The sequence below is a fragment of the Ambystoma mexicanum genome, chromosome 12 (assembly GCF_040938575.1).
Source record: "Ambystoma mexicanum isolate Mex_15411 chromosome 12, UKY_AmexF1_1, whole genome shotgun sequence".
Classification (NCBI taxonomy): Eukaryota; Metazoa; Chordata; class Amphibia; order Caudata; family Ambystomatidae; genus Ambystoma; species Ambystoma mexicanum.
Window position 1 is genome coordinate 664,632,999 of NC_090936.1, and position 1,153,433 is coordinate 665,786,431.

Sequence of the window (1,153,433 nt, forward strand, 5' to 3'; positions counted from 1 at the left end):
CCTCAAATGGGATGACCATCTACTGGAAAAAGTTCAAGGTTCATTCCAAAGTAGAGGGACCAGACAAAACTGGAAATGGCATAGCTGATCAGCTGGCCAAAACCGGGGCCATCCAAGGGGATCTAATTGAGATTGAGTCCCTGTTGGGGGAAATCCAGGTCACTGCTATCACTAGGTCCCAGGCAAATGCTCTCAATGATCTCTCAACTGCACAATTGAGTAAGGAGACCCCAGATGCTGATTTGATTACGGCTCAAAAAGGGGATCCAATAATTGGTAAATTTTATCAACACATTAAGGACCCTGAGAACTTTCCCCTGACGGATACCGATTACATAGGGAACGAGGACCACAGAGTGTTGGTGAAACGAATCCAAGACGGTTTGTTGGTAAGGAGATCGCTAGCTGGCCATGATCAGTGGGTGGTCCCTACCTCACTCCGAAGCCTGATGTTAAGTCACGCCCATGATGCGGCCACACATAGGGGGTTTCATACAACATTTGAAATCTTAAGAGAGGTTGCATACTGGCCACAAATGGGGCAGGACCTCGACCAATACTTGAAGGGGTGTCTTGTGTGTGCACAATTTCAGCCAACATCCCTCACACACCGTGCGCCTCTCCAAAAGAGGGGGATGACACTGCCATGGTCAGATTTACAAGTCGATTTTATTGGGCCCGTGATTCGCTCCTCTAGGGGGAACAAGTACATGTTGACCGTGACATGCTTGTTTACTAAATGGGTGGAATGTCTCCCGGCCCCAAACTGCAAGGCAGAAACAGCAGCTGCCCTGATGATCAACCACATCTTTTCGCGTTTTGGACTACCCCAAAGGATCGAGTCAGACAGAGGTAGCCATTTCACCTGCGAAGTAATGACAAAGATGTGGGAGATACTTGGGGTTAAAAGGAAGCTACATATTGTTTACCGGCTAGCCTCTAGCAGTGCAGTGGAGCGATATAATCGAACAATTGTGAGCATATTAAAAATGTTTGTGGCAGATTCTGGGCCAAGATGGGATATCCGATTACCTCTTGTCCTAATGGCCATCAGATATACCCCTTCATCTGCAACTAAAATGTCACCGTTTGAGCTGATGACTGGACGCAAGATGGTGCTTCCCCAGCATCTGCTCTACAGAACCCAAGAACAGACATTGATCAATGCCTCCACAACTCATGAGTATGTTGAAAATCTAAGAAAACACCTTCAACATGCTTTTGCCTATGCTCAGCGAAATCTAGAGAGATCAGCCGACAGCATGAAGACCCACTGTGACTTGAAGACTACCAGAAAAGAATACAATGTAGGAGACCGGGTCTACCTACACAATTTCCAAAGGAACAGGCCAAACAACGCAAATTTTTGCCTACCTGGAGGGGACCTTTTGAAATTGTTGATCAAATCTCACCAGTCGTCTACAAGATCCGCATCCCCAAAGGCAGTTTGGCAGAAGGGGAAGATAAATGGGTCCACATTAATCAACTAAAGTGTTGCCATCCTAGGAACACTCTGCAGCAACTGGAGGAGTCTTCTGGAACCCCAGAGGGGGCCACTCTAGATCCATACAATTCCAACTCTAAAATATTCCACATATAGCCTATAAAATACAATAATAAAAATGTCTCCTGACTTATCAAAATGTATGTGTCCGCCCCACTACATTAATAGTGGTGGGGAAATGTCTACCAATATGTTTTTGCTTTGTCATCCTAGGAGAGAGATAAACCATGGAGGCAGAATCCAAGGAGGATTACCCGGGGAACGGAAGCAAAGATCAGAGGGGCCCGGAGTATCGCTCAAAACTCACATCAGGACTGGCGAGGAGAACCGAGTGATCCACCCCTGATGGAGGAAAAGATGCTGAACTTTGCCATTGGTGGAATCAGAAGAGATGAGGCTAACATCCCAGTCTTGCGAATTTCCATTGATGGTCGATCAACGCCAATCGCAAGAGGGGGGGTTGTGGGATGTTTCAACCCACTAGTCCGGCCCTGCAACATTACTGTGCATTGCTGGCAGCAGAAGCATCAGAAATGGCCACTGGAAAGCATGCTGCTCGCTAAAATCACCTAGAAGTGCGCAGTGTAAATCTGAAAAATAGGCCGCCATCCACTTTTGCCTATCTTAGTGAACACAGGAGACCACTGCCAAAACCCACCATTGGGCTACCCACAAAGTAGCCTGAAACCACTTGAAAAAGCAATGCTGATTGCCAAAAGAAACACAGAGCTGTTTGGAAATCAGTTTTCTTGATTGTAAAATTTGCAGAAATCATGGCTCACAAACCACCTAAAAAGATCCAACCTCCTTGTTGGGTGTTCAACATCCTTCTACTGCAAGAATCCACATAAATACAATGTCAGCAAGAATCATATGTTATCAGAACAAAATCCACTTTTAAAGATACTTGATGGAAAGAAACCTGTCAAAAATGGGTGCAGTACCGTTACTCGCCTCCGACAGACGCTGGCGATCTCTAAATCTGACAGGAGAAACTTGTGTTTTCAAAGTTAAATGTGTCAAAGAAGGGATTTCCATCAAATGCCTATAGAGCGCCACACATTGATTTCATGTTGAAAAAGACTGGAATTAAAGATATGTTTGCTTATTTTAAATTTATAAATGTAATTTTTTCACAAGGAACTATGTTACAATTGACCATAAGGCACCCTAATTCAGCTAAAACTTCCAAAAGGCTTTCTTTCTCTGAGAACCTCCCACCTTGTTCATTCCCACCAAAAGGAGAGGATTTTGCATTGGCATGTTAATCAGAAGGGGAGGAGATTCCTTCTGCTGCCCTGAGCAAGAAACAATGGGTTCCTTGAACTGAATGGAAAATGCTAATTCGGGTGTGACTGACAGCAACTGCTCTGGCAGGGAGGCAAGCCATGTGACTCTCTGACTCAGCCCAGCTTTGGAGGCGGGCCAGACTGGAAATGTGGATTGAAGTTGAAGTAACTGTATGTTTTAGAAAAATTCTTATAGCAAATTGTACTGAATTGACAAAAATATGAAACTTAGAGATTGTTAAAATGAAAAATTCGCTCACAGTTGAAGACTAATCTGGAATCTGTGCGATGTTCTGAGACTGAACCCCAGGAATGATTCATATTCCAGCCATTGTGTTTATGTTAGGAACATGAAAAATTACAGGAATATGCCCAGATGGGATGTGCATGCATGTATAAAAATTGGTGCAGAACGAACATTGAGAAACCCACCAAAAGCGTGACAAAGTTGTCATTTATGAACCAGAGCTCGTAGGAAGATGAGAGTTGAACAGAAATGTACCTTAGGCAATCTGTCATGTAATTATGTATTATTAACAAGTTGTGCATCTTGGAAATATGTTTTTTGGCAAAAATAGATTTCCTAAGTAAAAGCAAAGGGGAGGGATTTCCTTTGGACCATAAACACAGTGTCACTCTGGCACATATGACACACTGCTCCTTTCTCAAATCAGGAGAAGGGAAATCTAGATCCCTAGAGGGTTGGGCATAGATAATCAGCCTCCCCACCCACTTTGGAAAAGGATAAATAGGGACTGTTGAGGACCCAGAAGGACACACACTTTCCACTCATCAACTGATTCCTTGGCGAAGCACCCTACAGGAAGATCCAGACTCCACACTCTAGAACCAGACTCTAGAACTTTGAAGCAGAGAGGCCTAACCTAAAAAGCTGAACTCTTCTCAGCTGGCCTTCAGAATCTTTTGCAACCTGATTCTAACCCCTGAATTTCCACGGGGCACCACAAAATCCAACAGCCTGGCTGAGCTGTTTTGCTGTTCTAGCTAAGAACCCTGTGCTAGAACCAAGATCCAGACCCGTAGAGCAGAGCTGTAACCCAGAACCCGTCAGATCCAGTCCAAGAGGCCGCGCAGACCAGAGTGCCTTGCTGAGAGCAGAGTCCAGGTGCCCTGAATCCTGTCCGGTGGCGAGTGAAGCCAAACCCTTGACCAGATCTGTGACGGGCCCATTCCATTCCAAAGCCATAGGAGTGAGTATTTAGTCTAGAACTGTCCATAGTCATCTCTTAGTTTAAAGTAATCCTATTCAATCCATTTCAACCTATCCAGAACTGCATTATAGAATCTTGTGTCCATCCTGAATTCTTCTCATTATATAGTCTGTGATAATTGTAGCGATAATCATCAGTACGTTGATATTTTCTGAAGAAAGTCAAGTGTCCTGGCGCACAGCAATCAGAGCGGAAGGCGCCCTGTTCTGGTGGTTGTTCCATTGGGTATCTTGTACTTTCATAGCCCCTTAGTATAAGTCCATATTGGTTCCTAATCTTTAAAGCACATCTTTCATTTGAAATTTTGACTCTGTTTCTGAGAAATCTACCTTCACAAAAACCTCTGTAACTTTACATCCTAGAAATGAAATTTAAATGTCATTTTGAAGCTAACATCCTCAGCTTTCAAACGCACCCAAAACGACATTCCAATTCCTTATAGTTTTTCCGCAATCGTGTTTCCTGCACGCATAAAAATTGCCGCAAATTTGCAATATGGCTCAATTTCACTTCATGTCAAAATAGCTATTTCTTGTTTTCAACTTCTGAATTTCGTTTTCAATCTGCTAATCATTCATAAACCATTGCTAGTGCTCACCTGATCCAATGCAAAGCAACTCTCACTAGGTCTGAATCTCTTTTAGCGAATTGAAATCATTTTTAGCATTTTCCCATCCAATTCAAACCATATTTAAAAGCAATTGACCTGTTTTAAAATCATACCTGTTCTGTCTAGGCTTGCTGGGGTAATCGGGATTGAACTGCATTATTGATTGTATTCCTGAAACCTGTGTGCTCTCTTCCACCTCTTCATATTGCATACTGGGGGGAGTGATAGTAACAGAGGGAAAGAGGGATCATATTGTCTTTTGATTGAAATCATATCAAGTCTTATTTCTGTGTTGCATTCTTTCCTATCATTGCATTTCCTTGAACCATACAAAGTATTCTCTGTTAGATTATTCTTCCTATTCCTACTCCTAAATGATTAAAGAGATTGTTGATATTGTAATATTACCCATTGCTGATCATTGTTTATATTCATAAGTGTGGTATTCAGATATTCATATTCATAAAGGTGTAATCTATATATTGTTCAATTCTTCAAATAAATCTTTTAATTTGCAAAACAAACCTATTTCTTGGTTCAGTGAGACCGGGGGAATTCAAAGAGAGAGGCGTTATATAAGGGTACATTATCCAGAATTAAACGAACTTTTGACATAAAAATATATAAATAAGGGTTTCCATTGGGCATCCCATACTAGGCATTGACTTAGTTGGAGTGCTGGATTGAAATCACTTACAGATACTCATAGCCGCACCTGTAGCAAGATTTCGACGACTGGCTGGCTTTGTCGGGTGGCGTTAGCGCCAGCTTCTTGATGAGTTCCAGATCTCTGGGGTCCGATGAGATCTTCACCCGTCTCAGGCCGACCACCTGTTGTGCGACTGCTGAGTCGGTGCGGGCCATCGCCAAGATTTCATTGAGAGTCTGCTGTTTCTGGAGTAGTTTCCTTTGAATTCTGCAGACTCACACCCCACTATGACTTGGGAGCGTAGTGCTTCATCATTGGAGTAGCGATGGAATGTGCAATGTTTCATGCAGATGCGTAGTCGCATAACATAGTTGTCCATGGTCTCTCCCCGCTCCTGCATGGTTGTATGAAAAATATGTCTCTCGCAATACACGTTGGTGTGTGGTGCAAAATAGGTGTTCAGTGCTTCACGAATATCCTGGTATGTCACCTTCTCCTTGTCAACTAGTATGTAGAGGATGTCCCTCACAGTAGTTCTAACTGCTAGGTTTAGTATGTTTTTCTTTCTTTCTTCATCCATGGGGCCCATTGCCCTAACATACACCCTTTAGTCCTTCATCCATCGGACCCACCGGGGCCCCAAGTTACTTGTGTCTCTGAGGTCAAATGCTTGGGGCAGCTGCCATGGTGTGACTTCTCCTTGACCTTGGGGAAAGGCTTCCGAAAGCCTGCCAGGGACTGTGCCTGGGATGTCATCTTCCGACATTGCTGGCCTCTATGTGTTTCCAGCCTTATACTTTGAGCCTTGCTCCTTGTCTATGGCACGTGTGTGACTGGGCTAGCACCCCCTCCTTCTGGAGGGACAAAATTCCTCCCTCGAGTTTGCTCTGGGCTGTATCCCTTTCCTGCAGGAGACGTGTGGCCACCAAGGGGACTCACGCGCCGAAATGTGCTTTTGAATTCACTGCCGCAGCCCGGGCTGGGAGTTTGCCGTGTGAGCCGCTTATCACTGCAGTCACGTTGTGGAGAGAATTCACCGCAGCTTCCCCAGGTATAATCACCCTGGCAGCCCGGGTCGGGGAGAGCGGCAGAGGCGGACCACGCATCTCGCTCTTTATTAGAATGAAACGCCAAGTCTGGCAGGACCACACTGGATCTGAATCTCCCTCGTCCCCAATGTTGAGGGGATGCACAGGCTCTTACTGCTTTGCGGAGGCGGCACCATAGCACAAGACACACTTTACAAATAAGGAGGCCCACACGGTCAATGCTGGTCTCAACTCAGTGTGGTACTTGCCCCTTTAAGGGCGTATGCACGCGGCGGAGTGACATGCACGCTGTTGCATGCGGTATAAATAAAGGGGGCGTTCCCGGCTGCCTCAGAGCGACTGGGGAGCCCGAACCATATGCGCGTGTGCTGTGAGAGTCTGTGTGTGGAGAGGGGCTCACGGGGGTGCCGGAGAGCAATCGACACCTGTAACAGTGGCGACGAGGCGGGACACTGACCCGGGCACAGGCGGTGAGGGGCAGTGAATTTTTATTTTTTATTAGTCTCTGATCCTGAATGCCGCGGAGATGGCAGTGTCCATGCAGCTTTGCCACCATCTTGCCCACGTGTTCAGAAGGGTTGCGGCTCTGATACAGAGTGTCTGTGCGCCCATCCACATGTCATTTTTGGATTCCCTGGAAAGGGGACAGCTGATGCTGTATATTTGGTGTTTTGAAGTGTCTGCACAATTTTCTTACGTCGAGTTTGAGGTGAGGAGCTGGGGAGGCCTACCATGCTTTGTTCTGATCCCCTGGGCCCACCCACCTCAGTTTCTGGAGCCACCAAGGTGGCATGGAGTTCCTTCTTTGTTACTCCTGACTATTGTGGACAGTGGTGAACAAGGATTGCTGTGGTGAAGACCAAGTGGCACTGTCCTATCATTTTTGGACTATTGAAGAAGGTGCCTGGAAGGGCATTTTTGGCTGGTTGTGTGGTGGTGGAGGACGTCATCAGAAGCATTGGGAGGTGGTACCTGAACAACATCATCACACTGTTCATCTGTGGTGCCTGAAGAAGCCATCAGTTGAGTTGCGGACCCATTTTCTTGTGTGTGGAGTGCCTGTGTGCTCGCTGCAATGAATGCTGATGGCCAGGTTCCTGCAGTGCCTGCTGCGCCCCAAGCCCCACCACAGGTGCCAAGGCAGCAGGGGGCACTCACGCCAATGCCTGAGTTCGACATCTCAGGGGTCCCATCCAGCCTGGGACCGAGACGGAGGATGGGGATCGATATGCTGGACATGTACTTCAGGGCCACTGGAGAGGAGGACAAGGACAGTAAGGTGGCGACACTCCTGTACTCAGCAGGACCAGCTATGCATGAGGTCTTCCAGTCCCTGCAGCCCGTGGATGCTACCTATGCTGCTGCCAAAGATGCGCTGAAGGAGTACTTCATGCCACTGGCCAATGCTGATTATGTATGCTTTGTCATGTGTAGTGCCTGCCAAAAGGATGACGAGGCCATCGACAACTTCTACGGCAGACTGCGCCGCACGCCCCTTCCGTGTGCCTGGGACAATGCGGACATGATGATCCGAAATCAGCTGATAAAGGAGTGTTCGTCAGGCAAGCTGCGCAGGCAGGTTCTGTGTGAGCCCGGGATCACGTTGCCTCGTATCCTAGAACTGGGACGCTGTCAGGAGGTGTCTGAGGTGCGGCAGTCCAGGATGGAGGCAGCTGTGCGCCCGGTTAAGCTGGAAGTCGTGTGTGCGGTGGGCACAGTGGCAGAGGAGCCAGGCGTCCTGTTGCCAATCAGAGGGACCGGAGTTTGAGAGCCATGGAGTTGTGTGCGAAATGTGGCTATGATCTCCCATACCCTGCTGAATGACTAGCACAAGGGAAGTTGTGTGGACGCTGTGGGGCGTTGGACCAATACGCCCGAATGTGCAGAGCTCCGATGCCGGTGAGCCAGTGAGGGTAGTATTTTTCAGGCAACAGCGTCTGCCAAACGTTGTCCAGGTCAATCAAGGCAATGACAGTGCCCCTCAGGAGGAAGACGATGAAGAAGAGGAAGAGAACATTTTCTTCATTTCAAGCGTCAGTGCTCTGCGGTCCACCAACAGAAGGCAACCACGATGCCTCGTCAAGGCAAATGAGTCCACATCGCTGGTGCTTGCAAACAGAGGGGCGTCGGTTAATGTCATGGCAAGGGTGCATTATGATGCCATGGTGGTGCCGCCCAAGCTGCAGAAACCGAAAGCACGCATCTTCACGTTTGGTGGTGAACAACCTATCCTGCTGGCTGAGGCATTTGTAGCCAAGGTGCAACACGGGGTGTCGTCCATCAAGGCCCGGTTCTATGTTATGACAGTCAGCAGCAACACCCTGTTGAGTTGCGCAGCAGCGGAGGCACTAGGCATTGTCAGTTTTGCATATGCAGTGTACGTGGAAGATGTGCCGGGGCTCCTGATGAAGTACAGCCAGTTGTTTGAGGGCATTGGCCGCATGGCTGGTGATCCCGTGAGGCTCCACATTCAACCTATCGCCCTGAAACACTGCCGGGTTCCATTTCATCTACGGGACCTAGTGGATAAAGAGCTGGACAGCCTAGTTGACCTGTAAATCTTCGAGAAAGTTAATGGCCCGGCCCCTGGGTGTCTCCTATCATTATCACCAGAAAACCCAAGCAACCGGATTCTGTGCGCATCTGTGTCAATATGCAGCTCCCAAATAAGGCAATCAAACGTGAGCATCATATTACCCCCACGATTGACGACATCATCACTGAACTGCAGGGGGGCGCATTTCTTTTCCAAGCTGGATCTTCGGGCCAGATACCATCAGGTGGTGCTTCACCTGGACTCAAGATACATCACAACCTTCACCACCCACCGTGACCTCTACCGGTACAAGCGCCTGAGCTTTGGCGTGTCCTCAGCGGCAGAGGTGTTTCAAAACATCATCAGTGGGGCCCTCGCTGATCTGGATGGCATGTTAAACATCAGTGATGACATCCTGCTGCTTGCGAGGATGGAGGCTGAACACCTGCACAGGCTGGCCAAAACGTTGGAACGGCTCCAGACTCTTGGGTTGACACTGCACAGGGACAAGTGCGAATTTCTCAAGAAGACAATTGAGTTATTTGGATTTGTGCTCAAGGAAGGGGGCGTGTCACCTGATCCTAGGAAGGTAAAGGACATTGTGGAGGCACAGGCCCCAGAGAACGTATCAGAAATCCGAAGCTTCTTGGGGATGGTTACATATTGTGGCCGGTTCGGTTGTATACTAATTGACCTTTTCACAATTGACCTCGGGAGAAGTGACCTAATTTAGAAGGTCAATTAGGACATATATGCAACGGGAAACCCCCTGCAGACCCTCCCACCCAATCCAAACCCCCCCGCAACCCCCACCCAATCCCCTTATATTATTTATAATCCAAAACCAACCCAAAACATATATAAAATAACTAAAATAATATAAAAGTCAATTGTGCAGAAGGTCAATTAGGACCACTGTAATTAAGTCAATTGAGCAAAAGGTCAATTATAAAAGGTCAATTTGGGTAATACCGCTGGTTCATCAGGAACCTCACGTCCCGCTCAGAACCATTGCGGGCATTGACAAAGAAGTACGTTGCGTGGCAGTGGGGACCTCTGGAACAGGCGTCATTTGAGGATGTAAAGGGGGTGCTGACAGTGGAGGATGCCATGGCCTTCTTTGATCCGGCCTTATCATCGGAAATTTTGGTCGATACCAGCCCGTTTGGTCTGGGGGCGGTCCTCACATAGACGGATGTCAGCGGGGAAGTCCAGCCTGTCGCCTATGCCAGTAAAGCGCTCTCAGAGACGGAGCAGCGGTACTACCGGATCAAGAGGGAGGCCCTAGCGGACCTGTGGGGATGCCGCCACTTCCGTCTATATGTGCTAGGATGGCCAGTGACCGTTGTCACGGGCCATAAGCCCCTTCTGCCCATCTTGGCTGGGTCTTCGTCTAAGCCTCCGGCCTGCATTGAAAGGTGAATGTTGGCACTGCTGGAGTATGGTGTCTCCCTGGTATACCGGCCTGGTAGCAACAACGCCGCTGACTACCTGTCAAGACACCTGCGGTGAGATGCAAGGGGATAGGGCAGCATAAGTGCAGAGGCGGCCGATGAGCATGTCAGACTGGTGTTGGAGGCGGTGACTTTGAACTCAGTGCCGATTCACGAAATAGAACAGGTGGTGGCCGATGATGAATGTTTTAACATCTTGAAGGCAGCCCTTCAAAAGGGCTCATGGAATCTGGTGGTAGGCACACTGGCTCTGAGGACCCAGGAAGTGAGATTGGAGCTGCAACAGCTGTGGAGGGTGAAGGGCGAGCTGGAATTCGTGCAGTGACTCAGGGCTGCTACTCAGAGGGGACCGGATTGTCATCCTGCAGGTTAAAGGGATCATGAAACGCATCAAACCATCGCTATGTAAAGGTGACACGTGCCCAGCCAACTTAGTCAAAGACTGTGCGACAGCCTTGGCCCCATTTGTCACCACCTTCATCAATGCCTCCTTCACTACCAGCAACGTTCCACTTGCCTTTAAGGAAGCCTGGGTTCATCCACTTCTAAAAAAAAACACTCTTGACCCTGACTCCCCTAACAACTACCATCCAATTAACACTGTGCCATTCCTGCTGAAAATTCTGGACAAGGCTGGATATCTACAGATTCAGTGCTATCTGGAAACACACAACATCCTTGGTAAAAGACAGTCTGGCTTCCGCCCTCGTCACAGCACGGAATCAGCCCTACTCGACCTTAAGAATCAACTACTAGAAGCCATGGACAAAGGCAAATCCTCACTCCTCCTACTTCTAGATCTCTCGGCGGTCTTCGACTTGGTTGACCACAAGATCCTGTGCAAACACCTCATTGTCACTGCTCACTTCTCCAAAGAAGCCACAGAATGGATCACCTCCTTCCTGGAGGGCCGAGCTATGAGAGTCTTCTCTGACCAGGCCTCAGCCTCTCCATCCCCCATTGGGTGTGGAGTCCCTCAAGGATCCTGCACATCCCCCACCCTCTACAATCTATTCACTCTTCCCCTTTTCAGCGACCTTGAGGAATTCAGCATAGCCTTTAGCAACTATGCCGACGATACACAAATCCTACTCCCCATAACAGGTGACTATGAACAAGACCTAAAAACCCTCCAGAAGACATGTGCTCACATACAGGCCTGGATAGCAGCCAATGGCCTATGTCTAAGTCAGGGAAAAAACAGAAATCCTACTGGTAGGCCCCAAAGAGTCCCTAAAAAAACTAGATAATAAATACAGCTACTTCAGTATTGAGAACACTGTTATCACAGCATCTGCTGCAGTGAAAACAATAGGAGTTCACTTGGACTCCACCCTTTCAATGAAAAGGCAAGTCAGCGCCATCTCGTCATCGGCTGCACTCACTACTAAAATCATAAATGCAGTGAAACCACACCTATCGCCAAATAACTGCCTCAACATTGCCAGAGGCACCATTGGTGCAAAGTTAGACCATTGCAACATTCTACTTCTAGGCACTTGCGCAAATAACATCAACAGACTTCAAACCGCACAAAACAACGCCCTCAGAGCTGCCCTCAGTATCCCAAAGAGAGATCACATCTCCCAGGCGAGGGGCGAGGAAAGATGCTCACTGGCTCCCCATCAAAGAACGCATAACATTCAAGGCCCTCACGATCACTCACAGGTGCCTCTCTCAGACTGCCCCAGCCTACTTAGCAGAAATAATACACCAGGCTCCAGCCCACAGACCAAAACGAGACCAATACTCTCACCTACTCTCAGTTCCAGCTTTTAACAGAGCCAAAGCTGGCAGCACTAGCTTCGAAGTTCTAGCCCCAAAAGCCTGGAACACCCTCCCGTGTGTTACATATGGCCCTGCGGCCCTCACATGCATACGCACACGCACTCATGTAAGGAGGGCACGGGACGCGATGTTGCTTGCTACGCGTCCCGGCGGCAACTGCCGCACGGACGCAGTTTATTCCTACTGCGCATGCGCGGGTCCACAACGAGGCCCGCGCATGCGCGCTACCATAAACTGGGACGTCACATCCCTTTTCAACTTTAACCAAAACAGTATAAACCTTCGGGGTGTGCACACCCCTGCACAACTGGTGACCATGTGGGCGGTCGCATTAACAACTTGAAGTCTCACCTCACTTTCTCAGTTCAGTCACCTGAGTCCAGGACGTAGTCCTTGAGATGCCCTGGTAGCCTCCGCTCCCGGCGGACCGTGTACCTTGGCGAGGTGGTGGGTGGAGTGGCACACTCCAGTTCAGAGCCAGTGGAGTCCCTGTTCTGCTCACCCTCCTGATCTCCAGGTGGCTCCTCCCGACCCACGGATTCCTCCGGAGCCCCGTTCTCAGCAGGCATTTCGAGTCTTTTGAAGAACGATCGGTTGCGCGTGACTGTTCATCGGTCGCAGGCTGCCGTCACCATCGTGCCTTTCACGTGCGTTACCTTCCACGGGCGCGGCTCAAATGGCAGGGACAGCTTCCCTTCGGGGTGCCGGTTTCTGACCAGCACTGTGTCCCCTACTCGCACCTCCTTTTCCTGCAGACCCCTCCGTTCACTTTCTTTGTCGTTACGCCTGGCCCGTTCTTCCTGGACTCCCTCATTGTTGATTATCCCTGGCAGACGGCCCTCCTCTTCCGGTAGCATTCCCCTCGGGCATCGTCCAAACAGTGCTTCGGCGGGAGCCACTCTCGTGGACTGGTGGGGCGTCGTGCGATATTCTCTTAGAAACTCCACTAGTTTTCTCTCCAGGTCTTCACCGCCACTGGCGGAAATTCTTAGGACCTTGTTAAGAGTCTGCATCATTCTCTCGGCCTCCCCGTTGGCTCGCGGCCAGAGTGGGGACACCCTGCGATGCCGGATCCCCCTTTCCCGGAGGTAAGTTGCGAACTGGCTGCCTGTGAACGGCGGCCCCTTGTCTGAGCACAGGAGGTCCGGGAATCCATGTGTGGCGAACATTTTGTCCAACGCCTTCGTCGCGAACTCCGTCGTCGTCGACTCTACCACTTCCACCTTGGGGTACCTGGACCATTGGTCAACTGCTACCAGAAAGTACATGCCACGACCAGTCGAACCAAAGTCCACGTAGACAGTCCCCCATGGTTTGCTACTGCGCTCCATTGACCTTATCAGCGGGGCTCTGTCTCCTGGGCCCGCCGCCTGGCATGCCACACATCTCCTCACGAAGCTCTCCACTCTCCCCTCCAAGTCCGGGAACCATACTTTGGGTCTCAGCCGAGCCTTCGTTTTGACAACCCCCTGATGACCAATGTGGGCCAGTTCGAGCACCCTTGTCCTCAGTGCCCGTGGGATGACGATTTGTCTCCCTCGAAGTATTAGCCCATCGTCTGAGACGGAGAGTTCATCTCTCACTTTCCAGAGTGCTTGGAGGTCTCTCTGGGCCTCTACTTGTCGGCGCGAGTTGTTGCGCAGCACCTCCCTCCAATCACCGCTCCTCACGGCGGTTTTGATGATGCTAAAGACCTCGTCATTGGAGCATTCCGTCGCTATTGCAATTCTTGAGAGTGCCATTGGAAGGGACCCTTCCACCACCTGACACAGCAGCCCGTGGCATTCGTTCGCCCCAATGTCGGTGACAGAGTTTTCCTTGCTGGGGTGGCGCGACAGGTAGTCGGCCGGGTTGTTCGTTCCTGGTCGATAAATTAGTTTCACCCCATACTCCATGAGGGCCAGCATCCACCTTTCGATCCTGGGGGGCGGCTTGGATGACACGCCTGCCAGTATGGGCAGTAGCGGCTTGTGGTCAGTCACCACCACAACAGGTTTGCCCAGGATGTATAAACGGAAATGGCGACAGCCCCACAGGATGGCCAACGCCTCCCGTTCGATCTGCGAGTATCTCATTTCCGTGTTTGAAAAGGCCTTACTTGCATAGGCGATGGGACGCATGTCCCCGCGTTCATCGGGTTGCAGCAGCACAGCTCCTACTCCCACTGGACTCGCATCGACCACCACCTCCGATTCCACCTTGGGGTTGAAGTATGCCATGGTGTCCCCATCGGATAGGGCGTTTTTCAGGGTCTGGAATGCCTCTTGTTCACTGGCACCCCATTTCCATGCGGCGTTGTTCCTTGTTAGCACTCTGAGCGGTTCTGCCAGCGACGCCAACCCTTTGATGAAACGCCCGCAGTAAGTTACCATCCCCAGGAAGCTCCTTACTTCCGTGGGGGATTGTGGGGGGGCGGCTTCCCTAATGTCCTTGACTTTGGCCGGGTCAAGTGATACACCGGCCGCATGGAAGATGAATCCGAAGAAACCAATGCGGTCCTTGAAGAACTCGCACTTTTGTCGATGTAGGGTGAGCCCTAAGTTCTTCAGTCTCTGGAGCGTGTTCTCCAGCCTCTTCATGTGCTCCCTTTCCGAGTCCGCGAAAACTAAGATGTCGTCGCTCATGTTCAATACACCTTTAAGGCCAGCCAACGCCCCCCTGATGGTGTTCTGAAATACTTCGGCAGCTGACGAAACACCGAAGCTCAGGCGTTTAAATTGGTATAGGCCGTCATGCGTCGTGAATGTTGTTATGAATCTGGAGTCCGGGTGCAGTTCAAGCTGATGGTAGCCCGCTCGTAGGTCCAGCTTTGAAAATACTCTTGCGCCCTGAAGCTCTCCGATAATGTCATCTAGAGTTGGAGTAATGTGCCTCTCCCTCTTGATTGCGGCGTTTGGGAGGCGCATGTCCATGCAAATTCTCACCGCCCCGGGCTGTTTCGGCTTGGGAGCCACCACAATCGGTGACACCCAGGGTGTCGGCCCCTCCACTCTCTCAATAATGTCCATGTTCACGAGTGATCGGAGTTCCTCCTCCACCTTCTCCCTTAGGTGGAACGGAATCCTACGGTGCTTGAGGGCTGTCGGTCTGATGGACTCATCGATATGTAGGCGTACTGGGGGTGCTTTCAGCTTCCCTATTCCCTCGAAGATGCCCGACAACTTGTCCAGCAGCGTTTCGATGTCAATCTGGTATACTCCATATGCAAAGTGAACCAAATTGAGGGCCTCCGATGCAGCGCAGCTGAGTAGCAAGTGAGGGCTAAGGTTCGTGACAAAGAATTTTGCCTTGATGGTGTTTTCCCCTCTCGATACCGGTGACACGAACACACCCTTGAGTGGCAACGGGGTGTCTCCTCCAAAAGTGAATATCTTCGCCATGGACTTGTCCAGTGCCGGCGGGCTTGGGAGTCTTAGATAATGTTCCTCCGCCAGCACGCATACAGATGCTCCGGTGTCGATGAGGATCTACTTCGGCACGCCCAGTATGTTCACCACACACCTGGATTGTCTCTGCCGTTTGCTTTTTGAGGCAATGTTTGAAATGAAAAACACTTCTTCTTCGTCCTCCTCCTCCTCTTCCTCTTCCTCTGCATGTTGCAACCTCCGTACCTCCTGTTGGGCCTCTCTGTGTAGGCACAGGAGCAGGGGCGCGGCACATGCGGACTTAGTGCCCCGGTCCATTGCACCGTCCACAGGATCTTGTTTTAGCAGGACACTCCTCTACATGTGGCAGGTCATATCTGCAGTCTTGGCAGAGTGATCCGGGTGCTGTAGGATATCTGTCCTCCGTTGTCTTCGGGACCCACTTATCATTCAGCTTTGTCCTTTTGTTTATGGCAAAAGCTTCTTCCCGCGCGCTTGGCCTAACCGCTGCGTCCATACTCGCTCCTCTGGATTCTGCCAGCTCGTACGTCCGGCCACTATCTAGTATCTGCTGTAGTGCCCACCCCGGCTCTCTCAGCACTTGTCGCCGCAATTTACCTGAGCTGCAGCCCTGGAGGAACTGGTTTCTTATCATCAACTCGTCGTTGTCCCAGCGACATGTGCTGGCCATCACTCTCAGTCTGGCGCAGAATTGATCGAGAGATTCTTCCTCCCTTTGCTTCTCTCTGCAGAACAAAAATCTTTCATAGTCGACATTCGACTGTGGAATGAAGTGGTTTTCTAGCGCAGTCTTGACAGTGTTGTAAGTAACTACTGGCAGGGTGAGTGATTCGTAGATGCGCATTATGTCCAGCCCGGCCGAATACAGAAGGGTCGCCCTTTTTGCATCATCGTTGGTGGTTCTGGTCGCTGTAAAGTACATCTCGAGCTTCTTAACCCATAGTAGCCACCTGGGTCCTAGTTTGGACAGGGGCCCCGACGTGTCAAACTCCTGTATTGGCAACAGCGACCCCTGTTGTGTCCTCACCGCTCTTGTCGCAACTTCTGTATCTTCGTCGCTACTGGCCATCTTCACAGGTCGCACAGGCACCTCTGGGTGTGTTAGAGGCCGCAAACCTGGCTGGTGTAAGGCTCAACGTACCTCCTGCTGTTGTCTGTCGCCTTTTCCCCTTGTGTCTGGCTTTTTTTTTTTTTCTGGATTGTCCCCAGGTTGTTGGGGACAGTCAAATGTTCCATAAATTCACCCTCTCTTCTCTGGGTAGCAGCGCACGAGCACCTTTTCAGGCCGCTACTGCTCTGAGGAGAAAAGGATGTTCACGCTCGGTCCGCGTCGTGTCCTCGCGTAATGATGCGGATTGTGCGCCCACGTACGTTGGGCGAACGCTGTGGCGGCAATCCCGCCTCGTCGCCAGTTGTTACATATGGCCCCGCGGCCCTCACATGCATACGCACACGCACTCATGTAAGGAGGACACGGGACGCGATGTTGCTTGCTACGCGTCCCGTCGGCAACTGCCGCACGGACTCAGTTTAATCCTACTGCGCATGCGCGGGTCCACAACGAGGCCCGCGCATGCGCGCTACCATAAACTGGGACGTCACACCGTGCAGCTTATGAAACGTAGAATCTCTCACAGTGTTCAGAAAAATGCTAAAGACTGAACTTTTCAACTAGAACGCCGAACATATTGTCTCAAACTTTGTTCCTCTGTAACCTTTAACAATGTTCATTACTTCTGTGTTCTCTGTTTTTTGTACTATTGCTTTCTAATGTTTTGCCCTAAAACCTGCTAAGTGAACCTTCTGTAAGAGCGCCATGATGCCTCCGGGCCGCTGGGCGCTTTATAAATCCAAATAAATAAAATAAATAAATAAAAGTCAGCCAGGTTATTGAGCTGGCACACCAGGGGCACCAGGGGGCTGCCAAGACCAATGTTTGCCTGCGACAGAAGGTGTGGTATCCGGACCTTGAGAGGCAGGTCGAGGAGTTTGTGGCGGCCTGTGTATGGTGCCAGGCGGCGTCACCGTGCAGAGGGAGTCTGTGATCGAGGTCATGCCAAGAGGGTCCAAACCCTGGGAGATCGTCCACGCCATCTTCGGGTCCACAGGCAGGGACACACACTTCTTGGTGGTCGTGGACGAGTGGTCCAGGTTTCCGAAGGTGGATTTCATCGAGTCTGTGTCATCCGACAAGGTGGCCGTGGCAAAGGAGAAGATTTTTGTGACCCACGGCCTGCTTCAGACATTGTGTTCGGGCAATGGGCCACCGTTCCAGGGGAAAAGCTTCGCCCAGCTTATGGAGGAGTATGGGATCCACCACCGAAAGATCACTCCTCTTTGGCCTTGAGCGAATGGAGAGGCTGAGCACTTTATGAGAACGCTGAACAAGGTCTTACACATTGCTCATGGCCAAGGACATGGTTTGCAGAGAGCGTTATACCAATTCCTAAGGGAATACCGGGCCACCCTGTATGCATCTACCGGAGTGGCCCCGGCTGAAGCCCTGTTCAGGCGGTGTCCCAGGGGCCTTATCCCGGAGAGGGGAGAGAGAGAGCTGGCTGTCATCGACAATGCGCAGGTGGAACAAGAGAGGAGCCTCAGGATTGAGCAAGAAAACAATCAGGAGAGGACTCCGGCCCCAGCAGCTGGCCCCGGGGGGTGGGGGGGGGTGAGGTACTGGTGAAGAACCAGCACCCTGAAGGTAAGAAGTTGCTGACCTATGAACCTAGTCCGATGGATGTGGTGGCGGTGCAGGGGTCTATGGTGACTGCTTCCGAAGGGAATGCCTCTGTCACCCGCAATGCCAACTTTTTTAAGAAAGTTGGAGAAGCCAAGCCGGCAGTGTTGCATAGAAGGGACTTCAACAATGTACCGGACGAGGGAGGTGGCCTTGCCCACTCGCCGATTTACCCAGGTCGGGGGAACACAGGTGAGGAGGGCCCGATCTGGGAGGCGGGCTGGAGGTATCCCCAAAGGGTTGGCAGGGGGAAGGCTGCCCACCTGAGTGACTATGTTTTGGACCCCTGAACTGGCGGGACCAGCCCATGGACTGGCAAGTGACTCATGTGGTTAGGGGTGGCTGTGATTAAAGGGGTCGTTTATTTTGTGTGCTGTTATACCTTGTGTGTACTTTACCTCTTTGCTGGTTTTGTGTTATGAAAAAGGAGGAGTATGGTGCTTGCCCCTTTAAGGGCGTACGCACGCGATGGAGTGATGCGCACTCTGCCACGTGCAGTATAAATAAAGGGAGCGTTCACGGCCGCCGCAAAGCGACCGGGAAGCCCGAACCATACGCATGTGTGCTGTGAGAGTCTGTGTGTGGGAAGGCGCTCACGGGGTGCCGGAGAGCAACCGACACCTGTAAAACTGGATATCTTTATTATCTCCCTCCCAACTCCTTCAGCCAACATTCCCCGTCCCATCTGTGATGCCTGACCTCAGGCTGAGGGAACAGGCCTCCGCGGCTCCGGAGCGCAGCATGGGCTGGATGTGCAATGAGACACGGGATATCTGTGCTCTGGGGACAGAGTGGGAACTGCCCTTCGCAGGCTTTCCCCGCACCTTTATTTCCTTGCCCACGTGACCTCTGTCACATGGACATCACATCACTTTTCAACTTTGGATAAACAGAACAAACAAACAAATAAACAGTGGTTGCTTCTCTCGCTCTCTCTCTTCTGGTGTTCTTTCTATGCTGCTTCTCTGCCACCCTTCTTGGGCGCTCAACTTTCTACGCGGTTGTAGATGCCGTTCAAGACGTACAGAGGCAAGTGGATGCCAATAGCTGCTTCCAGGGCCAATATCGTTCCCCTCGCTCTAGGTGCGGGTGTGTGTTCTGGGCGGGTCCTTGTCCCTCTCCATTGGTTTGTTCTTCCCCCCATATTTTTTCCGGTGCTGTGCTCTCCTCACCTGCGGGCCCAGTGTCCGCTGGGCTTTGGTTTTCTCAGGAATCCTCTCATAGGGCCAGAGGGGTCCGTTGGAATGTCACATGTTGCATGTCACAGTTTCCCGCCCTCGGGTGGCGGTTGCTAGGCCATGTTCTCTGTGAGTGATGGTCCAGGGGAGCGATTCGCAGGGGAGCGTAATTTTCCCTTTCTGCTCTCTGTTCCTCACGAGTGCTGTGTCCCCTACTTGCAGGTTGTTTGGCCGTGCATTTCTAGCTCTTTTCTCTCTGGGGTTATGCTCTTGTCATCTGTGTTCTATCAGTTCTAGGTCCACTGGAGGGGGTCTCCATGAGTGGTGTAGAGGCAGGCCAGACTGAATTGGCACACCGAACATTAGGGCTCCTGGGCTGACTTGAGTTGCTGAGTGGGGTGTTAACCTGTATGTCCGGAGGAATCTGTAGAGTTCGGGTAGCCATGGTCATCCTTTGTCTTTTGCAATTCTCATGGATTTGTTTATGGAGGCCACAAACCGTTCAGCATCCTCGTTGGCTTGTGGCCAGTATGGGGTAATGTGGTGGTGCCGTATCACTAGGCCGTCCAAAAACCATCGGAAGTCTTTGCTCGTGAGGGGTGGGCCATTGCCACTTTTTATGGAAGAGGGGATATGTGCACTGGGAAAAAAAGGTTCTAGCGCAGTGGTCACGGACGTTGGGTCTGTCGAGTTGACTTGCTCCACTTCAGGATACCAGGTGTACTCGTCGATGGCCGAGAGGAGGTATGCTTTGTTTGCAATGGTGCAGAAGTCAATGTTTATGGCTTCCCAGCAGCGTTCGCTCCTTGGGGGGCATTCCATGGGCTCAGGGTGTCCTGGTCGGCGTGTTGCTAAGCATGCGGTGCATGATTCTACGAGTGCCATCATCTTGCGCTGGATTTGTGGCATCCATACGCAGGATTTCAGGAATGTCTGTGTTTTGACAATCCCTTGGTGGCCCTCGTGTGCCAGTTTGAGTGCTCTCTCTTGAAGGGCGGCAGGCAGTACTATGCGATGGCCTTTGCGGATGAGGCCCTCAAGTGACGCTGAGAGTTTGTGACATATTCCAAACAGTGCTTGGAGCATTTCTTGCGCTTGTGGCATTTTGTGGGAGACTGCTGTGAGGAAAGTCTTCCACTCTCCTGACAAACTGGCCTGTCGCCTGTTACAAAGGTAATACCGACTCTCTGTCCTCACCAAGAAGAGAGTCCACATTCAAGCTCGTGTCTCTGCGGCATCTAACAACTCGGCTGAACTCTTTAAAATCTGCAAGGAGGTGGCCAACCCTGCTGCAGTCTCTACCCCTCTGTTGCCTCTCAAGCTCTTTGCAATGCCCTTGCCTCTCACTTCATTTAAAAAACCCAGGACATCCTCTTCCCTCTCCATCTGTGCTTGCTGACCCTCCTTTAGCTACCCTCCCACCATCCTTCTCGTCCTTTCCTCTTTTCACCCCTGACGAGGTTGCTAGACAAGTCCGATCTATGAAAGCCTCTTCAAAACAGGTTCATCCCTGTTCCTCTAAAACCATCAAGTACCACATTGACACCCTCGCTCCAGCCCTTGCTGATTTTTGCAACCACTCCTTTGCCTCTGGATCCTTCCTCTCCCCTCTGAAGCACCCCTTTGTGCATCCTCTTCTCAAGAAACCCACAGCTGATCCTTCTTGTCCAGCTAACTATCGCCCAATTTCCATTACTCCCTTTCTTGGCAAACTCCTGAAAAAGTTGGCCATCTCTCAGCTTAGTAAGCACAAATGTGATGGGTGGAAGGTTTTGAATTAATCTGAACCACTGGCATTGCTCTGGGCAACCTTCCACACCACCGTTTTTTAGCCCGTCTGCGCCACTGCAAAAGAGGACCAGCCATATGCAAATCAGTCAGGTACTGCCACCAATGGTAGCAGCCCAGCCCGAACTGCTAGGCCAGGTCCCCTCTGCACGGAAACACAAGCAACCCCAGACATGTTTCGGCCTTGTTGGGCCTCCTCAGTGAGGTGCAGCTTGGTTCCCTATGGCGCAGCGAGCAAGGGACCCACGTCTGGGCATACCCTCTCTCACATAGTGAGACAAACAGTAAGCACAAAAGTGATGGGTGGAAGGTTTTGAATGAATCTGAACCACTGGCATTGCTCTGGGCAACCTTCCACACCACCGTTTTTTAGCCCGTCTGCGCCATTGCAAAAGAGGACCAGCCATCTCTCAGCTTAACCTTCATTCCAATTCTGTTGGCTGTCTCCATGACCACCAGCCTGGCTTCAGAGCTGCCAGAAGCACGGAAAAAGCTCTCCTGAACATCTGTGAAGATCTGCTCTCCAACCTTGACTCTAACATTCCCTCTGTCCTCATCCTCCTCGATCTCTTTTCTGCCTTCGACACGGTCAACCATACCATCCTGCTCAACCGTCTCTGTGAAAACCTGGGTATCACTGATCAGTCTGTGGCCTGGCTGACCTCTTTCCTCTCAAATCGACCCTCCCAGGTCCAACTTGGGTCCTTCCTTTCATCTATCTTCCTCTCTACCTGTGGAGTTCCCCAGGGGTCTAACCTCTCACCCTGGCTTTTCAACCAATATCTGGCAACTCTCGCCCACTGCATTGCCATTTTCTGCTCAAATTTCCAGTGCTACGCTGACGACACTCAACTCATTTTCAGGCTGCCCTCTGCCACCTCCTCTCCCTCTCTCATCTCTGATTGCCTAACTGCCATTCAAGATTGGTGTGCCGCCAATGATCTTTAGCTGAATGCCAGCAAGGCGGAGATCCTCCTCATCGGCACACCTTCACCATCCTTTCCCCTCACTCTCTGGCCGGCCTCCCTTGGCCCTCCTCCTACCCCCACCTGCGAGTCTAAGAACCTCGGGATGATCTCTGACTCCACCCTTTCCTTCTCCGCCCACATCTCTGAGGTCTCTAAAAATTCAGATTTCCGACTGCACCTCCTCAGAGGTACTCTGCCTTTTCTCTCCTTCCCCCAGAAGCTCATGTTATCCCAAGCTCTGGTTCTCTCTAGCTTGGACTATTGTAACAGCATCTTTCTAAATCTACCTGCCTCTACTCTCTGCCCTCTGCAACTAATCCAGAACAGGACTGCGAGACTTGTCCTTGGCCTCAAGCCCTGGGATCGTATCTCTCCAGCTCTGAAATCTCTCCACTGGCTCCCAGTGGATGCAAGCATTAAATTCAAAACCCTCTGCATTGTCCAAAAGGCTTTCTGGGGCCTGGGTCCAAAATACCTTCAGCTATCCCTCTGCAAATATCTCCCCTCTCGAGCTCTTCGCTCCTCTACCTCCAACTCCCTCAGGGTCAGTCGTTTTTCTAAGAAACAAGCTGGGGGTAGATCTCTGTCTTCGGCTGGGGCCTCCCTCTGGAACAGCCTCCCTGCCACTCTAAAACTTGAGGAGAACCATCTCCAGTTCCGGAAGCACCTCAAGACCTTCCTCTTTTCTTCTGCCTTCGCTCCCCCTCTCCCCTGCTGATCTGTTCTCTCTTGGCACCGTGCACCTGGCTACCCTCTGTCCTTTGGGCCCAGGTACCTGCTCATCCTGCCACCCTCCCGCACCGCCTCTGGGCCACCCCTTGCACTGGGGTCTGTATCTGTACCCATACAGCCCCCCCTTTTTCTTCCTGCACTTATCAGACCTACCCTGTCTGCTGCCTTAAACCTAGCACTTGAAAATTGCTGGCTGCATTACCACTGTTTGTTGCCTTTATTATTTATTTATTGTTATTCATCTGTTTCTCCTCTGCTTCGCACTTTCCACCTCTCCCCCCTTCCATGCACTTTTCCCCTCCCCCCTCTCCCATGCACTTGCGCGTTCTCAATGTCACTGGGCCTAGTAAGATCGCTGTTTTGTTCTCCCCTGTTCCCCTCCCTTGCCTTGTCGCACTCTGAAACACTTGTGTACGAGCGCGATAGAAATAAAATATCAATCAATCAAGATCGCCTTCTTGGTGAGCTGTAAGCAGGGGTCTCTGTCCGTTTCTTTGTCGATTTTGTCGATTTTCATGGCTTTAGGCTTGGTGCAGGCAATGACCTGGCACACGTGCTCCTCTGTCTCCTTTGGCGTTTCACGTTCCGTGGCGCTGGCCGGTCAGGGGTGCCGTGACAGAACGTCTGCAGGATTGTCAGCCACCGCCCGGTATTGTACCTCAAGATCGAATTGTTGCAACTGGAGCATCCAGCGTTCGATCCTGGCTGGGGGATGTGGCGCTGAAACTTTGAAGATGGGGACCAATGGCTTGTGGTCTGTCAGAACCTTCACTGGGTGTCCCAGGATGTAGAAGTGGAAGTGTTTGCATCCCCATATGGTGGCCAGTGCCTCTTTTTCGATATGGGCATAGTTCCGCTCACTCTGTGTGAGTACTCTGCTGGCGAATGCGATGGGGATGATGGTGCCATCTTTGCCGGTCTCGTTGAGCACTGCTCCCAGTCCCACCGGCTGGCATCAACTTGCAGTTCTGTTGTGCGTGAGGTATCGAAGAATGCCATGGTGGCGTCACTGGAGAGGGTGTCCTTGATTTTTCGAAAGACACTTTCTTGTGTTTCTCCCCACTCCCAGGGTGTTTTTGTTTTCGTGAGTTCCCGTAGGGGGGTGGCGATGGTTGCTAAATCAGGGATACATCACACACAGTATGTTGCCATCCCTACGAAGCTCTGTACTTCTGTTGCTGTGGTTGGGGCGTGTGCATTCTTGATGAACTCAACTTTTCCTGGGTCGGCAGACACACCCTTTTTTCATTGAAGATGTAGCCGAAGAAGCTCAGGGTGGACTTCCCGTACTTGCACTTTTCCTTATGTAGCATTAAACCTGAGTCTTCCAAACATTGCAGGGTTGCTGCCAGCCTGATATTGTGCTCTTGCTCAGTCTTTCTATACACTAAGATGTCGTTGCTGACGTTCGTTACACCTGGGAGGTCTTGAAGGATTTTGCGTATCTCGTGCTGAAAGACTTCGGCCGCTGATGATATGCCGAAGTTGAGACGGCGGTACCTTCTCAGCCCGAGGTGCGATGAGAACCTTGTGATGTAGCGTGACTCTTTTGATAGGCAGATTTGATGGTAGCCTGATTGTAGATCCAGCTTGCTAAAGACTGTGGCGCCGGTCAGGACCACGATCAGCTCGTCTATCGCGGGCGTTATGTGCCTTTCCCTTCCGATTGCCACGTTTGGGAAGTGCATGTCGATGCATATGCGCAGTGCTTGCGGTTGTTTTGGCTTTGCTGTGACTACCATTGGCGAGACCCAGAGTGTGGAGCCAGTGGTCTTCTCAATGATCCAGAGGTCTTCCAGCTTGTTTAGTTCTGCTTCTACCGCTGCTCTCATATGGAACTGGACCCTCCGGCGTCGTACTGCTTGTGGTTCTATTGTGGGGTCAATGTGGAGTTTCACTGACCTTCCTTTGAGGCATCCGATGCCCTTGAATAGTTTTTTGTGCTTTGTTAGCAGGTGGTCAATGTCCTTGGACTGGATGGCGAAGTTGAACTGGATCAGCTCTAGTCAGTCTGCCATCGGGCAGCTGAGTAGGGTTTCAATCCCAGCATCTACGAGGTGGATCCGAGTCTTGCAGCTCATGCCATGATGTGTGATGATAGTTTTGAAGTATCGCAATACCAGGAGGGGCTTTTTGCAGCCGTAGGCCTATAGCAGTATGGATTCTTGCTGCAACCGGTGTTTGGGGTCAAGTTTGTCAAACCTGGTGGTCGGCATGACGTTTACTGTTGCCCCTGTGTCGATCATCATGGTGACAGGGATATCGTCTACTTTTACGGTGCAGCAGCGTGATTTGTTTTCGTCGGTTTGCCTGCCGTGCCTGGGCTTGACTGGCGATATAATGTGTACCTTTTCCCGCCATGGGTTTCTGTGTCTGTTTGCGTAGGCCAGGGACTGCTCTCTGCTTGACTGTCTGTCATCACTGCTGTCGTAGTGTCTTCACCGTCTATTGCTCGGCCCCGTCCTTTCCTGCTTTCACGTGCTTTGCCAGGCTGTCTCTTCTGCCACCAGTTGTGCTGTCTCGGGTGGTCTGGTTGTGTGTTGCGGCACCTTGTGTCTTTACCCCCGCCTGGGGTGTATCTCCAGGCCGAGTTCTCTCTGGGCTTACGGGAGCTCCGACACACCGCTGCATAATGGCTCACCTTCCTGCATTTGAGGCACGTGGTACCGTATGCCGGGCATGATTCGCCTCTGTGTTGCTGAACTCCATACCACGTGCAGTTTTTCTGCCTGGTGGCTGGCTGCCCTTTTTGGGGTCTGTGCTGCCGCAGGGCGTTGACCGTGGAGATGCTGTTGTGTGGCATTTCGGTGTCCAGCGGCAGTCAGCTGATTATTTGCTCCATCTCCGATGTGTGAACGTTGATTCTTTCACGCAGCTGCCACATGGATAAGATGGTGTGCAGTGGTAGATCTGTCTCTGATAGGATGGACCGCCGGAGCTTGTGTGAGTATAGCCCATGAATTACCTGTTGCGCACCAAAAACTCTTCGTCCGGGAAGGCACATCCGAGGGCCATCTCCCGCAATCGGCTGTGGAAGTCGTCGATATTCTTTTGCGGGCACGGTCTGGCCTGGCTCATTTTAAATCTTTCAAAGTCGGAGCTGACTTTGGGCTTGAACTTTTTAGTCAGGACGTCCTTTGCTGTCTCGTAGTCATCCACTGTCCCTAGTTTGGGAGTGTATTGAACAATCGAAGGGCCACTGTGCCCAAGTGGAGCATGAGGAAGGCTCTTTTCTTCTCCTCGCTGGTGATGTCGAGTGTCAGGATGCACAACTCAAACTGCTGGATCCAGAGCTCCCAGCAGAGTCCTGTGTGGGCCCAAAGGGCTGCATGAATGTCCCTTGCGTGGTATCCAGCCATGTGCTGGTGTCCCTAGCTGTGCTTGTCGTATGATTGCCCCTGGTGTAGGGGCTGGCTGGGGCGCGTGCTTCCACTTGTGCATTGTCTGCCTGTTGTGGGACTTCCCCAGTGTGTTCCTGGCTTTAGAGTGCCCTCTGTGGTTCTTTTGACTTCCCCTGTGGATTGATCCCTGTGTCTGGTCGTTTTCCTGCACCTGGGCCTTCTGGGTTCACCCCTGTATGTGTGGTGCTGCTGACAGGGCTAACGTGTTCTCCACGTGCTTGCTGGGCACTGTGCCGTGTTTGAGGGCCACTGGATGTGCACGTGGTCCAGGTTGTTCCCTCCTGCGCCTGCGGTTCTCTGGGGTTTCACCCCATGTGTATGGCGCTGCTGGCGGGACCCACGTGTGTTCCCTGTGGTTGCCGGGGCTTGTGTTGGGCTTGTGGTCTTGGGGATGGCACCAGAATTATGTTGTGGAAGTGCCGTTAAGGTTCACTTTTTTTTTCTTGTTGCACGCGCGGGCATTGGCGCACTTATTTCTCGTCTTCTTTCCTCTGTGGTCACAATAGAATTTTTTTTTTCTCTCGCGCCTAGGCACCCGGCAGTGAAGGCGCGATAGTGATCAACAGGCACGGGGGGTGCCTGGGGTGTGGATGCGGTGGGAGGCTGCTCTCTCCTTTGACGGCTGCGTGTCAGGGCAGGCAGTCGTGTGGCCACTGCCCAGGCCTCTGTGGGGGAAGGGCGCGACATGGGTCTGCGGGCCCTAGTGTGCCTGGGGAGCGGGGTAAGTCGGGCGTGACTCGCTGTTGTTGGGTCGGGTGGTAGTTGGCCTCCACCTCGTCGCCAGTATGATGCCTGACCCCAGGCTGAGGGACCAGGCCTCCGGGGCTCCGGAGTGCAGCACAGGCTGGACGTGCAATGAGACACAGGACACCTGTGCTCTGTGGCCAGAGCAGGAACTACCCTTCGCAGGCTTTCCCGCACCTTTATTTCCTTGCCCATGTGACCCCCATACTTGCCAACCCTACAGATTTAGGCAGTAGGCTACTGCTTTTTAAGCAGTCCTACCGCCTACAGATTTCAGTGACAGATCCTACTGCTTTTTATAGTGGCAAGTAATTGATGTGACTATAAGGCAAGCTCCAGGACAAAGCATGCAATACATTAATTAGTCTGTCTGTACTGTGGACTGGTAGGTGATCACTTTGATTGGGCTCTGACCAATCCACTGACCTGACAGCTATGTGACTGTCCTGCACTCTGGCCGGGACAACCCTTAGATGAACCACCAGCGAAGGCAAGTGGCAGAGTGTAACACCTTCACACAACATCTGCCTATCAGACTAAGGGGGGTATCAGTCACCATGTCATTCAGTGTTCAACTTGCATTAAATATGTACTGCCTGGGCTGCTGCTACAGAGCAGTGGCAAATGTTGCCCACCAGCTCTGTGTAATTACCTTCTGTGAAGTTAGGTAATTGTATTTGGTGTTAAAATACCATTCAGAATTATACATTTTTAACATGTGAACATCTTTCCATATTGTGCTGTTTGATGGGTTGTGTATTTTAGAATATTTCAATGGTGCCAACAATGTATGCTATGTATTTTCTCGTGATGTCATTGTTATGGGAATTATTAATTTTTGAAACTTCAAAAATCCTACATCTTTTTGGTCACAGAATGTTGGCAAGTATGGACCCCTGTCACGTGGACATCACACCATCCTTCTCTTCCATCCCGCCTCCACCTTAACCCCACCTTCCACATTACGAGGCTGAACATAATGAACATGGACATGGCAATGTTTGATTCCTTGGTGTTAATTCATGAGTATTTTAATATATTGCTTCTTTTTAGACATTGTGAAAAGTTAATGTGATGAACCAATACACAATTTATTTAAAATAACTTACAAAAGTGTGCAATTTTTTATATACGTTTGTAAACAATGAATGGTTCTGAATAAAGCCAGAAATAAATTAACTCAAAATAGAAAAGATGTTTCCGCCCGGTCTCGAACCGGGGACCTTTCGCGTGTTAGGCGAACGTGATAACCACTACACTACGGAAACTGTCATGCACTGGTCGTTCACAGACATGTATTCATATAGGACATTCTCAATATCCCTATATGCTCCGATGAGAGTGTCATGTATGAAACAGTACCTGTATTTCCAAATGGGCGGCTCTGATAATTACCTTAATTGCTGTATTCTCTAGAGATCTCGAAGAAATATCTGCCAGCCAGCTGTTGAAAGTATTAGCTTCTTTAAATATATGTCATCTAAGTTTAGCTGGGCCGCACATGGACAATAGGGATGTAAACCAGGGAAACGTTTAGCTCCGGGTGTTCACTGTTCTAGCCATTGCACCATATATTTGCCGAGAGTAGAGTGTTTCTGGTGGGTGGATATTTGGAGTGGGATAATGAGCACCAACGCAAGAAGGAAAGACTCCGAGTCGGTGGCGGCCATTTTAGAACGTCAATTGCAAATAATTCAGAGAGGAACTGGATAGGTGGATGGAATTGCACATTCTTTATGAAAATTCATTTAAGCGGTTATTCTGTAGTAAATATTTCTATTACCACCACCCAAAATCATGCATTGAAAACTATTTATTATAATTCGTCAATGCACTAATATATTTTATGGTACATGTTGCACCAAACACTTAACAACAATGTTATTTATGACCATATCGGTCTAAATTGTAGTGCTAGCAAGCTCAGCGCGGGCTCTTACAAGGCGACTTCCATCGATCGCCCAGGTCTATCCATCTCACTCCCCTGTCTGGGGAGTATGTGCAACCAACGGCTCGTTATCCTGGGACACCGTGGTGTAAGACTTCATTTCCCATCATGCCAAGGCGTGCATGCGCAGCGCTGGTAGTCCTTGGCGGTGCTGGTTGTGGCTCTGTTCGGACAGGAGGTGAAAGTGTTCGTAATCAAGATGCAGTGCTGGAGCCGCGTGTATGGTGCCATAAGTCCGGTAAGTGTGAGACGGCTGTAGGAATGGGTTCTTGGTTTGCGCGGGTTGGTGGGAACGGGGCAGTGACAGCTGCAGGTACTGCAAACGTACGTAACTTCTACTGTGGGCCCTTGGAATTGACATCTATGTGGGAGGGTCAAATGCAGGTAGGGTTCCAAATGCCATTTGCCTCAAGCAGCCCCGCCAAGCTTATGTGCAGAACGGGCTTTCTTTCTGTCACATTAAGGGAGCGATTCGCCCTTTAAAGTCAGCACAGGGGTCAGCAACGATCCCGAAGTCAATTAGAGAATGTTTCCACCTGTTGACATCCACACGTAGGTGTCAAGTGTCAACCGTTTAGTGTTTTAATGAGGGCTCTCACGTGCTTGAAATGGGACCAGAAGTGCAGGTACTCACTATCCCTGAGTACCGGCTTACTGCATTGGCTTCCTGCTGAGAAGTGCCGGTACCAGGGGAGCCGATTTATGAATTTCCCGGGGGTGCCCAAATACAGGAACTGGCATCACCAGCAGTTATATGACCGCATTTGCACGTAGTGCCCAACTTGGTGCGAGGGGGGATTGAGGGGAGATGGTGGGGGGTGCAGAACAGTGGAAACATTGGCTAGTATGTACTGCATATACTAAAGTCAAGCAAGAAGGAGGTTTAAGCCTTCCAGTAGGCCAACACTACCCCTACTCCACCCCTCTATAATCATCCTAGTTGTAGTAGCCCTCAAAAGGCAGAGCAACACAACTAGGATGGGAGCACGAAATGCCATCCCATCATGTGAGTGTGTCAAACCTCAGAGCAAAGACTGTGCGTGTGCCTCCTACCTTGAAGCACTATCTCACTAATTTGGTGCAAATCTCGCAAGTGGGTGCATGGGAATCCCATGCGTGTGTGTGGGCTGCAGACCCGGAACACACTACTTCAGTGTGAAATTCTGGCCAAGGCTCTTTGGGCAAGCATTCAGGATGGGTCTCGCGCCTTTAAACAGTGTGATATATTGAGTGGGTACCTCACTCCTTGGAGCATAGTATACCCGTTGCTGGTAATCTCACAACTGAATGTACAGTTTCACTCTTGGTAATCTCAGTGACCCTATCAGTCTCCCATCTGGGAAGACAATTATATTTCTGTTAAAACACTCTGAATTCTCATTCCAGTTTCCTCGATCTATAGATCCATACCATATTCATTAATTGTGTGTGCAGGGGTGATAACTTGTGTCTGAGAGAGCTCATTCTTTCATTCAGGAGAGATAAAGGGGTAAAAAAACCCTGTATGTGGGATCAGGCTCAGTTTGCCCCATGGCCCCTCACTCCAGAATGAGTGAGCAGGCTTTAAAACTCTGCTGATTCTGCTATCCTACAGGCTCGAGCCTTCTATCCCCTGCCCCATCACGGCTTCCAATATTCTGAGTGGCAGTTTATGTACAGCAGGCCGCTCGGGACATGCCTGTTGCCAATTGAATGTAGCCAGATTACTATTTAGACACTGGGAAAGTGCCATGGACCCACATTGGTGGTGAAGAAGCACTCAACATACAGAACACAATGGTATATAACACAATGGTATAGTGTTAGTCCTGCTGAGAAATGACAATTCTGTCTGTTTAAATGTAAAGCAGAGTGACTGAGAAAGTACACGCACTGTGCCATTTAAAAATAAAGCAACTGTGGTGGGTGGAAGTGCTGCTTCGTTGGCATCAAGAGTATGCAATTCCCTGCGGGGTAGTGTTGGTCATTTCCTATTGAAGTATAGCAGTCCTATTGAGAATTGCCATTACAAGTGAAGCTGTCCAGTAGTCTGGATCAATGCTGCCCCATAAAAGGTGTAGAAGCCTCTGTGAGAAGTGGCAGTACTGTGCCAACGGTGAGAAGTGTAGTATTTTCACATTAACTATGCTTAAGCACTTTGGGTTATTGAATAGTGCTGCTACATGCTGAGTAATTCCATCCCGGGAGGATAGCTCAGCGGCAACGTGCTCGCCTTGGAAGCAAGACGACATGGAGCAACACACGCGCTTAGAAACCTCTGGGTATTAAGCGCGTTATAAATAACCTATCATATCCCTTTAAATATATTTAGCTCTTGTATAACCACAACAGTATTGAGTTATGATGATGATGTCAGACTTGCTCAATAGTTCTGGTTCTGTGTCATTAAATGTACTTCAGATCTTCAGAGTCTCGGGAGGATAGCTCAGGGACAACGTGCTCGCCTTGGAAGCAAGACGACATGGAGCAACACAGGTTTGATCCCTCGGTCCGCACAAAATAGGTTTGATCCCTCGGTCCGTGCTTAGAAACCTCTGGGTATTATTACGCGCATTATAAATAACCAATAAAAATGAATAAATCTCGTGAGAAGTGCTGGGGCCTTGTCAATAAGAGTGTAGCAGCTCAGCTGAAAAGTGCTAATGTTGTGCCATCAAAAGTATAGCAGCCCCACTAAAATGAACTAGCATTGCCTCATCAAAAGTATAGCAGCCCCACTAAGATGAACTAGCATTGCCTCATCAAAAGTATAGCAGCCCCACTAGGATGAACTAGCATTGCCTCATCAAAAAGTATAGCAGCCCCACTAAGATGAACTAGCATTGCCTCATCAAAAGTATAGCAGCCCCACTAGGATGAACTAGCATTGCCTCATCAAAAAGTATAGCAGCCCCACTAAGATGAACTAGCATTGCCTCAACAAAAGCATAGTATTACAATTATAGAAGCCCTGTTTAGCGAGCTAACTAAGGAGTGCCAGCATTGCCCCATTTTAAATATGGCAGCTCTAGTAGAAAATAGATTACACAGCCCCGCTGAGAAGTGCTGTTACTGTCTCTTTAAAAATATAGAAGCCCATTAGCTCTGCACCATTAGGCCCTGCAAGTACCGTCCCATTGAATGCTATTACACTGAACAAGGTCAACAGTATGGCATAGAACCCTATGTGATAATTCTGCATTTTGAAGAACAAATACAAAAAAGACTGATTTATTTCGGCCGATTTGTGTGAGGCCGAATTATCACATTCTACTGCCCCCCACCCCACTAAACCCCCGCCTTAGAAGGTGATCCCACACTCCCACCCTCTCCCACGTTGTTACTTTCCTTAGAATTCAGGGGAGTTACCTCCTTCAGCGCCTCCGTTCCCCGCCCATAGCATAGCATTCACCCTCACCACGTACACACTCAGAGACATGCAAACAGTCTCATTTGCCCTCTCCCTGCCACCTCCCTCCGCAGATGCAATGCAAGAGGGCTGCACAGATGTACAAATACACCCAACCCAAAACGATTTTTAGAAATTGAGGAACAGACTTTCTTTGCATCTGTGCCTACATTTCTAAAAATCGTTTTGGGTTGGGTGTACCTCTACATCCGTGCACCCGGGTGCACAGATGTAGAAGTATACCCAAACCAAAACGATTTTTAGCAATTGAGGGACAGATGCAAAACAAGAGCCTCTTGCTTTGCATCCGTCCCTCAATTTTTAAACATCGTTTTTTATCGGCTTTCACCCGGGCCGCCAGAGAGAGTCGCAGTATGGATGGAACAAAGGGCCATCCATACTGTGTCTCTTCTCTCCGGCCCTGGTGGGAGGGGGGGGGGCTGAGCTCTGACTTTATTCTGCCGGCAGGTGCCCGGGCCCCGGAGCACCTGCGTACTCAGCGCCCCTGGCCGGTACTAAGTCTGTCAAAAAAAAAAGAAGTGCAGGTAATATGGACCGGCAAGTACCTGCCCGTTTAAAATACTGAGCCTCGCTTTTGTTCTGCTGTTGTAATGATGCATGCAGATCAGAAGCACCCGTGCTCTGTGTGCAGGCATATTTGATTTTATGGGTTTGAATAAGTGGTCAAAGTGTATGAAAAGTAGTGGAACTAAGTTCCCTGTTGGCCAGCCTCCCACCCACAAAACAAACCCCAAACAAATGCGCCTGCTGTTAAAGGGAATAACCTGGGCACATCTACACAGAATATACCAACATACTTTTTTCCATCTGATACCTTTACTTTCGCAGATGGAGACAATTGTTTCTTTGTTGCCATAAAAGTCTGCAGGTTTATTATCACACAAATCACTAATCACTACATGTTTATCATCACAGTAAAACACTCTTTGTGAAATTGTTCTCCACGTGCAGTGACCAGCCGACTGCCTCATCTCTGCTTTGCTTCCCCCATTTTTCAACCGAGTCCACTCTAGGCCAAAGCTCCCCCAACCGTCATTGTCTGCGCTCCACCTGCACTTGCAGGTGATCCTGGGCTGGAGGAGTGCCGTTCTTGCCGGGGAAGCTGAGCCCTCTTAGATACCTCCAGCGCCCTAGCCGCTAGACCTCGGAGGAGCGCTGATCGCAAGAGAAGCGAAAACGCCTCCTGCTTTCCCAAGCTCATTTGTAGTTCCTACAGTGCCACTGGTTGCCAACACACTGCCACGCCATTGATGGGTCCACGCCCATCCGTGGCTCCCCTCAGCCCAGACCTCATTGCTCCAGCAGCTTTGTGAACAGATTCCAGAAAAAACAACTCCAGGCCAGCCATTGACGGATGCACCCCATCCTCCTCGTAATTCTCTGGTGACTTTAGGTTGATCAGGCCGTGCCTGACCTGAGTGAAGCCTCTGCCTTTGCAGAACCTGGCCATTGCCGTGTTCAACTTCCTTCTTGATTTTTCCACTGCTGAATGACACCCGCTCCTCTCCATGCTTGCCTTGTTACGATCTCTGATTTCCGTCTCCCCTAACTTGGTGGCCAATTTCTGATGGGTGTCCATCATTTCTCTAATAAGCACCCCTCTGCCCCAGTTTGTGAGGTTGTTTCCTCTCAGATGGATCATTAGCACGTCGGGTCTGGGGTGTTGTCTTAGAAGCTTTTGCACATGTCCTTCCAGCTGGCCCAATTTCGTTCCCAGAACCCCATGCCACCAGATCTTAAATTCTCTTGCTGTCATCCGCTCCCTTTCTGGGGTCCATTTAGCCTTCACTCCTTATCACGAAGGAGTGACCCACCACCCAAACTGACCTTTTCCTCCTTTTGGCTGTTGTTTTTTTGAGGAGAGATGGGGAACAGGACTGAGTTAACATCACGTTTTGCCTAGTCTTATATAGTTTCTAAAACAGTTAGACTTCAACCCCCCTATCTCCTTGCATGCTTCTGGCATCGTGCCCAGCCCTGCTGCTGAGAGGGCTGCCCCAATTCTGAACGAGTGGGTTCCAAAAACCCTTCCAATGCTCCTATGCCTCTTAATGCCATACCCATTATGCTTTTGAACTAGTATCTGCTCAGTGCAGCCCCGTCCATGTACAAAAAGAGGGTTGTACCCGCTCCTGCCAGGGTCTTATGTTCAGGTTTGTAGCTTGACCTATTAGGAGACAGCATGGGCTCCCCTTAATGCAGTAGAGGGTAATTATTCACCCCTTCCTTTTCTGATCTTTTTTAGACCTTCTCAGATGTACATGTGCCCACTGCTTTGCTACCATGACGTCTTCCAACCTCAATAAACCTTTACCCCGCCTTCCTGGTTGTCTGGAACCAGCTCACTGACCCTGAAAGCCCCAAAGAACGCCAAGGAGAATGTCGCCCTGAACATGGCAACCTTGAAGTCCTCCCTGCATGTCTTTGGCAGGATTCCTATCAAGCTGTGGCGTTTCAACATGTCTATGGGGCTCCTGGGATCCTCTTTCTTCTCTGTGCGTTTAGCCCAGTCCTTCCTCGCCATCATGACATAGTGCTCCTTAGTGGGGTCTGGCTTCCCTGCCAACTTGTGGTGTTGAGCTATTGCTATCAATACACTTGAAGTCATGCAGGTATTCGGATTCTGACTCCTTCCCTGTATGTTTTATCACATCCTGAGCAGAACCAATTATGTCACTTTTTTATAAAATTAAACCTTGCGCTTTTGTCCCTGTAAATACCTAAATGTCCCTATCCAGAAAAAAGCTTCCCTATCCAGAAAAAAGCTCACTGTCCCTTGGAGTGTAGTGTCCCTAGTTAGGCGCTGGTGTGTTGCCTCTATTTGGGAAGGGAAGGGAAAAAGAGGGCATAGAACGCTCTCCCTATCCTGACTCACTACTTTCTTATGCTAAAAATGCACACTGAGGTCAGTCAACAATTCTTTTAATGGTGTTGCTGACCCTTCATGTGTCTTATCATAAAAAGGTGGTATGACCACCGTCTCATAGAAGTATTTCCAATCTATTGATTTAAAACAATTATTCTCTGTCCTATCACCCAGAACACTATTGAATTATGGTGAGTCTGGTGGGTTGTGTCGACCGGTTTCAGCGGGGTAACTCGTTTGCCGCTTTCTTCAGGACCTATTTTAGTGCCCTATGTGAGCACTTAGTTTAAAAAGAACAGTTCTGGTTGTGGCTGTCTGTTAATTTCTTTAACTGGTACGGATCTCTTCCACAGAAATGGAACATTTCTTCATTGCGTCCATTCCCGGGGCTTGTGTGATATCTCTGTGATTCCGGTTACTGTGATTTGTCTGGTGTTTTGTCTGATGGCATCCCTGTCTAGGTGCAAATTGTGCGTTCTATATTTCGAGGGTATCAATGACCTTTCAAAGTACTTTCTTATTTTGCATGTAGGTCATCTCATGGGGCGCTTGCTCCTGTGGATCTCATCACTTAACGTCTGTTTCCTCCCAGCTTCTGCGTACTGTTGAGCTATTGCTGCCAGATGGGAAGCTACCCAGGATCTGTTTTTCTGAGTTTGCCAACCGCACCCGATGAAGGCGCGCACTGAAGATCCTCCCTGGTGCTCTGACAGAAAATCTTCCTTGAATCTCACCCAACACGCATTCTATCGCCTCCCTGTGCCTGGCGCCAAGTCTTACTGATCAGTGTGCTCAAATTTTCCCAATCATGCCCCACCACTGGCTCTTGAATGGTGTCATCCTCTTGTTAGCATCTGGTCTTTCTTCCCAAAATCTTGTGAACTGTAAACGAGAGCGAGTCAGCCGTTAAGTTCTTTACACCCAGTATGTGTCTTGCTCTTACTTCCGTGAGTATGCTTGTTGCCAGCTCCCTGAGCAGCTGCAACACCCTCAAGTTGCTAGATGGCCCTTGATTTATGATCTGTACTACTGCCAGGTTGTCTGACCACAGAATCATCCTTTTGTTGGCAAGTGATGCCTCTCATAGCCAAAATGCCACTACGATGGGAAATAACTACAGCAGTGTGATGTCTCCTCTCACGCCCTCCTCATGCCATAGCGCTGGCCATGCCTGTGCAAACCAATCCTCACCCAGGACCGCCTCAAACCCGTGTGAGCCTGATGCTTCTGTATAGTCTCTCATACTGTCGCTACTTGCCCACTGTTCCCTCCAGACAAGTATCCATTAAATCTGTCCAAGAACATATCCTATTTTACCTCTGTGTCCAGACAAACATGTTGAGATGCATTTTGCAGCCTTACTGTCTTCAGTTCAGTACTCCTGGCAAATACCCTGCCCGCTGGAATAACCCTACCAGCGAATTTCAGTTTCCCGGCTAAGACTGTAGCTCTCTCAATGTCACCTTGTTCCTGCCCCTCAATCCCTTGATAGTGTTCTTTAGGTTCTCCACCTTGTCTTTTGGTAGCCTGGTCATCCCCTCTTCAGAATCAATCTCAAGCCCTAAGAATGTTAGCCGGGAGAGAGGGGCCCCCTGTCTTCCCTTTCTCCAGAGGGACCCCCAGCTCCTGTGTTGATCCCAGAAACTGCCCCATTAAAGCACCACATTCCTCTGTACCTTTCCTACTGATGAACAGAAAGTCATCTAAGTAAGGCATCACTTTCCTGTTTCTCTTTCAGTGCGTATTCCAGAAACATGTTAGATTTCTTGAAGTATGCACAAGAAATTGAGCTGCCCATTAAAATAGTACTCCTTATCGACCTTGAAGCCCAGCAAGTTATAGCTTTCTTTGTCAATTGGCAAGAGCCTGAAGGCGGATTCTATGTCTGCCTTATCCATGAATGACCTTCCCTATGTGCTTCACCAGTTCCACAGCGTCCTCAAATGAGGTGTAGTTCACCCTACAACTTTCCTCTGTGATGCATCATTCACTGATTTTCCTTCTGTGAATGATAGGTGTTGCATGAGCTGAAATTGCCCCTCCTCATTCTTGGGCACCAAGCCCAGGGGTAATGCCTTGAAGTTCTCAAATGGGGGCGTGGCGAACGGGCCTGCTACTCATCCTAAACTGAACTCTTTGGCGATCTTCGGTTTCACTACTTCTGGAAGTTTTAGTGCGGATTTCAGGTTCTCTGCCTTTCTGTTGCCCACAGGACCAGACTAGGGGATCACAAACACCCCCCACCACCCTGAAATCCCTCCCAAATTAATTTAGCATCTGCACTGTTATGGTAAGAGTTTAAAAACGGCAGCATTTTATTCAGAATGGACAATAACCATGCTCGAATTTCTAGCTTATAACTTGCTCTCCCTGATGGTAGCTGGACCTATTACTCCAGGAAGTGCGCCCGTGAAACGACTCCCTCTTCCTGAGCCCATATGACATTTTTCCTTTCTATAGCAAGCCTTCTCACCCCGCGCCCTGTCCCCCACTTCTTTGGATACTACCATCTTCTCAATAAAACCAGTAACATCCACCTCGTCCCATGACATTGCCGGCCAAATCTGCATTTTTAAACGGAAACCCCTGTCATATTTTAACATTGCGGCCCCCTCCACCCCCATAAGTAAAATAAGCATTTTGGATGTATTGCTCATAGACCCATAAAGCCCCTGTATCCTCTCGAAGTTTTTCTACCATGATGGATGCCAGCATTCGGAAACCAGCTAACCAATTATGACTGGTCTCTTTTTTTTCACCCTCTCTCTCTTTTTTCTCCCTTTCCTTTTCTGAAATTTGGCGCATGTCGAGACCTCTTTGTTCTAGATTGAGCAAGGTGAAATATCTATGAACTCCTTTTGCCATACCCTTTCTTCGATCAGCGCTGGGATATGCTACACTAACGCGTTCTCCTTAGCCAGCAGTGGTACTAACTCTGGCATCCCTCTCCCATAACTGGTACAATTCAATGGCATCTCCCCTCGCCCTTGACCGTTGGTCGACAATGTGATCACCTGTTGTTGCTGTGGAACTTCCCCTTGCAGCAGTAGCCTAGCCCTGCTTTCCACTTGCCCCGGCATGCTAGCCCCCAATCCCCTATCAGACCTATTGTTAACCACTCTGAGCATTACCCTGCTGATGAACAGATTCCGCATTCCTTCCCACTTGGTTAAATGCATTCCCATTCCCACACATTTGCCCATTAACCCCATTGCCCCATGCCTGCAAGCACTGCATCACCATACCTTTCACTTGCTCCAAGGATGCCGGTCCCTCTGGTGCCGCCGCAATGGCCACATGCATGCCGGGTCCACTGCTGCTTCACCTTGGTGGCGGAGTGACAATAGGCCTCTGCATCTCTCTCCCTCTGTTGTTTTGCCTGCTTCTCTTCTCTTCATGGCAGCTTCCGTTTGGCCCCACCACACTACCTTCCAGTGCTGCTGCAACCTTCTGTAGCCCAGCCCTCGTTGTAAGTCTTATGGCGTGGGCTGGCATCCCTCCTGGCAGCGGCCTCTCCGGCACACGCACTGCCCGATACGCACCCGCCTGCCCCTCACTCATCCAACAAGTATTTGCGGGACGGCGCTCCTCCTGGCAGTGCCTCACAAGCACACACACTGCTGGATTTGCAACTGCCTTCCCCCACCCAACAAATGTTTGTGGGACTACAGTCCTCCTGGCAGCGGCCTCTCTGGCACACGCACTGCCCGACTATCTTCGCTGAGCTTCTCCGATGGTCGTCGCAGCCCCGCAACGGCACACGCACTGCTCTGTTCAAAGTAGCTGCAGCAACCTGCTTCCTGGCTTCTCAGTTCAGGTCACCGCCGGCCGTTTACCGAACTTCCTCCCGGATACCTCAGGCAATGTAACCAAACAGTTCAGGGACTCCTTTCCTTCGGCTCTGTCGCAGCAAAAGATGGTGCTGCTTGACGGGTGTGGTGCCTTATACCTCCTTGCACTTCCTGTGGCTCCCCCGCCCTTACCCTTTGTTCTCCTTTTGCAGGCTTGCTGCCCTTTTTTATGGGCATCCCATCCCTTCCTTTTTGCAGGCTGGTGGCCTGATTTCTCGGGCTTTCACCCACCCGCCCCCCCTATCACTGGGGGAGGAAGGACATGGCCATGTTATCTGGGTGCTTCCTTGAGGTCCCCCCGTCATCACTTCCACTGTCAGTGCAGTGCACTGAAGTGCAAGTCCAACTGATTCCTACACTTTTATTTGACCACAAAACCATTTCAGAATGGTTTCTTTTAAAGATCAAAGTATAGGAACAGTAAAACTTAATTTAAAAAAAAGTGGTGGAGCACTGCTCCCGTCCACTTCAACCACTGGTTTGAATGGAGGGTTCTTGAGGTATATGTAGCCCGAAGGGAACTCATCTGCCCTAGTTCAGGATCATGGATGAGTTGGGACTGTGGATCTCGCTGGTGGGCGAGATGTAGAGTTCTCATACTTTTACTATTTATTGGGAGGAAGTGTTCAATCGCCTTAACCTCGTGAGAGTAGCTCCGTTAATGTGCGCAGTGTATGAGGGAAAGCAGGAATGCAAACAGTCAAGACACCAATGGGCACTCCTCATAGCCTCGTAGTTAGCTTCCCTCTTCAAATGTCCTATCACCTAGGAGAGAATGCCTATTTGATGAAATGATTACTGCTTTGCAGTAGTAGTGACTAAACCGCCTGCTCAGCCCCACACTACTACGAAATCAGTCATCCCAATTCTAAAGGTGAAACTGTATGAGCCCAAACAGTATACCTCCTCCACCTCTCTTGGTATCGTGGGCCGAGGGCCGAGGGAAGGTTCTATTCTTTAGGAGGGTTGTGAGCCGACACAGCTGTAACACAAACAGTGTACAGTGATACGAAAATAAAAGAATGAACTAATAGGAACTTTAATATTTTAATTTGTTGTATGCATTGATAGGTTTTATTAAAGACTCACCCCTTTATAGGAAACTCAGGGAATACCGACTTTGATGATTACAGGAGCACTCTGAATGAAGACGGGCTGAGGGAAATTATTCGGCCAGCAAATGTCAATGTTCAAGGCTATGTCTTTTAAAAGGCAAAGAAGAGGGGGACTTAAGTCACTTAGTCCTTTTAAGGGGGACAGGGTATCTTCAAATAACTTTCTCTTGTCTTCGGGGCTCGACAGGTTCGAGATCGACTTCTTGGCGATTTCACTGGGTTGAGTCAGTGCCGCAGCTTAATCTGTGGTCCCAGTAGATTGGGTGCGTTGTGGCAGGTCGAGTTGGCTCGAAGCAGTCCAATGGTGTGGTGTGGTCAACTCAATTGGTTGAAGTACAGGCAAGCAATGCTTCAAGTTGGTGGCTCGAGGAGGTAATCTATAATGGACCAAAAGTCATAGTTTTCATTTCATATGAAAGTTATAATGCAGCTGGCCACAAATCTCTCATTCCACAAAGGTAGCTACTAGTTCACTGGTTGATACCTTATGACTTTTTGAGCTCCTGTCCTTCAAAATCGTCTTTCCTTACAAAGGCATGCCTCACAGAACCCCTAAAGTGGAGGAAAAGGCTAAAGAAAGAGCTTTTCTCACATAAAACATGAGCACAATAACCGCAATGTGCCATTCTCATCCATAGTAGTGCAAACAAGGGAAAGTGTTTTGAGTTTACATCGGTTATTATTTAACCACCACCAAATATCGTGCATTCAAGAGTATGAAGGTCCTGGACAGTTAGTTTAAGAAAATTTTATGATTGACACACTGAGTACAATAGAACATCACATAACCAGACCTCAACATTTGCACTTGCCAATAGCTTTCAATTTGAAATGTTAACTTGTCCTCACAATGAAAAACATTACAAGTAGGCCCCAAAGGTAAAACTGTTTAATTGCAAGACCATCTCTTTGCATTTCCACCAGCAGATTTGGTCACATTCAAATTACTTGGCATCGAGTTCAGTATCGTTGTAGTCAGTTTCACCAGACAGTCTGTCAAAAGACCAGCGGTCGCGTAAATACATAATTGTTCACATAGGTCCATCTCAGCTCCGGGTGGTTACTATAAGTGGTCTCAGAGAGATTGCTCCCGCCAAAATGTCTGACGCATTTTGTACATATTCCAAGAGTGTGGTTGTCTGTGGTTTGCCGTGGGAAGACGGAGAAGCCAACCCCGTGGACGTGACTTGTCGGTGGCTCAGCTGTTTGAAACATCTCCAGCTTCTACTTGGGTAAGCTACTTTTTGACACAGTCTTGTCCGCACTGCCTCCCAGCTGACGCATACAGCACTCCCTCCCAACTTTCACATAAAGCAACAACACTTGCTGCGATGAGAACTCCTTCAGGACGTTTTTAATTCAAACCTGTGCTTGCTGTTGGGATGATCATCATCTTTTCAGCCCTGACAAGTCTGATTAGCTACAAAGCATAGCAAAACTCGCACACTGAGCTGGGAAGCCCTGATTGAATGGTGTGGACTATGCAGATTAACAAGCAGTGACTGCGGCTCCGGGTGGCTTTGAACTGCTTGGTCTGTCCAGTTAATAGGTCAAGAAACATGCTCTGGTTTTAAACCTATTTACAAAATGTCACCAAATCGTAAATCCACATTACGCAGCGCTACTGCTACAAAATCACAAATGGGTAAAAAACGCAGCACGACTGCAAGGCAAAGGAACAAAGCAATCAAACCTGAAGTTCTGATTTCACCAAGACATTTGCAACCAGAAATTAGTTTTTCTTTAAGCTAAATCTTGTAACAAGAACAATTAATCCTCGGTATCCACAATTGAATCACTAGACTAGACATTCTCGCATACAATCAACAACAATTCTCTACTGAACACGGTGGTTAATTTGCAACGTGCCTCACTTGGTGGTGAAAAAGAGGCACTCAGCCAATTTTGTGAGGACATTCTAGATATTTATCAAATTCACCTGACCTAGCTGTTTTGCATTATCCTCTGGCTCCTCTGATCTCTTTGAAACTAGTTGTGAGAGTGAGGCCCCAAATCCAAATGCAAAAGAAGCAAACGGGTCAAATCTGAGATATGGCATAAATGCAATCATTTTCAAAGTAACATCATTCTTAGCAACCATAGCGAAAAATCATCAAGCGGCCAAATGAACACTGATAAAATGACTGAAAAAATATTGGTGCTGGAGAGAAAAATATAGCCAAACACCGACTGGCAAAAAGGAGAAAATAAGTATAACAAACACCCCGCCGGCACCTGCAAAGGCTGGCAGACCCACAGCCACACCAGTGCCATGCCCTTTGTGCCCTCCGTAGAGGCCCCATATAATAACTGGGACTATGAGGAAATTCACATACCGCCTCCAACCTTGTTGAAACATGCTATGACTTTTGAAAACCCTGAGATGAAGGTGACATTACCAAAAGCACCAGAAAGGATGGCAAATGAGAAACTCTCGGGCCCGAGTTCTCAAACTAACTAGCGCAAAGCAAATCTCAGTGATAAATTATCAGATGGGTCAGTACGGCAAGTAAAATGACATGGTCCTTACAAAGACACAAGAAAGGGCCTGGCAGACTTCAAACTACTAGGCCAGGGCAGGAAAATCGCAACATCGTCGCAACACGATTGAGTCCCGACATGTCTACCCAACGCCAAAATAAACCTACTGGGATAAGTGACACCAGTCTTACCATCAATTCATCCTGGCTGGTAGCCAAACCCCACGTCGACACTTGCACAGGATTCAAACCACCATACAAACCCATAATCACTGCAAATGCCCTCAAAGATCTGGGTAAGTGGATTATATTAGAGGAAACAAAACGGATCCCATCTCTTGACTATCTTCAAACAATTGCCATACTTTGATTTAATTACAACTGACATAAAAAAAAATTGAACTCCTACTGATTGGCAGCCACACAAATTGGGCACTTGTGGAATTTGCCTCACCTTTTGAAGGTGGCATTATTGAAGACGCATGCAGACCCATTTACTCAGCTGGGTCTGTCCCTGATAATGTGCAGGAAAGCAAAGAAATTAAGAAGCGGGGGATCATTGCTAAAGAAACAGAAGTAAACTCAGACACTGAAGTTCAAATATCTGAGAGAGAGGCACTGCGAGCCTTACAAATGCAAACTGATGGCGCAAGGCCTACCTTATCAAAAATGGGGTACTGGGAGCCTGAACACACCACAAATGGGGCAAATTGACTCTTTCCAACTATAAGGCAATAAGAATGGATGTCCTGGAACCGGCTGGGCTACCGGTCATTTCTTGCCGACCCTGTGGGTTCAAAGATTTTGGAGTCCTGCAATGTTTTTATTCTGCAGGAAACCTGGTGTACAAAGAAATTCGCCATAGGCTGCTTTCAGACCATCTCCAACAATGCAGTCCCCTCGAAGAGAGGGCTTGCTAGCGGTAGCCTAGCGATTGGAGCAAAATCTAATTACATCCTGACTCAGTCCTCTAAGGTTTCATATTCCCCACCCCCATGTACTAGCAGGAAAGCTGCAACCATCAAAAAAACAAATCGGACAAGATATTGGTTATTAATGTATATGATTCTCCGGGGGGAATCCATATAAATCACATTCACGGAATCATGGACATCTGCAAATGACTTGACAATGTCCCCGCAGGGTTTATTATAGTCGCAGGTGATTTCAACAAAAGAAATGTATGCTTGCTGACTCCCACAAAGACAATCGTAGACTATTCTTGGCATAGATTTACTTGTTGTTATGATTTGATGTTTCTAGACTTTATGCCCATTGATTAGTTATCAGAGAATTACACTGGGTCATATGGAATTGTAAGATCACACATTGACTATGTACTTGCTGATTCAGCATTAAAAGATAGATGCAGCTCTATTGAAATCTGACATAATGTTCTAAGTGACCATGCGATTTTGAGCTGGTCAATCGACATGGTCAGTAACTCTGAATATGTGTAGAAAGTAAAATATTGCCTCAAATATACAGGGAACTCGACTACATTGTTAAGCAAAAAATATAAAAGTTGTGAATAATGTATTGGGGCATGACCAAAAAAGCGTGGAAAATGTCCGGAGTATGGTCGAATGGGACTTGGGACAAATGATCTCTATAAAAATACAGGCCAGTGGGAAGGAGAATCGTAGGAGCAGAAAAAATGACATCATCGGAGAAAATGCCCCTTTTGACATCCTCGTAGATGAAAAGAAAAGGCTGCTCCGTAAAGATCTAGCAGCAGTAAGGGCACATCCTGTATTAGATAATCATGAGAAACAAATTATGATCATTAATTTGCAAATAATATACAGAAACTGGCTAAGACAGCACAAACTTTCTACCAGAAACTCAAATTGGCTCTAATTAATTTGATGGTTAAAAGATCATGACGCGCATGTTATAATGAATTTTGGACATCTAGGTCTCCATCTGAACTTAATCCTGTATCTCAAGAATTATGGTCTAAGCATATTCAGGAATTATATAATACTCTGGATACTCCTGAGACTGGTTTTGATGTAAATAGCATGGATAAGTGTATAGATAAAATAAAATGTCAGTCCCTAGTTTTCGACATATAAGAGGAACATCTGAAAAGAATTTTTACAAAAATCAAAGCCTTGCACGCACCCGACCCAGATGGAATTCCAAACATAGTGTTAAAGGATCAACCTGAACTGTGGGCAAAAATACTGAAAACACTATATTTGCATGTTGTGAAAACAGGGTCTATTCCAGAAAGCTGGTGTAGATCTGTTTTTGTTCCAGTATTAAAAAACGGTGATAGGTTGGTTCCCTCCAACTATCGCCTTTTGGCATTGATGGATACAGGCCAAAAGATTTTTACCAGCATTATACTAAACAAACTTGCAACTTGTTTGGAAAAAAAGCCAACTACATAGACCCTTCCAAACGGGCTGTAGAAAAACGTATAGCACTTTAACCAATATTTGTACATTACAATTCTTGATTTGCGGAATACGAAAATAGGATGGGTACTAGTTTATATTGCTGCTATGTCGATTTCACAAAGGCTTTCGACCTTATTTCAAGACCAAGATTGTGGGAAAAACTTAAGAGATTGGGTAGTGACCCAACATTACTATTCTACATAAACTGTATACGCATACCTCTATCACAATATGCCTAAATTCAGAAGGTGCACATACAAACTACTGTCAAACAAATTGGGGGTTAAAACAAGGTTGTGTTTTGGGTCCAGTATTGTACAACCTCTATACTGCTGATGAAGAACGTGAGCTGCAGTATGTCCACAATTTCCCTCCGAAGATTAATGGTACCCAAATGCTTATCATATGCTGACGACCTACTATTGTTCGACCAAACTCTGAGTGGCCTGCAGCGCATGATAGATGCGTTGGTATCCTACGCAAATGAGAACAATATGATAATAAACAGAGAAAATGGCTCACCTTAAAAAATTACAGTGTCGAGGAGGGTACAATATAGAGGGTTTTCTTGAAGTTTATCGATTACGTATGGTTCCTACTATACTGTATTCACTTGGCACACTCCTTAGTACACATGTGCAATGGTTAGATAAAATTGAAGGCAAGCTGCTACGTGCAATCATCAATTTGCCGAAATCAGTACCGATTGAGGCATTAAGGTTAGAGTATGACCTGTGCTCAATAAAGTCTGTGTGGTGCGTACAACATACTTTGCTATAGGCCAAACTGTTGAGAGCAGACTGAAATTCAAACGCTCTGTTGCAACTGCTGGGAGATGGTATGGACGAAGACCGAAAAAAATGCCTTCATTGAGGACCTGAATATAACTGCAAAATCCATCTTGCAGCTTTAGATATTGAGTCAGACATTTTCATAACTTTGCCGAATTTTGAAGTGATAAAAATAAACCTGTGGGTTTGGGTTCTGAACATAGACAAACTGTATAAGAGCAAAATATATAAGGAATTCTCTTACAAGAGTTCCCTGCAGCTAAGGTTTTCTCCATTGAGCTGAAACGGTTTATATTGTACTTAAGATTAAATCTTCTCCCCACGAAAGAATATGTGGGAACATGGTAGGTCGCATCACAAACTATTATTGCAGGCTCTGTCATAAAGAAATTGAGACATGTCGTCACATTCTAACAGCTCGTCCGGTCCTGGCTGATTGTTATGTGAAAGGCTACTTTGAATATGTAACAAAATATGGACCATATTCTTTACGATTAGTTTTGGTCAACGGTTTGTGGAGCCCAATCTATAGTCATAACCGCTGCTGCCCTTGGAGTATGGAAAGAAATGGTAAAGAAAGCAGAGATGATGGGAAGATGATTTGATAGAAAAAGGAAATTTTTAAATAAAATGAGAATTTCAATTGAATATTTTACATATGATTTTCAATGGAAAAGTTCTCTCTATACGTTTTTTTTAAATATATGTGAGGATAATAAAAAAAAATTTGTAAAAAAATTCCAACCCACTGGCATCCACATAGCCTCAAATCTCAGCCCTATAACAGCCAGCTCTAAATTGTAAGCATATGTTCAACTGAAAAAATATTGATGCCTCTTGCAATCCTAATGAATTCCAGCATTCGCCTGACCCATGCTCACCCTCTGTTTAGCTATGTGCTCTTTCTAGGTAAGAGTCCTATTAAAGCGGATCCCTAAACAATCACAACTATTATAAGCAGACATTTTGACAGTTTGACACAGTTGGACAGAAGAGGTCAATATTTCTGATTAGTTGCACAGATGCAAATGGCGTTAGAATTCTGTGCGTTAACCTTAAGAACACGTTCTTTCTTACTGGACATGTATCCATTCATAAGATTTGTAACGCTTTCTGTATCCTGGTCAGTAGAATCGCGTTATCTGCACAGCCGAGGACAGGAATTCCACTGTCCCTAATTTGCAGGCCATCAGTACTAATCATGGCTTCAAGAATAACCATCGAAAAATAAAAGGTGTGCCAGATCTCACCCCTGGTGCACTGCCTTTTTGGTAGAATTTGCATCAGTCATCTCTCCCTCCTTCCCATACCCCAATCTACCACTGATCCCTCATCAAGTTTAATTAGTATAGCTAGTAAGGGAATTAGTATACCCATCTCTAACATAGTGTGGCACAGTCTGTCTGTCTGTCTGAGAGAATATTTGTTTGTATATGTATTTGTTACTGGCCCTGCTGGGAGCGGTCCAAATAGACGGGCTTCTTGCATCTGTCTCTTCGGGCTGTCCTTATGGGGGTCAAGAGGGGCATTCCAGGGACCCTCTCTTCAGTCCCCCCTTTGGTCGACTTGTTGACAAAACCAACAAACCTAGTCACCGTCGTCTTTGGTAGCCATATCTTCGTTATTCCTCCAAAATGTCCATAGTAACTTGCATGTGCATCGAAACTCCATGTTAGGTAAATGCAGTCTCCTTTTGGGTTGCACCATACCCAATTTGCCCACTAGTTTGTGCTGTTGAAAGGATCATCGAATGTTATCATCTCAGATGGGAACAATGGGCACTCTATTATCTTTGTGCTCAGGTTATTTCTTTCCTCTACTATCTTGTCTTATTCACCATTTGTACTTGTTTACTATCACTTTCATCCCTATTGTTTTGTCTGTTGTTTTGCAGCATTGTGTGATGCAAATCTTTATCACACATAGTCCTACTAGTATGATGGCTCCCAGTAATACTTTTAGTCCGTCTGCCATCCATGTTGGCATCCATGAGACTATATACGATAGCCAGCTTTGGTCTTTTCCTATTCCGCTGGCTTCTTTCTCCATCTTGGCGTGCATTTTCAACAATCTTGTCACTGCTTCTGTTAGTGTGCCTTCTGCTTAATTGTTTGTGGGCGCGAACGTGCAACAGGAATGCCTGATCGTGGCGCAAACTCCTCCTTTCATTGCTGTGAGAAGGTCTAGAACATATCTGTTCTGGAGTGCCATCAACCTCGGAGCTCTTCTTTTATCGCGTTTAAGCCATTTACTGTTGAATTTATTGTCTGCATTAGCTCCCACCTTATAATCTGGAGTCATTTTTCATTTGTGTATGTCTGTACAGCTGGAACTACTGACGCAAAGAACATCTCCGTCCTACAGAAAAATCTATGTTCCGGTGGTACGCCATCAAGTGATGCGTCTGATCCTGATGAGAAGCAGTTATCTCTTTTCACCCTACTCACTTCTACTGACCTTCTTTCACTTTGTATCGCCCATCTTGTGGAATTCTTCTTCTTGATGTCCTTCTGTGGTACTACTAGTGCCTGTGTATTGATGTGTACCAACAACCATACCCCTCCCCAGTTGGGTGGCACCTTTTCGTACACCTTAGATCCGCATGCCCAATAATGATCCATTAGCACTGCTGTCCCAACTTTAATTGCTGGATGCTTCTCTGTGTACTTGCACTCCTTGTTTTCTCCAACCTTTAGTCCACCATCGTTCTGGAAACATAATGCTGGTTTCTTCAGTGGTATTATGGGCATTGGTCCAGCTTCATTGTCCACCCAGGTCAGTAACTTTGTTCTCGCATCCCATTCTTTCAGGCACTTGTCATTTTCTCCCTGTACTGTGTTCACTGGAGCTTGCAGGAGTGTTCTGTGCTTTGCGACCTACTGCTCCTTCCTGACATCCTTCTGCTCTGTACACTTGGTCATACATAAGCATCAGCGGTCTTTCCCAACATCCTGGTTTGCCTATTTCCTTGGGTCCCTTCTGAGGCCTTGGTCATTCTTTTTGTGTTATTGTTTTTCTGTCTCCTTTCTATGGGCCGTCAGTTGTGTATTGCATAGCCTGGTCTAGTTGCCAGTAATTCTTCATCATGTCAATTGTCTTTATAGAACTCTCTTCGTAGGGAAAAGTTGCCTCGGACATCCATCTCAATGTTGCTGTTCTCCCTTGGAATCTTCCTCTAGTTGTAACCATGGACAGGTACATAAGGCATTGTGCTCTTGCTGCTGGTATTTCGGTTGCTACAAATGTTCCGGAGGCACTTATGGCATAGGGTATTAGTGAGCAGACATAGCAGCTCTCCTTTGTTTACCTACTTTAATCATGCGCTTATACCACATGTTATTAGATACTCGAGCAGTATCTGTGAGATAGTTCAACCCCCCCACTCCCCATGTCTGCATCTGCACTGCGTCTACCTCTTTAGTGTATTTACAGTGCTTACCTGTCCACCTGACATGGTCGTTCCACCTGCTGGAGTTGGGTTGTGTTACTAGAGGATACAGCAGTACCGCTAGCAACATAGGATACTCGCCAAAAAATGAGGGTGAAAATATTACATGAGAATAAGAAACATGACACAGTAATCAGTCTTTTAATAATTACTTCCATCACTTGCACCTCTTGGATCCTTGTGTAGGTTGAAGATATCAGTCGCCCGTCTGAAATGCACAAAAACAAGTGTCTTTGTTAGTATTTTATTAGTTTAAGCTCTGCAAACAAAATAATCTGCCATAGCAAGAAGGAATAGCTGTTCCCACACAGCCTTTATTCTGGGGTTACATAGTACTGCAAGTATGGATGCATTTCCCCTTTCCACGTGTGGCTATACTTGGGATAAATAGGCTATGAAGACTGAGAAGTACACGTTAGGGTGGGGTCTTCTTGTGCTATTGCATCTCCTAACAAATTGGCCTTGAAAGTTGCTGGGATGGGGATCACAGGGAATCATGAAACAATGCAATCCTAACTGCAATAATAACAGTTGCACTTTCAGAATGAATCCTGTCAGTGTGCGGAAAGAAAAAATAACAAACCAACAGTGTTCCCTCACTCTGGATTTAATCGGAAGTTCTTGCCCTATCTCTCCTGCGCGTAAGCGAGTAACCATTGGATGTCCTCTGCCAAGCTGTGCTAATTCCCAGTTATTGTTTTGCTCTTCTATTTGTGGACCTTTGGCCCTTTCGTTATGAATGCTAGGAAAGGCCACCGCGTTTAGGGCTTGATGTCCCTGTGGTGATTCCAAGTTGTTATTCCTGCTAGTTGTTACAGCTCGCTCAGTCACTAACTCCACAATGTGCGGTCCAGTAAAACGCGGTTTGTCCCACTTCCTGTTGAAATTTTGTAACAGGACGGTGTCCCCCGGATACACCAATGGCTGCTTTAAAGTTCCTCAGCTGCTTCAGTGTTGTTGTTCTCTTCTCTTCTCCTCGTTCAGGCCACTCCTGTTGTACCGGCAGTTGACGAAAAATGAAATGGGCACTCCATCAAGGAAGCGGTGTATTCGTACATTTCCTGACCCAATACATCAGATACTTTTTCAGCGTCTTTTATTGCCCTAGTGGGAGGAGCCAGGTGAAGTTGCATGCACCGTCCTGTCAACACCTCATGTGGGGTTAAATGGTGGCCAGACCCTGGTGTATTGTGCAATGCGAATAACGCTAATGGCATACAATGACGCCAACTCTTGGAGTCTTTTTTAATGTTGGCTTTGCCTTCCTTGAGCAGACCGTTGAGGCACTCAAACCTTTCGTTTGCTCGCGGGTGATAAGCGCAATAGAATTTGTGTTGTATTCCTAACAAGGCTGTGCTGTGTTGAAACATCTTATTGGTGAAGTAAGGGCCATTGTCAGACCGCAGGACCTCACACACACCCCATCGTGGGAATATCTCCTGAAGCAGGAATTTCACCGCTCTTAGGGCATTGGGATGGGAACAAGGACTGGCTTTGATCCAATGGGAAAATGGACATACAACCACTATCATGTACCAGTATCCTTGGCATACTTGGATCATGTTGACGTGCCGATGTTGGAATGGACCCACTGGGCAAGGAATGGCTCCTCTCACTACCCACAATGTTTGACCTGCTGTAAATTGTTTACACACTAGACAATTAGTCATGAATTCAGCCACATGTTCAGCCAAGTTGGGACAGAACCAATCTTCTCCAAATGAGCAGCAAGCACCTCCTTCCCTATATGGGTAGGATGGTGTAATTGTGTCAGTGCAGTGTACAATAATGTGAATGGCATTACCACTTTTCCTGTGTTTGCCGCCATAAGGCGCCTGTCGTAGACACTGTATATCCCTTTTTTATCCATAACTCTTTTTCTTCCCTGGGTGCAGCTCCATAATCTGTGGCACTAGTAATGTAATATATCCTTCCTTTAGTATCATTGTTCACGCATAATTACGCGCTGGGGACAAAGCATCCATTTCTACAATGTCTCCAAAATAGGCGGTGTGTTTTACTTCCGCATCTGCTGCCTCGTTGCCCATAGAGACCGGATCCTTCCCTCTTGCGCGTGCCTGGCCTTCGCCACTGTCATGCGCAGTGGGAGATCTATCGCCTCGATCAATCTACCCAATAGGAGTGCCTGCTGCACCAGTGACCCTTTGGCACGTCTGAAGCCCCTCCTCGGCCAATGCGACAGCCCAGAACGCACTGTTAATGTCACGCATGCTGAATCAGAGTACACTGTCACTTCATTTAATCTGCTGCGCTCTAATGCCAATATTACACCTACTAATTCTGCTGCTTGTGCTGAAAAATGAGATGGTAGATGTGCACTTGTCACCACCTCGCTCGCCTCGTCCTCTCTCAATTTCACTACTGTGGTCCCAGTATGTCTTTCCCCTGTTGTTTGATCAATTGTTGGTAATCCATTAATACAAAGGACATCTACCCCCCTCAAGTGCGTTCTCCTGTACTTTTCTAGTGTGTCTGAATTGTTCTTTATTGGCTGTGCAGTCGTGTGCAGTCGCCATCCCTTAAGGGGTCGGCAATAAAAGTGGCCTGGTTGACAAGTCTGCATCTTACCATCTTGAGAGCCGGGTTTGACAGTAACACCTCGTACCCTGATGCTCTCTGTGTTGTCAATGTACTTTTCGCTCTTTCAATATTGCAAAGAGAGCATGCTCCACATAAAGAGTGGTGCTGCATCCCATGGTAATACTCGCTGATTTGTGCACTGCAAATGCGACGGCAGCCGATGCCTGTTCGCAAACATATTGTCCTCTCATTTCTGGGTCTAATTTACACTGTAATATGCTAGGTTTTGTGCCCCATGCTTGTCTTTTGTGTAGGTACTGCAGTCATAACCACTCCACCTGAGTGCGAGAATAAGAAAAAATCACTTTGATAGTCTGATATCCCTAATACTGGAGCTGTGCATATTGCTGCTTTCAGCTTGTGAAATGCCTCACTCATTTCTGTTGTCCATTGTAATGCTCCACTCCCCTTTTTGTGCTTCCTTCAGTGCACTCAGTAACGGCCTAATGTATGTACTGCAGTAATTACATAATCCTAGAAACTGCTGCATTTGTCTTATTGTTGTGGGTTTTGCTGTCTTGCACCTGGTCTTTTCGGTGTCACCCTTCAGCCGTCTTGTGATATCAGCTGTCCGATATACATCACCTTTTTCTGGCAATATTGTAGTTTTGCTTTGTCTACTTTGTACCATTTTTCTGCTAGTACTGTCAACATGTTCACTGAGTCGTTTCTATACTGGTCCCCCGTCTTGCTGCAAATCAATGTTGTCTGCGTACTGTATAACGGTGCTTTCCATCTGTACATTGCTTAAGTCCATTTGGAGTACTCTGTTGAATATGGAAGGTGATTCACAGCCCTTGATGTTTTGTATGTTTCCACTTCTTGTTTCTATATAGAAATGAAGATAAGTCCTGTCAGTCTGGGTGTAATGGTATAGAGAAGAACGCATTCTTCAAATCTATGACCGTGAAGTAGGCAGCTTCCGTGGAAATGCTACACAAAATTGTCACTGGAGTTGGAACTAAAGGAAACTCTGCTTCTACAATATGGTTCAAGGGCACAAGTCCTGTATAAAAAGCCATGAACCCCCCCGGTCGCCTTTTTGACAGGGTACACAGCCGTGTTGCATGGTAATTCTGATGGCACTAGGGTGCCCTGCTTCAGTAATGCTGCAATGGTCTCATCTATTCCCTTGTCTGCATATTGCTTAGCTCTTGGTTAAATGGCTCCTGGCTTGTATTTGATTTTCACGGATCCTATTTCATCCAGGAGCCTCACATCATGGGGGCTTGTGGTCCATAGGAGGCTGGGTACCTTGACCAAGTCTTCCTCAAGAAATGTTGTTGGTGCTTTTAGCATCATCGCCATTCTCTGTGGGGCCTCTCTGTAATTAATTCTCACCCAATATGTGATGCTCATTTCGAACCCATTTTGTGGTCTGATCTGTTGACTTTGAATAGTTCTTAGTCTGTAATCATAGTCAATCTGTATCCTTCTGCCACAGCGATCACTGCTCGCCATGGTCGCCCTGTGTCATCTGTCCCATGTACTGCTATCCAGTCGTCCCCCACTATTATTGCCTCTAATTCTAGTGGCACCACTGTTACTTCCCTCTCGTCTAGTGGTAATTCTGGCCTGAACAAGTACTCTTATTTGCCTCCGATACCATCCAGAGAACCCATCTGGACCCTGCTTCATTTGTTGCCGATATCCTCGATTACCCCCCCAGAAATCTGCTTTGGTCCTATTGCATTTGATGCCTGCGTCCCCTTGGTTGTCCCCTCGTCCTCAAGACCCATGCTCTGCATCCCTCACCACAAGAACCCTTCTCCCGCGGGTGGTGGTGTGTTCTGTGTGGTTCCCCTTTTCCTCCTGTGCTTGTTAATACAGCCCCTTCCATGGTGTATTTAGACTGTTTCTTCTGCACTAACTTTGCTGCCTCCTGTTTTCTTTCCTCACGCTTTTTCCTTGTGTTCTCTTGCATTAGCCTGCAATAATGTACTACTTTAAGTTGTATTTTTGACCATGGCTTTGCTTCCATCCCTACCAGCTTCTTTAGTTCCCTTTGCACCTGTTCTGGTAACCCTTGGCACAGTATATGATAGAATAATACTACTGTTTTATCCCAGGGTTCTCGTGTTTCAAGTCGCCATAACTCTTGAATAGCCTGAATATAATGTAAGGGGTCTTCGTCTTCCCCCATTGTGCGTGCCATGATTGCACGGATATCTGACGTGTCTGGGTATTGTCCGTAGAGCTTGCCATATGGCCGCTCAGCAGTTGGCAAACGGCGAAGCATTGTGGGACGTATTCTGTGGTGTTACTCCTGGGTACGCCGCCCTTTTCCATAAGTCATCAGCAGCCTCTCCGAGGATCGCCACTAGTAAACCTTTTACATCCCCTACTGCTAATTTTTGGCCCATCATCCATTTCATATATCCATTTTCCCGCACCCCCAGTCAACAAGGGTAACCTACACCTCAAATTCTCCTTGTCGATATGTTTCCAGGGTATTTACTGAGGTCGCCCCCACCTACCTTTTTCAGTAAGGGGAAACTGTGACAGTCCTGCCCCCATGCAGTCTTCCGGCATCTTGGGTGGATGTGAGTGCCCTTGCTGCTTCCCCTCTCCTTTGTGCTGGAAGGTCTCCCAGCCTTTTCACATCTGGGGTTAAGTCATCCAGGCTGTGCAATGTAGCCCTGGACTGTCATAGTCTCTTGTCCTTGTCACCCTGCACTCCCTCTGTATTTGTGTCTGCTCCCCTCATGGAGCTCCGAACAGTGCTTTTCTCGATGATGAAGTTGCCCTGCTCCCTTGTCCTCACTCCCTACCAAGTCGTCATCTGACTCGGTGTCTCCCAAGTCATTGCTGAAATCATCATGGAAGCTCAGTCTCTTCAGTACCTTTTGCTCCATTTGGTTCCCCTTCTAGGTCAATCAAGTTCCCGCAGTCACCCTTTACGGAGGACCCTGTCTTAGTTTTGTCTGGCAGCATAGCCGCCCAGTCACGATTCTTGCTGTGCTCTTGCTCCGCGTACCTATCCCTTCGTTGTTTTCAAAGGAGGTCAATCCCACACTTAATCTTATGTCTTTCACTGCACGCTCCTCCTCATTGCGTTTGCGCTCTCTTGCGAGCCGCTCTAATTGCCACTTCCTCTGTTCCCTCTTTGCTAAAACGTGCCTTTCCCTCTCGTCAAAAACAATTGTTTTTGTCCTGTCACAAGCCTCTCTGGCTCTCAATCAACTTTCCAGGCATGCTCCCCTCACCGCTCTTCTGCAACTCTCTTCCCCTCAGGAACACCCGCCACTCTCGCACATGCGTCTTCCGCGCACCGCCACAGAACAGCTTCCTCCGTCATTTTTTTCAATGACCAAAACTGAATTCTGCCCCTCCTCGCGCGCTCTTCGTCCTATACACCGACCTCCCTGGTGACGTCACCTTTGTACTAAATAAGGGACTGGTAGGAATCACCAACAAGAGCTCCCAACAATATTTTCTCAATACAAAGATATTTTCAAACCCTGACATATGCCTGACTCTTAACAGGGAATACCAATATTTCACATGCTCAATCTGTACCTACAGCATCGCCTTTTAGATAAAATGCCTCCATGAGACTTAACCAGTAGCACACCTTCTGCAATGTAAGCTAGCTTTGTTTGCTAAGCCCTATATACAGGGATACCATCATCCATGACCCGAATGAAAGCACCCAATCCACAGGAAATCCAATATTTACATAACTTCTGTCATACGTACCCTTAAATCAATAGTGTAGGCTATTCGCCCAAAGCTTTTACCTCAAGACGGAATGTTCCTCAACCACAAAAATGACAACTACCTCCGCTCCTTTCCCTACTATGCTTCACAATACTACACTGATACTCAACAATACTCATCACCACCCCAACCCAGCATTTCTTCACCAGCCCGCTCAATTGCTGTGTGGCTGAGTCAATACTTGCACTCCGTGATGCACTAAAGCTGCTCGGCTACCGGCTCTCCCGAAGACTGCCACACCATCCTTCTGGTCTGCTGTGCTCATCACAGACCGCGGGGCAGGATATTTCCAAGACGGCCCCTGACTGACTTTCCATGGGGTGCACATCTGTGTACACTCGTGCCCCGCGAGGAGACTGTCTTCCAGGCACTGCGACCGAAGAGGCGGCTCTATGCCCAACGGACGTAGTGAACCATCTCTACTTTGTGTATGCCAGATAGTACCGAGGTTCACACTACAAGCTCACTGTTCAAGGCACCCAGGGCCCAAGTAACCCTTCTGTGGCATGCAAATGGAGGACTCGGCCAAGGGCAAGTTAGAACTCTCTTTTATTTTCCATAACGGACAGGGATCCTACAGGAAAGAATTATCTGCCAATCACAGATCCTGAGCCTCTGTCAGGAGTTTTTGTGCCATTCTGACATGACCAATCGGGGTTCTTCCCCCCAAAAGCCTAGGAGCACTCCTGATTGGGTGATTGGGGTGGTATCACATATGGCGGGCACATATAGATGTTGTTGAGAAATAGTGATGGGCCACGCACTCTGTTGCCAGTCAAGGTTTCCTGCATTGACTTCTCCTCCAAACGCACGTTTTCATGACTCTATCAATCTTCAGGGGGGCTGTGTTTCTTTTCCTTTTCAGGCGTGTCTTCATTTCCTTTTCAGGTGTAGCAAGTTAATTGACTTTAGTGTCTTTAAGGATTCTGGTAATTGTATTTTTTGCATTTAATTTCACTTGCAGGCGACTGGAAACAACTCCCTCCATAGCACACATTTTACTCCCAATAGGGGGGTGGGGGGAGCCATGATGGTGGCTCTCCATTGTAAGGCATGGTCGCCCTGGTGCTGCAGCCTTTTGAGCCCGGGACTCCTGGAAGTCATGAAAACGTGCGTTAGGAGGAGAAGCTAAAGACTGGTAACAGAGCGCCTGCCTTCACATCTTTAAACATATAGATGTTGTTCCACTGGCCCTTGGATGACTGGTGGCTTGCCTGACCCTTCCCCAAACACGATCTATTACATTGTTTCAGGGTTGCAGGATCACTGTTGGCCCTTGCCCTCTGCCGTCCACCTCTCGGTTTGTGTTCCCTGATTTGGCTGGAGCTGATCTCCCCAGGCCTGGGACCCTGCTCTGTTCTCAGTGCACCTTGTTAAGGTGATTTGAAAGACTCTGTTCTCAATATTGCAGTCAGTATTACCACTTTGCCTTTGAGAGTGTCTTCAGGGTTGCAATGTTGTAAAACACTGTATCATTTCGTGTCTGCTTCACTGGGAACTGCTCTTCTTCTTACCATGGATAAATAACCATTGTTCGGCTTGGCTGTACCATGTGGGTAAAGACCGCAAAATTAAGCTTTCTGCTCTGTAATTAGTGAGGAGGTATTCTGTTTTTCTGCAGATGGATCCTTGTCTCTGAGCTTAGGAATGTGCTGCTCGCCTCTGACCTTGGCTGTGAGCCCTGGCTTGGTGCTTCGTGCAGCCTGATTCTGCTTTTTTTCTTTCTCGTTCTGAAGGCCTGTGGCTTCATGTAACTCTACTATGATTGCTAAATGTCTATATTGTACTATTCTTCTTATAGGTTAGTAGTATCGTGGTGCTTAAGGTTCCCTGTACAATCCTGCAGTGCCATATGGTTAGTTGCAATAAGCTGCTGCAAGCTTGCTCTGCATCTCTTCCTTGCCTTGTGTTCTGCGTTTCTGCATTTAGCTAATGAGGAAAATAATAAAAGCTTCCGACAGTATGTATCTGTCTCTTTTCGACAGAACTGTGTAAGCATGTTCTTCACAGTTTAACTTAGTGTGCCTACTAGCGTCACTGTGCTAATGTTGACTTTAGAGGGTATTCCCAACATCATTGAATGTGCCCTAATAGCGTCACTGTGTTAAAGTTGAATCTAGAAAGTACTCCCTAATAGCGTCATTGTTAAAGCTGAATCTAGAAAGGTGTGCCCTAATGGAGTCACTGTGTTAAAGTTGAACTTAGAAAGTGTGCCCTAATAACGTCACTGTGTTAAAGTTGAACTTAGAAAGTGTGCCCTAATAACGTCACTGTGTTAAAGTTGAACTTAGAAAACGTGCCCTAATAGCATCACTGTGCTAATGTTGAATCTAGACGCTATTCCCAACATCATTGAGTGTGCCCTAATAGCACCACTGTGTTAAAAGCTGAATTTAGAAGGTATTCCCAACTTCATTGTCTGCATGGTCGCATACACTTTACTGACTACCACAATATCACACTACTATGCTTACTCTCTGCTATACACCACCATTCAACTAGAACACAGCAGTACTATGACACATTCGGTAAAGCTGTTCTCATACTAACATCACTCATCAAACTACCCATCATCCTAATAAAACACATCTAGCTAGCACATACCGGCTAGTTTAGGCGTCTCCTCGGGTCTAACGCAGCCAGAACTCAGTCTCGGTGTCCACCCTCCAGACTGAACACATTCAACTGATCTCCTCAGCACCACACCTACCGCTAAGAAGCAGCTATCATGCAACAACCACACCAGCTGCACACATACCTGGTGCGCCCACAGACTTTACGACTCTCTCTCTCTCAACTGACTTGAACTGCGGTTCCCGAGGGCGTTCAACCTACCAGCGCTTTGAGATCATACCAATGATACATAAGGCGCTATACAAATGCAAAATAACATAACATGTGTGCATGGATGTCCTTGTAACTTCATGTGTGGATGCGAATGTGCTTCATGGCTAATGTTACTATGTCATGGTGTCCCTAAAGACGTTGGTGCCAGAGAATATTTGTCATTAGTCGATCATTTCCATCGGTGCGGTTGGATCCACGATCAGTGTTGGCTGTCCTGTATCCATGATGACGTTACCAGGATAGGGTTTGAATGGTTGTCTGAGAGAATATCTGTTTGCATTTGTATTTGTCTCTGGCCTGCCTGGGGGCTGTCCAAACAGGGATTGGCTTCTTGCATCTCTGACTCTTCGGCTGTCATGCTTATGGGAGACAAGAGGGGCATTCCCGGGACCCTCTCTTCAAAGGGACAATAGTCCCTGCGCCGGTACAGGTTGAGATTGGAAAGGTCCTGGTATATCTGTACTGTGCCCCTCAGAATATTGCGCATCTGTTAGCCTTTTCCAGCAATTCTACCTTATCACCATAGCGGAGGAACTTTACCACCACCAACCTTCGGGCCTGTACCTCTCAACATACCAGCCCAGAATCTTGACCTCCTTTCCCCCGACATCCACAAACAAGGAATTCACAATTCCTTCCACTCCTCCAGACATCATTGGGTTATTCTCCCTTCTGCACTTTGAGGCCAAACGCCCTCAAATTGTTACTCTGGTCTCTTTTTTTCGAGGTCATCCAGTTTTAAACTGAAATCTGCCTCCCGTAGCTCCATGCGGTCATCCGGGTCTCGTACTTCAACTCAAATAGGTCAGCCTTGAGGGGATTGTTCACCATCACTTTAAATGTTTCCTCCAACACTTCCACCCTACCTTTCAAAACCAAGATGGAGGCATGAATGTCCCCCCCCCCCCGTGCCTTTTATCTCCTGTAAAAAGCCTGTAACATCATCTTTAGTAGAGGGGACTACAGGGCCCTCTGACCGGCTCGACTGTGGGGTGGGGCACCCTCCACCCCCGGAACACCCCTCTTTGGCAGCCATGTGTGCACTCCTCCTATATTGTAGTAAGGCCAAGAGACCAGGCAGCGGCCCCCTCTCTAGCTTACTCTCCTCTCCAGCTTACTCCCCTCGCAGCCCCATGCAGGCCTTGGGCAACTGCATCTGGCGCCATCCCAAAGCACGTCAGGCCCACTTGGTCCTGCGGGACCTGTGCCAGTACCTTCCAGGTTGCATGTGGAGGAACAGCAACCACTCCAGGTCCCGGTGCAGTTAAATTGTGGCTCCCAATCCGGGTTACAGAGCCCTGCTCCCTCGGGCCCCTCGATGGCAGAACCACAACCTTACAACAGCAGGGACACCTCCAACTTGGGAGCCGGCTCAAGGATCCCCCTCCTAGTAGTCCATACAGCCCAGGTGCCACCTTGCGCCGTTGAATCCGGCAACACTTTGCCCTTCATACAAAACGGAGGGCCCTCCACCTGTCTGCAACAATGCAAACATGGGACCACAGCAAACCTGCCCGCCCGCTGGACCCGCACACCACCGAATGAGTCCAGCTACTATGGTGTCAGTAAATCTGGCACTCACACACGGGCCGTGGTGACCCTACGGCCACATACACATACACAGGCCCAGTGTCGTGCAGATTTGAGGGCTCCTCTGGGACTTCAAGCCCTTATCCAGGACCAGTATTCACACCGGGATGTCCATTGAACAAGCAGGCTCCTCACGCAGCCAGCCAGGCAGCTCTCTGGCAGCAGGCCACTCCTCCCAAACTCCAGCTCTGACTGGAGCAAAGCAGGCAAGCACTACCAACCGTCTGCCCGCTGCCTCCGTCAGGGCCCCAGGGGCACTCCTGCAGCAATCCGCTCCTTCCGCCGTGACAACTCTGGGGGGCGCATGGGAGCGCACACTGTTGTGGCATGGGTCGAGGGTCCACTCCAACAACCCTGACATCTTGGAAAGCCCGGGCAAAGGCAATACGCACACCACACTATACTACAGTGAGTCCTGACATAGAAACACTGTAGAGTCTCGGCAGTGCACCATACAGCTCAATCAGCAGACAAGGGTGAACGGAGAAAACTGTTCACGCGGCCATCTTGGTAGGCACCCCCTGGTGGTCTTTTATTTTTTTTTTATTTTATTCGTTTAGATAAGTCTCGACGGAGCATGTTGTTTGTCTTCTGTTTCTTGCTATCTTTGAAGTCATCGTCTATATTTTGCTTGTTTGTCCATTGTCCTGTAAACCTAGCAGGATCTAAAACCTTGAAAGACGTGTCTGTTAAGGTTGAGGGATACCTGACCGCCCGATGAGCAGTCGGTCACTCCCTCCTACCGCCACCGAGACACAAGAACATGCCCGCCACCAACACACAAGAACATGTGCTGCGCAGGCCAGCAGACCGTGCTAGAAACCCTCCTCTATCTGAACACTAAAAATGGGCCAGATGAAGAGGGATGTGAAAAGGCACGAACACCATAGGTCCAAAGTAAAAGTGTTAAAAGTACAAGTTCCACTAGGTGGTCTGGTCATAAAAGTCAATGGTAATACGGATGCCCTTCTGGTTTGGCCGTAAATGTTTGCAACCTCCTCTTTAGACTCGTACATTATCACAGGTGACATAAGTTCTGCATAGAGGATAAAATAAGTTACCAAGGGTGGGCAAATGAGTGGACACGCTCCCCAATATAATCTGTTTAATGAGGGCAGGCAGCACATTGAGACAACCTATTAACAGCTCAAGCAAATTAGGTCAGTACGAGGCCAGGCAGAAAAAAGCAGCATGCTGCGATGGATTGCTCTCTTCTCGTTATGCCTCTATGCACCCTCTTTCCTCACAAAAGTAACGGCTAGGAACTGCTATTTATTCCTACCTGCTGATGCATGAAAGGGAGGTAGTAACTTGGACAGAGGTACATAATCACAGAACCCGGCATCCTCTTGTTAAGAGTGAATGCGGCTCCAGCAGGAATGGGTTGGTGTCAACCTTAGCATATTTGCTTTTCATTTTTGTGTATCTTTTTTTTTCTAGGGAGGGCAGAATTGGTACTTAATCCCGATAAATCTCTGTGGGCCAATGTAGAGGCTCCACAGTCCAGCCTACCGCATATGTTCACGCACTGCAATACACAGAGATCTATCCTGGAGCACAGTGGACAGAAAATGCCTTGCCTCAGTATTTAGCTGCAGTGAAATGAAAAGGCAAAATCCAAACTACAGGTGGAATAGCACAGAAGTCTCCTGTCATGAATGTGGGGAGTAGCGATCAGATAAGAGCATAGGCCCCTGTCTTCTGTTTCTGGTGAGATCACAGGCATCATAAAACATGGTGGGTGGGAAAGCTGATTGGGAAAGGGTGTTTTCTGCAAAGATGCAGCCAGTTCCGCTTCATGTGGAAAGAGCCTGAGAAAATGCTAGGCCACATGTCAAAATGGGCAGAGTCCCCTAATGCTCTGAGGAGAAAAGGAGTGAGCAGTGGAAAGGAATGCCGTGGAGAGGTGCCATTTTGGTTTGCGCATAAAAGGAATGTTTGGGTGAATAATACAAATTGAATAGGTGTCGCGGAGGGAAAGGATTGTATAAAAACATGAGGGAAAATAAGAAGTTTTAGGAAAAAATGGAGGCTGGCAAAACAGTAAAACGTGAGGGCTAAATAAAAGATTGGATCAGACAAGGATTGTGGGCAAAAGGTGTGCTCCAGGGAGGTGACTGGCCGTAGCTGGTGTTATCAGTGTGCAGCGACAGCTGAGGTTGGGAGTAGGCTTGCACTACGAGATTGGTTAATGGTCCTTTGATGGATTGTCAGAGTTAAAGCAAATCAGTGTTGCGCTTACCCTCTCGCGGTCCCACAAATATGCAATCTCCATGTGATATAGCTCTGCTGTGAGCTTTTAGTAGTTTAGCGTCACTATGTAAAAAGAGTGGTATAAGACCCCAATTTTGCAGATTAACTTTCACCAGGAGGACTGGTCTTATTTTGTCATCTATTTGCACATTGCTCCTCAGTCTCACTTTCACAGAATAAAAACTGTTGTGCAATACCAAACTCATGCATACAAAAATCTAGGGCAGAATCGGTACTTTGGTCATCCATAATAGCACTGTTTATTTTTAATGGGTGTAAGCAGTGCGCAAATATATGCGGATGGCTGGACTGTGGAGATGGGCGGAGCTTCTACGTTGGCCCATAGATGTCTTTATCCTGATACAGTACCAATTTTGCCCTAGATTTTTGTATTCATGTAGGAGTTTCAAATTCCACAACTGTTCATATATTGTCCCATATGGAGTATTTAGTGTGATTTCAATGTGAGAGAAGATGCAGCTGCGAGCCCCGTTTATGTGAACAAAGGATGCCATGAATGGGAATCCGAGTTGAGATGCCAAAGGGAAACAATTCAGAGGAAGCGTTGCAGGAGGCAAGGTAAGCGAGGGCTTATTGCAGCATTTCTGGGAAAAAATACATTAACGGGCGGACACAGTATTATAATACCTGTTGGACATTAACACGGCAGGAACATTACTTGAGACTGGGGGTCTGAGTTAAACGAGAGAAATAGATCAATTGCTGTGTTATAGCCATACAAAGGGGCGAGCAAGCTGCATTTTACAAACAAAAGAACCCACTTTGTTTGAATCGTGAACTTATTGTTTGAAATTGAATAAGAACGTATAAACATGGCAGATAAGGAAACACAAAGGGCTCTAGATGCAATAGCCCTTTTTGATGGTGGTTGACAAAAGGCTAAAAATAAGTAATCTCAATATTGAAAATGCAACAACGCAGCAAAAGATGTTTAGATAGCTGCACAAACAAGAAACAGGCAAATGGTGGGAGGCGACCTCACTTCAAAACTACATAGATACGAGAGGATTGTGCATAATCATTCATAACAACATATGTGAACCCTGATCCAGAAATATTGACCTGTGGGGAGAAGCAACTGATATCTCTGCTCTTTCAAATTATTTTAAATGCTGCTGAGGTATGCCAAAAAGGACAGAGAAATTGCTGAAGGAGATTCAAGAAATAGAGGAAGTTTTGTACTCTGGAACAGACTGTGAGCGAGCACAGGACATACAAAAACAGATGGATAAAAATTTGAAAAAACATGAAGAGGAAATCAAAGAACAAAAACAATGCAAACTCCTTGGGGACAAGCAGAACTATGAAATGGGACAGATATACACGTTTGCAAAAATATTTGAAGCACGTCAAATGAGTGGCACAACAAGAAATGCACAGGAGATGGAGGGGGGGGGGGAACGTTGGCAGAGTCAGCAAGCTCATCGGTAGAGACCTCAGAAAGTGAAACAGCAGAAACTCCCATAAGACTCAATTCTTTAGTAGAGATGTGACTTCTGCACATGGAAGGAAAAACAAAAAAACATGAGCAGAGGGTGGAACAAAAGAAAGAACACAACAAGAACCAGGACGGAATCGAACAAGACATGGAGAGGAAGGTGGGGCAAGAAGCCAGTCCAGAGACTCGACACCGCAGACATGACAAGCACACTTTGGCAGAGGCAGGAACAAGAGAACCAAATGAATATTCGACAACTAGTCAATTTGTTGGATAGAACACTGAACAAATGGGAGACCAAGGTGCCAGCGAAGGGATTAAACATTTATTCGGATGGCAGATTTGACTATGCCCAAATGTGCATTGATTTACATCACTGCATGAGAAAATTAAGACTTATTCATTTTCATTAGAATCAAAATAAGAAGGAATATAGTCAAAGTGAAGCAAAACCCTAAAAACTATTGATCTGAGATAATCCTGCAGTACTAGTGCTGAATGAGTTGGCCAGGTCCTCAAATGAGGAGCCCAAGGAGGGTGGTGATCCTATGTGATCTGGTATCATTGGGTATCAACACCATGCTAATGGAGGAGTGCAGACTAAAAACCAAAACAAAGTTTAACCCTAATATTCCCAACTGTGCACATCTCGATGTTTTCACTGACTAAGTAGTGGATGATCGAAGAAAACTAGGTGAGAAGAAAGATAGGCAGAATAAGTCAAATTTGAATACAGATCAATGGAGGGCAATTAACAGACTGAGAAATTTGACACCATAAAATCCTTGGCTAAAGGAGGTAATGTGGTCGTGATGAACACAATGGACTACTTGGCAGAAGTCATGCGACAACTGAAGAACATCAAGAATTATAAAATCCTGGATCACAACCATATCCCAGAATATCAGGATGAGCTTAACATATTGTGTGGATGGTTTGAAAATGGATTCTGAGAATGGGGGGAGAAGGAATATTTTATGGTGATATCCGGTAACGCCAACAATCTACTTGTACCGAAGATGCACAAGAGGCTCCACAGACCACCGGGGGAGGCCAATTGTGTCGGCAATAGGCTCCATGTTGGGAAAGAACTCAACATACATTAATACATATCTCTTTCCGTTTGTAACAAGCCTCCCATCCTATATCGGAGATGCAATGGATTTTCTCAGAAAGATTCAAGACATCCCATGGCAGACTACATATGTGTTGGCAACCCTAGATGTTGTGTCATTTATACACGAGTATCAAACATAACACAAGAAATGCTGTACCATCTTTTATTCCTATCAACTAAGTCGGACTGCTATAGAGATCATTCCCTCATGGTACTGGAAATGCTCAGATGTTTCTTAGAGCATAATGCATTTGCGCCGCCGTTGCCAACCTATAAATTGGATTATGGGAAAAATATATTTTGCACTCGGAGGAACTCGCCAGATTTGCACAGAAAATAATACTATGTTGATACATCGACTATCTATTTGTGATCTGGGGAGGTAGTACCAAAGAATGGCTAGAGTTTCTTGCAATAATCAATGATCACACACAACATAAAATTCATGGAACATGACCCCAAAAGCATTATTTACTTGGATGTGAAAATTGAGATTGTGGGCGAAAGGCAGGGATCGAAATTGGGATTTGTTGACCAGGAGCAAATGGCAGCTCCTTGGTATCCAGCAGAACCAGTTAGGCAGGAGCTACCATTGGGGAACCAGGAGCTGGTACAGACTGTGCAGCAAATCTAACTTTGCGCAAGATGCCAACTCTAACTTTGTATCCATTTCATGTTATGCTCTAATGTCCCTTAAGTGTATTCTTTATCGTCCTTTATATACATCCCCATGCATACATAGTTAATATCACATAGCTAGGTTTGTTTGGCATCACTTGCCCCAGGAGTCAAAAGTAGCTGCTAGTTGGTTCAAGCTAACCAGGTTCCCCTTGACTATGATCGGGAGCTAAATGGTTCCCAGTTCCTGGCAATTTCGCACCCTGGAAGTATACAGAGTACAATGCACCGGAAAGTAACCAGCACAAACTCCATATTCGATGCAAAAAGTGGTAATCGGAAAAATCTGAAATGGAGTATCACACATGGGGAATTTTTAAGGATCAAGAGAGACTGTACAGAGGAAACTGACTGCCTAAAACAGTCATAGGAGGCAGCCAATAGATTTAAGGAAAGAAAATGTCTCGTACATGTCATCAACCGAGCGTATCAAAAAACAAAGGAGGTAAAAAAGGATCTGCTGCGAGTTAAGAGAAAGACTGAGAATGGAAGGCCGAAGCCCCCTTTATCACAACATATAATTATCAAGCTGGACTTTTTCGACAAATCTTTGATAACCACTGGAAGATTTTAACAAAAGATAAAGAAATCAATGCCCACATAAGGGAAAGAGGAACAGTTATATTTGAAAACCCCATCGACTAGAAATCTACAGGTAGCAAGTGTTTTCTCACCTAAAGTAACTCAAGCTAACTGGCCATCACAAGTGAGGAATGGTTTCATGACGTGTATGAAATGCAAGGCATGCAAGTATGGTACTAGCAAGATGGATTATGTACACCAGCAAACAAAATATCACAGCACCCATGTTATATATGAAGTTGAATGTGGGTGGGAAGTACCAAACTAATGGCAAAAATAAGGATCTTGCAACACTTGCATGCAATAAAAAAACAAAGCCTATGCATATCCCCTAGTGAAATATTTTGAGGAAACGCATGGAGGGATCCTTGAGACATTTCAATACTTCATTATAGACCAAGTTGAGCAGCACCCCAGGGGAAGAGGACCGAGAATAAAAATGATGCCGGAAAGAGTCCAGATATATTGTGGACCTCGACACAAAAAATGGGCAGGGGTCAGAATATGGACAAGGAACTTTATTTTTTTTAGGCTTGGACTAACCACTAGTGGGTATATTAGTATAGTACAGATATAGGCCAGTTTGTTTCCAGATAACCTATTGTGTTTTAACAAATTGTTAGTGTGGAAAAAGTAATCAATCTATACAGCCTTTGTTAAAGAAGTGGTTCCTTGGCGACTGCTTATTATCTTTGTAAAGAAATGAGTATAGAAAGTTTTAAAGGGTTATCTGCATGAGAACTTCCCAACTCTGCGTGGCTGCTACACAGATATTACATTGAAGAAGGAAAAAAAGAAATTTTGGGAAGATGAACTCAAATGCGCTAACCCCTTTGAATGAATATATAAAGGCGAGTCTTTTTAACAGTCTTGTAAATTTTATTAGTGTTTTTTCACACTAATAATTTTTATTTTCCTTTTAGGATTTCAAAAAAAAAAAAAAAAAAAAAGAGAACATTTATATTCCAAATGAAGCTGCACACCAGTATAAAGTAGTTCATAAAGTACAGTGAATCAGATATTTCTCTTTTTCTTTCAATAAATCAAATATTTTCATAAATTGCTTTCAAATAATTCTCTCTCTCAATAAATCAAATATTTTCATAAATTGCTTTCAAATAATTCTGACACGTGTTTCCCCATTGTTACTCTCAATGGTTCTTCAGGAGAGGAAATTTTAGTAGAATGTTTCGGTACTAAAAAGAAAAGAAAAAAAGGGTTGGCCAAATTCTTTTTTAGTAATGTATTGGAGTTTTTTTGCCCAAATAGTAATTATATTAATTTTTTCAAAAGACTCACCGTTCTGATTTTCTGATTATTCACATATATCATGTATTATTTTTCCAAAATAAAGGTTTTTTTTTTTTATATAATGTTCATCAGGATATTTGACTTAGTTTAGTCTGTAGAATATGGATCCAGGTTTAAGCTGTAAAAGGGAGAATGGGGGAAGAAGATAAAGTAATTGCTTCTTGTTTTCAATCTATAGGGAGTGAGAAATTTGGTCTTAAAGAAAGGTTCTAATCAGTTTCAAGGCAGAGAGGGTACAGGCTTCTCATTTTCTTACCTTATGTTGATGATATTTTGTGGTCCTGTGCCATGATAAGCACCCAAGTGCTAGGATATCTAACTGAAGCTTATTTTGGCTTTTTATTGCCGCGATCGTGACGTGATGACCTCATCACGCCACACCCACGTGATACCGTGTGGCGCGATGACGTCACCACGCACTTATTCGCGGCCCAGCGGCCATTTTGAAAATAAGTTGAGGTGCATTCAAATGTTGTTTCTCAGCAATACGCCAATTATATTTAGCGCTTGCTGAGAAAAGTCCAGAACGATCATTTTAAGGAGCCATTTTAGAATTAAATGATTATGAAAAAAATCTTGCTGCGCCCTCATTATTAAATGTGACACAATTGCGTGGATACGCACAAGTTTTACAAATGGCAGTAATTTAAGGATAAGGTAAAATGATACAATTTCATTATAACTGAGTAATACGAATTCTAGATCGTATAAAGCAAAGACAAATTAATTAGAGAATAAAAATTATAGAATAAGCAATATGGTAGTTTAAAGCCAGTTATACATTTCTGTGTCACAATTTAGACCAGTAATACATGTGTCCATTCTACAAATCCATCTGCATTCCCTTTTTCTTAGTTGGTCTTCCTTATTTCCTCCTCTTGGTGAAAGGTTAACTTTCTCCAGACCAAAGATTTTTAGTTTAGAGATATCGAAGTCAGGATGATTCATGATAACATGAACTGAGATAGGGGATCTCAAATCTTTACTTCTGATGGCTCTTATATGTTCAAATATTCTTGTTTTCAATTTTCTGATAGTACTCCCAATGTATAACTTCTTGCAAATACATTCTATTCCATAAATGACAAAAGTTGAGTTGCAGTTTATCATTTGATTTATATGATTAGTTTCACCATTTGGTAATGTGATTTCTTTCATCCCTGGTTTTATGTACGGACATAGTTTACAATGACCACATTTGTAGGTGCCTTTGTTTTCCGTACAAAAGAAGGATTTTGTTTCATTGGGTAATGGACCCATAAAGCTTGGACTGATCTTATTTTTGATTGTTGGTGCTTTTCTAAAGCAAATGTTAGGGTGGTCATCCAGATGTTTTTGTAGACTAAAGTCTGTCATAAGGATGTTCCAATGCTTTCTGAGTATCTTTTTGATCCGGTAAGATTTTGTGCTGAAAGTGGTTATAAATGGAGTTCTAGGGGATGTCTTTGTTGATTTTGGTTTGTTTTCCAATAGAGAATCTCTAGAAACCAATTCCGCTTTGGTAATTGCTTTTTTGATAGTTTTCATTCCATACCCTCTCTGTAAAAATTTTTGATGAATATGACAAAGATTCTCTTGAAAGGTAAAAGTAGTGCTGCAATTTCTTTTAATTCTCAGTATTTCTCCATATGGAATATTGTAAATGGTATGTTTTGGATGATGGGATGTTGCATGAAGGAGACTGTTCCCAGCTGTAGGTTTTGTGAATAGTTTAGTTTGTATTTGTGAATTTTCGACAAAAAGTTCAAGGTCCAAATATTCAATTTTAGCGGCACTGGCTGATTTGGTAAATGACAAGTTGAAGGAATTTTTGTTAAGATAATTGACATATATGTCTAGATCTTGAAGGTTTCCTTCCCAGATTAATAGGATGTCGTCTATGAATCGTCCCCAGAATCTTATATTTCGTTCAAAATATTGATGTTTCCAAGCATGTTGTAGTTCAAAGAGGCCCATGAAAAGATTTGCATAAGAAGGGGCAAATTTTGACCCCATAGCTGTTCCTTGAAGTTGTTTATAGATGTTACTGTTAAAGATGAAAATGTTATTGTGTAAACAGAAATGTAGCATTTCAATTATCATTTTGTTTTGTTCAAGAAATGAAACAGATCGAGTTTTGAGAAAAAACATTGTACTTTCCAAACCTTTTTGATGCTGGATACTTGTATATAATTGAACTACATCTAATGTAACAAAGTAGTAGTTAGATTCCCATGGTATTTGGTTGAGTTGTTGAATGATATGTTTTGAGTCTTTGACATATGAAGCTAGATTTGCTGCCAATGGTTGTAGATGTGAGTCAATATATTGTGAAATACTTTCTGTCATTGAGCCAATGCCATTTATGATTGGTCGAAGTGGTGGAAAGTCTTTGTAGCTTTTATGGATTTTTGGTAAAAAATATATTGTAGCCATAATTGAGTTTTTGCTGATTAGACTTTGAAATTCCTTGTCACCTAGAAGGCCAAGTTCATGCCAGTTTTTTGTTTTTTCATTCCACAAAGTTTCTAGAGTAGGAATTGGGTTGTTATTTAACTTCTCATAGCATTGTTTCACATTTAGTTGTTTAAGTCCTTCTCTTATATAGTCAATTCTATTAAAGAGGACAATTTTGCCCCCTTTGTCTGCAGCTTTAATTATGATGGATTTGTCCTTAGATAAGTTTGTAATTGCCAGTTTTTCTTCTTTTGTTAAGTTGTAACTTGTCTTGATATGTTTATTGTTTAAATAGTCTTTCCGTAGATCGTTACTGACTGTTTTGTGGAATACATCTATGACATTTTCTGAAGATAGAATTGGTATAAATGTTGATTTTGGTTTTATACTCGTTTCTTCCATTAAGTCTGTTTGTATGTCCTGTTCCTCTAAGAAAATTTCTTGGGTATAATTTTCTCCTTCTTCAATGTTTAGTAAGTCCACTGTATCTTCGACCATTTTAACAGTGAGTTCAGACGGTGTGCTCATTTGATGAATAGGTTTTTTAAAGGTTTTTTCTCCAAAGAATTTTTTTAATTTTAATTTCCTACAAAATTTGTACAAGTCAAGTTGTTGCTGGAAATAATCTCCTTTATATGTTGGACTGAACGAAAGCCCTTTACTTAGAGCTGTGGTGAGTGCTGGTGTAATTTCATATTTTGATAAATTTATGATTAGATTCATCTTCTCCTCCCTTGTCTTTGTGCTCTTGTTTCTACACCTTGATTTCTTTCTTCTATTTTTTCTTCTTCCTCCTCGACTGCCTCTATGATGTTTGAATGGGAGATATTTAGAGATCCTAGTTGTTTTGGTGCTCCACGAAATAGGGGTTTGTTTGTCCGTGAATTGGTCCTGTGTCTTTTCAATTCCTCCAAAAAAGGACATGTTTTGTTAGAGTTTTGCTGTTTCTCGTTGGGGGTAGTTGATATGGGGATAGGTGCTGACACTGATGTGTCTTTTTCACTCGATGTTTCTACATCTGAGGTTGAAGGAGTGGAGAGGTTGTCTTTAGGCGATGTTTTCCTTCTATAAGGTTGTTTTCGTATTTCACTGTCATATTTTCTTTGAAAAGTAAAGATTCTATTCTTAATGTAATCATTTTCGTCTCTGATGAAGGTTCTTTGTTTCTTGAGCTTTAATTCTTTCTCATAATCTCCCAAAAAATCGTCTAAGATCTGATAGTTTTTAAATGTGATCTCTGGACATTGAGCTTGTTTAATTGTTTCTTTTATTTCTTCTATGTTCTTCATTATTCTTTCATGAATCAATGCTGCTTGGTTTATAAGCCGTATCATCATTTCCTTTGAGGTATTGTGTAATAGGTCTACCCAATCATTGAGTGCTGATATGTCTTCATCTTCAAAAGACGGAAAGATACAAATCCTGAGTCCTCTAGGAATCCTGTTGACCTCCAAATACATTTTTAAGGTTTTGATTTCCCACCATTTATTAAGTTCTTGCTTGCTTAGATTTTCTAAGTGTTCAAAGAGATTCTTGAGTGAGTTTTTGTTTGATTGTTTAGAGGCAGAAGAGCTGGTTTGTCCATGTCTTAAAAAAAGTTCATTTGCTTGTGTTTCTCTTAGATTAAATGCTTCTTCCATTTTGGAGATTAGTGATTAGAGCGTCTGCCAGGAGCCTTCTTATATAATTTGTAGAAAAAGTAATCAATCTATACAGCCTTTGTTAAAGAAGTGGTTCCTTGGCGACTGCTTATTATCTTTGTAAAGAAATGAGTATAGAAAGTTTTAAAGGGTTATCTGCATGAGAACTTCCCAACTCTGCGTGGCTGCTACACAGATATTACATTGAAGAAGGAAAAAAAAGAAATTTTGGGAAGATGAACTCAAATGCGCTAACCCCTTTGAATGAATATATAAAGGCGAGTCTTTTTAACAGTCTTGTAAATTTTATTAGTGTTTTTTCACACTAATAATTTTTATTTTCCTTTTAGGATTTCAAAAAAAAAAAAAAAAAAAAAAAAAGAGAACATTTATATTCCAAATGAAGCTGCACACCAGTATAAAGTAGTTCATAAAGTACAGTGAATCAGATATTTCTCTTTTTCTTTCAATAAATCAAATATTTTCATAAATTGCTTTCAAATAATTCTCTCTCTCAATAAATTCAGAATTATTTGAAAGCAATTTATGAAAATATTTGATTTATTGAGAGAGAGAATTATTTGAAAGCAATTTATGAAAATATTTGATTTATTGAAAGAAAAAGAGAAATATCTGATTCACTGTACTTTATGAACTACTTTATACTGGTGTGCAGCTTCATTTGGAATATAAATGTTCTCTTTTTTTTTTTTTTTTTTTTGAAATCCTAAAAGGAAAATAAAAATTATTAGTGTGAAAAAACACTAATAAAATTTACAAGACTGTTAAAAAGACTCGCCTTTATATATTCATTCAAAGGGGTTAGCGAAATTGTTAGTGTGCTTTGCATTGGTGTTTGAAATCACTTTTTAAGGTAGCAGAGTGGGAACATTAATTTGAAATCAAGCAGGGATAAAACATGTTGCGTATTGATGATCATGGCTAACTACAATCGTAATAAGATCGCTTAGTGGATATCAAACTAAATAATTTAAAGGTACATAGCACTTTTTTCAAAACCTTGCACTTTAGCAATATTGGTGTGGTATAGATGCTAGCAAATTGTGCCATGGATCACACAAGCCACGTGTAGTTATGTACCTTGGGTATTACATCCAGTGCACTTTGAGAGCATGCAGCACTTTATGGCGAAATATTGCAATGTGGATAGCACAGTGGCTGGCACACCATGTGAGGTGTTCCATGTTAGAACATGTACCAGAAATTCACTTAATTGTGAAATGTTGCACTATAGATGGCACACCCTGTGAGGTGTGCCATATTCAATGTTGTTCCATAAATGCCATGTGCACAATATAATGTTCAAAGAGAATCAGTGTTATGTACCATGTGTAATGGAAAAAGTACAGACTATTTTAATCCGTATGTAGGGAAGACACAACATGCACATTATATTGTTACATTTGATTTTATCCCTAATATGCAATACAAGTGTACTTTTTAGGAGCCAGTTGTTTAATTGAAGCAGCATTGGCATTATATCTCGCATTACAGACATGTACGCCAGAATACCAGGGGGGCTTGAGCACTATTCACTTTATATCTTTACTGTGAAGGGAAGATGCAATACGGCACAACACATTTTGAGTTGAGAGCATACGCTTGAACGCCCATTGAGGCAGGCATTATATATACTTTTACCAATGTGGTTGATAATATATTTTCTGATGCTTGTGGATCTGCTTAGAATCACATGCTGTGCATAGTCCGACATCTAGTGGAAATCAGAGTATTGATCCTTTCTTTCGAAGCTCGAAAGGGACGTCGACATGGGAGTTAATGTAACACTATTCCTAACATGATATGTAGCATACCCAAAATCCCTCACGCGTCTAGGTCCCACAGATTTATTTTTTCCGCCAACCTAGTTGGTCGCTTTTGCGGAGCTCGTAAGAGTTTTGTATTGCTAAATTTGTTTCCACAGCCTACGGTTGTCTAGTCGGCTTCGACATCCTTCTTGACGACTGCTTTTTTGCATTCTGCTGCCGATGACGTCTGCAACTACTTGGCGACTGTGACCTGCTCGACGACTGGCAACCGTGTGGCCTCGGCCCTCTGGCCTGGCCCTTAAAGTAGCGAGAGTGGGGCCCTGGGTTTTTATACCTCTCTGAGACTTTTCCTCACCCCTCTGTTTCTTATCGGTCTGGCTGCCGCTAACCTCTGCTATGGAGAGGACTCCATTTAAATTCTGCCCATTGTGTAGTGGCAAATTTCCTTGGAAAGGCACCCATCGTCCATGCAATCTGTGTCTTCCTCGCGACCATGACGAGCGCTCGTGCAAGGCCTGTAAACTTACGGCCGAAGACGTTGAAAGACGGGCGGACTAAATGGTGAGCGGCCTACACTATGCACGCTGAAAACCTTTTCCCCGTTGGCGCCGTGGCTTCGGACGACGAGGAATCCGTCGGCAGCCATGGCACTGAATTGGAAGCCATTGACCTCCTCAGCAAGGCCTGCGTGTTCCCAGATGCCACGCCCCGGCACTGTTATAGGGGAGATAACACCCAGGTGACAAGGGCACCCATACACCACGTGTACTCAAGCACACAACCCCTAAGACCTCTTAGAGTCATCCAAGAAGCGATTGATGCCCACAGGGCTGCCAAAAATGTCGGCTGCACCTTCCAAACCTCACGGTTCGATGCACTCCACACAACCACGTTCATGGCATACGACTGGGCATCCTTCTGGTACGGGCATTCCCGCCTCCCCCTAAAAAAATCCATTCTCGTCGACCAGCCATGCAGGGCGCACAAGCGTCGAAGGACCCAGTGGAGTCACCGAACACGACTGCGCCTCCAGGCTCGTCGAGACCCTCAATACAGCCGCCGAAGCTTTGTAAAAGCCTTTCGGAAATTATTTCATCGGCCAAGGAGTACAAGGGCACCTGTTCTCTTCGAGAGGACTATTCTGAAGTCCACCAGCCTCTCTCTAAGGCCTTATTAGGAACATCTTCCCCCTTCTGGGTAGCCCTTCCCTCCTTCTGACCATTCATCTTTCTTTCTATTGACTAGGGAAAGGTTTGAGCAATACATGGACAAAATGTTCCAGTTCATTGACTTTTCAGACCGATATATTATACCACAGAGACCTAGTGAAGTGGACTCTAGCCCCATCCCCTCCAAATTGTAGAAACTCCCCACCTCTGTACAGGGACACCAAGAAGACATCTTGCATGTCTCAGATGACCCAATCCAGGAGGATTCTTAAGAGCTTAACCCCTTTGATCAAGACCCAGCTGATAAGGGCCCAGACTGGGATCAGGCGGAGGACCAGGGTCCTTGGCTTACACCGATGCATACTGCTGATCCGGACGTCATCTTTCTGGATCCCACTTCTACTCCTCCACAAAGAGAGTCATCACCTGTTGACGATGAGATGTTGTTCAACTCAATTTTAAAAAGAGCAACAGACCATTTTAAAATTGCAACGCACCAAGGCGCTCCAGACTCAGACTTTGTGGAGGATATCCTCTAGGTAAAGGCTTCATCTAGCCAAGCCATCCCTTTACTAAATTCTATAAAGAAGCGCCTGACCTCTTCTTTGCTGTCCCCGTCTCTCTTTGCTGTCCCCGTCTCTCACGTGGGCAGTTAACCCCTGGGTTGAGAAATTATTTCAGCCATCACCCTCTTACCCCCCCCTCTACATCAGGAGCCGTGCCACACCAGACTCCTTTGTTGTAACAACCACTCGGAAGAGGGCGGGGGGGTACCTCTGTCCTCAGCAGAATCCACTCAAGAGAAACACTGCAAGAAGCTTTACACCCTGGGTAAGCGGATCACCACCTCGGCGGCCTACTCCACAAGGATCGCAAATAACACGCTCCTGGCAAGTTAGTGATGTCCAGTGGGGCCTAGTGCAGGATGGTCTTCAGGATGTTCCAGAGCCCACCCGATCACGCCTGCTGGCGGCCGTGGCTGAAGGCAGACAAGTTACCCAAATCATACTGAAGAACACACTGGACTCCGCTGAAACTGCTGGATGCACCCTCGCTCAGGGTCCCCTGCTTTAAAGACCTGCCTGGTTAAAAAAAACTCTGGGTTCAAACCCGAAACTCAGGCCTCTAAACAGTGGAAGATTACAATCTTTTTGGGAAAGCGGTTGATGACACCCTAGAAACGACTCACTTGGCCAGATCACGGCTAAACCCTTTCAACAGCGCACGCTGGTCCTTTTGTGGCCAATCCTTCTCCTGCTCACCCTAGGGGCAATACGGTTCAGGAAATAACTCCTGGTCCTCCGGTCAAGACTCTTCTGGTAACTTCCAATACCAGCAAAGAGGCTCTCGTTAGAGGCAAGGGTAGAGGCTGAAAATCTACTCCCAGAGGCTCCCCGGCCTGCACCTCAAAGTGCCTTGCCAGTTCAGGACCCTCCCACACTTCCCCGGTTGGTGGTTGCCTGTCTTCATTCAACCACGCATGGGAGGGGATCACCTCAGATCAGTGGGTACTAAAGACCGTTACCCACGGGTATTGCATCAAGTTTCTCTTACAACCTCGCTACCACCCACCGAGAAGCAGACGCCCGTCACCAGAACACTGTGCATCTTGCTGGAAGAAGTTCAGGTCCTGCTGGAAAAGGGCGACATCAAAGTCGTCCCCCTTCTCCAGGTAAACAAGGGTATTTATTCACTGTACTTCCTTGTAACCAAAAAGGATCTCACCATGCGCCCTGTTTTAGACCCACGCCCTGCTTAAGAATCCAACTGTTTTATTAAAAATATAATTTTTTGTACTTTCTTTATTGGTTTACGTAACAGTTAAACATTCGTCACAGTACCCATATCAACAGTAACTCCCCCCCTCACCGGCCCCAGTGCAGCGCATAGGATATTACACATACTAGTTTATTCACTCTTTTCTGTCTAACCTCATTAGGCTCGCTTACATGTTGTGAATGTCAGTCTGCCATGTTCCAGGTTCACCTGTGTTCATAGCTCAGTGGGAGGTGTTAATCAACGGGCATGCTCCACCTTGTTATGTACCCCATTGCACATATTTAACATTCTCATTACTGGTGAAGTATCTTTTCAATAATGGATTGAATAACTTTATTACATTGTCTCGCCACTTGTCAGCATGTTTTGCATCCGCTCTGACTAATATTGTCGGAAAAGGGGCAGTAATCAATCGGCCTTCTACTGATGGCAGCGTTGATGCATATCGAGTTTCTCTTTGCTCGCATACATTCATGAATTACAGCCATCTCCGAAAACAAGGTGCATTACGTTTCCCCCATGTTCTAGCTATCATATATATGGCTGTCACTGTGGCCACCCCAACATACTCCTCCCCGATCAATGCCCGTAGCCATCGCTCCGCTGTGTAGTTCCATGCAGTTGTAAACATTTCAGACATTGCCTCCTTGATCTTCCCCCAGAAGGGTCTGATACGTGGATAAGACCAAGCCACGTGGTGAGTGCCCATTACATCTTCTACAGGAGGGGATCTCTTGGGGAAGAATTTGCTCAGACGGGCCGGGGAATAATAGACTTGGTGTAGGAATTTATAGTGTATTAGTCTAAACCGGTTGTTTAGGGACAGTTTGCGTGTCTGCATGCATATGTGTTTTCCAATGCTCTTCACTTACCACAGTCCCCAATGACTTCTCCCAGGTATTCCTAAATGTCTACCTGCTCACCAACCTCGCCTTCCTGACCATCTTGTAAATGGTTGATACCAGTTTCTTGATGGACTGTGGATTGAGCACATATTGAAGAATTGGGTGGGGGGTTGAGGGCATGAGGGAACTTGGGCCATTTGGGTCTCAATACCGCTTAGTCTAAAATACTGGAGCATGTTCACGGCAGTCAATTCTCCTTTGGTTTTCAGGACATCCCATCATGAATCAGATCTCCTAATGTCTGTACTCCCAATTTCTGGAAGTGTATCTGGAAAACTCTCTCGTCTGTGAGCAGGATCCGCATATTTTGTATATAGGGAAATCCGGGGAGTGGCAGGCCACAGCGCCGGTCTCCCAGACAATCTGTCCCCAGGCTTTACATGTCACGTCTATAGGTTGGACCTCAGTCCGCAGTGTCTTTTCCCGGGTACCCCAGAGCATCCCAAGTCGGTCATTCGGGCACACAACAGCCTTCGCTGTGAGGGAGGTCAGCGGTGGGAGCCCCCACCCCACTATGTATTGGACCTGCGCCACCAGGAAATATAAGTATAAATCAGAATATTCTAGCCCGCCCCACTCGTAAGGTAGCATGAGGGTGTCGTAAGATACCTTGGCCTGCCTACCAGCCCAGACATATCGTTTAATCTTTTCACTCAAGACCAAAAGTGTGTTGGTTGCCAAATGGGTACATTATTGAATATATAGAGCAGTTTGGGCAAGACAACCATTTTAGCTAGCGCGATGCAGGCCGCCTGGAAAATAGCGAAGAGGATCCATGAGTGCACTCTGGGTTCCAGCAGTTACAGAACCCTCACATAGTTTTCTCTGTAGAGATCTCCCACTGACAGGGTCACAAGGATACCCAGATACTTTATGCCCTGGGGGCACCAGTGGAAGACCTCTCCTACATCTGTTTGTTGAACGCATGAGGTCAAGGGCAACACTTCCTATTTGTTCCAATTTATTCTTAATCCCAAGAGGTCTCCAAATCTACTTATCTCTTGTATCAGTGGGGGTAAGTTTAGCCTAGGATGTTTGAGGTACAGTAATATATCATCTGCATATAGGGAAATGACAGTAAGATTCGTATGCCTCGATGTGCGTGAAAATTCTCGTGTATGACAAGCCAGCGGCTCCACTGTGAGGGCCAACGGGATCGTTGAAAGGGGGTACCCCTGACGTGTGCCCCTCATTGGATTGATGTATTCTGATGTCATACCATTTGTATACACTGCTGCCCTGGCGCAGTGTACAGCAAGCAAATTCAGCGTATGAATGTCAGTCCGAATCCGGAGACTTCTAGGTCGACATTATGCATGAGTGTAAGTAGTCGCCTCAGGTTATTTTGAGTCAAACGACCGGGGATAAAGCCTGCCTGATCCGGGAGGACTAGTGCAGGCATGTGTGTCCGCTAGTATTTTGGCTAGTATTTTGTTGATGGTATTAATTGGAGACAATGGTCTGTATGATGTGCACCTTTGGGGATCTTTTTCTGGCTTGACCAGGGCAGTTCTTGTGGAGTCTGGCTGGGTACCTGTGGACAGGGCGCTTTCATACATTTCGTACAGATATGGCAGCAGGTAGTCTAAGTAAGTTTTATAGAATTCGGCCGCTATTCCATCAAGACCCGCGGGCCTTTCCTTTAGGGAGAGAGAGTGAGTATTGCTTTACAAATCTTTGTCCGTCATAGGTGCATTTAAAGTCTCCCCTTGGTCTTGGCTCAGCCATCCTAGGACTATCTCATCTAGGTATTGCATTATAACGTCATGTCCTGCGTTGGCGTGGGATGTATATAGCCAGTCATAATACTCATGGAAATTGCTGTTGATCCCTACAAGGTCTTTAATGAGACACCTGTTCTGGTCCTGGACCTCCATAATGAGCGTCACTTGATGCTCTTGTTTAGTAGCCCATGCTAGCATCTTGCTGGGGCGGTCACCCTCCCCATACCTTAGCAGCAATCGGGTCTCTGAGAAATCTCTCCTCCCTGACTGCCAATTGGTGCATTTCCTCTCTTTGCGCTCTCAATGTGCAGCGCACCTCGCCCGTATCCTGGGTCCCTAATTCCTTGATGGTCGCTTCCAACTCCCGCAAGGACCTACACATGGCTTTAAACCCCCCTTTTGATATACAACATCCTCATACGTATACTTTAAAGGCCTCCCAGATCATCCCCCGGATCGGGTACTGAGCCCTCATTGGCTTGAAAGTAGGTCTGTATGTCCTGACCAATTTCCCCACGGAACGCAACATCATCCAGAGCCGTGGCCCTGAACCACCACGTAGCTGTTTCGGGGGCCCTGTCAGAGCAGCAATGCGGATCAAGACTGGGGAGTGTTCGGAAATGGTTCGGGGAAGTATATTAGCCTCCACCCCACTTTTAGCCAGAGGTGGGGGTTTTCACAATGTAATACATTCTTGAGGAACTACCATGAACATTTTAGAAAAAGGAGTATTCCTCATCCTTGGGGTGCTTTTCTCACCATTTATCATGCAACTCGTGATCATTTGCGATAGTGGTCCACGCCTGGGCTGCTCATGGTACAGTTTGCTGTGCTGTAGAGGACCAGTCCCGTTCTGACGTGATGGCCATATTAAAATCGCCTACCCAGATGTCATAGTCTGGGAACTTGTTGTAACGCTCACCTGATTCTCGCAGAGGCGCCGGTCTTGACTGGGCGACTACCGTATCTTCAAAGGTGATGTGTAGCACCCGGTTGGCTCTTTGGGCTGGACCTCTGTGCACTGTATGCCTGACGTGTAGAGTAAGATGTCTTAGGTAAGTGAATGCCGAGCTCTCCATCTGCCTCGGGGCAGGGTGCTGTAACCAGTTTCTTCACTGGATAGGTAGCGCAGGCCTCTTGACTTCAGAGGACTGCTGTCCGTCGTTTACTGCACGAACGGTAAGTTTCGAGTCATTCAAATGTCTTTAAAGTCTTTAGTAATGATGTCTCTTGTTTTGCAGGGTTCCGGCGATGGCGGATGACAGGCTGAAGTGAGTTGAAGATGGAGCCCGTGTGATGAATAGAAGCGCCTGGAAGCACGTAAGTAAGCGCTTGTTGCCTGCTTCACGATGCGCTCTAACTGTCTTTTTATTTTGCAGGTACGAGTTCGGAGCGGCTGCAGGGTGCCGGAATACCCACTGGATTAGATGTGGAAAGGAGTAATGGCATGTGAGTATTAAAGTTCCCCAATGTCTTTAAACGCACCTTGTTTTGTCTTTCAGATGCGGGATGCAGCGCCGAAGGCCTCCGGAGCGTGCAAAGAGTTGGTAAGATTTTGCCTTTCAGATGCCGGAATGCTAACCTGTTCTTTCTTGTCTTTATAGGTGTTGCTGAAGACTGGATTCAGGATGGTAAGCCTTTGCCTTTCAGATGCCGGAATGCTAACCTGTTCTTTCTTGTCTTTATAGGTGTTGCTGAAGACTGGATTCAGGATGGTAAGCCTTTGCCTTTCAGATGCCGGAATGCTAACCTGTTCTTTCTTGTCTTTATAGGTGTTGCTGAAGACTGGATTCAGGATGGTAAGCCTTTTTCCTTAGGCCCAGGACCGGATGCAGAAGACACGATGAGCGTTCTGCTGCAGAGGTTGCAGAATAACGCAAAGCAAGATTCATCCACCGGGTGTGGTTTAAATAGCCTCCTGTAGTGCTTAGGTGTCTCCTTCCACAGCCACGCCTAAGTAAGAAAAGAGTTCCTGGTAAGAAAAGAGTTCCTGCCTTCCAGAAGAGTTCCAGTGTTCTGAATCTAGGGAGTGGCTCCAGCCCCACCCAACAGGAAAAGTAGTTCCAAACAGAAGAGGATCAGAGGCTCAACTGGCAGGCAAGTAAGCAGCATGGTCTGCTGAAGGTAAGTCCACCCAAGCATTATGAGCCCGGCGCTTCCAGCGCTGGGACTGGGCATATTTATGAGCCTGGTGCCACTGGCGCCAGGACTGGGTCCAAAAGGTCCCAATTGGGACTGGTTGGCACTCGGAACCTGGGTTATGGATCTGCTTCCAAGGGAGTTGGGAAAACCCTGACCTTTTGGAAGCAGAGATCATGACACTTGTGGATATGGTTGGCACACTGGTGAAAGAAATCGGGGGAGTCTGTGTTTGGTGCATATATGTTTATCAACCGGAGCTTTAATCCAGAGACTTCCCCGACTAGTAGAATACATCACTCCTCCTCATCCCCAAACTGTTAGTGCAACTGAACGCCAAGGAGCAGTGTATATGTATGTATGTATACATTCAACATTCATAAAGCAGCACAAAGTTCATTTTGTTCTGCTGAGGCACAAAACACAAATTCTGAACATGGGACAGAAAGCAGGAGTTGATCAAAATGGCGGATAACTCAAAATGGCGACGTAGTCAGCCTGTTTCAGGTTCATTCAATGTGATATTACAGTGCGATGCAAATGTGCTTAGGCCAACATTTACTATCAGGCAGTATTATGTAAAACATAAATTCACAATATTCAGGCACCAGGGCCTTGTGGACAATGCAGAGGGGTTTGAACGTAATCCTCACAGCCACTGGGAGCCAGTGCAGAGATTTCAGTCCTTGAGAGATACGATCCCTGGGCTTGAGGCCAAGGACAAGTGTCACAGTCCTGTTCTGGATGAGTTGCAGAGGGCGGAGAGTAGAAGCAGGCAGATTTAGATGAAGGCTGTTGAAATAGTCCAGCCTGGAGAGAACCAGAGCTCTGGAGACGGTGAGCTTCTGGGGGGAAGGAGAGGAAAGGAAGAATACCTCTGAGGAGGTGCAGTTGGTAGTGTGACTTCTTAGCTACGTGAGAGATGTGAAGAGAGAAGGACAGTGTGGAGTCGAAGATAACCACAAGGTTTTTGGCCTCTCCGGTGGGAGCAGGAGGAGGGCCAAGAGAGGCCGGCCAGAGAGTGACGGTAAAGGAGGGAGTAGGTGTGCTGATGAGGAGAATCTCAGTCTTACTGGCATTAAGGCAGAGATCATTGGCGGCACACCACTCCTGGATAGCAGACAGTCTGAGATGAGTGAAGGAGAAGAGGTGGATGAAGGTAGCCTGAAAAGGACCGAGTGTCATCCGCATAGCACTGGAAGTTGGGGCCGAAAGCGGCAGTGCAGTGGGCAAGAAGTGCCAGGTATTGGTTGAACAGCCAGGGAGAGCGGTTAGACCACTGGGGAACACCAGAGGTAGAGATAGAGGGGAAGGACCCAAGTTGGACCTGGGAGGGGTCGATCAGAGAGGAAAGAGGTCGGTAATGCCAGGGCCTGACCGGTGATGGCCAGGTTATCATGGAGACGGTTGAGCAGGATGGTGTGGTTGACTGTGTCAAAGGCAGAAGAGAACTCAAGTAAGATGAGGACACGGGGTGTTGGAATCAAGGTTGGAGAGCAGGTCTTCATGGATGTTGAGGAGAGCAGTTTCCATGCTTCTGGCAGCTCAGAAGCCAGACTGATGGTCATGAAGACAACCAACAGATTCAGTGTGGAGATTAAGCTGGGAGATGGCCAGCTTTTCCAGGGGTTTGCCCGGGAAGGGAGTGATGGAGATTGGGCGATATTTAGCCGGGCCTGGTCGGCAGAGTGTTTCTTAAGCAGAGGGTTCACAAGGGAGTGCTTAAGGGGGGGGGTGGGAAGACTCCAGTGGCGAAGGAATTATTGCAGAAGTCAGCCAGAGCAGGAGCCAGGGAGTCAATGTGGTCCTTGATGGTTTTGGAGGAGCAGGGATGAACCTGTTTTGATGAGACTTTCATAGATCCAACTTGTTTAGAAACCTCGTCTGGGGAGGACACAGGAAAGGCAGAGAAGGAGGGAGGAGAAGTGGCCCAAGACGGGCCAGAGGAAGAGCAGGGAGTAGAGGGGGCGGGGGAGAGGAGGAGAGAGTAGTTTTAGAGATGAAATGAGAAGCCAGAGAATATGTCAAAACAGTGATAGAATATACGTTCATATCTTTAGTACCATAATGTTGCATGCTCCTTAATGATCATGCAAGTTCCCGAAAACAAAGATCCTGCTTTTTTTGACAGTTACTTTTCAGCACAGCTACTCAACAAATTTGTGTTCAACCTAGAAATATGCAAAATGTCAAGTTCACTCACTGCTCAAAGGCTTTCAATTCAGTTCCGAGACCAAAACAGCCATGGAGTTGAAATCATTAAATTCATATGTGGGGCCACAGTTTTTCTACTTAAGACCAAACATCAGTGAGTAATTGACCTGGATAAATGGACAGTCTCCCTGCTGGTGCATACAATGCAATGGCACGCAGAAATAACTAATCGTACTGCAGAAGGATTGTTAATTTCTTTTGGTGCTTTAGCCTATGCCTATTTAAACTTTTAGTGACATGATTTGCTTGTACGTTTTTGTTGTAATTGTAAAGTTCTCTCCAGCACTGCTTGAGGCCCAAACACATCAGTAAAATTGTTTTATTTGCTAATTTTCTCCTAGAAAAGCTACATTGGACGTGTGCCACATGGGCTTCCAAGAACTTCTGTCTCCTTGCTGAGAACATACTCTGAGCAACCATGTAAGTATTAGGCTTACTGTTTTATTATTTTGAATGAGCCTATTCTTGCCAACCCACCACAATCTAAAGTGAGGTCTTCAGCAGGGTTCGAAATTGAGCAGAGCTGAGAGCTATTTAGCTCCTGCTTTTAGCCTAGGAGAGCATTGTTAGATTGGAACCAACAGCTACTTTTGCCTCCCATGACAGCTGGTGCCTTATGTCAATGAAGATATACTTGGGACACATCCAGTACACATTTAACCATAAAGGATCATACATAATGTGCAAAAAGTAAAAGTTTGCCTTTCCTGTAGAAATTGTTGTGGTCCTCTCTGTACTCGCTCCTGGTTCCCCATCGGTTGCATCTGCCTACTTGGTGATGCCTGACACCCAGGAGCTAGTTTAAGCTCCTGCTCATGGAATCTTAATTTCGAACCTTGTTTAGAGATGCCTGCAATGAGTTAATGTCAGAATATGCTACATACAAATACTTGAATTGTGTATTACTTGTTTATTTATTTGCTCATCCTGAAAATCCACTGGGTTTCACGGTTTGTGAGATCAGCAGGCCCATTGCTCATTTTAATTTGTCTCAAACTGATCACATGTGTTTTTGAGTTCATACATGGATTGAATGTAGAACAAAGGGAATATTACACAAATGCTATGCCTTATCAATCCCTGACCTCGTAGTAATCTGTCTGTTGCCTTGCTCAGGGTTGCGGAGTGGTGTGTGCCAGATTAAGAAGTTTAATGCTGCATTTCTGGGTTTGTGACTGGTCAGAATATTTTTTAAGGTGATGTGCCATTTGTTGGGGCTAAAATGTGCTGTATACCCAGCAGCTCGGACTCGGGTGAGGCCTACTTGTTTCGTTACCAGTCCTTGCAATGCTCCCTTGATTTTAAAATGTCAAGCAGCCTATACCCCAAATCAGCTCTCACCAATACAAATGGGAAACAGCAAAGTAGAAAGATTTTCGTTTTTTTAAAAATTGCTCCTAGGTTTTTGCGTCCATCCAAAAGATGTACTGTGTCCAGTGCGCTCAATTTGACCGACACCCACTCCTTTCTCCTTCAAGTGGAAAAATGTATCTACTTTGTGGTGGATATGGAGCCTGCTTGGTACCACATTTAGCAGTGTGCTGTGAGTCAGTGGACGATTAGTAACTGAGGCACCTTCTAATTGACATGTGGATCCTGCCGTAGTGTTCACATAATACTCAATTATGCGGACATTTTAAACAACTGGTTGTAGCCTAATAGTGCCTGACAAGTGTGACACAAACCACCAGGCTCTACTTTGATTCTAAGGCCATTTAGTGCCATACTAGCATACCCAAGAGCCATTAACTCTTTGTTTGGGAAGTTGTATGAAGTACATCAGGAAACCTCTAGAACATGAATCTGCCACTTGCGGCTCTCAAGATTTATTTGGACAGCAGTCCCCATACTAGCCGTTTTGTACTACAACTTGCATCAAGCCAAATGTTGCAGCCCCCAGCTATAGAAGTCATTTAAATCATAATGACAGTTATATTTTTCATCTTGTGAGATACATTTGTGTCACACTATGAATGAGCTCCTTGCTGTCCTGCTCATAGTTTGATACCAGAAACACAGGAGCTGTTTTTTTATCATGCTCATATAATCCTTGTTGAGTCAGATGCAATTAGAGCTTTGGACAAAATAGCAAATCCCTTGTAGAAGAACTGATTGAAGATCTGAAGACTCCTCCTGAAGAGCCCCAGAATCTCGTTCTGCATCATGCCCGGTGAAGCCCTTTTGGACTGCTTGATCTGTGAAGGCCCTGTGCAGTGCCTTAACCCCTGGACACGTGGGACCAAACGGTCTTGATGTGTTCTTAAGGAGCCAGCCGTCCTGAGGCTTCAGAAGTGTCCCCATATCACCTGGTGGACTGTCCATCTCTCCAGTCGGCTACCTTCGATGGAACTGTCACCATTCCTTGTTTGCAGCCAGAACCTTAGTGGTAGACTACTGGCTGTATAAGTCGCCCTCCTGATGAATTTCAGCCTCCTAACCTCAAGGGATCCTGTCCTGGAAAGACTCCTTCAACCGCGACTGGATGGGCGCCTGCCATCGTCTATGTGTGATATGATATGGCATTTATAACGTGCCTATACACAAGTGTGGTAGGTGTGGCTGGAACTTTCGTTTCACCATCCTGTGAATTGTCCTGAAGAGGGCTGCATTTGTGCATCATCTATTTCTCCATTGCCAACGTTTGCACTCTGCTCCTGGACCCGACCAGAAGAAATCTTGCACCCGCAGCTCCTGGGCACCTCTCACCGGAATCAACTGTGGGAAATCCAACCTCTAGTTTACCCATCCTGTCATCTTTGAAAAGTGGTTAAGTAAACGCAAAGTGTTTGTCTCCCGTGCCTTCCAACGATGGCATTGATACCAGGTCTTGATAACAAGTCTCTTTGTATCTTTCCATTCCACTGCTTTTTGGTCATTGAACCGGCATAGTGGAACCTGAAGGATAAGAACACTTTTACTTAACCAAAAACTTAATTGCATCTCTGCTTTTGAACAATCACCAACACAAGTAACACACCTGCTACAAATACTGAAGCATTGCGACTTTTGGGCACAGGGTCCCCTTCTTAGGGATTGGACTGCTAAAGCTAGAGAATATCCCTTTGGGCTTGGTTCCATCTTAATGCATCACTTTACTTACCTCTTCTGTTGATTGAAGTCATTGAATGCATTTTAAGAACCTATGGTGACTGTGTATATTATTGAGTGTTGTGCGATATTATCATCTGCCCGTTTCATTTTCTTTTGTGTGTGTTTAAGGCCTAGAATAAATAATGTATTTGTATACATCCCTGTCTAAATTGAATTGTGTGCTTTACTGTGCTGACCCCACTCCAATTCTCCTGAAAATAGCCTTGACTGCTCTCCATTGTTGCCACGATTGGGTGTTGGCTAACCTCTCAGATTTCCCTGTTAATTATAACTAGGGTGGCCTCCTAAATTCAGTCCACCTGGCCAGATCATAGAAATTCCATGACGAATATTACAAGATTTTGGGCGTTTGGGGGGAATCCTCGGTTTCGGTTACAGTTTCGGGATGTTGGAGTAATTCAAAATCAGTGAAAAGGGGTCCCACGTTTAAAGGATTAGTAATGTGCAAAATCTCCATTTTATTCCACTCCGTTATTCTGAGTTGTCAACACCTAGGAAAGTGTTTGTCAGTACGCACAGTCTAGGGGTGGGTTTAAGGGCAGAGGCACATTTTACTTGACCTTACTAGATGATCCCAACGATGTGCAGTCTTCTGGGTCTCAGTAGCCTTGTAACGCACTCCTAAATGGGCCTTCCTTCTGGTTGACCTCAATCCCCTTTGACCTAGCGGTTTCTTGAGACGTTGGAGACAAGCCCATGTAGTATTTTCCCTCTCTTGCCAGTTTAACTTTTTTTCTGGGCAGGATTTTTGTGCAGCTCTCCAATCTACCCACCAACTGGGTCCTTTACAGATGAGTAAATGTAGCCCCACCGAGCCAAGAGCCACCTTCTGGGTTTGAATCTGCTACAAGCTATGCTTGGCGCTCTAGCTAAAAGTGAATGGCAAAGTAGAAAGTACACTTTGTTTCTGTGCCTTTGCTACCGTCCACGTTTTTCTTTAGTTCTGTGGCTTTGCTGCAGCTGCCAGGATATTGGATACTGCCCCAGAAGGAGATTCTTTTCAGTGCCCTCTGTCTCCTGGCCCAGAGCAGGCTCATTGCTCTATTATTCCCTCTGCAGTCTAAAGCTTTGTGTGATCCATGAGCGTTACCACCGCCCATTCCTCAAACCTCTTCTATCATAGCTTATTTGGCTTTACCACCTGTCCTGCTCGTCTCACTGCCATAACACCAACAATTTGGAACACCATCCCAAATCCATTAGAGGATTCTTTTTTTCCCCCTTCTTTTACTGGATGTGCTTTGCCAGTAATTGTTTTAATGAGAGTGTGGATTTCTGGGTCTACTTCACCATTCTCTTGGGCTGTGTGAGAGCGAAGAGGTCCACAATGAGTTCCCCAAAAAGGGGGGAAGATCTTTTCCAGAACTTCCTGACAGAGCTCACATTCGTAGGAGGCCGAAGTCTGTCTGCTAAAGACCTCTGATGTGACATTTACTCTTCATGCCAGATGGGCTGCCATCAGACACAGTTTTCCAGAGCCCAGGACACCAGTCGCATTGCTTCTGTGCACAGAAGCAAGGACGCCTCAACACCTAATGTGTGCATGAATGCCTATCAGTCAGGATTAGCAGTCTTGTATTTCACAGATGATAGGAAGAATACCAGGGCCAGCCCGATCACCCTCAGCTCCAGCAAGTTTTGATGTGTTCCAGATACTCTCCAGGAGACTACAGTATGCTCACTGTTAGATTCGAACTGTGAGCGCCCCTTCGTCCGTGACCTGGGGCCAGTGTTGACTAAACCACACGCCTCTCCGCAAGTTGTCTCATACAACGCGCCACACAAGATCCTGATCCATGTGGTCCCAGACCTGTAAAAGGTTTGACATGTGGCCTTGAGACTGCGACCATTGGCAATGTAGAAGCCACTGAAGCAATTTCATGTGTTGTCTTGCCACTAGGATGCATGAGGCCTGGAAGGCCCAGAAAGGCAGAGACTGGGACTTGTTCCTGGGATTGGAGGACATTGACCAACCGAAAGAGGTTAACCACCTGGGCCTCGAGCAGGAATGCCCTGCCTAGGCGAGTGTCCAAGCTGTGCAGTAGAGTGCAGAGGAGATACTCCTACACTAGATCTTGGGATCGAGCCAGTCGTTCAGATCTGGAAAGATATGAATTTCATTTTCATTTTATTTCGTCTTCGTCATTTGTATAGTGCCTTTCACCATGAGTATGATCCCAAAGTGTTGTAACTTGAACGCCCTCAGAGGGTTCGAAGTATGGGAAAGTGGGGAGGTGCTAGTATGCGTGTGTGCATACAGGGCATTAAGGGTTGTGGGGGTTTGGCCAAGTCCCTATTAGCCACCCATGGCTAATTGGCATGTGTATGGGTGGAAAGAGATAAACTAAGGAAATAAACGGGGGGTGTAAGAGGATAGTCCATTCTGTGTATAGCTACAGTTTGAATTTTTGTACTGAAAGGTAGCTGCATTTTTATGGCAGCAGTGTTGTCCAAAGTCATTCGAGAAGTATGTGAAAGCAGATGCGTGCTGGAGTGGGAAGTCTGTCCGCTCAAGTGCGCCGGGAGTGAGGCAGCGCCTTTGGCTAATTAAAAAGGTGCATAGTGGGGAAGAATGCATTGGTTATAATTCAATGTAAGCTTAGAATTGGTGCATTCGTCAAAATTCTACTACATCTGGGTTGATAAAATATGCTGGCTGCATTCTGCTTGCATCCAGCTATCATTGGGTGCCTACATTCAGGACCCCACCTAACAGTTAAAGCAATCTTCTTCCAACACCTGTCACATGTAGTAGAACACATTTTACAATTGCCTAGAACTAGAACTTGGTCGCCCTCATGAACGCGAATAAGTGCAGCACTCTGGACAAACTGCACAACCCTTCCCAGTGCTATGGCAAGGCTATCGTGAAAGATCGTCTGGTGTAAGTATACAGTCTGTGCAATATAATGGCTACCCTCTCAAAATTCTCCCACAGAAACACCCAGGTCGCCCGCCTCAATTATTCCAAGTGCAGCACAATGTCCAATCGCACTAGACTTCTACATGTAACATGTTGGCTACCCTAATGAATATTCACGGGGCAAACACCTTGGCTACACTTATAAATCATCCAAGTGCAGAGGCAAGGGCCACCTTTCTAATGATATGGTTTGATAAAGTGGTCATCCTCAGAATTGCCTCCAGTGCGATACGTTGCCCATCCCCAAAATTCATTGAAGTGTAACACATCTCCTGTCGCCCAAATAAATAAGTGCAATCCACTGCCTGCCCCCCAAAATGCCACAACTGCAACATCTGCCTTCCGAAATACATCTAGCAGGCTATTTAAGGAGTGCAGCAGGTAATCTACACAGTGTTCTGACTTGAAGGTAGTGATGAAAAAGTGGCATGGTTTTAATTGAGCACGATAATGGCTATGCTCACCGCCCGTGCCAAATTACATTAGTTGTTGCAGTAGGGTGTTATGTCAAGTACCTTGGGGCGAACGGGGGCAAACCGGGATGGTGCTGCCCAGAGCTTCCCTTGGCCTCTGCCCTTAGGCAGCAGCCCTGAGGCGCTCAGTGAAGCGGGCTACATCCTGGTGGAGCCACCAATCACAGGCCGGGGGGCGGGAGCAGGAGAGGGAGTATGGAGGGAGGCAAACAGAGCAGCGAGAAGGGCAAAGAAAAGGTGAATGTAGTGTGGAATATGGTGTGGGGGCAGGAGAGGAGCAAAACATAAATTATCAAGAAAGGTCGGACAGCGGGTGGGGGTAAATAATATAGGATGGTGGGTGGGAACAGGGAATGGATGGGAGGGCAAAAGGGCTACTCGCCCCAGGAACGGGTGCCCCTGAGCAAAAACAAGAGTGCAGGATCATGGTCCGCTCTCGCCCATGCTCTTGCAACCGTTTAACAGACATGAATGCCCTCCCCCCTGAGGCATGCCGCCACCTCTGCTAGTAGTTTGGTAAAAACCCAGGGAGCCCAAGAACGGCCGAACTGCAGTACTCTACAGTAGTGCTGTTGGCCCACCACGAACCTCCGGTACTGCCTATGTTTCCGATGAAACTTCATGAGGGAAGTAGGCATCCTGAAGGTCCAGTGATACCAACCAATCTTGCAGTTTGGGAACTTGCAGGATCTGGGCTAGTGTAACCATCTTGAATTTGTCCTTGTGCAGGAACAAATTCAACTGCCTCAGATCCAGAATGAGATGCAAACCCCATTTCATCGGCACCAGACAATAGGTGGAGTATTAACCCTTGCCAAGTTCTGAGTGTGGTACGGTATGCAGTATTTATAACAAAAATGTTATAAAAAAATAAACATATTGAATCTTTTATAACGAATCATTTTATGACAAATGCATTTAGGGGTTGGGTAAAGGGTTACAGTTGTGGTGGGGAGGGAAACTGGGGTTTGGGGGAACCCTCAACCCCCAAAAAAGTGTTATTTTTTGTTATAAATGTTTCGTTATAAGTGCATTCTTCATAAAATGTTTCGATAGAAACACTTAACCATGTGGTACCAGTTCTATTGCGCTCTTTGAGAGAAACTGACTGACCCCTAAGAGGATTGTGTAGCCTCTCAGAGTCTGAAAATCCATTTTAACAGGCTTCTTCCCCTTAACATTGTTTCCCTTAAAAGAAAAAAAGGCATCACTGCACACTTTTCCTCATTTCTTATTGAACACATGTCCATCGATGGATCTTATTTTGATGGGGTTAGTGCAGAGAACTTGATGAGGGGATAGCCACTGGGCAACTTGGGGAGCTGCATGGGATCCACCATGGGTTTGCTTAGTTGGTGCCATCCCCTGACTCAGAAGTGCCCAGTCCCCTTCTATAGCTCAGTTAGGAGACTCGATCACAACATTTCTCAGGGAAAAAACAGGCATTATAGTTTAAATCAACAAAGCATTCAACCGTGTCCTGGTGTGTACATTTTTGTTTTTAGATCAGCTTGGAGGTCACTTGGATCGCTGACCAGGTCATAGTGCATTTCTCCCCAGTCAGGTGTCGCACCAACCCCAGGCTTGGAGTGGATTTTGAGTTTCACCATCTTGTTTCAACAGCTAGTTTATTCCAACCTATTGGCAGATATTATATTTGGCTCCTGTTGAGATGGAGGCCGTCTGACCTATCCCAGCCCAGGAGGCCAGTCTGTTTTCTACACACCTTTGGCCAAGAAAATGGGAGTATCAGGATTGAGATTCAATTTGTGAAGGATTATAGAGTGTCTGGGCAAAATGGCGCCTTCTGGCTGCTCTGTAACCCAGATCCTGACCTGCCTCCAGCAGGGGGTGGGGGGGTGGGGTGGGAGAAGAGTGAGCGGTGAATTTCCGCTATCAAACAATAGGATGCTCTCTTCCCATCCTAGATCCCACACAAATCTTCTGTGGTTCCTGGCCAACAGCTGACACTTTGAAACTAGGATAATTGAGTTTCTTTGCATTGCAACCAGGGTAGTTGCAGTCATTCTAGTGCGTCTTTGCCGGCAGTGTTTACACATCTATCCATACTTGATCGACTGGCTAATTAAATGAGTGCTTAGTCTCATAAAGCAACAGAGGTGTATGTAAGCTTGATCACAGATCTCTTCACTTTGGGGAAGTCATCAACATTCCCAAGTCCACTCCGGTTCCTATATATAGGATCCTGTTTGGAAGGTCTTTCTTGGGCCTATTTCTAGGGCCTAGATCTGTCGACCTATCTTGGTTGAGAGGGTGTTTCCTGTGCAATCCCAATTTTCCAATAGGAACCTTGGTGGAGAAGTCAAGGCAACTCTTCATAAAGAGTGCAATAGTTGTAGGTGCAGTAAACGCTTTTAATAAACAGTACGGTAAGGACCATGCATCATGTAAGAATGTTCCAGGTCTTGCATTTGGCGCACTGCAATAGCCATGCACGTCTTTTTCGTGTGTCTCTGAGCTGTGCTGTACCCCCTCCCACTATCCTCCTCTCTGGAATCCTCTTTTGAAGGGAGTGCCTCCCCCTCGCCCCTCGGCCAGGTTCCTTGCTTCCCCACTCAACTGATTAATGTTCTGCTCTGGGTTGCCTTCCTCTCTTTAAGCTGATCGCCTCTGCGCCCCTTCTCTGCTACATTCCCGCACCATCCCTGCCCTTTCCAGCCCCGCCTTCCCTCTTATTTGCATGCCCATGCTGGAATTGTGGTGCAGTAGCAACCCTGCTTGGCAAAGCCGCTGAGGTAAGTGCCTGCTTTGTCAATGGCAAGATAATGTAGATTATTATTAAATGATGTATATTCTTTTTTTCTTTTTAAATACAAGCATTGTTTTGAACAATAGAAAAAATGTAACAACCCATAGAAGGGGAAATCCCATCTGAAGAGACACAAGACTTGCATCCTCTTTATTATCCTCTTCATGTGGAACCTGTAATGCTCCTGAACGAGCCCCCTTATCAGTGGGGTGATTCTGCAAAGGTAGGGTGCATGGGAGATCATGCCTCACCCAAGGATTGGGGAAACTCTAGCATCCCCTGGTCCTGCTTACCTTTCCACAGCCATTCGTCCAACGAGCACTCCGGGCACTCAGTGTTCGGGTTACTAGGTGCAGAGTTGGTCGTTTCTATTAACTCGTATCCCTCTTCAGTGCTAACGCACACCACGCCATTTGGGTTCATGCATGTCAGGGCCCCAGCATTCTTTTTAATGTGTAGGGGGGGGGCATCGTCATTGTGACCTTCTTTCTCATTTTTTTTATTGTTGCATTTCCTCCTCATTTTGTTTTGCTTGCCATACAACATGTCTTCCTGTTCCTCTACATTATTCTAGGTGTTATTAATAATTATGTCCTCGGCAGCAGTTGCCGGCGTGTTGTCAGGGCTCCCATGCTGGTCCACGCCAGACCTATTCATTATGGGACGCAGTGCATGTACAATAGTGCAAAGAGAATCACCCCATTCTCTTTTGCTCGAGTGCTTCTCGTTTTCCGCTAATGTGCTATTTGCCATAATTATATGAACAACTTTACCAAGCGTTTGGCTGAGTTTGTACTGTTCTTCACCAGGGTTGAACAGATTCCAAAAATGGCCCCCAGAGTCACATCAATTGTATTAAGACAAGGTGATAAGTCTTCTGTGTTAGAATTATATTTTCAGGTGTCAATTGTTTCAAAATAACTCTTGTGTTTTCAATCTCAGTCTCTGTGTTCCAGGTCGGGAGAGGCATACACAACATATTGTCACAAGAGTTTATATCCTGGTTAAGAGTACTGGCCTGTCGAAAACCCAGTGACTCGCGCTGTAGGTTTAGGCATATGTTAGAGATGGAGACGCCCACTTCCCCCTGCAATGCTTCATTCCCCTGTGGTGCCACCTGACTCGCGCTGTAGGTTTAGGCATATGTTAGAGATGGAGACGCCCACTTCCCCCTGCAATGCTTCATTCCCCTGTGGTGCCACCAATTGCCGGGGACGAAAAAATCCAGTGATTTTTGGCTGCTCAATGATAACACAATCCAATGTATCTTTTTCTGTGGAGTTAACTTTTGCCTCATTCAGTGATTCATCCTAAATCTAGCTTCTATTACTTTTAGCTGTATGATACGAAGTTGAAAGTTTAGCGGGCATGGTTCCTCAGCAAGACAGCGTGTAGTAGTAGCAGACTCTTCGATGGAGACCGTGTAAAGAGGATTAACTCGCCACTTGGGCAGCATCCCACAGACCTGCTGGTCCACTTGACTGCTAGACTGCACTGTACTGCTCCGAGGCGATTGCGGACGCATGCGCTGGCATGGTAGGAAGGATGGAATGAACACACACCGGCAAGGAAGTGAGGACATAGAAAGTGAAGTGGAGGAAGAGCCCATTACATGTGTGCACAAACCGAGGTCTCTTCAGGGTGAGTAGGGATAGTAACTCAAGAGGGAGGGGGCAGGGGGTCCACGTGTGAAGCATTGGGGCGAAGACGGAGACAAGAGGCCGGGCCAGCATCTACTCAAGGAGATGATGTTCAGACACTGGAGAAGCACACAAGTAAGTAACCGTAATGGAGGCAGTACAAACCTGTTCCCCCCCCCAAAGGGAAAACGTAGTAAAAATAAAACCCAAATAAATGCAGCACAACTAGAAATGAGTACATCCTAAGTATACTAAATGTGATCTTGTCCACTGTGCGTAGCAAACCTGTCAACAAATTATGATTGGAGAAGTACGGATGACAAAGCTAGACTGAACAGTAATTGGATACAGGGTTTGAAATTGCTTGGAGCAATTTAGTCTCTGGTTCTAACTTGGGAGAGCCTGGTTTGCTTGAACAGGACAACTGGCGCCTTCAAACATGTATATGCCACTTCATTTTAACTTTGTGTCGAATGTTAATAAAGAAGAATTGGGACACGTCTAGTACACATTTAAACATAATTGATTGATTATATACAATGGGCAAGTTTGCATCTCATGAGAAGTTGGATTTGTGGTGCGGTGTGTACTTGCTCCTAGTTCCCAAGCCGTAGCTCATACCTACTGGGTAATGCCCCCGCTCATTGAATCATAATTTAACTCCCTGAGCTAACCTATTGACATTAGAACTGCTGATAATTGGATGACCTGTTAATACAATCCAATAGAGTTGGGAGGAGGTGAGAACCAGGCTCCCATGGAAACTCTAGTAGGGACTGGGTTCTGCATTGGGAAAACCTGCTGCGAGGGTGTGCGTGCATCCTACTGCTGGGCTTGTCAAGCCTAAGAGAGAGTTAGGCAGCAAGACCTGAAATGGGGAACGTCCCGCGTTAGTGTAGGAATGCAATGGGACATAAATGCTGGTGGTACCCAGCCCAAATGTACGTGTGTTGGAGGCGTGGTCAACGGCACCCAACATGGCTGCTTGATACAACCACTTCATCAGCCTAGGGGAGCTGCTGTGAGGCAGAGGCGGTTCTGTTGCTTCTGTAGTGGGGAGGAGGGGGTAGCATAAGAAGCTGAAGTTTTTGAGGCACCGCAAGACCCGCTCCTAGACTCTGGGATCCCCTTTTCTGGATCATGGCCTTTGCATCACCTTGGCTAGTGCACAGGGTCGGTGTGGGGAGGCGGCAGCCCGGAGCTGCCAGAGAGATTCCAGTTGCCGGAGAGTGTTTGGACTCTGTGTTGGGAGAGGTGAGCCCTGACAGATGACGCAGACCGCAAGCCTGACTGAATGGGCCGAGTTGGGCTGAACCTGCAGCAAAGCTGGAGGGTGCACAGAGAATGGGTGTTCGGGTGTCGGTCTCCCTGGTGGAATGCTCTAGCTAAAATGGAGCGTGGCTGGGATCTGCAGGCATCTGCAAGGCTTGGAGGAGCCTGGGAAGATCTATAGGTCGTGAAAAGGAGGAGTCAAAAGGTAGGAGAGCAAGCTTGAATTCCAGAGGCCATAGATTAAGAAAGAGCCTGTGGAAGGGCAAGGATTTGGGGGAGGCATCTTTGGAGGCATTTGGGGGTGTCTGAAGCAGCAATAACCATTGTTAGGTATGTGGTTATCAGCTCACTGTTGAATATCATCACATGAGAGGTGGGCGCACACCAGAGCAGTATGTAAGTCACGTAAGGAGAAAGGTGCCGCACGGTAGTGAATCAAAGATACAGTGGTGTAGAGGGAGAAGGCCCTGCTTTGAGCCTAATTGGGGCAGATGCCACTGCACAGGCTGATCCGACTAGGCAGCAAACTGATTTCTTTTTGGTCTGCAAGCCAGCAGCAAACTAGGGGAAGAGAGCGTTGGTCCCTGTGTGTGTTAGGACAGTTTTTCTGAAGTCCAACTAAGGGCTTAGTAAAACCATTCACCTGAGGCAGTAGAAGACTTCACTCTTAGTATAAGGCTGTACCACCTGAGAATATGGTAGCGTAGACAGAGCAGCCAGGCTTTGCCTTAGGGGGAGAGAGGGCTGTAGAATCAGTACAAGTGAAATTGTCATACAAATGATCCAAAGAAACGCTGAAACACTATGTATTGTAAAAATAAAGGATTTATTTAAATACAGGTAGGCCCAGATAAATCTAGGGAGTAAGTAAGTACGAACACATTTTATGAAATCACAATATAAAACCACAACACTATACTTGAAAGTACAGACCCAAGTATAGACTTTATTTGAAGTACCTAACAGTAATTCTAGGGAAGTCAAAACCTTTTCATACATTCAGTATAGGTCAAGCCTATTATTTGGGAGTAAAAACCAATGGTTAATTTTTACAATTACATTCAGTAATGCAATGGCAGTATACCCTTCCAGTTGTATGATTATTCTCGGCACAAATCACTTAATCAGTCAACTGGACAAAATACTTTTGATGACTAGTGAAACACGTATTCTAGGTGCAGTAAAAACCCATAACTACTTTTGTCATAACGCACAGTTATACTAGGTGAGTAAAACCTAAGGATGTAATATACAATTACAGGTGCTTTTGAAATCAGGGAACCCCAGATTGAGGTAAGCAGTAACTCTTAACTTATTTTGGATGGCACACAGCTAACACAAGGTAAGTAAATCCCACATAATTTGTTTAACCTCACAATGGCGGGGGAAAGTAAAACCCAATGTTAAACTTTACTGAATAGTTGTTCTAGGTAAGCAGCAACCTAATGCAGACTTAAGGTCTGGCTAGCAGCAAGTCAGAGGAAGCAAGACCCAGTTGGGGGACACTCATACAATTATCCTCAAGGGACTTATCTGGTGATATCAACACTTTACTTTTGGGAAGAGGCACAACCCAATCACAGGAGAGTAAAATACCTTCACATATACTTTCTATTAGGCTGGCAAAACAGTGACTAAGGAAGAAAATATGTTAACCATACTTTTAAGAATAGTGCATCACACATTCAAGATCAGTAAGAACTTGTGTAACTGTTCACTCTTAGAATTACAGTTACCAACCAACTCTTTACAAGTAAGTAACTTTGAAACAGTTATTTTCTTTTCTAGGCAGCAGTCCCAATCCCTTGACAGTCTTTCCCTTATTCTTGTAGCACAAGTGTTCTCAGTGGCAGAAGGGGGGTCACTAGGACTAGTGACCAACAGGCAGTGTCCGAATAGGTTCTTTAGTAGCAAAAGTCAGAGTTCCTTAGGAAAACTGGGCAAACGGGTAAGTACTTTACTTCTGAGTTAGAAGAGGGTCCAGAGGCTTCACAGAAGACACCCTAGCAGGATTCTAGCAGTGAGACTGGGTGCACTGGATGAGGCCTCCCCATCACAGAAAACAACCCACAGATGCACAGAAATCCTAACAGGCTTAAGGTAAGTACATACCCAAGCCAACACATTACCTCTGCATTGAAGAAGATTTTGCATCAGAAGAACTTCAGGGTCTGCAGCCAAATACCTGGTCAATGGATTCCTTGTTGTGGAGACTGAAAACAAGACCTCAGAAGGGACTTTGCAGCAGGGATCGATGAAGAAGGCTCTAGGCAATGTTTCCCTCACGGCTGAATGCGGTTTGGCGCCTTTTCAAGGAGCACAGAAGAAGACAGAAAATCACGGTTGAATTCTCGTCATTTTAAAGGTCCAGCACTCTGGTGAGGGGACATTTCGGACTCGATTCGTATCTTTGGAGATCCACTAGGATTCCCACGAAATTTCAGCGAGATTTGGAATTCGGAAGACTGTGCACCGCACGATGGCTTGAGGTCCCAGGGTATTGGGGTATTACAACAACGCAATGTCGCAGCCACACGTGGGATGTCTCAAAATGCAGGTCTCCTTGAGTCTAGTGGGTCTCACCAGGCTCTGGGTCATCGTTTTTGGAGTTTCCAGGTCGATTGAAAGGAAGGGCTACAGCAGGCTCCGGTTACAGACCAGGCTCTCTGGTCGCTGGAAATCGTTTCTGCCGCTTTTCCTGCGTCATCCTCTTCAGTTTAAGTTCCAGTGGTTGATATATCAGCTTCCAGGTCTGCAGTATTTATGAGGAATTACAGTACAACCTCTGCATTCTCTCCCTGCATTTTACAAGAAGGGGCGGTCTGGTTGTCCAATCGGGACAGCCAGCCCCCCAGTGGGATTTGTCCCCATTCAAGCAAGGCGTAAGACAAAGGGCTTGGGAGTTTTGGACTCCTCTCTTTCTGCTCTCACAGACAGACTGGAGCCTGAGCGGGGAGTCCAGGGGACTCCCGCCGAAGACAAAAATCACGAAGGAATTTCCCGCCCTGGATGTCTGGGGAAGGAACAAGAAACAATAAACACTAAAATGGCAAAAAAAGAACAAAGCCATTTTGGTAAAAATGGACACCCTTAGGTCCCTTTACTGCAGCTGTGAACACAGCCCGCGATAAAGATGCACCAAATTATTACAAGGTTTCACTGCCACCATCCATTGAAGGTAAGCTTGTCACTGTAACAGAATTGTTAGTTTTAGTGTGAAAAGGGATACATTGTATCTCCCCAGCACTCCACATAAGGTGGGGTGTGCTGGTTTGACTAAATAAAATGTAAAAGGGATCCAAAGATCCTTTCTACCCTTGGGAACTGTCGTTCACTCAAGGTTAGCACAAGAAAGTTAAAAGGGGAGCCCCTAGGGCAACCCAGCAACAACAGGTACTTATTGCCAATTAGTTGTTAAATATGATAACTTTAAGGACACTATGGAGAGTCTTAAAAATGACACCCGTAAAAAGAGTTGAAGATTATGTGAGTGTGGAAAAAGGTTCACTGAGGTATTGATAAAAAATATCCCACTAATAAAGCAAAAAGTTCTGGGGTTGAACCAGGAAAGGAAGATTTACTAATTATGTGCAAATCTTACCCAACAGTGTGTAGCAGAGCCTCTGGATGTGGGGGTCTCCCGGTAGAGGAACTATGGGGTCATCGCAGGGGCTGTCCAAAGCCGGGTATCTGCAGATGCTAAAGGAGGACCTGACGCAATCGGTAAGAGCAGAAATGCAGAGTGTGACGGAGAAGATGCGAAAATCAATATTGTATCTGACCAGAGAAATGCCACAACTGAACAGTAGGGTGGCAGACACAGAAATGTCAGTTCAGTCCCTTCACACAGACATGCTGCACCTCCAGGAAGAGCTGGCCAGCACCAAGCAGGACATGGCGTTCCTGTTGAGCACAATTGAGGACTTGGAGAAAAGGCAACGTTGGGATAACCTCCAGACAAGGGGGTCAGCAGAGGGTGTGGAGGGCGCCGACCTCAGGAAATCGGTCCAACAGGCCTTTCTCATGACATTTCCAGAGTGTCGACATTGTCCTGGATCGGGTTCATATAGTTGGGCCGATCAGAAGAGGGCCAAGATCCCAGCCAAGTGATATCAGTATGAAATTAGCATTCATACATAGCGAAGGAAGAGATCCTGCGAGCCTCAAGGAGTGTGGGTTCCATCACTTTTCAGGGGCAATCTCCCCTAATATTCCAGGACACAGCAGATTTGATTTTGAAAAAACCATTGGGCGTTTCGACAGATCAGAGAAACGGCACAAGGATCACATGCGTAAAAAATGGAAATTTCCTTTTGGTCTGGAATAGTTGAGAAACGAGATGCACTACTCTGGAAGATGCGGCACAGATGTGGGGTCTTCAGTTGTCTAGTGATCACGGCAAACAGGGTTGCAAGAGTTGGTCAAAGTTGCCAGGATGCAGAAAACCTTGAGGCCCGAATAGTACCGAGATTGGACTGGAAGTCGGCAACAAGCAGTTTAAAAGATGGGGTCTTTCTAGATACGTACAAAAGGAAATAGCATGGTGGCTCCCTATGGCGGCACCTGGGAGGGTGTTCATCGTCTCTGGACGAAGTGGGTTTCTGGGCTGAATGGGTCGGATGAGGCTTCTATTCTACGCCTCAGGATGGGGGTTGAGATGTTTGGGTGTTCTGCAGGGGGGGGTTTGGTTGTTACGGTTGATAGGCAAATATTTCACATCCACATTATTTCACCAATGGTATGCTGTGGTGGGTTTTGGTACACCAGGAAGATATTCAGAATGTTTTTGTTCCCTGAACATGTGGGTTGTTGTTGTTCTATCACTTTGGACTTTTTGCCCTATCGATGATTGAACATTCAGTGTACTTTCATACAGTGTTAGGGGGCTTAACCTGCAAAAAAGAGGTGAATTGTTATGTGAACTGAGGCGATTACAGGTGGATGTAGCATGCCTCCAGGAGGCGCACCTAATGAGGCAAGACACAACAAGGCTGAGATGTATTTCCTGCAGCAGTTTTTTGCAGCAACCGGGAAAAAGAGCCATGGTGTGGGCATTATGATTGGCAGGTTAATCCCGTTTAGTGTGGTTAAAACCAAAGCCAACAAAGAGGGGCAATATATTTCCTTAGAGGGGTGGTTTAGTGTTGGCTTGTTGTCGATGGCCTCTATATATGGCCCCAACAGTGGCCAGAATTGGTACTGCTGTGCGGTCCTGAGAGAGTTCATTGGTTTCACAGGAAGGGACATAGTATTAGCAGGAGGTGATAATATGACGTTTGACCCCAACTGGGATGTGTCAAGGGGGTCTTGCATGGGTACAATGCAGCCTTCAGGACATCTACAGAAAGATTAGAGGAATCAGGACTTCCTGGCGGCATGCAAATCCAGGCATGAAAGATTTCTCATATGTTCACAAGATTTATTATATTATATTATGGTGTGACATGGATTCGGCTTCTATAGTAACATTTTCACATTCTCTGACCATGCTTGTTCCTTGCGCCCCGGGAGGCTAGGCCCAGATATTGGAAATTCTTCTCTTGCAAAACCCGGTTTGTCGAAGGCAGATTGAGGAGGACATTGAGCAGCGTTTTAAGGAGATTAGCGAGGGGGGGGCAGGTGGGAAGCTTTGAAAGTGTAAAATTGGGGTGCATTGATATCAAAGGGAGTGGGGTTGAATCAAATTAGGAGAGAAGAACTAGACCGCTTATTAGCTCAATTGAAGGACTTGGATGAGCAGTATCAAGTTAAGGGTTCTCGTAAATCTTATAGAGCACTTCAGGCAATTCGTAACCAGATTAACACCATGGAGGGGAATAGTCGAATACGCACTAATTAAAGTTAAACAGCTGCTGTACGAATATGGGAATAATGCGGGTAAACTGTTGGGGTGGAATCTCAAGGCAAGGATAACAGAGGCATTATTGGGGAGACTAGGAGTCCAGGGTAAGGTAGTTGACGCTGAATCAGAGAAACAAGAAGCCTTTGGTGTGAGAAAGGTGGTGTAGGAGCGGGTGCTGACAGACGTACCAGAGGCACATCAGTTATGGAATGCCAGCATGACGCTTGTAAAGGGCGAACGGCTCTCGGTGCCTGTGAGGTGCTGACAGCGTGAGGGATGGGACCCCGCGTGGGAGAGGTGGCTAGCACAGCGGCTGACTCTGCTCTCCTGCTCCGGTAAGGAACAGAGGTAATCGGGACAAGCCTCCATCCAAGCCAACACAGCTGGGGGAGGCAGGCCAAGGTGTGTGTGTATGTGTGTGTGTATGTATGTATGTTTCTGATGTTTGTTAATTGTATATATATCTCTCTTCTCCCCCCCCCCCCCCGGGGGAACACGCTTCCATCCCACAAGCCCGACTCGGCCGGGGAAAGCCCACGGCATACACACCCATACACTCCCTTACCTGGAAAGGAAACCCGTACAGCGTTCCCCGACACACAGGGGTTGGCTGATAGTCCTGATAAGGCACATGCTCACGCCGGCAGAAGGGGAGGAGCCAGCCCTTTCGAAGCACGCCAGAGGCAAGTTCTCCTCAGAAAGGAGGAGGGGGGCAGGCATGGCACCAACACAAACTCTGCTGATGTCGGGAGCTGGTTCGGGGGGGGGGGGGGCTTTCCAAGGCTCGGGGCGGCAGAAGAGGGAGAGGGAACAGCAGCTCTTATAGGGGGAAGGCTCTCACATCTATCCAATCAGGGAGCAGATGGCATGGGTCATCCTGATTGGTTACAAGCCTCTCTCAGAGGATAAAAGAATAGCTGCTTACCCAGCTTTTGTTGCTTGTTTCAGGGAGCTGAACCCGGAGAAGAGAGTGGAAGCAACTGGTGGTCCTACTCGGGCTCGAGAATTTAGGCGAAGGCTGAAAAGGAGCTGTTTAACTCCTAGCCTTTACACAGTGTGTCAGTCTAGAAAAATGGATACCTCTCATGATTGACGGCAAATGTATTTTGGTATCCGTGGGCCAACCGTCTCATGCACGATACGATAGAAATACAGGTTTCCGAGTTTACCAATGAACGGCCATTTTGATGTAACAAGGATCGCCATTTTGTTTTCTAACAATTGCTCATTGCTTTCTGTCCTTATTGCTTCGCAGCACATTTTATGCTTACACTGCTCGACTGTTAATATTGTCTGAACGTGAAAGGACAAGGCCACAGGACCGCAAGGCTAATAAGAGTTTGTTGAAACACAACGTAGGCAGCGCCGGGAAGGAATGCCCGGCTCCCTCCCGAATGTAGCCTTGAAGCAGAGCCGCAGGGCATTTAATCATTTCACAGCTGCCAGCCAGTCTCGTTACATGGTAGAATATGTTAGAATAAAGCAGCTAAAGGCTTGAATTATGCTCTTCTTACGGCCCCCCTTTACCGAGCCCTGTAGAGCGTGTCGGCTCCCAGGACACGAATAGCACCTCATAGATAGCAAGGTCTGGAATGTGACTCTTCCCCCGTATGTAGCTCGCTTCCAAGAACAGAAGCACTGTGTTCTGTTCAACAACTAAAAGATGCCTCTGCACTTGCAAAATTGCATATTGTTACTAGAATAGATATTTGAAGGTGTCATAATTGTCGAAAGTGTCCATCACACCGAGTTAAAAAAAAAACCAATAAAGGGGGGGTGTTAAACATGTCACAGCTGATTGTATGATATGCATTTTGTATATATGTAACTGATGTACGTAATTCACTCTTGTGTCCCTCGAGGTCTAGAGATACACGTCGCGGGGCGTGAGAACGAGTTGGCCAACTGAGACTATTTGTTTTGCAATAAACCCTAGCTTTGGGAATACAACCTCGTGTCTGGTGTATCTATCGTGTGTGGTGACTTGCCTTGTTTACATAGACGTAAGGGACCCCTAGGGGCCCCTTTCAAGATGGCGCCTGAATAGGGACCCTCCCCCACTTGTTCCATCGTATACGTTGTAATTGAGTAAAGGCGGAGAACGGCGAGGACGGGACGATCGAGCCGGGATCAAGAGGTGTTCGGGGCGCCCTGTAGAAGAGATGAGAGATTCCTTTGCAGATCTGCACACATCTGATCCCTGATCGACATACCCGGCTAGAGAACAAGGAGGCGAGTGTCCCGAAACGAGGCGGAAGCCAAGAAACGCAGACACGTCATCATTGGTTGCGTCAGTATACAGACGACTTGTGTCCTGAAGGACAAATTGATTTATCAGGTGAGTCATTCCCCGATTCAAAGTAATCCTGATATTGGTTGAGAGTTGACTTTGCAAAATCAAACGCCCTAGGTAAGGTTGATTAACCAGGGGGAAGGTTGAAACATGCCTGGGGTATTGTCCACCCTACCGGGGTTTTTCCGCTGTGGTAGACAATCTTTGGAAGATGGCCAAATTGCACCACCTGGGGGGAACGCCGGCATATGAGATGTATGGGAAGTATGGAATGGGTGTAATAATATTCTGTGAGACTTGGCATAGGCAAACCAGAAAGCAACAAGACCATCAGTGACCTATGAATGGTAGTTTTGAGATAGCGAGAATAGATAACCTGGAAAGGGTGTTGATAAGAAAGAAAGCACGTCCTGCAGTATTTGATATTGTTAAGGACTGGAGAAGGGAAGCAATGCTCCGACTTAGAAGTAGAGCGAAGCATGCGCGCAGGCATAAATCGAAAGGTGAAGTAGCGGTGGAAAAAGAGGAGTGGACTGAGGGTCTAAGGAGGTCAGGTAGACGTGACCAGTTGAATATAGAAAAAATATACCCACAACGAGAATTGCACATAGCAGATGAATTGATAGAAAACATATTGATCCATACAAAACAAGACCCAAGATCAGAAGCGAGGCCAAACGCGTCAGTAACTATTGCCCAAACCCTGCCCGTAGCGCAAGCCCTCCCACAGCCACAGACCGCGCACGTAACACTTCCTATTAGCCAACCTGGCCCACAGCAGACACTCCCCGCTTCTGTTGTCCCATCCGCACCTCCCGCCTTAGATACAGAGACTGTTCCGTCCCTCCCGGGGGTGAAATGGAAACCACGGGGGCGAGAGGCGGGACAGAACAAAGTAGATGCACGAGGGTAACTCGCAGTGCGATCAGCAAAGTAAGGAAGGTGGAATTACAGCAACAGGCAGAAATGTATATAGACGGGAATGATGGGACGGCACCACTGGCTTCGATGTATGACTTCCGAAGAAGCAACGAAAGACGGGTAGTGTTGGAATGCATTGGTGAATATTTGGTGGAGAGATGCAAACAGTTAATTACCACCGCAGCGATTGTTAGATTTGAATGAGTGAGAGTGAGAGTGAGAGTGAGAGTGAGAGTGAGAGTGAGAGTGAGTGAGAGAAAATAATGATTATGCGGAAATGTTTACTGCACCTGGGTACAGGGGTAAGGATATTGGGAGAGATGGGAAGGGAATGCAGGGGTCACATAAAGGGGTCACATAATGGACTGCAGCAGTTACCATCGCCGGGGCAGAAGGCGATGGTGGACGAATTATTGTTGTTAAAACAGGTGGGGGAAGACTTGAAAGCATGCATAATGAAGACACGGGTGCTACTGCAGCAAGTAGCAGGACATAATGGAGGGAAAGGGAATGCACAAGGAAGGAGTAATTCGAATATGCATGGGGGGCCATTGGGACCAAATCAGTGTGCGTATTGTAAGGAGGAAGGACACTGGCGAGCGCAATGTCCACATCTGCAGAATAGAAATGGGTCTGGTCAGAGAAGACCGCACAGAGGGCACCAAGGAGCGAATGGACCAAATAGGAATAGTATGCAGCAGCACCACAATAATGGAGGCAATCAAAACCAAGCCCAAAACCAAAGTGCTCCTAACCAGAGTCAGTGTCAACAAAACCAACAGTATTGAAACCAGAGTGGGGGAGATGGAGGGAAGAGTGGGAACGTTTTCGATACACAGCCAAATACGTATTACAGTAATAGTAATGACTACACATCGGACAATGTGTTGTTTCCCCGATAGGACAGCCCAGGGCAGGGGTCAGAACCAGTGTCTATTCCCGTGAATCAGAGAGGACCCTATGTAGAAATGAGAGTTGGGAATGAGGAGCACTGCTTCCTTATAGATACAGGAGCGCAAAAGTGTTCAATAGACCATCACTTGGTTCCGGATTTACGACTGTCGGGGCAAAAGAATGTTTCCGTAGGGTTCGCAGGTACACCAGTCATAAACCCAGTGTCCCAACCAGTCCCAGTTACCATAGGACCATTCACTGAACATTGTCCTTTCCTTTTAACAGAAAATTGTGGGAAGAACCTGTTGGGATTAAATTTGTTGAAAAAGTTAGGTGCCGTTACACATTGCACGGCAGATGGGGGTGTTCCTGACGATTTGGCCACAAAATGCCCCAGTGTCAGAATTCATGTCTGAAACTTTACCAGGAGAGCTAAGTAAAGTGCCAACCTGTATATGGGCATTGCATGACAACGATGTAGGATGCTTGAAAATAGAGCCAGTAAAGATCCTTTTGAAAGAGGGTGTTACACTACCGTGAATTCCCCAATACAGAATTTTGGCTGAAGGTGAGAAAGGATTGAAGAGTATTGTTACAGATTTGGTGAAATTAGGGGTGATTGAAGAAATTGCAGGCAGTACATGCAACAGCCCGATTCTTCTAGTTTATAAAAAAGGAGGCAATGAAGTACCATATCGTTTCATAATTGATTTGCGCGCGCTAAACAAAGTAGTAGATCCACAATTTCCTTTAGTCCCAGATGTCACTTCAATATTGACAATGATACCTGTCTCAGCAGCATACTTTAGTGTAGTTGATCTGAAAAATGTGTTCTTTAGCATTCCGGTGGATAAGGACAGCAGATATTTGTTCGCATTCACATTAGGACAATTATTTACATTTACGCGGATTCCGCAAGGATACACGGAAAGTGAGTATTTACAGTAGAGCATTGAAAGAGCAGCTAGACATGCTAGAATTACCAGTGGGTTGCATACTCTTGCAATACATAGATGATCTGTTGTTAGCTGCTGACACAGAAGAGATTTGTAAAGAAAGCACTGTATTACTACTGTCGCACCTAGCGGCACATGGCCATAAAGCTAGTTTGAAGAAGTTTCAATATAATCGAAAGGAGGTAGCTTATTTGGGCTACCTACTTTTGAAAGATGGGAGAAGGATAACGCCAGAACGCATAGAAAGTATTTCTTGTACGCCTATTGAATTTGACTAGAAAGGATGCGGGTATGCCTTTACAGTGGGATGAGGAATGTCAGAGAGCGTTTGATCAATTGAAAACTGCATTATGTTCTGCTCCAGTTGTGGGCACACCAAATTATGAAAAGGTTTTTAGACTGTGTGTGAAAGTGAAGGATGTGCATTGGCGGTTTTGACACAGGAACAAGTTGGAAGAAATAGGCCATGCGGCTATTTCTCTTCCGCGCTGGACCCTGTAGCGCGCGCACTACCACAATGTGATCTGTCGCGGCGGCGGCTGCTGCGTCGGTGAAACAAACGGAAGGGATGGTATTGGGGCATACTTTAATTCTGATGGTGCCACTTGCCATAGACGTTCTATTAAATAGGACACAGACGCAACACCTCACCTAGATTGACAAGATATGAGATTATCTTGTTCGCGCCCCATCTCCAAATTATGAGGTGTAGCGCTTTGAATCCTGCAGAATTAATGCCACTACCCATAAAAGAAATTGGTGACAACGAATCACCCCCCCATGATTGCTTAATGGCCACTGAGGAAGAAACAAAGGGGAGCGTTGATTTAAGTGACACCCCACAGAAAGAGCCAGATGGAGAGTTATTTTGTGACGGCTCTTGTTTTAAATTACCTGATGGCACGACAACTGCCGCCTATGCTATCACTACCCTAGAGAGCGTTGTAGAAAGCAAAAGAATCCCCTACAATTCGGCACAAACCGCAGAGATAATAGCATTGACCAGAGCCTGTGAGATTTCTGAAAATTTGAATGTGAATATATACATATATACTGATAGTCAGTATGCTTTTGGGGTGGTTCATAACTTTAGTCGACTTTGGGCTGAGAGAGGTTTCTTGACATCACATGGTGCCAGAATTCAACATGGCCCTTTTATTGTACGATTACTATCTGCACTCACGTTTCCAAAGCGCCTAGCAATACTGAAATGCGAGGCACATAAAAAAGGTAACCTGCAAAGTAGGAGAGGGAAACGCGTTTGCAGACAGAATTGCAAAACAAACTGCCACTGATATATTTTATCAGCGGAACCCCTTTCAGCCCTGTACCTGCCCCGCAGCCAAAAGAGCTCGTTCCTGTGCCCACATTAGCATTCGAGGCACCCTACACGAGGCGCCCTCTCAAAGATGGCCGCCGCTTTCATGCCTGTTTCATGGTGTGCACCATCAGGCACCCAGCAGTAGCCCGACCCTGCGGATTGGCCACTGCAACTACGACTGCAGCCATTGGCTGCCGGCTGGCGAAGCCGGCCCTCTCACACCAAGGCCCTCGGGAACAAGGCTGGAGCCTGTTCTCTGCCCGTTACCTGCCGATCCTGCCACCTGCCAGTCCTCTTGGCCTCCCGACACCAGTCTCCTAAGGTAACATCCATCCGCGACACCCTATGCCCGTCAGGGTGTCTTGAGCGCTCTGTGCCTAAATGCGACACAAAATCCATTCAAAAGTCACTCGCGTGTGCCTATTTAAACCTTCCTTCATCGTGCCTGGCCGCATTCTACCTTGACTGGTTCACAGCCCAACTATAACATTTCGAATCTAGATGCTATGACAATGCTCTGTGCCTAACTACTCTGTGACTCGCTGATTTATAGCCCACACGCAATATGTTGGTCTTTGATGCTTCTATAAACACATTGTGTCCAATTGCCGATAGAATTACTTAGATGCAGCCCAATGCAACATCTCGAATTTAGATATCGCTATAACTACACTGTGCCTAACGGCCCCTTGTTCTGCTGCTATGTTCTCCAATGGCCTTTACAACTGCTGACTTGTAGCCCAATCGCTTTTCTGAATTTAGTGGTTAATATAACTGCACTGTGCCTCATTGCTGCTTTGTTACCCTAATGCAACTCTAGTTGCCATTTTTAACTGTACTGTGACCATCTGCCTTTGTTCGGCTGATCTGCTCACCAATTGCTGTTAAACTCAATGTTGTGATTAAGCTGCAAACTCATGTCACGTTCAATCTAAGTGTTATTCTGAATCCAGGTGTTAGGTTGAATCTAGGTGTTAATTTGAACTAAGTGCTACTCTGAATCTAGGTGTTATCTTGAATCTAGGTGTTGTTCTGAACCAAGCGTTTCTCTGAACCTAGGTGTTACTCTATGTGCCGCTCTGAACTCATGCGCTACTCCGATCCAAGATGTTAATTGGCACACTGGTGCCATTCTAAACCTAATGTTGTGCTAATTTACAAACGCTTGCTATTTTTGATTCAAATTGCTAATCTGCACATCTGCGCTATTCTAAATCTAAGGGCCACTTTGCATGCCTATATCTGAACCAGATGCCAATCTGCAACTATGCGCTACTTGGATTAAGTGCTATTCCAGGCAAGCTGCACTGACTACACCTACGTGCCTACTGCTAGATTTTGACCCTAGACAGGACACACATTGCATCTTACCTACCTCACACAATGTTCCTCCCGGGCCTTTACTCTATACTACTGAGAATCATTCTCCACATCATCAATTCCGCATGCCTGCCCAGCTCACCCCTTTACTTGATCAGCCTAGCCACCACATCACCCACCCTCACAGAGCCTAGCACCACAATCATGCTTACCCCACTCTCTCCCCCATGCCTTTCGGACAGGCCGACCAGATTACGATCCAGACTTCCCAAAATACATGAGCCTAGAGCCAGGGACTCCACACATTCCAAACTCACAAACCGAACATCCATTAGCACCTGCGCTAACCTCACGCTAAAAAAAACCAAACCTAAACCCGTCAACTCCACTACAACTAATAACAGAGCAATCATCACAGCAACCACCCCCACCCCTGCCAAAACCAATACCCTACCTATAAAAGGTGCCCTCATCAACGCACGCTCCATGATTGCCCATGCCACGGACATCGCTGATCTCATCTTAGCTGAAGATCTAGACTTCTTAGCCATAACAGAGTCCTGGCTTCATGCAGCCGCAGGCCCAGCCCTTTCGCTAGCCATCCCCACTGACTACACCATCATTCGAGCGGACAGAACTGAAGCTAAAGGCGGAGGTTTGGCCATCATTGCCAAGAACCACCTTAACATCAGACTTAACTCCACTACACACCTCCCATCATGCGAATCACTTACAGCCAAGCTACCCTCTGCCAACTCCCAAACAATATCCATTCACTTACTATACAGACCGCCTGGACCCCTGGGATCTTTCGAGGAAGACCTCAATGCCATCCTTACTGACAACCTAAAAAACTCCTCACAATGCCTCCTTTTAGGAGACTTCAATTTAGGCTACAAAGACCCCAAAGACAATCAAGCCACTCTCATCAGTAACACCTTGTCTGAACTAGGCTTCACACAAAAAGTAACCAGCCCCACCCATTACAAAGGGAGAACCCTTGACTGGATAGCAGACTACAACTGTGCCGTATCGATCACTAATAACACTCCCCAATCCTGGACTGACCACCATCTCCTCTCCTTCTCACTTGAGGCCTCAAGCCCTACAACCGACATGGCACTAGCCGCAGCCATCCCCACGAGAAGCAAAAAAAATATCACAGCGGAAAAATTGATCCCGCTCATTCTTCCTACGCTTAGTCAACTCCAAGACTCCAATCCTTATGACCTCGTAGAAGGTTACAACAACACCATGCGCATAGCCTTAGACGCCATTGCACCATTGAAACTTAGAAAATCCAAACCAAAAAAGCACCTCAACCAATGGTTCTCCAGCCATCTTAAAACCCTTAGATTGGAAAAGCGTAAACTGGAACAAGTCTGGAGACAGTCTCAGACAGACCATAACAAACTACTGCTTAACAAAATAACGGCCAACTATAAAAAAGAAATCATAGCGGCCAAACAAGAATCCTATAACCAGAGAATCTCACAATCCAAGTCCAGCACCAGAGAATTATTTACTATCCTGAAAGAATTGGAAACACCGGTAACATTCCCAGATACCTGCGTTAAAAACAAACTATGGTGCACCAGTGTCCAAAATGCACTAAATAACAAAGTCACTGGCCTTCAAACAAAAATTAAAAACAAGAAAGACTCCCTCACCAAACTCACCAACCCCATCAACGCCCACTCGAGCCCTCCACCCTCACACCACACACCCAACACTGCTCGCTTCAGCTTTTCCAAAGTCTCTACTCTCGAAGTAGAAAAAAATCATTCTTGGCCTTAAACCCTCCAATTGCAAAGGCGACCTCTGCCCCCCACAAATCATTAAAGACGCGGCAAGAGACCTCTCGCCATTCATCACCAGACTCATCAATGCCTCTTTCACCTCAGGAACAGTCCCCAGTAACCTCAAAGAGTCTTGGGTCCTCCCTCTCCTCAAAAAACCCTCCCTCGACCCGTCCATCCCGACCAACTACAGACCAATTACCACCGTCCCATTTCTGCTCAAGATACTAGACAAGACAGCATACCAACAAATCCAAAAATATCTTGAAACAAACCACCTTCTAGGAATAAGACAATCCGGCTTCAGACCCCAACATGGAACTGAAACCGCCCTGATAGATCTGAAAGCCCAAATAGACGTCCTTGGAGATAACGGGAAAACTGCATTACTACTCTTGCTAGACCTCTCCGCGGCGTTTGACCTAGTTGACCATAAAATCCTATGTAATCACTTAGACTCAGATGCCCACTTTTCACAAGATGCCATCAGTTGGATTGAGTCATTCCTCAACAACAGATCCATGCGTGTCTTCTCCTCCTCTGCCGCCGCCGAGCCCATCCCCATCACATGTGGAGTCCCACAGGGCTCATGCGTCTCCCCCACTCTGTACAACGTGTTCACGAAACCCCTGTTTGATGATCTAGATGGCCTGGGTATCACCTACACTAACTATGCCGATGATACACAGATCCTCATCCCGTTGACGGGAGATTACAACCAGGATTTGGCCTTGGTGAACAGGGTGTATCTCATCATCCAGGCATGGATGGCTTCGCACAGTCTATGCCTGAATGATGACAAAACTGAACTCATCATCCTTGGTTCCACTTCCAACCTAACCAAACTCGACCTCAATTACGCCAACTTCATCATAGACGGGAACCTAATCAAGGTTTCTAAAGAAGTAAAAACTCTAGGAATATACCTCGACTCCTCCCTAACCTTCCACAAACAGGTTAGCTCGATGGCATCCTCCACGGCCTACACATGTAAGCTTATAGGAGCAGCCAAACCCTTCCTCTCCACCTAGAGTTGCACTACACTAGCCAGAGCATTGGTATTATCCAAATTGGACTATTGTAACGCCCTCTACATAGGAGCCACCAAGCAAATCACCAACAAAATTCAGACGTTACAAAACAACGCTCTTAGGGCAGCGCTCAACATTCCCAGGAGGGAACACATTTCCAATATCAGGAAATCCCATAACTGGCTCAGCACAACAGACAAAATCCTGCTTAAAGTAGCATCGCTTACCCACAAATGCCTGAATAACGCTGCCCCACGCTATCTGGCAGACAGAATATGCAACCACACCTCCATCAGACCCACCAGAACCTCCAATGCTAATCTGCTCACTGTCCCCAGGTTTAAACGCACCAAAATGGGTGGCAACAGCTTCCAGGTGAAAGCACCTCAACACTGGAACTCCTTACCTCCATCGCTCAGAACTCCCCAATCTTACTCACTTTTTAGATGCAACTACATCCACTGGTTAAAGAACACGAACCATTAACACCTCTTAACACCACACGGCTGCTCTCCGCATTGCATGCTTTAAGTAAATCTGTAAATCTGTAATATTCTGTAAATATTTGTAATTCTTTAAATATATTTACTGCATTATCTCCTGCCAAACTGTACACATGTTCCTTCATTGTCACACCGTAATTATGTAATGTAAAGTATAAGCAACCTGTAACCAAGCTTTGAATAACCTTGCTGCTCATGCGCCCTCATACCCTCGGGTCCGGTGCGCAATACAAATGAATAAACTAAACTAATAAATACTAAGATGATGACAGTCCAGACCGAGGAAGTACCCTGTATGATAGAAAATGGAATTTCCACTGTCAAAAGAAATGCAGGCGGCAGCCACGGCTGATCAAATACAAGGGTGGGCAGAGGGCTCTGCTGAGTTAGATCTGGAGGGTGGTTGGGTGGACAAGGGAACTAGAAACTGGATGTTACCAAATTCTTATGTGACTGCAATGGTCACAATGGCCCACAGCCCTACTCACATCTGTGCGAAAAAGATAATACAGCACCTATCTACAGTGTGGCAGAATGTAAACATAAAGAAGAATGCAGAGAGGTTGGTGCGGAACTGTATCCCGTGTTTACAACACAATGTAGGTAAGGGAACAGTGACTCCAGTAGGCAGTTTTGGCCCGCCCTCTATGCCTTTTGAGGTAATTCATTTTGATTTCATAGAGATGGAGAGATGCCAAAACTTGAAATGTCTTAGTGGTGATCTGTGCATTCAGCAAGTGGGTGGAGGCATATCCCTTAAAAACATTGCACAGCAATAAGCACGGTAAAAGTAATGCTTAAAGAATATTTTTCCCGCTTTGGCTTGCCCCGTGTCCTATGGTCAGATAATGGTCCATATTTTGTGGGCGCAGTGGTGTTACAGATATGTGCAGGTCTTCAGATTGATAAGAGATTTCATAGTTCAAGGCACCCGAGTTCGGCCGGTCTTGTGGAGAGGCACAACTGGATCCTCAAGTCAAAAATAAGCAAGATATGTGCAGGAAGCAAGTTTAGTTGGGTGGATGCATTACCAATGGCGCTATTATGCATGCGTACGTCTGTACAGGCTAGAACTGGGCTCTCCCCGTACGAAATCGTAATGGGGAGACAGGCAAATGTTTGGTGCGCACCTCAGCCAAAACGACTTAGCGAGGTAGAACATCCTGTGCTTAGTACTTATTGTGGCCTTTTAATGCAGAAATTGTGTTTGATTCATCAGCAGGTGCAGGAGGCTCTACCAGTGAGATACACCGGTCGGGGGCACGTGCTGGTGGCGCGGCCCCTATCAAGTACTCCTGGCAACGCAGACGGCGATAGGGGTGGATGGACGGAAGTAGTGTATCCATGCCAGCCATGCAAAAAAGATCGCTACTTCGCTGAAAGACTTGCCTGACCCAGACGACCGGAAAGAGACAGCGGTCCCAGAAACGAAAGAAACTGTTGCCAGTAAGCTGCCACCAAATATGCCCGAGCGAGAAGTGAAACTCGAAACAAAGCCTGAAACGATTGCCAAAAAGGGGAAGGGCAAAGAGTGCCCCAACGTTGCCCAACAGAATCTACATCACTGTTGGCTGACAGAAAATCTTCATTGCAAATACCGGCAGACACTAAACGTGTACCCCTTTGGCGCCCACCAGCACTTTCCAGCACACCAAAGACCGAATCTGCATCACTGGCGCGGCGCACACCAGCACCTACAGTAGCGCCACAGGCTGACTTTGAGCCTGGATCTGGAAGTGCACCGGCACTGTTCACGGATCACACAAGGAGTGAGGCGATATGATTTACGGCCTCGAAAGACAAAGTGATCGACAGTTCTTTGGTGCCTATGTTAACCTCTGGTTCCGCACATGGTCGGAGAAAGAACTAGAGGTGTAGAGGAGAGAAGCGTGAGAATTGTGCAGGTCGGACAATTCAAGACTCGCGGCTCCTCGGTGCGATCATAAAAAGTACATGTGTCTGGAACCAGAGCGGACAAGCTGGGCACACATGGTACTAAGGCAATAGATAACTGATCAAAAGTCCTCTGAACAGTATGAGAAAGGACAAGTGATCTTACCTAAAAACAAATAAGTAAATCCAGGCTATAAAGGACTGGCAGAACTGAACTGTGACAATTCCGTTGAACTCATTTACAACAGAACAAGTGCAACAAAGAGAGATATCCACGACAAACTCTAAAAAGGAAGGACGACAATGAGAAACATGTCGGGACCGGTTTCAGCCTCCTCCTGCACCGCTGCTGAGAATAAGTTGATTGTAAAGACTGTAAGCTTAAGGAAAACACATGGTAAAAAATTGTATGCTGGCACTGACAATAATCATGTGCTTCATGAGTGTGGTAGCGCCAATAACAACAACCTTAGTATTATGGTATGTGGAATCTATACACCCATTGGGGATGTTTTTACCAATAGTTAATATATCCACTACCGAAAGCCCGGTTCAGGTGATTACCTATACCTTGTCCCCAATGGAAGAAAGACATAGGGAAGGGTATGGGAACAATACGCTGTTACTGATCATGAATATGACGCATGCAATTCTAAAGAAAACAAATTGCTGGGTATGTGCCCATTTACGGCAGCATGCTGGGAAAGGAATAGGTTGGTATGTACAACCATTACCATTAGGTTCTGCATGTAGTGCATCTTTAGGTGCAATGTTCTATGGGAAATGGAATAAGAGTTTTACGGGTCAATTAGCCAGAACAAACATGAATGAGTTTGAGGAAATAATTATGAGGCCTGTGGGTTGTTCCATATTCCATAAAGCACAAGTGATGACCCCAGAACCTACGAGGAAAAGTATGCAAAAAATAACACGACAAAATAGACAAGATAGATTGTCCCCACCAGTTAAAACATCTGTGACGTTTCGTGTAAGAACAGACGAGAACAAAGATGCAATTCCCCCTTCTTACACGGTGAATTATAACCCGAGAACTGTCCCTTTTTGTCTAAAAAACCCCCCAAAAAAACAAAAAAAAAGGCTCCTATTCAGTCGGAACATTTACTGGATGCATGAATACAGTGGTATTAAAATGGGAAATAGAACCAGTATATGTGGGAGATCCAGTTTATTTTATATGTGGAGAGAAGGCATATTCTTGGTTGCCCAGAAACTGGGGAGGTACATGTTACCTAGGTCTACTGTTCCCAGGAGTGTTCCTCTTAGAAACAGCAGACATGGCCAGACTATCCAGATCTAGAACCAAAAGGAGTAGCAAAGGTGTTTTGATAGCGACTGACGTAGCAAAATCATTCATTCCATTCTTGTCCCAGATAGTGAACTCCTATAATATAAGGCGGCTTTCCAGAATACTAAAAGATACCATAAACACCACGACAGATATACTATTTAACATGACGTTGGAAGAAAAAGGAATTAGGTTAATGACACTGCAAAATAGAATGGCTCTCGATGGGATCCTGGTTGATCGTGGGGGAATTTGCAAGATTGTGGGATCAGCGTGCTGTGTATTTGTAGATGACTATTCCCCTACGATTTTTGAAGCAATAAAGAAAATGCATGTCCTAAACTCCGAACTCCCTACTGGAGAAGGGGGCTGGGGAATATTGCGTTCTTGGGGATGGAAGTTGATCTCGATATTAGTAGTGGTGTTTGGGATATTCATAACGTGCTGTTGTTGCATACACTGCCTACCATTAGTTTGCACTGAGGTAACTGAGGGATGTACGAAGGGATGTATGCATATGATAACAAGAAGAAAACCAATTTATGGCCGGGATGACAGAGACACAAATGAAATAAAAACAGTGAAAGAATTAATGGCTATAGATATTAATGAAGATGATGATGCTTATAGTATTATGCAAAACTCATACACAAGTTCTTTAGACTTATCGTAATCGGAGGAGGATACAATAAATGAATGAGACGTTTGGCATACAGCTAAAGGAGGGTTTGTCAGTCTAGAAAAATGGATACCTCTCATGATTGACGGCAAACGTATTTTGGTATCCGTGGGCCAACCGTCTCATGCACGATACGATAGAAATACAGGTTTCCGAGTTTACCAATGAACGGCCATTTTGATGTAACAAGGATCGCCATTTTGTTTTCTAACAATTGCTCATTGCTTTCTGTCCTTATTGCTTCGCAGCACATTTTATGCTTACACTGCTCGACTGTTAATATTGTCTGAACGTGAAAGGACAAGGCCGCCGGGCCGCGAGGCTAATAAGAGTTTGTTGAAACACAACGTAGGCAGCGCCGGGAAGGAATGCCCGGCTCCCTCCCGAATGTAGCCTTGAAGCAGAGCAGCAGGGCATTTAATCAATTCACAGCTGCCAGCCAGTCTCGTGATATGGTAGAATATGTTAGAATAAAGCAGCTAAAGGCTTGAATTATGCTCTTCTTACAGCCCCCCTTTACCGAGCCCTGTAGAGCGTGTCGGCTCCCTGTAGAGCGTGTCGGCTCCCAGGACACGAATAGCACCTCATAGATAGCAAGGTCTGGAATGTGACTATTCCCCCGTTTGTAGCTCGCTTCCAAGAACAGAAGCACTGTGTTCTGTTCAACAAATAAAAGATGCCTCCGCACTTGCAAAATTGCATATTGTTACTAGAATAGATATTTGAAGGTGTCATAATTGTCGAAAGTGTCCATCATCACACCGAGTTCAAAGAAACCCAATAAAGGGGGGTGTTATGTCACATCTGATTGTATGATATGCATTTTGTATATATGATATGCATTTTGTATATATGTAACTGATGTACGTAATTCACTCTCTTGCGTCCCTCGAGGTCTAGAGATACACGTCGTGGGGCATGAGACCTAGTTGGCCAACTGAGACTATTTGCTTTGCAATAAACCCTAGCTTTGGGAATACAACCTCGTGTCTGGCGTATCTATCGTGTGTGGTGACTTGCCTTGTTTCCATAGACAAAAGGGACCCCTAGGGGCCCCTTTCAAGTGAAGTAATGTTATGATGCCTACCCCTGGGCATCCGGATCGAGTCCATCAGCCCCGGGAGCAGGCATCCAGATACTCAATAAAACCCCAACAGCCCCGGCTGGGGGCTGTTTGGATTCAGTCGTGGCGCCATAGGCGCCAGCCTCATAGACTTTACTTACCTTATGCAGACCATGCTGCAAATGAGTCCAAGCCAACGTGAGGCCTGGATGGGCCTATTTTATTACAGGGACTATTTTTTACTCGGGTGTGGTTCTGGGGAACTTCTTACCTGGGACTACTTTGCAGGCTATTTAAACCACGCCCGAACAGCAGCTCATGCTTCGCGTTATTCTGCATCCAGCAGCGTAACGCTCACCGTGTCTGCAAGTCAGCATCCAGTCTTCTGCCACGCCCGCCTCGAATCCGGAGCTCCTAGACAAAAGGAAAAGAAAGGAGAAGAGGTTAGATCACAGACATTATTTGATTCCTTACCGTATCCGGACCCAGCACATCTCCAAGCCTGGAAAGGACATTATTTCAGCACGCGTCGCTTCGCCAGCAGCAGCGCCACGTTATACTCACCAGTCCACCGCATCTTTCAACTCAGCGCTGCCTCCATCATTGTCTTGGTCGAAACCCAGCACCTGGGGGGAAAACAAAAGGAATAACAAGGTGAGCCGAGAAAAGCGACAGACAATCTCTTTGCCACCATAGGCTTATCTGCTTTACCACCGGAGGTATTATCCTTTAATTCGCTGCATCTTTCTATGATGCACCTATAAAGTGAGAGAAAACAGCAAGTTAAACTCATGCAACTTTTATCGGACAGTGTTTGGTAATACAGACTCTTACCTGAACGCCATCAGCTGCCTCCAGGCAATAGTCTTTTGGACCCAGCTGCAACCTAACGAGGGAATGGAACAAGAGTGAACATCGGACATATTGAACTCTTAGAACTTTATAGACACTGGAGTCAGTATTCCTCCGGAATTCCTCCAGTACCTTCAAACCAGTGAAGTAACTGGTATCTACGTGCCCCTCCATGCCATGCAGGATGGAGAGCTCATCATTTAAAAACATAAGGTGAGGTTACCAAGAGGGGATATCGGAGGTGATTAGTGGGGAGAACGAGAACAGTTGGGGGTGGAGGGGGCCTCACTAAAGTCCACGGGTGGCTAAATCCCTTTCTCCACTTGCAGGAGAATACTTCTACGAGTCCAGCAGACAAGATTAGGCGGGCCAGTCCAGACTGTCATCTCTTCACTACGCATCACGTTGGTGGAGACCGCAGTTGTCTGGGTCCGATCGACGCCCCTGTGGGAACCAGGTGAGCGTAACAAGTAACTGTTCTCAAGTCCCTACCGATTTTTACGGATCTCTTTATGAAAAATAATCACTTGGTATCAAACTTACCGTCTCCTGTCCTCAATACCACGGATGGGTATTACAAAAGCCTATATGCCTCAGACTTCCTCGGTCAGGTGGAGATTTGATTCTTAATTTGGCGGGTTGTAAATTACTGATGGCCACGGATGCTAAGAGGCTAACTCTAAACTGAGATATTACAAAGAAGGAAGTGCTTCGGGCTATTGCTTTGCTGAAAGTTAGCAAATCCCTGGGGTTGGATGGTTTCATCCCTGCGTTATATAAGACCCTTGTCAGAAAATGGTGGGTCTGCTTAATTCTCTCCTCAATGCAATATGGAGAGGGGAATAGTCCCCCCCCCCCCCCCCCCCCCAAGTGCCTGGAGGAGGCGAGGGTTTCACTGATGCACAGGAAAAGGACCCTGGTGTCTGTAAAAGGCTTCGTTTATTACGTTTATTTGAAACAAATGAATACATTTTTTTTTTTTTTAAAAAGAGGGGTATTTGCGTTCTATAAAGAACCAGTCAGGCGGGTCTCAGTAAAGAGACAGCTGTCACGGTGGTTTACATTTTACCGGGGAACAAGTCCGGGATGTCCGCTGTCCCCTCTGCTTTTCACGCTTTCAGTGGAACCCTTGGCAGCTAGAATTAAGGTTGAACCAGACATTCCAGACTTCTGCTATGTAGGGGTTTCACATACGGTTCCTTTATACGCAGATGATATTCTCTTGGTCAATTCTGAACCAGAAGTGTCTCTCCCATGTTTATTGGAACTGCTCAGGAGGTATCAAGCAGTATCTGGTTTCAAGCTACATTTGGATAAATGTGAGGCCTTGAAGTTGACCCTATCCCCAAAGCGAGCGGTTGGGCTGGATAATATTTGTTTCACTGGGCATCTCGTAGTATTGGTTACCTTGGAATCCAGGTAATGGCAACATTTAAAGGGCTATATGAGGTGAATTACCCGGGAGTGTTGTGTGCAATTCGGGCAGATCTGTGTGAGTTTGAAGGCCCTCTCCTTGATGGGAAGAATATCAGCAATACAATTTGAGTGTGCTTCGCAGGTTATCATCTCTTCCAAGTTCTACCAGTAGAGGTTCCTAGACGAACAATAGAGCAGATTCAGCAGGATTTCAGCACCTTTGCATGGCAGAATCGTCCGGCTAGGGTGGCGTTGGCAACCTTATTTAGGTCAAGGAGACAAAGTGTGTTGGCCATGCCCAATATTTGGAGGCGTTATCAGGCTTCACAGGTGCATATAATTCGGGACTGGGTAGACCAGAGATTGCGGCGGAGGTGGTGGCGCCACCTGGAGGAACTGGTGATTGGTAGGCCTCTCATATATATATATATATATATATATATATATATATATATATATTTCATGGATCCCGCGGGCCATGAGACCCTTGGGTATGTATGAGGTGGCGCCAACTAAGACTATGCTCGGTGTATGGTACAGGATTGTGAGGATGCTAGAACCCCTTCACAGGTTCCAGTGACACCAACGCCCCTATCCACTATAATCGGGAGTTCACTCCAGCTTACAGAGACAATGCTTTTCTGGCTTGGAAGGAGGGGGATGTGAATGTATCTCTCATATGTTCGTAGGTGGGAGTATCAGATACTTGGAGCCTGCAAGGCTACTTTTGGGTTTGTAGAAGTGGGGCATTTTAGATAATTGCAGCTCAGACACTGGGTCCTTCAGCGTGACAACAGGGAAGCAGCTGTTAGGCAATTAATGTTTGAGAAGTTGATACTCTCTTGGGGGGGGGGGGGGCGGGGGTCCGTCAGCTGGACCCATTTCTCAGCTGTATAATTGCCTAAGCGATAACTTTAATGAAGGTTTCTCTTCATGCACAAGGGCCTGGCACAGGGATTTGGGGAAAGAATTAGAAGAAGAGCAGTGGTCTGGAATTTGGAAAGGGGTGACGAGAGCACTTAATATGTGGGGCGAAACTGTTACTGGCAAGGTGGTACATTACCCCAGAGAGAGAAACACGCCTGGGGAGGGAGGAAACTCTATTGTGGGGGGTGCAGGTACTTAACTACATATATGGTGGAGCTGCACCAAGCTGCTGCCTTACTGGAGGGATTTGGCACTTATTCCACAAAGAGTAATTGGGAAGGCATTTCAGTGCTCTCCAGAGGTTTGTTTGCTGGGTATGATGGACAGGAGTGAGGTTCGAACTGGGGGCAGAACACCATCGTAGCAGCATGGAGATCTACTAGGGTTCCATCCACGGAAGAATCAGGAGGCTTCCCGTTTGTGAGAAGGTGACATACTCCAGGAAATGGGGGGTGGGGGTGTTCCTGGAGTTTAAGAATATGAACATGGACTTTACTTGCGCTAGGTTTACTTGACCTGTGTTAAGGTAATCGTTGGAAGAGTGTGGGGGGTATAAAGGACATGGTTGGTTGATAGTGGTGTACAGATGTGGTTGTTGGGTTGGGGTAGGAGTGGGGGGCCTTTTTTCGTTTTTTCTCAGGTTAGGGTGGTTTATCACTTGGTTTATAGTAAATAATTATCGCTTTCAAAGCTATTATGCAGAGTGGATTATATGCTTTTGCTATATACTACAAATGTCCGCAAAATGAAATGTCTTGTAGAGATGTTTTTTGATATTTGTATATTTTTCTTTTTTTGTTTTTTTTTTTTAAAAAAAACGTATTTATTTAGCTTGGCATAACACAGGCGAACACATAGGACAAGTGCAGTATAATTACATTTGAGAATAACAGAGGCATACAATAACTGTTTCCAACATGGATTCGTTCTTCAGATACCAATGCAGAGTAAGCAGATCACAAGTGGACTGTGATGTCTGATGGGGACCCCAAGTGGGTAGGGGTATTAACTTGGGAGGATGCATCCGGCGTCGCACGCAAATCGGACATATAGCACCGAAATTTAAGCCAGATATCCCTGGGTCTAGAGTGAGTAGGCTGTAGGTAAGCCCAGGCTTCCGCAGTGTCTGAGGCCCATGTGACCGCTCCGAGCCATTGAGCATGAGTTGGGGGTGCGGGCGTAGCCAGCAGAGTAGTATGGATCGTACTGTAAGGAGCATGCAAAGGCCAGCCAGCTTTTTGGAGTCACGAGGAAGTCCGGAGAAGTCGTGAAAGAGGCATAGTGTTGGAGAGGGGTCAAAATGGTGGTCAAGCATTGCAGATATAGTTGAAAAGACCATATCCCTGAATTGATGAAGGCGGGGGCAGGACCAAATCATGTGAATATAATCGGCTGTATCCTGACCACATCTGGGGCAACCTGGGGAGTGGTCACTAAACATGTGATGTAATCTGTTCAGGGTATAATGAAACCTATGCAATACCTTAAACTGTATCAACTGAAAGCGGGAGTTAAAGGATACCCGGTGTGTGCGAGCACACATATTGGACCACCGTTCATCTGTCCTCTCCACCCCAAGGTCGACCTCCCATGCTCGCCTCAGTTTAGTGAATTTCGGAGTAGATCTGGATTGCATCATGGTGTACAGCCTAGATATTTTACCTCTGGTGGGTGCAGGGGATGTCAGTTCTTCAATGGCGGGGTCATCTGGCGGTAGAGCTGGGAACATATGGTAGTGCCGTTTAAGAGTTTTACGAAGGGAAGAATACTGAAGCCATGCACACTGGCCTCGTCTCAAGGGCAATGGGAGGTCCGGCCATTCTACAAAGCTGCCCTGCACAAAGACGACTCGAAGCAGCTCATATCCCGCCTCAGCCCAGCGTTGCACCATTGGTGGCGGTACTTGTGGGACCCCCGGGAGAAAATTCCAAAGTGGGAGGTTGCCATGGAACGGGTGAGCGGTATCGAATAGCTTCCATGTTTTCGTTAATGCCAGGGATGTACAGGCAACCGGTTCCAGTGAGCCCAGTGCCGATGGGGTGGGTTGTATCACCAGGGAACGGATATCCCGGTCACTGACCGCTAGTTTTTCAAGTCTGACATGCGGGGGGGGTGGGGGGGTCCGCCGTGTTAAACCAGTACAATGTGTATTGAATTTGGGAAACCAGCCAGTATTTAAGAAAATCAGGAGCTCCATAGGAGCGGACAGGGTATCAAGTTTAAGACGGACCACGCCCGAGTGCCATAAGAAGCAATTAATGGTGTGGGTCCGGGCTCGGAAGAAGCTCTCGCCTGGCCATAAGGGGATGTTGGTGAACCTATAGAGTAATTGGGGTAACACTATCATTTTCAATAGCCCTATCCTGCCTGCAAGGGAGATTGGTAGATTACTCCAGGCTAGTGTCTTAGTCGCCAGATGCGTAAGATACTTTTGATAGTTCTCCTCGAAGGTCGTCTCAAATTCATATGTGATTTCTATACCCAAATAGGTGATTTTTGATTGAGCCCACGTAAAGCTCAGAGTATCCGGATAAAAGATAAAAGAGGCAGTAGCAATCAAGGAACTAATGTATTCATACATCTCTTGTCCTAACACATCTGCACTACTCTCACAGTGCTCTTGTGGGAGTTGCATGCGCCCTCCTGTCGCCACCTCATGGTGCGTTAAATGTTGGTCGAACCCAGACTTATTGTGCAATGCAAACAAAGCAAGAGGTAAGCAGTGCAGTCAACCTTTCTTCATGCTCTCCTGTGTTTTTGTCGGCAGGTCGTTCAGGCTTTCACACACTCCATTTGCTTGTGGGTGGTAAGCACAGGTGAATTTGTGTTGAATGCCAAGCAATGTGGTGATGTGCTTAAACATTTCATTGGCAAAGTGAGGGCCATTGTAAGACTGCAGGACCTCATACATGCCCTATCTTGGGAATACCTCTCTAATCAAAAATGTAGCCGCTCAGAGAGCCTCAGGATGTGAACAGGGACATGCGTCAATCCACCTGGAGAATGGGCACAAAGGCACTATCATGCAGCGGTATACTTGACACACTTGGATCATGTCAACATAGTCAACATATAAATGCTGGAATGTCCCTACTGGTCGAGGTATGGCTCCTCTCACTACTCTCAATGTATGTCTCATGATTCAAGGATGATCCCCCCGGACTACCAGAAGGGACCCCTAACTCAATGCACGGAAAACCCTCCTCCTCCTCCTCCTCCTCCTCACCTGTATGAGAGTCCTCTGATGAGTCCTCCGAAGATATGGCTCTTCGTTCCCTCCAAGCGGTTTCTAGCTTTTTTGTGCAGCTCTTAGGGCGAGCTTGTCTGGAGGCCACCTTGCCAATAGATCAACTGCTTGGCAGAGGGACCCCCAGGGAGCAAACCCAATTACCAGGGAAAAGCCAGGCTAAAAAACCTTGGTGCAGCTTGAGTGCGGTGGTGATAGCTGCTTCGTAATGGTAAGGACCGTCAAAGGATAATCAGTTGCCGGATGAAAGGTTGAGGGGGAAGAGTGGAACCTGTGAGTGGGAAGAGAGTGGATTTCGAGCAGTTCACCTTGAGGTCCGAGATATGGCCGAAGTGGACAACGTCCTTCAATATCGGGGCTAAATTGACGGAGGGGGAACGTATGAAGAGCAGTGCGTCATCAGCGTACAAGGACACCATGTCCGCCTGACCCGCGGTGCGGAGCCCTCTATGCGCGTGGGATTGGCGTAGCATGTCAGCAAAAGGTTCTATTGCAATAGCGAAGATCAGGGGAGAGAATGGACAGTGTTGTCTCATCCCCCTAGCGATCTTAAAGAGAGGGGAGGACCGGTCCTCAGTGCGGACCCTAGCCACAGGATTTGAATAAAGTACTTTGACCCAGGAGAGGAAGGTGGGTCCAAATCTGCACTGTTCGAGGACCCGCCAAAGATATTTCCAAGAGACCCAAACAAATGCTTTTTGCATATTGAGAGTGCCAGCCACCGCGTGCACATTGGGGCTTATTCTACTGATTATATTAAAGAGACACCGTAGATTTAAAGAGGTTGAGCGACCTGGGATGAAGACAGCTTGATCTGGGTGGATAATAGATGGCATACAGGGTGCGAGCCGCATCGCCAGCAATTTGGCGTATATTTTGACATCACAATTTATGAGCGAGAGCGGGCGGTACAAACCGCACTGCGTGGGAGGTTTACCAGGCTTGAGTAATACCGTTATTGTGGCTTCTCGGAGTGATGGGGGGGGGGAATATGCCCGCCTCTACCGATTCCTCCCAGACAGCTAGTAAGTGGGGGAGCAGGAGAGCCTTGTAGCGTTTGTAAAATTCGATCGGGGATGCCATCAGAGCCTGGGGCCTTCCCTGAGGAAAGGGAGTCTATGGCATCTGAGAACTACTCTAGGGTGAGCGGGGAATCGAGGGACCCTGCGGTCTCAAGAGAGAGGGCCGATAGGGGGAGGGCATCGAGGTAGGAATCGACTTCCGCCATTGAGGCATCAGAGTTGGAGTATAGGGCCTCATAAAACGTGAAAAACTCTGAGTTGATGTCCTGAGAAGTGACAGCCAGGGAGCCGTCAGGTCTCCCGATCCCAAGGATATGCGGAGCACCCATTTCACGGCGGACGAGTCTAGCAAGGAAGCGGCCAGGACGCTCCCGCATCTCTGTATTTCATTGCCAGGCCAGGGTTGTCTAAGAAATTTTGCTCACGGTCCGCCAGGGCCCGGAATGTGTCAGACTCCTCCCCTATAGACACCAGTGTCTCAGGGGTTGAGAGTATTAAGCATTGAGTCTCCAGGATCGATAGTTTGGATTCACTCTCTGCGATGCCCCTCCGGATTGTTCTGAGAATGCCACTTTCTTTGGACAGTGCTATACCCCTAATGTAAGCCTTAAAGGACTCCCAGAGCATGGCCTGCGAAGACACTGAACCAGTGTTTATTTCAAAGAACTCTTCAATAGCTACCTCGAGTTCGGAGCTGAACGGGTCAAGGAGAGAGTGGGGTTTCATTCTCCAGTGTCTAGTTTGGTCGCAGTCCGGACCCAACCCATGGTAATGGTAACTGGCGAGTGGTCAGATAGGGTTCTAGGGAGGATCAAAAGTTGACTAACATTTTTTATCAATACATCAGAGATCACCCATCTATCAATTCGGGAATAGGAGTCATGCACCGAGGAGTAGGAGGAGTAGGTGCGAGAATCAGGGTGGATGAGTATCCATGCATCTACCATAGCGAGGCGGGGCAGGGATGACAGTGCAGTATAGGCTGCCTTGGTGAGTTGACGGGGTCTGGACCCAGACCTGTCGAGGTCTACGTCAAAAATTGTGTTGAAGTCGCCCCCCCAAAGTGTGGGGACCAGAGGGAAACCATCGAGAAGGGATGTGAGTGGGCATAAAATTCTGGGTCGTCTGTGTTAGGGCCATATATGTTCAGTAGGACCACTTCCCTGTTCTGAAGTGTGGCATGGAATAGCACATATCTGCCCTAAGGGTCGACTTGTGAGGAAATGAGAGTAAACTTAACACTTTTGTGGATAAGAATCATGAACCCACGGCTTTGGGTGGAGAAGTTGGTCAAGTATCTTTGGGGGCCCCATGTTTTAGCAAACCTCATACATTGTTCGGTACAGGCATATGTCTCTTGCAAGAAAAGGATCTTGGTCCCCTGACGTTCGGCCTGTAGCTGGAGTTGTCTCTTCTTAAAATTGCCCAAACCCCGCACATTCCAGCTCCTGAAAGTCCGGTCATTTTCAGTCACCAATGCGCGGGAACAATATTCAGAAAATATTAGTATCCGATGGACTGATTTAGCAGCACTGTAGCCCCCGTCGTTCCGCACTGCCCTGTGATCCGCCTCCGCTGCCAACGCCAAGCTTTTTATAACATAACACCTAACGTATCCCACCCCCACCCACATCCCTCCCCCAACTAGAGGTATGAAAATCCCATAACCCTTTAACCAAATCCAAACCAGTGGCATCAACGCCTGGGGGCCTGTGGGCCGAACTGGTGGCGCTGCTCCAGGCCAATGGCAAAACCGAATAAAACATATTGCCTACAATGAAGCTTTGCACGAAACTTGAGAGGAATTTTTCCACATATTAGTGTGGCACAACTTATAATAATGAACCAAGCTGATTCAATTAAGGAATATGAGACTGATAAAATTCTGACGTCGGGGGGGTTTGGCCAGTGACCATGGCTCTCCTCAGGGCCGCTGTGGAATTGTAGGAACATAGCTGGAGTGGAGGATCAGCCTGGGAAATGCTCATCAGTGAACCTGGAGGCTTCCTCAGGAATCGTGAAAAAGAATACCTGGTTGGCGTGCTCTACACACACTTTGGCAGGATATAGCATGGAGTATTTGATTCCGTGGTCCCTGAGCCTTCTCTTCACCGCTAGGAAAGTCTTGCGCTCTCGCTGGACAGCCACAGAGAAGTCAGGGTAGAGGTGTATCCTTGCGCCATCCAGCAGAAGCTCTCCCTTAAGTCTCGCGGCCTTGAGGAGGGCATCCCGGTCTCGGAAGTTTAGCACACGAGATATAATGGGTCATGGAGGGGCGCCCGGCTTAGGTTTAGCCGTCAAGGCCCAGTGCGCCAGCTCTATGGAAAACTGTGGGGAGAGCCGCGGTGAGTCCAGGAGGGACAGGAGTGTATGTTAAACAAAGTCCTCCATTAGCTCAGTCATACCATTCTCAGGGACACCATTCTCAGGGATACCTATAATGCGGAGGTTGTTACGCCTCGACCGAGATTCCAAGTCCTCATTTTTTTTCTCCACCTCAAGAACTCGGTTGGAAAGGGTGGTGACCTCCGCACGCAAAGTGCTCAGCCCATCCTCGGCCGAGCTTACCCTGGTCTCGACCTCCGACACTCGACTGTCTGTCTTTTCAATATGAGCCTTGATAGAGGATATGGTACCATCATATCGTCTAATTTCAGGTGGAGCGTGGTGAAGCCCTTGCGGATGAATTCCATCATGTTCTGGGATTCCGGGGTGACAAGGGATGAGTTAGTGGGGGCCTGCTCAGGGATCTCCTCCGACGGCCTCACCGGAGTCTTTGCAAACCTATTGATGGAGCTCTGCTTCTTCCTGGCCCCTTTAGTCATAGTGGCGATGATGAGGGCCGAATGGAGTGGGGCAGAGCTGGTGGAGTCTTAGTCAATGCGAGGGGGGGGGACCGGCGGGATACAGCCCCCTGGGAAATCAGGGTCCCCACTCACGCCACGGGTGGCCGCCTGGGGTGACTGTAGTATATTGTATTTGACCCAGTCAGGTGCAGCGGTCCCCCAGATTGTGCGTGGCGGCAGGCAGGCCTGTCCGCCCAACGTACCCCCGTGGGGGGCCCTAGAAGATCACGCTGACAGTCAGGGGCTCCGGAGACCGTGCTCACGATCATGTAGTGGATGCGGCCGCCAATACGTCCTATAGGATTTCAGCCTGTGAAGGGCGAAATGCGGATGAGGACCCGCATCCGTCTGCATGTAGAGGAGGCACCTGTTGGAGGCCTCAGGAGGGTTAGGCACTGAGACACCTCCCAATTCCCCCAGAGGATAGGAGCTCAGGCGTGAATGTCGAGCTACATATGTCGGGGGAACGAAGGTGAATGACTCTCAGCCTTGTAGTGCAGGACGTGGACACCGGAGCAGACCATGCGGCTCACATGAGGCTCCAATTAATATATGCGGCGTACATACATAGCAGTGGGAAGCCGCAATGATGTAGGCAGGGGCTAAGGCCCTTTCAGGTGCAATACAAGGGGCACATGCGGCCCAGGCCGCGTGCAGGTGGAGCGGGAGGATTCAGGTGAGCCCGCGTTGCATGACGCCACAGGGAACAGTGGAATGGAGCTGAAGGGGGTCCAGGCCACAGCGCGTCCGCAGGAGCGGACCACCCTGCCTTAGTGTGCTCCGTATCAAATGTCTACTGGTGGAGACCATCCAGGGCGGCGCAGGCAGTGTGAATGTTGCGCTTCGAGTACTGGTGCTGCCGGCGGGATTTTGCAGAGAGGGGAAAGTGTTATGCCTCTTCACGGGGGTATCATGGGGACCTTCCCCTTCATGTACCTTGTGGCCACTAGGGATTGGTGGCCTAGTGTGTGTCGTCGGGGGGGGGGGGGCGAGTGCAGCAACTGAAGTTCGCTGGTGCGCCGCTGCTCCACCCCGAGCGATGAATCCGCGCTGATGGTGGAGGGGGCGCCTCTCCGTTGCAGCGCGGCGCAGTGAGCAGAAAGGAGGGCCGGTCAGGTCTGATGAAGTGGCGGCTGCCTCCTCGAAGTGGCGTCGCTCAGCCGCAACGGCCACGTCACCCCACGTCGGTGATGCGCTGTCCCAGGGCACGAACAGGCTGCATCCGATCCCTCAATCAAGAGTCGTGGGGGTGTGCCTTCCCCCCCCGGTGGGTCCCCGCAAGAGTGATGAGGCGTCGCGGGAACGTCGGGCCGAGCAGTCCGTCTCTCCGCCGGCGCTGAAGTTTGGCACGTAGGAGCACTGCTGGTGGGAGATGGTCGTAGCGGTGCCCGAGAATCAGTGTCACCGGCACTGATTTTTATCAGGATTCGGACTGTGGAGTCCCCAGAACAGCAGACAATAAATCGTTGCAGCCTGAGTCAAGTCTTTGGGTGCAACTGTGCCAAATCAGGATCGTGTGGTCTGCCAGCCGCGGAGCTCAAACTTCAGGCGGCCATCTTGTTCGGCGCTCAACAGCGCCCCCCTATTTGTATATTTTTCTAATAAAAAGATTTGACTAAAACAAAAAAAACAAATGTGCATGTGTGACATACAAGTGTGAATTTAAGCGAATGATGGCATGCAAAAACGTGTGTGCGTGCATGCAGAAAGGTGTGTGACGCTTGCATGAGAATAGGGTATGTGTCCATGCCATGTGAATGAGGTTAGAACGCTGTAATAAATATAATAAATATGCTTAGTGTCAGTCATACGCAGAGATCTTGGAAGTAAAACATGGTTGGCGTGGCAGACGGATGTATCAATACAACCCGGCTTCTATCTGTGAAGCAAATACCCTGGAATCGGAATGGCAGCAAAGGGCCCCTCTTAGAGGAATACTTTACTTTAAACACTTGTATAGCGCGGCCATGGACCTTTGGGCATTACAGTGCTAACAAAAGCAAGGCAAAGATCCTAGGGTAGGACCAAAGAGAAATTCAAAAAGTCAAACTTAGAGACGATTACCTAAATAACCAGGTTTTCAGGTTTATTTTGAAAAACTCGAGATTAGGCTGAGCTCTCGGATCCAGGGGGAGATTATTCCATGGCATAGGGCAGCAAGATGAAAGGCTCCTTTCTCAGCAGTTCTGGTCCTGCTTCTGGGGGTTCTCGGGAGTCTCGAAGTACTGGATCTCAAGGCGCGACCTTGAATTTTGTCCGTGCTGAGTTGCCTCAAGTATCCAAGCATAGTGCCTTGGATACACTTAAAAATAATAACCAATTGCCTATATTGCACTGTGGCCTCCACTGGGAGCCAGTGCGGAGCCCTTCTAGCAATAGAGACATGGTTGCAACGTTTAAGCCCCGTCACAATACGTACCGCACCCTTCTGTACAACCTGAAATCTGTTCATGTCTGACTTGTTTATGCCCACCAGGGGACTGCAGCAATAGTCAATTTTGGCTCCGATAATCGCTCGAGCGAAGGTTTTGCCGTTGGTTTGGTTAATGAAAGGCCTGAGATGAGCGAGCAATTTTACGTGAAAAGATGCAGCGGAGACCAGGCTTCCTACATGAGCTTTCATTGATAGCTGTTGATCTAGCACGACCCCTAAGCTTTTGACCTTTTTCAAAGGAGCTATTGAAACTTCGCCAAGACGAAAACTGAGATAGGACAAACCCAGTTTGGATAACGAGGAAGGCGACCCACGATAAGGAGCACCGTCTTGTTCTTATTGAGAGCAAGGTTGTTCATCAACATCCAGTCCTCTATGTGAGTACACGCGGTTTAATTCAGCCTTGTCCACTGAGTGAGTGCCCACCAAGGGAACTGCGCACTGGCAATCGTCCACGTAGTTGGTGAACATGATCCCCTCCTGATCCAACGAGGCAAAGAAGGTAACCATGGAGATATTGTAGAGGCAAGGGGATAAGCAAGCGCCCTGTGGGATGCCAAAGTTAACTGGAATCTGGGAGCTTCGGCTTCCCCGGAGAACACTCTGCTTTCGCGGTTATTAAAAAATGAGGCAATCCATTTTGCTGCCATCGGCGAGAGATTAGCTACTGCCTCCAACCTGTTGACCATAATTGAATGATCGACCAGCTCGAAGGCAGTAGAGCATCAACATAGACGCAGAACCCCTATCCATGCGCTCCATGAGACTGGATTTGAGTTCTAATAGGGCGGTTTCAGTGCCGCAGCAGACTCTAGCTGCACTGACCGGGGTTGAGCACAGGATAGTTATTGAGGTGCAGTGCAAGCTGTTCATATTCAACTCTGTCCAAGATTTTCAAAAGAAACGTCGATGTTGGTAATTGGTCGGTAATTGAGAGGATCTTTAGGACAGAGGCTGGGTTTTTTAGTGATAGAGAAGTGACCCAGGCCTGTTTGAGATTCTTGGGCACAGGACCTTTCTGAGAGAGAGGCATTTACAAATTTACAGATGGCGGTCAAAAGAACTGGGGGACAGGTCTGCAGAGTACTCTAGTACAATGCGGGTGCCTGAAACAATGAAGGCCGAGTACCTGCGACATGCAATCAACAAAACAGATGGAGGTGGCTATGGGAAGCTGCTGGTCAAAAATTGTTTTGGGCAAAGGGAAATCGGCACCTGTGGTGAAGGATGATAGCAGGGAACTGGTACAGAGGAATGGCCTCCAAACCAAGCAGGCAGAGAACAGGAAGGCAGAAGCTCAAAGTGCTCAGTTCATTTTTAGTTGGGGCTCCTAGGTGTCGCTTGTGACGCCAATGTCCTGCCGCAACTATTGTGTTATAGTACTGATAGGGGGATGGGGCATATGAGGAGGGACACACAGCATGTAGGTGTGGTTTTGTCATTTGCCCACCCACTGACCATTGTCTGCCCATGGCCATGCTAATCCCTATGAGCTCGCTTTAATCAAGCCTTACCATCAGACTTTTCACTTGAGGTGCCTGCCAGTGTTTTTTCAAAGCAATCTTTTGAGAGTCAATGACATAATTGGAGTTGTAAACCTGCTACTGGTGTAATAAACCTTTCTTAACCACATGTGCCTTCAGCCACTCTATAAGCACAATGCGTGTCCATCACTGAAGTTCTGTTTCTAACGAGCATTAGCAAAGCCAACAGTTTTAGATTGTGTAAATGTCTTAAGCATTTGCCAGGCACTGCTATTAGATGCCCAAGTACTCGCACCATGTTCTCACCAGCTACCATCAGTGGGCAGGTAATACCACTGCGGGTGTGCCTGTCAAGTGTCTTTCCCATGCCTACTCAAAAGCCCAAACTGTAGGCATTGCCAATGCTTGTTCCCTTTTGCCATCAGAGAGACCAAGTTAAGGGTGATGTCCAGTATGGTCACAGCCCCCTAGTGTGTGAACACTGTGGTAGATCTTAGGGTTACAGTGAACAGAGAGTTCGAACATCGCAAGGGAATCCCTGACGAACAGGCCGTTCCATGCCGTGTCTGTTCAAGGAAATAGCCTTACGGTCATGACTTGTGACCTGGATCAGCTTGGAGTGATTGGCAGTACTCGCAGGTCAGAGAAAATAACTTTTAAAATTCATTATGCCATGATGATCACTAAGATCTTATCTGGGCAAGGAGAGGCCATGCTGTGCAGTACCTGGCTTTTGGGGTGGTGCATGGAGTCGCTCATATAGGGCATGTGAAGATAAGTGCCCTGTGCGATCAGTAGAAGCGTCACACAGCTGGGTTGCTAGGCTTCAGTGTAGAAGTACGCCCTGCACGCCATTTAGCAGATAAGGCGCTATGCTTGGCGTTGGTGCCATCCAACGCTGGAGAGAGGACTGTGTAAGAAACGAGGGGTCCCCAAATGCAGTCTGGCAGGAAAGTGATATGATAGGTTATTTATAACGCGCTTAATACCCAGAGGTTTCTAAGCGCGGACCCGGGGATCGAACCTGTGTTGCTCTGTGTCGTCTTGCTTCCAAGGCGAGCATGTTGCCCCTTCGATATCCTCCCGAGAGGAGCGCAGACTCACTGTAGCTCACAGCAGCTCACAGCAGCAAACAGTCGATGTAGAAGCAATCCGGCAGGCAGGCGGGGTGCTGTTTTTCTGCTGTTCACAGTAGTCGGAATGTGCTGCAGTGTAGCCAGTAGGTCTGCGGGCGAGTACAGGCTGGTGTGGGTATGGGTCAGGCAAAAGATAATAGCCACTAGGAGCTGCCCAGACTTGAAAGAAGAAACAATGTGGTGATTTTCAGAATCAACATTAGGGGTGGATTCTGAGAGGCCAGGCTATTTTGGGGAACAGGAGAGATACTGGTGTGTTGTCAAACTCAGTCAAGTTAGTGTAGTAGAACAGTAAGACCTAGACTCGGGAGGGTGCGAGGGTGGTCTAGGGCTACAATGAAACACACACAGCACGCCAATAATTCAAATTAGACAAGAGATGCAAAAGTTATACAATTATTTATTAGGCCTTTTGAATACCTTCTAAGCAATGCAAACCTCAGGTAAGTATTCACACACAACTATGATATACATGTATACATTCACTGTTTGGGGTTCTGCTAACAAAACACCATCACGTTACCTTTAAGACTGTTATGCAATAGTTGGCAATGTTAAGAACAACACTTTAAGTAACAGTGCTTGGTAAAGCAAGTGATAAAACCGAGCAAAGAGCAACGTAGAACCAGTTGGAAACAGGTAAGTAAATTGATGGAAAACGGGTAGAAAACCCACAAGTAAACCTAATACAATGTCCCTAGTTCTTAAGCCCAACTCTGCTACAAATTGGGCCCTAGTGCCCAAATGTCACCAGTTTCACAATATTTACTTTGCAGTCTGTAAACAAGAGTTGCCATACCAACGGTTGTGAGTAAATGTCCCAGAAGTTGAATAAAAAGGTAAGTACATTTCTTACAAGGGATCTGATAAAACTCGTAGGGGGTCAACTTTCCATGCCACTTTCCCTGTATAGTTCTCTGCATTTTTCTGGGAGAGGAACCCACCATACCTCCCCTCTGACTTCATCCTTCCCTTACCCCACTCCCCCAACTGCCTTTAGATGTAAAAAAAAAAACGAATCCCAGACTTCCCCTATAAATGGTGTGAATAAATGTGGCACACCGTCCAGTTGTTTGGCCCCCTACAGGTTTCTCTCCCAATCCCACCACTTTATGGGAAGCCAAGGGCGGGATCCTTGACCTGACATCACCCATTTTGGCCAAGCAAGGAAGAGCTGGGGTTGGGACTTTATGCCCTTCCAACCCTATGGCAGGAGGGAGGGTTGGAGTAGGTGTGCAAACTCACCCCTCTCCTCGCCCCTTACTCAGATTTCTTTAGAAACCACTCCAGGGGTTCCGGAATCTGCTGGGCCCACTTACTTCTAGGCTTTTTCCGTTCGCAGGAAGTCCAGGGCCCACAGGTGCAGCGGGCACTCTTTAAGGGTGTGGATTGGGTCCAGTTAGTCGGCTGATCTGTACTCTTGCTAGAAAGTTCTGAAGATTGGACAGCTGGACACTCTTGGCTTGACGAGATGAAAAGCTCCACAGAAGAAGCAATCTCCGGGCACCTCAAGGACACATGTCTAGTTTCAGCTGGAGTCTCCACAGTCAGGTGGTGAGACGATCCTCACAGAGCGACCAAATGAGCAGGCACTACACTGCTTCTCTTCATTCAGGAAGGCTGAAACTGTCTTCATTCAGGAAGGCTGAAACTGCTGGAGCAGGTGCCTCTTTACACATGTTGAAGATCTGCAAAGTCCCAAGGATGAACTCAGAATGACAATTGTTTCAGTGAGGTAGCCCAGGAGAGTGCTGGTCCATCCACAGTTGGTCCAGGGACACTTCCAAAGGCTTAACAGGCACAGATTCTCAAGCAAATGTCTGGACCAGTTGTTCCCACCAGCCCAGAGGTCGAAGCACTGGCAAGGGCCTTCTGAGGATCAAGTGAGTGTAGCAGGGCTTCAAAGGGACTTGGCTGGAGGCAGTGGTAGTCGGCTGCAATAGTCACCCTCTTGTTGTCAGCAGGCTGCACTTCTTTGCTCCAAGAATGGTCTACCATAAGGCTGCAGGAGTCCTCCTTTTTATCCAGGATTTGGACTGGGGTTGCCCCAAAGCCCATCAAGGATGGTTAGGACCTGCACCATCCAAATTGGCAGGGCCTGTCAAATAATGTACAGCCTCTGGCCGCCACCACATCTGCCCAGCAACATACACACTATGGCTTGGCTGTTGACTGGGGACAGACAGACAGACAGACAGACAGACAGACAGACAGACAGACAGACACACTTTGCCTGGGAAAGGGCTTTCCTTGAATGGCAATTCCAGACCCGAGAGAGGGCAGGAAGAAGCTCAAGGTACAAAATGGCCAATGGACAGGCAAAATTATTCTGGCATGGCTATTTGAGAGTATATGGTACTTTAAATGACATGATGCGGTAGAATGAAAAAGTGCACAAGTAGAATTTAAACATGATAGAAACATTTCTACTGCTACCAACCCATGCTGGATACGCTGTGGCTGCAGCATCAACAATGTTGCAAAATAAAAAGTTATAAGGATACAAGTTATCCTAACTGCACTTTACTTTAAGGTGGGGTGTGTAGTTTTAAAAATCCAACAATTCCACTAAGGGAGACAGGGTCTCCCAGTACTGATGCTTTTAGGGCGTGATCAGTTTTCCCATAAAAATGGACACAAACCAGGATTTACTTGCCTCCAAAATTCAGGTCAGCAGTCGAAACAAAGCATTGAAGCCTTTCGAAGCACCAATGAGAAAATATTTTCTAACGGTAATCAACGCAAGACTTACAATAGGCAGGACATCTTATTTCCCCAACCACCCGATTGTGTTGACTCCCTTTGCAACCTATCTTCCTTCCCTAGATGTCCCCTGTGGTCTCCTTCTCTGCAAAGTCTTGGGGCCTCATCACGAGTTTGGCAGTAACCCTTAAATGCGGCGGTATCGCTATTACCGCCGCATTTAAGGGTCTGCCAAATCATGGGAATAGCAGATTTTCTCCCAGCTCTGAGCTGGGGGCGAATCTGCTGCGATTTTGGGCCCAATGGGGAATGGGAAATTCCTGAATGGGTCCAATGGGGAATGGGGACTTACCGTTCCGCCAAACCCATGATCCGGCGCTAATAGCGCTGTGGTTTGGCGGTAGGGCTAACAGCCGCAGCGATAATACCGCTGGGGTTAGTGCCCAACTCGTGATGAGGCGCTTAGTCCTTTCATTGCAAGGGTTTTCTGCTGGAGAGTGCCTCGAACCTTAATGCAGGTACTGTGACTAAGTTCTGTGTCCACAAACGGCATCTGGACCATGGCCCCTGGACTCCCTCAGTGGGACCAAGCACAGGAGGGTGTTTCCCCAACGCAATCCGAAACCTCTGAAGTGGTCGGGGTAAGTTAACATGCCTGCACATCCATCCCTCACTACCCCCCATTCTCCACAGGGTTACAAGGGCATGGTGTCCTGGCCCTAGCTCTCTCTTGTCTGACTTAGATCAGTGGTGGCCTAGTCTAGGGTACCCTCTTAAGCCTTCCTTAGTGTAGTGGGACTGAGAGAGCTACTTAACTAAATTTTTCTTAACTTTTAAAACTCTGAATCACAATCTATAAAACAATAAATACAAATACAAACACTGGCATTGTCCAAATCCTATATAAACCTCCCTGAAAAGTATATCTTTTAGAACTGTTGGCCTTGGAACACTAGGCTCCAATCCTGTTCAGGTATGGGCTTACTAAGTATTAGGTAACTATTCTAGTGTTGCTTTTAAGTATTTCTCCTGTGTGTTTTTTTTTTTCTTTTTTTACATCTGATTACTTACCGTATTGCACTTGTTTTGAATCAAATGCTTTTTTCGATCTTCTCACAAGAGTGAGTGAATGTTGTATATACATGTTTTAGTAGTTTTCAGACCAAAATGTTTAATTTCTTAGTGTGTATTTTAAAGGGTTATAAATGTTTATTTTTTTACATTACCTCTCTAACGCGAATTATTGACATTGCCTGTCTAACTCGAATTATTGGCGTATTCTATGTGTGTTTCATTGTAGCCCCCACACTTCTCCCACACCCCTCCTGCCTCTAGGCCTTACCGCTCTGCTATCTAGGTTCTTTCGGGTTGGCTAAATTTCAGTGCCTTTCCTGTTCACCATAATAGATTGGCCTCCTAAAATCCACCGCAGGGTAGATTTTGGTCATCCATTTTACCTACCTACTAATTTCTGCAAAGGCAACTGGAAAAAGAGGGTGTCTGCCTTGATTGAAAACAAAAACTAACATTGTGTTAAACCATTCCTGCAGGAATGTTTGTAGAATTCCTGAAAGTAGTTGTATTTCCGAAAGCCTATTTGAAAAACTATTGTGACTAATTGAAAATTATAAGGAAAACCAACTTGGCAACATGTTTTGTTAAGTGACTTAGTAGTTAGGAGAATGTTTATGCATTGTTTGGTCATTTGGAGGTGGCAGAGGATTGATTTATTAATAGTAATCTGATGGTTACAAATCTAAACACCTATAGCCTCGACTAATGCTCTAAAATAATTTGGTGGTATGTGGTCTTCTGTGACTTACTGTTTGCTTTTTTTTCCATTTAAAGTGGATGCTGATGTAACAGTAATTGGGTCTGGGCCAGGAGGATATGTTGCCGCCATCAAAGCAGCACAGCTGGGCTTTCAGGTAAGATGTGATAGTTTTCTGTTCCGATAATGAGCGCATGAGTAAGTGATGCAGGGTACATTTCAAAACCACCTTTTCTAGCTCATCGTCATAAGAGTAATCCGTTGTCTACGCCTGCCACATAGCACAACTACTAGACTGATTTTCTAGCACCAGCAAGACCATATCCTTTCACTTACTCGTTATCCAGCCCACTTCATCACAAATAAAGTTCGAACCCATGCCTGTATGTCTTTTTTTAAATTTTTTTAAGGCTTGACAGGCAGGCTGTTAAAGCCACAGGACAGGGACACGATAGAAGGCAGTTTTGAGGCTAGCTTAAAGAGCACCTCACAGGACTGCCCCATTCTACCTATGATTGCAAATTAATCTGCAACCTCCAAATAGGCTCTTTGACAGGCTATTTGAAAGCAACAGTAAAACACTTCAGAGCCTTGCTGACACGCTCCTGGGCCCGCTCCGTCCAGCAGTCTATTGTTGTCCTATGGGCTCCTGATCTCCAAGAACATAATGGCATTACTTTTCATGCATGTCCTCTCTTGGATGGATACCACTCTTCTTTGGATGCTGATGTAATTAGATGTTCAGCTGATTTGAAGCCCTTGTCTTCGTTCTTGATTTTGTTTGATTTGTCACTTGCCTTGCCTCAATTTCAAGTGCATGTCAGTCTCCCTTTTCCCAATTGCAACAGAATATTTCTATTAAAATATAATGATCTTGATAAATTAGATGTTCGCAGAGTCAGGACAATGTACTACTACACATTCATCGAATGTTTCCTTTTGTTTTTTGGTACTTTTAAAAGTATTGCATGCCTCATCACATTAGCCTTAGTGCAGTCGTTCTCAGAAGTTACAGACCGAGGAGGTCCTTCTACACCTATTGTGACAGGGTAAATCTTTCTGGATATCTTGGTCGCTCTTGTTTGTTTGTGCTTACTATCCTTCCCAGATTGTATTAGTCTCCATCCCTGAACAGCCAGAGTAATGTTTTTCAAAAGAAACATTATTAGCATTTCAGTGGTTTCAACATTAGTCAAACAACCCCCCCCCCACCTCCCAACTCTCACCTGCCTGTAGCCCATTCACGACATTGTAAGGGTGCAGATGTACGAAACTGACGCGCAGGTGGCTTGCTTGTTGGCATAAACCTTTATTAAGATGAAAATAAGAGAGCACCTATATCTCCCTATTCTAAGAGGTGTTTCCTTACCTCAACAAAAAATACTAAGGAGTCGAACAGGATGTATGTCCCTGAAATCAAAGAGTCCACCGTCCCTGAAATCAAAGAGTCCACCGTCCTGTGTCAAAAACCCTACTTCTATCCCTTAAACTTGTAACTAAACTAAAGAGGTATTCCTTCTTCTTGGTCCAGAAAAATGGCTCCTTTCTTTTGGATGACGGCTCCCAGTTTGCCCAGGTATTTACCTCTCACTGGTTTCACAATGCCAGGGGAATGACTCCCTTCCCCTGGCTTGCTCGTAGGCGTTCTTTGCAGGTCACAATATGAAATGATTTATTTATAAAGTGCCTATACACAATGTGTTTCAAAGCGCTTCAAGGCAAGGGAGTGAACAGGAAAATACAATGACATTTTTACAGTCCATGAACAGTAAGGATGTGAAATTAATTATTGTACTCGGCCTGACGACATTCCAGTGCAAGTGCTAAGACATAGATAAGAAGGGGAGGGGGAGAGTGGGAAGGAAATGGAAACAGACAGGTGCCTATTGTACTAGGACTGACGACATTTCTGGGAGAGCTGGAGAAAAGCAAAAGGCGAGGGAGTGGAGTGCAAAAAGGTAGGGGAGGAACAAAACAAGTGACTATCGTACTAGGCCTGACGACATTTCAGATAGTGCTGGGGGAGACAAGTAAGGGGAGAGGGGAGTAGACGGATGAGGTTGCTATCATACTAACTCCAGGGACAACTCTGATAGAGTAAGTGCATAGAAGAAAGGAAGGGGAGGAGATAGGAAAAGAGAGAGGAGGAGAGAACAGAGTAAGCAGTCAAAAAGAGTGGAGAAGCAAGAGGGGAGAGCGAATACAATAGCAGAAGTCAGTAGTAACACATAATGTTGCAAGCCAGGATCGAAGATGAAGATGGGGAACAGCATGATTCAGGGACACCATGAGTACAAGATGCAAAGGAATCCAGTATAAGAGTTGAGAAAGGGTGACGCACCGTGAAACGATGAAGTACATAAAAAAAGTCCAGCATTGGCCACTAGACTGTGATGGTCAAACCAGAATGTATCAGGACAGAATCCTGCAGAAGTAGGCTTGAGGGGGAGCAGGGTAGAAGAATCAAGCAGAACAGGCAACACCTGTGTGCGAGAAGGGTGGTGGGGTACAAGAGAACATCACGGGGTGGACCAGAGGGGGTGGGGATGGCCTTTGGGGACAGAGGGAGTAAAAAACATGTTGGTGCATGCTTACCTGCTGTCTGAGCAGGGGTTCAGGCCCTGGGTACTCCTGCTCAAACAGGTCCAAACAGGAATTGCCCTTTCCTTCTGATGCCCGGGTGAGAGACGCCCTTGATCTAAGAGTTAAGAGCAGGAAGGAAAAGGCATGGCTAAGAAGGTGGCTGGTACTTAGGCCAGGTTTCCTAGATACACTTTCACCTGCTCCCCATCTGCAAAGGAAAAGAGGCTGAAAGGCTCCTTAAGTAGGGAAAAGAGCAGCAACCTGGAAGGCGCAAGGTGAGCGGGGCTTAGGCCAGGGGACCTAGATACCAGAGGGAATAACTCCCTTCCCCTGGCCTGAGCCAACTTGGTTCACTAACCTGCTAAGTACGGTTGGCTTTCGTGAGCTTTAATCTTCTCTTCAGTCTCTTCCCATGAGACTGACACAGAAGATTTCCTTCATCTTCCCCTTGATTTTCTCTCAATTATTTCCATGGGCTGCCAACACCTGGAGGAATGACACCCTTCCCGTGGCTTCTCTCTAAGGTTCACACAGTTCTGTGAGAGTCCCAGACCCAGATGTTTCTCTTCTCCTGCTCAGGCAGACCTGGTTCACTTGCCTCCCAGGTACTCTGACAAAAGAAGATGGCTTAATGTACTTTTCTCCTGTGGGTGTGGGTCCCAGACCTGAAGTTTGTTACTTCGACTTGTGTTCTGTTCAGGGTTTTCCTCTTTACCCCTGTTGCTGGTGCAGATATACTCTTGGCCCCTTCATCCATCTCAGCAACCCAGGTACCTCTAAGGGTTGGGCCGGTGGTTCTTGCACTCTCAAGAACCCTCTTCTGGGTTCTGCTTGGTCTCTTCTGTCTCTCTGGGTTCTGCGGCGGCTCCGCAGCTCCTCTTTCAGGCTTTTTCTGTTTTCTCGTACCTCTGCGAGTGCTGCGGCAATTCCACACCACGTGCTGTTTTTAGTGTGTTCTGCACAGTCCTTCCACCGTGGACCGACTGGGGACGTTTCCGACTCCTGGGCAGCATCCAGTGAAGATTCTACGTTTTTTTCTTCCTTCTTGCCGACTTTGAATCTCACGGTTCCTCCAGAGGAGGGCTCAACAAGTAGGTAAATCCTTCTTTGTTTTTTATGGAAGAAGTCCACAAAAAGCGACACTGCTCCATCATGTTCTTGTTGGTTATTGTCATTTTTCTGCGCTTCCTCCCTGACCCAGTCCTTGTCTATGAGAGTAGTTCTAATTCTCTCTAGTCTCAGTACCAATGAGAGGGGCAGACAGACATACATACAGGGAAACTGGGTCTAAGGAAGGATTATTAGGGTTTGGTTGAGAGTCAAAATACAGCGTTCTCCCGCTATGTCCTCCCTGTATCCCAGAGTGGAATTGCTCCCCATGAGATCCCTCCTAAACCCCCCCCTGCTGAATTCCACGCCCAGGGGGAATATCGAGTAGCAGCCTCACCTCCATGGCCTCATGAGAAGAGTCTCCCCCTCGGGGATAAGGGACGACACAGCAGGATTTGTCACAACATTTCTGATGCTTGTTAATCTGCTTAGAATCACATGCATTTTTTCCGACATCCAGTGGTAACTGTGGAATATTGCATCTTGTTTTTCAGGGACCGAAACGGGACGTCGGCATAGGCGTGTCTGTAACACTAACCCTATCGTGACGTGTGTAGTACCCAAAATCCCTCACGCGCCAAGGTCCCTCAGATTGTTTTCTTCCACCCAGATAATTGGTTGCCCTATAGCGGAGCTCTTACTAGAGACATTGTTTATCTTTACCGAATTGTCGGTTTATTCCCCGTTAAGTCACTTCACCAATAAGAACATCTTCGACGAAGACTACAGGGGAATCGCCTACGGATATGGATTTCGGCGCCCAAGATCCAGCGGCCGGATTGTCCACCTGGTCGGGCCCTCTGGCCGACCTATACAGTAGGGAGAGTGGGGTCAGTGTGGCCATATTGTATTAGTATGTCTTTCCTCTTTCCCCTCCTTTCCCTTTTGGTCTGGTCATCCTTCCCTTTTGCTATGGAAAGGACTCCCTTTAGATTGTGCCCTAAGTGTAGGGTCAGATATCCTTGGAAGTACGAGCACAGGACGTGTAGCACCTGTCTCCCCCTAGAGCACGATGAGAAGTGGTGTGCGGCGTGCAAACTCCTTCGGCCCAAGACCCTTAAGGAGCACTGTGTAAAGCAGTGGGCCGGGTATGGCATGTCACAAGTGGAGCCCCTCCTCCCCCACCGCCACACCAGCCGAAAGTGACGGGGGTACTTCGGATGACCAAACGTCCAACGTGGATGTTAGACCTTGAGGCGGACACTTCTAGGTCCACCACGCCCATCCCTGACCCTTCAAGGCTCGACTCTGGTCTTGCTACAGGGACCACACCCGGCGACAGGGGTGTACAATCGCACCGTAACACTAAGCACACAACCCCTGTGCCAATTTCGACGGTTGCATCGAAAAAGGCAAAGGCGCCAACGTGGCCGCCAAAATCTTCGTTGGTTCGCCCGGATCGCTCTGATCCACGGCCTTCCCCGCATTCGCAGCAGCGCATGGTGACTGGGCAAACAGAAAAGACCAAGGGCGCTACTCCTAATCCTACACATGTCGAAAGTCGGGAGCCCGACGTTTCGAGTTCCAAGCCCTCTATAGGCCCTAAAGTTACAACTAGGCCTCTACCCGGAAACCCGTCCGCTAAACCTCCTGGTGGCACGGACGGTCTTTCTTTGTCTCTCGACAATTCGGCGACTATCCAAAGTAGCATGGGAAGGATTGCAGCGGAGGTGGGTTTTATCCCGGTTCCGCCAAAGATTATGGGTCAATCCGCGGGAAAGTTTTCGGCGGATTATGTTCCCGATTCCGATGGGACTTACATAGATAGTCAAGAGACTCTCTCCGACACCCTTAAAGGTTCCCGTCGATGCCAAAGTGCAGAGAATGTCCCTTCTCCTCGCGCTGGCCCGTTCAGGTCCTCTAAATGGACTACTGAAAAAAAGTTCGAAGGTTGTATGGATTGACTGGAGCGGATCATCGCCTCTTCAGATCATCCGCCCCCGAAAAAAGCACGGGTAGACCCTAACCCTCAAGTTCAAGTAGATCAGTCTCAGGTTTTCCAACAAGAAGACTTGATCCATATGGATATTATAGAGACATCTATAATGAGGACGAAGAAGCGTCCTTTCTCAAACTATGAGGAGGATCAACAGGACACGACAAACGACTGGGAGGAGACCCAGCAAGAAGGTGAAAACCCAAGATCAGGAGTCTGATATTTTGATGCTGGATTCTCCTCCGTCCACTCCGGCTCGCCAGGCCTCCCCTGTAGATGACCAAATGGCTTTCAACTCCATGTTGAAAAAAGCGGCAGAATTCTTCAAAATTGACACTCAAATGGCGGTACCGGAGCAGGATTTCGTGGAGTATATTATCCATCCCCCTCCTTAACTCTTTCTGGAGACGGGTAGCTCCATCTTTGGTCACACCTGCTCAGACACGGGCGGTGAACCTGAGAGTCCAAAAACTATTTCGGCCTTCCCCTACCGACCCTATGTATATAGAGGGACACGCCATCCCAGACTCACTGGTAGTGACTACCACTCGAAAGAGGGCAGGGGTACCCCTTGCCACGGGAGAATCACCACCAGACAAGGAGTCTAAAAAGGTTGTATGCCCTGGGCAAACATGTCACGTCAGCAGCTGCATACACCATTCGGGTTGCTAATAATACTACGCTATTAGTAAGCTACGCTGATGCCCAATGGAACTTGCTCCAAGAAAGCCTCCAGGAGGTTCCTGACACAGTCAGAACAAAGCTTCTCGCCATTGTTTCGGAGGGAAAACTGGTTAATCAGAATGTGGTGAAGAACACCCTGGACACTGCAGAAACAGCAGGCAGGTCTCTTGCACAAGGTACTGTTCTAAAAAGACACGCATGGCTGCGCACGTCGGGCTTCAGACCTGAGACCCAGGCCTCTCTCATTAACAAACCCATTGAGGAGCCTAACCACTTCGGGAAAGCAGTGGATGAAGCGTTGGAGACGGCCAAGAAGGAGCACAAGACTATAAGGTCTTTGCACCATATTACACAAAAACCCTTCTCCCAGAGGGGTAATAATTCTCGGCGGTCCTTTCGAGGACAAGCCCGTGCCGGTCAGAACACCTACGGCACGGGTAACTTCAACACGAATCAAGTATCCGGAAGCCCTACCTACTACCCCACAAGGGGTCAAACGCGGCAAAGGCAGAGGCCCCAATCCCAGAGGAGCCCATGTCTCCTCGGTCGAGGGGCGATTAACATCTTTCCTCAAGGCATTGGAGGAGATAACTTCAGACCAGTCGGTCTTAAAGACGGTCGCCCACGGTTATTGCGTGGAATTCGCCCGACCTCCACAGTTCAGACCACCGCGATCAAGACACCTTTCACCGGACCATCTGCAGATCCTGATCCAAGAGGTGGAAGCTCTGCTGGGAAAGGACGCCATAGAAGCCGTCCCGATTCTTCAGGTAAAAGAGGGTATCTATTCAGTGTACTTCCTTGTACCCAAAAAGGATCTCACCATGCGTCCTGTTCTAGACCTGCACCCAGCGAACAAGTTCATAAAGCCCCAGAAGTTTCGCATGGTAACACTACAGGAGGTGGTCCCATTGCTGAAACGGGGACTTCATGGCAACATTGGATATGAAAGATGCATACTTTCATTTTTCAATGTTGCCAGCGCACAGAAAATACCTAAGGTTCATGATTCAGGACAAACACTACCAGTTCAAAGTACTCCCCTTCTGCATCGCCTCAGCGCCAAGGGTGTTTACCAAGTCCTGGCAGTGGCAGCAGCACACCTGCACTATCAGTCCCAGTTTACCCTTGCCTCGACGACTGGCTCGTCACGGGAGACTCGTTCGACGCTTGTTTTTTGAACACCCAAAAAACAGTAGATCTCCTCTTCAGCCTGGGTTTTTCAATCAACGAAAAGAAATCCAGCTCTAATTTGGACGGAAGACGGCCTTGTCTTCCCTTCCAGCGAGAGGGTTCAGAACATGCTCTCAGGTTCCTCAATATGTAGCCATTCAGGAGGTGACGGTACGCAAAGCCATGCGGTTGCTAGGGATGATGGTGTCATGCATATACTTGGTTCCCCACGCGCGGCTGCACATGTGCCCCACTCAACAGCCAATGGTGTCAGGCCAGCGGACAATGGGAAGATCTGTTAGTTGTCTCGCCAGCCCTCGTTCTCTCTCTGCAGGTGTGGTCAAGAGAAAACCTCTTGAAGGGGAAGATCTTCACCACCCCTGCAGTGGAGGCCACTCTTACGACAGATGCATCTCTCACGGGGTGGGGGCGGCTCACCTGCTACATCAGACAGCACACGGAGTGTGATCCCCTCAGGTAGCGTCCAATCATATAAACCTACTGGATCTACTAGCGGTGTTCAAAGCAGTGAAAGTCTTTCAGAAGCAACTGCAAGGGAAGACGGTGCTGATCCTAACCGACAGCACTACAGCAATGTATTACCTGAACAAACAGGGGGGGCACTCACTCTCCAGGGCTATCCAAGTTGACCCAGAACATTTGGATATGGGGGCTCTCAAACACAAGATGTTTTTGTTGTCCCAACATGTTCCAGGGGAACTCCATCTTCTGGCAGACGTGCTCAGCAGAGATTTTCCTCTGCCAGAAGAATACGAATGGCAGCTGCACGAAGACATTGTGTCCAATGTCTTCGCAGAAGGGGGTTTCCCAGAGATCGATCTATTCGCTACTCAGGAGAATGCCCAATGCCAAGACTACGCCCCAGGTACCCCCCAGAACCGATCAAGGGGAACGGTCTCTGGATAACTTGGTGGGGGAAATTTGTCTATGCTCCCCTCCCCCAAACCACCCCCCCCCTGATTCCCCTTCTCAACAAGATAGTGCACAAGATGCACCAGGAACCAGTTACCATGATACTGGTGGCCCCCATGTGGGCCCACCAACCCTGGTTCGCTCACCTGATGGAGATGTCCAGTCAAACTGCCCTGCCCGTACAACATGTTGTCTCAGGACAGAGGGGAGACCCTCCACCCATGCCCACAAACTCTGAACTTAGCAGCCTGGCTCCTGAGATCATGGAGTTTGGACACCTGCAACTCCCTCAGAGATGCATGGACATACTCGGGGAAGCGAGAAAGCCTAATACACGTGTTAAGATGGATTTCTGAACTCTGACCTGTAGGGGCAGAGGTTCAGAAGGCCAGCCTAGTTTCTTGGAACAGGGTAACCTCTGGACAAGCCAGACCAATCAGGGTAGCGATGGCGGCCGTCAAGACTAAGTCTCAAGAGGGGTGAGGTTGACTGAAAGACCTCAATGAGCACACAAAGCAAGGACACTTACAAATTACTCCCGACAGGTGTTATATTAAAATTATAGACACATTTATTACAAGGCCTTTGTAACATTGACCGTAGCAAAGAATTACAATAATACTAAAGTAAACCAACACATCACAATCAATACAATATATATACAAGACCGAAGGACCTAAGGAGTTATGAGCACATAATATGTAGACCACCTAGATGGGGAGGAAAACAGGCAGTGCAAATAATCATTAGTCCCAGTTCAACAGGAGGAAGTCCGAGCCCTAGGAAGAGAGGAGCCTTATGCTCATTAGTACATGCACGCGCTTGTGCCAATGGACAAAAATAGGGTTTCTGCAAGGGTTTCGGACTGTTCAGGAAGGTGGATGAAGCGATGAAGAACAGGTCCCCACTACTCGAGCAAGATCTTCACTTGAGGGCGGAGTCGGGGTGAGAGTGTGGGACAGATACGCTATTTCGCAACAACGGTGGAAGAGAAGTGGGTTCCTGCGCTAGGGGCCACCGGTTGGGGTATGGACTACTCACCGGTCCCTGACGCAGGCAGACCCAGACTTGTTCACGTTGCTGGCAGGTTCAGATGCGATGATCAGGACGTCTCGACACCATGTAGATTCCACGGTAGCAGGATGCAGGGGCGATGGTGTCCCAAATGCAGCGAACGTGCACAGGTTGTTACCACAGCAGGGCAACATGGCAACCGCATTTACTCTGGTCCGGGTGCACTCGTCTCACTTCAGACTTGGGAATGCCAAGTGTACGATATTCGGTGTGAGTGCCGTGGACACAGAGCTCGCAGTAGGCCAAGTTTCGAGGGCTTCCCTGAAACTGCGGTGGTGACAGAGCAAACGTCCTGTGTAAGCTGGTCAGCCCACTGGTTGGCCCAGGGACACTTCCGAAGAGGCTTACTTGCAGGGTTTGTTGAAGGTGCCGGGAATAGTTGATCCCACTATTCTAATGGGTAGAAGCGCCTTGGCAGACCTTCTAGGATGATCAGATGCAGAGGGGTCTCGCAGGACGACAGCGGTTCATGGTGCCAAACCTTCAGCGGGTCACCAGCGGTTCCTCGACTCAGTTTCTTGTTGCAGGATATTTGGCTCCTTATCCCTCGTTCGGTGTGCACTCAGGAGATCGACATGGTAGTGGTGTTTTCAGCCTCCTCTTATCCAAAGTTCCCTTCGCGCCAAAACGGAGAGGACCCAATGGGAGATCTGCTCACAAACACTCACACCATACGCGGACCTATCAAGGACCACGGTGGTCCCAGGCATTCAGGACACTCCAGACTCTCTGGCACCCAGGATGTGTATTGGGAACAGACATCCCAGCCCACATCCTGGAGGCATACACACAAGGCATGCAGAAGCCCGCGAAAGCTTCGGGTTTTGCGGGAATGTGCATGACCAAATAAGGACTGACCCGGGTCGGCTCGACCTGGTGAAGGGGCAAGAAGGCCAAGGACAGGACAAATAACCTCTTGGCATGGCCATTTTGGAGCCAGACCACTTATTTGTACTAAGCGCGGATAACATGGCGAAAAAGGGTTCAAAACACAAGAGAAACGATAGCTGCCACCAGTCCTGTCCATGACACACTTGCACAGTTCATAATAAGTCCAGCGAGAGTTTCTAGGGCTTTTGGAATGACTAGAGACCCAAGAGCGTGGTAAAGTAAGTTACATTGCACTCTTGTTTCATGTTGCACAAAAGCTGCAACATGAGGAAAGGACTACGGGAAACAAGTCTCCCAGTACTGACTGTCTTAAGGGCATGTCATTTACCCCATAAGAATTGAGCGAAAGCCCAGAGGAGTGCGGCTGAAGGCTGCACTTCTCTGGCAAAGTCTAGATCAGGGTGTAAAACGGCAGCAAAACGTTTGGGGGTTGTCACATGGAGGGAAAATTGCATACAATCATGAAATCTTTCCTAACACGTTATTGCCATGCCAGCAAATGGAAACTGTTTCATCTGGCGCAATTCCAAGGGCGTCAATCCCATCGATTGCTCACCCGTCCACATTGTGTTGTATCCAACCCATCTGTTGGACTCTGGGTTAGTCTTCAATTCCCTAAAGGTTCATCTGGCTGCGCTGTCAGCCTACACCACATCGCAGCAAAAGGTATCGTGGTGGAAGATACCAGTAAATAAAGCCTTTATGGAAGGGGTTAAGAGGATTTATCCTCCCATCACTCACCCAGCCCCTGGGTGGGATCTGAATGTGGTTTTGACCAGGCTCATGGGAGCTCCCTTTGAGCCTATGCATAAAGCCAGTCTGAAAGATCTGACTTATAAGACAGCCTTCCTAGTGGCTATCATTTCTGTCAGAAGGGTTAGCGAACTACAGGCTCTTTCTGTTTTAGACCCCTTTGTTACAGTCAACAAAGATAAGGTAGTTCTGCGCACACATCCCAGGTTTGCGCTGAAATTTATTTCAAAGTTCCATGTGAACCGGTCAATCGAACTACCCACGTTCTTCCAGAAACCTACTAACATGGCCGAAAGAAGCCTTCACACACTAGACGTGCGCAGGGCAGTCATGTTTTACGTGGAAAGAACTAAACCACTGAGGAAGACTAAACAATTCTTTGTTTCAGTGGCAGCTGGTAGAGAAGGGGATCCTGTCTCTAAATCAGCAATCTCAAGGTGTATTGTCAAATGCATCACACTATGTTTCTCTCTTGCAAAGAGAGAACTGCCCTTCAAGCCTAGAGCACATTCTACTCGAGGCACTGGTGCATCCATAGCATTCATTGCAAATGTTCCCCTAGAGTCCATTTGCAAAGCGGCAACCTGGAGTTTTGTACACGCCTTTACAAAACACTATTGCCTAGACACTCAGTACTGCTTGCCCCACCTGCGAATCAGACCTAGAATAAGACATCTTTTCTCTACTGTTCCTTCTCACAACCCACCTCCAACTCCGGGTACTGCTCGCTAGTCTATGCACAGCATGTGATTCTAAGCAGATTAACAAGCATCAGAAGACATGCATTACTTACCGTAAAAGCATTTCTGATGTTTGTATCTGCTTAGATTCACACCCAGCTCGTGGTGGAAGGAACATAGACCTCTTACTACTTCTCTCTTATGTACTACTCACTATAGCCTGGGGCTCCCTCATGGCAGAAAAAATACAATCGGAGGGACCTCGACTCGTGAGGGATTTTGGGTACTACACACGTCACGATAGGGATAGTGTTACAGACACGCATATGCCGACTTCCCCTTTCGGTCCCTGAAGGACAAGATGCAATACTCTGCGGTTACCTCAAACCTAGAGATAATGTTCCCCAATGATGAAGAAACTAAACAAAAATCCAGGTCCAGGTGTACCATTACTCCAGCTATACGCACCGGGGCAGCCATTCAACAGTCCCAACTCTCGGCTATTCACTGCTTCCATCCATCTACTAGCCAAACCTTCAAGATTCTCACAGTGCAGGGGCAAACACTCCCTGGACAAGAGGCGAAAGTTCAAATCTCCACCGATTATTTCAAACTTTCCCCCCTCTATGAGAGATTGGTCGACTTTCTCCATAATCACTCCCAACCACTTTTCCATTAAGGAGGCCTTCATACCTCTATAAACATTTATTAATGGCAGTTTGGAGATCCCATTCCAATCTCCAATATCTGTGTATATGGGTTGGGCCTATGGTGCTGGAGAACCTTAAATCCACAGTCTACTTTGATTAGGGTCAATAAACCGGAATAAGGTCTACCTCGCTTCCCTTTTAGAGCAGGGTTTAAATAGACTTCGTATCCATCATTTGCCTGCTTATTTCGTAACCATTTCTCTTGGAGGCATATGATATCATAGCCCCCAAGAATAAGCCCTTTATCTGTGAACAGGAATTCAAAGCCATGTGTGTTCCAAAAACCCACTCTTAATTGTTCACTTGCTGCTTTACTAACGGTCTATTCATCCCTTTTTACTCAGACTTCCAGCAATCCAGCTCCAATCCGTATGGCCAGGAACTTCTTTATGTACTGGAGCTGGTTTTTGTTTTCCGTGGCTGCTACAGTCTTCATTCCTAATCTTGAAACTGCACATTTCATTTTTTGATATAGTTTTTGTCACTTTTTTTAATTCTACCTCTACTTTCCTTATTGATTTTTTCAATCTTTAGGTAGAAATTATTTAGCAGGCTGATTCCTAGTTTGTTTCCTTTGAGGGGAATCCCTTCTTCACTCTGTTATCCTGTTGGGATAGCCGCAAATAATCACGGAGGTCATATCCCAGGAAGAGTACTCTTTCACTTTGTTCCAGCAATGCTTCCTTTGTGTGTGGAATCTAGATGTAAAATTATACAATCTCCCCGATCTTATGATGGAAATTCCATTACATTTATATCTTCAGTGGATATAAATCGCAGTGCTGGAACACATCTGGTATTATCTTCGTCAGCAGTAGCTTCGGGATCTCCTTAGGTTTGTTATGGAGGTTAGAATGTTTTTTCTCGGAATTCCAAGGTGGCGGCCGAGCCGGTTAGACGTGCGTGAGCGTAGCTCTGTCTCCCAGCTCCAGGCCGCGACATAAAAGCTCATTATTAATGCGGATCATCGGAACACATGATGGCCTAGAACCCTCGGAGAGCAAAATCAGATGAGGAGAGGGGCGGTTCAGCAACTTGCACGGGTGTGACAGAAGAGGAACACAGCAGTGGGCCGGATAGCGCAGAGTCGCACACTGCAGAACCAGAGCCAGGAGAGAGCGTGCGGCCAAACCAGGAACCTGCCAGCCCCCAGGCAGCGGAGACGCAGTATAGGGCCAGAAGGGGAGAACCCACAGAGAGGAGAATCGGAAGAGCAGAGGGACTTACCAGTGGGACGGCAGGAGAGGCCACACCGCCAACCAACGGTGGGGTGCCCGGTAGACACATCAATTCCCTCCAGCCCAACTCCTACGTCCCCAAACCTCAACACAGGAGGGGCTAGCGGGGGCGCACAGATAATCCAGTGCACCCAGACGGAGGGGCCTAGAGGCGTCGATGGGGACACGAAAAACTGCACTGCACCAGACCCCCACGGCGGGAAGCGAGGACCTCGGCAGCACACACCGCAAGATTCCGGCCCCGCCCCAAGACCCCTATCAACACAGGCACCCCGCTCGGGGCGGACACAGAGGGGGTGCGGAGACCAGGGTCTGCCTGATCTGGCCACGGGAGAAGCTGACTCCCACACGACGGCCACCGAGGCGTGCCCTTCCGTTGGGACGTGCCTGAAATCTCCGGGCCGAGTCAGCAACGCCTGATCAGCCAGCGCATGTACCGAAGCTGGACACCTTCAAGGTAAGAAGACCCCAGACGGATCAAAGGGTACAAGCCACAAAGCTCATCAGGATACAACCAACCGGGGAAGGCCCACATACTACATACTACATGGGCCAGATAAGCATACAGGGACACCTCAAGGGTCGGCAGTCAGCAGGGAGAACAGCTGTGGGGAACCCCAACAGAAGTCAGCACTTGGTACAGCTATCCCTACAGCTCCCTCACCCACGCAGATCACTATAAAGAAAAGAGATCACAATAAAGAAAAGGGGTCTCCCGAATGCAGCAAAGGGGAAGGAAGCACTGAGCATAAAGGGCTTCCAACAAACTTCCTGGGGAGCACAGCAACAAAAAGGCAATACAGGGACATAGGAGATCACAAGAAGTCCACGGACATAGAGGTCCAATTGCAGATCTGGGAGTAGGGGAAGCTGGAAAGGGTTGATGAAACCAGGAGAAACTACCCTCCACGTGCTGGACACAAATACATCGACCAGTCGCTGGCAGACCAGAACAACCCGCCCCCACCACAACTAGCATAATACATGGCCCAGCTAAGAGAGGCACACATGTCAAAATCCAGGGGTCGTCCAACACAGAAAGCGATACAGGCATCAAACTCAAAAATAAAACCAGATCAGAACCCCGTGCAATTGTGGGGAACAGACAGCAACACCTACAAAAGCTAAAACGCTAAATGGGATAGACGAAGAGACAAGTTCAGGTATAGAGAGGGTGGAGATGGCCACTAAAGAGGACATGAAAACCTGGTTCCGTGAATTCCAGGAACAGTTTATGGCATCTATGCATACACAATTTGAAACAATGAAGGGAGAGATGAAACAGGTGGTACAAGAACTGAAGTTGGAAATAGGGAACATAGGAGAAAGAACCGACACGCTAGAGAAAACCGTCCAAAATCTTGATGAGGAAATGCAGCAATACGCAAAGGCACAGGAACGAATAGCCCGCCTGACCCACAACGTAGAGATCCAACGTGAGGACTTGGAAAACCACTCTAGGAGATCAAACATAAGGATAAAGGATATGGTAGAATCCGTCAAAGAAAAACATCTCAAATCAGCAGTACATCTGGTTTTCAAGGACATCCTCGCAGACGACAGACACTGAGTTCCAAATAAACAGAATCCACAGGGTAGGTCCTTGCAGATCCGGGGAGCCGGGGGCTCGGCCTAGAGACGTCCTGGTGGCGATGGCATCGTATACTCAGAAGGAGCAGATTCTCTGCAAAGCCAGAACGATGGACCACATTAGGATAAATTGAATGGACATACACCTCTACCAAGACCTGGCACAATCAACACTCCAGAAACGCTGGGAAATGGCCCCAGTTGTAAAAGAACTGGCCTCGAAACAAATTAGATACAAATGGACGTTCCCATTTGGTCTGCTCTTCACGTGGGAAGGCAAGCAACAGAGAATTGCCACATGTGAGGAGGGCCGGCAGATAATGAATCAACATGAGCAGGAAGGGGAGCAAGACACAGGCAGAGAGCACCCCCACAGGTGGGGAAATCCCTGGGAATAGAAAGCCATAAACAAGTAGTATAGGCACCCCTCAAAAAGGTCTCAGATGACCGCAACCAGCCCTGAACCCTCGTATAAGAACAGCAGTGAATCCACCAGGGAAGGTAGCAGGAAACCAGGAGGTAATGGACAAGGACCAATGATCCGACACTTAGACACGGCCGGTGCTGGGGTTCGGACGGGGAATCTACAGCAGAACTAAAGTGGGGTTTAGGATCCCCCACAAAGTTGTAATCCCTGAGTATATTGAGGGCATGGCGCAGAAGGCTACCCGCCCGAGCGATCATGGGGCCCAGAGCCCTCCAAAGGGTAAGTTGGGGGTTGCCAAAAGGATAACGGGAGGGAGGGAAAGGAGGGTCGGGGGTGCATGGGACCGGAAGCAAATGGTTACAACATACGTGGGCCCAAGAATAGACACTTTGAGTACGAACCCTCAGTGACAGAACGGGGCTGAAAGTTCTAACGTATAACGTCAGGGGACTAAACTCCCCGGTAAAAAGAAAGAAGGTGGAACACTTTCTCCACACAGGGAAATATGACATAATAATTCTCCAGGAAATGCACATTAAAAAGCAAGATAGCGGCAGGCTGCCTTTGAAAGGCTACAATCAAATCCTCCAAGCAAACGACCGGGAGAAGAAAGGGGTAGTTCTAATAGCATTCCACAAATCTCTCAACCCGCAAGTTCAAGGGGTCCTAGTGGACAAACGAGGGAGATTCACATTTGTGAACACTCAGATCGACGGGTACCCACTGACTCTGGCAACGATCTACGCCCCGAACACTGGGCAGGATGGCTTCATAAAGGACGGCCTTAACAAGATAGAAACCTTCACGGAGGTGGTGTTGGGCGGAGATTTCAATATGGCATGGGACCCCAAAACAGACCGATCCAACGCCAAACTAACGGGACAGGGAATGCCATTGAGGGCCCTGAAGAGGACCATGGAGAGGATGGCAATGGAAGATACCTGGCGTAGGATCAGGGGATCGACCCCGGGGAATACACATTTCTCACATGTCCAAACTCCAGATCCAGAATCGATTTACATCTGGGCTTCCTCAGGTCTGCTAGGGAAAATCCAACAAGCGGGGACAGGCCCTATCTCGCTCTCCGACCACGCTCTGCTGTGGGGGGGATCAGTCCTCCCGTCTTGCCGACAGTCTGGATTATGGAGGTGGAGACTGCCGGCGGAAATTATACAAGACCCAGCCATGCAAGTAACGATCAGAGTACACTTAGCAGACTACTTTGCGAACAACAACTCACTGGGAATCTCAAAGACCACCATCTGGGAGGTCTTCAATGCAGTGACACGCGGGACACCTAATAGCACTCGAAGCATGGAGGGACAAACTAAATCGCCAATCGGAAGCCAAGCTGGAAGAGATACAAGAGGAAATGACCCAAAATCATTCAGTGAAATTGAAGAGAGCCCTGCGGCATGTACAGGGGCAATTGGATTCCATCCACACCAAGTGGGCGGAGGGGAACCTGCTCCATCTGAAACATTGGTACTTTATGAAAGCGAATAAGGCAAGCAAACTCTTGGCCAGACAGATAAAAGGGAAACAACTGAAAGAAACAGTCAAAGCACTGAAAGATGAACATGGAAAAACAAGGACGTTAACAATGGAAATGTGGGATATATTTAAAGACTTTTACCAAAAGCTATATACGTCGGACAACCCCATGGAGGAGGAACAATCTCGCTTCTTGGATGGAGTCATGCTCCCAACAATCACAGAGGAAGAAAAACAGCAGCTGGACTGCCCTATCACAGTCGAGGAGGTTGTCGGAGTAATCCAGGAACTCCCCGTGAACAAAGCTCTGGGCCCAGACGGCGATAAGGCGAATTTCTATAAAATTTATAAAGGTTGCTTAGCCCCAATCCTAGCAGATCGCTATAACACGTTCAAAGATGAAGCCAATATAACTTGGTCCATGAACGAGGCGAAGATTTTAGTTTTCCACAAGCAAGGGAAAAACCCAGAGCTCCCGAGCTCCTACCGTCCCATCGCATTAATAAACTTCGACAACAAACTGTGCACCAAATTTCTAGCCAACACGCAATCAAGGGTCCTCCTGGAGCTGATACATCAAGACCAGTCAGGGTTTATCCCCACCAGACAGACCCATGACAACATTAGGATATCCCACCTGATCGAGAAAATTGGGATCACACGCACACCGGCCATATTATTGGCGTTGGACGCGGAAAAAGTGTTTGACCGTGTAGAGTGGTCCATGCTATTTTGCACCTTAGGGAAGATGGGCATGGGTGAGGAATTTATCAAGATGATACGGGCCAACTACAATTCACCAAATGCACGAATAGTGGTGAACGGCGATCTATCGGGCACATTAAAGATTGGAAGGGGGACAAAGCGGGGTTCCCCCCCCCCCTCTCGCCTCTTCTATATGCAATATTTTCAGAGCCCCTCCTGGCGCGAATCGGACACCCCAGACATCAAGGGCATAGACATGGGAGGGATAGCCCACAAAACTGCAGCTTACGCAGACAACATGCTGGTGGCGCTCAGTGACCCACTGAGCTCGTTGCCGCCTCTCCTACAGGAAATGGAGAACTATGGCGATATTTCGGGATTGAAAATCAACAGACAAAAGTCTGAAATATTGATACTAGCGGGAAACGGAGGAGATCAAAAGTAGGCAGCGGAGCTACAACTGAGAGTGGCAGCAATCTGGGTCAAGTGCCTCAGAGTTACGTTGACTAGCAGTATAAAGGAGCTCTATGCAGAAAGGACCAAAAGAGACCTGGAAATGTGGAACCTGTTGTCTATTGCATGGTGGGGTCGGATAACGGTGATCAAAGTGACAGTATTACCCAGAATTATGTACATCTTTCAGCCGCTCCCCATCAGACTCCCAGCCTCCTTGAAAGCTCTAACCAAAACAGTATCAGTATATGTCTGGTGGAAAAAGCCTCCTAGACTCTCCAACAAAGTAATTACAGCACAGAGAGCTAATGGAGGCCTGGCTCTCCCACACTTCCGGAAATACTATGAAGCTGGTCAAATATGGGTCCTGAAGGAGTGGATCCCAGACATCTCCCAGAAGCTTTGGGCAGCTCAGGATAAGGCAGTGGCCACGACCCGACTCCGACACAACTTATGGATAAAAGGTGAACACAGACACTGAATGTTCAAATTAGTGAAGTCATGAAAGCGCTGCTGGAGAAATGGAACAGAGCAGCCAGGAAGGAAACATTGACAATAGACCTGGCCCCCTTCATGCCATTGTTTAGAAACCCCAAATGTCAGCCGGGCATGGAGAAAAGGGCATTTCAAAAAATGTTAAGAGGCGGACTGTACAAAGATTGGAGACATGTGCCAGGACCAACAGATCAGAACTTTTGCAGTGTGTCGAGCACTACTTGGCCTCACAGCCAAAGATAGATTCAAATACGAACAACTATACCATTGGCTGTCCTCCCCACGGATCACTTCGGCTGCGACCAGATCACTAAGCCCTTTTGAAACCTATATCATGACACAACTAGGGACGAAGAAGTTCGTCTCAGACATGTACAAATTCCTCAATGCCCAAACTTAAGAGACCACTTAGCAATATATGAAGAGATGGGACGTTACACTTAAAGGGTTAGTCGCAAAAGAACACTGGGAATATGCATGGTGGGCCATCCCCAAATTAACAAGGGCAGTCCAGACAAGGGAAATGTGGACAAATGTCTTAATTCAATGGCATTATACCCCAGAAAGGTTACATACAATGTACGATTCCGTCCAGAACAAGTGCTCGAGGGGATGCGGGGCAGAGGGCAATTGGAGACACATCTGGTGGGACTGTCCGAAACTCCACCAATTCTGGAATGAAGTGAAATCCCAAATGTGGGCGATGTTCAGGGGAGCGGGGGATTTAGGAGAGGAAGTATGGATGTGTGTCCAGTGGAACCCCCGAGATAACACTGTCAACGACACAGAAAAGGAACTTCCTGGGGCTTCTAATAGCTGCCTGGCTAGCCATCGCCCAGAAATGGAAGCAAGAAACCCCACCTTCCAACTTTGAATGGCTTCAAAGGGTATGGTTGCACCTGGTGATGGAGCGCATCACCTACAACATTCAAGGAGATCACCAGAAATGTAAAATTGACTGGGGGCGACTCTGGAATATCTTCAGAGTGATTTTATGGAACAATGGTGCCCACACAAGATGCGCATCTTGGACATGTTTACATAGAACATTTGGTCCATACATGTAGCTACGGAAATAAGAAATGTGACCTTCCGGTGGGGGAACGAATTGGAAAGGGGTAGGGACCGGGGGTCCCCATGTTATTGTTTAATAAAATGCTATAAAAATAAGTTTTAAAAAAAAGAATGTTGTTTCTCGGTGGAGTTGGGCAGGGATTTTTAGCCGCCTTACTCGGTTGCTTAATTTCCCTTCTTACATGGTTACTTTCCTTTATTTTGACACTAGATCTTTCCAAATCAGCCACCGGGGTCCGTACATCCTCCTTGTTTTTATCTTTCGTAACATCGAACCACTTTTTAGATCCACAATTTCGAGGGTCCAACGATGCGCCCTCCCTTGTTTGTCTTGTTTTTCCAAGGATATCAGTGCTTCTTGCTTTTCAATTTCTTTCCATCCTGAGGCACTTGGATTGTTCCATTGTTCATCTTCTTCACCCTTCGTGATCTCCAGGAGGTCACTGAGGCATACATCTAATTGGAATGACAATTCTTCCATGTTACTACAGGAATTTTGATTTTGATCAGCCTCTATTACAACCTCTTTGGATTGTGCTAGATTTAAACTCATCGCTTTTTCGTGGTCTTTTCGTACTCTCAGATGAGTCCAATCGAGTTGGGATTTGTAAATTCATTAGGAATGCTCTTGATCCATTCATCTTTTATTTTTTTAGATGTTGACTTCAGATTTTTACATTTCTTTTCCTGTAGGACATCACTTTCTTTTCTGTCCCCCAAGTCCTTCTTTATTGGGTAGCAGAGAGGAAGATGATTTAAAAATAGAAAAAGGCATTTTTCTTAGGGGGCTCTACAGTTGTTTTTCTTTTGTCGAATCAATCATATTTTGTTTGTCCAACAGCAATAGAAGCACCAACTTCAGTTTCTGCTTCGTGGTTGGTCCGGGGGATATGTGTATCCTTAGGAATTTCTAGTTCTTTTGCCTTCCAATGCTCCTCATCCACTTAGCATCTTCTAGGATAGTGTCCATTAAGAGTTTTATCCGCATTCTCACTCCTGGCCAGATCACACATCCTTCTCTGCCATTGATTGGAGGTTTCAGCTTCCACATCAAGCCATTCTTCCCATTTCCTTGTGAAAGTGTCCAGATTAGCCAGTTTCAGCTGCCAGGAATGCATTAAATGTACTTGTGGATAGATTCCTACAGTTTGCAGAAGGGGATAAGATGGTCAGAGAGGCTATTATCGTATTTTGTAAACTGGCCAACTCCTCCGTAGAGATGCCTCCCCCCAGGTGTCTTCCCTCTCGTATGTTACTGTAATTTCTAACCATGCTCCAATCTACTGAAGAGTCATTAGGAGACCCATCAGTGCTATTGAAGCAATCCTCCTCTTCTTTATCAGCTTCCGCCAAGGAGATGCCCTTTAGCACTTTGTCACCTTCCAAAAGCCTGGTTGGATTTACTGGCATTTGCCCTGGCATTTGCAGGGATCTTTCAACTGCACTTGTTATGTCCAAACCAATTTGTGACTCCTCACCTTCCAGCATTTGTTTTGAATCATTTGGAATAGCCCTTTTATTCAGTACAGAGTCTTCAACTAGGGCCTCCAATTTGTCTTTTATAAATGATCGGCTCTGGCGTCTTTGGGTAGAGATTTTCTCAGAGTTGATATGTCCGCAGACAATTTTGCTGCAAGATCAAAATTAGAGGTCCCCAGCACTTGATTTGGATCAATAATGGCCTCAGTATCCTTCGGAATATCTGGGCTACCATGGCCATCCATTTCAGGTTCGCCTGTTTCATTATTTGGGGTGCCATTCATTAGATCACAAGCTTGCGGTCAGCTATGTGTGTAGGTGAGTCAGCGATCCTTACTGAGGGTCCATTTTCATACACACTTTTAGCCGGCCTTAATGGAGAGTTGGTGCTCAGGTTAAGATTTTTTGTCGTCTGATCAATACCAGCTGTGCCCAATTTGACCTGGTCCTTGCTTCTGCTTGATTTAGCTGCTCCATACTTCTTTTTCCTCGTTACATACAAGTGCCCACCCTGCTGGGTACTGCCTGTCAATTATTAGGAGGGCTAAGCAGTGAAGCTTTCACTGTCCGCTCTCAACTCGTGGCTGCGTTAACAAAAGGCAGATGTCTCAGAAAAACGGGCGGGAGCTGAGTCATCCACTCGTCACCAATGACCAATTGTTTTAAGAATAATTATTGTTAATCTTGCACACAGCAAGAAAAATGAATGCCGGCAGTCAGTGGAATAGGCTTACCTTCCACTAGTCAAAAGTCCGCTCCAGCCTCCAAAGCAGACTTCATACAGGGCAGTTCCGTGAGGGCTAAAACGCCATCAAAAGCTCCACTTGCCACATTTGCCGTTGACGACTTCGCGCTTGCTGAAGCTTACGATGGCTGGTGATTATTAAATGTATATAGCAGTGGAAGCTGAGTATACCTCTGTCGGCGCTCCCACTGCGTGAACATTCGCCAACATTCCCCGCACCCGCTCGGCATACGCTGGAGCAGGGGATTTTAACGATGAGGCTCCTCCAAAGTCTGGTCCGGAAACGGCCACTGTAAGCAGACTGAAAGCAAACTTCAATGTGGGAAAATGCAAATATTCGCCACACTCGCCAACACTCCATGCACACCATTGGTAAGTTTAAGGATGTAAAGAGCAACAATCACAGGTAGACAATACTAGCAACTCTTATAAGGTTTGGGCAGTCTTTTCCCTAACAAGCAAGGAGTTCTTCAGTTCAGGTTTAGATGGAAACGAGCAATGCCAAAGCCAAGAGAGTCAGAAGGTTTACTGTAAGGGAACCATAGTTCTGATGCAAATCTTCTTAGAATCAGACTTGTAACAAGTTAGTTTATCTTGGTAACCAGAACAGGAGCTTAGGGGTAAGCCTTCTTGTAGGGCACAAGCTATTAGACCTGGGCAACTGCAACTGGATCAGCACAGAAACAGTAGTAACCATGCTCCCAAAGCAAAGGAGTGACACAAATGGCTTGAGGTAAGATTACCAACAAACCCACAGTACCTTGAGCGCGAGGAAGATGCAGCTGGATGCACGCTTGCAAACTGGTCTCTGTTCCTTGGTCATGGTGATGAAAGTGGACACCCTGAATGGACTCTTGCAGCAGTAGTTGAGACAGGAACTCGCCAGCAAATAATTCTTCTTACTCCGACGTTGGTCTGTGGTTTTGGTGCCTTTTCCTCAGCACCAGTAGCGAATGATTGTCGCTGGTTGGAATCTTTTTCTTTTCTCGGTCCTGCACTCTGGTGAGGAGACTCTGAGGAGAGGATGTGCGCTTCTGGTGGTCTACACGGATGCCACCGAGGTTCCACCGATATTCGTCAATAGCAATACCATGCACTCCAAGGTGGTTGAGGTACCCCGGGTATTGGGGTCCTGCAGCCTGGGAAGGTCAGAGGATGTTGGGGGACGACTCAAATTGAAGAGTGTCGTTAGGCTTGTTATGCCCACCAGCCCAGAGGAGGAAGTAGTCCTTGGTGGAGCTTCCCTGTCAATTTATAAAATGTCAGCACAACAGCAGTGCTTCTGAGGTTACTGGAGGTGCTGCAGGCGTCTCTGGCTGTCTTCTTCATAGCTTCAGTTCCAGTGGTCGACATAGCCTTCTGTCCCAAAAGCCTTGCCTTTTATACAGGAACCCATTCATTCAGTCTTACGGACCTGCCAATCACCTGGGTGTGGTTGTCCTTGCAGGACAGCCAGCTGCCCTGTTCAAAATGGTTCCAGCCAGGCATACTTTCAGACAAAGGCCAGAGAAGTTTCAGGCTCCTCCCTCACTTCCTGCCTCAGCAGACACACTGGACCCTTGGCGGGCCTCCCAAAGGGATCCCGTCAAAGGTAAAACTCAAGGAAATGGCGATAAATGAAGATTGGGGCCATTTTGGGAAAATGGTCACCAACGGGTGCTGTACTGAGGCTGTGAAAACAGCCTGTGAGTAACTAACACAAAACATGGTAAAAAGCTATCCACTGCCACCAGACATTTAGGTTTGTCTGTTACTGTAACTATAAAAGTTAAAGGAGCAGTGGGAAAGGAATTCCAATATAGCCACTCAGCACTCCACATAAGGTGGGTTGTGCCGATCCCACAAAAAGAAAGGTAAGTAAGCTGAAGTATCCTACCATCCTTGAGTACACTAGTTCTCAGGAAAAAGTAATAGACATAGGAAGGGAAGCCCAAGGGACTCAGTAGCAACACTGCACATTGGGTGCTGGGGCTGCAACAATTTATTACAGATGCCTGTGGTGAAGTACATGGAGGAAAGAAAAACTCAATTAATAGTTGTTGTTTAATACCTTTATTCGGCATAAACCATATCGGTAAAGACACAATAAAAGATTTACAATCACCAATGGCCAATAACACTTGAGGCAATGAATCTCATAAAAACAATCACAATTATTAAAATCCACACAAAAAAATAAAAAATGATCATAAAAACAATAAACATTATATGAAAATACCACTTGCAACTCATCAATTACATAATATTTCCCACCTCACAATCTAGGGCCTTGATCCTCCTTAGCCATGCTCTGTGGCTATATTTTGCAACAAAGTGAGCTGCTGATAAATCCATGGAGTTCTTACATAAATGTATAGCTCCCCTGACCATTGAGACAGCATGCAATCTGATTATGGATTTCAGGTAGATAATTCTAAAATCTTTCAGATTGTCACAAAACAATAAAAAAAATGCCCCACCGTCTCTTCCTCATTTTCACACAGCGGACATACGGTGTTAGAAGAGCTGGCCCAATTTTTTTAATGTCTCAAGGGCAGAGATCCCAGGCGCAGCCTCATATACAATGCCCTTGCTGGTTTGATGCTGTTCAAATAATTTTCAAACCCCTGAGACTCTTTGATGGCTAAGTAAGCCGAGCCAGTGGCCAAAGCAAGTGTCTGCACCCTAGCTCTTATGTCTTTGTGCCTAGCAAAGGCCTTCTTCACTGTAATGTTTGCATTACGGTCCATCTGTAGGGGATTTAGCCAGTAGGCAGAAAGGCCCAACAAGGCCAGCCAGGTTTTAACATGAGGTAGCCAGGGAATCGTCTGGCATCCGCTCAAAGATAGTGTGCTCAAGTGTCAGTCGGTATAGCTCTAAGTCCCAACTTCCCCAGATCCTTACCCAGTAAAAAAATAGTCTAATATGTATTGGGGGAAGGTTATACTCCATGCGGGAAGAACTGGAAGGGGTACTCTGGGCAGGATTGCCTTTAAACATTTTTTTTCTATTGTTCTCATGGAAGATGCATCTGCATGCCCCTATATCTCCGCCCCCATAAATGGCTGACATCTTAGCTTGCGCCCGATATAGGCCCAGTGCGGGTTCTAAGGCGCACCACTGGTTTTCTCCAATACAATATTGGCCTTGATTACTTGGTTTGCCCAGCCGCCTCCCCTGAAAAACCGAAACCCCAAGTAATCGTACCAATCCACCTGTTCCAAGGTGGTACTATTTGCTTGCAGGTTCAAGTTTGCTGACCTGCCCACCTTCGGTGAAGAGATCATGGCCTTAGTCTTTGCAGCATTCATTTCCAGACACTCGGATTCAAGAGCATGAATTCCAGAGCATGCTGCAGGCCCATCGGGGATGTGGACAGGAGGACTGAGTCATCCGCAAAGAGGAGGACCGGTACACGCTCACTCCCCATTTCGGGGGGGTCCGCATTCTTCTGCTGTAGTCTCTCTATTGAGTTAATTAATAAACAGAATAGGATAGGTGCAAGAGTATATCCTTGACACACCCATCTAGCCACCCGGAAATAATCTGCCTCTTCGCTGCCCAATCCCCACCTCACAGCTGCTCTGTTGTTCTCATGCAGGAGTTGGATTGGGCGGAGTAACTCTTCAGGGATTTCTTTCCTTCTCAGAATGCCCATAGTCTCTCTGGGCACACTGTCGAAGGCCGCTTTCAAATCTACAAAGACCCCATATAGGTTGGTCTTAGAAATCTTAAGATGTTTTTGGATAATTAAATAAAATTTGAAGCACTGGTCGACTGTACTTTCCCTGCTTGGAAACCCGCCTGAAGGTGGCTTAGTTGTCTTGTTTCCTCTGCCCAGGCTACCAGATGCTCCTGGATCACCTTCGCAAAGGTTTTACCCATAGCGTCCAGCATGGAATGTGTCGGTAATTGTTGGGATCTCCCTTGTCCCCCTTCTTAAATATGGGGACCATCACCGCCGTCCAAGTCTCGGGTACCCAGTCTTGGGAAATAATTGCATTAAATAGCCTTGTGAGCACCAGGGCTCAGACAGTAGTTTGACTCTCATAGAGGTCAACAAGGAGCCTATCCCCCCCCCTTCTGTTCCCCAATAGCCTGGGCCACTTTCAACTGTGGAGGTTAACTTCTTGGAGATGTCTATTTGCGTGATGAAGCCATGGGAGGAGCCCTCAGGGGGGGATATCTGAACAGCCCAGGCTTGATCACTGTACAACTTCTCAAAATGGCTACGCCACCTAGTCGGGCTTATACTTTCCGGAATGGTTGCATCTTCCCTTAAGTCAGTGATCAGCCTCCAGAAGCCCACACCATCTTTCGCCTCTGCGCACTCCTGTATCGCTAGACACTGGTCCTGCATATACCAGATCTTTTTGGCACCCGGAAGCAATTTATAGGCTTCTCTCATTAATTGGAAGATGGCCCTGTCCGGTATATTCACCTCTCTCAGGTGTGCGATTAGGGCCCTCTTGGCTGATAAACAGTCGTGGTCAAACCAGGCAGTCCTTTTCTTAACCCCTTGCCTAATACGATTTACTGGAGCAGATAGCAGGTGCCCCACTGATTCCTGGATAGCTACAAAGCTCCGGCACATTTCTTTAGAGGTGGCATTAACATTGCAAATTAATTCAATTTGGCTAAGGATATTGCCATACAGTGTTGGATCCATTAAAAGTAAAAAGAATCATAGTAGCAGAAAAATAGGGTTCCCACCTCAGAGCAAAAAGAATGAGTGAGTGGTAAGCCCCACTCACTCAGGAGAGTAACGCAAAAAATTCCATATAGCAAAAGTGCTGGGGGTCTGTCAGGTTGAGGGGAATTAGCACAAGAAATTAAAATAATTCTCCCTAACAGCAATACTATCATCTTAAGTAGTGACAGTCTGCCATTCAACGATATCGGCAGTCTGGACCAGTATTCCAGCTTGCCATTTAGGCAATAGAACCCGAAGAGGTGGGGATTACCTGTCTGGTAATGCCCTGGGGCGTCAGTTACAAGCTCAAGTTAAGCAAGGGCTTTAACTTAAGCCCTGGGGCATTACTAGACTAGTAATGCCCCCCTCCTCTGGTTCTGTTTCTATCGGTTCCACCGCACGTCGTACCAGGGTACTAATAGCATTTTTTTCTCAAGGGGAGAAACTGCATCGAAACCGTTTCTCTACTCCAGAAAAAAAATGCCCACCAGGGATCGGGCTGAAGGGACTACTTTCCATGGTGGTCATTGAAATTAATAGGAAAAATAAGCAAAGAAAATGGCTGTCATGGAAAGAGAGAAGGGACTACATATAGTCACTTCTCCCATTCCATGGCGACTAATCGTGCACCAGGAACAGTCCTGTTCCCGGCGTCAGCAAGGGAAAACCCTACCGAAGGTAAGGGGAGAGGGGGCCCTAAATGTGTGGAAAGGTGGGGTGGTTAAGGGGGTGCGGGGAGCGCCATTAACTGATTCAAGACGAGGGAAGATGGCGGCCTCCCGCTCTGAGGTGGCTTGGAGCGGGTTCTTACCCTGTGTGGTTCGGACCTTGTTTCAAGCCTCCTCATTGGCTGGGAGGCCACCACACCCCCCCCTCACCAGGTACTAATGAGAGTAGGGAGTTACAGGGTTCGAAATTAAGATTCGATGAGCAGGACCTAAAACCAGTTCCTGGATATCGGGTCTCATGCAGGAAGCCGGAGCTACTGCAGAGGAACCGGGAGCGAGTATCCAGCGCAACGCAAATCTAACTTCCGCATGAGATGCACACATTAACTCTGTCCATTTTGTATGATTCATTATGTGTAAATATGTACTAGGTGTGACCAAATTCTTCTTTTTAAGAATTTTCAAATATTGAAGGTTAATGTCACATATGCATGTTTGTAAGGCACTAATTGTCCTGGGGAGCCAAAAGTAGCTCCTGGTAGCTGTTGACTTTAAGCTAACTAGGGTCTCCTAGGCTAGAAGCAGGAGCTAAATAGCTCCCCTCAATTTCGACCCCTGGTTTTAGGGAGATTTATCATGTGCATGCGTCATCCCCTCTCCTAGTGAGGACCCCCTCCCCCCAGCACTTTTTGCTGGACTTCTGGAGCTTTTTCTTTAAATCCTGAATGAGTGGAGTATTTTCCACTCATCCATTCGTATGGGCTCTGTCTTTTGGAACTTAGTTCTGTGTTTTTCTGTCCTATGGTGTCTACTTTCTTCCTGATCTCTTAAGGCATCTGTATTTTACTTTTGCAGCACACAGCTCCTTATGGGCAGTGTTGCTTGGAACCCCTTGGGTTCTCCTTTGAGATTATTTTCTATATCCTAGAGTCACTACAGTTCATAAGGATGGAGAGCTACTTAGTAGCCTTCCTAAAATGTTGTAGTCTTGAGAGATTGACACACACCACCTTGTGTGGAGTGCCAAGGGGATACCGAGTACCCCCCTTCTCTCTGCTCCTGTGACTTTCATGTCACATGGGCAATCTCCTAGTTATGGCTGGTGGGAGTGGACCTGTTCTTCCAACTATTGTGTGATTTTCTACCGCAGGCTATGTCCATAGCCCCGGTAGTTCACAATAGGTTCACCATAGTACTAACTTGGTGGCTTCTTTCTTTTTTCGCCATTACTAGCGTGGTTGTTCTTAGTCAGCCCTTCCTCTACCGTCCTGGGAGGGGGAGGCCTGTGTGAATGTTTTGCCTTTGACGTGAGCCAGTGGTTATCCCCGCCTAGGCTCCAGAGTATCTGGGCAGGCAGGAAGTGGGGGAGGATTTATCCACCCCCCTGTTCTTTGTCTGCCAGAGTGAATGAATATGTCCAGCTCCCACAGGGGGCGTGGCTGTTCCGATTGTACAGCCAAACGCCCCTTTCTGAGCGATATTGCAGAGGAGTGTGTGCTGGAACTGTATTGAAGGTGAGGCTTCTGGAGTGTAAACCAAGTCGACCACAGGAAATGAAAGTAACCGAAGAAGTCGACCAGGGACGCCTGCAGACCCTTTGCAAGACCATGAAGCGACCACTGCTGTCCCAACCCTGTTTTCTATGCGACAGAGGAGCTGGTGGAACAACCAGTCCCAAGATGACCTTTGAAACCAGCCATCTCCCGAGGTCCTAGGAGCTTCCAGAGCTGCAGAACCCCAATACCAGGAGACCTGCTTCCCATTTCGAGTGCATCATCGCAGAAAGGCCAAATCCGTCCAAATCTTTGCTGAACCCATAAGGGCGCTCTAGAGATCCGATCCACCTCGCGCATTCCCCCTCACCAGTGTGTGGGACTGCAGGAAGAGAAGAAGATTGACTGGGCGATCTGTCCTTTGTTGGTGCTGCTGAAAAGGTGCCAAAACGTAAGCGTGAACCAGGAAGTTGAAGTCGTGCTACAAGTCCTCCCTTGAGTCTGTTGCTGAGACACCATCCGTTGTCCTGCCTTTCGTCATCAGACCAAGGAATCCGGAGGTCTGGTCTAGAGCTGCTACATCGCGTAGAAGCCAACATACCTATAGTAGAAGATTGGCTACAAAGTCTGGTGATCTTCTCAACAAGAGAGAATGTCTTTTTCAAAGGAAAGAGGAGAGAATGATTAAATGTGGGGTTCATTTAACGAATTATGATTAACTATCACAAATCATTTTTTTTACCCCTGTCTGTAAAATTACAGATGCCTTATAAAATATGGAGGAAAACATGACTCCATAAAAGTATACAAAATTAATGAACAAAGGCTCCCATAAACCGATTAAGACTGAGTGAGTGGGGAACAAGGCTCCCACTCACTCAGGAGACAGACCAAACGATCCATAAATCCAGCTAAACGTGCTGGGGGTCTCCCGTGAGGGAGATTTGCATAGAAATGAAAACTCCACCTAAGACGCCCAACTTTGGTGGAAAATTGGAGGATTCACCGCCAGCTAGGAGCAGGAGGTAAATCCAACAGCTTTTTGCAAAACTCTGCCAGAGCTACCATGGCAGAATTACTGTAGCGGTAATTACAGCAAAAATGTCCCATTGAGTCCTAAGAACTAAAAACAAATGGGAATTTACACTGCCACTGCCACTTGTAATATGACGGTAATACCGCTGGACAAAGTGGCAGTAACGGTAATAGTTTGGTGGCCCCCAAACTAGTAATGATCCCCATAATCTCCTCCCAGTACTGATGGTCTTTGGGACTGATTATTTTCTCCATTTGAGTGAGCAAAAATCAAGAGAAGTAAAGTAAGTAGGCCCCTCCCCCAGAAAACCATGTCTACGGTATAGGGTGTACCTTGAAGTCGTGCTTTCAAAGTTGATGTTGCATTCTTGTGTGTGTTGATGTTTAGGCGTATGGTTGCTGCCTCATTCTGTACTCTGAAGCTTTTGCATTTTGTTCTTTGAGATCCTGGTGGATGTAATGTTGGCATCTGGAGCCGTCGGATAGCCATAGCAGTCTCTGCAGTCAACGCTACCAGTCACCAGTTTCCAGAGCCTAAACTGATTGAAGTCTTTCTACCATCCTAATTGAAGGGGGAAGGTTCTTAACCTCTACCCAGGCCGTGGAGCGGCTGCGGAGCCGTCGCAGAGCCATAGCAGTCTCTGCAGTCTATGGCAGCGACAGCCAGATGCAGAGCCCTGGAGGGTGAAGGTAAAGGAATGAGTATGAGAAGCAAGAGGGCCCGCCTTCCAGGCCTCGCCGGTGAGAGTGTGGATGAGAGCATGAAGTCCCCTGTGCCACCTGGATCAGACCCCTGACGGGATACGCTCCTACAACAAGACCTACAGTCCGCCAGCAGGAAAAATGGAAAAGACAACTCCGGCAGGCAGTCTCATCTTCCCCCTCCCCCTGAAGCTACAGCGGAATCTCGAGTGAAATCTCCAGGGAGAGACCAACTACCAACGCCAATATTAACATTAACCTCAGTCTCAGATTTAACTGCGGACCCTACGACAGAAGACGACCACGAACAGATTCAAAATATGGACACTTCCTCCAACACTCCTTCCATCCAGGTGGCAGACACTCAGTCTTTGTGGAAACCACAAGACATCCCCCCTATAACTATGGCGGACGTGCAACGACCACACAACACGCAAAATGGGGCAATTACCTGTGGAGACAGCGTAGAGGAGCAGGCGGCATCACCCGAGCGATTGCCTGTGGCTCCAGCCCTTCAGGCTGTCGGCATCGCGGGCCGGGTGCAGAGCGTGGCGGTGACAGTTCACCCCTCTCCGGAGGGAAGGGATCGGGTGTCGCCGCCCTGTGAGATCACGCCCCCGCCACCAACAGTCGAAGACTCGCCGCAGAGAAAGCAGGCACCGCCCCAAGCAACGCCCCTCCTCTGAATGACCTTGATCTATACCGTCTGCCTAATGCAACGAAAGAAGGGCCCCTCCCCCAAAACACCCAGCTACCTCCCCAAGCGGGGCAATTAGCATCTCAAGAAGGGAGAGAGCCCCCAACTCAAGAGGAAGGACAATCACTCGGACAGCAGACAGTCATAAAACCATTGGGAAATAATCAGAAAATTTCAACACGCAAAATACCACGTCCCAAAGTACCGTACAAAAGAGCAACCAAAAATTCAAGGAAGCTGGCTGCTTCCAACACAGCCGCATCAATAATTACGCTTAAAGAGTATTTTGGCAGAAAAGTGCAGCGAGAACCTCATCCGTACATCACAGACGCAGAGCTGTTGCCGATAGTTGAAGACTCTGCATTACATCTTGTGAGCTTAACTATCCCCACTACAAACTCCCTAAACAAGGGAGGATCCCTTAAAAACACGCAAACCCTAGCCCCGAAGACAAACATCTCAAAGGGTCTCTTTGACGAGTCAGCAACAGGAAGGGGCCAAAGCAGTCCAACTATTCGAAAAACTGGAGTTAACCAAACCCTCAACAACAGAACTAGAGCTAGCTGATCTAGACTGGAAAGCGGAGATATTACACAAATGGATCGCAGATACAATTGGCAAGATAGCCCCGGAAAAACCATTTACACCATCAAAAAAGAGAGCAATGGCTAAATGGTATACCCCACTATTAAGCACCATGAAAAAGGAAAACAGAAAGCTGGAACTTGAATGGAGAAGATTACAACCAAGACAAAAAAACACTGTTCCGGAAGCAAATCCGTGCATACAAGAAGGAAATTCTAAAGGCACAGAGAAGGCACTATGATAGAATCACAAAGGCCACCAACACACAAAAAGAAATGTTTCACATCATTAAAGAAATTAGAAACCCAGCAGGCTGTGACAACACCCCAACCCCCTCGGAGAAACTCTGCAATGACCTTGCAGACCACTTAAAAAAAAAAAAATCATGACATCCGACAAACCATCCAACAGAGGCCAGCCAACAGCAACATACAACAAAACAAACCTACCTCAGAACCGCAGCACAAACTCAGCACAGGCATTCGCAATGCTGGTAAAACACAGCAAGAAAGCCGGTTCACTGATGGATCCCTGTCCCCCGGACATCTACAAATCTATCCTTGTACAAGGAACGCCAGCAGAATACTACAGAAACCTCCTAAATCTATCACTAGCAACAGGAACCGTACCAAGGATCTTCAAATCAGCTTACATCAAACCACTACTTAAAAACACAAGCGGCAACGTAGATGACCTCCAACTACAGACCAATCTCTAACATCCCCTACCCTGCAAAACTCCCTGAAACCTACATATACAAACTAACCCAAGAATACGTTGAAAAACACCATCTGCTAGACCAAGCTCAAGTCGGCTGCAGACCCACAAGAGGTACAGAAACAGCACTACTATCCATCTGGGACGACCTAAAAACAAACGCAGACTCCAACACAACATCAGCCCTTATTCTGCTCGACCTCTCCGCAGCCTTCGACACAGTTAGCCATGACACCCTAACCAAAAGACTAGAAGACATGGGCATAACCGATACAGCGCTACGCTGGACTAAATCATTCCTAGCAGACGGAACAGAAACCATTTGGATTAAACCCTTCAAATCCACCCCACAAGTTAACGACTGTGGAGTGCCACAAGGATCCTCGCTATCACCGCTGTACTCGAACATCTACAAAACCCCAGTTATCAGAATCTTCAAGAAACACATCATCACATGCTACAACTATGCAGACGATACTCAAATCTACAAAATCAAAGACACCAAAGCCAATCATTCAAACCTAACCGACTGTCGCACCATCACCATCTAAGGTAGTAAAAATTCTGGGAGTTCTGATGGACAACACCCTTACCTTAGAACCGCAAATAAACGCAACAGTCAAGAAATGCTTCTTCCTCCTCCACACGGCAAGAAAAATACTACCTTTCCTCTCCTTCACACACAAAACACTATTGTCGGCCTCATCATGTCAAGTATTGACTATGCAAACAGCCTCTACCTAGGAATACCTACTGAAGAAGCTACAACGGATCCAAAACGCAGCAGTCAGACTACTCCTCAAACTATCCAGAACAGACCACATCACCCCTGCCCTAATAAACACTACACTGGCTCCCAGTAAAACACTGTATCACCTTCAAAACAATGTGCATAACACACAGGGCAATCTGCCGACAAGGAGCAGAATTCCTACAAAAGAAAATAACAATCTACAAGCCAACGAGACCCCTCGGGTCAACCAACGAAATCTGCCTGGAACTTAAACCTTACATCAAGAAAAAACTCAGAGGCACCGCCTTCTACCACTTAGCCGCAAAAACCTGGAAGAGCATCCCAAAAGGAATAAGGAACACCAAAGATCACCTTAAATTCAGAAAATTACTAAAAACCTTGCTCTTCAACACCAGAGACTAAAATCGAAACAACAGTAAAACAAACTACTAAACGGGAAAGGACATTGACAAGCCCCCAGAACCGACTGAGAAGCACTCAGGTCACAGGGAGGGGTAACGCCAGACAGAGTGGTGCACATGCAAGACCCATGGAGACAGAGGCAGCAACCCCAGCCAATCCTTACCATCCCCTACCGCCCGTATAGCTACAACTAGGTACCACTGGGTTGTGGAACTGGCGAGATACCACCAATCACCACACTGAGATATGAACACCGTCAGGTGCACTAGCCATGTGGGTTGGGGTGAGGAACATGCAAGGTTGTTGACGGAACGGGCGGAAGAGGCAGCGAGATGTTCAAGGGGCCTTGAATACAAAATGGGCACGAACCTCCAGAGGCACATATGGTGCCCAAGCACCCCATCGAGCGAGATTATGCGAGCCCAACTGGTCACTTCAGGATACAGATGCCAATTAACCGATACCACTAACAATTTCCTCCTCTGCATACACCTCTCAAAGTCCAACACAACCACAAACCTCCAGCACACCAAACCACACAAACTTCACCACACTGCAACAACAAACACACATAGACTCGCACATCAGTACACGACGACTACCGGCAGCATACACCCCAGGCCCAGCCGACGGACCCACCGGGCTGAGGCTCCCAACAGCACATCACTGCTCTCTTGCACCTTTCCAGCCTCCACCCACTAACTCACCTGCCCTCCCTCTTTCAGAGTCGACAGAGCGCCAGCGGACCACTCCGGTGGTGATAGTGTGCAGTACAAATGTCCTTTAGAATTAACATGCCCGCCCATATCGAGAAATCTACAAACTCCGACTCCCCGGCATTCCTCCACCCTCCCTGTTGATGCGGGAGACACAGAAGTAGCTGAATTGAAGGTAGAGACAACTAAACAAACGGGCCTCCTAAAGGAGACAAGAGACAAAGCTCGCTGCGACACCGCAGACCAGACGCACCCAGATAAACAGAAAATACCTGCATCTCCTCTGAGATGGCATCCGGTCGCAGGGGCCAAACTCACCCCCCCCCCCCCCCCTGCACAGGCCATTAGCTACTGATACGAGTGATAAGAGAAAAAAGCCTGGACCCTGAGATGCCAATAAAAAACATTGATAAAAGATTGAACACACCCATGGCAAATAGACGCCTAAGTGAAATCTCAACCAATTCTAACCAGGTCTCTCCTCAAAAGAAATTAGACCAGATGACAATCCTCAACAGTGACGAATGATCTGGCTCGTTTTGGGAAACTTTACGAATCGCTCAACGATACATTGAAAGACCAAACTACGTTAATAGCTTACATGCACACCAAGCTTAACTACTTCTCCAGCATGGGGTCTGGCATGGACTCACATGCTCATGAATATTCCCCGTCGTCAGGCTGGGAATCCTCGGTAAAGAAAAATCAGTATCAGTTTCGTTTCTGGTCTGTCTTTCGTAGTAGTAACCAATCACTGATCTCTGCGTCATACTGACCACAGCCAATGACTGCCATCTTCCTAAGCCCCGCCTCTGGCAGCCATCTTCAGATTTTTACCGCACGTTCAAGTGTTGGGATCCTCGTGCTATTGCTCTCGAGCTTTAGTGCGTTTTTGCGCTTTTCATAGGAAAATTCTCTTTTTTCGGTCAAAAGAGCCTCATGCTCCACCGTTTTTTTTTATCCGATCAACGGGGACCCGTGTCGGATTCTTCTACGCCCCTCAAGGGTGAAGATTTCGTCGAGCCACGCTTTTGGAGGACTCCAGAAGTTTCTCAGGCCCATCTCGGACATGGCCCAGGAGAAGGGAAGCTCGACGCCCGGAAAGCTGTTCAGGGTCTGCCCTGGATGCCAGCTTCAGAATGTCTTCAAGGAGGACGAACACTCCCTTTGCCTCTACTGCCTGCATGAGGACAAGACGCACGTGGAGAAGGACTGTGCGTTTTGCGGCAACATGTCGGAGCGGACCATGAAGGACCGCCATCTGCGTCTCGCCAACCAGCTGGAAGGGACGAGCCCGTCAGGCGAGAAAAAGAAGTCCGAGCGGTCTTCTAAGACCTTTGAGGGCGCCCCGGCGACAGGGGCCCAACAGAAGGCCAAGCACCGCGAATCCGCTGGCACCGGGAGCGCCGAACGGTCGGGCTCTTCGGTTGCCTGGCAGGGTGCAACCTCCCCGGCGCCATCAATCAGGAGCCAACGCTCTGGCTCGGGTAAAGTAAGTCCGAGCACCCGGCGAAGCTTCTGGAGAGGCCCCGGTCGAGCTCGAAGGCCCCAAGGAGAAGGCGGTGAGCGCACATAAGGTGGTGAAAGCCTTGATCCACCCTGCCAAGGCCTCTATCGAGACAGTCGCGACGGCCCTGGCTCAGCCTGTGGAGGCTACACCAGTGGAGGTGACCTCGGGGGCCCAGAGTCTCCCTGCCACCGCGGAGGGAGTCCTCTTTCAAGCCCATCGACAGGACCCCTGTGAAACCTCCGGAGAAGAAAAAGGGGGGGCAGGAGGCCATCGTGGATTCGGCCTCAACCTCTGAAGAGGAGCTGATCGAAGTCTTAAGCCACGGCATTGGCGTGGAAGAAGACCAGCCCGTCGGGAGGGACCCCGACGAAGGAGACGACGAGAACGTCGAGGGTGCCGACGAGGTTCCTGACCGCCCGTCCGAATCCCCTCAACCAGTTCCGCAAGACAACTCGGCGGCCATTTTGTTGGCTATACAGTCCTTATGCTCGGAGATAAGGACGAGATTGCCGTTACCACCAACGGAGGAACCGCTCCCGATAGGGGACCCGGAGCCAGGCCCTTCTGGGAGCCCTCCTCCTAAGAGAAGGATTCATCCTCCACCTCCTTTTCAACCATCGCGCCCTGCTCAGCCCTCGTCCACGACCCATGGGGATGATACGGGGACAGACACGGCCGCGACGGGTACAGACGACGAAGTTTACGACAAGGATCTTCCGTCGTCACCTCCTCCCTGGGCTTCCCCGCCCGACGAGATTGGATCGTTTCATGCCATGATCGCCAGGGCATCCGAGCTTTTCCAGCTCTGCCCAGAAGAGAAGAAGGAAGGTTTCCTTTATCAACGGCGCGAGACCAAGAGGAAGACTGTCCTCGCTGTACCTCTACTGGACGATATCTGGGATGAGGGTCTCGCCCTCCTCAAGAACCCATCCACAACGCCTGCGAGAAGGGATCGGTATGAGAAGTACCGGGTCCCGGACGCGGCCCCCTTGTGCCTTCGGGCACAGCCGACCCCGGACTCGGTCGTCCCCGCGGCGGCCAGGAAGAAAGTGGGGGGAGCTTCGGCCTCTGTCAACCTCCCCCCCGCCCGGACGGCGAGGGAAAGAAATTGGACACGATGGGACGCAGAGTCATCTCATCGGCAGCGACGACGATTAAGGCTGCCAACGCCTTGGCTATCGTAGCCCGCTACGACAGGGAGTTGTGGTACAAGATCGCCCCCCTGCTGGACTTCCTACCAGACGACAAGAGGGCGGAGGCCCTAGAGATGTTGCAGGAAGGAGAAGTGGTGTCGGACCACGCCATTACGATAGCGACGGACATCGCTGACACTGGGTTTCGCCAGTTGGGCAACGGCGTGTGCCTTAGACGGCGTGGATGGCTCAAGGCAACAGACTTCCGGCAGGACGTGCAGACCAGAGTTTTGGACATGCAGTTCGACGGGAGCAACCTGTTTGGGAAAACAGTGGACGATTCCCTACAAGCCATCAAGATGGAGACGGCCCGAGCTCTTGGTGTTCTCCAGCAACGACGGCCGCCCTTTCAGAGCACCGGAGGCAAGCAGGGTGCCTCCAAAGGTTCCGGCGGCGGATATTCCACCTACCGTCAAGCGGCCCGTTCGTCGTCACAGGAAGCCTACAGGGGATGAGGCAAGTCGGGCGGACCCTGCCGTCGTCGCCAGGGAGGACAAGGCGGCAAAGCCTTGTCAAAGCAGGACTGAACCGGCCGTGGGGTCGGGCCCCCACCGAAGCATCCCGGTGGGAGGCCAGCTGGCGAACTTCGTCAGCGTGTGTGGGAGTCCATCTCCACCGACAATTGGGTGCTGGATGCCCTGGCCCAGGGTCACGCGCTCGAGTTTCTAAAGAAGTGCCCACGCGTCCCCCCCGTGGCCAGGAAGGAACATGACGTCCCTCAACTTCTCTTGGAGGTAAAGGCGATGCTCAAGAAAGGCGCCATCGAGCTTGTCCCAAAGAGGCTTCGGGGCTCCGGAGTTTACTCAAGATACTTCCTCGTGAAGAAGACAGGAGGATGGCGTCCCATCCTGGACCTACGACGACTGAACAAATTCATCAAGGCACAGAAGTTCCGGATGGTCACCCTCCAGCACGTCCTGGGTCAGCTGGAGGAGGGCGATTTCCTGTCGTTGTTGGATTTGGAGGATGCTTACTTCCATATCCCCATCCTAAGGGGACACTGACTCAGATTCGTGGTCCAAGGGTGTCACTACCAGTTCAGAGCCCTTCCCTTCGGATTGAGGTCGGCACCCAGGGTGTTCACCAAGTGCCTCGCACCAGTGGCGGCGTGGCTGCGCCTGGAGGGGATCCACGTCTACCCCTACCTGGACGACTGGCTCATCCGAGCAAAGACAAGGGAGCTTGCCGCGGAGCACAAGGCGAGGACCGTCCAACTACTCACGGACCTGGGATTCTCCATAAACTACGCCAAGTCCCACCTGGTGCCCGCGCAAGACGCACTGTTTCTGGAAGCGAAACTCGACACAGTGGCGCTTCTGGCCTCTCCGTCGGAGGAAAGGACGAGGGCCATCTTGGGCAAGGTGCAGCGGATGCTGTTTGCAGACGCGGCCAGGGTGAGGTCCATCAAATCCCTCCTCGGAATGATGTCTTCTTGCATTTATCTCATCCGCCTGTGCAGGCTTCGGATGCGCCTGTTACAGGAGTTCCTGGACGCTCGCTGGATCAAGACGGGCAGCTTCGAGGACAGGATCACACTCGACGAGAGCTTCCGACGAGCGATCCGGTGGTGCCCACGCGCATCTGACGGCGGGCATGGACATCCAGACCCCGGGCCACCAGAAGACAGTGACCACAGATGCCTCCCTGGAAGGGTGGGGAGCACACACCGAAAATCTGCACGCGAGAGGCCTTTGGCTTCCGACAGAGAAGTCCCTCCATATCAACGTCCTGGAGCTCCGTGCAGTGTTTTGGGCCCTCAGGCCCTTTCTTCCGTCCCTCAAGGGCAAGGTGGTGAGGATCTTCACCGACAACACCACCACCATGTTCTACATCAGGAAGCAGGGCGGTACCAGATCCCCAGCCCTGTCCAAGGAGGCGCAGGATCTGTGGCATTGGGCCGTCGCCCAAGGGATGTTTCTGGTGCCGTTTCATCTGGCAGGAATAAAAAACACCATTGCCGACTCGCTCAGCAGAGAGCTGCGCTCGTGCCACGAGTGGGAACTACGACAGGATCTAGTGGACTGCCTCTTCCGACGGTGGGGCACACCCCAGATCGATCTGTTCGCGACGGCGACGAACTCCAAGTGCCGGAGGTTCGCCAGCAGGTTTCCCCAGCCGAGGAGCATGGGCGATGCTTTCTCGTTCCCCTGGGAGGGCCTGTTCCTATACGCGTTCCCTCCATTGCCACTGCTGATCCGGCTCATCAACCAGCTCAAGAGGTCACGGTGCAGGATGATCCTCGTCGCACCCGCGTGGCCGAGGCAGATATGGTTCCCGGACCTTCTGGACTTGTCAGCGTCCCCGTCAATCAAGCTGCCAGTGGATGCGGATCTTCTCTCCAGGGAAGGAGGCGCCATCCTCCATCACGACCCGAAGTCGCTGAACTTGCAGGCCTGGCTCCTGCAGCGTTAGAGTTTGGAGGTTACGACATACCGGCCGACTGCAGAGAGGTTCTTGCAAAGGCCAGGGCGTCCTCAACTCTTAAATGCTACGGACACAAATGGAAGAGGTTCTCTGTCTGGTGCCACGCACAGAAGATTAACCCTCTACGGATTACGGCTCCTCAAGTACTGCCGTACCTACTGACGCTGGCCAAGGCTGGACTGGCGCACGCTTCCATCAAGATTCATCTTGCTGCGATCTCCCGATACACCAGAACCACGGGACGGACGTCTTTGTGGTCTCATCGTCTGGTGAAAGAATTCATGAAGGGACTGTTCAGATCGTTCCCGCCGGTGAAGGCTCCGGCCCTGGCGTGGGAGCTCAACGTGGTGCTGACCAAGCTCATGGGACCTCCGTTCGAGCCTCTGCACTCAGCTCCTTTGAAGTTCTTGTCGTGGAAAACAGCGTTTCTTGTGGCCATCACCTCCGCACGATGGGTTGGAGAGATCCAGGCCCTTTCCTGCAAGCCCCCGTACTTGACTTTTCACGACACGAGGGTAGTGCTCAGGACGCACCCCTCCTTCATGCCAAAGGTGCCGTCGGACTTCCACCTCAACGAACCCTTGGTGTTGCCTGTTTTCTTCCCGTCGCCTTCGTCGCCGGCTGAAAGGACTTTGCACTCGCTGGATGTGGCTAGAGCGCTGAAGTTCTACGTGGACCGCACTAAGAGTTTTCGGTAGACGTCCCAACTTTTTGTGAACTTTGGACCTGTCAATCAGGGGAAGGCTCTCTCGAAGGCTTCCATTTCCAGATGGCTCTCCGGCTGTATCATGTACTGTCATCGTTTGGCAAACCGACCACTGCCCGGCCGTCCGAGAGCCCATTCCACCAGAGAGATCGCAGCTACCACAGCATTCCTATCTGGTGTGCCCCTGCTAGATATCTGCAGGGCTGCTACGTGGAGGTCGACGCACACCTTCACGAAATTCTACTGCGTCGACTGGGATTCCAGGCAGGAGTCCAGGGTCGGCCAAGCAGTGCTGCGCAACCTGTTCACCTAAGGTGAGCCTGGTGAGAAGGTAAGAGATGCTTAATGTTGAGTTGTTGTACTGCTTAATGTTGAGCCTGTTGCCACCTCCCGTGGTTGTGCATGTGTGTACTGCTATGTATTCTTTTATTCATGAGCATGTGAATCCATGCCAGACCCCATGCTGGAGAAGGAACAAGTTACTTACCTGTAACTGTTGTTCTCCAGCATGGGTCTGGCATGGATTCACATGCAAACCCTCCCGCCTACCCCTCTGCGGCTCTTCACTTGGTCATACTGCCACTTTACGTGCTACCAAATCTGAAGATGGCTGCCAGAGGCGGGGTTTAGGGAGATGGCAGTCATTGGCTGTGGTCAGTATGACGCAGAGATCAGAGATTGGTTACTACTACGAAAGACAGATCAGAAACGAAACTGATACTGATTTTTCTTTACCGAGGATTCCCAGCCTGACGGGGAATATTCATGAGCATGTGAATCCATGCCAGACACACGCTGGAGAACAACAGTTACAGGTAAGTAACTTGTTCCTTAAAGGGATTTGTGACGGCCAAGTCCAGAAATTCACAGGGGAGTTATTACCACAACGGGGAAGAAAGACAAAGTCTCTCTAGTTCCAACACTGGGATAAACAAAAGTGCTTCAGAGCAAAAATCAACAAGCACCCAGAGCAAACAGAAGAAAAAATCATTCTGGACCTGACTTTGGCCCCGAAAGTGGTGAGCAAAGACAGACAAATGGGGGAGAAACTGACAACCGTGGGCCACAAACAGACAAAGGTGAGCAGAGACAACCTCGCAACGAAAGCCCCAAGCCGACGCCTTCTCCAATCTTCACCTTTACGGCAGACCACATCTTCCCCGCGTTTGACATTTTCACGCAAAAGGGATCGACTCAGAAAGATCCCAAGAAGCAGACCACACTGAGACCACAGAAATTAACGGCAGACCGCAGGGAGAGCTTCCCAGCGGGGAGAGGCACTAATAAACCAGGAAAGAACCCAAACCTCAAGGTAACTGTACATTGCCATACCAGAATCACCCAGGAGACGATGTCAAATTCTCAAAACATAGAAGTCCTGAACAACGCAGAGACCTCTGAAGTAGCTTCTTCAGAAGGTTCAATCGATCTAATGAAAATTAGTTTATACACAGTTGAAGATTCCGAATCTGAGCTTGTAGAAATCCAAGATCGGATAAGGAAAAAAGTAGTCCCAACCGGTCGAAGATTCCAAGAAGGTGGTGTCATTCAAAGTTACCTCACCTACGGCACCAACCTAGCGATCTCTGAAGGAGGCATTCAGGAATACTCGCAGCTCGACAGGCGATAAACTGTTCATCCAGCAAGGCCACAAGTGCAGACATTCTGCATCCCCGGGAGTTCATTCACCTACGAAGAAACAGAAAAACTAACCACAACGTGCCTCGAAAAGAAACGCACGCAAGAGGGCAAGAAGACTCGCCTTACTTCAGAGGCTAGAAGGACACATGCTGCCCCTCAGTAAAACTAAAATTCACTACAAGTCAAGGGTTCATGACCCAAAAGAAAACGTAAGCGTACATCTCCCACGGGAGACCAAATGACCCCTTGACCCAATCCCTAAACCAAAAGAGAGATCCACACGCACATTCAATCTCCAAAGACGTTGGGAAGAACACGATAACTGGACCTTGAATAATGGGGCAATTGCAAACATCTTTAAGCACGTTAAACTCCTCCAAGCCTGTCCACCAACCATTGACAGACTGTAACCGAATCCCAATGGAAGAAAGGATAGCTCTTACCTGCACGTTGACACAATCAAAACCCAAAAATTGCTCTGGAGTGCCAAAGATGATCTAAAAAACTTGGGCCTTGACTTAACTTTGGCGATGGAGGATAAGCACGACATCCTGCATGCAGGAAAGCAACCGGCTACTCCACTGTGCCAACATTCCCCACCGCGAGGCAGAAACCCAAGTAGATCCTTCGAATTCCCCCCACGAAGAATAAGATCATCTTGCCAGAGAGCTACACCGGGAGCACCCGCAAGGGAGACTGGGACTCAAAATAATGCATATCAAACTGAAGCCCCCGGAACTCGGAACATGAAAATGCCCTGGCCTTTGTGGGAACAGGTAAAGGGCTTGAAACGACATGCATGGGACAGACAACAGCCAGACGAGAGAACCTCAGAGGACCCTGGCCACAAACAGCTAAGAAGCGCAAAGGAAGACGCAAGGGCCCCCAAAAGCGAAATAAGGCGCAACATCACTGAGTCCAGGCACACAACCTTCAAAGAAGACAAAAGTGATTGGTTCAAATGCCAAGTGAACAAGCTAAGAAGCAAATAGCCATCATTAAACGAAAGTCACGAGGCTCGGACAACGTTCAGTACCCAGCGATCAACTAATGACACAACATTGCTATTAGTCTAGGGGTTTCTCCCATCTGACTACAAAAACGGATGTAAATCTATCCAACTACGACATACTCTGTCTCCGAGAGACATGGCTCACCGTAAAACCTGTATTGGACGGATTTGAGTTAGCCCAATATCCGGCCCCAAGGGAAGACCGCGGTCAGGCCTATTAACAGCCATAAAATCAGGCTGTGGCCTGACTTTAATAAATGTTACCAAGGCAACGAAATTTATACTAGCCTCCATCAATTGGCCCACAACAATACCAACTTGTAGAATAAAGAAGCAGGAAACTATTCTACTCCTGAACATTTACTGGAACCCTCTCCGAACATCTAATGAGAGCTTCCAGACTGAGCTGGAAGCGATAATCGATTCTGCCCTGACCGAAGATGAAGTTAATCACATAATCAAAGCAGGCGATCTCAATGTCGACTTAATCTCTCGCCAAGCAAGTCCCCTAGGCCGAGCAGGCCTCTGGTCAACACTAATAGAGTCAAGGGACCTGCACAACCTCCACTTCGCATAAGACACCAAACCCCAACACACCCCTACGTGGGAGAGTAAGGGATATGTGGCAGTGATAGACTACATCTACGTGTCACGAAGCCTGCTGAAGTATACTGAGTCGTTCAAAGTGACAAAGACTAAATACAGCGACCACAATATACTATCCTATGCGTGGTTTACAAGTAAACTGGAAAAAAGCTTCATGAACCCAAACTTGGAGGTCAATAATTACGGCACATGCCTGCGCCTCACGAATAAGGCAATCATTGCTTTGACACAGAACTACATTGGCGCAATGACCAAGGAAAATGCAAACAGCCGGAATACAGCAGACTATTCGGCAGTGCTTTCAACCTTCAAACTGAACACGAGAAAACCTTCCGTGCATCCAACCTCTACTGCCCACGTCTTTAATAGACAACTGGTAGAGAGAAGGAAATTAATTAGCAGATTGAAACGCGAAGCCAACAAATCCTGCTCAAAAATAAAGGAAGCGGTCGCAGTGAAAGCTATCAAGCAGTACCAATCTTGGCTGAGAGCCACCAGAAGACAAATCAAGACGACGAAGAAACGATGCTGAGGACCATCTGCAGCAAGAAGACAAGGGGCTTCTGGTCGCTAGTTAACGCAAAGGCTAAGGGCGATAACCAACTACTTACGAATGCAGTGGGAGAATACAGGTGGATAAAACACTTAAGTGTCCTTTACAGTGCCCCCGAGCACTCTACCGCCTACACTTCAATAACATCGAAAGCAACGTGGCAGCTCCCAAAGGATCAGGAAACCATCACTGACAAAATTATGAAACTCAATGGTTCCCGCGCGGCTGGTCCTGATGGAATCACCAACTTCGATCTAGAACAAAGCGCAGAGACTTGGGCAACGTTTATTGGAGAAGTCTTCAAAAACTGCATTCGATCAGCTGCAATTCCACCATCCTGGAAAAAGGCAATAGTAGTGCCAATCTTCAAAAAGGGTACAATAGATAATCCCAGCCACTACCGACAAATAGCTTTATTGGATTCTATTGGGAAGCTTTTTGCATCATTCATTCTGGAAGGTTTCCAAGACTGGACGAAGTCAGCCAAAGTGTACGATCCTCTACAAGCAGGTTTTGTAAAAAACCTAGGGACGATGGCCAACATCCTAGCCTTGAGCGTCCTGAAGGCAAAAGTACATGAGAGCAGCCCGAAAATGTACTTGGCCTTCATAGACCTGACTCGGGCCTTTGACTGTGTTGATAGGGCACTCCTATGGGAAAAACTTAACCTACAACATTGCCCGCCTGCGATCTTGAACCCTATCCAGGAACTGTACAGTGGAACATCGATGAGTGTACGCATCAACCACCAAGGCCTTTTATCATCTTGGATTGAAACGACTCGTGGCGTCAAGCAAGGATGCCCACTTTCCCCGGCACTATATAATGCGTATATTGCCGACTACAAGGAACACAAGTTCAAGGTGAGAAGTTTCCCTCCAAAGCTAGGTGAAGAGAAAATATCAAGACTGTTGTACGCAGACGATATAATCTTGATGGACCAAACGCCAATAGGACTGCAAAGACAACGTACAAATCTAGATTCTTACCTGAAAGCTAACAACTTACAGATGACTCGGGGGAGGGGGGGGGGATTTGGGGTTGAAACGAGAAAAGGGGAGACCTTCGCTTGGACAATTGAAGACCAGGCCCTAGAATTTGCTAACAAATTCAGATACCTAGGGGTTACACTGAACAAAGAGAGAAAAGAAGACTCGATGTGCTAAAACTTTTGGAAAAAACGACGATGCTTAATCACACAGACGAGAATCCTATTAAACAAATATGGTCGCTTTTCTCTGGTACCAGCTCTGACATTTTACAGGATGAAGGTAACCCCTGCCTTAACCTACGGCGCTGAAGCGATGCCATATATTCCCGCAAACTTCTGTTAGGCAGAAACCTGTGCAGTTCCCTTAGGGACAACTGCAAAAAGTTTAAGACTACAGGTGTTAGCAGTAAACCCAATTGGTAGCAGTCTGTACCACCCAGATTTACCTGGTAGCTGTGGCTGAGCAGTCAGACTTCTCTCAAGAAGAGTTAGGCAGTATGTAGAGTATACACAATAGGGCTCAAAATACATTAGTACAAGCAAACACCGACCAGAGCTTTTGTATAAAAGTATATAATTTATTTAAAAAAACGCTTGTAAATTTACACTGGCACTAATATGTCAAGCAAGTTCAAACACAGTCACTAGTAATATATACACCTCCCTAATTAATTATTTGACAAGTCTAAGTTAATACCCCACTTATTTAGCAAAACAGAGGTGAGCGCGTAACCATAGATGGCACTCCAATAATTATTTAAAAAGGGAGAGAAAAGGCAGAAATAGGAAAACACACAATACCAACACTTTTAAAGAACCACAGCAAGTCAAGAAAGGCAGGATCTACTGTAGCGCAAAAAGTTCATAGGCCAGGCCCACTCTTGGAGAGAGCAAGGCGGAATGTACCCAAGATCACACAGTGGAAATGCACTAAAAGTCTTTGCAGGAAAGTCAAAAAGAGGTTGGTTCAAGTTAGAAAGGTGATGTTAACAGGTCCGAGGTCACCCCAGGATAGAGAGTCCAGGATTTACGGGACACCTTGAACAGTCTGTTGCAAGGGAGACCAGGCGGGACACAGTACCTGAAATGGTGAGAAAGCTCCAGCGCGGGCAGTTCTTCCTGGCAGCGGGTGCAAGTCGGTGCTTCGTCCAGGGGAAGAGAAGATCTCGACGTGGAGGAAAGCTGGAGATCGTTGCACTGCCAGGGAAGAAACCAGCCGTGGAGTTTCCCGGTTAAAAGGTACTACCCTTTTATTTGCAGTAGTGGTGAAGCGTGGCTATCCGGCCGCCGGAATGCTTGGCACGGGCGATTCGACCACAAGACGATCCAGGAAGGCAAAAAAGGCGAACTGGTTGGTCCCACCAGCTCAAAGGGAAGAAGACTCTCCTGGAAGAAGATCTTCTGTCGTCGGGAAAGTGGTGAGTTTCTTACAGCAGGGTTCCACCGGTGGTGGTGTTGTAGATGGCTCAGCTTCTCCCCTCTTCGGATTCTTTAGGTCCTGTGGCGACTTCTGAAGTTCCAGTCCCCAAAGCCCTGCTTTTATGCAGCAAAACCCCCATTCACCAGCCTAGCTGTCAATCAAACATGCTAAGTGGTGAGCCGTGAGGCTCACCGCTGGGCCAATCACGCAAGAGTGCGACTTGAGTTGCCAAGGCAACTCAGTCCAGGGTGCCTATTCCCCTCTCCCACACATCCTGTAGACCCAGACAGAGTGGCACCACTTTTGGAGGCTTCTGTGCAGAAGCCCGCCAAAAGTGGAACAAAGGGCTCGACTTGGGTTGGAGTTACAGAGGCGAACACAAACGCCAATTTAAAACCGAGTCCTGGCAAAAAGACCCAACCGGGGAATAAATATTAAAAAATAACCCAGCGGTATCTTTAACATTGCACCAAAAAAAGTGGTGCGTTTAAAATGAATGGGAAAATCCCATAGGAAATACTCCGGTGGAATATTTCGCGTGGTAACCACTGCCACCAGCCAGAAACTTGACATGGGGGGACTGGACAGTGCCCCCTTAAAAAACAGACCCAGGGGCAATCGAATTACCCCTATCAGTACGTCCACAATATGATGGTTTGTAATGGTTCTGTTCACAATTTAAGACTAGTAAAGTCAATGGTGACTTTACATGCCCTGGGAGACAGTAGTCAGTCCCAGGGTATGGAGTCTGTTTGGGGGTCACTGACACCCCTGTATTACTGCACTGAGGGTGCTGTGTAACACACATACCAAAAACACATGAAGCCCTATGGAGTAAAAGACCCCATAGCCCATAGAACACATTACAAAGTCAAAGGACATTCTCAAATCCTGCCTAAGAGTGGGAGAAAAAGAGTCACTCTTGGCAAGAGAAAAAAATAAACCCCAAAAATCCAGCAAAGCTGCTGGGGGACTCACTAGTTTTGGGAAATTAGCCTTTACAGAGAATTCTCCCTAACAACTTCTGGCAGATATTAGAAGGTTCATACTGGAAAAAAGTACTAAACCTACCACAGTCTACACCAGTGGTCCTAATCAGGAGGGAACTAACCCTTCAATCGTTGAGCTCAATTGTAGCTCGGAACAAACTCTTACTTTACAGAAAAACTCTCCTGCCATCTCCACCGCTTATCCTGAAGGCCATAAAGCAGGAAATTCAGGCTGGTTCGTGTAAGATGCTACAATCCTGGGTGACGAAGAACAAAAACTGCCTTGCCTGGGTGGGCAGCTCCCAAGAGGAACTCCTTTCCAACTCAGAAAAAGTAAAAAGGCATCTCATGGAGAGAGACTGGATTCAAACACTAGACGATGTGCACACCTCCAAGCTAACCCTGAATTGGCCATTCAATCCTGCCAAAGTTAACGGAACAAGATCCTACCTGCAAAAATGTCCGGGCAGGAAGCTTCGTGAAAACTTCATGCGCATTCGACTGAACCTGGTATACACTAAGGAAGTGCTAGCTAGATGGAAACAATCGAACTCCAGTTCATGTTGATTCTGTGAACTTCCAGACACAGTTGAAACTGTAAAACACCTCCTATTAAGATGCAAGGAGTGGGTAACCAGCGTGATCTTCACCTGGGTCATCTCTTTACCAACTCGCACTGCTTTGACTAGGAGGAATGTTGGACCAACTTGATGAGTGGTGAAAAACCCAGATAGATTATCGCCGTAGTGGGCTTCTTTGAAGGACTTGGCATTTTAAACCGCCCTGATCCCTTGAAGACGAAAAAGGGAAAGGAAAAAAGACGACCTGGGGAGGAGGATTTGAGTAGTCCATTAACAAAGATAACAGACTTGGAAACAGTCTCTTTCAGCCTTTGTTAATCTTTCGTCTCTGACCTCCCTCTTCTCTTTTTTGTTTTTCCTATTCCCTTCTTTTTCCTTTCGTCCCGCTGGACCTTCATCTAGAAATCTTGTAAAAATTGTCTCAGAACAATTAAATCAAGTAATAAAAAATAAAAAAAATTTAAAAATGTTGGCATAGTCCAGGCTCAGTAGGATTAGTGATCCTGCAAGTTCCACTAAGTGGTCCAAGTTAAGTGGCAGCAATGACCTAATCATTCTTGGCAGGTCGTTTGTGCTTTCGAGCCCTTGTTTAATTCTGGGTTATTTAGAAGCCTCAAAAAAGCAGAATTCCAAGATTCCCAACTTTAAGCAATGGCTAGGAAGCAGTTCTGGTCACGTGACGGATGGGGGACACCATTCCATTTTTGGCACCTCTGTGCCCAATTAAGAAAAAGGAAACACTCCACTTTTTCAGCTTGTTCTATTTTAACGCTGGCCAGGGTCTTGTCTGCACAGTTGTGGACTTGTACATGGTGAGTCTCAATACACTGGTTGGTTTAAAAGTTGAAAAGAATTACACTTCCATAAGAAAGTCTGTGTGGGTTCAGTCCATTCTGTTGGATATGCTACAGTTCGAGAGCAAGTAATTGAGCTGTAAAATGCTTTCCCCTCTATCTCTGTTCAGTCTCCCAGACGTTTCAGGAGAATCTTGTGCTCACCATGTTGCTTATGATATCTGCACCAAGAACAGTTAGTTCTGTCTTGGCCCAATGCTGTGAAGACTTTTTTTGGGATCGCCATATGTTAAGATGGATTTCCAAAACTATTCCTGGTGGGAGAGTTCTGGGAGGCCACCCGGTCTATAGTAAACAGGAAAGACCCTGGTATGGGGCCTTGTGCCCAAAAGCCATAAGTTACAAAGTATTGCTTCTTCAGGTAAATCTATTTAGAAAGGATGCGGTGAGCTGTGTTTTTTTTATTTTTATTTTTTAGAAAGTTTCCAAATTTGGATAAGAATTCAGTAAAGTTCAGATGAGTACTCGGCTCAATCGGACACAATAGGACAGACCTATGGAAGGATCCTTAACCCCGGTTCCACCATCAAAGTTTAGGTCTGAATGAGTTTGGGTCCGTACTGGCCATTGTTACCCGATGGAAGATGGGGGACAGAAACAGGTATGTTCCCTTTAACTTACTCCCTGACTCCTATTCTTTGAGATACTACTGCAGGTCTTCCGGAATATGTTGGGGACACAATCTTCTGTGCTTGATTTGGGAGAGGAAGGCCCCAGAGATATCACGGATGCAGAGATCACTTTCTGGGTCAGGAGTCTGTCACGTTGCACAGTAAACTGTTTCAGTTAGCTTCCTGAAGGAGACCCAAAACGAAAGATGAAGCCTTCAGCGGTGCAAACGCCCCAGGACACCTCACAGGATTGAAGGAGTGTGCCAACGAAGGTCACCATGGTAAGGCGATGATAGGTGATCGTACAGTGGTGAACACAGAAGCGCAACCCCAGCAAATATTTCTTGAAGTGAGACGGCTGAAAATGTAGGAGCAGGTGACTTGCAACATAAGCTAAAGAACTTCCAAGGCTCTACTCGGAATGATGATGGCTGCAGGGAGGTAGTCCAGAAGCTAGCTGGTTGGTCCAGGGACACTTCTGAATGCTCAGAAGGCACACATCCTTGTGCAGGGGTCGAGATTGGTTGTTCCCAAAAGTCCCAGGATTGAAGCACCAACAAGGGTCTTTTTTTAGTTCAAGCAGAAGAGCAGGGCTTCACTGGGCCAATAACTGGAGTCGATGATGGTCAGCTGCAGGGGTGATCCTTGGGTGGTCAGGGGGCTGCTGGGCTGTGTTGATGGCCATCTTCGGGTGCTAGCCATCTTTAGTAGCCATTCCTGGTAAATGTAAAAGTGCACGAGTAAAAGAACATTAAAACAGTAAAAATCACACAGCTGCCATCAGCTTGTCTTAGGCACATTGTTAAAGTAACCAAAACACCATTATATAAAAAGATCTGAGGATACATAGTATCCTGCACTTCACAGTAAGGTGATGTGTGCAATTGTAAAAATACAAGAATTCATCAGTTGTATTTGTCTTTTATATTTTATTTAGCTGCTTAAGCCAAAGCGCTTTACATAGGATACAAATGGTTACAAAATAAATGTATAAACAATAAAATCCAGAGAACAATCACTGACCTGTTTTGAAGCAGATGGGATTTCAGAGGAACACGAAACAAAGAATAGGTAGAAATGGAGCAAAGATAAAGTGGGAGAATGTTCCAATGGATAGGAGCAAGAAGCTCAAAGGAACAAAAGCAGGACTGAGCACATGGGGACGAGGAGCCAAGAGCAAAAAGTGAGTAGAACGAAAAAGCGAGCGTGCAGGGACTTGGATATTAGTGCAGCAAGATAGCCGCGAGCAAGACCATGAAGAGATTTAAATACAAGACAATGAAAGTTAAATTTAATTTGAGAGTGAAAAGATAACCAACCAAGTGTTTTAAGAGGTGCAGTAATAGAGTCCTGGGGTGAGATAAGACACAAAAGATGAATGGAAGAGTCGAACACTGATTTTAGTGGGGCAAGATGAGAGTTTCGGGAGGCCAAATCGGACAGACGAGCAATAGAAAAGTCAAGAAAAAAATGAGGAAGAGATCAGAAGTTTGAATGCCTGAAAAGTAAGTAATGGACGGGCCTTACAAATGTTGTAGAGGTGAAAGAGACCAGAACGAGCAGTTAGTGAGATGTGTTGAGAAAAGGAAAGATTAGTATCAAAGTAGAGACCAAGATTACGAGCTGTAGATAAAATTGGAAGCTTAGACGTTGGAAAAGATATAAAAGATGATGTAAAATAAGGAGATAGATTGTTGGCAGGGAAAAACAGTACCTCAGTCTTTGCAGCATTAAAGGTGAGACAATGGGAGGACATCCAAGATTTTATTGCAACCAGACAAGCAGATTAAGGTGTATTTCAGGAGAGAAAGAGTAGAAGGAAAGAAATGGTTGTCATCTGAATAGAAATGGTGGGACAACCCAAAGGAGGAAATAACAGCCGCAAGATGTGATGTGTAGAGCAAGAATAGAAAAGGGCCCAGAACTGATCCTTGAGGCACACCGTGGTCAAGGGAGAGTGATTCAGAAGACTTGCCCGCCCAAGAGACTGAAAATGTTCTGTTAGAGAGGCAAGACTGAAACCAATGCAGAACCGACCTGAGAGGCCAAAAGAGGAAAGTGAAGTTGGGAGTAGGGAGTGATAGACTGTCTCGAAACCCGCCAATAGATATAGAAGAATAAGAAAAGATGAGTGTTTAGAATAGCGTGCCAAAAGGAGAGAGTTCAACACCGAAAGGAGAGCAGTTTCTGCCAGCATTATGGACTAGTCGTTTTACACATAAAAATGAGCAAAACCAGCAAGGGAAGTCCTTCTTAAAAGTCAACACCAGGTTAAAAAAACAAGCAAAAAGAATGGGGTCCCATGGCAATCTGTGGTGGTAAAAATGCAAAAAGAAAATCTTTCCTAACACCATATGTACAGACCTATTTTTCTTTTTATTATGATATGAAATTTGAATGATGGATATGTGGAATGTTCTGGCTCTTTGCATGCTCTGGAAGCTGTTTGGCCATCTCTCGTTTTAAGGATCTTGTTATTTACGGATACGCTCTTCATAGTTATCAGGGCCTTCTTAATCAGCAGAAGGGTTTTTTCAAGAGTGTGGTGTTAACCATCTTAGAGTGCCTAGGATCCAGACCTTACTTAGGGATGCATGCAACTTTGGGGAGTTGTCTGATGTGATAGCAGCAATGTATTACTGATTCCTGTGAATGGCTTTAAAGAAACTAGGAAAGGTGTCCTATTTTACAGAATGGCGTCCAGCACTCCCAACACCCAGCAATAATGTTGACTTGGCTGGAGACATGATCTCATGCACCCTCACAATTAGATTTTGAAGCATTTTCAGACAAAATTGTAAGCAAAGTGTACTAAAACATTTTGGGTTGTATAAATGTTTCTGATGCTTGTTAATCTGCTTAGAATCACATGCTGTGCATATGGTCCGACATCCAGTGGTAACCGCGGAGTATTGCATCTTGTCTTTCGGGGGACCGAAAGGGGACGTCGGCACAGGTGTGTCTGAAACACTATCCCTATCGTGATGTGTGTAGTACCCAAAATCCCTCGCGCGCCGAGGTCCCTCAGATTGTTTTTTCCGCCCAGATAACTAGTCGCCCTATAGCGGAGCTCTTCATAAGACATTGTTACTTACCGAATTGTCGGTTATTTCCCGTTAAGTCACTTCGCCCTTCAAGAACATCTTCGACGAAGACTACGGGGGAATAGTCTACGGCTGTGGGTTCCGGCGCCTAAGATCCGGCGTTCGGACTTCCACGTGGTCGGGCCTTCTGGCTGGCCTACACAGTAGGGAGAGTGGGCTCGGGGTTTGCCATACTGTTATTATGTCTTTCCTCTTTTCCACTGCTTTCCTTTTTGGTCTGGTCACCTTTCCCTTCTGCTATGGAAAGGACTCCATTTAGATTCTGCCCTGTGTGTAGGGTCAGATATCCGTGGAAAGACGAGCACACGTCGTGTAACGCTTGTCTCCCTCTAGAGCACGACGAGAAGCGGTGTTCGGCGTGTAAACTCCTTAAACCTAAATCCCTTAAGGAGCGCTGGTTGAAGCGGTGGGCCGCGTACGGAATGTCACACGTGGAGCCTCCCTCCCCTGCCGCGACACCAGCCGAAAGTGACGGGGGTACATCGGATGACCAAACGTCCAACGCGAACGTTATAGACCTTGAGGCAGAATATTCTATGGCCGCCACGCCCGTCCGACCCTTCCAGGCTTGAGTCCGGTATTGCTACAGGGACCACACCCGGTGACAGGTGCGTACAATCGCACCGCACAAAGCACACAACCCAAGCCCCCTCCTCGACGACTTCGTCGAAGAAGGCGAAAGCGCCAACGGGTCCGCCGGAAACTTCGGCGGCGCCCACGGATCGGTCTGATTCGAAGCCTTCCACGCATCCGCAGCAGAGCATGATGACTGGGCATAAGAAACAGAACAAGGGTGCTACTCCCCAAACTACACGCGCCAAAGTTTCAGAACAAGAAACTTCGACGGATTCCAAGGTTTCCCAGGCCCGTACAGGCCCGAAAACTACGAATAGGCCTCTACCCGAGAAGCCATCCGCTGGCCCTTCTGGAGCCGCGGAAGACATTTTCACTGCCGACACATCATCGGAGGCGTTGTCTCCCGAAGATTCGGTGACTATCCGTAAGAGCATCAATAGGATTGCTACGGCGGTGGGCCTAGTACCGGTTCCGCCCACAGTTATGGGCCAATCCACCAAAAAGTTTTCCACTGATTGGGAAGACAATCCCGAAGAGTCTTACGAAGAAAGCCAGGTACCCCTCTCAAGCACCCTGAGGAGATCCTCTCAACGCCTTAGGACAGAGAACACGGTTCCTACTCAGCTAGGTCCATTTGGGTCATCGAAGTGGACCACGGAGCAATTCGAGGGGTGTATGGATCGGCTGGAGCAGTTTTTCAGGGCTTCTGATCAACCTCTGCCGAAAAAAGCTTGGGTAGACCCTAAGCCTCAAACACTAGATGTCCAACACCTAGATGTCCTACACCAAGTTGACCATCAAGAAGATGTCCAGATGGACACGTATAGAGACATCTATACAGAAGAAGAGTCGTCTTCTTTTCTGGACAACTATGGGGAAGATCAAGGGGAAACGGACAACTGGGACTCCCCCCCCAGCAGAACGATCACATCTCTGATAGTTTGCCTCGACTCTCCCCCATCCACCCCGATTTGACAAGCTTCCCCGGTGGATGATCAAATGGCTTTCAACAACATGTTGTAAAAAACAGCGGGATTCTTTAAAATTGCCACGCTAGATGCCTTGCCCGAACAAGATTTTGCGGAGGACATTATTAATGAAAAGCCTCCGGCAAGCCAGTCTATCCCTCTCTTGAGCTCTGTAAAGACGGCTGGCCCCTTCCTTACTCGCACCCGCTCAGACTAGAGCTGCGAACCCAAGGGTCGAAAAACCTTTCCTACCCTCCCCCCACCGACCCGCTTTATATCAAAGGACACACAATCCCAGACTCGCTGGTGGTGACCAACACTCGCAAGAGAGCAGGGGTTCCCCTTGCCACGGGAGAGTCACCCCCGGACAAGGAGTCCAAGAGGTTGTAACGGGGACAAGGAGTACAAGAGGGCAAACGGGTTACGTCAGCGGCAGCCTATACCGTCCGGATTGCCAATAACACGACGTTACTGGCAAGCTATGTCGACGCCCAATGGAACCTACTCCAGGAAGGCCTTCAAGAGGTTCCGGAACCAACCAGAGCCAAGCTTCTCGCCATTGTCTCGGTGGGCAAACTTGCCAATCAAAATGTTGTAAAAAAATACCCTGGACACTGCAGAGACAACAGGCAGGTCTCTCGCACAGGATACTCTCCTAAAGAGGCACGCGTGGCTGCGCACGTCGGGCTTCAGGCCTGAGACCCAGGCATCCATTATCAACAAACCCATCGAAGAGGCCAACCTCTTCGGGAAGGCGGTGGACGATGCGTTGGAGACAGCAAAGAAGGAGCACGAGACTATTAAGTCGCTGCACCAAATTTCACAGAAACCCTCTTCACAGAGGGGCAGTAATTCTCGGCGGTCCTTTCGAGGACAAGCCCGCGCCGCTCAAAACAATTTCGGCACGGGCAACTTCAACTCAAGCCCCACTTACTACCCCCAGAGGGGTCAGAAGCGCAGTAAGAATAGAGGCAGAGGCTCCAATTCCAGAGGAGCGTCAACTTCGGGTCGGAAATGACCACCAAGTCCAGGTCTCCTCCCATGTCTCCCCGGTCGGGGGGCGATTAACATCTTTCCTCAAGGCATGGGAGGGGATAACTTCAGACCAGTGGGTCTTAAAGACGGTCGCCCACGGTTACTGCATGGAATTAGCCTGACCTCCACAGTTCAGACCGCCGAAACATCGACGCCTTTCACCGGAACATCTGCAGATCCTAATCCAAGAGGTGGAAGTGCTGCTGGGAAAGGACGCCATAGAAGCCGTCTCGATTCTTCAGGTAAACGAGGGTATCTATTCAGTGTACTTCCTTGTACCCAAAAAGGATCTCACCATGCGTCCTGTTCTAGAGCTGCACCCAGCGAACAAGTTCATAAAGCCCCACAAATTTCACATGGTAACACTGCAAGAGGTGATCCCATTGCTATAACAGGGGGACTTCATGACAACATTGGATATGAAAGATGCATACTTTCATATTTCAATGCTGCCAGCGCACAGAAAATTCCTAAGGTGATTCAGGACAAACACTACCAGTTCAAGGTACTCCCCTTCGGCATAGCCTCGGTGCCAAGGGTGTTTACCAGGGTCCTGGCAGTGGCAGCGGCACACCTGCGCAGACTTTCAGTTCCAGTTTACCCTTACCTCGATGATTGGCTCATCACGGGGGACTCGTTCGACGTTTGTTTTTCGAACACCCAAAAAACAGTAGACCTACTGTTCAGCCTGGGATTTTCTATCAACGAAAAGAAATCTAGCTTAGTCCCCAGCCAAGTAAAACAGTTCCTGGGGGCTCTAATTCGTACGGAAGACGGTTTATTCTTCCCTTCCAGCGAGAGGGTTCAGAACATGCTCTCTCAGGTTCCTCAGTATGTAGCCAGTCGAGAGGTGACGGTGCGCAAAGCTATGCGTTTGCTAGGGATGATGGCGTCATGCATATACTTGGTTCCCCACGCGCGGCTGCGCATGCGTCCCATGCAAGAGTGGCTCAACAGCCAGTGGTGTCAGGCCAGCGGACAATGGGAAGATCTGTTAGTTGTCTCGCCAGCCCTCGTTCTCCCTCATGGCAGAAAAAATACAATCGGAGGGACCTCGGCGCGTGAGAGATTTTGGGTACTACACAAGTCACGATAGGGATAGTGCTTGAGACATGCCTAAGCCGACGTCCCCTTTCGGTCCCCCGAAAGACGAGATGCAATACTCCGCGGTTACCACTGGATGTCGGACCATATGCACAGCATGTGAATCTTAGCAGATGCAATCATCAGAAATGCTTTTACGGTAAGTAATGCATGTCATAGTCATTTGGTATGGCTATCATTTTAAAAAATGCATGATGCTAATGTTTCTACTCTGAAATAATGTCATGTGGCTGTATTCTTCTCTTTCCTTGTTTTAGACTGTCTGTGTGGAGAAGAATGAAACTCTCGGAGGAACATGTCTTAATGTTGGGTGCATTCCATCCAAGGTGAGCGCGTGTACAGATGCTGCGTTCTTTCTTATTTTGTGTACAGTTAAAGCCCTTAGTGGCTTTTAACCTCACAGGTTACTGATAATTTGCCATACGCAAAAAAGCACACAGCAACACATTTGTACTGCATTATAATATCCTCTTTACTGTCTTCCACCCCTGCCATCAAATATTGTTGGATTCATTGTTACTTTCAGTTATGATTGGATAATTACAAAAATAGACATTTTGTCCCAATTTTGAAGAGTACTTCAACTTGTTGCCTTTTTAGGAAAGAGTTTTTTGCTGCTTTTAAACCTCACTTTGTTGGATGCCCCAGTTTTTTGCTGGATTGTTTTTTCCTTTGAACGAATGAGGATTATTTTTCCAACCATTTTTATTGCGTACCATAGTGCCAATAACCATGAATCAATATTTCACATGCCAACAGAAACAAAGTGACACTTGAACACCATCATCATTTGCTTTTCATCTTTTCTTCCATATCCCTACCCCCACAGTTGATTCTCTGAACATTTGTCATTTTACATACATTTGTAGAGTTCTTAAACAGCAAATCATCCCAGAGATTGCACTCCTGTTGGGCACTGTAAGCTAAAGGAGTCTTTGGTCACAAGGTTTAAAAAGGCAGACCACGTCAAATAATTCTGAGATGCTTTTTATTGAATGCTTTTTTTCCCCATCAAACCATATTTCAGACCTTAGTGTGCCACATCGTCTTTGTGGGGTGGGAGGGGATCATACTCCATTTGGCTGCCTAAAAGAGTCTAAAAACCAGCCTGTAATCTTTAATTCCTCCTTACTGAGAACACTGAGGAGATTCTAGAGACTGAGAAATAAGACATTGGCTTGAATTGCTGTTACTACACACAGTGCCCAAAGTGAGATGCTAGGTCTTGCCAGAAAGTAGTGACCCAGCCTATCCAATAATTGCAGCCCACCTGGAGAAGGGGAAATCGTTTTATGTGTATGCTGCAGTCAAGAGATGAGCCACAGTACATTCAGTCGGGTTCGAAAGGCCCCTTGCCTGTTCATCCAGTTGTGATCAACCAGGTGTTCTGGCAGTAAAATGGAATGGATTTTACCCAGGTGCTACGAACCAGCCGTGTGTATATAATGTATCCCACCTATTATTTGGTCAGTTGCGTGAGATTAGTTACACCGGGCAAAACATTGTACTTGGTTTACGCTGACTCAGATGGGGTTATCTCTTGGAGGCACACTGGTCACATTAGCATCCCTGATGATGCCTGATGTTAGTGCTCGTTGTGGAACAGGCCCATACTACTTTGGGGGGGAAAATGCAAAAATCACAATAGCCTCATCAAAAACACAGTTTTGGACTTGAAGATAATGATGATTGACATGGAAACTTTCTAGAGGCTGTTCCACTGTCGATACAAATAATGGCCCGGCAACATCAAAAATGCATCCCTCAGTGAAGCAATTCGTATTTCTTGAGCATATGACTAGGCCAGCACAGGTCTGATCCCATCTAATGGACCATTTTAGTTCTTCAGGCACAGAGATTGAAAGGGGCAGGAATAATATACCAATAACATTGATGGGGAAAAACAGCAGCTGGGAGACCAGTCAGTTCCTCCTTTAAATCAGTTGAGCGACTGTCAAAAGCAGGACTACAGAAGAGGTTAACACCTTCCTCTCACCCTTCCCTTCACCCTTCCTTGCTATAAGTGCGAGGAATTGGACCTCTGTTACAAAACTGACTGCTTAAACAGCCGACAGAACCAAAGTACTTGCTACCTGGAGGGTTGGAATTCCTCTAGATGGGACTCTCCGTCGTAATGTTCTCTTTCTGCTTTGTGGGAACCAGAGTCTACCTAGTTAGTAAGTAATCAGGTGGGGTCAAAGGATGGGGTTGAAATGCTCTTGGGCGAATCAACAATATACAAGATCTCATATTAAAGTGTCTACTTGCACAATTAGTAGTCATCCCAGTTGTTGTTCAGCAGCAGCTAGAAAGAGGCAATAGATCATGTTGGACACAAGAGCTCCTCTAAATCAGATGTAACTTTTTAAGTGGACGAACGGACCATTCTTCGAAGAGTAGCTGTTATGATAATGATTTGTTATTTATATTGCGCCTGCACCCAAGCGCTGTACATAGAACATATTTACATACATTAACCATCCTAACCATAGTTGGTAATCATTTATCGATCTCAGAAGGATGAAAGGCTGCGCTGGCGTTGCTGGGATTCAAACCTGCAGATTACAAACCGATCGCAGCAGCGAGCGTCCAACCCTGCTGATCTATCTCACCGGCTCGTGGACCTGTTTTTTGCCAATGTTATTTTAAGAACAGACTTTATCCTTTTTGAAAACCCTGTCTAGAACCAGCAAAATGTTTCACAAAATGTTTCAACACCATAAGATCTAGGAATGGCAAAAAAAGTTGAAAAACCTACCTATAATGAACCAAGACAACAAGCTGTGGTAAAGAATAAACAAGTCTCAGACAGAGAGCAAAGTAAGCTAATCCTAGCAAAGATCGAGAAAGTTATAGAGATCTGCGGATGACAAATATTGGATTGCAGATTTTTCTTTTTGCAACTTTACTTCCAATGACATCAGTGGAACCCCCAGGCTTGCATCCTTTACTGACTTTTGGAGGGCAGTAAAGTATTTTTTCTTTATTTTCCTTGCTCAACACCACTATTTTGGGGGCAATGGGCAGCCCCATATAGTTACTAATGCAAGGGGGGGGGGGGTGAGGGGGAATCTCCTCTTTGTGAGATTCCTGTATTGTTTTATTGTAGCATACAATCCCTTATAGTGAAATGCTGTAGAGGAACTATGTATACCTTTTTCATTTTCTGTAGTAACATTTTTGCTGGGGCGGTTGGCAGTGCCTGAAGTTCTATGATTTTTTTTTTTGTTCTACTTACATTCAATTTTCTCTTTCTACCGCATAATGCCGATTTAAGTGCCATATTCGCAAATTGGCTGTGCCATGCGGTTTCACCCTGTCCTTTGGCTATCTTGTTCTTTGCCCTTCTTCCTGCCTTCTCAAGTCAGGAAATGCCATATGAAGATGTGCACTTTGGGTGGGCTCGAGCTTGGATTCCTGGTAAAAATTGTGTTTTGCATAGCCTGGCCGGATATTGGAATCAGACTGAATTGTACCAATCTAATTTCCAGGTAGGGGCTGACAGTTGCAAGGCTTATGGTGTGGCCAGAGGCTGCCCAGGATTGGACAGCCCTGGCCAGTTTTAATTGTGCAGATCCTTGCCGTTGGAAGGCTGGGGCATCCTTGAGCATTACAATAGGAGTTGTCCTGCAGCTGTCTGCCGGATCATTGTTTGGTGCCAAGACCCTGAAGAAGAGAAGCATTGTGCTGAAGACCCGGAAGACTGCAGCGGAGGATGACTTTAACTTCACCGTTCACAATTTCATTTAATTTGAACTGCTTTTGTTGTTTCTATTGTACAATTTAGATGATCTCACTTTCGCATTACCCAATGTGTGTATATATGTCAGGGGTTGAAATAAGGATTTGTAGGGCATGCGTTAAAAGCTGCTCCTGGGCATCTAGCAATACCTGATAAGCAGGAGCTACCCATGGGAATCAAGGAGCTAGTATCTAGGGATCAATGTGAAATAAACTATTTCTTTACTGTGAAGCCCATAATGTCACCCCCCGCCCTTAACTCCATTTCACTGCATTTATGTGCGGGAGAGACCCCCCCCCCCCTCCACCCTCACACATATATATGTGGCGAAATGTGGCTTTAGAAATTTGATATTTTGGCCTTTGCAGTGATTGTCTGCGCAGTAATGGGACGATACCCTCCCCCAATTCGCCTCCCCTTATATCTCCCGAACAGTCTGGCCCCTTACAGTACATGTCACTTTTTCTTGACCGCTTCCCCGCCACCCCGAAACAGAACAATAGTGCTCCTTGTATATTTTCATAGTCTGTCTTCCGTTTACATCCCGTCTCTCGTCATCACGTGATCCTCTGCTTTTGGGTCTGTTGCTCTGGTCTGATGCTATCCAGCATCCACTTCAGGTGAGGGGAGTAGAGCCACTGCCTCCTGACGCACTTCCGCCCAAAAAATAGGATCCAGGTGACATTCACCCAGTCTCCCTGAGAGCTCCTTGAAGTGCTGTCTTAGCAGTCCTATGGCGCATTTCCTTTTAGCGAGCCCCCTGGGCAAGTATTACCTCAAGCCAATAAAGGGTGATTTTCCTATCCAATGTCCGCTAGGATTTAAACGAAAAATTATAAACACTCTGCATATATTAAAGGAGTGACACTTCAGGCATTCAAATACATTCCCAAACTTCCTCCTCCCATATCGTTGTTTACTCAAATATATGATCACTCTTTACCCCGGGGGCATAAACCTTCACAGACCCCCCCCCCCGACCTCCTTTGCGCTTACTGGTAAACTAATCAAACTATATTTCTCATACCCCTGCCCTAATTCCCAATTCACCTGTTTTTTCTTTGCATAGGTAATTCTATTCTATTCCTCCCCCAACTATGGTCCACTCCTGACTTTCATTTGTGCAGGTAAACCATCTGCAAATATTACCACTTTCAATGCATACAATTATCCTCATGGGTGGGCAAAAATGTTCCGAATTACTTTTGTAACATCAGTGTTCTGCTGTACTTCTAGCATGGCGAAGGAGGGGCTACGGTCAGGAGGCGAGTTGGAGGGTCCATTTTGTATTACCATGGCTCCTAAATGGCGACAGCGCCTTGTACAACACCAGATTACTGCAGCCAATATAAGAGAACGTGCTGTGAGACACTGTGGTGGTAATGTAAGGCTGTTCAGACACTTCTGATTTACTACACACAATACATCTCCTGCAGTACATATCGTAGCTGTACGATGGGCCTCTACAAATGCCTGTTTCTCTTTATTGTACACTGTTTCCAACACCTGCAGTCTCTGTTACTTATCTTACTGCTTCTTCTACTTCCTCTAAATCCTGAAATCTATGTGGCACTATCTTGGGACCCTTCTTCAAAAACTCAATGTACACTTTTACTGTCCTTCTCTCTGTAGCTGGCCAGAAAACAGTAAACTGCTTAGTACCTGTACGAACAGTGATATACACATCACACTCCGGCAGTGCTACTAATTCTATACAAGATTCCTCCCCTCAAAACAACCTGTCCCCTACCAATCTGTATCTATCTCTCCCCCCCCCCATCTTCCCAGCAGACTCTGTTTCCAACCAACACTATCTGTCCCTGACTTAGTTTACTCAAATATTGCAATGATGGGGACTTCACCGACCATAACTCCCAATTTGAACCAAGATTACACCACAAATCGGGAGTCATCCCCAGGGCAGAGATCGGGTATCGGAAGGCGTTGTAGGATGATTTGATTTCCCATTCTTCGTGATGAGTCACCCACTCCCAGTTACCTACTGCCCACGGTCCAGGCCTTGTTCTCCTGGTCAGTGCCTGTAGTCCTTTGATTCTCCATGCGCTGTGAACAAACACTCTTTATCCTCACAGTACCAGCCACTGTACTTAATGAAGTTTCTCCTTTGCCATAGATGTTCAGGTATCCCAGAGTCATTCTTCAACAATCTTGGCCAACTATTATGTCGCACATTGTCTCTGATCGATATCAATTGGGTGTTCAGATAATCTTGCACCTCTTCACGCACCATGCCCCACTCCTGGTTCCTTCCTGCTTCAAGAACCCATTCAGTCTCTGAAGAGCACCTTTGGTAAACTGGCTAAGGGTGCCGATTACATGGAGCGTGCCAATATGTGCCTCACTACCTGTAAACTCTGCCCCAAATAGGAGCCTGGGGGCCTTCTCACATCTGTGAACTCGACCCTCTAAGCTTGTACCTTTTTATATATACCCCAGATTGCCAGTGCAGCGTTAGCCACTCTTCCCATTTCATCCAGTACTTTCCTTTTCTGTCAACCTACACGCTGTTGTGCTAACAGGATTCCAGCCCCCTTTGTGCAATTATGATAATGGGTAGTACCCTGGAAAGCAGACAAAAGAACAGTTAACAAAACTTTAGCTACAGACTAAATTTACACCATATATCTGTAGCCAGATCTATCCGGATTTGACAGTGTTATACCACAAGCGTTGATTATACACTTGAGTATACTTAATACACTCCCCTATGCCCATTTAAGGGGAGTGTAAATGCTGAACTATAGTACACGTTTCATTGCCTAAACTGTCTGAATACTGGCATTGGGCATCCATAGAATTCGAACACACCTTCACTGACCTTGTACTATTTTTCCCATTCACTATTGTTAGCAAATCCAAATGTATTGGGTGTTCCTTCCCTTTACCTACTACAGCACTGATGTCCTCCAATTCACAATACCCTGGTAACAACACTCGGTGCATGGCCATGGGCAGGTGTAGCAAATCTGGAGCAACATTTCCATTACCACCAAGTTCTCTTTGAACTGTCACCACTGGGGTTCCTATCCATTGTTTAAACCTAAAGAACTTGGATAGCAGGCTTGAAGGAAAAGATGCGTCCATTAATGTCACAGATGAGAATTATCCACAAGAAGTATTGCAAATTTTCCTTACTACCGATTCTAGATTTTTACATACTTAAAGTCAAGCCCACCTTACTTTATGGTTTGGACTTATGTCTTCTGAATATGGACGATACCTTAGACAGGCTTCAATGGCAGATTTGGAAAAAGACCTTGGGTCTTGCTTTAGCTGTTCCAAATTCTATAGTTCATCACAAACCTAGACTAATTTCCTTATCGGCAAGCTATACCTGGCGCAAACTATCTATATATGTTAAAATGTTAGCCCCAGTAAGGAATTCATTATACCAAGAACTCGATGTCCTTTTAATTAAGCAAAATGTTTAATCGCTTACTTCATTTTCTAATCAAATGCAGCAGGTTCTTGCTTCGATAAATTCTGGTTCTGACGACCTAATGTTAGGTCTTCCAAATGTGAAGCGCAAGCTCTATGAAATGGACTGGATTCGGGCTATTGATACAAACTCTACTTACAAGACTACAGAGATTACGCATCCTTTGAAGCAAAAAAAGCTATTTGACCTGGCTACATTTTGAAATGTCCCTGTCCTAAGATTTGACATATTTATGAGATTCAAACTAAATCAGCTACCAACTCTGGAGCGTGTGCACTATAAATTTCTTAACACTGATTACATATGTCACTACTGTCGCTTTTGTCTTATACATGCCCAAGAAGAAACGATAAAACCCTTGGTTGTGTATTGCTCTCACTTTGAAAAACTAAGGGAACAGCTAATGGGTGAAATCTGCCCAGAACTCTCCCTATTGCACATCAATCATTTTGGGAAAGAGCTATGCGAGGAGACAGTATCCGACTTATTCTCGCACTGGCCAGATACTTGTTCAAACTTGAAGAAACTCTTGTAAATTTGAATCCATCCTAGAGCTACTATTCCTATATATAAGCTTTTATACTTCTTTTTTAACCGTATTATTTGTACTTGGTGTTTTTATGTTGTTACACTAACAATTTAAAATTGTACATTTATATGTATAATATTTTTATCTTTAGTTTAATGACTCTAGTTTATGTGCTGTCATGTCATCTTTAAACATGAGTAAGTTGACATGATTCTTTTTTTGTATATGTATATATTGGCATATTTTGTCTTTGTAAAGGTTCTTTAATGAACCATATACAATTTTATAATAATATTTTAAAATAATATATAGATGAGTTAAGAAATCATTTTGTTTCTCCTTCTAGTAAAAAGATCAGAGCAGCTATAGGTATACTGGATCAGAAACATGTGAAGGCTTTGGATACAGTACAATTGGCTTTTCGGTTAATGGTAGTTGCACTCAATCTCTAAGGTTAGGCTCGGGCTTCACTGTGGGCTCTTCCAATAAAGGGTTGAAAACAATTAAAGTAATCTTTTTCAATCAGTCATTTCATTTCGGTAGAGCCTCATAGAGTGATGGTACTACCTCTGCAGGACATTCGGCGGCTGTGGTATAAATCCCAACCAAAGATCCACCACAAATTCCCAGGCTCCATTTAGATCACAGGTTTCCCCTTGCCAATGCACTAGCCCTTGTTTCCTATACCACGGCCAGTCCGTGACATCCGCCTATGTCACAACGTTGGTCAGGTTTTTCATAGCTAATATAGTTTGCACAATAGAGTAATGTTCTCCTATAACTACATTAGTGCAAGCCAGCACAGATGGACAGATCAGGAAAGCAACAGGAACTACGCCCGTTTGCAGTGACTCCCATGCACCCATGTTGGGTGCTCCTGAACCTTTACAGCGGAGTTTGAGGTTAGTATTACGAGATACAGCCCCTTCCACCTGGGGGCTAGAGCTGTCTTTCTTAGGTGAGCCTTTATCAGGACACTGTCGCCGGACTGTAAGGAATTGTTAGGGGAGTTTTCCTAAAGTCCACCTGAGGTAAAACAACAAAAAACTATCCCTTGACATACATGTCCCCAACTCTTAGTATAAGTCTGTACTACTCAAGGAAACTTTGTAAAGTGGCAGAGCAGTCGGGCTTATCATAGGAGGAAGCTGTGAGCTGTAGGTAAGTACACTGAACCCAGTTGGTACAGTAGTCCAAAGAAACACTTCTACCAATAATGTTATTTCTGAGGTTTGTTAATCTGCTTAGAATCACATGCTGTGCATAGGTCCGACATCCAGTGGTCACTGCGGAGTATTGCATTTTGTTTTTCGTAGTCGAAAAGGGGACGTCGACAAGGCGTGTCTGAAACACTATCCCTATAGTGACGTGCGTTGTACCCACAATCCCTCACGCGTCGAGGTCCCTCAGATTGTTTTTTTCCGCCCAGCTTCTGGTCGCCTTCACGCGGAGCTCCTCGAGAGACATTGCAACTCCTCGACCTTTGGTCGTTTTTTCTCTAATATTTATAATCCCTCCCTCGACGCAGTTGTAAGCTGTTCTCCGCCGAAAAGAATCTTCGACGGAGGGTCGAGCGGAAGAAATCCTTCAGCGCTGCCGAACACGTGGCTTGGCCTCGCAGGCCATATACAGTAGGGAGAGTGGGGTCGTGGGACATCTCTGGGTCTTTTCTGAGAATGCCTTTCCCTTTCCCCTTCCTTTCCCTTGGGGTGTTTATCGCGATTTATTGCCTCGGCTATGGAGAGGACACCGTTTAGGTTTTGCCCACTTTGTAAAGGCAAATTCACTTGGAAGGACAAGCACTCACGGTGTAACCGCTGCTTGCCCCTCGATCACAAGGAGGAAAGGTGCGCGGCTTGTCGGCTTCTTAAGCCTAAAACTCTAAAAGACCGAAGGGTTAAAAGGTGGGCGGCCTACGCGATGTCGAAGGCCGAAGGTTCACCCGCCGCTGCTACCACCGACAGTGACGAGGAACGCGATAACACGACCTCCGCTACGGAAGTCGAAACCCCCTCTAAGGAGCGCTTACGCGCTTCGTCGTCTGTCCCCGGCCCCGACGGGCTCGGCTCACGCCCTGCTTATGGGGATGAACACCCCGGCGACACAGACGCACACAAAGATCCACATAAACACACAACCCACGGCTCTTCTTCGACGAAGTCGAAAAGACCTTCGGCGCCCAAGGAGACGCAGGTTCCACCGGCGGCCTCCTCGGACCGTTCGGGTTCGAAGCCCCTCTCGCAACCGCAGCCGCGACCTGCGACTGGGCTTTCGGCAAACAAGGGCGCTGCCACCAAACCATCGGCCGGTGCGCATCAACAGAAAGCGCAGACCGCCGTAGAGCGTTCGATACCCATAGCGTCGAAAACTCAAGCTTCCGCCGACAAACGAGTCGCCGACAAGCGAGTCGCCGATAGCTTAGCAAGGATCGCTGTAGCCGACGCCCAAAAGCGTACGCCGAAGATTTCGTCGAGCGTTACGCATAAGTTAAAGGATACGCCGAAAAAGCCCGAAGGGAAGCAGGGACTACCCCCTTCAGGCAGGGAGTCTCCCGACACACCAGAAGGTTTTTCGGAGGGCGACGGGACACTTTCCTCGACGCTTTGGGAGAGGTCGAGCCATTTCGAGTTAGATAACCCTATGTTTCCCCCGCCAGACCGCTCTGGGGTACCCCATGAAACTATGGAAAGACTCCACCTCTGTATGGAGAGGATGGAAAAGTTCATGAGCACCCAGGCCTCTCAAACACACAAGAGGACCAGAGAAGGGCCTCAGGAGGACCCCAGGGCCAAAAATCCGAGGCTAGTCGATACCCAGCAGGACACAGCCTCAGACTTCCAAGATGTATATGACCTCACTGGGGAGGAGCAAGACTTCGAGGAAGAAGATGATTTCATGGACAATGAAGAACAGAACCAGGAGGAATGTCTGGAAGACAGAACAGACATTATAGAAGAAGGCTTCGGGGTTAACCCAGAAGAGGGACCTTCACACCCCTGGCAATCACCATCAGTGTATTCCGACACTGATGTCCTAAACCTAACTCCTCCGGACAATTCTCCAGTTAGGAACACGTCTCCAATTGACGATCAGCCGACGTTCAATGCACTGTTGCGCAGAGCAGCAGCGCATTTCGAACTCGACACCGGGGAACTCTCTCCAGAATTGGACTTTGTAGAAAGAGTGATTAAGGAAAAACCCCCGGTCAGCCAGACCATTCCACTCCTCGCTTCAGTGAAGAGAAGGATCATACCTTCGCTGTCCACTCCCGCTATGATCAGAGGGGTCAATCCACGGATTGAAAAACTTTTCACTCCTTCACCCTCAGACCCCCTCTACATTAGGGGACATTCCATTCCTGATTCCCTAGTGGTTTCTAATACTAGAAAGAGGGCAGGGGTACCACTTTCCACCAGTGAGGCACCCCCTGACAAGGAGGGCAAGAGGCTATATGCCCTTGCAAAAAGAGTTACTTCCTCGGCTGCCTTCTCAGCAAGAATTGCCAACAACAATTCCTTGCTTGCAAGCTACGCAGACGCGCAGTGGGCCAAACTGCGAAAAGACGCCGAGGAAGCACCGGAGCCTTTACGTACGCGCCTACTGTCAACTATTGGCGAAGGAACCCAAGTGAACCAGAGCATTGTTAAAAACTCTCTGGACGCGGCAGAAACAGCAGGACGTTCCTTGGTACAAGGAATACTCCTAAAGCGCCATGTATGGCTGCGCAACTCAGGCTTTAAACCAGAGACACAGGCGTCTTTGATAAATAAACCTGTCGAGGACGCTAACCTCTTCGGAAAAGCGGTAGATGAAGCCCTAGAGATGGCTAAAAAAGAGTTCGACACTATCAAGACTCTCGACCAGATCTCTAAGCCCACTACCAGGCGCGGCTATGGCAACAAACGCTTTTTTCGTGGCCAACGCCAACACCAACAACAAAATCAACATCAGCAATACCCTGCCACCAATTACCAAACCAATAGTGGGCAGTACAGCCAAAGAGGCCAACGCCGGGGCAAAGGGAGGGGTCGGGGATCCACCCCCAGAGGCTCCCAAGCCCCCAACAACTCCAAGTGACGCGAAGATTCGCGTCCCCTCCCATGCAACACCGGTCGGGGGCCGGATAACATCCTTTCTTCCTGCATGGGAGGAGATAACGTCAGACCGTTGGGTACTGTCCACCGTAGCCCACGGATACTGTATCGAATTCAACAGTTCCCCATCCTACAGACCCCCGAGGGGACGTCGCATGACACCGGAACATCTTGCCATCCTTCTCCAAGAAGTACAACAACTACTGGAAAAAGGAGCCATAGAGGTCGTGCCTCTATCTCAGGTAACGGAAGGTATTTATTCAGTGTACTTCCTTGTACCCAAAAAGGATCTAACCATGCGCCCTGTATTAGATCTGCGCCCAGCGAACAACTTTATCAAACCCCAAAAGTTTCGTATGGTAACCTTACAGGAAGTAATCCCACTGCTTTCTCAGGGAGATTACATGACAACATTGGACATGAAAGATGCATACTTTCATATTTTAATGTTGCCAGCGCACAGAAAATACCTCAGGTTCATGATAGAGGGCAAACACTACCAGTTCAAAGTGCTACCCTTCGGCATAGCATCAGCACCAAGGGTATTCACGAAGGTGCTGGCAGTGGCAGCGGCCCACCTGCGCAGGTTGTCCATCCCAGTTTACCCTTACCTCGACGACTGGCTCATAACAGGGGATTCTTACGAAACATGCTTCTCCAATACCCAAAAGACAGTAGACCTTTTGTTCCAGTTGGGCTTCTCCATCAACGAAAAGAAGTCCAGTTTAGACCCCAGTCAAATCAAACAATTCCTAGGGGCTCTAATTCAAACAAAGGACGGCCTCGTCTTCCCCTCCAAAGAGAGGGTCCAAAACATGCTGTTTCAAATCCCTCAATATGTAACCGGTCGAGAGGTGACGGTACGCAAAGCAATGCGCTTGCTAGGAATGATGGCGTCGTGTATTTATTTGGTACCTCACGCGCGCCTGCGCATGCGCCCAATGCAAGAGTGGCTCAACAGCCAGTGGTGTCAGGCCAGCGGACTATGGGAGGATCTAGTTGTGGTCTCGCAGGCCTTAGTTCTCTCGCTACGGTGGTGGACAAAGGAAAACATGGAAAAAGGGAAACCCTTTGCCACACCCGCGGCGGAAGCCACTCTAACCACAGACGCATCCCTCACAGGATGGGGGGCGCACCTATCCCATCAGACTGCTCACGGAGTGTGGACTCCGAACGTAGCATCCAAACACATAAATCTACTGGAGCTACTAGCTGTGTTCAAGGCGCTAAGAGCCTTCCAGGAACACCTACAAGGCAAAACAGTAATGGTCCTTACAGACAGCACCACAGCCATGTACTACATCAACAAGCAAGGGGGCACCCACTCTCCAGGCCTGTCCAAGCTGGCCCAGAATATATGGAAGTGGGCTCTCAAACAGGACATGTTCCTACTATCACTACATGTACCCGGGGAACTCAATCTGCTAGCAGACAGTCTCAGCAGAGATTTCCCCCTGCCCAAAGAGTACGAATGGCGCCTGCACGAAGACATCGTCTTCGACGTCTTCACACAATGGGGATTCCCAGAAATAGACCTGTTCGCAACCCTGGAAAACTCACAATGCCTAAGTTACGCCTCCAGGTACCCCCAGAACCAATCCAAGGGGAACGGTCTGTCGATGCAATGGTCAGGGAAATTTGTTTACGCTTTTCCCCCGACTCCCCTTCTCAACAAAGTGGTACACAAGATGCACCAGGAACAAGTGACCATGATACTAGTGGCCCCAATGTGGGCACGACAACCATGGTTCGCTCACTTGATGGAGATGTCTCTATTCCCCCCCAGTAAAACTCCCCTGCCCGTACAACATGCTGTCTCAGGACAAAGGCAGGACTCTGCATCCATGCCCCCAGAACATGAACTTAGCAGCTTGGCTCCTGAGATCATAGAGTTCGGACATCTACAACTCCCGCAAAGATGCATGGACATCCTCAGGGAAGCCCGAAAACCGAACACTCGCCACTGCTATTCTAGCAAGTGGAAAAGATTTGTCATCTGGTGCAGGAGTAAAAGCATCAACCCTATTGACTGCTCTCCCACACATGTGGTCCTATACCTGACCCACCTATTGGATTCAGGTCTAGTGTTTAACTCCATTAAAGTCCACCTAGCTGCACTTTCTGCATACACCACTTCCCAACTCAAAGTGTCGTGGTGGAGGATCCCTGTTATAAAGGCCTTCATGGAGGGAGTAAAGAGAATACACCCCCCGATAGCTGACCCAGCTCCCGGATGGGACCTTAATGTGGTACTTACCAGACTCATGGGCTCTCCATTCGAACCCATGCACAAAGCATCTCTTAAACACCTCACGCTTAAGACTGCTTTTTTAATAGCTATCACCTCCATCAGGAGAGTAAGTGAACTTCAGGCTCTTTCTATTCTAGACCCCTTCGTTACAGTTCACAAAGATAAAGTGGTTCTACGCACTCACCCTAGGTTTGCTCCGAAATTTATTTCTAAATTCCACGTAAACCAATCTATAGAACTACCAACGTTCTTTCAAAATCCTTCCAATTTGGGAGAAAGGACTCTGCACACACTAGATGTACGCAGAGCGGTCATGTTCTACATGGAAAGAACCAGACCACTGAGGAAGACTAATCAGTTCTTCGTCTCGGTGGCAGCAGGAAGAGAAGGAGATGCAGTTTCAAAATCCACTATTTCTAGATGGATTGTTCAATGCATCACTCTCTGCTATACTCTTGCTAAGAGAGAACTGCCCTTTAGGCCAAGAGCACACTCTACTCGAGGCACGGGGGCATCCATAGCATTCATTGCAAATGTTCCCCTTGAGTCCATCTGCAAAGCGGCTACCTGGAGTTCTGTGCACACCTTTACAAAACACTACTGTCTAGATACACACTCTAGATCTGACTCCCAGGTGGGACAGGCAGTATTACGACACCTTTTCTCTACTGTTCCTTCTCATAACCCACCGCCAACTCCGGGTACTGCTCGCTAGTCTATGCACAGCATGTGATTCTAAGCAGATTAACAAACATCAGAAGAGAATGCATTACTTACCGTAAAAGCATTTCTGATGATTGTATCTGCTTAGATTCACATGCGCCCGCCCTTCCTCCCCGCTCGGATGGAAGGAACATAGACTTCCTTTATATATCTCTCTCTTTTCTGTACTCACTCACGTCTAGAAGGCTCCCTCAGGGCAGAAAAATACAAACAGAGGGACCTCGACGAGTGAGGGATTGTGGGTACAACGCACGTCACTATAGGGATAGTGTTTCAGACACGCCTTGTCGACGTCCCCTTTTCGACTACGAAAAACAAAATGCAATACTCCGCAGTGACCACTGGATGTCGGACCTATGCACAGCATGTGAATCTAAGCAGATACAATCATCAGAAATGCTTTTACGGTAAGTAATGCATTCTCATTAAAATATATCATTTATTATATTTACACAAGTAAGTCAGGAAATATACTTAGTTCAATTAACCAACACACTTAGAAATACATAAATACTTTTCAAAGGCCACTGCTTCAGTGGTAGTTGTTGGCGGTACAATTTGACACTAATGACCGTTCTACTGTATTATTGGTACTACCGTGCACTCGCGTTGAGACAAAGATATATGGTAATTGTATTTAGTTAGCAAAACCTCATAATATAGTCTTTTAGGAAGGAAAAGGGTTGGTTAGTCATACAGTAGCTGAGCTTAATGTTCTAGAGGCACTTTCTTGGCAAACAAACGCTTTTAAGGTCCAATCCCTAACTATATGAAAAAGTCAGTGCAGAGTGGATTTAAAGTCTTAAAAAGCAGCAGAACAGCTAAAGTTCCTTAGGGTACTTTTAGCCTCTAGGAAAAGATCCTTGAATTAACACAATGATGGAGACCGTGCAAAAGGACACACTAATGGGACACAAGCTGGCAGTTTGGGTCAGAGTTAGAGTGGACACACCCTGGACACCTCTTCCTGCACTCCAACACTCTGGAGCGACTTCTGCGTTCAAGGTAAACAATACCTTTCAACCCACAGTACCATGGTTTATAGGAAATGCTTGTAGCTGGTTTCTCCTCTGTACTGCAGACGGATCTGGTCTCCTGATTCCCTGGCATGGTGGTGAAAGGAAGGACTCTGAATGGGATGTCTCAGCAGCAGTCTTGAGAGAGGACTCTTAGCCGTTTGGGTGCCTTTTTCCGCACCAACAAAGGATTTTATTTGTATGGTCGATCTTCGATTCCTGCACTCTGGTGAGGGGACTTGGATGAGTTGGATCATGTCTCTGGAGGTTCACCTGGAGCTCAGCAAAGACGTGGACGGATTCGGCCTCTCAAAGACGGATGCACTGCAGATGTGTGGGAAGTATCCTGGTATTCGCGGTCTGCAGCTCTAGAAAGGCACAGCACCTCAAGAGATGGCTCAAATTGCAGTTAGTCTCAGGGCTGGCTGGTCCCACCAACCAAAGGGAAGGAGTCATCCTCTTCGGAGCTCCTCTGTCGAGTGGAAAATGGGGTCAGGACAGCGTTGGTTGCTTCATGGTGATGCAAAGGGTCTGCAGGCGTCTCTGGTTGTCTTCTTCGGTTACTTCAGTTTCCAGTGATCGACTTGCCTTTCACCCCAGGAACCTCACCTTTTATTCAGTTCCAGCACACATTCCTCTGCAATCTCTCTCAGCAGTGTACAGAAAGGGGTGGGTGGCTGTCCAGTCAGGATAGCCAGCCCCCACTGGGTGCTAGTTTCCTACAGGCACTCGGGCAGACCAAGGACAGGGGAGTGAAAAACTCCTCCCCCACTTTGTCTGCCCTGACACACTGGAGCCCTGACAGGGACACCCAAGGGTTCCTGCCAAAGGCAATACACACACACAGACCTCCCCCTCCCAGAATGATAAAAGGGCTAACAAAAAACCGCCATGATAGAAATGGTGAAAAAAGAAAGGAAGCACCATGTTGGAACATAGGTGACCCTATTGTGCATAACCGAGACTGTGAATACTTATGGCCAAATTAAACAGTGAAAAATGACTACTAACGGGTAATATCACACAACACAAAAAATATGATGCCTATACACGATCACTAGAGTAGGGCAAAATGCATATCGAACCCCTGAAAAGGAAGGTACGGATTAGTATTGGCACTACAGGTCCACTGAGATTCAATCCTAGCTTCAGAAGTCCATCCCGAAGATGTATGATGGGGCCTTGTGCCCAAAAGTTCATCAACGTTCCATACAGTTTTGTGAATCTGGAAAAAAATGAAGGTAGGATCTCTGGGGTTCAGTGAACAGTTCCAAGTGTTTGGGGGACAAGTTCATCTGACTAACAAACGTGTTCCCAACTTTTGGAGTGCTTGTGTGAACAAGCAATAGCAAAGCCAATATGATAGAAAGTTTCTAAAAGTTACCAAACCTTTTCAGAGGAAGTTAGGGGTGCAGGCAAGTATCGCTACAACTCACCTCCATACTCCGATTCTTCATGGGACTTGGCAGATCTGTTGAAGAGGGTCCAGGGTTGCTTTTCCTGCAGTCAGACTCAGCCCTTGAACCCCAGGGGCTGCAAGTTCAAGCACTTCTCTGGTCATTGACTAATTCTGGTGCAGGGTCTTCCAGTGAAGAAATGCAAAAGAACTTGATGCACGGTCTCTCCCAGGACAGGACTGGACGCAGGTAAGCAATTCCGGATGACGACCACTGATGCACGACGACACAGAGATTCACATGCCGCCGTCAGACTCTGCCTCCTATCTCGGGTCCCCTTGATGCTAGGACCAGGACATTTCTGAGATGTATTTCCTGTTGCATAAGCTGAAGTTCCAGGCCTCAACTCGGACCGGCAACGTCTGAAGCATGGTAGCCCAAACTCTGAGCTGGGCGGTCCAGGCGTACTTCCGAAGGCTCTTATTCGTAGAACTCGGAGCTGACGTCGAGAATAAATGTTCCCTCCACTCTAAGGGTCGCAGCTCCCTCGCAGGACTGCTGAACATCCCCTACAACACAGGGCACTCCCAGGACAGCAGCAGAAGTTGTTGCCAGGCCTTCTTCCAACGGGTTTCTGGGCTCCTTGCTGGTCTTGCAGCTGGATAATAGTCTTGGCTCCTTCAATTTCTTCCAGGATCTCTCTAGAGTGGGTGCAGGGGTCCTCTTCTTATCCCAAAAGCCAGGTAAGCACTGAAACTCCCTCTAGCCAATGACCGATCTGGCCCCCATACACACCCCAACAGTGGTCCAATCAGGACCACTCGCAGCAAAACCCATGTATAGCACTCAGACACACTGGCACAAGTTTGTCGATTGGGACCAGACACAACCCAGCCGACTTCCTGGCAGCAAACAAACCTAGCCCTCAAGGAGCTCAACAAAAGCCTCTGCTTTCCCAGGCCCTGAAAGTCCATATAAGGAATTTTCTGGCCTCACAGGCCAGGAAGAAGGCTAAAAGACCAGATAGCCAAAGGACAAGCAAAAAACTGTGTGGCATGGCAATGTTTGACCGCTCTTGACGTTCTATTGTAGGTGGACAGATGGACAAGTATATGTAAGAGTATTAGAATAAAAGACAACTCAAAGCCCTGATGATGGATATTACATATCTGACATTTTGTTGTGCATTTTATACGCTGATTCAAATATACTATCGGAATATTGTAAAAGTACTTTGGCCCATGAAGAGTGCAATTGGGTTACCTGTTGGCAACAACAGGCTGTCTTAAACAATTGTTATTTCAGTCGCCATAGGCCTGGGGGCTATACCCAAATGCACCTGAAGGGTTAATTAACAGAAATGGATATACTATGTGGTAAGCAGTAGATTTAACATATCGGTAAAAATACAGAAGATTGTGCCCCTCTCGTATTTTTTGTACAGGTTTGATCACTACAGGTTGTACAGGTTTGATCACTAGCCACAGTTAGTAGCCAAACGAGCCACAAGTAATAGCCAATCGCAGTAAATGCTAAAACAAAATGCACCAAAAAAGTGTATCAAGTCACTGCTGCCACTAGTTTGTCCATTCAGCACACCTAGTGTAACCAAAAATCCTCTGAGTGTTAGGGCTAGGCTAGGGCAAAACAAAACGTATAACCCATTGTACTGCATTGTAAGATGATTCTACAATGATAAGTTACCATAAGTACTCAGTTACTAAAATGAGTACCAAAGTAACTAGACTAAGGGAAACCATGTTTCCCAGTATCAACAGCCTGAAGGACAGGTCAGTTTCCCCTTGACAGATGAGCAAAAAGGCAGTGTAGTGAAGCTTAAGGCTCCACTGCACTGTAAAAAGAACAGGTCCGGTTCACAATAAAAGCAAAATGTTTGGAGGTCCATAGAATGGAAGGAAAGGTGCAGTAAAGAGAAATCTTTCCTAACACTGCCATCACTATCCTTTTCCTTGCCTGCACCAGGGCATCCCCTATGCCTGGATCGGAGGCTGGCCAAGCCGCCCACTCCACCATCTCTCACCTCCTGTGGCATCACTAGCCTCATATGTTGATTCATATTGGCCCACTACGGGTTATAACACTACATTACTGTCTGCAGTTCCTACACAAATCATTGGGCCCTTCCCTTATATTGGGGGAACTCCTTTGCCAATGTCCTAAGGTGTCCAGGGTACATGGACAGTAACCAAACCCTGATGTTGCACTTCGTCCTCATGACCAGATGGTACTTGCTTGAGGGGAGCTTGAAAAGGGTGTGAATCCCTTCCACATTTCATAGCTCCCCTCTTCATAGAGGGGGGACATATGAGGGAGACTGCTTCACTGGATGCCTCTGCCCCAGCGGAACCCAACCTGCTCTGCCCTGGCATCCTGGGGTTAGAGGGCACCAAAGGAGACATTTCCACCAAAGGTGCGTCCTGCTGTGCCTCCTCTGGTCTTGGCCCTGTAAGTGGTCTCATACTAGTGAAAAATTCAAGTATATCTTCTGGTGTCTCACTATCCTGATCTTCTATTAATTTATCCAAGTTAAATGTTCCCTCAATCGGAAATTGAGGGGTCGTTTAACTTGACGAAATTGAGTCTATTATGTAGAGTAAAATAGTGCCATGAGTCCAAATAATCACAAGACTAACTGCTAAACTGCCTTTGAGGGTTCCTCTGCCTGTTCCAATTGCTGTTTGCCTATTTTCCTTTCCCCATCTAAAGCTGCATTCACTCGTCACTTGCCCCATTACTCTGGTGCCGCTGCTCCATGTGTTATTTGACTCTACTCCTTCGCGATCCTGTGAAGGAAGGGGCTTAGGTTTAACAACCAGACACACTGCAGCGTGGTCCTGACTGGGTTAAGGACTCTCGCCATGCAATCATCTGCCCGTCCCAATTTAATTCTGGGCCTTACCCTCTCCCCAAACTGTTACCCTAACCAGTACCCGTGTGTTGTACGCTAGGTGAGGTCTCATACCATGTTAAGTACCCCCCTTTTACTGGGCTCAGTCACTACAGTTGGCGTTTCACTAAGTTAATCTGTAGATAAAAGAGAGACGCAGATCACAGTTATGAGACCAGAAAAAGCTGCTACCAATACTATATACCCAGCCCAAAATGTCCATCCCATTTCAGCATATGCCCTGGAAATCTCTCATCCCGCATTGCCCATTCCCTGGTCCCGAACAAAACCCTTGGTTCCCTGTGCGTCCCTGTATGCACTCTCACTAGCCCCGATATTCTGCTGTGGAACGCCCGATGGAGATTTGATGGGTATCGGGTAATATTATCCCCATATATATGGTCGCCGGAAAATAATATCGCCGGGAAAATGTTGCGGCGATATTATATGGGTGACCATATATATATGGGGACGGGGGCAAAAAATTTTTTTCAAAAAAATATATATTTTGGGGTTTGCGGGGGTGTTCCCCGCATGTTCCATGGACTAATGTCTTTTTCGGCGATATTTTTGCAAGGCGAGATTTTTGTCCCGGCATTATTACATGGAACCATTTGATAGTAGTTCTCCTACCTTTATCGTCTTGAGTGCTTGTGGGGCTGTCCGGATGGAGGACCTTGGCGCAACAGATCCGAGTCACGGCACTGTTAGGTAGATGTTCATATTATGCACAATCTGCCTTACATGTGAGCATCACTTTTTGCTGGTTTTTCAGTCTGTTCCCGAGTGGGTGGGAACCTTTTTCCACACTGTGAAGGCATCAAGAAGTAAGACGGACAAAAGATTCACTTAAAGAAAAAAAAAATGGCTCATTTCTTAAAGGTCAGGATGGAATAATGCCTAACTTTCCCTATACTAAGGTGGGATTTCCCTACCTAAAGAAACTAAGGATAGCCTGTGTCATTAAGTTCAACTCAAAAGTCTGTGTCCAAAACCTATACTTGCCCTCGCAACTAAAGATATACAATGTGTAGGGATGTCATCGGCCAAAGAAACAGTGTTAAAAATAAAGTTGTGCGCTTCTTCCAGCTCTTGGCTTGCTTTTCAGCTTCCCCTTCCCCAAGTTCAAAACAGTTCCACAAAAAGGCCTTGGGGTTCCCTTCCCCAAAAAGCAGCCCTCCCAGTGTCCAAAATCAGTCAATTCAACTCCCTCTGCTTTCAACCAGGATTCCAAATCCGCTTTGTACCCTTTCAGGCTTTTCAACAATTCACATAGCTTACTCCTTTGTTTAATCACTTTAACGTTTGTCAGTCAAAACAGCTACAGTATGTTGACTTTTCTTGGTTCTGCCCAAGTAGATGTTACTCGGTCTAGGCGCAGCTGTCGGACCACACGGTCCACCCATTACAGGTCACGCAATCGATAAATCTTGGCACTTTATGTACACTTGTGTTCCATCTCTTATGAACCTGTATCATTTCTCACCATTCAATTCTGCTTCTCTTTTACAGTCTCTAGGCTTTGCCATAGCATGTATTCCATGCCTTAGGTCTCTCTGAACTTACATTTATTTCAGATTCCCCCTTTTCCAACTTTTATTTCACACAATCCTTCAGTTCTTTTCTTTAAACCACTGTTTTCAATTTATAGTCCATTCTGTTTCTTCTTTGCAGCCTCTTTACTCTGCCGCAGCGTGACCTTCGCACAACTCACTTTGTGGTGTGTATTCCTTGTCACCACCTTACTTTGACACTATCCAATAGTGATTATTTACTTTTCACCTGATTCACAGGCTCTCATTATTGGCTTTCACTTGGCTCATACTTTCATATTGTCCATCAATGCTTTTTACTGTGTTCATAAATGTACTTTGCTTTCTTTTCACTCATGCAGTATTTGCATGTACTTTGCATATCTTTTCCTTAGTTCAGTATTTAATATTTCATAAAGTACGTTGCAGCTTGTTTGGTATTCAGTATTCTCCCCTTCGGTCTCCAGACACATTCATTACAAGTTTTCATTCCATCAGCATCTTCCTCTACGCAAATCCTGCCCTGGCATGAGCGTTCCTGTAACTCAACGGTACTTGGCTGCACCTCCAGGTGCTTTTGGTTTCTTCTCTGCTTCCTCTCGCTCCCCCCTTTCACTTATCTAGATCACTGGCGAGCACCACTCGTATTTTCTGAAACTAGTTGCTGCTGTCTGCCCGTATCGGAGACTTGTGTCCCACAGCTCTGGCCCGTTTGGGCCTCAGTATCTTTTTTGCTTCCCTGCAGCGCTCGGCGTCCTTTTCACTGGCCCCTCTTCGGCCTGCTGGATGTCGGTTTCCATGCGTCCTTCTCCCCAGGCACATTTCTCCATTCCTCTTGCTTGTTTCTCCTTCTATGCACCTGTGGCCTCTCAATTGGGTGCAGCTGCAAGTCCTTTACCTGACTGTAGTTAAGTTTAATAGAGGGACATGCCTCACCATTGTAGTGGTGCTCCACAGTCCTTGTCTCAGTACCATAGTGCTGTGCACAAGTGGTAGTGTGCATTACTCCCAGTTGCCTCTTCCTCGTCCCAGTCTTAAAAGAATATGAATGTGGGACAGTTTGTGTGTGTGACAGTGGGGCAGATTGAAAGCCTACATCGATAGGGGAAGGGTAGGGTGTCTTTTTTTACAATTTCTTGATTCAACAAGAGGAGGTGGATGTGGGTTTAACCTGTCATATAAGGTGTTTTCGTCCTTGTCCCTCTATACTGATGGGCTACCCGAAGGTCATTTTGAAAGGTAGGAAAGGAGGGGGTTTGATTGTACCCTATAAAGGCTTCTAAGACTGAAGGTTCATCGTGAAATGGGAATGGGGAATAGCGCGTCTCACCTAAAGACATCCTCCCTCACACATCCACCCCCAGGGTCAGGATCCAAAAGCGATGGCCTTTTCCTGGCCACCTGAGCAAAGAATATTGGGAAGAAGGCAGTGAGGACACCTTTTAAGTTTCTCACAACACTCACTCATTCTTTTACCCTATCTGTTTATACATTTTTCTTGGAGTTATACTTCCCTCCATGTTTTGTGGCATCTTTTGACTTTTGCATCACACAGCACCCTCTGTGCACTGTTGCTGGGAGCCCTTTGGGCTTCCCTTTTTATATTCTGTTATAGGGGGATATGTTTATCCTTCCTATCTTTTACTTCTGCAAGATCAGCACAACCCACATTATGTGGAGTGCAGAGGGGCTATATAGTATCCCCTTTCCAATGGATTGTGTCCTCCAACGTATTCCACATCCTTGACATGTAATGTCCACAGCTGTGCTGATTCAGAAATTTTTCGGCAAAGGGCGTCCTGTGTCGATGGCATCGGGTCGATAACCTTCGAAGGCCTCCGTCGAGGCTGATGGCATCGGATGTTATAAGTAGGACGCATGGCACCCGTAGCCTCAGTTCCGTTTTTTCCACAAACGTGTTTGCTTCGAGAACTCGGCACGCCTCATGTTATCTACTTCGATAATGTTGTCTTCTTCTACCCCGCCGACCACGCAATTGGGCTTTAAAAAGTGCAGGGACTGTAAGTCCAAGATGTCCATCACGGACCTGCACTGTATCTGCTTGTGGTGTCTGGGCGAGAAGTGCCAGTCGTTGACTGCCAAGGCCTTGTTGGAGAATAAGGGGAAGTTACAGGTAGGTCGGGTGTCCAAACCCCGTAAATCCAAAAAGACTACTGGTGTTTCCACCGACGACTCAAGGGGTGACTCTCCCCGTCGGAGGGAGTCCAGGGGATCTCGGTCCCGCAGTGGTTCACTCCACTCGTCCTCGTCAAGGCACTCCCGGAAGCGGCGTCACCGGTCACTTTCCTCGTCGGATGATGGCTCTGCGAGGAAAGTGGCTTGCCCCACTAAATCCTCTACTCCGGAGTAGTGGGAGGCATTCAGGGAGAAAATGCTGGAGGGCACTGTTCCGTCCGCGCCTCCGGTTGAAGCCGGCAGGAAACTGTCTCGGACTGACGCTCGCGCGCCTTCAGACCCAGTCAGTCGGTTCGATAGACATTGGGAACCGGCATGGTCCGTTCGGACAAGGCTCCGGTAGATCGCCAGAGACGTGCCAGATCGAGGTTGCGTTCTTCGTCCCCGACGAAACCGTCTGGGAAGGTGCCGAGCAAGGTGTCGACAGCGTTGGTGCTGTGTCCATCAAGTGCGGCTGTCGGGGCCTTGCCCTCGGTCAGGCCGTCGGCACCCTTGTCGACGCTGAAGCAATCGGCACCCTTGTCGAAGCCGTTGGCGCCCTCGACACCATCGGCGCCTACAGGCCTGAATTTGCCGGTGGAGGCCCCTAGGGGTGGGGAACCTCTCAGAAAGGCTCTAAGACTGTGAGGCCTAGTCTTGACTCTAGGTCTGCTCCTGTACCTAGGAAGGAGTTCTTTCATTCGCTCCAGAATAGCTGAGGATGAGGAGAGGTCTGATGTGGAGTTGGAGCCTTTTGATGCTCCTGGTGACACTCCTGAAGCTCCTGACATGGTCTTTTCTGAGGACAGTCAGTTGGAGGATCTGCGTCAATCTCTACATAATGCCAGTGGCCTGGGCACGTCTCCTGAGATGGAGTTTGGCAGGCCAGAGCCTGGGGCTCATGCTGAATCCTCCTATAGGAGATTGATGTTGAGAGTTACGGAGTACCTGGAGTGGTCCGGCCCTCCAGTTGAATTTGATCTGGATGACCCCTCTGCCATTTTAGATCAGGGTCCGTCCACTGACCCAGTGTTGCCTTTTCACTTGACATTACAGAAAAGGGTGGCTGCTTGGAACACCCTGGAGTCTCTTCCGGCGGTCAACAAGTCGTTGACCAAGAAATACCGCCCATCCAGTACCGACCCCAGCTACCTATCCACACACCCCAATCTTGAGAGTTTGGTGGTTCAGGCGGCCACGGCCACCTCGAGGCAGGCAGTTTACCCTACCATCCCTCCAGATGGGGACGACAAGCGTTTCGATGGATGGGCACGCAAGGTATTTTCGGCTGGGAGTTTGGCCAACTCAACCTATATGTTAGCCAAATTTTCGCACACTCTGTGGAATTGTCTCTCGGACAGCTGAGCATATTCCCGAAGAGGAAGAGAGGGATGGGTTCCTTGCTATTGTGCAGGATGGCAAGGATGCCATATGTGAATCCCTTCAGTCTGGGTTGGACACAGCAGATAGCATCAGCCGTTCCATGGCTAAGAGCACGGTGATATGCAGGTTTGCGTGGTTGCCAAAGTCGGGTTTGCACCGGATGTGCAGGCCCGTCTTCTCAACATGCCCTTTGACGGGTCTCATTTGTTTTGCAGCAAGGCTGAAAGAACCAAAGGAAGGGAGTCATATGGATAAGCACTGAAATGTTTAAGTACTCATATCAAAGAATAGAGGTGGGAAGAGAAAAGGTTCAGTCAGGGAAACAGTTATAACTTCATTTTTTAATATTAATCAAAAACATTATAAAAATACATAATACATTTGGAAAAAAATCAACATTAAAAATCATTTAGTTTAATAATAGTGCAAAATACTTGTATCAAAAGCATTTGTAAAAAGGATTTTTTGGTAATAAATTTCCTAACCAATGCTAATAGAAGTCATGCATGTCCATCTCAATATTAATAAATTTCATTAGGTGATGGAGATGCTATTGCAAACAGTACTACAGGCAAATAGTGTCAAGTGCTAAATGCCAACTGTAGGTACAAGCTGTAGATACAGAATGTTATGTATCATACACTTTACAGTTTCGGCAACAATATTCTATCTAGTTCATTCAAATGAACTGGTAGTCACCTTCATCAGGGCGCAGTGTAGAGTACAAGTCACATTGGAGGCATACTGGTACAAAAATGTATACATGGTTGATAAGTAACCCAGTAACTCTCATAGATGAAACGTTGAGTTGTTCCAAACTTGACTGTAGGTCTCAAATCTAATAGAAGCATCACCCCATGGTAAAAACATATTAAAACAGCAAATGGAATAAGGAAGAAAGGGAGAAGGAAAAATGACAAAGATTGGAATAAAAACACTGACTGTGAACCTCTTACAAATCAACACATCTAGGCAATGAAAAACGGACTATCAATATAGAGCAATAGCATGTTCACCTAGATAAGTCCGCATGTGGCGCAGAAAGTCTTTATTTTGTAGACTCAGCCGAACAAGAAGAAAGGATGAAAACCAATTTACATCTGAGGAGACAAGAGTGGAGTTGGAGATATTGTTAAATTATCCCAAACTTCTCACTAGAGCCTTGAGAGGTTGCAGACCTCCAAAGCAGCCGCTAAATCTTTGGGCGCAGCTGTGCGTCAACATCCACCTTTTCGTCCTAGGGGACAGCAGTGGAGGGGTTCCTTTCATTACTACTCCTCTTTTGGTAGAACGAGAGGAGCAGCCAGTCAAAGGGGCCACCGTAAAGGTCCTCGCAGTGGTTGGGGACGAGGTGCCAAAGCCACTCAAGCAGCCTCTTTGCCTTCAGGCGCTGCTGCAACCGCTCCGAAACAGCTTTGAGGCCAGGTCTCATTGTTCGCCGGTTGGGGGCAGACTCAGTATCTCGAAGAGTGGCGAGCCATTACTTCAGATTACATTGTGCATCCAGATTTGTGGAGGTGCAGGATCCTCCTGCCACTGCTGGAGCAGTGGACCCCCCACTTCAGGTGATGTAAGGGATGCTCTCCCCCTTCTACCGGGCCGTCGCTTCCACCTACGAAGTTTTCCGACACGGGCTGCATTAATCACTGCTAAGCGCCCGATATTCTACAAGCTGACACTATAATTCAGCCGTTTATGCTGTGAAACCGGCGCTTTCTTTTTCGACTCCATTGGGCTCCACGAGGCCGACGCAACTTCATCATGGCCGCCCATATCTCTTGATCACAGCCTCTGCCCCATCTGACTCTGTCCGTTATGATTGGAGGTTGGCATCCTCTTTATCCAATCCTATCGCCGGTAGGCGAACGCCGGCACACCCACTAAGGCTCCCCAACAAGGCAGCCTCCTGTCTGGAGCCTGTCCGGAGTCGTCAGGGTCTAGGGTGAGGAACTTTGCCCTACTGATGCAAGCATCATGCGTGGATTCATCGCCCTGCCCACTTATCCTTGGTAAGCCATCATTACACTACCTCCCCCAATGACTCTCGTTATATTGAATACGCAACGTGCTAATAGTCTTGTGTGCGATTTACACTGTCTTGGCAACTATCTGAATATGCCTCGTGCTAACGCATATCTGTATCTTTACTCTATTTGACTTGACTTTGCTACCCTGTAACACACTATATCAATTCGTACGCAGGCTTTCCGGCTGCACAGTTCACGCTTCTGTAGTTACTCTCGCTCGCACCAGTGAAACCTCGAGCACTACCAGTCGAATTTTCATATCTGCTTAATTGTTTGCCTTCCCTTGCTGTCTGTAGACGTGCACCTGCAATTGCACGTAACTGACTGTGACCGCTCTCTACATTAGCCTGAGTGCCTCTGACCTCTGCAGACTTAGCTCTTAGCTACTGCCTATGCCGCTGCCGCTAATCACTGTTCAATATGTTTTGCTAGCCCTGCATATCCCGCCCCTTTTCGACATGCCACAAGATGAACTTCACCTTATCGGTGCAAACGTCGTTACACCACTGGCTACTGTCTGTATCCAGCACAAGCCTTTACGTTAATATGTGTTTGTGCCCACTCGTTGTATATCTACCTACCATACCTTATCACGAGACTGTGCTAAATGTGGCTTCTGATTATTGCATCTAGCCTATATGTTTCCACCATTCGATTGCTTCCATTTGATTAGTGTACTTAGCCTATGTGTATATTGCATATCCCATTTGATTGCATACACTGGACTTATGCACTTAGCCCATGTGCATACTGCATATCCCATTTGATTGCCTCCACTTGATTACTGTATTTAGCCCATGTGCATGTTGCATATCCCATTTGATTGCTTCGACTTGATTACTGTATTTAGCGTACGTGCATACTGCATATCCCATTTGATTGCTTCCACTTGATTACTGTATTTAGCCTATGTGCATACTGCATATCCCATTTGATTGCTTCCACTTGATTACCGTATTTAGTCCATGTGCACACTGCATATCCCATTTGATTGTTTCCAATTGATTATTGCATTGGCGACCGACTCATACCAGTCACACTCTAGTTGCCTTCACCAATCTGGGTCATCTAGTTGTAACTGAGTCACCTATGTGATATACTCCCTTTGATACTCGAAGTGGAAGGATGTTAAACGTAGCAATTCTTTGCACTATGGCTGTTGCCATGTATGTGAATGCTACATGCCGACAACACAATGCCCAGTCACTAGCACCATTCCTAGACCCTAGCCTGCCAACCCCTACAAATATTGTGCCCATGAAACCAGCCATATATGACAGAGCCCTAGAAACAGTATCTTATGCCTCCCTACCTTGTGCCACGTCCAATAGAAATGTCAGACTCCGGGCCAGATTAACCAAACTATACGAACCTTTGAGAAGATCCCTATCGGCCACTAACCTTAAAACTAACTGCATGCCCAGCCTGAGACCTAGCCACTTAATACTAACTTCTCCACCAGCCATCTCGAATTTGAATACCCATCAGCTTAATAACAACAGGTTTAAGTCTTGCAATAATAATTCCGACAAACCTATCCTAGTCAAAGTAACTGAGTCTCTTCCCCCTTAAAGGAGCGCTTCTCAATGCCAGATCACTTGTCTCCCATGCTACCGATATCGCCGCCCTAATCTCTGAAGGCAACTTTGACTTCGTCGCAATTATGGAGACATGGCTCCATGATGCAGCAGGACCTGCACTCATGCTAGCCATCCCTGATGGCTATACCATAGTTAGACAAGACCGAGACAACGCCCGAGGTGGCGGCATTGCCCTCATTGCTATCAATCTTGTGAAGCCCTTACGGCCACTTTTCAGATAAATAACGTACAATCACTCACGATTCACCTACTATATAGACCGCCCGGCCCTCTTGGATCTTTTGAGGAAGATCTGCTTAATATCATCTCAAACAATCTCAAACCTACCTCGCAGCTACTCCTATTAGGAGACTTTAACCTAGGTTTAAATGACCAAACGGATAAAAATGCAACAGATATAGTCAACATAATCAACTCGCTAGGCCTTTCCCAAAAAGTCAATGATCCTACCCACCTAAAAGGTAGAATTCTGGACTGGATAGTGGACTTGAACTGTTCAGTCACTATCTCTTCCATCTTGCCATTATCTTGGACAGACCACTTTCTGGTGTCGTTCCACCTATCCACTACAAGACCCACTCCATTGGCTCAGCCACTAGTGCCACCATGTTCAACTAGAAATAAAAAAAAGTATCACTGCAGAGAAAGTCATCCCTGCCATCCTGCCTACCCTCAATGCACTGCCAGAAAATCTTGATCCAAGTAGCCTAGTTCAGGAATTTAACAATATCATGCTCACCACATTGGACAAAATTGCTCCTGTCAAACTCAGACCTTGCAAAACCATAGCCCACCTAAACAAATGGTTCACACCTCAACTTAAAGACCTCTGTATCCTAAAGAATAAAAGTGAAACTAACTGGAGACTATGCCCTTCCACTGAGAACAAAGCTAAATTAACCTCACTTTCCTTCCATTATAAAAAGGAAATTTGCCGGGCAAAACGTAACTCCTACGATGAGCGTATCGCAATCTCGAATTCCAGTATGAAAAGAATCTTTTCCATACTTAAGGAACTACAGTCCCCAATTGCCATACCTGATGTCTGCACCAAGGACAAATCCTGGTGTACAGACATCCAACATGCTCTAGCCAACAAAATTAACACACTCCAAAATAAAATTCAACAAAAAAAGAAGTACTGAACATACAGCACCCACCTAATACCCCTTTGCCTAATGTCTCACCTCCGGCACACAATACCACCTTCTACTTTTCCAAAATGTCCACCTTGGAGGTAGAAAAAATGATCCCGTCATTGAAGCCTTCAAATTGCAAAGGCGACATCTGCCCAGCACAACTAATAAAAGATGCTGCCAGAGAACTATCCCCATTCATTACGAAACTGATAAATGCCTCTTTTGCCACAGGTACCATCCCTGTTAATCTCAAACAATCTTGGGTGCTCCCCCTCCTCAAGAAACAGTCATTAGATCCTCTCATTCCCACCAATTACCGTCCCATCACTATGGTCCCATTTCTACTTAAAGTATTGGACAAAGCTTCATATACCCAAATTCAAAAACACCTGGAACTGCATAAACTCCTAGGCAACAGACAATCTCGTTTCCGGCCACTACACGGAACAGACAGCTTCAATGGACCTAAAGTCCCAAATAGATGAGCAGAGAGATAAAGGGAGGACAGTTCCTCTGCTCCTTCTTGATCTCTCTGCTGCATTTGATCTGGTCAATCACAAGGTCCTATGCCGACACCTTGACTCTGCTGCCCATTTCTGCACCGGAACCATCAAATGGATTTGAGTCCTTCTTGAGCGAGAGAACTATGAGAGTCTTCTCCCCTTCGGCAGCTGCTGACCCAACACCCATCCTATGCGGTGTTCCCCCGAGGTTCCTGCGTCTCGCCAACCCTTTATAACATTTTCACTAAGCCATTGTTTGACGATCTGGACCATCTGGGTATCACCTATATCAATTACGGAGATGATGCTCAGATTCTCCTCCCGCTTTCTGGGGATCACAGTACAGACACGGGATTAGTGAACAAAGTTTACCTTATCATCCAAGCATGGATGGCTACTCATGGCCTGTGCTTGAACGATAAGACCAAGCTAATCATTCTGGGTTCACAGGCCAACATTAAAAAACTTGGCCATGAATTTTCCTCTTTTTAATATCGACGGGAACACCATTAAAGTCTCTCAGGAGGTAAAAACCCTTGGATTCTATTTGGACTCCACACTGTCTTTCGATAAACAGATCAAATCCCTTACCTCTTCCACAGCTTACACTTGTAAATTAATCAGAGCTGGTAAGCCTTTCCTTTCTGACAACAGTTGCCTGATCCTGGCTAGAGCCCCAATACTCTCCAGAATTGACTACTGTAATACCCTCTACAGTGGTGCCAACAAATCTACCATCCAAAAACTCCAAACACTACAGAATAATGCCCTTAGAGCATCCCTAGGCATAAATTAAAAAAAACACATTTCCTCTTTTGAGACGTCAGCATAAATGGTCATCTACAGCCAACAAAATAAAGACCCTCTCCCTAACCCACAAAGCCCTCAATAACGCAGCCCCCAGCTACCTTTCAGATAAATTTCAGAGAAGAACTTCTTAGACCCATCAGATCTGGGAATATCAATTGTCTGACCATACCTAAATACAAGCTCAATACTATGGGTGGTAACAGTTTTACAGTAAAGGCTGCTAAACTCTGGAACCCACTACCTCAAGATCTGAGAGCTGACCAACCCTACCTACATTTCAGAAAAAATGTAATAAACCAAATCATCGCAACGGACCCTTAGTCCCCTCAGCGCTGTGGACTTGCCCTCACCTGAAAGACCCTCCTACCTTGCGTTAACTGTGTATTACGGCGCTACACTCAAAGACTATGTGCAACCTAATCCTCCTGCGTACTAGTTAGCTTACTTGTGATCCTAAAGGATATACAATGGGTTTTACTCTTATTATATATATTTTTGCACCTGGCCTATTGTCCTATATCTGTCTGTAATTACACAGGCCACTCTTATTTTTGTCTCTACTTTGTACATTGTGCATTTCTTGCAAGCATGTAAATATTATATATTGTGCTCATTTCGCAACTTTGTAAGCTTTGCATTTCCATACCAATGCGCCCTTTTACTTAAGAGTCTGGTGCGCTTAACAAATGAATAAACAAACAGATGCGTGGGTTCTGGAAACAATAACCCACGGCTACTGCCTACCCTTCCTAAATCGGCCTCACGACAATCCACCGGGGAAACTCTCTTTGAAGAATCCGGATCCGCTCCTTGTGCAGGAAATCTTAACCCTGCTGGAGAAAGGCGCTATAGAACTAGTGCATTTGGCGGAGAGGAACAAGGGGTGGTATTCCCCTTATTCTTTGATTCCCAAGAAAGACTGAGAACTGAGACCCATCTTGGGATTGCGTCACTTGAACAAGTTCCTCAGAAAGGACAAGTTCAAGATGGTCACTCTCTCGGGTCCTTCAGGCCCTTCGACTTCAGGATTGGTTGGTGTCATTGGACCTTCAGGATGCTTATTTTCATGTTCCGATCCATCTGAAGCACAGAAAATACCTGAGGTTCGCGGTTGGTAGCTCGCACTTTCAGTTTCGGGCCCTGCCATTCGGGTTGACCTCTGCCAGAGGGTCTTCACCAAGCTCATGGTGGTGGTGGCAGCGTATCTTCGGAGGGGGGGGGGGTTCACGTCTACCCCTACCTGGACAACTGGCTGATCCGAGCGCGTTCTCCCGAACAGGCCTTGGATCATCTCAGCCTCATCTGCCACTCCCTTCACATGCTGGGCTTCTCCCTCAGTTTTAAGAAGTCGCATGTGACACCTTCCCGACTGCTCCAGTACATCGGGGCTGTGTTGGACACGTCCTTGGGAGAAGTGCTTGCCACCCAATGTGAGGGTTCATCACATTGTCCAGATGGTCAACAAATTTCAACATGCCCAGAGTCTCCTGGCTTTCGAATTCTTAAGGTTGCTCGGCCTCATGGCATCCTGCTTCTTCTGGTGCCGGAGGCCAGACTGTGGATGCAATCCCTTCAATGGGCTCTCAGGACGCAGTGGTCACAATTCTCAGGCAAGATGTCTCATCTCCTTCAGATTCCGCTCACGGTCTCACAGGATCTTCTGGGATGGGCCAGCGAAGGTAATCTGATGAAGGGAGAGCCTTTTTGGCAACCGTGGCCAGAGGTGATGGTAGTGACGGATGCTTCCCTCACAAGATGGGGAGCTCACACCAATGAGCTGACCACCAGCGGCCGTTAGTCTCCTTCGGAGTCCAAACTTCACATAAATCTTTTGGGTCTCCTTCGGAGTCCAAACTTCACATAAACCTTTTGGGGCTGAGAGCCATCAGGCTAGCCCTGAAGGCTTTTCTGCCGTTTGTGCGTGGGAAGAGTGTCCTGATCATGACGGACAACAGTGGCCATGCACTACCTCAACAAAAAGGGAGGTGTAGGGTCGCTCCCACTGTGCAGAGAGGCAATGCTGCTCTGTTTCTGGGCGCTACAGCAAGGAATCTCGCTCTCGGCAGTTAATCTGGCTAGAGAGGAGAATGCAGCTGCAGATGCTTTGAGCAGGCAGAGCGCGGTCTCCTACGAGTCAGGAAGTCCTTCAGGAGATCTCTGCCCTTTGGGGAACCCCTCAAGTGGATCTGTTCGCGACCGGTGTCAACCGGAAGTGCGAGACATATTGCTCAAGGGAATTTCCTCCGAGGACCTTTAGGGGACGCGTTCGTCATGGATTGGTCATTCCCACTTCTGTACGTGTTTCCTTCGGTCCCCGTCATGCCTCGGGTTCTAAGGAGGTTGCATAGGTTTGGGTCCCACATGATCCTAATTGCTCTGTATTGGGCCGGGAGATTGTGGTACCCAGACCTTCTAGAAATGTCCATCTGTCCTCCATGCCATTTTCCCCACAGAGATAGGATCTTTGCTCACCCAAGGGGGGCGGAAGAATGGGGTTTTAAGGGGGAACGGGGGTGGTCGGAATTCAGTCGGGTTCTCCATCCAGAGGTCAAGACACTCAACCGTCATGCATGGTTTCCTGAAAAGTTGAGATATAAGGATTGGGACCTCCCGGATGACGTGATGGAGGTGTTGCTTTCGGCCAGGCGCCCGGCAACCAAATCCCTGTACCGTTGGCGTAAGTTTTGCAACTGGTGCAGAGGACACAATGTTGATCCTTTTCAGTGTTTCATTCCAATGATTCTTTCTTGCTTTCTGTGGCCCACAAGGGTCTTAAGGTTACCTGGCAGCGCTGTCTTTTTTCAAGCACTCGTCTGAAGAATGTTCTTATTTTAAGATTCCTTTGATTACCCAGTTTCTAAAAGGGCTCACAAATGTGTTCCCGCCGTCCCCTTTTCAGGTCCCGGTTTGGGATCTGAATCTAGTCTTCAAGTTCTTGATGGGTGCTCCATTTGAACCTTTGCACGCTTGTGCTTTGAGACTGTTGACCTTCAACGGTTTTCTTGATTGCAGTTACATCTGCTCGCAGAGTGAGCGAGTTGCAGGCACTTTCGTCTAAGCCACCATTTGCTGTGTTCCACAAGGATAGGGTTGTACTAAGGGTACGTCCTTCCTTCCTACGTAAGGTAGTGTCCAAGTTTCATTTGAGCCAGAAGATGGTACTTCCTGCTCTCTATCCTCCTCCTGGTAAGGAAGTGGAGAGACTCCATAGGTTGGACCCAAGGAGAGCTTTGAGCTTTTATATTTCTAGGATGTCCAGGGTCAGAGTGGACAACCAACTTATAGTGGGATACACTGGACACTGATTGGGTCAAGCTGTTAGCAAACAGATCATGTCAAGGTGGATTATCCTTACCATTGCTGAATGTTACAGATTGGCTGGCAAGGACATTCCTGAGGGTTTGCGAGCTCACTCCATTAGTGGCGTGGCTACATCCACAGCCCTGCAACCGGGAGTTCCTGTTAAGAACATTTGTGATGCTGCCAATTGGTCTTCCATCCACACCTTTGTCGAGCATTACTCCCTGGATACTTTCCATGGTCAAGATATATGGTCTTTAGTAAAGCAGTGCTTTATTCTGCCATCTGATTGGGTATATCTAAATTCTTCTACCTCCTCCACTCACTGATACTGCTTTGGGAGTCTGTCAAAGATGTGGAATACGTTGGAGGACACAATCCATTCGAAGAACAAGTTACTTACTAACTGGTAACATTCTTTCGACTGGATGTTCCTCCAACATATTCTTCATCGCCCTCCCAGCCTACCCCTCTGAAGAATATCCTTAGCTATTGCAGCTTGCGTTCCCACAAGGCTATGTGGAGTCAAGGAGGCTTGGTGTGCGGTTATGGCACACGTTGTGGAGGGAAAAGACATGAACTCAGGCTACGGGTGCCTTGCGTCCTACTTATAACATCTGATGACGTCACCCTCGACGGATGCCTTTGAGGGACATCGACCCGACGCCATCGACGCAGGACGCCTTCTGCCGAAATATTCCCATCGCAGCACAGCTGTGGACATTGCATGTCTAAAATGTGGAATACGTTGGAGGAACATCCAGTTGAAAGAAAGCTACCAGTTGTTAAGTAACTTGTTCTCACTGCTCCTGTAACTTTTTGGTTACAGAGATAAGCTAATCTGAATGGCGGGTGGTTTTATCCTACCTACTTTTGGTCAATTTTTACTTCCAGGCTGTATTCACAGCCACGGTAGTGCACAGAAGGGTCACCATTGGCCCAAAATTATGACTGTATTTTTTTTTTCCGCCATTTCTTTGCTTGTCCCTTCTTGGTCCTTCTTCTGCCGTGCTGGGTGGGAGAGGTCCTGATTTGACATTTGTCTTCGGCGGGAATCCTTTGTGAAACCTGCCAAGGCTCCAGTGTCTGTGAGGACAGGAAACGGGGGAGGATTCCGAAACGCTGCGGTCCTTCTTTTCTTCTGGTGTGGATGCCTGGAATCCATTCCAAATGGAGGTGGGGAGGTCTGGTTGTCCTGAAAGGACAGTCCCCACCCAGTGTTTAAATGGTGCATGGGTGCCGATTGGCTGGGTTCCTGCATAAAAGGCATGGATCCTGAGGCTGAAGACAAGTTGAAGAATCAACGAAGAAGAGGAGAGATGTCTGTAGCTGCTTCCAGACGATCAAAGATGCCTTCTGTGTATTCGCTGCTGCTCGAGTCCTTCTTCCAAGCGTCAGGAGAACTTCGAAGAGAACTCTCCCCTGAACACTGGGGTGACCTATCAGTCTTGAGACGACCTGCATTTCGAGCCATCCCACGATGAGCTGTGAACTTTACAGCTGCAAACTGCAAATACCCTGTGACCTCTGGCCACTGTGCAGGGCATCATCTTCCATAGATCGAATACTCCTGAAACGTTGGTGGACTCCTTCTAGACACCCAGAGGCAAGATCCCCTCACTAGAGTGCTGGACTGGGAAAGTGAGATGAATCAACTGGGCGGTACTCGTTTTTCACTGGTACTTCCCAAAAGGTGGCAAAATCAATCCTTTGCTGGAAGCCTATTCACTCGACTGCTGCTGCGAGATCCACTCCAGTGTCCCTCCTTTCCTCACTCTGACCAAGAATCCAGTGACCGGGTCTGCTGTATCGACCATTGTGTGATTGGCTGCCGTTGTGTGTGTGTCTATCTTCTTCCACGTAGTCCTTGGCAGTGATAAGTTCACAACCTAGTAATTCAATTGGTTCATTAGATGAATAGACCTTTCTTTATACATTTCGGCCTCGTGATGTGCACCTGCTAGTTTAGACATGAGCGCAGGATACTCTCGAAGTCAAGATAGCCCTTAGAAATGTGAGAAGCTTAGCTGGATCCCAGATGCTCTGGCGCCCCTGCCATGCCTCCCATCGTGAGCCTAAATGTGTTATTCTCACCCGCGCACCTTGTGGCACAAATCACAGGACATGGTCTTTGGATTCCTCCCTTGGCATCTGCCCCCTCCCAGGGGTTGCATAGTGCGGGCACACTAATGCATTGTCAGTTGAGAGATTTAGGGCTCTGGATGGTGGGCCTCTGGTAATTCAGAGTGGCTGGGGTGTTGGGGATGTGGGTGCTATAAATCTCTGATCCATGGTTTGGCAGCTTCAGACCTCTGCCCTGATTCTTGAGGGATTGTCCTTGGCCAGGCACATCCCTACCAGAGCTTAGTTATCCACATTCCTTTTTACTGACAAGGGTATATGGTGTGCACAATGGACGGTTGTATCTTGTGAGCGAAATTCCCTTCCTCCTCCCAGCCTGGAAGGGGAATGGGGATAAAAATAAGTGCTGTAGCTAAACACCTCTGTCCGTTTTCTGATAGTACTGGGTCCTTTACATGTTAGGCCTCCCCAAAATGGCAGCGGTTCAGCATATTCCCCTCTGAGGGTACCCCCACCCTCTTTCTGGACCCCTACATCTATCATGATTTCCTTAACATACACCTCCCCCTTCGTCCTGCTACCTTGTGTTATCCTTTGCAGCTCTCTTTACCATATAGTTCTCAGTGGGAATTGCTGGGGCGGGAGAAAGAGTTGGACCTGCATCATAGCAGTAGAGAGATTTTTGGTAGAACTAAGTAAGAGTAGCTTTGCTGCTCCTGTGTTGCTGTAGTGCTGATTTGTGTGTTTGGGTTGCCTATAAATATTCCCCCAGACCTAATGCCTGTGTGCGTACAGACTTGTCTAATGTCCCTGACCCTTTTTCCCAACAAAGAGTTTACTTAATTGCTACTGAAGTCTTCCTCTGGAACTTTTGAACTTTGTACAGCTATGTAATACCTGTTTTGCCCTCCAGTCTGACTCCATTCATAACTAGATAGGGATGCACATCTAAAGTGTTGGGCCTCTGTGAAAGTATTGCAAAGCATTTACTTAGCTTATGTTTTTGTTCCATTCATCTTACCTGAAACCGTTATTACAAAAGTATTTTACTTACCATTGAATTGCATACTGCCATTCGAAAAGTATTAGAAAGTGGTTTACTTGCTGTAATGCATTGTTTGATAGTACTTGCCTTTTAACTTTGCCTTTAGTGTTTTTATAAAATAAACCTTTTTATATAACTTTAGTGTGTCCGTGTTTCTTTGGGCCTATCCGTATATTCTAAGATCTTTGCACTTCCTACAGCCCTTTCGCCCTCCTAAGGCAAGCCTGGCTGCTCAGCCATTGCTACAAATAAAACCTGTGTAGTTCAGGCTTATATTAAGAGTTGGAGCCCTGTGTCCCAAGTGCGTGTCTTCTAGAGGCTTACCTGTTGGTCGACTTTTGTAAAACTCCCCAACAGGCACCATCGATCAATGTAAATCAAAACAAAAGGACTAAGGAGTTATATTGGAAATGAACAAGGCAAGACACCATGTATTGCTGGTTTGGAAACCAATAAACCGACAGCACCTCACTAGCCCACCACCCAAGCTTAACCCTACCTGTCTCCAATTTGCTTTACAGTATACCCCCCGCCACTCCCCATGGTCTGGCCCCTTACAATACATGCCACTTCTGTTTGACCTTTCCCACCCCCCAAACATAACAATAGTACTCCTTGAATATTTTCATAGTCTGTCTTCAGATCCTCTGATTTCGGGTTGGTCGCTCTGGTCTGACGAGATCTGGCGCTCACCCCAGGTGAGGCGTGTAGGGCTACCACCGTCTGACGCACTTACGGCAGTGAATAAGGCTCAATTTTCTGAACTGGTATGAGCTGGTGAAATCAAAACATGGCAGCCAGGTGACATTCAGCCAGTGCCCCTCCGAGAGCCCCTGAAAGCGCTTTCTCAGCAGTCCGATAGCGCATGTCCTTTTTAGAGAGCCCTCGGGGCAAGTATTACCTCAAACCAATAAATGTTGATTTCCCTATCCAATGTCTGCTAGGATTTTAAAGAAAAATAATAAACACTTGGGGATATATAAAAGGAGTGACACTTCAGGTATTCAAATACATTCTCAACTCCTCCTCCCATATCGTGGTTTACTCGCATGTGTGATCACTCATTATTGCATGCCTTTATGGTGTCGTCCTAACATAATCCTGGTTCCCCCATCCCCTTCGGGGGCCATCAATGTTCACAATGGAGATATGTAATAAATCGCCCCTAACAACAAAAGATAAACCTGTGAGTTAGAGATGTCAGCCTTTCATCCACCTTTTGGCTCCAAGATGTATCTGCTAGCCTCTATGTACTTGCTTCCAGAAACAAACAGCAACTGGCATAATCCACGATGGATAGCTGCCTGGTTTTATGCCTCCTGTCACGAGACAAGAGCTAGAAAGCAGAGCATGATGGAGAAAGATGCAGGTTTTAAACCCTAGGACCATTAGAATTCAAAAGAAAAGGAAGGTAAGCTCCTTACTTACCAATCCGGATTTAAGTGCAAGGGCATAAAAAAGAAAGATTGCTGCAAAGCGGCATCTGGAGCCGAAGGAAACATTGAGCTGATGTGCCGAGACTCCCGATGCCTGACTGCCTAACCGGAAAGTGCCTAGGACCTGATAACTGCTAAAATCCGGAACAACCACCATATTCGGAGGTGCTGTGACTTGTGTAGTTGAGAATCCAGAGGCAACAATGAATCTGTCTGGGTTGGGAAAGACTGAAAATCATGAGACAAATGCGCTGAAGACGAGCCTCTGAATCACCCCAACAAAGGTATTGTATGATGGGAAAAATTTAAGTTAAATGGACTTTGATTTGAATTCATATGGTCAGTACTTCATGGACACCACGCCGGCAAAGATTGGACTCACAAATGCAATGTGTTTCCTTTGAATTGGTTATCCTTTTTCATAACTACCGTCTGAAAAAAGACCTTTGTGAATGCTTCTCGATGCACCATTGACTCTTGCGCGATTCATGTTCTGTTGTTCAGGTGGCGGCTGGTGCCAATCATGGTTGCTGAATTCTGAATTATAAGACTGTGTATAGACCATTAGTCAGTTGGAACTGTCATTGTTGCTAAATTCTGCATTTGAGGGTGTGATTAATAATAATTTGTTTTTAGTAGTGCTTGATTCCAAAATACCTACCCCTCTAAGCACTTAAACAGGTGTTATTATCCACTGTTTTGGCAGTCGTCGTATCAACCTCGGAAGGACGAGTGGCCACGTTTGCTCTGCCGCAGACTGCCAATGTGCACTCTAGCCCTTTGTCAGAAGTGAGCACTCAACCCAGCAGCTATCCACCTCGGTAGATCGGAGTGATTTGTGTGCGGGCCATCAGTCAGTCGCAGCCAATATTGTTGCTAAATATAGAGCTACGATCAGGCAAGTGTTTGTTGCCACATTAACAAACAACTCCTCTGATGCAGAAAATATTAATGTTTGCTGTTTGTATTAGAAAGAAACAACAGGGTAAATTAAGGCTCAAAGAGCCAGAGTGGCAACTGCCTTCCCAAACCGTAGGGAATTACTGGTACACAGGGAACGGTTTGCTGGGGAAAAGGTTCATCAACTTGCCGGTAAGGGCAAGACCAAAACAACTGATGATATTTATATTGACCGTGGTCCTGTTCTTTTAGACACCGGGTAAAAAGCTGGTCTGATACGGGGTGGAGGTGAGGGCAACCAGCACAAATCTATAAGAGTGCGAGAGGGGAATTCAATCTCGTATTCTTAAATCTAGGCAGCTGGCAATCAAAACTGCAAAGATTGAGGCATTGGAATAGTCATGTACCTATTATGAACAAATCATCGCATCAATTGACTCAACCAGAGGAAGAGATCCTGCAAAAGGGCCTCTCATTTATACCCACAGCAAGATACGATCCTTTTCAAACCCGGATCGAATGCCATCAACTTCTACGGAAAATACATCTGCAGCAATTTTTTGAAGACAAATCTAATCCACAAACGGATGTCACTGGTCTTAGACCCACCTCACAGTTTTGTGTACCATCAAGCGCGTACACGGCCGAACCGTGAGCCTGCAGGAGCTGCCAGGAACGTCTGCCTCAGCTACAGCTCCCTCTCTTTTTTAAGTTACTGTGCAAATCCGGTTGTTCATTTCGTTCAGCTGCAGTGAAAGTGTTTGAAATCTTTCTCCAATCCGAGGGCTTATCCTTCTCTTTTCTTTGAACTAACATTTCTACCAACCAACCTAGTCCGGAATCCGTGCAACGAACTTTACCGCAAACTACCCTGAACTGTGTGATCTTGAGCAAAACACTTTTTTGTCCCATTGACTTTGGCTTTACGCCTTTTTAACCTGATTCTATCATTGAAGTTCAATTGCCCTGAGTACTTACCTGTTGGTGTGGTTCCTTTTCTGCTAACTTTGTTTTTCCCTCCCTTTTAAATTGCTGGAGTGCCATTTTGCTCCCACTTCATTTTGTGAGCTTAACTTGTCTGGAATTTAAGGGAAGGGAAGTGGTGTGGTGTATAAAGAGTGTGATTTTTAAACTGCTTAGAATAGTGAAATGTTATACAACTGAAGAGTGAAATAAATATATATTATTTTACTTGAAAACCTCGAGTCAGTGTTTGCCTGAATCATAGTAATTGCTGTCCTTTGTGTAACTATTTGATACTGCTCATTTACTCTTGAGATAAGTCTGTCTGCTCAGCTACTGCTACCACTTTAACTGTGTAGTACGAGCTTGCACCAAAGGTGAATTTGTACTGTTGTAGTCTTAATTGTGTGTGATGTTCCCAAAGGGTACTGCATATAATTCTGCCTAACACTCAGTTTTGTTGCCTTTGTGCTCTAGGACACAATTTGTATTTTCAATGATGTCTGTTCTGTTTAAAGTCACACCTGTCTGACGCACATGAATGCCTAAACAAGGGAATTTTTCTTTGCAGGCGTTGCTGAATAACTCCCATCTTTACCACTTAGCTCATGGGAAGGACTTTTCCAGCCGGGGAATTGAAAGTAAGAATAGAACCTAATACATGTGATTGAGTGATTTATTTGGACATGCGTGCACACAAGCATGGCACATGAGGATTGGTGCATTGCCTTTTTTCATGGGGTACCACCAATATGAAGTCTTACAACAGTATTGTTTATTTGCTGTGTGAATCTAAATGGATGTGGTTTTCTAAGACAACATGTAATACATGTGTAAAATGTTGACATTGGCGACGTTTTATTTGACGGTGCTGAGGGCAGAGTGCCATCTTTAGGGGACAGATTTAGGGTGACTTGGATATCGCCAGAGGGTTTCCATATTTCATTTCTTTATTGCATTATGTTTTTAACAACCCTTTGAAGCTTACAAAACTATAATGCAATAAAGAAATGGAAAAAGGGTTTCCAGACGTGTCCAGTTTTCAACATCAAGGTTTACAGCTTGCTGCTGACAGAATTATCAGTGATGGAGATCAGTAAGGCAAACTGCTTTTCTGAAGCTACCAGCACCCCTCAGCCTAACATAGTAGGTTACTTATGCACAATGTAACAAAGGATTGTAGCGCTGCAATACATTCAGTAGTCCCATCGTGGCGTGTCTGACCATTCTAGGTTGCACCTTTCAGTCCGAATATCAATGTCTGCCTTCTGATATTGACACCACACTTTGATCCCTATTCAGCATCTCTCTCACTGTGCGAGACTGAGGAATTAAAATGAGAAATTGAACTTTTAACGTGTAATACTGCAAACCTGCAAAACAAACCTGTTTTATCTAAAAACATTGTTTTTGATTTAGCCACGAGATTTTTCCCTGACTTTTAATACGGTCTGAACTTTACTACAATAAGATGCTGGTGAAACCTGTTTTGCATTCCTCAACTGCTCGTATTTAGGCATGGGGGGCTTATAAATCTTCACGTCTCATAGCAGTGTCACCCCTTTCGGGTGTTCCCTGGCTCATGTCCTGCGGACCTGTAAACCCCTACGGTCCGAAATGCTTGTGGAATCTGCTTAGATCACATGCTATGCATAGATTAACGAGCAGTGTTATGAGAAGGTGGTGAGTCATGAGAAGGAGTAGCGGCAAAGAGATGTTTTAGAACCGCCTGTCCCACCTGTGTATCTGACTTGGAATGTGTGTCAATGCAGTAGTGCTGAGTAAATGTGTGTACTGAGCTCCATGTAAATGCTTCGCAAATGCTGCTTAAGGGGACATTTGCGATAAAGGCCAGAATAGCTCCAGTGCTTCTTGTGGAGTGAGCTCTTGATGTAAAAAGCAGTGTTTTGTTGGATAATGCATGGCACAATTGAATACATCTTACTATCCATCTGGTGATGGCATTTTTAGAAATACGGTCTCCTTCTCTACCTGGTGCTATAGAGATGAACAGTTGATCTGTTTTCCTAAGCGGTCTGGTCTTGATTACGTAGTAAAGGACTGCCCTCATCACATCCAGTGTGTGGAATTTTACCTCAGCTGAGCTAGTTGGCCTCTGAAAGAAAGCCGAAAGCTCAATAGATTGGTTCATGTGGAATTTAGAAATGAATTTAGGGGAGAACCTAGGATGAGTACTTAAGACCAATTTCTCCAGCATGGGGTCTGGCATGGATTCACATGCTCATGAATATTCCCCGTCGTCAGGCTGGGAATCCTCGGTAAAGAAAAAATCAGTATCAGTTTCGTTTCTGATCTGTCTTTCGTAGTAGTAACCAATCACTGATCTCTGCGTCATACTGACCACAGCCAATGACTGCCCTCTACCTAAGCCCCACCTCTGGCAGCCACCTTCAGATTTTTACCGCACGTTCAAGTGTTGGGATCCTCGTGCTATTGCTCTCGAGCGTTAGTGCTTTTTTCACGTTTTTTTCTCAGAAACTTTTCTCTTTTTCGGCCAAAAGAGCCTCAAGCTCCACCGTCTCTTCATCCGATTAACGGGGACCCGTGTCGGATTAGTCTACGCACCTCAAGGGTGAAGATTTTGTCGAGCCACGCTTTTGGAGGACTCCAGAAGTTTCTCAGGCCCATCCCGGACATGGCCCAGGAGAAGGGAAGCTCGACGCCCGGAAAGCTGTTCAGGGTCTGCCCTGGATGCCAGCTTCAGAATGTCTTTAAGGAGGACGAACACTCCCTTTGCCTTTACTGCCTACATGAGGACAAGACGCACGTGGAGAAGGACTGTGCGTTTTGCGGCAGTATGACGGAGCGGACCATGAACGACCGCCATCAACGTCTCGCCAACTGGTTGGAAGGAAAGAGCCCATCAGGCGAGAAGAAGAAGTCCGAGCAGTCTTCTAAGACCTTTGAGGGCGCCCCAGCGACGGGGGTCCAACAGAAGGCCAAGCACCGCGAGTCCGCTGGCACCGGGAGCGCCGAACGGTCGGGCTCTACGGGCACCAGGCAGGGCGCATCCTCCCCGGCGCCATCAACCACGAGCCAACGCTCTGGCTCGGGTAAGAGGAAGGCCGAGCACCCGGCGAAGCTCCTGGAGATACCCCGGTCGAGCTCGAAGGCCCCATCGGAGGGGGAGCGAGGCGGTGACCCTCCCCCCAAGGAGAAGGCAGTGAGCGCACCTAAGGTGGTGAAAGCCTTAATCCACCCGGCGAAGGCCTCTATCGAAACAGTCGCGGCGGCCCTGGCTCAGCCTGTGGAGGCTACACCAGTGGTGGCGACCTTGGGGCCCAGAGTCTCCCTGCCACCGCGGAGGAGTCCTCTTTCATGCCCATCCACAGGACCCCCGTGAAACCTCCGACGGAGAAGAAAAAAGGGGGGCAGGAGGTCGTTGTGGATTTGGCCTCAACCTCTGAGGAGGAGCTGATCGAAGTCTTAAGCCACGGCGTTGGCGTGGAAGAAGACCAGCCCGTCGGGAGGGACCCCGACGTAGGAGACGACGAGAACGTCTAGGGTGCCGACGGGGCTCCTGACCGCCCGTCGGACTCCCCTCAACCAGTGCCGAAAGACAACTCGGCGGCCATTTTGTTGGCTATTCAGTCCTTATGCTCGGAGATAAGGACGAGACTGCCATTACCACCAACGGAGGAACCGCTCCCGACGGGGGACCCGGAGCCAGGCCCTTCAGGGAGCCCTCCCCCTAAGAGAAGGATTCATCCTCCACCTCCTTCAGCCATCGCGCCCTGTTCAGCCCTCCTCCCCGTCCACGACACGTGGGGATGATACGGGGACTGACAAGGCCGCAACGGGTACAGACGACGAGGTTTACGAGGATCTCCCGTCGTCACCTCCCACCCGGGCTTCCCCGCCCAACGAGATTGGGTCGTTTCACTCCATGATCGCCAGGGCATCCGAGCTTTTCCAGCTCTGCCCGGAAGAGAAGAAGGAAGGTTTCCTTTATCAACGGCGCGAGGCCAAGAGGAAGACGGTCCTCACTGTACCTCTACTGGACGATATTTGGGATGAGGGCCTCGCCCTCCTCAAGAACCCATCCACGACGCCGGCTAGAAGGGATCGGTACGAGAAGAAGTACCGGGTCCCGGACGTGGCCCCCTTGTGCCTTCGGGCACAGCCGACCCCGGACTCGGTCGTCTCCGCGGCGGCCAGGAAGAAAGCGGGGGGGCGCGGCCTCTACGTCGACCTCCCCGCCGGACGGCAAGGGAAAGAAATTAGACACGATGGGACGCAGAGTCATCTCGTCGGCAGCAACGACGATTAAGGCGGCCAACGCCTTGGCTATCGTAGACGACAAGAGGGCGGAAGCCCTAGAGATCTTGCAGGAAGGAGAGGTGGCGTCGGACCACGCCATTACGATTGCGACGGACATCGCTGACACTGGATTTGGCCAGTTGGGCAACGGCGTGTGCCTTAGGCGGCGTGGATGGCTCAATGCTACTGACTTCCGTCAGGAAGTGCAGACCAGAGTCTTGGACATGCCGTTCGACGGAAACAACCTGTTTGGGAAAACAGTGGACGATTCCCTTCAAGCCATCAAGGCGGACACGGAGACGGCCCGGGCTCTTGGGGTTCTCCAGCAACGGCGGCCAACCTTTCGGAGTGGCGGAGGCAAACAGGGTGCCTCCAAAGGTTCCAGCGGCGGATTTTCCACCTACCGTCAAGCGGCCTGTTCGTCGTCACAGGAAGCTTACAGGGGACGAGGCAAGTCAGGCAGACCCTGCCGTCGTCGCCAAGGAGGACAAGGCGGCAAAGCCTCGTCGAAGCAGGACTGAACCGGTCGTGGGGTCGGGCCCCCACCGAAGCACCCTAGTGGGAGGCCAGCTGGCGAGCTTCGTCAGCGTGTGGGAGTCCATCTCCACCGACCGTTGGGTGCTGGACGCCCTAGCTCGGGGTCACGCGCTCGAGTTTCTAAAGAGGTGCCCGCGCGTCCCCCCTGTGGCCAGGAAAGAACATCACGTCCCTCAACTTCTCTTGGAGGTAAAGGCGATGCTCAAGAAGGGCGCCATCGAGCTCGTCCCAAAGAGGCTTCGGGGCTCCGGAGTTTACTCAAGATACTTCCTCGTGAAGAAGAAGACGGAAGGATGGGATCCCACCCTGGAACTACGACGACTGAACAAATTCATCAAGGCACAGAAGTTCCGGAGGTCACCCTCCAACACGTCCTGGGTCAACTGGAGGAGGGCGATTTCCTGTCGTCGTCGGATTTGGAGGATGCCTACTTCCATATTCCCATCCTAAAGGGACACCGAAAGTTTCTCAGGTTCGTGGTCCAAGGGCGTCCCTACCAGTTCAAAGCCCTTCCCTTCGGTTTGAGGTCGGCACCCAGGGTGTTCACCAAGTGCCTCGCACCGGTGGCGGCGCAGCTGCACCGAGAGGGGATCCACGTCTACCCCTACCTGGACGACTGGCTCATCCGTGCAAAGACGAAGGAGCTCACCGTGGAGCACACGGCAAGGACGTCCAACTACTCACGGACCTGGGATTCTCCATAAACTACGCCAAGTCCCACGTGGTGCCCGTGCAAGACGCACTGTTTCTGGGAGCGAAGCTCGACGCAGTGTCGCTTCTGGCCTCTCCGTCGGAGGAAAGGACGAGGGCCATCTCGGGCAAGGTGCAGCGGATGCTGGTTGCGGACGCGGCCAGGGTGAGGTCCATCAAATCCCTCCTCGGAATGATGTCTTCTTGCATTTATCTCATCCGCCTGTGCAGGCTTCGGATGCGCCCATTACAGGAGTTCCTGGACGCGCGTTGGATCCAGACGACGGGCAGCTTCGAGGAGAGGATCACACTCGACGAGAGTTTCTGACGAGCGATCCGGTGGTGGGGCACCCGCGTGCATCTGACGGCGGGCATGGACTTCCAGACCCCCGGCCACCAGAAGACAGTGACCACGGATGCCTCCCTGGAAGGGTGGGGAGCGCACACTGAAAATCTGCACGCGAGAGGCCTTTGGCTTCCGACGGAGAAGTCCCTCCATATCAATGTCCTGGAGCTCCGTGCAGTATTTTGGGCCCTCAGGTCCTTCCTTCCGTCCCTCAAGGGCAAGGTGGTGAGGATCTTCACCGACAACACTACCACCATGTTCTACATCAGGAAGCAGGGCGGTACCAAATCCCCAGCCCTGTCCAAGGAGGCGCAGGATCTGTGGCATTGGGCCGTCGCCCAAGGGATGTTTCTGGTGCCGTTTCATCTGGCAGGGATAAAAAACACCATCGCCGACTCGCTCAGCAGAGCTGCGCTCGTGCCACGAGTGGGAACTACGACAGGATCTAGTGGACCGCCTCTTTTGACGGTGGGGCACTCCCCAGATCGATCTGTTCGCTACGGCGACGAACTCCAAGTGCCGGAGGTTCGCCAGCAGGTTCCCCCAGCCGAGGAGCATGGGCGATGCTTTCTCGTTCCCCTGGGAGGGCCTGTTTCTATACGCGTTCCCTCCATTGCTGATCCGGCTCATCAACCAGCTCAAAAGGTCACGGTGCAGGATGATCCTCGTCGCACCTGCGTGGCCGAGGCAGATATGGTTCCCGGACCTTCTGGACTTGTCAGCGTCCCCGTCAATCAAGCTGCTAGTGGACGCGGATCTTCTCTCCAGGGAAGGAGGCGCCATCCTCCATCACGACCCGAAGTCTCTGAACTTGCAGGCCTGGCTCCTGCAGCTTTAGAGTTTGGATGATACGACATACCGGCCGACTGCAGAGAGGTACTTGCAAAGGCCAAGGCGTCCTCAACTCTTAAATGCTATGGACACAAATGGAAGATGTTCTCTGTCTGGTGCCACGCACAGAAGATTAACCCTCTACGGATTACGGCTCCCCAGGTACTGCCGTACCTTCTGACGCTGGCCAAGGCTGGACTGGCGCACGTGTCCATCAAGATTCATCTTGCTGCGATCTCCCGATACACCAGTACCACGGGGCGGACGTCTTTGTGGTCTCATCGTCTGGTGAAAGAATTCATGAAGGGACTGTTCAGATCGTTCCCGCCGGTGACGGCTCCGGCCCCGGCGTGGGAGCTCAACGTGGTGCTGACCAAGCTCATGGGACCTCCTTTCGAGCCTCTGCACTCGGCTCCGTTGAAGTTCTTGTCGTGGAAAACAGCGTTTCTTGTGGCCATCACCTCCGCACGACGAGTGGGCGAGATCCAGGCCCTTTCTTGCAAGCCCCCGTACTTGACTTTTCACGACACGAGGGTAGTGCTCAGGACGCACCCCTCCTTCATGCCCAAGGTGCCGTCGGACTTCCACCTCAACAAACCCTTGGTGTTGTCTGTTTTCTTCCCGTCGCCTTCGTCGCCGACCGAAAGGACTTTGCACTCGCTGGATGTGGCTAGAGCGCTGAAGTTCTACGTGGACCGCACGAAGTGTTTTCCGAAGACGTCACAACTTTTTGTGAACTTTGGACCTGTCAATCAGGGGAAGGCTCTCTCAAAGGCCTCCATTTCCAGATGGCTCTCCGACTGTATCATGTATTGTCATCGGTTGGCAAACCGACCGCTGCCTGGCCGTCCGAGAGCCCATTCCACCAGAGCGATCGCAGCTACCACGGCGTTCCTATCTGGTGTGCCCTTGCTGGACATCTGCAGGGCTGCTACGTGGAGGTCGACGCACACCTTCACGAAATTCTTCTGCGTCGACCGGGATTCCAGGGAGGAGTCCAGGGTCGGCCAAGCAGTGCTGCGCAACCTGTTCCCCTAAGGTGAGCCTGGTGAGGAGGTAAGAATTGCTTAATGTTGAGTTTGATGTAATGCTTAATGTTGAGCCTGTTGCCACCTCCCGTGGTTGTGCATGTGTGTACTGCTATGTATTCTTTATTCATGAGCATGTGAATCCATGCCAGACCCCATGCTGGAGAAGGAACAAGTTACTTACCTGTAACTGTTGTTCTCCAGCATGGGTCTGGCATTTATTCACATGCGAACCCTCCCGCCTACCCCTCTGCGGCTCTTCACTTGGTCATACTGCCACTTCACGTGCTACCAAATCTGAAGATGGCTGCCAGAGGCGGGGCTTAGGTAGAGGGCAGTCATTGGCTGTGGTCAGTATGACGCAGAGATCAGTGATTGGTTACTACTACGAAAGACAGATCAGAAACGAAACTGATACTGTTTTTTTTCTTTACCGAGGATTCCCAGCCTGACGACGGGGAATATTCATGAGCATGTGAATCCATGCCAGACCCATGCTGGAGAACAACAGTTACAGGTAAGTAACTTGTTCCTTATCTTTATGTATGATAAATAAAGGGTGCTGCACTGACAATGCTTGCAATTCACTAACTCTTCTTATGCAAGTAATAGCCACCAAGTAAATGCAAGTAAAGCGCGCACCAAGCTGAGTGCCTGCTGAGTGCCTCTTTGCCTCCCTGGCTACCTGTGTGTGCTCCTTTGGACTTGCTCCTGCTTTGTGCTTCAGTGGACTATTACAGCACGGTAGATATCCCTCACTCTCTACGTATGGTAACATATGGACTTATTATAAATATATGTTACAACTTTCTTTTCTTTTATAGCCGTGAAAACAAGCTGTGTTTGCGTGCTGCTGTTAAGCCTCGCGCCTTTTCCAAAGAGAACGTAAATACTGGCACCTGCGCGCACCAAGCGGAGTGCCTGTTGAGTGTCTCTTCGCCGAACACGTGAGCCCGATCTGTCACGTCACCCGGCCCCTCGCTGGTGCGCGAGTCCTAGTTGGTACCCAAAATATTCTTGCCTTTTGACGGTTGTGTGCACAATTAGGTGCCCTCACGTGGCCCATTACAGCAATGCAGTGTGTTCTTCCCACCCTAAAAACAGGTATCCCTTATGCAATAAAAGTGAAGAGCAACCTTATTAATTCATGCTCTCCAGTGCGTACTGGACAAAAATGCATTCTAAATGTAACAAGCTCTACGCCCATCAGCTGCCCGCCTCCTAAAATGAAAGTCTATTTCGAAAATGGAGGTTGAACAATGTACCTGTGCTAGTTGTTGATCTAGCAACAGCTCCGATGGTGCCGCAGGTGGAGGATGAACCGGTCATTATTGATATAGACGCACCTACTTCAAGCTATGGTGATGACACGACACATCACAATTTATCTAAGTCTCGTGTTCTGTTTTTAGATGCTAGTCACTCTTCCATCAGTTCGATAGCCTCTTATACATCCCCCACTCCAAGGATTGGAGGTCACATTTATTACTATGAACCTGGCCCTACAAACCATGACAAAACTGTTTGAATCATTAGAGGGTAAAATGACCACACAGCACTTCCAAATAGAACAAATTCTTCAGTGGCAATCTGAGACGTCTGCTCTTTTACAAAAAGGAATTTGCTAGTTTCCCAAAAAGGTAGATTGTAATCCAAGGTTTGTGTCCCAGTGTTCTCAAACAACTCCTGACCCTATATCAAATGTGCCAAACCCATGCCTGGTCCGCTTATTAATGGTCCAATTTATGAAGTGTGCCCCAAAACAAAGCGCATTGATGTACAAACAGAGCCGGTAGACCTTCACGGAGTGGGCCCCCGCACTCCCCAATCGGAGTCAATTTGTGTGGTACCTCACTCTCAACAAGTCCCGATAAAACTAGCTAACATAAAAAAATCTGCTTACACTATACTTTACGAAAACCAAAGCCGCAACAACAGATCTGTCAAACGCCACTGAGCTTTCTAAAAATCAGAAGTGTCTACCCAAAATTAGTGGTTCGAAATCTAAACAATTCTTCAAAGCACTGCCAAAGCCGAATGCAGCAAAGAACTCCATTCTACTCTCTAAAGCTATTTCTAAAAAGTATCAAAAGCTTGATAAGGCTAAAAAGCCAGTTAATTCTCACAGCCCGATGGTGGATAGTGATTATTCCCTATGCCCCTTTAGATAGTCTAGTGGAAGCCGCCAAGAAACAACATTTGGCCACACAAGAAAGCATTATGTCTCAATATCCCGACTATCAAGCTCTACAACGAAGAGAAATTCGAGAAGCGGTAGATTACATGTTTGACCGCTTGCCTGTCAAAAACTCCTCTAGTGACTTGCCATATGGCACTTCTCAGACATTAAAAACTCAAACTTGCTGCAACTTTGCTGGTTCTTCTGTTCAACAGCAGTATAGGCATGAGCCTCCTTCAGCAAACTCCATTTCTCAAAAGAATGATCTCCAACTGACATTGCCCTTGTGCAAATTACCCAAGCAAGTCGATCCTGAGTCTCGCGTGACAGACTCTCCTTGCCAGCAAGAGCCTAGAGACTCCTGCCTCTTCGTTGAGTTCAATGCAAGCAATTCAGTTGTTTCAAACAGTACTTGCAGGTCTTTTGAACCCTCAAGACCGAAAGGCACCAACAAATTCTAACACCAGAAGGCAAATGCACCTCAAGGCAAATTATTTTCTACATTCCTAAAGCATCCAGCCCCTTACTCTTTGATACTGTCTTGTCGTTCTGCTCCATTGCCACAGCATGTGATCAATAGACCCACTGTCCTCGCTATCTTCTCCGATGTTCCTCAACTAGAGGATATAATGTCTGCTGACATTGCCCTCGTTGATTTTCCTAAAAACACCCTTGCTACAACGGTAAAACTCTGGATAAACTCCAGAGTGGTGCAGAATACAATATGGTTAGCAAAAGAGTCACTCTACAATCTCGGCTTTGTCATTACCACAGAGGATGCTCAAGACCCGCAACTAAGATCCAAACAAACCTCTGCTAGTACTAAAGCTCCTGAAGCCTTTGCTGCAGACAAAACAAGCTTACATTTGAAATCAACCAACTGCCTTTGCACAAGCGCTTATCCACAGAAGTAGCTAGGACACCTTTCATTACCCAATACTCTTGCTATAATTAGTTGGAATACGAGACGTTTCAAGCATTTGATTCAAGGTTTTGGAGTATGATCTAATAATGCTCCAAGAAACGTGGTTGCAAGTTTCCCCAATTTTAGATGGTTATGAGGTGTGTTTGAATGCTGCCTCTAAATCTGTTAATGGACGTCCAACTTCAGGTCTTCTCACTGCCATCAAAATCACCCCAGGTACTGTCACGGAACAGTGGCCCAATCCAAATGGTTTCATGCAAATGGTCAAAGTTACAACTCCATTGTTTGCATATGCACTCATCAATTTGTATTGGAATCCGGTGGGCATTGCAGAGACACGATTCATTGAGGATCTCAATGACTTAATGTTAATGATCTCCCAAGACAAATCCATTAGACACATCATGGGAGGCGATCTCAATTTGAATTGTATGGGTGTTATAACCTCAAAGAGCACACTGAGATTGAGAGTTTGGAATCAATGTGTTAAACTTCATAATATGCAGATGCTCAATGGCTCTGGTGCCTCTGACATGCCCGCCCAACCGACGTGGCGGCGCGGTGACTCCACGGTGTTGATTGATTACATCTATGCGAGTGCTTCTCTTTCCGTACATTGTTGACTTCTGTATTGTTCAATCTTGTTTCAGTGACCATGAACAACTGACTGTTAAATGGCTGTCCAATATTCCTGCCAGGCAGTTTGACAGGGCAAACTTTCTTACGAATCTAACTACGAATCCCAGAAGCACTAGGCTGTGATGTTCGGATAAACATCTGCACGAATTTCATGATTATCTACTGAATTGTTTATGTTCAATGAAACAGGGTGAGCCTTCAGACCCTTCATACTACGCAATGATGCCATATTTCCTAGTCAACAACAGGAGAGATCCTTCACACTCGAAACCTTCATTACACTCTTAAAATAGCGAAGTGAAAATCAGAAAAACAACTTTTAGAACAGAGAAAAGAGATGCTTTGAAATTGCCATTGAAATAAGATGACCTACCCTGATCAAGACCCGATACAAAAATTGGTTGAGAGCCAGACGTGCAAGTTTTATATCATAAAGACGGTCAGGATATGCTGAGGTCAATACAATCCAAAAACTCAGCAAGAACCTGTGTCATCATTAACAGCTCCGCCCAAGGTCCGCAAGGACTCATCCAGGCAAACGTTGTTATGGAAACTTATTGGATATCTCATTTTTCTAACCTCTATGCGCATCCATTAAATAATGTGAGCCTGGACACGATCAGCCTACCTACTAAATTTAATTTGGAATTTGACCTTCTTGACATACAATTATGTATTAAATCTATAAGTCGGTCGAGAGCATATGGTCCGGATGGTTTGTCTAATCAGATGTTCAAACAGAACCCTAGTGTATGGGCTCAGATTCTCTTTAATATTTTCTCCTTAGTGAATGAATCGCAATCCATTCCCCATTCTTGGAGACACTCCATGACAGTTCTGATATATAAAAAGGGGTATCGACAAGATCCTAATAGTTATCGTCCTATAGCGCTATTAGATGCACCAGGGAAAATCTTCTTGCGCCTCCTCTTAAAAAAGCTTAATCGTTGGGCTTTGAATACGCGTCTGTTGGACCCCCTTCATGCGGGCTTTGTAACGGGAGTGGGTACAATTCCCAACATTATGATTCTCAATTTAATCAAAGCGAAATATGCTAAACTTGGTCAACCCCTTTATTCTGCTTTTGTCGACTTTAGAGTCACGTCTGACTCTATTGATAGTCTATTGCTCTATCAAAACCTAAAGAACTATAACTGTCCTCCCACACTCCTAGCATTGATCGGTTTGTTACATGCTAACACTTACATGCAAGTGAGATTAACCTTGAATGGAATACTATCCTCTTACATTCGTACTCAGAGGCTTAAAGCAGGGGTGCATTCTGGCGTCCACTCTATTCAACTTGTTTATTTTGGACATTAGTCTTGCAGTTCTACAAACGATCTGTGATGCCCCCAAACTAGGTTCTCATCCAATTCTGTATGCAGATGACTTAATTCTTCTTTCTCAAACATCTAGTGGTCTACAGAATATGTTGAATACACTAAATGCTTATGCATTTAAGAATAACCTGGTCATTAACACATCTAAAACACAAGTCCTGGTTTGCAAGCATAAATCAAAGTCAAATGCCCATTCCTTTCAATGGCATTTAGGAATTGAAAAGCTTGAAAAGGTTAGAACGTATCGATTACCAAGTCATTAAGAAATATCGATAATGAGATTGAAATTCAACAGAAACTCCAACCACTAATTGCCCAGGCGAAGTTATTAATGCATAAATTCGCAAAATGTTCCTACTCGCACATTCTTCTATTTTACAAGCAGAAAGTGATCCCCATTCTCACATATGGTGTAGAAACTTCACTACCCAAACAACACAAATTTTCGGATGCATTCGAATCCAAATTTTGGAGAAACAAATGTGGTGTCTCCCCATGTGCACGTCGCAAGCTATGCTTCGGTTTGAACTGGGCTTAACATCCTTGCACTCACAAGATCAATGGAAAAGTTGTGCGTTACTTAGGAAATGTTTGTTAAATCTTACATCTTACTTCAACAAATGTAGTGGGAATGTTAGCTCGTCATTTGGCTAAAACAAATGACTCCTTTTCCATCATATGGATTCAGAATACATTAAACACTCTTGCAGATTCTGACATTCCGCTAGATATGTTATTACACAATCCCGTCAGAGCGAAGATAGTTATTTCAAATGGACTGGATCGCCACAATTGATGAATGTTCTCGAGTGAAACATTTTGACATTATTCTATTTGGCCACAAAAAATATGGAACTATGGCAGTTTATTTGCAGAAATACCCTTGCCCGCATATGCAAAGTCAATATTTACACTTCAGGCTTAACCTATTGCACACTAGGGAAGTATGGGCTAGAAGGAAACTTATACCAGAGGACCAAAGCTTTTGTAGATGGTGTAGAACACACCTCCAGAAAGAAACCTTGCAATATTGTTTAATATAATGTCCAAATTTAGCTGACATGCGGAAAAAATACTTTGGTAGAGTTACAGCTTCATTACTCCCCATGAATCAGTCTCAAGCTTGGCATTGGTTATTCTCCAATTCCAACTTATCTGTACAAATTGCCACCACCCAATTTCTCAATGAGTTATTTAAAATTGAAAGCAACTAACCAAGCAACCCAACCAAGAAATATTCAGTAATTGTTTCTTTTTTAAAAAGTGAGTGAAATTGTAGTGCACATGTTGTTGTAATTGTATACAGTTGTCCTTTTTTTCATGATGATCTTTTATTTCTCTAATTTGTAAAGAATTACTTGATTTGATGTACGTTGTTTTGTGATATAGGTTTTAATGTAAAGTTGAAAGGTTCAAGAATTTGAACTAACCAAATATAAAATAAAAAAAATTAAAGTAACAGCCACTAAGAAGGCAGTCTTGTATATCAGGTGTTTAAAACTTGACTTGTGCATAGGCTCTAACGGGGCCCCATTAACTTTGCTAGCACTACATTGAGATCCCATCCTGGTGGTGGCTTTGAAATAGGAGGGTGGAGTCTCTTGACTCCCATCTCCATGAATGCCTTAATGACTGGAATCTTCCACCACGATACCTTGCTCTGAGAGGTGGTATAAACTGCTAGGTGGACCTTTGTATAGTTGAATACTAACCCCGAGTCTAACACGTGGAGCATGTAGTTCAGAATGTGTGAAAGAGTACATTCGATGGGGTTTATTTGTTTGGACTGGCACCAAATACCGAATCTCCTTCACTTGTCGAAATAACAGTGTCTAGTGTTAGGTTTTCTTGCTTCCTTGAGGATATCCATACACTGCTGTGGTAAATTAAGGTGTCTGAACTCTGACTTCAGGAGCCATGCTGCCAAGTTCATTGAGTGTGGTAAAGGGGTGTACTGTTGTTCCTCCATGTTGAGTTAACAGGTTGGTTATGTATGGAAGTTTAATGGGATCGGCTGTTTGCGCAGATGTGGATAGCAAGGCTGTCTCGGCCACATAGGAGCAACTAGGATAAGCGTCATCTGTTCTCTGTGCATCTTGTTCACTATTCTGCTCATTAATGGAGTGGGGGGGGAAGCGTAAGCAAATTTCTCTGACCAGTTCATCCATAGGGCGTTCACCTTGGAGTCTGGCTGGGGAAACCTGGACGCAAAGTCTGGCCATTGCTTGTTTTCTCCTTTAGCAAACAAGTCTATTATGTGATAACCCCATTGAGAGATGATGAGGTCTATGATGCCTGAGTCTTTTTGCCATTTGTGTTCCTCTGGTAGGGGAAGAGTGTTGAGTACCCCTGGAACGTGTTCGGAGGTTAGGGATATTCCTCGTCTGAGTGACCATTTGCACATTTTCTGTGCCAACTTGGACAGTCTTAGAGAGTGTGTTGCCCCCCTGTTTGTTGATGTAGAACTTCACAGTTGATCTGTCCGCCAGAATTTAAACCGACTGGTTCGTCAGTTGCACTTTGAATGCTTGGAGTGCTTTGAGTACTGCTAGTAGTTCCAACAGGTTTATATGGTTCTGTGCAGTGATCTGGGTCCACGGACCATGTACTGTGTGGTGAAGATAATGAGCCCCCCACCCGGAGAGTGATGCGTCTGTTGTGACAATTGCTTGCGCTTCCGGATCGTGGAAGGGTTTTCCCTTTAACAGATTCTCTCTTGACCACCAGCTTAAGCTCTGTACTAGTGTTGGCGAAACGACCACTAGATCGTCCACTGACCCTTGCCTGAGGCCATTGTTTCACTAACCACTCCTGCATTGGTCGCATGCGCAGACGTGCATGTGGGACTAGGTATAATCACGATGCCATCATGCCTAGCAAACGCATAGCTTTGCGTACGTTTAACCAGAGACTGGCTTGATACTGGGGTATTTGCCGAAGTATGTTCTGCACTCTTTCCATGGAAGGGAAGGCCAAGCCTGTTCTTGTGTCTAATACAGCTCCAAGAACTGTTTTGATGTGTTTGGTACAAGACTTAATTTTTTCTCGTTTATTGAGAACCCCAATTGGAAGAGAAGATCTATGGTTCTTTGCGTGTTTAGTTTGCAAAGATGGGGAGTCTCTCCTGTGATCAGCCAGTCGTCCAGATAGGGGTACACTGGGATTGCTTCCCTGCGCAAGTGTGTCGCCACCACCTCCAGTACCTTGGCGAGTACCCTTGGAACTGATGCTATTCCAGAGGGCATCACCTTGAATTGGCAGTGCTGGTTTGCTACTTTGAACTGCAAGAGTTTTCTGTATGCTGGGAGCATTGAAATATGAAAATGGGCATCTTTCATATCCAATGTTGCCATGTAATCACCCCCCCTCCCTTTTAGCAGGGGGATTACTTCTTGTAGCATTGACATGCAGAACTTTTGTGGCTTTACATAAGTGTTCGCAAGTCTAATACTGGGCGCATTGTCGGATCTTTCTTTGGTACAAGAAAGTATGTTGAATAAATACCCTTGTTTACCTTGTTGTATGGCACAATCTTGATGGCATCCTTGATGAGCAGCGTGTTGATCTCGTTCTTCTTTTGATGTTTTCCTTTGGTGTGGAGGGAAGTTTGATGGTGTTCCTATGCGCTCCACGCAATAACCTCCCGCTACTGTCGATAACACCCACTTGTCCGTGGTTATTCCCTCCCATGCGTGGGTGAAGTTTGATATTCGTCCCCTACTGGGGAGGTATGGGAGGGGACCAGTAGCGGGTTGTCATTGTTTTGGAAGCGTTCCTCCACCTCTGGAAGTGGAGGATCTCCCCCTGCCGCGGCCCCTGTGCTGGCCTATAGGGTTGCCCTGGGACGCTTGACCCCATTGCTGTTCCATGAATTCTGGTTTTGTCCATAGCCTGAGCCCCTTTGGGAGTTTTGTCCCGCGAAAATGACAAATTGTTTCCGCCCCTTTGCCCAGTTTGTTTGTTGGTAAGTTGGCCAAGAGATTTGAGAGTTTCATACTCCTCTTTGGCCGACTTTAGAACATCCTCCACTGCTTTGCCGAATAGTACATTTGGTTCCACTGGCATGTTGAGCAACGTTGCCTGTGTCTTCAGCTTAAAGTCGGATTGGCGAAGCCAAGCAGGGCGCTTGAGAATGGTTCCTTCAGAAATTGTGTCCGGCATTGTCTGCAGCATCGAGGTTGCTGGCAGTAGTTTTGCCTTCAGCTGCTACAAGGGCAAGTTTACTTCATAGAGGCTCTGGAGCAGATTCACCAAGGGCCGTAATTTCGTCCCATTTATTTTAGTCTTAGCTCGCCAACAGTGTGGAATTGTGGGCGATTCGAGCTCGGTACGCTGCCACCTTCCTACCCAACGTGTAGAGCTTCTTGCTCTCCTTGTCTGCGGGAGCTTCTGAAGAGGCTAGAGGTGTACCTGCCCTCTTCAGGTTAGTTGTAACTACTAGTAAATCTGGTTTAAGCTGTCCCTTGATATATAATCGATCAGATGGTGCTGGCCGGAATAGTTTTTCTATTCGTGGATTGGCTGCCCTGGTGTGATTGGGTTTTTCAAGAGGGGGTTGGATCCTCCTTTTGTACTGACTTTAATATGGATATAAACTGGGTGGCTGTCTTTTTGTCCCCCAGGATATCCTCTGCAAAATCCTTGCCTGCTGAGTTTCTTGGGTTTCAATTCTGAAGTGATCAGCTGCTTTGATTAATAGATCATTAAAGACTGGCTGATTATCCACTGCAGAATCAGGTAAGGGGGAGTCTTGTGGAATAGTAGTCTAAAGTGTAAACCTCTGACTCATCGTCATTATTATCATCAACATCACCATCATAGTATTCACCCTCCTCCTGATCTCCCTCTGTGTCTGCATGCATGTCATAAAGGTCTGCAGTGCAAGACCTTTTAGTTGGAGGTTGGGATGAAACCAGGGGTTGAATAGTGGAAGACCTGGGCTGAGAGCTTGAGGCCTGATCCGTTGGAGGTGTATTTTGAAAACTTTCTAAAGCATTAGGATTTTTTTCAAAGAAATCTACAAAGAAAGACATTCTAGACCGAACTCTCTCTCTCTGTTTTCTGATGACAACTTAGCTGAGCTGGGGAAGACCCCAGAGTAAGGTACATTAGGTGTTTGGGTTAAATCTTTATTATGTAGGGGCTCACTTAATGGACCTTCCCCCTCATCTTGTGGGACATACTCTTCCTCCTCTTGTGGGGCAGTTAGTGTCATCCACCCTCTGAGACTTTTCTTTATGGATCTTGGTCTTCTGCGAGTTATCCTTATGATTTGTGCTTTTAGAGGGAGATTATTTGGAATTAGAACCTCTAATAAGGGTTTCTAGGACATGTTTTTGAATCGGGTGTGATAACCCTGAATCTTTAGGCTTACCTATTGGTTTCGACGAAACGCGTCGAGTTTCAGTATTGAGAAGGACCTTCGCAGTGTCAGCCGACATTCGGCGTTCGGTTGTAGAAGTTTTGTGGGCGGCGTCTTTTGTCTTATGGGGCCTGTCATGACGTGACGTGACTTGGATTGCCCAGAGGACAGGGAATCCACCGATCTGACCCTAGACGCCGAATCTCGGCGTTTGTCTGGTGGAGCCGACACATCGCTGCTACGGGTTGTGTTTTTAGTTTGATGGGAAGATGTAGTGCTCTTGCCGCCGGGTGTAGTCCCCACAACAGAACCGCCAGCCTGTCTCCCAGGGTCGGGGGCTAGCACTTGGGAACGTGACTGTTCCTCGTCACCCTCACCGTCCGAAAAGGCGGCGTTGCTGCCGTCAATGGAGGCTCCCTCCACGTCCATGGCGGTCTCGGCCTGCATGGCGTAATGGGCCCAGCGCTTCGTTCTACGATCCTTAAGGGTCTTGGGTCGAAAGAGCTTACAAGCTCGACAGTGCCCTTCGCTGTGGTCGCGGTTTAAACAGAGGTTACAGACCCTTAATTTTTTATTACAATTTGAGCAGGATTTCAAGGGCATCTTATCCATGTCTGGGGAAGGCAGCTGGGCGAGAAGTGGAGGAAAAATACATTGTATATTGACTGCCCCCCACTCTCCCTACTGTAAGAGCCTTGGCCCGTTGGGCCTTGCAAGGCCGAAAGGGGTCTGTCGAAAGTTGACTTCGTCTGACGGAGGCTTGTCCTTTTTCTTGATCTTCACTGCGTCGAGAGCACAGTCTTTGGTGTAAAGGGACAGAAAGAGAAACTATCTTTAAACTTAGCAAAGTATATACACAATATTGCCTAATCCTGTATAACTTCTGAAAATATGATATATTGCGCAGCCCTAAATTCTGACTAAATTCTTAAATTGACAACCTAGCTTAATGATCCCCAACGTGTAGCTCGGGAGCAACATGTTGCTTGCGGCACCCTAAAATGTTGCTCGCCAGTTGCTCTGGCCCATGGTGTGGAGGCCAAGAAGGAGGTGCAGAGGAGAGTTCAATAGCAGTATAGCTCAGACTGAGAGTCCTGGACTGTGCAAGAATGTTGGCCAATGAGCCTGCTTTGGTTCCAGTTGCTTACATTTGTAGATGCAAGATTTGAGTGTGCCACCATGCAAATTATTTTTCTGAAAATATTCTTACCTATTAGTGTCATTATTTAAAACTCTCATCATCATATACTTTGACCAGTTTTCAAATGCAATAATGAGCAAAATAATTGAACCATGTTTCTGTGTTTGTTCTAGCGAAAATTATCATCTTTTGTTCCGTTGTACAGCTAGTAAGTGCATAACGGACAAATAAATGATAAACATAAGCAATGGTTCTTTATTAAAAAAAATGTGCATATGCTAATGTTTGTACAGGTGAGGTATGCTGGATGTCACCATGCATTCTATTTATCAGAAATATTACGTTTAGTGTTACATCGTGTCACATTTACATAAACGTTGCCAGCATTTGAAATACTGTCTGTTTGGCACATGAATAACTGACAGACAATATTAAAATCCAATTACGTTACTAAGTTTTAAATAACAAGCCAATTGGATAATCCAAATACCTTGCTGCCACCACCACATCCCTGTATGAAGTGGTCTTTAAATACTCAAAGTTTTGACCAATGTTTGCCACTAAAGGTCCAGGCAAATCCCTTTTGGGGGAGGAGAGGCCTCTAATCTACAGAAAAATGTTATCATTTTCCCAGCCACATTTTCAGCAATGTAACAGTACCCATGTCCTTTTAATTGACCTATTTTCCAGTACATGTCACAAGAATTATTAGAGGGTAAACCCCAAACCCAAGTGAAGTGATCTGTAAATCATACAATGTTCTGATCAGTATTACCGGTCTTGTGTGGCTAGCAATGCATCATTTGCCACCAAGGATCCTGGAAGTTCAGTGGGCAGACCCCAAAGTGCAGCTAAACAGTACTTCATTTGTCACCAATTTTTCTAAAGATGTGCACTACCTCTTGAAAATATTTTGAGTGAGAACTCAAAGCCCCTGGTAATGTTTATTTAGCTGTACCATATTTTTGAAAAACTTGACATGCCCCATCTGTCTACAAATGTCCAACCTGTCACTTATTATTCCTGAACATTTCCTGTAAACAGCCACTTAATGTAAAATGAAGTTAAATGCCATTGTACATTTCCTTTACTAGATTTGCACATGGTCTAGATAACTGTTAAGAACTGCGCATTAATGTTTTATTAGCAATATTAAGTTTCTTATATTTATAAATTGGGTTCCAATTCTTTTCCCACCAAATGAGTGACAATATGTTCTGTCAAAGAATGGATATTGCTCACCAATTCATTTGATGTGCTCATTTTGCTCATTCTGCGCAAAAGGTTGGGGAACCTTGATCAAGCCATTATAATAAGATAATAGAATATGTGGACTAATCTTTTAAAATACATATCTATTGAGAAATATATAGATACATAAAAACAAAGCATGGTAATCGACAACACACATACAGAAAGAAGTCAATACATACTGGGGAATATAGTATACCTCTGAACAACATACAGATATTCATCATGTTAGTTTAAACAAACGCATGTGCAGTCACATTGTGTAAAATGAAGAAAATGTGAAACAAACGCAACATCCTAGTTATTCGTTAAAACATTTATTTTTTTAAAAACATCTTTATATAGTTTAATGCAACCGCATACAAGACAGCATCAAGAAATCACAGGACAGTGACTTGCAACAAACTGCATTACTGGTTTTCATAGACCATCTGCAGCAGGTTAAATGTCTTGACATCTCTAGTGAGCTCCCCTGCCTCGCTATCCGATATTGTTTATACAGACTCCAGATGTCAGCAGGCTGTGCACTTGCATGAGAAATGCACCTATATTCAGATTCCATATCAGAATAATTACTATCTTTCAGCCATAAGTGCTTTGTGGGCACCATCCTCCTTCACCATACCAAAGGCACCCCCCTTTTTGCTAATATCAACATCTGTCTGGCGAGTCTCCTCTCCTACAGAGAGAATGCCCTGGTGTACCCTAGTAGTGCTACCAGAGGACTAGGTACCATGCGCTCCCCCAAAAACATCCCCAAGGACCAGGAATTCTTCCGCCCAATAGGCTATAATAGATGGGCAAGGTCATGCCAGGTGTAACAAGTGGGCTGGGGATTGAGAACACCTTATGCATCGATCAGACCCATCTGGAAAGAACCTGCTCAAGACTGCCAGTGCGTAATAAACTTGGGGTAAGTATTTAAAATGCTGCAGTTTATACCGACTGTTTAGGGCAGTAGCGCCAGGTTTCCTCTGATATCTGGTATCCCAGTGTCTCCTCCCATTGCAGGTGTGCTTCATTTCGGGCACATGCTTGAACATGTCCCCCATTTTCTGACGCAGCTTGAGCCATGCTTTGCAGGTGCAATGGACTATGCTGCCCGATCCTGCTGTGCTGGGAGATGTCTGTGCTGGGAGATGCCTTAAGGGCAACAGCGCCACTAATGCTCTCTATTTGAATCTGTTGTATGTCCGGGGTAGAATCGTACCAATAGGACAAGTATTGGGCATGGGCGGCCAAGTAATATGTTTCAAAGTCGAGTAGATTAAATCCCCCCTTGTTCCACTGGTGTGATCATTTCCCCCAGCTCACTTGTGTTTGCTTACAAGCTCATATGAACGTGGACACTGTAGTTTCAAGCGCTTTAAGAAAAAGGACCCCGGGGCCACCAAGAACACACTTAGGAAGATGCAGAGGAAGCGCAGAACCAGTTCCATTTTAACCAGGGCGATCCTACCATATAAAGAAAGGGAAAGCTTCATCCATCGATCCACCGCCAACCAGGCTTGCTCCCAGTGCTTTACCATAGTTCTTTTCACAAACGATTGCAGGTGACCTGAACAATCTATTCAGAATGGGGGTTGGTGGGTACCGCTTTATTTTTATTTTTTTCTTCTCAATTGGTTCATCAAAATTAGTATTTAGATGAATCAGTTGTTTGGTCCTGTTGCGAGATTCCTCCCCATTTGCACTGTGGGGTGGTACAGAATAATGACAAACATATGACTGGGTTGGTTATCCTGGTCGACTGGAAGGACCTGTGTGGTATTCCACTATTAATATTTTTTTTATTCCCCAATTTAGATTTCATGTTCATTGTTCAAAGATGCTCCAACTTTGTATGAATTTATTATTATTTTTTTATTGGTTTGTTACAAACCTTTAAAAAAGGATAAAGAATTAAGCAGAGAGATGAAGGACAAAAAGGCAGAAACGAACATTAAGGCATCTTTTAACATACAAATGTCTAACATATAGGCCTTCCCCCAAGGACTTCAGGATGGGTGCATAATGGATTTTTCCCAACCGGCAGAGGTGGCAAATTGTTTCTGCAAATGTTACTTTATTCAGCCACCTTTAGTAGTTTTAGATGTTTGGGTTGTAAGTTTGCTTCTGCCTTTATTAATTTTTCCACCATTTAGTTCTAAAAAGGTTAGTTCAATTGTTAGACTACGATCCGAGTCTTGAGAGAGTTGTCTCCACCAATCTTCAACTGTCAGACGGTTTTGCTAAAATAAACCTTCCGAAGTACTTTGTACGTTCATGGGCCAAATCGGAGCAAGATAACGTTAGATGTTTTAAAGTTTCATTGTCTTCTCCACAAAGTCGACACGTTAAGGAGCTTTGGCCACCAGCATCCCGTATGATCAACTTTTCTCGGGTGGGAAATTGATTGAGACGATATTTCATAAAGATCGCTGTACGGTTTTGTCTTGGAATTCGAGTAGATGAGGCTGAGTCTCGTTCAATTTTCTCTCTCCATTTGGCATCAGCTTCATTATACTATGTTTTCTGCACGTGTCTCCAGTGTCGATCCAATCTTGGATCCAGAGCAATGATTTGACCTTACTTGGGTTTTCTAGTAGTAGACCTTTGTCCGCTCCTATGTCACTGAGTTTTTTCGCAACGCTGGACCCACAATGAGAGTACATTGTCTCCATGTTATTTGGTTAGGTCTTTTAAGATGTTACATAGTGGGATCGGCTTTTCTGTGGATGCTTTACAAAACTAATTTATCGTGTTCCACGTGATCCTTCCATTGATAGATAGGAGACTAAGCTCAGATCTTATGCAGGCAGTTGGTACACCAGGAGGTAAGCGCAAAACCTTGGACCAAAAGGAATGTGCCAGGGAGGCCCACACTTCCGCAGGACATCCAAAGGCACAGTCAGCTCCATAGATTAATGTCGGGATGACTTTCATCTTGTAGAAGGTTAAGACAGGTTTTAAGAAGTGTTTTCCATATTTCGTGTTCAGGGTGCATGCTTGCGCTGTCAGTTGTTTGCATTTGGCCTTGACTTTTTCCACCCATGGGGCGTCATTGATGTTAGAACTCAGCAGCATGCCTAGGTACATTGATTGATTGTTTTTTTTAGTTCTATTGTGCCTTCACCCAATTTCCACGTGAATCTTTTTTTTCCAGCAGGTTCTTTGTTCTTTTGTAGATCTTGCAGGATTAGGATTTCTGATTTTTGCGTTTTTACGTTTAGGCCATTTAGTTGGATATATTGGGCAAGAATCCCAAGTTTTCGTTGTAGGCCTATTGGAGTCAGGTCCAGAAGAACAAGGTCGTCAGCATACAATAACCAATGTATCTCTTGTCCATTAACTTTTGGAGAGAAAATGTTTGTATTTTTGTTTGCATCACCCAGGTCTGAGATTAATAGATTTAAGATAATCGAGGCTAGTGGGTACCCTTGTTTTACTCCTCGATGTGTTTTTATTGGAGCTGAAAGAGTGCCTCTTTTGTCCAGCCTTATTTTGATCTCTGTGTTGGTTTGCAATGCTTTTATTGCTAGGAATAAGCTGTTTGGGCATTTGCAATCATACATTTTCTTCCAAAGTAGTTCTCTGTCAATACTGTCAAATGCTTGTAACAGGTCCACAAATGCAAGATGGATCTTTTTGTTTCTTTTTATTGCATCCATCTTGAGAATGTTCAACAGGAGATTCAGGCCACAGCCTACACCCTTGACAAAGCCTGCTTGTCGGCAGTCCAAGTGGTTTGAGTCTTGAATCCATTTGAAGAGTTGTTTTTGTAGTTGGTTTGCAAATATTTTTCCCAACACATCCAATAAGGCAATTGGTCTGTAGCTTTTTTGGTTCGGCTCTGTTGCCTTTTTTAAAGATTGGGATGACAATCGCAGTTTTCCAGCTGGTTGGTAATTTTCCTTTGTTTGCTATTACAGCAAACAATTTTGATAGAAAACTGGCCCACTCTTCAGGGTTTTGTTTAAGTATAAAGTTTGTTAGACCGTCCGGTCCTGGTGCCCTTGAAGAGGAGCTTTGTTGGATGCTCAGTAGGATGTCTTCTCTATCAAAGTGAAGGTCCCATTTTGTAAGCTGAGGCAGCGGCGGGTCAATGGTGTTGCTTTTTTTCTCATACACTATATTATTATGCTTGATCCAGTCTTTTTCACACACCATGCTTAGTTGACTTGCATCTTGCTTACAATCAATGCTGTTTATTAATTTCCAGAACTCGGAAGAGTTTTTATTATTGAGACTAGCCAGCATTGATTCGCTGTCATTTTGGAGCATAATTGCTTTGTGTGAGATTTGCCAGTTTTTATATTTTTGTTTGCTGATTTTGTTCGCCTGCTTTTGTTGTTCAGCTTTGAGGTTTCTATGTTGCCTCAGTTCTTTTGGAAGTTGTTGTTTTCTTTCGAGTACTTGTTTGTCAAAGTGATGTTTCGGATGAAAGGATGGTCTTCTCATTCCGTTATCCAGTCATAAATTGCTCTAGAAGGCAGTTGTATTCAACTCTCATTTCTATAGCGTTAAGCACATGCTTCTTATAAGAGTCTGTGAGGATCTTGACTTCTTGGGATTTTATTCTTAGTCGAGATCTGTTAGGTTCAACGGTAACTTGGTTGAGCCACTGTTGAGGTTTCTTAGTGTTTGCTGTCTTTAGCAATAATTTTAGTTGGCTGTGGTCACTGTTCGGGTCAGCTGTAATTTTCAGTGACATCACTCGTTGTTGTAGACTGTCCGATATGAAGAAGTAATCTATGGTGGAAGTCTGATTCATACTTCTCCAAGTTTTCAACACATACCTCCTAGGTTTTATGTATTTCTCAGTTCGCAGACTATTTTTTTGGCTAGTGTTCCTCAGCGGTCTATCATTTCTGTTGATAGTTGTTTTTATTTGGAGATCCCTCGGGCAAAATTTGCCTGTGGATTCACAAGGTGGAATATGGATCCCGTGAGTTCTAGCAAGTTCTCTTTCCCCTTGGAGTCAACCACTGAATGCCTTGGTGATTTATTATCGTATGGGGATTTATCCACTGCACTTAGCGCTGCTTGCCGCTTTCTTTTCGCATCCATGGTCTCGAACTTAACCGCTTGTTGTACTATTTTTGAGGATTTAGTGTTATCCATGGGGAGTATTAGTTGGCAGATTCTTCCACATTTTGACGATTCTTGTATTGGTTTTGTCGTTGGGTTGTTGACAGGATGTGTTCCAGATGGTTTTGCACAGTTCTCAACTGCTTGTTCGTCAATTTCTTCGTAACAATATTCCTCTTCATGTGTGGATAAGTTGAGAAGCTCATTTTGTGAACTTTGCTCAGTTTCATCCACAATGATTGTTTCTTCGCTAATTGTCTTTTCATTTGCTTTGGGATTTGATAGACCCTTTTTATGATTTTCACTCGTCTGTTCTGTATTTACGAATACATTCACTGCTTTCAGGTTTCTAAGGAATTTCCTTGAACCCATGTTTCGTTTACATTTATTTATTTTTTTTATTTTTTTCTCTTCCGCAGCTTGATTTGGAATGACTGGGTTCGGCTTTTGGAAAATGTCATATGTTTTGACCTTACTTGAAGTTTGGTCAGGTAAATTTCCACAGCTTGAGCCTAGACAGCTAACTCCATTTACCAAGGGTGGAGGATGTGTGTCAATCCCAGTTGTGACTTTGGGTGCGCTCTCAATCTTTTCCTTATCGTATTGATCAGGAGGATTTCGGGTGGCCTGTTGGCCCTGCAAAACGGCATCACCGGACCCTATAATGCCATCAGCATTGGCAGATGTTGATGGGAGCGCCCGACTTGGAAGGGTATTGCATAAGTCAGCTGCAGTCTTCTTACTTTCCGGCTGATTAGAATTATTTGTTTGCAATTTGACCGGATGACCTGTGTGGCGGTCATTCACAGAGGTGGAAGGTAAGCTGGAGGGCGGTGGACAATGAGTCAGAGTGGGACATGGATCTCTTCCATTGGGCAGGTCATTTAGTGCCTTTTCCTCATGCTGGACTCGCGCCACTTTCTTGCCAGTTTGTCTTGGTGATGATGCTGTTGGGCTAGCAGCAAATCTCTCAGATTGTTGTCAGTCCATCAAAGTCTGGCTTTTGGTTTCGTATTGATTTTGATGTCGGATGCGAGGTTGATATTACGGCTGCTTCTGCTTCGTCTCTTCTTGTTTTTTTGACTTTGTTTCAGTAGTCCCAATGCTTCTCTTGTCACCTCAGCTAGCACTCTTGTCCTCGGTATTGCTTTTCTTCTGGTCTGCTAAGTCTTTCAAAGACTGGTCTATTCTTTGGATGTTTCCCCATAATTTGGTGGTTGCCGAGGCTCCTTATGACTCAATGAACAGCATTTTTGAATTCATCAAGGCAGACAAGATTGACAGATCTTTTATATTCTCATTGATTTTCTCATACATCTTGAGCATGGGTGCCATTGCTATTGTCAATGAAGACATAACAAAGGGTCTTAATTCATTTAACGCATCCTTGATTAATTTCTGCACATGAGCGTCTCTTGTAGTTTGGTTTGAACAGGCTCTATTTACTATGCGTTTCATTTTTGCATTGTTCCGTGGTTTCTCTGGCGAATATGAGATGGATTCGTCATTGCTGGATGACTCTGACCTCTCCTCTATACTCGAGTTGAGAGTGTCCTTAGATGGAATGTTTCTCCCCTGGTTGTTGAGATTTGGTTTTGGGGGAGATTTCTTGTTACTTGGTCTGGGTCTGTTCTGTGAACATTCGAAGGGGGGTGACAAGCTTGATGCCACATGTCTTCTTTTTCTGGCGCCCTTGGCCGCTAATTCCACGGAGTGGATTCTTTAACCGGAAACAGTGGTGATGGTTGTGGTTGTGATCTCCAGGTTTCACTTATGGGCATCTCAAGGTTAGATTTCAAATCACTGGAGGCAGGTGGTTTGGAGATTAAGGATCCATTCATTTCTGTCAAGTCTAACAACAATTTATTCACAATGGCTAGTGAGTTTCGCCTTTTGGCGGGAGATTGTGAAATTTCTCTTGGTGTGTTGGACTTTATGGAGGGTGATGGATCTACATGCTCTTGTGTGGTATAACTCTGCGCCTTGTCGTGAGGCGTCATTATGGTTTACCGGTTTGTCCATTAATGCTTTACTGAATTCAAAGTTTACGTCTGCTCCTTCCAGTATTATTTGATCTTCAATGGGCTCCTTGATGTTTTCGAATGTCAGGCATATCCTTGTTGTTTTCTTCTGTTTCTGAATTATGCATGGGAGAGAGGTGGTGTCTATCCCGTAACCATTGTGAGCCTTCGTGAGGCATCTTGGATAGGCCATTGCGCATTCTAGCCAGGCGCATGTGCTTTCCGACGTCAGGCTCCTCTTTCTTGGTAGTGACGTGTCGGACAACGACCCCACAAGCTGCCTTCCAGCCTGTGCAGCGTGTACGGCCAGCACTCGCAGCTGCGGCAGAGCAATCGCGGCGGCGTGTCCCTCAACAACAGTGGGGGAATCGTCAGCCCTCCCCCGCTCGGTCAGCTCGCCTCGATCGCCCGAGTCACGGCCAGCTGAGACAACAAAGCCAGCCTCCTCCACGACCCCAACCGCCAGTCGCGGTAGCAATACACCCTCCTGCAGCACTCATCGTCCCTGTCCCCACAGGTAAGAGCTTGCTAGAAAGCATAGGGAGACAGTTTTTTTTTGCATCGGGTGAGTTTGAGGTAAGGCAGCGATTGAGTGAGACATGTGGACAGTCATATGGGCAGTCTCACTCACATTTACATTTGCAAACCTGTTTAAACCATTTGCATTAGGGTTAATTGTTAACTCCTGTGGTAACGAAATTGTGCGAGGGGCAGTGGAGGAGAGTCCGCCTGCTTTTCTTACTTGTGGAGCCGCAGAGGTCGCTTCTGGCTGGCTCATGGTGCTTATGGTGACGGGCATCATCATGGTCTCTCCCCTCGCCGTACGTCGCAGCTGTAATCGTGTTAGTGGGTGGTAAATTGTACGTTGAGGATACTTCTCACGGTTGTCACGGTTCATGCTGAGTGCACGCTGAGTATACCAAGAGGTGCATCCCAAGCCTTGTGAGCCTCCAGAGACTCACGAGACTCTGCACCGACTCCGCGGAAAGCTGGGGGTTTTATGGTCCACACCCTTTGGCAAATAGTGGAGATAAAAAAGGGACAAAGACTCCACCAGCAGGAACTCCAGATAAGCAGTGTGTCAGAGACTCACGAGACTCTGCACCGACTCTGTATGAATTTAGTAATAGTTGTCTTTAATGGTAGACTATCTTGTGATAGGCCTGTTGCAATAATTTTTTGTCAAATGCATTTCGGTCTATATTCGACCTTCTTCGGGGACTGTTACAGGACAATAAAATAAACTGTTTCAAATCATCTATTTCAATCTTAACAAAATACAATGCTTCCACATAAATCACAATTTCAAGTAGACAATGTCCAACAATATTTAGAACCTTGTATACCTTTTGACACAGGTTATTCGGAATAACAAAACCAAAGAAGAGTGTATCCAACACAAGAGAAAAAGGTATCATTATTTGTCAACCAATCTTTGAACACAGAGATGAAATATGAGTAATGCTCGTAAAACCAGCACTACAACTAGAATGTGTTTAACCTTCACACAGATCCAAGGGCTAGCTAACTCAGTGTATAAACAAATTGAATTATTTTCCAATACAAAGAATACAAGAAAAAGGCCATGAAGCTAAGGTAAATTGTAAATACGGGTACTACTTGAAATTTTGATTTATTTGAAAGCATTGTATTTTGTTAAGATTGAAATAGATGATTTGAAAAATAGTTTATTTATTTTATTTTCCTGTAACGGTCCCTGAAGGTCGATTATAGACCGAAATGCATTGGACAAAAAACAATTATTGCAACAGGCCTATCACAAGATAGTCTTTACCAAAAAAGACAACTATTACTAAATCCATACAAAGTTTGGAGTATCTTTGAACAATGAACATGAATATGAAATCTAAATTGGATAATAACAAATAATTAATAGTGGAATACCACACAGGTCCTGCCAGTTGACCGGGATAACCAACCCAGTCATATGTTTGTCGGAACAAATCTATTCCCATATACCTACTAGAAGTGAGTTGCCACTGAAACCCCAACACATCTGGGTTCCTCGCCACATCAGTTAACAGGAACAGCACCAATTTCCCAGGATTTATCTTTAGGCCAGACACATTCCCAAACATCTGTATGTCTGCCATAACGGGCTGGAAATTCTGTACTGGATATCTGATATTTACAAAACCGTATTATCTGCATACAGAGATATTACTAGTTTGTGTAAGAACTGTACACCCTTTTCCATATGTTTCTGCCTTAGCTCAGCCAGAGGCCTAATAGCAAGCGTGAAAGCAATGGGGGATAGCGGGCACTCGTACCTCTGCCCATAACAATCGGGGTGGACATATGACTATAGATTCGGATCTTAGCCACCGGCACTGTATAAAGCAGAGATACCATGTCAATAAACCCTTTCCCCACCCCATCCTCTGTAGTACAGTAAATGAAAAAGGCCACTCTAAAGAGTCACAAGCCTTTTGCGCGTCAAGTCGAACTGCCACCACTGGAATAGATTTCGGCAGCGGATCAATCAGGCCGAAAATTCACCTGAGTCCATATGACGTTGATTGTCCTGGCACACACCCTGCTTGACCAGCTCTAACACATTTAGTCATTAACAGCACTAGCCTGGTGGTCGGAATCTTTGCCAATATTTTGTTGTCCACATTGAGTGATATTGGTCGGTAGGAACCACACTCTGTGAGATCTTTTACACTCTTCAGCAACACTGTCACTGCTGCGTCTCTCATATATTCCAGACTTTTCCCCTCTTTTAAGGCTTCGCACTGTACTTTCATAAGCTGTGGTGACCAAACAGCAGAATGGGCTTTGTAAAATTCTACTGTAAGGCCTTCTGGGCCCGGGGTCTTCCACGAGGAAAGCTCCTTAATTGTCTTATGTATCTCCGACAAAGTGATGGGATTGCTAAGCCATTCCCTTTCTTCTTGACTGGACCAATATAAAGCCATCTGATCTAAATAGGTCCCAAGAACCGACTGTGGAGCCTGTAGCTGTGAGGAGTATAAGTGAGAGTAAAAGTCCCTTATAACCTGAGTAATTTCATCGTCGGTACCCTTCAACACCCCAGCTGAGTCCATAAGAGCTGCTATGTGCCTGCAGGCTTTCCACCCTTGCCACCCGTGCCAGTATCTTTCCAGGTCTCTGCCCCTCCCCATATTGTCGTACCAGTGCTAGTCTATTGAGAAATGTGACCTCCCTAAGCGCAGTTTCATTAAACCTCTGCATCTCCTGCATTATTCGGCCCTGCATAACTGGGTCAGTCTTGATGCTTGCATCCCATTCAAGAACCCCAACTTTCCCCTTGCATTCCATTAATTCTGCTCTAATTGTTTTTAGTATACCACACTCATTGGCTATACACTCCCCAGATGACGCGTAAAGGCCTCGCACAGCATCACTGCAGACTCCATCGACCTTTGATTCTCCTTAAAGTAATTGGTCATACTATCCAAGAGGCATGCCCAGAAAATGGAATCCCATAGACCCCTTTTTTTTAAAACACATTCCCTTTGCAGCTTCCTCTTTTCAGGGATTGGTACCTGACTGAGCATGAGTGCATGACCTGAAAGGATGCAAGCTAGGATATCACAGCTCTCAGACCAGTTCACAGCCCTCTGCGTCACCAACCTATAGTCCATCCGAGACGCTGAGCCGTGGACTGTTGACCAATACTTGAATCCCTTTACGCGCTCGTGTTTCACCCTCCAAATGTCATCTAGCTTATAATTGCCCTAATTTCTTTGTGGATTTGGACATGCCCTTGTGCATCTGTCAGAATCCAGGGCCAATACTGCATTAAAGTCCCCGGCCCATTTCATTATATTATCATTGTGCTTGAATAGCCGGTGCTCTGTCCACTCTAGCCTGTCAATTACATCTAGGTTTGCACCATAATGGTTGATTAGCATCGCATCATAGTACAGTTCTGGACCAACCCAGTCACAATCAACGCCCAACATGTACACTTTCTCCACCTCCAATAGGCATAATCCCAGAGATTTATGAATCATAGTGCATACCCCATGTTCAGGATTAGTATGAATCAAAATAGGAATGGCAGCCCCAAGTTTGCAAATGTGTACTTGTCGGTGGGCCTTAAGTGGGTTTTCTGGAGAAAAACGATTCCTATGCGATGCCTGGTCAAGGACTGTGAAACCCACCTGGCCTTGGATGGAGAATCAAGACCCCTAATGTTCCAGGTCATAAACCGCCCCCACTTATCCATGTTGGTGTCTACCTATCTGTGACTCCATATCTGGCCTTACTGTTCCTGCCCGCCAGATTGTCCCTGTTTGTAAACCCTGTACAACAGGGCAATGTAGTATATCCATGTCCGTTTTATATGAACTAAACCCCTAGTTGCCTCTATCTCTCCCACCCCAAATCCCTCCCACACCAGCAACCCCTACATTTCAGGAAGTACCCCAAGCCCTCTCCACCTAGTGTAACAAATGCATACGCCTCGTCAGGTGCTTGGGCCCAAACCAAACCACTTAAGAACAAGACTTATTGCCTGACTACCCAACATATGACGTGCCTTGATATGCAATCGACTACCTTGAAGCTTCATCCACTGTACTGTGTGAGCAAATTGGTGTATGCTCTCCCTGCATCTCGGCCCGGAGAACTCTGCTGCAACAAATCCCTTAGGTTCCACCCTCAGCTTTTCCGGAAGAAGCATAGCGTACTTCATCCCCATGTTTCACAGGTGCCTTTTCACTACAAGGTAGGATCTTCTGGAGGGTTGAACCTTATTGGAAAAGTATGGGAATGTCTTGATCTGGGCACCTCTATATGTCAACTGGCCTTCCCCACTGAAGTGTTGGAGCACAGTCCCATTCTCACTAGTTCAGCAGACACACAATTATTGGCCTGGCCTGAGATGCTGGAGCCAGTCTTTTTCCCGGAATGTGTACACGTTCTATGACAATGACAGATTGATACTTTAGTAGTTGCATCTTCCACTCCAGATATCCTTGTTTCTACCTCATGTGGGCTATCCCCATGCTTATCTAATCTTACTTTCATGTGATCCACCTTGCATATTGAAGTGTCCAGCTTGTTATCCAATGCTTGTATGCTCGCCTGAAGCTGTGCAAACATTCCTTTAATTTCAGTTAGCACCCCGGGGGGCATATCGGGTGCCTCATCTTGCTGCCCTGGAAGGGGCATTTCGAGGGGATTGGGTCCTCGACGTATTCCATATCTATGACAGGTAATCACCACAGCTGTGCTGCTTCGGAAGATTCTCTGCGTCGATGACATCGATATGCTGTCCTCGAGGGCCTTCGTCGAGCCGACGTCACCGGATGTTGTAAGTAGAAAGCACGACGCACGTAGCCTTAGTTCCGTTTTTTCTGCGAACGTGTTTCCTTCGGAGATCTCGGCGTGCCTCGGTTCTTCGGAGTTCTGTTCTTACGGTTCTTCGAACCTGTTCGTTGTGAAGATTTCCATGATGTCTTCGTCTTCTTCTACCCCGCGGCCGGGTTTTAAGAAGTGTCGGGACTGCAGGTCCAAGATGTTGTTGACGGACTCGCACGACGCCTGCCTCTGGTGCCTCGGTGAGGGCCACGACACGGATGATTGTGTAGACTGCCAGTCGCTTATGTCAAAGGCCTTGCGTGAGCGGAAGAAGAAGCTTTCTGTTGGTAAGGTGACCAAGCCTCGCTAGTCGAGATCCTCTGGGCTTTCGACTGACGATTCGAGGGGCGACTCCCTGCATCAACATCATCATCATCATCGTCGTCGGTCTGGGGGGGGTCTCGTTCCCGGAGTAGGTCCCGCCATTCCTCTGCCTCTTCGAGGCACTCACGGAAGCGCTGTCATCGTCGCCTTCCCCATTCTCGTCCATGGGCTCTGACCATCGGGTGGTTGCTTATCCCAACAAGCATTCTACTCCTACGTAATGGGATTCATTTCGGCAGGAGATGATGGCGATTTTTCAGTCGCAGGGCTCCGTTCCGTCTGTGCCGTCGAAAGACGCCGACCGTGCTAGAGCCACCACTCGCATGCCTTCGGGCTCGGGTGGTCGGCGTAATCATAGAGCACCTTCGAGGTCTCGATCGGACAAGGTGGATTGCTCTAGACATGCCCGCTCCGGGTCCCGGTCCTCTACGCCCTTGAGACCGTCGGAGCCCGACTCTCGAGTCTCCGCCTCCAAGGAAGCCGTCGACGCCATCGGCACCCAGGCTGTCGAAGGACACGCTTGGGGCTCTGCCCTCGAGGACTCTGTCGAAGCTGTCGGCGCCACGCTCGATGTCGACGCAGATTCCCTTAACGCCTTTCGAGGCTGCTTTGTCGGAGGTACCCCGTGGCACGGTGGAACCCCCTAGAAAGGCACTGGACAAGCCAAAAAATGTCTTTGTCCCTTTTTCTGTGCCCCCATTCCAGCCTCTGGATTATATTTCTAAGGTGGAGGAACGGTCTGAGGAAGGTTTGGTTCCTGCTGAGGTACCTGACGAGATTTTGTCTGGTCATAGCCAGCTTGAAGACCTGCGTCAGTCATTGCACGACGCCAGAGGAGGTGGAATTCGGTTGGCCTGAGTCTGGCACCCATGCCGAGTCCTCGTACCGGCGCCTTATGTTGAGAGTAACTGAATACTTGGGGTGGTCTGCGCCACCAGTGGATTTTCTGCAGGATGACCTGACGGATATCCTTGACCAAGGTCCACCAACTGACCCGGTACTACCATTCCATATGGCTCTTCAGAGAAGGATGGCAGTGGCTTGGACTGCTCCGGAGAGTCTCCCAGGAGTGAGCAAGTCTTTGCTGAAGAAATATCGTCCAGCCAGTAGCGACCCCAGCTACTTGACTACGCACCCCACTCCGGAGAGTTTGGTGGTGCAGGCAGCTACGGCCCCGGCAAAACAGGTGTCGTACCCTACCATCCCTCCTGATAAAGACGACAAACGTTTTGATGGCTGGGCGAAGAAAGTGTTTTCTTCAGGGGGTATGGCTTTACAGGCTGCCAACTCCGTGTGTGCCTTAGCACGTTTCACTCATACTTTGTGGAATTGTCTCTTTGGCGGCTGAACACATTCCCGAAGGGGAGGATCGGGATGGTTTTCTTGCTCTTGTTCAGGATGGCAAGGATGCCATGCGTAAATCCGTTCGGTCAGGTCTGGACATGGCAGATTGCGTCAGCCGGTCCATGGCGGCGAGCACCGTAATGCGCAGATTTGTGTGGTTGCGGAAGTTGGGTTTGCTCCTGATGTACAAGCCCGGCTCCTCAACATGCCCTTTGATGGTGAACATCTTTTTGGCAGCAAGGCTGACGAGAGCCTTGAGAGGTTGCAGACCTCCAATGCTGCAGCAAAGTTGTTGAGCGCTGCGGTTTGCCAACCTCCACCTTTTCGTCCTAGGGGACAACTATGGAGTCGAGGTTCCTTTCGATATTACTCATCTTTTGGTAGATTGAGGGGAGCTGCAAGTCAAAGGGGCAACTGTCGGAGTACCAGAGGTGGAAAACAAGGTACTCGAGGTGCCAAGGCCGCTCGGGCAGTTGCCTCTTTACCCTCAGGCAAATCTGCAGCCGCTTCAGCTCAGTCATGAGGCCATGTCCCATGGTTCGCCGGTTGGAGGAAGGCTGGCGCAGCATCTTGTTGAATGGCGTGCCATTACTTCAGATGTGTGGGTTCTGGAAATCATAGCCCACGGCTACTGTCTTCCTTTCCGGCAGAGGTCTTGCGACAATCCACATGGGAATCTCTCTTTGAAGAGTCCGGATCCACTCCTAGAATCTACCTGCTGGACAAGCAACTATCCCTCTCTGGGGCGGATTTATTGGCCGTCTACTCTCCCTGGGTTAGCCAGCGTCTCACCCGCCTGCAGCCACACTTGCAGTTTGTCTCTCCACAGTGCCCTTCCACCTTCTCCCCTAAATTCTAGAGCACAGATCCATCCCCAACATTAAGGAGCTGCTCCTGCACGTGCTAGGAGCCAGATAAACCTGAACAGAGATATAGCAAGGCCACAAGAGAGCTAGTTGACATTCGGAGAGCCCTAAGAAACTACGAGATTTGAATATCCGAGGCTGGGAAAGCCGCAAGCATTACTCAGAGCCATATACAGCTGAACACAGATAAAGTAAGCCTAACCGACGGCTTTGGAGAGACATAAGAAATTGAGAAACTTTGATATGCAAGGCTGGAAAAGCCACATGTGTTGCAGGACCGAGTTAATATCCGAGGCTGGGAAAGCCACAAGGGTTTTTGAGAGCCATGAGAAACAGAAAGACTTTAATATCAAAGATTGGAGAAGCCAAGAGAGTTACAGGAACTCGAGAAACCTGAACGTTTGAGCCCTGAGAAACAGAAAGACTTTAATATCAAAGATTGGAGAAGCCAAGAGAGTTACAGGAACTCGAGAAACCTGAACGTTTATGTAGGCAGGGACCAAAGCGAGACCTTGCCAGATAATATATACAAAAGGTGAAGAGGATTTTGGGAAAGCCCTAGAATGATAAAAACCGTCTACTATATTTGTTAAAACCCTCATCTGGAAAGAAATCCAGAATTTGACAAACTTTTGTTAAAAAGCTTCTTATGGAAAGCGATCCAGAGTTTGCCGAACTTTTGTTTAAAGCCTATTTCCTGTGGAAAAGGAAACTGTATGAAGTATATTTATAAAAAACTGAGAGCTGGGACATAACTGAACCTGCAGAGAGGCTTAAGACTGTACTGCAAGGAATTAATTAACTTGAAACATTTAAAACCTGCTTCTTGGAGAAGAGATCCAGGTGTTGGGCCAGGCAGAAGCCAAGCTCAGAGGCTATTGCTCCAGCCTCCTTCTTTCTGTTAAGTTTTCTTAAGTGGTAGGGCCAGTTAGTGGAATAGGATTTGGACTAAGGACCGTTTTTCTTTTGACGAGCACCATTTGTTTTAGTTTCTTGCATTGGCATAGCAGGCCCCCAACGATGCCAGGGTCCCCGCCACCACATGTCCTGGGGCTTGGAGGGGGCACCACAGACGTTAAAAAGAAATAATTTCTTTTTGATGTCGCTTTGATTTCAGAAAGACATTATTTCTGTTATGGTTCTTTTCCGTAACACAATTCCTTTCTGAAGTAGTCAGTTTCCCCTCCTTCCCCACGCCCCTCCCCCACATGACATGGAGCCCTGCGGTTCCTCTACACAGGATAGGAACAAGCGTTCCTGCTGCATGGAGCAGGAAGCTGGAGGTCTCCTTCCTCAGAGCAACGGATTTGCAAAAGCAAAGATGCATTTTCTGAAATTGTGTGTGCGTGCGTGCGTGTGTGTGTGTGTGTGTATATGTAATGTGTGTGAGTGCGTGATGTATGGGTGACTGTGTGTGGTGTGAATGGATGCACATCTGAATTTGTGTGCTTGTGTTTAATTGCCTCGTTTAGTTACCTGTAATAATCATTACTTCTATCCCACTCTTCCTCATCCCAGTAAGGCAAGGTGCCTCATATGCAAGTACTGCAATGAGGAAAAGTGGCATGTAGATCAATGATTCTGGGCTGAGGAGCTGATTTGGTGGATGGGTAAGAGAGAGGGAGGAAGAGGGGGTGTGCCTGAAGTGTGGGGCGGGAGCTGATACCCTTAATCATAATGGACATCCATGATAAAGCATGCATGATGTATCTTATTAGTGGCTAGACTGGCATTTTGGTGCAGCCAGTTTAGTCATTTCTTACAGTGGCATTGACTTTTTTTTTTACTGGGTTTCTATACTAAACTAAACATAAGTGCTCTAAACTGGCATTTGGGTGCAGCCAGTCTAGCCATTTCATACTGTGGAATGGCCTATTTTTTGGCGCATTTATAACCAAGTAAGCATCATAAGTGTTGTGTCTAGACTAGAATGTTGGTGCAGTTAGCCATTTCTTGCTGTCGCTTGACTTTTTTACTGGGAATCTCTGATAAAGCAATCTTGATAAGTGTAATTACCTGGTGTGATGCTGGAAATGCATTGGAGGGACAGGAACTCCTTGTCCTGTAGTCCTTATCTGTTATTTTCTGCACAGGAGTCCATGTGGGACTCCTGACAGTGCAGCTCTTCCTCTTTTTGATTTGGTGTACAGACCCTTGGGATACCCTTATGGCACCCATGGGTGGGGGTATAACCCTGTACGCTTAGTGTGTTTTTCGGCACCTGTGTGTGGCCCACAGAGCAGGGTATGGGCTGGTGGCAACGCCATGCTGAATATTACAGGTGCTCTGAGTATCCTCCATTTTGGGATTCCCAGACCCTGCCATTGGAATCAGTTGATTCCTGAAGGGAGACAAGATGACCCCTTTGGCCTCTTGTTTTCTATCGCCTGTTACCTTGTTTTCCCAAAGTTCTGGGAAGTCCTAACTGTCCCCTGCCCTGACTGGCTGTTGGGTGGAAGTTCCATATATGGTATTGTGGGGGAAGTCCAGGCCAGACTGGCTGGAGCCTTCCTAATGACTGTTGGTTGTGGGTACGCCCTTGGGGTAGGACCTGGGTGAATGGAGTGTATGACCAATATACATTTCATGTTTTGGGTGTCTGGTGTGTGACACAATGAATGAGACAGCCCTGCCCGAAACTGGTATTAATGCAGTGTGGAGTGCTGAATGCTTATCCCAATCCACATTCCTTGTTGTGAGTGTCTGGATGGAGAAGAATGGCCTGAATGCTCTGTGAGCCTGATTGGCTGCCTGCCTGCCGAATGCCCTTCTGAATGATTGGCTGCCTGGGCCTGGCTCAGTAGTGTGGATGAGAGACCAAACAGTATATCTCGGGACCTCTCACTTACTGGAATTGTTCAGAAGCTGATGCTTAACCTTGAAGCCCAGCTGGAAGAAGGCTGCTTTGCTGCTGATTCCTTCGATGCAATCTGAAAGCTTTCATGTCTCCAAGAACTGATCCAAGAGAGGACCTGGCTAGGAGACCTCTTCCCGAGCTACTAGCGAACATCGTAGAACAGCTTCCTTCACCAAGGTTCCCTGGAAGTCAGTCCTCGAAAGCTTCAGATTGGAGATGTGGACCGCCGAGGAATCTGAAATGAAGCGCCAGGACGTCAGCGACCATCACCATCGACCGAGGATCGGAGCACCGATGTAACCTCATCGACCGGAACCGCCTAAGACACTTTGATATCAAGGACTCCCTTGCTCATAACCGTCGACCGCTTTGTCCAGCCGGAGAAAGTCATGGTCGCTGACGAACCGAGGAGAATTCGCCGGTGGGTTTCTCGCCACCCTAAATCCCCAAAGATGCTGACGAAGATCCGAAAGCCAGCCGTCGTAGAGTCCCGATGGTCCACGCTGACGGCTTGACGCCTTTGCAGAGGCCTATGTACTTAATTGATTCTGCTTTGCGACTGATCGTCGATGAGCACCGCCAAGGCCGAAGCTGCCGTCTCAATGACATTGTTCACCTATTCTTCGATTCTTCGAGGAAACTTGACGACCCGTGGCTCCTGCCTTAAAGGGAGTTCACTCAAGAGGGATCTGTCGACAACCCGTCGAAGAACTCTGCTAAACCAGGTACACTGGGGTAGTAGAACCTTTTTAGAAAGAATCAAGACTTAAACAATATATGGACTGGACTTTTTGATGGACTTGATTTACAGGTTGCCCAGGTGGGGGGGGGTCCTCACACATAACTGTGTCTAGTGGTAGGGACCCAGTATTCTACCAGATGTTTAACCCAACTTGTCTTCCCTCGCAAGTCTATTGTTGATTCACTTTACTATTTGATTTGTATGCCATTGAGACTGTCCGCTGTTGCTGCATTTTAATTGTACATATTTATCATCATAGTATTGCCTGAGCACAAAGTGTGTTATTGTATGTGTATATAACTTGTATATAAAGAACTGTGTTATCACTAACATAGTGTGTGGACATTCCTTTCTGGGGGGATTTGGGGACAACACTGTACTTAAGAACCAGCCCGCATCACCTCCTGAGAGCTTAAGCCTTGATTGCTTGTCCAACGTTACCATATAGAGAATCTTGGCTGGGGTGCTCTGTGCTTCTACTCTGCCATATAGAGGGCAGGAGTACAGATACCCCCCGTCTTTACACCTGGCTATATTGGCATTTGGGGGAAGACAGTCTGGCCGTTTCTTACTGTGGTATTGTGTATTTATTTGGGCATCTCTGATAAAATAAGCATGATAAGCGTGCTTAGACTGTAATTTTGTTGAAACCAGTCTAGGTATGTCTTACTGTGGCATGGCATGTTTTACTGTAATATGTTTATTGGTGCATGTCTAGACTGGCCTACATTGTGACACCAGTTTGGACAGGTTTTCTTACCGTGGCATGGTATTTTTAATAGCGAAGCATTTACATTCATTAAAGCATTGGCGATTTGCATGCATTGGATTTGTTACAAAAACAGTTGCAAATGCTCTGGCTTTTTAGCCAATTTTTCTCAAACTGTGCTGTATAATGCACCCTGTTAACCCATTATTCAAACCTTTATTTTTGGATTGTGGGGTTGGGTGGGGGGGGGGTGGAGTGCACGGAGGGATGGGCGGCAACACACCCTCAAATTCGCTTTGGTCCCTCTGGTATATTTGTTGGTCACTCTCGTAGATTTGTTGGAAATGTTTATGCCCCTCCAGTTAAAAGAATTCACCAGCCGCCACTCATTGACTGATGGGTGGATCGGTATGAATGTGCGTGTGCAAGTTTGGGGCCCCGGCAAGGGGCATTGGAACATGTATTCATTTCAATTTTTGTTTAATTTTTTTTAAATGTTTTACAGTCATTTTTAGGCAAAGCCAACTTGATGTAATTTAGGAGTGTTTGGGGTCGGGGTTTATAGTGCAAAGGGGCAGGCAGACTATACATTTTCTGTGGCATATTTTACTCACATATGGGGTAAGACCACTATGATGTGTGTTCTTACATGGAGGTAGAAGAGTAGTAGGCTCTAGATTTGGAAACAACCGTGCTAGGCTCTGTATTCTTGGTGCCTTGGGGTGAAAAAGCAGGTTGCAAGATCAGAGGTAACTTGTTTGAGGTTTAGCCAAACACCTCATTTGTTGAGTAGGGTAACGGGGGGGTTCGTTCCTGGCTATCTTGGTTAATGGGTTTGAAAGAATAGTTCTTATACGTTTTTAACTTCAATATATTTTGCTTTTATTTGTGCAAGTGGTTGGTTTATGTTGTCATATGCATATAGTACATTGGGGGTTCTTGAGTCCCCAATAAGCAAGATGGCCAGGAACGAACCCCCCTTTCTCCTTCCTACATGGAGGCATTTGTGCAACCAAACATGGAAATGTTTCCTTACTGTGTTATTGAATGTTTTACTAGCGCGGAGGGCAAAGTCCACTTGAATAGTATCCTGGCATGTTGACGCAGGAGTTGAGCAGGCATTTGTGTGGCCAGCAATAACATGCTTTCTTCCTGTGGCAGGAGATTTTTACTGGCATTAAGGGTAAAGCCAACCGGAGAATGCTGCAGATCCAGCATGAACATGTTTTCTTATTCAATCATTTATTTTGCGTAATATTATTGGCCATGCACAGAGTTGGCTGGTACATTTGGGTGCCCGGAGCCAGGCACAGCCCCCTTGTTTCTACACTAGGGGAAAGATTTAAGGTTTGATTAAAATGCACATCTTTTTCTCCTAGTCCAGTGTGCCCCTGAAATAGCAGGATCAGCGTTTATTGCGCATGCATGGTGGCCATGGCCAGCCTTCAGTGTGGTGCTATCCGTGCTTTGTTGCTGAGCTTGGAGAGGTGTTGGGGAGCCTTCACCATGCCTCTCAGTCCCCGCCACTCCCCACCTTGTGTGCGACGCCACTGGTTTCTACGTAGGAATTTTCCCTCATAGCGATAGGGCTAGATAGGCGCTTTCTTTTAATTAAAAAAAAAACACCCTTGAACATGTCAGTAATTACTCCTACTCCTTCCGGTTCATCCTGAGTGTTTTTATAGTGTGATTTCACTTCAGGGGATTAGCTTGTCTGTACTGTGGAAATGAGACCAAGGCATGTGATTGAAATGTGTGGCTCTTGGTGGATAAGCAAAAACCATATTGGGTTCTAAATGTTTGAGCGGCTGTGTCTTACCTTGTTTAAAAATGTCTCTAGTTAAAGAACGTAAACTGCAACCCCATCTCAAGTTCCTCCATGGCTCATAGAATATGTACTGGATTTTAGTAGGGAAGGAGACAATAACGTAGCACTGTAAAGTACAGTGACACCTCTGAGGCACCAGAACACTTGACCTTTGCTGTGTGGATGGATGTCATCCTCAGGCATTTTCCATTTCAAGTTTCAAATTAAGGACACAACGCCCTATTATCTGCTGACTTCAACGGTTTGCCTTGCCTGTTCCACATAGTGCACACTTTCTTTGCCTTCATTTAGAGCTCTTTGGCATCATCAGAATTGGGTTTTCACAAATACTTTTTCCCAGTTATTCTCATAGTAGTGACTAACTTAGACCCTGGTGAATGTCATCCGTAATGCGACACGTACACTCAGGTAGGAGCAATGATGACGAATGTAGCATCAGTCCTGATATCCAGTCGGCTTACCAAGCTATGTGCAAAGAAAGAGGACTGAAGTACAGGGAACTAGTCGGATGCATATTGCAAACAGAGCACCATCTTTGTTATGGCGACCTGGAAAGGGCTTTATCTGCTTGGAAACACTGAAAGCAGTTTGTCAATATGAGACCACAAAGGCAGGGAAGGCGTACCTGCAGTGCAATATGAAAAGAGGTACATATGAAGGTGACCTTAAGGTAACAGACGTAATCCAAACAATATTTATTTAAGGGCAAAGAAAATGTAATGAAAGAATAAAAAAGAACACATTGAATACACAAATTGAATAAAAAAGGTGGGTGGTGCAGATCAGAGCTTGTGCCTACTGCTCCTAACTATGAGAGAAGTTCAAATAGCATTGAGATAAAAAAAACACCTGAGGTCCAAGATTCTGAGGTAAATTGAAATAGAAACATTAAGAAATAGAATGGAGGTGGGTACTGCAGAAAAAAGGCCTTGTGCCTACTACTCCCCCATGGCCATGGCACCATTAATTCCATTCTCTTTCATGTTCAGCTGGAAGATCCAGTAGACCTCTTTGTTGGTAAGTAGAGTGTGAGGGTTAGGAGTATGTTTAACAGTATCTACTACCCACCAGAGAATATCCTCTTTGGAGTGGCCATGTTCCATATAATGGCTCACTAATGGAGCTGTTACGTTTTTACGTCTAATGCGCGATCGATGTTCGATGATCCTGGTGTGGATCGGACAGGATGTCTTGCCTATGTATTTGAGACCACATGGGCACTGGATGCAGTAAATTGCCCATGGTGTTTTGCAGTTGGTATGGTGTCTTAGATGCCAGTTTTTGCCGGCCCCATCAAATGATTTAATTTTGTTCACAAATTTGCAAATAGAGCAGTATCCACAGGGAAAATGGCCTGTGAGCGGTCTAAAGTCCCAACTACTGGTCGTGGATCTAGCTGTCCTTGAAGTAGCATGGACTAACTGATCTCGTAAGTTCTGCTGCCGGTTGAACGCAAAGATAGGGGAGGTGTTCCAAGTGGGAAACATTTTTGAATAATTTTTTTCACTCAGAAACTATCAGGACTGTAGGTCAGGACAAATCATTTTGTCCGGTGTTTTAGGTTTAGTTTCAAAGAGAGACTCAAGTGGAGTGCACCTGGCACGTTTCAAAGAATGAGAAGTTTTTTTGGCAATCTCACTCCTGGAGCTGCGATGTTAATTTTGTGGCGTGATAATCAAAATCTGGAAGAAGGGAACAATTACGTCTGAGTTGAAGAAATTGGGCATATGAAAGACTCTCCTTCTGACTATGCATGTGAAAGCTTGAAAAATGTAGCAAAGTGTTGCGGTCAGTGGGTTTCTTGAATAGTGAGTAAATGAGTTTGCTGCCATGGTGTTTAATGATCAAATCGAGAAAGGAATCTGTTCATTACTAGACATCTTAGTAAACTGGCATTGGTTGAGTCATACGAGAAACCCATTGAGAAGCACGAGACATCCATGCCAAATGAAGATAATATCAATGTACCAACGCCAACTGTCGATAATTTGACAAAACAAATTAGTGTCTGCGAAAATAAATGTATCTTCGAACGAGGCCTGATGGCGAGACTGGGTGCGAAGGCTGCACCCATCGCAGTACCTTGTGTCTGCTGGCAAAATTTCTCCTGATATTTGAAGTAGTTTTCCTTTAGAGCTAGTGAAATGATGAATTCGACCGACGGGCTGTGCACCTTTGTGGAGACTGAACCAGAGTTGCCCAGTCTCTCGAACTTAGCAGGGGCCTTGTGTTTGAATGGCACTGTGTGATGTTTAGATTGCACTGATAGGACTCTCACCAAATTTACAGATCTCTCAAATAATCTAACTGCGCTTAGTTCAACACTCTACCAATCCCGGAAACCCACCACTATCTAACCCAACTAAATCCCATACCAGCAGACAGCTAACACCCTAACCCCCCCACCGACAGTGCACCCTTAGGAAACATACCCTACCCACCGACAGAAAACAACACTGAGCCAGAGAACACCCCAGCGTATCCAGAGAAGGAAAAACGAGGTCACTGCGACCGCACAGCATAAAGGACCAACTACCATACCTGCACCTAGAGTGTAAAATGGCCCGTACCAGAAAAGGACGGCGAGAAAGAGAACAAGATCATGCAAGAAGAGACGCGAACACACAACACAGACAGATCCCACAAGAAACAGCCCCATTGGAAGAAAACACACTTAAAACTTCCACAACAGGAATAAAATCAACAAGAGAAAAATCCTTATACCTCACACCTTACCTCGCAACAACCACGTTATACCGACACCCCAACACGGAAACCCCGAAACATGCAAAGAAGTTCCTGATACACGCGGAAAATAGACGGAGGCACTCAACAAGAGAGTGGGAGGACTCCAACCCCTTACATTACAAGAACAGAGGGGCAACATCGATTTTCACTACATCCCGCACAATACGGCGAAGTACCAACAACCAGCAACGCCACCCCCCACCCAACAACCGGACCCAATGAAGAAACCACTGCTGATCTTCATCCGAGTAGCATCACAGCAGAAACACCAAGACTAATCAGCCCTGTTATCAACTTACTAGACCACTTCAATGAAGAAGCAGCTGTCGCCGTTCATCCTACCGACATCAATGCGGAAACTCAACGAACAGACAATTATAAACTCGAACAACAAATAACCTCAAAACAAAATCTCACCCAGAAAATCCACTGTTATCTAATAAACGCAAGGTCAATGTCCAAACACTCAACGGAAATATACGACCTCCTGTCAGAAGGAGGCATAGACATCCTATTTGTAACCGAAACATGGCTAGACGACAACTACAAGATCACCCTCAACAACTGCCTGCCTGAAGACTTCAAATGTGTCCAAACAAACAGAAAATCCACAAGCGATCATCCACCAGGAACAACTGGCCATCAAAATGGAAGATCCACTAAACATCGACAAATGCGAATCCTTAATACTACTACTTTCAGTAAACCCCAAAACCAACCTGAAATTCATACTGATAACAGACCACCAACCTACGATGCGACTTTCGTAGACGCTTTCACGGAAGCAATCACTACCCTAGCCATCAAGTAAAATCATCTGATCATCCTTGGAGATTTCAACATCTGCTTCAACGAAGAAACCACAACCACACAAAAATCCTTAACCGCCCAACTAGCAGCCATGAACCTACAACAACTAGTCAAAGGAGCAACCCACTCAGCAGGGCACACACTTGACGCAATCTTCGCCAACAAGGATCTCATCACCACGGCACCCCCAATTCAAATACTCTGGAGCGACCACCTCATTATTCCGTTCATAATCACAACGGCCGCTCTGACAAAAAAGCAACAAGAAAAATAACCCATCAGGATGAAAAGAAATTGGAGAACCATAAAAAACTCCAATCTAACCGAGCTCCTAGAACTCAGCAAACCACAAGCATCCACCATGGAAGAAGCAGACCTAGACAAAAAAGTGGCCCTACTTCATACCTGGATCTCAACAACCCTTGACGACATTGCCAAAGAAAAGCCCTTCACCCCATCACGCAAAATGGTTCACCCCACTACTCAACGCCATGAAAAGGAAAAACCAAAAACTAGAATCTCAATGGAGGAACAACAACACTGCAAACAAACTGAAATACCTACAACAGATCCGCGCATATAAAAAGGAAATACAAAAAGCGAAGAGGAAACATTACAACAACCGAATCTTCAGTGCACCAAACGCTCAAAAAGAATTATTCAAAATCATAAACGAAATAAAAAACCCACCGGCCTGCAACAACACGCCAATCCCATCGAAAAACTCTGCGAGGACCTCGGAGACCACTTCAAAAACAAAATAACCTCCATCCAACACACCATACAAAACAGACCAAACGTTCACAGCTTTAACCCCACCAACACAGACGAGGAACACGCAAACAAGCTACGAAACTTCCCAGAAATATCAGTTGAGGCTTTCATCAAACTGGTAAACCAAAGCAACAAATCGGGCTCTCCTGAAGACCCTTGCCCCCCGGACATATACAAACAATTCTCAAACAAGGAGCCCCCATGGAATACCACAGGAACCTCCTCAACCTCTCAATCTCAACAGGTAAAGTACCGCAGGCCTTCAAATCGGCTTACATCAAGCCACTACTCAAATACACAACAGGAAACGTAGAGGACTTACCTAACTACAGACCCATCTCCAACATACCCTACATAGCCAAACTGCTAGAAACGTACATCTACCAAATAACCCAAGAATTCGTAGTAGAGCTTTGCCTACTAGACCAGGCACAAGTTGGCTTCAGACCTATGAGAGGAACAGAATCGGCTCTCCTCTCAATATGGGACGAGCTAAAAACAAATGCAGACTCGGACAACAGCACCGTCCTGATCCTCCTTGATCTGTCTGCAGCCTTCGACACTGTCAACCATGCCATCCTCATAAAGAGATTAGAAGGACTAGGGATAACAGACACTGCCCTACTATGGATCAAATCCTTCCTAACAAACCGAACAGAAACAATGTGGATGAAACCTTGTAAATCCAAACCCAGAGTCTCCACATGCGGAGTACCACAAGGATCATCCTTCTCCCCGCTTCTATTCAACATCTACATGTACCTATTAATCAAACTCATCAAAAAACGCGGCCTCACATGCTACAACTACGCCGACGATACTCGAATAATCTTCAACATACAAGACACCACACTAGAGAATTGCCTCTGTGAAATATTCAACTGGATGAACCTCAACCATCTCAAAATCAACCCAGGCAAAACAGAGATAATGATTGTTTCAAAAAAGGGAGGAGACATCAACTACATCCCCTGGCCAAGAGAGCTCGGCACCACACCAGAACAATCAACTGTAAAAAACCTAGGGGTCCTAATGGATAACATCACTCTGGAGCCGCAAGTAAACTCAGTAATCGAGAAATGTTTCTTCCTCCTGCGAGCAGCAAAAAGGATCCTACCGTTCCTGTCATTCGCCAACAAAACACTCACCATCATCGCTCTGATCATGTCCAGAGTGGACTATGCCAATAGCCTATACCTGGGCATGCCCGAACGACTTCTAAAAAAAAACTGCAACGGATACAAAATGCAGCAGCCAGACTCCTTCTCAAGCTACCCAGAAGAGAACACATCACACCCGCGCTAAATATACTACACTGGCTACCACTGAAACAGCGAATAAAGTTCAAGGCCATGTGCATCACGCACAGAGCAATACACAAACAAGGCGCAGAATTCCTAAGCGACAAACTACGCCTACACCAACCGACAAGAACACTAAGATCAAGCACCGACATATGCCTAGAACCAAAACCCTACAACAGAAAAATACTCTGAGGATCGTCTCTCTCACCAGGCACCTAAAACCTGGAATGACCTACCTAAGAATATACGGAATACAACAAACCACCTAGCATTCAGGAAAATCCTCAAATCATGGCTCTTCAAAGCATAACCACAACGGAGACGCACTAGAATGCCCAGACATTAAAACAATGACAAAAATAACTCCAACCCGACCACTCTCAAATTGGACAAACCCTCAAACCAAAGAACCAACCACTTGACCGAGCATAAGACATCATGGTAAATAGCCACAAAGGAAGGCTGCAGAGACTGACCACACACCTAGACCCACACGAAAGCCCAATCGACTCTCTGACTTGCACGTACCGGACGAACATATCCAGACTGGCAGACGCTTCTAAATAGACGCTGGCCTGCGTCACACTCGGATAGGATCGATTGAAGAATAACATGCCCGCACCTAGAAAAACGTGAATGCTAACCTGGGCCACAGCCAGAGTTGTGAACACCAGCCTGCGTGGCGCTCAGATGGAGTTGCGAATGTTAGCATGCCCACACCTGGACGGGTCTCCAGATACTAGCTTGCGCCGCATCTGGGTGGGAGTATGAGTGTTGGCATGACCACACCTGGATGGAGTCCTGAGCTCTGGTCTGCGCCGCGTCTGGATGGGAATGTGAGGGCCGGCAAGTGCCACACTCAGACAGACCTGTGAATGTTAGCATGGTAAAGGTCAGGTAACCCACTAACCAATATAAGCTCAACCTCTGCATACTTATCCCACTCAAACTCACACAACCATCTCTCGCACAACAAGCCGCACGCACTTCACAACACTGCAACAACACATAATCCTGAACAACAGCACAGGCGGACTGACTCCGATCCAATACCCGCACCAAAGCTCAGCACCCGGTGTATACCGAGTTGAAGCTGCCAACAGAACACCACTCCTCTCACTATCCTACTCCCTCCTTCACCTTACTAACCCATCCCACCTTTATCATTTACAGATCCGCCTGGGGACCAATTCCGTTGGTGAGGGTGCGCAATACAAATACCTTTAACATGTAACATATGCATTCAATCGCTTCGTCCTGAGGAATGCTTGTATACAATGCTACAATATCCATGGTGACCAACAAACTGGTCGAAGGGTCAAAAGTCTTTCCTTCGAAAAGTTCAATGACAGATGTACGGTCTATAAGAAATGTGGCAGTGTTTTGGCTTATGGGTTGCAATAACTTGTGAATTTATTGACAAATGGCATCCAAGATAGTACCGCATCCTGCCACGATAGGTCTCCCCAGAGGATTTTGTGCATCCTTGTGAATTTTTGGGATGGCATAAAAGGCTGGGGTAGAACCTTGGTTAGTATTTAGAAACTGCTTCCTTGTCTGAGAGCCAGTTGCATTCAAGTCCATAGTTGATTTCTTGGATGGTATTTTTTAATGCACTCTTAGGGTCTCTACAAAGGCAAAGATAGCTGCTATGTACAATTAAGAGGTCCATGACCATACAGTGATATTGATCTGGACCCATGACGACAATCCCACCTCCCTTGTCCGCTGGTTTAATGATCTGTTTGTTGTTGGCTGGAAAGCGAAGTGCGCTCCTTTCTTCATTAGATAGGTTAAATATCATGGACCACCGTGTGTTTTGGAGTTTCCTAAATTCTCTAAGAATGCATTTCTCAAAAGTAAGCACATCCCTGGACACAATGTTGTCTAGAGGTGTGAAGGTTGAGGGTGGACGAAGTCCTGTGTCACTATAGAGTACACAGGTGTTATGATCCTGAAATACATATTTGACCTAACAATGCAAAATCATTTTTTGCCATCGGTTTCTTTGCGAAACCAGTATGTCGGACGGCTAGGGATGAAGGGCAAACCCTTAGCAAGGACTTTGTTTTCTGCTGATGTGAGCAGGGAGTTAGAAAGATTAAAGATGTGGAGGCCTATTGGTTTCGCGGTTGTCTGTAGGCCGATCTCCTGCATGATCTGGGACGGCGTTGGTATCGACCCAATGTAGGGAATGGGGGTGGCAGATTCAAACTGGGACCGGGGCCTCGTGATGGGCCTGCTCCTCAAAAAGGTGGATACCCACGGTGTGGCAGAAAATAAGGTGGATCAAAGTAAATATTATCTGATCCTGAAGAATCGCTGCTGCTATTATGGAATTTTCCTGCATGGCTCACAACACATTAGCTGACCTTTGCAAGTAACATTAAAAGTAGTAAGAGGAGATTGTTTAACAACATGCAATCCAATGTATGTGCAGGAGTGCGTGTTTATATCAACAACCAGTGATGCTGTACAAGAAGAGCGCTGATCTAGTGGGGGATGGGAGTCGGCCTACTTGATAAGCGCAAGGACTATTGTGTATTCTTCCAAGAAATGGCATTTCTTTACATGGATGAACTTTACTTTATGGTGTTGAACAATAGGTGTTTATCCTTTTTACCAGTGAGAAATGTCACTTATTTTGCCATATTTATTTCACTTAATGCTCCTGTCTATATCTGTGCTTGCGCAACCAACTGCTTACAGATATTAATCTGGAAGCCTATCTTTATTTTGCACGCCAGAGCTACTGAAAGGAATAAAGGCAATATCCTTGTGTCAGGAAGATCATTCTATGCTGGCAGGTTAGAACACTGGCTTGCTCACCCCTTGTTGAGATCTGGTAACCAGTTTTATTTATGAAAGGGGACATTGATTGCAGCTATTATTTTCAGTTGTGTTGTGTGAGTTACAAGCATCTTTGGTATGTGACCACCTGTGTTGTTTCCCAGGCCTCAGTGACTGGTGGACAACATTGTGTACACTTTGGATAACACAAGGGCTTTCAAAATGTTGTATAAATAGGTCCTAAAGCTTAGTGCGTTAAGGGCTTGCTGTTGATATTTATTTTGCGTGTCCCAGTTGGAATGTGTCAGCCTTTCATCCTATCCAGCTCGATGAGTATGATTGAATCGGCCAATCCTTGCTATTTACAGTGCTACGAAATGGCAGATAACATTGGTAGTAAGCACTGTAGCAATCTTCATGTGGAAAGGCACACTATTTAATGATACAATTGCAGACCATCGAGAACCACATCAGCTCTCGGTGGCTTTCAGCAAATCACTTTACAAGCCGAGATGTGGATCCTCACATGCATTGACTACGACTTTGCTGGTGCACAGTTGTCAAGTACTGTACAAGCACGTTTCATGCGTAATAAAGCTGCAACTGCATTGAGCATTAATACTGAGTTTTGTTGAGCACTGGTATGGCCCTCCTTGCTAGGAACATTTCTCTTTTTACAACTTTCCCTCCATATTTTCTATGGATCCCAAATCTTTTTGCTTTGCTTTTTAACCTATTTGGACTTTTTGATGAGGAATGAAGCCTTCAACTTCACTTCCCCTGCCTGTTGGTCATGTGTTATGGGGGAAACTGATCCCCAGACTATCGGTACTGAAATCCTTTTTCTTTTTTTACATTTTGTGTAACTTTTTAACCTTGCACACTGCATTTTATAAAGCAGTACAATGGGCATACCTTTGTATCACCCTAGACTTTTACAATTGAAGTATTGTTATATGTGCCTAAAGACAAGCTGCGACACTAGATGCATTTTAAAATGTTTGCATTCTTTTTAGTGTACACATTCACGTGACACAAGATTTTCGCTTGTTCTTTGGCCTTATTATTCTTTGGCCTTATTGTAGTTTGGCCTTCTTCCATCCTTGCCAGGTTACAAAATACCATACAAGGTCATGCATTTGCCTGGAAAAGCTGCTGATTTCACATGCTAGTGCTGCGTTTGTGTGAGGCCTAGGAAGGGGGTTAGGTTGTCTAGTCCCATTCCGCGTCGGTGGTGTCGGAGAGTGTAGGTGTGGGGCATGAGTGAAACCAATAGTTGTTGCTGATTGGACAACTACTGGCTGGCTGTTTGATGCATATCCTTACCATTGGGGGACTGGGACTTGCTTCTGTGCTGGATTTTGAATAAAAGTACTGCTCGTGCATCCATTTCTTCATATTGACGTTGGAGCCAAGCATCCCTCATAGACGAACAGCCGACCGAAGATCAGAAGAAGACTCCTGAAGTGGCCTGACATCCCTTCCTGTGTCTCACCCGGTGAAGCCCTGTTGGACTACCTGGTCTCTGAAGACCCTGAGTGGTGCTTCATCCCTTGGACTAGTGTGATCAACGCCTTCTTGAGGATCCCGCTGTCATGAGCCTTCGGAAGTGTCACTGGACCACCTGGTGGACTGACCAGCTCTCTAGTGTGCTTCCTCGCCAGAAGTGTTGCCGTTCCGCAGTTGCACCCAGAACTTCCATGGGCCACCTGCTTGTGGTGGTAGTCCCCTTCCATGCACATTTCAGCGTCTGAGCATCAAGGGATCCTGTCCTAGACAAGCATCTTAAACCACGACTGAAAGGACGCCTGCCGTCATGTGTGTCCAGTGGCTGTCGCTGGAACTCCGATTTCCCCTGTCCTGTGAAGTGTCCTGAAGAGGCCTGCATTGGTGAATCTTGCATTTCTTCATCGCGAGGGGTTGCATCTTGCGTCTGGACCTGACTGGAAGAATTCTTGCACCCTCAGTTCCTGGATACCACTCACTGGAACCAACGGTGGGAAATTGAACCTCCAGCAGCACCCAGTCGGTCCCATCAAGTCACCTGGGAAAATCTGAGTCAGGGAGGTAAGTAGGCGCAAAGCATTTTTTCCCACTGTCTCCCATAGGATAACATTGGGAACCAGTCCCTTTTTTTCCTAACATTCAATTCCACTGCCTTTTGGTCGTCAAATTTGGGGGTAGTATTCTCTGAAGGATGAGAACACAATTTACTTACCTAGTCACCTTGTTGAATATCTTCTTTTGAACAATCGCCAACACAAGTACATTTAGAACGTATCTACGTTCTGGGCAGAAGCATTGTGGCTTCTATGACTTATGGGCACAAGGACCCTTTTTCTTGGGGATTGGACTGTGTGTAAAGGCCTAGAATAAAGATTTTTATAAATTCCTGTCTAAATTGATTTGTGTTCTTCACCATGTGGACTCAGTGTTGCCCCCTGACCCGCCACTCACTCTTGACTGCTCTCCACGTTTACCTTGATTGGGTTTTGGCTAACCTCTGAGTCTCTGTTCACCAGAACTAGGGTGGCCTCCAAAAATCTGTCCAGGATGCCAGAGTCTAGAAATCCATTTTAGAAGTCCTTTCTCCAGCATGGGGTCTGGCATGTATTGACTTGCCCATGTATATTCCCCGTAGTCCGGCTTTGAATCCTCGGAAAAAGAAAACCGTTTCAGTTTCACTTTAAAACAGTATTTCTCCTCTAAACCAATCATTGTCCTCTGCCAGCGTCCTATTACAGTCCTCTTCCTAAGCTCCACCCCTGGTGGCCATCTTCAGAATTGTATTGCACGCTTCAGTGTTGGAGTCCTTCTGTTTCTCCCTAAGCTAATGTTGTATTTTTTCATACATTTTTGCAGAATAGCGAGAATTTGACTGATTTATTGTTTCATCATATTCGACGAAGGATAGAAACCGCTACTGGCGAAGGTCTTTATCCACCGTCGGATCATCAAAGTTTTGAGAAGGCCCGGCATTGGTACCTACTTCGTGCCCTTTTTGCATGGCTGAGGAGAAGAAGGCAGGCCGCAGCTTCTTCAAACTCTCGTGAAATGTGGTTTAAGAAATGTCTTCTTAGAAGATCGACACCATACTGCCTGCATCCGAACCACGATGAGGAGAAATGCGCGAAGTGTGCCATGGTTTCTCGAAGAAAACCAAGAAAGACAGATACAGCAGAATGTCGGTGTGACACCATTCGAGCAAGGCCTATGACCCAGATTCTGGGCAGGGTCAAGCCTCATCCAGGACCGTCCGCTCCAAGTAGCATTCTCCCTCCGGCAGGAGGTCGAAGTCCTTGGAGGATGCCCCACGTGCAGGGGTTTAAGAAAAGGTCAAGCTCTGCGATGCTAGCTCCTCTGGGTTCGCCGCAATGCGGGTCCCAAGTCAGGCAAAAGGCATTCGCTATCCCCATCATCCACGGTGAGCCTGCCAACGAAAGGAGCGTCTTCAAAGAGAAAATTGCTAACCCCGAAAGTTGCTTACCCTGTTCAAAACCCTGGTGTCCGCGGATAATCCGATGAGGGAAAAGTCCGGGGAGGACCTGTCGAAGCCAGCCAAGCCTTCAAACAAGGCCAACTCAACGGAGTCAAGGACTGCACAAAGGCTGCCACAAGCACTTTGTCGTCTAAGTCAACTATGTCCACTGTGGCTCTGAAAGAGAGGGGGTCCAGGAAAGAAGTGGTGGCTGCCCAGCGGGTGTCTTTGCCCCCAAGGAGAGATACGGTTGCGGAAGCTGCGGCAAAGGAACCAGCACCAGGGAGAGACCAGGCAGCTGCTGCAGCCTAAAAGCCTCCTGAGGGAGAGGGTAGCGGTCCCACATGTGGAGCCTCCCGGGTATGTGGACCGACAGGCTGCTGAGGATAGACCAGAGCAGGAGAAAGACCATCTTGTCTGTTCCTTTTCTGGACAACATCTGGGAAGAGGGCATAGGCCTTATGAAGAATCCAAGTACAACCTGATGAAACGGGACAGATTGGAAAAGAAGTACAGGCTACCCGGTTCAGGCTGGTTAGAAGCTGGATGCGATGGGCAAGAGGATAATTTACACGGCATCCTCTACCATGAAGGCAGAAAACGCCCTAGCCATTTTGTTCCGTTATGACCTGGAACTCTGGTACAAGCTGGGCCCTGTCCTGGACTTCCTACGCAAAGATGAAAAGGTTGAAGCACAGGAAGTCTTTCCTTTCAGGAAGGTGAAGTGGCCTCGGATTACGCCATCACAGTGGCAGTATACATCGCAGATGCAGGTTTTCGCCAGACTGATTAATGGGGTGTCTCTGCACCATCAAGGTTGGTTAAAGGCTACAAATTTCCACCAAGACGTTCTGGCAAAGTTGCTAGATATGCCTTTCGACTGGGAAAACCTCTTTGTAAGGGCGGTCGACAAGTCTTTGCAGGCGATAAAGACTGACACAGAGACGGGACGTTCGCTGGGAACTTAGCAGCAGCGACGATCCTAGTCCTTTCGCTCCTCCAGAGGAAATCCAAGAAGATCTTCAAAGGGTTATAGTACCCCTTACAGGTGGCCCTTGCGCTTTTCCACTCTAGAAGCGTACCTGTGCACCCTCAAGCAGCAGAGATCCGCAGCGGCGCCGTCCGCAAGGCAGAACACTTTCCCCCAAGCAGGTCTGAACCAGCCGTTGTTCTGGGCCCCCACTTATGCACCGCAGTCGGAGGCCGGCTTGACTTGTGAAAAGATCACCATGGACAGATGGGTGCTTGATGCTCTTGGACAGGGGCACACCTTGGAGTTCCAATGCAGGTGTCCTTGTGTCTCTCTGATTCAACTACACGAATTACACGGGCCGCAGCTTCTGCACGGGGTGTGGTCCATGTTCAGAAAAGGGGCAATAGAGGCGCTCTCTGGATTATATTCCAGATAAATTCTAGTTCAAAAGAAAAGGGGGAGTTGGATGCCGATTCTGGATCTACGTCGTCTCAACAAGTACTTCTAAAAAAAAAATTCTGGATGGTCACGTTGCACTACATGCTCGGCCAGCTGGAGCAGAGAGATTTTCTGACATCGTTCGACCTACTTCCACATCCTGATTCACAAAAAACACTGCAAGTTCCTGCGATTCGCAGTTCAGGATCAGTACTACTAGCTCAAGGCTCTGCCTTTCGGCCTGAAGTCGGCCCAAGGGTGTTTACGAAGTGCCTGGCCCTGGTGGCGGCAGATCTTCGTCTGCAGGCCATCCATGTATACCCCCATCTGGACGACTGCTGCTTCGTGCCCGCTTGCATTCCCTGTTAAGCAAGCACAGCGAGGATCGTACATCTGCTGATGTAGCTGGGGTTCTCCATAAACTATCCAGTCTTGCTTGAAACCATCTCGGCACACTCTATTCCTAGGTGCCGGTCTAAGCACAGGGATGTGCTTGGCGTCTCCCTCAGAGGAGAGGGTGAAAATTGTATAAGGCAAGGTGCAGCGTTTGTCGTCAGCACAGGCATGTTGTCCTCCTGCATAAACCTTGTTCACCTCTGCTGACTGCACATTAGACCTCTCCAATAGTTCCTGGATGCGTGGTGGGTGCAGGTATCTGGGAACTTTATAGAAAAGATCTCAGCGAGGAGTTCAGTCGGGTGATAATGTTGGGGTGTTCGGCAGCATCTCGTCCAGGGAGCTCCGTTTCAGGTTCCACCTTACCAGTAGATGGTCACCACGGACACCACTCTAGAGGGATGGCGAGCCCACACCGAACAGTTGCACACCACAGGCCTCTGGCAAACGGAGGAAAAGGACCAGCACATTAACATCCTGAAACTATTCTTGGCCCTCAAGTCTTTTCTGCCGTCATTGAAAGACAAGGTGGTGAGGATCTTCATACAACACCACGACCATGTTCTAAATCTGGAAACAGGGTGGACCCTGTCTCTGGCACTCTCCAAAGAAGCCCCAGACTTGTGGCAGTGTGCCATTCGTCAAGGCATGTTCCTTGTTCCGTTTCACCTGGCAGGAGTCAAGAACACACCATTGCTGTCTCGTTCAGCAGGGATCTGCGTTCTTGCCACGAGTGGGAGCTTCACCAGAACTAGCTGTATCTACTGTTCGACAAATGGGATTACCCCAGATCGATCTCTTCGCGACTGTGGCGAACACCAAGTGCCAGTGATTTGTCAGCAGGTACCCTCAGCCGAGGAGCTTGGGGGACGCAGTCTCGTTCCCGTGGGTGGGACAGTTCATATATGCTTTCTCCCCGTTTCCACTCCTACGTGTGATCAACACACCCACAGTGCCACTGCAGGATAATACTCATTGCCCCGGCATGGCCGAGGCAGATCTGGTATCCAGAAATAATACGCCTGTCAGTGGCCCCGTCCATCAGGCTACCGCTGTCCCCTGCCTCCTCGCCGGAGAAAGGGGGGGCGATTCTGCCTCGCGACCCAGCGTCTCTGAACCTGAGGGCATGGCTCCCGCAGCCCTACAGTTTGGAGGGCTACGCTTTAGCTGCAGAATGTAAGGACATCCTGGCCAGAGCCTCGTCATTGTTGAAGTGCTACAGACATAAATGGAAACGCTTCTCTGTGTGGTGCCGGACTCAGAAGATTACCCCTCTGCGTGTCACGGCTCCGCAACTCCTGCCATACTTGCTTTCCTTGGCCAAAGCGGGACGAGCTCAAGCCTCTATCAAGGTGCATCTTGCCGCCATATCCAGCTACACTGTGTCTCCGGGCAGACCTTTGCGGTGGTCTCACAGGCTCCTCAAAGAGTTCCTTAAGGAGCTCTTCAGGACTTTCACGCCTGTCAAGGCTCCTCTCCCAGCTTGGGAGCTCAATGTTTTGCTAACTAAGCTCATGGGAGTGCCTTTTGAACCCATGCATCAGACTCCGCTCAAGTTTCTTTCTTCCTTTCCTCGTGGCTATCCACCTCGGCCCGGTGGGTTGGGAGATTCAGGTCTGGTCTTGCAAGCAGCCTTATTTGTCTTTCCACGCTTCAAGGTTGGTACTTCGAGCACATCCCTCCTTTATGCCAAAGGTACTGTCTGAATTCCACCTCAACAAACCTTTAGTGTTGCCTTTCTACTTTCTGAATACGTCGGTCGCTGGCGGAGAGGGCCTTGGATGCGTTGGACCTTGCTCGTGCCTTGAAATTCTACATGGCATGTACAACTGATTTTCGGAAGACTTATCAGCTATTCGTCAATTTTGGACCAGTAAATCATGGAAAGGCCTTGTTGAAAGCTTCCATCTCCAGGTGGCTCATGTTGCATCATGCACTGTCATTGACTGGCTACTAGGCCGCTGCCAGGCCGTCTTGAGAGCCCACTCCACCAGAGACATTACAGCTACGACTGTGTTTCTCTGGTGTGCCCCTGCTCAACATCTGTAGGGCTGCTACGTGGAGGTCCACGCACACCTTCACGAGGTTCTACTGCGTTTACAGGGATTCCAGGGAGAAGCCCTAAATCGGCCAAGCGGTGGTACGCAACCTGTTTGTTTGAGGTGAGTCTGTTCCAGCGGTGATTGTTTCTGTTGAGCTTTGCCACCTTCGGTGGTTGTTTATTTACTGCTGTGTAATCTTTATTCATGAGCATGTGAATCCATGACAGACACCATGCTGGAGAATGTTTAAGGTTTTCATCTGTAACTATTGTTCTCCAGCATGGGTCTGGCATGGATTCACATGCAAAACCTACCGCCCTCCCCTCTGTGATTCTTCTTAGTTCATACTGCCACTGTACGTGTTTACCAAATCCGAAGATGCCCACCAGGGTGGAGCTTAAGGAGAGGACTGCCATTGGATGGGGGCAGTATGACCGAGAGGACATTGATTGGTTTAGAGGAGAAATACAATTTTAAAGTGAAAGTTAAACTGTTTTTTCTTTTACTGAGGATTCCCAGCCTGACGGTAGGGAATATTCATGAGCATGTGAATGCCACACCCATGCTGGCGAACAATAGTTACAGGTAAGTAACTTAAACCATCTTTGCAAAGCCCTCATCTCTGGTTATGAACATGTAGCAAAATGAGGCAAGTGCCATTAATAACCTTTTCTGTGAAGCTGTTTTACCTCGGACTCTTGGACCGTGAATCTTCACTTGCTGCCAGTTTGTGTTTAATGTCCATAATGAATTCAAATGCGACTTGCTCAATCTCCCCAAGATTACAAGGGTACTAAAAATTAAGTCATTTGAAGCAACTGCACTCTTGGATTGTATGTTTGTTGTTGAGACATTACAGGATTTAGGGGTTCCAGTTGACCACACAATGCTTCTGCTTGAATACAAATCACCTGTTCTCAATGTAGCCTCTAAATGACAGCAGAATGCATAGCATGTATTTTCAATGGACAACCTGCAATGCTGGTATTGCCCGTGGTTATTTTTGCATGTGCTTTAATTATTCAATATGTGTGATTCTGTGTTCTATTTTGTCAGTCACTGGCCTTAATTTGAATCTTGAGAAGATGATGGAGCAGAAGAGTGGTGCAGTGAAGTCCCTAACAACTGGAATTGCGCACTTATTCAAACAAAACAAGGTAAGTGTTGTGTGAATTTCTTAACTGTATTACAGTACTTCATTTAGTAAAATGTTTCCTCTTGCAATCTTTACAGAGGACAATGTGCTTTCCATGTAGTGAGTTGCAATTGTTTGTGTTGTGTGAATGCATCATGAATGAGACAGATAATGCAGAGCTTTCATTAACTTTCTTACAAGTATTACATTCTCGCCTGGCATCCCGGTGTGTGCAAAACCTATACTTTTGCTGACTCACCGGTCTGTGCTTACAGTGTTCTGCAAGGCTCCCGGCTGTGTGCCCCTCTCTCTCTCCTAGCCCCTCTCCCTCCCCCCCACCTCTCTACCCTCAGCTCCACGCGTAGTCTCCATGTGGCTTCACTCTACCAGTGATGCCTATCTAGCGGAGCGTACTCGCTCAGCAGTTTCCCCTGCTCACGCCAGTTACTCTTATGTACTCTGCCACCGACATCCAGCTTCCTTTCGCTGAGTTTCCCGCTGCATCTTCTCTGGTTCATCGAGCACTCTGTTTGCCATGCCATGTCCCACAAAGGTCTGCTCTTGCACAGCAGTCCTGCTGCCTGCTTCCGCAGCTGTACATTTTCTTCAATCTTCATATTTTAAACCTCCCGCCAGGTTGATTGGTCTGAAAAAGACTAAACCGTGCATTGCTGTTTTGGGAGTTCTGTATTACTGTTAGTTGCCTCCTCCTCTTCCCAGTACCTAACTGGTGTTGATATGTGTATGGGACAATAGAGTCTGAGTATCTCTAGTGGTATTACCCAAATTGGTCGTTTACAATTGTTCGAATGAACAATTGACCGAATTTAAAGGGTCACAATTGACCCTTTCACAATTGACCGAAAAAAAAAATATATATATGTCATGTCACAGCATTTGGGCGCCCGCGAGGGTAACACACTGCCCATTAATATCAACATTTTTGATACTTATGATATACAGAGATTTGAGTGGGATAGAATACATATTAGAGGCACCCGCAAGGGTTAAGTACCGCCTCTAGATTTAATTCCCAATCACTTGCGATTTTGCAATATGCACTTTGTACTATGCACTTTATTGATAGCACTCAGCACTTTATCAAACAACCGTTTTTCAATGTTTACAAAGCATGCAGCACTTTATTACCTATAAAACACCCGCATATCTCAATTTTGATGTCTGCAACATATATGTTGTAAAACAATTTTTTGAGATGTACGATCGTCTTACCTAATTTTATTGACATTGGCAAATACCAAGATGAAACCACATGATTTAATATCAGTGATTCAATATCAGTAATCTCAGGCTTTCTGTCCACCCCTTACCCACTTGGGACATTTGGTTTGATCAAACAAACATGTTTCGAACCGCTACACTGTTTATGAAAATGCCGTGTCTCTTATAAATGCACTGAGATGTGTTGTTATGTAGGTACCAACATGGCTGCATTTTTGTCTACCACTTGTTACCTTATTTTAGTGCAAAACATTGAAAAAGGACTCATACACTTGTCTATATAATACCACAGTCCTCTCTCTATGTCACTTACCTGACGAAGCCCGAGTAGGGTGAAACGCGTCGTTCCTTTCTTGCACCTAAGACCGTTGCTGCCTCCTTTGTCCATGTATCTTAAACAATAAAGGACACTTTGACTGCACGGAACACAAGTCTGTGTGTGGATTTATTGAAGACAGCCAGCCTTTCGCTTTGATCACAGCCGGAGTACCGATGTAACCCGGATTGGTTTCCAGTCCCTTTTTCTACATATATATATGGGTTTGGCGTTGGGTGGGGGGTTTCCCCCCACATATATGGTACAATTGACCTTCACAATTCGGTCAATTGTGAAAAGGTCAATTGTCATTCGAGCTGTTGTAAAACGATCAATTCGTATACAACCTCTCTAGTTGGTCTCTTCCTCGTCCCAGTATATAACTGGTGTGTTTTTGGGGATGATTTACAAGAAAAGTTGGGAAGGGGGGTTGACAGCCTATAAAGGCTTGGGGAACATTGGACTCATGGTGAAAGGGAAATGGAGGATACTGTGACTTGCCTCAGGGTGCCTCATCACTACATCCCAAGGCTAGAAGAATCCACACTTAGGCCGAAGAACGCACCCCAACTAACTGTCACCCACCGCAAACATCAATTGTCCTCCCTATAAGAACCCCATGAGCAACAAGCCCTCGGGGCTAGTTCAATCTAGAGACAGCAGTCACACTCTTGGAAACAGAAGGCAGCCCACTATTGCCCCCAAACAGTCCCCACAGCATCAAACACCAACCGCCCTTATATCCAGGCCACACTGCTTAATGCTAAAACCACCTTACTTAGCAGTACCACATCACGCATTCATAATTGCCAAGCCCCGACTCGATACCATCTGCACCCCAAGCTTAAGCACCCTGTACTCTTGTCAAAGGAGCCCTCATCAATGCTACGTCGCTCCCTGCCCACGCCCTTAACATAAACAATTTAATCACATCACAAAAATTAGACCTAGTAGCCATTACGCAAATCTGGTTACCAAGCCTCAGACCCTGCCCTAGTCCGAGCTCTTCCTCAAGGCTTTACTATACTTGGATGCTCTAGATTGTATATGAGGGGTGGATGCGTAGCACTCGTATTTAGAGACACCCTCCAAATCGGACCCCTTGACTGGCCTATGGAGAGAAATTGGAAGCTCCTCTCTGTGAAGCTCACATCCTCCCATTCTGACTGCACCACCATTCACATTATCTACCGACCCCCAGGCGCAACCACAGCTTGTGTAGCGGACCTCATGCATATGGTAGGTGATAACATCAAGCCTATGTCGAGAATCGTACTCCGGGGGGACGTGTACTTAGGCCTCAATGACCCTGCAGACACAACTGCTACTGCAGTTGCCAACACACTATCAGACCTAGGTTTTAAACACTTTGTCTCGGCCCCCACACACGCTAAAGGTAGAACATTAGTCTGGATAGCCAACCTGAACAGCCAGATCACCATCACAGCCAGTGCCCAATGCCCATGGTCAGACCACCACACCATAAGCTTCACCATCCCCCAGCGAAAACCGACACTAAGCACAGCCTTGCCCCAGTCCATGTCCCGCAGCTCCAGGAAGATAGCCAAAGAAACAGTCTCCCCCCCCACTCTGCCCAAATCACCTTAAGGCCACAGTCCCAAATGTACTGGTAGATATCTACACCAGCCCTCTAACCAAAGCAGTAACCCTGGTAGCACGATTACTCCCTTGAAATCCAAACCAGCAAGTCACTTTAACACCTGGTTCACCTCAGACCTATAAGCGCTGCGTGCAAAAAAAGACAGGCGGAAGCCATCTGTAAAAAAGTGCATTCTATCACTGCAAAACCGCATTCAACCTGATGGCCATCGGATACAAACAGGCCATTGGCACAGCGAAAGTGAACACTTCTAACAGAAGAATAGCTGATGCTAACTCCAACTGACAGAAAATCTTAAAAATCTCTGTTAGTCGCCTTCCTCACCCCCCGCCCCTCCACTATCTGCAAAGATGAGAACTGGTGCCTCAAGGTCCAGGATTCCATGCGCTTGAAAACTGGCACCCTTTAACAGAACATTGAAAAGAAACTAGCCCTAACCTAAGCAATCCCCTGCCACACTACTCCGACCAAACTGCCCAAGCCACCCCAATTCCATTTCATAGAAATCTCAGAAATAGAAATAGCCAACATTCTCAAAAACCTAAAACCCATCAGATGTAAAGGGGACATGTGTCCAGCTAACATCAAAGATTGCTCAGAAGCCATTGTTCCATTCATAACCAAATGCATTAACTCCTCATTCACATCTAGACTAGACCCGGCCAGCCTCAAAGAATCTTCGGTCCTCCCATTATATATAAAAAAAAAAAAACTCCAACCGTCGGTCCCGAACAATAACCGTCTCATCACAACAGTACCATTCTTGCTAAAAATCCTAGACAGGGCATCATACAATCAAATGCAATCCTACCTAGAAACCAACCACATCCTAGGGATGCACCAATCTGGACGCTGGCTGGGTCACGGCACGGAATCAGCACTCCTTGATCTAAAGAATCAGTTGGATGCTTTTAGAGATGAGGGAAAACCAGCGTTCTTCCTCCTACTCAACCTCTCGGCCGCCTTTCACCTGGTGGACCACAATACTCTGCCACCACCTAACAGAAGCAGGTAATTTCTTGCATGAAGCGACCACCTGTGCAGCCTCTTTCCTGAAAGGAAGATCCACAGGAGTGTTCTCAGACCTCGCCAGTGCCTCACCAATGCCCACTCACTGCGGCGTCCTGAAAGGCTCATGCATCTCCCCCCTCCCTCTACAGCATTTTCACTGCCCCTTTTCGACCTCCTGGATGACATCGGCATATCCTGCACAAACTATGCCGATGACACCCAAATCCTCCTCCAACTGTCAGGTATTTGAAGACTCCCTTACCGTTAACAACACCTACTCGACCAGCCAAGCTTGGATGGCAGAGAACTACCTGTGCTTAAATGACGACAAGGCAGAGATAATACTGGTGGAATCTCCAGCCTTGTTGAAAAAATGTTAACCTGTACTCGCCTCCTTCACCATAGACTGAATACAGATCCCAGTATCCACATCAGTAAAAACATTGGGGCGTCCACCTAGATGCATCCCTCTCCCTTACTAAACAAGTGAACGCGATCGCCTCACCAGCTGCATATACAGCCAAGCTCATCAATGCAGCCAGACATTTCCTGACACGGACCATCTGCCTAACTATCGCCCGAGCAATCACCGGGGACAGACTAGATTATTGTAAGGCCCTCTTTGCAGGAACGTCCAAACAGAACTTAAACTACAGATAATCCAAAACAACGCCCTACAGGCTGCGTTCAACTTCCCGAAAAGGGACCACATCTCTGCCATGAGAAAAAAGTGCACTGGCTCCCTATTCGCAAAAGGATTATTTTAAAAATTCAGTCAATCACACACAAATGTTTATGTAATGCTGCACCCCAAAACCTGTCGCAAAAAATCGTGAAAACCAAATCTAACAGACCGGTACGGGCCATCCACGCTCACTGTCTGACCATACCAAAAGTGTTTTAAAAGCCAGAGGAGGAGACTCCAGAATCGACTGGAACGCCCTGCCACTGGCCCTAAGAGCAGAAGCCGCTTACTGGACGTTCCACAAGGCCTTAAAAACATGGCTGCCTAAAGATTAAGCCTGGCGCTCAGAACCTGGTCAAAGAGAGTTGAATTCAAGCTGACTAATTACCATCTCTCGATGGGAGGATGGGGACATGGTATTACTTTGCTCAAGTTTGCTTGTTTTTATGCTTGTATGTAACTGGTTTCGCAACAGCGCCCTGATGCTGAGGTGCTTTACAAATGAAAAAGTTAATAAACTAAGACTACATCTGTGTAACTTAGTTCTGGAATATGTACGCCACCAATCATGGGGCTGTTGGTGAGCATAGCCTTCAACTAACTCTAAAACACTAGTGTAGAGTGTCTGTCTTGCACCCCTTACCTATGTTGAAATACTCCCTAAACTCACTGATTGGTCCAAAATGGATAATTGCTTGAGTATCAAAGTGTAAAAGCTTTATTACTGCTTTAAAGTGTGGAGGTATTTTTAATCCTTCGAAGCCCGCTCAGTGTGGCCCTGTTAACCATCTCAAATGCAGTAGAGCGGTCCATAAAAGCCAAGTACATTGGTGCTTTGTATAAGTAATAGTATTTTGCCACTAAGAGATAGAGATTGAGTTTGCTCTCTCGTGCCTAATCCGGAGCAGAACCCTCCCTGTGACTCCGCTAAAATCCCTTCTGCCAATACCCACTCATTTAGCTTGGTGCAAACCAGTTCGACAAAGAGCTTGCAAGCTGTGTCCAGTAGCGAGATTGGGCGGTATGATTGAGAGCCACCTGATCACCCTTCTTATAGATCAGCACAAGGGCCTTTCTCCAGCTCCTGGGGATTTGACTGGTGTCCCAAATGGCATTAAAAGCATTCTTTAAAAACGGAGCCCAGAGGTCTAGGTTAGGCTTAAGAGGTCCACTAGAATCACATCAGGGCCAGGGCTTTTGAGGGCTGCTTGTGTAGTAATACGTTCACTAACTTCTAATGAGAACTCGGCTTGAGGACCATGTATAGAGGAACGTACATCAGTTGGCTGGTTGGAACTAAATTCATGGTCTATACCTTTTTTGTTAGGCAAAGTTTCTATGCAGTACCCTTTGGGAACACTACAACAACTCTGACTACAGGTATAGGAAACCCAACCTTTGGTATAGGCTTGTGCTACAGTTTTGGTAGCGTGTTGACCAGCCAGGCTTATCAAGAGGGGTCAATGTGAGCTGTCTGGGAGTTGCACAGAGATTCACAGTGACAAGTATTCAAATAAACTATTGCACTCAAGGTTTCTTGATTAAACAATTAATTTATTTAACAGTCAGTTTGAGTAAGCCTTCAGAAGGGGGCAATATAATAGTAACACACGATTCTGATGTTTGTTCTGCTTAGAGTCACATGTTGTGCATATGGTCCGACATCCAGTGGTAACCGCAGAGTATTGCATCTTGTCTTTCGGGGACCGAAAGGGGACGTCGGCATAGGCGTGTCTGTAACACTATCCCTATCGTGACGTGTAGTGTACCCAAAATCCCTCACGCGCCGAGGTCCCTCAGATTGTTTTTTTCCACCCAAATAACTGGTGGCCCTATAGCGAAGCTCTTACATAGACATTGTTTATCTTTAACCAACTTGTCGGTTTCCCTGTTAAGTCACTTCGACAAAAACAACTTCGAGGAAGACGGCAGGGGAATTGTCTACAGCGGTATATTTCGGCGCCTAAAATCCGGCGGCCGCAACTTCCACGTGGTCGGGCCCTCCGGCCGACCTTTACAGTAGGGAGAGTGGGGTCGGGGTGGCCATATTTTCAGTATGCATTTCCTCTTTCCCCCTCTTTACCCTTTAGGTCGGGTCATCTTCCCCTTTTTCTATGGAAAAGACTCCTTTTAGGTTCTGCCCTAATTGTAGGGTCAGATATCCTTGGAAAGACGAGCACAGTAGTGCAACGCCTGTCTCCCCTTAGATCACGACGAGAACCGGTGTGCGGCATGGAAACTCCTTCGACATAAGGCCCTTGTGGAGCACAGAGTAAAGCGGTGGGCCGCGTACGGCATGTCTCAAGAGGAGCCCTCTTACCCCACCGCCACACCTGCCGAAAGTGACGGGGGAACTTCTGATGACCAAGCATCCGTTGCGGATGTGATAGACCTTGAGGTGGATACTTCTAGGTCCGCCACTCCCGTCCCCGACCCTTCAAGGCCTGCCTCTCGTCTCCCTTCAGGGACAACACCCGGCGACAGGGGCGTACAATCGCATCTCACTAAGCACACAACCCCTACACCTATTTCGACAGGTACGTCGGAAAAGGTGAACGCGCTAACAGGACCGTCGAAAATTTTGGTGGTTTCCTCGGATCATACAGATCCAAAGCCTTCCCCGCATCCGCAGCAGCATCTTGCGACTGGGCATCTTAAATCAAACAAGGGCGCTACCCCTAAATCAGGTGCACACGCCGAAGCGCGGAAATCCGACGGTCCCGAAGGCCGAGGTAGGCCCAAAAATCACGACTAGGTCTCAAGTCGAAAAACTGACAGGCCCTCGAACACTGCGGAAGGTAATAAATCTACCGCTAGTCCTTCAGAACCTTTGTCTCACGCGGATTCAGCGATTATCAAAGAAAGCATTGAGAGAATTACTTTGGTGGTTGGGCTTATTCCCGTTCCGCCGAAAAGCATGGGACAGGCCGTGTATACGCCATAGCATCCCGATTACTATGACAGTCAAGAGCCTCTTTCTAACGCCATACGAGGCAATCTTCGACGCCATAGGGCGGAAGACGACGTTTTTCCACCCATAGGCCCTTCTGGATCCTCTAAATGGACAAGGGAGAAATTTGAAGGGTGTATGGACCGCCCAGTTTTTCTGAGCATCCTTCCCCGAAAAGATCTTGTGGAGAGCCTAATCTTCAATCAACACATCTACAAGAAGATCAGCCTTCTGTACCTGTCCAGCATGAAGACATTGTCCAAATGGACACTTATAGAGACATTTATAATGAAGAGTAAGAAACTTCCTTTCTACAGAATTATGAGTAGGATCAGGCGGATGCCACAGACAATTGGGAAGAAACCCAGCAGGTGGAGAGGGACCCATGGACGCTCCCCCATCAAGATCAGGACACTGATGTTTTGTGCCTAGATTCCCCTCCATCCACCCTGGCTCGCCAGGCCTCACCTGTAGATGACCAGATGGCCTTCAATACCATGTTAAAGAAGGCAGCTGAGCGTTTTCAGATCCCTACACAAGAGGCTGTGCCTGAACAGGACTTTGTAGAGGATATTCTTAAGGAGAAACCTCCCTCTAGCCAGGCCATTCCCCTCCTTAATTCTATTAAGAGAAGGTTGGCTCCCTCTCTTGTATCACCAGCGCAAACTCATGAAGTGAAGCAAAGAGTTGAAAAGTTATTTCGGCCAGCTCCTTCAGACCCACTATACATTAAAGGGCATGCTACCCCTGATTCTCTGGTAGTGACTACCACCCGGAAACTGGCAGGAGTACCCCTTGCCACGGAGGGAAGCACCTCCGGATAGGGAATCCAAGAGGCTGTATGCATTGGGCAAGCGAGTCACCTCGGCTGTTGCATATACCACGCCTATAGCAAATAATACTACACTGTTGGCGAGTTATGTGGACGCTCAGTGGAACCTACTCCAGGAAGGCCTCCAGGAGGTCCCAGACCCCGCCAAGTCTTAACTTCTCTCTATAGTGGCCGAAGGAATGCAGGTGAACCAGAATGTGATTAAACATTCTGGGCACGGCCGAAACAGCAGGCAGGTCCTTATCCCAAGGAACCTTACTCAAAAGACACGCTTGGCTGTGTACCTCAGGATTTAAGCCCGAAACACAGGCTTTGCTCATCAATAAGCCGATTGAAGAAGCAAACCTCTTTGGAAAGGCGGTCGATGAAGCCCTAGAAACAGCCAAAAAAGAGCATGAAACTCTTAAGTCCCTGCAACAGATCACTCAGAGACCGTCCCCCCAGAGAGGAAGTAACTCTTGGCGGTCCTTCGAGGGCATTCCCGTGCAAACCAGAACAATTATGGCACAGGAAATTTCAATACCAGACAAGCATCGGGGAGCCCCGCTTACTACCCTCCAAGGGGTCAGCGATGCGGCAAAGCCAGAGGTAGAGGCCCCAATCCTAGAGGAGCTGCAGCCTTGGTCAGAAATGACCTTCAGATCAGTGTCCCCTCCCATGTCACCCCGGTCGGGGGGCTCTTAACATCTTTCGTCACGGCATGGGAGGGGATAACTTCAGACCAGTGGGGTCATAAAGATGGTCGCCCACGGGTACTGCGTGGAATTTGCCCAACCACCACAATTCACCGGACAATCTGGAGATCCTGAACCAAGAGGTGGAAGCGCTGTTGGGAAAGGACGCCATAGAAGCCATCCCTGTTCTTCAGGTAAACAAGGGTATTTATTGAGTGTACTTCCTTGTACCCAAAAAGGACCTCACCATGCGCCGTGTTCTAGACCTGCGCCCAGCGAAAAAGTTCATAAAACCTCAAATGTTTTGCATGGTAACGCTACAGGAGGTGGTCCCACTGTTGAAACAGGGGGGGTGCTACATGGCAACATTGGACATGAAAGATGCATACTTTCATATTCCAATGTTGCCAGCGCACAGAAAATATCCAAGGTTCATGATAGAGGACAGGCATTACCAATTCAACATACTCCCCTTCGGCATCGCCTCGGCGCCATGGGTGTTTATGAAGATCCTGGCAGTAGCTGCAGCACACCTGCGCAGGTTATCCGTCCCGGTTTACCCTTTCCTCGATGACTGGCTCATAACAGGGGACTCGTACAACACATGTTTTCTGAATACCCAAAATACGTGGACCTTCCTTTTAGTCTTGGGTTCTCTATCAACGAGAAGAAGTCCAGTTTAGTCCCCAGTCAAACAAAACAATTTCTGGGGGTCTCTAATCCGGACGAAAGACGGCCTTGTTTTCCCCTCCGAGAGGGTTCAGAAAATGCTTTTCTAGATCCCTCAATATGTAGCCAGTCGGGAGGTGACGGTGCGCAAAGCTATGCGCTTGCTAGGAATGATGGCGTCTTGAATATACTTGGTTTCCCATGTGCAGCTGCGCATGCATCCCATGCAAGAGTGGCTCAAAAGCCACTGGTGTCAGGCCAGCTGACACTGGGAAGATCTGGTAGTTGTCTCGCCAGCCCTCGTTCTCTCTCTGCAGTGGTGGTCAAGAGAAAACCTGTTGAAGGGGAAGACCTTCACCACCCCTGCAGTGGAAGCCACTCTCACGACAGACTCATCGCTCACGGGGTGGGGAGCTCACCTGCTTCAGCAGACAGCACATGGAGTGTGGTCCCCTCGAGTAGCGTCCAACCACATAAATTTACTGGAACTATTAGCCGTGTTCAAGGCATTGAAGGCCTTTCAGATACAACTACAGACAGCACTACAGCCATGTACTACTGAACAAACGGGGGCACACACTCTCCAGGGCTATCCAAGCTGTCCCAAAACATTTGGATATGGGCTCTCAAACACAAGATGTTTCTGTTGTCCCAACATGTTCCAGGGGAACTCAATCTTCTGGCAGACGTGCTCAGCAGAGATTTTCCTCTGCCCGAAGACGGTGTCCAACATCTTCGCAGAATGAGGCTTCCCAGAGATCGACTCAGGAGAACGCCCAATGCCAAGACTACGCCTCCAGGACACCCCAGAACTGCTCCAAGGGGAACGGTCTCTGTATAACCTGGTCAGGGGAATTTGTCTACGCTCCACCCCCCTCCCCACCCATATCCCCCCAGCCCCCTGACTCCCCTTCTCAACAGGATAGCGCACAAGATGCACCAGGAACCAGTTACCATGATGCTGGTGGCCCCGCCAACCCTGGTTCGCTCATCTGATGGAAATGTCCCTCTCCCCACCAGTAAAACTATCCTGCCCGTACAACATGTTGTCTCAGGACAGGGGGGAGACCCTACGCCCATGCCCACAAACTCTGAATTTAGCAGCCTGGCTCCTGAAGTCATAGAGTTTGGACACCTACAGCTCCCTCAGAGGTGCATGGACCTACTCGGAGAAGCTAGAAAACCGAACACGCGTTATTGCTATTAATGTTAAGATGTCATCTGGTGTTATTCCAAGGGCGTCAATCCCATCGATGCTCACCTACACACATTGTGTTGTACCTTACCCATCTGTTAGATACTTGGTTGGTCTTCAATTCCCCAAAGGTTCATCTGGCTGCACTATCATCCTACACCACATCACAACAAAAGGTGTCGTAGTGACCGGTGATCAAGGCCTTTATGGAAGGGGTTAAGAGGATTTATCCTCACATTTCTCACCCAGCTTCTTGGTGGGACCTACATGTAGTTTTGACCAGGCTCATGGGAGCTCCGCTTGAGCCAATGCATAAATCAAGTCTAAAAGACCTCTTATAAAACGGCTTTCCTAGTGGCTAGAAGGGTTTGCGAACTATAGGCTCTTTCTTTTCTAGACCCCTTTTTTTACAGTCCAGAGGGATAAGGTAGTTCGGCGCACTCATCCCAGGTTTGTGCCTAAATTCATCTCGAAGTTCCATGTGAACCAATCGATTGAACTACCTACCTTTTTCCAGAATCCAACTAGCATGGCCGAAAGAAGCCTACACACACTAGATGTGTGCAGGGCAGTCATGTTCTATCTGGAAAGAACTAATCCACTGAGGAAGACAAACCAGTTTTTCGTCTCAGTGGCAGCTGGTAGAGAAGGGGACCCTGTCTCTAAATCAGCTATCTCAAGGTGGATTGTCAAATGCATCACACTATTGCCAAGAGAGAACTGCCCTTCAAGCCTAGAGGACATTCTACTCGAGGAACATTTGCAAAGCGGCAACCTGGAGTTCTGTACACACCTTTACAAAACACTATTGTCTAGACACTCATTCTAGGTCTGATTCTCAAGCAGTACTAAGAAATCTTTTTTCTACTGTTCCTTCTCACAACCCACCTCCAACTCCGGCTACTGCTCGCTAGTCTATGCACAGCATGTGATTCTAAGCAGATTAACAAGCATCAGAAGACATGCATTACTTACCGTAATAGCATTTCTGATGATTGTATCTGCTTAGATTCACATGCGCCCTCCCTACCTCCCCGCTCAGGGTGGAAGGAACATAGACATCTTACTACTTCTCTCTTCTTCATGTACTCACTCACAATAGCCTTGGGCTCCATCATGGCAGAAAAAATGCAATGGGAGGGACCTCGGTGCGTAAGGGATTTTGGATACACTACAAGTCACGATGGGAATAGTGTTAGACACGCCTATGCCGACGTCCCCTTTCGGTCCCCGAAAGACAAGACGCAATACTCTGCGGTAACCACTGGATGTCGGACCATATGCATAGCATGTGAATCTAAGCAGAAATGCTATTACGGTAAGTAATGCATGTCGTACACTCCAAAATACACACTCTTAATATTTCTAAATTAGTAAATACCCTTCTGGGATGGCACACAGACACTTCCTACACCCTCAGGTGACTTTAGTAACTAGGACACTGTGCGCATTAATATACCACTGTTTGCATTTAGAACCAGACTTAGAGTATGCCAAAGAAAAAGTTTATTAGACCAAACAAGAGATCTCACAAATATTCTGAAGCAGGTAAGTACTTTTGGTAACCCCCAATGCAAAGTAAGTTAACCCCTTCCTGGAAGGAAGACTAAACACAATGTCAGAGTCTAGGTGAGCTGAAGCACTACTTGCAGGTAGGTAAAAGACTTGCACAATATATTAGAAGACTTTGTAGAAAAGAAGAAATCAAAGCAGGGCCACGAGCTGATTAGGTTTGTGAGGTAAAGAAGTTGTTAGCAACTCTATAAAAGCAACTAAGACCAGTCTCAACTGAGATCAAATGAGGTTACACAACAAGAGGTAAGTTCTCTTAGACTTTACAGTACCTATGGTTTTAAGAAAAGGGCTTTGGCTGGCTTCTGTTAATGTGCAGCTCTGCAGATCATTTGTTCCTAGGCCTCAGTCGTGGGGTCTGGACGACTCCTGCACTGCAATGGGACGGTCGGCGACAGAAAAGGACCAACTTCTATTCAGTGGCAAGTAATTGTATTGCCCTCAATATTGCATTGCGCCACAGCCAATAATAAAAAACAGTTTTATGATTGTCAATCATGTATTTTATATCCATCAAACAATGTGCCTTTCTGATAACGTGTTTCGGCAACACTAGTGCCTTTTTCAAATCTGGGCATTTCTTGTGTAACAAAAATTAGATTCCATTTTGGTTTGGCAGTCATTCCTATGTAGTTAGTTGTATGAATAATAACAGGGTTAAATTCCATTGGCCTATTGCAAATGCATGCGCGGCGTTGGCGCTCCGTGTGTATTTGCGAAAGAAGTTGATGTAATTACCCCTCTCAATCCCAAATTCTATTCAGTGGTACTTAGCGGTTTCAGCTCCTCGCGTCTAAGCAAATAGCAGCACTGCAGACTCTTGGCTGTCGAGATGGCCTTTCCTTGCATCTGGGGTCCAGCACTCTGAGGTGGCTCAGGCTTGGTCAGTCCTGCTTCCTGGGAGTCCAGAGGATCTTCCTGGAGCTCTTGGCCAACTTAAAAGCAACGCACATGATCTGGTGTTCCTCTCCCTGCTATTCGGAATTTCAACCAGCTCCGAAAGGATGTCTAGGTGGCTTACTTTTTATCCCACCAACTCAAGGGGAGAAGTTGTCCTTGCAGGGCTTCTCTAATTGAGGTCGAATTCGAGCTTCAGCACAGCAGCTGGGCTTCACCCGTCAAACCAATGGTCCAGGAGTTCCAGCAGGCGTCTCTTCCAAGTTCTTCTTCGGATTCCTTCGTCCAGTGGTCGACTCTGCCTTCCAAGCCAAAAAGCCTCACCTTTTTATGCAGGTTTCTCCCATTCATTCCAGTGTAGCTGTCAGTCACCCAACAGGGTGGCTGTCCTTGCCGGACAGCCAGCTGGCCAATCGCCTAGGAGTGCATTCCTGTTTCCTAGGAGACTAGGCACAGGGAGTTTCAGGCACCTCCCTCGCTTCCTGCTCCGGCCAGACACCCTGGAGCCAGAGGCGGGCTTCACTCGTGAATCCCGCTAAAGGCAAAACGAACAAAGGGACCGAACCTGGTTTGGCGCGCAGAGTAGATGTCAAGAAGGACTTTTCCACAATGAAATGGCGAAAAAAGAAGACTGGGCCATTTTGACAGAAATAGCACCTTTGGGTGTTTTACTGCAGCTGCGGTAAAAGCACACCACCGTAGTTAAAAAGTAAATCACTGCCACCAGCCATTCGAGGAAAGGGGAACATAAAATTGTTACATGAGAAGCTAGACAAAGGGGATACTAAGTAACCCCTCCAGCACCCTATTGTAAGATGGTGTGTGCTGGGTCTAGAAAGTTAAAAGTGTAAGTAAATCTTGGAAACATTAGTTTATCCAAGAGAAGGTATTTAAACCACGGGGAAATTTGAAAGACTTCCCTGTGCGACTGCACTGAATGTGCTGCGTGACACAATGTAAAAGATGATGCCTATGGAGTTTGTCAGACTCCACAACCAAAAGAAAGTGTTCAAATCGCATCAAAAATACACAAGTGGAAAAAAGGATCTCACTCTCTCCAGGTTAAAAAAATCAAGTTCTCAAAATCCAGCAAAGTTGCTGGTGGTCTATAAGGTAGAGAGGAATTAGCACATTTCTGAGAATTCTCCCTAACACCACTCCAGCCTCCTGTTTTGATCAACAGGGAAGATCCAGACCAACCTACTTCCTACCCTCGACTGGTGGGACTGGTGGGACCAACAAGGCTCGACCATCTGCATTTTGAGCCATCCATCGAAGGTCTGCGACTGTCCTCGGCTGCAATACCCCGTGATCTGAACTAATTTGCTGCGCATAGTCTTCTGATGTGCATTTTCGTCTGGATCTTCTTGGGCATCAGACTGGACCTCCAGTGGCTCTTTCTCGCTCTGATACGTTTGCCCTTTCAAGTCGGGGACCGAGAAATGGAGAGAGGTCTGCTGTGTGACAAGTCGCCAGACCTAAGCCTGTGTCGAGTCCCAACAAGCCAGTATCGTGAAGACCATCTGCTGGGCATCCCATCCAAAGAAGCTGACCATCTGCTCACGGCAAAGTTTCCTTCTTCAGACTCAAGGCCAAGAATCCGAACAGGAGCAGCTGTCTCCTCACCTGGGGACCCGCCGGTGGCACCATTTTCTTTCTTCAAGAAAAAGTACTGTCCTGCTCCTGGGTTCCCACCTGGGTGCTTGCTGTGTGAAATTGGACGACTCCTGAGCTTACACATTGGGGTGGACAACCCAACCGTGTTCTCACAGGCCTAAGGATACTGGTCCTTTAGTCTACAATCCTTTAGGGAGTGTACCTGTCCTCCCTGAGCCACCTTTTACCTAAACATTGTATGTACCTGCAACATAGAAGAAACCTGCTATTTTTGAGAACTTTGACAGCATCTTCCTTCCTTTGTTTTGCTGTCCAGGGGCCCTGGTTCCCCAGGGCCTCCTCTGACTCAGACTCTTATCCCCAGATAGGGTTGGACTTCGTGAAGTAAAGGCTGCTTAAAAGTACTTGCCAGTATCTGTGTTGGGTTACTTAATGTTGGTTACAAGAATTGATGTACTACTTTGACTACTCACTTCTGTTCATCTAAAGTCTACTATTACCTTGAGTAATGCTTAAATGTCTTACTGTATGAATGTGAATGTTTACTTATCTTTGATTCTAATATTGTGTTAGTTGCCTTAGTATTTATAATAACCATATTTTGTGTATAATTGTATTCTTGACTATCGGTGTACCCAGAGTTCTTTTTACGTGCCTACAGACCTTCTTCCCTCCTAGACTAATCCTGGCAGCTCTGTCATTGCTACCTAACCTTTTGGGTCATTGAGGCCAAATATAAGAATTGGAACCATGTACAGTAAAAGGAGTCTACTGCAGTTCTACCATAGGTGGACTTAAGTAAAACTCCCTAACATCTACCAACAAGCCCCACCAATTTGGCAACAGCAAAACAAGTGTTATAATCCACAAGCAAGGTGGACCGGACAAAAATCAACTAAGAATATGTTTGCTGGGCACCTCAAGCCCATGTTTCTATCTCCCATTGAGACTGTTCCTGTCAATGCTTGTGACATGAATAATGCAACTGTAACAGCTTGGTTGAATCCGAGGCAGCGCTCGTGAACTGTGCTCACGCAGAGGACCACAGTCCAGCACAGCAAGAATTTGTGACTAGTAGGCTGGAGTCTGAAACTGAGCACTCACAAATGAGGAACAAATGTGTGGTTCCTCGTGGAGCAGCCTTTCCACCAGAAACCGTGCAATGATTACAAGATGATAATGCGCGGAGTTGAAACCTTGGGCCACAGACATGTGCTTGTGTTCATAACACAAATTAAAGTAACTGAGGGGATTGGTAGTTGTAGAGCAAGCAAGCCATTCATACAGTTCAGAAGAGGTAACAGAAGATCAAATGAGGGGAGGTAGCAAGAACATCAGCGTAAAAGAGGGAGAGGAGTTCTCAGTGGAGCAAAGGAGTGGAGAGGAGATGATGAAAACATCAGTGTTGTAAGGATAGGAGGAGGCAATAAGTGAGCTGCAGTCTAACTTTGAGGAGGTTGAAAGTAGAAAAGCGGAGATGATGAAATGGTGCAGTGGTTAAGAGAGGAAAGAGGAGAAAGGGTGTGGTGAAGGGAGAGGAACACTCAGTAGTAATAAGGAGGTATGGAAGAGAAGAGGACTCTGCTGGAGCAGAGTATCTGAGATTCACGAGTTGGTGGAGGAGGCTAAGCCCAGTATCTGGGTGGCCAGGGGATCGTGAAGCCCAATGTCCATGAAGCCCAATACCATCCTGAGAAGAATCTTGAAGAATCAGACAACTGTCCCTATCCTGACGAATCTAGGCCCTGAGGCCTAAGCGTTGTTCCAAATCAAATGGCATGTTTTTATATGATTCTTATCTTTGCTAAGGTTTAAATTATCTCAGACTATTTCTCTTTGATTTCTACTTGTTATTGGAGGAAATTATTAGGGATGACCTCAGGTGGTCAAAGTCTGCATGCTCATTGCCAATGAAATGTCTGCAAATCTATAGTATAACCTAGATGATATGTTGAAAATCGGGGCCCTCTACCATGGTAAGATATAGAGTAAAAATTGCATTTAATTTGAAAGGATTGTCATATTTTTCTCTATATGTAAGGTGGTGCATGTCCAAGGTTATGGAAAGATAACCGGCAAGAACCAAGTTACAGCAACAAAGGCAGATGGCAGCTCACAGGTTGTCAACACGAAGAACATCTTGATAGCTACAGGTTCAGAGGTTACACCTTTTCCTGGAATAGAGGTATGTATAGTCATTGTTTGATAATGAGCTATACATTTACTTAATCATGGTTGTGTGCATGTCCTGTAACCTTGCTGAATGTTGGGCAGTTCTTCTGTATTATCTTGTGACTACACTTATGAAGCATCATGTCACTGCATGTAAAATGTGCTCTGCTGAATGGTAGCCAAATTTCCCTGTCTTCCGAGTATTGGTCTTCAACTTCACACCCGGCGATCAAGTCAAAATTGAGAATTTACAAAATGGTTATTCCTCATTTTGGTTAGTTGGGGAGAGCATTTCTGTTCATGGGTCTTCATGTTTTCAGCCAGAATCTTGTTCATTCTTGTTATATTTTGTAATGTTTCTAGGTTGATGAAGAAACTATCGTATCATCCACTGGTGCCTTATCATTGAAGAAGGTACCTGAAACAATGATTGTCATTGGAGCAGGTGTTATTGGTGTGGAATTGGTAAGTTTTGTATTTGAATTGCCAAATCCTTTATGATCTCGCTTCCGTTACCTTCTTCGATTTGTGTGTTGACTTTGTATCTAGATGTGATAAAATCTCATTCATTAACCTAATTGGGGGAGCAGAGTATCTGGGAATTAGAGGGAGTCATCTACTTAGTAATGCAACCCCTGGTGGTGGCGTGTGTAGGATCTCTGAGTCTGCCTTACTTCACCTCCCTCTTCTGTAAAGGATTTTCTGTGCTGTCTGTAGTACTGAGAATGGGGCAGTGTAATGATGTTAAAGGGATAGTCCAGTAAAAAATGTTATTTTAAAAATAGATAGGCAACATTAAAAAAATACTAGCACTTTTTTAAAAAAACTTCCTATGTAAAATTTTGAGCTATTCAAGCTCAAAATTCGCAAAAGCAAGCACATGGGCGCATCCATTTTGTGAAATGGATGCCCGCCTGTGCTGGCTTTTGCTTTTGCAGCACTAATGAAGGAAAAGCCAGCCAGCTGTAGTAAACAAAAGCTACCACTGGGTGGCTTTTCCTTAATTGGTGCCGTGACTCGGAGGACGCGGACCGGAGACCAGAGCAGGAAAGCTGCAGCTGAATCTCGGTAAGTGCTATTTATTTAAAAAAAAAAAAATAAGCACTAGCTGTGTTTTTTTTTTCTAAGTTTTCTGGGCTGGAGGAGCCCGGAAAACTTGGAAATAAAACCGCAGCTTTAAAAACGTTGTATTTATGTTTGCGGTCGCTTTTGAAGCGACCACAAACATAAATACGACGTTGTGTTTGAAAACGCTGCGCTTTTTCTTTACAAGTTTCTCAGGCTCCTCCGGCTCGGAGGAGCCTGAGAAACTCGGAAAGAAAAACCGCAGCGTTTTCAAACACAACCGCGTTGTGTTTCTGCCTAAGTCTGCTTTCCCATTTGGGGCTCTCGGGCTTCCCACGGGGGGCCCGAGAGCCCCAAATGGGAAGGCAGATTTAGGCAGAAACACTGCAGCATTTAGCATTTCCCATTTGGGGCTCTCGGGCCCCCCGTGGGGAGCCCGAGAGCCCCAAATGGGAAATCCACTGTAGGCAGAAACACTGCGGCATGTAAACACAAACGCGTTGTGTTTCTGCCTGCCTTGGCTTTCACTTTGGGTCTCCGGTGCTCCCCCAAGGGAGCACCGGAGACCCAAAGTGATAACCACAGCAGGCAGAAACACAACGCGTTTGTGTTTGAAAACGCTGCGGTTTTTCTTTCCGAGTTTCTCAGGCTCCTCCGAGCCGGAGGAGCCTGAAAAACTTGGAAAGAAAAACCGCAGCATTTTCAAACACAACGTTGTATTTATGTTTGCGCAAACATAAATACAACGTTTTTAAAGCTGCGGTTTTATTTCTAAGTTTTCCGGGCTCCTCCAGCCCGGAAAACTTAGGAAAAAAAAACGCAGCTAGTGCTTATTTTTTTTTTTTTTTTAAATAAATAGCACTTACCAAGATTCAGCTGCAGCTTTCCTGCTCTGGTCTCCGGTCCGTGTCCTCCGAGTCCCGGCACCAATGAAGGAAAAGCCACCCAGCGGTAGCTTTTGTTTACTACAGCTGGCTGCCTTTTCCTTCATTAGTGCCGCAAAAGCCAGCACAGGCGGGCATCCATTTCACAAAATGGATGCGCCCATGTGCTTGCTTTTGCGAATTTTGAGCTTGAATAGCTCAAAATTTTACATAGGAAGTTTTTTTAAAAAAAAGTGCTAGTATTATTTTTTTAATGTTGCCTATCTATTTTTAAAATAAACATTTTTACTGGACTATCCCTTTAAGGGTACATGCTGGCAGTTCACATATGGAAGTAACAGGAACGCTGACATGGCGCGCAAGCCTGCTGAAGGATAAGAAGAAACACTTGCCATGAATAGCGGACATGCACTAGACTGGAGGGGAGTGGGGGACCTCATGAACCAGCTGTATAAACGCAGTTAAGCGAGAACAGTTCAATGCCTGCACAGGTGGATGTTAGAGTAGATTTCCTTTTTGGGTGAAATTCTCTCCACCTGTGATTTCCCCAACACTTTTTGCTGGACTCTTGGTTTTTATCTGACTCTTCTGAGTGAGGGTTACCATTTTCCACACTCACCTAGTCTTTTACTCTGTACTTGGGAACCCCTTCTCTCTTTTTGATACCCTTTTATGGATTTATGCTTTCCTCCATGTTTTCGGGCTTTTACCTTTTACTATTGCAGCATACAGCACTTTCTGTGCAGTGTTGCTGGAAGCTCCTGGAGCTTCCTTTTAACAGAGTTAAATACTGTTACCATGGCAGGGGGGCACCCTTTTTGTCCCTTCCTATTTTATGTTGAGATCGTCACACCCCACCTTATGTGGAGTGCTGAGGGGAAACGTGGTCTCCCCTTTCTCACTGGTTGAGTAACTTTTAGTTACTGTTACAAGTTCAGCTGACAGGCTGGTGGCAGTGTACCTATTTGCATAACTTTGAGGCCTTATACCGCAGGCTGTCTTCTCAGCAACTGTTGGGACACAGGGGTCACCATTTGTCTAAAATGGTTGCTGGACCTTTTCAAGCCCTATTGATGATGACTTGCTGTTATGTGAGCTGTCTTCTACCTTACCGGGTGGGAGAGGTTCTGATGGGTCTTTTGTCTTTGCCAGGCTTTACTTGGAAAGCCTGCCAAGGCTCTCTGAGTGCCTGAAAGGACAGGAAGTGGGGGAGGTAACCAAAACTCTCCTGCTCTTTGTCCTGCAGTGTGCCTCCCTGGAATCAGTTTGAATTGGGAGGCTGGTTGTGCCCCTGGACAGCTGCTCCCCAGCTTTGCATGAGAGGCTTGAATGGCGATTGGTGGGCTCAGCCTGTTTTCTTGCATAAAAGGAGAGGGTTCTGGAGCTGAACCTCAGTCGACCACTAGACTGAAGATCCAAAGAGGAATTGGAAGAAGTACATCCCAGCAACTTCCAAGGGACTGCCAGAGCCGTTGAGTGACCACTGAACACCCCCCCCCCCCAAAATTCTGAATGACAGGGTAGATCTCTTTTAGATGACTGAAGGCCGCCTGCATTTTGCGCCATCCCACAAACAGCTGTGACCTTCCCGGGCTGAAAACTCCCAATACCTTGGGACCTATGCTATTTTGCGGTGCAATGTCATGTGAAGCGCTGCACCAGCTGATCCCTCATGGGCATCCTTCTGGGCCTTTCCACTCCCTGAAGTCCCCTCACCTGAGTCGAGGACTGAGAACCGAAGAAATGTCTCCCGGACCATAACCGCTGCTGAACCGAAGCTTGTGTAGGGATCCAACGCACAGGTGCCGCAAAAACCCACTGCTGGGCATCCCACTGCCCAAGTGCATTTGCCTGTCCCCTCAAATTCCTTCGTCAGCCATTCAAGCCAAGAAGACCGAATTGGGGGCAACTGTCGCCTCACCTTGGGGACCAACCTGCTGCACCAAGTTCTTCATTGATGAGGTACGGTTCCAAGCCCATCTACTTACCTTGGTCTTGTTGCGTGGCTCAGGTGTTCTTGGAGGACTGCAGTTAAGCTGTTAATTGCCCCTGCCCTTCCAAGGTACTCCGAGTCCTATAATGTTAATGTTAAAGGACATTTGTACCGCGCACTATCACCACCGGAGTGGTCCCCTGGCACTCTGGCGGCTCTGAAAGAGAGATGTTAGGTGAGTTAGTGGGTAGAGGCTGGAAAAGTGCAAGAGTGTAGTGATGTGCTGTTGGCAGGCTCAGTCTGGTGGGTCCATCGGCTGGGCCTGTGGTGTATGCGGCCAGTAGTCGTTGTGTACTGATGTGCGAGTCTGTGTGTTTGTTTTGTTGTTGCAGTGTAGTGAAGTTTGTGCGGTTTGTTGTGCTGGAGGTTTGTTGTTGTGTTTGGTCTGGAGTTTGAGAGGTGTATGCAGAGGAGGAAATTGTTAGTGGTATTGGTTAGTTGGCATCTCTATCCTGAATTGACCATTTGGGCTCGCGAAATTTCACCCGATGGGGTGCTTAGGCACCCTGTGCCTCTGAAGGTTCCTGCCCATTTTGCATTCGAGGCCCCTTGAACATCTCGCTGCCTCCTCCGCCCGCTCTGTCAACAACCTTGCATGTTCCTCATCCCCACCCACATGGCTAGTGTGCCTGCCATTCTCCATACCTCAGTTAGTGTGGTGATTGGTGGTATCTCGCCAGTTCCACAACCCAGTGGTACCTAGTTGTATCTAAACCGGCGGTTGGGGATGGTAAGGATTGGCTGGGGTTGTTGCCTCCGTCTCCATGGGTCTTGTATGTGAACCACTCTGTCCGGCGTCATCCCTCCCGCTGCCCTGGATGCTTCTCAGTCGGTTCTGGGAGCTTGTCAATGTCCTTTCCCGTTTAGTCATTTTGTCCTACTGTTTCGGTTTAATCGGTGGTATTCAAGAACCAAGTTTTCAGTAATTTTCTGAATTTAAGGTGATCTTTGGTGTTCCTTATTTGTTTTGGGAGGTTGTTCCAGGTTTTTGCGGCTAAGTGGTAGAAGGCGGTTCCGCCGAGTTTTTTCTTGATGTAAGGTTTTAGTTCCAGGCGTATTTCGTTGGTTGACCTGAGGGGTCTCGTTGGCTTGTAGATTTTCCTTGTCCGCAGATTGCCCTGTGCGTTATGCACATTGTTTTGAAGGTGGTACGATGTTTTACTGGGAGCCAGTGTAGTGTTTTTAGGGCAGGGGTGATGTGGTCTCTTCTGGAGAGTTTGAGGAGTAGTATGGCTGCTGTGTTTTGGATCCGTTGTAGCTTCTTCAGTAGGTATTCCGAGGTAGAGGCTGTTTGCATAGTCGATATTTGACATGAGGGTGACGATAGTGAGAGTTTTGTGTGTGAAGGAGAGGAAAGTTATTTTCTTGCCGTGTGGAGGAGGAAGAAGCATTTCTTGACTGTTGCGTTTATTTGCGGTTCTAAGGTTAAGGTGTTATCCATCAGGACTCCCAGATGTTTTACTACCTTAGACGGTGATGGTGCGGTTCCCATTTCTGTTGGCCACAGGATGGCGGTTTCCTTCTCTTCGTCTTTTGATATGATCATGATTTCTGTTTTTCCTGGGTTGATTTTCAGGTTGTTGGCATTCATTCAGTTGAAGACTTCTTTCAGACAGTTGGTTAGGTCTGAATGATCGGCTTGGGTGTCTTTGATTTTGTAGATGATTCGAGTATCGTCTGCGTAGTTGTAGCATGTGATGTTTTTTTTCGTGAAGATTCTCATAACTGGGGTTTGGTAGATGTTAAAGTACAGTGGTGATAGTGAGGATCCTTGTGGCACTCCACAGTCGTTAACTTGTGGGGTGGATTTGAAGGGTTTAATCAAAACGGTTTCTGTTCTGTCTGCTAGGAATGATTTAGTCCAGCGTAGCACTGTCTGTTATGCCTATGTCTTCTAGTCTTTTGGTTAGGGTGTTAAGGCTGCGGAGAGGTCGAGCAGAATAAGGGCTGATGTTGTGTTGGAGTCTGCGTTTGTTTTTAGGTCGTCCCAGATGGATAGTAGTGCTGTTTCTGTACCTCTTGTGGGTCTGAAGCCGACTTGAGCTTGGTCTAGCAGGTGGCATTTTTCGACGTATTCTTGGGTGGGTTTGTATACGTAGGTTTCAAGGAGTTTTGCTGTGTAGGGGATGTTAGAGATTGGTCTGTAGTTGGAGAGGTCATCTACGTCGCTGCTTGTGTTTTTCAGAGGTAGTTTGATGTAAGCTGATTTGAAGGTCCTTGGTACGGTTCCTGTTGCTAGTGATAGATTTAGAAGGTTTCTGTAGAAGTCCGCTGGAGTTCCTTGTGCAAGGATTGATTTGTAGATGTCCGGGGGACAGGGATCCATCGGTGAACCCGCTTTCTTGCTGTGTTTTACCAGCATTGCGAATCCCTCTGCTGATATTTCTGGAAAGTTATCGAGTTTGTGTTGCGGTTCTGAGATAGGTTTGTTTGGTTGTATGTTGCTGTCGGTTGGCCTCTGTTGGATGGTTTGTCGGATGTCATTGATTTCTTTTTTTGTTGAAGGGGTCTGCATGGTCATTGCAGAGTTTCCACAAGGGGGTTAGGGTTTTGTCACAGCCTGTTGGGTTTCTCATTTATTTAATGATGTAACACATTTCTTTTTGTGTGTTGGTGGCCTTTGTGATTCTGCCATCGTAGTGCCTTCTCTTTGCCTTTTAGTATTTCCTTCTTGTATGCACGGATTTGCTTCCGGAACAATGTTTTTTTGTCTTGGTTGAAATGTTTTCTCCATTCAAGTTCCATCTTTTTTGTTTTTCTTTTTCATGGTGTTTAATAGTGGGGTAAACCATTAAGCCATTGCTCTTTTTTGGATGGTGTAAATGGTTTTTCCGGGGCTATCTTGCCAATTGTATCTGCGATCCATTTGTGTAATATCTCTGCTTTCCCATCTAGATCATCTAGCTCTAATTATGTTGTTGAGGGTTTGGTTAACTCCAGTTGTTCGAATAGGTTGCTTTCTTTGACGTCTTTCCAGTTTCTTTTTGTGGTGTTTGAGAGTTTAGGGGGTTGGCTGCAAAGTTGCGTAGGCAGAGTGATTACGAATGGGATGATGAGATGGTCGCTCCACAGTATTTGTATTGGTGGTGCCGTGGTGATGAGTTTTTCCTCGGCGAAAACTACGTCCAGAGTGTGTCCTGCCGAGTGTGTTGCCCCTTTTACTAGTTGTCGTAGTTTCATGGAGGTGAGTTGTTCAGTCAGTGAATTTTGGGAGTTGGCTTGAACCAGATGTTGGAAGTCCCCCAGGATGATTAGGTGTTCGTGGTTGATGGCTTTGTTGGTGATGGCTTCTATGAAGTGGTCAACGAAGGATGGATCGTAAGTTGGAGGTCTGTACAACAGGATGAATGTGATGTTGGTTTTTGGGCTCGCTGTTAGGTGTATGATCATGGGTTTGCAGTTGAGGATGTGGAGTGGTTCGTCTGTTCTTATTTTTAGGTGTTCTTTGAATGCTATTGCGATGCCGCCTCCTCGTTTTTCCTGTTTATTTGAAGGCATTGTAAGTGAGACGTGGTATCACAAGTATGACACTGACACAAAAGGTACGATTTGTAAAACCTTTATTCAATTCTCAGGGTTTGTAAAACCTCCTCCTTTGCCCCATAGCTAAGATGGGAGTAGTCTATACTATCAAATAATAAAGAAAGCGCAGTCTTAGTCAGTATCTGTCAAATCAAAATGGCCTATGCTAACAAAACCTAATGCCTGCCTAAAGTGTGCAAAGGGGAATATGTATGCGAAGGAAAATCAGTGTTAGAATATAAAGAATCAAAGTTGCTGAGTCAGCTCTCCTCCCCACATTGGACAGCACATAGTAATGCGGTCCCCATAGATAGGATGAAACACTCTGGCTCAGGTTCTCAAAACAAAGCAGTTCAAAACGTGGATCGAGGCCCGCTTGGCCTTCCACGTTAAAGTCACTTTTCCAGCGTTCCAAAAGTTATTTCACAGTTCAACAAAATGTTCACGCAGACCTCCCTTGATTGGGCTCAGACCTCTCAATCACAGCACTTTTAGGGGTTCCCTTCCCCTAACTTATCACACTTCCGGTCTCCCTCAGTCGGGCTCGGACATTTTCCTGATGTCAAAGACTTTCGAATGTGCAAGGCTTTTACTATAGACCTCTGCAGGACCACTTCGACTTTCCCTTTAGCTGGCACTCTTGTGTTATTTGCCCCAGTGTTTCTTGGTGTGTGTAGTTCAATATCATAAGCACAATAGTTCAATATTCACTTTCTACTTCCCCTTTTTCCTGGGTCAATCTTGATCATCATGTTTTTAAAGTTCATTCACTTCGTTGCTTTATGACCAAAACATTTCACCTTTCGCAGAGACTTTTGAGTGGGCTGCTTCCTTTCAGCGGACCACTACGCTACTCTGGATCACTGGCTTCACAGTTATCAGTAATTTAAAGTTCACACTGGGTCTGCCTTTCTTCACTTCTCATCCACTTGCGTGCAGTCTTCACTTGTAAGATATATTGTTGCCACTTCAATCTTTCCGTAACTCATACCAGTCTTTCATCTCGCTTGCCAACACATCAGCTGTGTGCATTCCTTTATTGTCTTTGCCCTTTTAATTCACAAGTCCAGGTTAATGCCACAGGCTTGGTCTTGCCTCACCAACTCTGTCGTTCACCTGGGAGGGTTGCGGGTGCCTTTGAAACACAATGCAGTCTTGTCTGGGATTCGAACTTCTCCACGTATCTTACGGTTCTTTGGAGGTAACACCCTCCTGCAGGGAACTCCTGGGTTTCTTTACCCTTGATTCTCGTCCCTATATCTGTCTCTCTGTTCCAGTAGGTTCGCCTTCGCCCCAGAAGTTCTGCTGCTGCTCGGGTTCCACCTTGCTCAGGGTGTGTGTGTCTATGCTCCGCCTTTTATCCCCGTGAGGAGAGCTAATGGGTATCGGATGTATGTGATTAAAGTCCAGTGCCTGACTTTGCCTAATCCGATTAGGACATGTCCAATGAGAAGGGTTATCCTTGTTACTCTGTTGCCCTCTTCTTCGGCCCAGTGTTTGTTTTGGAAAAGGGGGGATGGGTTGGGACATCGGAGAATCCTATGAAATAGGCTGGGTCATAGGTACGGGAAAGTGAGAATACCGGATCTCACCATCAGTCGCCTCATCCCCACTCCCCAAAGGCCCCTCACCCAGGGGACCCTCCTGCACTGGTCCACCCCCAGGGTCTGGATCCAAAGGCGATGGCCGTGCCCTGGCCATCTGATAGAGAGATCCCTGGGACTAGTAGGTGACACACCCTTTGGTTGCTCGCTGTCCCCTTGGTTGCTCACTGTCCTCTTGGGGCGAATAACAGATTAGGCTCTAAATTGTGAAAACTAGCTACTACCTACCTGCAACCCTGAAGACACCCTCATAGACCTTTTTCTGTTTGCTGCTTGCCTACCGCTTTCCTCTTCAGCCCTAGGTCACTGTATATCCAGTGCCCGCTTTGACTCTTTTTGGCTCCTTTACTATAGGGTTGAAAGAGTTAACTAACGTTGCAAGAGCTAATTTAAGATTCCTCATTAGTATTAGTAATTTTCACTAACACTTGCGTTGCTTTAAGTGTATTCTACTAGGATTTTACTGTGTGGATAGTACTTGAATGACTTTTTCTAAAGCTTTAGTGTATATAAAATAAATATTTGTATATAACTGGTAGTGTGTCAGTGTTTCCTTGAAACCATTGTACGCTCTGGTTGCTGGGTGCCTCACTACATAACTTATCAACCCCTAGACTAAACCTAGCTGCTCAGCCATTGCTACCAAACCTCTGGGTAGTACAGGCTAAACCTAGGGGGTTACAACCTTGACATCTAGTGGTGTTGCAGCGGTTGGATTGTGTAGTTTTGGACACACAAACTTGGAGATACAAGTGTTCAGGCAAGCAAGCCTCTAAGGCTGGGCAGCAGAAAGGTTTTGTGTAAGAGTAAAATTGCAAATTCTGTAATATGGAGAATTGTAAGCATGATTCTCTTGTACTTGTTAAAGTTGAACAACTTAAAGAATGGTGAAAGAAAAAATGCCTCTGTCCAAAAGGCAACACAAGTGCTTTCATCTTTAGAAGTCCCAGAGTAGGCCAGTATCACCCAGATTAAAGATTGATTTAGTTTAAGGTTTTGAAGTTGATATTGATTTGAGTTAATTGGGTGAGGAGGAAGAAATTGAATTGGAGGAAGACTTGGCACCAGCTAGAAGTACTTCACCAGCCCTACCTGCCATGCCCTCATCCCCACATACCATGTCTTTGTGAGTTAGATAAACTAAAAGCAAGGATTGTGGAAATAAAGTTACAACTGGAGCACAGAAAGCTGGAATTGAGAGAGAAAACTAAATCATGAACTAGAAATGAGGAAGAGGTGTTTTTCTAACTGTCCTTCACTTTCAGGGTCCTCTGGTGGTGATGCTTCCAGGACTAGGAAGCCCAAGCTCCCTAAGGAGGAACTGGTGAGTCAATATAATGTGTGATGAATCCTATGGAGTCCTCAAGGTCTCCTCTCAAGTAGCCAGGGAAAGGCAGATGCTTCCTGGCCTGGGGGCAGTGTTAGCCGGGAGGATCACCTGGGAGGAGAAGGGCCCCAGAGAAACGGGAGGACTTCATTGGATGAGACTCAGTACTTGCCTACCTACAGGAAGGGAATATCATTAGTGCCAGTACATGTACTGGTATGTTGTCAAAGAGAACGGGTACTCCCTAAAGTTAATTGTAACAATGTGAATGGAGTCAATTATAACTGCTCATGTATTAAGTGTGAGAAAAGCCTGTATAAAATTTGTATCACTCCCAGAAATAGGAAACCCTATGAGTCCGAGGAAAAGCATGCAGAGAGGTCTTGTAAAACTATGCTTCAGGAGAAAAAAGGACTTGGGGGAATTATTATTGAGAAAACTGACTTGTGTTATGAACTTCAAGTCCCAGAATTCCTAGAGTACTGGGACGAAGAAGAGGGCTGCAGAGGAACAAGGTTGCAGAGTGCAGCCCATTAAGGTTTATGACCCACACCTGTGGATGGCAGAGAGATATAAAAGGCCCCGTCAGGTGCAGTCCATGAGACCAAGGTCGAAGACAGCGAGGCAGTAGCAGGAGAGCAGCAGTAATAGTAGTAGTAGTAGTAGTAGTAGCAGTTTGTGGAGGAGTTGTGGAATCGACATGAAGCAGCAGAGGAAGAAATCATGGCACAGCCAGGATGCCGGAACCAGTGGCGAGCGTAATTGATGCCGATTCTGAGAGGGTGAAAGCACACCTTTTTATAACTTTACCCATTGTGAAATGTTCAGCAGTGGCAGGCCTGCGTCAGGTCGCCAAGGAGATCTCCGCTGCAGAGGTTGCACACCGGAAAGTGTACGTTTCTGTGACTTTCCCTGTGGTGAAGTGTTCAGCGGTGGCAGACGAGCACCGGATCGCTGTGGGATCCGCAAGGGCTCTGGAAGTCAGACATGGGAAAGTTGCCGGGCCATGCACCAGATATGAAGCAAGACGAGCTTGGAACAATTGGGGCGGGGCAGTGTTTGAGGTTCATGGATGAGCACAACAAACCCGTTGAGTTCACTATTTTGTGACCCTGGAGCACTTCATGATTACCTGTTGCCTGAAGCCAGACTCCCGTTTCAATATCGAACTGATGTAAAACAAATTACTGATCATGATGCATGCAACTGATATAACGCAGGGCAGATGGCATAAAGAGACTTTAAAGGGCCCACCAGAAGGAGGTGATTGGTTATCACCCACTATATCACAATCTCACAAAGGGGCAGTTTTTTCAAAAGGGGAACATAAACTACTATCGGCAAAGCCAAAATGGATGCACATTAAGGCAATGTCATGATGCATACCCCCGGGCATCCAGACCATGTCCATCAGCCCCGGGAGCAGGCATCATGTCGCCTTGAGAAAACCCAGCAACCCCTGCTAGGGGCTGTCTGGTTCAGTCCTGGCGCCAATGGCGCCAGGCTCATATGAAACATCAGTCCTGGCGCCATAGGCGCCAGGCTCATAGGTGCACACTTACCTGATGCAGACCATGCTGCAAGAAGATCCAAACCCATGTGAGGCCTGGAAGGGACTACTTTACCTTGGGGACTATTTTGTTACTCAGGTGTGGTCGGGGAGGAATACCTATCTGGGACTACTTTGGAGGCTATTTAAACCACGCCCAAAGTGCAGCACACGCTTCGCATTATTCTGCATCCAGCAGTGTAACGCTCACCGTGCCAGCAGCAGCATCCAGCCTTCTGCCATGCCCACCTCGAACCTGGAGCACCTAGAAAGAAGGAAAGAAGCAAAGATTAGAACAAGAGTATTACCTGATTTCTTACCTGATTCCGGATTCATCGCATCTTCAAACCAGAGGAAAGACTTTGTTTTAAACGCGTCGCAACGCCAGCAACAGCGCCGCGCCATACTCACTGTTCCACGCAGCATCTCTTCAATCCGGCGCTGTCTCCATCTTTACATCGCCGAATCCCGGCACCTAAGGGGGACAAGAAACAACAAGGTGAGCAGAGAGAACAGACAGAGACAATCGCTTTAGCCACTATATGCTTACCTAATTTTACCGCCAGAGGTATAATTCATCAGCACGCCACCTCTTCTAATGCCGCACCTGTAAGATAAGGAGAAAGCAGCAAGTTTAACCCTTGGCATTATTTACCGGACAGTTTTGGGTAACACAGACTTTTACCGAAGCGCTTTCAGGTGTCAATCTTCTTATTGGGTCAAAGCTGCAAAATAAAAGAGGAATTGGACAGGAGTGAATTCCAGACATTTTGAACTCTTATAAACTATATATTTACGGCTCTTCGCCAGGACCTTTTGGAGTCAGGATTCGTCTACAACTCTTCCAATATCTTCAGGCCAGTGAAGTAACTGGTCATCAATGCGCCCCTGCATGCTTCGCAGGATGGTGGGCTCATCCTTCAAGAATATATGGTGAGATTGCTGAAGGCGCTTCAGAGGTGATTAGTGGGAAGGACATTGGGTGTGCTATCACTTGAATCCACAAGTGGCTAAATCTATCTCTCCACTTGTAGGAGAATATTTCTACGGGCAGAGCAGACAAGATTAGGAGGGCAGATCCAGTCAGTCATCACTGCACTACGCATCACATGGGTGGAGGCCGCAGCAGTCCGGGTCCGACCGACGCCCCTGTGGGAGCCAGGTGAGCGTAACAGGCAATTGAGAAACAACAAGGGTTGCCTAAGCCAAGATACGTTAACTTCAACTAGCAGTCTGTGTGAAGAATATTGTCCAGGTGTAGAGAAGTTTTAAGCCCACATTGCCAAAGAACTGTGAAGATGAGTTATTATCAGCATTTGGTTAATAGAAAGGTGGAACAAGATTGACAGGTGGGCTGCCCTTCTGATGCAAGAGGTTTAGGAGGAAGGACCCATTGCTTGTCTTTCGTGTGGAAAACACTTCAGTGTAATTAATAGCACCAGTATGATTCTTGCATCACTTGAAAAAAGTCGTAAACCTAAGTGTGTGAAGCAGAAGACATTGTTAAAACATTTTCAGTTGACCCTTTCCACAGAAGTACTAAGAGGTAGTAGTTGGGCCTGGCAAGAAGTATACCAGATTTTAGAACTTTGTGCCAATTATTTCTGTTCAGGCAGGAGACTATACCCGCACAGAGAGCTGCAGTAGTTTATCTTGGCTGGGAGGAGAGTATACCAGACCAAGAGCATTTGTAACCATTGGTCCGGTTCTGGCAGGAATTCACCGGGCAGTGTGCTGTAGAAGTGGTAAAGCTGGCAGGAGAGTAAACCAGGTGGAAGCTCAAAGTTCTGTGGTGGGGTAAAGCTTATGACCAGGTGGTGCCAAAATATCTTGACAAAGAACTTCGTTTCAAAGCTAATGAAGTTTTCTAGCGGATGTCTGTTTTGATAGAGTAGAACTGAAGCTGAAGTGTTGCCAAAATTGTTTTGAACTTAATGAAGTTCTGAACTATTAATTGTTGATGACAAAAAGCTGTCTCAAGCCCTTGACTACAAGTGGGAAGAGGAAAGGTTTTTTAAACAATTGTGAACCATCATTGGAATCCAAGTTGGAACTTTGTGTTAAACTGGATTAGAAAGAGAACTGAGTGGAACTTTTGGTTAGGGCAGAGGATTTCCTTATCTTTTTGAACATTTAAAGAAAGACCTGCTTAAATCTGGGGAAAGTGAGTTTGCCCAGGTTATCGGAAGAAGCAACTATTGTGGTGTCACTTACACTGTTATATTTGTTGTTGTTAAACTGCCATATATTTCCTTGTCAATTTATTTTGTATGTAAGTGTGAAGGACAGAAACCTTTTTGTTTTGCTTTAGTTTATTTTAAGCAGGGAAGAGGGCGCTAGAGAGCCATCCAAGATGGTGTTTCACTAGCGAGCTCCGTACAGTCCCAGAGAAAGATCTTGAAAATATAGCTCTGTAAACTTCCAAACTCCCCTTAATCATTGAATGGTGCCACATGAACCCCCCCTGCCCTCCGAGAAGCCCTGTGAACAGTCAGCTGGGCACTGTGTGCAGCTACATCCTCTAACAACTCGATCTTGCAGTGGGGGAAGGGCCGCGACCCTACCGCAGCACGGAGCAGCTACGACATCGAGGCTGAGCACCAGACGAGCCCCAGCAGGAAGGTCCCCCTCCACGGCCCTCGCCGTGACCCCAAAAACCGCTGTGCAGTGCCTCGATCGCGCCTAAACGACCTGCAGGGCGGAAAGGTGGGTCGCTGGCAGATCGGCACCCAGGAAAGAAGACTGCAGCAGACCGCGGGCCTGCAGCATCAGGCGCGGTGGAGGCAGTCGGGAACCCGAACAAACAGCCCGGACCCCCGGGCTGAAAGCAGCGCAGAACACTGCTGGGCACCGCCGGCCTGTGGACACTGCGCAACATCGAGGAGGCGACAGAGAGGCGGAGGCCACCGCGGTCCGGAGACATGCGACCAGGAACCAGGTAGGAGCGATGCTGGGTGCAATCCTTCCTTCACCATCTTGAGACGCTCCCACAGCCGCGGATCCCCGCGCCCTCATCCGGCCCCCCCAACCCCCCCCCCCCAAAAACACTATAACCGGCCGTGGGCCTCCGGTTCCTCGAGGACAGGCGACTTGGGCTCCCCCCTCCAGATACACTGCGTAGGCCAGAATAGCCAGCTGATCCCACAAAGCGGCAGCTTGTGACCCCGCCTATAATAAAAAGCACCCACAAAAGTCGAGATAGCACCCCGTTTCTTCACTAGCAGAAGAACTGCATAAGGAAGGTCAATCTCACTAGCAGGCCGGGACAACAACAGAAATTAGAAAGGCCCTTTGCGCCCACAAACCAGAGACCGCCTGAAAACCTCAACAAAACCCAACCCAATCGGGCAGCAGGCAGAACATCAGCGACTCCACGCGATCTCCCACCAAGCTTGCCCGCGCAGCGTCCATCAACGCACTGGCCAGACTTGAAAAGCACCAGCCACAGAAACTCGCCAACCAGCCATAGAAACTCGCCAATCCTGGCACACAAGATCTTAGCTATCCCTAAAGAATATAACGCCTAAGCCGGGAGACCTAGTCATCACCCCCAGCAACCCAAAGTGCACCCGATCCATCATTCAGGAAATCCCTCCACCTCCCTAACTGCCTTGACTCATCACTGTGAAGACACTATCACCAATATGGGCAAGACTGATCAATTGCAACGTAGATTGACATTTGAGACCGGGGCCATAGCCAAAACTCCTAAGCAACCAAACCACAAGTCTGCCCTAACACCAGATATGGAACAAGATAATGAGCTGCCGCCCCCCCAACCCCTGCAGCCCTCGACATAGAGAAATAATTCTCGTACTCAAGTCATGCATAGGCAGTCTCGATTCTAAAATTGACACCCTCTCATCCAAAGTGGACCAAATATAACACCACCTAGATAAGCACGGTGAAAGACTGAACACCATTGAACAGAGGGTCTCAGACCTGGAAGACTATGTCATCCCTGTCAACCAAAATAACATCACTAGAGCGCCAGGTGAAGGAAATTGTTGCTAAAAACAAAGATTTGGAGGGGCGCAGCTGCCGCAATAACATCAGATTGGTGGTGGTAAGAGAACAAGCCCCATCAAAGATGGAAGACTTTGTGGAACGGATGTGCAAGGATATTTTCGGAGCGGCTGCTTTCTCTCAGCTGTTCGTTGTGGAAAGGGCAAATAGAATCCCAACCAATTGCCCGATCCCAGGAGCAGCACCCCTCCCAATCATTGTCAAATTGCTGAACTTCAGAGACTGCAACCTAATACTCAGATTAGCCAGAGATCAAGGCGACATCCTGTACGGCGGAGACAAAATCCAGTTATTTCCGGATTTTTCACCAGCAGTGCAAGGGTCGTGCAGAGCCTTCGGAGGGGTAAAACGCCGCCTTGAGTGCATCATGTCCCGAAGCAGTACCACTAGATCTCAATGGAGATTCAAACACTGGTCCCTCCAAGACCAGGTCTTTGCCGACGAACTACGAACTGAACTAACATCCTTTGTCGAAACGAACCAAGGCACTGTGGCATCTGCCGGAACACTCTGAGAAACATTAAAGTGCTTCACCAGAGGGGTGTGCCTAGCAAAAGAAAACTGGATCCTGAAAGTGATAAGGAGAGAACTAAATACTAGCGAAGACTGACTACAAATGCTCGAACGAACACTATCGCCTGCAAACAACCCCAACACGCTGGCAGCACTCAAAGTGGAACTAGAATCCTTTAGGAGGATCGTAGAGAGAGAAATTAAGTTCCTAGCGAGCCACCACAAGATTTGATAATACAGTGAGAGACAGAGGCCCGGAGCACTCCTGGCAAGATTGGTCATAACAGAACAGAAACCCACATCAGTTGAATCGGTCTTTAACCAAGCTGGCAATATCTTGTATTCCTAGGAAGATGTAGTAGAAACATTCCGCAAGTTCTATCAAAATCTATACGATTCACACTACACCGTAATTCCCGAGGAATTGGCGCAGTACCTAAATACAACAGAACTCTACTGGACAAGCACCGAACTCGAACTCTGAGAACCCCTGAACGCACCCATCACCAAAGATGACATCCTAGAGGCAATTAAAGAATTACCAAACACAAAAGCCCCTGGCCCAGACGGCTTAACAGGCGAGTTCTACAAGTTCTTTGCAGACCTCCTAGCCCCGCTCCTGCTGCAAGTGTATGAGGAAGCTATAGAGAAAGACCAACTCCCACCAACACTCTACATGGCAAACATTATTCTCCTGCATAAACCAGGCAAACCAAAATAGGATTGTGCCTCCCACAGACCCATATCATTAATAAACCTAGATAATAAAATCCTTGTTAAAATCCTAACCAAGAGACTGATGCCACTAATGCCTGCTATGGTACTGGCGGACCAAGCAGGGTTTGTCCTGGGCAGAAATACGTCATTCGGTCTGAGAAGAATGTTTGGAGTGATGGGAGCCCTCAACACAGATCAGGCAGTAGCGGTGTTACTGGACGCTGAAAAAGCATTCAACTCTGTTGAATGGCCCTTCCTTTTTGCCATACTGGAACGGATGGGCCTCGGCAAACGGTTCATGCAAATGATCGGCCTCCTGTACAAACGACCAACGTCCAAGATAACACTAGGGAATAAAAGTTCCACTGAAATACACCTACGGAGAGGGACAAGGTTGCCCACTGTCTGCACCTACGGAGAGGGACAAGACAAGGTTGCCCACTGTCTGCATTGCTATTCGCCCTGGTTATGGAACCCTTAGCATCAGTACTCAGATTATACTACTTACAGAGGCATCGCACTCGGACCACACAAATTAGTGGTATCACTATACGCGGACGATATCGCACTTTTTCTCTGTGACCCTCAAGACAACCTAAACCCAGTAATGCGAGCAGTGCTCAAATTCGGCAACTTCTTAGGTCTAAAAATTAACAACTCAAAATCGATAATCTTCCTTCTCGCCGAATCAACTAAGGAATTCAATGACTATTGATTTAATTGGCAGCATTCAAAAGTCAGGTACCTAGGCATCTTGATGTCCAGATCCAGCACCGACATTATGCAAGATAACTATGAAAACACGCTAGATATGATCCAAAATAAAGTGAACAGGTGGAAAGCGCTCCCACTCACGCTCTGGGGAAGAGTATCCCTAACTAAAATGGTAATTCTACCCAAACTACTTAACCTATTTACAAACATCCCCCTAATACTGCCACAGCGGTTCCTACATCGAATTGGAACCATAGTTCTCGACCTAGTCTGGGCAGGCAAAGTTGCCAGAGTGGCCCACAGCACCATGATCCTTGACTGGCCCTTCCGGACATAGAAAGCTACTACTGGCCAGCACAGGCACAATACCGCACCCACTGGTACGCTGTACATTTCATTCGACCCCATGTACAGATTGAGAGAGCCCTGGCAACCCCTCATCTCCTGCGGGCGATTATATTTGGCCAACAATCACCCTCAACACCAATGAACACAGTGTTTATGACTTACATAATCTGGAACAGAATAGCTAAAAGAAGTGGAATCCAGACTAGATACTCCCCTCTCCTCCCAGTGAGAAGCGTCCCAGGAATCCCAGTCGCATCAGAAAAAGTATTCCAACAATGGACCAAAAAACTGCAGATGAACACATTAGGTGATATCTTTCCAGATGGAACATTCTTGTCCATGCAACAAGCCCGTGATAAGGGAAGCAACAACGCTCTGGATACTTTCATCTACTACAAGATTCGGCACACCATGCCGACTATTATCTCCACAGTCTCACTCCAACCCCCAACCTTACCACTGCTACATGGAGTAATTCAAGCCCAAGGTGAAGGCCGATTGGTCTCGCACATTTACAAAACCCTACTAACCGAAAAAGTCACAAGCAGATCAAATTCCAGAAGAAGATGGGAAAGGTCCTTAAACATCACGATTCCTGAAGAAGACTGTATATATATTAAGACTCACTAAAAATGTTGCAATAAACACGAGGTATAAAAAGATACACTTTAACTACGTCCATTAAGTGTACCATAACCCAGCAAAACTTCATGCCCAAAGAGCAACACTATCCGCTGCATGCTCCCGATGCAGCTACCCAGAAGCAGACTTTGTTCATCTCGCGTGGTCCTGCCCCAAAATAGCAACGTTCTGGAACTCCGGACTAGAGAAAATATCAGCGATAATCGGAATACAACTGAACTCTGACCCAATGTAGACTCTGCTGAGCCTGACCAACCAATTACCCGAACCCGCCCGGAAATTAGCGAACCTGGTTCTAGCACGCAGATGAATAGCATGCAACTGGAGGAGAGGGCCACCACTGAAGCTACAACAATGGCTACGAGACGTCACATACTGCCAAGATCTCGAGACAGCTACATTAAGTCGCTACCTCTCCACGCCCGCACCCCGGATATCTGGGGTCTGTTCCTAGCATACCTAATATCGACCAACGAAGAACTGTTTCTACAAACTCTATCCCCAGTGCAAAGCCAGCGCGAATTACCAGAAACTGTAATGACATCTCCAAATCTAATACAACAATAAAACCTGAATCCTCAAACTACACAACTGACCAAGGCGGGAGACGTGGAAGAGGGCAGCGGGAAAACATGGAAAATATGAAGACTGGGGAGATTGGTTCATGTTGGCCGGTGCATGGTCTTGAAGTTTACCTTTTTTCCTTTTCTTTTTTCTGGTTTAATTGTGTTTGAAAACCCAATAAATAAATGTTTTAAAAAAAAACATTTAAGCAGGGAAATCCTCATCAGGGTAGGGATAGTGAAGCGTTTATCCAACCTTTTGAGTTGATAAAAATGACATCTTGTGAAAAACCTTCACAAAGTTGTCCACCTCACATTTCTGACACCTCCCAGATGGCAAATGCGATGTGATTGATTGGCTGAAAGCTTTTCAGTTAGCATGTGAGATGCAAGATGTGAGTGAGAAAGATGAAGTTACTTGGGTATTTCTAAACTCCCCCAGAATGGCTTTGATGTGATGCTGGAGATGGATGCAGGTGTTGTATCTTGTCTCCCTCCCTGCTTGTAGGGTGCGAGGTCATGAGAGAATGTTCTGTGAGCACGTGGAATGTTTGTGCTTGAGTGAGTGTTCCACTCGAGGCAGTTGGAGTTCTGTAATTGTAATGGGTTGTTTATAATGCGCTTAATACCTGTGTAACTCCGCCTCGTCTTGCATTCAAGACGAGCACATTGCCCCTCAGCTATCTTCCCAAGATGTAGCCTGGGTGGTGCAAGCCACTGGGCTTCCGTGAACATCTGTTCTCCTGCTCCTCTTGACCTAATGTCCTAATGATAACTGATTGGCCTGTAACTTAATAATGAAGCCTATGAACCTACCTGCTGTCTCCGAAAACCTGCTTTATTTCACTGGCAACCAGCTTGCTTTGATCTGGATCCTGCTGGACAGGAAGGACAGCTAACAGCACCTGCAGGGGGAGAGATGGTCATGTTGGCTGCTGCAGGGTGTGCAGTAAGAAGGAGCAAGGAAAAGGAGAGCTGCGCCCCATGGAATTATCCCACCACCGTGGGCTGGAAAGGTGGTATAGAACTGTGCCCTACTGCACCCAGTGCAGTAAAGAGGAGAAAGAGAGAGGCTAGTGCACTCGAGGGAGGGGACAAGAGATGAGCCTGAGATCATCCAGCGGAAGACTAGAGCAGAAGGTGTGCACCCAGGGACAGAGCCTTGGCTGGTGGTAGAAGGTGTGCCTGAGGAGAAGAAGCCAGCCTGTGTGGACTCTGGGCTGTAGAAGTGCGGCAGAAGTGAGAGTAAGGAGGACCCTATGCTGCCAGCTTCTGCCCGCTGTGCAACAGGACTACTATTTATTTAATTTATTTTACATTTTTGACCCCGTCCACACCCAAGGGTATCACATCGTTAGTTCAGCATAATGGTGAGAGAATAGGTGTACAGTAGGCAGGAGATACAAGGGTAAAATCATACTCTTAATGGTCGAACAAGGTCTTGGCTATTTATTTTTTTTAAAGCGGGGAAGGATTACTTCTCCAGCATGCGCTCTGGCATGGATTCACATGCTCATGAATATTCCCCGTCGTCAGGCTGGGAATCCTCGGTAAAGAAAAAACCAGTATCAGTTTTGTTTCTGATCTGTCTTTCGTAGTAGTAACCAATCACTGATCTCTGCGTCATACTGACCACAGCCAATGACTGCCCTCTAACTAAGCCCCGCCTCTGACAGCCATCTTCAGATTTTTACCGCACGTTCATGTGTTGGGATCCTCGTGCTATTGCTCTCGAGCGTTAGTGCTATTTTTTCACGTTTTTTTTCGGTCAAAAGAGCCTCAAGCTCCACCGACTCTCCATCCGATCAACGGGGACACGTGTCGGATTCGTCTACGCCCCTCAAGGGTGACGATTCGTCGAGCTACGCTTTTGGAGGACTCCAGAAGTTTCTCAGGCCCATCTCGGTCATGGCCCAGGAGAAGGGAAGCTCGACGCCCGGAAAGCTGTTCAGGGTCTGCCCTGGATGCCAGCTGCAGAATGTCTTTAAGGAAGACGAACACTCCTTTTGTCTTTACTGCCTACATGAGGACAAGACGCACGTGGAGAAGGACTGTGCGTTTTGCGGCAACATGTCGGAGCGGACCATGAAGGACCGCCATCAACGTCTCGCCAACTGGCTGGAAGGGAAGAGCCCGTCCGGCGAGAAGAAGAGGAAGAAATCCGAGCGGTCTTCTAAGACCTTTGAGGACGCCCTGGCGACGGGGGTCCAACATAAGGCCAAGCACTGCGAGTCCGCTGGCACCGGGAGCGCCGAACGGTCGGGCTCTACGGGCGCCAGGCAGGGCGCACCCTCCCCGGCACCATCAACCACGAGCCAACGCTCTGGGTCGGGTAAGAGGAAGGCCGAGCACCCAGCGAAGCTCCTGGAGAGGCCCCGGTCGAGCTCGAAGGCGGAGGTGGAGCGAGGCAGTGTCCCTCCCCTCAAGGAGAAGGCGGTGAGCGCGCCAAGGGTGGTAAAAGCCTTAATCCATCCGGCCAAGGCCTCTATCGAGACAGTCGCGGCGGCCCTGGCTCAGTCTGTGGAGGCTACACCAGTGGCGGTGACCTCGGGGCTCAGAGTCTCCCTGCCACCGCGGAGGGAGTCCTCTTTTATGCCCACCGACAGGACCCCTGTGACACCTCCGACGGAGAAGAAAAAGGGGGGGCAGGAGGTCGTCGTGGATTCGGCCTCAACCTCTGAGGAAGAACTGATCGAGGTCTTAAGCCACGGCGTTGGCGTGGAAGAAGACCAGCCCGTCGGGAGGGATCCCGACGCAGGAGACGACGACATCGTCGAGGGTACCGACGGGGCCCCTGACCGCCCGTCGGACTCCCCTCTGCCACTGCCGCAAGACAACTCGGCGGCCATTTTGTTGGCTATTCAGTCCTTATGCTCAGAGATAAGGACGAGACTGCCGTTACCAGTGGAGGAACCACTCCCGTCGGGGGACCCGGAACCAGGCCCTTCGGGAAGCCCCCCTCCTAAGAAAAGGAGGATTCACCCTCCACCTCCTTTTCAGCCGTCGCGCCCCGTTCAGCCCTCCTCCCCGTCCACTCGAGGGGATGATACGGGGACTGACACGGCCGCGACGGGTACGGACGACGAGGATCTGCCGTCGTCTCCTCCCACCCGGGCTTCCCCGCCCGACGAGATTGGATCTTTACACTCCATGATCACCAGGGCTTCCGAGCTCTTCCAGCTCTGCCCTGAGGAGAAGAAGAAGGAAGGTTTCCTTGATCACCGGCGCGAGGCCAAGAGGAAGACGGTCCTCGCGGTACCTCTACTGGACGATATTTGGGATGAGGGCCTCACCCTCCTCAAGAACCCATCCACGACGCCAGCTAGAAGAGACCGGTACAAGAAGTAGTACCGGGTCCCAGACGCGGCCCCCTTGTGCCTCCGGGCACAGCCTACCCCGGACTCCGTCGTCTGCGCGGCGGCCAGGAAGAAAGCGGGGGGGGTGCGGCCTCCACGTCGACTTCCCCGCCAGACGGCGAGGGAAAGAAATTGGACAGGTTGGGGCGCAGGGTCATCTCGTCTGCAGCGACGACGATTAAGGCGGCTAACGCCTTGGCTATCGTAGCCCGGTACGACAGGGAGCTGTGGCTCCCCTTCTGGACTTCCTACCGGACGACAAGAGGGCGGATGCCCTGGAGATCTTGCAGGAAGGTGAGGTGGCGTCGACCACGCCATTATGATTGCGACGGACATCGCCGACACTGGATTTCGCCAGTTGGGCAACGGCGTGTGCCTCAGGCGGCGTGGATGGCTCAAGGCTACTGACTTCCGTCAAGACGTACAGACCAGAGTCCTGGACATGCCGTTCGATGGGAACATCCTGTTTGGGAAAACAGTGGACGATTCCCTTCAAGCCATTAAAGCGGACACGGAGACGGCCCGGGCTCTCGGGGTTCTCCAGCAACGGCGGCCGCCCTTTCGGCTCGGCAGAGGCAAGGGCACCTCCAAAGGTTCCGGCGGCGGATTTTCCACCTACCGTCAAGCGGCCCGTTCGTCGTCTCAGGAAGCTTACAGGGGACGAGGCAAGTCAGGCGGACCCCGCCGTCGTCACCAAGGAGGTCAAGGCGGCAAAGCCTCGTCTAAGCAGGATTGAACCGGCCGTGGGGTCGGGCCCCCACCGAAGCACCCCGGTGGGAGGCCGGCTGGCGAGCTTCGTCAGCGTGTGGGAGTCCATCTCCACCGACCGTTGGGTGCTGGACGCCCTAGCCCAGGGCCACGTGCTCGAGTTTCAAAGAAGGTGCCCGCGCGTCCCCCCTGTGGCCAGGAAGGAGCTTCACGTCCCTCAGCTTCTTCGGGAGGTAAAGGCGATGCTCAGGAAGGGCGCCATCGAACTCGTCTCAAAGAGGCTTCGGGGCTCCGGAGTTTACTCAAGATACTTCCTCGTGACGAAGAAGACGGGAGGATGGCGCCCCATCCTAGACCTACGACGGCTGAACAAGTTCATCAAGGCGCAGAAGTTCCGGATGGTCACCCTCCAGCACGTCCTGGGTCAGCTGGAGGAGGGCGACTTCCTGTCGTCGTTGGATTTGGAGGATGCCTACTTCCATATTCCCATCCTAAAGGGGCACCGAAAATTTCTCAGGTTCGTGGTCCAAGGGCGTCACTATCAGTTCAGAGCCCTTCCCTGCGGTCTACGGTCGGCACCCAGGGTATTCACCTAGTGCCTTGCACCAGTGGCAGCGCAGCTGCGCCGGGAGGGGATCCATGTCTACCCCTACCTGGACGACTGGCTCATCCGAGCCAAGACGAGGGAGCTCGCCGTGGAGCACACGGCAAGGACCGTCCAACTTCTCACGGACCTGGGATTCTCCGTGAACTACGCCAAGTCCCACCTGGTACCCGCGCAAGACGCACTGTTTCTGGGAGTGAAGCTCGACACAGTGTCCCTTCTGGCCTCCCCGTCGGAGGAAAGGACCAGGGCCATCCTGGGCAAGGTACAGCGGATGTTGGTTGCCGACGCGGCCAAGGTGAGGTCCATCAAGTCCCTCCTCGGAATGATGTCTTCTTGCATCTACCTCATTCCCATGTGCAGGCTCCGGATGCGCCCGTTGCAGGAGTTCCTGGACGCGCGCTGGATCCAAGCGACGGGCAGCTTCGAGGAGAGGATCACACTCGACGAGAGTTTCCGACGAGCGATCCGGTGGTGGGGCACCCGCGCGCACCTGACGGCGGGCATGGACTTCCAGACCCCAGGCCACCAAGAGACCGTGACCACGGATGCCTTCCTGGAAGGGTGGGGAGCGCACAACGAAAATCTGCACGCGAGAGGGCTTTGGCTCCCGACGGAGAAGTCCCTCCATATCAACGCCCTGGAGCTCCGTGCAGTGTTTTGGGCCCTCAGGTCCTTCCTTCCGTCCCTCAAGGGCAAGGTGGTGAGGATCTTCATCGACAACACCACCACCATGTTTTACATCAGGAAACAGGGCGGAACCAGGTCCCCAGCACTGTCCAAGGAGGCGCAGGACCTGTGGCATTGGGCCGTCGCCCAAAGGATGTTTCTGGTGCCGTTTCATCTGGCAGGGATAAAAAACACCATCGCCGACTCACTCAGCAGGGAGCTGCGCTCGTGCCACGAGTGGGAATTACGGCAGGATCTAGTGGATCGCCTCTTCCGACGGTGGTGCACACCCCAGATTGACCTGTTTGCGACGGCGACGAACTCCAAGTGCCGGAGGTTCGCCAGCAGGTTTCCCCAGCCGAGGAGCATGGGCGATGCTTTCTCGTTCCCCTGGGAGGGCCTGTTCCTATACGCGTTCCCTCCATTGCCACTGCTGATCCGGCTCATCAACCAGCTCAAGAGGTCACGGTGCAGGATGATCCTCGTCGCACCCGCGTGGCCGAGGCAGATATGGTTCCCGGACCTTCTGGACTTGTCAGCGTCCCCGTCAATCAAGCTGCCAGTGGACGCGGATCTGCTCTCGAGGGAAGGAGGCGCCATCCTCCACCACGACCCGAAGTCGCTGAACTTGCAGGCCTGGCTCCTGCAGCGCTAGAGTTTGGAGGATACGACATACCGACCGACTGCAGAGAGGTTCTTGCAAAGGCCAGGGCGTCCTCGACTCTTAAATGCTACGGACACAAATGGAAGAGGTTCTCTGTCTGGTGCCACGCACAGAAGATTAACCCTCTAAGGATTACGGCTCCCCAAGTACTGCCGTACCTGTTGACGCTGGCCAAAGCTGGATTGGCACACGCGTCCATCAAGCTTCATCTTGCTGCGATCTCCCAATACACCAGAACCACGGGGCGGACGTCCTTGTGGTCTCATCGTCTGGTGAAAGAGTTCATGAAGGGACTGTTCAGATTGTTCCCGCCGGTGAAGGCTCCGGCCCCGGCGTGGGAGCTCAACGTGGTGCTGACCAAGCTCATGGGACCTCCGTTCGAGCCTCTGCACTCGGCCCCGTTGAAGTTCCTGTCGTGGAGAACAGCGTTTCTTGTGGCCATCACCTCCGCACGACGGGTGGGAGAGATCCAGGCCCTTTCCTGCAAGGCCCCGTACTTGACTTTTCACGACACGAGGGTGGTGCTCAGGACGCACCCCTCCTTCATGCCCAAGGTGCCGTCGGACTTCCACCTCAACGAACCCTTGGTGTTGCCTGTGTTTTTCCCGTCGCCTTCGTCGCCGGCTGAGAGGACTTTGCACTCGCTGGATGTGGCTAGAGCGCTGAAGTTCTACGTGGACCGCACAAAGTGTTTTCGGAAGACGTCACAACTCTTTGTGAACTTTGGACCTGTCAATCAGGGGAATGCTCTCTTGAAGGCTTCCATTTCCAGATGGCTCTCCGGCTGTATCATGTACTGTCACCGGTTGGCAAATGGACCGCTGCCTGGCCGTCCGAGAGCACATTCCACCAGAGCGATCGCAGCTACCACGGCGTTCCTATCTGGTGTGCCCCTGCTGGACATTTGCAGGGCTACTACGTGGAGGTCGACGCACACCTTCACGAAATTCTACTGCGTCGATCGGGATTCCAGGGAGGAGTCCAGGGTCGGCCAAGCAGTGCTGCGCAACCTGTTCGCCTGAGGTGAGCCTGGTGAGGAGGTAAGATTGCTTAATGTTGAGTTTGATGTGATGCTTAATGTTGAGCCTTTGCCACCTCCCGTGGTTGTGCATGTGGGTACTGCTATGTGTTCTTTATTCATGAGCATGTGAATCCATGCCAGACCCCATGCTGGAGAAGGAACAAGTTACTTACCTGTAACTGTTGTTCTCCAGCATGGGTCTGGCATGGATTCACATGCGAACCCTCCCGCCTACCCCTCTGCGGCTCTTCACTTTGTCATACTGCCACTTCACGTGCTTCCAAATCTGAAGATGGCTGCCAGACGCGGGGCTTAGGTAGAGGGCAGTCATTGGCTGTGGTCAGTATGACGCAGAGATCAGTGATTGGTTACTACTACGAAAGACAGATCAGAAACGAAACTGATACTGTTTTTTTCTTTACCGAGGATTCCCAGCCTGACGACGGGGAATATCCATGAGCATGTGAATCCATGCCAGACCCATGCTGGAGAACAACAGTTACAGGTAAGTAACTTGTTCCTTATTGCAGATGTGAGCAGGTAGTGCATTCCAGGCTGTAGGAGCTGTGACACAGAAGCTGATTCCATCAGCTCTTTTTCTATTGAAGCGTGGGGTAAACCGTGAAATGCTAGCGTTTGATCCGAGCGTGCGGGTAGGGGCAATTTGGGTGATGCAGTTGTTGAGGGACTGGGGGACATCTTTGCGCACACAATGATTGGGGATGGAGAGTGTTTTAAATTCTACCCAAGCTTTGACGGGCAGCCAATTGGTTTACCATCTGGCAGCAGAGATATGATCTGAGTGTTTGAGGCCGAGGGCAGATCCAAAGTGCTTTGATTTGGAGTAGTTGGAGTTTTAGCGTATTGGCATTTGAGGTGCCCATAAGGACGTTGCAGTAATTGAATTTTGACAGTATTAACGCTTGCGCTAGTTCCTCGAGGAGAGGAACTGCCTACTTCGGGACATGTCTGGCTGTGTAGGCTATGGAAGAAGCAAGGGCATAAATCTGTTCATATTTAGGTCTTCTTCGAAGTAGACACCTAGGATTTTTATTTGCTTCGAGACCAGGATGGGTGTGCTGTAATGCAGAATGATGGGAAAGCAGACTAGAGTTGTCTGATCCTGTGTGGGGATCCGATGACGAGAAGCTCAGTTTTTTTCATCATTCATGCGTAGGTTGAGTGGCCATCCAATGTTGGATAGTGCTGTAGACTGCATTGATTTTAATAATGTCAGTGTCATAGTCACCAGAGAGGGCGACCAGGATTGGAGTGTCATCCACGAAGTTGGTATAAATGATTTCTCTGGAGTCAAGGAGGTCAAAGAGGGCTTTTGTGTAGGTGTTAGAAGATGGCCGAGAGGCAGAAGCTTTGTGGTACTCCAAGTGAGGCTGGGATGCCATCAGCAGCTGATTCCCCTATGAACACCTGTGTGATCCGACCGCTGAGAAAGGATTTGATCCACAAGGTGGCTTCCAGGAAGAAGTGGAAGTGTAGATTAAGGTGTTGGCAGAGGATGCTATGATCAACCAAGTCAAAGGCTGCGGAGAGATGGAGTAAAAGAAGGATCGCTAGGTTACCTGTGCCTCGGATGGAGTCCATTTGTATTTATAAGTCGTGGATGGCAGTTTCTATGCTGTGCCTAGGGCGGAAGCCTGATTGCCTTTTTCTGAGGAAGTGGTTGCTTTCCTAGAATTTCTGGACTTGAGCATAGGTGAGGCGGTCCCGAATTCTTTTGTAAAAAAAAAAAAAAAGAAAAAGGATAGTGGTAATGGAACGGTAGTTTGTTGTGATGGAGGGGAACAGGGTTTTTTTTTAATGTACATTTTATTGACATTTGTCAAACATCAATCTTTCCTTTCTGATAAACAATGTTTAACTCCTAAGAATCCCTCCCATTCCGCCAACCCCTTTGCATGTACTGTCAACATTTCACATTACTCCTTGGTCACAACTAATAGCTTCTAATCCCCTCCCACCACAACCCCTTATTTTCCCAGGCTAGGTTATCAGCCATATTTGCTTAAGAAAGGCAACCACATTGCTTCAATGTCTGTCCATGTTTCGTCCAGGAGGTGTGTCAAATACTCCATATCATAAATGACCTTTGCTTCCTGCACCCACTCCCTCTCTTCGGGCATTGTCCTTCTTTTCCAGTGTTGTGCTACACACTCCTCGCCCTCTTCCCGCCTATCTTCCTCCCTCTCCGCCAAACTACAGACATGGGTTCATAGGCCTATTTACCCCATTCAGGTCCTTCAGCCATCTCAACACATCTTCCCAATACACCTGAATACGGGGGCAGCCCCACCACAAGTGGTAATAGTCACTGTTTGCCCGTCTACATCACCAAAGGTGCGTATTCACACTGCGTACATTTTGCCAGCGCTGGCGGTGTGTAATGCCACCTGTGTATTAATTTGAATGCCTGCATCCGATATTGTAGGGACCGTGTGGATGCCTTTACCCCCCTGAACACTAAAGGAGTTGGGGTGCCCTTTTGGGAAGCAGCTGGGCACTACAAATACTAAATAACACAAAAAACCACAATAAACGCTGCATAGGAACTGGTATTCTTCACCTTCAATATTTGCTAACTTAGTGAGATACCTTTTTAGTCGGGGCAAATGTACCTACTCCTTCCCCGAGCCGCATCATATTTGTGCATGAATCAAGAAAATAAATGGCATAACATTTTGGTAAATGATTATTAATGTGATATTGGCACACTGCAATTTGCATAAAAAAGAACAATTATATATACACATGGAAGTTATGATATACAAGACATGAAATGTAAGTACACTAAATGAGGTAAAGAACCTCGTTGCACATTCCTGTTTAGGAGGAATAGTAAAGAGCCAGACTTAGAAAGGGCAATGATGCCGGTGAACAGAAACCCAGTGCTGGAGGGAAAAAGGAGTAGGAGTGAAAGAGTATCAAAAGGCAAGCATCCCTGAGTTAAGTCAGGTCAAAAGGAAAAGATTAATGCAAAAATGTTTTTGATTAAAATTGGAAGACTTGGTCTCAAAAATAAAATCTACGCCAAGTTTTCTTCCACCAAAGAATTGAGTGAGAAACTAAAAATAAAAGAATTATTTATCAGAGAAATTTTAGCAATAACTGTAACAACTCTGGGTATTAGGTTCATACGCCAGAGGTTTCTCTGTGTATACTACAACTCTAAAGTGTATACATCTAGGCCCTGCTTTATGAAATACAGGGTGATTCAATTTTCACAAGTATAAATACTAAATTGAAGTTAATGAACAGTTGAACAAATCCATTGTTCTTGCAACTGTTATTGGTTTGATATGTTCTGCTCATGCGTGAATGTCCATCATTTTAAAGAGATTGGCTCCATGAATTCTATCAGGAAACCCCCATTGGGTCTGCCCTTACCCCCAAACATATTACGCAACATAGTTGGTCCGAGTTTTTTTTTTTTTAATATAAGGGTGACCCTAGCAGATTTGATTGTGGAGGGCACTGTACTTTTTGTGAAGGACGTACTGGCAGTCGGTGATGATGGACGGAAGGGTGGTAGCACAGAAATCCACAATATATGCTGGGAAAGAGTCTCCTTTACAATTAGATGGTTTGAGTGTTCTAATGGTGGCTGCTACTTGCTCAGGTGTAGCTTTGCTGAATGCAAAAAGGGGGGTGTTCGTAGTGCATGCCGCAGTAGGGGTGATACCGGGTCGAGCACCTGTGGCTTGCCTGAGAGCAAGGCCTTGACATTGATCTTGGATAGTAGTGACTCAATTGTGTGGATGAGGATCTTGTATTTTAGTACACCAGTCTTTGTCGGTCTGTGTACTGACAAAAGAAGGGATCAGTGTTTCCAACTCCCAGAGGATTGCAAAAAGAGCTAGCATTGGCAATGCTGTTATTATAGCTGTTGGATTTACAGGACAAAAACTGCTTTCTTATAGTTGAGAGCCATGGTGGCGAGGGCCTAACACTTTGTGGGACCGTTTTTCTTTGTATGCAAATGTGTTTGAAGGATCTTTTTTCTCTGCATAGGTGGACCAGTTCCTCAGAGAACCAGGAGCAGTTGGTTTTATGAGGTTTTGGAATTTTAGATTTCAGTGGCGAGTGAATGTCCAGGGCCTATAGCAGACAGGTATGGTATTGGGTGGCCTAATCATGGGTGAACAAGCTGTGAACTGGTGCGCAAGTGCTAAAAGCTATAACAAGGGAAAGTTTAAGGTCTTCATACTCCAACTAACGTGTGTTGCGGACTAGAATGCTGCTCAGAGGCGCAAGGAAGGATTTTGTAGAGCTTTGTGAGGGAGATGGTAAAGTGTATGGCAAAGTGGCCGGACCAGGGAACCTGTTCGATGGCAGAGAAATTAGTATGGAAAATTTGCCATGAGAATCCAATCCAAGATGCGTCCTTTGGAATGTGTCAGTGTGGACATAAGATGGGTGAAGCACATGACACTGAGCGCCAGGGTCAGAGGCGTCATTAAAACAAAGGTTGATATCTCCCAAAATGATACATTTGGTCACAGGTTTTATGAGGGGTGTGATCATAAGCGAGATGTCAAGATTAGGGGTGCTGGGGTCTGTTGGGTTGTCTATATATTAAAAGCATGTTGTATGGGGTTTGAGAGTCTGTAGTCCATTTCCGCAGTAGCATTTCGTACCCTGGGGCAGGGAGCAGATCCTGAATTGTAGCGAGGTTTTAGATATGAGACCAACTCCTCCTCCTGGCTCATCAGTTAGGACCGATCTGTAGATGGCATAGTTGGGTGGAATGGCCAGGGAGAGAAATTGTCCAGAGGCATTGTGGATCCAGGACTCTGTAATGGCTAGGAAGTCTAGCTGCAACTCCAGGATGAGGTCATGTATTTCCACTGCATGAGCGCCTAAAGACCTTGCATTTATGAGGACACATTTAAGCAAATCTATAGGTTGCAGGGTGGTAGGACTCCTGGGAGTGTTGTTTAGTGTGTGCTGTGACTTAGATGTGGGTGTTATAATGGGTGTTAGGAGCCTAGATGTAGATCTAGGACCTATTGGTGAGGATAAGAGAGAAGCACGGTTATCGCTGCATGTTCTAGAACAAAGTCTGTGTCTGTGTAGTTTGCCTAGAGAGGGGGCTGAATGCCCCGAGACCAGGACACTGGTAGAGTGCGACGGGTGTTGAATACACATGTACTTGGGTGATCAGCGTTCGCAACGTCTCGGGGTGGGCCGAGCAGGTTAGTTTGGCTTCTGGAGTATAGGATTGAGAGGTTGCCAGACTGGGGGTAGGTGCGATCTGGGTAGGTATAGATCCCCTAGCATGTCCCAAAGGGGCTGTCAGATGCAAGAAGCCCCAATCCATTTAAGGGTGGGCAGGAATGCAGAGGGAGGGTGGGACGAAGTTGATAGAGCGGGCGGAGGCATGGTTGTTTGTCAGGGCCCCAACAGGTTGTGCATCGCTGCCGGCGTGGCTGGTTTTGCCCCTTGAGCACATAATCTGAGGGTTCAGATGGAAGGTTACAAGATGTGAACTTGCTGAGAGTTATCCTATTGAACTCGAGGCTTCGTTTGATGGCGAGAGCGTGATTCGAGTGCTGGGAAAGGAGGCAACTACTGACATAGTTGAGTGGGGTATTGCAGTGCTGTGATGCCGCAGGACATTTGGTAGACCAGCGTAGTGGGTGAGCAGGCGATCTGGATGGTATGTGGAGGTCACTTTTTGCGCTGCAATGGTGGCAGCACCAGTATTACAGAAGCAGGAGGCAGCAACACAATCAGTGCTGCATTTTGGATGGGTAGGATGGTTACACGGCGTGCAAGGGCCAATTTGCACTGGTCTAACAACTAACGCACTAGCGTGACAAAGTGCTGCATAACATTCAGAGTTTCAATTAGGTAATGCAGTAGGTGTTAAAGGTGTTTGGGGGCCAATATGCAAAGCAGGGAATGCTGCTGGCGTAATAGCTCGACAATAGAAGGCGTAACTGTCAATAATGCAGTTGTGAGGTACAGTGTGCATGCAAGGGCCAGTTTGCATTGCGAGTGAATCCGCAGTTGAAAGGAAGGACCCAGTATTAGGGAGAATTCTCAGAAATGTGTTAATTCCCTTCTACCTTGGAGACCCCCAGCTCTTTTTGCTGGACTTTAGGACTTTTTATCTTGTGTAATTTTAATGTGATTTATTCTGTTTCTTTTCACTTTGGAGTCTGACAAACTCCATAAGCATCAACTTTACATTGTCACACAGCACCTTCAGTGCAGTGGCAGAGGGAAGTCTCTTAGATTTCCCAAAGGTTTACAGACCTTCTCTTGGTGAAACTACTGTTTCCAAGAGCAGTGCAGTGAAATTGACATAACTTGCATTTTTTAACTTTCTAGACCCAGCACACACACTCTTACCATAGAGTGCTGGAGGGGTTACTTAGTATGCCCTTTGTCTACTTTCTCATGTTACCCTTCCTACAGTCAATGGCTGGTGGCAGTGGTTTACTTTTTACTACCATTGTGTGTTTTTACCGCGGACTGCGTTCACAGCCACGGTAAGGCACCCATGGGTGCACTTTTAGTCAAAATGGCCCGGTCTTCTTTTTTCACCATTCCTTGTCAGGAAGGTCCTTCTTCGGATTGACTCTGCGCGCCAAACCAGATTTGGTCCCTTCGTTCGTTTTTGTCTTTGGCGGGATTCACACGTGAAACCTGCCTCTGGCTCCAGTATGTCTGGCAGGGGCAGGAAGTGAGGGAGGTGCATGAAACTCCCTGTGCTTAATCCCCTTGTTACAGGAATGCACCTAAAGGTGATTGGCCGACTGGCTGTCCGGCAAGGACAGCCACCCTGCTGGGTGATTGGCAGCTAGGCTAGAATGAATGGGAGAAACCTGCATAAAAGGCAAGGATGTTTGGCTTGGAAGGCACAGTCGACCACTGGGCGAAGGAATCTAAAGAAGAACTTGGAAGAGATGCCTGCTGCAACTCCTGGACCGTTGGTTTGCCCGGTGAAGCCCTGCTGCTGTGCTGAAGCTCAGAATTTGCCTCGACTAGAGAAGGCCTGCAAGGACGATTTCTCCCTTTGAGTTGGTGGGACCAATCAACTCCAAAGTAAGCCCGACTGGACATTCCCTTGACGCTGGTTGCATTGCCACTGCTGCTGCAGCTGGAGCCGAAGAGCCAGGGAGAGGAACACCAGATTGTGTGTGCATTGCTTTTAAGTTGGATCCCAGCGATAGGAAGATCCTCCGGACTTCCCTGTTGCAGGACTGACCAAGCCTGAGCCACCTAAACACAGTGCTGGACCCCAGAAGCAAGGAAAGTATGACGTGGTATCCGAGAACCGCTGTGTTGCTATTTGCTGTCAGACGGGAGGAGCTGAAACACGGAAGAACCGCTGAATTTTGCTCATTGCTGCTGCTGACCTTCCTATTGCAGAGCAGAAGTCCCCAGACGTCCTTCCTCTTGTCCCCACGACTGAGGATCCGGAACAACAGCCTCTGCAGAGCTATACAGGGACAGAAGCCAGCTGCAATAATTTCTTCTGACCAGAGGTACTGTAAAGTCTAAGAGAACTTAACCTCTTGTTGTGTAGCCTTACTTGCTTTCAGTTGAGACGGGTCTTGGTTACCTTGTAGAGTTGCTAAAGCTTTACCCCCTCGCAAGTCTCTCTCAGCTTGTGGCCCTTCAAGTGTTCTATCTTTTACAAACATGTCTACAAACATTGTGCAATACTTTCTACCTACCTGCAAAGAAGATCTTCAGCTCCCCTTGACATTGTGCAATTAAGATTGGCTGTCCTGGCTTCCTGAGAGACTCCTCTATACCTCTGACTTTGTGCTTTGGCCTTTCCCCCAGGAAAGGGTTAATTTACTCTGCTATGGAAGGTGTTTAAAAGTATTTACCTGTTCATGAATTATTTGTTAACCTTTGTTTTATTCCTCTATTCTATCTTTCACCAAATTCAGTATTGCTCTAAATGTACCAGTGATAAATCAATTCCCACAGTGTCCTAGCTATTTAAATCACCTGAGGGTGTAGGAAGTGTCTGTGTGCCATCCCCAATGGGTGTTGTCTGATTTAGAGAAACTAAGAGTGTGTTTTAGAAGTGTATTTAAGTGCTACATGTTTTGCTTCCTTTCTGAAGAAGGCTTATATAACTGACTGAAATAAATTAATAATTGTTTTTATCAAGAAACCTTGAGTTTAAGTGTTTATTTGGATAACTGTATTGTGAAACTGTGTCGCAACATTACTGCTCACATTGACTTCTCTTGAGATAAGCCTGGCTGCTCAGCCACACTACCAACCTATGTGGTTCAGACTTACACCAAAGGTTGGGTCCCTATTGCCAGGAGATCAGGGTTATCATAGTGCACCCAAAGGGTACTGCATAACAATCTTGCCTAACACCCATAATGGCTCATCACACATGTATTGACTCCTGACAGAGGAGTCAGCATAGAGGTTAGTCCAAATAAGTGAACTGCAGTTTTAGACACGTGGTCCAGGGCAATGCTTTCCTGGCGGCGTAGATCAGACTGTGTAGGAGGCCGCAGGAGATGCTTGGCATCTGATGATGCAAGTAAGGGTGTGGCTATGGTGGGAGGGAGTGGGGATACAACTAAGGTTAACATCCCATAACCAGGCCAGTAGAAATCTTGAGGGGGTGGGAGAGAAAACTTGTATAGCATCTGGTCTTGCAGGTTAGTTTCGGATAGCTCCGTGTTCGCTGGCGTGTCGCAGGGGCGAGGATTCAGTGTGATGTGATGGTCGCGACAATCAGAAGGAGCATGGGGTGGCCTATGAGAGATTCATTGGGTGTGCAGAAGGGGCCCCTGCACCTCTTACTTGCCGTGAAACCGTAGATGTCTGGATCGCTGCAATAGCCAGAGGCGACCAGACCAAGGAGTATCCAGCGCAGCATTTCCTTCGGCCAGGACGGGAGAAGACGGGAGTGAGGGGCCTTATAGCCGGGCCTTATAGCCGGGCCTAATAGCCGGGCCTTATCACTAACTTTTGTGTTGCTTTACATTTGTGATTTAAAGTGTGCTACCTTTTATTCTACTGTGATTTTATTGTGTGGATAGTACTTACATGACATATTTTCTAAAACCTTAGTGTATATTAAATACATGATTATTTTTATATAACTGCTAGTGCGTCAGTGCTTCCTTGAACCAATTGTATGCGACAAGTATGTGTGCCATTCCTCCTAGACTAAGCCTAGCCGCTCTGCCAATGCTAGCAAACCTTTGGGTAGTTCAGGCTAAACCGAAGGGGTTACAACCCTGTCAATTAGGGTGGGCTTTTCCAAGTTCTGTCACATATAGTAACTTGTGTAAAACTCCCTAACAATGGGGAGGGGGTTTCTTATGCACTGCTCCTGCGCACAGATCACCAATCGAGCTTGTACAGCTAATGAAGCTGAGAGGAAGCCAAGAGGTAAAAAGATAAAACCTATTGGTGGGGGACGTGTGGGGGGAGAGGAGGCTTGCAGAAAAGGGAGCTCATGAGAAAACCTGTGTTAGTTATTGAAGAAATGGCTTATCAAATCAAGGGCTTCCCCTGTTTCTGGCAGTATTTAAGGGGAAACACTATTCTTAAGCTAATTTTGGACTGACATTTTTGGTAGCAGGTTGCTTACCTGGTCGTGGAGTTCTGCCGTTTCTGCACTTTAAGGACAAGACCTGGCCATACTGGCTGGATTCTTGGTCCTTTGTTGATCTCTGATTTGGGTTATCTTCATCGGCTTCCTCTGTCCCCCTGCTGGGTCTGCTTGTGTCCTGGATCAGTCTTTCTGTGCTGAGAATATCTCCAAGCAGTTTACCTGCCGCTTCCTGACATTTACTACTAAAAGTGTTCACCTTGGTGCTGATCCCTGCCATCACCTGTATGCGAGTTGAGACTCCAACACCCTATCTCATCTACTCTTGGGGGCCATCTTGGGTCGCTCCCACCGTAGCGGTTTTAGCAGGACGGTCTTTTGCTAGTGAGCAATTTCTTTTTAGCTGCTCAAATCTGCTCTGCAGGTTTCACCTGCCTTTCTGGAGTCTTCCTCTACATTGCTTGTGCTTCTGGCTTGGCATGCTGTCTTCTAGAAAGACGTTTTTTTTTTTTTTCCTGTCATTGGCATGGCATTCAAGTCCCTGCAAACTGCAACTAGAAAAGAAGCCTTGCATTTAACAGGTTCTTTAGACTTCCTGGAACAGCCTTTCAAGAAGCAAACACCTGAGTGCCTACTTCTGGATCCTGGGGTGGTGGATTATTCAAGATACCCTCAGGGTTCCATGTGGTCTGGAATCAAGACAATTGAACGGGTCTCAGGTGCATTTTACCCATTGGTGTCATTTGAGACCATCTTCTTCCGGTGATTCTGGTTCTCAACTGACCCGATGGAGTCATTGGGGTCTCCTCTGGCCTTCCCTGGGGATTGTGTGTCACCAAATTGCACATGTTTTGGGGGGAACTGAGTTTCACCTACCTTTTCTCCATGTGGATTGTCTGCAGACTTTGTCCTGTTGATTTCTCGGGGCACATTCCACTCACCTGAAACTCTTCTATAGTGACGTAGGTAGTGTTTGCATGCCCCTGGACATTGTACCAGCTTCCATTTTGGTTCCAGTGAGTTTTAGGCCCGCCTGAAGGGTTGCAAGCTCATTCCACTAGGGGCGTGGCTACTTCCACCGCCCTCCAGCGGGGTGTTCCTATTAGGAATATTTATGATGCTGCTACATGGGCTTCCCTCCACACCTTTGTTAAACATTACTCCCTGGATACGATACATGGTCAGGATATGGCCTTTGGTAAGGCGGTTCTTTAATCCGCAATCTTATTGGGTACCCTAAATTCTTTTCCCTCCTCCATTTTCTGGTACTGCTTTGGGAGTCTGTCAAAGTTGTGGAATACGTTGGAGGACACAATCCATTCTAAGAACAAGTTACTTACCAACTGGTAACGTTCTTTCGACTGGATGTTCCTTCAACAAATTCCACATCGCCCACCCAGCCTGCCCCTCTGAAGAATTTCCTATGCGATTGCAGCTTATGTTTCCGCAAGGCTATGTGCAGTCAAGCAGGCATGAGATTGGTGCTACACGTTCTGGGGGAAAAAATTAAAGTGAGGCTACGGGCACCTTGCATCCTATTTATAACATCCGGTATCGTTGCCCTTGACGGAGGCCTTAGAGAGACATTGAGCTTTGGACATTATATGTCAAAGATGTGGAATACGTTGGAGGAACATCCAGTCGAAAGAACGTTACCAGTTGGTAAGTAACTTGTTCTTTTCACTAACTTTTGTGTTTTTTTTACATTTGTGATTTAAAGTGTGCTTTCTTTGTATTCTACTGTGATTTTATTGTGTGGATAGTACTTGCATGACTTTTTCTAAAACCTTAGTGTATATTAAATACATGATTATTTTTATATAACTGCTAGTGCGTCAGTGCTTCCTTGAACCAATTGTATGCAGCAAGTATGTGTGCCATCCTTCCTAGACTAAGCCTAGCCGCTCAGCCAATGTTACCAAACTTTTGAGTAGTTCAGGCTAAACTGAAGGGGTTACAATCCTGTCACATAAGGTGGGCTTTTCTAAGTTCTGTCACATATAGTAACTTGTGTAAAACTCCCTAACAATGGAGAGGGGTTTTCTTATGCACTGCTCCTGTGCACAGATCACCAATCGAGCCAGTACAGCTAATGAAGCTGAGAGAAAGCCAAAAGGTAAAACCTATTGGTGGGGGCAGAGAGGGGGGGCTTGCAGAAAAGGGAGCTCATGAGAAAACCTGTGTTAGTTATTGAAGAAATGGCTTATCAAATGAAGGGCTGCCCCTGTTTCTGGCAGTATTTAAGGGGAAACCCTATTCTTAAACTGATTTCTGTACTGACACTTTTTGTATAAGTAGGTTGCTTACCTGGTCGTGGAGTTCTGCCGTTTCTACACTTTAAGGACAAGACCTGGCCATACTGGCTAGATTTTTGGTCCTTTGTTGATCTCTGATTTGGGTTGCTTATCTTCATGGGCTTCCTCTGTCCCCCTGCTGGCTCTGCTTGTGTCCTGGATCAGTCTTTCTGTGCTGAGAATGTCTCCAGGCAGTTTAACTGCCGCTTCCTGCCATTTACTGCTAAGTGTTCATCTTGGTGCTGGTCACTGCCATCACCTTGTATGCATGTTGAGACTCCAACACCCTATCTCATCTACTCTCGGGGGGGGCCATCTTGGGTCGCTCCCACTGTAGCCGTTTTAGCGGGAAGATCTTTTGCTAGTGAGCACATTTCTTTTTAGCTGCTCAAATCTGCTATGCAGGTTTCACTTGCCTTTCTGGAGTCTTCCTCTACACTACTTTTGCTTCTGGCTTGACATGCTGTCTTCTAGAAAGACGGTTTATTATATATACAATATATATATTTCCTGTCATTGGTATGGCATTCAAGTCCCTGTAAACTGCATCTAGAAAAGAAGCCTTGCATTTAACAGGTTCTTTAGGCTTCCTGGAACAGTCTTTCAGGAAGCAAACACGCTGAGTGCCTACTTCTGGATCCTGGGGTGGTGGATTATTCAAGATACCCTCAGGGTTCCATGTGGTCTGGAGTCAAGACAATTGAGACTGGTCTCAACTGCATTCTACCCATTGGTGTCATTTGAGACCATCATCTTCTGGTGGTCCTGGTTCTCGACTGACCCGATGGAACTCTTCATTGGGTTCTCCTCTGGCCTTTCCTGAGATTGTTTGTCACCAAATCGCACATGTGTTGGGTGTAACTGAGTCTACCTACCTTTTCTCCATGTGGATTGCCTGCAGACTTTGTCCTGTTGATTTCTCGGGGAACATTCGACTCAGCTGAAACTCTTCTAAAGTGACATAGGCAGTGCTTGCATGCCCCTGGACATTGTACCAGCATCCATTTTGTTTCCAGTGAGTTTGCTCTTAACTGTGATGTTTTTTAAAATTATTTTTAAAGTCACATTTTCCACTCATGCCAATGTGAATGCATCTTAAAACTGCAACTATTTTTTAGTGAGACTGAAAATGTTTTCCTTGAATTGTATTGTCTTGGTGGGTTTTAGCTGAGTTTTTTTAACCATTGTCTGTGGAGTTTTTTTTCGTATTTTCTTAAATACTGTGGCGTAGAGCTCTAGACTTTTTACAAAATGGTTTGTTGTTGGCATTGAGATCCTGCATGACAATTTTAACCGTTTTTATTTTTTTAAATGATTGTGCATTAGTTTATTGAAGACCAACTTTAAGCACATTACAAAAAAAATTAAAAGGAAAATTACATTTATCCTTCATATTTTAAATCACCTAAAATTACACAAGAAAGTTGAACAATTAGAAACAGTCACTAAAATCATCACAATTAGAATGAAATGCGGTATCAGATGGTCACACCTGATTTACTTTCAATTCTCTTTCACTTCTCACCGATATTTAGAAACAAGTTCCAAATATCAAAAATGGCAGCACTGACCACAATAGATTGAGCGCCCATGATTGTTGACCAAAATTGATCCTCTTATATTAGACAGGGCACTTACGAACTGCCAGCAGCCCTTGTATAGATCCACTAAAGCAGGACATGTTAACTCGTGTCTAGCAGTCTCCATCTCTGACTTATAACTTCTGCACAAAACGTCACAAGGAACGGTGGCATACCAACAACTAATGAATACTCGGGTGGGGAGTATATTAAAACAGAGGTGTAGGATGAAACACTTTAACTCATAACTACTACTTTTGATTAGATAGCTTTGTGTGGGTAATTACCTTTGAAACTTTGATAAGAGAATTCTCTATCTTTTGCAGTGATGAAGTTTCTCAATATTGGTAATCATGTCCCATTGTTGAGTTTTTAGTTTGATTATTTTTTCGTAATCAGGACGAGTTTCTAACCAATCCTGATCAAGTCCCAAAATTGACAGATGTTTGGCAGTAAATCCTTCAGATCTGCGATAAATGGTTAAAAAAAGGGACTTCCCTTTACTCAACAGCTATAGAAGTGTGTTGGAGCTGACTCTCCCAGCCTAGCACATATTACTCTCCTAACGCACCAGGAGAATATAATGATGGAAGATCTTACTCTAGCCTTTGGGCTTCGACCAGAACTGTTTACGGAAGACTTATGATGGTTCGCAATATCTTTGCTTCTAGTTTTCCCAGCCATTTGATGTGTTCCAGGGATAGTACCTCAGGTGCATTTAATATTGCTGGAATCATGCTTACTTTATAGATTTCTGTGAATCCAGCAATGTTAGCCCCCCCACCCTCTGTTCTCTATATAGTTCTTGATGACCAACCATCTTTTCCACACCTTTTCATACACAAAGTCTGCATAGTATAGACAGGTTGGCTTGGTTATTACTGGAAAGCCCAAATAAATGAATTCTTGTACATTCTTCAAAACGGTATTGTCCTGTTGCCATTTATGCTTTTAAATAACTGTACGTCTGCAACCCAACAACATTGTACTTGTTTATATGTTACCATTTCATTTTCCCTAGCATAGTCTACTAATGCTGTTATTGATCGCTGCTGGCCAATGCGTGTCTGGTCGAAAATAATATCATCCGTAAAGAACATCCTAGTGATCGTGACTCCATTTATTTTCGGGGGGAAATTTCGTATGGTCTGCAAAAAGGCTTCCATATCAGCAATGAAGGCGTTGTATAGTATTGGGCCCAAAAGACAACCCCGTTTTAAATCTCGAATCACTAAAGTGTATTCTGATTGTTGCCCATCAGAACCGAGACGTATTGTCACTGGGGTATTAGTTTACAAAGACTGAATGAAGTACAGCAATTGCGGATCAATGCCCATCGTCTTCAGTTTATCCCAGAGTTTAACTCTGGGTATCAGGTCAAAAGCCTTGGAAAAATTGATTTAACAGCAAAACAAACCCACGCCTCCCCTTTTGTACATGAGGATATCAGAAATGGCAAGGTAGCAATATTTGTAATGGTATTATATGATTTCTTAAAACCTGTTTGAAAAGTGCCTAGGATTTTATTTTCTTCCAACCAGCTAGACATTTGCGCAAGGAGTATATTGGTAAACACTTTTTGACTGGAGTCCATCATTGCCAATAGGCGGTAATTAGATGACTCCAGTCTATCACCCCTTTTTGAAAATAGGCACTAATGTGGATTTTCGGCAGCTAGCAGGGATGTTGCCAGTCTGAATATGTGCTGTAAAAGAACATTCAGGACCCTTGCCCACACAATGCGATTTTCTTTTAATACAATGGTAGGAATGCGGTCGGTGCCGGGGGCCCTTGGTGAGTTTGCTTTCATAATCAATCTAGCAAAATTTACCTCAGAAATATTAGCTTTGATATTATTTTGAGAGCAAGAGCTGACAACCCAGCGGCCATGTAACTCCTCATGTTTATATTGTGGGGAAGAAGAAGATGGTATATAATAAAGGTCCTGGATGTAATGCTTCCAGACCCGTTGCGAGAGAGGATTCAACTCTTGCGCCACGAAGGACTTACAGAAGTTATCATTCTGCCAAAATGTAGTCCCGTTATGAGTCTTTAACCAGAAAAACTATTTTTGCCAATTTACATTTCTTATGGTTAGTTTGATTCTTTTGTCAATTCCTATATTTAGTGGACAGATTTTTTTTAATGCTATATTTTTGGCCTGTGAATTTAATTCACAGTTTACTCTGACCTTCTTACGCTCCTTCCGGTGCAACCTTTTCCGCTCTGCGATCACATGATTGTATGGGGCCAAAATGCTGGTGGTGTTACTTTTTAAAGACACGGTTTCCTTTTTTGCAGTGTGTGTGTATCTTAGTTGTCAACATTGCCCATATCTTTTTTGGGCATTGGGGATGGATAATTGGATTATTAGACAGATGAGCAGATGACATGTCCCTCCCCCATCCCCCCAATTGCTTTGGCTGATCACCCTGCAGCACATTTGTAGCTTTCCAAGTGACGTTAAAGTTTGATCAATGTGCCAGTGATCAAGTCTTTACTTAGCGTCTCTTTTTTGCGCAGAGGCCACTGTTGACTGGTACACAGGTGTTTCACTACCCCCTATTGTCAATGGCCCATTCAGATGGGCTAATCGGATTTGTCCGTCAGGTGCACGGTTTTATACCAAGAAACACTTTACACTATGGTCAGCATTTGTTAACTGCGATTCAATAGACTTTGACTTTGCTATTGTGGGTATGGTTTTAGTCAAATCTATATACGGCGGTTTTGTTGGGGGCTGTCATTTTTTCTTTAGAGCATTTTTTTAGTTTCTTTGGCGGGGGAATATGTATCTCCTCATAGTCCCAGCCCAAGACAGTTACTTTTGTGTTCTTTTCTACACACACCGGCACTTTACTTATCTTTTGATCTGTTTTTTACTGCTCAGTTGGTTTCTTGACAGCTGGTTTTTACTAGTTGCTTCCTTGGGTGATTTTGGGCGCTCCCTTATTGTTTGCTGCAACTCCCATGTCTGTTACCTTTTTTGCAAGCAAAGCGATTAAATTTACCATTTTTAACAATAAGGCCTTGCCTGCATATTGCTCATACATGAGTGATGACAAAATCTAAAATTGATCTTGTATCTTTGTAGCCAGAGTGCTGAAGTTGCTATTGTGCCCTTCTTTGCCGCCTGTAGAAATTTCACTCGAACGCGATTAGTCTCCCTCAATACTAGACTCTTCAAAAATGGACGAGTCAGAGCGGGAAGCAAAGGCTGCGCTGTCAGGTGTATTTGATAAATAGATGTCAATAGCATCATCCAGATTTTTTCCCATCGATTGTTTCTCGCCACCTAATGAAGCTCTCTTAAGGTTAACTACAAGTTTTAGCAATGAGTTATCAATGACCTCTGACGGTGATAAATCAGCTTCTTCATTCATGTGTGCGCTCGAGGACAAAACCAGTCCGGTGGGAGCTTGGATTCGAAGAAGGCTGTCATGGCTGCTTGTTTAGGTGAATTGAGAAGCTTAACAGGGGGTATAACCCTGTTTAGTACTTTTAGTTTTAAGGAAGCGTTTATGTGCTGTGGTGCTGCGCAGTGTTGCTTCATGAGGCATAACTTTATTGAGGGTTTATAATTCAGACTTAATCTGTTCCCTGAAGAATGTCCCCCTCGGCAGAGTTTAGAGGGAAATGAACAATCTTGATGGGAGAAATAACCACATTCTCTGTTCAGTCTCCCAACCACAGGTCAGAAGTATGCCCGGCCTTGCTTATTCAGAGATAACTGTTTTTTGTGATGGGCTTGTTGAAGGGCCGGTTAGCCACTAAACCTCGCAAAACTGAAGACAACCACACCTCTACTGTGGCTCCGCCCAACAATAGAGTAGTTAGGCACACGTTTGTCAACATCTCCACCGCCGAGCAGCAACGAATACGTTAATTGATTAATCAAAAAATTATCTTCACAAAAAATGGCAAATGTTTGGGGTTCAACGACAAGAATTGCCCAGTCACTCCAACATTTGATCGTAATCACTGCTCCAAAAGGCCTATATAGAGGAGGGTGGCTCCTTATGACAGACCGCAACCAGAAGCAAAATGTGAACGTTGAAGCTCAAAGGCAATGAGCCCGCAGTGCCCCGTAAAAACGTCAAATTGTCAAATATTTTTTCATATGGGTATGTGCCCGTGGTCCAGCAGGACAAAAGTCACGAAGACCAGAATGCGGTATATACGAGGCAGCTAACTAAAGGAGCCGGCAACACTCTGCTCACTGTGTTGTAGTTCCTCCTTGGTTGAGGAAAACAGTAAAACCTGAATGTTTTACTGGCCAGTTGGAGCAAACAGTAAAACCCGATTGCTGTTGGCGTTCTTTTATAATTCCCAGGATCACAGAGGTCACAAGCCTCTACATTACCCCCGGGAGCAGCAAATTAGCAGAGTGCACTCACTGCAAGACTACTGATTTGGGGGGAGGGGGGTGGGAGGACAATGCAACCACAGTGCTTACCTCCGCACAATCCCCTTACTCTTATGGGGTTCTGTTGAAGTCGGCGTTTAGACACGGGGTTCCTGCAAGTTACTGCAGCCACACTCACAAATGTTCTGCCCACGTTCTGTCCATGCTCGTGGCACTGCTGCAGCACCACAACTGCAGCAGCAACGGCATTCCCCTGAGGTTTCTCAGAAGTCTAGAGAAGTGACCCTTGAGCAGTCAGGCCACACTGCATTGCACACAACGTAACACTGGAAACTCGAAATGTTACTGCAGTCGCCTCCAACAGCTAGTGTAATCGTTTGTAACCGATATTGTTTTTTTTTGTTGTTTATTTGTTATTCTCTTCGCACTCCTTGTCTGTATATGTAGCATGCCTACTTCCAGGTAGTGAACCAACACTATAATATATAATATAATATAGTGGTGTTCTGTGCGTTTGTCATTTACTGTTTTTGAAATAGACTTTGTATGTCTACACTGTGTTATGTTTCGAAAGTACTTATTTAAGATGGGTCTATACATGTGTAAAATAATGTGTATATGTTTCAGTATACCAGTGTGGTGTATTTTCTATGAATAAGCGTGAGGCTAATTGTATCTTTTGTGTTAGCCTACTCCTAGAGTTAAGCCGAACTGCCCTCTCACGTTACCAATTTAAGAGTGGGATTTGCTTCCCTTTTGGGATGGGTGCTCTGCCCCCTCAAGTTTAGTGATTGTACTGCACTTCCTAGAGGCCTGTCCAAAACAGCATAACATCTAATTTAGTGAAGGTGTCCTGAAGTTGTGGGAAGTCCATGGGCCATTTGTTTTTTGAGATTTTCTTGAAAATGACAGGTTTGTGAATGTCGTATAGCAGCTTAAATTGTCAACAGTATCTTAAAGGTAACTAATTTAATGACTTGAGATCAGTTTTGATGCAGGTCCGTTTAGGACATCCGAGGACTGGCATGGCCCAGTGACTTTGGCGCACTTTCAATTTATGTATAAGGGGCAGACCAAGAAGAGAGCATTGCAGAAGTGCAGACTTGTCAAGTCAGGATATAGGCTGATGGTAACTTTGTGTAATGGAGAGGATGGTAGTATTTTCTGATTGTATCTAGAAGATGGTGATGACTGAACTTCTGGAGGAGCTGGGAAGAGGTTATTGTCCAATATAAAATCTAGGTAACGGCAAAACTGCAAAGTCTTCTGCCAAACAAAAAATTTCCCACCCACCATCACTGTGAATAAGTGTGGACTCCCTGACAAGCACGCATAACCATTTTAGGCGGTCACACAGGGGTGTCTACCACTTCATGATTTTCTCAGGTTCACTGGCCAATTAGAGGGCATCTAGTAAATTGATCTAAACCCATTCCATCTAATACCATTCATCTAAATCTTTCCATCTAAAAAATGTCCATCAAAATGCATGTTTTTGGGGGGTAAATGGTTAATTTTGGTTCAGGTGCATTTAAGATGGACCTTTTTTAGATGGAAAAATTTAGATGGAATGGCATTAGATGCAATGGTTTTAGATGAAATGACCATAAACCAATCTATATTACTTGTCCTCAAAGGGCAAAAGCGACATCTGTCGAAGTTGGTAAAAATGGCCATTAGACATGATTAGGAAAAAGGCCATTAAAAAAAATGTGCATTATTGACCAGCAAACAAGACACCAGAAATGAGTGTCAAGTGTTTAGCAGTCCCAAACATCAGGCAGAGAAGGCAATATTGATGAGCAGGTAGAGGATTTGCTAGAATGGTAATCTGACCAGAGATGATCAATAATAAGCAAGCAGCTGGTTAGCAATATTGATCTTTTGAAATATTATTAATGAAGCCTGCCAGGCTTGCCCCAAATTCCTCCATGAACAATTATCAAAAGTTACAGATTAGAGGTCAGACATGAAAATGGGGGCTGAAGTGGGGGGGGGGCTAAGGGGCTTCATGAAGACTTCCAGGGCAACTCCTGGCCCCCAAGAAAAGGTTCACATAGAGATTGGCCAAAGGCAGCATCTAACTCCGGGAACCAATGGGAGAAGAGGGGAGCTCCTACGCAAGAAGGTGAGGACTTTAAAAAGCCATCAAATTCAGTTTGTATGGGTGAAGCCGGAAGATAGGAGGAGGTGGACCTAGAGACCAGTGTAGCAGTTGGAGGAGACTGGTTGAGTGCTTTCTGATAGTGAAGGTAAGGTCTTGGGACTGAGAGGGTGATACCAGTTAGGTTGTATGTGAGTGATTGATAGACTGACAGAAGGGAGTTTTGGAGGAGGAGTGATGCTGAGAGTAGGTAGGTGTGTGTCGGAGTGTGTGGGCGCGTGTATCAGTGCATGTCAGACACAGAAATTGGTGGGGTGGAGACAGGAGATATGAGAGTGATAAAGAAGAAATTGGGGAGAGAGAGCGAGAGAGAGAGAGAGAGACAGACTGAGACAACCGTAGGAAGTCCCTGAGTGAGATCAGGCTATGGCCTTTAGGCCTCCATAGGGCAAGGGAGAGAATTGGACAGTAGAGGTGTACCCTGGGAATAAGCAGTGATGAAATAGGTATTCCTTACTGATTCGCCTCCTAGGAAGAGAAGAGGAAAGCTTTGTCCTTCCATCTATGAAACAGAAGGGGACTACAGGACCTGCCATAGAGGGAACCCAAGATAAACAAATTTGTTGACAGACTGATAAATGGATCATTAAAGGAAAAAGCCCACCCCCGCCCCAATATCGTAAAGGAGAGAACCCCTATTCACCAATGCGACCGTATTGGCCTTATCCTGGATCAATACGGGAAGAGACGGACTTGATGGAACCGAAGATGGCAACAGTAAGCAAACCTGCTGTTAGACTGACATATGTGCATGCAATAGACCCAAAGCAAATAATCACTCACCATGAAGAAATGCAGACTTTTGGTCAAACGCACAATTAGACATGAAGAATATCGCTTGTGCCATAAAGACATGAAGAATATAATGCAAGCAATGCATAAACTGAAACGCAACACGAACACTATATGTAGATGGTGTAAAAACATAGAAACGCAACAGTGAAAGGCTGCCATACATGTTATAATGGAAGTCGTAACATGCATTGAAATGAATAGGTGTCAAAGCTCTATGAAAACCTCACACTGCTGAATCCGCTGAAGTACAGATTAGTGCAAGGCACAGGCAGTAGCTCTGCGGCCCATCTTCAAGTTTGAAAGAAATAAGGGAGTGCTTGAACAGTTGAGGAGAACATGCAATAAGTATTCCCAAGGCACAAGACCTATTTCAAATGGATTGTGTCCTCCAACGTATTCCACATCTTTGACATGTAATGTGCACAGCTGTGCACTTCAGAAACTTTTCCAGCAGAGGGCCTCGTGCGTCGATGACGTCGGGTCAATGTCCATCGAAAGCCTCCATCGAGGGCGACGTCACCGGATGTTATAAATAGGACGCACAGCGGCCCGTAACCTCAGTTCAGTTTTTTCCGCAAATGTTTTGCTTTGTGAAACTTGGTGCGCCTCTTGTGTTATCGTTGAGATGTCTTTTTCTTCGACCCCTCCAACTCTGCAATCTGACTTCAAGACCTGCCGGGACTGCAAGTCGAAAATGTCGATCACCGACCCGCATCACATTTGTTTGTGGTGCCTGGGCGAGTCGCACAACACCAACGAATGTTCGAAATGCCAGTTGCTGACTGCCAAGGCCTTGCAGGAGCGTAAGGGGAAGCTCCAGGTAAGTAGGGGCTCTAAGCCTAGTAAGTCCTGAAAATCTAAATCATCCAAGGTTTCCACCGACAACTCGAGGGGCGACTCTGTGTCAGATGGTGTCTCGGGGATCTCGGTCCCGGAGTGGTTCCCACCATTCTTCTTCCTCGTCCCGGCACTCTATGAAGCGCCGTCACCGGTCACCTTCACTGTCCTCCTCGGAGAATGGTGCCTCGAGGAAAGTGGCATTCCCGATTAAGTCCTCGACTCCGGAGGAATGGGCTGCCTTTAAGGAGCAGATGTTGGTGATATTTCAATCGCAGGGCACGGTTCTGGTTGCGCCTTCTAATGAAGCCGGCAAGGAATGGTCTCGTACCGTGGCTCGCACGCCTTCGGGCTCGGGTATACACTGCGACTCGCACTGGGAACTTTCACCGTCCCGTCAAGGCTCAGGACAGTCACAAGAGACGTGCCTCCAGGTCTCGGTCCTCGTCTCCACAGAGACCACTGCAACCTGCTATTGGCTCGAATCCGGCGTCGACTAGGTCAGCGCCGTGTCCGTCCGATTCGGATGTCGACGCTTTGTCGTCGTATCAGCCCATGGTGCCGTCGGTAACAGTAATGCCGAGGTTGTCGACGCACTCGACGTTGAAGCATCCGACACCCTCGACGCCTTCGGGTATTTTTGCCCGCAATTTGCCATTGGAGTACCCCGATATCGTGTATCCTCCTAGGAAGGCTACTATAAAGTCTGTGAGGCCAGTATTAGACTCTAGGCCCTCTTCTGTCCCCAGGCCAGGGTTTCAACTCCCTCTGGACGACATTTATGAAGAGGAAGAAAGGTCTGATTTTGAGGACCCTGGTGAACTTGATGTGGCTCCAGTTTTTTCTGGTAAGTCAGTTGGAGGAGTTGAGTCAAACCCTTGATGATGCCAGTGGGTTGGACACTTCTCCGGAAGTGGAATTTGGTAGGCCTGAAATTGGGGTTCATGCTGAGTCTTCATACAGATAGCTCATGGCTAGGTTCTCGGAGTATCTGAGCTGGTCCAGTCCTCCTGAGGACTTTGTACAGGATGATCTAACGGACATCTTAGATCAAGGTCCGTCCTCTGACCCGGTGTTACCGTTTCATTTCACCTTACAGAAAAGGGTGGCAGCTGCTTAGCAGTCCCCGGATTCTCTTCCGGCTGTAAGTCTTTGACAAAAAAGTACTGCCCTTCCGATAGCGACCCCAGCTATTTATCCACTCACCCCACTCCTGAGAGTTTGGTGGTTCAGGCAGCTACGGCCACCTCGAGGCAGGCATACCCTACCATCCCTCCTGATAGGGACGATGAGCGCTTCGCCGGTTGGGCTCGGAAGGTATTTTCTGCAGGGAGCATGGCATTGAAATCGGCCAACTCCACTTGTGCCTTGGCAAGGTTCTCACACACTCTGTGGAACGGTTTTTGTAGCAGCTGAGCATATTCCCGAGGGGGAAGAAAGGTATGGGTTCCTTGCTCTCGTGCAAGACGGCAAGGATGACATGTGCAAAACCCTTTAGTCGCATTTGGATACGGCCGACAGTGTTAGCCGATCCATGGCTGCGAGCACCGTTATACGCAGATTTGCGTGGTTGCGGAAGTCAGATTTTGCCCCGGATGTGCAGGCCCATCTTCTGAACATGCCCTTTGATGGCGTACATTTGTCTGGCAGCAAGGCTGACGAGAGCCTTGAGAGGTTGCAGACCTTGAAAGCTGCGGCTAAATCTTTAAGCGCAGCTGTGCGTCAACCTCTGCCTTTTCGTCCTAGGGGACAGCAGTGGAGGGGAGTTTATTTTTTTTACTACTCCTCCTTTGGTAGAACAAGAGGGGCTGCCAATCAAAGGGGCCAACGAAAATGTACCCGTGGTGGTCAGGGAAATCGAGGTGCCAAAGCCGCTCAGGCAGCTGCCTCTTTGGAAGCGGCTGTGGCAGTGCCTGAAGGCAAACAGTCATGAGGCCATGCCCCATGGTTCGAGGGTTGGGGGCAAACTGTCTCAGCATCTGAAACCCATTACTTCAGATGTGTGGGTTCTGGATACCTTAGCCCACGGCTACTGCCTTACCTTCCTTCAGCGGCCTCACGACAATCCACCGGGGAAACTCTTTGAAGCTTCTTGATCCGCTCCTTGTGCAGGAAATCTTGACCCTGCTGGAGAAAGGGGCTATAGAACTGGTGCCTGTAGCGGAGAGGAACAAGGGATGGTATTCCCCTTATTTTTTGATCCCGAAGAAAGATGGGGGGTTGAGACTCATCATGGACTTGCGTTGGTTGAACAAACTTCTCAGGAAGGACAAGTTCAAGATGGTTACACTTCCTCAAGTTCTCCAGACCCTTCAACTTCAGGATTGGTTGGTGTCGCTGGACCTACAGGATGCTTACTTTCATGTGCCGATTCATCCCAAGCACAGAAAGTACCTGAGGTTTGCGGCTGCCGACTCGCACTTTGTTTCGGGTCCTGCTGTTCGGATTGACCTCTGCCTCAAGGGTCTTCACCAAGCTAATGGTGGTGGTGGCAGTGTACCTCAGGCGAGCGGGGATTCACGTCTACCCCTACCTGGACGACTGGCTGATCCTGAGCAAGCATTGGATCACCTCAGTCTCACCTGCCGCACCCTCCACAGGCTGGGCTTCTCCCTGAATTTCAAGAAGTAGCATTTGACACCTTCCCAACAGCTCCAGTACATCGGACTGTGTTAGACACGTCCTTGGGGAAGTGCTCGCCTCCCAAGGTGAGGGCTCATCACATTGTGCAGATGGTGGACAAGTTTCAACATGTCCTGTCCCCCAGCTTTCGAATTCTTAAGGTTGCTCGGCCTTATGGCATCCTGCATTTTTTTGGTGCCAGAGGCCAGGCTGCGGATGAGATCCCTGCAATGGGTCCTCAAGATGCAGTGGTCACAGTTCTCGGGCTAGATGTCGGATCCCGTTCAGATTCCACTCTTGGTCCCCCAGGTTCTTCTGTGGTGGGCCTGCGAAGAGAACCTGATGAGGGGGGGGGGCTGTAGTGACGGATGCTTCCCTCACAGGATGGGGCGCTCATGCCAACGACTTGAGAGCCTGCGGTTGTTTGTTTCTGTCAAACTCCACATCAATCTGTTAGAGCTGAAGGCCATCAGGCTAGCCCTGAAGGCTTTTCTTCCATCTGTACAGGGGAAGAGTGTCCTGATCATGACGGACAACACAGTGGCCATGCATTACCTCAACAAAAAAGGGGGGAGGGGTATGGTCACTCCCGTTGTGCAGAGAGGCAATGCAGCTCTTGATGCATCTGGTTCTGGGCCATCCAGCAGGTAATTTCGATCTCTGCAGTTCATCTGGCTGGAGATGATAATGCGGCGGCAGACGCTCTGAGCGGGCAGAGCACAATCTCTCACGAGTGGGAGTTGGCTCGGGAAGTCCTTCAGGAGATCTTCGCCCTTTGGGGAACCCTGCAAGTGGATCTCTTCGCTACCAGTGTCAACCGGAAGTGCGAGAGATTTTGCTCAAGGGAATTTCCTCCAAGAGGAGCCTTAGGAGACACGTTCGTAGTGGATTGGCCATTCCCACCGCTGTATGTGTTTCCTCCAGTCCCAGTCATTCCTCAAGTGTTACGGAGGTTCGGTTCCCACATGATCCTCATTGCTCTGGATTGGGCCAGGAGAGTGTGGTACCCGGACCGTCTAGAAATGTCCATCTGCCCTCTACGCCGGGAGGGAGGAAGGGTCAGGTTCTCCATCCAGAGGTCAAGACTCACAACCTTCACGCTTGGTATCTGAAAGGTTGAAGTATAAGGATTGGGACCTCCCGGATGATGTGATGGAGGTGTTGCTTTCGGCCATGGTTTTGTCTTTTTTGCTTTCTTTGGCCCACAGGGGCCTTCAATTTGGTACCATTAAGGGTTACCTGGCGGCGCTGTCTATATTTAAGCGCGTGTCTGAAGAATGTCTTAAACGACTGGCTAATGTGTTCCCACCATCCCCTTTCCAGGTGCCGGTTTGGGATTTAAATTTGGTTTTGAAATTTCTCATGGGTGCTCCGTTTGCATTCTTGTCCTTTGAGACTGTTGTCTTTCAAGACTGTGTTCTTGGTTGCGGGTACTTCTGCTCGCAGAGTGAGTGAATTGCAGGCACTTTCCTCTAAGCCACCGTTTACTGTGTTGCACAAGGACAGGGTAGTACTTACGGTACGTCCGTCCTTTCTACCTAAGGTAGTTTCTGAATTTCATTTGCGTCAGAAAGTGGTTCTCCCTTCTTTCTATCCTCCTCCTCATCCTGGTACGGAAGAGGATTGACTACATTGGTTGGATCCTAGGATAGCTCTGAGCTTTTGCATTGCTAGGATGTCCAGGGTCAGAGTGGACGATCAACTCTTTGTAGGATATGCTGGACACCGATTGGGCCAGGCTGTTACCAAATGGACCTTGTCCAGTTGGATTATCCTCACTATTAGAGTGTTACCGATTGGCGGGTAAGGACCCTCCCGAAGGGTTGCGAGCTCATTCCACTAGGGGTGTGGCTGCTTCCACCGCCCTCCAGCGGGGTGTTCCTATTAGGAATATTTGTGATGCCGCTACATGGGCTTTGCTTCACACCTTTGTTGAGCATTATTCCCTGGATACAATCCATGGTCAGGATATGGCCTTGGTAAGGCGGTTCTATTATTCCGCAATCTGATTGGGTACTCTAAATTCTTTTCCCTCCTCCATTTACTGATACTGCTTTGGGAGTCTGTCAAAGATGTGGAATACGTTGGAGGAAACAATCCATTCGAAGAACAAGTTACTTACCAACTGGTAACAATCTTTCGACTGGATGTTCCTCCCAACGTATTCCATATCGCCCACCCAGCCTGCCCCTCAGGCGAATTTCCCATGCGATTGCAGCTTACGTTTCCGCAAGTTTATGTGCAGGCAAGCAGGCATGAGATTGCTGGCACACGTTCTGAGAGAAAAAACTTTAACTAAGACCGCGGGCGCCGTGCGTCCTATTTATAACATCCGGTGACGTCGCCCTCGACGGAGGCCTTTTGAGGGACATCGACCTGATGTCATCGACGTCCTCTGCTGAGAAAGCTTCCGAAGTGCACAGCTGTGGACATTACATGTCAAAGATTTGGAATACGCTGGATGAACATTCAGTCGAAAGAGCGTTACCAGTTGGTAAGTAACGTGTTCTTCTCCATGATTAATTGAGGAACAAACAGCCTTTGAATGCCAGGTGCTGACTAATTATAAATTAAATCCTCATAAGGAATGAATCAACCAATTTCCTAGTGGTTGGAAAAGTAATAACATTTCTGTTCATATTAGTTAAAATCTCAAATACCGGACAGATTAATTCCGAACATGGCCTCCTCACACGTGACCCATAATTCAAGAACAGTGCCTGTTCATTAGGGCCAGACATGACCCAGCACCAGGCTCGACTCCCCACATGTTCTCAGAATCAAGGCGCCTTGCAAGGTCAAATGCAAAGGAATATTTTGGCTCATGGCCTAGGGATAAGGGATAGCGTCTTATTTAATTGGAAGAACGCAGGCCTTGGACTTCTCACCGCGTACTCCCATTTTCAGTACATGTGCCGATGACCTGTCATTTCCAAGGTTGGTGAGCAATGTACCGACCAATGAAAACTCTTAAAGCTGCCCTGCCTAGTACATTTTGTAGCAACCGATAGTCAACTTCAAAGATGACATATACCCTTTGCTATTAATTTAGAGGTGGTCCCAGATGCAGTTATCAGATGGCAGTATAACCAATGGAAGGACTACCCATATATTTTCTATATTTAAACAATTCCTTAACCAATCCCATACCCATGGATTTTTGTAACCTATTCCATTTCAGAGATAATCGGTTACAGCACTAACACAAAGCAAGTATATTTTCTAGATAGAGGTCTTATACATTTAGAGGTCCTTCCCTATTCTAGGGCATTAGTGTTCTTGGAGGCAGAAGTGGAACAGTGGTGGCCCAGTGGCCAACAGTAGGCGGGTCAGGACCACCCTCTCCCAGGACGGCAGAAGAGCAAAGAAAGGACAAGCACAATAACAATGGCAGAAAATAAAGAATCCACCATTCTAGATGAATGGTGTCCCTTCTGTGCATTACTGCGTCTGGTTTGACAGCCTGTGGGTTAAAATCACGAATCGATAGAAACACTTCCACTACCACCAGCCATTATTGTATGCTTGTCACTGTAACACAAATGTTACAGGAGCAGTGAGAAAGGGAATACAGAGTAACCCCCAGCTCTCCACATAAGGTGGGGTGTGCTGGTCTCAGTCTAAAATATAGAGAGGTTAAAAATAAATCTCTACCCTTGCGAGCATGTGTTCTGGAAGGTAAGTAAGTAACTGTAATAGAAAAGTTACAACAGTGAGATTGGGATTGTAGACAGGATAAAAAGTATCCTTCTATTCTTGGGAACAGTAGTTCATACAAGGAACCCAAGAGAAAAGAAAAAGGCGAGACCAAGGAGCACCCCAGAATCACTGCACAGAAAGTGCTGTGTGCTGCAATAGGAAAGTGCAGATGCCCAAAAAGTTTTATATGAAAGTAGAATTGCAGAAATAAAGTACAAAGAGTCATAAAAAGGACACCCATAGTAAGAGTAAAACAAAAGGCGAGTGGTGAAGAAGATTCCCACTCACTCAGGAACATAAAAAAAAATCCACAAGTTTAGCAAAAAGTGCTTTCTCTCACAGGTGAGGGAGATTTAGCATAAAAATTGAAATCTAACCGAACAGTGAGGACACATCCCTGTCTCAAAACTTTATAGGTAGAGACAATTACCCTTGTCCATTAATGCATATCTGTAGGGTGATGCCTGTATGGAAGTCAATCAAGGGAGCCAGAAGAGAGTTCGGAATTCCCCACTTAAACAACTTCCACCATAACCTGATTCTATCTATCTTGTCAAATTCAGCAGTCCGGTCTATGGAAGGCTGCATAAATTGGCTTACACCTGGACCACGCCACCTTTTGGAAGAATTCTAAAACTGGGCCATTTCAAAGAGGTACTCACATTTTTCCTGAAACCAGGCCGCATTTGTCCATTCTGCAGGAGGTTATAGCCCAGGTTTCAAAGTGTCTTAAAATAAATGATGAAAATAGCTTTCCAAGGACGCCCAATGGGCAATAGGCCTATAATTGCTACTGTCCTCTGTTACCTTTTTTAAATATAGGAATCGGGTAGCTTTTTATCTAAAATCACTCCTCTGAACAACCTTTCAATTATATTTGTCTAGGGTGATGGGTCAGATTTGATGACCAGGTTAGATAACCTATCGGGATCTGATGCCCTAGTGGAGTTGAACCCTTTTATATGATTGAAAATCTAATCCTGACCAAAATCAATAGATCACTCTACATTCAATAATGTAAAAGAATCGTCCTCCATACCAATCGACTTACTCGATATATAGATCTGCATAAAATGTGCATCCAATGCAATTCAGCTTTGGGCTTTGAATGACTAAGAACTGGTAATGTCCAATTTTCTTTTCTTGACCAAAACAGTTGGCATTGTGACACTGTCTTTATGAACCTTAACAGCCCTGTATCTCTTACACTTTTAAGACTTTTCTACTGGTACCACCTCTCTTCATTCATGTTTTTACTTAAGACTTGCAGGGATTTCCTCAGCTCCTGCTTTTTCAATTGGACTACATTATCAAGCGTGTGAGCTGAAGGATAAAGTACGTAGTTATGAATCTTTTTTGGACAGACCAACTCCTTTTTTTGTGTTCCGATACATAAAGTTGAAAGAAATGCTGGGAGATTGGCCTCCTGCTCTTCAGACAATAATTCATTAGTTCCATGCAATCCTCCGAGTCCACTTTACCCGATTCCATGCGTTATTAACTATGAGATTCTGAGAGCATCTATCGGAGTGCCAAAGCTCCACATCAGTAATGAATGATCAGTTAGGTCAGTATTTGTAACAGTTAAATTGTTACACATGCTGCATAAGGATGGATTAGCAAAAATGAAGTCCATCATAGAGGATGAGTCAGCTCTGTGCCATGTATGCTGAGCAGGTATGTATCCCACCGGGCACCATTCAACATCTGCTGCCCCATCCAATTAAGTTAGACATCATAGCTTGACCTCTATTCCCAGAGCTGCAACCTTTGTTCATGGAGTGGCTGGCTCTAAAGGAAGCCACCGGTATTGAGTTCACACAATCACACTTCAAGTCTCCTGCTTATATTATGTTGTCATAGTTTTTTGTATCAAACCAGGTCACCAATATATCAAAGTGGTTAAAAACCTTGCTGCGTTAGGATTATTTAATGCAACATGTTGCCAGGCTTCACCGCGAGGAGCACCGCCCCTCCACCCCACTATTTACTTGTATATACTTTATCTAACTTTCACTTGTTTATATTCCCTATGCCAGTAAGCGGTCCGCCTGCTCCAGTAGTCCATCTCGACATATAGTCTACCTGTATTTGTATTTATGTATATAACCACGCTGTACCTGTATGTATATTTCTGATGTTTGTTAATCTGCTTAGAATCACATGCTGTGCATAGGTCCGACATCCAGTGGTCACTGCGGAGTATTGCATTTTGTTTTTCGTAGTCGAAAAGGGGACGTCGACAAAGCGTGTCTGTAACACTGTCCCTATAGTGACGTGCGTTGTACCCACAATCCCTCACGCGTCGAGGTCCCTCAGATTGTTTTTTTCCGCCCAGCTACTGGTCGCCTTTATGCGGAGCTCCTCATTGCCAAATAGTTTCTTCGACCTTTGGTCGTTTGTTATTAATATCAATAACGTAGATCCCTCCCTCGACGCAGAGCTGTTTCTCCGCCGAGCAAGATCTTTGACAGAAGAACGAGCAGAGGGGATCCTTCGGCGCTGCCGAACACGTGACCTGGCCTCGCCGGCCATACACAGTAGGGAGAGTGGGGTTTTGTGGTCTTTCTTTCTTCTCTTTAAGAATGCCTTTCTCTTTCCCCTCCCTCTCTTTCGAGGTCGTAGTCACACTTCTTACCCTCAGCTATGGAGAGGACGCCATTTAGGTTTTGCCCGCTTTGCAAGGGTAAATATACCTGGAAGGATAAGCACAAACTGCATCTGTTGCTTACCCCTCGATCACCAGGACGACGGCTGTGCGGCCTGTAAATTACTAAAGCCCAAAACTCTAAAAGACCGCAGGGTCAAAAGGTGGGCGGCCTACGCCATGTCTAGGCCTGACTCCTCGCCCGCTGCCGCCACCACCGAGTGTGACGAGGACAGTGACTACACGGCCCCCGTAACGGAGGCTGTAGACCTCTCAAAGGAGTGTTCACGCTCCTCGTCGTCCGTCCCCGGCCCCGACAAGCCCGGCTCACGCCCATCTTATGGGGATGAACACCCCGGCGACAAGGACGCACACGGAAAAACACCAAAGCACATACCCCCTGGCACGCATTCGTCGAAGACTAAGGCAGCCATAGAGCCAATGGGGACGCCGGGCCCACCGGCGTCTTCCACCGACCGTAAGGGTAGTCAGCCCTCCCCGCCACCGCTTCCGCGACAGGCGACTGGGCATTCTAAAAATAAGGGCGCTAACACCAAAACCTCCGGCGACGCGCATCGCAAGAGCGCTCACGTTGGCAACAAGGACTCGACGAGCAAAGGCTCGACGTTACATAGCGCGACGGCGACCGATCCCTCTGAAGAGAGAATGATCGCCGAAAGCCTTGCGCGCATAGCATCTAAGGACGGCCAAAGATATACGGCGAGTGAGACGCCGAAAACCGCGCACAAGGCCAAATATACGCCAAAAGCGCCGGAAAACAGATCAGGCCAGTTCCCGACGCCGACAGAAGGCCCTAGCCAGCAAGAAGGCTACTCAGAAGGGGAAGGCTCACTTTCTTCAACGTTATGGGACAGAACCAGACAATTACAGGAGGAAGAAACTCCTTTTTCTTTCCAAGACCGTCCTGGCCAACCTCAGTGGACCTTTGAAAGGTTCCAAACCTGTATGGACAAACTAGACAGGTTCATGTCCATCCCAGAAGACAGGGCACCCAAGAGACCAAGGGAGGCACCCCTGGAGAGTCCAAGGGCTAAATACCAGAAGTTTTATAACCCCATACAGGAGGACATATACTCTTACAATCCCACTGAGGAAGACACCTTCTTCCAGGAGGAAGATGAGTTCACCTATGTTGAAGACCAACAAGAAGAGGAAGGTTTTCACGAGGAAACTAACCTATGTGAGGAGGGATTCCAGGAAGACACAGGCGAGGGCGACCCAAATCCCTGGCAGTCACCGGCTAGGTCGACTGACACAGGTAGTAGCAGTATAGTCATCAGGTCTACTGAAACTACACCAGTCAGGAACCCTTCGCCTGTCGATGATCAACCCACCTTCAATGCACTGCTGAAGAAGGCAGCAGCACATTTCGAAATCGAAACTGGGGAGGTCACCCCAGACACCGATTTTGTGGAGAGGATTATCAAAGGAAAACCCCCCCACTAGCCAAATTATACCCATCCTCGCCTCAGTTAAGAGATGTTTTACACCTTCTCTTTCCACTCCTGCATTGGTGAGAGGGGTCAATCTGAGGATTGAGAAACTATTCTCTCCCTCTCAATCAGACCCATTATATATTAAGGGTCACTCAATCCCGGACTCCCTGTTCGTGACCAACACCAGGAAAAGGGCAGGAGTCCCACTACCTACCAGCGAGGCACCCCCAGATAAAGAGGGGAAGAAGCTGAATGCCCTAGCCAAGAGAATCACCACCTCTGCAGCATTCTCTACCAGAATCGACAATAATAATACCCTATTGGCAAGCTACGCCAATGCTCAATGGGCTAAGCTCAAACAGGACATTGAAGTTCCCGAACCCCTAAGGACTCGTTTACTGGCTACAGTTAACGAGGGCTCTCTGGTCAATCAAAGCATCGTCAAGAATACCCTCGATGCAGCAGAGACGGCTGGCCGCACTTTGGTACAAGGAATTTTACTGAAGCGTCACGTCTGGCTTCGCAATTCCGGATTTAAGGCGGAAACACAAGCGTCCCTTATTAATAAACCCATAGAGGAGTCCAACCTCTTTGGGAGAGCAGTGGATGATCCGCTGGAGAACGCGAAGAAAGAATTTGATACAATAAAGACCTTAGACCAAATTTCAAAACCCCCTAACAGACGGGGATTTGGTAATAAGCGCTTTTTTCGTGGACAACGCCAGCAACAAAACCAACAACAGTATTCTGCCAGCAACTACCAGGGTAATAGCGGCCAGTACAATCAGAGGGGGTCAACGCCGTGGCAAGGGAAGAGGCCGGGGTTCCACCCCCAGAGGCTCCCTAGCCAACAACACCACCAAGTGACGTGAAGATTTGCGTCCCCTCCCATGCTACGCCGGTCGGGGGCCGGTTAACATCCTTTCCTCCAGCATGGGAGGGAATAACATCAGACCGCTGGGTACTTTCCACCGTAGCCCGCGGCTACTGTATAGAGTTCAACAGTTCCCCAACATACAGACCCCGGAGGGGACACCGCATGACACCAGAACACCTCGCCATCCTTCTCCAAGAAGTGGACCAACTGCTGGAAAAAGGAGCCATAGAGGTCGTGCCTCTATCTCAGGTAATGGAAGGTATTTATCCAGTGTACTTTCTTGTACCCAAAAAGGATCTAACCATGCGCCCTGTATTAGATCTGCGCCCAGCGAACAAGTTTGTCAAACCCCAAAAGTTTCGTATGGTGACCTTACAGGAAGTGATCCCACTGCTATCACAGGGAGATTATATGACAACACTGGACATGAAAGATGCATACTTTCATATTTTAATGTTGCAAGCGCACAGAAAATACCTCCGGTTCATGATAGAGGGCAAACACTACCAGTTCAGAGTGCTACCCTTCGGCATAGCATCAGCACCAAGGGTATTCAGGAAAGTACTGGCAGTGGCAGCGGCCCACCTGTGCAGGTTATCCATCCCAGTATACCCTTACCTCGACGACTGGCTCATAACAGGGGAGGATTCTTACGAGACATGCTTCTCAAACACCCAAAAGACTGTAGACCTTTTGTTCCAACTCGGCTTCTCCATCATCATCAGAAGTCCAGCTTAGACCCCAGCCAAGTCAAACAATTCCTATGGGCTCTAATTCAAACAAAGGACGGCCTCGTCTTCCCCTCCAACGAGAGGGTCCAAAACATGCTGTTTCAGATCCCCCAATATGTGTCAGGTCGAGAGGTGATGGTGCGCAAAGCGATGCGCTTCTAGGAATGATGGCGTTGTGTATTTATTTGGTACCTCACGCGCGCCTGCGCATGCGCCCAATGCAAGAGTGGCTCAATAGCCAGTGGTGTCAGGCCAGCGGATAATGGGACGATCTAGTGGTGGTCTCGCAGGCCTTGGTTCTCTCGCTACAGTGGTGGACAAAGGAAAACCTGATAATAGGAAAACCCTTTGCCACACCCGCGGTGGAGGCCACTCTAACCACGGATGCATCCCTCACAGGATGGGGGGCTCACCTATCCCATCAGACTGCTCACGGAGTGTGGACTCCGAGCGTAGCATCCAAGCACATAAACCTACTGGAGCTACTGGCGGTGTTCAAAGCACTAAAAGCCTTCCAGGAACACCTACAAGGGAAGACAGTGATGGTCCTTACAGACAGCACCACAGCCATGTACTACATCAACAAGCAGGGGGGCACCCACTCTCCAGGACTGTCCAAGCTGTCCCAGAATATATGGAAGTGGGCTCTCAAACACAACATGTTCCTACTGTCACCACACGTACCAGGGGAACTCAATCTGCTAGCAGACAAACTCAGCAGAGACTTCCCCCTGCCCGAAGAGTACGAATGGCGATTGCACGAAGACATCGTCTTAGACGTCTTCACGCAATGGGGATTCCCGGAAATAGACCTGTTCGCAACTCTGGAGAACTCGCAATGCCAAAGTTACGCCTCCAGGTACCCCCAGAACCAGTCCAAGGGGAACGGTCTGTCGATTCAATGGTCAGGGAAATTTGTTTATGCCTTTCCCCCGACTCCCCTTCTCAACAAAGTTGTGCACAAGATGCACCAGGAACAAGTTACCTTGATACTAGTGGCCCCAATGTGGGCCCGGCAGCCATGGTTCGCTCACTTGATGGAGATGTCCCCATCTCCCCCAGTGAAACTTCCCTGCCCGTACAACATGCTGTCACAGGACAAGGGCAGGACACTGCATCCATGCCCTCAGACCATGAACTTAGCAGCCTGGCTCCTGAGATCATAGAATTTGGACATCTACAACTTCCGCAGAGATGTATGGACATCCTCAGGGAAGCCAGAAAACCTAATACTCGCCACTGCTATTCTAGCAAGTGGAGAAGATTTGTCATCTGGTGTAGAGGTAAGAGCATCAACCCGGTTGACTGCTCTCCCACACACATTGTTCTGTACTTGACCCATTTACTGGATTCAGGTCTAGTGTTCAATTCCATTAAAGTCCACCTGGCGGCACTTTCTGCATACACCACTTCCCAACTTAAAGTGTTGTGGTGGAAGATACCAGTTATCAAGGCCTTCATGGAGGGGGTAAAGAGAATACACCCTCCGATAGCTAACCCAGCTCCCGGATGGGACTTAAATGTGGTACTTTCCAGACTCATGGGCTCGCCATTTGAACCCATGCACAAGGCAACTCTTAAAGACCTCACTCTTAAGACTGCTTTCCTAATAGCTATCACCTCCATTAGGAGAGTAAGTGAACTACAGGCTCTTTCTGTTCTAGACCCCTTTGTAACAGTTCACAAGGATAAGGTGGTTCTACGCACACACCCAAGGTTTGCACCGAAATTCCATGTAAACCAGTCAATAGAACTACCAACGTTCTTTCAAAACCCTTCCAACTTGGGAGAAAAAAGTCTGCATACACTGGATGTACGCAGAGCTGTCATGTTCTACATGGAAAGAGCCAGGCCACTGAGAAAGACTAATCAGTTCTTTGTCTCGGTGGCAGCAGGAAGAGAAGGAGATGCAGTCTCAAAGTCCACTATATCTAGATGGATTGTTCAATGCATCACTCTCTGTTACACTCTTGCTAAGAGAGAACTACCCTTCAAGCCAAGAGCACATTCTACTTGAGGCACTGGGGCTTCCATACCGTTCATTGCAAATGTTCCGCTTGAGTCCATCTGCAAAGCGGCAACCTGGAGTTCTGTGCACACCTTTACAAAACACTGCTGTCTAGATGCACACTCTAGATCTGACTCCCAGGTGGGACAGGCAGTATTAAGACATCTTTTCTCTACTGTTCCTTCTCATAACCCACCGCCAACTCCGGGTACTGCTCGCTAGTCTATGCACAGCATGTGATTCTAAGCAGATTAACAAACATCAGAAGACAATGCATTACTTACCGTAAAAGCATTTCTGATGGTTGTATCTGCTTAGATTCACATGCGCCCGCCCTTCCTCCCCGCTCGGATGGAAGGAACATAGAACCCTTTCTACATCTCTCTCTCTTTTCTGTACTCACTCACGTATAGAAGGCTCCCTCAGGGCACAAAAAATACCATCTGAGGGACCTCGACGCGTGAGGGATTGTGGGTACAACGCACGTCACTATAGGGATAGTGTTACAGACACGCCTTGTCGACGTCCCCTTTTCGACTACGAAAAACAAAATACAATACTCCGCAGTGACCACTGGATGTCGGACCTATGCACAGCATGTGAATCTAAGCAGATACAACCATCAGAAATGCTTTTACGGTAAGTAATGCATTGTCATTCTCGCTGTTGAAACTAAGTTTCGCATATACATGTAATTGCTGCGCCCTGTTACCTGAGGGTATGATCGCGCATTATAAATAATAAAACAAAACAGCTCCCGGGTTCCAGTAAACATTCTGCAGTAACAGATCACCGGAAACCCCCTACCTAATTTTGTGAATCCAGATATTGTAATCCCTAAGATCCCCATAGAATTATCATAGCAGAGTGAGAGTTTTTAGCCCTAAATAATTTTTTAATGGTGGTGAGGAGTCTGCCAAATGCCAGTCCTCTAGTACTATCTGCGCATGCTGTAAGAATACAGTATAACCATATATTACAGGGGTCTCCCTTAACCAAACTTCCCGGAGCATAATTATGTGAGGAGGTGCGAATTTCAGGCCCCTAAACTGGGAACCAGGTAAATGGGAGTGCCCCCTAATATTCCATGGCAAAAGGTCAAGCCCGCCCCACCAAAGATAACTCTTCGTAATCATATTCTTGGAACCATCCTCATTCAGAATTGAGGGCAACCATGACCAGTTAAAGGAACCTTTTAGGTTATGCTGCTAATTTTCCTGAAAGTGAGCTGATCTTCCTTCCACTCCTACGCCCCCCCTCCCAAGCCCATAAAATACGATATTGTTAACTTACCTTTCCGATTAGTTGTTTTTGACATGACTGAATTGGCAATCCCCGCTATTCACACAAATATTCTGGGGTCTTGATTGTGCACACCTCTTGTATGAAGACAATTCATAACCCAAATAAAGTGATACATTAGAATTTCCAAGTATTAAATCATAAATTATCGTGTAATAGTCCTGCAGAACTACAAAGTCCACCCTTGCATCCTTAACTCCACCAAATCAATGTCATTTGAGGCAAGATACATTATAAAATAGGGCCATGACATTAGATCTTTTCTAAATAATTGGTGGATATGTTTGACCCAGGATGAATTCCAACCCCATAAGTCTGCTTCTGTGTCCACGTTTTGTATTCTCCAACAAGGCAGATGACCTAGTTATGTGAGATGAATCTATTAGGGGGCCCTTCAAGCTGCCCGAGGCTCTTGGATAGGTTTCAGCTCATGTGTTGATTGCCTACTATGGTATACACTTTCTGTATTAAGCGTGTGGGAAGAGTTTTATTTTTTTTAACAGAAGTAGTAGGCGCCAAGGAGTCATTGTTGACAGTCTGCTCCAAATCCATGTTCATAGTTTCCATAAGCAAAGAAAAGAATGGTAAGATGGGAATCCTCCTTGTTTTTTTGAAGAAGGTTGTTCCTTTGTTTTCCTCTTCAGTTTCCCTAGTACATGTTCAGCTGATGGAGGATCCACTAAATGCAGAGAAGTGAAAGGGTAACTGTAGTTCCGCTTGACTCCAGTTGTTCCATCTAGGACGGAGAAGTGAACTTAAACCTTAACTTGCTGTAACAATTTTCTGATTTTCATTTTTTGTCTTGTTTTTGCCTGCCCATTCACAAGAACACCTTTTTTTCCTCCTTTTAAGGACTGGTGTAAAATACTTATTGAGGATTGATTGAGGGCAGCCTTCATATCCATATTCCTCAAAACCTCAATTTATAGAGAAATCCTGGACCTCCTTAGATTGCAATAAAGTTGTTAGTTAGCTTACATTCATTCCATCAGTGCCAACACAATTTACAGCTTGGTCTATTACCACTCCAGCATGCTCCTAAGACCCTGCACCCCGTCTTTCCAACAACTTCCTTTTAAGGAATGGCATCTTATGTATCCTACATTGAAAGAGGTCTTTGCTGGCAATCACGCCGGCTATTATGTTCTCATATAAGCGGACAAGAGAATTCAATATTTAATTAAGTGCGGCAAGAGATGAGACCACTAAGCATGAGGAGTCGCCATCTGAATTCAGAAACTGCGTAGAAGCCAGCTGTGAAGGATTTCTCAATTGTGTCTGCTATGCAAATTGGGCTCTGGAAAGCTGGTGGAGGAACAAAGAGTGAGAATTCGGCAAAGAGCAGTAAAATCCCTTTTGGTGTTTGTTAGAAAAGATTTTCTTTTTAAAACATTCCCTCCATAGTTTCCTATGGATCCCCATTATTTTTACTCTGTTCTAAAGTGAAGTAAAGCCTGCAGCTTCACTTCCCTTACCTTTTGCTAATTATTATGGGAGAACTGATCAGTCCTTCAGGCCAACATTACTGTGAAACGGTTTCCCTTTTGCATTCTTGTACTTAATTGCACACTGCACCTTACAGTGCAGTGCAATGGGGATACTTATGTATCACCCTAGCTTTTTACACATGGGATTTGTGTTTACTTTTATATGCTTAAAGACAAGCTGGTGGCAGCAGATATATTTTTTTCTTTTTTTCCATTATTTTTGCTGTGCACATTCACGTTTACAGCCTGTGGCTACTGCCACAAGGTTTTCGCTTGTTTTTTGGCCATATTTTTGTTTGGCCTTCTTCCTTCCTCGCCATTTCAGGAAATTCCCTGCAATGTCATGCACTTGCCCGGGAATTCTGATGCTTTCGTGGGCTAGTGAGCCTCTGTGTCTGTCTGATGAAGGGCGCTTGAACTGTCTAGTTCCACTTCACATCCCTTTTTAAAACCCTCTCAATTACACACTCCTGCTTATCAAAAGAGCACCCCCCCTACCTCTCAAACCGTTCACCGTGCCACATCTGAAAGACCCAAGCGTGCCCAGCACTGCAACCAACTAGCAGTCCTTACTTTCAAAAGATCTAGAGCAGGAGGCTCAAGCTTTGCAGTTCTCGCCCCTAAAAACTGGAACTCACTACCTCCTGCACTCAGGAAAGAAACCTCCCTCACAGCCTTCCGCAAGTCACTGAAGATGCAACTTTTCCAATAACCACTGACTTTTAGGTGCACCCCGTCTCCAAGGTTACAACTAAAGGTTCTTGCCATTGCCAAATGCATCTCACCGTTGTGAATCTACATGCAAACTGTTTGTTCGCGTAAGCAAGTATACTCTAACAGCGCCCCGATGCGCAAGGGCTGATGTGCGCTTTATAACTGTAAATAAATGAATAAATCCCTGGTGCCAGAAAGTCTAAGTGGGTGGGGCAAATGTGAAACCAGTAGTTGTCCCTGATTCAACACATTCTGGCTGTTTGAATGGTGCAGATCCTTACCATTGGTGGGCTTGGGCTTGCTTCCAGCTCATATTTTGGAAATGGAGAGGATTTCTTCAGATCCTCTTTCAGGGATTCTTGGCTCGAACGATTAACAGCCTGCTAAAGATTCAAAGACAGCTCCTGAAGTGTTCCAGCATCCCTTTCTGAGGCCGGCCCTGTGAAGCCCTGTTCCTCTGTCTGATCTCCGAAGATCCTGAGCGGTCCTTCAGCCCTGGGACTAGTGGGACCAACCAGTCTTGATGGCTTCTCGAGGACCCAGTCATTCAGAGCCTTCAGAAGTGTCTCTGGAATGCACGGGGGACTGACCAGCTCGCTTGTGGGTAGCCTTGCCAGAAGCGTCACCAGTCTGTTCCATTCTGGAACTTTAATGGTCGCCAGCTTGTGCCACAAGTCGCCTTCTCCACGTATTTCATCTTTCCACCTTCAAGGGAACCTATCCTGAAGCCGCTGCTGTGACTGCAACTGGGCGGATGCCTGTTGTCGCCTGCAAATGGTGGCCTTCGCTAAAACTCATCTCCCACCATCTCGTGAATTGTGCTGCATTGCTTCTCTGAAAAGGGTTGCATCTTACATTTCCAGTCAACCTGAAGAATCCTCGAGCCGGTTACTCTGGGACCTCTACTGCAACAAACAGTGGAAGAGCAAGCCCACAGCGACCCCCTCCAACCCCCCAGACAATCCACAAAGACATCAGGGAAAATCATAGTCAGTGTGGGGGTAAGTAAGCATCAGTGTGCCTGTCCTCCCTCCCCGTCCCCCCAAACCTCCCCTGCCTCAACAGGATAACATTGGAAACCAGCTCCTATATTTCCTATCTCCATTACACTCACCTTTTGTCGGTGATCCTGGGTCTGGTATCCTGCTCTGAGGTTAGCCTTGGGCCTGGAAGAAAAGAGCACGCTTATTTACCTCTGGTAAAATTGTTGTATAACATTGAAATATTTTGAAACTATCACCACCACAAGCCCATTGAATACTTCCTACAGAGAACTTGTGAGAAACATTGTGTGGCTCCTGTGACTTTTGGACACAAGGCCCCTTTCATCTTAGGGTTTGAACTTCTCAAGTTAGGATATTGTCTTGTGATTTGGTTACCATAATTTACTGCATCTAAATGATTTACCTGCTTTACTAAATAAGTTATCTAATGTTTATTTGAACCTATGGTGATTGTATACATTTGTGTTTTAGGGTTTGTGTGATAGTACTACCTGCTCGATTCATTTTGCAATGTTCATAATGCCTAGAATAAAAGACTGTATTTTTATAACTGACTGTCTAAATTGAATTATTGTGTGCCATCCCATGTAGACTCATTGAGGACCTCACTCACACTCGCCTGAAAATAACATCTGACTGCTCTCCATTACTACCTTGACTGGGTTTTGGCTAACCTCTGAGTCCCCTGTGCACTATAACTTGGGTGGCCACCTAAAATTTGGTCACCAGGCAGATTCTAGAAATCCATCTTAATAGTGTTGTATTGCCGCCCCATGTGAGTGGCAACCCAAATTGGATTGCAATAGCTTCTGAATGGTGTCAGTGACTTGAAACAGTCTCTTTAGAGAATGATGCAACAGAGGGCTGATAAACTATTTATTAAAGCGGCATGTCAACGGCGAAGAAAGCAGACAAAAGCCCGAAAAAAGAGCTGACTAATCGGTGGTACTAGCCAAGATTTTTCAATCTTTTCTCAGAGGCTGAAGAGGAAAGACCAGGCAACGGCGCCGACATCGGAGTGGGTCAAACCTCTAAGTGCCCCTCTCAACTCAAACACCGAAGATAACCAACCCAAACTAGCTTTGATTGCAGCCCCTAAAACCTGCTCCACGAAAAGGGCCAAAGATCAAAGCCACGCAAGCCCCTATACCACTATTATTGACCTTGGGCTCTGGAGACACAGAGACCATAGAAACATCAGTAAACTACAGAGGAAACTCAAATGCTACCAGAACGGATGAACTTATCCCTTTTCTCAATTGAAGACTCAGTCAGAATTGGTTGCGGGGGACATCAAACCCCAGTGTGTAAAGCGCCTGCACAAAAATGGATCCAATACACCTATGCTAACCTGTGTTCTTGCTGAGCCTGGCTCCCCTGTTTTCCTGAAACTATCTGAAAAGAGTGCTGGGGAAATTAAACCAGGCAGATTTTCTGGAGACTAAGACATAACAACCTGGCAAAACCACGACTACGCAACACGCTGAATATATCCAGCTACAAAAAAGGTGGAAAAGGGTCCCGGCCCCGCCTCTTTAGGTCTTGGCCCCGGACGGAAAATTCTACAAAAGTAAGAGAACATTAGTATTACGGCCTGACCCTGCTTCAACTTGTCTGAGAAATTCTGGCACGAAAAGATCACTAGACCAGAGATCAACCGGGGAGTAACTTCCCGGCTCCCAAATCCCCAGAACCAGACTAGTGAGTTTAAAAGGTAAAAGTCTACGCTCACTAAAACGAGAGAGAATTTTGGACAAGGAGGACGATCTAATATTAAACAGAAAAATTGGCATGGAATTGTTCGATTGTATTCCTAACCTACGACAAGTGATGTCCAGAGATTTGAAGATTATTGAATTTGGGGACGAGCAACGCATGGGCATCCTATATCTCCATATAACCTCGCCAGTGGTAAAGGGGATGCTGTTAAACGCAACAGAAAGCCTGCTAATGCTAGGTTTCGACCTAACACCAGTGAAAGCTCTTGCAGAGGAACCAGCCCAACCACTGGAACTAGAGATGGCAACCCTCCCCTTGTGCCTCTTCTCGTTTCTGAGCCTTTCAACTCCTTGCCTCCCTACACTGGAACTCTCTACCCCTCTCTACCTGCTCCATTACCTCCTACTCCTCCTTCCGTGCCTCCTTAAATTATCTTCTCCTTTCCCTGACCTGATTTTCTTCTTCACTTCCCTTTCACTTCTCCCTCACCCCCCTCTCACACTTCCCTTCCTCACTTGAAATTCCATCTGTCCATCTCCTCCCCCTCTCTCCTCCACCTTCCTTCAATCGTTCTTTATCCTAGGAAAATTGTTCTTACGGTTTTTTTAAAGGCTTGTCTAATTTTTGCAAATATGCTTCTGGTTTATATATGCTATGTATTCTTGTTGTTCTATAGTAAAGCACTTTGGCGTAATGCGCTATATAAATTTAATAAATACAAATCCAAACCAGGGGAGACGAAGGAAGAGATGCAAGGCTCAGTAAACCAGACATCCCATGGAGTGTGGGCCAAAGGAGTCCAAAAGAAACACAAACCTTCCAAGATCCCTTGGGGACGGGTCGCGTCCCGGAGGGCCCGGAATTCAACCTTAATGTTACAATTGTACCAGACCGGCCTTTGGGACAAAGTAGAGAGGTTAGAATAGCCTCAAAGGGTCCTAAACAGGTCACGGAACCATCAAACTGGTCGTGGCTCCCTGGTGCCGTGTCACATCTTGAACATGCGTAGGCACTCAAGATACCCTTTCCCCCTTTGCCAAAGGCAGACCGACGGAACTCCAAAGCAACCCCACTCAAATGCCTAAAGATGGCCTCATGGAACACTAGGAGTTTTAAACACTTGACAGCAAAGAGCGATGTAAACCTGGGGTGCGGGGGGGGGGGATTTGGGGGTGGGAGTATGACTTGTTATGCTTCCAGGAGACCTGGTTGAGTGAAAAACCTACACTGGACGGTTACAACATTGTCCTTAGAGCAGCTAAAGGGCAAACGAGACCTACCTCTGGCTTATTAACAGTGTTAAAGTCCGGCTGTGACCTTAACCTCACAAAAAAAATGTTCTCTAACTTGTTCGCCCAAGAACTTTTAATGGGCTAGCAGCAACCAGTGAATTTGCAAGGCCAAGACAAGTCATCTACCATGGTAATAATACATTTATATTGGAATCCACAAGCCATTTCTAACGAGGCCTTCCTGGACCGGACAGCCTTCTAGATGACCCATGTATTAACCAGCAAACCCTGAATATAATTTTATGCGGCAATCTAAATGCCAGATGTTTAAAGGACGAACAAGCAAAAGGTGGGAGCCAGGGGGGATCCTCATCAGCTGCTAGAGGAACCTCATGGATGGCACTTATCGCATCAAGAAATATGCATATGCTAAATGGACAAATTAAAGAGGATGTACCACCGTAGGCAACCAGGGGGGAGAAGAACTAGCAGTAATTGATTACTACATCTTTGTATCCAGGAGCCTCCTGCCCTTCGTTACTTCGTTGAAGGTAGTGAAGACGGTTAACATAACCTGTTGTGCATGGGCTGGTTTGCTGCGGTGGAAAGGGTCAGTCAAAGAATGGTGTCATCAGTGACACCAGATTGAAAATGGCTATGTCAGCAATTAACCTCACAACAGAATTTGTAAATACCCTAGGAACTGAAGGGACCACGACTGAAGGCTCCAAGGTGGAATATACCTTTTTGCTAGAATGCTATCGTACAGGAAAACGTGGACCACAAACTGAACCAACCACCAGATCTCATGCATATGCTTCCCTTCTTGTAGAAAAAAGAAGAGTCTTGAGAAAAGCCAGACGCGTAGTGTAGCGGCGAAAACAAATCAATGAGATCGAGAAAAAGCAATCACGGCAGGCAAGCTTTATAAAACTGGCTTTATACACATAGATCAAAAATGTAACATGATTCCGAAACAATGCTGAACATGATCTGTGGAAGGAAAGTCAAAGACTTCTGGACCATGGTTAAGTCTGCCACAGGTAACTCTTATCGATGTGCAACTGAACAGTGTCCGATGACACGACTTAGTATCCTGTTTTTCTAACCTATACAGCGAGAAGAAGAACCTTGATACTTTAGTCTCATCGAACATGATTGAACCATAGGACATCTCCCATGGTGTAGTGGATATAGTGGGGAAAATCCAGAAACGAAATGGCCTGCGGGCCCCCGGCCCGATGGATTAACCAGCCCAATGTTGAAAGAACATCCAGAGGCATGGGCAATTTTCATTCAGAAACTCTTTGAGCAAATCACCCAAACTCTTCTGATCCCAATTTCCTGGAAGAAGGTGATAGTGGTTGTTGGGCAAGATTGTATGCAGCACCCTTTGGGTGCACTACAACAACCCTGCCCTCCTGGCAATAATAACCCAACCTTTGGTGCAAGTCTGTACTACACAGGTTGGTAGTGTGTTGAGCAGCCAGGCTTATCGCAAGAGGGGTCAATGTGAGAGCGGTAAGGAAGTTACAGAGATTCACAGTGACAAGTGTTCAAATAAACTCTTATACACAAGGTTTCTTGAGTAAACCATTATTAATGTATTTAGCAGTCAGTTATTGAAAGCCTTCTTCAGAAAGGAGCAATATAAAACAAACAAATACACTCCAAAAATACACACTTTTAGTTATCTAAATCAGCAAATACCCACTTAGGATGACACACAGGCACTACCTACACCCTCAGGTGACTTCAATAGCTAGGGTGCTGTTGGCATTAATATATCACTGTTGCATTTAGAATATTCTTGGGAGTAATGTTAAATAGAAGAGCTCAGAATAAAACAAGTATTCAGTTATTCTTAAGTAGGTAAGTACTTTCAAAACAACCCCCAATGCAAAGTTAGTTAACCCTTTCCTGGAAGGAAAGCAAAACACATGCAGAAAAGGAGTCATTAAGGGAGCCAGGCCATCCAATGTTAAGTTAGTAAAGGTGAACTGAAGCTCTTCTTGCAGGTAAGTAGAACGTCTTTTCCAATGTTCAAAAAGTCTTGGTAGAATAGAAGCAATCAAAGTAGGGCCACAAGCTGATTAGGCTTGTGAAGTAAATAAGCTACAAGCAACTCTACACATGTAACCAAGCAAGTCTCCAACGAGGACAAGTGGTTACACAACAAGAGGTAAGTTCTCTTAGACTTTACAGTACCTTCGGTTTGAAGAAAAAGTGCAGCAGATGACTTCTGTGCCTGTGCAGTTCTGCAGATCTCACTGTTCCTGGGCCTCAGTTGTGGGGAGAAGAGGGAGGACTTCTGGGAGGACTTCTGGGAACTCTTGCACTGCAATGGGACGGCCACCGCTCGCAATTGGCAAACTTCAAACAAGTGGCTGTTCAGTGATTGAGCTCCTCGCGTCTACCACAAATAACACCACGGTTCCTGGCTGTCGAGATGGGCTTTCCTTCCATTGGTGTCCCACACTCTGTTGAGGGGGCTCGTGCTCGGTCAGTCCTGCTTCCTGGGAGTCCAGAGGATCTTCCTGGAGCTCTTGGCCAGCTTAAAAGCAACACACAAAAACTGGTGTTCCTCTCCCTGGCTATCCGGTTCCAGCAGCGACTGCAGTGGATACTCGACCAGCTTTGAGAGGATGTCCAGGTGACTGACTTTGGAGTTGATTGGTCCCACCAACTCCAAGGGAGAAGTCGTCCTTGCAGGAGCTTCTCGGTCAATACAAATTTGGAGTTTCAGCACAGCAGCAGGGGATCACCGGGCAAACCAATGGTCCAGGAGTTGCAGAAGGCGTCCTCTTCAAGTTCATCTTCAGATTCCTTCGCCCAGTGGTCGAGCGCCTTCCAAGCCAAAAAGCATTGCCTTTTATGCAGGTTTCTCCCATTAATTCGAGCCACCCAGCAGGGTGGTTGTCCTTGCTTGACAGCCAGCCTGCCAATCATATAAGAGTGCATTCCTGTCTCCTAGGAGACTAAGCACAGGAAGTTTCAAGCACCTCCCTTGCTTCCTGCTCCCGCCAGACAGCCAGGAGCCAGAGGCGGGCTGTACTCGTGAATCCCGCCAAAGGCAAAATGAACAAAGGGACCAAACCTGGTTGGCGCGCAGAGTAAATCTCAAGAAGGACCTTTCCACAAAGAAATGGCGAAAAAAGAAGACCTGGCCATTTTGACAAAAATGGCACCCATGGGTGCTTTACCGTGGCTGCGAACGAATCCCGCTGTAAAATCTCATGATGGTAGTAAAAAGTAAACCACTTCCACCAGCCATTCAGTGAGGAAAGTGTACCATAAAAATGTTACATGAGAAGCTAGACAAAGGGGATACTAAGTAGCCCCTCCAGCACCCTATTGTAAGATAGTGTGTGCAGGGTCTAGAAAGTTACAAATGTAAGTTAAGTAAATTTCATTTTACTGCTCTGGGAAACAGTAGTTTATCCCAGAGAAGGTATTTAAACCTTTGGGAAATCTGAAAGACTTCCTTTTGTCACTGCACTGAAGATGCTGTGTGACACAATGTAAAAGATGATGCCTATGGAGTTTGTCAGACTCCACAATCAAAAAGAAACGCACAGATCAAAATCACCTTAAAATACATGAGAGAGTGGGGGAAAAAGGGTGTCACTTTCTCCAGGTTAAAAACAAAAAAATCAAGTCCTCAAAATCCAGCAAAGTTGCTGGGGGCCTCTAAGGTAGAGCGTGAATTAGCACATTTCTGAGAATTCTCCCTAATGGGGTACTAATTTTCAAGATGGTGGAGCGAGAAAATCTAAAGAACTATCGCCCCATTGCCCTTTCAGACCATTGCCCTTTCAGATGTAATTGGAAAGGTCTTGGGCTCCTTGCTCCTACAGCGGTTACAAGAATGGACCAAGGCCGTGGGGTGTAATGATCCATTCCAAACTGGGTTCGTCAAGGTCATTGGTACAGCCGTAAACACCCTTCCCTTCAGTAATCTGAAGGTGGATGGTGTGAGAAGGCAAACCAAGGATTTTTCTGGACCTAGTCCAAGCATTCAACCAAGTAAAACAACAATGCCTGTGGGAAAAACTAGCTGCCCAAAATCCATTTTGGAACCCTTGATATCACTGCACTAACAAACCAGCAGGAGTATGGCTGAACCGGTCTGGCCTCTTAACAGAAAGTCCCACGGCTAGAGGCGAAACAACAATCTGTCCATTCACCTTATTCAACTTCTTTCTAGCTGATATCAAGCAGCCCCAGGCCTCGGTCAGATCCCTTCCACCAACCATAGGAGGCGTCCATCTAAATTGACTACTGTATGCTGACGATTTGGTCATAATAGACCAAACGCCAGTGGGTCTCCAGCGACAGTCTCCAAAATTACATTAAGAATGATCTGGAGATAGGAAAAATGAAAATAATGTGCTTTGAAAGAACAAAAAAGCACAAGGATAAACTGAAATGGTTCCTTCGCCGTACACTAATCAAACAAGTCAAGTCTTTCAAGTACTTGCGAGTTTGGTTTAATAACTGTGCAGTTGAAACCCCAATGGTGGACCACCTCTGAGAGAGAACTAAGACTCTGGCCAGCCAAGCAGTGGCCGTGAACAAGAGGTATGGCTGATTTTCAATTCTGCCTGTGCTGAACTACTATAAAGTGTTTCCTTCATTGACCTACGGTGCAGAGGCGCTGGAGGGACTTTCTTGGAAGAGAGTCCTGCGAGTTCCGATGTGAACACTGATCCAGATTAAACGTAGAGAACTCGGCCACCTCTCCTTAAAAGCTGTGGTGGAATGGAACAGTCTGTCCCTTTTCAGAATGTGCCTTTTACCCTCTAGGCCCTTAATCCTTGATATCAACAAATAATTAATGAGAGTACAATGTAATCTTAAAAACCATGGCAAAAAATAACAAACTGAGTGCAATTGAATGCACTGAAGACGATTTGAAAACCCAATTAGAATTTTTTTTTAAAAAAAGCTAGGCAGAACGATTGGATAATTACCCTTGCCAGTGCCTCTTGCTATCAGTGAAGGGCAGTAGACACACGAAAACTAAATGTACTTCCAGGCTATCTGGTAAAGTTTCTGAATAGTCTCTACCGTGATCAATTTCTTCGAACACGCCTGAACCTGCTACCGACGAACGAAATAATCGCAATACGAGCTAAATCTAAATCAGTGGAACTAAATGTGTGTCGTTTTTGTAGAGGAGAAGACTGTGTTGAAACCTTGAAACACCTTGTGTTACATTTTCCAGGCCTAGCTGGGGAGAGAACGAAATCCTTCGGCCAGCTGCTGTCGCATTTTCCTTCACTAGACAGAGGACTGGTGGGCTGTTCTAATGAGGACAGAAAAGACCTTAGTTGTGATAGCAATTGTCTCGTTCATGGTCAAAATACTCCGAGAGAAACTAGGGGGGGATAGATGACGGACCCTATGGTACAATTCATTGTGACCTTATGAATTTTGTATCTTTTGTATCTTATTTAAAATTGGAAGGAATTCTTCTTTTTGCAAACATTTTAATCAATTAAAGCAAATTATGAAATAATTTATAAGTAATAGCAGGGTTGTAGTCGGTGTCAAATGTGCATATGGTATATTTAAATTTTTTTAAAACAATCAGTGATTTTATCCCTCGATTTTATTGTTTTTTTTGGATCTTTCCTCACTGGGGAATGACTCAGAAGATTGGCCCTTTGCCTGTGTTAAGGCAGAGGTGCTTTTATGTCATAGCTCATACATAACACAACATAGTAAATCGACCAGCCTCCGCATTATTGAGGCACTTTTCTCTTTAGAGGCAGGGGGGTGGATCGTATTTTCCAGACTCCCCTTTAGCAGCTCTGGCATCACAGCTCATCCAGCTCATCCAGCTCAAACTGCTACAACTGCACTTCACATTCGCTTACATGCCCGCCATGCAGGGGCTGGTTTCAATACTCCTCTGTCATCAGGTCTGGGTCACACCAAAGGGAAAAGGCTGGCTTCCTGCTGCATAGTGTATATTTGTTTTTCGTCTTGTGATCCATTGAGCACCTTGTAACAGTACCCAACTGAGCCCTATCCTCTGAAATAGCCCTTACCCGACGGGCACATCACAAGTCTTCATCAGCAGTCCCAAATGCACAGCACTGCAAAATATACAACCACCTGCTCTCAGACACGTTGCAACACTCCACCTACTCCTCCACAGGCACTTCACCACTTTCCACCCACCTCATTCTCAAACAGACATACACACCACCCTCTGACCACATCTTTGCTGACACATTCCTACCAAACCACATACGTGCAAAAACCATATGGACTCTTTACACACATATCCATGCTCCCAAATCTGCACAGAACATACATGTGCATCTTCTCTCTAGACACCCAACCAACCACAGGTACATCTGAGAAGTGTAAATGGAGGGGACCAGAGAGGAAAGAACTGAGTGGGGTAAGGAAGAAAAGGGGACTGGGAGGACAAAATGAGAAATAAAGGTAAAGGAAATGGGGTCTAGTTCTGTTTCAGAAAAGGAAGATCTGTTCTTTTGCACCTTCTCCACTTGACCAAATGTGATTATTTTCTCCACCCACCCCCCCTTTCTAGGGGTTACTTGTCAAATGTGGGGGAGCGTAGAAATAAAATGAATACCATATAAAGCACTTTATTAAAAGACTTGCTTTGAGAGAAAGCACTTGTTCTAATGGACAAACTGCAGATTTTGGGAGAGATGCATAGCCTACTTGACCAACATTGTATGATCTTGAGCACTTCCCCCCTCAGTGCTCGATCTTCCAACTTCCTTATCTACTAAATGTGGGAGTGCTTAGAAATAAACTGAACTCCAAAATAATAGGCCACCTTAAATCTAAAAGCTTTGAGAGAAGCACTATGAGGGAAATGGGGGTTGATGCTGCTTAGCACTAAAGTTACCAACTGCAACAGGAAGATTGTAAAATCTACCTAATACCCATGAATTAGAATATCAATGTTATGCCAAATCTTCACCTGTGAGTAGGGATGTAAAGGTATAATGGTTTCTGATGTTTGTTAATCTGCTTAGAATCACATGCTGTGCATAGGCCCGACATCCAGTGGTCACTGCGGAGTATTGCATTTTGTTTTTCGTAGTCGAAAAGGGTACGTCGACAAGGCGTGTCTGTAACACTATCCCTATAGTGACGTGAGTTGTACCCACAATCCCTCACGCGTCGAGGTCCCTCAGATTGTTTTTTTCCGCCCAGATACTGGTCGCCTTTACGCGGAGCTCCTCGAGAGACATTGCAGATTTCATCTCCTCGACCTTTGGTCGTTTTCCTATATTAATATAGAACATATCGATCCTCCCCTCGACGCTGTTGTGAAGCTTCTCCGCCGAGCAAGATCTTCGACGGAGGGGACGAGCGGAGGAGATCCTTCGGCGTTGCCGAACACGTGGCCTGGCCTCGCAGGCCAAATACAGTAGGGAGAGTGGGGGTCGTGGGACATCTCTAATTCTTTTCTGAGAATGCCTTTCCTTTTCCCCTTCCTTTCCCTTCCTTTCCCTTGGGGTGGTTATCACGTTTTATTGCCTCAGCTATGGAGAGGACACCCTTTAGGTTTTGCCCGCTTTGCAAGGGCAAGTTTACTTGGAAGGACAAGCATTCACGGTGTAACCGCTGCTTGCCCCTCGATCACAAGGAGGAAGGTTGCACGGCTTGTCGGCTTCTTAAGCCGAAGACTCTAAAAGACCGTAGGGCCAAAAGGTGGGCGGCCTACGCTATGTCGAAGGCCGACGCTCCACCCACCGTCGCTACCTCCGACAGTGACGAGGAACGTGATACCACGACCTCCGCTACGGAAGTCGTAAACCCCCCTAGAGAGCGCACACGCGCTTCGTCGTCTGTCCCCGGCCCCGACGGGCTCGGCTCACACCCTGCTTATGGGGATGAACACCCCGGCGACACTGACGCACACAAGACCACACATAAGCACACAACCCATGGCTCTTCTTTGCCGAAGGCAAAGAGAGCATCAGCGCCCAAGGAGACGCAGGTTTCACCAGCGGCCTCCTCGGACCGTTCGGGTTCGAAGCCCCTCTCGCAACTGCAGCCGCGACCAGCGACTGGGCTTTCGGCAAATAAGGGCGCCGCCCCCAAATCATCGGCCGGAGCGCATCAGCAGAAAGCGCATGCTGCCGTAGAGCGTTCGACACCCATAACGTCGAAACCACAGCTCTCCGCTGACAAACGAGTCGCTGAGAGCTTGGCGAGGATCGTGGTAGCCGACGCCCACAAGCGTACGCCGAAAGACGTCGAGCGCTACGCAAAGGTCGAAAGACACGCCGAAAACACAGGGACGATCTCCTTCAGTCGAAGGGATTCCCAGCACACCTGAAGGCTTTTCGGAAGGCGACGGGACACTTTCCTCGACGTTATGGGAGAGGTCGAGCCGTTTTCAGCTACAAGACACCAATTTTCCCCCGCTAGACCGCTCAGGGGTACCCCATGAAACCATGGAAAGGCTCCATCTCTGCATGGAAAGAATGGAGAGGTTTATGAATGCCCAAAACCCTCCCACTCCAAAGAGAATAAGAGAAGGGCCTCAGGAGGACCCCAGGGCCAAAATTCCAAGATTAGTCAATCCCCACCAGGACACAGCCTCAGACTTCCACAGTGTGTATGACCTCACTGGGGAAGAACATTATTTTGAGGAAGAGGATGATTTTATGGATGAGGAAGACGGACGGAACCAGGAGGAAGGTCTGGAAGACAGCCCAGACTTGGTAGGAGAAGGCTTCGGAGAAAATCCAGAAGAAGGACCTTCTCACCCCTGGCAATCACCATCAATATATTCCGACACTGATGTCCTGAACCTAAATCCTCCTGACATTTCACCTGTTAGAAACACGTCTCCCATTGACGATCAACCCACATTTAATGCCCTGTTGCGCAGAGCAGCAGCACACTTCGAACTGGACACTGGGGAGCTCTCCCCTGAATTAGACTTCGTAGAAAGGGTAATTAAGGAGAAACCCCCGGTCAGTCAGACAATTCCCCTCCTCGCTTCGGTGAAGAGAAGAATCATCCCTTCGCTGTCCACACCCGCACTAATCAGAGGGGTCAATCCTAGAATTGAACATTTTTTCACTCCTTCACCCTCAGACCCGCTGTACATCAGGGGACATTCCATTCCGGATTCCCTGGTAGTAACCAACACAAGAAAGAGGGCAGGGGTACCACTTTCCACCAGTGAGGCACCACCTGACAAGGAGGGCAAGCGGTTATATGCCCTTGCTAAAAGAATTACATCCTCGGCCGCCTTTTCGGCAAGAATTGCCAACAACAATTCTTTGCTCGCTAGCTATGCGGACGCGCAGTGGGCCAAACTGCGCAAAGACGCAGAAGAAGCGCCGGAACCATTACGTACACGCCTGCTTTCAACTATTGGCGAAGGAACCCAGGTCAACCAGAGTATTGTGAAGAGCTCTCTGGATGCGGCAGAAACTGCGGGACATTCCCTAGTTCAAGGAATAGTCCTAAAACGAAACGTATGGCTGCGCAACTCAGGGTTCAAACCGGAGACACAGGCGTCTTTAATAAATAAACCTGTTGAAGACTCTAACCTCTTCGGGAAAGCGGTGGATGAGGCTCTGGAGATGGCTAAAAAAGAGTTCGATGCAATCAAAACTCTTGACCAAATCTCTAAGCCCGCTACCAGGCGCGGATATGGCAATAAACGCTTTTTTCGTGGCCAACGCCAACAACAAAACCAGCAGCAACAGTACCCTGCCACCAATTTCCAGACCAATAGTGGCCAGTACAGCCAAAGAGGACAGCGCCGGGGCAAAGGAAGAGGGCGAGGGTCCACCCCCAGAGGTTCCCAAGCCCCTAACAACACCAAGTGACGCGAAGATTAGCGTCCCCTCCCATGCAACACCGGTCGGGGGCCGGATAACATCCTTTCTTCCAGCATGGGAGGGTATAACGTCAGACCGCTGGGTACTTTCCACCGTAGCCCACGGATACTGCATCGAATTCAACAGTTCCCCAACATACAAACCCCCGAGGGGACGACGCATGTCACCGGAACATCTTGCCATCCTTCTACAAGAAGTACAGCAACTGCTGGAAAAAGGAGCCATAGAGGTCGGCCTCTATCTCAGGTAACGGAAGGTATTTATTCAGTGTACTTCCTTGTACCCAAAAAGGATCTAACCATGCGCCCTGTATTAGATCTGCGCCCAGCGAACAAGTTTATCAAACCCCAAAAGTTTCGTATGGTGACCCTACAGGAAGTGATCCCACTGCTATCACAGGGAGATTACATGACAACATTGGACATGAAAGATGCATACTTTCATATTTTAATGTTGCCAGTGCACAGAAAATACCTCTGGTTCATGATAGAGGGCAAACACTACCAGTTCAGAGTGCTACCCTTCGGCATAGCATCAGCATCGAGGGTATTCACGAAGGTACTGGCAGTGGCAGCGGCCCACCTGCGCAGGTTGTCCATCCCAGTTTACCCTTACCTCGACGACTGGCTCATAACAGGGGATTCTTACGAAACATGCTTCTCCAATACCCAAAAGACTGTAGACCTTTTGTTCCAGTTGGGCTTCTCCATCAACGAAAAGAAGTCCAGCCTAGACCCCAGCCAAATCAAACAATTCCTAGGGGCTCTAATTCAAACAAAGGACGGCCTCGTCTTCCCCTCCAAAGAGAGGGTTCAAAACATGTTGTTTCAGATCCCTCAATATGTGTCCGGTCGAGAGGTGACGGTACGCAAAGCAATGCGCTTGCTAGGCATGATGGCGTCGTGTATTTATTTGGTACCTCACGTGCGCCTGCGCATGCGCCCAATGCAAGAGTGGCTCAACAGCCAGTGGTGTCAGGCCAGCGGACTATGGGACGATCTAGTGGTGGTCTCGCAGGCCTTAGTTCTCTCGCTACGGTGGTGGACAAAAGAAAACCTAGAAAAAGGGAAACCCTTTGCCACACCCGCGGCGGAAGCCACTCTAACCACAGACGCATCCCTCACAGGATGGGGGGCTCACCTATCCCATCAAACTGCTCACAGAGAGTGGACTCCGAACGTAGCATCCAAACACATCAATCTTCTGGAGCTGCTAGCGGTGTTCAAGGCGCTAAAAGCCTTCAAGGAACACCTACAAGGCAGGACAGTGATGGTCCTTACAGACAGCACCACAGCCATGTATTACATCAACAAACAGGGGGGAACCCACTCTCCAGGACTGTCCAAACTGGCCCAAAACATGGAAGTGGGCTCTCAAACAGAATATGTTCCTTCTGTCACAACATGTACCAGGGGAACTCAATCTGCTGGCAGACAAACTCAGCAGAGATTTCCCCCCTGCCCGAAGAATACGAATGGCGGCTGCACGAAGACATAGTCTTCGACGTCTTCACGCAACGGGGGTTCCCAGAAATAGACCTGTTCGCAACCCTGGAGAACTCACAATGCCAAAGTTACGCCTCCAGGTACCCCCAGAACCAATCCAAGGGGAACGGTCTGTCGATTCAATGGTCAGGGAGATTTGTTTACGCTTTTCCCCCCGACTCCCCTTCTCAACAAGGTAGTGCACAAGATGCACCAGGAACAAGTAACCATGATACTGGTGGCTCCAATGTGGGCCCGACAGCCATGGTTCGCTCACTTGATGGAGATGTCTCTATCCCCCCCAGTGAAACTCCCCTGCCCGTACAACATGCTGTCACAAGACAAGGGCAGGACTCTGCATCCATGCCCCCAGAACATGAACTTAGCAGCCTGGCTCCTGAGATCATAGAATTTGGACATCTACATCTCCCAGAGAGATGCATGGACATCCTCAGGGAAGCCAGAAAACCTAACACTCGCCACTGCTATTCTAGCAAATGGAAGAGATTTGTCATTTGGTGCAGAGGAAAGAGCATCAACCCAATTGACTGCTCTCCCACACATATTATTCTATACCTAACCCATTTATTGGATTCAGGTCTAGTGTTCAATTCCATTAAAGTCCACCTAGCGGCACTTTCTGCATACACCACTTCCCAACTCAAAGTGTCGTGGTGGAAGATCCCTGTTATAAAGGCCTTCATGGAGGGAGTAAAGAGAATACACCCCCCGATAGCTGACCCAGCTCCCGGATGGGACCTTAACGTGGTACTTACCAAACTCATGGGCTCACCATTTGAACCCATGCACAAAGCAACTCTTAAAGACCTCACTCTTAAGACTGCTTTTCTAATAGCTATCACCTCCATCAGGAGAGTAAGTGAACTACAGGCTCTTTCTGTTCTAGACCCCTTTGTTACAGTTCACAAAGATAAAGTGGTTCTACGCACTCACCCAAGGTTTGCTCCAAAATTCATCTCAAAATTCCATGTAAACCAGTCTATAGAACTACCAGCGTTCTTTCAAAATCCTTCCAACTTGGGAGAAAGGACTCTGCACACACTAGATGTGCGCAGAGCGGTCATGTCCTACATGGAAAGAACCAGACCACTGAGGAAGACTAATCAGTTCTTCGTCTCGGTGGCAGCAGGAAGAGAAGGGGATGCAGTTTCAAAGTCCACTATTTCTAGATGGATTGTCCATTGCATCACTCTCTGCTATACTCTTGCTAAGAGAGAACTGCCCTTTAGGCCAAGAGCACATTCTACTCGAGGCACGGGGCGTCCATAGCATTCATTGCAAATGTTCCCCTTGAGTCCATCTGCAAAGCGGCTACCTGGAGTTCTGTGCACACCTTTACAAAACACTACTGTCTAGATGCACACTCTAGATCTGACTCCCAGGTGGGACAGGCAGTATTAAGACATCTTTTCTCTACTGTTCCTTCTCATAACCCACCGCCAACTCCGGGTACTGCTCGCTAGTCTATGCACAGCATGTGATTCTAAGCAGATTAACAAACATCAGAAGACAATGCATTACTTACCGTAAAGGCATTTCTGATGGTTGTATCTGCTTAGATTCACATGCGCCCACCCTTCCTCCCCGCTTGGATGGAAGGAACATAGACATCTTTCTATATTTCTCTCTTTTCTGTACTCACTCACGTCTAGAAGGCTCCCTCAGGGCAGAAAAATACAAACAGAGGGACCTCGACGCGTGAGGGATTGTGGGTACAACACACGTCACTATAGGGATAGTGTTACAGACACGCCTTGTCGACGTCCCCTTTTCGACTACGAAAAACAAAATGCAATACTCCGCAGTGACCACTGGATGTCGGACCTATGCACAGCATGTGAATCTAAGCAGATACAACCATCAGAAATGCCTTTACGGTAAGTAATGCATTGTCATACCGTTAAAGATACCGTGAAACACTTAATTGAACAATAATAACGTCACATTTTTTATACCGGTATACCGTTTATACCGTTAAGTGTGCTTTTCAATCTAATTTGTAAAGGCTGCAGTAAGCAAGTGCTGCGCAGTCTTGGTCTTGCACTGTTGGATGTGCCGTCTGCCAAGTAGTTTCAGTTGGAGCAGTTTTTAATCCCATTCCATAAACCACACGTGCCTGACACAAAATCAACGTTAGCAATAGGAAAAATAAATACAGTGCCAAGAAGGAAAAGGGTCTACTTTGGGTTGGCGGCTTTGGGGTTTATATATTTATAATAGATAATGTTTGGTAAACATATGACCAAATATGTATATAAAAATTGCATTTAGATAGAAATATGATTGTTAGCATATACCACACTTAGATGGAATTTCAGAAATGTGATTCTTAGCATGCACTACACTTAGAATTCTGAACCCAGCTTGCGTCACATCTTGTCAGAAATGTGACTGTTAGCATGTGCCACACTAGTATGGAATTCTGAACTTTAGCTTGTGCGGCATCTAGATAGAATTGTGACTGTTAGCATGTACAGGACCTAGATGGAATCCCACAATTGCAAGGACAGCAATGCCAACCAACCAACTAACAATTCCATCCATCTGCATACACCTCTCAACTTATAACCAAACACAACCACAAGCCTTAAATGCAGGAATCCGCACAAACTTCACAACAATGCAACAACAAAACAAACCACACATAGACTTGCACAACAGCACACGACGACTACGGACCATAAAACACCCCAAGCCCAGCAAACGGACCCACCGGGCTGAGGCTGCCAACAGCACATCACTGCTCTCTTGCACTTTTCCAGCTTATTCCCACTAACACACCCCCTCTCCTCCCCTTTTCCAGAGCCGCCAGAGCGCCAGGGGACCACTTCGGTGGTGATAGTGCACGGTACAAATGTTGTTTAACATTAACATATGACAATGGGGGATTTCCCTGGTTCTATCATCGAATTTACAAATAAGTCACAATGCCAAATTCACTCATCTCTGTGGGTATTTCCTGCTGCCATACCAAAGGTTAACATGTCCATGATTACGAAACACCTTTTGGCCCGCAAGTAAACTAAAGGCTGTAACGTAAAGAGAGTGCGTGTGCACCTTTTAGAAAATATTTGTTAAGATTACTTAGTTCCACCTGCTATACCGCGATAACCATGATATACCGTCATTTGGCAAGAAGGTTATCGTACCGTCATGAAACTAATACCGTGACACCCCTACCTGTGAGACCCCCAGAACTTTTTGCAGGACTTTTTTGTTTGTTCCTGGGTGAGTGGAAACCTTTTCCCCACTCCCTCATTCTTTTCTTCTGGCTATGGGAGTCATTGTTGTCTCTCCATACTTTATTTTTGGAGTCATGCTTCCTTTCAACTTTATAGGTATCTGTAATTGACTTTTGCAGCACACCGCTCTTTCTGTGTCGTGTTGCTGAGGAGACCCTTGGGCTTCCCTTTTTATTTTATTTTCCTTATGAGAACACATTTTCCTAATGGTAGGGGGATACTTTTTGTCCTTTCTACATTGTGAGATCAGCACACACCACCTTATTTGGAGTGCTGAGGGCTTTCACTGTATCCCCTTTCTCACTGCTCTTGTAACATATCTGTTAGTGACAAGCATACCTGAATGGCTGGTGGCAGTGGACGTGTACTACCAACCTTTGTGTAATTTTTACCACAGCTGTGGTAATGTTTCCAGTGATAATGTTGCTTTGAAAATGGCCGACAGGTGGCACCATTTCCTTAAAAATGCATCCTCCAGACAATCAAACATTTTCCCAAATATTCTAGGTTTGGGGGTAATGATATAGAATTATACCCCCATTGGAAAGCCTCCCAAGGCTCCAGTGTGTCTGAGAGAACAGGCTGTCCTGAAAGTCCTTGACCCCTAAATCTTCAATTTGATTTTGTTCCCAATGTGGTTGTGGAGTTCAAGCATTTCTGTGGTTTTTCATTCTTCTGTCATTTCCTCTATTTCTGTAAAAAGAAATATCCACTGTTGACTATTTTAAAGCCTTGTAAAGTAGCAAAAGCTGTACTAACCTGTACCATATTTTTCTTGCTGGTTTTAATTCGTTATTTTATTTCTTGACCAATGGCTGTTTTTATAATTGTTCTCCGTTTTTTTTATTTTTTAATTTATGTAGATATTTCTCAACACAACATATAATAAAATGTATATTTGTCAGTAAATATACTGTATGGACTGCATTTGTTAGTGCAAAACCAGACTGCTCTGCCACTATTACCATTGTCAGTTTGGAATAACTTGGCAGAAACCCTGTACACCCTCCTAAGGTTCGTTTTCTCGAACACCTCACCAGAGTACTTAAAAGTAAGATGGTAACCCAGAGTATGTAAGAAAATCTGTACAAATATTGTATGGCAGTAGGATTTGCAAATCATCTTGCAAATAATAATTCATTCTTGTTTTAAGTTGCATTTTGTTCCTAGCTTTGGTGTGGACTGACATAGCAGGTGCAAATTAAGGATGTCCCGATACTTTGGATTGGTTTGAAGAACTTACATTGTATTCTCTAATGTTATGACACCTCACACTATTGGCACTTCTGAAATGTTAACATATATCAGACAGGATATTTTAGGTCTTCAGTATGAAGTTCTAGTTTTGTTGAACTTTAAGTTTTATATTCAAATAAGATGCTCTATCCCGTAAATGCTTAATGCATGCATCGCTATAGTTCAGGGGTGGACACCAGCATATGGTAAAGCTCTTCACTCTTATTGTCTGTGCTTGCAGGGTTCTGTGTGGCAGCGACTTGGTACTGAGGTGACTGCAGTGGAGTTTTTGGGACATGTTGGTGGAATGGGAATCGATATGGAGATTTCAAAGAACTTTCAGCGTATCCTACAGAAACAAGGCCTTAAATTTAAGCTAACTACTAAGGTGACTTCTGCAACAAAGAGGCCAGATGGAAAGATTGATGTTTCGTGAGTTCATTCTTATTTTTTTCATGCAAAATATTTATTGATCTTGGTAAGAGTTGAAGATGTGGTTATTAAGTCTTTTTAGTATTTACTTATTTGGATGTTGTGTTATAGGTCAGTCTAACTCACTAAGCAGAGTCCATTATAATTAGAAACTGAAAATGAATCCGCAATACTGTAGACTAAAAGTTGTTACCTAAAATCTAGACTCAAATTGCGAGTATCCACACTGAAAAAAATGCATTGAAAACATCGAGTGTGTTTGTAAAATGCATGTCCAGGAACAGCTGGCAGACTGAGTCATTGTAATAACTGACTTTTGTTTACTAGAACACTCTCCTCCCTATGTGCTTATGAAGTCCAAACCTCATCCATCATACTTCTAGCATGTCCTTTTCATCAAGCCAGCACCATCAGAAGTGGCCGCACACCTCATAAAGGGTCTACACAGACACGCCCACATCATCCCAGCCCTCTTCGACCTTCACTGGCTCCCACTGCATGCACAAAACACCTTCAAGCCTTTCTGTATCAACTATCAGGCAGTCAGCCTCAAGTCACCCAGCTACCTTGTGGAGAAACTGAGCTTCTCCTGCAGGCACCCCACCAGAACCAGGACACATGCAGACCAGAAAACAAGCCTCTTCAAGGAGTCTCTCCTCCAATTCCTAGGCCATTCTGTTGCCCCATGCTACCTGACTCACTAGACGCAATCCACTCCTCTCCTCCCTGCCACCCTGTACAGCTGTACCCCTCTGTTCACCTCTGTATCCTACCCCCCGCTGTATATCTGTACTGTTGTTAAGTCTGAAAAGCTCTCTGCTATGCATCTGTATTGGTGTATACCCCTGTAAAAAGCTCTGTTGCTTCTCGAACTAGGTCTGCACTTGATTTTCATAATGGTAATAACAATAGCATGTGCCTTGGCACGAAAGATTCTCAAGTAAGTGGCTGTCCCTACTTCCCCCATATACCTACGATCCCTACTCTTTCAGTCTGTTTTTCTCCACCTATGTGGACAGACACATAGACTTAAGACTCCCCACTGCAAACAGGCTTACAGTCACCTGATGGAGACCACCCCTACATCAACGATGGGGACTGAGGTATGCCTCTGCCTCTCCTGCTTGCCTTTTTAAATGAGGTACTCTGTGCTGCTCTGTCTCCACTTAAACCCTATGATGTTGCTTTAGGGCACTTTATGGCTTTCTTCGGCCTAGAAAGGCGAATCTTTACTAAAACTGACAGTGGTTGTTAGACCAATAGTCTGCGCCTATGTGAGAGAATTAGAATTGGAACTGGAGCTAAATACCAGAGGAGTAGCGTGCTACAAAAACCTAAGCAAAATTGTGAAGGGATTCACCCATACGCAGACACTTCAGGCTCAATGAGTGATTGCACTGAGTTACATTTAAAGGGATGGTTCGCCCAACATTTTTTATTTCTAAAATATGTAGGCAATATTTAAAAAAAAAAAACGATTGGCATTTTTTTTCCAACTCCCTATGTAAAGTTTTGAGCAATTCAAGCTCAAAATTTGCAAAAGCAAGCCCATGGGCGCATCCATTTTGTGAAATGGATGCCCGCCTGTGCTGGCTTTTGCTTTTGCGGCACTAATGAAGGAAAAGCCAGCCAGCTGTAGTAAACAAAAGCTACCACTGGGTGTCTTTTCCTTCATTGGTGCCGGGACTCGGAGGACGCGGACCGGAGACTACAGGCAGAAAAGCTGCAGCTGCATCTCGGTAAGTGCTATTTATTTATTTTTTTTAAGTTTTCCTGGCTGGAGGAGTACGGAAAACATGGAAATAAAACCGCAGCTTTAAAAACGTTGCATTTATGTTTGCGGTCGCTTTTGAAGCGACCGCAAACATAAATACAACGTTATTGTGTTTGAAAATGCTGCAGTTTTTCTTTCTAAGTTTCTCAGGCTCCTCTGTGCCTGAGAAACTTAGAAGGGAAAAACCGCAGCGTTTTCAAATCTGCTTTCCCATTTGGGGCTTTAGGGCTCCCCGTACGGGAAAGCAGATTTAGGCAGAAACACTGCAGCATTTAGCATTGCAGAAAACAACCGCGTAGTGTTTCTGCCTAAATCTGCTTTCCCATTTGGGGCTTCAGGGCTCCCCGTAAGGAGCCCAAGAGCCCCAAATGGGAAAGCAGATTTAGGCAGAAACACTGCAGCATTTAGCATTTCCCATTTGGGGCTCTCGGGTGCCCCGTGGGGAGCCCAAGAGCCCCAAATGGGAAATCAGCTATAGGCAGAAACACCGCGGCATGTAAACACAACCATGTTGTGTTTCTGCCTGCCTTGGCTTTCACTTTGGGTCTCCGGTGCTCTCCTGGGGGAGCACCGGAGACCCAAAGTGATAGCCACGGCAGGCAGAAACACAACACGGTTGTGTTTGAAAACGCTGCAGTTTTTCTTTCTGAGTTTCTCAGGCTCCTCCGAGCCGGAGGAGCCTGAGAAACTTAGAAAGAAAAACCGCAGCGTTTTCAAACACAATAACGTTGTATTTATGTTTGCGGTCGCTTCAAAACCTACCGCAAACATAAATACAATGTTTTTAAAGCTGCGGTTTTGCGGGCTCCTCCGGCCTGGAAAACTTACAAAAAAAACGCAGCTAGTGTTTATTTTTATTTAAAAAATAGCACTTACCGAGATGCAGCTGCAGCTTTTCTGCCTGTAGTCTCTGGTCCCCGTCCTCCGCGTACAGCACCAATGAAGGAAAAGCCACCCAGTGGTAGCTTTTGTTTACTACAGCTGGCTGGCTTTTCCTTCATTAGTGCCGCAAAAGCCAAAGCGAGCACAGCGGTGGGCATCCATTTCACAAAATGGATGCCCCCCATGTGCTTTCTTTGAGCTTGATTTGCTCAAAATTTTACATAGGGACTTTGAAACAAATTGCCAATCGATATTTTTTTATTTTTTTTTTATTTTGCCCATCTATTTTTGAAATAAAAAATGTTGGGCGAACCATCCCTTTAAGTTTATTGCAACCACAAACTAACACAAAAAATATCTATAGCATGATATCCAGAATTCATTGGCGAAAATGTTAGTAGGTGGCTTCCCGATATAGAAACATAAACTTCTATCATATATACTTGGAATTAAAAGTTGCTAAGAATAACACAAAGGAAACCTTCCAAAAAAGCTGACAATACACTCTATCAAAGACCCCTCACTCATATGCACCTGAACTTTGATTATATTGATGCAGGTTATGTTTTTTCTGTTTTAATGCGTTATTTTCACTTTAATTGCAACAGTGTCATTGCTTACATTACTGAACTACTTTTACTGTGTTTTAGTGTAATGTGTAGATAATTTCACTTTGAGATTGCCAACTGTGTGTATAAATGTGCATTTTGCGATATATGCTTTTTTTTGCATTTTATCTGCTTATTGTATTACGGTCTAATTAGTAAATGTGTGTACTTCTGTGTAATCTCTTAAATATGACTGTGTGGCTAACTGCACTTAGATACCACCCCATAGCTCCTGAAGTCTGCCTTACTGCTCAGCTCACATTTCCTTGAATGAGTTTGTCTCGACTGTCAATGTGTTTATCTACTAGGTTGGCCTTTCAGAACCCTGCCAGAGGTCTGGTTCTGAAAATGTCTCTCATCAGAGACCAACACCTCATAATGGTTTTAACCCAAGGAAACCGTCAAACTAAGAATACATGACAATAATGCAGAACATTCCTTGGCTGTGCCATGATTTGAGAGCTAGGGTCTTTATTGGGTTCAGATATGCCAGAATCTCTGGACATAAATCCAACTGAAATGTGGGCGCACATCAAGGAATACATGATAAAGCCCCCTGCCAACCTTGTTGATGGATGGTGGGGTCACAAGTTGTTGGTCCCTGGGAGTGGCAGAACCCTACCAGTGTCCATAGTAAAGCACTGTCATTCTAGATCCTTATTCGGAGACACTGACCTGAGAGTTTGCTTGTAGAACAAGGGGCTTACCAAGACTGATGCGCACACTTTTTACTGCGAGCTGATGAGCTTGTGAGCGAGTTGGAGGAAGCTCATTTTCTCTATTTTGAACTTGAATTGTTGGCAGATTGTCCTAAATGAACATGCAAAGGAGAAGACTGCATTCCCTACATCTGGGGGCTTGTGCCATTTGAAGGCAATTCAATTCAAAGGAAATTAACAATGTATGTGCCCCTTTTCTGAGGCTAGTGTAAAATGCCCCTGAGGGCTGGAGTGCAGCGTACTTGGAACACTTGGGTGTCCTCAGCAATAGTTGGGAAGATCATTTTTAACACCTCCAGATGGCATTGCAAATGTTTCAGATCAGATAGATTTCACCATTAAGACATCTGTCACATGTGGCAAAGCATTGTGATTTACATTGGGCACACGGTTGATTGGGGATGGGGGGGTACTGCTTCCACAAAGCATGGTCAAAGCATTCCTGTGCTGCCAGCCACCATCTATCAATCAGACCTAGGTGATAGCCTTCCTAACTGGATATTACAGGATCTTTATGGCAGATCAGTGAATTATTGCAGCATCGCTAACTATACTGAATTCAAACATGCTTATTAGAAAGTCATTTGACCAAAGGCAGGTAATCGTGCCTAGCAAAGGCTGAAAGAAGTGAACTACAGCCCATGTTAGGGGAGTTTTCCTACAGTACTACTGGCAGTAAGACTTTAGTAACCTACCCCAGTGCTTTGTAGATCCCCAACTCTTAGTGTCAGTCTGTACTAGCTCAGGACCTTGGTAGTGTGGCAGAGCAGTCAGGCTTATCTTAAGAGGAAGATGTGAGCTGTAGGTAAGTACTCTGAACCTTAGCTAGACAGGCACATCAAAGAAGCCCTTACATTTCTTTCTATATAAAAGATATATATTTATTATATTTGCACCAGAATCAGTTTAAATACTTCAGACGTTTATGGTAGAACACTTAGGAATACTAGATAATACACTACGAAGGGCACTGTATGTTCAGTTACATTTGTAGCAACGTTAGAAAGGGAAAAGACAAGATTATCGTATTATCGGTAATTGCGCACTTGTGCGGTTTTCAACCGGTCATACAGTATTGCATTTACTCTGCAAACACATATAGAAAAGTCACTTACTAGGGAGGAAAATAAATGGTTAGTGCAACATGAGCTTTGTTCAAGGTTCTAGAGGCGGTTGCTTCGCCTGGCAATTCCTTTAAGTCCAAAAACGCAACCCTAGCTTAAGGCAGTTCGCAGAGGGCTTGAAGTCTTGACAAACAGCGAATAATGATGAGTTCCTGCAGATTTCTTCCAGTGTCTAAATTTATTGAAGCAGCAAGTTGGCAACTAACAAAGGAGACCTAAAAACGGACTTGAGAAGAGGACACCAGCAGCAGCTTGAGTCAGAGGTAAGGGGGTTGCCCTGGACACCTCTACGTGCACTCCAACACTCTGGAGCGACTTCTTGGAGTCAGGTAAGCAATACCTTTTTCATTACAGTACCTTTGGTTTGAAGAAAGTGTTTGTGTTGGCTCCTCCACGATGTGGCCGCTCTGGACCCGACCTCCCGATTCCTTGGTCTGGTGATGAAAGGCAGGACAATGGACAGTGTCTCTCAGCAGCAGTCTTGAGGGAGGACCTGTAACGTGAAGTTCAGCAACTTCTTGGTTCACTCTACGGTTTTGGTGCCTTTTCAGAAGTACCAACAAAGGATACGGATCGCCTGGCTAATCTTCTTCACTTCCTGTGCAATCTCTTTCAGCATTTTACCGAATGGGGTGTTTGGCTGTCCAATCGGGACATCCAGACCCTCTGTGGGAGCTGGACCTATTCTGCCACTCTGGCAGACAAAGGACAGGGGGGTGAAAGACTCCTCCCTCATTTCCTGCCTGCCCAGACACTCTGGAGCTAAGACAGGGATACCTACTGGTTCCTGCCAAAGGCAAAACACACACAGACCTCCCCCTCCCAGAATGGTAGAAGGGCTACCCAAGAACAACCACGCTAGTAATGGTGGAAAAAGAAGGTAGGCCACAAGTTGGTACTTGGGTGCACCTATTGTGTACTACCGGGGCTATGGACATAGCCTGCGGTATAAAAAATACACAATAGTTGGTAGACAACGTCCACTGCCACCAGCCATAACTAGGTGATTGTCTATGTGACTAAGAGGTCACCGGAGCAGAGAGAAGGGGGATACGAAGTACCCCTTTGGCACTCCATTGAAGGTGGTGTGTGTGCGCGCCAATCTCTGACTATAGAGTTTTGGGAGAGATACTAAGTATCTCTCTATCCTTAAGAACTGTATTTTACTTGAGGATATAGAAAAAGAATCTTAAAGGACGACCCTAAGGGTCCCCAGCAACACTGCCCCTAAGGAGCCAGATTAAAAAGAAAACGAACAGCAAAGGTCGGGCACATGATGCATAATTGTTGGTTCCGGAAGGCTTGACAGCTGACGGAATATATCAAGTTTCGAGGTCTTCAAAATCCAGCTAATAAGCCCTTGGAGCAGGATTCTCATATTGCACATTTGATTCATTACTCTGCAAGGCATTACATGTTCTAAGAAATGTTGCTGATTGCAACCTGGGAATTATCAAGTAAAGCAGAAAGTCCACATTTTGGATACTTTGTGTTAAAATAGTTGCTGCATGAGATTTAGCCATTTCAGCACACAGGAAGCTTTTTTCTTCCTCGGACTTCCCAAAATAGAGGCTGTGTGTGTTTGGCATTCTAGTAGCTAGGCAACAAAACCTGGGTGTATGGTCACTAGCTGTTTGGTCATTCCCTCATTGTAACTATGGGCAGGAGCTCACAAAGGACTGAGATGGATTTCTAGAATCTGGCCTGGTGGACAGATTTCAGGAGGCTGCCTTAGTTATATTGAACCGGTGAACTCTGAGTGGTTAGCCAAAACCCAATCAAGGTAAACACGGAGAGCAGTCAAGGCTATTCTCGGCAGAGGCGAGTGGGGTCAGGTGTCCACAATGAGTCCAAACAGTTAAGCACAGGAATGTATAAAGAATACAGTATTTATTCTAGGTCTTAAACACACACTAAAAAATGAAACCAAGAGATATTATCGCACAATTCTTAATAATAAACAGACATACAGTCACCAAAGACTTAAATCAGCAAAGGAGGTAAGTAAAGTGATGCATTAAAGATGTAACCAAGTCACAAGTGATATTCCCGAACCTCAGCAGTCCAATCTATAAGAAGAATGGGGCCATGTGCCCCAAAGTCCCAGGAGACCCAATGCTCACCTCCAACCCCTCGGAATGTATCTGTAGCAGATAAGTTACTTGTGTTGGTGATTGTTCAAATGAAGAGATGCAACTAAGTTACTGGTTAAAATGTGTTCTTATCTTTCAGATTGTACTACCCAGGTTCAATGACCAAAAGGCAGTGGAATGAAAGGATACAAAGAGACGTGTTCTCTGTTATCCTATGGAAGACAAGGCAAGACAAATCCTTTTTTGTTTACTTACCCCCATGAATTTGATTTTTCCAGACATTATGAGGGGGGTAGGGGGGGCCTGCTTGAGGTTGGATTTCCCACCGTTGGTTCCCTTGAGGGGTGCCAAGGAGCAGCGGCTGCAATGATTCTTCTGGTCTGGTCCAGGAGCAGAGCGCAACCCTTGGCGTCGGAGAAATGCAAGATTCACAGATGCAGGACACTTCACAGGACCGGAGAAGACAAGTTCTATTGACTACCACCGCATACACGTGAGGGCAGGCTTCCTTTCAGTTGTAGGATCCCTTGAGGCTGGTAGGCTGTACTTTGTCAGGAAGGCGATGGATACCACAAGCGGGCGACCACCAAAGTTCCAGTTGCAAACATCGAATAGCTATGGTTCTAGTGAGGTAGCCCGCTGGACAGCCCAAAGGGTGGTTCAGGAACACTTCCAAAGGCTCAGGACGGTTTGATCCACGGAACATGTTGAGACTGTTTGTCCCCACCAGTACAGGGGTTTAAGGACTGCGCAGGGCCCTTGCAGATCAGGTAGTCCAACAAGGCTTCACCGGGCCAGACGCAGGATAGGATGCCTGGCCTCTTCAGGCATCTTCTTCGGATCTTCAGTTGGCTGTTCTACGAGTGATTCTTGGCTCCAATGCTGACCTGCAGAAATGGCTGCAGAAGTTCACTTCTTATTCAAAATCCAGGCTGGAAGCAAGTCCAAACCCACCAATGGTAAGGATCTTCACCATTCAAAAAGACAGTAGTTTTCCAATCAGGGACATCTATTGGTTTCACTTAAGTGTTGTGTAAGATTTTCATTTCAGTGCTAAATCTTCCTGACCTGTAAACCTCAGTACTTTTTGCTTGGACTTGATAATGATTTTACCTTGTCCCTAGGTGAAAGGGAATCTTTTTTTCCCCCCTCTCACCTTGTCTCTTACTCTTTTTATTGGTGACCTTTTTATGTCTCTCCATAGTGTGACATTGGTGTTATAGTTTCCCATAACTTTGGACTGACTAACATACCATGGCAGGACACAGCATTTTAAAAGTGGCTTCCTTTTCATTCTCATTATTTCTTGGGTGAACTACTGGTCCCACAAAGTAAAGTGGGATTCAAATCCCCTTTACATTGATTTAAGTGAGCCAGCACACCACAACTTATGTGGAGTGCTGGGGTGATACAATGTATCCCCTTACCTACTTACCTGGTAACATATTGGTTAAAATTGCAAGTTTACTTGAATGGCTGGTGGCAGTGTTTTTTTTTTTACCTTAGTGACCTTTTAGTCTTATTACTCGCAGGCTGTTAAATCGGCTTCAGTAATGCACAGAAGGGCCACTATTCTGCTAGAATGGTGGGTTCCTTCTTCTCAATTTCTACGTATCCTTGATGTTTGCGTTCCTCCCATGCCATTCTAGGTGGGAGCGACCTTTGTGGAAGTTTTGTCTTCGGCAGGAATACTTTGTATTCTATGCATAGACTCCAGTGTGTCTGAGAAGGCAGGAAGTGAGGGAGGAGTCTGAAACTCTGCAGCCCTTTGTCTTCCACCTTTCCTGAAAGGAACCAAGTCCCAGAGGGGATCTGGCTGTCCTAGCTAGCCTTACTCAAGAAACTTAGCAGCAAATTTACCTAATTCACCATAGACGGTTTTAAGATTCCAGTCTTCTCGACAGCAAAAACCTTAGGGGACCACCTGGATACCACTCTTTCCTTCACTAAAGAAGTAAACGCAATCACCTGTTAAGCAGCGTGCACAATGAAACTCATCATCGCTGCCAGACACTTCCTCTCCCCTTCAAGTTGCCTGACCATGGCCAGAGCAATCATCTGATCAAGACTTTGTAATGTCCTCCTCGCTGGAACATCAAAACAAAACTTGGACAGATACAAGTAATCAAACAAAATAAATTCTCTTCATGCAGCATTAAACATCGACCAAAGTGACCATATTTCAGCTATGAGAGAAAAAAAGTTCACTGGCTACCCATTCGCCAAAGAATCGGCTTTAAAACATTATCCATCACTCACAAATGCCTCTCCAACACTGCCCCCCAATAACTACCCCGGGAAATTGAAAAATGTATGTCCACCAGACCAGTAAGATCAACCCATGGAAACAATACCAAAGGTGGAAAAGTTAAGAGGAGGAGGGTCGAATTTCCTGACGCTCACAGCCAAACATTGGGAATCTTCCCTCTAGATCTCAGAGCAGAAACCACCTATTGGCCCTTCTAGAAAGCCCAAAAACCGTGGCTTTTCACTGAATGTGACCGGATCTTTCACAAGACTTAAACCACAGACAATCATAAACGTTGTGCCCTAGCATCGTTGAAAGACTGCATGATGTTGGCTGCATATCACTTTGTTTCAGTTTCTGCTAAGTAAGTGTAATTGGATGCAACAGTGCCCTGATACCCCTGGACTTGGGCGCTTTACAAATGTAAAGAAATAAAATAAATACTGTGGCTAGTGTCCAAACATGGCTGTGCCACAAGTGTTTTTCATTTGTCCCTTGGCCATCTTGTCACTAACCCTTCTTCATGACCTTTGAGGACAGGAAAATCCTTATATGGACTTCCAGTGCCTGGAAAACGGAGGCTTTCGCAAGCTACTGCAGGGCCAAGTGGGTTTGATGACAGGAAGTGGACTGGGACTGTCTGAACCCAATCCAAAAACTGGTTTCAATGTGTCTGAGTGGTATGCATGAGCTGTGCCACTAATGGTCCGGGTTGAGGCTTGGGATGGTGGGAATAGTGTTGGTAGATTACTGCGTGTCCAAATTGGCCGCTGGAGAACTGGTCTAAATTCTTAGTGTGCATTTTGCTGCATGTATGTATGTATGTATGTATGTATGTATGTATATATATATGCAGCACAAGATACCTGTCAAAACAAAAGAATTCAACCAAATTCTCCAACAACCGATTTGATTCGCTGTAATCAACCCAAAACATGGGAACACCCTCAACTTCAGCTCAGAGTCCAGTGAAGAAGAGCCATCGGAAGTGCCCCTGGATCACCTAGTGGCTGGCCAGCTCTGAGTTTTGGCTACCGAGCTGCGCCCTTCGCTGTTCCACGTTGATGCCTGGAACTTTTGGATCCACTGCTTGTGTAACTGGTGTCGTCCCTGTCAGAGATTTCATGGTTACAGCTCCAGCATCAAGGGGACCATAGATAGGAGAGGGAAGTCTGACCGCGACAGTTGTGTCCCCCTAAATCTCTGTGCATTGGTGGCAGTCATCCAAAACCACTTTCCTGCTTCCGTTCCTGTGCTAAGAAGGGCCCTGCATAGAGTTCTTCTGCGTTCCCCATCCTGAACACCTTGCCACCAGCATTTTGTCACTGACCAGAGAAATATTTGAACCTGCGACCCCTGGGCACAGAGAAACAGAGCGGACAGTGAGAAAAGTGAACTTGGGCCCTCTACTGAAGACCTGTCAAGTCCTAAGAAGAATCTGATTACGAGGGGTGACTTTTAACAGTACTTACCTGAACCCCATATCTCCCTTCTAAAACGTTTGGTAACTCTTGAATTTAACAGTTTGGCTCTGCCATTGCTTACTCGTGCAAGCATTCCAAACGTAGGGGACTCTTTTTATTCACTGGAACAACTTGTTCTCTACACCTTGGAGCGTTTCATTGGACACCAGAAGCTCTCCACTAACTTTTTCCCATTTCACAAAATTGTGTGAAACATTGGTGAACTTTTGGGTACAAGGCCCTATACTTCTTAGGGATGGACTTTTAAAGTTAGTGTTGTATCTCTGTGGATCTGTAGTGTTGCATACTAATACTTTCCTTTGCAGGGGTTTATGTATTTTGCCCTACTACAGAGATAGATATATATTATATGCTTGTGGAATCTGCTTAATGCTATGCATAGGACGGCATCTAGTGGAATCTGCAGAGTATTACAGTTGTTGTTTTCGAAACTTGAAAAGGGACGTCGACGGAGAGTGCCAGTAATACTATCCCTAGTGTGACGTCTACTGTACCCATGTTTTTTTCTGCCATCATTGTCGGACGCTGAAAGCGGAGTTCCTTCTGGTAACGGCATTTTATTATAAAATAAATTAGAACTAGTTACTCTTTCTGTCCTTTCTTAGCCGTTCCCCTACAATACATTCAGCAACAGTTTCGAGGACTACCTTTGTCGGCTGCAGAACTTGCCTTGACAAATTCCACACTGCCGCGGAAGGCCGCCCCGGGCCTGGGCCCTCACAGTAGGGAGAATGGGGGGGGGTACATATCTTAGTTAAACTAAGAGAATGCATATCTCCCCTTCTTCCCACTTGATTCGCCAAGCTGCCTTTCCCATACCAAATGGAAAATATACCTTTTAAAATGTTGTCCTACGTGAAATCGAATATTTCCCTGGAAGGACTCGCACCGGGTGTGCAACCTTTTGTCTTTCAAGGGACTATAACGAGTGCCACTGCAAAGCTTGCAAGCTTTTTAAGCCTAAGACTTTGAAGAACCCCAAAACAAAGTGCTGGGCCCACCACGCCATGCAGGCCGAGGCTTCCATGGATGTAGAGTGTGCCTCCAGTGACGGCAGCTTCGGAAACTTCAGTGACGACAGCCAATGGGATCTATCAGATTCCCAATTGCAAACCCCCGACCCCACCAGACAGGCCAGCAGCTTTGTTACGGGGACGACACCCGGCAGCTCCAGCACACACAAGCTTACCGACACTCCTGAGCACACAATCCAAGGCCATAAATCAACACGGACTATGAGGCCACACACAGCGTCAAGGGGAAGGTCCACCAGTTCTCTGTCCTCTGGGCAATCGCATTCGCCTCACAACAGGCCCCCGAAGTCGAGAGGTCCGATTTGACCCTGTGTCCAAAAACGAATGCCGAAAACCGAATGTCGAAAGACACAGCAACGTCCCGTTCACACGCCGATAAGCGATGGTCACGTCGAAAGCTGCAAAATCCCCTCAGACCTCGAAGTTGTCTCATCTCATTATAAAACATGTCCCAGGCAAGCTTCTGAAGGGGCTGACTTCGAAACACCACAAATCGAAGGCACAATATCGGAGGCTATGAGACACAAGATTCACCCTACACCTAAACTACCTCCCGCACCTTCCACTGTCCCAAGTTCTTCGCAGTAGTCTATAGAGGAAATAGAAAGGGTCTGTCATGATCTCTGCTTCCAAAAGGTCAGGGTTTTCCCAACTCCCTTGGAAGCAGATCCATAACCCAGGTTCCGAGTGCCAACCAGTCCCAATTGGGACCTTTTGGACCCAGTCCTGGCGCCAGTAGCACCAGGCTCATAAATATGCCCAGTCCCAGCGCTGGAAGCGCCGGGCTCATAATGCTTGGGTGGACTTACCTGCAGCAGACCATGCTGCTTACCTGCCTGCCAGTTGAGCCTCTGATCCTCTTCTGTTTGGAACTACTTTTCCTGTTGGGTGGGGCAGGAGCCACTCCCTAGATTCAGAACACTGGAACTCTTCTGGAAAGCAGGAACTCTTTTCTTATCTAGGCGTGGCTGTGGAAGGAGACACCTAAGCACTACAGGAGGCTATTTAAACCACACCCGATGGATGAATCTTGCTTTGCGTTATTCTGCATCCTCTGCAGCAGAACGCTCATCGTGTCTTCTGCATCTGATCCTGGGCCTAAGGAAAAAGGCTTACCATCCTGAATCCAGTCTTCAGCAACACCTATAAAGACAAGAAAGAACAGGTTAGCATGGGCTGTCACCAACGCCTCGCGCTGCATTCCGGCATCTGAAAGACAAAGGCTTACCAACTCTTCGTGCGCTCCGGAGGTCTTCACACTGCATTCCGGCATCTGAAAGACAAAAGCTTACCAACTCTTTGCACGCTCCGGAGGCCTTCGGCGCTGCATCCCGCATCTGAAAGACAAAACAAGGTGCGTTTAAAGACATTGGGGAACTTTAATACTCACGTGCCATTACTCCTTTCCACATCTAACCCAGTGGGTATTCCGGCACCCTGCAGCCGCTCCGAACTTGTACCTGCAAAATAAAAAGACAGTTAGAGCGCATCGTGAAGCAGGCAACAAGCGCTTACTTACGTGCTTCCAGGCGCTTCTATTCATCACACGGGCTCCATCTTCAACTCACTTCAGCCCGTCATCCGCCATCGCCGGAACCCTGCAAAACAAGAAACATCATTACTAAAGACTTTAATGACATTAGAATTACTCGAAACTTACCGTTCGTGCAGTAAACGACGGACAGCAGTCCTCTGAAGTCAAGAGGCCTGCTCCCCTTATCCAGTGAAGAAACTGGTTACAGCACCCTGCCCCGAGGCAGATGGAGAGCACGGCGTTCACTTACCTAAGGTGAGAGCGTTAACCTTTGGGGTTCTACAGGAGAAGAGAAAGGGAAGAAGAGAGAGACATTCAATAACCCAGTTCCTTAATCCCATATTTTCTATCTGCAGACATCTTACCCTTCGAGTCAGACATACAGTGCACAGAGGTCCAGCCCAAAGAGCCAGCCGTGTGTTACACATCACCTTTGAAGATACGGTATATGCCCAGTCAAGACCGGCGCCTCTACGGGAATCAGGTGAGCGTTACAGGGTCATGAGGCGCATGTCCTCTCTGGCCAACTTCGACAGCCACCCTCGGGTTCTAGAAAATCTTCAGAGAATGCCACCAGCTAGTGGGGATGCACTTTCACAACCCCCCGCCAAAATAGCCTGTGCAGACACCCTACAAACAGCACACCCCTCAGCAGAACCCAGGGCAGCTTTCACACTATGACCCCAACCAAAGCTTCCATGAGACTGGAGCATATACGGATTCCGAGGATCAGGGGGACATAGGGGAGGTGGACCAGTATTATGACGAGGGAGATGTTTACGTCATACCGTCGCCAGACCATGCCGACCCACCAGTGGCAGACTTACTGGTAGATAACCAAATCCAGTTCAATGACCTGCTCCTAAAGGCAGCTGAACACTTCCAAATCGAGACGCAGGAAACCCAGGTAGACAAAGAACATCTTGGGAGACAAGAAATCGGCAACCCAATTCATCCCCTTACTACAATCTGTACAGAGGCGAATACTGCCCTTTTTGGTAACCCCTAATTTATCACTGGCAGTAAACCCCTGCATTGAAAGAAATCTTCCGCCCAGCGACTCATTGGCCGTTACCACCACAAGAAAAAGAGCAGAAACACCTCTCGCTTCGTCAGAGGCACCCCCTGACAAAGAAAGCAAAAAGATCTACACTTTCGGTAGGAAAGTCGCTACCTCGGCAGCTTACCAGGCAAGGATTGCCAACACCACCTTGCTGGCCAGCTACAACTGCCACAAGTGGGACGGAGTAGCCGAAATAATGGCCTTAGCCCCAGAGCCCTTTAAATCTCAACTCTCCCCCCACCATGGCAGAAGGGTAAGCTGTTTATAACTGTTTCGAACTGCATTCTGAAAAATAATTTAGATGCAGCTGATAATGCAGAGAGAATTATTGCTGAGGGCACACTTATCAAGCTCCACGCATGGCTATGCCAGTCTGCTTTAAGCTAGAGACACAAGCGACTCTTCTCAACATGCCGAGAGCCAAATGTTCTGTTCGGCAAGGCAGTGGAGGATGAACTCAAAAGTGCTAAAGAAGAGTACGACACCCTAAAGAAACTGGGCCAGCTTACCAACAAACCCTCAGGTCAGAGGGGAGGCTATAATTGTCCTCGCTTTAGGGGACAAAATTCACAAAGGGGGTCTGGATACAACCAAACCAGGGTCAGAGTTTGTCCTGGGGTTCAACAGAAGGCCAATCCTTAAAAGGTTTTCAGAGAGGCCAGAGAAGATCTTGCAGCAGGGGCAGATTCTCCTCTTCCAGAGGCAGAACCACCCACTTCAGGTAGGAGGTTACCTAACACACTTTGCCCACGTATGGGAGGGAATCCCCTCCGACAAGTGGGTGCTTTCAACCATGGCGGGCGGTTATTGTATAGAGCTGCTAAATGACCATCCTCCAAAACAAAGAACCACCACAAAGGAAGAACAGCGCATACTACTGAAAGAGGTGAAAGCGCTTCCATTAAAGGACACCATCGAAATCAGCCCAGCGAACCAGGTAAACCAGGGTATCTATTCAACTTACTTCATTGTGCCCAGAAAAGATCTAACAATGTGCCCTGTATTAGATCTGCACCCTGGAAACACCTATGTCAAGCCTCAAAAATTTTGCATGACCCTACAAGATGTAATCCCACTGCTAAAGGGAGGCACCTACATGGCAACCTTGGATATGAAAGATGCCTATTTTCATATTTCAATGTTCCCAGCGCACAGAAAGTTCTTGCGTTTCGAGATAGCAAACCAGCACTGCCAATTCAAGGTGCTACCTTTCGGCATAGCATCCGCTCCAAGAGTATTCACCAAGGTACTGGCAGTGGTGGCAGTGCACCTGCGCAGGGAGTCCATCCAAGTGTACCCTCACCTGGACGACTGGCTGATCACGGGGGAGACACCCCAAATTTGCAAGCAAAATACCCAAAGAACGATCCCCCTACTTTTCCAATTGTGTTTCTCGATCAATGTGAGAAAGTCAAGCCTTGTACCAAACAAGACCTAACAGTTCTTAGGAGCTGTCATAAAAACAGAGGAAGTTCTAGTCTTTCCATCAAAGGAAAGAATACAAAACATACTCCTGCAAATACCCGATTATCAAGCCGGTCACCAGATAACCATACGCAAAACTATGCATTTGCTCGGCATGATGGCATCTTGCATTTACCTGGTCCCACATGCACGATTGTGCATGCGCCCGGTGCAGGAGTGGTCGGCAAAACGGTGGTTTCAGCCAAGCGGTCAGTGGGACGATCTAGTGGTCATTTCGCCAACACTAGTGCAAGCTCTACGCTGGTGGACAAAAGAAAACCTATTGAAGGGAAAACCCTTCCACAACTCGGCGGTGCAAGCGGTAGTTACAACAAATGCATCACTCACCTTAATCTCACAGCACATGGTCTGTGAACTCAAATCACAGCAGAGAACCATATCAACTTGCTGGACCTTCTAGCAATATCCAAAGCGCTCCAAGCCTGTGAAGCGCACCTGACAAATCAGTCAGTACAAATTCTCGCACACAACACCACTGCAATGTTTATCAACAAGCAGGGGGCACACCTTCTCCACATTTGTCCAGGCTAGCACAGAAAACATGGAAATGCGCTCTCAAACAGTGACTGTTCCTGACCGCCCAACATGTTCCAGGGGAACTAAACACCATAGCGGACTCGCTAAGCAGAGATCCTCTACCAGAAGACCACGAGTGGCGACTCAACAGAAATGCCGTAGATCACATTTTCACATAGTGGGGCGACCCCACACTAGACTTGTTTGCTACAAGAGAAAACAAGCAATGCCCAGACTTCGCGTCCAGGTTTCCCAACCAGACTCCAAGGGGAATTCCCTATGGATGAGTTGGTCAGGGAAACTTGCCTACGCTTTTCCCCCACACCTCAACTAATGAGCAGGGTGGTGAACAAGATTCACAGGGAACAGATGGCGTTAATCCTAGTTGCTCCCACGTGGGCAAGACAACCTTGGTAACCACATCTGTGCAAACTGTTGATGTGTGATCTGATCAAGCTCCAGTGCCAACTGTAATACAATGCAGCTTACACTAGATGTCGACCTATGCATAGCATGTGAATCTAAGCATCATAAATACGATTACGGTGAGTAATGTATCCCATATGTATGTATGTATGTATGTATGTATGTGTGTGTGTATATGTACATTTCAGTTTGTGTGGTAGCCTTACATGCTAGTAGTAATTTTTCATAGTGTTCTATGGCCATAAATAAGTATTTTTATAACCGTTCTGTGTGTTCATTGACTGTTCACTGTGTGTACTCATTGAGGGCCCCTTACCAGGCTCACCCTTCCTGAGACTTAGCCTTGACCACTTGCCTTGCTACTTGGAACTGGTTTGACTATAGCTCCCAGAGTTGTCCCTGTCACTAAACTAGGTTGGCCTCCTGTACATCTGTCCACCAGTATAGAAATCCAGTCCAAAGAACCTACAGTAGGTATGCATAGTGTGACAAATCTTCGGAATTTGTCGCTTCTCCCCCCCCCCCCCCACCTGTCCCCCATGGTGGGAGGCCTCGTGAGAAACTCCCGAAAGAACACACCAATTTGACCTCTTCAGGCATTTTCTATCAACATTTCTGTGAAGAAAAGCTAGTATGTGCTATTGTAAAACAGAAACTGTGAATGTTACTTCTACAAAGAAAACCCCAGTAACTGAGATGAGGAGGATCACCTGTGGAGGAGAAGTGAAGTCATGGGAGAAGGAATACAAAGCTACGCCGGGGAAAATCCCACGGCTGCGTAGTTTATGCAAGGGGAGGAGTGTGGAGACAAAGGCAGGAAACCTGCAAATTACGAGGGAGCTTGCACATCAACTCTGAGTGGAGGCTGGATGCTCTGTGTCCTGAACTAGAGAGAAACCATGAAACCGAGATGTGCAGCGTCTCACAACAACAGGAAAGAGAGAAGTGAAGTTGGACGTACAGCGTGCTAGAAACTGGGAAGAGAGTAAGAGGAAGAGTTTTGGCTATCACTCGCACAGCAGGGTGTCCTGGACAGCCAGCCAGACAATCAGCACTGGGTACATTCAGGTAACCAAGGAGACTAAGGATAGGGAGTTTCGGGCACCTCTCTCGCTTCCTGCCCTGCCAGACACACTAGAGCCAGAGGCGGGTTTCAGCACTGATGCCCACCAAATGCAAAGTTTGGCTCGCAGAGTAAAACCCAAGAAAGACCACCTAAGCAAGAAATGGTTAAAAAAGAAGACCGGGCCATTTTGATAAAATGCCACCCACAGGTGCATTACTGCTGCTGAGGATTCAGCCTGTTGTAAAAACGCACAATGGTAGGAAAATTAAACCACTGCAATACAGAGGTAAGTAGGAAAATGGGCTACTAAATATCCCCCAGCACTACACATAAGATGGTTTGTGCTGGACCTACATAGGAAAAATGTAAGTAAATTCAATTTCACTTTACTACTCTTGGGAACAGTAGTTCACCCTAGAGGGGTAATTAAACCTTATGAGAAATCTGAAGGACTTCTCTGTGATACTTCACTGAGGGTGCTGTGTGTCACAATACAAAAAGCATATGCCTATTGAGTTTGTGAGACTCCAAAAACAGAGAAACAGAGTCCAAATCACATTAAAATACATGAGAGTAAGAAAAAGGTCTGCTCACTCCAGGATAAAAATCAAACATTCCTAAAGTCCAGCAAAAGAGCTGTGGTTCTCTAAGGTTGAAGAAAATTAGCACACAAATGGGAATTCTCCCTAATACCTATGGTAGCGGAGGTCGCCGTCACCCACAGGGCGCTGGCGCCCAAGCAAGCTTGATATGGCCAAGATGTCGGGCCCCCACTCGTGCACCCCGGTGGGAGGCCAGCTGACTAGGTTTGTCAGCAAGTAGAAGATTACCACCGACAGATGGGTGCTGGACGCTTTTTCGCAAGGACACACCTTGGAGTTCCAACGCAGGTGCCCTCGTATTCTACCAGTTCCCTGTCAGGAGCAGCCCATCCCTCAGCTCCTAGAAGTGCAAACCATGTTACGGATGGGGGGCGTTGGAGCTTGTTCCCCCAAGGCTTCCAGATACTTTCTGGTCAGAAAGATGACAGGGGATGGGGAGGTTGGAGACCCATTCTAGACCTACGCTATCTGAACAAGTACCTGAAGTCCCAAAAATTCAGGATGGTCATTTTGCAACACGTGCTTGACCAATTGGAGGAAGGGGATTTCTTGCTGTCATTGGACCTAGAGGATGCGTACTTCCATGTCCTCATCCACAGGAAACATCGGAGGTGGTGCAAGGTCAACACTACCAGTTCAAGGCCCTACCGTTCGGCTTAGTCGGCCCCAAGGGTGTTCACAAAATGCCTGGCCCCAGTAGCAGCCCACCTGCATCTGCAGGGCATACACGTACTTGGACGATTGGCTGATGCATGCCCATTCCCGGGAACTGGCCAACGAGCACACTGCGACCATCCGGCTACTGACAGAGCTGGAGTTCTCTGTAAACTATGCAAAGTGCTGCTTAACGCCATCGCAGAACGTGCTGTTCCTCGGTGCAAGACTCAACACAGTGGCTTGCCTGGCCTCCCCCTCAGAGGAGAGGCTAGCGGCCATTCAAGGGAAGGTGCAGCAACTGTCAGCAAAGATAGGCAGGGTTCGGGCCATCAAGTTGTTGCTGGGCATGTAGTAGTCCTGCATCTACCTCGTCCGTCTCTGCAGGTTTCAGATGCGACCCCTACAGGAATTCTGTACAGACAGCATCCCCCTCAACAAGGAGTTCCGGTGGGCGATAGTGGTGGGGGGGGACACTCCTACATCGTCCTGAGACGGGATTTCAAACCCTGCTATACAAGGAGACAGTCACCACGGACGCCTTGCTAGAAGGTTGGGGAGCTCACACCGTTTTTGTACACTTCAGAGGTCTGGCTTCCTGAGAAGGACCTGCACACCAACATCCTGGAGCTAGGGGCCGTGTTTTGGGCCTTCCAGTCTTTCCTACCGTCTCGTAGTGGCAAGGTGGTGAGGATCTTCGCGGACAACACCACCACCATGTTCTAAATCGGGAAGCAAGGGGGCACGATTCCCAGCGCTCTCAAAGGAAGCTCAGAACTTGTGGCATTGGGCCAGTGGACAGGGGATATTCCTTGTCCCGTTACACCTGGCAGGTGTCAAGAACACCATCACTGACTCCCTCAGCAGGTAACTGCACTCCTGCCATGAGTGGGAACTTCGTCAGGATCAGGTGGACCGTCTGTACGTCAAATGGGGCAAACCTCTGATCGATCTTTTTGTCACAACAGCAAACTCAAAATGCCAGATGTTTGCCAGCACATTCCACCAACCGAGGAGCATGGGAACGCTTTCTCTTTCCTGTGGGTAGGTCTGCTTCTGTATGCTTTCACTCCTGTTTCCTCTCCTAATACGTGTGATCAATGTACTCAGACAGTGTCGGTGCAAGATGATACTCCTCGCCCCGGGGTGGCCGAGGCAGATTTTGTATCTACTCAGCTTTTCGATGTCGCCTCTAGTCAAGTTGCTGGTAGTTCCGGACCTGCTCACCAGAGATAGAGGCGCAATCCTTCATCACGACCCAGGATCTCTGAACCTGAAGGCATGACTCCTGCAGCCTTAGAGTTTGGAGGTTATGAGATGCCAGCAGACTGCACAGAGGTCCTCGTCAAAGCCAGGGCGTTGTCGCTACTAAAGTGCTCCGGCCATAAGTGGAAGCGTTTTTCTACATGTTGCCAGTCGCAGAAGATTACCCTACTGCGGGTCACGGCCCCACAGATTCTTTCATGCTTGCTTTCCGTGGCAAAAGCTGGTCTGGCTCACGCGTCCATAAAGGTACACCTGGTGGACATCTCACTCTACATCAGATCCCGGGAAGATCCTCGTTGTGGTCCCACAGACTCGTCAAGGAGTTCCTCAAGGGGCTTTTTCGATCTTTCCCGCCAGTGAAGGCACCTGCCCCAGCATGGGAACTCCGTAGTCCTGACCAGACTCATGGGGGGGGGGGGCCCTTTCAAACCTATGCATCAAACCCACTCAAGTTTCTGTCGTGGAAGACGGCATTCTTTTTGGCCATCACCTCAGCCAGAGGGAGTGGGTGATATCCAGGCCCTGTCCTGCAAGCTGCCGTATCTGACTTTCCACGAATCGGCGGTGATGCTGCGGACGCACCCCACTTTCACGCCGAAGGTCCTGTCGAAATTCCACCTCAACGAACCTTTGGCGTTGCCTGTTTTTCTTCCTGAACCCTTTGTCGCCACCGGAAAGGACCTTGCATTCGCTGGATGTTGCTCATGCCTTTCAAGTTCTATGTGGCACGCACAAAGAGTTTTTGGAAGACTTCTCAATTGTTTGTGAACTTGTCCAAGGCTTGCATCTCAAGGTGGCTCTCCAGCTGCATCATGCACTGTCATCGGCTGGCAAACTGGCCTCTGCCGGGCCATCCGAGCGTCCACTCCTCCAGAGCGATCGCTGCAATGATGGAGTTACTTTCTGGTGTGCCCCTGCTCGACATCTGCAGGGCTGCAACGTGGAGATCCACACATACCTTCAAGAGGTTCTAATGCATCGACCGGGATTGCAGGAAGGTGTCCAGACTCGGCTGGGCAGTATTACGCAACCTGTTTGCTTGTGGTGAGTCTGTTCCACGGGTAAGTGTTAATGGCTTCTGTTGAGCCTTGCCACCTCCCTTTGTTGTGTAAGGTGTACTGCTGTGTATTCGTTATTGAGGAAGCATGTGAATCCATGCCAGACGCCATGCTGGAGAAGATCTGTTAATTACCTGTAACTATTGTTCTCCAGCATTGGTCTGGCATGGGTTCACATGCGAACCCTCTCTCCGGCCCATCTGCTGCTCTTCTGAGTCATACAGCCACTTTACGCGGTTACCAAATCTGAAGATGGCTTTCAGAGGTACAGTTTTCAGGCTGAAGTGAAACAGGATTCTCAGCCTGACGATGGAATATTCATGAGCATGCAAATCCATGCCAGACCCATGCTGGAGAACAGGGGAACATACGGGCAAAACTTCCCCTGAGGATATTCTGCCTCTGTTTTGTGAAAGGCTCTGTGCACCAGGCACAGAGAATTAAACCTCACACACTGCTCTACTGGAGGCCAGTGGAGCTGCCGGAGGAGCAGCGTCATATGGACACCGTACGAGGGCTGAAGCACTGTCCTCCCTGCCATATTTTGCAGCAGCTGAATACCGTGAAGCAGATATTGCGGGTGGCCCAGATAAAGCGCATTACAGTAATCAATTCCACTAATTACCAAGGAAGACACCACAGGGGCATGACCTTTAGAAGGGATGTAGGGAAGGACCTTCCATAGGGTCTGTTCAGTAAGAATTGGTGCAGTCACACTGTGTGGGACTACACAAAACTTAACTGCTTATTAGGTAACCCACCTTTTGGTATAGGTCTGTACTACACAAGGTGGTAGTGTGACTGAGCAGCCAGGCCTATCTCAAGAGGGGTAAATGTGATCTGTAGAGCTGTACAAATGAAATTGTAAATACAAGTAGCCGAGTAACACTTACACTCAAGGTTTCAGTTATAAATAATTATTTAACATCAGTTTTAAATGCGCAGAAAAGGCAATTGATAGTAACAATTCGAGTAAACTTTGAAATTACTTTTCAGTATGTCAATCTAGTGGATATTCGTTGCATATGCGTCCTACACCCTGAGGTGACTTCAATCACAAGGATAGTATTTGCATTTGTATATCACACCAATACTGTTGTAAATTCTGAGTTGCAGAAAGGAAAGGTTAAGCAAAGTAAAAAGGTTAGAACAGTTTCTCAGAAATAATGGGAGGACATCTGAATCCTCCATTGAAGTCTAGATAAGCCTTTCCCAGCAGTAACAGTATAAAACAAGCTACATCCCTGAGGGACAAGCAATATCAAAGTCAATGGGTTTAGAAGAGTGCCTTTAGGGAGCCAGGATAGCCAGTCATTTGGACAAAGTCTATGATTCTGATGCACTTCTTGGATAAAAGTCTTGCCAAAGAGTTAAGAAAAATCACTTGTGGGGACACAAGCTGTTAAGCCTGTGCAAAGGGAGTTGAAATCAGCTCAGTTAAGGAGGTGAAAGTCTCAAGTGAGACCACATGACTTAAGGCGGGAAGGTAAGTACCCCCCAAGCCTAAATAAGTACATTTGGTTGGTAGACAGGAGTCGGCTGGATTTCGTCTTGCTACAGCCAAGCAAGCCCTGGTTCCTGATCCTCAGTCGTGGGTACAAGAGGGACCGCGTCTGGAGGGCTCCTGTGGCAGTTCTCTTGTTCATCGTCGGCAGCTATGGGTTTGTTAGGCAAGATTGTATACAGTACCCTTTGGGTGCACTGCAACAACCATGACCTCCTGGCAATAGGGACCCAACCTTTGGTAGAAGTCTGAACTACACAGGTTGGTAGTGTGGCTGAGCAGCCAGGTTTATCTCAAGAGGGGTCAGTTTGAGCAGTAGGGCGGTTACACAGAGATTCACAGTGACAAGTATCCAAATAAACACATGCACTCAAGGTTTCTTGATAAAACAATTATTAATTTATTTCACAGTTAGATGTATAAGCCTTCTTCGGAAGGGAGCAATATATATGACAATTAAAATACACTTCAAAACACCCTTGGTTTCTCTAAATCAGATCATACCCATTGGGGATGGCACACAGACACTTCCTACATCCTCAGATGACTTAAATAGCTAGGACACTGTGGCCATTGATTTATCACTGGTACATTTAGAGCAATACTGAGTTTGGTGTGAAAGATAGAACAGTGTAATAAAACAAAGATTAACAAATAATTCACAAACAGGTAAGTCCTTTTTAAAAACATTCCAATGCCAAATAAGTTGAATCCTTTCCTGGGGGAAAAGATAAGGCACAGAGTCAAAGGTAAGAAGAATCTCTCAGGGATCCAGGAAAGCCAATGTTAATTTCACAATGTCTAGGGGAGCTGAAGATCTTCTTTGCAGGTAGGTAAAAAGTCTTGCACAGTGTTTTTAGAAATGTTTGTAGAAAATAGAACACTTGAAGGGCCATAAGCTGGGAGGCTTGTGAGGGGCAAAGCTTTAGCAACTCTGCAAGGTAACCAAGACAGGTCTCAACTGAGAGCAAGTAAGTTCTTAGACTTTACAGTACCTCTGGTTAGAAGAAATGGTTCCAGCTGGCTTTTGTTCCCATACAACTCTGCAGATCCTGTTGCTCCTGAGTCTCAGTCATAGTCAAGAGGGAAGACGTCTGGGGACTCCTGCTCTGCAATGGGAAGGTCAGTGGCAGCAATGGGCAAACATCAATTCAGCGGTCCTTCAGTGTTTCAGCCCCTCGCGTCTGACAGCAAATAGCAACATCGCGGTTCTCGGATACCACTTCAGACTTTCCTTGCTTCTGAGGTCCATCACTCTGCTGAGGTGGCTCAGGCTTGGTCAGTCCTGCATCAGGGAAGATAGCGCTCGGATCCGACTTAACAGCAACGCACACAATCTGGTGTTCCTCACCCTGCCACTTCGATTCCAGCAGCAGTGGAAATACAACCAGCTTCGAGAGGATGTCCAGACGGGCTTACTTTGGGGTTGATTGGTCCCACCAACTCAAAGGGAGAAGTCGTCCTTGCAGGGCTTCTCTGGTCAAGGCGAATTCAGAGCTTCAGCACAGCAGCAGGGCTTCACCGAGCAAGCCAATGGTCCAGGAGTTGCAGCAGGTGCCTCTCCCAAGTTCTTCTTCGGATTCCTTCATCCAGTGGTCGACTCTGCCTTCCAAGCCAAAAAGCCTTGCCTTTTATGCATGTTTCTCCATTCATTCCAGCCTAGCTGTCAATCACACAGCAGGGTGGCTGTCCTTGCCGGACAGCCAGCCGACCAATCACCTTTGGGTGCATTCCTGTAACCAAGGGGAGTAAGCACCGGGAGTTTCGGGCACCTCCCTCACTTCCTGCCCCTGCCAGACATACTGGAGCCAGAGGCGTGCGTCACTTGTGAATCCCGCCAAAAACAAAACGAACAAAGGGACCAAACCTGGTTTGGCGCGCAGTGTAAATCTCAAGAAGGACCTTTCCAACAAGTAATGGCGAAAAAAGACGACCGGGCCATTTTGACAAAATGGGCACCCGTTGGTGCTTTACTGTGAACGCAGCCTGTGGTAAAAACACACATTGCTAGTAAAAAGTAAACCACTGCCACCAGCCATTAATTGTAGAAAGGGTAACATAAAAATGTTACATGTGAAACTAGACAAAGGGGATACTAAGTAACCCCTCCAGCACCCTATGGTAAGATAGTGTGTGCTGGATCTAGAAAGTTACAAAAGGTAAGTAAAGTCAATATCACTTTACTGCTCTTGGAAACAGTAGTTTCACCAAGAGAAGGCATTTAAACTTTTGGGACATCTAAGATACTTCCTTGTGCCACTGCACTGAAGGTGCTGTTGTTAGGCAGAAACCTGTGCAGTTCCCTTAGGGACCACTGCAAAAGATTTAAGACTACAGGTGTTTGGCAGTAAACCCACTTGGTAGCTGTCTGTACCATACAGATTCACTTGGTAGCTGTGGCTGAGCAGTCAGACTTCCCTCAATAAGAGTTGGGCAGTATGCAGAGTATTCACAATAGGTACAAAGACACAGTAGCACAAACAAACACTGACCAGAGCTTTGGTGTAAAAGTATATAGTTATTTATTTAAAAACACTTGTGATTTATTCTAGCAAAAAAGTAAATTCAGCACACAGTCACTATCATATATATATACTACCCTATTCACTCATTAGACAAGTCTTAGTGAGAAACACCACTTATTTTCAGACAGAGTTGAGCGCTTAACATAAGATGACACTCTAATAAGTTATAAAGAAAGGGAGGGAAAGGCAGAGTTAAGGAAGCACACAAGTTTCAATACTTTTACAAAGAACCACAGTAAGACAGGATAGGCAGAGTTCTACTGGAGAGCAAGGAAGTCAATTGCCAGGCCCACTCTTGGAGAGAGCAAGCTGAAGGGATCCAGGTTCACACAGTGGGGTTATGCCCAAAGAGTCTTGTAGATGGTTCACACAAAAAGGATGAAATTAAAGTCAGGAAAAGTTAGCTAGGTTGTCCCAGGCTAGCCCAGGTTAGAATGTCAAGGCTTTACTGTCACCCCGAACAATCTGTCGCAAGGGAAGCCAGGCGGGGTACAGTACCTTCAGTGTGAAGGAAGCTCCAGCGGGGGCAGTTGTTCCTGGCAGCAGGTGCAAGTCGGGTGTTACGTCCAGAGGAAGAAGAGGTCTCGCCGTGGAGGAAAGATGAAGGTCACTGCACTGCCAGGGAAGAAACCAGCCGCAGAGTTCTTTGGTTAAAAGGTACTACCCTTCTCTTCGCGGTACTGGTTAACCATGGTATTCCGGTTGCCGGGGTGCTTGGCACGGGCAAAGCGGCCACGAGATGCTCCAGGAAGGTGAAAAGAAGGCAAAACTGGTTATCCCCACCAGTCAAAGGAAGAAGACTCTCCGGACTGGAGATCTCCTCTGTCGTCGGGAAAAGTGGCGAGATGGTTCAGCAGGGCTCCACCGGTGGTGTCGTCGTTGCAGGTCGGCTCAGCTTCTCCCTCCTCGGATTCTCTGGTCCTGTGGCGACTTCTGAAGTTCCAGTCCCCAAAGCCCTGCTTTTATGCAGCAAACCCCCATTCATTCAGCCTAGCTGTCAATCAAACATGCTAAGTGGTGAGCCGGCCGGCTCACCACTTGGGCTAATCACACAAGAGTGCGACTTGAGTTACCAAGGTAACTCAGTCCAGAGTGCCTAAACCCCCTCCTACACCCCTGTGGTACCCAGACAGAGTGGCACCACTTTTGGAGGCTTCTGTGGAGAAGCCCGCCAAAAAGTGGAACAAAGGGCTCGACTTGGGTTGGAGTCACAGAAGAGAACACAAACGCCATTTTTAGAATCGAGTTCTGGCAAAAAATATCAACCGGTGAATTAATAATTAAATCAACCGGCGGTATGTTCGAGGCTATAAGAATTAAATAATTAAAGTTGGTACCCTCGAACAATGGGAAAATCCCATGGAGATATATATTCGCGGTCGAATATAAAAAGTAGTATCCACTGCCACCAACCAAAACTCAGGGGGGACGGAGACGTGCCCCCTCGAACAACAGACCCCGGGGCAATCGAATTGCCCCGACCAGTACGTCCACAATATGGTTTGTACTGGTTTCTGTTCATAATTTGGGACTAGTAAAGCCAATCGTGACTTCACATGCCCTGGGAGACAGTAGTCAGTTCCAGGGTATGGAGTCTATGTTGGGGGGTCGCTACGACACCCCTGGGTTACGGCACAGAGGGTGCTGTGTAACCCACATCAGAAACACATGAGACCCTATGGAGTAAAAGCCCCCATAGCCCATAAAACACATTGAAAGATATGTCTAATAGTGGGAGTAAAAGAGTCTCACTCTTAGAAGGAGAAAAAAATAAACCCCAAAAATCCAGCAAAGCTTCTGGGGGACTCGCTAGGTTTGGGAAATTAGCCTTTACAGAGAATTCTCCATAACATCTGTGTGCCACAATGTAAAATATGATGCCTATTGAGTTTGTCAGACTCCAAAGTTAAAAGAAACAGTCTCTAAATCACAATACAAATACATGAGGGAGTGAGAAAAATGGCTTACTCTCTCCAGGTTAGAAATTTAAAGTCCTGAAGTCCAGCAAAAGAGCTGGGGGTCTCTAAGGTAGAAAGTAATTAACACCTTTCTGAGAATTCTCCCCAAAAGGGTTCTCTTCGTGTCAGCAGCATTTAGCGGTTACAGCACTGATGCGGAACAATGGACACCTGTTGGACTTTCTGTGCTCCCTCGGTCCTGCACTCTGGTGAAGGGATTCTGGATCTGGAGGTCTTGCTTCTGGAGGGTGCTTAGGAGGCTCCTGGAGCTTTTAGCCGGATTCGTTCCTTGGCAGACGTTGCACTCCACTATGGACACTGAACCCGGGGCATTGGGCTTCTACACCAACGGAGAGGCACACCAAGGCAGCGATGGTGCACAAGAGGAGTTTGTCTCTGGGTTAGTTGGTCCCACTAATCCAAGGGGAGAAGTCGTTCCGCCTGGAGCTTCTGTCGAGGTGAAAAAGGTGGTCGGCACAGCAGCAGGGCTTCACCAGGCAATTCAAAGTCCAGGTTGCAGCAGGCTTCTGTCACGGTTTCTTCGTCAGGTGTTTCTGCAAGTGGTCGATTCTGCCTGTAATCCCCAAATCCTCGCCTTTTTAAGCAGGTTTTTCCTGTTCATACACAGCCTAGGCTGCCAATCACAGTCGGGTGGCTGTCCTTTCAGCACAGCCAGCCAGCCAGCCAATCGGGGCTAGTTTCATTCTAGAGACAAAGGACAGGGGAGTTTCACGACCCTCCCTCACATCCTGTCCTTGCAGACACACTGGAGCCAGAGGCGACTTCAGGACTGAACCCCGCCAAAGGCAGAACAAAGGGCTCAAACCTGTATCAACGCACAGAGTAAAACCCAAGAAAGACCTCACAAACAGAAAATAGCAAAAAAAGAAGACTGGGGCCATTTTGACAAAATGGTCATCCATGGGTGCTGTGTTGCAGCTGAGGGTTCAGCCTGTGGTAGAGTAGCACAATGGTAGGAAAAAGTAAACCACTGCCACCAGCCATTTAAAGTAGTTTGGGTAACAAAAATGTTACATGAGATAGTAGGATAAAGGGGCTACTAAGTAACTCCCCAGTACTCCACAGATGGTGTGTGCTGAACCTACAAACAGAAAAGGTAAGTCAAGTCAATTTCATACTATTCTTGGGAACTGTAGTTCACCGAAGAAAAGGGTTTGAAACCTTAAGAGAAACCCAAAGGATTTTCAGTGGCTCTCAAGTTTGAGCGCTTCCATCCAAAACAAATAGGGATGTATGTAGGGAACAGATGGGGAACACAGATTGTATATGAGGGTGTAGAAGGAGCAGTAGCCCCTGATGAAGTTCTATGGAGGTTCAATCTTGTCACTGAAAAAAATGGTGTTTAGCCGCTGTGATAGCTCTTTGGTATTTAATAGTGGCAAGGCGATAAAGAGCTTTATAAGCTAAATAATAGCCAATTTTCTCTGTCTGTCTACAAAGAAGTTTGAGATCTTGAAGTTGAGCATTAAATCAGGGTTCCGATCATCGATTTTTCACAAGACAGCGATTAAAAGGGCCAAGGGTATCGGCCACCGAATTAAATGTCTGGGTCAAAGTCGTCAACGTGCATCCAGTGGTGTTAGCAGAACCATTAGCAAATAGGTGGTCGAGGTCCTGCGAAGAAACAGTGCCAACAGCGTTTCATAATGAACTGTCGGGGATGAAGAGGAGAGACCACAAGCCTTATTGAAAAGAGCATCACGATATGATTTGACCAGGTAGTAGGAAGCACAGGGAAACAGATAAAGACGCTAAAGGGGCAAAGATAAAATCAAGAATATTGCCCAATTGATGAGTAGGATAAGTGACCTGTTGAGTGAACCACAAATCCAGCATCATTGCCAAGAAATGAGTGGCCAGATGGCAATAGGGTTTATTCAATGAAAGATTAAAATCCCCAACAACAATCAGGTTGGGATATTTCTGCCGCAGCACGGCCACGAACATTGGAAACTCATCACAGAAGTTGCATTCATAGCCGGGGGAGGGTACACTAGGAGAGCAAATAGAGTGCTTCTGGCAGAAAGTGGAATACGAGTAAGAATGACTTCCATTTTCAAAGAGTGACTGATTTGTATTGAGGAAACTTTAAAATTACTTTTAAAAATCGCAGCAACCCCTCTGCCAGGGTGCAGCGAGACGCGGTCACAACACAAAATCTCATAGTTTGGTGGCAAAATTTGAATTACTGACTGATCGGAATGATCATGAAACCAAGTCTCAGAGACAAATGTGAGGTCAGGATGATAATCCTCAAGGAGGTTTTTGCAATCTTGAGCAGGCGTGACCAAAGAACGTGCATTCACAACAAAACAGTTCACAGAGCTGCCAGTGCTGCTAGTCAAAGCATTATATGGAACTGGGATATTAAAATCTGGTGGAAAATGGTTGCGGTTGGTGCCAGGCTAACTAAATCTACCCGGGAAGTACAGTACACCAGAGCAGAAGATATAACGTCAGGGGTATGGTCCCACGGCCCAGGCCTGTGCACAGACGAGCACAGACTGGCTAGACTTGGGTGCAACTTTGGCGTGCAAGGCCCTCTCCCGCTGCATCCGTCCGCTGCGCCTCCGGTGCATGTCGCCCTCATGTATGCACATTCTATTGCAGTAGCCAAAGCCCTCCCCCTCCTGTGAAAGAAAGGGAGAACAGACTGCGAAGGTGTGTCTGCACCCGGAAGCCAGGCAACTTCCAGCCGAAAAGTGGCAGTACAAGGAAATGACACACTCGACTAAAATGAGAGCTTTCAACAAAAACAGCATCCAGTCACCTGCCATGCACCTGAGTGTGCTGAAAGGAAATTCAATGTTATAAAACAAATAATAAGCTTCAACCAGCTTGGCCGAACCTGAGAGTAGTCTTCAATGAGGCAGAGGCAGTCGGTTAAGTGCAGACAATGCGAAAGCCCTCCACCTCTTGTGAAAGAAAGGGAGAGCAGACCGCAAAAGCTCTTCTGCACACGGAAGCCAGGCAACTTCCAGCCGACAAGCGGAAGTACAAGGAAATAAAACACATTTGACTAAAATAATGATAGCTTACATTAGCTCACCTACAACTCTCATCTCCCTCCTAGAATAAGCCTTGCTGCTCTGCCATACAACCCATACCTTGAGTAGTACATGCCTATATTAGAAGTTGGGGCTCTGTATACCAAGGGGACAGGTTTATAAAGTCCTGCAACAGGTGGACTTTAGAAAAATAAAAGCTGTGGGAAAAATAGTTCAAAATGTTGATTGAAATTCTAATTAAAACAATAAATATAAAATTGGTCTAGTCTGTCTAGTTAAGTTGTTGAGATTAAATCCAATATATTTAATTAAAAGTTTAAAGCGGTTGAATCGAATTGTGGTACAGTATGCTATAAAGACCTATATGAATGTGTGCAACTAATACTGATGTGATCTTTGTTTGTTCTAGTATTGAAGCTGCTGCTGGTGGCAAGTCAGAAGTAATCACTTGTGATGTGCTGCTTGTTTGTGTTGGCCGTCGTCCTTTCACTCAGAATCTTGGTCTTGAAGAGCTTGGCATAGAACTAGACAATCGGGGGAGAATTCCAATCAACAACAGATTTCAAACCAAAATTCCAAAGTAAGTTTGCAAAATGTATTCTAAACAAATGTTTGAAACCTCAAATGGGCAATTTGAATAGTCTTCTCTGTTGCTAATTAAAAATACAACTGACAAAAAGATGGATTGTTCGTTGGAGGGCACAGTTTTGCTATTCGAATACAGGCACCATTGTTATCAACAAATGTCTTCTCACCAGGTGTGTGTATTTTTTTACTCTGTATTATGATGGGTCCACTGCTCTTTCTCCAAACACTTTGATGTGCTGGTGGCAGGACTATGGACCATAACATTCTTTGATTGGCTAAGAGAATGTTGAGTTCTCCGGCATGTATACTAGATAGCAGACCCAGCCTTGTGTGTACCTGCTGGCTCTCTATACCGCAGACCTTGTCTTCTAATGCTTATGGGTGGGGATTGTTGATTCTGCATCTAGTTTCTAGCGTTGGTTAATAGTTGGTGCTAATGAGACACAATTGGTTGCATGTCATTTCCCCAACTGAAAACACTTCAAAGTAATTTCCCCCATATCCCCTTGCCCTCCACTCCAAACACCTCCCCACTCCTTCTACCCCTGGCCCAAAAATACATATATAATGTTGAAGTATTTCGCAGTAATGACATCGACGTAAATTTCTTCATAGTGTTTTGCCCAACTAATTAGTGTATAGTAGGGTAGGACTTTTTGATCATCTTTTAAGGATGAATTTAGTTTCCTTCCAAGGTGTCGCTGTAGCAACACCTCTCTAGGACAAAACTAGGGGTGTCCCGGGAGGATAGCTCAGCGGCAGCGTGCGCGTCTTGGAAGCAAGACGACACGAAGCAGCAACAGGTTCGATCCCCGGGTCCGCGCTTAGAAACCTCCGGGTGTTTAAGCGCGTTATAAATACGTAACTAAGACAAAAAAACACAATTACGCAACTAAGAAAAACAAACTTCCTGTAACAGCGCCTCGATGCCTGCGGGCTGTGTGAGCGCTTTATAAATGTAAATAAATAAAATAAATAAAAATAAATAAAGTAGAAAATGGAGTAGAAGGGTGCCACTATTTGATGACATTTGAGGAGTGATTCAGTGCGTTCGTTGTTGGTTGTAGTTTCTCAGTCATTTGCTACATGATCTTGGTTTATTGTAATTGGGGACTTCCAAACAACCCATGTTATTACTGTCAAGTCACATTACATTTGTTTGCTACACTATTCCATTTCCAAGCAGGCTCTGTAAATGAAGAGAAAGGTGTATTGCTTTCTGTTTTTATTGATCTTTAAAGCACAGGTACAACTTTCAAGTTGCATGCTGTTAGCCAAGCATAAAAAGTCACTGCACCCCTCAATACTCCACATGCACACAGCAAAGCATTTCTTACTTGTCAATTATCACTTACAAAGGGCTAGTCGCAAATGCACATTTTGAGGCTGTTTATACCACTTTGGAAAATGTATTTCGAGGGGATTGGGTCCTCTGACGTAATCCATATCTGACATGTAATCACCACAGCTGTGTTGCTTCGGAAACTTTTTTCTGCGTCCTATGTCGATGCGCCGTCGTCGAGGACCTCCTCCGACGTCATCCGATGTGATAAGTAGGACGCACGACGCCCGTAGCCTCAGTTCCGTTTTTTCCGCGAACGTGTTGCTTCGTGAATCTCGGTTAACGCCTCGACTCTTTGGAGTTCTGTTCTTCTCTGTTCTTCAAACCTGTTAGTTTTTGTGAAAATCCTTCGTGTGAAGATGTCTTCTACTTTGTCTTCGACCCCGCGTCCGGGCTTCAAGAAGTGCGGGGAGTGTGGGTCCAAGATGTCGGTGACGGACTCGCACAACGTCTGCCTCTGGTGCCTCGGGGAGGCCCACGGCACGGATGACTGTATCGACTGCCAGTCGCTCACGTCCAAAGCCTTATGCGAACGTAAGAAGAAGTTGTCGGTAGGTCGGGTGTCCAGGCCCCGGAAGTCGAAGTCTGCGGGTCTTTCGACGGATGATTCGAGAGGTGACTCTCCGCGTCATCGTCGGAAGTCTTGTGGGTCTCCTTCTAGGAGTCGGTCTCGCCACTCCTCAGCCTCTTCTTCTCGGAAGCGCCAACACCGGTCGTCTTCCAGGTCCTCTTCGGAGGACTCTGCCCGGCACGTCGCTTACCCCACCAGCCATGCGACGCCGGAGGAATGGGCTTCCTTTGGGAAGAAAATGCTGGCGATTCTCGAGTCGCAGGGTACTAAGCCGTCTGCGCCCCCGAGTGGGGTCGGTCGCGAGACACCGCTCGCAAGAGTGGTCGTCACGAGTCACGGGAGAGGTCCCGTTCGGACAAGGAGACTCGTTCTCGACGTACCCGTTCCTGGTCCCGGTCCTCGACGCGTTCGAGACCGTATGCACCTGTGAGGTCTTCGAGGAAGACATCGACGTCTGAGGCGTTGAGGGCGTCGACAGGCTTTCTCGACTCTCAGGTCGTTGAAGGACACGCTCGGGGCTCCGGCTTCGAGGGCTGTGTCGACGCCGCCGATGCTGGCGGCGCTGCATCTGACGTCGACGCCGATCCTCTCGGCGTCTATGCCTGTTGTCTCGACTCCGGCGCCGATTCGCTCGACGCCTTTCGTGTCGGAGGTACCCCGTGGCACGGGGGAACCCCCTAGGAAGGCTCTGGTTAAGAGCAAGCACTCTCGGGTGCCTCCTTTTCGCCACCTGGAATATATTTTGGAGGCGGATGAGGATTCTGATGGCCTGGTTCCTAGTCAGGTTCCAGATGAAATTGTCTCGGGCCATAGTCAGTTTGACGATTTGAGGCAGTCACTGCATGATGCCAGTGGACTGGACACCTCTACGGAGGTGGAGTTTTGTAGGCCTGAGCCTGGCTCTCATGCCGATTCCTCGTACCGGCGCCTTATGGCTAGGGTTTCTGAGTACTTGGGATGGTCTGCTCCCCCAGGGGAGTTTGTGCAGGATGATCTAACGGATATCCTTGATGTTGGTCCCCCAACTGACCCGGTAATGCCGTTCCATATGGCTTTACAGAGAAGGGTGGCGGCGGCGGCTTGGACTTAAACCTTGTTGGGATTTAAATCTTGTTCTTAAGTTTCTTATGGATGCTCCGTTTGAGCCTTTACATTCTTGCCCTTTGAGGCTGTTAACTCTGAAAACTGTGTTTTTAGTTGCGGTTACTTCCGCTCGCAGAGTGAGTGAGTTACAGGCACTTTCAGTTAAGCCACCCTTCACTGTATTTCACAAGGACAGGGTTGTCCTTAGAGTTCGTCCTTCTTTTCTTCCGAAGGTAGTGACGGAATTTCATTTGGCCCAGAAGGTTGTTCTTCTGGCATTCTATCCTCCTCCGCATCCTAGTAAGGAAGAGGAGAGGCTCTATAGGCTTGATCCTAGGAGAGCTTTAAGATTTTATGTTTCACGCATGTCCCGGGTCAGAGTGGACGATCAACTCTTTATTGGTTACGTTGGAAAGCGTTTGGGGCAAGCTGTGACGAAACAGACTTTGTCTCGCTGGATTATTTTGGCCATCTCGGAGTGTTACCGCTTGGCGGGTAAGGACCCACCGGCTGGCTTGCGGGCCCATTCTACCAGGGGTATGGCTGCATCTACTGCCCTGCAGGGGGGTGTTCCTATTCGCAACATCTGTGATGCAGCCACCTGGGCTTCAGTACATACATTTGTACGTCACTATTCCCTCGATTCCATCCGAGGACAGGATCTGGCCTTTGGCAAGGCGGTCCTTTGCTCTGCTATTTGATGAGCTATTCTAAATTTTGATTCTAAATTCTTTCCCTCCTCCTTGCTCTGGTACTGCTTTGGGAGTCTGTCATAGATATGGAATACGGCGGAGGACCCAATCCCCTCGAAGAACAAGTTACTTTCTTACCTGGTAACGTTCTTTCGATGGGATGGTCCAACAACGTATTCCATATCGCTCCCGCCCTGCCTTCCCCGCTGCAGAATTTCTTTTGCGATTGCAGCTTACGTTCCGCAAGGCTTTGTGTCTGACTGGCAGTTGACTAATGTCACACTTTCTGGGGGAAAAAACTACAACTGAGGCTACGGGCGTCGTGCGTCCTACTAATCACATCGGATGACGTCAGAGGAGGTCCTCGACGACGGCGCATCGTCGTCATCGACGCAGGACGCAGACACCGAAAAAAGTTTCCGAAGCAGCACAGCTGTGGTGATTACATGTCATAGATATGGAATACGTCGTCGGACGATCCCATCGAAAGAACGTTACCAGGTAAGAAAGTAACTTGTTCTTCTTATTTGAGCTACTTTCTATTTAAACCAGTCTGTTTGTAAATGAAAGAAATCATGCTGTATAACATGTTCTTTTGATAATGTTAGGAAAGATTTTCATTGGGACACCCTTTCTTTTTACTTTGCTTTGACTCCTTGTTAGGCAAGATTGTATGTAGTAACCCTGTGGAAGACTACACCAGCATTGTCCTCTTGGTAATAGGTAACGCACCTATTGCTATAGGTCTGTACTACACAAGTTGGTAGACTGACTGACCAGTCAGACTTATCTCAAGAGGTAAAATTTGAGCTGTAGAGCTGTAACATAGAAATCCACACATTATACTCAAGGTTTTCTAGTAAAATAATGATTAATTTAATGGTCAGTTTTAATAAGCCTTCTTTAAAAAGGGCAATATGGGACAACCACAATACGCTTCATACTACTTTCTCAGATTTAGAATAAGCAAGTAGGTACTTGTTAGAGATGCTGTAAATACATTCCCTACACCACGGGGTGACTTCAATTACTAGGCAGTATTGGCATTTATATATCACGTTTTGGTACCTAATACAATCTGAGGTTGTGAACAAGTTTTCAATCTCCCAATGAAGTCTAGATTAGATCTTTCCCAGCAATACACGATAAACTTCTGCAGGGCGCCAAGAACACCCGAAATCAATTGATCAATGTCAGGGAGCTGAGGCACTTCTTCAGATAGCATGAAAGTCTTGCACAATGTTATAAGAGAGTTTGTAGAAAAAGAATCACTGTAGGGCCACAAGCTGTTAGCCTTGTGAAGGGCAAAGCCGCAAGCAACTCTGCAGAAAAAGCAGCTACTGTAAGTCTCCAGTGAGAACAAACAAGCTACAGACCAAAAAGGTAAGTACCCCTTTAGTCAAGACGTTAGGTTGGAAGAAGAGGATCCAGCTGGCTTCTGTTCAGGTTGCAGTCCTGCAGGTCCTAGGTTCATGGGCCTCAGTCGTGAGGACAAGAGGGAGGACGTCTGGAGGACTCCTGCACTGCAGTTCGAAGGTTGGCGGCGGCTATGGGCTCTTTCCAATTCAGCTGCATTTTGCGGTTTCAGCTACCGGTCACGTGGTTCTTGGACACTTAAGGGGCTCCCCTTGCTTCTGGGGTCCAGCACTCTGTTGAGGTGGCTCAGGCTTAGGTTGTTCTGCTTCGGGAATGTCCTCAGGATCTTCGTGGAGCTTGTGTCCGGCTTCAAGACAATGCACTCGTTTCTGGTGTTCCTGACCCCTGGCACTCAGTCCCAGCAGTAGCAAGGAAGTACATTATATAGAACAGAACAGACTGCTCAATTACCCCTCTCCTAGTCTACCCTTTGGAGTGGTCAGAGGGAAGCAAGTTTAGGATAAATTATATATTTCATCTAACCAAGTTACATGTGAACCACAAAACTTATGGCTATCAAGTCAACAAAATAAAAAAAAACATTTTAATCAAATAATTCAATACATATTCATGTAGTGTGTGCTTTCCGCAAGACACCACATACATTCAGGTTAATATTTAAAAGTAGGAAAAAGAAACCAGTCCAGAGTTTTCACATTTTTGTACCAGTAGTGACTATGGTTAGTAAGTGACATTCATGATTTATCACAATGATGACATATTTTAGAGTGTTTATCCGATTGCGTTTTAGGGGGGGGGGGCACACTGTGGATGTACAACACAAAGAAAAAATGATTTTGCAAAAAAGACAGTTATTGAAATGTCTGTGAGATGTCTACATATGTTTTGGCTAAACCGGTTATATCAACACTGTCGCTGGTGTTCTGCTGTTTGTAGTATAGCCCTCTTCAGGACAGTACATTGCTTTAGCAAGTTGACAGATAGTTCATACAAATCCCCGATATGTCATAGTTTAATTGGAAACTGTAAAATAAAAACACAAATGAGAACTGTTTTAGTGAGTAGTCTGGAAAAGGATCAGTTTTTTATATCATAGGTTAACACATTGCAGTGTTAAAAACTTTTTGGCAGAGTTCATATGTAGTAGGGCTATTTTTATGTCCTACAGAGAAACTATCCACTGACCTTTTTAGTCTTGTTGTGGTTAGACTAGAGTGTTGTGATTTTGAGGACAGGAGTGTCAAGTGACTCCAATCAAGCACTCCCACTAAGTCAGTGCCTTGTCTAGGATTGCTCAAGGGAAGCCCTTATTTATATATGTTTATGACAAGTTATACTCTGGACGATAAACCCTTATATAACGCCCCTCTCTTTGAATCCCCCTGACCTCACTGAGCCAAGAAGTAGGTTTGTTTTGCAATTTAAAAGATTTATTGGAAAAATTAAACAATATATATATCACACTTTTATAATAAATTAATATTTGTTATCACACTTAGGCATATGAATATAATGTTGATCGACAATAGATAATCTGACACTAGCACACTTCTTTACAATCAATGAGGAGTAAGTATAGGAAGGATAAGGTAGCAGAAAATATGTTTATGGTTTCAAGGAAAGCAATGAGGGAAAAATGCAGCACAGAAATAAACTTGATATGATTTCAACAAAAGATAATATGATCACTTTTTCTTTGACAATTCCCTCCCCCCTATGCAGGATACGGAGATTCTCAGGAATGCAAAAATCAATACAAATTTCCAGTTCCCCCCAGTGAGCTTAGAGGAAAACAGGTATGATTTTAAAGTAGGCAGTAGGCAAGATCCTTTTAAATGTGGTGGCAATGAAGTGAAAGATATGCTGAAAATGCTTTTAATTCCCTCTAGAGGTTCAGGGTGAGTGAGAGATACTTTAAATCAGTTCAGGTCAGCCCTACCAACGATACAGGGATGGTTATCAGGTTGAAAACGGGATTCGGTAATGGAAGCAAAAGACAAATATTTTTACACATGGTTGAAATGAAGCAAACTGTCAATTCGCAGCACTTTTTTCCGAGTGCGTCGATCGCGATTACGGAGGAACTATAAGGAGTAGCAAGTCGGTTTTAGGCTTGTTGGAAAGCTTAGAATCTTAGCTTTAAGATGAAAGTTAGCACCTACGATTCCAAAGATACGGACGATTTTATGAAGGTAGTTTTCAGAAATGAAATTACAGTTTCAGAATGTCAGATGCGCCTGGAAGGTTTGAATCAACAGGATGGACACACGGTTTCTTATGATGCAGTTCTAATAGGTTAAACTAGTTTGAATTAGATTATTTTAAACTAAGAGATTGGTTTTGCACAGTTCTGGCTGAGTACTCACACTATGAATTTGAAATAGGCCGTCAGGGTCCGGTCAGCAGGTTTGAACTGGGCTCCGGGCGGTTTCTGGTACTGGTTCTCTGGTTCTGGTCTGTGGTTCTGCTGGTCTGGATCAAGTGAATTCTGGATACAGCACTGCTTTCTGGGTCTCCTACCGGTTCTGGCAATAATTATTGGTAAAGAATCCAACAGCTCGCCTGGCTGTAGAATAGTTTGGTTGGATTGCTGGATTCTGAAGACCTGCTGAGAAGAGTTCTCAGCTTGTGGGTTAGGCCTTTGCTTTAAGTTCTGTAGTCTATCTGGAGTCTAAGTTCTGGATGTTCCTTCTAGATGTTGTGTGGTCCGGCAAAATGCTCCGCAAGAAAATGAAAAGTGAATCCTTTGCCTGTCCTATGTGTTCTGCACGTGGGTGTGTCGGCTCATTCTGCATGCCCAACCCTCTCATGATTTGATAGGTCAAGAATTCTCTGTGACCTGATTTGAGAAGGGATAGTGTGTCAGAGTCTTACAGTCTATTGAGGAAACGCCCCTTTGCTTTTACTTAGAAAATTAATTTTCCATAACTAACAGGTTTCCCAGATACACACGTCGTTGAAATTACATACACATTTCACAGATTAATTTAAGATACACTCTCGCCCAACTCTGATTCCCCCCTCAGAGCCTGGGTTCACAAATGGCAACATTTTGTGTTTTTTAGTGACTTTCGCCATATTGGTTTTTCCTCAAAATTTACACAGACCTGCACCCCTTCCCTGAGCATATTACTGGAATTTACTATGTCTCTATCCTAAACACACTGTCTGCAATATTAATAAATAGCGGGGTTCGGTCCCAGAACACCGTACAAAGTGGAATTTGAGCTCAAATCGTGAGGGCATTTTTCATTTTCAGGATCCCCAAATTGTACATTTCTGTGAGCTTAATACAAGATTTTAGAAGCATTTAACTTAAACATATATTTGCTGCGATATGAATCCACAGTCCTGTCTGGCCCGCCCCTAGGAACTGGGGGAGTCGGGGATCACATGTCTCTCCTTTCAGGCAAAGCTCTGTTTACAGTCCACACCCAAAATCAGCATACTTCATTCAGTTGAAAGGGTCTGTTGTGTTGGGTCCAGCAGGCTGCAAGGAAATCCCCTCCCTCTCAATCAACAGGGCCATGTGATATATTGCCTCCTGGTGTGGGTCTCTGGGGTGTTCTCAGGAAAGGCATGTCTTTTGAACTTTTAATTACATAAGACCCCCTTCTGTTCACTGCACAGTTCTGCAAGACAGCTCTCCTGTCAGGATTCAGAGAGCGCCAGCGCCGGTCAGTGTCCAATGCTGGTACTGCACCTATTTTTGACAGCTATCTTGAATTAATACATTTTAAAAGGAAAGGATTTTACTTGATAGTATATGATCCTTGCTTGACATGGCATTGATGTGGATCTGTAGTAGAGTAAAGTAAAACACTCAACCATAGGATTTTTGTTTGGTGGTTCCGGGCCTCGGGACCTTAGCAATTTTTTACATCAATAAAAAATAGTTTTGAACAGAACCATCTTTCTTTGCACTGGTGGGTGGCAGGTCAGGGGACCATTTTGATGTGCGCAAAACTGCACGGTTCTCCTGGATTATGGCGCAAATGTGGGCTTTTCCACCATCTTGGATTTCCTAAGCCCACAGCACTAAATGTTGCAGCATAATAGTCCAAACGTGGGTCAGGACACCCAACAAGCCCCCCCGCCCGTCTGCACTTTGATTTCGAGTCGAGGGGGAGTCGGGTGCAAAGGATGTTTTGATCAATGCGCTGGGATGTGCCCATCATCTTCCTATTCCGCAGATGACAAAGTTCAGCATCTTTTCCTCCATCAGGGTGGATCGATCAGTTCTCCTCGCCAGTCCTGATGGGAGTTTTGGGCGGTATCCCGGGCCCCTCGGATCTTTGCTCCCGGTCCCCGGGTCGTCTTCCGTGGTCTGTCTCCAGGTTTTCTTTCTCCTAGGATGACAAAGCAAAGCGGCAATACCTATTCGTAGACATTTCTCCCCCACTATTGATATAGTGGGGCGGCATACACATTTTATAAATCGATAGACATTTACATTCTTATTTTACAAAAAAAAGATATAATTAGAAGACATTTTCATTCAAGAATCATAATATTTTAGAAACTATATGTGGGATATTTTAGGGTTGGAACTGAATTACTCTGGAGCAGCCCCCTCTGGTATTGTAGAGGACTCCTCCAGTTGCTGCAGTGTGTGCCTGGGATGGCAACACTTTAACTGATTTATATAGACCCACTTGTCTTCCCCTTCTGCCAAACTACCTTTGGGGATGCAGATCTTGTAGGCAACTGGGGAGATATTGTCTATAATTTCAAAAGGTCCCTTCCATGTAGGCAAAAATGTTTGCTGTTTGGCCTGGTTTCTTTGAAAATTGTATAGATAGACCCGGTCTCCCACATTATATACTTTACTGGAAGTTTTCAAATCGTAATGGGTCTTCATGCTATCAGCTGATCTTTCTAGATTTCGCTGAGCATAGGCAAAAGCATGTTGGAGGTGTTTCCTTAAATTCTCCACATACTCATGAGTTGTGGAGGCCTTTATCAACGTTTGCTCTTGGGTTCTGTAGAGCAAATGCTGGGGAAGCACCATCTTGGGTCCAGTCATCAACTCAAATGGTGACATTTTAGTTGCAGATGAAGGGGTAGATCTGATGGCCATAAGGACCAGAGGTAATCGGATATCCCAACTTGGCCCAGAATCTGCCACAAACTTTTTTAATATGCTCACAATGGTCCGGTGTAGCGTTCTACTGCCCCAGAAGAAGCTGGCCGGTAAGCAATATGTAGCTTCCTTTTGACCCCCAGTATCTCCCACATCTTTGTCATTACCTCGCTGGTGAAATGGCTACCTCTGTCTGACTCAATCCTTTGAGGTAGCCCAAAACGGGAAAAGATGTGGTTAATCATCAGGGCAGCTGCTGTTTCTGCCTTGCAGTTTGGGGCCGGGAGACATTCCACCCACTTGGTAAACAAGCATGTCACCACATGTACTTATTCCCACTAGCGGAGCGAATCACGGGGCCTATGAAGTCGATTTGCAAATCTGACCATGGCAGTGTCATCCCCCTCTTTTGGAGAGGTGCCCGGTGTGTACGGGATGTTGGCTGAAATTGTGCACACACAAGACACCCCTTCAAGTATTGGTCGAGGTCCTGCCCCATGTGTGGCCAGTATGCAACCTCTCTTAAGATCTCAAGTGTTGTATGAAACCCCCTATGATCGGCTGTGGCCGCATCATGGGCGTGACTTATCAGGCTTCGGAATGAGGTAGGGACCACCCACTGATCATGGCCAGCTTGAGATTTCCTTACCAACAAACAATCTTGGATTCGGAACATTTTTGGACATATCATCAACACTCTAAGGTCCTCTTTTCCAATGTAGTCGGTATCCGTCAGGGGAAAGTTTCCAGGGTCCTCAATGTGTTGGTAAAACTTAACGATTATTGGATCCCCTTTTTGAGCCGTAATCAAATCAGCATCTGGGGTCTCCTTACTCCATTGTGCAGTTGAAAGATCATTGTGAGCATTTGTCTGGGACCTAGTGATAGCAGTGACCTGGATTTCCCCCAACAGGAACTCAATCTCTATTAGATTCCCTTGGATGGCCCCGGTTTTGGCCAGCTGATCAGCGAAGTCATTTCCAGTTTTGTCTGGTCCCTCTACTTTGGAATGACCCTTGATCTTTTTCAAGTAGATGGTCATCCCGTTCGAGGTGACCAGATCATCAATGTTTTGAATTAACTTCCCAGTTTCAAGGGTTTTTTGTTAGCACATATCATGCCTCTGGTTTTCCAGTTAGCCAGGTGCTCCACAAACCCGTTCCGTACATAATCTGAATCTGTGATTATGACCAGTTCGTGGAGTTGATGTTGGACAGCAGTGAGGATGGCCTGATGCACAGCCATCAATTCTGCCACCTGACTACTTCGGGGAACAATTTTGTACCCAGTGGAGGGTTCTGGGGACTCATTCACCTATGCATTCCCTACGCCGCCCACCAATTCTTTCTCCCCATTGTTGTCAACATGGTAAGAGCATCCATCCACATAGACAGTGGGCATTCCCTCACACTTGTCTTCTTCAAATACTTTGTGTGGGGAATTAAGGTATGCCTCCATGTTGTCCTTGATTTTCAGACTTTCGTCCTCGAGACAGTTTTCTCTGGACCAATCATGCAAGTCAGCCAGACCTTGCGCGAGGGGACTTTTTGTTTTGGCCATATCTGACCTCCACAGGAAAGCCTTGCATTGACAGAATCCAGGAAGTAATTCGGGAATTAATCACATTTCCGGCAAGGATTCTGTCACTTTGGAGATATTGCAGAGGCTGGTGTGGAGTCTCCACTATGATGTGTTCCCCCTGGATGAACGGGCGGTAATTCTTCAATGCCCACACCGTTGCCAGGAGTGCCTTCTCACAATCGTTGAATTTTTCCTCCACAGAGGATACAGTTTTGCTTGCATAGGAGATTACTTTATTGACCTTGTCATGCTTTTGGTATAATACTGCCGTCAAGCACGTATTAGAGAACCCTGTCTCCAGGAAAAACTCCTTGTTTCTGACAGGGTAAGCTAGGCAGGGCGCTTGTGAGAGGCTTCTTTTGAGCTGTTCTACTGCCTCTGATTGTTCTGGACCCCATTCCCACTTTACCCCCCCCCCTCAAGAGATCAATCGGGGGTCTGGTGATCTCTGCGTAGCCCTCAATGAACTTTCTGCTGTAATTAGTCAGTCCAAGGAGACTCCTTAGTTCCCGCAGAGTTGTGGGGTCTTTCAGTTTCTGAAGTGCGTCCACTTTCTTTTTTTGGGGACAGAGGCCCTGAGGAGTAATCTCATGCCCCAAGAAATTAACATGGGTTCTACACCACTGTGCTTTCTGAAAGGAACGTTTTGCTCAGACGGCCCTCAACTGGGTCAGAACATAACGGATCTCCGCTATATGTTCCTCCACAGATGAACTTTTGATGAGGACATCATCTACATAAGCCAGGTTACCCCTCGCACCCAGGTCGGGCATGGCCTTATGTGGGAAAATTTTGAATGAATTGCCGGAGTTGAGGTATCCGAAGGGAGTCCGGCTCCATGTGTACCGCTGGCCCCCAAAGGTAAAAGCCAGTTTGTGTTGGTCCTCCCTACTGACAGGCACGGTCCAGTATCCATTGGTCAAATCTATTGCAGTGAATACCTGTGACCCCTGAATCTGGGCCAGCCCTTGGTCAATGTAGGGCAGAGGCCATCGGGAAGTATGGACCCGTTTGTTGAGCTCCCTAAGGTCGGCGCAGAGTCTCCACTGGCCGTTTGGCTTCAATATTGCCAGCACCGGATTATTGAAGGTGCTGTGTACTGGACGGATTATCCCCCGGGACTCAAGGTTCTAATTATTTCAGTAAGGGACTCCATGGATGCGAGAGGCAAACGATATTGCTTCACAAACACTGGAGTCATGCCAAGGTCCGTGGGAAATGTTGTTGTGTGGATGTCAGTGCAACCACAGTCATGAGTCTACCGCAAAGAGATCTTGGAAATCCAAGAAAACTTGTTTCAACTTTTGCTTCTGTTCCAGAGTCACGCAGGCATCAGCTAGGTTGACTCTCTCTTCCACCATCTGCCTGAAGCCTGGAAAGACTTCTGGTTTTGCTATCTCAGCGGCCTCTTCCAGCTGGGTGGAGAGGTCCCTGGTCAGAGTGCTGATTTGGACTGGAGGCTTCAGGTGGGAAAGGCAGCCCTCATGGACCTGGAAAATCACCTCATCCCTTCTGAAGTCGCAAGTCGCATCTTCCTTACCAAAAAGGCAGGAAGTGTACACCAGGAAGTCCCCCCACCCCCCCATGCCGGGTAAAGATCCTGTCTGGTGTTGTATTGTCATCCTTGTCACTGTCAAAACAATCCTTGGGGATTGGTCCTAACGGTTCATTTCCTAAATCAATGGAGAAATGTCGGTCATCAACCGCCATTCCAATAATGGTGCCCGCGGCTAGAGTAATACTCTCTAAGTCGCTGTTATCCACCTCTATTGGAATGGTGTCATGTTCTATGTTGACTAATGGTGTTGGGTTTACCCCCAACCCTTGCTGTTGAAGAGAAGCATTTAGATGAATATAAGCATCAGGGTTTTTCAATTTTTGTCCTCTTAACTTTCACTTCCAGGGAGAATTGTCGGGTCCTTTCTGGGATGGTGACTTCCTCTTTAACCTGAATTTCAACTGCATGAGGTAGCAATTGAGCTGACCTAAATGCTTTTTCTGGATCATCAAAGCCCATGGGATTATCCGCTAATCGGGACCAAGCTTTGAAGTTTATTAGGTCCAAACTAATGGCAAAGCGATTGAGAATGTCACTGCCTAAGTAAAAGGCGGCAGTGACATCTCGCACGACCCAACAATTATGGACTATGCTCTTGTTGCCAATGGAGATTTTGAGCATACACCTGCTTGGCAGGAGATGTTTGGAATTGGATATTTCCGGATCCGTTTCCCATTTGTCTATCAGTTTGAATGTGGTAATGGCTGGATCTTTTGGGAGTTGGCGGAACATGGCTTCACTGATGAAGCTCTTAACGTTGTTCACACACACTCGGGCGAGAACAGGGTCCTTCCCATCATTTAACTGAACAGGGATGAACAACTGCTCTCCAATTTGCTGAGCATCAGCCAGGCTCTGAGCTGATTTCACATCTTTCTGGACTATCGGAGTGGGAATGTCTGATTGTGGATTAGTAAAGAATGTCAGAGTGTTGCCTTCCAGTGTGGAATACCACCTTAAACTGGAAGGAAGGTTGATTTTCAGAAATAGAGAGGACCCCCCACCACCAGTCTGTTGTCCTACTGCTATTACTGTCACATCTGGAATTTGGTTGTTCTGGAAGTGAAATTCTATTTGGTCAGATTTTTGTTCAACCATGTTGCACGTGCCGTTTAAACTAACATGGTTGACACTTTTTATTGGTCGGCTAGTCTGGGTCCAGAGGACCTTGTTTACGCAATCTATTAGGGGTGACAACCTTCTCAGGAGGTCATTCCCCAATAAACAAGGGGTGCCCTCAGGAGTCACTACTATGACCGGGTGTTTCACCTTGTGTCGCCCAATTTTGATGTCCAAATCTGTAGTCCCCTCAACGGGAATTTCCTTCCCGTCAAAGTTCTGAAGTTGTCCAGGAAGAGAGGTGAGACGAATACGTTAATTCTCCCCCCTTCCTGTATTTAGCTCATCAAAGGCCCTTTTGGACAGAAGAGTAGCTTGGGATCCAGTGTCCACCAGTGCCAAAATTGTACCCTGCCCCTGTACTTGTACCGGGGCATAGTATCTTCCCTCCTTCTCCTCAAGGGGGCACAGATAATGCACATTTTTGGACAACTGGTGGGCTAATTTTCTGGTTTTGGACATAGAGAGAGAAGAGATCTGGGCAAAATTCTGTGGAGAGTCTCGGGCCTCTGAAAGAAAAAGTTGGCAATCGGATAAGGATGTGGTTCGGGGTTCCCCTGGTTCCGGTTCTGGGCTGCCCCCCCCCCTTTTTTGGAGGCAGTCACCAGGATGGGTTTGAACCAGGGGTTTTCGGTATTGTTGGTTCTGGGATAGAATGATGGGCGGCGACAGCTCTATCCCCACATCTACCCAGTCTGGGTTGGAATCCCTTGGGACCCATTTTTCCTTGGGAGGAGTTCCCCCATCTCTGAAGGAGAAGATCCTTTTCCCAGGATCCCCTGAGGATCCCTCTCCCTCAAATTTGAAGACCTGTACCTCCTCCACAAAATGGGTCTGTTTGGGTCCTTTGTTTCTCCTACCTCCTCTCTGCTCCTTGGGTGGCAGACTTTCAGGGGTAGGAGATTTTGTTTCCGGTTCCTGGGTTTCTAGGGGCTGTTTACAAGTGGGGAAGGAAGCTTCCTCCAAGGCTTTATACCCCCCTTCCCCTTGTGCCTCCTCCCTGGGAACCGGTGGGTTGTTGGGGTGCTGCCCCCGTCATTGTTCTGGAGCACCAGGCCCAGAGTTTAGGGCATTCTGCGGTGGCATGCTCATCTAAGGTTTCTGTTGAGCCCTCAGTATGTGACCCAGATCCCGTGCCATATTTTGGACCTGGTGCTCAAGTTGGGAAACCCGCTCAGGCTGATACAGGGTTCTGTTTTCTCCCCTGGGCTAATCCCGGGAAGGGTAGCTATCCCTTCTCTGGTAGTACCCTGGGTTGGGAAGATTTGGTTACCCCTCCACCCTTGGCCTTCCCTCTCCCGGAATCGGTTGTCTGGGCTCAGGGAATTGGGGAAAAAAGGATGGATGATTTTGGGGCTGGAAATTGGGTGGATACCTGGGGAACAAGTTCTGCCCAGGATTTGGTGAATTTCTGCCCTCCTGGGGGAAGTGCAGAGGGAAGTTCCCTGGGTTGGGCGCTTGGTTGGACCCCCCCCCCCTTGGGCGGAGGAGTCCACACATAACCCAAGATTGGACTGTTTCCTTTATAGCGGGGACTTGCATAGTCAGGGGAGCGAGGGACCCCATTTGTGGGACTACCTCCTTGACTCCCTGTCTGTGACTGGCACGAGGGCCTTCTGGGCTTAGAATTATTCGGTGCAGGCAGGTTTTTAGGTCCCCCCATCTCCAAACCTAAAACGGGGGCAACCTTTACCTCTGCCACCTTGGCAGCAGCAGGGATACTGTTGGTTTTGGGGTTTTTGGGCTGATTCTTATTTTCCACTGGTTTCTGCACCTCATAGATGCGGGTGGCTTCCTCAATGACCCAGTCTAAAGATCTTTTCTCGTGAAAGTCTCTCACGAGCTGGGTCATTATGTATTTGGGTAAGGCATGGAAAAACGTATTAACAAATTCTTTACTGTCCGTGCGTATCCTTTTTGTAGTCTGCGCAAAGGCACGCTTTAACTCCTGCAAAAATTCTTGTGGGGCCTGATCCTCCCCACATTGCAAATTGTAGGCTGCCTTGCGAGCCTCTTGGGGATTTCTGTGAACAGAAAAATGTTTCAAGATGGCCGCCCTGTAGGTGGACCATCTTTAATGATTTTGGTCTTCCAGCCCCGCAAAGAAACTGGAGTATTCAGGGGAGAATGTCCATTTGACATACTGAATGCAGCTACTGCTGTCCTTCAAATGGAAAGTCCATCATTTGCTCATCAAGCTCCAAGTGTTCCCAAACAGAATACTTGGCATTCTTGTGGTAAGGGGTGATGACACTCCTTATTGCCTTGATCTGCTTTAGGGGGTCCTTAAACCAGGCCCTTTTTGCCTTATTGGCCCTTTTGGTTCGGGTAACCCTGGTCCACTCATCATCTGACTCAGAGGCACTGCTCCCAGAGGTGCCCGTTTGATCTCCCAGGTTTTCCCGGATTCTGCGAGCCTGGGAATGGCTGTGTGTGGACCTAGTCTCCTGTGTCCTGGGCCGCTCAGAGGAGTCTTCAGATCCCTCCTTGCTGTCAGGATTTGATCGGTACCCCCCCACACTGACCTAACTGGGCAGAGCTTTTTAGGATGCCCTTAGTGGGCCTACTTTCCTGGGGTTCCCCACTAAATTGCACTGTGCTCGGGTGCCCATACCCGGATGCCCGCCCATCCATTCCTGGGAGGTACTGGCCTATGAATCCCATACTTTTGGCTGGATAGTAATCTGCCCTCCCTGTGGCCCTGTGCTCATGTGCGCTAGGGGACATGGGGGTGGCAGTGTCCAGGGACTGGGAGAGATGAAGGCCTCTGGTACTAGGGCTCCTGAGGTTATGCTCAGGTGTTTCCCTTTCCCAGCGAACCTCATCTCTGTCAGCCCCTGCTCCCTGTTGCAATGCAAGAGCCTGCGCTTTCAGTTTCTCAGTTAATGCCTTACTAGACTCTACAGTCTCTCCTGCATGGCTACCTGTTGCTGGAGCCTATCATTGTGCTGACAGAGCCTCATTCTCTCTCTGTGCCTCCTGATTGGTCCTAGAATACTGGGCCAGTCTTTGCTGCAGGAGGGTTACCTCCTGAGTCCCATCCCTACTGGCCTGTTCCCTTTTTGCCAGAGCATCTTCCACCCTCCTGGTGTGCTTTAACAAGTTCTGATGCTCTTTTTGGAGGTCACCCAGTCCCTGCAGGGCCAGGTGATTCTCTTCATTTTTTTCTTTTAATTGGCAGACTTCCTGGCCTAAGGTGTCCCTTTCCTGACTAAGAGCCTGCATCTGTGCCGCCAGGTCGTCCCTCTGCCTTTGAAAGGCACCAGCTTTCTGGCGTTCTTGATCAAACTCTGCCTGGGTATCCAGGTCTTTCAAAATCAATTTATTGCTTTCCTCTTTCTCTCTGCTAGTCGGATTTGCAGGGTGGCTACCTGCTCTGTGCATGCCCTGTTAAAGTCTAGTTGTTGCTCCAGCTTTTTCTGGCTCTGCAGTAGGGAGTCCAAACCTTGTTGGTACTCCTTCTGCAAGGAACACACAGTTTCTTTGTTGAAATGTAGTTTACAGACGAGCAACCTGTCTCTTGGTGAACTACCAAGTTTGGCGGAATGCACTGTGCCGTGCTAAAAAGCACTCATAGATCCTCTTTGATCGAGCTTTTACCGCTTGCTAGATGAATAAGAACATAATTTTTATTAGTTTTCTCTATTAAGCGGGTTCTCAGAGTTAAAAACAGGAAGATTATGAAGGATGTTGAAATATTCTTCACTCAATTTCTTGATCTTCCAATTCTTCTCTCTCAGTATTTTTTGTTAAAAACAAAGAATCCACAAGATTATTTATGTTGGGGATTCGAAGAAAACAAATGCGCTGCCACCAGGTAATGTTATACTCTTGGGTCAGGTCATTGTATAGCCGACCGGTTTCTGTGGTAAGAGATGGTTGGACCACATTCATCAGGGCTTGTACAGGGGCCGGTTAGTGGATGCCCTTCTCCATTACTATTGCAGCAATTGTCTGCATTAATAATCCTCTACCCTATCCCAGACCCAGACTGGAGCAGCAGGTCTCAGGCCGCCTTCTACCTCTCTGTGCACAACTAGCAACATGGATAGGGTAGAGGATTATTAATGCAGACAATTGCTGCAATAGTAATGGAGAAGGGCATCCACCAACTGGCCCCTGTACAAGCCCTGATGAATGTGGTCCAACCAAAGATTCCAAAGATACAGGACGATTTTATGAAGGTAGTTTTCAGAAATGAAATTACAGTTTCAGAATGACAGATGTGCTTGGAAGGTTTGAATCAACAGGATGGACACACGATTCCTTATGATGCAGTTCTAATGGTTAAAATAGTTTGAATTAGATTATTTTAAACTAAGAGATTGGTTTTGCACAGTTCTGGCTGACTACTCACACTATGAATTTGAAATAGGCCGTCAGGGTCCGGTCAGCAGGTTTGGACTGGGCTCTGGGCGGTTTCTGGTACTGGTTCTCTGGTTCTGGTCTGGTCTGTGGTTCTGCTGGTCTGGATCAAGTGGATTCTGGATAAAGCACTGCTTTCTGGGTCTGCTACCGGTTCTGGCAAAAGTTCTTGGCAACGAATCCAACAGCTCGCCCGGCTGTAGAATAGTTTGGTTGGATTGCTGGATTCTGAAGGCCTGCTGAGAAGAGTTCTCACCTTGTGGGTTAAGCCTTTGCTTTAAGTTCTGTAGTCTTTCTGGAGTCTAAGTTCTGGATGTTCCTTCTAGATGTTGTGTGGTCTGGCAAAATGCTCCGCAAGAAAATGAAAAGTGAATCCTTTGCCTGTCCAAGCAGTCTCTTTTTATGTGCTCTGCACGTGGGTGTGTCGGCTTATTCTGCATGCCCAATCCACTCATGATTTGATAGGTCAAGGATTCTCTGTGACCTGATTTGAGAAGGGATAGTGTGTCAGAGTCTTACAGTCTATTGAGGAAACGCCCCATTGCTTTTACTTAGAAAATTAATTTTCCATAACTAACAGGTTTCCCAGATACACACGTCGTTGAAATTACATACACATTTCACAGATTAATTTAAGATACACTCTCGCCCAACTCTGATCCCCCTCAGAGCCTGGGTTCACAAATGGCAACATTTTGTGCTTTTTAGTGCCTTACGCCATATTGGTTTTTCCTCAAAATTTACACAGACCTGCACCCCTTCCCTCAGCATATTACTGGAAATAACTATATCTCTATCCTAAACGCAGTGTCTGCAATATAAATAAATAGCGGGGTTCGGTCCCAGAACACTGTACAAAGTGGAATTTGGGCTCAAATCATGAGGGCATTTTTCATTTTCAGGATCCCCAAATTGTACATTTCTGTGAGCTTAATACAAGATTTTAGAAGCATTTAACTTAAACATATATTTGCTGCGATATGAATCCACAGTCCTGTCTGGCCCGCCCCTAGGAACTAGGGGAGTCGGGGATCACATGTCTCTCCTTTCAGGCAGAGCTCTGTTTACAGTCCACACCCAAAATCAGCATACTCCATTCAATTGAAAGGGTCTATTGTGTTGGGTCCAGCAGGCTGCAGGGAAGTCCCCTCCTTCTCAATCAACAGGACCATGTGATATCCTGCCTCCAGGTGTGGGTCTCTGGGGTGTTCTCAGGAAAGGCATGTCTAAAACCCCCTTCTGTTCACTGCACAGTTCTGCAAGACAGCTCTCCTGTCAGGATTTAGAGAGCACCAGCGCTGGTCAGTGTCCAATGCCGGTACTGCACCTATTTTGGACAGCTGTCTTGAATTAATACATTTCAAAAGGAAAGGATTTTTCTTGATAGTATATGATCCTTGCTTGACATGGCATTGATGTGTAGAGTAAAGTAAAACACTCAACCATAGTTGGATTTTTGTTTGGTGGTTCCGGGCCCATGATCTTAGCAATTTTTGACATCAATAAAAACAGGTTTTGAACAGAACCATCTTTCTTTGCACTGGTGGGTGGCAGGTCGGGGGACCATTTTGGTGTGCGCAAAACTGCACGGTTCTCCTGGATTCTGGCGCAAATGTGGGCTTTTCCACCATCTTGGATTTCCTAAACCCACAGCACCAAATGTTGTAGCATAATAGTCCAAACGTGGGTCAGGACACCCAACAGGAGATTCCTTCATTGTTGTATTTTGCGTTATGCAATAAACTTTTTATTTTCTGTTTCCCATTTTATTGGAGATGATTAGTTTTCAGAGTGTCTTTCTTTTTCTTTTTTTCGTGTGCCATGATTCAGTTATTGTACCTTCCTCATATCTTGGTTCTTTACTTGCTAGTTTTTTGTAGCGCGGGACCGGTTTTAAAAACCCGCATCAAATGTTAAGATTGATTTCTTTCCATATATCATGTTTTTCAAAGAACAATTAGGATGTTAGTATACTGACCTTGGTGAGTCCTGATGACTTCGAAGGTACTATTGTGCCGTTATTTGACTGTGGGACGCGTATAAGGTGCTTTAATTTGCTCAAGGGTTTTCCCTGATCATGTTGATCAGATTTTCCTTAGTAGCGATCATGTCGTCCAATTTCTACCTGTGCTGCAAGGCAGAGGGGCAACACTCAAACAATTTCATTGTATCGCAGTGAAATATCACATAGTTAAAACACGAAACACTTGCAGCGTTTTTTTCAATGTCTGTATGTGAGACGCCTAGCAAATATCTGTGACGGCGCAAGATTTAGAACATGAGATGTCTTTACCTTCTTATCTCGTAGTATTGGTGTACGGCGTCCTCATGGAATCGTCATTCGCAGGTCTCTGATGTACTGTGTTTTCGAGGCAGTCATTGTTTTTGTTCTTTGGCCTTCAGGGTGTAATGTCACATACTCGTGTAGACAAACGCTGGAACTTTCTTACGTGATGGTTATCGTTGCGTTCGGTCCACCATATTGGGTGGGTGGGAAAACTGGATATTACCTATCACTGTGCCGTGAAATCGTTGCACTTTCAATTTGTGGTTGAATATTGTTGCATCAGCCCTCGCTCTCGGGCCAGATGTATCAATATTCATTGTTGGATATTTGCAAAAAAACGAGATACGATTTCACTAATCGTGTTACTCAGTTTCAATATTGGTATTCTTTCTGTTTTTGATGGCATATTTTGAACTCCTTTCTTATAGAGCAAGTTGTGTCAGGTCTTCATCGTTAATTTAGTAGGATGCCTATTTCATGTGCAACCATCTTCTAGCGTGTGCTGTTAATTTATGGTTTATCTTGAAAATATGTAAGGGGTTGCCCCTCTGGTTGGACAGCCCCTTACTGGCAATGGTGGTTCTTATTGAAAAGAACATTCCCCAATCAACTGCTGAATTGAGGCCATTTTTTTACAGCATCTAAATCAAAAATACATTTCTGTTCACATTTGCGGAGAGCTAGGTCTCTGTCCCTCCTCTTTTTGAGATTTGAACCGTTTGGATTATAAACCAGAACATTTCACACGGTTTGTTTTAAACGTGTACGGTGGGCCACCAATGGCTTATTGTGAGTCTGGTTTCTGAAGTTGGATCTATGCTCCCCTATACGGGTTTTGATATGTCTTTTGGTTTTTCCAATATACAAAAGTTGGGTGGGGCACATTGTGTGCCACACCCAGGATTCTTAACTTTAGCTTGCACCGCATCTAGATAGCAACGTGAATGTCAGCATGTACCGCACCTAGGTGGAATCCCATAATTGCAAGGACAGCAATGCCAACTAACCAACTAACAATTTCATCCCTCTGCATACACCTCTCAAACTCTAACCAAACACAAACCTAAAACGCAGCAATCCGCACAAACCTCACAACACTGCAACAACAAAACAAACCACACATAGACTTGCACAACAGCACACGATGACTACCGACCGTAAAACACCCCAAGCCCAGCCAATGGACCCACCAACAGCACATCACTGCTCTCTTGCACTTTTCCAGTTTATTCCCACTAATCCACCCCCCCCTCCTCCCCTTTTTCAGAGCCGCCGGAGCGCTAGGGGACCACTCCGGTGGTGATAGTGCGCGGTACAAATATCCTTTAACATTAACAATTGGTGAATGTTTTTAATTGCCAATTTTTCCCTTTTAGCATGATGCTTTTCAAGTTTTTGTTAAAGGACAGAGCAGTTGCCGCATTTAAAATGTCCGATGACAGGTGGCAATTCCCAAAGTGTTCTCTGTGTATCGATCTTTTTGGTTTCTTTTGGATGTGTGTACTAGGTTGTCTCTCAGATTGTTTTGTCTTTTGAAGGCGAACCTTGGTGGTGCAGGGTCAAAGTCTTCCGTTTTTATAATATGGCAATTTTTCAAGACCAATTTTCGTAAATTGTGACTGATGGGGCTAAAAGTGGTCGCACATGTAATTTTTTCAACAGCTGTTCTCTTCATCGGATTTAGGCATGTTTCTCGGTTTCTGTTTTTGGCCCTTTTGAATGCCATATTTATTTGTTTTTTGGGGTATCCTCTTTGTTTCAAGCGTTGTTTGAGTTGTTTCCCATGTATCTTGTAGTCCTCTAGGAGGGTGAAATTTCTACGGACTCTTAAGAATTGGACTATCGGGAGGTTAGCTTTTAGGCTGGCTGGATGATAACTTTGGAACTCCAGCAGAGTGGTTTATCTGTGTTTTTCCTGAAGAGATTGGTTATTAAGTTCCCATCGCCCTGTCTTAATTTCCAAATCCAAGAAAGGGATAGTATTGGTATCATGAGACATCGTGATGTTGATGTTGCATTCATTTAGCCACTGATGGAATTCTTCGAGGTGGGTGACTGTGCCTCTCCAAACCAAAAACAGCCATCAATATACCTATGCCAGGCTCTAATTTGTTTTGTAGGGGTTATTGGTGTGGTAGATGGAATTATCACAATCTCTTGAACATTTGTTCCCAACGCCGCTGAATTTTTCTTTAAATTTTGCGTTGTCTATGAATACGCGGGATGTTTTTAATCTGCAGGCCTTCGGGGATAATTTCGGCTTTTAGATATGCCAACATTAGCTGACGATGAGATTCCGTCCTTATTAACTTTTTTCTTCTGAGTCAATATCTCAAAATCATTTCCCGCAATGTTAGTTGTCGGGGTGGTTTCTTCAGGAGTCATAATTGAAGGCTGATTTATTAGTTTTTGGCAATATTCGTCTGTGAATGATACCAAATTTACAGCTTCCATGTTTGTTTTGTTGTTGTTTTGCAAAAAAGACAGTTATTCAAATGTCTGTGGGATGTCTACATATGTTTCGGCTAAACAGGTTATATCAACACCGTCCCTGGTGTTCTGCTGTTTGTAGTATAGCCCTCTTCAGGACAGTACATTGCTTTACCAAGTTGACAGTTCATAGTCGTGCTGCTGTGCACAGCCATGCACTGTGAGCACGAGACATTGCCCAAAGCCTATAGAACATGTTTTGTTCCTGGGGAATGGCCGCAGATTGCAAACACTGCATATGAAAAGTGCTAGCACCCAATAGAAATTGGTACTCATTTAATCCACCAAGAAAGGATGAAAGGCTGAGTCAGCTTGCTGATATTTGAAACCGTTCCCGATAAGCACTCACTCATACATACAGTGTTTAACTGGCCTGTGGAGTAATGGGACACTGGCCAACGTGCTGGTAAACATTTTTGGGGCTATTGTAAGACAATGGTATGTGTCAAAGAACTGTGCCAGCTGGTAGTTTCAAAAATATACATTATGCCTCAGGGCAGGTCCAGGCCACACATTTGTCACCAGGCTGGCTCCTCCGTTTCCCACTGCATACTTTGTATGTGTTTTGTCATCCGGTGCCATTCAAAAAAGAGCAAAGAACAGTTGAAAAATGAAAAGACCCTAGAGAATATCTTAGAAATCTTTAATAGTAATGCATTACATGATGCGAATTGTGACTTTGCCGTTGACTAATTCATGTTTTTTAAAAATACTATTATATTGTCCACCTACAAAGTGCAGAATACTTGTGAATTATTTTTGGGTGGAATGTATGGCGCATGGAAGGATCCCTAAAAGCTCTTTGGTTCCAATTCTGCCATTAATCCACCAGGTCTATGCATGGTCTGCCACAAGACTGTTCCTGTCTTTTGAGAGGATATAACATGTTGTTTTATTTGATAAAAAAATATATACAGTGGATTAACCTACTAGCTAATTTTAGTAAGTAATAGCTCAGAGACTTAGTTATTAGCCATTGCAGACATCACTACCTAGGCACCACAGGCATTTCAGGCAATAAGAAATTGAACAAAGTGCAGGCTCCACGTGAGAGTCTGGGTCTGACTTTTATTTCTTTTGGTCAGTGTGCCGTTTTAACAAGTTACTTCACTGTGTAGCCACAGCTTTTGACCATTTTAAATGAACTCATTTTAACATACATGAACAATCAGGAAGTCTTTACCCCCACTCCCGCCCCCTCCCCCCACCCCAAAAATACCATTTGGGCACTAAAGCAACAGTCTGTATTAAAAGACATTATTGAACATTTGCAAGCGTGAGCTACCATTTCATTGTAGATTAATCAGCTTTTGACTCTCACTGGCAAAACCTCAGTGATACTCCCAAAATACTTTGAAACTAATAAACATTGACAAGCAGATACACTATATATTCACATTACATGTGTACCTTTTCAAATGGATGTCAAATGCGACCCAGGTAGGAGGATAAGGATTAGTAATGTAAGACAAAGGCCCATCAAACAGAATATGGTGAGTCTGGCTGGTTATAGCACAGTATGTTTGAATAACATTTTTATTAATGTTATGCCATACTCATGAGTGGGAACCCATTCACGAGGATTGCTGTGTAGGTAATGGATCAGTCTTAACATACAGAGAACCAAGCGGATAAGGAATGATGTCTGGAATCCTCCTGTAAAGTAATGCATTGTTGTAGGAGATCTTCTAAGAATAAACAGGCCTTATTAGTTGATGCCCCCTAGAAAAGGCATTTTCTGGAAATGTTGAAATAAGTTCACAGGTATGTCATTGGCAGCAAGACATAGATTGTACATGCCACTTGATTGCGGTCCAGGAAACTAGTGGCACTTCAGGTTTCACTGTAGTGTCATTTGGTGTCACTTTCTTGATCGGTATATTCGGGTTCAAACATAAAGGCGTGCATACAACTTATTGAACATTTTAAATATACTGGGCCAAAAGACATTTGCTACTGTTAACGGCCTGTAAGAAAAAGTACAAATATCTTCTGCACAGTGCCATCATAAGAGATGACCAGACTGGCTTTTTCATGGAGTGTTTTACTGGCATCAAGGTTAAGGCCACCCTAAGTGCTCTTATGTGACTGTACCAGCCTACGTTGGTGCAGCCAGTCTGAAATGTTTTCTTTACTGTGACATCACATTTTTGTAGGCATCTAGGGCAAAGCCAAAATGAGTGTTCTTACGTGGTCACACAATCCTACATTCTTGCATCTAGTCTGGACATATTTTCTTACCGTGGCATAGCTTTGTTTCCTGGCAAAACCAACAGGATTATGCTCTTACTTGGTGATACTGGTATTAGCAGAACCAGCATGGACATGTTTTCATATAGTACTTTTAAATATCATTATTTTCTTATATAGAAATGCTGTCATATGAAAGTGCAAGCAACATGGATGTGTATGGGCTCAGCCAGCATGAAAAAATTTTTCTGGCATGTATTGCAGGCAAGGCATCATGAAAATGCATTAGAAAAATCTCCTGTGCACAATTGACTGGGTATCTATGGGATTTATTTCATGAAATGCACCATGGATCAGTTGGTCAAGGACATTTGCATATGCTTTACCACCAACAGCAGCCATGCGCATAGGTGCAGAAGATTTGAAATTCTAAGATAACAGGATTTGAAATTTCTGGCCGTTTTTTGGCTCCTGGTTCTATCCTAGGACAGCCTGGTTGGATTGACGCCAACAGCTACCCAGAGCTCGCTTTTGCTCCCCAGGATAGCTGGTGCCATACACAAACATACCTATTTTACATAAATGGATTGGGCTTGGGAATGTGTCTAAAGTAGCATTGGAACACAGAAGACATTAAATGTATAATGAGTCCAATGTAAATGCAAACATTTACAGTTTTCATCTCCTGTGGAAGGTACCTTTGCAGTTTGTTTTTCCCCAAAGGTAACTCTTGGATACTACCTTATACCCAGAAGCTGCCTTTAGCTCCTGTTCACCAAATCCTTATTTGAATTCCTGTGACAGTAAGTATTACTTGACAAATATTATATCTGCATCTGCTCATAACAGCAACAGAATATCCTATGAGGTTATTTATTAATTAAATTATTTATAATGTGCTGGGACAGGACCCAAAGGCATAGAAGCGCAGGACTAGAAAGACGGCACGTAACATAAACCCTAAGAATCTGGGCATATACTTGAGGGAAAAACAGACATGAAGGGGATTCCATACATGTGCAGGATGTGAAGCCGCCAATCCTCATTCAAACAAAGGTATTCAACAGGCGTTTGAAAGATGCCAAAGAGGTACATCACCTTGGGTCTGGAGGTAGTGTATTCCAAAGACTAGGGACTGCTACAGGGAAGCAGCAGTCCAACACCAGGGTCAGCTTGGCTTTTGGGGTCAGCAGGAGGCCCACATTGTTAGATCTGAGTGTACACTTTGCGGGAAGTCGTGTTAATAAGGATGACTGGCATGATGGACTTTTTCCAGAGACCGGCATGCACAATACACATAGAGCGAAAACAATGCGCTTCCTCACAGGGAACCAATGAAGTGTTTTTCTTGCCTCAGATACATGGTCATGCTTGCGTAGGACGGCATTATTCTGGACCAACTAATTGACTTTGTCCTATGCCCTGCACTAAACTTGAGCAATAGTCAATGCTGGAACCAATAATGGGGTGTCCTGGAGTGGCACAGCAGTTAAAATCAAGAAATGGGTGAATTTGTGCCAAGAGTTGATACAATAAGGACCACCGGATAAAGGTAGCTGACATGGTCTTTCATGCTCATTTCTTCATCAAAAATGACTCCAAGAGTCTTAACCTTCAGGAGCATTTTGAGGGAGCAATCGGCCAATTTAATGTTTTGAAAAGCTGGGTCCAGGTTACGCAGTTTGTAAGCAGTGCCCACAATCATGATTTCGGTCGTTGAATTATTTAATGCCAGACCATTTAACGGCATCCACCTATGAATGAAATTCTAGGTGATGTTGATAGTCAATGTATCTGCCCTATGGTAACCAGTAAAGGGGATGAGACTTTGAGTGTCATCTGCATAGTTTGCATGAGTAACCAGTTTAGATTAAAGTATATTGAAAAGGGGTAACGTAAAAAGATTGAAGAGCGTAGGAGATGAACACGAACCCAGAGGGACTCCACAAGGCAATGTGAAACCCTCTTCATAGACATTCTCATAGTAGACTCTTGCTGAGAATTCAGCCAACAGCTTCAGGAGAAAAGGCAGCTGAGACATGGAGTCGAGAGACTAGAAGGGCATGATCCACCAGCTCAAACGCAGCAGTCCGGTCTAGAAGCATCAGCAGGGCTAAATGTCCCTTATCCATATGTTGCAAGATAGGTTTTCAAATCCAGCAGTGTGGACAGAGTACTATGATGGCTTCTAAAACCTGATTGTTTGGGCCCCAAGATATTATATAGGGCAAGAAACTCTTGTATTTGCTGATATGCGATCTTGTCCAGCAGTTTCAACAGAAAGGTTGTATTAGTTATAGGGCGATAGTTGGATGCCACCGAGGGATCCAAGGAGGGTTTCTTCATTAATGGGGAGATCATGCCCATTTAATGGAAGAAGGGACTGTGTTTTCCAAAAAAGATAGATTCATAAATTTAATGATCAAATGAGTAAGAAGATGGGCACAGGCTTTTATAATGGCCGCTGGACAAATGTCCCCTTTACAATGAGTTGGTTTGTTTCTCTAACACATTCAAGACTGTCACCTCTGTCACATTGGCGAAAACAGAGCACGGAATATGGTCCACTCTCCCTCACCTTTTCGTTTTTCTCCGTCTCTACCAGAAATGTCGTCGGGCCTAGTACGGTAGTCGCCTGTCTGTTTCCATTTCCTTCCCACTCTCCCCCTCCCTTCCTTATCTATGTTTTAGCTCTTGCACTATCTGAAATGTCAGGCCGAGTACGAGAGTTAATTTCACATCCTTACTGTTCATGGCCTGTAAGAATGTGGTTGTATTTTCCCTTGTTCCCTCCCTTGCCTTGAAGCGCTTTGAAACACGTGTATAGGCGCTATATAAATAAACAGTCATATATTATATCATAGCTCTGCCAGAACCTGAGGATAATTCCCTTACCAATAGATTGTTTTTGCTCTCCATAATTGAGGTATTGATATTCTCAATCTTAGTTTGCATGGAGTTTTGGATGTCTAGGCACCACTTCAAAGCCTTGATTACTGGGGAGGAGGTTGGGCATGGGGCCTAAAGTTCTTTAAGTATCTTAAACAGTTCCCTTGAGTTGGACGAAGCCTCCTTTATTCTAGTCTCAAACAGTTTCTCGACTTTGAAATTTTAATTTTGTGAGCTTTAACTGCCAAGGTGTAATGATCCTAATCTTCCAGAGAAAGGGATTTCTGCCATCTCTTAAAGGCCCTGTCTTTCAACGGTTTGTTTAACTTTCCAGACGTCAGACGAGTAAACATTTTTTTTTATGGTTGTGCTTTTACTGATCTTTAAGATGCGCACGACTATTCACTGTTGCAGACATCCTTTTTTGTCATAGGCTGCAACAATGTTGGCAGCTGAGTCAAGATGGTCAAGATTCTCAAGTGTGGGGGCAAAGGAAGGTTGCATTGAGAGGAGTCAGTTTATGAAGATTACAACATACTACCCTCACTGGGGGGGGGGCTTCTTTTTCCCAGAGGGCATGCACTGTAATTGTTGACGAGGGATCAAATAATGGTTGGACCACAGGCATGGATCGATTTTGAAGTTTTCAAGCATTCACCCATGAGAAGCAACCAAATCAAGGATCCTACCCCCATTATTTGAGGGTTCATGGATGTGCTGAGTAAAACATAAGCTCTCTAGTGTGTCCTGGGTAAACTTCGCCATGGAATCCCCAGGATCATTGAAACCAAGGTTCAAATCTCCCAGTAATAGTGCCTTTGAGAGAGGCTTTAGTGATGAGAAAATCCAGCTACTAAATTGAGTAAAAAAGTCTGGCATGCTCTGCGGCAGATGATAAATCATAAGATTCAGCGTGGTGTTGTGATCAAGTTGCAATTTAGCATGCAGATGATCAGTCTGTAATGCTCATGGAATTAATAAAATGGATGGTTAGCACTATTGCCGATCAGATCTTATGATCTATAATCCTGGGGCACAGCGAGTGACAGGCAGGGTCAAGTGGCTTAATGAAGCCAAGACTCAGTTATGGTACAAATATCAATTCCAAATTCAGTAATGAAGTTGGCCACTTCCGTAGAGTTTTAACAAAGAGCGAGTATTTAAGAGTAAGTACTTCAAAGCCTTTCCAGCTTCCGGCTCGTTGACACAATTCACGAGGGGATAAAGAGGGCAGAAAAAAAACCTTTCGATGCAAGTTTTGAGAGACTGGAGATGGGGAGACCGGGCTATCTGACGCATGCTGTTTCACAAGTTATGAACTGGACCCGGATGAATCGCGGGATCATTAGCCAATGCCCTTCTCATCCTTAAGGGAGTCTAACTCCAAATATAGCCCCTTCAGTTTTGGGATGGCTAACAGGCATGCAAGGGGAGCCACTCGGAGTGTGCAAGTCTGTAACGATGTATCAGCTTTGTTGAATAGGCAGACTATAAACGCAACCCCACTGGAAATATCAGGAGGTCCAACAGACCCTAATACGGATATCTGGGGCACACAAGAAGAGTTAATTAAGTCGCTAACACTCTGCTACCAATGAGTCTTCTGGACATATGCTTCCATTAGGCTCGAGAGCAAGTTCAGTATATTTAACTATGCACGCACAGTTCTACGTGCCTGAATCCCTAGCCTGCATTAATATAGATGACCTAGCGGCAAAAGTGTTCTTACCTTGCGGCGGCCTGGAGCAGAACTAAGCAACCCGGACGCAAACTGGTGATAACCGACCTAGTAAAATTCGCAGGAGCAAACGTGCCGCCGACTTCGTTGAAAGGGCTGGTTATGCTGGGAGTTGTAGTTCAATGGAACTACCACTCGCACCCGATGCACTCTCATAGAAGAGCACCGTTCAAAGCATGCAAGCATTAGGATGCTACAGTACCCAGATAGTCAAATCAAACCGTTGATTCACATGAGCCCAAGTAACAACATGCACGGCAAGCCTGTTGCATAAGTCTGGAAGAGGTTTAGTGCGCGGGGAGGGCGGCATGCATGTGACACAAGTGACAGTGATGACAGTTGACAGGATTGACAGTAATGGCAATGTCTGAAATGAGGAGGTCAAACGAGCTGTGAGGTGGAAAAATGTTGGCCGCAAGCTTTGTCATACAAGCCATGGTGCAAAAGAAAGCCAACCATAAACATCATAATATATATTTTGGGGAACTGAGAGATCAGGTGAGCGAGGGCCCTACTTCCACGTAGGGCCAACTCGAGGCTGATCCCTGTCGCCCTTCAAGTGAAAAGCTTGTGACGTTGGGTGGACCCAGCATGTGAGCTGTGTCTGGATTTTCTTCGGATAGTTTATACTTTACTTCCATACTGTATCCTTTCTGCAAGGTTGGAGAGGTATATGCCTTTCATCCATTGTTGTGCGCTTTACCACGCTTTGCAGCATTTGCATACCTTCGTATCACTCTGGTGACCCACTTGTGATGTTGCCTCCCTTGTATCATTGGTGGTGAGGCGTGTGAGCCTGTTCCACTGTTTCTAGGCATCCTTTTAGCTCACTGATCCACTTGTGATATGGCCTCTTGTGGGGCGCTATTATTTTTCATCCTCGGAGGTGGGTTCTTGAGCTTCCACTTGCATCAGACCTTAATTGGTTTTGGGAATTTTGCCCTTCCATGTCCTCAGGGTGAAGGAGGGGGCCTCCTGCCTTTCCCCCAGCTGCCGAGAGCCCTCCTTTCACTTTCTGGGCATCTTTGGTCCTTCTGTTCGCTCATGATCTACTTGTGTTTGGGCCCTTTGAGGCGTTTATTGATTTGTTTCTCCCCAGATGTGGGTTCTTTGAGCTTGGGTTTTTATACCTGAATTCCGGTTCCCTGAACGTTTTGAGGTCTGTTTTGAGGTCCTTTTTGTCCTTTTGAGTTTGGTTGCTATTATTATTTGTCCCTTTTTCTCGGGCGTTTTAGCCTGTAAGTAATTTATTAGATTCTTTACATTTTCCCCTACACTACTTGTAAAACTTTATATATTATAGTGTATCTACCTGGCCCCATTATGGGTAGTTCATCCTAGGTTTTATTGGGTGGGAGGGTGGTTTTTTAGAGAAAAGTGGCTGGATCAGGGGTGCAGCGCTGGAGGAGCATGGCAAAGGCAAGGCACTGAATATGAGGGGCTATCTTGCCCTCCCTGGTTATAGGCCAAAATTAGCCTGAGTAGCCCTTCTTTGAACATCAAAGGCCCCCCGGCTCCACGTCCATCCGGATGGGAGGGGGGGGGCCTTTGATGTTAGGTGTCAGGGGCAGGGACTACCTGATGTCACCTGCCCCTGCCACCTCCCTTCCGCAGTGGGCGCCCAGGACAATGGGGACCCAGATTCCTGCCCAGTCACCGGCATGCTAAGTGGGGCAAGCACCTAAAAAGGTGCTGCCCTGGCCGGACCCACAAGCCCACCTCCCTGCTTATGCCCCTGGCCTGGGCCTCCCATACTGGAGGGCCAATGTTTATAAACCTGGAAGTGGTTTAGTGCGGAGGGAGGGAGGAAGGCAGGCTTGCATAAAACACAAGTGACAGTGATGACAGTTGACAGGATGACAGTAATGACAATGTCTGAAAGGAGGCCAAACGAGCTGTGACACAAGCTTTGTCATACAAGCCATGGTGCAAAAGAAAACCAACCATAAATAACATCATAATAAACAGGGCCTGATTGTGCACTGTGATCCCGTGCTTTATGAATTTCAGACCTGAAAATAGGCAAAAGTTGGCCACTGCTTTGTTTAGTTTGCGCCTTGATATTTCCATCGATTTATTGGACTCAGCACCTTGCCAATGTTGGCGCAGGATGATTTCGGACATCATGACTTCTGTTCTTAGTCTTAACATGTGTGCAGTGGATCTGAGGGAGGTGCAGATTTCCGCCATAGGGGGCTTCCTGCCCAGGTGGGGCAAATCATTTCCCCCAAAGTGGATGGTGAGGAAATCGGGGGGAGAGGAGCCGGACCCCAGCAGGCTAGCCAGCTTGAAATGGAGGTCGCCCGAGCGCATGCCTGGTTTGCCCCACCAATAAGTAATGGTGTCCTGTAAATGCATGCCTTCCTGGGTTTCCTCCAGCCATCTGCTGGCCCTGGTGATGTGTCCCACAATCCATGCAATTATAGAGGGAGGGTTCCCTGTGGGCAAGAAGCGGGAACAAACAACAGGGGGTGGGGGAGACACTGTTAGATCAGGTGTTTTCTAATATATCTTTTAAATGCTCCAAATTCTGTTGGGTTCCATTCTATTGCCATGATGGTCTTTTTGAGCACAGACCTCAATTGAAATCTGCTGAGGGCAAACCCATTTTTGTGTGTGAACAGTTGGCCCCCCAGGCCGGGCATTTGCTAAGTAAAGGCCTTGTGTTGCAGATGGGGCAGTACTCTTGTCTCTTCTATACAGTATAGATTGATAATCCTACCTTTGCCCATTTGGTCAGTTTTGGATCTGTTGAGTTTAACTGCCATTGACTCCTTACCCAGGTTGATGTCGGCTACAGCCAGCCCTTCCTCAGAACCTGTGTTCTTGGATGCGATCTTGCTAATCCTAAAAGCCCCAAAGTAATTGAGTGTAAATGCTGCTTTAAATAAGGTCATTTTGTATGAATTATTGCATACTTTATGCAGGGTGTCTAACAGGATTTTCAATTTAGCTAAATTAAGAGGGCGCCTAGTGTCTCTTTTTACCCCCTCCAGTTTGGACCAGCCTTTCAGCGCATACCTTGTCAATGCTCTGTGTGTGGGATCCGTGGCCCCCGCCAATCTAGTGTAGTAGGATACAGCTGCCAAGTGGGAGGAAGCCCATGCTTTCTTTCTGTTCTGCTTGAAGGCCCATTCCATGAAGTCATTGACATGGCTCTCCTGGATGTCTCTGATGTTGGTGACTTTTGTAATGTTTCCAAAATCTGTCGGGTACTTATTGTACAATTTAGCCGTTTTTTGGGCCAGTGCCTTTTTGGCCAAGTCCCCTTAGATCCCCCTGGGCTCACCTGTTGTGTGGTGCCGGGATTTGTTTCCCCTTTTACTTTTGCCTTGGGGGCGATGTGAGCGTGGGTTTTCAATGGGGAGACTTGTTTGGGGGAGTGGTGAGGTGTGCCTTGTTGTGTTCCAAGATGGCCCAAACCTCCTCTTGAACAGCTGTCGTCTTTGCTTCTGCCTGTGGGTTTAGAGCCCTGAAAGTGAAGAACTGAAAACAGGACAGTGCGTCAGGTCAGCGGCCTTGTTTGCCTTGCCTCCGATGTGCCGTCCAATTATTACAATGTTGTGCTTCAGACTAACTTTTGTAATTTCTCTTAACACTATCAATACCAGAGAGCAAGATGCGCAGCACCTTTGTTCAGCACGTGTGCCACTGCCATATTGTCTGACCATGTGACTAGCTCTGTATTACTCAGCATGTCCCCCCACAAGTAGAGTGCCATCCATATGGGGATTATCTCTAGAAAGGTAATGTTTCTGGTCCACCCCCACTCATGCGAACGGTGGGGACAGTGGCCAGTGCACCACTTGTTTACAAAACATATTCCAAAGCCTATGCTACCTGCCGCGTCAGTAAACTGGGCCCTTTTTCCTGCATCATTTATGGGCTTTCACCATATAACTTTCCCATTAAAGTTGCTAAGGAATGACTCCCATATTGCTAGGTCTTGTGCTATCTCTTTGCTCAATCTAATGTGGTGGTGTGGCTTGGTTTCCCCCCCCCCCTCCTCCTCCTCTTAGCTCTAGGCTTCTGTGAAAGACCTGGCCCTGTGGCATACTTCTAGTTGCAAAATTGACCTTTCCGGCAAGGACTGCATTTCCTTCAGGGTCCTTGCCTGTCATTATCTTTATTGCTTTTAGCAGCTCCTCTATTTTATCTTTGGGTATGCAGCATTCTCCGTTGGAAGAGTCAATCTCAATCCCAAGGAATTTAAGGGTGGTGGACCCCACTGAATTCTCTGGTGCCAATAGGACCCCTAAAGCCTTCATGATTTTGCAAAATCTTTGGATAGAGGAGCAGTACAATGGGGACCCTTATGGGCCAGTACAGAAGAAATCATCCAAATAATGCACTATACTTGCCCCGGCATGGCTTACTGCAGTGTACATTGTAAAAATGAACTGAATTGTTCAAAGTATGCGCAAGCAATGGCGCAGCCCATGGGGAGGCATTTATCAAAATAGAATTTGTTCTCAAAGTGGAAGCAAATCCTCTGGTATGCACTCTCATGGACAGGTAACAACCTAAATGCTGACTTGATGTCTGCTTTTGCCATGAGAGCGTGCCTCCCTGACAATCTCACTAAATCCACAGCATCTTGGAAGCTGCTGTAGGACACAGCTGCCTCTCTGGCTGGGATGCCATCGTTGAAAGTGCTCCCTGGCGGGTCGGAAAGGTGGTGGATCATCCTGAACTCCCCCTGTTCTTTCTTGGGCACTAGGCCCAGGGGGGAAGCGTACAGATTCTGTGAAAGGGGGGCTGGAAAAAGGTCCCTTTAATCCTGCCCAGATATAATTGTTTTCCCCTTGATTATTGGGTCACGTGAGGAGGCAGATTGTAGGTTGTTGGGGATGAGGTGGGATCCATGTCCCGGAATGGGATTTGAAATCCTTCTCTAAAACCCTGCCCCAAAGCATTTCTAGCTGTTAAGTCAGGATAGTCTTGCAGCATTTGCAAGAGTTTGTCTACTTTAAGTGGGGAGGCCCCTATTTTAAATGTAGTGGCTGTTTTTTGCTTCAGCGACTTTGGGGCCTGGCAGGGGAGGGTTTGGTGCATTTCCCACTGCTGTGTCCCCCACCACGTGTACTGCATTGGTGTTTGTATCTACACTCATCTCCCCATTTGCATGACCCTTTGTCAAAATACCAACAGTTTGCTGTAGTGTGTCCCCTCTGGGCCCGCCTGCGTTGCGGGTGTTTTGTTGACCCTGGGTTTGCCGTCTGGATTTCTGCCCCCCTGGTACAGTGCTCCGAAAGAGGAGCTTAGATTTATTGCCAGGGGAGCTATCCCTCAGGTACCCGCGCTGGTTGCGCTACCTGTTGTCCCCCCTCCTATTATTCTGATACTCATGATCCTTATTGTTTTGTGTATTGCGAGCTGAATTTTCTTTTAAAACATGAAACTTATACAATTTGGAATCTTCTTCCTCCCACCCCAAGTCAGGGAATCTTTGCATTTCCTTCCTGAATTCCCTGTCATAATTCAGCCTGGATTCTCCCCCAATTATATTATGGATTTCTAAGATCCTGTGATGGTAGGCAATCAATGCTGTGCCTTCTTCAGGAAATTTCTCTAAGATAATTGTGGACAGGATTTGAAACGATGCTTCCCAATTCTGTATATTCCTTTCCAAACTAGGCTTCTTTGCTCTTTTTCTTCTTCTTCTCGTCTTTTTTAGGAATGCCAAAGCCTAATTCCTCATATTCCAAAAGGGAGAACATTTCTAAAAAACACTTTGCCAAATCTTTTTCTTAATTTTGCGCTTAATGTGCCATGCAATAGTCTTTTTTTACGCTTTTATTCACGTTTTTTCCCAGCTGTGCGCCTCCCATATTTAGTCATCTGCGGGCGTGAAGATTCAGTACTGTTATTAGGATCGACCCAAGCCTTAAGGTGGCCTTGGTCATCCTCACTCCCTGAATCCGACTGTGTCAGAGTTGTCACTCTCGCTGCTGGAGCTGCTAGAGTCCTTTGGGTCTCTTCTTCTTTTTCCCAGCGCCCCCGTCCCTGTGCCATTTTAAAAAATTGTTCTAACATTGGCCCCAAATCATTTTTCGCTGTACCTGATTTGTGTTTTCTCTTGCTGCCGGCGTGGGCATCTGCTGAGGCTGGCATGCGGCAGACGTCAATGCGCTGTTTCTTCTTGGCCGGCTGCTCCTGCTCTGCTGGTTCATCTTCAATGTCCTCCCCTTCTTCGGATGCTTCATCTGCTTCTGCATCGATGCTGGCGGCTGCTAGTTCCGCCATCTTCTTTTGGACCAAATCCATGCCGTAGACTGCTTCAGCTTCCTTGGCCCATTCCAAAGCAGCTTCTCCTCGAGTGTGAGGGATTCAGCCATCTTTGTTTTTGCTGGTTGGTGATGCTTTTATATGGAATTTCCCCTGTGGCCTGTGGTCCTTGTGCCCTTGTGCTGCTTATTATCAATTTGTTGCTGGTGGCAGCTAGCTGGCTGAGGGTGGCAGTTTTTTTAAGCAGCTGTGGATGTGATTTCCCCGCCAACTCTGGGGCCAGTGTCCTTCCCACTGGTGCTGACAGCCTTCCTTGGTAATAAGGTCCCTCTGCCTTGCCCAGCATTCATTAGTTACTGTGCGCTGTCCACCATCTGCAGCTCTGCCGCAATAAGGAAAGACTCACAACATTCGCTTTTGCAATTTTAAACAGATGTTGCAGCTCAGTTTTGTCGTGGTCGGCTGCTGTGCGTTGTCCTGCTTCCAATAAGTTCCTCTCGGTTTGTCCTGCGCTTTTTGGCGGTACTTTGTGCTGCCTTCCTTGCTCCGTCTCTTCTCGGGTGCTCTGTGAGCGAGCAAATGTGCTGGAAAGGCGTGGGCACTGACGGTCGCTTGGCCAGTGTCGCTCGCGGTGTTCAATTTCACCCAAGCACGTTAAAGGCAAGTTTCCCGTGCTCTATTTTTGCAATTTTATCCAAATATTGCTGTCCTGTTGCATCGGCTGCTGTGTCAGGCCAGCAGACGTGCTGGAAGGGCTGGGGCTCTGACGGTCGCTTGGGCAGTGTTGTTCAGTGTTAAATTTCACCCGAGCACGCTGCCGGAAAAACTACCAAGTTTTCTGCGTTCTGTTTCAGCAATTCAAATATTGCCGCCTGGTTTTGTGCCAGCTCAGCTGCTCTGTCGTCGTGCTTCCTTTCGGGATAACCTTTCTTTTTCCCAGAGCTTGTTTGTGGTTACTTTGTAACCCCCTCCATGCTCCTTTTTGTTTCCGGGAGCTCTGCAGGCTTGTTGCCGGACCGGGAGGGCTGGGGCCAGTGGCGGCTGGTGAGTTTGAAAGCTGGTGGGGCGTACATTTTTCAGGGCGAATTTAGTAGCGCGCGAGCCCACCCCCCCCCCCCTCCTCCCTGCAAAATCTTTGGAAAAATGGCCTACAAAATATGCAATTTACTGTCCAAAAAACCCACCGAAATATGAAAAAAGCATTCGGTTTTACATATTAATGGTGGTACACTATTCTTACGTGTGCAAGTGTGATGGTGTATTTTACAGCAGCTTGTATTGAGAATAGCTGGTACTATCTCTGGGAAATCCAGTTGGAAATCATGGCCATGGTACTTAGGACCGCGCCCAGCTTGAGAAGGGCACTCATCGCTGTGGAGTTGAATCTGAGGCGAGCACCTTTTCACTTTACATCATGGAAAGGACAAGGTCGGACTAGGGCAAAAAATGGGCTCCGGCCCCACAAAAACCCTGGCCCTCATTTGCGATCACAGTTGGCTACTTTGCTGGACAAACTGTTGGAGAAATACCCGCGGTGTGTTTTTTGATACAATTTGTGGCAAGGGCATTTTACAGCGTACTGGGCCAGAGGAATCGGCTAGATGGGAGGGGACATTTGGAGGAAGGCACTAGAAGGGCACCAGACTGGGCCAGGGATGGTGTGCAGAGGTCAGCTGTGCGCATAACTGTGGGGTGTTGGGCAAGGTGTAGGAATAAGTAAATAAAGCATCATCAGAATGAGATCAGCGTTACGCAGAGCTCTGCACGCTTGCTCCACCCCCTGCGCCATGCCTGCAGACCTGTTCTGCAACATCGGAACCTTCGGAGGGGTGGAGGCAGCAAAACAGGAGTGCTGCACCTTTTAAGATTGCCCTATTCTATCCCCTTCCTCACTACTCCCGCGCCTCCACTCTCTTCTCGCTCCTTTTGATACATCTTCATTCCATTCTTCATAATCAGTTCCCCTTACTCACTTTATCATTCTTTCTATCGCCCTCTTCCTATCTCCCCTCCCAACTCTACGTGTCCTTTCTTCCAACCTGCCTCTCTCCTTCTCTTACTGGTCCTCTTCTTTTTCCTCATCTCTTCTCCTTATTTCTCCATCTTACTCCTTCCTCTACACTCACCCATCTCTTGCTCTCCCTCTTCCCCTGCCCCTCGACTCCTTCCTTTCCTCCCCTCACTCTATCCATCTCTCCCTCTTCCCGCCCATCTCTCGTCTTCCACCCAAACTATCCTACTCCATCACCTTCCTTTTCCTCTCCTTCCTTCTTCCTAGCCACCTACTTGCCACTCTTTCCCAGTACTCCCTCTCCTTGCTTCTCCCACCTCATTATCTCCCTCCTTCCTCACCCCCTCCCCCTCGCCTCACACCACACCCACCCCAACCCAACCTCTGGCACATACCGTTACAGTCCCATGAGGAGATGGAGGTTCTACAAGCATTCCCGTCGTTTGTCTGTCAGTCCCCACAAAGACAGGACATCACCCCATAAAGCCAAACTGGTAGAAGACTGGGAGGATATACAGACCTCAGACGTCCTGCCAGGGCCGCCCCCAACCAAACATGCAATGGACAGTGACATGGAGGGCCATTTGGTGCCCAACCCACTCTTATAGCCTTCACCCACCTCCCCCTCAGATATACTCAATGACGAGCATCCCTGCTAGCACACCTCCATTCAATGGCCTAACACACTTATCCCAAAATATGCCAGCCGGAGTTGGGGAGCAACACTTTACATTCCCCACAGCCCACCCAGTTCAAAATATTCTCTGTCCTCACTGTCAAGCACCAAGAATACCACTGTCCCCCCCCCCCCCCCCGAGGCATACGCATTCACCTTCCGACAACAGATTGGGGGGATTGGGGGTGCTAAAGGCACACCTGGCCCACATCTGGCACCCCCAGTCAGGGGTCACACTAACTCAGACACATCACCTCAACAAACTCAGAATGGAAGCTGATGGGAAGTGGGGTTGGGTGTCGGATCCCTGCTAGAACCACGCCCACATGAACTAGCACTGGAAGGTGATGGGGAGTGGGGTTAGTTGTCTGCCCCGTGCTAGGACCCCTTCACATGAACCAGCACTGGTAGGTGATGGGGAGCACCCTTTTCGTTTCTGACCCCCAACATGACTTTTCCTCTCTCTTCACGTTAGATATACATCATTACTTCCCTCCAGAGTGCAGGAAGTCAGAAATCACACAAGAAGATCATGTCACAAGGTAATGTAAATGACTGAGCGCACTAGACATATATGCATACAATACCATAACATGTAGCACTGCATCTGCATAATTTTCACAATAAGGCACAACTGCTTGCAAACCCCTCCACCATGTCAGGGCCATCAGCATTGCATGGAACAGGACTATGAAATGCTGTCACTAGACCTACTCGCCTCAGTCACATGCACCAGCATTACAAGACCTATATTCCATACACAACTACTGTCATTGTTGACATTTCACATGGAGAATAACAGGCCGTTGCCTGGACTAGTATCCCTAGTTCATCCATGCAGGCCCCTGCGGATATCTGTTGCAGATGTGGGCTTTAGCCGAGTTCCCCCATGCAAACACAGTGCAAGTAATCCAATAGGACAGAGCCCACATAGCACTGCTGAGCAAGCCATTGAGGTTACACTGTTAACACAAAACTGGAAAAGTAGTTGAGTAAACCCCAGACAAGGTATCTTGTATTACTCTCTGATGCTCAGATGTGGGCGAGCCAAGCAGGGCCCGGGACCATTCTGGAATTCAATGCTGGCAGAAAAACTGCTGGCAACAGAATTCAAGTGTATACCCCTCAAGCAAAGAGGTAAAGTGTTTAGATGATGGGGGAAGGGAGAGGTTGATGGGGGGGGTACCCCTGTAAAAAATAAAACGGGAGTGCTGTTGAGGGTGTTCTCCCACCGGCATTCTATTTCTGGCATAAGAACATAGAACCCTCTGCCTTGCTCAGGCCAAATGAGTGGCTCAAGCTGAACTAAAACTGCCAGCTGCAAAAATCAGAGCAGAGCCTGGCCAGCTCAGGACTAAAACATAAAATAAAAAAATAAGTCAATAGCAGTCACAAGGCCTGACCTATTTTCCTCCCATTCAATATCAGAAGAAACCTTTCACAGAGCAGTTTCATTGCTGCTTCAGCTTTGGTGGGAATACAAAAGGCATGAAGCCAGCCTCCCACTTGTATCATAGCCAGCCGCGGCCCGCGACCCCTCCCGCATCATGCTGCTAGGCCTGGCCACCAGGCACTGCACCAGCCGTGGTGGTGGTGCCACTGTGCCAGGCGGCCAGGCCTCTTCCTCACGCTGCCAGGGCTCTCCCTGGTGACTTACTTGTGCCGTTTTATATTTTTGGCATTTTTTGTCGAAAAATGCCGAAAATATAAAACGGCACATTTTGGATGGAGATTCTACGTGGCACGCACTGGGCAGCAGCAGTACGCCTGCCTGGGTCTTGCTGTCCGCATGGGCCAAGGCCCTTGGGCCTTGGCGCACGGACCGGGGGTAAAGGCCCAGGCCAGGCAGCCCCCGCCTTGGTGGTAGGCGGGCCGGGGCCCGCTACCACCAAGGCCCGCCAGAGACTTACTCGACTCGAGTGAGATACAAGGCCCCATTAAGTTGACGGCAGTCTAGTCAGCAACACTGAAAGACGTAGGCCTTGGCCTACACGTCTTTCAGTGTTGCTGACTGGGGCTCGTGGACCACGTTCCCTCCCCGGGCCCAAAACACAAACAAGAAACAACATCTGCTGGGACCACCTACTTACCCGCCGGCAACTCATGTTGTGGACTCGTGGACCAGGGTCCAGGCCGTCTCTGCTGGGCTGGTGGTGATCTTCAGGGCCGGGCAGCTGGGCTCGCGTCGACTTGTGACTCCTGCCGTCAACTAAAGAATCAAGGCCAGGGAAGAGTGTGAAGGTGGCGCAGGCGCACCCACACACCCTGCACCAGAGATCTGCATAGCTACAGTAATGTCATTGGCTGTTTGCCAGCCAATGCAAGGGTTGTCATTGGCCGGCAAACAGCCAATGACATTACTGTCTCCATGCAGGGGAGGGACTGGAGGGAATTTCAGTGACCACTGATGACCCAGACCTAGTGCGCTGTTTACGCATATTTTAGACTGGTGGGGCCACCCCTGAAGCGCCCCGCCAGCCTTCTAATTGATGGGGCTTACGTAGAGTGCGTGGAGCTACGAGCTCCCCGCACTCTACTATTGAAGAAGGAAGACGTAAAACGGGACGGGCCCCGCTGTGAAAGCAGCCGGGCCCGGCCCTTTGTTATTGTTGCCTTGCCACAGCCCCCGCGCTGTTGTCAAAGGAAATGCAAGCTAAAAGAGATTCAATCAGAGAAGTTCTCAGATTTAATCTCTTTTAGCTTCCTCTTTCTTTTCTCCTTTTCTGGGGGGGCGGCGCCCGGCCGCCCTATGATAGCAGCCGCCACTGGCTGGGGCAGCGTCGGTCGTTAGGCCGGAGAGGAGCGCGGTGCTTTGTAGCCCCTGTAGCACTCCGCGATCCTTTGGATTTTCCCGCCTGCTCCAAAACAAGTAATGCCTCTGCTCCTGCCGATGCCTGTTGCTCTTGGGTGCGTTGCGATGCCTCATTGATGCAACGAAATGCCAGGAATATGCTTCGTTCTTTCCACGATTGCCCGTTCAATTTAGTAAAGGACAGCTGGAGAGAAATGTTGCTGGATCAGGGGTCCAGCGCTGGAGGAGTCTGGCAACGGCGAGGCACTGAATGAGAGGGGCTACCTTGCCCTCCCTGGTTATAAGCCAAAATTAGCCTGGGGGCAAGGTAGCCCCTCGAATATCAAAGCCCCCCGGCTCCACGTCCGTCTGGATGGGAGGGGGGCCTTTGATGTGAGGTGTCAGGGGCAGGGACTACCTGATGTCACCTGCCCCTGCCACCTCCCTTCCGCAGTGGCCGCCCAGCAGTCTGGGTCCCCATTGTCTTGGGGACCCAGATGCCCGCCCAGTCACCGGCATGCTAAGGGGGGCGAGCACCTGAAAGGTGCTGCCCCAGCCGGACCCACAACACTCCCACCTCTCTGCTTATGCCCCTGGGCCTCCCATACTGGAGAGCCCATGTTTATTCACGTCAACATCCTTCACTCAGGCAAAACAGAAGGGCACTCACCCCAAACCACACTACAATCTGAATTTAGTTGTTTGGCATAGACGTATTAAATGGAACATTTAAATATGCCACAAAGATGAAAGGGCACACTACAAGAAACCTCTAATAAAACCAAACCCATGTTTCTGTTAATTTAACAAGTGGCAGAGATGTTTTTTCATACATGTACACCACCTTAAAAATGTAGAAAAGTTTGTATTGTCAAACATCTATTATGGCTTTTAGAACGTGGGCTGGCATATCTGACCATCATATAGTGTGTGTCCATGTAGGAATAAAAGGGGGTTTGGGGGCTGGTGATGCTCATGCTCTATTTGAAGAGCTAAAGTTGGGAGTAAAATGATTTTTTGTGAGGTAAAAATGTAAATCCAGTTCCCATGGGAGTATTTTATAAATGAGTAAAATCAGTTTTAACTGGGAAACGAAAACGTTTTTGTAATAACTATTTCTTTGCAGCTAGTTATTCATGCACATTAAAAGATACAGGTTTACTTCTTCTGATAAGGCATTAATAGTAGTAGTTCTTCCTGCGTGCGCTATTGTTCCAAACATATCCATGGAGCTGCATGAGTGAAACCAGGGCACAGATCCTACGTGTCAGTTTCCTATTTTTTTGTTGGGAGTATTTTTACTCCCCGTTTTTATTTTTGGGAGTATTTGCCTATTTTTAGGGAGTAAAAGTGGCTGGTGTACCCCTTATCTGTAGGACTGCATGGAATTCCCTCGGCCTTTCGGTTGCCTTCTATTAAGTAGAATTTCCATCTTGAGTGGAGTGATATTCTCCTCACCCGGTGAGTGCCCCAGCACTTTTTGCTGGACTATTGGTTTTTTCTGACCCTCACGAGTGAGTGGGAATCTGTTTCCTCACTGGCCCATTCTTATTGTTGTGCTCTCGTCACCACTTTTTGGGTTTATATTTCGATGGAGTCACTTTCCTCCATCTTTTTCTATGCATCTGTAATTTCCCATTGTAGCACACAGCACATTATGTGCAGTGTTACTGGAAGATCTACTTTTCCCAAGGATAGGAGGGTACTTTTTATCCTACTTAGAATTTTCTTGATAGCCCAGCAACCCCACACCCCATCTTGAGTGCTGAGGGGACACTTTGTGTCCCTTTTTCCCTTCTCCTGTACCTTTTTGGTTACAGTAACATACCCATCTGAGTGGCTGGTGGCAGTGGATACTTTTTCTATCAATTTTGTGATATTTGCGACGCAGGCTGCATTCACAGCAGCCGTATAGCTCACAAGGGACACCATTGATACAAAATGATTCCTATTTTGCCACCTCACATGGTTTGTTCTTGGTCCTTCTTCTGCTCTGCTGGGTGGGGGAGGTCCTTGTGTCTTTTGTCTTTGCTGGGATCCCTTTTTGAAGCCCACCCGAAGACGCCAGTGTGTCGGAGGACAGGAAGCTGGTAGGACTCCAAAACTCCACAGGTATTTGTCCTCCAGTGTGCCTTCTTAGATCCAGTTCTAACTAGGGAGCTGGCTGTCCTGAAAGAACACCCTCAACCCCATGTTTGAATTAAAGCGTGCATGGTGAATGGCTGGGTTCCTACATAAAAGGGGAGAGTATTAATGCTGAAGCCAGGGTCGGCCACTAGAAGATTCATTCAGAAGAGGTGAAGGACATCTGCAGCTACCTCCTGGAAGGCCCCCTCATCTAAATGCTGGGTCGAGAGAGCCAACTGATTCGACTGGGCTGTAAGCGTTTTTCACTGGTGAAATGAAAAGGGTGCCAAAAACGAACCATGAAGAATCTTTTTTTCTGAAGCCTCTCCAATCGACTGCTGTAAAATCCATCCAGAGTCCCGTTTTCAGTCTGCCTGACCAAGAATCTGGTGACCGGGTCTACTGCTGTTGCATTGTGGAAGCTTTGTGCTGCAACTTTTTCTTCATGCTTAAGGTACTGCAACACTCGTGGTAGAACATACCTAGAATTGCTTTGTTGCTCCTGTGTTGCTGGAGTACTGATTTGTGCATTTGGGAGTTTGCCCATACCCGCTAGCCTAGACCTAATGCCTATGCACCTACAGGGAGCCTTCTGTTAAGTCGCTGAACCCCTTTTCCCAACAAAACCTGTACTTACTTGCTACAAGTCTTCTTCCGGAGTTCTTAACATTCTACAGCTTGTGCCTAATCTATGTTGCCCTCCAATCTGACCCTGAGTCTCCCATACTTGATTAGGGAAGGACTTCTAAAGCCTAAGGCGTCTGTGAATCTAAATGCAAGTCTTGCCTTCTTTGTGTTGGCCGTAATCAATTTCATTCTTCCTTTAACCAGGGATTCTAAATTATTTGCCAAGGGGTTTACTTTTGCTTCCAGCTATTTTAGAATTGTGTACCAAGTTATTTTACTTACCAGTATTATCATTCGATGATTGTTGGCTGATAAATACTTTTGCTAACATAAAGAAACTCTTTCCCTTACCTGCATTCAAACTTGAGGTTTACCATTGAATTGAGTTACCCTGCAACAGTTCTACTGTATATATGTATGAAGGTTTCTCTTACCTACCTAAATTGAAAAGTGAACTTCACATTGACTAGTTTTTTTAAATAAATAATAATGTATATATAGTGTGTAATTGTCTTCTTGACTGTGTGTTCAAAGGCCTTTGTACTCTACTACAGCTCTTCTCTCTCCTAAGATGAGCCTGGCTGCTCAGCCATAGCCATCAAACCTTTTGGGTAGTTCAGGCCTATATTAAGAGTTGGAGCACTGTACACTAAAAGAGTCGTCGTCTATAGCCCTATCTTAAGTGGACTTTAGTGAAACTCCCCAACACCTTCGATATGGTCGACCATCGCACACTACTGGCCCTCAATGCACCCAGGGCGGCCTTCTGTGGCACTGTCCTGAAATGGTTTCCATCCCATCTATCTGCTTTACATCCTACCTGTCTGGTAGACGCCATGATGTCCAGATAGGTCCCGTCATCAGTGGTGTCCAGATGGGTTTCATTCTTCCGCCGGTCACTTTAACCTTTGTGGAACCCTTGAGCTCACTCCTAGATGACCCCAACATTGCAGTAACCCAATACGCACATGATACACTGTTGTTCCTAAAGGTCAAGGGTACACAAGATGTTGCTCACCTTCTCTCATGCCTTGCAACCATTCAAACAAGGATGACACAACTACCTATCTTGATTGCTTTCCCTTGCTACACAGAACCTAGGTAGCATACATCCAACTCACCACTTCCAGCACAGTCCCAACTGTACCCCTCCCACCCCCCGGACAGCATCCACTGAACACAGCCGATCCATCACCTGCATCCTCCTGTAACAGGACATCAATACAGCCTACCCATGCAGCCCACTACCATCATTATGGCATCCCCGAGGATCCCTGCACAGTGCCCCCCTCTCTCACTGCGCTGTGCACCTGTCATGATTCCTGCCCCTCATGTCCCCAGCCCTCCAAGATGTCAGGCTGGAGCCAGACCACGATCACCTACATGGCCCTCAAGAGCCTCTCCATCCCTCCAAAAACCCACTTGGATTCAGACTTGGCGCTTGTGGCACCAGACTCACTCACTCCCATAGGATAACATTGGGGATTGGACTTGTAGTGCTTTGATGGGGACAAGATGGATGCCCCCACATATTTCGGTTCCCAGAACTGCATATGCAGTCTAGTCTTTTGGGTGTGGTTCAGCCCAGAGACTATTTAAGCCACGCCCAGGCTGAGAAACATGCTTTGTGTTTTCTGCACCTGCAGCGTGACACTCGCTGTGTTCGGATCGGTCTCCAGTAGGCCTGCATCTATCTTCTGCGCTCAGCTCCTGCAAGAACAAGAACACTGCTAGGAACAGTCTTACTTTGCGGCGTTTCTGCCCATCATTCACCGCTGCTTCTGTTCTGCCGGCATCTTCGGCGGTGTCATTCCCATCCTGGCACACCGCTTCCTAAGGAAAAGGGTAAAGAACAGAAAAAAGGCATTAGTAAGCATTCAGCAAATCTTCGCTTATTTTTAAAGACTGTACGAGCTTCAAATGCTTACCTGAATCCCAGCCGCTCTGGGGGAACTCTGTCTCCGGTGTTAGGCAGAAGCCTGTGCAGTTCCCTTAGGGACCACTGCAAAAAGTTTAAGACTACAGGTGTTAGTAGTAAACCCAATTGGTAGCAGCCTGTACCGCCCAGATTTACTTGGTAGCTGTGGCTGAGCACTCAGACTTCTCTCAAGAAGAGTTAGGCAGTATATAGACTATACACATTAGGTACAAAAATACAGTAGCACAAGCAAACACTGACCAGAGCTTTGGTATAAAAGTATATAATTATTTATTTAAAAACACTTTTAAAAATACACTGGTACTAATATGTCAAGCAAGTTCAAACAGTCACTAGAAATATATACACCTCCCTGATTAATTATTCGACAAGTCTTAGGAAAAGAACACCACTTATTATCAACACAGAGGTGAGCGCTTAACCAAGATGGCACTCCAATAATTATTTAAAAAGGGAGAGAAAAGGCAGAAATGGGAAAACACACAAAACCAACAATTTTAAAGAACCACAGCAAGTCAAGAAAGGCAGGGTCTACTGTAGAGCAAAAAGTTCATAGGCCAGGCCCACTCTTGGAGAGCGCAAGGCGGAATGTGCCAAAGATCAGACAGTTGAAGTACACTTTAAAAGTCTCTGTAGATAGTTCAAAAAGGAGTTAGATCAGTTCAGAAAAGTTAGTTAACAGGTCTGAGGTCACCCCACGATAGAGAGTCAAGGATTTACGGGACAGCTTGGACAGTCTGTTGCAAGGGAGACCAGGCGGGACACAGTACCTGAAATGGCGAGAAAGCTCCAGCGTGGGGAGTTGTTCCTGGCAGCGGGTGCAAGTCGGTGCTTCGTCCAGGGGAAGAGAAGATCTCGACGTGGAGGAAAGCTGGAGGTCGTTGCACTGCCAGGGAAGAAACCAGCTGCGGAGTTTCCCGGTTAAAAGGTACTACCCTTTTATTCGCGGTAGTGGTGAAGCGCTTGGCACGGGCGATTCGACCACGAGATGATCCAAGAAGGCAAAAAAAGGGCGAACTGGTTAACCCCACCAGCTCAAAGGAAGAAGACTCTCCTGGAAGAAGATCTTCTCCGTCGTTGGGAAGTGGTGAGTCGGTTCAGGAGGGCTCCACCGATGGTGTCGTCGTTGCAGGTCGGCTCTGCTTCTCCCTCTTCGGATTCTTTCGGTCCTGTGGCGACTTCTGAGGTTCCTGCCCCCAAAGCCCTGCTTTTATGCAGAAAACCCTCATTCATCAGTCCTAGCTGTCACTCAAACATGCTAAATGGTGAGCTGGGCGGCTCACCACTGGGCCAATCAAACAAGAGTGCGACTTGACTAGAGGCAACTCAGTCCAGGGTGCCTATTTCCCCCCTCCCACACATCCTGTAGACCCAGACAGAGTGGCACCACTTTTGGAGGCTTCTGTGCAGAAGCCTGCCAAAAGTGGAACAAAGGACTCGACTTGGGTTGGAGTTAGAGGCGAACAAAAACGCCATTTTAAAACCGAATCCTGGCAAAAAAACCCAACCTGGGAATAAATATTAAATAAATAACCCGGCAGTATCTTTAACATTGCACCAAAAAAGTGGTGCGTTTAAAATGAATGGGAAAAGCCACCAGCCAGAAACTCGACAAGGGGGGGACTGGACAGTGCCCCCTTGAAAAACAGACCCAGGGGCAATCGAATTACCCCTACCAGTACTTCCACAATATGATGGTTTGTACTGGTTCTGTTCATAATTTAAGACTAGTAAAGTCAATGGTGACTTTACATGCCCTCGGAGACAGTAGTCAGTCCCAGGGTATGGAGTCTATGTTTGGGGGTCACTATGACACCCCTGTGTTACTGCACTGAGGGTGCTGTGTAACACACTTACCAAAAACACATGAAGCCCTATGGAGTAAAAGACCCCATAGCCCATGAAACACATTATAAAGTCAAAGGACATTCTCAATCATTCCTAAGAGTGGGAGAAAGAGTCTTAATATTAGCAGGAGAAAAAAATAAACCCCAAAAATCCAGCAAAGCTGCAAGGGGACTCGCTAGGTTTGGGAAATTAGCCTATACAGAGAATTCTCCTTAACATCCGGAACTTCTCATCCATCTGCAAGAGGGAAAAGACACTCCAGGTTAGCGTGGAAACATCTAGAGGCGCTGCATACCGCGCTTGCTCACCACATTTCTTCTTCATATCGGGCATCCACGCTGAAAACGTTGCGGCACCTAAAAGACACAGAAAAAGAACTCGGTTCAATTCAAATACGAAAGGGTCACATCGCGCTCTCACTCACCTTCAGTGCTACTCACCTCAGCAGTACGGCGCCATCCCCGGACGCCGGCTATCATCTAAGGAAGGAAAGGAACGAAGTTAGAGAACTGTTCAAAAGACTCATTATACTTACCTGTCGGACTTTTGCCAGTGAAGTAACTAGGCACCAACTAGCCCGCATCAATCAACGCGCCCCTGCGCTGAAAGCAGGACGGAGAGCACACTTTCCAAGAAAACAAGGTGAGCTGTGGATCAAAGGGAAGGGTTGGACCCTGGGGAAGAAGGGGTTCAAGCACATAGAGACAATAGGGAGTTAAACTATACCAATCCTGTGTTTCAGGCCCAGTCTCCAGTAGAGTAGACTCCAGGGAAGGGTTCGAGGTCATAAGGGGTCAGAACAGGCTGAGTGACTTTCCCGTTCAGGTGAGCGTTACAGCACCTCAGAGCGCGCACCTTCGCACATACCACACAACCATTGAGCACCTCCAGCCGTAACCGCAGGCTTTCTTCGAGGGCTATTGACTACAATGCTGTGGTCTTTCACACACCCAAATGGACCACCCAGGGCCCCCTATGGCCACAGGTTTTGCAGACCGCCCGCCCATCCAGAACTTCTAACCCCAAAGATGCCCACTATACACAGTACCTACTTGCAGGAAACACATACCACAAGCCCACAATACCCCCCCCCCCCACCTTGTTCCCCAGTCATGCTGCCACTAGAACACTGGATACACGCCTTTACAACAAACTTGATGAGGCCTCTCCCACACTAGCCACCGCCAAGTAAGCTCTGTCTACCACCCCATGCACCAATGCTGATGCTATTGCTAATGCATCAATGCCTCCAGCATCCGTGCCGCACATTACTGCAGCCATACCCACCCACAATGCCACTGCCACAGACACTACCTCGCCTATTATGCCCAATATACTGCCATCATGCCGCAGTGCAGTCCTTATCTGCATCCAACCTAAGCCCTCACCTCCTCCTCCCCATCTCCCCGCCCTGAATTGTGCCCTCATCAATACCCCCTCCCTCCCAGTCGATGCAGCAGACGTGCACAACGTGATTATCGCACATAACCTGGACATATGTGCTGTTACAGAAACTTGGTTGCATGAGGCATCCGGCCCTACCCTTGCTCTCCCCATGGGGTACACCATCTACTGTCAAGACCGCCCTCTCTTTAAAGGAGGTGGGGTAGCCGTCATAGCGAAAGACTCCAATGACATTAGAAAGACTGACCACTCTATCACAAGCAACTGCAATTTCCTGTCCATCAAGATCACGTCGTCACACAACTGTACGATCACACTGCATATTGTCTACCGCCCCCTGGTCTTCTAGTTGACTTCCACTCCACCATCACACACTTCCTATCAGACATCCTCAAGAGAAACACTGGAAGTGTTCACCATTTGAGCACGATGTGGGACGCCCTAAATGTAGTGACCAGAGAGGAAATCATAGCGAAGGCAGGGGGCATTAGGAAACAACTGAGGGGTGAACTGGACCAGTGGGAGCAACAGATAGAGCAACTTGAGGCAGCCCCGGTAGATATGAATCAAAGGGAGGACAACCTCAAAGAACTTAGAATTAAATGTGCTTCAGCATGGGATAGGGTTGCCAAATTTGACTACGCCACCAAGACTAATGGAATACACACAGAAGCAGACAAGTCAAGCAGAATGCTGGCCTGGCTCTGCAAGAACGAACACCTCAGACACACAATCACCGGGATACAGACCAAAGATGGAGAAGTAGTGCAAACAGAACAAGACATAAACAACACCTTCAAGGGTTTTTACGAACACCTTTACTCCCATAGTGACCAGGTTCCCTTAGAGCAAATCCTTGACACCCTGGAAGAAATAGGGCTCCCCAAGATGACCCCCGAACAATCTGAGGCCCTGGACGCAGATATCACAACTGAAGATATTACAGAGGCAATTAAGTCACTGGCCACCGGTAGGACCCCAGGGAGTGATGGGCTACCCACTGAGTTTTACAAAGCATACAAGTCCACCTTAACACCCCTATCACACGAGGTCTTTCAAGAAGCACATGAGAGAGGGAGATTACCTGACACTATGAGGGAGACCCTCTTGATCCCGATCATTAAGCCCAATAAACCCCCTGACAAATGCGACTCTTACCGACCAATAGCTATGCTCAATTATGATGTGAAAATATTGACAACGGTTTTAGCAAACAGATTGGCCAGAATCATAGGGGATGTAGTACACGAAGATCAGTGTGGCTTCATACCGTGTCGGAACACGACCATGAATTTACGCAGAGTGCAACATGTTATTGCACAAACTGAAACTAGCACGGAGGCATACGCACTGCTCTCTCTTGATGCCATTAAGCCGTTTGATTCGATATTTTGCGAGTGGTTAGTGGCGGTCCTAGAGGGTTTCGGCTTCGGCCCGGGGTTCATTAGGTGGATCAAGATCCTATACACTAAACCTAGGGCCAGAGTAAAAACTGGAAAACACATATCCAAAGCCTGGAACATATGCAGGGGCACCAGACAGGGATGCCCCCTCTCCCCCATGCTCTACGTACTAGGTCTAGAACCCATTGCTATCTATTTTCGAAAACAGTTATTTGACGCTGGGATCCGGCTGGGAGGAATAGACCACATTATCTCTCTCTATGCAGATGATGTACTATTGTACGTCCGAGATCCACACAACAACGAGCCCACGATGCTCGACGTCCTAGACAATTTCGCAAGGGTTTCAGGCATACAATTCAGCAGGGCGAAATCCTGCCTATTCCCTCTGGCAGGCCTTAAGGAGATAGATATAACAGAACTTCCCTTGGTGGGAATACAGTGGGAGAGGACCTTGTTTAAATACTTGGGGATACACATAATGCACTCCCCTGAACTAATGCATGAGCACAACACCAAAGCTGCACTTCCCGCCTTGAGAAAATCCATGAACTTCTTGGTAAAACTTCCCCTGTCCATGATGGGCAGGGCCTCAATAATTAAAATGATAGTCCTTCCCAGATTCTTGTATGGGTTCCAAAATGTACACTTCCACATCAAAGTGCCTTTCTTCCACCTGTTAGAAAAGATGCTTAGGGACTTCCTGAGGGGGAAAGGAAGACGCAAAATAGCACTCGCCACCTTGGCACTATCGTACACCCAGGGGGGAATCCAACTCCCAAACTTTGAAAAATACTATTTGGCAGCACAGCTTAGCTTCATTACCAAGTGGCTAGCAGACGATGCCACATCTGAAACGCCACTCTTGCAGCCCCTGATTTCCCCGTTATATATGAGAGCACTTACCTGGGCCCCACCCATCTGATATGAGATGTCCCCCTCATGGCCACCCTAGGACGGAAAATTTGGCACAGGACTGAAACCCTCGCCCATGCAAAGCACCAATACTCCCAGAACATACCATTGATCTCGGACCTATACAGATCCCCTGATGACCTACAACACCTCAGATACTGGGAAAAGAAAGGGATATACTCATGGGGGGACCTATATACAGAGGGGGCGTTTAAAGAATTTGAAATGCTTCAGGAGGAAAACTGTGTCGATACAGGCCAGGTTGAACCCCCTGATCACATTACTGTATGCCTTGGGAGAGGGCTGGAGGCCGGTGTCTCAAATCTACAGCCACTTAAATGACATCCCCAACCCACGAAGTGCAGATTTGAAAGCCAGATGGGAGGCAGATATAGACCTGGAATTGACAGATGAAGAATGGGAAAGGGCTCTGACATACCCCAAAACAGTCTCCAGATACCACAGATACAGACAAATACAACTGAACCTACTACATCGGACATATGTAACTCCATCCAGGCTGGCAAAACTCAATAAAGCACAGCACTCCAACTGCACATGGTGCGGAATGGACAATGCAGGCTTGATCCACGTGTTCTGGTTGTGTGCCAAGACGCAGTCCATGTGGACTGCCGTACAACAGACAAGCGACAACCTGGGGTTGACCAGATACAAATGGACTCCTGCGGAATGCTTACTGGGTACATACCCCAGACCGGCCAAACTTAAACACCTTGCCAGACTAATGGACATTATGTGCATACTGGCAAAGAGGACTATCGCAATGTCCTGGAAAAAACCAGCTGGACCTCAACAGAAAATTTGGCACAGAGAACTGAAACGCTGGGTACAAGCGGAAACGAAGGCCTGGGAAGAGAGTGTGGCCAGATCTACGGACGCCTCGAGTATGACCCTAGTGGCCTGGAAAGAATTTACAGATCCCTTGTTCTACCCCTCCGATGACAAGCCCCCATGAACTAGACCAGATCCACTGAAGGCGGTCCTAGGAACCAAACAGGAAGTTCCTGAGACCAACTGGCCACAACCTAATTTGGCCCTTGTTGACACGAGGCCCCTTTCCCCCTCCCCCTGACCGACCTGGCCCCTCCTGAACCGCTAAACAACACTGGCCTATCAGGAAAACACTTGGAGACAGTTAATGTTGTAATGTTGAATTGTTATTGTTTTTAAGTTGCAACGTGCTTTATCCTCTAATTACAGACGGATTTATTGCCTTGTGATTGTAACAAATAATAAATGCCAATAAACCAATTTAAAAATAAAATCGGACATCCTCAAAACCTCTTCCAGGGTCATTCGAGCAGGTGATCTTAACCTAGGATTACATGATCCCAATGATGCCTCAGCTAAAGCCCTAGCAAAGGCACTGGATACACTAGGTTAATCACAATCCATAACAAACCCTACGAATTGCAAAGGCTGCACCATTGACTGGATTGCCCACCATAACTGCCCACCGGTCATCACTGCAAACTCTCCCCACCCATAGACGGACCACCACCTTATCCTCTTCACCATTTCTCCACCTAAGTTCCAAAAACCAATCACCAGTCCTCTCGCCTCAGCCTCCACTAGAAGCGCACGCCTCCTCACTAAAGAAGGGTTAGCCCCGTACCTCAGGGTCCCAGCCCTGTCAGCACCTTTTTCCATGTACCCTAATGTTCTCGCCCTTTCCCTTAACACCATTCTCTCTGAGGAAATGAATGCTATTGCACCCCTAACAATCCACAAATAAAACGGACCAAACAAAACATGATATGGTTCATGCTGGAACCATCGGCCCTGCGAGCCAAAAAGCATACAGCCTTATTGAAGTGGCAAGCCAACCAACTTTGTTCATACAAACTAGAATTTAACAAACTATCCGATGAATACAAAAGAACGATCATCCTCGCCAAGGCCAACTCATTCAATACCAGTATCGCTGATGCCAAATCCAACTGTAAGGAAATATTTACCATCTTCAGAGAGCTAGAAACCTCAGCACCCCCCACCCATCCAAAAAATCGAAGCCTGGTGCACTGACATCCAAGCAGCCATGCTTCACAAGCCTGACACCCTTCAGAACAAAATCCAAGCTAATCAACTGCTGCCACACCCCTCTAATCTAGCACAGCTACCCACCCTCAATCAGCAGGCTCCCAACACAACACTCTTCTCGTTCAGAGATGTCAAGGATTCAGAAGTCACTGCAATAATGAAGAACATTAAACATTCCATGTGCAAAGGTGATATCTTCCCAGCCTCCCTTATCAAGGAGTGTGCAGACCTGCTTCTACCCTTCATCACAGCATTCATCAATGCTTTCTTTGCTTCAGGGTCGGTTCCCCTAGCGTAAAAGAAGCATGGGTTCACCCCTTCTAAAAAAGCCTTCACTCGTCCCCTGCAATTCCAATAACTACAGGCCCATAACCATTGTGCCCTTCCTACTTAAGATTTTGGACAAGGCAGTCTACCTGCAAGTCCATCAATTTTTAGAGTCAAACAATTTCCTAGGTGCACGACAATCGGGATTCCCTCCTGGTCATTGAACTGTCGGCCTTACTGGACCTAAAAAAAACAAATTGACGACTTCAGAGACATAGGCAAACCTGCCCTACTCCTCCTCCTTGACCTTTCAGCAGCTTTTGACTTGGTGGATCATAAACTACTCTCAACACCTCTCTACTTCAGCCTTCTTCTCACCTAATCCAATCACATGGATCGCCTCCTTCCTTCAAGGAAGAGCTATGCAGTTCTTCTCATACCAAGCAGCAGCATCCCCTAGTACCATCCTATTTGGAGTCCCACAGGGCTCCTGCCTATCCCCCACCCTATACAGTATTTTCACCATTGCTCTATTCAACATACTTGACTCACTCGGCATCATGTACGCTAACTATGCTGATGATACTCAAGTCCTCATTCCTCTGTCCGGTAACTACGAGGCTGACTTCAAAACCCATAACCCTATTTACGCCACCATTCACACATGGATGGCTGAAAACTGGCTTTGCCTGAACGGGGATAAGACTGTACTACTACTACTACTACTACTACTATTAGCCCCCACTGACTCATCCATCAAAATAGAGGACCAGTATCTATCCTTCATTATAGACCACACCACCATCCCTGTATCCAAATCAGTCAAAACATTGGGAGTCTACTTTGATGCCAACCTAAATATGTCTAGACAAGTTAGCGCAATCTCTGCCTCTGCAGCCTACTACTCTAAACTCCTCCACGCCACCAGACCGCTCCTCTCCACCTCAAACAGCCTGACAATTGCTAGAGCCTTAATAGGCTCAAGGCTGAACTATTGCAATGTCCTCTTCACAGAAACCGCAGCAAAACATTTTGACAAACTCCTAACTATTCAAAACAACGCCCTTCCCGCTGAGTTAGGCATTCCCAAAAGAGAACACATCTCAGTAGCCAGACAGCAAGCGCATTGGCTGCCTGTCCGCCAGCGCATCCTATTCAAAACATTAGACCTTATGCACAAATGCATCCACCACACAGCACCTTCCTACCTCTCACAGAGTCATCACTCCACACTCCTCCAGACCCACAAGAACACCCTACGCCACCCTAAAGTCTGTTCCCAGAGTTAAGCGCGCCAGAGGAGGGGGTGCAAGCTTCCCCTTCATTGCCGCCAGGCATTGGAACTCCCTACCACGTGCCATCCGAGCAGAACCTTCTCATCTCGCCTTCTGTAAAGCAATCAAAACTAGACCGTTTGCTTAAAACTTCTCACATATTGACTCTAAAGCCCTGCCCAGCCACCGCCACATGTCTAATAAATGTCAAACTGTATACTATTGACATCGAACCCTGTATGTCCTGAAGCAACTGTACCCATTCTCTCATTGTTTTCTTGACATGCAGCTTGTTAGGGAGAATGCTCAGAAATGTGCTAATTCCTTCTACCTTAGAGACCACCAGCAACTTTGCTGGATTTTGAGGACTTGATTTTGTTAACCTGGAGAGAGTGAGGCCCTTTTTCCAACTCTCTCATGTGTTTTTGTGATTTTTGTACTCTTTCTTTTGGTTGTGGAGTCTGACAAACTCCATAGGCGGCATTGTGTCACACAGCACCTTCAGTGCAATGGCACAGGGAAGTCTTTCAGATTTCCCAAAGGTTTGAATACCTTCTCTGGGATGAACTACTGTTTCCCAGAACAGTAAAGTGAAATTGACTTTACTTATATTTGACCCAGCACACCCTTTTTTACAATAGGGTGCTGGAGGGGTTACTTATTATCGCCTTTGTCTAGCTTCTCATGTAACATTTCTATGTTACCCTTTCCTCACCGAATGGCTGATGGCAGTGGTTTTCTTTTTACTACTGTTAGGGAGAATTCTCTGTAAAGGCTAATTTCCCAAACCTAGTGAGTCCCCCAGCAGCTTTTCTGGATTTTTGGGGTTTATTGCTTTCTCCTGCTAAGAGTGAGACTCTTTTTCTCCCATTCTTAGGCATGATTTGAGAATGTCCTTTGACTGTAATATGTTTTATGGGCTATGGGGTCTTTTACTCCATAGGGCTTCATGTGTTTTTGGTATGTGTGTTACACAGCACCCTCAGTGCAGTAACACAGGGGTGTCATAGTGACCCCCAAACATAGACTCCATACCCTGGGACTGACTAATGTCTCCCAGGGCATGTAAAGTCACCATTGGCTTTACTAGTCTTAAATTGTGAACAGAACCAGTACAAACCATCATATTGTGGAAGTACTGGTAGGGGTAATTCGATTGCCCCTGGGTCTGTTTTCCAAGGGGGCACTGTCCAGTCCCCCTTTGTCGAGTTTCTGGCTGGTGGCAGTGGATACCACGCAAAATATTCCACCAGAATATTTCCTATGGGATTTTCCCATTCATTTTAAACGCACCACTTTTTGGTGCAATGTTAAAGATACCGCCGGGTTATTTATTTAATATTCCCTGGTTGGGTCTTTTTGCCAGAACTTGGTTTTAAAATGGCGTTTGTGTTCGCCTCTGAAACCCTAACCCAATTTTGGCGGGCTTCTGCACAGAAGCCTCCAAAAGTGGTGCCACTCTGTCTTGGTCTACAGGATGTGTGTGGGGGGGAGGGGGGGGGGAGGCACCCTGGACTGAGTTGCCTTGGCAACGCAAGTCACACTCTTGTGTGATTGGCCCAGTGGTGAGCCGCCCGGCCCACCACTTAGCATGTTTGATTGACAGCTAGGCTGATGAATAGGGGGTTTTCTGCCTAAAAGCAGGGCTTTGGGGACTGGAACTTCAGAAGTCGCCTCAGGACCTGAAGAATCCGAAGAGGGGAGAAGCTGAGCCATCTACGACGACACCACCGGTAGAGCCCTGCTGTACAAAACTCACCACTTTCCCGACGACAGAGAAGATCTTCTTCCAGGAGAGTCTTCTTCCCTTTGAGCTGGTGGGACCAACCAGTTCGTCTTTTTCATCTTCCTGGAACGTCTCGTGGTCGAATCGCCCGTGCCAAGAACCCCAGTGGCCGGATAGCCACGCTTCACCACTACCGCAAATAAAAGGGTAGTACCTTTTAACCGGGAAACTCTGCGGCTGGTTTCTTCCCTGCCAGTGTAACGACCTCCAGCTTTCCTCCGTGTCGAGATCTTCTCTTCCCCTGGACGAAGCCCCGACTTGCACCCGCTGCCAGGAACTGCCCCCACTGGACTCTATCCTGGGGTGACCTCAGACCTGTTAACATTACCTTTCTAACTTGATCCAACCTCTTTTTGACTTTCCTGCAAAGATTTTGAGTGCATTTCCACTGTGTGATCTTGGGCACATTCCGCCTTGCTCTCTCCAAGAGTGGGCCTGGCCTATGAACTTTTTGCTCTACAGTAGACCATGCCTTTCTTGACTTGCTGTGGTTTCTTAAGTGTTGGTACTATGTGATTTTCCTATTCTGCCTTTTCTCTCCCTTTTTAAACAAATTATCGGAGTGCCAGCTATGGTTACGCGCTCGCCTCTGTTTTGCTAAATAAGTGGTGTCTTAACCTAGATTTGTCAAATAATTAATTGGGGAGGTGTATATATTTCTAGTGACTGTGTTTGAACTTGCTTGACGTATTAGTGCTATTGTATTGTTACAAGTGTGTTTTTAAATAAATAATTATATACTTTTATACCAAAGCTCTGGTCAGTGTTTGCTTGTACTACTGTATTTTTAGCCCTGTTGTGTATACTCTATATATTGCCTAACTCTTCTTGAGAGAAGTCTGAGTGCTCAGCCACAGCTACCAGGTAAATCTGGGTGGTACAGACTGCTACCAATTGGGTTTACTGCTAACACCTGTAGTCTTAAACTTTTTGCAGTGGTCCCTAAGGAAACTGCACAGGTTTCTGCCTAACTACCCTTATGGGATTTGACCGCAGGCTCCGTTTGCAGCCACAGTAAAGCACCCATGGGTGCCATTTTTGTCAAAATGGGCCCTGTCTTCTTTTTTCGCCATTTCTTTGTGAACAAGTCCTTCTTGAGATTTACTCTACGCGCCAAACCAGGTTTGGTCCCTTTGTTCATTTTGTCTTTGGCAGGCTTCGTGAGTGAAACCCACCTCTGGCTCCAGGGTGTCTGCCGGGGGAAGGAAGCGAGGGAGGTGCCTGAAACTCCCTGTGTTTAGTCTCCTAGGAGACAGGAATGCACTCTTAAGTGACTGGCCAGTTGGCTATCCGGCAAGGACAGCCACCTTGCTGGGTGACTGACAGATAGGCTGGAATGAATGGGAGCAATCTGCATAAAAGGCAAGGCTTTTTGGCTTGGAAGGCAGAGTCGACCACTGGACGAAGGAATCCGAAGAGAACTTGAAGAAGACGCCTGCTGCAACTCCTGGACCGTTGGTTTGCCCGGTGAAGCCCTGCTGCTGTGCTGAAACTCCAAATTCGTATCGACAGAGAAGCTCCCGCAAGGACGACTTCTCCCATTTTGAGTTGGCGGGACCAATCAAATCCAAAGTAAGCCACCTGGACATTCTCTTAAAGCTGGTCGAGTATCCACTGCAGTTGCTGCTGGAACCGGATAGTCAGGGAGAGGAACACCAGTTTGTGTGCGTTGCTTTTAAGCTGGCCAAGTGCTCCAGGAAGATCCTCTGGACTCCCAGGAAGCAGGACTGACCGAGCCTGAGCCCCCTGAACTGAGTGCGGGACCCCAGAAGCAAGGAAAGCCCATCTCGACAGCCAGGAACCGCAGTGGTGCTATTTGCGGTAGACGCGAGGAGCTGAAACAGCAAACAGCCACTTGTTTGAAGTTTGCTGGTTGCCAGCGGTGACCGTCCCATTGCAGTGCAGGAGTCCCGAGAAATCCTCCCTCTTGCCCCCACGACTGAGGCCCAGGAACAAAGAGATCTGCAAGGCTGCACAGGAACAGAAGTCATCTGCCGCACTTTTTCTTCAACCAAAAGGTACTGTAAAGTGTAAGGGAACTTACCTCTTGTTGTGTAGCCATTTGTCCTCGTTGGAGACTTGCTTGGTTGCATGTGTAGATTTTCTGACCGCTTCTTTACTTCACACGCCTAATCAGCTTGTGGCCCTACTTTGATTTCTTCTATTCTACAAAGACTTTTTAAACATTGGAAAAGACTTTCTACGTACCTGCAAGAAGTGCTTCAGTTCACCTTGACTTTTGCTAACTTAACATTGGCTGGCCTAGGCTCCCTGAATGACTCTTCTCTCTCTGATTGTGTTTTGCCTTCCTTCCAGGAAAGGCTTAAACGACTTTGCATTGCGGGGTTGTATTGAAAGTACTTACCTACTTAAGAATAACTGTGTGAATACTTGTTTTATTCTAAGCTCTCTTCTATTTAACACTACTCCTAAGAATATTCTAAATGCAACAGTGATATATTAATGCCAACAGCACCCTAGCTATTGAAGTCACCTGAGGGCGTGGTTAGTGCTTGTGACATCCCAAATGGGTATTTGCTGATTTAGATAAATAAGAGTGTGTATTTTTGAAGTATATTTGTGTGGTGTTTTATATTGCTCCCTTCTGAAGAAGGCTTATTCTAACTGACTGGTAAATAAATTAATAATAGTTTACTGAAGAAACCTTGTGTGTAAGAGTTTATTTGAATACTTGTCACTGTGAATCTGTGTAACTCCCCTACAGCTCACATTGACCCCTCTTGAGATAAGCCTTGCTGTTCCACATGCTACCAACCTGTGTAGTGCAGACTTATACCAAAGGTTGGGTTTCTATTGCCAAGAGGTCAGGGTTGTTGTAGTGCACCCAAAGGGTGCTGCATACAATCTTGCCTAACACAGCTTAACATGTAACCCTGTGCTGCCCAATCACACCTGGAACTAATCCTGCAATTCCAATCGCATGTATGGGCTAATGTAACCAAGCTAGTCTTCCTAGTAATTGTAACTTTACATGCCATCAAGTGGGCTAATGTAACCTAACCGCATTGCTCTATGTTGTAACTAAGTAATCTCCCTGTAACAGCGCCTCGATGCCCCTGAGCTGTGTGCATGCTTTATAAATGCAAATAAAATAAATACTTAGAGCTTATCCTCACCAAGACCAAATTCGTACTCCCGGGCCACCCCTTCAAGCTGGAACCCAGTCAAGTGTCTGGACGGAATGTTTGGACAAGTTCAACCCACACTGCAACTACTCATTAAGCTCTCTAGGCTCAATTGTCGATGGGAATCTATCCATCCAACAGCACATTGCTCATATGATTAGTTATCAGATCCCTCTACTTTGCAAAAGCAAAACCTTTCTCCCGCCCCAAACTTCCCCCATGGTGGTGCAGGTCCTAGTGATCTCGCATAACCAGTGAGGTAATGATCTCCTCACAGGACTCAGGGCTGCTCATCTGTCTCCCCTCAATGCGTTCCACCAATGCCACAGCACTGATTGCTACCGGCTCTAGGAAATGTGACCACATCACTCCACCAGCATGAATTGCACTGGCTCCCCATCCTAAATCGGATATTATTGAAAGCCGAATGCCTCACTGACAAGGCTACCACCACTGTATGTGGGCTTTCCTGACCATTAAACTGGAAACATTGGGTCGCATACAGTAATCTCGCAATAAGACCAACACCAAACCGGAAACTAGAATGACTCGCAAGGAGAAATCTAGGAATTCTCGTATATTACACTATGTTCTTCTGGAACTCAATCTCTGTGGCAATCGGGATGTCTCCAAATCCCCTTCAGTTTAGTAAAGAACTGAAGACCGGACTCTTCCAGAAACACCTCTGTGTAACCTAGATTGCAGTTATCTTGAGTACACCCGTCTATATTTTGTACTGTGATAATTACTAATGTGTACTTGACGACTTGTTAAATTCTCACTACCAATGTTTGCTCTGTGACCTGTGTAGCGCCCGTTGTTCTGAGCTATGAAAATATATAATAAAAATAATTCCCCAGACCCTTTTTACATTCTACAGACCATTATGTGATCTAATCACAGGAGTTCATGAAACCCAGGCTGCCCACAGTTTAGGGAAGAATGTTGCATCAAAGATATATTTACAGATAACATTGGGACTTCCCTTGGCCAACCTTCCATTCTGTGAAGCACCATTCAGACCCAGTGACACCTCTTAGGCATACAGCCATAGAAACCTTCCTCCCAAACAGCTGGGCGAGCGCTGATGTCTCCATACTCATGTATATCTTCCCCTGAGCACTCTGTGACAGACATACAAGCTGACGGTGCTCCTGAGAGAAATTACTGTTTCTCTTTCTAGGACCAAACAATGTCGGAGGCTTGCTCGTGGGTAAGCATAGGAAACCCTCAACTGATTGAAAGCGATTTGCATGGCGAGCAGTGTGCGCATAGCTATGCGGCTGACTAGGTACTTCTAGTTGATCCTAAAATGTAGGCTAGCAGTTTACAACTGTTTGTGGCTCCAAAAAGCCTAAATAGTTTCAATCAACACATGGGAAGGATAAGGTACATCCTCCTGGGAAAACCGAGGGACGGGGCTATGCCCCTGAGCAAACGTACTTAGAAGAGAGGCAGGCCCAATCACAAGGAAGAGGGGAATTGAACACCAATCAGAATGATTAGATCACCAAACCAATCAGGTTTGCAATAGACCCCCCGACTGCTGCAGGGAGTGTCAGTCCTTGTTACTAGCTAGGAGTCCACAGTAGGTCATGAGGTGCTAGTAAGAAAAGTTAGGGCTACTCAAAACTGGAAGCCTGCTTAGGGCTATTTCTCAAACAAGTGCAGAGTCGGGATCAAAAGGAGCAAAGACAGCTGTAAGACTGGATACCGTGGTTGTGGTCCAAGCCAGTGTGACATATAGCCATCAACAGTCATTGCATCGACAACCAAACCATCAAATTTTTTTACATCGAAATACCATACCATTCCATAGAATGGCCATTTCGTTGAATAAAATTTGATGGATCCATCGAAATGTAATGTTAAGATTAGGGGTTGGGTTAGGGCTGGGGCTAGGGTTAGATTAAGGGTTACATTAGGGTTGGGGGTTAGGGTTAGCTTAAGGGGTTATGTTAGGGTTAGCTTAAGGGTTACGTTGGGGTTGTGGGTTGGGGCTAGGGATAGTGTTGGGGCTAGGGATAGGGTTGGGGCTAGGGATAGGGGTGGGGCTAGGGATAAGTTTGGGGCTAGGGATAGATAAAGGGTTACATTAGGGTTGGGGCTAGGGTTAGATTAAGGGTTACTTTAGGGTTGGGGCTACGGTTAGATTAAGGGTTACGTTGGGGTTAGGTTTGGGGGGGTGTTCTTGGGGGCTGCGGGGGTACCCCCTTCACAAACCCCCCAATATACAAAAAAATCAAAACGTTACAAGGAGCTGGCCAGTACCGAAATTTCAGCACTGGACACTGAACATTTTAATGTTACAAAAAAAGGCATCGAAATGCTATCTTTTACATGTAAGTGCATTTCCATTGAAACCAGTCCGTTTATATTTTCGATGGACTGGTTTAGATGGAAAGGCCCTTTTCCATGTTAAAGATAGACTGTTGATGCTTTGGCATTAGATGCTTTGGTATGTCGACCCTTTTTTTTCTCGATGCAATCACTATAAACCCACTCACTGAGACAATGAAGAGCTTGTTTGGGGCCAATCCCTGCGACCCAGATGGCTCCCTTGACTGGTCAGTGACAATATCACAGCCCAACGAAAACCCTGTGCAAGGGGAAAGAAATACTTGCTGCTAGGAGTGTTATAAAGGTCCATTAGCCCAAGGGGGAAACCTTGGCTAAACACATCTACACTACTAAGTAAGGAATGGGAGAAGTAATTGTTGCTTGGAGTCTACCTTAAGATATTACCATGTTACGCAAAGAGTGACCCACGGCTAAAGGGTGGGGATACTTATGCGAAGGTAGCACTCTAAGCTTAGAGCATTTGCACTGATTTGAAAGCATAAAGCAAACCTTATACTTCAATGCTTGTAACTGCCTAGCCAGTACAAAATCATTGAGCCTTCTGTTGAACATGTCTCCAACAAATGAGCACTGGAATGAACTTTGCCATGAAAGATCAGGAAGAACAGTCAACGAGACACTGCCAGTTTGATAAGAGGGCCATCCGTTATGCTCCACCCTACAGCAGCACCATCACCAGCCAAAAACGTTTTGTTCATTCAAATGGCTTCATAATCTGTCACTATTGTGGTGATATGATGCTGTGGCACCCTCTTCTGAAAAAGCCTGAGTCAAGCTCAGTCAACTAAACAAACCTATCCTTTTCTTTGATCTAAATGTATCTTTTCTCTGTGTGCCCAATCTTCTACCACCCGCTATCCTGATGCAGCCATTACCCCATCTGGGGTTCAGTTTAGGCCAGCTAAAAAGACACATAGGTTTGCTTGATAAGATTTCTTTATAAGGAAATATGTTTATACATATTTTCTATTCCCTGTAGTTGAACATTTGCTACTTAACTTTGTAGTGGTAGAATTTACATTTTTGGATATTTGATATGTACCTTATTCTGCCCTTGGTTTCTTAATCTCTTAAGTGTTTTGATTTATGTCTGTTTTCTGCACACTTCACTTGACTGGTCTACTGACGCTTTTGCCCGGAGTCCTAATCCAAGGACTCATCAGTGACATGAATGACACAACTTCTGGGAGTCCTGTGCGCAAGTAAAGTAGCACATTTAAGTATGTTCCACTTTGTTGATGGCAGCTTACTTGTGTGCTGTTCAAGAGTTGGAAAACCGTTTGCTTCTTTCTTGAGAGATGCCTTAAAGGTTGCCCTTGTGTTAGAAATCTGATTCGAGTTTCACAGCAAAGCAATTTTCTTTTTGTGTGATTCTTTTAAATGTATGTGCTCATAATTGGTCATAACTTCTGCCTGCACTAGTGTTCGGGGGAGCAGCATTGAATGGGGACCAGATCTGGCGGCTGAATGAATCTGGTGTTTGGAAATCCTAGCTGAAATCCACATTCTGGGACTTGGCAGTCTCCCAAGTGATTGGGTGGCCACCAAATGTTGGAAAGTAAACACTTTTTTCATTTGAATTAGATTTTCCACTCACCCTCCTAGTTTTTCTATTTAACCTGCATCCTTACTGTTGGGAAAGATTTTCCTTTTGCAGTGCCCCCACCCCCAATTAACATCAATTGAACCCCCTCAACCTTTTGCTATGACTTGAACTCTGCCCTGATGGATGGAGGTAAGTAAAGCCAATTTTTGCTCTACTTTCCTTGCTCCACTCAACACCTTTGGGGGCACTGGTCGGCCTGTATAGCTACCTGTGCAGGGGGGCGGGGGGGGGCATGTGCCCTCTGTGAGATTACTTTTATTTTCTCTTCACTACAGCACACTTCACCTTCCAGTCTGTTTTCTTTTTCTTTGAAGCGCTTTGTTCAAAGGTTCCAAACAGGGCTGGTGGCAACTTGTATTTTTTACTGTTTGTACTTTTATATTTTACTCCAAAGTGCCATTTTGAGTACCATAAAGTCTGAATGGCCGTGCCATGTGTTTGGCAGTCTGTCCTTTAGTCATCCTGCCCTTGTGGCATTCTTCCTGCCTTTTCCGGGCAGAAAATGCTATATATGGTAAGCCCTTTCCTGGGCAAATCTTTGTTTCCCAGGCAAGGCGGCTGTGTATGTATCCTGGCCGAATGGGAGTGTGAGTTGGGACAGTCTTCTCCCAATCCACATTCCAGCCAGGTGATGTCTATTGCTGGGCAGAGGTGGGGCAAGAGATTGTACATGATTGGGCAGTCCATTCAAGTTGGTTCAGATCCTCGCCATTGGTGAAGTTCCGCAGCATCAAGCTCAAATTTGTGAAAATAGGAGTCATGCAGCCATTTTTTAGATCTTCATTTGGAGCCAACTCCCCTAAGAAGAGGAGCAGCCTGCTGAAGACTGATGTCGAAGACAACCAGTATTTGCTTCAGCAAGTCCTGGTGAAGCCCTGCCTCTCCATCGATCTCCTGGAGATTCTTGCCAATACTGCAACACTTGGTCTGGTGGGACCAATGCGTCTGGTCCCCTTCCCAAAGATCCTGCTGTAGAAGCCTTCAGAAGTGTCCTTGTATCCTGTGGGCTGGTGCATTGGTCCTTGTTCCTAGTTGTAAGTTGGAACTCTGCAGGTAGTCGTCTTGATGCCCAAAACCCACCCTCCTGCAGCTGCTGCTCGGCAACACAAAGAGGGGCCTTCCTGGAGCGGTCTCGTCATCCCCAAGAGTGTCGCCTACAGCCCTCTAATTTGGTTGTTAATCACTGCTGCCCAATTCAGTTGTGGCCTGGGGTGGTCTCCTGTCATCCCTGTGGTGGTAGTCGTCCTGTGGTGCCTGGGCCATACTGCTTCAAGACATCAGATACTATCTCACCAAGCACAAAACCGCTTTCTAGTCTGATTGAATCCTGATGCCAAACTACCACTGCACTTTTGACTCTTGGATTGTCTGCAATGGACCAGAGACTCAAGTGGGCCAGCCATTAACCACCCCTTCTACCGCCATAGGGATTGTATGAATGAAAAGTCTATTCCAAACACTCCTTTGACTGGTCGTTGTTAGATGGATTTCTAAAATCTACCCTTGGGGTGGATTTTGGGAGGCCAACCTATTATTGGTAATGTGAAAGACACGAGTGTCTAGCCAAACCAAATCAAGGTAGGTAGAAGAGTGGCAAAGCTTAGGGGTGTATACAAAGCATCAGAGCACTCCAGTAATTCCAGTTAGACAGAGAAGTACACCATCCTGCAATGATTTCTTAAGGCTTTAAAATGCACACTAAGCAATGAAACCTTCAGTGGGGGGGGGGGGGGGGGGTGTGAGGGTGAGTGGGGGTGGGGGGGCGAGGGTGAGGGAGGGTGGGAGGGGTGTGTGTGTGCGTGCGTGCGTGCGCTTGCTTGCGCTTGCTTGCTTCTGAGGCTTTTGGATCTGCTTAGATCACATGCTATGCAACCGGCTGACATCTAGTGGTAGTTGTGGAGTATTGCATGATTTGTTTTCAAAACTCAAAAACGGATGTTGACTGGGCGTGTTAGTAATACTAATCCATAGTGTGATGTCTACTGAACCCATGGTGCTTCACAAGTCAAGGTTCCTTGGATTGTTTTTTCCACCATGGGAACCAAGCCCAGGGATCGTATCTCTCCAGGACTGAAATCTCTGCATTGGCTCCTAGTGGCTGCAAGGATTAAGTTCAAGACCCTGTGCATTGTCCACAAGGCATACTGGGGCCTGGGGCTCAATATCTTCAACTCTCTCTTACTAATATCTTCCTTCGCGAGCTCTTCGCTTATCCACCTTCAACTCCCTCAGGGTCAGTCGCTTCTCCAAGCAACGAGTTGGTGGTATATCTGTCTTCGACCGGGGCCTCCCTCTGGAACAGCCTCCCTGCCCTCCTGAAATTTGAGGAGAACCATCTCCGGTTCCGGAAGCACCTCAAAACCTTCCTCTTTGCTTCTGCTTTCTCTCCTCCTCTCCCCTGCTGAACTTCTGGCTGAAACTTAAACTGCACTGGTCGCCTGGCTACCCTCTTATCTCAAGCCCAGGTCCCCTCCCCCACCAGTTGCACACCTGCTCTGCCCCCTGGCAACCCCCACACTTGTGGACTGTATCCCTACAGTCCACTACCTGGACTTGACACCTGATGTCTGCACTTACCCTTGCACTTGCCGCCAGCTGGCCGCACCTTTTACTTATGGCTTTCTATTTATTCAATATTTTCTATTGTTGATCTCATGTACTGCACTGACCCCTCACCCTTCCGCCAGCTGTTTCCCACCTTCCCCTGCACTTGCGCGAGCTCAGTGTCACTTGGCCTAGTAAGATCGTTGTCTGTCTTCCCTCTGTTCCCCCTCCCTTGCCTTGTTGCACCTTGAAACATGCGTTATAAATGCCATATATCATTCCATACCATCATAGTCTGTCGCAAGTTGCTGAGTGCTCTTGGCTAGACGCCTTTATTATCAAAGTTTAATATTATATTTCTATTTTCCTCGGCCTTAGTCTGCCGCCTCCAAGAATTATTATGCGCTCAATGGACAGGCGGCCTCTGCATCGAAGAGAATCCCTCGTTCGATGGACATTGACCGCGGCCTACACCAATCTCACTGGGCTTCGGCCTTTTACAGCAGGGAGAGCAGAGGGAGGTCATACACTCTTTATTTACAGAATGCTTATTTCGAGGGATTGGGTCCTCCGACGTATTCCATATCTGACAGGTAATGTCCACAGCTGTGCTGCTTCGGAAAATCTTCGGCGTCTGCGTCGATGATGTCGATGTGCCGTCCCCGGGGACTTTCTCCGACGTCCGACGTGATAAGTAGGACGCACGACGCCCATAGCCTCAGTTCAGTTTTTTCCGCGAACGTGTTCGCTTCGTGAACCTCGGTACGCATCGACTCTTTGGAGTTTGCTGTTTTCAATTCTCGGTTCGTTGAACCTGTTCAGTTTTTTGTGAAGACCTGTTTGTGGCGATGTCTACTTCGTCTTCAACCCCGCGTCCAGGCTTCAAGAAATGCGGGGACTGTGGGTCCAAGATGTCGGTCACGTACTCGCACGACGCCTGCCTCTGGTGCCTCGGGGAGGCCCACGATACGGACGACTGTGTCGACTGCCAGTCGCTCACGGCAAAGGCCTTGCGGGAATGCAAGAAGAAGCTGTCGGTAGGTCGGGTGTCTAAGCCCCGGAAGTCGAGGTCTGCAGGGCTTTCGATGGATGACTCGAGGGGGCGACTCTCCTCGTCAGAAGTCCAGCGGGTCTCCTTCCAGGAGTCGGTCTCGCCACTCCTCCGCCTCTTCGAGGCATTCCCGGAAGCACCGGCATCGGTCACCTTCCCCGTCCTCTTCCGAGAACTCCGCCCGTCTGCAGGTCGCTTATCCCTCCATGCAAGCGACACCGGAGGAATGGGCTTCCTTCGGAAGCAGATGCTAGCGATTCTTGAATCGCAGGGCACCGGTCCGTCCGCGCCTCCAAGTGGGGTCGGTTGGCACCGGTCGAGAGACACTGCTGGCGGGAGAGGTCCCTCTCGGACAAGGGTAGCCGTTCTCGCCATGCCCGTTCCAGGTCCCTGTCATCGACGCGCTCAAGACCGCGTGATCCTGTGCCATCTTCGAAGAAGACGACGCATGTGGCGCCGAGGTCGTCGACTATTTCTCTCGAGGCTCCGCCTCCGAGGGGGTCGTCGACGCTGTCGGCACCTAGGTCGTTGAGAGACACGCTCGGAGCTCCGGCTTCGAGGCCTGTGTCGACGCCGTCGATGCTGGCGGTGCTGCAGCTGACGTCGACGCCTTTTCTGTCGGCGCCGGCTCGTTGGGCGCCCTCGCCGCCTTTTGAGGCGGTGGTGTCGGAGGGGCCCCGTGGCACGGGGTTAGCCCCTAGAAAGGCTCTGGCTAAGGTCAGGCACTGCTTTGGTCCCCAGATGTCTTCCTCTCCCCGCCTGGAGTACATTTCAGAGGGTGATGAAGGCTCTGATGACGGCTTGGTTCCGGTGACGGTTCCAGATGAGCTTATCTCGGGCCATAGCCAGTTTGATGACCTGAGGCAGTCACTGCATGATGCCAGTGGACTGGACACCTCTCCGGAGGTGGAGTTTTGTAGGCCGGAGCCTGGCGCTCATGCCGATTCTTCATATCGACGCCTTATGTCTTGGGTCACCGAGTACTTGGGTTGGTCAGCTCCCCCATGGGAGTTCGTTCAAGATGATCTCACGGACATCCTTGATCTTGGTCCCCCCACTGACCCGGTTTTGCCGTTTCATATGGCTCTGCAGAGAAGGGTGGCGGCGGCTTGGACTGCTCCAGAGAGTCTCCCGGCAGTGGGCAAGTCTTGGTCGCAAAAATACTGTCCAGCCAGTAGCTACCCCTGCTACTTGTCCAGGCACCCCACTCAGGAGAGTTTGGTGGTGCAGGCGGCTACGGCCCCGGCAAAGCAGGCGTTGTATCCTACCATCCCTCCGGATAGGGACGACAAACGTTTTGACGGCTGGGCAAAGAAAGTGTTTTCTTCAGGGGGGGTATGGCGCTTCAGACGGCCAACTCCATATGTGCCTTGTCTCGTTTCACACACACTCTGTGGAACTGTTGCTTTAGCGGCTGAACGTATTCCCAAAGGGGACGAACGGGATGGTTTCCTTGCTATGGTTCAGGATGGCAAGGATGCCATGTGTGAGGCCGTTCAGTCGGGTTTGGACATGGCAGATTGTGTCAGCCGGTCCATGGTGGCGAGCACCGTAATACGCAGGTTTGCGTGGTTGAGGAAGTCTGGGTTCGCTCCTGATGTGCAGTCCCGGCTCCTCAACATGCCCTTTGACGGTGAACACCTTTTTGGCAGCAAGGCTGACGAGAGCCTTGAGAGGTTGCAGACGTCCAAAGCTGCAGCGACGTCGTTGGGCGCTGCAGTTCGCCAACCTCCGCCTTTTCGTCCTAGGGGACAGCAAGGGAGGGGAGGTTCCTTTCGCTATTACTCGTCCTTCAGTAAAGCGAGAGGAGGTAGCAGTCAAAGAGGCCACCGTAAGAGTGCCAGAGGTGGAAACAAGGGTACTCGAGGTGCCAACGCTGCTCGGGCAGTTGCCTCTTTGCCCTCAGGCAGCGCCGCAGCCGCTACCACTCAGTCATGAGGCCAGGTCCCATGGTTCGCCGGTTGGGGTAAGGCTGGCGCAGCATCTTGTAGAGTGGCAAGCCATTACTTCAGATGTGTGGGTTCTGGAGATCATAACCCACGGCTACTGTCTTCCTTTTCGGCAGAGGCCTCACAAAAATCCACCTGGGAACCTCTCTTTGAAGAGTCCGGATCCACTCCTTGCGCAGGAAATTCAAGCCCTGCTGTAGAAAGGCGCCATAGAACTGGTGCCTGTAGCAGAGAGGAACAAGGGATGGTATTCCCCTTATTTTTTTATTTCGAAGAAAGACGGGGGATTGAGACCTATCATGGACTTGCGCGGTTTGAACAAACTCCTCAGGAAGGACAAGTTCAAGATGGTTACTCTCTCTCAAGTCCTCCAGGCCCTTCAACTTCAGGACTGGTTGGTGTCTCTCGACCTTAAGGATGCTTACTTCCATGTGCCGATCCATCCCAAGCACAAGAAGTACCTGAGGTTCACGGTTGGCGACTCGCACTTTCAGTTTCGGGTCCTGCCGTTCGGATTGACCTCCGCCCCGAGGGTTTTCACCAGGCTCATGGGGGTGGTGGCAGCGCATCTCAGGAAAGGGGGGATTCACGTCTACCCCTACCTGGACGATTGGTTGATCAGGGGGAGCTCTCCCGAGCAAATCCTGGATCATCTGTCCGTCACCTGCCACTCCCTTCACAAGCTGGGCTTCTCCCTCAATTTAACTAAGTCCCATTTGACACCAACGCAGCGGCTCCAGTACATCGGAGCAGTGCTCAACACATCCCTGGGGCAGTGTTTTCCTCCCAGGTGAGGGCTCTTCACGTTCAACAGATGGTGCACAAGTTTCAACTTGCCCAGAAATCTCCCAGCGTCCGAGTTCTTGAAATTGATCGGCCTCAGGGCATCCTGCATTCTTCTGGTGCCAGAGGCTCGTCTGCGGATGAGATCTTTGCAGTGGGCACTCAAGCTCCAGTGGTCTCAGTCCTCCGGCAGGCTGTCGGACCCTGTTCAGGTGCCGCCCTCGGTCGCCCAGGACCTTCTGTGGTGGGCCGTCGAAGGCAATCTGATGAAGGGGGGGGGCCCCATTTTGGCTGCCCTGGCCGGAGGTGACTATCGTGACAGACGCATCCCTCACAGGATGGGGAGCTCATGCCAACGAGTTGACAGTCAGTGGTCGTTGGTCTCCGTCGGAGTCCAGACTCCATATCAATCTGTTGGAGCTGAGGGCCGTCAGGCTAGCCCTGAAGGCTTTTCTGCTGACTGCGAGGAAAGAGTGTCTTGATTCTAACGGACAACACAGTGGCCATGCACTACCTCAACAAAAAGGGGGGGCAGGGTCACTTCCTCTGTGCAGGGAGGCGATGCAGCTCGAGTTCTGGGCCATCCAGCAGGAAGTTTCGATCTCGGCTGTTCATCTGGCCGGAGACGACAACGAGACGGCGGACGCTCTGAGCAGGCAGAGCACAGTCTCTCACGAGTGGGAGCTGGCTCAGGAGATTCTCCTGGAGATCTTCGCCCTTTTGGGGGACCCCTCAAGTGGATCTTTTCGCCTCCAGTGTCAACCGGAAGTGCGAAAGGTTTTGCTCGCAGGAATTTCCTCCAAAAGGAGCCTTAGGAGACGCGTTCGTGGTGGAGTGGTCATTCCCACTGCTGTACACGTTTCCTCCAGTCCCCGTCATCCCGCAAGTACTGCGGAGGTTACAGAGGTTTGGTTCCGGGATGATCCTCATTTTTCTGGCGTGGGCCCAGAGGACATGGTACCCGGACCTTCTCGACTTGTCCATCTGCCCTCCACGGCGTCTTCCCTACGAGACAATCTGCTCTCACGGGAGGGGGGGGGTCAGGTTCTCCATCCAGAAGTCGGATCCCTCAACCTTCACGCTTGGCTTCTGAAAGGTTGAGGTATAAGGATTGGGACCTCCCTGAAGACGTGATGGAGGTGTTGCTCTCGGCCAGGCGGCCGGCAACAAAGTCTCTGTACCGTTGCAGTTGGAGAAAGTTCTGCGACTGGTGCAGAGTTAAGAATGTGGATCCTTTTGAATATGACATTCCCATGGTTCTCTTTTTTGCTTTCTTTGGCCTACAGGGGCTTGCAAGTGGGGACCATTAAAGGTTACCTGGCGGCGCTGTCCATATTTAAGTGCTCGTCTGAAGAGTGTTCCTATTTTAAGATTCCTTTAATTTCTCAGTTTTTGAAAGGGCTCACTAATATGTTCCCTCCGTCACCTTTTCTGGTGCCCGGTTGGGATTTGAACCTTGTTCTTAAGTTTCTTATGGGTGCTCCGTTTGTCTTTACATTCTTGCCCTTTGAGACTGTTAACTCTTAAAACTGTGTTTTTGGTTGCGGTTACTTCTGCTCGCAGAGTGAGTGAGTTACAGGCACTTTCAGTTAAGCCACCCTTCACTGTGTTTCATAAGGACAGGGTTGTCCTTAGAGTTCGTCCTTCTTTTCTTCCGAAGGTGTTTTCGGAATTTCATTTGAGCCAGAAGGTTGTTCTTCAGGCCTTCTATCCTCCTCCACATCCTGGTAAGGAAGAGGAGAGGCTCCATAGGCTTGATCCTAGGAGAGCGTTGAGCTTTTATATTTTGCGCATGTCCCGGGTCAGAGTGGACGATCAACTTTTCATTGGTTACGCTGGAAAGCGTTTGGGACAAGCTGTGACAAAACAGGCTGTGTCTTGTTGGATTATTTTAGCTATCTCCGAGTGTTACCGCTTGGCGGGTAAGGACCCTCCGGCTGGCTTGCGGGCCCATTCTACCAGGGGAGTGGCTGCGTCTACTACCCTGCAGAGGGGTGTTCCTATTCGTCACATCTGTGATGCAGCCACCTGGGCTTCAGTACATACTTTCGTATGTCACTACTCCCTTGATTCCATCAGAGGGAAGGATCTGGCCTTTGGCAAGGCAGTCCTATATTCCGCAATTTGATTGGGCATGATAATTTGTGTTCTATATTCTTTTCCCACCTCCTTGCTTGGTACTGCTTTGGGAGTCTGTCATAGATATGGAATACGTCGGAGGACCCAATCCCCTCGAAGAACAAGTTACTTTCTTACCTGGTAACATTCTTTCGATGGGATGGTCCGACGATGTATTCCATATCGCTCCTCTTTACCTTCCCCGCTGCAGAATTTCTTTTGCGATTGCAGCTTGCGTTCCGCAAGGCCTTGTGTGTCTGTCTGGCAAAATACTGGTGGCACACGTTCTGGGAAAAAACTATAACTGAGGCTATGGGCGTCGTGCATCCTACTTATCACATCGGGTGAGGTCGGCCGTCGGAGGAGGTCCTCTGGGACGGCGCATCAACGTCATCGACGCAGGACGCAGACGGCGAAGATTTTCCGAAGCAGCACACCTGTGGACATTACCTGTCATAGATATGAAATACGTCGTCGGACCATCCCATCGAAAGAACGTTACCAGGTAAGAAAGTAACTTGTTCTTCTCCACCTTTTCTTCCCACTTGTTGTCGTGTTGCCTTTTTCCTCCACTATGGAAAATACACCTTTTAAATTCTGCTCTTCTTACGGTCGAAAATATCCCTGGAAGGACACTCACCGGGTGTGCATCCATTGTATCCCACGGAATCGCATTTAGGAGCATTGCAAGTCCTGCAAGCTTTTCCGCCCCAAAACCCTAAAAGATTGGCAGACAAAACATTGGGCCTACCCACACAATGCAGACGAGGCCTCCATAGATGTGGTGGGGGAATCTGACAGCAGCGTCGGCGCATTTAGTGACACCGAAGACCATCAAGGTTTGACAGAACCCTAAGTGTGAGCACGGGATGGAGGGGGAATTAGTGGGGAACCACCTTCAAAAGTGTTAAGACTGGACAGCTATCAACCCGGCACTTCCACTCAAACATTATTCACTACAGACAGTCAAGGCCCTTCTCAGGACCTATTTACTGTTGACCCTTCCAACTCACAGGATCCAAAAATGACCAGATCAAGCAAAGTCCAGATCAATATTATGATGACGACCCTGACATTTACATTATGCCATCCCGAAACTACCAAGATCAGCCTGTGGCTGACTCCCCCATAGGTTACCAACTCCAATACAATGAGCTGCTTCTAAAAGCTGCACAACATTTGAAAATAGACACACAAGTGATCCAACGTGACAAGAACTTTGTGGACGGCATTCTGGGGGACAAAAGAGCAGTAACCCAATTTATCCCCATTTTACAGTCGGTGCAGAGACCCATCCAGCCGTCCATACTGATGCCTAACCTTACGAGAACGGTTTATCCCTGCATTGAAAAATATTCAAGCCAGCACCAACTGTCCCCCTTTACATTAAAGTTCAACTAAAACCTGAATCTCTAGTTACAACAACAAGATAGAAGGCAGGCACACCCCCAGCGTCCGTGGAGGCACCTCAAGACAATGAGCACAACGATCTATACTCTCGGCAGAAAATTTTCCTCCTCCGCTGCATATCTAACAAGAACTGCAAATAGCACCACCTTACTGGGCACTTATAACTGCCATGTGTGGGATTCACTCCAACAGCAAATCAATGTCGTCCCTGAGCCCTTAAAGTCTCAACTCTCTAAAACCATCATCGAAGAGAAACAGGTTGCAAACTGCATCCTAAAAAGGAATCTGGACGCAGCTGATGATGCTGGACGCATTGTAGCAGAGGACACCTTATTCAAACGGCATGCTTGGTTAAGACAGTCTGGCTTCAAACTTGAGACGCAAGCAACTGTTCTAAATATGCCAATAAAACCAAACTTATTATTTGGCAAATCAGTAGAGGATACATTAAAAAGTGCAAAAGAAGAGCACGACACACCAAATTCACCTGGCCAAATAACTAACAAGACTTTTTGTCCAGCGAGGGGCGTTTAACACCCAGGGCTTTTTTGGTGGGCCAGGTCCACAGCGCTTCACAGGGTTTAGCCAAGGAAGCCAGCCCCCATCCTGGGGTAACGCACAGCGACAGTCAACTGGAAAATTGCAAAGAGGCTATGAAAGATCTAGAAGTAGAGGTAGAGCCTCTGCCACAAGAGGCTCCCAGGCCTCTTAAGCAATGATGCACTGATTATGGTTCCCTCCCATGCAACTCCAGTTGGAGGTTGCATTTCTCAATTCAACCACACATGGGGGGGGGATCACATCCGACAAGTGGGTGTTGTCCATTGTGGCAGGGAATACTGCATCAAGCTTCTGAAGTGAACCCTAAACCATCTGCGAAAATATCGAAAAATTACGCCACAAGAAAGACTAATTCTACTACAAGAAGTTAAGCCCCTACTGGAAAAAGGCGCAATAGAAATGGTCCAAGTAAACCAGGTAAACAAGGGTATTTATTCAATGTACTTCCTTGTACCAAAGAAAGACTTGGCTATGTGACCTGTACTAGACTTGCGCCCAGCAAACACATGTGTCAAACCTCAAAAGTTTTGCATGACAGCAGTGGTCGAAGTGAGCGGGAGCGGTGCTCCTCTACTTTTTTAATTGACCTTTTACAGCTCCTATACTTTTATTTTAAAAAGAAACCGTTCCGGAATGGTTTTGTTTTAAAATAGAAGTGTAGGAAGAAGTTGAAACTTGCACTTTCAGTGCACTGAACTGAACATTCCCTTAAGCAGCAGGTGCAAGTGTTTGGGAGTGTGTATTGTGTGTGGAGGGGACAAGGTGATGGGGTTTGTGGGGAGTGGGTGCAGACCGGCACGGAACATAATTCCACTACTTCTTTTCGAACACTGCGTGACAGTGCTACAGGAAGTAATTCCTCTATTGAAACAAGGGGATTTCCTGGCAACATTGGATATGAAAGATGCATACTTTCATATTTTAATATTCCTAGTGCACAGAAAATATCTACGCTTCAAAATATCGGGCAAACATTACCAGTTCAATGTCTAGCCCTTTGGCATTTCATCAGCCCCAAGCGTGTTCACAAAGGTACTAGCGGTAGTGGCAGCACCTACCCAGAGAATCAATCCCAGTGTACTCTTATCTGGGTGACTAGATAATAACAGGGGAAACGCCACAAATATGCAAATTCAACACCCAAAGAACAATCAAGCTGTTGTTCCAACTGGGATTCTTCATCAACGAGAAAAAATCAAGTTGTGTCCCCAGTCAAGTAAAACAATTCCTGGGAGCAATTATAAAGACTCAAGAAGAGCTAGTCTTCCCCTCAAACGAAAGAGTATAAAACATGTTTCAAGTACCTCAATACATAGCCGGTTGACAGATAAGCGTGCGTAAGGCTATGCGCCTGCTTGGAATGATGGCCTCATGCATTTATCTGGTCCCACACGCATGGCTTTGAAAGCGCCCTTTGCAAGAGTGGTTAGTGAAACAATGGTCTCAGGCAAATAGTCAGCGGGACGATCTAATGGTTGTTTCACTAACCTTGGTACAAGCTCTACACTGGTGGACAATAGACAATATGTAAAAAGGGAAGCCTTTTCGCAATCCCAGTACAAGCCAATTTCACAACAGAAGCCTCACTCAGGATGGAGTGCCCATTACCTTCATCATACAGCACACTGGGTATGGACATATACAGCCAAAAACCACATAAACCTACTAGAATTGCTGGCAATCCTCAAGTGCTACAAGCCTTTCAGCAACACTGTGTGGGACAAACAGCGCAAGTCCTCACAGTCAGCACCCCTGCCATGTTTTATCTAGACAAACCGGGAGGGACACATTCTCTAAGTGTATCCCAAGTTAGCCCAAAAGAGTGGGCGCTTAAACCGAACATGTTCATAATTTTGCAACACGTTCCAGGGAAACCCAATGCTCTAGCAGGCATTCAAGTTTCAACTTCATCTTCTGAACAAGGTCCCCACATATATACATCTGTCCCTCATTCACACTGCTGGACCAAGCTCAGTCAATCAGACAGAAGAGCATTCATGCAGGCAGGCAGCCAATCGGGCTCACCGTGCATTCTAACCATTCACTTCCACCCAGACACCCGTAACAAGGAATGAAGATTGGGGCAAGCACCCAGCCTTTCAGCACACCACACTGCATTCATGTCAGTTTCAGGCAGGGCTGTCTCATTCTTTGTGTCTCACACACACAGATACCAGACACCCATAACATAGAATGCATATTGGTCACACACTCTGTTCACGCCGGTCCCACCCTAAGGGTGTACCCACAACATACAGTCATTGGGAAGGCTCGAGCCAGTCTGGCCTGGACTTGTCCACAATACCATATATGGTTCTTCCACCCAACAGCCAGTCAGGGGAATAGACAAAGTCTGGGCTCCCCAGGACTTTGGGAAAACAGGGTAACGGGTAATGCAAACCAAGAGGCCACAGGGGCCATCTTGCCTCCTAGCAGTAATCCACAGATTTCTATGGCAGGGCCTGGGTATCCCAAAATGGAGGATACTCGGAGCACCTGTAAAATTCAGCATGGAGCTGCCACCTGCCTATACCCTGCTCTGTGGGCCACACATGGGTACCCAAAAACATACACTAGGGGTACTGGGTTGTACCCCACCCATCGGTGCCATAAGGGTATCCCAACAGTATCTGTTCATAACTAAAAGGAGGAAGAGCTGCACTGCCAGGAGTCCCACGTGGACTCCTGTGCAGAAAACAGCACATAACACACAACACACATAAGGGAGCACATGACAAGGACATGGAGGTCCTGTCCCTCCAATGCATTTCCAGCATCACATGGATAATACCACTGAGTATTTAGAAGCAGGAAAAATCTGGCATGAAGCACCTATAGAAGAATATACATTTTGAAAAAGAAAAAATAAATACGTACAGACTGGCCACTGGATTGAGCCTCATTTTTGCCCTTGGCCTTTTCGCTATAATTTGGGGGACTGCAACATCGGCACCTGTTCACCCAGTCAGAAGCAAATTCATTCATTCCACACTAACTCCCAGTTGCGCATATACTGCTCCTAGTTGTTCCTAAAGAACAAATATTAACTGGGCCGATGAGGGTCCCGGTTGACCTTTGACACTGTATGGGACCCGTGATTCTGGACATTAATAACACTGAACAGTTTATCTGTAACTTGTAGAATATTAAATACTTTTAAAATACTTTTAGTGTGTGCATTACCTTCTTGAATGTTAGATGTGTTGTAGTGTACCAGACACCGCCCTGCTCACCTTTTTAAGTGTTGCTCTACTACTTTGAATATTAGGAGAACCCAGAGGACTTGAAGAGATCCTTGTTGCTTAGCATGTGGTCAGTTACCCCCACACTGAGAACACAAGCCTAAACGAATTTGTTCTAACATGAAGGGTTACCCTAGGGAGGAGTCCCTCTGTGAATACCTTTAATTGAGTATTGTGGAGACGAGATGATCCACATTAAGCCTCTAAGATCTGACTCCTCTCAGTAACTTCCTCACTTCTACCTGAAGTATTCATTCAAGCTTGCATGTCTGTGGCCAATTCAATGCTGAACTCGGATTACGGGTCAGTAGCCTTTTCTTGCAGCATGGTATGAAGTAGCTTTTGTATACAAAGTGACTAACAGCCGCTTCTCTTTTTCTTTCTACAGTATATATGCTATTGGTGATGCTGTTGCTGGACCAATGCTGGCTCATAAAGCTGAAGATGAAGGTATTATAAGTGTAGAAGGGATGGCTGGAGGTGCTGTGCATATGGACTACAATTGTGTGCCATCCGTGATTTACACTCACCCTGAAGTAGCCTGGGTTGGCAAAACAGAAGAACAGTTGAAAGAAGAGGTATTACTTGGTTTAAGAAATTCTTGTTTTCATTCAGATATTTTGCATTCTATTTGCTAAATCTACATCTGAGCAATATACTCAGCTAAGAGTGGTGTATGTTATCACAACTATTCTTTTGTGCTGTGAAACGGCCTCTTGTCATGCTGGGCGCGCAGCTTGAGCCACAAGAGAATGAATGCTGCACAGAATGCACCAGCCAAAGTACTGAGGGCACCACATGCGAGCTGCGAGAAATAGCAGTGAGTTTTGCAGGCAAAAGGGAGGGGAACAAGGAAGAACAAAAAAAACAGCAATCTTATTAGACCCAGTGAAATTAAGAAAGTGCATGGAAAAGGGGGAATGTGCATTGAAGGGGGGAGATTTGGAAATTGCGGAACAGAGGAAAGAACAAAATAAATACTAAATAAAATGAATAAAGGCGATAAACCATGGTAGTGCGACCAGCAACTGGCAGGTGATGGTTTAGTCAAATAGGGTATATCTGATAAGTGCAGAAGAAAAGTGGGAGGAGGACTGTATGGGTACAGGTACAGAACCCTGGTGCAAGGGGTGGCTCGGAAGCAGTGCAGGAGGCTGGCAGGGTCAGCAGGTACCTGGGCCCGAATGACAGAGGGTGGCCAGGTGCACAATGCCAAAAGAGAAAATAGATCAACAGGGGAGAAGGGAGGCAAAGGCAGAGGCAAAGAGGAAGGTCTTGAAGTGCTTCGGGAGATTTAGATTAATTGTATAATTGGCTACATAAATCATGGGCCTCCAACGGGAGGAGGAAAATGCGGAAAAAAAGCCTTCACATTTGATTTATGGATAAAGATAATTGCAGAGTGCAGCCATGCCATTGTCAGCTGTATTTAAGGGGAATAAGTGCCCAAGTACACCAGAGGCTCAAACTACCTAGGTTAATCACATTGCAAAATAAGCTCTCTGGTAACGTGACTGTGGAGGCCCCTTCATGCTCGGTAATTGATTATTTAGGCGAAGAAAAACCTGCAATAACCAAAAGGGGAGAGATGAAAGAAATGAGCACAGGTTCTTAAAGAGATTTCAATACCATATAATGTATTTGCCTCTCCCATGGAGCTTCCCAGACTCTCCTATCAAGAGACTGGGAGGAATTGGTTGGTAACTGCAAAAATATGTCTGCAACCCCGCCTTTTAGAGTAGATTTCCTTTCTTGAGTGAAATTCCCTCAGCAATTTTTGCTGCACTCTTGGTTTTTATCGGACTCTCCTGATTGAGTTGGGAATTTTTTTCCACACTCGCTCATTGTTTTACTCTGTACTTGAGAACCCATTTTATATCTTTTCTGATACTTTTCGATGGAGTTATACTTTCCTCCATGTTTTCTGGCATCTACCCTTTTACTATTGCAGTACACAGCCCTTCCTGTGCAGTGCAATATTGCTGGAAGCTCTGTAAGCTTTCCCTTTTACTTTACCTGGGTTAAATACTGTTAACAGGGCGGGAGAACACTGTTGTATCCCTCCTGTATTTTATTTTGTGAGATCAGCGCTCCCCACCTCATGTTGACGGCTGAGGGGAGAAATTGCCTCCCTTTTTTCACTGTTCCAGTAACTTTTAGTTACTATTACACATTTTCCGACAGCCTGATGGCAATATACCTTTTTGCATGACTTTTTGTTGACTTCTACCGCAGCCTGTCTTTACAGCTGCAGTAGGGACACGGGGGTTAGCATTTGTCTGAAATATTGGCTGTACTTTTTTAAGCCCTGTTCATGATGACTTGTTCTTACTTGAGCCTTCTTCCTTCATAGGTGGTGGAGGTCTTGATGGGTCTTTTATCTTTGGCGGACTTCCCATGGAAAGACCTCCAAGGCTCTGAGTGCCTGAAAGGACAGGAAATGGGAGAGGTAACTGAAACTGTGCCTGCCTGGAACCAGTTTGTACTGGGGGGGCTGGCTGTCCCGCTGGACAGCGGCCCCCTTATTTGCATGAAAGGCTTGAATGGAGATTGGTGGGCTCTGCCAGTTTTCTTGCATTAAAAGGTGGGGGTCCTTGAGCTGAACCTCAAGAGTCGACCACTGGACTGAAGATCTGAAGAGGAATTCATTGAAGGATGTCCCAGCAACTTCCAAGTGACCGCCAGAAGCATTGAGTGACTGTTGAAGACCTAACCTTGAATTCTGAGCAACAGGGAAGATCTTTTGAAGACTACTTCCTCCCCTGAACTGATGAGCCTAACCAGTCTCAAGACCACCTGCATTGTGGCTATCCCATGAAGAGTTGTGACTTTCCTGAGCTGGAAACTCCCAACACCCTGGGACCTGTGCCATTTTGCCGTACAAAGTCTTGGGAAGCGCAGGTCCGGCTGAAACCATGTGGGCATACTTTTGGGCCTGTAGTGACACGTTTCCACTCCAAGACATCCTCTCAGCTGAGTTGTATACCTACTGTAAGGTAGGTTTTTCTAAAGTCCAACTGGTGTTTAACTTTATAAGACTTATCTCTTGGTATTAGGGACCCAACTCATAGGCCTGTACTACACAAGTCTGACTTTAGACAAACGTACCTAACACGGCTGGCAGCAGTGGGATTCGTTTCTTCTTAGCGCTAAGAAAAAGGTGCCAAAACCACAAAGAGCTACTGGAGTGAGCTGAATACTTTGCTGCTGACCCCATCTCTCAAATGCTGCAGCAGATGCCCTCTAAAGGTCCTCCCTTTCATCACCATGACCAAGGAGCAGGAATCGGGGTCTTCATCAGTGCATCCAGAAGATGACCAGCTGCATTTTCTACTTCACGCGTCAGGTAAATATATTTTAATATAACAATAAGTGAGTTTTTGTTTTCTTGGGTCTGTGTATGTACTGATTTTCTTTGTACTGCTCTAAAGCTCACATAACTCCCTCCTAAAATAAGCCTGTCTGCTCAGCCACTCTACCGACTTGTGTAGTAAAGGCCTATATTAAGAGTTGGTTCCCTAATACCAAGAGATAAGCCTTATAAAGTGTAACACAAGTTGAACTTTAGAAAAACGTACCTAACACTGGTGACAGGGGATTAGTGTAGATTGGATTACAATGACTATTGTTTGTACTTGTGTCCAAGAAATCCATCCACAATGCTAGCTCTAGTAAAGAAAAGTAACTTGCAACTGATGGAAATGGATAATTCTAATGAACAGGCTCTTACATCACTGACAGTAGAACAAACTTTGCCTAACACTGGTGGCAGCAGTGGGATCACTAAAATGCTGCAGAGTGTTGGGAAAAGTTTGTATGCAGTACCCTCTGGGAACACTACAAAAAACTCTGACTACAGGTATAGGAAACCCGACCTTTGGTATAAGCTTGTACTACACAGTTTTGTAGTGTGTTGAGCAGCCAGGCTTTTCTCAAGAGGGTTCAATGTGAGCTGTAGTGGAGTTACACAAAGATTTACTGTTACAAGTATTCAAATAAACTTACACTCAAGGTTTCTTGAATAAACAATTATTAAATTAGTTATGAGTCATTTAGAATAAGCCTTCTTCAGAAGGGAGCAATATAATAGTAACACTCAAATACACTTCATGAAATACACACTCTTAAAATCTCTAAATCAGTAGATACCCTTTTGGGATGGCCCACACACACACTCTAACTACACCCTCAGGTGACTTCAATTGCTAGGGTGCTGGGGACATTAATATATCACTGTTGCATTTAGCATCATATGGTAATAAGTCAAAAGGAAAAGATTATTTAGAACATACAAGAAACCACAAATATTCTTAAGTAGGCAAATACTTTTGGATCCCCCCAGAAAGAGTAATTCAGTACAATAGGCTAAGCCAAAGTCAATGGGCAAAAGTCTTATATAGGATGAAGCACCTCTCGTAGGTAAATGGAAAAGTCTTTGCACAATGTTTGAGAAGTCTTTGAAGAAAAGAAGAATCAAATGTAGGGCCATAAGCAGATTAGACTTGTGAGTGGTAGAAAATGCAAGCAACTCTACAGCAACAGGTAAGTTCTCCCAGACTTTGTACAGTACCTTTCAAATGAAGAAAAGATGCAGCAGATGACTCCTGTTCCTGTGCAGCTCTGCAGGGCTCCCTGTTCCTGAGCCTCAGTCGTGGGGACAAGAGGGAGGACGTTGGGAGGCTCCTGCAAAGCACTGGGACGGTCAAAACTCGCAACCGGCAAACTTCATTTTCAGTGGCTGTTCAGTGTTTCAGCTCCTCGCGTCTACCGCAAATAGCAACACAGCGGTTCCTGGCTGTCGAGATGGACTTTCCTTGCTTCTGGGATCCTGCACTCTGTTGAGGGGAATCGGGCTGGGTCAGTCCTGCTTCCTGGGAGTGCAGAGGATCTTCCTGGAGCTGTTGGCCAGCTTAAAAGCAACGCACACAATCTGGTGTTTCTCTCCCTGGCTATATGGTTTCCAGCAGCAACTCTGGAAATTCAAACCACTGCGAGATGAATGTCTAGGTGGCTTGCTTTGGAGTTGGTTGGTCCGACCAACTCAAGGGGAGAAGTCATCCTTGCAGGGGCTTCTCTGTCGATGCGATCTTGGCATTTCGGCACTGAGCAGGGCTTCACCGGACAAACCAATAGTCCAGGAGTGGCAGCAGGTGTCCTCTTCAAGTTCTTATTTGGTTCCTTCCTCCAGTGTTCGACTCTGCCTTCCAAGCCAAAAGCCTTGCCTTTTATTCAGTTTTCGCCCATTCATTCCAGCTCAGCTGTCATTCACCCAGCAGGGTGGCTGTCCTTGCCGGTCAATCAGCCGGCCAATCGCCACAGAGTGCATTTGGGTCTCCTAGGAGACTAAGGACAGGGAGTTTGGGACACCTCCCTCACTTCCTGCCTACCCCAGACACCCTGGAGCCAGAGGCGGGCTTCACTTGTGAATCCCGCCAAAGGCAAAGCGAACAATTGGACCAAACCTGGTTTGGCGCACAGAGTAAATCTTAAGAAGGACCTTTCCACATAGAAATGGAGGAAAAAAGAAGACCGGTGCCATTTTGCCAAAAATGCCACCCTTGGGTGCTTCAATGCAGCTGCGAACGCAGCCCGCGGTAAATGCGCACCCCGGTAGTTAAAACGAAACCACTCCCACCAGCCATTCAGTAAGGAGAGGGTAACATAAAATTGTTACGTGAGAAGCTAGACAAAGGGGATACTAGGTAACCCCTCCAACATCCTATTGTAAGATTGTGTGTGCTGGGTCTAGAAAGTTACAAATGTAAGTAAAGTCACTTTCACTTTACTGCTCTTGGAAACAGTAGTTTATCCAAGAGAAGGTATTTAAACCTTTTGGAAATCTGAAAGACTTCCCTGGGCCACTGCACTGAAGGTGCTGTGTGACCCAATGTAAAAGATGATGCCTATGGATGTTTGTCAGACTCCATAACCAAAAGAAACCGTGTACAAAATCACATTAAAATACATGAGAGGGGGGGGAGGGGGGGAGAGGGTCTCGCTCTCTCCAGGTTAAAAAAAATCAAGTCCTCAAAATCCAGCAAAGTTACTGGGGGTCTCTAAGGTGGAGGGAATTGGCACATTTCTGAGAATTCTCCCTAACCGACACCCTCTAAAGAATTTTCGTTTTTTGTAAAATGTGCTTCGGAGCAGAGTTGTGGCAGCAGTAGCTTTTTTTGTATTGTATTAAGTTTTACTGAGCCTTACCACATTTACCGCGTGTGGCTCCAGACTGGCTACTGTCTTACATGGCCATGCCACAGTCTTTTCGTTAGTTCCTTTGGCTATTTCGTCCCATTCCAGGACCTGGATTTCCCTTTTTGGGCATACATTTGCCTGCAAAAGCTGCTTAGTTCACTGGCCTCTGCGGGTCACGAGTTTACGCGCCCAGGAAGTGGTCTGGCACTGTCTGGTCCCAATCCACACTACTTGTGCCACAGTGTCTGTTATGCAGATGAGCATGAGGGTCCCAGTGGTCCCCGATTGTACCACTGCTGGTGTGCAGGCATGGAGCAGATCTTGCCATTGACAGTCTGGGTGTGTGCACTCGCCAGTCTGTGGTTAAAAGGAGGGGTCCTGCATTCATTCACCAGATCTGAAGAAGGAGCCAAGTATCCTGCAGAGCCTAGCAGAACAAAGGATGACCCTGTGACACACTTCAGGAGGCCTGGCACCCGAATCCTGCTGCTGTTCCGGTGAAGCCCTGCTTTGTGCCTTATCTCAGAAGACCTGCAAACGTGCTTTGAACCCTTGGAGTGGTGGGACCAATCACTCTAGGTGCCGTCTGGTAACCCTGCAAGTGCGCCTGTTCGGAAGTGTGCCAGGGCCATCCAGTGGGCTGTCCAGCTCGAACCTAGGTTACCGTGCAGGAGCATCGCTGTTTCAACCCCAGACTTTGGGGAATTCTAGCTTGTCCAACAAGGCGTCCTTCTGCCAAATTTCATTTTGGGCTGCAAGATAGAAGGCTGTGTCATACTGTGCTGCAGTGACATTTGCTGAAGACTGGTTTCCTGCATTCATTCCAGTGCCCTGGGACTTGCTGCATCAGTGTTTTCTTCTTTCCTTGTCAGAATAGAGTTTAGCAGCTCCTGTGCCATACTGTACCTGCACCCACTGTGCATCTGGAAGCGAATGGAGGGTGGGAAATCGTACCTCTGGTGACCACCTCTAGACCTTCCAAATCTGGTCCAAAACCAAACTAAGGGTGGTGACTAGAGAAGTCACTTACCAGTGACCATTTGTTCATCCAAACGCATTCATTCATTGGGGGCTGTTTTTGTTGGCCTTCCTGTTGGTTTGGGTAGTGTTTGCCGCCTTCAGCCCTCCGAACTTCGGGAACAGCTTTGTTGACAGTAACAGATCCTCACCTAGCTTGTGGAACCCGTTTCAACCCTTCAGAATTTTTCGAACCTTTTCCTGCTTCCTAAAAAGTGCTTGTGAACTTTGCGCACAACCGTGTGCATTACGCATGCATTGAACATTGAGCACAAGGCTCCACTCAGCTTGGGGCTGGACTCCTAAAGTTATGTATGTGTATATATATATGTGTATATATATGTGTGTATATATATATATATATATATATTACATAGTGTGTTTGTGTGTTCTTTTGCTAGGGCATTTCATTGTGTTTTTGGGCCTCCAATAAATGGCATATTTTTGTATACTACTATATTACTATATTATTGTAATTGTGGTGTGTCACTGTGTGTGCTCATTGGAGATCCCTGATCACCCTCACTCCTCCTGAGACGACGTCGTCTTGACTGATCTCCAAGCTACCTTGGATTGGTCTGGCTATCTTCCCGGAGGTTTCCCCTGTTCATCTTACAAGGGTGGCCTCCTAAACTTCTGTCCACCAGGCCATAGTTTAGCTATCCATTCTGACCCCCCCCCCCCGCGCACTGTCTCAATAGGGTTCTATAGGCGTAAAGCCCTATCCCTCTATGTGTTCTGGCCTGGTTTCTCCCCAATTGGGAAATTGTATTTTAAAGGATTTCCTCTCGTTTTTACTGAACTTTGAAACTCTTACAACTACCTGTTGGGTCAAGCTAACACTTGTGACACTCCCTAAACGGCTTATAGCCTCCTGGAAAGACTATTCTTTGGCCCTGTGACTCTAAGGGCACTAATCTCCTTCTTTTCCAGCTAGGGAAGGACTTTTTAAGGTTAAAGCCTTCGTTTTGTATGGTGTTTGGTAACGTTTTTCTTAACATATTAGTTCTCGAAGTCTTGATTACTTACCTGTTTCTATATCTTCACTTGCTTCACTGAAGTTCATTGAACGTTTTTCCAACTGTGTTTAAAAGTGAAGTTTTAGTACTACTAGCAGAGTACACCAAGGCAAATGTGAATATAATAGTAGTGAATGTTTTAGTGAGCTGCTTACCTCTGGTTTTAAATTGATCCGAGTTGTCTAAGGCCTAATTAAACCGCATTTTTGTACATTCTGCCTAACGTGTATTAAGAGTGCTGTATGTATGCTTAACTGAACCTTTCAACCACTCACACCCTCATAAGTCTAAGCATTGCTGTTCAGTTGCACTCCCCACAGAGTTTGGCTAGTCATTAGTGTTTTTCCCTGTTCATCCGAATAGGGTGGCCTCTCAAAATCTGTTCACATGGCTGATTCTAAAAATCCATCTGAACAACATGGCTGAGAGAAACTTTCCTAACCAGTGGTTGAAGTGTACGAAAAGAAGTAGTGGGACTATGTTGCCTGCTGGCCTGTCCCCACTCCAAACAAACCCCATTGCCACGCCCCTTCCAGGTGCCATACAGACCCCTAAACAAATGCGCCTGCTGTTTAAGGGAACGTTCAGTGCAAACTTCTTCCTACACTTCTATTTTCAAAAACTACTAATCCGGAATGTTTTGTGGGGTGGGGGGGGGGAAAGAGTATAGGAACAGTAAAACCTAATTTTAAAAAAAGTAGAGGATCACTGTTCCCAACTGCTCCCACTCACTTTGACCACTGTTCCTAACTGTCTTACTGAAACCCTGAGTCACATGTTTCCAGACAGCACAGAGTGGTTGCAGGCTATACCAGTGCCAGTGTAGTGCTAATTGTCACTTAACAAATAACATTTTATGTTTCTCTTAAGAATTGTGATTTTACTGTAACTTTAATGCTGCAAGTGTTTAGCTAAGTGTTCGGCTCGAGGCGTTTGGCGAAGAGTGGTTTGTTGGAAGCATTTGCTGCCGCTGCTGCCGTTTAGCGTGACCTGCAGCAACATATTCAACATCAGCGGCAGACAGAAGAAACCAACTGACGACGAGACACAGTTTGGAAATCTTTGGAGTGTGAAAGTCTGTCCAGCACGAGGGACATCGGTGAGAGACCCATCGAAACAGTAACGCCATGGAAGCGGCGGATGGGGTGAGTGAAATGAGTGAATCCTTACTACGCTCATGCCCGATAAATACTGTGAACGTGGTAATCGTAGAAAGTATGGCTTGCCATATGGCAGAAGGTATGAGAATTGCACCAGCCAGGGAGCAGGTCCTTGTTGAAAATGAAATGACTGAACTGGTCCAACTAAAATCTGCGAATCAAAAGACTTCCATTAATGAGGGAACAGAAGATAGCGTGAAGGAAATGGGAACGCTTCCTCAGGAGCCATCATCAGACGCCCCAGGGCCCACTGCATCGACCGCAACTAACTCATTTGAAACACCACTGATTGAAACAGGTAATCCAACTCCTTCACCAGTCAGCGAGGGTGAAGGGTGCTACTGGCATGGCAATCCCTCAGAAGGAAATACCAAGCCCCAATGACTTACATCCCAGAGGGGAAAACCAGACGGCAGGGGCTGGGGTTGGCCAGTGTGTGCCATCTGTGACTAACATGGGGGTTTTGGCAACTGACCCTGGTTGTCAATCTGCACCCATAGGAGATGGGTAGGGGAAACGCTCAGCAATCTAAACACTGGTCCATGAATGTCCAGAAAACAAAAATCCGACCTGTGCCTACTAGGAATCATGCAGCTTTGCCCTACCAACATCCGGAAAGAAATTTCTGATGTTGAAACCAAGAGGCCTGTCTAAATCTGATCTAACTACTAGGAAAGACTTCTAGTATCCGCTGTTGATGTCCACTAGACAGGGGGTGGTGCAATTTGGAGGGGAATCTGGGATTGGAGATTCAGATCAACTTTTGCTGGAATCTGCATCAACACTGGAGAGCGGCACGTCAAGTATGTCCCATCCCAAGCAGCTTTCAATCCAACACCTGTCGAGACCAGCTGCAGGGGATGTGGACACTGCGGGCACGAACATTTTACCCCCAAGAATCCAACAAGTGTTTGTTTCTGAGTAAGGGGGGCACCAAGGAGAATTGTCTTGGGTGGGGGGCGGGGGGGAGTGGGAATTGGGACCCGCCAAATCGCACAAATCACATAAAGTGGGAGTCGAAGTAGGATGTCAAATAATTCAAGATAAGATTGATGATAACGAGAAGAGGGAAAATCTCGAAAAACAGAAAAAGACACTGAGGCTTCAACAATAGGAACATTAACAGCTATTATGGCACCCTTCATGAAGCTGTATGATCAGTTAGGGGATCAATTGAAGGATCAAACGACAATGCTGGCCATGTTGGCATTGAAAATGACTTTCATGGAAGACTTTATAACTGCAATACAAAAAGACATGGACTCAAGTATGGCAAATGTCACCGGCTTACTCCACACAATTTTAGATCCCTTAATTATGGAGAAGAAAATGTGCCGGATGTCAAGAACTTTTGACGCCTTGGAAACAAATATCCGCAATGAAAAAATAACTGAGGGACCTAATGACCAATTTGAAGAAAAAGAAATCGGTCCTCTTCTCCCCCCCACCCCCCATGAGAGAGGGGGCCTGAGGAACAGAAGCTTGTAGCTTCAACCAACCCACCATGATATCACCAAGAGAGGAGGTGAGATTGGAGTCGAATGACCCAAATCAAGAGCAGACCGCAAAACGATTCTGGAAAAAAATATCAATGCATCAAATGCACCAGATGTCATTGTAGCGGATGGGAAGCAGTAAAATCAAGGGGAGGAATTTAGTTCCCTTACACACCTCGTCAAAACAAGTATTCCCAATCTTTAGGGGAGCCAATGTGCAACCTCACCAGAAAGACAGGGGGCTACTTAAATCTGCCCTAAGGGCAAAGGGGCTCCTGCCCCAGGGGGAAAATAAGAAATTGCAGGCAATTCAAAAATAAAAAAAAATTTAAAAAATCAGAAGATCCCGGTTAAGCAGAGTGATGCTGGTCAAAAAATATATCAACATAACAGTACCAACCAACAAAACTATATTCTTTCCGGAGAAGATCACCAAACTCCCACAGTTGGAAATTCAAGCTCCAAACCAACTTCAAGATGGAGCGCAAGACAGTAAGGAAAACAGGAGCAAAATTACATAGGAAGATAGAAGTCCAGAAATAGATCTAATGAACATGTCAACCTATTCAATTTCAGACTATGCCACGGATGATGAGTCAGAGAAGGAAGAGGAAAGTATAGAGGATGAAACTAAAAATAAATCAACCATGATGATCCGTCAGTCGTCTGAGGTCCCCAAAGTCCCAATATGTCTGCAAATAGAGAAACCTACTAAAAGCCAATGGTTAGTGGGGAAAGCTTAGCAAGACGCCACAGTAAAAAAGGGAAGAACAATAATTTCACCAGAATCAACAAAGGATAAGGATCCTTTAGATATTCGCATTACAGCCCTGGCAAATTCGAATGAGCGTCCTGCTGCAAAAGATAGCAGCGTAAAGGATTGGATCAAAGATGTAAGACCCTCTGAAATGCCTGCATCCTTTGGCAGAAAGAGAGGGAAGATCTAACTCCCAGGACCGAGAATCAGGAAAAAATCGAGGAGGATCAGAGGCAAATAAAACATGGGGCTACCAAGATTGTCTCCTCTTAGAAAGAATGACCAGGGAATCCGATGGATTAATTCTCAACAGAGCGAATGTCTTAAGATTATTACATCACGTTCCGTTGTTAAGACCATTGACATCTGATGACCTGACAATAGTGGAGTTTGTGGATGAGCAGACGGACCGAGTAATCGTATACCCCACCACTCCACTCATAACGCAACTTTTGAAACATGAAGCACCCTCGCTAAGACTGTTGGGGTTTGATCTGACGGAGCAAAAAATTATACTTAAACCAGCGAAAGTGTTGCATTTACAACAAAAAGATGATTGGAGATCTGAGAGAACAAGAAGGGGGGTTTGAAAACGACGGAGGACCCCGGAAAGGCGCAGACATGAAAGATCGACTAGCAGATGGAGAGAGCAAAAACCACGAATCATACGGAAAGAGGATAATAGGGATTGCAGGTATAGCAAAAGACTGAGTCCTTACAGTAGGAGAAATGACCGAGAAAGAACGACCCTAAGAAAAGAAGAGGGGGGGAGAGCACATGGATCCAAAGAAAATTGGATATGGCTGATGAATACGGTTGCAGAAGAGATTAAAAAGCCATAGACTCAACCGGGTGGCAAGTTGAAATACAAGGGGATTCAAGCACCTGCTGACCAATGGGGGTGATATTATTGAACACAATATATTCTGACTGCAGGAAACGTGGTTAAGAACACTGCCACTGATAGGCTATTTGACACATCTTAATCCAGCGACTAAAGGAGAAAAAGGCCGGCCTATGCCTGGTCTACTTATATCGATTAAAAACAAACTTCAATTTACGGTACTCGAAGAGTTGTTACCGACCCCGCTAATACAAATAGTGGTGGGAAAAATAAACTGGCAAAATCGTAAAGAAGGGAAAATTCTGATTCTGCTTAACTTGTATTGGAATCCGGCAAGTGTAGCAAGTATGAATTTCCCAACTCAAGTGGCAAACTGGATTGAAAAATGTAGGTTAAAATGGAAAGACCCCTGGTATGTGATCTGTGGGGACCTGAATGCAGTTTGTTTGGACAATTTTGGATCCCCAATCTTTCATCAGCCGATAAGAGGCACAGCAGCGGAAAAAAGAGGGATCTTGTGGAAAGAAACCATTGAACCCCTAGACGTTGCAGTGTTGAATGGCAATACCATTTGGGACTTCCCGGCAAAGATCACAAGAAAGGGAAGAAGCGGGGTCAGGTACTTGATTATATATGCATCTCTGGAGAGATGGTGGACGCCGCAAACAGATTGACGATGGTACACATGGACGAATGTGACCACAGCCTACTGTCTGCAAAGCTGATTCTTGTTTATTATAATCGGGGGACCTCATACCATGTGAATGGAACAGTAACCAGCAGGAGAAATGGAGTTAAAATCGCTCCGTAAAAAAATCCAGTGCTAACTGACCAACTGAGATATGCAATCGACTGTGCCCAAATTAATGAATTACTAAAACCCATAAATTATTTGGCTTTATTTAATCTGTTTGAGTCTAAATCCGGGAGATGCATGAAAGAAGGGATTAAACACCAGCATGCCTATGATGCAATGGTTGCAAAAGAGAAAAAGAACATGAAAAAGATTGCCTCTCTAAAAAAGGACAATTTGCTGACAGACATTCAGCGGAAAAAGATAAGACAACATTATCACAATTGGCTAAGTCGTCACAAAAAAGTAATCATGAGGAATGATGCAGAGAAAATGTTAACCTTACTCAGTACAAAGAATACGGCTGAGATGTGGAGAGTAATAAATCAACAGGATTCCCCACAGGAAGCGGTAATTCTAAACCCAATTCCAGCAGCAACCTGGGTAAATTACTTCGGATCATTTTTTGAGATCTATCTGGACAGGATGCAGTGGCGTGTACCAACAAATGAAAAATGGGATATGATTGAAGCTGATCCAGATGTAATTGCGGAAATCATCTTCAAATCCTCAAACTCAAGAGCTCCTTTCCCTGATGGTTTAAGCAACATAATCCTAAAACAAGACATGGACCAATGGGTGATTTTCTTGTCAATACTGTTTAAATACATAATCAAATCTAGGAAAATCCCAATCTCTTGGAGGGAGTCGATCATCATCCCAATCCATAAGAAGGAAGCAAGGTCAGACCCCGTTAACTACCGCCCGATTGCCTTATTAGATGTCCCGGGAACTTTTTTTGCCTCCCTAATATTGATGTCTTTAAGGAGATGGGCCATCGCTTCGGGACACATTGACATCTAGCAGTGCGGCTTTGAAAAAAGGCATGGACACGAGCATCAACATATTTTTAATAAATCTGTTAAAAACCTGTATTGGGAACAGCAGAGACAAATTGTATATCGTATTTATAGATCTAACGCAAGCATTTGATCTAGTGAGTCGCCCGTTACTTTGGTCTAAGTTACATCAGTGGAGCTGCCCGCACTCGCTGTTGGCCCCAATTAAAGATCTGCACGTCAAGACATCGATCAAAGTAAGATTGAATGCAGCGGGGTTACTAACTAATGCAGTTGCAACAAATAAGGGACTAAAGCAGGGGTGCACCTTGGCCCCGGATCTGTTTAAACTCTTCATCTCGGATGTTGAACTCTGCATTGAAGGAAATTATCTGTTTTCCTCCAAAAATTGCCAACATGGAAGTAGGGAGACTGTTATATGCTGATGTGGTTCTCATTGACCAAACCCCGGTTGGGTTAGAGATAATTGGTTGCCCTACAGTCCTATATTGAAAAAAATGGACTAGTCATCAACCTAAAAAAATCATTTGTCCTCCCATTAGGATGCCAACAAGGGAAATGAAAATACTATGCTTGGAGCCTGAATGAACTAAAGATCCCAGTGGTGGCCTCTCTTACCTATTTGGGAGTTTGCTTAAATACCAGCACCATCGAAGCACCGAGACAGGAGAGCCTCGTAAGGAAAGCACGGACTCTGGCAGGCCAAGCAAAGATTTTACTCAAAAAATATGGCAGTTATTCAATAATTCCACAAGTGTCAGCCATTCTAACCTATGGAGCGGAAGGCTACCTTAATTTCAACCCAGGGAATTGGGCGAAAATAGAAGGCGCCTTTTGGAAAAGGGCGTTGAACATTCCCGCAAGCACCCCAATACAGGCGGTGAGGATGGAACTCGGTCTCACCTCGCTAAGGGCAATAGCTGAATGGAAAACATTGTCATACTTCGGGAAATGTATTCAAGAGGAGGTGAAATGGGGGTTTTCATGCCTAAAAAAAAAAAAAAAAAAAAAAAAAATACAAAAAAAAGCCGTAGCAGAACAAAGGGAGCCTGTGTTGCAAAAAAATGGGAGGTGGAATGCAAGATAATCTTGGCCAGCATTGAGGAATCGGTGCAATCCCTTATCGATAATCCAGAAAAAAACAAGAAGAAACTGTTTATCCAGGATTGGATTCAGACATAGGCCGAAAGACAGCAATACAAAACCTATGGGAGACCATTATATGAGTGCAGGAAATTAAACACCTAACCAAAGTACCTGCAAGTTTTCCCAAAATGGTTTTTCAGAGATCAGTTCTTTCGATTTTCTTTGAACTTGTTTCAGAACAAGGTGACAAAAAACTGGGGCAAATTAGATGGCAATTCACTAATCTGTAGATTGTGCAAGACTGAAGATTCACAAGAATCTACAGAACATCTGGTGATTGATTGCAAAGCGCTGGATCAACAAAGAAGAAAATTAATGTTGGAGGTGGTCACCAAATATGGCCAGAGAACTAGAGACGTCTGGTGGAAAATTTTGCTTGCAGGAGAGAAGACATCGATAATTTTGACTTTGGTTAAATTTTTAATAGTGATCCAGAAAAAAATTGAAGATTAAAGGAAGAACTAGGAAAGCGGCTTTTCTCTATAGCATCAGGCTGTACATGGTGTATGAAGTTATATGATTCTATTTTCCTTTGACATACTTTTTTATTTCTTGATCTGATATGTTTTTATTTTTTTATTTTATCTCGGGGACCATGGTGGTCCAAGGTTGTCAAAAATGTGTAACCAATATGAACCACTTTAAATTTTAAAAACATGTTTTAAATGCTGCAAGGATTGCTCTACAAGAAAGAAAAGTGTGTGTGGGTGTCTTTGTCTGTCTGGCATTCCAGGCTGGCTTAATGATCATGTGCCAATACAAAAATGGAATTGTATGTAGAGGTGAACATGGGTTTTATCTATAAAGGTTGTGGGAGGGGGCCATGCAAATGTCTTTTTCAGCATACCAATAAGTTAGTCAATGTAAAGCTTGCTTGATAAGAGTGTCTGTAGTGCAAGGATTTGGTCCCTTGTAATAGAAAGGTATGCTATGCAAACAAAGATTTTAATTCTATTTACTTATTTAATTTTTTAGGGCACAGAGTACAAAGTTGGAAAGTTCCCCTTTGCTGCAAACAGTAGAGCCAAAACCAATGCGGACACTGATGGTTTAGTCAAGATTTTGAGTCATAAAACAACAGATAGGTTGCTCGGAGCCCACATCCTTGGATCGGTGAGTATTGGTACTTACTTGCAACTACAAAAATTGTTTGGGTGAAAAATTATTCATTTTTAAAACAGAATCATTTGTAATGGTTTTGTTCAGTATGTCATGATGGACACCCCACACTTCCCAACTTAATTCTGCCTGATTGATCAATGTCTGAAGGATGACAAGCTCAGTGGTTCCTGGCCAGATTCAAATATGGGGATGTGGTTGCACATTGATCTTTGAAGCAAGTGCTGAACATGCTGAGATAGCTTACTAGCTCAGTGGTTTCGGTCAAAGATGATTCTATATATTGTGATGGTAGATATGTATGGTTTAACATCAGTAGACATGGTAAACTACAAGTGTCATCCTTGAAATGCACCTTTTTTTTTTTTTTTTTTATTGATATGTGGGATGCTTTCATTTCCTCACAGATAAGGGTGATTCTCTCTATATTTCAGCAAATTAAACCTCCACATACAGTGTGCCATATATTAAATGTTGTCTTTTGTTTAACAATCACACTTAATTCCAAGCCCTTTATACTTTGATCTGGAGAGATCACATGAGTATTCTTTTTAATTGGGCAGTTCCTAAGCATTGCAATAAAATCCATTCTTTGGTCCCTAAGAATCACAGTTCGACGTGGACGAATCTCAATGTAAAAACATTGCTGATGCAGAATGATTCAAACATTGCATGTATGTCCTTCATCTCGGGAAGCTGTAATCAACAGTATAACATACTTGTTGCTACATTGTCAACAGGACTAGGCCTGCAAATCCTAGAAAAAAACTCTGCTCACGATAGGAAGAAAAACATACAAGAACTCCTTTGTACAAGAGAGAAAAAGAAAGCTTAACACACGTGGAGACGACTTGGATAGTAGGAAAAACACTTCTGCTCTTACATAGAAATGATAAAGAAGGTAGTACTAGCTAAGACACTGCACCATAACATAATTACAGCAGGTAGGTCCCAAGGACTTGAGACTACAAAATAAGGAGACTCGCATGCAAGAATTTTTTGTCTGGATAGCAATTTTCTCGAAGAGCCAAATGTAATTAATACTTTAAGACATAAAAGATAATGGTTACACATCATATATACACTATGGCAAACTAGGTCTTCGTACTTTCACATTTCTAGCATCCCTCTTTATAGTTGGAATTCAAACATGAGTAGTGAAAAGTAAATTTGCATGGCAGGCTCCACAGCGGAACCTTTTACCTAGGATATTTTTTAAACTTTTGCAATGTCTAATACATTTGTGGCGGCAATCAGAAATCTTATCAACCTCTCATTGGTGGGAGGGATTATTCCAGAAAAATTAAAACAGAGGTTTCCCACTTATTTAAAAATATATTTTTTACAAATCTGCATACCCCACTCATCTCACAAATTCCCCACCTGATTTCCACTATTCCATATGTTGCAAAGCTTTTCGTAAAAGTGGCGGTTCATCTATTACAGTCCTTGCAACAAATTAATGGTTCCCATGCAGTCTTGCTTTAGACCACAACGTAGGACAGAATCGGTCATAGTGAGTAGTCTTGATGAGGTCAGTCTCCTGGTACTGGAGCTCCTAGATCGGGTGGCAGCATTTGATGAAGTACCTCAGGATATACTGTTGAATAGATTAAGTGAAATAGGCTGCAGCGGTAAAGATTTGTATTGGATACTCTTCTTTCTAACCAATCTTAAACAAAAGGTGTTACTCCCTTCCTTCCACTCGAGATTAATTCCTCTTGCCAAGAGTAGCACAGGGAATCTGCTTTATCACTACCACTTTTGAACAATATCTTTGACAACTATTGAGTCTCATTAAAGATTTCAGTGCATATAATTCTGCGAATGACACAACAGATTTTAAAATTGAAAAATAGTTGCAAACTGCCACTAGCTTTTTTAATTTATCATTAATTATTCATAATTCGATGGAGGCCAACCATCTAAAAATGAATCTGATAAAAACTGGGATCATGGTACTTGGCAGCTGACCAAACAATTTCTGGCTGCTGTAATTGGGATATCTCTCCCCTCTCAATCATAGTGAGTAATCTGGGAATCTGCATGGATAATAATTTCACCAGAAACATAAAGGTCACCTATTTTGAATGGATACTTTCCTGCCACAGATTTCTCATCTGATATCCCTATGCCAGCGCTGCTTTTCTCTGGAAAATGTTCTGCTGCAAGGAGGCACAGCTCTGCATCAGTCTGCATCAGTCTGTCCAATGCCTCTACGTGCCTGCGCCGGCTTGGGGCCTATATATATATATATATATATATATATATCTTTTTCTGCACTCTGTTCACTAATTGGGAACATGCTTGGCTAGTTTCCTTTTTTAAAAATGGCATCCCGACTCAGATGAAGGCCTCCTGGTTCAAGCCGTATGCAGATTGCGGCGGGCATATGTCGGTCTCTGATCTGTACCGAATATGCTTGTACTCCTTGGGCAAGGACCACGACACCAAAGATTGCGTGTCATGTCAGTCTTTGCACCCGAAGGCCTTCCGGGAATGGGTGGTAAAGCTCTTCACTTCTCTCCACAAGGCAAAGGGTGAAGTTCTGTGGTCTCAGGCAAGATGGCACAGCGCAACACGCCAAAGATCGGAGAAGCATCGGAAGAGGTCAAGCTCCCTGAGTCCTCTCCGCCACTCTTCTTCCTATGGAAAGAAAGCGAGCCACCGCTCTAAGGGTAACTTTTCCAACCCGGTCCTCCACCGCGGAGGAATGGGAGAGCTTCCACCTGAAGACGCTTGACATCTTCACCAAGTCTCCGGCAGCTACAGCCCGGGCGCTTGTGGTGCAGACAGTGGCGCCATTAGCTTCGGCGGTGGTACCAGTGGGTCCCACTGCATCTTCTGCGACTGGCAGCGTGCCCTCAGAAGACCACTCCCACACACCTAAGGTCTTGGGCCTGGTCCAGAAGGAGAGTGAGGTCTCTCGGTGCCACCAGGCCCTGTTCTCGGGTGGCGCGGCACGGGCGTCGTGGGCTCTGCAGAAATACATCCCACTTCCCAGGGACGTCTTTATGCCTAAGATGTTTGATGTCTACGACGCGAACAGTGACCTGGTCCCTTTTTGGGTGTAACCCATAGGGTCTAGGGAGGCGAGAGACTTACCAAAAGAATTCTATGGGGGATGTGAGGACATGCTGGACCTGGCAGAGGACCTGCAAAGATCCTGCAGCCTAGACACTTACCTGAGTTTGACATTTTACCAGCTCCCAACCCAGGTAAGCATTGCATGCCTTCCAATGCCTGATGGCTAAGGTGACCGATACTCTGGGACGCTCTGCTCTGTCCAGGTCCAGAGTTCAAAATGAACTCTGACATTCTGGACAATGCCGCAAAGAAGGAAACGCTCTTGCCCTTTAATGTGGCAGTGGACAGGGACCTGGCGAGGAACTGGTTACCAGACATTTGGTCGAAAAAAATTGGTCGACTGGATAAATGGTCGAACCAATTTGGTCGAAAACCAAATGGTCGAATTTTTTATTTTTTTATTTTCACCCCTTTTTTGGGGGGGGGGGTCCCACCAACCCCCTTTTTTTCTAAAAAAAAAAAACACTTTTTTTCCCCTAAACGAAAACCAACAAAATACATATATAAATAAAAAATAAAATATTTGACCATTTGGTTTTCGACCAAATTACGTCGACCATTTGTCTTTCGACCAATTTAGTCGACCACTTGTCTGGACACCGAGGAACTACTGTCTTACTTTGTTGAACCCAGCTTTCCCTTCCGCCCACGCTTCACCTGAAAGACTGGTGGTTCAGGCCGCAACACCTCTACTTTTCCGTCCCTTACACCAGATAGGGACAGTAGGAGGTTTGACACTTAGGGCAAGAAGTTGTTTGCATCAGACCGTTTTAACACTGCAGGCAATGAACTCCTCTTGTGCCATGGAGAAATTCTCCTTCGGCCTCTGGTCGTCAGTAGCTAATGCGTCAGAGTACGTCCCAGAGGGAGAGATGAGGGGTGGGTTTCTGCCCTTGGTCTTGGACAGCAAAGAGGCAGCATGTCATGCTGCTATCTGAACTGGAAATTGCGAACTGCGTGGGCAGGTCCATGGCCACCAGCACGGAGGTCAGACACCCTTCTTGGCTACAGACATCCGGTTTTGCGGCCTATGTTCAGACGAGGCTGTTAGACATCCCATTCGATGGACAGAACCTTGCTGACGCCCTCCAGAAGAACCAGTCATCTAAGGAGACTGCTAAGTCTTTAGGGCTTGCAGTCCTTCTCGGAGCAGGTTTTTTTGCCCTTTTCCCGCCTTTGCCCAGAGGGGCCGTGGGCAACCTGCCACGTGAAGGGGCCAGGGCAGGCGCTTCCTGAGAGGTAGAGGAAGGGTACCCAACCGGGGAGCTGTTGCAGCGACCACTGTTCCTTCCGATCGCCAGGGCGCCAAACCTTGTGACGGGCTTAATCACTTGTCGCCGGTGGGGGGGAGGCTTTACTTTTTCAGAGGTAATGGTCAGAGACCATGACAGACACTTGTGCATTAAAGGTCATTTGTCAGGGTTACTGCCTCCTGTATCACCAGCGCCCACCAGACCTCATCCTCTGGCCACCCCCTTGTCTCCGGATCCCATCCTCCTATTGGAGAGCCATCACACTTCTCGTGAAAAGTATGATTGAACTGATTCCACACTCAGAACGAGGAAGGGGGTGTTACTTCACCTATTCTCTGGTGCCAAAGATGGACAGAGGCTTGCGCACCATTCTAGATCTGCGGCTACTGAAATTCTTACCCAAGGTTAAGTTCAAGATGGTTAAGATGGTTTCTCTAGCACAGGTCCTGCAAGTCCTTGATCTGCAGGACAAGTTGGTTTCCTGAGTTTTGTAGTGAGCCAACAGCATTACCAAGTTTGATCTTTGTTGGCACCCAGGGTTTTTGCCAAACTGCTGTAAGAAGTAGCAGCTCGCCTGAGGAGGGAAGGCGTCCATGTCTTTCCCTACCTGGACGACTGGCTCATCCGAGCTCGCTCATCTGAGCTAGTGTCGGAGCATCTGCTCCACACCTGCACACGTTTGGGCTTTTTACTGAACTTCAAAAACTCTCAGGTTTCTGCTGTCTTAGTCTCGCAGATTTATTGGGGCAGTCTTGGATACCCGCCTGGGCAGGACTTTCCCACCTGCAGATGGAGTGGCTATCCTCTTTTGGATGGTCGGTGTCCTCCATTCACAGCAACAAGTCTGTGCCTCTGCTTTCCTGCACCTTCTGGGCCTCATGGCCTTTTGCATCCAAGTGGTGCCAGAGGCAAGGGTGTGCTTGAGATTGCTTCAGTGGCTTCTCTGTTGCCAATGGTTGCAGTTCCAAGTCCACATGTTGGACATGCTACAGGTCTCGAGCCAGGTGTCCCAAGATCTGTGGTGGACCGTAAGGGACCACTTGCTGAGAGGCGCATTGTTTGGTCAACCTTGGCCCCAGGTGACAGTACGCATCTCTGACTGCCTGGGGTGCTCACCTGTCGGACCTTACAGTGAGCGGACTGTGGTCTCCCATGGAGTTTCAGGAACTCTTTTTGGAGTCAAGAGTGATCAGGCTGGCCCTGGTTGATTTCCTCCCCTCTGTGAAACACAGGTCTGCTGATTCTGATGGTCAACCCAGAGGCCATGCACTACCTCAACAAGCGACGTGGCGTGAGGTTCTTGCCTCTGTGCAGAGAAGCAATGAGACAGTGGTTCTGGGATCTGGAGAACAGTGTCACTTTGACAGCGACTCATCTGGCCAGGCGAAAGAATGTTGCAGCGGATGCCTTGAGCAGACAAAATTCGTAGGACTTCAGAAGACTCGCACTTGGGGCCCAGGGCTCCAACTCTTATTATATGCATGAAGCACACAAGAATGCTGGTAGCAATGGCTGAGCAGCCAGGTTTATCTTAGAAGGGAAAAGGGGCTGTAGGGAGGTACACATCTTTATTTTATATGTAAACTACGGTAAAGGTGATTCTTCAGAAAGATGAGCTCTATAACACACAGTAAGTAACTTGGAACAACTAATGCAATCTTTACAGTAAGTAAATCCCTTTGCTATTACTTGTAGAATGGCAGTAAGCGATTCAAAGGTAAGTAAGGTTGTAAAAACGGTAAGGATGAATGAAACAAAAGCAACATAAGCCTGTAAATACTTTGCAATATTTTCACAGAGGCCATAGGTGTCCTCCTCTATCTAGTTATGAGTGGCTCAGGGTCAGATTGGAGGGTCAAACGAGCAAGGCACAAGTCGTAGAAAGTCAATAGTTTCAGAGGAAGTCTTCAGTAGCAGGTAAGTAACACTCTTTGGTGGGGAGAATGTTCAGGGACCTCGGGGGAAGGCTCCCTGAAGGCATGCAGGTATTCGGCCTGGGTGAACTCCCAAACACCTGAATCACTACTCCAGCAACACAAGAGCAGCTGAACAACACTAGGTAAATTCTACCAAGAGTCTCACAGTACCCTGCAAGTGAAGGAGAAGATGCAACAAAGTGCCCCCCGCGATGCAGCAGCACACCCGGTTGTTGGGGAGATTTATAATTTTTATGCTTCATCCGCTCTCCTAGTGAGACCCCCAGGTCTTTTTGTTGGGCTTCTGGACCATTTTCATTAAATCTGGAATGAGTGGAGCCATTTTTATTTTCTGTCTTTTGGAACTCTGTTATGTGGGTTTTACCTGTCCTATGGAGTCTACTTTGCTCATATTTCTTTTAAGGCATCTGTATTTTACTTTTGCAGCATGTGGCTTCTTTTGGGCAGTGTTGCTGGGAGCCCTTTGGGTTCTCCTTTGTGATTCCTTTTTTTATCATTACTTTCTACTGATTTTAGGTATAGAGAGATACTTTTTATCTCTCCTAAAACTTTATATTCTGAGAGATTGGCACACAGCACCTTATGTGCCAAGGGGATACCTAGTATCCCTCTTCTCTCGGCTCCTGTGACTTTTTAGTAACATAGAGCACCTTCTAGTTATGGCTGGTGGCAGTGGGCATGCTCTATCAACTATTGTGTTAATATTTACTGCAGACTGTGTTTACAGTCTCGGTTAGGCACTGGGAGTCTGGCTGTCCTGATTGGATAGCCACCTGCCCCTCTCAGTAAACTGCTATGACAGATTTCAGAGGAGTGTGTGCTGAAACTGAATAAAAGGAGAGGTTAATAAGGTGAAGGGCAAGCCAACCACTGGAAACTGAATTAACCGAAGACGACGACCAAGGACGCCTGCAGACCCTTTGCAACACTGTGAAGTGACCACTGCGATCTTGACTCTGTTTTCTGTGCGATAGAGGAACTCTGAAGAGGACTGCTCCTTCCCTTTGACTAATGGGAACAACCAGTCCCTAGACAAACTGCAATCTGAGCCATCCCCCGAGGTGCTGTGCCTCTCCAGAGCTGTAGACCACAAATACCAGGAGACCTCTGACCCAATTGAAGTGTTTTGTCTTTGAAAGGCCAAATCCGTCCAAGTCTTTGAGCTTCAGGTGAACCACCAGAGACATGATCTGACTCCTCCAAGTCCCCTCACCAGAGTGCATAACTCCAGGAATCGAAGAAGATTGACCAGGCAAATCGCATCCTTTGTTGGGGCTGCAGAAAAAGCGCCAAAACCGCAATCTGACCAGAAGAGCTGAGGAAATCTGTGCCAGAGGTTCTCCATCAAGACTGCTGCTGAGAGATCCCATCCATTGTCCTGCCTTTTGTCATCAGACCAAGGAATCGGGAGGTTGGGTTCAGCTGTGCCACATCCAGGAGAATCCAGCCACAAACAGGTTTTCAAACCTAAGGTACCGTGGGAAAAAAGTTATTGCTTACCTTAATCCGAAAAGTTGCTCCAGAGCTTTGGAGTGCACATAGAGGTGTCGTACCCCCTCTTACCTCTGATTCAAGATGCTGCTTGTGTCCCTTTAGAAAGGTCTCCAACTTTGGTTTGATCTTCTTGCATCTTTAAGACTAGAGACTAGAAAATATTCACTGTAGTTTCGTTCTGCTGCTTCACCAGACTTTGACCCTTTCCGAGCTGCCTTTTAGCTAGGGTTGCGTTTTTGACTTTAAAAGCGTTGCTGGGTGAAGAAACTGCCTCTAGAACCTTAAGCTCTGCTAGTATTTACTGAATCAACTATTTTCCTTCCAAAAAGACTATGGGCCTCATTCTAAGGTGTGCCGGTCCGGCGGCACACTACAACTCTGCGGGCAGGTCAGACTTGCCGGGCGGAACAGCAACCCGCCTGCGGAATTCCACGGAAGCACAGTTAACTGTGGCTGTGCTTCCGTGGTCCCCACTCCCACAGAATGGGCACTTACAATTTACCGGTGCCTGGCTTTCTGGGACACTGGGGTTGTAATCCCCTGGTGTTACCAGGAAGTCAGGCGCCAGTAAATCATTTTGGGTCCGCCGGTATCACCGGAACAGTTACCGCCAGACCCATAATGAGGCCCTATTTCTTACGTGGTTTTGCTAACTAAATGTAATTACTGTATTTCTTCAGTCTTACACGAGTGCGCGGTAGAACCGATAATACGGTCGAACTGTCATTGGTGTCAAATGCTGTAACAGTTGTAACTACTGGCAACTACAAACTAAGCAGTGGCCTTTGAAAAGTATCTAGAAGTATTTCTATGTTTTGGTAATTGTACTAAGTATTTTAAAGCATACCTTGTGTAAATATAATATATATTTTAATATACATTTATGTGTAAGGGTTTCTTTAACTTGCATTACTAACTAGGTTCAGTGTACTAACCTACAGCTCACATCTGCCTCTTATTATAAGCCTGACTGCTCTGCCACTCTACCAAGGTTCCACGAGTAGTACAGACTGATACTAAGAGTTGGGGGATATATAAACAATTGGGATAGTTTAAAAAAGTCTTACCTCACAGTGGACTTTAGGAAAACTCCCCTAACACCGGTCACAGGAATCTTGGTAAGGCAGATGAAAGAGGGGACACCGGAATGGATCTCGCAGCAGCAGTTGAGTGAAGAGGCTCCAGGTAAAGGATTCTTTGTGGTTCTGTGATTTTGGAACCCTTTTCAAAGCACCAGTGAAGAACGGTCACCGCCCGGTCCATTTGTCTCGCTTTCTCGGTACAGCACTCTGGTGAGGGGACTTTAAGGAGTGAAATCTAGTCTCTCGAGGTCTGGAAGAGGTGACTTGCTCTCCCAATCAGACGGACAGTTCCTCCATTTGAACTTCAGCAGCCTGAACCTTCATGCTTTGCTACTGAGAGGCTGAGATACAAGAAGTGGGACTTGTTAGACAACTTGCTCCTTTCAGCTTGGATGCCCGCTACAAAATCCATTTATGCTTGCAGGTGGCATACATTTTCCATTTGGTGCTGTGAGAGGGCTCTGGATTCTTTATCCGGGCCTATGTGCTGAATTTTCTACTTTCATTGGCCCAAGTGGGCCTGCAGATTGGGACTGTTAAGGGTTACCTTGCCACTGTTTGTGTTCAAGAGGTCCCCAGAACATGGCCCGTTTTTTTGCAATCCCTACTGTTATGCAGTCTTGGAGTGGAAGGGGGTTGTGTAAACAGTTTCCTCCCTGCCAGTTTGTGGTTCCAGCGTGGGATTTGAATTTAGTTTTAACATTTCTGATGGGTGCTCTGTTGGAGCCCCTTCATTCATTTTCCATTCGTTTAGATTGCTCACCCTTAAGGTGATTTTCCTGGTTACTGCCTTTCTGCTGAAGGTGGTCTCAGATTTTCTTTTCCCCCAGAAAATCATCTTCCTGTATTTTCTTTTACTCCGCCTCCCCCTTCCGAGGAAGAGGAACGATTCCATTGGTTGGACCCGGCCCTGAAGGTCTACGGCACTGAAGTTCTAATTCTCTTGTACTAGAGGCTAGGAAAGCTTTTCATTGGTTACGCTGGTTCTCGTGCTAGCAGGGCTATCACCAAGCAGACCCTGTCCAGGGGGATCTTTCATTACATCTCAGAATGCTGCGATCTGGCTGGGAAGGATGTGCCTGATGGTCTCAGAGCTCATTCCATCAGGGCATGGCTGCCACCTCTGCCCTGCAGAGGGGAGTCCCGGTACTGGACATTTGCCAGGATGCCTGTTTTGGTAGGTCAGTCCTCCATAGTGTTCTCATTTAGGTGGTGTCCTTCCTTCCCCCTCCTCTAGTTGTACGTCCTGCTTTGGTGGTTGTTAGGGGGATTTATTAGTTTTATGCGTAATCCCCTCTCTATGGAGACCCTCAGCCCTTTTTGCTAGACTTCTGGACCTTGTTCTTTCTCTACTGAGTGAGGGTAGCCTTTTTCCCCCTCATTCATTCTTATTTGCTCTTACCTTTGGGAACTCTGTTCTTTTTGTTTTACCTTATTCTATAGTCTTGCTTTCCTCCATTTCTCATAAAGGCATCTGTGTTACACTTTTGCAGCACACAGCACCCCATGTGCAGTGCTGCTTGGAACCCTTTGGGTTCTCCTTTTACATTTTTCATTTTTCCTAAGAACTACTGTTCTTAAGGATAGAGGGATGCTTTGTATCCTTCCTAAAACAACCTAAAACTTAGAGATTAGCACACACCACCTTATGTGGAGTGCTAAGGCGATACCTAGAATCCCCCTTCTCTCTGCTCCTATGACGTTTTGGTCACAGAGACAACGCTCAAGTAATGGCTGGTGGCAGTGGACGTGTTTTACTAACTAACATGTGTGCCATTTTCTATCGCAGACTGTATTCACAGCCTCGGTTATGCACCAAAGGGTCACACCTGTGTCAACTTTCTTTTTTTTGGCAATTTTTTGTGGTGTTGTCCTTTGTTAGCCCTTCTACCATTCTGAGAGGGGGGAAGGGCAGACTGTGAGTTTTACCTTTGCCTGGAACCCTTGGGTGTCCCCACCTAGGATCCAGTGTGCCTGTGATGACAGGGGAGCACTTTCCACTTCTATCCCCCCGTCCCATGCACTTTCCCTCTTCCCTGCACTTGCACGTTCTCAATGTCAATGGGGCCTAGTAAGATCGTCATTTTGTTCTCCCTTGTTCCCCTCCCTTGCCTCATCGTGCTCGGAAACACTTGTGTACGAGCGCAATACAAATAAAATATCAATATCCATACATGCAGAGTCCTTTCAGGAATGTGCTGCACAGCTTTACACCTTTTGTCAAAAGGACAAGTGGTCTCCCTCGTAGTTGCCAAGTTTGGAACAGATCAAAGCGGAAGACTGTCCGCAGACAGAGGGAGAAGTAGTAGCAGCAACTCCTTGGTTCTCTAGCAGTTCTTCAAAACACTGTCTTCTTTGAGGAAGACAAACCACTGATCCACAGACGACTCTTGAGAATTTTGCCAAACAGGTAACATTTCCCAACCAATCCTCCAGTCCAGAGGAATGGGAGACCTTTAGGCTAAAGATGCTAGACATCTTTGCCAAGGTGCAGATTGGCTCGGTTACGACTCAAAAAGATTCCGATCCGAAACAGCACCATGAGACTCTGCCTTTGGTTCCTTTCTCCACAGCACTGTGGGCGTCAGTGCTCTTCTGGTCTTACCCCGCTTCCGTTGGGCAAGTTCATATCAAGGAGGACTGAAGTATTTCACAAGGGGGGTGACTCTGTTCCATTTGATTTGAGTTGGAGCCACTTGGCTCCTGGGAGACGCGTGATATCCCAGAGAAATTCTAAGCGCAAGGAGAGGATAGCTTGGAGCTAACCTTTAATTTGTAAAATGCCAGCAGCCTCGATAATGCCCCAGTTTGGACATCATCACGGTCTCAACTCCTGGAAAGCCTTATGCCTCCCTCCAAACGATAATTTGGAAGGTTGTGGACACACTGGGCCTCTAAGCCATCACCCAATCAAGGCTTAACTCAAGCTCATGGACATCCTTTCAACCCAGCAGTGGAGTCACTTGTGAATGATGACCTTAGGGTTTGCTCCAGAAGTCTTGTTGAAAGGCCGTGGGCTTAGCTGTTTCAACAGTGCTCAACTCTCGCTGCTAAGGTAAGGGAGGTTGTCCCTTTTTCTACTCCTACCGTGGCAGAGGACAGGCCCCTCCAGTAAGAAACGGCTGTGCCATTCTCCCTACCAGAGTAGAGGTTGTGAAGCCCAGAGAAGGGGCATTGCATCAGTTCCCACTGCCCTACCCAGGCACAAAGCCCCTGCATAGAGGACTTAATACACTATATTCCAGTGCAGGGTGTGGGGATATTCCTTTTCAGCAAGGAGTGAAATGCGTTGCTCTATCCTGGACCTATCCTAGGTCTGAGGCTATCCCTGCACAAGGACAAGTTGAAGGTCAGTCTATCACAGATCCTTCAGGCCCGTGATATGCTGGACTGACTGGTGTCTCTGGATCTTCAGATCGCCTTCTTCCATGAGTCTATACATCTCAAGCACAGACAATACCTGTGATTCGCATTGGAGTCTTCCCACTATCAGTTCAAGGTTCTGCCATTCAGCCTTTATTCGGCACCCAGGGTTTTCAGCAAACTGCTGGCAGTGGTTGCCGCTCGCCTCATGAGCGAATGTACCCATGTCTTTTCCTACCCAGACAGGTGGCTAGGTATAGCTCACTCCCCCGACCATGCATCAACACACCTGTGCAGCATATGCAGCCTTTGCACAGTTTGGGCTTCTCCCTGAACTTCAAGAAGTCTCAAGTTTCACTGTCCCAGTCACTCCGATTTATGAGTACCTCCTGGACAGGGCCTTCCCGCCAGAGGACCAAATGAGAAATGTTTTCATGGTTCATGTCTTTCAATGCTAAGAACAGGCGCCAGCCTTGGCCTTCCTGAATTTAGTGGGCACCATGGCCCCCTGCATTCTGGTGGTGCTGGAGGCTTGGGTGCCAAGAGGTTGCTTCAGTGGTTACTCCTTGGTTTGTGGTCTCAACTTCCCGGAAATGTATCAGACATTTTGGTGGTCTCAAGAAATTTGTTTTGTGACCTCGTATGGGGGTCTGAGAGACAGCTTACTGAAAGGGTTGTTGCTTCGGCACCCCTGGACAAACTGATTGTAGTTACTGATGTGTCTTTGAAATACTGGGACGCTCATCTTCAAGATCTGATGTGGAGCGAACTTTGAGGGTGATGAGGCTAGCCTCGGTTGCCTTCCTCCCATCTATAAAAGCCAAATGTGTGCTAGCCCTGATGACAACATGGTGGCTATGCGTTACCTCAACCAGCGAGGTGGTGCAGAGAAGTAATGCCACTGTGGTTCTTGGGAGAAAAAAAGGTGTCTGATAGCGGCCTAACTGGCAGGGTTAGAGAATGTCTAGGCAGATTTCTTCAGCAGGCAGACTTCAGACTCCTACAAGTGGTAGCTTTGCTGGGAAGGCATGAAGGATATCTTCTCATTTTGTGAAACTCAAGTGGCTGCATTCAGTGTGAACAGGACATGTCTTTGCTCCAGGCCATTTCCTCTGGAGGGCACTTTGGGGATGCACTGATGGAGTGGGACTTCTGTCTGCTTTATGCATTCCCGCCAATCGCAGTCATTCTGCTTGTTCTCAGGAGACTCCACCTGTTTGGGTCCACATTAGTTCTGATTGCCCCAGACTGGGCCTGAATGATGTGGTACCTGGAAGTTATGGACATGTCCATTTGCAATCCTTGGTACCTCTCATAGAGGGTGGACCTACCTTCCCAGTCCAAGAGACGGTTGCTCCATCCAAACTTCAGCAGCCTGAACCTTCATACTTGGCTACTGAGATTCTGAGATGCAAAGAGTGATGTTTGTCGGCCGACATCCTGGATGTACTCTGTTCAGATAAAGTGGGTGGCCACAAACACATGTATGCCTGCAAGTGGCGTAATTCTCGACTTGGGAGAGGGATCTGGACCCTTTTACCTGTCGTACCTCTTCTGTTTTGTATTATCTGCTTGTTCTGGCTCAGACATGCCTCCATATTGGCACTCTGAAGGGATGCTTGGCCGCTATGTTGGTATCCCTACCATTATAAACCTCTAACGGGTTATTCAACTGGTTTCGTAGTTAGTGAAGGTGACCTCGAGGTTGCAACCCACCTTTCTTCCTATAGTAGTCTCGGATTTCCATCACTTTATCAAAATTTCCTGTGTTTTTCTTTTCTCAGACTCATCCTTCTAAGGCAGAGGAGCAATTCCATTTACTGAACACAGTGCAACCCCTCAGATACTATGTCTCGGAAGAGGGAAGTCGGGAACGATGACCAGCTTTTTGTGGGTTATGCTGGTGCCTATGCGGGCAGAGCTTTAACAAAACGGACTCTTTAGACCTGGATCCTTCTCTCCATCTCAGAATGCTGCTATCTGGCAGGAAAGATGTACCTGGGGTCTTGGGGCTCATTCAACCACAAGTCTGGCTGCCACCTCTGCCCTGCAGAGGAGGCTTCCTGTCTTGGCCATAAGCAAAGCAGCTACATCCTTCTTGCTGCACACGTTTAACAAACATTACTGCTTGGATTCCCTGTCTGGGCAGGATGCTCACCTAGGTAGAGCTGGCCTGCAGAGTTTTCTAGTAATCCATTAAAGGATCAAATGAATTACCTCTTGGTAATATTTTTTCTAACAAGTGTTTCTCCCAAAGATTACTCATCGCTCTCCCACCTGCCCCTATTGGGGCATAGCTTATACACCCTTTTGGTTCTGTGATCCCTCAGCTGCTGAATGCTAGGTAAAAAGGTATGACTAAGGCCATGGGGCTCAGAGCCTCAACATATATATTTAGTGTCCCCAACATCTTGTTTGGCGTGGGGCCCATAGAGGCATCTAGCTAATCGAAACCGGAGCAGCACTTCGCTGCCTAGTGGCTGTTAAGAAGGATTTCTAGTAGTTGACATGGACAGATTTTAGGAGGCCGTCTGTTAAGAAAGGTTTCTCTTTACTGCACATTTCCTTCTGTTTTTATGAACGCCCAAACATTTTGCTTTGATTTTTGATCCTGACGTGTACATTTTACAGTGCAGCGAAGCCTTAAGCTTCACTACACTGTCCTTTCCATATCCGTTGATGGGGAAACTGACGTCCTTCAGGCTGTCAGTACTGGGAAACATTGTTTCCCTTAGTCTTGTGACTTTTACTACTTTTATCATTGTACAATGCATCTTACCATGCGGTACAATGGGGCACACTTTTTGTTTTGCCCTAGACTAACACTCCAAGGATTGTTTGTTACTCTAGGTGTGCTAAATGGACAAGCTGGTGGGAGCAGTGACTTTTTACCATTTTTTTGGTGCTTTCCATTTTAGTTTTACCGCGTTTGCCACTGTGCTATCCTCCGCTCACTAGCCACAGTTAGTAGCCAATGTGCTGGTCTTGGAAGCAAGACCACGCAGAGCAACAGCGGTTCAAATCCCCGATCCGCTCTTAGAAACCTAACTCTGGTGTTAAGAGTGTTTTAATAAAAACATTTTTTTTTAAAGTGTCCAAACATGGCAGGGCCACATAGATTTTTGCTTGTCCTTTTGCCATCTTGTACTTTAGCCTTCTTCCTGGCTTGTGAGGCCGGGACAATCTTTATATGGACTTCCAGTGCCGGGAAAGCAGAAACTTTTGGCGGGCTACTGGAGGGCTGTGTGTTTGCTGGCAGGATGTGGGCTGGGACTGTCTGATCTCAATTCACAAACTGGTTTCAATGTGTGAGTGTTATGCATGAGTGTTCCCGCCAGTGGTCCTGCTTGGACCACTGCTGGGGTGTGTGCCTTGGCTAGTTCTGCTATTAGCTAGTGGAGTTCTGGCTCTTACCTGGCTTTTAGGATAAGAGGACCCCTGCACCCACTCTAGAGAGATCCTGGAGTAACCTGAAGGAGCCAAGACTCCTGTCCATCTGTGAGACCCGTTAAGAGACCGGAGACTCATCTGAAGGAGGCCTGGCGACCAACTTCTGCTGCTATCCTGGTGGAGCCCTGATATGATATGGCATTTATAACACATCTATACGCAAGTGTTTCAAGGCACAACGAGGCAATGGAGGGGAATAGAGGAAAGACGGAGACAACAATCTTACTAGGTCAGGTGACATTGAGATTGCGCAAGTGTAGGGGAGGGGAAAAGTGTGGGGAAAGGGAGGAAGGGAAGTGCAATAAATAGGATAGCAGTAAATAAATAGAAACAATAAGAAAATAATCAATGCGGCCAGCTGGTGGCAGGTGCAAGGGTAAGTGCAGACAACAGGTGTCAAGTGATGGTAGGGGGCTGTGGGGATACAGCAACAGCCCCTAGTGCAAGAGTTGCCATGGGGGCAGTGCAGGTGTGCAACTAGCAGGGAGGGGACCTGGGCCCAAGAACAGAGGGTAGCCAAGTGACCAGTGCAGTTTCAGCCATGAGTTCAGCAGGGGAGAGGAGGAGAGAAAGCAGAAGCAACAAGGAAGGTCTTGAGGTGCTTCTGAACCAGAGATGGTTCTCAAGTTTGAGAGGCAGGGAGGCTGTTCCAGAGGGAGACCCCAGCAGAAGATAGATCTACCACCAACTCGTTGCTTGGAGAAGCGACTGACCCTGACTGAGTTGGAGGCGGATGAGCGAAGGGCTCGGGAAGGAAGATATTTAGGAAGAGAGAGTTGAAGGCCTGGTCTTGCTATTGATCTTCAACAGTCCTGCGAGGAAGCTGTGACCCATGGAGTGGAGGGAAGATCCATTGCTGATGTCTGCTTGATACCCTGTGACGAACAGCTGTCGGAAGTGTCCTTGGACCGTCCTGTGGCTGACCAGCTCCGAGTTTGGGCTTCCGTGCTGCCGACATCGCCGTTCCGAATTTAGGCCTGGAACTTGGGGAGGACTGGGGGGGTTGTTGCAGGGGGTGGGGGGGTGGCGGCTCAGCTTATCCTACAAGACTTACCTCAGCAAAATTTCGGAGTCCTAGCATCAAGGGGACCCGAGATAGGAGGGAAAGTCTGACCGTGGCAAGTAAGGCCCTTTGTGTCACCATGCTGCGGTGACTATTGTGCGAAATAGCTTACCTGCATCGAGTCCAGTCCTGAGAGGGGTCCTGCAGTGCTTTTCTGCATTCTTCATCCGAGAGTCCTTTTACCATCGAAAGACACCAACCAGAGATCAGCTCGAACCTGCAAATCAAGGACTGAGGCTGATGGCGGGAAAATCAACCTTGGACCTTCCATTGACCTGACAAGTCCTGTGAAGAATCGGAGTACGGGGGAGCGGTTCTTACCTGCTCCTAAACTCCTTTTTTAAAGTTTTCACAACTTTTACAAAACATTTGCTATACTTTGGCTTTGCCATTGCTTGCTCGTGCAAGCCTTCTGACAGTTGGGGACACTTCTATTAGTTAGCATACTCTGTCCTCTAACCCTTGGAACTGTTCACTGGACCCCAGAGACCCTACCTTCATTTTTTTTCTGCATCACAAACTGTGTGTCGGACCTTTCCTGAAATTTTGGGCATAAAGCCCCAGACAATTCAGGGAAGGACTTTTGAAGTTGCGGTTAATTCTATGTGGACCTGTAGTACATAAAACGAATCTGCACTTTCCTTTACAGGAGTTTGATTTGTTATGCCCTACTCTAGTGGCTGTATATATGTAATCTATTTTCTGATGCTTGTGAATCTGCTTAGAATCACATGCTGTGCATATAGTCCGACATCTAGTGGTAACCGTGGAGTTTTGCATCTTGTCTTTCGAGGATCGAAAGGGAACGTCTACATGGGCGTGCCTGTAACACTATCCCTAACGTGACATGTAGTGTACCCAAAATCCCTCACGTGTCGAGGTGCCTCAGATTGTTTTTTTCTGCCCAGCTAGCTAGTCGCCTTATGTGGAGCTCTTACAAATTGCAAAATTATATTCTTTCCTGACCTCAGGTCGTTTATATATTATCCATCCCCTCTTCGACAAATCACTTCATGGACGGGACGCCATTTAAATTTTGCCCTACCTGTGAGGGCAAGTAGCCCTGGAAGGACACGCTCCAGAGGTGCAATAAGTGTCTCCCTTGCAATCACCACATGGCGTCCGGTCGATCTTGTCAGCTCTTGCGTCCTAAAATAATCAAGGAGTGTAGAGTTAAGCAGTGGGCAGCCTATGCCATGATGCAGGCTGAGGGTAGACCCCCCCCCACCCCCCCCATCGTTGCAGGCACCGACTGTGATGAGGAGGTAAACGACGGCCGTGCCTCTGATATGGATGCCATTGACCTCTCATCGGAGCAATTGCGCTCCAAACCTTTCATCCCCAGTCCCACCAGGCAGGACAATAGTTATTCTATGGGGAATGTACACCCCGGCGACAGGGATGCACCCGCTACTCATAGAAGCAAGCACACAACTCCCAGTACCGCTTCGATGGATTCGTCGAAGTGGTCTAAGACGCCAACGGGTACGTAGAGTTCCTCGGCGGCACCCGCCGATCCACGTGGTCGGCAGTCCTCCCTGCAACCGCATAAGCGGCATGCGTCCGGACATACTGCAGATAAGGGTGCCAGCGACAAAAGTCACAAGGCCGTCGAGACACCTCCTAATAGCGCGCCGACGCATAAGGTTCAGGCTCCGTCGAAATCTACAGCGAGGCCAATTGAAAAGCCTAAACCCCTCCTGGAAGCGCCAAACATCCACGAAAGTCTTGCAAAGATCGTTTCGCTGGCCAGTAAATGCAAGGACAAGTCGAAAGACATGTCCACACACCGGGAAACACAGGATGAATATTATGAGTCCACAGCCCTTATGCAGTACTCTCTCAGAAATATCTCAGCGTTCTAGGCAGGTAGATCCCCCTGATGAGCCCTTTCCCCCCTCTGGACCCCTCTGGTTACTCTTTATGGACCAGGGGAAAATTTGAATACTGTATGATATGATATATTTTTGTATCCCACTCGTACACAAGTGTTTCAGAGCGTGACAAGGCAAGGGAGGGGAACAGGGGAGAACACAACAACACTCTTACTCAGCCCAGTGACATTGAGAACGCGCAAGTGCATGGGAAAGGGAAAGGGGAAAAGTGCATGGAAGGGGGAGAGTGAAAAGTACGGAGCAGAGGAGAACAGATAAATAATAATAAAATTAAATAGATAATGGCGGCAATAAACAGTCGTAGTGCAGCCAGCAAGTGGCAAGTGCTGTGTTTACTGCAGCAGGACTGGGTAAGTCTGATAAGATAAGTGCAGAAAAAGAAGAAAATGGTGGGGTGGGGTCTGTATGGGTGCAGATACAGTCCCCAGTGCAGGGTGTGACCAGGAGGCAGTGCAGGAGGGTGGCAGGGTATAGCAGGTACCTGGGCCCAGGGGACAGAGGGTGGTCAGGTGCACAGTGCCAAGAGAGCAGATCAGCAGGGGAGAGGGGGAGCGAAGGCAGAAGCAAAGAGGTAGGTCTTGAGGTGCTTCCGGAACCAGAGATGGTTATCCTCAAGTTTTAGAGTTGCAGGGAGGCTGTTCCAGAGGGAGGCCCCATCTGAAGACGGAGATCTACTCCCAGCTCGTTTTTTGAAAAATGACTGACCCTGAAGGAGTTAGAGGAGCAAAGAGCTCGAGAGGGGGGGTATTTGCGGAGGGATAGCTGAAGGTATTTTGGACCCAGGCCCAGAAAGCCTTGTGGACAATGCAGAGGGTTTTGAATTTAATCCTTGCATCCACTGGGAGCCAATGGAGAGCTGGAGAGATACGATCCCTGGGCTTGAGGCCAAGGACAAGTCTTGCAGTCCTGTTCTGGATTAGTTGCAGAGGGCGGAGAGTAGAGGCATGGTGATTTAGAAAGAGGCTGTTACAATAGGCCAACCTAGAGAGAACCAGAGCTTGGGAGACAGTGAGTTTCTGGGGGAAGGAGAGGAAAGGCAGAGTACCTCTGAGGAGGTGCAGTAAGAAGTTTGAGTTTTTAGAGACCTCAAAGATGTGGGCGGAGAAGGAAAGCGTGGAGTCAAAGATGACCCCATGGTTCTTAGCCTCGCAAGTGGGGGTAGGAGGGAAGGCCAAGGGAGGCTGGCCAGAGAGTGAGGGGAAAGGATGGTGAAGGTGTGCCGATGAGGAGGATCTCTGTCTTGCTGGCATTCAGACAAAGATCATTGGCGGCACACCAATCTTGAATGGCAGTTAAGCAATCGGAGATGAGAGAAATTAGTTGTCGTTAGCGTAGCACTGGAAATTTGAACAGAAAATGGCCATGCAGTGGGCGAGAGTTGCCAGGTATTGGTTGAAAAGTCAGGGCGAGAGGTTAGACCCCTGGGGGACACCACAGGTAGAGAGGAAGATGGATGATAAGAAGGATCCCAGTTGGATCTGGGAGGGTCGATTGGAGAGGAACGAGTTCAGCCAGGCCAGAGCCTGATCAGTGATACCCAGGTTTTCACGGAGACGGTTGAGCAGGATGGTATGGTTGACCCTGTCGAAGGCAGAACAGAGATTGAGTAGGATGAGGACAGAGGGAATGTTAGTCAGGTTGGAGAGCAGATCTAAATGGATGTTCAGGAGAGCAGTTTCCGTGCTTCTGAAGCCAGACTGGTGGTCATGGAGACAGCCAACAGAATCGGAGTTCAGGTTAAGCTGAGAGATGGCCAGCTTTTCCAGGAGTTTGCCCAGAAAGGGAGTAATGGGTATTGGGCGATAGTTAGCCAGACAGGAAGGATCAGTTGTGGGTTTCTTGAGAAGAGGATGCACAAAGGAGTGCTTCAGAGGGGAAAGATCCTGAGGCAAAGGAATGGTTGCAAAGATTTGCAAAGGCCAGAGTGAGGATGTCAATGTGGTCCTTGATGGTTTTAGAGGAACAGGGATGAACCTGTTTTGACAAGGATTTCATAGATCGGACTTGTCTAGCGACCTCATCAGTGGAGAAATGAGGAAAGGAAGAGAATGAGGGTGGGGGGGTGTTTAAATGGGGGTTCAGCAAGCACAGACTGAGAGGGAATAGGAGGGCGATGGGAGGGTGGACAGGATGTCCTGGGTTTTTGAGATAAAGTGAGAGGCAAAGGCATTGCAGAGAGCCTGGAAGGCAAGAGGAGGGGTAGAGACTGCAACAGGGTTGGCCAGCTCCTTGCAGATTTTAAAGAGTTCGGCCAAGTTCTTATATGCCGCAGAGACACAGGCTTGAATGTGGACTCTTCTTGGTGCGGACAGAGAGTCGGTATTGCCTTTGGAGCAGGCGATAGGCCAGTTTGTCAGAGGATGAACAAGAAGCCCTCCATTTCCTCTCAGCCGCTCTACACTTACGTTTTAGTGTGGCTAGGTAGGAGTCATACCAAGAATTACACTTGGCTTTGGACTTCAAGCGGATCCTCATGACCTGGGCAAGAGCATCAAGGGTATCAGAAATAGAAGGGACAAGGTTGTGTCCAGGTGTGAGTCGGCCAGAGAAGGGGGGGGAGAGAAGGTGGCAGCGAAAGCCTCAACTGTCACACGCTTCATAGGTTGGATGTCCGAGAAGGTAGGTGGCAGTGTTGGGGTGAGCTTGGCTTGGGGGGGGGGGGGAGAGTGAGATGAGAGGAGACAAGGCTGTGGTCACTCCAGGAGAGAGGAGTGGTCAGATGGATAGAGAGGGGGAGGCCAGAGGAGATCAAGACAACAAGTGTGTGTCCTGCAGAGTGCGTCGGGCCAGAGGGGAGGATAGAGAGGGATAGGGCATAGCAGAGATTGCGAAAGAGCAGGGATGAGGGCCAGGGAGAATCGAGGTGGATGTTGAGGTCATCAAGGAGGAGGAGTTGAGTGGTTGAGGCCAGGAGGGAGGAGGAGAGGTCAGCCCACTCGGAGAAAAAAGGTGATTTGCCCAGGGCCCCCCCACTCAGAGAAAAAAGGTGATTTGCCCAGGGCCCCGGTAAAGAGTAGCAACAGTAAGAGAGTGGCTAGGAGAGATTGGGAGCCTGCAGACAAGGCATTCAAAACAGGAGTAAATCTGAGTGGGAATGATACTGGCAGGATTCCACTCAGGAAAGATTAGGGCTATGCCCCCTCCAGGCCGAGTGGATCTGGGTGCGGAGAGGATTTTGTAGCCATCAGGGAGGAGAGTGTCAAAGCTTGTGACAGAGCTGGCCATGAACCATGTCGCTGTAAAACCAAGGACATCAAGGTCCAGTTCTTCAAGGAGGTGGCAGATGTCAGAGGAGTGTTTGACAGCAGAGCGAGAGTTGAGAGTGGCAAGATGAAGGTTGCCGGCCTTAAAGACCTTCGGGGGAGGGGTACAAATCGGAGGTACGCCCTGCAGAGTTGTGGAGGTAGCCTGAGGAGGGGCAGAGGAGGAGGACAGAGTGGGCAAGGTAGCCAAGGAATGAGAGGAGGGGACAGCCGGAGATGAAAGGAAGTTTATAAGGTGGGGGAACCACCTATCGAAGAGGAGGAGATTGGCCTGAGGACTTTGGACCATGACAGTGCCATTTAGGGAGACATTAAGGATGACTCTGGAAGAGTCGAAAGACAGGACAGAGCACAGAGATCATATGTGGGGTCCATAGATCTGGCGAAGGAACAAAAAGGATGTAGGTGAGGGTCTGGCTGGAAGAGGCGCTGGTATAGGTATCATCGATGGGGAGACCCGGGTTGGAGGCCAAGATATCCTTTTTAAACGTCTTTCTAGACTTAGTGAGAAGGGAAGGATAGTTTATACAGAAATGGTTAGAATAGATGGGAGAAACAGAAAGCGCCATAAGTGGAAAGAGAGGAGGCAGAGGGAGGAGTAAGCAATTACAGCGGTATAGAACAGTCACTGGGCTAGCAGGTTACAATCAATGGCCAAAGTTAAATGCAAAATACACCCAAGTTTGACTTCCAAGTTAAATAAGGGCCCAGTAGTTAAGGAATTTAAAGTGGGAGTGAGATGGTAAAGGTGGTATAAAAACAGCATCAAATGAGTACATAACCGGGAGATCTGAGAGTACCCACCGATAAAGGACGTACAGGGAAAAGGAGGGAAGTAATCCATGCAGAATAAGGTAAAAGGGCCATGGTAGTTCAATAGTCAAGGGGTAGCAGCCTCAGGGAGGGGGTGGGCTGTGGCAGAAGCAGAAGTCACATTTAGCGGCCTGTAAGCGGACAGGGGCATTAGAAGTGGGCCTTTGTTTCTGATGCCGGCTCACGCCTCCCGATGGCCCTGATTGGGCAATGAAGGTAGACTGCGCCAGTCAGAGGGGGCCAGGGTGCAGGCACAAGAAGGAGCCAACACAGTGAATGGCGAGCAGCCATCTTTGAAGAATTTAAATTAAAGGCTTTTTACACAGCAAACAGCACTTTGTTTCTTTTTTAAAATCAGGGATGCAGATGAAAGTGCACCACAGCCACGTGATATGTGATTAATAGGCTTGCAAAATGTGTAGACTTCTCAGAAAGCTTTGCGCCCAAAAAGCCTAGTGAAGAAGACCTTTACCCCTCAGTGGCCAAATTCCATAGAACCTCTGGCCCTCTTCATAAGGAGGGCTTTGACCTGACAGATGCAGAGGAAGTTCCTCTTGACCCCTTTTTGCAAGGAGATGATCCTTTTGAGGATCCCATTGACCAGGCCCCAGATTGGGTCGGAGGAGGCACCGGTGGACAACCCACCATGGATGTCACCTACTCGGACCCCGAATCCTAACACGATATGCATAGATCCTCCATCCTCCCCACCCTTGTGTCAGGCATCTCCTATAGATGATCAGATGGCATTTAACGCCATTCTGAAAAAGCAGCCGAACACTTCCAGATAGCCATGCAGAAGGTGGTGCAAGACTCAGATTTTGTGGAGGATATTCTAAAGGAGAAGCTTCCTGCTAGCCAGGCTATCCATTTACTTACCTCAATTAAAAGGTGCATTGCCCCTTCCTTACTAACACCTTCCCAGACCAGGGCTGTGAATCTGCGGGTGGAGAAACCTTTTTCGCCCCCTCCCCTTCTGACCCTCCCTATATTCGGGGACATGCCAACCCAGATTCTCTTGTGGTCACTACAACAAGAAAAGAGGGCAGGGGTGCCCTTGTCCACAGGTGAGGCACCGCCGGACAAGGAATGTAACAAACTGTGTGCCCTGGGGAAGCGAATGACTACTGCAGCAGCATACGCCACCTGGTTTGCCAACAATACCACGCTGTTGGCCAGCTATTCGGGTATTCAGTGGAACCTGCTACAGGAGGACCTGTAGGAGGTCCCCGAACCAGTGCTTTCTCATCTGCTTACAATTGTATCGGAGGGTAAGCAAGTAAACCATAACATCCTTAAAAACACCTTAGATGCTGCAGAGACAGCGGGGTGAACCCTGGCACAGGGTACCCTTTTGAAACATCACGCCTGATTCAATAACTCAGGGTTCAAGCCGGAGACGCAAGCGTCTCATCAACAAACCGGTGGAGGATTCTAACCTGGTGGAGGATTCTAACCTGTTTGGCAAGGCTGTCGATGAGGCACTAGAAACTGACAAAAAAGAACACAAATCTTTGAATCAAATCACTCAAAGGCCCTTTCAACAGAGGAGGAAGTTTGCGCCGCTCCTTTCGAGGACAGTCGTATTTTCGTTCCCCGCATAACCAATACAATACACATGGTCCTCAGGACAAGGGACTGCTGTCTCAAATCAGTGTCCCCCTAGAGGGCAAAGCAGTGGGAAAGGGAGGGGTGGCAATGCCACCCCTAGAGGCTCCCCGGCCTCCAGTCAGAAATTATTCTTAGATCCGGGTCCCCTCCCATGCTTCCCCGGTCGGGGGACGTATATCATATTTGTTACATGCATGGGAGGGGATTACCACAGGCCAGTGGGTGCTCAAGACCGTCACCCATGGTTATTGCATCGAGTTCAGCCGCCACCTCGATTCAGACCACCGAAGTCCAGGCGTCTAACACCGGAACACCTCAGTATCCTGCTGCAAGAGGTCAAGATCCTGCAGGAAAAGGGCGCAATTGAAGTCGTCCCCGTTCTACAGGTAAACAAGGGTATTTATTCAGTGTACTTCCTTGTACGCAAAAAGGATCTCACCATGTGCCCTGTGATAGACTTGTGCCCAGCGAACAAATATGTCAAACCACAAAAGATTTGGATGGTAACACTGTAAGAGGTGTGATCCCTCTGCTAACGCAGGGGGATTACATGGCAACATTGGATATGAAAGATGCATACTTTCATATTTCAATGTTGCCAGCACACAGGAAATACCTACGATTCATGATAGAGGACAGACACTATCAATTCAAGGTCCTCCCCTTTAGCATTGCCTCAGCGCCAAGATTATTTACAAAGATACTGGGAGTTGCAGAAGCTCACCAGCGCAGACAATCCATCCCAGTATATCCTTACCTCGACGACTGGCTCATAACAGGGGATTCATACGGAACATGCCTGTCAAACACCCAAAAGACGATAGACATACTCTTCAGCCTGGGATTCTGCATAAACGAGAAACAATCCAGCCTAGACCCCAGCCAAGTCGAGCAGTTTCTGGGGGCCTTAATTCAGACAGAAGGCAGCCTCGTCTTCCCCTCCAACAAGAGTGTTCAAAACATGATGTTTCAGATCCCTCAGTATGTAGCCGTTCGAAAGGTGACGGTAGGCAAGGCCATGCGACTGTTGGGAATGATGGCGTCCTGCATAAACTTGGTCCCTCACGCATGTTTGCGCATGCGCCCCATGCAAAAGTGGCCCAACATCCAGTGGTGTCAGGCCAGCGGACAATGGGACGATATAGTGGTTGTCTCGGCAGCCCTTGTTGTTTCTCTGCAGTGGTGGTAGAGGGCAAACCTCTTGAAGGGGAAGACCTTCATCACACCCGCAGTAGAAGCCACTCTCACGACGGATGCATCTCTCACGGGTTGGGGGCTCCCCTCGTTCAGCAGACAGCGCACAGCTTTTGGTGCCCGGCAGTAGCATCCAACCACATAAACCTGTTGGAGCTGTTAGGAGTGTTTAACGCTCTGAAGGCTTTTCAGACAGTTGCAGGGAAAGACAGTACTGGTCCTCACGGACAGCACCAAGGCCATGTACTACCTGAACAAGCAAGGGGGAACTCGCTCTCCAGGGCTATCCAAACTGTCCCAGAACATTTGGAAGTGGGCTCTCAAACACAGGATGTTCCTACTATCTCAACATGTTCCAGGGTAACTCAATCTTCTGGCAGGCATGCTCAGCAGAGACTTCCCACTGCCCGTCGAGTACGAATGGCGACTACACAAAGACATTGTCTCCAACGTTTTCTCAGAACGGGACTACGAAGAGATCAACTTGTTCGCAACGCTGGAGAACTCGCAATGCCCAGATTACGCATTCAGGTGCCCTCAGAACCGATCCAAGTGGAACTGTCTCTGGATAACATGGTCAGGGAAATTGGTTTAGGCTTTCCCGCAACCCACCCTCCAACACCCACCCCCCCCCCCCCCAGACTCCCATACTCAACAAGATTGTGCACAAGATGCACCAGGAAGTAGTCACCATGATATTGGTGGCCCCGATGTGGGCCCGCCAACCCTGGTTCTCCCATCTGATGGAGATGTCGCTCTCTCCTCCGATGAAACTACCTTGCCCATGCAACATGCTATCTCAGGACAAGGGGAAAACACTTCATCCATGCTCTCAGACTTTCAACTTAACGGCCTGTCTCCTGACGTAATAGTTTGTTATCTCCAACTTCCTCAGAGATGCATGGATATACTTGGAGAAGCAAGAAAGCCTAACACCAGACATTGCTACTCCAATAAATGGAAACGCTTCGTCATCTGGTGCAATTCCAAGAGCATCAATACAATTGACTGCTCTCCTACTCATATTGTACTAAACATGACTCGCCTACTAGAGTCTAGTTTTTAATTCCCTGAATGTTCACTTAGCTACACTTTCATCCTATACCACGTCCCAGCGAAAGGTGTCCTGGTGGAAAATTCCTGTAATCAAAGCTTTCATGGAAGGGGTTAAAAGAATTCATTTCTAACCCGGCTCCCGGATGGGACCTAAATGTGGTATTAACCAGACTTATGGTGTCTCCCTTTGAACCTATGCACAAGGCAAGCCTCAAATCACTCACTCACAAGACCGCCTTTCTAGTGGCAGTCACTTGAACTACAGGCACTTTCAATTGTAGACCCCTTTGTCACAATTCAGAGATAAGGTGGTTCTGCGCACTCACCCACGTTTTGCGCCCAAATTCATTTCAAAGTTCTGTGTGAACCAGTCTATAGAACTAGTCACATTCTTCCAGAACCCCACTAACGTGGCAGAAAGAAGCCTACACACACTAGATGTGCGCAGGGCAGTCATGTACTATCTGGAAAGAACTAAACCACTAAGGAAAACAAACCAGTTTTCGTTTCAGTGGTGGCTGGAAGATAAGGGGACCTGGTCTCTAAATCAGCTATCTCAAGGTGGATTGTCAATTGCATCACATTCTGCTACACTCTTGCCAAGAGAGAACTGCCCTTCAAGCCTAGAGCACACTCTACTTGCGGCACTGGGGCTTCCATAGCATTCATTGCAAACGCTCCCCTAGAGTCCATTTGCAAAGAGGTGACCTGGAGTTCTGTACACACCTTTACAAAACACTATTGCCTAGACACTCATTCTAGGTCTGATTCTCAGGTGGGACAAGCAGTACTAAGACATCTTCTCACTACTGTTCCTTCTCACATCCCACCACCAACTCCGGGTACTGCTCGCTAGTCTGTGCAAAGCATGTGATTCTAAGCAGATTCACAAGCATCAGAAGACATGCACTACTTCCCGTAATAGCATTTCTGATGATTGCATCTGATTAGATTCGCATGCGCCCACCCTACCTCCCTGCTCGGATGAAAGGAACATAGACATCTTACTACTTCTCTCTTTCTGTAATCACTCACGATAGTCATAAGGCTCCCTCAAGGCAGAGAAAATACAATCAGAGGGACCTCCACGTGTGAGGGTTTTTCGGTGCACTACACGTCGCATTGGGGATAGTGTTACAGGCACGCCCATGTCGACATCCCCTTTCGATCCTCGAAAGACAAGACGCAATACTCTGTGGTTACCACTAGATGTCGGACTATATGGACAGCATGTGAATCTAAGCAGATACAATCATCAGAAATGCAACTACGGTAAGTAATGCATGTCGTTAGTGTTGTGTGATATTTCTACCCGTTAGTCATTTTTCAGTGATATTTGGCCATAAATAACTGTATTTCTATACATACTGCAAGTGTAATCTGTGATTCCCATTGTGTGTACTCATTGTGGACCCTTTACAAGCTCACCTCCTCTTGAGACTTAGCCTAGACCTCTCGTCACTGCTACCTTGAACTAGTTTGGCTACAGCTCCCAGAGTTGTCCCCTTCACAATATAGGTTGTCCTTCTATACATCTGTCCACCAGGCCAGAGTATAGAAAATCAGTTTTAACACTACCCTAGTTGTAATGAACAGGGAACTCTGAGAGGTTAGCCAAAACCCAATCAAGGTAAATGTGGAGAGTAGTCACCGCTATTCTGAGGGGACTGCGAGTGGTGTGAGAGGCCCTCAATGAGTCCATACAATATAATACTCAATAATTCAGTTTAGGTAGGAATGTATAAAAACACAAATATTTATTCTGGGCCTTCAACACACTGAAATATGAAACTGGCAGCTTATGTTATCGCACAGTGCTCAATAATGAGGTATCCGGTCATATTTTCAAATGCATTTTTTCTAAATGCAATTATCTCAAACATTTCGTCCAAAAAAAAATGTTTCTGGATGTATTCTTTTTTGTTTTAGATTTTTTTGGGGGGTTTCGTAAATAAGAAAAAGTGTTTTAAAAAAAACAGGGGCTTGGGGGGAGGGGGGAGCCCCCTTTTTAAACACAAAAAGAAAAATAAAACATTCCCAAAAAAAAATTTCTGAAAAATTGCTTCGAGAAAATGGCATTTGAAACAATTACATTCGAAATACTCACTATAAACCCAATAATAAACATATTTATGTTCACCATAGGTTCAGAAAATGCATTGAAATTACTTAATCAACACAGGCTTTAAGTAAATGATAGAATCAATTCACAAGTGATCTCAATAACTTAATCAGTCCAATCCCTACGAAGAATGGGGCCTTGTGCCCAAAATGTCACAAGAGCGACAATGCTTCTAACCAGAATTAGTCTTTGCAGGTAAGTTGGAATTTACTTGTGTTGGTGATAGTTCAAAAAAGGTATTCAACAATGTTACTAAGGTAAGTGACTGTGTTCTTATCTTTCAGAAAATACTTCCCAGGTTTGACCAAAAGGCAGTGGAATGGCAGGTTAGGAGACCAAAGGACATGTTCCCAATGTTCTACTATGGAGGCCGGGGGAAGGGGTGGGGGAACAGATGCACTGCGTTTACTTATACCTTCGACTCTGGTTTTCCCAGATGACTTGATTGGTCTGCTGGGGGTTAGATTTCCCATCATCGGTTATAGCGAGAGGTGCCCAGGAGCTGCCGTTTCAAGGATTCTTCTGGTCCGGTCAAGATGCAACTCCCGATGATGAAGATGGACATTATTCACTGATGCAGGCTTCTTGAGGACACATCAAAGAGGCAGGGGAAGGTGAGTTCCAGCGATTGTCACCGCACGCAGACGGAGACAGGTGTATTTCAAGTCGCGGTTGCAGAAGCACCCCTAGGACAGGATCCCTTGATGCTGGGATGCTGAAATTCTGAGGCAAGGTGACTTGTACCACAAGATGCGGACTACCAAAGCTTTGGGTGCAGCCGCAGAACGGCAGCGGTTCTGAAGACGTAGCCCAGGAGAGAGCTGGTCAGTCCACCAGGTGGTACAGGGACACTTCTGAAGATTCAGGGCGGTTGGCCCCTCGAAGGTGTCGAGACTAGTTCGACCCACTAGTACAAGGTCTGAAGGACTGCTCAGAGTCTTCGGCGATCGGGTAGTCCAACAAGGCTTCACCGGGCCAGACACAGGTAGGGATGCCAGGCCTCTTCAAGGGGCTTCTTCGGATCTTCAATCTGCTGATCGTCTACGAGGGATGCTTGGCTCCTATGCTGATCTGAATAAATGGCTGCAGGTGTCCACCTCTTATCTAAAGTGTAGCCTGGAGGCAATTTCAAGCCCACCAATGGTAAGGATCTGAAACATTCAAAGAGCCAGTAGTTGTCCAATCAGGCACAACTACTGGTTTCACTCATGTTCCACAGCTAGACTCTCTGGCTCCGCGTACGGGGAATGGGTCTAAACAGTCCCACCTCCCTTCCTGGGCCACACACACACAAAAGGAATCACTAGCCCGCGAATGTAGCAGCGTTCGTGCATAGCCTTATATGGGATTTATTAGCCTGCACATGCTCACCATTCACAGGCTAGAGCACTATGCAGCAGCAATGTTGACTGGGTACCAACATTATTTGTCTTTCCAGATCTCCCAAGATTATGCTACAAGAGAATGCGTTTAGGCCGTTGTGTGTCTGTGTGGCCTTTTTCTGTTGTGGCTTCTTTATTCTTTATTCTTATTTTTTACATTGCTATTTTGGCTGCTTCTGCTTCAGAAGTGGGAGGAAGCCTTCCACCTCAGAATTTGAAGAACTTTATTGCTTCGAAAAAGGAGTAGATTTGACCGGATGACGTATCCCAAGCATTGCGACGGGATCTTCGGATGCCTTCTTGCAGCGCAAGGACGTTTGCGCCAGGGTCTAACCCGAGGAGCCCTGGGTCGTAAGACAGTACACCTGTGGAGAGGACTTTCATTCTCGTGGACAATCCATGACCAATGCATGCCATCTAACTCTAAGCAATGGCTGAAGGTACTATCTATCTAGTCATAGAAAAAAGGGCATTTAACTGCTCCAGGGGTCTTGCAAAAACCTGTTGGTTCTTTGACTGGCTCAAAATTCTCCCATGCTCAAGCTTCCCTTCAGGAGTTAGTGATGAGCATGAATACCTCCATGTGAGATTCCAGTGAATGCAGGGTTCTTGGCATTATATAATAGTTGATTCAACTACAGTGTGGAGAACTAGTTATATAGTGCTATGAACCCTCAGGCATCTGGTGGTGCTCATTTATCGACCTTTGAAGGATGAAAGGCTGAGTTTGGCCTTTCCGGGACTCGAACTTGCGTCGACAGGCTCTGCATGGATGTCAAAGCGAGCGCTGTACTCGCTGTGCTATCTGACCGGCAACTGTCCTCCCTTATAGGGAGGACGGTTGGGAATGGAAGAGAGAGCAGGAGGGAAGGTAGTGCTCTATTGTATTTTGTTAGAGTAGATTTCTTTTTTTAGTTAAATTCTCTCCACCTTTTGAGTCCCCCGGTCTTTTTTGATTGACTCTTGGTTTTTATCCGAATCTCATGAGTGAGTGGGAACATTTTTGCACACTCATTCATTCTTTTACTCTGTACTTGGCAACCCTTTTAATCTCTTTTGGATATGCTTTAAAGGAGTTATGCTTTCTTTCATGTTTTCTGGCATTTGCCTTTTACTATTGCAGCACTCGGCACTTTCTGTGCAGTGTTGCTGGAAGATCCTTGAGCGTTCCTTTTTATGTTACCTGTTACCAGGGCAAGGTGGCACACTCTTTTGTCTCTCCAGTGTTTTATTTTGTGAGATCAGCACACCCGAGCTTAGGTGGAGTGCTGTGGGGAAATATTGTCTCCCTTATCTCACTGTTCCAGTAACTTTTAGTTACTGTTACAAGTTCATCTGACAGCCTGGTGGCAGTATACCTTTGTGCATGACTTTTTGTGGACTTCTACCGCAGGCTGTCTTCGGCAGCTGCAATAGCGACAGAGGGGGTCCCCATTTACCAGAAATGGTGGCTGTACTTTTTTAAGTCCTGTTCATGATGACTTGTTCTTACTTGAGCCTGCTTCTACCTTCCTGGGTGAGGGGATCTTGGTGTCTTTTGTCTTTGGTGGGCTGAACTTGAAAAGCCCGCCAAGGCGCTCTGAGTGCCTGAAAGGACAGGAAGTGGGGGAGGTAAGTGAAACTCCCCTGGTCTTCGTCCTGCAGTGCCTGCCTAGAACCAGTTTGAACTGGGAGGCTGGCTGTCCCCCTAGACAGCCCCCACCCTCCCCACCCCCCCAGATTTGCATGAAAGGCTTGAATGGTGCTTTGTGGGCTTATCCAGTTTTCTTGCATAAAAGGCGAGGTTCCAGGAGCAGAACTTCAGAGTCCGCCACTGGATTGAAGATCCGAAGAGGAATTCGTAGGATGACATCCTAGCAACTACCAAGCGACCGCCAGAGCTGTTGAGTGACTGCTGAAGACCCAACCCTGAATTCCGAGCGACGGGGAAGATGTTTTGAAGAAGACTTCCTCCCCTGGACTGGTGGGTCTAGCCAACCTCAAGACCACCCACATTTTGCACCACCCCTCAAAGAGCCGTGACCTTCCCAGGCTGCAAACTCCCAATACCCTGCGAGCTGTGCCATTTTGCAGTTAAATGTCTTGTGAAGTGCAGAACTAACTGAAACCTTGTGGGCATCCTTCTGGGCCTGCATTGACACCTTTTCACGCAGATGTCCCCTCAACTGAGTAGTGGTCCGAGAACTGAAGTGCCTACCGGACGACAACCGTCACTGTCCCGAAGCCTGTGAAGGGCTCCAAAGCACCAGTGCCACGAAAATCCACTGCTGGGCATCCCACTGCTAGAGTGCACCTGTCTATTCTCTCCAAAGTTCCTTCCTCGGCTATTCCGGCCAAGAAACTCAAACCAGGGAAAGCGGTCACCTCACCTTGGAGACCAACCTGCTGCACCAAGTTCTTCATTGATGAGATAATCTCTCGAGCCTAGGTACGTACCTTTTAATCTTGCTGTGTTGTTTTTGGAGGGCTGCAGTTAAGCTGTTATTTGCAAACCCGCCAGACCACCCGGAGCCCCTTTTTGGGTGAAAAACCTATTGGGCTCTAAATTGCTAAAACGAACTATGACTTAACTGCATATCTGAAGAAATATTCATTTACTCTGCTCTGCCTGATGCTTACCTGCCTCTTTCCTCCTCAGCCCTTGGTCACTCGACACCCTTGACTATGTGAGACTAATTTAGTATAGGGTTAGACTTTTGAAGATTAGTTAGCCAGTGGTTAACTAAAGTTGCAAGAGCTGATCTAAGTTTGCTTACTAGTATCCGTAGTTTTCTCATTTTTGTGTTGCTTTATATTTGAATTAAAGTGCTCTACCTTTTATTCTATTGTGGTATTGCTGTGTGACCAGGGGACAGCAGCCGCTGCCTGAATCTGACCTTTGTGGGGGGGGGGGTGGAGGGGTGTTATGAGGGAGGATAATGTGGGAAGACAGTTGTCTGGAATGGCTTGTCACTATGCCAGACCTTCCAGTTGTAAACCCCAGAAACCTCTTCTTTAGGCCAAACATCATTCATACCTCTTACACACAATACTCTTTTAGCTTCTCTTGTCTCTAGTGATTCTCTGAACAGAAGTTCTGAACAACATCACATTGGAAGTCACAAGCTCTATGAACTCCTATTCCCAGAAAGTCTCGGGTACTGAGACGAGTGTAGAGGAGCAGGTAGACATGTCATACCTAGCTCCCGCCCCATCACATTCATCATACTGGAACAGTAAGAGAAAAGCCCTATGTTGGACACTAGGTGTCATCCCAATACCGCATTGAGTGTATGAGAGACGATATGCACTCAGACAACCGTATTGAATCCACCCTCGCTTTGAGAGGGTGGAAGGATGTCTGCACTCTCAATTGGTCATCATTGCTATAAGTGAAATCTCACAAGATCAGATTGACGTCATAGCGGAAAGATACTGATACTCACTGAAATGATATGCAAATACTCAAAGAATAAAGATGTAATTGAAGTGACAAGAGAAACATGTATTTGAATATGAAGAAATCGTATATGCAACGAAGATATAAGTAACATGCTGACTAGGTGTGTATACACAAACGAAAGGTATATCGGACTTCTAGAAGCTTGCTGCCGAGGAAAACATGGCTAGAGCGGCCATGATGAAAAGATGGATGTTGGACTTGTATTAAAACCAAGCTACCTCAGAGAGCGGCCAGGGCTACAGAGTCGGGAGATGCTGGAAAAATAGCTTTGTGTGAGGATTAAAAAGGAGTCTATTGGCCTGGCATCAAGTATGCTACTTCAAGGAATAATTGCAAGGCACAAGGGCAGTGAAAAGGATAAGCCATGTACGTTAAGACCTATTTCTCTTAGATTACGCAAAGGAGAGAACATCTGAAAGAGCCAAGTATTGGACAATTTAAGATGCAGAAAACCTATGTAAGATGGATTGAGCAAGTCTTGAGAGGACAAGAAGGGTAATGACACTGAGCTAGCTCAATTGAATCAAATAACAGTAAATAGAAGGTCGAGATGGACAAATTATTGGTCTCCTCACATGTGATTCAGAAGTTGAAAACGAGGGCTATTCATTAAGCCCAAACAAAGATAATTGTGTGCCTACACTCCCTTGAATATCAAAGAACCGTCTTTGAGGTCAACTACAAAGGAGAAGCCTTGGCTTGGGGCCTCACCGATGAGACTATGGACTAATTGGGAAAGTGGGGAGTAGTCTGATGTTACTTGCAGCACCAGAGTTTCGTTTTGCTTACATGCTGCTAATGAGCTGAAAGTCCAGGGTTGGGAAAGCATTGCAACCAATCAGAGGGTCAATGTAGTAACATGCCATACAATGTTGCAAAGACCAGCCCGCTGCCATTTTTCCCACTATAATCAGTATTGTATGTATTTAGAGGTGGTTCAAGGCGTGCCCACCAGATATGAGGCAGCTAATTAATTTATTAACCCTTATACATACTATAGCTACATATGTTCCCTTAACCAATCCCTCCCTTCAGTAGGTTTTAGTTTGCCACATAGGATGACTTCATAGATGACGCATATCGAAGTAGAAAACCTTTGTATAATCACACTTGGGTGTGAATTACTGCCTGTTATTTGCCAGATTGCCCGACTTTATAATTATGCTAATAATAAAGTAGTACTTTGCCATATTCTTGGTCTGTCTGGTTATTTGGGTCCAAGATCATTTTTGGTCATTCCATCTAGCACATGAGACGCTTCAATGTGCTAGAGCACACGAGGAAGAGGAAAAAAGGGTTAATGTGGATCAAGATGAAACACCAAGTTAAACATGCAGTCTAGTTGTTTTGAAGAGGTTCAAGTGAGCGGAACATTTAAAAAATGGTGTCCGCTTTGATATCCAGATCCCCGAAGGAGAAGGAAGCGAAGCAAGGGACAAGAGAAGCAATGCTGATGCAGACCGCATATGGCGAAGGGCCATGCTGGCAGGAGCAGACATTTCCATTCCGCTGCTCACTAGCATTCCAAACCTGTGTGGCATGGGGCCAGAAGGGACAATACAAGCACAGAGAGAACACCCCAGAAGAGGCGGCAGCCACAGCGGGGCTACCAGGAGCGCGGTTGTGCAGAGGAGCAGCGGTCGTGCTGGCTTGTACTTGAGCAGGAGCTTCACCGCAGCAGTGTGCCACAGGTACGACACTCTTTATTACATCAGTGACTACCCAGTTGCCATTGGGGTCGCCGGGGCGTACCGACGGGCACATGAACAGACAAAGCTATTTGAGTACCGAACCAATGAAATACAAAGACAGCACTTGAACAAATCCCCATACATGAGATGTCAGTGTCGGGGAGTTTGAAACCAGTAGAACCGCAAGCCAATGAAGTAGAAAGCCCAGTGAAGTAAACACAACTCTGTTGTCCTAAAACAGTGAATTCAAGTCCCGATGAAAGGAATACACCAGACAGTGGACATTGGGAGGCAAGATACCTAGCAGGAGAGTGCACCAGGGGATCTGTAAAACCCAGAAAAGGGTTTCCTGGCCGGAGAATATACCAGGCGGTCCAATTGAGTTGTACAGAAAGTGGAAAGCTCCTTAGCAGGAGACTACACCAGGGGGATCAAAGATTCCTGGCAGAGGAGTATACCAGGAGGTCTATTAAAGTTTTACAGATAGACTTATTTGTTTTGCAAAGTATATGGCAAATAAGTACACCAGATATACTTTTGCTATGTTTAAGGAATTATTATTTGAATTAGACCTTTTTGCAATCCTTAAACTGTTATTTGAAAGATACTTTTGCCATTCTTCTGTTATGAGTGAGACACGTATGCCATCCTTTCGCCATTCTTAAACTATTGTTTGAAAGAGCCACTTTTTGTCAGCATATTTAAATAATCCATGGGAAGGGAAATCACCCTCTGAATCCGCTGGCTACGCCTTGGAAAGACTGTTTCTGTTTTTCTTTACTTGCCTTGGTTATGAACATTGTTTTTTCACTATTCTTAGAGAGGCACAGCTCCACCCTACTGATGAGGTCCAACCAGACCGAAAATAGTTTCTGGGGTTGCTGTTGGTACTCTTATTCAGAGGAGAATTGCCTAGCATTTCGTTGCTGGACTGCCGCAGGGCAGGACAAAGACTGATATGTTTGGGATATTTCTTCTCTGTGAAAGCTAAAGACTCTGGTTAAGTCTCCCGTAACCAGGACTAATGTCTGGCAGAGGGATTCCCAGGACCCCCCTTGTCAATTTGCAAATATGTCAGATACATTTCCTTGCACCCTTAGTTTGTTTAAGTGTGAGGGTCACAGTGGTATGTTTTGGACACAAGGACAGGTTTTATGTTTGACGAGAGACGCAGACTGATATTTAGTTTTAGTTTTCTAGGTAAGTAAACTCTCTTTAGGATTGGAACAGAAAGGCCTTCATACAACCCCTTTTGTTTAATAAAGATGTCTGATGTTGAAAACCTTACAACTTTGTGTCTGCCTCTCGTTTCTGACCCCCTCATAAGCCGGTACCGGTCTCCGACCAGGCCAAGGGGTTCTATTCCATAGTTTGTGCGGTCCCCAAAAAGAACCAGGTTGGCCTAAGAGTTGTGCTGGACCTCGCTTCCTCAATCTCTTTCTCCCCCTAGAACTTTTCAAGATGGTGAGTCCAGCCCAGATTGCAGATGCACCCTGCGAGCGAGATTGGGTGTGCTCCCTGGACCTCAATGATGCCTACCTAGACATCCCTATTTTTCACCCACACAGGACGTTCCTGCAGTTTACAGTAATGGGGAACAACTTTCAGTACAGGGCTCTTCCTTTTGGATTGAACCCAGCCCCCTGAGTATTTACAAAGTTCATGAATGTTGTAGCAGCTCTCCTCAGGCTAGAGGGCAACCAGCTTTACCCGTACCTGGACGATTGGCTGGTGAGAACTGATGAATCTGGACAAATTCCTCTCTTCTCACTAGATGGGACCCATCCCCTTTGAAGCTAGGGGGGTGAGCTGGGACCTCACTGGGAATGACTCCCCTCTTGGAGACCAGGACTCCCATTCCTCCCTGGAACTCCCAGTCCAAACCAACTTCTCTGCTTTTATGGATGTTGGAAAGACTTTATCATCTCCTGTAAAGCCTATATTCAACAAAGCTCCTTATTTGTCTCTGTTGGCTTCAGGTAATGCTGAACGTCACCTGAATATCATGGTCAAGTAAGACCGCCAAAATTCTTGTGCTTAGAATGACGTGTATAAACAAAAAGTGAATTGTGAATGGAGGAGAACAACCACTGCACAGAGGCGAGCCTCTGTATCAACGACATCCGGGAGGGCCGGAGCCACGTCCAGCTGTGGGTGATGTGAGTGGAGAAAGACCCGCTAGCTGTAGGCTGGGCGGCCGGTGCCTTGACCGAGCAAGAGAATCCGGTCAGGGAAAGATTCTTAACGGGATGACAACAGTCTAGCGGCGTGACCACTGATGAACAGTTATGGACCTGGGGCCCAGCAAGAGACGCCAAGACTGGAGAAGAGCCTGGATTGCCTAGCTCCACGGGAAAAGTCTGTTCCACTGTCATGGCTGGAAGAGCCGCCAAGAGTATGAGAACTTAAGAGACGGCCCCACAAGAGCAGAGGGAAAAAGTTAAAAATACTGTATTTCACGGCTGGAACAGCCACCGAAAGTGCGAGAACAAAAGAGCTACTCACCGGCACACATCTCCACTAAAGCAAAATAAAAGCAATATGAGCATTGTATACCAAGGCTGGAAAAGGGTAGTGAATGTTGCCATTGTGAAATAAATACTTCTACAAGAGAACCAGAGGACTTTGGGGAATCTGAATAACCGAAGGTGGGAGACTGAGAGGTGTCTTGTCAAGTAATCCTGAAGGGATTTGAAAATAAAACCTGAGAAAAGTACCAGAAGAAACAGTTTTCTTTATCAAAGGGGGAGAGAGAAACCCATACAGAAGATAATTATAATTTCTATGAAGAAAATTTAAATATTATGAAAACTACAACATTGCACACTAAGGATCTTTGAGACTGTGCGGAAGTCTACTACAAGTTGGGCCAGACAAAAGCCCACACCGAGGTTGTTCTTTAAGCCTCCACTTTTCCTTTAGATGTTTGTTTTTCCAAACGTGGTAGGGCCAGTTGGTGATTAGGTTTCGAACAGAAGATTTTACTTTGGACTTGACGTGCACCCTTAGTTTTACTTTTGACAGATGGGGAACTTCCCTCATAGCAATAGGGCTAGTTAGGCATTTTTCTTTTAATTTATATAAAATCTTTAAGCATGTCAGTAACTTGTCTGACTCCTACTTAAGGTTTGCCACAGTGTTTGGGGCACAGTGATCGATTCCTTAGGATAGCGAGCGTCTGCCAAAGGAATTTAGCCAAAATAATAAGTTGTGCAGATCTTCAAAATTGTTCATGTGTTAAAGATTAGTGAGGAATCGGCCAAGTTCTTGGGATTGGTAGAATGCTATCAAACTTGTATGCTGAACTTTGCCAATAAAGGGCAGCTGTTAAGGTCACTGTTTTGAGAGAAGCCCGAGTATGACTGGGATGAGGAATGTGAAAAGAGTTCAAACTAATGTGAGGGGTCAGAAATGTGAGGCGGACATCTTCGTAAAGAGTTTTCAAAATGTGCCATCTTATTAAATAAAAAAGCTTGGATAAGCACCTCACTATCCCTAACCTAATGAGGATTTTCCTGCCTAAAGTAAATAACGGAAACACCCTAGCAAAGGATATCTGTCCCTCACACCGATGTATTCAATAAATCAATTAGTAAACACATGGCCGTTCAATAAGGAAATACATGGCAGTTAAAAAAAAAAAATATATATATATATATATATAATATAAATAAAGTTGTAATATGACCACAGTTCCTTCTTATGATCTCGGTGAATTCCCCTTCCCCAGATTCTAGCATGTCTCTGTTCCACAGTTCAAAAGGAAATAAGGAAATCTGAGTTTGTAATAAAGTTTTAACACCGTTCTTGGTGATTTCAATTTTGACAACAGAAAGTTCTGCCACTTCAATGGCATACGAAAGAAAAAAGAATGTTCTGTCTCTTCTTTGATGAAGACTGAGCCTCCGAAATTCTCATCTTCACATATGCAACATTAGCGCCCTGCAGGGGAGTGCCAGCCAATCTGGAGGCTCAGAACTGTACAGTATGGTTCAAGCCTGTGTTCTGAGCTGCAGGTGCCCCCTTCCCCGCTCCCCCTCCCACTTCATCTCTTAGCACCCGCGTAGTTTCCTAGACGGGTGCTAAGACTGTTTTAAACAAAAAAAAGAAAACTTACCTTAGAAGACAGCCTGATGCCGTGCAGTCCTGTTTGCAGAAATCCTTTTTTCAAGGTTGATGACGTCATCAACATAGAAAACAGACTTCCTGTCAAACAGGACTGCACGATCTCAGGCTGCCCATCTAAGGTAAGTTATTTTTTATTTTACATATACACCATTAGTACCGGTTTAGCAATGGCGATATGCCCTGAGTTGGGGAAAGGCCTGCCACCCTCGTTTAGGGACCCTTTCTGCACTCAGGCCCTTAACTTGGACAGTGGTCCGTTACCTACAGGGTGGGCCCGCCACCTCGGGGCATATCGCCTCAATATTTCTTTGTCAGGATGATTTGCCACATTTGAATACTTCCGAAGAATTGTAATCCTGCACCAGAGATTTATACAGGTCTACCTTCAGCAATATAAATGATATAACGATAATTGTCTTTTTTATGACCACAATTCAGAACTTCATCAACTGCTACCTGCTTTACTCCCATGCTAGGCCTAATACTTCAAAGGTTTGCCATCCAGGTATACTTCCCTGCCCGAACACCTCTTCACAAACAGAATTTTTTTTTAGTGGTAACCTTTAACTTAGAACAACTTCACAATAACTTCAGTGTTCATTCTATGACCGCTTCCACATTTTAGCAACCTTTCAGGGAAACAAGATTGACATTGGTTCTCTTTCATACTCCTGTGCAGTTTATGCTCCTCTTTTTCAAAATTACCTTTTTCAGAAGGGCAGCCTTTTTGCCGCTTTTATTTCCTCCCTGCACAAGTAACTGTAGTGAGGCAGTTATAGACTAAAGAGCATGATAAAGCTCTGCCCCCTGCCTTCCTCAGAAGAAACAAAGTTATAAGATAAGAAAAGACACATCTGAAACTGCACTTTGAATTCTCCAGGAAATGCAGCTGTCATAAAGAAGTTATTTTGCGCCACATTACTAGGGTTCAGATAAGGCATTAGCTTGCACAATTAGTGTGTTTTAAAATAGAATAAATTTGGTGACAGGAAGGTGTGTACACAAGATAGGGGTTCACTACACAAGTACGGCAGAAAATTGTAGGTAGATAAGGTTGCTGAATGCACATAGGGAGGGAAATAATGTGACGGGCATGCACGTGGAATCGGTAGATAACAAAGCAAATGTGTCCTGCAGAGAATACAACATGACAGCAGTTTCCATTTTAAAACTGCACAAGCACAGCAGAGAATACATTTCGTGGGGGATTGGGTCCTCCGACGTTTTCCATATCTATGACAGTAATCACCACAGCTGTGCTGCTTGGGAACATTTTCGGCGTCTGCGTCGATGCGCCGTCCTTAAAGACCTCCGCCGACAGCCGACGTCACCCGATGTGATAAGTAGGACGCACGACGCCCGTAGCCTCAGTTCCGTTTAAGTATGCCTCGACTCTTTGGAGTTTCTGTTGTTCATCTCGGTTCTTCGAACCTGTTTGTGTACGTTTTCTTTGTGAAGATGTCTACCTCGTCTTCCACACCGCGTCCGGGCTTTAAGAAGTGCAGGGTCTGTGGGTCCAAGATGTCGGTCACAGACTTGCACGACGCCTGCCTCTGGTGCCTCAGGGAGGCCCATGACACGGATGACTGTGTCGGCTGCCAGTCGCTCACGTCGAAAGCCTTGCGGGAGCGCAAGAAGAAGTTATCAGTAGGTAAGGTGTCCAAGCCCCGGAAGTCGAGGTCTGCGGGGACGACTCGAGGGGCGACTCTCTGCATAGTCGTCGGAAGTCCAGTGGGTCTCGGTCCCAGAGTCGGTCTCGCCACTCCTCTGCCTCTTCGAGGCACTCCTGGAAGCGCCGTCATCAGTCGCCTTCCCCGTCCTCATCCGAGGACTCCGCCCGTCGCCGGGTCGCTTACCCCACCAAGCATGCGACACCGGAGGAATGGCCTTCCTTCGGGAAGAAAATGTTGGTGATTCTCGAATCGCCAGGCACTGGTCCGTCCGCGCCTCCGAGTGGGGTAGGTCGTGATCAGCCGAGAGACTCCGCTCGCACGCCTTCAGGCTCGGGTGGTCATCGCAATTCGCGGGAAAGGTCCCGCTCGGACAAGGGGAATCGTTCTCGGCATGCCCGGTCCAGGTCCCGGTCCTCGACGCGCTCGAGACCGCGTGAGCCTGTGAAGTCTTCGAGGAAGACGTCGACGCCTGTGGCGCCGAGGACGTCGATGGACTCTCTCGAGGCTCCGCCTCCTAGGAAGTCGTCGGCGCCCAGGATGTTGAGGGACACGCTCGGGGCTCCGCCTCCGAGGCCTGTGTCGACTCTGTCGACGCCGCGTCTGTCGTCGACGCCGATTCTCTCGGCGCCGATTCGCTCGATGCCCTCGACGCCTTTCTGGGCTGTGTCGACGGGGGTACCCCGTGGCTCGGTGGAACAACCTAGGAAGGCTCTGGCCAAGGTCAATCATGGCTTTGGTTCCAGTTCTGTGCCTTCTTACCGCCATCTGAATTCATTTCAGAGGTGGATGAGGGCTCTGATGATGGCATGGTGCCCGACACGGTGCCTGACTATATTCTCTCGGGCCATAGCCAGTTTGAGGACCTTGGTCAGTCCCTACTTGATGCTAGTGGGCTGTCACCTCTCCGGAGGTGGAGTTTTGTAGGTCTGAGCCTGGCACTCGTGCCGATTCTTCGTACCGGCGACTTATGTCACGGGTCTCTGAGTACTTAGGATGGTCTGCTCCCCCAGGGGAGTTTGTTCAGGATTACTTTACGGATATCCTCGACATTGGTCCACCAACTGACCCGGTACTGCCATTCCATATGGCTCTGCAAAGAAGGGTGGCAGCGGCTTGGACTGCTCCGGAGAGTCTCCCGGCAATGAGCAAGTCTTTGCCGCGAAATACCGCCCAGCCAGTAGTGACCCCTGCTACTTGTCCAAGCACCCTACTCCGGAGAGTTTGGTGGTGCAGGCGGCTACGGCCCCGGCAAAGCAGGTGTTGTTCCCTACTATCCCTCCTGATAGGGACGACAAGCCTTTTGACTGCTGGGCGAAGAAAGTGTTTTCTGCATGGGGGGAATGGCGCTTCAGGCGGCCAACTCCATTTGTGCCTTGTCTCGTTTCACGCACACTCTGTGGAATTGTTTCCTTGGCGGCTGAACATATTCCCGAATGGGATGAACGGGATGGTTTCCTTGCTATGGTTCAGGATGGCAAGGATGCTATGTGTGCGGCCGTTCAGTTGGGTTTGGACATGGCAGATTGCGTCAGCCGGTCCATGGCGGCGAGCACCGTGATACGCAGGTTTGCGTGGTTGAGGAAGTCTGGGTTTGCTCCTGATGTGCAGGCCTGGCTCCTCAACATGCCCTTTGACGGGGAACATCTTTTTGGCAGCAAGGCTGACAAGAGCCTTGAGAGGTTGCAGACCTCCAAAGCTGCAGCAAAGTCGTTGGGCGCTGCAGTTCGACAACCTCTGCTTTTTCGTCCTACGGGACAGCAATGGAGGGGAGGTTCCATTCGTTATTACTCCTACTTTGGTAAAGCGAGAGGAGCTGCCAGTCAAAGGGGCCACCGTAGGAGTGCCAGAGGTGAAAAACAAGGTACTCGAGGTGCCAAGGCCGCTCAGGCTGTTGCCTCTTTGCCCTCAGGCACCGCCGCAGCCGCTTCAGCTCAGTCATGAGGCCATGTCCCATGGTTCGCCGGTTGGGGGAAGACTGGCGCAGCATCTTGCAAAGTGGCGCGCCATTACTTCAGATGTGTGGGTTCTGGAGATCATAACCCACGGCTACTGTCTTCCTCTCCGGCAGAGGCCTCAAGACAATCCACCGGGGAATCTCTCTTTGAAGAGTCCGGATCCGCTCCTTGCGCAGGAAATTCAAGCCCTGCTGGAGAAAGGCACCATAGAACTGGTGCCTGTAGCGGGGAGGCACAAGGGATGGTATACCCCTTATTTTTTGATTTCCAAGAAAGACGGGGGGATTGAGACCAACATGGACTTGCGCTGTTTGAACAAACTCCTCAGGAAGGACAAGTTCAAGATGGTTACTCTTTCTCAAGTCCTCCAGGCCCTTCAACTTCAGGACTGATTGGTGTCTCTCGACCTCAAGGATGCTTATTTTCATGTGCCTATCCATCCAAAGCACAAGAAGTACCTGAGGTTTGTGGTTGGCGACTCGCACTTTCAGTTTCGGGCCCTGCCGTTCGGATTGACCTCCGCTCCGAGGGTTTTCACCAGGCTCATGGTGGTGGTGGTGGTGGCAGCGCATCTGAGGAAAGGAGGGATTCACGTCTACCCCTACCTGGACGATTGGTTGATCAGGGGAAGCTCTCCCGAGCAAGTCCTAGATCATCTGTCTGTCACCTGCCACTCCCTTCACAAGCTGGGCTTCTCCCTCAATTTAAAGAAGTCCCATTTGACACCAACGCAGCGGCTCCAGTACATCGGAGCGGTGCTCGACACATCCCTGGGGCAGTGTTTTCCTCCCCAGGTGAGGGCTCTTCATGTTCAACAGATGGTGCACAAGATTCAACTTGCCCAGAATCTCCCAGCGTCCGAGTTCTTGAGATTGCTCGGCCTCAGGGCATCCTGCATTCTGCTGGTGCCAGAGGCTCGTCTGCAGATGAGATCTTTGCAGTGGGCACTCAAGCTCCAGTGGTCTCAGTTCTCCGGCAGGATGTCGGACCCTGTTCAGGTGCAGTCTTCGGTCGCCCGGGACCTTCTGTGGTGGCTTGACAAAGGCAATCTGATGAGGGGGGGCTCCATTTTGGCCGCCCTGGCCGGAGGTGACGATCGTGACGGACGCATCCCTCACGGGATGGGGAGCTCATGCCAACGAGTTGACAGTCAGCGGTCGTTGGTCTCTGTCGGAGTCCAGACTCCATATAAATCTGTTGGAGCTGAGGGCCGTCAGGCTAGCCTTGAAGGCTTTTCTGCTGACTGTGCGAGGAAAGAATGTCCTGATCCTGACGGACATCACAGTGGCCGTGCACTACCTCAACAAAAAGGGGGGGCGGCAAGGTCACTTCCTCTGTGCAGGGAGGCGATGCAGCTCTGGTTCTGGGCAATCCAGCAGGAAGTTTCGATCTCTGCAGTTCATCTGGCAGGAGACAAAAACCAGACGGCAGATGCTCTGAGCACGCAGAGCGCGATCTCTCACGAGTGGGAGTTGGCTCAGGAGATTCTCCTGGAGATCTTCGCCCTTTGGGGGACCCCTCAAGTGGATCTCTTCGATTCCAGTGTCAGCCGGAAGTGCGAGAGGTTCTGCTCACGGGAATTTCCTCCAAACGGAGCCTTAGGAGACACGTTTGTGGTGGAGTGGTCATTCCCACTGCTGTACGTGTTTCCTCCAGTCCCCGTCATCCCGCAAGCACTGCGGAGGTTACGGAGTTTCTGTTCCCGGATGATCCTCATTGCTCCAGTGTGGGCCCGGAGGACGTGGTACCTGGACCTTCTCGACTTGTCCATCTGTCCTCCAGGTCGTCTTCCCTACGAGACGATCTGCTCTCACGGGAGGGGGGTCAGGTTCTCCATCCAGAGGTCAGGTCCCTCAACCTTCACGCTTGGTTTCTGAAAGGTTGAGGTTATAAGGATTGGGACCTCCCTGAAGACGTGATGGAGGTGTTGCTTTCGGCCAGAAGCCCCGCAACATAGTCCCTGTTTCGTTGCCGTTGGAGTAAGTTCTGCGACTGGTGCAGGGTTAAGAATGTGGATCCTTTTGCATGTGGAATTCCCATGGTTCTGTCTTTTTTGCTTTCTTTGGCCCACAGGGGCCTTCAGGTGGGTACCAATAAAGGTTACCTGGCGGCGCTGTCCATATTTAAGCGCTCGTCTGAAGAGTGTTCCTATTTTAAAATTCCTTTAATTTCTCAGTTTCTGAAAGGGCTCACTAATGTGTTCCCTCCGTCACCTTTCAAGGTGCCCGGTTGGGATTTGAACCTTGTTCTCAAGTTTCCTATGGGTGCTCCGTTTGAGCCTTTGCATTCATGCCATTTGAGACTGTTAACTCTGAAAACTGTATTTTTAGTTGCGGTCACTTCCGCTCGCAGAGTGTGAGTTACAGGCACTTTCAGTTAAACTACCCTTCACTGTGTTTCATAAGGACATGGTTGTCGAGTTTGTCCGTCTTTTCTTCCGAAGGTGGTGTCGGAATTTCATTTAGGCCAGAAGGTTGTTCTTCCGGCATTTTATCCTGCTCGACAATCTGGTAAGGAAGAGGAGAGGTTCCATAGGCTTGATCCTAGGAGAGCGTTAAGCTTTTATATTTCACGCATGTCCCGGGTCAGAGTGGACGATCAGCTCTTTATTGGTTACGCTGGAAAGCGTTTGGGACGGGCTGTGACGAAACAGACTTTGTCTCGCTGGATTATTTTGGCTATCTGAGTGTTACCGCTTGGTGGGTAAGGACCCCCCGGTCGGCTTGCGGGCCCATTCTACCAGGGGTATAGCTGCCTCTACTGCCCTGCAGAGGGGTGTTCCTATTCACAACATCTGTGATGCAGTCACCTGGGCTTCGGTACATACTTTTTTACGTCACTATTCCCTCGATTCCATCTGGGGGCAGGATCTGGCCTTTGGCAAGGTGGTCCTTTACTCCGCAATTTGATTGGGCATGCTAAATTTCTGTTTTCTAAATTCTTTTCCCACCTCCTTGTATTGGTACTGCTTTGGGAGTCTGTCATAGATATGGAATACGTCGGAGGACCCAATCCCCTTGAAGAACAAGTTACTCTCTTACCTGGTAACGTTCTTTCGATGGGATGGTCCGACGACGTATTCCATATCGCTCCCTCCCTACCTTCCCCGCTACAGAATTTCTTATGCGATTGCAACTTACGTTTTCGCAAGGCTTTGTGTGTCAAACTGGCAGAAGACTGGTGGCACACGTTCTGGGAAAAACTACAACTGAGGCTACGGGCGTCATGCGTCCTACTTATCACATTGGGTGACGTCGGCCGTCAGAGGAGGTCCTCGAGGAGGGCGCATCGACGCAGACGCCGAAAACTTTCCAAAGCAGCACAGCTGTGGTGATTACTGTCATAGATATGAAATACGTCGTCGGACCATCCCATCGAAAGAACGTTACCAGGTAAGAGTAACTTGTTCTTCTGTAACTTTAAAAGGCCTTGCAACTAAGCAAGCTATTTGAAACAAATACATTTAATTCAGAAAATCTACAGTGGGCATAGCTGCCTGAAAGGAATGTCCAAAGCCGAGGACACTGGAGGAAAGATTTACATAACGGAACAAGATATCGGTGTCTAAGCAGCGAGCATTGAACCATTAAGGTAAATCAGTTATGACAACACAGCAGACTATTTGAAGTCCATGGGACGAACAGAGCATCTCAGGAAATCTCCTGGTAGCTGACGTATTAATGTCTCGCCAATCGGCTAAGCATGACAGAAGCGCAAATACGGCCAAAAAGACACAATTGCTGCAATAAAAATATTAAACCTGGTGAAAGCAGCATGACTCATAACAATAGTTATTCATAATGTGTTGAGGCTAGATGGGGGCGTTCATTGAGGCGAGGACAAACTCTTTGAAACTCAGAGACATCATAGCAGAGATAACATGGGTTGTTTTATCCAATTAAGAACTGAAAGCGACATGCTTGGTCTTCTCTCCCCACAACCGCATCCATAATTCTTTATACCCCCGCAGTTCAAGGACAGTGTCACTGCATGTTAACTGATAAGCATATGTCCTTTTCACCGCAGAAGTAATTCAGAGCTTACCAGTAATATTCAAGCATGAGAAGGTCGTACATTTTATGGGATGTTTTATGGGTGGGCCCGTAGATTGGAGTTACCCAATCAGTATGGTGGGACCTATAGATACTATATGTATCTTAGCAATTGGGACCAATGAGCAGTTGAGAGAGGTTTTCATAACTCATTGATCATGATGACATCAGAATGACTCATTTGTGTTATATAAACTGTTGTTTTCTGTTCAAACGTTGGAGAATTTGAGAGAGAGAGCTTGGCTGTTAATTTCTATTCCCACAGCTTTGCATATTTTCAGTAAAGCTGGGTTACCTTGCATTTGCATACTAAATCCCCTGTGTGTTGTCTCTTTATTGGCAAATACCAGTTAGAGTGCTTTGCTGTTTCAGGTCTGTTTCCTAACAAAGTATTGAAAAGGACATAGTTTTATTCTGCTTCTTTCTTGGCTTTGGCAATGTGTTTTTATATTAGCTGTTACACATGTTTGATGAACTATATAACAAACTTCACAACCCTTGAGTCTTCATTACTCCCCTTTTTCCTTTGGCAAGATCTGTTGGACTTGTATTGCTTAGGTTTTACTTTCTCTTGGCTTGGGTAGTGGTGGTATGCATTAGCTTTCAACAATGTTGCCTCACCAGGATGTTGGATCTTCCATAAACTCACATGCTTACATTTGCAGTCACTTGGTTTCTTATAATACCACTTCCGCTGCTTTCTGATAGTTCTGTATTCAAAAGTACTACCAACACTTCTTTCACTCACACACAAGTGAAACTGCCTGCTTGGAACATGTAGCAGTCTCGGAGAGCCCTGGAGTCACTTTCATGCTGTAAACTCACTGGATAAGTTGCTCTCTCCCAATCCTCTCCGCGTTTACAGGCCTTCTGCTGTAGTGGCTCCCTTCAACCCGGCAAACAGTCTCTCCTAGTCAGCCTTCACCCACGCCACTCGTTGCTGAAGCCTCCTTTTCTCCTGAGAGTTTCTGGTGCACGGCAGCCACCGGAGACTTCTCGAGAGGAAAACCTTCTCTCGCTGCTTTTGCTTCCCGCTACATTGGCTCTGCAAAATGAACCTTCAAAGGGCAAGCACTCGCCCGACACGCTTTCCGCTGCACGACCTCTGCACCTGGGACATCTGGAGGCATAGACCCTCTCTGGACTAGCCACTGTCTTTGGCTTCTCAATGATCCTGGTGTCTCCTCTTTCGAGTCCCAACCTCAGTTGCATACATGTTCTGCATGGTTCCTTGTGCTCACAATGCTTTCCTCCTTCTAATGCCTGCAGGTGAGTGGGCAGCCTTAAGCCTCCCAGTCTCCCCCAGGTGTGGGTCATTTACATTAATTAGTTGATCACTCCTGAATTGTTCCTCTTCAGACAGCTTCCTCTTTCTCGTCCTTTGCCCTCTCCAACTAATCCAGAATAAGACTCTGAGACGTATACTTAGCCTGAAGCTAGGGGCTGCATCTCTCCAGCCCTAATATCTCTCCACTGCCTCCCGGTGAATGCAAGGATCACATTCAAGACCATTTGCATCAATGGTCTTGAATGTGAGCTCAGAAGGCTTTCTGGGGCCTGGGAGCTCTATACATCCACCTTTCTCTCCCCAAACACCTCCCGACCAGAGTCGTTCAGCCTTCTGGTTCCAACTCTCTGCAGGTGAAACGTTTCTCTAAGCAGAGAGTGGGAGGCAGATCCCTTTCTTTGGCTGGTGGCTCCCTCTGGAACAGCCCTCCTCCTCAGACTTGAGCCAATCTTCTTAAGTTCCAGAAACTTCTCAAGACCTTCCTTTTATCCTCTTCCTTCCCTCTCCCGTGCTAAACTCCATCTGCCGCTGTGACTAGGGCCTGGTCCCTTCAGAGTCATACATGGCCAGGCCACTCCCTTCCAGTCGCCCCAGCATCCTTTGCTAGAACTTGCCCTCGGGCTCCCTTTCCCGGATCATCCCAACGTATTCCTCCCTGTCCATTGCACTGTCCCCCCCGCCCTCCCTTGTCCTGGCACTTGCTGCGTTGGCTTACCAGCACTTGCCCGCCCCCACCCACGGGAGTACCCTACTCCGGAACTTCTCCCTCTACCCTTTAGCACTTATAACCTTGTCATGCACTTGCACGGTTGGATTGTCACATGGCCAATATAACCATTCTTTGTTGTATTTTTATGATTTCCCATGTGCCCCCCCCCCTATCTTGTGGCACCCTAAAACACCTGTGTAAAGGCACAATACAAATGTCCAATAAAATCAAATAAATATGCTGCCATCAGTGTTTGCAGTGGGCTTCTCAGTCAACTTCAAGAAGTCTCATTGTCTGCTGAATTTGCACCTTTTCTGCAGTGGCCTGATATGGAAACATAGTCTGGACAGAGCCTTTTGTCCACAGGATATAATTCATGATATAAGTGAAACATTTTTACACATGTTAGTTCTTAGAACCCATTGCACATTTCTCAGGCTCTAGGGTTGATGGATACCACTGTTTACAGGGATGTATAGCATTCCCATTGTGATTATAGGGCACATTCAGTGTTTTTAGATTTATGCTTGTTTTTTATTGCCTTTTGTCAAGCTGAATTTTATGTACACAATGTTTTTGTAAATCAATATATTTTTAAGCATAAAATCCTTGAATATTCTTTTACTTGGTGTGTCTTTCTGTACATTATGCCCACTACTGTTGCTACCTGGAGTGAAGCCAGACTACTCGATCACGTTCATCATTGAGAGTTTGGACTAAATTGGTGGAAACTCCAGGACACACTATAGGTTGGGCTCTCTGAAGCCCTCCCCAGAGGTATTCAGAAAAAAAAACTCAAAGCTGACCATTGCATAACAAGAATCTGTATTAATGCTGCTAAATATCCACATTTGTGTCACTGATTCATTGGTGACCATGACCATCCTTCTGGTAATGCTACTGTACATGTTTGTACTTAAGAAATTATTTTAAATGTGTGCCTACAGCATTGACATTCTCATTTCCTATTTTTTAACCTTTTAGGGAGCTGGGGAGATGATAAATGAAGCCGCTCTCGCTATGGAATATGGAGCATCTTGTGAAGATATAGCTAGAGTGTGCCATGCACATCCTGTAAGTAGTGAAACTTGTGCTACACAATGTGTGATTGTTTACTTCTACCATTTAATTTCCTGTTTTTAGCTCCTCCCTCTCCCTCCATTAACTATAATTGTAATCCCTGCCACTTCCTTTTGGCAGTGATTCTTCCTTAACAAGAATCTTTGTAGAGATAAACCGTATCTTTAGTGCATCTCAAGGAGCAGAATACAAGCCCAGACATTGTGTCTCGAAGTGACTTCCTTTCACTGACAGAAGATGGTCTCTGACCAGAACACATGTTTGACAATAGCTTATTTTAATTAAAAGAACGCCTCACTGTCCCTACTACTAAAAGGGAGTTCCATTCCTAACTAAACTAAGATGTTAGTCTATAGTCCAAAACAATATAGTACTTGGTCCAAACCTAGCCACTAATCTGGCCCAACCACTTAGCAAAAACATAAATGAAATAGGTTGAGTATCTTGGCTGTCCCAAGAATCCCTCCTGGGTCGGGTCCAATGGTTAGAATTAAATAAAACCATTCTACTCAAAGAAAATAGTACTAGTCAGTCTATCAAAAGCTCTTCAAAGTTCGAACCAAAACGCCTCAAGTTCCTGAAAAAACAAAATTTCCAAACTTCTTTAGGTGGAGGGATTTTCACATAGTCCCTTTTCAACAACTTGGTCTATCGCTACCCATTTCAACCTGGTTTCAGGGGCTGTAGTATTCACTTGATAGCTGCTTTCCACTCCGCCTGTTTTGTCCTTGTGGCTCCTTTTGGGGTCCACTGACACAATGTCTCTTTTAGTTGTTATGGGTTTCTATGACTGTGAAGAAGACCGGTGGGGGGTGTCTGTACTTCTGCTCTCTATATGGTAGAAGAGAGGCACAGAGGACCCCAGCCAAGATTCTCTATTATGGTAGCAATGGACGAGCAATCAAGGCCTAGCTTCTCAGGAGGTGATGCAGGCTGGTTCTTAAGTACAGTGTAGTCCCCAAGCCCCCACAAGGAATGTCCACACACTGTATTGTTTAGAACACAGTCTTTATATAATCAATATTCAAGGTTATGTACACTTATCATGATAACTCACTTTGTACTCAGGAAAATCAACAATGGCAAATATATACAATTCTAAAGTGGTACCACCCTTTGTATTAGATCTCATTAAAGTGCATTAACAATACTGTAACAATGTCACACAGATCAATAGAGTGAAACCAGCAATAGAGAGAGGAGAGAAAATAAGATGGTTGAGCAATAGGCAGAATACTGGCCCCTACCACTAGGTACAGTTCTGTGTGGAGATCCCCCCCCACCTGGGCAACCTGTAAAATAAAGGTATAGCACAAGCCCAGTCCATATATTGTTCTGCAAGTCTTATTCCCTCCTATAATGTTTTTACCCCCCCAATGTACCTGGTGGAGTCGAGTTCTTCGAAGAGGCGTCGACAGATCCTTCTTGAGCGACCCCCTTTCAAGCGGGAGTCACGGATCGTCGAGAGGCATCGAGAAACGTCGAGGAACTCGGCGTTCGGTGACGGGGCATCGACGGCCCTTCTTGAATGGCTTCCCTTTCAAGCGGGAGACACGGGGCGTCGAACGTCCGTCGACAAACAGGGTAGAACGGCGTCGCTGAGGCGGCAGCTTCGTCCGAGCGGTGCTCGTCGGCGTCGGAGCGTCGGCGTCCTGCAGGGCAGAGGCGTGCGGGGCACCTCGGTGACAATAGTTCTGGACCGCAAAGATTGTGGAGACGGAGGCCCAGCAAGGGCGTCGAGTTGTTCGAGTCTTTGTGGTCGTCGGGTGGCGGGAAACCCACCGGCAGGTTTCTCCTCGGCGCGTTGGTCGTCCTCGACTTTCTCCGGCAGTATAAGGCGGTCGACGGTGCGGACGAGGTAGTCCTTCGATTCGAATGTTCTTAGGCAAGGAGCGGACGGCTCTGGTCGTTGGCGGCACGGCGTCAAGTGGTTCCCACGGCTGGGCAACACAACTTCGACGGGCCTCCAGCGGTTACACAAACCTGCGAACCCTGGTCGACGGCGGTGGACTTCGACGGCGGCGATGTCCGGTGCTTCACTTCGATCTCCTCGGCGGTCCCGTCTCGGGTCGGCAGCCTTTCGAGGGTCTGTTTTCCAGGGCGCTTCGGCGAAGATGGAGCGGTGCTCGATGGTCCCTCGGAGCACGGGAAGAGGGCGCCTTACCAGGTCCTCTCTCGGGTCAGTCTTCGACGATTTCGGCAGCCTTCGGATCGGTCGAAGCAAATGCAACAGCAAGTCGTCTTCTTCCAGCTGGACGTCGAGGATCAGCAGTTCCAGTTACTCTTAGAGTGGAGACTCAGCTCCAGGACGCTTCTGAATGTTTCTGAACGTTCCTGAACCTCTGGCTGCTTCTGAACCAACTACCAGTGGTGAGAGGTCCCCAGATATACTATTCTGTCTCTCATCCACACTGCTGACACACACTCAGCAGCCAATCGTACAGAAGGGCATTCATGCAGTCAGTCAGCCAATCAGGCACACAGTGCATTCAGGCCACACTCCTCCCTTTCAGACACTCACAACAAGGAATGTGGATTGGGACAAGTACCCAGCCATTCAACACTACACACTGCATTCAGGCCAGTTTCGGGCAGGGCTGTCTCAGTCTTTGTCTCTCATGCCAGAAACCAGACAACCACAACAAGGAGTGTGTATTGGTCACACACTCTATTCACCCAGGTCCCACCCACAGGAGGTACCCACAACATACAGTCACTGGGAAGGCTCCAGTCAGTCTAGCTGGGCCTTCACAACAACACCATATATGGAACTTCCACCCAACAGCCAGTCAGGGGGAAGGGACAGAGTCAGGGCTTCCCAGGACTTTGGGAAAACAAGATAACAGGCAATAGAAAGCAAGAGGCCACAGGGGCCATCTCGTTTTCTATCAGGAATCAACTGATCCCAATGGCAGGGCCTGGGTATCCCAAAATGGAGGACACCCAGAGCACCTGTCAAATTCAGCATGGAGCTGCCACCAGCCCATACCCTGCTCTGTGGGCCACCCACAGGTGCCCAAAAACATACACTAGGGGTACAGGGTTGTACCCCTACCCATGGGTGCCATAAGGGTATCCCATGGGTCTGTTCACCAAACCAAAAGAGAGAGCTGCACTGCCAGGAGTCCCACATGGACTCCTGGGCAGAAAACATGACAGAACACACGATACAAAGCAGTAAAGGACAAGGATTCAGAGGCCCTGTCCCTCTGATGCATTTCCAGCATCACAGTCGCCCCCCAGACTGAGGTGGAGGGTGTCTAATCTCCCACGGGATAGACACCCTCATCCAGACGGTCAACATACCTTCTGGAAAGGCCATCTGCATTATCGTGACTCTTCCCTGGTCTGTGCTCTATGGTGAAGTCTAGCCCTTGCAGGCTAATGGACCACCTGAGCAATTTCGGATTCTCACCCTTCATCTGCATAAGCCACTTCAGGGGCTTATGATCTGTTTGGACCTTGAAGGTAGACCCCGTAAGGTAGGGCCTAAAACGCCTAAGGCTCCAAACTATGCTAAAACACTCCTTTTCAACAGTAGCCCACCTATGTTCTCTACCCTTGAGTTGTCTACTGATGAATATGATAGGATGTTCTCTCCCTTTGTCATCTAACTGGGACAAGACGGCTCCAATTCCGGTGTCGCAGGCATCCGTCTGGACGACAAAGGTTCGGCTGTAGTCAGGTGCACAGAACACAGGTGCCCTACACAGACTTTCTTTCAAGCCATCAAAGGCCCTCTGACAGTCTTCGGTCCAATTAACCTTCCTAGGCTGCTTGGGTGATGTTAGAGCTGTCAGGGGTGCAGCTATGGTTCCATAGTCTGCCATGAAATTGCGATAGTACCCAGTGAGGCCCAAAAAGGCCCTCACCTGGGTTTGAGTAGTGGGAGTCTCCCAGTTCTGTACATCCTGTACTTTACTGGAGAGAGGTTGGATTTGACCCCCTCCTACCTCATGACCAAGATAGGTAACTTTCCCCTGAGCTATCTGGCACTTGGTGGCCTTGATAGTGAGGTTAGCCCTTTTCAAGGCCTGCAACACCTTATCCAGATGTGTAAAATGCTCTTCCCAGGTGGAACTGTAGACGGCAATGTCGTCTAAGTAAACCACACAAAAGGCTTCCAGCCCACTGAGCGCATGGTTGACCAATCTCTGGAAGGTGGCAGGGGCATTCTTCAACCCAAAAGGCATGACCCTAAACTGGTAGAGTCCCTCAGGTGTTGAGAAGGCCGTCTTTTCCTTGGCATGGTCCGTCAGAGCTATTTGCCAATAGCCTGAGGTAAGGTCAAAGGTGCTCACAAATTTGGCAGCACCTATGGTGTCCACAAGCTCATCAGCCCTGGGCAATGGGTGCGCGTCAGTTTTGGTGACAGCATTGATTCCTCGGTAGTCCACACAGAACCTCCAATCCTTGGTACCCGCCTGGGAACTTGCCTTGGGGACAAGGACCACTGGACTGGACCAGGGGCTGGTTGAGGGCTCAATAACACCCAGATACAACATCTTGGCGACCTCAGCCTGGATGTGGTTCTTGACGGTATCTGATATACGGTAGCACCTGCTTTTGACAGGCACACTGTCACCAGTGTCAATTTCATGCCTACACCACGGTGTAAGGCCTGGTGTCAGTGAAAACAGAGAGGCATACTGTTGGAGCAAAGCCCTGCAGGCCCTCTGTTGCTCTGTTGTCAAATCTGGAGAGAGAGGTACGCCCTCCACTGAGCCATCCTGAGGGTTGCTATGCAGCAAATCAGGAAGGGGCTCACTCTCATCCTCTTCTTGCCCTGAAGCTAGCAAGAGACCTGAGACTTCTGCTCGCCGGTGGAAAGGCTTGAGCCTGTTGACATGGAATATCTGAGGGGCTACCCCAGAGGCTCCCATGTCAACCAGATAATTGACTTCGCCCATCTTGGAGATGATCCTGAAGGGTCCAGTCCACTTGTCTGCCAAAGCTCTAAGCTTGGTAGGCTCCATCACAAGGATTTCCTGTCCCGGAGTCCAATCCACTTGCAAGGCTTTAAGGTCATGCCAGTACTTATTCAATTCCTGGCTGGCCTTGAGATTTGCTGTTGCCTGGCCCATCATCTGTGTCATCCTCCGTCTGAGGCCTAACACATAGTCCCCCACTTGCTTGGCGGGCCCTGGAGGGGTGGCTTCCAAGCCTTCTCGGATCAAGGCGAGTGGCCCCCTCACGGGATGTCCAAAGAGTAACTCAAAGGGGCTGAAACCAACACCCTCTTGAGGTACCTCTCTGTAAGCAAACAGCAGGCATGGCAGGAGGAGATCCCATTTCCTCCTTAGGGGTTCTTCCAAAGCCCCTAGCATGCCCTTGAGAGTTTTATTAAATCTCTCAACCAGACCATTGGTCTGGGGGTGGTAAGAGGTGGAGAACTTGTAGGTTACCCCGCACTCTTTCCGCATGGTTTTCATGTAACTAGACATGAAGTTGGATCCTCTGTCAGAGACAACCTCCTTGGGGAATCCAACATGGGTGAAAATGCCCAGGAGAGCCCTGGCAACCACCTTGGCAGTAACAGTCCGAAGGGGTATTGCCTCAGGGTACCTGGTGGCATGATCTACCAAGACCAGGATGAACCGATGTCCACCTGAAGTGGGAGGGTCAAGGGGACCGACGATGTCGATGCCCACCCTCTCAAATGGTGTGCCAACCACTGGCAATGGCTGCAGTGGGGCAATGACACTGCCTCCAGTCTTGCCAGACAACTGACAAGTTGGGCAGGTCCTGCAGTGGGACTCCACCTCTACTCCCATCCGTGGCCAGTAGAAATGGGCAGAGAGCCTCTGCTTAGTCTTCTTGGTCCCAAGATGACCAGCCAAGGGCACCTCATGCGCCAACTGCAGTAGGAAGGGCCTGTAAACCTGGGGTACCACCAACCTCTTGAGGGCACCAGGTTCAGGCTTAGTGGGCTCACTAACAAGGAGCTCACCCTCCCAATAAATCCGGAATGTCCTAGGCACTTCTCCTTGTGCCTGGGACAGTGCCTGTTTCCTCAGTCCCTCGAGAGAGTGGCACTCTCTCTGTCCCTTACAGAAGTCTGCCCGGGAGGGTCCCCCTTCAGCTAACAAGCATTGAAGGTCGGGGTGATCCTCCGGGTTGAGAACCTCTCCCACAGGAGAGTCTTCTGTCTCTTCTCCCACAGGAGTTGAGTTTGGGTTTTCCACTGGACCCAACCCGTCCGGAGCATGGATCCCAATGGGTGCTGTCAGAACAGCAGGAAGAGAAGGTGTTCCCTCCACAGTGGTGGCCTTCTTGGTCTTCCTTCTTCTTGCCTTAGGCCTCGCCTTTGGCTCGGGTACCTGACCCACAGCCAGACCCGGTGTCACCTGTGACCTAGTGACTGCAGCAGCAGTCATGGGAAGACCATCCGAGATCAACCCCAACTCTACTAGATCATTTCCTAACAGAATGTTAGCAGGGACATTGTCCTGAACCAGGACAGGAAGCTTTGCTGTCTTGTCTCCAATCATGAGTGTGACTAGGGCTACAGGTCATAATTTGGGAGGCCCACCAGCTAACCTGGTGGTTTGCAGAGGAGCACCTTCATAGTCCTCTGGCTTGAGCAGGGTCCTGTCCACCACTGTCATGCTTGCCCCAGTGTCTCTCAAACCAGTAGAAGGCTGGCCATTCAAGAGGACACTTCTCAAAAACCTACGGGTGTTCTGTGGGATAGTCGCCAGTACTTCCGCATACTGGTCCCAGGCCCCAAGGGACACTAAGGAAATCTCTACCGGGGCACCAAATGTGATCCCGGTAGAGGAGGGGAGGACAGTGGCCTCCACCTCAGACACGGGGTAAGGGTAGGTCAGGCTGACAGCCTGTACTCCAAGTGCCTTACCTTTACACTTGGGGTCACCCCTTTTGTGATCCAGAGCCCCACAGTCCCAACAAGCGCCAGGAGTGCGGGGTACGGTACTGGAACCACTGGGAGCCTGCTTTGCAGCAGGTGGACCACTACTCTTATTCCCACCCCCAGATGACTTATCCCCACTAGATTTTTGGGTCTTAGGAGAGGAAGGTTTTGGTTTACCCGACTGTGACTGCTTGTGGGACTCCTCAGCTTTCTGAGAGGCCCCCTTTTCTTTGTCCTTGTCCTTCCCACTGGAGTCCTTAGGGGACACCCGGTGGGAGACCCACTTGTCAGCCAACCTAGCCAGCTTAAAGGGGTCCAAAATGTTCTGGTCAGCCACATACTGACGCAGCTCTGGTGAACAGGCTTCAGAAAAATGCTCAAAGAACAAGAGGTGGGATAATTCAACAAAGACACATTCTCTCTTTTCTTAAAATCCCTGAACCTTCTAAGGTATTGGGTAGGTGTCTTGCCAAACTTGGCAATCAAAGCAGACTTCATACACTCATACTGACCCCTTTCTTCCACACTCAGCTTCAGAATACAGCATATCCAGTTTGAGGCACTCTGCTTAACAAACACTTAGCCCAATCTCTTTTATCAACATCATGAATCGCACAAGCCATTTCAAACGCTTCAATCCATTGGAGGATATCTGAACCCTCCACAAATACACCAACCAAATCTTTCATAAACTTGGTGGCTGGGGACCTGACACTCTCACTGGTTTTAGCTGAAGTCTCCACTCTAGCTTTCTCTAGCTGGATTCTCTGACATTCAGTGTCCTGGCTCTTGAGTTCAAGGTCCTTATTTCTGAGTTCAAGATCCCTATTCTTGAGCTCCACTTGTTGAGCCAACTCCTCTTTCTTAAGTTCAGCATCTATTTCCAACTTGCGGTATTCAAAGGCCAATTTCATCCTTAATAACTCAAGTTCCAAGGAATTGCTGGGGTTTGGAACAGAGGCAGCAGGAAGGGCGGCATTCCCAGAAACAGATTCAGCAGAAACCCCAAGGGCAGAGTCCTCATTGGTTGCATCCCCCCCCCCCCTCATCAAGAGTTTCACCATCAGTCTGGTAGTCCACCAGGGCAGCTATCAGCTCAGCCCTAGACTTATCCACAAAGTCTAACTCCCTGGCTTCACAAGCACTCTGGAGAGCCTCCAAGCTCATCCGAGTCAATTTGCCATTTGCAATAGACTCCATTGTTTGAAATGCAGTTATCTTGTACACAACTAAACCTTAATTTAATAAAGTGCAGATATCCTTTGTAAGTGGCACGGTTATACACTGATTCTTAAAACCATAAGCATCCCACCGCTGCCACCAGTGTGAAGAAGACCGGTGGGGGGTGTCTGTACTTCTGCTCTCTATATGGTAGAAGAGAGGCAGAGAGGACCCCAGCCAAGATTCTCTATTACGGTAGCAATGGACGAGCAATCAAGGCCTAGCTTCTCAGGAGGTGATGCAGGCTGGTTCTTAAGTACAGTGTAGTCCCCAAGCCCCCACAAGGAATTTCCACACACTGTATTGTTTGGAACACAGTCTTTATATAATCAATATTCAAGGTTATGTACACTTATCATGATAACTCACTTTGTACTCAGGAAAATCAACAATGGCAAATATATACAATTCTAAAGTGGTACCACCCTTTGTATTAGATCTCATTAAAGTGCATTAACAATACTGTAACAATGTCACACAGATCAATAGAGTGAAACCAGCAATAGAGAGAGGAGAGAAAATAAGATGGTTGAGCAATAGGCAGAATACTGGCCCCTACCACTAGGTACAGTTCTGTGTGGAGATCCCCCCCACCTGGGCAACCTGTAAAATAAAGGTATAGCACAAGCCCAGTCCATATATTGTTCTGCAAGTCTTATTCCCTCCTATAATGTTTTTATCCCCCCAATGTGCCGGGTGGAGTCGAGTTCTTTGAAGAGGCATCGACAGATCCTTCTTGAGCGACCCCCTTTCAAGCGGGAGTCACGGATAGTCGAGAGGCGTCGAGAAACGTCGAGGAACTCGGCGTTCGGCGACGGGGAATCGACGGCCCTTCTTGAATGCCTTCCTTTTCAAGCGGGAGACACAGGGCGTCGAACGTCCGTCGACAAACAGGGTAGAACGGCGTCGATGAGGCGGCAGCTTCGTCCGAGCGGTGCTCGTCGGCGTTGGAGCGTCGGCGTCCTGCAGGGCAGAGGCATGCGGGGCACCTCGGTGACAATAGTTCTGGACCGCAAAGATTGTGGAGACGGAGGCCCAGCAAGGGCGTCGAGTCGTTCGAGTCTTTGTGGTCGTCGGGTGGCAGGAAACCCACCGGCAGGTTTCTCCTCGGCGCGTTGGTCGTCCTCGACTTTCTCCGGCAGGATAAAGCGGTCGACGGTGCGGACGAGGTAGTCCTTCGATTCGAATGTTCTTAGGCAAGGAGCGGACGGCTCCGGTCGTCGGCGGCACGGCGTCAAGTGGTTCCCATGGCTGGGCAACACAACTTCGACGGGCCTCCAGCGGTTACACAAACCTGCGAACCCTGGTCAACGGCGGTGGACTTCGACGGCGGCGATGTCCGGGTGCTTCACTTCGATCTCCTCGGCGGTCCCGTCTCGGGTCGGCAGCCTTTCGAGGGTCTGTCTTCCAGGGTGCTTCGGCGAAGATGGAGCGGTTCTCGATGGTCCCTCGGAGCACGGGAAGAGGGCGCCTTACCAGGTCCTCTCTCGGGTCAGTCTTCGACGATTTCGGCAGCCTTCGGATCGGTCGAAGCAAATGCAACAGCAAGTCTTCTTCTTCCAGCTGGACGTCGAGGATCAGCAGTTCCAGTTACTCTTAGAGTGGAGACTCAGCTCCACGACGCTTCTGAACGTTTCTGAACCTCTGGCTGCTTCTGAACCAACTACCAGTGGTGAGAGGTCCCCAGATATACTATTCTGTCTCTCATCCACACTGCTGGCACACACTCAGCAGCCAATCATACAGAAGGGCATTCATGCAGTCAGTCAGCCAATCAGGCACACAGTGCATTCAGGCCACACTCCTCCCTTTCAGACACTCACAACAAGGAATGTGGATTGGGACAAGTACCCAGCCATTCAACACTACACACTGCATTCAGGCCAGTTTCGGGCAGGGCTGTCTCAGTCTTTGTCTCTCATGTCATGCCAGAAACCAGACAACCACAACAAGGAGTGTGTATTGGTCACACACTCTATTCACCCAGGTCCCACCCACAGGAGGTACCCACAACATACAGTCACTGGGAAGGCTCCAGTCAGTCTAGCTGGGCCTTCACAACAACACCATATATGGAACTTCCACCCAACAGCCAGTCAGGGGGAAGGGACAGAGTCAGGGCTTCCCAGGACTTTGGGAAAACAAGATAACAGGCAATAGAAAGCAAGAGGCCACAGGGGCCATCTTGTTTTCTATCAGGAATCAACTGATCCCAATGGCAGGGCCTGGGTATCCCAAAATGGAGGACACCCAGAGCACCTGTCAAATTCAGCATGGAGCTGCCACCAGCCCATACCCTGCTCTGTGGGCCACCCACAGGTGCCCAAAAACATACACTAGGGGTACAGGGTTGTACCCCTACCCATGGGTGCCATAAGGGTATCCCTTGGGTCTGTTCACCAAACCAAAAGAGAGAGCTGCACTGCCAGGAGTCCCACATGGACTCCTGGGCAGAAAACATGACAGAACACATGATACAAAGCAGTAAAGGACAAGAATTCAGAGGCCCTGTCCCTCTGGTGCATTTCCAGCATCACAATGACCCCTTTCTCCTTCTGGATCTCTTAACTTTGTTGGGTCCGTGTGGCCCTTCTGGAGGTTTGTGCTGCTCTGGTTTCTTGGGCTCCTGTAACCCTTTGCCTTGTCTCGTTCTTTCTCATCACTTTGCTTATTATGTCCCAGTGGCTCCTTTTGGGTTCCCCTGACACAATATGTCACTGAATTATTTGGGTTTCCTATGAACCCTCTGCTTCTGGCTCTTAGTTTACTTCTGTCCCCATGACCATTCTCAAGGTTATTGCTGCTCTGGTTTCTCTGGCTCCGGTAACTCTTTTCCTTGTCTCGTACATTCTCTGCTCTTAGGTCTCTGTGACCCCTGGATGGGGTTAGGGTAGTTCTTCCTTCTTCCCCTTCGCTCTGTCCTTTCTTCTCCTCCCTCTGACCTTGGGAATCTCTATACCTGTTGTGATGCAGTGCTTGCCCAGTGAGGGTTTGTCTCATCAGCGACTACTGTGTTTTCCACGCCTTGCCACTCTTCCACACTGGATGCTAGCGGTTGCAGCGTAAAGCTCGTCTCTGCTCTTTTTCACGGGTTGGCTCTCAGTCTGAGAGCGGAAGACCCAGTCCTCTTTTTGTTCCTGGACTTGGCATCGGTTTACAGGCTGCAAACCCACCACATCCTGGTTGTGGTTGCGCCTCCAGGTCCAATTTGCTTTGTGCAGCCTCTGCCTCTCAAGCCTTGCATACTTTCTCATCTGCAGCCGGCGTCTCCCTCTGGTGTCTGCAATCTTCCGTGCTGCAGCTGCCTCTGCTGGTCTGCGTGGCTCCGCCCCTTGCCGGCATTCTCACGTCCAAGTCTCGCCTCAGGGCGTCTTGTTCACCACCACTTGTCAATCATGTGGAAAGTTCAGCATTACCTTGAGCCAAACACAGCAAACAAAGCAGCTACATGGAGCTCAGAACACACCTTCACTCCCTTCACTCAGCACTGCTGCATTGACGCACACTCTAAAGCAGATACTCAGGTGGGACAAGCGGTTCTAAAACATCTATTTGCCGCTGGACCCTCTCACAACCCACCACCTTCTCCTAACACTGCACGCTAATCTATGCATAACATGTGATCTAAGCAGATTCCACAAGCCTCAGAAGGGATACATTACTCACCGTAATCGTATTTCTGATGCTTGCATCTGCTTAGATTCACTTGCGCCCACCCTTCTTCCCCTGTAGAGTAGAAGGTGCATAGATGTTTTCCTGAGCTTCATTGGGCTTTATCTGATACATATCTGCTTTAATACACCTGTACTCACGCTACAATTCATGCAACCTCATGTCAGAAACAAAACATTTGAATGGATTGTGTCCTCCCACGTATTCCTCATCTTATCATATTCGTATCCTGCCAGCTTCGCTGCTTCGGCAAAAAGAATTCTCGGCAGAGGGCGTTGTGCACGAGGTCGTGGTGTCTATGTCCCTCGACGGGCTCCGTACCGTGTCGACGTCACCATCAGTATAAATAGCTTGTGCCGCCCCCGTTGGCTTCAGTTCCGTTTTTCCGATTGCTTCGCTCTTGAACGTCGCGCTTCGAAATTTTCAACTGAAAATGTCGTCTTCCACCCCCAAGACGGGGTTAAAAAAATGTATCTACTGTGGATCGAAGATGTCGATTACAGATCCTCACTGCGTTTGTCTTTGGTGCCTAGGTTCAGACCATCGAACCGGCAACTGTGGCTCCTGTCAGTCGATGACTGAGAAGGCCCTTTGTGAGAGGAGGGGATGGAAGCTTCCAGGGCCTCTTCGAAGGCCTCGTCAAAAAGACATAGGAAGTCAAGCGATTCGAAAGAATCGGATCTTCGTAAACACTCCAAGAGATCTTGATCTTGTAGTAGATTGTGATGCTCTTAATCTTCCTCTTCAAAAAAGGTTAAAAAGAGAGATAGATCTCCCTCTTCATCCTCCAATATATCTACCGAATTGGTATGATGCCCGACTAAGTCGGATTCCCCAAGAAAATTGGAAGAATTTAGAAGGAAGATGATGGAGGTCTTTGATAATGCGGCCTCGACCCCCTCAAAGAAGCATCAAAAGAGCCAGACCCGGGTCACTCCGTCAGACGACACAGGGAAGTCAGGAACTACTGTGTTAAAACCCAGTAGTATGGGTGACTCGTAAGACTCGAGTCAACGTCAAATCGTCGAAGATTCCTCAAGATTCAAGTGTTTCCCCGACACCGTATAAAAAACAAGTCGTTGAAACCCTCGACGACTTTGTCGACGCCATCAGCGCAGACGGGTTCGGCATCGAAGCCAAAAGCGTTTTTGCCGCCTTTGTTGAAGACATCATCGGTGTCCTTGAACACTCCTTCGATACCATCGAAGGTTCCTTCGATTCCTTCGAAACAAACTCATGAATAGGAAGCGAGATTTACTCCTTTACCTAAGTCAGACTTCTTTAAGTCTATGGGCCTCATTCCGACTTTGGAGGTAACCACGCCGCTATTTGCTGCATGGCTGCCTCCAAAATCGTTCCAACTCCGCCCTGGTGAATGGAGTAATTACCGGTCCATTCCAAGGTTGGAGGGACCGGTAATTCCCCATTCACCAGGGCCCTTCCCCATTCCCATTGAGCCCCAATAGGGCTCAATGGGAATGGGGAAGGCGCTAATAATGGTACCGTAAATTACGGTACCGTTATTAGCACTAAAGTCCCTTTGCGGGTCCAGTCCTTACGCCTGTTAAAAGCAGGCGTTAAAGAACGACCCGCAAAGGTAACTCGTAGTAGGGCGGTAAGGGTTTAACGGCACCGGTCTAGTTACCTGTGACCGTTAACCCTTACCGCCCTACTCGGAATGAGGCCCTATGTCTTCAGTTTTTGAAGAAAGTGGCTCTGAAGAAGAAGAGTTTTCTCCTTTTGGAGTACAATATGGTACTAGAGAGGTCCCAGAAGAATTAATCGATCCAGAATCGAAAATGAGACCTGTGCGATAACCTTCACTGTGATAGTGGCATTGATACGTCACCTGAGCTGGAGTTTGCAAAACTTGACCCTACAGAACATGCAGATTCAGGGTACAGGAGTTTAATGAATAGTGGTGGAATACATGGGCTGTGGTAGAGCCTCACCCACTTTTGATCAGGATGATATGACTGACATACTTGATCAGGGCCCCCAGAAGGATCCAGTTCTCCCCTTCCATAGGGCACTACAAAGAACGGTAGAAAAAAAACTGTGAAGTTCCTGATACAATTGCTGCAGTCAACAGTAATTTTCCAAAGAAGTATAGAACTTCTAGTTCTGATCCTGATTATTTAAGCAGACACCCCACTCCAGAAAGTCTGGTTATTCAGGCTGCAACTTCCTTAAAGCAGACAGCATATCCATCTATCCCCCTGGATAGAGAGGATAAGAAGGTGGATGCTTGGGCCCGTAAGGTCTTTACTTCGGGTAGCATGGCTCTCAAGTCAACTAATGTCACCTGTACCCTGGCCAGATTTACCCATACCTGCATTTCGGCGGTGGCTGAACATATTCCAGAAGGCGAGGAAAGGGAAGGCTTCCTGAATATTGTCAATGACGGAAAGGAGGCAATGGGGGAATGTCTCCAGTCTGGATTGGATACTGCCGATAGTATCAGCAGATCCATGGCTTCAAGCTAAGTGCTACGCAGGTTTGCGTGGTTGAGGAAGTCTGGGTTTGCAGCAGATGTGCAGGCCAGACTTCTCAACATGCCTTTTGATGGCTTTAGGCTGTTTGGTAGTAAAGCTGATGAAAGCTTAGAAAAACTACAGACCTCAAAAGTGGGAGATAAATCTCTTGGCACCTCCATGCGACAGCCTCAGAAACCTTATTCGGCTCATCTTCTTGGAGAGAGAGTTCTTTTCGGTACTACTCCTCTTTTGATAGAGGAAGAGGACAGGCCATTCAAAGAGGCAAGAGAAATGTCACTCGTGGTGGATGAGGAAAAAGTGTAAAACCAGCCTCAGGAACGACACCTTTGCCCTCAGCCGCTCCTGCAGTCGCCTCCAAATCACTCTGAGGCCTTCTCACACAAAAAACGGTGGGAGGCAGAATCTCATAGCATCTGAAAGAATGGCAGGGCATTACTTCAGATGCTTGGGCATGAGACGGTTACTGCCTTCCCTTCCCAAAAAGGCCTCAGGACCATCCAGCGGGAACCAACTGTCAAAATTCGACATCCGCTCCTGGTGCAGGAAATTTTAACCCTGCTAGAGAAAGGTGCAATGGAACAGGTACCTGTAGTGGAGAGCAACAAGGGTGGGTATTCCCCATACTTTCTCATCCCAAAGAAGGACGGAGGACTGAGACCCCTCTGGACTTGAGAAGCTTGAACAAGTTCCTCAGGAAGGACAAGTTCATGATGGTCACACTTTCTCATATCCTTCAGACTCCAATACTGGTTGGTATCATTGGACCTTCAGGATGCTTATTTTCTTGTGCCAATCCAACTGAAGCACAGAAAGTACCTGAGGTTCACGGTATGCGGTTCTCACTTTCAGTTTCAGGTTCTGCCATTCGGGCTGACCTCCGCCCAAGTGTTTTCACCAAACTGATGGCGGTTGTGGCAGCGAGTCTCAGGGGAGGGATTCAAGTCTACCCGTACCTGGACGATTGGTTGATCAGAGCGAGTTCTCCCGAACAAGCTCAGGAACATCTGTCGATCACCTGTCACTTCCTTCACAAACTGGGCTTCTCCCTCATTTTCAAGAAGTCTCACATAATACCATCCCAAAAGCTCCAGTTTATCGGAGCAGTTTTGGATACTTCCTCGGGCAAAGCCTCGCCTACCCAGGTGAGAGCTTTCCACATTCTGCAGATGGTAACAAAGTTCCAGAATGCCCAGCATCTGCCGGCCTTCAATTTTCTGAGGTTGCTCGGCCTCATGGCATCCTGCATTTTGAGAATGAAATCCCTTCAATGGGCCCTCAGAACTCTGTGGTCCCAGTTCTCGGGGAGTATTTCGGATTTCTGCAAGTCCCGAGCGCAATTGCTCAGAATCTACAACATCCTCCTCAAGGGAGAATCATTTTGGCAACCATGGCCGGGGATAACAGTAGTAACGGACACCTCACTCACAGGGTGGGGGAGCCCACACCAACGATCTGACAATCAGCAGTCGTTGGTCTCCATCGGAGTCCAAACTGCACATCAACCTATTGGAGCTGAGGGCAATCAGATTAGCGCTGAAGGCCTTCCTGCCCTCTGTACAGGGAAAGAATGTCCTGATAATGACGGACAACACGCTGGCCATGTACTACCTCAACAAGAGAGGGGGCGTAGGGTCACTACCACTGTGCAGAGTGGCAATGCAGCTCTGGTTCTGGGCAATACGAGAAGGAATATCTCTATCGGCAGTTCACCTAGCCGGAGACCAGAACACGGCGGCAGACGCTCTGAGCAAGGAGAGCAGTCTCCCACGAGTGGGAGCTAGCTCAGGAGATCTTTCTGGAGACCTTTGTCCTTTGGGGAACCCTTCAAGTGGATCTGTTTGCGACCATGGTAAACCGGAAGTGCGAACAGTACTGCTCAACGGAATTTCCTCCGAGAGGAGCTCTAGGAGACGCGTTCGTGGTGGTTGGAAGTTTCCACTTCTGTATGAGTTTCCTCCAGTCCCCGTGATTCCTCAAGTAATCAGGAGGTTGAGAAAGTTCAGGAAAACCATGATCCTAATTGCCCCGGATTGTGCCAGGAGGACGTGGTACCTGAACCTTCTGGACATGTCCATCTTCCCTCCAATACGTCTTTCGCAAAGAGAGAATCTTCTCTCGCAAGAGGAAGGTTGGGTTCTCCATCCAGAGGTCAAGACACTCAACCTTCATGCATGATTTCTGAGAGGTTGAGATACAAGGATTGGGTTCTTCCGGATGATGTAATGGAGAATTTGCTTTCAGCCAGAAGGCCAGCAACAAAATCCTTGTACCAGTGCCGTTGGAACAAATTCAGTAACTGCTGCAAAGATAAGAATGTGGACCCTTTTCAATGTGGCACCCCAATGGTGCTCGCTTTCCTATTGCATCTAGCCAATCTGGGGCTCCAGATTGGAACAATTAAAGGATATCTAGCTGCGCTGTCCATTTTCAGGCGCTCCTCAAAAGAGGTTTCTTACTTCAAAATTCCATTGATAATTCAATTCCTGAAAGGGCTTACTAATGTATACCCTCCAGTCCCCTTTCATGTCCCAACTTGGGATTTCAATTTTGTACTTAAGTTTCTAACTTGTATACCTTTTGAGCCTTTGCACTCCTGTCCCTTGAGGCGTCTAACATTGAAGACTGTCCTTCTTGTGGCCTTAACATCAGCCCGCAGGGTTAGTGAACTACATGCTCTCTCATGTAAACCTCCATATACTACTTTTTACAAGAACAAAACCATCTTTCTTACCAAAAGTAGTTTGACTTCCACTTGTCACAAAAAAATTATATTACCAACATTCTATCCTCATTTGAGCAAAGAAGAGAGACTGCATAGACTAGACCCCAAAAGGGCTCTCAGTTTTTACATTTCAAGAATGTCAAAATTACATCAAGATGACCAACATTTTGTGGGTTATACAGGTCATAATTTAGGATTAGCGGTGACAAAACAAACTATATCCTGCTAGATCATTTTTGCTATAATTGAGTGCTACAGATTGGTGGGAAAAGAATCACTGGATGGGCTGCGAGCCCATTCCACTAGGGGGATGTCTACTTCTGCGGCTCTGAAGAGGGGAGTCCCTGCAGCAGATTTGTTCAGCTGCAACATAGGCATCAATGCATACCTTCATCAAGCATTATTGCTTAGATGCCTCTTCCTCCAATGAGGGTTTAGTTGCCAAGGCGGTACTTCATTCCGTCCATGAGAACAATAACTAGTACTCCCACCTCCATAATTACCACTGCTATGGGAGTCTATCATAAGATGAGGAATACGTGGGAGGACACAATCCATTCGAAGAAAGTTACTTACCAACTGTAACTGTCTTTCGACTGGATGTTCCTCCCACGTATTCCTCATCGTCCCTCCCATCCTACCCCGCAGTACAGTTTACGTTACTTACACTTTACTCTCACGAAGAGTATCAGTCATGAGGCACGCCTGGGTGTTCCTCGAATATTTCCTCAAAAAAACAGAACTGAAGCCAACGGGTGCGGCACAAGCTATTTATACTGATGGTGACGTCTGTCCGGAGCCCGTCGAGGGACATCGATGCCACAACCCCATGCACAGCGCCCTCTGCCGAGAATTCCTAATTCCGAAGCAGCAAAGCTGGCAGGATACGAATATCATAAAATGAGTAATGTGTGGGAGGAACATCCAGTCGAAAGAACGTTACAGTTGGTAAGTAACTTATGCATCTGAGGGACCTCGACGCGTGAAGGACCATGGGTACAGTGGACGTCACACTAGTGATAGTATTACTGGCACGCCCTGTCATCGTCCCTTTTCGAGTTTCGAAAATAACCGTAATACTCTGCAGCTTCCACTAGATGTCGGCCTATGCATAGCATTTGAATCTAAGCAGATACAAGCATTATACGGTGAGTAATCGTTATATATATATATATATATATATATGCTACTAACGGATCATGTCCTATTTCTAATCGTAAAGCGGGGAGACTTTGCGGAATTTCCATACCTGAAAAGGGATAAATGGTTAAAATACTGTCAGGTAGGTAGTATATCAAGACCTGCCCAAACATACTACTTTACAAATAAGTGTATGCAAGAGTGAAGCAGTTGAGCCAGTGTCCCCTACTGCCTCCTGTGACAGGACTTGGGAAAGCCCACCAAGCGTGAACCGGGCTACACCTCTCAGGAACAGCCCGAACTACCCAAGGGATTGGTTGAGTGGCAAGCACCCAGGCTTAGTCTAAGGAGGGAGGAAGGCTGTAGTTGGTGTGAAGGGTCAGAAAGGTGAGGCGGACAACTTTGTGAAGGTTTTTCAAAAGATGCCATTTTATATAAACACCTCACTATCCCTACTCTGACAAGGATTTCCCTGCCTAAAATAAACTAAAGGAAACACCCTAACGAAGGGTCTCTATTCCTTATACTTACAATAACCCAACAAGGTAATGCATGGCAGTTCCAGGGCAACAAATATAACAGTTAAGTTCACAATATAAGTCACTCTTTTTAATCTGGGTGAATTTCCCTCCCCTGGTTCCAGTGGGATTCTGTTCCAGAGTTCCAAAAGAAATGAGGAAATCTTGTTTTGTAACAAAGTTCTAACACAGTTCTGTGTGACTCCAACTTGACAACAAAAGTTTCAACACTTAAGAATTGTTCAACAAAGGTTCTTACTCTTCCACTTGTAATAGTAAGCACTCAAACAATCTTGTTTGAATAAACCAAGAATATTTCCTTAGTTCCTCAGTATTAAAATACATTTTCTTTGTCAGGATTCTTCTGCAACCCATGTCAGTTTGAAGATGTTAAACACTGCTGCAGAAGTTTTATATAGTTCTTGCTTCAGCAATGAAAGGTAGTCGGGATAATTTGCTAATATTTCAAAATAAATCAATAGCTCTACTACTGCTAATTCAACAACCACGTGTATCCACAATGAAGGTTTGTCAAGATGATTTGTCAACAGCACTTAATCAACTTCCACCTTGTTTAATCCCATGCCAGGCCTACTACTTCAAAGTTCTCTGTTCGGGTATACTCCCTTGCCCAAATATTATAATGTGTTATCACAACTTCTGCCCTTGTATACTCCCCTGTCAGGTCAACAATATACAAACAAGTGCCACTGTAGTTAAGTATCAGCTTACAACAACATTTCAATGCTTCTTGCTTCACAATATCCGGTTTTAAGCAATTGTTTTGGGCGGGCAATATACACATTGGTGCTCTTTAGATCACTTTTGTGATTTCCAAAACCACCTGGTTATGCTCCTCTCCTTCTGAATAACCTTTATCAGAAGGGCAGCCTTCTTGAAACTTTTCTTTCACCACGTCTTCATTAACCAAATACTGACAAAGATGTTGTTCTATTCTGATTCTTCTTCGGCAATGTGAGTTCATACCAGCTTCTGTTATCTACTTCTTCAAACATGGTGTTGGGGAGATTTATCTTTTTTATGCTTCATCCCCACTCCTAGTGAGACCCCCAGCACGTGTTGCTGGACTTCAGTTCTTTTCTTTCAATCCTGAATGAGTGGAGCCTGTTTCCCCTCATTCATTCTTATGGGCTATCTCTTTTGGACCTTTATTCTTTGTATTGTACCTGTACCATGGAGTCTGTCTGCTACATAACTCTTAAAGGCATCTGTATTTTTACTACCTTAGCACTCCGCCCCTTATGGGCAGTGTTGCTGGGGACCATTAGGGTCCTCCTTTTAAGTCTCTTACCATATCCTCAAGTAACTAAAGTTGTTATACTTAGTAGCTCTCCCAAAACTCTATAGTCTGAGAGACTGGCACACGCTACTGTAACTGATTTCAATCCAGCACTCCAACTAAGTCAATGCCTAGTATGGGATGCCCAATGGAAACCCTTATTTATATATTTTTATGTCAAAGTTCTTTTAATTCTGGATGATGTACCCTTATATAACGCCCCTCTCTTTTGAATTCCCCCGGTCTCACTGAACCAAGAAATAGGTTTTTTTGCAAATTAAAAAATGTATTTGAAGGATTGAACAATAGATTAAACTTTTATGAATAATATCTGAATGTCACACTTATGAATATGAACAATGATCAGCAATGGGTAATATTACTATCAACAATCTCTTTAAGCAGTTAGGAGTAGGAAAAATAATATATCGGAGAATACTTTGTATGGGTTCAAGAAATGTCAATGATAGGAAGGAATGCAACACAGAAATAAAACTTGATATGACTTCAATCAAAGACGATGAGATCACTCTTTCCCCCTGTTATTACTCACCCCCCCACCCCACTATGCAATATGGAGAGATGAAATGGGGGCACAAAGGTATCGGGAATAACAATCCACAATTGCAGTTTCAATCCCACTCACCACTCCCCCCCCCCCCCCACCAGAAAGCTTAGAGAGAACAGAAATGCTTTAAAAAAAGGTCAAAATGCTTTTGAATGCGATTTGCAATAAATGGGAAAATGCTAAAATGATTTTAATTCGCTAAAGGTCATTCAGCACTAGTGAGAGTGGCTTTGGATTGGTTCAGGTCAACACTAGCAATGATTGTAGAATGATTAGCAAATGGAAAACGAAATTCAGAAGTTGAAATCAAGAAACAGCTGTTTTTCTATGAAGTGAAATTGGGCCAAATGGCAAATTTGCGGCAACTTTTCCATGTGCGGGAAACGCAATTACAGCAAAACTATAAGGAATTGGAATGTTCTGGGTGCCTTTGAGGGCTGAGGATGTTAGCTTCAGAATGACATTTAAATTTCGTCTCTAGGACGTATGGTTCAAAAGTTAGAGGTTTTTGTGAAGGTAGATTTTTCTCAGAAAGAATAGAGATCTCAAAAATGAAAGATTGCGCTTTAAATATTCGGAACCAATATGGACTTATACTAAGGGGCTATGAAAGTTCAAGATACCCAACGGGACAACCACCAGAACAGGGCGCATTCCACTCTGGTTGTTGTGCGCCAGGACACTTGACTTTCTTCAAAAATATCAGCGCACAGATGATTATCATTACAATTATCACAGGCTATATAATGAGAAGAATTTAGGATGGACACAAGATTCTATAATGCAGTTCTCGATAGGTTGAAATGGATTGAACAGAAATACTTTAAACTAAGAGGTTGGTTACGGACGGTTCTACACTAAATACTTACAACTATGGCTTTGAAATGGAATGGGCCCGTCAAAGATCCGGTCAAAGATTTGGACTTCACTCGCCACCGGACAGGTCTCAGGCACTGGGTTCTGCTCTCAGCAAGGCCCCCTGGTCTGCAGGGCCTCTTGGACTGGATCTGACAGGTTGGGTCTGGGTACAGCTCTGCTCTATGGGTCTGGATCTTGGTTCTAGCACAAGATTCTTAGCTAGAACAGCAAAACAGCTCAGCCAGGCTGTTGGATTTTGTGGTGCCCCTTGGAAGTTAAGGGGTTACAATCAGGTTGCTTAAGATTTTGAAGGCCAGCTGAGAAGAGTTCATCTTTTGGGTTGGGCCTTTTTTGCTTCAAAGTTCTAGAGTCTGGTTTCTGGATCTATGTCTGGAGCCTGGATCTTCCTGCAGGGTGCTTCGCCAAGAAATCAGTTGATGAGTGGAAAGTGTGTGTGTGTGTGTGTGTGTGTGTGTGTCCTGTCTGTCCTCAGCAGTCCCTATTTATCACTTTCCAAAGTGGGTGGGGAGGCTGATTATTTATGCCCAACACTCTAAGTATCTGATAGGTCAGAGAATTTCCCCTCTCCTGATTTGAGACAGGAGCAGTGTGTCATATGTGTCAGTGACGCTGTGTTTATGGCCCAAAGGAAATCCCTCCCCTCTGCCTTTACTTAGGAAATCTATTTTACCCACAAAACACATTTCCAAGATGCACAACTTGTTGATATTACATATACACATCACAGATTAATTAAGGCACGTCTCTGTTCAAGTCCCATGTTCCTACGAGCGTTGGTTCAGACATGACAACATTTTCGCGCTTTTGGTGGGTTTCTCAATGTTAGTTCTGTACCAATTTTTATACATGCATGCACATCCCATCTGGGCACATTTCTGTAATTTTTCATGTTCCTAACATAAACACAAAGGCTACAATATGAATAATTTCCAGGGTTTAGTCTCAGAACATCGCACAGATTCCAGCTTAGTCTTAAACTGTGAGCGAATTATTCATTTTAACAATCTCTAAGTTTCATATTTTTGTCAGTTCGGTACACTTTGCTATAAGCATTTTTCTAAAACATACATTTACTCCAACTTCAATCCACATTTTCAGTCTGGCCTGCCCCCAAAGCTGGGCTGAGTGAGAGGGTCACATGGCTTGCCTTCCTGCCAGAGCAGTTTTGTCAGTTACACCCAAATTAGCATTTTCTATTCAGCCCAAGGAGCCCATTGTTTCTTTCTCCGGGCAGCAGAGAAAATTTCCTCCTCTCCTGATTAACATGCCAATGCGATATCCTCCTTTTGGTGGGAATGAACAAGGTGTGAGTTTCTCAGGGGAAGGCGGCCTCTTGGAAGTTTAACTGAATCAGGTTACCGTCTGGTCAATTGTAACATAGTTCCTTGTGAATTTTTTTTTTATAAATTTAATATAAGCAAACATATCTTTACTTCCAGTCTTTTTCAACATGAAAATCAATGATTGGCACTCTTATATGGCATTTTGATGGAATTCTCTTCTGTGGCATATTTAACTTCTGAAACACCACTTCTCCTGTCAGATTTAGAGATCGCCAGCACCTGTCGGAGGCGAGTAACGGTACTGCACCCATTTTTGACAGCTTCCTTTCCATCAAGTATCTTTAAAAGTGGGTTTTGTTCTGATAACATATGATTCTTTCTGACATTGTATTTATGTGGATTCTTGCAGTAGAATAATGTGGAACACCCAACAAGGAGGTTGGATCGTTTAGGTGGTTTGTGAGCCATGATTTTTGCACATTTTTGACCATCAAGAAAACGGATTTCCAAACAGCTGTTTCTTTTTGGCAATCAGCATTGCTTTTTCAAGTGATTTCAGGCTACTTTGTGGGTAGCCCAATGGTGGGTTTTGGCAGTGGTCTCCTGTATTACCACTGACATACGCAAAAGTGGATGGCGGCCTATTTTTCAGATTTTTACTGCGCACTTTCTGGTGATTTTTAGCGAGCAGCATGCTTTCCGGCGGCCATTTCTGATGCTTCTGCTGCTAGCAATACACAGTAATGTTGCAGGGCCTGGCCTAGTGGGTTGAGACATCCCACACTACCTTCAGTGGAGTGCCAAAGGGATACCTATTATACCCCTTCTCTCTGCTCCTGCGACTCTTTAGTCACATAGACAATCACTTAGTTATGGCTGGTGGCAGTGGATGTGTTCTACCAACTATTGTGTATTTTTTATACTGCAGGCTGTGTCCATAGCCCTCGGTAGTGCACAATAGAGGCACCCAAGTACCAACTTGGGGCTGCCCTTCTTTTTTCATCATTACTAGCATGGTTGTGCTTTGTTAGCCCTTCTACCATTTTGCGAGGGGGAGCTTGTGTGTTTTTCCTTTGACAGGAACCCGTAGGTATCCCCGCCTAGGCTCCAGAGTGTCTGGGAAGGCAGGAAGTGGGAGAGGAGTTTTTCACTCCCCTGTGCTTTATCTGCAAGAGTGCCTGAATAGAGTCAGGTGCCACAGAGGGTCTGGATGTCCTAATTGGACAGCCTAGCGCCCCCTTCTGTAAAATGCTGAGATTGCAGAGGAGTGTGTGCTGGAACTGTATAAAAGGTGGTGAGGCTTCTGGAGTGAAATGCAAGTCGACCAATGGACGCTGAAGTAACTGAAAAACGAGATGACCAGAAACACCTGCAGACCCTTTGCAACACCGTGAAGCGACCACTACTGTCCTGACCCTTTTTTCTGTGTGACAGAGGACTCCTTTCCTTTGGCTGGTGGGAACAACCAGTCCCAAGATTAACTTTGAAACATGCAATCTCCTGAGGTTCTAGGAGTTTCCAGAGCTGCGGAACAACAATAGCAGGAGACCTGCTGTCCATGTCGAGTGCATCCTTGTGGAAAGGCCGAATTCGTCCAAATCTTTGCTGAACACATACAGACACTCCAGAGATCCGATCCAACTCGCCCAGACCCCCTCACCAGAGTGTGGGACTGCAGGAAGTGAAAAAGATTGACTGGGTGATCTGTGGCCTTTGTTGGTGCTTCACAAAAGGTGCCAAAACCACATAATGGACCAGGAAGTTGCTGAAAGTCATGCAACAGGTCCTTCCTCGAGACTGCTGCTGAGATCCCCTCCATTGTCCTTTCTTCGGTCACCAGACCAAGGAATCGGGAGGTTGGGTCCAGAGCTGCAACATCGTGGAGCATCCAGCACAAACGTTTTCTTCTAACCTGAGGTACTGTGCGGAAAAGGTTATTGTTTACCTGATTCCAATAAGTCTCTCCAGAGCTTTGGAGTGCACGTAAAGGTTTCAGGGCAACCCCCTTCTTACCTCTCACCCAAGCCGCTGCTAGTGTTCCCTTTTCAAGTCTGTTTTAAGGTCTCATTTGTTAGTTAACTTGCTGCTTCAATAACTCTAGACACTGGAAGAAATCCACAGGAACTCTTTGTAATTCGCCTTTTGACAAGACTTCAAGCCCTCTCTGAACTGCCTTTAGCTAGGGTTGCATTTTTGGACTTAAAAGACGTACTAGTCGAAGAAACCCTCTCTAGAACCTTGAGTTCTACACTAAACATTTTCCTCCCTTTAAGTGACTTTAATATGTGTTTGCAGAGTAAATGTATTACTGTAAAACGCGTTGATAACCACGAGTGCTCAATAATACGATAAAATTGTCTTTTCCCATTCAAACGTTTGTACAAATGTAACCGCAAACAAACACAAAAGTGAAAGTGCCCTTTGATTATCAAGTATTCCTAAGGGGTCTAACGTAAAAGTCTGAAGTATTTAAAGTGATTCTAGTGTAAATATAATAAATATATATTTTATATGATTAGAAGTGGAAGTGCTTCGTTGTTGTGCTTGTCTAATATTCAGTGTACTTGACAGCTCACATCTTCCTCTTAAGATAAGCCTGACTGCTCTGCCACTCTACCAAGGTCCTGAGCTAGTACAAACTGGGGAGGGGAGGGGGATCTACAAACCACTGGGATAGCTTACTAAAGTCTTACTGCCAATAGGGCTTTAGGAAAACACCCCCCAACACATGGGCAATAAGCTTTACAAACTCTGGGACTTTCACTTGCCCCCTCCTGACTTTGGCCATGTTTGGTGGTTTTAAATTGCCTTGTTTTTACTTTCTTTTGGTTTGAGTAATGTTAAAGTTCTAAAAGTATTGCCCCATCTTGTTGCTGGGTTGTAAATAAAGTCAGTCATTTGGTTTTAAATAATCATTTATCTGCTTTCTGCCAGTTCTGTATTCAAAATGTCCTTCATTCTTATTTTTCTCACTACTCGATTGATTTTTCACATCAAATTACATGCCTTGGGCATGCGAGCGATCACGGAGCGCTCCGATGACACAATCACTTGGTGAACTCACTAGTAGTGTTCTCTGCATCCTTTCTCTTGCTGCTCACATGTCCTTCGCTCCAGCTTCCCCTCGCAGTCCGGCAAACTGCTGTTTTCAGTCTGCCACTGCCCGGGCCACTTGTACACAGTTTCCTCTGCTCCAAAGGCTCTCCAGTGCTCGCCTACCACTAGAGACACCCTTGTGGGGGGTGGGGTGGAAGCTTTCCAAACATTTGCTTCTCGCTGCACAGCCGCTGCATTTCAGGTCTCCAGGGGGAAAACTTCCCTCTCCAATGCTTCCGGCTGCAAGGCCTTTTAAGCCTCCTAGTCTCCCTCAGGTGTGTGTCATTCCCGTTACCAAACTGCAACTGCAGTTTTGCTCCTCTTCGGCCTTCTTCGCCCCAGTATTTTGGGGATTATGGGACTGGAGGTCCATATTGCAAAAATCAGTTGTTCTAACTTCTATTTTGCAATGGGCCTCGGGGGAAGTTGAAAAAAGGGGTTTTCCCATTCCTCCTGAACTGTTCCCCTTCTCATGTGATGCTCCTGCAGAACACCACCCCCATGGTCTGGATCAGAACACGTTTGCCTTTTCCTGGCCACATGAGAATGAACCCAGGCCTGGCCAGGTTTTCTGGGAAAAAAATCTTCATCACATTGGGTACAAAGACCTCAAAGTATTCCTTAGTTCATGAAAACGCTTTAACACTAAGAGTTATATAAACATAGACAATTATTATATACTCTTAGACCCACTCCAGAAATTCTAAGTTCAGGTAAGTACTATATATATATATATTGCACAGCTTCCAAACTCTTAATAACTTTTTCAAACTTCAACCCAATCCTGTCTTAATAGTCCAACCCTATCTAGTATTGAGTTCAGATAGGCCACCAGTGGCTGAAGGTGGGCCAGTAAAGGGTAGGAAGAAGAAATTTTTTTTCAAAGTACTAGGGCCCAGGAGGGATCCCCTAGAGTTGCAGGTAAGTACATTGGTGGTTACAAATAGGCTCAAGGAGGTTAGGATGACCCCCTGAATGGATGCCCCACGGCCCGGTGTCCAACGGCAGGTGGTTTTACCACTGAGTACAAAGGGCAGGCCCCAGGTAGGTTATACAAGGGGTGAACAGTACCTTTGGATGAAGAAGCAGTTGGTGTAGGATGGTTCCAGTGTAGAGGCTAACGGCAGACCTGGTCTCCTATTGTTCGGCCCTGGTGCTGCGGGGTTGGGGGGGGAGACTCTTTGGTTGTTCTGGCAACAGCACTCGTGCAGGGGAAAATCCAGCTTTGAAGCTTCAAGGTTGTGGGGGCCCTTTGCAGGCTCGGTGTACAGACGGTTGTCGTGGCGGTCAAGTCTACTCCATTTCTTGGTCCTTGCCTCTGGTGAGGGGATTCTCTGGAGCTTGATCTATTTGTTGCAGGCTTGGAGAGATGCCCTCGAAGTTGCTGGGGAAACAGCGCTTCCAGAGATGTTGCACAGGTATGCAGCACATGACCCCAGGTATTGGAGGTTTGCAGGCCCTTGGGGCTGCGGATCTTCTTGAGGGTTCACATTGTAGGTAGTCTCAAGATTGATTAGGCCCGCCAGTCTGTGGGCAGAAGTCTGTCAAATCTTTCCTGTCGATTGGAGTGATGAGATCCAGATAGCATCTGCAACTCAACTGGCTCTGGCAGCCACTGGAAATGCTGACAAAGTCCTTCTCTGTCCTCCCTTTCAGAAACTTCTTGTTCCAGTGGTCGACTCTGGGTTTCTGCTCCCAGACCTCAAAATGTATCCAGAACTCCAGCTGAGTCCACCAATTATGTCCCATGCACCATTCAAACTTGTAGGTGGCTGTCCAATGAGGACAGCCAGCTTCCCAGTCTGAACTGGTTTTAGCGAGTCACACTGCAGGTGAGAGGCAGGGGAGTTTCAGTAGACCTCCCCCACTTCCTGTCCTACCAGGCACTTGGGGAACCTTTGTGGGCTTTCTAGCAGAAGCCCGGTGAAGACAAATGGACCCTCCCCCAACTAGCATGGTGGAAGAAGGGATCAGAAAGGACAAGCAACTTGTTTGGGGCTTAGAAAAAACAAGGCCACCATTGTTTAGGTAAGGGGGTGCCTTACCTTTTCACAGCTGCAAAGACTGCCTGCGATGGGCCTGCCACCAGCCTGAACAGATGGGATCGCCACAGTAACAAAAAGTTACTGGAGAGGCGAGAAAAGGGACAATCAGCACTGCACATAAAATGGCGTGTGCTGATCGCCCAAAAGAAAACACAGGGAGGATAAAGTATCTCCCTGCCCTGGTAACTGCAAGAGTTAGTCAGGGAAAGAAAAGAAATAATGAAGGAGAAGCTTTAGGAGCTTCTGACAACACTGCACAGAAGGTGCTGTGTAGTTCCATTAAAAAGTAGATGCCTACAAATTGGAGGAAAGCATAACTATGAAAAGAAAACCCAAAAAGGGGCCAAATGGGTTCCCCAGATCAGAGTAAAAGGAGATGCGAGTGTGGAAAATGGTTCCTACTCATTGAGGAGAATTAGACCAAAAATCCAGGTGTCCAGCAAAAAGTGCTTGGGGCACTCACATGGAGAGGGGATTTCACACAAATGGAGAAATCTACTGTGAGGAGTCAGGAATGAGACACAGACACAGAGGACTTACGTTTGTTGCCAAACATTTATTCAAATAAAAAGGGGTTGGAAAAGGCCTTACTGACTCTGCTCTAGGTGTTATTTTCTCTTACTCGACCGAAACTAAAAGCTTGCCAAATTTCCATAGCAAACTGTCCTGTGTCTTAAATCCTATCCTCGCCCTCACATTCTAAAAGTAACTCTAAGGTGCTATGGTTAATGTCTCTGGTCTTGAAAGGTGCACAACTGTTCACGTTCAAAAGAAATATATATGTACTCCAACACAAAATTTCTAACTGGATAAGGTTCACAATTCCAGGAGATGGCTCCCTTCCCCAGGTTTCTCTTCAAGAGACTTCACGATTCCTAAGGGGAGAAATACTCCTTGGAGTTCTTTGGTCAACACACAAAATAAAACACCTTGTATTATACAGATCTTAGATGTGACTCCTACTCCCCTGCCATGTTCTTTTCTGCTTCAATTTAACTTTTTCTTACAGTATTGACTTTTGCATGTTGTATTCCTTTGCCAGGAAGTCGTTACGTGATGTCTTATACACTTGCCAACTTAAGTTTTGGCTTGGTACATTCTTCTGCTAGGGCTTTTAATTTGATTTCCTTTAGACGCTTCTAAACTTAATACTGCCTGGTGTACTCTCCTGCCAGGGCTTTCGTGTGATTCACGTTGCACACTTGCAAACTTGCAAACTTGACTTGGTTACATTTGGCTCTATTGGTTCTCTTTTGATAATAATGAATCTCATATTCTCTTTCATTCACTTTACTGTCCTTTAAATTTCTTTTGTAGCGTTGTCAGAGCCCTGGTGTCCCAATCTCCCTCTTTCAGACTCGCCAGCTTTCTGTGGTGCTCTTTGGTTTTCTCTTGATAAACAGGAAGCAGCAGTTTGGTGTCTCGCCTCCACCTCACAGGCTGTCTGACTTCACACGCTGGTTTCCATGTCCTACGCGGCCCCGTCTGGTTCCCGAATTCATCTCGAATTGCAAGCAGCATAGGTGCTGCTCTTCAGTTCCCACGGCCGCCCATAGGACCTGCCTTCTTCTGGTATGGTCCCAACACGGCAAGCAGTCTCCTGCAGCCTTCCACTTAAGCCGTCTGACTACTGTGAGAAACCTGAAGGTGTCCCACTTTCTAGTCCCCTGGGATTTGTCATCCAAATGGCCAGGACAGGGGCATCGCTATTGGATACAGTTCCTGGGGGTGGACCGGAGCGGGAAGATCACCTGGGGGAGGTGGGTCCTTGGGGAGTGGAAGTGGGGCACCAACGGGTGAGACGCAGTACCTCCTTCCTTCAACACCTTTTCCCCATGCTACACTGTAGGACATTTTGAAGCTCTACCCTCCCTCCTTTTTCTGACGCAAACACTTTCTTGCACCGTAACAGACAACAGACTAACACCAGAGCCGTTTACCTGACATGTCCTGACACAAGGGTCAGGCTATAAGAATGTCACATCTGACGGCCCTTTACTTTCCCCACAGGGATAAAAGGCGGAGCATGAGAGCACACTACGAGCAAGGCCAAACACACAAGGAAACAGCATCACCAAACCGACAGTTCAAACGGAGGAGCAAAGTGGCAAGACCTCGGAAGGACGACGAAGGGGGCACTGCCCTTATCCTTTTCAACTCAGACCCGCAAAGTCTCCAAAAAGGGAATTACAAGACCGTGAAGTACAGATGACGTGTGGAGTGACCGATGTCAACGGTGTACAGGGGCCTCTCCCATTGATAACACAGGTGGGGAGGCATGCTGGCTACTGTGGTACCATCCTTGACTCCAGAAGCAAGCCAAGCCAGCGGACCCGACACAATTGGTGAGTCAGAGGAAGCTGGTAACGAACCAAATAGCATTGAACCCAAGGTTGCAAGCAACATTAGAGCAATACAACAACTTCAGAACAAAGAACTTGTGTGAGTGTTTGAACTTTTGGAGGAAGCCAGAGAAGGGCCAGCTGCAGAGTGGTCATGCCCCGCAGTGGTGCTCATTCAAAGGACTCTCGCTGGCCCCTTTTGTGTTTAAACTACAAGTACCAGAAAGCCCTAGGAAAGGGTGGCGTGAGGTTATCGGAGTGGTCCTACAAGGGTCACGTCAAATCCCTTGTACACTCGAAAGTCTCTGACCTATTGCCAAGAGAAAACTAAGGGAAGCAAAACCCGCATTGTGAGAAAAATGTGAACTATATATTTGGCAAGTGTGAACCCGACCGAGGGATGCCGAAAGAAAGCTAGGAAAAGGGAATCCACGCTTTCTGTTGAGACAAAGCAAATCACAAACTGTACTAGGAAATCATGAACTGTGTTAAAGGTTCTTGAATAGTTCAAGCTTTATTTGAGAGGCCGTAGTGAACCCGACCGAGTAAGGGCCATTTTGCAAGAAGGATCCGAGCCCGTCGGAGATCCAAGGGGCGAAGTGCAATCGCCCAAGGTACAAGACTACCGAAAGAACTTCTGTTTGTTTGCTGTTTACGAGTATGGGTAAAGAATAATACACCCGGGAACAGTGCGTCGATGAGAGTGAACCCTGTTGAGGGTTGTTCTCCGTGTTTGTTTAAAAAGACATTAAAACTTCTGAAGGTTACGAGCAATATTTGAGAGGCTGTATGAAGCCAACGGAGGGAGGCCAGTTTCGCAAAGAGGAGCGAAGCCCGGTAGAGGGAGGTCCGAGAAGCAGTCGCTCAATGGTGAAGAAATACAGAAGGAACTTTTTCTTTGTTGTTTTGATCCATTGGGCCTTCTAAGGCAAGATACTTTTCAGAGAAGAATATTGGCCCCTGAAGGTTTTGGTATTGTTGAACTGGAATTGTGAACCTTGTGTTGGAGAGATCCAGGAGTGTGCTGTGCTCAGAAGTCCCAAAACCTGAAAGGAGCAGGAAAACTCCGACCTCTGAACCAGAGTATTATTAGGACATGGAAAGCGGAAACATTTGTCCAGAGCACAGCATCATTTACATCAATGTATCAACATTTATTTCAGGTGATACATAAATAGAAAAGCAATTAAATTACTATTTAATAAACACTAATAAATTTGACATCGCAATACAGCAGCAAAATGTGCCTAAATTAGGCTAAAACATCATTCATACTTGCCATTCATAGTGCAACTTTCACTCGGGACTCAATGCTCAGTGACAGACATCCAAGATGCTAAACAACCACAAGACTAATGCTAAAAACAGATGAGGAGAGGAAATCTATTGCTGCTCCTCACAGAGGCATTCTTTAGTATTATAATTGCCAAAACACATAATAGAGCTTATTAGAAACACATCTATTATAAGGGTGGATCTGAAAAGGGGATACAAGGATCACATCCCTTAAAGTTTTTCTCAACCGGTTTCAACGTGGAATGTAAGTTTGTACAACGTCTTCATCAGGAGCCGGATGTACCTGGGCTGGAGAGCGACCAGCTGATGGCAACGACAGAAGATGAAAATGAATCTACTGGACCTCAAGGGTTGAGCCCTAATGAGGTCTGTGTTTCCCTGATGACTTTCCAGGCCAGCGCATGCTAGCTGTAGATGGGCAGAGTAGCGGCTGTTAAACTAGCTGGAACAGCGAACTGCAACGTTACACGGTAGATGGGAGCGACCTCACTCGCTCTCTGACTCGCGATTCATTTTCATCTTCTGTCGTTGCCTTCAGCTGGTCGCTCTCCAGCATGGGTACATCCGCCTCCTGATAAAGACGTTGTACAAACTTACATTCCACGTCCACATTTTTCCGTGCTCAGAAGTCCCACCTTGTCCTGTGCTAAAAACGTGGGGAAGGGAGACCCAGCCATATCATCCCGATTTATCATTTTGTGAAAACTTCTTTCCTTTCTGGTGAAAATTATCCCACACTCTATTTTGTAACTTAGTAGTAAGGATTGACAACAGGTTTTTTTAGTATAGGCCCTTTTTATTTGACAAGACACCACTAGGACTGCCTTATTAATATTTGATGGTCGTAGCTTGTTCCCATCTTAGATTTAGATTAGGCGTTTATCTCACCCATTATAAAGTTCATTAAACACCCTTGAACAGTGATCACTTGTGTCTGTCTTTACTGTTGCCACCACGAGTTCCTTACACTACACAGACCTGTCTTCAGCGGTTTCGGTAGTCCGTCAGTCGATGCCCCTGGGACATTGCTTCCCCAGATAGCGCTCTCTTCCTCCTTTCAAGTTCTGCCTTTTAGCAGTGGATTGGCCTCTCGGGCATTCGGCTGCCGGACAAATGTAATTTACTTTGAGGTGAGCCGATCTTAGAAGCTATAAAGGAAAAGCCCTAGCAGGACAAGGCTGTGGTGTTGTGCGACAAAGGTGCGCCGTAGGCACTGCCCTTAAACACGTAATATGTTGCACATATGTCCATGCATCAAAATCTTTATAAACCGAGGATCAGACCCTCTGCGGCAATGCTCTCTCAGGACAAGGCTGCGGTGTTGTGCAACGCAGGTGTGTTGTGGCGTAGGGGTAGCAGTGCAGACTGCGAGCGTGTGACAAAATCTCCATTCATCTGCGTCCATAAGGTAAGAAGGTGCAGGGAGGGAGAGTTCCCACTGCTGCACTCCACACAACTCTATGGCCTTGCACATCTTTCACCATCTGCCCGTCGCCACGTGCGCTCCTCCACCCCGCAACTTAGGCTTTACTTCTCCCAGTCTTGCGCATCCTTCTCCTTTCTGCCCATCTCCACGTGTGCTTTACCTACACTACTTGGATTCTTTCTCCCCTCCCTCCGGGTATCCCCTAGCTGTGACTATTGTATTTTATATTTGGTGCATTGTTTGCATTTCTCATCTTACTCCTCTAGGTCCCCCAGGGATTATTATTGTTTTGTGTATTTTGTACTGTATTGTTGCATATCTCCCCTCACTTCTCTTGTTCTCCCGCCCCAAGTGGTTTCAGTTGTATTGCACATTATTGCACTGTCTCCTTCTCTTTAGGTCCTCCCCCCGTAACTGTGATTATTGTTGTTACTGTACTCTGTGCTGACTGTACCCGTCCTCCTAATGTGCTTTCCCCCTTTGTGCCCAACCCCCTCCTGCTTGGGTTGCCTCCTCTTTTGCTCTCCTCCTTGCACCTCTCCATTGTGCTCTGTCTCCCCTATCTTCTCTAACTGCTATTCTATCTCCTGTCCTATCCCTCTCAATAAGTCTGGTAGGAAGAAGCTCAAAAGGGACATCCTGGTCTCCAGGCCAGACCTCCCTATCTGATACCTACACCAGTGCTTTCTCCAGAAAGACCCTCACCGACATCCTCTTTGTCATTCCCACTCCAGGCCTATGGACCCACCTCATATGGTCTCTGCTCTCCCTCCTTTTTCCTCCTCTCCCATGGAGGTAGTCGGTGGGAGGTCTTCCTGGGCCCCTTCCACTTCTCCAAGACCGTCATTAATGTCTATCTGAGTGGCACCGTTTTGGTCCAGGGCCCTCAGCACCAATCTCCTCCTTTTCGATAGATGCTTCCTGCGTCTTATCAATTTCCTTCCTTCTCCTGCTACTCCTACCTACAACTTTCTGGCTCCTCCGCCACCAACTCTCTGGCACTCTCCTAGTCTTCTCTGGCTGCTCTGCCTTCTCCTTCCTCTGCCACCTCCCTGGCACCCTCTTCTTCCTCTGTGACTACTCTGCCATCTCCTTCTTCCTCCTCAGCCCACTCTCGGGCACCTCTAACACCTCCGCAGGTCATACCTCATGCCTGTACCCCTCAACGGAAGTCTTTCACATGTGGCAATCTGCTCCACGTCGCTACTCTTAACTGTCGCTCTGCAGTCACACTCCTCTGACATCTGCCGACTCCTCAAAGAACTTGATCTGGATATCCTGGTCTCACCGAGACATGGTTCACGTCCATCTTCGTCATGAGTTTTGACACTCTCCTCTCTGATGGCTACAAGATCCTCTCCGAACCTTGAACCAATCGCCCAGGAGGGAAAGTAGCCTTGATCTTCCCTGGAGTGGATCCCTGCTTCTATCATTCTTACGCATGCCTACTCCTCCTTTGAATGCCTGGTCTGCAGTCTCCTCATCTTTCCTGGCCTCTCTCATACTGTGGCCACCATCTACAGGCCACCTGCCCAGGTCGCCCCCTTCCTCTCCAAGTGGGCCTACCTCTCCTCCTCTCTCCTTGCCTCTACATCTCAACTTCTCCTCCTCGGAGACCTCAACATCCCCCTTGATGCTTCTAACCCCTCCTCTGGGCTCTTTTGCAATCCCTGCGACTCTTTCTATTCTTTCCTTTGGCCCGACACACTGTGCCGGGTACGCCCTGGATGTTCTTATCTAGTCAGACTTCCTCCTTTCTAACCATCTCACCACTCCTCTCTCTTGGACTGACCACTTTCTTCTTTCCTCACCTATCGCTCTCTGTCCCCCAGCTAAAGCCGACCCCAGCACTGCCACCCACCTTCTCGGTCATCCGGCCCATGAAGCATGTGTCAGTGGAGGCATTCACCGCTACTTTCTCTCCTCCTCCTGCGGCTGACTCACACTCTGACACAGGCCTCTTCAACCTGCATCTCTCTATCTCTAACATACTTGATGTCCTTGCCCCTATCATGAGGATCCATTTGAAGCCCACATCCAAGTGCAACTCTTGGTATGATTCCGACCTTGCCACCCTTAAACGCAAGTGTATGGTGGCTGAGAGGAAGAGGAGGGAATCAGGCTCATCCTCTGACAAACTGGCATGCTGCCTGCTCCAAAGGCAATACAGACTCTGTCCTGTCCAAAAAGAGAGCTTACATCCAAGCCTGCGTCCCTGCGGACTCTAACAACACGACCAAACCTTTCAAAATCTGCAAGGAGCTGGCCAATCCTGCTGCATCCTCGACCTCTTCTGTTCCCTCCCATGCCCTTTGCAGGCCACTGGTTTCTCACTTCACCACAAAAACTCAGGACATCCAGTCCTTTCTCTCCTCTTCCTCTTCCTCTCCCTCTAACGGCCCCCCTCTGGCCATCCCTCCTACTCTTTTCTCTTCCTTCCCGGTGTTTACTCCTGACGATGTTTCTAAACCAGTCTGATCTATGCAAGTCTCATCCAAGCAGGCGCTCCCCTGCTCCTTCAGAACCATCAAGGACCATATTGACACCCTCGTACCAGCCTTGGCCGATTTCAAACCTTCCCTTCGCCCTAAAGCACTCCCTTGTGCACCCCCTCCTTAAGAATCCCTCTGCTGATCCTTCCTTTCCGGCACACTACTGCCCTGATCTCTCTCACTCCTTTCCTTGGCAAAATCCTGGAAAAGCTGGCCATCTCCCAGCTTAATCTACATACTGAATTTTTTGGTTGTCTCCATGACCACCAGTCTGGCTTTAGAGCAGCCAGAAGCACGGAAACGTCTCTCCTGAACACCTGTGAAGTCTTGCTCTCTAACCTTCCTTCGGTCCTAATTCTCCTTGATCTATCCTCTACTTTTGATACTGTCAACCACGCCATCCTGATCAGTCATCTCCGTGACAACCTGGGCATCACGAGTCAGGCCCTAGCCTGGTTGACCTTCTTTCTCTCCGATCGACCCTCCCAGGTCCAACTTGGGTCCTTTCTCTGCACCACCTCTCATCCTCTACTTCTGGTGTTCCCCAGGTTTCTAACCTCACATCCTGGCAGGTCAGCCATTACTTAACACCTCTAGCCCCCTCATCTCTACCTTCTCTTCTAACTTTCAGTGTTATGCGGATGACACTCCGCTCTCCTTCAGGCTCCCCTCACCATCCTCTGCTATCTCGCTTGTTCCTGACAGTCTATCCGCGATCCAGGAATGGTGTGCCTCCAACAATCTCTGCCTTAATGCCAGTAAGACTGAGATCCTTCTCATTGGGATCCCTGCTCCCGCTTTCCCTCTTTCACTCTGGCCGGCCTCCCTGGGCCCTCTACCCGCATCTTCCTGTGTGGCAAAAACCTTGATGTCATCTTCGGCTCCACCCCCTCCTTCTCTCCTCACATCTCTGACATCTCTAAGTCCCATTACCAGCTGCACCACCTCAGAGGTATTCTTCCTTTTCCCACTTCCCCCACAAGCTCACTATCCAGAGTCCTGTTTCCCTCTAGGCTTGACTACTACAACAGCCTCTTTCTAAATCTGCCTGCCTCTACTCTTCGCCCTTTGCAACTAATCCAGAACAGGACTGCAAGACTTGTCCTTGGCTTCAAGCCCAGGGATTGTATCTCTCCAGCCCTGTAATCTCTCCACTGGCTCCCAGTGGCTGCAAGGATCAAGTTTAAGACTCTCTCCATTGTCCCAAGGCGTTCTGGAGCCGCTGACCACACTACATCCAACTTTCTCTTCCTAAGCATCTTCCTTCTCGAACCCTTCGCTCATCCACCTCTCACTCTCTTCGGGTCAGCCCCTTCTCAAGGCAGAGAGTGGAGGTAGATCTGTCCTCGGCAGGGGCCTCCCTCTGGAACAGACTCCCTGCTTCTCTGACTTGAGCAGGACCACCTAAGGTTCCGAAAGCAACTCAAGTGCTTCCTTTTTGCTTCTGCTTGCTCCCTCTCTTCCCCCCTGCTGATGCTCCTGCGCTAACTGGTTATCTGCCCCCCCTCTGAACCTCACGGGTACCAGTCTCCTGCACGACCAGTAGCCCCTTGCACTGCATCCAGGCCTCCCGTGCACTTGGACTGTTTCTGCAACCAACACTCCCCTGCCTCCCTGCTCTTAGTTGAGCCACCACCCCGGCAGCTCTTACTGTGTTTTCTGCCACTGCACTCTACCCCCACACCCCCCCCAATCCCTTCCCCTGGCACTTCTCTTCTTCCTTCCTTCTGCCTGCACTTGCACAATCTGAATGAGACCAGGCCTATGTGTGTAACTCCTTTTACTCTAGTGGTGTTTGGCCTGTGGGGGCTAGACTGCTCTCGACTTGCAGGCGCATGGTCACAGCCCAAATTGATACATTTAACTACTTCATTTGAGTAATTTAGGAGCTTAGAATAGCAACATTAGCCAGGACCTGCCCTGTGCACTCTGCTGCGGTCACTCTGGCGCCATCATCATCATCAGCAGCAGTCCAGCCAATTGAAACTCCTCTGCATGAGGCACTCACAACATGACATTCATACATTTTTTATAATGCGGTTACGGAGCGTGGGACCACAGGATTTCAACCTGGGTTACTCTGCACCATCTTGCTTCCAAGATGAACTCATTGCCCCCGAGCTATCCTTCTGACCCCAAGCTGGGCCTCTCACTGGAAGCTGGACTAGCACAACGACGAGCGAGGATAGGTGTGAAGCGGCACATAACTTGAACACATACTTTCGAGAGAGGGCATCACTTTTCTTTTGTACGCTGAACTGTAGGCAGCAGTGGCCACTTCGCCGCCGTAGGGGGACGAGCAGCAACAGTTACCTGTGGACCCTTGAAGCTCCCTGCCTGTGCACCAGGTAATTGAACACTTTACATGTTGCACTGTTAACCTTTAATACACTTTCTGAAGGCATTCATAAATTTGAACCTGGCTCAGCCTTTCACCCTTCAAAGATCTGTGAAATGGGAGTGACTGAGCTTGGGCAGTTCTTCTTAGCTGATCCTTAACTTATGCAGTCCAGCCCTACGAAGTGGGGAGTCTTGTGCTCAAAGGTACAGCAGTGCGTTAACAACCGCGGTTGTGCGTAAAGTGAAGGCGCATCCTCTTCAGGGAGCTGTAGCAGTTCAAGAAGGGGCTTGAGGTGATGAAGAACAGTGTCCTATTATTTGAGGAGGGTCTACCCTTGCAGCTAGAGTGACATTCAAGTTCCGGGAATAGCTAGGGAGCGCAGGCTAGCCCAGCTGAGGTGAGTATCTTTTCAGGGATTCTCGTGCATAAAGACAAATGGCTGTGCCAGAGGGCCACCGGTAAGTCATACAAGCACTCAACGACCCTCGACACAGTCCGGCCCAAACTTGTGCAAAGACGTTTCCATTTACTTACCTGAAGTGCTGCATCCTATACGGAGACTTTTGCCCATTGACTTTGGCTTAGCCTATTAAATTGAATGACTCTTCTCTTGCTATCTGAAAGTATTTGCCCTGCTTAAGAATATTTGTAATTTCTTGTGTTCTAATAACCTTTGCCTTTTACAAACTATTGAGAGTATTCTGTATGCCAACAGTAAGGTATTAATGTCCCCAGCACCCTTGTTACTGAAGTCACCTGTGGGTGTAGGTCGTGTCTGTGGGCCATCCCAAAAGGGCCTTGTCTCATTCAGAAACTCAGTGTACAGTATTGAAGTATATTTGTGTGTTACTATTCTATTGCACCCTTCTGAATAAGGCTTTATAACTGATAAATTATTAATTGTTTATGCAAGAAACCTTGAGTGTAAGAGTTTATTTGAATACCTGTAACTGTGAATCTTTGTGTAACTCTACTACAGCTCACATTTCCCCTCTTGAGATGAGCCTGGCTGCTCAACACGCTACCAGAACTGTGTAGTACAAACTTATACCAAAGGTTGAGTTGCCTATACATGTAGTCATAGTTGTTTGTAGTGTTCCCAGAAGGTACTGCATAGAAACTTTGCCTAACAGCAGCCACCGCCGAAAAAAATGGAAGAGGCACTCTACGCCTCTGCTCCAGCCGCCAGTACCCTCCCCCTAGCAATACGCGGACGAACACAGCAACGACGACTACAGCATCTCTCCGCCTCAATGGCTTCTCCCCCGGACAAAGTGGGTTCGTTCCAATACATGATTGCCCATGCGTCCGATCTCTTCCAGCTCACACCAGAGGAGACGAAGAAGGGGGGCTTCCTTTATCAACGCCGGGAGGCGAAAAGGAAGACCATTCTAGCTGTACCCCTCCTGGACGATGTCCTGGAGGAGGGTCTTGCACTGCTGAAAAACCCTACCTCAGCCCCGGCAAAAAGAGACCGGCTAGAAAAGAAATACCAGGTTCCGGAGTCTGCATCCAAGTGTCTGCGGTCACAGCTATCACCGCACTCAGTGGTCTCGGCGGCTTACACGGAAGAAGTCATCCAACCTGTCTTCCTCGGCCTCCGTTCCCCCAGAAAGCGAGGGCAAGAAGTTGGATGCCGTGGGTAGAAAGGTCATCTACTCAGCAGTGATGATGGTCAAGGCGGCAACCACTTAAGCTATCCTGGTCAGGTACGATCAGGTGTTATGGCACAAGATGGCCCTGATACTGGATTTCTTCCCCGAGCACAAACTGGTCGAGGCTAAGGAGATCCTTCAGGAGGGCGAGGTGGCATTGGACCACGCCATCACCGTGGCTGTGGACATTGTGGACATGGGGTTCCGACAGATGGGAAACAGGGTCTGCCTCCGTCGTCGTGGCTGGCTGCTAGGCCACCAACTTTAGGCAAGAGGTTCAGACGAGGGTCCTGAACATACCGTTAGACGGAGACAATCTCTTTGGGAAGGCTGTCAGACAGCCATGCCCTGGGCACGCTGCAACAGCACCGTCCGTCCTTTTGTTCCTCAGGAGGGAAGTCGGGCAGATCTTCAAAATGTTTCCGCAGAGGATCGTCCTCTTAGCGCCAGCCCTCCCGTTCCATGACCCAGGAAACCTACACGGGTTTCTCCAACTCCTTGGGAGGTTGCTGCATCGTTGCCAAGGCTTCCAAGACGGCACCATGGCCTCCAAGCAGGACTGAACCGGCCAAGACGTCGGGCCCCACCCCTGCACCCTGGTGGGAGGCCGGCTGGCAAACTTCATCAGCGTGTGGGGAAACCTCTCCACCGATTGATGGGGGATGGACGCTCTTGCCCACGGACACACTTTAGCGTTTCAGCGAAGTGTCAGTGGATACCAGCAGAGGCCCGGCAGGAACAACACATCCCTCATCTGCTGCTGGCGGTTTGGGCAATGTTAAAAAGAAAAAAGGGGCGATAGAGCTGGCTCTGAAGCGACTACGGAATTCACTCCAGATACTTCTTAGTAAGAAAGAAGACCAGGGGCTGTAGGCCCATTCTCAATCTATGAGGACTCAACAAGTACATAAAGTCCCAAAAATTCAGGATGGTCACGTTGCAGCACATGCTCGGCCAACTGGAGGAGGGAGACTTCCTGTCATCGATGGATCTAGAGGATGCTTATTTCCATGTCCCCATTCACCAAAAACATTGCAAGTTCCTGCGCTTCGTAGTATAGGGGAAACATTACCAGTTCAAGGCTCGCCCCTTCGGACTGAAGCCAACGCTATACCTGGGGGCCAGGCTCAACACGGTGTCCTGCCTGGCGGCCCCATCGGAAGAGAGGATAGCAGCCGTTTTGAGCAAGGTGCAACGGTTGTTGGCATTGAAGATCGGCATGGTGAGGACCATCAAATCGCTGCTCGGCATGATCTTGTCATTTATCTACCTGATCAGGCTCTGTAGGCTGCGGATGCAACCACTCCAGGAATTCCTGGATGTCCAATGGATCCAGGTGTCCGGAAGCTTCAAAGACAGGATTGTGCTCAACAAGGAGTTCCATCGAGCGATAAGGTGGTGAGGTGTATTCTCCATCATTGCATGGGACACGGCCTTCCAGTGCCACCCTACCAGGAGACAGTCATGACGGATGCTTCCCTGGAGGGCTGGGGAGCCAACACCGGATGTCTCCACGCCAGAGGCCTGTGGCTGCAAGAAAAAGAGCTCGACGTTAACATGCTGGGGCTGCGGGCAGTGTTTTGGGCCCTCGAGTCATTTCTTCCATCTCTCAAGGGCAAGGTGGTGAGGGTCTTCACGGACAATACCACAACAATGTTTTACATCAGGAAACAGTGGGGGACACCAGGTCCCCAGCACTCTCTCTCGAGAGAGGGCCAGGAACTGTGGCAATGGGCCATCGCCCAGGGGATGTTTCTCATTCCTTTTCACCTCGTGTGAGTAAAAAACACTGTCGCTGACTCTCTCAGCAGGGACCTGTGCTCTTGCCACAAGTGGGAGCTTTGGCAGGATCAAGTGGACAGCCTCTTCCTCAGGTCTGGCAGACCCCAGATCGATCTGTTTGTGACGTCGATGAACACAATTTGCCAGAGGTTCGCCAGCAGGTTCCCCCAGCCGGGGAGCGTGGGGGATGCATTCTCCTTCCCGTGGGAAGGCCTGTTCCTGTACGCGTTCCCTCTGTTGCCTCTATGAGTAGTATCAGTATCAGACAACTCAGATGGTGTCAGTGCAGGATGATCCTCGTCGCACCAGCGTGGCTGAGGCAGCTCTGGTACTCGGACCTTCTCAGCATGTCGACGACACCTCCAGTCAAGTTAACAGTGATCATGGTTCTGCTTGCCAGGGAAGGAGTTGCAATCCTGCACCACAACCCAGGATAGCTGAACCTGAAGGCCTGGCTCCTGCAGCATTAGAGTTTGGTGTGTACAAGCTGCCGGCGGACTGCAGGCAGGGCCTTGCCAGGGCATTGTCGACTCTTAAGTGCTATGGGCACAAAAGAAAGCGTTTTTTTGACTGACTTGGTGCCGGTCACAGAAGATTAACCCTTTGAGAGTCACGCCCCTCTCCCCCCCCCCACCCAAGTCCTCCCATACCTTTTGTCGTTGGCTAAATCGGGGCTGGCGCACGCCTCCCTCAAAGTGCCTCTGGCGGCTATCTCAAGCTACACCAGTTCTCTGGGACAGTCTTCTCTTTGGTCACACCTCTAGTGCAGGAGTTCATTAAAGTACTGTTCTGATCGTTCCCGCTGGTGAAGGCTCCTTCCCCGGTATGTGAACTCCACATGGTGCTGACGAGGCTCATGGGGGCCCCCTTCGAGCCTATGCATCAAGCTCCTCTCAAGTTCCGTTCTTGGAATACCGCTTTCCTCGTGGCCCTCACCTCTGCCAGGAGAGTGGGTGAGATCCAGACTCTGTCCTGTAAGTAGCCCTATTTGATTTTCCATGGGACGAAGGTCATGCTGCGGACGCACCCTTCTGTCATGCCCAAGGTTCCTTCGGAATTTCATCTCAACAAACCCTCCTGTTGCCTATGTTTTTTTCTGATGCCTTTGTCGCAGTCTGAAAGGACTTTGCACTTGCTGGATGTGGCTCGAGCGCTGAAGTTTTATGTGACCCGCACGAAGAGTTTCCGGAAGACTTGTCAGCTTTTTGTGAACTTTGGTCCTGTGAACCATGAAGGCCTTGTCCAAGACTTCCATCTCCAGGTGGCTCTCCAGCTGCATCACTCGTCACTGGTTGGCAAACCGACTGCTGCCTGGCTGTCCGAGAGCCCACTCTACCAGAGCGATCGCTGCTAGGGCGTTCCTGTCTGATGTGCCCCTGGTAGACATCTGCAGGGCTGCTACGTGGAGGTCTACGCACACCTTCAAGAAATTCTACTGTGTCGACGGGGATTCCAGGGAGGAGTTTAGGGTCGGCCAAGCAGTGCTACACAACCGGTTTGCTTGAAGGTGAGCCTGGTGAAGAGGTAAGAGTAATTGCTTCTGTTGAGCCTTGCCGCCTCCTGTGGTTGTGTATGTATGTACTGCTATGTGTTTACTTACCTGTAACTGTTGTTCTCCAGCATGGGTCTGGCATGGATTCACATGCAAACCCTCCATCCTGCCCCCCTGCAGCTCTTCTTGGTCATACTGCCACTTTACGTGCTACCAAATCTGAAGATGGCTGCCAGAGGAGGGGCTTAGGGAGAGGGCAGCATTGGCTGGGGGCAGTATGACCCAGAGCTTGGTGATTGATTTATAGGAGAAAGACAGTTTGTAAACGAAATTGAAACAGTTTTTTCTTTTACCGAGGATTCCCGGCCTGATGACTGGGAATATTCATAAGCATGTGAATCCATGCCAGACCCATGCTGCAGAACAACAGTTACAGGTACGTAACTTGTTCCATCTTTAATAATAATAATTTGCATTTATTTAGCGCTACAAACCCTCAGGCTTTTGAGAGCTGCTTATTACCCACGATTCATGGTGCTCATTTATCGACTTCAGAAGGATGAAAGGCTGAGTTTGGCTCTGCTGGGATTCAAACCTGCGTCAGCGTGCTCTGCACGGATGTCAAAGCCAACGCTCTACTCGCTGTGCTATCTGACTGGCTATCTTTAAAAAGGGGTAGGGGTCTTCCCTTTTTGTATTTGTTCTCACTGTACACATTTACTTCTCTTCTTACTCCTAGTTTACTCGCCTGCCAGGATATCACAATTTTGTTTCTTGCGTGCGGGTACCAGACTCCCACATTGCTTGGGTTACTCTCATGCAACTGCTTTATGTCCTTTCATGGGTGAGAGTCCCAGACTCACTGTTTGCTTGGTTCACTATGCTGTTATGGCTTTCCTGTTCTCTACTCACTCTTTCTTTCACCCAAGAAATAATGCTTTTCCAGTATTGGGTCACCAACCTTTTCTCAGCAAAGTTCTTATTATCAACTCCTCTTTTCAAATATTGTGTCACCGACCGTTTTTTTGCACTGTCGTATTTGTATCAGTTCCTCCAGTTACTTTAATTGGGCTTTTCACACTGTTAATGATATGGAAAACTCGTGCTCAACGCTCCGGTAACCCACTTGTTCTCTCTGGTCTTAACGGGCAGTTTGGTGTTTCTTGCGTCCTTCTGTCATCTCCTTCAGTCCGTTGACTGGGGCTGCGTCCCCTTAACCGTTTGGCTCCCGCTTTATCATCCTTGGCTTCTGGCGGCTCCAGCTGCCTATAGCAATTAAGCGGTGAACTTCTCTTTGCCCCATCTCTCTGCATGCTGTTCTCATCAGCCTCCGTGCTGTCCTTCCACAGTGTGCTCACCGCCAACGTTCCTTCCAGCGTCTGCACAAGCTGCGTTCTACTGCAGTCTGTCTCTCACTCTTACTTTGTTCAGCTTTGTGTGTTTTAATTTTCCCGGCATTAGTTAACACTTTACAAAGAGTAGAATGTGGTGTTTGCTTACTGCTTCTGGACATCCTCTTTATTCCATCACTCTTCCTTGTCTCAGAACAAAAAAGAAGGGGTGGGCAGCGTAAATACGCTTGTTGATCAAGAAAACGTGGGAATTCTTTATCTGCGTCACAATAAGCCATACAACCATGTTGCAAAGGCACATGAGTGTCATTAATAATTACATCTGAAGGTTTCTTTTAATCTGTTTTCCTGCCTCTCTGGAGTTTGTCCTCCCCTACGTGGTTGTTTGGAAAGAATTGATGTAGTAATACTATGTGAGACTACACTACACAACACTTATCTGCTTTGTATTAGGTAACCCATGTTTTGGTATAGGTCTGTACTACACAAGTTGGTAGTGTGACTGAGCAGCCAGGCCTATCTCAAGAGGGGTAAATGTGAGCTGTAGCAATGAAATTCGCAAATACAAGTAGCCAAGTAACACTTACACTCAAGGTTTTGTTAAATAATTATTTATAAATATCAATTTTTATATAAGCGTTCTTTATAAAGGGCAAGATATGTAACAATCAAATATACTTTTTCCAGAATCAACATTTGGATATGCTTTTTACATACTTCCTACACCCGGAGGTGACTTTGTTCACAAGGGCAGTAATGGCTTTTATATATCACTGGTTATACTTTGCAGATTTTGAGGTTGCAGAAAGGAAAGGAAAGGAAAGGAAAGGAAAGGAAAGGTAAGAGGAAGGACAAGGTTAAACAGGTTCTCAGGGCATGCGAGTATACTTAAATCTTCCAATGAAGTCTAGACAAACCTTTCCCAGCAATACCAGTCTAAAACAAGTTAGCACCTTTGATGGACAGAAATATCAAAGTCAATGGACTAGAGTCTGCAGGGAGCCAGGACAGCCAAGTCAATTGGAGTTTGTAGAAATCACTTGTAGGGTCACAAGCTGTTAAGCCCGTGAAAAGCAAATTGGAATCAACTCTAAGGTAAGCCAATGCAAGGCTCAACTAAGAACATCACAGCTCAAAAAGAGAGGTAATGAGAATTCTGCTTAACAGTGGTCCTACCGCAGATAGCCTCCCTCAGGGTCAGCCAGGTAGCTTCTGCCTTTCTCTTGCCATGTAAGAGAAGCTTCCCTCTAGAGAATCGGTGACGAGAACGCTAGATTTGTCACACATTGAAAGTTACTGGTCACCACATCTGCCCAGCAGCAGACATTGTGGCACCAAAGATGTGGATTGGAACTAGACTGTCCCAGCCCTTATCTCTGGCACTCACCCAACGCCCCTCAAAGCCACAGCTTTCTCCGGGAAAGGCATTTCCATATGAGGCATTTCCCTCTCCTGTGAATATAGGGAGACGAACAAAGAACAATATGGTCAAAGAACAAGTAAAAAACATTGAGGCTCGGCCACCTTATAGCGCTAGACAGTTTTAGTAGCCATGTGTGTTAAATGCAAAAGTGTGCACGTAAAATAAAACAAAAATTGTAAAAATATCACAGCTGCCATCAGCTTGCCTTGGGCACATTGGAAATGTAACCAAACCCCATCATATAAAGTGAGATTAGTATACAACATATCCTATATGTACTTCAATGTAAGGTGATGTGTGCAAATATAACAATACAAGAATTCATAAAAAGAAACCTAGTCGCTCAGTACTGAAGGTCTTAGAGGGTAGTCAGTTTCAGAATGATAATGAGCAAAACATGCAAGGGGAAATAAAACAGAAGGCTTTTATTGTCCTCCAAAAGGTCAGGGCAGGTTTCAAAACCAGCAAAACAAAAAGGGTGTCATGTAGAAATCTATGGAGGGAAAATTGCAAAATGAAATGTTTCCTAACAATGCATAACATAATGTATATTTCTGATGCTTGTTAATCTGCTTAGAATCGCATGCTGTGCATATGGTCCGACATCCAGTGGTAACGGCAGAGTATTGCATCTTGTCTTTCGAGGATCAAAAGGGGACGTCGGCATAGGCGTGTCTGTAACACTATCCCTAACGTGACGTATAGTGTACCCAAAATCCCTCATGCGCCGAGGTCCCTCAGATTGTTTTTTTCTTCCCTAAAGCAGAGCTCTTACATAGAGATAGCATATTGTCATATTTATCGTCTTTGTCATTATTCCCGTTAAGTCACTTCAACAGTTGAATCCTGTGAAACAACGCCGAAGACTGCTGCAGACTTTCAATGCCTGTTGATCCTAATGCCGCTGCCGTCCACATTGCCGGGCCTTCTGTCCGGCCTATACAGTAGGGAGAGTGGGGACGGGGTGGCCATATTCTTTACAAGTATGCCTTTCCTCTTTCACCCTCTCTGCTTCCTGGGTTTTGTCATTGCTGTACCCGTCTTTCGCTATGGAAAATGAGAGGAACAGAATCAGCTCTCCTCTCAATATGGGACGACCTAAAAACGAACGAAGACTCGGACAACAGCACCACCCTGATTCTCCTTGATATGTCTGCAGCTTTCGACATAACAGACACCACCGTACTATGGATCAAATCCTTCCTAACAAACAAAACCAAAATCGTACGGATGAAACCTTTTAAATACAAACCTAGGGACTCCACGTGTGGAGTACCACAAGGATCATCCTTCTCGCCGCTTCTGTTCAACATCTACATGTACCTATTAAACTCCTCAAACACGGCCTCACATGCTACAACTACGCCTACAATACTCGAATAATCTTCAACATACAAGACACCCGAGAAGAAAACACTACACTAGAGAATTGCTTCGTGCGATATTCAACTGGATGAACCTCAACCACCTCAAAATCAACCCAGGCAAAACAGAGATAATGATTGTTTCAAAAAAGGCATCAGCTACATCCCCTGGCCAAGAGAGCTCGGCACCACACCAGAACCATCAATTGTAAAAAACCTAGGGGTCCTGATGGATAACAACCTCACTCTAGAGCCACAAGTTAACTCTACTCAAGAAATGTTTCTTCATCCTGCGAGCAGCAAAAAGGATCCTACCGTTCCTGTCGTTCGCCAACAAAACACTTACCATCATCGCTCTGATCATGTCCAGAGTAGACTACGCCAATAGCCTATACCTGGGCATGCCGGAACAACTTCTAAAAAACCTACAACGCATACAAAATGCAGCAGCCAGACTCCTCCTAAAGGTACCAAGAAGAGAACACATCACACCTGCGCTAAAAAATACTACACTGGCTATCATTAAAACAGCGAATAAAGTTCAAGTCCATGTGCATCACGCACAGAGCAATACACAAACAAGGCGCAGAATTCCTAAGCAATAAACTACGCCTACATCAACCGACAAGAACACTGAAATCATGCACCGACATCTGCCAGGAACCAAAACCCTATAACAGAAGAAAGCTCAGAGGATCCTCTTTCTCTCACCAGGCACCGAAAACCTGGAATGACCTACCTAAAAATATACGGAAGACAACAAACCACCTAGCATTCAGGAAACTCCTCAAATCATGGCTCTTCACAGCATAACCACAACCGTGACGCACTAGAATGCCCACCCCATTAAAACAATGAAAATTACACCAACCTCGGCCACTCTCAAATGGACAAACACTGAACCCAAAGAACTGATCACACGACAGACCATAAGATATCATGGGAAATAGCCGCAAAAGGAGGCCTCCAGAGACTAATCACATACTCCGACCCAGACGAAAGCCCTAAATGACTCACCCACTCCCCCCGGACGTACCATATCTAAACCGGTAGACACATTTAGATAGAAAGTTTGAGAGGAGTCCGCCACACCAGCCCAGCACCCAAGGAGGAGAATAGCCACCCAACCCACATTAATCAATCCATTGGCATTAGAACACCTACAGAGCTGGCTAGAATAGAACGGCGAGGAGCAATCATAACACTTACAAAGCGCGTTAGAACAGCACAGGGAGCGCCCCAAACAAACCAAAACCCAGCCAGGTGTAGCCCATTTGCCCACCCGGATGAAATTGGGAGGATTGGCGAGTGCCACACTCGGACAGATTTCGGAACTTCTGTTAACCTTCATACAACAGACTAACAAAATACTCACATTTCTGCGGCATTATCTCACACAACCATCTCTTGCACAACAACCCGCACGCACTTCACAACACCGCAACAACACATAAGTAACACCAACAGCACATGAGGACTGACATCGATCCAATACTCGCACCGAAGCTCAGCACCCTGTGTATACCGAGTTGAAGCTGCCAACAGAACACCATCCTCCCACTATCCTACTCCCGCTTCACCTACTAACCCATCCCACCTTCTCATTTGCAGATCCGCCAGAGCGCCTGGGGACCAACTCCGTTGGTGACTTTGCACGGTACAAATAAATTTAACATTTAGATTTTGTCCCTCGGGTAGGGCTAACTATCCTTGGAAATACGAGCACTCTTGGTGCAACAATTGTCTTCCCCTCGACCACAAAGAAGCGGGTTGTGCGGCATGTAGACTCCAGCGCCCTAAGACGCTTAAGGAGTGCCGCTTGAAGCGGTGGGCGGCCTACGGCATGTCGCAGGCTAAATGTTCATCCCCCACCGTCAAAACCGCCGAAAGTGATTGGGGGAGGGGGGAGTGTTGGGGAGGGACTAGCGATGACCAGGCCTCCGTGTCGGATGCCACTGACCTAAAAGCAGACTGCTCTCGGTCCGTGACGCCGGTCCCCGACCCCACCCGGCCTGACATGAGTCAACCCATGGGGAAAACACCCAGCGACAGGGGCGTACATGATCAAAACACCAAACACACAACCCGAGGTTCTGCTTCGGCGGCGCTGTCGAAGCGTACCAAAGCACCTATGGAACCGTCAAACTTTAACGGAGTCCTCCGATCGGCATGATTGGCAGCCTTCCCCGCAGCCGTGGCCTGCGACTGGGCAATCCAAATTAAAGAGCGCGAACACTAAAAAACATGTGGCAGTCGAAGCGTTCCAGGAGGACGCGCAGACGCCGCTTAAGGACCGAGTGGCGCCGAAATCCACTGCTCAGTCTTCGGTTAAGCTGGTAGATTGACCAGATTCCCAGAGCATTGGTAAGAGCATCGCAAGGATTGCCTCGCCAGTTAGTAAAGGAACGGTTGAAGGAGGTGGCGAAGCACAAAGAACGGCCTAGAGACGTGCAGAAAGACACACCACAGCGCCCTGAACCCCGCAAGGAATATGCTGAGAAACCTGTGCCTTTGTCTAGTACATTAGGGGACAAATCCCGACATCACAGGGAAGATTAACCCTTTCCTCCCCTGGACCCCTCTGGTTCATCCTAATGGACCAGCTAGAAACTTGAGGGATGTATGGACAGATTAGAAAAATGTGTTCTTATTCTGAGAAGCTTGCTCCCAAGAGACCTCGAGAAGACCTTCCTTTTACACCTGTATCCAAGTTCCAAAGGACCTTGGAAGATCCACATGAGGAGTATACTTGTGTCCTCACAGATGATGATGTTATGGACACATATGATCAGGATGAGGATGCCACCTTTCTGGAAAACTACAATGTGGTTGACCAGATGGACAATTGAGAAGACAGCCGTCAGGTTGATGTTCAACCTTGGACGTCCCCTTCTCCCACCCAGGACGCCGATGCCCTGTGCATAGATCCCTCCACCCTGGCCCACCAAGCCCTCCCAGTGAATGATCAAATGGCGTTTAACTCCATCTTGAAAAAGGCAGTTGACCATTTTCAGATCGCCAGTCAACTCAAGAAGCTTTACCATATTCAGATTTTGTGGAGGATATACTCCAAGAAAAACCTCCAGCCAGCCAGGCCATCCCGTTGTTGAACTCTTATTAAGAGGAGATTGGCTCCTTCCTTGTTGACGCCAGCCCAAAAATCAAGGCAGTGAACCCTAGGGTGGAAAAGTTGTTTCGTCCTTCTCTGACCGACCCTGCCTACATCAAGGGACATACCACTCCAGATTCTTTAGTGGTTACCACTACTAGAAAATGGGCTGGTGTTCCCCTGTCTACAGGAGAGGCCCCACCCGATAAGGCATCCAAGAGACTATATGCACTGGGAAAGAGGGTTACAATGGCTGCTGCGTTTTTCACACTAATATCACCACGCTATTGGCCAGCTATGCAGACGTCCAGTGGAACCTTCTGCAAGAATGACTTCAGGACGTGCCAGAATCTACACAGACCAAGTTGCTCGCCATCGTTTCCAAAGGCAAGCAAGTCAACCAGAATGTGCTCAAGGACACTATGGACGATGCAGAGACAGCGGGAAGAACCCTGGCTTAAGGTACCTTGCTCAAGCGACATGCATGGCTGAGAAACTCTGGTTTCAAGCCAAAGATCCAAGCAGCCCTCATAAACAAACCCGTTGAGGAGACCAACCTGTTTGGCAAGGCAGTGGACGATGCACTAGAAACAGCCAGGAAAGAACATGAAACACTCCAGTCCCTTCAACAGATTACCCAGAAACACTCTCTCCTTAGAGAGGAAGCGGCTCCTGCCGGTCCTTTCGTGGGCAATCTCGTTTTCCCCAGAACCAATATAATACAGTTAACTGGAATTCGGGACAAGGGTCTAATACCTCCACCACTTATCCACCCAGAGGACAGCTGCATGAGAAAGGTAGATAATGTGGTTCCAACCCCAGAGGCGCCCCGGCCTCTGGTCAGAAATATCCTTCGGATCCAAGTCCCCTCCCATGCCACCTAGGTGGGGGGCATATAACATCTTTCCTTACTGCATGGGAGGGGATAACAGACCGGTGGGTACTCAAGGCGGTCGCCCACGGATGCAGCATAGAATTTGCAGATCCTGCTGGAAGAGGTGGAGACCCTTCTAGGAAAGGACACCATAGAAGTAGTCCCTATTCTACAGGTAAACAAAGGTATTTATTATGGGCACTTCCTTGTTCCCAAAAGATCGCCATGTGCCAAATTTGCACACAGCAAACAAGTTTGTCAAACCCCAAAGGTTTCGTATGGTCACTTTACAGGAAGTAATCCCGCTGTTGAAACGGGGATTACGTGGCTACACTGGACATGAAAGATGCATACTTTCATATTTCAATGTTGCCAGCACATAGAAAATACCGAAGGTTCATGATAGAGGACAAGCACTATCAGTTCAAAGTACTCCCCTTTGGCATAGCCTTGGCACCGACGGTGTTTATAAAGGAACTGGCAATAGCGGCGGCACACTTGCGCAGACTATATGTCCCGATTTACCCTTACCTCGACGACTAGCTATAACAGGGGAGCCCCACGAAACATGCTTATTGAACACACAGAAGACAATAGACCTCTTGTTGATGTAGAATTCAAAACTGAATAAGAAGCAATCCAGCCTAGACCCCAGTCATGTCAAACAGTTTCTAGGAGCTCTAATTCGGACGAAACATGGCCACGTCTTCCGCTCCAACAAGAGGGTTCAAAACATGCTGTTTCAGATACCTCAGTATGTAGCCAGTCGGGAAGTGACGGTACGCAAAGCTATGCGACTGTTAGTAATGATGGCATTCTGCATTTATTTTGTGCCTCACGCGCGTCTGCGGTCGAGGGAAAACCTCTGGGTGGGGGGGGGGGGGGGGGAACATTCATCACCCCCGCAGTAGAAGCCACTTTCACGACGGACGCGTCTCTCACGGGCTGAGGGGGCTCACCTGCTTCAGCAGACACGCACGGCGTGTGGTCCCCACAGGTAGCGTCCAGCCCCATAAATCTGTTGGAGCTATTAGCAGTATTCAAAGCACTGAAAGCCTTTCAGACAGTTACAGGGGAAGACAGTCCTGATATTAACAGACAATACCACAGCCATGTACTACCTGAACAAACAAGGAGGCACACACTCTCCAGGGCTATCCAAGCTTTTCCTTTAACATTTGGATATGGGCTCTCAAACACAGGATGTTCCTGTTGACCCAACACGTTCCAAGGGAACTCAATCTTCTGACAGACTTGCTCAGCATAGATTTCCCACTGCCCGTAGAGTATGAATGGCGACTTCACAAAGACATTGTCTCCAACGTTTTCACAGAATGGGGCTTCCCAGAGACCGACTTGTTCGCAACTCTGGAGAATGCTCAATGCCAATATTACGCCTCCAGGTACCCACAGAACCGCTCCAAGGGGAACGGGCATTGGATAACATGTCAGGAAGATTTGTTTATGCTACCCCCCGCTACACCCCCCCCCACCCTTACTCAACAACATTGTGCACAAGATGCACCAGGAACCAGTCACAATGATATTGGTGGCCCCCATGTGGGCCCGCCAACCGTGGTTCTCATATCTGATGGAGATGTCCCTCTCCCCTCCTATGAAGCTGCAACATGTTATCTCAGGACAGGGAGGGGGGGCACTGCACCCATGCCCACAAACTCTGAATTTAGCGGCCTGGCTCCTGAGGTCATAGAGTTCGGACACCTTCAACTCCCTCAGAGATGTATGGACATACTCTGGGAACCGAGGAAACCCAACACCCGATATTGCTATTCCAGTAAAGGGAAGTGCTTCGTTATCTGGTGTAATGCCAAGAGCGTCAATCCCATTGACTGCTCTCCTACTCACATTGTATTGTACCTGACTCACTTACTAGATTCAGGCCTGGTTTTTAATTCCCTGAAGGTGCACTTAGCTGCTCTCTCAGCCTACACTACGTCACAACAAAAGGTGTTGTGGTGGAAAATACCAGTTATCAAGGGGTTAAGAGGATTCATCCCCCTATTTCAAACCCAACTCCCAGATGGGACTTAAATGTGGTTTTGACTAGACTCATGGGGTCCCCCTTTGAGCCTATGCACAAGGCAAGTCTTAAACACCTTACATATAAGACAGCCTTCCTAGTGGCTATCACTTCTATAAGAAGGGTTGGTGAACTACAGGCCCTTTCAGTACGAGACCCATTCGTTACTGTTCAGAGATAAGGTGGTTCTGCGCACTCACCCTCTATTTGCGACTACATTTATTTCCAAGTTCCACGTGAACCAGTCAATGGAACTGCCCACTTTCTAACATGGCCGAAAGAAGCCTACACACGTTAGATGTGCGCAGGGCAGTCATGTTTTACCTGGAAAGAACTAGACCACTGAGAAAGACAAACCAATTGTTTGTTTCAGTGGTGGCTGGCAGAGAAAGAGAGACGGCTGGCAGAGAAGGGGATCCTGTCTCCAAGTCAGCAATTTCAAGGTGGATAGTCAAGTGCATCACACTTGTTACACTCTTGCTAAGAGAGAACTGCCCTTCAAGCCTAGAGCACATTCTACTCTGGGCACTGTTGCTTCCATAGCATTCATTGCAAGTCCATTTGCAAAGCAGCAACCTGGAGTTCTGTACACACCTTTACAAAACACTATTGCCTGACACTCATTCTAGGTCTGATTCTCAGTTGGGCACACTTTTACAAAACACTATTGCCTAGACACTCATTCTAGGTCTGATTCTCAGTTGGGACAAGCAGTACTAAGACATCTTTAAACGACTGTTCCTTCTCACAACCCACCTCCAACTCCGGGTACAGCTCGCTAGTCTATTCACAGCATATGATTCTAAGCAGATTAACAAGCATCAGAAGACATGCTTTACTTACCGTAATAGCAATTCTGATGATTGTACTTGCTTAGATTCACATGCGCCCACCCTTCCTCCCCGCTCGGGTGGAAGGAACATAGACGTCTTACTACTTTCTCTCTTTTATGTACTCACTCACGATAGTCCTTGGGCTCCCTCATGGTAGAAAAAAATACAATCGGAGTGACCTCGGCGCGTGAGGGATTTTGGGTACAATACATGTCACGTTGGGGATAGTGTTACAGACACGCCTATGCCGACGTCCCCTTCCGATCCTCGGAAGACCAGATGCAATACTATGCAGTTACCACTGGATGTCGGACCATATGCACAGCATGTGAATCTAAGCAGATACAATCATCAGAAATGCTATTACGGTGAGTAATGCATGTCATATTTCAGTATGTCTGTGTGGTGTACGTTTCTGTGGAGAAATGTGTGGACTAATTGTACCTATGTGTCGGCCTACGAGCCCTTCCTGGGAGTTAGGTCTTTTCTCTCTGCCATGCTACTTCCCTTAAGGAGAGGCTTGACTTTCCTTTTTGGTTGGGTATGTTAGCCCCGCTTTGAGGGTTAACCCTAGCAACATACAACCCCAGTGGGTTGTACATAAACTGCCTTAACAATGCTATTCTAAAAGCTGCTACCGTACATTGTCCCACTCAAAGAAAGTGTCCAACGTAAGGTTTGTTAGTCACTTGTGGAAATGTCACAAATCAATTGATTGCATAATCTCTGCAGTATATTTAACAATATGTGCACAGTTAAACCCCTGCTCTTATATACATTTGTATTTTGTTTTCGCATAATAAACTAAGAATCCATACGTCTTAATTTGACGTATACTTTCTACATGTGAGTGATGCACACAAAACTATCTAATGTGATAGAAATGGGAGAAAATATGCATCTCATTTGAAATGAGAACCTTTGCTAGGATAAAAGTCCTAAACTGTGAGTCCCTTGTCGTTTTTTGGGTTTCTTCTGGTTCACGGCCATCTTCTCAAGAACCTCACTGGTGATTTAACTTAGCTTGTCTCTGTTGGGACAGTTTTTCTGAAGTGAAATGAGGGCTTAGTAAAACCATTCAACTGAGACAGTACAAGACTCTGCTCTTAGTATAAGGCTGTACTACCTAAGTATATGGTAGCGTAGGCCGAGCAGCCAGGCTTAATTTAGGAGGGAGAGAGGGCTGTAGAATCAGTTCAAAGTAATTGTAGTACACATATGGTCCAAAGAAACCCAAACACTATGTATTGTACAAATAAAGGGTTTATTGAAATACAAGTAGACCAAGGTAAATCTTGGGTAAATAAGTACTATCACAGATCATATAAACACATTATAAAAAACACAAAACTATGCTTTAAAGTTCGCAGTCCAAAGCATAGACCTTATTTAGAAAACTAAAATGATGTCTAGGTAAGTCAGACCTTATCAAACACATTTAGTATAGGGCACACCTATTCTTGGGGAGTAAAGCCATTAGTTACTTTTAGATTACTTAATTGCAAATATGCTTTTCTGAATAGTGGAACACAGATGCAAGGAACAGTATATACCCCTACTACTTTTGTGATAAGTTATACTAGGTGAGTAAGACCTTTTGGTGTAATATTCAATTACAGTTGCTTTTCAGCTCAGTGGAACACAGTCTAAGATAAGCAAGAACTCTTTACTCTAATTTTGGATGCGCCAGACAGGCCAATGTCGGCTACACCTAAAGGAACACTTTTCAAGAATGGCACAACACTATTCTAGACAGGTAAAACCTAATGTTTTAATATACTATTACAGTTGCTTTTCAGATCAGTGCAACACAGATTGAGTTAAGCAGTAACTCTTTAACTTCTTTTAGGATGGCACCACAGCTAACCCAAGGTAAGTAAAACCTAAATACGTTTTAAAGGAGCTATCCGCAACTTAAGAAGTAAGCATGAATTTAGGCAGACTTATTCTGGACAGGCTAACAGCAAGTCAGGGGAAGCAAGACCCAATTGGGGACACACTTACAATTATCCTAATAGGAATAGGAACAGTAAAGTGGAACCAACAGCATTACGTTTGGGGAAGAGGCACAACCAATTAACAGGTGAGTTAATTAACCTTATATATACTTTACATAATAGTGCAACACACATTCAAGGTAAGAAAGAACGTTTGCAACTGTGCACTCTGAGTTAGTTACCAACCAACTTATATTACAATTAAGTAACCTTTGAACATTTGTTATTCTTTTTATGGCAGAACCCTTTTCTTATACAGTCCTTCCCTTATTCTATAGCATGAGTTCACCCAGAGGCAGTAGAGGGACCCCAGTGGTCCAGGTGCCAGCTGTGGGCAGGGTGAGATAGGGTTCAGTTGCAGGCAAAGTCGGAGTTCCAGAGGAACACTGTTCAAACAAGTAAGTAGTTCACTTTACTTTAAGTCCAGACACTTCAGAGAAGACCCCCTAAGAGGATTCCGCTGTGGGCCTGGGTGATCTGGATGAGTGGCCTCCCAATCACAGAAAACACCCCAAAGCAATAGATATCACAAATGCTTGAGGTAGGTAAAATACCCTAACTAACACGTAATCTCACCACAGAAGAAGAGTTGCACCAGGAAGACTTCAGGATGTGCAGCCAAAAACCCAGCTGATGGATTCCTTTATCATGAAGACGGAAGACAGGACTTTGGAAGGACTTTTGCAGCAGGGATCACGGGAGAAGTCTCCAGGCAAGAGTTTACTTGCAGATGGACACCAGATGAAGGCTAAATATTGCCAGTCGGATTTCTCGTGTTTGCAAGGTCCAGCACTCTCGGGGGACTTTTTAGATTCGATTCACGCCTCTGGAGGTCCAGCAGGATGCCCACAAAGTTTCTGCAAGATTCAGAAGACTGGGCACCGCACAATGGCTTGAGGTCCCAGGGTATTGAGGTATAGTGGCTCTGCAAGGTCACAGCACGACGTGGTATGGCTCAAAATGCAAGTCGTCTTGGGATTAGTGGATCTCACCAGCCTTTGGGTAGGAGTCGTGTTGTGGACTCCCAGGTCGATTGGAAGGAAGGATTACAGCAGGCTCAGGTTACACAGCACTCTCTCTCCCAGGTCGCTGGAAATCGTCTCAGCTGCGGTTTCTTCATCGTCCTCTTTGTATTTGGTTCTAGTGGTTGACTATCTCTTTAGCTTTCAGGATCAGACTTATATGAAGGGGCCCAGCCAATCGAACAGCCATGCCACATTCAAACTTGATGGGGGTTGGCAGTCCTTTCAGGACAGCTAGCCTTGCAGTTTGAACTGCATTCCTGCAGTCAGGCTGGACGACAAAGGGCTGCAGAGTTTTGGACTCCTCCCTCGCTCCCTGCATTCAGACACTCTGGGGCCTGGGCGGGCTTGACCGAGGTCTCCTGCCAAAGATAAAATTAACACAAAGGATTTCCCGCCCTGGAGGTCAAGGGAAGGGACAGGAAAGGACAAGGAACACTGATATGGAGAAAAAAGAAAATGTGGACATTTTGGTAAAAGGAGCACCCATAGGTGCCTTTTTCTTTTCCCCCGGGGCTGTGGAAACAGCCTGTGGTAAAGGTGCACCGAATTAGTAAAAAGGTTCACTGCCACCAGCGATTAAAGTTAAGCTTGTCCCTGTAACAGAAATGTTAGTTCAAATGCGAAAGGGGATACATGTTATCTCCCCAGCACTCCACATAAGATGGTGGATGCTGGTCTCCCCCTAATAAAATGGAAAAAAGGGTTCCAAAGAGCCTTTCTACCCTTGGTAACTGTAGTTCTCACAAGGTTAGCCAGAGAAAGTTAAAAGGGGAGCCTCAAGGGCAACCTAGCAACAATAGGCACTATGTTTCAAAAGTTGTCAAAGAGGATACAATTAAAAAGGCACTATGGAGAGTCTTAAAAATTACTTCCATAAAAAGAGTAAAAGACTGTGTGGAAAAAGGTTTCCACTCACTGAGGTATAGAGAAAAATAATCTACCAGTCCAGGGGAAGGTTCTGGGGTTGACACAGGTCAGGAAGATTTATCATTGCTATGAAAATCCTAACAGTCTCTCGATAGGTTCCCAGGTGAGGCTTCCCAAAGGTCCCCAGTAGTCTGTTCCCCTTGGCATGTCACCCTGCATGCCTCCTTTTCTATACTCACTGTCTGGTGGCAGCTGTTTTAACTGTTCTAACTATATTGTGATAATGGAAAAAAAGCGTGTTCCCTGTAGGTCCTAATTAAAATGGCGACTTGGATTTAGAAGTCTATTGATGCTTCCCAACAAGGCTCTGTTTACCTGGGCACCATGAAAACTTGTCTGTGCTATAAAAGGTCATAGCCTTCCTGAAACTCCAGGTTGGGAGCTCAGGCTAGCCAGTACTATATCTGGCCTAATGCATGAATGTGTGTCTGGGATTCCCATTCTGAATTATTTTTCTGCGAAGTAACCTAGTGAGATGCCAATGTGTCGGCCATTACTGATTGGGTGCCGTGGCTGTCGTCAAATGTATAAATGATGCAGTGTGTTTGATTGGAGGCTGAACGTGCATCTGGCCCCATCAAGATGGATTAGAATCTGGCCTGGTCGACAGATTTTAGGAGGCCACCCTAGTTATAGTAAACTGGAACTATGAGAGGTTAGCCAAAACCCAATCAAGGTAAATGTGGAGAGTAGTCACCGCTATTCTGAGGGGAGTGCGAGTGCGGTCAGGGGTGCTCAATGAGCCCACACAGTGAACACACGATAATTCAATATAGGCAGAAATGTATACAAATATTTATTCTAGGTCTTTACACACATTAAAAAATGAAACTAGCAGGTGATATTATCACACAATACTCAATAATAAACATATATACATTCACCATAGGTTCTTAAAATACATTCAAATGACTTAATCAACCCTTGAGTTAAGTAAATTAATGCAGTAAAAATGGAACCAAGTCACAAGTGAATTCTCCCAACCTCAGCAGGCCAATCCCTAAGAATAATGGATTGGCCCTTGTGTCCAAAAGTCACAAAAACCACAATGTATTCCCCCAGGATGTATTCTCTGTAGGTAAATTATAATTGTTTTTGTGTTGGTTGTTCAAAAGAATACATTCAACAAGGTAACTAGGTGAGTAAATTGTATCCTTATCTTCCAGAAAATACTACAAAGGTTTGACAACCAAAAGGCAGTGGAATGGAATGATAGGATACAAATGGACTGGTTTCAAATGTTACTATGGTGGATAGGGGGGCGGAGGGGTGAGAGAAATGCTCCGAGTTTACTTACCCCTTGACTCCGATTTCCTTGATGGGGAGACTGCGGGTCGCTGGATTTACCGCTGTTGGTTCCATTGAGAGGTGCCCAGGGGCTGCGGTTGCAAGGATTCTTCCAGTCAGGTCCAGAAGCAACCCCTGGCGATAAAGGAATGCAAGCTTCACTGATACAGGGCACTTCACAGCACAGGGGAAGATGTGTTCCAGAGATGGGCACTGCACACAGATGACTGCAGGCATACTTCCAGTCACGGTTGAAGAAGCTTCACTAGGGCAGGATTCCTTGATTCTGGGATGCTGAAATTCACTGGGAAGGTAACTGGTACCAGAAGCTGGCAACCACCAAAGTTCTGGGTGACTTCACAGAACAGTAATGCTTCTGGCGGGGTAGCCCACAAGAAATCTGGTCAGCCCACTGGGTGGTCCAGGGACACTTCTGAATGCTTAGGACGGCTGAATTGTCAAGACTAGTTGGTCCCACTCTTCCAAGGGTGGAAGCGTCGCTACAGGCTTTCGAGGTCAGGTAGTCCAACAGGGCTTCACTGGGCCAGACTCAGGAAGAGATGCCAGGCCTCTTCGGGAGTCTTCATCGGTTCTTCAGTCGGCTGTTCATCTACGAGGGATTCTTGGCACCAACTCCGATCTGAAGAAAGGGCTGCAGGAGTCCTCTTTTTATACAAAATCCAGCCTGGAAGCAAGTCCAAACCCACCAGTGGTAAGGCTCTGCGCCATTCAAACAGCCACTAGTTGTCCAGTCAGGTAAATCTATTGATTTCATTCGTGCCCCACACCTAGACTCCCTGGTTCCACTGATGTTGAATCCGACTAGACAGTCCCGCACATTTCCTGGCCCACACACACATACAGAGACACAAAGGCAGCACTAGCCTGAGAAAGAAGCAGCTTATTCGGGCAAGTGGATGACCTTATATGGGATTTCCTGACCTGGCGAAGAAGGCAACACTACAATATGGCTAAATAACAAGCGACTATCTCCTGGCACAGGCATTTTAGTACACACTAGAAATAAGGCAAACATTGTAAAAATACATCTGCTGCCAACAGCTTGTCTTTAAACACATACACGTAACCAAAAATCCCAAGTGCAAAAAGCTAGGGTGATCCAGAAATATGCCCATAGCACTGCATTGTAAGATGCTGTGTGGAAGGTTAAAAAGAAAAAATGTAAAGGTAAAAAGGGAAACATCGTTCTCCAGCATTGGATCTTTCATGGATTCACATGCTTAGAATATTCCCCGTCGTCAGACTGGGAACCCTCGGTACACTTATAAAGCCGTTTTCCGTAGGAAAACTTTGACACTTTTGTGTCCTAGCCACGTCGTTTTTGGGCTGCCCACGCATGCCCCAATAGGACGTGGTGGTATAAATGCCCCGCGGCTCCCTTCAGATTTCAACCGTCTTCCAAAGTAGTGGGATCACCTCGCGTCATCTACTATTTTGTCAAGGTTGTTTTTTTTTTTCTGATGTCTGTAAAAGCTCTGTTCTGCCCGTGCGCTACGTGCGGGCTGAAGAAAGTGTATGAGGGGGGGATGGACATATGGACTGCATATATTGTCTACACCCTCACCACTCGGCAGACAAGTGCGACATATGTAAGGGCTTCTCCCAAAAGACTCTTAAAGACCGGAGTTGGCGGTTAGTGGCCTGGTTGAGCGATGGAGCGGGTGCGTACCCGCCTTCAGAGGTAGGCTCCACGCGCAGCGTGGCCTCGGCATCAAAATCCTCAGGGGCCCCTGCCGTTGGGCATCAGCTGAACCCCCGGTGAAAAAACCACGCCCGGTGGAGAAGCAGTCGTCGGGAAGCCATTCCGCAAGGGAATCTTCACTGAAGAAAACCTCCTCATCAAAACCATCGTCGAAGGAGAGAAAGGAAAAGTCGAAATCCTCCTCAGGTGATCACCATAGATCATCCTCGAGTCGAGAGTCTGAGAAACACAGGTCAAGTTCAAAAAAGACAGGAACGCCTCAGGGAACTGCGCGCAGGCACCACCACCGTCATCGACGGCGGGGAGATCGTCGACCCACTACCAATGACTCAGTTGGTTTCGTCTATTGTTATGCCTCAGGTGGTGGCTACGACGACGGCTGGCCCAACTCTAGCCTCGTCGACGGAGATCCCGCAGGAGGCCTGGCGACCGGAGGTATTCAACCCGGTTTTACCAGAATCCTTGCTGCAGCAAGAGGCGGCCTTGTCGGTGTCCTCTGTGGAAGAGGAGTGTGAGAGGATAGCTGGGCCTGCAGAGCTTGGGTTACAAGGGGTTAGCAAGCTGACTCTTTCCAGTGGAACTAATATCCCAGTTACAACCCCTCTTCTTAACCCCCAGTCTGTTTATCACTGGAAGTTCTATCCAAATTGCAGACCTTGTTAAAGAAATTGGACGAGATATTACCTCAAGTGGCAACTCCGGCCAAATCGACCGTCAACGAACCTGGCCCTTCCCGTCATCCAACTCCGACAATGTCGACGGCTGTACCGACGCGTGAGGACCTCACCGGTGCACGCCAGGAGGAAGGAGAGCTGTCAGTCAGATAGAGGGTCCTTATCGGATGTTTCGTTATCCCCCTCTAGGGATCCAACCTGGGAGTCAGAGGCAGAATCTGAAGCCCCAAGGAGCCCAGCTCAGCCGTCTCCCCCGGACGACATTGGGTCGTTCCATGCCATGATGAGCAAAGCGTGTACCGAATTCGGATTGGCTCAGGAGGAAGAGAAAAAAGACTGTTTTCTATTCGACCACATGGGAAAGAGAAGCAGGTTGGTGTTCTCAGTACCCATCCTGGATCACGTGTGGCAGGAGGGTTTACAGACGATGCGTCATCCTTTCTCGGAGCCCGCAATAAAAGGTAGGCTGGAGAAGAAATGTAAGGCTCCAGAATCCATTACAGTTGCTTTTCAGCTCAGTGGAACACTGTCCTCCCAACCAGCCCCAGACTCGGTGGTGTCAGCGGCGAGAAAATCAAGGTCCCAGCACAAATGCATGACACCCCCCCTCCTGGAGTACGAGGCCAGGAGACAGGATGCCTTTGGCAAGAAGGTGTTGTCGATGGGGGCAACGACAGTGAAGGCGGCCAACTCTCTGGCTATAATGGCCAGATATGATAAGGAGATGTGGCACCGGTTGGCACCCATACTAGAGCATCTCCCAGAAGAACATAGAAAAGCGGCTATGTTACTCGTCCGAGAGGGTGAAGAGGCCTCGAATCATTCTATAAACATCGCTGTGGACCTAGCAGAATCCGGATTTAAGCAAGTCAACAATGGGGTGGTTCTACGGAGACAAGCGTGGCTAAAATGCACCAACTTTAGACCTGAGGTGCAATACAAGGTGCTGGATATGCCCTTTGAGGGAGACCTTCTGTTCGGCGAAAAGGTGGATATGGCCTTAAAGGGCATGAAGGAGGACTCTGACACGGCGCCTTCTTTGGATGCCCTCCAGAGTGGAAGGAATTTTCGTTCCTTTTGCCCCTTTTATGGGAGCATCAGGGAACTCCCAATTCTCAGCAGCAAGAGACAAGTATTTCAATAGGCCGTCATACTCCTCGCAGGGCTACAGACGGGCCTCTCAAGCGGCGAAGCGACGCCGAGACTACCAGACCTCCAGGAAGAGGACGGGCTGCTCGTCGTCATCGAGGGATAAGCAGGCCAAAGACCAACAATGACGGACGTCAGAATGTCCTGGGAGGCAGGGTATTGTATTGTGTCGACGAATGGGAGCAAATAACTATGGATCAGTGGGTGCTGGACACTGTAAGGTTTGGACACTCCCTGCAATTCAAGAGCAACCCTCTGCATGTTCCACCAGCGTTTTTGGCTCAACCCCACCTGAGCGTGTTGCAACAGGAAGTAGTGTTTATGCTACAAAAAGGGGCTATAGAATTGGTCCCTGCATCACAGGGGGGTCAGGGGGTTTATTCCCGATACTTTGTAGTGAAAAAGCCAAACGGAAAATGGCGTCCCATTCTCGACCTTCGCGACCTCAACAAAACGTTGAAAAGCCTAAAATTCAAGATGCTCACACTCCAGGAAGTGATCCGGTCTGTCCAAGAAGGGGACTTTCTGGCGTCTCTGGACCTTCAAGACGCGTACTTCCACATACCAATGTGTCGACGACACAAAGTTCCTAAGGTTTGTGGTAGGACGGACTCACTACCAGTTTACAGTGCTTCCTTTTGGACTAAAATCCTCTCCCAGGACGTTCACGAAATGTTTAGCTCCAGTTGCAGCTTGGTTGAGAAAGCAAGGCCATCACGTGTAACCGTATCTCGACGACTGGTTGGTGAGGGGATCCTCCCCTATGGCAATTCAAACAAGTTTGCATGCCACCATGCAACTTCTGCGACGGCTGGGATTTGCAGTAAACTTCGAGAAGTCTTTGTTGACTGTCGAGAAACTTGGTGTTCTTTGGTGCGCAGTTCGAAACCCAGTCAGGGTTGGTGAAGCCATCCGTCGACCAAATCCACAGACTCAGATAGCAGGTCAGTGGAGGATCAATACCAAAGTATCGGTGAGGAAATATATGTCGATTCTGGGCGCTATGGCTTCTTGCATTCCTCTGGTGAACAACTCCGCCTGTTCATGAGGCCAATTCAAGAGTTCCTGGCGGACCCAGATCCAAGGTCTGTGGTCGGACAAATTGGTCGTCAACGACGACAAGCTCCTACGAGCTCTTCAATGGTGGCAGAGCTTTCAGAACCTATCCAGGGGGGCACCCCTGCAGGAACTGGAATTTCGCGTGACCATAGTGACGGACGCCTTCCTGGCGGGCTGGGGAGCACATATGGACACTCTCCAAACACAAGGTCGGTGGTCTGAGGGAATCGCTCCTGCACATCAACGTTCTGGAGTTGAGGGCAGTACGCTGGGCCCTAAAATCTTTCCTACCACACATAAAAGGCTCAGTAGTGAGAATATTGACGGACAACACGACAGCAATGTTTTACTTGAGAAAACAAGGAGGCACACAGTCCGGAACCCTTTCCACCGAGGCTCAGAAAGTATGGCATTGGGCTCTGAAGCACGATATAACCATCGTAGCTCACAATCTCCCTAGAGTAAGGAACGAGCAAGCGGACTCCCTTAGCAGGAAAATGGACCAAATACACGAATGGGAGATAAAGTCTTCAGTTATCGAGGATCTTCAAGAAGTGGGGGCAACCTCCTCTGGATCTCTTTGCAACGAAGGAGAACAAGAAGTGTGAACTGTACGCCAGCAGGTGGCCGCAGAAGGGCTCTCTGGGGGAAGCGTTCTCCTTCCTGTGGACAGACCAATTTCTCTACGCCTTTCCCCTGTTTCCACTCATACGGAGAACCCTGCAATGGATTCGCAGATACAGATGTCGAGTCATCCTAGTGGCTCCGTATTGGCTGAGACCAGCGTAGTTTTCCGACCTGCTTAAACTGTCAATGGAGCAGCCGATAACATTTCAGAAAGCCCTGGACCTCCTGTCCCGGGACAAAGGGACAGTGTGGCATCAGAACCCGGACAGTCTAAATCTCACAGCTTGGCTCCTGACTTTTTGGAGTTTGGTGCCCTAAGTATTTCGTCGGATTGTCGGAGAATCCTGCAGGCCGCACGGGCCCCTTCCACGAACACGTCGTATGCATGCAAGTGGAGAAGATTCTGTGGGTGGTGTCAAAGTCAGCCAGGATTGCACCCGTTGAATGTAACTCCGGAGCAGCTTCTCCCATATCTGCTGCATTTGGCGAAGAGCGGATTGTCTTTTTCGTCGATAAAGGTGCACCTAGCGGCCATCTCAAGGTTCACGAGGAAGAGGCAGTCGTCTCCCTTATTTAGTGATGGGCTGATAAAACACTTCATGAGGGGTCTATTCCGTACGTTCCCACCGATTAAGCGTTTTCCACCGACATGGAGTCTTAACTTGGTGTTAGCGGGGCTAATGAAAGCTCCCTTTGAACCGATGGCTTCCTCATCTATGAAGTTCTTATCGTGGAAGTTGGCTTTTCTGATAGCTATTACATCAGCTAGGTGGCTCTCGGACATACAAGCATTGGTCATAGATCTGCCGTACTTGAGGTTCTTTAAGGACAAAGTGGTGCTTTCGACTAATCCTCATTTTATTCCAAAAGTGCCTACTGTTTATCATAAACATTTGTCAATTGTTCTGCCTACCTTCTTCGCAACTCCATCGGCTGCAGAAAAGGCCCTCCATACTTTGGACATGAAGAGAGCTCTGAAATTCTACCTTCATAGGTCTCGGCAATTCAGAACTATGCAGCAACTGTTTGTGGCTTATGGCCCGTCGACGAGAGGAAAGGCAATCTCGAAACAAGGACTAGCTAGATGGGTCTCGTTGACGATTGCTTTTTGTCACTCCACGGTGGGAAAACCGCTACAAGGATGTCTGAGGGCTCATTCCACGAGATCAACTTCGTTCTCGGCGGCGCTGTGGGCCGGGATTCCGCTGACAGACATTTGCCAAGCGGCATCCTGGTCGGTGCCACACACGTTTACCCGCCATTACTGCCTTGAAAGGCAACATGCGGACGATGTACACTCTGATCTGGTGGTGTGAATGCAATTCACATGATTATGAGCACATACTTTATATACCAATATGTATGTGTATAAATATATGTGTATGTATATATATATATATATATAAAGTGTGTGCTCATAATGTTAATTGCATTCACACTGCCAGATCAGAGTTACTGCTGCGCAATCTATTCTAAGCATGTGAAACCATGAAAGATACAATGCTGGAGAAGGGAATAGTTTATTACCTGTAACTCCATTTCTCCAGCATTGGTATCTTTTTTATGGATTCTCATGCGCCCGCCGGCCTCCCCTGAATGCAATGTACGTGCGGTATTCCTCCATGCTACTTTGGAGGGGTTAAAATCTGAAGGGAGCCGCTGGGGCGGGGCATTTATACCGCCACGTCCTATTGGGGCATGTGTGGGCAGCCCAAAAATGACGTGGATAGGACACAAGTGTCGAAGTTTTCCTTGGGGAAAAATGGCTTTATAAGTGTACCGAGGGTTTGCAGTCTGACGGGGAATATTCTAAGCATGTGAATCCATGAAAGATACCAATGCTGGAGAAATGGAGGTACAGGTAAGAAACTATTCCCATTCACAGTACTGATAGTCTGAAGAACTGATCAGTTTCCCCATAACAAATGAGCAAACGGCAGGGAAGTGAAGTTGAAGGCTTTACTTATCCCTCAAAAAGTCAGAACAAGTTCAAAAACAAGGCAAAAAGATTGGAGGTCCATAGAAACTATGCAGGGAAAGTTGCCAAAAGAGAAATATTTCCTAACAGCCCCCAAGATCTGTATAAGAATAGGGGTATTCACATTGTGCCTTTGTCATATGCCAACACCAGCAGCTGGCAGTCACCTTGCCTAAGGATTGCTTCTGCAACCTACAAACCCATGGTGAAGGATATTGCTGGAACCAGACTCTAGCTCCCTTCCCCGACTTAACAGGCAAAGTCAAATTACTCCACTCCGGCCTCTCAGGTCTCATAAGGATTGCACTTCTAGCCACTTAACTGGATTATCTTTTCTGGGACCCTAACTGTCCTGCAACAGACCAGCACTAGGCTGTTTCTATGACCACTAAAGTATCATTTTAGTTGCGGTAAAATCGCTGGCCCTTCAACTACAATGCTGCGTTCATTGATGTTGCTATCTTAACTATAGGAGTTGCTGCCCAGATTCTCAAGCACCTGTTTTATCCCTCTTGGATCCAGTCCCATCAAGGGTCCTTGTGACATCCTTCAGACTGTGGCCGCTTGCTTACCATGCCTCTTCTTCACTGGACTATGACTGTTTCTTTTCTTACCAACCAAAGCATTTGCAGCATTGGATAACATTGCACACATACAAATCCATTGGGTGCAAGCTGATCACTTCCACAACTCTGCCTACAGTTTGACAGTAGGTTATAAGCCGTTAAGCTTTTCTAATTGGCACAAGGTTTCTCTGAGTGTACCTGGTTAGTTAACATTGGGGATGTTTCCATTCTACAAACTCTTCGAAAACTCTGTAACCTGAACTCCAAAGTACTTTTCCAGAACATTGACTTCTGAGAAAGTCACTACCAAAAGTATCCTAAATAGCTGCTCATCTGTAACATACTGCATTACCAGTTTTTCTAAACCTATATGTAGTCAATTTTAGACATGCATGCTGCATGTACATTCCTTTAATGTGCGTTTATTCTACTGTGTTTTTGTGCCACCCTACTGCCTTTTTGAGAGTATAGCCTTCACTGCTTAGTCACATTTACCCCGTAAAGAGTCGGGCAATATACTGAAAAGCCTTGCAACCAAGTTATGGATTGCTTTTCCTGAACCCTAAGCTTAGTGTCTGTGAAATCAGTCTAACAAGGAGTACGGAAAAGTGGCGATCTTGCTCCAGCACTTAATCCTAAAATTGCAATTCTTCCTCCTCCAGGAAATTTGGATAAGGGTTCTGCTAAGACATCATTTCATTTTGGGGAATCATCTAGGTCCATCTTGGGGTTCCGTCAACATTTTGATTTGTCCTCTTCCTCTTTATTTTGGATCACTGACCTATTTTGTCATTTTGGCAGTTACCCTGCCACTGCAACCCTTTTTGAATCACTCAGTTATAGGGTCACATGGTTGTGCAGAAGGCTCCTTGGGCAGAGGTGCTTTCTAAACACCTGGTTTTGGCCTTAGGTGGATTGTCTCCCTAAGTTGATTTGGTGATAGTAATTTAGTTTTTTCTTCCCATGAGGGGGAAGCAGATTTACTGCATTGATAACCCAATGTACCTTTTTGGTGGGAACGATTTTCTTTTTACAACTTACCCGCCATAATTTTCGCTTTGCTTTTAATTCTGTCCTGACTTCTTGAAGCGAAGTAAAGCCTTCCGCTTGAGTACTGGGAATCCCTTTTTAATTCTTGTATTTTTGCATTGCACACAGTGCCTTAAAGTGCAGTGCAATGGAGGATACTTTTGTATCACCCTAGCCTTTTACAGATGGGATTTATGGTTACTTTTATATATGCCCAAAGACAAGCTGCGCCATCAGTTCCATGTGTACATTTCTTTCATTATTTTGGTGTGAACATTCAAGTTTATCACGTCTGACTAATAAACGTGGCTAGTACCCTAAAATGGACATGCCACGTGACCTCTGCTTGTTCTTTGGCCATATTGTCATTTGGTCTTGTTTCTGCATTCTCATGTCAGGAAAGGCCTTATTTATGGTCATGTGCTTTCCCGGGAAAACTGATGCATTTGCTGGCTAGTGAGCCTTTGCATGTGTGTGGCGCCCAGGAAGGGGGCTGAGCCTGTCTAGCTCCAGTCCACATCAATGGTTCCAGAAAGTCTGCTACTGGGGCTGATGTGAAATCAGTTGCTGTCCCTGATTGGACAACTACTGAAGGTTTGAATGGTGCAGATCTTTACCATTGGTGAGCTTGAACTTGCTTCCAGCTAAGAATTTGGGTAAGAGGAGGTCTCATGCAGCCAATCTGGGGATCAACATTGCAGCCAAGAATCCTTTGAAGAAGAGCAGCCCATTGATGACAAGAGGACGACTTTTGCAGTGGCCCAGCAACCTCTCCAGTGGCTGGCCTGGTGAAGCCCTGATCATCTGCCTGACCCCTGAAGACCCTTGTCAGTGCTTCAGTCCTTGGACTGGTGGGACCAACTAGTCTCAAAGCCCTCGAGGTTCCAGCCCATCTGAGCCTTCAGAAGTGTCCTTGGACCGCCTGGTGGACTGGCCAGCTCCCTTGTGGGCTACATCACGAGAACCATCACCGTTCTGCGTTCAAGCCCAGACCTTTGATGGTCGCCAGCTTGTGTCACTAGTCGCCATCTCCCTGAATTTCAGCTTCCCATCTTCAAGCAAACCTTCTTGGAACATATTCTCTGACTCTGACTGGAAGGCACTGCAAACAGTGATAGTCGCTGGAACTAGTCTTTCTCCATCCTGGTGTCCGGAAGAGGTCTGCGTTGTTGGAATCCGCATTTCTTCATCGACAGGGATTGTATCTTGCAATTGCACCTGACCAGAAGAATCCTCAAACCTAGACTGCCCTGCCAGCGACCCCCAGTTGACCCATTGTGATCCCTGGGAAAGCTAGAGTTGTTAGTTGTCTCCCATCTCCGTCTTACCTTTGGTCGTTGAATCTGGGTCAAGTATCCTGCCCCTGTGTTAGCCCTGGGGTCTGGAAGAGCAAGAAGACTTTACCTGTCTTCTGGTAAATTGTTGCTGAACTTTTATACAGTTTGAAACTATTCTGAATCACCACCACAGGTCCACTGCATCCTTCTGGGGAGTGCATACCTGTGAAAAAAACTTGTTGGAACCTGTGACCTTTGGTCACTAGACCCCATACATTTTAGGGTTTAGACTTCTAAAGTTAGGGAATTGAACTTGCGGCTGGTTCTCATCTTTTTTTTACAGCATCAGCATTACTTGTTTTACATCGAAATCATTGAAGGTGTGGTAAGTGTGAGGGGTCCTAAATGAAAATCGGACACAAGGTTGTCATTATTAAAGAAAAGTGGGTTGGAAAAATGTCTCTTTGACCCTATTATAAAGAGCAATTTCCCTACCTAAAAGCAAAACTAAGGCTCTGTCTGTGTCAGGATGTCAATAACTGAAAAGCCGTCCTTGTGTCCAAAACGTCCTATCCTGATCCTCGTACTACAAAACAATATTAATGTCTTACACTTGATATTGGCAGAAAGTGTTCACAATTGAAAATAAGAATAGTTCCAACAAAATGTTCTGCAAGGTAATAAGTCCTTGGATCCAGAGGTTGGATCTTAAGGAGGATGGCAAATGTCTCTTTTACTAACTGTTCCATTGTGGCTCTCCTCCTCCTACACGATTCCTGTTTAGAAAACAAGTTCTATACCAGTCTTTCTTTCACACCAATGACTCCCTTGGTTTAGAAAAAAGTCTTTTTTTAGTATTTCTACAAGCTTTGCAAATAGCCTGGTATACTAATGTAGAGGAGTAGATCGACGTGTTTTCCCTAGTTCCCACCCCTTCACTGCCGTCCTATTGTAATAGAAGAGCTGTAAATGGGACCCCATGCATTGTTCCCATACTGCATCGAGTATACGAGAGACGATATGCACTCAGACAACCATACCGAATGTACCCACGCACAGAGAGTGGAAGGATGTCGTATAGAAGGATGTCAGTACGCACCATTGGACATTATGGAGTGTTAAGCAAAATCTGAAGAAGACTGAGGGATGTCATGAAGATATATGAATACATACTGAAATGATATGAAAATCCTTAAGAGTGATGATGTAACTGAAGCAACAAGAGAAACATGTACTTGAGAATGAAGTAATCGTATATACGAAGAAGATACAGTAACTTGCTGACAACTAAATGTAGATATGCAGTAACACACGGTAGAAAAGACATATAGAAGCTTGCTATGGAGGAAAATAGAGTGACAAGGACGGCCATGAAAGGAAAATGGATGTCTGCTCATGTCAACTTTAACCCAGCTACCTCCGAGACAGACCAAGGCTGCAGAATCAGGAAACGCTGGAAAATATCTGCAAAACAAAGAGGAGTCTTTGTTGGCCTGGGATCAATGAGACTATTTCGAGGAATAATTGCAAGGCACAAGGGGAGGCAGATGGATAAGCTATGAAAGGGAGACATATTTCCCTTAGATTAGAGAAGAAAACATCTCCAAGAGCCAGGTCTTGAACTATAAAAGTGTATGAAGTGTATACAAGATGGAGTGAGCAAGTCTCTAGAGGCCAAGAGGAGCAAAAACACCCAGTATAATTAAATCAAATAGCAGTAAATGGAAGGTCGAAATTGACACATTTGTGGTCTCCTCGCACGTGATTCAGAAGTCGAAAACCAGGGCTATTCATTAAGCTTTGGATAAAGATTGTGATCTGCCATACTCCCTTAAATGATCCAGAACCGTGACCATGCTACAAGGTCAACTGCAGACAAGAAGACTTTGGCTCATAGCCGGACTGAGAGATGGATTAATTTGGAAAGCAAGGAGTAATCTAATGTAACTCGAGCACCTGGATTTCATTTCTCTTGCATGCTGCTAACGAGCCGAAAAGTCCAAGGTTGGCTGAGAATGGCAACTAATCAAAGGGTCTATGGGCAACCTACTATACAATGTGGTAAAGACCAATCTGCTGCCATTTCCTCTGCTATAAATCAGTATTATACGTATTTAGAGGTAGTTCGAGGCGTGCCTTACAGATAAGAGGCAGCCAATGATGTACTAACCCTTATATATTCTTTAGGTGCATATTCTACCCTAACCAATCCCTCCTCTCAATAGGTTTTATACATTTCTATGTAGGATGGCATCACAGATGACGCATATTAGGGTATAAAACACCTGCATAACCAAGTTTGTGTGTGTGTGCGCGCAAGCATCAGTCCGATGTCTGCCAGTTTGCCCTGCTCTTTATGCAATTCCAACTGCCTGGTGGACACTCCTGCCTGGACTGTTTGCCCAGCTGCCTTGTATACTCTCCTGCCAGGACTTGTTATATAACTCAATTGCCTGGTTTATTTCCCTTGCCAGGACTTCTCATGCTTTCAATTACCTGGAGTCTTGTCTTGCCAGGAATTCTCATGCGGTTCAAATGCCTGGTGTTTTGCCTTGCCAGGACTACTTATGTATTTCGCAGTTTCTCTGTAGCACCAATATCGTATTTATTGCACTTGGCTTGGTATATGTTTGCGCTAAGGTTTGTTCAAGTTTTGCCCCACACTTTCATTTCATGAATTCATAACTCATGGGGGATTGTACTTTGCCTTTTCTGTAGTCAAACAATTTTCTTGTCGTTTTAACAATGGCATTGCATGCAAATTGTTGTTGGCGCGGTTGCCGGCAAGCCATTCCCCACTAGCTCTGTGGTAGACTCACCGGTTCTCTCTAGCGTCTCTGGTTCAATTCTCTCTTCTGCGGGTGATGTTTTCACCCGGTTTCCACACTGGGGTGTGCAGACGTCCTTGCGGCTTCCTTCGTGGCTCTGCATGCATATGCCTGCTCCCTTCAGGTCCCAGAATGGAGAACACTGCCTCTGCGATCTGCCAAGCGCCCAGGACCTCTCCCGCGGCTCATAGCAGCTTCATGGCACTTCTGTCTCTCGCACAACGTTTCCCCTTCTGACTTGGCGGCCTTCTCTGCTCAGCCACACCGGTATGTGAGCTTCACGTTCCTGAGCCTCCACACCGGAGCCAGCAGCTTCTCCTCCACTGCTTCTCTGAGTAATGCGCTTGCCATATTTAAATGTCCCGTGCACAGGTGATTTGGAAAAACATCTAAACTGCATGTTATGCTTCAAATGCTTGTTACCTTGTTCACTCTTTCATCTTCCTCGTCTAAGTACTTGAGGGATTCTGGGAGTTGAAGTCCATAGGTGTCATTGGACACAGGGTGTTCAAATAGTTATTTTCAATGTTTTTACATAAAGGTACCTTAGAAGCAAAAGGTGTTGTGTTTGGAGCTTTGTGTGTTTGTCATAGGTGAGTGTTTGACCAGAAAAATATGCAGAATAGGTTTCCTAACTTCTATGGGGGGGCGAGGGACAAGCAGCTGACATTAAGCCATTAGGGTCTTGGGTATTGGAGGGTCTTCCTCATGGGAAAGGGGGAGATGCCACGTCTCGTCCAATCAAGTCGTTACATCTCCCCGGTAGTTGTCTCCTCCCATGTGATGCTCCCTCATAAATCTGCCCTCGGGATCAGGTCCCACATGGGAGGTCACCCCCCCCGCCCCCGGGAATCCGTGTTGACTCCATTGGATTCATCACATAAGTCAGACATAGGACAAGAAGACAGGGCCATTTTAAGCACTTTCGGTGCCCTGGGAACGGACATTTTTTGGGCCCCCTCCACCAAACCAAGGAAATGAAGTGATGATTCAAAATAAGCATGTTCACTCCCTTTAAGTCCCCTTACCACCTTTATTCTTGCTCTAATCAGAATGATAGAAAAAAGTAGCATTTGAAGGCCAACATAAACTGTCCACGAAGAGGTTACGTCTGTTCTAGTATAGATAAAGGAGACTTTTTTTATCAAGAACATCCAGGAAGGTATGCAACTTGTAGTATTAATGCAGGCCTGTATGTAAAAAGTATGTGTAACTCAGAATAGAGAACTCGCATCATCTTCCTTACAGAGTGCTTAAGCATTGATGGAGGAGACCAATTGGAAGGAAGGAGAAAGCTACACATACCATAACCTGGATCGTGGATGCAGATTAGAAGCTACCAGTATGGTGTCTGTATCCCGACAGACTGAGAGTAGAAGTGGGACATTGTTTTCAAATAGTATAGTGTTGTCATTAGAGATCAAAGGAACATATGCCTGCAGTATGCAATTTCTCAATGCTCACTATTATAGTGTAAGCAACACTGTTGCCAGTGAAACCACGAGTTAGGCTTTTTTGAATATCATACACTGAAAAGGAAATCAATCTGCAGAGCTCACAATTTTGAAAGGTTTAGGGACTGGAAATTTTGAGAGGTTAGGCAATCCCAAGATTAAAGGAGATGGTTAAGGGGTGAAGCTGTGAAGTGTGCCAACTCTGCAATTTCTGCATTTAAACACTTTCTTTTCCAGTTCTTACCATGAACTAAAATTATCAAATTTTATCAAACTGGCTTGGAAAGCACACAAATCACATTACCAAACATGACAATTTTTAAAAACGAAATATTATAGAAGGGTGTTGAGCAAAATGGGAATGATTCTAGCTTCATTCTTTCTATCATCAAGGGAAGTTTACAAGTACCAGCATACCAAGTTATGTGTTTTAACAGATTTAATCTAGGGTTGTCTTTTGTATTTTAAAGCATTAAGGACTCCCAAAACACTGATTTGTGTGAAATTGTAATTTATAAATGTGCAGAAAAATCTTTCACTTTCACAAAAAAGCAAACCGTTGTTTGTGTCAAACAAGCAGACCTTAAAATATGCTTCTCCGAGGCCTGTAACATCTGGTCTGCTCTCTTATGTCTATCACCCCTTCCCCTCAAATGGTCTACATAAGAAAAAAGATCAACTAATGGCCAGTTGACGAATTGGGCAGGAGCTAGGGAGTGCTGTTCTCTACTTTTTTTTTTAAATTAAGCTTTACTGTTCCTATACTTTAATTTTAAAAAGAAACCATTCTGGAATGGAAGTGTAGGAAAAAGTTGAAGCTTGCACTGCAGTGCACTGAACTTTCCCATAAACAGCAGGCACATTTGTTTGGGTGGTTTATATTGCGCGAGGGACAGAGCATGACAATGGGGTTTGTGGTGTATGGGGGCAGGCCTGCAGGGAACATAGTTCCTCTTTTTCTTTTCATGCACTTCGACCAATGGTAATGTGCTAAACGATGCCACCAGCATGCGAGAAGGCAAACGTCGAAGAAGACAGCACAGTAATGTAAGATATTACATGAGTTGACCAGGATCACCGTATCGTCTGCTGGAAAAGCCAGGATACAAACATGAATGCTTTGGTTCCACCGTCTTCAATTTGGATACTTATTTACCACTTGGTCTAAAGGTTTATGCTCATAATTAGAGGTGATTGCATAGGTTTTACAACACCCCATCTAAACAAACCAATTTCTAGACCTTCATCATATAGATGATGTTCGTTTTATAGCAACTCCTATCTGGTGCCGGTACATTGCTGATAATAGCACCTGTTGTGTTGCAAAACCAAGTACATATGCAAGCAGGTTTATAAAATTCAAACATAGGAAAGGCTCAGCCAGCCATGTTAGAATATGCTATTCTAATCTTGCATATGAACACATATCTCAGCAATGAGTGCTTAACACATTGAACTAATTTCTGAACTATTGTAGCACTCAATATATCAATATGCATTGCAACTTTGGCTATTGCACAGGATCAGCATAATTTCATCAGGAAGGAAAAAAATGCTACAGGAGTTGTGCCATAAGGAACACGCATACTATGTATACCCCAGTGAACACAGAAAGCATTATGTAATGAATTGATCAAAGCAGAATGTACTTGCCAAAACAGAGGGGCAATAGGTAAAAGCCTCTGCAGCATGCCATCAAATTATCCTGACGTGTGCTATTTAAGTGAACCATGGACTCTTACTGCTTTAGATCAGGCAGCCTTGTGAGCCCCCCAAACCATTCCAAGGTGCGACCCTGGGCAAGTGCCCCTTTTGCCCTCCCATAAAAACATCTCTGCATGAAGACCTGATGTAACTGAAATGTTTTTTTAAAGAAAATAATGTCGCTGCTATCCCTAAAACTACGATGGTGGTTTTCCATAAGCTAAAAAGAAAATAATAAACTAGTGCTTGTCGGGATATCTTACAAAAGATTCCGTACTCCTGTACAAACCTATTCTAACTTATCTGTCCCTACCACTAATAAACTAAACTACAAACTTCTCCTAAGCAAGATTGTTACCCCTCTGTGTTGGGGAGAATTCTCATAAATATGCTAATTCCCTTCACCTTAGAGACCCCCAGCAACTTTGCTGGATTTTGAGGAATTGTTTTTTTTTTTACCTGGAAAGTGTGTGAGCCTTTTTTCCCACTCTTCCATGTATTTTGATGTGTGTTCTACTCTTGTGTTCTTTGATTATTGAGTTTTAGACAACTCCATAGGCATCATCTTTTCTCCAGCATTGGATCTTTCATGGATTCACATGCTTAGAATATTCCCCGTCGACAGACTGGGAACCCTCTGTAAGCTTATAAAGCCGTTTCCCATAGGAAAACGTTCAACACTTTTGTGTCCTATCTACGTTGTTTTGGGCCGCGCACGAACGCCCCACTAGGATGCAGCGGTATAAATGCCCCGCCCCCGCGGCTCCCTTCAGATTTCAACCGTCTCCAAAGTAGTGGGAGCACGTTGTGTAGTCTATTTGGTTAGGTAGTGCTATTGCAGTTTTTCTCCTGATGCCGGGAAAAGCACTATTCCGCCCGTGTGCTACGTCTGGGTTGAAGGTGTACGAGGGGTATGGACATATGTAAGGGCTTCTCCCAGAAGACTCTTAAAGATCCGAGTCGCAGACTTGTGGCATGGTTGAACGACAGAGTGGGGGCATACCCGCCTTCGGAGGTGGGCTCCACGCGCAGCACGGCCTCAGTGTCAAAATCTTCAGGGGCCCTGTGCCGCTCAACATCGTCGGAACCCCTGGTGAAGAAATCGCGACCGGTGTAGAGAGAATCATCGGAAGGCCATTCCAAGGACTCTTCTTCGAAGAAGGCCTCTTCAGCCTCATCTTCAGCGAGGAATGACAAAAAAGAAAAGTCGAGATGCAGAGAAACGCGGGTCGAGTTCGGAAAAGGTGGGAACGCTGCATAAGCCTGCATGACCACCACCGTCGTCGACGGTAGGTCAGTCGTCGACTACTTCTCTGCCTCTGACGCAGTTGACCTCAACCGTTCCTAGACCACAGACGACGTCGATGACGGAGCCGACTATCGCTTCGTCGACTGAGATCCCACAAGAGGCCTGGCGGCCAGAGTTATACGACCCAATTTTGCTGGAGACACTTCTACAGCAAGAGGCCTTGTCAGTGTCCTCCGGAGACGAGGATGTGAGAATAGCTGGCCCTGCAGACCTGGAGTTACAAGTTACCAGGCCTCTCTCCGGGAGCATTCCAGATTCTACATCTCTGCTCAATCCACAGTCACTTTTTGTCATTGGAAGTCTTGTCCAAGGTTGCAAACATTGCTAAAGACACTGGATGACAGACTACCTCGAACAACTCCGGACAGGTCGGTCATCGACGACCCGGGCCCGTCTCGTCGACCACTGCCTTCAACCCCTGCGGCAGTGCCGCCGGATGCAAACCTCTGGGCCCCACGCCACGAGGAAGGGGAACTGATGGATTCGGACTCGGACAGCAGAGCCTCGCCAGTTGTCTCCCTTTCCCCCTCCAGGGATCCAACCTGGGAGTCCGAAGCAGAATTGGAAACCCCGAGGAGCCCAGCTCAGCCGTCTCCCCAGACGATATTGGGTCATTTCACACCATGATGGCCAGGGCTTGTACAGAATTCGGGCTAGCCCAGGAAGAAGAGAAAAAGGACTTTTCTTTTCGACCACATGGGGAAAAGGAGAAGGTCGGTATTTTCAGTGCCCATCCTGGATCATGTGTGGAAGGAAGGACTGCAGACCATGCGCCACCCTTTCTCGGAACCAGCGATAAAGGGTTGTCTTGAGAAAATATTTAAGGCCCCGGACTCTACTCCCAAGTGCCTTTCCTCCCAACCAACTCCTGACTCAGCGGTATCGGCGGCGGCGAGGAAGGCGAGGGCCCAGCACAAGTGCCCGACACCCCCCCGGAAAGTGATGCCAGACGACAGGATGCTTTCGGCAAAAAAGTGCTGTCGGTAGGTGCTACCACAGTGAAAGCGACCAATTCTCTATCCATAGTTGCCAGATACGACAGGGAGATGTGGCACCGGCTGGCTCCTATACTGGAACACCTTCCGGATAAATATCGCAAAGCGGCTATGTTGCTGGTCAGGGAAGGTGAAGAGGCTTCCAGTCATGCCATAAACATCGCAGTGGACCTCGCGGAGTCTGGGTTTAAGCAGGTGAATAACGGTGTGGTTCTCCGACGGCAGGCATGGCTAAAATGCACCAACTTCCGACCGGAGGTGCAGTACCAAGTTACTGGATATGCCTTTTGAAGGAGACCTTCTCTTCGAATAGAAGGTGGACGAAGCCCTGAAGGGCATGAAAGAGGACTCGGACACGGCGTGTTCTTTGGGGGCCCTCCAGAGTGGTCAGTTTTTCCGATCTTTTTGTCCCTTCAGGGGAGCATCGGGAAACTCCAGATTCTCAGCATCGAGGGATAGATCCGTCAGTAGGCCAGCATACCCCTCCCAGGGATACAGACAAGCTTCGCAAGTGGCTAAACATCGCCAGGACTACCAGGCCCCCAAGAAGAGAGCAGGTTACTCGTCGACGAGGGATAAACAGACCAAGGACCAGCAATGACGGGCATCGGAACGTTCTGGGGGGCAGAGTATCATGTTACATCAACGAATGGGAGCAAATAACGGATCAATGGGTGTTGGGCACTGTAAAATACAGACATTCCCTGCAATTCAAAAGCAACCCTCCGCACATTCCACCGGCGTTTCTAGCTCAATCCCATCTGAGCGTGTTGTAGCAGGAAGTAGCACTTATGCTACAAAAAGGTGCTATAGAATTGGTTCCGTCGTCACAAAGGGGTCAAGGGGTTTATTCCCGATACTTTGTGGTGAAAAAGCCAAACGGAAAGTGGCGTCCCATCCTAGACCTACGCAAGCTAAACAAATCGTTGAAAAGCATAAAGTTCAAGATGCTCACGCTCCAAGAAGTGATCCGGTCAGTTCAAGAATTGGATTTTCTGGCATCTCTGGACCTGCAGGACGTGTACTTCCACATACTGATGTGTCGGCGACACAAGAAGTTCCTACGGTTTGTGGTAGGGCGGACTCACTACCAGTTCACAGTACTTATTTTGGACTGAAATCTTCTCCCAGAACGTTCACGAAATGCTTGGCCCCGGTGGCAGCCTGGCTGAGAAGGCAAGGCCATCATGTATACCCGTATCTCGACGACTGGTTGGTGATGGGGTCCTCCCCTATGTCGACGCACAGGAGTCTGCAGGCCACCATGAGCCTCTTACAACGGCTGGGGTTTGCGATAAACTTCGAGAAATCCTCGTTAACACCGTCAAGAAGCTTGGTGTTCCTGGGCGCACAGTTCGAGATCCACTCAGGGTTAGTGAGACCATCCCTCGACAGGATCACCAAACTCAGTCAATTGGCAGGTCAGTTGAAAATCAATACCAGACTGTCAGTGAGAAAATATACATCAATCCTGGGCGCTATGGCATCCTGCATTCCTTTGGTGGGCAACTGCCGCCTGTTCAAGAGGCCAGTGCAACAGTTTCTGGCGGACCGATGGACGCAGGCTCAAGGCCTCTGGTCAGACAAGCTGACCGTCGACGACGACGAGCTCCTGTTAGCTCTTCGGTGGTGGAAAAGCATCCAGAATCTATCCAAAGGAGTACCCCTACAAGAACCGGCGTTTCGGTTAACCGTAGTGATGGACGCGTCCCTAACTGGCTGGGGGCACACATGGGCACTCTGCAAACACAAGGCCGTTTGTCTCAGAGGGAATCTCTCCTGCACGTCAACGTTCTGGAACTGAGAGCAGTGTGCTGGGCCCTGAGGCGTTCCTGCCTCACATCAGAGGGTCCACAGTGAGAGTTTTGACGGACAACACCACAGCGATGTTTTACTTGAGGAAGCAAGGTGGCACACGATCCAGAACCCTTTCCATCGGGGCTCTGAAGGTGTGACACTGAGCTCTGAAACACGATATATCCATCGTAGCTCATCACCTTCCAGGAGTAAGGAACGAACAGGCAGACTCGCTCAGCAGAAATATGGACCAGATTCAAGAGTGGGAAATGGTCACCGGTCAATTGTTGAAGGTCTTCGAGAAATGGGGGCGGCCTCTGCTGGATCTCTTCGCCACGAAGAGGAACAAGAAGTGCGAGATGTATGCCAGCAGGTGGCCACAGGAAGATTCGATGGGAGAAGCATTCTCCTTCCCGTGGACGGACAAGTTCCTCTACGCCTTCCCTCTGTTTCCTCTGATACGGAGAACTCTGCAGTGGATAGGCAGGTACAGGTGCCGAGTCATCCTGGTGGCACCGTGCTGGCCGAGGCAGCTGTGGTTTTCCGACCTGCTTCACCTGTCAGCGGATCATCCGATAACATTCCCGAAGGTTCCAAGCCTCCTGTCACGGGACGAAGGAACAGTGTGGCATCACAATCCAGGCAGTCTCAATCTCACAGCTTGGCTCCTGACTTTTCAGAATTTGGTGCCTTGAACATTCCCTCGGACTGTCGGAAGGTCTTACAAGCTGCTCGGGCCCCTTCCACCAACAAGTCCTACAGGTGTAAGTGGAGAAGATTCTGTGCGTGGTGTCAAGGACAGACTGGAGTGCAACCTCTGAGGGTTACTCCGGAAGAGGTTCCTCCTTATCTACTACACCTAGCAAAAAGCGGATTCTTTTTCATCACTAAAGGTTCACCTGGCGGCCATCTCTAGGTTCACAAGAAGAAGGAAGTAATTTCCCTTGTTTAGCGACAGGTTAGTGAAACACTTCATGAGAGGTTTGTTCCGGACATTCCCACCGGTTAAACGTTTTCCACCAACGTGGAGCCTGAATATAGTGCTAGCGGGGTTAATGAAACCACCCTTTGAGCCAACGGCCACATCGTCGATGAATTTTTTGTCATGGAAAGTGGCTTTTCTAATCGCTATAACATCAGCTAGACGGATCTCGGATTTCCAAGCGTTGGTCATAGACCCTCCGTACCTCAGATTTTTCAAGGACAAAGTGATTCTGTCAAGTCCTTGTTTCATCCCAAAAGTTCCTACAACTTATCATAAGCACTCATCCATTGTCCTGCCCACCTTCTTCACGACCCCTTCATCGGCTACGGAAAAGTTCCTACATACCTTGGACGTCAAAAGAGCGCTAAAATTTTACCTTCATCGAACTCAACAACTTCGATCTACGCAGCAACTCTTCGTTATATATGGCCCTTCGGCAAAAGGGAAGGCAATTTCAAAACAGGGACTGGCCCGATAGGTCTTGTCGACGATTGCCTTCTGTCATTCAAAAGCAGGAAAACCGCTACAAGGATGTCCGAGAGCTCACTCAACCAGGGCGACTTCGTCGTCGACGGCATTGTGGGCGGGGGTACCACTGACAGACATTTGCCAGGCGGCAGCATGGTCAGTCCCTCACACCACACATTCACCTGCTACTACTGCCTCGAACGACACTGTCCCCACTATCCTTGCACCCAACTCAGTCCCCTCTGGTCCCCAACACCTCTATGTATTTCCGTAGAGTATAGGACTTTATTAATTCTGCTGAGATGATGAAGAGTGAGGCTTTCCCAGGTAGAATACAAAGCATCACTGAAACAAAGAAGATGCGGCAAGGTGGCAAAAGCCCGCTGTGGAACCAACTTCCACTGTACAACTTACTATAGGCAGCCTTGATGATTAAAGGCAAGGACAGACTGCACTTTGTCAAGCCAGCCCTGGAGGAGCAAAGAAGCAGATACTGGTTCTGTGGCGAGGGACCCGAAGGAAAGAGGCAAAGACTGTTGAGGAGGGACGAGTCTCTCCAAGAGGTACATGCAACATGAACCTGGCGGGTGGCGCGGAAAGAGAAAACCTGACCGGTGAAGCTAAAGCGAGAAGGAGAAGGTAAGCAGCCGAGGACGCGAGACAGAGCCTTGCGCTGCAGAGTGACCGAAGACTGGGCACCAAACGCAGTAGCAGCACAGAAGCCTCGCTCTGCTCCCAAGATACACCGAAGGTAGGGAAAGGGTCAGGCCGGCTATTGGGACATGGAGGGAGCTAAACCGATTAATAAGACACACATTAACGTCCCAATAAGTGAAAAGGGATAACAGAAGAATTGTACAGTTTGAAACAAACTTTGTGAAATATCCTATGTGGAACAGTACCTGGTAGGAGAGTACACCAGGTCTGTTCATTTGGACATAGAGTGAAGCAGGGGTCCCACAAAAACAGTATACCATGGTCTGGGGTACACATGAAGATGGGGAAGACCCGCCAGCACAACACACCAGCCTGCAAAGGTCGTTCACAGGGGTCAAGGACCCACACAAGCACGATAATCAAAGGGCTGGGGCCCAAAATAAGTCCGGGAGAATATAGAGGGGTCTGGGACCCACATAAAGGAGAAATCAATGGCAAACCAAATTGGGGAGATCCCAAAACCGCCCAGAGGGATTTGGGACCCAAGTAGAAGAGAAAGAAAGGAGCAAGAGACCAGAACAAAGGGTCAGGGACGCTTTGCCAAAGAGAGACAATTTTTGGAACTCTTTGATTTACAAATCAGTCTGGCAGGATAGTGAACCAGACTTGATGCCATGTTTATAAGCTAAAGAAAGGACAGGGGAAGAGGCTTCCCGCAGTCCCCTGATATTTGGGAAATGTGTTTTGTAAAAGTTTGGAAGGACATTTAAGATACTGTGTTTATGAGCTAAAGAAAGGACAGGGGAAGAGGCTCTCCCCTCTGATACTTGGGCACTTTGCTTTGTAATAAAAAGTCTGCTTTGAAGTCTGGCAGGATAGTGTACCAGGCTCGACACTTCATGTGTGAGCTGGCGACAGAGTCGGGGATGAAGCTCCCCCTGAGACTCAGAACATGTGTTTTGTGGTCCACAGTGCAAATCTGGCAAAATAATACTGGGCACTACATTGGTGAACTGGAAGAGGAATAGGGGAAGACACTCGCATCCCCCCACCACCCCCTCTTTTTTAATGTTTTGAAACTGTTTTATTGTAAGAAGAGCCTACAGTCAAGTCTGGCAGAACAGTTAACCAGACTTAATATTGAATTGGTGAAAGAAGAGGGGAGATGATTCCCCATTGAATCCTGTTTGTTTTTTGTTATTGTATGTGGAGGAGCCTCCAAGATCAAGAACTTTTAAGTTAAGGATTCATTCATAATGCTTTCTCATCAAGAATTGTACATTTGGGTCTGTATCCAAACGAGAGGGACAACCTTCTGGACCAAGAAGATGCCCAGTTTTTTCTGAGCGTGTAATGGACAGAAATGGTTTGGACCCAGGACGGTGGACATTTTACATTAAGGACATCCAGACAGAGTGCTTAGTATTTTTGTTGAGGTAGGGCAACCTCTCATAGTAATACGGCAAGATATGTTTTTCCTTTTTTTTTTTTTAACTTGTATACAAATAAGTCTTTATCCACAAACATACTACCACTGTGACAGACTCGTACTTCTGCACCCTTACAGAGTTCAAAGAGTTATTTTCTCAACTGGAGAAACTGGTCCTGCAAACCTGCTCTTTGTTTATAACATCAATCTTTGTGATTCTTTTTTGGCCTCCTTTGGTTCACTTGACAATGTCTTTTTCCTAAAATCGGGCCTCTGATGTTTGGTAAGGTTTTGTATCTCTCTATATTGTCCACACCTCCTGAGTCTCTCCAGCCCTTTAGGGTTGTTTTTCGTAGCTCTGTGTGTCTATAGGCGTTTCTGCCCGTCTGGATTTGTCACTGTTCTTATCCCTCCATGGGGATACCTGGTTTCCCCGACTTGCGTAGGGTAAGCAGGTTCTCAGACCTTTGTGGATTTACCTTGCTTTCATCCCCACGTGGGATATTTTGAGCTCCCTGGCCTCTCGGGCTGCCTGGTTTCAACATGGTTTTTACCCACTTGTGGGTTATTTTGTACATCAGCCCAACATGGATTGTCTTGATGCTTTGAACCTGGCCCCCAACCAAATGGTTTTATCTTCTTCCAGACAGTGTACCAGGTTGTACAGTTCCCAATTCGGGTATTCCCAATGCCTCTGTATCCTTTCTCTCCACCTGTAGTAACAATCTCTATTCCTTTGGGTCAGCCTTTAATTACTCAGTCCCTAGGGTTTCAATTTTAATGATAAATCATAAAGCATATACATCTTGCACTATATTCCTTTTATGAGTGATGACGTTTAAACCGGGTCCTAAAATATGCTATCTGGGATGTATTTAATTCTCAGGAAAAATGTGGGGCAACGGGTACTAGCTTTCTGTCCATCTTTCAATGTTCCAGGATGGGTAAGGATGCAGACTGGCCTCAGGAAGCTCTGTCAGGTCATCTCTCCTTTATGTCTGTGTACCTGCTCAAAAAATCCCTCTCGAGTTATCTCTTTCTGCTTTGTGAATGGCCTCTGCATTCATTCCAATCTGGGTCAGGCCCTTTAAAGAGATTTCCCCATCAGCTACATCAAGTTGTAATCCACTCTGCTTCCATCCTTGCTGAACTTTTTCAATTAGTTCTCCCCCTTCTGTTTTCCCAAACCTCTTCCTCCTTCCAATGTGCTTAAGTTTGAATACCAAGCAGACTCAACTTATATGGGGAAGATGAGTACATGTGGTTCCTATTGGTCAGTGCATTTGATTGGTCTCTACACCCATGGGAAAATGATACATTTCACATCCACTTCTTTTCTATTTACCTTTACATAAAATTCTGGATACAGGAGTGTCTTAATTTCGAGGGGATTGGGTCCTCCGACGTATTCCATATCTATGACAGTAATCACCACAGCTGTGCTGCTTCGGAAACTTTTTCGGCGTCTGCGTCCTGCGTCGATGACGTCGATGCGCCGCCGTCGAGGACCTCCTCCGACGTCCGACGTCATCCGATGTGATAAGTAGGACGCACGACGCCAGTAGCCTCAGTTCCGTTTTTTCCGCGAACGTGTTGCTTTGTGTTTCTCGGTTCTAGCCTCGACTCTTTGGAGTTCTGTTCTTTCTGGTTCTTCGAGCCTGTTCGTTTGTGAATATTCCTTCGCAGCGATGTCTTCCACTTCGTCTTCAACCCCGCGTCCGGGCTTCAAGAAGTGCGGGGTGTGTGGGTCCAAGATGTCGGTGACTGACTCGCACGACGCCTGCCTCTGGTGCCTCGGGGAGGCCCACGACACGGATGACTGTGTCGACTGCCTGTCGCTCACTTCCAAGGCCTTACGCGAACGTAAGAAGAAATTGTCGGTAGGTCGGGTGTCCAAGCCCCGGAAGTCGAAGTCGGCGGGGCTTTCGACGGATGATTCGAGGGGTGACTCTCCGCGTCATCGTCGGAGGTCTCGTCGGTCTTCTTCTAGGAGTCGGTCTCGCCACTCCTCTGCCTCTTCGAGGCGTTCTCGGAAGCGCCGTCACCGGTCGCCTTCCAGGTCCTCTTCCGAGGACTCTGCCCGGCACGTCGGTTATCCCACCAGCCGTGCGACGCCGGAGGAATGGGCTTCCTTCGGGAAGAAAATGTTGGCGATTCTTGAGTCGCAGGGTACTCAACCGTCCGCGCCCCCGAGTGGGGTCGGCCGTGTGAGGTCGAGAGACGCCGCTCGCAAGAGTGGTCGGCACGAGTCACGGGAGAGGTCCCGTTCGGACAAGGAGGCTCGTTCTCGCCGTACCCGTTCCAGGTCCCGGTCCTCGACGCGATCGAGACCGTGTGCACCTGTGATGTCTTCGAGGAAGACATCGACGTCTGAGGCGTCGAGGGCGTCGACAGGCTTTCTCGAGGCTCCGGCTCCGAGGAAGTCGTCGAAGCCGTCGACGTTCAGGTCGTCGAGGGACACGCTCGGGGCTCCGGCTTCGAGGGCTGTGTCGACGCCGCCGATATTGGAGGCGCTGCATCTGACGTCGACGCCGATTTCCTCGACGTCGACGCTGATCCTCTCGGCGCCGTTGCCGGTTTTCTCGACGGCGGCGCCGATTCGCTCGACGCCATCGACGCCTTTCGTGTCGGAGGTGCCCCGTGTCTCGGGTGTACCCCCTAGGAAGGCTCTGGCTAAGAGCAGGCACTCTCAGGTGCCTTTCCACCACTTGGATTATATTTCGGAGGCGGATGAGGATTCGGTTGGCCTGGTTCCTGGTCAGGTGCCGGATGACATTGTCTCGGGCCATAGTCAATTTGACGAATTGAGGCAGTCGCTGCATGATGCTAGTGGTCTGGACACCTCTCCGGAGGTGGAATTTGGTCGGCCTGAGCCTGGCTCCCATGCCGATTCCTCATACCGGCGCCTTATGGCTAGGGTGTCTGAGTATCTGGGATGGTCTGCTCCCCCAGGGGAGTTTGTGCAGGATGATCTGACGGACATCCTTGATGTTGGTCCCCCATCTGACCCGGTTCTGCCATTCCATATGGCTTTACAGCGTAGGGTGGCGGCGGCTTGGACTGCTCCGGAGAGTCTCCCGGCAGTGGGCAGATCCTTGTCGCGGAAATACCGTCCAGCCAGTGGCGACCCCTGCTACTTGACCAGGCACCCCACTCCGGAAAGTTTGGTGGTGCAGGCGGCCACGGCCCCGGCAAAGCAGGCGTCGTACCCTACCATCCCTCCTGATAGGGACGACATACGTTTTGATGGCTGGGCGAAGAAGGTGTTTTCTTCTGGTGGTATGGCGCTTCAGGCGGCCAACTCCATTTGTGCCTTGTCACGTTTCACGCACACTCTGTGGAACTGTGTTGCGTTAGCGGCTGAACATATTCCCGAAGGGGACGAACGGGATGGTTTCCTTGCTTTGGTCCAGGATGGTAAGGATGCCATGTGTGAGTCCGTTCAGTCGGGTTTGGACTTAGCTGAATGCGTCAGTAGGTCCATGGCGGCGAGCACCGTGATACGCAGGTTTGCGTGGTTGCGGAAGTCGGGGTTTGCTCCTGATGTGCAGTCCCGGCTCCTCAACATGCCCTTTGATGGTGAACATCTTTTTGGCAGCAAGGCTGACGAGAGCCTTGAGAGGTTGCAGACCTCAAAAGCTGCAGCGAAGTCGTTGGGCGCTGCAGTTCGCCAACCTCCGCCTTTTCGTCCTAGGGGACAGCAGTGGAGGGGTGGCTCCTTTCGCTATTACTCGTCCTTTGGTAGAGCGAGAGGAGCTGGCAGTCAAAGGGGCCAACGCAGGGGTACCAGAGGTGGACGACAGGGTACCCGTGGTGCCAAGGCCGCTCGGACAGTTGCCTCTTTGCCCTCAGGTAACGCCGCAGCCGCTCCTACTCAGTCATGAGGCCTTGTCCCATTGGGAATGGCATTCCATAGCTTAATTGATGGACTTGCAACAAACTCCCCATTGCTCTTTCCCTATTGAGATGTACGCTGATTAAACACTGGCAATAGATAGATCTGAGATTATGAAGTGGGCAATAGTACTGACATTTGGGCTGTAGGTATCTTGGACCCACTCCATGAACAGTTTGACATACAAGCGTGTTTAAAACTGAATGTGTGCATTTAGAGGAAGCCTGTGCCGCCTTTTAAGGACTGGTGAGATGTACGTTAAATACTTGGTACCAGTCACAATTCTGGCTGTCCTGTTATGGACTATCTGAATGCGATCTAGCACATATTTAGGTGCTCCAGTATCCCAATAATGTTATGTCGCCATAATCCCTGAGCTTATAGCAGCCTTTGCTATGGTTGCGATGTGACGTCCCCAAATAAAAGGTCTGCTTTGTATCCTCCAATGATTGATGAGTTAACTGTTTTATAAACATGTTGCATCATTGGAAGATGTGCATCAAAATGAGCTCCCAAATGACGCACAGATGTCTGAACTTTAATATGTACTTCATCAAGGGATATTTCTTTCTGACAATTTGGAGATAGTAGGTTTTTAAGATATGATTAAACACTCAATTTCTGAATAATTCAGGCTCCTTTCTCTAGAATGTTCCATTGCAAAGTTATGATTGCAATATTGTTGCAAAACTTCACTTATTGCCAGTAATTATCATATCTACCAATGCAGCATAGTGTCGCACTAATTTGCAGACCTTTATTTTTGTATTAGGACATTGGTAGAACGAGGTGGCATTTTTGGTGGTTCTACATTTTAAGCAGATTTTAAAACCGACTTAAAGCAACACAACACAATAAGCTAAAGTTCAGTTTCCTTTTTTCGCAGCTGATTCTCCATTTCCTGTTTCTCATGTGACTTGTGATCCACAGAGATCTGTTCCATTAAGGCTCATCATTTGCACTTTGGAAAGCTACTAGCTTTGGAGCTTACTGCTCTTAGGCTTAGGCTAACTGAATAAAATAGATTGTGTCCCGCTTTGCCTCTCGTAGGTGATGCATGTTTTTTTTTTATTGTTAGGTTGAGTACTTCAACCTTTCGATATTATTTGTTCCTTTACATAAATTATTACATTAGGATAGAACAGAAATCAAGAAGAAACATTAAATTCAGCACTTCTTAAAAAAAACAATATATTAAAATGAAAATAAGATAAACAAAACCATGTCATATTATACAATTATTAACTATAAGTTAAAATAAGGGACAACTTGATGTAGTACAACAATTTTATAACATTTTCAAAAAGCTTAGATCTAACAATCAATTACGTTTAAAATTGTTTGGCTTAGACAAAACAGAAGATTCTCTTCGCTATTCAACTTTTAGAAGGAAGATGAATTTTGTAATTTGCACCATTGTTTAGTATGAAATAATTTTAACCACAAGTCTTCAACTGTCATAATCCTAAATTCTTTAAAGTAGGCACTAAAATATGTATTCTGCTGGTTTGTTACGCAGGACATTCAGTTAACAAGTGTAAGTTTTCGCATTGTCGTTGGTTGCAGCTGAATCTACAGATATTCTCGCTTTTGAAAAATTAGCGTCTGACTTGAATCTCTTTGGTTTTGCAGAGATTCAGTCGAAAGCAAATAAAAAATGTTCTGCACTTTGGAGTAGGAGATTTCAATAAGTATGATTCAGTGGTTCAAATTTATTTTTCCACAAATGGATTATCTTTGAATGATTTATACTTTTTGCACGTTTCAATGGTGCATATCCAATCGTAATGCCATAATTCATATTTAGCTTGAGTGGAATTAGACATCCGCAAATCCTCAGAGATCGGCTGCAGCCAATACAACATGCACTCTCCATTCTCTGGCAAAATCGTGATCAGAGTTAAGCATATATATTGACAACTTGCCCAGGTGCGTGTTCAGTTTATCCGCTAGAAGACCTTTCCTATATAGCGAGCATGCTTTCCAATTACACATAGCAAACAAGGATGGGAAGATCAAGTTCGAATGTTAGTATACACATAGGCTGGCTTTTAGGTAGCACAACTTTCCAATAGAACCTTTCAAGGATTTCGACTCTGCTCCATATTAAATCGTTGCAGCCAATTTTTGCATATAGAAAGCTATTATTGATGAGCATAAACATTTCCCATACTTGGCTTGAAATATTCTAGCTTGTGAGGTGGCTGTTTTAATTTTAGATTGCATTTCAAGTAGGTAGGGCAGGTCCGATGTATGGTTGTTAATGTTTATGGCCAAGTATTTATATTCATCTGCAATTTCAAGCCTCTCGCCATTTAGCAGCCATTTTAATGAATGTATCTTACTATTGCATCCTGATTTGCCATATAAGACCTTTGTTTTGGCTACATTGATTTGGAGGAGATTTTGATTTGCATATTCTCCTAGAGCAGATAGTAAGTTTTGTAAACCTCTTGGAGTCTTAGATAATAAAATGAGGTCATCTGCATAAAGTAACCATGCTACAGGTGCTGTACCTAATTGCGGAGGGTCCGAAATTATAGAGGCAAAGATGTTATTCATATCACCAATAAAAAAGTGGAAAAGTGTTGATGCCAACACACATCCTTTCTTCAGACATTGATACGGGCGTGTAGTTTCCCCACTAGTGTAAGCCTGACTTGAATAGATTTGTGACTGACCGAAGAGAGGGTGGGCAGGCCTTTTTTTCATCAATTTTGTCATCAGCATATGTCTAGATATGGAATCAAAAGCTGACTTAAAGTCTATATATGCCATATAGATTGGCTGTTTGGTTCACTTGATTTGCTTTTTAATAGCAGTTATTATGGTCAAATTAATAGCCATTCCAAGGCCCAGTATAAACCTAGTGTGATGGGGATTGTGTAGATTACTTCCAATAATCCATTGGTTAAGGTCACTGAGGATGAGCCTGAAAAATAGTTTACCCAGCACACCCAGTAGAGCGATGGGGCGGTAATTGCTTGGTGATTGCTGATTGCCCTTTTTAAATATTGGTACATTTGTAGATTTCCACCAAGATGAAGGGATGGTTTGAGATTTTATAACCTCCACAAAAATAAGATTTTGGCCCAAAGTTCAGGATTGGATTTCAGGGTGTAATTAGTTAAGCTATCAGGCCCTGGTGCTTTTGAGGTAACCAGTTTGGATATATAAAAAATTATATCCTCAGGATTGAAATCTAGCAGTGTCCTAGCTTCTGGCAAAGTAATAGTTTGAGCTAAATCTCGATCGTGACAAGCATAAAGGTCTGAAAAATATTCTACCCAGGCCTGTTTAGAGTCGGCATTTATTTGCAAGGACGCTTGTGAGTTGTGTGGCGCGATTGAGTAATAGCCCGATGGCTCCTGATTTTTTGGATGCAATATTTCGGAGCATTTCTTCACCATCTTGCTGGGCCTTCCTTGCCTTCTGCCAATTTTTGGATTTTGTTTATAATTGTCCATCTCTTATTGGTAGATTTTTAGTTAATCTAATAGCTCTGCGAAGAGCAGCTTTTTCCTGTTGGACTATTGGATCAAACGTATTTTTGTCTGAACTTCGGTTTTCTATTTTTGTTAAGTTCTGTTGCAAGAGTTAAAGAGCAGCAACGTAGAGCCCATCTACATGAGCTACAACTGATGTCTTAAATGCCTTGGATCTCAATCATGAGGCTAGGGGACCATCGCAATCGATTACGGCCACCTGTAACAATTAGTTTGGTGTCAAGCTTACAATCTATGGGGAAGAGAAGAGACATTCCATTCATGGTCACTGGTAGTTGGTCTTTTAACAGTAAAGTTCTCTATTATTGCAAACATGGATCTGTCAGTATAGAGGTAATTATTATTGCATGCTGATTCTGTCTACGCCACGTTGGTTCGGGGTATATCTCCCTCAACTGCTCCGTTAATCATTACGAGTTGTCTGTTCACCATCAATGATGTCCATCTGCAAGATGAAATGATGTTGCTTTTGCCCTTATGAGTCATGCAATGTAAGTTTAGATCACCTACTAAGAAGGTTGCTGTTAGCGTTGGGTCTGCAGTGATCAAATCAAGCAGAGATTCCATGTCACTAAAAAAGTTTTCCGCTACAGTGATTCCAATAGATTTACTAATGTGATTACCTCGGAACTGATGGAGATTCTAGCCAATTGCATGTATTTATTCAGCTCCGCCCATCTCCCTAATTTGCATCCTGTTGAGAGTTTTGTGGCTGCCATAGGTATTCCCTTTTCTTGGAGTTAGGCAGGTATGACTAGGATGGTGAAATAGTCCCATACGGGAGTCTAAACCAACCAAGTTTCCTGTAGCGCAATTATATCATATTGCTCAAGGGCGTGAAGATGTGTATTTAATAAATGGCTATAACCTCTATTATTCCAGCTGACTAATTTGAAGCACTGGGATGATTTAAATCTGGACACTAGCAATTTGAGATTCAGTCACATTTGATCGTGGTGAAGCATTGCAGTAAGATGAGTTTGAGATCGCCCGTATGCATGTTTTTGCATACATGTTATTTTGATATGTGAAGATTTCAATGTTATCTATGCTTGATGGATATTCATTATGCATTTTGGTCTCTAGTTCTGTCAGTTTAATAGGCTCATAGGAGAGAGAGAGAACCCAAGATCAAAAAGCGACTGTATGACCTGCCATATTGTTTTGAGCTCTATGCCCGACTGAATCCACAGTCTAGCTGCAGTGTGGTTAGGAACATAGAGAAACTCCACCTGGTTTATATCGAACAATGAGAGATCTTCTAAACTTGGGACATCACTGAAAATGTTCAGTATACATGTACTCTTAAGGTCGTAGGTAGGAAATGGTTTAGGTCTGCATTGAATAACTAGAGTGTGGAAGTGTAAATTAGGTTTATATTCATTGTTTGTTTTTATGTTTCCAGTTATTGTATTTGTCATTGGACTATCTTTGTTTGACTGTTCAGTTATTCGAGATTCTGACAAAGAATGGATAATTGATGGAGTTGCCAGAGATTGTTGTGTATGCTGGTTGTTTTTCTAACTGTGACAGGGTTTTGGAAAAATTGGTGAACAGATTTCTCAATTTCAATTCTCCTCTGCTCTAAGGTGAGGAACTTGTCATCAGGAGATTTATCCTCTGAGATCTTACATTTCTCATTACTTTTACTGAGTTTTTTGTGGAAACTGCATTTTTAGTTTTCTCATTTTCTATTTCATCCAATAGCTCATCCAAAGGTTCCTTTGGTTGTTTCCATCCCACATATTTTCTTTGGTTTCATTGAACCTGGCAACGTTTGTGTACTTTTTTGTGATCGCTATGCTGGCATTTGCAAGGCGATTTGTTTTTTGGCTTCAATATATTTTTTATAAACTGTTTTAGAGGCAGCTTGGTTATGTAAAGGGACTGACTTGATATTTTTTTCTCCTTTTTCTGATCTTGCTGAGCTGACTTTAGTCGTGATTTTTGAATTGGTTTAGTCCCCTTTTTTTACTGTTTTTTGTTACTCTTCTTTTGATTCCTTATTAGATGATTATTCAGTGGTTTTGATGGAGGTTACAGCTTTGGCGACATTAATTTCTACGCTGTTGGATGAAGTTAATTGTATCTCATCCTTATCAAAGTTCAGTACTTGAGCCACTATTGGATTAGTACGGTTCAGTGGAGATTTAGAACTCAACATTTGCTGGTTCATTTGGTAGCCAGACTATGGAATTGTTGTTGGTAGTCACTACAATGCAATCTTTAGGCTCAGTTCCTTGTGTTAACACTGGTTTCTCTGAATTAAAGGTATTTGAGGTTTAGTTGATTTGACATTGCGCTATGTTTTGTAAAAGAATCGTTTGTGTATTTATGTTTGCATCCATTATTTCATAGTTTGGTGAGAGATGACCGAGCTAGATTAATGGCCGTTAAGGTGGATTGTAACAGAAAATCTGAGCAAGGTGGAGGAGCTGACAGGTTATGAGAATTTTGAGGTATCGACTTTTTCTCAAGGAAGGTCGAGAGAACGAAATGGATAGAGCAGATGAATTGTGAGTTGCTGTTTCAAACATAATAGGAGACTGGAACAGTAACGAGTGTTGCTTTGAGATTTGCTGATCTGGGTGACGGGAGGATTACCACTAGGAGATCAAGTGGGAGTAGTACAGTGATCTGTGTTTGCCACCCGCTGAGGATTTCCTGTAGTAGAACCAGAACTATTCTGATCTCATTCTTTTACCAGTGAATTTATATTAATGAGATCATTTGTGGAGGTGGAGTTAGATATGCCGCTGTGTATTTGCGCTGTGACTGTAGTGCTTTGGGTTTGATTAAATTCACTGGCGCTCAGAGTATGGTTCACTAAAGCCTCAAAAGGTTGTTGCAAGGTTCGTTTCAACGATATTTGTTCCATGGTGGTGTCGCTAAGGTCTTGAACTGTGGGTATGGAAATTATCATCGGCAGATCACTAATCAGACGACGTGGCAGAGTTATTTGTGGGCAAGTCTCACACATGTCGCTTGTTTGAACGGCGGTATAGAGATTGCACTGGATAATCGTGGTTTGGTTACATCAGCTGAATAAAACAAGCGAATGTCAGAAGACATTGATTGCGCTCAAGAGTGAGTAGTAGTTTGGTCACCTTTTAGCCGCGTGCGTTTCAAACATTCCACTAGTTTGAGTATAGATTTTGGACGGTATAATCTGTTTTTAAAGTGTACAGAGTTTGCCGCCAGCACGCTGGCATACACTTAAGCGGGAAAGCGCAATTCAAGACGCAGATAAGAAGTAACATTATTATAGTTATTCTTGCGTTTAACTACAATCCGAACAAATGTTTTATAATGGCAAAAGGAGTTGCAACTTAATTAGAAGCAAGGGCATTAGTACGAATCGTACATGTGATTATGAAATGTTATGTACCCAACCACCCAGCCCAAACAGCCAAAGTCCTTTCCAAAGCCCTTCGCAAAGGCGTGCGTGCCTCCTCTGTTTTGTAGGGCCTGTGGGTACGTAGGAGGAGTCACTATTCATGTCTAAAACAGGAAATACAAAAGATATGTATTCAAATAGTGTTGCGTTCTTGTTCCCATATGTATATGCTTCCTTAAAAGTCCTTCTGTGTCCACAAGAGGATATGCATACCAAATGAAGTCTTTGGGGAGATGCTGGATCAATGAGCAGAGTGCACAGCCAAAACGGCCCTTTCCAAAGCCCTTTGCTAATGCGCGTGCACCCTCTGTTTTGTAGGGCCTGTTGGGTAAGTGGGAGGAGTCACTACATATTCACGTCAGATGCACCGACCGTATTTGCTATTGAGCTCCTCCTGACTTAACTGAAATCTGCCAACTGCTTTTATATTTCCAAGTTGAACGTGATTGTTCCCCAGCCACTACTATATTGTAACCCATATGAACTTTGCTTGTGTGGTAGACCTATTGGTTAACTAACCTATGCGTACTCTGTACACCATTTGGATACAAATTATCCCGACTCCTATGTATCTTTGCACCTCTAGTAATTTGAGTTTATGCTGTTTGTTTTGGCGCTTCCCATCCGACATATGCTGAATTGCCCACTTGCCGAGAGCTTATTCCATTATGTACTTGCCTCATCGAATATGTTGTACACTCCTGCTACTCTACACGTCATTTTGCCCTTGTCTGGTACAGTGCTTTATTAACTAAGCCCACTACCATTGCAACATTTAGATACACTATGTTGAGCCTAGCACGCACCAATAGCTCTAATCTGCCACCAACTGAGAGCACTCCCCCTTCCGCCCTCCTGCCCCCTTGCACTCAGCACATTATCAGTGGCATGCCCACTTCCACTGCGTTACCCCCTAACCCATATCTGAACTCACCTGCATTATGGTTGGAACATTTTGCAACCAAACCTACCCCTAACCAACTATGCCCTCTGCACCGCAGGAACTTCAGACTAGGTACCAGATTCTTTCGCGCAGCTCACGCTTACTGTCAATCGCACCTTACTACCACTACTGCGAAATCTCCCAATACTCCTGCCAACTTCACTCAGACACCGAAGTTACCAGTTATGAAGAACATCCCATCCAAAATTCCATCTATAAATAACATTAACAACTCTCCCACTGCCAAAGGTACATTGATCAAGGGTGCCCTTGTTAATCCCAGGTCCCTCCTTGCGCATGCGCTGGATATTGCAGACCTAATCGTAGCCCAAGACCTAGATTTTCTAGCCATTGCGGAGACCCGGTTACACACAGCAGCTGGCCCATTACAATCCCCTCGCCATCCCCAATGGCTATTCCATCAGTAGATGCGATCGAAATACTAACCAATCTAAAGGCGTAGGCTTCACCTTCATACAGAGACGTTCCCTTGGTCTCAGACTCATCCCCAATCAGCATATTCATTCAGCAGAGTTACTTTCTGTCAAACTACCTATCTCACCCAACCAAACCGCCATGCTGCACCTTATATACAGGCCTCCTGGACCTGTCTCTTCCTTTGCAGATGACATCACCTCCCTCCTAGCATCTAACACTAAACCTAATTCACAAATGATCCTACTAGGAGATTTTAATCTTTGTTTCCAAGATGCCAATGACCTTAAAGCCTTGGACATCGATAGCACATTATCTGATCTTCGCATTCAGGAACCTACTCAAAACAAGGGGAGAACCCTTGATTTGCTGGTCGATCTGAGCTGTAGCATCAACATAGTGTCTAAAATACCTTGCGCCTGGTCAGATCATCACACAAAAAACTTCAACATCAAAGCTAATAACCAATGCTCTTAACAGAACATTGCACCTTCCATCAGCTCGAGAAACAAAAGGGACATTATACAATGCCTCAATGTCGTTCACGGACCCCACAGTCCTAGTCGATACGTTCAATCAAACCATACTTACAGCCATGAATACCATTGCCCCAATTAAATTGCCGAAACCTAAACCCCGCGCACATCTCAACTCATGGTTCACGCCACACCTGAGAGCACTTCGCAAGGAAAAGAGAAACGGTGAAGCCTGCTGGAAAAGCCATCCTTCTGCTGCAAATAAGGACAGCCTTATCATAGCCTCCCCAAACTACAAAGAGGCAATTTTCCAAGCAGAAAGGCACATATAACCAGCGTATTCTGCAAGTGGAATCGAATACCAAAGAGATCTTTAAAATACTTAAAGAATTAGAATCACCATCAGCCCCACCTGACACCTGTATTAAAGACAGTACATGGTGCTCCAATATTCAAAAAGCACTCCTAGAGAAAATCTCCACTTTACAAACCAAAATGAATGCCAAAAAATGCAGTTTAGTGACTGACTCACAGCACAGCTTTCCCATCGGAAAAAACTGTACCTCATCCTCACATCCACAAACCTGTCAGCTTCTCGCCACTCTATTAAAGAGGTAGAAAACATCATCAATAAACTCAAACCATCCAATTGCCTGGGTGACACGTGCCCAGCCCCCATCATCAAGGAGGCTACCCACGAATTAGCACCTTTTATCACCACCCTCATTAACGCCTCATTCAACACAGGCACTGTCTTGGACAACCTGAAGGACGCCTGGGTCATCCCCCTCCTCAAAAAACCTTCCTTAGACCAGAGCACCCCTACTAATTACAGGCCCATCACCACCGTCCCCTTTTTACTTAAAATTCTGGATCGAGCTGCCTATCTGCAGATTCAGGAGTACCTTGAATTCACTAAACTCCTCGGCCTCAGACAATCTGGTTTCCGACCAAGGCACGAAACAGAAACTGCCCTTATCGATTTTGAAAACTCAAATTGAGGACCTCAAAAATGACGGCAAGCTGGCCCTCTTAGTATTACTAGATTTATCGGCAGCATTTGATCTGGTTGACCATGAAATCCTCTGCCATCATCTCAAGTCTGCAGTCCATTTTTCCGACAAAGCCACTACATGGATTAGATCCTTCTTGGCAAATAGATCTATGAGGGTCTTCTCCCCATCAGCTTCCGCTGAACCCTCGCCAGTCCTATGCGGGGTCCCTCAAGGATTGTTTGTTTCTCCTGCACTCTAACGTGTTCACGAAACCCACCTCGATATTCTTGATTATTTGGGCGTCAGCTATACTAATTACGTAGATGACGCCCAAATACTCATTCCTATCACAGGGGACCACATAGTTGACTCCAAAGCCCTAAATGATGTCCATCAGGTCATCCAGGCATGGATGGCTCAACACAAGCTCTGTTTTAACGACGATAAGACAGAGCTACTCATCCTGAGTTCCCACCACAGACTCAACAGATTAGATCCAGCTTTTAAATCCTTCATCATTGATAGCAACACCATCAAGGTATCCAATGACACTAAAACTTTAGGCATTTATCTCGACTCAACCTCATCTCTCACGAGACAAACTAATGCTGTAATTTCAGCATCAGCTTACACTTGCAAACTTATCACAGCATGTCGACCATTCCTTAACACAACCAACCGCACCATTATTGCTAGAACTCTCATCATGTCAAAACTTGACTATTGCAATGCGCTTTATCTAGGGACTAGTCAACAGAATCTAAGCAAGTTACAGGTAGCCCAAAACAACGCTATCAGGGCAGCACTAAATATTCCTAGGAACCAGCATATCTCTGACAGCAGACTCAGCTTTCACTGGCTCTCGGTCTAACAAAGAATCTCCCTCAAAACTCTTGCACTGACGCATAAATGCTTGGCCAACCAGGCTCCAAACTACCTAGCTAACCGGTTCATACCCCACACTTCCAGCCGCCTTCTTAGAGCAGCCCAAGCTCACTGTCTTTCTTTACCAAGGTTCAAGCTGCAGAAAGCTGGGGGGCCAGTTTCACGGTCCTTGCCACTAAATTGTGGAACTCGCTAATCCACTCAGATCTGAATCGTCCTTCCACGCGTTCAAGAACAAAGCTAAAATGTGGCTAATAGTGCAGGACACTCAAATCCGCCATCTGTCTCAATGACCTTAACAACCTACACTAATATTCTTTGATGCTTTCTGCTATTCTACATTGTTAGAATCACCTTGTAATTACCTGTAAATATCGTGTAAGTTTTCATGAAATTATTCTGTTCTCATTTGATGCATACTATGTAACTGTAACCTCAAGTAATGCGCCAGATGCCTTTGGGCCAGGCACACTATATAAATAAATAAAATACAAATCAAGTCTTTGTGGTGATGCTGGATCGAGTAGCAGAGTGCACAGCCAAAACAGCCCTTCGCAAATGCACGCGATTAGGTCATTAATTAACCTGCTAAGCAAATGAAAGACAATGTAGGCAAAGTGTATGTATTTAAATTCAGCTGGTTATTGTTTAAGCCATGGAACCTCAACTCATGTTATTTAGGAAGGCATAGATCTTCTCTTAGACGACAAGCTTTCCAATTCCACGTTGACCTATGTCCCCTACATCTCTCTAGCGCAAATGAGTTATGACTGATCAGTTTGCTTTCAAAATAAAGATGTTCTTGCTGTTTTCTGAACACAAGGGTCTGTCTTCGAAAAAGGGGTTATTTTCAGAAAACTGGTTTTCTTTCAAATTAAGCACCCATTTGGTTTTGCTGTGCATATTATATCTTTTACTTGAAGCTACATAACATTTTGAACTTTCAACATGCATACCCCTTTATACACTAATGTAAATGAAATTATTTTTGAGGCCCCATCTTCCCATTTATTTAATACTTTTCATATCTTGTAATGGGTTATATTTTCTGTGCAGAGGGCATTTTAGAGATACGTGCTAAGGGTTATAGCAGTCTGTAAACTTTGGTTCAGAGAAAGCTACTTGATTGAGACTTCCCTAGTATGTTAATTATCAAGCTGATAGCCATCTCCAACATCTCTTTTCAGGCAATTGCAGCAGGGGCCAAAGTTCCTGGTCCTTTCTTTCAGAAGTCTACCCCAGTGCCACCCATAACCCTCCTCTCACTCTGCACACACAATTCACCTTCGTCCAACCCTCACCTGGTGTTGAGTCAACTGCATAACTTCCATTTCAGAACAATGCTGAAACTCTAAATGGTTTTTCACATTGATATGAGGAACAGGAAAGCTAAAAGCTAGGGTGTAGGTTCCTCAACGGCCAACAAAGCTGCATGCACCATCCCTTTTGGCTTAGCGAAGCATGCTGACCATGAAAGAAAGGGGGTTGAGTGGCTGTAGGATGGGCCATCAAGTAACATTGCAATGTCATATTTTCAGCATCTCCAGCCCCTTACATCGTACTGGTCTCTGCCTGAGCTCCTTGAGTGCTTTGTGCAAAAGCTAAATCATGAAACCCGGGTAAAAGCAGGTTTGCAATATTGAATACATGTTAGGGTCTCTCATGGATTATATTGTATGCAGAAGGTGTGAACTTCTCGAGCCAGGAGGTAACGGCCTCACTCCTCCATGGCTATTTTCACTACAAGCGGGGGAGGTGGTACCTTTTTGGTCCATGGTGATATTTACTGATTCTTACCCTAATGTTCTACTTTTATACAATTTGGTATGATTTCCGGGAATTGTCAAATTGTTTTTGCGTCATTTTGAAGCTAGTTCCAACATCTATGAAGACACATGTGTTGGCCATGCCGACTTTCAGTTTTCTGGTAATTTTCTGCTGCCATGTGGGCCCTACATGCTGCCAGTTTGTTTTCCTAGAAGTTACGTGATATATCATATCCTAAATCATGATGCATTTCATCCTCGCACAGATTTAACATCTTCATAGATATTCTTCAGCGCAAACTATATTCAACTTTCAGCAGGGGACGTAGTGTAGGTTCTATTGCCCAAATTGTTTAAAACTTTAGTTCTTTGCTTTGTTTGCTTGCCGGCATTATTTTCCCAATGCCTCACAACCAGCAAATAAGTCTTTTCATGCTTCTCTAAGCAAGTGCATTATACTACTAAATGAATGTGACCGTTTTTTGTGGCATGAGCTCTAGGTCTGCAGTCGCATGCATTAAATAATGATGCCAACTACCGCCTCCTGGCTTGTAGTAGGACTCCCAATACAAAAGGCTGCTACAACATCACCTTTTGGAAATATTGCACTGTATTTCCTTTTAATACCTAACTTGTGTTGAGTTTTCTGGATTTCAATGTAAGCAAATGTCCAGTGTGTCAGCACACTCCCTTAGACATTTTTAGATCATAGTTTATCTTGCTGCCATTCCCCTTACTCAGTATTAGCTACTGAGTGACCAGCCCTCTAAACCCTCTTTTGTATCACACGTTTACGATTATTTGTATTCTGCCACTTTACAAAAGGAATTGAAGTGTTTGGAACCTCTCAACGTCTGTTGGCATCAAAATGTGTGCCCTTCTGGCAAATACATGTTCGTGTGCTCTGATATCCCCTTGAACTGGCAGGAGATTCTAATTAGTCACTGTGGAGGTGCATCCCTTGCAGGAGAACTGTTGTTACATCCAAGTACTTTTTTAAAACTTTTCTTGGCTTAATCAAATACACTTTAATTGTTGATCCAGAACATATGCACTAACCTATTTTTCCCTTAACCCATAGGGTTTCATGACTTATTCACTCATTCAACTTTTTCGAGTAAAATGGCTTGCTTTTTTTTGTCGATAGGCTGTTTTTTTCTATAGTGCTGTGATGTTTCCTAGCCCCTGTTATGATCTTCGCATGTCATCGAGAGCACTGCGTCCTCGTCTGTGATCCAGTTTATGCTATACATGGAAAATGATTACTCCTCCAGCAACCTTTAATTTAATTTGGTGGCTGGGATTGCACAAACACATTGCAATATTCTACTGAAGAAAACTGCTTTGGTAATAAGGTTTACTTCGATTTTTTTTTCTCCAATGTATTTGGGTTTCTTTTTCCTTTTATTAAAGGTGTTTGCCCTACATATACCCTTCCTCCCTTTTACAGACTCTGTGATGTGTTTTTAAAAAAATGTATTTTCGTTATAGATCATTTTCCTCAATGCTACTGGGATCAACCGTATTGCCAAAATCTTTTTCAGGCAAGGTTTCCCAATATTACTGGCTGAAAAAAATCTTCCCGGATTAAATAGTAATAACTTTTTTTGTTTTGTTTTTATTTTCAGACTGTATCGGAAGCCTTCAGAGAAGCAAATCTGGCTGCATCCTTTGGCAAAGCCATCAACTTTTAGAAGATAATCATTTGTACATAGATATCCAATGAAACAGTTAGTTACATTGTGGGATGAGCGATTGTAAGGGATGGGAATGTACGGGATTTAACATTTTTTTTGTCTTAAACTATTTAATAAACAACATTTTAAAAAGCGGTTTTGAAATGGAACTGATCTGCAAAACAAGTCTGCACTAAGTGCATGTAGATGTCTTCTCGCAGGGGTAAAATCTCGAAATTGTTTCTGCATGCATCGAATGTTTCTTTATACCATACATGGCTTCATTGTAAGCTGAAACCGAACATACATTCAAAGTTGTGCAATGCTGGAAAACAACCTCCAATGCTAGGGCATTCTCTCCGATGCATTTAGTCACAAAGGAGTCAACCGGTTCAAAACTATATTCATTGATTTAACCTTATTGTGCCAATCTAAAAAAGAAATCCAAAGTGCTTTTTGAAATAAAAAAAAAGGGCCTCTTTGAACATTTGTGTTTTTACACCTAATAACGAAGTTGTTGCTTCTGTGTGACAGGAACGCAAACAATGTGCGATCAGGTGCAAACTTAAAATTGTCACCTCTATGTTGCGCAACAAAAACGTAATTAAGCTGAAACACAGATGAACTAGAACAATGTAAAACTAACAATGTGACAAGTTATGTAATTCAAAAAATATGAAACCGAGCTGCCGACACGTGTTTCGACCCTAAACAACAGGTCGTTTTCAAGGCAAAACTGTTATAAATGCAAAATAAAAATCATAGTATCATTTACACATCATACATATGGTTGAAAGAAAATAGGTCAAATTGCAACAATAGTTGGATCAAAATATAAAAGGAAGGGATGGGCCAGAGGCCATCAGGAGAAAACAATTGCGAAGAAAAATACATTTGAAAAAAAACCATACAATAGAAATGAAAATACCATGTTGGCAATATATGATAAAAAAAAAGGTGTTTCCATTGGATATCGAACATTCAACAGCCAGAATCCAAAGATGAGATATCCCAAAATTGAAACCATACAGGGGGAACAAAACATATAGAACAAACAATGAGCTAAATATCGTATTACTCATAATGCACTCTTTGCACATATGGTGCCATACATGAGACAAGTTGTATCTCTTAGAAGAAAAAGAAAAGGAAAGGAGTGTGTTGCCAGAATCCAAAAAGTCCATCCCTTAGACACCTGAGAAACTTTCTCATGCAGTGATCACGAGTTTCCTGGGTACCAGATTCACCAAACAGTTGTATGAGTGGTTCAAAAAGTTGAAAAAGGCAAGTAGATTACTGTGTGATAAGGACAGGGTATATCGTCAAAACTTGACAATGCGCAGCCCGTCGTGGCCAAACAAATTAAAGTAAATACGAGGATTGCCTGTCCAACAGTAGTATGGCATCTATATGCTGCGTGGCAAGGAAACGCTAGATTAGAAAGTATTCTGTAGAAAGAACCAAAACGTGTCACAATACGGAGGGTATTATAGCTAAAATTAAGTACATTGGCTATAGCGAGGGATTTACCTTGATCATCAGTCGTGGGGGTTAGAATACACTGGGTCAATCCCAACTACGAAATTTTCAAGCGATTGCTGCAATAGGTAAACAGAAATGCTGTGACGAGATCTAGATAAACAGAATGGTCTGACACGAACGGGCTGACTGACGCGCCGTGTTCACACAGGAGAAAATTAATGTCTGCAAATATACACGAGAGGGTTTGTACCTGCAAATACTAGGGTTGGATCCCATGGAAAGCTGTGTTGCAGGGTATGCGTGGTATTAGATGTACGCGGTTCATTACTTCTGCTTAATAAAGAAAAGGACCTAAAAGCGCCTCATGTGACAAAATGACGCGCGCGTAGTAAGTCCAATTACGATGCAGAAGCGGGTGGACATAAAATTTGTCAACGAAACAGATGGCACGCTTACATGAGCTCAATCTAGATGGGTTGTAACTATGTGTTATATTTCAAACCCAAAGGTGAAGGCAAAGCTTTCTCTAGTATTGCATTGTGTTAATAAAGGGTGCTGGGTTGAGAAAAGCATTAATATGCACCATCAGTTAAAGGGTGCACGCAGAACAATTAGAGTGTTGAAACAAATGTATATATAGGTGGTGATGAAACTCTAAGCTATAATTGCGGGAACAATCGCGGTGCAGATTGGACAGCTGGGATGTGACAACCACTCCAAAGAAGGTGTGACCGCAAAGTTTATATATATGAAAAGCTATGTGCAGAAATATTCACACAAAAAAAGCAGAAAGGAATATTTGGTCATAAAAGGCCACACACCAGTTGGATATAAACATGGGTAATGAAAAATACAGCACATGGGGGGGAGTTATGAACCAACATTGGCAAAATCTACTAAAGAAATACACTAAGTTCTGTATCAGTGTTAAGTTCCAGGCTGGTGCAACGACGTTTAGCAATGGTCCGTGCCTCAAGCTGTCGTAGTAGCAGTTGGCGATCACCGCCTCTCGGATGAGAATGCGCTTGTAGTAGTCCAATGAACTTGAGGTCATTTACTGAATCCAATCGGTGATGTCGTTGCCAATGCACAGCAAGTGGCAGTTTGGGATCTTGGCTCTTCAGATGAGAAAAATGCTCACGGATGCCGACTTGCAACTCTCTAATGGTAGAGCCTACATATACCTTCTGGCATATGCATAGTATAGCGTATACTATATATTTGGATTTGCAGTTGATGAAGTCGGAAATCTGGATTGTGAGACCTTGGTGACATCTAAAGACATTTTGATTTAAAGAGAATCTGCAAGAATTGCAAGAACCACACTTAAAAAAGCCCAAAGGTTTAGGCGGAAGCCATGTCAAGGACTGTTTATGAGCAGGCTTTGGTTGGAGGAACGAGGGACAAAGTTGGTTGCGCAAAGTTTTATTGCGCGTAAAAATGAGTTTGGGTGTTTTGGAAATGTAAGGCTGCAAATCAGAATCAAGACCCAGCAAATGCCAATACTTGTTCAATAGTTGGTAAAGCATGTTGTTATCTTGTGAATATTTTGTAATGAACCGAATATTGTCAGATTGATAGCGGTTTGGTTTCTTATGAGTAACCAAGATTGAGTCTCGGGTCATTCGGTTGATAGTCTAGCCCTTTATGAATGGATTGTTTCGTGTAACCTCGTCCCAAGAACCTCTGCTTGATCATGACACATTCTTGTTCAAACGCCACATCTGTACTGCAATTACGTTGTGCACGGTTGAATTCCCCAAATGGGATGTTAGAAATGACAGATCCCCTATGGCAGCTAGAGGCATGAAGCATGGCATTGACTGCAGTAGATTTACGAAAGGTTTGTGTCTGCAACATGCTATTCACAATGTTAATCCGAAGGTCAAGAAATTCTAATGATTTAGAGCTGACATGTCCAGAAAACTCAATACCAAAATCGTTGATTGAGATAATTAGAAAATTCTTCGAATTTGGATGGCATTCCATTCCAAATAACAAGGACGTCATCAATATAACGTTTCCATACTACAAGATTCTGCTTGAATTGGTGGTCAATGTAGATGTGTTTTTCTTCAAAGAAGCCCATAAAAAGGTTGGCCAGGAATGGAGCATATTTCACACCCATGGCCACTCCTTTTGTTTGCAAATAGTATTGCTAATTAAAAAGAAACTGATTGTGAGCTAAAGTAAATTGCAAAAAGTCTTTAATCATATGGACATGTTGACTGTGTGAAGCTGAATGTTGGCGGAGGGTGAAATCAATGGTTTGAAGAGCTAAGTGATGTTGAATTGAAGTATACAATGCTTTAACATGAAAACTGGTCAAAAGGAAATTAGGAGACCATTCTAAATTGTGGCGAATCTGCAGTGTTTGGGTAGAGTCGCGCAAGTAAGCAGGTAATGTTGGTACAGTGTTCTTTATTGCAGTATCAATGTGTTGGCAAAGTCCCTCAGTGGCCCACCCTAAGCCACTCATGATTGACCGAACCTGGGGTAGCGTGATATAGTCCTTATGTATCTTGGGAAGAAAATACGTTGTGGGGATAACTGGATTTTGTCGGAAAATAATTTTTTTTTTTATCTGTGAGAGTCCCACATGACTGCCAGTCCTGTATCAGAATTTTAAGTTGTGTGACAGTGTCTTTGGTGGGATTGCCTGGTAACAATTGATAGCAGCCTGGAGTACTCCATGTTCATTGGCCATGGTGATATAGTCTGTAGTATTAAGAATCACAATATTTCCACCTTCATCGGCCTCTTTGATAACAATACTCACATCTTGGGCAAGGTTTTTAAGAGCGATTTCTTTTTTTTTTTTTTTTTTTCTGACTGAGAAAGATTGGATTTAAAGGACAAGGATTTGGAATGGTCTATTTGTCGATATCTTGTAGTACTGCCTGGTAAAAAGTGTCAATAACACTTTCATCTGAACTAGCTGGTACAAATGTGGATCTAAGTTTATGTTCTACCAATTTCACATTCTGTTGGTGAATACCCAGTTCCTGTTGTAAAGTGATCGAAGTAAGTGGAGTATCCTCATTAAGTGACATGAGTAATCATGTGTCTTCTATATCTGATATAGTTAGACTACTAAGTGATCGTGGTGCCACTTTAGGCGTGTGGGTTGACACTTGATTATGAAAGATCTAGGTTCGGAGAATAGATTTGGTTGCCAAATTCTTGAGACTGGAGCGGGTTTGCCGCTTGTTTACGTTTCTCCCTTTGTCTGGCCCTTGATCCTCTTCCTCCTCGGAAGATGTGGGGGGAGTTGTAGTAGGTCGCCTAAAGGGACATTGAACCGTACTGTTTTGTTAGTTTGAGCAGTTTGATTGGGGATGTTACCCTTTTTATAGCGCTTAATTTCAGCCAGGAAGCCTCTCTGTTGATGGGTAAGTAAAAGAGTGAGACTGCCCTCCTCTGCCTCGGTAGTAATCAGTTGTTCTTCTTCAGATTCTATTTCAGATGAAACTGGAGTAGTTGTTGGGGTAGCAATTGCAGGTTTAATATTGTCATGATCAAATTTAGCCTGAAAGTTATACACTCTATCATTGTTATAATCCCTTTCATCACGAAAAAATTTGCGAAATTTGCGTATTTTGACTTCGTCTTGATAATCCTTATGGAGAGCGTGCATTTTTGTCTTTGACGGTACTGGGATTAGCCATATCTTCTATTTCCTTTTGTAGTGCGTCAATTTGTGTTGAGACTCATGCATGTTCACGTTCTGCATGTGTGACTAGAAGTTTGAGCATTTTTTCAGAACTAAGGGTAAGATTCTCTTCCCATTCTTGGGCAAGATCCTGATCGTCGTCGTGAATAGAATCTGGAAAAATAAGGATACGTAGACCCCTGGGGATCCTATTGTGTTCAATATAATTGACAAGTGATACCTTTTCCCAATACTTATTTATTTCTCGTCTGGAGAGTCTTTCTAGTCGCACAAATTTATTGGAAAGTGTTTTGGTTGCTTTTCCATAACTGGAAAACGCATTGCCCATACTACCTTTGGGGGAGAATAGTGCTACTCTATCCCTTTCACGATTAGCAATATATTCGGCCATTATAACCCCTGGGTGGGGTTTGGAGAAAACAGATGGAGTGCAGTATAATACTGAGGTGCCCCTGCATGTGCGATCAGTACCACACATTTGTTTTCAACAGAATTTGTGATACCATGCTCTTCATCGCATCGAGCCTTTCTGTTTGCTACCCACTTCATGTTTTTTCTGATGCTTTTTGTTTGCGTTTCCTGTCTGCACTTTTGTATAAAAGCGTAGTCTAAGCTTCAGGCAGGTGTATGCAGTTGCCCCTCTGAACCATTCTCTACTATCACAGAATGGCCATTTACTAAGTGCATGCCCGTTTTACTGGCATCAAGATGAGTCACAATTAGTACCACCATGTGCAGAAACTAAACACTCATTGACTTTTGGCTAGTATATATGCATTTTATAGGCATTTCACTGCAGTTGTAGGTGGGTAGAGAAGTATTGCATGCAAGAAGAAGGTAGGGTAAGGGACCCTGTACCTCTCGTGCTGCTCACATTGGGGGGGCACGGCATCCATGTGGCTTCCCTGCCTCACTATTTGTACCCTGATGGGTTTGTTGCAGGAAGATGGGCTGTGGTACTATACTTACTTCCTCAGCAGAAAGCAATGCATTTACACAAATCACCGAATTCCAAAACACTAATAGTTTTCCAAAATGTTGACTCTGCTAGCAGAGCTAAAGCTACGAGCATGAATAGCTTATACTGGCAATGCAGTGCATACAACCAGGGGCGGGTTTCTGTAGACTCCAGTGCTGAAAACAACAGTGTTCTCTAGCATTGGATCTTTCATAGATAAATGTGTTCTTGAATAGTACCCGTTGACTGCTTGAGGATCCTCACCACATTTACAAACCAGTTTTATTATATAAATATCAAACACTGCATTCAACTCTGTAATTAGTCCATCTCCTTTCAGGCGTTCTACTCTTAGGAAATAAATTGGGTAGACATAGGCCATCTTCAGATTGTTCGCTGCATACCATGTGAGTCCTGCTGAATCTTCATTTTAGGTTTTTGTGAATGCATTTTCATCCTTGAAATTCAGGACCTACAGATTATTCATTTGAGAGATCAGGCCTTCCATATTTAGGCAGTTGGGCAATAGAGAGGTCTTTCAGGCTGCTCTCCAGGGGTTAGGGTGGGGTGTAGGTCCATCATATCTTGGCAAACGTCTTTTTTGCCGACTGGGTGTTAAGGTATATTTCCAAAATCCACCCTTGGTGGGAAGATTTTGGGAGAACACCCTATTTATGGTAAACTTGGGGAGACACTGCGAGGTTAGCCAAAACCCAATCAAGTCACAGCTTCGTCTCAGGCAAATGTGAGAGTGGTCTAGGGCTACAATTAGTCCATACATACTAACACCAGTAATTCAAGTTAGACAGGCAAGTATACGAAAATACTGTTATTTGTTAGGTATTTAGTTAGTTACCAGTGATTTTTATATTCTTAGTCTCTATCTCCACACAACCTTATAAACAGATTTCTGAAGCTTGTGGAATCTGCTTAGATCACATACTATGCATAGGCTGACATCTAGTGGTAGCTGTGGAGAATTAGTTATTGTTTTCGAAACTCGAAAAGGGGCATTGACAGGGCGTGCCAGTAATACTCTCCCTAGTGTTAGGTCTACTGTACCCATGGTCCTTGACGCATGAATGACCCTCAGATAGTTTTTTTGCACCATCATAGTCTGATGCATATCGCAGAGTTCCTTCTTGGCTGACACCATTATTTAGAAAAGTTTAATTCAAGTATCTTTTTCTGTCCTTTTGATATCCGTTTACCGCAAGACCTTCGGCGATAGCTTCAAGGACAAGTTTCGATCGTCGACTACCGCAACAGCAGTCTCGACGATCCTTTGTCTACGGCCTCTTAAGGCCCCATCGGGCCTCGGTCCTGCACAGTAGGGAGAGCAGGGGGAGGTTCATATTCTAGTCTCGTTAAGAGAATGTATATTCCCCTTTCCCATATATTTCGCCAGGCTGCCATCCCCATACATCATGGAAAATACCCCTTTTAAATTTTGCCCTTCCTGTAATAAGAGGTTTTTCTGGAAACCTTTGTCTCCCCAGGGACCACACCAAGGGACAGTGCAAGTCTTGCAAACTGTTCAGACCTCAAACCCTAAAGACCGCAAGACTAAATTCTGGGCCCACCACGCCATGCTTGTCGGAGCCGCCATAGACGTCGAGGGAGCATCCAGCGATGGCAGCATCGACGTCTTAAATGACGCCGAGGGTGATCCGGATCTATCGGATTCCCGCATGTGAGACCCCAACAGGCAGGGCGGCGGTTCTGCTAAAGGGACGACACCCCTCGGCTCAAGCATTACCAAGATACATCACACCAAGCACACCCCCCACGGCCGACGGTTGACCACGCCGCCGACCGATAAGCCACACGTGGCATCGAGGGGGGGAGGTTCAAACTTTCCCTGTCGTCTTGGCCATCGCGTTCACGATCCCCACATCACAGGCCCCCGAAACAGACGGTAATGTCCGTTTCCGACACTGCGTCTAAACCTGTAAAGTCCTCTGGCGCCGACGACGCGTTGACTGCCTCGAGAAAAATCAAAGTGATAAAAAATGAGCAAGCTAATTAAAAACCACATTCCCGATACCCTTTTAAAGGCCAGAACGTCAAAAAATTATAAGTCTTAGACGCCACAGACGGAAAAAGTCCAAACTTCTAAAAGCAGGGATTTCGCTACCCCAGAGGGCACTCTTTCAGGGGCTGTGCACCATGAGAAAACCCCTGTCCTAGAGCTCCCACCTACACCTGCTACTCCAACTCCCTCTGTACTGCCAAGCTCCTCACAGTGAACCTCAGAACAATTTGATAAAGTTATGAGGAGAATGTCTTGTTTTATTAATTCTTTTAACGACCACCCAGAGGTCCTCCAAAATCTTTAGGGAACCCCACAAAGCAGTGCAGCAGCCACTCCGAGCAGGGCAGCAGTCACCCAGCCAGCTACCAAAAAAGCCCACATAGACTCCACGCAGGCTTGCACCTCGCATCAGGACTTAGGGCAAGACACTTATTACCATACCTTGCAAGGCTCCCAGGACCCTGGCACATACACAGACCCAGAGGAGAAAGGGGACACTGTGGACTTGGATCAATATTATGACGATGCTGACATATACGTCACCCAGTCCCCATATCTCACAGACCCACTGGTGGCTGACTCCACGGTAGACAACCAGTTAGAATATAATGACCTGCTCCTATAGGCTGCAGAGCACTTCAAAATAAACGAACAAGAAACCCAACTCGACAAAGACTTCATCGAGGACATTGTTTGGTATAAAAATCAGCAAACCAATTTATTCCCGTTAGAATCTTTAAAGAGACGCATCCAACCCTCTCTGTTTATACCCAACTTAACACAGGTAGTCAACCCGCGCATCGAGAAAATGTTCAGACCTGCCCTCTCAGACCCCTTATACATTAGGGGCAGTTAAAGCCTGGCTCTTTAGTAGTTGCTGCTACAAGAAAGAGGGTGTGGGAACCCCCTCTGTCCTCTGCCGAATCCCCTCCTGACAGGCAGAGTAAGAAAATCTACACCCTGGGCAGGAAGGTAGCTTCCCTGGCAGCCTACCAAACAAGGATTGCTAATAACCTGACGCTATTAGCCAGTTATAATTGTCATAAGTGGGATGAAATCACTCAACAGATAACTCAGTCCCTGAGCCCCTCCAAACTCAGCTCTCACTCACCATCGCAGAGGGGGAAACAAGTTGCCAACTGAATCCTCAAAAACAACTTGGACGCAGCAGACAAAGCGTGGAGAATCGTGTCAGAAGGCACACTGATTAAACGCAATACATGGCTACGGCAATCGGGCTGTAAACTAGAAACCCAGGCAACCCTCTTAAACATGCCCATTGAACCCAATGCTTTGTTTGGCAAAGCAGTGGAAGATGCTCTCAAGAGCGCAAAAGAGAAATATGACACCCTCAAATCCCTAGGGCAGTTCACCAACAAACCCTTTGGGCAAAGAGGGGGCTGTAACTCTTTCCGTTTCAGTGGACAAAACTCCCAACGGGCCTCAAATTGCAATCAAGGTGGCCAGGGTTCGTCACAGGGGCAGTCCTCACAGCAGGGTTTTCAAAGAAGGTCTAGAAGTAGGGGCAGATCCTCTTCCTCAAGAGGGGGCTCAGCCCCCCTCCCCCTAAGCAATGACTACACGCTACAGGTTCCCTCCCATGCCACTCGAGTAGGAGATCGTATTTCACACTTGACCCACGCATGGGAGGGGGATCACTTTGGACAAGTGGATATTTTTCACCGTCGCAGGGTTCAATTGCATAGAGCTGATCCAGACACCAGCCAACCACCCACAAAGACAGACCTCACTGGAAGCACAGCGTATCCTGTTGGAAAAGGTGAAGGCACTGCTTCTAAAGGACACCATAGAAATCGTCCAGGTAAACAAGGGTATTTATTCAATGTACATCCTTGTGCCGAAAAAAGACTTAACAATGCTCCCTGTCCTAGATCTGCGTCCTACAAACACCTACGTCAAGCCACAAAAATTCTGCATGACAACGCTACAGGAGGTAATCCCACTGCTAAAGCAGGCAGACTACATGGCAACCTTGCATATGAAAGATGCATACTTTAATATGTTGATGTTCCCAGCGCACAGAAGGTTCTTACATTTCAAAATAGCAAACCAACACTACCAATTCAAGGTACTACCCTTCGGCATAGCCTCTGCTCCAAGGGTATTTACCAAGGTATTAGGGTAGTGGCAGCGCATCTGCGCAGAGAATCAATCCCAGTGTACCCTTATCTATACGACTGGCTGATAGGGGAATACCCCCATATTTGCAAGAACAAAACCCTGAGAACAATCAATCTCCTGTTGCAATTGGGATTCTCAATCAACGAGATAAAATCAAGTCTTGTTGCAAGCAAGACCAAACAGTTTTTAGGAGCTGTCATAAAGCCAGAAGAAGGTCTAGTCTTTCCGTCAAACAAAAGTGCACACCTACTGCTGCAAATACCTCATTATCTAGCCGGTCGCCAAATAACCGTACGCAAACCAATGCGCTTGCTCGGGATGAGGGCAGCGTGCATTTACCTATTTCCACACGCACGGCTGTGCATGCACCTAATGCAAGAGTGGTTTGCGAAACAGTGGTCTCAGGCAAGCAGTCAATGGGACAATCTAGTGGTTATTTTGCTAGCCCTAGTTTAAGCACTATGCTGGTGGACAAAGAAAAACCTGTTAAAGGAAAAATCTTTTTACAACCCTACAGTTCAAGCAGTTGTCACAACAGACGCATCACTCACCGGGTGGGGAGCCCATTACCTTCACCACACAGCGCATGACCTTTGGACCAGGATCACAGCCCAAAATCCCACAAACCTTCTGGAACTGCTAGCAGTGCTCAAAGCACTGCAAGCTTTCCAAGTGCACCCGTCAGGTCAGACAGTACAAATCCTCATGGACAGCACAACTATAATGTTTTACATAAACAAGCAGGGGGTCACACACGCTCTAAGGCTGTCCAGGCTAGCACAAACAATTTTGAAGTGGGCACTGAAGCTGGGCATTTGCCTAACATCGCAACATGTTCCAGCGGAACTTAATTTTCTGGCAGACTCATTAAGCAGAGATCCTCTAGCCGAATAGCATGAGTGGCAGCTAGACCAAAATATCCTAAACCCTATCTTCACCCTATGGGGTTCACCCCCCATTAGACTTGTTCGCCACTTACTCCTATGCTGGTGAGACAACCTTGGTTTCCACATCTGTGTAAACTGTAGATGTGTGATCCACTCAAACTCCCGTGCCCTGACAACATGCTTACACAGCACAGGGGCACAACATTCCACCCACAACCTCAGTCTATGAACTTGGCAGCTTGGGTCCTGAAGGCATAGAATTTGGCCATTTAAAACTACCTCAAAGGTGTATGGACATCATCAAGGAGGCACACAGACCAAACACCAGACAGTTATTTTAACAAATGGAATAGATTTGTAATATGGTGCCTGTCAAAAGAAATAAACCTGATAGAATGTACTCCATTAGACATTCTCCAATAGATGCTCCACTTACTAGACTCAGGGCTAGTATTCAACTCCATCAAGGTTCACCTTGCGGATCTATCCGCATACACCACTTCTCAAAGCAAGCTGTCCTGGTTGAAAATCCCCGTCATTAAGGCATTCATGGAGGGAGTAAAAAGACTCCACTCTCCCATTTCAAACCTGCCTCCAGGGTGGGACCTAAATGTGGTAGCTCATGGGACCCCCCCTTTTGAGTCCATGCACAAGTCAAGCCTTAAATACCTTACATATTAAACAGCTTTTCTGGTGGCTATCGTCTCCATAAGAAGAGTTGGTGAACTACAAATTTTGTCAGTGCAAAACCCTTTCTTTGTTATCCACAAAGACAAATTGCTACATAGAACACCCCCTAGGTTTTCACCTAAGTTCATATCTAAGTTCCATGTCAATCAGTCCATAGAGCTACCAGCTTTCCTTCAAAACCCTTACAGCTCAACTGAGAAAAAACTCCATAAACTAGATGTAAGGAGGGCTGTCCTTTACTATGTTAACAAGACAATTCCACTAAGAAAGACAGACCAATTGTTTGTCTCCATAGCACCTACCAGGGAAGGTGACTGTTTCAAAATATTCCATCTCCAGATGGATTGTGGATGCATACAGCTCTGCTATTCTATGTCAAATAAAACTCTGCCTTTCACACAGTCTACCAGGGATACAGAAGCTACCTTGGCCTTTATTGCAAACGTCCCACTGGACACCATTTGCAAAGCCGCTACATGGAGCTCTCTCCATACATTTACTCAGCACTACTGCATTGACACACGTTCTAAAGCAGATTCACAGGTGGGACAAGCAGTGCTAAAACATCTATTTGCTGCTGTACCTTCTCACAACCCACCACCTTCTCCAGACACTGCTCGCCAATCTATGCATAACATGTGATCAAAGCAGATGCTACAAGCCTCGGAAGGGATACATTACTCACTGTAATCGTATTTCTGATGCTTGTATCTGTTTCGATTCCCATGCACCCACCCTTCCTCCCCTGTTGAGTAGAAGGTGCATAAATGTTTCTCTGGCTTAATCTGCAATCATCTGCTTTATTACACCTGTACTCACGCTACACTTCATGCTACCTCATGTTAGAAACAAAACAATCTGAGGGACCTTGAAGAGTGAAGAACCATGGGTAAAGTAGACGTCGCACTAGGGATAGTATTACTGGCACGTCCTTACTCTGCAGCTACCACTAGATGTCGGCCTATGCATTGCATGTGAATCTAAGCAGATTCAAGCATCAGAAATAAGATTACGGTGAGTAATGTATCCCATACACATTCACCTTTCGTAGCATAAAATTACATATTCAATTAGCAGTGAAATATAAGTGAGTAGTCTGATGCAAGGAAAAACAAGCAGACCTCTTAATATCACTACAGCGTCCTTCAATCTTAAATTCAACCCTAAAATGGTTTGAGACCTTGTGCCCAAAAGTTACCAAAGTATAACTTCTTCAGGTAAGTTTATATAGGAAAGAAGGCTGTGATGATGTTTGTAGAACGTGTCCAAGGTTTAGCAAAGTTCAGGGAAGTATTCGACTCAATTCTAATAACTAGGGTAGGCCTAGGGAAGGATCCTTAACCCAGGTTCCACCACCAAAGGGCAGGTCAGAGTGAGTTAGGGTCAGGCCTGTACATCCAATAATACCCTATAGAGAAGAGGGGGGGGACAGAAACGGGTATGTTCACTTAACCCCCCCCCCTGACTCCGATTCTTCCAGCTACCAATGCAGGTCTTCCTTTTGGGACACAATCTCTTCTGCCTTTGATTCAGTGGAAGTTTGCCCAGGGGTTGCAGGTGCAGAGGTCACTTCTCCAGCAGTCTGCCACGGTGCACAGTAATCTGTTCCAGACAGCTTCCAGAAGGAGTCCCAAAGATGTAGACATCTGCAGTGTAGACTCCACCGCAGGACCAATCGCAGGATTGAAGGAATAGTGTTTCATTGGAAATCCACACGGCCAGGCAGTGACAGGTGATCGTACAGCTGAGAAGATAATCAGCCCTAGCACAGTTGCCCATGGAAAGATTGGACTAACAATGCAGGAGCAGGCAACTTGTGGCATAAGGTGAAGATCTGCAAGTTCCAAGGCTGTACTTGGAATGGCGGCAGCTGCAGCAAAGTAGCCCAGAAGCGTGCTGGTCAGTCCACTGGTTGGTCCAGGGACACTTCCTATGGGTCAGAAGGCACAGATCCACGAACAGGGGTGTTGGTGCAATTTATCTTAAGTCCAGCCAAAGGGATTTTATGAAACTATACCAGGGGCAATACAGAAACTTCAACTCTTAGTATAAGGTTGTACTACTCAAGGTAGAGGTAGCTATTACAGTGTAGCGAGGCTTAGGCGGGAGAGAGGGGCTGTAGGAAGGTACAAAGAACTTGTAGCAAACGATAGCACAGCGAGTAGAGCGCTCGCTTTGACATCCATGCAGAGCCTGCTGACGCAGGTTCGAATTCCAGGAGGGCCAAACTCAGCCTTTCATTCTTCCGAGGTCTATAAATGAGCGCCACACAACGTGGGTAATAATAAGCAGCGCTCGGATACCTGAGGGTTCGTAGCGCTATATAAATGCTAAATTATTATTATTAATTATGGTAAAAAGAAACACTTATACACTGATATATACGCAGGCAAAGCAAATTCTTTAGAAGGGCAAGTGCTATTATAAGTCATAAACACTGTATAAAAACGAACACTATACTTATGGTACATAAACCAAATTATTAACCACATTTAGAATAGCAGTATGCAATTCAAGGTGAGTAAAACCATATAATTAGACATTTAGAATGACTGTTATTCAAGGTAAGCAGACGCCATTGATAGTAAGATGTTACTCATTCTGTTTCGAGCAATAATACTGTTCTACTAACATTACTTTCTAGAATAGTAGAACACAATACTTTTCAGAATGGCATCAAGCAATTAATAGGTAAGTAATAATTTGTAACACTTGTGACTTAATCTATTTTAGGAATATACAGTTACAGCACCAACACATAGCAAGTAAGTACTTTGCAACACTAGTTATGTTTTCTCTGCAGAAGCCTTATTGTTTAGCAGTCCTTCAATAATCTAGGACATGAGTGTTCTCAGAGGCAGAAGGGGACACTGTTGGTCCAATGGCCAACAGTAAGGCAGGTCAAGATGAGGAATGAACTGTAAGAAAGTCAAAGTTCCAGAAGATTTCTCAGCTAACCAGTAACCAACTTTAGAGTTGGTAGAAGTGTTAAGGGATTTCGTAGAAGACTCCCTAAATGCGTTCCAGAGTTAGGCCTGGGCTAAAGATATGGGCAAACTCCCTACTACATGGATCACCACCCTAGCCACACAGGATCAACACAAAGACTTTAGGTACGTATTACCTCAAGCCACACAGTGAGAGCCTCAGCAGTGAAGAAGAGCTTTCAGACCGATACCTTCACGATGCAGCAGCACAGGACCTGGTCTCTGGATTCTTGGTCGTGGTGATGAAAGAAAGGACACTGGAATGGAAATTGCAGCAGCAGTCGAGAGGAAAGGCTCCCAGCTGAGGATTCTTTTATGCATCTCGCAGCTGTGGATTTGGCACCCTTTTAAAGGTACCAGATGTTAATGTTAAAGGACATTTGTACCGCACACGATCACCACCGAAGTGATCCCCTGGCGGCTCTGGGAAGGGAAGGGAGGGTTAGTGAGAAGGAGCTGGAAAAGTGCAAGAGAGCAGTGATGTGCTGTTGGCGGCCCCAGCCCGGTGGGTCTGTTGGCTGGGCCTGGGATGTTTTGCGACCGGTAGTCGTCGTGTGCTGTTGTGCGAGTCTGTGTGTTTTTGTTTTGTGAGTCTGTGTGTTTTTGTTTTGCTGTTGCTATGTAGTGAAGTGTGTGCTGTTTGCTGTGCTGTAGGTTTCTGGTTTTTTGGTTTGGAGTTTGAGAGATGTATGCAGAGGGGGAAATTGTTAGTGCAGTTGATTAGTTGGCATCTCTATCCCGACTTCAGGCGGTGGGTTTCTGTATTCTCCCCAGATGGGTTTCGGTAGCACCCCTACGCATCTGTCATGATCTGAGTCCATCCAGCCTTCAAAGTCCCTTTTACATCTAGCCCCCTCCTCCTGCCTGCCTTGCAGCGCTACCTATCTTCCCTTCCCACTCATACAGCCTTTGCACCTGCCTATGACTACGTATCCTGACAATTCCAACCACTGTGGTACCCAGTGGGAACTAAGGGTTTGTTGATTCAGTCTCCGTGGGGGTCGCCTGTGTTGCACTCTACTGGTGAGACTCGTCCAGGTGCCGTGGGAGCTTTCCAGTGGGTTCTGGGAGCTGTCCGTGTATGGTTTAGTCTATTCGCCCTTTTTTTTTTTTCTTCCTGTTTCTGTTTTCAGTTTGAGTCTGTGTTGTTGAATAGCCAGGTTTTTAGTAGTTTCCTAAATTTTGGGTGATCTTTGGTATTTCTTCTTTCTTTTGGGATGTTGTTCCAGGTTTTTGCAGCTAGGTGGTAGAAGGAAGTGCCTCCAAATTTTTTCTTAAGGTATGGTTTTGGTTCCAGGTGGATTTCGTTGCATGATCTGAGGGATCTAGTAGGCTTGTAGATTATTTTCTTTTGTAGGAATTCTGCTCCTTGTCCGCTGATTGCCCTGTGCGTTATGCACATTGTTTTGAAGGTGATGCAATGTTTTATTGGTAGCCAGAGTAGAGTTTTTAGGGCAGGAGTGATGTGTTCTCTTCTTGATAGTTTGAGTAGTAGTTTTGCAGCTGTATTTTGGATGCATTGTAGTTTCTTCAGGAGGTATTCTGGTATTCTAAGGTAGAGGCCGTTTGCATAGTCGACTTTTGACATGATGAGGGCGACGATAGTGAGCGTTTTGTGCGTGGAGGAGAGGAAAGGTAGGATGACTTTTGCCGTGTGGAGGAGGAAAAAACATTTCTTGACAGTTGCATTTATTTGTGGTTCTAAGGTTAGGGAGTTGTCCATGAGGACCCCCAGATTTTTTACTACCTTAGATGGTGATGGTGCGGTTCCCATTTCAGTTGGCCACGGGATGGCGGTTTCGTTTTCTTGGTCTTTGGATATGATCATGATTTCTGTCTTTCCTGGGTTGATTTTCAGGTTGTTGGCAGTCATCCAGTTGAAGACTTCCTTTAGACATTCGATTAGGGTTGCGTCATCGGCTTGGGTGTCTTTGATTTTGTAGATGGTTTGAGTATTTGTAGCAGGTGATGTTGTATTTTTTTGAAGATTCTGATAACCGGTGTCTGGTAGATGTTGAAGTACAGTGGTGATAGTGAGGATCCTTGCAGCACTCCGCAGTCGTTACCTCTTGGAGTGGATTTGAAGGGTCTGATCCAAACGGTTTCTGTTCTGTCCGCTAGGATTGATTTTAGTCCCGAGTAATGCTGTGTCAGTTATGCCTATGTCTTCTAGTCTTTTGGTTAGGGTGTCATGACTAACTGTGTCGAAGGCTGCGGAGAGGTAGAGTATGATAAGGGCTGAGGTTATGTTTGAGTCTGCGTTCGTTTTTAGGTCGTCCCAGATGGATAGTAGTGCTGTTTCTGTTCCTCTTGCAGGTCTGAAACCTACTTGAGCTTGGTCTAGCAGGTGATGTTTTCTACGTGTTCTTGGGTTCATTTATACACATAGGTTTCCAGGAGTTTTGCCGGATAGGGTATGTTGGAGATCGGCCTGTAGTTGGAGAGGTCTTTTACGTCACCACTTGTTTTTAGAAGTGGTTTGATATATGCTAATTTGAAGAGCCTTGGTACATTTCCTGTTGCTAGTGATTGGTTCAAAAGGTTTCTATAGTATTCTGCTGGCGTTCCTTGAGCAAGGATTGATTTGTAGATGTCCGGGGGATAAGGATCCATGGGTGATCCAGCTTTCTTGCTGTGTTTTAACAGCATTGCGAATGCCTTTGCTGATATTTCAGGAATGTTTTTGAACTTGTGTTGAGGTTCTAAGATAAGATCGCTTGGTAGTGTGTTGTGGTCGATAGGTATGTTCTGTATGGTTTGTCAAATGTCATTGATTTTTTATTTTTATTTTTTTGGTCTGTCAGGTCGTTGCATAGTTTCTCAGAGGGGGTTGGGGTGTTGTCACAGCCTGGTGGGTTTCTCATCTCTTTGATTATGTTAAACATTTCTTTTTGAGTGTTGGTGGCATTGGTGATTCTGTCATCATAATGCCTTCTCTTTGCCTTTTGTATTTCCTTCTTGTATTCGCGGATTTGTCTCTGGTACATTGTTTTTTTTTTGTCTGGGTTGTATCCTTTCCTCCATTCCAGTACCATTTTTTTGTTTTCCTTTTTCATGGTGCTTAATAGTGGAGTGAACCATTTTGCCATTGATCTTTTTTTTGATGGGGTGAATGGTTTTTCTAGGACGATCTTCTCGATTGTGTCTGTAATCCATTTGTGTAGCAGTTCCGCTTTTTCGTCTAGGTTCACCAGCTCTAGCTCTGTAGTAAGGGTTTGTTTTATCTCCAGTTGTTCGAATAGGTTGCTTCCTTTGACGCGTTTTCAGTTTCTTTTTGTGGTGGTTGTGAGTTTGGGAGGTTGGATGTGGACTTGAGTAGGCAGAGTGATCACGAATGGGATAATGAGATGGTCACTCCACAGTATTTGCATCAGGGGTGCACTGGTGATGAGTTTATTTTTGGCGAAAATTGCATCAAGGGTGTGTCCTGCCGAGTGTGTTGCCCCTTTGACTAGTTGTCGTAATTTCATGATATTGAGTTGTTCGATCAGTGAGTTTTGGGAGGTGGCGTGACTGTCTTCAAACCAGATGTTGAAGTCCCCCAGGATGATTAGGTGTTTGTGGTTTATGGCTATGTTGGTGATGGCTTCAACAAAGTTGTCGATGAAGGTTGCATCATATGTCGGTGGTCTGTAAACCAGGATGAATGTGATGATGGTTTTGCGCTTGCTGTTAGGTGTATTATCATGGTTTTGCAGTTGAGGATGTTGAGCGGTTCGTCGGTTCTTATTTTCAGGTGTCCTTTGAACGCTATTGTGATTCCTCCTCTTTTGTTTTTTCTGTTTATTTGGAGGCATTTGAAGTTGTTTGGAAGGCAGCCCTGGAGTGTGATTTTGTAGTTGTCGTCCAGCCATGCTTCTGTGATGAAGGATGTCAATGCCGCCGTCATCGAGTAGGCCGAAGATCTCTGTTGAGTGTTTTGACATGGATCTTGCGTTTATAAGATTGCAATGGAGTTTGGGGGTATTTGGTTTGGACTTTCTTGTTGAGGTCGTCTTTTGATCGGTGTTGGGGTTTCCTTCCTGGTCGATTTCTTGTTGAGGTGTAGGTTTTGGGGTATCAGCGTCTTCAGAGTTCTTCTAGGTTTTGTCTTGGGTTCTTGTTTTCATCGGGTTCGTCTTCCATGAGTTGTGGTTGTCAATTGGAAGTTCTTCTTGCTTTGGAGATGTAAGGTATTATCACATCTGTCGTGTTTGTTGTTTCTTGCTTTGTTCTTTCTTCTACGTGTTTGTACTGGGTAGTTTGATGTTGCTGCTTCCAGTGTTGGGCTGGTTTGTACTGGTGACCACTTGTCAGCGAGGGAAGGAGTTAAGTAGAGGGATTTTTCTCTTCTCTGTGATGTCTCGATTCTTGTTCTTGACTGCAGAGTTGTGTTCTGTAGTTGTAGTTCTTTGTTGCTGTTTCGGAGTGTGTGTTTGTTCTCTTTTTCTTTCCCTTGGAATGGGTCATTTGCGGGACATTATAGATGGAGAGTTGTTTAGTCTTTGTTTGTTGATGTCCGGTTGGTTCTGCTTTGGTCCGGTTGTCTTGTGGTGTAGTAGGGGAGTGGAAGCCATCCGCTAACAATTGGGTCCTGGCTGTGGGTGGTATTTCTGGCTGATGTAGCCGACTCGTTCAGTCGCCGCCTTGAAGGGGTAGGAGAGGTAGTTGGGAGTTATACAGTTTTTTTGTTTTTTTTTTGTGGCTCTCAATGGTGTGTTACCCTGTACACGATTCACTGCAATGGACAGGCAGTGTCTGTTTAAGAAAGATTTCTAATAGTTGAGACTGATTTTTGGGTGAGCAGCTAGAGCTTAATCCTGAAGAGGCGAGCGTTCCTAATTGGGGTGTTGCTCCCCAGCGATTCGCTGGTTGGTTCTGTCTCCCTTCAGGGGTGAATTGGTTAGTAGGGTTGGGAGACTTGTCTAGAGGTCTATGAGATTTGAATATCGTACTATGCGGCCTGGAAGTACAACCCTTACTAATAAGTGAGAGACCTGTATTGTGGTACAGGGCCTATCAATGCAATCTAAATATCACACGATGCAGTGTGGGGACAGAATCCCCATTAAAGTTGGAGGCCTGCACAGTGGGAGAGGAGCCTACTGATGCAATCTGAGTCTCGCTATGCAGCTTGGAGACAGAACCCCTACCAACCTGAGACCTGTATAGTGGGATAGAGGCCCTCCAATGCAATCCCAGTATCGCAAAAGGCAGTGTGGACTCAGAACCCCTATAGAATTAGAGAGACCTGTATTGTGGGGGAGGGGGGGCACCAGAGCAATCTCAATATCACACAATGCAATATGAACCCAGAACCCTTATAGAGTTAGAGAGAACTGTATAGTTGGAGGGAGGCCTATCAGTGTAATGTAAATATCACACAATGCAGAATGAACCCAGGACCCTACCTAGATTTGGGAGAATGCATTATTAGACCCCTTTCCCACTATACATCTCTAACTGTCACACAGTGCAGTCTGGGGACAGTACCCTTATTGAATTTAAGGACCTGCAAAGTGGGAGAAAGGCCCCTTAATGCAGTATGGACCCAGAACCCCTATAGGATTTGAGGGACCTGTATGGTGGGAGAGAGGCCTATCAATGCAGTCTAAATATCACACGATGCAGCCAGGAAACAGAACCCTTACCAGATTTGAGAGAGCTGTGTATTCGATCTGAACAATACTCAGTGCATCCTGGTGCTAGAATCCCTAATAAATTTGAGAGACCTGTATAGTGGGAGAGAGGCCTATCAGTACACTCACAACATCACACAATGCCACGTGGACCCAGAACCCCTGTCCAATTGGAGAGACCTGTATAGTGGGAGAGAGGCCTATCAATGTAATCTACAATGCAGTGTGGAAACAGAGCCCATATTCACTTTGAGAGACCTGTATAGTGGGAGAGAGGCCCATCAATGTAATCTACAATGCAGTCTGGAAACGGAGCCCATATTCAATTTGAGAGACCTGTATAGTGGGAGAGAGGCCTATCAATGTAGTCTGAGTATCATACAATGCAGCCTGGGGACAAAGCCCCTATCAAATCTGAGAGACCTATACAGTGGGAGAGAGGCCTGTCCATGCAAACACCACAATGCAGCCTGGAAATAGAACCCCTATTCAATTTGAGAGACCTGTATAGTGGGAGAGAGGCCTATCACTGTAATCTGAATATCATACAATGCAGCATAGAAACGGCGCCCCGATCAAATCTGAGAGGCCCGTATAGTGGCGGAGAGGCCCATCAATGCAATCACAACATCACAAATTGCAATGTGGCCCCAGAACTTCTATGAACTTGGAGAGACATGTATAGTGGGATAGAGGTCTATCTATGTAATCTGAATATCACATAATGCCATATGGACCCAGAACCCATACAGAATTCGAGAGACCTGTATAGTGGGAGAGAGGCCTATCAATGCAATTTAAATATCACTGCAATTATGACACCAAACCCGTGCTGAGCTTGCGAGACCTGTATAGAGGTAGAAGGCATAATCCCCCTGTGTAATGTTGGTTTACTAAGTGGATAGGATTCTGGGTAGAGTTGTAGCTCTCCCCTAAACCAGGCCACTCCTACCTTACTCGTCCTTGTAGTTGATGGTTGACGGCTGGTCACTGGAGGACACCGCTGTCCTTCCTGGAGAGCCTCTGGTGGAGCAGCCCTTGTCTCTGGCTGCGTGGGCAGGTAATCACTGGAGGGGGTGGGTTAGGGAGGCGGGAGTGGTGAAGTTCGCGAGGGGGAGGTGAGCGGGTACACTGGGCAGGTGGAGGGGCACACAGGCAGAAATTAAAGTGAAAGGCCAGGAAGGGAGATACTACCGTTGGCCTACGGGGCTCAGTGATACAGGGGTCAGTCACCAGGGGGGAGTGGTAACGGGCAAGGACTCGAGGGGTTAGGGGGCTCACCCACTCACCTGCACGGCCCGGATAATAGTGGTGTGTAGGTCGAGGTGGGAATTATACATGGGGGGGGGGTAGCCTATCGGGGCTGGTGGGAGGGAGCGAGGGCAGGCACTAGGGGAGGCAGGGAAGGACGCGGCCTGTTCTGGGGACACGCGGGTGGCTGGGGGGGGCTCTAAGTGGAAACGGGCAAGGACTCTAGGCCTAAGGGGGCAGGGGGCTCACCTGCACGGCCCGGATGGTAGATGAAGAATGGTTGCCGTGTGATCGATTAGCCTCGCTATCTCGGTCCAGCACTCTAGTGAGGAGACTTTAAGGAGTGGAATCCCGCTTCTTGAGACCACCAAAGTTTGTGTGATTCATTCACTGGTAGATGTTGCACAGCACTCAATTTTGAGGTGTCAGGGTATTGGCGGTTTGCAGCCCAGGAAAGTCACAGCTCGTCGTGGGATGGCTTGAAATTAAGGTGGTTTTGAGACTGATTGGTCTAAGGGTCGGAGTTGTCGTCTTCGGGACTCCAGTTGCATGGAAAAAGCATTCAGCCCATGCACCAGTTAAACAGCAGGCATCACTGGTCGGTGGAATCAGCTTCTTCGCTTGTCAGATTTAGCTCAAGTGGTTGACTTATCTTCAGCTTCCGGATCCAGGCCATTCATCCCAGAACCCTGCCAATCGGCACACATGCTACATTCAAACTTTGGGAGGTGGATGTCCTTTTAGGACAGCCATCCTCCCAGTTAGGGCTGGTCACAATCAGGCATGATGGAAGATAAAGTACTGAGAGGTTTCTGACTCCTCCCTCGTTTCCTGTCTTCACAGACACTCCTGGGCCTCAGTGGGCTTCACAAAGGATTCCCTCTGAAGACAGAAATCAAACCAGGACCTCCCCCCTTCCAGATCAGCAGAAGGACCAGGAACCGACAAACACATGAAAAAGGGTGACAAAAGAATACAGCCACCATTCTATATGAATAGTGAGTCTTCTGTGCATTACAGTGGTTGGTTTGATGCCCAAGAAAGTCAGTAGAAGCCGTCCACTGCCACCAGCCATAAAGGTATGCTTGTCACTGTAACACAAATGTTACAGGAGCAGTGAAAAGGGGGATACACTGGATCTCCTCAGCACTCCACATAAGGTGGGGTGTGCTAATTTCACAATATAACATGTAGAGAGGATACAAATCTCTCTCTACCCTTGAGAACCTGTGTTCTGCAAGGTGACTGTAACAGAAATGTTACAGAATTCATGAGAAAGGGGATGCTATGTAACCCCTCAGCACTCCACATAAGGTGGAGTTGTGCTGATCTCACAATCGGAATTTTAGAAGGGATAAAAAGTATAACTCTGCCATTGGGAACCTTAGTTCACACAAGGAACCCAAGAGGAAATAGAAAGGGAAGCCCAAGGGGCTCCCCAGCAACACTGCACAGAAAGTGCTATGTGCTGCAATAAGTTATATGAAAATATTATTCCAAAAATAAAGTAAAGAGTAAAAGAAAGGGTGAATGGGGAAAAAGGATCCCACTCACTTAGAAACATTGAAAAAGAATCCACAAGTGAAGCAAAAAGTGCTGGGAGTCTCACAGGCAAGGGAGATTTAGCATAAATATGAAAATCTAACCTAACAAGGGGTTGAGACTGATTGTACACCAATGCGGGTCTTCTGAAGATCAGGCAGAGGAGCATGGTTTCATCAGGCCAATCACTGGAGTCGGTGCTGATCGGCTGCAGGTGCCTTCAGCGGGCTGCTCTTCTTCATAGAAATCTTGGGCCAACAGTGATCTGTCGAATAGTTGCAGGAGGAGTCCTTTTATCCAGGTTTCTGGCTGGGAGCAAGCCCACCAATGGTAAGGATCTGCACCATTCAAACCGCAGTGGTTGTCCAATACTGGAGTTTGTCACATCTGCACAGCAAACAGACTTACTGGCATCAGAGTTTGTGTATTGGGACTAGACAGTCTCAACCATTTTCTTTGGCATACACACGGCACACAAAGCCCCTTTGCCCGAGAACGCCATAGCTTTCCCTGGAAAAGGGATTTCCATCTTAGGGATTTCCTGACCTGAGAAGGCAGGAATAAGGACAAAGAAAAATATGGCCAAAGAACAAGTGTACAATCTCATGGCATGACAATCTTAGGGTGCTAGCCCCCTTTTAGTAGCAATTTGCGGTACATAAGTGCACGAGTAAAAACACCAAAATTGTAAAAACAATATCAGAGGTCACCAGCTTGTGTTAGGGACGTATGAAAAGTACCGTTATATAAAAGTTATAAGGAAGCAAAGTATCCTAACTGCACTCACTGCAATGTGATGTGTGCGATTGTAAAACTACAAGAATTCATAAAGAGAGACAAAGTCTCTCAGCAATGACAGTCTTGGGGACTAGTCAGTCTCCATATGAGACTGAGCTAAGCATACAAGGGAAGTAAAGCATAATGCTTTACTAGCCTCAAAGTCAGGGCAGGGTTCCAGCAAGCAAAATGAATGGCGGTACCTTAGGAATCAAAGGAGGGAAAGATGCAAAAAAAAATCTTTCCTAACACTGGGCCTTACAGTTTTTCAGTGCCATGACTGAAGGTGAAAATGGTAAGTCTCTGTGCAAGAACTGCACTTCATGTCACTTAAAATATTTTATGTGGAGCATAGGCATTTTAAACGTGTCTACTGCCTTGATTCCGTTCACTCTATGAATGGCTGCCATATTTGTCAGGCCTTTTTTTCTGTGCAAACCATGAGGGACAGTCACAGGAGATTGGTGACCAAGTTGTCAAACAGGATGGCAACTACCTCAAAGCAAAGGAAGGTTCTATGAAAAGTGCCGCCTCTAACAGACATGTTAAAACAAAACCAGTGAAAGGTTAACCCCTGACACCTCCCTGCCATCCATAGCAGCCAAACAATCCATTCTACCCGCTGTTACTGAACACATCAGCAGTCCCTTCCTTGATGGTACAGAGTGACTTCTCGTCCACAAAGGGCTTGGCTTCGAAGCAGTTAAATTCAACTTACTTGTTGATGACTGTCACCCTAGACTACCATCAACACCTTTCTCGTTAATAGACGAGCTATCTACAGTGCACTTTTCCAGGAAGCAGTGAACAGCCCAGTATAATGTGATCAAACATTATACAGGGGAAAGCACTGTCTATGGCAGTCATCGAGAAAACCATCACAGACAATTCCTTCCACATACACGGAAGCCATGTCTCACAGCTGTCCTGCCAACAGTGAGCCCATTGTGTACAGTGTCCAGGGGTGACATGCAAGTGCTTTCACACTTGCCAAGGTATCCGAAGCATTACTTCTTTATGCTGTGTCTGTACCAGCTGCCTCATCTTCTGACAAATCGATGCATGCTGCCAGAGATGTTAAAGCACCATGTATATTCTGATTTTGGGTGCCCAGAAAGGAATGTTGAGGACACGTATGTGGCTTTCTCAAGCCCTTACTTGATGACCAGCACCACATCAACCTGAACTAAAGGCATGTTACCACTCTGTACATTCTGTGCATGCAGACTATAGTGGTACCTAAATTAAAGGACTGGTTGTCTGTTGTGCCTTTTAGATCCAGGCACACTGTATTGATCCCAATCATAATTTTCCCTTCCAGAACAATCGCTTCCTAGAGGTGACCATAAGGTACCCTAGATCTTCTAGATAATCCACAAAGTGCCTGAGATTAGTTTCTTTCACCTCATATTCAAGGCCTGGATAAAGACATTTCTGATTTAAAGGACCTACATGAAAATCCTACATGTACTTTAAGCACCCATTTATCCTTGGATGATTTTTGAAGGTTAGGAATGATTTTCAGAACCAGCCCTTGGGGAGGGTTCCGAGGCGCAAACCTAGTTGATAAGCAAGGGCTTTTCACGCATGGTGTAACCAAATAGCGCAAGGTAACATAGGTGAGCAGTAAGAGGTCAGGGGCTGGTGTTGAAGTACAAGTAACAACACTTTGACTGCCAAGTAATAGAGTTCATCGCGGATGTATAAAAATGTTATTTATGAGGCCTAACGCACTAAGCAGGTATAACTCAAGAATACTAAGAAAACACTTCAGTACATTACAGAGTCTGCGGTAGTGACCCTGTAGTTATGGTTAGTTGCACTTCCCATAAGAGCAGTTTTTGGGCAGCTTATAACTCGCACCGTTTGACGAATTCTCACAAAACCTTGCAGGAAAAGTATAAAGCCGACTCTGAATGATTTTGCAAAGTTAAATTTTTTCGTCAAGGGGCGGCGGGAGAGCAAAGTTATAGGGGGGTCCCAAAACATTTGAAATCTGGATACACGTGAATGGAAAATGTTTTGCTTGTGGCTACAGCCCAAACCACTGAGTGGATTTACACCAAACGTGTGCGAGGACCAGCAGGAAGGTCCCAAATTTGTTTTTGTAAATTTGATGTAAATCCGTTGAGATTTTTTTTAAATGCACAAATTGTAGTGCCCAAAAAATGTGTAATGTCTCTATCCAGTCCAAGGACCCATTTCTTGATTCAGTGTCATCAGACGCCACTAGACCAATCGGAGAGCTGTGTAATGTTCGTGCACATGGTACATGGCCAATAATTGGTCAATTCAACAACGGAAGGAGCGTTTTGACAGCGATGCCATGTTGGATTTGCGCACTGTGCCCCTTAGTGCATGGACATTGCGGTAGAAAAAGCTGTTAAATTTGTGGTTATTTTGAGGATGAGAGAATATCTGGAGAGGTGGGTGAGGGGAAAGATGAAAAGGCAAATTGCTTGAGTTATTGTGTGCAGAAATACCTGTGGGGTTCTTGCAGAGTTTGTCATTTTCTATGTCTGCGGCCATTAGTAACATCACTATATGTTTGCGGACATCTATTGAGAATGGTGGTGTTATGATATATGCTACAAAAAAATGTATTTGGGTTTTATATCTATGTAAGGAAACTAGTGAGTGTGACTAATCATTTCTGGTTATTTAAGACTGTGGAGGGTGAGGGAAAGAAGAAAGAAAAAATGTATGCATTGTGTGTAAAATTGGTTGCGGGCTTGTCGCCGAGTATGGATATACTGGTAGTAAATACAATACATATTGTTGCCATGGTGTGAGAAACCTGGTGGTATTCTCTCAAGCGGATCTTGAGACTCCCTTATTCAGGTGGCCAAGAAAGTGGTGACATGCTCTGAACCCAAGCCTGGGGGCGAAAGGGCGAGAAGGGATCACCTAGATCGGGGAACCTGAGGTTGTGCTTGTGGAAATGCCCCAGGCGAGACACAGTATTATCCCGAAGAGGAAAGTGAGGAGGACTGAGTCCCTGAGGCTTTTGTAGGCTGTGCCACATCTTCCTCCCTTCCTCTCATTGCATCTCTTGCCCAAATCCAACAATCCCTCCATATTTAACAAATCCCCTAGGAACCCACAACCACTGCACTCGAGAACCACAACTCCTAGAATCCCTGTTTTTCAGTTTCTTACCCGAATATTCCCAATCATTATTCTCCACATCCCTCTGCTTATTCTTTCGTGAACTCCCACTCTGCATTAACAAAACACAATCGTTCTCACAATCGCCCCTGTTGATTTCACGTTAATAGTCCTGATCAGTCCCATTTGTTTCACAAACCCTACTGATCTCACCCTTCTGAGTCTACTAAACCCCTTAGTACGAGGGCTATAATTCCTTACACCTTTTCCCCATTCTACCCCGTAGGATACTTGGAAACTCTACCCCCACACCCCCCTTTCTGACACAAACACTTTCGCACACCACGAAAGACGGCGGACAAACACCAGCACTGTTTACCTGACATGTCCCAACACAAGGGTCAAGCAATTGGTGAGAATCACAGAAACCTGATGGCCCTTTCCCTCCCCCACAGGGATAAAAGATGGAGCACGAGACCACAAGATGAGCAAGGCAGACTGCACTATGAGAGAGCTTATTCAGCACGGCATTTCAAGAGGAGAAAGACGGCACGAACCGAGAGGGTGACAAGGAGAGTAGCAACCTTGCCCTTTCCGACCAAGGCCAGCAGAAGGGATTTTAAGGCCGCTAACAATAGCCAGCGTGTGTTGTAGATGTCACCGGTACACGGGGCGCTCCTCTGTTGATAACCAAGCCAAGGAGAGCCTCTTGCCACTGTGGAACTGACCTTGACTCCAGAGACGAGCAAAGCCAAGTGGTTCATCACAGCCGGTGAGTCGAGGGGAGAGCCGATAAGAAACCGAATTGAACAAAAGTATCAAGCGCTAATTGAAGAAAGTACAAATAACTGTTAATACGATAGGGGAAAACCAGCAACAGAGGAGTCTGGCACCGCTTGGGTGCTCACTTGGGAAACTCTCAGCAACTACCCTATTGTTAAAACTACCATTACCAGAAGGCCTTGGGTAATGGGAGAAAGGGGTCAAAGTGGTCATACAGGGGTCTAGTAAAATCCTCTGTACAGTCGAAAGTCTTTGACTGGCAGATAATTGAAGCTAAGGGAAGTGAATCCTGCCTCGTAGGAATTGTTCATGGAATTGTGTTGGCAAGAGTGAACCCGACGGAGGGATGCCGATGAAGAGCAGGTGAAGCCAAAGGTCCCGATAAATAGTGTGTAGACCAGAATGAACCCGGCAGGGGGATGTCCAAAGGGAACTGTTTAAAAAGACATTAAGATTCATAAATGTCAGAGATTAGATTGCTAAAAGCTGTGGTGAACCCAACGGAGAGAGGCAAACAGCTGAGAAGGATCTGAGGCCTGAAGTGGGGGATTCATGGGTGAAGAATCATCATCCCACTGACATATGAATGCAACAGAGAAATCTTGTGAATACGAGCCAGAGTGAACCCGACAGAGGGAGGCTGAGATTCGAGAGGGGTCTGAGCCCAGAAGAGGGGAACCCAGCGATCAGAAAGCATCATCCAAGCGCAAGCACAACCAGAACTTTTGTTTGTGTTTTTGTAAAAAAAAAAGGGTCTGAGCCCAGAAGAAGGGATACACGGGGTGAAAAGGCATCACGCCACGTGCAAGCAGAAAAAAACTTTTGTTTATTATTTTGGAACACATCAGGTCCTCTGAGGCAAGAGACTTTTTGTAGAAGAGAGACTTGGCACCAAAGGCCTTGATAGCTGAGAGCAGAACTGTAGTCGTGTGCTGTACTCTGGAGTCCTGCCTTGACCCGTGCTCAAAACGTTGGGAAAGGAGACCCAGACTACTGCATCCTGACTTATTTGTGAACCCTATCCCATTGTATTTAGTGAAAGGATTGGCAGTAGGTTTTTCTTAGCATAGGCCCTTTTTATTTGACAAAGATACCACTAGGACTGCCTTATTATTATTTGATGGTTGTAGCTTGCTCCCATCTTAGATTTAGATTAGGTGTTTTCCAACCCGCATACACAGTTTAATAAACACCCTTGAACTGTAATCACTTGTGTCTGTCTTTGAAGCATTAACAATATGTGTACTTCAAATGAAACGGCCACTGGCCACAACAATATATTTACTTTGGGTTTAATGTGTGCAACAATGTGGCTACTGGTCATGGTCACAGTAGTAGGTTTACTTCGAGGGGATTGGGTCCTCTGACGTATTCCATATCTATGACAGGTAATGTCCACAGCTGTGCTGCTTCAGAAAATCTTTGGCGTCTGCGTCCTGTGTCGATGACATAGATGCGCCGTCCCCGAGGACCTCCTCCGACGGCCGACATCACCCGATGTGATAAGTAGGACGCACGACGCCCATAGCCTCAGTTCCGTTTTTTCCGCGAACGTGTTCACTTTGTGAATCTCGGTACGCCTCGACTCGTTGGAGTTACTGTTTTCTTTCTCGGTTCGTTGAACCTGTTCAGTTTGTTTGTGGCGATGTCTTTTTCATCTTCGACCCCGCGTCCGGGCTTCAAGAACTGCGGGGACTGTGGGTCCAAGATGTCGGTCACGGACTCGCACGACGCCTGCCTCTGGTGCCTCGGGGAGGCCCACGATACGGACGACTGTGTCGACTGCCAGTCGCTCACTGCGAAGGCCTTGCGAGAACGCAAGAAGAAACTGTCGGTAGGTCGGGTGTCTAAGCCCAGGAAGTCGAGGTCTGCGGGGGTGACTCTCCGCGTCATCGTCGGAAGTCTGGTGGGTCTCCTTCCAGGAGTCGGTCTCGCCACTCCTCCGCCTCTTCTAGGCATTCCAGGAAGCGCCGGCATAGGTCGACTTCCCCGTCCTCTTCCGAGGACTCGGCGGGTCGCTTATCCCTCCATACAAGCGACACCGGAGGAATGGGCTTCCTTCGGGAAGCAGATGCTAGCGATTCTGGAAATCGCAGGGCACCGGTCCGTCTGCGCCTCCGAGTGGGGGTCGGTCGGCACCGGTCAAGAGACACCGCCCGTACGCCTTCAGGCTCGGGTGGTCGGCACGGCTCGCGGGAGAGGTCCCGCTCAGACAAGGGGAGCCGTTCTCACCATGCCCGTTCCAGGTCCCAGTCCTCGACACGCTCCAGACCGCGTGATCCTGTGACTTCTTCGATGAAGATGTCGATGCCTGTGGCGCCGAGGTCGTTGACGATTACTCTCGAGGTTCCGTCTTCGAGGGGGTCGTCGACGCCAGGCTGTCGAGAAACACGCTCTGAGCTACGGCTTCGAGGACTGTCGACGCCGCCGATGCTGGAGGCGTTGCAGCTGACGTCGATTCGCTCGGCATCGATGCCTTTTCTGTCGGCGCCGACTCGGTGGGCGCCCTCAACGCCTTTTCTGTCGATGCCGACTCGCTCGACGCCATTCGAGGTGGTGGTGTCGGAGGGGTCCTGTGGGGGTTTGCCCCTAGAAAGGCTATGGCTAAGGTCCGGCACTGCTTTGGTCCGCAGAGGTCTTCCTCTCCCCGCCTGGAGTACATTTCAGAGGGTGATGAAGGCTCTGATGGCGGTCTGGTTCCGGTTACGGTTCCGGATGAACTTATCTCAGGCCATAGTCAGTTTGATGACCTGAGGCAGTCACTGCATGATGCCAGTGGATTGGACACACCTCCGGAGGTGGTTTTGTCGGCCGGAGCCTGGCACTCATGCCGATTTGTCATATCGGCGCCTTATGTCTCGGGTTACCGAGTACTTGGGTTGGTCGGCTCCCCCAGGGGAGTTCGTTCAGGATGATCTCACGGGCATCCTTGATCTCGGTCCACCCACTGACCCGGTTTTGCCTTTTCATATGGCTTTGCAGAGAAGGGTGGCGGCGGCTTGGACTGCTCTGGAGAGTCTCCCGGCAGTGGGCAAGTCTTTGTTGCGAAAATACCGTCCAGCCATTAGCGACCCCTGCTGCTTCTCTAGGCACCCCACCCCAGAGAGTTTGGGGGTGCAGGCGGCTACGGCCCCGGCAAAGCAGGCGTCGTATCCTACCATCCCTCTGGATAGGGACGACAAACGTTTTGACGGCTGGGCGAAGAAAGTGTTTTCTTCTGCGGGTATGGCACTTCAGGCGGCCAACTCCATATGTGCCTTGTCTCGTTTCACGCACACTCTGTGGAACTGTGTTGCATTAGCGGCTGATCATATTCCTGAAGGGGACGAACGGGATTGTTTCCTTGCTATGGTTCAGGATGGCAAGGATGCCATGTGTGAGGCCGTTCAGTCGGGTTTGGACTTGGCGGATTGTGTCAGCCGGTCCATGGCGGCGAGCACCGTAATGCGCAGGTTTGCGTGGTTGAGGAAGTCTGGGTTCGCTCCTGATGTGCAGTCCCGGCTCCTCAACATGCCCTTTGACGGTGAACACCTTTTTGGCAGCAAGGCTGATGAGAGCCTTGAGAGGTTGCAGTCCTCCAAAGCTGCAGCGAAGTCGTTGGGTGCTGCAGTTCGACAACCTCCGCCTTTTCGTCCTAGGGGACAGCAATGGAGGGGAGGTTCCTTTCGCTATTACTCGTCCTTCAGTAAAGCGAGAGGAGCTAGCAGTCAAAGAGGCCATCGTAAGAGTGCCAGAGGTGGAAACAAAGGTACTCGAGGTGCCAAGGCCGCTCGTGCAGTTGCCTCTTTGCCCTCAGGCAACGCCGCAGCCGCTACCACTCAGTCATGAGGCCAGGTCCCATGGTTCACCGGTTGGGGGAAGGCTGGCGCAGCATCTTGTAGAGTGGCAAGCCATTACTTCAGATGTGTGGGTTCTGGAGATCATAACCCACGGCTACTGTCTTCCTTTTCGGCAGAGGCCTCACGACAATCCACCAGGGAACCTCTTTGAAGAGTCCGGATCCTCTCCTTGCGCAGGAAATTCAAGCCCTGCTGGAGAAAGGCGCCATAGAACTAGTACCTGTAGCGGAGAGGAACAAGGGATGGTATTCCCCTTATTTTTTTATTTCAAAGCAAGACGGGGGATTGAGACCCATCATGGACTTGCGCGGTTTGAACAAACTCCTCAGGAAGGACAAGTTCAAGATGGTGACTCTTTCTCAAGTCCTCCAGGCCCTTCAACTTCAGGACTGGTTGGTGTCTCTCGACCTCAAGGATGCTTACTTCCATGTGCCGATCCATCCCAAGCACAAGAAGTACCTGAGGTTCGCGGTTGGCGACTCGCACTTTCAGTTTCGGGGCCTGCCGTTCGGATTGACCTCCGCTCCGAGTGTTTTCACCAAGCTCATGGTGGTGGTGGCAGCGCATCTCAGGAAATGGGGTATTCATGTCTACCCCTACCTGGACGATTGGTTGATCAGGGGGAGCTCTCCCGAGCAAGTCCTGGATCATCTGTCCGTCACCTGCCACTCCCTTCACAGGCTGGACTTCTCCCTCAATTTAAAGAAGTCCCATTTGACACCAACGCAGCGGCTCCAGTACATCGGAGCAGTGCTCGACACGTCCCTGGGGCAGTGTTTTCTTCCTCAGGTGAGGGCTCTTCACATTCAGCAGATGGTGCACAAGTTCCAGTTTGCCCAGACTCTCCCAGCGTCCGAGTTCTTGAGTCTGCTCGGCCTCATGGCATCCTGCATTCTTCTGGTGCCAGAGGCTCGTCTGTGGATGAGATCTTTGCAGTGGGTGCTCAAGCTCCAGTGGTCTCAGTCCTCCGGCAGGCTGTCGGACCCTGTTCAGGTGCCGCCCTCGGTAGCCCGGGACCTTCTGTGGTGGGCCATCGAGGGCAATCTGATGAAGGGTGCCCCATTTTGGCTGCCCTGGCCGGAGGTGACGATCGTGACGGACGCATCCCTCACGGGATGGGGAGCTCATGGCAACGAGCTGACACTCAGCGGTCGTTGGTCTCTGTCGGAGTCCAGACTCCATATCAATCTGTTGGAGCTGAGGGCCGTCAGGCTAGCCCTGCAGGCTTTTCTGCCGACTGTGCGCGGAAAGTGTGTCCTGATTCTGACGGACAACACGGTGGCCATGCACTACCTCAACAAAAAGGGGGGGGGGGGGGGCAGGGTCACTTCCGCTGTGCAGGGAGGCGATGCAGCTCGAGTTCTGGGCCATCCAGCAGGAAGTTTCGATCTCGGCAGTTCATCTGGCCGGAGACGACAACGAGACGGCGGACGCTCTGAGCAGGCAGAGCACGATCTCTCATGAGTGGGAGCTGGCTCAGGAGATTCTCCTGGAGATCTTTGCCCTTTGGGGGACCCCTCAAGTGGATCTCTTCGCCTCCAATGTCAACCGGAAGTGCGAAAGGTTTTGCTTGCGGGAATTTCCTCCAAAAGGAGCCTTAGGAGACGCGTTTGTGGTGGAGTGGTCATTCCCACTGCTGTACGCGTTTCCTCCAGTCCCCGTCATCTCGCAAGTGTTGCAGAGGTTACGGAGGTTCAGTTCCCGGATGATCCTCATTGCTCCGGCGTGGGCCCGGAGGACGTGGTACCCGGACCTTCTAGACTTGTCCATCTGCCCTCCACGTCGTCTTCCCTACCGAGACGATCTGCTCTCACGGGAGGGGGGTCAGGTTCTCCATCCAGAGGTCAGATCCCTCAATCTTCACGCTTGGCTTCTGAAAGGTTGAGGTATAAGGATTGGGACCTCCCTGAAGACATGATGGAGGTGTTGCTCTCAGCCAGGCGGCCGGCAACTAAGTCTCTGTACCGTTGCCATTGGAGAAAGTTCTGCGACTGGTGCAGAGTTCAGAATATGGATCCTTTTGAATGCGACATTCCCATGGTTTTGTCTTTTTTGCTTTCTTTGGCCCACAGGGGCTTGCAAGTGGGGACCATAAAGGTTACCTGGCGGCGCTGTCCATATTTAAGGGCTCGTCTGAAGAGTGTTCCTATTTTAAGATTCCTTTAATTTCGCAGTTTTTGAAAGGGCTCACTAATGTGTTCCCTCAGTCACCTTTTTTGGTGCCAGGTTGGGATTTGAACCTTGTTCTTAAGTTTCTTATGGGTGCTCCGTTTGAGCCTTTACATTCTTGCCCTTTGAGGCTGCTAACTCTGAAAACTGTGTTTTTACACAGTGCCTCTGATTTACAGGCACTTTCAGTTAAGCCACCCTTCACTGTATTTCACAAGGAAAGGGTTGTCCTTAGAGTTCGTCCTTCTTTTCTTCCGAAGGTGGTTTCGGAATTTCATTTGAGCCAGAAGGTTGTTCTTCCGGCGTTCTATCCTCCTCCACATACTGGTGAGGAAGAGGAGAGGCTCCATAGGCTTGATCCTAGGAGAGTGTTGAGCTTTTATATCTCACGCATGTCCCGGGTCAGAGTGGACGATCAACTTTTCATTGGTTATGCTGGAAAGCGTTTGGGACAAGCTGTGACGAAACAGACTTTGTCTCGTTGGATTATTTTAGCTATCTCCGAGTGTTACCGCTTGGCGGGTAAGGACCCTCCGGCTGGCTTGCGGGCCCATTCTACCAGAGGAGTGGCTGCGTCTACTGCCCTGCAGAGGGGAGTTCCTATTCGTCACATCTGTGATGCAGCCACCTGGGCTTCAGTACATACTTTTGTACGCCACTATTCCCTCGATTCCATCAGGGGGCAAGATCTGGCTTTTGGCAAGGCAGTTCTCTATTCCGCAATTTGATTGGGCATGCTAAATTTGTATTCTAAATTCTTTCCCACCTCCTTGCTTGGGTACTGCTTTGGGAGTCTGTCATAGATATGGAATATGTCGGAGGACCCAATCCCCTCGAAGAACAAGTTACTTTCTTACCTGGTAACGTTCTTTCGATGGGATGGTCCGACGACGTATTCCATATCGCTCCCTCCCTGCCTTCCCCGCTGCAGAATTTCTTTTGCGATTGCAGCTTGCGTTCCGCAAGGCCTCGTGTGTCTGACTGGCAGAAAACTGGTGGCACACGTTCTGGGGAAAAAACTATAACTGAGGCTATGGGCGTCATGCGTCCTACTTATCACATCGGGTGATGTCGGCCGTCGGAGGAGGTCCTCGGGGACGGCGCATCGACATCATCGACGCAGGACGCACACGCCAAAGATTTTCCTAAGCAGCACAGCTGTGGACATTACCTGTCATAGATATGGAATACGTCATCGGACCATCCCATCGAAAGGACGTTACCAGGTAAGAAAGTAACTTGTTCTTTGCTTTCAATGCTTAAAACAATGGGTTAAATGCCTGCAACAATGTGTCGTGGCATTGGGTACAATCTGGCCACTGGCTATGGGCACAATAGTAGGTTTACTTTGGTTCAACTTCAGATCATCCCCTAAGTGTGCTCAATTAGTTTCTTGTATACTTCTCAAATTCCCCCCATTTCCTAGGGAATTTTTGCCTGAAGATTCGAAAGGGAACACACAGTGTTCAACTCAGGCGAGCTGTGATGCAGAAAGTGTTGATGGCTCAACAGAAGAAGAGCATAGAAAATCCACAGATTCTGACTGTAACAAAACCCAAATGACATTATTTAGCAGAGCTTAAACGCTACAGGAGAGGCAACAGGACACAATATATTGCAACTAAAAGAGTATGTTTTTTAGAAGACAGAGGGAAAAATACAGATTTACAGGGAGTAAACAGGCAAGAGAGGAAAAGGATAACACTGATCTAAGTGAACATCAAAGGGGTCTAGACAAGATCATAATTCCGAAGAACACTGAACAAATGATTTCAGAAAATGATTAATTTGTCAAAAAGAATCTTAAGTGAGTCCGAAATATTGATCCTAAAACAAAATTAATCTTTGCTCCAAACTCGAATCTTAAACCAGTAAATTTTATGCAGACACGTATATATTTTGCAGAAAATTAAAACAAGACAAATTTATGAATTTGGAACAGAAAATGGAGGTAAAAAGTATTATTGCTAAAGAAATATCACTACACTCTTAATGGTGTAGATCCTATTGTTATTAATGTCACTAGAAGAGGAGAATTAAACAATGTTAACATTAATGAACTAGATGTAGAGCATGGGGCAAGTAGAGAGAATTGCTTAAAGAAAATGTAATAGGTATATTTTTTATTAAGTATCTAAAGACATTATTCAGTTGGATCAAAAAAGAAAGAAAACCAAACCAGCCCATTCACAAAATTTAATTTGACCAGGGAACAAAATAGGAGTTTAAAAACCACTAGACGCAGAGACTAATATAGTCATAAAACAAGTTTACAATGGTGGCAACATCGTTATTATGAATAACTGAAATTATATTCAAATGGGGGACAGTCCTTTACATATGGAGGGCGATTACAAAACTGTTTAGGGTAATCCATGGATGTTGTTAAAACAAGAAACTAATAAAAAAAAAATGTGGCATGAAGAGGGAATTATTAACACTTAAGATTTTAATCACTTACAAGTGAATTGTCCAGCCAAGCCATTTATATATTTTTACTTAAGGTTCACAAGGAATTTGTAAATCTGCCAGTAGGGAGACCAATAGTGAACATCACAAGGTCAACTCTGGAACCCCTTTCAGAGTTTGTGGATAGTTTTCTGAATATAATGATATCAAATTTAGATGCTTATACAAGAGACAGAATCTTTCCATTCCATTTCTTGTAATTGCAAGATATGCATACTAACTGGTTGGCCACATTAGGCGTGGTAGCATTATATGCTTCAATAGAACATGAATCAGCGTTACAAGCAATTGTTATTGTAACATAACAATTGAATACTTTTATAACAAAAACTGCAACTTATATTTGGGAAAAATATATGCTGTTAGACCTAACAAACCTAATACTGAAAAACAAGTTTTTTATGTTTAATGATAACCTATATCTACAAAAAGAAAGGGCTAGCCATGGGTTCGAAATGACCCCCTCAGTGGAGAATATCTTTTTATGGGTTTCCTGGAATAGACCTATATCTATAACAAACTGCATTGTGTCATCGAATGTTGTCACTATATTGAGGACATTCTTCTGATTCGGGCAGGGGTGGAAATGGTACTTCAACATTTTAAGTCATTCTTAAATGAGAATGGATGTGGAATACTATTTACCTCAAAGAAGGGTTTGGGAGAGCCCAAATAACCACTTTTTACAAAAATGGTCCTATAACCTAATTTTGGGAAGGTGAGACTAATCAGTAAGAAAAAGGTAGAGAAAGAGTTTCTTCAACAGTCACTTACTCTAGAACATTGCTACAAATCACATTTATAAATGAGTGATAAATAATCAATACAAAATAATGTTATTAAGAGTCAATACAAGGTAAAAATCTCATGAGGTAGAAACTACAATACAGTAAATTACATTAAAAAAAACCTAAAACAAGCATATTTGAATATGCTAATGACCAAACATAAAAAGTAAACGAGCATCAATTGTTTATGACAAAAATCATGAGAAGATAGACCTGTCTTTTCATTTTTATCAATGAAATATCAATTTTCAATTTAAATAGTACACTTGCTTGTTTTAGGGTTGTTTTATGTAATTTACTGTATTTACATTTATTTGTAAATGTGATTTGTAGCGATGTTCTAGAGTAAGTGACTGTTGAAGAAACTCGTTCTCTACCTTTTTCTTATTGATTATACTATTTACCTCAACATTTAACAAAGATAAAATATAATTCCTAGCTTTAGAAGTAGGTATTATTGCCAAAATGAAACAATGACATTTCGAAAACCCACAGACGGTAACATAACACTTTCTGCAGACAGTTGTCAGAAGAAAAGTATTATTAAAAACGTACCACTTGGTGATTTTTTCTGAACCCGTCGAAATAGTAGGAATACATTTTTCCTTGATTGTGAAAAGCAGAAAAATGATTCGTAGAACAATGTTATAGTAATATAGATATTCAACATGCTGACTCTATAGCGCACAAGCATAAGAGATTTATTAATACCAAAAATAAAAAAGCTATTGGAGAAAAAATGGGTATTACTCAATTTGATCTATTTTAATTGATTGAATGGTACATCTGGCCGAATTCGACTAGTACCATTCGATCAAGTAAAATAGATCAAATTAGGTAATTAATAGCGATCATGGGAAGCGGGGGTGTTCCCCACGCCCCATTTTCGGTATTGATTGCCTTGGAGGGTTGCTGGGGTGACCCCCACTTCCTGGGGATTGGAGTCAGGGGACGGAAAAAACAGAAAAGGGGACCCTGCGGTGTCGGATCCAACCTGCATAAGAGGGATGGAACGGACACCGCAGGAGAAGGTGGAGTGTATTGGGGCATGGAGGGGCATAGATTTGAGGAGTTTGACCCGGCAACATTGGTTTTGCAGCAAAATTAACTGCGGTCCATTCCGCAGCAAACAATTCTGCAAACAATTCTGCCACGGCCAAATCGCACAGATCCCGAAAAATGTCCAACACAATATTGTAACAAGTAATCAGTTATACAACATTTTAAATAAACACTGGCAAACGTTGATGCTTGACAAAGAATTGGTTATTTTTAAGTGAATGGCTTAATATTCAGAAAAAAGGTTTCTTTAATTGTGCAACTTGTAATTACTGCAAATGTACAGATAACCAAAGATTTTTTTAAAGACATTAACGAGAGCTTATTTGAAATCAAAGAATGTATTAACTGTAAGAAATGTGTAATCTATTGCATAATGTGTATTTGCGGAAATGTATACATTGGCAGTGCGATAAGAACTGAGAATGTATGATCACTTAAAAGCAATTGGAATACGAGAAATTAGATATCCATTAGCCTTACATTGGAACCAGGAACATAAAGACTGCAACATGGGGAAAATCTGTTTCTGTGGTATAACAAATATGAGATTGAAACGTGGAGGTGATGAAGAAAAACATTTGAGACAAGAAGAAGCAAAACTTATCTTTCTTTTGTGGATTTAAATATGGACCACGAGTTACATTAATTTTTAGGAAGATAAAAGATACAGTAATTGGGAGGTTATGTATGAATAGGACTGGCAATCTACAAGTCATTGATTTGTAAAAGATTTCCTTGTTCTGCTTTTATATTTTCAGAAATATGTATGTATGATAGAGTTCAGAAGGTGTTTTGTAATGGAAATGGAATCCAAATTCGTGAACTGGCAGACAAAGTAGTGACAAATTGCTTTACGATAACTCGGTGAAACATACATTAACATTCATGATGAAGTAGGATTTTTTTTATAATGTATAACATTCTGTGTAGTCTAGTAAGACTATTTGGGAAACACAGTATAATCTTAAAATAACAATTTTTCCAATGGTGACCTCATTTTTATTTTTTTGGATGGATCTAATTTACAAACTAAAGTAAGCATGTATATACATACGTAAATATTGTCATACTGCAATAATTACAAGTAATATGGCTTGTACAAATAAAACAATTCCAAGATGGCACCACCTTTTTGGAAATGTGTTTTGACAATTTGAAGTATGCAAATTAGATTCAATTGTTAGGGAAGTATGAAACCTAAGTCCGCTTTGAAGAAGCTTGCAAGGGGGCCATGTGAATTGATGCGACACCTTAGCGAAACACGTGTTGGCAGTGACCTATGCATGATATGAGGCAGGGATTTAGGGCGGATATATATTGACTAGCGGAGTGTGGCAAGAGTGTTGTGCTGTGGTGGACCCTTTCTCTTTGGATCGTGTTGTGCTGAGCGGAGCAAGCAGAGACTTTTCACACTTTCTACTATTTCAGAGCCGGGAGGAATCCTCCATCTCCTCAAACCTCTGAAGTCCAAATCATCAATAATGACCCACGAAATGCCAGCGACTCAGAGGTGAGTTCTCCGATACATTATCCTTCAAGGAAACAACTTTGCCAAAAGACTTCAGGCTCAGGTTATTAAACAAATGAAGACCCAACCCCCGCCCCTGGCTACTTTTCGGTGGGACCTCTTACAGTCTGTGAAATCTTCGTTCTACAGAAGACATGGTTAACATTCAATATTGAAGTTGATGGTTACTTAACATTCCAAACATCGGCCATAAGGGGGAACTGTGGCTGGCCAGCTGGTGGGCTGCTGATCCACTTGGGTCCCCCGGGTGGCAACATCTTGGCAGTAGAAGTATCGGTTAATGACGAGGGTGGGAGAGTATGCTAGTTGTGAATATTTACGATCCCCCTGGCCTCAATACCTCTGAGATCGTGTGTTTGATGATCTAGATAAGATCCTTATGTCTTGGTGTAACACACTTGCCAATAACCCGGTGATCCTTTGTGGTGATTGGAATGCCAGATGTGTGGATAGGGATGGGAGCCGGAAGTATAAAAATGTCTCAATATTGTAATATGTTGCAACAAACTTCAACACTAGGGGTATGCAGTGGTTAGATTATCTAAAGGAATGCATTATGACCATATTAAACAGATGAATAATGGGGGACCAACCTGGTAGTTTTACCTAGTCTGTAGGTACAAAAAAGGACACTTTGGACTACATATCTGGCAATGATTGTTTGCTGTAACGGGTAGTAGTATTAAAAATGGTCTTTAATGAGTATAGTGATCATGCTACACTTACTTTGGTCATTAAGACAGATGGTGGTCCCATAGAGACTCGTATGTGTGGGGACCTGATGTCTAATCATTCCTGAAACAGTAACAGGTGGAACCAGAGCAACATCGCCAAATGTGTGCCTCAGTTCCCCCCCCCTCCCCCAGGTTTTTTTTGATTGGAGCAGTCTTCAAGGCACAAATGCTGAAGCTATCAAAGACTGGCTCCATAAACTAGCTCATTCCATTGGTGCCTGCCATAGAAATCCAACATTGGTTTCTAAAGCCAGAGTGGGCAAACCACCGGACATAAAGATCGGAGATAATAAACGCAAGATACGCAGGGCAATTAGAGCTCTTTCAGGGCATAGGCAACATTATGGCGCCTCATTCCTGGTGCATCGTGCAATTAAAACCATAAAAGGGAAATTCCGTACCTGGCTAAAACATCAGTCAATCCAGAGGTCCGAATGGCAGAACTTTGTCCAAGTACTGACTACTCAAGACAGTCGTAAAATATGGAAGATCTTGGCAACTGCTAGAGGGGAAAGGTTAAACAAGATCTTAAACCCGATATCTGGAGCCGGATGGAACAGATAAATCACTGCTAAGTTTTACAAGCCTGAAATTCCTGCCTGGTCTGTTTGTTCAGAGGGGCCTTGGCCATTACTGATGAGCCGGAAGATACTGTCGGAGGCCATTTTAAAGCTCAAGACCTCTAATGGCCCAGGCCCGAATAGATGAGCAAATATTGTATTAAAAGAGGAACTTGCCAATTGGTATTGTTTACCTTATTCTCACAGGTCTGCAGAGAACGCAAGATACGAGCCTCATGGCAGCAGTCCGTACTTATACCTGTCCACAAAAAAGGGGACCATACTAACCTCAACAACTACTGTCTGCTGCCCATGTTGGACATCACTAATAAAAATCTTTGCATCTCTGGTATTAAGAGTTACATAATTGGGCATCTATTAATAATATACTTAATTCCGCTCAGACTGGCTTCCGGCCTGGCTTTGCCACCTCTCACAACATACCTGATACAGAACCCTCGAAGTAGGAGGGATGTCACATTGTATATTGCTTTCGTGGATTTCTGAAGTGCTTTTGATCAGGTGACCAGGAACACACTCTGGACCAAGCTTAGGAATTTAAAATGCCCTGAATGGCTTGTTAATATCCTGACTCTTTTGCACAGTGACAACAGCACTAGAGTGAGGTTGGACAATGGGGGGTCGCCACATCCATTCCCATAAACATGGGAGTCAAACAAGGGTGCGTAGTGGAACTGCACATGGTGGGTATGCTGTATGCCGATGACTTGAACCTGTGCGATCAGACCTATACTGGCATGAAGAACATGCTAAATAAATTATCAGCATACGCCTAGCAACATGGCCGGATTATAAATCTAGAGATGACCGGCATAATGCTGGTCACCAGGAAAAAGGTGATTAGGACAAGGATGGACACTTTGTTTGGCGTCATCGACTATGTACAGTCCTACCCCTATTTGGGCCTAGAGACAAATTATATAGCTGAATATAGTCATATAATAAATAACAAAAGCAAACTCGAGGGATCCTTCTGGCGATCTTCTTTGGGCTTAGGCCCATCGTGTTCTATGAAATATCTACGCCTAGAATTGGGTCTAACCTCACTGAGGGGCGTGGTCATTCGGGCTAGAGGCTGCCTATACTTAAATTCCCGATCTGGTGATTTCTGCAAACTAATGGCCGCACTGGAGCAGAGCTACGATGCAGATGATGTACCTCGGGGGTTGGGGGGGGGGGTCCAATTACAAGGCATTAAATGAAGCACTCTGAGATAAATTGGATCCCATATTTCAGCAAAAATACCCCCTACATCCACATGAAAGTCTTTTGAGAGGAAATTCAATAAGTGGGATTGGTGTAACAATTCTGCCCACCTCTCAAAGCTAAAGGGATACGAAGCAGTTTCTCACATGGTACACTGTTCGAGGAGGACTCAGCCTTACCTGATGATATGCCCAGACCCTGCGGTAAGACAATTTCTGCTGAGGCTCCGTACAAATCAACTGCCTTTATTGTCTGTCTTGATCTCAGCTGGGCCTAGCTGCCGAGGACAGGCACTGTCTTATTTGGGGGCTCAAAGATAAAACTGAAACTGCCAGGCATGTGCTTACACAGTGCCTTTAACTGGGCCTTCTATAAGTGTGTAACCTTGGCAGTCTTTTGCACAGGTACGAGGCAATTTTATCAGATTCCTTTTGGGATTGTTTAAACGTGAATACCATCTCTACACAAATTTCATTGTACCGGGTCTGGCTGCAGGTTAAGACTTTACTGTTTGTCTGACAAGGTGATTGAATTTTGCCAAACGCCAGTAAGGCGTGTCAAGCATTTATTGAAAATACTGATCGTAATAGTAGGGTTACATGATTTGGCGGCATTGCTGTATGACGGCTTGCTGACAAGAGTAAACACAAGCGGATGCCTTATTAATTTACCTGTTGCCCTGAAGCACTTGGGCATCTGTGTTGGACAGGTGAGATAGCTGGGACGGCAGATGGAGATGCTTTCCTGACTCACTTCGGTTTGAAACATACCCATATCTTCTGAACGGTAATATTGGGTTGGAACAGGTCTCGAACTAATGAGTTACAGGAATGTTATGACATTACGAAAGAAAATCCATGACATCTTATCTGTGTCTCATTTTATAGATTTTATGGACCTTGTGGACTAATTTGAACACTGAATTAACTATGTAATTGTTACTTATGTCATCGCTATTTTTATGTATTGCTGTATTTAATTTGGTTTAATGGTTTATGCTAGTCTAGAACTATGTAATTCTGTCGATCTAATTTGATCTGATTAATGTTGCTGTCTGTTATTATGTATTGTTTGTTTAGCTGTTGATTTCTTATATCATTGACTATTCTTATCTCCATTTGTGTAAGGTTCTGAATGTACTAAATTGCAATAAAGAAATTATAATATTGACTAAACAAATGCATTGTACATGAATGCCTTGTTTAAGTATGTATTGTTAGGCAGGAACCGAGGTACAACATAGATTTGCTAAATCAGTGGATGTATTTGTTGTATTGCAAAAGAAAATAAGATGATTAAACAATGCATCTAAACATCGGGACCTGACCAACATGGTAACCGGAAACAAAGCTCTAAGTGATACTCATACGTCACACCCCCTTTACTCCATCCTTGTGGGCGTCCCCCAACATGGGAACAGTACTGGAAACTTTGGCAGCAAAAATTGAGCTTCCCCTTTAAATTAAGTAGAGCTGCCCCCAAGACCCCGCACCTCTCCTCAGGTCCTTTTTCTGCACTGACGGTGTCTGATCTGGCAGCTAGGTGCAGACAATTGTTCAGCTTTCTGCGTACTCCCCATTCTTTGTTTCTTTTAATCTTCACCTCTCTTCAGTGCCTTGCCTCCCCCAGCGCATGTCTGCTGCAGGAGGCTTCACAAGATGTGCATCCTGGATCGTTAGTTTCTGGGCTCGGACCCCCATGCACTCTGTCTTGAGTGCCTGTGGCTTGACCACCGCTGTGACGTTTGAAAAGCCTGCAGCGTTCTTGTTCACCTAGCCTTGAAGAATCATCTTTCCCACTGGTGGGAGATCTTCCATTCTTCTCCTCTGGGTCATCTGAGAGAGTATATGTTGTCAATACAAGGTAGGTCCTTTATTTAGCAAGGCACCTCAGCACGGAGACTCCTTCCCAGGGATTTCCACTGGGAAGGGGGCCTTGGATTCTGGTTCTGGCAGACCGGAGGCAGTTAAGGCTACTGGCTCCCAAGCCGAGGGGACCAGGGGCTCTTCCGGCCGGTCCACGGAGGGGTGATCCAGTTAGTTATCCTCTTCTGGCCCAGCGGACAAAAGATAGTCGTGTTCTACCTCCAAGAGTCAGTTCAAAGCACAATCCAAAACAAAGGTAGGAAAAGGTGGGTGAGGCGCGCACTCCAATTCCTGGCCAATATACTACCTGAAGAAAGAAAAAATATATAACTGGGTTAAATCCCAAAAGTGTCCAATTCACTGGGTTAGATCCCAATTGCTGCCAAAATATTCACAGGGTTGGATCCCTTCTGCTGCATTTCTGCTGCTGTTCTCCTCCTAGCGCTTTCGTGTCCCAACACTCTTCAGGGAGGCTGTATTGCCTTGCTTTTCAGGTGAATCCAATTAAATTGCTAATTTAGTCTCCAAGTATTATGGGAGCTGTAGTGAAAACATGTTTGTTCAGTTCTGGTGACCAAGGAAAGACTCCCCTACAGGAGCACACATCTTACCCTTAGCAGGGGGAGGGGGGAAAACCATAACTATGGTTCTCCATTGTAGGGCAAAATATCCCCGGTGCTGCAGCCTCTGGAGTCCAGATCTCCAAAAATTACATGTAAAAAAGAGGGGGTGAGGCACGCACTCCAATTCCTGGCCAATATACTACCTCAAGAAAGAAAAAATATATAACTGGGTTAAATCCCAAAAGTGTCCAATTCACTGGGTTGGATCCCAGTTGTTGCCAAAATGTTCAGAGGGTTGGATCCCTTCTGCTGCATTTGTGCTGCTGTTCTCCTCCTCCTAGCGCTTTCGTGTCCCAACACTCTTCAGGGAGGCTGTGTTGCCTTGCTTTTCAGGTGAATCCAATTAAATTGCTTATATATTTTTTCTTTCTTCAGGTAGTATATTGGCCAGGAATTTGAGTGCGCGCCTCACCCCCTCTTTTTTTACATGCAATCCAAAACAAATACCAGATCCATAGCAGATGGCGCCCAGGTTACCAGAGCCACCTCCCATTTCCAAGGTCGACGCGCTTGCCTCAGCGTCTGGGGGCCCATCTATGTCTGAGCCAGCACATGGCGTGGGGCCTGCGCACCCCACCCCCCCCCATGCAGCAGAACCAACAAGGCCGCCAGCTATCTTGGATTCGGATTCAGGGGCTCTCCCGGGTCCTTCACACACAGAGTGGGCCATGCATGAAGGTTTCAGTCCCCTTCCCTCCTGAAGCGGTGGCAGACCCCATGGTACAGGCAGATGGTCTATGCAGGGTTACATCCACCCCTCGCAGCCTCACAGCTACATGCTCAGGCTCCTAGACGCTTCGATCAGGAAAGGAGGGCTAGCGCTTCCTTCTCATGCGTGTCCTGCAAATGTCGGGGCTCCTCAAAGGCATCATCAAGGAGGTGATCCCACAGGTCCTGCTTCCTAGGCCTCTGCCTCTGGGGCCCCTCTGGTTCCTCCGGTGTTTCCAGTGCTGCTGTCCGTTCCTCCTCCATCCAGGCCCTGCCAGTACTTCTGAGCCCTCCTTCTCTGGTACCATTAACACCTCCACTGCAGCCGCCTATGGTTCCACAGCTACCTTTGAGTTCAAAGGGGGGGGGCCCTCCGACCCGTCTCCCAGCACCTGGTCTCCCCTCAGTCTGGAAAAAGGGGGTGGGGGAGATGACAGCGATGACGATGCCCCCAACAAAGAGTCTTCGGTGTCAGTGAAGGCGTTTCATGACAGTCTTTAGGTCCTTGCAGAGTTCTTGGGTGTCCCCCAGCCAGAACAAGCACCCCAGTAGTCTGGGGTGTTGGTGGAGGTTCAAGTTGTTCATTCCTCTTAAGAAAGATGTCCTGCAGATGGTGAGGAAGGTCTGGGAGAAACCCAGGGCCAACGCCCAGATGATCAAGTAATTGATTGGTTGGTTCAGGCTTTTGAATGGGGAACCAGTCTTCCTCGCCCCCCACCCTCACTCTTCAGTGGTGGCAGCAGCGGCATTCTTGTATTCCAAGACTTTGTCTTCTTCAGCAGGGGCCATCTCCAGTTGTCTTTCCAAGGATGACAAAGCCCTTGAGTCTTTTGGCAAGTGTTGCTACCGCAACTCTGGGCTGCACTTGCGGCAGTCCAATGCCCTCCTAGCTGCGGCGAACCAGAAGCTGTGGTGAGAAGTCAGGGCGTTCCTGCCAGATCTCCCCTTGAAGGGGCAGGCCACTCTCAAAGCCAGCCTGGTATATGCCCAGAAAGTTGCGCAGAATCTCATGTAGTCTTTGGTCTCCCATGTTGGCACTGTCAGCAGAGGGTTGTGCCTGGGGGTTGTGATGAGACAGATGGCGTGGATGCATGGCACCAAATTCTCCGGCGATGGGCAGGAGAGGATCCTGGTTCTTCCTTTTGAGGGGTCATCTTTTTCATTCATCTACAGATGACAAGCTGACAAAAAAGACCTCTATGCAGACCGCCAGGTCCTTGGCCATCCTGACTAAACCTGCGCAGAGGTCCTTCCCTCGGTCCCAGGGCAGGACTGACTTCAAACACCATGCTTTCAGCGGCTTCAAGGGGTTTCGAGACGTTGGGGCGCGGAAACCAGATAGGTCCCCCAGCGACCACAGGCGGAAACAGCAGAGGACACCCCACTTTTTTCCGCTCCCCCTCCTCTGCTCCTGCCTCAGATGCCAGAAATCAATGACAGAACGGTCAGGGAACACAACTTGCCTGTAGGGGGGTGCTCTTCAAGGACAGCTGGAAGTGTTTTCAAGAGTCCTTGGATCCTTTCTGTAGTCTCCACCGGCTTCAGTCTTTCTCTTCCTTTTCCTCTACCTTCTTCTCCTCCCCTGCTTCAGATAGGTTTTCCAGCCCTTTTATGGGAGATTCTCTTTTGGGTATGCAGGCAGTGGAGCCTGTTCCTCAGTCAGACATGGGCTCTGGTTTCTTCTCCAGGATTTTTGCAGCACCCAAGAACAACCAGGCTGGCCTGAGTGTAGTCCTGGACCTGTCATTCCTCAACCTATCTTTACCGCTCGATTTGCTTACTTCAGCACAAATAGCAGAGTCTCTCTGCGTGGGGACTGGATGTGTTCCCAAGAACTCAAGGATGCATACTTTCATGTCCCCATCTACCAGCCGCATCGGGTATTTCTGTGGTTCACGATTATGTTGTACCACTTCCAGTACAAAGTAATGCCTTTTGGCCTCAATTCGGACCTTTGTGTGTTCATGAAGCAAATGAATGCAGTGGCTGGTCTCCGCCTGGAGGGCCATCACTTGTACCCCTATCTGGACAACTGGCTGGTGAGGGCTAGCTCGCCCAAGGGGGTGGTGCACTCCTGGTAACGGCTGGTGGATGTTCACCAACTGGAGTTCTCCCTCAACCAGCGGAAGTCTCATTCTTGGATCTTCTGCAGTTGTGCCCCCTAGGGCCCTGTCCATCTTTTTTCGTTCCCCAGCATGGGCTTTCTGACTCTGGAGGGTGGGGATTCCTGACCAACTGAGACTGTACCATGCGCAGTTGTCTCAGCACAACTGGGACATCGTACAGGAGGCCATCTATGCAGTCTCATTACAAGAGCAAGTGGGCTAGATTTTGCCACTGGACTCGCGACAAGGGGCTAGACCCCCTCACCTGCTCCATTGACGACATACTGGCTTTTTCCGCACATCTGTCTTGCTCGTGTCGATACCTGCCACACCTATCTGGCGACCATTGGGCCTACAAGAATTCCCCAGAGCACATCTTTCACCAGCCAACCCGGTGGTTAAGGCCCACCTCAAAGGGTTGTCCAGGCTCTTTCCTCTGGTACATAGGCTGCTTCTGGTCTGGGACGTTAATGTGGTCTCGCTGCACATGCCCTTCGAGCCGAGGGCTTCGGTGAACATCCGGCTGCTAACACTGAAGGCAGTACTATTGATGGCGCTCAACTCGGCGCACATGGTCAGCAAGCTGTAGGCTCGTGCAAGCTCTTCAACGCGTTTCATAACAACAAGGTCTTCTTGTGCACTCATCAAAACATCTTGCCAAAGCTGGTCTCTCCATTCCATTCGAATCAGGAAATCTGCCTTCCGGTTTTTCGTTCCAAACCTGCAGTGGGAGGCAGAAAGGGCTTTGCATTCCTTGGACCTCAAGAGTACTCAAGTTCTATCTCTCTCTGACGAAATCCTTCAGGAAGTATGACCCATTGTTCATCACCTTTGGGGGCACATCTCCCAGAACCCAGGCTTCCAAAGCTTCTATTGCCCGATTGATAGTCCACGCCATCTCTGAGGCATATATGGCCATGGGCAAGCTGGTTCCTGTGGGGATTCATGGCCTTGCAGTCAGAGCTAAAGCCACAGAGGTTGCCTTTCAAAGACATGCTTCTTGGGATGTCCTCAGCAGGGTGGCTACTTGGGCTACGCCTTCTGCATTCTGTAAGCACTATTCCCTGCATACCAGCTCCAGGCGGTCATGCAGTTCTGAAGAACCTGTTTGCTTCTTACTTATGAGGCAGTTTGTCCCAGCTCCACCCTATGGTCTTGTTTGGCGGAATCACCCACATGGATGGAGGAAAGGGGACGGGATGTAATTAAAGTTACTCGCTGTAGTGACTTTAGTACTCCTAGTCCTTAGTCCCCTTTCCTCCATATGTCCCACCCCACCATGCCAGGGGCTTAAATATTAAGCATAGCCAGTTATTAAAGTGTCTGATGTGTTAAAAAGGGACGGAGGTGAGTCACCAGAGGGCGGCTCCTGGGGGGAGTGCTCATGCCCGGGGCCGTGGTCCCACACGCTGTAATAAATTTAAAGGGGAAGATCACATTTTCACTGCCAATGTTCTGGTACTGCTCCCATGTTGGGGTAAGCCCACAAGGATGGAGGAAAGGGGACTAAGGACTATCAGTACTCTAGTCACTACAGTCAGTAATTTTAATTTTGTGTTGTATTAAAGAAAATACCTGGACACAGTTTTATTTTTAAAAATGTTTGCTAAACCGGAGATTGACATTGCAATATTGTTTACTAATGTAAATTATACCCAATTAATTCAACCTCTGTGGTCACAGGAGGATATTCGCTTAGTTATTTTAAAGTGAAGCCTTCTAGGGCCATTGACCGAGACAGTTTGCCTCCTTTGATTATAAAAAATGGCCCGGTGGTATGGTCCATAATTTTGTTTCTGCCATTTATGGACATTATGTAAAAATGCCAACTTCCTCCATCCTGGAATCTGTCATTACTTTTTTTTTTTTTTTTAAGCGACCAATCTATTCCAGCCAATTATAGGCGAGTTGCCATTTTAGATGCCATTGGCAAGATATTTGCATCTATGATTCTGAATTACCTGAAAAAATGGGTGGACAATTTAAGTATATTGTCTAGATTGCAGGTTGGTTTTAGACAATAACTTGGTACGATTTTAAATGGCTTCATGGGGACCAACCGGATCAATGGAAAAGTCCAACGCTTTCGAAATTGGGTTGACCGAAATAAATTGTGGAAAAAACGATTGAACTGGAATATCCCAGCTCCTTTGGTAAAGATATTATCTTTACTATATTGGAATACGTCGGTTAAAATAAGGCTTACTAAGCATGGCCCATTGAAACACACATTGCGCTGGTGCAGGGCTGTGTTTTTGTGTCGCTACTTTTTAAACTTTACCGGACATTAAAAAGTTATGGAGGTTGGCCAAAAAAAATCATATAAAGTTGGCGTCAACTAAAATTAAATTGGCTGGTGTTTGCAGAGAACCTACTCATCTGTGATCAGACCCCAATTGGCCTTCAATGAAAATTGACACTGTTCTCTGCTTATGCCATTGACCATAATCTCTTAGTCAATACAGCGAAGTCAAAAATGATAATTTACTTGAACAAGAGAAATCCTAACATTATGTATTGGTCTGTTGGGGATGCTAGGTTAGACTGAGTGCTCTTTAAGATATCTGGGTTAAACTATTTCTAAGAGTGATTCCATAATTGATGATAAAGAGTGAGATCAAGTACTAAGCCACTGCTAGTCCAATTGAAAAGAGTATTTGTGAGGATGTGTATTATGATATGATATGGTATTTGTAACGCGCCTATACACAAGTTCTTCTCAGCAAAAATGTTCACTACAATAATCAATGGGTTGGACATTACTCTGCTAGACTTGGGGCCTTTTTAAAGTTCAGTTCAAGGTATTATTTAGAAAATATGTCTGGGTTTAGCACTTTCAATACCTAATTGTCCAATTGAGTTTGTATCTTATGTATAAGGAATATGCTGGTTTTATCAGGAATAGAGCATAATGATCTAGATATATTTATTTCCTTGTAGCCAGGCTTGATCTATTTATCCGAGATTTAAATTGAACTAATTGCCCATTTTGGAATGTATGGGGCCTAGAATCGGCCTTGAAAGTTCTGGAAGATATTGCAGATTATGTACTGCAGATATTTTGAAACATTTACTAGTGTATTGAGATTTAACTGGACCTTTGAGGAAATTGCACTTTGGCACCTTTGTATATAGTCAAGCTAGGGACTTACTTTGGAGCCGACTAATCGAACGTAATATCATCTCTATTTATTGTTGGCACTTCACAGATTCCTAGTCAAGCTTTTTGATATGTTGCATATGCAAATTGAAATGCTCACTGGTATTTTAAATGGTATATTCATTTTTGTACTTTACAATAGAGTTTTATGTTTGGAAGCAGAGGATACGATTTTGATCAGTGAAAATCCCTTTATTATGGATTAGTGGAAAAGCATGTGCACACGGGCTAATGTGCGTGAACGAAGACCTTTTCAGAGTGCAAATATATTTTGTGGTGTATTGTTATGTAATTTAGTCTAATAGAAAAAAAAAGTGTAATGGATTTTGTTCCTTTCACGTGAATGAGTAGTAACTTCAAAATCTCTCTGAATCCGTTGAAAGTTCAACATTGTACATACAGCCAATTGTTGTATCTGCTCCTCATTGTCTTGGATTCCCCTTAGGGGTTTGGACCCAAATACATAATGTTGAGGGATGTCCGAGTAATACAATTTACCTGCCGCATGATTCTCTTCATGCAATGTGTATGCTGTTAAAGTGGTATCCCTGTCCTGGGCTTTTTTTTTTCCAGCTACTTGTATGTTATCATTGTTGAACTAGACATTTTTTTGGTTGAAATAACACATTTTTGTTTAATTGGAAGATGAACCGGAAGTCTCCTTATTGTATGCATAAGGCAACAGCTCCCTTTAGGGGTGGCAACAATTATATAGTATGATTGTCTATATAGAATGCGCAGTTATTGATTGCATGTTTTAACTATGTTTTGTATTAATTTATATATAAATGTAGTCTCTTGTGTATGGTTTTAATGTGAAAATGAAATCACAAACAAATTTGAAGTTGTTTAAATACATTTGAAAATTGAATGGAATTTTTGTAGCTGTGTCATAAATTGGGGGAACAATTCCATAGGAAATGGGAAATTGAAAAGTATATAATAAACGCATTGAGCACACTTGGGGGATGATCTGAAGTTGAATTTAAGTTGATATTTTGGTCACTTTCCGGTGGATGACAAGACCATCCTGGTGCTGCCGTGTGTATAGTTGATCATTGATAAGTGTGAAGAATTAGAACTTAACTATAGGAGTTGCAGGAGGATCAATTGTTGTACCTGATATTGGAAGTAGGGTTACTTTGGGTTGAATGCCTGCATCAGTGTGGCTACTACTCTTTAGTACAATGGTATGCTTAGTTGGACATGGTAACAAGGTAATAGTGTTCGGGGCATGGGTGCATGGAATATGGATTTATTTTATTTTAATGGGCATTGTAAGGCACTTGTACATCAAGATAATTGTGTTGCAAAGCGCCAATATAGTAGTAGTAATAACACATTTTTTTGGCAGTGGCTAGATTGTTTGGGGTATGGCTTGAACAATGTAGCCACTGCCTATGGCCGAAAAAAGTTTAATTTGGGTTGAATGTTTGAAACAATGGGTTGAATGCCTGCAATAATGTGGCTATTGGCCTTGGGTTCAATAATGGGCTTAGTTGGACATGGTAACAATGTAATGTTGTTTGGAGCATGACTGCATGGAGTATGGATATAGTAGTAGTAAAAATGCTTATTGTTGTGGCCATGGCCAGTGGCTGGATTGCTTGAGGCATGGCCTGAACAATGTAGCAACTGGCCATGGCCCAAATAGTATGTTTACTTAGGTTGAATAGGTTCAACAATGTGACTATTGACTATGGCTATAATAGTGTGCTCAGTTGGACATGGTAAAAAGGAAACATCTGTGTTTCTTTGTAAAGGAAATATAGTTAGTTGTAGAACAATGGTATGGGAGATATATGTGCAAAACCTTAAGTTTGTATATTTACCTTCTTTACCCTCATAGGTAGTACGTTGTATGTACTATGTTTTCTACATTTGTGTGTGATATACTGTTGTTGTATTAGCATACTGTAATCATTGGGTCATGTGGAAAAATCCAAAGTGGATTGAAAAGAAACATTTTGTACATTTTATGTTAATAAAATGTACACTTTGTTGAACTTCAATTTCAAAGTTACATTTGTGAAAGGGGGGCACGCTTTGTATGTGTAGAAAGTAGTACAGTGATAGTATGGATGTATTACATAGGTGATGGTGTATTTTAAGAGTATTGTAATATATTTATTAATGTGATATAGTTTAGTACAAACGTACAAACTTTACACATATTACATCATAAAAAAGAAAATAGAAAAAGTAGAAAAGAGAAAGAAAAAATAACTAATTAACCATCATAAAAAACCATCATAAAATATATATACAAATATGCAGAACAAATTTACAACTATATAAAACCATTCTGTATACAAATAAACACCTTCCTTCAGCTCGGATCCTTAACTGCAAATTAGAAGAATGGTTATACATATTGCATATTACATACTATATGACTCCAAGGGCCACATACAAACGAGAGCTTCACACCACACCTGAAAAAGTGCTATGTGTAATTTAGAGTTAAGAGTGTTAACACACTGTACCCAAAAATCTATCTGCTCAATTAATTCAGGATTATGAACAAATCCCCCTAGGTGTTTAATGCGATTTGTTCTCATCCTAGAGCAGAGTGTTAAGACATGTCGAGCAGTTTCAATCTCATTGGGAAGTTCACATATAGAAGAGTGCCCAATAGCGTCTGTGAAAAGTAGAATTAGAAGTGTGCCCAATTGCCAAGTTGCCCAGTAGCCCCTGTGAAAGTTGAACTTAGAAATGTGCCCAATAGCCTCTGTGAAAAGTTGAACCTAGAAGTGTCCCCAATAGCCTTTTGTGAAAACTGACTTTAGAAGTGTGCCCAATAGCCTCTGTGAAAAGTTGAATTTAGAAGTGTGCCCAATAGCCTCTCTGAGAAAGTTGAATTTAGATGTGTGTCCAATACCCCCTGTGAAAGTCGCATTTAGAAGTGTCCCCGATAGCCTCTGTGGAAAGTTGTATTTGGATGTGTGCCCAATAGCCTCTGTGAAAGTTGAACTTAGAAGTGTCCTCAATAACCTCTTTGTTAAAGTTGAATTTAGAAGTGTCCCCAATAGCCTCTATGAAAAGTTGAATTTAGAAATGTGCCCAATAGCCTCTGTGGAAAGCTGAATTAGAAGTTTGCCCAACAGCCAAGTTGCCCAGTAGCCCCTGCGAAAGTTGAACTTAGAAATGTGCCCAATAGCCTCTGTGGAAAGTTGAACCTAGAAGAGTGCCCAATAGCGTCTGTGAAAAGTAGAATTAGAAGTGTGCCCAATTGCCAAGTTGCCCAGTAGCCCCTGTGAAAGTTGAACTTAGAAATGTGCCCAATAGCCTCTGTGAAAAGTTGAACTTAGAAGTGTCCTCAATAACCTCTTTCTTAAAGTTGAATCTAGAAGTGTCCCCAATAGCCTCTATGAAAAGTTGAATTTAGAAATGTGCCCAATAGCCTCTGTGGAAAGCTGAATTAGAAGTTTGCCCAACAGCCAAGTTGCCCAGTAGCCCCTGCGAAAGTTGAACTTAGAAATGTGCCCAATAGCCTCTGTGGAAAGTTGAACCTAGAAGAGTGCCCAATAGCGTCTGTGAAAAGTAGAATTAGAAGTGTGCCCAATTGCCAAGTTGCCCAGTAGCCCCTGTGAAAGTTGAACTTAGAAATGTGCCCAATAGCCTCTGTGAAAAGTTGAACCTAGAAGTGTCCCCAATAGCCTTTTGTGAAAACTGACTTTAGAAGTGTGCCCAATAGCCTCTTTGTGAAAGTTGAATTTAGAAATGTTCCCAATAGCCTCGTTTGAAGATTCTAGAAAACACTGGAATGACCATATAACCCACCTTATGCTTACTCTATCCTTACACCACCACTCAACTAGAACACAGAGATACTATGACACCATTCGGTATAACTGTTCTCATACCAACATCCGTCACATACTCCACATCACTCTATGTAAACACTGCTGGTTACACACCCCCAGCCAGGCGTTCTCCTCAGGCCTAACGCAGCCACATCCGGTCTGGATAAATCCTGCCAGAACGAACACATACTCCTGACCCCTCAACCACCACACCTACCGCTAAGAAGCAGCTATTACACGAATACCACACAAGCTGCACACATACATGGTGCCCACACGCATCTTTGACTCTCTCTACTCCCTCTACTGATCTGAACTTCGGTTCCCAAGGGCGTTCAACCTACCAGCGCCTTCAGACCATACCAATGGTATATAAGGCGCTATATAAATGCAAAATAACAATAACAATAACATATTCTACAATACCTCTCAGTTTTGGCTAAGCCCAACTCCTGACCCCTGGCCGCCAAAGTTGGCAAGTGGTTGATGCGTAAGAGTAAAATAAAACGCCTCAATTGGTCCGACGGACAGAGGTTTAAGTAGGGTTGCGCCTTCATAAAAGTATAAAGAACATGCGTAACAAAGCTATAGGTTTTCAGGCCTTCAAGGTGCGTATAATTACATTGCCAATCCCACAAATTTAGGCGGTTACACAACTTGTTAAACAAGCGTTCATTTTCTCGGCCCCATTCGGGTACCAAACTGATTTCTTCACACAAGTTATTCAGCTGAGTTGCAAATCTTTTCAGTCGGCCTGCCTCCATATCCCTACTAATACACATGAGAAGGCTGTTAGTAGGATTATTCTTAAGCCGGATGTAAAATTCCATCTGCTTTTTCAGGACCATAGCCCTGAGAGATCTAATTCCTAGTTCCAGTCTGATCATGGCCACAGGGATGCATTGTGGGAGGCCGAGGATTTTCCTCCAAAATCTACCTTCTACAAGCTGTAACCATCCCAGATTCATATCAAAGAGAGGGTCAAGGCCATAGGGGCCAAACACTGAATATACAACTGGCGTGCCGCCCATATTGAGAAGCCACTCTGTTCACGTGTAAATTTGTGTATAAGCGCAGTGAGTTGCGCCGCTTTTGCACTGCGCGCCTGAATGCATGTGAGATAGTTCCCCTTATGATCGAATTCTACGCCAAGATATTTATACGTAAGGGTGTATTTGATTTCAGTCGCTCCAATCATCATGCGAGGCCTAGCTACTCTTCCTGCCGAGAACAGTAGCAGATTTGTTTTACTGGTGTTTATCACAAGTTCATTGGCCTCAGCATACCGCCATAGCTGATCTTAGGATCCCACTAAAGGTGTGATCTAGGATCACTAAGTCATCCGCGTAAGCCAGTATGGGGCAGTGACTAGAGCCAATCTTTGGTGAACAATATTTATCCCCTGTAAACATTCAGGCACATCAGAGACGAACAAGTTGTACAGGGTAGGTGCTGTTACAGACCCCTGTTTTACCCCTCTAGTCTGGAGAACGGGTTTAGTCACTGCACCTAAATTATCCAACCGCACTTGTATCGTGTTGTTCGTGTGCAGGAGTTCTAAATAGTAGAGTAAAGATTCCGGACATCCCAGTTGCCTTAATTTCTTCCATAATAAAGATCGATTTACTGAATCAAAGGCTGCCCTGAATTCTATAAAGAGTGTATATAACGGAGGATTGGCACGAATCAGGGCTTTACTTCTCAGTGCATTCATCACAAACAAATTGTGGGTTGTTGAATAGCCTGCTCTGAAACCACTTTGGAAGTTATCCAAAATGCCCTCACTCTCCACCCATTTTTGTAGCTCATTGAGTAAAAACGCTGCGAACAGCTTACCAGTACAATCCAATATAGACAATAGTCGATAGTTCTCAGGTTCAGTTCTATTGCCCTTCTTGAACACTGGTATGAGGATTGCTGCCTGCCAAGATGATGGTATTTGGCCTACATCCAAGATCTTCCTAAATAGTATTTTGAGGAGACAAGCCCAGAAAAGGGAGTTATTCTTCAACACCACATTAGAAAGGCAGTTTGGCCCCGGGGCTCGGGAGGAATTTAGCTTTTCAATTCTACATTGTAGTTCTTCAATTGAGACCACGAAAGGCGGGAGTTTGGGTTTCGTAGAGACAGGATTATCGATATTATTGCTAATCCCACCATTACGCTTTTCCAAATAGGTAGTCCATTCGATATTACCTATAGGGTTTACCATGTATGAGGACTTCTTCCCTTTCACCTCCCCTAAAATTGACCAGATTTTCCGAGTATTTCTGCTACAAAGAGTACCGACCGTATGTTGCCAATTGGCAAGTTTCCTCAACCTTTTATGTGTTTTTAGCCAAATTCGTATTGTATTGTAATTAAAGACTACCTGTTTTTTTTTTTTTAAAGTAGATACCCATGGGCATATTCTAAGTGTGTAGTATTGTAAATGTGAATTTAATTTCTACATTTGGGTTTAAGGAATATGAAGTAGGCATTAGTTAAATTTGCTGGTAACCTTTTTTTGAGTAACGGAAGTGTTGTTAAAGTCAAACCATTTAGGTCATCATTTTTTTTAAATGTCAATTTTTTGTACTGGCGGTTGATCATTGTTCCCTGGTGTAAGTAGTAGTATATATATAGCAGTTACTATGCAAGCAGGTGTAGTATTAACAGCACTAATGAAGCATTGGGATAGGTGTTGCAGTGAAGCATGTTTTGTAGTACAGAAAACCAGTTAAGAATTAGAAGTTCAAGGCACGGTTGCATAATACAGTGTAATATGAAGGTCTACTATAGTTTTGAGAGAATGCAGGTCATTTTTTTAAACAAGATGCCATTATTTGGGTTCCATGTGATATAATCGCGGCAAAAATTGCTGTGGTAACAAAATATCGTGGCAAAAATGCTGCCGTTTTTGCACCACGGTCCATGTAAAACATGCGGGGGACACCCCTGCAACCCCTGGACCCATTATACCATTTAAGGGGAGCGGGGGACACCCCCCGCAACCCCTGCTCCCCTTAAATGGTATAATGGGGGACACTTTTACTGGGTCAAACGGCGGCATTTTTGCTGCGATATTTTTTTACTGCAACATTTTTGCTGTGATTATATTACCTGATACCATTATTTGTTGTGCTGTAGCTTGATAATTGAGGTACTTTTAATTATGGAATTGTGCAATGCTGTAAGTTGTAGCACATGCAGGTCACTATGTAAGCAGAAATACGTTTAAAAGCACTAATGAGCTGCTGCAGTGATGCATGTTTTGCAGCACAGAACATCAGTTATTCTTGAAGTTATATTATTCAAAAAGTGGTATACAATTTTACTTTTGAAAATCAAAACATACCTGTAGTATGTATTCTTAGATGTAGATTGTGGAATGTAGATCCAGTTGATTCTGGAAAAAGAATCTGTAAATGTTTGTACAGTAGGTTGTGATAGAGCAGGCTCTGAATCACAGCACAAATACACAAATCAGGGCTGAACAATACATCTGAACTGTTCAACTAAGGTGAGAGTGTTAGATGTACGGTTTTTGGATGTGATTGGTGGAGGGTGTGTGACTGTTTGAATATAGCCAATACGGGAGAGTTACAGAGATAAGGGTGAAAATGCCCTGACATCCACAGACATACGCCACTGTTCGAGGACGGATCACACATGCCATCTGGGGTCTTTTACCATGCTTTGCACGGAAAGAGGACTGTTTGCATACGTCAGGAGGCTGAACCAATCAGGCCTCCTCTCTGTGGAGGAGTAGTTGAACTACAGAGCAGGACAAGACAGCAAATGCTTCATTTATTGTTTGAATTGCTGAAAGCATGGAGCTCAACAAGAAGACTGTTTGGATTAAAGGGGATTTGTGGGTTTATTGGCTGCAGATCTATGCAGAGTAGCTTGGTATCTCACACAATCGTGGCTTTGAAAAATTGGAAGTGGTATGGTATGGAGTTTGTGGCATGATATTGAGTCAACTATTACCCATGTGTGATGATATGGTGCATTTTAAACTTCCAGAAAGTATTGTAGTGCATTGTGGAGGTAATAGCTTAGGGTATGTAACTGGTGTAGCTTTACAGCTTGCCATGAAAGATACTTTCACAAGGAGGATGAAACCTTTTCCACAATGTTTATTTTTTCATGACTTGCACAGAAGAAAGTGTGAAAAAGATCCAAGCTGTTTTGTCCACAAATAGAAAAAGGGAATAAAGCTGTATGTGCGTTTCTGTCAGATTTTGGAATGTCATATTTTGAAAATGATAATGGACTGAACATTTTTACAAAAGATGGAGTACATCTTACAAGAGTTGTAAATTACCATTTTCTTTGCAATATTCAGAATGCAGTGAAAACGTTTTTGTGAAAGACATTAAATTAGAAGAAGTGCATGTGTACAAGAAGAAAAGGGCTATTTTAAGAGCCAACATCAAAGGGTACTGAAAAAAGTACTCATGTTTTTTTACTTTATAATCTGCAGACATATTGCCCTGTCGGCAGATATCAAGGGTGAAAAAATACAGAAAGGAAGCTCATGGTCTTTGGTGGTGTAATGTGAATGGAAGGTGTAAAAGCCTTGAGTATGACTAACGCCTTCTATTCATGTCACACTACATTTTTAATTGTTTGTATGGCAGAGAAGGGGGGTGGAACAGAACTTCATTTCTGCCACCTTTTTTTTTCTGTGCTAGACAAACGCTCAAGTATTTGCACCGGCATGGATTTGAATGCTGATAGAAATGATGGAGATTCTTATTGAGTCTGTCTGCTTTATGCATTAGCATAAAGCAGATGGAGTCCATTAGAATAGATTGTACCCTTGTTAATTCTATTTTTAGACTTTGAAAGGTGGTTCCTCATGAAACTTACTTTCAATGGATTGCCTTACTCCTGCAGATTCCTCATCTGATGGATATCCTCATCTAACACTCCTGCTCAGAAAATTCTTCGACAGGGGGTGTAGTGGACCTCGACTCGGCAGTAGATCGTCTTGCTCTGTCATTGGCTGTGGACGCGATGTTGGGTATATATATATGTTACACAGCCACGGTAGTGGCTCTGTAGTTGTGGTTAAATTGCTGTTTCCATAGGAAGAACACTTTTTGGGCGGCTTATAACTCTGCTCCCCCTGGACGAATCCTCACCAAACTTTGCAAAAAAGGTATATGAACCACTCTGAATTGCAAAGTTTGGTGATGTTTGGTCCAGGGGGGGGAGTTATAGAGGGGGTCCCAAAATGTCTTTTTTTCCCATAGACTGAATGGGGAAAAACTTTGCACACGCCTACAGGCCAAACCGCTGGACGGATTTTCACCAAATTTGCAGCAGGAGCTTGGTCCTGAAAGCGTGCTTTTGTAAATCTGGCAACAATCCGTCCAGTAGTTTTCTTTAAAACAGCCAAAAAGTATGTCTCAGAAAATTAGTGATATCTATGTCCGCTCCGCGGTCACACTTCCCTGTTCACTCCGCGGACAAGATAACGATTGGCTAATCGGCAGCGCCATGTCTGCGGACATGTGAAGCATTCACTAATTGGACGGTGAAGAGCGTGAAGTGCGTCAGATTGTTCCGATGCGCCTGCCATCTTTCATCCGGGATTTGGTGTCTGCGGACATTGCCACTAAAACATATAAAAAAAACTGAACATTGCACTCGTTAAACTTATCAAATACTGTCTCGGAAGGTGAGGGTTGATGAGGCTGGGATGGGATGTGGCAGGAGGAAGAAAAAAAATGGTGGTTTTTTGTCACGAAAGTCATACGGTACATTTGAAGTTGTTGCTCAATATAATGTCCGTAAAGTACAGGCGAAGAATTAGTGTGTCTGTGTTACAATGTATTTAAAATGATATTGCAGTCAGACTGGCGCCCTAGAGTTTGAAATCTGAGGCAGCCACCTGCAGTGTTTGATGGAAACAGCGAGTCTGCAAGTGTATGGGAGTACCAGTTCTCATGAATGCGTTGGGCCGTGTTGTTGCAAAGTGAGAATGTATTTGGATTCTGAGTGAAGGTCACTAGCTTTGCTTTTTTGGTTGCGAGCTCAGGAGGCCCACACATGGGGCTGAACCCATAACGGTCAATTGTTTTTTGACCTTGAGCGAAAGGGAATATTCAGTAAGAATGCAGGGAGTGGAAGTTTGCAATAAGGAAAATTTGATTAGGTTATGCATACCAAAGGTTTGTAAGACACATGTAATATCAGTTCATGAAGATTCTTTGGTTCAAGCACATTGCTGTCTGAGTTTCACGAACAGAATGGAGACGGTCAATATTTTGTAAGTTTGTTTTTGACGACTGTACACCAGAACAAGATTTAATTCTTTATTACCTGAACATAAATTTTAGCAATGTAACTGAAGTACTATCTTTCTGTGTAATTGTCATTTTTTTGTAGTTATGGGAAGTGCAGAATCTCGCTGTTTCTAGACTATCACTAGATTCACCCATGTTCAACACTAATATGTCTTTAAAATGTCATGTATGACCACATCGCTTTGTATCAGTCTTCATGTCCTTTTTGTCTTTTTTTAAATTGTTTGCTGTGTGTAGTAATTGTTAGTTTAAACTGTATGCCGATTTAAGATATGTACATGTATTGTAATAAAGGGTGGGTATTGATACGTATTTTCTGTTATGTTTTCCAAATAGTTACATGCTGCCTTACTGCGATTGCCATGGATTCCAGATGCCAAGTGATGGATATTTTGTAAGGCAGGTGCACGTACTCGTGAACGGCTGCATCACCGTGACTATTTTGTGGGACGATCGCGCAGGGCCCATGTGTCCATGCGCTGCACTGGCGCTTAGGAGTAACATAACATCTTTTATGGTGGTCTAGGCCCAATTTCATGCCGACGCCCTGGAATTCACTGTGCGACCCAAACGGTTCCTTTACCGAAAACGAACATTTTGTGTATGGAAAAAGAACGTGTGCCTCACGATTAACATTTTCGATCACAAGCGAAGAAACAAGTTTGCAATTTGCTTGAATATGGGAATAGTCTGATGTTCTCGGAGAGTTTATTGTGAAATAAAAGTAGTTTACAAATTGTACAGTGTTACTGTTTTCTTTAAAAGACTGGTTTATTATTTCAAATTGTGATGTGCTATGTTGTATGTCAATGTGTGTTCATTTTCGGGTTCTGCGTCACAGCAGGTAGGTGCTTATGGGCACATGTGGCTACGCTGGAGAGGAACGTCATCGAGAAAAGTGTTGAATATCACTAGGGTTGGTTATGTGGGGGTCAGGGGCGGGCCATATGATTTAGTGACATTAGGGCGATTTATCTTAGCCAGATGCAGCAATGGGCAAGATTAGCACAAGATGGACACGCTCTGCTGTCAGATTTCGTATGTTTCTAAAAGAGGAAAAATGAGGTAAGGTACACTGAAAATGTTTGCGATAGATCAACGTTTGTAAAAGAAAATACATGGTCGAACCTTCGGGATAATATTTTCTGACCGTTGCACTTGTGAAACTTATGAAATCATGTGTGGGGAGGTGAAGGTTAATGCTGATGATTGGAATACTTCTGACGTGATTGCGAATGAATTCACAAAGTGTGTTGGGATTTTGTGCACACCTAATATGACGAATCATTTGTGTATTCTTTTGACAGTTTTGAAAAAATAAAGCTGGGTGATTTACAGTAAATTTTCGTAAGGCTGATTGGCAACGACCGAAAAGCATGGTGTTGGAGATGTGGCAGTGTTTTCGTATTTGACAAGTGTAAAAAAAAATAGTGGTACAGCTTCAGTGACTGAGGGGTAGGCTGTAGCCATGGGCAGTGGGCAGAATGTCAGGGTTATGGTGTACGGTCATCATCCAGACAATGTGGCTACTGGTCATTACCAGAAGGAACAAAACATAGCATTAAAGTGGCCATGTCCACCTGGGACTGGCTTTGTGGTAAAGTTGTTGCACATTAGGATGCATTTGAAAGGGAAGAAAAATGTGCACATGGCAATATGGTCACAGGGTTCCCTTTTTGCTTTTTGCAGGCTGCAATGGAAAGCGAAGAAGGCCCTGTATGGAACATCCGCTTTCCCTTTCTATGGTGGCCTTCTTGGAAAAGGATTTTCTTTCCTAAACCGGGACCCCAGAGGCGTCCCGGATTAGGACATAAAATCATCTTTTTTAGTAGCACGGTTCACCGCTTTGGAAATCTAGATTGTTAATGGCATTCATCCCCCATTTTAGGGGTGGAGGGGGGGGGGGGTAAGATCCAGAGACCTCGTTATGCACTCTTGCTTCGATTGGGCTGATAACTTGGCCTGCTGGCCCTTTATCCACCGTTCCAGTCCCTGGAACGGAGGATGAATTCTACAATATTCCCATTAGCATAACACAAACTGCAAATTGAAATGTTGGAAAATCTTATTGCGTCCATGTACTTTACTGCAAAATATAAAGTGGATGGAGTCTATGCGTTTTTTTTTTGTTCCATTTTTTTAACTGCGAAATGTGGATCATAAAGGAACATTTATTTTGTTTATGGATGGCTTTTTTTTGGGAGGATAGCTAAGAACAAACGTTGCGGACGCAACTGAGGAAGGAGGCACCAAACAGTAATATGGAGGAGTAGGTGGACAGGGGAAAATGTTGCGCGTGTGTCATTTGTAAGCTAGGGGCAGTGTTTCTCATGCTCTCATTACAGCAGTGGTGCTGTTTCTTGGGGAGGAAGGATGGCCTTAGCTGATGTCGTTTTAAGATAAATAGCAGTTTTGCTAAAAGTATGTACTGTGTACTAAATTGTTAATGGCTGCGTACGAATAGGTGTTGGATTTGTGCAAGTGAAATGTTGAAGTTGCAAGTTCCTGCAGCAGTACAAAATGTACTTTCACACTGTTCACGAGGCACAGATCTTATTGTGAAGTGTGTATGAGTTTTCGGAAACACGTCACCCTGCTATGCGCCAGCATTTGGTCATGTGGCATTTTTCGGAAGGTGTGCAATGAAGTGAAATGTTTGTTTACATTATGGTTACTTGCCACTACTAGAAACCTATGAAATTCAGTAAAATATTTTTGTTAAAGGGAGGTTATGGTTAAGTTGCACTACTAAAAACCTATGAAATTCACTAAAAAAAAAACTTAACGGGACGTTATGGTTCCAAGTAAAACTGAAAAACTCAGAAATTCGCCAGTTATGGTAAGGTAAGCTAAGCAACCATAACTAGCGCCACCATTGTGCACTGCTAAGACTAACACCCAGGACATGAAAGAGGACATCACAGGTATTCCTTTACCTGGTCGACTGGCTGATCCGAGGGAAGTCAATGGAGCGGGTTTTGTCCCACCTGGAGGACACCTGCTCTCTACTCCAAAGGCTGGGCTTCTCCCTGAACTTGGAGAAGTCCCATGTGACGCCAGTCCAGAGGCTCCAGTTCATCATGGCAGTCCTAGACACCCCAGTAGGCAGGGCCTTCCCTCCCTAGGAGAGAGTCAACAGTATTGTGCAGATGGGGAATCTGTTCCCGAACCACACCGCTTTACCAGTAGCTTCCTTCGTCCGCCTCTTAGGCCTCGTTGCATCCTGTATTTTTGTAGTGCGAGAGGCCAGGCTGTGAATGAGATCTCTACAATAGCACCTAAGGGGACAGTCGTCCAAGTACCTTGGAGCCCTCATGGAATTACTCAGGGTGTTCAGGTCAGCGGTTGACAACCTCGGTTCGTGGGCCGACAGCACCAATCTCATGGTGGGGGAAATGCTTCTAGTCTCTGTGGCCTCAGGCTGAGTGGTCACAGATGCATCTCTGAAGGGTTGGGGCCACTCACTGCGAGGACTTGCAAGTGTTCAGACTTTGGTTCTCAAAGGAAGCCAGGTGGCCCATCAACAGGCTGGAGTTGCGAGCCATTGGGTTATCCCTGAGGGCTTTTGCCCCGTCTTTGAAGGGGAAGCATGTCCTGATTCTGACAGACAATAGGATGGCTATGCACTACCTGAACAAGTAAGGTAGCGTGCGCTCCCTCCCCCTCTGCAGAGAGGGAGTTGCAGCTGTGGTTCTGGTTGCTGGGGAACCAAATATCGGTCTCGGCAGTTCATCTGGTGGGGACAGAGACAGTTTGGCAGATTCTCTGAGCAGGCAAAGCACGGTTTCACATAAGTGGGAAGTGTGCCAGGATGTCCTGGACGTCTTTTCTCTCTGGACTATCCCAGCATCCAACAGGAAGTGCGGACAGTTTTGCTTGAGGGAATTCCCAGCAAACGGTACGCTAGAGGATGCGCTTCTAGTGCTTTGGATCTTTCCTCTCCACTGCGCTTTCACTCTGATCCCCTTCCTCCCTTGGGTTCTCAGGAAGTTGAAGAGGTTTTGAGCAACCATGATCTTGATCACCCCAGACTGGGCGGGGAGTACATGGTACCTTCTGGATCTGACCATCTGCCCACCTCTCTGGTTACCTCATCGCCTGGATCTCCTAACCCAGTCAGAAGGTTGGGTGCTTCATCTGAACCCTGAATACCTCAACCTACATGTGTGGCTCTTGAGAGGATGGGATCCGATGACTAGGACCTCTCTGAGGAGGTGCTTGAGGTGTTGCTGGCTGCATGCAGATCATCTACTGGATCCCTGTATGAGTGCAGGTGAAGAAGATTTGAGGCACTGTTCATGGAACGAGATTCACCCCATCTCTTGCCCCACCACTACAGTGCTGGAGTTCCTTCTTTCACTGGCCTCAGCAGGCCTTCAGGTCACCACAGTCAAAGGATATTTGGTGGCCTTGTCTGTGTTCAAGAGGTCCCTGGATCAAAGTTCCCCTTTTTTACGAACCTGCTTATGGCCCAATTCCACAAAGGCCTTGTGAATACATTTCCGCCAACTCCCTTCGTTTTACCAGATTGGGATCTAAATCTGGTTTTGATTTACCTGATGGCGTCTCCTTTTGAGCTGATGCACTGTTATTTGTGGCTGCTTACTCTAGAGACAGCCGTCTTGGTTGCCATTATTTTCGCTAGGTGGGCCAGGGAATTAAAAGGTCCAATATTGTAAACCTCTGTTTTTGCAGTTCTTTCGTGAGAAGGTCTCACTTAAAGTAGGCTGGGGTTCCTGCCGAAGGTGGTTTGAGTTTCACCTTTCTCAAGCCATAGACCTGGCAGTCTTTTACTCGCATGTGAATATTCCCTTGACCAACTATGATACAGTACCAACAGATTATCCATGACATTTTGTTTGATGATTGCATTTTGGTTTTTAGACTAACGGTCTACTTTAGACCGCATCAAGCTTAGACAAGTGCATTGTATATTCCATTTGGGAGTACCAGAGTCAATGTTGAAAAAAATAAGTTACAATCATTAGAATGACAAGAAAGTTGTACATGATATCACAAGAACTGCTTTTTTTCTATTCTCCCTTTTTTTAACATAAAAAGGTTACCAATATATATGCTAACAGAAACAAAAAGTACTCTACTATAAATGTAATTATGTTTTTTTTTTAATTTCCTATAGATGTGTTGCATAATGTTGAATATACCCCTGAAGAAGAGATGTTTGTCTCAAAACGCGTTGGGCCTTCTATGAACCTTTGAACAATAAAAATACCTTTGAAGAAATATCCTCATTTGTGAGATCAATCATTGGAAACCACAATATGCTTGTATGCCAGCAATCACAATTGAATGTATGAATTGAAATTTACTTCTAAAACCTCCCTAAATGTTTAGCTCATCTATGAGCTTATGATAGTGTGCAGGGGACGGGAGTTCCTCCATCAGGAACTTATCTTGTTCACGTATATTTCACAACCCAGATGCCAGGGTTCATTGTTATCTCCCCTGCACCTTAAAATCATCAAAAGCAGTGTTGTGCTATTAAGTGTTTTCTTAAATTTTGGAACAACCCAAAACAGGTGTGCAAGGTGAACAGATCAGTGGAGTATTTTACCCACCTCTGCACCGTTCTAAGAAAGGGGAGTGCTTCTATCAGTTGGATCCCAAAAGGGCCTTCAGTTTTATGTCGTAAGGACGTCAGAATTCTGGAAGACTCATCAATTATTTGTGGCCTACTCTATAGCCTGGACAGGTCTAGCTGTGAATAAGCAGATGTTGTGCTGATGGATCACCTTATGCATTGCAGAATGTTATCTGTCTGCAGGCAGGGAACTGCCTCCTGGCATCGGGCACACTCGATCATATGGGTATCTGCATCTACAACCTTGCAAAGTGGGGTGGGGTCCCAGTTAGGGACATTGCCAAGCAGCAACTTGGTCCCCACTCCATACTTTTACAAAGCACTACCGTCTGGACGTCGCCTGTGGGGCAGACGCACGCTTTCACAGGGCAGCAAAACCTGTTAATTTGATCTTTCTGCCCTCCTCCATTGTTTTCACTGCTTGAGGAGTCTATCAGATGAGGAATCTGCGGGAGAAAGGCAATCCATTGAAGGATACATTACTTACTGTAATGTTCGTTCTATGGATTCTTCTCGTGCAGATTCTTCCTCTCCCCTCCCATCCATCCCCACTCAGAAAGTGGTGGCAGTTGGTGAGCACCTGTCTTGGTGAGTAGACGCCTGATTGTCCTGTACTGACCGTTTTATGTCTAGCAAGCTGCATTTCTTTCTCAATCTTAAAAAAATAAAGGGTCATTCTTGCTATTGTGGAAGTTTTCCACCAAGTTTGTATCCTGTTGGGATACCTGTTCATTAACTTCATATTGGCTGTTTGACCTTTGTCCCTCGCTATTTCCCTCTGCAGCGGTTGAGCACAGGGGGGAAAAAGAAAAGGTGGGGAACTGATGTACGGGTTGTCGTGACGTGCGTGTACCCCCCCCCCCCCCCCCCCCAGTTTGGAGGTAGCCATGTTGCTATTAGCACCATGGCTGCCTCCATACCGGGTTCCTGCAATGGGGACTTACTGGGTCATTCCGACATATGAGGAGGAGGAACCGGTAATTCCTCCTTGCAGGAACCATTCCCAGTAGAGCCCCCATAGGGCTCTACTGATTACATCTGGCCCTTTATTACCTCCCTCTTCCCCTCGCGGGACCCGGAAAGGACGCCTGGTTTTACCAGCCATCTGTTCCGAGTCATGCAAAGGGAACCTCGTAATCGGCGCTGACGGAATGAAGGGGGCCGGTCCTGATTGATAGTGTTCATAGAAAGAACATTACAGTAAGTCATTTCTCCTTTTTATTTGTTTCTGTTTTTGTCTCATTTTTTGGCAGGGGGAGGGGCACCAACCACTGTAATGGAGGGGACAAGTAGGGAAGATGTTGAGAACTGGTGATAAAACTAAGGTAGCAGGCAATTCCTTTCATGGTGCTTCACGGCAAGGTGCTCAGAATTGCTCCCCCTGTATATGAGTGCATCACAGTATACACAAAAGACAGTTGTCTCTAAAGGTAGGGATGAACTGCCTCCTGTATAGCCAGTGATGCAGAAAAAGTGTTGACAGGAGTTGGAGTTGAGGGCACAATAGAAGAGGAGCTTCTACATCCTGTGAAAGGAACAGTCTTTCTGAGGGCAGTCTGGTGAACGGTTTGGGTGTGGCGATGCATCCAGGTGGCCCCAAAGGAGTACTGCCTCTTCTGGCCACGACTGAATTCGACTCCAAACTCAGTGCAGCCTGAGACTTTGGCACTCCCACAACAGTGGTAAAAAAAAGGCCACACCCAAGACACTCTCTGACCACCGGACTAGGAAGGTACCTCTTCCACTGGGTCTTTATCCTCATCTTCCTCCTGCAGCTCCCCAGCTCCTTCTCTAGGTCATTCAGGTCGTTGTGGGAGCCCCTGAGGGGGAGGGATGGCCACGTCATCTGCCATTGGCCACAGGTTTTAGCTGTGGTTAACAGCTCTCAAGAGGTATAAAAACAATGGGTGGGGGGCCCCTGGAGAAACCGTTCGCAGTTTTTCCTCCTGTGAACCAAACTTGGAGGCCAAAAAGGGCATTGTAATATGTTCGCAGAAGTTGTGGAAGGGTAAAGTTTCAACTGTGAGTTGGTTGGGTGGTTGCACATTGAATTTTAAAATGTCAGCGAAGCAAGGACATAGACTGCGGACATGTCATGTTTCATGGGTGCAATCACGTCATGACGTTTGTGGCCGTCTGCGACCACATCACAATATTCGTGGACATTAGTGCACTAGTGTAAGGTCACATCGGTGCATTGCGACGACCGCAGCTGCTCTCCGACGTTTGCAAACAAATTAAAAGTATATCATGCTGTTGCGGACAAGTTCATTGTTGCACGGCTGTCTGATGTCTTTCGGCTCCCTATCCGGACAGCGGACAAGCTCTGACATTCGCAAACTAATAAAGTGCATCACTGTCTAGGTGGAGGTCTGTTGGCGAATGTCAGCATTCCATGTGGCATCATTACACATGATGGTGCCAGACATGAACATGGATATCGTCCACAGACTTCAAATTGTGGTTTTAAAATAAATACAAATGTCATCACATTTAAACTGATGTACATTATGATATGGAGGGTGAATCACTGTGGGCAACAAAAAATAGGGTGATTTTGCTGTGGTATATGTTCATGATTGGGTGAATTGGGCATAGCAATCTCATTGAACTGTTCATCTGTAATGTCCTCTTGGAATGATTGGGGTGATAGATGGAGAAAGGGTCACAGGTACATGTAGGGCAATACAAATCAATATCTCTAATCATGATTTTTAACATGTGTGCACAGTTCAGCAATTTGATGTTTGATTTGAATTAATACATAACTGGTCAATTTGATTTTCTATATTCTCCAATCTAGCTTCAAAATGTATTTTTTCCCCCTCATGATTTTGATTGGGTTGTTCGTGTTCTAGATTGTGAAGTAGAAAAGATATGCAAAACATTGAGTAAATAGTTCATTTATAAGTAACAGAACTGTATTATTTTCTATAAAATACAAAATAATGCACCATTAGTAGGTTTTTCTTGTTCATTTATATATTCTTTGGGGAAGTATTATTCTAACCATTCCAGAGTGCTTTCCCTTTCTATTACAATACACAGGGTTTATATTTAGTTATATCACTAGCTGTTCAGTGTAACATACCCTGTTCTAGCATATCTTAAAGGCCAATATTCGTCGGTAATTCATAGGGTCAATAATGTCCGCCTTTAAATATATGGGAATTACCACCAATCACTTCCAGGAAGGTGGCGTAGGTCCCTGTGACTTATAAATGGTAATTGAAAAGGCTAAAAGTATAGGAAACTGTCTTGAATTTGAAAGGCATATTTGTATCAGATGGAATGAGAGGCAAGTGCGGTATAAGAACAGTATCTAAGTTTAATCCATCGATTACACTGGCCTCTATGATGTGTCTTTGTAGACGCGTAATTGTCAACCTTGTTCCATTGCAGAGTCCCCATGATGGCATAAGATTGCGTAGTAGCACAACTGCAGCACCTACTTTGTTTTAGTTCTTGAGGAGACATTCGTCCTACAGTGTTTCACTCTTTAGAGACTGAAACGTTGAGCCAGTGATTAACTGTTCATTCAGCCGCCCTCTGTCATGAGCCTGATCTTCTTAAATTCTGGAACCTCTTCAATACCTTCCCTCTTCCTTCTCTCCCTCTTCCCTGCTAACCTAGCTCTCTGCTCCTTCCCACTCTACCTCCTCTTCCCTACAGCTTTTCTGACTGGCCGCCTGGTGTACCTCCGATTCTCACAGGTCCCTGGCACCCCCACCAGCACTATCTCTCACTTGCCTCAGGGCCCTACACCCCACCCACCCTTACTGCAAGGGAGATTACCCCTACAGAGTGACTCTGTACTTTCCCCAGTCTCCACCGGCTGGTTGCACTTGGACCTCCCCCTCCCTGTGACCGTCTGTGCACTTGCACGTTCGGAATGCACTGCGCCTAAAGCATCTGTTCTCCCTTGTCTTCACCCCTAAACACACTTAGTAAAAACTGCAGAATCGTCATTCAGGCCTATTTGCTGTGCCTCAACTGTTAATGTATTATATGCACTTACTCTGCCTATGCAGACTTATTGTCTAAGAATTTCAAGGGCTCTGAGCGACCATTGTCCCCCCCCCCCCCCCATGTTCCCACTCTCCTTGAGCGCTTTGAAACACTTGCCTGTGTATAGGCGCTTTTACCATTGGCACTGGAACTGCTGTGCTCTGTGCAAACAGAAGTGGGGTTGGAAAGAAGTAACTTAAAATTATTCATAATGTTTGCGATAGAGGTGCACTTTGCCGTTCAACAGCAGAGGGCAACCTAACACTGATAAATTGCATCAGTTGAGTATGGAAACATACCTCAGTGTTTTATATACATATATTTTTAGACGTATAACTATTATAAATGAAAATATACTGTTTACTTACAAAGGTTTTTAAAGAACAAGTTACTTTCTTACCTGGTAACGTTCTTTCGATGGGATGTTCCACCGACATATTCCACATCTATGACAGGTAATCACTGCAGCTGTGCTGCTTCGGAAAAATTTTCTGCGTCGATACGCCCCTTCGAGGGCCTCCTCTGACGGCTGACGTCACCCGATGTTATATGTAGGACGCACGACACCCGTAGCCTCAGTTGTCGTTTTTTCCCCAGAACGTGTGGCACCAATCTTCTGCCAGAATGACTACAGAAAGCCTTGCAGAAACGAAAGCTGCAATCGCATAAGAAATTCTGTAAAGGGGCGGGTAGGGCGGGAGCGAAGTTTAATACGTCGTCGGAACATCCCATCGAAAGAACATTACCAGGTAAGAAAGTAACTTGTTCTTCGAAGGGATTGGTTCCTCCAACGTATTCCACATCTATGACAGACTCCCAAAGCAGTACCAACGTTAGGAGGTGGGAAAAGAATTTTGAATTTTAGAATGCCCAATTAAATTGCAGAATAGAGGACCGCCTTGCCAAAGGCCCAATCTTGCCCATGGATAGAATCCAAGGAGTGGTGTTTAACAAAAGTATGGACAGAGGCCCATGTGGCTGCTTCACAAATGTTACGAATGGGAACACCCCTCTGCAGGGCAGTAGAGGCAGCCACACCTCTAGTAGAATGGGCCCGTAAGCCTACCGGAGGGTCCTTACCCGCCAAGCGGTAACATTCAGAAATTGTCAAGCTAATCCATCTAGACAAAGTCGGTTTAGTAACAGCTTGTCCCAAACGCCTTCCAGTGTATCCTACAAAGAGTTGATCGCCCACTCTGACCCGGGACATGTGTGAGATGTAGAAACTTAAAGCTCTCCTAGGATCCAACCTATGGAGCCTCTCCTCTTCCTTACCAGGATGCGGAGGAGGGTAGAACGCCGGAAGAATGACCTGGCTTAAATGAAATTCGACACAACTTTCGGAAGAAAAGAAGGACGAACCCTAAGGACAACCCTGTCCTTATGGAACACAGTGAAGTGTGGCTTAACGGAAAGTGCCTGCAACTCACTCACTCTGCGAGCGGAAGGCACCACAACCAAAAATACAGTTTTCAAGGTCAACAGTCTCAAAGGGCAAGAATGTAAAGGCTCAAACGGAGCTCCCATGAGGAATTTTAGAACCAGGTTCAAATCCCAACCGGGCACCTGGAAAGGTGACGGTGGGAACACATTAGTGAGCCCTTTCAGAAACTGAGAAATCAAAGGAATTTTAAAATAACACTCCTCAGACGAGCGCTTAAATATGGACAGCGCCGCCAGGTAACCCTTAATGGTACCCACTTGCAGGGCCTTGTGGGCTAACAAAAGCAAAAAAGACAGAACCACAGGAATGGCACATGAAAAAGGATCCACATTAACCCTGCACCAGTCGCAGAACTTTTTCCAACGGTACAGGGACTTTGTTGCCGGCCTTCTGGCTGAAAGCAACACCTCCATCACGTCTTCAGGGAGATCCCAATCCTTATACCTCAACCTTTCAGAAGCCAAGCATGAAGGTTGAGGGACTTGACCTCTGGATGGAGAACCTGACCCGCCCCCCCCCCCTCCCGTGAGAGCAGATCGTCTCGGTAGAGAAGACGGCATGGAGGGCAGATGAGGTCGAGGAGGTCCGGGTACCACGTTCTCCAGGCCCATGCCAGAGCAATGAGATTCATTTCGGAACCGAACCTATGTAATCTCTGCAGCACTTGCGGAATGACGGGGACTGGAGGAAAATCGTACAGCAGTGGGAAGGACCACTCTACTACGAACGCGTCCCCTAAGGCTCCTCTTGAAGGAAATCCCCGCGAGCAGAATCTTTCGCACTTCCGGTTGACACTGGAGGCGAAGAGATCCACTTGTGGGGTCCCCCAAAGGGCAAAGATTTCCAGGAGAATCTCCTGAGCCAGCTCCCAATCATGAGAGACCATGCTCTGCCTGCTCAGAGTGTCCGTCGCCGTGTTTTCGTCTCCGGCCAGATGAACTGCCAAGATCAGAACTTCCTGCTGGATGGCCCAGAACCAGAGCTGCATCGCCTCTCTGCACAGAGGGAGAGACCCTGCCCCTCCCCCTCTTCGTTGAGGTAGTGCATGGCCACTGTTTTGTCCATCAGAATCAGGAGAGTCTTCACCCACACAGACGGCAGAAATGCCTTCAGGGCTAGCCTGACGGCCCTCAGCTCCAACAGATTGATATGGAGTCTGGACTCCGACGGAGACCAACGACCATTGACTGTCAACTCGTTGGCATGAGCGACCCATCCCGTGAGGGATGCATCGGTCACGATCGTCATCTCTGGCCAGGGTCGGCAAAAATGGAGCCCCCCTTCATCAGATTGCTTTCGGCCAACCACAGAAGATCCTGGGTGACCGAGGGTGGCACCTGAACGGGATCTGACATCCTGCCAGAGGACTGTGACCACTGTATCTTGAGAGCCCACTGCAGAGATCTCATCCGCAGCCTGGCCTCTGGCACCAGGAGAATGCAGGATGCCATGAGGCGGAGTACCCTCAAGAACTCGAACGCCAGGAGACACTGGGGATGTTGAAACTTGTTCACCATCTGTAGAATGTGATGAGCCCTCACCTGGGGAGGGAAATACAGCCACGGGACGTGTCGAGCACTACTCCGATGTACTGGAGCTGTGGGGTAGGTGTCAAGTGGGACTTCAAGTTGGGGGAGAAGCCCAGCCTGTGAAGGGAGTGACAGGTGACTGACAGATGATCCAGGACTTGCTCGGGAGAGTGTGCCCTGATCAACCAATCGTCCAGGTAGGGGTAGACATGAATCCCCCCCCTTTCCCGAGATACGCTGCCACCACCACCATGAGCTTGGTGAAGACCCTTGAGGTGGAGGTCAAGCCGAACGGCAGGACCCGAAACTGAAAGTGCGAGTCGCCAACCGCAAACCTCAGGTACATGAAAGCAAGCATCCTTGAGGTCTAGAGACACCAACCAGTCCTGAAGTTGAAGGGCCTGGAGGACTTGAGAGAGTAACCATCTTGAACTTTTCCTTCCTGAGGAGCTTGTTGAAACCACGCGAGTCCATGATGGGTCTCAATCCCCTGTCTTTCTTCAGGATCAAAAAATATGGGGAATACCATCCCTTGTTCCTCTCCGCTACAGGCACCAGTTCTATTGCGCCTTTCTCCAGCAGGGATTTCATTTCCTGCGCAAGGAGCAGATCCAGACTCTTCAAAGAGAGATTCCCTGGTGGATTGTCGTGAGGCCTCTGCCGGAAAGGAAGACAGTAGCCGTGGGCTATGATCTCCAGAACCCACACATCTGAAGCAATGGCACGCCATTCTACAAGATGCTGCACCAGCCTTCCCCCAACTGGCGAACCATGGGACATGACCTCATGACTGAGCTGAAACGGCTGCGGCAGTGCCTGAGGGCAAAGAGGCAACTGCTTGAGTGTCTTTGGCACCTCGAGTACACTTGTTTTCCACGTCTGGTACTCCTACGTTAGCCCCTTTGACTGGCTGCTCCCCTCGATCTACCAAAAGACGAGTAGTACCGAAAGGAACCTCCCCTCCATTGCTGTCCCTTAGGACGAAAAGGCAGAGGTTGGCGAACTGCAGCGCTCAACGACTTTGCTGCAGCCTTCGAGGTCTGCAACCTCTCAAGGCTCTTGTCAGCCTTGCTGCCAAAAAGATGGACACCATCAAAGGGCATGTTGAGAAGCCGGGCCTGTACGTCAGGAGCAAACCACGACTTCCGCAACCACACAAATCTGTACATTACGTTGCTCGCCACCATGGACCAGCTGACACAGTCTGCCATGTCCAGACCCGACTGAAAAGATTCACACATGGCATCCTTGCCATCCTGAACGAGGGCAAGAAAACCATCCCGTTCCTCCCCTTCGGGAATATGTTCAGCCGCCAAAGACACGCAATTCCACAGAGTGAATGAAACATGCTAAGGCACACACGGATTTGACTGCCTCTAAAGCCATACCCCCTGAAGAAAACACTTTCTTTGCCCAGCCATCAAAACGTTTGTTGTCCCTATCAGGAGGGATGGTAGGGTATGACACCTGCTTTGCCAGGGCCGTAGCCGCCTGCACCACCAAACTCTCCGGAGTGGGGTGCGTCGTCAAGTAGCAGGGGTCGCTACTGGCCGGACGGTATTTTTTCGGCAACGACTTGCTCACTGCCGGGAGACTCTCCGGAGCAGTCCAAGCTGCTGCCACCCTGCTCTGTAAAGCCATATGAAATGGCAGCACCGGGTCAGTGGGTGGACCTTGGTCAAAGATATCGGTCAGGTCATCCTGCAGAAAATCCACTGGAGGCGCAGACCACCCCAAGTACTCAGTCACCCTCGACATGAGTCGCCTGTACGAAGATTCAGCATGCGTACCAGGCTCAGGCCTGCCAAACCCAACCTCCAGGGAGGTATCAAGACCACTGGCATCGTGCAAAGACGGATGCAGGTCTTCCAACTGGCTATGACCAGATAACAAGTCATCAGGAACCTCAGCAGGCACCAAACCTTCCTCAGACTCTTCATCCACCTCAGAGATGTAATCCAGAGGCTGGAACAAATCCCTGGATGAGGGCACAGAAAAAGGCTCAAATACAGGTTTTACCGACTTCTTCGGGGCCTTCCTCAGAGTTTCCACCAAAGCACGGGGTACCTCCGGTAAAGCCTCCAAAAAAAAAGGCAGAGAAAATCGTCTTCGACATCGAGCGTGGCGCCGATGGCTTCGACAAAGACCTTGAGGACGGTGCCCCGAACGTGTCCTTTAGCCTCTGTGGCGATGGCATCGATGACTTCCTCGGAGGTGGAGCCTCAAGTGAGTCCCTCGACAGACATGGCGCCGACAGCGTCGACCTCTTCTTTGAAGACCTCACAGGCTCCAACGGCGTCGAGGACCGGGACCTGGAGCGGGCATGGCTAGAGCGATCCACCTTGTCTGATCGGGACCTCTAAGGCTCCTGATGATCACACGGACCACCCGAGCCCGAAGATGTGCGAGCGGCGACCCTAGCACGTTCCCTGCCAGCTTCTTTCGAATGGCACAGACGGAACGGAGCCCTGCGATTGGAAAATCACCATCATCGCCGTACGAAATGCATCCCATTCCACAGGAGAAGAATGCTTGCTGGGACAAGCAACCCGCTGACGGGCGGAGTCCTCGGACGGGGAAGGCGACCGATGACAGCGCTTCCACGAGTGCCTCGAAGAGGCAGAGGAATGGCGGGACCCACTCCAGGACCGAGACCCCCTGGACTTACGCAGACGACAGTCGCCTCTCGAATCGTCGGTCAAAAGACTAGCGTATTTCAACTTTTGGGGCTTGGACACCCTACCGACAGAAAGCTGCTTCTTCCGCTCCCGCAAGGCCTTCGATGTCAATGACTGGCAATCGTCACAATTATCCGCTGCATGGTCCTCACCGAGGCAGGAGTCAAGTGGGTCCGTCAGCGACATCTTGGAACCACAGTCCCAACACTTCTTGAAACCCAGCCGCGGGGTACAAGAAGACAAAGACATGATATCTTCTCAAAAAACACATTTCAAAGAACCGATAGAATAACTCAGAAGAACCGAGGCACGCCGAGATGCCGAGATCTCCGAAGCGAACATGTTCGCGGAAAAAACAGACCGAGGCTACGGGCGTCGTGCGTCCTACATATAACATCGGGACATCAGCGGATGGAGGAGGTCCTCGAAGGGGCATATTGACACAGGACGCAGAACATTTTCCAAAGCAGCACAGCTGTGGCGATTACCTGTCATAGATGTGGAATGCATCGGAGGAACCAATCCCTTTGAAACATCTTTCTCACTGCAACCATTGTTGTGCTTCAGTGTCCGTCAACTGTTGAAGTGAATACAGGGTATACAGTTTTCTTCAATGTTTGGTACGGTTCTATGTGATTTTACAGAATTAAATTACACAGAATGATTTTACAACGAAACCTTTATAACCCTCTTCCACTATACTTTTAAACCCACCCTAACCCCTCCCCACCAGTTTTAACCCCTTACCCCACCCCCATAATAAAAAATGTGATATTTTTTGTTATTGTTTCATTATTAAAGTCATACTCAGTTTTTTATTCGCTAACATCACTGGACACCATTTGGTACAATCTATCTATAACTTATTTTAAAAACTGTATTACACTTTCTAAAGTAAAAATATAAAAGCTGGTTGTATTGATTGTTTGCATTGTTACTCTATGTATAATTTTTCTAATAAACAAAAATAGAATATTGTGTCCCCCTGTGATTTTGGGTAATATTGATGCCACCTGTCCCCAGGTACGTACACACACACACTTGCCATACTATCCAGACATTGTAACTATTATATGGCAGCAGAGAATGATGTTTAAGCTTTTACTCTGTAAAGAGAAATTATGAAGTTGCTGGTAAATTAGGTTGCACTGGCAAACACCTATGAAATTCATTGAAACAGTCTTTGTTAAAGGGACTTTCTGGTTGCAAGATAAAATTGAACAGCCAAAGAAATGTTCCAGTTATGGCAAGCTATGCAACCATAAATAGGCGAAACACCACGCTTATCTTCTCATTTGAAGGTCCTTGCAGATGTAGGATTCGGGTACAGGAAGGGGTCAGTCCCAGTCGCCTGCTGCGTCAATGGTTAGCCCTACGTGATGATGGGTTCCCTCTGTCTACAGGAAGTCCCTAACCCCTTCTAAGCACAAGTCTTATTCAAAGGACAAGTAGGACAGACATGCGTGAGGCCCATCAGTGTCTCCCTAGTCTTCATCACCATCAGAGACATAGGCCTCCAGCAACCAGTCATCGATTAACCCCACCCCCGAACCCCCGTCGGCTAAATCAGCCGTCCTTTCAAAAAAAGTTTGGCAGCGACTTGTTTCAACCTTCACCACGATGACAACACCAAGGGACTCTTTGCCTCCAAGTCTTCATTCAGCGATACTGACCACTACCTCGTCGGCACCCATTCTGCAGATCCCCATCATGGTTTCCTTCCCGAAAGACTCAGGTAGGGTGAGGGAGTTACTGCACCTGTCGGACTTCCTGCCAAGACCAGCAAGGGTGTCTCCTTTAGCTCCTGTGGGGTAGCTGAGAAAATCTCCTTGCGACTATACCAGTTCGGAGGATGACCCGTGTGAAGATTTCTACTCATAACCATGTAGGGGTCCTGTAGGGTGCCTGTCTCATCTGGATCTGGACTTAAGTTCTTTGACTCCATTAGAGGAAGAGCCAGTATGCACAGACACTGGTACCAACATGGATACCACGACTACTCATACTGATGAGTGAGGATTATGTTCGTGCTGACCGGTAACCTTTGCATACTGATGAGCCTCCCGCCAGGGCTTCGTCACCAGATGAAATTGGCTCCTTCCAAGCTCTTCAGTCTGGTGCCGGAGGAAAAGGAGGGTTTTCTCTTTCAACGTGGAAGGAACTGTGCCCTGGGATTGGAAAATCCCTAGCATCTGCGCTCTAAAGCTGCCCATTCCTCCGGGGTCGAGGACTTAGTAGGACAAGCCCCTTTCCTCACTGCTCCATCCTCCAAGGAGGACAGGGAAGGCGACCGGTGACGGCGCTGCCTGGAATGCCGAGACGAGGAGCACAAATGGCGGGAACCACTCTGAGACAGAGATACTCGAGACTCCTTCCTACGCAAAGAGTGGCCCCTAGAATCGTTGGTGGACATCCCCTTAGAAGCTTTATGGGACGTACTGGGTTTAGAACCCCTACCTACGTGGAGCTTCCCCTTACACACCCGCAAGGCCTTAGCAGTCAGCGACTGGCATTTGAACAGTCGTCGGTGTCATGACTCTCGCCCAGGCACCACAAACAAATGTGATGCGGGTCCGTAATCAACATTTTAGACTTGCAGTCCTGGCAAGTCTTAAAGCCAGAGGGGTTGAAGAAAAAGACATTCACGAGGAATACACGAAGCGCGCAGAGTCTCTGAAGCAAACGCGTTTGTGGAAAAAACAGAACTGAGGCTACGGGCGCTATGCGTCCCATTTATAACATCCGGTGATGTTGCCCTCGACGGACGCCTTCAAGGGACATCGACCTGACGCCATCGACGCTGGACGCCCTCTTCCGAAAAAGTTTCCAAAGTACACAGCTGTGGACATTATATGTCAAAGAAGTGGAATATGTTGGAGGAGACAATCCATTCAAAACTCAATGTCTCCAGAGCTCTGGTCCTCTAAGCTGAACTACTGCAACATTCTCTCCCTCAATCTTCCTTTACCCTCCCTTCACCCCCTTCAGCGAATCAAGAACAGGACTGCACGACTTATCCTTGGCCTCAAGCCTCTCTCCAGCCGGATATCTCTCCACGGGCTCAAAAGGCTTTCTGGGGTCTGGGGCACCGCTACATCCCACTCTCTCTCCCTTAATACCTCCCTGCTAGAGTCCTTCGGTCTTCTAGCTCCAACTCCCTGTAGAGAAGACGCTTCTCTAAGCAGAGAGTGGGGGTAGATCTCTCTCCTGCGGAAGAGTCTTCCTCTGGAATGGTCTCCCTGTCCCTCTCAGGCTTGAGCCATATCTCCAAGTTCCGAAAGCTCCTAAAAACCCTCCTTTTCTCTTGTTCCATCTCTCTCCCCCATCTGCCACAATGACTGTCTGCCTGGTTCCCTCGGTTCTACAGGGCACCAGGCCCCCAGCCCACTTCCCCCCCCTCCTCACACTTAGCATGGAGACCCTCGCACCCTGAATCTCATGCAATCCCTGGCACTTGCAATCCTGCCCTCCCCATAGAACTTGTCTAGCCCCTGCGGCCTTCTCCCCCCACCTCTTTTCACTTGTTCTCTCTCCCTCTTTACCCTGCACTTCCCTTCCTAGTACTTCGCATTCCCCCGCACCTCCCCACCCCCTCCACTTCTTGCACAATCTGAATATCACAAGGCCTAGTAGGGCCGTTATCTTTTGCTCTTGCCCCCCCAAATCCCCTCTTTTTGTCTTGTGGCGCCTTGAAACACCATTTGTTGTATAGGCACCTTACAAATAGCCAATAAAATAAATAAATGAGCAGGATTCTGGACCGAGGACTATGTTTAGACATCCTGACTAGCACGCTTTTGACTTTCTTTTGTCGAATAGGGCTGGCTTTTGGTTCTGAAACAAACCAATTTAAAAACCGTACCTACGTCAGCATCTTGCTTCGGACCTTACCTATGCGGTAGGGTTCGGATGGTCGACTTCGCAGGCAGAAAAGAGGCAACAGATATGTTGGAACGGTCCTACAGAATATTTGCTAACATTTTGGGAAAGTCAAAACTCCATGCCTAAAACTTTGGAAGTCAATACTTCCATGCTCACAATGTAGAGTAAATAACTTGCGAAAAAAATAGAAGCAAATAGGCAAGAATGCAGAGAGTTCTCTTGCCACCAGTCTTAAATTTGAGAAGAAAAAGAAGTACAAGTAGCAACTGGATTTGTGAAAGTCTTCATGTGGCCGTAAAGAAGTTTGGGAGGAACAATGGGAGATGTGAAAGGACAACAAATATACCATCAGCATATTTAAGTTAACATCTGAGGCCTCTCACAGCAATCTATGGCAGTCTGACTTCCAGACTCCTGTTTTTTTGACTTTTGTTTACAAAAAATCTCAAAAGGGGCGTCACTGAAGCACTGGTGCCACCACATCCCACGTCTGGGTCTCAGCGAGAAGCACATATCCACTTCCGCTACCACTTTCTCCTTTAAACGTTTTTCAGGACGTTATATAATTCTGCTACTGGGATGCAAAGGGGGTCAGCACTCTCATGCCACTCGGTGGACCACATAGCAAGGCAGAAAACTAAATGGCCAATTTGTTGAACCAGATTTTTGGTCAAGGAAGACATCCACTTTTTTTATTTTTTGAAAGGTGAAACGAATAGCTCATACGTTGAACAATTACCAAATGCATGATCATAAACCCAAGGCAGACAAAAGAAGACACATTCATCAACCAGAGTTGTAGAAAAAGCAATGCATTTTATTTCCAATTGCATAAAAAGTAAAAACATCTTAAAGGCCTAAAATGGCTGGACAGTTTTATGGACATGGTTTTATAGTTTTTTGTATTTTCTTTTTTGAAGGCAACCACACCTTTTGGTTTTAAGTTACTGGATTGAGGGTTCAACATGGTAAGTACGTTTAAATGAACGCAATCATAAAACCTTTGGTCCCAACAACAGTGGCTTGTTTTTTCATTTCTGCGTTACAAGCAAGTGCTGTAAATTGCCACTTTCTGGCTAATAGCCTGCAGGAGTGAGCGCACCGTTTCTTCCAGTTCCACTAACTGTTTGGCTTTTTCTTCAAGTGTTTTCTGATTCTCCTCGTAGGAATTCTCCAAAGCTGATGGAAAAAAGGAAAAACATGCTCAGCGCATTTCAAAGCAAAAGGCACTACAAATAAGCAACAATGCTAATTGTATTTCTATTACATCAAGGGATGCAGGCAAAACGTAATGTGAATGTTAACCCGAGTGTAATTGCTTTTCTTATTTCCGTTTACGACTCAACAATTCATGCAATTTATTTTAACGTCTTCGCTGCCACGTTTTCTGTAAGGCTACCTGTAGGTTGTAGAATTTTAAACAAAAACTCACGGACTCAAAAACCGAACTTAAAACAATACTTTCTTGGTGTAAATCTGCAGAGCCACGTCTTCAGCACCAAGGTTTTTGATATTGTTCGGCGGAAAAAAAAGTATACAAAAGGACTCTGCTTTTAATATGAACCTGGAGAAATTGCTTCTGCATGTTATTTGTTAAAAAAAGAAACACAGAACAAACATCAGCCAATGATAGTTTGGTCTTTACTATGTACAATGATACTTCTCTTTCTCTGATCTAAAATCTATGTAACCGTATCCCCCCAAGACCTGGCAGCAGTTGGTTAAACATAACTGTGATGCTATATCTGGTTTTATCTAGTGGAACCCAAGCAAATGCAGGTATGCATTCTCAAAACGATCTGATGTTCTTTAATTATCAACTAGTTCCCAAGAGTGGGTGAATCTAGCCCAGGGTAGTCTTTGTTCTCTGATGGGAATGCTGTTAGGAAGAATTTTTAGTTTCGTGCTAAATTCCTCCCACCTTAGAGACCTCCAGCTCTTTTGATGAACTTGTTTTCTGTGTCTGTTTCTTTTGGTTACCGAGTCTGGCAAACTCCATAGGCGTCATCTTTTACATTGTGTCACACAGCACCTTCAGTGCAGAGACACAGGGAGTCTTTCAGATTTCCCAAGGTTTAAATGCCTTCTCTGGGATAAACTACTGTTTCCAAGAGCAGTAAAGTGAAATTGGCTTTACTTAGAATTGTAACTTGCTAGACCCAGCAGCATGATCTTATAATAGAGTGCTGGAGTGGCTACTTAGTATCCCCTGTGTCTAGATGCTCATGTAAAATGTTTATGATACCCTTTCTTCACAGAATGGCTGGTGGAAGTGGTTTTGAACTACCATGGTTTGCATTTACCACGGCTGTTCGCAGCTCCGGTAACGCTAACCGCGGGAGCCATCTTTTTCAAAATGGCACAGAGCCATCTTTGAAAAAAGGGTCCCCGGTCATCTTTTTTCTCCATGTCTTTGTGGAAAGGTCCTTCTAGAGATTTTCTCTGTGTGCCAAATAAGGTTTGGTCTCTGTTAATTTCGCTTTTGCTGGGATTCAGGAGTGAAGCCCGCCTCTGGCTCCAGAGTGTCTTGGGTAGGCAGGAAGAGAGGGAGGTGCCCGAATCTCACTGTGCTTGATCCTCTGCACTCCCACAAAGCAGGACTGACCGCGCTCACCCCCCCCCCTCAGAGTGTGGGACCCAGAAGCAAGGACAGTCCAACTTGACAGCCAGGAACCGCGTTGATGCTATTTGTGGTAGCTGAAATGGGAAAACGCCACTGAAAGTGATGTCGGTTGCAGGTTTTGACAGTCCAGTGCATTGCAGGAGTCCCCCCGACATCCTCCCTCTTGTCCCCACGACTGAGGCCCAGGAACAGTGAGATCTGCAGAGCTGCACAGGAACAAAAGTCATCAGCTGCATCTTTTTCTTCTTTACCAAGGTAGTGTAAAACAAGTCTAAGAGAACTTGTCTCTTACTGTAGAAGTGCTTGTAACTTCCACAACTCAAGTCTAATCAGCTTGTGGCCCTAGATTTGATTCATCTTTTCATCAAAGACTCCTACGAACGTCTGCAAAGACTTTTCCATTTACTAAGCAGAAGTGCTTCATCAAATCCAAGACTTTTGCCCATTGACTTTGGCTTAGCCTATTGAATTGAACAACTCTTCTAAGAATATCTAAAAGTACTTAACTGCTTAGGAATATTCGTGGTCTCTTGTTCCAATAACACTTGCCTTTTACCAACTTTTAAGAGTGTTCTGAATGCCAACAGCAAGATATTAATGTCCCCAGCATCCTTGTTACTGAAGTCACCTGTGGGTGTAGGTTGTGTGTGGGCCATCCCCAAAGGGTCTTGTCTGATTCAGAAAGTCAAAGTGTAAAGTATTGAAGTATATTTGTGTTACTATTCTATTGCTCCCTTCTGATGAAGGCTTTATAACTGACTGATGCACTCAAGGTTTCTTGCATAAACAATTCATTTATGTAAGAGTTTATTTGAATACCTGTAACTGTGAATCTTTGTGTAACTCCCCTACAGCTCACATTGACCCCTCTTGAGATAAGCCTGGCTGCTCAACACGCTACCAAAACTGTGTAGTACAAGCTTATACCAAAGGTTGGGTTGCCTATACCTGTAGTCATAGTTGTTTGTAGTGTTCCCAGAAACTACTGCATGCACACTTTGCCTAACAAATGCTGGTCGACTCCCCAGAGGAACAGGGCAAGACCCCACGCCCCATCCCAAGGGGTTTGGTGGAGGCCGATTGTTCAAAGGGAAGCTCTAGCCTACCAAATGTGATTCCACACCAAGGGGATAACGACTGAAGTCTCTTCAATGCTGTTAAGGGAGTTTTCCTAAAGTCCACTTGAGGTAAGACTTCATGAAACTATCCCTTTGGTATACAGGTCCCCAGCTTTTAGTATAGCTTGTACTACTCAAGGAAGTTTGGTAGATTGGCAGAGCAGTCAGGCTTATCATAGGAGGAAGATTTGAGCTGTAGGTAGGTACACTGAACCTAGTTAGTACAGTAGTGCAAAGAAACACTTGCACCAATAAAGTTATATCAAAATATATAAATTATATTTACACGAGGAAATCAGAAATATATTCAGTTCAAATAACCAACACACTTGGGAATACTTATAAATACCTTTCAAGGGCCACTGCTTCAGTGATAGTTGCTTGTGGTACAATTGTTATAGAGTTGAACGAGCACAGTTCCACCGTATTATCGGTATGACTGCACACTCAGGTTAAGACAAAGATATACAGTCATTGTATTTAGTTAGCAAAACCACATTAGATAAAGTCTTTTAGGGAGGAAAAGTGTTGGTTATAGCAGAGCTTAAGGTTCCAGAGACACTTTCTTGGCAAACTAAAGCTTTCAAAGTCTGATCCGCAACTATATGCAAACATCAGTTTGGAGAGGGCTCAAAGTCTTACAAGGCAGCACAACAGAAAAAGTTCCCGAGGATACTTTCAGTCTCTAGGACAAAATACTAGAAGAGTTAATGCAACGTTGGAGACCCTGTTAAAGTACTCACAAAAGGGACACAAGCCGGCAGATGGGTCAGAGGTAAGAGTGAACACCCTGGACACCTCTTTGTGCACTCAACAGTTTGGAGTGACTGCTTGAATCCTCAATTGAATCCTCTTTGTACTCAAGGAAAACAATTTCAGTGGAGCCTTGCTTGGGTATCAGTCTGTCCAAAGTCCCCTGGCACAGAGGTAAAGATCAGTATTTCTAAATAAGAGCTAGAGCAAGAGCTTACCTCCCACCCCCACTTCAGGGGAACATTTGGAGTGGCATGCTGTTGGAAAGCCTGCCTGCTTCTGAAGCACAGCTACTAGGTCCCTGGAAGTGGCACACCTGCAACTGTTCTCTGGCAACCTTCCAGACTGGGGAGGGCAGAAGTAGGACTTACCTTTCCTCCGAGATCCTGGATAGGTTCCTACAGCAACTCAGCATGCAAAGGAGCAGCCTTAAACTTGTTTCTCAGTTCAAACCACTTTCATGCCTCCTCAGTTGCTCGGTCATTGATTAGCTACTCCAGGACTCAACCAAGCTGCCTTTGGCAATCTATGATTTTCGAACCAGAGATAGGTGTCGAACGGTCGCTTGACCTCTCCTGCCTGTTACCAAGTGCATTCAATCTAATTGCCACTGTTGAATTGCATCTGGTCACTGAAGCCAGTTAAACCGGCTCATGGGAACAGTTGAAACACCACAACAAGACATTTGATCCACGATGATCTACACTTTGCATGTCTCCAAACTTGTTTGGAGCCTCATACTGATGCAGTTTACTTAAGTGCACAGTGTTGGCCTCGCACGCACTACTTTCGAACTTGACCTAACCCTGTGGAAAGCACCCAGAAGCCTGGTGCAATGCTTTCCCTCCATAGACATCAATGTGGCAGCCTATTTGCCAGTGTATTGAACCTTTCATGACTATTGGAGGTAAGTGAAGCCTTTTTAGCTTCGCTTTCCTTGCTAAGCTCGTCTGTTTTGGGTGCACAGATCAGTTACTATGGCTATCAGTGCAGGAGAATTCCCTTTTCCATTGTGTTCGACAAGAATTGATGTAGTAACCCTGTGGGAAACTACACAACCCTTGTGCTCTTAGTATTGGGTAACTCAACTATTGGTAAAGGTCTGTAATAAACATGTTAGTAGTGTGACGGAGCAGCCAGACGTATCTCAAGAGGGGTAAATGTGAGCTGTAGATCTGTAGCAATAAAATCCACCAATACAAGTAGCCAAGTAACACTTATACTCTAGGTTTTTAGTTAAAATAATTATTTAACAGTCGTTTTTAAATAAGCATTCTTTAAGAAGGGCAATATATGCAGCAATCCTATATACTTCAAAATACTTTTCCAGAATCAATACAAGGCTAGTAGATACTCTTTAGAGATGCTTCTTACACACTTCCTACTTCCTGAGGTGACTTCACCACCTAGGTCAGTAATTGCATTTAGATATCACTAGTGCACTTGGTAGATTCTGAGGTTGTCAGATGTTAAGTAGAATTCTCAGAAATGTGCCAATTCCTCTTTACCTTAGAGACCCACAGCACTTGTTCTGGACTCTAGGACTTTTAATTTTCATCCTGGAGAGAGTGAGCCCTTTTCCCACTCATGTAATTTTCTGTGATTTGAACTCTGTTTCTTTTGGTTATGGAGTCTGACAAACTCCATAGGCATCATCCTTTTATATTGTGACACACAGCACCGTCAGTGCAGTGGCACAGGGAAGTCTTTCAGATTTCCCAAAGGTTTAAATACCTTCCCTTGGATAAACTACAGTTTCCAAGAGCAGTGAAGTGAAATTGACTACTTATAATTGTAACTTTCTAGACCCAGTGTTAGAGAGAATTCTCAGAAATGTGCCAATTCCCTCCACCTTAGAGACCCCCGCAACTTTGCTGGATTTTGAGGACTTGATTTTTTTTAAATGGAGAGAGGGAGACCCTTTTTCCCCCACACTCATGTATTTTAATGTGATTTCTGAGCTTTGCGTTTCTTTTGGTTAGGGAGCCTGACAAACTCCATAGGCATCTTTTACATTGTGTCACACAGCACCTTCAGTGCAGTGGCACAGGGAAGTCTTTCGGATTTCCCCAAGGTTTAAACACCTTCTCTTGGATAAACTGTTTCCCAGAGCAGTAAAGTAAAATTGACTTTACTTACATTTGTAACTTTCTAGACCCAGCACACACCATCTTACAATAGGGTTCTGGAGGGGTTACCTAGTATCCCCTTTGTGTAGCTTCTCATGTAACAATTTTACGTTATCCTTTTCTCACTGAATGGTGAATGGCTGGTGGCAGTGGTTTTGTTTTAACTGCCGTGGTGTGCATTTACCGCGGGCTGCGTTCGCAGCTGCAGTAAAGCACACAGGGTGCCATTTTTGTCAAAATGGCCTGGTCTTTTTTCACCATTTCTTTGTGGAAAGGTCCTTCTTGAGATTTACTCTGCACGCCAAACCAGGTTTGGTCCCATTGCTCACTTTGCCTTTGGCGGGATTCACGAGTGAAGCCCACCTCTGGCTCCAGGGTGTCTGGGGTAGGCAGGAAGTGAGGGAGGTGCCCGAAACTCTGTGCTTAGTCTCCTAGGAGACCCAAATGCACTATGTGGCGACTGGCCGGCTGACTGTCCAGCAAGGAAAGCCACCCTGCTGGGTGACTGCCAGCTGGGCTGGAATGAATGGGAGAGAACTGAATAAAAGGAGAGGCTTTTGGCTTGGAAGGCAGAGTCGACCACTGGACGAAGGAACCGAAGAAGAACTTGGAAGAAAAGCCTGCTGCAACTCCTGGACCTTTTGTTTGCCTGGTGAAGCCCTGCTGCAGTGCTGATGCTCCAAATTCACCTCGACTCCCATGAAGCAGGACTGACCAGGCCTGAGCCACCTCAACAGAGAGCTGGACCCCAGATGCAAGGAAAGTCCATTAAGGTATCCGAGAACAGTGGTGTTATTTGTGAGAGCTGCGAGAAGCTGAAACCGCAAAGTGCCACTGATCTAAAGTTTGCCCATCGCTTCTGCCGGCATTGCATTCGTAGTGCAGGAGTCCCCAGGCGTCCTCCCTCTTGTCCCCAAGACGGAGGCTCAGGAACAACAGGATCTGTAGACCTACACAGGAATAGAAGCCAGCTGGACCCAATTTTTCAAACCAAGGTTGTTTGCAGCTTCACCCCTCACATGCCTTCCAGTTTGTGGCCCTCCAGTGATTCAATTTTCCACAAAGACTTCTGAAACATTGTGCAATACTTTTTACTTACCTTCAAGAAGTGCTTCAGCTCCCCTAGACTTTGCTCAACTAACATTGGCTGTCCAGGCTCCCTGAAATACTCTATCACCGACTTTGTGCTTTAACGATCCCTCAACAAAAGTCACACATTCCTTACTTGTGTAGCTGGGAAAGGGTTAATTTACTCTGCATTGGGGGGTTCAAAAGTACTTACCTGCTGAAGAATATTTGGTAACCATTGTTTTAGTCCCTAAACCTTTTCTTTAACACCAAACTCAGTATTGCTCTAAATGCGCAAGTGCTATATATCAATATCCACAGTGTCCTAGTTATTTAAGTCACCTCAGGGTGTAGGAAGTGTGTGTACCATCCCAAATGGGCATCTACTGATTTATTGAAACAGAGTGTGTATTTTTCAAGTATATCTTTGTGTTACATATATTGCTCCCTTCTGAAGAAGGCTTATTCAAACTGATTGTTAAATAAATAGTTGTTTAATCAAGAAACCTTGAGTGTAAGAGTTTATTTGGATACTTGTCACTGTAAATCTCTATGTTATGACCATACAGCTCACATTGACCCCTCTTGAGATACGCCTGGCTGCTCAGTCACTCTACCAACTTGTGTAGTACAGACAGATACCAAAAGGTTGAGTTAACTATTGCCAATAGGACAATGCTGGTGGAGTCTCCCACAGGGTACTGCATGCAATCTTGCCTAACAGTGTGTATCTCAATCACCCACCCCAGTTCCCAGGGGTAAGTACACAGAGGTAGTTTTGTCAGAAACTGCTCCAGCATGGCAAAGCAGCCACGTTAAGTGCAGGCTTCTTTGTAAGGTGTTTACAGGATGCTATGCTCAGAGGATTGAACCCCAAGCCTCCAATGAAATCCCCATGACAGAAAAGAACAACCAACCTACTCACACTGACCATCTTCACACCAGGAGACAACAATCCAGTAAGGACTCTGGGAAGACAAGGGAACCCATGAAGATGGATCCTAGTGGATCTGTTGACAAAAATGGACGGTAGCCTAACGAAAAAACAATCCCAGCATGGGTATGACAGCTGGGGATGTCCCCGGACATCCCAGGGAGTAGATGAGGTGGGATGTTGATGTTGCAGCAGCCTTCCAGGAAGCAGCAACTTCCATCACCAAGGTGGGAAACCCTGAAGATAAATGACAGGCAGTAGTGATAAATACCACAGAAAATGGTTCCACATGGAAGGCTCAAGGGGAGTGAGCAGCAGGCAAAGCCAGCTCAGGTCCAGCACAACAACCCCACCCCGGATGAGCAGCACTAACCTCCAGGTGACTCATGTGAGCCCTTGCAAGTTGTGGCCAATGGTTAATAGAGTATGTTAAGCAATTAAAGGGAGAAACTCACTTTCAGTAGTCTCGCCCTAGTCAATAAGAGAAAGTGCTACACCACAAGGAGGCTAGAAAGTAGCAACACAACTTCCAGATGGTGCTCCTGGCATCCCCAGGGTCTCTTAGCTTCCTCTAAATGTAGGTCCAGGGGTTGACTGAACATTGCTGAACTCCCACCAGATATACCCAGCCCATCTATCTCCAGGCGTTCCAAGATTTGGCATCACTCAGGTAGGACTGTGGATTAGGGTGTCTGGCAGACCCCTGCCAGGTCCAAACCATTTCCCACTCTCTTGGTCAGCCTTTGTGGGCACTGGTCACTGGTGTGCTTTCATATTTATGTTTTACAATTACATTGGTTTCATGCCATTTTATATTGAATCGTTAAAGTAAACATACCTTTGAGCTGCTGCAGTTTTCCATTTGCATTAGCTAACAAGGATTTTGCTTCATTTTGTAAACTTTCTGCTTTCCTCCTGCCATCTTCCGACTCTTTTGTATTTTTGGATATTAAGTCTTCTACTGATTTGTACTTATCATTTAGTTCACCGTCCAAGACCTAGAATTTCAATAACAAAACATGGTTGCGTGAGTCCTCATTCTTTCACTTACTTTTATAACGACAAATTTGAGATATAACCATTAAAAACATGGTTCTGGCCAAGCGAACACACACAATTACCCTTCAACAAATCTTAATCATGTTCCAAAATACCTTCAGTGGTGCGTTTATAAAAGTTAATGTTAATCATCTCACTTTCAACAAACCCAGATCTCAAAGTTCTTGATCAGCTCGTAGGAACCTCCACCACTTTATAACAGGACCAGAGGTCCAGGTTTTGCCTGTGTATTTCGTGGGCCAGGGGATGCAATGCTTTTTCTTCCTATGCACCTAGTACCATTACCTCTTTCTACAAGCGCAAGACTCTCAACCTTCGCTTTGAGCATGGCTAGTCACCCACAGATGGCACCATGTGTGTTAGGTTAGATTTTCATATTTATGCTAAATTCCACTCACCTGTGAGAGCCTAGCACGTGTTGCTGGACTTGTGGCTTCTTTTTCTATGTTTTTGAGTGAGTAGGAATCTTTTTCCCCACCAACCTTTCTTTTACTCTTTTTATGACTCTGCAATACTTTATTTTTGGAATTCTACTTTCCTATAACTTGTTGGGCATCTGCATTTTCCTATTGCAGCACACAGCACTTTCTGTAAGTGTTGCTGAGGTGGCCGTTGGGCTCCCCTTTTAATTTTCTCTTGGCTTTCTTGTGTGAACTACTGTTGCCAAGGGTAGAAGGATACTTTTTATCCCCTTCTACAATCCTCATGGTGTGATCAGCACACGCCACCTTTTGTGGAGTGCTGAGGAGATGCTGTTAGGGAGAATTCTCATTTCTGTGTTAATTCCCTTCTACCTTAGAGACCACCAGTTCTTTTGCTGGACTTCATCCTGGAGAGAGTAATCTTTTTTCCCCACTCTCTCATGTGTTTTTATCCGATTTGAACTCCGTTTCTTTTGGTTTTGGAGTCTGACAAACTCCATAGGCATCACCTTTTTGTATTGTGACACCCAGCACCCTCAGTGCAGTGTCACAGAGAAGTGCTTTTGATTTCTCTCAAGGTTTAAATACCTTCTCTTGGATAAACTACTGTTTCCAAGAGTAGTAGAGTGAAATTAACATTACCTACCTTTTTCTCTTTGTAGACCCAGCACACACTATCTTACATGGAGTGCTGGAGGGGTTACTTAGTACTTAGCATCCCCTTTGCCTACTGCATCCACCGAGCTGCGAGAAGCACAGAAGAATCCTTTGATGAGAGCATGTTCTGTTAACTGCTGCTGCAAGTTCTCACCCAGTGTCCTTTCTTTCATCACCCAACCAAGAATCCAGAGTCGTGGTCCTGTGCTGCTGCATCGGGAAAGAGTCTGTCTGCAAGCTCTAAATGAGTTCCTCAGCATTTTTGCAGGACTATTGTATTTTTGGACCGATTCTTCTGAGTGAGTGGGAACATTTTCCACAATCACTCATTCTTTTACTCTGACCATGGGAACCTCTACCTCTTTTTGATACTTTAATGGAGTTAAGATTTCCTCCATCTTCCTTTTATTATTGCAGCACAGAGCACTTTCTGTGCAGTTTTGCTGGGAGCTCCTTGAGCCTTCCTTTTTATTTTACCTCTGTTAACACCTACTACCAGAGTAGGGGGACATTTTTTGTTCCACCTGTCATTTTGCAACATCAGCACACCCCACCTTAATTCGACAGGCTGGTTGGTGGCAGTGTACCTTTTTGCATGTCATTTTGTGGACCTTTGTCACAGGCAGCTTTCGCAGCTGCAGTAAGGGACATAAGGGTCACTGTTTGCGTAAAATGGTGCCTGTACTCTTAAGCCCTGTTCTTGATGACATGCTCTTCCTTGAGCCTTCTTCTACTTGCCTGGAAGGGTGAGGTCTTGATGGGTCTTTTGTCTTTGGCAGGTTTCCCTTGGAAACTCCGCCAAGACTCAGTGCCTGAAAGGACAGGAATTGGGAATGTGACCGGAATTTCCCTGGCTTGTCCTCAAGCATGCCTGCAAGCAGTTTGTGCTGGAAGGCTGACTTTCCCCATTAGACAGCCACCCCCCCCCCCATGTTTGAATGAATGCATGATTGGTGGGCTCAGCCAGTTCTCATGCATAAAAGGTGAGGATCCTGGAGCAGAAACTCAGGAGTCGACCACTGCACTGAAGATCTGAAGAGGAATTCATAGAAGGACATTCCAAGCGACTGGCACAGCCGTTGAGTGACCACTATCGACGAATTATGAGAAACAGGGAAGATTTCCTGAAGATTACTACTTCCCCTGGACTGGTGGGACTAACCAGTCTCAAGACAACCTGCATTTTGCACCATCCCTCGAAGAGCTGCGACCCACCGGGCCTGCACACTCCCAATACCCTGGGACCTGTGCTATTTTGGAGGTGCATATCTTGTGAAGTGCGGTTTTGACTGAAACCTTGTGGGCATCCTTCTGGGTTGGCAGTGACTCTTTCCCTCTCCTAGATGTCCCCTCAGCTGAGCCGACAACCAGGGAGAAGTTTGCAAGATGACGACCGCTGTCCTGAAGGCTGTGAAGGGCTCCAACGACACAGTACTGCGAAGATCCTCTACTTGACATCCCACTACAAGAGTGCAACCGCCTGATTCCTTGCACCCCTCCAGAGCCTACCTTGAGCTAGATTGGGGTGGACAACCCATTGTGCTATACCTTGCCTTGGGACATTTGTCCCTGGGGTAATTCGACTAGGAAAACTTAATTTCCTTGCCAAAGCAAACCAAACATTTACCAACCTGCAAACTTGAAGAGTTTTCTGCTGGACTCTGCTCCTTTGCTCCCTGGATTCTTTCTTGCTTGGTCTTCCTCAGATTCCTTTGGGAGATGCACCCAAGCCAGGGTTGGACTTTATAAGATAGGCTAAGCTAAAGTTATCAAATTTTCTCTAAGTTTGCTTATATATTTTAGTAGGTTTGATGTGATTTGTTACTATTATTGCTATTTTGAAGTATCCAACTGTGATTATTGCAACTGTTCTTTTATATTATTGTGCAATAGTACTTACCTTACTTGAATGCTACAAGCCTTTGTGTATATAAATAAATGGCTAGGTTTTATTTAACTTCGTGGGTAAGGGTTTCCTTGAACTAGGTGTATGCTCGGAGTACTGTATGCCTCACTAAAGCCCTCTTAGACAAAGCGTGACTGCTCAGCCATTGTTACCCAACCTTTTGGGTAGTTCAGGCTAAACCTAAGGTGTGAAACCCTGTTCATCCAAGGTGGGCTTTCCAAAGTCTTGTCACAGAAAGGACTTTGGCAAAAAGCTGTAACAAAGTGTGACAATGGGATGCTATTGATGACCATTTTCTATCGCTTTCAGCGTTTATGTATGGGGTGTGGTGGGAATATTGCCCCCATTCCCCCTGCGTTTTTTCTAAATTTCCTTTTCCACCTTGTCCCAAACTATTCCCTGTTTAGACATTCAGCAATGCACCAATTAGCGTTCGACAAAGACGAACTTGTCATGTTGAATTAGAAAATGCAGCCACAAGACCACATTATGTTTATATTTAAGGTTCCCCAGGAGCCTTGATCAGTAAACCTCATGTTCCCCATTTCATTTTGTTGTTTAGGAAACTACTGGGCTGCATGTCCAGCTCCCACGTCCACCCAAATGATTTAGGTTGAGGAAAATAAGAGCGCACAAGGAAATGCATTTGCGCAACTTCAGAGGGTTGTGAGGCATGCAACATGAGAATAACAAATGTAGTGCTTTGTAGCAGTCATGGAAACATAGGTAGACCCTGGTATAAGGCATGAGCGATAATAAAGTATAATAGGTGAAATTATATCTTATAACCATGTAAACGTAGGCCCTAGTCCCAGCTGCGAGGAATACTGAAGCACTGCCATATTTAAAGTGAGGCCTAGTCTGCCGCGAGCCATGATGAAAGTATCAGATTAGTATGACAATGAGCTCTGAATCACTTTCCTATCCCAAGCCCCCTGCTGGGAAACGTAACAGAGGCCTTCAGGCTTGATAAATGGAATACATTTGTATTGCGTTTCAGGCCTGCAAAACCCCCAAAAAATGTGAATGGCTGAGCACGGGCAGGGTTGTCCTGTCCCGAAGGACAAACTCATGGGAGCTGGAGCAGAGGTCTTGAGCAGCAAAAGGCTTGGTCTAGATTTAGGGCACCAGCGCCCCCCAGAATGGCCATCCCTTTTGAACTACCAGATACCCACAAACAGAACACCTAAATCCATCAGAATTTGGCCGATTAGTGTGGTCCTCGAGAGGCCCATGAGAAGCTCTGGGGAGGGGCAGCTGATAAAGGGGGGGGAGGGGAGCAAGGAGTGAAACATTCTGCAATTTGTACAAGGAGCAAGAGATGATGCCAACAAATGTAGTCCCGCGACAGGGAGGCATGATGGGGTGCCCGTATGTCTGGGATCAAGCAAAGCACTCTTATTCTGAAGGGCCAATTTGACCTCAAAAGTATCCACTGAGCTCATGTTAATGACTAGGTGTACACCATGCGATTAGGCCATTGGGGAGGGTAACTATCACACAACTCACCAATCAGATAGCGGGGAACCACAGTGACTGAGTAGAATACCACATGTTGGAGGGCAGGCATAGACCAAGATGTGACCAATCGGTCAAGGGACTATAGGAGACTGGCAGTATGGATATAGGTGGTAGCCAATGAGGGTGAGGGATGAACATGGTATACTGTTTGCGTCACGAGCAACGATGATTTGTTTTATAACAACCTGCATCCTTTGAACTAACCCAGTGAGCTTTGTGGCAGTTGGGTTCTACGGCACCCTCTGCCATATTTTTTTTTGTTCCTTGCAAAAGAGTTGCAGCAAGCTTTTTTTCCCTCACAGTATTGATTTTCCATTGTCCGGCTGTCTGGAGATCCGCCTAACAAAACCTTAATCCGACTACAGGTCAGCTGTGTTTTTTCATATGCAATAATAGCAGGTGTCTGCAACCTGAGTCTTATCAGATGTTTTGGAATCTCCCTTTCCACCCCTCCACCTCTACCCCCCGATCTCGCACCATGGACTGTTGGCTAGGGATGATCTGAGATGTAGTCCAAAGAATCTGCAGAGCCAAAAGGTAGCTGCTTTAATCTGTTCCCATTAGACCGCTGGTCAATCAATGCACAGCTCACTTGCATTATACTAACATGTTTAAGCAATGGATTATAGGTCTACTTTCATGAAAGTGCTACGCTGAAGAGCTATAAAAAAGGCAGATATTTTTAAAACATTTTCTGTAAAGCAAGGGTATTGCGCCCTCCTGCCATAGGCAAACTTGCTTACCTTCTTCGCTTCATCCGCAGTGATTTTGACGCTGCCCACAGAGAGCATAATCTCCTCTGCTGAGCCTTCGGTGGCCACAGCCTTCTTTCGAAGTTCCTCAACATTCTTCTCAAGCTGTGCGAGACGCTCTGTGGCATTGTTTAGTGTTTCTTCTGAAGCTGCCGTTTCTGACTCAATCTGACAACAAAAATAACGCAAGCTTTATAAGATGAAAACAAAAACACCTTGAAGCAATTTAAAGTGGGTCTTTCTGCAGTGGATCCTGTGAGCAGTTACTCTGAATATTTCAATTAGTCCTGCCAACACTGGCTGTGCAAATAGCTGCCTTCAAATTAAACTTGGGAAGAACATCTTGACCACCTTGGATATGTTTTTCAGGCTCTTGAACAGGCCCATCTGACCATAAAGGCTAGCAAATATCAAATTGGTCAGAGTAAAGTGGTCTACATTGGTCATGAATTAGGAGGAGGTGAAACAAGGCCATTTCCTAGCAAAGTGCAAGCTGTACAAGACTGGGCCACCCCTACTACTCAAACCCAAGGGAGAGCATTTCTAGGTTACTATAGGAACTTCATTGAGACCTATGGGACCACAGCTTCTCCCTCGAATGTGATCTTCTCACCCAAATTCCCTAAGAAGGTCAGGTGGAATGAGGAGCGCACTCAAGGACTTAAGAAAACCTTTTGTCAAGCTCTAGTCTTGAGAGCTCCCGACTACAACCAATCCTTATTGTACAAACTGATGCTTCAAATACAGGAATAGGTGCATTTTTGAGTCAGCTGTATGAGAGAGGCAGGTAACACCCTATCTGCTTCATCAGTAGGAAACTGAAGGACCGTGCAGCAAGGTGGGCAACTATTAAACGTGATTGTTTTGCCAGTGTGTGGAAGTTTAGACCATACTTGTATGGATTTACCTTTGTCATTCAAACAGACCACCAACCCTTGAGATGGTTAATGCAGATGAAGGGGGAAAATCCTAAATTGTTAAAATGGTCAATCAGCCTTCAGGGGTTTGATTTCACCATAGAACACAGGTCAGGGTGTAATCACAAAAATGCTGATGGTCTCTCCAGAAAGTATGACCGACTGGATTAAGAGATGCATCCAGGAGTGGATTAAGTACTCCTGTCCCTTAATCTGGGGGGACAAGTGTTCAGGAGAATTCTCATAAATGTTTTAATTTCCTTCTACCTTAGAGACCCCCAGCTCTTTTGCTGGACTTTAGGACTTTTCATTTTTATCCTGGAGACAGACCTTCCCACCGCCCCACCCCGCCCCATGTATTTTTCTGTGATTTGGACCCGGTGTTTCTTTTGGTTTTGGAGTCTGACAAACTCCATAGACATCATCTTTATGTATTGTGACACACAGCACCCTCAGTGTAGTGTCACAGAGAAATCCTTTGGATTTCTGCTAAGGTTCAGATACATACTATTGGATAAACTACTGTTTCCAAGAGTAGTAAAGTGAAATTGACTTTTACATTTTTCTCTTTGTAGACCCAGCACCCACAATCTTACATAGTGTGCTTGAGGGGTTACTTAGTATTCCCTTGATCTACCTTCTCATGTAACATTTTTATGTTACCCTTTCTACAATTAATGGCTGGTGGCAGTGGTTTATTTTTCCTACCATTGTGCATTTTTACCGCAGGCTGAATCCTCAGCTGCAGTATTGCACCCATGGGTGCCCATTTTGTCAAAATGGCCCTGGTTGTCTTTCTTCATTTCTTGTTGGAAACGTCCTCCTTGAGATTTACTCTGCGCGCCAAACCAGGTTTGGCCCCTTTGTTAATTTTTTCTTTGGCAGGATTCACTGGTGAAGCCCGCCTCTGGCTCCAGCGTGTCTGGCAAGGTAGGAAGCAAGGGAGGTTCCCGAAACTCCCTGTGCTTAGTCTACTTGGTTAAAGGAATGCATGCAAAGGTGATTGGCCGGCTGGCTGTCCTTAGAGGACAGCCACCTTGCTGTGTGAGTGACAGCTAGGATGCAAATTAATGGGAGAGAATTGCATAAAAGACCAGGTCTTTTGCAAGGAAGGCAGAGTCGACCACTGAATGAAGGAACCAAAAAAGAATCTGGAAGAGAAGCTTGCAGCACCCTCCTGGACCGTTGGTTTGCCTGATTAAGCCCTGCTGCAGTGCTGATGCTCCACATTTCTTATCGACTAGAGCAGCCTGGAAAGGACAACTTCTCCCCTTGGGTTGGTGGGACCAATCGACCCAAAGCGAACAAGACTGCAACCCCTCTCTCTGCTGGCTGTACTTCGTTATGTTAAGTCACTTTCTATAGCACACGGTCACCCAAAGGTATCTCGGCGCTGAGGGAAAAGAGCTGCAGCTAGAACCTGAACATGAACTCAGCCAAAATTGAGTATTTTTTACGGCCTTTCTAAAGGCTAAGTAGTTAGATATTTTCTTAATGGCCAGGGGAAGTTTGTTCCACAACACTGCAGCTGCAATAGAAAAGGCTCAACCTCCAATCCGTGCCTGCTGGTAGGTGGAGACCACCTGCCGGTCAGCTGAGGCAGAACGCATTTCACGGCTGGGAGAGTAGCGAGAGAACTTTGCCTGGAGATATTCGGCAACCTGCTCATGGAGGGAGCGATGAACTATATACAGTGCCTTAAAATCAATACACTGGGTCACTTGGAACCAGTGTAATGCTTGAAGTGTGGGAAATATGTGAGCTCTGTAGGGCAAACCAATTGCCACACGTGCGGCTAGATTTTGCAATCGTTGCAACTGTTGGATGACGCCCTTCGGTTTAGCCAAATAAAGAGAGTTGCAATAGTCTAGCTGGTATATCACCATGACTGCCACCACTGGTGGACGCAGGGGATGGGAGGGGGGGGGCAGGAATCATGGGAAGCACTAAGATTTTAAGCTGAAAGTGGCCAGCTTCACATACCGCAGTCACTTGCTTGTCCATAGATAGTGGTGCAGATAGTGTTACACCCAGGTTTTTCACCAGGCTCACCAGCATGGGGAGTGGCCCCAATGAAGAAGGCCACTGGAGGAACAGAGTGCCAGGGTACAGGAACACCAGGACGAGTACATCGCCTTCGGACCAGAGCTCCAGGAAGATCCTCCGGACTCCCTCGAAGCAGGACTAACCAATCCTGAGCCACCTCAGAGTGCTGGACCCCAGAAGCAAGTAAAGTCCACAAGGTGTCCAAGAACAGCAGTGGTGTTATTTGCGAGTAGCTGAAACCGCAAAGTGCTGCTGATCTGGTTTGTGCGCATTGCTGCAGCCAACCTTCAAACCGTAGTGCTCGAGTCCTTAGACATCCTCCCTTTTGTCCCCACAACTGAGGCCCAGGAACAACAGGATCTGCAGGACTACAACAGGAACACAAGCCAGCTGGAACCCTTTCTTCAGACTCAAGGTACTGTGTAACTAGAGGTACTTACCTCTTGTGCGTAGTTTGCTTGCACTCACTGGAGACTTGCATTTGCTGCCCTTTGCAGAGTTGCTTGCATTTTTGCTTCTTCACAAGCCTCCCCGTTTATGGCCCAACAGTGATTTCTTTATACAACAAAACATTTTTTAATTGTGCTAGACTTTTGCCTATCTTCAAGAAGTGCCTCAGCTCCCCTAGACTTTGCTCAAATGACATTGGCTGCCCTGGCTCCCTGAAAACTCGTTTTACCCTCTGAATTTGTGTTGATCTGTCCCTCCAAAAAGTCATAAATACCTTACTTGTATAGCTGGGAAAGGGTTCACCTATATTTCACTGGGGGATTGAAAAGGGCTTACCTGTTTGAGAAACTTGTCAACCTTCGTTTCCTTCCCTAACCTTTTCCTTTTCGTCATAACTTCAGTATTACCGTTTAAGTTTGAACAGTGATATGTTAATGTCCACGGTGTCCTAGTAATTTAAGTCATCTGAGGGTGTTGGAAGTGTTTGTGTGCCACCCCAAAAGGGTAGCTACTTTCAACTGAAAGTGTATTTTTTTAAGTCTATTTTATTGTTGCCAATTGGCCCTTCTACAGAAGGCTTATTTTAAAACTGACTGTTTAATAATTATTTAATCAAGTAACCTTGAGTATAAGTGTTATTTGAATACTTGTCACTGTGAATCTCTATGTTACAACCCTACAGCTCACATCGACCCCGCTTGAGGTAAGCCTGGCTACTCACTTGTGTAGTACAGGCCTATACCAAAGGTTGGGTTACCTATTCCTAAGAGGACAAGGCTGGTGTAGTCTCCCTCAGGGTTACTACATATAATCTTGCCTAACAAGGCCCCTCCAGAAAGTATGAGTTGATTTACTAGCTCTGAACTGAGTTCTAAAAAGTAATGTTGCAAGGAGTATACTTGTAACAAGGTTGGTTTATTATGTGATTTCATAACTCAGTGTCACTACATGACTAACAGGGTCTACTACCCTTTAAATACTTATTGTATTCTAAAAGTATTTCTAACCTGGTCTTATTCCCCAATAATAGTATATTTCCTGAATGCATAACCTTAGGTTTGACTCACCCTGACTTGCTTCTTGATCCTCTAAAAAGGTTATACCTTGGTTTGCATACCACAGATATTGAGTAGGTTTTTAGGATTGTGTTTATATGATTTTATAGTACTTACCAAATAATTATCTTGGTCTACTTGTATTTAAATAAACCCTTTGTTAACAATGCACAGTGTGTTTTTCTTTGGACCATGTGTATGCTACAATTTCTTTGTACCAAGACACAGCCCTCTCTCCCTCCTAAAATACACCTGGCTGCTCCGTCTATGCTACCAAAACATTTTCGGGTGGTACAAGCCTTATACTAAGAGTGGAGTCTTGTACTGCCTCAGATGTACGGTTTTATGAAGCCCTTAGTTGGACTTCAGAAAAATGGTCCTAACAGGGTCTCCTCTGTTGCATGGAAGAAAGGGCCAGCACAGCAGCGGTCACTCAGCAGGTATCTCTGGAAGTAGCTACAGGCGTCTTTTCTTCCTCATCAGATTCAACTCCAGTGGTTTGACTTGTCTCTACAGATCCAAGCCATTTATCCAGGACCTAGCCAATCAGCACACATGCTACATTCAAACTTTGGGGGGTTCCTTTCAGGACAGCCAGCCTCCCAGTTGAAACTGGTTCCCGGCAGGCATGCCAGAAGACAAAGAAATGAAGAGTTTTAGACTCCTCTCTTTTTTCCTGTCTTCACAGACATTCTGGAGCCTCGGCGGGCTTCACAAAGGATTCCCACTGTTAGGGATATTTATCATGTTTATGCTTCATCGCCTCTCCTTGAGAGACCGCCAGCACTTTTTGCTGGACTTCTGACCTTTTTCTTTCTATCCTGAATGAGTGGAGCCTTTTTCCACTCTTTCATTCTTATTTGCTCTGACTTTCGGAAAACGTTTTTGCTTTTAGTATGCGTTAGGGAGAAATTTCAGTTTACGTGCTAATTTCCTTTAACCTGAGAGAGCCCAGCACTGTTGGGGAGATTTATCATGTTTATGCCTCATCCCCTCTCCTAGAGAAACCCCCCAACACTTTTTGCTGGACTCCTGGACCTTTTTCTTCAAATCTTGAATGAGGGGAGCCTTTTTCCACTCATTCATTCTTGTGGGCTCTATATTTTGGAACTCTACTCTTTGTATTCTACCTGTACTCTGGAGTCTGTCTGCTCCATAGCTCTTAAAAGGCATCTGTTTTTTTACTACAGCAGCACACAACTCCTTATGGGCAGTGTTGCCGGGGGTCCTTGTTTAAGATTATTTTTCTATATCCTCAAGTGTTAGGCAAGAATTGATGTAGTAACACTGTGCAAGACTACACGTCTACTTGGTATTAGGTAACCCAACTTTTGGTATAGGGCTGTGCTACAGAAGTTGGTAGTGTGACTGAGCAGCCAGGCCCATCTCAAAAGGGGTAAATGTGAGCTGTAGAGCTGTACCAATGAAATTCACAAATACAAGTAGCCAAGTAACATGTATACTCAAGGATTCAGTTATAAATAGTTATTTAACATCAATTTTATATAATGTAAAATACTATTTCAGAATCAGCATAACTTTAGTGGAACTTTCGTGGATACTCTTTAGGAGATGCTTTTTACACACTTCCTACACCCTGAGGGGACTTCCCTGAGGGAACTTCATTCACAAGGACAGTAATGGCATTTATATATCACTAGTACACTTTGCAGATTCTGAGGTTTGCAGAAAGGAAAGGTTAAAGGAAGGAAAAAGGCTAAACAGGTTCTCAGGGCATGTGAGTATACTTAAATCTTCCAATGAAGTCTAGACAAAACCTTTCCCAGCAATAACAGTTTAACACTTTATTTTCACCTCTGAGGGACAGAAAATATCAGAGTCATTGGACTAGAAGAGAGTCTGCAGGGAGCCAGGACACCCAAAGTCAATTGGAGCCCAGTCTATGAAGCGGAGGCACTTCGTAGTTAATAAAATTCTTGCACAAAGTTAGAGTTTTGTAAAAAATAAAAAAAAAAGAATCACTGTAGGGTCACAAGCTGTTACACTTGTGGAAAGCATAGTTGAAATTAACTCCAACATAAGTAACCACTGCAAGTATCAACCTAGAAGAGCAAAGCTAAAGACACAGTGGTAAGTACCCCATGTCTTAACAGTACCTCTGGTTTGAAGAAGAGTGGTCCAGCTGGATTCTAACCCGTTGCAACGATTCAGACCACGGGCTCCTGAGCCTCAGTCGTGGGGACAAGAGGGATTACTTCTGGAGGGCTCCTGAGGCGGAAGTTTGGAGGTAGTCGGCAGCTAGGGGCACTTTTCGGTTCAGCGGCACTTTGTGGTTTAAGCACTCTATAAACAGTACCGTTGCATATCTCGGATACTGGTTGGGCTTCCTTCACTCCTTGGGCCTGCACTCTGGCAAGGGGACTCTAGCTTTGGTCGTCCTGCTTCTGGAGGCTCCTTAGGCTACTCCTGGAGCTTCCGGACGGATTTCAGATGTTGCACTAGACAATTTCTCGACCCCTGGCACTCGGTTACTGCAGCACCAAAGAAGTACAGACATTGGGTGAAGAATGTCCAGTGGAGTACTTCTCGGGGTTAGTTGGTCCCACTAACCCAAGGGAAGAAGTCGTCCCTTCCGGAGTTTCTCCGTCGAATTGAAATGGAGTTTCAGCACAGCAGCAGGGCTACACCAGGCAATTCAAAGGTCCAGGAGGATGCAGAAAGCTTTGTTCACGGTTTGTCGGGTGTTTCTCCCAGTGGTCGACTCTGCCTCTAGTCCCAAAACCCTCGCCTTCAAAGCAGGTTTCTCCCATTCATGTATTGCCTAGGCTGTCAATCACACAGCAGGACAGCCAGCCAATCAGAACTGGTTGCATTCAGACATTCCAAGGTCAGGTGAGTTTTGGGAACCTCCCTCACATCCTGCCTTTCCAGGCACACTGAAGCCACAGGCAGGCTTCAGGGGTGAAGCCTGCCAAAGGCAAAATGAACAAAGGGCTTAAACCTGGCTCAACACCAGAGTAAAACCCCAAGAAAGACCTCACAAATATAAAAATGGCGAAAAAAGAAGACCGGGCCATTTTGCCAAAATGGACACTGATGGGTGCTATACTCTAGCTGAGGATTCAGCCTGCGGTAGAAAAACACAATGGTAGAAAAATTAAACCACTGCCACCAGCCATTTTAAGTAGGGAGGGTAATATAGAAAAAAGTTACAAGAGCATTTATGATAAGGGGCTACTAGGTAACCCCGCAGCACTCCACATAAGATGGTGTGTTCTAGGCCCACAAAGAGGAGAGGTAAGTTCATTTCACTTGACTATTCTTGGGAACAGTAGTTATCACAAGAAAAGGTATGTAAACCCTATGAGAAATCTAAAGGATTTCTCTGTGACGCTGCACGGAGGGTGCTGTGTGTCACCAAAAAAAGTAGATGCCTATGGGATTTGTCAGACTCCAAAAATAGAAGAAACACATAATCCAAATCAGGTCAAAACACGAGAGTGAGAAAAAGGTCACTCATGCCAGGGTTAAAATTAAAAAGTCCTAAAGTCCAGCAAAAGAGCTGGCGGTCTATAAGGTTGAATGGAATTAGCACAGAAATGAGAATTCTCCCTAACACTTGCGATGGAGATCAAGACAGTCGTTTCCATACCAGGATGATTAGATCACGACAACACAAATGGAGAAAGAGCCTGGATGGACAGACAGGATCCTAGGGTATCCTGCTGCAGGACAAGACAGGGTGATTGTTGAAGAGATGAAAAGAATTAACTGTTCTGACATGATGGAAAAGACTAACGCCTGGATGCTGGGAACGTTCACAACTTCTGATCTATGGACGAGTGAGTACAAACAAAGAATGGGACGATGGAATGATGTCCTGTGCAGCTCATCTGCTGAGGAAGGAGTACAGAAAGTGAATGATGAGTGTCTGAAGTTTTGGGCCAAGTATTCCAAGCTGCTGACATGGGTGGAAGATGAAGTAGGACAATGTCTGTGGTCCCACTGATTAATGCAACACTGCTTTCAAAGCAAAGGGAAAAATTATGCTGGACATAATAAGGGGTGCAAAATCACCATTGATGTTCCAGGAATGAGGAGAGTGACAGCTGTCATAATGGATCGATATTGGATCTGCGGATCTAGAACATATATGAAACCGCCCAAGAATTGGGGAGGAGTGTGTTCCTTGGTATACATCCATGTTCCAGAATTGGTGATTCCACAGAGTGACCTGAAGAATTTCCAAAGGTGGATGATCACCTGAGAAGAAGGTCAATAGAACTCCAGCAGATGAAGGGATCGAATTATTTCTCACAAAAATCACTAACGGTTTATGAAGACATTCCTGACCAGCACAAACTGTTCATCCATGTTCATGCCTGGAATCCAAACAGTGGTGAATGCCAAATGGCTACAGATAACCAGATGGGAGCTACTGCAAACAATCAATGCCACTATAAAAGGATTTCATGCCATAAAAGAAGAGCTGAGGGCCATAAAGCTGATGACCCTCCAGAATAGATATCTGCTCAACATGATTACCGCAATGGAAGAAGGGTTTGCGCCAAAATGGGGCCATCATGTTACACACATCAAACCATCTCATGATGGCGAGATTGGGACCCTGATGGAGGCCATATCAATTTTGACAGATCTACACATAAAAACGGTGGATGGGACAGAGGCCATTGGAGATCACAGTTGGTACACACCAATGTTCTCATGGATTCCTTATTGAATAGCAAACTTATTCAAGTTCCTTGAGCAATATTGGTGATAATAATTTGATTCTGTATGATGAGGATAATAATTCGACAAAGAAAACAGCCAAGAAAGTAGTAGGAATGAAGATGATAAATGACGCAAAGGAGGAAACAGAAGACAAGTTGCTGGCTGATGACGCTTCAGAGATTACATAAAAGCATGTATTGTGGCACCTGAAGAACAGAATTCTGGTATCCAAAGGATCATAGGAATTATGTGGGGTGTTGCATCTACTGTACCCCGAATGAACAATGTAATTACATGACCTGCAGTGTGGATGAACACATTAAAACAGTGGCAACCTGAGGGGGGAAAGGGGTGACAAAGATATGGACACTCAAGTAACACTTCAAGAGAAGATACAAAGAAGCAGAAAAACCTGAGGAGGTGTTCGAGAACTCAATCAGAGAGGGGAATGTGGAGGAGCAGCTGTATTTATCTGCAGGCGACTCTGTCCCCCTACATTCCCTGAATTGGAGACATGAGACCATGTCTTGCCTAACACCAGATATCGTACCAATACCACAGTGAGTATTTGGAATGAGATACCCATTGAGACAACCCTATCGAATGTACCCCCAAAGTGATGACAACCTGCAGGAGGAACTTCCTGAAGGATTATGAGAAAGAGATAAGCACATGAACTGATGATGTCATAAGAAAGTGTGCACAACGTCCCGAGATACTGACTAAAGATAAAGTATAGACCCTAAAGGACTAATGATGAAGTAAAGAATTGACCGAACTGTCAATGTGGAAAACAAGAAGTGAACGTACAGACGCTGGAACACAAGGTAGATCAAGTCATCATAAAGGCTAGCTATGATTAGTAAATAGAATGCAGGTGAAGCTGCCATTGGTATCATGAATTAAATGAGCCAGAAACCATAAAGGGGGGGGGAATGGAAAAGCTGTGTCGCAGAAGAATAGCAGGCTCATGGAGCTGTGTGGCTAGACTGTCGTCAAGATGGTATAAATCGGGGTCTGCCATCTACTCTGAAGAATGAGTGTGCAGAGGATGAATCTTCTCCTGTTAAGGTGCAAGAAACACCACAAGGAATGCCAAGTTTTAATTCCTTTAGAGCATTTAAAAGCTGCAAACCGGACCAGATCATGGTCTCCCGTCACGTGAGCCAAGGATGGAAACAGAACTTGAACTTGGAGTGCTAGACATGATAGAGAGTGCCCTCACTACCGTGCATTCCCAAAGACAAGAATACGCTACAAGGCCAAGTACAAAGACAATTTCATGGCAGAAGGCATGGGTGATGAGATGCTGGGCTAATTGGGTGGTGAAGTAGCTTCATGTCCCATCTCCTTGCCCCTGGGTCTGGGTTTACCTGCTGCAAAATGATTCAAATGTTCCAGACATGGCACTAGCATGCCAACCAATTGTATTAGTGGTCTCAGTGTACGAAAAGAAGTAGTGGAACTATATTCCCTGCTGGCCTGTACCCACTCCTCACAAACCCCATCACCACGCCCCCTCCCATACACAATACAAACCCCCAAACACTTGCAGCTGCTGTTTAAGGGAGCGTTCAGTGCAGTGCACTGAAAGTGCAAGTTGCAACATCTTCCCACACTTATTTTAAAATAAAACCATTCTGGAACAGTTTTTTTTTTAAAATAAAAGTATAGGAGCTGTAAAACGTAATTTAAAAAAGTAGGAGCACCGCTCCCGCTCACTTCGACCACTGGTATTAGTCCATATAACAAAGGATTTTTAAAGCTTGCAAGACTAATGAGAAACTGTCTATCTAGTGTTTCTGAAATTACATGCATTAAGAGGTAGGCTTAAGTTGTCCACCTGATAAAGGACAGCCAATAACAATCCTAGCTCCCATATAAGTGTATATCTAGATTTTACCCTTAACTCAAACTGACACTTGATAGGTTTTTCACTATTGCTACGTAGTATGACATCACTGATGCATTACTAAGTATACGAATTGTATATTTTGTGCATATCATTGAGAGACTGAGCGTACGTATGTTGCTGTTCATTATAACCTCCACGTTTTAAATAATTGTTAATAAAACAGTAACTTGCCATCTGCTTTAGTTTGCCAATTATTTGGACTCAGAATTATTCTGGTGTAATCCCATCCTTTACAATGCACGTTCCAAAGGGTGTTAAGGTCAGCTGGTGACGGGACGCCGAATGTACACACCCCTTGTTCCTCTCACTCTAGCTCAAACTGATGCAGAGAACGCTGGCACTGTGCTAGGCAGTGAAATGCACAATGATTTAACAGCTATGATGGAATTTCTTAAATGTATGTCCCAACAGGTATGAGCACTGCTGGGAGGGGGTTCGAAGAAAGCCGATTAAGCAAATGAACAAGTCAATGCACAAGCACTACTGAAGCACTAATACGGTTTCCCAGAGACAAGGTTCTGTGTAGAAACTTTATAAGATGGTGGGATAAGCACCAGTTTGAGGGACCGTTTATAGTGGAAGCGGTTACACAGACAGCTGTAAAGCTCCTAGGACGGCGTGCCTGGCTACACCTCAGTGACATCAAACCCTTCAAAGTAGAGACCCCCCCCCTGCCGCCAACAGTGAGCACAAAGGTGAAGAGGAGGCGAGAATAGTTCAAACGAGGTCGATGACTACGACCAATCAGCAGCAAGAAGAAGAAGAAAAAATATTCTTTCCTTCATAGCTATAAAGACAAGTCAGTTCAACTTTCTTTTAACTACGTTGGCCTAAAATAAAGTGTTACATTTCTACAATAAAAAGAAAATAACCGCTGTTTCCTATAGCAATTATATTATTCTTGATTTTATCCTTTTTTATGAACACTTATCCCTTTTTAGGACCCTGGAACCTCTGCATAACAATACAACTATTCAACCTAAAGGCTTACATAGTGCTGGAAAGACATTTTCTCTCAATATTGACAACCTTTTTCTTGTGAACACTTGCTTTCAAGGATAAGAAAGGAACCACTTTTCCTGCAACAAGAATGCATGTGTTGAAGAATATGTGATATTCTCTGTCAGAGCCTAGACGAGAATGTACTCGCAGAAATTAGATACACTAGCAACAATAGCAATGCTTGACATTTTGTAGTTTATATATAATACTTTTTATTGCAGCAAGAGCAATCATCATTACTGCTAGACCAGTAAACATGAATATAAGCACTGTAACGATGATGAAATGACACCAGGCGAATTCCCTGTGCTAAACACAAAGATGAGGCGATTAAAAAGAAATGTTAGACAACTCAATGCACCTGACTTAATATATTGATGAAACGGTCCATGTTACCAACAACATGTGATATAAGCAGAATTCTGATGAGTTTTGTGTTTTCTCTCATCCCCTACTCTGAGGGGCCCCAGAACGTTTATAGCCACATAAGTACCTGCGAAAGCAGAACATTGCACCACCCACCTTGCACTATTTATGTCCCGAGGACAATTTCAAGCACAGACAGCTTCCAGAGTGGGTGACGAAACCAAAGTCTCTACAGGAGGATCATTTTATAAAACATAAAAACACCATGATAAAAGCTAATACGTAAAACAAGGTAGCAATGTATCTGCCAATAGACATGAATGGAGGAGGAATTAAAATAGAACATAAAATGCTGCCGTGTAATGATGCGTGTTAGGGAGAATTCTCAGAAATGTGCAAATTCCCTTCACCTTAGAGACCCCCCAGCAACGTTGCTGGATTTTGAGGACTTGATTTTTTAACCTGGAAAGAGTGAGCCTTCCCCTCCCCCCCCCACTCTTTCATGTGTTTTGATGTGTGTTTTACAATTGTGTTCTCGGATTATGGAGTTTTAGATAACTCCATAGGCATAATCTTTTCATGTGTGTTGCACAGCACCCTCAGTGCATTAACACAGGGATGTCTTTTAGACTTCCCAAAGGTTTAGAAACCTTCTCTGGGATAAACTACTGTTTCCCAGAGAATGTAAAGTGAAATTGACTTTACTAGTCTTTTCCAAATTCATAGACCCATTACACACCATCTTACAATGGAGTACTGGAGGGGTTACATCCTATCCCCTGTGTCTAAACACTAACATAGCAGTCAAATGCTACCCATTCCTATGGAATGGAAATGGCTGCTGGCAGTGATATTGCAATGAACTACCATGATATTTCAAGACCGGGTCCTGGTCTCCTTTCTCGCCATTTCTTTTTGGAAAGGGCCTTCTAGTGTTTGTCTCTGCACGCCAAACCAGGTTTGGTCCCTTTGTTTGTGTGCTTCGGGACTGAAGCCCGCCCTTGGCGTCTGGGGTGGCCAGGAAGTGAGGGAGGTACCCAAAACTCCCTGTGCTTAGTTTCCTAGGAGACCCAAATGCACTCTGGCGCGATTGGCTGGCTGACTGTCTGGCAAGGACAGCGATCCTGCTGGGTGAGTGACAGCTAGGCTGGAATGAAAGGGAGAAAACTGTTTAAAAAGGCGAGTCTCCAGGACTGCAAGGCAGAGTCGACCACTGGAACGAAAAAACCGAAGACGAGCTGGAAGAGGACATCTGCTGCAACCACTGGACCATTGTTTTGCCCGGTGTAGCCCTGCTGCAGGTCTGAATTGCCAAAATCCATTCGACAGAGAAGCTCCTTCAAGGACAGCTTCTTCCTTTGAGTTGGTGGGACCAATCAACTCATAAGACACCTGGATACCCTTCTCAAGGCTGGTTAGGATTAACCAGGGAGAGGGACACCAGTTTGTGTTCTTAAATCTACAGCTACTGGAAACTGAAGTGACTCCATTTTGTTTGCTTTCTTCAATGATCCCGTGCAGTGCAGGAGTCCCCCGACATCCTCCCTCTTGTCCCCACGACTGAGGCTCAGGAACAGCGAGATCTGCAGAACTGCCAGAAAACACAACTTCAGCAATATTTGTTTTCTTCATACAAAGGTACTATGCCAACCCAATTGGGAGAACGCCACTCACGCAGTGAAAGTTTGTGAAACTTTCCCAACTTACAGGCCTAATCAGCTTGTGACCCCACAAATGATTATTTTTCGCCTAAACTACTTCTGAGAACTTTTGCAAAGACTTTACTGTTTGATACTAGAACTGCTCTTTCCTATCCTGAACACTAGCCCATTGACTTTGGCTTGGCCTATTGACTCGAACTGAACTATTCTGGTGAACTGAAACTATGTGCACTGCCTAGAAAGTATATATAATCTATTCTACTTTTGTCCTTTTTGCTCACTGCTAAGTAACTGAACTGCCATTTGGCTCCTTTTTCAAGGGAGCTCATACTGTCTCAAGAACTTAATTTTGTATTGAAGTGTATTGGTCTAGAATATTAAGTTGTCTTCTCCTAGTGAAATGTTTTATAAATGATTGTTTAAATAAATTTATAAGTGTTTTACCAAGAAGCCTTAAGTATAAGTGTCTACTTGAACCACTGTGATTGAAAGTCCTCTGTGTAGTTACTTGTAATGCTCACATTCACTCGATAAGCCTGGCTGCTCAGCTCGCTACCAACAAACTGTGTGGTACAGATGTATACCAGAGGTTGGTCTTGCTTACACCTGTAGTCAATTGTGTGTGGTGGTCCTAGAGGGTACTGCATGCAATTCTGCCTAACCATGCGCAAGGAAAAGTAATACCTGGGTGTTGGGACACAGGACAGTTACAAATAAAAAGACCTACTTACAGCAGATGGATGTGGCGAAGGATTAATAGGCTGCAAAGCATTAGAACTCCTAGAGCAACCTGAAGAAGTTGTGCAAAATGCTAATAACGAATGCCTTGCCAAATGTCCCATATATAACAAATTGCTTAACTGGGTAGAAGATGACAGAGGACCGGTACCCTTAATAGCTCTGAAAGATGCCACACTGTGCTTCAGAAATAATGGCACACTGCTTGTTGAAATTAATACAAAGTGTTCAAGTGTATTTTTGATGTACCAGACATGAAAGTAGGAACAGCCATAATAATGAACCACTATTGGGTTTGTGGTTCCAAAGCTTGCATGCAGCTTCACCCAAATTAGGGAGGCATATGCTCTCTAGTAATAAGTGCACCAGCCTGGTAGTACCCCGGAGTGATGTACAGAATGGAGATTTCCCCAAAATGAACACACTCAAGAAATAAGAGGTCCCTCACACTTACACGCACAAAGAGGAGCAACTATGAAGAGGCATATGACGCCATACCAGACGAGCAAGAATTGTTTGGCAGAACTGAAATGGTATTTGCATCTCTTTACTGCCGGGTTGCAATCCAACACAAATACAAAATGGCTGCAGATAACCCGCTGGGAGCTGCTGCAGACAAACACAACAATAAAAGAATTTAATGCCATAAAAGAAGAGCTGAGGGCCATAAGACTTCTGACCCTCCAAAACAGGTACGCTCTCAATTTGATAACTGCCAAGAAGGGGGGGGGTGTGTGTGTGCGAAAAAAGGGCCTTCTTGCTGCACATACAAACCCACCCACGATGAGGTGAATGGTATCCTCACAGAGGATGTAGCCACCTTAACAGAAATACACACAAGAATGGTAAAGGAGCTAGACAAAATTGCTTATGATGACTGGTTTAGTTACCTGTTCGTATGGATTCCCTCCTGGTTGGCCAATGCATTAAAGTGCTGATGGCCATTTTAGTACTACCACCATTTGGATTCTGTGTTCAAAGAATTGCAATGAGCCAATGCAGAAAGACAGTGGATCCTCGCATGCACAAGTATACCCAAGCAGATGACCTCACCCATACCCAGGCAATGGAAAGCCCTATTGCCCTTCCAAAATCAAAATGCACTTGTCCCTAGGACCCTCACAACTGCACAGAGCACTGGGTATATTGCGATTACAATGGGGAATGCTACTATATGACCTGGAGTGTGGATGAACATATCAGAAATACAGGTCACTTGGGAGCTCGGGGGGTTACTAAGATATGGATACCCAAAGAGCGGGGGAGGACAGAAGAAGAGTGTGATTGAGGACTAAAGCAGAGGGGTGAATGTTAAGAGGCAGATGAATAAGTCATCCATAGCTTCTGCCTCCACCCCAGCCCAATATTGCAGAGGTGATATACTCACTAAGGCAACCGTACCTCCATTATCCGAGGCAGGTACAGCAGGAGATGGACACAATCTAATGCTGAAGATGGCACCAATAAACCAAACCAACATTACAACAATACACTAGACAAAACAAATATGCATTAACATGAAAAAGGTAAACACTAGGTAACACGTGCATTTATACATGAAAAATATTAACATAGCATCCATAAGACATGAAGAATACCAACCTAAGCAATGTATACTCTGAATGCAACATGAACAACACAGGAATATAGCTCACTAACAGAAATGCAACAGTACTGAGCAGCCATCTTTTCCAAATGTGGAAGCCGCAACACACTAAGTAAACGAAAGGTCTCAAGGATTCAAGAGAACTAAAAATTCTGAAACCATGCAGAGCACAGACAGGGGATGACGAACACATTCAAGGCTACCGTAAATTAAGGGAGGGTCAGAACGTTGTCGTGAAAGCATGAGAGAGTAATTCCCAGGATGCAAGAAGACAACCCCGCAGTTAATTACAAGAGAACAACCAGTCGTAAGCCAGGTGCAGGACCATTAGAAGGCCAAAGATTCCATGGGGTATAGCTCAAGAATGTCCCCAGTGGTAAAAGAAACGATAACACTACCAATATTAGCTAAAAACCTAATAAATGCAGGGTGACATAATTCCAAACATGGACCCAATCAGACGTGACCTATAATTAAAGAACACTGTCTATTCATTAGTAGTGGGCACAGATGATAAACCTGTCTTGCTCATCACACATATCCCCATACACGAGACGCCACCCAAGGCAAAATACAAAGGGATCACCCTGACTCATGGCCTAGGAAAGGATGGATGGCTTCTTCTTTAATTGAAAGGAAAGCAGTCTGTGCACCTCTTTCCGATCACTCAGTGTCTCAGTGTCTCTCAGATCGGTCATTGGCTAGTGGGAGCTGCTGTTCTTACCTGGCTTTTAGGATATGAAGAGGACCCCTGCACACACTCTAGAGATCCTGAGAAACTGAAGGAGCCAAGACTCATGTCCAGCTACAAGACTTGCGAGGAGACCGTGGGCCAGTCAGAAGGAGGCTTGGCGACCAACTTCAGCTGCTGCCCTGGTAGAGCCCTGTCCTGTGGAAGATCTTCAGCAGTCCTGCAAAGGAGCTGTGACCCGTGGAGTGGAGAGAACATCCATTCTCGACGTCAGCTCGGAGTCCCAAGAAGAGCCTTCAGAAGTACTCTAGAACCGCCCTGTGACTAAGCAGCCCTGAGTTTGGGCTACCGCACTGCAGACATCGCCATTCCGAGTTGAGGCCTGGAACTTGGGGGATCCTCAACTTGTACTACAAGACTTACCTCTGCGCAATTTCCTGGTACTTGCATCAATCAAGGGGACCCGAGATAGGAGGGAAAGTATGACTGTGGCAAGTGAATCCCTTTGCATAACCGTGCATCGGTGGCCATCGTCCAAAATTGCTTACCTGCATTCATTCCGGTCCTGGGAGGGGCCCTGCATTGAGTTTTGCTGCATTCTTCAACTGGGAGACCTTGCACCAGCATCAGACACCGACCAGGAGAGCTGCTCAAACCTGCAACCCCTGGGGATCAAGGGCTGTGGTTGATGGCGGGAAAAGCCACCATGGACCTTCTTCAACCGACCTACAAAGTCTCATGAAGAATCGGAGTATGGGGGTGAGTTATAGCGATACTTACCTGCGCCCCTAACTCCCCTTTTAAAGTTTGATTACTTTAATAAAACTTTCCAAACACGTTGGCTTTGCCATTGCTCGTTCACACAAGCACTCAAAGTTGGGAACACGTTTGTTAACTAGTTTAAATTGTCCCCTGACACTTGAATTGTTCACTGGCCCCCAGAGACCCCATCTTCATAAAACGGTATTGAACTTTGGGGCACAAGGCCCCATACATTTTAGGAATTTACTTCTGAAGTTAGGATTTATTCTCTGTGGACTTGTAGTGCAAATGCTAATCTGTACCCATCTTTGCAGGGGTTTGATATATTTTGTCCTACACTAGTTATTGTACATATTCATCTAATGTTAGTTTTGAGTGAGAGGATTACCTGTTTGTAGACATTAACTATTATTTAGAAGTAAAGATGTATTTTCATACTGGTTTGTCCAAGTGTGTTCCTTGACTGCTTCACTCTGTGTGCCCATTGTGGACCCTTATAAACTCAACACTTCACAAGACTTATCCTAGACCATTCGTTTTACTATCTTGAACTGCTTTGGCTACAGCAACCCCAGAGTTGTCCCCGTCACAATATAGGTTGGCCTTCTATACATCTGTCCACCAGGCCATAGTATAGAAAATCAGTCCCAACAGCCTGGCGGCAGAAGAACTTGTGCTACAAGGACTGTGGGACTAACAGGCAGAAACTGTAAAGAAATTCTTTGCTATATTGAAAGCGCTTAGCTTGTGGAAAGTAAGATTCTGATGTGTGCATAATTTCTCAGAATTTTTTGTGGGAGATCTGATGAATGTCTTGCAGTTTGTTTTTTTGTTTAGAATAAAGCGGTTTGTGTTCTAGTCAGAAATGAGTCTAATGTGTGTGCTAGTCCAATTATGTAAATGTGCTGACAAAATTCTTCTCTGGAAGTTATCTCCAAAGCAGAGTGAAGTAGCAGACCATCAAAATCTAAGCCATTCATTTTTTAAAGTAACAAAAATAGGCAAATCGTTTACCAAGATGTTTCCTTTTGGTCTTAATATTCAAGTCTTGGTGTATTTACTATTAGCAGCTTGTAGCCTGCCACAATAAGCAAGGAGGCCCAAACACGTGTTAATAGAAACTACCAGTGGACAGAGCTCCTGAACTTATTCTTGTGTTCATCTCCCACTTTTGCATTTCATCTCCAACACTGCCTACTGCTGCGATTACAGCTGTAAAAGTTAAACTTAATGTTCTGTAATCTCCCAACTATTTTATATTTTTCTAAATATTGCTGTGCTACTGTTAGGAAAGGTTTGTATGCAGTACCCTTTGGGGCCACTACACACAACTAGGACTAGAGGTGTAAGCAAACCAACCTTTGGTATAAGTCTGTACTACACAGTTTTCGTAGCGTTGCTGAGCAGCCAGGCGTATCTCAAGAGAGGAATGTGAGCTGTAATGCTGTTACACAGAGGTCTACAATCACAAGTATTCAAATAAACTCTTACACTCAAGGTTTATTGATAAAACACTTATTAATTTATTTCACAGTCAGTTATAAAGCATTCACTAGAAGGAGGCAATATATATATCACACACACATATATATATACTTCAGTACTTTACACTGTACGTTTCCAAGGCATTTAAACTACTTTGAAAGAGGAGCAAAATGGCAGAGTACTTTGAAGTAGGAGCAAAAATGCATAAGTTAATAAGAAGATCACAATTATTCTTAAACAGCGCAAATGTTTGGAGTTCACCAGAGGAGTCGATTCAATGCAATAGGTTAGGCCAAGGTCAATGGGCTAAAGTTTTGTATAGGATAAAGCAGTTATGGTAGTTTGTAAAAGAAATAATCATATGTTGGGTCACAAGCGGATTAGGCCTGCAAGTTGGGAAAGTTTCAAGCACTTCCAACGCGAGAGTTAAGTACTCTGTCTCGTTTCACAGTACCTTACAAATGAAGAAAAAGATGCAGCTTAAGACGTCTGTTACTGGCAGTTCCTGCAGATCTCGCGGTTCCTGAGCCTCAGTCATGGGGACAATAGGGAGGACGTCAGGGGACTCCTGCACTGCACAGGGACTGGCCAAAAAGCTGGCAACTGACAAATCTTCAATTCCGGTAGCTGTAGTCAAGCACACTAACTGGTGTCCCTCTCTCTGGTTATTCGGTTTCCTGCAGCACTCTGTGGAAAATACGAGCTCAGAGAATGGTATGCAGGTGGCTTAGTGTCAAGTTGATTGGTCCCACCAACTCAAAGGGAGAAGTCGTCATTGCAGGGCTTCTCTGTTGAGATGAACTTAGCGATTCGGACCTGCAGCAGGGCTTCACCAGGCAAACCAATGGTCCAGGAGTTGCAGCAGCCATCCTCTTCAAGCTCGTCTTCGGTTCTTTCGTTCCAGTGGTCGACTGCCTTCCAAGCCAAGAGACTCGCCTTTTATTCAGTTCTCTCCCATTCATTCCAGCCTAGCTGTCACTCACCCAGCAGGGTGGCTGCCCTTGCCGGACAGCCAGCCAGCCAATCACGCCAGAGTGCATTTGGCTCTCCTAGGAGACCAAGCACAGGGAGTTTCGGGCACCTCCCTCACTTCCTGCCCACCCCAGACACTCGGGCTCCAGCGGCGGTCTTCAGTCCTGAAGCCCGCCAATGGGGAACAAACTAAGGGACCAAACCTGGTTTGACGCGCAGAGACAAACTCTAGAATGACCTTTCCAAAAAGAAATGGTGAAAAAAGAAGACCGGGGCCTGTTTAAACAAAGGGGGCTCAGACATCATCTTGAAAAACGTGGCTCCCGCGATTTAATGCTACTAGTGTTTGCGGTTGGGTAAAATATGGTAGTTCATTGTAAAAACACTAACACCAGCCATTTTGAGAGGAAAGGGTAGCATTTGACTGCTACATGAGTTTCTAAACACAGGGGATACTAAGTAACCCCTCCAGCACTCTATTGTAAGATAGGGGGTGCTGGGCCTAGGAATTTTAAAAAAAAGCATAGTAAAGTCAATTTCACTTTACTTTCTCTGGGAAACAGTAGTTTATCCGAGAGAAGGTATTTAAACCTTGGGACAGCCTATAAGGCTTCCCTGTGTCACTGCACTGAGGGTGCTGTGTGACAAATGAAAAATTGATGCCTATGTAGTTTAGGCTCCATAACCAAATGAAACACAAGAGTAAAACACATCAAAATACATGAGCGAGTGGGACAAAGGCTCACACTCTCTCCAGGTAAAGACATCAAGTCCTCAAAATCCAGCAAAGTTGCTGGGGGTCTCTAAGGTGAAGGGAATTAGCACATTTATGAGAATTGTCCCTAACGCTTTAAAGGGGCCGTATGAAAAGCTTGCTGCATCAGTAAAAGGTTTACTAGGGCTATCCTTGACTCGTATTTCAAAGCCAGTCGAGAGAGAGCTTTTGGGGCCAATTCCTGCCTGTGCTGCTCGGAGCCTACTGTGGATGGACGTGGGTCCCGATTACATCCGATTTCTCTTCTAGAAAAGAGAAGTAAGATGAACAAAAATTCATGGTCCATGGACATTTTGTTATCTAGCCATGAATTTTTAAAATTACAGCCCAGCATTCATTCATTCGTGTATTTCTAAAGATGTTTGAGTGCCCCCAGCAGAAAGCCTCATTTTTTAAAATGTACCACAGAATTCAGAAACGACCTGCTTGTGACATTTTTTCCGCCAAGCATATATTCTAGAACATGGTTACCAATTATGCGACCCACCAGATGTTTTAGGACTACACCTCCCATGGTTCTTCACCACCCACTATGTTGGGCAGGGTTTATGGGAGTTGAATTGCAAACCATCTGAAGGGCCACATAATGCGCAACAATGATCTAAAATACTGAAGATCTTTGTATGAGGAGAATTCTTCTTGCATCCAGGAAGCAGGGTCCTCCCAGTGTGAAATGATTTGAGAGACTGTACGCCGATGTGGGAACACATTCCCAGGAGAGCTGGGTTTTCTTTGCGCAGTGGTAACATGGAGTCTTACTACTTGATTACTTTGGATCTTAATGCTAAAGTAAATAAATAGGGTGGAAATAGGTTTACGCTGTGTGAAACACTTTACAAAGGGTTTACCAACACTCAAGGAATTTAGAGAAAATATGTTATGTTGATTTATTATGGTTTGAGGCTTGTATAATTGTTTATTATATCGAGACGAGCTGTATTTCACATCTTGGCAGTTTTGTGAGCACAGCCAACTTCACTTATTTAAAAATACTTATGTTTCACCTCCCAACACCTACTTGCACTTATGTGTAGCATAGATTCCCAAAGTGTGAAGCCTTCAAAAAGGATGTCTGAAGAATGCGTGACTTACTGAGGATAGGAGGTCTTGAGTTCCCCTAATGTCATCATCCGCTTTCTTGATGGCATTTTCAGCCGACACTTGCGCTTTCTCCGCTTCTTCCAAGGCTTCCTTGACAATGTCAGCTGTGGCTTTAGCATCTTTTGCACTTTGACTGTGGAGCACATTTGAATAATTTGAATTCATAGTTACACACATCAACAATCCATCATTTCCCATCTTTCTATAATAGCTTAACTAAATGCTGTTCCTATCCAACCTGCTTAACTACTATTGCCAGAGACCATCTCAAGATGTTCTTCAAGTCTGTTGCTGGTGAAACCCACCTTCTCAGACCTTATCATGCATCAAGGAAATCATAATTGCAAATACTGATCAACTGAACAGTAGTAATCCAATGCTAAGCAGTACATTTATGTTACGGAACTGTAAAGGTTAAGAAAAAACAAGATTTAGACTATTACAAATGGACTTCAATTGGAGAAAGTACTGCACATTTAACTTATTTCAAACTTGTAGAGTAAATGTGGGTGATAAGTAAGTGAAGTGTTTTAAGTGGGCACCACGCGGATATGTTCAAGTTTTGTGCGGTCCCGTCGCCAACAAATTCTTCCTTTGCACTGGGAGCGGACTGACCTGAAAATTAAGCCCTGGCAGCTTAGTCAGGAACTTGGAAGGACCTCTCATGAATGGCTCATGTGATAATGGGTCTTGTTTTTGCGTAATGTCTGATAAAATCGAAAACAGTTTTGTGATTTTTAAGTCAATATCAGTGTATTATATAAAGTGGTTGAAAGAATGCATTTCGGATTAAATAAATTCAAGATACTATACCACAGCCAATCATATCTATCAGTGTACAAGGTTCACACCATAATGAACAGGGGTAAAATGAGAATAGGCAGAATGTTTCCCTGAAGATGGATTTTTAGTCCGGAATGCATGGAGCCCCATGGTGTTTTCTGTTAAGAGTGAACATGGAGGGGATTCTTTTGCTTTGTACCTCTACAGCAGCGTACAATTCATTTTTAAAAAGTGCATCAAGAAACAAATTTCGTAGTAAAAAAATGAAATACAAAAAAAGAAATTTTTAAAAAAAATGAAAATGCCTATATTGAGCCAGTAAGGTACAATGCATTACCTTGCTTGTTTAGCTTCGGCTAGCAGCGACTCTGCTTTTGCAATGTCTCCAGCGCTTTGTTGTAGGATGTTCTCAACATTGGAGAGGCTTTCTACGCGAACACGGATATCATCAGTCAGGTTCTGCAGCTGCCCAGGCGTACTTGGCACCTCCATCATCAGTACCTCATTCGCAACCGCCTCGATGCTGTCAAGATCAGCACCATCCTCTGTCCAAGTGAAACAAGTCAAAGCTCATATCTATTATTTCAAACACACTGAAGGCTTGAAGTTAACACTGCATGCATTAAAACATACACTATACAAATATTAGGCTGGAAAGGCCAGGTGGAAAAAATGCGTTCGACAGTGGGTTCAAGAAGATGACAAAATAGGAGTGAGGTGGCATTGGGGAGATGTGTTCACATCCCTCTTGTGAGGAGTGTGAAATCATCTCTTCCAAATGTAACCTCGGCATTAGGGAGAATTCTCAGAAATGTGCAAATTCTCTCCACCCTAGAGACCCCCAGCAACTTTGCTGGATTTTGAGGACCTCATTTTTTTTTTTATAACCTGGAGAGAGAGAGAGAGCCTTCCCCCGCCCCCCACTCATGTATTTTAATGTGAATTTTACCTCTGTGTTTCTTTTGGTTATGGAGTCTGACAAACTCCATAGGCATCATCTTTTACAATGTGTCACACAGCACCTTCAGTGCAGTGTCACAGGGAAGTCTTCCAGATTTCCCCAAGGTTTAAATACCTTTCTCTGGGATAAACGACTGTTTCCCACAGCAGTAAAGTGAAATTGACTTTACTTACCATTGTAACTTTCGAGACCCAGCACACCCTATCTTCCAATAGAGTGCCTATACCTGTAGTCATAGTTGATTTGTAGTGTTCCCAGATGGTACTGCATTCAAACTTTGCCTAACAGTCCCCCAGGAACTAAGACCCAAATTCCTACAGTTAGCCCATGAAGTCCCCCTGGCTGGTTACTTAAGCTCTAGGAGGACCAAGGAGAGTATGTCACTGTACTTCTATGTCTGCACCCATCCTGGGCCAATAGAACGCTGTAGGAGTTGTCACAACGGCCAGTTACCTGATAAGAGTGGAGCCAAGAATGTGGCACCCTTAGTGCCTCTCCTAGTTGTGGCGGTTCCTTTTGGGAGGTTGGGGATTGACATTGTTGGTCCCCTAGAGCCTCTAACATCTTCAGGCAACCGATTTATATTGGTTGTGGTGGACCATGCCACCGGGTACCCTGAAGCAAGAACTGTTACTGCTGAGGCAGTGGCTAAGGCCCTACTTGGTATTTTTACCAGAGTAGGATTTCCTAAGGAGGTTGTATCTGACGGGGTCAAATTTGATGTCCCACTACTTGCAGGCCATGTGGAAAACCTGAGGGATCAACTGCAAGTTCTCCACTGCCTACCACCCTCAGACAAATGGGTTGGTAGAGCATGATTGGAGCTTTGTAAGAACCACTTAAAAGAAAGTGGGACCTTCTTCTGCCATGCCTTCTATTTGCCTACAGAGATGTTGCTCAAGCTGGAGTGAGCCCCTTTGAGATACATTATGGTCATTCAGTCCGAGGCCCTTTGGCCCTGATTAAGGACGGTCTGGAGAGTGCTCCTTCTCGCAAGCCAGTACAAATTACTATGTGCTTGGCCTCAGATGGAGGATGGCACTTATGATGACAGAGGATAGTGAGAATTTGAAAGCTGGTTAATCAATGGCACGACCAGAAGGCAAACGCAGCAGAGTTTACTACAGAGTTCTCATAACGGTTTGAGAAAGACAAAGGGTCTTACAGGACAAATGGACACGACCCTTCAAAGTTGTGCGAAAACTTGAAGGTCAATTATTTGGTAGACTTGGTTTACTCAAAGGAGGACCCTGGGATCTTTCATGGCAACCGACTGGAGGCCTAGGTTTCAAGAACAGGGATAGGAATTTTGCTCCTAACTTCTGATCGAGTAGAGTGAGCTTCTCAGATCTTCTAAGGGGACACCCTTCAGATGGATTCAGATGGATCAGCAGAAGGGGTAACACTCTCTACTAATCTGACAATGCAGCAGCAGGAGGAGGTGGGCAAAGCTTTGTTAACTCACTATGCCCCTCTGTTCTCACTTACATCAGGCTTGACCCCTTGGGGCCAGCATGACATTAATACTGGTGATAATATACCTGTTAAAAGCAGGGGCTACAGGATGTCAGATAATGTGAGGAATCACATAAAAGAAGGTCAATAAGACGCTTGACCTTGGAGTGATTGAACATTCCACAAGTCCATGGGCTAGCCCAGTGATGTTAGTACCAAAGGCAGGAACTAAGGAACTTCGATTCTGTGTGGACTATGGGGCATTAAATGCAGTCACCAAGACTGGTGCCCATCCCTTGGCAAGATGAACTAGTGGATAAGCTGGGCCGAGGGGGATTCCTGCCATGACTGACCAGTCCAAGGAGATGACAGCATTCTTAACTCCAGAAGACTTGTAGCAGTTTAAGGACATGCCCTTTGACTTAAAACAATACACCTGCCACATTCCAGAGAATGGTTAACCATGTTCTGAATGAGTTAGAGAACTTCTGCATGGCACACTTGGATGACAGTGTTCAGCCCTACCTGGGAAGAACATCTTGGCCACCTGGGACATGTGTTGCAGGTCCTTCAGCAGGGCAATCTGACCATCAAAGCAAGTAAATGCCAAGTTGGTCAGAGTAAAGTGGTCTACCTTGGTCATGAGGTAGGAAGGTAGGAGCATGGGAGATCAAGCCCTTACCCAGCAAAGCATAGGCTGTACAAGACTGGGCCACTCGAACTACTCAAACTCAGGTATGAGCCTTCTTGGGACTTACTGGCTATTTATTACAGGAATTTCATAAAGAACTATGCAACCATAGGTTCTCCACTGAATACCATATCCTCTCCCAAGTACCCTAAAAAGGTCAAGTGCAATGAGGACTGAAAGCCTTCCAGGGGCTGAAAGATGCCCTCTGTAAAGCTCCAGTGCTGAGAGCTCCTGATTACACTCAGGCCTTTCTAGTCCAAACTAATGCTTCGAACACAGGGATAGGAGCAGTCTTGAGCCAATTTGATACCAAAGGCAGGGAGCACCCCATCTGCTTTATTAGTACAACATTATTTTTAAAAAGATAGGGAAACCAGGTGGACAACCATTGAACGTGAATGTTGTTCGATTGTGTGGGCCCTGAAACAATTCAGACCATGCCTCTATGGAACTACTTTCAAGATTCAAACTGACCACCAACACTTAAGGTAGCTGATGCAGGTGAAAGGAGAAACCCCAAAACTGCTGAAGTCATCCATAAGCCTACAAATCTTCGACTTCACTATTGAACACAGGTCAGGTACCCAACATAAGAATGCTGATGGTCTCTCCAGAAAGTATTATCGACTGGATCAAGAGAGCCATCCGGGAGTGGATTAGATCCTCCTGTTCCTATTGGGGGGGGGGCATTTCAGGGAGTTTTATCATTGTGTTGCATCATCCCCCCTCCTAGTGGGACCCGCAGCACTTTTTGCTAGACTTCTGAACCTTTTTCTTTTCATCCTGAATGAGTGGAGCCTTTTTCCACTCATTCATTCTTATGGGCTCTGTCTTTTGCAATTCTATTCTTTGTAAATCTACCTGTACTATGGAGTCTGTCTGCTCCGTAGCTCTTAAATGCATCTGTGTTTTACTACTGCAGCACACAGCTCCTTATGGGCAGTGTTGTTGGGGACCCCTAGGGGTCCTCCTGTAGGATAATTTTTCTATATCCCTAAGTAAACTACCCTTTTTAAGGATAGAGAGATACTTGGTGTCGCTCCCAAAACTCTCTAGTCTGACAGATTGGAAACCACCACCTTCAGTGGAGTGCCAAAGGGTACTTAGTATCCCCCTTCTCTTTGCGCGTGCGTGTGTCTGTGTTTGCCTTTGGCAGGAACCCTTGGGTGTCCCCGCCTAGGCTCCAGTGTGTCGGGGCAGGCAGGAAGTGGGGGAGGAGTCTGCCCGAGTGCCTGAAGGGAATCAGTGCAGGCTGGGGGGCTGGCTGTCCTGATTGGACAGCCACCCGCCCCTTTCTGTAAACTGCTGAGAGAGATGCAGAGGAGTATGCTCAAACTGAATAAAAGTGAGGTTCCGTAGGTGAAAGGCAAGGCGACCACTGGAACTGAAGTAACTGAAGCTGAAGATCACCAGAGATGCCTGCAGTCCCTTTGCAACACTGAAGCAACCACTGCTGTCCTGACCCTGTTTTCTTTGTGACAGCAGAGCACCGAAGGGGACAACTCCTTCCCTTTGGCTGGTGGTACTGACCACCCCTGAGACGAACTATAAATTGAGCCATCTCCCGAGGTGCTGTGCCTTTCCAGAGCTGCAGACTGCAAATACCAGGAGACCTCCTACCCATTTTCAGTGCGTTAGGGAGAATTTTCATTTTAGTGCTTAATTCCTCCCACCTTAGAGACCGACTTTATGAATTTTTAATTTTAACCCTGGAGTGAGTGAGCTCTTTTTCTCACGCTCATGTGTTTTGACGTGATTTGGATAATGGGTTTCCTTTTTTTAAAAAAATATATTTTGTTTTTTGAGTCTGACAAACTCCTTAGGCATCTACTTTTTGTATGGTGACACAGCACCTTCAGTACAGTGTCACAGACAAATCCTTTGTAAGGTTCAAATACCTTTTCTTGTGAGAACTACTGTTCCTAAGAATAGTAAAGTGAAATTGACTTTACTTAACTTTTCTCTTTGTAGGTCCAGCACACACCATTTTATGTGGAGTGCTGGGGGTTACTTAGTAGCCCCTTTTCCTACTCAGTCATGGAATACAATGCATGTTATCCTCACTACTTTAAATGGCTGGTGGCAGTGGTTTAATGTTCCTACCATTGTGCTTTTCTACCGCAGGCTGAATCCTCAGCTGCATATAGCACCCATGGGTGACCATTTTTTCAAAATGACCGCCGGCGGTCTTTTTTCACCATTTTCTGTTTCTGGGGTCTTTGTGTATTACTCTGCACACCAACCCAGGTTTGAGCCCTTTGTTCCTTTTGTCTTTGGCAGGCTTCAGTACTGAAATCCACCTCTGGCTCCAGTGTGTCTGTAAGGGCAAGAAGTGAGGGAGGTTCCAGAAACTCCCATCCTTTGCCTTTAGGAATGCCTGAATGCACCTAGTCTTGATTGCCTGGTTGTCCTTTTAGGACAGTCACCCCTGCTGTTTTGAGTGACAGCTACTCTGTGCATGAATGGGAGAGACCTGCTTAAAAGGTGAGGGTTTTGTGACTGAAGACCGAGTCGGCCACTGGGAAGAACAACCCAATGAAGAAACCATGAACAAAGCTTGATGCATCCACCTGGACCTTTGAATTGCCCTGTGAAGCCCTGCTGCTGTGCTGAAACTCCTTTTTCTGATCGACAAGAGAAGTTCCGTAAGGGAAGGCTTCTTCCCTTGGGTTAGTGGGACCAACTAACCCTGAGACGAACTCCACTGGACCACCTTCCCCAGCTAGCTGTACTTCTTTGCTGCTGCAGGAACCGAGTGCCAGTGGTCAAGAAATCTGTAGTGTAGGGCAACGTCTGCAATCCAGCCAGAAGCTCCAGGAGTCTCGAGGACCCTCCAGAAGCAGGATGACCAGAGCTTGAGTCCCCTCACCAGAGTGCAGGAATGAAGGAAGCCCAACTGGTGTCCAAGATCTGCAGCGGTGCCGTTTACCGAGCAGGGACTTCTCTGTAGATACAAATTTGGAGTTTCAGCACATCAGCAGGGCTTCACCGGGCAAACCAACAGTCCAGGAGTTGCAGCAGGCGTCCTCTTCAAATTCTTCTTTGGTTCCTTCATCCAGTGGTCGACTCTGCCTTCCAAGCCAAAAGCCTTGCCTTTTATTCAGTTCTCTCCCATTCATTCCAGCATAGCTGTCAATGACCCAGCAGGGTGGCCATCTTTGCGGGACAGTCAGCCGGCCAATCACTACAGAGTGCATGTGGATCTCCTAGGAGACTAAGCACCTGCCTCACTTCCTGCCTACCACAGACACCCTGGAGCCAGAGGCGGCCTTCACTCGTGAATCCCGCCAAAGGCAAAGCAAACAATTGGACCAAACCTGGTTTGGCGCACAGAGTAAATTTCAAGAAGGACCTTTCCACAAAGAAATGGCAAAAAAAGAAGGCCAGGGGCATTTTGACTAAATTGGCACCCTTGGGTACTTTACTGCAGCTGCGAAATACCGTGGCAAATGCACACCATGGTAGTTAAAATGAAACCACTGCCACTAGCCATTCAGTGAGAAAAGGGTAACATAAAAGGGTTACGTGAGAAGCTAGACAAAGGGGATACTAGGTAACCCCTCCAGCACCCTATTGTAAGATAGTGTGTGCTGGGTCTAGAAAGTTCCAAAAGTAAAGTCAATTTCACTTTACTGCTCTGGGAAACAGTAGTTTATACCAGAGAAGGTATTTAAACCTTGGAGAAGTCTGAAAGTGCTGGTGACAATGTAAAAGTTGATGCCTATGGAGTTTGTCAGGCTCCATAACCAAAAGAAACACAAAGCTCAGAAATCACATCAAAATACATGAGAGAGTGGGAAAAAGGATCCAGTCTTTCGCAAGGTTAAAAAAATCAAATCCTCAAAATCCAGCAAAGTTGCTGGGGGTCTCTAAGGTGGAGGGAATTGGAACATTTCTGAGAATTCTCCCCAACACACGCAACCAAACTGTGTAGTACAAGCTTATACTAAAGGTTGGGTTTCCTATACCTGTAGTCAGAGTGGTTTGTAGTGTTCTCAGAGGGTACTGCATACAAACATTGCCTAACACCATGGTCAGAGCACAAAGTGCTGGGGGTCAGACGGGGAGATTGTTCATTTTTATGCCAAATCCCCTCCAACACTGACTCCTACTACGTTCGCATATTTGTTGTATGTTTTTCAGCATTTTGCCCAAAGGTTCAAACGTGTCAGTACTTTGGCTCAGCACCCTCCCCCCACCCCCCAATCCCCCTTTAACATATTGCAGCTGTGCTTTTCTCTGGGCTTTAGGACTAGTACATTTGATGGATAAAATAGCCATGTATCTGTAACTGCTTTCCTGTGCTTATTTTGCAAAGATAGATTCTTCCCCTAGAGCCATACTTCTAAATGCAAGCATCATGTGGAACGACCCGAACATGTCCTCAACAAAAACAAAAATAAAAAAAAACCCATGAGGAAATTGATTTAGATTGAGAGCATATTTTTCTTGCTTCAGCGAGGATCTTTAAAGCAAGTATGGTACCACTTGATGGCCTTTGCCTGATGGCACCCTAGGAAGCATCCTTGCCTTTTTGTAGCATCAGGCTGCTGCACAGGGACTTAAATGCTGGGCAAGGTACAGAAAGCTGGTTTGCAAAGCCTAATTAAACATTTGATGATACTTTTGTTAAGACTTATTTTCTATGCTCTGACTAGGGGCACAGATGTATAGAAGGCCAACTCTGGGAGCTGTAGCCAAACCAGTTCAAGGTAGCGGTCTAGGCTAAGTCTCAAGAGGTGGCGAGCTTGTAAAGAGTCCACAACGAGTACACACAATGGGAGTCACAAATTACACAGACAGTATGTATAAAAATACAGTCATTTGTTTATGGCCAAACAACACTATGCAAAATGACTAACAGGTAGAAGCATCACACAACACTAATAATAGAATACATATGTACAGTGACTAGAGTGGGGTATAATACAGATCAAACCCCTGTAAATGATCAAACCCCTGTAAAGGGAAGTATAGATTAGTTTGTGCACTACAGGTCCACAGAGAATTAGCCCTAGCTTCAGAAGTCCTTCCCCAAGTTGTTGGAGCCTTATGCCCAAAAGTTCAGGGAAAGTTCTAACACAAAGTTAAGGTACGGTCAAAGGGTTCGAGGAAAAGTTATTCTAACAAAAATGTCCCCAACGTTCGGAAGGCTTGCACGAGCAAGCAATGGCAAAGCCAAAGTGTTGTAAAAGTTTTAGAAAAGTTAGCAAAACTTTTAAAAGGGAGTTTAGGGGCAGGTAAGAACCACTAACTCATTGTACTCCGATTCTTCCAAGGACTTGATAGGCCAATGGAAGAGGGTCTGAGGTTGCTTTTCCCACTGTCAGCCTCAGTCTTTAATTCACATGGCTGCAGGTTCAAGGAGATCTCTAGTCTGTGTCTTTGGCTGGTGCAAGGACTCTCAGTAGCAGAAAATAGCAAAACACTATGCAGTACCCCTCTCCGGTCTGAACTCTAGGCGAGCTGTTTCGGACGGTGGTCACCACAGTACGTTGACACAAAAGGACTTGCTTGTCGTGGTCAGACTTTCCCTCATCTCAGGTCCCCTTGACGCTAGGACTCAGTAATTTCGCTGAGGTAAGTCCTGTAGGACACGCTGGGGATCCCCCAAGTTCCAGACCTCCATGCAGAACGGTAACATCGGCAGCACAGAAGCCCAAATTCAGAGCTGGTCAGCCACAGGGCAGTCCCGGAACACCTCTGAAGGCTCTTCTTCGCAGCGTAACGAGCAGACAACAGGAATGGATGTTCCCTCCACTCCATGGGTCGCAGCTCCCTCGCAGCACTGCTGGATATAGACAGGAAGGCAGGGCTCTTCTGGGACAGCAGCAGACGTTGGTCTCCAGGCCCCCTTCAGACTGACCTCTTGTCTCCTCACAGGTCTCACAGCTGGACAAAAGTCTTGGCTCCTTCAGGTTTCTCCAGGATCTCCCTAGAGTGGGTACATGGGTCGTCATATCCCAAAAGCTAGATAAGAGCAGAAACTCCCACTATCCAATAGTAGAACTAGCCCCACACACACACCAGGCTACAGTGGTCCAATCAGGACTAGTAGCGAGAACACTCATGCATAACACTCGGACACACTCAAACTAGTTTGTGGATTGGGACCAGACAGTCCCAGCCCACATCCTGCCAGCAAACACACATAGCCCTCCAGTAGCCTGCCAAAAGCCGCTGCTTTCCCGGGCACTGGAACTCCAAATACAGGATTATCCTGGCTTCACGGGCCAGGAAGAAGACTAAAAGACAAGATGACCAAAGGACAAACCAAACACCCATGTTTGGTCACTAACCACAGTTAGTAGTTAAACACAGTAAATGCGGTAATGCTAAAACGAAAAGCACCAACAAATGGTAAAAAGTCACTGCTGCCACCAGCTTGTCTATTTAAAACACCTATAGTAACCAAAAATCCTGAGTTTTAGTCTAGGGCAAATACAAAAGTATACCCTGTTGTACTGCCTTGTAAGATGCATTGTACAATGATAAAAAGTTACCACAAGTGATCAGTTACTAAAAGTAATAACAAAGTAACTAGACTAAGGGAAACAATGTTTCCCAGTACTGACAGCTGGACGGACATGTCAGTTTCCCCAAAACAGATGAGCAAATGACAGTGCAGTGAAGCGTAAGGTTTCACTGCACTGTAAAAAGAACAGGTCAGGATCAAAAATAAAAGCAAAAGGTTTGCGGGTCCATAGAAATCGAAGGAAAGGTGCAGGAAAAAAAAATCTTTCCCCAACAACTTTCAAATAAAAAATGAAGCTTGATCTTGAAATCGATGCACATACTATCAGATGCATACTATACAAATTGATATACTGATGAAGCAATAGCAACTGTGATACAGATAGACCATTTGAATTAAATGATCCCTTGACTGATCCGAAGCCCTTGCATTTTACATCGATGGCCATATCATGGCGGAATCCCCTGGAATCTTCCATTTTCGCAGAACATTTACATCATGGTCATACTTGCACAAAAAGAAGGGGTGCGTCTTACACTGTCAATGTATGAACAGTAAAAGCAAGTGGCCAAAATCTGCTTACGCATTAGAAAATCCCTTATTTGCTTGATGAGATTTCGCAGATCCTCGTTGCTTCGGTCCACTTTTTCTTTGGTAGAATTAGTTTTCAACAGAATGTCTTGCGCACTTCGCTTTGCCTCATCTGCCTTGAGTTTTGACTCTGCAACCTAAACAATGACATCAAGGTCTACATTCAGTTACACTCCAGAAAGGCAGTATACATCAAGTAGGCAAATGGCTAAGAAATCTTAACAATACGGGACTTAAAATACCCCCTATAAAGGACTATGAAATTAATTAACAAGGGCAGTGTTGCTTTGACTGTGAGCTTCAAGCACGGACTACACTTCTGAAAAGCATTCTTGGTTAAACTATCTTTTCCTATAATAGAAATAGTGTAATAAGTTTATAGGTTCCTTACTTACCTGCAATAGCTGCTGCTCTTCATAAACTGCCAGGTTGCAGAGTTAATTCAAAAAAGTACTCTTACTTGCCTGAAGTCACTGCGTGTTTGGTTAGAAGAGTACATGGTAAATTACTCACCTGTTGGGTTGTGCTTTCCTTGAATTGCTTCTGGGCACGTCAAATAGTCCCACTAGGTTCTTAATTGTCCATGGGTAGCTTAAGGCCCCTCTACAAAGTATACAAGTTAAGGTACTCCCTCTGAACAGTTCTAAAAAGCAACACTGGTGTGTAACTGTATCCATTCTTGATAGAAGAAAGTTATATATGTTGCAGGTGATACATGTTAACAGTGTTGGTCTACTTAAGTGTGTCTATAACAGAATAACACTGTATACTGGTACCATTAGTGCCTACCACCCTTAAATTACTTATTGTATTCTGAATGTATACCTAACCTGGTTTTACTCCCTAAGAATAGCTTAGTGCCATTCTGAATGTGTTATATGTTGGACTCACCTTGGCTGCAAGGTTATACTTTGGTATGTAAACCATAGGTATTGAGTTGTTTTTCATAATTATGTTTATATGATATGGTATAGTACTTACTTCCCCAAGATGTATCTTGGCCTAATTGTATTTAAATAAATCCTTTCTTTTTACAATGCATACTGTTTGTGTTTCTTTTGACCATTATTTGTACTGATCCACAGCCCTCTTCCTCCTAAAATAAGCATGGCTGCTCGGTCTACGCTACCAAATTTTCTCAGGTGATACAGCCTTATACTAAGAGTGGAGTTTTGTCCTGCCTCATGTGTGGTTTTTAAAAGCCCTTTGTTGGACTTTAGAAAAACTGTCCTAACACTGCCAAGTGTTGGGTGAATGTGTAGAGTCCAACTGGTGTGGGACTTTACAAAACGAATCTCTTGGTATTGGGTAACCCACCTTTTAATATAGGCCTGTACTACACAAGTTGGTAGTGTGACTGAGCAGACAGGATTATCTTAAGAGGAGGTAATGTGAGCTGTACAATGAGATCAGTAAATACAGGTATCCAAGTAAACACTTAAAAGTTATAGTATACATATTTATTTATATATACTCAAGAATAATTAGACAATCTTTAAAAAGCAGCAACTACTAGTAACAGTAAACCCAGTTAGGATTCAATTCCAACAAGAGCAATAAAGCAGGTCAGTAAACTTTTCACGTGTTATACATTTTTTTTTTTTTTTTTTTAAATTGTGCTTAATCCAAAAAAAGATTTTTACAAAATGGTCAGTTTGTCCTGAGTTTTTTATTAAAGTTCTTGTCTCACTAAAATGTGCCCTCGTTTTTGACTATAGTCTCTGCAAATTTACAGCCTCCAGTATTTTGTATGTGGCGATTTGCCATTTCGTTTTGTCTCCTCCAATCAAACGAGACCAACATATTTGTTGGTCTGAGATAATGAAGTACGAGAACATTGGTCTTAAATATCGATCTCTCATATGTTGGTTTGCGGCACATTTTAGAAGAAGGTGCCAAATTGTTTTTTTCTTGCGTCTTGCAGAGGCGACAAAAATTTGTTTCAGCCTTGCATCTGATAGCCAAGATTTCGTTTGTTGGCAGCAAGTTGAGCCGGGCACGTAGCATCATGTCTCTCCCCTTCCTGGATGGGAATTTTTTGATGTATTCTTGGGAGCTCATTGATTTTTTTAGTATTTGGGGGCAGGTGTGTAGTTAATTTATTCTTTCCTGCTGTTTCCAGGGTCGATATCCAATCGAGTTCACTTATTTTTGTAAGTATTTTCTTTGGGTTGTTAGTGTTTCTTCGTTGACCTGTATTTGCTCCAACACTCTGATGTTCTCGTCTTTCCAATTTGTGAGCCGTTTGCTGGTGTTTCGTTCTATTTCTTGATTTACCAGGTTGTAGATTGAGAAAGGCTCCGCCATCCGACATTTCTTGTATAGCATTAGTGTAGATTTTAACACTGTACTTTTAAGGGTTTGTAAACTCAGCTCTTGGCGGATTGATGCTCCCGGGGTGGAGTTTGGTAGCATCAGCACTTTCCTCTAAAATGTTGCCTCCATTTTTGACCAGATATTAGACGGTAGATTGATCATTGCATCACCTCCATATGTTAACGTAGGCATCACCTTTTTCTTGTAGAATTCTAGTACTGGCATTAATGAGTATCTGCCAAACTTTTTGGTTATACATAGTCCAACACCTTGAGTGAAGTCATTTGAGGTTAGTAATAACACTTATTTGTGATCACGATTATAATATTGAGTTATAAGGAGGGGAAAGTTAGGTCAAATCACAACATACTTTGTACTTTGAAAAACAGTTACATTCTCCCACAGCGATGTAGGCAGTCTTATCCCAGCAGTAATAGTGTTCAACAATTAAAACCTGTAAGGGAACAAGCACTGCTAAAGCCAATAGGTTTAGAAGGGGGCGGGTAGGGAGCCAGGACAGCCAAATGTCTGATGCTCTTTTCTTAGAAAATGTTTTTAAATGGTCAGTAGTTCAAACAGAAAATCACAGAAGCTCAAGAAGAGCCACCTTGAAGAAGAACAAGCTGGAAGGCCAGTGCAAGTGAGTTGAGGTCAACTCAAAAGAGGGTAAAATATAGTACTTCCCAAGCTATGACGCACCACAATTGGCAAAAGATAGATGTGCCCCAAGCCCCACAGTACCTGTGAACTGAAGAATTTGTTGCAGCTGGATGCCTTCCTGTTGCAGTGTAGCAGACCCTTGTTCTTGGTCTTTGGTCGTGGTGATGAAAGGGAGGACGTCTGGTGGGCTTCTGCAGCAGCACTGCAGAGAGTGACTCGGCAGCAATGGATTATCCTTGATTCAGCAGATTTTTGTGGTTTTGGCACCTTTTTCTCAGCGTCAAAGAAGAACGAACAGCTCCTGTTGGAAGTTACTTGATCCCTCTGTCCTGGACTCTGGTGAGGGGACGCTGGCTAAATTGTAGGGTCCTCTGGATGCCCACAAAGTTTTGGCCGGATTCTCACTTTCTAAGACAATGCACTCGATGATGGTCAGGGGCCCTGGGCATTAGGATTCTGCAGCCTTGGAACGTCACAGCAAGTCAGGGGATGTGCCAAAATTAAGCTTTTCTCAAGGATAGTTGGTCCCACCAGCCCAAGGGAGGAAGTCATCCCGTCCAGGTCTTCCCAGTCTAAACAGACACAGGGTCAGCACAGATACAGGGCTTCACTGGGCACTTCGTAGTGCAATAGGGTGCTGCTGGCATCAGTTCATTTCTCTGTTGGCTGTTGTTCTCCAGTGGTCAACTCTGCCTCTTGTCCCAAAAAGCTCGCCTTTTAAGCAAATTCTCATTTATTCACAGCCCTTGGCTGCCAATCACCCAGAAAGGTGGCTGTCCTCCCATAGAGCCAGTCTGCCAATCAGAACTGGTTTCACTCAGGCACACTTAGAGACAAAGGACAGATGTTTCAGGACCCTCTCTCACTTCCTGCCTTTCCAGACACACTGGAGCCTGGGCAGGTGTTAGGGGGAATTCTTAGAAATGTGCTCATTCCCTTCTACCTTAGAGTCCCCAAGCTCTTTTGCTGGACTTTAGGACTTTTAATTTCTATCCTGGAAAGAGTGAGACCTTTTCCCCTCACTCTCTCGAGCATTTTTATTTGATTTGAACTCTTACTTCTGGGTTTGGAGTCTGACATACTCCATAGGCATCATATTTTTACATTGTGACACACAGCACCCTCAGTGCAGTGTCAAAGAGAAATCCTTTGGATTTCTACTAAGGTTTAAATACCGACTTTTGGATAACTACTGCTTCCAAGAGTAGTAAAGTGAAATTGACTTTACATACGTTTTCCTCTTTATAGACCCAGCACCCACCATCTTACAATACAGTGCTGGAGGGTTTACTTGGTATTCCCTTTGTCTAACTTCTCGTGTAACATGTTTATGTTACATTTTCTATGATTAATGGCTGGTGGCAGTGGTTTACTTTTTCCTACTATTGTGTGTTTTTACCACAGGCTCAGTTCGCAGCTGCAGTATAGCACCCATGGGTGCCCATTTTGTCAAAATGGCCCGGGTCTTCTTTTTTCGCCATTTCTTGTTGGAAAGGTCCTTCTTGAGATTTACCCTGTGCGCCAAACCAAGTTTGGTCCCTTTGTTCATTTTGTCTTTGGCGGGGTTCAGTGGTGATGCCCGCCTCTGGTTCCAGCAGGTCTGGCAGGGCAGGAAGCGAAGGAGGTTCCCATAAATCCCTGTGCTAGTCTCCTTGATTACAGGAATGCACCCAAAGGTGGTTGGTCAGCTGCCTGTCCTTGGAGGACAGCCACCCTGCTGTGTGAGTGACAGCTAGGCTGCAAATTAATGGGAATGACTTGCATATAAGGCAAGGTCTTTTGCAAGTAAGGCAGAGTCGACCACTGGATGAAGGAACCGAAGAAAGAAACTGGAAGAGAAGCTTGCTGCACCTCCTGGACCGTTGGTTTGCCTGGTGAAAAGCCCTACTGCAGTGCTGATGCTCCTACTTAGACAGACTAGAGAAGCCCAGAAAGGACAACTTCCCCCCTGGGTTGGTGGGACCAATCAACCCCAAGATGAACTCGACTGAAACCCCCCTCTCTGCTGGTTGTACTTCCATTGCTGCTGCAGGAGCAGAGTGTCAGGGGACAGGAACACCAGAATCAAGTATCGTTTTTAAGCCGGACCCGAACTGCAGGAAGATCCTTTAGACTCCCTCGAAACAGGGCTTACCAAGCCTGAGCCACCTCAAAAGAGTGCTGGACCCCAGAAGCAAGGAAGGCCCAAAAGGTGTCGAAGAACTGTGGTGGTGCTATTTTCGAGTAGCTGAAACCGCAAAGTGGCGTTGATCTGAACTGGGCTGATTGCTGCCGCCAGCCTTTGAATCGTAGTGCAGGAGTCCCCAGACATCCTCCCTCTTATCCCCCCCGACTGAGTCGCAGGAACAACATGATCTGCAGGAACTACAACAGGAACAGAAGCCAGCTGAAACCATTTCTTCAGACCTAAAGTACTGTGAACTAAGGGGTACTTATCTCTTGTTTGTGTAGCTTGCTTGCTCTCAGTTGAGACTTGCAGTGGCTGTCTTTTGCAGAGTTGCTTGCAGCTTTGCCCCTCACAAGCCTCCCAGATTGTGGCCCAGCAATGATTTCTTTTGCAACAAAACTCTAATATTGTGCAAGACTTTTTACCTACCTTCAAGAAGTGCCTCAGCTCCCCTAGACTTTGCTCAATTGACATTGGCTGTCCTGGCTCCCTGAAGACTCCAACCTCTGACTTTGTGTTTAACTGTCCATCCAAAAAGACATGCATACTTTACTTGTATTCCTGGGACAGGTTTAATCTAATCTACATTGCATTGGGGGGTCCAAAAGTGCATACCTGTTTGAGAAACTTGTTAACCATTGTTTCCTTCCCTAACCTTTTCCTTTTTGCCACTACCTCAGTATTACCATTTAAGTGTGAAAAGGGACATATTAATGTCCAGTGTCCTAGCTATTGAAGTCACCTCCGGGTGTAGGAAATGTGTGTCATCCCAAAAGGGTATCTACTTACTTTCTTGAACTGAAGGTGTGCATTTTGAAGTGCATTTATATTGTTGCCAATTGCTCCCTTCCAAAGAAGGCTTATTTTAAAACTGACTGTTGAATAATTTAGTCAAGAAACCTTGAGAATACGTGTTATTTGAATACGTGCCACTGTGAAACTATGTTGCACCCCTACATCTCACATTGACCCCTCTTGAGATAAGTCTGGCTGTTCAGTCACACTAACAACTTGTGTAGTACAGGCCTGTAGCAAAGGTTGGGTTAGCTATTGCCAAGAGGACAAGGCTGGTGTAGTCTCCCACAGGGTTACTACATACAATCTTGCCAAACAACGGGCTTTAGGGCTGAAACCTGCCAAAGGCAAAATGCACAAAGGACTCAAACCCAATTCAAACAGAGTAAAAGCCCAGAAGTAACTGACAAGAAATGGTGAAAAAAAGACAGGGGCCATTTTGAGAAAATGGTCACCCTTGGGTGCTGTGCTGCAGCTGAGTAATCAGCCTGCAGATACATGGCACAAGGTAGTAAACAAGAAACCACTGCCACCATCCACTCAAGTTAGTTTGTGTAACACAATGTTACATGAGAAGTGGGATAAAGGAGTTACTATGTAACCCCCAGCACTCCACATGGGGTGGTGTGTGCTGGACCCACAAAAGAAAAGGTAAGCAAGACTGGAGTCATTTTACTATTCTTGGGAACAGTCGTTCACCCAAGAAAATGCAGTTAAACATTAAGAGGAGCCCAAGGGACTTCTCAGTGGCACTGCACTAAAGGTGCTGTGTCTCACAATCCAAAAAGCAGATGCCTGTGGAGTTTATGAAACACCATTAAACAGTAAGAAACACAAAAATCTGAGTCAGAAAAAAGTCTCACTCAGGAGTTAAAATTAAAAAGCCCTGAGGTTCTCCAAGGTTAAGGGGAATTGGCTCAGAAATAAAGTCTCCCCAACACCAAGGTCCTCCTTTTATCCAATATTTTAAAGTTCAAGCCCACCAATGGTAAGGATCTGCACCATTCAAACAGCCAGTAGTCCAATCAGGGACAACTACTGGGTTCACATCCACCCGAGAAGCAGACTTTCTGGCACCAAGGATTTGCACTGGGACTAGACAATCCCAGCCCCCTTCTTAGGTGTCACTGTCTCACACACAAAAGCTGCAGCTTTCCACGGGCTGGTTCATGACCTTAAAAGGACTTTCCTGATCTGCAAGGGCAGGAAGAAGCCCAAACTACAAAATGGCCAAAGAACAAGTGTAAATCGCGTAGGGCACTAGCCACAAACGGTAAACGCAAATGTGCACAACAAAATATTATATGAATGATAACATTGTAACTGCTACCATCAGCTTGTCTTTAGGCACATACAGAAGTAACCAGAAATCCGGTGTAAAAAGCAAGGGTGATGCAAAAGTATCCCCATTACACTGCACTGTAAGGTGCTGTGTGCAATCTTAAAAATACAAGAATTCAAATGGAAAACCATGTTTTCCAGTACTGATAGTCTGAAGGACTGATCAGTTTTTCCGGAACATGCGAGCAAAAGGGAAGTGTAGCTGAAGGCTTTCTTTTAGGACATTATCAAAAACAGAGCAAAAAGAATGGGGTTAAGAAGTGGGAAAGTTGAAATAGAATATCTTTCCTAACAGCCATTGAGTGACTGGCTCAGAGTATTGCATCGTTTTTCAAATTCGATAACGGGGCGTTGACAAGGGTGTTCCTGTAGTTACATTTTATCACTGCAAAGTTGTACTTCTCTCTTTCCGAGGAAGGTAATGTGTTGGCACAATCAGCCTAATTGTATTACTGCTTTTTTATACTTTCTGGGTATGGTTACTTAAGTTCTGCGTTTGTCCCACTAGGTCTGCATGCATTTGATGTATGCTGTGCATATAGATCAATCCTGGTACTGTGTGCTAGAGGGTTAGGAATGTTGCGAGGCATCTCGGGTATGGATAATGACTATGTAAATGTAATGTCTTGCTCTATCTAGGTTCCCCTCTGCCTCCCCATCCCTTTAGACTATATGTACAGTGCCTAAGTCTGTACAGTGGATTTCCAGGTTAGCAATTACAGGTTAGCAGTAGAGGTGGGGAGGGCAGGGGGTCTTCTTTGATCACCATTTCAGACTGCAACGAATAGAGAATGCAGCTGCCACACTTCTCAAACTCCCACGAAGGGAACACATCACAACAGTGCTAAGGATGCTATATTGGCACCCAGTCAAAAAAAGTCAAAACACAAATCACCTTCCAAACAATGTGCATGTTAGGCAAGATTGTGTGCAGTACCCTTTGGGAGACTACAGCAACCTTGACCTCCTGGCAATAGGAACCCAACCTTTGGTATAAATCTGTACTACACAGGTTGGCAGGGTGGCTGAGCAGCCAGGCTTATCTCAAGAGGGGTCAATGTGAGCAGTAGAGAGGTTACACAGATTCACAATGAACATTATTCAATTAAACTCATACACTCAAGGTTTCTTGATTAAACAATTATTCATTTAACAGTCAGTTATATAAGACGTCTTCAGAAGGGGGCGAAACATGTAAACACTTCAAAATACACTTCCAAAACACACTCTTAATTTCTCTTATCAGTTGATACCCATTGGGGATGGCTCACAGACACTTCCTACACTCTGAAGTGACTTCAATAGTTAGGACACTGTGGACATTGATGTATCACTGGTACATTTAGAGCAATACTGAGTTTGGTGCAAAGGTTAGATAGGAGAATAAAACAAAGGTTAACAAATAATTCATAAACTGGTAAGTACTTTTTGAACCCTTCAATGCAAAGTAAATGAACCTTTTCCTGGGGGAAAGGTAAAGCACAGAGTCAAAGGTAAGAATAGTTTCTCAACGAACCAGGACAGACCATGTTAGTTAAGCAAAGTCTAGGGGAGCTGAAGATCTTCTTTGCAGTTAAGTAAAAGTCTTGCAAAATGTTTTTTAGAAAGGTTTGTAAAAATAAAATCACTTGAAGGGGTACACGCTGAGAGGCTTGCGAGTGGCAAAGCTGCAAGCAACTTCTGCAAGGTTAACCAAGACAAGTCTCAACTGAGAACAAGTAAGGCTACACCACAAGAGGCAGGTCCTCTTTACAGTACCTTTGGTGGTTAGAAGAAATGGTTCCAGTTGTCTTCTGTTCCTGTACAGCTCTGCAGAGCCTCGTGTTCCTGGGCCTCAGTCGGTGCGGACAAGAGGGAGGACTTCTGGGGACTCCTGCACTCAATGGGAAGATCAGCACCAGCAGCAATGGGCCAACTTCAATTCAGCTGCACTTTGCAGTTTCAGCTCCTCACATTTGACAGCAAATAGCAATACTGTGGTTCTTGGATACCACTTCAGACTATCCTCGCATCTGGGGTCCAGCACTCTGTTGAGGTGGCTCAGGCTTGGTCAGTCCTGCTTCAGGGAAGTCTGAAGGATCTTCCTGGCGCTCGATTCAACCTAGCAGTGATCCGCTCGGTTTGGTGTTCCTCTCCCTGGCACTTCAGTTCCAGCAGCGGCAGTACAGCAAGCTCCAAGAGGATGTCCAAACGAGTTCACTTTGGGGTTGATCGGTCCCACCAACCCAAGGAGAGAAGTCATCCTTGCAGGGCTTCTCTAGTTGAAACGAATTTGGAGCTTCAGCACAGCAGCAGGGCATCACCGAGCAAACCAACGGTCCAGGAGTTGCAGCAGGTGTCTCTTCCAAGTTCTTCAGATTCCTTCATCCAGTGGTCGACTTTGCCTTCCAAGCCAAAAGCCTCAACTTTTATGCAGGTTTCTCTCATTCATTCCAGCCTAGCTGTCAATCAGACAGCCGGTGGCTGACCTTGGAGGCTGCAGCTGGCCAATCACTTATGGGTGCATTCCTGAAACCAAGGAGATTAAGTACAGGGAGTTTCGGTCACCTCCCTCACTTCCTGCCCCTGCCAGACATACTGGAGCCAGAGGCGGGCATCACTAGCAAATCCTGCCAAAGGCAAATGAACAAAGGGACCAAACCTGGTTTGACATGCAGAGTAAATCTCAAGAAGGACCCTTCCAACAAGAAATGGCAAAAAAAAGACAGCCATTTTGACAAAATGGGCACCCATGGTTGTCTTAGTGCAGCTTCAATTGCAGCCCATGTTAAAAATACCCAATGGTAGAAAAAAGTAAACCACTGCCGCAAGCCATTAACTGTAGAAAGGGTAACACAAATGTTACATGAGAAACCAGACAAAGGGTATACTAAGTAACCACTCCAGCACCCTATTGTAAGATAGTGTGTGCTGGGTTTAGAAAGCTACAAAACTTAAGTAAGTCAATTTCACTTCGCTGCTCTTGGAAACAGTAGTTTCACCAAGAGAAGATATTTAAACCTTTGGGAAATCTAAGAGACCTCCCTGTGCCACTGCACTGAAGGTGCTGTGTGACAATGCGAAGATGATGCCTATGGAGATTGGCAAACTCCAAAATCAAAAGAAACGGAGTCTAAATCACATAAAAATAGATGAGCGTGGGAACAGGGCCTCACTCTCTCCAGGTTAGAGATAAAAAGTCCTAAAGTTTAGCAAAAAGAGCTGGGGTTTCTAAGGTACAGGGGAATTAGCACATTCCTGAGAATTCTCCCCAACAGTGCACAACCCACAGATCAATCCACGCCCATGGATCGGAATTCATACAAAAGAATATCACAATCTACAAGCCAACTCGAACACTTAGATCCAGTGACGACATCCTCTTAGAACCTAAACCACAGACAAGGAAAAAAAAACTTGGTGGATTCTTTTGCATCACCCTAAAACGTTGGAACTCTCTCCCCAGAGGAATACGAACTATGGGTTACATGTCTTTATAACGTAATTTTATAACGAATGCACGTATACGAAAAATGGTTCAATGACAAACATAATTATTATTTATTTATTTATATATTTGTATAGCGCTGCAGCCCGCAGGCATCAGAGCGCTTCACAAAAAGACAGACCAGAGTATAGAAACGGGACTGGCCAAAGGCCACATGTATCAGACATATGGAACAGAGTTAGGCTAGCTGGCTAACGGAAGTAGGGATCTTATTTAAAGAGAAGTGTCTTGAGTTGCTTCCTGAAGAGTAGATGGCTAGTTTCCAATCTCAGCACAGGAGGGAGTTTATTCCATATGAGGACTGCCTTGGTCATGAATGCCCTACCTAATCCTTTAGCTTTTTTAGTAGGAATAACTCGCAGGAGGCCAGATTTGTTAGACCTCAAGTGGCAATGTGATTCGTACCACACAAATTGCTTTTTTAGGTAAATCGGTGCTTTTCCATATAAGCATCGGTGTACTAGGGGAATGGCTTTAAATGTGATGCGATCCTCGATCGCCAGCCAATTAAGTCCTTTCTGTCGTTTGTGATGTGTTCTCTCTTGGGTTTATTGGTGAGTGTTCTGACTGCGTTATTTTGCACCACTTGGCATCGTTTTAAACATTTACTGCTTGCGCAGTAAGGAAAGGAGTAAGGAATTTCCGTAATCAAACCGGGAGAGAATTGTGGCTCTTGCTATTGTAGTACTGTTTTGTGAGCTCAACAGGGGTCTAATTTTTTTCAATAGTTTCTGATAATATTGACAATTCCTTTTGAGGTACGCAGTGTGGGCTTCTGCTCCCAAGGATGCCTGAAGATAGACGCCTAGTGTTTTAACTTTTTCTGCTATAGCCATCTGTGTCTCTTTGATCTTGAATTTGGTGCATTGAGGACTAAGTTTTTTCCTAGCATAAGGAGAACCGAAGATCACAAGTTCCGTTTTAGAGGCATTTAAGCACATCCAATTGTCCTTCATCCAACTCTCGATGATATTATAGATTCTCGAGAGTTTTTCGCTGTCCTGTTCGTAGTTACCATTAAGTTCGAACACTAATTGGGTGTCGTCGGCAAAGTTGGTGAAAAATATACCGAGTTGGGACAGAAGTGAGCATAGGCATTGCATGTATAAATTAAACAGTAGAGGGGAGAAACTTGCGCCCTGTGGGACTCCACAATTAACTGGTTTTGGTTTAGAAGAGTGTTTGTCCCAGACGATCTTAGATTGCCTATCCTGCAGAATTATTCCCCCCCCCCAAACCATTGTTTCCCATCCTAAAGCCCCACCCCCAACCGTTCCCCCACAATATTGACCCCTTTTTACCCCACCTCCACATATATGTTCGTTATGGTTTGTCATTGTAAAATTTTCGGTATATGTGCAAGTCTACATAACATTTTCATTATAAAGACTGGATACCGAACTATGAGGGACCACCTAAAATTCAGAAAACTTCTAAAAACCTGGCTCTTCAGCTCCAAATGGGATGGAAACGACTAAACATTCACGCACCATGACACGAACACACAACAGAGAAGGAGTGGCGAGTAGGTCGAAGTGGAGGACGGGGGGAAGGGAGGAGAGGGATAGGCATCTGACTGGGAAGGGTGGTTTTGAGACCTGAAGTGTACTCATACTGATAGAGGGCCAAATGTGGAAACAGGGGAGGAAGAGGTATCACACTTAATTGGACCTCCAAGGATGCGAAACTCTTCACACAAAGGAACAGATCTGGATGCAGAAACCAGACAGACCATGGGCTGACCACGGGGCAAAGGGAACGCACTACCCCTGGAGGAACTCATGGGGGCAGTAATGGCTATACGCTAGAATGATCGGCAGGGGAAGGGATATGGATCGTATTTAGTCAGAAAAGCAGAGGTAGGAAGTGTACTTCCAATAACAAAGGTACTAAAAACTCAGCCTTCTGCATACACCTCTCAAACTCAGAACTAAACACCACCATACCTCTACAGCACCACAAACCGCATGTACTTCACAACACCACAACAACGAAACAAAGCACACAATCTTGCCCAACACTACATGTCGGCCACCAACCGATAATCACACCTCTGCTCAGTGAACAGTGTATCCAAACTGAAGCTGCCAACAGCACAGCTCTCTTGCGGTATAAGAACCTTTAACAGAACATAACACTGCTGTTTTGTGCACATACACTGGTTCCATCATGTGCTATCAGTACCTAAAAGTATTTCTTTTAGCCTGATAGTTTGTGTGACTTTAACACAGTGGATAGGTGTTCACTATACCAGTGTTGGCGGTTCCCTTTGGCTAACTGTGTGGGCTAACTGACCTGACCTAAAGCCCTCCTTACCCCCTAAAGTCGAGTCCGACTGCTCTGCCATGCTACTACTGGTTTGGTTGTTCTTCAATGAGAGGGCTGTGCAAAGGTCTCCCTGGCGCACAAAGCAGAGGTGTAGAGGGCCTAGGGTGGATGGACAATGGCGTGGCCATGGATACGGGTGCATATGCAGAACACTGCGTGGCTCAAAACGGATGTGGATTGCCAGGGCTCTGCCAGGGCATAGTTACAGATTGTCAGAGTGGCTCCTTATGCGCACATATTGGCAGTGCTCTGCAGGGTGGATGGCTCTGCGCGGGCAGGAGGGGGGGGGGTTTACAAAGCTACACGACAGTAGATAGGTGTGCATTGGCAGGGCTCTGCTATCTGACGTGCCACCTGGATTTAAAAAACAAAGTGTTCTTTTGTGAACGAAGAAATAAAAGGCATGGAGGAGGGACTGAAAATAAATAAATAAACCCTACTTCCGTCCTGGCAGCCAGTCACTGCCGCCTCAGCAATAGCGTTCCTCTTGCCAGTCGCCTTTGAAGCCACCTTAGCTGGGTTCCGGCATCTCTCGAAGGCAGATGGCGAGGTGTGTGGGGGGAGCAGGTGGGGGGGTGAGGCCATGGCCGGCTGAAGGCGACAAACGTCCCATTTCAGAACGCTGCGTGCAGTCCACGGCCGCACCCCCCCCCCGCCCCATCGCTGGGTCTATTTCGCAATGATGCTCCACAGCGGGCTTGAAACAAGTACACGCAAAATACCCCCGTTTCAATGTATGTGGGAGGCCTTTTTTTCTGAGAATTATACACCAGCTTCGTTCTCTATTAGTTCTAGAATTCACTAATGACGCCTCAGCAGTAAATGTAAAACATGCCGTCAAAGTACCACATAGCGCAGGCGCAACAGTGTGAATTCAATGAGGGGTATATGACATCACGTGCTTGCATCTGGAAAGTTATCTGCTGCCCACGCAGTGCATTGGTTAAAAAAAAAAAATACAGAACTCGGATTTTAAGTTGTCATCTGTGGTCGAAGTGAGCGGGAGCGGTGCTCCTCTACTTTTTTAAATTACCTTTTACAGCTCCTATACTTTTATTTTAAAAAGAAACCGTTCCGGAATGGTTTCATTTTAAAATAAAAGTGTAGGAAGAAGTTGAAACCCTCACTTTGTGCAATGCACTCAACGTCCCCCTTAAACAGCAGGTGCAAGTGTTTGGGGGTGTGTATTGTGTGTGGGGGAGGGTGTGGCTATGGGGTTTGTGGCGAGTGGGTGCAGGCCAGCAGGGTACATAGTTCCACTACTTCTTTTCGTACACTGAGACCTCTGAGTGTCATGACTTCTCACTTTACATTTTAGAGGGTACATTCACGCGATGATGCCCTGAAGCATCACACTTGCTTATCATGTAATGTGCACAGTGTGCTCATGCTCTGCAGGGCCACGCATTTCATCATAAACTGCTATCCTTAGTATTTTGTGCTCAGAAAATGTACACCGAGGAACCCAATATCACATGCTATGAAAAACGGGGGCTTCTTAGCACTGTAAGGAGGGGTAGAAAGCCGCGCCCAAGAATCACTCCGCCCTTCAGCGGGCGGCGCACCAGCTTTGGTTCGCCATAGGCTGCTTTTTTCCAAGTTAATCGCGGGAAGCTGGAACAAACTATCGCGAACAGTGAAAAATAGTGCAATAACTCACCAGAAGCAAAGGCACACCGCCACCAGGTCCTGGCCGGGGGGAATTAGCAACGAATAGCCAGCAAGAAAATACAGGTGCAGTTAAACGACAAAGGAGGGCAGTGGAGCTCGGCTCCCTCTCAATTCAAATGCGTGAAAGGCACTGAGGTACTCCCTAGTTTGGAGGGGCGGGGGCACATGCTAACCCAACTGGTCGGGGCATACATGTTTACCAGTGCGGGAGCGTCTTCAGACACAGGGCTGGAGTGACTGGACGAGTAGAACGTGCATGGCCCATTCCATTCGGGAGATGCGAGTTCAGTCCTGGCTTTCACTCTGCAGTTCCAGATTACCCCATTATATACAGGATTATAGGTTAAGGAATGTAACATTAAAACCAATGTCGGACAGGACTTTCGCCTCGGGACTTGGATGGGGCATGTATAATGGTATAGCTCAGCTCCTCGTGCACTGTGCGCTTCTGCTGGGAAAGGATTACATCATGGGGCAATTGCTGGCACCCACATGTTAAATTCATCTTTTTATTCTCGTCCCAAACACGTGCGTACCCAGAAGAATTAATGCTCTGCAGGATAAAAAGCCTGTAGTCATTCTTTTCAAAAACACAAGGAAAATTACTTGTTCAGTAAAAAAAATACTCTTCTACACACGTGGCTACATTTTAGGAGACTGTGGGAAGCCACATTCTTACGGTCTTCGCGCAAGTATTGTATTGGCCTATTTATATAGCGCTCTTTCCCCTTTTCTATGGCCTCAATGCGCTTTGTGGTTGGAACGCCCTCAGTGTTTTAGGCTCTTCGTTGCTCCGCTCTAGTGAGTTCATTTTCATGTGGATGAATCAGGATTAACAGGAAACGGGGTCGTTAGCTTTCAGCACAGGCCCATGCACTCTATTCTCTCTTTTATTTTCAAATACATGCATGCAAATGCCATTGGGTAACGGTTACCATGTTGGAGAGCTGCTGCACTTCAGCGAGGGCGCTCAGAATTTCTCGGTCGAAGTCCATGGCTTTAACCCAGGCGTTGTGAGCCACGGTCACCAAACCATCACAGCCGGGAGCACCGCATTTCCTCTCTCCCCCGGCTGTCCTGCAGGTCAGGCCGCCGCACTTTGCATCGGCACACGAAACTCCAGGCGGGGTTCCGCAAGTCTGCAAAGGAAAAGAATGCACGTTAGTCAGAAAAGAAAACTGGACATTAATAAGATGGCGAAGGTTTGCCAAAATGGAGTGCAGAATGAAAAGTGCTGCTATGTGGGGTGGGGAGGACAGGGCCGGTAACTGCTGGCAAACCCGAGTGAAGGGTGGGCAACGCGAGGGACCAGTCCTCCCCGGGGCTCCCTCCAGGCTGCGAATGGGAAAATGGGGCAGTGGTGTCACGCATGTGCCCAATTCCCATTTTAAAAAAACGAAAGACGGCTATGATGCTGAATGGAAAAGTCACTAACACCCTCATTGTGAACTAGGCAGCCAGGAAATGGAGGCATACGTGCCAGGACTAGTGCATGCATGCCTACTACCGGTGCCCCACTGTCGTGCTGGCATGATACCGAGGAGGGGCAAGTGGCGCAGGAGAGATTTCCACCGAGTTCCCCTCCTGCGGCTTGCGCGAGGATTCTCCGATTTATTTTTTTTACACTGCTGGAAAGGTTCATGCGGGTGGGAAATGAATCGAGTCCTATGTACTCGGCCTCCGTCGGGTTTGCTCTCGATCAAACCCAGGCTATGCCACAGGAATGCAGACGTAAATGCTGCCCGCAGCGCGTTTGCAGACGGCGTTTACATTTTCATGAGACAACAGGAAAATGAAAAAAGTAAACGCGAGTTTGTCTACCTTTTACTAGTCGTTCCTTCTCCCCTCTGCATAGTGAATGTTTAAAATGGCATGCAGGGGGCTTCACAGCACATAAGCCACGCAGAAGATCGTGCAGGGAAGTAGCAGTTACCTGCCCAAACAAACTGCTCCAGCATGGAAGGCTTGACCTAGCAAAGGAGGAAAGGCAGGCAGCAGAGAAGGAGAATTCACAAAGCCTTGACTGGAGCAGAAAGCTGGGGGCAAAGGGTCGGATGGCTAACCCCACCAGTTAGTAGGACTACCACCAAGCCTAGATCACCCATGGGAAGCGATTAAGAGCACCCAGTGACCTACGCCAGCCTAAACCAGTTTGAACCAACATGGCGGCTGCCAGGTAGGCTCATAAAGGGCCTACGTTGTCAGAACAGCCATCTTGAGCTTTCCTCATGGTTGCCCTGAACAAAGGGAGCCCTAAAATACAAAATGGCAGAATGCTGGACTTAAGAAAAATGCACTGGTGCCCCCAAAAGGGGCTTCTAAAATGTTACACTGGGCGACCCATGCAGTAAACTGGCTTGCACCACTGATGATGCCAAAATGAAAGTCAGGCGTCACCAACCTACTTCCCAAAACCAGTGTAGGGAGATATGCCAATGATGTGTTATTTGCTTTAATCCAAAGCGCTTTACAGAGCACATATTTACATACAATATCACCCAACCGAAATTGGTGCTCATTTATCGACCTCGGAAGGATGAAAGACTGGGTTGGCCTTGCCGGGATTCAAACCTGCGACCAACAGATCACGGTCAGATCGCGGCAGCGAGCGCTCAACCCGCTGAGCTATCTTACCGGCTATCACCCTAGGGCAAAAAAGGGGTACCTGAGAGGCACCCCTGGGACTGACCGCCTTAGGAGAGACCCATTACCCTATACCTCAAGTAAGGTAAAAAGGGTTAAAAGGGAGAAATCGGAAATTCACCTGGCTGCCAAAAAGAAGTGGTAAAAAAATAAATAAAACTAAATAAAATGGAGAAAAGAAAGCAAAATGTTGAGTGGTTCTAGAACTGCAAAAATATGAATTTAGTCTTAAAGCGTATACTTGTTTAGCTGGGTTCATGCTTTACTGCATTGCTCTCTTCACTTTCATCGCTTTACTTGGTTGTACTACGTTTATTGTGTTTCAGTGTAAACTTACAGATTACCAACTGTACGTTTGTAAGTGTGTTGCATAATTTAAGATTTTAACTTTTTTGTAAGCTTATTAGTAATTTAGGGCTTACATTAGTATATTTGTATTTACTTTGGTGGGGACTAATATTGGATGCTTTTGATGTGTTCAACTGTCCTTGCACACCACCCCTATAGCTCCTGGAGTCTGCCTTACTCCTCAGCTCACATTCCCTTGACCGAGTTTGTCTAGACGGTCAATACATGTGTTTAAGTACTAGGTTGGCCTTTCAGAACCGCCAAAGAAGGCTGGTTCTGAAAATCCAGCTCAGAGATCAACACCTCAAAGGTGTTATCCCAAGGACACCAACAAACAAAGAATACATGACAACTGTTAAGCAGATTTTCCTCGGAGTGAAATTCTCCCCACTTTGCGAGTCCCCCAGCATTTTAGTTGGACTATTGGATTTTTTTTGATCGATTCTTCTGAGTGGGAACCTTTTCCCCCCTCTTACTCACCCCCTTTTACGCTGACCCTGGGAACCCCGTTTACCTCTTTATGGTACTTTTTTAATGGAGTTTTGGTTTCCTCCAAAGTTTCTGGCATCTACCTTTTCCTATTGCAGTATGAATCACTTTTTCTGTGCACTGCTGCTGGGAGTTCCTAGAGCTCCCATTTTTATTTTACCTATGATAACACAATATTACCAGGGCAGAGGGACATTTTTGTCCCACCTGTATTTTATTGTGAGATCAGCACACTCCACCTTAAGTGGAGTGCAGAGGGCAAACAATGTCTCCCTTTTCTTGCCTCTCCAGTAACTCTTTGGTTACTGTGACAAGACCATCTGACGGGATAATGGCAGTGCAGCTTTTAAAACCTCTTTTTGTGGACTTTTGTCACAGGCTGTCTTCACAGCTGCTAGAAGGGACAGATGGGACAACATTTGCCTAAAATGGTGGTTGTACTTTAAGCCCCATTTGACAACTTGTGCTTAATTCAGCCTTCTTCTACCTAACTGGGTAGGGGAGGTCTTGATGTTTTTTTTGTCTTTGGCGGGCTTTCCTTGGAAAGCCCGCAAAGACTCAGTGACTGAGGACAGGAAGCGGGGGTGATTGATGCACTTAGCCAGTGTTCCTGGATAAATCTGATGGTACTGGAGCTGAAACTCAGTCGACCACTGGAACCAAGATTCTGACAAAGAAAATGGACATCTGCAGCCACTTCCAGCGACCGCCAGAGCCGTCCGAGTGTCCTGACCTCAATATCTGTGGGACAGGGAAGCTCTGAGGAGGATGACCCCCCCCCCCCCTTGGACTGGTGGTCCTAACCAGTCCCAAGCCGAACTACATTTTGCACCCTCCCTAGAAGAGCTGCAACCTCCACAGCCTGCAATTCGCCAATGCCTGGGGTTTTGTACCATTTTGCGGTGCAACGTCTTCTGAAGCACAATTTCACCTGAAACTTTGTCAGCATTCCTCTTGAACTTCAGATACTGTACCCTGCTCTGTAAAGTCTCCTCTGCCAAGATGAGGGTCGAGAACCAGAGCAAAGTACCACACAACAACCGTTCTTCACCCGAGCCTTAAAAAGGGTACCAATGATTCAGTCCTGCAAAGATCCTCTGCTGGGCATTAGACTACACGAAAGCAACTGCCAGATCCACTCCAAGGTCTTCATTCCTGTTGCCAAGAATGAAAATCCTGAACCATGGTCTGCTGTCGCCTGACCTTGGGGCCTGTCCTGCTGCATCAGTTTCTTTGCTTAAAAAGTACTGTTCTGTTCCTAGTTACTGACCTGGAGTATTGCTTTGTTGATCCTGTGCTTCTGGAGGGTGCAGATCGCTGGATCTTGCACCTTTACAGGGCCTCCCTAGAGCTACATCAGGGTGGACAACCCATTGTGCTCTACCTTGCCATAGGACACAAGTTCTGGGGGCAATTCGGCGACGGAACCTCCCAATTTATTTGCCCTGTGACACCCAACTGATACCAACCTGCAAAACATAAGAGTTCCTGCAGTACTCTGCTTCCTCGATCCCTGAACTCTGCTTTGTTGCCTGGTCTTCCTCAGCTCCTGGTCACTGGAGCCCCAGTTCCCCCTCGGACTTTGTGAGACTCATCTAAGGTAGGGTTGGAATTTCTAAGATAGGGTAAGCTGAAGTTATCAAACGTTATCAAAGTTTAAATACGTTTGCATATATGTTTCAGGAGGTTTAACTATTTGATTGGTTACCATTATTGCTATTCTGAAGTATTTCACTATGAATATTGCAACAATTCTATTATATTATTGTTTCATAGTACTTACCTTACTTCAATGCTACAAGCCTTAGTATATATGAAATACATACCTATTTTTTAAAATATAACTCCAAGTGTGTAAGAGTTTCCTTGAACTAAGTTTATGCTCTGGGTTTTGTGTGCCTGACTACAGCCCTCCTCCCTCTTAGACTAAGCCTGGCTGCTCGCGCACAGCTACCAAACCTTTGGGTAGTTCAGGCTAAAGCCAAGGGGTGCAACCCCGTTCATCCAAGGTGAGCTTTCTAAAGTTTTGTCACAGACAGGACTTTGGCCAACCCGCCCAACCCCCCCCCCCTCCCCCCCCCAACAACAATCCATAACATTCCTCGGCTCTGCATGATTTGAGAGCCAGGGTGCTTATTGGGTGCAGAGTAAGCCTGAGTCTCTGGCCATAAATCCAACTCAAATGAGTTGAATTTGGGTCAACTAAGTGCCAGGCACTATTCTACGATGAGGCTGGTCTCTCGGAAACCTCTGAAATTGATGGTTCTGAAACTGTATCTATTGCAAAAGCCAAACATTGGGGATCCTCTGCTTTCGACCATATCACCATGGGTGACTTTCATTGGCGCCTTCCTCCCTTGCAATGGTGGGACATGTCTCGGGACCCTCATGTGGACTGAGCATTCACCGACCATGCCTCTGCTGCCAGGAACACGTTGGAGTTTGACACACTGCAATTCTTCAGCTTGTGACCCATGCACATTGTTGGCTGCACCAGCTGCTGTCCATCCTGAATTGCTGCCTGCCTAGAGCCGGATTTCTGCCACCACCTTGAGCTAAGCCTGCCTGACTGAGGTTTCTTTGCCACTTAGTCTGTCTCGTGGGTGATCCCTCCTCATTTTGGGAGTCACTGGTGCTGCTCTTAGGTCATTTTCCCTGTGCTGCTAGAAGCATTGATTAACTGGAGATCGGAACTGGTGCTGACTAACTGGGCCTAAACTAGACAACTACTTCAGCCGCTGCACCTCAGACCCTGGACCTTAACCAACGGAATCAGTGACAGAGGTAGGTGGCCCCAGCAATTCTGAGTTCCCAAAGGGTTTTTATTTTTGAAAATCTCAGTTAGGGAGGCAAGTGTGCCTAGAACTACTTGTGCCCCCCTCTCAACCCTAAAAGCCTTATATGAGCCCAAAGGCCCTCTCTAGTACCACCCCTACCTGGTTGTGCTTGGTGGTGTTCTACCCTAGGATTCGCCCCTGCTGAGAGACTGCTGTTATAGTGGAATTTGGAATGTACCTCTAATTTTGTTTACCAGATTTCTTCAAGAAGTGCTTGGCTTTGGCACACTTGCACAGGGGAAACTAGGACTTCCGACCTCCCGAGCAGGTACTTACCGGAAACATTGACCGAGACATTGAACAGCTTACTTACCTATAGGGAAGGACTACTCAAATGAGCTTCTCAACTTAGTTATAAGGCAGGGTAATATATTGCTTTCATTATTTTCTCGTGCCACTTTGTTTGCACAGTTTTGCATTCTTTTATTGAATTGCTTTTGATTGCGTTGGAGAATAAAGGGTTTTGTAGCCTTTTAGAGAGGTTTCTATATAGTTAACTGTAAAAAGGAGCGTTATAGTTTATGGTATGCTTCAGTTTTACCTGCATGTGAGTACAGCCTAAACCTTATGTTTACTTCTGTGTGCTGCATCATTGCTTGGCTGTCTCTATGTGTAGTTAACTCACACACCAGCAAAGTCTGCCTTACTGCTTTGCCTATGCTATTTTGTGAGAGTTACGCTAGACCCAGTATCTGAAACCTAGTTGGTGAACAAGGTTACCTCTCAGAACCCTCCCACTGGGTTGATTCTGAAAAACTCTCCTCAAAAAGTGACATCACAGTGAATAACATTTCCACTTCTTTTCATGAAGGAGAAATATGTACAGACAGTCCACCGGTCCCCGTGGGGATATTACTACCGTTCCCCGGGTGATTTAATGAGAATCCAGAGATCATCATAGGAGAGAAGGTCATTAGAGAGAAATCTTGAAGCTGGATAGAAGTACAGTACAGTACAGTATTCCCATTTTCTGTAAGAGGTAGGTTGACCAGTTTCCTGCACTTAATCCCTGCTAACCAACTGACTTAAGCTGGGGAAGTGGACGTTTTAACAACTGGCAGCAGTCCTTTGATATGGCAATCATGTATACTAGAAGGGTTAATGTCCCCTTCTGAAGCAGGTAATTAGAGTACATGTTGAGAAACATAATAGATACTTCCTGGTTGTAGCGCGAGATGCTTCCCCCCCCCTGCTGTAGCGCAAGATTCTTCCCACGGCTGTAGCGCGAGATGCAAAGTTTGTTCCTACCACTTTGGCATGTGTCCCTGTGCTTTTTTGACTTTTCAATCCTTGTCAACCCGAGAAAGGGAGTTACAGTTGTGTTCATATTTGGTGATGGCGACTGGTGCAGTTGCCAGAACCATGATGTGTTTGTGATCTAGTCTGGATTCAAAGTCTGAACACACCATGGAAAATCCAGGAACAAGCATGGTTTTTGGTGATAGAACAACTGATCAAGAAAAATAATTCAAATACTGTACCTTCTCTGAAACAGCGGAAAGGTCCAGGCTCTGGAGTTTGCCCCCAAGCTCATCCAAAAGCCTGGCCTGCTCCTCTTGTTCTTCCCTGAAGCCAGCCTGTTTCTCAGCTACAATCCCTTCCACCTCCTGTCGCAGAGCAGCAGATTGTTGCACAAAGCTGCCTGGGTCCACAGTGGATGCATTTGCCTTCTCTTCTGCCTCCTGTGACATCTGGTAATACTTGTTGATGCTGTCCAGTGCACCTACAAAAAGAAAAATAACAAAGTAAGGCATTGTAAAACGCCAGTCGATTACAGCCGCCAACACATTATTGTGCTCAATGTTACTGATTTAAGAGGTCGAACAGCAAACTGTTAGAAGGATTTTCCTTGGGCACAATGTCCAGGGACCCAGGTACCTCCACCTCATGCGATTCACACAGTGTCCTTTTGAGTATAGCAGCCTCTCGAGGGGCACGGGGGCAGAGTAACCTAGGCATAACTCTCAGGAGGGGAGCAGGGTGGTCCAAAAGGTACAGCAATTACTTTGATGCACAATAAAAGGATTGTGTACAGAATATATTCTTAGAGAAATGTCATCATTATACGGGTAAGGGGAAGAACACTAGAGTTGCAGGTGAGCAGAACTACGCGTTAAGATGGATTTTCAGAATAGGCGCTGTGGGCAGCTTGAGTGGGAAATGGGGCAATACACTCATGTCGAGACAAACTAGCTGTGTAGTGTGACTAAACAGCAAGGCTTTGAGTTAGGAGAGTGGTGAAGGGTTCAGTTAAGCACACACAGCACTAAATTATAAGCTTGGCAGAATGTATAAAAATACAATTATTTGTTTGGGCTTCGTTTAGACAAACACTTAAAATCACAGGTAAGGAAAACCCTAAAACATTCACTGTTATATGCACAATCGCTTTTGGGGCGTTATGCCAAGAAGATCAGAATACAGTCAAATCTGTTTCAGATGCTGTAGGATAGGAAAGCAAGCGAATAAAAGAACCAGGTAAATAACCATTCATTAGAGAATTCAAATGTGAATAAAGAAGTTTAAAAAACACAATGTAAACGCTTAAAGTATAAGGAACTAAACCTTAAAGCCCTTCCTTGCTAGAAAATAGGGGGCCTAGTTCCCTAGAGTCAGAGGTCCCAATGCAGTTCTCTTCAGAAGGCTGGGTGTATTTTTAAGTGTCTGAAAAAGTGCTGGCAGAGCCAACAGGCCGTTTTTTTAAGGGTTTCAAAGTTAGAAAACAATTGAAGTTCTTAGCATACCCTCTCAAATCCATCCACCTTAGGGAAAGCCCAGGGGAGCATCCTTGACCAGAACTCCACCAATAATGGTCAAGCTATGGCAAGGGCTTGATGTCAATTAAAACCTATGGCAGCAGAGGGCAGGGAACAGGAATGTTTACTCACCCCCTCTGTACGCCGACTCACTCAGGGACCACCATAGAAGTGCCTGAAATCACTAGCCCCCTTTATTCATGACTTGTTACCATTGTGGGCGGTTCTGGAGTCTCGGGTGCAGATGTCACGTTCGGCTTCTGGTCTTGGATCCAGCTAGTCGATGGTTCCGTGCTGCGATAGATCGATTCAGGAAACTGGGCAGGTGCACACCTCTACTAGACTGAAAGGACCACAACTCCACCGGCAACCTCAAAGGATGCCCAGGACACTATGATGGTGGCGATCCCTGGTGGCCACTTGTTAGGCAAGATTGTTTGCAGTACCCTTTGGGTGCACTACAACAACCCAGAACTCCTGGCAATAGGAACCCAACCTTTGGTATAAGCTTGTACTTCACAGGTTGGTAACGCGCTGAGCAGCCAGGCTTATCTCAAGAAGGGTCAATGTGAGTTTTAGGGGAGTTGCACAGAGATTCACAGTGACAAGTATTCAAATAAAAAGTTACACACAATGTTTCCTGCATAAACAATTATTAATGTATCAGTCAGTTAGAATAAGCCTTCTTCAGAAGGGAGCAATATAAAAGCAACACACAAATACACTCCCAAACTACACACTTAGTTTCTAAATCAGAAAAGACCCTTTTGCGATGGCCCACAGTCACAGCCTACACCCTCAGGTGACTTCAATAGCTAGGGTGCTGGGGACATCAATATCTTACTGTAGCATTTAGAACATTCTTAGGAATTGGTCAAAGGAAAAGGTTATTATAACAAACAAGAGATCACAAATATCCTTAAGCAGGCAAACACTTTTGGATCCTCTAAGCAGAGTCATTCAGTATTACAGGTTAAGCCAAAGTCAATGGGCAATAGTCTATATGAGCTGACGCACCTCTGGTAGGTAAGTAGAAAAGTCTTTGCACAATGTTTTAGAAGTCTTTGAAGAAAAGAAGAATCGATGTAGGGCCACAAGCTGTTTAGACGTGGGAGTAGAAGAAGATGCAAGCAACTCTACAATGAGAGGCAAGTTCTCTCAGACTTTACAGTACCTTTAGAATGAAGAAAAAGTGCAGCAGATGACGTCTGTTCCTGTGCAGCTCTGCAGATCTCACTATTCCTCGGCCTCAGTCTTGGGGATAAGAGGGAGGACGTCTGGGGACTCCTGCACTGGGATGGTCAACGCTCACAACTGGCAAACTTCAAACAAGTGGCACTTGGTGTTTCAGCTCCTTGCAACTACCGCAAATAGCAACACAGCGGTTCCTGGCTCCCGAGATGGACTTTCCTTGCTTCTGGGGTCCTGCACTCTGTTGAGGGGGCTCAGGCTCGGTCAGTCTTGCTTCCAGGGAGTCAGGAGGATCTCCCTGGAGCTCTTGGCTAACTTAAAAGCAACGCACACAATCTGTTCCTCTCCCTGGTTATTCGGTTTCCAGCAGCAACTCCGTTCAAAGTCAACCAGCTCTGAGATGATGTCCAGATGGCTTACTTTGGAGTTGGTTGGTCCACCAACTCAAAAAGGGATAAGTCATCCTTGCAGGAGCTTCGCTGTCAATCTGAATTTGGAGTTTCAGCACAGCAGCAGGGCTTCACCAGGCAAAGCAATGGTCCAGGAGTTGCAGCAGGCGTCCACTTCATGTTCTTCAGATTCCTTCGTCCAGTGGTTGACTCTGCCTTCCAAGCCAAAAAGCCTCAACTTTTATTCAGGTTTCTCCCATTCATTCCAGCCTAGCTGTCAGTCACCCAGCAGTGTGGCTGTCCTTGCCGGACAGCCAGCAGGCCAATCACCACAGAGTGCATTTGGGTCTCCTAGGAGACTAAGCGCAGGGAGTTTCCGGCACCTCCCTCACTTCCTACTCCCGCCAGACACCCTGAAGCCAGAGGCAGGTTTCACTTTACTGCTCTGGGAAACAGTTTATCCCAGAGAAGATAATTAAACCTTTGGGAAATCTGAAAGACTTCCATGGGTCACTGCACTGAAGGTGCGGTGTGACAATGTAAAAGATGACTCCACAACCAAAAGAAACACAGAGTACACAATCACATTAAAATAAATGAGTGGGGAAAAGGGTCTCTCTCTCTCTCCAGGTTAAAAAAAAATAAAATAAAAAACCAAGCCCTCAAAATCCAGTTGATGGTAGTCCGTCTCCAAGGTAGAGGGAAGTAGCACATTTCTGAGGATTCTCCTTAACATCCAGCAATAACAGTCTAAAACAAGTTACCACCTATGATGGGCAAACAATATCAAAGTCAATGGGCTAGAAGAGTCTGCAGGGAGCCAGGACAGCGACAGTCAATGTGAAACAGTGTATGAAGCTGAGGCACTTCTTTGATAAAAGTCTTGCACACAGAGTTTGTAGAAAAAAAAAATCACTTGTAGGGTCACAAGCTGTTAAGGTTGTGAGAAACACAGTTGGAATCAACTCTAAAAGTAAGCCAGTGCAAATCCCAACTGAGAAAAGCACAGCTAAGAGACAATTGGGTAAGAACCCCAAGTCTAAACAGTACCTTTTGAAGAAGAGTGGTCCAGCTGGATTCTGTCTTGCTACGGCAAAGCAGACCCTGTGTTCCTGAGCCTCAGCCATGGGGACAAGAGAGGATATCTGGAGGGCTCCTGAGGTGGGACTTGGGAGGTCATCGGCAGAAACAGGTTCTTTTCGGTTCAGCGGCACTTTGCGGTTTCAGTACTTGGCAAATAGCACTGTTGCGGATCTCAGATACCAGTTGGGCTTCCTTCACTCCTTGGGTCCTGCACTTTGGTGAGGGGACACGAGCTCTGGTCGTCCTGCTTCTGGAGGGTCCTTAGGAGACTCCTGGATCTTCTAGCTGGATATCAATTACTCGACCCCTGGCACTGCTCTTGCAGCAATGAAGTACAGCCAGTCGGGGAAGATGGTCCAATGGTATTCGTCACTAGGTTAGTTGCTCCCACTAACCCAAGGGACAAAGTCGTCCCTTCCGGAGCTTCCATGTCAAATTGAATTGAAAAAAAGGAGTTTCAGCACAGCAGAGGGCTTCACCGGGCAATTCAAAGGTCCAGGAGTATGCAGCAAGCTTTGTTCATGGTTTCTTCATTGGGTGTTTCTCCCAGTAGTTGACTCTGCCTCTAGTCCCCAAACCCTCGCCTTTTAAGCAGGTTTCTCCCATTCATGCACAGCCTAGGCTGTCAGTCACAGCAGGGTGGTTGTCCTGAAAGGACAGCAAGCCAGCCAATCAGGACTTTGCATTCAGGCATTCCTAGAGACAAAGGACAGGGTAGTTTCAGGACTCTTTCACATCATGTCCTTCTAGATACACTGGAGCCAGAGGCGGGCTTCAGGGCTGAAGCAAGCCAAAGGCAAGACAAAAAAAGGGCTCGAATCCGTTTCGATGCACAGTAAAGCCCAAGAAATACCTCACAAACAGAAAATGGTGAAAAAAAAAAGACCGGGGCCAATTTGATGAAATGGTCGCCCATGGGTGCTGTACTGCAGCCGAGGATTCAGCCTGTGGTAGGACAGCATAATTATATGAAAATTAAACCACTTCCACCAGCCATTTAAAGTAGCGAGGGTAACAAAAATGTTACATGAGAATGTATGGTAAGGGGCTACTAGGTAACCCCCCCCCAGCACTCCACATAAGATGGTGTGTGCTGGGCACCTACAAAGAGAAGAGGTAAGTAAAGTCAATTTCACTTTACTATTCTCCTGGGAACAGTAGTTCACACAAGAAAAGTTATTTAAACCTCATCAGAAATCTAAAGGATTTCTCTGTGACACTGCACTGAGGGTGCGGTGTGTCACCATACAAAAAAATCTGATGCCTATGTAGTAGCAAAAGAGCTGGGGGTCTCTAACATGGGAGGAATTTAGCGCTGACATGAAGTGCGCTACAACAACAATGACCTCCTGGCAATAGAGACCCAACCTTTGGTATAAGTCAGAACTACACAGGTTGGTAGTGTGGCGGAGCAGCCAGACTTATCTCAAGAGGGGTCAATGTGAGCAGTAATGTGACAGAGTTTCACAGTAGCAGTTAATCAAATATACACTTACACTCATGGTTTCTTGATAAAACAATTTATTTCACAGTCAGTTGTAAAGCCTTCTTCAGAAGGCAGCAATATATGCCACTATTAAAATGCACTTCAAAACACACCCTTAGTTTCTGTAACTTCGATGATACCCATTGGGGGTGGCATACAGACACTTCCTACACCCTCAGGAGACTTAAATAGCTAGGACACAGTGGACATTGATTTATCACTAGTACATTTAGAGCAATACAGAGTTTGGTGTAAACGATTGAACAGAGGAATAAAACAAAGTTAACAAATAATTCAGAAACAAGTAAGTACTTTTGAAAACCTTCCAATGACAAATACATTTAAGCCTTTCCTGGTGAAAAAATACAGCACAGAGTCAAAGGTGAGAAGAGTCTCTGGAAGCCAGGACAGCCTATGTTAATTGCACAATGTCTAGGGGAGCCGAAGATCTTTTTTGCATGTAGGTAAAATGTCTTGCACAATGATTTTAGAAATGTATGTAGAAACTAGAACACTTGAAGGGCCACAAGCAGGGGGGGCTTGTGAGGGACAAAGCTTTAGCAACTCTGCAAGGTAACCAAGACAGGTCTCAACTGAGAGCAAGTAAGGCTAGTAAAGCTACACAACAAGAGGCAAGTGCTCTTAGACTGTACAGTACCTCTGGTTAGAAGAAATGGTTCCAGCTGGCTTCTGTTCCTGTACAGCTCTGCAGATCCTGTTGGTCCGGAGCCTCAGTCGTGGGGACAAGAGGGAGTACATCTGGGGACTCCTGCTCTGCAATGGGAAGGTCAGCGGCAGCAATGAGCAAACTTCAATTCAGCGGTTCTTCTGTGTTTCAGCTCCTCGCGTCTGACAGCCAATAGCAACACTGCAGTTCTCGGATACCACTTGAAACTTTCCTTGTTTCTGTGGTCCAGCACTCTTGAGGTGGCTCAGGCTGGGTCAGCCCTGCATCGGGAAAGTCCGGAGATTTTCCTAGTGTTCGGGTCCGATTTAAAAGCAACACACACAATCTGGTGTTCCGCTCCCTGGCCCTTCAGTTCCAGCAGCAACTGCAGTGGAAATGCAACCAGCTTCAAGAGTTATGTCCAGACGGGCTTACTTTTAAGTTGGTGGGACCAATAAACTCCAAGGGAGAAGTCGTCCTTGCAGGGCTTCTCTAGTCAAGGCAAATTCGGAGCTTCAGCACAGCAGCAGGGTTTCACCAGGCAAACCAATGGTCCAGGAGTTGCAGCAGGCTTCTCTTCCAAGTTCTTCTTCGGATTCCTTTGTCCAGTGGTCGACTCTGCCCTCCAGGCCAAAAAGCCTCGCCTTTTATGTAGGTTTCTCCCATTCATTACAGCCTAGCTGCTAATCTCACAGCAGGGTGGCTGTCCTTACCGGACAGCCAGCCCGGCAATCACCTTTGGGTGCATTCCTGTAATACTCCTCCATACTGGAGCCAGAGGCAGGCTTCACTCGTGAATCCCACCAAAGTCAAAATGAACAAAGGGACCAAACCTGGTTTGGCACGCGAGTACATTTCAAGAACGACCTTTCCGACGAGAAATGGTGAAAAAAGAAGACCAGAGCCATTTTGATGAAATGGGCACCCATGGGTGCCCTACTGTGGCTGCAAACACAGCCCGTGGTAAAAACACACATTGGTAGTAAAAAGTAAACCAGTGCCACCAGCCATTAATTGTATAAAGGGTAACATAAAAATGTTACATGAGAAACTAGACAAAGGGGATACTAAGTAACCCCTCCAGCACCCTATGGTAAGATAGTGTGTGCTGGGTCTAGAAAGTTACAAAATGTAAGTGAAGTCAATTTCCCTTCACTGCTCTTGGAAACAGTAGTTTCACCAAGAGAAGGTATTTAAACCCTTGGGACATCTACGAGACTTCCCTGTGCCACTGCATTGAAGGTGCGGTGTGACACAATGTAAAGATGATGCCCATGGAGTTTGTCAGACTCCAAAGTCAAACGAAACTGAGAATAAATCACATTAAAATTATATGAGAGATAAAAAGTCCTCAAGTCCAGCAAGAAGAGCTGTGGTCTCTAAAATAGAAGGGAATCAACACATTTCTGAGAATTCTCCCTAACAAGAGTAAAATCCAAGAAAGGCTTCATAAACAGAAAATGTCGAAAAAAAGACGACAGGGGCCATTTTGACAAAACGGACACCCATGGGTGCTGTACTGCAGCTGGGCGTTCAGCCTGCGGTAGAAAAGCACACTGGTAATAAAAATGTAACCACAGCCATTTAAAGTAGAGAGGGTAACAAAAAATGTTACATGAGAAAGTAGGATAAGGGGCTACTAAATAACCGCCCAGCACTCCACATAAGATGGTGTGAGCTGGACCTACAATGAGAAAAGGTAAGTAACATCAATTTTGCCTTACTTGTCTTGGGAACAGTAGTTCACCCAAGAAAAGGTATTTAAACCTTAAGAGAAATCTAAAGGATTTCTCAGGGACACTGCACTGAAGGTGTTGTGGGTCACTGTACAAAAGGCAAATGCCTATGGAGTTTGTTAGACTGCAAAAACAGCAAAAACAAAATCCAAATCAGGGAAAAACACATGAGAATGAGAAAAAGGTCCCACTCACTCAGGAGTTAAAATTGAAAAGTCCTATGTCCAGCCAAAGAGCTGGGGGTCTCCAAGGTTGGAGGGAATTAGCATAGAAATGAAAATTCTCCGTAAAACTTCCAACTATTTAATTCTGCCCTAACAGATAGTAAGATTAACAGATGAAACCAGGTCACTGGTGACATTTCAGAGTCTTTCGTTTTGTTTATTCAAATGCATTCTGCGTGTTGTGGTCTTGGGTCAGTACAATTGAAACAATGGGATAAAGTCAAAATTAAGTAAAAGCAAAACCCAGGACTTTAATAGGGTGCTCGGTCACATGGAGTCGCATCTGGTAACATTAAGAGTCTGACAATATACCAAGAAGCCATGCTGTAGAGAAGGACAATATACCAAGAAGCCATGCTGCAGAGGAGGGCAATATACCAAGAAGCCATGCTGCAGAGGAGGGCAATATACCAAGAAGCCATGCTGCAGAGAAGGACAATATACCAAGAAGCCATGCTGCAGAGGAGGACAATATACCAAGAAGCCATGCTGCAGAGGAGGACAATATACCATGAAGCCATGCTGTAGGAGGACAATATACCAAGAAGCAATGCTGTAAAGGACAATATACCAAGAAGCCATGATGCAGAGGAGGACAATATACCAAGAAGCCATGCTGTAGAGGAGGACGACAATATACTAAGAAGGCATGCTGCAGAGGACGACGACAATATACCAAGGAGGCATGCTATAGAGGAGGACAATATACCATGAAGCCATGTTGTAGAGGAGGAAAATATACCAAGAAGCCATGCTGCAGAGGAGGGCAATATACCAAGAAGCCATGCTGCAGAGGAGGGCAATATACCAAGAAGCCATGCTGCAGAGGAGGGCAATATACCAAGAAGCCATGCTGCAGAGGAGGGCAATATACCAAGAAGCCATGCTGCAGAGGAGGAGGACAATATACCAACCAGGAAGCCATGCTGCAGAGGAGGACAATATACCAACCAAGAAGCCATGCTGCAGAGGAGGACAATATACCAAGAAGCCATGCTGCAGAGAAGGACAATATAACAAGAAGCCATGCTGCAGAGGAGGACAATATAACAAGAAGCCATGCGGCAGAGGAGGACAATATACCAAGAAGCCATGATGCAGAGGAGGACAATATACCAAGAAGCCATGCTGTAGAGGACAATATACCAAGAAGCCATGATGCAGAGGAGGACAATATACCAAGAAGCCATGCTGTAGAGGAGGAGGACAATATACTAAGAAGGCATGCTGCAGAGGACGACGACAATATACCAAGGAGGCATGCTATAGAGGAGGACAATATACCAAGAAGCCATGTTGTAGAGGAGGAAAATATACAAAGAAGTCATGCTGTAGAGGAGGAGGACAATATACCAAGAAGCCATGCTGTAGAGGAGGAGGACAATATACCAAGAAGCCATGCTGTAGAGGAGGAGGACAATATACCGAGAAGCCATGCTGTAGAGGAGGACAATATACCAAGAAGCCATGCCGCAGAGGACGACAATATACCAAGAAGCCATGCCGCAGAGGAGGACAATATACCAAGAAGCCATGCCGCAGAGGAGGACAATATACCAAGAAGCCATGCTGCAGAGGAGGACAATATACCAAGAAGCCATGCCGCAGAGGAGGACAATATACCAAGAAGCCATGCTGCAGAGGAGGACAATATACCAAGAAGCCATTCTGCAGAGGAGGACAATATACCAAGAAGCCATGCTGCAGAGGAGGACAATATACCAAGAAGCCATTCTGCAGAGGAGGACAATATACCAAGAAGCCATGCTGCAGAGGAGGACAATATACCAAGAAGCCATGCTGCAGAGGAGGCCAGTATACCAAGAAGCCATGCTGTAGAAGAGTAGATTGATATTCCTGATGCCTAAACATAGGGTCTAAGAAATCCCCCTTTATGTGATGTTACAACGTGCCATAATGTACATCTGTCCACCCTGCAGCCCTCATGAGATGTAGAGGCATTTCTCGCACCCTGCACCCAGGTGTGACAAGAGCACTCCTAACATCCACAAAAAAGAGAATTGTCATAAATCGCAATAATAGCTAGACCTGGACCTCCTATTTGCACTGTGTGTTCAAGTATGTATTCACCAGCAAAACAAACCCTTACCATGGAAATCAGAGATTTTAATGTACTCCAGTTGATCTGCCAGTTCTTTAACTGTTTTCTCCAAACTCTGAGCATCCTTCTCCAGATCCAGTAGCTTTGCTTGCGTGTCGTTGCTTTTTGATGCGCTCAGTTCTTGTTCGACTTGGACGATCTTCTCCAAAACATCGGTTTTCAACTTCCTGTTGGCAAAATAAAAATCCTTGTGTTATTTAGCAGTCCTTGATCTTTGAGACAAACATTCATCTCAGTCTTGCACTTAGTTCATGTGCAGTTTAATTGGAAACTCTGGCCGAAGGATACATTTTTCAAAGTTAGAGAGACATGCTGTAAACAGCTGTTGTGTTAAACTTTAGAGACACATTCCATAGGATTAAAGTTATGCATTTCAAACAGTACTAACAATTTACAGCCCAATTAAGTTTGCAGGCCTTTCCAAGAAGCCCACTCAGTTAATTAGCAATGGAAAAAGAGGACCGAAAAAGCTAAATTAGAAAAAAACAACAACCGTATCCTTTCACAGTCTTGAACAACTTCCTAATCATACATCTAAACACAAAGGCGTGATGACAAAGCTAAGAAACCCATGTTCTGATAAATTTCCATGGATGCCTTCCCACTGCATAAAAAAGCCTCCTTGGAGAAAACGAGAAAACACACGCCCAACATCTGTTTCTTCCTATCCCAGTAAAGTGAATTGTGCAATAGTAACAGACGCTATGATCCTGGAGCAAGGATGTGCTTCAGCACGGGTGCGCTATAGCAGATTCTGCTCTCCAAGTTATCTGTGTATATTTAATCAAACTTCAAAGAAGCATTAGGATACATTAGATAACCTGTAAGGGAATTCAGACTAAAAAAAGCACAGGACATTAAACAAATATTTGATTTATCTGTACTTGTCAGTGAGCAGGGCCAAGATTCTTCCAGGGGCCATAGCCAGCAAAACACAACTTCTACCTGTTTGAGATCACTGGCTACTTCTCTCTATAAACAGGGGTAAAAAAAAACAAATCTGTGATTAACACACGATGTTTGCTTTTATACTGTTAGAGCAGTTTTTCTGAAGTCCAACTAAGGGCTTAGTAAAACCATTCAACAGATAGAACAAGACTCCACCCTTAGTATATATAAGGCAGTGCCACCTGAATATATGGTAGCGTAAACAGAGCAGCCAGGCTTATTTTAGGAGTGAGAAAGGCCTGTAGAATCAGTAAGAAGATATTGTAGTACACATATGGTTAAAGAAACACAAACACTATGCATTGGAAAAATAAAGGGTTTATTTAATTACAAGTAGACCAAGGTAAATCTTGGGTAAATAAGTACTATCACATTATATATAACCACAATTATAAAAACACAATACTATGCTTTAAAGTACACAGACCAAAGCATAGTCCTTATTTAGGAGACTAACGGAAATCAAACCTCATCATACACATTCAGTATAGGTCACACCTATTCTTGGGGAGTAAAACCATTAGTCACTTTTAGATTACCTTACAGTAATTCAAGGGTGGTAGACCCTGGTCAACAGTATTGATGCACTCAACCTCTCCCAACATCCAACTGGTCCAACTCACTCAGGTGGGCACACCTTTGATGCGATTTTAAGCTCCTATGACTTGGTCTCTACATCCAGTCCCAAACCGCTTATCTGGCCAGACCACTTTGCCATCCCTTTCTCCATCCACACGCCGGCCCCTCCTCCTATAGCTCCCTCTGCCCCCACTTTTGATCACAAATGCTCGAATAAAGTCAAGGTACTCCCCAACCTAGCTCAAGGCCTGCTACTCCATCCACCCGCAGGGCTGTCCTATGGTAGACCCTTAACCATTGAATCCTTCGACTCCTGGCTTAAACACTAATTCCTCTCATCCCCTCACGCCCTGCAACCTCACACAAAGGACCATCCCCCCAAATGGTCAACGCCCTACCTGAGGACATTCAAAAAAACAAAATAACACCCTTGAACGCAAATGCTGAGCATCTAAGCATCAAAAACCGATCTCAGCAGATCCATGTTCGCCCTCCACCACCGTAATTACAAACGCGAGATCCGAAAGGCCAAAAAAGCCTATTACAATAAACTAATTCTGAACTGTGGCAGCAGCAAAGAACTCCACAAGATATCTCCTAATTTGTGAAACCTACCTGCACCTCTGCCCACACTACTCCCACACAAACACTCTGCAACTCCCTCTCGCTACAAATACCGCACTTGACAGAATGGCAACCCTCAACACCAAATTGTCCACACTCACCCCTACCGTACACCAACCCCTCCTGATCCCATTGCCCAGACGCCCACTCTACCAAGCTTTGACTCTTCCAAACCCATCTCCAGAGACAAATTCCTTGACCTACTATCTGCCAGCAGACCCTCCGGGTCATCCCTTCACCCGCTTCCCCGCCTCTGTTCTGAAAGAAATACTCTCCTCCACCTGCACAGGAGAACATGCAAGAGCCATACTTAACGACTCCCTCACCTCTGGCATCTTCCCTGAAGCCTTTAAAATTGTGCACGTCAAGCCACTTCTTAAAAAAAAGGCATCCCTCGACCCCCTTGACCCTTAGAATTACAGGCCGATCTCCAACACCAGATTTCTCATGAAACTCATTGACCCGGCTGCATACTCCCAGCTCAACTGCTTTGTAGTATCCAACAAACTCCTCGACCCTGGATAACCAGGCTTCAGACGTGGACATGAACAGAAACCACTCTAGATCTGGGATGATCTCAAGGTCACGGCAGATGAGGGCTTCTCCTTAATCTCTATGCAGCCTTTGACACTGTTAACCGTTCAATCCTCCTTGACCGCCTTCACTCCCTAGGAATCCGTGGCTCAGCACTCAAATGGATGGCCTCCTTCCTCAGCAACAGGAAACAAATCGCCTTCCTCTCTGGTTCCGTCAACTGCTCGCACTGTGAACACTGGAGTACCCCAAAGCGCATGCCTCTCCTTTTCAACCTGTATCTGACCAGTCTATCAGGAATCATACGCGCATGCAACCTAAAATGTTACAACTACGCTGACAATACCCAAATTATCCTAAAAATCACCAGGTCAAGCACCAACCCACATCCTGACCTTGAAGCTTGTCACCTTGATATTGACCGTTGGATAACAAGTAACCACCACCTTTTGAACCCTGATAAAACCGAAATCATGGTGTGCGGCAATACTACCCTTCTACCACAACCGCTCCCATGACCCCTTCTCCCCCCCCCCGCAGTTCACCCTCCGCTCCCACCAATACAGTGAAGAACCTAGGATGGACTCAGGACTAACACTCTCCAGTCAGATAAATAATGTTTCAAAATGCTGTCACTACCACCTCAAGCTTCTTAAGACATTTTTCCATACCTCTCCTCCCCCAACAGACTCACTGCTGTTATGTCGATTGTAAATCGAGACAGGACTATGCCAACTCCTTATACCTGGGAGCACCGGCATACCTGATGGGGAACATTTTCAGAAGTGTTCTAATCCCCTCCACCTTAGAGACTCCCAGCAACTTTGAGGACTTGATTTTTTTAACCTGGAGAGATAGACCCTTTTTCCCCACTCTCTCATGTATTTTAATGTGATTTTTGTACACTGTTTCTTTTGGTTGTGGAGTCTGACAAACTCCATTGGCATCATCTTTTACATTGTGTCACAAAGCACCTTCAGTGCAATGGCACAGGGAAACATTTCAGATTTCCCAAAGGTTTAAATACCTTCTCTTGGTAAACTACTGTTTCCATGAGCAGTTAAGTGAAATTGACTTTACTTACATTTGTAACATTCTAGACCCAGCACACACTATCTTACAATAGGGTGCTGGAGGGGTTACTTAGTATCCCCCTTTGTCTAGTTTCCTATGTAACATTTTTATGATACCCTTTCTTAAATTAATGGCTGGTGGCAGTGGTTTACCTTTTACTACCATGGAGTGTTTAAGCGGACTGCAATTGCAGCTGCAGTATGAACCCATGAATGCCCATTTTGTCAAAATGACCCCAGTCTTTTTTCGCCATTTCTTGTTGGAAAGGTCCCTCTTGAGATTTACTCTGCGCACCAAACCAAGTTTGGTCCCTTTGTCTTTGGCGGGATTTAGTGGCAAATCCCTCCTCTGGCTCCAGCGTGTCGGGCAGGAAGTGAGGGAGGTGCTGAAACTCTGCTTAATCCCCTTGGTTACAGGAATGCACCCACAGGTAATTGGCTGGCTGGCTGTCCTTGAAGGACAGACACCCTGCTGTGTGATTGACAGCTAGGCTGCAAATGAAGGGGAGAAACCTGCATAAAAGGCGAGGTCTTTTGCTTGGAAGTCAGAGTCGACCACTGGACGAAGGAATCCGAAGAAGAACTTGGAAAAGACGCCTGCTGCAACTCCTGGACCGTTGGTTTGCCAGTTGAAGCCCTGATGCTGTGCTGAAGCTCTGAATTCGCCTCGACTAGAGAAGCCCTGCAAAGGAAGCTCATCTGGAAATCCTCTCAGAGATGGCTGTACTTCCATTGCTGCTGCAGGAACAGATTGCCAGGGAGAGGAACACCAGAATTGAGCGAGTGTCTAAGTCAGACCAGAGCTCCAGGAAGATCCTCCGGACTCCCATGAAGCAGGACTGACCAAGCCTGAGCCACCTCAGAGTGCTGGACCCCAGATGCGAGGAAAGTCCATTAATATATCCGAGAACCACAGTGGTGCTATTTGCGAGAGCCGTGAGAAGCTGAAACCGGGAAGTGCCACTGATCTGAAGTTTGCCCATTGATGCCGCTGACTTTCCATTACGTAGTGCAGGAGTCCCAGATGGAACACAGGATCTGCAGACCTACACAGGAACAGAAGCCAGCTGGAACCAATTTCTTCTAACCAAAAGTACTGTAAAACTAAGGGGTTGCTTACCTCTCGTTGTGTAGCCTTGCTAGCTCAGAGTTGAGACTTGACTGCTTCTGCAGAGTTGCTTGCAGCTTTGCCTCTCACAAGCCTCCCAGCTTGTGGCCCTACAGTGATTCAATTTTGTCTACAAAGACTTCTAAAACATTGTGCAAGACTTTTTATTTACCTTCAAGAAGTGATTCAGCTCCCCTAGACTTTGCTCAATTAACATTGGCTGTCCTGGCTCCCTGAAAGACTTTTCTAATCTGTGACTTTGTGCTCTAACGATTCCTCAACAAAAGTCACCTTTACTCGAGTAGCTGGGAAAGGGTTAATTTACTTTGTACTGGAGGGTTTAAAAGCACTTACATGCTTAAGAATATTTGTTAACCATTGTTGTATTCCTAACACCAAACTCAGTATTTGTCGTGACCCTCGCGCAAAACCCCCTCTGGCAAACCCATTGGCCAGGTGGAGTCAGGACTCGGGCCTCTAGAGCCAGGCATCCTTTTCCAAAAGCCTCTTGGGGCCACTCCTGGCGCCTATGGCGCCAGGCTCATACACCATGAGAAACATGTGCTTGGGAACTACTTTTTGTGTTTCCAGCCAACATGGAGGCATCCACATAGCTTGATTCCCTAGAACCAAGCTATGCAGTCTAGTGTTTTGGGTGCGGTAGCCTAGGAACTACTTTACCTGGACTATTTTGCTGGGGCTATTTAAACCACACCCGAGCAAGACAACACGCTTCGCGTTACTTTGCAGCTTGAAGTAACTGGACCACACTCGCCCATGAAAGACAACGCACCCCTGCAAAGAAGGCAGGATGGAGAGCACGCCTAATTCTACCACAAGGTGAGGAGAGGGCTCCAGAGGGACTGAAATCATACGGGGGTGGAGGGAGGATACTTACCCCAGTCAGTCAGTCTTGAACACAGTCCTCCTGTATTTTCAGGCAGAACCCTCCCCGCAGACCACATCAGGGCAAAGCTGATAAGCATACCAGCGAGTAACCCAGCTGGGTGGCGTCCCTGTGGATACCAGGTGAGCGTAACAGTATTGCTCTAGATGTCCCAGTGATATATCAATGTCCAGTGTTCTAGTTATTTAAGTCACCTCATGGTGTAGGAAGTGTGCCTGCCATTCCAAATGGGTATCTACTGATTTATTGAAACTGAGTGTGTATTTTTGAAGTATATTTTTGTGTTATATATATTGCTCCCTTCTAAAGAAGGCTTATTCAAGCCAACTTAAATAATTGTTTATTCAAGAAACCTTAAGAGTAAGAGTTTATTTCGATACTTGTCATTGAATATCTGTGTTACAACCCTACAGTTCACATTGACCCCTCTTGAGATAAGCCTGGCTGCTCAGTCACTCTACCAACTTGTGTAGTACATGCTTATACCAAAGGTTGGGTTAACTATTGCCAAGTGGACAAGGCTGGTGCAGTCTCCCACAGGGTACTGCATACAATCTTGCCTAACAGCTAGGCTGTGCATGAATGGGAGAAACCTGCTTAAAAAGGTGAGGGTTTTGGGACTGAAGACAGAGGCGACCACTGGGAAGAACAACCAGATGAAGAAACTGAACAAACCTTGCTGCATCCTCTTGGACCTTTGAATTGCCTGGTGAAGCCCTGCTGATGTGCTGACACTCCTTTTTCTGATCGACAAGAGAAGCTCCAGAAGGGAAGACCTCTTCCCTTGGGTTAGTGGGACCAACTAACCCCGAGACTAACTCCACTGGACCATCTTCCTCGACTGGCTGTACTTCTTTGCTGCTGCAGGAACCAAGTGCCAGGGGTCGAGAAGTGCAACGTCTGTGATCCAGTCAGAAGCTCCAGGAGTCTCCCCAGGACCCTCCATAAGCAGGACGACTGGAGCTCGAGTCCCCTCACCAGAGTGCAGGACTCAAGGAGTGAAGGAAGCCCAACCGGTATCAAAGATCCGTGGTGGTGCTTTTTACTGAGTGCTGAAACAGCGAAGTGCTGCTGACCTGAAAAGAGCCCATAGCTGCCGCCGGCCTCCGAATTGCTGCCGTAGGAGTCCTGCAGACGTCTTCCCTCTTGTCCCCACAACTGAGGCCCAGGAACCCAGGATCTGCATCACTGCAACCAGACAGAAGCCAGCTGGACCACTCCTCTTCTAACCAAAGGTACTGTTCTGACTTGGGGTACTTACCTCAGTGTTTTTAGCTTTGCTCTTCTCAGTTGAGATTTGCAGTAGCTACCTTGCTAGAGTTGAATTCAGCTCTACCCTTCACAAGTGTAACTTTCAGTGATTTTCCTACAACAAACTGTTACTTTGTGCAATCCTTTGCTATCTATGAAGTGCCTCAGCTCCAGAGACTGTGCTCCAATTGACTTTGGCTGTCCTGGCTCCCTGCAGACTCTAGTCCTTTTGACTTTGACACCTACCGTCCCTCATAGGTGATACTTTGGTTTTTAACTATTATTGCTGGGAAATGTTTTTATCTAGACTTCATTTTCAAGATTTAAAGTCCTCACATGCTCCGAGAACCTGTTCAACCTTTTTCCTTCCCTTAACATGTCCTTTCTACAAACCTCAGGATTTACAAAGTGTACTAGTGATATATAAATGTCATTCAAGGCCGTACCTCGACTAGCAGCTTCGACACAGCCTAAAATCCCTGCTCCGGGCTCTGATTTATCAGAAGGAAAAAATACCCGAGAACTCGCAAGATACACGGCCACGGCCAGTCTTAAGAGAAAAAGCGCCCTCAGAAGTGCTACCGACGGTTGACAGACAAAAATCTCGCAACTTGCTAACTCCAATCCTCAGTCCGACCGATCGATGGAATTCGAGGGTCAGTAGCCCTACCAACAAACGGAGACTGAGTGATTTTCCTAGTTTAGCCTCTATAGACACCCCTTAAAAAAACGGACCATATGACCATCATGTCCACAGTGACTATTGCCCTGGCCCCCTTCACTAAATTGTACGAGGCAGTAAACGATTCCATTAAGGATCAAACCACCATCATAGCAATGATGCACTCAAAACTTATTTTCCTACAAGGCTACATCACAGCCATGGAACAAAGAAGTGAGGATAGGATTACTAGGTTCATCTAGAAAACAAACTGCAGCATCTGCAACAAGAACAAAGTGTCAACCTCCGCGCTCTTGCCAAAGAACAAAACAAACCAGAGAGTGAAGGAGACCCTCCAAACAAAGTCTAAACTGCACAATGTCGACCAGAGGAGTGCAATGCAATCTGATCCCGGTAGCACAAACACCTAAAGCTCCTAGAACAGTGACCATAACGAAAGCCCAGAAGTCCTCGAGCAGGCTCCGGACTGCTGAGAATCAAGGAAACTCCAGGCTTTCTACCACCCAGAGCAATGAAGAAACTGACCCCAAGGCTGGGCCGAAACAGACAGTGGACTTGATCTCATGCTACTCGATTTTCAAAAACTTGAAAACAAAGCAAATAAAACAGACCTTGAAAAAAGACACGTACTGCTATCTTTAGCAACAGATGACATACAGGAATTGGCTGAACCCAACCAGCCCAAAAGGAAAAGGAGACTGGTCGCTGACGAGGTGCACGCTCAAACTCAAACCGGGGTGGAAAAACCCAACGAAGAAGGCGTAGTGGTGAACCTGGTGAAATCCCCAACCACCATTGAGGATTTCATGGATGCGAAAGTACTCATGCATCTATCAACACATTTGGACCTGGAACAAGATCCCTTAGCTATTTCACCTTACACACTGGAGAAGAGACCCGTAATTGCCCTCGTCCAGTCTACACCAGTGTCCGGCATAAAAACAAATACACAAAAAAGATCATATCGTGACCATAGCTGCACTCTGGATGCGGAGAAAGGGAAAACCTCGAGCTCTGCTGACAACCGCCCTGGAAATCCGGACGTAATGAAACCAAGAAATGATCAGAGGCAGGTGGCACCAGACCAAACCGACAGCAGGAGCCATAGGCCTGTTCAACATCATGACAAATATTCAGACAAGAGTCCTACCTACCAAAACCTGAAAAACAATCACAGTCTACCATGATCTACAAGAACCTTCAAACTGGAACAAATATTGGACGCAAAGGAAGACTTTGTTCTGAACAAAAACTGTGCTGCATGTCTTATCGACTACAAGTAAATTCAGATCATTAGAAACCGGCGATTTTACTTTGATAGAACCCTAGAACACTATCACAGGAATCGCAGAGCCAAGGCCTATCTCCATATCAAAGCTGGGCCGGTCCACCCCCTTTTGACAGAAGTGTACAACGACCTGGAGAAAAAGGGCTTTCGGCTTACTGAAATGGAGTCCACAAAGCAAAGCCAACCGTCTCACTCATCTGAGAAAGTCTCCGCTTCCCGAAAGAATCGCTACACATCAAGAACGGAAGACCTGTACAAAGATCTGCGATGGGGAAGACACCCCCGTTCGCCAACAAGAGGTCAGCAAACCCACAAATCCAGCGACTTCTCGTACCGCCATTATGCGGAATCTTCAAAGAGATGGCTTAGTCCAAAACACTGATACACTGGGCTTCCGCTGAGACTGGGGAGTACTTTGCAAAGTCGGGAGAGCGCAAATGAGGTTTCCACCCCGCTACGACCAACTCTTCCTAAGAACAGCATACAAGGCTCTGTAGCCCAGAAGCCTGACCTATCACTCAAATACAAGCTGGGAAATGTCCGAAAAGGTCTGTGGCCCTGGCTATCAAAAGCCCTGAAACCGAACACAAGGAAATAGCAACAGAGCATCCTATCAAGTTCCAGGGACATAACCTTCGAACGCAACACCCAAGGTCTGGTACTCCCCACGGATATTGGGTTCCTGGAACACTACAGGACATCACCACCTCACTCGGCCAAGTGAAACAAAGCTGGGTGACTTCGATATCCTTTGTCTACAGGAGACTTGGGTGGAAGATCAATCTGCCCTTGATGGGTTCACAGTCATAATTTCTCCTGCCACTAAAGGTTTGCTAGGTCGGCCTTCTTCCGGCCTCTTGGCGGTCCGAGCCGATGCCGGAATCAACATCTTGAAAATAAATTCTGAAGAATACGGTCATCTGGTGGTTCTTCTATCTTGGGAAGAGGGAGCAGTTCAGAGCATCAAGGCCGCAAGGTCCCAACTGGCAAATGTGACGTTATATTGGAATCCCCAGCGCACCACGATTACCAGCTTTCGTACATTGGTGGCAGACCGGATCGACGAGCTTCTCGTAGACTACCAACAACCTAACAATCATATGTGGGGATTTGAATGCTAAGTGCTTGCCAACAGCAAAATCTCCCACAGAAACTACGCAAAAAACAGGCGCGGAAGTTAGAGGTGTGGCGTGGCTGGACGTGATGAACTGAACTCTCTTAACTTCCATAACGCTGCTATGATCTTGGACAACGGGCCTTTTATCCCTACTTTGGAACAGGACGCCTCATCGGCGATATTGGACTTCATCTTTGTGTCGCACTGCATGGTACCTCTAATCACGAATTTTGAGGTCCAAAAAAACGGAAGCAAGTGACCACATCTTGCTATCAGTTTCATGGAGCGCTAGGCGTGTACAAAAACCACTTTGGAATGTGGACGTCGAGTTGAACCAACAGTAAATCCGCTTAAGACTTTCAGCGAAGGATGTACTGGACCTTACCAGAAAGTACAATCTACAAACAAGTTCCATCAACCTGGAAGTCCCGATATCCAAACTCTGCTTCTTAAAATACAAAGCAGACAGAAGCGCAAGACCAAAAATTATACTCTCGATAAACCATGTTTACAACAAAACGCTTGTGGCCAAGAGGCGATATTTAAGACAACTGCAAAGTGCTGCAGTGAAATACAGCACGTGGGAAACAAGATCCACCCTGGCTGTTGAGACTAGATCCTACAAAGCCTGGCTAAGAGGCTTCCACGTGATGTTATACCAGCAAGACGCAGAAAATATGCTCAAAACCTTGAACAGTAAGAACACCAGAGAATTTTGGAACCTGATCCGTCCATCAATCAACCAGACAAACGAAGCCCTGACTAATTCAGTCACGGAAACAAAATGGGTAACCCATTTTACGGCACTCTTCAGAGCTTCAGAGCTCAGAGTGGCCCTAATCAAACAACCCCAACACCATTTCGTGGGTAGACCTTTCCGATAAAGACCATTTGTAATGCCATCAAGAAGTTAAAATCGTCTAGAGCACCAGGCCCAGATGGGCTGACGAACATAGATTTGAAACACTACCCAGTGGAATGGGCTGCGTTAGTGAGCCAGATATTCTGCTGCTGTAATGAAGGAAAATCAATCCCATTGTCCTGGACCACGGCAGTGAATGTACCAACTTTCAAGAAAGGCGTACGATACGATCCAACCAACTATCGCCCAATAGCCCTCTTGGATATTATTGGCAAGATCTACGCAACACTTCTCCTCGGAAGATTCCAAACCTGGGATCATCATGCATCATGCATAGACCGTTTCCAAATAGGTTTCTTCAAGAACATGAGCACCTCGGTCAACATAATGGTACTGAAAATCATCAAGAGCAAGATCAGGATAGGTGCCCCGAGAGTGTACCTGGCTTTCGTTGACCTTACCCAGGCCTTTGACCGGGTTGACCGAGGGAAGCTATGGAAGAAACTATGAGCCTGGAATTGTCTGGCATCAATACTGGGCCCCCTCATCACCCTCCACTCAGCCACGAGTATGAGAGTTTGGCTTAATCGCCAAGGTACTCTTTCAGCAGAAATTCCATCGGACCGAGGAGTGAAGCAGGGCTGCCCGCTGGCTCCAGCACGGTGTATTGCCTATTTGGGCGACTATCAAGAGTCTGCCTCAACGGTACGAGGTTTCCCTCCTAAACTTGGGAACACCGAAGTTTCACACCTACCCTACGCGGACAATCTTATTCTGTTGAACCAGACCCCTGTGGGTCTTCAGAGACAGTTAAACAACCTGGTCCAGTACATCGAACAGAACAATTTAGAAATAAATAAAGACAAAACTAAAATCTTAATCTTGGAAAAAGCGTCAAAGAAAACCACAAAGCCCAGCTGGTTCTTGGAAGGTTCCAAAAAAAGGTTTCCCACTTCAAATATTTTGGGGTTACGATTGACTGTTCAAAAGTCCATGCATGCAGCAGGTTCTCTGGGACAAAGCTCGCAATTTAACAGCACCAACTCGACTAATTGACAAAAGATTCAGAAGATTTTCATTGGTGCCAGTAATCCAATACTATAAATCGAAAGTCATCCCAGCGATCATATATGGAATGGATGCAAGTCGGCCAATCCCAAGACAACATGGAACAATCTAGGTGGTTTTCTTTGGCGGTCGGTACTGAACCTACCCAATTCTACTCCCATCAAAGTAATCCGACACGAGCTAGGGCTCATCTCACTATCAGCAATGGTAGACCACATCAGTATGCAGCTCTATAGGAAGATGCTGATGCCGGATAGCCCCAAAGTCTACAGGTTGATGGCCGAAGACATTTCAAAAGGCACCTGCTGTATGCTAAATACCTGGGTGAAGGGGAAAAAAAAATTCTTCTCGAGACGATCACACGTTCAGAGGAAGAATTGATATCAAAACCAATGAGAGTCAAACAAAAACTTGAAGATCAAGATTGGATAACGACTCGGGACAAAACAGCAATTCTTTGGTCCACTTGCCCCCTACAACAGGGAAACGAAAAGTGATGTTCGAGTACATCAGGAAATTTCCAGACAAAAAACTACGAGGAACATTTATGAGAGCGCGGCTCAATCGCCTCCTGACTCGGGAAATATTGAAAAGAAGATCCCAGTCCAACTCTAACGAATATAGACCGAGTCCAGAGGCTCATCAACTGGAATCCATAAAACACTTGATGTCATGGCCAGCAACGCAAGGAGCGAGGACTGTATATCTTCTACCTTTGTTTTCTGCTAACGACCTACGTGAAGAAGTTTGGTGGGCCCGCCTCATCTCCAGAGAAAACACTAGATGGAAAATCGCAGGGGTAAAGATTTTAAACAACGCTTTCGAGAAAATAAACTCTGAAGTTGGTGAGCAGGCTAAATCAACATCCACCAAATTCAAAACCCTATTCTCAAAGCCGCAAACACAAAAGTTATTCTTGAACGTACAATTCCAGATCTTGTAAAAGCCTGAGGTTAGCTAAACACAAGCAAATAAAAGAAAAAAAAAGAATGTCATTACTGTCCTAGTTACTGAAGTCCCCTCAGGGTGTAGGAAATGTGTAATAAGCATCTCTGAAGAGTATCTACTAGCTTTGTGTTGATGCTGGAAAAGTTTTTGTAAGTATATTTGATTGTTACATATATTGCTCTTTTTAAAGAATGCTTATTTAAAAACTACTGTTAAATAATTATTTATAACAAAAACCTTGAGTATAAGTGTTACTTGGCTAATTGTATTGGTAGATTTCATTGCTACAGCTCACATCTACCCCTCTTGAGATGAGCCTGGCTGCTCAGTCACACAACCAACTTGTGTAGTACAGGCCTATACCAAAAGGTAGGTTATCTAATACCAAGACGACAAATGTTGTGTAGTCTCCCACAGGGTTAATGCATCAATTCTTGACACACAGACACCCCCCAGACAACGTCCAACTCAGGACATTGAACTCTTAGCCTCACCTCGGTTCCCACCTAGACCCCTCCCTGACCCTCCTGTGCTTTTCATCCTTTCCTCCCCTCCAACCCCCAACCCAGTCCAATCTTTACCTCTTCCAACATATCCCTAACCTACCTCTACTCAACCCACCGCACTGACCTCCTAACTCTTCATGTCCCCCTTTCCAGCACCTGCCCCCTTGCACTTTCCTCTCTCATACTCCCATCTAAACCTATCCAAGCACACCCCACCACCTCCCAGATAGACCTCCTTCCCTGCACCCCTCATCCTACGCCCCCCTGACCCTCCATCCCAAGGAACTTCTTGTCCTTAAAACACACTTTATCCACTCCGACCCACACCTCCTGTGCCACTTTTGCCTACAATCGTCCACCTTCCCACCCCTACCCTGCACTCCTCTCCCCACCATAAACCCCCCCGTCCCTGGAACTACATCTAGAAGTTCACTTCCCTGGCACCCATTCCCTTCCCCCTGTACTCACCCCCCCTCCTCTCCCAACCAAAGATCCACCCTCCCTCACAAACCATACCTGCTCTCCTGCATCCTCACCAACACCAGGTCTGTTACCAGAAACAAACATGATTTTCGACTTCATCTCTGATGAAAACCATGCCATCCACTTCATCACTGAAACCTGGCTGTCTGACTACTTCGAACCTGTCACACACAAGCCCCCCCCCCCGACCCTCCGGCTACTCCTTGATCGTACACAAAAGATCTCAGCAGAACTGGAGGAATTGCCATCCTCTTCAAACACCCCACAGTGCTACACTCTCTATTAGTGAAATTCCAACTCACTCCCACCTTCTCCCACACCTTACTCCTTTACAGACCTCCTAGATACAAAAGGATTTTTGCAGATTCCCTTAGTGACTCCCCATCAACCATCCTGATACAGCACCCATCCTATTCCAAGCTAGGAGACTTCAACATCAGGTTTGATGTCCCCTCTAACCCTATGACCTGTCTACTCATTGATAACATGGATGCTCTCAACATGACCCAACTGATATGGCAAACTCGCATTGCCGGACACACCCTTGACACCTTACTCCGTTCTACTGACTTGATTTCCACTCTGCCTCCCAGTCCTTTAATTTGGAGTGATCCTTCGGCCATCTTCTCTCTTATGACCTCCTCCACCCCCCACACTCTCAGTCCCAAACCCCCGTTTCACCCGCCCATCTTTCCCTCCCTTGTACCTCTCTGAAACAATGTCATTGTAAACCCCAACCTGGCCAACTGCCTTCTACGCTCCCTCTCTACCCTCACCCTCCATGAAGGTCCACCCTCTATCAACCTTTCTGACAGATGATTCTCCAATGCCCTCGTCCCTCTCTCCCCCACAATAGTCTCTTCTCAGAGAACAGGTCTTAATCCCAAGTGGTAAACCCCCTCCCTCAAATCTTTCTGGAACGCATATTGCAGGAACACCCCACACCCCAAAACAGAGCTTCTTATGCCAGGCAGATCAGGGCATATAGGATTGAAATTAGGAATGCCAAAGGATCCTTTAATGGAAGCCGAATAACCAATTCCTGGAATCCCAGCAGGGAACTCCACAGGATCATTGCAGGATTCAACACTCCTAGCTCTTCCACCCCCCTCTCCCCTTCACTCCCAATCCCTCTGCGATGACCACTTTTACCACATAGCCAATGAAAGACAATGCTCCATCAACACCAAGCTAGCATCTTTTACCCCCCTCTTCTCCGCCTTCTGCCACCCCTTCCCGCCTCCCACCACACACCCGGTCATATCCTCCTTCACAGCCATTTCCAATCCTGAATTCCTGAAACTGCTATCCCAAATCTGGCCCTCTGCTTTCCATGGAGACCCCTGACCCCTCACTCCAAAAGAACATACTAGTCTCAACCTGTGCAGGCAGCGTCGCAAGATCCCTAAATCAACCACTCACATCAGGCATTTTCCCGGAAGCCTTCAAAACGACTCACATAAAACCCCTTCTAAAAAAAGAAAAAGGGTGTAGCTGGACACACAAGTCTCCTGCACTCGCACACTATCTTGACCACCTCTCAGCACCCATTCACATGCTCGACCATCATGGGTTGCTTAATGGAACCAGGCAAGCCCGCCCAACTCCCCATCATGTCCTAAAACGCACACGCATTCTAATCCCTTGAGGGCATAGCCCCCTGCCCCCCAGAAAAAGCACATCGAGGCCATGGTAATGGGATAAAGGCACTATATATAAATGATATACTACTACTACTTTCAAAGTGTTTGTTGAAATTTACATTGGCGGAAGAAATACAGGGCAATGGAGTAAAGATGTGCGATTGTAACTTCTGTTTATGATGGAAAAATAGGCCAAAGAACTGTAGCCTATTTGTTTTACCCACACACCGACACAGGGCCGATGCTGGCAGAGTGCACACCATGAACCCAAGCATTTTACATAGTACTTTCTAAACCATATCAGGATTTTAAAAAAACCTGTTACAATCGGGAAGATATAATATGAACACTCAAGCAATTGGTCCAACTATTCAGCTTGTGCACCAAAGCTCCCCATTTTGCACCAAAAAGCAATTGTCCTTTTATAGTAAGTTTTCAGGTATGAGCACAAACAGAAATCACTACATTAGAAACAAGACTGAATTTTCAATTTACTCACTCTGCTTCTTCAAAAAGGCTTTCTATATTTCCAAGTGGCTGTGCAGCAGGATTGTGAGCAAGAATGCTCTTGATCTCTTTCATTTTTTCTTCTATGGAGTTGATGGTCTCTTTGTATGGTCCAGCAACTCCAGTGACTTTCAAGGCATTGGCTCTTTGAAGAAACTTCTGAGTCCGATTGTGCAGCTCTTGAATAAGGACATCCCAAAGAGCGAAACACTGATGACATGGTGTGCATTCCGGGAAAGTGCCAGAGTACCCACGCGCACACTTGTCACATCGCGGTCCTTCAACACCCTCATTACAAATGCATTGACCAGTCGTACGGTCACACTGTGGAGTCTGAATGCCCCTGGCATCACAGTCACATGCTGGAAAGAAACCAATGAAATCTTAGATGTGTGTGTAATACTGCAGTTTAAGAAAGAAACAGAAGAGCAAAACATATCTGTACTTAACATTAATTGAAAGGTGTTGTAACTTGTTAAGATGGATTTCTAGAATCTGGCCTGGTCGGCAAATTTTAGGAGGCCACCTTAGTTATAGTGAACGCTGAGAGGTTAGGCAAAAACCAAACAAGTTAAACATGGAGAGCAATCAAAGCTATTTTCAGGAGAGTGTGAGTGGGGTTTGGGATCCACAATGAGTTCAGTGAGTGAAACACACAATATTTCAAAATAGACAGGAATGTATGAAAACACAATATTTATTCTAGGCCTTAAACACAGAAAAATGAAACTAGTTGGTGATATCATTGACCAGAACTCAATAATAAACATATACATTCACCATAGGTTCTTAAAATGCATTCACATGATGTAATCAATAGTCACACAAGTTGTTAGTGTGAAACACAGACAAAAAAGCTCAATTACCCCTCTTTTAGTCCACCTTGGAACTAGGTCAAAAACAAAGAGGAATACTGATAGATTTTTACACACATGTATGGTGGGTGCTTTCCACAAGGCACCTCACACACTTAAAAAGAATTCGTAATTAGAAAAACACAAATATTAGAAAGTCCGGCAAAAACACATTTTCTACTAGTGGTGTCTAAAGTTAGTAAAGTGGCAGTTGTAACAGATCACCTTGACATACTGTTTTCAAAGTATTGATTATATTGCATTTTTGGGGGAACATACTATGAGTGCACAGCATAAAGAAAGTACTAATGCTGCAAAAAAGGACATTTATTTCAGTGTCTACGGGATGTCTACATATGTTTCGGCACACAGATTACATCAACACCATCCCTGGTGTTCTGCTGTTTTAGTTGTGGCCCTTTTTCAGGACAGTATATTGCTTTTCAGGTTGACAGGAAGTTCGAAAAACAAATCCCCAATATCTTCACAATTTTTCAGATACTGTAAAGAATGGAAATGCAAAATTTGTGTTAGTGGCTGGTCCTTGCTTTTTCAGTTGGTGGGCGAGACGCATGCGAACGTTAAAAGAAAGTCGCACTAAACTGAAAGGTCGAGCACAGTTTGAAGCCTACTTTTCCGGCGCCAACTCTACAGACAAGCCGACTAATAACGTAAGGTCAGTACATACGTTACATGACCTGCGTTATACCACAGACTAGGAAACTTTTCAAATCATGAATAGGATTATGCTCATCAATAGGTCTCGCAAAGCGGCCAACAAAGAACCCATTGCTGAGAGAAAACAACGCCAACGGCTGTTTTAAAAACTTTTGCAAACTGACAAAGCAGAACAGAAAAAGATTGGTGCATAACGCAACCTACAAAAAGGAAATGATCTTCCATTTCTTTCGTCACAGAAACCATGCTTTAGGCCAACCATAAGAGAATATAAAGGTAAGTGAAAAGTTGGGAAAGGGGTAACAAAATATCCCTAAACACATGAACTTTACCAAAAGAGCTTTTACTATTGTGATGTTTCTTAATTGAGTCTAAAAATTCAATCGTCCAGACCAGCCACTAACACACATTTTGCATTTCCATTCTTTACAGTACGCAAGTTGTTAGGACAGTTTTTCTAAAGTCCTACCAGACTTCACAAAAACCATATCCGAGGCAGTACATAAGCTCCACTCTTAGTAGAAGGCTGAACTCCCTGACAACGCATAGACAAGCCAAGAGGCCAAGCAGACAGATCGATACCTTTCCGCAATTGCGGAGTGATTTCAAGTAGCCACGTGTTTTTCCAGCAGGTAAAGCTCTGATTGAGACACACACAAGAACAAAAGAGGACATAAGCCTCAGAAGAAGAGCAGTGGCTCGGAACACGTGTCAGGCTGACCTTTCACACAATAATCACATGCAATCAAGCATCTAACTCTTGGAATTTGGCGCAGTGTGATTGTATTTGTCTTTATATTGTCCTCTGACTGGAGTATCAGGCAACATACCCACGCCTTTCAGTCACCTGCAGCCTTTTCTCTTTTTGATTTATGTTGCAAGCGCTTTGGACTCTTAAGACTTTGTTGCTACTAATACACTTGGTTAGTTTAAGGCTATACCACCTGAGAATGTTATGGTAGCATGGACAGAGCACTAGACATGCTTTCATCACAGTATGCCTTACCAACAAATCTTAATCCCTCTAATATATACAAAGGGGGCCACGTTGGACCCGAATAGAGGGCAGTCCACATAATATTTTACTGTTAAACCATCAAACCTATGTGGATTTATTCATCTACAACAAATTAGATGCGGCTGGAGTCACCTACCCTTGGGTGTTCCTTTGAAATCTTTTGTAAAGCTGCAGACCGGCTCCTTTATGCGTAAAGGATCCTTCAAAAGAAATTGTTCTTGGGTCCTGAAGAAGGCTTTGGTCATTTAAGTTTTAGACACCAGCCGAAACGTCAATCCAGTCAATGAAGAAGTTGCCCAACATCCATATTGGTGGTCCAATACATGTATTTAGTAATATGATACTGTATCAGGATTTGTTTTACTTCTAGTATTGTCCATAGCACAGGCCCTATTGATGGACGTAGTATAGGCCTTATTGACGTAGACCAGCAGCTTAGATTTACATGTACGTTGGGCTGACAAATAGTGGTCCATTGGCCCACTCTTTGGCACAGCTTCAACTCTTTTTACACGCAATTTATATGTTGAATTGATGATATTTCACAATCATTTAATGTTTATTTATTTAATTTATTTATTACATTTGTTACTCGACCAGACCCTAGGGTATCACGGCGAAAGATACAGGAGAGTTCACTCATTATTATACAATGTTGCAGTTACAAAAACAAATAAATTTTTTTTTATACATAGGTTACAAGAGATCATGTAGTCATATACCAGATTCCATTTGGTCAGATAGCCCTTCCCATTTTGTTTCAGCACTATTTGCATTATTGCGGCTGCCTAAGCAGTGTAGTTGGTCATGGGAGGGTAGGGCTTGAGCGTTTAATATTTATTAAATAACCAGGTTTTCAATGCTTTTTTGAATTTCCGTAAGGAGTCCTCGTTTTTGATACTCAGAGGTAAAGTGTTCCAGTGCGAAGGGGCTAGAATTGTTGAGGTTGCCGGGTGCGTTGTTGGTGGTCCATTTGTAGACGATACTAAGAGTTTTGAATATGATCCTTGCTTCAATTGGCAGCCAGTGGTTTTCTCTTCTAGTACTGGATATATGTTCAGATTTCTTCATCCCTAAAGCCGCTCTAAGGGCTTTGTTCTGTAGTAATTGAATTTTGTTTAAATTGGTTTTGGACGTTCCTAGGAAGAGGATGTTGCAGTAATCTAGTTTTGTTAGGATTAGGGCTCTAGCCAGGGTGATGCAATTGACAGGGGTGAGAAATTGGCGACTGAGTGCAATAAGTTTTGCTGTGTAGGCTGTGGACGAGGAAAGGGCTGCTATTTGTTTGTGCATGGAGAGGTTGGCGTCAATGTAGACACCTAACGTTTTGACTTGTTTAAGTACTGGGAACAGGGTACCGTCGATGTTAATATGAGAGTAGTCCGGGTGAAGGGTGCTTATTCTTTTTTGGGAGCCCACAATGAGGACCTCTGTTTTCTCATCGTTTAGGCAGAGACTGTTCAGGGCCATCCAGTTTTGGATTATGGAGTAAACTTTATTGATGGTGATGGTATCTTGGGTGTGGTCGCCTGTAATAGGGATGAGGCTCTGTGTGTCATCTGCGAAATTGGTGTAGATGACACCCATATCGTCTAAGGCTGAGAATAAGTTTAGTATATGCGTTATAGAGGGTGGGGGAGAGGCAGGATCCCTGGGGGACTCCAATGGGTACTATTATGGGGTCTGCTCCAAAGTTTCCAATGGCAACTCTGGGTGTACGGTCGGTGAGAAAGGATTTGATCCAGTGTGTGGCGTTGTTGGAAAGATTAAAATCTTTTTTTAGAGTGTTGCATAGTTGAAGAGGGGGGCGGTATTTTCTATGATCGTGGAGATCTGTTTGGCCGTGGAGTGTTTGTTGGTCTGTTTGTTTGACTTATTTTCTGAACACGCAAGTTATGTTTATATTTATTTTAATTTTTCTCCTTTTTTTTGCGGGTACATTTTGGTTCTCGGTATTTAAAACTGATTCCATGTATTAATGTATGTATAAGGTAACAGTTGCATACATGCAAAATATTTTCAGATTAAATACGAAAATTGTTGTTTTTGATAAAATTGCAATAGTAAGGACTGATTATTTACTTACTTTGTCAGCCACCCAATGGTTCAGATAATTGATATGTCTATGCAAATTTTGTTAGCGACCCAATTTAAATACCGGTCCATAGTCTGTTCTGTTCTTTTTTGAAGGTTGTGGATGGGAAAAATTGTCCACCTCAACCTTTACTACTGTTTTTTTGGCTTGACTTTGAAACATTGTTGCTGCAAGTCGCAGCTATATGTTGGGAACTTCCCTTTGGCACATGGTAGCATGGACAGAGCAGCCAGGTGTTAGGGAGAATTCTCAGAAATGTGCCAATTCCTCTGTACCTTAGAGGCCAACCCTCTAGCATCTCTGCTGGATTTTGAGGACTTTAATTTTTTACCTGGCGAGAGTGAGACCCTTTTTTCCCCCACTCTCTCATGTATTTTTACTACGATTTGAACAATGTGTTTCTTTTGGTTGTGGAGTCTGACAAACTCCATAAGCATCATCATTTACATTGTACAACACAGCAACTTCTGCGCAGTGGCACAGGGAAGCCTTTCGGATTTCCCACAGGTTTAAATACCTTTCTCTTGGATAACTACTGTTTCCAAGAGCAGTAAAGTGAAATTGACTAATTACATTTGTAACTTTGTAGACCCAGCACACACTATCTTACAATACGTTGCTGGAGGGGTTACTTAGTATTGCCTCCGTCTAGTTTCCTTGATGAATGGCTTGTGACAGTGGTTTACTTTTAACTACCATGGTGTGCTTTTACCGCAGGCTGCGTTCGAAGCTGCAGTAAAGCACCCAAAGGTGGCATTTTTGTCAAAATGGCCCGGTCTTCTTTTTTCGCCATTTCTTTGTGGAAAGGTTCTTCTTGAGATTTTGGTCCCTTTGTTCGTTTTGACTTTGGCAGGATTCACAACTGAAGCCCGCCTCTGGCTCCAGTATGTCTGGCAGGGGCAAGAAGTGAGGGAGTGCCCAAAATCCCCTTGGTTACAGGAATGGACCCAAAGGTGATTGGCCAGCTGGCTGTCCGGCAAGGAGAGCCACCCTGCTGTTTGACTGGCAGCTAGGCTGGAATGAATGGTAGAAACCTGCATAAAAGGTGAGGCTTTTTGGCTTGGAAGGCAGAGTCGACCACTGGATTATGGAATCCGAAAAACTTTGAAGAGATGCCTGCTGGAACTCCTGGACCATTGGTTTGCCCGGTGAAGCCCTGCTGCTGTGCTGAAGCTCCAAATTCGCCTCAACAAGAGAAGCCCTGCAAGGACAACTTCTCCCCTTGAGTTGTTCGGACCAATCGACTCCAAAGTGAACTCGTCTGGACATCCTCTGAGCTGGCTGTACTTCCTTGCTGCTGCAGGAACCGAAGTGCCAGGGAGAGGACCACCAGATTAGGAGTGCATCACTTTTAAGTCTGACCAGAGCTGCTGCAAGATCCTCCGGACTCCTAGTACGCGGGACTCACCAAGCCTGAGCCACCACAGAGTGCTGGACCCCAGATGCGAGGAAAGTCCAAAGTGGTATCCGAGAGTCCGCGGTGGTGCTATTTGCTGAGACGCGAGATGTTGAAACGGCGAAGTGCCGCTGAATAGAAGTTTGTCCTTTTCTGTCGCCGACCATCCCATTTCAGGAGTCCCCAGAAGTCCTCCCTCTTGTCCCCACGACTGAGGCACAGACAAAACAGGATCTGCAGACCCACACAGGAACAGAAGCCGGTTGGAACCATTTCTTCTAACCAAAGGTACTGTACAGTCTAAGAGAATTTACCTCTTGTGTAGCCTTACTTGATCTCAGTTGAGTCTCGGTTGCTTCTGTAGATTTGCTAACAACTTCTTACCTCACAAGCCTAATCAGCAGGTGGCCCTGCATTAATTCTTTTGCTACAAAGATTTCTAAAACATTGTGCAAGACTTTTACCTATCTGTAAGAAGTTCTTCAGCTCACCTAGACTTTTGTCCAATTGACTTTGGGCTGGCCTGGCTCCCTGAATGACTCTTCTCTCCTCTGATTGTTTGGTTTTACCTTCCTTCCAGGAAGGTCTGCATTGTTGTTCAAAAGTAATTACCTGCTTAAAAATATTTGTGTGATCCCTGGTTTTATTGTAATAACCCTTTTGTTTGACATGCTCCAAAGTATTGCTCTAAATGCAACTGTGATATATTAAAAGTCCACAGTGTGGCTAGCTATTTAAGTCACCTGAGGGTGTAGGAAGTTTGTGTGTGCCATCCCAAATGGGGATTTGCTGATTTAGAGAAACTAAGAGTGTGTATTTTGGAGTATATTTGTGTGTTACTATTATATTGCCCCTTCTGAAGAAGGCTTATTCAAACTGACTTAAATTAATAATTATTTAATCAAGAAACCTTGTGTGTAAGAGTTGTCTCTGAATCTCTGTGTAGCTCCCCTACTGCTCACATTGACCCCTCTTGAGAGAAGCCTGGCTGCTCAATCACGCTACCAAACTGTGTAGTACAGACTTATACCAAAGGTTGGGTTATTGCCAGGAGGTCAAGGCTGTTGTAGTACACCCAAAGGGTACTACTCCAAATCTTGCATAACACTTTCGACCCCCTCGACTGGAGGGAACAAAAGTCTCAACCTGTGCGTGATTATCCCGTGTTGGAATTCTTCATAAATGCCCCAGACCATCTTCTGGATTTATAGAATGTGGCCTGGTGGACAGACTTTAGGAAGCCACCCTAGTTGTAATGAACATGGTAGGTACTAACATTATCTATTATAGGCCTAAAAACACACTAGAAAATAGTAATATCACACAATACTAATGATCAAACATATATACAGTACCCTTTAGGTTTGTAGGAATGCATACAATAACTTGGGCAACTAAATTAAGGTAGATAGTGATGCAGAAGAAGAAAACCAGTTCACAAGAAGGATACCCTACACTTAGAAGTCCAATCCCTATGACGTATGGGGCCTTGTGACCAAATGTCACAAGGCTTCTTCTTCAGAGGGGACTGATGTAGGAAAAGTTCTTGTAGTGGTGAAAAATGTTCCAGAAGATATTTCAACAATGCTACAGGTCAGTAAAATTATATTCCTATCTTTTAGATACAAGCTTTCAGATCTGATGATCAAAAAGCAAAGGAATGGAATAACCAAAGTGTATTCTAAGGTTTATTCTAAGGAGAACAGGGGGAGGTGAATGTGCTGCAATTACTTAACCCCCTGACTTCGATTTTGCTAGATGACTAGGTGGGCCAACTGGGTAGAGGAGGGGGGTGGGGGGGGGAATGCTGGAGGCAGGTTTTCCCACTGTTGGTTCCAGTTAGAGGTGCCCAGAAACTACAGGTGCAATTATTCTTCTGGTTGGTTCCAGGAGCAGAGTGCAACCCTTTGTGGAGAAGAAATGCATTAGACACTGATGTAGACATCCTCAGGACACTTCACAAGACGGGAAGGAAAGGTCCTGTGGCGGCTACCGCACACGCGTGATGCTCCTGTGGTGGCTACCGCACACGTGTGACAGCAGGCATCTCTCCAGTCACAGTTGAAGAATACCTTCCAGAGCGGTATCCCTTGATGCTGGGATGCTCAAATCCATCAGAAAGGCGACTTATCCAACAAGCTGGCAACCACCCCAGTTCCGGCAACGAACATGAAACATATACTATACTACAGCAGTAGCCCACAGGGGAGCTGGTCAGTCCACTGGGGGTGTCCAGGGACACTTCCAGGCTAAGCACAGCTGGATCCTTGAAAGCGTTCCCACCAGTCCAAGGTTTGATGCACTACAGAGGGCCTTCACAGGTCAGGTAGTCCAGCATGTCTTCACCGGATCAATCGCATGAAGGATGCTGGGCCTCTTCAGGAGTCGTCCCTGGGCCTTCAGTCAGCTGCTAGTTTACACAGTATACTTGGCTCCAACGCGGATCTCAAGAAATGGCTGCAAGAGCCTTCTTCTTATCCTAAATCCTGGCTGGAGGCAAGTCCAAGCCCACTATAATGGTAAGGATCTGCATCATTAAAACAGCCAGCAGTGGTCCAATCGGGGACCACTGTGGGTTTCACTCATCCAATACACCCGGACTCTATGGCACCACAAATGTGGAGTGGGATCAGACAGTCCCACCCACTTCCTGAGCCACACACAGCCATCACTAGCCCAGAAAAACAGCAGCTTTTCCAGGCAAGTGCATGACCTTATGGGATTTCCAAACTCAAGAAGAAGGCCAAACAACAATATGGCCAAAGAACAAGCAGACATCTTGTGGCAGGGCCATTTTAGGTCACTAGCCATGTTTAGTAGCCATAAACGATAAATGCAAATGTGCACATTAAAAATAATGCACACATGGTAAAAAGGTAATTGCTGCCACCAGATTGCCCTTCGGCACATATAAAAGTAACCACAAGACTAGGGTGATACAAAATGAACCCCACTGCATTACATTGTAAGATGCTGTGTGTAAAAATTTACCAAAAGGCAAAAAGGAAAGAGTTTCCCAGTGCTCAAAGTCTGAAGGAATTATCAGTTTCCCCATGACTAAATGAGCGGAAGCCCAGGGGAGCGAAGCTAAAGGCTTCACTTCCCTGTAAAAAGTCAAGACCGGTTAAAAAACAAAGGCAAAATATTTGGTGCTCCTAACAGTCGCCATCCCAAGTTCAGACTGGGACTCTGCAGACCCTTGACTTGAGGAACAAGTGCGCCCCCTAAAGTTGCAGTTCTCCACAAAGAGGGGCCTCGCAGGACCATGTCTACTAGAAGGGCCGTCTGTCATTTGATAATGGTGGCCATCGCTTTCACCACGTTTCATGTCCTTGGGAACCTTCACGGTAGTCAACAATGTGGGGGCACTTTCTTCATCGTATCAAGGCTCAGTCAATTGTCTAGTTCCAGAACCCATTTTACCAGAGCACCGAACCACAGACTAACAGGAACCAAATCCCAAATCCGAAGTTACTTCTATTCCAGTGACCCTGGGCCTCCACTGATGGAACCAAAGCTACAAGTAAGTGGGCCCAGCAAATTCTGGAGCCCCAAAAGTGGTCCCTGAGAACTTTGAAGACATTGGGTGGAGTTAACATACCTGTTTCTAGGGTTTAACAGCGATTAAAGTTCATACTCTACCTCTACCTTGCCAGACCATGATAGGTGGAGTTCTGATCAAGAATGCCTAACCCTGGGATTCTCCTAAGGTGGTGGTCCTGGGAGAGGACCTTTCAAAAACTTTACTTCCTTAGTTCCTAACTTCTAAGCCACTTAAATACTGCCTGCTGGCTTTGCCAACACTTGATCAGCCTTGTTCAGTAAACGTAAGAGCACAATGCAGTGACCAGCCCACGTACTTTAGAGAGACATCCTCAAAAGCCTCTCTCCTCCTTCCTCTATTGTGTTGTGTTGTGTAAATAGCTGTTAATGGGTGAGGCAGGACCTTCCCAGACTCCAGACCACCACCTATATGGAACAGCGTACACCTTGCCAACACATGACAGTCCGTCCCTGCTCTTGGAAATACAGCCCTTAAAATCTGGATGAAGAAAGCATGGCTGTTTTTTCCCTGGTCCATCAATTAGCTGTGAAAGTAGTAAGGGCCCTGGGTACTCTTAGTTAGCCAGGGGCCAGAGACACGCAAACTTGAGATTGCAGTCTTATTGGAAAGTCCCTCATATCCCCAGCCCCAAAACCCATGCGTCACTGCCAATGCACTGCTCTTCGCCTCCTTTCTTAGGCCAAATGCATTTTTTTGGAGGAATCCTCATTCCACCTTAGGTCTTTTCAATCAGATGCAGGATTGAAGAATCACTGCGATATGGAAGGCCTCTTGATGTGACAAAACATGGCGAGTTGTGGCTGTTGGTAGCCTTTAGAGGGGTTTGTTTTGGACAGTGTGAGAAGAATGTGGATTGGGAGAGAAACAGGATAGACCTCTGGGTGAAAGAAGACTATTCTGGCCCCATTCCCGAACAATTCCCTGACAAACAACTGACAAATGCCTTGCCCTGCCTCGACGGGCAAAAGTCCTAGCAGACCACCAAGCATAGCATCTGAATTTGTTAGAGTGAGGTTTGAGACATCCCTCAGCCTGCTAACCAACATACTAAGGTGAAATTGGTGACTGCTGTCTTTAAACTTTAAGGCACCCTTCCACGGAACCTTAAGTGCTTGCCTCCCATAAGCCTTAGCAATTCATAGTAATATCTTATTTTCCACACCACCCCTTTCCCTCATCTGCTATCTTGCAGATGCTGATTTTGTTCCACATTGGGTATAATTTATGAGAGACAGCGAGATAGCGGCAGAGCAAGAGAGACAGCGAGATAGCGGCAGAGCAAGAGAGGCAGCGAGATAGCGGCAGAGCAAGAGAGGCAGCGAGATAGCGGCAGAGCAAGAGAGGCAGCGAGATAGCGGCAGAGCAAGAGAGACAGCGAGATAGCGGCAGAGCAAGAGAGACAGCGAGATAGCGGCAGAGCAAGAGAGACAGCGAGATAGCGGCAGAGCAAGAGAGACAGCGAGATAGCGGCAGAGCAAGAGAGACAGCGAGATAGCGGCAGAGCAAGAGAGACAGCGAGATAGCGGCAGAGCAAGAGAGACAGCGAGATAGCGGCAGAGCAAGAGAGACAGCGAGATAGCGGCAGAGCAAGAGAGACAGCGAGATAGCGGCAGAGCAAGAGAGACAGCGAGATAGCAGCAGAGCAAGAGAGACAGCGAGATAGCGGCAGAGCAAGAGAGACAGCGAGATAGCGGCAGAGCAAGAGACAAAGCGAGATAGCGGCAGAGCAAGAGACAAAGCGAGATAGCGGCAGAGCAAGAGACAAAGCGAGATAGCGGCAGAGCAAGAGACAAAGCGAGATAGCGGCAGAGCAAGAGACAAAGCGAGATAGCGGCAGAGCAAGAGACAAAGCGAGATAGCGGCAGAGCAAGAGACAAAGCGAGATAGCGGCAGAGCAAGGGCGGCAGAACGAGGGCAGCAGAATGAGAACAAGGCGAGAGCGGCAGAGCGAGAGAGGCAGGCAGAGAGATGGGCAGGCAGAAAGAGGCAGACAGACACCACAGGCAGAGGGAGAGGGTGGAGAGAGCGGGCACAGAGGAAGAGGGTGGAGAGAGAGAGGGGGCACACACAGAGAGGGCAGGCACAGTGGGCAGACACAGTGGGAGTGGTGGGGGGAGACCCACAGAGAGAAGGGGAGAGACATAGGACCCGCTGGGGTCATTGCTGTTCTTCAAAGAAGGTACAGTCTCACTCCTGGGTACTTAACTGGTAGTTTTTGTGTTTCCGTTTGCTCCTGCTGAGCTTTTTGTGTCACGTTGGGGTGGACGACCAAACCGTGTTTTCACATGCTTAAGGACACCTGTCCTAGAGGCAGAAATCCTCCAGGTGTCCTTCCTAGCCCCCATGAGCCCTTTGAATCCAATTTCATTACTTTCTTGCTACGAAAAACATCAGCTGTGCAGTTGAAAACGCCGGCCTTCCTTTGTTCGGCCACCCATGGGTCACTGGTCCCACAGTGCCTACATCTGACTTGAGACGCTCATTCCCCAAATAGGGTTTGACTTCTAAAAGTTAAGACCTACACAATTATCAGTATTGCCATTTAGTAAATGTTGGTTGATGAATGATTTGCTAACCTAAAATTACTCTTGATATTTACCCCTTTCTCTTCTAAGGGTCTACTATTAAATTGAGCAATGCTACAGCAGATGTTCTACTGTACATATGTGTGAAACCTTACTTACCTAAATTGCATTTTGAGTTAAACATTGCCCTAGTGTATATAAGTAAAATGTGTAAGTGTTTCCTTGGCTATACTCAAAAGGTGTTTGTACTCAACTACAGCCCTCCTCCCCCTAGACTAAGCCTGTCTGCTCAGCCATAGCTACTAAGCCTTTTGGCTAGTTGAGGCCAAACCTAAGAGTTGGAGGTCTGTACATCCAAGAGTGAGTCTTCTACAGTCCTACCACAGTTGGGCTTTAGTAAAACTACCTAACACATGAATCTCAGGTGACTGAAGGGCTGACTTGGTCATTCCGGCTGGAATTTGGACTTGTAAAAAGCAGGCAAGACCCATGTCTTGTACACATTTTGATAAACGGAAGCAACATGGAAACAGTTTAAAATGGCAATTCAATATATGTTAAATGTTTCAAAAAACAATCTACGTACCCTGACATTCTGAGCTAGGATCACCCCAGTACAGCTCTTGGCACTCACTACAAGTGCGACCACCAAAACCAGGCATGCATCGACAATTGCCAGTGAACTGTTGGTAAAGAAAAATTATTAGTGGTGGGTAAGTGTCTGCAGAGCTCCTTTTTGCACAAAACAATAGAGAAGAACGAAACGAAGCAGAAAATGGCTTGCAAACACAAAAATGTAAAGTTACTCACTGTACTGATTATAGTACTCCTAGTCCATAGTCCACTTTCCTCCATCCTGGTGGCCATCCCCCAACATGGGGACAGTACCGGAACCTTTGGCAGTGAAAAATTGAGCATCTCCATTAAATTTAGTATAGAGCGCGTGCCCGTGGCCCCAGGAGTGGGAACGCCCCCCCTTCCCTGAGGCCCCACCCTCCAGTGCTTCACCTCAGTCCCCTTTTAACACATCGGACGTTTAAACACCTGGCTATGCTGAATATGTTAGCACCTGGCAACAAGCGGGGGAAGGTGGGTGAAACAAATGGAGGAAAGGGGACAATGGACTAGGAGTACTCTAGTCACTACAGTGAGTAACTTTAATTACTCATGTGTCCCGTCCCCTTTCATCCACCCTTGTGGGTGATTCCACTGAACAAGACCATAGGGCGGAGCTGTGACAACCTGCCTCATATTCCGGAAGAAGCAAAAAGGTTCTTCAGAACTGCCTGACTGAACTCAGCATCGCATCTGGAGCTGGTATCCAGGGAATAGTGATTACTGAAGGCTGTGTGGCCCAAGTAGCTGCCCCGCTGACGACATCCCAAGAAGCATGTCTCTGAAATGCGATGGCCGTGGCCTTCGCTCCGACAGGGAATGAATCCCCTCAGGAACCGATTTGCCCATGGCCGTTTCCGACTACAACGGCCTGTACCATCCAAAGAGCGCTAGAGGCTTTGGAAGCCTGGTTGCCAGGAGATGAGGTCCCATATCATGAACAATGCCTCTGACCTCCTGAAGGATTTTGTCTCCGAAAGATAGAACTTGAGGACTCTTGAGGTGCAAGCAATGTAGAGCCCTGTTAGGGAGAACAAGAGACACATTCTCAGAAATGTGCCAATTCCCTCCATCTTAGAGACCCCCAGCAACTTTGCTGGATTTGGAGGACTTTAACCTGGAGAGAGCAAGGCCCTTTTTTCACCACTCATGTATTTAAAATGTGATTTTGTACACTGTTTCTTTTTAGTTATGGAGTCTGACAACTCCATAGGCATCATCTTTTACATTGTGTCACACAGCACCTTCAGTGCAGTGGCACAGGGAAGTCTTTCAGATTTCCCAAAGGTTGGAATACCTTCTCTGGGATAAACTGTTTCCCGGAGCAGTAAAGTGAAAGTGACTAACTACATTTGTAACTTTCTAGACCAAGCACACACTATCTTACAATAGGGTGCTGGAGGGGTTACCTACTATCCCCTTTGTCTAGCTTCTCATGTAACATTTGTTGTGTTACCCTGTCCCAACCGAATGGCTGGTGGCAGTGGTTTTGTTGTAACCACCATTTACCGCGGGCTGCGTTCACAGCTGCAGTAGAGCACCCAAGGGTCAAAATGGCCCCAGTCTTCGTTTTTCGCCATTTCTTTGTGGAAAGGTCCTTCTTGAGATTTACTTTGCACGCCAAACCAGGTTTGGTCCCATTGTTAGTTTTGCCTTTGGTGGGATTCACGAATGAAACCAGCCTCTGGCTCCAGGGTGTCTGGGGTAGGCAGGAAGTGGGGGAGGTGCCCGAAACTCCCTGTGCTTAGTCTCCTAGGAGACCCAAATCCACTCTGTGATGATTGGCTGAATGACTGTCCGGCAAGGACAGTCACCGTGCTGAGTGACTGCCAGCTAGGCTGGAATGAATGGGAGAGAACTGAATAAAAGGGTGTCCACACGACCGCCTGAGGGAGAATTACATATGGCAAGTGGGAACTTTCAACTATTGGCTGAAGACCCCATTGGAGTCTCTGCCAGTGTTTGTGTCCCTGGGTCTGTGGGAGCAGCAGAATGTAGATGTGTATAACTATACCAGATAACACAAAAGAATGCTACAAGGACAGTGTACTTGTAAATGGTGAGGAGACCCCTGCCATTAGAGACACTGAGGCCAGCATCACAGTGGTGAAAGAAACCTTTTTCAAACCTGAGGATGTGCTAAGGCACCCAAAGGTTCCACCAAGCTTGCTGGAGGCCCTATCCAGATGGTTCCAATACTACGAACACATCCAGTGCAACAATATGACTGTAAGAATACCAGTCAGTGTACAAAGTGAAGTGCCTGGAAGAGTCCTGCTGGGGAATGACTTAAAAACTATTGGAGTTGTATCAAGCACCTCCAGGCCTCCCAGTAAACGGAAGCAGGAGCTGACTGGGAAGGCCAGAGAGCTCACTTTAAATGACTCTGTGGGTTATTACAGAATAACCTATAACACCAACTTCTATTTCCAGGAAGAAAGAGGCAAAGGGGAAACCCAAGGTCTCAGGAAACAAGAAAGATAGCCCTTCTGTGTATCAAACCAGGACATCCCTGAGAGGACAGTCCGAAGTCACACCTGTGGCTACTCCACCAGCTGCAGCAGAGTGTGAGGTTCAACCAGACGATGGTGAATCAGCTACTGATGAGAGCTGTAAGAAGACCTTCCCCCTGTTGGAGATCTGGATCCTAAAGACCATCCTGAGGTGCAGTCTTTACTGGCAGAAGGTGGCCCCTATAGGGCAGACTTCAGCAGAGGTCAAAGGGAGTGTCCTACTCTTGAAGGACTTTGCCAACAGGCAGCTTCCCAGCTGGATGGGCAAGAGCCAGGGAAGCACAGGTTGTACTGGGAGGATGGCCTCTAACCTATTAAGTCTACCCCAGGAGACTACAGAAGACTTAGTGCCTCAGGAGGTGAGATCTCAGTTTCTACAGTTAGCCCATGAGATTCCTTTGGCTGGTCACTTAAGCTTTAAGAAGACCAAGGAAAGGCTGTCGATTTCTACTGGCCTAAAATGGGATCTGATGTAGATATATTATGTAGAAGCTGTCACTTTTCAGACATCTGGCAAGAAGGGAGCCAAGAATGGGGCACTTTTTGTGCCACTCCCAGTGGTGGGAGTCCCTTTTGAGAGGGTTGAATCGACATTGTTGGTCCCTTAGACCCTCCCACATCTTCAGGCAACCAATCTATATTGGTTGTGATAGACCATGCTACCAGGTATCCGGAGGCCATACTTATCAGGACTGTTACTACTCAGGCAGTGGCTAAGGCCCTACTTGGTAATTTTACCAGACTAGGTTTTCCGCAGGAGGTTATCTCTGACAGGGGATCCAACTTTATGCCCCCCCTACGTGCAAGCCATGTGGAAAAACTGTGGAGTGACCTACAAGTTCTCAATAGCCTACCATTCCCAAACCAATGAGTTGGTGGAGAGGTTTAGCAGAACTATGAAGAGCATGATCAGTGCTTTAGAAGAACCCCTTACAAGAAAGTGGGACCTTCTACCGCCATGCCTTCTATTTGCTTATAGAGAAGTCCCCCAGGAAGGGGTTGGATTTAGTCCCTTTGAGCTTCTCCATGGTCATCCGGTTAGAGGTCCCTTGGCCCTAATCAAGGAGGGATTGCAGAGCGTTTCTTCCCACAAGCCAGTGAGAGTCACGGACTATGTGTTAGGTCTGCAAAGGAGAATGACACACATGACATAAGCTTCAGATAACTTGGAAGCAGGTCAGGCTCTGGTAAAGCATTGGCATGACCAGAAGGACAACATGGTAGAGTTTACTCAAGACCAGCTAGTTCTAGTTATGTTACCTACAAGGCAGAGGGCCTTACAGGACAAATGGATTGGACCCTTCAAGGTTGTGGGAAAACTTGGAGTTCAATTATTTGGTGGACTTGGGCAACCCTAAGGCGGCCCCCCAGGGTTTTTCACACCAACCGCCTAAAGGCCTATGTCTCTAGACCAGAACTGGGAGCTTTGCTTCTAGCCTCTGCTCAAGAGGAGGAGGAGGAGGAGAGTGAACCTCTGCCTGACCTCCTCAGGTGACAACCTTAAGATGGAAGGAGTCAGTCTCTCTTCTGATCTGACACTGGAACAACAGGAGGAGTGCAAAACTCTGATAAATCAGTTTGCCCCTCTGTTTTCACTTTCACCAGGCTTGACCCCTTGGGGCCAGCATGAGATTCTCACTGGTGACTGTTTACCTGTTAAAATCAGAGGTTACAGGATGTCAGACCATGTTAGAACCCACATAAAGGAAGAGGTCACCAAGATGCTTGAACTCGGGGTAATAGAGCCATCTACAAGTCCATGGTCTAGTCCAGTTGTGCTAGGGCCAAAGGCAGGATCCTAGGAGTTGAGATTCTGTGTGGACTATAGAGCTCTTAATGCAGTCACCACGACTGATGCCTAGCCGTTACGTAGGACAGATGAGCTGGTGGACAAACATATTTCAGCCAAGTACCTAAGTACATTCGACCCAACCTCAGGCTATTGTTAAATAGCTCTGACAGACTATGCAAAGGAGAAAACTGCATTTCCAACCCCAGGAGAACTCCACCAGTTTAAGATTATGCCTTTTGGACTAAAGAATGCACCCGCTACATTCCAAAGTGTTAGGCGAGATTGTATGCAGTACCCTTTGGGTGCACTCCAACAACCCTGACCTCCTGGCAATAGGATCCCAACCTTTGGTATAAGTCTGTACTACACAGGTTGGTAGTGTGGCTGAGCAGCCAGGCTCATCTCAAGAGGGGTCAATGTGAGCTGTAGGGGAGTTACACAAAGATTCACAAACACTTACAGACAAGCTTTCTTGAATAAACAATTATTAATTTATCAGTCAGTTAGAATAAGCCTTCTTCAGAAGGGAGCAATATAAAAGCAAGACACATACCAAAAACTGTACACGGTTAGTTTCTAAATCAGTAAAGACCCTTTCGGGATGGCTCACAGTCACAACTTACACCCTCAGGTTAGTACAATAGCTAGGGTGCTGGGGACATTAATATCATACTGTTGCATTTAGAATACTGTTAAGATTTGGTTAAAAGAAAAAAGTTATCAGAACCAACAAGAGACCAAAAATATTCTCAAGCAAGCAAATACTTTTGGATCACCTAAGCAGAGCCATTCAGTATAACAGGTTAAGCCAAAGTCAATGGGCAAAAATCTTAAATGAAGCAGTTCTGGTAGGATAGTAGAAAAGTCTTTGCACAATGTTTTACAAGTCTTTGAAGAAAAGAAGAATCAAATGTAGGGCTCCACGCCGATTAGATTTGTGAGTAGTCGAAGATGCAAGCAACTCTACAACGAGAGGCAAGTTCTGAAGTGGGAGAATGGAAGACCAGGCTCCCGTCCTTCACCTCTCGCGCTTGGCCTAGAGGATCACGGCCCAGACACCCGCCGCGAGAAGAGTTTGTCCATTTACCAGACGACCAGGTACCCTGGTACAGGAACATACGGATGTGTCCATCTGCCTGCCCAACAGCCCGCACTGGCCATGCCGACACCTGCGGTTCGGATCAGCTAGACTAAAATCCACACGTCGTTAGAGATGCCATGACGACCTAGACAACGGGAAGCACTTCTGTACAAATATACACACTGAACATTTCCACACCAATCTACACGAAGAACATACTCAGTGCTCTGACGTAGGCGACAGGCATATTCACGGACGTGCATCTTTATTATTTTTACATAGGCTTTCAGAATGCAGAAACGCAAGACGCATCATGAACTCATCTATAACGCTTGCTCACGCTTCTCTTGAAACCCATTACCACCATAGAGGTATAATGGAAACACGATACTGGTCATGGAAATATATGCTATTATAACCTAAAAGCACCTATGCACCAAACGGACTAATTATGCACCAGGCCCAAGTAGGCCTCAACCAAGAGCTCCCGTGGACATTAACAAAGCACGAGTCAGGTTGCTGATCCTGCAGAAAGAACCCGGTGGAGCAACCAGCCAAGGTCGTAATGTTGCAAACTCACATTCCAAGAACAAATCATCAAAGGCACGATGTTGCAACCTCGCACTCCGCGCCCCAACGATAAAGTCACGCCGGTAAATTAAACCAGACGCGCAGTAGAAAAAGCAATATTAATTGTGCAGAATTCTGCCTCTTTCACGGTCCCTCCCCACGTGACCAAGCCGAACCTGACGAGATGCCAAAGCCCAGGAGAAAAAAGGCGTCTGGGTCCCTCGCTACGAGACACAGGCCGATACACTTGAAAGGCTCAATGGACATCTGCTACAGTGGGAGCGGTCAGCCTTCCACCTATGAATACATCCTCACATTGTCTGCACGTACCCATATTGAAACATTGTTGCAATCACAGGTACACCGAGAGCTGGGAACAACGGTGGTCCCAGGCTGGGAAGCTCACGGGTGCACCAATCAGAACATGGGGCTCTTATCTCAGACGTCAGTAATATTAGCCAATCCTCAGGAGTCTTCATGTAACAATTCTTATGTATCTAATTGTAGGGACAACCCAGATATACCACCTGACTACACCTTGTCCACTAATATCATTCTCTATATGTGTACTATACTAACCCTACCACTCGAGCAACCAATTAAGAGTGGCGATAGGTTTTTTGTTAACTTTTTGAGGTGACGCAAGTAGCGCGTCATAATGCAGTAAAAAGGGCCTGCGAGCCCCACGATTGTGTGTGTGTCAGGACGAACGCGTACGCTCCTTGACCCATCCCTGCCGTTTTGTATAAATAAACAGCAGAGTCACCTTGCTCCTTGTGTGTGTCTCATACTCTATCTCATCTGGGATATACGGGAGGAGTTGGGGCCTCCCTGCCCGGAGGTCTGCGGACGGCCCGGCCGACCCCGGCAGAATTTCCCCCCGACAAGTTGGAGGCACTGCTGAGATCTGTTTAAGATCGACTTTTATTTTTAATTTTTCCAGGCACTCCCGTTGCGAGGAGGCCCGGCGGCGCGGCCCCCTCTGCCGTTGCCCCCTTCTGAGGACTACAGGACCATCGCGGAGCTGCGAGAGGACCGGACAGCGCAATCCGGATATTGGCCCTCGGGAGCCGGTTGAGAAGTATCCCGCCCGCGGTCGGCGACTGTCCAGACGAGGGGAGGTGGCGAGCTGCTTGGAGGGGTGCACGCAGTCGAGCGGCCCTGCATCGAGAGAACTTGGTGAGCATGACACGCACAATAAGCAATGAGAAATTGTGAGGGAGGGGGAGGAAGTAAATAAGGGAGGAGGGAGGTGTTGTACAGATGCGCGGCGAAGGTTTAAACAACTTAGTGTTGCTAATGGAATGAATGGTAGCGAAACGAGTGCGAGAGCAATCGGCTACGTCACGAGAAAGAGGGGGGCAGAGCACGAAAACATCACATGCGACCGCTCGTAAGACACTGATTGGCCTAAGTCGCGACTACGTGTGAGGGTGGGTGTGTGTGGTTTCCTGCGATTTGACATTTATTGATCAATGAGTAGATGAGGTTCCCTATTGTTCGAGCAAGAAACTCGATAGGTAGATGACGTTTCCCTGTGGGCGGTAGCTAGTTACATAGTTGCCCAAAACGGAAGATAATTGGCTGGTTAAGCCCTCCTGTTGAGGGGCGTATCACACGCGAGGCGACGCAGTGTGCGCAGTCCGGTTATATTATTGATGAGATTACCTTGTTCCAGGAGAGACAGGAAGACAGCTGTAGGGTTAGCGGGGTAGATTGCAAGTGTATTTTGAACTTAAAGAACATAACAAGAATGTACCAGTAGCTCGAAGAAATCGGTGACGTCACCAGTAGGGATTTAATAGGATATCGCGAGCACAAGGAACTTTGGGTTTGAGAGTGGTGGGGAAGAGAAACATGATAAAGGAGCTGATACGGAGATAAAATATAAACCAGTGGATCGAAAGAGGAGAAGGGGAAAGGGGCGTGGCTGCGCACGGAGAACGTCGGCCACGGCAAGTGTAAAAGGGGGAGGAGAACGGAGAAACAGGACGACTGTATAAGATCATCGTAAGGGGTACGCAGCCGCAGGGGGCTGCGTGCGCTTCGGCCGCAGGGGGCCGTAGGGGAAGGAATATAATATAACATCATATTTATTATTATTGCATAATTTGTCAAAGGATTGTCGTAAGTCCCCACACTTGCGGGGCGAGGTAAGCAATACAAGGTTGTATATTGTAAACTGCTAGTAAGGGGAAGGGTAACAAGGGGAGTGCAACTATGCCATACGGGAGAGGGTCGAGAGGGTGGGGGAACACCCTCACTACCCCACTACAACACATATGCACCACACTGCCACCACATAGGGAGAAGTTAATTAAGTACAGCATAGAGTGGACCCAGGGGACAGACAACAAAATGTTAACACCATGGCCGCCTAATGGTAGTTTCGATCCATATGCCCAACATTCACTACTAAACCATCTGCACAATACATACAAGGGGAAGAAGTTGGCAAACCATGTGGAGGTGTTTAACTTATGGAGGATGTTCCAGGGGTCTCGACCAGGACCAAATGGAATGTTCACTATGGGGGAAACACCGGAAGAAAAGGAGATTAAGAAAGAAGGAACGGATGGGGAAAAGGAGTGCGAAAGCACAAAGAATACGGGGAACGAAAGACAGGGAGGAGAAAAGATTGATAAATCAGACGACATAAAAAAGGAACCGAGCAATGAGATACCCATAACACCGGGAGTGAAAACAGAGGGAGGAGGGTTGTACCCTTTAAGAGAATTAGGAGAAATAGAAGGACAGTTCAGGGCGGCTGAAGGATACTCAAACCCGGCATACAGCCCTCCACCATATGTGGCTCATGGGAAGATACCAATGGGGGAAGGGAGGATTAGAGAAGAGCAGACTGTAGAGATAGGAAACGATGAGTGGGTAGCTGCACAGATATTATTGAAATTACGAGGCTCACTAACTGGAGAAGAAAGGGAGGCGGTAAAGAGAACAAACGAGGATAGTGCCAGAGAGAGTGAAATGAGGGGAGAGGAGCTACTACGGCAGAAGGAAGAGATTTTGGAGGAAAGATTAGCAAAACTAAGGGATGAGCAGAATGAACTGATCAAACAACTTGAGAGGGAGGAAAGAGAGAGAGTGAGGAAAAGGAAAGAAGGTAAGGACGAATTGGAAAAATTAAGGGAACGAAGTGAGGAGCAAAAGAGAGAAGCTGAAAGGGTAAAAGCAGCAGCAGATAGGGTATCAAGAGTAGTGCTGAGAGAGAAGAAGGAAGAAGAAGAAAAGGAAAAAGAAATGGAAATATGGAGGAGGAGGATAATATCAGAGACAGCTAAGAAATATGAAGAGGGGAAGGTAATAGAGAGTATAGTAGAAAGAGAAAGGGTGAAATGGGAAAGGAAGAAAGAGGATGAAAGGATATTGGAACAGATGAGCAACGAAGTAATGGAGGAATTGAAAAGGAAAAGGGAGGAAAATAGTAGGGAAATGGAGGAGAGAAGTGAAGGAGGAAGAGAAGGGAGGAGTAGGGAGAGTGAAAGATGGGGAGATGTATATAAAAGTAGAGAGGTAGCAACAACATCAGCACTAGGGGGAACAGTTGGTAACAACGAAAAGGGAGAAAGAGACCTAATAGACTTAAAAACAGTAACAATAAAAGGAAAAAAGGCAGAGTGGGGGGTGCCATTTATGAATGATTTTTGCAGTGAGGAGGAAGGAGGAGTGGAGAAGGATGGAAGAAAGAGTGAAAGGGAAAGCTTAGATAAACTATACCTCACTAGAACAAACATAGATTCGCCCTGGATGAGTAGAAGATGGGAGGAGCTGGAGAGAAGTAAGGAGGAAGTGAAAAGAATAGGGGAAACACAAACCAATGAAACCACGCCACCCACATCCCCATCACGCCCTCCCACGTCACACCCTACATGTTCAACCACCGCACGCTCTCTGCACAGAATAAAGCTCGCGCCCTTCATGAACGAACTTACACCTTATGCATGTCGGCTTAGGGACCTCCCTAGTCGCAGGCAAGACAGACAAATAAACATACCCATATTGAACACAGAAAATGATGAAAAAAGGGGAAAGGAAGAAGAGGGAGGTAGGAGCAGAGGTAGTAAGGAAGAATTTGAAGTAGTAAAAGAAATGGGGGAAGAGGAGGGGTGTGAAGACTCAATATTATGGAGCGTAAAGGGTGACACAAGACAGAATTTAATGCCACTGCTGGAGAGAGGAGGGGTTAGACCACAGTATGTACCTTGGAAACATACGGATAAGGAAAATATAAAATGTAGGCTCCCATCACTAAGTGGAGGTGCGGGTAAGTGGATATATGAAATGGAAAAACACACCGCAGGACAGAAACTAGCAGTAGGAGACGTGAAGGGCCTGTTAATATCAATATTAGGGGATAGAGCGGATGACATTTGGAAAAGAGCGGGATTCCATGGGGTAACAATAACGAACACATCGCATGATGGGGCACCATTTGCAAACTGCAGACATGCGCTATGGCAGGCACTTAGAGTGCAGTACCCAGACACATCAGACATAGGAGCCATTACTTCCCGTAAGATGGGTGAAAATGAGGATCCTGTTGATTATATCCAGGATATTCAAGAGAAGTGGCGCATGGAAACTAGAGAACAATGGGACAAAACACCAGCCATATTTTATCATATACTAGTACAAGGGCTCCCAGAAGGAGTTCAGAAACAACTAAAGAAAGTAGTGGGGATGGAAGCAAAACCATGGCCAGAAATACAACTGACTACAGTACATCACTGCAGGACATGGCAAGGAAAAATGAAACAAAAGGAGGAGGACAGGAAAACAGAAGAGGCCAAATTAGTACAGAAAAAACTTACTAAATACACAATGGAAGGGGCACTAATAACTACGCCCACACCAATGGCCCAAAGCCCAACGCAAGTAGTGGCTGCACAAGATCCCGCTCAAATAGCGCCTCCACAGGGTGTAATACAGCAAGTGCAGCCTTTGCAATTACACGCACCAAACATGGGAGGAGGGTACCCAATGCAAGGAACTGGGTATTATAGTTATAACAGAGGGAGAGGAGGGTTTATGAGGGGGAGAGGGTACGGATATAATACCCAACAACAGGCTGGGGGACTTAGAAATTACTACCCCACAGGGCAACCCGTATACCAGGACAACACAGGGAGCTTCCCATGGCAAAGCAGGGAACCACCCGTGTGTTGGAGCTGCGGACTATTAGGACACATGTCACGTACATGTAGGGTCAGGCCAGGAACACCAGCATGGAATGAACAAGCACAACCTAGGACCTCACAAGAACAGCAGGGCATACAACAACAACAGATGTCACAACAAGGGAGTGACCAACAACAACAAACACAACAGCCACAAACCTATTCACTGCCACAACAACAAATAACAGCAACTGACACCGCCACAACAACAAGTGGCGTTAATACAACCACCACCCCAAACTCAACAAACACAATTGGGTAGGGTGACGGTGTTGGGACACAACCCTTACACAGGGAATGGCCAATCATTGTACCCCCAATAGGTCAGCCCACAGACGGCCTTGGTGTGTCCCATCCTGTCAGTAACACCTAATAGTGCGGAGGAACCACGCATAGAGGTAACGATAGGTGACAAAAAATTATCATTCCTTGTTGACACCGGGGCAACCCGGTCTTGCATAAGGGAAGGTAAATTTAAGATGTCAGGCGAAGCCATGAACACCCAAGGATTTTCTGGGGCTAAAGGGTTGGTTCCATTTACTGATAACGTTCCCTTATCTATTGGAGATTATGATCTGTCAGTCCCACTTTTGTATTATAGTGCCTCACCAGTAAATATACTGGGGAGAGACATAATGAACAGGTTGAATATGACGATCTCCTTTACAGAGGATGGCATAATTTGCTCTACTCCAGGGATTAACATGCTCGCAGCACGACAGATTTTGCAAGCATACTGTGGACAGATAGCGATTAGGGCGGAGCCAGTAGATGGCGAGCTATTCCAGTATGGCACAGACATGGCATTTGCATGGATGCCAGGGATAGAAGGGAAAATATGGAGGAGGCCAGCAGCCTATCTGTTCCGACCAGAAACACCAGTTAATGAACTGGAAGGGAAGGGGTTTGTAATGGACATTGAGAGCATTATTGCAACAGCTGATTATGTTGCTGTGCACGCCCAAGATAAAGAAGGGAGAGCATGGAGGGCAGTGATAGCACTAGCAGAAGGATGTAGGCTGACGCAGGTGTCAGATGAAGAGCTGTTTTCAGAAGAAAAGGAGGAAGGTGAAATGGTGTTCATGATGAGTGTAGAAATATGGCTAAGAGTGGCTCACAAACAAGTAGCACAGACAATTGCAATGGCACTTGAGGCACCCGCAGGCACCCCAGTCCCATTTTTTAAGGAAGATATGTCAAAGGTGCCCAAATCATTATGGACTGTTAGCCCTTATGACGTGGGATGTATAAAAAGCATAGGGGGTGTAAGGATAAAATTGAAAAAAGGTGCCATACTACCAAGAGTGAAACAGTACCCATTGTCAAAAGAGGCAGATGAGGGCATATATGAAACCATAACGGCCCTTATAAACAATGGCATATTGGTCCCCTCAGAATCACCATGTAACACAGCTGTGTACCCGGTGCGCAAGGCTAAAGGGGGGTCTTGGCGCTTCATACAGGACCTCAGACCCTTGAACAACATAGTAGAAGCAGAGTATCCAGTAACAGCAAACCCGGCCACAATATTGTGTGGCATTCCAGCAGAGGCATCACGATTTACAGTGATTGACCTTAAAAATGCTTTTTTCTCAATACCATTACACCCAGACTCACAAGATTTGACAAGCTTCACTTACCGAAATACAAAGTGGAAACATACCAGATTACCACAGGGGTATTGTGAATCACCCTCAATTTTCAATAGAGTAATACAGATGGATTTGGGTAACGTTGAGGTGGAAAGCACAGTGTTACAGTATGTGGATGACATAATAATTTGCAGTACAAACGAAAGTAAATGTAGAGAGGACTCCTTAAAAATGTTGACGATACTGGCTGAAAAGGGGTACAAGGTAGACATGGAAAAGATACAATACTGTCAGGAACAGGTACTTTACATTGGCCAACTGATATCCCAACATGGAAGAAGGATTGCACCACAGAGAGCACAGGCCATCTCAAGCACTCCCGTGCCACAGACTGAGAGAACTGCAGCAATTTCTGGGGCTGTGCAACTACTGTAGAGCATGGGTATTTGATTACAGCTCATACATAGGACCACTGCTTGAGGGTTTGAAGGAAGCAAATAAAGGGGAGAAAAAGTTGGGGTGGACTATGGAAATGAGGGAGGCATTTGACGAATTGAAAGACGCGATATCAACTGCTCCAGTACTGGCATCCCCAGACTATGAGCGGCGCTTTTTTATATTTTCACATTGCGACTCAGCAGTGATGAAAGCAGTGTTGGCCCAAAAAACTAGCATGGGCCATAAACCAGTAGCATTTTACAGCGGTCACTTAGACCCTGTAATGTTAGGCCACTTCCCTTGTGAACAAGGTCTTGCTGCAGCTGCTTTTGCAGTAGAAAAAGCATCAGCAATAACTATGGGGTGTCCAACTACACTGTTTGTGGAACATGCACTATTTGCGATATTGAATAAACCTAAGTCCACACTAACTACACAGAGGGCATCAGGTTATGAGATTATTTTGTCTAAAGCTGAACTAGCAATTGTTAGATGTAGCACGGTTAACCCTGCAAGATTCCTAGCAGAAGTAATTGAAGAGGGAGATTACGCCCACGACTGCACCCAAATAACTAAGATGTACTCATGTACTAGGAAAGTTGAAGAAAACGCACTAGAGGGAGGTGAGCTTTTGTTTATTGATGGGTCATCAACTATTGATCAAGGAGATGGGATACGAAGGACTGGGGCAGCAGTAGTAAAAATGATGGAGGCGCCGGTGTATGTGGCTATGAAGTGTGTACAATTACCACAGCATTACTCTGCTCAAGCGGCAGAACTGGTTGCACTAATATTGGCATTAAAGGAAAGTTTTAATAAAAGAGTAACTATATATTCCGACAGTGCATATGTTACATCCACTGTCCACTCAGGGCTATCAAAATGGAGAAGAAGAGGGTTTAGGAGAGCTGATGGCACTCCAGTACAACATGCCCTCTTGTTGGCTGAACTAATTGAAGTAATAAACGACCCCCAAGAACTAGCCCTAGTCAAATGCACCGCACACACCAATGGAGAAGACTACGTCTCAAAAGGAAATGCAGCAGCAGACGCACATGCGAAATATGCTGCATATTTTGGTGAGATATGGAACCCCACAGACTCACAGAGAGGGAGAGGGAGGGGAATAGCTAGGGAGATGTTAATAAGAGAAGGGTACACCCATCTCCCAGCCACACAGATTATGGAGCTACAAGCGGCTGCACCAATGGCCGAAAAAGAAGTATGGGTGAAAAGAGGATGTACAATGTCACCAACCGACGCACTATGGCGCCAGGGTGGCACTGGGAAAGTTGTAATACCGTTGGCACTGTTAAATACCGCCCTGAGCCAATTACATCACCCTGCCCATACAGGCAAGGAAATAATCGCAGCACGAATTAGAGAAGATTGGTTTTGTCCCGAGTTAACCTCTCATGTGTCAAATTTTATCAGCAATTGCCTCACATGTCAACAGTTTACGGCCGGTCATACTCTAAAAGTGATAAGAGGTACCATACCCCGGCCAGAAGGACCTTTTCGGCACCTTCACATTGACTATGTTGATATGATCAACATATGTCAAGGTAATAGGTATATGATTGTAGTAGTATGCCCATTTTCTAGGTGGATTGAAGCAGGGCCCTGTTCACACCCTGATGCGTTTAGAGCAGCCAAATTCATAGTAAGGGAGGTCTTCCCCAGGTGGGGAGTGTGCGAGGTGTTAAGATCAGACAACGGCCCACATTTCGCAAACGAAATGTTCCAGCATATCACATCCCTGCTGAACATTAAACACAAATTTGCATGTGCATACCACCCACAGGCTAATGGTGTATGTGAACGCCTGAATGGCTTACTGAAGGAGGCAATTGCTAAAATACAACAAACAACAAAGAAAAGTTGGTTGTATTGCCTTCCGTTAGCATTGTTTGAACTTAGAAATAGGCCAGGGTCCGACCACCACCTCACCCCTCACGAAGTGGTTACTGGACGTCAAATGCGCCTTCCCCTAACCCCAACGTCAAGGGCATTCACCGACCACGAAAGTTCAGCGAGTGTGTTAGGTGATGAAATGTATCAATATGTGTCTTCTTTGATTACTAGTGTCGTGTTTGTGTCTCAACAGCTCGAGCGCACACAGGGCGGGTCTACCAGCAATCAAGAAAAAGACGAAAGTACAGAATTGGGAAAGGAGAACTTGTGCAAACTTGCCAAAGGTGACCACGTACTACTTCGCAATTTCAATAGAAAGTGGAACGAGAAGAGGTTCACTGGCCCCCATCTGGTGGAGGACGTATCAACAAGAGCGGTAAAACTAAAGGATAAGCGTGCCTGGAACCACCTACATGACGTAAAGATCTACAAACTGCAGACCCGCCCCAGCGCCAACGACAGGTCCATTGGAAGGACAGCAACAACATCCCCGACAGCGGAAGAAAGTTTCATCACAGACAACGACCCAATTGTTCCCTCGGAGACGATAACTGACGAAGAAAGGGGTGATCCCCATACTGCCCACCCTATGGTCACACGCTCAAAGAATAAAAATACTTCCGCCATCTGAGCACAAACCCCCCCCCATTGACTGCTAAGTACAGTTGTAACTAAAACTGAAGGACATTGCTTGCACCAATACACATGTAAACACGTGAATGTTCTCTTTTTTCTCTCGCACATACAGGAACTGCGTAATATTGTATTGTTAAGAAAAGCTAATTAACAAGTTCAGTGTGCAGGCGTAGATGGTGCTGCCAGACGATAACTACCCAGAAGAATTGTCACACCAATTTGTATACGAAATAAAAAGGCCAACATACTTAAAAAGGAGAAGGGTACGTGTCTACTACACAGCCTTCCTCCTGGCCATAGAAAATTACATGCCCCACCTCCGCCCATACTTGCCGGTCCTAAGAGACCGATCACTTAGAGTAGCGTGGGAGCAGCTCTTCACCTGGGCACTGAATGACTACTTGATAGGGAGAGCTTAAGGAAACAAAACTAACATTTAATAACGAGCACTTTTGAGAATTTTTAGGCGGGCAACTTTAACGTCACAAGAATACGCTGCCAGGACTGCAGCAAGGTAAGAGCAAAATGCCGGTGAGATTAGCATATGTAATAAAAATAATAGGGATTTTTATGATCACCGGGTTCTTGGCTGCCTCTGTCTGGCAGTACAGCTATGCTATCAATTTTATTGCTGCACCCAAACCTAATATACCCCCGTTCCCTGCTGCAACAGGTGTTACGTCAGGTGGTAATAGTAACATTGCACCCAAGCAAAATAGAGTTAAACGCAGCACATACTCAGACAATAAAGGTATTGATAATTATGTACAAGATTCAGCACACGTCACAAACAACATATGGTACCAGCACATGACCCGCATTGGTAAGCAGACAACTGAGGACAGCTGTTACGTTTGCTCATTAATACCATACGCCATGAGCGCTTCACGAACATTTGTTGCCACTGAAATAGATGAAATGACAGCACAGTGCATAATATATTTGGCCCTGTTCCAAACGAAAGGAAGATTTCAAGGAACAGTAGTGCACATGACATGGAAAACACGAGACTCATACCCATATGAAAACAACTTCCTCAAGACCTATCTGAGTTATCACAAGACCAGTTTACATGCTGAAGCATTCAAATACATAACAAGTGGCCCTGCAAAAGGAGAAACAAAGAAGGTAACACTGCAGTATCTACCATGTGATTGGTACGCCACTGAAGTTCCGGGTAAACAAGGATGCTGGGAGAGGCCGCTACTGACGATAACAGGAAAGGTGTATCTGGACAACAGCTGGGAGATAGGAGTAATTGGCAGCAACATGGTAACAAAAGAAACTATCTCAACCATCGAGACACACAATCATCGATGTTGGACGACGTGGATCAAGTACGTACCAATGCTCACGTGGGTAGAAGAAGATGAAGACCCAATAACAATACTACCATTGACTGCGCCCAAAGTATGCTACCAGCATAAAGGAGAGGTGGACGTAGGATATAACACCAATTGTGCAAGCGTGATGGAGTTACCTGAGGGGGGAGCGGGAACAGCAGTAATAATGGACCATTATTGGGCCTGTGGAGAAAAGGCATATCATACACTGCCTCCCCTGTGGAATGGTGTGTGCACAATGGTACACGTCAATGTACCATCACTAGTGGTACCTAAGAAGCATGTCAATGTGGCGAAATTTCCTAAAATGGATGAAGGGGATAAGAGAAGAAAGAGATCTGCACCACTTCAGAAGGAGCAAGAGAACAAGACCAACAGCGAGGATACTGTCCTAAATAGGAGAAAACGACAAGGAGAGCCACTGACAGGAAATTACCTGTGGGGAAGGTCGGAAACGGAACTAACATCAATACCGCCAGAACACAGACTATTCAGCAGAGCAGCAATGTTCTTCTCCTCAATAATACATCCGGGACTGCAGGCATACGCAAACGCAAAATGGCTCCAAATAACCAGATGGGAACTAATGATGACCATCAATTCAACAGTAAATGGGTTCAACGCAATTAAAGAGGAGCTGCGAGCTGTAAGGATGGTAGCACTACAGAACAGATATGTATTGGACCTTCTCACAGCAATGGAAGGAGGAGTTTGTGCAAAGATAGGACAATCTTGCTGCACGTTCATACCTGCCAACGATGCTGACAATGGTACACTGACAGAAGCAGTCTCACAATTGGCCCAGATGCACTCCAAAATGATGGATGAAAGTAACGGTGTAGACAAGGATAAGAGCTGGTTTTCACTATTATGGTCATGGATGCCATCTTGGCTGTCAGATGGACTGAAAATAATAGTGGGGTGTACTATTTTGGCTGGAGCTACTCTGATCATAATTAGATTTTGGAAGGCCCGGAAGGCACGCACGACTGACGAGTTGCTGGAAATGGTGGGAATGCACCCCTTAATGCCAGCAGATGACGGTCAGCATACAGGGGTGATAATACAAGAGAGGGAGAAGTTGCGCACCCAAATCATCACCAACCATCTAGACCCACCATCAGTGAAGATCGAGAACCCAAGGAACCCCAGGAGCTACATAGGAAGATGGGTATACTGTACTCCTGGAGGAACATGTGAATATATGTATTGGTCATTTGAAGATCATGTAAACCATTATGGACATCTCGGAGGGATAACTAAGATATGGAGGGTAAGAGGAGATAACGAGAAGGATATGTTTGTGGTCGACAAGTCGACCAGAGGGGGGACTGAAGTGGGAGAATGGAAGACCAGGCTCCCGTCCTTCACCTCTCGCGCTTGGCCTAGAGGATCACGGCCCAGACACCCGCCGCGAGAAGAGTTTGTCCATTTACCAGACGACCAGGTACCCTGGTACAGGAACATACGGATGTGTCCATCTGCCTGCCCAACAGCCCGCACTGGCCATGCCGACACCTGCGGTTCGGATCAGCTAGACTAAAATCCACACGTCGTTAGAGATGCCATGACGACCTAGACAACGGGAAGCACTTCTGTACAAATATACACACTGAACATTTCCACACCAATCTACACGAAGAACATACTCAGTGCTCTGACGTAGGCGACAGGCATATTCACGGACGTGCATCTTTATTATTTTTACATAGGCTTTCAGAATGCAGAAACGCAAGACGCATCATGAACTCATCTATAACGCTTGCTCACGCTTCTCTTGAAACCCATTACCACCATAGAGGTATAATGGAAACACGATACTGGTCATGGAAATATATGCTATTATAACCTAAAAGCACCTATGCACCAAACGGACTAATTATGCACCAGGCCCAAGTAGGCCTCAACCAAGAGCTCCCGTGGACATTAACAAAGCACGAGTCAGGTTGCTGATCCTGCAGAAAGAACCCGGTGGAGCAACCAGCCAAGGTCGTAATGTTGCAAACTCACATTCCAAGAACAAATCATCAAAGGCACGATGTTGCAACCTCGCACTCCGCGCCCCAACGATAAAGTCACGCCGGTAAATTAAACCAGACGCGCAGTAGAAAAAGCAATATTAATTGTGCAGAATTCTGCCTCTTTCACGGCCCCTCCCCACGTGACCAAGCCGAACCTGACGAGATGCCAAAGCCCAGGAGAAAAAAGGGGTCTGGGTCCCTCGCTACGAGACACAGGCCGATACACTTGAAAGGCTCAATGGACATCTGCTACAGTGGGAGCGGTCAGCCTTCCACCTATGAATACATCCTCACATTGTCTGCACGTACCCATATTGAAACATTGTTGCAATCACAGGTACACCGAGAGCTGGGAACAACGGTGGTCCCAGGCTGGGAAGCTCACGGGTGCACCAATCAGAACATGGGGCTCTTATCTCAGACGTCAGTAATATTAGCCAATCCTCAGGAGTCTTCATGTAACAATTCTTATGTATCTAATTGTAGGGACAACCCAGATATACCACCTGACTACACCTTGTCCACTAATATCATTCTCTATATGTGTACTATACTAACCCTACCACTCGAGCAACCAATTAAGAGTGGCGATAGGTTTTTTGTTAACTTTTTGAGGTGACGCAAGTAGCGCGTCATAATGCAGTAAAAAGGGCCTGCGAGCCCCACGATTGTGTGTGTGTCAGGACGAACGCGTACGCTCCTTGACCCATCCCTGCCGTTTTGTATAAATAAACAGCAGAGTCACCTTGCTCCTTGTGTGTGTCTCATACTCTATCTCATCTGGGATATACGGGAGGAGTTGGGGCCTCCCTGCCCGGAGGTCTGCGGACGGCCCGGCCGACCCCGGCAGAATTTCCCCCCGACAGTTCTCTCAGACATTACAGTACCTTTGTATTGAAGAAAAAGTGCAGCAGATGACGTCTGTTCCTGTGCAGCTCTGCAGATCTCACTGTTCCTCGGCCTCAGTCGAAAGGCCATGGCGATATTATATGTGTGACCATATATATGGGGAAAGGGGCAACAAAAAAAAATTCCATGCAATAATGTCGCCACAAAAAACGGCCATTTTCCGGCAATATTTTTGCATGGCGAGATTTTTGTGGCGACATTATTACATGGAACCGTTGAGGGAGCTCAGGCTCGGTCAGTCCTGCTTCCTGGGGGTCCGGAGGATATTCCTGGAGCACTTGGCCAACTTAAAAGCAACGCACACAATCTGGAGTTCCTCTCCCTGGCATTTTGGTTTCCAGCAGCAACTCTGTGGAAATGCAACCAGCTCAGAGATGGATGTCCAAGCTGCTTACTTTGGAGTTGATTGGTCCCACCAACTCAAGGGGATAAGTCGTCCTTGCAGGGGCTGCTATGTCGATATGAATTTGGAGTTTCGGCACAACAGCAGGGCTTCATCGGGCAAACCACTGGTCCAGGAGTTGCAGCAGGAGTCCTCTTCAAGTTCTTCTTCGGTTCCTTCGTCCAGTGGTTGACTCCGCCTTCCAAGCCAAAAGCCTTGCCTTTTATTAAGTTCTCTCCCCTTCATTCCAACCTAGCTGTCAGTCACCCAGCAGGGTGGCTCTCCTTGCCGGATAGTTAGCCGGCCAATCATTACAGAGTGCATTTGGGTCTCCGAGGCTAAGCATAGGGGGCTTCGGGCACCTCCCTCACTTCCTGCCCACCCCAGACACCCTGGAGCCAGAGGCGGGCTTCACTCGTGAACCCTGCCAAAGGCAAAGTGAACAATGGGACCAAACCTAGTTTGGCACGCAGAGTAAATCTCAAGAAGGATGTTTCCACAACGAAATGGCGAAAAAAAGACCAGGGCCATTTTGACAAAAATGGCACCCTTGGGTGCTTTACTGCAGCTGCGAACGCAGCCCGCGGTAAACACACACCACAGTAGTTAAAACGAAACCACTGCCACCAGCCATTCAGTGAGAAAAAGGTAACAAAGATGTTACATGAGAAGCTAGACAAAGGGGATACTAGGTAACCCCTCCAGCACCCTGTTGTAAGATAGTGTGTGCTGGGCCTAGAAAGTTACAAATGCAAGTTAAATTAATTTCGCTTTACTGCTCTTGGAAACAGTAGTTTAGCCAAGAGAAGGTATTTAAACATTTGGGAAATCTAAAAGACTTCACTGTCCCACTGCACTGAAGGTGCTGTGACACAATGTAAAAGATGATGCCTATGGAGTTTGTCAGACTCTACAACCAAAGGAAACAGTGTTAAAAAATCACAGTAAAATACATGAGAGAGTGGGAAAAAGGGTCTTACTCTCTCCAAGTTAAAGAAAATCAAGTCTTCAAAATCCAGCTGCTGGGGGTCTCTAAGGTTGAGGGAATTCACACATTTCTGAGAATTCTCCCCAACAGTGGGTTATCTAATACCAAGAGAACAAGTGTTGTTTAGTGTTGTGTTAATTTCTTTCCACTTTAGAGACATCCAGCTCTTTTGCTGGATTTAGGACTTTTTAATTTTAACTCCAGAGTGAGTGGCACCTTTTTCTTACTCCCTCTTGGGCTCCACTCTCCCCCGCCCCTGACTAGGATTTTATGTTTTCACTCTTTTTGGATTGGAGTCTGCAACTCCATAGGCATCTGCTTTTTGTATAGTGACACACAGTACCCTCAGTGCAGTGTCACCGAGAAGTCCTTTGGATTTCTCTTAAAGGTTTAAATACCTTTTTTGGGTGAACTACTGTTCCCACGAATAGTAAGGTGAAATTGATCTTACTTACCTTTCTCCTTTTGTAGGTCTAGCACACACCATGCTATGTGGAGTGCTGGGTGGTTACGTACTAGCCCCTTATCCTAATTTCTCATGTAACATTTTTTGTTACCCTCACTTCTTTAAATGGCTGGTGGTAGTGGTTAGATTTTTCCTACTATTGTACTTTTAACCCCAGGCTGAACCCCCAGTACCCATGGGTGTCCATTTTGTCAAAATGGTCCCGTCTTCTTTTTTCGCCATTTTCTGCTTATGAGGTCTTTCTTGGCTTTTTTCTCTGTCATTGAGACAGATTTGAGCCCTTTCTGTGTTATGCCTTTGGCGGGCTTCAGTCCTGAAACTTGCCGCTGGCTCCAGTGTGTCTGGAAGGGCAGGAAGTGAGAGAGGTTCCCGAAACTCCCCTGTCCTATGTCTCTAGGAGTGCCTGAACGAAACCAGTCCCGATTGGCCGGCTGGCTGTCCTGAAAGGACAGCCACCCCCTGCTGTGTGATTGACAGCCTAGGCTGTGAATGAATGGGAAACTGCTTTAAAAAAGTGAGGGTTTTGGGACTAGAGGCGGAGTCGACCACTGGAAAAAAACATCACAAGAAGAAATTGTAAAGGGAAGCCAGCTGTAACCTCCTGGACCTTGAATTGGCCGGTGGAACCCTGCTGCTGTGCTGACCTTTTCCACCTCGACAGAGAAGCTCCGAATGGAACAACTTCTTCCTTGGGCTGGTGGGACCAACTAGCCTGCGACAAACTCCACTTTGGCACAATCCCTGACTTGCTGTGCCTCTCCAGTCTTGCAAAGGCCCAATGCCAGGGGTCGAGGGTCCATAACCGTGTGCAACGTCGACCGCAGAACGAATACGGCCAAATGTTCCAGGAGCCTAAGGACACTCCAAAAGCAGGAAATCCCAATACAGAGTGCCCTTGCCAGAGTCCAGGACTGAGGGAGAAAGGAAGGTCCAACCAGAAATATTAGTTTTGCATCAATGCTTTTTGCGAGGCGCTGAAACACTGAAGAACTGCTGAATCAAAGGAAACCCATAGCGACAAAGTCCTTTTCCGAGTACTGCTGCAGGAACCCTCCAGACGTCCTCCCTCTTGTCCCCACAACTGAGGCTCAGGAACCAGGGTCTGCTTGGCTGTAGCAAGACGGAATCCAGCTGTACAACTTTCTTCAATCCAGAGGTACTTTTTGGGCTTGGGGTACATACCTTCTTGCCTTAAGTCATGTTTTGTCACTTGAGAATTGCACTTGCTTAACTTTGAGTGGATTTCAACTCCCCTTTCCACAGGCTTAACAGCTTGTGTTGTGTAGTCTCACACAGTGCGACTGCATCAATGCTTACCTAACACACATAAGGTGGGGTGTGCTGGCTCACTTATACCAAATGTAAAGGGGATTAAAATCCCTCTTTACTACTTGGGAACAGTAGATCACCCCTAAGTATAAGAAATAAATTAACAGGGGAGCCCATAGGGGCAACCCAGCCTAAGCCCAAACGTTGTAGGAAACTAACATCCACCATACACTATGGAGAGACATAAAAAGGTCACCCATACATTTTTTTTTTAAATAAAAAGGAGTAAAATACTAGGTGAGAGGGGAAAAAGATTCCCCTTCACATAGGGACAAGGTAAAATAGTTACCAAGTCCAAGCAAAATGTTATGGTTTTAACACAAGTCGGGAAGATTTATCATAATCTCACCCAAGAGCAAAGCATGTTCTTTCAAGGCACCCAGTGGTCTTCAAACTATGGAGCTGATGTGACATTAAAATATCCGAGACAATCCATTGGGGTGGCTGTGCACATGGTCCGTTCCAAACGCACAAACATCTTATGAGAAATATTTCGAACTAAAGCACCAAAAACCCTCTTCCGGGGTCTGGCATCTGTGCTTCAGAAACAGTAGTGGTTTACTTTGTAACAACTATTTCAGAATTTGGAAACCTGTGGAAAAGTATGCACGGAAACCCATACAAAGATTTGTAAAAAAAGACCCCTTTAACATAACTGGCCTTAAATGTTTTCTTTGGTGAAAGAGTAGTTGGGCTTTCTTCTGCCCCAATCTTTATCATTAATTGCATGGAGCAACTTTATAAACATTTCTGTAAGTCAGAGTTTATTTTATTTTTAGTCATAATTTTAAACAAGCAGTGCACAGTATCTGCATTTGTGTAGCTTTGTGTACCCACATTCATAGAGCATCAGTCTCTGCGCAGGCAGATCTCCTGCGCAAGAAACCTGTGTGCTAGGGACTACAACATGATTTACCTCATTGCAAGATAGGCCCAGAGAACGGGAGGCATCACAGCCACATGCTTCACAACCAGTCCCACTAGCCAGATTCCAAGTGTTCGGAGCGCAGCGATCACAGTTCTGTCCAATCACATTTGGAAGACATTGGCACTGACCAGATGTTTGGTTACATTGACAATCTTCGGCGCTGCAGTGTTCCTGCACTGTACCCAGGTAATTACAGACACATTCTGAAAAGAAAGAAGACCACACAGATTCATTACCAGCTTAAGAAGAGAAGCATGCAATGGTTCCAGCAGGGAAAGCAGGTAAGTGGAAAGTTGATGCACATCTGGAATGGCAACACTGCATTTCAGCTAAGCTTCTAAAAACAATGCACAGGCTTGTGCACCACTAGGCACCACAATATCGCCAGACTGGAAACAAAAATGGCAAGTGATAACAAAATGGGCCTTTTCCTATTATGTATCCGGAATATACCCTACTCTTCAAAGGTCATCTTTTTAATCGCCGATTGTTGCACTCAACCGTTTTACCCCCTTCCCCCTCCAGTGCTCCACCCTCTCTCGCTCCCTCTCCTATCCTAGCTCTCCATCACCTGCTCCACCACCCCTATCACCTCCTCTGCTACACCTGCACCCCACTTCCAACCGACTTGCAACCTTCTTGGGTACATCCTCTATGTGTAGAGCTCTCGATTCCAAGCTAAGTTTGCAGTTTAAATATTCCATATACAAATTTAGTTCACATACCTCATAAAAATAGATATTGAAAAGCTATCTGAAGAACTCGGATGAATGTTCAGATCTGAAGGGCATTAACCTCATGAGATTCAATCTAAAGTATGCACATGCTAAATATTAAACCGGGACCACACTGACAAAAAGCAGGCAGAGAGCCATGAACCAGGAGGCCCAAATGCACGTCTCAATTTGTGGTTCTAAAAAGAGCACAAAGGGTTACTGTGTGGCACATTTTTGGCAATATTTGTGGCACAATATGCATTATAAAGCACAATGGCTGAGTAGCAATAGCTAAAATGATCAGCTGCACAGTTCATTAATCATCAAACTCGGGCACAGAGGTTGGTACTGAGGGGTCATTCTGAAATATTGCCCTATAAACCAGCCAGAGCATACTATTGACAAATCGTTCCCGTTAATTTTCCGAAATGTGCCAATTCCCTGTCAGACTCCAAAGTCAAAAGAAACACAGAGTCCAAATCACAGAAATACTTGAGAGTGGGGAAAAAGGTCTCGCTCTCCAGGTTAGAAATTAAAAGTCCTAAAGTCCAGCGAAAATAGTTGGGGGTCTCTAAGGTAGAAGGGAATTAGCACATTTCTGAGAATTCTTCCTAACAATGAGCCTGGCTGCTCTGTCTACGCTACCATGAACTCAGATGATACAGCCTTATACTAAGAGTGGAGTCTTGTACTGCCTCAGTTGAATGATTTTACTAAGCTCTGGGCTTCAGAAAAACTGTCCCAACAGTGCTTGATCGTATAGGGGATTTCCTGACCTGAGAAGAACCGTAATAATGCATACCTGCAATGATTTCATAAGAAAAAAACAAATGCAATTGATGGCAACCACAGGGGCACCTGGAGAAACCCAAGACCCAATGTACGACCTACCACTCAATGAATGAACCTCAATAACCAACCCATTCACCCTACTCGGACCTCTGCCTTACCTTACACTGCATATGTCATCACACTAAGACCTCCCAGCAACTGTCCAGTCACTCATGGTACCCTCCACAGAATAACCACTTATCTACTCTGTCATTGACTATGTTGCATTCCAATATCTCACCATGCTCATCCGATGAACCTTAGTAAACATAGAAGAATGCCACTGAAGGCTTTATTGGAGCACAACATTGATGTGTTCCATGTGCCTAGAATCCCACAAGCACACATACAAGGGTTACGTCAGAATCTGCCCTCACCAGCCCATCAGGATGTGCATGTCTCCCTTGGTTACCCATGCCTTTTTACAAAATGTCATGCCAACAGGTTGTAATAATTGGCAGAAGTCACACTATACAAGAGCCAATTAACACAAACCTTTCAGCAATGATTCCTTTCGTCTTACCAAGAAATTAAAGCTTATGATTTGAAGCATTGCTTTACACTAATGTACTAATACTTAATATGTGGTGTCTGGACTGTATGATGCCATGAATGTCTTATTCTGCCCACAGTTTTGAACCCTCATCAAGGGTTTCCTCTTTGAGAAAAAGGGAAATGGAGACAATGGCACCGAGGTTGAGATAGTTATAAGGTCTCAGACCAGCTTGAGATCCACAGCCATAGCCACTAGGCACAGAGAATTCAAGGTCAAAACGTAATGGCCCCGCTTGGCACTGAAGAGTAAACAGGGTGTGAACATGTTGAAAGACATGGACATCATTCGGTTATTCCAAGGCCAAAAACTCCACCCTATAGCAGACAAACAAACAACAGCAACACATTTCAATTAATAAAATTGAAAAGGTTTTCTTACTTCTACAGTCCTGCCTGAGTGCGTCTCCATAATAGCCGAGCTGACAATTAGCACAGTTTTCCCCTTCTGTGTGATAAAGGCACTTTAGACACATTCCGGAATGTTTGTCGCAGGCATCTGGGTCAGTCATGTCAATGTTGTTGTTACACTGGCAACGCTGGCAGTGTCCTTCAACTTCGTGCAGGTTTCCAAAATATCCAGAAGCACATTCATCACAGCGGATTCCTAGGAAGTACAAACGCAAGTAATAAGCATTCCCTTGAAGAAAACAATACAACTTCAACATTTAAGCTAGACAAAATCCACACATTCTCCGAGGGAAATGTTGCAATCAAAATGCATGCAATAAATACAAGTCACCAGTTAGGGGAGATTCTGCGGACCTCCAGCTCATGGGAGGGCCCCCAACTCCCTCCAACGTCGCAAAGAAGCCGAGGTCCACACTAGGAGCAAAGGGCAACTGCCGTTTTATTATATCAAACGAGCAAGGACAACCTACACGGCATCAAGTTTCATCCAAACACATCTCGGTAGATTCAGGCTCGCAGGCTCTTTTTGTAGAATTGTGACATCACAATCGCCGTCACTTAACAAAATCCTTCTCTGAACCTAACACCACCTTCGGTTGGTTCCCAGAGTGGTAGGTCCAGTATAGAGATGTATGCAGTGCTGCGTTATTGGTGGGCATGCTGTCAGGTAGTACACTTGGGTCATCCCTAAAAAGTGCTACCTGACAATTGTTACATTAGGACCCCTGTTGATTGGCTGGAGATTCCGGCCGCCAGCCTCCGTCCCCCGGTGTGCTGATTGGTCAGGCCGCAGGCCCACAAGCCTGGGACTAACGGTGTTCCCAGACCACAGGGCACCTGCTCTCGTATACCATGCATCAACAAGATATAACTATGTGACAGTGTGTAACAATGAGGTCTTTGCTAATGCCATGAGAGAAGTCCAGTCCCAGCGCATATTGTAGGTGGATTGTTGCAATTATGTGGCAAGGTTCAGTCTCAGACGTGGGATGGCTACAGTTTCCCAGCTTCCAGGTCTTGGCATCATGCCAGGTCGGCCGGATCGCGTGTGGGGAGACAGCTAGGGAAGTCAAATTACTTTGATTTGATTTGTATTTTAGCTTCAGGTGTCCTGTACTGGGCTTGTCGTGTACCGTGGGTGAGGAATGCCACTTGCAACATTATGGCCTTGGCGGTAGCAGCCCTTGCCAGGGAGATTCTGCTCGCTCATCAGCTTGCAGCGTCGAGATCCCTGCAAAAGGGGTTTAGTGTACTGGCTTGATCCGAGGCCTACCTAAATTCTGGTTATTCTTCCAATATGATTATTCAAGGGTTAAGCATATGCAATGGGTGAGTGCTCCTGTCCAGCCATAGAGTAAATGGCGAGTAGCATCTGCAAGCATATACACAAGCTCTTCTGGCATCTTGCATTTCTGCGGTGCGATAGCAGCCTATGTGAAAAATAATAAACATGCAGACTGCATGTGTGTCACTGTCCTCTAGCTCATAGAACGATACGCAGATGTTCTTCGTGTAGGTTGGTGTGAGAGTGTCCTGATCACGCCGATTGCACGTGTGCTTCATGTCTAATGCGGCTATGTCGACATGAAGTCTCTTGCCATCGTGCAGTTGGTTGGGCAGATGGATGGGGGTCTGTCGTGATGCGAGTTTGCGTTGGGTGCGGTGGGACTGGGTACAACCTCCGATAGGTGATAGTTGTTCAGTCAGGGGTGCTTCTTCCGGTTGGGGCCCCCCCCCATCAGGAGGGAAAGGACACTCAGATGTTCCCTCTTCACAGTGTTACAAATATATGTTAAATGTGTGAGCTTTACTGCAAGAAACAAAAATACCAACAGGTGGATGTTAGGGAGAATTCTCAGAAATGTGTCAATGCCCTCAACCTTAAGAGACCCCAAGCAACTTTGCTGGATTTTGAGGACTTGACATTTTTACCTGGAGCACGTGCGAGACTTTTTCCCCACTCTCGCATGTATTTTGATGTGCGTTTTACTCTTGTGTTTCATTTGGTTATGGAGCTTAAACAACTACATAGGCATCATCTTTTCATTTGTGTCACACAGCACCCTCAGTGCAGTGACACAGGGAAGCCTTTTAGGCTGTCTCAAGGTTTAAATACCTTCTCTGGGATAAACTACTGTTTCCCAGAGAAAGTAAAGTGAAGTGAAATGGACCTGTCTTTTTTTTTTTAAAATTCCTAGACCCAGCACCCCCTATCTTACAATAGAGTGCTGGAGGGGTTACTTAGTATCCCCTGTGTCTTGAAACTCACGTAGCAGTGAAATGCTACCCTTTCCTCTCAAAATGGCTGGTGGCAGTGGTTTTACAACAAACTACCATGATTTTTCCCAACCACGAACACCAGTAGCGTTAAATCGCGGGAGCCATGTTTTTCAAAATGGCGTCTGAGCCCCCTTTGTTTAAACAGGATCCATTCTTCTTTTTTCGTCATTTCTTTATGGAAAGGTCCTTCTTGAGATTTACTCTGCGTGCCAATAAAAAGGTTTGATCCCTTTGTTTGCTTTGCCTTTGGCGGGATTCGCGGGTGAAGCCCACCTCTGGCTCCAGGGTGCCTGGTAGGGGCAGGAAGTGAGGGAGGCGCCCGACACTCCCTGTGCTTAGTCTCCTAGGAGACCCAAATGCACTCGGTAGTGATTGGCCGGCTGACTGTCTGGCAAGGACAGCCACCCTGCTGGGTGACTGACAGCTAGGCTGGAATGAATGGGAGAGAACTGAATAAAAGGCAAGGCCTTTGGCTTGGAAGGCAGAGTCGACCACTGGACGAAGGAACCAAAGAAGAACTTGAAGAGGACGCCTGCTGCAACTCCTGGACCGTTGGTCTGCCCAGTGAAGCCCTGCTACTGTGCTGAAACTCAAAATTTGTATTGACAGAAGCCCCTGCAAGGACGACTTCTCCCTTTGAGTTGGTGGGACCAATACATTCCAACGTAAGCCAACTGGACATTCTCTCAGAGCTGTTTGCATTTCCACAGAGTTGCTGCCGGAAACCGTATAGCCAGGGAGAGGAACACTGGATTGTGTGCGTTGCTTTTAAGCTGGCCATGAGCTCCAGGAAGATCCTCCGGACTCCCAGGAAGCAGGACTGACCGAGCCCCAGCCCCCTCAACCGAGTGCAGGTCCCCAGAAGCAAGGAAAGCCCATCAACAGCCAGAAACCGCAGTGTTGCTATTTGCGATAGACGCGAGGAGCTGAAACACCGAACAGCCACTTGTTTGAAAGATTGCCGGTTGCAAGCAATGATCGTCCCATTGCAGTGCAGAAGTCCCCAGAAGTCCTCCCTCTTGTCCTCACAACTGAGGCCCAGAACAGAGATCTGCAGAGCTGCACAGGAACAGAAGTCATCTGCTGCACCTTTTCTTCAATACAAAGGTACTGTAAATGTTTGAGAGAATGTACATCTTGCTGTAGAGTTGCTCGAATCTGTACTACTCACAAGTCTAACAGTTTGTGGCCCTACATTGATTCTTCTTTTTCTTCGAAGACTTCTAAAACATTGTGCAAATACTTTTCTTACTTACATGCAAAGAAGTGCTTCAGCTCATATAGACTTCCCCCCAACCCCCATTGACTTTGGCTTAGCCTGTTCCACTGAATGACTATTTTTGGGGATCTAAAAGTATTTGCATGCTTAAGAATATTTGTGGTCTCTTGTATGTTCTAATAACCTTTTCCTTTGACTTACTCCTAAATGATTCTAAATGCAACAGTGATATATTAATATCGCCATCACCCTAGCTATTGAAGTCACCTGAGCGTGTAGGTTGCGTCTGTGGGCCATCCCAAAAGGGTACTTACTGATTTAGAAATATTAAGAGTGTGTGTTCTGTGAAGTATATTTTAGTGTTACTGTTATATTGATCCCTTCTGAAGAAGGCTTTCGCTAACTGACTGATACATTAATAATTGTTTATTCAAGAAATCTTGTAAGAGATTATTTGAATACTTGTCACTGTGAATCTCTGTGCAACTCCCCTATAGCTCACATTGGCCCCTCTTGAGATAAGCCTGGCTGCTCAATCACGCTACCAAAACTGTGTAGTACAAGCTTATACCAAAGGTTGGGTTTCCCATTACCTGTAGTCAGGGTTGTTGTAGTGCACCCAAAGGGTACTGCATACAATTGTGCCTAACATAGCATGTGCCACACTTAGATGAAATCATAAACATTGGCCTGAGTCGCATCTAGATAGGATTATGAATGTCAGCAAGTGCCACACTTAGACAGAATTGTTAATGCTAACATGGAGTCGTAAACACTGGATAGCCTCACATTTAGATAGGTTCAGGAAGGTTAACCAGAGCCACAATCAGAAGGAATAGTGAATTCTAGCAAGTACCACAGTTAATTAGAATTAAGAAGGCTAGAAAGTACCACATTTAGATAGAATTGGCAACATTAGCCTCTGCCAGACCCAGACCGAATTGGGAATGATGGCAAGTACCACATTTAGATAAGATTGTGAACAATAGCCTGCTTCACAACTAGTTGGGATTGTGAATGTCAGCCAGTGCCACATCTAGATATAATAGCGATTGTTAGCCAGTGCTACTTCTAGACTGCATTGGGAACACTATTGAGGCTAAGATTTAGATACAATTGTGATTACCAACATGTTTCACATATAGATATGACTTTAAAAGTAAGCCAGTGCCACATGTGGATACAGTTGTGAAAACTGCTAGGCGTGATATATGGAAAGGTTTGTGAACATCAGCCAATACCAGATCCAGATATTAACGCAGAAATGTTCACGCGCCTCATCTAGAAAAACTCTCATACTCCAACCAAACACAACCACAACCCTATAGCACAACAAACCGCATAAACTTCACTACACTGCAACAACAAAACAAAATCACACAGACTCGCACAACAGCACACGACAGCTACCGACCGGAAAGCAACCCAAGCAAATGGTGTTAACCGGGCTGAGGCTTCCAACGGCACATAACTGCTCTCTTGCACTTTTCCCCGCTTGTTCCCACTAACTCACCCGCTTCCCTTTTCAGAGCCGCCAGAGCGCCAGGGGACCACTCTGGTGGTGATAGTGCATGGTGTAAATAAATATCCTTTAACATTAATATTAACATTTAAAGTAGTGAGGTAACATACAAATGTTACATGAGAATGTAGGAAAAGGGGCTACTAAGTAACACCCCAGCACTCCAAAGGATGGGGTGTGCTGGACCTACAAAGAGAAAAGGTAAGTAAAGTCAATTTCACTTAACTATTCTTGGGAACTGTAGTTCACACAAGGAAAGGTATTTAAACCTGATGATAAATCTGAAGGATTTCTCAGTGACGATCTATTGAAGGTGCTGTATGTCACCATACAAAAGGTAGATGCCTATGGAATTTGTCAGACTCAAAAAACAGTGAAAACACAAAATCCAAATCAGGTAAAACACATTAGAGAGTGAGAAAAAGGTCTCACTCACTTCAGGGTTAAAATTAAAAAGTCCCAAGTCCAGCAAAAGAGCTGGGCTCTCTCTAAGGTTGAAGGGAATTAGCACAGAAATGAACACTCTCCTTAACACGCTGTTAGAGAGATTTATCACTTTTATGCTTCATCCCCTCTCCTAGTGAGAACCCCAGAACTTTTTGCTGGACTTCTGGACCTTTTTCTTTCAATCCTACCGACCTAGGATAACTGTGTAACAGTGGGTTTTGCTTTCCCTGGTCTGTTGTAGACAGGCACAAAAACAGTCTTCGGTTTATACCCACCTTAAGCTTAGAGCTCCTGTAAAAAGTGTACAGGTTTTACTTACCTCAAGTATAACTTATCCTAAAATAAGTTTGTTATTGCTTCCCTTAGTCTGTAAACTGAAAAGCAATTGTAATTGAATATTACACCCCAAGGTCCAACTCCCCTAGAATAACTTATCCTGAATCAGAGTTATAGGTTTATACTGTTGCTAGATTCTGTGTTTCACTAGATCAGAAAAGTAGATTGTCCAGTTGATATTACTATGTGATTTATTGCCGAGCGTCATGCTACAATTGATAGGGTCTACTACATTGGTATTGCTGAAAGTAACCTAAAAGTAACTATTGGTTTTGACTTCCCTAGAACTCGCGTTAGGCCTTCCAAATAAGGTTATATGCTTTGGTCTGTGTACCTTTAAGCATAGTGTTGTGTTTTTTATAATTGTGTTTATATATAATGTGATGGTACTTATTTATCCAAAATTCATCTTGGCCTACTTGTATTTAAATAAACCATTTATTTGTACAATACATAGTGTGTCAGTGTTTCTTCGGACCATATGTATAATACAATTTCTTTGTACTGATTCTACAGCCAGGAGGATAGCCACCCTGCTGTGTGATTGACAGCCTAGGGCTGTGAATGAAAGAGAAATCACTTAAAGGCAAGGTTTTTGGGACTAGAGAGAGTCGACCACTGGAGGACAACATCCAATGAAGACGTGAAGAGACGCCAGCGTCGATGAAGACGTGAAGAGACGCCAGCAGAACCCTCCTGGTCCGCGAAGTGCCCGGTGAAGACCTACAGCTGGGCTGGCCCTGTTTCCGTTTCGACTCGGAAAACCGGCACAGGATGATTTCCTCCCTTGGACTGATGGGACCAACTAGAGTCAAGACAAACACCATTTTGGTGCAAACCCTGACTTGCTGTAACTTTCCAAGGCTGCAGAATCCCAATACCCGGGCCCCCCCTGACCTATCAGGATGATGTGCGGGATAGGCTCCATTTAAAAAGTTTGATTATCAAGCACTGAATGCGTAATCTAGCGGGAGATTAACAAAAAAACACGGCTCTTACTGTTATCCACAGACCCGGCATGCTAGAGATGAAACAGGTCACCTATCCCTTGCTGAAGACCAGGATTACCAGTAGTTCTGCCACTGGACTCTAGATTACGGTAAGAGCCGTGATTTTCTGTTAATCTCCTGCTAGATTACGCATTCAGGGTTTGATAATCAACCATTTTAAATAGAGCCTATCCCACACAACATCCCGATTACCTTTTCGGTCTATTCTTTTTGACAGATATGCATAGGATTCTCCCACATGCAGCACATTTCTCGCCCTGATGAAGGCCTTTCCAACTACAGCTACTCAAGATAGCTCCTAAGCCGAAACACAGTTGTGTTGACCCATATCATTTGTGTTGTAAACACTTCACTTTTGTACAGTCTCTACACACTTGTTAAATATGAACCCCCAATTACATCCGCAATACTCCTACCTAGTAGGGAATACAGAGTTTGTAATTGCTGGAAATCTAACCCCAAAATGTATATTTGGGCCATGTTACTTATGTACCATGCCATGTTTTGTATTCATGTTTTCTGTTGAGTACGCATACTGACACTGAAAACAACACTGACCGACAAAAGTAAAAAATAAGTTAGTCTTCAAGAAAAAGGTTTACCTGAATATCCAGTATTACACTTGCAAACAACATGCAAGCTTGAGCGATCCTGGAAGCAGCCACTAGCAAACTGCCTACCACTTCCTGGGCCATCTGGGCATGGGCAAGGACGGCAGTGATCCCCGGATCCAAGAAAAGGGTCTCCATAATAGCCAGCGCGGCATCTAAAATAGAAAGGCATCTGTATATTCAAGTAGAAATTAAGAAAGGACAACAAAGCATAGATTCACGTGGACAAAAGCGGTGTGGAAAAGTTATGTGGCTCTGCAGCATTACCAACAATAGGTCCATATATTTGGCCTTGTTTCTACTATTAATAAACCTTGCCAGCCTCTCATGCTAAAAACAGCAGTAGAGTCAGTTTTGCTTACCACTCAAGTTGCACATTGATGCATCTCGAGTCTCCAGGAATCCTAACCTAACAGATTCCTCCATTTAATTTGTATGCTATTCAAACTTAATCAACTTCATAAGGGAAGGCTTTATTCAGACTGTGATGCAATCACACATTGGAGATGTAACATTTGGAACTCCCCCATACACCAAACAGAGGGTAAGTTTTACCTTGGGAGATATCAAAGCACAGGCAGATGCAAATATTCAGGACACACCGGGCAGGTATCAGTCCCATTAACTTACTCCGCTTTTTGTCTGCTTCCCTCCAGGGTGCTCCCACCTGCCCTGAGGAAGGCTAGACTGACTGCCAACGTGCTGGCTCCCGCCAAAACGTGAGGTTGAATCCCATTATTACTATTGGGGTTCACTAGCTCAGTCAGGATGAATACATCCACATAGGCAGACCCCCAACATGGACACTCCGATACCACGTCCAAAAGAGTGATCAGCTCTCAAAGGTTTAGGCAGAAATGAATTACACAATAGATGTTTCTGTTGCATTACTTACAACAATTGTTTATGAATTGTGAAACTTGGAACCAATTGACTGTCCTGAAATTGGATTTAATCCATCTGCAAGATTTGTATATCAAGAGTCAAAATTGACTATTCACATTTTTTTTAATTTGATTGGATTTCATTGTATACTTTTGACATTTTCATGTATTGTGTTACTTCTACTGGTGTGTTTATGAATAATTAAACAAACTACGCTAAAATAGAGTTCAGTAGACATAGGTTTGTTAGGGAGAATTCTCATTTCTGTGCTAATGCCCTTCAATCTTAGAGACCCACTCCATCTCTTTTGCTGGACTTGTGGACTTTTTGATTTTAACCCTGGAGTGAGTGAGCCCTTTTTCTCACTCATGCATTTTTGATCGGATTTGGACTTGTGGACTTTTTGATTTTAACCCTGGAGTGAGTGAGCCCTTTTTCTCACTCATGCATTTTTGATCGGATTTGGATTATGTATCCTTTGTTTTTGGAGTCTGACAAACTCCATAGGCGTCTACTTTGTGTATGGTGACACAGCACCTTCAGTGCAGGACAGAGAAATCCTTCAGATTTCTCTTAAGGTTTAAATACCTTTTCTTGGGTGAACTACCGTTCGCAAGAATAGTAAAGTGAAATTGACTTTACTTACCTTTTCCCTTTGTAGGTCTAGCACACACCATTTTCTGTGGAGTGCTGGGGGGTTACTTAGTAGCCCCTTTTCCTACTTACTTGTGTAACCTTTTTTTATGTTACCCTCACTACTTTAAATGGCTGGTGGCAGTGGTTTAATTTTCCTACCATTGTGCTTTTCTATCGCAGGCTGAATCCTCAACTGCAGTACAGCACCCTTGGGTGACCGTTTTGTCAAAATGGCCCCAGTCTTTTTTCGCCATTTCTTGTTTGGGAGGTATTTCTTGGGTTTTACTCTGTGCGCTAAACCAGGTTTAACCATTTTGTTTGTTTTGCCTTTGGCAGGCTTCAATACTGAAACCCTCCTCTGGCTCCAGTCGGTCTAGCAGAGCAGGAAGTGAAGGAGGTGCTCCAAACTCCCTGTCCTTAGTCTCCTTGGTAACCTGAATGCACCCAGTCGGGATTGGCTGTCCTTGCAGGACAGCCACCCTGCTGTGCGAGTGACAGCTACGCTGTGCATGAATGGGAGACGCCTGCATAGAAGGCGAGGCTGCTTGAACTGAAGACAGTCGACCACTGGACGAAACATCAGACAAAAGGAATCGGGAAGAGAGGCTGCTGCATCCTCCTGGACCGTTGAACTGCCCGGTGAAGCCCTGCTGCTGTGCTGAAGCTCCAATTCTGAATTGACTAGAGAAGCCCCGGCACGGACGACTTCTTCCTTTGGGTTGGTGGGTGCTAGGGAGAATTCTCAGAAATATGCTAATTCGCTTCTACCTTAGAGACCCCAGCTCTTTTGCTGGACTTTAGGACTTTTAATGTTTATCCTGGAGAGAGTAAGAACTTTTTCTCACTGTCTCATGTATTTATGATTGTTTTGAACTCTGGGTTTCTTTTGGTTTTGGAGTCTGACAAACTCCTTAGGTATGCAGGCACAGGGAAGTCCCTCAGATGTCCCAAAGGTTTAAATACCTTCTCTTGGTTAAACTACTGTTTCCAAGTGAAGTGAAATTGATTTTACTTACATTTGTAACTTTCTAGACCCAGCACACACTATCTTACAATAGGGTGCTGGAGGGTTTACTTAGTATCCCCTTTGTCTAGTTTCTCATGTAACATTTTTATGTTACCCTTTCTACAATTAATGGCTGGTGGCAGGGGTTACACCAAAGGTTGGGTTAACTATTTCCAAGAGGACAAGGGTGGTGCATTCTCCAACACGGTATGCATACAATATTGCCCAACAGTGGGACCAACTAACCCCAAGATGAAATTTGCTGTAATACCTTCCCTAACTGGCTGTACTTTGCTGCTGCTGGAACCGAGTGACAGGGGTTGAGAAATCCATTGTCCAGTGCAAGGTCTCAAAGCCGGACCAAAGCTCCAGGAAGATCCTGAGGACCCTCCCGAAGCAGGACGACCCAAGCTCGAGTCACCTCTCCAGAGTGCTGAACTCAAGGAGTGAAGGAAGCCCAACCAGTGTCTAAGATCCGCGGTGGTGCTATTTGCTGGTGGCTGAAACCACAAAGTGCTGACCTTTGAACTGCAGTGCAGGAGTCTTACAGATGTCCTCCCTCTTGTCCCCACGACTGAGGCCCAGGAACACAGGTTCTGCAACCAGAACAGAAGCCAGCTAGATCCTCTTCTTCTAACCTAAGGCACTATTCTGACTAAGGGGTACTTACATCTTTGTATGCAGCTTGTATGCAGAAATGTGCTAATTCCCTTCACCGTAGAGACCCTCAGCATCTTTACTGGATTTTGAGGACTTGATTTTTCTACCTGGAAAGAGTGCGACTCTTTTTCCCACTCCCTCATGTGTTTTGAAATGTGTTTTATTCTTGTGTTTCCTTTGGTTATGGAGTTTTAGACAACTCCATAGCATCAACTTTTCATGTATGTCTTCCAGGCTTGCCCAAGGTTTAAATACCTTCTCTGGGATAAACTACTGTTTCCCAGAGAAAGTAAAGGGAAATTGACTTTACTAGTCTTTTAAATTCTTAGACCCAGCACACCCTATCCTACAATAGAGTACTGGAGGGGTTACTTAGTATCCCCCGTGTCTAGATACTCATGTAGCAGTCAATTCTAGTCTTTCCTCTCAGAATGGCTGGTGGCAGTGGTTTTACAACAAACTACCATGATTTTTACCAACTGCAAACTATTCATAGCTCCGGTAACGTTAAATTGCGGAAGCAATATTTTTCAAGATGGCATCCGAGCCCCCTCTGTAAAAACAAGTTCCGGTCTTTTTTCACCATTTCTTTGTGGAAAGGTCCTTTTAGAGTTTGTCTCTGCGCGTCAAACCCAGTTTGGTCCCTTTGTTCCATTGCCTTTGGCGGGCTTCAGGAGTGAAGACCGCCTCTGGCGCCTGCGTGCCTGGGGTGAGCAGGAAGTGAGGGAGGTGCCCGGAACTCCCTGTGCTTAGCCTCCTAGGAGACCCAAATGCACTCTGTGGTGATTGGCTGACTGTTCGGCAAGGACAGCCACCCTGCTGGATGAGTGACATCTAGGCTGGAATGAATGGGAGAGAACTGAATAAAAGGCAAGTCTCTTTGCTTGGAAGGCAGAGTCGACCACTGGAACGAAAGAATAGAAGACTAGCTTGAAGAGGACGGCTGCTGCAACTCCTGGACCGTTGGTTTGCCCGGTGAAGCCCTGCTGCAGGTCCAAATAGCCAAGTTCATCTCAACAGAGAAGCCCTGCAAGGATGAGGTGGGACCAACTCGACAGTAAGGCACCTGGATATCGATCTCAGAGCTGGTTTCATCTTCCTCAGAGTGCTGCAGGAAACCGTATAACCAGGGAGAGGGACACCAGCTTCTGTGCGTTACAGCCACTGGAATTGAAGTTTGCCATTTGCAAGCTTTTTCACCAGTCCCAGTGCAGAAGTACCCCAGACGTCCTCCCTCTTGTCCCCACGACTGAGGCACAGAAATAGAGATCTGCAGGAACCACCAGGAACAGAAGTCACCAGCTGCATCTTTTTCTTTATTGTAAGGTACTGTGAAATCAGACAGAGTACTTAACTCTCGCAGTGAAAGTGCTTGAAACTTTCGCAACTCGCAGGCCTAATCAGCTTGTGTCCCAACATATTATTCTTTTTCTTGTGCAGAGACTTTCCCGTTGAACTACCAGAACCGTTTTGTCTTATCCAAGACTTTAGCCCATTGACTTTGGCCTAGCCTATTGAATTGAATTGACTCTTCTGGTGAATATCCTAATTGTAACCTTTCATGTTCTAATAACCTTTGCCTTTTACTCCTCTTGAAAAGTGTTCTGAAATAGTAATGAAGTATATGTGTGTGCGTTATATAATTGCCTCCTTCTTATGAATGTATTTATCAAAGAAACCTTGAGTGTTAGAGTTTATTTGAACACTTATGATTGTAGACCTCTGTGTAACAACATAACTGCTCACATTCCCCTCTTGATATGCCTGGCTGCTCAGCTCCGCTACCAAAACTGTCTAGTACAGACTTATACCAAAGGTTGGTTTGCTTACACCTGTAGTCATAGTTGTGTGTAGTGCTCCCACAGGGTACTGCATACAAACTCTGTCTAACAGCTATCTGTTTAGAAAGCCATACCAGATGTATACTCGAAGAAATGACAATCTCTTGGACGAGATCCCCGAAGGAATATGAAAACTAGAGAAAAGCTGGTGATGTCACAAGAAGTGAGAATGACGCACTAAGAAGATTAGAAGAAGAAGAAGAAGATGTACAGCCCCTATAGAAACTGATGACAAAATAAGGAATCAAGTGAATGTTCCGACATGGAAAGAAAATTGCATGCATGTGTGACACTGCAGGAAATGCAAGCCATTCAATAAATGTACAGATGCAGCAACGCAAGTAGACCAAGTGATCATAGAAGCTAGCTATATGTAGTGAATAGACTGCAGGCAAAGCCGCCATTATATAGTGTCTGGACATCAGTGCCACAAATATGAGTACGTTCAAACCCATAGATAAAGAAGGATCGAGAGCTGTGTGAGTCGCAGCAAAGAATTAGTTTAAGATCGCGGACTTCAAGGGTGTAGCTGTCTGGCCCGATATCAAAGCTGAAGTAAGCCAAGGCCGGTTATCTATTCTCAAAGGCAGCAAACATGAGAAGCTGAATCGCTCCTTATTAAGGTGCAAAGAAAGAACACCATGAGTGTCAAGTTTTATTAATTCAAGAAAATTAAATTCTGCAAAATGGGGCAAATTGCGGTCTCCTGTCACGTGGACCAAGGATGGAAATACGAAATAGTTGGGCATGCAGGCTAGAACTGTGGTAAGAGTGTGCCTGCACTGCCTTATATTCCCAGAGATGAGAATACATCGCAAGGCCAAGTTCAAAGGCAATCCGGATAGCTAGAGGGGTACGACAAGGCTGTTTAATAGCCCCACTGCTCTTCATTCTTTTTATGGCAGATCTGGCCAATTGGCTGCAGGATATTGGTTTAATATCTCCAACTATTGGCAATGCAAAAGTAAATTGGTTAGCCTATGTGGATGACATAGCAGTCCTGGACTACTCACAAGTGGGGTTGCAACGTCTGTTGTCCACATTAGAATCTTATGCAAGGATCAATAATTTAAACATTAACCCCACAAAATCCAAGATCCTATTATTCAAGAGACCAAATAAAATAGTGAAGAATTTTGCTTGGCATTTGGATCAGTCTCCAGTAGAGGTCGTTTCTGAATTAACTTATCCGGGAGCCACATTAAGATCTTTTCCAACAAAGAGTAGCCTACTGTTAGCTATTGATCTAAAGCTAGTGAAATTAGGTGCACAGATGAAAAAAATCAACGCTACGTTTGGCAAATTCTCCATTCTTCCCCTCCTAGGATTCTAAGGTAGTTCCCTTAATTCTATATGGTTTGGACTACAACTCTGTAGCTATGGAGATAGACTGGGATATAATAGAAGCAAGGATATGGAAACGTACCTTGGCTCTGCCAGACTGTGCACCTATCGTTTGCTTGTGATATGAACTTGGTCTTCTATCACTCAGATCATGGCTGGAATGGAAGTGGTTGGCTCTTTACAGATTAATTTTAGATTCTCCAAAGAACTCCCTCTTTGAGGAAACCGCTATAGAATTACAATTGGGGAATAATGGTTTCCTGCATAGATTTGGGCAAAAGTGTCTGGAAATATTGTCTGGCTGTGACTGATGTTGAATTGCTTCTTCAGAATCCACTAAAGGTGAAAGAAAAAATGAAATTGAGTGACTGGATAGGCACGATTGATAGTATGCGAAAAGCTAAAAGATCAGCCTCTCTGACAATGTTGGATAAAGAACTTTCATTTGTGCCGGCCTATCTAAAGAAGTCTCCTAGCCCCTGGTTTAGATCTTTTCTGAGATTTCGTTTAAACCTACTTCCTACTCGAGAAATTCTAGCCACTAGAGACAAGGAAGGGGGGGGACTCTTCCTATTTGTGACAGGTGCCTTAGCAACGAAGTCTAGACCATTAAACAACTATTATCCAATTGTCTTGGGACTTGGAGTATTAGGGCTAGATACTTTAATAGATTTGTTCACGATAAGTCTAGTCTTAGTTCTCACGATTTGTGGGCGAGACTTTCTTCTGGTAATGAGATGGCTCTTTCGGTTGAGGTGGGAAGAGTTCTAAAGGTTCTAGAGTTAATAACAGACTGAATTGTTTGACTCTCAATATTGTATGTTTTGCTTTTTATGTTTTTCAGCTTGTGTAGTGATTGATGATTTTTTTTAATCCGTTTTATTTTTTTGTATTGTCTTGTCTAAATGTGCTAAGTCAATTTCTGGCTACCGCACAATAAACAAATAAAAAATCAAAGGCAATCCTCATGGCAGAAGGCATGGACAATGAGATGTCGGGCTAATTGGGTAGGAAAGTCAGTCATGTCCACCCCCCGGCACCTGGGTCTGAGCTTCTGTGCTGCCAAGGAGCTGCATGTTCCAGACATGGCACAAGCGTGCCAACCATTTGTAGAGGGCCATATAACAAAGGGTGTTCTAGTTTGCAAGCCAATAGTATTCTGTGTACTTAAGTGTTGAAGATGACTTGCACTAGAGGTGGGTTTAAGTCATCCACCTGATTGTAGAGATCCAATCACAATCCTAGTCCCTATAGAAAGTATACTTAGATGTTCCCCTTGAACATATCACAATCCCTTGTAGGTTTTTCTCATTTGCCATGTAGTATGATGTCACTGCTGACATTTTTTCTATAAAAGAAGGCTATTATGAGAAATGCATGGCGAGCTTGTGCAACATCCGTTGAGGTCTGTTGTAATTCCCTTTTTTAGACAATGGATATTAAAACAGTCAATTTGGACTTTGCCAACTTTCTGAGTCGGCCAGATTACATGGTGTAAGAGTTACTCTGCATCCCATCCTTTGCATGATGTGTTACTGATTAAGGACCTTATGTTCACTTGGTAGCAATGTCAGATGGTTCTGACCCATCGACCTGTTAACTCCAGAATTTGGGACGATCCGGCATCCTCTGCCATTTAGCCGGAAGATCGGAATGTTTTCCTGTGGAGAGTGGCCGAATAGAAATCTTGCAAGGAAACTAGAGACAGTGGGCAAGGTCCCTCTGATGAAATCCCTACCTGGTTTCCACAGGCGCTTTGCGGACGGAAGGCGAAAGTGGTAGGTTGGAAGAGGAGACAATACCAAAGGCCTTGATTCAAATGATCGAATGGCGAGTTAATTGAGGGGAATGGCAAATTAAGGAGACAGGATTGTGTTAATTTTAAATTAACAGGAAATATTGTGTGAAGAGAAAAAGATTGTGCCTCACTGTAACGCTCACCTGATTCCCACGGAGGCACCGACCTGTTCTGGACTGCTATGACCTCTTCTAAGGTGATGCGCAGGACTCGGAAGACGGACTGGACCAGACCCCCAAACCTCGCCTGTCTGGCCCATAGAAGAATCCTTCTGTAGATGGAAAAGGGGATTAACTGTCTGCTGGATAATGTGTCGGATTCCCCCCTTCCCACTCCCACTCCTCGAACCCCCTCCGCGATTCCCCGTAGAGTCTCACCTTGGAGTCTGAAAAGACGAGCTCTCCATCCTGCTTCCGATGCAGGGGCGCGTTGATTTCCAGTTACTTCACTGGATCTCGGGTTTGGTGAGTATTCAACTCCGCTTGACTTTTCCGATATGAGGCCGTAAGTATTCAGTTGCAAAAGTTCAAGCCTTAATTGTTCGTTGTCCTTTTCTCTATTTCAGATGTAGGATGAAGAATCCGCGTAGAGGAATGGATTCGCCGAAGGTAAACTCTGGTGAGTCTTTTTGATGGATGGTTCCCTTAGTGATCTTGCTTTCACCCACTAATGCGTGTGTCTTTTTCCCCTTAGGGGCCAGGGTATGGCAGTGCCAAAGAAGCGGCGCCGACCTGAGGTGTGGAAAGATTGTCCCAACAAAAATAAGTTAAGTCTTAAGGTGGAAGAATCAGGCCTTCCTCAATCTGTTCCTTCGCTCACCTTTGTTTCGTCTCTTTTTCTCCTTAGGCGCTGAAAGGTGACGGATGGTGCCAATGGTCGCTGAAGAGCCCGAGGGTGCCCCGTGAAGGTGAGTGGAATGCGGCGCTGCAGCGACCGATGCGATGCGCTTCTAAAAATAATGTCTTTTCTCAGGATCGTCGGAGTGATGGTTCCGGACTCCGGATGGAGGTAGGTAAAGTTCGATTATTCACCTTTCTCTCCTTTCCTTCCTTTTCAGGTGTTCCAGGTTGCAGGCGGGCGTGGCTGGAGCCAGGATGCAGGAGCAGACAGTGAGCGTCCAGCTGCTAGATGCAGAACAACGCGAAGCGTGAGCTGTCTGGGCGGGGTTTAAATAGCCCCCAAAGTATAAGTATTCTTCCTCAGCCACGCCCGAGTGGTAAAATACTTCCATAGGTAAAATAGTCCCTTTCAGACCTCAAGGAGGTCTGGATCCGGCAGCATGGTCTGCATCAGGTAAGTCCATCCAAGCACTCCCATAATGAGCCTGGCACCTATGGTGCCAGGACTGATGCCTTCTATGAGCCTGGCGCCAAAGGCGCCAGGACAATGTCCAAAGAGCCCCTATAAGGGGTTGCTGGGTCCCTCCCTGGGGACATTATGTCTGCTTTCGGGGACGCTGGGCCTGAACTGGCTTCCCGGGAGTAGGCATCATGACAGCACTCTCCCCCAACGCCCCTCCCAAGATGGTTCCCTTCGGCGGTTTTGGTTTGTTTGGGAAAATCCGGTGAAATTTCTTAATTAATCGAGGTGCATGTACATGGTCACTGGGTTCCCACGACCTCTCCTGAGGCCCGTATCCCTTCCAATCGATTAGATAGAAAAGTTTTGACCTTAACATCTTTGAATCTAAAATGTTCTTCACCTCGAATTCAGGTTCTCCGTCTATTTGAATAGGTTCTGGAGCCTTGATTAGTCTGGTTCCAGGTTGCACTGGTTTCAAAAGTGACATGAAAAACAGGGTGAATTTGCATGTTAGCTGGTAAATCAAGTTTAACGGCCGCTGAATTGATTATAGCCATAATGGAGTAAGGCCCCAGATATTTTGGATTAAAAGTTCGAGGTCCCTTGAGCGATAAGTGCCTGGTAGCCAGCCATACTTGGCCCCCAATATGGTACTGAGGTTCTTCACTCCGATCCAGGTCAGCATTCTTCTTGTATTTTCTCTTGGCTTGTTGTAAATGTGTAGTTGCTTCTTTGAAGGCTTGGGTAATTGTAGAATGCAGATGGTCCACTGCGGGCATTCCGAGGCATTGAGGCGAGTCGAGGTCGGTGATGCCCATATAAAGTATAAAAAGGACTTTGCCCAGTTCCAGACTGTACTGAATTATTATATGCATATTCGGCTATCCAAAGAATGTCTTTCCAGTTACTTTCAGATTGCTGCAACATACACTGTAAATATTGCTCAAGGGTCCGATTCGTCCACTCTGTTTGACCATCGGTCTGAGGGTGGTGACTAGTCGATAATGTTACATCGATTTGAGCCAATTGACAACATCTACGCCAAAAGTGGGAAATTAATTGGCTTCCCCGGTCTGAGATTAGTACAGACGGGAATCCATGTAAACGAACAATATTTTCAAGAAATTCTTTGGCTAGAACTGAAGCTGGAGGTAAACCTTTCAATGGAATGACAGGGTGTGCCAAGGTGCTGGCGGAATGTCTAAAGGTTGAAGGAGACCGGCTGGTCTTTTCTTTTGGCCTTTATTTTGGGCGCAAACACCACAGGACATCACAAATGATTTAACATCTTTTTGCCAAGAAGGCCACCAGAATTGTCGTTTCACCTTTTCTTCCGTCTTGGCAATACCGGGGTTCCCCTCTATTAGTGTATCATGATAACGAGAAATAACGAGCTCTTGTAATTCCTTGTGTGGCAGAAATAAGCGCCCTTGGAAATAAGGTAAATCATTATTTATAGTAAAGTCAGATCCCTTTTGTACCCAATCCTGTAAGTCTGTAGGGTCCAGGAGTTGTTTAACTCTAGCTTGAATGTCTTCAAGCGTTTGTAAAGAAGTCATGCCCAAAATTCTCTGTTCGGGAATTATCGGTGCAGGTTCTGAGTTAGTATCAGTTTCTCCCATTCCTATTCGGGATAGAGCGTCCGCTTTGCCATTCTTACAGCCAGGACGATACGCGATTACAAAATCGAATTCCGCAAAAAACAAAGCCCAACGGAGCTGTCGAGATGACTGAGCCTTGGCGGTCTTTAAATACTGTAAGTTCCGGTGGTCGGTGATCACTATGGTATGTCTAGCGCCAAGTAGATAATGCCGCCAGGCTTTAAAGGCAGATTTAATGGCTAACAGTTCTTTGTCAGTGATTGCGTAGTTGACCTCGGGTGCCGAGAATTTTCTGGACCAAAATGCAACGGGATGCAGTTGGTTAGTTTCGGGATCTCTTTGAGACAGGACAGCTCCCATGGCTAGGCTGGATGCGTCAGTTTCGACGACATAAGGGAGATCTGGGCACGGGTGCTTCAATACAGGTGCGGAGGTAAATTTAGCTTTTAGTTCCTGAAAGGCCTGCTCGGCTTCTTCAGACCATTTGAAACGTTTATTTTTCCTTAAGAGCGCAGTGATGGGTTGAACCACACGAGAAAATTCCGGGATAAACCTGCGATAAAAATTGGCAAAGCGAAGCATGCTTTGAACACCTTTCACGGAGCTAGGCGATGGCCATTTGAGGATAGCATCCACTTTTCTTGAGTCCATGCGGTCTCCTTTAGGTGTCAGGATGAAACCAAGAAACTCGACTTCTGTGGCATGGAAAACACATTTTTCAAGTTTAGCAAATAGTTTGTGTTGGCGCAATTTCTCGAGAACTGCCCCGACATGTTTTCTATGATCAGATTCCGAAGAGGAGTACACAAGAATGTGATCGATATATACGACAACACAAACGTCGATGAGTTCCCCGAAAGACATTGTTCATGAAGTATTGGAAGGCAGCCGGTGCATTGCACAATCCGAAAGGCATCACCTGGTACTCGAATAGCCCATATTTGGTGCGGAAGGCAGTTTTCCATTCATCGCCTTCCTTTATTCGCACCAGATGGTAGGCCCCCCCGGAGATCTAACTTGGTGTATATGCAGGCATCCTTCACCTGGTCAAGGGGTTCAGGGATCAGAGGCAAAGGGTATCGGTTTTTAACAGTTATCTGGTTCAATGCGCGGTAGTCAATACAAGTTCTGAGGTCGCCTTCTTTTTTAGGCACGAAGAATAAAGCCGAGGATGCAGGAGACTTAGACGGGCAAATAAAACCATTGGCTAGATATTGATCTACATATTGTCGTAAATGAAGATTCTCGGGTTCGGTAAGGGCATAGATCCTGCTGCAAGGGGGTTGTGCACCGGGCAATAGATCGATCTGGCAATCGTACGACCTGTGAGGCGGTAGAGTGTTGGCCTGTTCCTTTTGGAAGACGTCTTGAAATTCTTGGTATTCTGGCAGTATTTGCAAAATGACAGGGGTTACTGTAGCTAAGCCAATATTTGGATTTCTTGGATAACAGGTTTGTGCACAATCTGGAAAGGTTATCCTCTTTGCTCGCCAGTCAATTCGAGGATTATGTGTTTCCAACCAAGGGATTCCTAGAATTACTTGAAATTGCGGAGCCTTGATTACATCAAACACGATTGCCTCCCGATGTCCGTCTTGACCCAACAATGTCACTTCAGTAGTGGAGTGTGTTACCGGCCCAGAGGCGATTTCGGTTCCATCCACTGTGGTGATGACATCCTTACTGGTTTGAGGGCAAAGAGGGATGTTGATCCTGGAAGCCAATTCACGATCCACATAGTTTCCTATAGCCCCACTATCGATGTATGCCTTAATGGCATGTAACCGCCCAGGCTGCTTCGGATTTACGAGGGCCATTGGCATGATGAAATGCGAGGTCAGAGTTTTTAAGCTCGGCAAGCGGACGCCTACGCTTGTCGGGCGTGGTCGTTTCCCGACTCAGATGCCATCAGGTTCTTATCAGCGACTCCTACCGCCTTCTAAGACGGTTTATAGGGCAACCTCGTAAAAAGTGTCCAGAAGCCCCACAATAAAGGCATAATTGCATTTGCCGTCTTCGTTCACGCTCTTTTTGATTTAAAGGGCCTTTAACCCCTCCAATTTGCATAGGTTCAGTAACATCGGCACCCTTAGGGTTAACATGGGTTTTGACCAAAACCCGGGTCTCAAACTTGGACCGATCTGTCTTTCTGTTTTGAAGCCTGTGATCTAATTAGACCACCAAGTCTATATATTCAGAGCAGTCTTGGGGTGGATTTACGACCTGGGCCAGGACATCCTCAAGTTCTCCACGTAGACCTCGATGGAATAACTTGATTCTTTTATCCTCCGGCCATCCAGTCTCCACAATTAACCTATTGAAGTTCGCGATATAAGCTAAGAGGTCCAGGTTACCCTGTCGTAGGGATAGAAGCTTGTTGTCAAGGGCCTGTCCCTGAGAATGCCGCGCAAAAAGTCTTTCCATGCTTGTCTGGAAGGCTTGAAAGTTCCGAAGGATTGGGTCATCTTGAGTAACCAGTGGAACTGACCAATCCACAGCACAGCCGCTGAGATATAGTACAAAAGAGACCTTGGTTTGGTCGTTAGGGAAGGCCCCAGGTCTGCAGAGTAAGTGCAATCGGCATTGATTCATGAATACGGCGAACATTTTGGGGTCCCCGGCAAAACGTTCCGGTGGGGCCAGTGGCATATTTCCAGGTTGATTCATTTGCACGGGGTGATTTGAAACCACTGGGGCGGAATTACCCCCAGAACCTGGTAAAGGAGTTTGACCAGCCTGACCTTGTAAAAGCTGTCTGGCAAGATCATCAGTTCGTTCTTTAGATACAATTTACTCTCTCCTCCTGGCGAGCGGAATGAACTTCAGCCTGTAATTCCCCCAATAGCTGGGCCAGCTGGTCTGTCTCGGAAGTCTCCATAGCGCCCGGGTGGGAAATTGTAGGTAGGCTTCGCGTTCTGTAACGCTCACCTGATTCCCATGGAGGCGCCGACCTGTTCTGGACTGCTATGACCTCTTCTAAGGTGATGCGCAGGACTCGGAAGACGGACTGGACCGGACCCCCAAACCTCGCCCGTCTGGCCCGTAGAAGAATCCTTCTGTAGATGGAAAAGGGGATAAACTGTCTGCTGGATAATGTGTCGGATTCCCCCCTTGCCCCTCTCACACTCCTCGAACCCCCTCTGCGATTCCCCATAGAGTCTCACCTTAGAGTCTGAAAGGACGAGCTCTCCATCCTGCTTCTGATGCAGGGACGCATTGATTTCCAGTTACTTCACTGGATCTCGGGTTTGGTGAGTATTCAACTCCGCTTGACTTTTCCGATATGAGGCCGTAAGTATTCAGTTGCAAAAGTTCAAGCCTTAATTGTCCGTTGTCCTTTTCTCTATTTCAGATGTAGGATGAAGATTCCGCGTAGAGGAATGGATTCGCCGAAGGTAAACTCTGGTGAGTCTTTTTGATGGATGGTTCCCTTAGTGATCTTGCTTTCACCCACTAATGCGTGTGTCTTTTTCCCCTTAGGGGCTGGGGTGCGGCAGTGCCAAAGAAGCGGCGCCGACCCGAGGTGTGGAAAGATTGTCCCAACAAAAATCAGGTAAGTCTTAAGGTGGAAGAATCAGGCCTTCCTCAATCTGGTCCTTCGCTTACCTTTGTTTTGTCTCGGCGACGGATGGTGCCAATGGTCGCTGAAGAGCCCGAGGGCGCCTCGTGAAGGTGAGTGGAACGCGGCCCTGCAGCGAGCGATGCGATGCGCTTCTAAAAATAATGTCTTTTCTCAGGATCGTCGGAGTGATGGTTCCGGACTCCGGATGGAGGTAGGTAAAGTTTGATTATTCACCTTTCTCTCCTTTCCTTCCTTTTCAGGTGTTGCAGGCGGGCGTGGCTGGAGCCAGGATGCAGGAGCAGACACGGTGAGCGTCCAGCTGCTAAATGCAGAACAACGCGAAGCGAGAGCTGCTGTCTGGGCGGGGTTTAAATAGCCCCCAAAGTAGTTCCAGGTAAGTATTCTTCCTCAGCCACGCCCGAGTGGTAAAATAGTCCCATAGGTAAAATAGTCCCTTTCAGACCTCAAGGAGGTCTGGATCCGGCAGCATGGTCTGCTTCAGGTAAATCCATCCAAGCACTCCCATAATGAGCCTGGCGCCTATGGTGCCAGGACTGATGCCTTCTATGAGCCTGGCGCCAGGACAATGTCCAAAGAGCCCCTATAAGGGGTTGCTGGGTCCCTCCCTGGGGACATGTCTGCTTTCGGGGACACTGGGCCTGAACTGGCTTCCCGGGAGTAGGCATCATGACACTCACAAGTCCTGGCCTAGGGAGTTTTTCAGAAGAAGTCACCTCACACTCTAGTCAGAGTCATTAGGGTACATTTGAACAGGTTCATATAAGAAGAGTATTTAAATCCTGGTACAGGATTTTGATTAGAGACAAAAGAGGAAACAATGGTGATCATGAGAGATCCTTAGTATATGTGTAAAGTCGACTAGTTTGTCTTTTTTGTCTGTTGAAGTATGAATATTGAGGCAGTAGAAGCTGTGAAATTATTTTAATAATTGAGAAGCTATAAGTAGATGTCTTGGTGGAGAAATTGGTACCAATTCAGAGACAGACAGATAACTGAAATAGGGTAGGAGGCTTGAGTGGCGATTTTTGAGTGCACTCATTTATTGTTTTAAAAAAAATATTAGAAAGCGGTGAAAGAAGTATGGACAGTCAATTGAGACCTGACACAATGGGAGATATCACTCCTCTGATGCATTTATGTAAGACATTGCCAAGGCACACAGCCAAGCTCAAACAGTATAGTGCGGAATGGGTGAAAAGCATGGCAGATAAGATTTTCATGCCATGGCCACAAGGGGAATCATTGTCAAAAGTGGTATAGCAACACATGACCATATACTTGCATGCTGCGTACACAGGGAAGAAATTAGAGAAACATTTTGCTATTTTAGAACTTTGGAAGATGTACCAGGAAGAGAGAAAATATCTGCCACCCGAGGAGTGGATACTTAACCAGTACAAGGAGGGAGGTGGTGTTGAGCCTTCAGCTCCCCCTACCCCGCTTGAAGCGAAAGGCATTGATATGAAAGACGAAGGGCTGTATCCATCTAGGGAACTAAAAGCGGCGGCAGGGTATAGTAATCCTGCTTATAACAGTGACGATAGCCCAGAGGAAAGTAAGAGAGGAGACCTTCAAGATCCTCCAAGATAAGGAAGAAAAGTGAGCAACTGAATGTATCGACAGAAATAGAAAGAGATTAAGAGATGGGAAGGAGAGAAGGATAAAGCTGACAAGATAACACTTCTGCAGAATGAATGGATGGGAGGAGAGATATTACTCAAGATAGCATGGGAAGTTAGACAAAGAAGACGAAGACGAACAGGATAAAAAAAGACAGGGAACGTGAAAAAAGATGGAAGAAAGACTAATATAAAAGAAAGAGCAACGAGAACAGAAGTATCAGGAGGAGCAACAAAAGAAAGAAAAAAGGGCAGGGGAGCAAAGAAAGTATGATAATTGTTAGGGAGAATTCTCAGAAATGTGTTAATTCCTCTTTACCTTAGAGGCCCCCACTCTTTTGCTGGACTCTAGGACTTGCATTTGTTGCCTGGCGAGAGCAAGACCCCTTCCCCCCCCCCCTCTCTCATGTATTTTAATGTGATTTTGAACTCTGTTTCTTTTGGTTGTGGAGTCTGACAAACTCCATACGCATCATCTTTTGCATTGTGTCACACAGCACCTTCAGTGCAGTGACACAAGGAAGTCTTGCAGATTTCCCAAAGGTTTAAATGCCTTCTCTTTGACAAACTACTGTTTCCAAAAGCAATTAATTGAAATTGACTTTACTTACATTTGTAACCCCTTTGTCTAGCTTCTCATGTAACATTTATATGTTACCCTTTCCTCGATGAATGGCTGGTGGCAGTGGTTTACTTTTAACTACCGTGCATTTGCAGTAAAGCACCCAAGGTGCTTGTCAAAAAGGTACTTTGTCAAAATGGCCCCGGTCTTTTTTCGCCATTTCTTTGTGGAAAGGTCCTTCTTGAGATTTACGCTAAACCAGGTCTGGTCCCTTTGTTCATTTTGTCTTTGGAGGGATTCACAAGTGAAGCCTGCCTATGGCTCCAGGGTGTCTGGCAGGGGCAGGAAGTGAGTGAGTGAGGTGCCCAAAATCCCCTGTGCTTAGTCTCCTAGGAGACAGGAATTCACTCTTAGGTGATTGGCTGGCTGGCTGTCCGGCAAGGACAGCCACCCTACTGGATGACTGACAGCTGGGCTGGAATGAACGGGAGAAACCTGCATAAAAGGCGAAGCTTTTTGGCTTGGAAGGCAGAGTCAACCACTGGACAAAGGAATCTGAAGAAGAACTTTAACATGCTTGCTGCAACTCCTGGACTGTTGGTTTGCCCGGTGAAGCCCTGATGTTGTGCGTAAACTCCATTTCGTTTCAACTAGAGAAGCCCTGCAAGGACGACTTCTCCCCTTGAGTTGGTGGGACCAATGAACTCCAAACTAAGCCACCTGGACATCCTCTTGGAGCTGGTTGAATTTCCACTGCAGATGCTGCTGGAACTGAATAGCCAGGGAGAGGAACACCAGATTGTGTGCGTTACTTTTAAGTTGACCAAGAGCTCCAGGAAGCAGGAATGACCAAGCGTGAGCCACCGCAACTGAGTGCTGGACACCAGATGCAAGGAAAGGCCATCTCAACAGCAAAGAGCCTGCGGTGGTACTGTTTGCTTAGATGCGTGGAGCTGAAACCGTGAATTGCCACTGAATAGAAGTTAGTGCTTTTCTGTCGCCGATCATCCCGTTGCAGTCAGGAGTCCTCCAGACGTCCTCCCTCTTGTCCCCATGACTGAGGCCCAGGAACACAGGATCTGCAGAGCTGCACAGGAACAGAAGCCAGCCAAAGCCCTTTTCTTCCAACCAAAAGGTACTGTGTAATCTTAGCGAACTTACCTCTTGTAGTGTAACTGCACTTGTCCTCGGTTGAGACTTGTTGTGGTTGCTTTTGTAGAGTTGCTGACAGCTTCTTTACTTCACAAGCCTAAACAGCCTGTGGCCCTGCTTTGATTTCTTTTTTTCTCCAAAGATTTCAAAAACATTGTGTGGGGGGCGTGGCTAGCAACGCGATGACGACGTAGGTCTCTGTCGCTGCCGCGACCGCCGCATTAATCCTGATAAAATTGCCTCTTACCACCAACTGCAGGGTGTAGAAATGACCCCTACACACAGCGGACATCACTGTGCCCATCCGGACCGCGGGACGAAAGACATTGGATGCTGGGAACGGAGCTGTGCCGAGGCGAAGGTGGATGCGGGGCCGCCTGGCGTACTCCCAAAATGGCCCCCTAAGCGAAACGATCCTGTGTTTGGCGCGTACTCTGCGGGGCAGCCCCGTGGCGGCCTTCATTAAGCTCCCTGGGTGATCTGCATGGGGAAGCGTCTCCGGTGCGCGGGGGCTGTCTCGACAGGCCGCCGGCCCGCGACCCTGGACGGAGAAGAGGGCGGAAGGAGTTGTGTGCCCTCCCACGGACCTGGAGCGGCTGCCGCCTGGTGAGCGGGACCCCGAGTGAAGTGGACCAGCGGAGGCAGTGGGCTGACGCGCCCTGACCCTGAGGAGCCATCTGCTGGTCTCACCCTACACGAGGGAGGCCAAGGCAGGGCCACGCGGGTGATTGCCCGGGCGCCGACAGACCTCCCCCCCCCATCGCCCCAAGACACAAACTGGTCCGAGCGGGTGGCCTTACCAATTAATAAGCCTGTGAAGTGGGCCCCCCCCCCCTCCGAGAGGGGAGGAACCAGGGGCGGGTGACGGGACATAACACGAGCAGGTCCCGAGTCCTCCCCTTTGGCCTGCAACAACCCCAGTTTGAAACGACACCCAGCGAAGTGGCCCTTCATGAAATTAGAGTGCCCTCAATGTGCAGAGGGGTCTGGAGATCAGCGCTGCCTCATTCTATGCAGAATAGTGGCAACACACCTATGAGATCCTGAACAGCCTCACTCTGTAGAGGGCCACTAACCTGTTTTCCGACCTGTGAACTGCCTTACCCGGGACACCCTACACGCCGTGCTCTGTGCCATTGAACCACCGCCCACAGTAAGGGTCCCCTTCGAGGAGGGTGAGGGAGCTGCAACACCCTCACGACGGGCTCAACAACCGACGCTTCCCACGCCGGGAACACTGCGAATACTGAAGCGATCCAAAGGAGGGGGTCAGCATAACCCCATAGCACGTAATACACGGATTACGGAGTGGTGCATCGTCGTGTGGGCCCCAGCGACACCGAGGGGAGGACAGCAAGAAAACCCCAAACCCCGGCAGGAACACAGCCTGTGGCACGACTCAGTACACAATCTAATGCCCCAGAACACCGAGATGCCTCTACTGATCACCAGGGACTGAACTGGCGGTGGTGTGCAACGCCACCTCTACAATCAGCGGGCTTTGCCCCTGATCACGCCACCTCTCTTCCTGCTGTGGCACACGTACGCGCGGGAGCCATAATCATACACGCTGGGCCGTGCAGCCAACCGCAATTCAGGCCACGCTAAGCCTGAGCGCCTAGAGACAGTGATTACAACTCATGAACAGCGCACGAACCCTCTGAGCTAGCGCCTCCAAGACCGCAAGAGGCAGGAAGTAAGCCCGGCACTGCAGCAACAAAAGGACAGCCTTACTGTTCTGCCACTACACAGCCGTGGTAGGATCGACCCAGCAAACACCCAATGAGACCCTGGCAGGAACATTGCTAAAAAGCCACGACTGCCGGGCTGAGAGCCGACCATGGGCAAAGAAAAGACGAAGAAGCCCACTATGCAGAATAGAATTGAACAATACACTGTGCCCCTGTCACAAAAGGCAATCAAAGATGCAGAGAGAGGGTCTGATGTATTGGGTAAGGAAATGTAAGAGTATACTGCTTCCTTGATTGCTAGTGCCTCTTATTTCTTGTCAGCTGCTGAGACAACAGGAGAGGCCTGAAGCTGGAGAAGAGAGCGACATCACCGAAGAAAATGTGGACTTACGTAAGTAGCCACCATTGTATCTGGGGGACTAAGTCCTCTTATGCAATTTCTCCAGAAAGTGGGATGCACCGTGTTTCACGGGACCAGATATTGTTGAACTAATCACTGAGCGAGCAGTCAAACTTGTCGGGAAGAACACTTGGAACCACCCGAGGGACATCAAGCCCTACAAAGCGGTGGCCTCTTCTAGCATCCATATCAACAGTGCCAACGATCCACAAACAGAAGAGCAGAACAATAACTTGTAATCAGCACAAGCCAGCAGAGGACACCTGATGGTTACCGCTCACGTGCAGGAGAGATAGGGCAAGGCCTTACTACACATCGAGTGAGGGCATACTATTTTTCTTTCCGCACACATTCATTGTGAAAGTGTGACTGTTTTTATTGCATAGTTCCATGATTCCCAGTGAGCCTCATCCTCATCCTGAAACTTTCCAAGGCCAATTCGTTAGGAGGTCTAACAGCACCAGAAGACGCCACCCTAATGTGTATTTCTGCATCTACATAACCTATTTGTCACAAGTATATCCACACCTGGAAAGGGGAAATCTATCTGTACTGTCAGTATTACGCAAACCTAGAATAAAAGCTCTGTCGGAACAGCTATTCCTTCTTACTATGGCAGACTATTTTGCAGGCATTGAATTAATACAATACTAACCCAATAACGCTTGTTTTGTGCATTCCAGGCAGACAACTGATATCGTCAACTACACAAGGATCCAGAAAGGGTGTAAGTGATGGATGACATTATTAAAAGAATGATTATTGTGTCTTATTCTTATGTGGTATTTTCACCCTCATCTTTTGGTGAGTATCTTATACTGCTGTATCCTCTACTAACAACCCCAACTCTAGCAGGTGGAACGACCACGTCAGCATTGTGAGTACACTGCTAGAGTATCTAACATGTGGTACAAGCATGTGACAAAGGTTGGTTAAGAAACCACTGGGGAGAGCTGCTATGTCTGCTCACTAATCCCCTACGCCAGGAGGGCCTCCAGAACACTTATAGCAACTGAAATACCAGCAGCAAGAGCACAATGCTTTATGTACCTATCCATGGTTACAACCCAGGGAAGATTCCAAGGAAAAACAGCAACATTGAGATGGATGTCCAAGGCAACATTTCCCTAGGAGGACAGTTATATAAAGACACCCGACATGATGAACTATTACTGGCAGCTAGACCAGGATATACAATACATAGCTGACAGCCCACAGAAGAGAGAGACAAAAAGGATAACAAAGAATTACCATGCCCTAAGAGAGGACCCAAGGGAATAGGAAGAGTACCGGGATGTTGGAAAAGACCGCAAATGCTTGCGTATGGCCAAATATACACAGCTGAAGGATGGAAGGAGGGAGTAATAGGTAGCAAGGCACACACCATAGAACAGGCACCGGTAAACGCAGTACAAGGAGAAAATGACAAGTGCCTGAAGGAATGGGATGAAAGCACCAAGTTACTGACTTGGGTGGACAATGAAGCTGGACCAATGCCCATAATACCACTGAAGAAACCAGCATTGTGTTTCCAGAACGATGGAGCAGTATAGGTTGGCGAAAACACAGAGTGCAGGTACACAGAAAAACATCCAGCAATGAAGATTGGGATGGCAGTACCAATGTATCACTATTAGGTGTGCAGATCTAAGGCATACCAGAAGCTGCCATCCAGTTGGGGAGGAGTTGGTTTGTTGGTACACATCAATATGCCAGCACTAGTGGTACCGCAGAAGGACATCAAGATAGAAGATTTCCCCAAAATAGACAATATGAAAAGGAAGAAAAGGTCAGGAGAAGTGAGTAAAGTGAAAAGCGACAACTATTTCTCATCAGCATCAGAAGCATCACTGGACGATATGCCACCTGAACACCAGCTGTTCAGTAGGACAGAACTGTCTTTCACGTCAGTAGTACCAGCTGTGCAAACATACACAAACACAAAGTGGTTGCAGATAACGGGATGGGAGCTGATGCAGACAAACTCAACAGTAAATGGCTTCAACATGATAAAAGAAGAGCTCCCAGCAGTAAGGTTAATTGATGTCCAGAACACATGTTCTAGACCTTCGCATATCAATGGAAGGAGGTGTTTGCGCTAAAATCAGGAGTTCCTGTTGCACGTTTGTGCCCACAAATGACGGAGAAAATGATATACTGACAGAAGCCGTAATAAGATATCGAAAATGCAGACCAAAATGGAGGAGGAAGCCAAAGGAACAGTAAAGGACCAGGGTTGGCTGTCATATATATGGTCAAGGATGGCAGACAAACTAAAAGTATTACTAGGAGCACTAATAATAGTACTAGTAGGACTGTGTGAGATTAAGATCTGCAATCCACAATACGATTTGATAGGGATGAAAGTGTTAGTGGATATAAATGTTGAGGGTGAAAAGGACAAGATAGTGGAAGAAAGAAGAAACCTGAGGGCAAAGTTAAAGGAGTGCTCACTGTTCCTGACTGAGATAACATTAGAAGATCCCTTTGACAAGGTATGACGCAACCTGGAAGGAGACTGCAGTTACATGACATGGAGTTTCGATGACCATGCAAATTACTATGGACATCAACAAAGATATGGCTACCAAAAGCAACAGTGACTAAGTATGGTGGTTTGGTCGACAAGTCAACCAGGGGACTGGGGGGGGGGACTGAAGAGGGTCCTTGGGATGCCCCTCCTCACCCCCATGAGCATTCTAACCTGAAGAGTCAAGAACGCACAAACCAACTCACTGTTTGGACAGCCCCCAAGCGGGCCAATGACATCCGCATATGCGAAGAGTTATTCTCTTAGACAGCCATTCAAACCTTATCCTGTCAATGTCTCTATGGATACAGGTGCCACTACCCTGATCATGGCTCCAAATGCTTCAATGGATCCGACTGACAAATAATGGAAAACCATTATGCTGATGTCATTAGTGACACCACGACATAATCATGTTAGTCATGCAACAAACTCGCAGCCACGCACGAAGTTACACAGACCCACACGTGCGCACATGAAGAACATGCTTACACAGTTCTGTAGATAGGAGACAGATACATATACATACAGTCTAAAGCTTTTATTATTTTCCTCATTCGGCAAGTGCAGAAACGCTTCATGGAAGGCAAAACAAGAGATGCAGAGCAAGCTTGCAGACACTTATCGCAACTAACCCTATGGAACTGCAGGATCGTATAACAAGCCTGGAAGATCCAAATACTACAAACCTATAAGAAACATAGCACGGTATAGATATAGAGAAATCATAGTATAACTATAATAAGGTTACATGAAGCCACAAGCCACAGGACGAGAGGTGAAGAAAAGCAGAACTAGGCTGCACAGAACAGCAGGCCAGTGCTCGCAGCCAAGGTCAGAGACAAACAGCACATTTCAGAGTGGAGAGACAAGGAGCAAACTGCAAAAGAGAAGAATAAATCCTCATAAATTGCAGACCACAGAGCTCGATTTCATGATCCTCAACCAGGTGATCATGCAGCTGAGCCAGACAATGGTCATTTACCCACGGTGGACAGACGAACAGTTCTCAGGTCATTTACCCACGGTGGGAAGACGAACAGTTCTGAGCTACAGACTCAAAGTGAAACATGGATTCTTTAACAACGTTCCAACACTGAGGCACTCGCAGGCAAAAGTGGTAGCATTGACAATTACATTGGGAACACAATCTTTCTCATCACCTTGAGAAGGTGTATGTTAATGTTAAAGGATATTTGTACCGCGCACTATCACCACCGGAGTGGTCCCCTGGCGCTCTGGTGGCTCTGAAAAAGGGGAGGAGGGAGGGTGGATTAGTGGGAATAAGCTGGAAAAGTGCAAGAGAGCAGTGATGTGCTGTTGGCAGCCTCAGCCCGGTGGGTCCATTGGCTGGGCTTGGGGTGTTTTACGGTCGGTAGTCGTCGTGTGCCGTTGTGCAAGTCTATGTGTGGTTTGTTTTGTTGTTGCAGTGTTGTGAAGTTTGTGCGGATTGCTGCGTTTTAGGTTTATGGTTGTGTTTGGTTAGAGTTTGAGAGGTGTATGCAGACGGATGAAATTGTTAGTTGGTTGATTAGTTGGCATTGCTGCCCTTGCAATTATGGGATTCCATCTAGGTGCGGTACATGCTGACATTCACATTTCAATCTAGATGTGGCGCAAGCTAAACTTCAGGTCCCAACAGGTGTGGCACTAGCTAAAATTGGCAAGTAAGTTAATATGCGTCACAAGGCAACATTTACAATCCACTTACTGTGGTCACAAGTCTTCCCAAGTATGTATTGTCTAAGTCTATGGCAGTCTACGTTATTGAAGGTAAGGTAGAGTAACAGGGGCTTTCTGGAGTAGAGCAATTGCTCTACCCCTCCACCCATGCCACACTCACAGTTTTGTTGGTGTCTGCTGGCTTCCTTGGTTTCCCCTGCTGACACCTGCAGACACATATTGGAGCCTCCAATGTAGGAGCCGCCCTTTGCCTCGGGCCCTTAGCTGCAGGGGCTGCTGGGCAGAGGGCTGCCCAGGTCAAGTCCAGTATAAGGAGGGGTTAGCCAATGGGAGTCGGGGGGTGGGTGCGGGACGCGGTACTCTAGGGGAAAGTTGGGGAAGGAGCCTTGCAGACATCACGGGCCACAGTGGGTGAAAATTATGGACAAATTCAAACGCATGGCAGCCGGGACGCAGTGCTTACCCGAGGACCATGGTGGAAAGGTGGACTGGGCACTCGGGAATGATGCGGGCTGTTTGTTTCTTCAAACACGGCCTACGGGCAAATTGGGGCGCGGTGGGCGGGTCGGGAGGCGGGAGGTGGCGAACCACAAAGCAGGGAAGGGAGCAAGGGAACTAGGGCATGGGAGCAAGGATATTTTTAAATTAACGCAGTTTAGGGCAGGAAACAAGTCAAAATGGCCACAGAAAAACCAAGGGACACTCACCACATGGGTTGCAGGTGGACTGAGAATAGAGCTGGGTCCCAGGTCTGGAGAGATCAGCTCCAGCCAGTCAGGGAACAGAAATCCAGGGGTGGATGGTGTTAGGAAGAATTTTCATTTCCGTGCCAATTCCCTTTAACGTTACAGACCTCCCACCTCTTTTGCTGGACTCAGGGAATTTTATATTTTACTCCAGAGTGAAAGGGACCCTTTTCACTTTTCCTGGCTATGATTTTCAATGTTCCTTACTGTTTTATGGAGTCTGGTAAATTCCATAGGCATCTGCGTTTGCATTGTGTGACACAGCACCTTTTGTGCAGTGCCACTGACAAGTCCCTTGGACTTCTAATGTTAAATTTACATTTTCTTGGGTGAACTACTGTTCCCAAGAACAGTAAGATGACCCTTGTCTTACTTATCTTTACTTTATGGGCCCAGCACACACCAACCTATGTAGAGTGCTGGTGGATTACCTACCTATTCTTTTAACTCATTCCTCATGTAACATTTTGTTATACTAACTCACTTGAATGGCTGTTGGTAGTGGTTTCTTTTTTACTACCTAGTGACATGCATCTGCAGGCGGATACCTCAGATGCAGGGCTGCACCAAGTGTGTCCATTATCGCAAAATGGCCCCTGTATTCTTTTTTCGCCATTTGTTGTTTGTTTCTTCTGGGCTTTTTTTACTCGGTTTGCATCAGGTTTGAGTTCTTTGTGCAGTTTGCCTCTAGCGGGCTTCAGCCCTGCAGCCCGGCCAGGCTCCAGTGTCTCTGGAAAGGCAGGAAGTGAGGGAGGGTCCTGAAACTTCTGTCCTTTGTCTCTAGGTGTGCCTGAATGAAAACAGTTCAATTTTTTTTTTTTTTTAAACTTTTATTTTTGCTGGCAGTGGTCGCTGACATACACACACAACAGGTCGAGAGTATAGTCAACAAGCATAACAAGGTACGTTGCACAGGAATGTTCACAAACAACAATATACATTGTCAGACAGAGTTCGGCTGAGTAAGATATTAGGGAGCACAATATACAGAAGTGGGGCTTAGGGCGAGCTGTCCGCCAAAGGGGCAGCGTCGAGGCCGTTAAGGTAGCTGTTGAAGGCAGTCCAAATGTTTTTGGGCCGGGACCGGCCTGGAAGGGTAGTGATGTAGTCCTCCTCACAGTTACGGGACCAGGTCACTAGATTTAGCCATTTCTGGAAGGTAGGAGGGGCCGAACAGTTCCAGTTTTGAAGGATACATTTCTTAGCAATTGCGCAACATACGTTTAGCAGTATGGCCTCCCCTCTGGCGCCCTTATCAACCCATAGACCAAACAACACCCCCAACGGATCAGGCTCGAGCACTGCATCGCAGAAACCGGACATGGTCTTAATAATCTCGTCCCAGAATGGGGCCAGGTTAGGGCAATCCCAGAACATGTGGAGATGACCTGCATCCTCCGCCCCGCAACGGGGGCAAAGTCGCGTGTCGGAGTGGGCGAATTTGGAAAGTCTGCGTGGGGTATAATATAGCCTATTCAGCAATTTGTACTGTATAGTGCGATGTCGAAAATTAAGGGAGACCCTACTGGTGTGGGAGCACATTTTACCCCACAATTGTTCTGAAATGACAACCCCCAGTTCAGAGGCCCAGTCCTCTCTCGCCTTGGAGGGCGGTGGTGCTGAAGCGGTGAGCAGGAGTTTGTACAATGATGAGACCACTCCACGCGCCCCCCCGGAGTTGGCAATGTAGGAGATGGCAGGGTGGTCTGGGGGTTCGCTGGGGAACACGGGCCAAGCCGCCCGGAACGCCGCACGGAGTCGATAATACTGTAGTAGCTCAAGTGGTGAGCCCGAGTGGGCTGGCTTCCACGTCTGTGGCGTTATGAATACCCCATCCGAGTAGAAGTCAGTAAGGGCCAGATAACCCAGGTCCCGCCAGTGCCGTGCCAGGGCTGTGTCATTCGTGGGTTCCAATCCGGGGACCTGCCATGCGGGGAGCCATTTGTAGTAAGGGTGAGCTTCGGAGTCTGCAGCGAATATCCGCCTCCAGGCCAGTAAGGTGGCCTGGACAGGGTCTATGGGAGAGTTAGGCTCATATCTCCGATGTAAGAGTAGGGACATAATATTAACACCGGAGGCAGCAAGGGTTTCAAGCTTGACATGCGGGCGAGAAGGAGGACCAGGGTACCAGTACGTGGCAAATTGTGCCTGCGCTGCGGTCCAATAGCTCATCAAGTCAGGGGCCGTGAACCCTCCCCTGTCGTAGGGAAGAGTCATAGCGCCCCACTTTTTCCGCACAGCGCCAGAGTGCCACAAGAACTGAGCACACAGCTTGTGTAGATCAGTGAAGTACCTCTTTCCAGGCCAGATGGGAACATTAGTAAACGTATACAAAAACTTAGGGAGCAGTATCATCTTGACCAGTGACAGCCGCCCGGCTAGTGATAAGGGAAGAGAGCGCCAGCGCTCCAGTTTGGCTTCGGCCAGTGCCGCCACTGCCACATAGTTGTCAGTCAAAAGAGCCTCCCTAGTCAAGGACACGTGAACCCCCAGATATTTGATCCCGTTGGGAGACCACCGGAGCGGGTACTCAGTGGCCGGCTGATGTGTGGAGTGCGTGAGGGGGAAAAGTTCGGACTTGGTGCAGTTTATAGTGAAGCCTGAGAATGTCCCGATGCGAGTGATGTCCCGGAGGAGAGGGTCAAGGTGGGAATCTGGGTCCCTAACGAACAGCAGGACGTCGTCAGCGTACAGGGAGACAATTTCGGGGGTGCCCTGAAGACGTATCCCTCTGCGCATGTGCCGTTCCCTGATGAAGTCTGCCATAGGCTCAATGGCAAGAGCAAACAGAATTGGGGAGAATGGGCAGCCCTGACGGGTGCCCCGAAAGAGAGGAAACAGAGCTGAAGTTTGAGAATTAACGCGAACTCTGGCAACCGGGGAGGTGTATAATAATCTGATGTACGAGATCATCCCAGGACCAATGCCCATGGTCTCCAGGACCAGCCACATGTATTTCCAGGAAACCATGTCAAAAGCCTTCTGGGCATCCAAGGTAACCGCCACCGCACCCACATTCTGGTCAATGCGGGCCATCACGTTGAGAAGCCGTCGAATATTGTGTGATGTGGATCTGCCAGGGACAAAACCGGATTGGTCCTCATGTACCATGTAAGGCATAACCGGAAGAAAGCGATTGGCAATCACCCTGGCGAAGATTTTCGTATCCAGGTTCATAAGTGAGAGGGGGCGATATGAACCACATTCATCAGGCGGCTTGCCAGGCTTAAGGAGAACCGTGATGACAGCCTCGCGTAGAGATGGGGGAAGAGAGCCCAGGCGCAGGGATTCGTTCCAAACCTCGAGCAGTTCAGGGCCCAGTATGGCTACATGCTCCTGAAAGAATTCAGCCGTAAGCCCGTCGGGGCCCGGTGCTTTCCCCTTCGGGAGGCTGGAGATGGCCTCTACTATTTCATTCAGGGTAAAGGGGGAGTCCAACTGTTCCCTCGTAGCCTGGGAGACGATAGTGGTGGGGATCTGGGCGAGAAGCTCACGCATCTGGGATTCGCCATGTTCGGGGGGTTGCGAGTACAGTTCAGAGTAAAAGTCTGCAAAGGTCTCCAAAATGTGCTGGTCAGACCACTGGGTCAACCCGTTGTTATCTTTGACGCAAGTGATTTGGGCTAGGCCCCACTCCCCCCTGGCCAAGGCGGCCAGTGTTTTGCCAGGTCTGTCCCCCTCACCGTATTTCCGCGCCGCCTTAGGTCGGCTAAAGTACTGCACCTCCCTGATGGCCTGTTCGTTGAAAAACTTGAGTTCCTCGCTTATCTGGGAAAGGATGACAGGGTCAACCGAGGCAGGGTGGGCCCGCTCAAGATCTCGCAGTTTGGCTTTGGAGCGCGACAGGGAGGCCCTTATGGACTTGAGGACCCCGGACTCCCTAGAAATGGCTGCCCCCCTAATGAAAACCTTGAAGGCGTCCCAACGGATCCCCCGGGTGGTGTCCTGTGGTGAGTTGAATTCAAAGTAGGACTGGATATCTGACAGAATGTCAGCCCTGAAGACAATGTCCTGCAGGGCGGCCGATTTAAAGCGCCAAGTATTAATGGTGGGAGCCAGAATGCCCATATTGACAGTCAGTAGGACCGGTGAATGATCAGACAGAGTACGTGCAAGTATACGAATATCTGAAACCCTGCCAATCAGTTGGCCCGACAATAGGATCAGGTCAATTCTAGAAGAGCTGTCGTGCACCGATGAATAATATGTGTATTCCCGCGTTAGCGGATGAAGGGCTCTCCAACTGTCCAGGATGTCAAGTGACTTGCAGTGTGACAAGAGCCTGCGCGCTGCGCTCGCTAAGGGTCTGGGGGCAGAGCCGGTCCTGTCCACGGCGGGGTCCAAAATAAAGTTCATATCACCACCCCAAATGATCTGTACACCCACGTATCCCAGGAGTATGGACACTACTTGGTCAATAAATTCAGGGGAGTCTACATTGGGGCCATAGGTGTTCACGAGTAGATAATCTCTATTGGAGATGGCGCAGTGCAGGATAATGTATTTCCCCCTGAGTCAATATAGCTCCTGTGAAGAACGAATTTGAGAGACTTGTGGATTAGTGTCAGCACTCCACGGGCCCTTGTAGAATATGTCATGAAGTACCTGAGGGGTCCCCAGGTGGGTGCTATGCTTCTGGCCAACGGACCAGTGGAATGTGTTTCCTGCAGGAGTAATACCTTGCAGTGGTGCCTATTGGCGTAAGCCATGATCCTGCGACCCTTAGTGTAATTACTGAGGCCGCGGACATTCCATGTCATTATAGTCACAGCCATATTAGTGCCCTAGTCAATGAAATCCCTGGACAAGGAACCCAGGGAGAGTGATCCAACGTCAGCGGACGCCGGGTCCCCCGTCCCCCAGTACCGGACCCCAGTACCAGGGTCACCAGATCTCCCAATCTCAGAGTGACCATGACTGAAGCTGACACATGCATCTCGACAGGCTTAGTGAACATCCCACCATAGTTGTTGAAATACAGAAACAGGATGATGCATAATTAGACAAAAGCGACCCGATGTGTAGCCGGCTGCCAGCCCGCCACTACCATTTTCAAAAACATGTCCCCAATCCCCACCCATGCCACCTCCCACCCTCACTGCCCACCCCCAACTTGCAGTGTGAATCCCCCACCCTCCCCTGCAGGTGTCTCCAGCTAGCCTGACTCTCCCAAAAACGTGGAGGTCAGGGGGCGAAATCCAACAGGGATCACGTCCTTCCCGTGCCCAACAGGGGCACCAAAGCAGTGACAACCAACAAACCAAGAACATTGCAATTGCAGCGAGGTGTGCTGTAGCCGTGTGGGCGGCTTTGTGGACTGATGTGTAGGACAGCAACGCCGTCAGTAGCAGGTTCTGCGGTAAACGGATCACCAGACAGGCCTCCATAGCCAGCCGAGCACCGCGCCCGGTTAGGCGCTTAGGGGGCCTGAACCATAGGACTGTTGTGCGTCGTTTCAATGATCACGTTCCGATTGATGGATAACCTGGACGAAAAAAGAGGTGTCCGATCAGTGTGTAGCATCAGCTCAGTCACCCTCAGCCGGAGCTCCCGCCGGATTGGGAAGCGGCAGGTGCGCCTCGATGAATTTCACCGCCTCCTCTGGTACATTATGTGTAATTTTGAGGCGAGCTGGAAACAGGATAGCATAGGGGACATTCCGCTCTCTGAGTAGCCTCTTGACTCCAATGAATTGGCGCCTCTCTTGCTGGACCGCCACAGAGAAGTCCGGGAAGATTCTCACTGTGTGTGACTCGAAGCGCAGGTCACCCTTCTCCCGCGCCAGGCGGAGGATAAGATCTCTGTCTCTATAGTTGAGAATCCTGGCTATGATGGGTCTAGGGATGTTACCCGGTCTGGGCCTGGGAGACAGAGCCCGATGGGCGCGCTCAATTGTGAAATATGGGGACATGGCAGGGTCGCCCAGGAGGGCCTTCAACAAAGACTCGACCGCGTCTTCCATGCGACCCTTCAGGGCACTTTCAGGGACTCCGATAATACGCAGATTATTCCTGCGGGAGCGCGACTCAAGGTCATCACACTTCGCTTTCACATTTCGCATGTCTCGAGACAGTGACGCCACAGTGTCCTGTAGCACGTGTATAGCATCCTCGTTAGTTGATATACGGTTTTCAGTGTCTGTGATTCTAGTCCCCGCCTGATCCACCCGTGTTTTTAAAGAGGCAACATTGGCATTGATGTCGTCGAGTTTCTCGTGAAAGGAAGCAAAGTTTTTTGCCATGGCTTCCATGACCATGGTCAGGTCCGGGGCCGCAGGAGAAGGGCGAATGTTGACCACCAGCTCCTCAGAAATAGGCAAGTCCTGGTCAGCCTCCCCCCTCGGGACAGCTTTAGTAAATCTATCCATGGCACCCCCTTTGGAGGACCCCTTGATCTTGCTAGGCATCGTGGGTTGGTGCTCGGGGGTGGAACAGGTAGTGGTCCCAAGAACAGATACAAGAGTGCGGAGCCTATGCCAGGGGGGAGAACTGTGGTCGCCGAGGCTTCCCGGGGTGAAAGAGATCAGGGCTCAGCGGTAGCTGATTGGGGCGTGATGGTGTTGGGCAGCTCCCAAAGCCCACAGAGTGGAGAAGCCCGGGCCACAGAGGCAGCCGACCCGGGACACGGATCCAAGGGTGGAGCGCCACAAAGCCCCTCCGCCACACCCCCAGCACCACAGGCAAGTCACAAGCGGGGACGTAGCGAGCAATGTCCACTTTGAGGCTGCAGCGAATATCCAAGGAGGGGCACCCAGTCCAGCCCCTCCAAGCGGCCCAAAAAGTGGAGAGACTAGCAGCAGAGTCAGCGGGAAGGACGCGGGTGTCCAGACCAACCCGCCAGGAAGGGAGCCGCACTCAGCAGGAAGCCGACAGAAGGAGTGGCCCACCAACAGGAGAGAGCCGGGGCCAGATCCCCCACAACTAAGGGCCCCAGCCTCAGCCCCCAGCCGCAGCAGGCAGCGGCGCAGCGATGGGTCCCCCAACGGGCCGCAGTCCGCCCAGGACGGGGGGAGGGGCCGGGCCGGCTCCGCAGCTCCAACTATGGCGGCGAACACAGCCGCAGCAGGGATGTAGGGCACTCAGCTAGCCGCCTCTCACCTCCCGGGGGCGTAGCCCCGCACTCCCCCGAGCCCCCGCTGCCCCGCCGCCCAGCAGGGGACCGCGACGGAGAATCGCCCGCAGCCGGATGGATGGGCCGGGGCGCGCTCCGCGTCGGTCACGGCTCCGAGATCACAGTCGGGCCGCACCCCGGGGGGGCCGGGCACAGGACGCCCGGAAGCCGCCGGGGCTCCGATCGGGCCGCAGTCCGCCCGATCGAGCGCCCGGGAGAAGTGCCCAGGCCCTGGGAAGGGGGAGGGCCTCGGCCGACGCCGCGTACGCCGCGGGGGAGAGGGCCGGAGTCTGGTCGCCGGATCAGAGGCCTCGCACCTGGGGTCGCAGAGGAGCCGGAATTTCGCCAGGCAAAGGCGCTAAGATGCGAGGCAAAAGTATTGAGGAGATGAGCGTAAAACGCACAGTGTAGCCGCAGATGTCCGAGGATATCACCCAGTCCCACACGGAGCCCAAAAGCTAGGCAGCCATCTTGGGCTGCTCCACAGCGCCACCAAAACAGTTCCATTTTAAGTGGCTGGCTGTACTGGAGGACAGCCACCCTGCTGTGTGATTGACAGTCTAGGGCAGTGAATGAATGGGAACTTGCATAAAAAGTGAGGTTTTTGGGACTAAGAGCAGAGTAGACCACCGGAGGACAACATCCAAAGAAGACACCAGCAGCACCACTTGGACAGCAAAGTGCCTGGTGAAGGCCTGCAGCTATGCTGACCCCTTTTTGAGTAGACCGGGAAGACCCGTAAAGGACGACTTCCTCCCTTAGGCTGGTGGGACCAACTAGCCTAGAGACAAACTATTTTGGTGCTCCCAGACTTGCGGCGACTTTCCTAGGCTGCAAAAGCCCAATACCTGGGTATCTCGACCATCTGAATGCATTGTCGTCCGAATTTGGCCAGATCTTCGTGGGTATCCAGAGGACTCTAAGAAGCAAGAAATCCGCGTCCAGAGTCCCCCTATCCCAAAGTTGAGGCTAGGTCTGGAAAAGATCCAGGGATATGCTAATTTCGGGACTGTCGGGGCTGGGGGCTAGCTAGCCTTTTTGGTTGTAACCCCTGAGCTTATATCTGGGGCTACAACCAAAAGACCCGGGGCTCTGGCCCCTCAGCCCCCCACCCCCTTAGAAACGCCTCTGTGGCCTCACCAGAGTCCGGGACCAAGGGATCAGGAAATCCTAAACAGAGCTTTTCGTTCTTCATTGGCGCTGAAGAAAAGGCGCCAAAACCACAAAGAGCCACTGAATCAACGGAAATCATTGCTGCAGAGTCCCTCTCTCGAATGCTGCCGCAGGAGCCTGCCAGACCTTCCTCCCTTTCGTCACCACGACCTAGAACAAGGGTCTACTGCATTGCATCGTGAGGGCAACCAGCTGGAACAGTTTCTTCATTTTCAACATACTGTGGGGCTTGGGGTATTTGATCCTTTTGCCATTTGGGGTGCTTCCTACCTTTGGGAGTGCGTTTTAACCCAACACCAAGCTGACCTCAACTTACCTGCATTGGCCTTACAGCTTGTGCTTTCTTTCTAAAGCTAACTCCTCTTGAGTTGCTGTGATTTCTCTTTTGAACACTCACTATTTAAGAACATTTATCCAAGAAGAAAAGCATCAGGACTTTGTCTATTGACTTTGGCTGTCCTGGCTCCCTAAAGGCCTCCTTCTGAACCTATTGGCTTTGGCAGTGCTTGTTCCCTAACAGGTCTTAAATGTTGAACACTTTAATGCTGGGATAATTGACTGCCTGCATCCCTTTGGGAGAATCTAACTGTTCTTATAGCCTATCAGTCTGTTCTGATCTAACCCTAACCTTTCCTTCCTGAAAAACTCAATATTGCAAAGGTGATAATATATAAATACTATACTGACCTCAAATGTCGCCACCTCCGGGTGCTGGAACATGTGTAACATATGAATGAATTACTCACCTGCTTTCTGGTTCACTTGTTGAATTGAACCCTAACTTGGAATTACTGTTACAGCTAATTACTGCTTTTAAAGAATGCTTTAAATATCTTTGTGTATAAATAAATAATTATAACTAAGTGTGTAAGTGTTTAATTGGATACTTGTATTTACTAGTTTCATTGCACAGCTCTACAGCTCACATTACCCTTCTTAGGATAAGCCTGGCTGCTCAGTCACACTACCAATGTTTGTAATACAGGCCTATATAAAAAGGTGGGTTTAATACCAAGGAGTTAAGTCTTGTGTAGTCCCACACCAGTTGTACTGCACCAATTCTTACCCAACAGTGCCTTTTCCTGGGGTCCAGATATAGTACTTTCAATCACCTGCAAAGGTCCCTTGTTTCTGGGAGTATTTGCAGGCCGCACACTATCGTGGTTCACCTGTGACTTTCAATGTCCGAATATTATTTTGCTTCCATTCCTCTCTGGCTGGCACTCGAACGTGGAGATCTTCTCTCCTCTGGTGTTCCCTGGGGTTGGTTGCACCTGTGGGATATAGTAACAGGAGGTTTGACCGCAGTAGATTTCATCGAGGGAGAATTGGTCGAATTCTTTCTGCTGCATTTAACGGCAAATGTATGTGGGGGAGTGGGTTAGGGTAATAAAGGAAGTGGGTACTGGAGAGGCTGCGGGGGGATGGGGGGGGCTGCCCTGCATACATTTGCTGTAAATTGTCCCTAAAGAAAGAAAACATTTTGACCAATTCTCCTTCAATGAAATCACATAGAACTGTGCGATACAGCAGATACTTACTCTACTTTAATCCATAATCACAGCCGCCTATGAACTTTGTCGCATTTTCTGTTGGGAAAAACCTTTTACGCACGTTTTAAACTCCTATGTAACTAATGATGGTACTTACCTAAATGTGGCCATTTTACATTGTTCCCTACTGTTTTACACCAAAGGCTGGGTATTTTAGCTGGTAGCTGTGATTTGTTATTACATTCAACATATCACGACACTGCAGGCCTGTCAATATGCTGGCTGAAGAAATCAGGGTGAGCAGCACATATCACAGTTTACAGAGAATCTTCCTACATCCTAGTTGTTGACAAGCACACATTTAATATAAGAACCCATAATTCGTTTTTATGGAGGAAAACAAAATGCATGCATGCCATATGCATAGCCAGCTGCCATGTCGATCACATTCTTCTCAATAATTATAACACTTCGTCTGTGTACCATTGTTTTGGCTACAGGGTGGGGTCAACATGCCACATCATGTGCCAGATCTGAAAAGAAATGTTCTTAAGGAACAGGATAGCAAGAGCATAACTGCTCAGTAATGTACATAGGATTTGTGTCTGTGGAAGCTAATAGACCAGTCATAATGAACATCCTCTACCAGAAACTTAACTATCAGTGCAAATGCAAACAATGGTTTACTCAATGACGTTCCAGATGTTCGTCCTTACCTTTCACAGTTGTGGCCTTCTGTGTGATCTCCACAATTTAGACATTCGCCAGTGTATGGATTACAATCCTCAGCATGTCCGTTACAATTGCATGCTCTGCAGCTTGGAAATCCCCAATAAGCAGGTAAGCATCTGTCACACTGTCGACCATACGCTCCGTGTATACAAGGGCACTGTCCAGTCATGGGGTCGCAGAAGACATGCGCAGATCCTTGCAAATTGCATTCACAGGCTAGAAACACATAAGAAAGCAGATTGAGGCCATCAAGCTTTAACCCTGCAAATAAGTCTCCATAAAGTGGTGAAAATATCACTGAAACCTTGCTCAACTGCACCACCAGTGGTCACATGTGTTACCTACAGTATCACTGCAGGTGAAACAGAAAACATGTGTTGGGGAGTTTTTTTCAAAGATCCACCCAAATAATTGGCAATACAGAGCTCCAACTTCTAGTACAAGTCTGTGCCACTCAAGGTTTTGGTAGAACGTCAAAGCAGCCAGGTTTATCTTGGGTGGGAGAGAGGGCTGTATCAAGGTACAAAGAACTTGTAGCAAACATATGGTCTAAAGTACGGTGCACAACATGTGGCCCGCGGGCCAAGTGCGGCCTGGCATGTTGATTTTCCTGGCCCGCCAGTATTAAAGACTTTCCTAATAGAGGGCGCCTGCAAGCAGCTACGGCCGTACTCTTGTTAGGAAAGTCTTTTTTTTTTTTACTTGCCGGGCCGGGAAATGCTGACCCTCTATTGGTGGACTGCATTTACTACGTGGCTCTCACGAGTCATTTAGTGCATGTGCTCCACCAATAGAGGGTCACCACTGCGACTGCATTTCAGCCTTGCCACGCCAGCTGCAGCGCAACGACATCCACGGTGCCAAGTGGGGCGCTCTCATGTACTTTTTTGTTGTCTGTGTGTGCTGGGAGTTTGGGGGGGTGGGCGGTGGAGTTTCCAGCATTGCAACAGTGGGTCGGGTGAGGCGCAAAAAAAGTCCTGCTACTTCCCCTGCCCAAATGCAGTGTGCACAATTCCATACATAAGGTCTCATTTAAGCAGCTTACCCTCACATCAACTTTCTTTTGGTAACATTAGTGGCAGATGGCATTTTAACACCTACACTTGCATACGGATTGCACCAACAGAAGTGACCTCATAGAAAAGGACGTTGCGAGGAGCATCATCAGTCTTTGGTTCTTGGTGGCAGCATGGAAGCGACTTTAGAATAGGTTGCCATAAGTAAGCCAAGTGGCAAATAACTTTGTGGAGCAACTCTATAGTCATTAGAATTTGTTTTTTTTATAGCAGCATGATATGTTAACATAAGCTATGAAGTGCATCACTGCAGATGAGGCACAGTGCGATTACATGATTTTCCCAGGATCACACGCTTTGTTTAGTAGTGAAACCGAGATGCAGACAGTTTCATTTGTTGATGCCAATGCTATTTAGCTCACCGTCTTTGTGAGGGGTGCAGGCCATGGGTCACTGTTTTTAGGTGTGGGATTGTGGCCATGGGGCATAGTGTTTGGTTGGAGGGTGGAGGCCATTGGGCATAGTGTCTGGTTGGAGGGTCGAGGCCATTGGGCATAGTGTTTGGTTAGGGGTCGGGGCAATGGGGCATAGTGCTTGGTTGTGGGGGTGGGGGACATTGGGCATAGTGTTTGGTTGGAGGGTGGGGCCATTGGGCATAGTGTTTGGTTGGGGGTGGTGGCCATAGGGCATAGTGTCTGGTTGGAGTGGGGGCCTTTGGGCATAGTGTTTGTTTGGGGGTGGTGGCCTTTGGGCATAGTGTTTGGTTAGGGGGTGGGGCCATGGGGCATAGTGTTTGGTTAGGGGTGGGGGCCATGGGGCATAGTGTTTGGTTGTGGGGGAGCGAGGCATGAGGCATAGTGTCTGGTTGGAGGGTGGGGCCACTGGGCATTGTGTCTGGTTGGAGGGTGGGGGAATTTGGGCATAGTGTTTGGTTGGACGGTGGATGCCATGGGCATTGTGTCTGGTTGGAGGGTGGGCCCATTGGGCATAGTGTTTGGTTGGGGATGGGGGGCATGGGGCATAGTGTTTGGTTGGGGATGGGGGCATGGGGCATAGTGTCTGGTTGGAGGCATGGGGCATAGTGTCTGGTTGGAGGCTGGGGGCCATTGGGCATAGTGTTTGGTAGGTGGGTGGGAGGCATGGGGCATAGTGTTTGGTTAGGGGTGGGGGCCATGGGGCATAGTGTTTGGTTGTGGGGGTGGGAGGCATGGGGAATAGTGTCTGGTTGGAGGGTGGGGCCATTGGGCATAGTGTTTGGTTGGAGGGTGGGGCCATTGGGCATCATGTTTGGTTAGGGGTGGGGGCCATGGGGCATAGTTTTTGGTTGTGGGCGTGGTGGCCATAGGACATAGTGTCTGGTTGGAGTGGGGGCCTTTGGGCATAGTGTTTGTTTGGGGGTGGTGGCCTTTGGGCATAGTGTTTGGTTAGGGGGTGGGGCCATGGGGCATTGTGTCTGGTTGGAGGGTGGGGGCATTTGGGCATAGTGTTTGGTTGGACGGTGGGGGCCATGGGCATTGTGTCTGGTTGGAGAGTGGGCCCATTGGGCATAGTGTTTGGGTGGGGGTGTGGGTGTAATGGGGCACAGTGTCTGGTTGGAGGGTGGGGGCCATTGGGCATAGTGTTTGGTAGGCGGGTTGGAGGCATGGGCTATAGTGCCTGGTTGGAGGGTGGGGGCCATTGGGCATAGTGTTTGGTTGGGGGGGTGGTTCACCATGGGGCACAGTGTCACACTCAAGAGTGAGCTCAATCATAAAGCTAAATTAGGCACAGTTAAGAGATGTACCTCCTTTGACTTTTGTGGAAACCTGACTTAACGAAGGCCATACACACAAGAGTATGGCCAACTCAAACAGCAAAGTATAGCAGTCCAAATAGCAGTCCAAAATAATGAGCTTGTGCCTTGCAAATCTAAAGCGGCATAATGCGTGAAATGTTTGAGCGCAGTATTTTTTCTCCTGAATGATTTGTTTTCTTTGTCCACTATTGAGAATATATCCTTATGAAAGAAATTAATTATAAAAATGGAAAATCTGTAGTACAAAATGTACGTTTGAAATGCAAATAAAGACCGGCACACCTAAACTTGTATTCTTTTTCCATGTGTTTAATAAAAATGGAGGGTTGAAAAACACTCCTGCCACTCCCCCGCCTACCGCTCCTCCCGCATTTACTTTTTCGGCCCACTATAGGCAGCATGTAGGGTACATTCAGCCCTCTGGCAAAATCATTTGTGCACCCCTGCTCTAAAGAAACACTTAGACACTAACGTTTTATAAAAATACTGATAGATATTTATGGGATACATTACTCGCTGTAATCGTATTTCTGATGTATCTGCTTAGATTCACATGCTATGCATTGGCCGACATCTAATGGCAGCCATAGAGCATTACATTTTTTGTTTTTTCCAAACTCAAAAAAGGGACGTCAAGAGGCTGTGCTAGTAATACTATCCCTAGTGTGAGGTCTCCTTTACCCATGGTCCTTCATGCGTCAAGGTCCCTGTTAGGCAAGACTTGATGTAGTAACCCTGTGGTAGACTACACAACACGTGTTCGCTTGGTATTAGGTAACCCACCTTTTGGTATAGCCCTGTACTACACAAGTTGGTAGTGTGACTGAGCAGCCAGGCTTATCTCAAGAGGGGTAAATGTGAGCTGTAGCAATGAAATCTACAAATACAAGTAGCCAAGTAACACTTACACTCAATGTTTTGGTTACACATATTTAACAGCATTTTTTAAAAAGGGCAATATATGTAACTATCACATACTTAAAAATACGTTTCCAGAATCAACACAAAGCTAGTAGATCCTCTTTAGAGATGCTTTTTACACACTTCCTACACCCTGAGGGGACTTCACTAACTAGGACAGTAATGACATTTAGATATCACTAGTACACTTTGTAGATTCTGAGGTTTGAAGAAAGGAAAAGGAAGGAAAAAGTGAGCACTTAAATCTACAATGAAGTCTAGACAAAAACCTTTCCCAGCAATAATAGTTTAAAACCAAGTTATCACTTCTGAGGGACAATAAATATCAAAGGCAAATGGACTAGAAGAGTCTGCAGGGAGCCAGGACAGGCAAAGTCAATTGGAGCACAGTCTATGCAGCCGAGACACCTCTTCGATAAGAAAGTCTTGCACAAAGTTAGAGTTTGTTGAAGAAAAATCCCTGTAGGGTCCACTTGTGAAGGATAGAGCTGAGATCAACTCTAGCAAAGTAGCTACTGCAGGTCTCACCTGAGAAGAACAAAGATAAAGATACTGAGGTAAGTACCCCACGTCAGAACAGTACCTTTGGCTAGAAGAAGAGTGGTCCAGCTGAATTCTGTCTGGTTGCAGCGATGCAGATCCTGGGTTCCTGGGCCTCGGTTGTGGGGCCAAGAGGAAGGACGTCTGGAGGACTCCTGCAGCAGCAATTTGGAGGTCGGCGGCAGCTAAAGGCTCTTTTCAGATCAGCGGCACGTCGCGGGTTCAGCGCTCGGTAAACAGCACCACTGCGGATCTTGGACACCAGTTGGGGTTCCTTCAGTCCTTGAATACTGCACTCTGGGAAGGGCACTCTAGCTCTGGTCATCGTGCTTCTAGAGGGTCCTGGGGAGACTCCTGGAGCTTCAGGCTGGATTGCAGACGTTGTGCTCGACTATGGATTTCTTGACCCCTGGCACTCAGTTCCTGCAGCAGCAAAGTAGTACAGCCAGAGAATGTAAAGTTAAATTGACTTTACTAGTCTTTTAAATTCATAGACCCAGTACACACTATCTTCCTATAGAGTGTTGGAGGGGTTTACTTAGTATCCCCTATGTCTAAATACTCTTGTAGCTGTCAAAAGATACCCTTTCCTATTGAAATGGCAGGTGGCAGTGTTTTTATAACGAACCACCATGATTTTTCCCGACCGCGAACACCGGCAGCTAAAAATCGGGGCCGCCATGTTTTTCAATATGGCGCCCAAGACCCCTCTGCAAAAATAGACTTGGTCATCTTTTTTCACCCTTTATTTGTGGAAAGGTCCTTCTGGTGTTTAGCTCTGTGAGCTAAACCAGGTTTGGTCCCTTTGTTCGTGAGCCTTTGGCAGGGCTTCAGAACTGAAGTCTGCCCATGGCATCCGAGTGTCTGGGGTGGGCAGGAAGTGAGGGAGGTGCCTGAAACTCCCTGTGCTCGTTAGCCTAGGAGACCCAAATGCACTCTGGCATGATTGGCTGGCTGTCTGGCAAGGACAGCCACCCTGCTGGGTGAGTGACAGCTAGGCTCAAATGAATGGACGAAAACTGTTTAAAAGGCGAGTCTCCAGGACTGGAAGGCAAAGTTGACCACTGGAACGAAAGAACCGAAGACTAGCTGGAAGAGGACGGCTGCTGCAACCACTGGACCGTTGTCCGGTGGAGCCCTACTGCAACTCCGAATGGCCAGATCTCCATTCGACAGAAGCTCCTTCAAGGACAGCTTCTTCCTTTGAGTTGGTGGGACCAATCAACTCAGCAAACGTCTGGATACCATTCTCAGAGCTGGTGAAGGTTAATCAGGGAGAAGGACACCAGTTTGTGTTTGGAAGCCACAGCTACTGGAGCTGAAGTGAAGCCATTTTGTTAGCTCTGATGACGATCCCGTGCAGGAGTCCCCCGACGTCCTCCCTCTTGTTCCCAAGACTCAGGCTCAGGAACAGAGAGATCTGCAGGAACTGCCAGGAACAAAGGTCTTCAGCTACATCTTTTTGCTCCACTTTAAGGTATTGTGCCATCCGTTTGAGAGATCCCAACTCTCACGGTGAAAGTTTGTGAAACTTTCCCAACTTGCAGGCCTAATCAGCTTGTGACCCAGCACATCATTCACTTTCATCTAAACTACTTCTATAAACTTTTACAAAGACTTCGCCATCTGTACCAGAACTGTGCTGTCCTATCCAAGAACACTAGACTGTTTGGCCTGGCCTATTGAATTGAACTGACCGTCCTGGTAGATTGAACCTTTGCATTATCTGAAAGAAGGGCTTTCAAACCCCTTGTACAAACCTCTGCCTTTTTATTCCTATTTAAAAGTATTGAAGTGCAGGGAGCTCAAATTGTCCCTACAACTTAGAGTTTTGTGATGTAGTATATTGGTGTTTAATATCGAGTTGATTTCTACTAGTGAATGTTTTCCATGACTGTGTAAATAAATGTTTAAGTATTTATTAACCAAGAAACCTTGAGTGTAAGTGTCTACTTGAACCACTGTGATTGCAATACTTCTGTGTAACTTCTTCTACTGCTCACATTCCCTCTCGAGATAAGCCTGGCTGCTCAGCTCATTACCAAAAGTGTGTAGTACAGACTTGTACCAAAGGTTGGTTGTTGCTTACACCTAATAGTCCTAATTGTGTATGGTGTTCCCAGAGGGTGCTGACCCACAAAGAGAAAAAGTAAAAAGTCAATTTCACTTTCCTATTCTTGTGAACAGTAGTTCACACAAGAAAAGATATTTAAACCTTATGAGAAATCTAAAGGATTTCTCTGCGGCATTGCGCTGAAGGTGCTCTGCATCACCATACAAAAAGTAGATGCCTTTGGAGTTTGTCAGACTCCAAAAACAAAGGAAACGCAATCCAAATCAGGTCAAAACACATGAGAGAGTGAGAAAAAGGGCTCACTCACTCTAGGGTTCAAATCAAAAGTCCTAAAGTCCAGCAAAAGAGATGGGGTGGGTCTCTAAGGTTGAAGGCAATTAGCACAGAAATGAGAATTCTCCCCAACAAACCTATGTCTACTGAACTCTATTTTAGCGTAGTTTGTTTAATTATTCATAACACACCAGTAGAAGTTCAGCAAAAGAGCTGGGGGTCTCCAAGGTTGAAGGGAATAAGCAGAATTCTCCGTAACACAGCCTAAAAGAAGTTAAAGAGTTATTGCTTACCTCAGTCTGTGTTCCACTGAGCTGGAAAGCAACTGTGATTGTATCTCACACCAAACAGTTTTAGTCACCTAGTACAACGGTAATCCTGAATAATAGTTTTAGGTTTCTACTATTGCTTGAATCTGTGTTCTACTATTCTGAAAAGTATTCTGGTAACAGGGTTGGTTGATTATGGGATTTATTTGATGCGTGCCACTGTATAAGTGACAGGGTATACTACCCTTGACTTACTGCAAAGTAATCTAAATGTAACATATGGTTTTACTCCCCATGAAAAGGTGTGGCCTATATTAAACGTGTATAAGGTCTGACTTCCCTAGAATTACTGTTAGGTATTCTGAAGAAGGTTTATGCTTTGGTCTGTGTACCTTCAAGCATTGTGTTGTGTTTTTATAATGTGTTTATAACTCTATGACCAGTACTTACCCCAAGACTTAACGTGGCCTACTTGTATTTAAAATAAACATTTGTTTTATAATACTTCTGGTTGTAAGTGTTTCTATTAAATCCTTGGTATACTACAGGTTCAATGTACTTTCCTGCAGCCTACTATCCCTCCTGAGATAAGCCTGGCTGATCTGTCTATGCTACTTTTAGGGAGAATTCTCATAAATGTTAATTCCCTTCACCTTAGAACCCCCCCAGCAACTTTGCTGGATTTTGAGGACTTGATTATTTTACCTGGAAAGAGTGTGAGCCCCTTTTTCCCCACTTTCTCATGCATTTTGATGTGTTTTTCACTTGTGTTCTTTGATTATGGAGTTTTTGCTAACTCCATAGGAATCATCTTTTCATGTGTGTTCCCAAAAGTCTAAATACCTTCTCTGGGATAAACTACTGTTTCACAGAGAATGTGAAGTGAAATTGACGTTACTAATCTTTCCAAATTCCAAGGCCCAGCACACACCATCTTACAATGGATTGCTGGAGGGCTTACATAGTATCCCTGTGTCTAAATATGCATGTAGCAGTCAATTGCTACCCTTTCCTATTGAAAAGGCTGGTGGCAGTGGTTTTACAACAAACTACCATGATTTTTCCTGACCGCGAACACCGGTAGCTAAAAAAGGTCCTTCGAGTGTTTGTGTGCGCCAGATCAGGTTTGGTCCCTTTGCTCGTATACCTTTGGCAGGCTTCAGGACTGAAGACCGCCTCTGGCGTCCGAGTGTCTGGGGTGGGCAGGAAGTGAGGGAGGTGCCCGAAACTCCCTGTGGTTAGTCTCCTAGGAGACCCAAATGCACTCTGGCCTGATTGGCTGGCTCACTGTCCGGCAAGGATAGCCACCCTGCTGGGTGAGTGACAGCTAGGCTGGAATGAAAGGGAGAGCACTGTTTAAAAGGCAAGTCTCTTGGACTGGAAAGCAGAGTCAACCACTGGAAAGAAAGAACTGAAGAAGAGCTGGAAGAGGACGGCTGCTGCAACTCCTGGACCGTGGGTTGCCCGGAGAAGCCCTGCTGCAAGTCCCAATTGCCAAGTTCATCTCGACAGAGAAGCCCCTTCAAGGAAGACTTCTTCCTTTGAGTTGGTGGGACCAATCAACTCGTAAGCCACTTGGATACAATTCTCAAGGCTGGTTAGGATTAACAAGGGAGAGGGATACCAGCTTGTGTGCTTGAATCTACAGCTACTGGAACGGAAGTGACTCCATCTTGTTTGCAGTCCCCCGATGTCCTCCCTCTTGTCCCCACGACTGAGGCTCAGGAACAGTGAGATCTGCAGGACCTGCCAGGAACCAACATCTTTAGCTGCATTTTGTTCTTCATACTAAGGTACTGTGCCAACCCGATTGAGAGAACGCCACTATCGCAGTGAAAGTTTGTGAAACTTTCCCACTTTACAGGGCTAATCAACTTGTGACCTGACATATGATTCTTTTTCACCTAAACTACTTCTGAGAACTTTTGCAAAGACTTTACCGTTTGATACCAGAACTGCTCTTTCCAATCCAGAACACTAGCCCATTGACTTTGGCCTGGCCCAATGACCTGAAATGAACTTTTCTGGTGAACTGAAACTATTTGCACTGTCTAACAAGTATGCGTGATCTATTCTACTTACCTTGTCCCTTTTGCTCACTTCTAACTGAACTGCCATTTGGCTCCTAGTTCAGGGGAGCTCAAACTGTCTCAAAATCTTAGAGTTTTGTATTGAAGTGTATTGGTGTATATAATATTAAGTTGACTCCTTCTAGTGAAATGTTTTCTAAATGATTGTAGTAAATTAATAAGTGTTTTTACCAAGAAACCAGTGTCTACTTGAAACACTGTGATTGAAAATCCTCGGTGTAATTACTTGTACTGCGGACATTCACTCTTGAGATGAGCCTGGCTGCTCAGCTCGCTACCAAATACTGTGTGGTACAGACTTATACCAAAGGTTGGTTTGGCTAACACCTGTAGTCCTAATTGTGTGTAGTGGTCCCAGAGGGTACTGCATGCAATTCTGCCTAACGGCTACCATAAACTCAGGTGAACAGCCTTATACTACGAGTGGACGCTTGTACTGTCTCAGTTGAATGGATTTACTAAGCCCTTAGTTGGACGTCAGAAAAAAAAAACTGTCCTATCTCGCGCCATTTCCTCTCATGTACAACAGAGTATCGTCTGTGTATTGGCGGATGGCTAGATTGACCAAAGGAAGCAGAAGAAGGGATGTAGAATTTCTAGGACTGATGTTGAATTTTTGACCAGATTCCTGTCCTGTACCTGAAACATGACCTGGCTGTCCTTTCCTCCAATTTACATAACGAAAGATGATTATGTAAGTTAACTTGTCCAAACAACTTGTCCAACTAAACCCAGTCTTGTGGGGATCTGCTTGTCAGCTTGAGTTCATACCTTTCCCTCAATTAGTGGGTGGGTGGTGGCAGTAGACCCTTAGCAATCTTATTAAACAATACTTTAACTAATTGCCATATAGCCAATATTACACAGAGTAATGTTGTTGAAGTTTGAAATCAAGAACATTGCTGCCAGCGTGAATGAAAAACAGCCTATAAAGTAATTGGGTATTCCTATTCTGGTTGACAACCCGAAAAACGCCCTTGGGAAAAAAGAAAAAAAAAGCGGCTGCACAAAAATGAAATTTACTACTGCTTTCTGATCCCTCTGAACCCTGCATTAAGGCAGAGGGTTCCCAAATGATGAACTGAATAACTGGACAAAAAGGTGTTTTCCCAAAGAAACAAAATGAAGTCCCTGATTCGAAAAGCACACTTTCTACAGAAAGTGGCAAAGTGTTCCCTGAGAGAAGGGAGATTTTGCATTGCAGAATGGTGATGAAAAAGGATTTCTACAAAAATATATGAGTGTTTTAAAAGTGTGTTATCCTTTAACATTATGAGCATTGCACAGTGCGCAGGGAGATTAAAATAAAGAGTGCTGCACATGCCAAATTGCATTTATGCCAACAGTGAACAATAGCATTTTATTCAAATGAAACTTTGTGAAAAGTGAACCTCATGCAAAGTCCATGGTGTAGTTAATTTATTTTGTTACGATTTAAAGAGCTTGTTTGTTTGTTTGTTTATTTTATTTCTATAGCTCTCCGGACCCAGGAGTATAGGGGCGCTTAGTACAAGGTTGCAAGGCACAGAACAAGGTAATAAACAGAGATGCTAGAACAATTTAGAATAGCAGTTATATACAGGCAGTGGTGGTGATAGCACCCAATAGTGACATAGGTGAGCACAGTACATGGTATTAAATAGTGATGCTAGAACGATTTAGATAGCAGTTATATACAGGCAATGGTGGTGATAGCACCCAATATTGACATAGGTGAGGCATGGACAGATAGTGCAGTATATAGCTAGGTCTGGCTTCAAAGTTGACTATTTGTCAGAAGCCACCCAATGACAAGTTTCCTGAATGACTGAAAGGAATTGGATGATTTGATGCTCAGAGGCAGGGTGTTCCAGAGTTGGGGGGCCAGTACAGTAAAGCTCGAACCTCCGGCTCTTTTGGAATTAAATCTAGGTACTGTTAGGCATAAGGTGTTGGAGGATCTCGTGGTTCTAACGGAGGGTTTCATAGTGAGTTTGTTAGTCAGGTATGGGGGTGCTAAATTGTTGAGAGCTTTGTACGTCAGGCAGAGTGTTTTTAGGTTGATTTTATGTTGGATGGTGAGCCTTCTGCATGTGGTTCTGGTGGCCGAGATGTGCTCACGTCTGGGGATATTTAGCGCTGCCCGCAGCGCATTATTTTGAAGGACTTGGAGCTTATTGATTATCGCTTGGTTGGCCCCTAAGTAGAGACTATTGCAATAATCTAGTTTGGATTGTATAAGGGCTCTGGCTAGTATGAGGCCACTGTTAGGGGAGAGAAATGGTCGACAGGCTCTAATAAGTTTTCCGGTATATGCAGTGGCAGACGCGGTTGCGTTAATTTGTTTAGTGAAGTTAACATTGGCATCAAGATAGAAGCCGAGAGTTTTCACATTTTTGGCGACCGGGATGGTGTTGCCATCGATTATGATGTTAGAGTAATTTAGACTTCGTTTTTGTAGACTGTTTGGTGAACCAACAATAAGCAGTTCGGTCTTCTCGTCATTGAGGCAGAGGCCATGTGTGGCCATCCATGCCTGAATGACGGAGAAGATTTCATTGATCCTGGCTACATCAATAACGTAATTGCCCGAGATAGTGAGGAGTATCTGGGTGTCGTCCGCATAGTTTGTATAGGTGACACCCAGACGGTCCAGTTTACAATATCTTTACAAAGCCCCTCTTTGATAAAGGGTGGGTGAAACACATGAACCTTGTGGGATCCCACAGGAAATAGGGATAGGGTCTGCTGCTGCCACCAGAGAGAAGACCCTCATGGTTCTGTTGGCTAGGAAGGACTGTATCCACGTGACATCAGAGGGGGAAAAGTGGGCGGCAGAGGAGAGGTGGTTACAGAGTATTTTATGGTCCACCAAGGCGAAGGCAGCTGAGAGATCTAAAAGGAGTAGGATGGTGGCATTGCCCTTATCTTTAATTTCGTCAATCTGACTTTTGAGGTCAACAAGGGCAGTTTCTGTTCTATGCTGAGGCAGGAAGCGAAACTGACGTAATCCGAGTAATTGGTTAGACTCTAGGTAATGCTGAATTTGCAGGTAAGCAACTCTATCAAGAATTTTTAACAGGAAGGGAACAGTAGTAATGGGCCTGTAATTTGTGGGGATGGAGGGGTCCAGATTCTGTTTTTTTTAGTAGCGGGAGGACCCATGATTGTTTCAGGTTATTGGGTACCGAATTGGTGGAGAAGGAAGCGTTTATGAGCTTGGATATGAAGGGGGCGAGGTCTACTGCTGCATCTTTTATGATCTGTGCAGGGCAGCTGTCCCCTTTACAGTTCGATGGTTTGAGGGATGTTATAATTTTTTGCACTTCTAGTGCGGCTACGTTTTTGAAGGTGAAACCCTGGTTGGTGTTAGGGGCGGTAGGTGGGCTGGACATGAGGGGGCTAAGGGTGGGGCTACTATTGGAGAGTTGAAGTCGTTTGTTTTCAATTTTTGTTTGTAGGCCAGTAATTGTGTTTGCCAGAGCATCTTGGATACTTGTGCACCAAGATTGGTCCTTCACAGATGAGTCCATAGGTGGATTGGGGTTTTCTAATTCCTTCAGGATAGTGAATAGTTCTTTTGTATTGGAACTGGCATTACTTATTCATGTGTTATAGGCTTCCTTTTTTGTGCGAATAATTTCTTGTTTGTAGAGGGAGGATGCATTTATAAGATTGACTTTATGTTCCGCTGATGGATTCTTTTTCCAAAGGGTTTCCATTTTGGACTTATTTTTTCTTAATATTTTGAGTTCTGGAGTATACCAGGAATTGAGGTGTGCTTTGGATTTACTTTTACGTAATTTTAGTGGGGCAACACGGTCAATGGCATTGGTCATGGCGTTATTGTGGGTGTCTACTAGTAGGTTAGGGTCTGATGTGTTAGGGATCATGTTAAGGGTGGGTAGAACCAGTGGGATGAGGGCTTCAGCTGTGATGTTCCGTTCGTTTCTCGTCAGGCATGCTGGTGCAAGTGGGTGTTGTCTGTGGAGGGGGTTATTGGTACTGATGTCAAATGCGAGTAGGAAGTGGTCGGTCCATATCAGTGGTTGTGGGTCCCTACAGATGATGTTGCAGTTGTGTGCAGGGAGCCAGTCTAGGGTTCTGCCTTTTTGATGTGTGGGTAAGGTGTTAAGTTGAGTGTAGTTGTGTTCATCAAGTACATTGGCAAGGGAAGATGCTGGAGTGTCATGGGGGTCATTGTACCCCAAGTTAAAGTCACCGAGAATGATATTCTGTGATAGAGGTTTAGATTTTTCGGCTATGAGGGAGGTTATGTCTTCCTCGAATGAACCTATGGGCCCAGGGGGTCTGTATAATAGATCCAGGGTGATGGGGGAAGTTTGAATTTTAATGGATAGATGTTCGCAGGATTTTAAAGGAGGGGAGGTCACAGATCTAATGTCAAGCGAGGATTTGAAAATGAGAGCTACACCTCCTCCACGGGCAACTGGTCTGTCGGCCCTGAGGATGGAGTAGTTGTCTGGAACTGAGAGAGATAAAGAGGGGCCTGCTGCAGTATGGAGCCATGTTTCAGTGGTGGCGAGGAAATCCAGGTCTGCTGAGCAAATGATGTCTGCGATTTCTGTAGGGTGGGCCACAAGGGATCTAACATTGAGTAAGGCTCCTTTAAGTGGCACAGAGTTTGCAGTAGTATTTTTATTAGTGGTTTTAGTAAATTGATTTGTGGCCATTTTGCTAGGTAGGGTAGGGAGTCTACAACCTAGTCTATCGTTGCGGGTCATGAGGTTAGGGTGGGCTGTAGGGTAGTGTTCAATCGAACTGTGCAAGTTCTGGATGTTGTCAGAGTGGTCATCTGTAGCAAGGTTAAGTGGGGTGTTACCTAAAGTGGCGCTCATTTTAGTACTATGGTCTGAGGATGCGCTTTGGGGGAAAGGAGGTAGGGAAGGTAGGAAGGGTGTTGGGCAGGGGATGGGGTGATGTCTAGGACAGCCAAGCTTAGCGAGTCCATTACTGAAAGGGATATAGCTATTGTTGCTACATGGTGTGCAGTCGGGCATAATGCAGAAGGGGACCATGATGAGTATTAGCCAGGCTGGCATAGTTTGAGTATGGATTTGGGTAGTTTCTGGCTAATAGCCAGAAGGTGCAACACAATCAAGGTGGTCTAGTAGCGACCAGGGCACAACACGGTAAACGTGGTCAGTTAGCGACCAAGAGGTATGACACAATCAATATGGTCTAGTAGCGATCAGGGCACAGCACGGTAAACGTGGTCAGTTAGCGACCAAGAGGTATGACACAATCAATATGGTCTAGTAGCGACCAGGGCACAACACAGTGAATGTGGTCTGTTAGCGACCAAGAGGTATAACATAGTCAAAATGGTCAAGTAGCGACCAAAGGCACAACACAGTGAATGTGGTCTGTTAGCGACCAAGAGGTGTAACACAATCAATATGGTCTAGTAGCGACCAAAGGCACAACACAGTGAATATGGTCTGTTAGCTACCAAGAGGTGTAACATAGTCAAGATGGTCAAGTAGCGACCAAAGGCACAACACAGTGAATGTGGTCTGTTAGCGACCAGGAGGTGTAACACGATCAGGCACGAGCCGGAGGGATAGAGTGGTAGTGGCAGCGCGTAAGAATGTTACAAGTTACCTTATTTGTGATGTTCAGGCTCATCTGAGACAGGCATGGCTGCCTGCAGATGCGTATTGTCAGTTAGCTATGGACGCTGGGTTAAGTATTTAAGCGAGGTCCTCTTTGGGCATGGTGTCTTCTCATTGGAATGGAACTTATTGTTGATCTCGGAACTCCTGCGACCGTGCGCAACCATGCGCATAACAGGGGCAAAACAGGGCCTTTTCCTGGCCTTCGCCGGGCCGCCGGCTTTCCGCCTGCCGGCGGAAGTTGTGGTTTCAAGTAGGGCTGGATGTTGCCTAGCAACGTGGCTGCTTCCAAGCCTCGTTGTGGGCCCGTGCAGCGCCCGACATTTTGTTTCTTGCGAGTGCGGGAAAAATGAAGCACATCAGCTGATTCAGCCTCAGGCTGAATCAGGGAGCGGATAGAAGCTCACTGGAGGGCTAGGGGCAGCAGTATGGTGCAGGGTGGGGCAGATCTCACCCGGATTGAAAGGTCTGCTTGGGCGGGTCCTCGTGGTGCGATGCTGGGCTGGAGGGTATGCTGCCAGTTGGTGGTGGCTCCTGCCCTCTCCACCTCGCTGGGGACAATGAGTAGGCTCAGGGGCAAAACAGGGCCTTTTCCTGGCCTTCGCCGGGCCGCCGGCTTTCCGCCTGCCGGCGGAAGTTGTGGTTTCAAGAAGGGCTGGATGTTGCCTAGCAACGTGGCTGCTTCCAAGCCTCGTTGTGGGCCCGTGCAGCGCCCGACATTTTGTTTCTTGCGAGTGCGGGAAAAATGAAGCACATCAGCTGATTCAGCCTCAGGCTGAATCAGGGAGCGGATAGAAGCTCACTGGAGGGCTCGGGGTAGCAGTATGGTGCAGGGTGGGGCAGATCTCACCCGGATTGAAAGGTCAGCTTCATTTTGCCATTTTCGTGCCTAGCAACACTTTTGTACAGGAGCGTTATAAATGCCACATCATATCATATAGGGATTTGTGTGCAAGATAAAAGTGTTGAAATGTTCATTTGACCTTAGTGTATTTACTGGAGAATGAAAAGCAGAAACACACGTGTGGTGTAATCTCAGATCTTTTGTTACTGTTTATCCCCAAAAGGTGAATTATTTGTATTGAATCTTTGTATTGGTGCCACAGAGAATGATGTGTGTGGGGTGAAGTAGTGTAAGTGTAAAGGTTTCCATAATAATTAATACACATTATCTTTCTATACACCAGCCTGGTTCTTGGCTTATCATTGCTAACGGAGGAGAGATTCACTGGTTCTAGAGTCACCACAGACAGGGCTAGATAGAACGTACAGGTATCTTGGTGTGGTGCTTTTGATTAAAGGGTCAGGGGGTGGGATTCCCTTTATTAATTGTGGTCCCATAAATATATCTCACAAACAGGAATTCCCAAGGTTACTGCACTGATTTTACAATCCGAATCAACTTCTACAAACATTCAGCAATAGTAATTTCCAATAAGCCTCATTATTCAACGAGAAACTTTAACAAAGAAAACATGCTCCAGTAAAGCGGTACATACGTTTGCATCCGCTCGGCCCAAAGCCAAATGTTCCAGGCACGCAGCGGTCGCACTTCCTCCCGACAATATTGGGCCGGCACTGGCATTGCCCTCCACTGGGCTCACAGACTGAACTCAAGGAGCCTTGAGGATCACACTGGCAGGCTGGGCAGAAATGATGCGTTATAGAAGCAGTCCAACAGGTATCTTTTTAAAAGTAGACAATAAAACACTCAAATTGTGATGGCATCTTTCTGGTTAGACATACCAAGTGCCCCCTCATGTAGCAGGGAGGAAATGCTGAAGATTATGTTCTTGCAAACATCGGTCATGGGTGTTTTAACAACACTCTGGCTGTTCTCCAGACATCGATATCGTTGAAAAGTGGCCCAGGCACTGTTCGTGATCACATCATTTCCAGATCCTCCCATGCTGAAGATGTCCAGGGACTTGCAGTGGGGCAAGAGAACCATCTGTAATGGAAGAGCATGCAAGTCATAGCCGAATGGCCATCTAACAATAAAGGTTCCAAACTCAAAATTGGGATTTGTTGGGACTGATTTTCTAAATGCTGGCCTGTTGGACAGATGTATAGAAGGCCAACCTATATTGTGACAGGGACAACTCTGGGGAGCTGTAGCCAAACCAGATCAAGGTAGCGGTGACAAGAGGTCTAGGCTAAGTCTCAAGAGGTGGTGAGCTTGTAAAGGGTCCACAATGGGTTCACACAATGGGAATCACTAATTTCACATAGACAGTATGTATACAAATAGTTATTTATTTATGGGCAAATATCACTATGAAAAATGACTACTAACAGGTAGAAATACATCTATACAGCCACTAGTGAAGGGCATAACACAAATCAAACTCCTGTAAAGAAAAGTGCAGATTAGTTTTATGTACTACAGGTCCATGTTGGGGAGAATTCTCATTTTTGTGCCAATTCCATTTAACCTTGGATAACCCCAGCTCTTTTCTGGACTTTAGGACTTTTTAAGTCTGGAGTGAGTGAGACCTTTTTCTCATTCCCTCAAGTGTTTTTACCCGATTGGATTTTGTGTTTTCACTGTTTTTGGAGTCTGACAAACTCCATAGGCCTCTACTTTTTGTATGGTGACACACAGCACCTTTAGTGCAGTGTCCCAGAGAAATTCTTTAGATTTCTCATAAGGTTTAAATATCTTTTCTTGTGTGAACTGTTCCCAAGAATAGTAAAGTGAAATTGAATTTACTCTTTGTGGGTCCAGGACACCATTTTATGTGGAGTGCTGGGGGGTTACCTAGAAGCCCCTTATCCTACCTTCTCATGTAACATTTTTTATGTTACACTTACTACATGTAATGGTTGGTGGCAGTGGTTTATTTTTCCTACCATTGTGCGTCTTTACCGCAGGCTGAATCCTCAGCTGCAGTTATGGGCACCCATGGGTGCATTTTGTCAAAATGGCCCCGGTCGTCTTTTTTTTTGCCATTTCTTGCTTATGAGGTTTTCCCTGGGTTTTACTCTGCCCGCCAAACCAGGTTTAGCCCCTTTGTTTGTTTTGCCTTTGGTGGACTTCAGTGCTGAAACCCACCTCTGGCTCCAGTGTGTCTGGCAGGGCAGGAAGCGAGGGAGGTGCCCAAAACTCCCGGTCCTTAGTCTCCTTGGTTACCTGAATGCACCCAGCTAAAACCGCAAAGTGACCCTGATTTGGAAAGAGCCCATTGCTGCCACCGACCTTCAAACCACAGTACAGGAGTCCTATAGACGTCCTCCCTCTTGTCCCCACAGCTGAGGCACAGGAATAAGGACTGAAACCAGAACAGACGCCAGCAGGATCCTCTTCTTCCAACCTAAGGTACTGTCTTGACTGAAGGGGTATTTACCTCTCGTCTGTAGCTTGCTTGTTCTCACTGTAGACTTGCAGTAGTTTTTTTTTTGCAGAGTCGATTCCAGCTCTGCCCCTCGCAAGCGGTTAGGGAGAATTCTCAGAAATGTGCCAATTCCTCTCTACCTCTAGGACTTACATTTTTTACCCGAGAGAATGAGACCCTTTCCCCCCCCACTCATGTATTTTAATGCGATTTTGAACTCTGCGTTTCTTTTGGTTGTGGAGTCTGACAAACTCCATAGGCATCATCTTTTACATTGTGTCGCACAACACCATTGCTGCAGTGACACAGGGAAGTCTTCCAGATTTCCCAAAGGTTTAAATGCCTTCTCTTGGATAAACTACTGTTTCCAAGAGCAGTGAAGTGAAATTGACTGTACTTAAATTTGTTACTTTCTAGACCCAGAGTTAGGCAAAGTTTGAATGCAGTACCCTGTGGGAACACTACAAGCAACTATGACTACAGATACAGGCAACACAACCTTTAGGATAAGCTTGTACTACACAGTTTTGGTAGCGTGTTGAGCAGCCGGGCTTATCTCAAGAGGGGAAATTTGAGCTGTAGTGGAGTTACACAAAGACTCACAGTTACACGTATTCAAATAAACTATTAACACTCAAGGTTTCTTGCATAAACAATTAATAATTTATCAGTCAGTTATAAAGCCGCCTTCTTTTTCTGAATCAGACAAGACCCTTTTGGGATGGCCCACAGACACAACCTACACCCACAGGTGACTTCAGTAACAAGGGTGCCGGGGACATGAATATCTTACTGTTGGCTTTCAGAATACTCTTAATAAGTTGGTAAAAGAAAAATATTATTAGAACACAAAAAATTACAAATATTCATAACCTGGGCAAATACTTTCAGATAGCACTTAGAAGAGCCATTCAACTCAGATAAGCCAAAGTCAATGGGCAAAAGTCTTTATGTAGGATGCAGCACTTCAGGTAAGCAAACGGAAAAGTCTTTGCACAAGTTCTTAGGAGTCTTTGATAAAAAGAAGAATCAATGTAGGGCCACAGGCTGATTAGACTTGTGATTTGCAGAAGTTGCAAGCACTTTCACAGTAAGAGGTACGTTCTCTTAGACTTGTTTTACAGTACCTTTGTAAACAAGAAAAATATGCAGCTGAAGACTTCTATGGCTGTGCAGCTCTGCAGATCTCACAGTTCCTGGGCCTCAGTCGTAGGGACAAGAGGGAGGACGTCGGGGGACTCCAGCACTGCACTGGCTCTGTCAAAACTGGCAACCAGCAAACTTTACTTTCAGTGGCTGTTTCGCGTTTCAGCTCCTTGCACAGCAAATAGCAATAAGCGCGGTTCCTGGCTGTCAAGGTGGACTGTCCTTGCTTCTGGGATCCTGCACTCTGCTGAGGGGTCTCAGGCTTGGTCAGTCTTGCTTTGTGGGAGTCCGGAGGATCTTCCAAAGGCTTTAGGCCAGCTTACAAGCAACGCACACACTCTACGGTTTCCTGCAGCAACTCTGAGGAAATTCAACCAGCTCCAAGATGGGTGTCCAGGTGGCTTACTTGGGAGTTGATTGGTCCCACCAACTCAAAGGGCGAAGTCGTCCTTGCAGGGCTTCTCTGTCGATGCAAACTTGGCAAGTAGTCACTGGAGCAGGACTTCCGCGGGCAAACCAACTGTCCAGGAGTTGCAGCAGGCGTCCTCTTCAAGCTATTCTTCGGTTCCTTCATCCAGTGGTTGACTCTCCTTCCAAGCCAAAGGACATTCCTTTTATTCAGTTCTCTCCCATTCATTCCAGCCTAGCTGCCACTCACCCAGCAGAGTGGCTGTCCTTGCCGGACAGTCAACCAGCCAATCACCAGAGAGTCAATTTGGGTCTCCTAGGAGATCAAGCACACAGAGTTTCTGGCACCTCCCTCACTTCCTGCCTACCCCAGACACTCTGTAGCCAGAGGCGTGTTTCATTCCTGAGCCTGCCAAAGGTGAATGGACAAAGACCAAACCTGGTTTGGCACACAGAGAACTCTAGAAGGACCTTTACACAAAGACCTGGTGAAAACACCGAGCACCATTTTAGCAAAGATGGCTGGATGCCATTTTGAAAAAGATGGCTCCCGCGGTTTACCGGGTTCGCGGATGGTCGCGGCAAATGCAAACCTAGGTAGTTCAAAACGAAACTACTGCCACCAGCCAGTCCATTGAGGAAAGGGTAACATAAAAGATGTTACATGAGCATTTAGACAGAGGGGATATTTAGTAACCCCTCCAGCAATCTATTGTAAAATAGAGTGTGCTGGGTCTAGCAAGTACAATGGGAAGTAAACAGTAGTTGATGCCAGAGAAAGTATTTAAACCTTGGGAAATCTGGAAGACTTCTCTGTGGCACTGCACTGAAGGTGTTTTGTGACAATTGTAAATGATGATGCCTATGGAGTTGGTTAGACTCCATAACCAAAAAAGAAACTGTGTATACAATTACATTAAAATACATCAGAGAGTGGGGAAAAAGGGCCACACACTCTCCAGGTAAAAAAATCAAGTCCTCAAAATCCAGCAAAGTTGGTGGGGGTCTCTAAGGTGGAGGGAATTAACACATTTTTGAGAATTCTCCCCAACTCCCAGCACACACTATCTTACAATAGGGTGCTGGAGGGGTTACTTAGTATCCCCTTTGTCTAGCTTCTCATGTATGTTAGGGAGAATTCTCAGAAATGTGCTAATTCCCTTCACCTTAGAGACCCCCAGCAACTTTGCTGGATTTTGAGGACTTGATTATTTTAACCTGGAGAGAGTGTGACCCTTTTCCCAACCCTCTCATGTATTTTAATGTGAATTTGACCTGTGTGTTTCTTTTGGTTGTGGAGTCTGAAACTCCATAGACATCATCTTTTACATTGTATCACACAGCACCTTCAGTCAGTGACACAGGGAAGTCTACCAGATTTCCCAAAGGTTTAACTACCTTCTTTGGGATAAACTACTGTTTCACAGAACAGTAAAGTGAAATTGACTTTACTTACCATTGTAACCTTCTAGACCCAGCACACACTATCCTACAATAGAGTGCTGGAGGGGTAACCTAATATCCCCTTTGTCTAGCTTCTCATGTAACATTTTTATGTTACCCTTTTCTCACTGAATGGCTGGTGGAAGTGTTTTCGTTTGAACTACCATGGTGTGCATTTACCACAGGCTGCGTTCACAGCGTCTGTAAAGCAACCACGGGCGCCATCTTTGTCAAAATGGCTCCTGGTCTTCATTTTTTGCCATTTCTTTGTGAAAAGGTCCTTCTTGAGATTTACTCTGCGCGCCAAACCAGGTCTGGTCTCTTTGTTCATTTTGCCTTTGGCGGGCGTCACGAGTGAAACTGGCTTCTGGCTCTAGAGTGTCTGGGGTAGACAGGAAGTGAGAGAGGTGCCCACAATTCACTGTGCTTAGTCTCCTATGAGACCCAAATGCACTCGGTAGTCATTGGTCAGCTGACTGTACGGTAAGGACAGCCATCGGGCTGGGTGAGTGATAGCTGGGCTGCGATGAATGGGAGAGAACTGAATAAAGGTTTGGAAGGCAGAGTCGACCACTGAACAAAGGAACCAAAGAAAAGCTTGAAGAGGACGCCTGCTGCAACTCCTTGACCATTGGTTTGCCTGGTGAAGCCCTGCTGCAGCGCTGTAACGCCAAGTTCGCATCGACAGAGAAGCCCCTGCAAGGACGACTTCTCCCTTTGAGTTGGCAGGACCAATCAACTCCAAAGTAAGCCACCTGGACATCCATCTCAGAGCTGGTTGGATTTCCAAGAGTTGCTGCTGGAAGCTGTACAGCCAGGGAGAGGAACACCATATTGTGTGCATTGCGTTTAAGCTGGCCTAGAGCTTTTGGAAGATCCTCCGGACTCCCAGGAAGCAGGACCGACCGAGCCTGAGCCTCATGAACAGAGTGCGGGACCCCAGAAGCAGAAGCAAGGAAAGTCCATCTCAACAGCCAGGAACCGCAGTGCTGCTATTTGCTGTAGAGACGAGGAGCTGAAACACTGAACAGCCACTGGTTTGAAGATTGCTGGTTGCGAGCGGTGACTGTCCCATTGCAGGAGTCCCCAGAAGTCCTCCCTCTTGTCCCCACGACTGAGGCCCAGGAACAGTGAGATCGGCAGAGGAACAGGAGTCATCTGATGCACTTTTTCTTCAATGCAAAGGTACTGTACAAAGTCTGAGAGAACCTACCTCTTGCTGTAGAGTTGCTTGAATCTTCTACCACTCACAAGTCTAACTGTTTGTGGCCCTATATTTGATTCTTCTTTTCTTCAAAGACGTCTAAAACATTGTGCAAAGGCTTTTCTACTTACCTGCCAGAAGTGCTTCATCCTATATAAGACTTTTGCCCATTGACTTTGGCCTAGCCTGTTATACTAAATGACTCTGCTGTGGGGATCCAAAAGTATTTTCCTGCTTAAGAATAGTTGTGGTCTCTTGTTCTAATAATCTTTTCCTTTTACCAACTTATAACAGTATTCTAAATGCCAACAGTAAGATATTAAGTTCAACAGCACCCCAGCTATTAAAGTCACCTGAGGGTGTAGGTTGTGTCTGTGAACCATTCCAAAAGGCTATTTACTGATTTAGAAACTAAGACTGTACAGTATTGAAGTGTACTTGTGTGTTACTATTATACTGCTCCCTTCTGAAGAAGGCTTATTCTAACTGACTGATAAATAAATTAATAATTGTTTATGCAAGAAACGTTGAGTGTAAGAGTTTATTTGAACACTCGTCATTGTGAAACTCTGTGCAACTCCTCTACAGCTCACATTGACCCCTCTTGAGATAAGCCTGGCTGCGCAACACGCTCCCAAAAGTGTGTAGTACAAGCTTATACCTAAGGTTTGGTTTCCTATACCTGTAGTCAGAGGTTTGTAGTGTTCCCAGTGCATCCATGCTTTGCCTAACAACGGGGAACAAATATGAGTCATAAGTTAATTGTACTCTGTATGGAAAAAGGCTTCCCATTAGACCACACATGGGAAACAATTTTATATTAGTCCTTTTCCCCTCAATTAAAATGATGTTCGACCATACCAACCTTTTCAATACCACTTCCCACCCACTATTTAACGCTTTCCCTGCCCATCTATGCCTTTGCGCAATTTCAAAATGCAACTATGAAATCCATTTTACAAAATCAGAGATTTTGTAACTTTCTGCAAATAGCAACATTCGTGGAATGAGAAGATTCGGTCACTTGGTCCATTTTTTTAAAATTTATAAAGCACTTTTACACAAAGTGATGTGCATTATTTTAACAAACGCTGAACAAATTCATAAATATAATGATAGTAGCTGGGGTAATGGATGTTAGGGAGATTTATCATTTTAATGCTTTATTTCAATCCTGAATGAGTGAAGCCTTTTTCCACTCATTCATTCTTGTGGGCTCTATATTTTGGAACTCTATACTTTGTATGCTACCTGTACTATGGAGTTTGCCTGCTCCATAGCCCTTAAAGGCATCTGTGTTTTACAACTGCAGCACACAGTTCCTTATGGGCCGTGTTGCTGGGGACCCTTAGGGTCCTCCTTTAAGATTATTTTTCTGTATCCTCAAGTAACTAAAGTTACTAAGGAAGGATAGAGAGATACTTGGTATCACTCCCAAAACTCTATACCCTGAGAGATTGGCATACACCACTTCTTCGGAGTCCCTCGGTCGCACAGAAAATAGGGTCAGGATAGCAGTGGTTGCTTCATGGTGTTGCAAAGGGTCTGCATGCATCTCTGATAATCTTCATCGGTTACTTCAGTTTCCAGTGGACAATTTGCCCTTCACCTCAGGAGCCTCACCTTTTATTTGTATTTTGTATTTGTTTATTTATAGTGCGCACCTTGCCCCGGGGCATCTGGGCGCATGTTTAAGGAGGCGGTTACAAGTTACAGCAAATAGATACACTTTACATTTTTACACATATTTAAATAGAGTTCAGAGCATCAACAGAGAGGAGTGGAGCGAATCTAAGAATGCAGTATAAAAACAGTCTATGTACAATGAGCAGCCGGTAATGAAATTGACAGATGTAGGCTTATAAAGAGGAGGCTAGGGCATCTCGTTCATGTAACCACAGTTTAGTTTTAGCTTTGAAGGCAAAGATGTGAGGAACATTTCTGAGAGCATTGGGAAGAGTGTTCCAGAGCTTAGCCGCGAGGACAGGGAAGCTCGAGCCTCCGGCTGTCTGTAGCTTGAAACTGGGAATAGTCAGCGTATGAGCCTGAGAAGATCTTAGTGGTCTAGTTGCTGTGTGTTGTATGAAGCGCGTGGAAAGGGCCTTGTGTGTTAGAACAAGTGCTTTGAGGGATATGCAGTGAGTGATGGGTAGCCAGTGCAAATTGCGTCTCGTGTTAGATATGTGGGAACGCCTAGGAACGTTGAGAGCTGCCCTTATGGTGTTGTTCTGCATGACCTGGAGTTTATCAATGTTTCTTTGACTAGTCCCTAGGTAGAGGACGTTGCAGTAATCGATTTTGGACATGATGAGGGTTCTGGCGAGAATCAGACAGTTTTCCGTAGTCAAGAAGGGGCGACATGCTGTAATCAATTTGCAAGTATAGGATGATGCTGAGACAACTGCGTTGGTTTGTCGATTGAGGGATAGAGTCGAGATATATTCCAAGTGTTTTAGTGACGTTGGAGACTTTAATATCGTTCCCGTCAATAATGAAGGAATTTAACTTGGGGTCAAGTTTAGTGAGTTTGTATTGAGATCCAAGAATGATTAATTCCGTCTTTCCATCATTAAGGCAAAGCCCATGATGAGCCATCCAGGCTTGAATGACAGTGTAGACTGTATTGAGAGCTTTGGCATCTGTTACATAATCGCCAGTGATAGGGATGAGTATCTGGGTGTCATCCGCATAATTGGTGTAGGAAGTGTTATACAGTTCCAGCACACACTCCTCTGCAATCTCCCTCAGCAATTTACAGAAAGGTGTGGGTGGCTGTCCAATCAGGACAGCCAGACCCCCACCCCCCAGTTGGAGCTGGTCCCATTCAGGCAGACAAAGGGCAGGGCAGTAAAAACCTCCTCCCCCACTTCCTGCCTGCCCAGACACACTGAAGCCTAGGCGGGGACACCCAAGGGTTCCCGCCAAAGGCCAAACACACCCAGGCCTCCCCCACCGAGGATGTTAAAAGAAGGGGTGACAAAGAACAACCACGCTTGTAATGGTGAATAAAGAAAGGAGCCACCAAGTTAATACTTGGGTGACCCTATTGTGTATAAACAGGGCTAGGGACATAGCATGCGGTAGAAAATTCACACAATAGTTGGTGGAACATGTCCACTGCCACCAGCCATAACTCGGAGATTGTCTATGTGACGTAAATGTCACAGATGCAGAGGGAAGGGGGATACCAAGTATCTGTCGCACTACTAAGAACTGCAGTTACTCTAGGATATAGAAAATAATCTCAAAGGAGGACCCAAAGGGTCCCCAGCAACACTGCCCATAAGGAGCCGTGTGCTGCAACAGTAAAAATACATATGCCGCAAGAGATGTGGAGTAAAGTAGACTCCATAGGACAGTAAAATACAAAAGAAAAAGATCCAAAAGACAGAGCCCATAAGAATAAATGAGTGGAAAAAGGCTCCACTCATTCAGGATTAAAGAAAAAGCCCAGCAGAAAGTGCTAGGGTCTCAATAGGAGAGTGGATGAAGCAAAAGAATTATAAATCTCCCTAACATGTTGTGACATGTTTCACAAACATCATTTGTTGCAGTTTCTGCAGTAATAAAATGGAGAAATTGTGTGCAATGGTGTTTTGCAGACTATTCAGAATCCAACCACTACTAAAAAACGGAAAATTAAAAGTGAATTATACTTACAGAATCTATAAGTGTATAAGGATTTTCCACATCAAAATTGGAAGACGAATAACGTGGCAATTCCAACCGAACTGTATAATTTAGTCCCTTCTCAAAGCACACTGGTCGTGGAAGGACGACATATCTGAAAAGGAAAAATACGTACAACAATGGGACCAGTACACAAAAAAAAATTATATATATATATTATATATATTTTTAGAGTATTAATCTCCCACACAGCCATTTCCTACTGACCTTGAACTCGGTGCCAAGGACACAACTTGGTTGTCATCATCAGGTACAGTATTACCACATCGGCTGCTGGTAAGAACTTTGTCAGGTCGAATTACTGTGATCACGGCCTCCTCCCACTCTTCTGGTAACTGCAAGAACAGTTTCATTAACACACGTAGCAAGCCTGAATAAAATGCTGCAAAGCAAGCCAATTTCTGCTGTATTGTGATTAATTCAGTGAGCACTGTATTAAATAAAATAAATTGCATGGACTACTTTCTTGGAGAGAGCAGCATCCCATTTACCTGGGGTTCATAGCGAATAAGGATATCGTACTCCATGGAATGGGGAATGTTGTTGACGTAGAATTCCAGGTATGATCCTTCAGGCACCCTCACAAACCCAATGCCGGTCCACGACGGACTTCGATCCTGGGGCTGCTGGCGCTCCACTATGCTTACTCCCTATGCAGAAAAGGGAATAAGCCGAATACTTAGACAGTGTTTCAGTAGAGAATTCAGCAAGTAAAGTAGTCCAAAACATGAATCTACGCACAGGGCCAAAGTTAGCTTCTTCTGCTTCGTACGTGTAGTGATCAAGTGCAAAAAAGTAAAAGCCGGATTCCACTTCATTGCACTGGCGTCCAATCATGTGTGGTCTGCACTGGCACTGGCCCGACTCGGCTGAACAACTGAAAGAATAAGAATGTACGAAGCTTTATCCATTTGTTAGCTTGATAGGTTAGCATATTACAACATTCTGGAAACCAGAAACTCAGCAGAGCAAGAAGTAAAACAAAAGGCAAGGCTCACAGGTGGAATGTCGGAAACAATTAGATTGGCAATTATGTTGAGACCACTTGCTGTCTCCTCACAACTAGCTCTGACAAGCTCCGCAAAAGATGCCAGAAACCTTGCCGACTAGCCAAACACACAGATTCCCTCTTCTGGATGTTAGGCAAAGTTTGTATGCAGTACCCTCTGGGACCGCTACACACAACTAGGACTACAGGTGTAAGCAAAACTAACCTTTGGTAAAAGTCTGTACCACACAGTTTTTGGTAGCGAGCTGAGCATCCAGGCTTATCTCAAGAGGGACTGTGAGCTTGTAAGGGTGTTCAACAAAGGTTTACAATAGTAAGTATTCAGATAGCCACTTACACTCAAGATTTCTTGGCAAAACATTTATTCATTTATTACGCAATCCTTTAGAAAGAATTCACTAAAGGAGGCAACCAATATTACACAAAAAGTATACTACAATACTGATTACTAAGCAGTTGAGCTCCCTTGAAGTAGGAGCAAAAAAACGCATAAGTTGATAAAACGAATATTACAGTTACTTTAAAACAGTGCAAATAGTTTGAGTTCACCGGAGGAGTCGATTCAATGCAATAGATAGGCCAAAGTCAATGGACCAGTGTCTTGTACAAGTAACCAGTTCTGGTATTTAAAACGGAAATGTCTTTGCCACGGTTCTTAGAAGTAGTTCACGGAAGAAAGCTGACTAGGCATGCAAGTTGCCAAAGTTACACAAACTTTCATGGTGAGAGGTAAATTCTCTCGGTCAGGTTTTCACAGTACCTTATATTGAAGAAAAAGATACAGCTGAAGACTTCTGTTCTTGGCAGTTCCTGCAGATCTCGCTCTTCCTGAGCCTCAATCGTGGGGACAAGAGGTAGGACGTTGGGGGACTCCTGCACTGCACAGGGACGGATCACAAAGCTAGAAAATTGGCAAATCCTTGATTCCGGTTGCTGTTCAAGCACACAAGTTGGTGTCCTTCTCCCTGGTTAATCTTAACCAGCTCTGAGAATGGTATCCAGGTGGCTTACGAGTTGATTAGTCCCACCAACTCAAAGGAAGTAGTCGTCCTTGAAGGGGCTTCTCTGTCGAGGTGAACTTGGCGATTCGGACTTGCAGCAGGGCTCCACCAGTAAACCAACGGTCCAGTAGTTGCAGCAACTGTCCTCTTCAAGCTCGTCTTCAGTTCTTTCGTTCCAGTGGTCGACTGCCTTTCAGTCCAAGAGACTCGCCTTTTAAACAGTTTTCTCCCATTCATTCCAGCCTAGCTGCCACTCACAGCAGGGTGGCTGTCCTTTCCGGACAGTCAGCCAATCACGCCAGGGTGTATTTGGGTCTCCAAGGAGACTAGGCACAGGGAGTATCGGGCACCTCCCTCACTTCCTGCCCTGCCCAGACACTCGGGCGCCAGTGACGGTCTTCAGTCCTGAAGCCCGCCAGAGGCGTAGGAATAAAGGGACCAAACCTAGTTTGGCGCGCAGAGAAACTTTAGAAGGACCTTTCCAAAAAGAAATGGCGAAAAAAGAAGACCAGGACCAGTTTAAATAAAGGGGGCTCAGACACCATCTTGTAAAACATGGCTCCAGTAATTTTTAGCTACTGGTGTTCGCGATCGGGAAAAATCATGGTAGTTTGTTGTAAAACCACTGCCACCAGCCATTTCCATAGGAAGTGTGCGCTGGCCTAGGAATTTAAAAAGACTAGTAAAGTCAATTTAACTTTACATTCTCTGGGAAACAATAGTTTATCCGACAGAAGGTATTTAAACCTTGGTACAGCCTAAAAGGCTTCCCTGTGTCACTGCACTGAGGGTGCTGTGTGACACATGACAATATGATGCCTAGGGAGTTGTCTTAAAACACCATAATCAAAGAACACAAGAGTAAAATATACATCAAAATACATGAGTGGGAAAAAAGGCTCTCACTCTCTCCAGGTCAGAAAATCAAGTTCTCAAAATCCAGCAAAGTTGCTGGGGGTCTCTAAGGTGAAGGGTATTATCACATTTATGAGAATTCTCCCCAACACTGGATAATCAATATTAGAGTGGCACAAGGAATATTAAATGTGTTGGCCGGTCTACTGGTTTCACACTAATTAATCACCATTGAACCAAAAAATAAATACCTACTTGTATTTACCCTCCACTCAATAATATCCATTAATGAGTTGGCAGGGGTGAAGCAAGGATATAGCCTCTACTCAATGACTACCATTAGGGGACTCAAATCGCCCCTTTTAGTTTGCGTGATTTATTTTGGACTTTCAGCAATTGTGTATCCCAATCTAACTATGAAGGTGCCAGTTGAAAAATAAACAAAGTTAGGGCTGATTCTCTATACTCTCACTCGTGGACAGATGTCTAGAAGGCCAACCTGGTTTAGTGACAGGGATAACTCTGGGAGCTGTAGCCAAACTAGTTCAAGGTAGCAAAGCGAGTGCTCAAGGCCAAGTCTCAGGAGGGGTGACCCTGGTAAGGGGTCCTCAATGAGTACACACAATGAAAAGTCAAGGAACACATTTAGACAACAGCTTTAAAAATACTTCCTTATTTATGGCCATATAACACAATGAAAATGTACTCATAGCATGTAATATCACACAATTCTAAATAAAAGCTATATATTTTGAAGCATCCAACGGATCCCTCACTGAAACCCTGCCTAAAGTCTCCTCCCAGGTGGCCAGGGAAAGGCAGACACTTCAGGATCCTGACCTTGGGGGTGGTGTACTACAGGAGGATCACCTGGGACAAGAGTCGGCTAAGGATTATGAGGAGATCCTGTGGCATATGAGACAGTATTTGTCCTCTGAAAGGCAGTGCCGTTATGGGTTGCCAAAACAGGTGATGGCATATTGCCATTTTAATATTCCTAACCCACAACCAAGATTTGTGACTCGGGGTACAATTTATGTTAAATCTGAGCAAGCATCATTAACAGAGAGATCTTTCAAAGTACTTCAAGAATGTTAACCTTAGAGACCCCCAGCTCTTTTGCTTAACTTTAGGACTTTTTAATTTTAAGCCTGGAGTGAGTGAGCCCTTTTTCTCACTCGCTCATGTATTTTGATTGATTTGGATTATGTATTTCCTTCATTTTTTGGAGTTTGACAAATCCATTTGGTATCTACTTTTTGTATGGTGACAGACAGCACCGTCAGTTCAGTGTCAGAGAAATCCTTAAGATTTCTCATAAGGTTTAAATACCTTTTCTTCTGTGAAATACTGTTTTCAAGAATAGTAAAGTGAAATTGACTTTACTTACGTTTTCTCTTTGTAGGTCCAGCACACCCCACCTTATGTGGAGTGCTAGGGTGTGACCTAGTAGTCCCTTATCCTAGATTTTCATGTAACATTTGTATGCTACCTTCACTTCTTTAAATGGCGGGTGGCAATGGTTTAATTTTTGTGCTTTCCTACTGCAGGCTGTACCCTCAGCTGCAGTACAGAACCCATGGGTGACCATTGTCAAAATGGCCCAGTCTTTTTTTTGCCATTTTCAGTTTGTGAGGTCTTTCATGGGTTTTTACTCTGTGCATTAAGCCCTTTGTTTTGCCTTTGGCGGGCTTCAGTCCTGAAGCCCACCTCTAGCTCCAGTGTGTCTGGAGAGGCAGGATGTGAGGGAGGTTCCCGGAATTCTGTTGTCCTTTGTCTCTAGGAATGCCAAAATGCAACGAGTCCTGACGTCTGGCTGTCCTACACTCCTGTGTGATTGACAGCCTAGGCTGTGCCTAAATGGGAGAAACCTGCTTAAAAGATGAGGGTTTTGGGACTAGAGCAGAGTCGACCACTGGGAGAAATACCCGAAGAAACTGGGAACGAAGCTTGCTGCATCCTCCTGGACCTTTGAATTGCTCGGTGAAGCCCTTCTGCTGTGCTGAAACTCCTTTTTCGAGAAGCTCCGGAAGATATGCCGACTTCTCTTGGGTTAGTGGGACCAACTAACCCGGATGACCATCTTTCCTGACTGGCTGTACTTCTTCGCTCCTGCAAGAACAGAGTGCCAGGGGTCGAGAAATCTGTAGTTGAGTGCAACGTCTGAAATCCAGGTAGAACCTCAGAGTCTGTCCCTCCTTGATATTTTTACCAGAGTAGGTTTTCCTAAGGAAGCAGGGGAATCACATTTTATGTCCCACTACATGCAGCCCATGTAGAAGAACTGTGGCGTGACTTACAATTTCTCAACAGCCTACCATCCCCAAACCATTGGGTTGGTGGAGAGGTTTAACTGTACTATGAAGAGCATGATAGGTGCTTTAGAGGAACGCCTTAGAAGAAAGTGGGACCTTCTGTTGCCATGCCTTCTCTTTGCGTATAGAGAAGTCCCTCAAGCAGGGGTTGGTTTCAGCCCCTTTGTACTTCTTTATGGTAATCCAGTCAAGAGGCCCTTTGGCCCGGATCAAGGAAGGGTTGGAGAGTGCTCCTTCCTTACAGCCAGTGAGAGTCACTGACTATGTGCTAGGCCTCAGAAAGAGGATGGCACTGATGACAAGCTTCAGAAAACCTGAAAGCAGGTCAGGCTCTGGTCAAGCATTGGCATGACTAGAAAGCCAACATGGTGGAGTTTACTCCAGACCAACTTGTACTGGTTATGGTACCTACAAGGCAGAGGACCTTACAGGTAAATTGGATTGGACCCTTCAAGATTGTAGGCAAGCTTGGAGAGGTTAACTATTTAGTGGACTTGGATAACCCAAGGTGACCATTAGGGTCTATCACACTAACCATTTGAAGGCTTGTTTCCAGACCAGAACTAGGAGTATTGCTTCTAGCCTCTGATCAGGATGAGGAGAATAGTGAGCCTCTCCCTGATCTCCTCAGGGGACAACCTTCTGAGACAATTTAAGGAGTTAAACTCTCTTCAGATTTGACTGCAACAACAAGAGGAATGAAAGGCTCTGTTGAATCAGTTTGCCTCCTTGTTTACACTGACACCAGACTTGACCCCTTGGGGCCAGCATGATATTCTCACTGGTGACAATCCCTGTCAAAAGCAGGGGTTACAGAATGTCAGAACACACAAAGAAAAGGTCAAGAAAATGCTTGATCTTGGGGTCTTTGAGCAGTATACAAGTCCATGGTCTAGTCCAGTTGTACTAGTGCCAAAAACAGGCACCAAAGAGGTGAGATTCTGTGTTGACTATAGAGCTCTTAATGCAGTGCCCACGACTGATACCCATCCTTTATCCAGGACAGATGAGTTGGTGGACAAACTTGGTTCAGCCAAGTTCCTCCGTATATTTGACCTGACCTCAGGCTATTGGCAAATAGCTCTGACAGATCATGCCAAGGAGAAAACTGCATTCTCCACCAAAGGAGGCTTATACCAGTTTAAGGTTATGCCTTTTGGACTCAAGAATGCACCTGCTACATTTCAGAGGATGGTTAATCAAGTTCTGAATGGGTTAGAAGACGTCTGCATGGCATACTTGGATGGTATTGCAGTGTTCAGCCCCACTTTGGAAGAACATCTTATGCCCCTAGGATATGTTTTGCAGGTTCTGGAACAGGCCCACCTGACCATAAAGGCTTGTAAATGTGAAATTGGTCAGAGTAAAGTGGTCTACTTTGGCCATGAGGTAGTAGGATGTGAAATTAGGCCATTTCCTAGCAAAGTACAAGCTGTACAAGACTGGGCCACCCCTACTACTCAAACTCACATGAGAGCCTTCCTAGGTCTCACTGGGTACTACAGGTACCTCAGAGAACTATGGGACCATAGTTGGTAACTATAGAACTATGCAAAATCCATGCCAGAGGTCCTGTCTCAAAACTGCTGCTAAGAGATCACGGTCCTGTCTTTCATCAACAGACAAAGGAATCCTGAGGTCAGGGTCCAGCGCTGCCACAACGAGGAGAATCCAGCCACGAATATTACTTCTAACCAAAAGGTACTGTGCGTAGAAAGATATTGCTCACCTTGATCCGTAAATTCGCTCCAGAGCATTTGATTGCAAGTAGAGGTGTCCAGGGTACCCCCCCTCATTTCTGACCCAATTTGTTGCTTGTGTCCCTTTAGCAAGTCCTTAGCAGGGTCTCCAATTGTGGTTTTCATCTAAGAGTAGAGACAAGTATCCACAGGAACCTTTCATTTTCTGCTGATTCACAGGACTTGAGCCTTTTTCTGAATTGCCTTTTAGCTAGGGTTGCATTTTTAGGACTTTAAAAGCCTTGCTGTGTGAAGAAACTGCCTCTATAACCTTAAGCTCGCTAGCATTTACCTAATCAACTGTTTTCGTTCCAAAGAGACAACATCTTATGTGCTTTTGCTAACTAAATGTGATTACTGTATTCCCTTGGTCTTACCCGAGTGCGTGGTAGAACCGCCAATACGGTGTAACAGTCATTTATGTCAAACGCTTTAACAATTGTAACCCACGAGCAACTACAAAATAGGCAGTGGCCTTTGAAAGGTATTTTGGTTCAATGTGCAAAGTATTTAAAAGTTATTCTTGTGTATATATAATAAATTATATTTTAATATTTCTCCGAATTGCATTACTAACTAGGTTCAGTGTACTTACCTACAGCTCACATCTTCATTTTATGATAAGCCTAACTGCTCTGCCACTCTACCAAGGTTCCATGAGTAGGACAGACCACCAATAATAATAATAATAATAATAATAATAATAATAATAATAATAATAATAATAATGAGTTGGGGGGATCTACAAACCATTGGGATAGTTTTGCAACATCTACCTCACAGTGGACTTTTGGAAAACTCCCCTAACAGAAACCAGTTTGTGGATTAGGATCAGACAGTCCCAATCCACTTCCTGACACGGCCATGTTTGGACACTAGCCACAGTAGGTAGCCAATCACAGTAAACATGGTAAGTGGGGGTGCCCTGGACACCTATGTGCACTCCAATGCTCTGCAGCAACTTCACGGATCAAGGTAATCAATAACTTTCTCCCCACATTACCTTAGGTTAGAAGAAAAGATTGTGGCTGGATTCTCAATGTGGCGGCGCTGGACTCAACCTCCTGATTCCTTGGTCTGAAGATGCAAGGCAGGACAATGGACGAGATCTCTCAGCAGCAGTCTCCACAGAGGACCTCTGGCACGGCTCTCAGCAACTTCCCTGGTCACTATGCGGTTTTGGCGCCTTTTCTGCAGCACCAACAAAGGATGCGATTCTCCCAGTCAATCTTCTTCGCTTCTCACAGTCACACACTCCGCTGAGGAGATCTGGGCGAATATTATCAGGTCTCTGGAGTGTCCTTGAGGGCTCAAAGACTTGGAAGAGTTCGGCCTTCACACAATGATGCACTTGGAATGGGCAGCAGGTCTCCTGGTATTGCAGTTTCGCAGCTCTGAAAACTCACAGGACCTCAGGAAATGTCTCAAATCTTTCTTCGTGGGACTGGTTGTTCCCACCAGTCAGTCAAAGGGAAGGACTTGTCATCTTCAGAGTTTCTCTGTTGCACAGAAGACAGGGTCAGGGCAGCAGTGTTCGCTTCACAGTGTTGCAAAGAGTCTGCAGGTGTCTCTGTTGGCCATCTTCTTCCGTTACTTCAGCTTCCAGTGGTCAACTTGCCTTTCACCTCGGAAGCCTCACCTTTTATACAGTTTCAGCACACACTCCTCTGCAATCTCAGCACTTTTTTAGAAAGGGGCAGGTGGCTGTCCAATCAAGACAGCCAACCCCCCTCCGCTCCTTCATACCCTCAGTGGGAGCTGGTTCCATTCAGGTACTCATGCAGACAAAGGGGAGGGGAGTGAAAAACTCCCCCAATTCCTGCCTGCCCAGACAATCTGGAGCCTAGGCGGGGACACCCAAGGGTTCCTGCCAAAGGCTGACTGACACACACACACACACCCCACAAACACACCCACACATCTCCCCACCCAGGATGGTGCCCAATTGTTAGGACTGATTTTCTATACTCTGGCCTGGTTGACAGATGTATAGAAGGCCAACCTGTATTGTGACAGGTACAACTCTGGGAGCTGTAGCCAAACCAGCCCAATGTAGCAGTGACAAGTGGTCTAGGCCAAGTCTCAAGAGTTGGTGAGCTTGTAAGAGCTCCACAATGAGTTCACAGTGCAGCAGTCAAGGATTACACTTAGACAATTAGGTATAAAAATACATCTTTACTCATGGCCAAAACACACAGTGAAAAATGACTAACACGTAATATCACACAATACTAAAAATTGGATACATATATACTATGGGTGAAGGGCACAATACCTATCAAGCCCCTGAAAAGAAAGGTACAGATTAGTATTAGCACTACAAGTCCACAGAGTCCAACCCTAACTTGTCTGGGGCCATGTTCAGCAAAGATTCCACATAGTTTGTGAAGCTGGAAAAAAATGACGGTAGGATCACTGGGGTCCAGTGAACAGTTCCAAGTTTCAGGGGATGAGTTAAACTAGCTAACAAACGTGTTCCCAACTTCGGAGTGCTTGTGTGAACAAGCTATGGCAAAGCCAAAGTATTAGAAAAGTTTATCGAACTTTTAAAGGGAGTTTAGGGGGCAGGTAAGTATCGCTATAACACACCCCCTGTACTCTGATTCTACATGAGACTTGGCAGGTCGGTTGAAGAAGATCCGAGGTTGATTTTCCCACCATCAGCCACAGCCCTTGATCCCCAGGGGTTGCAGGTTCAAGCAACTCTCCTGGTCAGTGTCTGATGCTGGTGCAAGGACTCTCAGTAGAAGAAAGCAGCAAAACTCGATGCAGAACCCCCTCGCAGGACAGGAATAGATGCAGGTAAGCAGTTTCTGATGACAGCAACCAATGCACGGCGACGCAAAGGGACTCACTTGTTGCGGTCAGACTTTCCCTCCTATCTCGGGTCCCCTTGGTGATAGGACCACGAAATTACACAGAGGTATGTATTGTAGCACAAGCTGAGGATCCCCCAGGTTCCAAGCCTCAACTCAGAATGGCGATGTCAGCACAGTAGCCCAAACTCGGAGTTGGTCAGTCACAGGGTGGTCCCAAGGCACTTCTGAAGGCTCTTCTTTGCAGGACTCCGAGTGGATGTTGAAAATTGATGTTCCCTCCACTCAAAGGGTCACAGCTCCCTCACAGGACGGCTGAAGTACTTCTACAGGACAGGGTTCTACCAGGGCAGCAGCAGACGTTGGTTGCCAAGTCTTCTTTCAACAGGTCCACAGTCTCTGTGCACATCTTGTAACTGGACAGGAGTCTTGGCTCCTTCTGTTTCTTCCAGGATCTCTCCAGAGTGGGTGCAGGGGTCTTCTTATGCAAAAAGCCCGGTAAGAGCAGCAACCCCCACTAGCCAATGACCGATCTGCCCCAAACACACAACCCAACAGTGGTCCAATCAGGACCACTGGTAGCAAAACTCATTCATTCCACCCAGGCACACTGGCACCAGACAGTCCCAGCCCACTTCATGCCTGCAAGCACACATAGCCCTCCAGTAGCCCACCAAAATCCTCTGCTTTCCCAGGCACTGGAAGTGCATCTAAGGAATTTCCTGGCCTCACAAGTCAGGAAGAAGGCTAAAAGACAATATGGCCAAACAAGCAAAAAACAAGCTCGTGGCATGGCCATGTTTCACCACTAGCCACAGTTAGTAGCAAAATCCAGTAAATGCTGTAAGGCTAAAACCAAATGCACTAACACATGGTAAAAAGTCACTGCTGCCAGCAGCTTGTCCCTTTAGCACACCTAGAGAAACCAAAAAAACCTGTGGGTGTTAGTCTAGGGCAAAACAAAAAGTGTACCCCATTGTAAGATGCATTGCACAATGATAAAGTTACCACAAGTGATAACAAGGTAACAATACTAAGGGAAACCAGGTTTCCCAATACTGACAGCCTGAACGACATGTCAGTTTCCCCATAACAAATCAGCAAAAGACAGTGTAGTGAAGCTTAGGGCTTCACTGTACTGTAAAAAGAACAGGTCAGATACAAAAACTAAAAGTAAAAGGGTTTGGGGGTCCATATGAATGGAAGGAAAGGTGCAGTAAAGAGGAATTGTTCCTAAAACCAGTCTCTTACACTATAACGTTTTAGGGGAGATACTTGTTGTTACTCTAGGATAAAGAAAATGATCCCAAAGGAGGACCCAAATGGTCCCCAGCAACACTGCCCACAAGGAGCTTTGTGCTGCTCTAGTAAAAATACATAGGCCTTAAGAGATATGGAGGAAAGTAGACTCCATAGGACAGTAAAATACAAAGGAGTTCAAAAAGAGAGCCCATAAAAATGAATGAATGGAAAAAGGATCCACTCAAGAAAAAGTTGTAGAAGTCCACCAAAACGTGCTGGGGGTCCCCACTAGTTGTCAGCCAGCTACAAGCCTCCTGTTGCCTGTTTGTGTTGCGCTGTATAATGCCGGCACACTAAATCCGAACGGCAAGAAACTTCAAAGTAAGCTTTTTTTAACGAACCTCCTTCATGTCACTTCCTTTGCAAAATCAAATAAAAAACACATAACATATATATAATATATATATTTGAGAAAAAAAAGGAAGGACATTCCCCGTTTTTTGTAGTACAAGACACTTGACTTCGAGCATTGACACCACAGGGACAAGAGATTTAAAATGTCTAAAACCAGCGACACCCTATACATTTTCCGAGAATGCTAATGGCGGTAATCTCGAGTCGGCTGTACTGGCTGGAAAGTGTCACACAGTCCTCGGTGAGGGCCCGTACCATGCTGCAGGGGTTATTTTGGGCTGCCGGGCAGGTACTGGCTGTTACAGACCACACCCAAAGCGAGCATCACCAGAATGACCCATCTCGGCTGCAATGGTCATCCAGGGAACTTTCATTGCTTGGCTGTGGGCCTGCATTTGATTTTTTTCAGTCTGGCCTGGGAAAGCCTAGCCAACCAAAGCCATTCGTAATACCGACGGGTCGTGAAAGGGTTTTCGATGGTCAATGATTACAAGAAGAGAAGGAAAGGTCAGCTTACTTGTTGTTTAATGCTCCACCGTGGTCGCAGTCACAAGGCCGACATCCATCAAGATCGTTGCTCAGACCCCAGTGCTCCGGCTGCAGAACAATGCACCATTAATGATCTCAAATGCCACTGAACAGAAAGTCATTATACTCCCTTAAATAGAAACCATTCTGCACTGTGCCATTTGATTAAGTCTATGAACTTGAACTAAAGGGATTTTCATATGTTGCAAAATGAACACTTTACAAAAGTAGCCAATCGAAAGAGACTATTGAGGCCCAAGGCTATTAATATTGAGGGTCGAGCCACACATTCTATCAAGGCAAACGTCAAACTCAAAATATGAACAGATTGGAGGAAGGGATTCTGCGAGAGGTTGAAATGCCTCTCACTATGAAACAGAGGGAATGAAGCATTACTCCTCCCATGGCACTAGGTGGTCACACTGCTTGGGGGAGGGAGGCGCGAGAAGACGACGCGCAGTACCAAAAAGGGACCCCACCTCCAGAAATATTGGTCTGAGGCCAGCAAAGAAACCGAATATCAAGCTTGAGTGACGTGACGCTTCAGAGCGTGGAAACCCAGACTACATTGACTTGTAAGCTAAAGGGGGGTGGGGGCGGGTCAAGCAAGATTCGAGTCACCAAGGACACCATGAACCAGGATCCCCCGATAGGCCTCCAACAAGCGCTCTGGCCCGCCAAGGATGTACTGCTCTCCCTGCCTCCATCCTTTGGAGGCAGGCCCTTTTCATCAGACATGTTTATTGGCAGGACTGCGGAGCTCTAAGCCAATGGGATAGGTTTACTCTAATTCAGTCAGAGACTGGGGGGAGCAGAGCATCGGATCATTTATGCAAACACTTGAATTCTAAACAGACGTTTTCCAAATGCCTCAACCTATACTTAAATATGGAGTTTAAGAGAAGTGCTCTAGACATACATTATATATGGCAACATCCAGTAAATGCCACTCGGGTATTTTATAAGCTTGTATGCGAGCACCTCCATTCTGTCTGGCGCAAGCTCTAGAAAAAGCATTAGCATCTTTAAATAGGACTCCACAAAAGTAAGCTAATGTCTTAAAGGTTCAATACAAAGTTGTGCCACAAGTTAATGATTCAAAATGTCAAATGCGGTTTAGAAAAGTTTGGCACCACCAATTAAGCGCTTTTTCTTTCAGATGAAGATATATGTTTATCATAAAACAAGCTTAGGTTAACATTGGAACAGCACATGGTCCAATCAAGATTGATTCTGGAGTTACACACTGGTATATTTTAGGGGCTAGCATTTTCTAAAATTATTCTGGCTGGTGAAACAAGCCCAGGTATCAAAGGGGAGTATGCCATGCTTGGCAATGAGTCAGTCTTGGCTTTGCATACTGGAAATTGTGGCACACTTTTCTCCCGTTGAAACAAATGAACCTACAAAAAAGTCGCAGCATGGAAATTAAAACGCCAAGATGTGAACGACAGCTATTCATGTTCACAAAATGTTAGTACTACCCCTTTCCAGCTGGCCACGTGTAATGTAGATACTTGAAATATGGTCCTCCAAATAAATGACTTTCATTCTACAAGGGGCACGATATAGTTTCCATTTAAAAGGGGAAATATATTGACCAGGATAAACTATAGTTTCTAAAAGATTTGTGCATCTTTAACCCAGTCCAATTCCTAGCTTCAAAATCCTAACATTTGCTTTGAAAAAAGGAAATGCTCGGGACGGCTTTGCCGAGTGGTTTTAAGCTTGCATAACCTATGTTATGTTATTGTGCATTTGTATAGCGCCTTATTTACCATTGGCATGATCTCAAAGTGTTGTGGCTTGAACGCCCTCGGGGACTGTAGTCCAGGTCAGAGGAGAGAGTAGGGTAGTATGTAGTGCTTTGGTGCACTCAGTATGTGTGGAGCCCGAGCGTATGTAGCTGCATCCTAATGGTAGGCATGGTGGTGTGGCTGTGTCAGGTCAGTAGAATGTGTGCAGCAAGGCCTTTAACCAAGCCTGGATTCTGGTGGTGGTGGCGCTTGTGTATGATATTATGTGTGCAGCTAGGCCGATTATTTCGTGGAGTATAGCTACGTTCCAAAGACTGTTGAGGTGTTCATGGAGGTGTGTGGGTATGTGTGCAGCTAGACCGAATTGATCGAGGGGTATAGCTTCATTCTATTTTATGCTGGCGAGTAGGAGAGAGTATGCATATTTGTATGTGCGAGTGTCTGTGTGGATTGTTTGGAGACCCCCCCCGTTTCTGATTTCATGTAGACCAACTAGACGAGGATGCGGCTTGGTTTCAATTCTCCCAGCAAGGAAAGGCCTTTAGTGAGGATTCCAGGTGAAGCACAGAGCGTACAAGAACTCTGATATGGGAGCCACCCCCCTTATTGAGGCATAGCATTCCAATATTGGTACGTGGATTATTACCTACGAGTTAGAAAACAGGCAAACCCTTGTCCAGTTGGGTGATCAAATTGGGTTTAAAAGCAACATGTTAAGCAAATATGCTTGGCTCCAGTTCATTTCATAGCTAAAGAGGAGATTCTGTTAAAAAAAAAAACATTAAATGTGGCAGGAAGAACCAAAAAGGAGCTTTACTTTTGAGGTGAAATCCAATTCATAAGATGATTCAAAATATTAAAATGGATAGTAGTGCGTCTTTGCAAAGCTACAGAAAAAAGGAGGTAGGGACGACAGTCCGACAAGCTTATACCAAATCCCACTAAAATATAACAAATCTTACTAACCAGACAGTGATCACAATGTTTTCCTGTAACCAGGCGCTTGCAAAAACATCTTCCTGTCTCTGCATCACATGGATTGCCTCCAGGAGCTGTTCCCAAAGGGTTGCACTCGCAGGCTTAGAAGACAACGAAATGGAGAAGAAAAACCCCATTAAAAACAAATGTTTTCCATAGAACGGCATCATTTTCCTAAATACTAAACAGACCAAGTAAACAAAAAGGTAATTTAAAAACAAAAGCATGCATTCCCTTTCTTATTTAGAATGTATAAAAGTTTTAAACAAATTCGACTACAAAGAGGATCATGTACAGGCTAAAAAGCCCTTCACTAGTCCTTCCAATGTGAGACCTTTTAGGATTCCCTCCATCAAGAAGCCCTCAAATATTTGAATAACACATTGTACTTACATCGACATCCAAATGGGTCATCGGCACTCAGCTCATAGAAGCTCTCCTTACACTGATCACAGCGCTCTCCTTCCACATTTAATTTACAACGGCATTGTCCAGCAATCAGACCCACAGAAAAATCAGAATAGCGGTCACAAATGCCTTCATTCTGAGAACCGGCGGGATCGCAGTCACAACCTGTAAACAAAAATGAAAAATAATCACTAGTCCATCACAAAAATACAGAAACTATCCAGCATTTAAAGGGGATTACGAAGGGTAAAATCTCAATTAGCAGATCGATCATTCAATGCAATATTCTTCACAAATGTTACAGGTCGAAATTGAAGACTTCTCTCCCTTTACAGATTATCATAGTCGGGTTGCAACAATGCCTGCGATAACCAAGTGTTAGTGAGAATTTCTGTGCTAATTCCCCTCAACATTGGAGACCCCCAGCTCTTTTACGGGACGTTAGGACTTTTTAATTTTAACACTGGAGTGAGTGAGCCCTTTTTTTTTCCCCATTCGCTCACGTGTTTTGACACGATTTGTATTATGTGTTTCCTTTGTTTACGGAGTGTGACAAACTCCATAAGCATCTACTTTTTGTATGTTCACACACAGCACCTTCAGTGCAGCATCACAGAGAAATCCTAAGGTTTAAATACCTTTTCTTGGGTGAACTACTGTTCCCAAGAATAGTAAAGTGAAACTGACTTTACTTACCTTTTCTCTTTGTAGGTCCAGCACACCAAATTTTATGTGGAGTACTGGAGGGTTACTTAGTGGCCCCTTATCCTACCTACTCCTGTAACATTTCTCACGTAACATTTTTATGTTACCCTCACTACTTTAAATGGCTGGTGGCAGTGGTTTAATTTTCCTACCATTGTGCTTTTCTACCGCAGTCTGAATCCTCAGCTGCAGTATAGAACCCATAGGTGACCATTTTGTCAAAATGGACACTGCCTTTTTTCGCCATTTTCCAGTTGTGACATCTTTCTTGGGTTTTACTCTGCGCAGAAAGCCAGATTTGAGCCCTTTGTTAGTTTTGCCTTTGGCGGGCATCAGTACAGAAACCCGCCTCTGGGTTGACCCTCTATACATCCGTCTACCAGGCCAGAGTATAGAAAATCAGCCCCAACAAGGGTCACAAAAACGACTTCCATGGAAAGAGTAAAAGAAAGGTTGAGTGGGGAAAATAGTTCCCACTCACTCAGGAACACAGACAAATATTCCACATGTCCAGCAAAAGGTGCTGGGAGTCTCACAGGTGAGTGAGATTTAGCATAAACATGAAAATGTAACCGAACAGCAACCTACTACCCAGTACACTTTCTCTGTAAGAAAACACACCCATGGACAAAAACGAGGTGCTTGAGTAAACACCTTGCCCTGGTAGCTATATGCACTTCTAAGGTCTGCGCACAAAACAGATGTTGCAGCTGCAGGGGAGAGGGGCTCAGAAATGTTTTGCAAAAGACAGCTGAGAACCAGATGAAACAGCAAAAAGGTATAGAGATTTAGATGTAGAAAAAGAAACCCAAAGAAATGTAATTCTCTCTTAACAGGGAGTTTCCAATATGGGGAACATTGGTTTATCCTCAACTCTGGGACAGGAAGAGTTTGGGCCCGTAACCCAAACAACGAATTGACAAGAGTTTGTCCACTTTGGAAAAAACAGTGTAGGGAAACTTCCATAACCAATGTGCTGGTCTTATAGACATTTGAACCTGGGTAAGGGTGCTCTGCCAATCAGGTGGCTGGAAACCCTTGCTATGAACCGCCAGTGTACTCCTGCGATTTCCCAGCCACCCAAGGCCATTCCCCGGGTATCACCATCTTGACTGAGGAGGCAAACAAGGAGCACCCCCTGGCTGCCGCTCCATGCAACCACCCTTCTCCACCCCTACTCCTGCTTCCCACCCACCTGCTCCCCCACCACTCCCTTCCACACCTCTCCCACCCACTTAATGCCTGGCCAAGAGCTTTCTGATTCCATCGAGATTCAAAATCTTTTCCTCGCTGCTTCAATAGAAACAAAAAACGGCACTTGTACATACTATTGCAGCAGCCATTTTGTTTTACCCGAGATTGGTCTCCTTTCAAACAAAAAAGAAAAAACCTATTCACAACCGGTTGGAGCCTTAGGTGCAAATAACTATCACCCCTTTGTCAGGGGGCAGACAGGGCAGATAAAAGCCCTGAGCATTTGACAAGGCCCTTGCTTCATTTGGGCCTACCTAGGCTGGGGCTGCTGGCGTGCCATTACCAGCCTATATGCCAGTCGACGCAGGGAGGATTACTACATTCTAGACCTGGTTCAACTAAACCTCAAGGGCCATATGCTAGTGGCCCTTTGAATATCAAAGACTGTCCATTTGCCTCAGAGCTTTCAAAAGATATGCATACACATGTGCAAAATGTGTATTCAATTCTCACTTACCTGCAACTATAGATTGCGAACATATAGAATTGTAACCTTGAGTGGGCATTCCTTTGTTTGAAGAAATAGCTTGCTATTTCTATAGCCACACATCCCTCTGAAGAAGTGTGACTCAGGCGCTGCTCGACACCGATACCCTAAAGAGGCTTGACTAGTACAGTGAGCTGCATAGATCAGGGCCGTGCTATTGGGGGGAGGAGGGGTTGAACATAAGTCTCAGGCTATCAATGAATACAGAGCCATTTACCGGGAAAGCAGCAGAAAGGACAATCCCTAACCAAGAAAAAAAAAAAAAAAACCACACACACACCTTTGCCATGACAATATACTTCAAGTCTGACCAGCGAAGCTACAAGTCTTGAGGTCAGGTGCTAATGACCCAGGTGGAGATTGGTAGAAGGCATGTAGTGGCTTGTGCATGAAGGGGTGGAGCAATCTTAGGGAACGGATCTACCCGTGATCTGAAAAGAAAGTGTTCCAGAAAATGAATGGGTGTAGGGGAGCGAACCTTCATGCAATGCACGTGTGGAGCCGGCTGCCAACGCTGGTTCATGCTGGGCAAGACATGTTCTGCTGGGAGCTGGCACAGCAGTAATCTCATGAGTCTAGAAAAAAGGCGGGGGACGGACACAGCAGTAACAAAATAACTGGACTATTCAGCACAATCTGTGTGTAATAAAATCAATGGAGACAACTAAGTGACCCGTGCAGAATACGATGATACCAATTATGAACAAAACTTATCATGTGGCTCGATTTTAATTGGGCGGGCGCTGTACTTACGTTCACAGATATTAGGGTCGCGGATATCTCGGTCTGGATTCTGGTAGTAGAAGGGCTTGCATTGCTCACAGTTGTGTCCCATTGTGTTGTGCTGGCATTCATCACATACGCCGCCACTGGTGTTTCCAGTTCCCAAGTACACAGCCATGTCAAAGTGGCATTTGACGGCATGATTATTGCAGTTGCATTCTATAAAAAGGAAACATAATTAAGCACCTTGGAAAACCCTGGAGACAGATTTGAAAATGTCAATGGCTGCAGGGGAATTTGGATACATAAACACCTCTAACACTGTACTGTCATCATTGGAGGTACCTGCCTAGGTTTTACAACTCATCTAAACAAACCAATTTCTAGACCTTCACAATACTGACACTATGTTAGTTTCTATAGCAACTGCTATCTTGTGCAGGTACATTGGTAATGATAACACCTTTAGTGCTATAAAACAAAGTACATATACATGCAGGCTTAACTTCATGCATTCGAAAAGCTGAGTCGGCCTTGCTGGAATTTGGTATTGTAATCTTGCATATGAAAGCATGTCTCTGCAATGAGTGCTTAACACACTGAGCTATCCTCTGAACCATCGGGGCACTCAAATATGTCAGTATGTATTTCAACTTTGGCTATTTCACATGATCAATATAATCCCCACAGAAAGGTGAGAATGCTACAGGTGTTGTGCCACTCAAACTATGTATACCACAGTGAACATAGAATTAAAGGATGAAAAGATCAGAACAAAATGTACGTGTCAACAGACAGAAAATATCTTTAGGCTTAGCAGCACACCATAGAAAATCCTGATGTGCAATACTTAATTTTGTTGACTTGGGGAAACAGACTTTTTAAAAAAAAAATAAGGCTGCTTCTTGGGGCCCCCCTCCGTGGTGGGAGCCCGGGGCAAGTGCCCCTTTTGCCCTCCCATAAAGACGTCTCTGCATATAGTGAAGGGAGTCTCCACAGCCAGGGGTGAATTGCAATGCAGCTCGGTTGGACTTTCTAAAATATCCATTTCACCTGTTCAAATAGTCCATGTGATATTGCCACTTACTCTTGCATGCGTTACTGCTGCGCCCTTCGGCTGGTCTCCAGGGTAAATCGTGGAAGAAGTCCAGGCACTGCTCACAGTTCAGGCCCTTGGTATTGTGTCTGCACATGCAGTGCCCATGCACCTTGGGTAAAATATAATCACAACAATATATTGTTAGCCATCTCATTAAGTAAGCATGTCCTTGTGCTGCATCTAAAAACCTAGTTCAGCCTGTCATATGACATTGCCCCCTAGGGTTCTGGGCCTCTGAACGTGCAACTTGTGGCCTGGGTTTTCCTATGTGGGTTCTAATATATAATGTCTTCGCATTGTTCACAGACCCACGCTACCATTTATCAGAGACCCAAACTGGCCGGTACAGGCATGTACAATTTGGAAAACTATGTTCAAACCCCCCCCACCCCTTGAACAATTACACACCTCGCTCCGAATAGCTAGCCAGTTCCAATGTTTGCGCTAACCAAGACGGATATCAAAACAAGGGTACCGGGGGACCACTCGACACGCCACACCTGAGGTTTGGGGACTAGAAAGTGAAGGAATACAAATACATGGAATATGGTCCTCCAGGCAATGGTATTCTATGTCATGGTTAAACGTACTTCGGAAAAGCTAAAACGTGAACTCAGAAGTGAAAATACACCTACCCCCCCCGCCCACTCTTTCCCCACCACACTGGACCATAAATCCCGGAGAGTGCCTATAGAATACAACACTACACTTTAGAGAATGGGTTCAGCTAAAGTTTATGAAGCAAGCGCAACGGACATCAGAAAATAAAGATCACTTCTCTCACTTTCAACTAGGCCCTCATCCGCACTCTAGTCCTCCTCAAACCGTCTCGCTGGCCACTTCCTGGCCCACTCTGAAATGCACTGAAATCACAGGAAAACTTGCATTACGATGAGGTTACTATCAACGGGATGGGAACACATGAGCCACCTATGACTGATAGGGGCTTGTGTGTTTATTTCCCCACCCCTGCAAAATTAGGACTTGTACACACTACTAGGGAGAATTCTCAGAAATGTGCTAACTCCCTCCACCTTAGAGGCCGCCAGCAACTTTGCTGGATTTTGAGGACTTGATGTTTTATTTGGAGAGTGAGACCCTTTTTCCCCACGCTCTCATGTATTTTAATGTGATTTCTGAACACAGTTTCTTTTGGTTGTCGAGTCTGACAAACTCCATAGGCATCATCTTTTACATTGCGTCCCACAGCACCTTCAGTGCAGTGGCACAGGGAAGACTTTCAGATTTCCCAAAGGTTGGAATACCTTCTCTGGGATAAACTACTGTTTCCCAGAGCAGTAAAGTGAAATTTACTTTACTTACCATTGTATCTTTCTAGACCCAGCACACATCTTAAAATAGGGTGCAGGAGGGGTTACCTAGTATCCCCTTTGTCTAGCTTCTCATGTAACATTTTTATGTTACCCTTTTCTCACTGAATGGCTGGTGGCCGTGGTTTTGTTTTAACTACCATGGAGTGCATTTACCACGGGCTGCGTTCGCAGCTGCAGCAAAGCACCCAAGGGTGCTTTTTTGTCAAAATGGCCCCAGTCTTCATTTTTCGCCATTTCTTTGTGGAAAGGTCCTTCTTGAAATTTACTCTGTGCCCCAAACCAGGTTTGGTCCCATTGTTCACTTTGCCTTTGGCAGGATTCACGAGTGAAGCCTGCCTCTGGCTCCAGGGTGTCTGGGGGAGGCAGGAAGTGTTGGAGGTGCCCGAAACTCCCTTTGCTTAGTCTCCTAGGAGACCCAAATGCACTCTGTGGTGATTGGCCAGCTGACTGTCCTGCAAGAATAGCCACCCTGCGGGTGACTGACAGCTAGACTGGAATGAATGGGAGAGAACTGAATAAAAGGCGAGTATTTTGGCTTGGAAGGCAGAGTCGACCACTAGATGAAGGAACCGAAGAAGAACTTGGTCACCTGCTGCAACTCCTGGACCGTTTTGCCGGTGAAGCCCTGCTGCTGTGCTGAAACTCCAAATTAGTATCGACAGAGAAGCCCCTGCAAGGACGACTTCTCCCTTTGAGTTGGTGGGACCAATCAACTCCAGTAAGCCACCTGGACATCCATCTCGAACTGGTTGAATTTCCACAGAGTTGCTGATGGAAACCGTATAGCCACGGAAAGGAACACCAGATTGTGTGTGTTGCTTTTAAGCTGGCTTACAGCTCAAGAAGAGCCTCCGGACTCCCAGGAAGCTGACTGACCGAGCCTGAGCCCCCTCAACAGAGTGCGGGACCCCAGAAGCCAAGAAAGTCCATCTCGACAGCCAGGAACCACAGTGTTGCTATTTGCGGTAGACGCAAGGAGCTGAAACACAGAACAGCCATTGAATTGAAGAATGCAGGTTGCAAGCGGTGACCGTCCCATTGCAGTGCAGGAGTCCCCAGAAGTCCTACCTCTTGTCCTCACGACTGTGGCCCAGAACAGTGAAATATGCAGAGCTGCACAGGAACAGAAGTCATCTGCTGCTCTTTTCTTCATTCTAAAGGTACTGTAACGTCCGAGAGAACTTACTTCTTACCGTAGAGTTGCTTGCATTTTCTACTACTCACAAGTCTAATCAGCTTGTAGCCCTACACTTGATTCTTCTTTTCTTCAAAGACTTCTAAAACACTGTGCAAAGACTTCCTACTTACCTACAAAGAAGTGCTTCAGCTCATATAGACTTTTGCCTATTGACTTTGGCTTAACCTCTTTTCACTTAATGGCTTATTGGGGGGATTTGGAAGTATTTGCCTGCTTAAGAATATTTGTGGTCTCTTGTATGTTCTAAATATTCTTTTCCTTTGACTTATTACTATATGATTCTAAATGCAACAGTGATATATTAGTGTCCCCAGCACCCTAGCAATTGAAGTCACCAGAGGGTGTAGGTAGTGTCTGTGGGCCATTCCAAAAGGGTATCTACTGATTTAGAGATACGCGTGTATTTGAGTGTTACTGTTATAATTGCTCCATTCTGAAGAAGGCTTATTCTAACTGACTAAAATTAATAATCGTTTATTCAAGAAACCTTGAGTGTAAGAGTTTATTTGAATACTTGTAACTGTAAAGTCTCTGTAACTCCACTACAGCTCACATTGACCCTTCTTGAGATAAGCGTGGCTGTTCAACACGCTACCAAAACTGTGTAGTACAAGCTTATACCAAAGGTTGGGTTTCCTATACCTTTAGTCACGCTTGTTTTTAGTGTTCCCAGCGGGTACTGCATACAAACTTTGCCTAACAACCCCTGCCATTCAAGGTATGAATGACCTCAGTGGAAGTTTCGTCTTCTTTGGTGGGAATCCTTTGGATTCCCTGCACAGGCTCCAGAGCGTCTGATAATGCAGAAAACGAGGGAGGAGTCCAAAACCTTTTCTCTTCCAGCTTGCCAGAAAGGAACCAACTCCCAGTGGGGGACTGGCTGTCCCGATTGGACAGCCAGACTACCCCTTGCTGTAAAATGCAGGGAGAGAATGCAGAAGTTGTGCTGTAGTTACTGATAAAAACTGAATCTGGAAGCTGCTGACAAGTCTGTCAGTTATGAATTAGTGCAGTCCAACTCGTGTGGGACTACACAAGACATGTCTTGGTGTTAGGTAACCCAGCTTTTAATATAGGCCGCACTACACAAGTTGGTAGTGTGGCTGAGCAGCCAGGCTTATCTTGGTGGTAATGTGAGCTGTGTGAGCTGTAGAGTTGTACAATGAAATCAGTAAATACAGGTATCCAAGTAAACACACACTTAAAGTTATAGTATACAATATTTATACACAAAGCTATTTAAAGCATTCTTTAAAAGCAGTAATTTGCTGTAACAATAATCCCCAGTTAATAGTCAATTCAAAAAGTGAACAATAAAGCAGGTGAGTAATTCATTGATATGTTACACATGTTCCAGCACCCAGAAGTGACGTCAGTTGAGGTCAGTATTTTGTATCACCTTTGCAGTATTTAGTTATTAAGGAAGGAAAGGTTAGATCAGTACAGACTGATAATCTATAAAAACAGTTATATTCTCCTAAAGGGATGCAGCCGCCTTGTATCCCAGTATTAAAGTGTTCAACATTTAAAACGTGTGAGGGAACAAGCACTGCCAAAGCCAATAGGTTCAGAAGGCGGCCTTTACGGAGCCAGGACAGCCAATGTGAATGGGCAAAGTCAAAGTTCTGATGCTGTTCTTCTTAGAAAATGTTCTTAAATAGTCAGTGTTAAAAAAAAAAAATACAAGCAGAGTCACCTTCAAGAAGCACAAGCTGAAAGACCAATGCAAGTGAGTTGAGGTCAACTCAGAGTAGGGTTAAATAGCACCACCAAAAGCTGGTAAGCACCGTGAACGGCAGAATGTTAATATATCTCAAGCCCCACAGTACCTTTCAAATGATGAAGTGGTTTGAGCTGGTTGCCTTTTGGATGCAATGCAGTAGACCCTTGTTTCTAGTCCTTTATCGTGTTGACGAAAAGGAGGATGTCTGGCTGGCTCCTATGGCAGCACTCGAGAGGGACTTGGCAGCAATGGAATTCCATCAATTCAGTGGCTCTTTGTGGTTTTGGTGCCTTTTTCTCAGCGCCAAAGGAGAACCAACAGATCTGGTTAGAAGTTCCTTGATCCCTCGGTCCTGGACTCCGGTGAGGGAACTCTGGATGCGGTTTTCCTGCTTTTGTAGGGTCCTCTGGATTTGGGCAGATCCGCACTTCGGAAGACAATGCCCTAACAGGTGGTCGAGGTATCCCGCGTATTGGGATTCTGCAGCCCTGGAAAGTCTCAAAGTCGGGGGTTGCACCAAAATAGTTTGTCTTGAGGCTAGTTGGTCCCACCAGCCTAAGGGAGGAAGTCGTCCCTTATGGGTCTTCGCTGTCGATTCGAAAACAGGGTCAGCACATCTGCAGGACTTCACCGGGCACTTTGCAGTCCAAAGGGGTGCTGCTGGCATCTTCTCATCTTCTGCTTCGTATGTTGTCCTCCAGTGGTCGTCTCTGCACTTAATACAAGAAACCTTGCTTTTTATGCAAGTTCCCATTCATTCACAGCCCTAGGCTGTCAGTCCCACAGCAGTTTGGCTATCCTCTAGGACAGCCAGCCAGCCAGCCAATATGAACTGGTTTCACTCAGGCACACCTAGAGACAAATGATGGGGAAGTTTCGGGACCCTCCCTCACTTCCTGCCTTTCCAGACACGCAGAAGCCTGGGCGGGCTTCAGGGCTAAAGCCCACCAAAGGTAGAAGACACAAAGGACTCAAACCTGATGCAAACAAAGTAAAAGCCCAGAAGAAATGAATGAACAAGAAGTGGTGAAAAAAAGACAGGGGGCGTTTTAAGAAAATGGTCACTCTTTTGTGCAGCACTGCAGCTGAGATATCAGCCTGCAGATACATGTCACTAGGTAGTAAAATAGAAACCACTGCCACCAGCCAGTCAAGTGAGTTAGTGTAACAAAATGTTACATGAGGAATGGGTTAAAGGAGTTACTATATAACCCCTGGCACTCCACAAAAGGGTGGTGTCTGCTGGACCCATTAAGTAAAGGTAAGACCGACAGGGAAAATCTTACTATTCTTGGGAACAGTAGTTCACCCAAGAAAATGTAGCTAAACATCAAGTCCAAGGGAGTTCTCAGTGGCACTGCACAAAAGGTGCTGTGTGTCACAATGCAAAAGCAGATGCCTACGGAGTTTACCAGACTCCATAAAACAGTAAGAAACACAGAAAAATCGTAGTCAGGAAAACACATGAGTGAGAAAAAGGTCCCACTCAGGAGTAAAAATTAAAAAGCCACGAGTCCAGGAAAAGAGCTGGGGGTCTCTAAGGTTAAAGGAATTTTGCACAGAAATTAAAATTCTTCCCAACAAAGTTGACCACTGGCACTTAAACCGAAGAGGAAGATGAAGAAAAGACGGCTGTAGTGATTTCCAGCAACCGGAGAGCCTTGTGGTTTTACTCCCCCTGAATAGGTGTGCCCAATTCTAAATGTGTGCGATTAGGTCAAACTTGCATAGAAATATGCTTAGTTATCCTGAACAAGGTTGATGCTTTGTTATGTGTACCTTAAGCATTGTGTTGTGTTTTTATATTGTGTTTATGACTATGACAAAGTACTTGCCCACCAAGATTTACTGTGGCCTATTTGCATCTATAATTAACCTTTATCTGGATAAAATGTGGGGTGAAAATACAGATGGATTGAGAGGACATGCAGGGCCCTATTGTTAGAATAAAGCTGGCTGATGTTTAAACCCATTTGACTACGCAGGCCAGTTCAAACATTGATTTCCAAAATGAGGCCTAGTGTATGCGAAAAGTGGGCCCCACTCAAAATTACCCAAATGTGAAGGAGAAGGAAAGCAGGTCTTAAAATATTCAAACAGCAGAATGTGCCCAATGCAGTTGCAAAAGACATTTGTCGGCGAAAATGCTGTTTTCGTAAAATATGAAAAGCTACAATTTCACTTAAAGAGACAGATAGCAAGATAGCAGCATTTTACATTGACTTCAATGCAGCACAAGACTGATCCAGAAATCTAAAGTGAAGCCAAGCACTTTGCATTTGTCACAAAGAAAACACTTTTCAGCATTCAAAATGGGATGATTTAAAAAAGGAGAGGCCTTCTTGTTGTAGAAGTGAACACTGGCTTCCTATGTTAACTGTGGCTTATGTGTGAATAATACTGAAAGTGAGATTCATATCTTTTTTAATTTTTGTGTTAAAGAACGATTTCATTCCTAGACAACAGGCCCAGATGCTATACAGAATGTCCTGTGTAAAATACACAATTCTAACAGAAAAGCATTTTAAATTGAAAAGTATGTAACTTGTTGTCCCCCAGTATACTGAAAGGTCTGTACCTCAAACTTTGACCTCAAGTCCTTTGGGTTGGGCCCACCAGGAGAAGCGGGTCTGGTTGTCAGCTTCAAATGCAAAGAAATATAAAGAATAGATCCGAATTGTGGAGGGTACAGATAAGAGCCAGCAGAAATGACTTTAAGGTCAGGCCTCCCCATTAACTGTGCATTAGCTTCAAATAGACCTTTGAAGACACTTAATGGCAGGGTGGGATAACATGAACCAGGCAGATGTCCGTCATGTGACTGGGGAGAAATTAAACCTATGAGGTGGGGGCGTGGATGTGAAATGCAAGGTCCCATGTGATGCATGTTGCATATGATTATCATTGTACTGCTTTTTCTTTATAAAAACAGAATTGTGTCCCAGTGAGCTCAACCAGGATTCAGGCATATAAGCCTGTCAGTTCTATGCATCTATTTTATGTGATGTATAGAATTTGAGTTGAGAAGAAAATCATGATCCTGATCTCATAATTCAGAGGCATTGGTGAACTGATGGAATGCAAAATTAATGTTTGGAATATGAAGTGGCATATTTTTCACTATTTTGGCTCAGGAGCAAATTGTGAAAAACAATAGTTCCTCCCAGAAAGGGCGTGTCGAAGTGAAATTAGTATATCCTGATTCGCCATAAAATGCAGAATTAAATATACATTTTCATTCAGTTATCTGAAAAATAAAGATAGTTGCCATGTGGGGAGTTTTTAAGAAAACCAAAATTATAAACCAACATGTGTTTTTGGAGTGATGCATTTTTCTCCTCTTTTCAGTCTCCATAGTCCACACTTCCCAACTCCTTGTCCTAGCTACAGGCAGTGGGCGGAATTGGTGGGAGGGTGGGGGGGGAGGGAAGAGAGCCAATCCATACCGTGGGAATATTGAAAATGTGTAAGTGTCATCAGCACTATATAATATCAATTTGCTATCTGAGAGGGGATTCTAGTGAGGAACATCTAACCCGAGAGGCAAGGAGAGCTACCAAATCCATCGGAGAACCACCTTGCCAGGAGAAAAGCCGTCTACCTGGAGAGGCCTTAAACCTTGCAGGTTCTTGGACACCTTTTTGACTTTCCTTGCTTCTGGGGTCCAGCACTCTGTCTGGAGTCAGAGGCTCTTCCTGGAGCTCGGGGCCAGCTTACAAATGATACACTCTATTCTGGTGTTCCTTTCCCCCGGTTCCTGCAGCAGCAACAGAAGTACAGCCAGTAGCGAGAGGGGTTTCAGTCGAGTTGGTCTTGGGGTCAATTGGTCCCACCAACCAAGGGGCGAAGTAGTCGGTTCTGGACTTCTCTAGTCGACATCAAAATAGGAGCTTCAGCACTGCAGCAGGCCTTCACCGGGCAAACCAACGGTCCAGGAGTTGCAGCAAGCATCTCTTCCAGTTTCTTTCTTCGGTTCCTTCGTCCAGTGGTCGACTTTGCCTTCCTTGCAAAAGACCTCGCTTTTTATGCAAGTTGTTCCCATTCATTTGCAGCCTAGCTGTCACTCCCACAGCAGGGACAGCCATCTGGCCAATCACCTTTGGGTGTATTCCTGTAACCAAGGAGGCTAGCACAGGGAGTTTCTGGCACCTCCCTGGCATACTGCCCTGACAGACACGCTGGAGCCAGAGACGGGCTTCACTAGTGAATCCAGCCAAAGACAAAATGAACAAAGGGACAAAGGGACAGCCTGGTTTGGCGTGCAGAGTAAATCTCAGGAAGGACCGTTCCAACAAGAAATGGTGAAAAAAAGAAGACTGGGGCCATTTTGACAAAATGGGCACCTATGGGTGCAATACTGCAGCTGAGAATTCAGCCTGCGGTAAAAACAGACAATGGTAGGAAAAAATAAACCACTGCCACCAGCCATTAATTGTAGAAAGGGTAACAAACATGTTACAAGAGAAGATAGACAGGGGATACCAAGTAACTCCTCCAGCACCCTATTGTAAAATAGTGTGTGCTGTGTCTATAAAGATACAAATGTAAGTAAAGTCAATTTCAGTTCACTACTCTTGGAAACAGTACTTTATCCAAGAGGTGTTTAAACCTTAGTAGAAATCCAAAGGATTTCTCTGTGACACTGCACGGAGGGTGCTGTGTGTCACAATTTATAAAGATAATGCCTATTGAGTTTGTCAGACTCCAAATCAAATAAAAATGCATGAGAGAGTGGGGAAAAAAGGCCTCACTCCGGGATAAAAATTAAAAGTCCTAAAGTCCAGCAAAAGAGCTGGGTGTCTCCAAGGTAGAAGGGAATCAGCACATTTCTGTGAATTCTCCCTAACAGGCCATACTCAAACATCTTCCCAGGAGGAGAAAGCCAGATAAACTGGAGCAGAGCTCCTATATAGGAGAGTTCATTGGAACTCATATTTGACAACTGTTATTCAAACTGACCAATAGTGGATGATCTACTGGGAGGCTATGATGTAAGCATTACTTCCACCACTGGTGATGCCGGACAGTTCAGCCAATCAGTAGTTGGCTAGGGGGAGAAAGGACTGAATAAAAGGAGAACTAGTTCAGTTACAAGCTGTCTCTGCTGGGGACTGGTTCCCTGTCTCGCTGGTTTGGGGAAACATGTAGATGAAGCCTGAGGCTGGGGAAGGAAGTCTGCCTTACGCTTGGTAGCTTGGTAGCTACTCCTTGGTAGCTACCCTGCTACGCTGAAGAGGGAAACCCGAGAGTCCGGCTATACCCAGAAGGGGAAAAGGGGCCCACACCACTGATCCAGGAGCCCAGATGGGATGGAAGAAAGGCAGCCTGTACTAGGGGCTAGGCAACCTAATGTTCCCCAATGAAGAAGGGAATGTGGGCAGCCCGACTACTCCTGGAGGGCAAGAGGCAAGAAGGGGTGAGCACAGTGTGAAGGAGTAACATAGGAGACTCCACCCTTACTCTTACTGAAGCGAACCTAAAAGTGAAGGCACACCAAGAGAGGGGGCGAGATTGAAGATCACCAAGAGAGGGCATGAGAGTGAGAATACAGCAAGAGAGGAGAATGAGAGTCAAGAGAAGGAGTGACAGTGAAGAAACCCCAGGAGAGGGGTACAAGCATCAAGAGGCCCCAGAGGAGGAGTGTGTGAAGACACCCTGGAACAGGGATAACAGGGAGAAATACCCTGAGGGGAGTGAAAGTGTGTGTGTGAAGCCCTGGAGGGGAACAGTAACACTCCAGAGTGGGGTGAACAAGTTAAAAACGGCACCCAAAGGTGACAGAAGACTGTATTACCTCAAGTAACTTTTTATTTGGGACCATATTTGGAAAATTTAGTGATTACAGTGGCACCTGAAGAACGTTATCCCCATGGAGAAAACCTGGAACAGAAGCAGCAGTGAAGTATCTTTTTAGGTGTTAACCCCTTCAGAATTATGTGGGTTAGTCCTTCTATAAATGTGCTAGGCTAGTATAGGATTTGAGCTAGGGACTATGTTTATTTTCATCCCGACAAGAATACCCTTTCCTTACATTTGAGTTTTAGAATAGGGAACATAACACTTCGAGTTAATTTTCATAATTATTTTACTTTTTAAGCTGGACAAGAGATCAGACCAATTTTAAAACAAGATAATGAAAATCCATTAATATGATGTCCCAGCGTCCGAGTCCTACTTCTGGTCCAACCCCCGCGCCCCCAAACGCTTTCCATGGGCAGTTTGATGTATGCACAAGCATGTGCATCAGTCTGGTGTGTGTACAGTGCGTGCTTCAGTGAGAACTGTTGAGCCTGCACTGGAAGATACTGTTTTTTTTTCTCCCCAGATTGCTATGAGACATCATGCATTTGGTGATCAGCTCCCTTTCAGAGTGCCAAGATGGTTGCTCTACAGACTGTAGGTAGATGATGGCAGAAGAGAAGCCATTCCCATGTTGCATCCCTGAGGCTGTACAAGACATGCTATTGAAAGACTCTGGGTAAAGGCAGAGTGTTGGGCTGAGGAAACTAATTGCATTGGATCCTTGCTTTTAGTAAACTCATCTTAAGGGTGTGAAGGTCCACACTACTTCCGACAGGCCCCTGGAACCACAATCGCCAGGGCAGATGCTTCCCATTCGAGAAGAAGTTAAGACAACTTCTTCAAGGAGCAACTGCAGGCCCAAATAACTGATCTGAAGCCATGTTCAGCCTAGGCCTGAAGGCATCATACATACAACTACTGTTGGTTCTAGGGGACCTCCATTTTGAATGTTCCAGTCTGAACGGGTCCACAAAGTGACAGCTCGGTCATATACACTTAACATTTGGCAAGTAAAGTAAATCATGTATGTGCCATTAGGTCCTATATTCTATACAGTGTATTAGGCTCACTGTCCTAGTAATATGCTTTTGGAGTAAATAAACATTAAGAATATTCTTATTGGATCACCAGATATGGATGGATTTTCTGGGTTCAGAAGTTAATGGTCAGAACCCAATTTTAAAAGTGAGATGTTCAGTCATTGTTCCAAAACCCCTGACAGACTGGCGCAAACTTTTCTGAAATAAAGCAGGCTATTGGAGTATTTTTTTAAGTGGCTAGTAGTTTTAGTTAGAAGCAAAGCTAGGGGCTCACGATTGGATGCCTTTCAATATGGCTCAAAGTAACAGATAACTCCCATTCCCGATGGCATGAAAAAATATAATGTAGCTATAAACACGGATATCTTTTTGTAATGCATACTTCTCTGCATAAAGCAGTGAAGGCACACTTGCATGTTTTCATTTGCATTAAGTTGCTTCTCTTCAGATCAGACAGTAAGAGAGCCTTCCTATGTCACTGGTCTGCTGGCTCCCTAATCCAAGAATATGCAGTGGACTGTGGGTGGAAGAAAAGGAAAATTGTTTCCAATTCTTTGTTGGGGGATTTTTTTACACCCCTTTTTGTTTTGTCGGGCTTATTTGACTGCGGGGGTGCAGTGCTCATCTGTAGTCTGCCTATTAAGCTTGCATAGAACAATTAAAATGGCAAAAAACTAAACAAAAACAATTAGAATACTCGTTTTAATAGTTTCATAGCATTTCGAGTGATGCCTTCTCAATATCATGACAAACGCAAGCACAATACAACACTTACCATTCCTTCCACATCGTCGTACCCACTGACGGGCGCACACTCACTGGCGTGGCCGTAGCAGAAGCAGTTACCTCGCACCACCATATCGTAAATGGCATAGTAGTATTTTTCTTTGATTTCTACTCTGGAATCCAGCAGGTTATCTCCCAGGGTGTGAAGTTTCATAAACTTAACTCGCAAATTTGTGATTTTCAATAAATCTTAAAGAGAAGTGACAATCCAGTTAAATGTAGTCTTGTGATATTGTAACACACAAACCCTGTAGCAACATGCATTTGTGAAACCACCACAATTTACATTTATGGTGAAATTATTTACACACGACTGGATAACATGTGTTAGGCAAGATTGTAGGCAGTATCTTTGGGAGACTACACCAACCTTGTCCTCCTGACAATAGGTAACCTAACCTTTGGTATAAGTCAGTACTACACAGGTGGGTAGTGTGGCTGATCAGCCAGGCTTATCTCAAGAGGAGTCAATGTGAGCAGTAGGGTTTTTACACAGATTCACAGTGACAAGTATTCAAATAAACTCTTACACTCAAGGCTTCTTGAGTAAACAATTATTAATGTAACAGGCAGTTGAATAAGCCTTCTTCAGAAGGGAGCAATATATATGTAACAGAAATATACTTCAAAATACACACTCAGTTTATATCACTGGTACATTTAGAGCAATACAGAGTTTGGTGTCAAAGAAAAGTGTTTAAGGATAAAACAAAGGTTAAACAAATATTCTGAAGTAGGTAAGTACTTCTGAACCCCCCAATGCAAAGTACATTAACCCTTTCCTGGAGGAAAGGTGAAGCACAAAGTCAAGGTAAGATGAGTCTTTCAGGGAGCCAGGCCAGCCAATGTTAACTGAACAAAAGTCTAGGTGAACTTAATCTTTTCTTGCAGGTAAGTAAAAGTAATGCACAATGTTTTTGAAGTCTTTGTAGAAAAATAGAATCACTGTAGGGCCACAAGCTGGGAGGCTTGTGAGGGGCAAAGGTGCAAGCAACTTTGCACAAGTAACCAAGACAAGTAACTGAGAGCTAGCAAGGCTACACAACAAGAGGTAAGTCCCCTTAGTTTAACAGTGCCTTTGGTTAGAAGATAATAGTTCCAACTGACTTCTGTTCTTGTGTAGGTCTGCAGATCCTGTTGTTCCTGGGCCTCAGGGGACAAGGAGGGATGACCTCTGGGCACTCCTGCACTACGAATGGAGGTCGGTGGCAGCAATGGGCAAACTTCAAATCAGTGGCACTTCACGAGGAGCTGGACCCGCGGAGGATCTTCCTGGAGCTCAGGTCCGACTCAAAGACACTCACACGATTCTGGTCTTCATATCCCTGGTACTTCGGTTCCTGCAGCAGCAATGGAAGTACAGCCAGCTCAGAGAGGATTTCCAGATGAGCTTGTCTTGGGGTTGATTGGTCCCACCAACCCAAGAGGAGAAGTCGTCCTTTGCAGGTCTTCTCTAGTCAAGGCAAATTAGGAGCTTCAGCAATGCAGCAGTGCTTAACCGGGCAAACCAACGGTCAAGGAGTTGCAGCAGGCGTCTCTTCCAAGTTCTTCTTCGGATTCCTTCGTCCAGTGGTCTGCCTTCCAAGCAAAAAGCCTCACCTTTTATGCAGGTTTCTCCCATTCATTTGCAGCTTAGCTGTCAATCACACAGCTGGGTGGCTATCTTCCAAGGACATCCCTCCAGCCAATCACCCTTGGGTGCATTCCTGTAACCAAGGAGACTAAGCACAGGGAGTTCTGGCCCCTCCCTCACTTCCTGCCCGGCTAGACATGCTGGAGCCAGAGGCGGGCTCCCGCTAAAGACAAAATGAACCAAGGGACCAAACCTGGTTTGGCGCTTAAAGTAAACCTTGCGTGCTTTACTGCAGCTGCAAATGCAGCCAGCGTTAAAGGCACACTACGGTAGTTAAAAGTTAAAAGTAAACCACTGCCACCAACCATTCATCGAGGAAAGGGTAACACAATTTTACATCAGAAACTAGACAAAGGGTATACCAAGTAACCCCTCCAGCACCCTATTGTAAGATAGTGTGTGCTGGGTCTAGAAGAATGAAAGTAAAGTCAATTTCACTTTACTACTCTTGGAAACAGTAGTGAAGAGAAGGTATTCAAACCTTTGGGAAATCTGAAAGACTTCCCTGTACCACTGCACTGAAGGTGCTGTGTGACACAATGTAAACCAGAGTAGGATTTCCTAAGTAGGTTATCTCAGACAGGGGATCTAACTTTACGTCCCACTAAATGCAAGCCATGTGGGAAAACTGTGGAGTGACCTACAAGTTCTCAACAGCCTACCATCCCCAAACCAATGGGTTGGTGTAGAGGTTTAATAGAACGATGAAGAGCATGATAGGTGCTTTAGAAGAACCCCTTAGAAGAAAGTGGGACCTTCGAATGCCATACCGTTTCTTTGCTTATAGAGAAAGCCCTCAGGAAGGGGTTGGATTCAGTCCCTTTGAGCTTCTCTATGGTCATCTGGTTAGAGGTCCATTGGCCCTAACGAAGGAGGGGTTGGACAATGCTCCTTCCTACAAGCCAGTGAGAGTCACTAACTAGGTGTTAGGTCTCCGAAGGAGAATGACACATGATGACAGAAGCTTCTGATAACTTGAAAGCAGGTCAGGCTCTGGTGAAACACTGGCATGACCAGAAGGCCAACATGTTGAGTTTACTCAAGAACAGATAGTTATAGTTATTTCCACAAGGTTTAAATACCTACCTGGGATAAACTACTGTTTCCCAGAGCAGTAAAGTGAAATTGACTTACATTTTTTACTTTCTAGACCCAGCACACACTACATCTTACAATAGGGTGCAGGAGGGGTTACTTAGCACGACCCCTCCCTCTCTCCCTACCGTGAAGGGCCGAGTATCCACTCTGTCTAGCTTCTCATGCACTGCCAGCACTACTACCCAACCTGCTCCGCGCCATGTACCTATGCAGCAGCAAATAGCACCACCTACCCTAATGTAGAAAGAAAACCCTCTCTCCTGCACCCCTGTGCACTTTCATTCGCATACTATAGCCGTCCCCACTTCCATTCCTAAACTATAGTACCACTGCCAAAGTACCCACATTTGTTTCACAACAGTAGCCTACTGCAATCAATTTGCACACACCACACTATGCAAGCACCACCCTGCACCGGATGGACATTCACACGCGTTAGTACGGTGGGTATGGTAAAAGCTTATGTTCTTCACTCCATGCCCTGCTGTCTATGTCCTTACTCCATGCAGCCAATATTGTAATCCTTCCACTAACCCAATGCAAGTTGCTTAACCCATGCATACCACCATGTGGGCAACTACCACATTCCATCTGCATAGCACACCCACCTGCGCTACCTCCCAAACTATGTCATTTACAAAATGTTCCCCTTCTAAAATATACCTGCCACCACTCTCCACGGAAATAGGTGTCCACAAACAAGTGGTGGCACAATGTATGGGGCCGCTGCGGCACCTGCCTCCAATCGCCACAGAAAGAACTCGTCTGTGTATGTACCCGTCAGTTCAGACAGTACGCGCGAACACTACAGGCATGCCTACGTCTTCTTCCACATTACCCACTTTTCACGACCACACCCGTTCCGTACTGTCCATTTTCCACACCATTCCGCCGCCGGACTGTCCTCCGATACACCATGGCGGCGTTTCCCAAAATGTTCACGCAGAGCATGCTTCCCTCCAGCCAACCACCGGCCGCATTCAACGTTCGCCAACATCATGCATATCGCATGCCAGCGACACAATGCGGTCCGTGGAGCAGACAGTGAAATTTGTCAGTGGAGTGGACCCATAGGTCACATTTTTTTGGGACGTACATTTCAGTACTATCCAAAAAAAGTAGTGGTCGGATTTCCACCAAACACACAAAAGCACGCTTTATGACTCAAGCCCCCGCTCCTGCCGCAAATTTGGCGAAAATCCATCCAGCCGTTCGGCCTATAGCCGTGCGCAAACTTTTTCCTCCATTCACTCAATGTTTGGGGACCCCCCCCTATAACTTTGCCCCCCCCACTAAACCTCACCAAACTTGAAAGCCACCCATGGACTTTTTTTTAAAAAGTTTGGTGCACATTCGTCCATGGGGAGCGATGTTATAAGCTGCGAAAAAGTGCTCCTCCTATGAGTTTGGCAATTTAACCATAACTAAACAAGCGATATTTATATCCATATCCACTTGAGCCAAGTCATACATTCCACAACATCACCTAGTAGCCATCGCTGGAAGTTCACCACCTGTTCTGTGCCACAACAGCAAGGCATTGTGGGTATGCAAATTAGCCCAAATGCAAACCTTTTTCTCTAGGAAATTGGTCTTTGTCTACGAGGGCAGTGCTACTTTATACATAGCTTAATCAACCCAAGACAATCATTTGCAAGGCTGAAAGGAAAACTACATACCTGGTGTTAGGCAATATTGTATGTAGTAACCCTGTGGGAGACTACATCAGCTTTGTCCTCTTGGCAATAGGTAACCCAACCTTTGCTATAGGCCTGTACTACGCAAGTTGGTAGAGTGACTGAGCAGCCAGGCTCATCTCAAGAGGGGTCAATGTGAGCTGTAGGGTGGTAACGAGATCCACAGTGACAGGTATTCATATAACACTATACTCAAGGTTACTTATTAAAAATAACTATTTATTAATTTAACAGTCAGTTTTAAAATAAGCCTTTAGAAAGGGCAAATGGCAACAATAAAATGCACTTCAAAAATACACTCCTTCAGTTTCTATTAAGTAAGTAGATACCCTTTTGGGATGTCACACACACACTTCCTGCACCCTGAGGTGACTAATTGTGTGAATTCAATCACTGTGGACATTGATATATTACTTTACACTAAATGCAATATTGGAGTTGTGGAAAAGGAAAGGTTAGCGAAGGAAACTATGGTTAACAGGTTTCTCAAACAGGTAAGCACTTTACAATCCCCAATGAAATATAGGTTAACCCTTTCTCAGCTATACAAGAAACTTATGTATGAATTTTTGAGGGACAGATTAACACAATATCAGAGAGTAAGAAGAGTCTATAGGCAGCCAAGACAGCCAATGTCAATTGAGCAAAGTCTAGGGAAGCTGAGGCACTTCTTGAAGTTAGCACAAAAGTCTTGCACAATGTTAAAGAGGGATTTGTTGTAAAAAGAATCACTGTTGGGCCAAAAGTTGGGAGGCTTGTGAAAAGCAAAGATGCAAGCAACTCTTCAAAGGGCAGCCAATGCAAGTCTCCAGTGAGATCAAGCAAGCTACACACAACAAGAGGGAAGTGCCCCTAGTTACACAGTACTTTGAGTCTGAAGAAATGGGTCAAGCTGGCTTCTGTTTCTGTTGTAGTCCTGCAGATCTGGTTGTTCCTGGGTCTCAGTCGTGGGGACAAGAGGGTGGACGTCTGGGGAATCCAGCACTACTGTTTGAAGGTTGGCCGCAGCAATGTGCACAATTCAGATCAGCGTCACTTCGCGGTTTCAACTACTCACATATAGCACCACTGTGGTTCTTGGACACCTTGTGGGCTCCTTTTGCTTCTGGGGTCCAGCACTCTGAGGTGGCTCAGGCTTTGGTTGTCCTGCTTCGAGGGAGACCTTAGGATCTTCCTGGTGCATTGGTCTGGCTTAAAGGGAATGCACTCGTTCCTGGTGTTCCTGTCCCCAAGCACTCCATTCCAGCCGCAGCAAATGAGTACAGCCAGCAGGGAGAGGGGTTCCAGTCAAGTTCGTCTTTGGGTCAGTTGGTCCCACCAACCCAAGGGGAGAAGTCGTCCTTTCCGGGCTTCTCTAGTCATTTCGAAATTTGGAGCTTCAGCACTGCAGCAGGGCTTCACCTGGCACACTAACGGTGTAGGAATGTGCAGTAAGCTTCTTGTCCAGTTTCTTTTTCAGTTCCTTCGTCCAGTGGTCGACTCTGCCGTCTTTGCAAAAGACCTCCCCTTTTATGCAAGTTTCTCCCACTCATTTGCAGCCTAGCTGTCACTCCCACAGCAGGGTGGCCAGCCAATCACCTTTGGGTGCATTCCCGTAACCAAGGAGACTAAGCACAGGGAGTTTCGGGAACCTCACTCGCATCCTGCACTGCCAGACACGCTTGAGCCAGAGGCGGGCTTCACCAGTGAATCCCACCAAAGACAAAATGAATAGGAGGCCAAACCTGGTTTGGCGTGCAGAGTAAATCTCAAGAAGGACGTTACAAACAAGAAATGATGAAAAAAAGAACACTGGGGTCATTTTGACAAAATGGGCAGTCATGGGTGCAATACTGCAGCCGAGGAGTCAGACTGCAGTAAAAACACACATGTAAGATGGTGTGTGTGCTGGGTCTACAAAGAGAAAGGGGTAATTGAAGTAAATTTCACTTTACTACTCTTGCAAACAGTAGTTTATCCAAGAGAAGTTATTTAAACCTTAAGAGAAATCCAAGGAACTTCTCAGTGACACTGCATTAAGGGTGCTGTGTGTCGCAATATAAAAAGGTGATGCCTATGGAGTTGGTCAGACTCCAAAACCAAAATAAACACGAATGCCAAATCAGATCAAAATATATGAGCTTGGGAAAAAGGTCTCAATCCAGGATACAAATCAAAAGTCCTAAAGTCCAGCAAAAGAGCTGGGGGTCTCCAAGGTAACAGGGAATTAACACAGAAATGACAATTCTCCCCAACACCTGGTTTCACCCTTATTAGGGATCATCAAAGCATTATAGTCCTGACAGCCTTGTGGTTGGAGCATTTGGAGATCTAATAAACCATTATTTTTACATAACCATGTGTTTAAGTGTTTCTTTGGACCATATGTATGCTACAAGTTCTTTTTACCTTCCTACAACCGGCTCTCCCTCCTATGTTAGGCCTGGCTGGGTTAGGCAGAATTGCAGGCAGTACCCTCTGGGAACACCACACACAATTAGGACTACAGGTGTAAGCAAAAACCAATCTTTGGTATAAGTCTGTACCACACACTTTTAGTAGCGAGCTGAGCAGCCAGGATTATCTCAAGAGGGAATGTGAGCAGTAGAAGAAGTTACAGAGAAGTATCACAATCACTGTGGTTCAAGTAGACACTTACACTCAAAGTTTCTTGGTAAAGAATTCTTAACATTTATTTACACAGTCATTTAGAAAACTTTCACTAGTAGAAACCAACTCAATATTAAACACCAATATACTACAGTAACAAACAAAGTTATAAAGAGTTTGCGCTCCCCTGAAAAAGGAGCCAAATAGCACTATAGTCCTTCTAAATAGGAATAAAAAGTATAGGTTTGCACAAAGGGTTAGAAAGGCACTTCTTTTTAATTACGCAAAGTTTCAATGTACCAGGAGGGTCAGTTTGATTCAATAGGCCAGGCCAAAGTCAATAGTCTAGTGTTCTTGGATAGGACAGCACAGTTCTGGTACAAATAGAGAAGTATTTGCAAAAGTTTTTAGAAGTAGTTCAGGCGATAAAGAAAGTTATGCTGGGTCACAAGCTGATTAGGCCTGCGAGTTGGGAAAGTTTCAAGAGCTTCCACTTCGAGAGTTGGGATCTCTCAACCGTATGACACAGAACCTTAAAGTGGAGCAAAAAGATGCAGCTGAAGACGTTGGTTCCTGGCAGGTCCTGCAGGTCTCGCTGTTCATGAGCCTCAGTCGTGAGGACAAGAGGGAGGATGTCAGGGGACTCCTGCACTGCAGTGGATCGTCGTTGGGGCAAACAAAATGGAGTCACTTCAGATCAAGTAACTGGCTTCCAAACACAAACGGGTGTCCTTCCCCCTGGTTAACCTTAACTAGCTCAGAGAATGGTATGCAAGTGTTTGCGGAGTTGATTGGTCCCACCAACTCAATGGGAAAAGCAGTCATCGAAGGAGCTTCTCTGTGGATTGGAGATCTGGCAATTCGGGATTGCAGCAGGGCTTCACCGGAAAAACCAACGGTCCAGTGGTTGCAGCAGCCGTCCTCTTTCAGCTCATCTTCGGATCTTTCGTTCCAGTGGTCGACTGCCTTCCAGTCCTGGAGACTCGCCTTTTAAACAGTTTTCTCTCATTCATTCCAGCCTAGTTGCCACTCACCCAGGAGGGTGGCTGTCCTTGCCGGACAGTCAGCTAGCCAATCATGCCAGAGTGCATTTGGGTCCCCTGGGAGACTAAGCAAAGGGAGTTTCGGGCACCTCCTCACTTCCTGCGCACCCCAGACACTAGACGCCATGGGCAGACTCCAGTCCTGAAGCCTGCCAAAGGCTCACGAACAAAGGGACCAAACCTGGTTTGGCACGCAGAGTTAAACACCAGAAGGACCTTTCCACAAAGAAACGGGAAAACAAGATGACCAGACTCTGTTTTTACAGAGGGGTCTTGGGCGCCATATTAAAAAACATGGCGGCCCCCATTATTAGCTACCGGTGTTTGCGGTCGGGAAAAATCATGGTAGTTATAAAACCACTGCCACCAGCCATTTCAATAGGAAAGGGTAGCTTTTGACATATACAAGAGTGTTTAGACAGGGGATACTAAGTAACCCCTCCAGCACTCTATAGGAAGATAGTTTGGGCTGGGTCTAAGAATTTAAAAAACTAGTAAAGTCAATTTAACTTTACATTCTCTGGGGAACAGTAGTTCATCCCAGAGAAGGTATTTAAACCTCGGGGAATCCAAAGGACACCCCTATTCCACTGCACTGAAGCTGCTGTGTGACAACAATAAAAAGATGATGCCTATGGGGTCATCTAAAACTCCATAACCAAAGAACACAAAAGTGAAACACACATCAAAATACCTGAGAGAGTTGGAAAAAGGCTCACACTCTTTCCAGGGAACAAGTCCGCAAAATCCAGCAAAGTTGCTGGGGGTCTCTAAGGTGAAGAGAAATGAGCACATTTCTGAGAATTCTCCCCAACAGGCTGTTCTCCGGCAATACCCTTACCTTGAGTGGTATAGACATGTACTAGAAGTTGGAGCTCTGTATTGCCACGTAGAGAGGTCTTTGAAAGTCCTTTGGGTGGACTTTAGAAAAATATCCCTAATCGAGGGAAGCCCACAAGAGTCTAGTGGTAATGAATAATGGGTCCAGGGATAAAGAAAGAAATGAGAAACAACCTGCCAGCAGCACTGGAGGATCAGGCGAGCAACACCCTGGGACTTAAAAAGCACATTTAGCAAGGTGCGATAGTCAGTTTACAATAGTGGCTACTACACAAGTTGTTCAGTGACCACTGTAGGCTCCATCATTGGCACATCTGTGCAGAAGCACCCCGAAGAGTGATCATTCTCAATTCAATGATTTCTAGGTTAGGGGGTCAAAGAAAGAGGGGTGAACAGGCGAGACTGCTGCGGTTTGCCTTCATCTCCGATGCAGGATTCCCACGTCGTCCTCAGTCCCAGGATTCAGCATGAGGATGAGTTTGGCTTGGAATGACCTCTGGGAAGAATGGATGTTGAACAAATGTTAAAGAAGTCAAACATAGCCATGGCAGAAGGATCAGGAAAGCTGGTTAGGTGTTGCAATCACTGGATTTGAGGCAGCACAGCCTCTGGTTCTGCCTGAGGTACTAGGATTACAATTCCCTGGTCAGTTCAGCTTGGAGACTGAGTCATGGCCTCATTGGGGCACCCATTTCTGGGGGCGGCACAATCAGGAGCTTCAGGGAGATGAGGCCTTAAAGCAGGAGCTGTGATCCATTTTTCCACACAAGATGAGGCAAAGGAGCACCACATTGGGTTTGTCTGCTCTTTGGAGAGGCAGAGCTTTGACGTTGCATTCTTTAGGCTATCAAAGGGTGCTGATGCAAAGCCTTTGTCCTGCCTTCAGCAGTAGGCCTTCCAATGTGCAGTTTCTGAAATCCAGATGTAGACCAGGTGAGCGGGCAAGGGTGTGGGAGATTCAGCATTTATCCTCCCCGGCAGTCAATGAGTGGACGCAGCACCCAATCATACACCAAGCATAATTCACACAGAGCTGTGGTCAGCCAATGACAAGCCATATCCCTCCTTCTGCCCCAAGCACACCCATGCACACAGGAAGGGCTCTCACACAGGTAAATCCAAACTGCCACAGACAGGCATTTGCATATGACAATGATAACTGGTTTCATGCTGACTACAGTCCCACTCATGATGGCTACCTCCTCCCACATACACATAGTGGGACAAGGGCTAATAATAATGTGGCCCCCAGGTCTTTGAGGTAACAAGTACAACCTCCATTTCGATGAATTGAGAAGGGGGATCCAAAAAGGACCCAGCCAGGTAAAATGTATTCCATTATGTAGAACCATTTTTACACAGAAGGAAAAGAGGCACCACCAGCTTATCCTCATGACCAACAATGAGAGGGTACTCTTTATGGGAGACCAAGGGATACCTGTGTGGTGCCCTTGCTTTAGGAGTTATTTTGATTAAGCTTGGCTGGGAGAAAACAAGGGAGGCAAATATACAGGAATCCAGCAAAAAATAAATACATAAAGAGTTGGGGGGATCTCCAGTCAAGCAAAGAACTGCAAACCTGGAATTCTGCCGTAACACCCAGCATCTAATTCAACAATCTCACTCAGTCTCTGTCCACAAGTGGGAGCTCTTTGTGAGGTTGCGTTTGCTAGTCACCCCAACATTTCCGACAGCAGTGCAAACCAGAGGGTAAAAATACTTTAAAGGGGAAAGGGTGCTGTGCTTTTTGGCAAAATAAAACTATTAAAACGAAATTGGATGATATTAACATTGTAAAGTGGCTTACATTTTACATAATCACATCCAATTTATGTTGTAGTCATAATAAGAATGTAACCCTTGTTTTACCGAGCAAAGCACACTATCTGAACCTACAATAACCATGTATGTTATTTTCTTATAAATCATCATTTTAGTTTATCATTCCAAGAGCACAGCCTGGCACACTCCTATTAAACTCTTTGGAAATACCCCATTCAGAAAGGTGAAACTGTCAAATAGTACCAATAAGGATTCCTGGCTACTTTACATACATTAAGTACATGTTTATACAATAAGAATTACCAAATATCTTCTGGAGAGATGACCAGAGCAATGACTGTGGTTATGATTAATTCAAAAAATCTTCAGTTTATCTCGCATGAACGCCATTTTTTACCCCTGCCCCCTCCCCTTGGAGTTCTGGAGATTCTCACAAAAATTGGGATTTTTAGCTACTAAGACATTATTTTTTATATCCTTGTATTACACCCCTGCCTATTGCAATTTGCTAAGCTAGAGTGCCTTATTGTTGATTATTTGTGTTTCTATGGGTTCTGCAGGCTTTAGTGCATTTATTTGGCTGCCATAAACCACTTTTTCTTAGCTCCAGACACCAATCAACTGTAGTGTGAAATTGTAATGCTCATGTTACTATGTGCTAGAGTGGAGGAGGAGCACAGTTACAAAATGTATGCCCGTTTGGGTCCTTATAGTATCTTTTTATTGACTAGCGTTCCCTTCTCTTCTCGCCCTGTACGTCTATTTGTATTGGGTCTGCCACCAGACCATAGCAAGCATACATTTTAGTGATAGGGTGAGCAGGCACACTCTGACCCCCTGTCCACCCTTGGAACCATCATGGCGGTGGCAGGCTGTGCAGAGCCCTTGCGGGCTTCCAGGCCGCATCAGAGCTTGCCTTCCCCTAGTCCTGTCTTCCTGTTCCTCCCCATGGCCCTGATTGGCCAGCTCTACCTTTTTCCTGGGCAGCCCCTGCAGCTAAGGGCCCCGAAGCTAAGGGCAGCTCCTACATTGGCAGCTCCAAGAAGTGTCTGCAGGTGTCCGCAGGGGAAGCCAATGAAGTCAACAGACACCAACAAAACTTAGTGTGGCATGGGTGGGGTGTAGAGCAATTACTCTACTCCAGAAAGCCCCCGGTACTCTTCCTTAACTTTCAATAATGTAGACTGCCATAGACTTATACCATGCATACTTGGACAGATTTGGGCTGGTGGTCACAAATCTCTCTATGGCTGGACTGTAAAAGTTGCATTGCAAACACACTTATTTACTTGGCCATGCTGACTAGTGCCGCACCTAGAAAGAACTGTGAAGATTGGCCGGCGTCGCATCCGGAGGGGAGTGTGAGTGTTAGCATGTGCCACACTTAAATGGAATTCTTAAACTTAACCTGCGTCGCACCTAGATATGATTGTGAATGTTAGCATGTGCCACACTTAGATGGACTTGGATGGAATGCTCAACTGTAGCATGCGTCACACCTAGTTAGAAATGTGAATGTTAAAATGTGCCACACTTCGATTGAACTAACTTTAGACTGCATCACATCTAGAGAGGATCGTGAATGTTAGCATGCACCACACTTAGATGGAATGCTCAACTTTAGCCCATGTCGCACCTAGACAGAAATGCGATTGTTAGCTTGTGCCACACTCAGATGGAATGGTGAATGATGATAGCAAGCACCACACCTAGACATAATTGCAAGGACAGCAATGCCAAATAACCGATCTACTAACAACTTCACCCCTCTGCATACACCTCTCAAACTCTAACCAAACAACCACAAACCTACAGCACAGCAATCCGCACAAGCTTCACTACACTACAACAAGACAAACCACACAGACTCGCACAACAGCACACAATGACTAAAGACCGTAAAACACCCCAAGCCAAGCCAACAGACCCACTGGGCTGAGGCTGCCAACAGCACATCACTGCTCTCTTGCACTTTTCCACCTTTCTCACACTAACTCACCCCCCCTTCCCTTTTTCAGAGCCGCCAGAGGACCACTCCGGTGGGGATAGTGGGCGGTATAAATATAATTTAACATTAACATAAGAGAGGGCTGAGCCTTAACTGTTCATTACTGGTTTTACTCATACACTATGCTTTAGCATGTGCAATGTTTAATCAGACTATTGGGAAGAACTACTTCACCACCAGCATTCCTCACTCACTTGAATTAAAGCTTAAAGTTCTGCCATGGAGACCATTATAGAGCAGTGGTCTTAGGTTTTGATTGGAACCCAGCGTTACTATCAGGTTAGATGGTTATGCCGCCCTTACCAGAAGGACCTGAACGTCTCCCTAATGCTACAGAAGAACCAGGGCAGTTCGCTTTTCTAATTGTCATTTTGAACAGAAAGTCAGTGGAAGGAACAGGTGGAAGGACATCCACATTGTTTATAAATGAAGTGGCTGAAGGTAAATTTGTATTACACCAGAGTCTGGTTGTCTGCTACAATTAAGACACTACTATTCAGAAGACTCTTTGGCATCCCCTGGAAATCGCACAGAAAGCTGTAAGAGATACCAGACGTTTGTGGGGTCGTCAGGTAAAGTGGTTTGGGCAGGGAAAGGCAGTTATTGGGTGACAATAGAGATAGGGAAAGCAATGGACACTAGCTATAACACTCAGGCTGTTCATGTGACCCTCCGCACATCCCATCATTCGCCCATATTTACTTCTCATGCCAATTATTTTGGCTTACAGGGCCACCTAATAGTCAAAACTAACAAAACGTGAACAGTGAACCATGAAAGACACATACTTTTATGCAAAAGGGACAGCACTCACTGCCAGCAAATGTTAAGAGGTCTTTAATAAGCAATTAGAAGCCAAACTATTGTGCTAGTAAAGACTTACCAGCTTGATAGCTGGGTCACGTGATGTATTTGTAAACAGGAAGTAGGAATTCTAAATAAAGTTTTTGGCTAAACATCCAACTTACTTTGAATCCTAGGGCTGTACGGATCTTCAATTCTGAAGACAGGATCCAAGACGCGATAAATCACCTAAAAAAACATTCACAAGGAAAGCAGCCATGTTAGTTTCATACGAAAAAGAAGACCTTGCATGACTGTTATATAACCGCTGTACTATTATCCCAATTGCTTTCACTGGCTCTTAACCATCTACCCCACTGCCCCCACACCCTCCCCAATTGTATGGCTCCGGATTCAGGATGGTCCCGCTTCCTGGTAATTGGCGTCTATGCGTTATTGGTGGGAACATCCGTTTTCTCAAATGAAAGCAAAGGGAAAGTTTCAAGAACGAACTGGCAAACCGATAGGTCCTAGAAACTTTGCAAGCAATTAAGGTTCTAATGATGCAGCATTAGTGAGCACTGTAAAAGATGGCAAGTACCAGGCATCAAATACACAGCACACAAAGAATTACACACATCGCCTTTCTGCACATTCCAACAAGTTGGTACAATCAGTGCAAGTTTCAAAAATAATAATAATTCGTATAACAATGACATCACAGGAAAATACAAAACCTACATTGTTGGCCCTATTGAAGCATTCTAAAATACACAACCCATCAAACAGCACAACATGGAAAGATGTTCAAATGTTAAAAATGTATAATTCTGAATGGTAAGTTAACACCAAATTCAAACAACTGAAGACAATGAAACTACATCAGCTAGTCAAAGGAGCAACCCACACTGCGGGGCGTATGCTAGATGCAATCTTCGCCAACAAAAATCTCATCGCCACGATGCCACCACTACAGATCCTCTGGAGCGAACACCTCATCATTCCATTCGTGATCACACTCCCCAAGACAACAGCAAACAAAACAGACAAACTGCCAACTATCATGAAAAGAAACTGGAGAGCCATCAGAGCTAGCAACCTAGAAGAACATTTAGAAACCGACAACGACCCTGGACGAAGTGGACATCGAAATAAAAACAGAACGACTACATAAATGGATTGCTGGAACGATCGACAGGATATCAAAGGCAAAACCTTTCACTTCATCATGCAAAAGAGCAACAGCAAAATGGTTTACCCCGCTACTCTGCGCCATGAAAAGGAAAAAACAGGAAACTTGAATAAGAATGGATAAAAAAAAACACGATCAGATAAAGAAATTACAACTCCAGTGCCAAATCCAATCATACAAGAAGGAAATTCATATGGCCAAAAAGAAATACGACAACAGAATCACCAAAGCCACCAACACCTGAAAGGAATGGTTTAAAATCGTACACGAAAAAGAAACCCCCCCTGGCTGCAACCCTGCTCTGATACCATCACTGTAGTAATGCAATTACCTCGCAGACCATTTCAAAGACAAAATCACCAGCATCCAACAAATCATACAAAGCAGACCAATCGACTACAACATGCGACCCACCCAGCCATCTGAGGATCATCAGAACAAACACCGAACCTTCCCCCAATAATTAGCGGAAACATTCGTCAAGCTGGTAAGCAACAGCAACAAAGCATGCTCCCCCATGGATCCATACCCGCGAGACAGACAAATCAATCCTCTCACAAGGAATGCCCATCGAATACTACAGAAACCTTTTCAACCAATCACTTTCAACAGGGAAGTACTGCAATCATTCAAAGCGGCATACATCAAGCCGCTCCTCAAGAAACGTGAAAGACCTCTCTAATTATAGACCCATTTCCAACATCCCCTACCCAGCTAAACTACTCAAGGTATACGTCTAAAGAATAACACAAGAATTCATAGAGGAGCACCAACTGTTGGACCAAGCACAAGTAGGCTTCAGGCTAATGAGAAGAACGGAAACGGTATTGCTCTCAATCTGGGACGATCTAAAGACTAATGCAGACTCAGACAAAAGCACAGCTCTAATCCTTCTGGACCTCTCGATAGCATTTGGCACAGTCAACCATGAAATCCTCATCGGGAGACTAGAAGAAATAGGAATCACTGACACAGCCCTACTATGGATTCAATCCTTCCCAACAACAGGACAGAAACTGCCTGGATGAAACCTTTCAAATCGTCTACAAGGGAATCCAACGGCAGAGCACCACAAGGATCATCCTTTTCCCCATTGCTCTTCAATGTATACCTGATAGCACTAATCAAACTCATCAAAAAGCACGTCCTCACATGCTACAACTATGCAGATGACAGTAAGAGTCTACAAAATACACAAGAAAAGAAAATGCTCAACTGCCTACAAGAGCTCTACAGCTGGATGAACACAAACAGCCTCAAACTCAACCCAGGCAGAACAAATAATGATCATAAGTAAAAGCAGGGAAAACCACTACCATCCCATGGCCAACGGAACTGGGTACAGCACTGACTCCATCAACTATAGTAAAAAAAACGGGAGTCTTGATGGATAAGGAACCAATAATTGAACCACAAGTAAACTCCATAATCGAGAAATGTTTCTTCCTGCTACACGCAGTAAAAAGGATCCTACCATTCCTTTCACCCACAAAACACTCACCATCATCGCACTCATGTCCAGAGCAGACTATGTCAACAGCCTATTTCTAGGAATGCCAAAACTAACTTCAGCGCATCCAGAACGCCACGGCAAGACTCCTGTTCAGACTACCACGAAGAGAACACATTACCCCAGCGCTGAATGTGCATAATGCACAGAGCAGTCCATGGCCAGGGAGCAGAGTTCCTAAAGGAAAAAAAAAAAAACATCCACTACCCGACAAGATCACTCAGATCAAGCAACGACATTCGCCTAGTACCAAAACCTTACAACAAAAGAAAACTATCAACTTTCACTCACCTGGCAACTTTGACATGGAATAACCTGGCAAAAAACATACACAACACAAGGGGTCATTTGTAGTTCAGAAAACGACTCAAACTACTCAAAACTTGGCTCTTAGCTCCAGATTCAAAAAGGGTCCACAACTAAACCTGTGAATACCCCTGTAGGAAATCAAAAACCCTAACCTACCCCCTCCACTATAAAAGCAGGGGTGGGCGTGCACCGCCCAACCAGCCCCACACACCACCAATCCTAAAGGATACTTGGATAGGTGGGGACAACCAACAGGATGGACAATAAGGGACAAGTGCTGTGACCAAAACTACACCTGCCACAGGGCAGGGGAAGCAGTGGAAATTAGCTAGATACACAAACCACTGGGGCGACACAAGAGAGCTCCCACTACGCAGTATGCCTGTCAACTAGGCAGTCAAAATAGAGTACCAACACACAGGATAACCACAGAGGTGGCGTGCAGAAACGCAAAGAGAAAGTGGTAAGAAATCGACACCATTATAACCGTAGCTAAATATTTCAGCTTTCTGCATACTTAACATACAGAAACTCGCACAACCACCTCTCTGCACAGCAATCCGCAAACACTTCAGCACACTGCAACAGACAAACACTGAAGCGGCCAACACCTTTAACATTAACGAATTAAATCCGAGTAATAGATATACACCTCACTGCTTTGATGCAATAAGCAGTGTATAGACAACAAAGCACTGAATGTGCCTTTAAAATATGCTCCAAGGAAAAGCACATCAATAGAGAGAACAGGCTACTTGGCCGTGTTGGTTCTCAGTGAAGAGGCTTCCACATTTTTGGGAAATTTTGAATGCTTGGAGTTTCACCAGAGGTTTGAGGGGACAATACAGAAGTAGACCCCTTGCTCTTTGCCCAGAGAGCCACAACACACTGATGATGCCCAAAAGATCGAAACATGTGTCTTGGGTTGCAGGCAGGGTCGGACTGACCCGTCGGCCAATCTGTCCGTGGCCGATTCCGAAATCATGGAGGAGACCTGGGGGCTGGTTCCTGAAGCCCACGCCTGGGATGGTATCCGGTCCAGGCGTGGGCTTCACACTTCAGGAACCAGCACTCGGGGCCTCCGCCTCACCGGACGGATGCAAGTTGCAAAGGATCTGTAATTAACTTACTTACAGATAGTTTACAATTGCAGCCCTGCTGCCGCCGGCCCACCTCGGATGCGGAGAATGGTAACACCGAAGTGTTACTTTTCTTTGATACGTGCGGCGGGCCTGCGGCCAACTGCCGTGGTCTGGGCCGCGGCACCATGGCGCCAGCAGCAGTCTGTGTACAAAACACAGAGGAGCAGCTGGGCGGGGCTGCCCCAGCCCGGCCTGTTCCCTCCCAGTGTATGTTTCGTACACAGACTCTGCTCTCCGGGACCGTTGCGGTGCCCCAGTGCGCACCACAAGTTTTGCAGTGAGCTGCGTGATGGGCCAGGATCCAAGGCTTCAAGGGAGGACCACATCCACGAGTCACAGGAGGCCAAAGAACCCAGTGTGTGTGGAGACTTCAAGACCCAACGGTAAGGGCGAATCAATTTCTTCTAAAATGTTAAGTTTCCCATAAAGCGCCAGAGTTTGCTGACTTGTGTTGTGTGCACCATGGAAATGAGCATTCAAATATTATGCAAGTAAATCAAACATGTAGGACATAGACTATGGCAGAAATGCTTGGCGGCAGATTTGAACACACTTGGAAGAGCCACCCGACAAAATACAGGTGTTGTATATATCTCACCTTATCGTATTATCGGTAGCCAGAATGAGACTCTTAGCACTGTACCCCTGAAAGGTCTGGTATGCATTCTTTCTATACAAGATCCCTGAAGGAACTAATCTATTATGCGGTGCATACTAATCACAATAAGTAAATGTGCATTTACCATACCACACAAAATATTGTTCAACATATATGTTAAGAGGGTTTTTTCAGAAGGCGTTTTGGTGAGGGATTCTGCTGGCAAAGATTGATTGGCACTCCTCGCCATGTATGTGTTTGGCACTTACGTTACGGATAGTGTGCCTTAATACTGTCTACTACTGTTAATCAGAAGGGACACTTGTGTGCACATGCACGGTTATGTGTCTGTGCTGATTCTATTTTCTACAGCACTACACGTTGCCTTGCGACCACTTTGCAATTTGTGCTTCACTTTTGGTCCATGTCCAGGTTGTCTGGCCTCCCTGACCATCAGTTCAGCCACTGAGTTATTTGATGTGAAGCTTGAAGCAAAGCCGAGTGTTCACATTCTGTGGTGCGGGCCAACCCGGATTGGATTGAATTGTAGCGCTGTGGGTTACAGCACGGGGTGCTGCAGGTCAAGGTTAGGTCTTTGGTTGTGCAAATGTTTCCAATTTGGCCTGTTCGCCAGTTTTCCATTGAATTGCTGCATTGAGGAGATGTTTCCCGTTAATAACATTTTGGTATGCTGGGTCATTTTGTGTCGATGGGAATGGTGTGAATAATATTTCCCTGACATAAATAAATTGGTTTGGCACTTTTTTGTGATGTCTGTTTAAAATCGAATTTACAAATTGCATGAAATGACAATAAAGCGTACCTCAATTGAAGCGTGACCGAGTTGCGAACATTTCCAAAACGTTCCTCTCATTTACAATAACAGTGTACATGTTTATGGGGGCCTCGACCATCTGGCCACTTGATGTGCTATGCCACCCATTGACTACATTGTGCCACAATGAATGCTTCGTCGTAATGTGTATAGCTTTATTCCCATCTCCCTGGCATGCTGTGTTCAGGATGTTTGTTTGCATCTATGAGGTAACGAGTGCCCAGAGTATGGGATGTCCTGTGAGTGCACTGATTTCCCTATTTTGTCAACCGCGGATTCTGAAGCCTGAAAACTACAAGAAGATGCATGCAGGCTTGACATGCTGCCAAATTTGCACCAGACCTGCAGATGAACTTTACTGGTCTGCTGTTAAATCTCAGTTACCAGTTTAATGGTATCCACTACAGAATTGCTCATTTTACTATAGCCGATATGATAGCTGAGTGGGTTGAGTGCTCGCTGCTGTGATGTATGTGTGATTTGCAGGTTCGAATCCCAACAAGGCCATCTCAGCCTTTCATCTTACTGAAGTTGATAAATGAGTACCAACACAGGTTGGGTGACATTGTATGCATATTTGTTCTAAAAATAAAAAATAAAAAGCTTAAGCACAAGTGCTATACAATAACATATTTGGCCTTGGACGTCTGCTTGCATTCACAGTAATTTGACAATATGGATCTACACACACAGATATTAATGATACATATGGTGACCCATTCTTGTATGCAAAGTTATGTTATTTTATGTGTTGTAATGTAACAGACTCACAAGCCCTCCATAAGTAGCATTTTCTGTTAAGTCGTGAATTGACGCGATTCACGGATGATGGTCTGAGGGCCACTCATTTTGAGGCATAGGGTGGGCCACTTTTCTTGTCCCAGTTCGACCCTGGTTGCAGGTTGTAGTCTCATTCAGAGAAAAATATCCTAGCATTTCAGTGTTGGACGGTCCCTGTGGGTGGGACTAGATTGATATACAAACTGATATTTCTTCTCTGTACAAGGTACAGTGAGTAAAATCATGATTGCAGACCATCGTACGCCAGAGATTCCCAGAGAACAGTGTTTGCTGTCACTAGAAGGGCTCCCACAATTTTGGTAAATTAACGTCAATCTATTTCGAAGATACACAGAAATCCAAAATACCAGGGTTACTTGCAGCACTTAAAATAAGATCCTTCAGCTTTGTGTTCCCGTTGCACTACCCACAAGGCTAAGCGCAGTCAGACACTTAAATCGTACTGCAAGAAGCACTGTGGAAAGATGGCGATCCTAATTAAAAAGTAGCTTACATTTAGGTTCTATAATAACATGGGGGATTCCGACTGTACTAGTTCCGCAACATAACCTGCAGGTAAATGTGCACTGATGGATTTTTTTTAATCCGCTGGTCATTAGTGGAGGTATATAAAACCAGATTTCAGCTAAAACTACAATGCAAATCAATAGAAAATACAAACGTGTATCAAATAATGACAAACATGGCAACTAAGTAGATAATGAAATGTATACCTCTCCTTCGGTAGAAGGCTCAATATCAGAATATCTGGAATCACAGATGACGTCATCTACTTTCTTCATTGGTCCCACTGAAACACCTGGGAATGAGGACTCACAATCATATGCAAAGTATCTGTACACCTGCCATTTCTTTCCAAAATCGGATGATCTTTCGATTATCATTGCAGCAGGACGGAAAGTCTGAAAGGGAGCAAAAGTTACGTTTATTATACAACGATTTCCAAAATATAAATTCTAGTGACAGATTACATGCAGATAGTTGACATGGATTTCTAGAATCTGGCCTGGAGGGCAGGGCAGGTCTTACACCAGATTGCACCCCAGGCGGGAAGCTTCGTTGGTGCCCCCTTCGACCCCCCCATTCATCAGAATGCTCCCCTCCTCCCCCACGTCACTCCCAAACTACACAACAAAACCCCTCCTCAATATGAATAAATAATGGCTATATAAATGAAGCTCGTTTCATACATTGTAATCCCAGTACTTTACAGGTTGCTGCCAAAGTAAATGGTTCATCTGTCACCTGCTCTTAGGGAAGCAGTTTCAAACTGTCCGTACTGGCACACTGCGGTGTGACCAGCCTGCAGGGTCTGACGGCCCACTGACCACTGGCCCTGTGTTGCATCCAGGTGTTCTGTTTGTACCACCTCACATGTATTTCACAAGGGGCAATACTAGACTAACCATATGAATAATTTTCTGATAGTAGGTTATCATTCCAAGAAGTGACAGATGGAAATGAGAGGAGAACGTGGTTTTACTTTGTTTCAAGTGGCGACAACAACTCCAGGCAGCAATATCTCCCAATAGACATACCAAGCCGCTGCTCAAATGGTGAAAATTCAAAATGGCCCAGAAAACGAAGGCCCTTTGACAGCACTCAGGGTGCGGCACTAGGCAAACACACCAAAACAAGCCGGATCCCAAAATCTCCCGGAGACTGGCATATTATGTCAATGAGTATAATTTGGCTGGCTTTCAGTCTGCAACTTTAGTCTGCATGCCATGCTCGATCTCCAGGCACTTGGAATTCCCACCTCCCACTTGAGCTGGCATCCTTCATCATTGCCAACAAACTCCCAGTCGTTAATACAGGTCATACATAAAGTAAGAAATAGCCATCTTAAGACAACTGAGAATGCTAGAACGAGTGCAACTAGTTTTAAAATAGATGCGATAACAGACATGGACAACATAATGACAAACTATACAATGACGCCAACCGATTTAGCCGCTCCCATCATGCCTAGTACAAAGCTTATTAAACTTAACCCCTATACGCAAGACGATATCACCACTGCCCCTATATGCCGAGTAAACCTCATCAAAAGAATGCAAGTAAGTAGAGGTCTCACACATCACATTTTCATAGTTCGACAACATTTGCAGTTCAGTGACCTAGTACACCTAGGCACCTAAAAAGATACCGGGATTATGCATTGCCTAGTCTAATTTTCGGGCGTTTTACACGTGCATTATTTTTTTTGCAACACAGGCAGCAATTAATAATGTGGAATACTCAGTTTAGCTACCTGTGGTGGGATTACTTTTCAATAGGCGCTCTATAAGAGCAGAGGGATAATAATGATGACTTGGTGCCATACCTGCCTAACCTCCAGATTTTTCCCGGAGACTCAGGAATTTTAACAATTTCTCCAGGTCTCCGGGAAAGACCCTGGAATCTCAGGAATTTTGGTGGGGGGACATCTTTCACTGATTACTTGTTTTTGTTTTGTTATGCTTGCAGGACTGCACTGCCATGGACTCACTTCCTGAGTGTGGCGTTGTCTCTGCAGTGATGACTAACGCTTCCATCACATTGGCAAAAAGAATGCAGGTGAAGCAAAATAACGCGCGTTTGTTTTGCTTCACCTTTCATTCTTTTTTGCCGACTTTCAATGTGAACGTGCGTTTCTTTTGCTTTCTTTCTTTTTGGCCAGGTTAGGGTGGACTCAGCCCCATTAAACCACAGCCATCAGGTTTGCAGTCTGGACAACTCACCACTGGACTACATAACCTGATGAACAACTAAGGTTTCCAATTACGGTACTGCAAAATTCAGGAAAAACCTTGGTATGCATAAATCTCAGAAATTTTGATTTCAAATGTAGGCAGGCATGCTTGGTGCACTGCTCGACGTATCGTTTGTCTGGAATCCAGCGGCTGGATTCCAAGCGCTCTAATAATGGACGTCTCTACACTCATGCTACTAGTGCACTTTGACAGATTGTTTGCCTCCAATCTCTGTCAAAGTGCACTAGAGAAGTGGGAGACACACACACACACACACACACACACACACACCGGCCCAAACACTTACCTGATGTGCTGCTGCTTCATCCAAAACGTGCTCCTCTTTTCCAAATGGCGGGGGCGCCAGCCAGCCCCAATCATCAATCTATCAGTGCGTGCGCGCACATAGCCTGAGGGCACGCCGCACGTGCGGTGCGCCCATGGGCCTGGCTGGTACCAGCGGGGCCCGGGAAGAGAAAGCAACAAACAAATGTTGCTAATTTATTTGTCAATTGCTGCCCTGCCCTGCCGAAGGGCAAAAGCAGCTTGAAGCAGCAGTAATACACGGACGTGAGTGACATTCGTTGTTTGATGTGTGAGTGACAGCCTGGCTGGTGCTTGGGGCCTGGCTTGCAGGACTCAGAGCACCGCTGTGCGGCACCCCCAACAGGCTGACTGACGTCAGGCAGCCGCCTGAGCTGCCTGACACACCGGCCCTGCTGGAGGGCAGATTTTAGGAGGCCACCCTAGTTATAGTTAACAGAGAATGCAAAGGTTAGCCAGAACCCAATCAAGGTAGCAATGGAAAGCAGTCCAGGCTTATTCTCATGAGAGTGAGTGGGGTCAGGTGCCCTCAATGAGTCCACACAGTATGGCACACAATAATTCAATTCAGACAGCAAGTATACAACATAATTATTATAGACCTTTGGACACACTGAAAAATTAATATAACGGGTAGTATTATCGCAGAATAATCTATGGTACAAGTATATACATTCACCATAGGTTCATAAAGGCATTAAAAAAGTAACGTATTCAGTAAGCAAATAGGTAGATTAAATGCAATAGGTGATGGAACAAAGTCACAAGTTAATGCCCTAACTTAAGGAGTCCAAACCCTTAGAAGAACGGGACCTTATGCCCAAATGTCACAAGAGCCACAGTGTTTCTCCCCAGAGGGGAGCATGCAGGCAAGTTGAAATTCATGTGTGTTGGTGATAGAAGACATTATTCAACAATTTTACTAATGTAAGAAAATGTGTCTTATATTTCAGGTTACTCTACCCAGGTTCAATGACCAAAAGGTGAATGGAATGCAGGCAAAAAGAGACTTGTTCCCAATGTTATCCTATGGAGGACGTGGAACAGACACACTGCCTTCACTTACACCCCAGGCTGCCCTCACTCAAGATGTTCTCACCTGGCTTTTTGGATCATCTTGCAGTCACAGTGGGATCATTCTGCCGCTGTTAGTTCCAGTGAGTGGTGCCCAGGAGTTGCCCCCGACTTGAAGAATTCTCGAACCTGCAACTGCAAGATGCAACCTCTGGTGATGAAGGACTGTGGAACACTGATGCAGACCTCTTGACATTTCACAGTTTGGAGAAAGTTGAAGTTCCAGCAACAGTCTCTGCACACAGGCGACGACAGGCATCCTTGCAGTCTAAAGTCAGAGAAGCTGCTCCAGAACAGGACCCTTTTGTGGTGGAATTGCGAAATTTGGGAGAAGACAAGCTGGCAACCACCTAAGTCCTGGGCTTGAATGCAGAACGGTGACATTTCTGGTGAGCTATCCCACACCACCGGGCAGTCCAGGGACACCTCCGAAGAATCAGCAGGTCAGGATCCTTGAAGGCATGGAGACTAGTTGGTCACACAAAGCCAAGGGCTGAAGCACCGCTCAGGGTCTTCGGAGATCAGGAAGTCACAGATGAAGGGATGATGGGCTGGCTGCGCTTCGAGGGATTCTTGGCTCCAATGAGGATTAGAACAAATGGCTGCAGGAGTCTCTTCTTATCCAAAATCCAGCCTGGCAGCAAGTCCAACTCCGCCAATGGTAAAGAACTGTGCCATTCAAACAGCGAGTAGTTGTCCAATCAGGGCCAACTATTGTTTTCACTCATTCCTCACACCTAGACTCTCTGGCAACATGGATGTGGAGGGGACTAGACAGTACAACCTATGTATTGGGCCACACGCACTAGCTTTCCCAGGAAAGTCCATGACCTTATATGGCATTTCCTGACCTGGCAAGGCAGGAAGGCGGCCAAACGAAGATATGCCTAAAGCAAAAATCTTGTGCCACAGCCGTTTATTAGCCATACGTGGTAAATTAATGTGCACACTTGAAATAACACACATTGTAAAAATATATCTGCTGGCGACCAGTCAAGGCTACTCTTAGCCGAGAATGAGTGGAGTCAGTGGCCCTGCATGAGTCCACACAATAATTCCATTTAGACAGATAGGCATACAATTATTTGTACTAGGCCTTTACAAACCAAAATAAAACTAGCTGATGATATCACGCACACTACTCAAACATAAATACATTCAGTATAGGTTCTTAAAATGCATTCAAATGGCTTAATCAACACAGGAGGCAAGTACATTAAATGCAACGAAGATGGAACCAATTACTAAAGTGAATTCTCTTAACTTCAGCAGTCCAATCCCTAAGAAGAATGGCGCCTTGCGCTCAAAAGTCACAGGAGCCACAATGCTTCTCCCCAGAATGCAGCCTCTGTAGGCAAAGTCTAATGTTACTTGTGTTGGTGATTATCCAAAGATATTCAACAAGGTAGATTGTGTTCTTATCTTTCAGAAAATACTACCCAGGTTCAACGACCATAAGGCAGTAGAATGAAAGATTAGGATACAAAGGGACTGCTTCCCAATGTTATCGTATAGAGGGGATCTGGGGGGGGGGGAGGGAACCAATGCTTTGCGTTTACTTACCCCCTGTTAGCGTGTTTTACAAAAGTCCAATTTAGGTAGGACTTTAGATTACTCACACCTAGGACACAGGGCTACAACTCTTAGTATGTTGGTAACAAAAGCTGAGCAGCTAGGCTTTTCTTAGTAGGAAGAACATGGCTGTAGGTGGTAGAAAGAACTTGGAGTATGCACATAGGCCAAAGAAAAACGAACACCAAGTTATAAGAATAATAATGGTTTATTTTATATATACATTAAAGTGAAGTTAAAAGGTAAGTATTGTAACACAATAAGTAACTTTAGAAAAACCAATGCATTATTCACAGTAAGTAAACCACTTTGTAATAATTTTTAGAATGGCAGTATGCAATTCAAAAAGTAAAATACTTAATACTGTTTCAGCTAAGATAAATGAATCAAAACCAACACAAGGTAAGTAAATGCTTGGCAATAATTTCTTAGGCCTAACACTTTAAAAGTCCATCCCTAACTAACTATGGGCGTCTCAGTCAGTTTGGAGGGCAGAACAGGTAAGGAACTGCTGTAGAAAGCTCAGAGGTTCCAGAGGAAGTCTTCTGTAACAGGTAAGCAACTTCTTTGTTAGGTAAAAGTGATCCGTTGTTCCATGCACACAGTGACCGTCTCTGGAACTCGCTTTTCCTCCATCCTGTGAAGTGTCCAGAAGAGGTCTGCATAAGTGGTTTCTGCATTTCTTCGCTGACGGTGATTGCGTCTGGCAGCTGCACCTGACTGGAAGAATTCTCAAACATGTAACTCGTGTGCACCGCTCACCCGAACAAAGCCCGGAAGATCGAGCCCCCAGCAACCCCCACATTATCCACAAAGACATGTTGGGAAAAATCGTCGTCAGGGGTTTAAGTAAGCATCAGAGTGCCTGTCCACCGCCCTATTGCCTCCAATGGATAACATTGGAAACAAGTCCCTTTGACACTCCACTCCGGTCGTCGAACCTAGGTTGGGTGTTCTGCCCCTGGGTTAGTCATGGGTCTGGAAGAAAGGAGAGATCTCAGCTGTGTTCTTGTAAATTTCTGTAGAACCTTTCAATAGTTTGAAACCAACAACAACCACAAGCGTATTGCATTGTTTTTACAAGAAGAACTCTTAGCTGTGACATTTGGGCTCAAGGCCCCATTCATCTTAGGGTTTGGAATTAGGATATTGAACTTGTGACTGGTTCCCATCATTACTGCATCTGCTTTACTTACCTGCATTGCTTGGCAAAGGTATTTGATGAAGTATAACAAGTGAACATACTGGCGATTGTATAGATTTGTTTTATAGAGTATTGTGTGATATTACTAGCTAATGGTTTCATGTTTCAGTGTGTTCTAAAGTCCTGAATAAATGAAAAAAATGATAACCGACTGCCTTCATTCAATTATTGTGTAGGCCCATTATATTCCCATATCCTCACTGTCAGGCAGGATTTGGAGCAGTACCCTTTCGGTGCACTACAGCAACCTTGTCCTCCTGGCAATAGGAACCCGATGGTATAAGTCTGTACTACACAGGTTGGTAGTGTGGCCGAGCAGCCAGGCTTATCTTAAGAGGGGTCACAATGTGAGCAGTAGGGTGGTTACACAGATTCACAGTGAAAGTATCCAAATACACTCTTACATACAAGGTTTCTTGATTAAACAATTGTTAATTTATTTAACAGTCAGTTTGAATAAGCCTTCTTCAGAAGGGGTAATATAATAGCAACACACAAATACACTCCAAAATGCACACTCTCAGCTTCTCTAAATCAGCAAGTACCCATTTGGGATGGCACACCGACACTTCCTACACCCTCAGGTGACTTAAAAAGCTAGGACACTGGACATTATCACTGTTGCATTTAGAGCGATACTGTTAAGCATGTCAAAGAAAAGGGTCATTAGAATAAAACAAGAGATCACACAAATATTCTGAAGCAAGTAAGTACTTTTGAACTCCCCAATGCAGAGCAAGTAAAAACACAAAATCAGAGGAGAGAAGAGTCATTCAGTGAGCCAGGCCAGGCCAAAGTCAATTGGACAAAAGTCAAGACTCAACTGAGATCAAGTAAGGCTACACAAGAGGTACGTTTTCTCAGACTGTACAGTACCTTGGGTTAGAAGAAATGGTTCCAGCTGGCTTCTGTTCCTGTTTGGCTCTGCAGATCCTGTTCCTCAGTCGTGGGGACAAGAGGGAGGACTTCTGGGGACTCCTGCAACACGACGAGACGGTCAGCGACAGAAAAGGACAAACTTCTACTCAGCGGCAGTTTGCAGTTTCAGCTCCTCGCGTCTCAGCAAATAGCACCACTGCGGACTCTCGGATACCACTTTGGGGTTTCCTCGCATCTCGTGTCCAGGACTCTGTTGAGGTGGCTCAGGCTTGGTCAGTCTGCTTACTAGGAGTCCGCAGGGTCTTCCAGTAGCTCAGGTCTGACTTAAAGGGATGCACTCCAATCTGGTTTCCTCTCCCTGGCACTTCGGTTCATGCAGCAGCAAGGAAGTACAGCCATCTCCGAGAGGATGTCCAGACGAGTTCACTTTGAAGTTGATATGGTGCCACCAACTCAAGGGGAGAAGTCGTTCTTGCAAGGCTTCTCTAGACAAAACAAATTCAGAGCTTCAGCACAGCAGCAGGGCATCACCGAGCAAACCAACGGTCCAGGAGTTGCAGCAGGTGTCTCTTCCAAGTTCTTCTTCGGATTCCTTCATCCAGTGGTCGACTGTGCCTTCCAAGCCAAACAGCCTTGCCTTTTATGCAGGTTTCTCCCATTCATTCCAGCCTAGCCGTCAGTCACACAGCAGGGTGCCTGTCCTTGCCGGACAGCCAGCTGGCCAGCCAATCACCTTTGGGTGCATTCCTGTAACCAAGGGGATTAAGCACAGGGAGTTTCAGGCGCCTCCCTCACTTCCTGCCCCTGCCAGACATACTGTAGCCCGAGACGGGATTGTGAATCCCGCCAAAGACGAAAATAGCAAAGGGACCAAACCTAGTCTGGCATGCAGAGTATATCTCAAGAAGGACCTTTCTAGCAAGAAATGGTGAAAAAAGAAAACCAGGGCCATTTTGACAAAAATGGCACCCAAGGGTGCTTTAAAGTAGCTGTGAACGCAGCCCGCGGTACAAACTCCCAATGGTAGTTAAAAGTAAACCACTGCCACCAGCCATTAATCATAGAAAGGGTAACATAAATGCTACATGACAAACTAGACAAAGGGGATACCAAGTAACCCCTATTGTAAGATAGTTTGTGTTGGGTCTTGAAACTTACAATGCAAGTAAAGTCAATTTCACTTCATTGCTCTTGGAAACTGCAGTTTATCCAAGAGAAGGTATTTAAAACCTTTGGGAAATCTGAAAGACTTTCCTGTGTCACTGCACTGAAAGTGCTGTGTACCACAACGTAAAAAGATGATGCCTATGGAGTTTGTCAGACTCCACAACCAAAGGAAACACAGAGTCTAAAGCAGAGTAAAATACATATGAGAGTGGGAAAAGGGGTCTCACTCTCTCCAGGATAAACATTAAGAAGTCCTAGAGCCCAGCAAAAGTGCTGGGGGTTTCTAAGGTAGAGAAGAATTAGCACATTTCTGGGAATTCTCCCTAACACACTCACATTTTCCTGAGACTACGCCTGGACTGCTCATCCACCTACCCTGGGTTTTGGCAAACCACTTGGAGCTCCCCGTCTATCATAAGTAGGGTGGCCTCCTAAAGTCTGTCCACCATGGGCAGATTCTAGCAATCCATCTCAACAGGAAGCAGCAGAGCACTGTGCATGCCAATGGGATGACATAACACAAGGATGAGGGTCACAATATGTGGCATGGGCCTGTGACCACCATGCCATTGTATTCTACAAGTATCTTGCCATTTTATTTATGTCCCCAGTAAGTCCCATTACAAAGTTTATCAGGCATTTCTAACGCCGGGAGCGGCCCAATATCGCTTGGGTTGCTCTTATATTAGACCTATGAATTGCTTCAAATTTTATAAAACCCACACCACAGCCTTTACACCTCCCACACATCTGCTTAGAAAGGAAACAAAGACGCATTGTGCACAGATGTTGATTCGCCCTGCATATCTACATTGCCAAGTGCATGTTTGACAGCGTCACGCGTAGTACAAAAGCGGCTTGTTCCTGCTAAAGTACATCCAGGACAAAGGAGTTTAATGTTTAAAACCTCTATGTGCAAACTATTCTGTCTGTTTTTTTTTGTTTGGCTGTCCAGTCTCCGTTTGGGACTTTTACTGGTACATAGTGGGGATCCATTTTTCGTAACTATAAAATGCGCAAGCATTACAATGTTGGGCATACCAGAATGGTTTGAATTCCACAGGACACAGATTGCGCATAATTTCACGTTTGGTTGCTAAGCTATGGGAATGATACCCCAGGGACCCAACCAGCTGCATAGCAACAGAAAAGAAATCCCCCCACCCCCTCTTTGGAATGCTACGATTCCTTACCTTGAAGGTCATGATCAGATGAGTGAAATGGAATTCCGCCTCCAAATCCAACTGGAGGGTCACATTTTCCAAACCTGCAAAAAAAGCAGAGCCATAACTCAAGGGGTACTTTTGGAGAACACAGCAAGCATGTTCGGTGTTCACAGTAAATAACATGGCACACACTTGTTAATCCTGGCAATATCGCAATAATGTACTAATAAAAAGGCATGCAATCATTGTAAAAACCTCCATAGTTCACCAAAAGTTTGGAATGTTCAAATAATTTTTTAGTTTCAAAGAATTTTTATTTAAAAGAACTGCTGTACAGCGTGAAGGCCAAGCGTATTGCCCTTTTTGCTTCATTAACAGAACCCTGAGCGCTCACTCTTACTTAAGAACCAAATACAGCTTATCGTGGTTAGGTTGCTCAAGAAAGGAAAAGTAGTGCGGTTCATACAAGAGCCTCTGCAATGAGTGTTCAGTGGCGGAAGGAGCACATGGGGAGTAATAATGCAAGCTCTACTCCAAGGAGGACGGTTCACCCAATTAAGTAACTATTAGGTCCACATTAAGAACGACCCATCTGCAAAGGTTCTAATGATCTCAGTCTTCGGTCATAAACAAGAAACACAAATACGTCCAAGTAGTGTACCATCCAGCACACACTTTGTAAACGCCTACACTGGCTCATCCTCATCAGTTTGCTTCCAGGAATTAAAATGTACATGTGGAACTATCACCAGGAGAGGCCTACATCAGAAAGACGTGGAGAAGTGATGCAGACTGCAGGGTTTCTGCAACTCTGTAAAGTCAACAGGACTTACTTTATCAAGAGATCTTCTTGCCCATGTACCCTGCATTGGAACACTGTATTATGGTTCCACAAAGATCTTTCTGAAAGAAGAACAAGTTACTTACCAAACTGGTAACGTTCTTTCGAATGGATGTTCCTCCAACGTACTCCTCATCTATGACATGTAATGTCCACAGCTGTGCTGCTTCGGAATTATTCGGCACAGGGCACCCTTGCGTCGGGTCGATGTCCCTCGAGGGTGACATCATTGGATGTTATAAGTAGCATGCACGGCGCCTGTAGCCTCAGTTCATGTTTTTCCCACTCACAACGTGTGGCACACATGCCCAAAACACCCCATCGAATGCACTTAGCCTTGCGGGACGTAAGCTGTAAAAGGCATGGGAAATTCTTAAGAGGCGTAGGCTGGGAGGGTGATGACTAATACGTTGGAGGAACATCCAGCAGAAAGAATGTTACCAGTTTGGTAAGTAACTTGTTCTTTGAATGGATTGTGTCCTCTAATGTATTCCTCATCTATGGCAGACTCCCAAAGCAGTAACCATGATTGGAGGTGGGAAAATAATGAAGACATACCCAATTAAATGGCAGAGTAAAGCACTGCCTTACCAAAGGCAACATCCTGAGCATGGAAAGTATCCAGGGAGTAATGCTTAACAAACGTGTGTATAGAGGACCACATTGCAGCATCACATATTTTTCAACGGTACATCCCTCTGGAGGGCTGTCGAAGTAGCAATGCCCCTGGTGGCATGAGCCCGCAGACCCGCAGGAGGGTCCTTACCAGCCAACCGGTAGCATTCTGAAATAGTGAGGATAATCCACCTAGACAAGGTCTGCTTAGAAACAGCCTGTCCTAAACAGTGTCCACTATACCCCACAAAGAGCTGGTCGTCCACTCTGACTTTGGCCATTCTGGAGAGATAAAAGCTCAAGGCTCTTCTACGATCCAACCTATGGATCCGTTCCTCTTCCTTACTAGGATGAGGAGGAGGAGGAGGAGGATAGAAAGCGGGGAGTACCACCTTCTGACACAAATTAAATTCTGACCCAACCTTCGGTAGAAAGGACAAACTCTCAATACAACCCTGTCCTTGCGGAACAAAGTAAAGTGCGGCTTAGAAGAAAATGCCTGCAACTCACTCACTCTTCTAGCAGATGTAAGAAAATGGTTTTAAATGTCAACAACCGTAACGGACAAGAGTGCAAAGGTTCAAATGGAGCACGCATCTGAAATTTCAGAACCAAATTAAGGTCCCAGACCGGCACCTGAAACAGTGACGGCAGGAACACATTTGTGAGCCCTTTCAATAACTGAGTGATCAGTGGAATTTTAAAATAAGAGCATTCCTCTGAAGAGCGCTTAAAAAATGGACAGTGCTGCCAAATAACCTTTAATGGTGCCCACCTGAAGACCCCTGTGGGCCAAAGAAAGCAAGGAGGAGAGAACCTCTGGAATCGAGCACTGAAAAGGATCAACATTCTTTCAAAACTTACGTCAACGGTACAGGGACTTTGTTGCCGGCTGCCTAGCCGAAAGCAACACCTCCATCACATCATCCAGGAGGTCCCAATCCCTATAGCTCAACCTCTCAGAAACCATGCGTGAAGGTTGAGAGTCTTGACTTCTGGGTGGAAGACCTGACCTTCCTCCCACGAAAGTAGATCCTCTCTTAGGGGTAGATGCATTGGAGGACAGATGGACATGTCTAGAAGGTCCTGGTGCCACACTCTACTGGTCCATCCGGAGCAATAAGGATCATGCGGGTCACGAACCGTCGCAACCTCCTGAGAACTTGAGGAATGACGGGGAAATCAGAGGAAACGCGTGCAGTAGCGGGAAGAGTCACTCCAAAACAAATGCACCCCCTAGAGCTCCTCTTGGAGGAAATTCCCTCAAGCAATACCGTTCGCACTTCCGGGTTTGGCACTGGTCGCAAACAGATCCACTTGCGAGGTTCCCCAAAGGGTGAAGATCTCCTGAAGGACTTACTGAGCTAGCTCCCACTCGTGGGAGGCCGTGCTGTGCCTGCTCAGAGCGTCCGCCGCCATGTTCTCCTTTCCAGCTAGATGAACCGCTGATAGGGAGATTCCCTCGTGAATTGGCCAGAACCAGAGTTGCATTGCCTCCCTGCACAGAGGTAGTGACCCCTACACCACCTCTCTTGTTGAGGTAATGCATTGCCATTGTGTTGTCTATCATTACCAGGACATTCTTCCCCCGTACAGATGGCAGGAAAGCCTTCAGTGCCAGTCTGATGGCTCTCGGCTCCAAAAGATTGGTGTGAAGTCCGGACTCCGATGGAGACCAACGACCCCTGATGGACAGGTGGTTGGAATGGGTTACCCACCCTTGTCAGGGAAGCATCCGTCACTACGGTGACATCCGGCCATAGCTGCCAAAAAGGTTCTCTTTCATGAGATTTCTCTCGTCGGCCCACCACCGCAGCTCCTGCCCGAGAACTGGGAGCAATGAGTCCGTAGGGCCCACTGAAGGGGTCTCATTCACAAGCGGGCCTCTGGCACCAGAAAAATGCAGGATGTTAATGTTAAAGGACATTTGTACCGCACACTATCACCACCGGAGTGGTCCCCTGGCGCTCTGGCGGCTCTGAAAGAGTGGGGGAGGTTGGGTTAGTGTGAAGAAGCAGGAAAAGTGCAAGAGAGCAGTGATGTGCTGTTGGTGGCCTCAGCCCGGTGGGTCCGTTGGTTGGGCCTGGGGTGTTTGCAGCCGGTAGACGTCATGTACTGTTGTGCGAGTCTGTTTTTTTGTTATGTTGTTACAGTGTAGTGAAGTTTGTGCGGTTTGTTGTGCTGTAGGTTTTGGTTGTGTTGGTTTGGAATGCGAGAGGTGTATGGAGAGGGGAAATTGTTAGTGGATGCCATGATGCCATGAGGCTGAGCAACCTTAAGAATTCGAAAGCCGGAAGACTCTGGAATGTGATGAGCCCTCACCTTGGGGGGCAAGCACACCTGCACGGATGTGTCCAAAACTGCCCCCCCCCCATGTACTGGAGCGGTTGGGATGGTGTCATATGTGACTTCTTGAAGTTGAGGGAGAAGCCCAGCTTGTGAAGGGAGTGGCAGGAGAAGTTGAGATGATCCAAGGCTTGTTCAGGAGAATGCGCCCCGATCAGCCCATCGTCCAGGTAGGGGTAGACGTGAATCCCCCCCACTCCTGAGATGTGGTGCCACCACCACCATGAGCTTGGTGAAAACCCTTGGGGCGGAGATGGGCCCGAATGGCAGGACCCGAAACGGATAGTGGGATCTTCCGACTGCGAACCTGAGATATTTTCTTTGCTTGAGATGGATCGGCACATGAAAATTACCATCCTGCAGGTCCAAGGACACCAACTAATCCTGAAGTTGGAAGGCCTGGAGGATCTGAGAAAGAATGACCATCTTGAACTTGTCCTCGCAAGTCCAAGATGGGTCTCAGTCCTCTGTCCTTCCTGGGTATCAAAAAATAAGGGGAATACCAACCACTGGTTCTATAGCACCTTTCTCCAGCAGGGCTAAAATCTCCTGCACAAGGAGCCGATCCGGAACCTTCAAAGAGTGTTTCCCCGGTGGATTTGTCGTGGGGCTGTTGGAGAAAAGGGAGGCAGCAACCGTGGGCTATTGTATCCAGAGCCCACGCATCTGAAGTAATGGCTCACTATTCTTCGAGATGGTGCGACAGCCTGCTCTCCACCGGAGAACAATGAGATCTGGCCTCAGAGCGGTTTAGCAGCAGAAGTCCCTGATGGCAAAGAGGCAGCTTCCTGAGTGGCTTTGGCACCTACCTTGTCCACCACTAGTGAACCTACACTGCCCCCCTTTGACTGGCCATCACTTTCGCCTTTCCAAATGAGGAGTAATAGCGAAAGGAACGACCCCGAACGACCCCTTCGTTGCTGTCCCCTATGACGAAAAGGCTGAGGTTGTCGGACAGCTGCACCCAAAGATTTGGCAGATGCCTTGGAGGTCCGTGTTATGGAGAATTCTCAAAAACTTGCCAATTCCCTTCACCTTAGAGACGCCCAGCAACTTTGCTGGATTTTGAGGACTTCTTTTTTTACCTGGAGAGAGTGTGAGCCTTTTCCCCACTCATGTATTTTGATATGTGTTTTACCTCTGTGTTTTCTTTGGTTATGGAGTCTAAACAACTCCATAGGCATCATCTTTTCATTTGTGTCACACAGCACCCTCAGTGCAGTGACACAGGGAAACCTTTTCAGGCTTTTCTCTGGGATAAACTAATGTTTCCCAGAGTAAGTAAAGTGAAATTGACTTTACTAGTCATTTAAATTCCTAGACCCAGCAGACCCTATCTTACAATAGAGTGGTGGATGGGTTACTTAGTATCACCTATGTCTAGATACTCATGTAGCAGTCAAATGCTACCTTTCCTCTTAGACTGGCTGGTGGCAGTGGTTTTACAACAAACTAGCATGATTTTTCCCGACCGCAAACTATTCGTAGCTCCTCCGGTAACATTAAAACGTGGGAGCCATGTTTTTCAAGATGGCGTCTGAGCCCCCTTTGTTTAAACGGATCCGGTCTTTTTTCACCATTTCTTTTTGGAAAGGTCCTTCTAGAGTTTGTCTCTGTGTGCCAAACCAGGTTTGGTCCCTTTGTTCATTCACCTTTAGAGGGCTTCAGGAGTGTCTGGGGTGGGCAGGAATTGAGGGAGGTGCATGAAACTCCCTGTGCTTAGTCTCCTAAGAGACCCAAATGCACTCTGTGGTGATGGGCTGGCTAACTGTCCAACAAGGACAGCCACCCTGCTGGGTGAGTGACAGCTAGGCTGGAATTCATGGGAGAGAACTGAATAAAAGGTGAGTCTCTTGGCTTGGAAGGCAGAGTCGACTACTGGAACGAAAGAACCGAAGACGAGCTTGAAGAGGACGACTGCTGCAACTCCTGGACGGTTGGTTTGCCCGGTGAAGCCCTGCTGCAGTCACCTCGACGAGATTGCCCCTGCAAGACGACTTCTCCCTTTGAGTTGGTGGGACCCATCAACTCAACAGTAGGCCACCTGCACACCCTATCTCTGAGCTGGTTGCATTTTTCTGAGAGTGCTGCAGGAAACCATATAACCAGGGAGAGGGACACCAGTTTGTGTGCTTCACTTACAGCCACTGAAATTGAAGTTTGCCAGTTGCAAGCTTTTGACTGTTCAAGTGCAGTGCAGGAGTCCCCCGATGTCCTCCCTCTTGTCCCCATGACTGAGGCCCAGGAACAGCAAGATCTACAGGAACAGAAGTCATCAGCTGCCTCTTTTTCTTCATTGTAAGGTACTGTGAAATCAGACTGAGTGTACTTACCTCTCGCAGTGAAAGTGCTTGCAACTTTTGCAACTCACAGGCCTAATCAGCTTGTGACGCAACCTATGATTCTTCTTGCTACAAACTAATTCCAAGAACTTGTGCAGAGACATTTCCGTTTAACTACCAGAACTGCTTTATCCCATACAAGACTTTAGCCCATTGACTTTGACCTAGCCTATTGAATTGACTCTTCTGGTGAACTCAGTATTTACACTGTCTAGGAATAATTGTAACCTTTTTATGTTCTAATAACATTTGCCTTTTACTCCTCTTGAAAAAGTATTCTGAATGCCAACAGTAAGATATTCATGTCCCCAGGACCCTTGTTACTAAAGTTAACTGTGATTATAGGTTGTGTCTGTGGGCCATCGCCAAAGGGTTTTATCTGATTCAGAAACAGTATTGAAGTATATTTGTGTGTTTTTATATCATTGCCTCTTTCGATTGAATGTTTTATAATTGAATGGTTAATAAATTAATAAGTATTTAACCAAGAAACCTCGAGTGTGAGAGTCTCTTTGAACACCTGTGATAGTAGACCACTGTGTAACATCATTACTGCTCACATTTCTCCTCTTGGGATAAGCCTGGCTGCTCAACACGCTACCAAAACCACTCTCCTCAACTAGCAAGTGGAGGACTGCCTCCTCCACTTCTGCCACGTATATTGTAATATAACACAAATGTAATATAACTATACTGCAACCTGTATATATATTGCTAATGACCATGTAACTAGGTAACTAAGCTTTGTACTGTAACAAGTGCCACAATGTCCTCGGACTGTTGTGCGCTATATAAATACGTATAAAACAAAACAAACTGTGGTACAGACTTATACCAAAGGTTGGTTTGCTTACACCTGTAGTCATAGTTGTGTGTAGGGTACTGCATACAAACTGACTAACAGTCTCCAACTTCTCAAGGCTCTCGTCAGCCTGATTGCCAAAAAGATGCGACCCATCAAAGGGCATGTTGAGAAGACAGGGCTGCACATCGGGTGCAAAACCAGACTTCCGCAACCACGCAAATCTGCGCCTCATGGTGCTCGTAGCCATGGACCTTGCAACCCTATCCGCAATGTCCAACCTGGACTGAAGGGATTCACACATGGCATCCCTGCCATCTTGCACAATAGCTAGAAAGCCACCCCTTTCCTCCCATTCGGGAATATGCTCATCCACAACCGAAATACAATTCCACAGAGGGTGTGAAAATTTTGCCAAGGCACAGGTGGAGTTGGCCGAGTTCAGCGCCATACTCCCAGCACAAAATACCTTGCACGCCCATCCATGCGCTTGTTTTCCCTATCAAGAGGGACGGTAGGGTACCCTGCCTACTTCGAGGTGGCCATAGCCGCCTGAACGACCAAACTCTCAGGAGTAGGGTGTATGGACAAGTAGCTGGGGTCGCTACTGGATGGGCGGTATTTCTTTGACAACAACTTGTTAACTGCTGGAATAGACTCCGGGGCATTTCAAGTAGCAACTACCCTTTTTTGCAAAGCCACATGAAATGGCAACACTGGGTCAGTGGATGGACCCTGATCCAAGATGTCTGTAAGGTCATCCTGATCATAATCAACCGGAGGCCTGGACCAACCCAGGTACTCTACAACGCTCACATCAGTCTCTGATAAGAAGATTCGGCATGATCACCAGGCTCGGGCCTACCAAACTCCATCTCAGGAGACGTGTCTAGGCCACTGGCTTTATGTAAGGATTGGCACAGATCCTCAATCCGACTTTCCTCGGAAATGAGACATTCCAGGGCACCAGGCATCCCATAGGGAAGACCAAAGGGTACATCCTCCTCCTCAGACCTCTCTTCATCTTCAAAAATATTCTGGAGGGACTGAAAGAACTCCTTCCTAGGGAGAGGAGTACACCTCTTAACAGGGACAGGCTTCACAGACTTAGAAATAGCCTTCCTTGGAGGTTCAACACCCACAGGGGCTTCCACCAGTAAATTCTGCCCAGTAGGTGCTGATGGTGTCGACAGCTCCGACGGCGTCAACAATGGCGCCAAAGGCTTCGAAGGTCTGACCAAGGGTAAGGACCCGACAGACTCACTCGATGGACACAGCGCCGATGGTGTTGACACCTTTTTCGACAACTTCACAGGCTTCGACGGTTTCCTTGGAGACGAAGACCACGACCTGGACCTGGCACGTCTCTGGCGATCCCCTGATGCCTTGTCCGAACGGGACCTCGAAGGCTCCCGATGTTCATCTCACCAACTACCCGGGCCCGAGGGCGCACGAGAATCGGTCTGAGACCGTTCCTTGCCGGCTTCAACAGAAGGCACGGATGGAACTGTACCGTGAAATTGGAAAATCTGTAACATTTGCTCCCGAAAAGACTCCCATTCTTCAGGGGTAGAGGTTTTAGTGGGACAGGCCACTTTCTTCAGGTAGTTGTCATTTGACGAGGACAGGGAAGGCGAACGGTGACGCCGCTTCTGGGACCGCCTCAACGAAGAGGAAGAGTGGCACGAACCACTCCGGGATCTAGATCTCCTGGAATTTTTCCCACGAGGAGTGTCACCTCTCGACTCATCAGTTGATAGGCCAATAGACTTCGATTTACGGGGTTTGGAAACATGGCCTACCTTCAATTTCCCCTTACGCTCCCGCAAGGCATTGGCAGTCAACGACAGGCACTTGGAACAGTCGTTTGCGGTGTGGTCCTCGCCCAGGCACCACAAGTAGATATGATGCAGGTCCGTGATGGACATCTTGGACCCGCAGTCCTGACACTTCTTGAAGCCAGACTGCGGGGTTGTCGGGGTGAAAGAAGACGACATAATCTCACGATATGAAGTAGAAGACACAAGGCGCGCAGAGTTCTTGAAGCAAACACGTTTGCAGAAAAAACGGAACTGAGGCCAGGGGCTCTGTGCGTGCTACTTATAACAGCCAATGACGTCACCCTCGACGGAGGCTCTCAAGGGATATCAGCCCGACGCCATCGATGTAAGGGCACCCTCTGCCGAAAATAAATTCTGAAGCAGCACAGCTGTAGACATTACAAGCCATAGATGAGGAATACGTTGCAGGACAATCCATTTGAAGCATGTCATTGACAGATAAAATGGATTTCTAGAAACTGATCTGGTCGACAGATTTTAGGAGGCCAACCCTAGTTAGAAGAACAAGGAGCTCGAAGAGGTCAACCAAAACCCAATCAAGGCACATGGCTGAGCAATCAAGGCTTAGTCTCAGGAGAGCGTTAAGTGGGGCTACGGGCCCTCAAGAGTCCACACAATATAATACAATAGTTAAGTTTAAACAGTTATAAATAAATATAGTTATTTACTTAGGCCTTAGAACACAATGACAAATTAAACTAGAAGTTAGTGATATTACACAATAGTCTAAAATACAAATCTATTCAATCACATGTTCACTTAATATACTTCCATCAAAAACTCAACCAAACAATGCAGGTAAGTAATGCACATGCAGTATTATGATGGGAACCAGTCGCAAGTACAATATCATAACTTTAGAAGTCCAAACCCAAAGATGAATCGGCCCTTTTGTCCAAACGTCACAGCGTCCAACAGAATGTTTCTCATTAGGCATGTATTCTCTTTACAAAGGATGCAATGGGCTTGTGGCAGTGCTTACTTTCAAAATAATTAAAAGTTCAATACCAATTTACCCAAGGATGGGTAAGTTCTCTACTTTCTTTCAGACCCAGGGCTAACCCAGGGGGCAAGATATCTAAACCAGGTTCCGACGACCAAAGGGTAGTGGAGGGGAGACACGGGACCAAGGGACTTGCTCCCAATGATATCCTATTGAAGGTGGTTGGTGGATAGGTACCCCCCCTCACTCAGTTTTTCCCAGATGTTATGGATCATCTGGGGGTCGGTGGGGGCTTGATCTTCTGCCCTTTGTTCTGGTGAGGGGTGCCCAGGAGTTGCAGGTTCAACGATTCTTCCAGTCGGGTCGAACTGAAAGATGCAATCCCTGTTGGCACAGAAATGCAAAATCTAAAGATGCAGGCCTTCCTAGGATACTTCACAGAATGGAGGAAGGCGAGTTCCATTGACGATCGCCACTAGCAGGCGGAGGTGCCTTTCCATTCGCGGTCACAGCAGCTGCTCCAGGACAAGTTCCCTTGAAGATCTGAATCTGGATTTCAGGGAGAAGGGGACTTGTGGCACAAGCTGGTGACCACCAAAGTTCCAAGCTTGAAAGCAGAATGGTGACGGTTCTGGAGAGGTAGCCCACAAGAGAGCTGGTCAGTCCACAGGGCAGTCCAGGGAGACTTGTGAAGGCTTTAAAGGGTTGGATCCTCATGAAGCCGTTAGGACTCCTTAGTCCTAATAGTCAAAAGGTTGTAGCACCGCTCAAGGTCTTTAGAGCTCAGGCAGAAGAGCAGGGCTTCACCGGGCCAGATACAAAGTGATGCTGGGCAACTTCAGATTTCATCTTCGGGTCATCAACAGTCTGCTCTTCTTCCAGGGCAGTGGTCTTTAAACTTCATTATGCCAAGCCCCACTTGTGGAAAACGTTTTTTAAGACAGTGCCCCCACCCCCATCAGAGTCATTGAGTTCAATGGATGAGAGATGAACAAATCTTTCAAGAGACCACCTACTCATGGTCAGACATGCAGCTCAGAGTAGGGAGTGTGGCAGGGAGTATGGCAAGAAACCAAGTGCCGACACTCACCTCAAATGCTCAAGTCAATGAGAAAGTTGGGTCTCCAAATGAGAAAGTTGAGAAGTCTCAAAATGAGAAGAGTTGGTTATGTGGTGGGAGGGTTGAGGCGGAAGCGACTCTGTTAATCCCTTCTGAATCAAACTTTCTCCTTACACAGTCTCTCCCAATTTTAACTCTCTGCTGTTGTCGCTCTTTTCTTCACCTGTTCAGTCTCCCATCTTACTCTATGGGCTGGACTGCCACTCTCTTGTTCTCTCACCTTAGCAATTGTAATAGATTTGTCATTATCTCCTTAAATTCAGTCTCTCGTTGCTCCTCTGTACAGACTTCCCACTCAATGCGCCTCCACTTCTGTCTCTTATTTAGCCCTGCAGCTGTTTGGTCTGCTGACACTCTAAACTTCACTCTGTCCATTATCTCCCTATCGTTCTTGAAGCGTCTTCTTGTTAGGGAGAATTCTCAGAAATGTGCTAATTCCCTTCTACCTTAGAGAACCCCAGCTTTTTCTGCTGGACTTTAGGAATTTTAATTTCTAACCTGGAGAGAGCGAGAACTTTTTCCCACTCAAGTATTATGTGATTTGGACCCTGTGTTTCTTTTGACTTTGGAGTCTGAAACGCCATAAGCATCATCTTTCCATTGTGACACACAGCACCTTCACTGCAGTGACACAGGGAAGTCTCTTAGATTTCGCAAACGTTTAAATACCTTCTCTTGGTGAAACTACTGTTGCCAAGAGCAGTGAAATGAAATCGACTTACATTTTGTAACTTTCTAGACCAGCACACACTATATATTACGATAGGGTGCTGGAGGGGTTACTTTGTATCCCCTTTGTCTAGTTTCTCATGTAACATTTTTATGTTACCCTTTCTACAATTAATGGCTGGTGGCAGTGGTTTACTTTTTCCTACCATTGTGTATTTTTACCGCATGCTGCAATTGCAGCTTCAGTAAGACATCCATGGGTGCCCTTTGTCAAAATGGCCCAATCTTTTTTCACCATTTCTTGTTTGTAAGGTCCTTCTTGAGATTTACTCTCCGCACCAAACCAGGTTTGGTCCCTTTCTTCATCTTGTCTTTCGCAGGATTCACTGGTGAAGCCCGCCTCTGGCTCCAGCGTGTGACAGCGGCAGGGTGTGCGAGTTGCCCAAAACTCCGTGCTCAATCCCCTTGTTACAGGAATGCACCCAAGGTGATTGGCTGGCTGGCTGTCCTCTGAGAACAGCCACCCTGCTGTGTGATCGACAGCTAGGCTGCGTATGAATGGGAGAAACATGCATAAAAGGCAAGGCTTTTTTTCTTGGAAGGCAGAGTCGACCACTGGACGAAGGAATCCGGAGAAGAACTTGGAAGAGACGCTTGCTGCAACTCCTGGACCATTGGTTTGCCCAGTGAAACCCTGCTGCTTTGCTCAAGCTCCGAATTCGCTTCGACTAGAGAAGCCCTGCAATGTACGACTTCTCCCGTTGGGTTGGTGGGACCAATCAACCTCAAAGTTAACTCATCTGGACATCGTCTCGGAGCTGGCTGTACTTCCCTTGCTGCTGCAGGAACTGATTTGCCAGGGATAGGAACACCAGATCGAGTGCATCGCTTTAAGTCAGACCTGAGCTCCAGGAAGATCCTCCAGACTCCCATGAAGCAGGATTTATACCAAGCCTGGGCCACCTCAACAGTTCTGGGCCCCAGATGCAAGGAAAGTCCATTAAGGTATCTGAGAACTGCAGTGGTGCTGTTTGCGAGAGCAGCGAGGAGCTGAACCCGCGGAGCTGAACCCGCGAAGTGCCGCTAATCTGAAGTTGGCCATTGCTGCCGACGACCTTCTCTTCATAGTGCAGGAGTACCCAGATGTCCTCCCTCTTGTCCCCACGACTGAGGCCCAGGAACATAGGATCTGCAGGCCTACACAGGAACAGCAGTTTTCTTCTAACCAAAAGGTACTGTAAAACTAAGAGGACTTACCTATTGTCGTGTAGCCTTGCTAGCTCTCAGTTGAGACTGGTCTTGTTTGCATTTGCAGAGTTGCTTGCAGCTTTACCCCTCACAAGCCTCCCAGCTTGTGATACTACAGGGATTTCTTTTTATACAAAAACTTCTAAAACATTGTGCAATCATTTTTACCTACCTGCAAGAAGTGCTTTAGCTCACCTAGAGTTTTGCTCAACTAACATTGGCAGTCCTGGCTCCCTGAAAGACTTACCTCTGACTGTGTGCTTTGCCTTTACCCCAGGAAAGGGTTAATTTACTTTGCATTGGAGGGTTCAAAAAAGTACTTACCTGCTTAAGAATATTTGTTAACCATTGTTTTATCCCATCATGTCCTTATTTAACACAAACTCAGTATTGCTCTAAATGTACCAGTGATATATTAATGTCCACAGTGTCCTAGTTATTTAAGTCACCTCGGGGTGTAGGAAGAATCCGTGTACCATCCCAAATGTTTTTTTACTGATTTACAGAAACAGTGTAATTTTGAAGTGTATTTTTGTGTTACTTCTATACTGCTCCTTTCTAAAGAAGGCTTATTCAACTGACTGATAAATAAAATGAATAAGTTAATCAAGAAACCTTGAGTGTAATTGTTTATTTGGATACTTGTCATCGTGAATCTCTGTAACAACCTTACTGCTCACATTGACCCCTCTTGAGATAAGCCTGGCTGCTCAGTCACTTTACCAACTTGTGTAGTACATGCGAAATGGGCACCCATGGGTGCCTTACCGTGGCTGCGAACGCAGCCCACGCCAAAAACACACAATTGTATTAAAAAGTAAACTACTGCCACCGCCCAGTAATTGTAGAAAGGGCAACATAACAATGTTACATGAGAAACTAGACAAAGGGGATACTAAGTTACCCCTCCAGTACCCTATTGTAAGATAGTGTGTGCTGGATCTAGAAAGTTACAAAAAGGTAAGTAAAGTCAATTTCTCTTTACTGCTCTTGGAAACAGTAGTTTCACCAAGAGAAGGTATTTAAACCTTTGGGAAATTTAAGAGACTTCCCTGTGCCACTGCACTGAAGGTGCTGTGTGACAATGCGAAGATGATGCCTATGGAGTTTGTCAGACTCGATAGTCAACAGAAACACAGAATAAATCACATTAAAATTACATGAGAAATAATAAAAAAAAGTCCTAAAGTCCAGCAAAGGAGCTGGGGGTCTCTATGTATAACATTTTTGAGAATTCTCCCCAACAAGGCGTATCCCCTCACCATGCGTGATACAATGTCACGTTTGTGCTTCTGAATAGTTAAGGTGGTGGCCTTCGTGTGATAATTATTGGTGCACATCTTTTGTCTGCGTGTCTCTGCATCCTTTTAATCCTCCTTTGGCATCCGGCGCTCGACCTCTACCACCTCAGGTCCTTCAGAGTATGCGGCCAGGCCGTTCCCTGCCTACATATCGGATGTTTGCCTATTGTTTTTTGGCATTAAGCTTTTACAGGCAGTGCAACTCTCTTCCTTGTGGTCTTTGGGTAGGCAGTGGTTACACACCAAACGCGTACCAGCCCATGCAAATTTAGTGTTGCATTTGGGAGGACATTTACATGGGGTGCTTGCCATGTAGAACCCGATGAGTGGATTAGTGTCTGCAAAGAAGGACGTACAAGAGCATTCTGTGAAATATGCATTCCCTCCCTACCACCAAAAACAAACCCAGACCCCCTTGGCAGATGCTTCAATGCCCCAGTTCCGAAAGATTTTAACCCATCATCATACTCCTGAGACCATCCCATGGTGGAACAAATAAACAAAGTGCTTTGCGAGTACCAGTACAACTAAGGGAGGGATAGGATGACGGGAACACCCATGTCAGTGGCTATTCTTACTTTGAAAGACAACATTAATACTTTGGGGCAAACATTAAATGGCGGGATATGCATAGCATGCGCCTATAAACAGATTCACAAACCCAGAAAGACGACTACTCTTGTGGGCTTTAAGGAGCAAAATTAGGACCAAGCTAACTTTCACAGCATGAACATTGCTTTGAACTCGTTTTCAGGGGTTGCAGGATTTGTAATGAGTTTGCTCATCTCCTTTTGCATCAGGAGATACAATTTTTTTTCAGCATACTACTCTTTGAAGTTGAGAAAGCGAAGAAGGAAAATACAAAACTAAATGCCTCATTTCTTTAATTAAACATCTGGGGAAAATGTGTTTGTTGTTGCCAGCAGATCTACTCCAGTGTAAATATTTAATTAAGAGGAGTAATAAGTTTACAAAACTCATGGCACCCATGCATTAACACACAACCCAACATAACATTGGCATTTTAATTACCATTCTCAGACTGCCACCACATGTCAAGACGGTTTGGCGCAAACGTAGTGACCACATTTTCTACTCGATGACTGTCTGTGTTGAGTGTTTCATTGAAGGGCTCCAACGAATTACAAAGAAAACACTTTTTTTCTTCCTAGAAGGTTAAAGAGGAATATGGTTATGAGGCATCAGTGCAGCAAATCGTCAATCCACAATCAAAGTTAGTGGCAGAACAGCCTTGCATGTCATTTTGGTTGTAAACGTTCACTGGTCAAACCACGGGTGTTGCTGGGTCTGGAAAAGACACGGGGCCACGCTAATGTCGGGTCTGTCGGGACTCGGGGCTAGCTAGTCTTTTGGGTGTAGCTCCTGAGATTCTATCCGGTGCTACCACCAAAAAAAGACCAGGGGCTATAGCCCCCTTAGCGCCCCCCCCAGCAATGCCTCTGGTTCAAACGCAAATGAGAGAAGTAGTGATGGACAGCCGTGTACTTTGACGTGTCCATTAGCAGTGCACACCCTCTGCTATACTGCGGTACACCATGGCCCTTTTACAAGACAGGCCAACAATGCGCGACACCTCAGGGAAAGAATGGGATGACAAACTGGCCTGCCGACCTGCTCCAAAGCCAATACAGACTTGCCATCTGCTCTAAAAAGAGGACCCATTTCCAAGCCTGCATCTCTGTGGGCCTCTAAAAAGTCGGCTGAATTTTTCAAAATGTGCAACCTCTGCTCTGCCCTCTCTGGCACTTTGCACTTCTCTGGACTCTCACTTCTCCAAATCTCAGGACATCCTCTCCTCACTCACCTCTACTCCACATTCTTCCGCCTCCCCTTCTTCAAGGCCTCCTTTGCCCCCTGCCCTTCTATTTCCCTCTTTCTCCCACAACACCTGATGAGGTTTCTAGACAAGTCAGCTCTATGAAAGTCAGCTGCTCCTCCAGAACCAACAAGGACAACATTGTCTCCCTTGCTCCAGCCTTGACCAATTTCTGAAATTACTCCTTTGTCACTGGTGCCTTCCCCTCACTTCTCAAGCACTCTGTTGTGCACCCTCTGCAATTTGATATGGCCGATATGATAGTTTATTTATATCGTGCTCGTACACAAGTGTTTCAGAGCGCAACAAGGCAAGGGAGAGGAACAGGGGAGAACAAAACATCAATCTTACTAGGCCCAGTGACATTGAGAATGCGCAAGTGCATATGCAAGGGAAAAGGGAAAAGTGTATGGAGAGGGGGGGGAGTGGAAAGTGCAGAGCAGAGGAGAACAGGTAAATAATAATAAATACAAATAAATAGATAATAAAAGACAATAAACAGTCGTAGTGCGGACAGCAAGTGGCAAGTGCGGTGTTTAAGGCAGCAGACTGGGTATGTCTGATAAGTGCAGAAAGAAAAGCAAGGGGTTTGGGGGCAGAGGCGTAGGCAGGGTAGGGTAGGGCCTGAGGGGCAAGGCCCACCCTAAATCTGTAAGTGCCCACTCAGCAGCGCTGTGTGGGTATTTACAGATATTTTTGTCAGTGCAGTGGGCCCAACTACATTAGCATCAGGCCCCATTTGCTGGGCAATCCTGGCTACGCCTCTGTGTGGGGGGCTGTACGGGTACAGATACAGTCCCCACTGCAAGGGGTGGCCAAGAGGCAGTGCAGGAGAATGGCAGGGTGAGCAACCCAGGGGACAGAGGGTGGCAAGGTGCACGGTGCCAAGAGAGAAACAGATCAGCAGGGGAGAGGATGGGCGAAGGCAGAAGCAAAGAGGAAGGTCTTGTAGTGCTTCCGGAACCAGAGATGGTTTTCCTCAAGGTTCAGAGTGGCAGGGAGGCTGTTCCAAAGGGAGGCCCCAGCCAAAGAAAGATCTACCCCGGGATAGTTTTTTGGAAAAACAACTGACCCTGAGGGAGTTAGAAGTAGAGGAGCAAAGAGCTCGAGCGGGGAGAAAAACAGCCTTTCAAATATTACAAAGACATGTACTTTAGTGCTTATATAGGTTACATAGTGCATACAGATGTAGTACAAAAGACATCTTAAAAGCATAGTTTCAACAAATAAACAGTGTCAATTTTTGATTTTGTCACACGACAAAAGTCACACAATAGGCTTTCCTCCTTTTTACATGCTGATTTAAACACAAGGAAATGTCAATTGAACATAATTCCAAAGTCTGAAATGCATTCACTTGTTCGACTGGAGAATTCTCATAAATGTACTAATTCCCTTCACCTAAGAGACCCCCAGCAACTTTGCTGGATTTTGAGGACTTGATTTTTTTACCTGGAAAGAGTGTGGGCCTTTTTTTCCCCACTCATGTATTTTGATGTGCGTTTTACATTTGTGTTATCGGCTTATGGAGTTTTAGACAACTCCATAGGCATCATCTTTTCATGTGTGTTACACAGCACCTTCAGTGCAGTGACACAGGGATGTCTTTTAGACGAAGTTTAAATACCTTCTCTGGAATAAACTGTTTCCCAGAGAATGTAAGGTTAAATTGACTTTAGTAGTCTTTTTAAATTCCTAGACCCAGCACACACTATCTTCCTATAGAGTGCTGGAGGGGTTACCTAGTATCCCCTGTGTCTAGATACTCATGTAGCAGTCAAATGCTACCCTTTCCTATCAAAATGGCTGGTGGCAGTGGTTGTACAACGAACTACCATGGTTTTTCCCGATCGCAAACACCAGAAGCTAAAAATCACGGGAGCCATGTTTTTCAAGATGGTGCCTTAAACCCCTTTTTTTAAACAGGTCCCGGTGTTCTTTTTCCACAGTTTCTTTTTGGAAAGGTCCTTCTAGAGTTGTTTCTGCATGCCAAACCAGGTTTGGTCCTTTTGTTCAAACGCCTTTGGCGGGCTTCAGTACTGAAGACCGCCTCTGGCACCTGAGTGTCTGGGGTGGGCATGATGTGAGGGAGGTGCCCGAAACTCCCTGTGCTTAGTCTCCTTGCAGACCCAAATGCACTCTGGCGTGATTGGCTGTCCGACTGTCCTGCAAGGACAGCCACCCTGCTGGGAGAGTGACAGCTAGGCTGGAATGAAAGGGAGAAAACCGTTTAAAAGACGAGTCTCTTGGACTGGAAAGCTGAGTCGACCACTGGAACGAAAGCACCGAAGATGAGCTGAAGAGGACGGCTGCTGCAACTCCTGGACCGTTGGGTTTGCCCGCTGAAGCCCTGCTGCAGGCCCAAATCGCCAAGTTCATCTCGACAGAGAAGTCCCTTCAAGGATGGCTTCTTCCTTTGAGTTGATGCAACCAATCAACTCGATCTGGTTACCATTCCCGGAGTTGGTTAGGATTAACCAGGGGGAAGGACACCAGCTTGTGTGCTTGACGACAGCTATTCGAACCAAAGATCTTCCATTTTGCCAGCTTGTTTGACCAGTCCCCATGCAGTGCAAGAGTCCCCCGACATCCTCCCTCTTGTCCCCACGACTGAGGAACAGTGAGATCTGCAGGAACTGCCAGGAACCAATGTCTTCAGCTGCATCTTTTCTTCATATTAAGGTACTGTGCCAACCCGATTGAGAGAACTTACCTCTCGCGGTGAAAGTTGGTGAAACTTTCCCAATTTACAGGCCTTATCAGCTTGTGACCCAACATAGGATTCTTTTTCGTACAAACTCCTTCTGGGAACTTTGGCAAAGACTTAACCGTTTACTACAAGAACTGTTCTTTCCTATCCAAGTTCATTGACTTTGGCCTTGCCTATTGAACTGAATCGAGTTCTCTAGTGAACTGAAACTATTTGCACTGCTTAAGAAAGTATTTGTGATGTATTCTATTAACTTGTGCCTTTTTACTCCCATTTTAAGTTACCGAAATGCCGTTTTGCTCCTATTTCAGGGGAGCCCAATTTACTCCGAAACGTATTGGTTTGGTATTGAAGTGCGTTTGTGTATATTATTAAGTTGCCTCCTTCTAGTGAATGTTTTCTAAATGACTGTAATAAATAAGTGCTTTACCAAGAAACCTTGAGTGCAAGTGTCTACTTGAACCACTGATTGTAAGACTTCTGTGTAACATCCTTTTACTGCTCACATTCCCTCTTGAGCTAAGCCTGGCTGCTCAGCTCGCTACCAAAAACTGTAGTACAGACTTCTACCAAAGGTTGGTTTTGCTTACACCTGTAGTCCTAATTGTATGTGGTGGTCCCAGAGGGTACTGCATGCAATTCAGCCTAACAACTGGATGCTTCATTCGGGTAATAGGGCGAAATTAATTTAACTTCGAATTGCGATTTGTACTCCGGTATATTTAAAGATTGCATACATTTGACCATTGCTATATTTACAGCAGATCTTTGGCAATCAACCAAAAATCTCCACAGCATCCGAGTTCACAAACCGATATTCCTGGAGAAAGCAATGAAAGTTTTTAAATCTCAGTTCAGTTAATACAGGACATTCAGCGATTAGGTGCCTTAGAAACTCAGGTTCAGAGGAGTGGGAACAAAATCTGCATCTGTTATTTTTGGCTACTTTACAGATGTATAGAATATCATTTGTGTACCATAGGTTCAGCCTCAGTTTCATATAAAGGTTCCTAAAATTAAAGTCGGGAAAATGGGTCACATATGCCTCAGTGGTACAGAGCTTTTTTGTTATGAATGCATGTGTAGCAGAGTGATGCAGAGAGGAACATTCATCTGTTGTTCTTATCCAATCACATAGCCGAAGTTTGTTCCTTAACTCAATTAGGATCAGATATCAATATGCTAGGTTCGATTACTCACTCTGCAGAATTCGCTGAATTTTAGTTCTCCAACCTTGTATTTTCTTGTTCTTACTCATGAACATGTATTTTGATAGAGTACTTTAAATCCCATACAATTTGTCAGGCATCAAGTACTTTCTATACAATGATAGGAGTTTCCATGCGTAAATTGCATATAGAGGGAGACCATTCCAAGTTCATATTGAATATTACACATAGGAGTGGACTGTGACGAGATGGATCTCCAAAAAGGCACCCTCTAGGCTTTTCCAATATAGCTCGGTCAACCAACTTCATTTCTCCCCCATACCTGAAGATGGGTGAAACCTTTGGGTTAGGAACGTTCCATACCTAGCCTGAATGATCTTAGCTTGAGAGGTTGCAGTTTTCAATTTCTGCTGCAGATCAGTATGATATGCATTATCGGATATCTGGTTTGCTAATGAGGCCCAAATATTTATACTCTTGCACTACCTCCAGATGTGTGTCTAGCAGCAACCAAGGATAATCATTTATCTTTTTCCTTTTGTTCATACCCATGATCTTAATTTAGAATTTACTCTGATTGATCATCAGAAGATTTGCCGTTACATATGTGTTCAATTTGAGTAGCAGGGCACGCAGGCCCCTGGGTGTTTTCGCCAGCAGCACAATTTCGTCTGCGTAGAACCACCAGTGGACTGCCTGTCCCTCTAACTTGGGGGAATCCGAGATGACCAACAAAATCATGACGAATGTCTGCTATAAAAAAGTTAGAGCGTGGATGCTAACAAGCACCCTTCTTTAAGGCCTATGAAGGTTTTAATGGGTTCCGAGAGGTTGCCATCCAGAGATAATCTTATTTGTATCAATGTTTGAGAGTGGAGTTCATCAATCCAAAAGATTAGAGGTTACGGGCAAAATGCTTTGGCTAATTTTTGCATGAGATGGCTTTAGGCAAGATTGTATGCAGTATGTTTTGGGTGCACTACAACAACCCTGGCCTCCTGGCAATAGGAACCGAACCTTTGGTATAAGTCTGTACTACACAGGTTGGTAGCGCTTTGAGCAGCCAGGCTCATCTCAAGGGGTCAATGTGAGCTGTAGGGGAGTTACACAGAGTTTCACAGTGACAAGTATGCAAATAAACTCTTACACAAGGTTTCATGATTAAACAATTATTAATTTATTTAACAATCAGTTTAAGCAAGCCGTCTTCAGAAGGGGCAATAATAGTAACAACTACATTCCAAAATACACCCTCAGAGTTTCCCTAAATCAGCAAATACCCATTTGGGATGGCACACAGACACTTCCTACACCCTCGGGTGACTTCAATAGTTTAGGACACCGTGGACATTAATATATCACGGTTGCATTTAGGGCAATAGTTGGGAGTATGTCAAAGAAAAAGGTTATTAGAATAAAATAAGATATCTCACAGATATTCTGAAGCAGGTAAATACTTTTGGTAACCCCCAATGCAAAGTATGTTTAGCCCTCCTTCCAGGAAGGGGTTAACACAGAGTCACAGGGAAGAAGTTATTCAGGGAGCCTGGCCAGGTCAAAGTCAATTGGCCAAAAGTCAAGGAGAGCTGAAGCACTTCTTGCAGGTAGGTAAAAGTCTTGCACAATGTTTTAGAAGTCTTTGTACAAAAGGAGAAATCAAAGTAGGGCCACAAGAGGATTAGGCTTGTGAGATACATAAGCTGTTAGCAACTCTACAGAAGCAACCAAGACAAGTCTCCACTGTGGTTACACAACAAGAGGTAAGTTCTCTTAGACTTTACAGTACGGGCTTTGGCTGACTTCTGTTCCTGTGAAGCTCTGCAGATCCTGCGTTTGTGGATCTCAGTCGTGGGAACAAGAGGGAGAAAGTCTGGAGGACTCCTGCACTGCAAAGGGATGTCTGAGACAAAAAAAGGACCAACTTCTATTCAGTAGCACTTTGCGGTTTCAGCTCCTTGAGTCTCAGCAAATAGCACCACTGCGGACTCTTGGCTGTTGCTTTCCTTGCATGCAGGGTCCAGCACTCTGTTGAAGTGGCTCAGGCTCAGTCAGTCCTGCTTCCTGGGAGTCCAGAGGATAACTTAAAAGAAACGCACACAATTTGGTATTCCTCTCCGACTCTTCGGTTCCAGCAGCAACTGTAGTGGAAATACAACCAGCTTCGAGAGGATGTCCAGATGGCTTACTTTGGAGTTGATTGGTCCCACCAACTCAAGGGGCGAAGTCTTCCTTACAGGGCTTCTCTAGTCGAAATGAATTTGGAGCTTCAGCTCAGCAGCAGGGCTTCACCAGACAAACCACCGGTCCAGGAGTTGCAGCAGGCGTCTCTTCCAAGTTCTTCAGATTCCTTCGTCCAGTGGTCGACTCTGCCTTCCAAGCCAAAAAGCCTCACCTTTTATGCAGGTTTCTCACATTCATTACAGCCTAGCTGTCAGTCGCCCAGCAGGGTAGCTGCCCTTGCCGGACAGCCAGCCAGCCAGCCAATCACCTAAGAGTGCATTTCTATCTCCTAGGCGACTAACCACTGGGAGTGTCGGGCACCTCCCTGGCTTCTGACCCCGCCAGACACCCTGGAGCCAGAGGCGTGCTTCACTTGTGATAACCGCCAAACAAAAAATGAACAAAGGGACCAAACCTTGTTTGGCGCGCAGAGTAAATCTCAAGAAGGACCTTTCTACAAAGAAATGGCGAAAAAAAGAAGACTGGGCCATTTTGCGAAAGATAGCACACTCCGGTGCTTTACTGCAGCTGCGTAAACCACTGCCACCAGCCATTCATCGAGGAAAGGGCAACATAAAAGGGTTATGTGAGAAGCTAGACAAAGGGGATACTAAGTAACCCCTCCAGCACCCTATTGTAAGACAGTGGCCCTCATTACGACCCTTGCGGAATACGAAAAACGATGGTGGAAATGTGATACCGCCATCGAATACCGCCCGTTGCGATCATGACCCGTCACCGTAAAGTACGATGCGATTAGCGACACCGTAGTGAACGCCAACGCTAACTGCACCAAGTACGCGCACGCGTGCCGTGCAAAATCGCAATATCCGCCATGGCGCAACGGTACGCGAATGCTGACCCCAGCGGACATTCACCTAACGCCATCAAGCATGGCGGAAAGTACCATTCCGCCATGGCGAGAACTACGGCATCGCGAACCAACCGTAATGGCCCTACTGAGTGCCTGTACTCCACTCCCTGGCCACATTGCACAACTCCTCGTAGGCGCAATGCAGTCACACCATGCAACCGGTGAAATGTACAAGTCACCCATGCATGCCAACGAACCAATGCATGCAGGGGCCCCAAGTGCCCTGTGAGTGGCCATCCACAATTGGCAACACACCATTGCCGTACTGATGCAGCACAGGCATCTGAAGGTGCAAGTACACCAAAATGAACTGAAAATGCCATGACACAAAACAACAACAGTCCCCCATCGCTTGCCACCAGTGTAAACCAACAGTCAAAGCAGTAACCTGAGGGAGACTGCACCAGCCCTGTACACCTGCCAGTAGTCAAACCAACCATCAGCATAAGCACGTACCACACAACTGTACCCAGAAGCCGGAACCCAATGCAGAACACCTCACAACACATCGCGCCACAAATCGGAATATGCCACATTACTAGCAAAGAATAACGCTACACGGTTAATATCTGAATATAAATTTAATGCACATCAAAATCACCAAGCCCATACAGCCATTTGAGCATAAACTCACAAATGATCAGCATTACTGTGGGCTGCATCGGCAATAAATGACCAGCTTCCCCATGTGTGACGCCCTGTGCCTTCATGGCACACAGGGGCTACATCCACGTCCAAAAAGGCAACATGGAAGCGCCTAGGACCGCAGGCCCGTCCCATGAAGTAGGCACTAGTCCAGCTGGAAGCTAGGTATGCTGCACCTAGCCACTAGTACTGCGTAAGGGCATGTGGGCCATTGGCGATCGTCCCATAAGATCGTAATGGTGCTCCACTGATTAACTCGAAGCTGCAGGTGTCGACTGTAGAAACCATCTGCAGGAGTGGCGTACAGATGGCAGAGGCAGAAGGGGAGGAGATACCTGTCACCCAAATGAAAAAAAAGATAGTATGGGCATCCGAACTTCATATGTATTACTCACTACATTCAACACACCAAACCTACAACCATATGCATGCTAGCCCACTCATAAGGATCAATTGCACCCAAAAATCACTTGCGAATCATAACGACACAAATCGAGGTGAATACACTATTTCAAACGAGTGTCTGTGTGCATGCGCCTGTCAGAACAGGATCCATCAGATGGGATCATCAACGTGCATAGACACAAGTGATTGAAGGCGCGTCGAGACAGGGAGGGTTCAACAAGGGCAGACAGACTATGGTCCCACTATGGCAGCCTTGCATCACATAGCGCAGGGGAAGGGGATAGATTCCAAATAGCCATGTACATGGCAGACTCCCAATTAAATCATCTTTCCATGCATCCATTCATCATTCCCTCATCCCGTAATGAAAACGCCTGAATATTCACTCACATAACATTCGACATTTCCATTGAGTCTGTGCGTAATGCAGCCTTCAAAATCCACTGTGCTCCTGCCCGGATTCCTTGTGTAGTGAAGTCACATGTATTTGGGAACGTCCTGCCTTATCGTCCACTACGCTATAGCGCATCCCATTCAAATCACATCAATCATTGCATTCCCGTCATGGGCCCTGTCCCAAGGACATTCAACAATAGAACGTTACATTTCCAGTCAGACCTGTGGGCGTCTCCACGCCGCTAGTTGAAAAACGAAAGCGCTGTCCTTCGAATTCCTAATTTGCAACATCACGTTGAAAAGGCATCTGTGAACGCTTGTATTCACAAATACATCTATGCAGTGCGGCTGTGTGTGAAAATGGTAACTGGCCTCAGTCACTGATGGGACTCCCCGCCCGTCGGTGAATGACGGTACAGTGCTGCATGAGGGTCCACCGTTGATCGAGCACTACATTCCACTGACCCTTCACAAGTCTGCTCGCGAATGCAAATATCGTATGTGCAACAATGGGACCATAGCAGAATTAACATATAAACCAATATTCCACAGCCTTCGGGATTAAGAACATGAATGCAAATGCAAGATGCCATGCGTCGAATTGCAGCGTCGTGTGCGGGACGTGCTCGCACGAAAGGCATTGCAGCTGACACAGGTGGAATGAATCACCACAGGTGAAGGCTATACAGCCTGAAAACACATAAATTGCATACCCAAACCCCTCCCACAACCACACCCACTCCAGAATGCTACCGGCAGGACTAGCGATGTTGGCCCTGGGGGACCTGATAGCACTGCAAGTACTCCAACTTCAAGAAGAAGACGAACGCCAACTACTACAACAACCGGCCGCACAGAGGAGACGCAGGAGGAGGAGGAGGAGGGCAAGGCATGGCCAGCAAGCCCCACCAGCACAGCCACTACCACCACGCAGGCAGCCCGCAATCCCACGCCTCAGAGCTAATCCGTTCAACCTCACAGCTGAGCAGATCCACACCCTCTACCGTTTGGACCGGGACACCATAACCGCCATTGTCGACATGACACACGCTGACCTTGTCAGCATGATAGATAGCCCAACCGCCATCCCACCCCTACTGAAGGTGGTGTCTGTACTCCACTTCCTGGCCACAGGCACCTACCAGCACACAGTCGGACAGTTGCATGGCATTTCACAGCCCCTATTCTCACGGACACTATTCCAAGTGCTTGATGCCCTCCTGAAGCACTCAGACGACTACATCACTTTACCACGCTCGGAGCAGGAGCTTACAAACACAAAAGTGGGATTCCATGCACTTGGCGGCATACCGGGTTGCATTGGTGCCATCGACTGCACCCATGTGGAATTGGTTGTCCCACATGCCATGGAGGCCCAGTACCGCAACCGGAAACAATATTCTATCAATGTACAAATGGTGTGTGACTCCAACAGGATCTTTACACATTGTTCTGCCCGATTCCAGGATCAACACATGATTCCATGGTCTTGCGGAACTCTAGAATACCACGCTACATGGAGCGACACGCAGGGCGCCGATCCTGGCTACTCGGTGAGTCTCATTTAATGCATGAGTATGTGGGGTAGGTGATGCGTGAATGACCTGGCAGGAAGGGGGGTGGGGGTGCGTACGTAGCAATGACATTCCACAAACATCCTTTCTTGTCCACATACAGGTGATTGCGGGTATCCACTGAAGAGATGGCTCCTTACACCAATCCGGAACCCACAGGACCAGCATGAGGAGGACTACAACCATGCCCACTCACGTACCCGTGTGGTCATAGAACAGGCATTCGGCCTACTGAAGGCTCGTTTCCGCTGCCTCAGCAGGTCTGGCGGGGCACTCCTGTACCGCCATGAGAAGGTGGCAAAGATGGTCATGGCATGTGTCATGCTACACATGTGCGTACGTAGGAATGTGGCCATGCCCCCCGACGCAGAACTGCTAGCACCTGAAGATGGTCATGATGAGGGTGGGGATGTGGAAGCACCTCAAGGGGTCCGCGAGGCACAGGAGGCACGTGAATTACGTCAGAATCTCATAGATGCATGCTTCTAGCACTCACGCCTGGTGGCTGTTACATGGACACGGGACTTGTGGCACTGTGTGTGTCTGGAACATGCACAATGTGGACAATACGCCAAGATAGGCCTCGTACACAGAGATCAATGTCCACACATCTCATTGGATGAATATGAAGAATTGTATTGCAGATGTGAAATGACATTACACACCCAATCGAACCGCCACCCAAAGAAGCACAACACACCCCCTCCACCCTCCTACCCCCCCCCCCCCCAACACCAGTGTCCAATGACGCTCATTGTCAGTGGGCAGACGCTATTGCAAGCCCCCTCTCCGGGTATCAGGGGCACCCCTGCCTGTGGAGCGCCGGTTCCTCCCAGATCTATGTTGGGGGCTGCCCTGGACGGAACTTGCAACGGATGATGTCTCTGCCTGCTCACGTCCATGCATGTCCCTAAGGGTTTGTGAGAGCTCAGTGAGCACACGGCGCACAGTGGCAAGTTCACCACATACGTCTTTGGACGTCGCATGCAGTTCCCCCCTCAGGCTCTCGGTGCTTCTCTCCATTTGGCCCCTCAGGCTCTCGGTACTTCTCTCCATTTGTGCCCTTAGTGTCTCTGTACTACGCTCCATTTCTGCCCTAAGTGTCTCAGTAGATGTTTCAATGGCTGCCTTAGAACCCCCACATTCATCAGCATGCTCCTTGAGGAGCGTGGACATTTGCTGCTGTTGCACTATCATCTGCTCGAGGGACTGTTGCCTCTGCTGGGCCATGCCCATTTGCGGTGGTGTCACAGAGGGGCTGGACGCCTCATGTTGCCTTGCAACAGGCCTTGTGGGGGTTGGCCAGTCGTCGTCTTGTGGGTGCCCCTGCGTGGTTTCCTCATGGTGTACGGGATGATACAAACGGGGATTGAGACAGGTCATGGATGTGTCCTACTTCGGCAGCACCGTTTTCTGTGTCGGAGCATGCTGCCATGTATGCAGTGTCACCTGTGGTGCTGCTGCCACCAGAAGCAGTGCCTTCTGTGGCATCCATTGGGGGGACCTGTGGTGCTGCTGTTGTGGACATGCTGGCTGCTGGGGTGCCTGTTGATGTCCCCTCCAGTGTGCTGCCACTCGATTTGTGCTGCTGCCGTGTCTTGATCCGTGCAGCTGAGGTGGAGGGTCTTTGGCCGTTGGTCTTGGCCCTCTTTGCAGGTGTGCTGGTAGGGGTGTCCTGAAGCTCGTCGTTGGAATCGGACCCTGTGGTGGAGTAAAGGAGGGCGATCGTTATTCATGGGTCTGTGGTAATTGTAATGGCAATTGTATCACATGCATTGGGGTGGTACCTGGGGGTGATTTGGGTCAGGGCCTTGGAGGTGGTCTCATTTTTGTGTGCATTGGGGATGCAGTTATTTTGCAGTCTGCAGTTAGGGTGTGCATGCTGCACATGTAGAGTGTGTTTTTTGGATTTTTAAATATTTATTTATTTAATCTGACTTTTAAGGGGCGCTGTCATGGCAATGTATGTGGTCGTTCTCCTGGACATGTGTTTCTAGTGCACTATGGGGACACATGGTACTTCACATGGTTGGTAATTGTGGATTTGGCATAGTTTCATTTGTGCCACCTACCTGATTCTTCTGATGTCTGCACTCCTTTCTCCATCCCTCCGACTCCCTCTATGCTCTCCATTCCAATGGTGGAGGCACAGATTTCTTCCCAGGGGGGTCAACTTGATGGGTGATTCCGATCCTCCCCCGGTAGCTGTGGCAATGTTCCGGTTGGCAGAGAGTATGCTCCGGACGCGTATCCGTAGGTCGTCCCATCGCTTTCTGCATTGCTGTGGGTTGCGGGGTGCGGTCCCCACCGCACTTACCCGCTGTGCCACCAGCGCCCATATGGCCTTCTTGTTCGCAAGTGCCGTCCTGGTCATTTGCGTCGAGAAGACGACGGCAGCGTTCTCCTGGAGGGTCTCTGTGAGCACGGTGAGTTCCTCGTGGGAGAAGTGGACCTGCCGCTTGCGGTCGCACGCTTTTTTAGCAACTTTTCCCATATTTATTTTTTTAACTGGGGTGGCTAACGGGTTGGGATGTGTCTCAGGGTCGGATTTTTAATGGTTGTGTTGGGATTCTGATTTTATGGGTGTGCGGCGTGCTGTTTCCCGTTCCGGCCCCATGTTTTTACTTCCGTTTCCGTATATTTACGGTGACCGTATTTTGCGCTGACCGCTCATTACGGTGACCGCTAAGATGGGTGGCGGAATTGCACCTAGGGCGACGTACGACGGCGGTAAGGGGCGTTTTGGGGTCATTTCCGCCATCGCGGACATTGCACTTCCGCCATGGCGTAATGCTCGTGCCCGATGGGTCAGAATTAGCCGCACTTTCCTCCATCGTGCAGTGGCGGAAACGCTATTTACGCTATGGCGGTCATGTCAGTTGATTTCCGCCAGGGTCGTAATGAGGGCCAGTGTGTGCTGGGTCCAGAAAGTTAAAAGTGTAAGTAAAGTCAATTTCAATTCACTGCTCTTGGAAACAGTTTATCCAAGAGAAGGTATTTAAACCTTTGGGAAACCTGAAAGACTTCCCTGTGCCATTGCACTGAGGGTACTGTGTGACACAGTGTAAAGATGATGTCTATGGAGTTTGTCAGACTCCACACTTTGCAAAGAAACACAGAGTTCAAATCACATTAAAAATACATGAGAGAGTGCGAAAAAGGGTCTCACTCTCTCCAGGTTAAAAATTAAAAATCCAGAAAAGTTGCTAGGTGTCTCCAAGATAGACATTCTCCCCAACAGAATCAAATGCTGACCGAAGTCAATAAATGCCATGTAAAATGGTTGATTTCATTGTTGCTCCTGTAATTGCATTGTATGTAATGTTTGGAGGTTGTGTCAAAAGGAAAATCATATCGTGCCTCCTATTGCAATAAATATATGAATATTGGCCTACAACAAGCTGCTCGGAAGTCGCTTGCAAAAGAATCTGTGTTGCAGGGTCCTGACCTTAAATCAATGCAAGCCGCCATTTTAGGTCAATCCGCCATTTTAGGATTCGCTTTGTAAAAGTCACCCTGTGAATTAAAATGGTGGAACGATGTCATTCCAGAATACAACATGGCAGTCTGGACCTCTGTACATAGTTAATATGTAACTTTCCTGCAGGCCACTTGTTGATGTCGTGAACTGAGACCTTGTCCTTCGTTGACCTGTGTGTAGAAGGATTACTTGTGCAATGAAACTAATCCACAAGCTTATGTTGAAACAATGTATTCAAATACTGAACGTAGAACATCTGTTTAACTACATTGTATTAATGTTTGAGAAGGCCTGCATGGAAAATCTTAGAATACACAGTTATTGCATAGGCTTGTTGATACATGTATTAAAGGCAAACCAGTTATATGCGGTTGTTCGAGACTTGGCACGAACCCTAGATCGGTGATGTATTAAGTGGAATATTAACCCGAAGTGGGGCTGGACATCGTGCCCACCAAGTGTATAAATGCGAATGCATTCTAATGTACAACGTCCCTCACTGAACACCCTGAACCACGCTGGAGTTCGTTGTGTTGTACCGAGGGCCGATAGCTATCTGAATTTGCTCTGTTTTTGCAACTGGATTCAGTGTAAAATAAAGTAATTTGTATGTTCCTTTGTAACCCGTGTTCGGTGCATTTCCTTTTGGGGTTCTCGGCCTCGATATTTTGATTTTGTTTTCACAGTTGGCGTCCGAATAGGGACCCTCAAGATTGATGCCGGATTGTTGAAGGTTGACGCACGGGATCGGACGGTGTGACATAAGGGGCCCCACTGAACGAGACACGACACCTCAGCAGCGCTGCATGACCCTATCCTTGGACGATAAGCGTGTGGTCCGAGATGGCATCTTGACGAGGGTCCACTTATCGAGGCGGGCAGATGTCGAAATCACCATACACGAGGTAAGATTAGTTAGGCAAGATTCTTTGAAATCCGATCGACCTCCTTAGGTTTGGTCAGGTGAGTCGTGACCCGATTCTTAATTTAATCCTGACAATTTGAATTTTGGCGCATTGTATCTGCAGACACAATTATTGACCAGGTAACACCAAGAATTTGAGATATGCCTGGGAAATTGTCTACCTGCTTTAGGGCATTATTCCGCATTGATAGACAATTTTTGGAATTTAGCCATCCGGCACCACAGGAGGGGTCGCCGGCATGTACTATGTACTGTAAGCATAGCATTCGAAGTATAGTATTTAATGACATTTGGCACAGACAAACCAGACATGCCTCAGAACTTCAGTGGCCAATCAATGGTAGTTTTGAAATCCCTCGTATTGAGTATTTAGAGTCAATTCTATTAAAGAAAAAGGCTAGGCCTGCAGCATTTGATGTTTTGCAGAATTTCAAAAAAGAAGCGTTGCAACAACTTAAAAGTAGAGAGAAACATGCGTGCCGTCATTAAACGAACGCTGAAAAAGCATTGTTATATGATCAGGACAAACAGTCTGAGGCGACTAAAAATATGGATAGGGCTTTCTCACTGGGTATTCAGAAAATCTATCCTTCTAAAGATCTTCATGTTTCTGATGAGTTTATTGACAAATTATTAAATGAACGAAGGCCTGGTGCTTTTGCACCACATCCGTATGTTCCTCTTCCTGCTGCTTTGCCTCTTCCTCCTGTTATTCCTGCTCCACCTGTTGTTCCTGTTGTTCTTGCTCCTCCTAATATTCCCCTTCCTCCAGCTCCCCCACCTCTTATTGCACCAGTTACTTTACCTCCATCGAATTTGCCTGCTCCCTCTCTTCCAAGTGGTCCTGAGCCACTTGTAATCAATCGAGGTGCAGGGTCAAAGGTTGTCATTCGCAGTACTGTACCACCGGAGAAGAAACGTGAGTTAATTGCATGGGCTAAGCATTGTATGGAGGAGGATGATCAGGCTAGTGTTTTTGCCACACTTTGTAATATGGATAATTTTCCTGAGAAAAATGTTTTTATTGGAGCTTTAGGGATTCAGTTATGTATAATGTGGTGAAGATTAAATAATGCGGATCTCCCAGAAGGGTTAAGGGATCTAAATACTCTAGCGCTTTCTGGAGACACTGTGGAGAAGGTAAATGAACATGTCAAGAGGTTATTTGGGTTTAGAAAGGAGTTAGAAAAGTTACAGAATGAGGATGACGAGGAGGAAAATATCCTTCCTGGTCGTAAATCGATATCTGAGGGAGCACGAATTTGTACGAAAGATGCACTTAGATGGATTTCGGATATGTCGATAACTCCTGTTGAAGTATATGACATGTATAGTCAATATACGCTAGAAATGCAGAGGAAAGTGATACAGGTAATGGTAGAGTACCTGCAGGATGAGCGTGTAAAAAGGAAGATTAGTTGTCCCACAGAGTTATTGAGCATTTACAAGAGAGCTTTTTCACTTGACACTTCTTCGACTGCTTTAGCGTTCGACTTAGCTCTGTTGCTTAGTAAGCTTTCAGAGTCACCTACTTCTCAGTTGCCTACGAGAGAGGTACCTCCGACATTTGTCCCAAAGGTTGAGATTCCTGCTAATGTTGCAGCAGGTACACCTGCTGTGGACATTCCCGCACATTATGTATCGCAGTTTGTTCACGTCCCGTTTTCACGACAGGAAGTGAACACTATTAGACAATCCATTCCGACATTAGGAAAAATCCGACAGGGTTCTATAAAGAGATAGAGTCCGTTTTGCAGTCCTCAGTGTTCACACTAGGCGAAATTGATTTGTTGTTTCCTGTACTCCTGCCCGTAGATTTATGGAAACAATTTAGAACTATTGACGATGTACCAGGGTTGGGAGATACATGGGTGAATAGAACTAGACTTGATGGAGAAAGGCCAGCTGGTGAAAGACCGCCCCAGGTGATAACAACTTTGCCTGATAGAATTATTGCAAAAGTAAAAACTATAATTCCAGAAAAAAGAATTATATGGGACAAACTTACGGCATGTGTCCAAGGAAAGTCTTTAGCGTGCTACCGGGTTCTTTAATCAGTCCGAACAGGTATTCTCAGATTTCAGTGTACAAGACCTAGGCACAGAGTCTGGGAAAAGGTTGTTCATGGACATATTTGTGTGTGGATTGCTGCCCGACATCCAGTCACAAATTATGTCTTCTGAGAGCGCTTGGCAGGCAAAATCACAATCAGAAGTACTGCACATGGCTCAGTACTACGAGAACCGTGTCAATGAAAAAGATAGGGTTGAAAAACGAAAAGGCGATCTGAAAACTAAAGTGCTATTGCAGCAAATTGTTAGAAGCCCCAGAGGGGGTAGTTCTCAAGTTAGAGGTCAGTATGTCCCGCAGGGGAAAGTGCCCTTGGTTCCTGTGAACATTAACCAGTGCGCTTATTGTCCTCGAGAGGGTCATTGGCGAGCACAATGCCCCGTCCTTCAACAAAGGTCAAATGATACATTTGGAAATATGGGTAGGCGATCCAGAGGTCGCCTGGGTGTAGGGGGCCCTGGTAGAGGTCAGTTTACACAGGACCCTCAGCAACATTTCTCGCAGGACAATCAGATTCCGAGTGTGGACACCAGGAACACATTTGTTTATCCTTCCGCTGCATATTTATCTGAAGAGCTTCCTTTCGGTGATATTCTGTTTCGTTAGGATTGCCCGAAGCAGGGTTTGGAACCTACACCTATTCCCATCAATCAGAAAGGTCCCTACGTTGAAATGGTGGTGGGAAATAGGAAACAACAGTTTTTGATAGACACTGGAGCACAGAAGTGTTCCATTGATCATTCACGGGTTCCAAACATTCCACTGTCAGGGCAAACCAATGTTTCTGTAGGGTCTTCTGGTGCACCAGTTGTTTGTCCAGTTTCTTTGCCGGTACCTATTTCTTTGGGTCCCTTTACGGACCATTGTCCATTTCTGTTGACTTTGGATTGTGGAGAGAACTTGCTGGGGTGAATCTGTTAAAAGAATTAAATGCAGTGATTTATTTTTCTCCTGATGGAGTATGCTTGACGATTTCACCGCAGCAATTATCTGTCTCGCAATTCTTGACTAGACCTTTGCCTCCAGAATTCACTAATGTACCAGAGAGCTTGTGGGCTGTCGACAACAATGTCAGTGTTTTACAGATTGAACCCGTCAAGATAGTTTTGAAACATGGAATTGAGCTGCCACGCATTCCTCAGTATAAGATTTCAGTTGAGGGCGAGCAAGCTTTGAAATACGTTGTTTCTGATTTTGTGCATCGCGGGGCGATTGAAAACATTTCAGGGAGTTTGTGTAACAGTCCGATTTTACCTGTGTATAAGAAAGGCGATAATGCAATTCCATTCCGTTTCATAATTGATTTACGTGCCATTAATAAAGTTGTGGCACCACAATTTCCAATTGTGCCTGATGTAACGACAATCCTAACCATGATTCCAGCTACAGCTACTTACTTTAGTGTTGTGGACCTGAGGAATTCTTTTAGTATTCCTATACACAAGGATAGTAGATATTTGTTCGCGTTCACCTTAGGGGGATGCTCGTTCACATTTACTCGTGCACCTCAAGGGTACACAGAGAGTCCTAGCATTTATAGTAGGGCTTTGAATAAACAACTTGATACCCTTGAATTGCCCTCTACCTGTACTTTGCTTCAGTACGTTGATGACTTGCTTCTAGCTGCTGACTCAGAGTGCCTGTAAGGAGGGCACTGTGTTATTACTTATCCATCTAGCTAAACATGGACACAAAGCTTCGCTTAAAAAATTTCAATACTGTCGTTTGTCTCCTGTCAAAGGAGGGAAGAAGATTGACACCTGAAAGAATAACACATTTCTAGCATGTCTGTCCCAAATACACAGAAGGAGGTTAGAGCCTTGATAGGTATGGCTTCTTACTGTAGGTTGTGGATCCCAAATTTTTCACTAGTGATCAAACCGATGTTGGCTTTGACAAAGAAGGGTATTTCTTCGCCATTGCCATGGAACGCGGTACACCAGCAATCGTTTGACTTGCTTAAGACTGCATTATGCTCTGCACCAGTTTTGGGCACACCAAACTATGAAAAGGCCTTTGTGTTGTTTGTGCATGAATGTGATGGATGTGCTTTGGCTGTATTAACGCAGGAACATGGAGGGAAGAATAGGCCGTGCGGTTACTTTTCTTCCGCCCTTGATCCTGTAGCATGCGCTTGGCCAAGATGTTTGCGAGCTGTCGCTGCTGCTGCTGCGTCTGTAAAACAGAGTGAGGGAATGGTCCTAGGCCATGATCTAACCCTGATGGTGCCTCACTCTGTAGATGTTCTACTCAACCGAACTCAAACACAACACCTCACTTCTGCACGGTTGACAAGATATGAATTGATCTTGTTTGCGCCTCACATTCAAATTAAGAGGTGTTGTGTTCTTAATCCGGCTGAACTCCTACCTTTTCCGCAAGATACTACTTGCGGCGATAAAGTGCCAAATGATTGATTGTATACGACCAAACAAGAGACAAAGGGTAGAATTGATTTGAAAGATATTCCCTTGGATAATCCAGTAGAAAAACACAACGGTATCATCAAGAACAAACTCGCTAAGACGTGTGCCGGCACCAAACTAAAATGGCTGCACGCCTTACCGATCGTGTTGTTATCCATGCGCACAACCCCTCAAACTAAGACTGGGCTCTCTCCATTTGAGGTGGTAATAGGGAGACCTGCCAATATTTGGAACCTTCCTAAATGAAACTCATTAAGAAATGTTGAAAATGTATTACTTTCAGATTATTGTAGCCAGTTGACTAAAAACCTGTATTTGATTTATCACCAGGTACGAGAAGCTTGACCTGTGCGATACGAGGGCCCAGGCCACAGCATACAGCATGGAAGTTGGGTGCTCGTCAAATCTTTCGAGCGCTCCTCTTGCCTCGCGCCTCGCTGGCGTGGGCCATTCCAAGTCCTGTTGGTCACCCAGACAGCGGTGCGGGTCGCTGGGAGAAAGATCTGGATCCATGCATCCCACGTCAAGCCTCATCCTGTGCCACACATTAAAAAAGAAACAGAACCCCTCGCTGACACTGCAACCAACGATCCCAAAGCAGTAAGTAGCACTGAGAGTGTGTCAGAGAATCTCTGAGCCCGTGGGGAAGTTGCCATTTTGTCTCCACACTCTCCACAAATTTTGCATCCGGAAACTGCTATTTCGAATTCAGCACCTTCACTTGCTTCCGACACGTTGCTTCCAGCAGGAAGTGACGACATTGTTTCGGATCAATCAGTACCAGGAAAAGTAAGGTACAATCTACATCCACGAAAATAGACTTGCGGCACGATTTTGCTGTGCATTTGGAGAAGAAAAGGATCATCGAGGGCTTGTTTTTGCCCAAATTTGAGAAAGGGGATTCTGTAGGCTAGGGTTGCGGAAGGACTAAGAAGTCGCTCGACCGGGAGGTCGCCAGCAACGAACTTTGGGGCATCCATTTGAAGACTACAATGCCTGCTACCGCTCGTATGGGACTTGTAAATAAGGGGGTGACCAACCGGGACGATGGACAAAATGCCTGGGCCCCAAAAATGTATTGCTGTATTTTTATAATATTTGGGTTTTTAATAGTCGCTGCCTTAGGATTATGGTACCTGAGGGAAACTCATTCTTTAGAAATGTTGTTGCCTACTGAAAGTGCACCTATTGTTCCTACTCCCTTTGTACATTTGCATACTCTATCCCATAGGGATTCTCAGCACAGACAAAGGTACCACAATAACACTCTACTGCTCATCATGAATGCTACGCATGCCATTTTTAATAAATCTAACTGTTGGGTCTGCTCACATTTACCGCAACACGGGGATAAGGGGCTAGGTTGGTATATTCATCCTTTACCTTTGACAACTGCTTGCTATGCTTCTCTTAGAGCACTGTTCTTTAGCCGGTGGAATGATAGCATCTCAAGGAACTTTGATGGCACCAATTTGAATAGTTTTGAGAAACGTGTTTTGACTCCCCTGGGATGCTCGCTTTTCGCAAACAGGAGTTAACCGAATGTTGCTTCTATTAGGCCTTCTGATAAACTGTCTCGTCCTTTCCAATCTTTGATTTCCTTTAAGATGGCTCCAATAGGCAATAAGGATGCCATGCCTCCTCCTCACATGGTTAACCATAGCCCAGATTCAGTTTCAGCCTAGGACGCCAGACAGAACATACAGAGCCCAACAGGAGCCAGGACTGCCGTAAAGGACAGTTTATATTACAGAACCCCACTGTGGGCACACAGCAAACCGCAACTGGCCTTGAGAACGACCGTAAGGTCGAAACACGTGTCGGCTGACCTAACTTGCTCGTCAAGTTCCAAATAGTGTTTCTCATAAACACATGTATTCAAGGAAAAATTCATCCAGAAAAACAACGAACAATAAACGAATTAATCCATACTAACAAAAGTGTCAGAAATATTTATTTCACAAACTACAAGCAAGATAGCCGGGAGCAACAAACCTCTCCTTTCCAATTTACCAAACTGGGGCTTAGGCTAAACCCCAAAACCGCTCCTGTGATCTTGCCCAAAATCGCAATCATAACACATTTGGAGCTTAGCACTGGCAGGTTCCACTCCTAGAGCCTAAAACCCACCTGATACATGTATTAAAGGCAAACCAGTTATATGCGGTTGTTCGAGACTTGGCACGAACCCTAAATCGGTGATGTATTAAGTGGAATATTAACCCGAAGTGGGGCTGGACATCGTGTCCACCAAGTGTATAAAAAGCAAATGCATTCTAATGTACGACGTCTCTCACTGAACACCCTGAACCACGCCGGAGTTCGTTGTGTTGTACTGAGGCTGATAGCCATCTGATTTTGCTCTGTTTTTGTAACTGGATTCAGTATAAAATAAAGTACTTTGTATGTTCCTTTGTAACCCATGTTTGGTGCATTTCCTTTTGGGGTACTCAGCCTCGATATTTGGTTTTGTTTTCACAGTTGATTGCAGGCCCCATGCCGGGCATGAATCCGGTCTGATTGGGATCTCTTATATCGGTGGAGTCTAGCCATAGGTGAAATTCTCGCAGAATTAATTTTGAAAAAAAGTTTGCCCGGCACATCCAATAAGGTAATCAGCCTGTTATTGGCGGGATTTGCATAGTCGCACTTCTTATAAATGGGTATCACAATGGCATGGCATTTTTCTGTGATAGATGGACCTGTTGGAGAATAGCCTGTGTAGGATGTTTTAGCATTTGATTAGACAGACCATCTGTGCCGGGGGCCCTGGAATTGCTCAATGTGGAAATATAAAAGATAATCTCTTCCACGTCAAAGTCAAACTGGATCTGGCCTGTTTCTGTTTTGTGATGGTAAATTGACTCCAATATGTTATAAGTAGGAGCATATAATGTCTTATAAAATCTAGCCAATACTTCCACAGAGAGGACATTGATTTGGGCAGTTGGGTGCGAGGATGTATGTGCTCAATTCAATAAGCCCCATATTTCAGCTGAGTTTTTAGAAGCCAACGAGTTCATCACGTGCTCAGCATCACGCTGAAAAACTTTCCTAGCTCTTAACCAATTTTTGTATGCGCATTTAAGCACTTAGTTATGTTGTTCTCCAAGAGGGCGAGCTGTCGTTTTTCGGCCTGAAATGCTGCTTTCCTCTCTGCCACTTCAGGGTCATAGCAGTGTAGCGTGGTTTAGATTATTCCACCACTAGAGGTTTTTTTTGTTTTAAAAATCTGCATAATCCCAACATATGATTGGTCCTCCGAGTTGGACTGTGCCCCATTGGAATAATTGTCTATGGTTTGTATCAAAAGCATAAATTGTAGCAGGCGTCCATTGAAATCAATTTTTGCTATTATTTAATATTATTTAATATGCCATGGGCAGCAGATGGCAGGAGGTTTTTTTGAGGGGGTCAACCAATGCCAAGAGATCGAGAATAACATGATCACAGGCTTTCTGAGCTTACACCTGAAATGAGGATATAAACTCAAACATGTATTATCAGTTTAGGCATAGTCAATTAATGCCTTTTGGCTACCTCTATGCCAGGTGTTAGCAGGTGGAATGTCACCACCTATGTAACCGTTTAGCAATTGATGATTCTTCATAGTAGAATACCAGCGTGAGGGTACAGGGGAAAGGGACTCCAACATTCTTTTGATGCAGGTAATATTAAAATTCCCAACTAAGATAGTGTGGTTGCAATTGCGGTCAGCAACTATTAGTTCCAGGAGGAATTCTAGGTCTGTGATGAAGGCCTCCTCTGTAATTTGTACATGGTTCCAGTAGGCGTCGATTAACGCAAAGGAGTGGGTGCAAGATTGAATTTTCACCAACTGGAGAAAAGAACTGGGGGGGCCCACGGCTCGAATGTCGCAGTGGTTTTTACTGCAACTAATAATCCAGCCATCGGACGTCCCCGCATGAGAGTAATGGCCGGTACCAGTGATATACCATGTTGGTTCCATATAGGTGGAGTGGAAAGCCATACCTCCTGGAGAGCTACAATATCGTGATTCAGTAAGGGATTCGATTTTGAGGTTGTTATTGTTTAAATCCTCTCGTGTTCCAAGAGGCCAAATTGTAAGAACATACATCAATTGGTTGTTAGGATGAGTTTATGAAGGTTCGTCGAATTGTAGTTAAATCACAATTATATTTATTCGGAGTATTTTTTGTCACCGGCTGAATTAAGTTAGTCAAAGTGAGGAACCCGCTGGTGGGCAAAAGTAGATTGGTTGATCAAAAGAAAACCCAAGTCATACAATTCTATACGTGCTTGCCAGAACTCATTCTTCACCAGTCCCGACTTCATCCATAGTTTAACAACATGGATCATGGTTCATGAAGAAATTCGATCTGTTCAATGTTGTGTGAGGATATTTCCTCGAATGCTGGAATCTATCTGTTTAGATCATATACTGGGAAGGGAAGTGCTCGACATTGCAAGGTAAGTTGGAATAAATTCGATTTTCACAGGTAAGGATCTGGAGTTAGGCTTTACATAGTCAGTCGGAGGAGATAAAAACTGTAAAGCTTGCTTTCCTTGAATTGGATGTTCTATGGTGTCTCTTCTAGTCCTTCCGTTGTCATTATTAGGTAACGTTTTAGTCTGTTTCGGTTGTGAGAAATAGACTTGTAGGGAATTCAGCAATTTGTGCTCGCCTATCTTCCAGCGTCATGAAGCGGTCTGATTCACAGCTCAGCTGTTGAGCTGCATTTGCCATCATTTTTCTTAAGATGCATTTTAAGAGGTTACTGTATTATTTGCCGCAAGTAAAGTGATATCGGTCATGACTTTCTTTTAACTATATTTACTGGCAGCGACGCCAGTTGTAATTCGCTCAAGCTTGTATGGTCATCGAGAGGCTCATATGTCAGGGGAAGGTTATATTGGTGAGACCAGCACACCCAACCTTAAGGGGAGTGCTGGGGGGATACAGGATATCCCCTCTCTCACTAACAGTTATGCTACAGGGACAATTTTATCCTAAATGGCTGGTGGCAGTGAACATTTTACTAATTCGGTGCACTTCACTCACAGGCTGTGTTCAATGCTGAGGTAAAGGCACCCATGGGTGCCTATTTTACCAAAATGGCCCCCGGTATTCTTGTCCTTTCATGGTCCTTCCCCTACTCTTCAAGGTGGGAAATTCCTTTGTACAGGTTTTTTCTTCGGCAGCAGACCTTCGGCAAGCCCGCCTAGAGTCCAGAATGTCTGGGAAGGCGGGACACGAGGGAGGAGTTCAAAACAGCCTGCCTGCTGGGATCCAGTTCCAACTTGGAGGTTGGCTATCCTGAAAAGACTCCACCCCCCTCAGGTTTGAAGGTTGCATGTCTGTCTGATTGGCTGGGTTCCTGTACGAAGGTCCGATCCTGGAAGCTTAAGAGGTAGTCAACCACTGGAGATGAAACTGAAGAAGATGAAGAAAAGACGGCTGTGGCAATTTCCAGAGAGCATGCTGTGTAACCAGAGCCTGCCGTTAACCTTCCTTCCAAGCGATTTGGGAATCCCAAAAAAAGACAACCCAGAGCCTAGTGCGACCCGCCTGCTTTTTGAGCCATCCCTTGGCATGCTGCGACCTTGCCGGGCGGCAATAACTCAATACCAAGCCATTAAGCGGTGCATGGTCTTCCGAATTCCACATCGTGCTGAAACTTTGGTGCCATCCTACTGGATGCCAGAGACTTGATTTTAATCCTTTAATTCACCTCACCAGAGTTCTGGACTAGATTAGCGACAATCTGACTGGCGATATTCAGTTTTCTCCCGGCTCCCACAGAACCGCATGCAGCCATGAAGAACCCCTTGCCTGGAGTCTTCCCCATTGATCCCTGCTGCAAATTCCCTTCGAGTGTCCTGTCGTCAGTCTTCACAACAATGAATTCACTAAGCAAGTTTTTGTCTGCAGATCCTGAAGACGTCCTGCTGCAAACACTTCTGTGCTGAGGTACTGTATTTTCTGAGTTATTGCTTACCTTATGCGATTCCTGTTAAGCTTTGGGGGTGACACATGCGATTGGGAGTCCTCTCATCCAGTTCACCCAGGCCCAATGCTGGAATACTACTAGGGTGTTTTCTTTTAAGTCCCTGGACCCTAACTAACTATAAAAGTGAACTACTTACTTGTTTTGAAGAGACTTCCTCAGGAACTATGTCTCTTCCTGCAACTGAACCCTATCTTAACCTTCCTACAGCTGGCACCTAGACTGCTAGGGTCCCTCCGTGGCCTCGGAGAGAACGTATGCAATAGACGAGGGAAGGACTGGATAGGAAAACGATGTCTTGAAAAAACCAAGTGTTAAAATGTTACTTGTGAAAGAGTTGGTTGGTAACTGTCCCTCTGAAAAATGAGCAGTTGCAAATGTTCTTATTTTCATTTAAACTATTAATCTAGGTTACTAGGTGGTCAATATTTGAGGCCATTTGTCAGGAGTCGATTGGCGTATGAGGCATCCTCGGGTCCTTCAGCAATGTTAAGATGGCCGCTGTTTTAGTAGATATTTTGCACTACATCATGTGCCACTATTTCCCCTCGACTGTACTGTGATTGTTCCCCCCCCCCCTTTTTTTGCACCAATCGAGTCTGTGCTTTATAATCAGGTGGACTATGTAGATCATAAATGAGATTTCCGTGTGTTACAGTATTTGGAGTTTGCCATCAGTATGGCTTCATTAATGTTTTGGATGAGGCAGTGGCTGCTATAATAAATCCACATTGAGTTTTGATACTAGGACCTACAAAGGCAGAGATCTAATTGGTGTTTCAATCAATTGTATAATGGCAAGAAGCTTTTTTTTAGCCATCTCAAGATGGCCGCCGCCCTGGGGAGAGACGCAATATTGAAATGACAAGCGATGTTGAGGGTCATAGGACTGCCTGATCTGTTACGCACGCTGATGCTGGATACCTCTGGAGAAGGAGCGTCTCCGTTTTAATAAATGCCCAGAGGTCTCACGCCGTTGCTGCACGCTCGCCCTTAGATGCAGTTTTTTTTGGCATCAAGTCAAATAGATCTATTCAGGAGATGGAAATGGGTCTGTTGGGACCTGGTTGAAACTACATGTGGGGACCCTTCCTTGTATGGGTGTACTGAAATGCGCTTGTTCTAGATTCTATATAGATGGCAGAAAATAGATGGTAGATTTCTGTGAAAGATTTGCTGGGAAGTTAAGAGTATGCCTCTTCCTGCTGTGAAGACTGAAATTGTTGAGGTCAGTCATAGGTAGGTGGAGTGCCTAGGGGGGTGATGCCTGTATCATTGTTTGAGGCAAGATGTGAATTTGCATAGTTTCATTGAGTTTCATGAGAAGCAGAGCGGCCGCTCTTTCGACTGAAGATATTTCACTGTTTCCTGTCCAAGCTGTTCAACAGCCACCTCAGTTTCCATTGAGGACATAAGTGATGACCCCTAGAGGAATTCGATGTGTGTGTTGTTGGACCTGAAGAAGGTGACAGATTTTGAGTCAACAAAACCAGTCAACCTGTACAATGGATATACTTTTGACTTTGCTATAAGGATAACAGATGGAGTGGTTGTTTTTATGGACACTGTCGTTTGTGGCTTAATGTAATTGGACAATTAAGTTGACCAATTACATGCATGCACACTTGAGAGCGGGTAAAATAAAGTAAATAATCCCCCCTGAAATGCTCGATGGGTTGGTCCCACGACAAACAGCCCCTTTTGTTTATGTTTGCAATTTTGGTTTTTAACCGAGTTGTCTTTAGGCTGGTTGAATTAGACGTTTGCTGCCAATGTGGGGGTCTGCGTTATAGGAGACTGGCACAGTGGGTGAATTTAGAGAGCTTTTTGTACACCACACATTAGTTATGGCTGTTTGACTCATTCCTGAGTTTAGTGGAGGGATCACACACACTCACACACACTCACTCACACTCACACTCACACTCTCACACTCTCACACTCTCACACTCTCACACTCTCACACTCTCACACTCTCACACTCTCACACTCTCACACTCTCACACTCTCACACTCTCACACTCTCACACTCTCACACTCTCACACTCTCACACTCTCACACTCTCACACTCTCACACTCTCACACTCTCACACTCTCACACTCTCACACACACTCACACACACACTCACACACACACTCACACACACACTCACACACACTCACACGCAGCACTGAAGAGGGAGTCAGGATCCTGGGACCCCACTCTCCCCCCTCCCACCCCAGTAAATTCATGACGTGACAGAAAGCCAGCAACCACCCATTCTATTTCAGATGAATTCCAAATGCACCAATGATTGACAAATACACAGAGAGGTACATACAGACTTCCAGATGCAAGTTTAAGTGTCGACCCCTACAGCATATTACAAACAGTAATTTCTACCCTGCTCAGGATCCAAAACTACCACACAGAACTTAAATTAATGGTCTCCAAGTAGGGGGCATAATACGTATGGGCAACACATAGCACTTAGACTTAGTAGACCAGGAACACAATGTCCAACACAGCTAGGATGACAACCAAAATCCGGGATAGATTTTAGTAAAAGAGTTCCTACGCCCAGAAAAGCCAATTACACTCTGGGGAGGGAAACAACAATGAAATACAATGTATGTCAAAGGCAGGAGTGCAACACAGATGTAAAAATCTCTAATCAATAAGGGGAGTCACTGAAATTCCAAGGCTTGGTGGAGAGCTTCAGGAATGCGAAGGGGCCCTAAAAAGAGGCCACAGTCCACGTAAGTACCCAGCGGTGCCACTTGTGGAAATTCCAGTGTTGAAAGAAATGCCCAACAGGAAACAGGACAAAGTTTGTACAATTGTGTATAGGCGCCTTATAAATGCCATATCATATCAATGACTAGATACATTCCAGTTCTTTCCTAGCGATACACAGAGCAAAGCAATCGACCCCAGGGGACACCGGTGGAGACCAAGAAGGGAATCCAGTGAAGGGTTGGAGTCCCACCCGTCCCAGGAGCGGGGAAGCAGAGGAGGATTCAGCCCCCAATGTAAATCAACGGGGAAATGCAGTTCAGAGGGAGCTGTCGAACCAGACAACCATGGGCTATGGGGGGACTCCTGAGGATGACTATTTAGAATAACCCAGAGGGAAGCACTTACAGTGTATTTCAGAAAACACTATTACATGAAAGCAGAAAAACCTGGTAAGCAAATGCTTTTTCGTAGGGAGAATGAAGGATCGAGTGACCCGGGACGAACCCTTAGCCAATTATGACCCAGAAAGCCCAAAAGATGAAAATCGTCCTTTACAAGACTCAACACGGTACATCGCTGCAGCATCTAAAACCAAGGCAGGGGACCGTGGTTGTAAACTGGAAGTTGAAGGTTCCAATATTGTAAAGTAGTGGCTTGGACTGTTGGAAGCCTAAACTAACCCTGGATTGCCATAGTGTCTACATGTGTGGGAGGTGTTGGGGGTCCAAAGAGGGTTTCGGCCACAGCTCTGTAAGGCCCTTTGTCAGCATTTATGGTAGTTGATCTTTTTGCTGCCGGGCTTCAACTTTTCCTATGGAAATGAGAGCGTATATACACGCAGAAGTCTTAAGGGCAGTGAAAGGGTTTAGAGAGCATCATCCCGAAGCACTGCTGCCACTATTACAAGTACATCCTTCTTAAACTCTCGGTGGGACTATTGACATAATGGTGTGGTGGGTCAGATGTAGGGGACTACTGCATAAACTCACGGAGTGCACGCGTTCAAGTTTTTTACTTTTGAGCGACTTTTACAAACCATGCAGAAAAATAGCCAGGAGCATCCGAGGAATACTTTTAATTACTGACACTGCAGACAAGGAAGCCGTCTAGACAGCTCATTATATAATTGGAGGCCTATGAATGAAGTTTAGTCTGGCATAGGAACCAGGACAACTTGCAGAAACAAACGGAAAACTGGGATTTACCAGCAACTGCTTCAAGCAATGGAGCCCCTCAAGAAGACACTCGCCTCTAAATAATGTAGTTCAAAATGAATTCGAAAATGTGTGGGAAATTTCTTAAATAGCTCATTTTTTTGGCATGACATTGAAGATAGTAGAATTATTTATTGCACATTAACAAATTACTGTGCAGAACTGCACGGGATATCTTGTGCTAATTTGCACTTGGATGGATCGTGCTGAATAGCTTCATGCTTCGAGGGTACATTAAATCCGGTTTTGGGAGGGGGGGGGAGGCACCGTGTGATCTCACGCGGTAATTGCACATAAAGCACAGAGGAAGAGCTCTGCGGATGTAACTGCGCACACACAAGACTGCATTTTATTCAGAACATCTGGCGGAGGCAGAGAGGGGCGGTCCTGGGAACATTGTGGAGCCGCATGTGTTCACCCCCGGGAGGAAGTGGCGCAATGAGTGGGCTCGGGACAGCTGCGCCGTCACCATCATTCCTTACCTGCAGGTGGCTCACGATACAGTAGGGCTCTGGTCTGCGCAGGCCGCACGTGGACGACGACGTCAGCTGGCCCGCTCGGCCAATCAGCAGGTCACCTGTGGCAGGGTAACAGCTTCCTTCCGCACAGCCGTAGCTGAATTCGGGCTCCTGGGCGTGAATGCACGCGCCCCAAAGCACTGAGGAAAAGGGAACAGGAAGCTGGGGTCAGGCACGCATACACAGTGTAAGGAAAGAAACGGCAATCACGGACATACAACCTTTAAGCAGAAACGTGCCCCTGAACGTTTACCACATCACCATGGTCATGGCAGTTTCTAGCCAACTTGGTGCCTAGGGCGAAACATTAGAATGTGCCCTCCCCCAGACTGGTCACTCCCAAATTACACCTCAGTCATGCGACAAACCCCCTCCTCAATATCAATAACTAATTGCTATATAGATGAAGACAGATTCATTACATTGTAATACTCACCCCAACATTAAAATTGTTGTAATCATGAACCATACATGCTCATTTGGACAGCTTACATTTTTGGATGCAAGTATTAAATGGCTGCAACATCGGCCACTCAAATGGGGTGCAAAAGCTCGTTTGCTCTTTGTTTGTGAAGAATTTTAGATGAGGGAGGGCTGGGATTCACTATGGGCATGCCCAACCCCATTTCAGAAACATCTTTAGGGAATTATATCTACAGACAGGACAGGACACCACACAAGAGAGACCCAATAAACAATGCACAGAAAGGCTACAGAGAAATGATTGTACCTCTTACAAACCTGAGTCCGACCAGTAACAAGCTGATGAAGCATTTTAAACAAAACCTGCTTCTAATGCATGGTAAAGGGTCCACAGTTCCTCAGCCACTACCTCCTTACTATTACGCAGGCCTCGGGGGTTATTTCAGCAAAATAAGAGCAGGCCCATGCTTTAACAGAGCTGGCGTTAGCATTTTGCATTAGTGCTGGCCTGCAGCTAGTGAAAATCAGTGGTGCAGTGTAGAAGGGGCGTTTGGCCTAGGGGATGTAATTTGAGGCAACTTATTTGATTGCTTTATGTGTTTAAGTGTGGGCACAGTATGGCACGCTCGTCAGAGCCACATACACAAACCATCCCAATGTGCTCTTGTACGGACATTGGGGACAGACAAAAACAGGTATATGTTCTGTTACATAAGGGAGCACCACATAGACATTAACCAACAGGGTGGCGACTTGTGTAGCGCACAAATCATTGCTGCAAACATATCACAGCATTGATTTACCACGGTCTATGGTCTGCACAATGACCAGTCCCGGGAGGATAGCTCAGCGGCAACGTGCTCGCCTTGGAAACAAGATGACACAAAGTAACACAGATTTGTTCCCCGGGTCCGTGCTTAAAAACTTCTGGGTATTAAAGGCCTTATAAATACGCAACTAAGACATATTCCTGTAACAGCGTCTCGATGCCCCCGGGCTGTGTGAGCACTTTAAAAATGCAAATAAATAAAAAAATACAACTCTGCTTTCCGAATCAAGGTGCCATCTGGTGTGCTGTGCCATCTGGTGTGCGTGCTAGGCAGTGGCTTGTTTAGAAAATTAAAAGACCTTTGATGCTTAGCGGATGCATTTAGTCCATGACCCAAAGCAGCCACCAGAATACTTGAGCAACAAAATGACAGTTAACCTTCCCAGTGATGCGCCATATGCAACTAAAAAGTAATATACAAATAAAAACGTTTTGTTGCGTCAAATAAAGAGACATGAAAATAGTTTTAAAATGTTCCTGTGTGGCATTTTAATTGAAGAATGCATCGGTTTGGTCAGCTAACTGATACTTGTGCAGGCCTGGTGAATAAAAAATACCCCATGTTCAGTTCTTAACACTGAAATGTTAGCCACATACTGTGTAAAAACAGTGGATCATTAGTGAGCCATCACTTATAATTGCCCCACTTTAGAGGCAATTAACACAAGGAATGAGGGGGACAGGGTGTGCGACTCCAGAGCATCTCACAGGCGTTAGGAATATGCATTCCTTTGTTTGCATATTCCAACGCATCGCAGTTGGCAGAGAGCAGCCAGCCACACAACACCAGTGCAGCAGACTGCTTCATCTGTTGCCTGGCAAGGTCGGGCAAAAAAAAAATTCTGGGTGGCACCTTACTGTGCCCCCCTCCTGAGCTCTTTAGCTCTGCGCCCCGGGCCGTCGCCCGCTCAGCCCGGGCCAAGAAACGGGGCTGACCATGGTAGTTCCCAACAAGGCTCATCACAAAGGTGGGGTCATTACATTGGGGGTAGGAGCGAGACAGCCCTTTCGATACGAGTTGGTGTACGCAGCCAAAGTGTTCCATGCACCTGATTTGAAAGGCTTAATCTATTGACATTTCAAAACCACATTTACTCCATGATGGAAGAGCTCCGTGCTGGTTTCCAGTGCAATGACAGTGCAGCCGCTGGGCAGTGGAAACACGAGTCACATTAGCACCACTAGCAGGAGCAATGCAAGGGTCCAGTGTATGGGACAGGCACACCTGCAACTTCAACAGCTTTCTTCATTCGAAATCACAAGAGGCACAGCACCGACACGAGTGCAGGGGTTCTTTCATGAACACAAAACGGATGTTTCTATCCCATAAAGTCCAAACACTATATGCCAGCATTGCCAATGTCAAAACATTCATGCCGATTGTGCCCAAAGAACATCATGAGGCTCGCCTCGACAATGTATGCCAATGCTGCCCACAGAAAATGCCGAGTCTGGTCCAAAGAATGCTGATACCAGTCACTGTAAACATGGTCATGCTTCTGTGAGTGTTACATTTAAAGACGGGAGAAAGGGAGCGATATCAAATATGTGAGTTGGAACTTAAAAGCAAGAGAGAGATAAAGACACGAATAGAGGTGTGTGGGGAACACTGGAACATGTGCTGCCCTGTTCTGCGATGGTGGGTTGGCTCGCCCTGTGTGGGAAAGCTGAGTGGAGAAACCAGGTTTCTTCCTAAGACGCTTACTGATTTACTGCAAAATAGCAAATGATGATAGAATTGAATTGGTCTGTCCGTACTATCTAGGCCCTTTGTGCCTTGCATCGGCCGGCTAATGGAGGGGTCTTCAAACCTTGGCTCTCCGGATGTTTTGGACTTCAACTCTCATGATCCCTATCCAGCATAGTCAATTGTGAGGGATCATGGGAGTTGGAGTCCAAAACATCTAGTGAGCCACAGGTTGCAGACCCCCGAGCTAATGGGATCCTGGTTCCGGTAGACCCCTTTGCTTCTCTGCTGTCCTCTAAGAGGGCTGGACTGGCTTTCTTTTAAGATGTTTCTGTTGCCTCCCTAAAAAATCCTCTAGGAGCAAGCACTGGAATTGTTGCGTCTCCCTGCCCAACTCCACACCTCAGATACTTCTTGGGGTTTATGGATCCCCTAAACTGTTGCACCCATCATGGGATCATTCCTTGCTGGTTGGTTTAAAAGCTGAATTCAACCCTTAGTCTAGTCCTGGTTTCTTCTTCATTGTTGCTGAGGCCTCTGCCTGTTGAGTGGTCCTCTTGACTACTGTGAAAGATCCAGTCAATTCGCCCCTTATCCCCAGAGGGGAGACACCCCTTCTGAGGCTAGGGAGGTAAGCCTGCTCCGCAAGACCCTATCTAGGGATCTGGGCAAGTAGGACCCCACTGCAAGTGGCTCCTCTCTCGGGGACAAGGAATGCCAGTCTGATAAGGAAGTCCCAGTCAGGAATACATGGTCTGCTTACATGGGACTTGGAAAACCTGTTTTGACTGCTGTTTCGACTCCACCAACCAGTGACATTCCTTCCATATCCTAGGCTTCAGGTAATGCTGGATTTCATCTGAGCACCAGTGTCAAAGAAGAAGGACACACCCTTTTTGTTTGTGATGACATACACGAACACAGGAGGAACTGTGAATGGGAGAAACTCCTAGGTAGGGAGGAGAATGACTCCTGCTCCGAAGTGAGCCTCTGTAGAGAAGGTGTGCCAGAGGGGCAGAGCCATGCAAGACCATGGAAGCAGCAGTGGTGTGGAGGGCAAGCCAACAGCTAGCTGGAAGGCTGGCATGCTGAACAACTGGAGCCCAGAAAAATGAAGAGACTGACAAGCAGGAAAACCCTACCAGGTTAAGGGAGCATGATAAACCATAGCAGAGAGAAAGCACGCCTGTCAAAGGGCTACACGACTTCATAGAGCCCAGAGAACATACAGGACAGTCAAGGCTGGGGACACCGGCAAGGTTACGGGAGCCTAACAAAACTGAGGGGGCATATGCCTGATGCAAGACAAGTCGCAACAAAGCAAAGAGAGGACTGGGTGACTGAAGAGTACGAGAATCGCTAAACTTTTGTAGAGAGATAAGCAGGAGGGTTTCAAGCAGTTAGTCAAGGTTGGGGTAATTGGTATGAGGTAAACCCCGATTGTCCCGAGGAAGAGGACCGTACAAAATATACTGACATTTGGCAACAGAATCTGAAGAGTTTATCAACTGTCTTTTGAAATACTGATGAACGTTGTACATAAGCCACAGAGGGCCAGGCAGATACCGAAGCCAGAGGCCACTGCCGCAGGCTCCTCCATTTTGTTTTCTAAAAGTGGTATGGCCAGCTAGAGGAACAGGATTTGGACCAGGGACTGTTTTCTTTTGAAAAACACCATTAGTTTTAGGTTCTAGGTAGGGAATTTCCCTCAGAGAAACGGCAAGATGGGAGTTTTTCTTTTCATTTTAATAAACACCCATGTGTCAGTCATTGGTCCGAGTCCTCCTTCTGGTTCACCAAGTTTCTCTTCCTTTCAGGCACCTGGTTCGTCGCTGGCCAAGGGCTAGAGTCCCTGGGTACCCGGGCTCTTTTCCAGACCTGTAAAACAACCCCTTAAATGGGTTGTTGGGTGGGGGGGCACAAAAAAAAAAAACTGTTCCTCTTTCAATCTCTTCCAGGTTAAAAGGGTGTACACGCTAATTATCTTATAAGGAGTAGTGCCTTGGGATGGAGGTTCATCACATCTTGCTTTACCATAAGTGTTGCTCCCCCGGAGGATACAACATTGTATTTTTACAGTCTTCGTTTGAAACCATTTTGTCGTAGGTGGCGGTGGTAACAGCATCATTGAAATGGCCTCTCCCTGCACCATTTCATGCCCTCTCAGAAGGGGTTGCAGGAAACGCCAAGCTGCCATTCCCTCCCTGACAATACTTATGTTTAGTCACCCTTTTGTATCTGTGCATCTCTCAACCACAGACACAAGCACGCGCGCACAAACACACACAATTTTGAAATTCTCATTCAGTGGTTTATGTATCTGGCATAAAAGGGGTGCGCATCTCTTCCAACGTTTGCTGAGTGTCTCAAAAAGTGAGCTAGTTAGCTGGGTTATTTCTCTATCCCGGTGTGATATAACGTATCTCCCCCTCAGTGTGATGTGCGTCACCTAACCATCAGGTTAGGTCTGGAGCTCTGTGCTGTGGGAACACGGTTTCCTTCATAGATTCTGCCTCCATCAAAACAGACGTCATCTCTTCTACCTCTTGCATCAAATGCAGAGCAGGTCTTTGATTCATTGATTTAAGTCAGCCGAAACGTGGACCACCCACCAAGAAGAATTCACTCACATTTAAACATTGTAACTTTGGGTCACCAATCTCGTTTCAGCCTATCAAGCAGCCAACATAGCTGCTTCACCCAAATTAGCGCACAGCTGAAGACAGACCCAGGTAGATGCTATAGCACATCTACACCACCCAAGAATCAATATGATCCACAGGCAAGGTTCTGTGCGAACTAGACCTCCTTCAAGGTACATTGCAAAGAACGAATGCAGGTCACCAAGAACAGAAGGCTCCAGTCTTCAGTGTTGCTTCAATAACCCTCATTAATGGGTAGTGCAGTACACTTGATGAAAACCAAGGAGACAACTACCAGAATTCAATAGGCTTAAAAGGAAAGGCCACGACTCAACCATGGCGTATTCAATGGCATAGAGGCAACCGAAGCCAGGAACCGCTCAGTGTCCAGCAGATAGATTTGAGCGACCAAGAAACATCAGTTCCAAAGAATGCCCATAGAGTACAGGAATTACAGAAGCCGTTCAGTCAAAGATATCCAGATGCACTGATGTGACGTTCACTTGATATCCCAGTCTGAAGGCTTTGCCATCATTTCAGCGACTCCCACCATAAAGCAGGGAGTGCTTTTGAAGTGGTGCCAGCGTTAAGATTGTTCATGCTAAGCACACACGTGTGGTGCAACCGAATGGCCGAGTTTTCAAGCTGAGACGCGAGGCACATCAGATTGGAAATACCACGGCACAACTTTAAACTACATTGAGGAAAGATGAGGGCCGGGGGAAGACTACCCTTCCCATATTCACCAGCAGCTTTCCCCTTACTAGTGGTCAGCCATTATGAATCCATGTGGCAGAGGACCCAATGAGTAAAGCCTGCAAGTGCATCCCATGAACAAGGCAAGGTCATGGGAGGAGAAGCAGGCAGCAGACCTTTTGGAAACCAAACCAGATGACATTACGAGTGTGAAGAGCAGAAGTCCGGAGACTTCAATAATTGCAAGCGATACGGGGCAAGAAAGACCAGAAAAGCCATCCTTATTTAGCTATTTCATTAGCGAGAAGATAAATGTGAAGAGTGAATTGAATACAGGGTAATTGCGATTAGATTTATCATTCAAGAGTAAAGGAAACTAGACTGCGTAAAAGATGACACTGAGAACAACCACAACTGCTAAAACTGGCCCAAACAATGACTGCATTTCTTATAGCCATCGATACTTTATAAAACAGGGGTCTGCAACCTTTGGCTCTCCAGATGTTTTGCACTACAACTACCATGAGCTCTATCCAAAAGAATCAATGGTGGCTGATCAAAGTTTATTTATTGTTAGCTTGTTAGGTGCTTATACAGCAAGTACATACTATTACAAAGCACCCACCGGGCAAGGGAGTGACACATATTGAATACACAACAGAGGAGGGGATAGGAAAAGGACGAACCTACTATGCCTTGTGAGTATTCAGAACGTGCAAGTGCAGCAAGGAAAAGAGCAGAGGGGGTAGGTGCCAGTGTGTCGGTGCTTGTGAGTGAGCAACAGATGAAGTGCATGGTGAGGTAAGTGCTAGACAGCCTGGAGCCGTGTTGGGTGTAAGTGCGTGCCTCCAAGGCGGAAGGAGTGCCAAGGCAAGTGCTGAGAGTAGACAGAAGCTGGGGCGATTGGGTTTGGGAGGTCAGGGGACCGAGGATGCATAAGGGCCCAGGACACCAATCACAGCAACTGTGAGATTAGCAGAGGAGAGAAGATGGGAAGGAGGCGGTAAAGAGGAAGGTCTTGAGAAGCTTCCGGAATTTAAGGAAGTCCTGCTCAAGGCGCAGTGGGAGGGGGGAGGGGGGAGGCTGTTCCATAGTAGGGAGCCAGCTGAGGAAAGCGATCCACCCCCTGCCCTTTGCAGATTAAAGCATCTAGAGAGCCACAGGCTGCAGACCCCTGTTCTAGAAAAGCAGTTGAGTTCTCACATGTCTCAGTCAATGAATAGCAGCAGAGCACGTGCACAGGAAGCAGCTCTTAAACCGCAACTGTCCACTAAGTAAAAGGAAGGCATTGATAATGTCATATTACAGTGTTTACAAACTTAGAAAAGCTTAAATCATGATTTCAAGTGGTGGAATTAGCTTAACCTTCCATCCAGATTCAACTTTCTAACTACCTCGTCCCCTCTCTTTTTGTCCTTTCGGGGTAGCTTTGTTCGCAGTATACCCTCAAGTTTCAAAGCCTGGGTTCGCTTGGTAGCGGTTTGGTGTATGTACCATCCATGTAAAAAAGCACTAGACTTGACAATTACTAAGTCTACCTGAATGTGGGTGTCCACAGCACAGTGGCTACAGAGTCCTCCTTATACTTTAACTATTCTATTCTTGTATAGCGCCAACTTGCCTGCAGGCCTCGGGCTGCTCACTAGACAGGACATACAATGAACATAAAAGCCGGCGGCGGCAGGGTTGCAGTGAGATTACAGTCATAGTCGGGGAAGTTGAGGGGAAACAAAGACCTAAAATCCTCCACCATCAAACGGGTGGGTTTTAAGGGCTCTCCTGAATTGGGCAGACAAAGGCAGCCGCCTAATGGGTAGAGGAAGATTGTTCCAGATCCTTGGGCCCCATGCAAAAACACAAACATGCACACTAAAACCAGCAGTGCTTGACCACTGCACAGGCAAGGATATGCACAACAAAACACTAGAATTCAATGCAATAATGATCATTTGTTTGACAACAAACTGGATCCAGCTGAAGACTTCCTGGAACTGATCTACCAAATTTCCCCAACTTCTCGAAGCTCTGGCTCAAGCCTGTGCCAGCAGAGGCGAATACCATGACACTTCCTTCGCTCATATTCGGGTGTCGATTTTATTTCACAGCTCACCATTGATAGGGAAAGATACATTTAAAATGGTTTCCAGCTAGGCTAAGATCCGCAGAACCACCCAACACCCTCAGCAAACTTCATTCTGTGTTTAAAACGTGGTCTGGAATAAAACTGATGGAGCTTTAGAAATATGAAGGGAGAGACTGATGCTTTACAGTTCCTTAAAATATTTTCCTTCCCGCCTAATCAGCTGCCAGCTGGAAGAGCTACATGTGTTATGTGAGACGAGAATTTGCTGTAATGAAAGATTTCAGCAAAACACAGCTTTCCTGGGCAGAGGTCGAACAGCTCGTACAGAACAAGAGTCAGTAAGCACCAGAACATCTTCAAAACCCTCCCCCAGCACAAGCTCGACACAAGGGGCTAAAGAACTCAAATCTATATCGCACAAAACCACTCAGGCCACATCATGGCCTGCGTGTACGAAACGAAACCTGTCCGTAACGATATATATAAAATATATATTAACCGGTGAGCGGGGACGTCATTTGGGGGTCGCCAGAGATCGCAAGTGCGACCTCTGAGGTCTCCCTTGCGACCTCTATAAAAAAAAAACAAAAAAAAATTTTTTAAAAGTTTTTATTTTTTTATTTTTTGCAATGCACGCTCCTGGGCTGTGGCCAGGCACCATGTGGCTCTTTAATTCTGGAGAGGCTGGCTTTCTTGTTCAGGCCCCCTAAAAAGAAAAATAAGAACATGAGGGCCACAAGTCTAACACTTTCAGCGCTGAACCTAAATAAGAAATAGGAATGCCAAAAATGTGTCTTTCTGATTTAGTCTGTTCTCAAACGCCTCCACTCAACCCCTCATCCTTCTGAGGTCAATAAATGGGTACCAACACGGTGATATTGGGTGTATATTTCTTCTATGTAAAGTGCTTTAGGCGCAAGTGCTATATAATAACGCATCATTATCATTTGTTCATGGACGTCTGCTTGCAATCACAGTAATTTGGTAATATTGGCCTATACACACTGATCTTAACGATACATATGGCGATCCATTCAGGTATGAAATGTACATCACATTATAGTGATATTGTAACCATATTTTTCGTAGTGTACAATGCTATGTGATGCCACTTCCTGTTTTGTCAACGGGTGAAAGGTCGTGTTCCATCGCTTCTCGAAATATCACTTCGGGGTGGGGTCAAATGACATCACTTCCTGTGATGCCATCAGGGGGTCAAGGGTCGTGTGATGTCACTTCCGCTACCCCTGGCATTTTGGTGAAATGACGTCCCTGCCGGTGAGAAAGGGCAACAAAGGTTACGTGCGACTGGGAGCCACTGCCAACCCCTGCATCAAACATGCAAAGAAAAGAGTGCACAGTGATGGATACAAGGGACACGTCTATAGATCCAAAGGAAACACAAACACTGCAAATCAAGGGACAATCTATAGGAATGCAGTACACCTGCCGCAACCAAAAAGAGACACAGACCACATCACCTGCAAAACAGAGTCTCGTCAGATGGAAAGAGCCAGGCAGGAAGACTGGGCAAGGCAAAGAAGGTCTGGCCTGCTAGTTTCTTGGATAAGTGGCATGAGTGAAGGGAGGAAAAGCAAGTCTGAGATTAAAAGACCACCCCATCAATAAAAACAATTACATTATCACCCGCCAAAAACAAAAATCGGGTTATTTCACCCGCCCTTGCAACACAAATGGTTGAGAGCTATGCTTCCTGCCCACCCCAGACACTCAGAAGCCAAGAGCGGACTTCAGTCCTGAAGCCCGCCAAAGGCACACGAACAAAGGGACCAAACCTGGTTTGGCGCGCAGAGACAAACACTAGAAGGACCTTTCCAAAAAGAAATGGCGAATAACCGGAACATGTTTAAACAAAGGGGCTTAAGGCGCCATCTTGAAAAACATGGCTCCCGTGATTTTTAGCTGCCGGTGTTCGCAGTCGGGAAAAATCATGGTAGTTCATTGTAAAACCACTGCCACCAGCCTTTCCAATAGGAAAGGGTAGCATCTGACTGCTACATGAGTATTTAGACACGGGATACTATGTAACCCCTCCAGCACTCCATTGTAAAATGGAGTGTGCTGGGTCTAGGAATTTGGAAAGAAGTCAATTTCACTTTACCTTCTCTGGGAAACAGTAGTTTACCCCAGAGAAGGTATTTAAACCTTTGGGAAGTCTAAAAGACATCCCTGTGTCACTGCACTGCGGGTGCTGTGTAACACAAAAAAAGATGATGCCTATGGAGTGGTCTAAAACTCCATAACCAAAAGAATTAAACACAGAAAAAAAACAGAATTAAAAGTACAAAGCCCCAAGGCTTAGCAAAGAGCTGGAGGGCTCCAAGGTAGAGAGGAATTAGCACATTTTGGGAATTCTCCCCAACACTGGACCTACAAAGTAAAAGGGAAGTAAGATCTATGTCACCTTTCTATTCTTGGGAACAGTAGTTCACCCAAGAAAATGTATTTAAACCTGAAGAGAACTCCAAAGGATTTCTCAGTGACACTGCACCGAGAGTGCTGTGTGTCACTATACAAAAAGCAGATGCCTATGGAGCTTGTCAGACTCCAAAAACAGTGAACACATACAATCCTAATGAGGAAAAATACAAAGAGAGAGAGAGAGAGAGAGAAAGGTCCGACTCAACCAGGAGTTAAAATGAAAAAGTACTATGTCCAGCAAAAGAGCTGGGGGTCTCTAAGGTGGGAGGAAATTAGCACAGCACATTCTCCTTAACAATTACTTGTTAGTAGTAAAAAAAGTAGTATTTTTAGATCCGATTGTCTACGAGTAATCTTTGACTGCTACACTGTGTGTACTCATTGTGAACCCCTAGACCACTCGCCATTGCTAACTTGAACTGGTTTGGCTACAGCTCCCAGAGTTGTCCCTGTCACAATATAGGTTGGCCTTCTATATATCTGTCCACCAGGTCAGAGTAAAGATAATCTGTCCTAACACATGGAATGAGACACGTACACGGAGGATTCATAGTGGTTGTTATAGACTTTTATTGAAATAACTGGGTTGGAAAATGCCTAACTGTCCCTAATCTAGGAGGCAGTTCCCTACCTCAACCAAAATCGAAGGGTCTGTCAAGTGCCAAGATGTCCAAAGCAAAAACCTCCCTTGACTGAAATTCGATCCTAGCCCTCACATTCTAAGACTAACTGGGGTGTTATGGGTATTGTCTTTTTCTTAAAAAGTGCACAAATGTTTAAGCTCAACAAAAAAGGTACAACTCTAACAAAAGTTCCAAATGGATAATGTTCACAGTTCCAGGGGGAATGGCTCCCTTCCCGCCACCAAAACAAAAGTTCAAAGAGTAACTAAGTTCTTTATAGATAAAAGGATAACTCCCTCCTCCTGTCTTACAGAGTTCCCTCTAGGGGAAAGGACTCCCTTCCCCAGGCCTTTTTCACATTCAATACAATTTCAAATCTTAATAGGGTCTTCCTTAGGATTCTTCTTTCAAGAAACAGAACTTGGGTGCGGGTCCCAGGTTTAACAAAACACCTGGTATTCTCCCCTGCCAGGTTCTCTTGTACAACAGTTCTATATGGGTGCAGCCAGATCCGCTCATTGCCTGGTATACTCTCCTGCCAGGACTTCATATTATAATCTCCCTCTTCCTCAATTCAGTACAAGTAATTTTATGGCAAAGTACTGCGACGATGCAGATGACACTGATTCTAATGAGGATTACTCCCTTTCCCCTCTCTTGGCAACCAATTTACTCCTTCAGGGTGGGGTCTCTGTCTCATCGGTGTTCCCTTCTCCCACGTGGGTTCATCAACATCATCCGCGTTCTCTTGCTCCAATCGCACATTCGGGTACTTGCTTTGATATCTGCTTAACTAGAGCATCTTTCCCCAGTCAGCGGCACAGAGTGTTCTATCTCCTCGCTTCCGAAACAAAGCCGGTCCTGGCTTCCAGTTCCTGTCGTGACTTCCTTCTTTGGGTGGCTCCACGGTCAACCGCCACCGCTTCCCAACATGGCTGATCCAGAGCTCCCTCTTTTCATTTCTCTTCTCGCCGGCAATGCTCTGCAGCCACGCCTTTTCGGTCCCATCTAACTCCTGGTTCGCCCGAGTGGCCAGAAGTGCTTGGGTTGCCTCCCTCTCTCGCTGCAACCACTCGCCTGCTTTCAGGGTTTGTTTCTGGACTGGGGCATCGCCTGCTCTGCACTGCACTGCACGCTGCGTCTCATCAGTTTCCAAGCCGACGCTTGCTAAAGGAAGGTCTATCCATTTTCGTGCAGCAGCTGACTTAAAAATAATAATAATAAATAATAATAATAATTAGGCTTTTATATAGCGCTACAAACCCTCAGGTATCTGAGCGCTGCTTATTATTACCCACGGTGTGTGGTGCTCATTTATCGACCTCGGAAGGATGAAAGGCTGAGTTTGGCCCCGCCGGGATTCGAACCTGCGTTAACAGGCTCTGCACGGGTGTCAAAGCGGGCGCTCTACTCGCTGTGCCACTTGACCGGCTTAAACACTTGCTTCCAGGCTGGAAAGTGTCTTGGACTAATCACATTCTTCAGAACACTTAATCTGCAGATTATGGTTCACACCCTTGCTCATTGCAGTCCTCCTCCTCATCTCAGTAGATGTTGCTTTACAAGGTGGAAAATGTTCTTGAAGTCTGTCAGCAGCTTTTACAGGATGTTTGGACGGTTTCTCACAATATGCCTTTAGGCATAGGGAATGGAGAGGGTGTCCCTAAAAGGATAGTGGGGATACCATGTCTCATCTGATGATGCCCGTCCATCCCTCCGAGGGGCCGCTCCCCTCGTGTGCTCCTCCCTTGTATAGCAACCACCAGGGTTAGGATCAGTTAGCATGCTGTCCCCTGGCCACATCAGGAGAGACTACTTACGGGAAAGGAGTGATGACATCAGATTCATCACACCTCTTAGAGGCAGAGTTAGTTAACAGAGGTGTTGCTGGGGGGTGGAGAGGGGAGTTAGGAGGCTATAGCCCCAGGTCTTTTGGTTGCAGCCCGGGATGGAAGCTCAGGGGCTCCAAATAAAAGGCGAGCTATCCCAGAGTCCCGACATTAGTGTAGCCCCGGATCTTTACCAGACCTAGCAACAACCGTTAGTTAGGATTTCCTCCAACCCCACTGACCCCCTGTTTTTGTTATTGATAAAAGTCTGTCAATCACATGCCACCCTTGTGTACGGGGCTTACTCCTACACCCTCACAGCACCCAACCTCAGCCCAAGATTCCTGTCTCACACACCACTAGGACTATTCCGATCAAGGCCCTGGCAGGACTCCGGAACCTCCAGAAAACCTGGTCTGGAGTGTTTGCTTCCAGGGCACGCATGGTTCAAATCCGACCCTCATTAAAGCATGTCCATACAACCATGCAACTTTCCAGTTTATAGAACCTGGTTCTTCGGTGCCTAGTGGAGTAAGTAGTAGTACTTCGCCAACTGTTTCTTTGGGCATGGTTTCAAAATGCCCATTAGATATCTGACTACTGGTGAGGCAAAGACAGTCTGAGTCTTTAAGCATGTTGTACAAAAAGCACAAGCCGAAGTCAAATGAGGAAATGAAAAAAAAAATGGAAAAAAAAAAAACAGTTTTTACTCACTTTTCTACATTTTAATATTGAGCAGATACTGCAAACTACCATGTTTAAACAATGGTTTCCTGCTATGCAAGGTTTTACTCTGCATGTCTTTGTAATCAAGGCTTCTCACCTAGGGTGCAGGAATGCCTGCTTCCAGTTCTCTCGCTTCTGACAGGTTTCCCTTTTGGCATGTTTCACCAACCCACCAGAATATTATTTCCACCACATATACATCATTACCATTTACTTTGTCTTCATATGTTTCTCCTTTAATCCATCTCCTGCCATTTTTTTATTCCTTTTTTTCTGTCCTGGTCTTTCTCTGGCTATCAACAAACACCAGTTTCAAAACATTCAACTTTCTTCCAGTTGTGCTACTACGAACAACGACCTAGTAGAAGCAGCATTGGAACATCCTACAAATTGAACTAAAATATTTGCCAATCTTTAATATCAAGACCCAGGGACTCAAGAATCAGCCGTTCTTATGACGGGTAGCAAAGTAGTTCCATTATTTCAACTGTGGCTGGAAGATTACCTCTGATGGGAGCCCACTTAACAGATTACACCGCAAAACCCAAGTTCCTATTGGAAGCGTTAAGAGCCCGAACCTGCAGGCACGAATGTTGGGTAAATGATTGTTAAAATGTATTTCTGAAACAGAATTTTGTTGCAGTTAAGAAATACGTCTTTGACAATGAGATTAGTTTGAGGAAACGTAGACAGAGGAAGGAATTATTTTAGTGAGTACATCAGACGAAAGTTGGCAATTGAAGAATAAGCTTATTTACTTGCTTAAGAACATTTTTAAATCATGGCAAAAAAAATGAGATTGCAGAGTTATATTATTTGCAATCAAGAACTATTTAGCTATGTGATGGAGAGTAAAACCAAGTCTTTGTGGTCGAAACTACATTTAAAGCAAGAGAGCCAACCTTATAAACAGTCTTCATGTGTACATATGGGTGGACCATTTTCCCTCCAAATTCATGGTGCGTAAGCAAGTAAATCAGGTGGTATGTATCCAGACCTTAGAGCACCATTAAACTGGAACTACAAGTTTGATAGAGAGGTAAAAGAATGCAATTAAAAAACTAAATAATTCTAGAGCTTGTGGACCAGATGGTCTGATGAACAGTCTTATGAAAAACAATCCTCCAGTTTGGTCAGATATTTTATTTTGCCTCTATACTCAAGTTGCAAGCAGTTGTGTATTTCCACCTTCATGGATCAATGCACCAATTGTACCAATATTCAAAAGGTGGCTCGAGCGAAAGCCCATTATGTTATAGATCGATTTAACTAACTAACACGTCCTCAAAAATCTTGGCTAATATAATCCTGCAGGAAGTGACTAAGTAGGCTGACTCAAAGGAATGTAGTGCATTAGAGATGGGGTATAGGAAGAGAGTTAGCACCACTCTTAGTGGATTTACCCTGTTGCCATGTAAGTCACAAGCGGGTATCAGTACAGGTAGAACCTTATTTGTGGGAGTGTTGGATTTATCCTCTGCTTTTGATAATGTCGATCGGTCAATTCTGCGGGAGCAAATATCAAAATGGGGGATACAGCAAAGATTGTTAAATATGCTCCAACTGTTTTACGATAATACTGTGTCAGACTTCATTGTGGATAGGATATGGCATTTGTAACGTGCCTATACACAAGTGTTTCAAGGCGCGACGAGGCAGGGGGGAGGGGGAACAAGGGGAGACAGACAACGATCCTACTAGGCCAGGTGTCATTCAGATCGCGCAAGTGCAAGGGTAGAGGGGAAGGGAAAAGTGCAAGGGGGGGAAGCTAGAAGGAAAAGTGCAGAACAGGGTTATAGCATACAGGATAAATTACAAGGGCCAGCTGGTGGCAAGTGCGAGGTAAGTGCAGACAAGTGCTGGGAAGGGGGGCTGTAGGGATACAGACAGTCCCGCAGTGCAGGGGTTGCCAGGGAGGCAGAGGGGAGAGTGGCTGGGCCAAGGACCGAGAACGGCGAGTGGCCCAGTTGCCGATTCAGTGCAGTTTCAGTAACTTTAGCAGGGGAGAGGGGGAGAGAAGGCGGAGGCAAAGAGGAAGGTTTTGAGGTGCTTCTGGAACCCGAGATGGTTCTCCAAGTTTCAGGGAGGCAGGAAGGCTGTTCCAGAGGGAGGCCCCTGCAGCGGAGAGAGATCTGCTCCCAACTCGTTGTTTGGAGAAGCGGCTGACCCTGAGGGAGTTGGAGGCGGATGAGCGAAGAGCACGAGAAGGAAGATATTTAGGAAAAGAGAGTTGAAGGTATTTTGGCCCAAGGCCCCAGACGGCCTTGTGGACAATGCAAAGGGTTTTGAACTTGATCCTCGCAGTCACTGGGAGCCAGTGTTTTTACCAGAGAGATAGAGGTTGATAAAAGGTGTGAGACAGAGTTGCACATTAGCCCCGACACTATATGTTCCAATTTATGGGAATGCTGTGAAGAGTGGTTGGGCTGTTCTCCGAGACTCTTTTAAGAGTCTGTTGTATTGGTTATGCTGATGATTTGATTGTGTTAAGATTTTACACCGGCTGGACTTCAGAGATCTTTGGAGGGAGGGTCTACTTAGTGGAGCTGCAATGGGTTGACATTAAATCCCTTGAAGTCAATGTTTTAATGGTTACCAACAAACTGAGCAGGAAAACTACATTTGGTCAATAAATACCAGAGTGCAGGAAGTGATCACCTTTTGTAATCTATGTTTCCCATTTACCAACAAGAAATCACAGGAAGGTTATAATATTAGACTATTTGGAAAAAGCAAGAGCTTGTACTTCTATGATAACAAAGTTGGGAGCAGATTTTGTGAGTACACACAGTCCACTGATTGACTTTTATAATAATGAAAGTGACGCCGATGTTGTATGGGATTGAATTGCGAACACTTACTGACAGAAAAGTTAGAGGGTGTTATCCCGAGTTTAAGTGTTATGTTTACCTAGGTTCATGTCCATTAATCTTATTAGAATGGAGTCTTCAGTCCTGGTGGTCCCAAATAAAAGTATTGCTCTCTATTGGAAAATATGTGCAGGCACTTGAAGTTAACAATGACATTCTAACAACTTTTTAAAAGATATTAGTAGAAGATGTTTGCTTTTTATTTAATCTATGGATCTCGATGAGGTGGTTACTCAGGAGATGCTAAATAGTGTAGTTAAAACATTTTTAAAAAATAAAATAAAAATGGGACAAGATTTGGGACATTGAGGATGTGCAAAGGTTAACCAAATATATAATTAAAAAAATATTAAATCACAGCATTCATTACTTACCATGTAAAGTGAAGAGACCATATTTGATGAAATCTCTGTCCTCAAGGTTTCGTCTTTGGTAACAGAAATTTAGGCTGAATGGTCTTCCCACCCTAGAAATTATTGGTCCCCAATTGGGCATTACAAAAGAATTAAGGACCTGTAGATAATGTGGTCTGCAACCCATAGAGTTATCTGGTAATAGAGTGTAGAGCACCAATGAACGGGAGGATATCGTTTTGAATCTATTATTAATAATTTGACTGTGGCTGTTGTTGGAAAATCCTTATGGAATATATTGATGGCTCGGACTCAGATTTCTCTTCTCTTTTTTTCCGTTTTATCTTGGTTGAAGTGTACATTTGTTATGCAACATATTAAGAAATATTAAATGATTGATTGTATTATATGGATGAAATGATTTTAGAATTGTGTATTTGGTCTTTGGACTTTGTTGTGTAAGGTATTGTGTGCCAAAAATGCAACCATAATAATTTGAAAAAAAAACCAAACAAATGGATTTCTAGAATCTTGCATGCTGGACAGATTCTAGGAGGCCACACCAGTTCGTTCTGAGAGGTTAGCCAAGCACCCAATCATGGTAGCAATGGAGAGGATTGAAGGCTTAGCGAGCATATGGCCCTTTAGGAACGTGCATATGTAACGGATGTGATCACACCAGAATAGTTCTGAATCCAAATAACAGAACCAAAATCAGGAAGAGGCAAAGTACTCTTTCATTAACAATTATCTAAAACAGGGAGGTTACAACGAACATCAACGGACGCTCAGTCTCTCTATGTCTAGACAAAATATAGTTTAATATGAAAAACATGTCAGAGGGACATCATACTACGTGGCAATAGTGAAAAAACCTATTGGGGTTGGGATTGGTAAAGGGAGACATCCAAGTATACTTTTCTATAGGAGCTAGGATGGTTGTCCATTATCAGGTGTACAATTTATGCCTACCTCAAAACATGTCATTTTCAGAAACATTAGATACGCAGTTTCTCATTGTTCTTCAAACTATAAAAGGTCTTTCGATATATGGACTAATATAATTAGTTGGCACACTTGTGCCACGTCTGGAACATTCATTTAGCAGCACGTAAGCAAAGACCCAGGTGCAGGGGAGGTAGGACATGAAGCTACTTCACCACCCAATTAGCCCAAAATCTCTCATTGCCCATGCCTTCTGGCAAGAAATTGTCTTTTTACTTGGCCTTGCAGAATATCCTCGACTTTGAGAATGCACAGAAGTGAGAGCACTCGCTATCGTGTCGGACTTCAAATTCAAGCTCTATTTCCATCCTTGGCTCACGTGACGGGAGACCACGATTTGGTCAATTTTTGCAGCTTTTAAATGCTCTAAATGAATGAAAGTTTGGCATCCTTTGTGTTCCATCTTGCACCTTAATGCGAGGAGGTTCATCCTCTGCATAGTCCTTCAGAACAGATAGCTGACCTTGCTTCTTGAATCTTAACTCCAAGCCAGGCAGCCTTGCCCTTTAGCTTCATGAACCTATTCTTGCTGCGACACAGTTTCCAATTCCAGCTTCATGGGTTCTGGCCTACTAAATCCATGATACCAATGTCCAAATTCTATATAATGGCGGCTTCTCCTCCATTCTATTTACTACTCATAGCCAGCTTCTATGAGGACTATCTTCTGTTTCAGCAACTGTACATTTATTGAACGGTTGTTTCTCTGCAGCACTTTCTGCACATGTAATCTTCCTTTTTTTATATTAGGAAACTCACTAGATTCTTTACTTTACCATTCGTTTCTTCAGGGTCTATACATCATCTTTAGCCAGTAGCTCGAGACGTCTGGCACACTTCGTGTGAGGTTATTAATTCATTGGTTAGCTTCTTTTCACACTGCTTCGGGCTTTTCCTCCTGCAGGTTATCATCACATCGAGGATACATTCGGTAGGGTTGTCTCAATGGGTATCTTCTTTCAAACACTCGCTGTGGTATTGCTATTATGACTGGTGTTAGACACGGCAAGATTTCATGTCTCCAATACACGGGTGGTGGGGGGTGGGGGGGGTCTCCTACAGATGCACACAGAGGCTCCTCATTATTAGTCTCGGGAGAGTGCGAGTGGTGTTAGGGGCTCTCAATGAGTCCACAGGATATACAACAAATCGATTTAGACAGTTATAAAAAAAAAAATATACAGTACATCTCAGGGCTTTAAATGTAAATAGCAGTTGTACTATCACACAACACTCTAATACAAATATATACAATCACCATTTTATTCATTTAATAGAAATCAGCAAATACCTTATCAAGAAAAGTAGCTAAGTACTGTAGATGCAATAAAATGGTGGAATCAGTCACATGTTCAATATCCCAACTTTAGAAGCCCAACCCCTAATTGGGGCCTTGTGCCCAAAATGTCGCAGCTACGAGTTCTTTTTGTTAAAAAGGATGCAACGGGCTTATGGGGATGATTTGTTTCAAACTTTTTAAAAGTTCTACAACAATTCACCAAAACACAGGTAACATTTCTCATTTCTTCAAATGCTGACCCAGGGGCAGGATATCGGACCCAGGTTCGACGACCAAAGGGGAATGCCGCCTTTGGGCATGCCACCAGTGATGTCCCAGCCCTCCACTTCAGTGATCCTCCCCACCTGTATCATTTTTCCTTGATGCTCCCAGCTGCTTCGGTTAGGTTGGTCTTGTTCCATTTCTGGTTTTCTGTTGAGTTTTCGATTGTTATATTGATTAGTTTGGTCAATGGCATTAAATAATGTTTTTGTACTGTACAGCTACAAATAAGAGAGACTTCCCAGTGTAAGGTGGGACACATGGATTTCACTAGAAGGTGGTTTTCCCAGGGTGCTGAAATATCACTCCATCATGCATAGCTGTGGCTGGGACTATCTGAAGCGTATCCTCTGCAGCCTTACTGATGTGACCTGTGAGTAAAAAGGACCTTCCGTTCCCCATTTCTCCCATTACGGCAGCCAGCAAATGAGCTTGCACTCCCAGTTATGCTGCATAGTATTTCTGGTGATATGCTATGTCTGGGGAAGATCTCGGTCCCCACTGGGACATTAAAAGCCGCTGGAGCAAGATGGGGAGGAGAATGATACTTGAAGGACAACTGTGCAAGCATTGTTGACAGCTCTGGTTTTGCTTCCGTGCTCCAAGACTGTTCCATGAAAGATTGTTATCTTAGAGTTTGGCAAAAGAGACATATTGTGAGAACCTCATAGAAGGGATTCTGCTGACATGGAGCGTCGGCAACAATATGCAATAAAGGACACCTTAACACTGCGACTGGGCTGGGTCCTTCATATATGGGTCTCCAGTAGACGCCACATAGACCAGGTGGAGAGAAGGGTAAAACAATCAGTCAAGAGAGAAAATATCAACATGACTGAACTCTGCGTATTCCACCCATTGGTGGAACATGGACACCATTTATTCACCCCCCCAAATGAAAATCCTATAATAGACCCATATGATAGGATCAAACTGATCTGATGAACCTGTACCTGGCCCTTCTTCAGTTATAAAATGACACAAGTGCACCTAGGTTTGATCCCAAAGAATTGTCCCATCCTAGTTTTGCTAAATGGGCCCCTCCCACCGGCCCATGTGTATTATTTAACAATGCCTTCAAAAAAGGTACAAACTATATATGTTAGAGGAAGACCATGCATGAAAGCTGAATTTCGTAGGCACGCCCTTCAAGAGGGGAACGACCGTTGTAGATCCCAAATGGATAGTGTTTTTTCCTGGTATGGAAAAGATAGATCTAAAAAGGAGTGGTCAGGGCATGGGCCACTTGCCAAAACAGGGTTTTCAACAGTATTGCTTTGCTGGAAAAATATCCATTGAAAAATCTCATTGAAATATATAGGGTGGGAGGGAAGGGGGGACATGGGAGGGACCCCCGAAGTTAAAATAAATAATTCCATCAAACAAACTCCCGTCGGCAAAAGAACATAGAACCATTTTTAACACCAACACCCTCAATTTAAAATTCTAGATATGGCAGAAGCGGCCGACAAAACTGGTCAACTTCTTGAGCCCGAGATTATCAGTGGTTTGGGACAATGAAGGGTTTGTTTCTAAAGCAAGGTGATCACCTCACTCATGCGTGCACAGAGTTTTAGGAAAGATTAGCTTTTTGCAGCTTTCCTACCATTGACATCAATGGAACTCACAAAGCATTTGCTATCGTTTGGTTCCTGACCTGACTTTTGGATGCAAGTAAATCCTTTTTGCTGCACTTTCCTTGGTTAACTCATCGGTTTTGGTGGAGGTAATCAGTCCCAAGTCTGCCAGTACAGTGGGACCCCGTTCCCCTTTACGAAATTCCTTGCTTTTTTTGTATGCTGCACACCGCGCCTTAAAGTGAATTGCGGTAGGGGTATTTTGTATATATTTTTCCTTTAGTAACCTCTTCGTTATTTTCATGATGCGTCCAAGTCGAGCTGGTGGGAGCTGTTCTGCTTCTACTGTGTTTTTTTGCTTTTCATTTGTGCACTTCTCTTTTAAAATCACACAATGCATTTTTTGAGTACCATATACTCAAAATGGCCATGCAACGTGCTTTTACCATGTTTTCTCGCCATCTCCTCTCAGGTCAGAAAATGTCATGTAGGAAAAACCCTTTCCTGGGCACATCGGCATTGTGTGCATCTGGCTGGATGCGGTGTCTGGGACTGTCTGGTTCTAATCCATACTCTGGCCATTGGCAAGTCTGTTGCTGGGCAGATGTGCAACATGTGGTTTGTCAGTTTGAATGGTGCAGATTTTTTCCACTGGAGCAATGGCAGCAGTCCTGGCTCGAATTTAGGATAAAAGGATGACTCTTGAAGTATTGTTCAGATCGTCATTGGAGTCAAGACTATTACAAGAACTGCAGCCCACTGAAGACCCATGGACAACCGATAGACTTTCAGCATTGCTTCCAACCAAGTCTCAGTGAAGTCTTGTTGCTCTGCAATTTCCCCCTCCCACCAGGGAGTTGAACTGGTGCAAAGTCCTGACCCTACCTCTCCCTTGCCTGGTTGTGATCATGGGAGTTCTGGGCAAGTATCCTCCCTCTGGGGCTTTCCTACAGTGGTGGAATTAGGAGATGTGAGGGGTCAGAAATGAGAGGCGGACAAAAAGTTGTAATGTTTTCAACATTAGTAATTTTTATCAAAAGAAAAAAGGGTTTTGGATAAAGGCACATCTGTCCCTATCCTAATGAGAGTGTCCCTGCCTATGAAACTAAAACTAAAGTAAGCTGACCTTGTGTCCAAAATATATCAGACCCTCACACTATCATACACAATCAAAAAGGTACAAGGTAAATGGCTCAATTTTCACTTAAACAAATGTGTGTAAAAATCTAAATGTCTAATTCCAACAAAACAATCCTTGTATCCAGGGATCAGTTCCCATCCCCGGAATTGTTTCAGGAACACTATTGAAAATGTTCTGCTCCAACAATGTTCTGTGAAAATTTATGAAAATGTCTTTCACATAATACTTTCCTTAGAATGGAATGGCAAAGCAAAGGTCTTTTCCACAACACTGTTTGAGGGATAGCAAAAAAGTTAGCCTTTTCTACTTTACAGGCTGGCAATATTTAAACAACTGCTTGAAATGTCATAGTTACTCTTTCAAACAACTTATCCAAAATGATTGCCTGGTCTACTCTCCTGCCAGGAATTTCTCCATTGAATCTTTAGATATCCTGGTTTACTCCCCTACCAGGAATTCCCCACTTTTTGCTCTTACAGATCCCCCTGTGTACTCTCCTGCCAGGTAACTCTTTCAAAATGGGCTCACTGCCTGATGTGCATCTTTCACCATGTCTTCCTACAATGTTCACTTTCTTTCAAGTAGAACACAGTTGCACTTCTTCACTGCACTGTCAACCCATTGACTTTGGATATTACTTGTTCCAACGTCTATCGTATCGACATCCCATATATGGGGGTTTGTACACGTTCTGTCAACTTCGTGCTTAGTATCCTCTTGGCATTTGACAACACATATTCCAATTTTCCCCAAATTGACATTTCATATAAGGAGATTTGTACAACTTTAGGCTTTCAACATCTTCATTAAGGTCTCCTGGGTTAAGGCAATGCGTGTTCCAAGTGTCCCCAAATTAACATCTCATAAGGAGATTTGTACCACTTGTGCACTTCAATTCTACTTGGCCAGTATTCAAAATAATTACCCAAATGATCAGATGTATTTTGGCATGTCTCGGGGCATCCAGCTTCTCTGGGTTGACTCACCATTGAACATGTAGCTGCGGTAAAGCTCTACTTCCCCTGTCAGGAAGACTCATTTGGTTCCCGCGTCAGCTTTCCACCGACTTGCTGATGGAACCAGGGCAACCCCACAGGACTGAGTCTTCTTCGGTTTCGCAGCATTCTTTCTTTCGTCCAGCAGTCCCTTTAGGGAACTCGCTGCAGGTTTAACAGACTCCTGCTCCTCTGGTAAGGTATGCCTCGAGGTTGTTGCCTGTAAGTGTTTGGCTCTTCCAACACGACTCGTCCCGTGTGTCTGCCTCCTCATTTGGGTTCACTTCCCGCTTTGCTTTCTCTGTGGCTCTCATCTTCTCTCTCTCTTTGCAGGAGATCTTCAGGTTTAAATGACCCACACAGCAGATTGTGAACCTGACAACTAGACCACACATTGAACTGGATGTTACTTTAATTCCACATTGACTCCGTACTCTTCTTTGTCTCAGTACTTGCGGCTTTTTCTGGGACTCGGTAGTCCAAATGAATTTGAAACAGTGAAGTTATATTGCTGGACATCTTTGTTTAAACAACAACCATCATAAACAGTAGATGTTAAATGTGTTTTAGGAATGTTATGTACACATGAAGAGTGAATATTATTCTTTCTTCAAAAAAAGACAAAGTGGTGTGTTTCAGGGTTTTACCACCGCATAATGACAGGATATCAGAAACTCTGGAATTAGATGGTCTTCTTCACAGGACAGAGAAGTGTACTGCGTCTTTCCTGTTGGCGTCACCTCTTCTCCCCGACAGCCATTTCCTACCACACGATCCACCCTCAGAATAGCACCCCCAGGGTCAGGGTCAGGTATCGGCTGCCTTACCCTAGCCACACGGGAGGAAACTTTAGGCTGGGGAATCAATGAGGACTCTGTAGGATTCATCACAGAGCACTCCTAATCTTTGGGACTTTCCTTTGTTCTTCCACATTTGAACATTTTACTCACCTGTGGTTCTGCCGCTAAGTGTTTTTTTACTTAAAATGTTGGACACCTTACAAAGGTTTATTTTTGGGACTAGTTACTTTTAAAGGACAAAAGGTTTACTTCATTTAGCAGGGAAGAACCTAGTGTTGAGGGCCTTCTTTTATAAAGAGTAACAGTGTTTACATTGTTTTTACAATGCTCAACTTTCATTTCAATTGCTTTTTCCACTACTTGCCCATTTCTATTTATTTGCTTTATTACACAATATTCTGTTTCACAACTGAATCATTTGCAACGTATTTTTTATTGCATAGTGTGTGCTCAGGCCTAATAACATGTATTTCTATACTTTTAGAGTATACTTTGAGTGATCTGTGTGCCTCATTGCACCATTACACCACGACCACCATTCTCATGTTTCTGCTCTACCACCTACCTTGATTGGGTTTGGCTAGATCCAGGTGTCTTTCCTTGTTTAGTATAACATTCAATCTGTTGCTGGCAGTTGAGATGTTCCACAAATAGAGGATATGGGGTAGACTGAACAAGACTATTATACAAAGGAGGGATGGATAATTGTATGACAACAAAAGTAAGAGGACTGCCTCAGATGGAGAAGGGAATGCTGGGAGTTGTAGTGTTTCACATTTTCTTGCAGCTAAAGAAATGTTGAGGAAAGGCTACTGTATTGATACCTCTCTGCTAGTCATAAAATCAGATGATATATCTACCAGGAACACAAAACCGTGCCATTTTAATTTGTTTTAGTCCCTCCTGAAGTCCATACACCAAGCATGAAATATTCCTGCTTTTCCAATAACTCATGAGTCTGTGGGCCCATGAGATCAAGCAATGGATGAGATCTACAAGCAATGAATACATCTTGATAGGTCTGTGGAAAATGGCTTGTAATCATCAGTGAGGTGTCAGTGTCCACTATCCATCCGGAAAATGGGCAAAAGATTATTATAAGGAAGGGGACTTAACATTTACAAATGCCATCTGTGATCATTTCCTTCCAGAAACAGTACAGAAAAACCCTATGTAGAGTCCATTTGCCCATACTCAAGTCAAGTGATCCAGCCCATGTTTAGGCGGCCGTCTGTAAAAGCCCCAGGAGACACAAGGGTGGAGAAGCTGTGCCCACTGTTGCACCTTGGCCAGGTTCGCAGATGAGAAGAGGGGATGATATGTATGTACCGGAGGATGAATGCCAGGATAGGACAATCCATTGGATGCCGGACACCGAGCATGTGAGTGGCAGTGAAGAACCCCTGCCCGTATCAAAGCTCCAGGATCAACAGAGATGGTGAGAGCAGAACGCCAGGGAAAGACCGGAAACCGTGGAGACTCAGGCAGGAAATTGCTGCGAGAGGCACAGAACCAGGACAGAAAGGAGAGCCTGTGAACATACGCCCAAAGCAAAGGAGAGGGGGACCAAAAGGGCTGCAGAGATCCGAGAGAAAGCAAGTATGAAGAGTCCAGCAAAAGGCCGGACCACAAGAAGCAAAACTGAGCCTGGGGGCAGAGAGTGAGAGTTAGTATCAGGGGCACCTGGAGTCGTTTCAAGGAATATCAAGTTGATAAAGAACACTGCATGTTGGGATTTAAGAGTTCAGATCCTATAGAGTGCTATGAAAGCCATGTCAGTAAGACATGCTGGAATAGCGTGAACAGTTCTCTGAAAAGCCATACAGGCAAGAAATACAGCATCCTGGTATTAAGAGTTCACATTCCTAATGCTCCCTGGGAAAGCCACTCCAACAATATTGCGATTTGTAGCATGTGTCCCGACAGCACCTTGAGAAAAGTCTCAAAGTCAAGAGACATTGCATGTTGGGACTTAAAGTACATGTTCCCAGAGCACACCTAAAAGAACTACAGGGCTTGGACTGTGAGGTCCTAGAGCAGAGTGAGGAAAATGCATACAAACAAGAGCCACTAGACTGGGGTATCCAGCATGCGAACACCTGAAGCATCATAAAGAGACTTTGGGACGGGTATTGCATGCCACGTTAGGAGTCAGAACTCGAAGGTGTCTGTAAAACGACAAGGATCTCGGGATGGTGACAATTTGGGGGGGGGCGTTTCCTTGGAGCAAGGCAACAACTTCCTTCCTACCATGGTGGATCAAAATCGCTGGGATCATGTGTATGCATTGGTAGATTGTGATCCGACCAGGTTGTCCTCCAGGGTTCGAGACACTGGACTCTCTCAACAAGTATTGAGGTCTGGGACAATGGGTCCATCCAATCCACAGTACAGGAGTCGGTGCAGGGTAGAATGCAGATTCCTGCCATCAGCAGGGGCAGCAATCCCACTACAATCCAGGATGTGGGGCGGTTGGTAGTGTGCATGAGCTTGGGGACCAGCAGGCTGGGGCGTCTCATTAAGCTGCTGAACATAACACCAGTCAGCATTATTAAAGACCACAAAGGAATGCTCCCTGCACATCGCTCATGTGCAGAAAGGAGGCACGCGAGTCTGGCAGCCAATTTCCCTCCGCATCACTACAACCTTAGCATTTATCCTGGGAACTACATTCCCTACATCACTAAAGGGGTAAAAGATAATACAAACTCAAATCTGTTTCAGTGAAGTTGGATTCAACATCTGGAAATCGAAAGTGTGTGTTTGCACACTAAAACATTCTTCACAACGTTCATCCTAGCGTTTCCTTTAAATGCAACACATCTGTACACTTGCTTTCCTGCTTGCCTTCTCAAATATCTAGTGCAGTCATGCTTGGAAGACCTTTTCAAATTCAGGGCCCATTGGTCTAGGATGATCTTGCCCTTGAACTAGCCGGTGAAGCAAGCTTTGCTCCTTATAGCAAAGTTCCCACCGTTCCTGCTAGATGCCTGGGTTGTGGGTCTGCTCCTCATACGGCTGTCGGCAGCTTTGACCTGGTCCCCTCTGCACAGAAACACAAGCTGACCCAGATGTGTTTCGTCCTGTTGGGCCTCCCGAGTGAGGTGCAGCTTGGTTCCCTATGGCATATCCTCTTTCACAGAGGGAGGCAAACTAAAATCAAAAAAGCGATCGGTGGAAGGTTTCGAATTAATCTGAACCAGTTACGGAGCTGTACCTCACAGATGAGGCCAGACAAGGCCAAAGCATGTCTTGGGTTGCTTTTATTTCTGTGCAGAGGGGGACCTGGCCTAGCAGTTCGGGCAAAGCTCCCAAAGCTGCTACCATTGGTGGCAATACATATGGCTGGACCCCTTTTGCAATGGCACAGACAGGCTAAAAACCAGTGGTGTGGAAGTTTGCCCAGAGAAAAGCCAGTGGTTCAGATTCATTCAAAACCTTCCACCCATGACTTTTGTGGTGCTAGTACACAGCGGGCCACAAATCTTACTTGCACAGGAGATGAAAAGTACCGTTTCGTTAAGCAGATGGTATCCATTACACTTTAAAATGACCCTTAGATATGTCCTTTAATCTAATTTCTGATCATACACCTGCCCACACTTCCAGAGGTAATCTCTCACAGGTATGTTACTATGGCACCAGTTGACCTGGGGAGTCAAAAGTAACTGCTGGCAGCCGATGGGGTCAAGCTATTCAGGCTCTCCTAGGCTACAAGCCATGTTCTAATGAAGAGTCCCATCTGATCAGTGGCTCAACACTTCTAGAGGCACAGTACTAGTTCTCAGGGGTGGATGGCGAGGGGAGCAGGTATTCCGAGCAGGGAGTACCTGCACGTCTAACTGTCCACTTAGAGCATTTCCAAATACCTTTCTTCACCCCAGACAGACGCCACCACTTGCGCATTCCATCATTGGAATGCCACCAAAATCCTGAAAGAGTAACTGCATATGATCAGCATCTGGACGTCCAGGAAGACCAAGCAACCTATTGCACGCGGCGATACAATTGCATTTCACTCCTCCACGTTCAAAGAAGCCATGAACAATGGAGTGGCTGGACGCCAGTCTGGGATGTGGACATTTGGCTGGGAGGAGTAAAGGGAATCAATGTTTTGTGTACTTGCAAGTGAAGGCAGCCGGGCTAAGCAAACTAGAGCCAGCGAGCCTCCTTACTGGCAACGAGGCGTGAAATGAAGTGGAGCCCCTCTGCAGGTCGATGCCCTTCTTTTAACTCTGGGTTAATAGCCAACATCTGGGCTACTGATTACAATTCTCGTTAATGCACCTGCGAATTGCTGACGCTAGACGGAGGCTCTCAGGTGCTCCTATACGCCACGTTTCAATTGCAGGGAACAGGGAAACGGAGCACTTTGCATGTCGGCCACACTAATGTGTAGGCAGATAACGTAGGGCTCAACTGAGAGTTCAGCTCTGCCAACGTCAGACAGAAACATTGCAGATTTCCTACTGGAAGAACAAAAAGTTACTTAGTAAGGTTAATTTATGGTCGGATTGCAAGATGGGATATCTTAAGAAAACTTGAAGCAACCGTTGAATAGCAAAGAAATACAAAAGAGATTGTATTCAGAAAAATAAATTATTTTATCATCAAGATAAAAGTTGAAGGATTTGACGTTTTCAGCGTGTGAGAAGGAGTAGGAAAGCTGTAATTTTCTTTACAGTTAAGCTAGGTCTGCAGTGAAAAAGCCCATTACAGCGCTGCCAATCAGTACAACAGCAAGCGCATCACACACCTGCTGACGTTCCTCAGTAAACTGAAGCATTAGGATACATCACAGATGTAAATCTAGAAGGCTGAAATGCATTTGATGGGCATTCCACAAGATTAAATAGGGGTGGATTGGCAGGCATTTATGATTTTTGGGCTACAACGCCAACGCTAAGGCTTCAATCTGTGCTGCCACAGGACAGTCCTGCTCAGCATACAATTATTGAAGAGTCGCCACGAAATAGCATCTTAAAAACAACGTTAACACACAGCACTACTAAACTGTAAGGCAACACTGTATACAAAATAGCTATTATTTCAAGAGCACTCTATGGTTAGAGGTGTATCTGATTTTTTTTTCGTCGAAATACGGAGAGATGCTGAATAGTCATCCCCGAATATGAAGCTAAAATGTTATTTTGAACTGTAACCCACTTCAAAAAAGTAAACACCCAGAAACTGTTTCCTTCCTTCCCTGTACCCCCTTTTTCCAAATGCTTGTGCTACTATGCTTCTTTTAAACCTGGTATCTTCAGCAGAGTGACTTTTGTGCTTAAATCAAGAGAATACATTATCAGCCAGTAACAAAAGCGACTCCGATCTAAACAAATGCACTTTTCTGAAATAGTTATCAAGGACAAACACAGTAGCAACGTCCCTTCTGGCAACAAATTGCTTAGTGAAAACTGTACATTAGGTGATTGAAAAAAGTAATAAGCCAAAACCGAATTTTAGGACATCTGGGCTCCCCTTTTGAATTTGATCTTAGAAACATCAAGTTAGACTGGTGGATCGGATATACCATGACTTCCATACAAAGAAACCATTTTTGGTGATCTAGGTCTTTGCTACCTCTGAGCCATACTTCTAGGAAAGAAATGTGTGGTTGCCCCATAAAGAATGGGCACAGCTCAAAGAAAACCAAGCCGAAGTGTCAGTCTTCATGTGGCTGACATTAGGCGAGCAGTTGGCCGATGTAAAATGCGCAAATTATTCAATCAGCAGCTGAGGCACAAAGCCTGCAGCATACAATACCTGCTAAGAAGACCCATAAACTCCTTTTGATCCCTGTATACCATCACCAATGCTACGACACACCTTTAAGTTCCTAGTACCCAGACTGTGAGTGTAACCATAACAACCAATTTTCGACCCAGCAAAAAAACTATGCCTGTGCCACTGAAAAATACAGACCTTCGAGATGCGAGACCACGGGTGGGAAGGCATGGACCGCTCGATTACCATGGTTTGCAGCAAGATGAAAATTGTTCCGTGTCAAGACCCAATATCAGTGTGCCAGTGATGCCCATGCAAAGAGGGCATCAGCACTGACGTATACATGTCATCTATAGCTGATGTAAGAACACCCGATAGCGTGAAGGCCATATGCCCAGATCTGCATGGCAAACATTCAAGAAGTACTCATGCCTTACCATTTACCTCTGGGGCAACTAAACCAGCAGCCCTACTTGGTCCTTTCTTTCAGGTTTCACTCTTAATAATAGACCTTAAGTTACATTCCTAACCCAAATCCCCAAAAAGCGGGGCCCAAGTTGCAAAATGTAGAAATACTATGCACAGATGGTATGCAGGCTTGGGAGAGGGGTGGCTTGCAGTATAAGCAATCCAACTTCGTGTACATTACATTTAATGCTTTCAGAAACCACTCCCCTTAAGAGCCATACAGCCGTCAATGTTTCATTGCCTTCTCCGGCACCATTTCCATCCGGACCGGCACCATTTCCATCCGGACCGGCACCAGAGAGGAAGAGGTTTGGATCAGAAAGCAGATTTCAAATTATCTGAGAAGGGAGTTGTGGGAGTTACTGAGGAAGGAAAGCCCCATGGCGACACTAGGAAGTGCTTCCCAAGGTAACCTGCCAAGAGTCCGGTACATCCTTAACGGAGAACGAACATGGCGCTTTACTGTAGGGATGGGCGTCAGGATGCGCATGTGCTCACTCTCACCCTGTCCTGGAACGCTTTAGAGGAGTTTCTGGTTGGTCATTAACTGGAGATGCCTAGGGGCTCAGGGGCTACAACCAAAAGGCTATACCTGGCCCAAAGTCCCACCAATCCCGACATTAGTTTAGCCCCTGATCTTTTCCAGACCCAACAACATCCCTGCAGGAGAATGCCGGTTCTAGGCTTGTGATATCTAAGCCCATGGATGCCGAATGTATACTACTCAATGTTATGCCTGGGTCTGCCAGGTTGCGCCATTTTATGCCATCTCATGGAGTACCATGTATGTTGTGCTAGGATTTTAGTACACATTGATGCCCTCTGATTCTGTGGCATTCTGAGCGGCCTTTGTGAAGCCTCATTGTGCTTTATTTGGTGAGATTATCCAATTTGAAATATGCCAGGTTAAATTAGATTTTAAAGTGCTTAACACCAGCAAGTGGTTTCTAAGCGCGGGATCGGCATTCAAACCTGTGTTGTGCTGCGTGGTCTTGCTTCCAAGACAATGGCGTCGACCCTGAGCTATCCTTCCTCAAGACTGTGCCAAGGAAAAATACTTAATGCCCACCCTTTGTATCTATTGTCCGGGGCCTCCTTGTGCACAGGCAGGTTATAAATGCCACATACTGCCCATGGACCCCTTAGATATATTCCAAGCAAGACTGACGGGTTTTACATGGAGGGCCGCTGATACATGGCCATATAGTATTACTTTGTATGTAGTGCCACTTGCCCATAGGCCTCAGGGCACACAAAGAACAGTAAACGACAACCAAAACAGGCAAAATAGTGAGTCCATCACCCTGGTTTGTAATGTATATGCACCAATCAATCACTAGCAACTGGCATGGATAACCAATCAACAAGCAAGCACATCACAGCCAGGTCTCAACAATGCCCATGCCTTTTTGTAAGTTAAGACACATTTTTTTAAAGTCCAACTACGGGTTCATAAAACCATAACCGAGACAGTACAAAACTCCACACCTAGTATAAGGCTGTGCCACCTGAGAACATTTGATAAGAGTATACAGAGCAGCCAGGCTCATTTTAGGAGGGAGAGAGGGCTGTAGTTTGGTACACAGAAATTGTAGCATATGTATGGCCCAAAGAAACACTATGTATTGTAAAACTAAATGGTTTATTTAAATACAAGTAGGCCAAGATAAATCTTGGGGAAGTAATATCAAACACAATTATAAAGATCAAGTCAATACTTATTGTATACAAACCAAAGTATAACCTTATTAAGAACAGTAATCAGCAGTTCAAGGTGAGTCAACCCTATAACTCATTTAGAATGGCATTCAGCTATTCTTTGGGAGTAAACGCACAGCAAATTGACTTTTAGAATACCATAAGATAAGCAATTCAAGGGCAGCAGAGCCTAATCTAGCACGAAGTAGCGATTTAAAATTCTTAAGGAATTAGAATCCCCGTCCTCCACCCCCGATACTTGCAATAAGGACAGCATGTGGTGCGAAAACATTAAACAAAAGCTCCCCTTACTAAAATATCCACCTTACAATCTAAAATTAACGTTAAGCAAAACTGCCTACAAACATCACTCCTAACTAAACCTATGACTAATAAACCTAGAAACCCTCTATTCACTCACACTCCTTTTAGTTTTGCCCCGCCACTATTACTGAGGTAGACAGTATCATTAATAAACTGAAACCTTCCAACTGTCAAGGTGACTCCTGTCCTGCTCCTATAATCAAGGAATCTGCCCATGGACTTGCCCCTTTCATCACCGCATTTATCAATTCCTCATTTCTTACTGGCACTGTTCCTGACAACCTTATGAACGCTTGGGTCATCCCATTGCTCAAAAAACCCTCTCTGGACCAGAGTATCCCCACTAATTATAGGCCGATCACTACAGTCCCATTCTTATTGAAAATTCTGGACAGGGCAGTGTATTTACAGATCCAAAAATACCTTGGAAACAACAATCTGCTTGGCACAAGACAATCTGGCTTCCGTCCCAAGCATGGGACAGAAACAGCTTTACCAGATCTCAAAACCCAAATTGAGGATCTAAAAGACAACAGCAAAATGGCACTACTACTAATCCTCGACCTATCGGCTGCTTTTGATCTTGTTAACAATCGAATCCTCTGTCGCCACTTAAAATCAGCTGTCCACTTCTCTGCTAAAGCTACCAAATGGATCAGTTCTTTCCTGGATAACCGACAGATGAGGGTATTCTCACTCACCGCCTCAGCAAAGCCCACCCCGGTGCCTTGTGGGGTTCCACAGGGCTCATGCTCCTCACCAACGCTCTATAACATCTTCACTAAACCTCTGTTTGATGTACTTGATTATCTGGGTGTCACATATACCAACTATGCTGACGACACCCAGATACTCATTCCACACACAGGTGAATACATAGCAGACACAAAAGCCTTGAATTACATTTATCAAGTTATCCAAGCTTGGATGACCCAGCATGAGCTCTGTCTTGATGACAAGACAGAGATCCTCATCCTGGGTCCCCAACAACGACTGAATAAACTTGGCCCTGCCTTCAAAACCTTCAACATAGAATGGTAATTCTATTAAAGTCTCCTCCGACATCAAAACATTAGGAATCTACCTCGATTCCACTCTATCATTGATTAGACAAACTAACACAGTTGTCTCGGCTTCAGCCTACGCATGTAAGCTTATTACAGCATGCCGCCCCTTCCTTACCACACAGAATTGTACTATCTTGGCCAGGACATTGGTTATGTCCAAACTGGACTACTGCAATACCTTATACTTAGGGACCAGCCAACGTAACCTCAACAAATTGCAGGTTACCCAAAATAACGCCATTAGAGCTGCCCTTATCACTAGATCCTCACATTTCTGAAATAAGGAAAAGCCTACATTGGCTCTCAGTAACAAAGCATTTCACTGAAATCCCTTACCTTCACACATAAATGTCGTAACAATCAGGCCCCGTCCTACCTCTCCTCTCGCTTCTCACTACACACCCACCCGCATACTTAGATTGGCTCAAACACAATGCTTGACCATCCCCAGATACAAACTGCAGAAAACGGGTGGGGGGGGGACTAGCTTCCCTGTCCTTGCCTCCAAACTATGGAACTCTATTCCATTGCCTATCAGATCTGAACATTCTCCTACCCTCTTCAAATAAAAAAACAAATTGTGGCTAGCTACCACCAATGTCTAAAACGACTCAATTCTCCCAGGACAGCTCTTCAATTGCCGTTATCTGAATTTATTTTTTGCTGAACTGTAGATATTGTACACTGCACACTATGTATAACTACACTGCAACTGGAGATATTGTTGCACATCATCTTGTATACTATGCGCAACTTTACTGTATGTATATACTGCACCAATGTCTCTTTCCTAACTTGTAACCATTACTGTATTGTACTTACCTTGTCAAGATATGCGCCCGTTTGCCCTTGGGCCTGGCTGCGCTATATAAATAAAATACAAATACAAAATATACTGTGTTATTTAGTTACATAATCACCCAATTAAGACCAAAACTTGTTACAAGTCTATCTTGCAACATATGTAACTTTCTTCTTTCAAGAATGGCTACATTTACACACCAATGTTACTTTTAAAAACACAGTTCAAAGGGAGACACTTAACTAGTAGTGGCTTGCGCCCGCACTGATCACAAAAGTAATGACAGCTCCACTGCTCAAATACTAATGGCTTGCAGAGGCAACAAACACAGTCAACTGACAGTTCAGTTATAAAGGGAGTAACTGAACTTGTATATTACCTAGAGGACTAAATATTCTCAAGGATAAGTATACACAGTGAAACTATTTTAGAAGTGCCCTAGAGCAGTTGAGGGAAGGCAAAACCCAAGTATACACTTTAATACTGGCAAAGCTATTCAAGCTAAGTGGGGAGCCTATAATACTTTTAAGAAGGGCATTCAGCAATTCCAAGACAAGTATCAGCTCCAAGATCATTTTAGAAATGCACAAGACGGCTCAGGGAAAGCAAAACCCAATGGTACAAGAACTCACTTTTATTCAAGGCAGGTAAACCCTATTGGTAAGCTTTTACACTCGTTCAGTTAAGAATAGTAAAATGGGACCAACACTTTTAGGAAGAATGGAACATTATTAAAAGTAAGTAAAGCAATGTATACGCTTTTTGGAGTGGCAAAATGCCACTCAAAGTAAGAACTTTTACACACGTTGTAACCTATTCTTTTTCAGAGATACAGTTACAATAATAACTCAATTTACACGTAAGTACTTTAACACTTTTTATATTTTCAAGACAGAAGCCTTCTCTTTTATAGTCCTTCCCTATGCTAAAGGATGAGTGATCGCAAAAGCCGGAAGAGACCCTAGTGGTCTAGGAGCCAGCTGTAGGCAGGTCAGGATAGGGTTCAGGTACAGGAAAGTCAGAGTTGGAGGATATCTTCAACAAGTAAGTATTAGCTTCAGAGTCAGTTTAAAAGGTTTTCAGGGACTTCCCAGAAGGACCCCTATATGCGTTCCAGCATTAGGTCTAGGCAAACTCGCAACCACACGATTCACCCACTCGGCCTCACAGGATTCACACAAGGCTCAAGGTAAGTATTACCCGACCCCACAGCACCGTAACAGAAAAGAAGAGCTTCTGGGTGGATGCCTTTGGAATGCAGCAGCACAGGTCCTGGTCCCTGAATCCTTGGTCTCTAAGACAAAAGAAACGGTCACTGGATGGAAACTTGCAGCAGCAGTCACCAGAGGAGGCTTCCAGCAAATGATTCTTCATGGTTTCTCATGCTCTGTGGATTTGGCACCTTTTATCAGGAGCCAGATGAAGAACGAATATCACCAATCAGATTCTCTTCACTATCTCAGTCCTGCACTCTGGTGAGGGGGATTCAGGTATTCGAATCGTGTCTCTGGAGGTTCAGCAGGAGTCCACCAAAGTTTCAGATGGAAGACCATGCACTGCACTCAGGTTCGAGATCCACTGGTATGAGCATTTTCCAGTCCAGGAAGGTCACAGCATGTCAATGGCTGGCTAGTTTTGCAGGACTTCGAGACTAGTGGATGCCACCAGTCTCTGGACAGGAGTCGATGCATTGAGGACCCCCACATCAATTGGAAGGAAGGGTTGCATCAGGCTCTGGTTACACAGCAGGCACTCTGATCGCTGGAAATCACTACAGATGTCTTTTCTTCATCTTCCTCTTTGAATTTTTACTGCAGTGGTTGACATCAGCATCTTCCAGATGTGTGCTGTGTTTCCTGATAAATAGCACAACAACTGCCAACTCTCATTGCAGTTTACAGGAAAGGGTGGTCTGGTCTGGCGGTTCAATCAAGACAGCCAGCAACCGAGTGGGAACTAGTTCCTTTCAGGCAAGGAAAAAGACAAAGGGCTGCAGAGTTTTGAACTCCTCTGCCCCGCTTGCTGCCTTCTCAGACACTCTGTAGCCTCTGCAGAGAATACAAAGGATTCCCGCCAAAGGCAAACTTCAACCAGGGTCTTTCCTTCCTAGAATGGCAGAAGACCACATAGAAAACAACAAGCACACGAGATATGGCGAAAAAAGAAGGAGCCATCATTCGACCAGAATGGTGACCCTCCTGTGCATTACCGAGGCTGATTTGACAGCCTGCGAGTAATAATCACTTTAAGTCATAAAGGTAAAACCACTGCCACGAGCCATTCAAGTTTACTTGCAATTGTAACATAAATGTGTGTTACCAGGTAGGTTACCATTGTATGCCCCCAGAACTCCACAAAAGGTGGGGTGTGATGGTCACTAAAATAAATGTAAAAGGGGATGGAAATCCCACTTTACTCCAAGGGAACAGTAGTTCTCCCAAGAAATAGGAGAATTACAAGGAAGCCACTGCATTTGAAATGCTGTGTGTGGCCATTGTACTTTAGAGCCAGTGCAAAGTTATATGAAACTAACTCCAATAACACACTATGGAGAGGCATAAAAAGGTAACCCATAAAAAGAGTAAAAAAGACTAGGTGAGGTAAAATAATTACCAAGCCCAAGCAAAAGGTTCTGGGGTTCACACATGTCAGGAAGATTATTCCCATTTATGAAAATCTTACCCAACAGGCATGGGCTAGCACACTTCGTTCTGCTGATTTGCATTGCTAATCTACATCCATTGTACCCATTTGCAGAGTATAGATATTTACAATGTTTGCCATTTTGCAATGTTTCACTCAATGCCATTTGTTAGACAATGCCAGGCTTTCGTCCTCTGAAAAACGAGAGCCATGCAAGCTGGCACACCGAGACTGCCCAAACGCCTATGAGACCATACCAAAGGCCGAAGAGTACTCCACAAATGGCTCTTAACACGACAGCAAATAATTGTTAGTGTATGAAATTTTAATCACAATGGGTCAAGGGCATTTTGAAAAAAAAAGGCAAATCGGGACAAAATGTGAATTTCAACGAAACCGTAGTTGCTGGGGGAACTCACGGAGACTTAAGGTCAAAATACACATTTAGCATTTAAAGAAACCACTGCTGCTTTAACCAACACCCACCTCCCTCTCCTCCCAGCCTTCTCCTGCTAATCCATCAGCCTTTATGCATAGGATTACTCTGACAGTTAGTTTAAAGGGCAGGTGTGTTGTTGTAACCTCTAATCCTGCTACACACTTTTTTTCACCGATTTAAACATTTTGACAAAGATGCGTCTACCCTGTCAAATAAGACAGAACTCATGTGCAAAATAAACTCAACTTGTTCAGCACATATAGGCCGGCCTAACTACGCATATAGTATTTATAGCCAACGTTCAGGTCTGATGAGATTCAGAATCCACCATTTCACACAAATATTGCTAACTGAGGTACTGTTCAGTTTGTTGTGTAAAGTGGCAAGTTTGTGAATGAGGGTGCACGGGCCATTGGATTGTCCCAATCAGACCCTGCTGTCTAGTCACACTGGAAGAAATAGATTACAACAAAAAACAGAACGAAAAAATCCTCCTCAAACTCAAAATGAGCTCACTCACCCCAAAATTCTATATGAGAAAGAAAAAAGAAAAAAAGAAGAAAAAAAGAAGAAAAAAGAAAAAAAGAAGAAAAAAAGAAAGACAGCATTAACGTGAGGCGCAAAATACAAGCAGTAAGACAGAAGAGAAGAGATGAGCAGTACTCTATGTGGGAGAAGACACGGGAGGTAACAAGAAGTTTGGATGCAAGAACAGAGATGGTGATGGTGTGGGTTTTAATTGAATGGCCCCAAATCAACTGAAGGGCCCATTGGAAAAATGACCTGCCAGCCTTCGAAAACCTTCACACTGAAAATTTGACTATTTAGGCAGACTATGTGGGTGTATTTCTGCAATTGAAATTGAGAGAAAAGTAAAACTGCCACACAAAAAGGTAGTGCACTATGACAACTCAGACCCTCTTTTCAGCATAATAAAAGAACAGCAGATAATTAAAAATATATTTTATTAATGAGTCAAATAAACCGCCCAGTACTTTCAGCTGTCCCATTTAAAAAAACAATGCTGTGTGAAATTAAACTAGAAATCCACTGATGCAAATCAAAAAGCGAACCCTGATCTGTGAAATACACAGTATTTATAGAATAAAGGCTGATAGGAAATGCAATATGCAAGTTGATTCAGCCAAGGACAATCTGTGGGTCTCTGGGCAGAATTAGCAAATAGCGTCCCAACTGCAAGCCTGTTGGCCTCTGGATCTGAAGAGGCAATTTCTTTAAAGCTGTTGCAACTGCAATAAAGTGTGGCCTGCCCTTAAAGGTTTTGAAAACAAACTTCCCCCATGGCCAGGCCGGTTAGCTTTGAAGGATCTTCTGTGCAGGGCAAACGGCCTAGCTAGTGTGTGACTGAAATGTAGGGAGGAGCTGTGAACACAGGGGCTACAATCAAGGGAAGCTGAACTGTGGAAAAGAATACAAGCAAATAGAAGGTTCTCAGCCAGAAATGGTGGGCAACCTCAGATAACAGGACAGGATTCCAGATGTCAGCAGAGCCATGTGACATCACAGGCCCGGCCTAGATCATTACCTGCAGTGAGGGATCTCTGTGCAGCCAAAGCATCCTAACTATTTACAACCAGTAGCCCAACAACTTCAAACAACAGAATGGCAAATGGCTGGAAACAAGTAGCTAACATTTGCATACATATGAATATTTCCCATTAGTTCAAATGGACTATCACAACTGATACATTTTCTCAGGAACCACAAGTCACAGTGCATCTATTTATGTGTCATTTTTATAATTACAAGGCGATTTTGTTGAAATAAAATGTATCCACATGCGACCTACAGAAATCTAATAGCAAGCTAAAATGTGTTTCTGGCTGCTCTGCAGATGTTCTGAATTTAAGATTTGGTAGGTACTTGGAGAGTAAATTGCATGCTATTATGTTTTTTGTATAAATGACACAAAATTGCCACACACTCGTGCAGCATGGTGCAGACCTGGCTGTCATTTTATTGAATTCCCAATGAGTACCTAAAGCGAAATATATGTAGATTATGGCAGTTACTAGTAAATTACAATTTTTGCCATATAGCTAACTTCTGGCTAAAATTAACATAAGAGAAAAAAGGGGGCATTGCAAATGGAGTTGCCATATATCTGTTCTAGACTCCTGAACCAATCCTTAGACAGGGGATGGGCTTGGGAGTTGGAGAGAAATGGGAAGGACCAATCAAAGGTGTGAGCATTTTTGCAGAGCACTGCCTTTATTGAAATCTTGATGGTGTCATCACTGATAAAAAATGACCAACAGGACGGCAGCTGGTAAAAATCCCCAAAGGAGATCAACTGAAAATTTCATCTGGGGGAAAACATTGGATGGGCTAATGTTGGGGAGGGAAAGAGGGAAAGACCGTGGAATCCAATTGACTGAAGTGGAGTGAATCCTGTTTTTACCTACAAGTGAAGTTGCTCAGTCCCTGAGTGCCATGCCCAGAGATTTCCAAATTAAGTAGATTCTCCAACAAAAGGACAGAAGGGTGTGGGGAGTTAGGGGGACTAGTTAATGAACCCATCCCCTTTCATTGGTGGGTTCTTTTCCATTAGTGGGTGGGGGGCAAACTGTGTAGATCCTTAGCCTATTAGAGCGAATATAAATGTAGCTAATTCCCATTTAGCAAAGACACCCTGGGGTGATTTTTGTGAACATTCTAAATTAACAAAGCTCACTCCCAGTGTACACTGAAAACTATAGCCTATTATTTAATTGGGTAATCCCATTTGTCCTATTGACCCTGACTTCTTTAAAAAGGAAGATGGGCGTCCTTGTCGCTAAACGAGAAAAATCCCTAAATTGCCAGCTACCAACACAGGCCTTTAAGTAAGAAGGGTCTGAAAACAAACTATGCCTTTAAGTAAGAAGGGTCTGAAAACAAACTTCTACACAAACTGTCCCCACCCCCTAGACCTGGCCTTTGAAAAGAAGGGTGCTGCATGTAATTGATGCATTGGTTTTTGGGGTTGGGGGCAGAAGTGCTTGCAAAAGGAAGACCTAATGTATCCAACATTGTAAACTAGGCTGCTAGCCTTTTTAAGCATACAAGCAAATTGAAATTGCACAGCCCAGCATATGTAAATTGACTCTGTTCATGGACCAGTGTTGATTATTCCTCGAATTGAAATCTGTATAAAGTAAAGTATTAGGATTTGTGTTTTTACGTTAAAAAAAGTTTCATTGTGAGCCGCAGAGAAAGTGGAGTGTGTAGTTTTAGTGCAAGCTCCAGTACCTGTAATTCCAATATACTTTCTGTGCACCTGCCTGGTTCTTGGCTCATTGGCGGCACACGGAGGGACCAAGGGACATGATATGAATCTGAAATAGGGCTGGCAAAGTTTGTTGTGCAACACCTTGATTGGGGAGGGAAGGAACTCACTATGTTGAGGGTGGTCTCTCAAACCGTTAGAGCGGGCAGAGAGGACATTGAATATGGCAGAGCGGCAAGATCAAGAAGTGTTGGAGATGTGAAGAGAGAATGAGAGAGCGGTCAAAGATGACACCCAAGTTACAGGCAGAAGGAGATTACAGAAGAAACGAGGGGGGGGAACAAGACGGGGAAATTGAGGATGTAGGAAAGAAAAGGACCTCTGTTTTGGAGGGGTTTAGGTGGAGCAAGCGAGAGGACATTCATTATTGAATGGCAAAGAGACAGTTGAATGAAGTGAGGCAAAAAGGGATGAAGGAGAAAAAGATTTGAGTATCATCAGCTTAAGGGTGGAAATAAGATTGTAGGAGGAGATGAGAGTAGTGCGAGGGAAAGTATAGAGAGAAAGGAGGAGAGAGTAGAGAGAGGGATTGTATAGAGTGAAAAATACCAAGAACAGCCTTGAGGAGCCCCGCAGTGAAGAGTACTAAGAGGGAAAGTGTTGCCACACCACGTAACAGTATAGAATGGATTAGAGTGATGCGAGCAAAGCCAATTGAGAACAGAACCAGAAAAGCAGAGAGAAGTGGGGGGGGGGGGAACAAACTGAATGATCCACAGTGTCAAACACAGCCGAGAGATTGAGAACAGTAAGGACAGAAGAAAACAGATTTTCAGGAAACAGCTACCAGAATTCCACCTTGAACACCCAGGTTTCAGGCCCATGGCTTGTATCAATCACAATAGTGTGTGCGCTTTAAATACACAAATCTACTTTCTTATGAAAATCCACGCACAAAGAAATAATACACATTATGCATGCAATTGCCTGTATTGGTTAAATAATATGCATGTTGCTAAACCCGATAACAATTTAGGCTACGGTAGCTTGCTGAAACAATATGGCCGGTTTAATGTAAACAAAAAATGCTAAATGATTTCCTTAGTTGGCCTTCACTTCATTATATAGACATTACAATGATTGCTAAAACAGTAATGGTGGGATTTTAGACAGCAAACAGTTAAATTATAGACCTACAAATCTGTTTATCAGAATGTGAAGTTCAAGTTTTTTAAGACCTGATCTCTTTCTTTCACTACTCAGCGAGCACCACACTTGAATTAACCCGGCACAGCTTTTCACTGGAAACAAAAAAAAACAGCCAATGAAGAGATATGCATGCTCAGAGAAGCCCAGGTGCTGCCATCGCCTCTCAGGGATTACTCTTGGCCAGTGGTAGCATGGGATCTCCTTCACCTCCCCCAGCCAAGTCCTCGTCCACATCTTTATTATATAATGTGCCCCACCCCCCTTTATTCTAACAGATATGGACACATTTTCCTGAGCTCACATTAGTGAGATGCCAATCATTTAAAGGGCAGTCAAACTTCCTGCAATCCAAATAACCCATTCTATTTTATTAAAGAGAGCAGTGGCTTGCTGCAATTTTTTGACAAGTAAAATAAAATATGGAACGACAGCCGACTTCACATGGTAACCAGAAGCACCAGTTCCTAGATCACCAATGGTTCACACTATAGTTTTGTTTCGACACATTTAACAGGTAGTTTCACACTAATCTTTTGCACTTTTTAGATTCAAGGAATGTTTGGGGATTTAAAGAATAAAGGTGGTCTATAATTGCCAAGTGGCTGGTCTTTTTCTTATAGGACTACATTTATCTAAAGTTAACACATCTCTTCTAAGGATTCTTCCTTCTTTCTGAGGCATTAACCACTGAAATTATATCTTTCATCAGTACTTAATAGTGTGACAAATGTTCTATGGATGGATCAATAAGATCTTGTGAAACGTAACTGTTTTAGTTTCACATTCTTTGGATTGTCGGACATAAGAATTTGCTACGCGTGAAGAGACAATTGTTCCCAAAACACAAATCTTAGGAATTTTCAGTTGTAGAAGTAAATATTTTTTTTTATAAAGCTTTAAAATTCTTCAGATTATTATTTCTGACTGCATTTCTGATTGCTAAATATTCACTTAATTGTTGGACATTTCTTGTGGGCTCACTTTTAGTCCCTAAACTAACTTTGTAATATTGACTCTTGTTCATCCAGTATTAAAAAAATAAAAAAAAAGTGCATCTTAGTTCTAGATACCATTTTTTAGATTTGTCTCAACGTATATTTACCTCCCCGGCACCCAAGTTTCTATTATAATTCCTTTATTACTTAGGCTACATACTTATTACACTTTTGGTTTGTCTATGAACACTAGTTCTACATTTAATGCAGAAAGAGCAGTGTCCTTCAGGTCTATAGACTGATAAACAAAATAGAGCATTTAGGAGGCGACCAGGATTTTGTCTACCTATTAAATGTTGCGGCCAGCATCTCTCCCACATGTATTTCACCAACTTCATTTCAGGTAGTTATTTAGTGTCTGGCCTATCCTGGTGATGTTGCTGTGCATGCTACATTCCATTCATTGAAAACTAATGTTAAGCTTGGACTTAATCCACGGCTTGAAGCCATATTGAATTCTGTTTTGCTCTCTGGCAAGCATGGGAAAGAGTGACTTCAGGATTAGACAACACCATCTTAACTTCTCTATAATGCTATAGTGCTCTGGGTGGCTTGCCTTACTGTGCTCTTGTCTGCAAAGTACACCTGCATACAGTCTCAAAAAGGTTTAACAAAAGCAAGCTTTTAAAGTTAGTTCTCCGAACTTACGCGATACATTAAAACAGATCATTACATCACGAAGTCAATATTACACGGTCATGCACATAGCGTTGAAATGTCTGCAAAATGGATTGCAAGCGAAAGTATTCGCTGTGCTCATAGGAGCTACACATTCAATTGATATGCACAGAAATTGCAGAATACTGCAGTGTCGTAAGAGTCCCTCGTGCAGGAGCTATATAATTAAGTGAATGTACGAATAAAGTTGATCAATGCACATTATTAAGACTTTTACAGGTAATAATGACTGGCCGTTCAAGCACCCTTATTTTATAAATCCTAACATACCGTGCAAGCTTTAAGAGTCATGACACTTGGATGGAAGAAAATATAGTTTACCTACAACAGTTCTGTACTAGAGTGGCTAAGGGGGGGCATAGGGGCAGAGGCGTTGCTAGGGGGCTTTAGCCCCTGGTCTTTTTGTTGTAGCCCCGGATAGAATCTCAGGAGATGCAACCAAAAGGCTAGCTAGCCTCCAGTCCCGACAGCTCCGACATTGGCGTAGCCCTGGATCTTTTCCAGACCTAGCAACACCCCTGCATAGTGGTTAAGTATGGCAGATTGGAAGAGAGTCCCAATCACCACACAAAATGGAGGAGGAGTCCCATAGGTTTAGGGAATGGGAAATTGGGAAAGGACAAAAGAGGGCACAATCCACAGAAGGTAGGAGGAGCAAGTGGAAGGGAAAACCAGTCCAGGTGGCAAAACATGGGAAGGAGGCATGGCATAGCCACAGAGGTTGTTAATAGGGGTGGGAGGCACAGTCTCAGGTTGCAGAGGGAAGACAGGTCAGAAGAAGGGATGGGGGCACAGTGCTAGGTCATGTCGGGAGTATCATGTCCCCAGGTCAGAGAGGAAGTGAATGGGTGGATGAGACCGCCCGCGTCGCAGAGGATGGGCAGGGAGGAGAGTGAAGAGACAGCTCCAGGTCACAGAGGGAGGTAGAGGTAAGTTACTAATGAGCACAGGATGGGGCAGAGCATCCGGTGGCAAGGGATGGATGGGAGTGGAGTCAGGCAGGCATCTGGTGCCAGAGGATGGTAGGAAGGAGCAATAGCCCAGGATATAAATGGTGGTACAAAAAAAAGTAGCAGGCGCCCCTCTCTCGAACAGAGCACAACATGATAACCTGTTCAGTGGTTATAAACCACTTTGAGAGTTTGCAGCCATCTGTTTTTTGCTCACTGTACTTTTCACAGATGGGAAATATCCATTTGCATATCAGTCCGTGTCCCGCCCACATGGGCAGTCCAGCACCAAAATGCTATGGCAATTCCTCTCTGAACAAGAGTACCAACACCAACCCCATACACGTGTTTCAGCCTTGTTGGGCCTCATCAGTGAGGTGAAGCTGCGCCTCTCTGAGCACAGTGAGCGGGGAGTCCACGTCTGGTTGCCCCAAGGTAACTTAGGGTGAACAACCCCAAGTTCCTTCCAAAAATACAAAAAAGGTAGCAGGCACCCCTCTCTCGAAAAGAACACGACATGATAACCTGTTCAGTGGTTATTAACCACTTTGAGAGTTCGTGTTAACTGGGTTGCAGGAAGTACCCGAGGCCCCAATAGGACTAAAGGGGGAGGGGAATGGCCTCAAGACACAAAGGTTTGGCGAGGATGTGATGAGTAACTAGGCAATACAGAACGGGGGGCGGGGAATAAAGGAGCCCAGTGAATAGGAAGGGCCTCATCCCTTCCACTAGTGGAAAGGATGGCGGGATGCAGACCACCACCAAATGCTGTGATCAAAGGGCATATGTTTCATGCCACAGAGGGCGCTAAGAGAACAATGGCCAGAGGGCCAATGGGTGGGGGTCGGTGGTGACCAGTTAAAAGGATCATTTTATTTACTAGCATTATATGACGTTCAGGATGTGAGCACAGTCACTGCCTAGCACCCGACGGCCAGGGTAAGTTGTAAAGACATCCTACCATCCCAGGCCTTGGAGAAAGACAAATCAGATCAATTAAGTGCAAGGGAAGGGTGCCCCGCACAAGAGCAGAGAAACCATAAGTGTAGAAACACGTTTAGAAAGACTGTGACAACATAGGTAAGGCAGGTGGAGGCCAGTGTAACCCTTCAGAAACATTGGCATTTCCAAGAGGGGGGAAGAAGTTTGACGATTAATAGGCCATCAGCCTTTGATGCGTAAAGAACAATTACAGCCAGAATAGAATTTAAGAATAACTATAGCAATGAAAAAGAAAGAAAACAATAAAAAAAAACGTTATATGTACTTCCACGCAAGTCAATAAACACACATTCAAATTAGGGCTTTAACAGAATAATTACTGCAGACACTTCCCATCTAGAAACCATACGGCGGCAGAACTTGGTTTGCAGGTGGAACTTCCGAGTTTAAAATGCCTCCCTCGTTCAACTTTGTGCTGAAGATGCACTGGCAAATTGGTGCGTCCACATCCTATGATGAGGCAATCTCTCAAAAAGGCTCTATTCTGGAAAGTAGATTCTCTCGAGTTGTTTTTCAGATCGGCCATACGAATGACTCCAAGATCCACTTTTTGTTTCAATGCCAAAAGGTTATTTCAGAGGGCCCCCATGGCTCATCGCTTGTTTTGGGAGCATGACTTGCGCCCTTATTTCAGGATCTCACATTGCAGACATTTGCCCTTTAATTCTAACTATTTATGTTCTAACAGAGCAACCCTGGTAAAAAGTTGTGATGCGGAGGTGGCTCTTTCCGTCAGTTACTGGAATAACATCCTTGTCCGGATGCAATTTTCCTTGCCACCTGTTCTGCTAACAGTTCTGGGCAACTCGATTTTCCAAGGTAGGGCTGGTTGTGAAAAGATAGTCTGGGTGGTTTGGGAGGAGTGATCGATTTTAATTTTAGGGAGGAACTTGAGTAAGAGGAATGGAGAATGGATCCAAGTCTCCCAATATCTTTTCGTTGGTCTTCTACTAGACACGGTAGCTAGGAGAAGGCAACACATCTACATGTGGCTTGGGAAGGCGGTTAATTGGATGGTGGGGAGGGAGAGAAGAGCACTTTTTGGGATTCCGATTGACCTGCATGTGTACAGCCAGATAAGTCTTCTATCAAGGATCAAACCCTTATATTGTAGTCATAATATGATACATCAGAAGCTTTTACACATGGTTGAATATCAGCAGATCCTGCCATTTCACGCGAAAAACTGATGTTTCTGGTGAGCAGTGCCTTAAGTGGCACTACAAATCGAGCCGGGGCTCATCAAGGAGGCGTGGCCTAACAACGGGGGTCTTAATGACCCGTTAGGCCACGCCCCCTTGACGAGCCCCGGCTCAATGGGATACTGGCACCCCAGCTAGGAAGCCTTTTGCAGAGATCAGCACCCTCTCCCCAATGGAGGAGAGAGTGCTGATCTCTGCATTTATTTTGTATAGGCTTGCCTGGCAGGGGACAGCGCCTCCCTAATCAGCCTTAATGGTGATGCTGCCCCTCACCAGCTGGGGAGGATCAGCGTCACCATTAAGGCTGAAAGGGTGAGGCCCCTGGAAGCTGTGGCCTTTTTCCTAAAGACTGAAACTCCGGCGAATCCGCGGGAGCTTCAGTATTTAGAAAGCAAGACCTCTGCTTCCAGCGGCCTCACGTTTTCTCCATAATGGTGGCGCCGGCCCACGTGCATCACTTGATTAAAGGGATGCCTCGCAGGTGCGGCGCCACCATTATGGCTAAAGGCATTTTTTTCTGAAGCCTGAAGCTCTCGCTCACGAGCGAGAGCTTCAGGCTGTAGAAAAAATGCCTTTTCGTGTAGTGGCCGGGGCTGCCAGGGGAGATTAGTGGGCCCCGGCAGGGCCCCGCCTCAAAAAGAAATTTCGAAGCCTGACAGGGCCCAGCCCCGGCAGGCCCCGGTCCACTTAAAGCCCTGCTGGTGAGTATAATGATAAGGTGCGGCTCACAAGGTTAATCAGCACTGAATGTGAGGTGGCAACATTGCATGGCTACTTTGCCCGCAGCATCCCAGCTTGCTTGCTCAATAAGGGCAGTGACGGCGAATTGAAGGATTAGTTGGAGAAAGCGATGCAGAAAGTCACAGTGGGAGCGATGCGAAGGTGCGCGCCCCTAGCTGCTTTGGCCGCACCCTACACCTGAAAAAGAGAGACTCTTGCGACTTCTAGGAGGGATCATGGGTGGAAGAGCAATCAAAATTAAACGATAGCAAGGATGTAAGAAGGTTAAATTATCATGACGTCTTTTTGAAAAGTAGACTAGTTAGCCTTTTCTGGAACCATGGGCGGTTTTCCTCAGAACCAAGGACAGGCGGGAGCACATTATAGAGTACAGAGTGCAGCACTGGCGGCATCCATCGTGCTACCATCATGTGTCGTTTTCCCTGATTTTATCGACAAAGGGGTTTGGAGCTGGTAGACCCAACAAGTATCGTATGGCAGTATTTTTGTCCGAGGTAACCAGGGCCCATGATGCATGAACCCTACATAAGAGTCTTGCAGCTGGAGTGAGCTGTGGGGCGGGGCAGGCATGATGTGGTTTAAGATCTAGGCTTGGCTGTCTTGTTCTGGATAGATTGAAGTTGGTAGGTAAGGTCGAGTCTATTGCAGAAAGCCACATGCACGGATCACCATGGCAAATGTCACTTGCGCTCTTTGTGACTTCTTCAGGAGGGGGGGGGGGGAACAATGCATTTCAGCACCTGGGGCTAGTGTCAGTATATCGGACAAGTATTCTACCAGAGATTGTATATGGCCTAGCGGTACTCCCTGATCCAATGATGAGGTGGGTAGACAATTTGAGGGTACATTATTGTGATCTATGCTTGGAGTTCCCTCCTCTGTGCCAGTGGAGGCGCTCTGCTGTGAGCTTCGTGTTCACTCCATTCGCTCCTTTTGGCTTGATCAGTGTTATATGCTTTTCCTTGCTATTAGTACGTCTCCCACCATAGCCAGGACACATTCACAGGCCTGCACTCATCAGAGCCACTGCCATCGGCCACCTTCATAACATTGATCTAGTCCTAGAGGAACCCGTTTTAATGCCTAATTTGTCAAATATTTTAGAGAAGAAAACTCGTGATTTTGATTGTATGTCCAATATTTCGTATTTAAGAAATGAGGCAAATTATGCAACCTTTAGCATGTAGGGATTCCGTCGTGATGACCTCCCTACCTACTCAACAAAGATGGGCTCTCATGTCCGTAGATTTATGTATATCTGTGTTTTAATATTCTTCCGTCCAGAGAATATACTGGCCGTCGGATTTATTAGCATGCAAAGATAGGACTTGCTGACTTTGTGGTTCGGAGCTTGAATCGGCACACACATCTGCTTACATCATGCCCCTTCTTAAAATCCTGCTACATGATTAACTATGGCAGGCTTGTCACCGATATGAGTTCCATTGAAGGTGATCAATTCTGGAGCTCGATCTATGGGGCTGAATCCATTGTCTATGCTGCAGCTGCAGCTGCCTGTCATGTACGGAAAGTTTTATCTCCCTTAAATAAGGATGCCTAATGTTTACAAATTGATGTCCATGTATTTGCACTTTTGATCACCTCTTTCTGCAACATATGTATTGATCTCTTTTATGGAGTTAGGTTTTAGTATGAGCTTTTATTACGTGTCTCAGTATGAATAATTGTATATTCTGTAAGGTCTTTTCTCTCCTTTAAATCTCACTGTGCAAAAAAGTTTGTATTAACTATATGCACGCAATAAAAAAATAAATTTCAGCACATAGAATTGAACATAGGATTTCTTTTTAATCTCTTGAAACTTCAGGATGAAATAGAGGAACCCATCGAATAACACACCCAGATATGTAGAAGAGGAGGGGAGGGTGTGGGGAGCAATAAGAATGGGAGTGTAGGTGGAATGGATGACCCAGTATATATGATCTATCCTAGGGGCATTTAGTTAGCAGCTGTAATCCATCAGTCAATCTTGGATCTGATAAGACATGGGGACATTTGCTGTAGATCCCTTGGGGAGCACTTCAGAAATGCAACTTTACAGAGGAAGGGGCCCGATCTAGCCTTCATATCTGCATCAGACAAAAAGAAGGCAGTCCACTTTAAAAGGCAAGGCTGTGAAATGCAAAAGAAGTTTTTAAATGAACAAGGGAGACTGGTTAAGAATGTTAAATGCCCCTAAAGGTCTAGAATAAAGTGCAATGTAATGTAAAATGGCATTTGTATAGTGTATTTTCCCATTGGTATGACCTCAAAGCGCTGTAGGTGAACACCCTTGGGGGACCGAAGTAGAAGAGATTGGTCAGAGGGAATTGCAATGCATGTGTGCTTTTTAGCCAGTACTCAGATAGGTAGGGGTGGCCAAGTCCCTGCTAGCAAGCCATGTAGAGCTGGGCTGTGGATGGGTGCTGTGAAGGCTGTCAGGAGAGTATGCTAACGAGGATGGCATGCGTCGTCATCATGAGACTTCAAGATATCATCCCTCCTGGGGAAGAACAGACTTCCTGCATCTGGCAGGCCCGAACTCTGACTGGTGTAGAGTGTCTCACTGTACTTAAGACGTTGCATTGCCAATTTTTAAAAGATTTACCTACAAAAAGGGAGTTTTGGCAATAGGCCTGTAGTTTTTAAGAATAACTGTTCATCACTGAAATAGTTTGAGGGGGAAACACTGGCCTTTTTTGGGAGGTTAGACTGCATGGAGTTATTTAACAAGGAGGCAAGAGCACGAGCCAGGCAGTCAATGTTCTAGATGATGGTTCTGGCAAGCCACAGGGCTACACCTGTTCTGGCAAGATAAATCTTTCATCTTTTTCCACCGTTTGCATGAAATGTGTCTAGCAGACTGACAAACAATGAAAGCGAGGGTTTGGTTTTAGCGCCACGGCCAGGAGACACCGAGGATCTAGCCAAACCAGCAGTGGACTATCAATGGTTTTCTCCAAGTGCCGACATTATATTCCTTTCTGCACATATGCGCATAAGTGACTAACAAGTTAAGCTACTTTGTGAGCATGTGTAGTTACTTTGTGAGCCATCATCTCTGATGGGCACGTGGAAGGGGCTTCCTCTCTTGCCGCCCCCAACCACTGCAATGTTTTACAAATCAGTATACAAAAAGGTGCATCTTACTGCTCTTTTTCCAAATACATTGGTTTGAGCCAATGTCATATAGGTGGTTCCAACAGAGTGCGTACACCAATCCAAGGCTTCAAGATCTGCCATAGTACTGAGCAGAAGTGCTGCTGTGCAGAGAAAAATGTAGGCGTGTACCAAAAGAAAGCATTACATGCTCAGTATAAACGGAGTCATTTGTGGTTAGCAAAACGGAAGTTTGATGGCTGGATGATTCCGAAGCAATCATAATCTCTGGCATTGCTCCCGATAGCCTTACAGACCATCATGCGTCAGCCTGCTGCCCATTACACAAGGTGGAAAGATTATATGCAAACCAGAGCGGCAGTCTAGCCCAAACTGGGGTGAAATTAGCACAACTGATAGCTGGAAGGTTTAGAATGAACCGTAACCTCTGGCATTGCTCTAGGCAACCTAGTAGACCATTGCTCTTCCGAAATTAGAGAAACGGGAAGTCCATGTGAGAGTCAGGCTTGGTCGCACCCCAACGGGGCAGACCATCCCCAACTGCCAGGACACATCCCTTCATCCTGAAACCCCCAAGCAACCTCCGATATCTTTTAGCCCAGAGCAGTGCCAGTGGTTAAAGCGTACTGCTAACCTTCCGCCCATCACATTGTTTGGGTTATATAGTTTGACTGGAAAGGGGGGGGGCTGTGCAAATAGAACTGCTAAATCGCACTTCTTGATTCGCTCCAGTGTTATAGGGTTGCCAAGCAAACAGGACCCATGGCAGGGGGACCTAGCGCCTCACAACCCGTATGCAGACATGGGGTTGCAAAATAATTCACCCCTTCACCGATGCAGAGAGAAGCAAGTGACACGCCTAAGCCATCTTCTTCTTCTCAATTATCAGAGGTGTGGGCGGACCCACACAGGCGCTTCCCCATCCTAAAGGATGATGTGCACCAGACCCACCAATCAGTACTTAGCACACAAAATCACAACTCCTCCCACCGCCCCGTCTGCCTCACAAAATCCAACATCACATTGCTCCTCCTGCCTCTCAACCCGTCACCTCCCAGCAAAGCCCTCCCACTCAGCTCAGCCACACCCAGCACAGTCAACTGAACCCTCATCAATTCTCTCTTCAACATGTCTCTCACACCTAAGCAGGAAATGTCCCACAGTCTCAGGCACCCCACACACCGCACAATCCCTCAACTAACGCTTCCCTACTCGAAACAGTCATTCAGCCCCACATGCCCTATCCTCAACCGATTCAGCATCACCTCCTCCCCACTCCTCCATGCCAGACTCCCGGCATCCACCTTCACCGACACTTTCCCACGAACACCAAACATCCACCTGCCCTTCACCCCACTCGCCCACCTCTCCTGCCACTCATCCATGACCCGTCTCACCATCACAGCCTTCACCTCATCCACACTCAAAGGCAACCTCACATCAACCGCTCCCCTCCTCATACCCTCACCCGCCGCCAGATCCACCAACTCATTACCCAAAATGCCACTGTGACTGGGGACCCACGCCAACTCCAAATCCATTCCCCCACGCACACACTGATCAATCTTCCTCCTGATATCCAAAATCACATCCTTAAGCCAGGCCAATGCTGCGGGATAGGGCAGCACAGACGCCGATTGATTGCCACAAACCCCACATAGAGGAAGGAGGGGCAAGTATGGCCACAACTTACCTCCTTGGAGGAGGAAGGGGGAGGGGTGTCTGCACTTCGGAAACCTCTGGCTCAGCACACACCCGACTTATTAACCCGGTAAGCACAGAAGAATGCCATTCATGGGCTAACGCAAACAACGAGACCCCTGCCGCCCGGCTGACGTGTTTAATTAAGAGTTACACACTGGAAACGACCTTTACAATAAAAGACGAAATGGGAATTAATGAACCTTCAGGTTACACGAGCATTTAAAGAAAAAAAATAATGGTGTACAGCCAAGTGGAGGCGGCACGAGGTTTCTCCAGCTAGGGCACTGGCCACACACTTCAAGAACCACAAGGCACAACGGCCAATTTCCCTGATGTTTGCACATGTAACTTTCGGCGCAGCTGGGAGGGGGTGGGGGGGGGGGAGAAGAGCTCCAAGAACAGGAATGCAGCGAGTGAAGCCCCTACTTCAACCCATCTCCGCCTTCCCCACGCACAGATTAGATCCAGATGCCGGCGTGGGCGGTGCCGTGGGATACACACAGGAACACGCTGGGGGGCTGCGGGCCTGCAGGCCAGCCGCTTCGAAATGTCCGGGAGGGGGACGGAAGAGAGAGCGAGCGAGAAGGGGAACGGGGGCGAATGGGAGCGTTCCTCGGATTCCTTTCGCGCGCGCCATCCGCTGGCGGGTCTGGACCCAGTCAGAAGTCTGCGTCTTCTGGCGCCGGGTTCCATGGCTGTGCGCAGGGCTCCCCTTCCAAACACGGCGTGTGCTTCAAGCGGAGCTTTCCAAACGCCAGCCTTTCCCCTCCTGGAAAGGGATTTCTCGTCCCTTGGTGTCTGGCAGCTCGCCGTGTTTATGTAGAAGCGGGACAATTTTTTGGCACACACTTTAATGCGATTATTCTACTTCCTCAACAAGAACGATCTCATTTGCTGAAACTAAGGGAGAGGTGAACCTAGGAGCGCACTGCCCTGCATTCGTGGGAGCAGTGGGAGGAGAACCAGGGAGCGCCCTCTCCTGCAGTGAATGTGAGCAGTGGGAGGAGAACCAGGGAGCGCCCTCTCCTGCAGTGAATGTGAGCAGTGGGAGGAGAACCAGGGAGCGCCCTCTCCTGCAGTGAATGTGAGCAGTGGGAGGAGAACCAGGGAGCACTCTCCTGCAGTGAATGTGAGCAGTGGGAGGAGAACCAGGGAGCGCTCTCTCCTGCAGTGAATGTGAGCAGTGGGAGGCGAAGCAGGGAGCACACTCCTACAGTGAGTGAATGTGAGCAGTGGGAGGCGAAGCAGGGAGAGCACTCCTACAGTGAGTGAATGTGAGCAGTGGGAGGCGAAGCAGGGAGCGCTCTCTCCTGCAGTGAGTGAATGTGAGCAGTGGGAGGAGAACCAGGGAGCGCTCTCTCCTGCAGTGAATGTGAGCAGTGGGAGGAGAACCAGGGAGCGCTCTCTTCTGCAGTGAATGTGAGCAGTGGGAGGAGAACCAGGGAGCGCTCTCTTCTGCAGTGAATGTGAGCAGTGGGAGGAGAACCAGGGAGCGCTCTCTTCTGCAGTGAATGTGAGCAGTGGGAGGAGAACCAGGGAGCGCTCTCTCCTGCAGTGAATGTGAGCAGTGGGAGGCAAAGCAGGGAGCACTCTCTCCTGCAGTGAGTGAATGTGAGCAGTGGGAGAACCAGGGAGCGCTCTCTCCTGCAGTGAATGTGAGCAGTGGGAGGAGAACCAGGGAGCGCCCTCTCCTGCAGTGAATGTGAGCAGTGGGAGGAGAACCAGGGAGCGCCCTCTCCTGCAGTGAATGTGAGCAGTGGGAGGCGAAGCAGGGAGCGCTCTCTCCTGCAGTGAATGTGAGTAGTGGGAGGCGAAGCAGGGAGCGCTCTCTCCTGCAGTGAATGTGAGTAGTGGGAGGCGAAGCAGGGAGCGCTCTCTCCTGCAGTGAGTGAATGTGAGAAGTGGTAGGAGAACCAGGGAGCGCCCTCTCCTGCAGTGAATGTGAGCAGTGGGAGGAGAACCAGGGAGCGCCCTCTCCTGCAGTGAATGTGAGCAGTGGGAGGAGAACCAGGGAGCGCTCTCTCCTGCAGTGCATGTGTGCAGTGGGAGCAGTGGCGTAACAAAATGTGGGGGCCCCCTGCAAGCCATGCTGAGCCCCCCCCCCCCCCCAACTCAGCAACAAATCACTGGTCGTGCCAAACTCTGGGCCGGCAAAGATTATCACGCTTGCGAAATACGCACAAACGTGCTGCTGAAGGGATATGCCACACACTGCACTAGGAGAAAGATATAAATATGTGTTTTAATGCAGTATACAGCACACTTTCTGAGAAAAATTGCCTAAAAAGCCAGAGTGTTTGCAATTGTTTTGTAGGGTAACACCAATCCAATAAATGCAAGTCACCAACAGTGCACAGGAACATTAATACTTTGCTATTAAAAATGCCATGCCACAATGAAAACATGTCCAACTGGCTACACAATGTAGACCAGTGTAGACACGTAATATTGTTACAGTAAAGCATGCCAGTCCACATTTAGACATACCTAGACTGGTCGCGCCAAAATGTCAGTGGAAGCATTAACACTCATCAAGAAGAGAACACACATTCAAGCTTGTGGCCTCCATCAACATGGCCAAACTCTTTAAAATCGGCTTTGAACTGATCAATCCTGTTGCCGTATTTACCTCTCCTGTTCCCTCCCAGACCGTCTGTCACCTCACTTCTCTGCTAAAACTCCTGTCCTTCGTCTCCTCTCCCTCTTCCTCTCTTGCCCGGCCATCTCTACCTCTCTTCCTCCTCTTTCTCTCTGACAACACCTGAGAGAGGTTTTTAGACAAGTCCGATCTATGAAAGTGTCATCCAAATAGGTGTTCCCCTGCTCCTCCAAAACAATCAAGGACCATATTGACACCCTCGTTCTAGCCTTGGCTGATTTCTGTAATCACTCTTTTGCCACTGGAATGTTCCCCTCTCCCCTTAACCACTCCCTTATGCACCCACTCCTCAAGAAGCCATCTGCTGATCCTGCCTGCCCAGGAAACTATCGTCCAATCTCCATCACCCCTTTCCTGGCCAAACTGTTGGAAAAGCTGGCCATCTCCCAGCTTACTCTCCACACAGAATCTGTTGGTTGTCTCCATGACCTTCAGTCTGGCTTCAGAGCTGCCAGAGGCACGGAAACTGCTCTCCTGAACACCTGTAAAGATCTGCTTGCTAACCTTGATTCCAGCATTCCTTCTGTCCTTACCCTCCTTGATCTTTCCTCTGCTTTCGACACGGTCAACCACGCCATCCTGATCAATCAACTCCATGAGAACCTGGACATCACGGATCAGGCCCTTGAGTGGCTGACCTCTTTCCTCTTGAACAACCCCTCCCTGGACCAACTTGGTCCCATTCTCTCTGCTCCATCCTCTCACCATGGTTTTTGAACCTCTACTTGGCCCCTTTGGCCCATCTGAACTCTATCTTCTCCTCTAACTTTCAGTGTTTTGTGGCTGACACTCCGCTTTCCTTCAGGCTCCCCTCAGACTCCTCTACTCTCTTGCTCGTTCCTGACTATCCACGATTCAGGATTGGTGCAACGATCCTCTGCCTTAATGTCAGTAAGATAGCGATCCTTCTCATTTGGACTCCTGCCCCGGATTTCCCTCTATCTGGCTGCCCTCCTTGGGCCCTTCCTGTGAGGCAAACAACCTTGGTGTCGCAAACAACCTTGGTGTCGCAAACAACCTTGGTGTCGCAAACAACCTTGGTGTCATCCTTGAATCCACTCTCTTTCTCTGCTCACATCTCGGACGTCGCTGAGAAGTCCCACTACCAGCTGTTCCTCCTCAAAGGAACTCTTCCCTTTCTCACTTTCCTCCAGAAGCTCACGGTCTCCAGAGCCCTGGGTCTCTCTGAGCTGGCCTAGTGCAACAGCCTCTTTCTCAAGCTGCCTTCCTCTACTCTCCACCCTCTGCAACTAATCCAGAACAGGAATGCAAGACTTATCCTTGGCCTCAAGCCCAGGGATCGTATCTCTCCAGCCCTGAAATCTCTCCACTGGCTCCCAGTTGCTGCAAGGATCAAGTTCAACACCCTTTGCATTGTCCACAAGGCTTTCTGGGCCTGGGGTCCGCACTACATCCAACGCTCTCTTCCAAAATATCTTCCTTCTCAAGCCTTTCGCTCAGCTACCTAAAACTCTCTAAGGGTTAGACACTTCTCCAGGCAGAGAGTGGGGGTAGATCTCACTCCTCTGCAGGTGCCTCCCTCTGGAATAGCCTCCCTGCCCCTCTCAAACTTGAGCTGGACCACATGAAGTTCTGGAAGCAGCTCAAAACTTTCCTCTTCTCCTCTGCTTTCTCTCTCTCCCTCCCCTGCTGGCCTACCTGACCTACCTGTCCGCTGTACCAACTGGTTGCTTGGCTACCCTCAGAGTCTCACTGAGTCCAGACTCTTTCTTGATCAGTCACCCTTGCACTGCCTCTGGGCCTACCAAGCACTAGGGGCTGTAACTGTAACCCTACAGTCCCTTGTTCGCCTTGCAATACAAAGAGCCACGCTACCCTGGCTGAACTTACTCCAAGCATTGCTGCCCTGTTTTTCCCCTCCCCTCTACCTTGCACTTCCCTCCTCCCTTTCCCCTTGCACTTCTCGTTCTCGCACTTGCATGATCTGAATGACACAAAGCTTAGTAAGATTGTTTGTCTTGTCCTCCCTCCATCTTCCCTCCCTTTTCTTGTCGCGCCTAGAAACACTTGTGTACCGTCGCATTATAAAGACTTATATCATATTATTTGATCACAGATGCCCAGAAAAATATACAATGCCGCAGTAAGAAATGGCTAGACTGGCAGCACCCAAATGGCAGTCTAGCCAGGTAATTCACTTAGCAGCACTGCTTTATCAGAAATGCCCAGTTAAAAAAAAGTCACACCAAACTGAGGAATGACTAGATTGGCTGCACCAACATGCCTCTCTAGCCACTAATACCACATATCATGCCTGCTTAACCTGGACATGGACAACATTATGATTTGTTGCACAATCCTGCCCCCCCTCCACACATCCGCCCTCGCTACCATCCCTACCCCAACCTCCAAAATCAGCTCCTTGGCCCAGAATAACCTCCATGTCACTCTTCCTTGTTCCAGAGCTTACGTATGAGGCTCTTTGCCTCATAGGTAAGTACTGGGATGAGGAAGAGTGGAACTAGGAGTAATGAAGAGTACAGGTAGCTAAGTCAGGCATTACCTCCATGTACCTCTACCTCATCCCAGTACTTGTGTATGAGGCAGAGTGCCCTATACCCAAGTACTTTCTCATACACACCACTGGGACGAGGAAGAATAGGGTTAGGAGTAATGAACAATCAAGACATTAAACACAAGTATTGGTGCAATACCATTGAGTTGACTGGGATTCAGAACTCCGCCTGAAACCTTGTGCTATGTTTGTTGATTCGACCTGGCTGACCTTTAGAGCAGTTGCCAGAAAGAACAGGGCACAGATGTTAAATGGCACCTGGGATTCCCTGTTTACAAGAGCCCAGCTAATTAATACTAACAAAGCATTGCACTGTTAGTACCTGCTTTCAAATGCCAAATGTTTTATGCAATTCAAATCGTGATGTGGGTTTAATACTTGCATGAGTGATTGGAAGGGTAGAGAGGGAACAGGAGACCACCCATTCTCACAGCAGTCCATAAGTGGGTGCTTTGAACCTTAAAGGAGAGAGTTAACTGCTTGTAACATTGAAGATACACTACAATAGTCTCATTAAAATGAGTAAAGAAATTAGATGCCCCCAAACAAATAAGTTTGCCCCTCCCCCACTGCCTATGAAGTTAGCACCTCTCCCAACATTTGAAGGGTTAGCCCCCCCCGAAATGTAGGTTTTGTTGTGCCCCTGAATGCAAACACACACACACCCAGCCATCCATACATTTAAGTGTGCATTATTTCACCATACTGCTCACCCAGGCAGCCATCCATACATTTAAGTGTGCACCCTGTCACCATACATTCACTCCCAGGCAGCCATCCATACATTTAAGTGTGCACCTGTTCACCATACACTCACACACGCACACATCATAGGGTTAAGGGGAGCCCTAATACTTCAAAATGAAATTGGGCCTCATTAGAAACATGCTTGTCTGGAAACAACAGTGCCGGTAAACTTACTTGCACTGTAGTTTCTGGACAGGTATATTACAGCTCTGCGGGCGGTTGGCACCCACCCGCAGAGTTTTGATGGAAGCACCGGCACCGTTGTTAACGGTGCCAGTGCTTCCGTGGTCCCCTTTCCCAATCGAGTCCAACAGGACTCGATGGGAATTGAGACTTACCATTTGCCGGCGCCTGACTTCCCGGACCGCCGGGGTTGTAATAACCTGGTGTTACTGGGAAGTTGGGCACCGGTAAATCATTACGGTCCAGCGGCAACCTGCCGGTAGCACCCGCACGGTTACCGCCAAACCCATAATGAGGCCCTCTGACTTCATAAAGAAATGATTTCCGTTAAGGACCAAACCATAACGGAAATAATTTCTTTGTTAAGGCAGGGTGACTTCAAAAATAAAAAAATTATTTTTGAAGTCATAGGGCTCCCCCCACCCCATGACATGGGGGCCTCGAGCCTAGCGTCTTCCATGCCATGGGGAGGGTGGAACCCTCAGACTTCAAAATACATTTTCTTTTTCTAGTCACTCTGCCTTCATAAAGAAATTATTTCTGTTACAGAAATAATTTCTTTATGAATGAAGACTGAATTCAAAAAGAAAAAAAAAAATAATTTTTTCTCCAGTGGGGCCCCCTCCTAGGACATGTGCTGGAGGGGCCCCCCGCAACGCGGGGACCCCCTCTTACGCCAGTGAGTGGGAGGCATACCAGAGGGCGCTCTACCCATCTGTGTGTGAGAGCAGTAGAAGGCAGACCGTTTAGACATTATAATCCACTGGACCATTCCGATGAGCCTTGTTGAACATGTACATGCGATTCTGCACAACACACTTAAATCAGGAACATAGGGTTGAGTCTGCGCCTCCTCAGATTCTGTGACAAATCAACTCCCGGGGCACCAGTGGTCATGGGATGACTATCTGTTTCTAAACCATCAATCAACCCCACACCTCTAGTACACCAGAAGGGATCCGAACAGATTGAAATATAAGACCTCCTTGTCCAATTTTGGTAACGTGGATGCAATGGCAGGATTTTCTCTGCAAGATCGTGGATTTTTGGTTAGTTGCACCACCTTGAAAATACAATTACCCCCCAATGATAAAAGGGACTGTCCGGTCAAGGTTGTATAAAAATAACTACTTCATTATTACTACAACAGACAGTTCTAGCACACTACAAATACGACGAACACCGAGGACAGTTTCACAAAGGAAAGGGATGCACTCTGGATACTGACAGGAGGGTAGTTGGTAAAGTACTCAGTCTTTCTGTTCAAGGTTATTCGGTTCCAGCACCAGGAGGGCAAAGGGTTGTAACTGTCTCTAGGGGCTTTTGGAGAAGGACTGGCGGGGGGGGGGGCAGAAACACAATGTACCTGATGGCGAAGAAGTTCTTGGTACTCGACAGCATCAAGGCAGTTCCAAGGCACTTTGCAGCCCTTGAGACAGAGTTAGTGGTGGGAGACAGCTGCGGGTACCAGGCGGCAGGCAGTTCGGCAAGCGAGGCTGGACGGATGTCTGCAGGCTTTGCAGCGCATCGGCTTGGGTCAAGAATCATTCTGTCTGTGCTGGTTAGTGGATCTGGAATGCTGGTGGAGGCGGCTTGGACAGCTCTTGTGACTACGGCGTGACAACAGTCAGCGGTGCAGCTGGATGAGGTTCGAGAACTCGACTGTCTTGAAAATGTCCTTAAACGATGGATGATGCTTGTGTGGCACTCCTCCTAGTTCCTTTGTAGGTTTGTGTCCTTTCAAGGCGGACGGCCCAAAGCTCAGGAGAGTGATTGCAGGCCTTTGTCCAGAGACTCCCACCTAGGAAGCTTGCTGGCAGAACCTAGCAGGGCACTATGTGCACTGGCTGGGTACTGGTTCTGGAGCTGCTAGACGGGTACTCCGAGTCCGGTAGCTCCCTCTGTTCCCTGGGAGATGTTTAGGGGATGGATCTTGCTTCCCTCTTGGAACGCCTGGCCTTCCTTCACAGGCGGAAGATGTAAGGTAAACTGTACCTTCAGCCCGGGTCCTAATGAGTCCTTCTTACTCCTTTCAAACTAGTCGTCGGATGATCTATTTCAGCCCGCTTTTAAAACCAAATGGGCCCCAGCGATTGGTGCAGGCTGAGCCCACCTTCATGAACCAATTCTGGGTCCCCACCAACAATCTTCTGTTATGTATGAGGTCCGTACCAGAGTGCTATGCAACAGGACAGACAAGGGGTGACAACATATACCCAAGTCTCACTCATCTTCCGGTCAGTTGTATATCAAATTGTCTCTCTGGTTAACTCTGCCCTCCGTTACTTTTGAATAAAGTACAGGTGTCCCTTGAAGTTTGTGCTGGGAGCAGACTTCCTGTCTCCCTTAAATCACATCCGTCGTCCCTCTGAAAGGGGTCTGCTCTGCAGGGACAACTGCAGTAGCTGCTGGACCCAGACAGGCCATTCACTGCCTTTCATACAGAGAGGTGGGAACTAGCTTCAAGTTGACACATTGCATACCAAAGGGTTGTTAGTCCTGCCTTCTGGTTATCTCTTCCGGCAACCAAGCCTCTCAGGCTTGCCTCAATTATCTTGTTAATATGCACTACCAACAGCCGGAGTAGACAAAAGGAATGCAGATCCAAAAAGCCTTTGATATTTAAATTAGGCAGCTCATGGCAGGAGGAAGGTGGGCCTTTACCCTTCTTGGAATGCTTTGATGTACTTGTGGCTGTCACATTCCAGCCGGAATACGACAGGGGAAGACGGCGCCTGTAGGCTGTGTCTTCCTGGAGTACACATGACTATGCGTTTTGTGCAGAAAGCAGAGGAAATGGGTGCAGAATGGCCGCACACATTTCTCAGAGGCTGATCTCCCATCATTCATTTTCATTATCAAAAAACAAAAAAGCCCAGGCAAGCGCACTCTCCCTACAGGATGTCGTCATCACCCCCAAGCCATCCACAGGTCTCGACCCCCCTCCTCCAAGACATCCACAGCCCCAGGTTTCGCCACTGCTCCCCCCCCCAACCCCCAAAACTATCCACAGCCCCAGGTTTCGCCAGTGACCCCCCAACCCCCCCAAAACCATCCACAGCCCCAGGTTTCGCCAGTGACCCCCCCAACCCCTCCAAAACCATCCACAGCCCCAGGTTTCGCCAGTGACTCCCCCCCAAACCCCCCAAAACCATCCGCAGCCCCAGGTTTCACCACTGACCCCCCCCCCCAACTCACCCCAAAACCATCCGCAGCCCCAGGTTTCACCACTGACCCCCCCAGCCCCCCAAAACCATCCGCAGCCCCAGGTTTCACCACTGACCCCCCCAGCCCCCCCAAAACCATCCGCAGCCCCAGGTTTCACCACTGACTCCCCCAGCCCCCCCAAAACCATCCGCAGCCCCAGGTTTCACCACTGACTCCCCCCAACCATCCGCAGCCCCAGATTTCGCCACCGCCCCCGCACCCCCCCCAAGCCATCCACAGCCCCAGGTCTAACCCCCCCCCCCTCCCAGCCATCCACAGCCCCAGGTCTCAACACCCCCAGGTTTCAACACCCCCCCCCCTCCTAGCCATCCACAGCCCCAGGTTTCAACACGCCCCCCTCCCAGCCATCCACAGCCCCAGGTTTCAACACCCCCCCCTCCCAGCCATCCACAGCCCCAGGTTTCAACACCCCCCCTCCCAGCCATCCACAGCCCCAGGTCTCACCCCCCCCTCCCAGCCATCCACAGCCCCAGGTCTCACACCCCCCCCCCCCCTCAGCCATCCACAGCCCCAGGTCTCACACCCCCCCCCCCCTCAGCCATCCACAGCCCCAGGTCTCACACCCCCCCCCCCTCAGCCATCCACAGCCCCAGGTCTCACACCCCCCCCCCTCAGCCATCCACAGCCCCAGGTCTCAACACCCACCCCCCCACGGGTCTCAACCCCCTCCTCCCCCCACAGGTCTCAACCCCCTCCTCCCCCCAATCAAGCATTCACAGCCTCAGAACTCGTCCCCCCACAGCCACAGCCACTCCCCCCCTCACCCGCCCACCGGACCATCCACAGCCCCAGGGCATCCACAGCCCAAGTCATCCATAGCCCCAGGTCTCGCCCACAAGTCATCCATAGCCCCAGGACTCACCCTAAAGTAGGCACAGCCCCAGCAACAGGTATGACCTTCTGACAGTAAATGCAGCAACCCCTGCCCTGCAACAATATGACCTTCGGGCAGTACATACTCCTGAAGCCAGCACTCAAGGTCTCGCTGAAATACACGAAAAGGTCCAGTTCCATCTCCCTTAAGGTAGAAGCCTCCGCTGACTGAGCTCCAAGCCGCAGCCATGCGTGCTCACCCTAGCCCACTCCCCGCCCGCCTTACCTATGAAGCCGCAAAGTTGCACCGCTATGAGCCCCATGTTGGGGTGCTGCTGTGCGGGTCGGTGAGCTGCTGCTGGTCGGACAGACACCGAGTCCGGGATAACTGCTCTACGCTCCGAAATCCCCAAACCTGCTGGGAGGAGAGAGGTGGGCGCATGCGCAGCGCTAAGAGCCGTGGGGTGGGACAGGATCCCCTACGGGTGTGTAGTCTTTCACGTACAGGGAGGACTTTTGGAGCCAAAGTAAAGTGTTGGGGGGAGGGGCAGGGAGCCTTGGGGCGGGGGCCTTTGGTATGGTAGTTTGTGAGGGGACAGGAGGAATACTGTACGGCACTTGGAACATCTTTCCGAGATGCAGCAAAACAGGTGTGAAAAGGGCAGGCAGATTTTTCGCAGGCGCATGTAATTTTTATAAAATGTGTTCGACACTGATTTCTCCAGTTGTTTCTATTTCGCACGCGGTCTTCCTTCCTTCCTTCCTTCCTTCCTTCCTTCCTTCCTTCCTTCCTTCCTTCCTTCCTTCCTTCCTTCCTTCCTTCCTTCCTTCCTTCCTTCCTTCCTTCCTTCCTTCCTTCCTTCCTTCCTTCCTTCCTTCCTTCCTTCCTTCCTTCCTTCCTTCCTTCCTTCCTTCCTTCCTTCCTTCCTTCCTTCCTTCCTTCCTTCCTTCCTTCCTTCCTTCCTTCCTTCCTTCCTTCCTTCCCTCCCTCCCGCAGGGGCAGTTGTTAAAGCGGGGACACTGCGCATAATGTGGACCGGACCCACTTCACCGTATCAGGTCTGATTCTATTCATGTGTTGGTGTTTTATAGCACCCCATACGGTGAACGCGACGCTTCGTAGCACCCGAGTGTGCAAGGTCCGGGTCTATGGTGGGCGGGGATGTGGGCTTATGTAGAATTAGCAAAGGCAAACACCATCCCATATCAAGGGTGCCTTCTCTGCCCTGATGCACCCCTGCGTAGCAGCACGGTCAGCTGTCTCAAAGCAACCCCACACGTGTCATGTCCCAAATAACATCCTGTTAGGATAGGATATTTATAACGCGCTTAATACCCAGATGTTTCTAAGCACGGACCTGTGGTGCTTCGTGTCATTTTGCTTCGAACGCGAGCACGTTGCCCCTGAGCTATCCTCCCGACACCAGAAATGAATACAAATAATTTAATCCTGTTTTGACATTAACCCCCTCCCCCACTGAAATGAATTTCTCAGTATGGGCAGCCCTCTCCAAGCCAGATAGTTGCAGCATGAAATGTGCACGTATAACTGACTGCAAAGGAGACCCCTCCCTCCTGTGCTCCCCTCGCTGCCCCAAACAACGTGACGTCGCGGCCCAATATCCTGCACCCCATATAATGGCATATCTGCTCCTCATCTTCACCCCTGTTATCCGCTACCCTTTGCCCCTCCCCTCCTTTACTGTCTCTGTAACTTTTCACTGGGATACAAAGTGGTGCAGGGGCCTTGTGTAACTCCTACAGTGCCGGTAAGCCGGCCTCTGGGAGCCATGATTCACTGCGCCCCGCAGGCCCCCATGCAGCCACCGGGAGTCTGGCGCGTTGAACAGCAGACGCCTGTCTGTGATAAAAGGCAGGGACGAGCTTCAGGGCAAACGCGAGCCCGCAGTTGTTTGAGGGACTTCCATTGTTCGGTAGTCATTATTTGGGGGGGGGGGGGCAGGATGTTAATTTGGAGGCGGTAGGGCGGATGCATGTGCAGGACATGGTGGCTTTTGTCTGTCTGCGCTGACATCAGACGGCAGCCTTGTAATGTTCGCTCTTCCCGGCTGGGGTTTTGGGGGTGGGGGTGCTCACATCCCGGCCGCTGACAGCCGAGTGATTGAACCATTTGGCAAAACGCTGTTTGCTCCAGGGTGTACTGACTCCTCCTGCCTCCCCACCCCCACGAGACGAGGCTTCTAGGCCCCCGGCCTTCCTCTTGCAGAGCCCACGCTGCCTTGTTTGGTTGTCGCTAGCAGAACACTTCTTTAGCCAACACACAGCCCCCAGCCCTCACATGTGTGCAGTGCACCACTCCAAAAGGAGGGCGAAGATCTCGTTCGCGCAAATGCTTTCCTTCTTTTTTTTGTTGTTGAATACAGTATGTGTCTGCGACAGCAGGCAGAGCCGGCCTTAGGGCAGGGTGGGCCGGGCGACCGCCCGGGGCACCAAGCCCCCAGGGCGCCATTAGCCCCCTGCCACACCAGTTCCAGGGAGTCTTTCATGGGCTCCCCCCCCCCCCAGCTGGCACAGTGGGAGGGAAGGCGCGGCAGGCGCCCTTTTGTTATTAAATGCGCCCACGGTGGCAGGGCCCAGCACCCCATTCACATGATTACCTCCCTGCTCCATAGCAGGAGGGAGGCGGTTTGCATTGGAGTAGGGCGCTCATGCATTAGCATGAGCATCCTATTCCAGTGATTAACCCCCTGCGAGGTGCCAAAGCGGGGAGGTAGAAAAAAAGTGGCGCATCCGCCCCCCCCCCGCGCCTCCCCTGTTGACCATGGGCGTGTGAGGACGGGGGGGGGGCACAATTCACCCATTGCGCTGCTGCCGCTAAGGCCGGCCCTGGCAGCAGGGTAATCTTAAGCACTTATGGGGAACCTGTGGGCCCCCCTCCACCAAACCAAAGAAATGAGGGGATCTGAACATCTTGTCATGTCCCTTCACTTCTGCTTTCTGAATATCTCGGATGAACGCGAGGGCCACTCGACAGCGTTAGGACGTCGATCCGACTGCTGTTTCAGATCCTGGCGAGGACAAACGACGAACCAGATGCTACGCGGCATATATTTACATTTCTTCTGCAGAATTTCAGCTGGCGGTATTTATATAGAGTTCCCCTACGAATTAACTGAACTTCATCAAACTATGATATCATAGCCCCAGAACCGAGGGGGTCTTCTCCTTCCTGTGGCCTCAGCCGGGAGGAGCTGGCTTTTACCAATTCCGAAGTGATAAATTGGATAAAGAAGGAATGCAAGGATTATTCACACATACAGAAGAAGATCCAGGCTATGGAAGGACACAGGGTCAATATCAACACTTCCACCCATTGACTGTATAAATCCATTGTTGTTCCAACAGTTTGTAACCATTTCTGTCCTGTCCTGAGGAAGACGACTGTCAAGCCATCTCTCTCTTTTTCCAAAGAGACATACGCCTTAGACACTTTTTGAGGTCGTCGAAACTACCTACTTAGTGATACCAGTGTAGCACATGAGAACGGTGTTAGCTACACTAGGTACCGGTGGTTGACTGCTTAGGTCGAAATGGTGACAAGTGCTGTAGGTTGCATTTTCTATCATTTCTGCACTGCAAGCCTGTCTGATAATTCTTAAATTCAATTTTCTATATATTATGCCACTCCAGAACAAGAGGCTGGAGAGCTATTGTAATTTTGCACTTAGCACTTTCTTATTTTTCAGTTTTTACTCTAAACTGATTGAACAATTCTAGTTATACTTAGAATTGATTCTTGGACTGTGCATGTAGTTTGAGACTGGGGATAATAATAGGACCCCATAAGGGATTCCTCTCCTTTTCTAAACTCCCTTTCCCCTTTCTCTTTCTGTCTCTTTCCTGTTTCCGCCCCTCGTACAGTTGACGGGGGGGGGGTCTGTTTTAATGCTGTTGTATTACGGATTCAGCACTATGTTTTATGTGATTTAATATGTGAATAATAAAGATAATCTGATTTTATATTATCCTTGACCTGGCCTATCTCCTCATTGGGCTCTTACATTAATGGTTACTCACTTCGCTTGATTTTTCTAGCGGTTTATCCCGCGTGGACCTATGGCTGCTCCCTCACAATCCATAGCTTGATATGGTGCCTCGCATTGATCAAAATACTCCCAACACGTTTAGTCCCCATTACCCTCTTTATTTCTGCTGTAATCAGAATGATACACAAGTAGCATTTCAAGGGCAACTTTGGCAGTCCATGCTAAGGGTACTTGTGTTCTACTATAGGTACAGGGCACTTTTCCTCAATAGCAGCCACGAGGGAGGCATACTGGCCAGCCACAGTATAAATGCAGGACACAGATCGTATGAAAACGATGCACATAATCCAGAATAGACAGAGGACTCCGATTAGCTGCCACAGATAATGCAAAAGTCCTCAGGCATGGGTGCAGGAGACCAATGCGCAGTAAGGAGAAAGCTGCACACACCATAGCCTGCATAGCGGATGAAGATTAGAAGCTGCCAGGAAGGTGACCACAGTCTTGACAGACTGAGATTAGACGATTTTTCAACGGAATACATTTTAGACACTTTCCGTTGAAACCAAATGAATGATTACCTGAAAGGACAGCCAGCCAGCCAATGAGGACTGGGTGCATTCAGGCATTCCTAAAGACAAAGGACAGGGGAGTTTTGCGAACCTCCCTCACTTCCTGCCCTTCCAGACACACTGGAGCCAGAGGTGGGTTTCAGTACTGAAGCCAGCCAAAGACAAAATGAACAATGGGCTCAAACCTGATTTGGTGCTCAGAGTAAAACCCAAGAAAGACCTCACAAACAGAAAATGGCAAGAAAAGAAGACGGGGGCCATTTTGACAAAATGGTCACCCATGGGTGCTATACTGCGCTGAAGATTCAGCCTACGGTAGAAAAGCACAATGGTAGAAAAATTAAACCACTGCCACCAGCCATTTAAAGTAGTGAGGGTAAAATAAAAAATGTTACATGAGTAGGTAGGAAAAGGAGCTACTAAGTAACACCCCAGCGCGCCACATAAAATGGTGTGTGCTGGACCTACAAAGAGAAAAGGTAAGTAAAGTCAATTTCACTTTACTATTATTGGGAGCAATAGTACACCCAAGAAAAGGTATTTAAACCTTATGGGAAATCTAAATGATTTCTCTCTGACACTGCACTGAAGGTGCTGTGTGTCACCATACAAAAAGTAGATGCCTGTGGAGTTTGTCAGACCTCAAAAATGAAGGAACACATCATCCAAATCAGGTCAAAACATATGAGAGAGTGAGAAAAGGGTCCCACTCACTCCAGGGTTAAAATGAAAAAGTCCTAAAGTCCAGCAAAAGAGCTGGGGATCTATAGAGTGGGAGAAATTAAGCACTCAAATTATTTTATCTGCAAAAAGTTGTCCCAGTCATAACTTTTGGTGCTGAGGCACGGTGGAATATAAGTGAACAAATGTGGTAAATGTGGCGATTTTGGCGCTATGTGTTGAAGATGCCACAATCGACATCTATGACGATCCTGAGACACGAACTAGCAATACATTCGCTGCATATCAGAGTGGTTTGGAACTCAATTGCGATAATGCGCAAGATGGCTTTAAAGTCATTGGCACCGGCATACCAAATATTTGGCAATGAGCACGATCCTAATAGCCAAAATTTACTTAACCTATGGTTTCGCAGGCTACTGTCATTTCTGACGGCCGCTGATATAAACAATCAAGATATTCTAAACCGCCCGCAAAGTGCCAAAAGTAATTTGAAAACTGGGCCTGGATTGTAAACCAGGAAACGCAACAAAAGTTGCACTCAGCAAAATTCTTGGGTTGCGAACACAAAAAACTAAATGAACAACCACGATATCTATTGCATTGTCCATCTCGCCATCATCGAGAACAATTTCTCAGGTTTCAGAAAAATATCCTGAAAACAAAAGAAATACTTTGGCAAAGAAAGGACACATCTATAAAAGATAATCTGTGCCGATTTTGTGGACTGTCTATTGAAACCTCTAAACATTTGTTAATTGAGTGAAAACAGACAGTTAATCAACGTTCACTTCACCTTGTAAAGTATGCTCCTCTACATGAAGACATGGATGGGTGGTGGGCTAGGAGTATTTCTGGGAATAACATAAAACTCGTCTGTGCAATTGTGAACTACATGGACATGATTTTGAAAGTGGATTCCTAATGGAGCTCACTATTGTTAAAGCTGTGACTTTTTGAATGGCATCGTGATTATGCCATGAATGAATATAATGAGATGTGAAACTTCAATGCTAAGAAATGAGAGAGTGAATATTAATAATATTGCTTTGGAATATGTTTTTTTATGTTGTTGTTTTAGGATGTGGATGAATTTTCTCTTTTCTTCTTTGACACAAAAGTTTGATCCTTGTGTTTAAACTGTAGTGTCTTTCAAAAAAAAAAAAAAGAAAATTCACCCTAACATCCACTCTGCAATTTCTGCATTTTATGACTTTCTTTTCCAGTTTTTACCATGAACATAGAATAATCAAATTTTATAGAAGTGACTTGGAAAGTACACAAATCACATAACCCAACATGACCATTTTAAAAAACAAAATGTTATAGAAGCATTTTATGCTAAATGTAACTGACTGTAGCTTCCTTGTCTCCTTCATCAAGGGAAGTGTATAAGTAACAGCATCCTAATTTATTTATTGGTCACTTATTAGGTAGGCACTTATACAATTAGCAAAACTGTTTCAAAGCCCCCACAGGGCAAACAGGGTGGGGACAAGGGAAGGTAGACAATGAATTACAGCAAGGATAAATAAATTGCATTAATAGTACAAACAAATATTAAGAACAAGAGGGAAGGGGAGACAAACCTACTATACCTGATGAGTGTTCAGAACGTGCAAGTGCAGAGGGGGGGCTAGGGGAGAGGGTTAAGGTGCTTTGGTGCTCATAGAGAAGTGCTCAATATAAGTGCTGAGAGGAGAGGAATGTAAGTGCAATCATCAATGAATGGGTGAGCCATGTAAGTGCTGTATAAAGAAAGACAGCGGCTGGGATGAGAGATGTGGGGGGATTTTCAATGGGTGGACTTGACTGTGTCTCCCCACCCAATTAGCCCAACATCTCTCATGACTCATGCCGTCTGCAATTTAGACTGTCTTTGGAATTGTCGTTCCTATGTATCATGGCTCCTGAAAATAAAGCGGATTATAGGCACACTCTTATTGCAGTTCAGGTCTGCACGTCCAACTCCTATTTCCATCCTTGAATCACGTAACATGAGACCGCATTTCGGCCTGTTTTGCAGCATTTCATTGTCTTGAATTATTTTATTATTTTATTACTTGTTTTAATGAGATTTGTCATTTTTACAAGAAAGAACATGGAAAACAGAAGTGTAGAAGGTAGAATTAAGGAAAAAATAAAAAAAAGACGCTTTCTCTGCATGGGAGGCAAGTTCAGTTTCGCTTATTAATTAAAAGTCCCAAGGATTTGTCTCAGTAGCTGCGCAGTTGCAATTGTCCATGTCGTTTTTTCACCGCCAATTAGTCTTTCCCACCACACCGATTCTTCTTGAGTGCAAGAAGAGGCTAGATGCGCCAACAAGTATTTTGATCTGATAGTCTTGGTTCCAGGGCAGTTGAGGAGTAGGTGCCGTATTGTTTCGATCTGATCATCTTTTGGACAAAAGCGGCATTTGTTTGAATTAGCTAAGCCTCCGACTGGCCAAATCTCGTTAGTTTCGAGAAGGCTATGACAGACTCTCATGAAGATGTTCCTTACCAACTTGTTTGGCAATTTTTCCAGATAGTTCGGTACCCATTTAGTTTCCTCAACTGTGGCGGAAGATGGCCTGTCGATTCGAACTCTGCAGCGGTGTCTAGGGTCTTTATCCATTCGAGTTCCTCCATTTTTCTTTTTATCTTCATGGGATTTTGTATCAGCTCGGCCTTGAGTATTTAGATTTCGTTCAGCCTTGCTTTGCAGCCTTGTTCCCATGCTTTCAGCATATTGCACCTGGTTCCCGTTGTTTCTGCTCTAATCATATTTAATATGCATGGACAATTTGGGAGCAGCGTTTTTCTATAGAGCATCATGCAGTTTCTTTCGATGGTCGCTTGGAGGGAGAGGAGGCTTAGTTCCTGTCTAATTAACACCATGGATGTGGATTTAGGGAGACCCAACATGGATCTCCAAAAATAGCCTTCAAGCTTAATCCATACATTTTCAGGTGTTTGGGGCATGGCCTGCATGCCGTAGGTTAGGGATGGCACCACGTTAGATTGATAGAAAGTGATTGTGGGAACTAAGGAAAAACAACCATATTTTTTATCCACAGCTCCTGCTTGGGCAGACAGCTTTCTTGTTTTGTCCAAAAGAGTTTGTTGCATTGCTGCGTTAGTTCTGGAAGAGTCGAGGGTCACACCAAGATATTTGAATTTGTGAACCTTTTCAAGTTCCAAGCCTTCGAGGAACCAGTGCAGCCGTTCATTTCTCTTTTGTGATTTTTCCAAAACCAGGATTCTTGTTTTGCCAACATTGATTTGCAAGTCATTTACGTGTATATAGGAGGCCAGGTTGTCGAGTTGGCGCTGTAGGCCGATTGGAGTATAGTCCATTAGTATCAAGTCATCGTCGTACAGCAAACGCATAGTTTTTGTCGAACCCATTGTGGGTGCAAAGGATCTTATGGTGGCCTCGGAATCTTTAAAATCGCCCATACATGCAATGAAGAGAGCCAGCGCTAGCGGACAGCCCTGCTTAACTCCTCTTGCAGCTGTAATTTCATCAGAGAGCCAACCCAGTTGGTTTAGGCGCACTCTCAGTTTGGTGTTCTCATGGAGAGCGCGGATTGGCTGGAGGATGTCGGAAAGGCATTTCCACACACCTAATTTCTTCCATAGGGTTTCTCGATTGACCTGGTCAAAGGCTTGAGCCAGGTCAATGAAGGCCACAAAGACTTGAGGAGCCCCTTCAATGATCTTGCTCTTCAATGCGCTCATAAACATAATGTTCGCAGTGGTCCCAATGTTTTTGTAAATCCTGTTTGGAATGGGTCTGCGCAAGGGGCAGTCTTCGCCCACAACTGGAATCGTTTTAAGAGGAGGGCCCCAAAGACCTTACCAATCACGTCTAATAGCGGGATAGGGCGGTAGTTACTTGGCTCCTCTTTGCATCCCTTTTTGAATATAGGAATCACGATGGGTGAGGTCCAAGATGTTGGGATAGACTTTGATTCTGAACATCTTTTAAAGATTGCACTGATGAAGGTCACCCATTCCTCTGGATACTGTTTGAGGTCGCTGTTAGTGATGCTGTCCGGACCCGGGGCTCTAGTTGGTTTGAGTCTGCGAATGACATCTGTTATGTGTTCTTTGTCACTCAGATCAGCCCATTGTTCCATTTGGCTTTTTTCCTCTATGATCTTAAGTGTTGGGATCTGCTGGAATATTGTTTTGACAAACTTCATCCAGGTCTCCTCGCCGATGTTATTTATTGGAGCATCTTCCACAGTCGAGTCCACAGATCTAAGTAGGGACCAAAACTCACGAGGGTTATGACCACTCACATTCCTCAGCATTTCTTCAGCATCCTGCTGATAGAGACTGAGGCAATGGTTCTTTGCCCAGGATTGTAAGATTTTTCCGCTATGCGTAACTGTTCAAGATTGACTGGTGAAGGATGCTTTTGGGCCAACCGCTTCACTTTCCGAAGGTCCCGTCTTTTTCCTACCAGAGTCTTACAGTAGGCATGGTTACGGGAATTTGAAGATGGTTTATTTTTTTGACAATAGATGTGTACGGAACCAGAAGTGGCTGGTAATCCGGTGCTGCTGGAACGTCGTTTGGGTGTAGTGCCTCTGTGCTCTCTAGATAATTTGTTGTTATGGCCGTTATAGATCTGGCAGACAGTTTGAGACTGTTTCTTTGCGAATTACATTCTACTCGATTTATCATTTGCAATTTCGGAGCCAAGCGGGATTTCCACGTGAAGGCCAGGAGGTTGTGATCGCTGGCAATTGACTTTAGGACCTCGAATGAAACAGCTTGGGAGACTAGTGATCTTGTTGAAAAGATGTGGTCTATATCTGCATGTGAGCTTTTCCCTTTCCCAAGCTAGGGCCCGATCTAACTTGGAAAATAAGTCTCCTTTGTTCAGAAGATCTCTTGAAGACATGAGGTCTAGCCACTTTTTTCCTCTCTCTTCTCTATGCAGTAAGGGCGACCTCCACACCGACTTGTCGTCTTGAGGGCAGCATACAGCATTTAAGTCTCCGCATATGATCATGTTTGGAACCTGGTGTTCCATGTAGGCTTCATCAATGGCCTGTTCAATCATCAATCGAAAGGTCTTATCATCCATAGCTTGAGGGTTCCAATAGGTGTTCATAATGACCATCGGGGTAGATGAGATCATGGCCTTTTCACTCGTAAATTGATCCCAGCGTAGTAATCTAGCAAGTAGGTCCGAGCGTATCGCTGTGATTATACCTGAAAACGGGCATCCCTGTGCCCCTTTTCTTGCTGGAACAAAGGCTATGTCATAGCCATCCATCGCTGATTTATCAGTCATCCAGGATTCCTGTATAGAGAGTATATCAAAGAGTCCCAGATTAACACCGCCCTCCTTTGTCAGAGGATGAAAGTCCTGTGTATTCCAAGACCCCAAGGTGAGCGCCTCTTTCACTAGAATTTGTTGTGAAGTTATGGACTCAGATTGATAACCGATAGAGGACCGGGCGCATTGCTATTACTTCCAATTGGCAGTTAGCGCCTTCAGAAGCCAGGACCAAAGCTGTAGAAGTGGGGCCTGCTTTAGGTTTTCTTGAGGCGCGCTTTTATCGACTTGAGGGACTTGTAGGATGTTTCGTTGAATTTTGTCCAATGGGCCTTGCGGGAATCGGCCTATCCCCAGGTGGTCCTTATAACTGATGTTCTCTGAATGCTTGTCGTTCCCTGTATGCTGTTTGGAGGGAACAAAGCGCGAGCTCGAGCAGAAGCTAGTTATTAATTCCCCTAGAGGGTCATCGACTGATCTTTTGGTCTGTTTGTCTTTTGTGATGCCTTCATCGATCTTCTGAGGCAATGATTAATGATAAGTGTGCTCAGGATTTGCATGACGTTTGGACGTTGTTTGCCTGACATCCCCATAAGGCTCTGCCACTATGCATTGTCTTGAATTAATAAACTTGGCACTCATGATGTTCTTTCCTCGCACCTTAACAAGGGCTGATTCAGCTTCTCACTGTTCTTCAAGGATAGATAACCGGTTCTTGGCTGCTCCATTCCTTGACACCAGGCCAGACAGCTATTCCAGGCCTTGCCTCGATCTTCAGCTGTATTCTTTCTACGACACACAGCCCTCCGATCCCTCTTTCAATGTGGGTCAGAGCTTACTAAATATGTGACCCAATGTCCAGAATTCTATATAATGTCGGCACCGCCTGCAGTCTATTCACTACGTATAGCTAGCCTTTAACATTACTTAGTCTACTGGCGCTGCTTCATCTGTGCAGTTATAAAATGGCTTGCATTTTCTGCAGTGCTCTTCACATGTGCAATCTTCTTTCCACATATGAAAGTTTACTCAATTCTTTACTTCGTTATCAGTTTCTATAAGGTCTATGTATTCTCTTCTTCAGCCACACTTCCCAGTGTGTTATGCTTGCTTCTTGTGATGTCACCAGCTTCTCTTTCTCTCACCTTCATAGTCCTTCAGGGATCTCCTGCAAGAGACTGTCATCTCTACGGGGATACATCATATAGGGTCTTCTCAATGGATACCTTGTCTCAAAGGCTCTGCGTGGAATAGGCACCATCACTGGTGTTGTGCATGTCCTAATTTCCGGATTCCAACATATAGGCTGAATGGGGGCGGGGCCTCCTGCAGAGTCATTCACCTGCTCCTCTACACCCCCCCCCCCTCTGGTTGATTTATCCACCACTCCTTCATCAGTCTTCACATCTTAGTATCCTCTCTTGAAGAAGTGCTTCTTCGGAGTCCAGATCTTCATCACTCCTTTCAGGGATCCTGCTGATTTTACATGTTTATCAATGCTCCAGGTCATATGACTGCCCTGTCCCTTCGGATTACAGTAAATTCATCATACCACATACTTCCTGTGATTTCTTGGATGCAGGAACTTTGTTCCCTCAGGTGCTAAGATGATGGCCTCTACATATTTTCTGATTTCTTCATCCGTCATTTCCGTGGGTCCAAACCCTGATTCGACATCCATCGTAATCTTCATTCCTACTGCCTGTTTTGCTGTCTTCTTGCACTGTGTGATTATTATCCTGATCACACAGAATCCAAACATTATCATCACTAATACGTCTCCCAGGAACTTGAAGATATTCGCCATCCATTGTGGAACCCATGAGAAGATAGACGCGAACCAACTGTCATCTGCAATGTCTTCTGTCTCATCTTCCATCTGATCGTGCAGCTTCATCAGCAATGTTATGGCCTCTGTCAAGGTCCCATTCTCGTCATCATGAGAAGGTATGAACGTGCAACATGATCCTCCGATTTCGGCACAAACTCATCCATCGCTGTGATCATATCAATGCCATATCTGTTCTGGAGGGTCATCAGCCTTACGGCCCCCAATTCTTCTTTGATAGCATTGAATCCCTTTATTGTAGTGTTGATCGTCTGCAGGAGCTCCCAGAGAGTGATCTGTAACCACTCTGCATTTGCCATTGGCTGGATACCCTGCATAAAGATAGTTGCAGATATTGCTGAAGTCTGGCTGAACAACCTGTGCACATATGGAATAGAATCAAAGGCTTCTATCGATTTAGCTAAAAAGTAATTCTCCCTCTTTGTTCGGTTAAGACATTTGAATAATCTTCTCCTCCTCAAATGGGCATCTGCTTTCGAAAACTCTCCAATATTCAGGTCACTCTTAGGAATCACCATGGCTGGAACATGGATAAGCACTATAGAGCATATCCTTCCCCAGTTCTTGGCAGTTTCATGTAGGGTCTGGACCCACAAGCCCAATAGTGGTCCATTAAGACAATTGTTCGATCCTTCATGCCTGGTACATCAGAAATTGGCAACACTGATGATTTTCTCGTACTTTCTTTGTGCCATTATTTCTAAAACCCAAGGATACACTTGCTAGAGGTACTATCCGCAACGGTCCTCCTTTATCATCGACCCATGTCAACAACTTCGCAATCTTCGGCGGCCAGTGATGTTTGAATTCATTCTCTGAAGTGTCTATAACTGGCTCGAAATATCCAGTTAATGCTGCTGCTTTTCACACAATCAGGACTTCAGCCCATCCTTCTGGAGTCAGCACTGTTCCTTTGATTTGCAATTTGCCTCTTTAATAGAATCTCGGTATCTCTTCTTTATTCTTGCCTTGACAATTTAGCATCTTGTTTACTTCCCCTCTGATTCCTGCTCTGCTCATTCCAGGCTGTTCATATCTTATTACTAGATTCCTTGTTTCTGGCTTCTCTTTTGTCTTCAAATCTTGCACATAGTTATCTTCACTTTGAGATGTCGTTTTAGTTATCCATACCAGGGATGCTGTTCTGCCTTGGAACTGTCCTCTTTTCATGCAGAGTGCAACATGGGTCAAGCAATTAGCTTTTTGCACTGGTACCTCTGTAGCTATGAATATCTTAGAGGTTCCCATTGCATAAGGTATGAGAGCATAATGTTCTCTCTCCCACCTTTTTCATGTGCTGATACCACATGTTGTAACCCAAGTGTGCTGTACTATCTAGATAAGTGTGTATCCCATCATTGTCTTCCTCTGCACTCCTGTGTTTTCATAACAGCATTTCTGCAGCCCATGGAAACAACTCTAAAGCAGCCTTATGCTGGGGAGACAACACAAAGGGCTTTGGCTTATCAGTGATGGGCAAATCTACATGCATTACTTGAGTGGGGAGGATCAGAGGGACCTCTGCCTTCTTTGGATCAATAAAATAATAAATCAGAAGAAACAAAAAGGAACAAAGCATAATAGTGCATATGTATATTGCAAACCAATTTATTAATCCTGACCACTTGTGCCATTCTCGTGTCTCTTGGGCTTGCTCATTCTCTGAAATCGTAACATGTTCAACATTCCTCCTATTTTACTACAATTTAAGGAAGGCAAAACACTTTACTCCAGTAACTGCAGTAGATTGGGCAATTGTAGTAACTCCTCTACTATTGCTAAAGCAGCCTATTTAGTACAGGGCCATTCTTAGGATCTTGTAAAAAAAAAGTGTGTATTTCCACATCTCTGCTAACAAGGGCCAGATAAGCTAAACTCGAGACGATGTACATCACTTTCTGGGAGGACCATAAATTCACCCGAACAAGTATTCAGTAAGAAACAAATCGGGGTACTCTTCACGTTTCCAATTTTTAATCAAATGTTGTCATTCAGGCATAATCATGATATATTACCATTTCTCTAAAGTTCATTTTCAAAGATTCCTGTGACTCAAGCAAAAGAGTTGCACGCCTGCTATAATGTCTATAAGGAGTTTCCAGGGGGAACCACAGTCCAAATGCAAATCTGCATTTATCAATGAACTCGTAGCTTTATCATGCTTCTTCTTTTTCATCGATTGAGCCTACACATGCTGAAATTCTCCTTCTTGTTTTGCTTCTGGATCGATGGCTGGGGGTGCTGCGGTCTCGCCGGTGTATAGCCTGACATCGTTCAGGTGGATCCAAGGACGTCTGCCTTGAACTTTCCCTGCTGAGGGAGTAATATTCTCTACAATGAATGGACCATCAAACCTTGCCTCGTGCCACTTCCTAGTGAAGTTTTTAATTAGCACGGTGATAATAATCAGCAAATCAGCAAATAATCTAGGTGCTGATATAAGTTCAGAACAGTTTGTTGCTGAATGGTTTTCATCTGTGTTCTGAGACCGACCCCCCTGACGCTTGAGTTGATCTGAAATGAGAGAGGTGCTAAACGTCATACATGTCAAATATTCATTTAATTAATTTCCTAAAATGTTTGCTGTACTCTGGGCATCACTTCTTCTCCTCGGTGGAGGAGCCAAAGGCGTTCTCATTCACCTTCCTGTCACTAGCTCATGGAGTGTGAGGTGGTGGTCTGACCCAGACTGATTTCTTAGGGCATATAAAGCTAATGGTAGGAAATATAGCCATCCCTTTTTAAATGTTAGCTTAAGCTTGGCAATCCTTTCCTTAAGGAGGCTGTTGACTCTCTCACATATCCTGTTCACTTGCGGGTGATAAGCAGAAGAAAACATATGCTTTATGCTCAACAATAATCCTATCTGTTCAAATACTTCATTGACAAAATGTTGCCCATTATCAGATCTCAGCACCTCGCACACTCCCCATCTTGGAAAGACTTCATGTACTAGAAACATCACTGAGCAAGTGGCGTCAGGGTGTATACATGGACCTGCTTTGATCCACCTGGAGAAGAGACACACCACCACTATCGTATACCTGTATCCACTACATACTTGCAGCATATCAACATAGTCAATATGTAAATGCTGAAAAGGACCATTCGGTCGAGGAATTACTCCTATAATCGTTCGCATTGTATGTCCAGGGGTAAACGTTTGACATACAATGCAGTTTACTACATAAAATACAACGTGTTCTAACAAATTTGGAACAAACCAGTCTTCTGCAACTGTTGCCGCAAGACTTTCCCTAGTTACATACGCAGGGTAGTGCAGCTGTTCAAGCGCTACCCTTAACAGGGCTACAGGCATCAACGGCTTTCCAGTGCTGTCCTGTCGCCTGTCCTGTGCTTAGAGAATCCTACAAATTTGGACTCTCTACTTACCTGGCTGAGGTCAAGCTGGCTAAATCCTCTTTTTTCTCTCAGAAAATCGAAAACGCCCTATGCCAGCCCAAAGCTCTTTTTTCGATTGTACATTCATTAGCCTCCTCGGAAGCTCTTACTTCAAGGGTCAAGCCCTCTCAAAAGTTGTGCGATGACCTTGCCTCTTTTTTCATCACTAAAATTGAAGGTATTCGCTCAAATATTGTAAAATCTCCTGCGATAAGGACGCCAGATACCATTACGCCATTACCTGTCCCCCCGACTGATCCTTCAGTCAGTTAGTCCACTTTTCCTCTTTTTAGTGAGGTAGAGGTCCTAGCGGCCATTTTGAAAATCAAATCATCCTCTTCTGAAGATGCTATTCCTGCTACCATCATGAAGCAGATCGCCCCGGACCTACTAGCTGATATCACCTCGGCTATTAATGACTCTAGCCAGTCAGGTCTGGTCCCCACGGAGCTGAAATCAGCCAGGGTCATTCCCCTCCTGAAGAAGCCCACACTTGATCCTGTGGTTCCCGCCAATTTCCGTCCAATCTCTTTACTTCCTTTTTTGTCCAAACTTTTGGAATTTCTCATCACTCCTCTCTTGTCTTCTTTTTTGGAATCTTCTAAAATCTTTAATTCTGCGCAGGCCGGTTTTAGGCCTGGGAGAGGCACGAAAAGTGTGCTGGTGTCTGTCCAAGACGATATGTCCAGACTTGTTGATGCAGGCGGAGTAGGTGCTCTGATTCTGTTAGACTTATCAGCCGCGTTTGACACGGTTGATCATCCTATTCTGCTCTCACGTCTGGATCGGGATATCTGGCCAAGTCCTTGCCTGGTTTGCTTCTTTTCTTTCAGATCGCCCTGGCTATGCCCCCTTTCTCTCTTCCTCCTGTCCCCTCAGTTGGGGTGTCCCACAGGGATCTTCTCTTTCCCCAATTTTGTTTAATATCTACATCTGGGCCCTGGTCTGTCTCATCTGCTCTTATGGCCTCAATTGTTATTCCTATGCTGACGATACCTAGATCCTGATCCGTTTAGATCAAGATCAGGCTGAGGTATCATCGTGCTTTCACAACTGCCTGAGAGCTGTAGGGGACTTGATGGACCAGAATTGGCTTAAACTCAATGGTGACAAAACTGAGGTTCTAGTGGTGGGCTGTCCTCCCGACTCTTCACTGTGGACCTCAGCTTTCTGGCCCGCCTCTGTAGGTCCTCTTCCTAGCCCCGTTAGCAAAGTGAGAAACCTGGGTGTTATTCTCTCAGGGACCCTCTGTATGTCCAACCAAGTCACAGCTGTGTGCCAAGCCGCCCACCATCAGATTAGGCTTCTTAAGAGGGCTTTACCCTTGATACCAGAAGATTTCCGTCCCCCGGTAGTGGCGGCGCTGGTACTTACACGTCTTGATTATTGCAATTCTCTGTACCTGTCACAGCCAATTGGCCTAATACAGCGGCTTCAGCGTATGCAAAATCTGGCTGCTAGATTAGCTACCGGCCCCCCTTATGGTGCCCACATCTCTGCAGCTCTCCGCCGACTCCATTGGCTCCCGGTGCGCCAGCGGGTCCTCTTTAAATCTCTGTGCATTGTGCACCGTTACGGTCCATCGCCAAGGAGCTGAGTTTTTGCAATCAAATTTCACTCGCTATCTCCGTACTCGGGCCCTGCGCTCTGCTACTACTAATCTTCTTATGGTCCCGGGGTACAATCGTGAAAAGGTCGGCAGTAGAGCCTTCTCGATCACTTTGGCTAGAATCTGGATCACCCTCCCGTTGGCACTAAGAAATGCTTCCAACCATTTTGGTTTCAGAAGAGCCTTAAAGACCTTTTTGTTCTAGCACCTTCTTGCCTAGCCTTCCCCTGTTTGGTTTAGTGCTCCCTCTCAGCGCCATGATGCCTTTGGGCGACCGTGCGCTTTACAAGTTCAAGTAACATAACATAACATAATGCTTCTGTGGGGGGATGGAGAACACCCCCTACATTTCCATAATTCCTGCTCTTCCTGTGGTGGTACCCTTGGGGTTCTCCAAAATGGCAAACAAAGCATGTTCCACAAAAAGCATCATAGAGCAACCAATTACAATACTTGTAGACTTCTCAATTGTGAAGGCAGTGGCTGCAAATGACTGGTCGCTAGGAAAACGTCCTTTCATAACTCAATCTAACATCCTGCTGTAATATGCCAGAGGTTTGTACCCTAATGTAGTTCTCTGTGTAAGCACTGCTGTCATGACGGTCCCATTCGTGTGCGAAAATAAGAAAAACTCCTCAGCATAATTGGGAATTTCTAAAACAGGAGCTGTACAAATTGCTTTCTTCAGTCCTTCAAATCCTCCCTCCATCTCCTCAGTCCATTTTATTTTTTCCTTGTTCACCTGTGCCTTCTGTAAAGCCTGCAAAAGGGATCTTGTGTATGAACTATAATCAAACACCCATAGTCTAACATAATTACATAGTCCAGAAACTATTGCATCTGCTTCACTGTGTGTGGTTTTGCAGTTTTCATAATCGCCTCAGCTCTTTCAGGTGTCGCTTTCTTTCCTTCATGTGAAATCAACTGTCCTATTTATAACACCTGTTCTTGACAGTACTGTAACTTTTCTGTGTCTACCTTATATGCCTTGTCTGCTGGGATAGTCATCAACTGAATCGAGTCTTGCCTACACTCATCTTCTGTGGTGCTACAAATTCAAATGTCAATGAAAAGAGAAACCTCTACAGAGAAATGTACCCGACATCCACACCACAGCTAGATCCAAAAGAAAGATGGGACCAGAGTTTGTTAGGGAACAACAAAAAACGAGTAGATACGACCATCCAACCAATTGTGGAGGAACATTATAAAAGAAGAGCTAAAGATATAGGATGAATGTTCCGTCAAAAACTAGACCAATAGCATCGTAATGTGAATATTAAATGTATATAAATGAAAAGTTTAGAAATAACTATATAACTTTAATTTTTAAAAAAAGAAATAAAATGCCATCTACATACTGTATCACAGCGCTCTTCAAATCAATATTGCCTAGGTCCATCTGTAGGACCCTGTTAAAGATAGATGGGGATTCACAGTACCCTTGAGGCAGCCTAGTATGTTTCAGATGGATTTGGCGAAATGTAAATGAAGTCAAGTCTTGTGAGTCCTTGTACAACGGGATTGGGAAAAATACATTTTTCAAATTGATCACCATGAAATATTGTGCTTCTAATGAGATACTGCATAGTATCGTTGCCGGGTTAGGAACTAAAGGAAACTCTGCATCTACAATCTGGTTAATCGGTCTCATATCTTGTATAAATCTCCACGACCCGCTCTTTGATTTTTTCACAGTGTAAACCACATGGTGGCACGATGATTCTGACAGCACCAGGATACCTTGTTCCATCAGTGCTGAAATAGTCTTAAAAATATGTTGCAAAAGAAATATATAGGCATGTACAAGACAGATTGTGTATCTCCTGTAATACTGAGATTCATGATACCGTCTTGTTGCAAACAGCGTTGTTATAGATTTTACCATCCATAGACTAGAGTATCAGATTGACAAAATATTACTAACATTCATAGTAACATCTTGATGTAAGCAAGGATGCTAAACATCTGGTCTCACTGATAGTATTGAACGCATCAAGTGACCCTGTGAGCTGTCCTATTGTGGATACATACATACCCATGTACCTGTAAAGGGATTCCCTCCTACCATAGTGACGCCCCCTATTCTAGGTGTAAATAATTGTCCCATGTTTGCATTCTGCTGTATCTGCTGCATAGGGGCATGCTGCAACTGGCCTTGCAGTGGATTCATTTGCGCTTGCTGTGGTTGCTGTGTCTGTTGCATTTGCAACGTCTGTGTCTGATACGTTGTCTGGTCTTGGACAAACCCTTCCCTAGCTTGTGAGCTATATGCTGGAGGATAAGCCGCCCCCCCATTTTGAGAATTGGCCATTTTGTACATACCCTTGACTTCCACATATACGCGCAATGTGCACTGTCATCCCACAAGTCCAACATACAAGAGGAGCCCTTCTAATGAGTCCTCCTTAGTTGAACCCTCCTTGCGCATTCTGAATCTCATTCTGTGCGTTCTGAAACCCACCTTGATTGCTTTGGAATCCACCTCTTCCTCTATAGCCCATGCCTCTACCGCATGGTACAAACCCATTCCCTCCTTGGTCCATCAGACGCTGGTTATTCGCCTGCGATGTACACGCTGCTTGCTGTATTCCCAGCCCTTTCCGCTTGTCAATATCGCCCCTTCCATAACATATTTTGACAATTTCTTCGGAACTAATTTAGCTTCCTTAAGTTTCCTAGCCTCATCTTTCTTCTTGTTTTTCTCCTGCAACAGCTGATAGTGATGCACTATCGTCAACTGTATTTCAGCCCATGGCTTTGCTTCCATTCCCACTTGTTTTTTCATTTGCCTCTGTACTTGATCGGGCAGCCCCTGACATAAAATGTGGTAAAATAATGCCACTGTTTTTCCCACGGCTCGTGCATTTCAAGAATCTTGCACTCTTGAATGTCCTGAATGTAAGCAAGAGGATCCTCGTCTTCTTTCATTTTACATGTCATGATTTCACCCATGTCTGATGTGTCAGGATACTGTACCCTAAGAGCCCTCCAGACATCTGTTCTGCAATTATTAAACAGCGTTCCATCGTGCGCTGTGTTCTGTGCTGTCACACCTGAATAGCCTGCTCTCCTCCATATGTCATCAGCTCTTTCCCCAAGAATGGCTGCTAGGAGACCCTTAATGTCCCCTATTGTCAAGGTATTTTTACTGTGTTTTTTTCCGATTCATAAATCCATTTTCCCGCACCGATGTCAAACTCATGAGTTTGCATCTTAAATTATCCTTATCCATCTGTGGCCATACTGTGGTCTTGCTCCCCCTTTTTCCAATAAGAGAAACTGCATAAACCCTAATCCACAATCAGCTCCCATCGTCTGCCTATCCATAGTAGGGACAATGGTTCCTGACCACCTTCTCCCTGGCAACAATCTTAACCTGCTCACATATGGTGGTGATTCTCCCTTTTCACTATACAATCGTCCTCTAGGATGCTCTGGATATGCTATAGGATCTAGCGTCCTATCCTTAGGTTGCTCGAGATCAGACCATCTAACTTCCTTGTCTGCCTGCAGGCTTCCCTCGGGGGCACATGTACCTCCTCCCTCTTCCACACAGAAGGTTTCTCTCTCCTCGCCTGACATATCTAGTCCCCAACTAGTGTGACTCTTATCCCCTTCACCCTTATCTAAGGTCAGTCTGCTTAAGGATAAGGCTCTATGGACGAGACTGAATGGATTCTTCTCTTTGCTACGTGATTGGAAGACTAGTGTTTGATTTCCCTTCCCTCTGCTTCCCAATTTGCCACCTTCCCTTAACTCTTGATAGGCCTTATCGATTCTATCTCTGATGCTTCCTATATCGAAGTTCTCTTCTATGGCCACTCTAGATGGTGCTGACATTGCTCCCTGTAACGGGAGGAACTCCTCTATACTGCCCAACTGTATTGCTGGACTAGGCTCCATTAGCTCCTTTTGAATGCAATCAATTTTCCAAACAAGGTTGCAGGTGCCCCTCTCCAGAAAGAACATGGCATGATAACCTGTTCTGTGGTTTTTTCCCACTATGAGAGTTCATAGCCATTACTCTTTGCTCACTGTACGTTTCACAGATGGGAAATATCTATTTGCATACCAGTCTTTGTCCCGCCCATATGGGCAATCCAGCATCGAAATGCTATGGCAATTCCCTTCTGAACAAGAGTACCAACAGCAACCCCACACATGTTTTTCAGCCTTATTGGGCCTCATCAGTGAGGTGGAGCTGTGCCTCTCTGAGCACAGTGAGCAGGGAGTCCACGTCTGGGTTCCCCAGGTAACTCAGGGAGACCAACCAATATCATGCTCCTGCTCTCTCCTCTTTCGTTCTAATTCTTCATCTAATTCCCTTTGCTTCTTCGCTTCCCATCTAATTCTCCCCTCTTCCTGTCTTATTTCTTCTCTCTTTGCCCCTGCTCTTCCTTCTTCCTCTTCCTTTCATCTTTTTATTCTTTAATCCCTTAATTTCTGCGCTTCCTCCTCTTCTCTTTTCCTTTCTTGCCAGTCCCGTTCTTCTATTGCTCTCTGCCTGTTTTCATACTTTCTTTGCTCCTCTGCCATTTCTTCTCTCTTTTGTTGCTCTGCCTGGTTCATCTGTTGTCGCCGCTGTCTACTCTTTCTTTTATGCTCATCTTCCTTTAATCCTTTTTCTCGTTCCCTGTCTCTTCTATCTTGTTCGTCCTGATCTTCCCTTTGCCTTACTTCCTCGATGCTTTTCCCATCTAGCGTGAGCAATATCTGTACTCCCATCGATTCGTTCTGTATGGGCGTTACCTCATCAGCTTTATCCTTCTCTCCCTTCCATCTCTTAAACTCTCGCTCTATGGCTGTCGATACATTCGTACGCTCACTTTTCTCTTCCTTGTTTTGCAAGAACTGTAAGATCTCCACTTTTCTCTTAGTCTCCTCTGGACTATCGTCACTTTTATAAGCGGGCGGTTCGTATATCATATTACTATACCATGTCACCACTTTCAAATCCTTTAATGGATACAATCCTACGTCTTCCATACTATTGCCTTTTTCTTCAGGTGGGGTAAGGTGGAGTAAGGGGAGCAGAAGGCTCGACACCTTCCTCCCTGCACTGGTTAAGCATCCACTCTTTGGGTGGCGGATCTTCGCTCTCTTCCTGGTACATTGTCCAAAGCTCTAAAATAGCTGACCTCTTCTCTAATTTCTTTCCCGTGTACGCAGCATGCAAGTATGTGCTCATGTGTTGCAATACCGTGTTTGACAATGATCCCCCTTGTGGCCATGCCATGAACATCTTATCTGCCGTACCTTTCACCCATTCTGCACTATACTGTTTGAGCTTGGGCATGTGCTTTGGCAATGTCTTACATAAATGCATCAGAGGAGTTAAATCTCCCATTGTGACGAGTCTCAATTGACTGTCAATACTTACCAGTGTTTACAAAATACCTTTACCCAACAATCGCAGCTCAAAACCTTTTTTTTCTCCAATATTTTTGCCTACCTCTGGATTGGTACCAACCATTTTACATAGGTAGATAATATAACTTCTTAACTTTGTTTTGATTCTCACACAACAGTTCGAGTCGCTCCTCAACACCTCAATTCAACACAAAAAACAGACAGACTAGTAGACTCTTTACATAAAAACCTTGTTGATCACCCTTCATCCCTTCTGTCCCTAATAAATACCCTGATCACAGAGTTTAGCATGTCTCTTTATGCGTACCTGTCCTGCACATAGCCTAATTTACTCCCAGTGTGAGACAACCTCTTCTAGACCCTCTTGGGTCAGGCTTCTGGGCGCTATATCTCTTTTTATCCTTTTACAAAATTTCCGTTACCCCCATTACTTTAATTACGTTTGTTACTTTTGTTACGTTTAAAATTATCATAACCCTGTACCCTCAATTTTCCACTCCCCTTAATCTACTCACCATTCGCTTGTTCAGCTGGAGGCCTTTGTATCGACTTCCTCCTCCAACCGACCACTTTCGCCTTCCGTCCGCAAAGCGACTGTGGAAACCAGGTAGAGATTTCGTCAAAGAGAGACCCTGCCCACCATCTCGATTTTCTTGCAAGATTTCTATATGGCTGATCACCACAGGAAAATCTGCAATCTTACGGCTAGATGGCAGAGGATGTCCGATCGTCCGAAACTCTAGAGTCAACAGATAGATGGGTCTTATATAAATTCATCCAACATTGCTACCACGTGAACCCACAGGGGCCCTTAAATCAGTAACACGTCATACAAGGATGGGGATGCAGAATAACTCTTGCACCAAATAATAAGACCGACTCAGGAAGTTGGCAAAATGTCTCATCTGACTGTTTTATTTTCAATTGTATAAAACAGGGAGTTACAACGAACATCAATGGACGTCGCACAGCATAAGTCTCAACGGATTTCATAAAAAAACTATTATTTTATAACAAAAAATCATCATACGTGATGTCATACTACCTGGCAAACTAAGAAAACCTACGGGGTTGTGGTTGGATTAAGGGGAATATCTAAGTATACTTTCTATATAGGGATGGGTTGTGATTGGGTCTCTACAGTTAGGTGGACAACTTATGCCCACCCCTAGTGCAAGTCATCTTCAACAGTTATTAAGTACATGGTACATCATTGGCTCTCAAATTATAAGGCCCTTCATTATATGGCCTTCTACAATTGGTTGGCATGCTTGTACCCTTCTGGAACATTCGGCTCACTAGCAGCACATAAGCTGGTAGCCCAGGTGTCAATGGATGGACTTGACCGTGTCTCCCCACCCAATTAGCCCAACATCTCTCACCACTCATGCCGTCTGCCATTCAGACTGTCTTTGAACTTGTCCTTGCAAAGTATCATTGCTCCTAAGAATAAAGAGTATAGGCACACTCTTATCGCAGTTCAAGTCTGCACGTCCAACTCCTATTTCCATCCTTGACTCACATGACAGGAGAGCGTATTTCGGCCTGTTTTGCAGCATTTAATTGTCCTAAATTAATAAACTCGGCACTCATGGATGGTGTTCTTTCCTCGCACCTTAAAAGGGCTGATTCAGCTTCTTACGTTCACTGTTCTTCAAGGATAGATAACTGGTTCTTGGCCGATCCATCCTTTGACACCAGGCCAGACGGCTATCCCAGGCCTTTCTTCGATCTTCAGCTGTTTTCTTACTGCGACACACAGCCCTCCGACCCTTCTTTCTCCGTGGGTCTGAGATTACTAAATATGTGACACCGATTTCCAGAATTCTATATAATCACGGCACCGCCTGAGGTCTATTCACTACGTATAGCTAGCCTTTAATATTACATAGTCTACTTGCGTTGCTGAATCTGTACAGTTATAAAACTTCTTGCATTTTCTGAAGTGCTCTTCACACGTGCAGTCCTCTTTCTGCATATGAATGTTTACTTTGATTCTTTACTTCATTAACAGTTTCTATAAGGTCCATGCATTCTCTTCTTCAGCCATTCTTCCCAGTGTGTCAAGCATGCGTCCTGTGATGTCACCAGCTTCTCTTTCTCTCACCTTCATAGTCCTTCAGGGATCTCCTGCAAGAGACTGTCATCTCTACGGGGATACACCATATAGTGTCTTTTCAATGGATACATTGTCTCAAAGGCTCTACATGGAATAGGCACCATCGCTGATGTTGTGCATGTCGCAATTTCTGACTTCCAACATATAGGCAGAATGGGGGCGGGACTTCCTGCAAAGGCATTCAGCTGCTCCTCTAAAAGCCAGCTTCTATGATCACTTAGCCTACTTGTGTTACTGCATCTGTACAGTTATTGAAGGATTTACATTTTCTGCAGTGCCATTCACACGTGCAATCTTTATTTTGCATATGAAAGTTTACTCGATTCTTTACTTCGTCTTCAGTTTCTATAAGGTCATACACTCTCTTCTTCAGCCAGTCTTCTCGGTGAGTCACACTAGTTTCTTGTGACGTCACTGGCTCCTTTTCTTGATTTTTTCATATTCCTTCAGAGACGTCCTGCATGAGATTGTCATCTCTCCAGGAATATATCTGATAGGGTTTTCTTAGTGAATACCTTCTCTCGAAGATTCGCTGCAGAATGGTCACAACCGCTGGTGTCAAGCATGGCACAATTTCTGGCTTCCAGCATATAGGTGGAAGAGGGGCAGGACTTCCTGCAGAGGCTTTTGGCTGATCCTCTACACCCGCAAAGCCTCCAAAAGGGAAATCATAAGACCGGGAAGTTCAGCTGGCGTGTAGTGTCTCAGGTGCAACGGCACACCGGGCTCGCCCGCGCTGGTAGCCAAAGCAGAAGGAAGCGCTTGCCGCTATGGTGGCATCCTTGACTACCAAGACAAGAAACTCCAACAGTTCAGCACAGACGGTGATTCAGAGAAGACGGATAGTATAAACGAACTGTGCTGGGCCCAAGGTTGCAAGCAGCAACCTTGTTGAACAAAGAACTTGCATAATTGAACTTTAAAGGAACCCTAGTAGAAGGTTCAGAAGCAGTGGTCAGGCGTCTCAGAGTAATCATTCGAAGGACTCTGACTGATGCCATTGTGGGGTTTGCTGTTTGTTGAAGCTAGAAGAACCAAGAGGGCTTAGGAGAGGCCAGTGTGGAGTGTCAAAGTGGTCCTAGGAGGGTCGAGCAAAATCCCTCATACACTCGAAAGTATTTGAC

The 1,153,433-nt window shown here is 46.4% G+C and overlaps 2 protein-coding genes and 1 non-coding gene across 3 annotated transcripts; 1 reads left to right on the forward strand and 2 right to left on the reverse strand.

Moving 5' to 3' along the window:
• Positions 1-28,240: 28,240 nt before the first annotated feature.
• TRNAV-AAC (transfer RNA valine (anticodon AAC)) lies at positions 28,241-28,313 on the reverse strand. Its single transcript has one exon. It is a non-coding gene; the product is annotated as a tRNA-Val (tRNA).
• A 722-nt stretch (positions 28,314-29,035) lies between these two features.
• DLD (dihydrolipoamide dehydrogenase) lies at positions 29,036-673,533 on the forward strand. The gene is made up of 14 exons (XM_069629155.1): positions 29,036-29,231; positions 83,657-83,735; positions 137,241-137,320; positions 193,967-194,035; positions 235,297-235,366; positions 293,204-293,304; positions 310,605-310,748; positions 311,099-311,200; positions 396,409-396,599; positions 427,661-427,831; positions 506,721-506,910; positions 522,595-522,732; positions 572,726-572,815; positions 673,330-673,533. The coding sequence occupies exons 1-14, from the start codon at positions 29,193-29,195 to the stop codon at positions 673,393-673,395; spliced, it is 1,530 nt and encodes a 509-aa protein (XP_069485256.1). The 5' UTR covers positions 29,036-29,192; the 3' UTR covers positions 673,396-673,533.
• An 80,658-nt stretch (positions 673,534-754,191) lies between these two features.
• LAMB1 (laminin subunit beta 1) lies at positions 754,192-1,127,865 on the reverse strand. Its single transcript, XM_069629156.1, has 33 exons — positions 1,127,707-1,127,865; positions 1,064,939-1,065,114; positions 1,034,833-1,034,968; positions 1,019,760-1,019,833; positions 1,010,325-1,010,513; positions 1,003,410-1,003,473; positions 989,741-989,940; positions 977,857-977,977; positions 976,800-976,988; positions 973,586-973,765; positions 973,181-973,293; positions 970,447-970,526; positions 959,280-959,415; positions 959,030-959,188; positions 958,746-958,873; positions 958,509-958,632; positions 949,059-949,263; positions 948,812-948,955; positions 932,704-932,935; positions 897,164-897,327; positions 889,719-889,943; positions 887,226-887,440; positions 863,112-863,208; positions 850,387-850,756; positions 834,255-834,433; positions 824,094-824,335; positions 817,231-817,434; positions 801,523-801,667; positions 791,695-791,902; positions 790,566-790,707; positions 768,329-768,505; positions 762,859-763,018; positions 754,192-754,574 (listed from the first exon to the last, which is right to left on the reverse strand). The coding sequence occupies exons 1-33, from the start codon at positions 1,127,741-1,127,743 to the stop codon at positions 754,438-754,440; spliced, it is 5,352 nt and encodes a 1,783-aa protein (XP_069485257.1). The 5' UTR covers positions 1,127,744-1,127,865; the 3' UTR covers positions 754,192-754,437.
• Between the last annotated feature and the right edge of the window lie 25,568 nt (positions 1,127,866-1,153,433).

Coding starts and splice junctions, on each gene's coding strand:
- DLD (XM_069629155.1), top strand. CDS start 29,193: ATGCAGTGCTGGAGCCGCGTGTATGGTGCCATAAGTCCG. Junction 427,832..506,720: donor TTTCAAACCAAAATTCCAAA/GTAAGTTTGCAA, acceptor TTCTTTCTACAG/TATATATGCTATTGGTGATG. Junction 572,816..673,329: donor GAGTGTGCCATGCACATCCT/GTAAGTAGTGAA, acceptor TTTTATTTTCAG/ACTGTATCGGAAGCCTTCAG.
- LAMB1 (XM_069629156.1), bottom strand. CDS start 1,127,743: ATGGGGCTCATAGCGGTGCAACTTTGCGGCTTCATAG. Junction 1,065,115..1,127,706: donor GCAACTTTGCGGCTTCATAG/GTAAGGCGGGCG, acceptor CCTTTTCCTCAG/TGCTTTGGGGCGCGTGCATT. Junction 817,435..824,093: donor TTTCCGCTGTTTCAGAGAAG/GTACAGTATTTG, acceptor TTTCCTTTGCAG/ACTTGCGGAACCCCGCCTGG.